The sequence below is a fragment of the Agelaius tricolor genome, unplaced genomic scaffold (genome assembly GCF_023055355.1).
Source record: "Agelaius tricolor isolate 1412-34295 unplaced genomic scaffold, bAgeTri1.0.p SCAF_3, whole genome shotgun sequence".
Lineage (NCBI taxonomy): Eukaryota > Metazoa > Chordata > Aves > Passeriformes > Icteridae > Agelaius > Agelaius tricolor.
The window spans coordinates 52,300,921-53,454,353 of record NW_027269263.1 but is presented as its reverse complement, the minus strand read 5'-3'; the positions used below and the strand labels follow the sequence as shown (position 1 = coordinate 53,454,353).

General features: G+C 35.7%; 1 protein-coding gene and 3 long non-coding RNA genes across 19 annotated transcripts; 1 reads left to right on the top strand and 3 right to left on the bottom strand.

Moving 5' to 3' along the window:
- The first annotated feature begins 209,392 nt into the window (after positions 1-209,392).
- On the top strand, positions 209,393-712,070 carry TAFA5 (TAFA chemokine like family member 5). Of its 16 annotated transcripts, XR_011678681.1 has the most exons (8): positions 209,402-210,454; positions 311,944-312,030; positions 433,332-433,481; positions 532,457-532,584; positions 537,016-537,136; positions 604,357-604,454; positions 605,321-605,413; positions 606,724-609,166. XR_011678681.1 is itself a non-coding variant. In XM_071423843.1 (5 exons), the coding sequence occupies exons 1-5, from the start codon at positions 210,343-210,345 to the stop codon at positions 673,452-673,454; spliced, it is 633 nt and encodes a 210-aa protein (XP_071279944.1). In that variant the 5' UTR covers positions 209,393-210,342; the 3' UTR covers positions 673,455-675,137. The 16 variants fall into 16 exon arrangements, 9 of the variants coding, with proteins under 9 accessions (XP_071279944.1, XP_071279945.1, XP_071279950.1 ...); XR_011678682.1 differs by lacking the exon at positions 604,357-604,454; XR_011678684.1 differs by lacking the exon at positions 537,016-537,136 and having other exon boundaries at positions 209,403-210,454.
- A 23,901-nt stretch (positions 712,071-735,971) lies between these two features.
- On the bottom strand, positions 735,972-739,563 carry LOC139588454 (uncharacterized). Its single transcript, XR_011678678.1, has 2 exons — positions 739,360-739,563; positions 735,972-736,242 (listed from the first exon to the last, which is right to left on the bottom strand). It is a non-coding gene; the product is annotated as an uncharacterized lncRNA (long non-coding RNA).
- Positions 739,564-748,304: 8,741 nt separating this feature from the next.
- Positions 748,305-838,415, bottom strand: LOC139588453 (uncharacterized). The gene is made up of 6 exons (XR_011678677.1): positions 837,915-838,415; positions 782,435-782,539; positions 778,059-778,114; positions 777,405-777,482; positions 758,207-758,318; positions 748,305-752,673 (listed from the first exon to the last, which is right to left on the bottom strand). It is a non-coding gene; the product is annotated as an uncharacterized lncRNA (long non-coding RNA).
- Positions 838,416-1,094,607: 256,192 nt separating this feature from the next.
- LOC139588723 (uncharacterized) lies at positions 1,094,608-1,100,487 on the bottom strand. Its single transcript, XR_011678786.1, has 3 exons — positions 1,100,412-1,100,487; positions 1,096,471-1,096,521; positions 1,094,608-1,094,685 (listed from the first exon to the last, which is right to left on the bottom strand). It is a non-coding gene; the product is annotated as an uncharacterized lncRNA (long non-coding RNA).
- Positions 1,100,488-1,153,433: the final 52,946 nt, after the last annotated feature.

Here is a 1,153,433-nt window from a genome sequence, read left to right as displayed (position 1 = left end):
AGGTTTTGCAACCCAATTTCTCAGGTAGAAGTGCATTGATCCTAACTGTAGGTCATTGCTGTATTTATGGCACAGCAGAGCTTTTCCATTCTAGTGCTGGGGTGTAAATCTGCACTCTTAACATCCAAGACAGTAATTCAGACAGTAAGCTATATCCTACTCTTCTCAACAAGGTGTTCTTTTTGAAAAAAATCTTTTTAGATGAAATTTGCATGGGTACAGTTTTATCTTTATGGAACACTAGGGCGTTCACCAGCGTATTTTACAAAAATGTCATAAAGGTGAAAATGTTCCAACCACTTGCAGTGATGTGCTATATATTTCATTTTTTCTTAAAGTCTGCCATGCAGTCCTGTTAGGGCTGTCATCCATAATTAAAATGTGTGATGAGGTCTGAAAACGAAATTCCACCAAAGATGTTATAAAGGCCTGAACTCAAAAGGCCAAAGAGACTATTATGGACAAAGAGACAGTCAGTTCATAGGAAAACTCTTGCTGGAGCAAGCTGAATAATTTTTTAGAATAAAAGTCATGTAAAATTTAAGTCTTTAACAATCTTGAAGGAAACTGTTTATTTCTGATAGCAAATACCTGAGATGTTTTGAAGCCAGTTAAAAGAGTTATTATTTAACTTGTCTTGACAACGTTATTTTAAGCTGCCTTCTTATAAATCCTACAAAGCGATTTACCTTTTTAAAGTTATCTTGAAACCAGATGAGAAACTTTTTGACAAATTCTTAAATTCCAAATTATGTTTGGTAATCTCTCCACAAAGGTTTTAACACATCTTTGTTGAATCTAGCATGAATATCTCACCAGTCAAAATTTTTTAATGTAAGAAGGGCTAAGGAGAAATTTGGTTGAAACCTACCGTCAAAGGCATTAATCTGGACTTTCTACATCCAAGAAAGAACAGGAGGGAACAGTGAATTCATAACAGGCCTTAGCATATGCACTCCTCTAAAATAAAAACACCTAATTCTACACTACCAAAACAGAGATGACCTGAAACTTGAAATATGGTTTTGTTTTTAAACAAAAGATCACATTCTGAAGAGTGGAGCCAGTTCAAACTGAAAAATTCAAGCCTATCATCTAAAAATATGTACATTGCAAGATAATGGCTTTGTGGTGGCTGTATTGAGTTTTTTATTATGGCAACAAGAAAATTTTTATTAATCTTCATGCAGATTTTATCATATCCTCTAGAATTTAGGAAGCCAATAAAAATGTTAGAGTGGCCAGCCCAGGTGGCTGTAAAAACGAGTCTGGAGAACATAAAAAGGTGTATGTGTCAAATTTCAAGTTGGTGAAAAGTGAGGCTTTCATAACAGAATTGCAATATCACTTGAAAACATCAGGAAAGTAATATGAATGAGCTAAAAAAAAAATGCAGGTGGAACAAGAATGTTAGAGTGGAAGAAATAGAGTCAGTTCACAGCCTTTTGTCTTTGGCTCCCACTCAGAGCTCAGTCTGCATCTCAATCTGCTTTTTGCACTGCAGCTTGCAAATCATGCTACCTGCACCAGGTGTATTCCTCTCAATGCCAAATTTGGGGGTATTCACTGAATCTTGGTAGTCTATTGTCAGTTGACAAAAAAACCTTTTTTTTTTTTAAATGTAATAATGCATTTTGAAGTCAGGGTGAGGAGGCAGCACTCAGAATCTTGCATACTAATGCAAAAATACTGCAGTTCAAAGCAGATTGAGGTAAAAAATTATTAGCAATTTCATAGACTATGGCTGATAATTCTGATATCTCATTTGTGCTAGATAATATACTTTTTTACAGTATAAAAATCTCCAACCAGGTTAAAAGGTTTTTAAAGTACAGCCTATTCTTCTTAAAATATCCCTTCTTTTTAAAAACTTAGGTTAATTGTCATCAGACTTGACAGTAATTGTTATTCTTGCAGCATATTTTATTAAGAAGAAACATATTAATCTTTTAGAAGAATAACTATACGTCCCATTTTTTTTCCTTTTTTATACTTGCTCATATTCCTCCAGAGGAAATTTTGTGGAAACTTTGGGCAAGTCCCACCAATAAACTATGTCAATCCATACTAGGCAATTAAATGGTATATTTAATCTGTTTTACCTTTAGAGAAGGCCTGTGTTTCACACCCATTAGTTAATTACCTGGCCCATTAGTTGGACTGACACCAATTTAAGGGGTTGAAAAGACAGCTTTCTTTTCACTTGCAAGTACTTTTCAAAGTCAGATTATTGTGTACCTATGACTAAACAATAATTTTCACCATGGATCTTTGAGAACGAGCTTTACCTCTAAGGCAGAGCCTTTGATTTACTACGGTCAATGCATAAGTTGCTAATCGAACCCCTTAATTTTATTCTGTCTGAGAGGAAGACAGTGAAGGACATAAAGTAATGTACTTTTTAATGTTGAATGCCTAGAAGAGACTGCAGAGGATCAAGCTTCCACCCAACCTCCCTAGGACTTTATAAATAATTGTTCTACACTCTGAGCTTAAAATCTTCTTAACAAAGATTCTCTAGGACCTAATATTTGCAGGAATAAAATAGGAATGTCTTTTAATTAAGGTGTCAATACTTTTTGAATTTGTGCACAATTTAGTCCTTTTTGAAATGTGTTTGACAGTAATTTTATTTCACCTGCTATCTTTTACCTGAACCTATCCCTATAAACATTCTCTTTAACAGCACATATTTTGGTTAGCTACTTTCCCAGAACTCTGGTAAAAATTCTATTAGCCTTTGATAACATCTTTCAGGCTATACCAGATCAAGAATCACATTTCAGCCAATAAACCTGTAGTAGACTTTTGAGATTTTTACAATTCCCCTTTTTGTTAATGATGTCTATCAGGTCCTTTAGAACAAACTTGACAATCAGTTCAGAGTGTATTCCAAATGAAAGGGGAGGAATCATTATCCAGATAAATAAGGACAAGGATGAGTAGATAAATCTTGCCTGTAAAACAATTATGGGTTTTGCAGTCACTGTTAAAATTTCTGTTGATTAATTTCAGCAAAATGACTGTACAACATTGTGATCAGATCTCAGTCTTTCAACTTCTGAATCTTGTGGCATGAAAACCTATTTCAGGAAACAAAGCAGAAACTTGTTGCAGAAATTTTCTATTTCTTTTAGTTAATCAAACTCAATTCAAACCTTATAAATATAATTTGGCTTATAATTCAAAGTTTATAAATGTAATTGGTCACTGTAATTGGTTACTGTTATGGTATAGCCATGGTAGATATGTTTTGAAGTTACTGCTTTTCTAGTTTACACTATGGTACTGTGATAATGTTCTAGTCATAGTTTTAGTGCATTTTCTCTGATATAATTATATGTAAATATAATCTGTACACAGACATTTGTCTGTATACAGACATTTGGGAAATAATTTATGAACAAAAAGCTGATCAGTATTCAATATGGTCAGGATGACATCTAATTGCTCACATGGATTCTTTCTGTAGTATGTCAACAGAATACAATCCTTCAGACTGGATCTGGATTTAGGGAAGTTTATCAGAAAATTGTGGTCTACACTCAGAGATTATAGAAATATGTATAGCTCTGGCAAAAATTACATAGATTTAAGAATATTTCTGTGCCTCAATTGGGTAGCTAGCATATATGGCACAGAAATCTCTTAGTGAAATAACCCTCTCACCACACTTACCACCACACTTACCAGATCATATCTTTGTTTGTTTGTTCATTTGTTTAATTAATTTAACCATTCTGCAGGATCGAATAAACCCTACCATCCCAAAAATGGAGGCTATTACTTTGAGAGTAAATGGTATTGCCTCTAAATACTTCTGGGAATGTGAGCACTCTTGTGTGAAGCATAGAGCTTCATACTGATAAGACTTGAAGTATGACAAGAGATTGCAATTTCTGTCTAACACCACATTCTCAAAGATGGTGCAACACATTCGAGTGAGAAATAATTTGGTCTTTATGCTATTTCTATCCTGAAGCTCTCTTCAAAAGAGACAAATTGTGATAAATTATGTGTGGTAGAGCTCTCTTGTGACTGATGGCAAGAAAAAAAATCTAGCAATTTCGCTTAGGTGCTCACTGTGGAATAGAACTAAGCTTATCAGAAATAAGACAAACATTTTACAAGTAGTCATCGAGCCCTGCTGCTCAGTCTAGAAGCTCTGTTTTTAAGTTCCAGCCACCCCCACTACTCAATAGGTTCCACTTTTTCCTTTCAGGGGACTGGTAATTAGCACAAGTACAGTTATTGTACAGTAATTATATGTTCTAAAACTAATGTACTTATGTGAACCAGAGGGTAGCTTACCACGTGAACATTTGATAAGCAAACAGGTGCTTAAAAGATTTAATGGATTTGTAGCCATGTGTAGTGATTAATGATGTTTAAGAATCTCACTGCAACTCATAATATCATCATAAATGAACACTGGGGTTTTTCAGTTCAAAAAAAGAAGTGTAAATGATTCTTAGATTTTCCTGCTCAAATCCCTTTTGCTTAGTTACAATTTTGTATTCCAAAGGGCAATGAATAATTGAACTTTCCTGGAAGCGATAAAGAAAAACTCCTCACTCTAACTTCTCTCCGTGCCCACCTTTTACCACAAGGTAGAATGAAATATCTTTTTCCACATCCAGAACAGAAAGTTAGAGCAAATTTTCCTTCTTTACAAGCAATTTCTTGCCTCTCATTTCTCTTACTAATCAGAGGCCTAGACTGAGCCATTTCTGTTCCCTATACCCTGTGAAAATGTTGTTTCTTTTGATATCAGTAACCAAAGTCATGCTGTGGCCAGATACTTCTTGCCTGGAGATGGAGAGCCAAGTATGAATAAAAGAAACTGCCCCTGTCTATGACTGAGAAGTGGTTATGACTGAATAGTATTAAGCTATGTATTATACTATATAGACAAATTACCCTATATTTTCAAGGTCATGTCCTAAGATTTCATAGAATCAGTCTAACAGGGTATATATTTTTTTCCCATAAATTGGCATCCAACCAGCAATTTGGATGTATAATTTTAACCCATATTTTTCACACATGTTTGAACCACCTTTAACCAACCTAGTTTAAGTACTCTTGAAAATATGGCAGTACACTTCCAGATGTGCCACTCTGACACATCTTTATGAGGCCTAAAGCCAGTGACTCTGAAATGTCAGCTTCTGTATCAGCTAACTGATAGCCAGATAGCTATTGGTAGTCAAATAGTCCTGTAATACAGCAGAGACACTAAGAGTAACAGGCTGTAAGCTTTGTACACCCAAAAGACTGAGGCCTGGAAAGTTTGCTGTGCCTGAACCTTTCTTGACCTACTTGCACCACTTTGTTTCACTTTGGTTAGTTATGATGACAGCTTATCTTGTTGAACAGGTGGCAGTTGTACTTTTTGTTAGGTTATGTGATAAAACTCATCTGCACACCCACAAAAGACCAGAGGCACAATGGCAGGGGGGAGTCTATCCTGGCTGTTTCCAGTTTGCTCCCAGGTCCATCGCCAGGGACCCTTTAGCCCATCAAAATCTCATCTCTACAAACCCAGAGAAAAGAGCACAATGGCAGAGGGCCAAGGAGCCCAAATTAAGGACTCAGAGGAAGGGGCATCCTGTACGTGCCCCTCCTAGCAGAGCCTCAGCCCCACTGACCCAGAGTGAAACTCATCGTGAGGAGTCATTGGGATCTCCATCTCACCTTTTGAATTAAGAGAACTGCTGCCAAGGGGTGTGGGAAACCATATAGGAAGCAGAGAAAGAGGATGTTGGGATTGCTCAATATTTATGAAGGCGCATTTAGGAGAGGAACCAAAGGTGAGAAAATGGAGAGGTTTAGGTGATTTGGGGAGAAACAAGTATGGGAAATAGAGGAATGAGGGTTATTTGCATGTAAGAAAGGGCTGGTCAGTATAGTTTCTAACCCTATCCTGGGCTTAATCACCGCAGTCTGCCCTGTCTCCCTGTTAAATTCCTTCAATTATTTTCCAGTAAGTGGCTCTTTACTCCATGTGCAAGTGAGTGTATGGGTCTGTGGTGTCAAGTGGATGCAGGTGTGTGAGTAAGTGTGGGGTTACTAGTGAAGATGAAGCTGAGTGAGACAACAGGGAGTGGCTTGGGATTAAGAGCAGGGAGGGATGGGTGTCTGAGGGCCAGCTCTGTGTGTGAGAGCATCTGTGGCTCTCTAAGGGTGAGAGCACAGAGAGGTTGTCTATGGCACCATCAAATCCTTGACATTTCTATGCATGTGTGTGTGTGTGAGATGGTCTGCTCCAGGAACTGCAATAGGATTATGGTACTGTGACCTTTGGGGTTCATATGTCCAGGTGTTAGAACTTGGTAAGACTGGGATCTAGGGACGGCAGCTGGTCAGGCTGGGTGTTACAGGCCAGCTGCTTGAGGGACACACTGTACATATAAGGAGACATATGATATATACTCCTACTGTCGTATTTCCATCCTGCTCAGCCAGAAACAGAGAACAGGAAACCACTGCTGCTGTCCTTGTGTCAGTACTCCTAGTGTCTCTCTGTTATTTGTGTGGCCAGCTAAACACATTCATGGTGTCTACCTGTGCTCCATGTCCAAGTGCCTAGTGGGAATACATTTTCAGGCTCACTATTTTTTAGACCTGAGTGCATGGAGCTGCAGAAGCCTTTCCTCTCTCAGGTTGTTGGATCTAGTATGACATTTTCTTCTAACATTTTTGTTCATCCTTGTGTGGTTCAATCATAGTTTTTTATCAATATGAGTAATAAGCAATTATTTTGTGTAACATAGAAACCGTGCACAAGATCGGAAGTCTGAGAACTACAGATATATGATGTGGCATGAAGTAATGTGGGACTAGCGTGGTGAGAGATGGAGAATAGCCTTGGCACTGAGGACCCCACAGCTCTAAGCAACTGACCAACATTGAGTTATGGAGATGCAAACATGGAGCTGGACAAAGCTGGTTTTAGGGACAAGAAGGAGAACAAAGAAGTGGTATCAAACATACAGAAAAGGCAACATATGTAGTCAGTTTGGAGGTAATGTGGTATGAAAACCAATGACTAAAGAGAAAGACATAAAAACATTTAAGCAAACATACCAAATTGACTCATAGTGACCACTGAAGAAGGAAGAAGCCATTAACATTTCATTACTCCTGGCAAAGAAGTCCAGATGTTGCTGGCTTTCCATAGCAGCTCCAAACCCTCAACCCTAGTAGACTTAACCCATCAATATTAGGACTCAGAGAAGCAGAAGAAGGGTGAGCATAACACCAGGGACAGGAGTAAAAATTGTGTAAAGAAATTTTAACTTCATTTTTATTCTTTCTTCAACAATTAGATCTAGACTAATAATGGCAAAATTCTTAATAGCTCCATAATACAAACAATAAATTAATGGCTACATAAATATATATATGTATCTATAGGTATGTATATTTGCTTCCTCTGCACAATTTACAAGATTTTGAGCATAATGCTACATATGCTGAAAGGTAGCTGACCTTTAGAAATGGCTATCACTATAAATCTAGCAAAGAGTGTGGGCACACAAGAAGGATGTATTCTGGGACACTGTAAGAACTAGGTGTAGAGGAAGGCAAAGAAAAAGACAGAGTGATATTGCAGTGAAGTACTCATGGAGGAAAAGAGGAAGAAGAAAATGCTATGGATAGAGGGAAATGTTGCAGGAACAATATCTGAAAGAAACCATGGTACATTAGTTCAGGGACCTTTGTCCAAAAGTTTTAAACAAGAATTTATCAAAAAAGCATTGTATCATTCTATGAATGCTAGTTGACAGTATTCTGTTAAATACAGTCTCACTTCTGCCAAGCTATGAAAGCTGTTCTAAAATCAATTGGATCAATAATATAGTCTCTAAAAATAAAATCTCCTCCTGTTCCTCCCTTTTCAGCTGTGAATCGGAACACTGCTTTATATAGATGATACAATAATGCCACTTATGTGGGTTTAAATGGACAATGCCAAGCTCAGCACAGAAACTGTTCCTGCTCTATTTTGAATTTTGGAATTTGAAAACTTGCAATTCTAAAGCTTTAGACACAGAATACAAAATATTCTTTACTTTTTATAAGACTGCCTACCACCTTCAACTAGGCTCACAAGGAACTATTTAACTGAAAATAAATTAATTGAGGTCTAAACACCTGTCCAAATGTTGCTACTACTCTGACCAAGATAGCTACTCATTTGAGTGTGGTTTTTTTTAAAGGCCAAAGAAATGTGGCAGCACTTGTAACTGTTCCTAATTCATGGGCAGTGCTAATCAGCACGTTCTTAAATCTGCTACTATATACAGCTATGAGCCCCAAATTGGTTGGTACTCACAGCTACTGCCATGAGCACTCAAACAATATAAGCACAGGATCCTTTACCTTGGCCTAACTATTCTCACACCCAAAAGAGTTGATAACATCTATCCTAAGTAATATCAAACCTAATGTTTGCTCATTACCTCCTGATTCTTGAACACTACTGGTGGTAATCATGTTATCTGTCTGATCTCAGCTAACTTTTTGTAAAAAAGGGAGCTCCCCAGTCAACTTCACATCATCTCTTATTGACCATTCTAACTTGATACATATTGGAACAGCCTCTCTCCAGCTTCACTGTCACTTATAATTTAAATATAGAAATCTTTCTTCCTATAAACCTTTACACACTTCACTAGCTGTACTTTATTTGATGCTCTGCCCAGTTGCCACACTTCCTACCCTTTTATTTGTAGTCATTCATCATGTTTGATGAAAATCATATACTCTTTCTAAAAGGTACATGGGGGTGTATATATATACATATAAACTCACACGCACATTAGAATATGATCTGATTAACATGGGCCATGCCTAGATACACTGGTTTTGACTGGGAGAGTTAATATTCTCTATAGGAGCTCATACTGCTAGGCTATTTTTTGAATCTGTGACCAAGGCAGTGCTGATAACATGGGGTGTTTAAGCTGTGGCTGAACAGTGCTTGAACAGTCATAAAGCTTTTTCTCTTTCTCACACTACCCTGCCAGCATGTACACTGGGGATGCACAAGAAGCTGAGAAGGGACACAGAGAAAAACTTCAAAAAGAAGAAATCTAGAGAGGATTTGCATCTAGATTTGCATGTGGACTAAGTTAGCTTCTCTGAATTTCTCTCCTGGTATTGCCACAGGAAAAGCTATGAGATAAAAGAAGGTTTTTCTATCTAGTAAAACAAATTTTAAGAGAACCCAGTGCCTGGAAATTGAAGCGACAAAAAAATTTGCAGATTTTAAAGTTGAGATATTAATTATTGGAAAAGTTTGCAAAAGATCACTCAGCAGTATATTGCTCAAAATACGAACATCAAGACTAATTTTTCCCTTAGGAGATTTATTCTCACTTAAAATGAAATCATTAAATGACATAAGTTCCTTTCAGTCTGTTTAAGAGATGGCTCTCCCATATCCTGAGCTGTAAAGAATCTGGGATCTAGATGCTTACCACTTAAAAAAATTTTAGACTTAAACAACAACTAGTTAATTTTATGAATCTGAGAAAGGTAGACAAACAGTAGTCAGAAATAAGCCACTTTCCAAATGTTTCTGGGTCTAATAAGATATAATATAGAGCTATAATACTGGTATTTTAAAAAATAAATAAAAGAACCAAGAAATAAATGCATTTAAAGAATCAGCAGAAGAACATTTTCAGACAGTTTCGTAACTGCTGAATGATATTTAAATATAGAGAATGTTAGGCCCAGATGGGCATGCTGTGAGCTATCCATAATGTTAAATGCTAATATTCATAAAACAACAGATTTCACCCTTTATGGATTGAAGTACGTGAAACTGTTACTGTCCTATTATTGTTGCTTTCATCAGTGAACCTTAAATAGGTTTAGACTTTAGCAGTTAATTGTTTATCAGCTGAGAATTTTCTCCTCTTTTTCTTCATCATACAGTAAAATCATAAGTGCCAAGAATTAAGATTAGTGATCTGTGTGGGCTTGAGTTTCAAGATGTGAATATTGTGTCACTCCTCACCCATGGCAAAGGAATGGAACAACCTATTCCTGCATTTTCATGACACAGAGTGAACATAACCCACATGCAGGCCAAACCTCAGCATATTTGGTATGGTTGCTGCTGCTTCAAAAGACACAATTACCTCAAAATCTGTGTGAAATATTGCAAAGTATCTATTACTGCGCACAGTTGAGTAGAACGCCAAAAATAGCACAAGTCTTTGTCACATTTTTAAATGGTGAGTGAGCACTGTTAATGTACTCACACTATTTCTTTAAAAGGAAGCAAACCACAACAGTAAAAATGAATCAGAAAAAGCTAGAAAACAATTTTCTTGGAAAAAGAAGGTAGGGTGAACCAAAACTGTCTTTACCTGTATATTGCTCAAAACATAACTTTATTTATTATGTTAACTGCATATACAGCTCAGAGGTCACTAATCAAATTATTAAAGCAAATAAAAACAGAAATCACTTTGCAGGGGCAGGAGGTGAGGTTTGAGGGGCACTAATTTTCATTGCAGTGGATGGCCTAAATATATCTAGTCTTAGTTGAAAGAAACAAACTCTTTTCATTGTAATGATTCATGGGAGGCACGTCCGATTAGGTTTGCATCTCCATTTTCTCCTGTGGTCTCAGTTCCCAAACAAGCTGCCTGTTCAATGATTCACTGGCGTCACAGAACCATAGTTCATCATAAAAAATGCAATCTGGTCAGAAAGCTTAATCCAGTTGATTGTGAAGACAGACAAAGCCAAAATTAGACTACATTACACTACAATATTTCAACTGGAAGGGATCTACAGCCATCATTTTGTTCAACTGCCTTACTAGGTCAGGGCTGACCAAAAGTTAATGCATGGTGTTAAGGGCATTGTCCAAATGCCTCTTAAATGCTGGCAGGCTCAAGCTATAAATCACCTTTCTAGGTATCCTGTGTTTGACCACCCTCTCAGTAAAGTAGTGCTTCATATTGTTCAGTCCAAAACTCTGATGTAGTTTTGAACCATTCCTGTCACTAGATTTTAGTGATAAAAGCACAGCATCTTCCTCCCCACCTCCCCTCTTGAGGAGACTGTACAGAGCACGGAGATCACCCCTCAACATTCTTTTCTCCAAACTAGACAAACCCAGGGTGCTCAGATGCTCCTTATAGGATATTCCATCCAGCCCTTTCAGAATTCCATTTCCCTGATCCACCCACAAATTCAACTCATACCATCTTTTTATCTGTTCTTAAAGATATTAGCAACTGCTGCCACCTTCATAAGTAAATTTTGTATTTAGCACTACCTGCTGTATAATTAAGGTCTTTAAGGAGCCATTCATGAAGAAGACTTTGCAATATGCAAATGAAGTAAAACTTCTTACTTACATGGGGACTTGTATTTCTCCTCCTTTTAGGTAGAAACACATAGTTCATATTCTATAACTCTACATTAAGATTTTCCTAGTTCTTTTCTCTTTGCCTGTTTTAGATCATTTCCCCAGCATGCAGAAGCACAATGGAAAGCATGCTTATATGGAACAGTGTTCAATCAGGAAATGCTTAATCAGGTCATCCATTTTATCAGGTTATCTTTGCAGGTGTTGGTATCCATAATGATAATGTCAGTGCTTAAAAATAGAAGCTATAGCACTATGTTATATTTGGCCAGTGTAATATTTTAAAGTTTAAAATATTTTATGTATCTTTATGGACTTCATATTGCTAGCAGCATCAATTAAGATGGTAAGATAAAGTAGACCTCCTGCAAGAACTAAAGACACTAGGGATGGTAGCTAATCCCCACTGCTGAAACAATGTTTTCTTCTTGGGGTTTTTGTGCATCAGGCTTGATATGCCAGCAGGAAGAAAAATCAAAGTGGATAATTCTATATGAAAAGCTAGATGTGGAAGAGAAACACAGCCTAGTTTAACACAAAGGAAAAAAGGCCCTGAAAAAGGGTATGGGAAATTTAAATACACTAGGATATTCAAGGAGAGAAAGTGATTATGTAGGAAGCTCATGCAGACCTAGCCATAGAATCAGTTTTATGGAATCATAGAATATGACCTTGAGATATTTAAAGCAGAGGGTGTCTGTGGATATTCCTAATCCAACTTCCTGCTCAAAACAAGGTGACCTCTGCACTCAGACCAGGTTTCTCAGGAGTTTGTACCACTGGCTCTTGAAAACCTCTAGGAATGGACTGAGACTGCACAACTTCTCTACTTGCCACCAAGCTTTCACCCTTTGCTTCTGCAGAAAATATTTGTCTCAATATCAACCTTATTTTAACTTACACCCCTTGCCTCTTATCAACCTTCCATGCACCCCTGTGCAGACACTGGCTCTGTCTTCTCTATAACCTCCTCACAGGACCTGGGAGGGGCATCTGTTCAGTTTATCCACTTTTCTGTTTCTCTGGTTTAATCTGGAAAAGACCTTTCTTCTCCAGGCTAAACAGGACAGGTTCCCCAACTTCAACCTATCTTGGTGGCCCCTTGATGAACTTGCTACAGCTTGTAAATGTCTATATTTTATTGCAGGGCCCAAACTCGACACTGTTCCAGGTTCAGTGTAATAAATAGTGAGTGGAGGAGGACAACCTCTCCCTTTGAACTACTAGTTCTGTCCATGTTAATACAGCCCAGAAGGCTGCTGGATTTATTTTCTGCCAGGACATACTGCTGGATCATTTTCAACCAGCTGTCTGACAAGACTCCGAGGGGCCTTTATTCACAGAGCTTCTCACCAGCTAATTTGTCCCCAGCCTCTGCCACTGTAGGGTTTTTCCTGTTTCATGTGCAGGTCTGTACATTTGGCCCTGTTCAATTTCATAAAGTTCCCATCAACCCATTTGTACAGCTCTGCTGTTGAGCCCACAGACTAGTCTCCTCAATTTGATAGCATCTCCAAACTTGATGAGTGCACACTCCACTGCCTTTTCCAGACCATTATTAAAGATATTAAGCAGAACAGTTCCCAGGTTAGACCTCTCTGGGGCTCTATTTGTTATCAGTCTCCAATATTATTATTAACCTCTGTCTTTTGAGCCTGATTGCTCTACTAGTTTTTTACCCATTGGTTGTTCACTCACCAAGCCTTTAGTGTCCTATGCAAGAACATGGGAGAAGGCAGTGTTAAAAGTCTTGCTGAGGTTTATATAAATGACATCCCTCATTTTTCTTTCAGGAGTCAACCCAGTCATTTTATCTCAGAGGCAACCAGGTGGTAAGGCATAATTTACCCTTAACAACCCAGCCACCTTCTTCTCCTCCTTCATATGCCTAGAGGTGTGATAAATAAAGACTTTATGATTTTCCCAGAGACAAAATGAAATTCGATGGCCTGTAGTTCACCAGATTTTATCTTTTGATCCTTTTTGAAGATAAGTGCTTTTCTTCATTCACACCATTCAGAATCTCCCCACTCTGTCACTCTCTGGGAAGGCAATACAAAGCAGTTGTATTCAGTATTATTCAGTTTCGTTAGCATCCTGAGGCGCAGCCTGACTTAAGGTTGTCTATAGATGGAGGGTTTTGCAGATAACATCAGTTTTGGTTCTCATCTACTGCTAATTTTTCTTACTTCAAACTTCAGTCACAAGAATCTGAGAGACCCTGCTGATGGCTAGTGAGGCAAAAGTGTAAGAAACAAAAACAGTAACTCAGTCTAGTTTGTATCCCTTGCCTCTACATCACCTTCCCCCCTCCACATTTCTCTTTTCAATGTTTTGCTGCTGATGTAACCGCAGAATATTTTCTTGTTACTTTTTGTGTTTCTTGCTGGTATCACAACTCTGTGAATTTTAGCTTTCCTAACACTATTCCTAAACACCTAGGTAATGGTTATTTCTCTGTTGCCTGTACTACTTCCACTTTCCATTTCTTGCATTGAGACAGTGTCCTTTTACAGGATCCCACCAAATGTTTCCTGAACACAATTAAGGATACTTGCCTGAAGTCCAACATCAGTATTCTTGCTCTTCTCTTTTGTTACTCTCTTTAGTATTCTGAGCTCCACTGTTTCCAGGTCATTCCAGCCCAGTCTGCAGTTGATTACCATCTCCCCAGCCAGGTGTTCCTTGCTTGTGAATAGAGGAACCAGCTGTGTGTCACACAGGGCAGGTCCTGTCTGTTCTTCTTCAGAAACCTGCTTGAGTGCTTGCATCCCACAACATTGTCATTCCAGCAAGGAAAAGAGAGATCAAACATTCCATAAGAGCCTGTGATACAGAGACAGCCGGGAATTATTCCCCTTTTATGTCCTTTCTAAAATACTATTGATTTGAATAAATTGAATGGGAGAAGTCTGACCACAAAATAACCTTGTCATTGCTGCTGAGAGAGCAGATGCTGAACTTCAGTGATGCCCTGTGGTGAAAAAGGCAGATTCTCAATGTGGAGTCCAGGGACTGCAATCCTGACAAACGCAGGCTTGGACACTAAGTCTATCAGCCATTTCAGCATGTGAGGGGGACTAGCAGTGCAGACAGACAGCTCTAGCCTGCACTGGGAATGCAAGCAGTTCAGAGAATCAGAGAACAAGGTCAGAGTCCTGCCAGAGCTGGATCTGGTGGCTTGCATTCATGGAATCATAGAATACTTGGCTGGAAGGGCACCTCAAGCAGCATCTGGTCTAACACTTCTCAGCAAAATCACAGTCTAGAGAAGATGGCCCAGCACTCTGTTCAGCTAAATCTTTAGTGTTCAACACTAGGAAATCCACTACTTCCCTGGGGAGATTATTCCAATGTCTGTTTGTTTTCATTGAGAAAAAATTTCCTATTGTGTTTGACCAGAATTTTCCCAGGAGTAACCTGTACCCATTACCACTCATGTTTTCCATGTGATTCTTTGTACAAAGGGAGTTTCCACCTTTTTTAGCTGCTGTTTACATACAGGAACATGGTCATAAGTTCTTCCCTAATCGTTTTATTCTCAAGGCTGAATAAATCCAGATCTCTCAGCCTCTTTCCTCACATTAGCAGCCTTCAGAGTCCTTTGATAATCTTTGTGGTCATTTTCTGGATCCTCTAAAGCCTGTCCATGATCTTTTTCTTTTTTTTATCATGGGGACAAAAACTGAGGACAGTATGCCAGGTTTGGCCTGAAAAGCACTGAGTAGACTAGGATAATTACTTTTTTATAGATGGTGGTGATGGCCTTGTTAAAGCAACCCAATATCCTGTTGGTTGCTGCACTCCAATGGTCACTCATATGGAGTCTTTGGGGATTTCTGAAAGATTTATTTTCATTTTAAATTATTAAAAAAAACAAAACCACAAAAAAACCCCAAGTCAAACAAAAAAACCACACCAAAACAAACAAAAAAACCCAACCCTCCAAACCATCTATATTCTTGGAGTGTACCTATAGTTTCTATGATATGTTTCTGTTAAAATTGGATCAAAAATTTGTTTAAAATTGGATTGATCAATTTTTAAAAGAAGAATTTTGAAGACTCAGATCTGTTTCTGATTTAGTCACTCTTCTAGTACATTCTAAAAGGCAGCTAATGAGGGTAATTGTAGGATTTCAGTCCATTCTTCTGAAAGAGCCAGATACTTTTGGAGATGCTCTTTACATAATCCATTGAAGACCAGTTTGCCCTGTCGTATAATGTCAGCAACACCACATTTTATATGGGAGGAAGAACAGGCTTCAGGTAGATGCAGAATTCCAGATAAAACATAATTATTTCTCCTTTCTTAATCGTCCCAGTATTTCTGCAGAAAGAGGGGGAAAAGTAACAAAGAAAGTACCAAAATAGGGATGACTGAGAAATCAATAAACTTTGCTAAGATTTAAACTTCCCAATTAATAACCTACTCTACTTTATTTTTATGTGTCCAATTAACTAGTATTACTTTGGCATCCAAAATCTTTCAAATCTTACATTAGCTATTACCTTTTATGGTTAGCTTCCTAGAAATCCATCAGTTATTAATAAGTAAGAATACTTCACAAAAAGAGTACATTATCAACAAGACTGTTTTTTGTGGGTTTTTAAAGGGGTCTACAGAGTGAAAGGTATAGCACTGAGCCACATTATTTATTTTGTTTTGTGAAGAGAAGAACAAAGAAACATTATAGAGCTATAGCAAAAGCATAATAGCCTCTTAAATTGCTGTTAGTATATTCAGAATGAAGCTTAGAACTCATAGCTTTCAGAACTCCCTTTGTTTTCTTCCAGATGAAGAACAAAGTCAAGGAAATGGAATCATTTCAGCTAAACTCAAAGAACAGTTAGATTTTAAAAAATTTCTGACAGGCTTTCATTATCTGATCATATATTTATGGTTATTTTGTGTCTCAGATTAATTACTTTGTTTTCTCTCACCAAATAATAGAATGAGGCAAGTGTTTAGCATTTTTCAACCACACCAACTAATAATACCAGGGATATTTCTCCCAGCCTCCCTAAACTGAATATTTAGAATCTTTGAATACAAGCAAAAGCATATATTCGATTTTACTAATATTGCAGGAGGCCAGCAAAGGCAAAATAATATTATGGCTTTCATTCTTTTCAGCAGTCTGTTTATTTAAGAAGTCAAAATATTTTAAGGCCACTATTTTAGTATTGAAATAACCACTGCCTAGCTATTTCTGTTTAACAGTTGCAGAACTAAGACCCCATGAAATTTCGTGAGCTGCCTGAAGTCAAGCAATGAGTTAGAGAGGATTGATAATAAACTTAATGGTGTTTGTGGGAATTAAATTTCTAGAACTAAAAAATATACTATAATGGTTAAATGGAAGTCAGAAATTTAGTGTATAAATGGAGCTGGGGATGATTCAAGATTTGATTCTGTCATTTCAGAGACTAGGAAGGCTGCAGATGGGGCAGCTGCTCTCCAGCTGATTTGCAGCACATTCCCCTCTGTCAATGAACCCCAGACCTGGATACACACTCTCAGCTGCATCACTCAGCAGACTGGGAGACATGGAGGGGTTAGCATCTCACTTGGCTGTGTGGACATGCTTGGGAAGTTAACCAAAAACCGAGTGCTAAAGAAACCACAGAAAATATACTGCAGAATATCAAAAGGTAAGAGAAATGTAGAATACCCTTTGTGTGCTCTAATTTCTGATGATTAGGGTTTTATGCACAAATCAAAACTAGTTAAGAATCAAAAGAAATGAGAAAAAGCAGACAGCTAATTAAAATTTTCTCATTTTTGGCAGCTGAAAGTTTGGGGTTTTTTTTTAATTCAAGTGGCTTTCATTTCCAATTGCATTTTTTTTCTGAATTTTTTACTGACTAGCTTTTCCCTTATGATGCATCTATTATAGAATGCAGTCAATACTAAGCTGGAATTAATTTTGACTTAAAAAAAAAGAGAGGGAGAAAAAGAAAGAACAAAAGTATGAAAGAACTGTAATAAGAAACAAAGAAAGAAATAAAGAAATACACCTTCCCACAAAAATTTTCACAATTGTTTCCAAAGTTACTTCCAATTTTATAAATGCAAAATTCAATCTAATCCATGAGCTGACCACTTTCTTAAGACTACTGTGTATCAATTTGTCAACACATCCCTTTTTTGTGGCATTGTCTAGCAAGATGCACTTTTTTTTCCGTATCAGTTTCTTCCCCAGCAGTACCAGTTCACACAAGAATGACAGTAAGAACACAGCTGTCAGACTAATTTGTTTTGTCTGATTTTGACAGCGAGAAATCCAGAGTATTTGCTATTTCATGAACAGTACAAACATCCCAGCTATTTTTAACTCACGTCATCATGATAAAAATAAAACTTACATGAAGTACAGCATGAGCCAGGCTGCTTTGGATCCATTTCAAAAATTGCACCCCTTGAGGTCTCTGTTCACATCTCAGCCAACTGGGTTGAGCTTGAAGGCACAGGGACAGAAACAGCTGCCTACAAAATAACCGATCATATTCACCTCATATGCCCAAAGCTAGAATCCTCTAAAGGTCTTGTCTCCAGTAACCTATGGCTATCTGAGTTTTCTGTTTTCTGACAAGCTATTTTAAGCAATGAAGACAACTTAAGAGACTTAGTGCTGTGCTACATGAAAGCCCAGTAAAAACATCTTTGTGCCATTGGGTAGTCTAACAGCTTATTTTCAGTGTTGTCCTGTAGCATGATTCTATAATACACACCTAAAAAAAAATTTTCTTATTGCCTATTTTCTGTTTCCTAAAATAAATGCAACATCAGGGGAAAAATATTTAAAATTATCAATCTTTATAAAAAGTTCCAGAACACAAAATACAACATATATCAGTCAGGAAAAATAGACATAAATCTTTTTTTCCTAAAATACTTTCTGAAATAATCTATTGGTGATATATGTCTAGTATATAATAATGAGGCAGAAAACCCAGTCAGTTTTAAATTTAGGGATATGTGATCTCATTGCCTTTACATTCTCTGGTATTGGAAGTAAATTCAAAGTAGGACACAGCCTTTTTCAGACAGTGTAACATCATGGTTAGAGAGAGCACGATCTAGTTGAACAAGCATAAGACTTTCTTGTATAATCACTACATTTATTTTATTAGATAATTTAGATGCTTTCTTGCTTCATTAACATTTTTATGACCAATCTCATTTGTAAGCTACAGTTAGTTGTTTTATACACATACATATGGCCTTATTCACAATACCCTTGCCAATATCTCAAAATATAATGCTCTTCTTATGATATAGTGTTGTAACCACTTCTACAGGCACAATAACACTGCTGGAAACATTAATGGAGGAACCATGGAATATCTTCTGTCCCCTCAGGCTTGCACAGATATTGTAAGAAATATATCATGGTTGATTTATAGGAAAACTGCGTTCCTTCCAACATCCTATCAAATCTTCCCAGAATGTGTCAGAGAAGCAGCACTTTCAGAGGGTGATTTAGCAATACAGCAATTTTTCTAACAGAGAATGTATGTTTAATGATGTTTCACCATTTTTTGACAAGAACTTTTCATGTTCATTTATTTTAAATATGTAGTATATATGTTAAAAGATAATTCCCAAATCCAAAATAAGACATCTTTAAAATGAATTTGATTACACTAAAAGAACACAACACTAATAGTAAATGGTGTAAGTGGAATTTAAGGACAAGCTGAAGTGCTCTGAAGGCATTTTAATAGTGGAAGAGGAAAGCCTTTGTGACTCTTTTCTCTGTGAAATGCCTAGAGAGGGGGCCATAAGTAGACACATGGAGCCATTCTCAGTGTCCAAGGAATTGCTTCTTACTGTACTGCATCTCTCACTTCAGCCAATGACTAGTGAAAATTCAAGTTCATTGAAGTAATTGAGGGAATTCACCTCATGTTGTTTCACTGTATCTGATTTTACCACCTCTGAGCTCAGCTGTGAATCACGGCTGCAGTGTTAGAATAGGTCTGAGCTGTGGAGAAGTAGGAGCAGCTCTGTGTGGCTTTCAGCTTTTATTGAGCTGAGCAAAACTTCAGGGTATCCTTGCACTACTCTAAGCACTTGTGTATAAAGGACCTGGATAGGATCATGAGTGAAAACTGGGAATCCACACATTAGGTCCTCAGTAAAATCATTTTTATGATGGCTTAGAATGACTGTTTTGAAGAGACAGCTAAAAGTGAAACATGGAGAATGCATTAAAAAAAACATGAGGTTTTATGGTAGGTTGGTTGACATATGGTAAGTTGACATATTTACTGTAAATGAAATGAAAATTAAGGATATACTAGAAAAAATGTTATAAAGTCTTAAAAACAGATGCTCTTTATTCTGCACAGGTTGAAATGTTAACCAAAACAGAAGCAGAGAAACTACATAATGATATTGCTAGGATGATCTTTTCTGTGTTGAATAAAAACCATTTACTTGAAAGATTAACTTGGTGTTATAAATGCATTTTTTGATGTAGTAACATTGACTCTGTATTCTGTCTTTGAGAAAAATACAGTAATGTACTAAACTTAAAATAAATAGTGTGTGAAGTGGCTTTAATTTAGGGAATTAACTTAATTCTTTTCACTAAATTTGATTAAATCAAATACATGGATTCAATATGGGTTAGCCAATGAAGCTTAGATTCACATCTTTAACTAATTCAGGCTGCAATCCTTGAATGTAATATACACAAAAGTTGTAACTGATGATGACTGAGGCTAGAGAGGAATTAAAGAAAAGCACTAAGTGCCCTTGGTACCATGAATATCCTTTGCATCTGTTCCTTATCATCTTCCCGTAATTTTTTAAAACTAGAAGGTAACTGCTTCCTTTCCTATTAGACCTGGAGACTTTTTTTGGTTTTTTGGTATTTGAATGGGTCATAATAAAGATTGAAGGCTGTTCCAGGACTATTGCATAACCTCCCACTTAGGGCAAATTGTCAATTATTTTGCCTAAGGCTTTAAAACTATCCTGCTGTTAGTCTGGCTAAAAGAAAAAAAAACAGTGAGAAATGTTTTTACACATGCTATAGAACATACTAAATTCTTGATATTGCTTATACTCCCTTGGGAGTCTAATTATGACATTTACAGGGCTGTGCACTTTTGTGGAAACTAAGCCCAGATAATAACTATTCTCCCTTTCATTACTGTTTTTAAGGACTATTGTTACTATATGGATTTCTAAAATCTATGTGGAAATAAATTTTTTTTAATTTTTGGACAAGTATTACAGTCATGTTCTAAAATCAATGTTAAGCCATTCAGGAGGTAGTAAAAAAGAGTTACTTGAACTTATTTTCCTAAATATTTAAGTGATGGTAAAGAACAAGGAGTAAGCATTGTATCAATTACATTTGAAAAAAACTAAGAGTAGTTGCGAACATGGGTGAAGCTTAAAATTACTTAAAGAAATGCACTATGAATAATTTAATGAGTTGAAATCAGGAAACAATATTTAAACTGGAATTTTCAACTAATCCTTGGGTCTGAAATCTCTTCAAATTTCTCTGTTTTCAGTTTAACATGGCCCATGTTGTCATCTTATTGCAAAGGTCCCATACCCTCTTGGTGATTTCTCATGGGCATCTCCTTGCAGCACTAGCTCCTTCCTCCTCACAGCACAACCCACAAACTCCAACTCTCTCCTCACCCAGGTAACCAACTCTTCTATAGCACTCTTCTTCTTATTGGAGACAGCTGTGATTGGTGATTAGTACAGCTGCAACTCCTCAGGTGTGAGACTACCTTCCGCACTATTCTCTTACATTCTATCCCTCCACAGGCCAGGAAATAAGTCAATACTTCTTGGTTACTACTTCATTAATTAATTAAACTGGGCTGAGAGCAAACTTTTTTCATTACTGTTTATGTAACCTGGAAGAAATTTATAAGGGTTTAGAAACTGGAGAGAGATAGTGATTCAAATAATTTTTCTGTAAAAGTTTACAATAATGCCAGTGTACCTGCCCATTGTTTTTGGCTGCAGAAGCTAATACTGTCCTGGGTAGTATATATAAAAAAATTTTAAAAACCCAACAGTTGAAAATATTAGCCTAGGAACTAGGCTCTGTGTGTGAAGTTTCTGAGACACCACAAAACTATGCCAACTCTCCTCTCATAGCAGACCCTAAAAACTCCCCAAGACACCTTGATGTCCTGTTCTGCAGGAGTACACATGAACACTTGGACAGGTGCTGGAAGCACATAAAATGAATACTGAGTTTTTCTAAACCAGCAATATTGGCCAGGTGGCAGCTCAGAACACCAGTTATATAGTTTATTTACATCAGGTGGGAGCCCTCCTCAGATATGCCAGATCCTCTGAGCTCTAGAGGATGGTCTAGTTGCCATGAGGGTCACAACCTGTGGCACTCAGTCTACATGAAGTCACAGTGGAAATACAAGTAAATAGATCAGTCCCAATAAAGATCCCTGACACCCAGACCAACAGGTGCAGTCTCAGAACCATATGACTGAGAATTAGCTCAATCAAGAGCACAATACATGCCATAATGTGCAATTATCATCTCAATATGTTCTCTGTTCAAAATGCTGAAAAATAAATTTCCTGGAATGGTCTTCAAGATAATGTCCAGACTCTTTGTCATACAGAGAGCTATCTCAAGCTCTAGCAAAACCAAAACAAATCTGAAAAAAATCTAAACAGCAAAATAATTCTACAATGTGGACAAAAGGAGATCCAGTATGTCTAATTTTGCAACATATGGCAACACAGACATTTGATCTGTATTTGTAATTTGGCTCAATAAAGTGATCAAAGGACTCTGCTCTGAGCAGAACCTATATATATATAGATATAGATAGATAGATAGATAGATAGATAGATAGATAGATAGATATAGATACAGTTGGGAATACACATGAACAATGACATAGGAGCAATGGGAAATATTCTGTAGTCCAGGCTCTGATGCCCTGAGAAATGCATTCTAATCCATTTATAAATACACCTATATTTATCACAAAACTATGTATTGATGGGAAAGTAGTTCCTCTTCCAAAACTTACTGAAAATTATAATTTTGAAATTTCAAATTATTGTTTGGGTTTCTCTCTAAGCTTCAGGGAATGCATGTTCAGCTATTGTTTATTCTGCTTAAAAAACATCTTATAACCATGGTGATAAAATGTGTATGCCCAGTGGCACCTCAAATGATACTTAGCTTGTGAGAATTGGCACCAAGCTCTGCTGCAGAGGAAAGATGTATTTCCTGCCCACATACATATTTTGATCAGCACTTCTTGTTTTAGTGTGTATTAGTGCCAGACTTGATACAAGTACTGTGCTTTCTGTAAGAGGACCCAGGAAGGTTTTCCTACGGATTATAAAATTTTCATAGGGTTGGACCCCGTGTTCCCAAGGTAGTGTATACTAGTCACTCTAAAAACATCAGAGTACCACTGTAAGAAAAGAAAAATAAGAAATATAAGAAATTCCATTAAAAAAAATACCAAACCCTCTAGTGTTTTGCATAAACAGAATACATGTTTGAAAGAGAAAAATAGTATTTGCATCTTCTGTTTCTTGGAACTGTAGGATACAAAAATTAAGTAGACTACTTACCAGACAGGAAAATAGAAAGTTCATATGTAACTGTGACATTTTGAGAATGAAAAATCTTAGTATGCATAACAGCTCCACATCTATGTTGTGCATTCAGTGGCAAGAGGACATATGGAAAAAATAGAAATGTCATTGCATTAGTCATTGAATTAATGTTGTGTCTGCCTGTTAGTATCAAGGTTATGACTTATACAGGACAAACTCTTCAGTCTTTTTGTTTATCAGCACTAGTTATACTATTTACATGTCCTTATTTTAACTTTGATGACGGCAGAGATGTTTCCTCTAGACTTTTATATTTATCTGCCCTAGCAGAGTTGCAGAAGCCATCACTTCAAATAATAAACTGCAACAAACATTTCTATGTGCAATAAAAAGATTCAGTTCATGTTTGATCAAAAGCATAGGGAGATTTGGAGAATACACCCCTTACTATATAAGACACTGTATGGGTACTTTAGTAATGGCATCTGATAGACTAAGCAGTTTAAACTGCATTTCAAATTAAGGTGTTATATTGATAGCAGTATGTACAAGTTTGAGGAAACGTACCAAATTTCTTGAAGAATATTAATATATTTTATGACTTCTTCTCATGGTTTTCTGCCTTTTGTTCATGGAAAATATACTTCAAATCTTATCTTTTAGACATAGAAACTAAAACTTTCCAGGTCATCTGTTAGTCTTTTGAAATTCAGTACTATCACAGTTCTCTGAAGTAAGTGTTGTTCCACACACCAATGTATCTGTAAAACAGCAGATACAGTATTGATATTTTTATATTCATATTGACTGACAAGCCTAATTGCATTTCTGAAAATGTCTGGCAGAAAATTGATCATGTGCGGTATGGTTCTTATCTGAATCATCATGTATTTAAATTTACATAAGGCATATGTATAATTTTTTTAAACCAAAATCCTAGCACATTTTACTAATTCTACCTTGTAGCATTTATGTCACCAATTGGTTTAAGTGGACTTATGTACACAAGATACAGGATAAGAGAAAAATGCAACATCACTTATTACTGGACTTGCTTTGCTTCTAAAACCTTGTCAGGGTTGCAGAAAAAGCATGGCATTGTCTTAGATAAATACTAATCACAGACTTTTTTTATTTATTCCTTTTTATTAAATAAAACTTTACTTCCCTTTCAAAAATTTCCGAAATTAGTCTTCAAAATTTAAAAAAGTAGACCTCCAACTTTCACATGGTAACACTTACTAGCAATTTACAGATTAGTCCTGAAAACAGCATACAATCATAAAGCTATTACACCTTCTACATGACTAAAACACAAGTAAAGCTTTGTACTGAGCTGTGCAGAATCTAGGAGAACCATGAGCAGGCAGTACACTAACATGAAATAGGCTCAAAGCCTGGAGCTAATGATCCCAAGAATTAAGAACTTGAAAGACTCTGCATTTAGGCATCACTTAACATGGGACTGCAAAACACAGCTCCTGTGCAAGCATGGGCTGGTTTCTAAGCTTTAAAGCTCAGCAGCAATAAACAGTCACATGCCCATGGATGGATCTACCTGGATCCAATTATAGTGGGTGAAGCTCAATTCACTTGAGGCATCCAGGCTACACCTGGCAGAACCAATTGTCCCTGGAGAGGCTGATCCCTAGTAGAAGGACTGGTGAATCTCAGCCTGTGGAGCAACCCAAGAGTTTGAGCTCTTCTGGGATGCAGTTCAAGCCCTGTCAGTTTAAAATCCAGAACCCTCATTTCTTATAGGGCTTCGTTGTCTTCCCCTTCTGTTCCTTCTCTCTTTCTTTCTGTTCTTCTCTTAATTCCATTTCTATTGATTTTCAGCTAATCTCTTAAGTATGAGGGAGTCTTATAAAGTCAGTGGATAAGGACAAAAACTTTATTTAAACCTCATCAGACACCGCAGAGGCTGTGGATCTCTTTCTCTCCATTCCTAAGGAAGGTTTTCTGATTCATCCTGCCAAACAGACAGCAGCTCATTAAATACTACCAGTCCTTAACTATCCATAATAGAAAATGTGATTGTAAACAGAGAAACTAACAACAAGGTCCAATTTTACAGCAGAAATCTGGAACAGACAATAGAAACAAATTAAGACCAGCACCATTTAACTTGCCTTCTTTGGCTCATCAAAACAATTTTGCAGGATTTTCTTATCACAAAATGGCATGCATTTTCTGCCTGTAAGCTTTTCCACAAACTTTATTTTGTTTCTGCATATATATAGCTCTCTCTACTTTTTAATCTATGCTTATTGCTACCTCTAAAAAAGTGAGCAATTCACTGAAGAAATTAGGCTGTGGAAATGACTCTGAAAAATTAGCATGAATGTATTGCAACTCTATGTCTAACCAAAGCTTTGTGCAGTAATTGAAAGGAACAAAACAAATAGTGTGATTCAGTACAAGGAAAGTCAGTTTATATTGTTTGGATGTGATTGGTTTTTTCAAAACTAACAGCATGAGATATTTTATAATTACACTTTTGTCTTTCTGATATGTTTGTGTTTCAGCTATCTTGCACAACTGCTAAACAATTGTATTGTCTTCAGCAACATTTTGAAGGTGCTGGAGCTGCTTTGTATTGGGCTAAAAAGGGAATGTCTGGCTGCAGTACCATGGTAAGAATGCTATTGTATTGATGCACACAGCAGTGTCAGAAAATTCCAGGGTTTTAAGATAAAGGAATTCAAGCCTGTAAAATAGAAAGAGGTGTTCTAGCTCAGTGCCTGGTTATTTAGCAAGAAGATTGGCTGTGGCCAGATTTGGAAAGAGGCTGATCTGGAGCCAGCTCTGTTAAGGTAGTATGTGAAGCTACAGCATCTCTGTATCCTTGAAAATCCCTCAAAGGTGCTTAAGATGAAAAAAACATCAAATGTTTCTACAGATGAGGCAGGGAAGGTGGAGGGTTGAGTCCATGAAGAGGCAGAGCAGTCCTGTGCCTGGTCAGAGCACTCCACCAGGAAAGGCATGAGAGTCAGAGTCCTTCAGAGACAAATACCTGCAGTGGGGAGCAGGACATGATAGAAAAAAACGAAAGAGCTGGTGTGGAGGCTTTACCTATAATAATTTCTGTAATCTGCCAAACCAGCCCTCAACAAGGATCTCTCCTAAATTCTTAATCAAACAAGTCAGTGGTAATTAGAAATGCATGCTGGGGAATGAAATACTCAGCCTACCAATTGGAACACATTGGGGATAACAATAAAAACACACTGAAAAAACCCCACTGGTACTAAAATCACTGGGCTTCTGAATTATCCATGAAATGAAAAATGGCTCCCAGAGCTTTTCTTTCGAGGCAATTACCAATTACATTTCTCTATGGAATAGAAGAGTTAAAACCTTTGGGCAGTAAAAGTTTTAAATGCTAGAAGCTATAACAAATATTTCTGTATCAGGGATTGCATATAATTTTCTGTGCAACAAGAGCTGAATATAAACTGTTATATGATGCTTATGCACAGTTGTACATAAATAACACAAGGTTCATATTATGAAGTTTATGTACAAAATCTTTCCATCTCACTAACTTTTCATGCTTGCATTTGTAGCAAATTGAACCACCAAAACCAACCAAATTGAACCACCAAAACCAACCTGAAGACAATCAAAAAAGAAAAGCAAATGAAAAACCACAATACATGTCACATAATCCAATTCAGAAGAGTAAAATTTTGCAAAATTTCACATCACAAGGTATCTAGCTTTCATTAAAAGTCTTCTTTCTGCAGTTTCAATCACTTCGTAACGCATCCTAGTTATACAATCACTAAATGGAGACTTCCTTTCAGTGGTTTTCTAGGCAATCTCCAAAACCAATTCTTGACAATTCTTGCAGAGAAAGATGGGAGTTTACTTTTTCCACCATTGGAGCACCTCTTCCATTGTGAGACACTGGAAGAATTTCTGGCTCAAAGTATTTCATGTGTGTGGGGGAAGGTGCAGGTCAGGCCTTGCCCTGGCCAGGCAGTGCCCTGCCCCATACATGCCAGCCCCAGAGCCAGTATCCCAGGCTGTCGGGGCTGCCAATCCCTGGCATACCATGGGCAATGATCCACACCAGTCCCTGCAGCCTCTAACCCAGCTCCAGAGTGGCCAAATGACCTAAATCCCACCTGGGGGAAGGGCTCAGGAAGGCCAAGGGTACTTAAAGCCCAAAGCAGGGCCAGCACATGTCTTGATCCTACCTCTCCTTGGTCAGCTGAAGACCATTGGAAACAGGAATGGTAGCTATATTTTTTTCTTTCTCTCTTTCTTCTTTTACTGCCTTCTTTGAATTTTTAGGTAATTAACAATTCCATGGGCTTGTAGTTTGAGGGGTTGAATGGGTTAAGTTAATACTTTGTGGAATGTTTTATGTTGATTGAATGTAGTGGTAAACCTTTTTACAAAGTGATCTGATTTTCTGATGTTGCCAGTGAAGTTTTTTTTTTGGTTTTTTTTTTTGGGTTTTTTTTTTTTTGGTTTTTTTTTTTACCTCTTGAATATCTTGTCAGTATTTGTCCTATGCATTTAATTCAGAGTACATGAACAACTGTAAGCCCTTTTAGAAGTCTCATTGAATGCGTTTTGGAGCCTTACATCCATCATCCAAGTTAATACTCCAGATCCACACCTATATTTGATAAATGTATTTATAAACTAACAAATATGTGAAGTTCAACTATAATAACTCAGTTTTCCCTCTGACCTTTACTTTGTATAGATAATTATGTGTTCAATTTGCTGCATCTTTCATTTCCCTCTATATATATAAAGCATTATAGCTGTAAAAAAATTATTAATGGGGTATTGTGCTTTCCAACAGAGCAGTCTAACAGATTTTGGAAAAGAGGTCAACAGTGTTGATTCATCTTCCATTACTATCTCTGGGAGTCCCCTTTCAGTAAAGATAAACCATGGAGCTATTTATAACTTCAGAATATTTTAACACATTGTTTTACAAGTCCCAAAGGTTTCCTTTCACATTTCACATTTTCTGTTGTGATTTCTACAGATTTCAGTACTGTGCTACAGGTATTGTATTCCAGCCAGGACATTTTCATGGGTCTTATCTCCTGCAGTTAGTTTACTTTCAATTATCAAGTTCTTGAGGAATTTATAAATTGCTATATTGTGCGACATTTTACACACAAATGAACTCATCTGTTTCATAACTAAAATTAGGCAAGTGCATATTTCTGCTCTTTATGCCTTGGGACTTGTGTATTAAATTAGATTTCTGAGCTGTTTAACAGAAATACAAGAAGAATTGCAAGGATGTTAAATACTCACTTTTAACTCAAGGAATATCTAGTAATCCTAGATCTTAGTTTATAATACATTTCATTCTCCTCCAGGCTCAAAAGGGATTTCAGGCATTTTTTAATGTTAATTTAAGTATGGTGTTACTATTTTTAATACATAAATACATATTCTTCTTAACTAGAGACCAAGTCTTATGTTTGCTTGGAGAACCATTTTCTAACATCTCTCATTACTAATGCCCTGCATCGCAAGAGTGCTGTTATTATTTAGTAATTGCTATTTATCTTTTGAAAACTTTAAGTGTCATGAGTTCCCTAACTGAACTGTCATAAATGTGGTTACTTTTGAGCAATAATTCATATTTTTTCTGGGAAAGAAAACCCAAACAAGATTGAATTTTCAGGGATCATTTCCTGTTCTGCCCACCAAAAAAAAAAAGGGACATGCCAACATATCAAGAAGTAGAGCCTACTTTTGTGCCCCTATTTATGGTCATGTTTGTGCTGTCAGAGCAGATGTATCAAGGGTGCTCTTTTGGTTGGTTGGGGTTTGTTTGGTTGTTTGTTTTTTTTTTTTTTAATGGTCGCTGTACCAAACTCTTTGCAGCAATGTTCAACAATGAAATTGTTACAGTGATAACAATCTGCAGCTTGGAAAACTAAGATTGGGTATTGAGAGGGGGAAAGGTCACAAGGTAGGTAATACTTCACTGATATAAGTTGCACAGAGAGGCTGTGAGATCTCTCTCCTGGGCATCTTGAAGATTCTGCCAGACACAGATAGAGCTGTGAACTGCTGGCAATAGCCCAGGTTCAAGCAGGAGACTCCAACTGACACTCCTGTTATACTGTGAAATAATTTCAGTCCCTTACTACATCCCAGAAGTAATAATAGCCACTGTCTAGCACAGGAAATAACTCATTGTGCGCCTAAAGATTGCCTTACCTTTAAACACTAGTGTGTTAGGAATAATGCACAAAGGAAAAAAAACACTGATTCATTGGGTTTCGCTGATTGTATTTATACCCTTAATATTATTTTAACAATGCTATTTTGTGATTTAATAAATGCTATCTTGTGTTCATCAAAGTGGAAAAATAGGACCTGGTCTTTGAATGCGGTAAATGCTGTACAGTGTGTACTTTTGATCAGCAAGAAAAAGTAATGCATACCAGCAGCTTTTGAGAATTACAGATACCTTGTAAGAAAATAAAAGGCTATTGTGTAGACAATGGCAGAGAGGTTCAGCTCATTATTGATTTGACAAGAATGATCCTCATGGTTTGATTTTCCAGAAGAATTGAATGATTTGAACTCTTTCATACTCTCAATAATTACCTTTACTCAGACATAAAGTCAGGTTGGAATGGCAATCAAAAGTATAAAATCAGAAGATCTGTATTGAGGGGATCTTTGGTCATTCATGGTCTATGAAACTGATTACTTCATAAACCCTTATTGCTCTAATTTTTTTAAAGGTCTTCCTTTTTCAGGATCTGCTGACAAATGTAAACAAACTCATATTCCTACACAGACCACAGGAAATAGGTGGAAAACTGATGGAATTTGTACAGAAGCACATTGCCAGGAGATGGCTTATAATGAGGAGTGTTATTCCCTACTGTGGAGCAAGGGACAGTGAGTCAGAGCTGACCACGTCTCATTAGTCACAAATTCTGTCCCTGGTTTACTCAGTTGTTTCTGGTATTCCAGCAGATGTTCTGCAATAAGGCAAATAATCTATATAATAATACCTTTGAGCTTGTTTCTGTCAGCAGAGTAAATACAGAAACTATTAGGATTATTAAATGTTGTTAATTACTGTATCTGTAAAAATGCTGAAACGTTTTCTGATAAACATAAATCTCAGTTGCAAAGCAGCTTTAGTTCTATTGACCTTTTGCCCTCATTTATTCACTTCCCAGAAATAATTTAGAAAAGGAGTTCACTGGCATATGTATTCATAGAAACAACATATTTCCATAGGGTGTTTCAAATCTTTGGAAAAGAAAAATCAAATTGCAATTAATCTCAAATGGAACCTGTTCCAAATTATGCATTTGGCCAAAGAGGGAACAGGAATACAGAGCAACGAAGACCATTGAAACAATTTCCAGGATGTCAGTAGTAACTATGATTTTGTGTAAGACCATGTACTGTAGAAAAATTCACTATCCCATCCACAAAAAAAGATGAAAATTTCACAAAGTAAGTTTTAGGACTAATTTATCCATTTTCACAAGTGTCTTAAGCAATGAAGCAAAAAAAACATTGAATGAACAAAGCTCAAGCTTCTTTCTTAAGTGAGTATGTTTTAAAACTTTCTTAAGTTTTTAATCAATGAGTATGGAGCATTTAGAAACAATAAAGAATATTTTAGGCCACAGTGAGGAAAGGTACTTGTTTACTGCACAGAGATTTATATATGGAAATTTAGTCAGTTTGCCTTTTAAAAATTTACTACGGTTTGAGCTGATAAACTTTCTTGTAATCAATGGCTAAGAAAACTATATATTAAAATTATCTTGTTTAAATGGTAGACAAGCATTGGATGAATAATGAGTTCATAAATATTAATCAGATTTTGTATGTAGAATGTTTTTTCCAAGTAATGAAAATACTGATAATAAATTTTCTACACAGACTTTTCCACCCTAGTTTCCATCCTAGTTCTTTCTACTGATGGTTAACTATAAGGCTTTCTAGAAACAATGATTAGTCATTAACTGATCAGCATTTTAACTTTTTAGCATTTTAACCATTGGAATATGTGAAGTTTTCTGGAACCACCGTAGAAAAATAGATGAGCATGAATGTAGTGAATCACAAATAGAGATGGAGAAGTTTTTGTTAAAATTTTCAAATTGATATGAACAGCTGTTAATTAACTTTACAGCATTTTGCACCTTCTTAGATGTCCAGTTCCATTCACCACGGAAGATATTTCAGGTCTTGGGTTACTCTTGTGCATCTAGGCATAAGATAATTGGCAGAGAGCAGATGAGGGTCTGAACTGAGCAGAGAATGACCTAAGAATAGGGACTTTGGAGGAGGAGATGGTAGACTGTGGGTCTGCTGTCAGAATACAGACTGGCAAGGAAAAAAACCCTGTATTTTCACTATATAGGGAAAGGTGTTAATTCCTTTAAAATATATAATGTTCTTATTCTTAAAAGAGCTGTAGTTGTTCTGAGTCATTCTATGATTATTTTATATAGGGGAAAAAAATGAAGAGATTGGTTTAAATGACTGCTGATGTCTTTAAACCAACAGGATTATAAGTAGTGAAGGTTAAAAAGATGTTGCTTTTATACAACACAAGAAGATAATTAAGAAGTGAATGTGGCAACCTGGCAACGTGGTTATCATCAGGATAAAGATCCCTGTGTTCACCAAAGATATTGTTTGCAGCATTTATTAACATCACTGCATCTGCCTACTCGCTCATAGACATTTAGTGTAGCTTCAAGAAACTGTGGACACTGATTCTCATTGCTGCTTCTCTCCTCTTACCGGGTATGTAAAAGTTTTACTGCTTAACCACTTCCTTCTCCTCTTATCTGTAGAGATGGCAGCCTTCAAATATTGAATGGTGCCTTTTTGTCCTGGGATAAAAAAATGTTTCCCATATCAAGGGTACATTTAAACAGACTATGATCTTGGAGATCTTCAGCTGAGCATTTTTGGAACAAAAAAATTATAGCACTTGGTGTTGGGGGGGTGGGTGGAGGGGACGAAAGGAATAATTCAAAAAAAGAAGAAAAATGTGTCAGAACTGAACATATATGTGCCTTTGGATGTCAATTAAAAATAATCAGAAAAAAAAATCCTACTTCAGATCTGTGGCATTTTCTGTATCTGAAATGAACTTCATTTATAAAAGCTCTCACCCCTTCTGAGAGGCCTGCCTGAATTACCTGTGTTTCTATGCCTTTCCTGCTGAAGTGCTGATTGAATGATAGTAGATAGAAAAGCAGACCTTAGGAATGTGACAGACAGGTCACCCTCTAGCCTGTATTCTTGTTTCATACAGAATCACTTTGTTCAAACCAGTAAGATGTGTTCTGAAAGGTGCCTCCCTTCCACCAACAGCTGATGTGCACTTTACAGATGTAAATTTATTGGTTCAGTTCAAGCCCCAGTTCATGTTCACCAGGTATAACACTAATTGCAGGAGCAGTCAGGACACCTCTAATTAGGATAAAATCCATTGACTGCCTATAGCTTTTTTGTAAGTGTTGCTGAAGCAGGTTAATTGGGAATTCCCTGGTGACAAGGGACATGTCTCATGGTTGCATTGAAATGCTTCTTGGTGCAGTAAAGCAGCCTCTGGCAATCAAGAGGCATGATCAGTAGGGTTTAACACTTTGCAGTGAGATGAAAGTTTCAGAAGCAATTCTCTTCTGTGCCTACAACATTTGGGGGGAAATGGTGGCAAAAATGGCAATAGCTATCATACAGATCAGTGTAGCAGTCTATTTGCAACCCATCAGATGCAGAACTGTTTGTCACAGGGACTGATTGCTAAGGTAACATGTAGCAGCAACACCAGATAGTCTAGACTTCCATAAGCAGCTTCGCATGATTTCAGCAGTCCCTTCAGTTTACATTTAAATTCAATCAGGAAGAGCATGATGGCACAGCTGGAATAGCCAATAAGCCAATACTGAAATGTCCAGTCCACTTTCAGGAGAATTAACTTCATTACTAATTTGTTATGCTTGAGGTACTCATCATATAAAGCAGAATATGGAGACAAAATATAGAACCACTGCAGGCATGCTGTTTTTCACACAGTGAAGGCAGACCAGCTCCTTTTTTTCTGGGCAGAGATCTCAAGAGCACTGCTGGTACCATCTGGTGTGGGGCAGGGAAGGAGACTGATATAGGTCTTTAGTGAGGGATTAGATGATCTTGCCTTCATACATAGATTTGCCAATATAGCCATTTACTTCAGAACTGTGAGTCTCCCCTGGGGTTTATATTAGTGTGCCTGCTCTGTGCTGTTAACCCCATCTGAATCTGACCATTACTGGGAGATAACATAGTTGTTTTTTTTAAGCTCTCCAAAGATTTTGGTTAGAAAGAAGCCAATCTTAGACAAGCCTGCTGTGGAAAAGACGTTTTCCCTTCAGACTAGAACTTGTTTGATGGAAAGGTAGGCAGTTCCATATCACCTATGAGACACAAAGGACCAGGGGCACATTGCTGTCTGTAATGTGACTTTAGACCCAAGTGACACATAAACATGAGCACGATGACTTTGCTTATGCAAGCAGTGTCAATTTTGTCTCCATTTGGATAAATACATTTGAAATATTCAGACTCCTTGAGGATTCCCAGCTCCTTGGTGCATCATTAGAGCCATCTTTAGAGGAATGCCTAGAGGACATGTCAGAATGACAGTACTGGTAACACAAGGTATATCTCTGGTAGAGATAGGCCTTATGAAAGATACATTCTGGGCTATCTGACACAGAGTGGTTTTTTGTTTGTCTGTTTTTTGTTTGGTTTTATGTTGTTGTTGTTTTGTTGTTTGTTTGAGTAAGAGAATTTCCTTGCTGTAGGCATGAAGAGAAGAGAATTATCCTGTTAGGCATGCCTGACACTAGACCTTGGGAGGCCATGTGTTCTTACAGTGGGACCTTCAATTTTCTTTAGTGGATGCTTAAAGGATGGAAATAATACATGGAATAGCAAAAGGAAGCACTCTTTTTAACTGTGGCCAGAAACATGAGTATAAAGGTATTTTCTAGTCAATGTTTTTTCATCCCATCACAGAAGATGGGATGATGTTAGGTAAAGTGAAAGTGATCTGCAGTTAGAATGGCTTCATGGCAGCCTTGCACAACACCCTGCTGCAGGCTACAGTGTGACAGGATGATTCAAAGGGCATTTGGGATACTGTTGTTCAGGCTGTACCTGGCAATGCAGTATTTCATACCTAATTGAAAGCACACTTGATTGCCACATGACAGGAATTAAGCTTCAATTCCATTTTTCCTTAAAAAAAAAAAAGGTAAAAAAATCTCTTCCCTTCAAGCATTTGAAAATGCCGTTGAAAATAAGGCGTTAATTTTTGATTGAGCACCCTTAGTGGCCTGAATTTCTGGGTAGAGAACTGTGTGACTAATGGCAGCAAGGCATACAGATCATTACCTATGCAAAGGTAATTCATGTCCTGTCCACAGACAAAATTGCTCCACTGTCTGCAGTTTAAGCTTGGGAAGTTTTGTAAGATGTAGGCAGCATAGTTTTACACCTATGGGAGGTGGGCACTGTTATGATACAACAGCCATCACTAAGGAGGGTCTAGAGAGTCAGAGAGTCATTTCCCTGCTGACAGAGCTGCTGAGCAGTGTGTGGCCACCTGTTTGGGGAACCCTTCTGAAGAAAACACAGACCCCTATCTACTCTTGCACAGACAGCAACAGAGTGCTTCCCCCAAAGGAATTATTACTCTGGCATTGGCAGGGAGCCTCTGATTTCCCAAACTGGCTGGTCAGTTGCTGCTGGGACAGTCATGAGAGCCTCCATTGCAAGGGTTCTTGTGACAATATTCAGCTGGATTGATTGAGACTCGCCCAAACACTGTTCTACTCAATTTTTATAAACCAGCTGTTCTACTATGCAACTGCCCCAGCACGTGTGATCAGATGTTTTAACTGCAGAAAAAACATCTCTCAAACATCTTTGCAACTTAGAAATGACAATTTTTTCATCTTTGGGTATGGTTTCTATTTACAATTATCTACGTACAATCTGTGCAGCAGCAGCTACCTATGAATCTCTGAAGGCTCCTGTGCAGGGTGTTAATCAACACATAAATTAGATTAGTCATAGCAGGAGCTGTCTGGGGAAATCTTGAGAACTGTCCAAAAAACCCATGTCTAGAGTTCCTGTAACCATTATTCAAATACTTATTGTGAAGGTGGCTAGGAGCTGGTCAATCTCCAAGTCACGTTCATTTTCTCAAACCAGACATTTGCATTATATCTATGCCAATAACTTGTTGTCTAATTCTTGGACCAGTGACAGGGTTCACATTTTCAGAATGCTGGGTATGCATAAAGGCACAACCTTCATCATCACCTATACCAGAATTACAACTACTGAAAAAATTTACTTTCACACATGCAACTTGGAATTTTAGTTCCATATCTCTTGCCACACTATGACCATATAAAAAACTTTGGATCTAAAGTATTATAATATTCTGTTTACTAGTCAATAAAATATAAAAAAAAAAAAGTTTCATTTATTTATATTCTGTGTTAGAATCTCTTTGCTCTTGCTAAAATTAAGCAAACAAAAGTGAACCACTGGTGGAGGGGAGTTACACAGCCTTGCAAGCTCTAAAGCAGGTCCCCTGTTGAAGCTGATTTTTTGTGTGCATTTCTCTTAGCACCAGCTGAGGGCAACAGGCTACAATGATCCCTCAATGCTGGTTTTCTCAGCTAAGGGGGGACTGGCCGAGACAAAAGTGATAACCTGGGCCATCTCCTGAGAGGAACACAGAAGCAGGTTTGCTAGTAGGATAGTCTATATTTCCATCACTGTCAAGGTTATAATAAAAAACCTATTCTATTTATCTTCTATTTATTTCTTGTGATAGATAAAGATGAATGAATTCTGCTAACAGACGTAATTTTAAGTCCCTGGTGTAGCAATGGGCAGCATTGTTTTACAGGGATTTTAATAGAGAGATGATTTTTTTTGATAGACATATGTTGGATAGATCCTTGGGGGTGTGTGAAAGTATATTGGCCACACACATGGCCACTTGCACCAACATGTGAAAGGCATAATCTCATTATCATCACCCAGCAAGTTCATACCAAAATGCTGCATGGATATAGGTAGTGAGTACTACAGTCACAGTAGCATTTACACAAGCAGTAAATGCCCTTTGATCCATTAAAATAAACACGTACTCAGGCATTGCTATCAAAGCCACTATCAGTGTAAGGAGAGCTTCGTTGTCATCATCCCTTTAGAACCTACAACACAGAGAATAATCACTTTTCTCTTAATGTCAGATTAATTTGATCAGTAAGAGCCATAATCATGGATTCATGGTTCCAAAGCAATTTTGAGTGCAGGTCTACTGGGGAGGAATCAGGGATTTCAAGGTTGGCATAAATCTAATTTATCATAATTTATTACAGATATTGACTTGAGACTAGGAGACGACAGATGATTTTTGTCTCTTTTGTAACCATGTTTCCTTATTTTACTCATGAACAAATATTAAAATTACTCCATAATTTTTTTTGTTTCAGTCCAGGAGTCTTCACTGTTAATGAGTTACTCCATATTTACACAGGCACACTTGAAATCAGAAGGAGTTTCCTAGCAACCTCATCTTCATCAAAACTTGAAAGGAAAATAATTATATTTAATAGAATGAAACTTTACTAAATGAAAGGATATGACACTTCAGTTTAATTTTCCTAAAGAACATTCACAGTGCTTTCCTTATTCTCGTTTCCTAAATTTTCTGTCAGTTACATAACTCCTGTTTTTAGTTCATAGGCATCACCATCAACTATGTTAAAAGTGCTCTTTACTTCTGTTGAAATTCAAGGTCTATGTGCCATGATACATCTTCTGTACATTTTCTTGGGAGTTGTTCAAAAGACAGAATTAAGACAAACAGAACTCAAAATATTTTCAGTGGATTTGAGTTTAAAAGTTGATGCAACACATCATTACAAGAATTAGATATCTCTCTACTGTATTATTTAGATATCTTTCTACTGTATTATTTAGAATGCCTATCTTTATAATGCAGAAGCTCAACTGGTTTTTTATTATTATTTTAGTAAGGTTTGCTAGAAGAAATATTTTGGGTTTATGCTTAACCCTGATGTACAGGATGGCACCTTGATCAAGGAGCTCTAAAAGAAAAAAAAAATCTTTAATGTGTTCATCAGCAGCTTCTGTGAGTCTCCAGGCATGGAGGAGAGAGGAGACCATTCCAGATCTGGGAGTGGAGCTTGGCTCCCAGTTTGCTATGGTATATGTACCTGCATAAAATAAACCCAAATTTTAATGGGCATGGAAAAACAGAAATTGAGGCTAAGAAGAACTTTCTTAACCAAGAACCTGACATGGATGACTGAGTAAAACAAGCACAGTATTGAGTCAATTTATGGGACTGAAATAAAGTAAGATCAGTTAGTCAAGTCTTTTGACAGAGAGCAGCATAAAAATCTGAGAGTAAGCATAAATTGAAAGTCAGAAAATTAAACCAGAAGTGCAAAAGAACCTCATGAATAGGGAAGTGTTATTTCTTTTGGTAGGCTTCATTGCATATAAAAACCAAAATTAGTAGCTTTATTCTTTTGTTTCTCAAGTGGTTAAGTACAATTAATCAGAGTCATAGAATAGAATTATAGAATGGTTTGGATAGGGAAGCACCCTCCAAATCTTCTAGTTCTGATCCTCCTGCCATGGGCAGAGACATCTCTCACTAGAGGGGTTGTTCAAAGCCCCATCCTGCTTGGCCTTGAACACTTCCAGGGATGGAGCATCCACAACCTCTCTGGGCAACCTGTTTCAGTGTTTTTCACCCTCAGCATAACAAAATTCTACCCAATATATAAAATCTAAACCTACCCTCTTTCAGTTTATAACCATTACCCCCTATCTTATCACTCCCTACCCATGTCAAAAGTCCCTCTCCATCTTTCTTGTAGGCCCTCTTTAATTTTTTAGTCAACTCTGTACATCACTAAAATATCTTCTGTGATCATCCTTAGTAAACTGGCCATCTCAGTGAAAATATACTGAAATATGCACATCTTTTCAGTATAAAAATGTACATGCAAATGTCATAAATGAATTAGGAGATAGATAGATAGATATCTTTCAAAAATTTGTTAATCAAATTGAAAATGCTATTCCTAACTTGGGATAGATAGAAACTTGATCTAGATTTAATTAAATTTTTTTAAAAATCAGGTCTTTCCCCTCATGATTGGAAAATTGTATTCTAAAGGGCATACCTCTGGATATGTTGGACTATTGTGACAGTGAAATTAGTTAACTACAATGACTGTGGAAATAAAGTGTGAACAAACAATTCTGCTCACAGGAGCCTCATGTAAGAATGAAATGTGACTTTGTGAAGAACACTTCAGGGTTTTAATGTAATACTGGTTGCAAAATAGCAACATGAACATCATAGGCCATTATTTAAAGTAAAAATTGATGGCACTTACTTTAAGTAGTCAGGTTTTCAAGTTACTACTTAATGCATATAATTTGAAAGTATTCAAATAACTTTGGCTAGGACTCTGACCTCACAAAGAATCCCCTTAGGGCACTGAGGATCATGTATAAAAAGTTTATAGCTAGATCTGAATCTGAAGGATCTCCTTAACAAGCATTTGCTGAATGTCATTGAAGATATTCCTAGCAGTCTTTCTGAAAAATTCAGTCATTAAGAACTTAATCTGACACTAGCTGTATATATATTTGGAAATCAACCCCTCCTGAGAACATGAAAAGGTCTTTGTGAAACTTAAATTTCATTTAAGAGCTTGAGGCCTAATGGGATTTTAAACATTTTACTCACACAAAAAATTGCTTTAGCAGAGCTATTCCATGGGTGGGGGGCTTTTCTACTCACACTCGAGTTTTGGTTTTTTTTTATAATTCCAATTACATTTTGCTTCTACTACCGAGTAAAATAGAGATTCAAGGCAGATGAATTTTCATTATAATTTTATACTCAATCAGAAAAGTAGTGAATAAATGCTTTGAAAAATCAATACCATGTAAAAAGTTCTTTAAAAAAGTCATTGGTCTCTATTAATTAAAACACTCTAAACATAAGGTTGGGTTGCTAAAAAGCAGTAGACATATTAAAGGGGAGAGATGATTCCCTAGAAAATAATTCTATATTTGTTTTCCTATAGTATATATGTAGTTCTTCTCATAGTTTTGTAGAAAGGTGTGAAAAAAAACCAAAGGAAATAAAACCCATTTGTGATCCATGTTATTTTATAAACACTAATTTTAATATTTCAGTAATTTAGTATTTATTTGCAATATAAGCAAAAATAACTTATAATACTTTGTAAAACACTGATGCTGGAATGAGACATTTCAATGGTCCCTATTACCCCTCTTTTTGTATACCTATAAATATAGTGCTTCCTTTCTTTTTAGGTATTATTGTATTGGAAAATGTAATAAATGAAAGAAGAATGAATGATTGTTTAAGTGTCGCTGGCTAATCTTAAATGATTGGCTCATGAGTGTTTTAAAAACATTAAAAATTTAACATTAAATTGCATTTGCTATTTGATTTATAGCCGCATAAAGAGAAATTAGTTTTAATGTGGTCTATCCCAGCACTAGGTATTATGGAAATGATCTGTGAGAAGTTCTCTAAATCCCCAAAAGTTAATATTTTAACAAGACATAAGAGAATTAAAGAAATTAGTTTTATCTAGTTAAAATATTGAGGGACTAATCCTGGTGCTATTACCACTGAGAAGTAAAGTAAAAAAATACTCACTCTAAAATAAGGTGGAGGAGGGCCGCCTGCCACAGGTAATTTGGCAGTGGCTGTGACTTCAAGGGTTGTTTCAGTAATTGTTCATTTTTCTCGAGTGCAGCCTTTGTAGGCAGCTGGGTGTATTTGTCTTTGGAAATGTCCAAGACTGAACAAGTTTTGGCAGAGCTCCTGTTCTTGTCTCCTGTTCCTCTGTCTGGGCTCTCCGGGCATCACAGGTTACGCCCTCTGCGTGGGGAGAGGGCCCAGCCTGCGCCTTCTCGGGGCCATGATCTCCAGGAGTTCACAACAACTCAGGAAAATGCTCTTTCAAAACACATGGAGGAAGTGTCTGTATGTTAACAAAAAAAAATACCTGCTGTTTTTCTCCTTTGTTTCTGTTTTGTTGTAAATCTTGGAAAAAAAAAAAATTACAGATGTTCTCTTATTTATGCATGGCAAAGCATACTGGTGCTAGCATGACAGTCAAACACCTTCAAAATTAATGATAACTAATGATGGCCAAACCATGCTAATTCTATTGCATTTTCAGTGTACTATTTTCTTTTCAGTATACACTGTATCATTTACTTAAATTATGAACATATATTTCAGAATATAACTATCCTAGAAGTTAGAACTTTTTAAGGTTTTAAAAATGTGACTTTAGAATAATATCTTCTATTTTTCCTTCAAAGTACTAGTTTTGCCAGTTTTTACAGTGCATATTGAATGCATTTACATAAATCTTTACGCTTCAAAATAGAATGACTTCAGAATTCACCAGAATCATGATATAATCCAGCATTTTGGAAAACCTGTGAAAATATGTCTTGAAGGAGCCCATTAACACAAAAGCAAGATGTTTTGGTCTGTCTCTGTAGCCATCTTAATAAACCTGCACTCTGTAGAGGCTGACAGGTAGGGAACTGGTAGGAAAACATCACTGCAAGAGCAAAATAAAATTATGTATTTTGTTCAAATAGCCCTGAAAGAGGTATTCAGTAAAAATAATACAACCTGGGAAAGGACTTTTATTCTAATTGGATTTTGGTTTTGTTTTCTGTTCTATTTTGGAGTCTCAGTTTCTTTTGGAGAAGACTTTTGCTGTCAAATTATTTCAGCTCTATCAGGGTTTCCAGCTGTGTGCAGAAGGAAACTAGAATGGCCACTGCCCTTGTACTTAAATAGGCTGAAAGAAATCTGGAAAAATTAAAAAACTTCAAATGAAGTCAGGAACTCATCTTGGACTTGTGGGCCTAGACATTGTAAGTACATGTGGAAGTGACTATCTGCCCACAGAGAGCTCTTATGCATTCAAAATTACTAGCAAAAAGTTATTATTTAATTATAAAATGTGTAATAGGCAGACCAGTGTCTTCCTATCATACAAGCCAAGAAATGGGCAAAGATTATGTGACTTAACAAGTTGATCAAGGGAAAATAATCTTTTTAGAATTGTCTAGTGTCTTCCTTTTACTCTTCAGACATTTTCAAAGTGCTTACTCAAAATCAAAATATATTACAGAAGTTCATAAATATTTGAACACATTTATGTGGTAATATTATGTGGTGAATATGAGTGGTAGTAATGTTCCAATCTGCCTACTAAGATCTCCAGTAAGGAGGTTGTAAAGCTATTTTCTCTGCTAAATATTGCTCAGTAATAAGCATTCCCTTTGCCCTTCTTCCTCCCCCACCACATCCCCACCTCTCAAATGCCAAGGACATTTGAGATATGCAGCTTTTATAAACCCTTAGTAGTCATAAGTTTTAAGAAGTGTCACGATTTCTCATGTCTGATTCAGGACTCTTCATCATTTGGTTTTAACAAAACTGCAGATAGATTGATGCATTAAGCTGCAGAAACAGTGAATTCTCTCAGCCTTGTTTCAGTTTGTAGGAGATAGATATTTTCCATCTCCATACAGATAGATGTTCACACAGAATCTAAACTAAACATTATTTGTCAGGAAGAGATGTCCAGATTTCTATGTATCCAGACAATATCCTTTCATGGAAATGTAGCTTAAGACAGGGACATTTGTTCTCAGCACTTAAGGCTGAATAAAAACCCGACAGACCTATTTATAGTGAACCAAAATAGGAAATATTTTTCTATTAGTCTGGAAAAATAAATCTGCAACATAGTCAAGAATCTAAGAATTTTATTTAACTGAAGATTAAGGAAAACAGTAGACAATCATAAAGTCAGGCAAACCAGCCAGCAATTGCAAAAAGCATTAAAGGAAGGAGATTTGGAGATCAGGATTGAAGATCAAGAGCCTAGAACACATCTGTAAGTAAGAGGAATATCACACAGAAATCACTGTGGATTTTCTAAGTGGATGCATCCCACAGGGCAGCCCATCATTTTTTTGCAGATTAATTACAGCCAGATGTAGCTTGATTGCCCAGGTGGAACTGACTGAGACACACAGAGGCTGAACTTCCAATTTCTTTTTGGAACAGAGGTTTCACAGAATGTTTAACCTAATGTTTCTTTTTCTCTGAGGACTGGTTTTATTTCCCCTCAGACAATTCCAAAGAAAAAATCTGAGGTGGTTTGAAGGATAGTCCCTCTCTTTTTGTTGCCACTCAGAATCAGCAGATGGAAACAGCAGGCTACAGGAACTGAGCTCTCAGTTGGTGTCTGAGCAATTGTCTCATGCCAAGAGAATTGAGAAGACCACAGAGCAACCAGCTCCCAGCTAGCATTTGGACAAAAGCCATGCCAAGGTGGTTAAGCAGCCTGCAGGGAAATCTGGCTTCTGCTAGTATGTAGATGAAGTGCAAGGCACAGTGAAATGTGACTCCCAGCTGGCACAAAGGCAAAAATCCATGCCAAGATAGTTGATCCAGTCACAGAAAGATGGCCTTCATTGGTATCAGGCCAGAGACCAATAGCACTGAGTTGGGAACAGCTTTCAAACTCTGTTGTCTCTTGTTTCAAATATGAGTCCCTCAGAGCAAGCAGAAAGGGTTCATTACCATTTCCTGAATCTCGGGGCAAAGCAGAGTTCCACCATTGTTTTTACAGCAGCCAGAAGGAAGAAATTTTTATTCCCAGACAGAGCATACATGAGGCCAGTGATGACATGCATAGCAAGAGAGAAAGGTCCATCCTGTACACGCACACCCTTTGATTCCTTGAAACATTCTTAGCTCTTCCTGACACCAATGAGCCGTTTGCATCCAATGGCTATGATTCAATTGTCATTCTGTGAGGCTGTTTCTACTTCACAGCCACCTCAAGAAGAATGAGATGCTAGTTTGTGTTTCTTGTATTGGAGACAGATCTGCTTCCTTTTCTCCTCATCTCAGGGATTTATGGGATGGTTATAGTTCTCCCTAAAATACACTCACACATGTTCACAAACTGCTTGCAATTTCCCTGGTAAAAATATTCTTAATAAAGGTTGCCTTCCTTAAACTTTCAGAAGTTTTACAAGGTGACCAATAAATGTCTCTTTCCAAAGACAGCTTCTAAAGGGGGTTGCTTGCTTCTGGGATGCAAGCATCTCCAGAACCCTGTGAAGCCAAAAAATATACTTTTCAAGCTGGGAGATTACTGATGCTATCAAATGTGCAGCTAAGATTTTCATTCAAGAGAACAAATAGAATGTAATTTCATGTGTATTTTTAGAAAATAACTTTCCCATCTTCCAAACATAAATATATATTTTTCTTTGATTCTTACTACCCAAATTTATTTTATTTGTCAATAGAGCAAATTAATTTTAGCCAAGTCAAATGTCTGATGAGAACTGGTAAGTGATGTCCCTGTGTCAACCCATTAGCTTTGCCCATCTTATTTTCTATCCCATCCTATTTGAGAAGGTTAAGAGATTTTCTGGGTTTGGTCTGGCAGCTAGCCAAGACCAACCCATGAACATATACTTTGTTTTCTATCCTGATTTTCTAGAGGAAAGGAAATTGAGCCAGGGCATATCCAGGAACAAATCAAAAGACAATTTTTCTCTACTTTACTATTCCTATGTGTAGGAGCTTTTGTCAAGAAATCAGATTTTTTTTCCACTTTGTCATCAGTCGTAATTATCATTTATACTCTCAGGCAGACAAACATATCACTGATCTACCAACATGGAGTACTGTTTATGATGAACAAGTTTGGGTTTATGAATTGAGATGCTCAAATAATTGTTTTGTAGAATTTGTAGAATTACTACAATGAATCCTTTGTAAGCTCTTTAGTCAGAAAACCACTTCAAATTTTGTGATAATCAACACTTCAATATATTTTAGAGTGCCAAATAATAGTTTGACTGAAATAACTGGTTTTCAAACTAATTAATGTATGTTACAGATGATATTCTTACAGTAGGTTTCTAAAGACTGCTTTCTAAAATCCTTTTTCCCCCTCTATTAGTACTTTCCTAAAATTTTTGCCTTGGAGATTAAAATTTTTCAAACCTAGCCTAAACCAGCAGTTTGTTTATTTTTCTACAGTGTTTGGATTAACACCATTTAGTTCTCTGGAATATAAGTACACTGAAATTGACTTCTGTTATAAATTGCCTTATGACTACTTGCTGAAAAACTGTACTGATGAATCAGCTGAACCTAGAAAATTAGAAATTGGCAGATACTTATTCCTTATTCAGAGCAGTACACTTGAGTGTTCCAGGAAAAATTGGTTTTGATTTAGCTAAGCTGTGGAGGTTTGAAAATAATGCCTCTAAAATATGCCTTGTGCATGGAAACTGAGTTCTTTTAGCATGTCTCACTAGTGTTCTGAGTAAATCAGGTTGCACTGACAGCCAGCAGACAGCCCAGAGTGCAAGAAAAGCTCAGAGTGCTTCTGAAAGACAAGATGGTTCCAAAGATCCCTCCTTATTCAATCTGTATTGGCACACACACTGACAAGAACATGCAGTGTGTGCTCAAAGGCTTCCCAGACACTGACTGCATGCTGCTTTCTTTCATGGCTGCTAAGGAACAGAGGTGTGTCTTCCACAGTTTTGGTTTTGTGATAGTGCCAGCTGATTTGCTTTATTATGCATTTATAATTATGTTCATGTTACTTTAATAAAACAGCTAAAAAAGAGCTTACTGGGAGGAGAAAGGGAGACATTTCCTTCCCTGAGGGACATACTTCTCATACTCAGGGCACAGGATCTTGGAGACAGGAGAGTCAGTTGCAGTCACAAATAAGAGCTTGACATTCATGAAATGACATTTTACAGTGGAGAAAAAGTAGCAAAAATCTTCAGAGGGGTCTAGAAGAGTAGGGACTGGTGCTATGCAGATTGATTGGGGAAAAGGAAAATAGACAGGAAGTAGGAAAATGAAAATAGACAAAGGATATGAAGCAAATTTCCCTTTTTTGAATATTCTTTACTTAAATAATTAAATATTTGCTTTTTATTTAAAGAAAATTTGTTCTTTGAGGGTTCTAAAATATTTTGGTTTTACAGCAGACTCATTAGATGTGAACGACAGTGACATCCACCTTGAAACTTTGGTTTTGGTGACACCAAGATCACAGTTAAAACAGAACAAAAATTTCCGGCATTTTGCGGAAGCCAAAACATTTTAGGATAAATGCATAAAAAGGAATACAATGAATGGTGAAGCCAAAACTCTCTGTTTGAACAATGGTAATATTTATATTTATCAGTGTCTTAAGTGTAGGAAGAGTCAGCATTTCATTAAATAATGTTGGTTATAAAACAGCAGAAAAATATTCACAACATTCTTTCACTAATGCTACAGGATTACCATAAGGAAGAGCTCACCAAGTGTGACACAAGTTAGATTGTGGCTGGTTTCACTCTAGCCTACCTGACCTCAAGGTAATTTTTCACAGTAACACAAATTTCTGAAGGTTGTGCTGAAATTTTCAATCACTATTTTTTTAGATTGATGTTTTCCAAAAATAAGTTTAAAATCATTGAAGAGAATATTGATAAAGTGTAAGATGTCTTTTGGATCAAATGCAGAATGCGTCAAGAGTTTAGAAAATTACAGAATAGTTAAGGTTGGAAGGACCCTCTGGAGATCCAGGAACGTATCCAGGAGGGTTTTAAATGTGTCTGGAAAGGGAGGCCCCACAACCTCCCTGGGCAGCCTGTTCCAGGGCTCTGCCACACTCAATGGAAAGCTCTCCCTCATGTTGAGGTGAAGCTTCTTGTGTTTCAGTTTAATGCCATTACTCCTCTTCCTGTCACTGGCACCATGAAAAAAGAGTCTGGCACATCTTCTTGGCACCCACCTTTGAGATATTTGTATGTACTGATGAGCTCTCCTCTCCTCTCCTCTCCAGACTGAACAGGCCCCAATCTCCCCACAACAGAGATGCTCCAGGCCTTTCATTATCTTTGTGGCCTCTGCTGGATATTCTCTGGTAGCTCCTTGTTTTTTATTAAGGAAACCAGAACTAGAGAAATTTATGTGAAATATTAATATGTAGTAAAATAAAAAAAAATACTCATGCAAGTATTGGCAAGGTAAGGAAAAAATGTATTTTCTTGGTTTTTTCTTAGTTTCTGAGTTACAAGTAATTAGATATTTTTAGTTGATCATAAAGAGCTGAACAATGTTTATTATAGCAACTTCATTACAGCAGTTATGCAGAAAAGCCTACAAACAGACTTTCAGAGTTATAATTTTTCTGGACATAGAATTCATTTTCCAGCAGAAAGTCTTCTGCAAAGTCTAAGCTTGACTTCTATCCCACATAAACCTTATTAAAACATCTTTAAAGAAATGCAGTTTATTTATGGATTTGGAGAGAGTTCTTGAAATGAGGTTAACATTTGTGATCATACAAATACAATGCAGGTTAAATCTCCTGACAGATATATAGCTATTAAAAAAAAATATTTATTCCTCCTCAAAAAATCCAAGAAATAATAGAAGAGTAGTATTTACTGCAGAGAACAATTCAAGAAAACTGATCTGGTTTTGATTTTCTATCTGCCTCTCATTTAACTATATCATTCTGTTAGACTGGCATTCCTTAATCATGTGATCCATTGTCAGTGAAAGTGCCCAAATTCAGTGTATTAAGGGCTATAACAATTTTGCTGGGATGTGCACATTTTTTTTCAAGATCCATTTATTCTCTCTTGTGTTGACCTCACAAATAAGTCAATCTCCTAATTTTCCCAAATAACTTCTGACAGTATAAATACTAGATTTGTGTTGCACAAGTCTCCTGAAGGTATTAAGATTTCTGTCATTTTTAGCCATATTTATTCATTTTTGCCTAAAAAGATTTAGATTATCAGGTCATTAAATTCTCTTCCATTTCCTTTATCTGTAATAAATACACTTTGGAAATTGATATCTGTAAACTCTCCACTTTTACTGAGAATATGCTGGACATAAAGCATACTTTGATCATATTTCCTTTCTTCTGGTTTTTGATACACCACCTTTTTGGAAATGTCATCAAATCTTAATGAAACATGTGTGTATATATATCCTCTTCTGCTTGAAATTTCCTGTAGTGCTGGCTAGATAAATTCTCTGAATGGTTCTTCAGAGCAGGCACATCAGAAAAGTGGAGACTAATGCATGCTGACCTGCCATATGGGCAGGATTTCACTGAAACCCTTTTTTTCTTCTTATGAGACATGCATACAAATCCCAGAAGCTGTGTACACAGTTTTGTGTTTAATAACATAGTGCAGCATACTGTTCACAAAAGTACGTAGGCACAGATGAATCATGAACATAAACAAGGGGAGACAGATTGTATACATTGAGCCTCTGTGCCTAACTGTCACACGGAGCGCAGCGGATGCCAGTCCTTATGCCTGAGGCAGCAACTACCCACAGAACCTCTACCCTGGTCCTCAGAAGCATTTTATTAACCCCAGAAAAGCCACAGAGTCTGTATTAGCTGCTGTAAGTCTCTGCTCTGTAAACACCTGCAGTCGCCCTGTCTGCTGGGCCTTCAGCATGGAAATAATATTTGCAGCAACCTTGAGCATCTTTCCAGCTTCCCTTGAGTTACTGTCACAGGCTCTGCTCCTCACCTCATCACTCACAGCAGGATGGCAGTATCAAAGCTGGCAAATTTTGGTGTGGAATCAACTGCTGTGTTGCAGACAGGCCCAACAAATTCTCTGCTAAAGAATTTTGAACAGGGGACCAAAAACTACAGTTAGTAAAAGAAGACAGATTTTTAAAGATGGAGAGAGTGGATAGGAGATTACAGAGACAAAGGAGGAGCAATGTGCAGAAACATAATAGCCAGAAGACACCAGTGACAGAAGTAATCTTTAGACTGTAAAAGGATGCGACAAGAAAGCCTTGAGGGGGATATATATTTTTTAGAAAGAGCAAACAAACAAAAACCCAAAGAACTGGAGCACAGCCGTCCATCCTGTACATTGTTAAAAAAAACAGCACAACATTCCCTCTTTCTGCTAACATCTGGTCACAAAAGGAAGCCAAGAACCAGTCAAAGAAGAGCAGTTCACTGGCAAATACATGCCAACATTCTTGCTATCACTACCATACAGCTCTGGTCCATGTCTCAGGCACAAAGATTTAATGACTATGTGACTTCAAGAAAATAAATGTACATGAAAGTACTTATTTTTCCCTGAAAATTATGGGGCTTAAGGTGAAACAAAGAATTTCAACTGAGAAAGAAGACAAATAGACAATACTGTGTAGTCAAATTCAAAATGTTTCTCAGCATGGAGCCTTTGGGTGAAAACTTCAAGAAGAGCTGGAGATCCCAAGATGCTGTGCTGGAATTGCCTCCTCTCAGCACACATGACATGTCTAAACATCCATCCAACCACAAGATGTCAGCACACTCAACGGGAATTCCTACAAAAACCAAAATCTGTACAAATGGGGTATTTCTGTGTCACACATCTCTCCTCCTCCTATTAATGGAAAGAAAAAGATGCTTCTGAGGAGTTACATGAAATCTCACATTCAGGCTGTGCCTTCAGAGAGGAAATACCTGCTCTGCCATGGTCTGACCATAGTGTCTTAATGAGAGTAAATTGCTGAAACAGAATGGAGAACATGGTTTTCTCTTCCCATTCTGAAACCAACGGATGTTAGACAAGAATCTAAAATAGCTCATAAGCACATGAATAATATTCAATAACAGAATTTAGGCTCTGGCCAGCTGCTTAGACATTTTAGACTGCACACTCAGCTTTGAAATTCTGCTTCAGTACCTCTCCAGGAATTTTTTCAACTTAGTAAAGTGTCAAGATACCTGTTTCACGGCCTTCATAATCACAGTAGCTATAAATCCTTAAATACAAATTGTACAGGTGGGTTCCGGCTGGTGTGCTAAGTACCATAAGTGTAGACCATATGGGATCTGGGCATAGCAAAAAATAAATTAATCATGTCCACTTTCTTTCAAAAATAGTTCAGACTCAAGATGTCATGATATCAGAAGCCTTTTGCAATTTGCATACTGACCAAAACACTCAGCGAGTTGTTACTATTACTGCATTCCTATCTACAAATATTCAAATTTCACCTCGGGCTGGAAGATGCCCAGAATCTTCCTGTAAAATATAGTCAGAATTCCCTCTATGTTATTTGAATTCTTTCAGCACATCAACAGCAGATGGTATATGAGAGACTTTCTGGGGAGATGGGGGTAGCTAGATTCTCTGAGCCTGATTTCCATATTAGGTAAATTAGTAGTCAAAATGTACAACAAAATTACTGGGCATCTGGATAAATACAAGTTCCTTGGAAAGACCAGCATGCCTTCTGCAGAGGAGAGTTTTGTGATGTGGTTGTTTTTGTATTTTTTTGCGACGAAGTCATCAAACATGAAAATAAGAATGATTTAGTTGATACAGTCTATCTGTATTTTCAAAATATTTGACAATGCCATTTCTCAAGCCTGTTAAAGAAAATCATAGACTCTATGAATAATAGAATATGCTGAGTTGGAAGGAACCCATCAGGATCGTTGAGTCCTGACTCTGTGCAGAACACTCCAAGGATCACACCATGTCACTATGGACTTTTACAGGGAGCTGAGGTGAGACTTGTGCTTTACAATGACTCCATGCAAGTCCTTGAAAAGGCATTTTGTAGGGAGCTTGGAAAGTTTGCTGTTAATACTAAATTATTCAGAATAGGAAAAATGCAGACTGACTGTGATGAATTGCTGCAGAAACTTATGAGGCTGATTGGGCAATAAAATGGCAGATGAAATGCAGTGCAGAAAAATGTAAAGTGATGCACAAGACCAAAAAACCCCACAAATTTGCATATAAAATTATGAGCTCCAAGCTAAGTGCTACTTCTCAGAGGAAAAATCTTGAGATAATGAGAGTTAGTTCCACAAATATGTCAGTCCTATGCTGAATAACAGACAAAACCTCAAATCAAATGTTAGTAACTGTAAGGGAGAAAAAAAAAAAAAAAAAACCAAAAAGAAAACAAGATAATTCTCAGTTGAATAAATCATGAATCACCTTTAAAACACAGTTCTGACTTCTCTCACATTGACCTCCCATTTTCAGAAGGATATAGCAGAATTTGAAATTATTAGCAAAATTAGTTTAGTAAAAATAATTATTAAAGATGAGTATTTGTTTCCAAGAGGGACAAAACTGAGGCATTTAGAGTGAGCTAAGACTCTTCTATCTAGAGAAGAAACAAACTAGAAGAATGAGAAAACAGGTCCATAAGCTCAGGAAAAGACTGAGCAGAGAGATGACCCCCAGCTGAATGGCCCTTTCTGACTGACCCAGCAGAGCCATTCCGCTGTGCTGACCACGTTCTGGCCTACAGGTGGTATGAATTGATAAGAAGTACCTTGGCTATTAATTTAGCTGATGGCTAGTATCACTTCCAGAGCTTTTATTACTTGTGGTGCTGTTATTTGTCTTGAACATTTTGATTAGTAAATTCAGCTTTTGTGAAGAAAGTAAGTAGAAGGCATTTGAGGACAAAGTTTAGGAATAACATAATGATGATATTACTCTTATTAAAAATAGAATAGTAATATCTATAATCTGGTAATCTGCCCATCTTAATCATTACCTAGGTAAAAGTCTAATAGAAATTCATTAGCATTTTCTCAAAGGAATGGTTTCAGGATTCTCTTCTACATAGATTATTTATATCATGCTCATCACCATAGTTTCTGAATGTGTTCCAGTAGTACATTAAGCAATGTGACTAACATCTGTCACATGTTTTTTTTTCTTCAGTCTCTCTCCAGGGAGATAAATATATGCAGTTGAGTTTCTTGTATCCAATAGGAATTTTACCAAGTGAAGAGAGGAAGAAAAGTAAAAAAAAAAAAAAAAAAAAAAACAGCAGGGAAAATAGTTTGGTTTTTTTTCTATTAACGTACAATTTACTTTATTTTTGTACAACTGAAATAATTGGAAAAAAGTATGTACTGCATTTAAAGCTTGCTATTTCAATTTTTAGCTTCACTTTTGAGTATGACCTTGATGCTGAATTAAGCTTCAAGTAAAATAGTTATATCCATTAATTTGACTCATTTTCTTTTCTGAACTAACAGTGGTAATCAGAAGACAAAAGAAAACTATGAATCATTGTTAATTCAGAAGAAAAGACAAAATGTCACCAATCATGAAGTACTGACGAGTTTTCAAGGATGACAATTGAATGGTATCTAGCTACTAAGAAACTATGTTAACATTTTAAAATATTTAATTACTTTAAATTGCAACTGGTTTTTAAAATATTTCATATACATGGATTAATTAACGAAAATTTGCAGCGAAGTTTAGCAAAACAGTACCATTCAGTGTTTGACTTGGAATATATCTGCATAATTTTTGAACAATACAAATTCCTATCCCAGATTGATATATAATTTTCTTTGCAAAGCACTTCAAGATAGTTTTTTCAAGGAGTAATTACTATGACCAAATCTGCATTTTACAGATGTAGTTAGTGAAAGAGGCAATGACTCATATAGTGAAAAATTGAACTAATACCACATTCTTGCTTACATGTGGACCATACTGCTTACCCAAACAAAAGAGCAAAACTAAAATAATTAATAATAGACCATCAGGGTTTGAAAGCCCCCCATTATCATTTTTTCAGAGTTTGCTATAAAAATGGCTTCTCCTTCTTTATTTGGAGAAGAACAAGGATTGTGATCTTACCAGCAGATTAGAAGTGGAGTAGTGTGCAAATAACCATCCCATCTTGGATGTGACCTTGGTTGCCCCCTTCCAGTTAAGATAGTCAAAACCAGAGGATTTCCAGAAGGTGTATAGGGCCTACCCACTGGTAGTATTCTTCAGCCCATAAAGTGATGAACATTAGGTGTATTATTGTGCTGAAGAGTTCAGGGAAATATCTCAAGATTGTATCCCAGTAGCACACAGAGAAAAGCAGTGCTACAGTAGTTTGTCAGGCTTTTGTTACAGACCTTGATGAAATATTGAGTTGCTTAGTTCCATAATATTAAAGGAAGCTTGGCCCTGCTGATATTAAATAGGTCTTCCTTTTCTCAGTGACAGACTTCCCATTCTAGCTAATGACAGCAAACACATCTGAATATTTATTATGTGTTGAAAGCACAAATGTTGGATAGAGACAGAATATAATAATGCCTTTTATTTTTCTTGAGGCGATCAGTCTTGGCATTCTAAGTGCCACAGATAAAAGCAGCAATAAAAAAAAAAAAAAGAAAGAAATTAATATCTCAAAATAACAAAGCATTACTGAATAAAGGCTAAAATCATCTTAATGCATCAGGCTGAAAGCCATCCAAAAATGACCTATGAGAGCATCCTGTAAAATTACAAACCTGTGCTTTTGCCAGAAGAGTGCCTTCCTAAAGCCTTAGGCTGCAAAGGTGAATTTTCTCAGAGCTTAGCTCTTGAAATAGTTCATATCTCCTAAGAGGGTTAAAAGGCATAGAGAGTGCCAGAATTTCTGCAAGACGTGGAAGTTGCATAATAAAACCACTGACTATGGATCTGAGACTATACCTCATTTTCTCTATGTCATTTGGTATGGCTATGTGCTAAACAAGATCAGAATTATTCATGCTGATGAATACCTAGGAATTTCCCTATGGCAGATCTGCATATTGTATGTGCCACATACACAAGTCTTAGAGATGCAGTTTAACTGGCTCTAGTGACCTTTAAAATCATGCCTGTTTTTCAATCATGAATCATCGTTTTGTTTAGCAAGTAGTTAATGTTCATTCACATTTCTGGCCTTTGCTGACCTCCTTCCAGCCTGTGTCCCTTATTGCAGCAGGCAAATGTTTTGAGGTAAGCATAAGCCAGGACACAAAGCAGCAAGTTACAGCTATTCAGTGACTATTTTATTTAAATATTCACAGTGAGCTTAAACTCCACACACACACTCAAATTGTAATCACAGACCTACCTGGAGGAGGAACAGGGAGAATTTTTTCCTGCAAACTTTGATAGTGTCTCCAAAATGTAATTGATTCATTTTAGATAAAAATGGACTGTGAAAGACCAAATGTCTACCTAGTCCGTTTCCCTGGTGAAGAAAGTGCTCTGGTCAAAATCTAATTGCCATGATTTGATATTTCTTCCAAAGGACAATTCTTGCTAGACAAATTGTCTGATGATTTTGGCCTTCTGGCATCACTTTTTTTCTAAACCAGACAAAGATTATTTTGAGCAAAAAGAAGCACCAAGTGCAAATATCTTTGCTATTTCTTTGCTTATTTCCGCTTCAGCTTTCAGTCTTTCACTCCTTTCCCATTCTGTATGCCCAAATCATGTCTTCCCACTCTCTTTTCCTCTTTTGTGCTGTTGTAATTTTTTCACTTTGCTTGTGCAAACAGCATTTATTTTTGTTTTTGCACTTGTGTTCACTGCATTCCTTTGACAGAAGGCATCCTGCTCTCTGTCTTGCTTCCCATTGACCTCTCTCCCTCTTTTTAAGTTCCTCATCCCTTTACTTTCAATGTGACTCTTTGTATACTCCCCAGTACATCCTCTCAGTGTATGTATGCATATAGAACAGACAACCTCATCTTTTATCACACCTTTTAAGCTGCACAGAGCTTCCAGCCCTTGATCTCCTTATCTCACACATTCTGTGCCATGTTTTAATGCTGCAATTAACAAAAAGTCTGTGTTGGAAGCTTTTAGTTATATAATAGCAAATAAACCTACACTTTGGTTTGTTGGGATTTGCTGATGGACTATCTAAAAAGTTAACAATCAACCTCCATACAGCTTCTGTTCAAAAACTGACTGAAACCTTACACTTTCTGAATGTATCTTGGCCCTTTGAGTGGCATCCATCCTTGTGTGAACTTCTTGCCTAACACATGTTCTTTTTGAATTGGAGTCCCTTCCTTTCCACCTTCCTCCAGGGACATACTCTTGGTATGAGTGATCCAGTGTGATGAGGCTGAAGTCAGTCAGGGAGCTGAGCTGAGCTGAGCTGCCAGATCACTGTGCATGGTGGATGGTACAGCCCCACAGCAATCACCTTTGGGCAGTAATACACAGTGGGCAGGGAGTTATAACACCTGTACTGGCATTAGGCCAAAACACAGCATGTTTATGGCAGTATTCCAGTCAGGGTCTTCCCCAAAATACCTAGATCTGGGGAAGGTGGTAAAGTATTACACTTCCCAGTGACTTTCATCTCTAGTGTCTGTTTACTGCCTTAGCAACAGGGCATCAGAATTTATTTTTGAAAGCTGAGGTAAACACTGACAATAATAAGACTGAAGTTTTTAGAGCTTTCTCAAACAAAATCCATCATATCTGTCTTTGCTTAGAAGCCAGTTAGACCTTTGTATGTATACTTATTGATGACCTGTATGGAATAATAGCATTAAGATGAAGAACATAATTCTCTGTGCTCAACTAGTAAAAAAAGCAAAATGCTTTTATCCAAACGTCAAATACATAATTTGGATAAATCCACAAGGGTAATGTTCACTCTCTGCAATAGACCATCTGGCACAGAAGACACTGTGCCAATTAATATAGATGGAATGACTGTTAGCACTACAGATAGTAAATATTTCAGACTAATCTTTTTTGTCATTTATCAGCTACAGTCATCCTTCAAAATTTGCAGTCAGAGTCTCCAGCATGTTGAAGCAGATTGGTCACGTTCAGACTTTAACTATCCTGAAAAACCTTTGCCTTCTCTAAAATTCTTTTATAATTCTGCTTTTTACTATTTGTGTGAGGGTGAAAGATTATTGTAAAGCAACAGCACAGTTAGAAGCATTATTTAGCTGATTTATCTGCCTATCTCATTAATGTATATGTATTGCTTTGCTAATGTTATGTTTAATCCAAAGATTTAATCCAAAGACATTTTTTCTCTAAGAAAGAGATAAGTACAGTTTGAGTAATACAACCCAAATGGCTATTTCAGAAGAGAGAATAATGCTATGTTTTCAATATTAACTTACAAGTTGATCCTGAGGAGGCTTGGTCAACTTTTCACCTCAACAAAAATCATTTACTTATATTCCAATTATATTTCTAAGAGACCCAGGAAATTCTTTTATAATACCCAGGAACTATTATTTTAATGTTATTCAAAGAAATTTTTTGAATGTAGTTTGTTTTCCAGAGCCATTTGACAAAGCTCTAAACAAAGCTGTATAGGAGCTGAGCATTCTCCATTGTTCAAAGTGCTTCAGAAACACCACAGTTTTGAATCTTATACTTTAATGTTGGAAACTTAGTAATGAAGCATTTAAAACCTTTCTCATTATAATACAGTACCAGCAGTAAAATAAATTGTGTGATGGTGGAAGTGGTAGATCAGGATTTTTTTATTTTTCAGGCCATCACCTCATGGTCTAAAGGAAAAAAACTGAACAAAGAAGAAAATGATCAAAAACCAGTTAGCTTTGTCTTTCTATTTTTAGTTGCTTTTAAAGGTGTAGAGACAGGCAGAAACTTTGCATATTACTCATATGGAAACTTGGGTTATGCATACAGAGCATGCAGATTGAGCCTCTGCGATGTGATCAGAAAAGGGTTTTTTGAAGATGGCTTCAGCACTTCTCACCATATTTGACCATATTCTGCATTGCATCACAGGAAGCATTTAAGGCATTATGAAAAAAATTTAAGTATCAGGGTTGAAACATACCTTCATGAATGTGAATAGTACAGGATCATAGAATCAGAATCATAGAATAGTTTGAGTCAAAGATGAACTAGTTCCAAGCCCCTACTGTGGGCAGGAGTACCTGCCTCTAGACCAGGTTGCTCAAAGCCCCATCCAATTATGCCTTAAACACTCCCATGGACGGGGTGTCTGCAACCTTTCTGGGCAACCTATGCCAGTGCTTCATCACTCTCACACTAAAGAATTGCTTCCTGGTGTCTAATCTAAACCCACCCTCATTCAATTTAAAGCCATTACGCCTCGTCAAATTAACAAAAATATTACAAAATGTCCAATCTGAAAGTTTTCTGTAAGTTTTGTTATAACTGAAATCACATACTGACTTCACCAGTCTGACTCCCACTGTTATCTGAGGCCAACAGCTTCAGTAATGCAACAGGAGTTCTCAGTAAATGAACAGATAAGTGTGTTTGGCTATTTCTGGAATCTGTAATGCAGACATTCATGCTAAGCAAATTGGTTTTATTCTGCAACAAGTGCACCACAATGCTCTGTGAGGATTCAAAAATTTCTTGGGATTTGAGACATACACACACACAAAGAGGCTTTATGAAACACTAACTTGTGCCAGTTTTGTTTATATTGCCCTTGATAAGCTGCTAACTTCCCAGAAATGAACCCACTCTATCATTTCTAGGGCAGTTATTCCTCCATGCATTTGGTGGAATCGAAAGAAAATTAAATATAAGAACAAGTGGGAATTTAGACAAAAATATCCCACTTTTTTTTTATCTGTCTCAAATATGTGGCATTGTTTTCTTACAGAGAGAAAGGGCGGATGCAAAATTATAGATATTTTAGAAGGTGACAAATCAGATTTTTACATCCACATTATAGCACACACACAGGCCTGTAGAGTTTGCAACTCCTGTTACCATAAGTAAATTTGTGTTCAAGCACCTAAAAACATAACTCAGGGAGTGATGAAATTGTAATGAATAAATGTACATTCCTAGAACATAGTAACCTATGCAGATTTTGTAATTCAGCCATGTCCTTATTTGTCCTGGATGACCTGCAGGCCAGCTAAGTTTTTAATTATGTATTTATAAATACTCATACTGGAGACATATTCCCTCACTATTTTCCTTCATGAAACTTTGCTTTCTAATATCTTCATCTTTCTTTTTCATGTCAGGGTTGTTTGTTTTTACTTTCAGCATATTCATTGTATGTTTGCAAGTTCCTGGTTTTGAGCTATGGGAGAAAAAACAGGAATTCAAATCTCTAGGACTAACTTATTTTACTTATTTTCATATTTCTTATTTTCTTATTTAGTAATATTTTGTGATTGTTTTTTTTTTGAGTACAAGTATACAAAGGCTATATTCCAGAGCTTTTAGCTTTTGAAGAGTAGCTAAAAAAGGCCAGGAAATCTTAGTTACAGGGTTCACTATCAAGATTAAGATATTCTTTGAAATATATAATTACTGTGAGTAGTATATCTTACTAGCTTTAACCCCTCTGTTGTAGTGAATAGCAGTTTTTTAAGCTGAGAACTATGAACTGCTGGTCATAAATGAATAAAAAATGAGGGTACAATTTTTATTATCTGATCAAAGGATAAAGAAATTCTCCTATGCTGATAGGAATAAAATTACTGAAAATGTTTATAAGCACTGCCTTTTGACAGCCACCCATTACATTTGTCTGAATAATATAATTGTTTCCAATTTCTGCTGTTCTTTACCATATACTAGCATTTGGTGTTGAGAGCATATATTTTTTTATAGTGCAAAGGAACAGTGTTCTTTCAAGTGACCTTGTAGGCACTATTACATTTTAAAGAACAAATAGCAGATGTGAAACATCAAATATGAATTTATGAATTCCAATTTACTTGGTAAAAAACATTTTCATTTCAACCTTCACTTTCATTTTAAGCTCCATTGTGATTAAGACGTTTAGGGCCATGAATCCACAAAAATTTTTCTCAGTGATAGAATGGCTCATATAGTTCTGACCATCTCCTTCTCTTCCACTGCTCACTCCTATCCTTTCTCTCCCTTTCAATTGTACTATAATCTTTACAGAAGGGGACAGGCTAGCCTGAAGTTACTGCTGGTTGAGAGTTACCCCAACCAAGCCTCACAGGAGCATTTCACAGAGGTGTAAAAGGAGACTTTTTCCAGCCAGAAGTGATTTATGAATAATCAGATCAGGCAGAAAAGAAGAGATGCTATGAGACATTACACAACTTGTAAATGAGAATCATATGCAAGAGTGGCAGGATACAGGCAGAAATTTATTCAGAGATGGATTTTTTTTTTTCACAGTCTACACAGGCTTAAAAAACATAAGTATTTCTCATTCTCTCACCATGTACCCATATTTACCTCTAACTGGGAAAGCAGAGCTCCCACAGACCAGTGGTCTCCATGCAGAGCATATGTTAACACAAAATCCTTGGAAGAACTGTGACAGCTGTCCTGAAATTATATTCCTGAAATTCGCAGTGTTTTGAACAGCAACCATCTCTACTCTTAACTTGAGAGCTCAGGAGGGGAAGGAACTGAGGGATTGGATCCATGCACAGCAAACTGTGACCCAGAGTGGACATGTGCATGGGCAAAACATTTCTGCACTACTGCTCTTAAAGGCTTACCTGTTCATTTTTCAGCATCTTGGGATTCATAATAGTGCAGTTTTTTCATAAAATCATGAATACAAAACGAGAGCACAAAATCAGAGTAAGGAGCAATGAACTAGGCACAAATGAAAAATATTAATATTTCTGTCCCAGGGCATGTTTTCCCAATCATTTTAATCTGCTTAGAGAATTACCCCTTTGCTGCAGGAATAGATAAAAATAAGAAACAGAGCTATTTTTAAAACAAAAATTGAAATAGAAGTTATCTCTCAGTGTACATTATCACTGTATCCTGACTTTTCTGAAAATTTAGCCCAGGGTTGTTAGACTGAAGAAGGAAAGAGAAGATGGATTCTTGCACATGGGCTAGAAGGAGTTCTAATAACGTGGGGTTGACTGGGGGGAGAAAATGTAGTCAAGAGCAGAAAGGAAAACCACTAGGAGCAGTAAAGGAAAAAAGGCAAGTGAAGAGCATGAGGGGGTGTACAATTATTTTAGCAGTATGATGAAATGTAAGGAGGGATGGAGCCGTGCTGATAATTGAAATTAAATTAGAACACTTATGGAAGATTTAACATGCTCTTTTCTTACCAGCAGCAGATTAACATGAGAATATTGAAAAAAAACAAAACAAAAAACCACAAAAAACCCAACCAACCAACCAAACAAAAGCCAGCCAAAAAACAGACAATAACAACAATTATACAACCTTTTGGTACAATTAAAATTTCTCTAGATATTTCTTAGTAGAACAACATCTTGCAGAAACAGTGCTTCTTCCAAGTGAAAGGGAAGAGAAACCTTGGGTGAACTTGCTTCCTTCTTCCTGCTCTCAGGAGTACAAGCCTCAGAGTGGGATGGTCCTTGCTACCTGCCAGCTCTAATGTGAGAAATTTCTTTCTGCAATTCAGTAACTCCATGATAGAAGGAGGCTTTTATGAGGAGAGGTGCCAGATATTCTATAGTTCAACCAGGTACCAAGATCTTTGTTTAGAGCTAGCAAACCCCAGCTGTTTTTACTGCTCTGAGAATCCAGCTAGAAAAACCTTTGTCGACAAGAAGAACACAACAAAGTCCAGCAGGTTCCTTGAAGTGTGGGTTTAAGCAACTGAAAAAAAGAGAGGGAAGAATTCCTGGAACTTCTCCAAGGACTGAGGCAGAATGTGCCTTTCCTCTGACTCTCTGATTCTGGTTTTCAAAGACCACTGTCACAGCAGTCCTTCTAAGAAGAGAGATCATTCAGTCTACTTCCTCTGCCTTAGAGGATTCTCTGATCATCCATTAATTCTTCTCCCCTGGTGCATAACTGCATGCCACAGGCAGTAGATAATGTTTGGGATATTTGGTTTTTTCTGCGTTTCATCTGTTTTTAAACATGTGGGCCTAATATTCTGGTAATAAGCACACTGACATAAATAGAGTTTTGTACATGCACAAAGAAGTTCAAATTGTTCTTTGTTTGGAGGAAGTCCTTTTCAAGGACAGATGCAACATATGGGAAGTGGGGAGGTGGGACTAGACTGCTAAGTAGCTGTCACAGACTTGTTTAGGATCTGTGTAGAGCCATGGTACCCCAGGGAAATCATGATTGAACTCTGTTTGTGTAGGTATTACTTTTATGGCACAGGGAAGACAGCGTTCTGGCCTCTCAATTTCCACCTGACATGTTCACCATTTATCCAATATTACAGCCTTCTTCTGTGGGTTTAAGAAAAGGACTCACTATTTTTAGTGGCCTCCAAGAATCTGAAAAAGGTAAGAGTGTGTCCTGATGAAGCAGAGTAGATCCCATCAGTTGATGCTGCGCCTGGTGTCTGACTGTACTGGTGAAATGGGAATGGAAGCTGTTAAGTGTCTGTCATGAGAAGGTCAGGACAATCCAGGATTCAAGTTACAACAGCTGACAAGTGTAGAGAGTATGGCAATGGGGTGACTGTGCTGTATGTTCTTGCTAAGGCAGAAAGCTAAAGAAAGCAGTTTGATGCATTTTTAAAAACAGTTTCTGCCAGCTGAATTAATAAAAAAGATTAAATTAAGAATTAATTTATTTTCAAAAGCTATTTTTCTTTGAAATTTATGTAAGTTAATTTAAAAACAAAGCTATATTCCTCAATATCCAAAGCCCATGTATTTTCCCAAGTGTAAGTATCAGAGTCACAAAACTTTGATATGGGAAGAGATTCTGAGAGCCTGAGAAAGGGAACAGACTCAGAAGGACAGAAGATAATTCTGAGAAGAAAAATAATAGACAGAATTAATCACTAAAATGACTCATTCAAATATTATGACAAGACAAAAAAGTGCACTCTAGGGCAGACCAGAGTTTATTAGAAGAGAAGTAAAAGCAAACTATTCAAACGACTGTGGAGTTACGAGCTTAATGCCCTTCATCCCTCATGTCATTTTATTCAAGCAGACTCAGACTATGAAATATTTAGATATAAACTCACCTCTTTTTTTCTAGATTACTGTGGGGTAAGTGAGAAGAGATGGGGTTCTCCTCAAAGACAGTCCAGAACAGAAGCATTGTACAGGCTTATACAGGTTTGTACTCCTGCCCTGCAGAACTCCTTGCTTTGTTCCTCGTCTGGCTGTGATTGTCTTTACTGCAGATGGTTTGACTAACACCTGTGGATCCCATCTGAAGTGAATTACCTTCTGAGAGCAGCCCTGGAGCAATGGGCAGGAGAATCTCCTTGTCTTGTGCAGCTCCATCACCTGCACAGATGGCCAGGGACAACCCTTGGCACAATATCAGTGTGAGCGGAGCCTTCAGTTCTTTCCCCTCATCTTTCATTGATAGATGGAAAGCTAAGTTGAATGATGTGAAGATTTATAACAAGATCTTGAAAAAACATTGATGACAATTTTTTAAATGGTTTAGAAGAGTTTTATAGAACTGATCTTTGTTTTCCTCTTAGTGAAGATAAATAATTGATATCTGGCTGTAGGTACAGGCTGAATATTCCAATTTTTTGTTTTCAGATGACTACAATCATATTACTTTGTTTTGTAAGCCAGTGACAAAGAAAAACAGAGAAAGATAGAAAGCGAAACCATAGGCATCTGTGCAAAACTCAGATTCTTCAGGATTAGCAATCAAAGAAAATATTGTAAAGGCAAAATACCAAAAGTGATTGAACTGAAAAGGCTGAAATCTTCCAGATATGATGTTCAAATAAAATAAGATTTGATGTCTTCTAGCTATCCTATTTGACACTGTAATTGGATTTAATGAAACTGTGTCAGATTACACTTCATTTACATTTCTGAGAGTTGTCATGTAAACAAAATACAGAGATATCACTCATTAAAAATTAAATATGATCTTTTGGAAACCAATTCTTAGGCGAGGAATCCATTTTGAAATGAATTCTACAATTACAGAATCACACAAATCACCTTATTGAAATTGTTGCTCATGTAATATGCTCATGCCCTATTCATTGGTAACTCCTTATAAATATGAGGACAACTATACAACATTTCTGAAATTTATACAATTTCACTTCAATCAATATCATTTACTATGGTGTTTGTTCTGAATCATATTATGGTGTCATGTGAAAACTCTGTTTCTGCATATTTAATCCCTCCATCCAAGCATTCAGTCATGGATGCGCATCACTCTTACTATTTGCAGTTTATTTTCCTCTTTTCTTAAGGCTAAAGGGAGTTTACACTTTTTGGAAGTAACCACTAATGGACATTAGAGCTCAGAAGGCTGACTCTTATCACAAACCACAACAACCAAACTGTCAATCCTGAACACAAGGAACAAAGCAGAAAATGGATAGATAGGCGCGTCTAAGGAATGTTGTTGACACCACCTTTTTCTTATGTCAATAGGTGGAGGCAGAGTCTATATGCACTAAGAACTTAAACTAAAAATAAAATTTAACTTGATTTATTGCTTCTGAATATTCAATATTTTGAAGGAATATTACCACACATCTGATATATAATACCAACTTTTTCACCAAGCAAATACATGCAACAAAAAGAAAATATTTGATCCTTCCTTCCTTCCTTCCTTCCTTCCTTCCTTCCTTCCTTCCTTCCTTCCTTCCTTCCTTCCTTCCTTCCTTCCTTCCTTCCTTCCTTCCTTAATACATCAGCATTTATGTCTTCTGCAAAATATTTTCTTGTTCTGAAGAACACTTTTGTAAATCTGCTTGCTAAACCCATGTCGTTCTCTGAGATGAATAATTTAAACCATACATATGTTAGTAACTTGACCCAAGGAGTGTATGAAATCTAACAAAAATTCTCATATCATGAGCATAGCATGAAAGAAACTATGGACTAAACAATCTATTGTTCTCTTACAGGTAAAAAGATTATCTTATCATCATGGATGACTTGCTATTACATAGTGTTTCTCAGGAAAGACCTTCTTTGCTAAGATGTTTTTGAAGTAGAAAAATTTACCTTTTCTCCTTTTACGACTGAATACTATAATTTCCTAGAAAAGATTTCCATGATAAAGAAGATGTAAAAAACTGGAATAAAATAATTTGAAAGGATACTAACACAAAAGACAGAAAAAATGTTGAGATTTGAAAGTATTTTTAACTTGTAATGTCATCTTGGGGGTCACATCTGGCACAGTAGGACAGCTGATGCCAGTAATTAGAATTACTCTAATCAATGGAACTTATTTTCATCCTTTTAGTCTGTGAATCACCCACAAACAGATGTAATTGTTGAGGCATTGAGGTCATCAGTGACCTCTGGACTAGGCCAGCACCCCTACTTAGAGAAGGATTAGCTCGAGTGGGTTGCTACAGATGGTGTCCAGTCAAGGGCAACATTTACAAGATTTTGACCATTTTCACCAAAAAACCCTGAAGTTTTGGTCACATGTTTAGGTGGAATTAAAGCTGTACCCACTGCCTCTTATCCTTGGATCATTGGATACCATGAAGGAGAGACTGGTTCCACCTTATTTAATGTCCTCAAAGATATTTTTAAACACACAAGGTCCATGAGGCTTCTCCAGGCTGAAGAGCCCCAGCTCTCCCAACCTCTCACGACAGATGCTTTAGATTTTTAATCATCTTTGTGGTCCTTGGCTGGAATCAATCCAGTATTCAATTCATCCTTTCTTCTGCTGTAAGCTCAGGATTCCAGATGTGCCTCACCAGTGCTGAGTAGAGGAGGACTGCCCACTTCACCCTGCTGGCAGTGCTTTGCCTACTGCTCCTCAGGAAGCTGTTGGCCTGCTTTGTTGGGAGGGTGCACCCCTGTCTCATGTTCAGCTTGTTGCCCCTCAAGGAAATAAACATAACAAAGGTATTTTTATGTTTTTTTTATCAAGTCAAAATGAATGTGCAGCCATCATGAATTGCAGGACTTCAGAGGAGTTTAAAGGCAGTGTAAGTACAAAGGTCTTCCTATTAGCAGTTTAAGCTCAGGCTCTTTTAACTATATGATCAGCTTTTTGAACTTGGCTTTAGCTGGGGGAGAACTCAACCATTTCACAAAGATGAGTTTTCAATCAAACCATTCTTATTTCAAAACTCAGCTCCAATCTGGAGAAAAAGAATAACGTTTAATTACATACTTCAGTGCACTTCAGAATAGAAATGAGCTTTTGTTAATCACTACTGCAAGCTCTCAAACAACACTGAGACTCATGATCATCATTTTAAGATGAACTAAATCCATGATAACAGGGAAATGTCTAAATAGAGAAAGCAGAATCCTAAATTCTCTTTTGGATATAATGTTGGTGTTAAAAAAGCAAAATACCAAGCATAAAATATTTGGGAGCTTCATTCATTGTTTGCAGAATATTTTAGTACTCATGCTGTGAACTATAAACAATTGTGTTTGCTTTCCTTTTCAGAAGAAATGCCTAGTTCAAAATAATATCTCTTTAAATGAATTCTTAAGATATTAAGAATTAAATCTTTATTTCTTAAAAATCATGGTAATGGTTTTTGGATTTATTTGTACAGAGTTAAAAAAAATCTCAGAGTACATTTTGAATATATTTTTTAAAAAGAAATTGGCAAGCAGTGAGCTTTTTGGAGCATCATGCTAGTTTGTTATAATGTACAGGAACATCCTTGGAAATGAACAGAGTCTGGGCTCAAAATTTCTAAACAAAATTGAGTTGTCTGACATCTGAGATCCCAACAATGACTAGCTGTGAGAAGGAGTTTGAAGTATAGTTTACACATATCAGCAAAAGAGTCAACTAAAACAGAGGAGATGTGCAAGTAGGAGAAGCAAGTAAGGTTAGCAGCTTTTAAATGTCTGTTAATAGTTTGTCAGAATCATTGTGTACATTATCCCGTGTGAGTAAAAAATAAGCAACATAAGAAGACTGTTGAATACTGAATGAGACTTCAAAGTCTCGTCTATGCAGAGCAGGAGAGAGTCCAAAATCTGACAGAGAGGACTGGCAGGTATAAGAAAATCTTTGATATATACATTAGAAGGGAAATAATCTCCAGGAACCAGTAGCATTTGCTGTTGTTTCTGAAGTGAAAAATAACATTTACATTGCCTTACTAAGTAATAAGCATCTCTTACTTTCATAGTTCAGTGTACTGAAAAATTTTACAACTTAAAAAAAAAAGCGAAAACCAGACATGGGTTTACTACAAATTACTGAAATTTTTCTTGGGGAAAAAGAAAAGCCACGCACAAACCTTCAGGTGACAAGCTGTTCCAGGCAAGGCTTACTTTCCAAGCATTCAGCTGAGACTGGGACTCCTTTTTTTTGCTGGCTCTGAGTTGCCCCTTGCTCAGGACATTGTAACACTGGAGTAGGTTTGTAAGCTCCAAGGAGTCAAGGGACAGAAATAGTTTGCTAACCAAAGTAGGTACTCATAGACCCTGAGAGGGGTTTTACTTCTCTCCACTGTCTACTTCCTGAGTCTAGACTGCTGATTTAGGTGGTTTGCATTATCCTGCTGAGGCCCACTAACGACACTTTAAGTGTTGCTTTGGTGAAATGAAGTTCCTAACATAGTCTGAATAATGCAGGCAGACACAGCTCACAAACTTTTCTGGATCTGCACCCAAATGCCTCATCAAAAACTGTGGAAGAACCTTAGTATTGATAGTAACCTGAATGAAAGAGTCCCTTACACCTAGCTGAAATTGCTGCCTTCATGTATCTGTCAGCAGAAGTCTGAAGTAAAACTGGGGTCTCTGATTGTTGTATCCACATATAAATAAATCAGCATACATCTGTAGAATTAAGCTGTGATTTATTTAGTTCAGTTTCCTATTCATGTTTATTATTTTGATGATAAATCTTTCAGATGACAAAGAAAATTACCCATAAATTCCTCTAGGGAGGATGGTCTATTAACATTGCTTGCAGGACCTCCCACTAGAGAGACAAACCAAATGAAGCCACAAAGAATATGCAATCAAGCAAACATTGTGTGGGAACTGTGAGGCAGCAGGGAAATTTAAATATATATTCCTAAGGAAGAAAGAACAACAATAATCAGCACATGCACACACACATGAAGAAAAAAAGCATCAGCAGAACTGGCTTTAAAACTACTAGAAAAATTTTGGAGCTATTCTGGCAGAGCTAAAGATACACAAAATTATAATGACAGTTCTAATGTGAATGTAGTGAGATTAGAGTGGAATCTTCAATTTATGCATTGTCTTATAAAGTGGTCTAGAAAAAGCCCAATCTATATCCATGTCTAACTTCACATTCCAAAATTTAGAGAAATTACTCTCATCTTGGAGGGTCACAGACCTGAAAATCTGCAAAATTTAAAATAGTTTGTTTACTTTGTATGCTTACAAACCAGTGACCTGATGAGGTCGTTTCTGGGATCTTTAAAAAGTGCAATGGAAGAGGAGAAAGAGAAACGTGGGGTAGGATTCAACTCCAATTCAAGCATCTACTTCTAGGCAGTCATGATGGAAAGGTTCTGCAAGTGAATCAGAGGTCTAAGCTCCAGTACAGGCAGAGACAAGGCAGTCAGCACAGCCAAGGAATCATGGAGAATAATTCAACTCATCCTATGGAAAGCAGATAGCCATGGTCAGCTCTAGGCTACACAGACTGTTAAGAATACTGGTGAGGAAAATAGGAGATTAAACTTTTAAACTGTAGACATGTGGAGTCTTCCATTAATATATCACTACCTGTGAGCTGATTCCCTGTCAAAGCATCTCAAAATCAAATACTTACATTGCAGATTCTGTTAATCCTAAAAGGAATTGAACCAATATTTACTATATCCAAAACCACAGGCAGGAAAAACAAGCAGGGTCTGCAACAGAATCGTGGGATGAATCAGTCTCATTTTACACTTCAGCAGCCCCCAATTGCTTTGTCAGAGTGATAACCTCATAGAGTAAAGAACTAAGAAAATTAGCCTCGAGGGACTTTGCAATCAGTTCCCGCCTAAATGCGATGTGCTTATCGAGTAGGTTCGTGTCCGTGGATACCATCGGCCCCTCAGCCTGCGGAAGGAACGGGAGCGCCGCGCTGGCATCTGTGCCTGCAGGCACCCGAGGCACGGTTGCTATGCAAAGCCTCAGCCAAATTGTTCCATCAACAATTTGAGCAAGGTGCGGGGGGAAGTGAGATGAGAAGGAGGAAAACTAAGCTTCTTTATTTTAAGACTGTTTGGGGATAACTGAGAAGTAGAACAGGACAAATATTTTCAGCTAAAATATACACCGGGCTGAAAACGAGACCTGAGCAAAGCGGAACATTTTCTGAAATTGATTGAGGTCAGTTTTGACATAAGGAGTCAAAAGTAAAATTTTTCTTTAGAAAATAAAAAAAAAAATTTGAATTTTCTTGATGGAAGTCCCTTCAACTTTACATACAGAAAATTATTATTTTTCCTAAAATGAATTTTTGTGGAAATTATAGTCCATTGAAAACTGTGTAAAAATTCTTTAATCTACTGAATGCTTTTTTTTTTTTAGGACTGGTAGAAAAAGTAAAAAAATATTTCTATGTCTGCAGAAGAAGAGTTAGATTAACACAGCAAAACTTTAATTGATGTAAACAAGTTTCACTGATTGATTGGAAAAATTAACAAACTAAAAAAAATGTTCTTTTTGACACTATAATCATATTAAATTACTTAAAAATTTATCAAAATTTAAATATAAAATCAGAAGAAAAAAATCTTGAGAAAACAAGATATCCTGTATCAGAATTCAGCCTATTTCAACAAAAATTTTACTCCAAAATGAGAGGAACTAAATCACTCCTAGATAAATTCACTGTATGAAGGTTGTTATAAATAAATAAACCAACATTTCCTTCTTAGTTTTAGGTTTGCAATGCACACATACTTCAGTAAGAAAGAGATATTCCATTTGAACTTTGTATTTAATTTTGTTTAGATAGTAGAACTTGATATTTGGTGTTATATGGATTATATCACATGGTAATGCAAAGACATAAAAATTAAGTGTAGTAATGTCCAAGTGCCTATTTTTTTCAAATTTCTCAATATTAAGAAATATCTACACTTTCATTTTTCAATCCAAATAACAATTAAAAAAATTACATTAAAATATCAGAATTTCCTGTAGGATGGAATTAAGTTTTTGAACCAATTATACTAATAAGAATGTAAGGACATTTTATCCACTCTCCATGTTCCCACAGGTATAAAAATATACCTGTTTATTTGAAACTGCTGAATGCTTCATTAGAATTAGACTAATAAAACATCTATAGCTGAGATATCTTTTTAAATCTTTTAACATTGAACAAATTAAGGAACCAAGAACAGTTATATATCCAATGACGTTGCCTTCTTTGGATGGAAGATAGATTTCCTAACAGTTATTGAGTTCTTTAAAAACCTATAGAAATTTTGTCCTTTCCATTGGAAAATGTCACTTTAAGTGCTCTTATTGACAGCAGCTGTTGGGAACCAAAAGTGATATAGTATAGACTATCTTGATTTAGCTGCTTCAGAGTACAGGACAATGGTTTTTCTTGACTCCCTTCTAAGTATACACTGTTTATTTTAATTAGACTATATTCCAGATAGGAAATCTTGTAATTTTACTTCACAACCATCTAGTGAGAGGAAAGATTTATTCAAATTTGGTGTACTGATGTTTCTGAGAAAATATATTTGCATGCTACATCTATGACGGTTTAGAAGGTTAGTAATACCAGAACTCTGGCTTTTTCATATAATTGGTGCATTTTTATATGATATAAAGACTCATTTCTTGTGTTGGAATAAAGTTGCAAGAGTATGTGCTCTGAATTACACTGACCAACTATATCATTCAGTTATATTGGGAAGGGAAAAGAAAAACAAAAGGAAAAAAAAACAAACAAAGAAAACCAACAAACAAAAGAAAAGTTGGGATTTGAGATCAAGAACCTGTAGCCACCACCAGAAAACAAAGCAATAAATTCTATATTGCATACTTTTCTATTGAATTAAGACAGTCACTATAATTCTCTTACATCTCAAAGGGTATAGAAAATGAGATACAGGAACTAAAACTTTCATAAAACACATATTCTTTCCAGAATATGGAGCCAGATTGAAGAGATTCAGGTTTTGTGATAAAACATTTTGGTCTTAATCATGGGCATGAATTACTAAAAAAAAAAGGTCCGAACTGCTGACTGCGATACAGAATTTCGCATGGAGAATAAATCCAGCCTATCCAATTATCTGAAAGAGAGAAAGATATTCTTAGTGTGGGTGGAAAGAATTCTGCTAATAACACTAAATATGTATGAATATTTCTGAACTAAAAAACACAGTGAATTGAAAAGAGTTCTGTGACAGACTTGCAGTTTTCAAAGATAGAAAGATATCTATTTAATTTAAAAGTCAAATATAATAAAATCTGAAACACACTTTAAGTAAAATATGCAGAAAAGTGCAAGAATAACACCTCACATTAAAACCACAATTTTTTATCATCTGACTTCATTTGCTCAAGAAAGGCTATTTTTCTTGATCATTTTAATACAGTAATTTTGATAGATTAAAATTGTGAAGCTGTTGGATCCCTCTCATATATTTGATCAGTGTAATTATATAATTTCTTCTAAAATTTGTTATTTGTCTGTAACAAGATTAAAGCACCTGCTGTTACAAGCTTTTCATTCCAATTACACTGATGGCAAATTCACATTCTTCAGTTACTCAACACAAATCTGTTTAAAAGAGAAGAAACAAAATACCTTACTGATGTCTGGGAATGTCAAAATGTTCTCATTAATAAATTAATTGTGTTGTGATGTTTTTACAGATATATAACAAAAATCTTCAAAAGAGGCATTACCACACACACAAATAGAGCAGAAATCTATAGTAGCAAAAAATTTGGGGAATCATCTTGGCAGTTCTAGCATTGATGAAGCTTTAGATAAAAGCACTCAGACATATCTATATAAAACCACACTACCAATTTCTGAATGCTTGATTTCAAAGTACTTTAGGTGAAAAAAATTAAAATTATATCATTATCTGTTCACATTCAAAAACTAGGTTGGGTTGGGGTTTGGGTTCTTTTTTTTTGTTTTGGGGATGTTTTTCTGAACATTCAATTGATTTAACTGGTTATAATGGTTAAGGAGGGTGCTGATGTCAAAAGGGGTCCAAAAAATGGCTTCTGCATTGGACCTTTGAGATCTGAACAACAATACTTGGTTTTGGAGCAAGTAGATACACTTTTAATTTGGAATTGGTAAAAAATTCCAGTGGTGTTCTATCCATTCTCCATATATACTCTAAGTGTTGTCACAGATCTCAATTAAGAACAAAAAAAACATGTCTGTGAAAATAAGTTTTGGTATTTTTGGTGTGATACAGCCTCTAGGCATTGTCATACTCAAAATCAATCACATTAAAAAAATACATTTTCAAACTCATGTGACAATCACATATTCAGAGACACATATAAATAGCAAATTGTTAACTAAAGAACTCTCTGATGTGTTTATATCCTGGAAATACATAGTGGAAATTTTGCTGAACTTTTACCATAGAAATTACTTGCTAGTAATCAGTATTAAAAAAATTCCTACGGCCATCTCAACCCAAAATCTCTCTGTTGGTAGTTATGTCTGCATGCAACAGAGTTCTCAAACCTTAGGATTTTACATATGAACAAAACCCTCCTCCCACGTGCAAATGAGCAAGACTTAAGTCCAATAATTCTTAATAAAAGTAGCAAAAAATACTATACAGAAATCAAAGATGATTTTTATTCAATATTCACAAATGCATACTTTTGTCTCAGACACTTGTGTCTGCCTTCTCTGACTCAAAAGGCAGCTACTGAAGAAAATTCTCAGTAAAGACAGCATGCTCTGTATCTCTTGTATTCAAGAGTCAGAATTCTAGAGGACAGAAAAGGAGAAAAGAGTATCCTAATGCCTCAGTGAGCTTGAGGGAAGGGCAGGGAACTGAACCTTCAACAAGTGTATGAAACATGCGACAGGTCTGCAGAAATGATGTATTGGGTAGGGTGTGTCACCTCAGTATTCCAGGATAAATTATTACCTCGATGATTAGGCATTAGTGGCAAAAAGAACTTATGATCTGTAACATTGCTACAGCTGAAAACATAAGGAGTGAGAATAAATATGGATGTTAATTTATTATAATTTCAAAGCCATACATAGATTTTCCCTTTTAAAGTAAAAAATTGGAATACAGCAGTGCTGTATTAAATATGAAAAAAATGTTTATTGTAACAGAAATAAAGAAAAAAAATCTTTCAATATTTTAACATAAAGAATTCTGCAGCCACATCTTAATATCCATTACAGTTTTCAGCTAAACATTGTAATATGGATTTCCATCAAAGGTACTCAGCAGAAACATTACTGTACTGTTGAATAAACTGTTTCTTGTGATCTTTTCCTGACTTTCATCTACTAATTGTGGACTCATTCCTCAAAATAATAATAATAATAGTCTTGTCAAATAATTGTTCCAAAGCAATCGAACATAAAGATACATGCAATTATTCTTTGCCTTCCCAACTATTTCAGCTCTGCAGGGAAGGACACAATGTCGTTGTCAGCAGGTGAAATTATTACACATTCTGCTTCCCAAGCTATACAATGGCCACCTGTGATAAGCTAAACTTAAAAACGTATCAGCAACCAAAAGAGGTAACTTGTAATGTACATCTTGTGTGCTCCAAAAATCAAAATAGAAATATCAAGGGCATTTTGAACCAGTTTAAGAAGATGAGACAATTTTTTCCATCAATACTCTTTTGTTGACATTCAGTAATAGAGATGCTTGCTTCTCCTCTACTCTCCTGAATGAGATTTCTTGAAAACTCTTACATTGACAAACGAATATTAGTCTACACTGTCCTCTGACATCTGAAATGGTGGCTTCTCTCAATAAATACTGACCATATGTTCCCATATAAAAGCTAATGGTTGGGTTGGAATTATGGAGATGAAAGTAAATAGGATTTTTTTTTCAACTTCCTTTCCCCCTTCTTAGTTTTATCTTCAGTTACAACTACATATAGCTTGGGATATGGGGTATGATAAATATGGTTGCCTCACCTGACAGTCAGATGTGGTTTCAGAGCACCTTTTTCCTTTTAAGTACATTTCAGTTTTTTAACACAAATTTGGGAATGGTTGGGAAATAGAATACAGCAGTAATGATATCCGTGATAATCCATTATAACATAGTGTATGTCCTAATTTCTTCTGGAGTCAGAGGAGGAGCAAGCACCAAGTAAGTGCCATAGTCACTGAAATCTACTGAGTCAGTTAGGCGTTCTACTCAAGAGCTGAAAACTTTTAGTGTTCAGGTGAGGACTTTGAAATATTTTCAAGCTCTCATCTCATTTGGAGAGAGATTTGAGAGCTAACTTATGTTGTTTAAACTAAAAATCTAGGCTCCCTCAACTGTGTACCTGAAGAAATTGTGCATTGCTGGTGGATGGCTTACCCCACCTGAAAGCATCTGAGAGATGGGATGAGGAAAACTGTGCCCCTTTTTCTTCCTGTTACTGTTTTGCACAAGAAGATTAGGCAGTTAGCTTAGACAAGTTGCCCTAGATTTGGATGACTGAAATTATGTAAAATGAATCCCATTCCTGATCATCTTCCATCAAAATGATTGCTCTCAAACCTGGGGATGTCCAGGAAGGAACATGAAAAACCAAAAGTTTCTTTCTGTGGCAAAGGTACAAGAGCAAACATTTTCAACAGAAACACTTCTGAGAAGTTTTTTATAAAGTTGTTTCTCTAACACATGGGAGAGGGAAGAGGAAGCAATTCTTTTGATATTAAGACCAAAGATAATTTGTATCTATATGATTTCCATATATATATATTGCCATGTTCCTAAAATGACTATTTCACATAAGCCTGTCTTTCCTATAACTTGTAACTGGCAGAGAAACTTTCTTGGGCTCAGCAGAAAAAGCCCCACAGCATTTAAATAGTTGTATACTGTGAGTTACCCACTCCTGAGTAAAGGCTCTTGTCCAGGCCTATTGGATCCCTGTTTGACTGTGATAGTACAAACAGTACACTCACTAGAAATCCTAATAGCTGTGTGATGTGTTGGACCACCAAAACTGGTCTGTCACTTCCTTCCTCAACTGGACAGGGATAGAAAATATAGATAAAGGCCCATGAGTTGAGATAAGTATAGAGAGAGGTCAAGAACCAGTCACCATCACAGTCAAAATCAGATTCAACCTGTGGAAAATTATTTTAATTTATTGCCATGTAAATCAATATAGGGGAGTCAGAAATAAAAACTAAACCTTAAAACACTTTCCCTCATCCCTCCTTTCTTCCTGGGCTCATATTTGTTCCCTGTTTCTCTAACTCTTCCCCCCACAGCAGCACAGGAGGACAGGGAATGGTGGTTGTGATTGGTTCATCACACTTTGCCTCTGATGGACCTTCCTCCACACACCCTTCCACTGCTCCACCGTGGAATAATTCCCACAAGAGACAGTCTTTCATCAACTTCTCCAACATGTGTACTCCCCATGAGCTGCAGTTCTTCATTGACTGCTCCAGCCTGAGTCCCTTCCATGGGGTGCAGTCCTCCGGGAACATATTGTTCCAGCATGGGAGTCCCCTAGAGGGTCACAAGTCCTGCCAGCAAACCTAACCCAGTGTGGGCTCCTCCTATATGGATACACAGGTCCTGTAAAGAGCCCACTCCAGCAGGGGTTCCCACAGGGTCACAGCCTCTTTTGGATATCCAGCTGCTCCAGTGTGGGCTCCTCCACAGGCTACAAGTGGATCTCCATTGCACCATGTACCATGGGCTGCACAGGCACAGCCTGTCTTACCATGTTCTTCACCACAGGCTGCAGAGGTGTTTCAGCATCTAGAGCACTTCTCCCCCTCTTTCTTCACCGACTTGTATGTTTGTCAGACTGTTTCTCTGACATATCCTCACACCTCTCTTCCAGCTGCTGTTGCACAGAAGTTTTTTTCCCCCTTTTAAATACATTATCCCAGAAGTGCTAACACTGTCAACGATTGTCACAGCCTTGGCTCAGACATAAGGGAAGCATCTAGCAGCTTCTCAGAGAAGTCACCCCTGTAGCTCCCTTGCTTTTCCACATAAAGCTAATACTCTTGGAAAAATACTGGCGTATTCAGCATGTATTGCTGTTTATTCTCTGCATTTGCTCTATATAATATATAATATGCTAATAGCATTGATATTTTGCCAGATAGGAAGACATTATGCTAAAGCCCTTATGGTACAGGAGTGACATTCTGTAAGGCTTTGACAGAGCTGAAGAATCTGAGATTTGAGGTATCATTATATCTTAAATACTGAACAACTTTGGTGCTGAAAGGAGGTCTTGGTATAAATCATTGTCTTCTAGTGATCTTCACAGGCCATGATAATGTTGTTGGACTGTTTGATGCATTTTTGGCTTCCATAAAATTCTTTAAGCTATACCATTGGCCCATACCAAGGAACATTTTTGTCTGGCCCCAGGCAGCTGTACCTTGCATAAGGTACCCCTTACATTGGCATTTGAACTGAAGTTATCTTCCACAGTTCTGGTACCCTGGGATGGGTCTCCAAATGTTCCCAGTAAAATGAAGGTGGATGCAGTGACCTCAGTCAGGCCACAGAGAAGGATTACAGATTTTATCCATCCATCCATCCATCCATCCATCCATCCATCCATCCATCCATCCAGAATAGTTTCAGGTGGAAGGGACCTAGTCCATCTAGTCCAACCTTCACTGCAATAAGAAGGAACATGTTCAACTAGATCATCTATCTATCTATCTATCTATCTATCTATCTATCTATCTATCTATCTACCTATCTATCTATCTATCCTTTTACATACTAATTTAAGACTAGTATTTAAGGCTAAATCAATCTAAATCTTTCAGCAGTAAAATAATAACATATTTGGAATATGTTCCAGATGCTCATTCCTTATGTACCTTGTACAGGTATTTTAATTAGGACAAAAATCATCTGAATTGCAATTTCAGACAAATTCCAGATGCTTCTCTTATTTAAATGACAAAATATTGCTTTAAGAACTAATAAACTCTCTCTCTGCTGGAAAACAATGATTCCTTTAGCAGACTGGCGAATAATGCAATACTGTTCTGAACTTGATAAGCTTTGTAGCAGATGGTAGAATGAGGAAGTTTTTTTATGTGTTAGGAATGCTGAGCATTATGTCATGACACAGGCAGGATTAGTTCCCAATGTGCTAATCAGAAATGTGTCAAGCCTAATCTTTTTCTATTTTAAAAGAAGTCCAAGATTGTACTTTCTTTCCTGTGGTTTCAGAAAATTACTGCTCAAAATGCTGCCTTAGTTTTAAAAATATATTTGCAGTTATACCTAACATGCCTCCCCAAAGTGTTGCTTGTTTTTTTCATGCTCAGCCACCCTCTTGTGGAAGACTCTGACCCTAACTTTCAAAATTGCATTTATGCTACACTTTTCAATCTGCATGTTATCGAGAGATGCTTGTATCTAATCTATGTGCTGTTGGGTAGAGGATTGATATTGTGATTATTTTCTGTGTTCCAGGCAGTTACCACTTGGGAGTTCTTGTAAATGAGAGGCTTATTCTCTTGATATTTTTTCACATAAATAGCTGAGATGTATCAATCTTCTCTAAAACAATTTAAGTGGTCAATAAGCAGGTTTTTCTGTTCAATTTGCAAGTACTGCAGGCAATTTGCTGCTCATCATCTGTCCTGATGGAAGAAATCAGAATTTAATCACATTTAGTGGTAACAGCCTTTAAAAGGCTCTCTTTTGTTGAGAATTTTCTTTTATGTAACTTCACACAATGCCATCTCATTTAGTACACTTTAATTATTATAATGGAGGGTAAAAGAGGGATATATGAAGTTTTAATAATTAATACATCTCAGATTTTAAAAATGGGTCCAATTTCTATGTTCCAACTTGTGAGTAGGCTGAGAATTTTCTTAAAACTAATCCTAACATTTATTCAGGTCTCTTCATTTTACTCAGAGTCTGCCAAAATATTCAATTTGGAATCTTACATTCTATTTAGAGTAGTGAATAATGTCTGATATACTCTGGGATTTTAAGACCTAAGGAACAGTAATTCCAGTGTCTCTAAATAACTGTCTGGATTTATTTTTGCTGCCCTAAGATTGTGTGTTTGGCTTCCAACTGCTTCTCCATTACAAATCCTTAGTTTTGCAAACCAGGCGGATTCCTTGAGAACTCCTTCTTCTTGATTGCATTTGTGCAGTTTGGCTGTCTTCAATCAGATTCTCCTCACAGCATATCTGTGCTCTTTTTCTGTTTTTCATATTTCGTGTTGCTCAGGATTTTATTCTTTTTGCATTTTACAGTCCAGGTTCCATCACTCTACACCACCAAGCGAAGTCATGGGAGTGGTCAGTGTCTAGAGGAACAATTACCGAATGCATCTCACTCGAAACATTGGAAGGAATTTTTTGGTGGAAGAAAACTGCTCTGTTCTATCAAGATTACATTGCTTGTGTCTGTGGGAGCATTTTCTTCACCTCCCCACAGAATCAGCTGATTCTCCTCCTCAAGGGTCCTCATTACACATATGCCAACCAATTCCATGATTCCTTCCAACTCCAAAAAAACCAATATTCTTTATGAGTTTTGTAACTATTGAAAGTAAAACTTGAGTTAATTCCTTCAAGCATGTTTTTCTTGGCATCTTGTCAAGGTCTTTCATTGACCTTGATGGGTGCTGAATAGTCATACCTGGGTCACTGTCAAGGGAATTCAGTAAAGGTTTATAATCCTTCATGTAATTTAAAGGATTACTTCTTTTACCTGGGAGAAGATGTTTTACAATTCTCAGGTATTTTCTTTATTCCTGTTCTCTGAAAAGCTGTGGATTTTTTTATTTCTTCCTTTTATTAGATTTGAGCACCAGTGCTCTAAAGTTAAAACTGACAAAAGGAAGATGCTCAGAAGGTAATTGAAATAGTTTTCTATCCAACGTACCCTTGCACATATTCTCAATTTTTTCTAACTCCCCTGTTCTTTTTCAATTTATAAAACAGAAAGAGATAACAAGGAAACCTTTTAAAATTTCATTTAGTTCATTACAGTATATATGTTTATGGTTAGCACTTCTGCATTTTTCCATCTTCTGTATATTAAATGTTTAATATTTTGTTTAGTTATGTACTTTAATTTTGAATTTTTTTTCCTACATATCATGTAGATCTGTCTATAAACCACAATTGGCAAAGATCAAGATAGGTTCCTCTTGAAAGGCTCTTTCTAAAGGTTTATCTTACTTCATGCAATGAAAAATTTTTGAACATATTTGCACTAAACAGTTCTTCATTTAGCACTAAAGAACTTGTTTAATGAATGAGGTTATAGAAATATGAACCTGCAGGCCTTAGGATGCCTTTTACTTACAGACATTAGAACCTATAAAAAAAACGAAAGTTTTTTTCCTTAAGGTAAACCCTCAACTTCATTAGTCTAAGCTTTCTTTAGCTTTGTAATTCATCTATGAACATTTTTCAAGACTTACCGTGATTATGTATCAGTCACAAGCATTCAAATTTCATTTATAGCTTTCTAAATATTCATTAAGGTATTTATATCCAACTCAATAATGTTGCAATCGAAGTTGAGTTCATTTTATTTCTTCCTGTGAAAAACCACTCTTTAGAACTATAAGATACAATTGAGGTCACAGAGTTCCTTCTGTTGCTCTGTCATTACTGCTAAGCATGGGGTTGCATTAATTGAAACAAATTACAAGTTCTGTGAATTGTACAGCCTGTCTCATGTATCAAGCAGACAATTCAAAATCTTTGATGAAAACAGCTTTAGGTAAATACAAGCAAATTTGTTTTCCACATAGTATATTTCTATAAATCAGTTGTATTCACAGGCCTGCTGTGCTATATGGGAGAAGAAACATACACTCCCTCCTTCAGGGAGTCTTTGTTGATTTATTTCTTGTTTTCTTGTTTCTCTAACCCTGCAATAAAAGTCATACAGAATGCCAGTGTTGTCTACAGTTGCCCTTCAGGTGGGGAGACACATGACAGCGCTGGTTACAGATACAGGATTGTGAACAAAAGCAAGGGATTCAAAGAGAGATTTCTATGAAAGACAGTTCTAAGAAATCACTGAGTTTCCACAGCACTGGGTTGAAAAATATAAGAGTTAAAACTATTTTCTATACTAACTAAATAAAGTAGATTACAAGGCTTGAAGAGAGTTTTGTACCACACCCAATCTTTCTGTCTTTCCTGGATCTGTTCTTTCAGAGACCCAAATCAAATGGCTACATAGGAAGTGAGGCTGCTATAAAACATGCTCACCTTCTTCAATAATTTTACAGTGGAAGGACAGAAAGCCCAGCACACTTCCACAGCCCAACTGTGTCTCAGCATGCAGGATGAAGTTAGAGCTGCTTTCAGTCTGTCTGAAGTACACCAATGCTGACCTGGTACCCAGACAGGACACTGACCTCTGTCGAGCACACGCTGGGAAGACAGAAGTATTTGGTTCTAATTCTATGACTTTTCAGCAGTACATTAAAGGGTTTTTTTGTTGGTTTTTTTTTTTTTTTTTTTTTACTTCTTTCAGCTTAAAGAGATTTGACATAGGGCCTTCGTACAAGTGAAAGTCTTTTTGCATATTTAACTTTATTTTTCACATGCTACACAAAACAGCAAAACATATAGCCTCTGATTACTTACTAGATATGTTGAGATTCCTACCAACAAACAGGACTGTCTCATTCCCCTTTTTTATTTTCTTTTTCTTCTCTGACATTAAGATTTTATATTTATTCTCTTCAGGGAGAAAATTAATAAGTAAGATCTAACCTTATTTTTTTTCCTCATGGCATTCCAGAATAAGATAATAGATTAAAGAGAAAATAAATCCTGAAATACTGTGGAAATAAACTTTGGTTTAGTTTAAATGCTGACTTCAGATAGTATTTTAAACACCATTCATATAAAAAAGAATTATTTTGGAAGGCATGCCATCAGTCAACAGCTGTGTCTTAAGAGTACACAGAGCTCTTTAATCCATTAGAAAAATTTGTCATGCTTGGAGTGAACAAGAAAATTTACTGACACTACTGATGTGATTCCCCAGATTGGTGAAGATGTTAAAATATGCAGGAGATACAACTGCAAGGATTCTGTCTGGAAATGAATCCTTATCTGTTATGAGAACCTCAATTTATGGTCATGAGTAGTAACATTTATGAAAACTCACCCGTCCCAAACTAAAGCAGAATAATAACTCTAAGAACTTCTCATGTTCTGCCCTGTGGACTCTCAGAGTTATTTACCTACAGAGAATATCCATCACTCGTTAAAATCTCCTATAATTCCTGGCTCTCTCCATTATTCTGATGTTTTTCTAGCCGCACAGTGTGAGAAGAGAGAGCATGGGGGAATTTTGGGAAGATGGGTGAGACTGACAGGTTGGGATTCAACAATTAAATTCTTAAGATTAGAAGTAAAGAACAGAATCACCTATTTTCTCCTTTGTTATTTCTTATTTTACTGCTATATTTGAATAGCTAGGCTTTTTTTTTTCCTCATGCACGTTATTTCTGTATTTATGATTTATTGATTTGATTGAAATAAGACTTAGATTCAGATGTTTTCTTGCTTGGATTGTAAACAACGATGTATAAATACAAACATTCAGCAGATTATGCAAATGAAGGTATGCCAAGGGTTAAAGAGTGGAATTTTGTTACTTGGCTGGGGGTTTTGTGAAAAGGAACCTAACAGAGAAACACAAAAGGAGTCTCCAGCCACAAGCACAGAGAGGCCTGAATCTGTTCTGTTCATGCTCTGAGCAAGCAGACAACCTCATCCTGGCCAGAAGCCGCAGATGTCCATAGTGTTGTGTTTGGCTCCTGAGAGGTCAGGTTTATTAGTCCAGGCTCAGTGATGCTCCATCACAGCCACATGGTTTTTGGATGGGAGCTGGAGTAAGGCCAGGCAGCTTGCAGGGTGGGCAGAATGCATTTGGGCTGGCTGCATCTGTCTGTATAGATGTGCCAGATGCTTTGAAAAGGGTGGGTTTTGCATGCTGGAACAGGAACCACATGTGGAAAGCATGGGTTGTTCATTTTTGGTTTGGATTTCATTTTGCTGTTCTTTTTTTGTTTTCTTTTCCCCAAATCTATTTTCTTAGTTGAGGCACAACACAGGGTTAAAACGGATACCTCCCTTAAAAACAAAAGACCCATAAAACATGTGACTGTAAGCCCTCTCCTCTTCTTAATTCAATGTCTAATAGTTGAGGTATTTTTCAAAATTATTCCAATAACAGAAAATTGGCTTTTTTTAAAATGTCACAGATTTTGAATGATGCTGAATACATTTAGCAAGAGCAGCAAAATACTCTTCGAGAAAGAAAGAAGAAATAGAACAGCCCTGGTGCAGGGAATAGCTCTGATAGACCTGATAGCACAGGAGATGCTGAGGAAATCTCCCTGTCTGATCATCCAGGAACAACTCTGGCAGTCACACCCCCACCCCTTGAGCTGGGACTGCAGCCCCTTTGCAGCTCACCCCCCACACTCACACAGGCTCTCCGGGTCTTCCTGACCACCTCAAACTCAGGTTTGCCATAGCAGAGTCTCAGTTGTCTCAAATCTCAATTTAATCCTGGTGCAATAACAAAATAGCAGCTCCTTCTGGTGCCCTGAGGAAGCACCTCGAACAAAGGAACCCTACAGATTTCATACCCTCACAGTCTAAGGGTGAAAGTCCTGCTCCTCCTGACTGCCCATTCATCTGTCTGGGCCACAAGTCCCCAAGCAAAATGCTGGCAGTTCACTACCTCTTGTCTGGGGCTCCTGACACCCAGAGTTCCCTCTGCAGCTCTCACTGCAGCCCACAGGCTGAGCTACCTGCACAAAATGTAATCCTCAACAGACAAGGCGTGGCAAGATGTCAAACACCATAAGCAGGAGAGCAGATGTTGTTCCTTTGTATCCAAAGTTATTGTCTCCTGTAGGAGAGTTAGTTGGTTAGGTAGCACAGGTGACTGATGGATTGCCCACTTACCTTGGGGGGGTCCACCCAGATGTGATGAAAAGCAAGGAGCTGCAGGTTCTCTTCTGCTGGATAACACAGTAGGTTAGCTGGCTGTGGCCCAGAACACCACCTCTGCCTTTGCCTCCTCTCTCACACTCAGCAATGTGCACCTGGAAACAGAGCTTCCTCATCGCACACCCAGGGATGCACCACTAATTGGGATCTCATTTCACACACGAGGATGGGAAAGAAAACTCATCTTTTGCTTCTAGAGATCAATCATGGCAAACAGCAAGAGGCAATCTGATCTGCTTTTTGAGTAGTGCCATTCCATTTACATCTGTTAGAAGAAAAATTAGTATAATCACAGATAACCCATACTGCTTCCAGAGGCTGGCATATCCCTATTAATAGTGGCAAGGAGAGGACACATACTTTGATAATAACTGCATAACTCCATGTCACAATGTACATAAAAACCCAGTGTGGTATCATGATTGCCTTCAACAGCAATGCCTGAAAAAAACATTGCTCAGATTTTCTTTTCTAGGAGACCACTCCTTTATTGCCAAAGTGGGAAGAAAAAATAGATAAGGAAAATAAGAGTGCTGAAATGTATTCTTTTTATATTGTGAACAACTGAGAGATTTGGGTTTTTTTCTTAATTCATGTCATGAATAAAGTCATTAATAATGAATGACTATTTATGAGATGGTACATGGAAAATAACACACAAAAGAAGTGCTTAAAGTTTGCATTTGAATTTCATGAGTTTCATTAAAATGCTGTTAAATTAAAAAGCTGGCCAAACTGAAATCAGAATAGAAAAAAGGAAAGGTAGTCTTGATTCTTGGCAATAGTTATAAGGCCTCAACACAGGTTAAATGTTCATTTTTAAAAGGGGAGAAGGTTAAGGTACAATCAGCAAAGAATTTTAGCTAAGCCAAAGTCAATGTTATGATACCTTATTTCAGTGACACCCTGTGCTGAATTGGAAAGCCTAAATAAGACAACTGCTGTAAATATGATGCAAACAACACATATAATTTTCTGCCTTAACTGGTCTTTGGGCAGAAAATTGTTCTTTGACAAGCTCATAAAAACACCATGTTGATAGAGTGCAGTTGATAGAGATGCAGAAAAATAGATAAGAATTTAGATTCCACCCCTATAACATTTTTCTGGAGAGAGCTTTCTCTCATGAACTGAGAAAGCTTTTCTACCATTTAATAACATAAAAGTAGCACACTCAGCTCAGCCTGAATGGAGCTGAATTCTCAAGGATGTTCAGATCCCATCACTGTACATTAATCTTGAGAAGGGAAATTTCTGTCAAAGCTGTGCTCCTCAGCCAATAGAAGTCAAGATTCCTAGCTTTATACTAATGGCTAAGGGCTAGGGCTGATAACCTGGGATGAGTGTGTTTCTACCACCATTTTCCCTTTTTCTGCAAGCCTGGTAAATGCCATGTCAGTAACAGAGAATAAAAAGGGTGCTTAATTTTCACACTCTTCCACACTGAGAGTCACAAAGCCTTTTACACCTGGTCTCTACACTTGGTATAACATCACTTTTAAAAATGTTACCTTAAAATGCTTTTTCTTAGTACAGTGAGATATTTCTTATTTGAGTACTCACAGCCCAACTTATTATCCTATTAAAGGTCCTAAATATCTAATACTAATATTTCAATGCAATTACCAGATATTTTAATTTGTTTTAGTTTCATATTGTATTAACTTATTATACATACACACACACACACACATATATATACATATTATTTATATACATCTATATGTATGTGTATACATAAATATGTATATGTATATACATATATATATTTATACATATATATTAAACATGATGGATGTAATGTCAAACCTTTAAACCCACAAAATAATAAAAAAACATAAACCACTATAATTTTTCACATCTCAAAAGGCCTACATGGCTTCATGTTTTAGCTTTGAAAAATTTGGAGAATTTTTTTCCAAGTTTTTTTCCAGTTGCAGTCAAAATGTAATGTGAACAATAAGTGGTAGTGAAATACTCCATTTCAGCCAATTTTCTTTTACATATAGGGCATAGATTTGCCTTAAATCAATTTGTGCAAACTGGTGGAATTGCAATAGATCAAACACTTCTAAAATTAAATTACTGCAATACATACAAACAAAAAAAAAACAAAAAAAAACCAAGAGTGAAAGTAGTAAATTAAAATGTCCTTAATACTTTTTACTCTTTGTCAGTGACAGCAGCACTTTCCATTATGAAGTTTTCTAGTTTGAAGCACCTAAGGATTGAAATTTCCTGGAAAACAAAGTAATTTTAGGAATGTTTAACTGGAACCCAAAACCTTCACACCTTTTTTTTTTTTTTTTTTTTTTTTTTTGTACAGTTCAGTTCATCCATTTATCTGTGAATAGCCAGGTGGGACAGATATGTCAGTCTCAGGCCATTTCTAATAGAAAATGGTTGAATATTCACTTGGTTAGATGATGTAGGTATATTATTTTGATAGAAGAGCAGTTATTTAATGTCATGGGTGATGGATGGCACAAGAAGAGTTAGAAGGGAAATAATGGTGATAATTTGTCAAAGACGCAAAGAGATAGAGTGGTAGGGCAGGTGCAGTAGAATGATACACTATGTAGTTAGAATAATATGATATAGTGCTGGAGGGTTGGAGAATAACTTAGTAGGAATGGAAAAAAAATGAAAGAAGAAATGGGCCAACACTGCTTTTTACTAAAGGACTGAGAAATATTTAGGAAAATATGATTTTTTGTATTCTTCTCATACAGCACAAATAAAGACTAAGAATAAATACAATCTGAATTATCCAAATAAACAGGGAAAATAAGAAACGCCAATTAGAAAGATACTTTTGAGAAAAGCAGAAAAAGGGATACTCCTGATGTCAAGGGAGGGGGGAAATGCAATACAAAATCATTTTATGTCTCATTCTTCCAGATTAAATCTTTCTGAGATACTCAATTTACATGTCTCACTACAGTAGGAGGGTAGACAAAGTAAAGATAGATAAGAACAGAAGAGCATGTTTCTGGAAGGTTTCAAGCTATTTGTGCTTATTTCTAGCTTTTAAAAACCTCTTTAAAGATATTTATGACTAATCAGGGCATCAGAGGTTTTTAAAATAGAAGTGGTATTTGGAAAATAGATTATTGTATTAGAAAAACAAGAGTAAATACACCTGAAAATTCAAGTCTCGTGAGTTTTTCAATACAAGCTGCAGAAATTGAAAATAATGAAATGCAGGGGGATGAGTCACACATAAAACAGTAGTTATATGGCAACAAGATAGGAAAAGACAAGTAGGAATTTGAGCAGATGGTAAAGTTGCTAAAAGTCTAATTGTTGTTATAGGAAACATTCCTGTGAATTTAAAATATACAAGATATAAAAGGAATGATGAAGACTTTCTGTTTTGTTTTTTTTTAATTTTCATCAAAGAAAATAATTTCATGAGTAATTTGAACCCAGAACGTCTCAGTTTCCCCAAGGCAGTGCAGTCTTCTTCCCTAGACCAGCTATGTGGACTGTAATAGGAAGAAAGAAGAGTAAAGTCACTTCAGACTCAGAATTTTCTCATCCTTTTAGGTGATTGTGTCTTTTATTGCTAAGGAAACTCCACACTTTCTCAGATGTATGGACTGCTCACAGAGTTCTGAAACACAATACCCAGGCTGGCTTTTCTCTGTCCTCATAGTTCATGCACTGGGATAAAGCAAGGATTATTCCATTGCTATAAATACAGTTTCACCACCACAAAGTCAGTAAGACAGAAAAGTCAGGTTTCTCTTTCATTACCTCGACAACCATTGTCCACTTTCTTTTTTGACTGAGTTCATGCTGATAACTAGAATTCTTTCTTTTTGGAGTGAGGGGCAGGGGAATCATGAATTGAAGGTGTTAATGATGATGACATAAATTATGACACTATTCTTCTCCTCAGTCTTGAGTGATAAACCTGGAGGTGTATGCGCAATACAGATTCCTAAATCCATTCCTGCATACCAATCTTTCCTGCATGTACTATTTAAGGATTCTTCCTAAGATACAGAAGTGTCAACAGGTGTAATCAAGTGTAGGGAGTCATGTTGAGAGGGAGCCTTGCTGTGTCAGAGCAGAGGCTTCCTACTGAAGAACCAGCACATGCAAAGCTTTGCAAACAGCAGAATTTACTTGGCACCTATGCCCTACCAAAGCTGACATACCACCTTGTGTATGGGCACAATGCCATCCTGACAGATGGGGACGAGTGCAAGCAGCCAAGAGACCATGTCTGAGCATGAAATATGTTTGTGGAGGGCAGGATTCCCAGCTAGAAATGTCAAAACAGCTGTTTGTCCTGAGTTTTGTGTGCCTACAGGTTAGATGGTCTACAGCTTTGCTAATTCATCACTGAGCTTGATTAATTTTGTAAGAGTTTCTGCTATAGCCGCCAGTGGTCATGATTTCAAGGTATTGTGTGCAAAGAAGAAAAATTTGTCCCTTCTTTTAGACTGCTCATGACAAGACTGAAAATAGTGTCACAAAAGGATGGAAGAGTTTTCCTAAGAAAGAAACTCATCTGTGCCTTCTGCAGTCTCCTATATCATTTTACTAAATACAGTCTTATAACATTTGGTATTCATTCATCTCAAATCCAGCACCTCTAGTCTTCCATACTCAAACCCATTAAGAGGTGGAAGAGTTATTTAAAACAGTTTGTTTACAAGATAACATGTCAAAGAGTAATCAGGGCAGAAAAATGTGGAAAATGGTAGATCTCTAAAATTATACTGTCTCAACTTTTCTCTAAATGTAACAATATCTACAATTTTCATTTTCATAAGAAGAAAATATATTCTTTCCCACAAGGTAGTAGAGCTTCAATAAATTATTGCTTTTTAAGTAAATCTACTTTTATTGCGTCTTAATCATCATTTTCAGAACTGATTTCAGACATGAATCTACTATGACTACTACTAACAGAATTTCTATAATTTGTTTTTGAAACACCTCAGTCTCTATGACTACAGTGAATAGCTTCATAATGACAGTGAAGTGATTCCTTTTTGTTTAAGGTGGAGAAGATTGCCTTTCCATAGGCATTATTGTAATTCCTACTTTCTGTGATTTTTAGAGCTTCAAATGCAATGCATGCTAATATTTTTCAAGAATTTAAAAATATCTACTATTTCTACTTCCCCAAAATCTGCAGTCCCTACTATTTACCAATATCAGGCTAACCAACTAATGCCATTATTATTTAAATTAAAAAAAAGAAAAAAAAGAAGCTGTGCTTCAAAGACTTGTTTCGCTATAAAACCTTGTAGAAATATTGACCTCAGACAAAAAGGTGCAATTTTTGAACACAGAGGACATTCTGCATTGTAATTTATGGAACAAGGTTAAGACTTTCCTACCCAAGCTTCTAAAAATGTGTAGCAAATGACCTGCCTTCATATTCCCTGTCATGTGACATTTGTTCCCTTTGTAAAATCTTTCATAAGGAGTATGCTGACCTTGAGCAGCAATAGAGAACTGTATTTCTTAATGGAGATGTAAACCGTGCTGACAGCTCAGTCTACTGCCTGCACCAGTGCTACCAAGGGGACAATGTTTAGGCCAGGGAATGAATGCATGGGGATCATAACAGTTTCTGAATGAAGAATGTAAGAGATGACAAACAGTAAAAGATCATGAAATTCAGATCTGTGTGGCTTAATCCGCTGCAAGTACCCCTCTGTGGCAAGGCGCCACAGGAGACCCAGGCACCAGACTGTTTGAAACGAAGGCTGAGTAAGCAACCTCACATTCTTATTCAGAAAATAAAAAGCTTTGTGGAGGGGAAAAAATCAAGTTCATTCAAATCATAAAAGCTGTATGGGGATTACAAATCACTTTGTTTTCTCTATCTCCTCACTTGAATGGAAAGCTTTGATTTCTGTCAGTGCACTCTGCCAAGAATGTTCACAGCCACTGACACATACACTGAATATGGGGTTGATTTCTTAGTTTGATAATTGTGGCACAGCTTTTAACTGGCATTTTAGTAACTGTTTTTTATTGTAAAAGGATATCCTGCTTTCACCTTCTTCCCATAGCTTCTTCCCATACCCTGCTTGTCATTTTCCACTCCCCCTCCTGACAGCAGGACTTTAGTCTGCTATACACTGCAGAGCTCTGCAGTGCATTATTGCAAGTATAGATGTGCAGTAAACAGAGTTATACCAGTATAAATCCTTTGAGACTAAAGAACTGGGTCTGTCTTTCACTCCCAGGAGTAACTCTGGAGTTCAACCTATAGTTAGCATTTTACCAACTTCCAGACAGACACAGGACTTCAGGGAAAAGGATATTGCTCATATTGGAATTAAATACACAAGCCAAAGGAGGGTGGACAAAAGTAATTGTGCATTATTTGGGACTAAACATCCATAGATACAGTTATACCAGTAAGGCTAGGTAAACTGAGTTTCGTTTGCTTGTTTTAACCAGAATGTAATAAATGGCTAAAGCAAAAAAAAAACATCAGTGACCAAAAAGAAAAAAAGGGCCTGTCATTCAAGTTTATTACATAAAGAAATGTTTATACGTAGGAATTTTTCTAATAAATGCAATAAAATATAACTTACAGTCTTCTTTTGAGACCAAAAAGTCAGGGTACTACTAAAAAACCAAAATCTGTCAAATCAGGAGCTCAGCCAAGTACAAAGGAAGGCAAAATACATTGGCAAAAATAATTTGGCAGAAGCCACGAAAAAGCCAGAGTGGGCTATTTCACCTTGCAAGGTTTTTTCAGAATTGGTAGAGATCACTGCAGAGGCAAAAGTCTACAAGCACTGTAAGAGCAATTCTTCACAGCATCAGGGCAGAGAGCTGCAATAGAACTGAATGAAATATGAACATAAATATATTTAGGACACAAACTGATTTGAACAAGAATCCAGACAGAACTTATTAAAACATTTCTGTTAGCATTCAGGGAGTTACCGACAAAACAGCATAAATAGGCAAAGCTAATAGCTCACTCCAGTAATGTTTTCTCCTTTGCAGGAAATTGATATGTAGACTAACAAGATGTATTGAATTGAAAATTGAATAAAATATTTCCTTATCCTATTACACACAACATTATCCAGTTTTGTCAAGCCCTTGATCACTTCAAGAGAATGAAGACATGTTACATCAGAAAAGAACGCATCAGAGAGGAAATAATCTAAAAATAGATCCTGGGGTTGGAGCTCTTTGTTGCTGCATAAATAAGGCTTTTTTCATTCCAAGCAAAGTGATCCAGGGTCTGCACTGGCCTGGACTTCCCTTGCCCAGAGTTGGGCTGGTCTGGTTTCAGCTCCTGCCTTGGGGTCATGTACCTGTTGCCTGCCCTGCCTGAGCCAGATCTGTGCCAGTGTCTGTGAGAAGGATCTGACAAACCCAGGGAGTGTCTGCCTGGCAAACAAGAGCCTGTGGCAGCTGAGCCTGAGCAGGCTGCAGGGCCATACTCACACTCACCTGGGAACAGCCAGAAGGCAGCAGCCTGGGGCAAGGAAACATATGACAACACACACAAGCAGGTCCTGGGATTAAAGAGGAGGATACCTCCACCATTAATGTCACACTTCTCCTAGCAAAGACCTCCAGACATTGAGAGCTCATTAAAAATACACCACTACCTGCAATTTTTCTTGAGAAAACTGGAAGTCTTTGCCTTAAGACCTAAAAGAACACTGAAGGGACAAGTACAGGATCAAGGGAAAAGGTAAATACTACGAAGTTTTGGGGTGTTCAAGTGGAGGGTTTTTGTTATAACAATTTACACTGTAAGACTTCTCTGTGTTAGAGAATTTTGACTTTTAGTCTGTTAAAACATTAATTGGATTAGCAATAAATCCTTAGCTCCATAGATCCAGTGAATTCTTCCTTGCCCAGTACTTGGAGTGTAATAAGTGCACAGGGTGGAGATGAAAGAGACCAACGGCCTTAATGTTGATATCCATTAATAAGTTCTTCTCACTTTAAGATGAAAGAGAAACAGGATAAGCTTGTTGTTCATAGGAAACTATAGAATGACTAAAATAAATATGTGTAACCTTGTTGATAACTGTAATGAAAAAACATAGATACCTTTGCTTATTACTTGACTCACCAAAAAATATATATACTTGTCTCTACAAATAAATAGTTTTCCACTGCTAGAGTGGGAGAAATTCTTGGAATGACAGTCAATACCAAATATTTTTGTGTGGTGCATAGACAACATTTTTTATAGCAGATAATACAGCATATTTTTTATAGCAGATAATACAGCATAATACAGATAATACTCAGGAAAATTGCAAGTGCAATAACAGCATGCTGTTCAAAACTCACAAAGAGTAATTTATGTATAATAGGTACTAACAAGTTATAAGTACTAGCTTATTACTAAATACATCAAACAGAGAACAAAGTTCTAGCCTTAGGTTGTTGAATTTTTATTTTTTAATATGTATATAAATACACAAATTATCAGAAAAATGGCCATACAGTAGCTACTGCCACTGCCAGAAAATAATGCCTACTCTTGGCAAACATATGGCTGGAATATTAAATAAAACATGAGATATTGTGGTTATGGTGCACCATATCATGGCATACACACATAGCACAACTGTAGTAGGACAAAAATTCAGAGATGAGAGTCTGTAGGTATCATGAAAATGACAGAATTATGAGCCAGACCAGGAGATTTATGAGTTCAGATCGAGTGCACATTGGTTTATTATTTTGTTTATATGATAGACAAACATAAATAATTTCTCTTCTTGACTTAATGCCATTTTTTGATTGTTAGTCTCTCTGCTTTGGGTAGGGAAAATAGATATGGGAAATTTGTCTTTGAAAAATCTCTACATAGAGCTTCCTGGATTGCTCTTTCCAGATCGATGCCATATGAGAAGTCACTAGCAGTCAGAAAGCACAGCTGTGACTGGATCCTGATTCTTTTAGATTTAACTTGGTGCACTGGATCACTCAATTAAGCCTCCTATTAAGAGTCAAGTTAATTTTTGTAATAGTTCATAGAGTAGCAATCTCAGGAAGCTACAGAGGACTCAATTCCTTTTTTGCCATTCCCTATCTCTCACCTCTTGGGGCGATGTCCATTGAAGAAGAAAAGATTTTCTGCCAGGTACAACTCCCAGCCCAACATTTAGAAACCAAAACAGTAAAGAAAGAAAGTCTATGAGAATGATGTGATGATTAATTAAAAGAAACTCACTAGCAAAGAGGAAAACAAAGGAGAAGAAAGAAGGTTTGCTCCCCAGTTTTCCTGCAATTTATACCCAGTTTAGAGTTTATGAACATGCACCTTCATTGTCTCTTTGGTTTGTTTACACTTTATACAGGTCAGGGGAAAATGAATATTGACTCAGACTCTGTAGTCAGCTTCTCAGATGAGTTAAGTGGAAAAATATCTCATTCCAGACCAGAAAAGCTTAAGAATCTCACTTATGAGCTAAATACTAAACTGAATATCTTTGTTAAGCTACAGAATATCCTAAACATGTATGAAAGACATTTGTCAGCACATCTTACAAAATTAAGAATTAATTTCAAATTACTAACATATATATTTCATATATCTAGCCTGAATCTGCCCTTTTTTAGTTTAAAACCATCACTTCTTGTTCTATTGCTACAGGCCCTACTAAAAAGTCTGTCCCCATCTTTCTTGTAAGCCATTTTTAAGTACTGAAAGGCTGCAATCAGGTTTTCCTGGAGTCTTTTCCGTGTTGAACAACCCTGACTGTCCCAGTCAGTTCTCATAGGAAAAGTGCTCCAGCCCTCTGACCATCTCCTGGGCCCTCTTCCAGTCCTGCTCCCTCAGGTCTGTCCTGCCTGTCTTTCTTGCGTTGAGAGCTCCAGAGCTGAACAGAGTCCTTCAGGTGGGCTTTCACCAGGGTGGAGTAGATGTGTTAAAATAATACTGGCACAGGACATGCTGCACAGCTAAGTAGGTTCAAGGAATGTATTATAACATTTAGGTTTTTTACTTAGAAAACATGGATTTGATTTAATGGAGCCTCCCTGACTTTTTCATAAATATTGGGACTATGTAGGTTATTCCATCAAACTGATGGACAAAAATTTTGTAAGGAAAGTGTGTTTACTTAAATAAAAATTCTCATTAAAATAAATACATTTTTTGCTTACCATAGAAATCCTTATATTTGTTGACCAAAGTTTTTATTTTTCATTAATTTATTCAATGATTTTAATTAGAATGGTCCAAAAAGGAAATATAGAGTACTTCTCATTTAGGATCCAAAAGACAATATTTTTGCCAGTACCAAATTATCTCTTTTTCTTTCTATGAAAGTGAGGCAAAACTAAACAGATTCCATGAAAGAGCAAAAGAAAATTTTCTAATTAGACAGACTCATATATATATATATATCTACACTTCTACCGCTGAGAAATACCAAAACATTTGGAATTCTTTTTTTAGAGTAGGCTTTTCAATACAGTTCATATTTTTCTTATATAAAGATGAGAAGGGAAACAACAAACAGCATTTAAAACACAAAGCACAGGCTGTCATTGATGAAGAGTGCTGCAAGACTGAGAGAGAAGCTCCAATCTACTGCAGAGACAAGGAGAGGGAAAAAATCCACCCTTTAAAAGGGTAACCAAATCCATTTCCCCCACTTTCTGATGTTTTTCCCATTTTCTGAGACAGATGGATAGTCCTGCTAGTAACAAGATGTGGCTCAGAAAGCTGAGATTCAGTCATCACCCTTGACAGGGCCCCTGCACCCTCATTGAAAAAGCAACAATTACTCAGTGGACTCCTTTCCCAGTGTATTAATTAAGGATCACAACACTTGCTTTCTTCCTCCCTCACCTATACAGGGATGTGGAACAGCTGACTCGGATCAGGCAAAATTGACACTAGGCTGTGAGAGCTTCTGCCTCTCTCAGGAGACACAGAATATCTCTCCAGATCTTCTTATCACATGTCCCAGGATCTCATTTGAGGAACTCCAGTCTCAGATAGGACATGAATTTGCTATGAAAATATAAAGATTGGATGCTCTATTTGCTGCTTCAGATGCTCTATTTGCTGCTTCAGTAGTTTATGACTTTCACACACAGCAAACAAAATATGCTAAGCAATAGAAGTTACTCAAAAAGTTTAGAAAAATGACCAAGGACACATTTTTTTTAACACACAAATTAATAACATTTCTGTTTCATTATATCCTGATATTTTATCAACAATTTAAAGATAACTTTTGGCCAACACCTCCTAGCTACATCAGCTGACCAATAGAAGTCACTAACACATCCTCAGACTGTGCCAAAAATTCTCACTCTTTCACTGTGAATCCATCTTACTCACAGTGACAGGACTGTGTCTGAGGGGTATCAGAAACAGCTAGGCTTATCTCCTTTGCTTGGGATGTTTTCATTTGTGATGAATAAAAACACATCATCACCTAGAGAAGGCAGGAAATTTAAAAACTGTTGTAGGTGCTTTGAGAGGAAAAATCTTTTTTCATAGGTCTTCTATGTTTTATAGACAGTGATTTGCTTAGAAATATTTCCTGCAGTGAACTTTTACGGCCACAGCTTAGGCAGTGCTTCTGTTGATAAATGGTTAAGAGCTATTTTTCCATAAATTACTGAGAGAAAACCCATAAAATTTGTCATCAGGCTTCAAAAGTGTGCTATTTTCAAACAGTACAAATTGTGACTGGCTCAGCACCATATGGTATTTAATTTTCTGTGATGTATGCATGTGCACAAATTGCATTTAGGTAACTGGGATGCTGTCGGTCTGAAGATAATTCTGCATATACTCAAACAGGTAGAAAGCAAAGGCCTCTGACAATATCTGAATAATTTCAAAAGATAGACTCTTTACTCTTGCACCATTCAAGTAAACATGAAGAAATGAGAAATGTTAGGAGCTGGGTTCTTGGCGAGATCTGAGATTTTATTTCCAAACTATGGCTCAATGCATAAAAGAAATGCTCAAAATAAATATTTGTGGTTTCCAAAACCATTTTTCTGGATTTTTGTTATATACAACCTTCATGGAAACCTGATGAGTTGCTTCCAGTAAGAACAATATCTATATTGTACTTTAACATAGTAACATGGCACAACGTAAACTAATTTAGAAAAAATCTATGAGATATTTTATGGCTTTAGGTATGATTATTCAGAAAATATTTGTGCTGTGTTTCCTTCGTTTTGCTCTTTGAAAGTTTTGTAAAGTAAAACACTGTAGCCAGAGCTCAAGCTGGTATATGTAGGAATCCCTGCCTTTTTTACAATTACACCCTTGTGTACCACCTGAGGGTCAACTTGACAACATTTAAGTGTGGATATAGGAACAGACTTCATGATTTCTATTTACTTTAAAACTCCCTTTTTGTTTACTTTATTCCTTAACAATGATTTGAGACTAACCAGTTGAAAGTGTTCTCTGAATCATGTTTTAGAACTAACATTTTTATTTCAGATAATTCATATTGGCCTCAGTATCCAGAAGACATTAGTGCGAGGAAATTACTTTGCTTACTTGAGAGGAGAATCATGAATGACATGGAGCAATGTCAGCTGACTTGTGATTGCCTCTGTCACCAACTTAACCCTCAATCCTTCAATCACAAAATAAATGCCAGGAAAAGAATCAGAATTTGGTCAGGAAAAAAAAAATAGACATGAATATTTGATGTGTAGCATAATGATATAATGGAGAGGACACAAGTGCAGGGGTGTTGCATACAGGTAGGAATCTTAAAAAAGAAAAGCTTTATAGAACCAGGGCTTAGGCCTGTTACTTTTCTAAGTACAGCTAAGCAGCTAGAGAAGTTCACATGTGAAAGAATCTTGAAAATGAAAGTCAGTTGACACACGTTAGTCTTGTGAGGAAAATAAGTTTGCACCTGTCAAAACAAAAGATCTGTCCCATGAGAATCTACAAAGAAAATATGTAAACACCTGTGAATAGAAATAGTCCTAACAGGTACACAGAAACCATCTTCTAACCAATGAATTGAGTGGCAAGAACTGAGTAGCCAACTGGAGCTGAACACGAGGTCTGTAAAAACTGTATAAAAATGATTTGTGTGAATAAAGAATTGGCTTTTCCTTTATGAAGAAAATGAGTCCTGTCTGCTTATTACTGCAACACAGGGGAAAAAAAATCTTACCAGAGGACTGATAAAGAGATGCTCTGCTTTGTACTTGAGACAGCTAGGAAGGAGGGGAACTTTGAAGTGTAGTAATAGCACTTGTATTATAAGCTGCGAGCCAGACACACAAAAAAAAAAAGTTCAGAAGTCATCTAACAAAACAAATCAAACTCCTTTCATAACATTCTTGCAGAGGGTGAAATAAGGATTCTATTATGATGTATTCAGTACATGGAGATATAAAGGAGCACTCAGAGAAAAAAATATTTTTCAAAAGTTGAACATATTATTTTAACTTATATTCATCATTTTATGGTGAAGGTTTTTATCTGGAATCCCTTGGCACATTTGGGGATTGAGGGATTTATGGAGTGGCTATAATTGAAGTTGAACTAACATGGTTATACACAGAGACAGAACAAATGTCAGCCACTCACCAGAACAAGGTGGTATTCCCCTAAGAGTTCAAATGAATTCAGTGATGAAATGTATAAACTACTAAATCTAGAAGGTAGCCTCTCACTTGAAGCTCAATACATGAATTCTGGCTGATAGCATTTTTATTAAATAATCTTAAACTTTAAAAAGTAATTTAAAAATCCTTTCATATGAAGCAAATCAGTAATGAGAATTGGAAAGGATAAATTTACTGAATCTCTTTGCTAATACTTGGGTTAAAATGAGATCCAGAGACTTCTGTGAAGAGAATTTCTGCCCCCAAAGTCAATAATCACAGAGACAGAAATGGTTAAGTAAATATGGTCCATCTGGATTTCCAAAAGTCTTCACAATGATCTTTATTGCAAAATCTTAAGGAAAACGGTGAGTGATTGCATCAGTGCAGTGGGATTCTTTCATGGATGAAGGTAATGAATTAAAGTTTGAGAGAACAGAAATGGAACCAGGAGTAAAACGTTAATTCCTGTGGTATGGGGAAATCAGTAGTGGAGTTCTGTGCCGTTCAACATCTTCATAAATAACCCAGTAATGATGCTGAAGAAGTACCTGTGCTTCTGATGATGCAGCATAATTGAAGATACTAATGATGATGGCAGATTGTGAAAGGTAACTGGATATTCTACTAGTAGATAAAATACAGTGCAGGTGGGTGAAAATTGATACACACAGGGAAAAGCAATATCAGATTAATGTACAAAATGAGAGGCTCTCAGCTGACCAATGTCACTCAGAAGCAATTTTGGGATATTGTAAGCCATCCCGTAAAAGCTATCAAGCTGGATAACATTACATACATAAATAAATAGGTAAATAAATTATATATGCAATGTTCTTGTTATCCCAAATATTCTGTTAGGAAAGGGGGTAGTTCCTAATCCAGCAGGTAAAACTGTAGTCCTCCTGGCAAAGGATTCTGTGAATGTGAATAAGTTTTCTGAGTTAAAAGGTTGACCATAGAGTTTCTTGCAAGTGACATACATAGGAGGTCACCAAGAGAAACTGCAAGAGTCCCAGGAGTCCTCCACAGCTGAGTGAAAGTGTACTAGGCACCATTACTGTATATCTTTGTTTTCCTCTTACTCTTCCTCAGTGTCCTCTTCCTGGACACTTCTTTATCTCCCTAGATGTTTAGTGTGACTCAGAATGCAATACTTATATGTTACTTTGTTTTTTAACCCATTCGGAAAAAAATAGAATAGCAACACTGTAAAACAAAATCAAGTGGCACTCAATATAACACATTTAGGAAAAAAATCCCATAGATTTTCCCTACTAGTGACTGCCTATACTTTGAAGACCTGCTTCTGTTTTAGGTGTGTCATGAAAAATAAATAATTTTGGAGGTCTCTGACACATTAACTTTTGTTAAGAAGATACACAACAGCAGATCTGAGAACTTAAGGGATAGATGGGATTTTTTAAAGAGGTTCAAGTGATAGATGATAATATTTCTTCTCTTAAAAACACAGCTAACAGAAAATTCAAATGAGAAATAAAACATGTTCAGCAGAGACTGCAACAGGCTAAAAAAGTCTTGAGTAAATGATCCTTTATTTGTTTTAGATGAAGTCTTGTGTTAAATTATCATGGATCATCTTTAAAGAAAGTGTGTCTTAAAGAAATCCCCTGACAAAACAGCCCTTCTACCAGAAATTTCATTGCATCAAGAACAACATTGATTTATAGGAACTAAACAGTAAGATTCTCTGAGGTCACTGTGCAGAAGACTAAGTAAAGCCTAATGTAGTTCATACTTTTTCCTGATGTTTATTGCAAAACATATAGTCAGCATTTTATTCTCTAAAATATATTGGGGACCAAAGGCTAATGTCAGAAAGAAATATCAGATTATATAGATCAATATCAAGGCAACAATAGAGGCAATGCTTTTTAAAAGTTCTTTTCTCTTGACATCTCTCTTTTTTTTAAGACTGGTGCAAGAGAGAAAAAGAAATGGACTATAGTATCTCTTAAATACCATCCTTAAAAGCAGATTCACAGGCTGTTTCATTTTCCATATTTCAGAGATGGTGCCCTGGCTTTCATTTGCCTCTTGGTTTTCCTTTTAGATTATTTTTAGCCTACATAAATATGAGCAAAAATAACTAAACCTACCTAGTATGTTTATAGATGTTTTTTAAAATAACTTCCCATTGACAAAATTGACAATGTTCTTTAACAACATGCTGTATTTATCAAAGTCACAAAGCCTCACATACTCTAGAGTTTGTCACTAAAGACATGCACAGGGATATTTAAAATATTATCCTGGTAGTGAACAAGATTATATTCCAAAGGAAAAAAAATCCCAAACTTCAAATTCACTAAAGGCAATTTTAGACATAGGCCTCCTAGGTTTGAATTTAAGGGGCAGCTCAGAATTACAAAAGTCACACTTCTTCCAATTCTGTTTAATTATATCTAATTACTGAAGGGATCTTGGACTAAGCATGTCTGGTGAAGCTATTGTGCTCTGAGTTTATTAGAGTGAGCTCTACTTTAAATGTTAAATCTTTGGTCACAATCTGGCTTCCTGATATATAAAGAGGACAGCACAACATGTTGTCAAAAGCAACCATAGCCCACACAAAGCAAAGATTTGTTGTTTTATTTGAAAACCTGTCAGTGTGTGAAAGTCAAGAGATAAATGAAGAGTACCTAGAAAATATTCTTATCTTTATCTCAGAGAAATTCTGAAGATTGGAAATAAAAGAAAAAATATTTCCAAATCCATTTGAATGCTGTGGTGAAATATAATGTGAAGAGGACCTACAAGTATCTCTCTTATCACACACAGTGGGCAAGAAAGTCCTGAAAGTATTAATTCATTTTATTAGAATCCAATTGAAAATATTCCACTTGTAATGAAATCCTAATACTTAGGAACTGCTGTAGTCCAAGAAAAGTATTGGGTTCGATCAAAATCAAATTATTTCCTTATCTACACCTAGGGAAAGAGCAGATAAGACATGTAAAAAAGCTGAAGGGGGGAAATAAGTACCAGCTTCAGAAATACCAAGAATAGAGTGTTCATGTTTAGAGCTCCTGCTGAGAACAGCCTAACTAGAAAATAGTGAAGGAATTTCAATTAGAATTCAACAACAACAACAAAAAAAAAGTGTCATAAAAACATCACTAAGTCAAACATATGGGTTAACAGTTTCATCAAAATTAGGAAGAGAAAATGGCAGAATAGAAAATCTGTATTAACAAGCATTCACAAGAGAATATCAGGTTTATCTTGAGATAGCATCATCCTATCTGCACAATAGCTGATATGCAGCACCGAGAAGTTGATAAAAACATTTTCATTGACAACAAGAACAGGTCCTGGCAAGCCAGGTTACAGAATCAATCAGCTGAATTGAGCAATTTCAAACCCTATACGGTAGCTGCAAGATTATACATTTATCTCTTGCAATAAACTGAAATAGGGGATATTTTAATAAAAGAGCAAAGAAACACTTGCAGATAGTTTGGACAACAACATGATGAGGTGATGATGGCTGTACTAGTCCCAGATGAACAGAGACTCTGAGGAAAATGATGAGGAGGATACAATGATGATATACCAATTCATCCTGAAAAAATGCCACCCATGACAAAAGCATTCAAACACATAGGACACTTATATTAATCAAGTCACTTAATGAACATATTGAAGCTGTAGCTGACAGGAAAGCCCACACAGAAGTATGTACATCCTTAAGAATTTGTTGTACAGTACTGTGCAAGAAAAACAGATTTAAATGCTCATCTAAAACAATTGGTTTGTGATACTACAGCTTTGCAACAGTCATGAAAGAAACAAAGCTTTCAGAAAATAAAGACAATACTGCCATGTCCCTGTTAAAGTCTGATCATTTGTTCCTAATAATAAATACTTTTCATGGAAATGACCAGAAAAACAAATCTTGAGATAAGTAGATTTGCTGATCTAGTGTGACTCACATAAAGAACAATTTCTGCATAAAATCTTCATGGGTTCTTTTGTTCAATTGCACAAAATAGTTGAAGGTTTCTTCTTTTTTTCTGTCCAATTGGTTACTGTGTGTTTGGATTTGCTTTTGGTTTTGTTTTGACATATAATACCCCTTTAAGGATTTTTTTTCCACTTTCCAGAATTTTAGTCTCCTCCTGACACATCAGTCCATTCTGCCACTGCTAAACAGAGTGTTCTGTCTTCAGCACATGGCATCCCAAAATAGGTATTGAGTGATCTCCTTGTGCGAGCAGAGAAATGCTTGGCTTATTATTTTAGAACAAGAACATCCAGACTAATGAAATGACTGAAAGAATGTTCAGATGGAACAATCTATGATTTGCTATATAGCTGCATCAGAGAGTAGAAATATTCTGACTCATTTAAACCTGAGAAATTAGAAAAGATGAGTAGGAAATACTGTCCTGCATGGTCACTAGGTGATGGAAGATGACTTTTGTCATTCCTGTGACCCACTGACCCCAAAGAGCTTATGGTGGATTAATGCACTTATAATAAAGACAGAAATGATAATATGGCCAGACAGCACAGCAAGGGTCACTTTCATCCTGAAGATTAAATGCATGTGGAAACCATATACACAGTTGAAGGTTACAGCTGGACTGTGAAAGGTACACATCTACAAACTGGTAGCTGAGACTGGGACACATTAGAAGAGTAGGAAGTACACCAGAAGTTCTTGTGTCTGAGAAATGAGATGATTAGGTAAGACTTGCAAAGGAATATTAGGAGCATCTGAGGAAAATCAAGAGTTAGATGTGCTTGCCAGCCTAGTGTGGAGAGTTGCTGGACATCTGGAGCTGTTTGGCTGTGTTATCTACTTTTCACTGACACAAAGAGCCATTGATCATAATGCTGCCTCAGTTAATATGATATGCCACCCATGTCTCAGGCTAGATAGCGAAGACACTAGTAAGCTGCTTAACAGAAGGTTTTCTAGGAACACAGAAAAGAAATCCAGTACATTGTCCTGTATTTTCTTTAGAAATAGCTATGAGAAATCACCAGAATACTACTGGGAGCAAAAAAGTCCTACATGGTTTAGGTACTGAGTCTTCTACACTGTGGTACTCTTAAAAGTTATACCCTCTACCATATAATAAGGATCTGTGGTCCAAAATTAAATAGCCTCAATGACACCATGAGTTCTTCACACAGTGAAGGTATGACATTTGAAAGCAGACAGTTTCTCTTCCTTTTTTCTTTGTAACTGGCAAGTCTGTGGCCATAGAGAGATGCCCCAAGGTGCAGATATCATAATTTTAAAAAGCCTGAACAACCAACCACAGCTTCATCCTTCTTGAAGGACTTTATTAGTTTATTTAATAACAATAGCACAATCTAACCAACAGAATACAGAACTGTGGTTCCAGACACATGCTCTGTGCCCCTTTCATTTGTGCTAAGGGAATGGGTTTCCATCAGTGGCCACAAGCCAGTACTTTCAAAAATGTCTCCTGCCTTTTTCTCTAAGGCATAATTTGGGATATTTTATGGCCTCTAATTAGTGCAAAAAATTCTATATTTTCAAATACTTTGTAAGGACAGTAATACTTCCAAATACTTTGAAAAGACAAACTTTCTACAGCCAAACAAAAATAGTGTGTATGTCTCTAGATGCATACAGGGAGGTGGAATAAAAGAGGATAGTAGGTAAGAAAAAATAGATACCGTCTGGGATGGGGGAGAGGAGAGGATGGAGGGCAGGAATGGGACGGTGTTCCAGGGTCTGCTGCAAACAGTAAAGAAAAATATTTAGAGGTGTCAGAGAAGTAGAGGTGTCAGAGAATTACAGGTGTCTCCAATAACATAATCATTTGAATTTTACATAGAGTATCTGTAGGCAGTTAGGTAAGGAGATGTCAAGGAAGGGAGTGTGAAAGAGTTAAGGATAAAAAGAATTGCTCAGGATGGATCTATCTGTGAATTTCACAAACACAGGTTTGCTGCCATTTTAAGCACCAAGTGCTCCACTCAGCTATACTTTGAGATCAAGTACCTGTAAAAGCAGGTGTTTAAGCCTGTAAAAGGACATTATTTCACACAGGAAGAATTCAAGCTATTCCTGCAAAGACAAGATGCTCAATATTTGAGACATAGAGTGGTTCTGCAAGAAGATCTGTTTTCTTAGACTGATGGACTTGAAATGCAAATATGAGTACGATGTTTCTTGTAACACCTATTTCTGGAAGTTTACAGTAACCCTGAGGTGATGGCCCTTCTTCAAAATTCATGAGTGATGTTAATGAAGAACTAGTGCATGGACCGGTGAAGCTGCTAACCCATATTTTCATAGGAGACAGAGCTGTGTGAAATCATCTTAGATGAGTGTTTCATAGGACTTCCCATGTCTGTTTGTGTTGGGAAGGCAGATTGCCCAAGTGAGCTGAGCATTGAGTCACAAAAGTCACACAGCAAAAGAGAGTGGAACAAACTATTTCAGTTGGAAGAGTCCTACAACAGTCATAGAATCCCAGAATTATAGAATGGTTTGAGTTGGAAGGGACTTTAAAGATCATCTAGTTCCAATCACCCTGCCAATGGGCAGGGACAGCTTCCACTAGACCAGGTTGCTCAAAGCCTTGTCCAGCCTGGTCTTGAACAGTACCAGGCATGGAGCATCCACAACTTCTCTGGGCAATCTGTTTCAGTGCCTCACCAGCCTCACACTGCAGAATTTCTTCTAACATTTCATCAAAACATACTCTCTTTTGGTTTAAAGCCATTTCCCCTATCACTACATGTCCTTTTAAAAAGTCTCTCTAGCTTTCTTGCAGCCCACTTTTAAATACTGGAAGGTGCTGTAAGGTTTCCCCAGATCCTTCTCTTCTCTTGAACGACCCAACCTCTCTCAGCCTGTCATCACAGGAGTGGTATTCCAGCCCCCTGTTCATATCCATGGCCTCCAGCAGTCCCATGTCCTCAACTAGTTCAACTGTTTGAATCAATTCAGGGCTGACCAAAATGTAAACAATGTTATTAAGTTCTTTGTCCAAGTACTTCTCAAACACTGACAGGCTTGGGACCATCAATCACCTCCTTAGGAAGCCTGTTCCAGTGTTTGACCACTCTCTCTCAGAAAAAATATGCTTCCTAAACCTCATCTGGTTCAGTTTTTAACCATTCCTATGTGTCCTATCACTGGATACCAGGGAAAAGAGATCATCACTTTGGTACTGACTTTACTTCCTCAGGTGTCTGTGGAGAGCCAAGAGTTTGCTGCTCAGCCTCATTTCCTCTAGCTGCCAGCACTGCCAGGTTATTACCCCTTTTGACCAATTAATTATGCTGTGTTTCATGTGCCCCAGCATGGGGCTTGCTGGGGACACACTGCTGACCCTATTGACCCTGCTGTCAGCCAACACCCCCAGATCCCTTCCTGCAGGGCTGCTCTGCCAGCACTTCTGTCCAAACCCATACTTGTGTTCAGCTTTACTCAGTCCAACTCCATCCTAGAAAATATTCCTGGCAGCAGTGAGATTCAAACCCATGTACCTTAGACTACTCTGCCACACTACCCTGCTGGCAATTCCATCTCAATCTCCAGAGACAATAGTCCCCAACCAAAATGTTTTTAAATTAATTTTCTATTACTTAAATATAGTACAAAAAAGGACCAATAAAGGTGCTTTCTACATGTACAGGTATATGTACACTCATTGCTCTACACCAGATATTTCTGGTTTGATCATTAGATGTCAGGAAAATCAGCTGGAAAGTATAAATATCTCCTTTCTCGTGAAACACTGATCCTTTCCCAAGAAAAGAAAAGATGATGGTATACTTTTTGTGAGGAATCACTTTGTCTTGACTTTTTGTTCAACTTTATATTTTTGGAGTGTAATGAGACTGGAGCATGAAACATCTGTCCCTTTATGAAAAGACATGAGGTTACATATGTGCCTTGACCTAGCAGAAAGTCAACTGCTACAGCTACAAGATGCTGTCCCCTGGAGCTGAATATTGTCTACAGAAAAGCAAGTGATCAGGTTAACTTTTCTTTTTCTTAATTTTTTTTTTTCTTTTTAGTGTTAACCTTTACAATTCTGCATAACCAGCAGACTCTACTGATTATGTCCTCACATGCTTCTGCTAAATTTATTTGGCCTATCTCAGCTTTTATCCATGTATCTATCTACTTATGCAAATTAGAGGATACATATAAAAATATTTCACAGCTTTGTTTGTGCATTTATCACTGTCAATACATTGCTTTTTATTGAAGAAGTATTTCCAAAAAGTTAATGAAAACTGTCAGCATTATACAAGGCAAGGTAGAAATGTAAATTAGAGGGGAAAGTTGGTTTTAAGACCACAGGTGATTAGGGTCAGTCATGAAGGTTAATTTTGACATCAAGGCCACAACTTTGACCCAATGCCTGGGATTTTCCACAGAAGCATTCAGTCTGGCTTTGATGACATTGAAATATGAGGCATCTACTCTTTTCTTCATGTTTTGCTTTACTGGATACTCACTCCATAAAAAAAAAAAAAAGTTTTATAAGTATTTTCTGCCTGAATTCTTACATCTTTTGGTACCCATAGCATTGTTTGCTGCTAGATTAAACACTTCTTTAATATCCTGTACTTTTACCTTGTGAAGGCAGCTAAAAATTATGATCAAATAACCCCTCAATCCTCTTTTTGAGGAGATAAGTACATTGATCTCCGAAAGATCTATTTAAAGAATAAAACTTGAGAGGGAGAGGGCAATGATCATTTTACTTGCATGCTCCTGTAATTACTGATGCCATGGGAAAGATATTTATTACAACAATATGTCTGGAACTGTACAAAATATAGAAAAGTGTGTGCTCCCAAAATTTACTTTGATCATCTCAAGGTTTTTCTAAGACTACATTTATCTTGCATTGCCTTGACTGTCAATACATCATTGCTTTTACATTCTTAGAGAAGCAGGAATGAAGACGCTCTGAAATGGCATTAGAATTCCAACTGGGATTTCTTCCAATGCTTTTCAGCATAAGTAATTGAAACAGAATATTGTATTTTTATATACTCTGTAGCATTTCTTCCAAGAGGCAACTTTCTATTCACTTATTATTATGTAGGTTATAAATGGTATTCTGCATTTCTTCTATCAAAATACTAAGCTAGTGATATTTAACTGTAAAGAAATATATCCTTGGGCCATGAATACAGTCAGAAATTACTAGGTGAATTTAACCAAGAAAAGAATGATCCCATATTGATGTAATGCATAAATTTTTGAGTGTGGGACAATGGCCCCCATATATTAACATTTTATATCCATATTGAAATGCCTGACCTTGCTTCAGCAGTTTTATGACTAGCAAGATCTCTGGAAGTTCAATTTTTCCCTCTAGAAAAAGAAAGCAGCTATGTCAATAGGAATAAATACAACTCAGATGTAATTTTTTTCTCTTTTTCTTCAGATGTAGCAAAAATTTTAATACTTCTATAGCATAACAATGCTGATAATAAAAAGACCAACGGCTGCAAAAGCGAGGAGAGGAAATACTTTGAAATAGATTCCCTATTATACACCAGTGAGGCACTGAAAGTAATTTTGTAGTTATGTGAAGTATAGGTAAAGATTCATGTTTCAGATGAATATCAGAACAGCTGGCCAGGCATGCAGAAAAACCTTTGGACAACTAGTAGAGTGCAAATGAATCTCAGAGTTTGTTTCCTAATCCTAGATAGGTTTAGGAAACAAACTCTAGGAAAGAAAAACAATTCAAGAAAATGAGGATGACATCCTTAAGATCCTGAAATGTTTAATATTTGAGGCAGTTATTTGTCAATATCAACTCTCATGACCTTTCATCAATTTTAAACTGGATTTAAAGAGCAAGTAACTGTGAGAGCAAGAGTAAGAATTGCCAGAAACCTATTCCAAGGGAGGTGCTGGGTAGGTCAGGGCTGGAAGTGAGGCCAGGCCTGTGCTGGGCAGGACCTTGGTCCTAGAGCAAGGCAACCTCTGTTCTAGGGGGACATCTAAGCACTGCTGGAAGAGACTCTCAGCTGCTCCTTACCAACTCACACAATCTGCATGTCAGAGCTTTCCTGTCCTGCATATGATGTATCTAGAGCACTGATGCCTAGTTTAGCATGCTAGGAATTGCTCTCCCAGAAGTGGGTGCCTGATTTATGAAGTATTATAATTCCCACAGGTTTTGAAAGCCACAGAAGCACCTTGAAAATGGTAAAGCAACCTGAATAAATCTAAACTAAACAAGCTAACAATGTAAAAAGCAAAACAAAACAAAAAAACAACAGTCCCAACATTACACAGTAAGGAAAATAAATTTGATATTTTATCTGAAAATCCAGAAGAACTCTTATTCACCACTGAAAAAGAGCTGTACTTTTACATAGAAAGTTAATTTAGTATCACCACCTGACAGATGGACTCCCCAGCAGGTACTTAGCCTTCTTTTTTCCCTCCTGTTTCACAGACCCACACAGTTTTAAAAGAAGTCTGAGACAGTGAGAGGTGAGTCTTCTTTCAGGATGAAGCAGAGAGCCAGTTTCCAGACAATCAAGTACAGAGGCAACTTTGTAAGTCAAGCCATGACAGAATAATCAATGGGATTTTTTTTAAGTGATCTGCGCTACAAAATAGAGCAAGAGACTGTTTTTTGTTCTGCACATTGAAAATATGTCTGAAAGGATTAAGAATTGTGTACTCCAAGTATCATCACATTGCTCCTTTTGACTTGTTCCTTCCAATGACTGCTTTCTTTAAATAGAAACAGAGGTTGAAACTGTTTAAGGATCCTTAAAACAGCTGTTTGATACACAAATCTAAGACATTTATCAGTTCTGAGACTGCCAGTGGGAGTCATAATTTGTTGACTGTAGACAGCCAGAAAGAAAAATCCGTCTACGTGGTTATCAAAGCTGAGAATTCAAGGGTGTGCATACAGGGCAGAAGCAGTAGTCCAGGACAAGTACAAAAAAATGTCATTGTATAGGGAGAGGGAAGAAAAGACATGATTCACAAGAAGGACTGGAACTGCCTGAAAATGTCTGTTCCAGAAGCTACCATATGGGAATTAGCATTTCACTGATCTGGTATGAATAATTCCAGACATAGCCTTCACTGAAGGAAAAGCTAGATAAACTGGGATAAAGCTAGATAAACTCATTAGCACGAAAAACAGGTGTGATAGAAGTCTACACAATCATGAGTAGCAGCACTCAATAGGTGAACAGAGTACAAAATTCCTATTTGATAAAACAAACAAATTAAACTAAGTGGTAGTTTCAAAATAAGCAAGAGGAGTCCCTTCTTCACATTATGATGATGATTAAGTAATGGAATCCTTTTCCATATAATGCTTTATTATCAAAAGATCACTTGGCTTCAGAAACATCTTTACATACATTTTTAGAAGAATGATAATTCAAGATTATTAAACCCAAAGATGTTATCTTCAATATGCGTAACTTTGAATCACAAAAATTGATGCTTAAGAAAACATCCGTAAATATTTATATTCCTATATTCATAGAATGATAAAATGTTTTGGGTTGGAAGGGACCTTTAATTATCATCTAGTCCAACCACCCTGCAATAAACAGCCATTTTCAATTTTTCATTCATTCTCAGGACCCTGTCCACCTTGGCCTTCGATGTTTCCAGGGGTGGTGTGCTTACCTCCTTCTGGGCTGCCTGTTCCAGTGTATTAACACCCTCATTATAAAAAAAGATCCATGTCTTTCCAGACATTAATTCTGACTGCTGTCCATGAGAGCAGAAATATTTATTTACTGGAAGTCTAAATTACTCTGTCTTGGTTTGCTGTATGTACCATAGAGGATGTGAAATGTTAGCAGGGATGGAAGATCCATACTAGGTTTTAAGAGATTCATAGAGCACAGAAAGCATCTAACCTGAATTATTGCCAAACACACATAGTGCTTATCCCACAATTTAATTAAAATGGAGCATCTAAAAACATCCAATACAGACAAAAGGTTTCAAGAGCTGGATGCTTCTTGGAAAAATGACAAGCCAATTCAGCAGACCAGACCTTCTACATGGAATTCAGCTCTCACTTGGTGGCTTATTCTCTGAGGACATAGCTAAACATTACAAAGTTAGTCTTGAAACACTGCCATGAGAGCAAGGTTTAAATAGGGCTAACTATGCTTTCGCTCACAAAATTATCCCTATCATGCAGATGCCATCTGCAGAGATACTAACATGGACAGAGTGCTTATTTTGATGCCAATGTTCTTCTGAAGTTGACCCATTGAATTGCATTGGCAAAAGGCCTGGGCAATGTAAGAGTTTATCCTGTGAGCAAAAGCATATTGAGAATATTAATGACATTATTTTGAAAGGAAATGGGAATATGGTAGAATTAAACTGTGATATAAGTTGTACTCTTGATCAGAAATAAGATAAACTGCAGTAGCTTTTGTGTTTCAAATACAGTATGAGTAAAAATTACTAGAAACTCAAGAAAGAGAAGTTACACTGAAGAATAATAATATTGTAAATAAATCCAACCACTTGAAAGTTTATCTGGCTGAACATCCTTTCTCTGGACACCATTCTATAATGGAAATTTCAAAGATATTTTAAACAATGGCAAAAAGAAGCTTGTATAGACAGAGGAATGCTCTCTAAACCATAACAATATTACCATTACTATACTCTTTTAGTCCAAAGATCAGCCTGGGCCAGTAGTATCCATCTTTTAACCATGAGTAAGTAGCAGGAGATCCTTGGGAGAAGGGAACAGAGCAGGTGTATGTGAAAATTACATTCATTCTCAGTTGTTATTCTGGTCTTCAATCCTTTGCTGCTCTTGAGCCAGAACTTTTATCCCACAGAATTAATAACCTCCGTTTACTGTTCCTATTTGAATCTGTTTAATCCTTTAGCATACTTAAGAGTTTCTGATAAAAGAGCTAGAATGAAGTATATAGTAGAATATTTTAATAATTTGTCTCCTATCCAATTTTTATATATCAGTTCATCTTAGTTTGAGGGGGAAACTATGACAAAATGTTTACAGAATGAAGATTCAAATACACAAATATAAAATAAAGCTTACATGAATAATAATTTGTGTGATCTTCACATTTGTTTGCCATTAAGTTTTTCTCCACTGCCATCCAATAAGTCATTATTGGTAAACTAATACAGAAAGCAGATATTCATGGACATTGAGCTCTTTCATGGGTGAGTATATAATTTCACTGGCTGGAATTTAACATGGTCTTTCCATGAGAGAAATTTGCAATCTAGCTTTCAATAAAACACGATTCATAGAATAAATGCTGCCCTTACTATGCTTAACACTTTAATAATTAGCAGATTGGAAAGGTGGGGGATCAATTAAATTAAATTATACTTAGAATAACATCAACTACTTAATCTCGTAAACATTTTGAAAAGACTTGAAAAGCATTTTGATAAACTGATTTAGGTTAAAAATGGCAATGGGCTGTGTTAGGATTGCAGGCAAATGATTATGGCACATTCTTGTCCCTGGCTGGAAGCCAAACTAACTGGCTTGGGCTGGGAAAACTACTGGATATGAAACTATTGGCCATAAAAAATAACCCAGGGATGTGCTGACATGAGATATGAGTTATTACTACATGAGTTATTACTACAAGGGTTGGCTGGATTTCATAGGTCAAAGGGAGATACAGGCATACAACACAGGTACTTGAACAGAAGAATTGTGGACCTGTTGGGGAGGAAGTGTTGCAAGACCAACTGGCCAAGGAAGTGTGCCAACTAGGCCATATAAGAGAGGGATTACCTAGGTAATGTTGTCAGAAATAACAAATTTAGGCACTGTTGCAGCACAGCTGGGAAAATAACAAAAAAGTAAGCATGGCTAGATTTTAACTGGGAGGACACAAAGGCATAGAAAGAGAGTTAAAGCTACAGTGAAAATCAGGTCAAGAGATGTGAGAAAGGAACAACAAAGTATGTAGCCACACGACTGGTTCTGTCTGAGAGTACCTGTGGAGCAGCTGTGTGCAGGAGACTGTAGGAATGGTTCACTGGCTCAGAACAACCACATAGGAAGTGGTAGGGGAACAGGGTGAGCTCTGCACAGGTGGGACGGTGCTGGGCCTCCTCCCTTCCCCTTGAGCCCTCTCACATGGTGCTATGTGGCGCTTGTGCATTTGAGAAGTCAGACACTGGTCTGCACTGTAACTGGGGATAGACCTCATGGACCTGCCAGGAACATTCTGGCTCTGTGCAAAATTCAAACACAAGTTAGGCTTTGCCAAGTGCATTATCCTATCAGAACGTTCTAAATTTTGCAAATAAAGTTGTTATTGAACCCCCTGAGACTTCTGTTGCTTTTCCTGCAGTAATCCAAAGTAAATCCAACTAGGTTCCCCTAAACACACCAAGCTGAGCAAGGCATTACACCTCGAGCTTGATAACCACACTTGGAGCAATAAAAGAAACCAAACCTGTTGTTCTGTACACATAACACAAGTGAAAAATTTTCCTGCTGTCCAGAGGATGGGATTGGGAGTAGTGTGAAGGGTTTACCTGACCACAGAAAAAACATTGTGAGAGACAGTGGAACATCCAGCTACCGCTGTGCTGATTGCCATTCCATGGCATTGTCTCATGGTATCAGTGATTACTTCTTGCTTAGACTATTACCTTGTTTGTATTGCAAAGAAAAAATTAATTGGGAAAACAGTCACCTGCCCAGGTATCCATTTAGCACAGTCTCCTATCTGACTGTGATCACTGACACCAAATAGAGAAAAATTTTAAGAACAGGTCAGGAAGAAGTGCTATTTCCTCCAGTAAGCCTACTTCTCCATTTACACCTTACTTGAAAATAATATCTGCATTTCAGCTGTGAATAACCTCATTTGTGTATTAGCTGTCATCATATTGCGTGACCAAGAATCTGGAAGCTTAGCTGTGCATTGCACAAAAACCATCTTGACTTGCACAACTTGATTATCTTGATTATCGCTTCTTTAATAAATTAGAAGGGAAAATTTTTTTTAAATTTTGGGGATCACTTTATACTGACATCTTTACTCCTATTCACATTTTGATTGTATTTGAAAGATTTGTATAAGACACAAGAAAGATGTGATATGGGTTAGTTCAGATGTATCCTGCATGGAGCAATGCACTGAAGTCCACATTTGACTCCTAAAAAACTAGCCCAATTATTACCCACCAAAATCTGTAAAGAATAAGGAAACTGCTCTTTTAAAAATCAGTAAAATATCATTTAAAACTGTTTAATATGTTAAAAGAGAAAATAAATATATCTAGTTTTACATAAAGAATGAGGATCAATTACTATTTTAGGCCTAAATTAAAGCCAAGAAGACTAATTTGAAAAAAATTAATTTCTAAGACTAGAACAAAAATATTATGCATCAGACTCTTTTTTTTTAAACGTAAATGGGACTGAAAGTAAAATACATTGTATTAGTCAATGAACAGATTTCTCATACATGTTCAGTTTCTGGAATAATGGGAGAAAAAAAGTGTATAAATGGTGCAAGAATGCCATTGTGTCTGCCTGTACCCAAAGCCTCAAAAGGATCAAATCTTTTTGTTGCAATATTACAGAAGGTTAAATGAGAAAAGAGGAATTGTAGTTATAACATAACATTCCACAGACTTCAAGCAACTGGTTCACCAGTTTATATGAGGATCAGTGTTACAAAAAATATCAGAATATATTATATGCAATTGTTATTACTGTCTGGTAATCTTATACTAAAAGAATAGAAGTAAATCTAAATAATTGGTGGTCAGTATTTAAAAAATAATCCCAATCCCAACAAAACACAAAAGATGCTATATGCAAAGGTTTTTTAAAAAAATAAAAACCAGAGGAGTAAATATCAAAGAATTTTAATTTTGCCTTCCTGACATAAAACATTGAAGTTAAACAAGAATTACTTGAAGTCCATCCATACACAGAAGGAGTCTAGCTTACAAGTTAAATAGGAATATATTTTAAAATATAATTTAGAATATTTCTCTGAGTTGAAAAGGACTGACAATGGTCTTCCCATGGCAGAAGGGCCAGTGACAAAATAGAAATGTTGCTCATGAAGTAGCGAACAGAGTTTTGACGTCATTAAAAAAATTAGACCTATGGTAAAATGGTAAAATATTTCAAGGAAATGTTCTTATAAATATGAACATTATTAAAATTTAGGAGTTGTACACTAAATAAAGAGATAAGGAGAGAGACTGAGTCCTTCCATTAAATCCTAACTCATATTCTTAAAGACAAAGAGACAGAGAGTCGACTTGTATCACTGAGAAAGAAGGGTGTGAAAAGGAGCACTGCACCAAAATAACAAAGCTTACTATGAAATAAACTGAATTTGGGTTATTAAGTGAATATTATTAACTAGCATGCACACAAGTCAGCTTCCATATACAGCAAGGAAACAGGTAAATAAGATTGAAGTGCAGAGATGTGAATCAAAACACCCAGAGCATGAAGTCAGCACTTACATTTGAAACACGCAAGACTGAAAGTAACTCAAGCTGCACAATCTTATCTATGGCATGTGTCAAGCTCTGTGACCTGCTGCACAGTTTTCAGGCTATTACCATATTTGCTCCTAGGAGGATGAGCTCTGAGAAAAGATGGGCTGGATCTTGGAAAATCACTGTAGTTTAGACTGAATAAAGTGCTGGCATGAGGACAGAATAGAAACTACCACACACAATTGCCACCTCTTCTCAATGTTATATCTAATTCTGTATAAGTAATGAAAAAAAGGTAAATGAAGTACTTAGAAAATAATTTCTTTTATGTGTATTTGTAAGGGGAAGAGGCATGTATTACAGCTTCAGAGGAAGCCACAGATATTTGGAAATTCTGAAAAATTATTCTCTCCATATTTATACTTACATCTAAAAAATAATCACAAAATAACTAATACTAGGCAAAATTAAATCAGTTAAAGACATCCTGCAATTTTTGATCTGCAGAAGAAATTGTTTCATTTAATTCATTTCAGCTAAAATGCTAATTCCCCACCTTATGCCAAACTTATTCTAATAGCCTCTTTCAGTCCATTTCTGATCCAATCCCAAACTAATTTTCTGTCTTTCATTATTCAGAATAACATAGAAAATTCAGCTATTGCCCTTAAAATAAGCTCACCTGTATCATTATCAGGCTCATAGAAGTCCTCCAAATCAAGTCCCCCTACCATTTCTTCACTGGGTTTTATAAATCTTTTTAATTTACCAGTTTCAACATCCTTAGTGCTTTGAGTTTTGAATGGTCTGTAATTCTCCCCAAGTCCTCTTAGATTCTGGGATCTAGCTCCTTTTAGATTTCTGGCAACCCTTTCTTTGCAAGCAGGAGTCTTTATTCCTGAGGTTTTGATTTTCTATTGACCTACGGATAAAAATAAATGGGAAGATACCTGTATTTCTTTCAGTTTGCTCCTAGATGAATACATGGTGGGGGAGGGAGGGTGGGATGGGGATTTGTGGTTGGTTTTTTGTTTTTTGTTTTGGTTTTTTTTTTTTTAATTGTTTTGGTTTTTTTTTTAGTTTGGGTTATTTTATTTTTAGACTCTTAATCACTTTCCTTAATCATTTGTTTCCTTATTCTGTAGGGTGATTGATTCTCAGAGCTCACATGTAAAAAGTGTCATTGGTCTGAATGACCTGGGACACAGAGAAAACTCAAATTTCACCAAATAGGTACATGTCTGCAAAAACCTTACAAATGGAACCACTTCAGAATATTATTTAGTATTTGATCCTAACTATCATTCATTGTTTGAAGTCTGAAACACATTTTCTTTCCCAAAAAAGCAAAATAGTTAGAGAAAAAACTGCAATAGATGTCCCTTGCTTCCTGGTTACTTTGTACTGTTTAATGCCTTTCTGCAAATTTATAAGAAATCCATTAAAATATAATTAAATCCCTCAATTCCAAAATTTAGTTCACATCCCCAGATTTCTTTGGCATATCAATACCATAGATTTTGTCTTGTGTTCCACATGTGAAAGGTTAATAATTCTTTTAGATGTTTTATAATAAACTGGGTTTTTTTCCCTTTCCTTCTGGAAAACACATAATAAATTCTTCCAGAGGTTAAAAAGCCCTTGAAACTGAAGCACAAGGAGAACACAGAACACTGAGGCAGTGAAGATCTCAATGGGATATAGAACACCACAGTATGCAAATCCATATGCCTTGATTTAAATAAGATATTAGCATACTAGTTTGACATCAGTATATAAATCAAAGAAAACTGACCCTTAACTTTATCTATTATCCTTGAATACTACAGAAACAAAACAGATGCCCTTGCAACTCCCTTTCCCAATTCCCACACACACTTTACAAAAAGATAGAATTTTGTAAAGCAGTTAAATTTAAGACCATTCAGAGCTCAGCTACCTGGGGCTAAGCTCTGTCAGATTTCAGAATTAAGCTCATTAAGTTGCTTGTAAAAGCCCTTTTCTCCTCTAGTAGGATGGTGGTGATAAATGCTTGTGTCTGAGGAACTGCAAGTGCCTTTGATAGACAGCCTGCTTCAAATGAGTTGAAGTTCTCTCTTTCTTTCCTTACCCTCCTGCCTGCTAGGGAGAACAGTGTTACAAAGTGCACTCTCCTACTATTTTTTCCCCTTGAAAAAACTCCTAGAAAGTGGCCTTTTTTATTTTTTACATTTCATTTTTATGTAGGATCAGATTAAAATTAAGAATCCGCATCCTCAGACTGAGAATGATATATATGAAAACATAGAAAATATTATGTCAAAAAAAACAAGTTTCATATTGTTTATTTGAGCAAGAAATTTTACTTTAAGCACAAGTAAGAAAAATTCATATTCTCCATTCTGGACCCATGAAGTTAAATACTTTTTGGTAATTTTCACAGCATCTCCAAATGAATGTGTATATATATACCCTTTGTCCTTGAATGCTATTTGTCTGTCAAGGTACTGACTGTGTTTGTACAATATATTTATTTGGACAAAAAAAATCTGCTTTACTTTCAAAGTCATACTATAGCTTGACTGAGGAGAAATTTCAAATGGGTTTTCTGAAATAAAAATGCTTTATAGAGAAGAAGTTTTGTTTTATGAAATTTTATAAGACAAAAATGTACAAAACCAAAATTACCCTTTTTTCCAGTACTGAAAATTCACAATATGAAGGGCTGTTGGTGATGTATTACAGCCAAACGTGAAATAGATTTACACAACATGATTCTAATAATGTGTTTGTGAAAAAAACAAAAAAAAAGTAATAAAAGCTTATTTTTTTGATTCCAATTTAAATTTATAACAATGGATGAAGGCAGAGGGGACAGTGAAATATTTGAAGATTCCAACTACCATCTGTCCATAATTTATTATCCATCTGATTGTAGGTTATTATTGTTTTCCTGCCATCATTAAACACTTGTTATTTATCTTGTTACACCACTTCTGCATTTAACATTGAGACCTTCACAGATTTGAGTGCTGTTATCTCCAGTGACCTATAATTTATAGTAAGTCCTTTTGGTGTCCTTACTTCTATTCACTAGGCATCTAAAAGCGAATATTGCTCCCAACTTAGATTGCTGATTAACTAATTTCTACCTTCTATATCCCTGCATTGCAGCCTTGGGTTATGAGTTTAAAATAATAATTCACCATTGCATGTATTTTGTGAAGTTAAATTCTGCAAACTTCTGAGAGAGTCCAATTTCCACGCTACATTTAATAGCCGGTCCCTTAGAAATTAATCCCTTTCTATTTGTGATTTATTTTTCTTCTGCTTAGTGACAAAAATGGATTTCCCCCCCAATCTGCTGTGACCTGGCTGCCTTTCCTGCAGTGTTCAGTGTAAATGACATGACTCCATCTGCTATTTTTAATTCCCTTGTGGAGTTTTAGCTCTGGAGATTACGATGCAAGTTGGAATGTCATAGCTATGGGTGGCAAAACTACATTAGCTCTAAATAGAGACTGGTAGTAGTGGTAAAGTTTCAGTACAAACCTAAACACTCCTCATACTTACGCAGATATGAAATTCCTCTTCCAGTCCCTAGACACAGTGTGTCCACATATCACCCAAAAGTCAGCTTTATTACTATTTTCAGTAGCTCAGTAAACTTTGATTTCATGCTACTGAACCTTTGCAACTGATTAGGAATTCAAAATAACCCGCTACTTTCCCCTATAATAAGGGTAACCAGTAACATGTCCAGTAAAGGTGAGCCATAAGTCCTCTAGAAATTATTCTCATTTTCTTATAATCAACCTTCCTAACTTTTCCATATCTATAATAAGGGCCATAACTAAAGAACTGGATTTAAAGTACTTCTACTACCTGGAGGTATTTTACTTTTCAAATTCAGCATCATCCTTATTTGAGGTAAATACTAAAGCTACTGACTGCTCTAAGAGAATGGTGTACTCAGGAAAATTAATAAACTTTGGAATATTTTGTTTGTATTTTTTGAATGAACTCAAAATACCACTACAAGCTGGACATCCACCCAGGTTTCCAGAGTCAAAAATTTATCTCATAGATTGATTAATCTCATTTCCCATGGTTCACTACAATTATTTCAATAAGGATAATACCACAATGGAGGAGACTTTGTAACCTTCAAGCCTTATTTTCTTACTTTCAAGTCTAACAATTTTCTTGTTCCATTTTATAAACTACCACTTCTGTCTGTCAGCACAGACCCTTTCCCTCAGGCTTTCCATTCTTTCCCTCTAGTTCTCATTTCCATACCACATTGCCACTCCTGATCTTCCTGTCCTCCTCTCCAAAAATGAAACCTGTCCCATTCTGCACCAACTTAAAACAACTAAACAAGAAAAATTTCTGACCTCAATGTGCAGCACATCAGTATGCTAACATTTTTGAAACACTAAATAGAAATAGAATATAGTTGTATTTGTAGACTATTGATCTTCAGATTTGATTTCTTGTCTACATTTTGCTAGAGTGAATTCTTTCCCCCAGAATTTTCTTTCTTAATTTAATGGAAAAAATTTATCTCTAGTCAGGACCTAAACATCAAACCACAAAATATAAAGAAAACTTCAAAAGATGTTTATTCATTAACTATCAAAGTACTGACTTCAGCAGTCAGTGGCTAGTATCCCAAGCTTCATTTATTATTGTAAGGTAGGAAACTGGTTCTAAACAATTTATAACCTATTGGAGCCAATAGATATAATGAGAGCTCCCAAGCCACCACAGAGATTAATTCTTTAGCTAAAAATGTAGTTCTTGTTTGTTGGTAAAGTTAGGACATTTGGCAGCCAGGACTTCAAAAGACACAGAGACAGGAAAAGGCAAGAAAAGTAACAGTGATCAAAATGTTACAGCCTTTGGTTGTGGATCTCCGTGCTTCTCAATCATTGTTCCAAGATTAGCATAATTTTAACCCAATATAAATTATGTTTATACACATAGGAACAACTTCTAACTACATAAACCGAAACAGCTTTTGAAAATTTGATCCTTTTATGTCTTGGTTTGGAATAGAATACAATTTTCTTGACAAATTATATTCTACTTTTATACAACATATTACTTATATATAAAAAGCATTTCTATCCCCTTGCAGTCTGCAGAAAGCACACTAAGATCAAGTGATGTCAATGCAATAATGTATTGCAATGATAATATGATGTCAGCTGTAGTGAGCATTTATGGAATACTGAGCTAAAGACTGAAGTACCCCGAAAATTTGCCACTATTTATCACAGAATCATGGAATCATAGAAATGGTTTGGGTTGGAAGGGACCTTAAAGATCATATAGTTACTCCTGCCATGGGCAGGGACATTTCCACCAGAGCAGGTTGTTCAATGCTCCATCCATCCTGGCCTTGAACAGTTCCAGGCTAGGGCAGCAACACCTTCTCTGGGCAACCTGTTGCAGTGAGTCCTGGTTTCAGCTAGGGTAGAGTTACTTTCTTCTCAGTAGTTGTTACTGTGCTGTGGTTTGGATTCAGAATGAGAATGGTGTTGATAACACACTGATGTTTTTGTCTTTTGCTAAATCACGTTTCTCCTAAGTCAAAGACTTTTTTTGCTTATCTCATGGTCTGCCAGTGAGGAGGTGTACAAAAGAAACTGGGTGGGAGCGCAGCTGGGACAGGTGACCTAAAGTGATCAAAGGGATATTCCACACCTTAGAATGTCGTGCCCAGTATATAAACTGGGGGCAGTCACCCAGAAGAGGGGACTGACCTTAGCTCAAGAAGGGGAGTCTGGCATCAGTGAGCAATTGCATTGTGCATCTTTTTTTTTCCCATATAGAGGACCAACTGCACCACCCAGCTTGGTGTCATACGCAAACTTACTAAGGATGAATTCAATCCCACTCACTCCCTCATGTGGAACTCTTTTATTCAATCTCCTTTTTTCCCAATATTTTCATTTCTGTTTCCTCAGTCTAACTTCTCTGGTATAGTTTGTATTTCTTTTAAAATGTTGAGGTTGTTTTAGGATATCGATCCTTGGGAATGTTCAAGAATGTCTACTGCTGGAGGTTTTCAAGGATCAAATATAGCATTCACCATACTAAATCCAGATGATTTTCAAGACTATAAATAAATTGTTCTATTTTAGGAAGTAGGTAACTGCAGGAATCCAAATACTTTTTTTTTATTATACAAATTAAAATTGTGTCATTTTAGCCAAGCATTATAGAATTATCTTATTCAACTCTTTTTCTGTCATGCAATTTTTGAGCTACATTGTACAACCTTCATTCAGGTTGATTCAAGACTAATTCAGCAGCATAGGCCCATTTTACTCATCCATGAAGCTTCCTTGGTTTGAAAAGACCTACTCAACTAATACAGAATATGACAGTAAAAGGGTTACACTATCCAGTCCTTTGTCAAAGCTGTTTCAGTTTAGATTTTTCTCTAATGAAAAAATAAATTCTTTTTGTTTCGCTTTAACCGATGGTATTTATTAGTGGGCTTCTACTTCATGCTACTCTGTGCAGTTGGGGAATACTTTATATTAATAACAATTATAATAATACAGAATGGTGTAGTGTGCTTGGGTATCCATATTATGTATTCTCTTGGAAACAAATTGCAGACAGAATGGAGTCTCTCCTTAGAAAGCACTTCAGCAAATGGTGAAAAATGCTGCATTCTGGAAATAAATACAAAGCAGGTGGATGGGGCAGCAGGAAGCCATATTGAGGAGAAATGGGCAGCTTCAGTCTCTCATTGCATATTCATCAACTCCACCTGTTTATGCAAATGACAGGCAGACATTGATACATGAATGGAAAGACTGACTTCCCATTAAAACAAAGATGCTGTTTTGAAGTTGTATATGAAATTTCCAACTCTAACTGGTAAAGATCTCTTATTTACCTACAAAACATTTATTTTGAAGAAGAAGAAGCATGACTGCATTGTCAAGGTAAACACTAAGCTATGGAAATAGTACTCTGCTGAAGCCTAGCTAAAGATCCTGTTGCTTTTTACTCTTGGCCACATTTCTCCCTTCCTTTTGCCAGGGGCAATCTGTGCTGAAATTTAGTAGGGGTGATGATATTTAACTTGTTACCACCAGTGATCTGATTGCCTTTCAAGCCTTTCCTAATCTGCATATTCACTGCATGAGTGGTATTCTTCCTGGCACAAACTTTTAGAGCAGCTGAAGCACTGGCTTCCTGAGTGCTGGTATTTCAGATTAGATTTAACTGAGCTCTGTTTACATTTAGAGTTATGCTTTATCATTAGTCAATTAAACCAGCAGACATGGATTAGAACTCTGTATATATGTCAATTTATCCACACAGTACAGTCATTTTGTTTGTCTGCTGGTAGATGGTTTATTCCATTACTCACCTGAGACACCTGCTTTGCTAGTTATTAGACAGTTATTTTATATTAGTTTTTAAGCCACAGACAGTACTTTCAACTTTAGTTAATCCAAGTTGTTTGCTTCAAATTTTTTCTAGTAAGAGATCCTAGAGTTTTCTTGGAGATTTATCCCATGTCTAATTAAGAAGTTTTATGATTCATTTTTCAAGGCTGAAACACAAACAGCTCTACATCAAGGATAACTTCTGGGGGAAAGTGAGGCCAAATTCCACTTACTCAGTTAAAAGAATGACTTACTAGTAACTTGGTCTGGCAGAGAAATAAAATAGGCTTAATTCTCTCAGAGCCTGGAATCAAATGTTTCTGTTGTCTAGAGGCATGTTATTAATTACCCTAAATCAGTAATATTAAAAAAAAAAAGTCTATAAGTCATCTTAAAAACCCTCAAATGAAACCAAGTATAAAAGGACAACAACAAATTTTCCTTTCCTTTTGTCTTCTAGCCAAGACTTAGAGACTTCAGTGTGTAGTAAGGCATTAAAGCACAATCCTGAAGTCAGTTCTAATCCCATTCCTGTGACAGCCTTACCTGAACCATCTCAAATAAATTGTACCACCCAGCCTCTTGCCTCATAAATGAATTGCACGAGTGAGGAAGTAAGATCAGTCTACACAATGGACAATTTCTTAGGTATTTGAGAAGGAATTCAAAAATGCACCATCAGAAGAAGAAAGAGTTTATACCAGAAGAAAGAAAACCCCTTTATTTGCCCACAGGCACATGCACTCTGTGGAGAGATAGAATGTAAGTGAATAGTGCAGAAGGTAATCTCACCCCTGAGGAGTTGCAGCTGTACTAATCACTAAAGATTAGGAACAGGCCTGCCCTTAATAGGCCACAGCTGTGTCCAATAAGAAGATGAGTGCTACAAAAGAGTGGGTTAGCTGGGTGAGGAGAGAGATGGTCTTTGTTGGCTGTGCTGTGAGGGGGTACCCCTGAGAAATCACTGAGAAGGTATGGAACTTTTGCAATGAGATGACAAACCTCAAGGACAGGTGAAGTTCTTGTAGAAATTTGTTATTCTCTAAAAGAGAAAAGCATTATTTTTTTCTTAAATGCTACTAAAGTTCTAGGTGAGTCCTTGGATTAAGCATATATTTTATCATTTACAGAAACTCTATCAATTATCCAGATAAAAATAGTTAATGAGTGCTGAGGGTGGGATTCCTTTTGATAACAATTTCTCCAATAACTGCTTTCTTGTTAGGGCTAATGCTATGAGACTTTCACAGAATCTATATGTAAAATCAGTAGGAATCTTGTCTGAACTTCATGACTAAGATCAAACCTTAAATATCTCCTTCTCTTGAACAGTATCTAAAACTACTCATTGATTTGTTTTTACCAGTCAGGAAATTAGTTATTGTATCATGATGTGCTGCCATCAATCACTATTTAAATGAAGCTGGGTCTCTTTTATTTTTCCCTGAAATCTATTTCTATTGCTTAGAACAATATTATATATCACATTAACGCAGCACCTTTTCTCAGTGAGAATGTCAAAGTCATGTGCATACTTTGCATATGGAATATTTAATCAGATGAAGATACCCACCTTTTGCAAGTAAGGAAAGGTTTAGGAGGCATACCACATTCTTAATAACATTTGACATGTGAAGCTAAGAAGCTACCCTGTCAAATGGCGAGTATGAGAAAATTTACAGCATTCTATTGGGTTGCAAGTTAGTAGAATTCTTGGGTTTATGAAAACTCATGAGATTTCCTATCAAGGCAATTGATAGATCTCTTTCAACTTGCTGTCAAAAGTTGAAAGAGACTTATTATTATTATTATTATTGAAAAGATTGTCCCAGGTACTGTTTTGGTCTTCTAATACGAGAAGAAATAGTGGCAGATCTGATAAATTATGAGGTAACTCTCTATTTAAATTTCTGCTTGATGGTCTTGAGCCTAAAACAGAAGAAATGTCACAGTTACTACCTGGACATGCAAGTCTAAGCATGTTTGCCTCAATGTTTCTGAAAGGCTTTCACAAAACTTCATTTTCTCGCAAGTACAGAAATAGAAAAGTTACCCACAGGTGGGGTCAGTTTGGAAGGGATAGCAGTGGTCATCTGGTCTAACCTCCCTGCTCAAGCAGGGTCATCCTAGAGCACATTGCACAAGATTGCATCCAGACATTTTTTGAATAATTCCTGTAAGGGAGACTTCACACCCTCTCTGGGCAACCTGTCCCAGTACTCAGTCACCCACACAGTAAAGAAATTCTTCCTCATAGCCAGTTTCTGTCCATTGTCTCTTGTCTTATTCCTTGAAACTACCAAGAAGATCTTGGCTCCATTCTCTTGGCAGAGAGAGAGAGTATCTTCCCATTAGATACTTACAGACATTGATGGGTTCATCATGTCTTGAGACTGAACTGATCCAACTCTCTCAGCCTTTCCTCACAGGGGATATTCTCCAGTCTCTGAATCATCTTTGTTGTCCTCAACTGGCCTTGCTCCAGGAGCTCCATATCTCTCATTTTGAGGAGCCCAGAATTAGATACAGCACTCCAGATGTGACCTCACTAGGGCTGAGTAGAGGGGGAGGATCACCTCCTGCATTCATTGGCATCAAGATTGTATTCTCCCTGCGCAAAGCAATTCTTTGCCAGTATTGATGACCTGAGAAGTTTAACCCTTTTCAGCTCACATGAGTGGCAGGCAGCTGTAAGAATATTTTTGTCAGCCATGCAAACCAGACACATCTGCAGACCATGCACGTGCATGTAATTTTGCTTATGGTAAGAAAAGAAATTCTAGACATTGACAGTTTTGATCACTTAAAGATCATCTTTTTAAAAACAGTCTGATACATTGTCAGACCAACTACCTTCTGTAATTTGCAGTGCATTTATATTACTTGTCAGAAGTCAGTTGTTCATATGGAAATATTTATATTCTCTTGAGACTAATCCAGTACTTGCTTCTTTGTTTAAAGGATGGTACATTCCTTTTTCAAGGGGTTTATCTCAGGCTGTATTGTGTCACATCTCCTTGTTAGATGGCACTGAAACATTTCAGTTTTACAAAATTTGATTTCCTTAAAGCTCCAAAGGTGACTGAAGAGGGGTTTTTTTTGTTTGTTTTTTTGATTGATTTTGGGTTTTGCTTGATATTACTCAGGAAACATATTTTCAGTTGACCCTTTATTTAAAATCATCCCCCCACCCCAATTTATAAGTTTCTGGGGGATTTTCCTCTGGTTGTGGCTGATTTTTTTAGTAGATCATCTCGAAAACATTCACCCAATTAGATTTGTACTTTCCAGTCTCACTTTAAACAGAAATACGTAAAGCATTTTGCCTTTGAATTTTTTCCATATCTATAAAATCTTTATTGTGTATTGTCATTGATGTAATTTAAGTTCTGAGTCAGCTTTAAATTAAAATATTTAAAACTTGGAAGGAGATGTAAAAGGAAAAAATATCACCCTTTCCTACTTAATTTAATTTTTTAGCATATGTAGCAAACACTACGTAGAATCCAAGTCCAATGTTTCAGCAAGCACCATAATGAGACTTTCTGTCCAAATGGAGTCATAATATTTTCTTCTTTTCATTTCTGGCTCAGTAAACCTGAAAATAAATAACTAGTTTTGAAAAGCAGAAAATAGTTTTTGGATTGAATGAGCTTTTTAAAGTCTTTTTTTCTATCATGACTAACTATACTTTTCTAGCATCGCTCTTTTCCTAATGTAACTTGTGAAAAAATATTTTATGTGTTTTATTATTAAAAAGGAAATATTCATATTGGTTTCAAAGAAAGTAGAGAGAAAAGCTTTATGATTTAAAAATCCTCATTTTTTAAAGCTTGAACTTGTATATGTAAGTGATTGTGCCAAAAACTATTCTTTAATATTTTCCCTGGCCATAAATCTCAGCAACTTTTGATGTAGGCTAATGGAATAATGAGATAAAGATTTTATAAAAATCACTAATACTATCTGTACAAAAATTACAGACTTTCATTTTTTTTCTCTTTGAACACATAAAAAAGGAAGAGTTTACCATTATCATTCTTTTTTTACACTGAGCAATCTAAAGCAAATGGAAATTGATAAAAATGTCCCCTCCATTGATCTATTGAAGGATCTAGACAGGGGAGAGCAGGTGGTTTAGCTTGGCTTGGTTGTCTTTGGGGTTCTTCTAGAGCCCAGGCTGTCAACATCTGCCCAGTATGTGACACCCACATTCAGATCTCCCAGAGTCAATTCAGCCTTCATCTGAGTCTGCTTGTACTTCCCATCTGATCTTGCAGCAGGCTACATCCAAGCCTCTGCAGGAAAGTCATCACAGCATCTCCAAGAGGGAATCAGAAGTTGCTTATTGCACCCACAAAGCAGACTGATGACTCAAGTTCAATAAAGACTTCATGGATACAGGAGCTGTGTTAGCAGTCAATACTAGCCATGAATACATTCCTGTGGAAAGGTGATATGCAAATTTCACTAACCTGCCCTGGAGCACTTCCTTTGAGCTGTGTGCATAGCATGACAAGCAGGGAATGGCTGATAAAAGCGATCTTATAGAAATTTATAATAGGTCATCTGTCTTCATTCGGCTCAGGATTAGGTAGAAAAACACAATTTCACATGAATGTCAAAAAAAACCTGAAATAATTCATAAACTGAATGTTTCTACAGATGGTCAGAACACCCATAATTATAGAGAAAACAGGAAGAATAAGAAAGAATTACAAGCAAAACTTCCATACTTACAGATTCAATATTGCCACAACCCAAATATTTGGCAACCTCTCCCCATTCCCCTCTCATCCCTAGTAGGAAGTTCATTTGCCATCTCTCCTCTAATGTCTTTCACTGAGGCAACTGATGCACATCACAAAAGATGAAATGATGCCAGGCTGCATGGCTCATACATCTGAGCATCAAACAATCAGTACTGTACAACCATAATCATAGATGCCTCTGGAATGGACTCTAAAAGTTATATAACACATCAGACTGGAAAAAGAACCTACTCCTCCCACCAGAAGCAAAACTGAATAAAAAATAGGAACGGTGACTGTTCTAATGGATAATTAAACTTTTTCAGAAAAAAGCATAAACACTTCCTCAAGCTTTCAGTTTTCTACAAAACACTTATTTTCAGGGCCTTGAAAATATCTTTCATTACATCTAGAATTTATATCTGCTGATATTTATTTAAGATCAAGTGGGAGAAAAAGTGGACATTATGCCATGAGTAACAGATTGCATGAGTTTTTTCCAACTCTTGTCTACCACTGACAATGTGTTGGTGGTTTTTGATTGTCATATCAGTAACCGTGATCTTAACAGAAGAACAGGTACTACTCATTTTAATTGATCTCCTCTTGATCTTTTGCTTTTCTATTTTTCTGCTGAACCCATTGCTTGGTCCTAAGGTGCCTGCTTACAGCATGTGATCAATAGAACATACTTCTGTTTTGGGAAGAGGCAGATAAAGCCATTTTATTACCCCACCTATGTTTATTTTTCTGGAATCATCTGAGCTATTACATACAAACCTGGCAACCGGTGGCAATCTACTCAGAAGGTAAGAGTTCCCCTGGATATTGAATCAAGTTGAGAAAGAAAATGAGTGAAAAAATGGAATTTTAAGGCTGCAGAGAGATCTTACAACACTATAATATATTTAAATTAAATATACAGTACCTGTTTGCAGTATCTCTGGTGGTTTGCCACCAGCTGGGATTTAAACTCCAAATAAGCCACTCTCCTTCCCACCACCCAACTCTGCTGAGAGAGTGCTAAGGCAGAGACTATGGGTTGAGACAACCATTTTCTGAAAGCCAACAGCAATGGAATAAGAAACTCACAGCAACAGCAAAAATATTAACGATGAAAGAACAAAAAAGAGAAGGTGCTTTTCACATAAGAGGTGTTCACCACTTTGACTTCTGCATGACTGCTGAGACAAACACAAGATGCAGGTGCTCTTGTGGGTACCATTTCCCATCACCAAGCTCCAGACAATGACAAACAATGATGGATGAAGCCCAGAGAGCTGGATCATCCATGATACATGGCACTGCTACTTTGGAGTGCTCTGCTTGGGTGGGCCCAGGCTCACCTAAGGCTTGGCTCTTCTCACCTTGGTTTGCTGCTGTGTTTTCTCTGGAGCTGCATCTTGGATAGATTTTTTTAAATCTCAGAGCCACATCTTAAAGGAATTGGGAGGGCAGGGTGGCAGCAATGGAGGGACAGAGTCTGCAGTGCTGGTCCTGAGAGTCCACAGTGCCACCACACTTACCTCTCCTGATCAAGGGGGTGAATAAAATGCCACACTTCTGGGGATGGGTTGCTTTGTTCTTCCCTCCAAAATCATAGCCCCTAGCTATGAGCTAAGTGGTACAGGACAGCAATCTGGCCCTGCCCACATGGCTTTAGACTCTGCCCCCAATAAGCAAACGTTGGACAGCATCTGAATGTGGTTTACTGAATATGTAAGGTTTGTTCTTGTCCTGGTATTAGCAATCTCATACCAAAAAGTCTGCAAAACCAAATAGTCTTATGAAATATTCTACTACTGGGCCTCTCATACAGTACAGTTTCCACACACAGCCCTTGACATTAGAGATAAGCAGTAAGGCTCAGATAGAATAGGATGTGGCTAATCCAAAGTCATTAAATAATTTCAACACTGCAACTCCCCAGAGTATGACTAACACAAAAATAATTTAAATTTCTCCTGGTTAAGTATACAGGCCTTGCAAATATTAGGAAAGAATGACCTGAAACTACTGCATTTAGCCTTTCTCTCTCTGACCTGTTATCAGTGTTAAAATGAGGCAATAAAAAGTCAAGAGTGGAGTTCATTTGTGCTCAGCCATTGGGCAGAGTAACAGAGTATATCAACTGCTTTTCTGCAGTGAACTGCCTGGTTGGAAGTAGAAGCTAAGGCAAGATTGCCAATTTATTTTTCTTTTTTTTTTTTTTGAGTAGAAATATGGAACAGAGTATTAACTGAATTTCTTTCAATTTCTTTCAAATATCTCCTGACTGTTTTAAATATACTCACTGTATTCACCCTGGATCTCCACTTTCATTCCCTCCTTTCTCTTAAAGTACAAAACTGATCATTTCAAAACAAGGATTTAGATTCAAAACATTAATTAATTACTGTATTACAGAAACCTCAGCTTTGCCTAAGCCTTTTTTCCAGCAGTTATTAACTTCACTCAAGTTTAAAAACATTCTTGGTTTGCATTTTCTTTGGTCACTTAGCACTTTTTGGTAAAGTAGGTTCCTACCAAGAAAAACTGCTTTGCATTGCCCAGTCAAATGCCTAATCCTTGCTCAGGAACATTACATGAGGCTCAAAGTGAGACAGCAGAAAGAGATCAAGTCAGAGAAAAGACTTGCATCTTATAATTACAAGGGGATGGTAAATAAAATTTCCTTCTAAGCAGCTGGGACATTATTATAGATTGCTTTGTTAAAGAGACATAAGTGTAAACATTTTAAGGGGAGCTGGAGCATTCAGAAGTCAAAAGGTATTTGGGAAATCATATCGGTGAATCTGAGGCCTGGCTCTTTTCACCCTTTGATACTGCGTTTAGTTAGCTTGCTCTCTTTGTTCTGTTATTAAATTATCTAAGAGGTGAAAATGTACTTTTCACAATTTGTGTTCTTTCTATCTCCTCATGCATTCCATGCAGGGTTAGATTTTATTTAGGAGTAATGGGCTTAGCCCCCACCAGAAATGTATATCCTTTGCCTCTGAGTTTTAATTCACTCTTGCAGAAGCATTAGAGCTGCTGCTGCCTGCAGGCATGTTTAACTTCATTTTCACCAGCATACTAACTCTTGAATCCCTGTAGTCCTTCTTCCCCTCATTACTCTGTCTTTCTCTTCTACAGCTGGTTTCAAAACTGCTGGGTTATGCATAATGATATGAGGCCCTTCCTCCTGGAAAACTAGGTCACTGGGATGTAAAACGAGTCTCTTCTACTCTTATGAGAACTCCATATGTTGAAAAATACAGCAGAGTTACTTTAAAACATTTGTTTATGGTAAACAGGATGGAAGCCTGCATTTTTATTAGTTCTGCTCTTGTCCTGTATCCCAGTCACACTTCCTTCTCCCTAGCTCTTATTTGTATGGAGCAGAATCTGCACAACTCTAAAGCAGTATTTTTGTAGCAACTGCAACATTTCTTTAGTTGTAATTTTAGGTTAATGGGAAATGTAGCAGCTAAGGAAATTATAGTCAGCCCAATTACTATTGAGGTGAGACTTCAAGAAAAAAGGGTTCTCTGCAGGCCTTATCTGGCTACATATAAACAAATATATATATGTATGTTTGTGTATGTGAGTGTGTGTATATATACCTATATATATATATATATTCACACACACACATACATATGCTGAGAACTTCCTGGAGTTGAGAATTTGTCACTTATTTCAGACTGTCACCATGATAGCAAAGGGCCCTAAGACTAAAGAAAAATCTTATTCAAAGTAAATATGTTTTTTCCTTTTGTGTCTATTTCCTTATAATTCACACTGTAAAATCATCCCATGCTGAGTCCATCCAATGCTCCAGGGCAGCAGTCAGCTTGTATTCTACTTAAGAGTTTCTGAGGTAGTTAGAAACACTGGCACTGCAGATTTCAGTCTAGCTCAGCACTGCAACACCTTTAAGCACAAATAGTCTTGGAAACATTATTTTCTTGCATTTAAAGATATTTTTAGTTTTTAAATCATGTGTTAAGTCTGATAGAATCCTGTGAACAATGAAGAAAGAATGCCTGGAAAGCTAATAAACAACACACCTAGAAAACCTACCACTCTTGAAACACAATTCACACTGATGTTTATTTACTATGGTTTTACCTCTTTCTTGCACTTTTTAGAATAGATGATCTTTTAATCAATAGCAAGACTATCCAATGACAGAATTATCTCTGCTCCAAATTCCCATCTGATTATTGCATGGGTCAGAACTTCTTAACTTACCAACATAAATACTAGCACATAACTCTCTCTGTGCATATTAAGGGGGCTTTTCCTGTAAAGCTTATTAAATCATGTAACTTGAGAAGCAAAATAACTGCTTTAACAGCACTGCTCTCTAATAGGAGACAGCAAATCCTACCCTTCTTTCCCATTCTTCATCTTCCAAGAAAAACCTATTAATAGTCAAAAATACAGTAATTTTTATAAGATATATAGTTGTATGGTCAGTTGTTGTGTCAGTGGCTGTTTTACAGTAGGAGAAATTCCAAGGAACTTCATAATACTCAGTTCTGAAGTAATCTAACAAAAAGAAATTTTCCTGCTAACTTCATAAATCTGTGATTTATTTGTGGCTTATAGAAGAAAAGACAAATTATTCAGGAATTTTAAAAGAATTAGTGTCAATAGTATATTCGCCATAAAATCTTGTACTTTCTTTTAATTTGCAAAGCTTTTAGAAGCTACTATTGATAGATCTTGCTCCAGAATTTGCTTCTACTATTATCATAATCAAAGCTTTTCTCTCTGCTGTGGTTGAATGTTGAAAAGTTTTATCTTTCCTTCTGCTCCAGCTAGGAGCAGAAGCTTATCTATATTTGACTAATATAAAAGAAGCTGTCTCTTAAAGAAAGGTTTTATGAAAGTGTGTATTGTTGCTCCATAACCTCTAAGCCTTAGCTACTGTACATTTAATAAAAGAAAATGTGGAAAAATTACTGATAAAAGTAAATTTAAGCTATGTTTACAGCTCAGCATGTAGTCATTTTCATTCACAATGCTTTTGACTTATTACTTGAACTTTACCAGAAATTATCTGTAATATTTCTTAGAGAATTGTGGAGTTGATTTGTCGTCATCTCAAATTTCCACTGCAAGTTGGATGAACAGGAATGGTGCTCTAATTGATGCCTGCTACTCTGAAGAAATGGTATACATACCGAGATTCATCAACTGAAGGGCCATGCTGTTATTCTTCCTAAAATAGTTGAACAGAAAAAACAAAAAGAATTTAAATTATTTATAGTTTTAGTGAAATCACAAGGGTTTGAGCTAATTTTTCAGTGACTAGTGAGACTTTCTCCTTCCCTCTGAAATAATAGTATGAGATAACTGATAGACACTTCTGGTTAAGATGTCATCTAAATGTACAGTGGCATCAGTATCTAAGGCATCTAGTTTCGGTGATTTCTCACTTGCTGGAAATTCTGACTTTGCTGAAAGAATAAAAAATTCTTAAGCGCTCTGCAACTTCATGGGAAGGGTTGTATGTGTAACATGGAAGATTTTGACTTACATTACCACTCTTGTCAGCATAAATTGATATGTGGAATATTGCATCTGTCATTTCTCTGAATCCTGTGCTCTAGGCATAAGAGTGTATATGAGCCGTTTGGTTTTTTTCTTTTTTTACTGAGTAGAATATCTCATGGGAAAATCTATGCACTGAGTTTTAGTTTTCCCTTAAATGTTTTTTTAAATCTTGCTTTTATTCCAGTCTGTAATTTAAAAAATGTCAAAGTCTTGAATGTTACTACAAGACAGAACTGGCAAGTTCTGCCAAGCTCTAATCTGGCATATTCTGTTTAAATTATGTGCAGAGGCTGGATAGTTTGGCAATAATAATCACAAAATTTTTATGGAACCAATATCTTCATCTGCAGATATTTCCCAATGATAAGCCACATTTAGACCCTTAACTGTATACCAGTCTTCTGAGAAGTGAAAGTCCAGGATTTATAAAACATTCATAATACAAAATTATGCATATTCTTATTATAGAGAATGTGATTTAATCAGAAAAATAAATGTTATCTTTTCCAACTAAGCATATTGATAAAAGTATAAACATAGTTTAGCTTTGTATTTGGCAAAATCCTTTATTAATCTGTTGACTGATAGGTACAGTGACATATTGGAACTTGCTACAGTTTCTCATTGCATTCAACTGGATGTGAGGAGGCTTAGCCAGGTTGAAAAAGTATTGTAGTTATAATCCATTCAAATGTAGCATTTAATTGCTTGGGTTTAATGTCCCAATTGAATCTTATTTATCAGGTAAACAGGATAAAATAAACAGGAAAAACATGTATTTCATATACAGAAAAATGGGATAAATATTAAATAAACAAATGAGATAAATAGTATTAGTGGTCAGGATAAATGCATCCTATATATATTCTTGGTAACCAGACCTCTCTAAAGAGGGCACACCATCTGAGAAAGTAGGAGAAGAAGCTCCTGGGATGGAGTTGAGTCCTGAAAGGAGTAAGGGTTCAGATTTCCAAAGTGTTGCACAGGAGCACCCTTCTGGAAGTCCTAGAGGAAACAGGGGAGCTGTTCATCATCTGAGGGCTACACTAGAGAAAGTTGTTCTGAAAGGATATGTGAGAGATAGAGTTGTGGTTATTTATAAATGTTCTATATCTATTTGCTCTCCTTGAATTTCCTGTTATTTTACAATGTTAAACATTTTAGTTTATGTTCTGATGAAATCTAATCTAATTTAAGGACTCTGCCTGAAGAGTCTATTCCTTCATAAGTATTTCTGTCTTTTGCTTGCATGCTGGAGCCCAGATTCACATTCCCATTTTGTGGATGAGACTGTCCTTTATTGTGGATTAATACCAGTGTATCTAAGAAAGAGGAAGGAAGGAATCATCATTCTCCTTCTTTGTAATCCCTTATTATGTTCACAACTTGGGCAGTTACTAAAATCATTATATAACGAGTGTCATAATTTACACCACCTCTATATTTCTGAAGTAGTTAGTGAATGTTCTCTTAAATTGTTTTAACTGTTCTTAGGTGACTAACTTGAGCTACCTACAAAAGAGTATTCTGGAAGCAGTCATTCATGGCTGCTTGTTTAAAAATCCTACTGAAACCCAATCATTAGATATCACTGTGAATTTTTAGGTTTAGCCTTCTTTTTTTCCTTTTTCTTTTTTTTAGATGCAGAAATTTTTCTGCTAAAAATTTGCCATTGCTTTTAAATTCTTTAATTATGACAGTGGAGTAGAACAGAGCAAGAAACAGAAGTGATACTACACAAAAATCAAAAATAATACCACAAAAATTCTGTAAAGGGAGTCGCATAACAGCATGCTCAATATTTACCTACAGATACAAATGAATTAGAAGGATTTGAGTGAGTGCAGTTTGAAAGTTCAGTAGCTAAAGAATTAATATCAATTATCCATTTTCAGTTATCCACATTTCAGGTTTGATACCGGAGTATTATAACTCACACTAAATTATAATGCAATGGACTCAGTTATTTATCTCTAGAGAGACAGCTTCACAGTCAGAGAAAAGCTGATACTATTTTGACAGACAATGGAAAAGTCCAGCATACTTACTCTTAATGGGCTCAATTTTTCATTCTTATTCTATATTATGGATATATATCATTTAATGGATAGATTTCATATACATAGAATCCTACTCCTGCAAGGTTGTTTTCTTTTTCCCCCAAAATCTTAGTTTTAAACAACTGGTAAAAAAACCCAAAAAATTATTTTCTATCCTAAGTATGCAGGAAAAAGGTATCTTTCTGTTCTGTGAGACATCTCATTTTCGTTGGTTAATATCAACTGGAATCCACTGTACCTTGACATTTTTCAATGGATTTTGACAAAAGATAGTGGCAATAAATTACAAGCTTCCAGAACTAGGACCTTATGCAGTAGCAATATTGTGTTTTGTATTAAACTTCAAAAGACCAAAACTCCACTTGGTATTAGTGAGGAATTCTGCAATCTCACTAATGTATGTTAGAACAATTCACCAATTCATACACACCTACTGAACTTTTTCCATGAAAATTATCTGTACATGTGGACACAGTGGTCACTGAGGAAAGTGGATGAATTTGACATTGTCTTGTGCAGATTTAAGTTCTCTTGCCTAAATGTTCCTCAGAAAGTTGTACTCCTGCAAATTCATGCTTTTTTTTTCTCTTAAAGAGATTCCTTTTATTAAACTGAAACTTTTAAACAAATGCTTATTTCAGACCCATCTCTTCAATTAATTTCCCCCTCCCAGCTCAATTTCTCAACCCAAACAACATTTTAAATGGCTTTAAAATTCATTTGGTTTCCATGGTGTTTAAAAGCAAAAGTAATGGAATACACACAAATTTTTGGTATCTAATGTGAAACCTTTGTAACTTTTTTCTAATTATTGCTTATTAGTTCCCTCTGGATTCCTACTGCTTGTTGCTGTGAAGTTAAAAAGCTCAGCTTTCCAGCAGGACCTAAGTTGTTGTGGTGCGTTTTTGTATTTTGTGGTACTTTGAGGTGGTTTTGTTTTGTATTCCCATATTTTTCCCAAATGTGGGAATGCGGAGCAGAACTGCTTCAAAGTATTGCAGAGTGTGGAGACGCACTACAACATCTCCCTCTCCCGGGATGAGATCATCCCCAAACCCCCACCCTGGCTCTCTGTCAATCACTCAGCATCCCACCCCCTCCATCCAGAAGTTTCGGTCCAAGTGGTCGAGTGATGAGCCAGAGGCCAGGGGTCAGCCCCCCAAGCCTTGCCCCATAAGCTGTCCTAAATGTCTATCCCCCAGTACCCATCCCTTAGGGTCACTTATTGGTTGGTAAAATGTTATCTACTTTGGGTTTCCACCTTCCTTTAAATGTAACCTTGGCACATCTCCTGGGGCTCTCGGCAGGAGGCCCCCTGAGGTGCAGGAGCTCCTTTGGGACTCCTAATAAAACCTTGGATTGACCCCTGCTAAGACTCGGCCCATTATCTTCTACCAATGTCTCTGGTGTCTCTTGTGCTGCACAGGCGCCCAGCCCAGGTGCCCTCAGCACCCTCGGGGCACACACAGACAGTGTCTCCCTGCTGCCAGCCCAGGTGCCCTCAGCACCCTCGGGGCACACACAGACAGTGTCTCCCTGCCAGCCCAGGTGCCCTCAGTACCCTCGGGGCACACACAGACAGTGTCTCCCCCCAGCCCAGGTGCCCTCAGCACCCTCGGGGCACACACAGACAGTGTCTCCCTGCCAGCCCAGGTGCCCTCAGCACCCTCGGGGCACACACAGACAGTGTCTCCCTGCTGCCAGCCCAGGTGCCCTCAGCACCCTCGGGGCACACACAGACAGTGTCTCCCTGCCAGCCCAGGTGCCCTCAGCACCCTCGGGGCACACACAGACAGTGTCTCCCCCCAGCCCAGGTGCCCTCAGTACCCTCGGGGCACACACAGAGAGTGTCTCCCTGCCAGCCCAGGTGCCCTCAGTACCCTCGGGGCACACACAGACAGTGTCTCCCCGCTGTCGCCCGTGTCGGGGCTGCCCCCCGGTGTCTGCCCACTCGGAACTGGCCCAGGGTTCCTGAGAGGCTCCCAGAGGGACAGAGACATTTTGGCGCCCAGCGTCGGGCTCTGTGACCATCCCCGGACCTCACGGACGGGGCTCGGACATTCTTTCAGACTGTTCGCAAAGCCTTTGGCCGGCAAGCTACCTCAGAAGAACACACTCTGTTTAAACGAGTTGCTCTTCTGTGCATGAAACAAATTAACTTTTGAAGTGCCCTCAAGAGTCAGTTTCAGGTAGAAGTCACCATCCCAGGACCTCCCGTTTCCCTGTCCCACAGCTGGATTGGTAAGTTTACCTTTTTCCCGTTTCTCCCCTCTTCGGGAGGGGGGGTGTTTCCCTGCCTTTGTTTTCAGGCTCGCTGCGGAGAGCCAAAGTTTTTTTTTCTCTATTTTTGGCAGGCTGCCAGCTGTAGGCCTTTTTTTTCTCCCCTCCCCCCCCCCCCCCCGACCTGGGTTGGTGAAATTTGAGATACAAAATTTAAAATCACAGCTACAATGGGTGCTAGGCTTTCTGTATCTCACAAAGGTGTCTATTACCATTTTTTGAACTTTCTTAAGAGTGAAGAAATCTGATTTTCAAAAACAGATGTTAAACAATTTGTTAGATGGCTGTTCCTTCATTTCCCCGATGTATCAACTGAAAACATTCATGATTTGGCTTTCTGGGACAAAATTGGCAATGAGTTATTGAGAGCAGGGAAGTCAGGTGACAAATCTTTGTCAAAGTTTGCTTTTCTAGCTATGCAGATAAGAAATGGTGTAAAACCCAAATTAGAATTCACCTCTTTCAAAGACAGTATGAACTGAGCACACAGCTGAATTCATGTAAGGAGGCAACAAACTTTTGCATTAGCAATCAACCATTACTTCTTGTTATACTTCACTTATCATTTCAGCATTTCTATTCACTCTAGCTTTAGCTAGTACTAAAGTTCACATTTGTATTCTATCAAACTTTGTCATGTATGCAGTTCAAATGCCTAATGCACAGGGTTTACTGTGATGGTGTTAGGTTACCAGACAGTCAGTTTTGTAGCAGGTAAAAATGTTTGCAGATGTATGAGAATTTTGATGAAAATTTTATGCTGCAATTAAAATATTTTTGAATCTCTTTCAATGGCTTCCTTTAGGTATAATAAAAAAATTAAAAAAAAAAGAAAAAAAAGAGGCATTTTCATTCCAAGAGCAAAAACATTGCAGTAAAAGTTCCCAGTCACTGGTCAGCAAAAGGCTGAAGCAGAGTTACTGTCCCTCGACAATTGCCCACCATGAGTTGTGCACCCTTAAACTATGGTGAAAGCAAATCTCTTTACTCCTAGTCTTAGCCAGCATTGGTAGCACCCTCATCAGTGTTGCTTACATGCATCACTGGAAGAAGATGTAGGATCATATGTTTCTTCTAAACATGTTAATAATTTTCTTCTCAACTGCTTATGTAAACCTTGGGGCTTGTCAGAACTAAAGATGAAGAAGTTGCTATAGGCCTAAATCTGCCTGGTAAAAACTTCTCTGGTCACTGACAAGGTCATTCATCCAGAAAAAAGAACAAGTGCTAGCAATGTACTTAATGGAGACAGATTGAAGTAGCTGAGGTGAGAAAAGTTGATGTTGTTTTTTGATGCAGGCACAGTTAAATCAACTCCTGTTTCAGCTGATTCAGAGCAGACATTTGTATCCACTCACCAACAACTTGGATGAATACCCTTATTGCTAAGCTGCCGAATAGAAATTTTTGGATCTGTCCTGTCTCCCTTTGTTTTTATCTCATATGCCTGAAAAATAGTAAAAAAAGGCACCTTTCTAATGGAGCTTATTTAGTTTGGCAGTCAAACTGAACCAGTGCCATTTGCAGCACACATGCTGCTGATCCCCGTTAGAAGAGTTCAGATTTTTTGACCCTTCCAAGAGAGGCAATGTGAGCACATTAAGACAAGACTCTTGCTGAAGGAATGAAGCTGTTCCACTCACAGTAAAATAATGGGTCCAGCTGTTTGTTTATTGCAGCCCCATGTCAGAGCAATGAGATTGACAAGAAATGGAAACAGCAGGCAGAGATAAGAATTGTATTTTTAAAAGACAGTGGTGGTAGTTGAGTTGGAAGAGAGAAGAAATTAGTCATTAGTTTTCCCACCTGTTCCTGTGCTAAATATTGGCATTAATTTCCTAGTTCCAAAATGCCAAGCAGCTGAGCACAGGAGGTTCAGTCTAAGTGGTTTAAAGTGCTACCTGGAGTTTTATAATGTTTTTCCTTCAGTAAGACAGGAAGCTTTAATAGGAACACTCTAAAACACACTTAGTGTTAGGTGTCTCAGTCCATATCTTCACTAAGAGGGGATTTTCCTGCTCCATGCTTTTCCACCGACTTGGCTGTCAGATTCATGATCTCTGAAAACTGTGATTTTTTTTTTAACTTTCAATTTGGCTTACTATAAAAGTTTTGTTGTGGTTTGTTTGGTTTTTTTTCCTCTGTAATTAGCTTTAAACTTTTTTTTTCCCCTACCAATAATCATAAGCTGAATATCTCAAATAAGAACTTTCTCTGATCTAACTCTTATTCGTTTACAGCAGAACTCCCTCTGGCTGTTAGTCTTTCAGTATTGCATTTCTTTTCAGCAATGTTTGAAACTGAGCAACAGTTCAGAACAATAAGGATTTTCTATTCCTGACCTGAATTAAATCAATTTTGAAGTGATTGAAATGTCATTGTGACAACACAGATGGAAATCCACAACCCAAACTATTTGAATGAAATGCAAACAAAAAATCCTAATTGTCTAGCTTTTTCTTTATATTAAACAGAATTCAAATCTGCAGGTTTTATTTCCAGTGATGTAAACTGGCATAGTTTGCATCAGCTATGAATGAGCTCATAATGTTGTACAGGTGGACAGACCCCCAGCATTAGCAACTTCAGAGACCAATAGACTCTACTGCCATATTTAAGCTGTGCAAAGCACTTGTTTGATTGAATTGTACATCTAGTACAATTAGTGCTGCTTTCAGGAGAACCACGGGGGAGTTGATTTGTTTTGCCACCCCTCTGTTGTTGTCATCTTTGAGTTTGCTGCTAACAAGTCTCTCAGACTGAGGCACAAGTACAAAGAAATTATATATTAGTGAACAAGAAGAGGAAATAAGGAGCAACCAACCATGAATCAAAGTACTTTCTTTCCATTGTACCATAAGTGGCAGACTTGGACTCTTTGGACATCACCTGTCTAGAGAGGAAAACATTTGCTTCTACCCCCTTTGATTTTCCTTGAGGAGTTGCCATACTGCCCTACAAATACAGTGGTTAGATCTGACCTCTGGGCATCAGGTAATTGTTATTTGAGAAAGAACCAGAGGTTTATCATTTTCTAAAAAAATATCCTGCCCCCACTAGTTTAATTTCTCCTGACAGTGATACAAGGAAATAAGCCATTGAAGTAGTCAGGATTCATGCTGATGCTTTCAATTTTTTGTTAGGCTTTTTCCCCCCAGAAAACCATATAGCCTGCCTAACAATTATTTTATATTTTCTGCAGTGTGAGGCATGTTCATCAATGTTTGAATTAGAAGTGCAAACCTATAATTACTGCTTTCACAGACAGAAAAAAGTGAAGTTTCATTTGTGATGATGAATATGCAGCTCTTTTAAAATGTTCCTCAGTTTATTATTAGAAAATGAAGGAAAGAAAGAAACAGAGGGCCATTTGTCTGACATTTATACTAGGGAAATAGCAGTTATATTGAGACATTTTTGTCTCTTTTAGCAGCAAAACATCAAAGACTTTATATCTTTTCTTCAATGTATAGGGCATGAGAAAGGAGAGTATATATAATCTACCTATGATAACTTCATTATAAAGAATCTACCATCTATGTGGAATAAAAGAATATTAATAGCATTGAGATGTGCATTTATGTTTTTGTACAGAAATTAGAGCGTGCTTCTGTGTCAGAGTATGTTCTATCCATTGGCTAGGACTAAGAAGTTTTTAGGCATCAAGTATGTCCAGCTTTGGGGTTTTGCCTTAGAGTTTTAAAGTTCTGAAGAGAGTGGTCTAAAGGAAGAACTATACTTCAGAGAGCTCCAGTTTCATGCTCCCATTTTCAGCTCAGAGCCTCCCTCAAGGAGGTTGCACCAGGTCTACCCCTCACTATTGCATCCTTGATTTCAGCCAGCCAGAAGCCTTTGCAAAGCTTTGTGCTTCTCTGCCTGATCTGACAGCATTGAAGTTGTTCCTGCTGTACCACAGCATAAGAGATACTTTTAGACCTCAGCCACTGGGCAGTGTTCTTGATCTGATCTGGAAATGAAAGTACTTAGACCACAGGTTGTCTCCATCACTCTCAGGCCCAAGCCCTGCAAAGAATTAGAATCCTCTTGGCCTGCCTTCCTTTTCTAAATCTATGTATAACTCCAGTGACTACTCTTTTCTGGTATCTTTGCATTATCAATTTCAGAAATTCTGTATGAATTGTTTCCAGTATGGTGTAGTCTATTTTGTACATTTTGTACATTTCTATTTATATTTTATGTACATAAGACAGGACAAGAGGAAATGGCCCCAAGTTTTTTCAGGGGAGATTTAGATTAGATTGAAACATATTGCCCAGGGAAGTGGTAGAATCCCAGTCCCCAGAAGTGTTTAAAAATATCTGCATTAACACTTGAGGAGATAATTTAGTGGTGAACATGGTAGTATTAGTTCAAAGTTGGACTCTTTAATTAAAAGTTAAACTCTTCCAAAAGTAATGATTCTATGATTCTACTTAAATTTTATTCTGCAAATCAAAACTAAGCTGTGACCAAGCACATCCAAGATGTCACCAAAATGAGATAGTGGAGAAAGGCTGCAGCAGAACAGGTGTGTGTAGAAAATAATGTTGATTCTACAGAGAATTTCACAGTTCACAACAGCCAGGTATGTGTGACTCCCATGCTATTTTCTAGTTGGCTTCTGTTAAATATGATCTGTAAGTTTCTGTTGGTTGTGATATAATGGGTAGTATGTGGTATTGAGAGGTTAATAAACAAGATGCAGTGGAAAATTAAGGTTACTGAGTAAAAAGAGTCATTGTCAATTAGGTTTATAACAGAAAAGTTACTGTTGATAAATAAGTGGCAGGTCTACATCTCAGTAGGTGGAAAAGACTTTTGAAAGGGTGGACCTCGATTCTTATTCATAAATTCAGAGTTGTTGAAAGTCAGGCAGAAATAAACATTGCAAAGGCAATTATAACAAGTGAGAAAGGTTTTCTAGTAAATAGGGAGAAAAGTGGAATAGCAATGTGTTAAAAGTAGGTATTGTCCTAAAGATAATATGGATCTGACTCAAAAATTGCATGTTTCATCTCAGTTTTTAATAAAGAGGACTCTATAATGCAGTGGCAAAGGCAGAATGGCTAATGAGAATAACTATATAGAAATGTAAATTACAATAGCTGAGGTGAAATAAAACTCAAATGACTAGTGGTGTCAGGAAGATTGAGTAACCTTTATCAGAAATACTGAATAATTGACAAATGAAACGGAGATCAGTAGCATGGATTCCTATTAAACCTATCAACAGGTTTTGTACCTAATGATTGAAGAAAAGCAAAATTAGTATTTGCAATTCCTCTTTTGCAATTTGCAATTGGAGAGGAATAAAATGTAGGAAAGGAACTATAGGAGAGGAACTATAAACAATTTAGGTTTGATAAAATGTGAAAAGAAGAGTATGTTCAGGAAATAATCTATTTGGCTGTAGCTATTAAAATAAATCCTGATTTACCAAAAGTGGATTTTATCCAACCAGTCTGGCATTTTCCTTTGAGTTTAAATATTTGTCTTAATAAGGTTCTCAATATTAGAGCTGAACATAAAAATAGAAAAAATATTTTCATGAATAATCAGCTAATTTTAATAGATTTTCCCTAGTCATGGCCAACATTAATAATCACCCTTATTTTATTGGCATTAACATATCACACTGTTCAACTGTACTTTTCAGCAGGCATTTTCCTCTTTGTAAACACTACCACCTTTACCCCTTTAACATTAATAGATTGTAAACTCACAGCAAAATTATAAGCACAGGAGGGAGACACCTCCTTAATTTTGGAGACAACAGGTGGATTATCACAGGTTATATAGGGAGACAAAATAATAAGCCCAAGAGAATGGGCAAGGAAATTTCCTATGAGGCAGGATTTGAAAGAAAGATTCACTCTACTCAGTTTCTTCTCTTCTAAATCCTGCCTTCTTGCAATTGTCATATAGAAGAAAGAAAACATTCTCTCCCAGTACCTTTTCTATTTCCAAACTTATGACTTCAAAATAGCTGTATTTTTTTTCACTTGGGTTTGGGTATAGCAGCACTACAGTCCTCTTCTGCCAGAAGTACATGTGGATATGTACTCAGCTTCAAACTCATTCTAATACCAATCACAGAGCAGCTGGGGAAACAGCACTGATTCAAACATCCCCTGAGAAGCTGGATTTATACTGATATACTAAAACTTCAGTGATTTCGAAAGTATCATTGTAAAGGAAAATTGAGATCACCTAAAATGAAGTTTCCACACATAGGCTAAAATTGGGTCACTATCCTAAATGTAGATGTTCTGGAGTATCTCACTTGGTTTCCAGTTGTCAGTCCAGAAGGAAATTGACATCTAATATGTTTCATGCAAGAAATACTATTTTTTTTTTTAATTTTCAATTTAAAATTAAATTTTTCCTTATTTATAAAATACACAATTTGTTTCATCAGACTTGGTTATCAAATTCACTAACACTCTCCAATTGAGAACATGAGCATACTAGACATTTCTTCTATAGAAGACCAATAGGAGAAAAGCAAGTACAGACTTCTGAGAATAAATTTAGTTAAAAAATCTTCTTAAAATTTTGTAAATGGCAATTAAATTCCTCAGAATTTTTTTTTCCTCAGAATTCTGAACATTCAGGGAAAATTCTAGATCCTAAATGTTGACATTTTCTATGTTGCAAGTAGAATACTACTTAGACTTGCAGTTCTGCCCAGTTTGTTTTGATATTTTGAGTGTTCATTCTGAGTGTACGAGTATTCATTTTGAAACCTGAGTACTGGAGAGTAGTAGTTAGCAACTTGAAAACATGAAAACTGCTTACTTAAAAGTGCTGCTTTGAAAAGTCCTGTTATTCCTCTAACACTCCTTTTTACCCTTTTCCTGGATGAGGGTCTCTGGTGTGTGTCTGTGTGTGTGTGTAGGGGGATGTGACTGCAGCCAGATCACAGGTTGGAGGGCCTGTGTGTCTGTGGTGGCAGCAAATGCCAAGAGCCCAGTGGGTGGGGGGCAGTGCCAGAACCTGGAGTGGGACAGATGTCCATGGTGCCAGCCACTGGAGCAAGTGTGTAAATTGAGTGTGTGAGGGCCAGCAAAAATCAAACCAGGCAAGCCACCACATGAGTGTTGTGATCTGGGAGCCTGGGGGTGAGTGGTTCTCTAGGAGTGAGACCACAGGGATGTGGGGCAGTTGTTGGGAGCCAGGAGAGCCCAAGTTCACTCCATGTGTGAAAGCATTTGCACCAGCAGTTAGAGCTTGGCATTGCACGTCCAGGTGCCAGCAGCTGGGCAGACTGGGAGTCAAAGCCCAGCCGTGGGCTTAGACTGAACTCACTCTGAACACATGCAAATTTACATACTCCCAGTAGCAGATGTCTCAGCAGAGAAGGGAGCAGGATGAGGCCATTCACATCATCTTGCTCAAGTGACTTCTCTGTCAGTTTGTTGTGTTGGTATGTGTGGCCAGACCTCTAGACCTCTGCTTTATATTTGTGCTCCACAAACCTGCACACGTGTATTCTGGAAATGAGCTCAGTCTTGCTACCTTTTGAACCTGACAACAGGGAGCTGAAGAAGCCTTGTCTCCCTCAGGCTTGCAGATCTAGTCTAATTTTCCCCAACCAAACAAAACCCCACCAAATCCTACTTTTTGAACAAATGGAAGTTTTCTTTGGCATAAAGACCGAGGCTTTTCTTTTCCACAGATGAATTTGTTGTACCAGAAGTCAATACGTGTATTGCAGTTGTTATTAAATAACTTTTATTTTCAATGTTAAGCCTTTCCCTTTCTTTGGTGGCTTTTTGGCATTACCAACTGATGGAAGTGATCTTTAATTGGGCCTCTCTCTGTCTGCACCAGCACTAAAACCACAGACTAACATTAAAACACACTAATCATATGCCAAGTGCACTTTATTTCAGTCATGTCTGGTCTCAGTCAATTTTGTGCAACTAAAAGGTTGAGATTGCTGATCCGCAACCCCTTCCTTGTAAATGTACTGCAACTTCTATTCTTCTTCCTAATTGCATTCTAAAAGTGCAACTCTAAGCTTTTGCAAGAACTTACAAACAAATGAGGAGGTCTGAAATCAAAAGACCATCAGCTGATGACAGAGCAGGCAAGTTGTTCTGCCAGAACCCTTCCAGAAGAGTGTAGCAGTTGGTGGGGGGGAAAGGTTAGCATTAGCCAACTGCTTTTACATCTTCCTCCTTTGACATGTCAAACAGATACCACATTTACTGCCAACACATGGTGCTGGTGTTAATGGCGAAAGACTAAAGACCTAAAAGGACATCTTAGGCTTCACTGACTGGAATGGAAATATGGAATATTTTTACAGAGTCCACTGGTATTCCAAATGGATTCAAAATATAAATAGTGTTTCTGCCACACTAGTGTCTGATTATTAAAGTAAATTTTATCTTATCTTTGCTTTTCAGAACCTGGAATTTACAATTTGCCTTGGCTTGTTGGCATATGCCACACCACGTTTAGAATGGGTTGCAATTTTATCTTTAGAGAATTTTTTAACTGGAAAAGGGACATTTGGTATATATGGTTCAGTGGTGTCATTTTGAAACTGCAATGTCCTTTTGAGTCTGAAATGGTTTTATATGAAAGGATTTTCAAATGGGCTCATTTATACCTTACATGCCCAATATTCTGGATTTATGCTAAGAGAGAGCCAAGGTTTCTGACTTTATAAATCTCTGTCGTGGCCTTAAAATGCCAAATAGAATTCACCAGTCAAAACCTTGATTCTTCAAGATCCAGAGAATGTTTGCCATTGAGTTTAATCAGCCCCAAACTTAATCCTCTATAATATCAGCTTTCTGTTTTATGACTACATATCAAAGGTTAACAACACATTCATGCAGCAATGTTGTGTTCCATGAATATTGTTCTGAGCTATAAATTTTTCAGTTTTAAAATGATTTCCCTGCTATGTGACAGAGTAGAAAGTAAGTAGAGAAAGGAGAGAGGGAGAGAGTGCCATTTCATCAAGGGAAGATGTGTTCTCAGAAATTTCAGACTATCTCCTCTTCTGCCATAATTAGATTTACGGGACTAACAGGTACCTGTACAGCACATATTTATCAAATTCTCAAAGTCAATTTTCATAGTTCTTTCACTCACTCAGACTCTAAAGTTCACATTTAACTTTTAATTAAATCTAGAGAATATAATATTGAATAAAAGTTACATTTATCAGTTTAATTTTGAAATGCTTACTGAATATACATTAGTGCTCTGTGTTTCAATTGAATTTCATTTAAGGACCCTTTATTCCTGCTGTAACTACTTAGACTCCCATGGCTTCATGATTTCTTCAAAAAAAAGGAGGTTGATTATGTAAGCAGTAAGTGGTCTTCATTCAGGCTGTAAAATATATGCTAAGATTTCTTTGACAGACTATCCACTTTTTGTTCTATATCTGTTCACCTGTAGACCTCTGTTGGTAATAAGCTGGTCCCACTGCAATGAGAAACGCGTTTCAAATAATTGCCACATTAACCAATAACAGACCCCCATTTTTTTGTAACATGTACTGCTGGAATCAGTAAATTAGTTATTACTGATCAGAGTTTGTAGAGAATTAGGCATGGAAATGGCAACATATAGATAAATGGTTTGCATATTTAATATTTATATTTTGTTATTTTGTATTGAGTGCAGGAATGCATGGCAGCTTGCATGTGTGCTATCTAGATGAATGAAGAATGAAAGGCTGATGTTGTGCAATGGAGTATCTCTGCTGAGCAAAGAGGTACCTGAGCTGCTCTAGGATGTTGTTTTCTCTGGGCTCCCAGACCTACACTGCATGTCTCTTCTGCGACCAATGCTGTCTTTATCTTTGCAATTTCCTTTAATAGTAGATGTACCTAAGATAAAGAGAAAGATAATAGTAACCAACAATAAATATATTTAATTTGGTCTTCTGTGGAAACAAATAGGATTGTTCAAAATTACCCATATTTTGACATCACTTTCATCTTTTTTGAAGTTCTGAAATTCAGTCTGAAGGTCTCTGTTGCAGAGACTCACAATACAGAATCTGCCCTATGCTTCTGGACAAAAGCTTAGGGGAAAGAAAATAAAATTATCTTTACCTCTATGTAGACTAATTTTTTTTTCAACAGGCTTTTTGATTTTTACCTTCATTCCTTTTTCAAGGGCATTAAGTTCTCTCAGCACCCTTTGAATCAGAATGCCAGGTTTCATGGAAACAAATGGGATGACTTCACTCAAGTAATATCAGACTCAACCCTCTAGTCATGGTCTCTTGATTAACACCCTTCTACCTGCAGTCTCAGTGTTGCTATGAACTTGTGTCTATCAGATGTTGAACTGTGTTTATGGTTATTCCTGGTCTTTACACATCCCTAACCAAAAGAGGGGAAAAAAAAAAAAGCAAAGGGAAACATCCCCAAAAAAGGCCAATGAAACAAAAAGACTACAAAAAACATGAAAGTTGCTTTTAGATATATTTCAATTAGCTGGCAATTGTCTTTTCTAAGTCACTTTTTTCAACAAAACAACAATTTAGTATCATATCCTGTATTCAAAACAGAGAATGAATGAGTCAGTGTAACTCAACTGCAACAGCAGAAAGATCTGCTTCATTGAAGACTATGAAAATAGTTGACGTAAAGAAAACAAAAGACCATCCATCCAGAAACACATTTTCAAGGAAATAGAAAATAAACAAAGTAGAAGATTGTGTTCTCTGGCTGAATCTCCTCCAGATTTTAGGAACATCTTCAGATGTGTTTTATAGATAAGAACTTTCATAATGCTTTTCAATTTTTTTTTTTTATTTTATCTCATCTTGTTCTGTAAAAAACTATGGAAATGAGTTTTGCAATAAGAAAACTGCCCACAGCAAACAAATACTCTGGAGACTGTAGATAGGAGGTTTTTTTTCCTTTTGGTGGGAAACTAATTTTTGTTATCCTCTGTAAATACTGAAATTGAGATCTTCATAACCTACATGTCCAAGCTTCCTAAAAATTGTTTGGGGTCATGATAGATGTTCAATACTAAGAAAGAACACCATAGTCAAACCATAATAACAAATCTAAATTGGTATAATTTCCACAACAAGATGTGAAGTAATATAATTGTTTGATCAGGTCAACAGTCTTTGCTTTCACAATAAACACACAAAAGATAGAAATAACAAAGACTCAGTTTTTGTTGTCCCTCACTTCTGTTTCTCCACAATTTTTTCAGTTAGTCAGGACTGGCACCAGCACATTCATGATACTTAATTTTCTGTTGCTCTGCAATATTTGGATTAGAGGAGTCATTTGTCAGCTAACAATTGTGAAGTCATATCTACTCTCTGCCTTGTGTTTTTGTGCTTTTAGAAATTTTAATTATTAACAAAACAAACTGTGACAGTGTTCACAGGGGTCCGAGGATGAGGGAAGAGACAAGGATCTGACTCCATGTTTCAGAAGGCTTGATTTATTATTTTATGATATATTATATTAAAACTATACTAAAAGAATAGAAGAAAGGATTTCATCAGAAGGCTAGCTTAGAAAAAGAAAGAATGAATAACAAAAGCTTGTGTCTCAGACAGAGTCCAAGCCAGCTGACTGTGATTGGCCATTAATTAGAAACAACTCTGTGAGACCAATCACAGATCCACCTGTTGCATTCCACTGCAGCAGATAACCATTGTTTACATTTTGTTCCTGAGGCCTCTCAGCTTCTCAGGAGAAAAAATCCTAAGGAAAGGATTTTTCATAAAACATGCCCATAACAAAAAAACAAACCAATAAAAGCCCCATCAACAAAAAACCCCAAACAACTTTCCACCACACTTTTGAAATCTTTGGCTTTGTTAATCTGTGTAATAGAAAACCTTCAGATTTTGCAAAGTGACAAAGGATAGGAAAATATTTTTTCCTATACTGCATGTGGCTGAATTTGTGGGTAATTTAACGTGTAATTAGCAGTCAAAATATATCAAAAAATGGGCCATTAATTACTTGACTATCCACTGAAATCAGTCAGTACATGCAAATATTCTGTCCTACCCTACTTGAATTTTACCAGTTCCAATAGACACCCAGAGGACCTCCCTCTTTTTTTTTTTTTTTTTTGCACTTCAGTAACACTTGGACTTCTCATCACAATAATAAAATCTATGAATTTGAAATATATGATTTTTTAACACACATCTTCCTTTGAAGTATAAAGTGATGGTTTTGAAAGTAACGGATAACAGCAGAAAGATGGCCAAACTATTTAGAAGTTTTGTATAATGCAGTTTTTTTGTTTCTGCTTGATAAAATATTACACACTTCTATACTATCATCTGTCAATCATCTACTCATTAATTGAGGGGGATTTAAATTATGCCCTTTGGAAGGTCAAAAAATGTTTGAATGAGTAAAAAATACATGCTCTTAGTAGTTACAGCCTAGCATATCCCTCATTACTTCACCATTATTTCCTAAAAAAAGTAGTTTGATTAATTAGCCTTTTTTTTTGTTTCTTTTTTACTTATTTTTATTCTATTTGCTGATTGGATTTTTGAGGGAGTTATTGTCTTAAATGATAAATGAAATTTTACTATTTATAATCAATTCACTCACTAGTTTTCCCTAAGATTCCAGATAAGACTAAAATGACCAAGTTTTCCTTCTTATTTGCATCCAGACATGTTTCTAGCTAGACTTATTTGTGAATTACTTACTCTTTTTTAAAAAATATATATTTACAGGGATGTAAAAGAGATTGTAGGCAAGATCAATTAAATCACACAACAGAAACAGACTGGCTGGAGGAATATGATAAGGGTAAAGGCAGCTCTTGAGCAGCTTGACGGGTCATCATTTACCCATTTGCACACTCTTCAGGCTTCGTAACAGCTTTGCATGTTAACTCTTACTGAAATGCATAACTCATTAAATCACTTTTATCCAGCAGGAAGAGTTTTCCATATTAGCTGTAAGCATTGAAATCACTGACACAGTAAGTTAAGATCAGTAAAAACATCAAGGCCTTTTTGTTTGGTTCGTAGTTTGGATTTTTTATTTTAATAGATTCTACATTAAATAATAATAAATAAATAATAAGTAATAAACAATGAATTATTAATTAATAATAATAAATAATTTCGACTTTAAATAATTGTAAAATTTTTTTAACTTCCCAATATATGTTTTTTTTCACCATGGAAGAAAGGAGAAAAAAAGAAGAGAAATGAGAATGAATGAACTAGCCACCAACAAGTTTTGTTTTACTTCTTTCCTAGTCAAGATAACCAAGTACACTGATAATCAGCTATAGGGAAAGCAGAAACAAACACTTTTACCAGGTACCTGGAAAAAAATCCTTGGGAAGGCTATGATACATGCCTCAACAATTGTATCCAAAAGGCAAAGTGGGGATGATAATTCCAAGGCACTTGTCATTTTTCCCACTGTAGGTACTTCCCATGAGGAGGATGAGGAGAAGAGAAAGATAAGATATAAGCAAGCACATGTTTTATTATTGTGACCTGAAATATATTAGTGATAGTTGCAAGGTTTTTTTTCAGTTATTCAGGCCAGTTGACTTATGGTGCACTAGATAGTTTCAGTTAGCTCTATTCAGACCTAAACAAGTTTGGAGCCTTTGATTTCTTCTATAAAACAAAGCAGGAAAGAAAAGTGAATCATTTAAGTATCAACATAAATATGGAAAGTACGATCTTGATCCAAAATGTAAAAACAGTGTAGCCATCCCTCATGTGGGTCATTTAGAACACAATTTTTGCATTTGACTAGTTGTGGTCTTTCATATATTCTTCATACAGTTATTTCTATTCTGAAAAAAAGGATCTGGAGTCATATTTTTCCCAGTCCTGTTTTTCTGTGAATTGCTCCATTCACTGTTCCTCATCTAAAATAAGAATTTAAGTAAATTATTCCTTTTGTTCTTGTAAACTTTTAAAATAATTGCCTAATAAAATTAGCAATTATGTTTGCTTTTAACAAGTTCCTATCCTCCATGGTTAGGCCTCCTTGTAGTTTCACTGCTGCCAACACTTAATCTATTAAAAAGTTATTTTCTAAAATGTCCCCATGTACAAATTCCAAATATTCACGTGATTGGTTTCAAGTTGCAGTAGCATTTTTTTGTGATTTGACAATCTAATTATTAAAGTGTTTTGAGAAGGAAAAGGAACAAAAAACAAACTACGAAAATTTGTAGCTAATAATGGCTTGACCAACATGAGCAATAAAAATAAAATTTACTTACAGAAGCATAGTTAAAGAAAAGATACCATAATTTGTATTTAGGAGCTAGATGGAAGGTAGGTCATAGCTTTGAAGCAGAATTTAAAGTGAGCATAATCAAAAAAATAGTCCACTTCCCATCTCTAAAGCTGCAGCATAAATACCCTAATGCAAAGGAAACCTGGCTCTTCACAAAGGACCTCCTGACCCCAGGGGATTTGGCTTCCACCTCAGCTTTGCTCTGGTCCCCTGTGTGATGCCTTCCCATTGAACTCTCCAAGCACATTTGTGCCAGAAAAATGGAACACCAATGGCTTAAATCTCCTAAAATGATTCTCATACCATGAGAATGTGATATTGGGTTCTTTCGAACAGTTACTCTGGAAAAGATTATAACAAATGAGAAGTTTGTAATGCATGTAAAATCTAGAATTTGTTTTTATTGGGGGTTTTCTTTGACTAACTTTAAAAATCCTTCCCGCTAAAGAAGAGATTTTATGTATTATCTGGACATCTCTTAATGGCACATGACACATAAAAGGCACAAAGGAAATATATGCACTTACAACTTAACCTTTTTTTGACTATTAAAGCACATTTTTTCTGAAGCACTGTTGTGGGAAATCTGAATTAGATCAATTGGAGCACAATCATTATCATTATTCCATTGAAAATTTTCTTATGTTATTTGAATGATGTAATTGGAGTTACAAATTCAGGTGTTTTTAAAAAAATTCAAAGTTTATAGATGTTAATTGTCTTATAGAATGACCAAAATAATCAGGTATAAAACATCTGAAGTGATAAAATCCGAGGGAATAGATTATAATAGCAATTTGACAGGGATACATAGTTTTCAAACATCAAATGCAGTAGTTTTCAAACATCTGCTGAAAGAACAAAACCAAACCTCCACACTTGGCACACTATAAATTCATTAATTGAGATATGAGATATTAAGAGAATTAAAAATTACTGCTCAATGTGACTCACTGCTTATACTATTTTTATAAAATTTGACACTTTAAAAGCACATGCCTTTGTGATTATTTATTAGTACTCCATGAAAACTACTGTACTTTAAAAGATAGTTTTGCAACTAGTCTTAACTTTACAGTAAACCAAGATATCTGGTAAAATTAAATTTTTCCTTTCAAAAAATAACTAAAAATTAAATACTTCAAGTGTTCAACCGAAAACAATACAACCTATAATCTACAACATTGCAAAAAGGAGGGAAAAAAATATGCATTATTGTTAATGGAGAAAATTTTATCTTGTACTGAGTGTATTTCTGATGAAATGATAAAAGGAGGTGATAGTACTTGTGCAAGACTTCACACAGACAAAGGAAACTAAACGTAGAGTGCATTCAAGCCTTCTTCAAACTATCATCAATTTTGAATAATTTTGTGAAACCCTGCTATGAACAAAGCCACACAAAGAATGTTTGATTACATGACAGAAGAGAAGGGAGTGAGAGGAAAGCATGGAATACTTACTTTGTTCAGAGAGAGTTAAAGGCTATTTGTGAACAAAGGAACAAAAGTGAAAAAGGCCCAAAAGAAAAGATAACAAAAAGACTCACATACAAAATTGAACATAGTACCAAGACATACTTAAAGCAGCAAATTCTTTTCCTATCATCCAGTCAATAAAGAAGGGGAAGCTGCATGAAAACCAAAAATATGCATCAGCAGGACATTTTACAGTCAGCTTCTGGAGCTTTATTTATACCAGTTTCCCAGGCCAGGCTTCAATGCATGTATTAAATTTGCCCTCATCCTTCTCCCTCTCTCACCCTTTCCCAACAGAACACATATTGAAGGGAATTCTTAGTACTTTTTTGTCCACCCTCACAAGTGATTTTAGTTGAGGGTCTTCTGACACTAGCGAAGAGACACTACAAGCAGGATCTAAATAACTCAAGTGAACATAGTAGGTATTTTTGGTAAACACAGTAGCTTGCTGAGACTTCAGCATGTCAGTAAGGAAGACATTAATAATCTCCACTTACCCAGTGAGACAGGTGATGAGGCTGGGTAGGGTTGTCAGCTGTCATTCAGGATAGAGAAAGTTGATTTTCCTTGTACTGGACTGATCTTTCATGTTGATGTAATGCTCTTTTTTGATTCACTCTTTTTCTTCTTTGGGGTTTGCTTCTTCTTATGCCAGTATTTACCTTGTGAATCCATCTGCTAACAATTCCCAACATAGCAATTACACTTCTGTGGTTTTACTTTTCTTATACTGTGTGGTATAGTTTAGGTACACTTAAAATTTTTTTCCCCAATAAACAATTTTCACAATAAAACTGAGCCATGGACATATAACCATGCTTTAACAAAAAGGGGTTAGGAACACAGACAGCTGAACTCCTGAGATGAAGGATACATGAAGAAGCCTTGCTCTGTTCCCACATCTGTCTCCATGTTGCTGTGTAACCACTGGGGCTCAATTGCAGAAAGCTTCTTCAGTATTGAAGCTCAGACTTTGATTAACTTCTTAACTAGATCGACGCTTTAAAAAAAAAAACCCACATTTTACAATAGCTTCATTCCTTTGGTTGTCCCATAGATTCAAAAACCTTTGGGTTCTTCATTTTTCCTACATTTTATGGAAGCTACTCTGAAGGACTGAGATATAAAGACATACATATTGGGTTTCACAGCCAGCTTATCATGTGATTGACAGAAAACAATTCATTCATCATTCATTTCAGAGAGCTCTTCTGACTTGCAAATGTGATAGTGCATTGGAACTGAATGCCTAGCAGATACCTAGGCTGATTTTCTAGCACTGGGGAAAGATTTATGGTTTCTAATGGAAACCAAATAGAAATCAGTGAACTTCACTCCCTGTCCTGCCATAACAGCATCTACAAAATTACACTTGAATAAATATATTACTATTACTAAATATTATTATATAATACTTGAATAAATTCAAGACATCAGGGTGGAGAATCCACCTCTATGGGTTCCACTATAGTTTTCTTTGATTATCTTCTAAACACAAAGTGAAATATGAGGAAAGACCTACAAATGGAGTCCATGCAGGTCAGAGTAATAAAAGTCACAAGAAGCACCAGTGAATGTAAATTAGCAGGTTCGACATGTCTGTCATCTTGAGCTGAAAATACTTTTTTCTCCTGAATTAAATAATATAATAGCCTCTTTTTTATTAAAAAAAAAGGAGGCAGAAAAATCTATGCATACCAAAGAAATGTAAGTAGTGTAGCTATCTATTCATATCACCTCTAAGCTTTCTCAGACTTCAGCTATAAGTTTTATATTAACAGTCACGTATTTAATTTTCACTTAATATAGCTTTAAGGAGAGTTTTAGTCCCACCTTTCAATACAGGAGTAAGAGAGATTAAGAAGCAGTTATAAATTAGAGTTCAGTACTATAAAGTACACAGTCTGCTCACAAAATAATAAAAACCAATCACTTCCATTTTCAGATGCAACCACTCAGTTGAAGTCTACACTTTGTTTTAGTTGGATAATATAGGCGGAAGATGCAGCGTAGTTATTAAACATTTCCAGATTTAACACACACACACATTTTCTGAAATATTAACAGTAGTTTATACTTTGTTGTATAATCCTTTCTAGAAATAGAGCTTGTGATCTTGAGAGTTATCATCATCATTAGATTTCTTTTTTCATCTCAGTTATATTACAAGAGTGTTTCCTTAGAGGTTTCTTTTAAGGAATTGAATGGCTACATAATTAATTTAGCATTATAAAATACGGTAGTTTATCTGACTGGAATAACAGTGTGAAAAAATTGTCTAAGACACTTTAGAAACATACTCTTCATCACAGAAAACTTTGAGTTCATTCCTTAATAGTTGTCATCAGTGCATATATTTTCCTCTATGGAACAACTTAGAATAGGTCTACCCTTAAGTAGCAGGTTTAATTTCATGTTCTAAAGAACTAGGTACTTTCAGTTTCCAAAAAGAATTGTGTAGTATAACATTTCTATTCAGTGGTCTATAAGCTGTTATAATTAAAAAACTATATATTGAAAAAAACACATGAGATGTGGGTTTTTAGAGAAAAGAAGAAAAAGACTCATATCCTTGGAAATTCTAATATTTTCATATTCCAACATGTCCTAGAAAAAAGAATATATGTGATGTTTATGCACAAAGAACTCCTGCAATATTTAATTTCATCAAGTAATAATTTAGTCTTTGCTGTTGATGCCAGAATGGCATTTTGAGAGGTAAAATATAGAGTGTTATCTGTATCATCACGTTCTCACAGGGTGTAAGATATTGCTGAAACAATCCTAAGTTATCCCAATGACCCATGTGGCTCTTTCTTGTCTCTTTCTTCCTTCAGAAATCTCATCAGTCTAACACAAAAGGAATTGCTGCTCCAGCCAGCTGGTAATTTTTCTTCTTTCTGTTACTGAATCTCTTTTTGACAGGCATCTCAGGAATCTGTGAATTCTTTTTTTAATTTTAACATATGCAGCATACCTCTGAAACTAGGATCAAAATGTTTAAAATGCAGAGCACATCAATGTTGCAGCAAAGTTGATATTATTGTATGAAATAAATAAGCTTTCTTATGTATATCTGAAGTCTAAGCTTATGACTTTGCATTTTTTTATACAGACTTAAGAACTTTTCTTATAACCCTGCCAATTATGAAATGATATTCAAAGCATAAAGGCTAACAAAGAAAAGTATTGCATGAATTTTAAAAAATATACCTATCATCATTGAAACAGAAAACTAAAGGAAGTAAAGGGTACACATGCCTAGTAATTTTGTAATTAATTTAAACTTAAGATATTAATTCTGGATGTTCTACATCCTCTTTAGGAGCTTCTGACATTAGTCCTGTGCCAAAGCCAAACCACTGGATTGTTCTTATCAGATGAGCAAGTTCCTAAGCCTGATCAAAGCTGGTTGTCTCCGTTTTGTTCAGTACAAATACATTTAGACAAAAGTGTTCTTCACTCAGCTTCCTTAACGAACAGAGTTATCCTGACATACATGTTTAAGGCAAACCCAGGAGAAGCTCTTACCCTGGGAAGAATGTATGCACACTCCACCTGAACCTTATAAATCACATTAAAATCTTTGTCCTGTTTTTATGGTGACATGAAGGGGGCATAAAATGCGGTGGATGTTTAAGCAAAAAATATTATACAAAATAAGAACGTGAATTATTCATTGTTGATATAACACTAACAGCAGAAGACTATGTACTTGCTGCTTACTGGGAAACAACAAAATGGCCAATACCTGGTCAAGGACTTCATAATTTTTCTGGCCTATATTTCCCTCTTTCTGTGGCCCTTGGAATAGCAATTTTTTCCTGGAGGGTAATGCAAAAGATAAGAACTGTTTTAATTTCCTGTTCTGTAGCATTTGTTCCCTAAAATTATTTTGGCAGTATGTAAACAAACAGACATAATTAACTTATTCAAAAAAATGTTATCCTCTAAAGAAGGCAGTGTTTGGGTATGAGAAGATAAAATTTTACAAGCAGGAAAATGATTAGGTATTCTAAATGGAGTCATTCTCTGTTATTCAGGTTTCTTTGGTCAACTCTATTGCCCCAAGTGGTAATGTCCTAAAATTGAAGAACATAATTGTATTAGAGAAATTGAATGCAAAGAAAGCCCATAAAATGTCTATGGAACTATTATATTTCATTGGCTCACTATTAGCAATAATGCTCATTACTCCTAACCTGTTCTCACCACCTCTATTTACTGGTAACACATTCTGGGTGAAGAGTGACTGACAGGAGAGCTAATACTGTGCTGAGAATGTAACATGAGATTTACCGAAGACTTTAAAATTCAAGCCTCTAGCTCCCTCAAAGCAATCACAGAAGGGTAGGAAACAATTACACTGCAATATAAACTGGATTTTTTCTCTGTGTGTTGCCTTCAATTCTCCTCCAGAAGATTTGGGTCACTTTATTTCCATGTGAGACTTAAAAGCATAGAAAACAAAACAAAACTAATTTTCTGACATACAGGCTATGAGTGACTTAAAAAAACCCCAAAAACTACATGTTTGCTTTCAGGGTATGTCTTTAAAGCTTTCCTTTCCAGCCAGAAAATAAGATATGAGAATGTTATTTTGAAAGAAATGCATATATGTGCTGGAAAAATCACCTGAAATAAAAGAAAGATATGCAAAGAAAAGAGCTTTTCTGAAACTCACAAGCCTTATGCAGAACTGTGAGAACTGCCATCTAACACAGTAAACTCTGCATTGCAAAATGATTAGTTAGGATACTTCCAGTTAAAAATAAGAAAGAGGGAATTGGCAATAAATTCTTGGAAAGCAAACAAATGAAGAAAAAACACCCCACCCAAAACAAGATCTGTTCAAAAGGTGAGGTTTTTTAATACTTCAGCTATTTGGTACATAGATGTGAACTCTAACTACATAGAAACATAAGGAACATTCATCACACTGGAATTTCAATCTGTCCTACTTCAGCAGCGCAAATTCAGGATTTGCACAATGTCTTTACCCCCCTCCCTCCCTTATGTGGCTACTACTATGATATTACATGACTCACTGTGCTCAGAAAAGTCTTACAGTAAATGAAAATGCAATAATGGCAGTAAAGGTCAGAGACATCATGGTGATACATGTTATGGAAAGAGCTCCAAAGAAAGACAATCAAAGAGACAGAAAGGAAAGAAAAGGGAAAAATGGGACAACAGGTACCACAAGTAATACATTTCTGCATAGAAGACATTGAGACTCAAGAGGCACAGTATCAGCACTCAAGAGACAATAATCCCTAATTGCAGTGCTGCCAGTCATCCTGAAATGACTGACCATTGTTAGAACAGTCTTTAAAAAACAAATACTCAGCCAAGGAAACACATATCAGTGCCTCACCAGGTATTTAAAAAAAACAATTGTATCTGGGAAGCTCACAGCAATTGTAGATAATTACATACTCAAGTCATATGCAATTCTGCATTCAAAACTTGTGTCACAAAACATGTTTTTTTCACAGTCAAGGATTTTGATAAACAAACAGACAAATAAATAAGGGAGCAATAGGTATTGTGGTTAAAATACACGGTAATAAATAATACTAAAAGATCCCATGGTGGTACATCCCCCCCTCCCCGCCACGCTTTCCAGGCCACATTGCATCTGAGAAATGATCCTTAGGCCCACACCTTGACAAACAGCACCTGGACTCAGATCTTCCAGAGCTTATCAGAAACATTGCCCACTCCCAGAAACTGCTGTCCCTGGAACTCCTGCTCTCCTTATGAACAGCCTTGGAAAACGTTTACCTTGCCTAAACAGCACAACATTCCTGTCCTCACTCTTTCAAAGAAAGTGCCAACCCAAACTGTGGCCAGGATGAAACAATGTTGTAATTAAAGCCTCTCTTGTGACCCTATAAACAGTGGTCCAAAACAGGCCTGCAACCAGCAACCTCCCTCTGAGGGGGACACCTCTCAGAGCCAGCAAACTCCCACATTTGCCACACTTGGAGGATCACCAAACAATGACAAGTCCTGGGCTGATACCCTCACATCACAGCATACATCACAGTTGAGATGGCCATGATACACAGAGTATCATCACACAATTTTAGAAACTTCAACCCATACAGAGTAACACCATACTGCATCAGACATCAGGTGTCTACCCATGCAGAACAACATTGTGTCACTTCAGAAGGCTGCATGTGTCTGCCCTTGCTCTTTAGCCCTACCTTTTATCCCCCTCATGTTCATGCACTGCCCCTGTGTGCCCTCTGTTCCCTTTGGTGTTGGTCAGTGCCCCTGGGCACTCCCTGGCTCATTGCTGTCAGTGCTGCTCACCTGCTGCTCACAGCTGTGCCCACTGAGGATGAGGCTGGGCCACAATCACCACAAATTGTGCACCAACACCCTCATGCCCCCAGGCCCAACACTTCTATTGGGAGATGCAAAGGCATCCAAAGTGAGTATTTCACTGACCTTCAGGGGAATTTTTCACAGGTTCCTTTCTTGCACTGATTCTTTATGTCTCTGTGTATGCACATGTGCACATGCTACAACAAATCTGGGAGAAAGGCTGCTCTCTTAGATATTAAGTACCTTAGATGTCTAGATTTGGCCTCTAAATAAGCTTGTGACTTAATCTTATTTAAATGCTGCTAAGTGTTGTTTTTTCACTAAGCAGCTAAGTATAAAGTTATTAAGTTCAGTTAAATGCTATTAAGTATTAGTTGTATGTTAAATTGTAACAGTTAAGTTATAAATTAGGGTAGAAATTAAGTAAGTTGTAAGTAAGTTAGGTGTTGTTCCTTTGTTAAATTATTAGGTTTAAGGTGTAAGTTAAGTTAAAATACTGTTAGGTTTGAGACTTATTAACTTTAAGGCCGTATTCCTTTTTGTCCTTGCCCTCACGGTCTTTTTGTCTCATGACACACCTGAATATGCAGAGACACACACACACACACATACACCCTCTAAATAGCTCTCAGTTCTGTTTTGATTGTCTGGATTTTGTTTGGTGTTGTTGCTGCTTGTTTTTCCTTGGTAAGCTTTGACTGTCTTTTAAGCAGAAGAGCAAATCTTGCCAACAAACTCTGTCTCGCTGTCACTTAATATTAAATCTGTTTTTCAGCTCATACCCTTGATTTTTTTAAGCAATCTTGGACACTCATTGGGAACAGACCCATTAGGGCAAAACACAACAGTTACCTGACTTTTGGTTATAAATAAACTAATCTTTGAAATTTTTAGAAACAGAGAATTTAATATTTCTAGTATTCATCAGTAACCAACAAATAGTGATCCTTCTGCTTGCAGATCTTTGGGGTTTTTAGAAGGCAACATTTTGTGAAAGTTCTGTCTTGGTGATTTTTTTCAGAAAAATAGACTAGTTCTTTTTACTTTGTGACCAGGCAATTACTATAGGGAAACCACATTATTTTGGCCTCAATTTCAGTTTATTGTTCCATAATTTATTATGATTACAGCTGACCACTCAGAGGTTTTCAATTATTTCATTTCTACTACCAGAGTGAAGCAAAATCCTCTGTAATATTCTATGAGCCCTGCAAACTGTGGAAATTATTTAATTTCTACATTTTATCTTGATTGTATACATATCAAATATGCATACAGGCATATCCAGCTGATCAAGACAGAATATATACTAAGAGGGGTTATATGAATATCATAGTGATGCTAATACTACTGGCGGCATATTGGAGTAATAAACAATGGTGAAGAACTGTTAATAGCACACTATAATTTCTCTGACCTCTTCTTAAAATTATATAGTAGTGAGACCAGAAACATTTTGGACATCCATCCAACTTTTGCAGCCATCTCAAACTACCATTTTCATTGTAGGTAGCTGCCGAGGAAACCATAACTTAATTCCTCAATATAATTTCAAACTAGATATTTACCTTAAAGCAAGCTATTTGTGAAGAAGTGTAGGGGAGTAAGTTAGGCACTTAATTCTTCCTAAATTTTAGTCCTTTTTAACCGTTTTTTAAAGTCTCATAGAGAAATTCCATTCTGTTCTATGTATACAGCACCATAGTTTTCAGAGTCAGAATGCATTGAGTACTTTTTATTCACATAGAATACTTTCAGTTCTGCAGTGGAGGAAATGGTAAACAAAAATGTTCATTTTCAGCTGTTTCTTTCTTTGCTTTCACTGCAGCTTGTCATTCTTACTTATGGCCAAAATGCCCATGAAAAATTTACATGACTAATGCACAGCTTATTCAAGCAGCCATATAATATGCAAATTGTGCCTGGTGACTGATGGACTGACTAGGCCAGGATGTAAAATTAAAAATCCTTCTGCAGGTTTCAATTTTATTTATTTAAAATCAAGATCAAGAATAAACTGTTAGAATACACATACTGAACCCTTTGTAAAGAATATGCATTTATTTACTCTACACTTCAATTTCTACTCCATGCTTTGGAGCCTGGTAGATAATTGCATGAGTAGTCCTCAATCATACAAGCCATGTAATTGAGATTTATAAGGAGTGTTTTCCTGATTAAAATGTATTCACAGTCATTAGAGGTACATCATATTGAAAAGTCCTCTTGAAGAAAAATGCTTCCTGAAGTTAGCTGATGATTTTACTTTTTTGAACTTCCACACTAATTGTTTGGTTGTCTAAATAAACTGAAGATTTGACCTGTCATATATATAATAAACCATGTGATTCAGAGGGAGATAGAACCTATCTTTTGTGCAATGATTCCCAAGCTGTCCAACTCTTGGCTTTTAACATTCCAAAGCTTTAGATTACTCTCTATCTGGGAATCCTTGAGTGATGGCAAAAGCTGTGAGATTTTGATTAGCTTCCTCACCCAGCAAAATAAGAAAGCAAGATAACAGTTTTATAAGTAATGAATGCATTTTAAACTGAGGTGGTGGCTCCCTCCTCCCTGTGATAGTCATGACTGTGGATGACTATGTGCAAAACTCTTCAGGTTTAAAGGTTTAACTCTTTTTTTTTTCAGAAAATACAAATCACACCAAAATAACTTTCTTTCTAGCCTCTTTAGTCTTGTGCAAGTATCTAGAGAAAACTGAAAACAAAGACTATATTCCATATCTAATTTATGCTAGCGTGATAGATCATTCCCGTTTCAATCAATTTAGCTATATTGCTATAACAGGTCTTATGGGCTAAATAATACTCTAACTATCCCAAGATAAATATGGTGTAAAGAATGAAGCTAATGAGATAATGATTTTATATCACTTTATCAGACAGAAAAAGTTCCCCCATGGGTTATATTTTATCATTAATTTATTTCATTTGCTTTTCCTTTGAGTCAACTTATTTCTCTCCCTGAAAGAGGGAAAAAAAATCCCCATTGAATGTGAAGAGGCAAGTACAACATTATTTGAGACCCTTTAAAGACACAATATGATTTTATTCAGTGAATTTCATTTGTTATGATTCTGCATTTCTTTATAGTTACAAACAATAATAATAAATAACTTTTCTCTTTTTTCTTCTCATCTTCATCCCTGTATTGCTCCACACAAAAGTCCAGTATGAGCAGTAATTGATTTGTAAATATTGAGCAAAATCACTATTAGGCTTGGGAAAGGAAATGCAAAAGATAATGAATGTTGAGGACTTAAGAAGTTTCTTTAGTGAACGAAAACGTTATTGGGGGTAATATGTGAAGATTTTTTCAGCTAGAAGTAAAATGTCCCCATTACATTTACATTTGTCTGTATGAGATTGTTCCAACACTTACTGTAATTAATATGCATTCATGATGAAGTAAAACTCAAAATCTAATTTTAAATTAAGAGATCAAAAGATATACAACACAGTATATTCTGACAGTATGCATTTAATCACTCCTTAGATAAATGCTTGGAGGTGTCCTATGTACATATATTTTCATACTCCAGATTCATTCAAACTGTTAATTTCTTATATTCCTGTGAAGTTTTTGCACTGTGAGTTTTATATTACTCACCTATAGTATGAATTTTCAGCTTTCCATAATGTTTAAAAATGGAGATGAGTTGCCCTAAGTGATTCATACACGGGAAAAAAAAATCACCAATATAGATGGAGCAATAGTATCTAACATTAACAAATTTCTGCCTACTAGTTTGAAAAATTAATTAGTATAAGATTTAGAGCAAAATTATTTACTTTCTTCTGTGTTTGTTTTTCAGTGCATTGTAAATAAATTACTTCATATCACTGATTTTTATTCATTAAAATTTCATTAATTTGTGGCAAGCATCCATTCTATTAACCTACTGTCTCCATTGCAAAACAATCTAGTTGGGAAAGAAGATTTACATTTTTAAGACTTTATGTTTGTATATGCAAACTTTAAGTATGATGAATCCAGATTTTAATATTATACAGGCACAAAGATCAAATAATAAATGCAAATCTGCACTGTTTGGTAGAGCTGGAATAGCTGAATCCAGAAAAGCAATTTCACTGAATGCAGTTCTCAGAGACTTTGGTGTAACATGTCACTTCCATCTGCTTTCATGAAGTGTCCTCTTTTAATTTAGGGGAACTATAAAGCATTTTTAAGAAAAGAACAAATCCTACTTTAAAAGGAGTATTTTACTTGTCCAGATCCAAAATCAATACTTACCAGTGCCATTCCAAGGACCTAACATAGAAATGCTTTTTCCTCAATATAGGCAGGTGATTTTGTAATCATAGCAGCTGCAGATTAGGTCTAAGTCCTGCAGTATATGTTTTCTTCCTTATGGATTTGCCTCACCCTAAGACTGCTTTACCTATAGTGGCTAGCACCTTATCCCTTGAGCAACTCCACTACTTCTATTTACCCTGTGAATCTGTTCAGCAATGGCACATTTCAAAGCATCATTATGTGAAAAAAATAGCACTCAGATATTGTTTTATTTAGGAACCATTGATTTTTCATTTTTCTCATAAGATTGCTAAGAAAGCAAACAAAACAAAAGGAGGAACAAAGTATATGAGACACCATACATCCATTACCTTTATATATATAAATATATGTATATATCACGTATAAGCTTTATATATGTATCAGATATATCTATTCTTTTTCTAAAAATAAAAACCACAAAACAATGAAACAGCATTTAGATACAGGTTAACTTCAAGCTTTTCAAAGGATGAATAAATGAAGTTACATTTAAATTCTTTGGACACTTGAAGAATAAATTGAAAGTTTCTTAAATAAATAGCATTCTCAAAATTTAACTGCAAAAGAGGCTTGAAATATTATATTTTTTTAAAAATCAGGACTTCTCTGCCATCATTATAGGAAAAAAAACCCAAAACCTCACCGTCTTTTAAGTGTGAAGAAGTATTTGGTATTACAGCAAATGTGTAGATTTTTCTTTGTTCTTTCTTAGCATTGCTGTCTACTATTTGTGTATAATGGCAACATTAACAGCAAACAAGTAATTTTTTATTCCAAGTAATGCAATATTTGGCAGTACTCCCAAAAAATTCCTTTTTCTTTTAATTCTTCCACTATCCCCACCATACTGGTGATGGGCTGATTATTTGTTTACACAAGATGAAAGAGTCAATAAGTGAGTTTTCAAATCTGCAAGCAGAGACATTTGTCATTTAAATAGGAAGTTCTGTGCCTGCAGCAGAATTCAGTTTGATCTGCTAAGGAAAAAAACTCTATTTGGTTAAATATGCTGCTGAGGATGCACATTGCCTCAGCAGAGGGAATAGATTAAGAACAGATATACACTTCAGCTCATCTGAAAATATCAGAAAACATTATGACATATATTCTAGCAAAATACAGTCTATACGATATTTCAAGTGAAAACATTACAGAGCTCAACATTAACATGCATCAAACACATCCTTTAAAATGGAAACAGAATGAACAGAATGGTTTTTTGGTTTGATTTTTTTCCTGATGAACATACTGTCTTGAGCACTATATTTAAATTTAAGGAGATTCAGTGCTGTTCATAAAGGAGCCAGTACTGAATCTCCATTTAAGAAAACCAGCTGCAGATTTGATTAGAACAATAAATATTGTAGTGAAGCATTGTAAATAAAGTAATGTGTTGCCTTAAACAGCTTAAATGATACAACAGAAATCAAGAAGAGAAAATAATGGCACTCAAACCTAACTCTTGTGGAACAATATCATTCTATTTTCATTTGAATTTTCTTCAAACTGAAGTCTCCTATTTCAACTTAGCATATATTTAGACTTTTTACAATCTGAGAGATTTTCAAAATACATTCAATAGCACTGCTGGCTTCCCAGATTTAATAGAAGATATAAGGAATGTAACACCTTTTTCAAGGAGATCCAAACCCCTTATTTTATCTCTTAGATTCCCTGTTGTTTTCATGAAAATTAAATTAGAATGATATTACATTAGGATTTGTGGTGTACTGTACCATCCCATGTACAAAGCTACACAGGTGGTGTAGGTGTTTGCACAGTATTCTGTTTGTAACAAGTCTTTTGGGACTGAGGAAGACTTTAGTTGGTTTTTTTTGGCCATGAACTGAGGGTAGGACTCCTCAGAAAATTCTAGTAGATGTGAAATAGATGTGGTTTTATATGCTTACAGAAATATACTAAAAATGATCAATGACTACAAAATTTTAGTCTCATCCAGACTTAGAACCTTGAAAGCAGTTTTCAGTATGCAGTTTAAAATAAGCTGCCCGAGCTCATTTACAGGTTGGATTTAAGATTTTTATCTTTTGATATCAAAGTTAACAAAGGAGCTTTACCTACAAAGAGATCTTGAGCAGAAATTTCAGTTTTCTAACTTGTGAGGAGGTATGGGAGTTGAACTCAGGGGTGTTGGGAGGGAGCAGGGAACACAAAGAAAAAGTGAGAAAACCCCACAGAGCTACAAACCTGAATTTCTGCTTTTCTCAGTTTTGAGATATTAGAAATAAATGCAGGAGGAAGTGAGTAGTGATCTCTTCCTTTTAAATAGAAAAATGTCACTGAAGCATCATAATTTTGAAAGCTGTTTCTCACTCAGAAAAGTCTGTAAAGATTTGTCTTGTCAGATTCACTGTCATGATCCCACAGATTAGTATGAGGGGCCATGCAGCTTCCTGGATGTAGTCCTATAGAACTCAATTGATCCAAAGGTGAAAAGTGATGTCTTGAGAAAAATGTACCCTAGATTTCAGTAATAACCAGGGTGATTACATCGATTCACTTCCAACCTATACATGTAAACAATAAAGCTGATGATAGTTAGAGACTAAGTAATGAATATCACTGTGATTGCTTCTGTAAAATGTAAGTGATCCCCGAACAGATAATAAAGGTCTCCACTTTGCTGGCAACTCTGCTCTCAACTGCTCTAAATTGAAGTTTTGATCAATGGAGCAGAGGATAAATGCATCTTACATTTCTGTTTTTTAAAATCTGAGGCTGACCATGGAACCCCAATGGTCTTCTTATTTTGTGTTAAACAAGCTACATCCCATCTTTAACTCTTTGTAATGCCATAAAGGAACATGGGACAGTTCAGTAAGAACTTCTCTACACATGTCATCAAAACAAATTTAAATTAACTAATTTAATTAATTAATTGAAATGAACTAATTTCAATTGAAATTAAATAATGAGTTAATTGAAATTAACTAATGAGTTTTTCTCTTAGCTTTGAAGCACTGTGTCCTGAAATCTTCTCTCCCTGAAAATTCTGATAGGGAACATCTATCAGTGAATAGAATAAGACAGAAACTTTGGTAAATAACCCATATTTTATTTTAAGAGAGTAGCATTGAAATTTGAATAAGCTTTATTGAAGTGAAAAGGGGAAAACCACCAAGATGACCACCCAGTTGACTGAGTCAACATGGAATAAACTAAACATAAAAGAAAAAAAAAAATAATTTAGTTCTGAATAAAAATGTCAAGAAGAATTCTACTATGTCACTATTACATATTAAAATAATATGATATTTCATGTCCTAAATATCACTGTTTAGAGACTGGCTTCTAAACAGTGAGAATTTTAGCTCATAAATTGCTCATTTATGAGCATAAATTCAGTTGTGTTGATATAACTGAAAAGTAGTAAATAGAATCATTTGTTTAGAATACCAAAATCACAAACTAGAAATCATTTAGGAAAGCTTAAAGCAACAAAATGAGAAACAAAACAAATGTTGGGTCTTAACTTATCAGCAGTTGAACTTGAGAGTCTTAGATGTCTTCACTAATCTTAATGATTCTAGTCTGGTGTAGGCTAGTCTGGTGTAGAATATCATTACCTCAACCAAAACTCAGTTCCAAATACTCTTGGATACTCACAGATTGCTACTCTAGTGGATAAAACTGAAGCTGTACTAAAGAAGGTGTGTGCCAAAGACCCATTAGATCCCATTAGGAAAGAGATGAGCTCATTAAATACTCTTGATGAAGTAGAGTAAAAAAGCCATGAGGAACTTTAGTCTGTCGTAAAAGCCTGGGGTTACTGGTCCAAAGCTGTTTTTTGCAATTTGTAAATGCTTACATCAAATAATTGCTACATCTAAGGAGAATCAAGGATCTGCATACTCTGTGACTTCAATTTTACCTCAAACTTCATTCCATGAAAGATAGAGAAGCAGATCACAGAACTATAAGTTAGTTTTTGATTAGTTCCAAGGGGCTGTAACTTGTCTACATTTGCAAAGAGCCTGAAGTGCTTGTTTTATACTCTGGGGAAAATGTGCCAGTTTGTTTGCTTTAAACTCTAGGATGCTGTGACAGTTTCCAAGTGGAAAGCATAAAATTATAAGCCAGTCACACTGAGAAAGAAGATAAAACCCACCAATATAATTAATATTTGGGAGCTACTTAAAAGATTTTATTAGATTCCCCAAAACCTTCATTTTTTCTGGTATAAATCAGCTTTTACTAAAAGACAAAGAGGAAAAAATCCAATAAACTTCAATAAAGAGAAAACTGGAAAGACTTAGATAAAAATTTCAGAAGGCTCATAAGGAGAAAATATAGACAACTGTACAGCCAGCAGAGTGAGAGGATGGTGAGACTTTTAAATAAACCATTACCAATGGCTAATTACCAGATAGAAATAGGCAATTGAATTGAAAAATATCATTCAATAAATGGGGTTTTTCTTCTGCAGCTGAAGAAAAGCCTGATTATACATATATATGTGTGTTGTATTATATATATATATATATATATATAATATATATATATATATATATTATACATATATATGTGTATATGTTATAAGGACTTTGGATTAGATTTCAATGTACCAGTAATTAAGAGTATATTGAACAACAACTATTGAAGCTGGACATCTCTTGATCAACAGAATTGAATAAGTTTGATGTAAGAGGTTTAAAACAATTGGCTTATGTCTGGAAAATTAACACTGAATTTTCAAACAAATGTCTTCAGATAATGGTGTATAGGTTTCATTTATAAGTGAAAGAATCTCTGACCATTTCTGACCATTAAAAACCTATTTTTTTCTCCATTTTATAAAGTGAAAATTTGTATATTTCAAAAATATAAATAATTAAAATTACCTCCAGTAATGTCCATAGGTTTTGCTTAAATCCTTTAGTTTGCTCTTTAGTACACCTGAAATCAGTCATTAGCTAGGTTGTGATTGCTGCACTGGGGACAGTGGCTTAAATAAAAGGTAGAGCACTTAGATTTTTGCAAACAAAAATTTCCACCAAAATCATTGTTTGGTGAATGATAGAGAATGTAGATAATCTTTTACATCTTTAAAAGATACTATTCAAAACATTTTTTAAAGAATGCATAAATAGCTTTTGGAATATTTCCATTCAAAATTAAAGTTAATTCTGGGCAATCAGTAACTTCAGATCATAAATATGTATGCTGGTGTTAATAAAATATAAACAGCTATGTTCTCTTTTTCAATTTAATTCTGAGGTGGGGAAGTTTTTCTTGGCAGCTTGGCTCTTTCTGGAGCTACCTACATTTTTCTGGTGAGTTTACACTGAGAGTAGCTTGCAGTTTCCATCTGAGAGCATAGACTGAAATTAATTATAATTTTAGAAGATGCAGGTTTTGCATTGTGCAACATCTGACCTTTTCAGATTTCGATATATTGCCTGCCATGTTTAGAACTCTTCTACATTTCATTAACAAAAATAGATGTTCAACTTTTACATTTGAGCTGCCCTGCTTCTAATTTGTAGTCTCATTTCAGATGGCCACAGTCTTACTGGCAGAAGCAATAAAAACTCAAAGTTATTTTGTGTATTCATTGCATCTAAGATGCTTTCAACATGGGAATTAGCATATCACTGCAATTAATTATTACAATAACAGAAATCTTTCACAGAATGAATTTTTATGTCATAAGATTCCAGACTGTAATGTGCAGCTGTGCCAATGTAGTGATACCCCAAATAAGCACCAGTAGCTGCTTTAGCATGCTGAAAGTACATCTAGCTAGATATTACTCTATCAACTTCAGCTTTCTGCTTTTTTAAATCTTGGCTTTCTTTTGTTTCTACAGTTTTCCTGAGCAGATTATAAATTTTTTCCAACAGAATATTTAATATATCAGCTGCTAAATTCCTAGAAGCTTCCCCAGAACTAGTGGCCCTTTTATATTACATATTTCACAGGCTGTGGAACTTGGTAATAGCTATTGTTCTTGAGTGAGATGAGTGCATCACAGATGGCTTATGCACCTGCAGCAAACATTTATCTCAGGCTGCTCACAGTTAGACTGTTTTGTACTGAAAAAAGAATTGTGTAATGGAGGAAAGCATGCCTGACAATACTAAAGTACCACTTAATAGATTCTTTCATCTTGGAGTTTGATGCATTCTTCTGAAAAGAGACTTTATGGGATGAGTGGTATTTTTACCCTACAAAAGTCTCTTGCAGAATGTAACTGAAGTTTACAGTAATTTTCTTACAAGGTTTTCCACAATTATGTATTAGAAATAACCTCTTAGTTAATTGTAAGGGATAGTATAATATGGAGAAATGAGGGAGGATTCATAAGTGCTGGCAGATTTTTAATTTCTGCAGAATTTTACATTTCAACCTATGAGTAGATTTACATAGTTTAAATTATGAGTATTTGCTTGCCAAAACATGACGATGTGGTTTCTACAGATATGGATTTTGACACTGATGGTGAAGTGTTATGCAGTGTCAATTAAAGATGAGAAGCTATAAACCAAAAGAAGTTCTCTGAACATTTATCCCACGGCACAATTGATGGCCTGACCTTCTGGACTGACAGATGACTTACATGTTATTGTATATTAATGAGCTAAGAAAAACACAAACAAACACCACAACAAAACAAAACAAACAACTACAAAACCAAAACCACAAAAGATAAACAAAAAACAGGAAAAAATACCCTGAAAACAACACAAAACAAACCCCAATGAAAAGCTCCCAAACCAAAAAATTTTGCTTACATGTTTCTGACAATTGATAAGCTTAAATGATCCTTAGCAAAAACCTTATTTAAGTGTATCAGAGGTTTGCCTAAGTAGAAACAGTATAAAGCAGAAAACAGTTAAATTACTTCCTTAAAAGTAGGTAATAAAATGAAAAGTGAAGCTCAGTTGTATTGAGTGTTGGATTGTATTCATATTTAGGAGTAACGTATATTGTTCTACAGTATTAATAATTTAAAATTTTATGTAAGAAATTATATAACTATTCCATTAAAAAATGGAATTTTGAAAATCAGTTGTTTATCTCAAAATGCACACAATAGATCATTTAAAGAACCTTAAAATTATCATTATTGAACACTTACCAAATCAAATTATGTTTATTTCTAGTGGGAGAACTACATAAAGGCTCACCAGACCAGCCTATGTATTCAATGATTTTTTTAAATCACAATTTAAAACAAATCACGTCCCTTATCTGTTTCCTTGGTATGCATCTGTGAAACAATGTTTCCTCTGGAGAATAGTGACTTACCCTGTGTAGGCTTAAACTAATTTACACTGCTACTCAGAACTACTAAAATTACACATCTGTATTTATTGATGACTGAGTTACAAATTTTAATTTCTTTCACTATGGCAGATAATTTCCCAGAAACACAAAGAATTTCAGCTTTCACACAGTTATTGAAAAGCAAAACCAGACTGATGCAAGTTTTTTGGGTTTTTTTTTTCACGTAATACTCATTAGTCTAGTGGACTTCAAAACTTCTAGAGGCATAAACACATGGAAGTCTTCAACTAGGAAAACCAAGAGCTCCACCACTGGAAATTTTGCTAACTTTTTGTTATGCCTGAAGTTTTAATAGTTCCTCTGTGTCCTGTTAAAGGTATGAATCTAATCTCAGAGATTAAGTGCTTTCAGAAGATTATTTCATACAGAGATGGAAATGAAATGCTTGGCTCCAATGTAGAAGAACAAAAGCTCTGCTGTAAAGACTTACAGAAAAAATATACTACATTAAGTTTAAAGAAATTTCTGTATAGGTCTGACATTCAGAGCTAAATAAAATTTATCTCTAATATTCACTTCATTAAAGTGCATCTATTCTGTGATTCGAGCATAATTTAGATTTAATCAGGTCCCCTCCCAGTCAATTAATTCTAATACATTGGAGCATAGAAACCAGGTCTGTCTTCTCAAAGTGACCAAGTGGCATTGCTGCTAACACAGGTTCAGTCTTGAACTTCCCCTCTAAAGCAGTATGTCTTGAACTCTTTTCTAACTGGGCAGGACATAGATAAGGGAAGTGCTAATGCAGGCATTGTTGAGGGTTGAGAAATAGATTTGCATTTACTTTTGCAGGGTAGAGCCTGCAGTGAAATGGCTTCTGTCTAAATGTGTGTAAAAAAAAAAAAAAATATATATATATATAAAATCTCCTCCTTTGACTTTATTTTATCAGAAAATATTAGATTCTTCTCTTCTTGAAAGGCTGCCTTGTATGCACATACCAAGTATATGGATATGTCCTGTAGCCTGAAGTAAATATCTAGAAATACATTAGAAATTGCTTTTAACCTCACTCTTGTGAAATGTGGTGTGCCAGTTTTTAGGTACTGACTCTTCTGAATTTCTGTATCTCAAATGAGACTTTGAAGTCCTTGTAACTTATGATGATGTTTTGATTCCAACCAGTGGTCATCATCTAAATCTTAGGATCATCTAATATAACTATTAAATATTTTATTGACCTTTATGAAATCATTACTTCCAGAAGAAGACACACACACATATATTAAATACGATATTTAAAGACCTTTTCATGGCTAACCTTCTGACTTGTTCATTTTCATAGAACAGCCATCTCAAAAAAAATTAATCATGGTCAGAAACTGACAATTTGCCTCATCATATTTAAGCAGTTGTAAAACTTAAAAAAGAAGAAAAACCCAGAAAATGTATTCAAATTAAGAAGGGTTTATTCAAGGCCTGACAGATCCACTGTTATCACACTGCATTACTGCATAGGATACAGCAAATATTTGGTTATTCCTGACTCCCATAAATCCTCCTGAAGTAGCTATTTTGAAAAATGATTAATAGGGTATGGGAAAGGAGCTTCTCCACAGTGCTTTGTTTGTACTAATAACACTGCAATTACACTAACAATTCAGTTTTTTAGCAATAGCACAAAATTTTAGCAAGTCCCTTAGCTACACCCAGTTGTGACACAGCATTTCAGTGCAGTAGAAGTTTTAATGTGCTCTAGCTAAAGTTCTCCATGAAGATATTAAATGAGAGGTTTCTCTCTACCAAATGCTTTCTGTCACCCTACTCATTTTGGCTGGGGCAAGAGTTAAATTTCCTCATAGTAGTTGGTATGGGGCTGTGGTTTTGATTTGTGCTGCCAAGTGTTGATAAAAGAGATGTTTTCTTTACTGCTGAGCAAGGCTAACACACAGTCAAGGCCTTTTCTGCTTCTTACCACACCTCACCAGTAAGGAGAGAGGGGATGCAGGAGTTGGGAAGGGACACAGCTGGGACAGCTGACTACAACTGACCCGAGGGATGTTCCAGAGCACATGGCATCACACTCAGCCTATACAGCTGGGGAAGAAGGAGGAAAGAGCCAATATTTGGAGTGGAGATGTTTGTCATCCGAAGTAACCGTGATGTATATATAATGGAGCCCTGCTCTCCTGAGGATGGCTGGACACTTGCCTGCCCATAGCAAATGATGAATTAATTCCAAGTTTTGCTTTGCTCATGCGCAAACTTTTTGCTTTCCCTATTAAACTGTTTTTATATCAACAGAAAACTTTTTTCGACTATTACCCTTCTAATTCATTTCCTCATTGCACTGAGGGGAGTGAGTGAGCAGCTATGGGGGGCTTGTTGGCATGACACACACCAATCTTTCTTTTGAATTTATCAGCCACCATAGGGAGACTTTAGTAGACAGCACTAGACTGAGGATTGGCACGTTTGGGTGCAGACTGCCAGTAGGCATTGACTGTTTTGCTTGCCATTGACCAGGAAATTGTAGATAACAACGAAGATGTGATCTTGACTATGCATGTGCGTGAATATAGCAATAAAGAAGGGTATTTAAAATGTTTTCTTAAAAATATAATCACAGGCTTATATTGTATGTTTCTATGACCTAATTTTAATAATTTATTCTATTACATTTGGAAGTCATAAAGGTAAATTTAAACTAACAGTAGATAATTATTCACCTTCCAGAGACATTATAAATGAAAGAAACAGTTTATTTTATTGAAACAACGAGATAGGACTACCTACCTCCTTTAAATCAGTACAATAGTTAATATTCAGTTATTTTGATTAGAATCATAGTCAGCACCATTCAGGAACTTCTTAACCTAATGGTGAAAATTTAAAGTTATTAAAAATAAAATAACTGTATGGATAAGCTGATTTTTGGGAATGATTTCTTCCTGTAATAAAGGAACACTAGTTTGCTTTGACTAACTTTTCTACCTGATTTGTAGATGAAAAAAGCTCTTCAAAATATTGCTTTCATGTCTTAATGACATATCATGTAGGACTGTTACATGTACCTGCATTACAAGTTGGAGTTCTTTTGTTTGTCGGGAATGTTGTTACCAGTATCAGTGGTAACAGAATGTCATAAGAATTAATACAATCTTGTGAACAATTTAAGGGAGTCATTAACTCTGTTTGTTAATCCAGTGGGAAATTTCCTGGTTCAAATAGTAGGAAAGGATAACATGGATTATAACATGGAAAATATTCTCTCTACTGTCTGATTGTTTGCTGTCACATTCAAATAATCATGAATACATCAATCTACTAATTGCTAATCAGCCCCCACGCTGTTTTAATAAATTCATCTACTAAGGTTGTTCTGTCAATATTTAATTAATGCAGTTTAATATAATGACTGTTCTTGTTAACATCTGTTCATAGCAAAAATGGGATTCAGACATTTAGCAACACAGCATTGCTTTTCTTCACAGGCAATTGCTGTTTAAACAGTGTTTTCCTTTACATAGCAAATATTATCTAAGACATCCAACAGTTTATGACACCATCCATTTTTAATGTAGCAGCAGCTTATATAGCAGCCTTGAAGCTGCACCATTTTGGGTACTATAAGCATACTTCTAAATCATTGATTTAGAAGTTAAGTTTATCACAAAACTTATGTTACAAGTTACATAACAAAATTATATAACAAAGAACAAGCTATTCCATGGCATAATGCAACTGCCTGAAAATGTGTGCCCATTTTTAAAAGTGCTTGTTATTTTGTCACGTGGTGAACCCCAGTTTAAATGTTCAAATAAAGCCAAATAAAAGCAAACCTTTTGTGATGTGGAATACACCAACTGACATTGGATTTACTAAAATTATTATTTTTTTTACTTCACTGCATGTCTCTTACAGTGTAATTATGCAATATCTCAGGCTATATGCATATTTGTATATTGACCACATTAATTCTCCACCATATGTAAGATCCTTGGGATTTTATTCATTATAATGTAAATTAGCTGGCAAACCATCAGTAAAAAGTATCAGATGAAGTTCATTTAAAGCATATAAATGCAATTAATAGCACTTTATTCACTCCAACGATAAGTGACCACAGGAAATCTTAAGGAATGATCATGATTTAGTTTCATTAAAAGTTTAACAATTGGAGAGCTCACAACATCTAGCACATTCAGCAGTTACTTTTGCTCTGCTAATAGAAACAGGAGTGTCTTTTGAAAAGTAAGTTTGTATTTTTTCAATTACTCATAATTATAGGTGCTGTTTTTATTTAAATACGTCACCAGATTTTAATGAAGTTGTAGACTATATTGTTGTTATACATATTCATTTTTATAAACTGTTGAGACTTCATCAACCCTACGTACATGGGACCTCACCCCTCTATTTCCACATCCAGTTTCTATAAACTTTATCTTATTTTTTTTTCTCAGTTTAAAAATAATTTGTATTCAATATACTTTATATTGATAATGGGTATTTATTTTGTTTTTACTACAGAGTTGTTTGTTTTTTAGAACCAAGTCATAGTGCACAAATCACAGAGAAATTCCAACTTGTTTGATTTGGCAACAGGGTAGGAAAAATTCATAGAAAAACTTCTTTAAATTGTTGTTCAGACAGATGTCTGTGGAAAATTTAAAAGGCAGAAAAATAACTTTGTTACAGTTTGATAGAAGGCAGGGTTGTTTGTGTTTTGCTCTGTTTTGGTTTTTTACCCTAAAGCAAGCACAATATAAAAAGTAATGAACTGACTAGGGTGTTAGTGAATGAAAGCGTAAATGAGAATATGGTTCTGCTGCCAAAAGTGTCAAGTCACCCAAATGACTGTTACCCTTATCATGTGTATGGAAAATAAATACTTTCTCTGTTATATTATGTATAAAATGCTGTGTCACTCTTGAAAAGGTGAATCGCAAGCCCTGTTAAACTCTGAAGAATCTACTAAACCAAACACATAAATAAAAGGGTCAGAAAAGCCTTCTGGGAGACAAAATGCCCTTTCTTCAACACTTAACTGAATTAATTGAGTTAAAAATAAAAACAGGTAAGTTAGAGATGCTATGAAATTCTCTGAAACACAGAAGGAGGGATGATTTCTCCTTGGAAATTCAGGCCCCTGGGTCTCAAGTAGCAGTTCCCCTCAAAGCTAGTTAAGTCACTGGACCAAGTAAAGAAGCACTGCAGGTCTTTACTATTTTGCTTGTGGTAAGTCATTCTAATTTTGTAATAAAAAGTAAATTAAATACTGGAATAGACTTCTTCCATAAATTTAGCTGGTGCTACTTGTGATAACAGAGGTTAATTTGGGAGAATAGTACACAGCATCTGTTCAAAACAAAGCATGAATTGAAATCAAATGTTGTTGCAAGTTATCCTGAGATGTTTGCAATTAATCCTTTATTTGGGTGTCTCAGGAAGCAGTATTTTGTTTCACATCATTTTGCAACTGAGGATAAAGCTATATCAACTATTAAGCTCTCCTAATAACCATTATTCACTGGGTCAGATTAAGGCAACTCAAGCAGGATACGAATGTTCAAAGAGAGAATGTATTTTTATATACATAGGTGTAGGAAGCTCAGCTAGAATAAATCCTACCCCTACTAACTACATGATGACATGCAGGCATTTCTTCAGCTTTTCAGTTCTGCAGTCTGAGAAGTACTCATTTTAAGGCAGCATAACTTAGAATACTAACTATAGTCTCTCACGTTAGTTTTTAATTTGTTAGGATTTAAGTGATTTAGATGCATTTTTGAAGTGAATTTCCCAATCAACCTCTCTAACCAGATTCACAGCAAGAAACAACTTCAAAGGTATAAGTAGGATTTCTTTCAGAGTAAACAGAGCCAGAACATGAGCTACTGGAGTACAACCAGTGCATGCTAGCTCCTATGGGCTGGCATATCAGGTTGGCATGAAGAGCTTGACTTCTAGGCTATGTTCTGACGTTTAGGATTGAAGTATGCCAGGTGTGAATCAACAGGATGTGCAAGAGCCAGAAACCCACAGGGGTTTGACTCCTAATGTATGGAAATGTTATTTTCTAATCACATGCCTGTGACCAGACACTGTCCAGTCAGAGTATTTAGTTCTATGGTGTCACAAGAGTCGGGAAGTTTGAAGCAATTCTAAAAACCTTTTCTCCTGTTATACTCCCATCACTTTTCTCTCTTCTTTCATCTACCATTCGTAGATATGAGAAAACATGTGAATCATATTCTTTTAAGAGAGACAAAAGAGAGAGGATTTTTTCATTAACAAAGAAGAGGCTACTGTACATGGCCACCAGAGATGGCACAAACATTAGAACAGTCACTTCTGCCAATATGGATGACAGTTTGTTACTCATTCAAACAGAAATCTAGCAGTCCAAACTTTTTACCTTCATCCTTAAAATGAGTCTGCTTGTTCTGTTTGCTTCTCTACCACAACCATTTTCATCTTGACATCCTTTATTCTTTCAGAGTAGTCAACACTAATGTGGGAAAATAGAAAGGTTTTATTCTATGATTTTTCTATAGTTTCTTCCTTGAGCCACCACTGAAGCAAGAAAACCAGTAATTTCTCAAAATACTTTCATTTCACCTTTCTGATAGAGTTTTGAAGTTCTTTCTTGTTTGGTTTTGTTTATTTCTTAAATCAGAAAAGCTCTAGAAGAAAGTGATAATAAAGTCTAGGACTTTTCCTCTTGATGGAGCCTATCACAAGCAAAATCTTGTAACTACAATAGTAGCCATTGGCAAGCTCTAAAGTCACTTTCATTATTAATCCTCAAGGACTGTATATAGATGAAAAGGACAAAGGACAACTTTTACCTGTCCGCTCTTCCTGAGATCCAGTAAAATGACATCTGGCTGTGTGAAACCAGTACATAACCTCAATACTCAGCTCATTTATATACTACTATTAGGAAAAAAGCTCTTGGTCATTTTGAAGTGAATCTTCTGAGATAGTGGCAGTCGATAATGCAAATTGAGGTTTCCATATGCTTTTCTTCTGTGACCTGTTAATCTTTTTTTATCAGCTGGAGTTATCAAGGCTGATTTTTCAAAATGTGTTTTCCTATGGTTTTTGACAATAATGAAAGCCCATAAATTAAAAGACAGAGGTTAAAAATGCAAAGAGGGCATGATTCTTAAGCAACCTAGGATGTTAATGATCGATTTAAACAGTTTTTTTACCTGGAGATCTTTGAGTTGATATATGACCTTGCAAAAGAGCAATTCATTACAGTTTTTCCAATGGCAGCTTCAAAAAAGTCATCCAGAACTTCTTGGCAGTTAACACAAAACAGTTAGAAGAGACAGCAGATAGCATGGTCTTACAGTCAAGGAAACACTGGAAAACGTGAAAGTTTCTCTCAGGGATACATATTCAATTCTGAACCAATTATCTATTAAAAGATAATTGAATAAAATAATAAAGCTATTGTATTCATCTAGAAAATAAAACAGTTTCTTTGACATTATCTCTGTATTGCATCATCTGTATTGCATGTATGAAGGATGAAGTACTTCCATCTCAATTTAAATGTTCCAGTTCATTGGAGTACTTGCTTAATTAGGACATCTCCCAGAGAAAGTATTTGGCTGAAAGGTAGTGTTCTACTTAATTCTGATATGGCTGCAAACAAAAACATATTTTTCTCACTGAAGGAAAAATTCCAGTGATTTCACTTCTTGAAGAAATGTTTATAAAGTTGATGGGGAGTGAAATAATTATGAAGATTCTGTACCAAAAGAAAATGCAGGGTACTATTCAGTCAACAGACTCTTTTTTCCACTGTTGCTAGCTCACTAAATCTGATGGGTTTTTTTCCCCACTGAGTGAAATGATTTTGAAAAAAGAAGGAAGTGTGTATCTGTGTCTGTGTGAGGTTGTTTTAGTTCTGTCATTATTTCTCACCATCTTACATTATTTTTTTTTTCAACAAACTAGATTAATTTCCTCAAGTCAAGTACTTTTTTACCAGTGACTGTAACTGGTAAGCAATCTCCCTTATCTCAATCCATGATGCTGTTCATCTCATTTTCTCTCTCTGCCCTGTTGAGGAGGGGGAGTGAGACAGTGGGTGTCTGGTCATTAGCCAATGTCAATCCACCACAAGAACAACTAATCAAACAACTTAAAACCTGCAAGGTAAAATAGGAGGTGATGTGAATCACCTTTTCTCCAGACTCTACCATGTGGGCTCAGGATTGTGCCCGAGGTTGTCTGGAAGTGAACCAGGTCTTCCTATCAAGCAGTCTTTTACTCAGTGCCATTGCAGATTTCATATAGGAGCTACTCTTGATATCCGATCCACCATTTATATTGCATTCTGAAATGTGGGACAGTTATTCAAAAAGCTCTATGCAGTAAAGATAAATTAGCTTGCAGTCCAAAGATTAGCAGTTCTCAGGTAATATTTAATTCTCACAAAACTTATTTTTAAAATGTCTAAGCCCATATCGCTAGTCTTACACGTTACTCCTTTTCTCATTCATAGTATATCAGTGAATAACTACTACCCAGGTCCAGAGAGGACCTTGAATCAAATTTCCCAACCAAACTGCCCTTTCTAATAAACTTCAAGCATGTCTCCATCTTACCAAGCTGTTTGCCAATGTGTCAATTTTCCAGTTTGCCAATTGGTTTATTTGTCAGGCTTTGTTTCTCAATTTGTTCATTTGTCAATTCGTTAATTGCTTGCCACTTTCACAGTACTTACCCAGTTGAATTAATGTCTTCATTCTAGTGATTAAAGTGGAAAAAAAGCACAGATACTTGGTTCAGCCAAATACCTTAGAGTTCTGTTCAGAAGGGTATGATATTGGCATGTAGAATTTTAAAAACCTCATGTTGTAGGATTTGTAAGTATTTTAAACAATGTATTTTAGTTTTTACTTTATATGAAGTTACCCAAATACACCACACAAGCAATTATTAAATCTGTGGCTTCTATATATTTGCATTTTATAATTCTATATGCTTTGGCCAGTCCATCATATGCCTCCATAGAAATTGAACTGAATCAATGTTAAAAAAAGAAAAATATAGAAACAAAACAACATTCTTATGACTGTAGTCATAAGACAGAATACCAAGCTGCCAGGAAATTTTAGTTTTCAATGAAAGACCCCCTTTGATGTCTAGGAGCAGTAACAACAGTATAAATATTCTAAAGTGCACAAGAAAGCATAGGGGAGAAGCAGAATCATTTCCTGAACATACTTGTCCAGTACTGTAGATTCCAAAGTACTATTTTCTTTTTTTAAGGATCAACATTCACATCTCCTAACTCTTAAAAGTGTGCTCTTGAGTTGCTCTGTTATTGTGGCATTATCAAGTTAGTCTGCTGAAGGCAGTTTCTTTGCAGAAAACAATTTAGGATTTATTGGACTTGAAAAAGTGAGTTTTACTCTATAGTGCACTAGTTATAGCCCTTGCTGTGAAAAAAAGAGATCATGGGCTGAGATCTGTGCTCCCAGTCCTTGTTGTTCTGAAAAAAAAAGTAAAATCCAATAATGTTTAAGTACTGTTGTGACATGTGCTTTTAGTTTTTTCTTGTTATTACTCTTTCCTTCATGTAGTGTCAATTTTTCTGAACACAGCTGTTACTCAAACTGTCTTGGCAGAAAACCTGTTTTTCATCTCATCTCAACATGACGGTCAATTTGATGACTTAAGACATTGAAACTGAGAAGCAAGATGGTTAACTTTATTGTCCTTTAATTGGTGCCTTCTGATGTCATGGCATATAACATAGACATGACTGGGACTGTTAGTCTTTGATGAAACAGACAATCACAGCTTGAAATTCCCTCAGATGCCTGTCTATAAGATCAAAACTCACAATAAAAAGAAGGAATTAGGTAACTGTATGAGGGAGAGCTTGATATAATTTACTAATTTTTAATGAATGTTTCAAGGTTTATTAGTTACATGAAGATTAATCATCATGTAAAAATTTCTGAAAAAATTAATTTTGTACACTGAAGGCAGAATGACTGTGAAAATCTTCAAATGCTCAGTCTGAAAGAAACTGCAGAACATGGCTAACCACCTTCTATTTTGTTCCTATGAATATATTATTTATAATTATATATACTATATTGTGTGGGAACAAGGAATTGATTCTTCATTGTGAATACACCAGGTTATGCCTTAATTTATTGGTTTTGTTTCCTGTCCAATAATACATATCCTTCTTGAATTTCTACAAAGGAGATTTTCTTAATTCTGGACCACTTTTTTCCCAGAAAAAAAATGGTCTAGTACCTTTCATAATTGTAGAAATTTGATACTGCATTATTTTTGTAGAAGATTGATTTTTCATTCCAGAATATATTTGACATATTTAGAGAAGTACAGTCATACATATTAAGCCATCAGATCCCTTTTATCATCTGTTTGTATTCAATTTATTGCCTCTGCTCCCTTCCCTAATGCCTATTGTATGTGCAATTTACTATTTCCTTTTTTAACCTTATATTTTCAAATTAATTTCCAATAATCATAAATGAGAAAAACACAGCAATATTAGGAAGAAGTGAAATGACACCTGTCAAAAGAGGCTATTTTTGCAGACAGGTAATTATCATATTTTATGAAGGTGTGGACAAACTGTCCAATCTGTCAGTTGGCAGTCAAATAGAAATAATCCAGTTCGTCAGAAAAGACATCATGAAGCGGGCCAGTGAGGTGAGAAAAAAGATTCTCATAATGTCCTTTAGTTTTAAGTTCCCTAGGTGTACTGTTCAAAAAGTAACACGTTTATATGGGTGCCTTTCCTGTGGTCATATCTCTCAGGTCTTGGTGGTGGTTGCTGATGGGTAACCTGTGTGGAATGAACCAGGAACTTCTCTGAAATGGACCTAAATAACCCATCATCTGCCAAATGATGCCAGCCCAAGGAGAATCTCGTGTTGCTACTCAGACATATTCAAGAGTGCCACACATTGCCTCTCCAAAGGAGCAGTGTAGGATTGAGTGTAATCTGTTGCAAAAAACAAAGGAAGCTGAGTTTAGGAAATCAGCTACTTCATGCTTTTTTTTGGCATTAGAGTAAAAAAAATAGTACCTGAATGAACATTAATATCAGTATGAATTTAAGAAAAAAGTAATAGAATATAGGTCATGAATAAACATTAATATCAGTACGAACTTAAGAAAAAAAAGTAATAGAATATAGGTTAACAGTTCGCTGATATAGTTTTTCTTATAGTATTTTACAAAGAAAATAATGATTTTAGCCAACTATCAGAAAGGAAAATTAAGGCTAAATGATAATCAGTGATTTATTAAACATCAGTTATCCAATACCTGGTAACAGAATGTAAATCCAATTTGTTGCCATTTATCGGCTCATCAATGTAACCATTAGTTTCAGGTATCTTTATATTAGTAAATATAATGAAAATCCATGTGCCCACAGTTCCCCGCATATCTGATATGATCATGGAAAATAGACTACATAGGAAGAAGAAGAACAAAGATTTTTTTTTTTAACTTAGAAATTGAAGCTAATACTGAAAAAGTTCAAATACAGTTGAAACTGGTCAGTGTTGTGTCAGAAAACAAGAGGCTTTACAAAGTAAAATCAAGAGGGGGTCTAAGTAAAATATTGGACTGATACCAAGTGGTATCAGTTTCTTCTGGTTGTAGCACCAAACTTGTGGCTTGATGATGATCTCCGTCATATGGTTTACATTTAGGCACTTCTGCAAGAAACAGGGAGTTGGGCTCAATGATCCTTGTGGGTCCATTCCAACTTGACATATTCTATGATTCTATGAGTCCAGGACAATGGAAACAGTGGCTTTCCATTTGTGGACACTAAAATTCTAAGGGAATAGTTAAATGTTCATAAGTCTATGTGGCTGGATGGTGATACATCCCAGAGCACTTGAAGCATTAGCAATGTTACAGCAGGAGCATTCTTTGTCTATCAAAAGTCTTGGCTGTCTGGGAAAGTCCCTGCTGACTGGAAGCTTGCCAACATTCTTCTAGTTTAAAAGAAGACATAAGAGAAGACCTCAGAAAATATAGACCTGTTTAACTTCAGTACCTAGAAAAATTATGGAGTAGATCATACCAGGTGCTATTGAGAGAAATTTAAAGGAGAATTCAATCATCAGGCATGGTCAATATTGGTTCACAAAAGGAAAATCCTGTTTAACTAATCTGATATCCTTCAATGTAAAGTCACCTCTCTAGTAATGAAGGGGGGAAAGCAGATGTAGCTTTACTAAAATTATTAATGTTTTTGATGCTGACCCTCATAGTGTCCTTCTGGACAAGCTGTCCACTTGTGAGATGAATGGGTACATGGTGCACTGGGTGAAGAACTGGCTGAACAGAAGGGCTGAAAGTGTTGTGCTGATTTGCACAAAGGAGGTGAATGCACCACTAGCAATTTTTTTGTCAATAATAAACTGGGAGGTGTTGTTGACTCTTATGAGGAGCAAGATGCCTTGCAGAGGGACTTATATATATTGGATTATCGAGCAATTGTCAATGTTCTGATATTTAACAGGAACAAATGCTAAGGGAGGGAGGATGATCAGCCAAAAATCTAGACTGAGGGAAAAGTGGCTGGAGAGCAGAAAGAGTTCTTGCGGTCCTGGTTAGAGCAGCTCAGTAGGAGCCAGCAGTGTGCTGTGGCAGCCAGGAGGGCAAATCCCATCCTGGGGTGCATCAAACACAGCATCACCAGCTGGTCAAAAGAATTGATTATCCCACTATTTATTATCCCACTGTGTTCAGTGTTGGTGCAGTATCACCTTGAGCACGATGTGCAGTTCTGGGCCTCACAATTTAAGAAGGATGTGAAGGCACTTGAATGTATCCAGAGGAAGGCAACGAAGCTGGCAACAGGGCTGGAGGGCATGTCCTGTGAGAAGCAGCTGAGGACTCTGGGTTAAACTAGTTTAGAGAAAAGGAGTCTCAAGGGCAACCTTGCTCACCACAGCTTCCTGAGAAGGCAAAGTGGAAAGAGAAGTACTGATTTCTTGTGTCTGGCAACCAGTAATAGGATGCTAGGGAAGAGTTCAAACCTGCACCAGGGGGATTTTAGGCTGGACATTAGAAAGTATTTCTTTACCAAGAGAGTGATCAAACAGCAAAACAGTCTTCCTACAGGATGGCAAATGCTCCATTCCTGTCAGCATTTAAAAGTCACTTGGACAATGCCCTTAATAATACACTTTAACTTTTGGTCAGGAGTTGGAATGGATGACTGCTGTAATCTCTTCTAACTAGAACTATTCTGTTCCATTCCATTCCATTCAATTCCACTGAATTAAATTCTTAATTGAAAAATCAAGCCATGGAAAAATTTTGACTAGATTAAAGATATTCACTGTAAAGGTAATATAGTGCTGTTGTAAATATGTCTTGTGATGAATTGTCTAATTACCTCTGTTCTCCTTAGGACTCCTGTCTCCACAATATCACAGTGTGTATCCCAGATCTGTTCAATAATTCACATTCTCCTCAATGTCCACTGCCTGGTCTCCTCCCACTGGCTCTCTTCCTTATTTTCTCCATAAAACTGAAATCCTGGTCTGGAGAAGGAATTATTAATTTTGCCAGAAGTGTTTCTACAACAGTATTAGAGAATGTGTTACTGTTTCATAAACATTAATAAATTAAATTTCACATATAGACATTGTCACCAATTTAGAGAGAGAGAACTGAAACACCAAATGACTAAGATTAAAAAATCTCTAGTTTGAATACCTACCATCTTATTTTTCATATTATTTGCATTAATGGATTTTCATATATTCACAGCATAGCAAATCAACTTTAATTACCTCCCTGAACAGTTGGTATTGTTGTTACTGAGGAACAATATGTTCTGACTATAATGAACATGCACCTTTAGAAAGTATTGTTGAAGTGATCTATCAAATACAATGAAAATCAGTAACAGAGGCATAGACAGAATCTAGTTTCCATACAAATATTCAGCTTCTGCAGATATAACATCAACCTTCATGTACTTGAGCTTTTGCAATAAACAAAGCATGGTGCTGTATAAGCAACAGTCTCCCCTGTCCTTTTGCCAATCTCTTCCTTGATTGTAAGACTCCTTACAGGTCTTGCCCTCCTTCACCCTTTGTCTCCACACTCATCCCTTCTCTGTGGACTATCTGCTATGAGATCTCAACCTCTAGAAAACTCTGCTTTTAACCATTGCTGCTTTCTCCTTCTCTGCTTCATGTCTTACCCACAACAATACTTCTAGGAATTTTTATTAGTATTCTAATTTACTGACCAATTCTCAGACCAAATTTACTGTAGCTTGAGCCAGTAAGATGTACAAAAATCAGGATTTAGATGGCATTTAAGTGCCTGATTCAAATTCTGAAAGCTTCAGTCTAAAACCTGGAGAAAGCTAAAATGCAAAGGTACACCTTTGCATTCCTATGCATTATTTTACTTTCCTGATTTTCTGGGACATATCTTGTGCTATAGGCGATCATAAAAGTGTTATATGGCAACAAGCAAGGAAGTTGCTGGGACTTTTCGTGTACTGAAGAGTACACGAAAAGTCACTAACACATTAGTGAAAACAAAATTTCAAAAGAATTATCTGTACTACATGAAAGCCATATGTACATACATATGTACACAAATGTGCACACAAAATTTCAGTTCAAAATATCCTTTCAAGTCAGGATATTACCAAACATTGCAGGTATTCCCATGACCAAATCCCAGCAAGACTACTGATTAAAGTATATATTAATGTCAGGCAAATTATGTAGTCAATTAGCAAATTGAGCAATGTGTAACAATGTAATTATGTAAGAAGGAAATTAGTCAAATTCAGATTTTGGAATCTGGACAGTTATTATGTCTCTTGGCTGAAGTTTGACTGCTAATATGACATTTTACTCCATTCTGCTAATTGCCATACTGTTTGAAGTCAGGAAAATCGAGCGACTATTCTTGCAAAATATCAGGTTGCAGCTGAAATGAAGGATTTATATTGATGGGAGGGGTAGACCTTGGTAGAAAAATTACCTAAAAACCATTCACTCTAAAATCAATAAAAATATAACTGCCAATGTCTTGACAGTATAGTAGAGCTTGAGCTTAGGACTAACTGGAAGCCAGAAGATAAACTGTCCTCTACCAGTATCCCCAAGGACTTCATGCAACATCAATTACCACAGTCTAGGCTCCAGCTCTCGAGATTCTGTGAGAATGGGCCTCAGGCTGTTTCACAGATCTGTTTCCATTACTGTCTTTCATCTATTAGGTTACATTTTCAGGATATTAAGTAAATTAAAACCAATGTACGGGCAATTCTATTACCTATATTCTTCATCAGTAATGAAAAAAATTTTTTCACCTCATTCTGGTTTATTCTTCCAAGATCAGTTAAGAAATTAAATGAAGAGGGTGTTTTAACCTCCTCTACTCTTGAATCTGTCTGACTCTCCCTCAAGGTTTTAAGTTCATGATTACTCAAAGATTAATGTTGAAATATCCTTTATGATCTGTGTGTTTATCATTTAGAAAATGTGTCTGGTTTCAAAGTGGTAATTGATGACATATGAAGCTGCCATTAGCATCTGTGACTTTTATACTTCTTAGTTAATACCTAAATAGCAAATGAGAAAAGGACTTCCGTGCTAATGGGCCCAGGTGCAATACTTGATTATTGGTCTTTCAGCTTTAAGTTTTTATTGAAGAAGGTAGCACACATTTCTTGTTCATTTTGTTCCTCTTTCGATTTCAAGATTTTTTTAGGCCTCCATAAAATTATGAGTCAGAAATTGTTTGTCAGACAGCATTTTATAAGAATAACCATTTTCAGTAATAAAAAGTAAATAATACATTTTTTTAAAAATCTAAAAGAGAAAAAAAATATAATTAATTCAGCAAAGATTTTGGGGTGGACTTGGTCTGATGTTTCACACAAGATCACAGCGGAATTTATGGTAAGAAATTAGCACTGGACAAATCATTGTAGGAGAAGAGTGGATTAATTTTAAATTCTCAGGAGAGAATTGTAATGGTTTAACCCCAGGCAGCAAGTTAGTACTATGCAGCTGCACATCACTCACTCCTCCAACCCACTCCATGTGTGTGAGAATGAGAAAGAAAGATAAACCTCATGGGTTGAGATAAGAAAAAATTAATAATCTAAATAAAATATGATCATAATAATAAAAATAGAAATAATGATAATAATATTCTTATGACTAATATTAATATTAATTATAAGGAGAGCGAGGTAATAACAGAATCCAAAAGAAGCAAGTGATGGACAATAAAATTGCTCACCCCCTCCTGACTGAGAACCAGCCTATCCTCAAATACCACTGGTCCCTTCTGCTCAGCTCCCCAGTTTATATACTAGCCATGAAATTCTATGATGTGGAGTATCCCTATTTCAGTTTGGGGCAGCTCTCCCGCCCACACTCCCTCACAGTGCTTTGTGCACCTGCTCACTGATAGCATGAAACACTGAATAAGTCCTTCACTTAAGACCAGCACTACTTAGCAAACACCAAAACATTTGTGCATTATCAACATTATTCTCATGCTAAATCCAAACTGCAACACTATACCAGATATTAAGAAAATGAACTCTGTCCCAATTCAACCAAGACAAGTATGATAGTACTCACTGAGATGGAAAAAACCCTGCATCTCATCCTTCTTTTTGTGCCAGGTTTCATGGAATGTTTTCCTTGAAATATAGTTAACAATGCAGTCAAGATCAGTTAAACCTATAACAAAAAATGTAGATCTACAAATTGCAGGACATCCATGTTGATAATGCTGTGCGTATGCTCATTTTTCCAAGCAGTGTCAAATGTTCAGCTGAAATTTGGCCCATAACAAGCATTTAAAAGAAAAGTGATAGGGAAGAAAAATCCCAGCCCTGAAATACTATGGTTATTTTCTATTTAGAAATCACAGTGCTATAGGGAAAGTAAAGTAAAAAAGCAAGCTTATCTTTATTAGAAATAAAATGGATAGGGTCATGTAATGAAAGCTAAGACTTCTTTTATTTTGGCTAGTGCCTGTTGGTTAAATGCAGGGTGTCTTTTTAATAGGTTACACACTGCCTTTAGCTAATATGAATTATGTTGAGGCAATCAGGTCTTTACTGGGACATATAAGCAATAAAGTTAACAAGAGTTCCACAGTGGCAGCTATTTCCACTGACTTGAGAAGCTTGCTTTAGAAATATGCAGCACTTTGAAAGCTTTGGATTTTTCTTGCATCCACAGCCTGGCTTCTATAAAAAATACTGTTTTTCTCATATACTACATCTGAAATATAGTTTATATCAACTGCAAATTTACATATTAAAATGAATGTTGTCACTGTAAATTTTAGCAATGTGTACAGTCTTTTGCACAATTTTTAAAAAATTTCCTTTCACATAAAATATTTGTTCTATGGAAGCTGTATTTTATGAAGTATCTCTCAGTGCTCTTGATTAAACAGGAGCCTGGCTTTACCTTTTCCCCCCCAAAAAAAGCAGTTAATCAACAGCTTACTGCACTGCTTCAGTGATGAGTTAAAGCCAGAAGTGGCATTCCCCTCTCCACCCTGTGCTCATGAAACCACATCTGCATTCACCTGCTGCATCCAGGTCTGGGGTCCTTAGCACAAGAAAGGCATGGACCTGTGGGATTGAGTCCAGAGGAGGCCACAGAGATGATTGAGAGGATTGTCTCCTGTGGAAACAAACTTGATTGAGTTATAGCTGTCCAGCTTGAAGAAGAGAAGGCTTTGGGGAGGTCTCATTGTGGCCTTCCAGCACTTAAAGATGGCTTATAAAAAGGAGGGATAGTGAATTTTTGCCCAGATAGACAGGATAGGGATAGGATAAACAGGAATAGATTTAAACTAAAGAAGGAGAGATTTAGATTAGATTTTAGGAAAAAATTCTTTACTGTGAGTGTGGTAAGGCACTGGAACAGGTTGCTCAGAGGAGTTGTGGGTGCCCCATCCCTAGAAGTGTTCAAGGTCAGGTTTGGTGGGGCCCTGAGCAGCATGGTTTAGTGGAAGAAGTTTCTGCTCATGGCAACAGGATTAGAAGTACCTGATCTTAAAGATCCCTTCCAACCCCAAGCTTTCTATGATTCTGTGACCCATACTGCACAGTACTGCACAGGATTTCATGGAAAGTATTATTTAATCACAGTAAAGTCATATTTAATCCTGTTTTGCTTGCACATTCTGACAAAAAAAAAAAAAAAGAAACAACAAAAAAACCCCAAAAAAACCCAACCCACATGTGAGACAAAAGATGCTATGAAAAAGAGGTTTTCATTTTAACATAAGCAATCTCTAAACAGCATGTACTGTATTTTAGACTGTCATGGCTTTCAGAAAAATAATAATCAGCATTTAGAGGCTGTTTAGAGGCATTTAGAGGCTCTTAAAACAGATGTTTCTCCATCTTTATAATGTGATAGCTGATTTTTCTTGACTTGCTTTAGTCACTGAAACCTTTGTGAATACTGCTTGGTAGTTCAGAAGATAATTTTGAAAACAGCTGTAATGGCAACAAAATTTGGTTACTTAAGGTCTTTTCAGCACCATTGAATTACATCTATAATCCGAAATAAATACAGATTCTATTTTGAATTAGAAAGCAGAGGAGTTCATTTTAATTCTTTTAAGAATGTAGTCAGAAGCTAAATGAAAACAATGGAACAAAAGAAGTGATCCATAGCAGTAGTAAAAAAAAAAGAAAAAAAAAAAGAAAGTTTGTTTAGTTATGCATGAAGAATGGAGATGGATTTTGAGCAAAGACACTGCTTCAGTGGACTTGAAAGGAAGAAGACAAGAAGTTGAAAAATGGTAATGGAAATAGGTAAATGTCATTAACAGTACAGTAGTTTGAAATCCATAGATATCAAAGCAGGTATAAACACAAATGGTTATTTATTTAATGAAGACTCCTGTGAAATGCAAAATTACTTACGTTGCAAATAAAATAAAACTTAAAGTAATTTACACCTGTAAGCAAAAAATCAAACACTGAAACCTTTATTGCACCTCAGGGGATTAGAGCAGCTCTTTCAACCCCACCAGTTATTGCTGTGTTACTTCCATAAGAAAGAAAAGCAGGTTTTCATGAGCAGTGTGATGTTTTGAGTGTCCCAAATCTTTTTGAGAAAGGCAACTAAAATAATAAACTTCATTCAGAAATTATGAATCCACTTCTCATTGCATTAAAAATATAGCAGTTCTAATATCCTCAAAAGGGTCACATTATGGCACATGTACTTAGCACATTACAGTGCTCTGAAAACATGCATTTCTATAGTTTCTCTACATGACACTGCAGCACACTATGTGCACATGTGCATTTACCTCAGAAATTCAAAGTATCACTCAAAATCATAGTATCATGGGATAATTAAGGCCAGAAGGGACTTAGGAGGTCTTTAGTTCAATGTTCTGCTCAAAGCAGAGTCAGCTGTAAGATCAGACCAGGCTGCTCAGGGCTTTATCCAGTCAGGTCCTGAAAGCCTCCAGCCGTGGAGACTGACAGCACCATCTCTCTGGGCAACCTGCTCTACTGCTTGGGGTTATGGAAGCACAGCAGATGTGAAAGCCAGCCCACAGGCTGACCTCTCATATCAGTTATAATGAACCACTCTAAGTACACAACTCTGAAAATCTGTTTGGTATATTATTGACCTACTTCTCAGTGTATTTCCATAAAAGAAAAGGAAAAAGGAGGAGCTGAGTGAAGAAAAAAAAAACGCTGAGGGTATTCTGTGTAACACAGATCTTATTTTACAGAGCAGAAAAGCATAATTCATCAAAATTCTACTCCATGTTTTGTGTTTGGATTTTTCTAGTGAGTTTGACTAGGTGCAAGGCAGGGAAAAGAATGGTAATTGGACAGCTTGAATTCAGAGGACATTTTGCATCAATTATATCACATGAAAAACAAAAGAAACATATTGAAAATTTGCTATGTAAGTGGAATGTTCTTCTTTCAGGGTATTTTTAAACAACTTTGTTTTAATTCATATTTCTTTGCTTCACTGTTTATAAGCTTATAAATTATAGTTTACACAATAAAAATGGCCAAGCTGGGGATTCAATTTCTGAATTTCACTTTGACCCTCAAAACCTAAGCAATATTAAAATAATGATAATCTTATGGTTTGTATTTCATATATTATAATCTCAGAATAATGTAACTTATATTGGTCATACCATATCAAATGATTTAGAGTGAAAGACTCAGTTTTGAATATATTGAATGAGAGAAGCTATATAACTTCTCATAAAAGGACTGTGAAAAAGGAGAACATATTTTTACTATATTGCTTTTCTGTCTAGAGGGAGTTCTATATGTGCAATATATATTTTTGGAAACTCTGCTTTTTACTAAATTTATGAGCAACAGAGAGCAGTACTAACTGTATATCCAAATTTATTGCCCTCAGAGCTTACACCACCCTGAACAAGGAAAATAGATGGTTTCTATGCATTAGCAATGCAAGGTATGTATTAAAAATATTTCAGGATAAATTAGTAAATGAAGTTTGCTGACTTATAAACAATATGCTGTTGAACTTTCTTTATTTTTTTTTTCCTTTCAAGACACTGTGATTAATGCTCTCTTCATATCAGTTAAGGGTCACCTATCATGCACTAGCCTTAGTTGCGATTGTCAATTGTATAAGGTTATGGCATTCTGTTGTCCTTTTTTTGCCTTCAAAATAATACAAGTAAAATGAATGTGTAAGGCCAATTAAGAGGTAGTATTATATATACTTACCGAAATACACAGGAATGCAAACAAAAAAAATCTTGTTCCAACATCATCTAAACATGAAACACTGCTAGCTCATCCGTTTTGAGGGGGTCAGGAATACCTTGTTTTGCACAGTTGATCTGTGACCATGCAGGTTATGACTCTGATGTCCTCAGTAGTAGTGTCTAAGTCCTGTCTAGACTTTGAAGTCTGAGTGAACAAATTGGCTGATTCCTCTCAAGCTTTGGGGCTACTCTGATGAACACCAGTTGCATGTAGATTGTGCATGTTATAGAGGAATCCCATTTATATCCCCACATTATAGATTAGTTTCAAAAGCATTAAACTCAAATTTCATTCTGCACCAAGTGGTACTATAAAATTTCTATCTGAACCCTTACATGGCTGGATTCTAGAGGAAATGCTTATGATATACAAATAAGTATTGATTTTTATATAATTATTGGTCTATTAGCTGGATCTTTGAGCTGTGTTCTCTGTGTTAGGCTTACACTGTTCTTTAAGCCAATATCATCTTCAGATCTAAGCATCCTCTAAGATTGTTTTTGGCTTTTCAAATTCAAGGATTAGTTGTTCTTTATTTTTCTTACCAAAAAGGAAATATATTTTACATGGTGATTGATGACAGATACAGTTCATTAGTGGAGATTAGGTAGTAAACAAGAAGAATGTGTTTTCCTAAAATGCACTTGCATGTTAAAAGGTGTATGCATTATTTTCAACAAGAGTGTGAAACATCTGTTCCCAAGTAATGAGAATTTGAAAGATGATTCCGTTTTTAATTTCTATTTAAGTGATTCACATTCAGAAGAGCTCAGAATAAGCACCAGCTCTCAGACAAACTAATTTATTAACGAAGTGGGCTGAAAAACTAGCACTATTGTTCTCTTGTAGATTACACCAAATTATATTAATTTAATTAAAACAGAAAATCATATTTATTAATTTATTTTGTTGTCAGTCAGAAAGATTGAGTAGCTTCTTTAGTTCACAGGCTGAAAGCAATGTGAGATTATGTGCTGAATTAAGAGAGTAGACAAGGTAAATTGCTAATACACTGCTTATGCCTGTTTCTTGGTATAGCTAATGTCAAGTATATGCCAGATTCTGCACTCTCCCTAGAGGTTTCATTAGAAAAGCAGATAAATAAAGACAGAAAATACATTTCTTCATATTTATCACAATTACTGTTATTCTTCAAGTTATCCACATGAGTTGCAGAACTTTATTCCTTCTCAAAAACCTTTGATGTGATTTCTACCTCATCATATATTCAAGTAGATTTTGAATATATATTTGCATTAATAAATGTAAGAGAAATCCTTAAAGTCATCAAAAGTCATTAATGGTCAAAAATTGACATAAAGTGCACACAAAGCAAATAGAAATGTACATTTCCTTAGACATTGTAATAATAACAATTACAAAATAAAAATAAATAAATAAATAAATATGGAAAGGCCAGGATACTGGGATTTGCAAGAAAAGTAGAAGACAATGAACTCTGATTATATCAAACACAGAAAACTGAAATATAATTTGTGATGATTTATTGATCAGGGTATTTTAACCACTCTTATTAGGGCCTTTTTATATTGTATTTTAACACTTACTAAAGAAACAGACCTGAAGTAAAACAGTCTGTGTCTAATGAAACGTTCTCCATTAGTGGGGTTAGTGGACTGAGCATGTCACTTCCACTTCGCCTATATGTGTCCTCAGGTGGCCTATTTTATCAACCAGAGTTTATGGTGCAACATTTGAAAATCATTTTTCCTGATTCAAATAAACATTATGAAGATTTTTGAGAACGCAAACAACGATCAAAGGCAAAACGTCCAGAAAAAAAGCTGAAAATGAAGATTATGGACCTACTTCCTCTTAGATTCTGACATAAGGGAAGTAACAACAATCCTTTCTTTCTTTCTTTCAATGTCTTCTCCCTAAGTAAAAGGGCTACAGCTTTTCTATATCAAGGTATAAGGGCACAAACTAAAGTGACTCCCAAGGTCACACTACCAGTGCATTAAAAGATTACCTCACAATCACCAATTCAGTGTTTATCCCCACCATATGGTCAAATGGCCTTCCTGCCTATGAGTACTGGTATGAGATATCTGACTGAGAAGGTAATATGTACTGTGGCCACAGCTCTCTTCACAGAGAGCAGCAGGCATAACTCTCTCCCAGGATTTTTCCTGGGAAAGGCATTGAGAAGCTCAGAAGAGAAAACACTTATCTCTAGTCGCTGCTCCTGTTGTTTGGTACATGTGGAATGTGTTATGGAGATTATTTACCTGAAGTGATTTATTAATTGGACACCTGTGAGGGTTATTTGGATTGATTGGCCAATTGGGTCAAAGCTGTGTCCAGACTGTCTGCAGACAGTCACAGGTTTTTCTTTAGTATCGTATTCGTTAGTGCAATATTCTCTAGTATAGTATCTCTTTAGTATGTAATTTAGTATAGTATTAGTGTAATATAGTATAGCTTAATAAAGGAATTGTTCAGCCTTCTGAATCATGGAGTCAGAGCACATTATTCCCTACATTGGGGTCACCCTGTATTGATAATGTATGTACTAGAAAAATTTATCACATTCCCAGAAAAGAGTGAGAGATGCCAATGCACAAATTATTTCTGATTCATAGTTCTGAAAATGGTATTAGACCCTATGATTTTACATGGCTAAAAAAAAACCTGTAAATTTTTTTGTATTTTATCATCGTAATGCAACATTTTAAAAAGCACAGAATAGGACAGAATGTTCTCTCAGTACAGTTTGGTTTTCCACTTTTTTGCCCACTTTTGCCTCATTTTCTTGACCTTGTCAGTCTAAGAATAATGACACTACGTTAACTCAATTGAAATTGTTTGAAGTGAAAAACTGCTCTTCATTAATCTTATAGTGACAGTCCTTATTGTAATTAAACTGCAAAGATATGTAATTCCTTGTTAAGAAAGATTTTTTTACTGCTCAGCTCACAATTCAAATTCATCTATTTTCATACACTTTGCCATTTCATGGTAGTAAGTTGTCCCTTATTTTACCTGAGTGCTTTAAATGTGTTGATTTTTGATGTCATTTATGCAGCTGTGAAATTAAATCAGAAACAAAAAACCCTTGTAGGTCAGTAAATGAAAAATAGTGATTTATTGTATTTGTGAACAACTAACGCCATGAATAAGCAATAAGGTTTTCCTTACCAAGATTTTAAAGACATGCTCTTATAGCAGTCATGCCATACATATATAGGTCACTTTTGACATTTTGATATTCTATTGCTAAAAAATAAAAGGTGCTTTTTAATAGAAGAGAACTTCTGAAAGAAAAGGTAAGAAAGAGATAATGATGGTTCATTTCTTTAAGCCATCTGCAAGGTAATCCATAAAAAACAGATCTCTGTGTTAAATAAATCAAGGGGTTATTGGATTCCTGAACACTAAGAGAAAAATAAGAAGTGCAATATTTTGACTTTTAAATTTACTACAATCCATAGTGTTTAATTTAAAATTAGCTTGTTTATTTAAAAAAAATTATAAGTGTATTGTCATCCTTTTTTTTCCCCCTAGTGTAGGTAGGAAATGTCAAAAAATGGCTCTTCACATTAATGTTTCTTTATTTTTCCTTGCCAGATTCTTTTATCTTTGTGGAAACAATGTGAACAGAAAGGTCATCAGCCCAGAAGATCAAGATGCATGTAACCATTCTTTCTGACAAAGACAAACTGACCTTTTATGTTCCACATACAGGTCATTAAATGTCAGGGCACTGAGGGGAGTAATGGCCCTCAACAGCCCTGTCCAGGCTCCCTGGGGCTCCCACATCCTGTTCCATGGCCCAGGGCTCTGTTTCAGCCCAGCGCTGTCCATGGTGCTGCAGGGGTCTGGCTCTGCAGCCACACCCCAGCAGAGCCAGCCCACAGCCTGTCATCCCCATTCCCACAGAGACACCTGGGGATGCCCCAGCTGCCCTCCTGGCCTGCCCTGCTCCCTCTCCAAATGCCCTGGAATGTGGCCTGGCTGGTGAGGCTCAGAGGGATCCCTCATGTCTCCTGGTACCTGGCTGCCGGCAGCTGCCAGTGCTCGTACCAGTGCATGTGTGTCATCACTAACCTTGGCAGGGTTTGTGTTCCTCTCTTCTCCACAGGGGGAAAGTTCTCAAAGCAGATATCTCAAACAACTCAGCTACAACAGTGTGCTTAGCCCCAGTTATTTTCCTTTCATGGAACTGGGTGTAGTGTTTTGTCACCTCAAAACAGACTTCAATAAAGCAATGCTGTGGTCAAATCTTCAGGAAATCTGAGTACCACACAAGAGCTAAAATCACTTACACTTCAAGGTGTTTTGCAAGACAGGTCAGATACAACATCCCATTTTTTACACATGTGAAAAAATATATTACTGAGGAGTTACTGTGTTACTCCACTGCACTTATCTCAAACCTTGTGTCCTGTTGGCCTGTATGTTACAGCCACTCAGATTCTTGTACATATCAGTATGGTGAGTTTTTTAAAGGGTAAACCTTCTTAAGTGGCACTTCAATCAACATTGACTGGAGGAAAACAGGATAACAGCCCTGCAAAACTCACACTAGGACAGGGAAATGCCTGTAGTGACTTGATTCGATCTCCAGCAAGTCATAGATTCCTTTTCTAGATCTATTTTAGTTCGTATGTGCCTTTCTAAATTAGGTAATTTCTCTTTTATTTCAAACTAGTGTTCCTCAGTTATGACTTCACTTCCACCATTTTTACTTCCTGCTTATAACTAAGTTCAGGGTTTTAAGTACACTACAGAAAACAGTGGCTTTTCATTGGTCAATGATTCATTGCCCTATCATTTTGCTCTGAACCTACCACAGCCTATAAAGAGATCAGCATTAATGGAAGTAAAAACTTTTAAAATACTTCACAGCATTTTCATCTCAATGAGTGAAAAGTCCTAGCTGGAGAGAGTCAAAATGGCATTATATATAAACATGGCTCATTTAAGGCTGAGATGAGATAATTCTATCCTTTGTAAATATGAAGTGGAGGTAAACAATGAAGAAAACCAATCTCTTTGAAACTGATTAGGTATAAACAGATTAACATGTGTATATATACATATATATGTTGTTATTATTATTTCTCTAGAGTCCATAATGATAGTCTCAGACTTCTAAAGCCCATACCTCTTCAGTGTATTCCCATGGCTGCAGCTCTTCACTGGCTCCTTCTTCTGCATGCAGGTCTCTCTCAGATCAGGGCTCCTCCAAGGCTCTCCCTGACTGGCTAACCCACCCCCTTTTATCCCGGTCATCTTCATTGGTCACAGCTGCAGCCCAATTAAGGACATCGCAGCTGAAGCCCATTGAGGGCAACCGGGACCTCTGGGGCAAAGCCTCTATACACATATTCTAATACAATTCCTCTACTATATATATATATATACATGCACACCTAAATATACCTATATATATATATATAGGCTGTTAATATATGGAGATTGCAAATTTAATTCAGAATTTAAATTAATGTTAAATTCAGAAAATTAACAGTTTTCCAGGGGAAAAAATGTGGTAAACATGTTAGTGGAACTTTTTTTAAAATAAACTCAAGAAACCAGTCTAACATGGCAGAACCTTGTTCACTTTCTTTCCATTGTTCGTAATTCCAAATGGGTCTAATGTTGGTACTTCACTAGGAACTTCATAGGTTTTGGATGATCCACAGAAGAGACAAAAAAGGAACAAATTTTTCAAGGACAATAATTTCTGATAGATTCTGCTGATACATGAAAAATATCTCTATTTTACTTCCAATAAATTTAAATTAATTAAAATGCTTGAATAAAAAATCCAAGTGATTGTTTAACTGCTGGTATGCACCAAGACTGAATTTTTCAAACTGCATCAGAAAAATAGTAAGTCCCTGAGAATTTAGAGAAGAGACACACTGAAATTCTCAAACAGATCTGCAGAACATGATTATTGTGTCCTCACAAATACCACTTCCCCAGTGCAATTATTATTTTGGCCCCTCTTCGATCTGGATTTCCTAACTCTCACTGTGCTTATGTGCTAAATGATGACCAGAATGGATGTGTATTGTGGGACCAGATAGCAATCGAAGCCTTTGCAAAGGAGAAATTAAACTCCTCAGAGGGGAATAGCTGCAGACAGATCAAAGATGTCACCTATTCTGATCCATGTAGTCTGGCCTGGGTATTTTTATGTGGGATCCCCAGCTGCAAAGTCCAGTACTAATTGTCTGAGGTGAGGAAAGAGATAAGCTTAGAAGTCCACCTCATCTCAATTTAAATGTCTGTAATGTCTGATCTAGTCACAGGTTGGCTAGCTTTGCAATCAAGAGAAAGAATATTTAGTTCCCAGCTGAACTCACCATTGCTATAATCATGATAAAACCTTTGTGCTAATCTCCATTGATTATAGTGACTAGTTGAATACCAATTTAATTAATTTTAAGCATTCTGAACTGGCCCCAAGCAGTGTATAGTGCTCTCTGTTGACTTCATAGCAAACTTCTGCTCCTAATGTAGCTGCTCTGATTTCTGCCAAAGTAGCTGAAGTAGCCACACAGTGACCAGAAAATGGTAGCATGTAAAAAAGTAAGTAAATTACAATTTCTTGAGCATGACTCTCAATGGAATAACAGTCTGTGAAGTGCCAAGAAAGGAAATTTCTTTCTGTTAGAGAGACTCCTACAAAACTAACTAACTTTGCTGTAACTTTGCTGTAAATTTCATTTGCTGGTCTTTAGAATCATATTCTTCTGAAGAACATTTGAGAGAAGGATGCAAATGAACATGCTCTCAGTCATTTCTCTTGATTGTTTAGTTTCATTCTCAGGAAGTTATTTGTACTTAGGTCTGAGAATATAAATGAATATTAAGTAAATAAAATCAAAGAAATATACTGCCTTCCACTGAATTGTTCAGTCTACATGCTCTGAGAATATATATGCATCCCTTTTGATTTTCTTTGCTATGGATATAGAACTACTCAACTATTGTAAGTGATTATATATATATATATTCATTTTATTCATTCTTCTTTCCTCCTTTTTCTCCTTCCTTCCCATGCAGTCATGAATGAAGTGAATAGACTGAGAGTTAGTGTCTAGTCCACTGTCATGGTTTAAGTCCACTTAACAACCAAACCCCACATAGCCACTTATTCACCTCCCTGAAATGGGATAGAGGAGAATTGGAAGAGTGGAGTGAGAAAACTCATGGGTTGAGACAGAGACAGTTTAATAATATTAAGGGGGGGAAAGGTAAGGGAAAAAAACCACACAACAAAGAGGGAACAAAATAAAAATTAAGAAAAACAAGTGATGCAAAAGAAAACAATTATTCCCCACCAACTGATCGATGCTCAGTCAATCTCAGAAAAAACAGCAGCTCTGGCCCACTTCCAGCCATTCCAGTTTTATTGCTGAAGAGAATGTGGTATGGAATTTTCCTTGGGCCACTTGGGTCAGCCATCCTTGCCATGTCCCCTACAAACCTTTTGTGCCCCCAGCCTCCTTGCTGGTGGGATCAAGTGAGAAACAGAATATTCCCTGACACTGTGTGAGGACTGCTCAGCAAAATGAAAACAGGAGTGGGTTATCAACATTACCACTGAATTTTCAACACAAATCCAAAACATAGCCCCACACAAGTTAGTACAAAAAAATTTAACTATCCCAGCCAAAACCAGTATCTAGAAAGAATCAAGCAGTGTATCACCTTTTGTCTGTCTATTGGAGAAAAGTGAAAGAATTAATCTTTTATATGTAAATATGGTCAACACTTACAAAATATTATCATAATCAATTAATTTTAGAAAGAAATGCCATCAAGTATTATTATAGTGGACACTTTTGATGTATGCATTTTTAAATTATCACTTTCCTCAACAGTATCAAGATGTTTGGATAGGAGTGTAATTATTTTAGTTATTTTATAATTGAGAAATTAAAAGATGGAACCATTAAATGAATAAGGGAAGGAGTACTTACATCTTGGGCTGTATACAAATGGAAGGCAGGAAGGAAGGAAGGGAGGAAGGGAGGGAGGGAGGGCCCATATGGTCACAAAGAGAGTTATTCTCCTCTTCAAAATGTTTTCTATGCAGTAAAACTTGCTCATTTTCTATGGAAACAAGAAAGGTGAATTTGAAGATCTGAAGCTGCTCTTCTGGAGAAAGGATTAAAATACAAGTTATTTCAGATTTCTTGAGGGAATGGTCATAATTCTTTGTTTAATATTCAAAGGTGAGAGCTAACAGCTTACCCTCTGTATCTTGATAATAGGTTTTAGAAAGAATGCAGACATGATTTCGCTTTATCATAGCTCTTTTGATAGTGTGCATTTGATATGCTGTGAGAGTACTTAGCAGATATGAACCCTGCCATGGCTGTGTCACAGATTCAGCAGGTCACAGGCAGAAGATAGGTACTTGACCAAAGTAAGGCAATTCAGGTTACGTGCAGGTGGAGAATTCTAAAGCCTCAGTAAAAACTGGGGTAAGCTAAACAAGACTTTGCCAGCTGTCATTAACTGATCCTGGGATGGATGGCAGCTAAGTAGTAATTAACAAAGTTGCAGTTTTACAGTAAATCAACTTTTTCCTTATTTCAGTAACACACACTTCAGAATTCAGAGATCTCAATTACTGCTAGACAATTCCCATTCAGTCAAAATGCATTAAAATGATGATGGTTAAGAAGCTCTACATGAAAAATAGCATTTTGCTCATGGTCTAGAAAACTTCTAGTCCAGTTTAAAAGGCAATTTGTAAAAAGCTTTTACTTTTTAAAATCTTATAAATAAATACTCCCTCTATTTAAATATACCAGTGTAAGACTGTCCAGTATCACTAATTTTATTATCATATAGCAGCTTATCTTTATTGTAAAACTATAAATAATTTGGTTTTCACACAGTTCTTTTGCTTCTAAACAGATAAAATTTTGTCATTCATTCCCAATAGCCAAGGTGTTTCACAAATCTTATGTTGAATTCAAAAAAGTATCTTCTGATATTTTTATATGTACATTTGCCCACTTGACAGTTCTAGTCATCTACCACAACTTTGAGTGACTCAGATTAAAACAGAAGATATTATAGCATGTGTCTTGTGTTCTTTGTCTGACTGTTCTAATAGTGGCTATCAGCAATGTTAACACTTCTAATTATTTAGAACCTACATCCTCAGCTATTTGGTTAATTCCTTGACTGATCTAATTTTTTTATATTATTGTGAAATGGAATGTTAGAATCTATGCCATAAAAGACTAGCATGGTATTTTAAGCAGAGAATTTTATTGGTATATAAAATGTGCATAAAACTGTTTACTCCAATGATAAATTCAAATCTTTTTTCATAATAAAATTGCAGAGTTTTTCTTTGCCAAAGTTTATAAACAGAAATACTCAAGCAGTCTACATGCACCTATAGAGATAATTTCACTTAAATCAAAGAGAATTATGTGTTATGAATCAACACAGACCTGTGACCTGAAATTCTAACTGGAATTTAAAATATGCCATATGAGCCTTCCTAACTAAACACATCCACACAGCATTTTTGTTTGCACTCTGAAAAATAGCTGGACCTGAGACCAAAAGAATTTTATTTTAGTCATCATAGTTGACATTTTCCCTTCTGTTTTACCTCCATGTAGGGGGGAAACTATGATATATAAAAAAGCTCTGAAGATAGTTCTGAGATTGATTTACCTCAAAAAACAGCATTCAAGCACTGAGCACATCACTTTTGGAGTGCTAGGCCCAGGCTCATTTACATTCTGGAGCTCAAAGTAAACAGTTTAAATCCAGACCACCTAATTTGCCCTGATCACAGAGTGCATCTCAATTTGTCAAAGTCGGTTAGAAATGCTATCCTGGACATAAAAAAAAATCTTTTTTATGAAACTTTTATTAAAAAGATATAGATTTCTGTGAAAAGCTTTGATTTCATCATGACAATATTTTCTTATGAAAAATTTTTTGTCAAAATTACTTTCACCAGATCTTCCTTAAAGAGGCAAGATGACAATTTTCTGACATTATTTAAAAGATATCTACTATCTTGCTTCTCATTTGGAATCAGAATAACTTTGAAAAAATGCGCATGATTCTTCAGCATTTGCAAAGTATCACAGTTTCTGAGAATGACATCTTAGTTTATGGGAAATCTCATAGAGAATGTCATCTAAGTTTAAAAGTAGACCAGAAAGAAGCTAAGGTAGATGGAGTACAATTAAACTGTAAGAATAGGTGCATTGACAGACTTTGCTCTTGCCATATTTTGCCTGTAATTTGGCTTTGCATTTAGGTGAAAAATCTAGTGATTCAAAAGCTATCTCTTAAAATGATATTGGAACTAAAAGTGGCAATACAAAAAGAAAAGAATACTGAATAGAAAAGCTTCATCCAGCACCACCATTAATCATAAGGAAGGAGAAATAACCTCTGAGGGCATAATCGAAATACCCTGGGCAAAAAAATTCCTTTATCTTCAATTTTTATCATTTCTGAATTTTGAAAAATGTGCACATCAGTCAAAATCTGCAGTTTTTAATCCTCAGAATTTCTCAATTTAGTATTTTAAAATATATAAGGATTTTACTCAATTTTTTCTTGAAGCCAATTCTTCTTATGACTTAAGTGCTTAAAATATGATCCAGATCTGACATAAAGCACAGAGAACTTTGTAAGAGGGGATATCTTGATTATAGTAGGTGATTTTGGGGGTGGACAGAGGAGCAGTACAGTGCACCTTTAAATCACACAGATGACTGAAAGTTTCTGTCATACCAGGTATCAACACTTAGCATGTGTGAAAGAGAGCCTATGGACATAGAGACATTTACCTCTGACTTGAAGTGTCATGTTAGTTTCATGTGAGGGCCAGATAATAAACAAAGACATTGTTAAAGTCCTTCCTGCCTGACAAAGATGGTTCACACAGCTGATGAGGTTTAAAAATTCATTGTGGAATGAGCATCACAGAGAAGTCCCTAATGATGAAGGATGGCAGCTTGTCAAGAAATTTTTCTAATTGCCTTAATTCATGATGACACAAAAATGTGTTCGGGTTCCATTTTTATTGTCCTGCTACCCTCAGAGTAAGAATAGAAGTGAATTAAAATATCCATTAGTGGTCTTGTAAGTATGTTGTTTCCTAATTTTAAGCTAAATTATTTTTAAAAATTTGTATACCCTTTTTTCAGTCCAGTACCTAAAAGTGTATTAACAGATTCTGTGGCTCATGCTGCTCCAAACACAAAACAGTTCCATTCAACTGGAGATAATATTGCAGGATATTGTCATGATGGAGGAAATGAAGCTCCATAGGGGAGCAGCAAAGCAATGTCTCAAAGAGACACACAAAATCAATATTCTCAGGCATTCATTAGCGTGCCCAACAGGAGAAAGAACCAAGATGCCTTCCTAGGGTGCCAATGAACCAGTCCTAATAAGCTGAACATGTGGTAAATAACCACTTATCAGTCTTGTGAATCAAATGGGCACAGCATCCACCTCTGGGGTCTTCAGCACAGGAAAGATGTGAACTAAATTGAGCGGGTCGAGTAGAGGGCCACAGAAATGACCAAAGGGCTGGAGCATCTCTCCCATGAGGAATGTCTGAGGGATTTGGAGCTGTTCAGCCTGGAGAAGAGAAGGCTCTGGGAGAACTTAATTTGACCTTTCAATACTTGAAGAGGGTTCATAAAAAATATAGGGTCTAATAATTTAGGAGAACCTGTTGTAATAGGACAAGAGCTAAAGGTTTTAAATTTAAGGAGGGTAGATTTAGACTAGATTTAAGTAAGAAATTTTTTTTACAGTGAGGGTGTTGAAATGCTGGAACAGATTTCCCAGAGTGGCAGAGGACCCAGTCTTGAAAGCATTCAAGGTGAGGCAGGACGGGGCTTTGAGCAACCTGATCAGTTGAAGGTGTCCCTGATTATTGTGGGAGGGTTGGACTAGATGACTTGTAAATGTCCCTTGCAGACCAAATTATTGCATGATTCTATGAAATGTGTTTATGCCAAGTTACTATGCACAGCTGAGCCATTCTTTCTTCCTACTTATAATGCTGGTATTCCACAGGTCTGAATATTATATACTTTTCTATAATGAAAAGAGATGATAGTGTTATCTTGCCCTCTGGGCAGGTTTCACAAAGGGTTGTCTTCCCCAGCTTTCTGCATCTATCCAGCCAGCTGCAATCAAAATTTGCACAGATCTGCAGGCAGTTGATGCTGACACTCCTTCTTGCTGCTATGCCAGGCGTCCACCCCTCAGCTGCACTAAATTTGGCTCTGAAAACCCAGAACCTCACAGAGGTGAGGCAGAGATGGTGGTGTCCCTATCAGAGCTGGCAGCAGTGGTGCAGTGCCACAGGTGTGGCAGAAGAAAGCCTGTCTGTATTCCTGCTCACCACAGTGGCTCCAGCATTAGGTATGGGTTCTGTGCAAACAGCAATATATGCAGAAATTAAATGCAGAAGTATATAGTGCTAGTTAAATTGGATTGCAATAGTCCCAAACACAGTGAAGAAGCACCTGACTTCTCATATTCCAACCTGCAGACTTTAAAGGGTAAACAATGAAGCTGTGGAGGAGAAGGCAAACAAGTTTTGGACAACTTGATTTTTTTCTTTTTTTTTTGGAAAGTATTATTTCCAGTAACCTAATGAAGTATTTGCATTAATAAAAGAGGCAAAAAAATAGTCTGGGTAGGATAAAAAAGAATGTGAACCTAAGGAAGAAAATGTTCAGTGGAGTGAATAACAGTGTGTTAATTATAATATTTGTTTGATCTTTTCAGAGAACACTGTTATGAATACTAATGTAAAAATTTCATTTTTTTGCTTGTTTAATGAAACCTGTCCTAGATGTGACTATTCAGAAATTTGCCACGAAGGCTACATACTTACACTAGGTATTACTCAATTTTCAAAGCATGGAAGCTAAATCCTAGTAAATTAAGTTTTCAGATATCAGTTGTTTTCAATGGCCTGTCTTTTTTGTAATTGAGCACATTATGCAGTCATAGGTAAAATTATACTAACTGTCCTGGGATCTGGCAAGAAAAGATTGGTCTCCTCTCAAGGTGAGTACCCACATAAACAGCTACAGAATCAGTTTCACTTTTATACTTTCTCCTTCTGCCCTGTAAATCTTGATTTCTTATATGTGCAGTGACATTGTTTCAACAAGGGGATTGTAAGGGCCCCATTATAGAACCATTGATTGATGCAGATTTGCCCCTGGCAGAGAGGAGAACTGAACTGAGCTCCCATACATCCTGAATAAATGTTGTAATGACTAGGAGGCCTTGAGGATGTGGTGTGACACCTGTCCTACTGCCACTACTTCATTCTCCTCTAAACACAATACTTGGTTAGAAGGAAGGATTATAGGTAACAGCCTTCAGGTTATCCAGGTGGATAAAAAAGCACTTAGAGTCCTAATAAGAGGACAGGAGTTACCCTTGTCCTAAGCTATTTAAAGTGGATATCTCCATATTATTTCTTAAGCTGCACCATTTGCTGACTTCATGGCCAGATCCTGTGCTGAGGTACCATCATGCTGTCTCTGAAAGCACAAATGTTACTTGGTGTCTTAGATAACGGTCAAATACCTTGAAAAGAGGCAAGGATAAAGAACGATAATTTTAAAATATATATTTATGTATATATTTAGCATCATTCAATAACTTTTTAAAGAGCAGTTGAAGGTGGTAAAGACCTATGAAATTTATCTAGTCTTACCTCCTTGCTCAAAGCAGGCTCAGTTACACAAGACTGTTCAGGACTTTATCCAAAGAGATTTTGTAAATTCCCTAGGATGGAGACTGCACAATGTCATTGCACAATCTGTTCCAGTGCATGATCACTGTCAAAGTGAAATATCTTTTCTTATAATTAAGTGGAATTTCCTGAGTTTCAATTTGTACCTATTGTCTCTTTTCCTTTCATTGAATTGGAAGAGTCTGTCCTGCCCCACCAGGACCCATTAGTAAGATATGCACATACATGCACACACAAAAACCCTCATACTCCCACACCCTTCTCTTTTTGATGATAAACAATCTCAGCTCTCTTTACCTGCCCTTGTAAAACAGATACTTTGATTCCTTAACCACTCTCAGCTCGTTGCTGTGCTAGAGAGAGAGCTGGACATACCTTTGCTGTGCTCTCCCGTACTACCTCTTGTGACAGCTCAGCACAGGAAAAAGCACTCCAGATGTGTCTCACCAGTGCTAACTAAAGGAGAAGGATCGCCTTCCTTGACCTGCTGGCAACACTCTGCCTATTGAAGCCCAGGGGGTTGCTGGCTTTCTTTGCTGCAGGAGCACATTGCTGATTTCTGGTCACCTTGAAGTCCACCAGGACTCTCAGGTCCTTTTCTGCACAGGTGTTTTCCATGTCATGAGCCCCAGTCCATAGTGGTGGACTCTGCAGATGCAGGACTTCACATTTCCCAATTTTGAACTTTAGGAGTTTAGTGTTCTTTGAAAGCCAAACATTTTATTCAAAGTAATTGCCAAAATTCAGCATTGCCAAAATTTTGCAGGATGTACATTGAAGTGACAGTTTTAGAATAAAATATGTCTACTGCCTTATGAACAAATACCCTTCTCTAATCCAGCATTTACTGCCATCTCGCCACCTCTTGTTCTCACTTCCTCTGTCCCCCATAAAAATCTCACCCAAAGTAAAAAATTCCAAACTAAAACTTACATTACCAGCAAGATCTCCAGTAAATTGCTCCTATTTGTAATTTACTGTTGTCTACTTCACCTTCCAGTAGCCTTTTTTTTTCCTACCCTACATCTAAAATCCTATTTTATGTGATAGAAACAGATAGTGTTTGATGATGAACTGAGCACTTCAGCTCACCAGAAAAAACACCGGCAATTTCAACTCTTGTCTGCTCCTCAGCAATATCGTTCAAGAGACAGCTTGTCTGCTTCTCAAAATCAGTCCATCAGGCTCACAAGTTGCAGCTTGTACGCTACAGTTTAGAGTAAACCAATAGTTTCTAATTTCCACTCAGGAAGGCAACGATTTTTTTGAGGGCTTTCTTGTTTGCAAAAAGTTAGTTGATGTCTGAAAGACAGGATACTGATACCAGAAACATTTCTTCCTGCTCCAAAGAACACATAGTTGAACTGGCAAATGAGAGAATGCAAAGGAACTTCACTCTCTGTTAGTCTAAGCAACTCTAGAGGAAAATGTCAGCTTTTAAATCTGGAGCTATGCATGGTTTGTCACAATTTATTTTCCTAAGAAGATTTCCTACTATTCACTGATCAAACATATTGCTGCATGGTGAATTTAAGAATTCAAGTATCAGCTTACACTCAGCACATCTGAACTTACTGCATCATAGAGATGAGTTCTTAAAAATACATTTTTTAAATGTTTGTCGGTTACCTCACCTTCAAACAGAACACTTAAAATATTTTATCAAAATTATCTAGATTTTTACAGAAAAAACCAAACCAAACCAAAACAAAAAACATTAACAATTTATGATTCCAGCAGCAACTAAGGCAACAAGAGACATTTAAACCATTTTCAATGAGCCACTCAGAAAATTTATTGGCTTCATTATCAAAAGAATTCAGCTCTCAAACATAACCCTGTACTCCACCTCCAGACAATACCACCTGCTTCTTCTCCTATAGCAAGATTTGTTAAGAAGGGGCAAGATTTCCAGAAAAAGGCAAGAAGACATAGCCCCATATGCCTTTATGTATCTTATGTGTGTGTTAAAATGTCCAAGGAAATAAGGACTTAGCAAATCCACAGATGGCTTCAGAGAACAATCCCTGACAAACAGGATCATGCAGTTGCCAGATCTGCAGTGATGCTTTTTTCTCTTGAATGGGCACTTGCTGATTGTCTATACAGACAAGTATAGGATACTTTGATTTCTCTCTCCTACAGAACACTGTGCAGGGAAGCTAACAGACACAGGACAGGAAAAAATAGAGGACTGACCAAAAAAAATAGATATTTGTGTACACTTCTTAATGCATGTAAGTGTCAAGTGTGTAAGTTATCAAATTGTGGTTTGTCACTGAAGGAAAAAAAAATAAAGGGAAATTAGAGGAAAAAAAAGACAAAATGGAATGCATTCCCAAGCAAGTAATGTACTCTTTTCTCATTTTAAATATATTGTAAAAGAATTGCATGTGTTATTTGTCATGTAATCAAAAGCATATTTTTCTGGACACTGGAACAGGCACTGAATTCAGCATCCCTTTTATTTGATTGCACAAAATTAAACTAGACTCACAACAGATCTGATCTGATTAATAATTTATGTAGTTTCCAAGACAAAAATTTGCTCATTGTCATGATTTCATATCCCTCTCATTTTCTATCTATTTGCTGTAATGAAAGCAATTTACCGTATTTGGATTTATTTCAGGTTTGTTTGCTGTTTCATGTTCTGATTTCTTTCCTAATTTTTTTAATAACTCACCTCCTAAATTATCCATGTATGCAAGTTAGTTATTTTTGTTCTTGCTGTCAAATCCAGTGTATTATATCACTGTAGCTCAGGTAATGACTCACTTCTGAATGATTTGGTAATTTGCTAAATTCCAGAAACTTTTATAACAGCATTTAAGATACCCCCCGAAATTTTTTTTTCTGAACTAGTAAAGGTTGCTAAGTGACAGGAATGTACTTATTTGCCACATCATTGTAGGCATTTCAATGCAAAGAAACAATTTTACACACCTACACCATAAAAAATAAACATTTTATTATTACATGCTATGAAAAGACGCAGTTCATTTTAACCCAACTTTAGATGTGATATTTGCACTTGCATGACAACAGTAAAGTGTTTTTTCCAATCTCTATATTTTTAGGACCTAACTGAGAATGCAGTATTTTTACAAAAAGTTCGTTTGATCTCTTTGTCATCTACAGCTAATATTTCTTTTAAAAAATGGCAGACACATTTTGAAAAGATATAATATTGGTTTCATTTTTTAATAAAAACTGCAGACTTGTCTTTGACACAAAGTGGAATAAAAATGCACTTTTAAATATTTCTCTTCATCGCTTTTAGGCATTTTAGTGTAAAGTCTACAAATAAAATTCAGTCAGGATGATAATGTGGATGTTGTGACTCCCCATCAGCTATATAGACAGGTATAAAAATGTTTTGTATTGGCAACATATTCCCACTCACACTTCCTTGCTTTTTTAAATCATTTGGCTTTACACATAATTGGACAGGTTAATATAGCTGTCAGTGAACAACTTCATAGATTTTATTTTACAGGGTGAGGATTTCCCATAACTTATGAAAGCTTTCATGTTAAATCAAAACCACATACAGCTTTTCAAATTGTATCTATATTACACAATATCTATAATATCTTTGGGAGGTAATTAAAATTAGGGAAAAACTCTAAACCCGGCTAAATTAATAATAGCCAGAAAAAAAAAAGTACCTTGTTAAAGAAAGAAGATCAGTGAAAAGGCACAATCTACAAGTAACAAAGCTGTAGTTTTACATTTGTAAAAATCAACAAAAGCATTCCTTAGTGAGAATACCTGCCATGCAGACAGTACAATGCAATAAAACAACGTGACTTGGATTTGGTCAATGGCTTCCCTCAAAATATATTCTGACTATGAATTAACAGAATTTTTATTAAGAACCTTACTGTTACTGATGATAATAAAGGCTCTTTCATGTACATGCATCAAAATATCTCTGTACAAATTTGAAAGTACTCTGAAAATGAAGACTTTTACTGAAATAGTGGATGAGAACTAAGTTTCTTATCCCACAGTCTCAGATGTATGCAGTTTGCTGCCATTTAGACTAAAATACGATTTCTGTTATTGAAGAACTGAACTCTCTAAATTATAATTTCATAATGAATTAAGCATTCAAAAACACACTGTCTCTCTTTCTTCCTTACTCTTTCTTTGTTCACAAATACAATAATTTTCTGCTTCTTGTAAATCAATAGCAAAAACTTTCTTACTAAATAGATGGTCAATTTTCTGGGCACTTAACAGGTATTAAAAAAATAATGGAGGCATGTGTCTAGATAAAATATTTTTTTATAAAGATGGCCTAAGATCAGTAAATAAAAAGAGAACAAATCTTCTCATAAAATCTTCAACCATGAATTCATATCCCCTGACTGGTCTCCATCTCAAGGAAGATGAAGAAAATTGCAGGTCTCTTGCATTCTTTCTTATATTTGCTAGGTCCTAAAAGACTTGTTATGGATTTTTATAAAGAGACATATAGAGTTCTTTAACTTATTTATTGAAAACATAAATGGTTAAATAAAGTTGAGGAGCTTGCTTTCTTAGTATTATGCTCTACTGCACTTCTTTTAAAAATTCTTTTGAGATATAACAACAAGCTTATATTACATAGCTCTTATATCTAATTCATGTTTTAATATTGTAAAAAAAGTTTTAAATACTGCTATTCTCTTACATCTTTTTTTGCTTATATTTATTTCATAATTAACAAATCTAATCAGAAATGTCCATTCAGATAGTCTGTTGTTTCCTTGAAATCAACATTTAGAATCAACTGACTATTTTTATTTTATCCCAAGCAAAAACTCATTTGTTGGCTTGAATATTATTGATTGTTAATTCTCTCTGAAGTATTCTGAGTCAGTGCAATGCCATGTAACTTATTCACAATTTATTTAAACCTTCTATTTTCAGAGGAGACAAGCAAATTCAAAAAGAACAGAAGGTCTTGTTGTAAAGACCTGAAGAAAATTATCTACCTTCTACCATGTACATACTTGATGCTAAATGAATGTTAAGATTTATCCTCTGGAGGTTATCCTCTCACCTGTCATAGAGATCAACATCACTACACAGACCTCACAGGTCTGACATCCTAGCAGAGAGCAGAGATACATACACACATCATGGACAAACTCTGACGTAGATACAGCTTACAACAGCCTTCAAACTATGCCTTTTCTAGTCAATAGATATATTTTGCTTATAATTTCAGTGTGGCTAATGGCACAGCCTATCTTAGAAAAGAGCTTAAATATTATTTTAATTTCCTTGCAAATATTAACTATTCCAACAGTAATGGCAGAATAGGAGATCTGTGTCTTTGACTATATGGGAACAAATCTGATTTCTTAAAAGGGTATTTCACTTTGGTATACAGCCTTTAACTTGGGTGTCTATTTTCTATTCAGCTTTCAGACATCTGTTCCATGACTTTAATGATTGTTTCTTACATTTCCGTGCACACAGGTCTGAATACTGGGAATTTTTTGGGAGATTAGGGAGGTAATAAAGACAGACCTCACATATTTTCCTTGAAAATCAGTGTGGTGAGCATATCAAGAAAGGGGTAAGCAAATTAATTTGAGATCAAACCCCACCATTTCTTCCTAAAGTAGGACTTTACATTGTGAATACTGTGAAATTACATTGTGAATAGGATTAAATACTTTTCAATACAAGACCCTGCAGAACAACCAAGCCATTACTGGAGATCAACATGCACCTACAAATCAAATCAGCAGCGATATAAAATTGCATTTTAAGAGTGGTTTTAAGTCTTGTCTTTGAAAATCAAATCAGAATGTAATATTTGAAAATCTTTATTAATTTAAAATTTCTTTGTAAAATTATTACAGGTAGATGTATAGAAACACAACGGCCCCAGCTCGGTGGTTCCATATTCAGTAAATGGTGCCTTACTTTCTGAGTAACTGAGTAGTTCTCCAGTGTGGGAATTAACCTGGTCTCAAGTGAAGCATGTCTGTTTTCAGAATTATCAAAGCAAGACTTAAGCTTCTGCATGAACCTTCGAGCTCTATTTAGGTGAGCAGTCATCAGGATCCCCACTCCTCAGACTGAAAGCTGGATGCATTTCCAAGGGAAATCCTCTTGTCTAACCACAAGGTAAACTCTAAGTTTTACTATATAAAATTCTGTGGACTCTGCTGAAAGGTATAGTTGCCTGTATACATCTACAGCTGTCCCTTATGGCTTTAGAGTCTCTTGATCTTTACATCATACTACATATCTCATTTCGAGATCCTTTTGCTTTTGCATTATAGTAATTTTTAAAATATGCTGTTTAAGTAGGCATTCATTACTTACAGCTATAATGGAAATAAAATGTTTTCATAAATACAGAAAAATGCTTCATTTACATGTTAGTCCTGGAAATGCAACAAACAGCAGCACAACATGCAGAGGCATTTTTGTTGCTTATCATTTATTTACATTTAGTCTGAGAAGAGGAATTTTGAAAGTTCTAGTTTTTAAAAAAACTCATGAAGCTGTACAACTTTACAACATCAAATTGAAGTAATACTTCAGGATTCCAAGAGGGATGATGAATTAAAGTTGACTTAGAAGGAAAATATGGTGCCTAAGTTCGGGATGGAAGGTGATACAAAGATTTTGACTCTATGTATAAATGCTCTTTCAAATGATACGGGGGAAGGAGAATATAGCTTAGCATATTGTCTTAATGTTTGCGTTGTGCTCTAATCTAGTTTTCAAATATACTAGAAAAGAAATTCCCATGAAAATACAGGAAAAGAAAGTCACATCTTGGAAGGAAATGCTCTGGTACCCAAATGTAGTTGTACCCAAACAATAGTTAAAATTTAATCTCTAAAGCATGCTTGAACACATTAATCTATTGTCCTACCAGTTCAGGATGAAACTATTCTGGCAGAAAAATCTTCTCTAAAATCAAAGCAATAACATTGGCAATGTCCTCATGGTGCAAAACTGAACTTAGTTACTAGTATCTAATCAAGTGCAGCTGTACTAAAAAAGGTCCTTTCAGTCCTGTCTTGTGAATATTGATTGCATCATTCATATGCAATTTTAAGTTCATATGTTTAAATGGCAAACAATCAGACAAACCTGGGGCTTGTGAAGGAATAGGAATCAGCTTTTTCATGGCATTTCTATTATGCAAGTAAAACACAGGAGGAGATAATGGGACATTTTGTGACTAAGCTCCTCTTCTAGTCTGACAATCCTGCCTGTACTTGGAACGCGACTACCTTCTGCAGAACTTAAAATATTAATTTGAAGACATTGCTATGGAGACTCTGAACAGAAAAGCTGAACTACCTGGTCCCTCTTTAAATATTTAAGCTTTTAATCATAAGGGATACTGGCACACATGCGAACCCAAGCCCTCTAAAGTGGGTTTCATACCGATGCGTCGCTGCCATTTCAGCGACAGAAACCGAGTGCCAACAGCAGTGTCCATAAGGACCGCAGATGGATATACAATGAGGAATTGTTTCCTTTAGCATCTGTGGTCGTGTCGAGGCGCAATACATCGTGGAGATTTCGAGCCGCACCGTGCAGGTGAGGGGACTGGGAGAGACAATTCCCTGGGCCACTTCTTCTGTCGAGACCCGGTGTCAGCCGAGAGCAAAGATCCCCAGAGGAGGCTCGGGGCGGGCACCGCCTCCGCTCCCTTCCCCTCTGCTCCGCTCCCGGCCCGGTGGCTCCTCCGCGCCGCCTCCCCCGCCGTGGGCAGACGCTGGGGGCCGGAGCCGGCTCTACTCCACCGAGGCACAGGGCTCGCCCCTCGGCCCCTGCCCACCGCACAGCCCGCTCCAACCGCCGGCCCCGCAGGGCTGGCAGCAGCCTCCGCGGGGAGAGGGACAGGGACAGGGACTGTCGCCCCGCGGCTCCTCCCTCCTAAACCCGGCGGGCACCGCCCCGGGAACGGGAGCGGGGAGCGGCGCGGGGCCGGGGGGCGATGCGAGCCCTGGGGCGGGCGCGCACCTCCGGCGGGGAGGCGAGCGGAGCGGATATGGGAAGGACCGCTCTGCTCGGAGCGCTGAGCACCTGTGGGCGTGACCGCCAGCCCCCTCCTCCTCCTCCCGCTTCCCTTTACTTGAAGGGCCAGCGCTGCTGTAGCGGCAGAGCTTGAGAGCGGAGCGGGCGGCGCTCGGAGAGGAGGAGACCCGCCGCCGACCCTCCGCCTCAAGTGTCCCGGCCCAACCCGCACCTCCGCCCCGTCGAGCCGCAGGACCGGTCGGGAGGGCAGCTCAGGCTGGACAGGCCGTGGGGGGACGGGGCTGTCCTCGCCCTGCGGGCGCTGGGCCGGGGTGCGGATCGCCCTCTCTGCGCGGAGCTGCCCGCGGAGCCCTGCCCGGCGGGCGGCGGTGGCGCTGGGCTGCCCTCGCCCCTCGGTGGCCCCCGCGGCCATGCTGGCCTGGGCTGAGGGGCGGCCGCGCCCTGAGCGGGGGTCGCCGTAGAGCCGCGGGCGGGCGGGGGAGGCGCCGCGTTAGCACCGCCGGGGCCCGCGCTCCGCCTGCGGGGGCTGCCCCCGGGGACGGGGAGGCAGGGGGAAGGACAGCAAGCGGAACAACTTCTGCAAATTAAAAACAGAAAAGAAAAAAATAAAAAAAAGAGAGGCTTGTTCGTGGGAAATCTTCGAAGCTCAGTACCACGCGAGGCATCCCAGCCGCAGTGAAACCCTCCATGCTAGTGCATCCCGCCACAGTGACAGGAGGGAAGCTGGCTGTGGCCGCTGTTCCCAAGCCCCGCTTGCGTTAGAGTCGCCTTGGCTTTCTGGCTGGAAGATGATTCCTGCGACAGGACCATGTTGCTGATGATGAACAGCAGAGTCGTTGGAAAATGCCTTCCTTGAGGATTACACGTGGAACAAGGCCATCAGTCGAGGGGAGAGCTGGCTGGTGAAACTGTCTGACTTTCCCCCGCTGGGGAAGTGGCTTCAATGGCTCCATCTCCCAGGAGAAGCAGCAGGAAAGATGCCAGCGCCTTGCCAAGCATGTCCTCAACTTTCTGGGCTATCATGATCCTGGCTAGTCTCCTAATCGCTTACTGCAGTAAGTACATATTTGTCCTGGTGCTTTTGCTGGGCATAAATCTACACCCTTCCCACGTGAGGTAACACTTCAGGCGAGGGCCAAGCTCTGAAGCTGGCAGGCACAGGTACTGTGCCTTAGACTTGCCCCTCAGCACATCTCCCCCCGCTCCCCTGTGGCAAAGCAGGCAGACCCAGACCGGCACTTTAATACTGCTGCTTCTCAGGAGAGTGAGATGTCCTTAGGTTGTAAATGTGGCATTTCCAGTCCAAATAGCATCATCTCTTGGATTTTAGAAACAAACTTTCTAGCGGTAGTAGCCCTGATCCACTGTTCACTGTTTATTGTCAGATGTTACCAGATTCCTCTGAGGTTGCTCCCTCCACATACACACTCTCCTGACTCTGTCCACCTTCCATGAAGGGGAGCTAGTTTGCTTATGTTCATTTTTTAGGAAGCACATACTTCATCAAGTGGCAGATGTCTTAACATCCTGGGATCATATGTGATGCTCTGAAATTCCATAGGAGCAAGTGTTGGCACTTTCTTAGCATATCCTCAGCAGTTTAGTAAGTCCATGTTGCCAGTTTTAGAGCTGCATTTCAGGTTATCAGTAAAGTTTTTTATATTCTTTTTTCAGGCTTGATAGATTTTCCATTAATTACAGTGTTGCAGATAAGGTATCTGTAAGAATCCAGTACTTGGACTATAAATACTTTAAAAGTTCTTTATTTTTTCCTGCTTTTTTGTTTGTTTTTGGTAATTTTTGTTTGTTTTCCTTTCAGCAAGAATAATTTTCAAGCAGTTATATAATGTCAATGGAGTTAATGCCCACACTTCAAGTTAGGGAATGCAAGTTAGTCCATAGCACCAGAGTAGGAAACTTGCAAAGAGACTAGAAAAAGCAATTTTTACTCAATAATTAAAAAAAAAAACCACACAATTTATCAGGAAGGACCCACACAGCTTTGCCAAAATGAATCTACGCTGTATTTTCCCACCCTGACCTGAATGGGGTCTGTAATTTACCCATAGTGCATATTGCTTTCATTAGCTGTAGCATAAAAGATTTTGCACTAGGCTTGTCTGGTTGGGCTGTAATAGGTGTAGGCTCTGATGAATAGGAAATAGATGCTGGTTTGCAGGAGCATACCTGCTGCATTTCTTAACCCTGTATTCCATTTCCTCCAGCTGTATTACACTGACCATTTTGCCATGTATGTGTTCTGGGGTTTTTTCAAAACAACATTGTAATTGGTTAGGAGAACCTTTAATTCACTTCTGTTTTGTGTATTCCAGGGCTTCTTTATACTGATGACACTGAAAGTTAATTATGCCAAAAGGAATAACATATATTGTAATAGTTTGGGGTTTTTTTTTGTTATTTAGCACATTTTGCATTACACTTCTCATTAATAAAATTATATTAAACAGGCCACACTTTTAATAATATAATTTTGTACATAATACTGTATTCAATGTGATAATGTAGAGGATATACTAAACAACATAGTGAGTTTTAAAATAATTTTTATTGTATCATGGGAGTGCATATTACAGAATGAATAGTTCAATGGCAAAGGGAATTCAGTTTGGTATTAGTGATAGGAAATATTTTGTTAAGTTTGTGTTAGAAGTGTCCAAAGCATCACAGGCTTCTTATGAGAAGATATGAGATCTTCTGTGCATACATTTTCAATCAGCATGGCCTCAAAAAGAGTTAACAATGAACTTTGACACTTCAGAAATTATTTATTTTCAGCAATGAGAAGCTGGATGTTTTATCCTAAGGAATGTAGTCATCCATTTGAATTGTTACATATTGTTCATTGTTTACTGATGAAAAATGCAAATGTTGGTCAATAATCTCAAGGCATTTTCTAGTGTGCTTAAAGATCAGTTTCTAATTATTTCTTTCAGACAGTGTAGATGGTGTTCCTCAAATATGTAGTACACTCTTCATTTCATATAGCACTGAAAAGCACCATGCTGCTTAAAATATGCAGTGTCGAAACACTCCACCATTTATGTAATGCTTCACTGATTTGACAATTGCAATTCCAAATGTTAATGAAGCATCATGAACATTTTCTCTAGTGGTAGTATTTGAGACATTGAAAAAAATTGGTTTTTGCTCTGTGAAAAATCAAGATTAAAAAAAGTGAAGCTATTTCTAGGTAAAGCAGCACTTCAGATTTTATGAATTCTCTTAAAAATCAGCTAGTGTTTAATCAGTCTTTTTACATCTGATGCTTGTTTTTGAAGAAAAGCAAATTTGGGTTTTGGGGAGTACGTGATGACTTTTAAAAATGTTTTAAAAATAACAGGATTGCCATATTTCTTAGGAAGTAAAAGAAAAGAAATTTGACTATGTAAGGTGGTCTCTATTTTCCCCCACACCTTATTGTCAGGAGTGCAGAAGTATAACAATAAAGGTGAACATATTATCAAACTAATTACAGGAACTTAATATTTTGTTATATCATTGTATCATTCTACTGAAAACAAACCCTGCAGCTTCTAAAACAAAATCTGGAAAATAACTTTTCCATTTTTCCTTTCTTAATAGCACTGTAAATACAATTTTGATGGATCTTGCCTATTTTTATTTTTAATGTTTAATGTAATTATTTCTGAATCAGTTATTTGAACATTCCTTCTCCTAGTTACTTTGTGAATCTTTGTTTCTGGAAGTGTATTTGTTGTACAATAGTCATTCCTATTACTGGGAGCAACCAGTAAACACCATACTGTAAGTTCTACTTGACAGATAAGCTTATTTATAAAGAATGTTCTGGATGTACATGTACAACCCATTAGACTTTCATTTATGCTTTAGTTTCTGAAGCCCAGTTATATTCCTATTGATGTGGTAAAATGATAAACTGATAATTTTTTCTTTCTTAAATGTTTAGATTATACTTAGGGATAATGGCTCCATCCTATGGTGGAAGAGAAACCTGCATCAAATCAATTAGGTTAGTTGCTATAGTGATAAATATAATGTAATATTCTCCATCTGGAGGAAAATGGTCTGATTTGATAGGCTCTCAACAGGGGAAGGCAAAAACAAAGTAGTAGAAATAGACTGTGTGTGGTCCTTGGTGTGACCAACAAGGAGTTGTTTTGCTAAGCAGAAGCATCATTAAATGCAAAGACGGCCTCAGAAGGCTCTCCTGGTAGAGGGTGGCCACCTTCATGGCAATTCAGAATTAAGAGTTGTGACATTTTATGATTCCGTACGTGTATCTTGCATACTTGCTTAATAAGCAATAGTAAACCAGAGAGAAATACCTACAGTGAATACCTCACATTGTGTTTTTTGCTGTTGAAAAGGTAAAATGAATAGATTTGTTGGGCTTTTTAGTTTGTTTGGTTTTTTTTCTTCTTTATAACTGGAGTATTTTACCATGCTTGAAAGTTTTGTCAAATTAAGGAAATTCTATGTGGTATCACAGCTGCCTGCTACATCAGGAATCTAAATAACATAGTTTTGATCCAGAACTGCTTTTAGTGCATTTATTCAGTTGACTTTGCTATAAATACTGAAAGGCTTTTAATATGTAAATGGTAACTTTTAAAAGCAATATAGGAATTAGCTTTTAGCAAATTTGTGGCAGTTACAAGCTTTTACTTTTCCTTTTTATATTGTTTTCTAAGCCTAAGGAGTTGAACTTTAGAGCCCTGTGCTGATCTGTTAAGTTAATACTTCTGAGGGTAAGTAAATGGGTTTTTTTAAAAGGAGTTACCAAAACTGAATGGTACTTGGAAAATTGACCTCCTTGCTTTGAGTACAGTGTATGGAAGAGAGCAGTATGAAACCCAGAATTTATGCTTATTAAATAATTATAGTACTAGGAAGAAGGAATCTAAATGTCCAAAATGCAAAATAATTCCCATAACACAGAGATGTTTTTGCTATTGCTGAGCAGGGCTTACACAGAACCAAGGCCTTTTCTGCTTTCCTTATTCCACGCTGGTGAGGAAACTGCAAGTACATTGCAGGTTAGGAGGAGGCACAGTCAGAGCAGGTGACTCCTACTGACCAAAGGGATATTCCAGACCATGTGACATCATGCTCAGTGTGTGAAATGGGGGGAAGAAGAAGGGGAAGTTTGCAGTGATGGTGTTTGTCTTCCATTGTTGTACGTGATGGAGACGGTGGAACACCTGCCTGCCCAGGGGAAGGGGTGAAGTAATTTCTTGTTTTGCTTTGCTTGTGTGCATGACTTTTGCTCTCCCTATTAAACTATCTTTCTCTCAACCCAGGAGTTTTCTGGCTTTTACCTTTCTGATTCGTTCCTCAGTCTTGCTCATGGGGAGAGAGTGAGCAGCTGCCTGGGGTTTGGTTCCTGGATGGGGCTAAACCACAAAAAAATACTATGTTAACCTTACCTTAAATTGAGATCTTGCTACATATTGGGTAGACATGGCTCATTTGAGAAATGCCTTTTCATTGTCCTGTTCTGGAGTTGCCTGCTGTCTAAAAGGCATGGGCTACTATGGTCTCTAGGTCTTATTGTTTCCTTATTTGAGACTGCCAGCAGGAATGGCAATTAACTGTGACTGTCATCTGGCCACTTCTACACCAGGGGCTACCATATCATCATGCATAAGCTACTGAACATCTGTTAGATGGTAAATGGTGACTGCCCATTTATGTTGGATGCAAACAAGTCAGCTCTGAATGAAAGCCTACAGCTCCTGTTATTGATCTGTTATCATTCAGGTCCCTTCTGTTTTCAAAACTGAAAACCACAGATTTTTAAAAAATCTGTTTACCTGATCTGTAATGTTATTATATTTTCTGCGAGAATTACTGTGTACGTATTTTTCCCAAACTGTGTATGCAGAATGTGACATAGAGAACAACTGTTGTAAGTCGAACTTTTTTCAGTCTAATTTGTATATAGAAAGAAAGAATAATGCTTTTATGAAATTAAATAGGATAAGTAAAACATTAAAATTCTATTTCTTTATGTACTGTCCCAGTTGCTCCTTTTGAAGCAGGCTCAATTTTTGTGATAAAACCAGAATTGGTTGCTTTATTGCTTAGAACTTGATGGCCTCTACAACATACTACCTGCCAATGTGGGTACCAAGTTGACACCCAGATTGTCTCAGCAGTTGTGTTGTAGTCTGTCCAGATGATGTATTACATAGAAGTCCTTGGCATCAATGTAAGAAATGTCTTCTTACTGCTTTGAATATTGAATTTGAACCTTTAAGACTAGGTAAGCACTGTTACAATTTCTCAAATGTGTTTGAATTCTGGCCATTCATACTTCCATTGCAAGTATAACCACTGATGTGGATGGATAATGGGAAGTAGATAGGGAGGGGAAACGAGAAGAAAATGATATTTTCAATTAAATACATAGTAGAGAAGTATTCCATGTCTTTCAGCTGGATTGACAGGACAGAGATTGGGACCTCTTTGACAGTTTTTTTTGTGCTGTTTATGTAATGTACTATTTTTTTCTTCCATATACTGTGAAGATGGTACTGGGGTCATGGAGTAGAGCTCTGCTGCTCCAGCTAAGGGTGTAAACATGAGCTGGATTAGATTTTCTTTTACTGGAGTCCCATTAATCTTTTGGTCTTCTTTACTGATGCCACTGAAGAAGCAGTAGAAAGTCCTTCACTGAGCCTAGCCTTTATGAGTGTGTATTTTCCTACTCATTCTTCTCTGCTAGAAGGAGATGGTATGAAATGTCTCAGTTTTTAAGATGTAATTTAGTACTTTCTTAGAGAGTGCTCTAACCATAAGGCTATTACATGGGAAAATAAACATTGACATCTAGTCCAGCATCTGGCATGTCAAATATTCTTTATTAGAGGTGTGTGTTGAATGTTGTCAATAACTCAAAAATGCACTTGGATACTGAGCTTCACATAGAAGTGTTAGATACATAGGCAAATCCAGGCGGTTTGATTAGCCACAATCTTCCTGGTCTGCATATTCTTTGTTGCTAAATTCAAACTAGAATGTTTCCATGCTTGATCTCATGTTTGATTGGGCATGTTGTTCCACTGCTGGGCTGGGAATCTATTTTTTAATTTTTTTTCTGTGTTTAAATCTAAGTTAGATTGCTTTTTGGACAGATGGTTGGCAAATATGCGTATTGTCTATGTTTTGAAAGTCATCTCTTCATGCTTTTGTGCTAGCCCTACAAATAGGAAAATATTATGTGGTGACTATTTGAAAATATATGACACGTATTTAGACCATGTTTTCCAATATTTTTGGTATAGAGGTTTATTTCAAAGAGTTTGTGCATGTTTTTCAAAAAAGGACTGGTCATGAATAACAAGTAAAATGGTAGAGGGTTTTGCATCTATGTGATCGTTTGATCTCTTCCAAACCATGTGGCCTGGGTATTATTTTGATCCTGAATGGAATGCTTCTTCAAATGCTTGATTGCTTTCAGATAAGAGTGAGGAGTATGACTATTTTTTAAAAGGGTCTCTGAGCAACAACCCCTTTGGTTTTCTCCTGAGTAGCATCCACTTACTGAATATCATCTCTGCTTTTGAAGTGTTAGGAGAAGTCCTAAGACTTCTCTTCATTGCCTGTGGAGCATTACAGCAATAAGGAAGTTGCTTCTCTAGAAGAAATTGTTATTTATTTTGCCAAATTATATCTTGTTGGACAAAACATAAACTGTATATAGAGAGACCTCTAGCTTAAATTTTTCTTTTTACAGTGCCCTTCAAGACTGTTGGTTGGTGTGACTTATTTATAGTTCTGATGGTTTTTTAGTTTGTTTATATATGTTTATTTATTTTGTATATTTCTGCCTCTGCCCTTGTGATGGAAGGGACCTTTAATGGTCAGCTAGTCCCAAATCCCCTGCCATGGTCAGTGCCACCTTCCTCTTGACCAGGTTGCTCAGACCCCCATTCAGCCTGACCTTGAGCAATTTCAGGGGTGAGAACTTTTCTGAGCAACCTGTTCCAGTTCCTCAACACCCTCACATTAAAAAGGTTCATCCTAATATCTAATCTAAACCTACCCTCTTTCAATTTGAAGCTACTAATGCTTTGAAACATTTCCCCTTATCCTATCACTAAATGGCCAAATAAAAGGTCCCATTCCCAGGCTTCCTCATTCTCTTGCAGTCCAAGTTAACCCATGCCCTTATCTGACCCTTGGCTTCAAGAATCCTCCTCCACTGTCATGTCCTGCTCTTCCAAGAGGAGAGTGTTTTAACAGGGCAGGATCTTATGATGTTTTTAGGATCACATACCTTACATAATAAAGAATCCTTCTGCCTTTGCTTGCAACTGACAGGAGTAATTTATGCTATGACCCCATTGTTCATTCTAGTGTTTGGAAGGTCTGGTAGTGGGACTGTCTCTGTTTTTGTTTTGTGTGGAGGTTAATTCCAGAACATAGTTAACAGATGTATTCTGTTTGTATTTTCTGTACCAGAAACAGCCCAGAGTAAAAGCCAAGAACAGAATGCCTATGAGATCAGAAATATTTTAGATTGCAAGTTATATTTGTTGGGTTAATTCCTGTTTTTTCATCCATTGTAGGGGAGAATTTTACTGACCAACTTTATTTAAGCATAGCTTTAGAACCTGATGACTCTGTCATCTGAGAGAAGGGTCCTTAATTCTTACAGAAATGAGAAATCACTACATATGGAAAAGAAAAAAATCGCTACATATGAAAACAAGTCTAACTAAAGTAGATGGAAATTCTTTCTGAGTTCTTGCCAATCCTAGTATAATTTATGGTGGCTTTGACCTTTGCTCTTGGAACTTTTTTTTTCGGATCATCCTCTAATGCTGATCATGACAAATGTGTTCTAAGAGATGATAAACTGACTAATAGAGACACCTTTAACCCTGAATACCTCTATCACTCTTCATACTTTCAGCTGTCAATATTCCTTTCAGGGGATATTTAATTTTTTCATTGAACTAGACCCGTGGAAAGTTCAGCAGAGCATCTTAGCCAGGTGACAGAAGTGAGTTTAAGTTAAGCTGTTGCAGTGTTCATTAAATGGCTCAGTTGAACGTTGAAATGCTGTGAGAACAGTGGCTTCTGGCACTTCTTCTGGCAGACCCAGAGGAAGCCCACAGAAGTGATCAGGGGGCTGAAGCCTATGAAGACCACTAGAGAGAGTTGGAGTTATTCAGCCTGGGGAAGAGAAGGCTTATACCTTGCAGTATATTAAGTGGGCTTGTGAGAAAGATGGAGAAAGATGTTTTACCAGAGCCTGTAGTGACAGGACAAAGAGCAATAGTTTAAACTGAAAGAGAGTAGATTCATATGGGATGTAAGAAGTCCTTTACTGTGAGGGTGGTGAGACACTGGCACAGGTTGCCCAGAGAAGCTGTGGATGCCCAGTCCCTGGAAGTGTTCAAGATCAGGCTGATCGGGGCTTTGAGCAGCCTGGTCTAGTGGAAGGTGCCCCTGCCCATGGTAGTGGGGGTTGGAACTAGATAATCTTAAAGGGTCCCTTCCATCTCAAACCAGTCTATGACTTTCATTCTCTTGCTTTAAATAAAACAAATACAAGTGTAACAGATATTGAGAGTTTGCCTGTTACTGATACCATTCTCTTGCGTTACTGAAAGGGTTCACTAGGTTCTCGTATTTTGAGCCAAAATGAACCTTCTATTTAATTAGGCCTTGGGTAGACACTTTCCTTGTGTGCAACCTAAAAGAAATGTGGCTGTTTCTATTATTTATTTTGTATACTGAACAAATTCCAATGTAGTTCTGCATATCAGCTTGAATCAAAAAATAGAAAATTCTTTCCTGAATTGAACTAATATAGTAACCTGAGTTATTATTGAAAATAATTTCATTTAAAAATATCAGAAAGGTTTTACAGAGCTTTCTAAGTATCTACTGTCAGTAATGCTCTATTGAACATTCATTCTAAGGTGAGAGTATATATGGTTTTGTGTATATATGTGCTCAGTAAAAGCCATATCAATATTTAAAATAAAAATAAGAGGCTTTGAAATTTGATATCACCAAATGTAACTGAAAGGTAATAATTTTGATGAAATTACCTGCTCTAAAGCATTTGACATAACGCGTGCTTGTAGAGCATAATATCTGGAATTATGATTCTTTTAAGGTATCATTTTAAAGAACTTTCAGATATTTTCATTTTAAGTTACCAGCTCCAGCCAGGGAAACAAACAAACAAACAAAACCACCAAACCCAAATATAAATGTTCTGAAAGTCAGATCCTTATAGATTAAAAGAAACAGCTGACAAAGGATTTCAGTTTCATCTGAACAGGATAGGTTTTTCCTTACTTTAGATTTCTGCAGTGTAGTCATCTATATTTACCATATAAAAGTCAGTGAAAGCATAAACATTTTCACAGTGCAGTTCATGTGGCCTTATTAAGATACATGATAGAGATTAGAGTTTGATGTAAATTGTGCTGCAGAAGTGCTTGTCTTTGTTGGCAGATAGACAACTTGCTAAGATTTTAACATGTATGTTATCACATTAATCCAGTCCATCATTGCAACATCTTTAGGATGTTGCTCTTCCTATTTTCAAGGCCCACATTTAATATTAAAATGTTTAATGCCAAGTAACTGGTTCAGTATTTCTATAGGGAAGAAAAACACAGAAAAATGGGCTTGTGATACAGATTGATTGAGACTGTAGGTCAAGGTACTGAATTAATGCAGCAAAGGATTTGTACAATTTGAGGGATGTATTTGGCATAAATTACTGAGATTTTCTGAAGACATCTTTGCAAACAGTTTTAATCTCAAATATTTTTTGCAATGTTTTGTCTTACTGTAAATTCTCCAGTTTCTTTGACAGTATTGTCACACTCTGGACACTAAAAATTCTGTCTTCCCCCAGAAGTTGGAACCTGTGTGAATTTCAGCGTGTGCTAAAGGTTATCAGCCAAAGGTTATCAGCTTTACCATTCCCTTTTTTCTGTTTTTTAAGCCTCTTCTATATGAAACAATATTGAACACATTTTCACCATGCAGACTTTTATAGTGTGGTTAAAACATTTGAAACACCTTCATCTACTACTGACTTAGGTAAGAAAAAGTTTAAAGGTGAATAATGTGTACATGTTTATAAGAACACAGGGACAAAGAAGACCTGAAATGCTTACCTTGAATATCAAAGGAGATATGAAGAAAAGAGGAGCTTAGTATGAAAAATGTTATGTGGTTATTTTTGGGAGGATACTGGGCTTTATGACCCGAGATGTTCCTTCAGTTCTCCATTCTTCAGTCTAAGTGCTATTTCTACAGTCCTTTTCATCTGGAGTGATTTGTTGCTTCTATAGTTCATTGTTTTATAAATATGTTATTGTTCAAGGAATATATTGCTTTTCACCTTTTTTCACAGTAAATATATCTTCATGGATTCTTTGTCTTAAAGCTGTTCTGTTCTGGTTGTGCTGCCTGTGTAACTAGAGACCTCTACCTTAATCCTGTCTACAGATGTAGAATGCTTTGCTCATCATGGTTTAGAAATGGTATTCTCCAATTTAGTACTCTCACTAAAAAGACCCCAAACACTGTTCCCCCCTCCACCCCACCTCCTCTTGGAGGCACAAAACATTATGGGTTGAGAGAAGAACAATGTACTGGAAACAGAAATGAGATTAGAAGTGAACAGTAACAGCAACAATGGTAATAGAAGTGTGCAAAAGAGAGTGATTCCTATGCAAAAATGGTCACTGTGGACTCTATGAGAATAAACAAGACCTGACAGTTCCCCTGCCATGTTTTCCTGACCAGAAGGGAACCCCTTCTCCCCAGAAGTGAGAGTGCCCTTCCCCTTCACCTGGCAATGACCTCAGGTCTTATGGAATAATCTCTCTGTCCTAGGCATGCCCCCTCCCAGCTACTGCTAAAAATCAGCCCTGACATTTGATGGCAATGTAGGTGTTCATTGGCATATTGTAGGTATACATTGGAATATTCTTTGGCATAAATAGTACACTGGCTTCATAGGATTGACGTTGTACTGACAATAGGTAGTACTAAGAATCATTCTCTGTTGTTTTCTCCAATAATTAATCTTTTTATAGAGGAAAAGGATGTCCTTTAGAATCCTCAACTTCACAGAGTGAAACTAATCTTTTCCTGTAGTATTTTAATTTAAGCATAGACACAAATATCAAATGATGCACCTGTCTCATTTTCTTAGTAAATTTCCTGGAAATTATAGTTTTGGTGGTTTTTTGTTTTTTTTTTTTTTTTGTCTCCATCTAAGACCAAATATGTAGAAAAAAAGAAAACATCTCCTACATTATCTAATTAGAGCACATTCCCAATTTATTTCACTACCTTTCCTTTCACAGTTTAAAATAAATAACCATTTCCTTCCTGAGGGCTTCTTTTTGAATTTAGTGTTCAGTGTTGGCATTGAGTTCCAATATTAGTTTTCTAGCTTTCGTATTTTTCAGTTTTGCTTCCTTATTTTTCTTATCTAAGGTCAGGTGAATTGCCCCTACTGTATGTCTTGCCACTTTTTGAAGTGCTTTTTTGTTAGTTGGCATGACAGGTACTGCTATGTGAATCACAGTTTGTCAGTGACTTCTCAGACAAATTAACTTGATATATGTGTAGAGAATTTTTCTCCCGACTGCTAGATCTGCAGAGATTTGAGAATTGAGCTTTTTTATCTTGGTTTTTTTTTCTTCCTACATCAGGTTCTCTGAGCCCAATTATAAAGTCTGTGATACAGCATACTGTAGTCTTGAGTCTAATACCTTCTTAGAATTTAGTTTAAAATTTCTTCTGCTGTTTTCAATTATTTTGGAAGTATATTAAGCGACAGATATGATTATGCATAGAAGGTTAGTAGTACTGAAGTGCTGAGGAAAAAATATTCTTTCAGTTTCAGTGCATGTAATTTGAACAAGCCTTTTAGGTTGCCAGAATGCTGGAGAGCCCTGGTAGATGTGATGGTTATGTACCAATTGTCATGACAAGAGCCCCTAAGTTTCAGATGGCTGTCAGTATTGCTGAGGTCCTCCTATATGTTTCATGTGACAAAGGACACTGTGGTTTGGCTGAATAGTATCCATTTTTGCAGGAACAGAAACAACTGTTGTAAAAGTGGGTGTCCGGAAGCTAGAACTTAAATCATAGCTAGTTGGTTTTGGTCTTTGTTTGAAGGTGATGGTGACATGAAGCATATGGAATGAGAATTACAGAGCTCTTCTGTAAAGTCAAATAGCAACATTTCTGAAGTATGCTTTTGACCAATTTTGTGTTCTTACTTTGCTTCTGATTTACTTTTCTCAGTCTATATTTCTATAAATTCACATTTTTAATGTAACAGTGTAACACTGTAGCTGAATTTTAGTGATCAAAATGTAGCATTTTTCCTTACACTCTAAATCTGCACCTTTTTTTCTTTCACAGAAGATCAGAGATAGTGCCCTACGTTGGGCATTGTTGCTTCTGTTTCAATTTTTAATTTAAGTTTATTTAGAAGGGAAAAATATGCATTTCACGAAATAATGGAGGATTAAAATTTTGAGTTAAATCAGGTACATGTGATGGAGAACTTTCAGAAAAAATTCTGTCATTAAATAATGAAAGTTTCTGAATCCACACTGAAGCTTATCTGTGTATGGGTTGCTTTTCCTCTTACCTACATCTCCCTTATGTTATAGATATCTCTTTTTTTCTCCATCCTGTCTTGGTCTCCTATTCAGTTCAACATAGTTTTTCTGACAGAGTTTCACAGTTCAGATAAAAACAAAATAAACAGAGGGATACACATATGAGAAGACCATTTGATACTCTGGATCACCCACTTCAGTTTTGCTTCATTGGGAACAAATGTGTCTCTCTGGGTGTTTCCCACAGGCACCTGAGTCTGAAACATTGCTGCTAGTCAGGAAGCTGTACCTGCTGAGAGCATACACTTGTGCCTCCTTGCTCAATGCAAGAACTGTTGTAGTGCAGGAATTAAAGTGGTTACAATCTGTCAAAATGTTCGTTCCTACCTTTTGTAGTATTTTAGCTGAGAGACAGGAAAATCAAGATCTTACAGAACTTGTATTGGCAAATTCATTTACTTGCTGTGTACACTTAACAGGAATCTTGGCCACAAAGTTCATGAAATGTTGCAGTGCTTGCATCTATAAAACACAATAGTGATAACCATAGAAGTGTATTTTCTCCTGCACTGAAAGTAGTTCTTGCTGGGACTGTTCTCAGACAGAGTGCATGTTTTTTGATACATTTAACACCTACATATATTAACAGTTTATATTATTCTAGGAAAAATACTACAATGTTGATTTCCTAAAAACAAGGAACTTAAGCAAGTTTAAGTACAAAAGCTGAGGAATGATTCATTTTATGTAAACAGTTGAAAAGCTTCTCTTTAAATTAAGTGCAGATGATGAAAAAGTATTAATGGTGAAAAGAGAAGACTGCTGTTTTCTTTACTTGGATTTAAGATGACTAATATTGAAACAACACATTGGAAATTTGCAGTGGTGTCAGAGCCGCTGGAACTAACAAAGGAAGAAGAGCTTCCACATATGAAATGCATACAGATAATATCAAGATATTATCTTGATACTGACAGTAGCAAACTCTCAATATTTCTAACTCTGTTGAAATTAGATATACAGCTTTTTTTTGAAAGAAGCTAGATTTCTAAAGGTAACTTTGAGCTATTACTTTAAATGTGCTTTAGTTCTTTGTTCATTTTCATTTCTATACCTTATTTGAAGACTTTTTCCTCTAAATGTGAAACTTTTATGAATACCAGAAATTAGTAACTTTTGTTTCTACAGCCTATTTTGGAGAGTGACTCTATCTGTACCAAGTATAGTCCATGTACACACAGCATAAGCCTCATTTTATAGTAGAATTTCTTCTCCATTGACTTACTAGATTCTATACAGATAAAAAACCAAATCTATGTAAGATCACACAGAATTACAGAATTAATAAGGTTGGAAATGACTTTTGAGATCATCCAGTCCAACTTATGACCTTACACCCCCTTGCCAACTAGACCTTGTCAGTAAATGCCAGATCCAGTGTTTTATTGAACATCTCCAGGGATGGTGACTCCACCAGCTCTCCAGGCAGCCTGTTCCAATGCCCAGACACTCCTTCTGTGAAGAACAGATGAGTCTCAATTCATTCAAGAAGATGAATCTCAATTTTCCATGAAGAATATTGATTGTACATTAACAAGATGTTTCTAAACTTAATTTTCTTCATACGTTTTCAGTAACATTGAAGAAGAGTGGTTGCTGTGTGTGTTTTTGCAGGAAAGGCATAATGCAACTGCTATTTTTGCCTTTTATAAAAGATGTACTACCTCAATGAACTTAAATGTTATTTTTTAAAGAGAAGGGAGTAAAAATCTATGACATAAATTCTTGTGAGCAGCAAATTTGGCTGGTACATGATCAGGCAAAAGAAACTAGTCTTTTTTTACACTTCAAGTATGAGGTACAGACTAATTATGTGAAGCTCAAAAACATGTGTCAAGGAGTTTTATGGGCCCCATTACCTTTCAGGTTCATAAAACACTGCCAACAAGCATGTCCCTCTCTCTCCTTTGGAGAATAAATAGCTCAATTAATTTATAGGAGTCTTTCCATTTTGTGTGTAAAAGAAGAAAATGAAGGTAAATTAATCTGAATAAATTGGATTTGTATTCTATTAATCTTGTGGGAATTAGTATCACTATGATGCTAATACCATCATAAAATTTTTGTTGCTTACACTTCTTTGTGAGGAATGACAAACATAATTGTTTTCTTGGAATGGTAATGAATACAGAAGTTACAGTCGTGGACCAGTGTAGGTCTTTGAAAGTTTGAACTAATCTTTGTAGACATTTTTATTTCTTAGTTGGTTCTTTTGAATTTTGTCTCTTTTGAAGCTTCATTTCCACATAAAATCACAGTTCCCTCCTCCTTTCATACATGTAGTACAGATCTGGAGAAATGCCTGACCAGTTCACCAGGACCAACCCATACTTGGTAAGTTCCAGTAAATCTCAGATGAAATCCAGGGAAACGTTTTTTGATTCCATGGTATCTGGGCCAAAGATGAGGAAGAAAATATATCTTTGAAGCAGTGGCCTATTTTAATGCCACAAATGTATTTCTAAATGAAAATTATTCCAGAGAAAGGTTTTTTTTTGAGCACTTCTGTCATGCTTCAAGCATTGTTTTGGCCTTCCTGGATTCAGTTCTCACCACCTTTTCTCTAAACAGGAGCTTTTCACAAAATTTTTTATGTTCCTACTTGGTGCAGGGTAGAGTTGAATGCTGTGTGTGGATTCTGCTTCTTGCACTTAGCAGATCTAGATCCTGATGAAAAGTAAATAGGAGGAGTGCAACAACAGTGAGAGTCTGAAGATGGTAGAGAAAATGAATGCCTGTACTTTCCCATGTTTATGGTTTGAGAAAAATGGCCCAAGTAATTTCAGACTGTTAGTGTTTGCTGTCTGCAACTGTCTTTGGGATGAAAGTAGGAGTATTTGGAGATCAGCTGTATCAAAGGTGCCAAGTCTATTAGAATTTATATGACTGTCTTTCTTTTCCCTACAATGCAGAGGTCACCCAGCAGAGCCACAGGTGCTGTCTCAGGCTAGTGGCCTGGTCTGAAGCCCAGGTGACAGGTGGTGTTAGACAGAAGGGTTTTTTACTACTTTACTGAATATTTTGCTAAGAAAAAGGTGATCAGATTTTGGCCAGCAGCTGAGAACATGTCCAGCACTGAGACGTCAAAGTGTTGTATGGTTTAGTACTTTTAATGCCTGGCCAGCAGTCAGAATCGAATGGCCAGCCTTTTTGAGTTACATAAATATACGATTCTGCACATGCACATTAAAACTTGACATCAATGTCTTGTAACTGTGTTTACAGAAAAATAGGCACTTCACTAATTAGAAAATATTGTGTCAGATTCTCTACAGGAAAATAATTGGTTTGAACTCATTTTTAAAGAATAGTACACTTATTGAAATAGAAAAAAAGCTATTGATATTTTCTTTTACTGGATTGACATGGGAACAAAAAGAATGGAACAAAAGAGAGGGTAAGGCTTAATCTTCACTGAATCCCACTGCTTCTTTTGTTCCTCAACTATGTAATTCTTAGAAAACTGATGGTAAAAAACCCATAATAATTTTGGGTATCTTGTTTCATTGATCAAGTTATTAGAACTTGCAATGAAAAAGAAATAATAACACAAGGGGATAAAGTGGTAACTTCCTGTTTATACTTCGAGGCTCTCTTTTGCAAGAGTTTCCTGATACATTTAGGTAGCTTCTAGTCACAGCTACCGGTGATTGACTGAAGAATTTATTTTAAGCTGCAGCTGTGTATTCTTGACCACTAATATGTGTGAACAGACCAACAGTTAATAATTATAATTAATTTTCACATTGAAAATTACTTAAAAGTCTACTGAATTTTAATGCACTTTGTTTCAATGCTTTGCTGGTAATTTTCAAACAATGTACTGGCAACATCAATTATTCCCCAAGTTGAAGCCATTTTTCACTACAAATGTTGCAATTTTTTAACAGCTGTTTCCCCTCCTGTTCTCCACATAGTAAAGTTAAGAGTACAGCTGCTTCCTACTAAATGCAAAGTATTAAGAATTTTCTATTACATATAAAATCAGATAGCTGTTGTAATAATCTCTGTATATAGAATTTGTTGTTTGACTGGTTTCCTTAGTTTAGAACAAATTATTTGATCATGGCATTTGCTACAGTATGAGCCTGGGATGTTTTGTATTGAAGTATAGGGTCTAAGCAATATCGAAGAAGGGATTGTATCTAATGCTTGAAGAAGCAAATGCATTTAGGGTGAAAATACCTCCTTTAGCTTGCATATTAAAATTGTACTGATGTGTTATCTGTAAGAAAAAGTGTAACACCAAGGCCATGATTAGTAAAGACTGAGAATAGAATGAGATCAACTACAGTTAGATGAAGTACAGCATCATGAGGTTCATTGAGAATATGATGGGAGGTGATGGTGCTTCTCCACTTGGCCCGGGTGAAGGAGAGGTTCTGGCAGAGGCCACAAGAATGATTATGGGTTTGGAGCATCTCTGTTACGAGGAAAGACTGTGGTAGCTGGGCCTGTTTAGTCTGAAAAAGGGCAGACTGAGAGAGGATCTCATCAAATATCTCAAAGGCCCGTGCCAAGAGGATGTGCCAGACTCTCTTTCATGGCGCCCTAGGGCAGGATGAGAAGCAATGACAATAAACTGAAAAACAGGAAGTTCCACTTCAACATGAGGGAGAACTTCACATCAATGGTGGCAGAGCTCTGGAACAGGCTGCCCAGGGAAGTTGCAGTCTCCCACTCTGGAGACATTCCAAACCCACCTGGACACATTCCTATGTAACCTGTTCTAGGTGACTATGCTTTGGGAGGGGATTGCAACAGAAATTCACCCAAGGACTCTTCCAACCCTAACTATTCTGTGATTCTGTTTCTTAATTATCAGCATGAATTTCTGCAGTAAAACGAAAGTTCATCTATCATTTTTCAGCAACAGGGATCCTTGGCATGGTGGTTAGTTGCAGGAGAGCTGTGAATCGTTACTGGAATTGTGAAAAAGATGTGTGACCCCCAAGGTGAATTAGAAAATAGAGAAGCATTAATGTCACTATAGACAGCATTGTTTAGCCTTGATTAGCAAAACCATGAATAATCTCTGTTATTCAGAAACTCATACTGAACTAGGGAGAAAAACAACTGGATATTTGGAAAAATGGAATCTCCCTTCTAGAAATAAAGTTGAAAATCGCTAGACTTGTTTAGTCAACAAACAACTGAGAGATATAAAGAACATCAGAAGAATAAAGAAGAAAAAAGATTAAAAAAAAGACTGTTAGTTCAGGATTAAGTGGAAGTGAAATTTAATTGATTTAGAAATAGGATTTTATTACATAAAGGACTGTAGTACCAAGGCACCTGATTTGATTACTTGAAGAGATCTCACATAGACTTCTGTTTGTCTGCTGACTCTTTTAGTCAAATTGGCTTCAGACAGATAGCTTTGAGTGCTGTGGCTGGATAAGAATGTGTAGAATCATGTAGCTGAGATTACTTCTTCCAATAAATCTTCATTTAATCATGGAATTACCTATGGATTACTGTCTTCATCTCCTGATATCTCTGACAAGCTGATTAGCTCCTTTGGACTGTTTGATAAGGCTTTTTAAATGCAAGCTTTATATTACAGATGGAATGACTTCTGTTCATCAATATGGTATGTTCTTATCTGTAGGACTTCCCCAAATGGGTCCTAGGAGAGATCCATGTCTTCTGTCTAACATTTCTTCTGTTGAGAACATTTAGGTATCCAGAGATGTCTTGATGTAATTTATTTATCATTTTATGGTTACAGGGTTACAGTTCTATTTAGTTCAGTTCTTTATTTATGCTGAAACACAGGAACAAATTTACTTGGTTGCGTCAACCATTTCTTCAGCCCAATACTCAGAGAGGTAGCTGCAAATGCGTACTTAGGGAAATCTAAGGACAGAACAGGGCTATGGGACACTTGTCTCTAAAGTTCTCCATTCCCAAGCTGTTTTGTGCTCAGGAAGTCTGCGATTGAATGAAATTTAGGGGCATTTAGTAAATGAAAATTTAATTCCATTAACTCCATTTAGCATGGCTGGTGGGAAATTAAGTTATTTTTTTGCCTCTTGTATTTCCTGGGGTCACTGGACTCCACTGTGACTTGTGTGATTTAGAATGGCCGTGCTACACCATAAATTGTGTACTGTGACAATGGACAACAAAGTATAGGAATTGGGAAAACAGTGATTAACTGTGGCATTAAAGTGATTTAATGTGTTCTTTTTTTCAGTATGACTGATATCTGATTTTTAATGCATGATCACCATGTAGCCTTTTTTATCACGCACATAGCTAAAGTCTGGAATAGGAAATGAGAACATATAATACTACATTTTTAAACGGAAATATATGTTGCAATGATAATATCAAGCACTCGTACTGTATTCTAGATCTTCTCCCTTTCTTTTGATAAATTGAGAATAGCATACTGTATGTTTGATAAAGTAATTCTTATAAACCTGTTGAGATGAAATTCTGTTCTATAGCACCTTATAATTTTCTGGTCAGTTCAGAAACAGGTTTTTTGGGGACCATAAAGAAGCATTCAGTTTTGTGAGAATTTATTACAGCATTCTTTTTCTTTTTTAATAATACTTCTGAAGATAAACAACATGAAGTAATTTCTGGCTAAAATTTTAAACAATAATTAAGTCTGTTGAAAGTCAGCATGAGTAGAATGGTGAACTTCACTAGAACTCCTTAAAACTGGGATTATGCAAAACTGATTGAAGTCACTTTTCAACTCAAAGATGTTGAAGTGAATCCCTAAATCTCTACTGTCCCTCTGGTATTACAATGAGTAATGAACACTCCATATTTCACTTGCTTAGTTGATCAAAGAAGTGGATTTCAGAAGGCTCACTGGGCTTCTGAAGGCTTCATCTTTCTTTGCTGAAATGGGGACTGAGATTAGCTTTTGAATTCTGTCTCTTTAATCAACGTGACTTTTATAAACTCCAGTTTATTTCCTTTTAGTAGACAATCCCATAGGATTTTGTGGTTTTAATGTTATAGCTTCTCAACAATTTTTAAATGAAAATTTGCCCAAAATTCTAGATTAAAGGAGCACTTTAGATTATGATTAAATTCTTTCACTTAGTAAGCAGATTTGAGTCAATTGAGAGGTGATTATTTGCAACTAACATCTGTCAAGCACTGGCAGTAACATAATCCTTATGCAAAAGCTTATTACATTGACCTTATAGTCAATGGGTTTAAGAGAAACATCCTTGGTGAAAAATCACATCAGAAATGTTCTTTTTGATTGGCTTAACTATACTGTTACTATTAACTTTATGGTGTGCTACCTAAGGAATAATTAAACCAGATGGTGTGTTAAACCCAACCGAAAGAATAAAGATATTTTTACTTTTAAGTTGATCAAAATTAGGTAAAACAACATATGTTCATATGCATTACGATTCCTTTAACTACATATTAACTGCTTTCCTTAATATTCTTCCTGGTGATTTGAGAGCTCTGCCTCTTGAAAAAAAACCAACAAAAACAAACCCAACAAAAATCCTGTTTGAATTCTTTTTTTTCAGACTCTCTGGTCACTCATACCTCTGTGTTACTTTGTATTTTATGTAATTTAAATAAACAATTTGCACACTGCAGAATCCTCAAATTATGTGAAACCGAAATGCAAGCTATTTTGGGCCACATTCAAATTGTGAAAATTAGGGCAGGTACATCCAAAAAAAGGATTTGGAGATTGCCTCTAAAGAAGCACAGCTTGTACAAATGAGCAAATTACATTTTATGCAACAGATGTTGAGGAGGGAATTACAAATACTCCAGTTCCTGTTATATTAGTCCAGACTTGCCACCATTTCTCTTTAGCAGTGCCATGCAGGGCTAATAATACAGAATAACACACCACACCACATACATTATGACAAAAGTCTCTCTGCTGCCCATAAGTGGAGCTGTTATTTTTATTCCTCAAATAATTACTATATTATTTTTATTCCCCATTATTCCCCAAAGCATAACACTCTATTATACCTACTTTTTTCATACCAGTAACTCTTTTCATATACTGATTGTATTTCCCTCCTAAAGATTGTCTGATGAATGGAATGCATCTCATGGAAATATGCAGTCCCATTGCCTGAACTGATATAAAATTAAATGAGAGTGGAAACACACAAATGAGATTTATGATCATAAAACATTATGGAATAATGTTTTATCTTCACAGCTGCTCCTTATCCAGGTGCTGTTAAAAGCCCTGAAAATATTCATAAAATTAACTTAACTGTATTTTGATTTTGTGAAGGATTCTGAATAATGGGCTTTCATTAGCTTGATGATTTTATATGCTTCTGTCTTCCTAGTGTAAATTACTTCTTAGTCAAAACTGCCTGTTCAAACAACTCGTAGAACAACATTAACAGTGAGCATCTCTTCTCCTGAATGGATGAGCCATACTTTTTTCTGGGAGAGCTTCAGTTGGTTGAAGTGGGAGAGAAAAATTATCTCAATATATTATCTATAATTGCCTATTATATTCTTCAGCTCTAAATTTCTTCTAGTTATAAGGAAGTCCATAGCACCAGTATGAGTTTTCAACCCATCTGACAATGTTACTGTTATAAAGTACAAAGATTAATTTAAACAAAAAGACTCTTGACCTTTTGTTTGTCTCTAAGTGGAGAAGCAATGTGATAAAAGATGAATCAATATACTTTACAGGTATAGTGATTTCCTATGAAAAACAAAACACTGATTTCCTGCCAAAGAGCACATTCATGTGAGTGTTTATATGAAGGCATTTGTATTAGCAGTGTTTGCATACAGATAGTGTAATACCAAACAAATAAGTGTTGCTATTGGTATGTGGAAAATAACTTTATTTTACTGGATTTAATATTCATTTAAATGGAGGATTAATAGAGTCAGCCAAAGCTAAGCCTGATGCAATTAACATTTCAATTTGATGTAGGATGTTGCTGCCTTTTTTTAATCATGCTTTGAACATGTTTATTGAATTCTGTATCTTTACGGGGCTTCAGTCACAAGTCTGCATTACAGAATCATGGAATTTCAGAACAGTTGATGTTGGAAGGGACCACTGTGTTCATCTGGTCCAACAGCTCTATTTGAGGAGGTCCATCCAAGGCTGATTGCATAGGATTATATCCAGATTTTTTTTTTAGTATTTCTAAAGTTGAAGACTCCACCTGTGCCAGTACCCAGTAACCCTTACAGTAAAAAAATTGTTTCTTGATGTTCAGAGAAAACCTCCAGCATTTGTGCCCCATTGCCTCTGGTCCTGTCACTGGACACAACTGAAAGGACCTTGACTCCGTCTTTAAACACTCCCTTGATCAAATTGTATTTGTTATTGAGGTATTGATCAAGTTCCCCTGAGACTTCTCTTCCCTAACCTGAACAGGCCAATCTCTCACAGAATTTCCTTACAGGAGAGAAGCTTCAGTCCCTTTACCATTTTCATGCTTTCACTGACCTGTCTACAGTATGTCCATGCCTTGTACTGAGGAGCCCAGAACTGGACACAACACTCTAGCTGTGTCCTCAGCAGGGCTGAGTAGAGGGGAAGGATCCCCTGCATTAACCTGCTGTCCACAGTCATCTGCTTTGGCCCAGGATACTGTTAGCCTTTTCTGCTGCAAGGGTGCATTGTTGGCTTATAGTCATGTTGGTGCCTACTTTTCTGCCAAGCTGTTTTCCAAATGATTGGTGTACAATATATACTGGTGCACTTCTTGACCTTTGTGAGGTTCCTGTCAGGCCATTTGTTCGGGCTGTTGAGGTCTGTCTGGAGGGCAGCATGACCCTTTGGCATATCAGCTACTTCTCCCAGTTTTGTGTCGCCTGCAAATTTGCAGAAGAAACACTCTGCTCTGTCATTCCAATTTTTAATGAAGATCTTATAAGGGTTCCATCTAGGATTTGAGGCATTGATCACGACCCTCTGGGCATGGACATTTGTTGTCATCTTATTGCAAAACACCCATACCTTCTTGGTGATTTCTCATATGCAGCTCCTCACAGCACAGCCAACAAACTCCAGCTCTTCTTAACTAGCTAACCCACTCTTTTGTAGCATTCTTCTTATTGGACACAGCTGTGGCCTATTAAGGGCAGGCCTGTTCCTAATCTTTGGTGATTGGTACAGCTGCAACTCCTCAGGTGTGAGACTACCTTCTGCACTATCTTTATTTTTTTACATTTTATCCCTCCGCAGACATTCAGCTTTTGTTCAGTTCAGCTTACTATCTGCTCATCCAGCCCATTCTTCAACAGCTTCTCTGCTTGAGGGAGAAGCTGTTAAAATATTCACTGAAGTTAAAGTAGACAATATCCATTGCTCTCCTATTGTTTACCAAGTCAGTATGTTATTTTTGGTTAGAAAAGAGACCTGCTCTTTTCATTGAGCATGGATTATTGTGGCTTAAAACAGTTGAGTAAGACTTAAAGGTGAAACTTTGCTAGAGGAGGATGCAGAATAAGCTATAAAAAGAAAGAAGACAATGCCAAATTTTTCCTGCCTAGAAATCCCTAAAAATAAGAAAATAAGTTCTGCACAAGAAGAAATGTTCTTTTAATGTAATTTGAAGAAATTTATAGGTTTACCCTACACAGAGATTCATAGAACCAGTAAAGGACTATATGGAAAATCTTTGCCCAAGTCCTTGTTAAATTTGGCAATGATAAATGCTTTGAAAATGCTGGAAATAACATGTGTTGTGAAAATCTCTGAAATGAAGCAATTCCCAGGGAGTCTCCTACTCACATGCTTTCTTTTGCAGCTGATGTCCTGAGGCACAAGTCTTGTCTTTTCTACTTAGAGATATCTCCGGCACATCACAGGATCATTTACCACTAGTGCATCTTCAAGCCAGTGGGTAAAGAAATGAAAAAGTTGTAAAAGAGCTACAAAGAGTAACAATTCCCCAAAAAATCCCACAAAAAACAAAAAAAAAACAAAGAACAAAACAAAACAACAACAAAAAAAGCCAAAAACCCCACCCCCCCCCAAAAAAACCCCAGAACTACAATGAAGAAAAACAAACAAAAACCCCAAAGCAAAACAAAGAAAACAAACAAACATTACACCAAGTACAAAGTGTGCAAATTTCTACTATGTGCTTGAAATCAATCACCACATTTTGTCGAGGTTCCATAGAAAGTTTAATAGAGACAGAACTAACTAAAGCCTTCAGAAATTATTTTTAAAAAGTCTTGAAATTATTTCATAATTCCATGCAAACCTCCTAGAATTCTTCAATATAAATTTATGGTAAGTTCAGGAAGACCTTTTCAGAAAAGTTTGACCTTGTGGTATTCTTAAATGAGAAATCTTGCCCCATGTTATCTTTAGTTATTAGCAAAACCCAGTGCTTCTTATTGTTGCCATAATCAAGGAAAGCATTCAGCATCTGAAAGGAACAGGGTATATTCCAAAATTGTTCCACACTTGCACACTGAAATAGCTTCTTTCAAGCTAGTTTTTCTCCTTTGCCTTAATTTCCCAGTTTCTTTTATCAGTTCTGTTCACTCACTTAGGTTAGTCTTATGTTAGCTTTCTCTGTAAAGGATTTGACATAAAATACTCACATGAAAGATACAACATGTATTCTATAGCATTAAGTGCTGCATAATTCTGCCCTTTATGGTGTCTCAAGGTAGTTGAAATGTAAACCAATAAAGCCAATGCAAGCTTGTTCTCTACAAATGAGTAACACTGACTTCAAGTAGATCCCTCCTGATTTACAAAACCAAGGTTGTTTTTAAAATATGACACGTGTAAGCAAGAGGAAAAAGTAGGGCACAGTAGCAGAGTGAGTCTCAAGAATTTTCTCTTAAACTCCATTTTTGAAAACGGAGCTAGTGAGGGGATAATTCTTGCAGTCAGTTTCCCAGCAACTAGTACTGTCAACAGTATACAGAAGTTTTCCACATCACAGAACAATGAGATAAAGAGAGGAATAAATGTAGTGAAACCATAAGGCTAGCATGAGAAGATGAAGAAGAATTAGTATAACTTACTATAGAGATGTTTGAATCTTTCATTCCAGATATTCAGTCTTAAGTATAAGATAAGGTAGGGGTGGAAAATTGAATGATATATGTTTGTTGATGCTCTGGATTATAAGGGTTGGAGGCAGCAAATCTTGAATAACAGGCATGCTCCCTGACTTACTGATACAGAAATAGTTCTGTGAAAGTTCCACATAGAAGTCTTCCAGAAAAGAACTCATTAATTTTTTTTCTGTTTTTTTTTTTTTTTAATGAAAGATCAGAAAAATCCTACTAATCTCTGAATTTCCCAGGTTGGTCTCAAATGTCTGAAACATCATCAATCAATTCTTTCTAATCTTTTGAAGGTGTTGGAAATAATTCAGTGGAATGGAATCCTATAGAGTAGTCAAACCTAGAAGATAATGTTCTCATTTGAAGATAATACTTCAAAATTGAGCTCAGGGGTAACAGTATAAGATATTCCCCTGAGAGAGACCAAATAGTCTAGTATTTTGTCTCTCACAGTGGCTGGACAACATTCAAGCCTGACCATATACTGCAGTCTGGAGTCTGTTGGTGTGATTCATTTACCTTGAGCATCTGTGTCCACAGATAGCAGGGAAGTCTGAGACTCCAAATACATATGAAAAGTTACTGCCTTTAGAGCTGACTTCTGTGCTATCTAAACAGCACACTGTGATATTCCCCCATTTATGTGACAACACAGACTAAATATTACAAATAGGTTGTTTTGAGTTAAAACATGATTTGAACAAATATTTCCAAATATTTGCATAATAGTGTAACTAGGAGAAAATTATCTGTACTTGTTTCCCATGAATATTCACCAGTTTGTTTTGTTGAGTTTCTTAAGGCCTGATACTTCTACCACTGAGACAAAGTTCTTTCTTTAGTTCTTTCTTGGCTAGAGATGGAGGTACAGGTATTCTTGAGACATATAGCTGCCAGTAAGTTGTACTCTTTTGAAACAGCTTAAACAGGATGCCTGAGCTTCTTGTCCTTATCAGGTTATCTTGTAACCTGAATATTTTATGGTTTCTCAGCATTTAAGTTGATTTTTAATATTGGTGAAGTTTAGAAAGTTATAGAAACTTAGGTCAATGATGTTTAGGTGTAAAAAAAAATACTGGTTTGTGGTTATTTTTGGCACAATTTTCTGAAGTGAATTCGGGCAGCTATAAAGTCCCTTTGATTGGAAGAGGCTATAAACAGTTAGATTTTATAAGTTTTTGAAAGCAATCCACATTCCCACATTCAACCTTGCTTCTGCCGGTTCTGGTAGTATTTGCAAAATCTTTTCTTATAAAACCTGAAACACTTCATGTTCTTAGTCTTCAGGCTTTGTACTTCAGTATGACAATACCAATACACACAGATAGAAACACAGCTATAGTCACCTTTATATTATAGTAAAGAAAACTTCTCAGAAAGGATCACTGATGTTTTTTGAATCTTGATGTAATATTTCCCTTTATAATAACAATTGATGAAATTGGTCTCAAAAGAGATGGAATTGATTCAAATGATAAAAATTATGTAAGACAGTTCTGTGTCAAGGTTCAGCATAGGATCTAAACTTTTATTAGTTAAACTCTGATTAAGAGGGGTAGTGGAAGAACCTTTTCTCTGTGAATTTTACCTTTGCTCGTGAAAGAGAATGTTACATATAGTCCATTTGCATTATTTTCAATGAGCCAATTCTCCCATAAGCTATTGAGAACAATTGAAAAAAAAAATAAAAATGAAATGCATTAGATTTCCAGGAACAAGTTGCAATCTTAAAAGTTCCTGTGTCTTCTGAAATGAACAATACTTTAACAATGTGCCCTAAATACATGACTACAGATTACTTTAAATTGAAAATCCACACTGTTTCAAAAGAGATGGCAATTTCATTCAACTTGAAATGTTATTTACTTTTTGAACTAGTACCTGAATTACGGATGTATGATGCCAAAAGGTAAATTATTTTGAGCTAGATTTAATTTGAGTTTCCTTGCCTTTTAATTTCCTCGCATTTTTTATTTGACAGAAAACTTCACATTCATTTTGTTTCTTCATTTTGAGGATCTTACTCTTTTAATAATAGTGTTGCCTAATGCCCTAATCTGTTTATTACATTATAACTTAGCTTGAACAATACTGCTTATGTTCAAAATAAACAGATTTGGTATGTCTGTGAAATAGACTTATGTGTAGTAGGATGCTTTACCATCTAGAAAAGCTCGGAGGTTTCTAAATGCTTAAGAAATTATAATGCCAGTAGATTTAGCATTTGTATATCTGCAGGCTCATGCTTATTCAGTTGTATCAAGGCAGCTTAAGCTAATATCTAATCTTCTTATGGAATAGTTCTTCCTGTAACAACAACAGGATTGTGCATAACAAGCTTGAACACCCATGTGGCTCTACCGTTGTGTGAAAGTCAGGGAAGGAGGAGTTGCATAACCTTTTTTTCTTTACGAAATGTTTGATTATCCTTGCATAGGACAGCCCAAGAGTCTTGCTGTGGTGACATGCATTCAACTCGTACAAACCAAGAAGTCATGAAGGAATCATTGCCCACCTTGATGCTCTCCTTCAGGCCACTTATCCATCAAAGTGAGAAATAGACAAAAGGTGCTGAAAAATTATTTTGGTACTCTATTTAGCTTAGGTATATATGACAATGGAAGAAAAAATGGATTGCATTTAGTTTTCCATGTATTAGAAAAGAAAATGAGTTAAAAAAATTTAGCAATGTTTTCCTGAAAAAATGACACTAATTACATACTGATAGTCTGTTTCTGACAAAAAAAAACCCTACTTAGGAAGCATGAAATAGAAATCTAAATGGCCTTATATTATTTCAAATTCATACTTTGTAGAAAAAAATCAGGCAGCTTGGTTTTATGCAGAGATTCAGCTCACTGCTCATTTTGCTCAGCATTTTTAGTTGTACTATATTGGTAAAATTCCCTTAGGCCTCAAGGAAAAGTGTAGATCCTCTATAGTGGAAATGATAAACCAAAGGACTTAATCACTAAAGGAGCCACAAGCATTATGAAAATCTAGAAAGTATTTCAAGGGATGGTGTAGGGAGAAAACAGTGTGGGGAATTGGGTAACTTTTGCTTTTTTGGAATGCAAAAGACTTAATGAATTTCTCTCTGGTGCATTTCATTGATCTAATTGATGAGCTGAAATAACATCACAGCAAAGAATAATCTACCTTCTGATCTACATCTAGATGCTTTCTTCTCTTTAACAAGTAGTGGAGCTAAAAGTGTCCAAGGAGAAAACCAGTAACGTTCCTGTGCAGCTCCTGATCAGATTCATTATGATCTTTCAATATAAAATTACTTAATCTGGTCCTCCTTGTTGCTTCATATACAAACCCTGTGGTTTTTTACCTTCCTCTGTTTTTTAAACCCATACCCATTTTTGACTGTGCTGAAACCATACTAAGTAATTTTACTGTAGGATGTTAAGTTATAAAATTCTTAAATATCGTACTTAAATTGAGAAACAAAGACAGCATAGTATGAATTTTCATGGAGTTTTTTTTTGTAAGCTGTACTACTTTGATGGGAATCATAGGTTTGTGATAAAACCAATTATTTCTTTTATTAATGAGAAATGTGTAACACAAGATATATGGTGTGTTTTCTAGTGTTATATAAGAAAAGGAAATATCATGCTACCTATGAAGTAACTTAAATGCTTTTTCCTTATTCAAAAATGTGAAAAATAAAATCAAAGATTTTGTTTATCTATTTATGGTAGAGTTACAATTTTTCATACAAATCCAAACTGAATTTTTCAGTTTTTTAGGAAAAAGCAAAACATTTTCATATAATGCCTTGAAATGTTCAATGTAGAAATGTCTCAGTGTAGGATAACTTCCAACAAAAATACCAACGCTACAAATAGGGGGTTTTTAAATGCTTATTTTGCATATGCATCCTTATGTTGTTAATAATTTTTCCTCGAATTCAGAATTTTTCCTCTACCCAATGCATAATTAATATAGCAAAAAAAAATCCACCAAAACAAAATACAGACAAGAAGCTTCTTGAAAGCAGATATTTAACATAAATTTTTCTCTTCTTACTGGGCACTAATCAGACATCCTTTTGCATGTAGGTTTGCCTTAATTTAAATAAAATACAGTCACAGTATGCAAAAAATGAACCTTGCCTTCACAATTATTGCTTCATACAGCCAGCTAACTCTCAGTAAAATATGACTTGGTTTTCTCTTAAAAATGAATTTACCAGGTTCACCTAGGTTGTTTCATTTTGTTCATAACTCAATTGGTCATGTAACCCAGTTTAGAAGGCTGCAAAAAGCTTATGAATAAGCTTTGGAATCATAGAATGACTATGTTTGGAGTGCCTACAGAAAAGTTATTTGCAGCTTGCCTGACTTCTCATTCATGTAGTATTGCTGTATCTATCTCTTTTTCTCCCATGTTGTCAGCTTTTGTTCTTTTATTTCAAACACACTTAATTATATTTTATTCTTATCACCCCATTGAAGGGAAAGGATAATAACAGATCCATTAGACTTCATTAAACTAATGATAAAAGACTGAAATTCTAAAGGAATATTTACAAGATGAATAAGTTTTATTTAAAAGTATGGCTGCTTGGATCTTGTCATTTCCTAATACATCTTTAGAGCTGTAACTAAAAACAACAAATGGTCCTAATCTATTAAACATGAAAGTAAAAGTATGACAGAGGGATTAAAATTATAGTCAAACTCCTTCTATTTGTTATTTAAAAAATCATTAATTGCTCTAGGCTGTTCATTGTTGATAATAGTTGAAATATTTTTACTTCTTTGGTTTTACAGTTTGTAACTCAGATATCTGTCTCAAATTACTTTCAGTGGGATGAATTACAAATATAACTAATTATTATTTTTCTTTAACTTCTAAAATTCAAAGAATGAAATCTTTGAACGTTTTGGTTCCTATTTTATATTAAATAAATGAGAATTTAGCATCCAAATAGAACAATAGTTGCATGCATACTTTTGCAGATCTGGGCTTGTCATTATTACAGAGAAAAGAGGGGTAGTATGTTGAGCAAAGGTGGACCAGCTATGAGTGTTTAGATGCTGGAGAGCACAGTGCTAGTATAAAGATAAGAACTTTTTTTTTAATAGAGGATCTATTATAGCTTCCTCTTTCCATGCTAATGATTAAAGAATGAACAAATTTTTAACAACAATTTAAAAACCCATCAAAATTGATAAAATTATCCTCTTTTTAGATAGCACATGATGAACCATTCAACTTAGTTCAAGAAGGAATCAAGGATATGGAAAAGTGGATTAAATTGAAACGAAGTTTGTTCTTTGGAAAATGTGAATATTATTAATTCTAATAAAAACAAAATTAGTCTTCTAAATCCTCACAATTTACAAGGTAAGTCATACTAGCTAGGTCTAATAGCTATGGAGGAGCCTTCACACAGACAGTTTATTGTGTATCTGTTAGGAGCAGAATTTCCTCTTACAGAAGGTGAACCTGGCCATTGTCAGCAGCATGGTGCTACACTAGATGAATCACGAGTCTAGTAACTTTCTTCTTATGTTGCAAATAAGAGAGATGCTTTACAGGATTATTGGGAGATAATAGGATGATATAGTGAGAAATCTTTTGAGGTGATAGAGGTCAGTTGGCTTAAATTTTCTCTCACTCTTGGTGTTAACTGAATATATGGGATGCCCATCTGAAAGTGTAACAGTGTCAGAAGAAAGAGCAGATGTCAGATTATTTTTGAATTTCTGTAGAAGTTTTATAAAGTTCTTGAAACCTTTTGAAGTTTTTCAGGGTTTGATTCAAATTACTGCAGTTGCAAATTCTATCACTTTTATGTTGCTCTCTGTTATTTTGCCTTTTATATGTGGGTTTTGTTGTTTTTTTTTTTTTCCATATAATGCATGAGTCCAAAGATCATTTCAGGGATGATATATATATTTTAGTTTTGTAGACCTCCACATTTCCTAGCTTTTCTTTCCTCACAAGTTCTATCATGCTGACCTATTGTTCCTATTCACTTTAACTATATGTATGCTGTGCTTCTTAGCAGTGCACCAAAGATATAATAGTTTTTTTTTTCCTCATCTTTGCAAGGCTCAGCTGAAAAATTGGACCCAACAGTATCCTGTCTCAAAAGCTTGTATAATCTCACCTCATTGTTAGTGTAATATAAAGAGTTTTCTAGTATAATTTTGCATTTCAGTGGGGTTAATTCTAGTCTTTCATTAAACTGCCATTGTAATCTAAGTTTCTAATGGAAATTTAGAAATGTTTCACCACCTGCATATTTTCAGAACCATAGCTATTAGATCAGAAGTGATAGTTTCTTGCAGAGGCATGAAGAATTCTTTCAAAATTTATGCTAATTGAAATGATTTTTTTTAATTTTCAAATTTGAACTATATAATGTTTGCACTTTATGTTTAGAAATGAGATATCCCCCTAATCTTTTTCTGTCTAGAAAAGGACACAAGGTCCTTAAAGAAAGTTTTTTAACATGAAAGTTAACCTGACTAGTCCTAATGATACCAAGAGTTAGGAAATACCATAAGGACCTCCACATGGGGAAGGAACAAAAGGTTTGGAGGTGTTTAGAAAAGCAAAGAAAAGTCATGAGAGGATATAGAATTTGTGACTAGAACAGAGAAGTGAGTGAGATGTGAGTCCAGTATGTGAAAGAGCATCACTGGTTTCTTTCATTGAAGAGGCATCATAACACAGATGTGGGACAAGTGCCCAAAGGAGGATGAAAAGCTGTGCTGTTTTTCTGCAGCACTTTTATGAGGCTTAGCTTTTTAATTTTTCTTTGCTCCTTCTTGGGCAGCTAGACCATGCTGGCCCCATTTTGCATCAGATTCTCTTGGGAGAGGAGGAAGGAAAATGGAAGATGTGGCTCCATGGAGTGTGAAGTTGCAGATTTGGGCAGGCAGGAAGATAAGATTAGGAGAGCAATGCACATTCCCTAAGGCACTCATTGTGTATGCTGCTGGTAGTAATATAAGCAGATGCTGCTACTCATTCATGTCTCAGGTTCTGGGTTCTGCATTGTGAAACCTCTGTAACAGATGCTCAGCAAATAAATATTCCTCAAGAGGAAGGGCTGTGACAAACCTAAGCACTGGTCTGTTAATGCTGCTGTCCAAAGTGGCTCTAGCCTCATAGTCTTACTAAAAATGATGTTTTGTTTTTTTTTTTTAACAGACATGTCAGGAACTGTACTTTCTATAGAATTGTGCAATAAAAATTTACATAAAATGGATGCAGAAAGTAGAAAAAAAAAGCCAAGAATTTGGGCAAAGATGGATGTTATTCTTGTCAAATTGCATCAAATTCACACTTGAGCTTAATTGTACTTAATTGTACTTAATGGCTCAGAAGGAGGCTCTAGTCTTAGTGACTGACAGAAACCCAGTGACTGTAACTATTAAAACCTAATTTTTAGGTTGAGTCCAATTTGAATTAGAAAAAGCAATCTCTTATTTTCTGATAAAGTGATGAGGGTTTTAATGAGCTCAGACATGAAGATTGAGTTAGTGAACATTTCTTTAGAATAGAGTCCAACAGTTATGATAAAAATATTTTGTTGCTCAACACATTCAGTTTAAATATGAGTCTAATAAATGGTTTCTGCTTCTTGCATGGTGAATGGAGAGATTACAGGTAATTTCAAGGATGTTTAACTTCCTCTAGACACTATAGTAAGTTTCCAAGGGTATTTTGTCTTAAAACATACAAAATTAACAGTAGTTTAATAATTCTAGAAGCCCTTAAATATTAGAATTTCTTTCCAAATTATGGAGAATCTTTGTTTAGAAATGGTGGACCAAGTAACAAGTTCCCATTCCTGTTACTAGACTGCTCTCATCAGAAATTGCTCAATTTTCTAATTTTTGGAAAGACTCACAGATCTGCACCCCTTGGAGCCTTGAAGTATCTGGCTGTGTTCTGTCAATCACTGCATCTCATTGATGTAGTAGGAGATTAAATCACATTTTTTGGTGCTTTCTTCTAGCATTAGCTTTAGCTTTGTAAATACAGTGTGAATCTAATACTTGTACAATTTGGGTAAGGTTTTGCTGCATGACGCTGCTCAAACAGCAAAATAGTACATTAAAAGTCATCATACATTATGTTCTCAAGCTAATCTGTTCATAGGATTTCAGTAGAGGATCGCTTAGCTTCTCAGTCAGGCTTTAATTACTTCAGAGGCTTACAAGGAATCTATGAATCTAATAATTCAGGGTGCCTGAAACTGGATTATTCAAGGATTATTGGTTGTCTGCTGTTACTTGTAATTAGCCCCTGATTTTGGCTTTTTCTGTCTGTAGGGGAGAGAACGTAGCTGTCTTAATATTGCACAGGACTGAGACTCGAGTCCTGCTAGCTTAGCTCTCTGAGCTGTGTGTAGAGCATGCTTTAAAAGGCAATTGATTTATCTGTGTGTCAGTTTCTCTGTTGGTAGCAGTGGAGATCACAATGCTAAACCTTTGTAAAACATTTTGTGAGTGTCGAGGAAAGCTCTGCATAGGACCAAGGACTTTTTTATCACATCCAATTAGCAGAAACAGATCAACTAGGACAAACATTAAAACAGAGAAAATAAATACCACAATAAACTTGATCCATATAAACTATTCTTGATAAGAACTTAATATCAATGTTAAGGAGGCCAATCTCAATTAAGGGTACAGTTAGCGTCAAAAATAATTTTAGCTGTTATTCTGAGCTTATTTATGCATCCATCACTATATGAGAACCACAAATATTGTGCATTCAACCAATATTAGGCATAAGTGTTATAAGAACCCAGCATGTCCATATATGCCAGCACTGATGCTCTTGCATGGCATATATTTATAACTTCACCCAACAGTCACTGCTGTAATGTGTGCACTTCATGCAAGCTATATGGTTTAGTGATTCTTTCTAACCTTTTAGGTAGAAGTACCTCAGCACATGGGAGACAGTAATGAAGCAAGGAGAAGGGGTATCTGATCCCAGCTGAACTGATTGATGAATTGAATGGCAGAACTTTCCTTAACTATGAGGCTGTATATTCACTAATGGAAAATACCTATTATTTGCTGCACAGCTGTCTTACCAAGCACATTGCCATTTTTTGTCTGCATAAGATGTAAAAACACATAAAACTACCTGATATCTTCCGAGGAATAGATAAGCTTGGCTGTCTGCTAGAAACTATTTAATTGTGTGTTTAGAATTTTTGAAATGACAAAGGACAGAGGATAGTCAATTAAACAGATGTAGCACTCGAAGCCAAGAAGGCAATTACTTATTTTTCAGTGATTCAAGCTACCAGCTTGCCAAACTATAGAGTAATATCATCTTCTGAAACAAAATATTTTTTCTCTGAGCATTTTTAAATTAATCCTTCTTGTTCTTTTTTATGGTGTTAATCCTCTTTGGCTAGTTTAGTCTCTTCTTTCTCAGTGTCTAAGCAGAATTTAATAAAACCAATAGATTACACAAAGATAATATACATCTTGTTATTTATGATGTTTTCTGTATGGTTTTTAAGCATGTACTACATGTATTTATGCTCCAATAGCTCTTCTAGTTTAATAGCATAATTCATTATAGATACTGGCTTTTCATCTTCTGGAGAAAAATCATGAAGCCGTATAAAGGCAAAAAAAAATCTGCCAAAATGGAATCACAGAATCATAGCATCATAGGGTGTATCAAGTTGGCAGGGACCTATACGGATCACTGAGTCCAACACTCTGATCCTTGCAGATCTACCTAAAATTAAATCATATGGCCATGAGTATTTTGCAGACACTTCTTGAACTCTGACAGGCTTGGTGCCACAACCACTCCCCCAGGGAGACTCTTCCAGTGATTGGCCACTTCCTCAGTGGAGAACCTTTTCCTAGTGTCCAACCTGAATTTCCTCAGATGAAGCTTTATTCAATTTGCTCCTGTCCTATCACTGGTCAACAGAGAGCAGTGGTCAGCACCTGCCCCTCCACTTACCCTTCTGGGGAAGTTGTAGTAACTGTAGTGAGGTCTTCCCTCATTCTCCTCTTCTCCAGGCTCAACAAACCAGGTGACCTCAGCCAGTCCTCATATGGCTTCCCCTCCAGACCCTTCAGCATCTTCTAGACCTCCTTTGGGTGCTCTGTAAGAACTTTATATCTTTTGAGGCATCTAAAACTGCCCCCAAGCACTCGAGGTGTGGCAACTCCAGTGCAGAGCAGAGTAGGACAGTCCCCTTACTTGCCCAGCTGGCAATGCTGTGCCTGATGCCCCTCAGGCTCCAGGGCACTGCTGACTCATATTCAGTTTGCTGTTGACCAGGACTTCCAGGTCATTTTCTGTGAGGCTGCTCTCTGGCTTCTCATTCCCCAGTTTCAATGTATGACCAGGAACTTCCAATCCCAGGTGGAGAATCCAGCACTTACTCTTGTTAAATTTTATGCATTCATGTAAAATTGTTGAAGGCTCAAGAAGATTAAACTTCCAAAGTTCAAACTGTGAATTACTATTGCCTAGGACTAGATTTCTCTCTGGATAGTCTGTGGATATTTTGCATGGGATGCGATAACTGACTCTTGTATCCCTAATGAATACTACATGAAAGAAACATTTTCTGTCCTAAATACTAGAAATGTCTGTTGCCTTTGTGTTGTGTCACCACATAAACCTAAACTTTAGTTCTCTTTATAAAGAAACAGAAAATTGTTCATCTATTTTGCATGCTTTAAGTGACAACTATGTCACTTAATGTAAAGATTTAAAAGTCTGCCTTGTGCAAATATGTTGTGGGCTTGAAACAGTCATAGGAAGTTCATTTCGTTTTAGGTACCAAACAAGTGGCAAATACAGATACTTCCTTTCAGAAAATTTACAATTCAGCTGTAAGACGACAGATAAGAAAATAAATTCTGAGAGGACCAGAGGGAAATGAGGTTAGTATGAAGAATGGCAGTCACAGCATGCCATGCATATGCTAAAGTGGAGTATTTTCTTAATACAGACTTGTAATGTAAGAAAGGGGAATGACAGTGTAGGGGCTTTTCCTGTTTATGTCAGGGTATAATATAAGAGTTGATACTGATTTATGAGTCTTACAGAGCTTGAAACTTGACTTTCCAGAACTTGCTCCTCTGAGGCAATGCAGTTAGCAGCTTTCTAAATGGAACTAGTAGCTTTGTGTATTTCAGGGAGGGATGATAAAGACTAAAGATCCCGAATGCAAGATTAGCATCCATTTCTCTGGTGCAGTCAGATAGATCCTCTGGGCTTCAAAGGTTTGGATGCAAAATGCAATCTTCTTTTTTAGGAGTTTTATTTGCATGGGGAGAGTTTAATTACAGGGATCTTGGTGGGTGAATTATATCAGTAGTTTTGATGTATATTCATTTTTCATCTTAAAATTAGGCTACAAAATCTGTAACTTTATTTTTTTTGAACAAATGATTTTTTTTTTTTTAAATCATATTCAAAATGAAAAGGAGGTGCATTCTAGATTCTCTTATATGATGAGATAGAATAAACTTCCACCAGGATGTGGAAGATACGTATAAGTGAATAATCATCCTGCATACCAATCCTGCTCAGTGCCTTCACCTTATAATGAGTGATATAGAAGATGATGAGACTCAGCATCAGTCTGGATAATCCTGTAAGTGCTTTTTATTTCCATTATCTCTCTATTAATTAATTTTGTTTACAACTTTGAGATAGTCCCTTTTAGGAAACTCATCCATAGAGGATAGTGAAGACAAGTTCTGTGCTGCTTATTGTTACATCTTTCCTGGTCTTTACAAGATTGGACAATGTCTGGTGAATTCATTGAAATGTTGATTACACTGTCATTATGTGTCCTCTGGAGGTTTTTTTGCAGGAGAAGAATGAGATGATCAATGTGGAGTACTGTGAATAGACTTAACTAGATTGCAACATGGCACTTTTATTGGAAGAGGAGATTCCATTTAAAAATATACTATCAAATGTGTTCTTCTTAAATGCTGAACTGATGATTCTTTTTATTTGGCTTTTGTTTCTTGAATGTGTCATTTAGGAAATTAACAGAGATCTGTTCGCTGGAACTGTGGTTTGTCTGACAGTGAGCATTCAAGGCGTTTTAGTATTTTTAATATTCTGCAAGGTTTTCTTCCTTCATTGGTTGATACTTCTGTATTTTGACTGTCCATCTTTTACAAAACATCTTTTTTATGAAAAGAAACTAGGAATTCAGAATCGCTGCCCGTAAAAGCAATTTGAACTGGATGGAAAAGTTTTCATGAAAAAAATTTGCATTAACTTTCCAGTCCAGCACTCCAGTCTCTTGCAGTTGTTCCCTGGTTGCCTTGTAGCCCTGTTCTTGTATGCTGTCTAAAAGCACCTTGAGTACTGCTTAATTACCATGCAGATGAGGAGAGAGACTTTTCATAGCCAGTATGCTTCCCTCAAGACAGGAGCATATATCTTCAAGCATCTAAGATAAAGAAAAATAATTACTAGCTATACCTATTTATACAGCAAGTAAAAATAAAAAGATTTAAAACAATCAGTGGTAGTGTCAGCTTTGGGAACAAGAAAGTACCCAAGACTTCTCACAACACCTAAGTAATTGCATATTTTAGAGGAGATAGAAGTTGCTGGAATTATTATGAGAGTTTTATGTCTTAGTGCCTGATCTTTGTTTACTCGACATCTGGAGTATTTCCCTGTAGTCTGTGGCTTTGTCAAAATTTATAGAGATGTAAGAACTAAATTTGACTTTAGAACTTTTACCTTCCTAATTCTCTTACAATGTTGCTCCTCCTAAATATGCAAGTCTTTTCAGCTGCCAGGATTTGTGAACTTCAGAAAAGGCACTTAGTGTGTGAGAATGATGTATATATTTTATTATCTAATTGAATAGCTATGTTTGGAATTACTTAAGAGAGAGTAGATGGCACTGAGATCTCTTCAGCCTGATCTGGACATCTCTTCAAATGAACTTCCATAACAAACTTGTAGTGACTTGGATGAGAGTCAGTCATTCTTGTAGGTAGATGCTTCTGTTAAATGTAGGTAAAAAGGAGGTGAAGGTTACAGTTTATGGTCATGTGAGTAAGAAATGGTGACATTATTAAAGATTTTAATATACTTTTAAAAGCTGGGCAGCTAGTTCACTCTTAAGCAGTTTTTTTTTCAGCATCATGAATGTGAGAATTATGGACAGCACCTGAAGCTTAGTCAAAAAATTCCAATTCCACCCTTCATTTTAAGACATATATTAAATGTATTTCAAAAAAATTGGTAGGTTAACAATGCTGTGGTCTGGATAAAGTATTATTAACAGCAGAAATATTAGTAGAAATATTTTTATTTCTAAAGACTGTCATTTCAACTGGAGCATCAGGTATCTTGGTTAGTGTGTTGCAGCTGCAAGTGCTGGTTCATTACCATCATAATAAGGAGGGCACTCACACTGTAGAACATCACTTAAAAATGCCATTTCTTGGAGCTGAGACTATAAAGGAGAAGGTCTTTTGAGATTTTACAGGATTTTCTTAAAAGAAAACTATCTAATCATAAATTACACTGTCAAAAAAAAAAAAAAAGTGATGCTCACATGAGAACTTCTTCCTGCCTTTTTTGCCTAAATACAATCCCCATAGTGAGTAGCTGCCCACAGGTCCTGTGTTACTGTGGGTAGGCTATGGTTCTCCTGTAGCCAGGAGATACACACAGCACAGCACAGCACAGGTGTGATGGCACAGTGACATATGTGTAGCATAAGAGCAACACAGGCATCACCTGCTCAGGTTAACTGTTGTGTGGATCACCAACTCCTCAATTTACAGTGGTCTTCTAGTTAAAATCACTACAGGTACAGTTCTTTAGAGAATTTTAGAGAACTCTCTTGGTGTGGTTGTAACATAAAGAAATATCATGTTATGTTGTAGAAGTGGTTAATACTATTTTTTTATGCTGAGTTTGAGATTCAGTTTTAATCTTTCTGATAAGGCCTGGACTGTGATAATACCTTAGTCCTGTTCTGTCTGAAGGTGACTTTTTCATTTGCTCATTCAAATATCATCAAATATCAACAAATATCAACAAATATCATGTAACAATATGTGGTAGCCTTCCTTCAGTTTCTTTAATTTGTTGGGTTTTAACTGTTTTTTGGTGATTTCAGGACACAGATCTTCACCTTCAAATTTATCTGATGGTTTGAAAGGATCAGGGTCCACACTTTCTGTATGGTAACTTCTAATTTGGGAGCAGTGGGCTTGCATATCTCAAACTAAGTGTAAGTGAAATACATGGAATGTACTTGCACTTTTTTCTCTTTTTAAAAGGTAACAGTTACTTATGCTAGTGAGCCACAGAATTACGCAGCACCTAAAATTACAGGCTGTTGGGAGAAAGCTGTAGTGGTGTCCCACCTCTTAAGGGTTCTTGGAGACACAAACATTCAGTTCCTTCCTATGCCTTGAAACAGGAACTAGCCTTGAAGTTCCTCCCTTTTAAGTGCCTTACCTGGTTGTTTATGCAGTCATTCCCCTCTCAGACTTTCTGTTGGTGTACAGTGTTCATAGTTGCTGTTAGCATCCAGTGTTCATACTGTTAGTCTGTAGTGTTTATCTGTATGGCTCAGGTGGCTTTCCTTTATTTGCTCTTTTGGTTTCTGTTCTGGAAGGCCTCACAGTTTCCTATTCTGAAAATAACAAAAGTACAAAACTATACCTACTTTGGATCTGGACAATTTGTATACATCAAAACATTTAACTGTCTAATTTAAGCCATTTCCCTAGACTTTCTCCAGTCAATCAAAAAGAAGAGGCAGAACCAGCTCTGATACATCCTGTTATTTTGTGCATATATCTTATGACAGAATTAATAGTTTTTGGTGATGGCGGCCCCCAATTGAACCAAGATGACTAATGTCAGATAAATGTATTACTGAAGATTACTCAGCTAAATGTTTTACTGAAGAAAATTAAAAAACCTGTGGTGAAGAAAGTGTTGACAGTCTGCATTCTTAGCGGTTTTACTGCTAGCTTGAAAAACATTTTTTTAATCATGTGTCTACCCAACCATCCTACCTACTCCTTTTCAGATAGTTGAATTTTGGTATATGACACAGAATATTTCATCTGTCTTGTTCATTTCACATTCTGTTAGTTTCTTTTATATAATGAGAACTCCTTGGCCATGACCTTTCATCAGAAGAAGACTAATCACTTGAAAAATATTCTTTGAATGCCTGAAAAAAAACCTACCATGAATGTGCATGACAATAATGAAATACGTTTTGCAAAAGGAGGCAGAGAGCAGGGCATATGCAAGGAATTTGTGACTAATTGTACAGTTTATTCTGTAAACGTATAGAAAATAAAACGTTTGTACTGTACTGAAGTACTCAAGCACTAGAATATTAATCTGATGAATAGATCTTTCAGGGAGACAGCAAAAACACCTTTGTGTCTAAACAAAATGCATGAATCATTCTTTAAAATGTGAGGGAAAAAAAATAGCATTAGTATTGTCCCACTTTTCTTTGCAGAGGATTCACTTTAGTGCTTCAAGTTGGTAAATCCTCTGATGATCCCCAGAAGGTACAGTTTAATATGCATATAATTGTTTTGTAGACTGATTTTTTTTTCAGTTAAACCTATTATTCTTTTACTCTGCACTGTGCAGTTTCTACAGGTCTTTCCATGGATGCCCTGTTTCCAAAGTCTGGAAGTGAAAACATTCATACTAAAAATAAGCCAAAAAACGTAAGTTAACATTGAGGCAAAGAAATTTTAGTTTGTGTAACTACTCTTCTCAATGTATATAATTTTTGACATTAGGAAGAAGTTCTTCACAGAATGGGCTCCCAGGGAGGTGACAGAGTCATTCTCCCTGGAGGTGTTTAAGAAAGGACTGGATGTGGCACTTAGTGCCACGGTCTAGTTGACAAGCTGGTATCAGATCATAGGTTGGACTTGATAATCTCAAAGCTCTTTTCCAACCTAGCTGATTCTTGGAGAATGGCAGTAATAATACAAGACTATTCCAATTTCAAGTAGTTTTTCAGAATGCATCTCATTTCATTGACATATGGGTATGGTCTGTTTAACATACAACTAGATCTTTGAATATATTTTGTTATTGGATACCTCCTAATAACTAAAATGTTCTCCAAGAGAAAATATCAAGCTCTCCATTAAATTTTATTCAATATTCTGAAGATCTAAAAGGTCAAGGTTCATGCAGTAGACTCCTAAATCAGCTGTGTGGGTAAAAAATGCAATTATGCCGTAGATTTTTGGAATCTTAACTTTTCCATCTCACACAAGATTATCTGTCATTAAACAGCTACATATTCCTCCCACTGTATCCATATTTATCTGTTGATCAGAACATGTTGGCTAGTTTGAGCCATTAAGTTATCTGCAGTAGGTCTCAGTAGTCTCTATTTTCAGCAGTAATTAAAGCTTCATGACAGCAGAGGCTCTTTCAGACCTGCTGTGTACACCACTAGTGTCTTACAAGAGGAGTGTGTTACTATATCATGATATATTTGGAGCAGCAAGTAAATCTGAGACTAGGGGTCTGGCTTAATCATTTCAGACTGCAGCTACAGAAGAAGTAGCTTGAGTGGAAGAGGAAAGGTTGACCCAAACGTATTCTGTAGAGAACATTTATAAAGTGTGGTATTCTGTATTTCTTCTCTTTATTCCTTTAGAAAACACTCTCCTTATGCATATTTGGAGATGAGAAGGGATTATTACAGGATCTTCTCATGTTAAATACGCCATAGAATGTCACCCAATTGCCTCTGTACTGAACATCATGTGTTTGCTGGCTTTTTCAGATTTTGCTGAAATCTGATATGAGTAATCTGTCTAGCACATCTCTAAGTGAGAAATTTTATTAACCTTGATGACTGACTTATTTCCTTGTTCAAAGAAATAGAATAAACAGGTACAACAACAGATGCTTTTAAAAACAAATAATCTTAGTTTCAATCAGTTCCTCTGTGATTATACAAATACTTTAAAATTTGAAGATGCATGTCTTCAGATCAAAAATTTTGGAAAGTATTCCTGATTTGGTTTAAAAGAGAAATGACTTTAAATATTATGATAAGATATATTACTCTAAATATGTATTTTAAATATACAAATTTTTAAACTCCCTCATACAAATTTTTGTTTGAACATAATTTTAAGTTTTAAAAGATATCCTCTTCCCTTCAGCAGAAATAAAAACACTTTACATATCAAAATAATCTTGAAATAAGCTTCTTGAATTCTCATCATAATATTGAGTATTTATGATGATAAAGAAAGAACTTTTGATGATTAAAAATAAAACCCAAACCAACCAATAAAACCTGGACCAAAGGATTAGTGAGGACAGTAAAGAAAGCAGAAAATAAGTTCTTTACAAATTACCATTGAACATGGCAATAACAATGAATGTTATGAAATTACAATTTAATCAATCAGATTAATATAATTTCTCAAAATGTTTCAGGGGATGAAATCAGTCTTTTGATGAAATTGGAGTTTTGCTAATAATGCCTTTTTGACACAGGCAATACTAGTGTAGACCAACAGTAGGCAAAGATGCTGAGGTATTGTAAATCTGCTAAGTGCATATTGAGATAGAAAAGCTAAAGAAAAGTACTGTTCCACTTAAAATGATTGGGGGAACAGTGTGGACAAGGGAATGGAGACATTTAAAAACTACCTATCATCTGCCTCAGACTATCCCAGAGCCTATTTCTCCTAATTTGTGACCTTGTGCATTGCAGATACCTCAGCAGCTGGGAAGAGCAAAGAAGAACATGGAATCAACCTTTCTCAACAGTATTTCAAGGTGTTATTGGTGTAGTATGAAATACATAGATGAAGAAAAGCAACCAAACTTAAAAGCTTTTTAATGTAAAAATATTTTGAATACCCACAGTTGAATGTATCATTTATGGCATGAAGAGTGGCGATTAAGAAAACCTCGATTCAATTTTGCAGGCATTTTGCAACAATCTTGCACAAGCAGAAATGAGGCTGAAAGCAGACAGCAATCAGACAAAAGTGCTCCACTTATGTTTTAACATTTTATTAAAGCCCAGTAGAGTTGTTTTTATCAGCTGTTCAAAGGGGAAATGTTGGTTTGGTATACAGAAGAACTAGTGCTCCTCTAGGTACAATTGGAAGGCACCACTAAACAAGGCATAGATAGATCTACAAAGACAAAACATTTCAGACATTTGTCAAAAATTATTTTTTTTGTGTTTTATTTAATTTTTTTTATTTTCCATTCTGGTTGTCATCTAATGTGCTGCTATCCAGTATTGAATGGCTCCAGGGTCCTACCAGAAACCTGTTGTCCTGTGTTTTGATGCAGCCGACACTTTTCTGTACATCCAAAATGTGGGTTTCCAATTGCAATTGGCTGCTTACAGAATTGCATCACCAAAAAGGTCTTCTGTTCCTCCCACACCTCTGTAACTCTGTATCTCTTCAAGAGCCATCTAACCACACCATGAAAGAATTAAATGGCTGAGGGTTAATTTTATGGGACAGAACAGTCCACGTGTAATATATGCAATAAATCAATAATATTGAAGCATCAGACTAATAGTTATAAAATAGGATATTTTTATGTAGGTGAAAAAGATTAATTTAAATTCTGGTTTTTGAGGAGATGTTTTGCTAATTGAAAGAAAAAGGTGGACACATTATTCAAGAAGTTTTTTCAAATCAAATTTGACAAACTTTGCATAGAATGCAAGTGTATAAGAAACTTGACAAACACGGAGTCTTTAGATTGAGAAAATACATTTTTTATGGAAAAAACTCCCAAACAAGCTAAATTAAGCATAGATAAATATTTCCAATATGTAATAACAATAAACTTCTTAAGAGAGCCCTGATCTTAAGGATCTTTCCTAATAAATTGGAAAAATTTAACATATTTAGAGCAGCATGATCCCAACATTTTCTTTTTATTGTATTCACATGTATACAGGTATATATAAATTTTTTTTCTCCCCCACAGCTATTATTTCAAGTATCAGGATAATGTTTAGACAGTCCAGAATATTTCTTATAATTGTATTTCTCATCATATATGTCAACTTCTAAACCATAGGCAAGCAGCACCTACCTGGCTACATCTTGAGCTGTTAAGAGGATCTTCCATGATAAATGTTTCGTGCAAAATGTGTATGAACCATATGGAAAGTTGCTTTGGCATGTCACATAAATTTTCCAGTCTGAGTGGCCATCTCATTATATTATGACCATTGTCTATCATCCATATTATATATACTGGTCAGATGCTGAAGAAAATTTTTAAAACTGTCATTTGTTTAAGGTAGGCCTAAATTAATTACTACACATCTCTAATAGGGCTTTCTTGAACTGCAGTTTGTTAAGTGCTACTTCCATGAAAACTAGAACCAAGAGTTTCTTTGTATCTTGTCGTAACTTTCTAAGGGTTTCCTCAAAAATAATTGACTTTCTTCCCCCCTCTAGTGTGAGTAATTTTTGAAAAGGCTTGAGAAAGAAGAAATCCTGAAACCAGCATTACAACTATGAAAATAAAAAGATATAGAAGATGTAAATAGTGTAGATAAAAGGAGTTTATTTACATTAATGTAGGTCAGGAGGTTTACAATCCTTACATTGCAGGATGGTCTTGAAGCTTGTAAATCATACTCCTTTCAAAAGGAGTTCAAAAGATGTGCGGCCAGGGTTGATCTGATCAGGAATAGACATTTTTCAGGGAGATTTAATATGTACCAGATATTTTTTACCATCTGTTCTGCAATACAGGTCTTCTTTCCTGTCCTGGTTGCTTCTGTGGATCACTCTCTAATCCTCTTTGACATTGCACTGACTGTTCATTTCTCTGTAACTCCTCCACTGGTGACACAGCTCCTCAAGAGCAGCACACCTGCTGAGGAGAGGGGACCACCTCTCCAGCCCCAGGGAGAGGCCCCAAGGATTCCCTGGAGCCTGGGACTCACAGGGCTGCACCCATTGCCTGAAGCTCTGTTGGGGTTGAAGCCTCTGCCCTGGTAGAGGCAGCTGCTCCACCACCTGAGTGAACCTGTGCTGTGGCACATGCCTGTACCTGAAAGCATGTAGGTGGTCTGAACTGAGATGGGACCCCCCTCTTTGTGCTCCTGCACCCATTAGCTACACTCTGCTTCAGCCCTGGCCCCTCCCAACCACACTTTAAGGGTCTTTGACACTCCCTAGTTGGGGGCATCTGTACCAAAGGCACTGGGTATGCTTGGGTCACAGACAGCTGGTTCAGCTTGTTAGAAGCTGCTAGAGCTTTCTCATGCTTACACACACGGCCTCACCCTCTCCTTATCTGGCAGCAGATTCTCAAAGAGTTCCCAAGGGTCCTCTGAGGATCCTGGATCCAGAAGCTCTTAAAGCAGAATTCAGCTAGGAATTTCAAAATTCTCTGCCGAACAGTGTTTTTTTGACAATGATGAATCTTGATTGATACAGTCATTTTCATAGAGCAGTTAGAAGAGGAGAATAAGAATGCAGGTTTTTATATAAAGTAATCCACTGTGGTGTTTTTGAAATATTGTACTCTAAAAAATAACCAGACAGGTGAGCACTAAATACAGAAGTGCTTCTAAGCCAGCACTTAATTTGGGAACATGAAACATGAATGCCATCATAAAACCACCTCGCTGAAAGAGTGCAGCAACAATTTTTACTTGTTTTGTATTTATTTTTGGATATTAAGTTTTAGAGGTGAAAAACCAACATAATGGCATTTAAATTATGACATGGATACCACCTGTATCTAGTTTAGCATCAAGTTCAGCATTTTGACTTGATGGAGTCAGCATTTTTATCCATTAGCAAGTTTTTCATAGTAGATTTTTGAACCAAAATTATTCAATAACTCATTTTCTTTGTGATACCTCAGTTTCTACTGCTATCTGTGTAACTTTAGCAACCCTCTTTTCTCATGCATTAGACATTAGACATCGTTCCCATTAGACATTTTCCTTGCCTTTCAAAGATACGTGATTTTCTCTGACATCTGACTGATCCTTGAGGGGAGAAAGGAGATGAAGAAGCAGGAAAGGGCAATAGTATTGTTTTATTCAATTGCCAGTGTGTAGCAAAATGCAGAACATATTAGGAATTCTTTGTGGCTTTTCCAAAATGAGGTAGTGGAAATAACACTTCCACTTCTCTGAAGTATCTTATAATAACGTAAAAAACATTGCCCCTATTATTCAAAGGTGAAAACTGAAGTTGTAAGGAATTAAGTGATGTTTTCTGAAATCAAACATTATTCAATATAACATAAAATTAGTTCATCTTGTTCTGATTCTAGTGCATAGTTCAACATAACCCAGTAATAACCCAGCCTCAATAAGACTTGGGGGGAAAATAGGTTCAGTAATTCAGGATTTTTCTAGTTTTTCTTCTATTTTGAGATACTTAGTTTACACAGGTTTCTTATGCGTTTTGTTATACCTTCTAAGCTGTTCTGTGCAACCCTGGCAATTTGCATGTCTTTCATCTTTGGTAGCAAATAAATTAAAGTTGAAAATAAAAAAATCTTAAGGAAAGATTAAAAATAGCAACTAAAATCTCAAGAGATGAGAACTTCCTTAAAGTTTTTAGTTTTTGTTGTTTTTTTTTTTTTTTTTTTTCTTCCTAAGGAGAATAGATGGAGAAGGCAAATAGATGATGTGTTTGTCAGGAAGATTATGTGTTTAGTACTAAAGGGTTTTATGTGGAGAATTTCTTAAATGTTGTCCCAGAAGTGATTACTTACTGGTAAAAGCTTTATATGAGATCCCATGAAAATAGAACTTTAATCTTTCAAGCTAATCTAAATAATTTAGACAGGTTTATTTACAGAAGGATTTTCACAGAACACAATAAAGTTTCTGGAAACAGATTGCTCATGGTCTCTTTTGGATTGGGCTAGATTTTTAGATGTCATTTAGGATGTATGTCCTTTTTTGTTTTGTTTTAGTGGAATAACTTCCCCTAATCCCTTGATCATTTTTTTCCCTGAAAAAATGGGTTGTTTCCTTTCAGGCATCTCATAATATTTTTTTGCTTTTCTGAAACTCCATTCTGAAGAAAAAAGAGAATGAAATAGTTTGGTGAAAATGAAGTGAAAGAAATGTGATAGATATCCTGCTGGCAGACAAGAGAATTAAATGGCAGAGTTGTGTGAGCTTGTCTGCTTTCTCTTGGGGGAAACCATCTTGCAGTTCATTGATGTGGCATATCCTTTTTCTAAACATTCCCAGAGCACATATGTTCAGACCTTTGTACCTTGCTTTTCTAAATTTGGGCCCTGGAGCTTGTTTTGCAAATATATGAGAAGCAGAAGCTTTCGCTCATATGTCCCACTTTCAGAGTCACATGCAATCCAATTTCTAAGCTGTTATCATTGCTGCTGTATTAGTCTGGTAAAGTACAATTTAAACAGGCAGTAAATTTTGTTTATCATCATTGCCAGAAGAAAGTACAACAATAGTAAAGTTTCCAGTAAAGATGAGTAAGAATGGCATTTTTTCAAAAGGCCTTGTAACAGAGGATACTGTTGTTACAACCTGCTGCTGAAGGGGGAGTAACTGAGGTTCTCATTGATAATAGATCCCTTGGGGAGGATTCGAGTGAAATGACACTAAATCATGGTGTTTATAAATATGCACATGGTAGGTTTATTTCAGAACAATTTGGTTGCAATGGAAAGTAGGTATGTTGCCATTTTGGTTATTATCTGTAGAAATATAGGAATATAAAAGCATAAAAATAACACTTTGAACATGAATTGGGACTCCTGATACTTTCTTTTCCCAAAACATTTTTATTAGTTTTCATATTGATACCTGATGACTGAATTAACTGGGTGAGCCAAATTTATTACTACTTCAGAAAGATGGATGCAATGCCAGATGCTGCTTTAAAGTTCTGAATTATTTTGCCAATAGTAAGCCTGGACCACTCTCTGGTTAGTTTATTTATATTTAAGCTTTGACAAGAAAGAACATTTTGGTGACTTGTTTGCTGTTATGTACCAAGACAGTCTTTTTTTGGCATCAAAATTCTTAAATTCTTAAAGGATAGAATAATACTTGGTTTGTCTTAAAATTTAACTTTTCATTTATTTTTCCAAGGCCTGCACATGCTTACTGCACTGATCATAATGCTTTAGCCATTTGTCCCCAGAAAACTGCCAAGTGTTCCCTAGTGCAAATATTAGCTTAACGTCCTTTATGTCAGTGTAAGTTTTACTCATGAAGCAGGATTAGGTAACATCCATCTTCTTTTTAGTGCTCCTAAATTATATTGCAAGTCAAAACTTCTGCTGATAGCTTACCCAGCTAAGCATCTAATCAAATTAACTTTCTTCTGCAAGAAAGAAAAATGCTTCAACCTGTCAGTCTTTCTAAACATGGATGATAAATCCCAACATCATTAATTCCTATTCAGTCTCTAAAGAGTTAATCTAGAAGGCTATGTAAAATAATCAAGGTTTTTGGTTTTGTTTTTTTTAAGATACTTTGAAAGTAATTTTAACCTCATGTTGTTTAGTGCATTTTTTATGTTGCTCTACTGGTATTTTATTTCTTCATAAAGACAAGGTACATTCAGGAACTCTACATTTAAATGTTAAGCAGCCAAGCTAGCAAAAATGATCCTTCCTTCCCAGAGTAAAAGCTCTGCCAAAACTATTGCAGAGTCTACTTTCTCTTAATAAAATTATGTACATATTACTTCAGTTGATTGAGTTGCATGTGCATTTCAAGAAAAAGAAAAATTCTAAGGAAGCCTAGTGATATTTTTTTCTGATATAGTTTTATCTGGTAACATATCTGGATGAGAATTACTAAGCAGCTTGTTCATAGATTTCTATTATCATCACTTGTAAGTGTGACAATACATGGACCTTGGATTGGAAAGAGAAGTATTGTTCTAGTGTCATTCACACTTAACTGCAGCAGTTGTTTTCTGTATTTTCCAAAGACAATGATTGGTTGCAGATGCTCTCTTAGGCATTTGGATAGTACCATTTCTTTTTCTAATTGTTAGATTACAGTATCGTCGTGCTGTTCATGCCAAAAGCCTTAGGCAAAGAAAATGATGAGAAATATTGCTTTCTACACTTAGGAGCTTTGCACGGAGATCTGCAAATGAAAAGTTTCAGAGTATTCTTGAAATCTGTTTCCCAAATTTTAAATACAGCTGGTACTAGACACAATCTTTTCTTCATATGTTGTAAAATAAAATACTCCTGTGTGGCATAGATTTTGGCAAAAAAGAAAAAAAAAAAAAAGACAACCATGATGTCCTTATCTCTGAAGGCAGAAGGCATTTTAAGAAACAATATTCAACAATAGATTGAAGGGGATTTAGTATGTCTGTACTTCAGTAGACTGTTTTCCTTGTGAATTATCATAAAATGTTGATGTCCTGGAGATATTTCTGCCTCTGGAAACCCAGTGGTACTGAAGCAGAAATTACTTACTAGTGCAATTTTGATTCCTTCTTCCCACCTCTAAAGATCATGTATAATTCCTTCCTAGTTCTGCCAAATCTGTAGTGGTAGAACTCTCTCTTCTCCATCTAGACCATTGCCACTTTCTTGTAAGTGGAAGAGGAGACAATTAAATGTTTATCTCCTATTTTAAAGTTAACTGATTTCCAGTTCAAGTTGTTTCACCATACAGAATGATTCTGAAGATAATTAGACTTCACCGAGCCTGTATGTTATATCTCTGTCCCTTACCAGAGCTTGAATACCTTGTCTGGTATTCACTATTTTGCTACATAAGAGATTTGATGGAAAATCTGCAGGCGTGCTTCTCTGGCTGATTTCATAGAGGAATTGCCATTCATTTGAGCCAACTTTAGAGAGCACTGAGAGCAGATGAAACAGCTGAGCTAAGCAAAAGTCAATTAGTAACAGTGCTATTTCTTTTTCTTGATAAATAAGTATCTACTGGCATATCAACATGCACAGGTGGTTTTTTGGTTTTTTTTTTTTGTTGTTGTTGTTTTTGGTTTTGTTTTGTTTTTGTTTTTTTGGGGAAATTAGTCAGAGCAAGAATTTGTATAACTACCTTTTAGGGAAAAGTGTGACTAGCAGAAATTTACACTGCTGGGTACATTAAAGTGAAAACTATTATAAACAGTTGTGGCTCTGTATGCAAACAAGGAGCTGAATTTAACTTCTGTTTGAGCACAGTGAAGCTAGATGAGCATCTGTAAAACCCAAGTGATACTTCTGACAAAAATAACTGGATGTCTAAAACTGGAGTTTTACATGAAAATGTTGATGTTTTTCCTGCACTGTGCTGTCCAAGGAATTTGAGGAACTTCTGCTTTGTACTACAGTGCAGTGTAGACATATGGCTTTGCTCAACCACTGAAGATGATGTGTTGTCAAAGACTCATACCAGCACTTGTTTCATCAAATAGTTTGCTATGAGGAGCAGGGAATTCAATCTGATTATCAGATTTTGATGTTTTAAAAGAGCATGAGAAATTTTTAACTGTTATGTTTCCATGACAACAGTTTTTCTTTTTTTCCAGTTGTCTTTATGATTTATCTTTGTCATTTGCTACATGAAAGGAAAGATTTTGTCAAACCTTTTGTGTTTGATTAGTCTGTCAGTGCCCCATGAAAGGCACCCCTACGGGGTAGAATACAGGTTCTCATCGACTGATCCCAGCAGTTATGGAGCCTTCCCTAACTACTCCCCATTTTTACTTACTTTTATACTAGGTTTGCATTTAGGTGGAGCTTGTGTGACTCTGGTCATACATGATGTTCAGTGGTGAAAGCCTGGAGGTGGATAATGTCAGTATTACATCTGAGGTAGCCTTTAGGATAGAGATGTACATCTGTGATCTTGCCCATGTGCTGATTCAACAGCAAGAAATCTCCTTTCTTCCCTTGTTTGACAGCTGCCATGTGGCTTATCACTTGCAAGATACCACCAAGTTCTCCCTCTTGCAAGGATTTTAGCAGAGTCCTGCTGTGGTGTTCCACCCTGCTGTGGTGTTCCACCCACTCTGTTCCACCCTCCCTTTAGTCCTCCTTTGCATGGATTGTGTGTGGGAAGTTGGCGTGGCTTCATTCCATCCAGGGAGTAGCAACTGTATTTCAGCCTGTAATTTCTGTACTGTTATAACTTGTTAAAATGTGAATCTTCCCAGTTTTCTCTATTTCTTTGCCCTCAGGCATTTTGCCACACCCTTCATGAAATTACAAAGTACACTGCTTTATATTTAATCATCACGAGACTTTCTTGCCTCATCTTCACGGCAGAATATGCACACAACTGCAATTACTGCCCGGTGCTAATAGTATAGAAAATAAACCATCTATCTGCTGAGGCCAGAATATTTTTTATGTAATCAACATGATTAAATGATAATCAGGCTTCAATGGTACTTTATGTCATCAATTAGATAAGTAAAGTTTTAAAATAGGTGATATAAGAACAACATTAAGAGCACAGAGGTAAATTTTCTGTTCTTCACTGTGAATATATGAGTAATTGTAAACCAAAGTATGGGGTTGTTTTGAGTTTCTCTGATTTTGGATGATTAGTTTCAGGTACTGAATAATTTTTTCATAGAGCTAAGGAACTTCAGGTCTCATTTAAAAGACTTTGAAAGTACAAACATACACTATCTGTCTGTCTAATAAATAAAATAACTTCTTAATACTATTCTAACCAGAGAAAATCACAGTGAAGTAACCAATCTTCTTCTAATTCACAAAGAAAACCCCGAAAAACAAACAAAAAAACCCACATCCATGAAAATGGGGAGAAAGTGTCATTTGTTCTCCTTCTGTAGTCACCATTGTTTCCCTGCACCAAGCTTGCTAAACTATCCCCTCTGCAAGACAAAAGAAGAAATCAGATGTGTCTGTAGAGCTGAATACATTGCCACCTGAAGGTGCCTTGAGCAGGTGATGCAGGCACAAGTGCTGGCAACTCCTGTTGTCCCTGAGTGAAGACAAAGCTCCATTTCCCATGTAGTCAGAACCTACTTTGTGTTAGAATGAGAAATACTTTTCCTCTCTGGATTATGTGCCCTTTGCATGTACATATAAAAGATCGAAAATACGTGTTTACTCTTTCACCAGTGCTTTAGGATTAGATTTCTGTGGTGACAGTTAATAAAAGTATGTGGAAAACAGTTTGTTCCCTGAGAAGTGGGACAAACAACAACTGAGTTTGTTAGGGATTTGTATTCTACATCCCTAATCTTTTCTTCCTTCTGCTGCAGTAAGTATCGCTTTCTCCTATGGGAATACCTCTAGGCAAGAGACAGCACTGTGGTTCATTTAGACCTGTTCATATATTGATCATCTGGCCAATACACATATCTGATGGCCAGCTGTTTGCTGTCAGTCTGTTATGGGCTCTGCTCTCCCTGCATCACATTTTTAGTAAGACTCTCTACCTAACAACCCACTTTTAGGAAACTTCTAGATAAGCAATGGACTATGTCTGATAGATAGACAGAAATTATCCAAATGTTTAAAAAAGGTCTGCCAAATGGAAAATCAAATATTCAAAGCAATTATTTATAGCATTCACAGGCAACCCCCAACTTGGGGAAGAGAGAAGATGCATCTGACTCCAGAAGGCTATATCAGAAGGCTAATATCATATCAGAAGGCTAATTAATTACTTTATTATACTATATTATATTACATCTAAACTGAATCTGCCAAGCACACAACTCTGCACACACCCTGCTCTGAATCTCATGACTGTCAGCTGACAGTCCTGACATACACACACACACATACTTGGCCCTGATAGGCCAAGGAAACAAAACACATCACTCTGGGTAAACAATCTCCATGTTGCATTCTACTTTTGCACAAACACAGGCACAGCAGATGATAAGAATTGAGTTTTCTTTCTCTGATGTTCAGAGAATGTGAAACCCAGAAATATTCCTGGGAAGTATTGTGCCTTGCTTTTCTCTGTGAAGAGAAATGTGGAGCTACAATTATTTATGTCTTGTTCCTCTAAGAAATGAGCTAAAAATATACTTCATCAATATTATTCATGTCTCAATTTCAAGTACTCCAATATTAAAAGATATAACAATTAAGACGGTCTTTGTGGAGTGATTTTAACAACTTGGTGAATATGCTTTCTTTTTTAAAGATTCTCATTTTCCATCTTTACCTGGATTTTAGGTAATTATGAGGATTACAGCTTGTTGAAATATGCTATAGATATTTCTCTGAGATTTACATACAAACTTCAAAGTCCTAGATTCAGATCCTAGCAGTTGCTTGTGAACACAAGCACACACACACACACACACACACACTTGCACAAACAAAATCTTGTCAGTGTTTTTTTTAAAGTACCAGTACTTCTTGCAGAGATGTTTAAGATTAGTAGCTATTGATTGGGCTTGTTTCTGCTCTCATTTAATTGACAGAAACAGGGGTTAGACTAACTTAAATCAATAGGGAGCACTGACCTATATTAGGTTTTTTTACATAGAGTTTAAACACTGAATGCTGATTATTTTCATAATTTTCATGTGAATGGCAATATGTTTTACAGTGATAAGTAGATATAGGTCTTTGGAATATAGGTTGCAAATCCTAAGATTAATTCTAACGTTGTAAGGTCATTGTGTGACAATAATGGTAAAAGTGGTAGCTGTCTTTGTAAGTAGGACACTTTTACATCGCACTTCAGGTATCCTTCTAAGAAAAAAAATCCTCTTGGGGATAAAATCTATCTTTTGCTATTCTTCACTTTTAAGTAAGTAACTATTAAATATAAGTATTTAAGATCTATCTATATTAAATGGAGTTTTCAAGTAAAGATTTTCAAGGACAGGTATTAGACTGTTTAAATCAACTGCAGCATTTTGAATTTGATCCAATTGTCCCCTGATGTGTAAGCCATTGCTTCTAATTTAGCTGATCTAAGAGGGAAATACACTTCTTACATGCCTCACCTTCTGAGCTCTCCATCATGTAATCTGGTAGATTTTGGCACCTGATAGGTGTAATGTCAGGTATTTCAGTGAGGTCTTCAAGATGGCTGCAGGCAATGACTGACAGTCTGTGTCCTACTAGTGTATGTAAAAACAAATATTGTTCCTTGAAGCAAATATGATTTCCTCCCATAAAAAGCATGTATCTTTCTGAAATGACATTCATCCATTCCTTGTTCTATTTTTTCTTAAAATAGATACAAGAGAAATGATCAGGTTTATATTCCAAATTGACATTGAAAAATGTAGTGATTGAACATTCTGTGCAGAGACGATTTCATATTTAGGAAAAAAATGAAGGTGGAAAGGCATAAAGCCATGTCCTGTTCTTAGATACAGAGATGTTTAGAAAATTTCTCTAATGGATGATAATAGTTTGATGAACGGGATCTCTACATCTAGAGACAACAAATATTAGTAACTGTAGACTCCACTGTAGGTTTAACATATGAAAGTGATGAGAACAAAATGAGCTTGAGTCTCATCTTTCACTTGGGGAAAATTGAGAGTAGTTGTCCTGAAATCAGTAGAATTACATTAAAAGAAAGATTTCATCTGTAGAAGAGAAATAGACCAGAAGTTATTCTGCTGTAATTATTTTCAAATAATTCCCACGTGGACCTTCTGTTCATGGAAAAAATGTTATTGTATTAAGAATAATTCTAGTAATTTTCTCAGGTAAGCCAGGCATAATGCCCTAATATTAGATTTTTTTTAATCTGAGGAGATCAAGTGGTTTAAACATTAGCACTATGATAGAGGTTTGGATATTGAGTTACTGATTTAATTCTAAAATATATTCTCTTAGTCAGAAGTTTTTTGCTGACTCAGCTGGTAGGCTCAATCTATTACAGTATACTTCCTCTAAACCACTTAATATTTAGTATCCTACTTGATGGAATAAATTAATAAAAGATTTGTTCTTCATCACTGAAAAAGATATATATTCTGGAATGTAAGTGTTCACAGACATTATCTACCTGTAAAATTTTGATAGATGGAAAGTCATATCTTTTATTTTTCACTATTTTAGAATCATGGTTAAACACATTAAAACTTTGTTTTATAGAGACATATCTATAAGAGAAAAAAATTAATACCTAGAGAGAAAAAAAAAGCTGTAAGGAGGCTATTTTCATCCCTTCCCTCTTATGACCTTTTAAAACTTTGGGATGTCAGTATTGGTTGTCAGGTTATGGTATCTCCTCACACTTCTTCAGGGACTGACTGATTTTAAGAATATGACACTGTCTGTATGCCAAGCTTTATCTTACTCTTTAGTAGGAATTATTAAAACTGTCTTTTATAGTACCTGCACTGGCAAAACAGTCCTCATTGTGGCAGTGAGACTCTGGGCTCTTTAGACAATTTTAGACACATGATCTACACTGGTTCAACAGAAGAGTGTAGGGGCGGATGAGCTTCATCTCATCTAACATAGCAATCATATGTACATTTTTACATCTGAGCTAGTTGTCTACATTTCCTCTTTAACTGATGAAAGGAAAGGCCCTTCTGAGGGCAATTCACATAACCTTTCCCAGACACACCTTGTAAGAAGTGGAAAGTGGCATTTCCAAAAAAAATCCATTTCTCTCCATTGGCTATCAATTGAACCTTGGCAGGTAAGATATTTAAATATCTATACTGTGGAAGTTTCAATTTACATGAGAAAACTTAATTTGAGTGTCACAATTTCACCTTTAAGATCCTCTCTTGCTTTGTGAGGTGATGACTTAGGAGACAGCCAGAGCAAAGGTACAAGCCAGAAGAGGCAGATGTGTCAGATGTGCATGGTGTGCTTCGAGCCACTGTGAGAACTGTTCATGCAGAGCAGCACTGGCAAGGCCAGCAGGTCAGGTACAGGCAGGGGGGATGCCTCTGTCCTGTCAGGTACTGTCCCTGTGCCTTGAGTACCAAATTCTGCTGCTGTGCTGATCTTTTCCAGTGGTTAGCATACTTGTGGATAGGTATCTGTTTATTTACTAACTCTAATCAGGGAGAAAGGAGTCTTCTATAGTTGTAACATGTGTTTTGCATAGATCTGGCTGCAAAGAATTCAATTGTCCTGTGTTGTTCTGACTAACTGCCAAAATTTGTCTTCTGCCTCCCTTTGTCTATGTAGTTGAAGACCTGGACCTATCAGATTTTCCAACTGATCAGTTTGCTCCTGACTCAGTATCATCAAAGTAAAATATAAACTTGTAAAATTAGCCCTACAACCTTCATATAAGTGTATTTCAGTATTGAGCCATGTTATCTAATGCATTTTAGATTATTAGACTGTAGTACCCTGATCTTAAAATGTGTTTTGCAATTCATAGAAAAAGGATCAATCTGAGTGGAGTTGAAACACTACCTTTCATGAAAAAAAATCAAACCACTTTTCTGAGGGGTCATAATACTGAACAGACCAATGAGATGACACACAGACAATAAAAAAGCAGTACTGTAGTTATTGAGAAATCATTTGTTTGATGAGTTTAAAGATTTCTTTGGACATTAGCAAATTAACTTGAAATAGAGTGAAAGATCTATAAGAAATTAGTCAATCTAAAGCTGCAAAAGGAGGAAGTTTAAACATTAGACAGTCATTTGCTAGGGTGCTCAGATTTGTTAGTTCACCCATGGAAATGAACATAACTTGCTAAGGATGTTTTATATGACTTGTAAAAGATGGCTTTAAATTGAATCGCAAGACTATTTCTCAGTTTGTAAAGTGGAAGTATACATCACTTTAAAACCTTTGCTCCAAAATATACATAATAAAAGATGTCATATGAAAACCTGGTGGAATTAGGCCAATGGGTAATGAACTCATTTACAGCTTGACTATACTGAGGTTTAGGAAATGTCTTTTAATAGTTACATGCCAACTAAACCTAGCATGGAAGAAAAATAAATACATAAATAACTATAGATTAGGTACTAAAGATGACCAAATTACATTTCAGTTGCTTTTTTTTTCAGTATATTCAACTTTTTAATTGCAAAAATTTCATACCTATTCATAATTAGAAAATTATGGTAGCAGAATGCAATCAAAACGTTATTTAATTATCTATGTAGACTCAATGCAAGTCTGCGTTAATTTGAGCCATACTTCCTTGGATATTAATGAATTCTGTAGAAAAGGGATCTTAGAATGAAACAGTTGAAGATTAGAGCATTAATTACATATTTTAAAAAATTTTATACATGTAGAAATTAATTTATAAAATTCAGAAATTCCTTTACCACATAATTAGCAAGTGATTCTCACCAAGAGGGTGGAATCAGTGCTCGCTTGTCAAGCTCTGTTCTCCACTGATGTCTGCCCTGACAACACATGTTCATCTTGGCAAGGCTTTGGAATCAGTGTGATAGTGATGCTTTCTGTTCCAGAGTTGCAAATGGTGCTGCAATTGATGCATTGTTAACTGTGATGGCAGTCCTGGACTACTACCATGGCTTTATTCTTCTGGCTGCATTTTCCAGGATGAAGGAGCTGGATGTTGTGCACATCTATATCTGCGTCTCTGTGTGTACACTCCTTAGCTGTTGGCACACAATTGTGTTTGAAGCACGCAGATGGGCAGCTCAGTTCCATTTACCTCTGGTGTGCATTCTGTCATTGGCAGCTGATACGAGGAAGCCACAGGGACACATCTCCATACAAATGTGATTTTAAAAAGGCAATTTTCCTTTTTTATGGTGGCTTTACAGAGTTTTCACAAAATTTAATGTGCAGATGACTTGCTGCAGCATATTGAAAGTCAAAAGGCCTCATTCAACTTTTGTGTTTAACAGATTACATGATGTCTCAAAATTAAAATAGCTGCAATTATAAGATATTATTTGTAGTAAGAGACAGTGGACTTCTTTGCAGAGTTTGTATTTAATCATGCAAGATGCTCAGCTGCTCTGAAGAAAATAAATTAGGCAGATATTAAAAACAATCAGTATAATTACTATTTAAATGCAGGTTTAAGATTTTAATGCCTTTGAATTATAGTTCATTATCCTTACAGTGAGAGCAGCCTGTATATTGCAAGAAAGATTGTGAATCTTTGTTACTGTATTTATTGCTATGCTTTAGTACTGTTGCTCTCTCTGCTGAGCAGTGCTTGAGCACAATGTTCATGTAACACCATCTCTGGAGAGGGGACACTCCATGGGCCAAGGCAGTGCTGCTTCCCCTCTGCCTCCCCTGTGCTGGGCTGTGCACAAGCTGAGAGAGTCTTCCTGGCTTTAATGCAGTCAGTGTCAGGAGAAGCAAAACTGCTTCCAGCAGTAATGGGGCTCTGGGCCAGGGGAAAGCACATTCTATGCTTAGTTGTGTCCACTTCTGCAATACCCATTCCACAAATCTTGCAGGATAGCAGGTGAAAGAGAAGCATGTATTGGCCCATAGATGATCATGTTCACTGTACTGTTTTATCATTACTAAAACTGCCTGAAAAGAAATTGAAAAAAAGAGACATGAAAATTTCCATAAGTATTCAAATATTTATAAATTCATTTTAAGCCCTTCAATTAGCTAAGGTCTATGTAGCTGCAAAGTCTCAGTAGTCTGTGAATTTATACAGTTAGCTGATATAAGAAATAATATATTTACTCCTTGAAACTTTCAGGTGCTTTTTAAATTTCACTCTTCTTAATCCTGCACCATATCCAAAATGATAAATCCTTGTCACTCCTCATACTAGAGAATTCTTACTTTTCCAAACGCTTTCCACTTGACCTAGTGTTTGATGGTTATTTTATTGATTTGAATCATAGTTCTAATAGAAGAAACAATAAAATTACTCAAGATGTTTATGGAATTATTCTTTAAATGAAAAATATTAAGAAAATTGAATACATGGAATTGCAAACAATAATTGAAATAATATGATCAAATAGTTCTCAGTTCTTCTCAGCATGATGGAAAGCATCTGCCTTTGACATTTTTGAATGATGAGTAAGTTTTATTAAGTTGAATAAAGTGAATAGTTTTTCAATGAAAATGGCTTGTAGTAGAACCCTAAGTATGCTATTCCTAAATTTTACAATTCACATTAGTTATTTTAAAGTACCAAATTGCCTTAATTTTTATATTGAACAATTTATGGGATCCATTATAAACATTTTTTATTAACTTTTCATTTTCTATTTTTCTTTCTAAATAGTTAAATGGCTACAGACCTTTGCTAGGGATTTGTTTTTGCTGACGTCAACATAGCTGTTCACCATTCCCATCATTCCAATCAAGTTTTGAAGATTCCAGAGATTTAAATGATTTTGATGTACTGGTAGTTATAGCTGCAATAATTATGTGTGGTACTTCTGTATATAGACAATTTAATAAAAAGAAAACTTCTTATAAATGATAGTCACCTGTATAATAGCATCTAATTAAATGGGAAGGCATCAAGGACAGTTTTTTATAAATTAATTTTTTGAGATAAAATGTATTACAAAATCATCCCCAAGAGACATACAATTGTCTTTTACTTGCATATGTTTATGTCTTGCATTCATTGTGCTTGATATGAGCTTCTTTTCCACATGTGTTTAAAAGAGCATCTTACTACATGGGATATTGGACTCATTTGCCTTCTTTTGAAAACCTTGCTACCCCCCACTAATTGTTTCCTCTTCCCATTTTAAATATTTTTAATTCTGTCACTTGTTCATGTAAATATTGGCTCTGGACAAATTTAGATCTTATTTAGATGATTCAGCTTTAGAGAAAATTATTCAATAAATAGATACCACTTGGAACTGGAAATCTTAAAGATTTTTCACTTTTTTTTTGCCTTGGTTTGGCAAATCAGTGATTTAGGAAAGAAGTAAAAATAAATCAGTGTAAATAATCCCTTTATAATGACATTTCAAATTTTACCAGAAAAGGGTGTCACTGAGCAATTTCCCATGAGTTGGGAAATTCTAGTCCCAGCTCTGCTGGCCACTTGCTGTATGATAGCCAAGTCACTTCTCTTCCTCAAGTTTTCTGTCTGAAAATGGAGGTACTGATACTGCCTTCCACATAAGAGGGTGAGATCTAGAGATATGCAGTCACAGAGTCATAGAACATCCCAGGCTGGAAGCAATCTCAAAAGATCCTCTGACCCATCATTTCATGGAAAAGGGACTGCTCAAGGTTTTATTGGACTGAGCGCTACCTAAAATCAGACACAACATTGTGTAGCGCTCAGTCCAATAAAACCTTGAGCAGTCCCTTGAAACCCAGTCCCTTGAAAACCTTGAGCAATTGGGATTCTATCATATCCATGGGGAAGTTGCTGCAGTGAATAATTGTTTTCACTGTGAAAAAATATATTCCTCATGTTGAGTTGAAACATCTCCTGGTGCAACTTTTACCTGCCACCCCTTGTCCTCTCCATATGGCTCCTTGTGAAGTGAGAGCCTCTGTCTTCTTTGCAGCTGCTGTCACTGTCATTGTTAATAATCAACCACTTTTGCAAATTCTCTGTATTGTGGATTATCTCATGTAGGGAAATCTTTCTGCAAGATTTACAGAACATAGATCAAATGGAAATGTGAATAATCTTTCAAATTCCAGAAAAGTAAAATTCCATCTTGAAGTGACTGAAGTACTTGCTATGAAGATACACCAGAAGAAATGAAGGACTATTGAATAATATTTGAGTCAGGCTTCTTACATTTTACACTTCAGTACCAGTGGATCAGAACTGTGGAGAGAGAATTTAGTTGTGATATGCATAACAAATAAATTTAACATTAGTTTACGCAGACTCCTTGGGTTATTGTTTTAATAATATCTACCCATATTATAATTACAAAATGTAGCCTAATTTCTCAATATTGGTAAAAATTATTGGAAAAAACTGAGTCTATCTTATCACAACTCCTTTTCTCTTTAATTTTTTTTTTCATTTTGGGAATTCTGCGACAGTTTCAGTTTCGGTTATTCAAATTCTTATTGTAATCTGAAGTTCACATTTTTAAAATCCCAAATATCCAGAGCCACCCTAGGATCATGTTGTCTCACCGGCTTATAAATCATATGGTCTTTGAAACACCATCTAACATTATCATGAAACAGCATTTTAAAAGGATATAATTAAAATAATAAAGTCATGTCATGGTCCATGCCTTATTCATTTTAGTCAATGATTTTTAATTGTTCCAGGAAAATAATTCAGAATAATTCAGTTTCTTGGCATGGATTTCCTTTTCACATTCTGTTTTTTTTTAATCTATTATTAAATTGCTATATTTTTAGTTTTATTCCTGATCAATAATAGCTATGCAGTTTGTTCCAAATGGCCAACATTAAAGATTCTTTCTCAGTCTCTTTGTAAAGCTTCTGTAGGTTTGACAGTTTATCTTCCAAATCTTCAGTGCATAGGTTCATTTGGATCTATTTCAGTACAAACTAAGGTTGAGCTAAGGGATTATTATTCTTTTGAAACAAGAATGAAATGAAACATTAGATTTACTGTAATAATGTAGATTGGTTTGTTGTAAAAATACAGAAATTAAAGGAAAAGAAGGAAGCCTGTAACTAGAGCCATTAATGCCATAAAAAATTATCCAGACAAGTCAATGAAACCATGTGCCAAATTTAGAACAATTTCCCAACATATTGTAATAAACTTTAGACCTGGAAAATGATGAAGTATCACAATAAAAATGTGCTATAAGAATAAAGGAGGAAGAAATTTAGTACTTCAAATGCTGTCAAAAAGTACTGTTTTATGTAAAACATTTTTGTTAGATGAGCTACCCAACCGAAATTCAAAGTGGACTGTGTCCTGGACAACAGAAGAGCCAATTTTCTGCCCACCTGACAAAAGAAAAACCTTTCCCTGATTGAGAGTCCTATGTCTGATTAAGCCCTGAACATGTAAGACAAAGTACTTCAGAGGATATCTGCCAAAGTACCAGCATAATCTGCTTTACCTTCTCTTTCATGGTAATCACTGCCCACTGGTTCAAGGGAATGCAGTATCTAGGAACCACATAGTGTACCAAGAAAAAAATAATAATTTTTAACCCTTGCAAGTAGCAAAAATATTGAAATGTTCATTAAATATAAACATATAAAAATATAAACAAGCACAAGGAAATATCAAGCAGTATTGCTTATTTCTTATGCCTGGTTTGTTTTTTGTGCTGTAAAATCCAACATGAGATGAGTTTTTACTGTGGTGTCCCGAGATTTTAAGAGGTAAGGGAGGTCTCAAAAGGGGGAAGGATGGTGAGGTATCTAGGAGCAGAAAATGTTGTACCAAGCTATGCTACACTCATGTAACCTGTTATGAAATGATACAAATTCCAAAGAAGCAAGGACCAGAGATGAAATTGTGGTTTCAAAAGCACCTATGGTTTTGTCCCAGTAAATATTAATGCTAGCAAAATTAGACCTATATAACGTGCTGTGGAGAGTACTGTACCATGTGTGCTCTATAACTGGTGTTACTTCTTTGTGGGCTACACCACTCTGAACTGATGAATCGAAGTAAGCCCATATTTTTGTTAATTTACTTACAAGCAGGGTATATACTAAGTGCCCTATTTCTATTGTTTAAAATTGCTTTTTAACATGGACCTGGTGTGCAGGTATGCTTTAACATGCACTGCTATGCATCTTTAGAACCTTTCAGTTCTTCATGTCTTTGAAGTGTACTTCTCTGAGTATAAATGTTTTGTTGCTTACAAAGCGAAGTTATTTAAACCTGAACTCATGTTTGCATGCGAGGTAAAGAGATGGAGTTACTTTCCTTTAAGGTTAAGTTACACTTACTTACACTGAGTACAGAAGAAGCAAATGTTAACATTTTCATGAGCAGCAAGAGGGGTCAGGTTGTGTTCTCTTCACTGCCTAAATAACCCAGCCCTCTTTTTACATACCAGCATCCATCAGTACTCTGAAGTGTCTATCTACCTATCATAATGAATTTATTTTTTGGAAGTGATCCTCTCTTGATTTTTACTTAAATCAGTATTTCTTATGTACTAGGCAAATGAAAAGCTGTTACTAATTGTCATGTCTGGAACAGTACCATTTTTAAGGGGTTAAACATTATGAAGTGATACAAAATAGGCTTAATGATGTTGGTTGTTTGGTACCTGACTTCAGACACTATGGTCATGTACTTCATTTTACTCGTGTTCCTGCATGAGAAAAGCAGAGAAGCAGCAGCTGAATCACTGTTGGTTCAGCATCAAACATTTTGTTCACACTTCTGCAAAGAAAACAATCTCTGAGGTTGTTCCAGACAACATTATCCCATTCCACCCACCCTCACATCCAGTTCCTGAAAGGGAAAAGTGTCAGCTGTGAACATGATGAAACCTATCCCATCATTTTTCCTTGGTCATTCTATAAACACTAGCCAGAAATTTCCAACTGTTCTAGCACCTATCTCCAGTAACCCTCAACATTTTAGGAGTTGAGTTTCAGGAGTCAAGCAACTGTCTTGAGTTCCTTAAGGAAGTATGTGAAGAACACGTCTCAAACATATATTTAATATGTGAACTGTAGACAATCTTCATATCTATCAGCATCATTCCACAGAGAACTGAGAAAATCTCAGTCATGATGGCTTTTGCACCATTGCAACTGAAAGTGGAATCTTATTCTCCAGTCAGTGTGCAATGAAAACCTTTCAGCAACCAAAAATCAGTTGTGTATACTTCAGACAGGCAACACATAAGCTTGAAAGAGGTCAGTTTTCTGTCAAAGATCACTTAATAAGCAGAAAAGTTCTTATTAGGATGTGAAAATCATTATCATGACTTAATTCAGGCTACCAAATCTTCCCCCCACCCCATAACTTTTCTAACACAGAAAACTAGAAAACTGAAAAACTGCTAATTGTTTATTCTTAAAATGTTTGGAGTTAGAATTTTTTCACTAATAGGTTCTGCAGATTTGCCCTCAACTTTACATTAATTTTTTAGCAAAGTGCTGTGGTACTGGAATAAATTAAATTAAATATGATTTTTTTTAAAGCAAGAATGGGAGAAAATTCCTTGTTGTTTTACCATGCTGAAACATTCTCTATGTTCACAATATGTTGAAATTTCAACATCATAGACCATTAAGTATGGTCTATAAGACTGAGAGTAAAATAGTATATAGTTAAGAGAATATTCATGCTATTTTTCCTATGAAATTGATATAATGGTTATTAATGGTGTTATGACACAATTTAGAAGAACTTTTTGCCATTTTTGAACATTTATCATAAAGACTGGAATTAGTATTGATCTTTTATAAATTTTTAGGATTATGTATTTAAGCGTAAAGAGGTGTTCTTTTAATATAGTTCATATGAGGGTTTTTTAAATAACTCCAAATAATTTTGCTTACTTATTTAAAATGGAACTGTTTTTAAGACTGCCATTTCATTTTAATGTATCAATGACATCAGTGCTTCAGGTTGTGCTTTTAAAGTGGCAAGTTTCAATAATGTACTTTCATCATCAAACAAATGGTCTGTAATAGTGTTGAAAATTATGATCTTTTTCATTCCTCTTAGTGATTTATTTTATTTAACTGTTTTATTGGCCAGCACTAAGTACTGCAAATGAGATAAATCTGTTTCTGAAGAGGCAAGGAAGGCTCCTTTTCTTCTTCTTGGGTGGCTGTAGTCATGAAGTGGCATTTGCAAAACTGCTGAAATTTTCAGTGCCCCTTTTGGAGATTAATTTCTTTTTAGATTCTTCTGTGTATTCAATGGCGCATTCAGCCTAATTTTCTCCACTTTTGATTTTGTTGGTAACAATGAACAGGATTACAGGGAGAAAGTCTGCCAAATGCCATCTCCAACTACCTTGCAGGGCCAGTGGTGTGACAAAATATCTAATTAACATCTGCATTAGTTTACTTACTAGCTGTGCTGCTAAGCAAATGGAATTCTGAATTCAATAGATAAGTCAACTATGCCACTTCCTTTTCTGTTAATTTTACCTTCTCTTGTTGAGTGTACATATTTTTTAATCACTCCCTGTCTTGGTCAGTATTTTTCACACAATCTCATGTATTATGCCTGCTAGTTTTAGCAGGATATTACAGCTGTGGTTGCAGGTCATAATAGAAACCTTCTTTGGTGTTCAGACCAATAAATAAATTAGGAGAAAGGCTTTAAGCTCTGTATGATAAAATGAACTGAAAGTAGGGCAGAGAAAGAACAACCTTTGTAAGGAGCCTAGCCTGGGGCTAAAAGTTCATTGTGTATTTCAGAACGTGGTGCAACAACCGCATGAAGAGTTAGTGACTGAGGATTTTCACTGCCTCAGGATACTGGTGATTCAGCTGCATATAATGATAGGGAATGCTAAGAATGCTCTAAATAAATCCCGTGTCCATAACTTGTAATTTCTTCCTGGAGCTGTGGGCAGGATGAAAGGCCTGCCAAGGGTTCATAGCCAGCAGGATGCAGTATAGATCTTGTTGCTATACTTGTTCACCGGGGAACGCAGAGTGTATTTTATTAGTGTGATTTTATAAAAAGATGAAAAAGACCCACAAGAGAAATAAGGCATGAATTGATGACATATAAAATATTTACTGGTAGAATAAGAAAAGCCTGAAATTTGCAAATAGTAGCACTCTATTCTCCTGAAAATCAGAGGTCTTTAAACCACCTTCCATTTGAGAACCCTCATACTTCAGCATTCTGCTTGTTTCTGAAGTACATTTCAAGATGTCCTATCTGACCCTTCTTTCTGCTCTATGTTTTACTTGTCAAACCATGGCAAACAACATTTATGTGTCTACATAAAACAATTTGAAAAACTATTAAATGGTTCATTTTTACTTATATGCTTGCAATTTTCAGCAAAATTAATATGCTTGTAATTCTTTATTAGGACTACATTTCCAATCTGAACTATTGGATTAGGATTTTGCTAGGGTGTGATGTTTCACCCTTTTCTGTTTCTGTTTTTTTTTAAATTTCTCTGGTGTTGGTTTTCTACTTGTTTCTTGAACCTCTCCAGCTATTAAATATTGTATTGAACATGTTGTTACTAGGTTAAAATACAGGAATACTTAACATGTAAATACTGCTTTGAACAATTGATATATGAACTGCAGTATTTTGAATTATAGGTGCTTGGCATTTCCTCTTTCACTAATGTAATCTCTGTGGAAAAATAACAGTTACTTGGACACTGAGGAGTTCCATGTATATAATTCACAGTAGTCACAATGTTAATGCTGTTCATGGTGATTTCTGCTTAGAGGTTGAGTGAAATAGCCTGCAAGAGTGTATGGTTATAATTTAGTTACGCATCTGAAAAACATAAACCACTCTCCCTGCCCAATGCCCTAGTAGAAAAATTTTCCCCTGATTAAGATGTTCATTGAAAATGAAAATAATCCTTCTGGTTCCCTTATTATAAATAATTGATTAATTTAAATTGAGATGCTGTTTATTCCTCTCCCTATTTCAGTATTTCTCATCTCAGCTTCCTTAACATGAAATCCATAGCACCATCTCACCTAGAAATGTAAAATTCCATCATGTGAAGTGCCCTTTCTAACCTGCTGCTACACTTTAGCACAAATGTCAGTCAACTTTTCAAAATATTCCTTGGGGCAGTTGGCATTAGGCAGGCAGCCTACTTAGATTTGCCAGGTAAATTGAAGAATTTCTCTGACATGAAGCAAAGCCATTAATCTGTGAGAAAGTCTTTGTTAGATCTTTAAACTTCAAAATGTAGTGGCCCCTGATAAGAAATGCTATACTTTGAATGTCAGTTAACTCCATAAGGAGGTGGAGGAAAGGTTCTTGCATTTTATGGTATAACTATGCTCACACAGGTCCTGGTGTCAGGAGTACAAATGCTCGTGGTCAGTGGGTGAGAATCAGGCTTTTAACAGCCAGCAGGCTGTGCATGGAGATGAAAGATGCTGGGACACAGGTGAGCCTTGCACAGCAGTGTCACTCTGCACTCTAAACCTGCCCTAAACCTTCACCCCAGCCTGCAGCCTCTCTGTTCAGCTATGTTGGTCCCACAGTTGCATCCTTTGAAATGTAAATTTGGCAATTTATATCTGAATTTATGTACTTGTATGGCTGTCTTTGATCAAAATAATTCATGTTTTATTTCTTAATAATTTGTGTGAAATGTGTGCTCTCCAATTGCATTTATTCTCTTCTTCTGGTTTGAAGAGAGCTTTTAAGCCCACCTAAAACTGCTCCAAACAGTGGCCCTGTAAAGTGGGCTTCATGGAAGAGAAGAGGGATGAAAATGTCCCTGTGCAAAACAGGGTTACAGAGGCTTTGCTTTGGGCAGAGAAGAAGCAGGTGACATACAGGTTTTGTCCTTGCTCCAAGTAGTGTCTGTCCAGGGCCTATGACATGTAGAATGTGTAATCATATCCCTGAATATCCTTACGAGGGAGATCATGCATATTTTCTTAGGGTGACATCTAGGTACTAACTAACTCTAACCTGTCTAAGAGAAGGGCTTTTACTGGGTTTCCTATAGTTGAATGTGGCCTGGAGCCACATACAGAGTCTGAAAAGCTGGGCAAATACTTATCTGCTATGTAGTTTATGCTGAGGTCTGGCTTCTGAGACTGTGTTAATTATACCATGTTTGAAGTCATTTAGGTTATGGCCTTGTGAGCTGTTCAGTAATTAAAATGCAGGAAGTACCCTAGATCAATTCTGAAAACAAGATATATCCTCTGTCACTTTGGTACTTCCAGAAAGAGTTTCTCTCAAGTTCTTAATTAAAAATCTTCTTATTTTCAGTTAATATAATACTCAACTTTTCTTCTTTAGCTTTAGACTGATCTTGAGTTAAAGCACATTTAGTTTTGAGTTAAATTAACCATATTCGTATTGTATCTTGGATAGTAATTTGTAAATAGCTGGACATTTCCTAAATAGCTGGACATTTTATTATAGTGCTGCTTTATCTATCAGATAAAAACTTCATCAATAGAAATTATGCTTACAAATGCTAATTTCCTTTATTAATGTCCATAAAGAGTAAAAATATAAATCACAGAAAGGAAAATGCAAAAAGCAAATTTGGACAACATTATAATAATGTGTTGAATTGAGAAGCCCCTTATAGATGTTTCTAAAATAATGATAAAAAGACAAAAAACTGGGAGGGGAAATATTTCCATTATGATCAAAAGGAGACAAGTATTTGTGTGTTTACATTTACAAGATACAGTATTTATTATATACTGAGTTTAATCCTAAACAGTTTGCCAACCTTCTTCGTTATCCTAATTTCTCAGCAAGATATTAATGTTTTGATTCATGTTTGTGGTTTTTAGAACTGTGAGTCAACACAGCAGGGAGCACTTTAAGAGGAAATGGTTGCCTCCTCCTAAACTGCTTTGTTAAGAAGAAAGGTATTGGTTGCCTTTCTGCACATATTACTTCCAGTAACTATCCTTCCCCAAGTTTGGAAATGGTGAGTTTGCTCTTTGGACCAACAGTCAAAGGGGGTCCATTTCCTAAGGCAGGATGGGGAAAAGCCATTGCTGCCAGGAATTTGGCCTTTTCCAGTGGGCTAATTTTTTAGCAGATTTGTGACATTTCTGTGCTAAGAACAGAAAGTCACTGTAGTTGTTTTGTGCCTCATTTACCTCCAATATCTCCTAATTGTTGCTGTAGGGTTCTAAAATAGATAAATGGCAATAAAGGAATGCACATAACTTTTTTTTTTTCTTTTGTTTCTAATAGGGTAATAATAATATATTTAGTATTTATTGCATTAATGGCTGGTAAAGGATAACTCAATTATTTCAGACTCCATTTATTAGGACATCATTCAAATGGGTAACTCAAACAGCTCATAACTTAAAAGATTCAAAGATGACAACAGATAAAACTAAAAGAAGGAGAGTGGATAACAAAGATAATTGGAGGGTTTAGCAAAAAAAGTGTAGTGAAATACTTGGTTATTAAGCTTTTTATTACTCAATTTCTGCCACTGTGTATGCCAGCAGGAGAAACTCAAGAGTGAAGGAGATGCTGGTATCAGAGACTCTGACTGGAAATTCTTTGCATGTAGAACAATTTGATTTTTTTACTCACTGTGACTGGCAGCCAAAACATAGGGACTAGCCTTGAAGGAAGGGAAATATGATAGGGAAAGTACAATTAATTTTGTGAGAGCTTTCCAATTTAGGAAAAGAAGTACTGGGTTCAAAAGGTAGAAGTGAGATCAAGTGAAGGTAAAGAAAGTTAAAAAAATTAAGTATTAGGGGGTGCTAATATAGAAAATTATTTTACTTAACAGAATTAAAAAAATATTAAAATAGAAGTAATCTGAGAGTATGTTAAGCACTTGAGACATCGAGGTCAGTAAGAAATTGATGACTAACTATTAGATGATAATTCTTCCTAAATTAAATTAAAAAAAAAAAAAAAAAACAGGGAGAAGTTACAAGATTTGAAAAGTTAGGGTTCTTTCCCACAGAAAGCAATGGTTTCCTCCATTGCTTTCTCTGGGAAAGAATCCTTGCTTTTTACTCTACAAAATGCTCTGTAGTATTTTACTCCATAGGTAATTAATAGCCTACATGAAATTGTTTTAGTTAATTATCTACTTATTAATATTCCTCAAAGGAGGATGTTTGGTTTCAGTACACAAACTCCTGCAAAGAAAGATTCCAGTTTGATTACTGTGAACACTAAAGCAAAAATGAAAAATAATTGTTAATTATATTTAAGACCACAGTAATTTCTTCCTATCTTTCTGCAAAGAGACATGTCATGAAATATGTAGGGTTTATTGTCATGAGTTGCAACAATATTGTTTTTATGCTGTTACAGGCAGTTTTCCTTTCTGCTCTTGGATCAAACTTCTCAAACTGGTATTTTAAGTATTTTGTAGGGTTCTCTTCCTTTAAAGAAAGTCTAAGTATTTGTATATTAGCATTTGTATTTGTATCTTATTAAGAAATAAAAAACATAATCACAATGCCACTAACTAAAATAAAATTTTCATTTAAAATAAAAAGGCAAAATGGGCTTTAATAATATTTTGTCCATTTAAGTCTTACTTAAAAATTAGATTGGGATATTCACTTTAGGATTAGATAAGAGATCAATGCTGAACCATGTACAAAATTTGTGTTCAGACTAGTTACTACTGGAGTCTTCTGGATTGTTCTTAAAAGAATTCTATCAACTTGGCTTGAAAATAAGCATGCACAGAATCAAAACTGAAGGGATGAATTGGACTGAGAATTATCCTGTTCTTAATTATTTCTACCTTCCCCTATTTGATTTAAGATTCCAATGACTATCTTATATTGTAAGGTTTGTATATCATGTACAAGCATTATTTTAATGCCTATTCAATTATGTGTCTTGCCTCTTGGTTGGAGGAAATTAAATCAACAAGAAGGGCATATTCCAAATGATAAACTACTACATTCATGCCTAGGGTACATGAAATTTAGTGATAAATCAGAACTTTTATCTTTCAACTGTGTTTCCTGGGATTCATTTTTTAAGTTGCTATAATATATGAAGTCTGCACAAATATTCTATATACTGTGAGGAAAAGAAGCCTGTAGGATTTTGTATCTTTCCTTAGTAAACTGTCTTCTAAACCATTAAAAACTTGGCACTAATGTAAAAATACATAAAATCAAGAAAATATTTTTGAGTATTTTGGGTAATCATTAAATACAGTTGAATGAATCTATTTACTGGCAATACAGATGTAGTCTGTAAAAATAGTCCTTTATAAGGTTTTAGGGTTTTTTTTTCATGACATCAGGGCTAATTTATTCATATAGTCATCACTTTTTATTATTGAGAGGGATTTATGACTCTATTTATTACTGAGAGATTATTATTAATCTTCTCCCTAGTAATCTTTGCCTCCAAAAAATGCTGACATGAGATCAGTTTGGCCAATTTTGTCAGTGCAGTGCAGTGCAGTGCAGTTAAGTCCTACTATTGTTGGCTTTGGCTTAAGTAAAATTCAGTTCAAAAGAGAGGCAATTAGACCCAAGCTTAAAATCTTGTTGTGTCTAAGTCATTGATCTGACAAGACCAGATCCCTCAGAATGCAGACTACACTGAGCTGACCTAAAGAAGAATTCAGTTCTTCTCAGTGTTATATCTGTGTAAGTACACACAGCTAGGCCCTTCTTCCCACCTTCACCTCCGAGGGTGAGGGGTTGGGAGTCTTGTTCAACCTTTATGAAAACTACTATGCTCTAAACAACTGCTACTTAGGAGACACTTCTTATTTCTTCTTTTTAATTACAGAAGGTGTTTTTACCTTCTTGAAAAAAATCCCTGTATCCAGATGACTACAAAGAAGCTAAACATCCTTTTTTTTAAAGGAATTGTTGTCCATGCAATTTACCAGTGGTTCAGTGTACTTTGTGGCTCATACAAGCCTTTGACTTTTTTTTTTCCCTTAGGAAATATTGATATGGTAGCAAAAATAATATGTAAGTTTATCAGAACTGAGAAACAGATACATGGATATTTTTTCCTCTTCTCTCTCTTCTCTTCTCCTATGTTCTGCTCAGAAATCACTCTCATGTGGTAGGAGACTGGATTGTATCCCGGAAGTGCCAAAACACTTCAGGAAATTGTGTTTTTTATTTGTTAGACTTCTTTTAGATGAAAAAAAGTGAAATTAGAAAGTTACTTTTTTTTGAAAGCTTATGTGATCCAATGTAAATGAAATTTCTATGAATACTTGGTACAGTGCTTGTGGAAGAGATTATCCTGTAATAATTGATGTTTTATTAGACAAGGCATTAGTATCCCATTGTGGAGAAGGTGACCAAACATTGGCTAGATTTGTAGGAAAGTTAATGAAACAAACCAAACTTCCTTACTGGTCATAATTGCTGTGTATTAATACTTACAGGAAGAAGAGTTTACTAGAGTATTGGATGAAGAACTAATTAGAGAAGGCAGTTTCTGAGTGCTTTCTAAGATTAGTTTATTCTCTCTTTTTTTTTAATATTGATCAAAATGAGAGATTGTTGTCATATCACCTCAAATATAAACATACAGCAGCAAAATAATTGCTCAATTAGATGTTGTACAAGTTACTCAAGTATTCCAAAAATCCCCTGAATAGGTTTGGAGTGAATCCTGTAAATATTGAAGTAATACTTTGCATCCCCTATTCTTGGTATCTTCTTAAGATCATGGTTAATTCCTTAGTTACCATAATTTTATTTATAAAAGATAAGCTGTTTAAAGCACTGATTCACTGAACTAAGAAGTGATGTTTCCATCCTTTGTCATCTGGTGGTATTTAGGAATGCTGAGAATTCTTACTAACATGTTATCAATTTGCCTGAGTTAGAGGAAGTGCAATGTGATAAAAACCATCTGGTGATACTGCAGGTATAAAAATATTTGCCATATATATGTTTTTTTCTCAATAAAATCTAACATGTTAGAATTTTTTTTAAGAAATAATATTGATTTAATTATTTGAATAAAGAAGAAATAAAAGACATCCAAGAGGTGACCATTTCTCAGTGCTAAACAGTGGACCACTTCAGGAAAAAATTATGTTTAAGTCTTGGCAAGAAATTTTAATGTTATTTTTAATTTTTTTTTTAAAGGATTTTCAAAATAGGACATTCTCAACTTGACGTATCTGCTAGAGTCTGTTAACAAAGGCAGGAAAATTCAACCTCTGTTCAAAGCAAGGGAAGAAATTCAAGAGGATGAAAGAATAGAATGAAATTTTATTCTTGAAATGTCTGGAACAGGAAATATATAAATGCACTCTCTGTTTACTGTGCAATCTTATTCTTTAGTGCCTTCTGTGAAAAAGCTGGATATCATGAAAATTTTTAAAATATCTCCCAATGATGTTAACCACAGCACATGTCTTCTTTCTACTGCCCAGAATGAAGAGGAAAATGTGAAAGGGAAGATTCTGGGATGGCTCTGGTTACAGGGCTAAGATCTAATCCCTAGAGAGAGATGCCTGTACCTGAATTAAGATGCAAAGAAGACCCTATGCTGAAGCCAGTAGAATGGATTTTATTTAACCATTAATATGATTACCAAGAGAGACAGAGAGAAATAGAAAAAAGAGTATGAGAGAGACAGAATAAGTAGAACAGCAGTCACCACCACTGTGGATCCAACAGTTGGTCCTCTTGGTTGTGGGGGTACCACAAAACATAGTGTTCAGTGGGTGAGTATATTTCAGGTATAGAAGGGAGTGCCCAGACAGCTCCCCTGTGGGGAGGGATGCTTTGCACCATCTTTTGTTACACTGGGTCTTCACTACATTTGTGGCTCATGTGCAGTCCTCTGGTGGAAGGTCTCAGAAATGAGTCTGGGGGTGCTTCAGGGTTTGGTGGTTTATGGCACCTTCCACCACCACTATGGCTCTGCCTGAGAGGTCAGGTCAGCATAGCTGAGTCAGTTTTGCCCCATCAGCAGGGATGAACACCTTCATGACTGTCTGTGAATGTCCTGTGTGAATTTGACATTCATTAATTCTTCTGGAAGTCTGTATGTCTTACAAGGTGAAGTCATGATATCCAGTCATTTGGGCTTTTGGGTAAGTTTGTGGGGGCTGGAAAACAGCACTTTTTAGTGCTGTTTAGTGTTGCAGTTTAGGCATCACTGGTATACACATTTCTGTTGCCTTACTGCCTTAGTCATTTACCCTTTACTTTCTTCTCTGCTCAGTCATGCATATTGAATTAGTTAAAATTTGTTGAGTACATTTAGCATGGGCTTAATTAGGTCAATCATTTCAGATACTCTATCAGCATTTTTGCCAAGCACATGATGCCTAAAATAGTTTCAGGATGTTCTAATATCTATTAATGAACCTATTTGGGTGTTGTGCTGTTTTGGTGTTTTTTAATTAAGATGTTTGTCAAGTTTGAATTTTGTTACAGGAATTGATATAAAAGAAAGAAACTTTAAAAAATTTCAGTCACTTGCCTATTTTTATAATTTTTAAAAAGCAAATAATTTTTTTAATGAAGTGTTTATATTTGGCTTGTCTAGATCCTTCAAACTATGAGATGCACTAGAAATGGCTTCTATCTTCTTAAAAAATATAATTTTAAAGATGAATGTCAAAGTAGACATGATAAAAAGCTACTGCATTTGTCTTTCTTTAATTCTGATTGTCTTTTTAAGTTGAATACTCTGCAAATTTTCTGTTTATAAAAGTAATGTGAACTCAAAATCAGGAATACTGTCATTCTTTACAGCACCAGAAGCTGTCTGAATAGATTTTTTTCACATAGTTCATTTATCAGCATGCAAATAGAAATAAGATTTCATTTGGTTTGTTATATGAAAAGGCTGTGATTCTGAAGAAAAAAATATCTGTTCTTTTTTTGAAAGTTCTTTTTTCTTAAGAAAAATTTAACACACTACAGGTATAGGGAGACATAATACTAGATTCTGATGTGATTCAGATAGATGTGATGTCACGTCCTTTTTGATGAATTCCTACTTGCTGATATCAAAGACCTTTTAAAATAATTCTATTAATCTTTGCATGAAAACACACAATATTTGCACTAGCTGTTGAATCTTACTGAACCACAGAAAACTGTTGTGTCTGGGGCTTTATCTTTAAAACTGTGTCTTCTTTGACCTGTGTTTCAGAGGAGATCTATTCCTTTATGAAGTAAGGCTCATAAAGGAATAGATCTCCTCTGAAACACAGGTCAAAGTGTGATCAAGTAAATTAGTTTTGGCAAATTGCTTAGCTTACCTTGCCATGAAAAAGCTATATCAAATACTTAAACAAACATAGTTAAATGCACATATAAAATAGGAATACAGAATTTACCAAAATTCAGAATACCAAAGTAGTTTACATTATCCATAATAATAACTGCCTTGGCCACTTTTAATACTATTCCAGTATTTTTCTCCTAATTTACCTTGAATTAGAAAAAAAAAAAGAATTAATCCATAATCTTCAGTTTAAAGAAGGGTAATTTTATATATCATAAACTATTGTTTGTATCCATTTAAATATTTTATATATATAAGGATAAATATAAGTATAGATAATTGTATACCTGCTTATATATTTATTAATTATATGTTTACTTATATTTCTATATAAAACTATATATGCTTATAAATTACAGGTTAAACATTGGTTTTAGACCAGATAATTGTTCTTGAGGAAGACTTTAGAAAGACTTGAGTAGAATTATATTACAAATATGAAAAGATGAGACTGAAACCCAGCTTTAATGAGAATGCAAATGAGAATTACTAAGGTTCAGTGAAGGTCATAGCAGCTTAATCATCAATTTATGTCAGCAACTTCTCACAAGCAACAAATGAGTTTTAATAAAAACTGTTGTCTTAATGGATTAAATGACAAAATCATGATTGCTTTAGAGTTTGACCAGCACACATGCAGTTTTATGTGTTTGACTCTTATCTACAAATTCAAGAATAATCTATTTAGTGATTGTTTGTATTTTTAAAATGAACATTTTAATGACTTTGTGTGGCCTTCTAAAAGGAGTTCTAAAAGCATGTTCTGGTTGTGCCTAAAGTATAATTTTTTCCTGAAAAGAAAATTTAACATTCTCAGATGCAACTGTAAATTATTTGTTTCAATTAAAAATAGGGAGGTTACATGGATATGCTTCTTTTATGTTGAATAAAAAAATCCTGAATTTCCTAGGGCAAAATCACCTCACTGAAATTTAATCTGGATCTCTTTCTACCTTGTAAATACACACCTAAAACTATATCATTTACAAGAACAGAAAGTTATCCGGAGAAGGAAAATAGAAAACAATCTTCTTATCCCAAAATATCCCAAACATTTGTGAAACCCCAGCAGAAGAACTCAAAAAAGCAAACAGTCCTTAAGCTCTTTTATTTTGCTGAAGTGTCTATTTTGCCAGTTTGAATATATTTATTATTCACCTATTAAACATATGTATTGGATTTGCATGGCAAGGTTTTGGTAGAGGGGGTTGCTGCTAGGGTGGCTTTTGTGAGAAGCTGCTGGAAGTTTCCCCTGTGTCCAACAGAGCCAGGGCCAGCTGGCTCCAAGGTGCACCTGCTGCTTGACTGATGGCCAAGCCCATCAGGGACAGTGGTGGCACCTCTGGGGTGACATAGTTAAAAAGGGGAAAACATTCCTGCACAAGAGGGAATTGCAGCTGGAGAGAGGAGTGAGAATACGGGAGAGGAACGGCCCTGCAGACGCCCAGGTCACTGATGCCCGAGGGGAAGGAGGTGCAGAGATTCCCCTGCAGTTCGTGCTGCATGGTGAGGCAGCCCATGGAAGTGTGCCCCTGCAGCCCAGGGAAGACCACCTTGGAACAGGGGAAGAGTGTGAGGGATCCTCCCTCTGTGGAGGAAAGAGTGGCAGAGACTTGGACTGACTGCAGCCACCATCCTCCACCCTCCGCTGCGGGCAGGAGGAGGAAGAGAAATCTTAAGCAAAGTTAAGCCTAGGAAGAAGGGAGGCTGGGGGGGGAATATGTGTTCAAAGATTTAGTTTTTATTTTTCATTACTTTACTCTGATCTGATTGGCATTAAGTTAAGCTAATTTTCCTGAGCGGTGTCTGTTTTGCCTGTGATGGTAATCAGTGTGTGATCTTTCCCTGCCCTTAGCTTGACACATGAGCCTTTCATTCTATTTTCTCTCCCCTGTCTAGGTGATGAGGAGAATGATAGAGAGGCTTTGATGGACACCTGATGTCCAGTCACACTGCCACAATGTGTAAATATTCAGTCATTAGGAATGTGGCCAGTTAAAGCTTCCTGATCTTAAAATAAGTCAATTATGTAATGGTTCCCATAATTTACACTCTTTTGGGTATCTAGAGAACAAGGTAAGAGGAAAGAGTCATTAGCACAGCATAGTTCTCAGCATATGTGCTTGTGGGGTGGGCTGTACTTATGAGATACTTTCTACACCAAACTGTTTAGACAAGCCCAAAAATAGTGAGCAAAGAACCAAATTAAGAAAACAATTCTTGAGAAATTTTCTAGTCTCAGATAGTCGTACTTAAGTACCACTTGCTATATTAGAAATTGAGAAAAAGTGAAATCTAGTAATACTGGTGTCTGTACAAGGCAAAGACCCCAAAGACCTTTTCATTGTAGTATCAAGATCTGGAATCTAAATCTAGAATCTTAACTTCATAATGCATGAAACTGCCCTATGGGTAGTGTTAAATAATAATAAAAATTTTATGTGAAGGAAAACTTCAAACTATGAAATGGATGAAAAATCTAGGAAGCATAGAACACATTACTGCTGGGCATTTACAAACAAGTTTAAATTAAGAATTTAAACAATGCTATCGATATTACTGATTTTAGTTCAGGGTTAAGTAAGAAAAAAGTAGGGCAAATCTTTATCAAGTGAAAAAATGCACATCTCAAAAGCAGGGAAAAATCCTATTATATTAGAGAACAGGTAGCAACACCTAATTTGTCAAATGAGTTACATAGTATGGCAGTCGTTTTATGTGTGTGCATGCACAGTGGTGTAAGTCAGAAAGAAGATCTGATATCAGTGTCCTGTGGTCCAAACTGTACATCAATTGCTCATGACTGAGCAAAGCTTGCTTCAGTATTTGGTACACGTTGGATTGGTTGGTTGGTAGGTGAGGATATTACAATCTTCTCTCCACCTCATTACTATCACACAGATCTTTATTTCTTATAATGGGTTATGGAATTTATTGCTGTGAAGTCTTTTCTTATTGTCCAAGTACTGCAGTCAGTGCTTCTTTAATCTTCATTTCTGTGTACCTTAAACAGCAGCAGGATGTTGTTGTTGTTGCTGCTTTTTCAGCTGAATATATATTATACAATATATTTTTCATATATTGTATAATATATGTCAGTAACTATAGAAGTTTGTCTTCCTTTGCAAGAATGTGCAGTGGTGCTTTGAAGTTCCATACCACTGTACTCACTCAGAGTGACTCACCTCATCTTTCTCTGGTTCCAGCAGGGATCTTGCTTGAGCTGAAGAATGTATGAAGGCAGACATGATAACACCAACCAAATGCAGCACTAACTTTGCAATACTTACATTCTAGACCAATGAATTAGAATACTCTAAATACATATTTCAACTCCCAGTCTTTGCTTCATCCATGTCTTTAGAGTACTGTAGGTACAGGAGCACAGCTAAACATCTGGGCTTCGCTTAAACTTTGAGGAGACACGTGGTTGTCTTCACATAGGAGTCAAACACAGAGTGAAACCACTTATGGTGCCACCTACCTCTAAGGTTTAGATGAGGGAGACTAGGCATTTATGCTTTACAAAGCTCAAAAGTTTGGTGAGATCAATCTTGTTTGTACCAGTTTACTTTTATCAGAGTTGAATTGTAAAAAACTTTAGGCTTTTCATTATATATCTTTTGTACTTTAGCTCTCCTGAAATTTATGGAGTTTGCTTATAGAAATGATCTGACTGTAAAATTGAATTTTTAAGACAGGGTCTCTAATTGAATCTATCTCTCTATTTACATTTTTTTTTCACTTTATCTCTTTCTAATTTCATACTTTACATCATATGTGATTAAATTATGATTTACTTGCATCATTTGATTCTCTCTTACTAACTTCACATTAGATCAGTAATGGTTGAAACACCCTAAATTGCTTCTAGAACCATCATACTGTGTGTATAAAGTTAGTTCCTTCAATCTGTCATTTTAACAGTGTTTAGCCAGGGTTGTGTTTGTCAACTATGCATAAACTCATGGTGGAGTGCCTAGATAACTATGAGCTAATCTTAAAATTTGTGCTTACATTTAAAATAATAGAAATATTTCACATTTAAAGCAACACTGATAGGACTTGTGAGATGTACACCTTATATAATAATAATGTTTTTAATTATATTAGCCTACCTGTCTTAGGAGTTTACATTTTAATTTTTTCTTTAAAAGAACTTTTGTATTGAATTGCATTATAGGATACTATCTGTGCTTTACTTCCAGTGAATTTTTATTTGGTGTATTTAAATGCAGCTACTGGAATGGCAGTTGGTCTATTTTAGCTGAGTAGAAATATACCTCTGGTGCCATTAGTAATTGAATTAATACTGTTTTTATCAAGGTACATTTCCCATTGAAAGTGCTCAATTGAGTGTAATACTCTATATTAAAAAAAAATCTTGAATACTAGAATTTCACATCTGATTTCAGTATTATTTCTGAAATATCTCTCCACTGTATCATTAATTTTATTCTAATTTAACTTATTTAATTATTATTTTAGTTATTAGCCCATTCCTTATTTCTAATAACCCTATGGCAGTACTTTGAAAGCAAATGACCTTGCTGGTTTTTGTGGTATCTTCTAATATGCAGGAAAAGAAAATGATTGAAGATGATTCCCTGATTTAATTTTAACCCCCCTCCATTATTTGGGACATCAGAGAGCAGCAAGAATGGGCTGCTCCATGAGGAGAAGCAAGCTGGGTGTTGAGTGTGAAGCAAGGTGCCAGCTGTGCCCTCACCAGCAAGGGCCTGATCCTACAATACCCAAACCTGATGAGCAAAGCAGGTTTGGTTGCATTAGTGAGTCTGAGGAGAGTCTAAAGCACCAGGCAAAACTGAAGTGATGAAGGGTGTCCCAGGTCAAGCTGAGAAGTCAAGTCAGCAAGTGTGGATCAGGTCCACTGACACAACCAAGCTCAGTCCCACTGCAGGGATCCCAGGCAGGTCTGGGGTGAGAAGGCAGCTCAAGGTTTTGAAATGCAAGCCAGGAAGTCAAGTTTCCAGGTCAGGATCTGGATCAGCAGGATACATCTCCAGGCACAGACATGTTAATACTGAAGCTCAGTCAGCAGCCAAGGACAAGAGCCTGACCTCAAGCTTCTCAGCAAAGGAGGGGGGAGGCAACTGCTTCTCACAGCAGTCTGAGCTGAGGTTATGCAGCTGTGCCATATCAGCACTCCAGCACAGGTGATCGAATTCAAGGAGGAAAACGTGTACCTAGGACCTGAGGAAATGAAATGTAATTACAAGTACATTTGTTGTATTTTGCTGTTTTATCTCTGAGCTGGTGGTATGGAAAATAGATATTGATTTTATTTAATGGATAGCTGGGAGAAGTAATTAATTTTGACATCTTAATTTCTTTCTTGTGTTGTTTTTGACTTGTTAAGTGCTTGAAACTTAGCACTTAGAAAGACAACCTATTATCCTCTCATAACATAAGTGTTTTTACAATTCATGCTTTGTAGCCTATATATAAAATCAGCTATGGTTTATTCCTTCATTTTTTTGTCTTTCATGTTTTCCTTCTTTAAGTAAATGAGGTTCAACTTAAACCCCTAACCTGCTTTCTATATTCATATCTACATTTCTACTTACTGAACAATCTGAATCCACTGCAATCAATAATTCTAGATGTCAAGATATAAAACTTAATTATACTTTCAAGATTTGTGGACAGTTTGCATTTTTCTGAGTTAGAGAACTCCCTTTTGACTGTGTATCCAGAAGGAAATTAAGTTCATTTTTATAGAATCATAGAATCTTTCGGGTTGGAAAAAACCTCTACGATCATCAAGTCAAACTATTAACCCAGCACTGCCAAGTCCACCACTAAAATATATTCCTAAGTGCCACATCTACAGGTGCTCCCTTCCAGGGGTGGTGATTTAACCACCTGCCTGGACAGTCTGTTCTGATGCTTGATAGCCTTTTCTCCTCAAGAATTTTTTTTCAAAATCCAATCTAAATGTCCCTTGGTGCTCCCTGAAGACAGTTCCTCTTGTCCTGCCACTTGCTTTCTGGGAGAAAATGCCAAAAACCACCTGGCTACAACCTCCTTTCAGGTAGTAGTACAGCACAAGGTCTCCCCTGAGCCTCCGTTTCTCCAGTCTAAACACTCCCAGTTCCCTCATCCCCTTCTCACCAGACTTGTGCTCCAGACACTTCCCCAGCTCCACTGCCCTTCTCTGGACACGCTCCAGCACACCAATGTCTTTCTTGAGGTGAGAGGCCCAAAACTGAGCACTGGATTTGAGGTGTGGCCTCACCAGTGCAGGGTGACAATCACTGCCCAGGTCCTCCTGGTCACAATTTTTCTGATCCAAGCCAGGATGCCCTTGGCCTTCTTGGCCACTTGGGCACACACAGGCTCATGTTCAGCTGCTGTTGACCTGCACCCCAGCAGTTTTCCCGTCAGGTAGCTTTCTAGCCATGCTTCCCCAAACTTTTTCTTCCAGTCCATAGGAAATTATCAAAAATAACTTCTCATACAGTGAAGATTCTATCTACTGACTTTTTGTGGGGGAGTGATTGTGCTTACAATACTCCTCTTTTGCTTAAAAGCTAATGATTAAAATAGTCTGTTAGGTGAAAGGACATTAAGTTTAATATTTCGAATTTCTGGCAAGTGTAATAACTAGGCCACAGGGCCAGAGATAAAGATACTGACTATTCTAGAAGTTGAATCTGTATGCCAACAAAGGATGCAATGGTCAGAACAGAAGATAGTAAATATTTTAGTCTAATGGAATGAGCAATGAATTTGCAGGAGCTATAGGTTTGGTTCCAAATGCAGTTCCTTGAATACGAATCCATTTTACCTTAGTAATTAAACAAATAAACGCATTTCTGCTTTTAGTCACTGCTAGTTTAGAATAAATGTTGCTTGCTCTCCTGATTTCTCAGTAGCCTAGTTTCAAATAATCACACATGGTGATTGCTATGGATATCTTGTGAGATAGGGATTCAGTATTTCTGAGTTATGGATATCTTGTGAGATAGGGATTCAGTATTTCTGAGTTAAGTGGAGATGGAAACCCACCTCACAATTCCAGTATGAACAATGTGAACACAAAGATGGTTTATACAACAACAAATACATACTTGCTGCTAAGTCTGATATTTTATTCTTCAGAGAGACACAGACAGTGTGGACCTAGGCCAAGAATGGATGTAAGGGAATGGATGGTCAATGGATGTAAAGGAATCTATTGCACTAGAAGTTATGGACATGGGCAAACATCCTAATGAGGTTAAATTACAGTATACCTACTAAAATAATTTAATGAAATTTTAGAAGTTGAAATCCTGATAGAGGAAGACTTCTTCTGAATTATTCTGAGTCACTCTGTGTAAATGAATCAAGTACAACCATAAAAACCTAAGCATTTCAAATGATTTATTGCTTATGTATTATGAGCCATAGAGGAAGGATATATATGATCTGTTTTAAAAATAAAATTATTTGAATAGGTACCATTTGAGACATGGTACTCCCAAATGAACTTGTTGTAAAGAGCTTACTCATAATAAAATTCCCCTCTATTGTACTATGAAAGTCTAATGTTTCTCGTTTAATTAATTTTGCCAAAGAAGAAGGATTCCCAAATGTCTTCAACAAACTTTATATCATAGCAATTTTTAAAGCACTTAACATTTATGATTAGCTTTGTTAGTCATATCTAACAATGCATGTTCAGTTTCCTACCTTTCTGCTCTGTCTGGGGGTTGTGTCTCTGGGGAAAATGCAAAGTCTGGGTCAGTTTATTGATTTAAATTTATTTATAATCTTGTTAACTCTTAGAAAACAACTTTTTTAACTTAGTCTATCCAAAGTATAGAATCCATGCATAGAAATATTCCAAGTACCAGATGAATTTTTAATAACAAATCCTGAGGTCTTATGAACAAAAATTCTTTATTAATTTATTTTTTGATGTGTATTTACTTAAGTGTATGACATAAAACATAATGTTGTTCTGATTTTCTGTTTACATTATTTTTACAGCATTTTTGAAGCATTTACATCTGTTTGAAAGTAAAGTTATATTATAACATATTAAATGCTGTAAGTATAACACACTTTTGTTAAAATCAGAAATGTATTCTCTCTTTTAAGAACAATCTACAAGTATGGATAATGTTTTGAAAATGAAATATGAATTTCACAAATCCTCTTTGAAGTACTGTAAACAATTCAGTTATGGGAATGTTCTGTTGAATTGGAGGACACAGGAGTGAACTGAAGCTGCTTAATATCCTTTGAGTAATCATAAACCCAATATAATGTATTTCTCAAGATTACTAAAATCAAATTTTTGGAATCTAAGATATAAATGTAATAGTAAAAAAAAATAAAAGTTGTATCATACATAGCAGTGAAGAAATAAATATCTGTTTTAGTGTCACAACCTCAATAACTAAAAATTTGTAAAATAGATAATCTGACAGTCTAAATGAAAAAAATAGCATATTTTAAAAGCCCTTGCACAGAAGGCAGTTCTACATACAAACCAAAACCAACAAAAAGTCAAATGTGAGACTAGATACCAGCAATGTTATTTATTTCCAATAATACAAAATTGAATACCTAAAATTTCATAAAATTATTTATCTGTGCCCTGGAAAACTGATTTACCCCCTTTTTGCACCACCCTGGAACTTTCCTTGCATTCAGAATAAGAAGAGTCAGCTGAACACAATTTATTATGTATACCATAAGCCAAGATCTCATCTTGGACTACAACTACTCTAAGATCTCTACTTTTTTTAATTTATCAAAGATGAGTGAAAGTGGCAGCAAAAAAATTGGCTTAGATCTTAAATGTAAGTAATTATTTTTAGTGTGGTGCTTACTGCAAAAGGCTGCAGAAAGTGTAGTATTCTAGTATGAAATCACAATTGGCTTCCATGCTGCTGCATCATTATGACAATCAGGCTTTCCCTATAGGGACATCAGAGACCTATCACAAATATATTGTGAGAAGAAAAGTATGGCAGTATGTAAGTGACCTGCAACATGGATCATTAATACACCGATTATATTTCCAATAAAAGTGAAAATGCATTTTCTATGAATGGCCATCCTAATCATATACTAACAAGCAGGAGTACTTAAAATGTAGTCTCCTGAATAGACTAAAAAAGGCTACATTCTTTGGTATGTAAAGGTGCTCTTCACATTAAAAGGATATTATGCAAACTATGCTGATTTTGGCAGGGGTAGAGTTAATTTTCTTCATTGTAGCTAGTATGGAGCTATGATTTGGATTTGTGCTGAAAATAATGTTAATAATATAAAGATGTTTTCAATATTGCTGAGCAGTGCTTACACAGAGCCAAGTCTTTTTCTGCTTTTCATATCATATCACCAAGGAGGAGGCTGGGAGTGCACAAGTATTTGGGAGGGGACACAGCTGTGACCCCAGCTGACCCAAGGGATATTCTATACTGTATGTCATCATAAAAGCTGGGGGAAACTGGGTGAAGAAGAAGAAAGCAAAGGACTCTTGGAGTGATGGTGTTTGTCTTCCCCAGTAGCCATTATGTGTAATAGAGTCCTGATTTCTGGGGATGGCTGAACACCTGCCCACTCATGGGAATGGTGAATGATTTCCCTGTTTGGCTTGGCCTGTGGGCAGTTTTTGCTTTACCTATTTAAGTATCTTTATCTCACCCCATGAATTTTTTCACTTTTACCTTTCCAATTCCCTCCCCCATCCCTCTGGTGGGGGAGTAAGCAAGTGGCTGTGTGGGGCTTGATTGCCAGATGGTCATAAACCACAACGTAAGTGTAAAATGTTTAGGAAAATGTGGGTGTTTATTTCATTTGCTTATTTATGGCAAAGAAACTGGGATATTTCAAGACTGCAAGAACGTAGGAATGACCACATGAGTTCAGCTCAATGGTCCATCTCCTCCCATCTCAACATTCATTTGTTGGTATTCAAGGGGACTGAAAACAGGACAAGCATACATGGTACGTCAGAACAACTATTCCAGTTTTTCCCATATTAGGTGTTTTTCTGACTGTAATGTGATTTCTTACATTACTGTCAGCTGAAATTTCTTCTCCATACTTGTCCTGTCTTCTCTTGAACCCACAACATCACAAGGTGTTTGTTTTGAGAATCATGTACTTTTGTTACCCTAGAGCATGACTGCTGCTAGCTTTATTTGAAACTACCAAGTTCTTGTAGCTTCATTTGATACTCCCTAAATAACTTTTCAGGATATTTTCTTTTATTTTTTCTTTCTTTCCAGGTTATAAATTGATGGGATACTAGAATTGATGGTATAATCAGAGGCTGCTTTTAAAAAGTGCTGATATTTGCCTAGCTGCTATTTACATGATAAATGTTCCTGCATATATTGTTGCTATGGACTTACTGACTAAGCCTTACAATAATACCAGCTACCAGTGTTTGAGCATTTAGGCTAATAGCAAGAAATATGCATCAGAAAACTTTCAATTAGCACTATTTGTAGTGTTGTAACCTATGCTAGAGATATTCTGGTACTGACCTAGGAGTTGGGAACACTCCCCATATCACCCTATTTGTATGACTTTCCTTGGAACACCTTATATACTGGGCTCTACCATTCAGGGCTCAGTAAGATTTCTTTCTTTAGCACTGTTAGAGTGAACCTGCCACTTCCCATTTTAAGATGTGAAAACATCAAGTGTCTTCCTGTAATTCAGCCAGATGGTTGAGGGCTGTATATTGGGAGAAATTTGAGTTTCCTGTGATTTCTTACCTGAAAACGTGAATTAGGATTGTCCTCCTATAGTTTAGTTTGTTTTTGTTTGTTTGGTTGGTTTCTTTCCATTTGTAAAATAGTCTTCTAAGTCACATGAATATGTAAAGGGCACGTAAAGGCATGGAAGTTACGTTCCATTATTGCTCATGTAGTCATATACTGTTAGTTCACTGGTGTACAAAACTCTACACCTTAATGATGTGCTTTTGTAGCAGAGATTTTACATAGTTTCTGTTGGACACCAACACAGCAACACTGCTCTTAAAGCAGTGTGGAAGACTTTGAGTTTTTAAAAATGATTGAAATGTGAACAAAGCATTATTTATTAACTTTTTATAAGCCCATATGCATGTGCACGTGCATTTTCTGAGCAAATACTGTTTTCTATTAGAGTGATGTCCTTTGGATTTTCTATTTCCAAAGATAATTGTAACATTTTCTTGTGCAGAATTCTGCTTTGGCACACTGCTAACAGCAGTAGGTGTTTGCTAGTATCTCTTACCCTTCCCTTGCCAACAACCACAAATGGAATGTTTGTATCTGCTTTGAGCCATGCACCAAATTGGAAACAGTTGTCATGCTTATATTGTACCTTCACAATTGACTGGTGACAACTACCCTGCACAGTATTGGGGGGGGAGGGGGGTTATGTCTAATTATTTTTACTGCAGCACTGGGAACTTAAAAAAAATGCAGTGAACAAATATTGGACATCTTGAAGTCAGGAATAATTGAGTAGTGATAAGAATTGAAAAAAATGGCAAAAATTTGTTTAGTGTCTGAAAACAACTTTTCAGAAGTACATTCACTTTTTCACCTGGAATATTATAAATGTTTGAGAAGGACTCAATGCTGATTTTTATTTTTATTTTCATTTCCTTAGTAATTACTATAAATGCAGCAGTTGGTACTACACTTTCCCATGACATTTTCAAATGACCTTTTCTGGTACCTCCTCCTCCTTTCCTGGAAATAAAAAGGTTTGTTATGCATTATATTTGGCTTCTTGGTGCTATGCCTAGGAATTTTCTACCAAAAAGAAAGCATAACCTTTAGAATTGACACTTTTTTTTCACATAAATTCTATTAGTTTAATCAAATCTTTAAGAAGAAGAGCAAATATTTTTTTTACATATTTACTTTTCTTTAAAAATATACTACAGTTCATCTATCTATAACATATCAGAAAGCATAGATAGTAAGATTAAACCAGATGTTGTATCAAAGATTTTAATTGTAAACTGTGCTATTTGCAATCAAACTATGATATTTAAAACAAAATATTGTTTTCTCTTTTCAACATTAAACTACTAAATTAGCAAGTACTATTATTGCAAGTATTAGCAGCATACTTGTATTCAGTTGGTACTTAATTTGCCTTGGTTTTAAAGAAACTTGAAATTTTTGTAAAAAAACATTCTCCTTATATATTCCTATATAACATAAATATATATAAAATTCAGAAATACTTTTAAAAATGTAGCCATAATTAACCTGTGTGTTGGTTTCTGTGGTTGCACTTTTAAATCTAAATAAAGCCATTCTACAGTATAAGTAATTTTAAAGTTGTCCTCCATAAGCAGGCATACTTACTGCTTCTTGAAAATGAGATCATACCCAAGTGAGAAGTTGATTTGATGAGATAACATATTTTAAAGGGAAAAGTATCTGAGTTTGAATGAAGCTGCTTTAAGAATAGTACTCTAATATATTACTGTGCTTTATTGCCTGTATTTTTTCACAGAAGGGAAAGGTACCTGTGGCTGTAGCCATCTATATCAGAAATATTTAATAAATTGGAAAAAAAATTGGTCTCTGGAAAATGAAAGTCATATATGCAGTGCCACAAGTATTTTGCATGAATATCCTTACAAATATTAAATTGCAAAAGTTAGACCTAAATTCTTATCACTGTGAAGAGTTCTCCTGACTACATGAGAATGTTATTAATATATACAAATGGTCAATGTGTTAACATAGTTAATTGTTCTAAGTTGTGAGCTGGCTTTGCTGTTGGTAGTTCACAACAGAATATACAGATTTTGACACAGATACTAAAGAACTTTCATAGGAAACTCAAATTAAGATTATTGACAAAGTCATACAGTTTTGTTTTTTTTAAATGTAGTAGGAAAAGTAGTGTGCATTTCATCAGAAACACTGTGTGGGATTTATTACACGTCTAATTAAGATTCTTTCTTTATACATCCACTTTTTAGAATTTCTTAATTTCTTTAGTTCAAAAAACAAAAGTTCTGCCTACAGAACTTTATTTTGTTTAGTTTTATATGAGTTTGATCTCATTTTGCAATGGAATTTCTTCTGTAAAGTATATTTCCTTAGACTACTTTTGTATTTTTTCCTAACGTGAGGGATTGCCAACAACACTGACTAATGGTGCTAAGTAAGGCACAAATGGTGGCTTCACAAAGAAGAGAGGTATCAAAGGCAGAATCCTGTAATCAGCAAGTGGCAGTCCCAGAACAGGGCAATACTTGGGGGAATCAGTGCAGGAGAAGGTACCAAGACACTGCTCAGCTGAGCTCCTTGGCAGATGAGTGGAATCCCTGAGGAGCTGAAAAAAACCCAAAACTTATGGAAATTGTTGTAGAAAATCTGCTCGTACCAAATTAACACCAATGAAAACAAGTACTTTACATGGACTCTGATAATTGTATCATGTAGGAATTTGGCTGTGAGAAAGGCATATAGGCTGAGATTCTTCCAGAAAACAATTTCTCACTTAGAAATTGACCTTAAGTTATTGCCAATAGCTTCCCTCTCTAAAACTCATTGTATCATAAAAATTGTAATAAAACATTAAGTGCTGTCACAGACAGAGTGCATACATAAACCATCCTTAAAAGTGGGCATTCGAAATACCGTAACAAAAATAATACATTTACAAGCTATGGGAAGCCATCAGACCCAAGAAGATAATAACCAAGTATAGGGCTTTACTTGCTATTCTCTACTCCCAGAGAGAATTAGCATAAAAAGTAGAAAAGTTGCATGGGTATCTGGTAAATTTTGAACTTGGAAATTCTGAAAATAAGAGAGAGAAATTCCAAATGAAACACCTGCCTATTTTTCTAACGTGAGGAGAGCTCTGTGGGCAGGTTGGGAGTAGGAACCTGAGGAAAAAGATGAGACTGAAAAGAGAGGAGCTCTAGGAAACCCCTTATTTCCCTGGTGACTGAGGTACATAAATCCACAAATTTAGATGCTTCGGTTTTGGAGAAGTCTTGGTATGATGTGCTTTTTTGCTTGTCTGTTCTGGCTAATATCTATTATGCTTCAATAATTCATACAATGAGCTCAATTTTAATTCAGGTGCCTCAAGGTAGAGTGTTGTCATCTTATTGCAAAAGTTCCATACCTTCTCGGTGGTTCCTCATGGGCAGATCCTTACAACACTGACTTCTCCTTCTTCTTCACAGCACAGCCAATAAACTCTAAATCTCTCCTCACCCAGCTAACCCACTCTTTTATAGCACTTGTCTCCTTATTTGACACAGCTGTGGCCTATTAAGGGCAGGGCTGTCCCTAATTTTTGGTGATTAGTACAGCTGCAGCTCCTCAGGGGTGAGACTACCTTGTGCACTATCTTTTTCTTACATTCTATCTCTCTACAGTAGGGTGCATTGATCAGTATAGGAACCAAAGAAAGATAAGTATTTCATTTCTTCTACTAAAACCTTTATTTCCTTACAGAGTTTTGCTGCAATTGCACACATTAGTTTGGTAGGCCTTCATTCTGATTTCTTTGTGCAGCATGGAATAATGGTAGCAACAGTTCATTAAGAGTCTACCATGCTAAAAATTAATGAATTCTTAGTATTTTTATAGCAGCATTGTAGATTTTATTCTCTTCTGGCGGGTAAAACTTTTATACTATCATGGTCTAAATGTTTATAGATTTCTGCAATCCCTGAATATAAGCTATTTATTGCTTTTGCTACTAGTTTCATGTCAGGATAGAAATGTACCAGTGTGTGGGTCTTGTGTATTAGGATAATGCAGATTTGTTTATAGTTATGGAATAATTTTAAGGAGCCTGGTGGTGGTCCATGAGGGTATACTCCAGAGACAGGTATGAACTCATTTATTTGTTGAAAAGGCTTGGTCCTTGTTTTTTAAGCTTTACACAACAGTTTTCTGAAATACTAGCAAGTCAGGAATGCACAGTACTTGTGTGCAGACATGTTTTTAGCTTGAGCTGTTGTGGCACAATGTTCTTGGGTGTACAATAAACACAGAAGTATTTTTTCTAAGACTATTTGTAATGTCTTATCTAAGAAGATTAGCATAGAATCATAGAATATAATCATAGAATATACTGAGTTGGAAGGAACCATGAGTCCAAGTGCTGGCCCTGTGTAGAGGGTTCCCATGTGCCTGGGAGAGTTGGCAAAACGTGTCTTGAACTCTGTCAGAGTATCTTTACTTTGCTACCAGCACCCTCCTTCTGCAGGAGACTCTTGATGGCATAGAAGGGCTTAGACAAAAATACAAAGGAATAGTTGATGACGTCTTCTTCTTCTTCTGTTTGTATGTGATGATATGTAGAGATATTCATATCTCTTGCAACAAATTGATACTTCCAGTAATTAAGGAATATCTGACCAGATATGAGGGTTTTCTACTTACACTGAACAGCTGTGGATTGCTGGCAGTTAACACTCTGGGTTTTTTACCTTATGCATTTCTGTGACTGAAGATGTACAGGAATTGGCCTCTTCGCCGGGAAAAGACTTTCTGTGGCATGGTAATGATTTTTCCAAGTAAGATAATTAGTTAAACAGTGTAAACAAACAAAGACACCAAACAAGTGTTTTTTTCTATAAATTAGTAGCATTTTTGGGTTTTTTTAGTAACTTAGATAATTCACTCTATGCTTTCTGCAAAGATACAACAGCAGTAGATATATGATTATCAGTTACAAGTCAGCAGTATAATGGAAGGAAACAGGGATCCTCAAAATGCATTGTGCTCTCTCCAGAAATAAACAGATAAATCAGAGCATCAGTGGAATTCTAGGAATTTGGAATAGTAACTTGCTTGGCCAACTTGTTGCCCTTAAACCTCTTTTTCTGTAGGATAATGAAAAATGAAACCACAACACTATAATTAAAATGGTAGAGCTTGGAACTTTTTGTTAATATAAGCATATGAATGTTTCAGCTTCTGTACATCAGACTGATGCTATGACCAATTTGTTTTAAGTTGGGGAAAAATTCCAAATGATCATATACGTAGATATTGTTTTAGAAATTAAAAGCATGGATCTTTTTCTAGTAGATTATTTGCTTTTCACATAGAAACATAGAGTGATGGAATTTATGTTGTTGATTATCAGGTATTTATTGCAGTCTGTGGTGGGAGATGGTCAGTCTGGATTTCCTTAAACAGTTCAAGTCCAGCAGAATGCTTGGCATTTGTTGCTAGAAGAAAGCTAAAGGAACCCACAGAATGCTCTCTGTAAGCATAGATATGTGCTAAAATTCAGGCATTGTCTTGACAGAAGGAGTAGAGCAGTGATGAAAGCCTATCTCCACAGTGATTACACATTTTGGTGTTCTGTAATTTTTTTTTTCCCAAATAAAGACATCCTTATACAGTTTTTCTTTGCCCCACAGTTTAAGTGAATTTGAAAGGTTCTTCAACTAAACCTCAACAGAATTTATTCACTGTAGCTCAAACCTGAATTTCTCCTGCTTTTTTGGTTGCATCTCAGTGTTCCTTTTCATCTCCCCGGTTTTCAATTTATAGTTAAAATTACCACCACAAGGTGGAGTTCTGAACTTTCCAGCACGAACAATCTCCTCATTACATCAAAAAGGAGCAAATGCAATTTCTTCTTAACTATTGCACTGCAGCCACAGTGTCTGTCATAGTGGTTGGAATAGCTGCAGGGCCTGTTGTTGTCTCATTGTCAGATTTAGAGACCTTCTTTCTCTCCTGCAGGCACTGAGCAGGGTTGACTGTGGCTCAATAAACCTGGGCCAGGCCCCAACACATGGCAGTGATTTGGATTCTCTTTGGAGTGCCAGGTGCCAGAACACTTAAAAAAAAATTTTACTCGTTTTTCTGGCTTCTGGACTTATTCAGAGGTCAGGTGCAAACATGTTGGATGTACCAACTGCCCTGGGTACTTCTCCATACAATCCCACACACACCACAACTCTGGAATATCCAGCTTTTCAGCAGACCTCTGGAAAATAATCTTAATTCTTTTTCTGACCTTAAAGAAGAACTGAACCATACAGAACAACATGCTTCTAACAAAAAACCAAAACAAAGCAATTCAGTTTCAAGGGTAGTCAAAGGATATCCAAAATCTTGAAAATTCTGAACTATTGTAGTCAGGCTGCAGGACAAGAGAGGAAAAAAAGAGGGGAGAAAAAAATTAGGAGGGTGTCTTCCCTATAGATTGTTCCTCTGTGGAGAAAACAACCAAGATGTGACTATTAATCATTCTCAGGAGATGGCTCCCAAAGCACAGAGTGCCTGCAGTACCGAATGCAGACACCAGACTGGTGTCCCAACCAGCAACACTGTCACATCATTAGCCCATCCTGTGAACTGCATCACTGAGAACATGCACTGCAAGGAACGTATTACTGGTATAATACAGACAAAAACCCACAAATATGAGAGCAAATAAGTCTACATTGTAACTAGCAACTGTTAAACCAATGCAATGAATGCTTCTATTCATTTTCTTTTAACACCCCCTGGTCAGATCTGTCCTTATCTCAACTCTTTGAGCCCCACAGTGGGTGCCAAAAAGGACTGTTGTTTTAAGCCCAGCTGGAGATAAAACACCATGCAGCCACACTCTCAAACCCCCTCCCTGAATGGGGAGGAGAATTGAAGTAAAACTTGTATGTTGAGGTAAGAACAGTTTAATAATTGAGAATACAGTAAAAAAAAAAAAAGGTACATAATGAGAAGAATTACAATAAAAAGAATAAAAGAAACACAACCAACCAACCAACCAAGTGATGCACAATGCAATTGCTCACCCCCTGCTGACAGATTCTAGATCTTCCCTCCTGAACCCAGGTTGGACTCCCCTTCTGAGTAACTCTCCCAGTTTATATAATGGGCATGATGTTCTGTGGTATGGAATAACCCTTTGGTCTCCTTGGGTCACCTGTCCCAGCTGTGCTCCCAGCCAGTTTCTTCTGTGCTCACTGCCTAAGCATGAGAAAAGGAAAAACAAAAGGGGTCTTTGACTAAGGATAAACACAACTTCTCAGAAAAACAGGTGTTTTGATCACCATTCTCATTCTGAATCTGAAATGCAGCACTGAAACAGGTACTGAGAAGAAATGAACTCCACCCTAGCTGAACCAGGACATTCAGTTACATCTGAAATTTGCTAGAATATTTATAGGTATAAACATACAGTGGAAGACAATAACTTTGTGGCTATTTAAGTAGTCTCTCTAGACTTTAAAGCATTTAGTGCTGGTTTTAAACCTGGACTTTTAATGTCATATTGTAATGTATATGCTTAGGTGACAGTCTCAGATTTTTTTTTCTTTTTCATTTTTTCTGTTGACTAAGAAACACAGTTTTGCAGTGCATCAAATACATTGTTTCATATGATCTTTTTAGTGCTTACAGAGAAGGAATTTTGTATCATATAGACACTCAAATGTTTTGGAAAGAAAATATACACTTATTACCCATATAAAAAATGAAGTTTTATAAAGTGGGATTTAGTAAAATTAGTTAGCTGCTTAAAGGAATTCTATTATGTATTCTAAGTTGTTGAGAAGAAATTATTTCTTCCTTTGAAATTCTGACAGGATTTTCAAACACATATAGATTTATCAAATATATAGTTTTGAAGGAATTTCTTTGTCTTTTCTACAAGTACTGGTTTATAAAATTACCAGTGTTTATAGTTTCTTCTAAATGACTACTTTTACATATGCATAATTCAGAACTCAATTTGAATAGTTTGATTTATGTCTCTTAAACATACATCCCTAGAGTCTGAATAGGATGGCAGCAGTCTTCTTTCATGAGACAATTAACTGATGGAGTTGATTGAAGGGCTTTAAGTCGTTGAGCAGCTGCTGTGGTGGTTGTGGTGCTGAAGGGACAGCTCATGGCAGGGCGAGGCAGCAGCACTGCAGGAGGAGGATAGGGCAGGGGGCATAGAAGGCATTGGGATATAATAATTATATTGAAATGATCAGAGAAGAGTTTTTTAAAGTTCTTTTTAATAAATATCATTGATTATAAACAATTCTTTGTAGTATTTTTCTTTATGGAACACGCTACATTCTAGGATCGTGGAAACATTTAGGAGGGTTGTGATAAAGTCCTTGCTCAAAATGAATCTGCTTTATTGCTTAGGAGAAAGCAAACCAGGATATTGGGTATTGGGCATTTTTATTTATGTCTCTTGTTTTTCCCTTTATTTTGTTAAAATAAAAACATGATGTGATATGTCTCTCAGCTTCCCTGCAAATACCTTTTTTTTGGTAATGTCTGGAAAGTGATTTTACTCTGTTATGTTACTCATTACTGAGGAAGAGTTCAAACTATTAATCTTTAATTAAACAAAATAAAATCAGCAGAATTTTAAAGATGCAATTAACACTTTGCTCTTATTTTTCTTAACCTCTTTACTCAGTCATTAAGAATTTAATCTCTGATAATTTGAGCGAAGTTTGAAAATCATATTGATATTTTCATTTTTATATGCTATATGCATGTTCTACATGAATTTTAAAATGTTCCTTTAAACTTTGTTTTAGCAATAAATATTGTAAGCTGCCTTAGCTCTAACTTCTGTTAGTACTTTGCAAATTTCTTTTTCTTATAAATAGACCACCAAGTAGGTGTCATTTTTTGTCCTTATCGAATAACATAAATTCTAGATAAAGTTTTGGAGCAAGAAAACATTATCCATGTATCTTATTGCCAGGACTCATGTGGAGTTGACTGCAGTAAAATTTCTGTGGATGTGGAAGCTCATGGAAGACCTCTTTGCCATGGTGGCCTGTAGACCCATGTGGTAGTTAGTATTGCATGCTACTGCTCAGCTGAACAGCAACAGCTTCTGTCACCCCCTTTTCTCAGAAACAGTCTCCTTTGATTGCTTCCACTTTGGTTGAGTTTTGACTAAATTATTATGATGAGTCAAGATAAAATGGGCACAAATTGAAATGCAATTTAAAATTTTTATTATTATTATTTGTAAGGGTGTTTGGACACTAGAAGAGGATGTTCACCAGGGTTTGGTGATCTGCATCCTCACAGAAAATTCTGAGTTACCTGTATCCCCAGCTTACCCTGCTATGAGCAGGGAGATTAGACTAAATGCTCTCCAGAAGTTTCTTCTAACTTCAACTACTCTGTGACTCAAAGACTGTAAAATGAGAGGAAATTATCTGTTACCATGTGATATGAAGCTACATGAAGCAGACTCATGTTTTCATTTGAGATTCTAGGTGATAGCTAGCAGTGATTCCTCAAACCTTTCTCACTCATTGGGCCCTTGTTTTTTGTGTGAAAGTCAGAAAGGCCCTGTGTTTTCCAGCAGTCAAGCACTGACACAAAATAAACCAAGCAAAATCAAAAGTAACAGAACATTACTCCGCAACTAAATTTCTGACTGTATTTTAGTATTGTCATATTATATCAGAGATTATTAACACAAAGAAGAAAAGTATCACCTTTCACAAGAGTGAATGTGCTTCACATGCCATTCTCTAAGATCTTCCCCCCTCTATGCTGTTGACAGTCTGTTAGTTCCTGATAAAATTAGCACAATGCTGATCATGACCAAATGCCAAGAGACATTTTATGGGTTTGGTTTTTTTTCACTGAGTCATCATGACTCCCTTCACTGATTTTGTTGATGGTGGTTGTCCATTTTAAGTGAAGCCATCCATTTTAACTGATTCAATTCTGAGACTCTTCTCATTGAGATGATCATCCTGTGAGGAATGACGAGTGCTACTGTCTAAACCATCACCACTATCTGGGGCTCCTACAGCTCGCCTAGCTCCATATGTTCATATTTAACTGCTTAACTTTCAGTTTCCAGTATGGGATTCCTGTGGCTTTCTTCATTAGTGTTTGGCCAGGCACTCCACACACTTCACAGCAGAGGGCCCTTGCTAACATCTTGTAAGTGGGCTCTCTGGTACCCGCTGTAACTTCTGTAGTCTTTCTTTCCAGATTGTCTGAAAAGCGTCCTGCAGGCTCCTGCACATTCTAGGCAAAGGCTGATTTTCTCATCAAATAAGGATTTTTCTTCATGTGTGCACTTCTTGACTTGCCAGACATGTGAGCTTTATACTGTCCCTTCTAAACTGCACATAAATATAGCTATTCTAATAACCTCTGTGCCAGTGAATATGGATTTTTTGTATAGGGGACTGTACTCCTTCTTAGTGGGAGATATGCAGACTGCTATTTCAAAAAGTTAAAATACATTTATTGATATTGTTATAGCTTTTGTATAATTTCAGATAACAGAATAGTTTTTCCCAGTCAGCTTTATGTATGTGGGAACAAAGTAGGGCAAAGAACCTGTTCTAACCAGGTAACATGGCCTGATTTCAGTATTAGGAAATAGTCCCAGGGGGGATTATATCTCCAAGAGGGTGCTCTAAGTGTAAAGTCTTCCTTTAGCCCTTTGTTAGAAACAGTTCCTACACTCCTGTTTGACTGCATTTCACCTGGAACTAGGAACTATTAAATCCTATTATCCTTTCATTTGAGTGCACTTCCATTTATCTCTACCCAATCCCTGTGTCAACAGTGTCAAAAGAAATAAAAGGAGACAAATTTATGGTACAGGACAGTTTTTGTCTTTCACATTGGTTTTTTCTTTGACATTGGGTTTTATGAAACAGAACGATCCACAGGTTAAATCAGAGGAAGTTTTGTGCATGTGCAAACATGAACAGGTAGCTATGATGGTAGTGAACAGGCAAAAAAATCTGACCCTGTGCTTGGGAGAACCAGAGAAAATGAGAAACTATTCCTGCAGCTGAACTGAGCACCTAAGCTCTTCATTATCAAGAGTCTCTTTTTCTCTAACCTGATAATTTTGCTAATGTACAGTCTATCTTCCTATTACTTTGGTAATAAAAATTATAATAAAAATTACCCAGAAGTACCGACTCATTGCAGTTTTCTGGTCCTGTAGTGAGAGTATGAGCAGCTTAAAGAATATTTTATCTAAATTTAGACCTTGATGTAGTCTGTAGGGAACACATATCTGATCTCTAAGAATAGGATGTTCCTTAACATGCTAAGGTTGCTAAAGGCAGACATCTCAGGAATTTCCAGTCCAAATAAGGATGTGTGACTTTAAGTGCACACAGAAAGGACAGAGGGAGGACTGGAAGACAGACAATTGATGGGGGAAAGAGGAAGAAAGAAAAGAAAAGAAAGTAATAGAGATGGGGAGAGAGGTGATAGGAGATTCTGCAATACGAGTTTTTGAATAATAAGTGATCTGAATAATTGTTTGAACAGTGATCAAATGTGTTAGGCTCAAATGGATCTGAGGACACTGTCTAGTCTATCCTCTTATGAGAATTAGGATCACCCCAATGGGATTAACTTATTCTTAAACATGTGTTGAAATCTGGATTCACTATCAGTAATAAACAGCTCCATTATTTATTTAATTGTCCTGACAGATGAGCTGTTTTCAGTTAGCATCTAATGTAACCCCCTTTCCTATCTTGTAGGTCTAATTAAAACCAGGCCTAATTTATCTGCATCTTTCTTAAAAGATGAAGCCATGAACTGAGGAAAGTGCTGTTGTTGGAAATTCAGGAGACACTACCTTGTCTTCTGTTTCTGCCGATAAATTCCGATACTATACTTCCCTTTGTTACAATAATACTGTATTTTTTGGATCACTATTCACTTTGTAATCCACCACACCATCATACCATTTTCCATTATTTATGCAGTGTCCACTATTTTCTCTTTTTTAATTGTTTGGCACTTGAGAAAAAATGTAATGCCTGTGCTTCCCCTTTGCCAAAATAAAAGATAAGTTGCTGTGTTCCTGATTTAGAATAATCCTGTTATCATTTGTTCAGATCTATGAATTCATTAAATGACTGCAAAACTATAAGTATCATCTATCTATCTATCTATCTATCTATCTATCATCTATCACGTCTCAGTATCATATATTTACATGATAATAATATCAAATATATGCCATATTCTCTTCTCTGATATTCAGGAATAAGTACATTACTGCAGTTGTCCCTCCAGATCTGACCTCATTACATCTAGAAATACAGTGGTGTGTCCTTTTATTGCAGAAATAGTTTACCCACAAGGGACTATTTGGGGAATACAGCTAGCCTTTCTTTTTCTTCTTTTTTTTTCTTCCCTTTATTCTCAAAACAAGATTTCTCTGTGTAATGTACATTATCTGAAGGAAAATATTTAGGTATCAAAGTCATGTTCTGGATATGATGCCTTCTGTTCTGAATGTGATGATCAGGGAATTCTCTTTCATTGCTCTCATATATTAGTACCAGTTATGGTCCATATAACTGTCATTGTTTGAGTAACCTGCAAATCTGTTGCTGTAATGAAGCTTCCAGATAAACAAAGTTATTTTTCTTTATTACGTCAGTGATTGGATCTACAGCTGAACAGAAAGGCTTATTGTGTAAAGATCTGAGGTTATATGTAACAAATTTTGAAATGCTGTATATGGATAGGAGAATATAGTCATGGTTACAGCAGTGGGCAGGAAATCACAGTTTTGAGTCTTGGCTGTGCCACAGACTTTCTGTGTGACTTTGGACAAGCTACTCTTTGTGCATTAGCTAATAATACTATCTCTATCTCCCAGGGGTGTTGTGAGAATACATTCATTAATGTTTGTAAGGCACTTGGATGCTATAGCAATGGGGCCATATAAGCACTTAGAGAAACAATCCATTTTTGCAACAATGTGCATCTCCCTGACTAAGGACTTTTTTGTTGGAAGTTTTTCATAGATGCTTGTTATGAATAAATGCACTTTATAATGATACAGTGAGGTTAAACTGCCTTTTGGAGTGCAGTTTCACTTTAGTATTCAGAACAGGTGTAAACAGTCATAAGTTAGAGAGCTGTTCCCAAAGAAAGAGAATACCATTTTTAGTCAGACATTTGAATAGAAAAGATACCTCTCCTGATTCATCTAGCTCAAAACATGGAGGATTATTTACATCTGTATCTGTCTTGCAAACAGTTTATTCTATTTTAAGCACTTCTCATTACATTGTCTAAACTACCTCCTCAGGCAAGTAATTTCATTGCCTAATTGCCTTTAAAGTTAAACAGTTTGCTCAAAAGTCTACTCTACTTTTTCCTTGTGGATATAGGCTGTTCTTTCAGTCTGTCTTTTCTTTCTGAAATAACCTTCACTCACATGTGTGAATTCAGACACATCACACAATTACACCAGGTTAACAAGGTGCTCATGGGAGGTAAATTGGTAAGCCACTATAACTTCATTTTAATTTTCCTGGCTGAGTGCTGGTCAGTGTTAAAATCTGAATGTGGGGCTCAGGACATTAGCACCAAGGAGCAAAAAAAGAGTATTCAATATTCCCAAGGCTTTTGGAAAGGACTTAGTGAGAGATTTCCAAACTAGGGCTTGTTTTGTTTTTATTTGTAGACAGTAGTAGCAGCAGACACATTGTAGAAGTAAAAGATTTGGAAGAATGTGAGCTGTCAGTAATAATAATTGTCAGTAAGGACAATGAAGAGGGCTCTGCAACTTTTGATGCTCAGAAAAACAAATATCTGTTGTGCTTCCATGTAAACCTTTCTAATTTAGTGGTTGAGTGCAACAAAAATGTTTATGAAATCACCATTAGATGACAGAGACTCTATAAATGTCCAAATGGTGGGCACAGACTATGTCCTTTCCTACTGCATTAAATGTAGAGAATTGACATGGTCTTAAAAAGTATTGAACTGTAGGAATTCAGTTAATTGCAGTTAAATAGAAGATGTAAACATACAAAAGAACAGGCCTCATTCATGCTGGGGTTCATGAGGTTGCTTGCATGCCATGAAGTCCATCTCTCCTCTATTGTTGTTTGAATATGTAGTGAATAGAATTGCTTTTAATAACATTCCCATATGAGTGACAGTGTAAATGCTTCTCAAGATGAGTATTATATTCTGCTATGGTTGAGACTTTCCTCACAATGCAAGAGAAAAGAGCTTTGTAATTTTTTTTTTTTCCTTTTCTCTCTGAGTATTGGGGATTGAATAGGGTTAATATCCTCTATTATACATACATAACATATACTATTCTGGACAGAAGAAGTATAAAATGAAAGAAGTATACTACTGCAGTGTTGTAAAAGCTTACCACAAAAGGAGCCACAAGCATCAACTCCCAATCTTCACTTGAATTCACAACCATCAGGCTGCTCCCAGTGTCATGGGTTCTTATTTTCTGGATTTAGCAAAAGACTCAGTACCATCTTGGTTTTCAGTTTTTTTGTAAATGCAGGACCTGATTCTTTATCAGAATTCAAGATTCTGTAATTCAAGTTGATGTATGATTGAAGAAAAAATTATCAATGAAGTCAAGAGAGGAAGCTTCATTTCACAATTGTTAGTGAGCCAATATTTTGTCTCAGCTGTTGTACACTCTAACACCTTTTCAATTTTTGGTTTATTCATGTCTCTGGTTATTGAACATTATTTTAGTAAAATCCATTGTTACCAGAAATTTCCTGTAAAAATACTTTGTCATAGTGCAGCAACACTAAGATATCTACCAAATATTCAGGAAAACTGTGACTCAAAAGACTATTTTTATCTTCTCAAAAAATAGGAAATATTTTATATTTTGTGTCAAATTAATCCTCTTTAAGACATGGTATGAATCACACAAAAATAATTGGGATGCTAAAGATTACTATAGTGTGGAAAAAAAATTAAAAGGAAAGGATACTCGTTTTCAAAACTCAGGTCTGACAGTCAACCAATTAAAAAGTATCGCCACTAACATTGGAAAATTCAAATTTCTGTTAAAGAATTTTTGTTCTATGTTGTGTCTGTCAGAAAGAAGATGACACATATTTTGTAGTATACCTGGAAAAATAAAATAAAAAAAAAAACAGTGAAAAGCAATGAAACTGTTACTATATTCCTCTTTTTTTTTAAGGTCTGCCTTCTTGAGAATGCTTTTCTGTATGAGAAGCAGCAGGGTACATAATCTGGAAAGACTAAGGCCTTTCTCTTATGGCATAGTAAATTGCAGCTATTTCTCACAATAGGAGGTCATTGGTCGTATAGGAATTCTATACATTTTGATAGGACATTATTGATAAAGATCTTCATACCTTTGGAATGTCTTTAGGATTGATGCCAGTTGCACATGTTTACTTCAACCAAATAACTTCTGATTACTTGCAGATCGCCTTGCTGATCCCTCGGGCGATACTTAATATACAATTAGATGTTATCTTGCTCATACTATTTGATATTTCAGTTTACTACATAAAGTACACACCTGCTTCTTATATCCCCCTTTTATTGCTCTGAAGTGATTTTGAAAACAAAGTATTTTAAAACCTTATAGTTCCTAATGGAAGAAAATAAAGATTTGTTATGTTTAGGCAAAGAGAAAACAATTTAAAAAGAAGTTGTCATTCAAAATAAATCCAAGATATCCTTTTTAACCATAACAATTATTCTACTAAGTATACAGCTTTTTACTAGCCCCTCAATTCTAAAAGTAATTGTCATGTGTTTTGGGAATTCCATCTGGTCGGAATGTATAGAATTCAATTAGTTTTCTGTTGGAAAAACAAAAAAATTCCGATCAAATTTCTTCATAAAATTTAAAAAAAATCACAAAGCTGCACTTAGATCCAGTATTTAGCCTGTATGTTTTTATTTAAAACAGTTTTCCTATGAAGGCTATGACTAGGTAGGTGCTATGTACTATACTATAACTGCTTCATAGGAGAGATATGAACACTTAAAGTCTTTCAAAGAGAAAAGAAGAAAGTGTGGGGAGAGAGCCTCTACCAAGCTTCAGTTGTGTCAGAGGTGACTGGATGTTTTTGTTTACATCTGAAATGATGCAAAATAACTCTTCTAAACAATGGTAAAGGTCAATTTTTTAAGTACTATTCTCAGCATCTTGAAGTAACTTTCTCATAGAGTAGGATGACTGCAAGGGAAACACCAAAGTCTTCAATTCTAGACCTTCAGGTGTGTACACTGTTAGACCCACTAATGTTATAGCTTGTTCTGTGTTCGTTTCCTTTTGCATTTTCAGGCATGATTTCAATTGAATCATTTATGGTTCTTCCATTCAGATTATAACAGCTATTTTGGAGCGGATAACCCTCAATGGCTGTATATGAGACATTGCCCGGGGTGCCTCCAAGATGCTTTTGAGCTGGGTAAGGAAATCACTGAGTGTTGACACATTCTCAAAGCACTATGGCATGGATTGAGAGCATAGTTTATAAACTGTGTTACTGACCTATTATTCTGTTGTTTACTGACAGAATAGACTTCAGTTCCCTCTGAAATGTTAAACAAAACAAAATAAATATTTTTCTTAAAAAAAAAGTAACAAGTATTAAAAAAAAATACAGTATATAATCTGTATGTGGTAATTCATGCATGAAAACTTCAATTCATCATTGCCCACTTCTGATAGGTCTACTTTAAATATAGTAGCCATTCAATGTATAATATTATGATAATCTAGTGCCTATTACACCTATATATTAGTACACTGGTGTGGTAAATAAGACAGATTTTTATGGTGACTTTAAGGTCAAAGCTGTTTCTGCAGGCATGTCTTAACCAATCTGCTAGTTTAAGATTTATACTCATCCAAGCTGTAATGCCTGTATCATCCTTACTATCTATATATTACCTTGCACACCCTTATTCAGTCAGGAACAATTAGTTATCATGGCTCATCTCCCCTTTCATTTATGTACAGACAACTGAAAACTTAAGGGCTTGTGAACTTTCACCTGTGGAGTACATAGGCTGTTGATGTGGGACTTTCACTGACTGTACTCTAAGAAAGCTTTTTATCTCTTGTTTAAAAGCCTGAAAATGAGTATGATGATGATTGAGACATTCCAGGACAGGTGTGATGCTAAAACCTCCGAGGACTTGGCACTCTATTCCTTCCCTATTTAAGGTTAAGCAGTGTCCAAGGAGAGAGTATATTCTGCTGTAGAGAACGATGTTTTATTTCTTACAATGTTTGTATAATGCTCTTTGTAATGCCTTGGCTGAAATGCAGCTGAATCAGCTACAATATCTCCATGATTTTTACAGAAATTAGTTCAGTCTCTGCACTGTCACTGCCCCATGACCCAGGGGTCATATTTTAGTACTGTTTTTTTGTTAAATGCCAAAAATCTAAGATGCTCCATTTCATGATGTAATTAAAGCTTTCTATTTCAAAATAATGTAACCATGCAGAAAAATGGTTCCTATTAGGACAGCGTAATTTAAAATAAAACCAAAGAGGTTGTTTGGCACTTAAAATATGTTTTTCACAAAAGGTTTTGTGAAAAAGGTTCTATGCAGTGGCTACTTCCTTAAATACAGTAAGTTAAGGACTCCTGATAGAAGAAGTAAACTTCCTACAAAAACAAACAGACAAGCAAATAATGAATAGGTTGTGCATGCAAGAGAAAGTTCTATTAATCTGCCTTTCCTGCCATTATCCTACCCAAGTGTAAACAGAGAGGCCTCCAGTGTGTTAATTCCACGGAGTCCAGTAATAAACCTGAGATTAGCTTTCAATAATACAATTTCTTCCAACTGAAAAAAAAAAGGAAGTCTTATACCATTTAGTATTAACTGGCCACATTTAATAATAGCTAGACATTCACTAATACTTTTTCTTTACTATCAAGTGGACTATATTATACATGAATGGCTTGTAAAATTATTGTTTTATATTTCAGAATGACAAACAAGTTTCTATACTCAGATTAAAGATTTATCCATTTAACCTTTACTTATTCCTGAATACAGACCCAGAAGAAACTTTTATAAAATTCTCTGTCTCTTTTAATGTCATAGTCTGATAATCTCTTGAAAACATGAGAATTATTAGGTTAAAGAGTGCCATAGTGGTAAACCCATTTTAATTTATACGTAAAATGTAATAATTGTTAATTCTGTGCATGTAACAATTTTAACTGTTTATTTAAGGTTTTGAATAATTTTAAATCATCTGCACTTAACATTTGTCTGAAAAAATATTTGTTTCCCCTTCACCAGCTTAATAGCAACCAAAGATTACTTCTCTCAGTAGTATCACCAACATGCTCAAAATTTAGAGGCAGTTGTTGTCTCTTCCCTATATGTTCAGAACCCATTCTACCTTACTGTGGACGTGCCTGGTGGCGTTCTGGATATGCACCACTTTTGCTGCAGCTCCCTTTTATAAATACTACAATAAGAATTGCTAATGGAAAGAATTCAAGTGGCCTAACTTCAGCTCCTGATCAATTTTTGTAACATTCAGATTTTGAAAAATGTGGAAAGTCAAAATCTAAAGTAATGTGAAGAAGGTTCTCTGGTTAAAGTTAAAACTACAGGTCAAAGAGATCACTGCTAAAGTTGCCAGTGAGTATGAGTTTGTAGAGCAGAATTCATTTCTGTAGAATTGTTTTTTTCTTTTTTTTTTTTTTCCATTTTCCCCCTCCACTAAAATGGAGGAAAACAACAGACATCACAAATCCATTAGCTTATTCACTTTTCCATGCAACACTGGTATTGGCCATTCTATAAAGGCTTGCTGTGACATGGCTCATAGAGTTTGTGCGTATTCAGTGTGGCTTTCTCTGTGGGTCTCATTCTCAATTAAGAACTTTCTCCCAGAATGTTGCAGCATTTTAGTTGTGTGTTTTTAAGCTAGACCCTCAAGAATTGATGCTGAAAACATGGATCATAACTACATTCCCTTAATTTCATGTGGTTAATCATCATGGTTAAAATACAAATCCCTTTTCTGAAAGAAAGAAAGAGTGAAAAATTGTAATTCAAGAAGTGTCTAAAAGTCCAGATGATCTTAAAATACATAAAAAGTAAAAATATGAAGATGAGCCCTCTGAGTTTAATTGTGATTTTTGTGAATAGCCCTACAGTCATTGGAATGTTTGAGCCTATACCTCGCACAGTCTTAACTGTGAGTTCCAAGAGTTTGATGCTCTCTCTGAATTATCATACACTCACAGAATGGTTTGGGTTGGGAGAGACTTCCAAAGATCATTTAGTCCAAGCTCTCTGCCACGGTTAGGGACATCATGTTGTTCAAAGCCCCATCCAACCTCATCTTGAACACTTCCGTCTCATTTCAAGACAATAATCTTACAACTGAAGGCAGATTGAAAGGCCCTTATGACCTTGTCCAGTCTCTCTTTGAGATTAGTAGTTCTCTTTGTTGCTGTAGTCTGCTAACTATTTAGGGTGAATAAAAGCATAGTTTGAAGACAGGAATGGATGAACACCATAAATAAACCAGAAAAAAACAGGGAGTAGAAAAATTAGGGGCAGACGGACGCTGCAGTAATACAAGTTCTCCATTAAGACACAGGGGGTTCTTTCCATTAAATTCCAAGTTTCTTCTTCTGCTCAAATATAAAACTAGCCACAGGCAGCCATAGCACATGTAATAATGTATAATAGAAATTAAATCACATCATTTAAATGTCTTTTTCTTCAGACATCAGAATATTTCTTTCTGAACAGGTTGTATGACAACTTGGTACATCTTGAATTAAAAAATAAAATGATCTATACTTTGGAAGGCAAGAATGAGTTTCAGCACTGCAGATTCTTTTCAGAGGATATGCTGCCTGTCTCCCTCCTCATTGGCAGTTCATTCATTGCAGCTCATGTATTTTCTCATATGCATACTGGCATTAGAGTTCCTTAGGATCTGTGATGGTGGGAAATACCATCAGTGTAGGAGCTGAATTTTAAGGCTCTAAATTTTTCAATTCCAGATGCAAAGAGGTTTTTTATGTTGAAAATTCCCCAGGTCATAATGCTGTCGTTGTTCTCAGTAGGAAACCTTAATTGCAGAGCTAGTTGGATGAGAGTTGGATTAGCTGGCAGAGTGTTGTCTGGAAAATCTTTCAGCTGTGCAATGTTATCACTTCCCCTACGTCCCTCCGCCCCCACCCCTGAGGATTCCTAGCCTACTGCATTTGGTGAGATACATATGTTTTCCCCAGCTACAGGAGCTGTGAAGGGTTCCTCTGGGATATCTAAGTATAAATACCCAAGTGTGTCTTCAGTTGCTAGGTTATTTTTAGTCAATGGGTGGTTACCAAGTCATCTATAATTGTGCTGTTAAATGTGTCAGAGCAGCTACTGCAAATTGAGGTGCTCCCTGTAACAGGTGGAGTATATAAAGCAAAATGAGAGAGGTCAAAAGCAACATTTTAGAACTGAACTGCTTAAAGATTTGATTTATATAAGGGGAGATTTCTTGGTAGGCAGATGTGAGGATGATGATTTAGGAGTACAACATGGATGAAGGAATATGGTAGCAGTATTTGACTGCATGTGGCAGCTTAACACCTGCTGGTAATTAAACCTCTAATAAGTCACTCCCCTTTCTCCAGCCCCCATCTGGTGAGAGAGGGAGAAAAGCAGAGACTGGGTTGAGACAACAATTTACTGAAAGCAAACAGCAGTGGAATAAGAAATGCACAGTAGCAGCAGCAATATTAGTAACAAAAGTATATGGAAGAGAGGGTTCTTTACACACAAAGGGTGTTCACTAACACCTCAGTTCAGTTCCATGTGGCTGCTGAGACAAAGACAAGATGGGGGACATTCCTGCAGCTTGGCAGCAGCTCACAATTATTCTTGAGACAAGGTGGCAGACACTCCACAGCCAGCATTCCCCATCCCTGAGCCTGAGACAATGTAAAACAACGATGGACAAACCCCCAAAATCCTCTCTGTGGTGCTGCCTGCTTTCTGCACTGCTGGGGTTGACTGTGGCCAGCAATGCTTGGCTCAGCTCCCGTCTGCCCAGCCTGGGCTTGGCTGGGCTTGGGCTCAGCTCAGGCTCTGTTGCTCCATTCCCCCGGTTGCTTCTTGCACCAGTGCTGTGGCGCAGACTTGGTGGGGCTCTGGAAGAAACAGAACAGAAACAGTTCCTTCCCCTGGAACCAACCCCCCTGGCATGATGTGAGCACTATAGAATAGCAATGTGGCCAGGCCCCAGGGCTCCCCCTCCATGAGCAAACCTAGGACACTACACTTAGGCATAGTGCCTGTGCTGGAGCATAGTGTGATTTGTGTTTTGGGAGAATTTGCCAGTGGTTCAAGGGATCAGAGTGGTGTCACAGGACCTCTAACTTAGCTCCTTTTTTGGTAGTGGCCAAAAGCTGTTACCAAATGGTGACTGCTGTGTGGGAGAATGTTCAGTGAGTTCCCAGTGGAAAACTGTCTACATGGCATCAACTACTGGCACGAATCTTTATAAATAGAAAAGAGGAAGAAAATCATATCTGAATAGAAAGCCAGTAAGATGGTAGGAAGAAGACATGAACAGCAAAGTAATGCAACTGAGAAGCAAAATTAAACATAATTATTTAAAAAAACCCCTAAACTGTCAAAAATTCTTAAGTAAACACGCACTGTTAGCAAGGAGATTACACAGTGGTAATTCTAAATTAACTAGGCTCTGCTATCCCTTTTATGAATCTGCCACTAGGAGACAGGACAGGAAGCAGCATATAATCTGTCAAAAATATTAAAGATATATTAAGTATCACCTACTTTGGTAAGTCAAGGGAAAAAAATGAAAATTTTAGGTGTTCATGGAAAGATATAATCAAATGTACTTGTGATTCCTATGGTAGCCGCATCATGTCACAAATCAGAGATCAATAGCATCTCTTTAGATGTTAATTTCTACTTCAGTGGCAGTTACCCAGCATCAGCTGAAGACCAGGAATAAAATTTTGAGGACTGCTGTAGTTGTGCCTAGCTCAAAAGTAAAGAAATGCCAGCCAGCCATTGGTATGCAGAGAAAAGAAGAGGGAAAAAATGCTTAAATGATGCTAAAACTAATTGGTGGAAATATAATTGTCTGTACTCATTCCTATATATTCAATATATCTTATATTTTGGTTAGATTCAAAATGGAAAAGGATTTATTATGCTACTTCAGGCTTATGTGAAAGATGAACTGGGTGAATTTCAACAAAATAAAATGTTAAACTTAGCATCAAAAGAAACATTCCAGCTGAGAGAACCACTGGGCTGGAATAATCACCTCAAGTGGCTGGTGACAGACTATTGCCTGAGTAACTCAAAAGTAACAAAAATGAAATCCAGTGGGCATTGGCAAAAGTTTGGTCTAGATAACCTAATAATAGCTATTGTCTTCTTTATTTTTTTTTCCAAAGCCAGAAGTAGTTTCCAAATTCATTACTTAAAATAGGCTAACGTCACATCTTGTGCTCCTGCATTTAGATCTGCATTGGCCATGCATAATTTGGGGGTTTATTGCATGAACAGGAATAAAATGGTTATGCAAAAGGCATTTGACACAGCTGGAAATAGTAGGACTTTATTTCTAGGTATGTGGAATACAATCTGATCATGATTGTTTTCCAGGAATTTTAGCACATCTTTATTTATAAAATATCTCAGTAGTGAAGAATAAATCTTACAGAGTCTGGTAGAATCTTTTCACAAAATTAAATGCAGAGTATGGATAATTTTTTCAAGTCTCTATACTTGAGCAAAGGCTGCTGTTTTTGCTACTGAGTTCCAGTTTTAGTAATTCTGTAGAACTCAACTGAATTTTTTGTAAAAAGAAAAAATGAGCTCTATTTCCAAAAGAGAACACACATTTGAAAATTATGCACTTATTTTTCTGCTGCTTTCTTGTAAGATCTCAGAAGATCTTCTATGTCTTACACATTTGTTCTTGTTCCCTGATCACCAGGAAAATGTATTCCTTACTTCTCTTCCCAGCTGCAAAAGCCTTCTATATCAGAAATGTCTGTCAATGCCACACCATCCTTTACCAGCTTTCAGGTGCTGAGCATTGCTCCTTCAGCTTGAAAACACAATGGGGAAAACCCCTGTGGAGTGGTTCCCTAGAAGGAGCTACTGCTAGGATCACAGCTTTTTGCCTCTGTATTGCTGGAGATGAATGGGGTCAGGACAAAACCTGGAAATGCAGAGATAGATCTGCAAATCTGTTATGGCCTAAGCAGCTTAGAAGTAGTTTGACAGGTGTTATTTCATTAGTTGGGGATGCAAAGCTTAATTGGCTGAAAGATAAGGGGGAATTTTTATCAGTGGAATTTATTCAGAAAAGTCTTCCTGAAAAGTCTACATGGGTAACTTGAGTTATCTTTAATATTTTATAAATCTTTATGCAGGTAACAAGTAAAGAAATTGAAGTTGGATATTTTTGATTAGGACTCACCCTGTTTGAGAAGTCCAAAGCTATTTAGAAAACACAAAACTGAGAGTGAACCATATGTAGTACAGCAAGTGGCATTGCCAGGTACCACTGTCCTCTCAAATGGGAAGTCTTCTGGAGTTCTTTGTTGCTATGAGACTAAATATGTCCGTACAGTGTGAGTGCTGAACCAGAATTTGCTCCCACTTCCACTAGTATGCAAGTAGAGTGACTCTGCTGTGGCCAGGGAACAACACAAAGCCATGATCTGATGTTTTGTTTATGAAGGGTCTGACCTAAAGGCCACAGAAACCCAGGCGTATTTGTCTAATTCAGAAGCTCAGAGAAGTAAGACTAGTTTAAAATGAGAGAAAGCACCATCTTGCACCTCAAAAAGAGCAAGGAACATGCTGTTGAGGGTTCTGACCCATTGACAGTGGATCTTCATATGCTTTTAGTTATAAAAAGAAAGCAATGAGTAAAATTTTTCAGAGGATTTTTCTCTAAGTGTTTTCAGACTACAAGATACTTATTGTGGACCGTGTAAACTCTGAAGTTTGATACTTTTAAAATCCTGTGGATTTTAAAGTTACCTGTGGATTTTAAAGCTGGTATGTCAGTGGGGGGCGGGGGGGGGGGGGGGAGATTTGTTTGCTTAAGTACAAAATGTGTGAATTTTCTTTAGCTACTTGACACTTTTTTCTTTCACCCAGAAGACAAATAAACAAACAAAACACAACTTGAACTGTGCCCAAGCATGGCAAATTTCTCACCAAAGTGTACATTTCAGAATGAAAGATTTACAGTGGAGTTCCTCTAGTGTAGCTATGACATTGCTTTAACATTGCATTGCTGTAATCTTTAAATATAGTAAATGCAATACATGGGTTTATAGGGATTTGTGTGGAGTTTAAAATTCAAAAGATGGTTGTTTTTAATGTTTCTCTGAGCTATCTGTGAAAAACGAAAAGGCATAGGGATGAGTTTAAGACACATCATCAACAGCATGGGGGATGTTTGCCCAATAAAAATACTGATCTTTTATTAATCTGTCCTTTCAGGCGTCTGGAAACCCTTTCCTGGTTTCTTAAAATTAAAAAAAAAAAAAAATTAAATATGAAATATTACCAAAAAAACCCCAACCCAAACAAAAAACCAAAAAAACAAAACCGCAATCCACATCATAAATGCAGATGTAACCAAGGTGCTATGAAAACAAAGCTCTCAGCGTGCAAGTATTCCCTTACTTGGTTTAAACCTCCAAACCTATGGATGTCTCTCCCGGAGAAACCGGGGTAGCTCACTGGCTGTCGGTGCGTTACCGTGGTTGTCACTGTTGTGCAGTGAGCCTCCAGCCAGCCCGAGCAGCCCCGCAACTTGCAGCGCGTGGCGGAGCCCACGGCGGGCGGCCCCTCCGCTGTGCCGCCCGTGGCGCCGTCCGTCCGGCCCGCCGAGGCCGCCAGCCCTGTGCCCGCAGCCTCCGCGGGGCAGCGAACCGCACCTGCCCTGCTCCGCCTCCGCTGCCGAGCCCGAGCCCCGCGTTACGCGGCCGCCGCTCGCTCCGTGCTCAGCCCGCGGGGCAGCGCCGGCCGCGCTGCGGGACACGCACGCACCGCGGAGGTTGCGCGGTGTTTGAACACGAGAGGCGCGGAGCCTGCGCGGGCAGAGGGCACCGGGAGGGAGCCCGGCTCGGGCAGCCCCCCTGTGCGGCCGGCAGCACTTCGGCGTGCGGCTGTTAACCCTGCCCTGCCCCGCACCGCCGAGCCGCCGCCTGTGCGCACCGAGCTCGGTGCCCGGACCGGGCAGCCCCGGCCGTCGGGGCGGCCCCGGGGTGCGGAGCGCCGCGCCACATCTGCCCCTGGCCGCGGCTACACCGCGTCCCACCACGGCGGGGCCGAGCGCGCAGTCCCCGCGGAGCGGCCCCGTATCGCAGCACCGCCCCGGCCTTCCCGCCCCCCCGCCCGGCTGCTCTACGGCAGCCGTGGCCGCGGCAGGCTCCTTCCCCTGGAGTGGGAGGGCGGCAGCAAAATCACAGCCTTGATGTTCCGGGTTTTGGGGTTTTTTTATTGTAGGCTGTGTTTTTTCTTTTTTTTTTTTTTTCCTTTTTTTCTCACGCTGATTTATTAGATTCTTTCATTTGCGCTCCTGTTTTCCTGAGGATTGCTGCAGCAGAGGCATCAACCTGTAGACTGAGAGAGCCCGCCGTAGCCCGGCGCGGCTGCTCGGAGGGCGCGTTGCGGTGCCACCGCCGGGGCGCGGCCCCGGGACGGGGTCGACCTCGCGGGCGGACGGCGGGCGAGGGAGCGGGGCCGGCCACGGGGAGACGAGGAGCCCCAGCGGCGAAGGTGCGAGCCCAAAGGCAGACCAGGGATCTGTGCGAGAGCCCCCGAGCGGCCCCGCGTTTGCCAGGGACGGCGGGCTGAACTGACTTCCCTCCCGCCCGTCGCACCCGCACTGGAGAGCACCTCCGAGCCGGGGGAGGAGGAAGGGGGTGCAACAAATTGCCGCCAGCCGGGAGAAGTTGCAGTAAAGAGAGATCCCTCCCTCCCGCTCCCTCCCCTCCCCGCTCGCTCTCTCCTCCCCGAGCCGTGGCAGCGAGCAGCGGAGCAGCGGCCCGACGAGCGAGCGGCACCCGCAGCCCGGCGATGCTGCAGCGGCTCCCGCGGAGCCTCGGCGGGGAGGGCCCGGCCCCTGCGCGCCCCGCACCGGCCGGCGGCGGCGCGCCCTGAGCGGCGGCGGCGGCGGCCCCGCGCCCCCGCGGCGCAGCGGGCGCTGTTGCGCAACCCTGCCCGGCACTGCCGGCTCCCTGCCCCCGCCGCCGGCTCGCCGCGGCTCCCGCGGAGACGGAGCGCTGATTCATGGGGCCCCGCGCCGGCCGCCTCGGCGAGGAGAGCGCGGCGCTGCCGCTGCCCCCGCGCGGGGTGTGAAGCCCCGGCCCCTCCTCCGCAGCCCCGGGCTCGCCCGCCCTGCTCGGGAGTGTGGTCCCTGCCGGGAGCCGCCGCGCCTGGCGCACAGAGGGAAGCGTTGATGCATCGCTGTGGAAATTCATTGTGTGACTTTCTGGGTATTTACTGAGTTTCAGACCGAGATGCAGCTCTTGAAAGCTTTATGGGCACTAGCAGGAGCAGCGATCTGCTGTTTTCTTATATTTGTCATCCACTCACAGTTTCTTAAAGAAGGTAATTGTATGTGCATGTCTACATATCCTGTTCTTTAATACTAAGATCTTTACGAGGTGCCTTAATTATTTTTACTGTTTCCAGTATGTTCTATTTACAGCAGTGCTTCCACGCTATTTTTCCTTTCCGTTAAAGCCTTCTCAGTTTTGTTGCTTTAGGTAATAGGTAGGCTTAGACTTACATCTTTGCTAAATGTACATATATTATATGTATATATAAATATATATATATATATATATATGAAATCTGTATGATGTTTATATTCGATGTTTTAGCTGATGTCTCATTTCTTTATGGGGCACGTATAGTGTATAGAAAATATTTGTTGCTATCAGATGACCACAAAGCAGTAGTCATCTTGGGAATATTAATAAACCAAAAAACCCCTTAACAAGTAAACGTCTTATTTTTATACCAAATCAATAGGCATCCTTTGCCTCTTCCTTATTCAGTACATTTTCAATAGATGGCACTAAAGTTCTATGGAAAGGGCAGGGCAGAGCAAATCCTGGGCATTCAGCGTCTTCCTTCTCTTCACTGCCCCGAAACGGGAAAAGGCCTTTGCGTGGCTTCAAGGCTCCTGTTTTTACCACCTTCTGGTCAGAAAACCGTGATTACAATTTTTAGGAGAAAATAATTTGAATTGTCGGTCAGGCTTTCCTCCTTTTTTTCATCTTCTTTTTTTTTTTCCCGTACTTGAATTGGGTGAAAAAAAAATGTTTGATTGAGTAGAGGGATTTTTCCTGGGGAGTAACCCTTGTATTGGTCCTTTTTTGTTTTGTTTTCTTTCCTCAGGAAATTAGTATTCTCTTTTTTTCCTCTACTGCTAAAATAATTAGTCCATTTGTTAGTTGTATAGCTAACTCTAGTCTGAGATTCAAGTGTGAATCCAGAAAAACGTATGCATACTCTGTGGTGTATGGGAAAGTCCAGTCCTGTTTTTTAAGCAGTATTAACAAAAATAACACAACAATATGGGGGTTTTGGTGAATCAATTTTTTCTTTTTTTTTACCATTGTAGTTGAGAGTACAGCTGGAGAAAAAAGGAGCTAAGCTTAGCTTGGAGTGCTAGCTGTGTAAAGCAGGGAAAAAACTTTTTTGTGACTGGGACGAAGTTTCACTCAAGGCTGGGCAAAGTGACTACCTTGCAACCTCTGAAGTGTCAGTACTGCTTTAAATTTAGTGTCAGTCTAAGCAAAACATGATATTCTATGTTTTCGCAGATTTTTTTTTTCTGAAATTAATAAACTCTGTTTAGTTAATTTAGGAATTTTTATCATTCAGATATCTCCAGTACTAAAGATTTCTCCTTTAAGAAACCTACCCGTGCTGTAATTGCATTGTGTGCAATGCCTCCCACATAGTAACTTATTTGACATTCTTTTAAAATGCTCAGACAACTGTATTTTTATGTGTCTGTCTAATGACATGGCCTGTTTTGAGGAGATTTTGCAGACTTTCAGGCTGTTTTTTTACTCTATTTGCCATTATACTGCTTTTTTTCTTCTTCGGTCTTTTAGGGCTTGAGGTCTGTGTTACTGTAAAAAATCCTCAAAAGAAGCAGCATTTTGTTTCCCTTAAAATATTTCATCCTGCCTTGTAGGAATAGAAAGCTAGCAAATGAAAACAGAACCCATGGCAGTACATGAAGGACTTTTAACACATTTTACATTTTTCTAGCAATTATAACCATTTTTAACATGGACTGCAGACAGCAAACTAAAGCTCTTTAGCTTGTTGGATAACTTAATTAGATCAATTTGTTTATATTTGTTCCTGAACCATTTCTGCTTTCTTTAGCAATGAAAACTATATACTGACTGTAAATTGCATATATTGGGACAGCTGTCAGACTCTTCTTGACAGGTGCTAATCTCCACGATAGCATTTTGGCCCTTTCCATGCAATTACTTCAGCAGTGGATGTATTCCTTCCTCCCTGTGGTTTCAATAAAGACAGGGAATATTTTGATGGAGTTGAATGAAAGTCTGCATGGTATGACTGAGCTTTTTTTTATGAAGAACTTTTAAAATATCCAATAAAAGTGAATGGTTTAAGCATAAGATATCTAAATGAAGGAATAGAAAAGAATGAGAAATAGATAACACTGGATTTAAACTATGTATTGTAAGCAGTTTGCAAAATAAGATTTACTTTTACTTTTTTCCATTTTTGAACCTGGTAGTTTATGTTATTTCAATAAGAAAACAAAGTGTGAGGAAAGAACTAGCAAATAATTTAACCATATGCCAACCACATTAATTTATTAAGTAAATATGTATAAAGAAGAATACATATAAAGAAGATTACCTCACTACCTTTATAAGATTTGGAATAGTTTTCTGATGTCAGAGTTATCCCTTTACATTATAATTTTATAAAAATCAGGAATGCCATGTCTCATTGCACATGATGTTAGACTGTTGATTTCCTGGCCAAAGGATTAATTTCCCATTGGAGCCTAATGAGCTACACAGGCTTGCTGTTTGTAACTCAGCTGTGTGGTCAAATTCCTAAGTTAAATGCTTGGACATTTTAATTTGATTATTGCTTGTGCAGATGGATAATTTTCTGTTGTCCCAAAGAACATTCAAATAAGCCACCAGTTTGAGTAGCTTGATCAGATTAGCTGATAACACCTATCTCCTGAGACAAGTTAATGGCACAAGTCTATACACCAAGCATCTCTGTTGTATGCAAGACAATTGATTTCAGAAGAATGGCATGTAAAGTTAATTAAAGTTCAAACCTGATTTATTAATGCAAATTCTTTCAATTTTTGCATCTTTCAAAATATTTACTGCTTATTATTTTTCCACAGCTAGATTTTAACAGAAAACTGATATAATCTTCACTTCATACAAAATTATATAATTACTACATATATTTTTCTGTGTTTATTTTCCTTTTACTTACTTGGAATTACTCATGCTATGTAGTAGGTTGTGGTCTTGTGGCCTATTAACACATGGTATTTTTTATAATTTCAGTTGTACTGCATGGCTACAGTGTGTAGAACTTCCATTACATCCAGCTGAAACTTATTACCAGAACCAAACCCTCCTGTAGTTCCATTCATAAATATGAGATTGTATGTTGCAATAGCCAACTGAGATTTTTTTTTTCATAATTAATGTTAATTTTGTGTTGATTTCATTTCAGTTTCTGTGCTGAAGTGGGCCTGTCCTAATTTTTAAATATTTTTATATACATTTGTGGATTGAGGCAGTTTGGTAGTAGCATTACATTGCTACCATATAAATGGTGTTAAGAAACAATGAACGCTTGTTCTGAGATGAGTGGGAAAGAGCTGTTTAAATGTCTATTTTCATGAATATGTTTTTTTCAGGAAGTGAAGAATGGGTAACACAGGGTGCCATTTTTCCACACTTAGGCTTTTGTGTGGAAATACAGGTCGTCCTGTGGCTAATCCGTTCCCCTATGTCCAATCTGTCCTTCAGTGTTTCTAAAAGATGAATAGAGCTGTGAACCCAGAAAAGGGTATTGTGATATATAATTGCAGTCCCATGCCTGTCTGATCTTCAAGCAAAGCACTTTAACATACTCTAGTGAGCTGCAGTCAGTATGAAAGAGTGTTTAAAATTTCAGTATCTAAAACTTTTTTGCATAGACTATTGAAAATTAAAAGTAACCAAGTATATTCACTACCCACAACTGATTTTAGGTGATTCATTATCTAATATTGTTGAACACATTTATTCAAAGAGAAATTAAAAACATTTGAGTTGATGTTACACCCCATCAATGGTGGGAACTCCTTTGCCCCTGACAAGGACCTCTTTCATGTAGTAGAAGGTTTTAACCATTCACTCACTGCAGTGATGGGGAAAGGTAAAGGATACAGTTTCCAAGTGTGTCTTTGAGTCTCATGGAAAGTAGGGCAGTTATGGAGTAACTTGAAAAGGGTGTGTGTACATGGCAGCCAAGGTGTGTTACAGCCCTGGATATACTCTAAAGCTTTGTTTATGTGCTGATAGCTCATTGAGGGGATAGAAATGTCTAATTTATCAAAAGGTGTGTTGGTGTTTTGAATGGTTTAGGAGATTTGGCTGATGTTAGCTTTGTTTGGAGAGGGACTGAACAGGAGCAGATTAAATCTCAAGAATCTTAAAGTATAGAGGATTGGAATATTCAGATCTCAAAACTAGATTCCGAATCTGTTGGGTACATGTTCAATAAGCTCTGTAAAATAAGGTGATTTTATGTTGATACACTGCAGTAGTTGAGACAAGAGAATTCCAGTGGTTCTTTGATAACCAGATGATAATGGCTATAAACCAAAATTTAGTGTAATTTGTGCAGCTTTATTGTATACTTATATATATGAATAAGGTATCTGTTTGGCAAATTTTTCATAGTTATCTTCTCTTTTCTCCTCAGGCAAAAATTAGCAATTATTGGTTACACTTGTAGGCAATTCTGTGTCAATTCTACTTATAAAAATTAGTGTCACAATAGTGAAAAATACTATAGCACTTTTTTAAAAAAGGGTGCAGTATTACACATAATAACCTGGCTGAGTTTTATACTTAATATCTTTTTTTCTGTCACTTTTTATACAGATTTAAATACTTTATCCTGCTCTAAAACTACAGAAAAAGCTTTTTGTATATTTTTGTTTTTAGCATGTACGTTTTGACACTGGCAATAATAGGGCACATATTCTATTTACCTGTGTAACCCCAAAGAACTCTGCTGCTTCTTCTGCTAATGTTTGAAAATGCTTACTGACAGTTTACCCAAGATGATTTTTAAAGAGCTTTCTGCTCATATAACCTCATGGCTTGAGGAAGCTGGTATTGCTAATGTTTACTTCTGTGTAAAACCTTTTGAGGAAAGGAGCTGTTATCTTCTAAAATGTTTTGAGCCTTTGGCCCTCAAAATTTTCCTAGAAAGAACTTGAATGTGACTTAGTATGACAGATAATAAATATTGCTATCTTTTTGTTTTTCTTCTATCTTTAAAACATTAAAAAATACTTGAATTAGTTAAATGCAGAAGGATAATTCCTTTTAAGAATGTGGGAGGAAAAAGAAGTTTTGTTTTGTTTTATTTTTTCAGTTTTCCCTTTTATGCTTTACCTGTGTCTCAAAACAGTAAGATACCTTGCATACCAGATGTGCTATGGATGTTACCTATATATAGTAAAACTGAGTTGAGGACAGCATGTCCCAGCTGCAAATTTGCTGAAGGGTTTGTTACATTTAATGCACTGTAGTATAATTTTTTTCTACTGTCTCTCTTCCATACACTTTTTGGAGGGATGTTGTGGAGAGGCAGATATGAATGGTATTTTCAGTGCAGGACATCAGGGTAGAGAGAAGCACAGAATGCAGAAGTGGAAAATTTAATCTTCCCATCCAGGAAACAGAATTGGTGGTTGAAAAGCCCTAAGCTTGAATAAGGGCTACATAGGAAAGAAAATGTGAAAGGTATCCAATCTCTCTTTGCATTTTTGATGTAGTTTTTTGGCAACTAAATAGAATTAAGACTCAGTTCAGTGGTTGTGTGATGGTGTGTGGCTCATTGGAGCTGCAGAAAAATTAGAGGAGGTCCTGCTTTGAGATAAAATATCTTTGTATTTGAAATTTTTTGATGTTTCCAGTCTGTTGTTTTTTGTTTGCTTGTTTTTTTCAATAGGATTAGAGAGGTGTAGCAGAGAAAGGAAGCAATGCAGACAAAATTCTCAATCATTTTCTTTTCAGGGAGACAGGAAAGATGTTCTCTGTGTGGCATCTGCTGTGCTGGGATGTACCAAGAGGGGGAGTCTGACAGGTTTTCTGCCCATGGGAGGAAGCTTTGAAATAGTCTTTCACTTTGGGTGTTTAATATGAACGACTTGTCTGTCTTCACAGGGAACTGCACCATCGATGGTATAAATCTCCCAGTTTTCCCCACTGAGCAACTTAAAAAAAGCCATTAGCAAGAGATTTTTCAGTTGCCTTTTTAGGATTGCCTGTTTTCATAGCCCAGGAGCACAAGTGATGAATTATTGACCTTTCTCAGCATTTATCAGCACTACCTGTTCCTAAAGGCAGACTGGAGTGACTCACATCATACAAAAGTGCATGCTTTTTAGATCTGTTGGTTAATATTTATTTTTCTCGTTTCTTAGCAGGCATACACTGTATCAAATATTAAACTGCCCAAACAAGACACACACAACTGAGACTTTTTGAAACTGAACTAAGAATGCCAAATTAAACAAAAAAAGGCATGTATTTACAAGTTGAGTTCAATATAATATTGCTGAGAGAAGCCATATTTTTGTTTAAAATTCACTAGTCAAAATATAGATAAAATTATTCTATTCATGTATATATTTTAAAAAAGTTCTATATAATCACATGAAGAAAAGACACAACACAATTGTACTAACTAAAATAACAGTATTTGTTTTTTGGTAGTATTTAGATATCCCAGTTGAAATTGATCATTCAGCCAAATATGACTGGCCAACTGGGGTATCTGTTCCACCCAATATTGCATTTTAGCTAAGATTTATTTTTCTTGGAAATTACATCCATGTGCTACTTATAACCCATAGTGATATAGCTTCTGTTTAAAAAAAAACTCTTTTATCTGCCTAAATGTGCTTTCTCTGCTTGTTCTAGAAATCCAACAGAATATAGTGAATCTGCCTATTCGTTATATTTTACCTTTGGCACCACATCAGTTCACAAGTAAATCTTACTCAGAGCAATAGATCTTCCTATTAATTGTTGTTAGTCTTGTGAGAAGCAATGAGTGGAATGTTTGGAATATGTCCAAACAGGAAATTAATATAGAAATAAACAGTACTAATATTTTCTTAAGGCAGACTGCGTACTAATGTGTGTTTTCACATGAGTGATGTATTATTTTTGACCATATAAAGGAAAGGAGATAGTATTAATTTATCAGGTAAAAAAAACATTTGTAATGGGCAAGTATTTTCTGAAACTCAGCTTTTTTCTAATGTTCAACAAGGCTGTGTGGTGTTTGAAAGTCTGCATGTTTAATTGTAGTCACACATGAGAAAAGATTAAGTGGATCCACGGGAGAACAAAGGGAATAGCTAAATCTTTAGGAGATATGACCTAGAAAAAAGAACTAAAGACACTAGTATTACCAAGTTTAGAGAAGAGATTACTAGCATGATAAAAGATTTCAGTGGGTAAAATTCATCCTTGAGAATAACAAACCATCCTTTCTGTGAAGTGGGGAGATCATTAGAAGCAATGAGTGCAAGCTGGTTTGAAGAAAATTTAAGCTAGATATTGGGAAGGGTTGCAGCAGGACAGATTTGTGCTGGTGCTGTAGGGAGAACTTGCTATTGGCAAGAACAGTTAAGCATTGAGATAGATTTTCTTGAGAAGTGATGGAATAGGAGAGTTTTATTTTCAGATCACAATCTTGTCTGTTGGGAGCAGTATTCTTAAATTGAACCAGACAGGTGGACTAGGTGATTTCTTGAAGTCTGATTCTCTGAAATGTGCATTTACCTAAAACTTACGAAGGTGAAAGATATTTAAACATCTAACTTCAGGGCAATTTTCTGTTCGCTGCTGAAGTCAATAGGCTCATGAGAAATTATCCTAGGGTCTGAAACTATCAGAGAACAAAAAAAATCCAAGAAAGTGGATCAGCTAGTGTTTTAAGTATTTTATTAGCTGAATCATACCTTTTTTTTTTAGTTGAAGATGTAATTTAAAAACAAACAATAAAAAAAGTAACAGAAAATATCATGTTTCATGAAGATTACTTTTTAAGTAGTGTTTGTCTTGCAAGCTATTTAGGATTCAAAGGTGTCCTGAATCAGGACTGTGCTCTGTTTCCACTTCTTCATATGAAAGGAGCAGTGAAATGTAGATATTAGTCTAATTCACATTCTGGTATTCCTTATAAGATGTGGATTTGTGTTAAAGACTGTTTGTTTCTGCCAGTCTGCTCTTGTTACCCCAGCATGTGAAGGGTTTATCTCCAGGTTATCCAATGGCTACTCTGACATCTGATATTGGAAACACAGAACCTGCCCCACAACAGGGTCAGCTGCAAATGACTTTGTAAAGTTCTCTGCTAATATGTGCCTGTTTGGTTCATTGCAGTCTGCAATGATGTTTATCTTGATGCAGTTCTGTCCAATTTTTAGATGTCTATGTAGTTCCAAATCTGTTAGCAAAAGAAGAATTAGCAAGTTGTGCTGACAGAAATGCTTCTGGGTTGATATAAGGACAGGGAGAGATCACTCACTAATTACCTTGACAGACAAATTCTTCTTAATAAAGAAATAATTCAGGGAAGAATTAATTTAATTTATTGCCAATGAAAATCAGAGTAGAGTCACAAGAAACAAAACTAACTCTTAAAAGACTTTCACCCCCTGATTCTCTTCTTCCTGAGCTTCACTTTACTCCCAATTTTTCTGCCTTCTCCCCTGAGTGGTGCAGGGGGATGGGTTGTGGTCAGTTCATCAAACATTGTCTCTGTTGCTCCTTCCTCTTCATACTCTTCCTTGTCTCTAGCATGGGGTCCCTCCTATGGAGAACACTCCTCCACAAAGTTCTCCAGCATGGGTCCTTCCATGGGGTTAGTCAATCAGGGGCAGACTGCTGCATTTGGGCTCCTTTCTTCCTGGATCCACAGGTCTTGCCAGGAGCCTGCTCCATTGTAGGCTTCCTGTAAGGCCACAGTATGCCTTGGGCATCCATCTGTCCTTCTGTTCTAGCATGGAGGAGTCCTTCAGAGGCTGCAGGGGGATCTCTGCTCTACTGTGGATGTCCATGGACTGCTGGGGGGCAGCTGCCTCAGCAAGGTCTTCACAGGAATCTCTGCTCTGACACCTGGAGCACCTTCTCCCCTTCTTCACTGGCCTTGCTGTCAATGTCAGCAGGGCTATCTGTTTCTCTCCCATATTCTCATTCCTCTTTTTTGAATGCTGCTGGTGTTGCACAGATTCCCCCCTCCTCTTAAATATGTACTCACAGAGGTGCTGCCACCATCACTGATGGACTCAGTTCTGGCCACGATGTGTCCATCTTGGAACTGCTCGGCATTGGCTTCCTTGGACACAGAGGGAACTTCCAGCAGCTTCTCACAGAAGACATCCCTAAAACCCCCCCACTTCTCCCCAGACATTGTTGTGCAAACCAAATATATTCATAGTCCACAGCTTGTGCTTGGAGCAAGCTTTGTGTGGAATTATTTTGTGTCTGTGGAACAGTTATGCACTACCGAGTTTTTCTGCTTAGAGATGTAGAGACCTGGGTACTAGTTCTTGCTTTCTTGAGCAGTACTAATGTTTCTTAAAAGACACGAAATAAAAGTTTTTGAAGTTACTATATGACAAGTTAAAATTTCTTTGTCCCTCTACACCAGCTTTTGAAAAAGCACTTGCATTTTATGTGGTTTTGTGTTGACTGCTAATTAATCCTGACAAAGACATTTTATGATATCTTTTGAAATTTGCTACTTTCTTTATTGTATTAAATTACTATTTTTTCTGCATTATTCTTTTAATACAAGTTTATGTCTTTAAGGAAGAATAAAAAACAAACCTCTGCTCCATTACTCAGACTTGCTCGTTTTGGAGATGTGCATTGTGAATCTGGGAATAGATTTAGCCTCAAGGGAATCAAACAGTTGTTTGAAATGGTCAATGCTTGAGTATCACCGTGCTTATGGCTATGAACTAATTGAGATTAAACTAAAATGGTTGTGAAGATGCTTTTTCTTCCTGTGTATCAGCAGGTCCTGTTATCTGTTAATCCTTTAAAAGTATTATTTAGTCATTAAGAGAAATGAATGTTCTTTTTTATTCCTCTTTTGTTCTAGCTTTTGCCTTTGTTTTTATAATGCATGCTGGTAGAGGAAGTAAAGAGGCTTCAGCTTCATTTATTGTGAAAAGATCTTGTAACTGTTTTAAGCATTTTTGTGTACTTGGCTATAAAACTATATAGATTGTACCAGATGCTGCCTTATCTTATTTTATAGAATTATAATGGATGCTGACGAGTTTTAGATGCAAGCCTTTAAAGATAAAAATCACTTTGCTGTGTGTTATTTTCTTTGGTAGAATATAGTAACAGCCCCATTTTGTTGACTCTTTTCGACTTTCCATTATTTTGATTAATATTTTAGTAAAACTTCTTGTATTTTATTATACTAAGAAGTTTTGTTTCTTTCCTAAAGACTGTTAAAACATTAAATGTGTGTTTTACCTGTTATTTAGCAAATAGTGACATGATTTTCAGGTGGGCTGAAGACCCAAGAACTCCCATTACCTGCAGTTAGAGACTGTATAATAAAACATGGATTGACCATTTTTGTGGCCATGTCCACCTACTAATTTAATGTCAAGGCCCAACAGATTTATTATAACTACTGGTTAATTCATAAATAGACAAATATCCATTTTGTTTTGATATATAGGCATCCCTTGTACTGTTACGTATTTTTAAAAAAAGGTGTTATGCTTAATTACCGGCAGTTTCTCCTTTTTGTTGCACTTTTCTGATCCCAAAAGCATTTTGCAAACCACACGTGACTTTTCACTTAACCAAACTTAAACTTTGATAACAGCCTTAAGAAAGTAGATCTGTAAGATATGAAAGTTGAAAGGAACAATATTATTGTTTGATGTTAGGAATGAAATCTTGTCTCCATTGAAATTGATGTTGAACTTCTTGCTGTTTTAATTTATGCTCCTGTACAGCACTAAGATTTTACTTTGGTATATTTTTGCCTTGGTTTATTGACTTGGGATAGTGTCCTTTCCAACTGTAAGGTGTGTGAGGTAAATATCTTTGGGAGATCATCTATGCTGAAACTCTTTCAAAACAGCTGATTGAAGCATGTATTTAACTGGGAAGGTTCTGCTCCATGCCACAATTCCTTGTCCCATACTTGGGCACTGCAGCTCCTGATGACACTGTTTTCTGATGGTAAAGTGAGGCTATTTTTCTTATTCCACAGACCCTAAAAATTATGGCTGTTGTGCAACTTCATACTCCAATGCAGTGAATTATTAGTGTTAGTAGTATGTGCTTCTACTTAATTATGCACTTAGGCCTTATCTGGAGCCAGAACCATATCCTTGCAGTCACTTAACAAGTCTAGAGACGCTCGCTGTTTGCAGAAGTGCAAGAAAAAGATTCTTAAATTATACATGAGCAAGTAGTTAAAATAACAGAAGTTATGAAATATCATTTCTCCTCAGTGTCTCTTCACAGGCATTTTCCTCATCTAGATGCTGAATTTCTTTAATAGTTCTTGTCTACTTTTAGTTTCTCTCTTGCATGCTCTCCGAAGAGAATGCAGCTTCCTCCAGCATGCGCCCATGGGAACATGGGCAAAAAAGGAGGTGGTCAAGGGATCTCATGATTCTGAATACTGTGGGGTTTTTTTCCCTTAGTTTCTAGGTTCTCTTAGAAATAAATTCCATGTTCCCTCTGCCTGTATGCTTATATAACTACAAGTATAGCCTTGACTGTCCCTTCACCCATTATAAAATTGTTACAGTCTGATTTTTAGCTTAGAATAGGGCTGGCTGCATAATCTAGTTCACTGGGCATTGGGTTTTTTGTACTAGCTAATGAATTACCAGTATCCTGATTTAATTTTGTTGGAAAATAGTCTGTTTCTTTTTTTTTTTTTTTTCTAATGTGACAGAGAACTAGGATGAAGATGGGCTTTGTGCCCTTTTTATATGTCATTTGTCTTTGCTAGATGGTTATTTTTCACTAGATTACTTGGTTGCAAACTTCTGGGCAACTGTTCCCTGAGGAAGACAGCACAGATCACAGAATCATAAAGTGCTTTGGGTTGGAAGGGATGATGTACTTCAATAAATAGATGTAGATATATCTATAAATAGATCTATCTATATATTCCAAATAGATATAAAGATCTATTTCAATCCCCTTCTATGGGCAGGGACACCTTTTACTAGACCAGGTTGCTTAGATACCCATGGTGGGGAGACCAAGCTTTATATGTTGTTAGACTCCTACGTTTTCATGTGTATTTTATTGTATTGTCATGTTTTAAAGTTTTCTTCCTCACTTTTCTGAGCTCCATTATGATAAAAACTAAATGCATTAGATTTACAAGAATTTTTAATATTAAGCTCAGTTAATAGAAATTATATGTGTTTAGTAATGGTGTAAAAGGAATTGAAAGTCTCTATTTATTGCAGGTATTTTAATGAGTAGATTGAAAATTCTTGTCAGTTGACCAGTTGAGATTTGCTATTCTCTTTTTTTCAGCAGACAAGAAATGGGAGTCAAATTAAAAGGAGTAGCTTTTCTTTCGGATTTATTCTGATGCTATGGCTCTCTGACATGGTGATGAAGTTGTCAGATCTATCTCTGGGTTTACATAATTCCTGTAATGCTCACTGTAACAGGAACTGCAGACACCTGTGCATTTTAAGGCAGGCAGGTTCTTGAATTCAATAAGCCTGTCCAGAACCAGAGAGGCATATCAAAACACAATTTTCTTCATTAAAAAACAGAGCAGTCATACTTTCTTTTCCAGATGTTTTAAATTTTTGTTACAAAAAAGTGAATAAAAACCCAGTAAAATGGGTTTTCAATGGAATTAGCAGTAAAAAGAGCAAGAAAAGGACTGAAATTTGCAGCATATTTTCATTTTCTAGATGTTTGTAATTGTAAAAGTCAAAGAGAGAAACCTTTGCCATAAAATTCATTTGTTTGATTGCTTTCTCCTGCACTTATTTATTGTTATGTTTTAAAAGTCAAGGTTAAGCAGAGATGTGCTTACAAACTGATTTAATCCCAATTTGTACTCACTGTAACTTCATTTTTTAATAAAAAAATGTAGCCATTTAAAGTAAAAAGCTATTGTGATTCCATATAGGAGAAGAAATTATGTACAAACACAAAGGAAATAAAGAGTTTGTAATGAAGCCTCAAAGTTAATTTACATTTTGAGGAAACAAAAAAGTTGCCATGGTAACACGTAGGTTGCAAAAATTTTCTGAATCTGATGCCTTAGACTGAGGAAACTCTTAACTTGCATGACATGTTTCTCTAGTTTTGTGAATAAGAGCATAATTCTGTGTATTTGGCCACAAATTTGTGCAAAACATAAAAAAATACACAGACATTAGTAAGTTATGCAAACGGAGTCTTTTCCAATCAGCTTTCTAATTATGTTGTTCCAAAGATAATTGTTGTTTTGAATCTTTTTCTCTAAAAAAAGATGTGGAATATATAGGTGCTTTTCAGTATAAGATTTTGTTGCATCTCTGTTGCTCAGTAACTGTGCAGCTAATATTGATGATTTTTAAACATGCTGAGCACTATATTCTGTCCCCATAAATTCTTTTTAATTCTGTGGAGGGATAGAATGTAAGAGAATAGTGCAGAAGGTAATCTCACACCTGAGAAGTTGCAGCTGTACTAATCACCAAAGATTAGGGACAGCTCTGCCCTTAATAGGCCACAGTTGTGTCCAATAAGGAGATGAGTGCTACAAAAGAGTGGGGTAGCTGGGTGAGGAGAGGGTTGGAGTTTGTTGGTTGTGCTGAGAAGAAGAAGGCGGCAGTGCTGCAAGGAGCTGCCTGTGAGAAATCACTGAGAAGGTATGGGACTTTTGGAATAAGTTGACAACAGAATTCTATTAAAATGGTTAACTTTTTTCTCTAGAACAAGCTTACCAAGAATATTTTTATATTCAACAGGGCTTTGCTGAACAGATGAAGAGATAGAGTTTAATAATGGGATTCATTTTTGCTATTTTAAAAGGCCAGTTTTAATACTATGCACTGCAGGTATTGTAAACTGTAGTTCCGAGTGCCATGGGCTGTTCTGTTGCCTTGCTAACTCCGTGTGCAGCCAAACTGAGCAAATAACTTTTATGGAGCTATATGTAGTGTCAATCTTTTTTACTTATTAATTTACTGCATAACTCAGCTCTCAGCAAACAGCCAGTTTTTATTTTCAGTGCTACTTATATATTTAAAACTGATTAGGAATTATGTATGAAATAATGTTTTTACCCAACCATTGTCTAATACCTTTATTGCTGTGTTGGGCCCATCCCTACTGATGATTGCCAATGACCTTTTGACTTGTGGGAGGTCTGAGCTATGTAACTTTTTAAGGTGAAGTTTTTGCCGATGTCTGATACAGTTTAATTTTATAGCTTGGGTAATTCTTCCAATAGTGTGTTAGATTTAAAAATAGATCTCATTTTTACATATGTTAAATGTAATAACAGGAAGAACTTATGACTAGATAGCACTAATGTATACCACCATTACCATTTTTCAGCTGCAGTTCTATTGCAAAGTCTTCTTTCCCATTATAAATTTTTAGTATATATTTTTTTAAATTAGCATTTATTCTTTCCTACTGAATCATAAAAAGTAAGTCAAAAAGCACACAGCAGATCTGAGTACACCTGGGCCATTATTTTGCTTTCAGACCTCTCATGGTGGAGATTCTACAGCTTTCCCAGATTTTCATGCTGCACTCATCTGTTATGTCTGCATTTACTCTTGAGTGGTTGCTGTGGTATCAATCATTTTATCATGTGGGAAGGCTGGAGCAGAAAGCACACACACATAAAGAGCTCTTTGAAATCCTAACATACTTAACCCAATTAAATTGTAAAGATAGTACTTTATGTATGATTGCTGGGTTGAAGTTGCAGAATGTAGCGAATAGCAAATCATAAAGCAGTGTTCAGTCACTGCTGGGGAGGAGGAAGACTTGCTGAGACCCCAGTGGCGAGGGGTGGCATCCCTAGCTGAGAAGAACTTGGACAATCCCATCATTCCTTGGACTCTGCCCCTGAAGAAGCAGCAGCCATTTTTCTTTGGCTATTTTTTAAAATTTTTTGCACCTCCATCAAGGGTGGAGGTGCAAAAAACTTAAAAGAATAGCATGCATCTCACACATCTTACATGTGTGAGATGCATGCTCCCTGTTTTTCCTTGTTATGCTGTTTCTACTGAACTTGCAGAGCTAACATTCCTTCAGTAACCAGTAACTGGCCATGATTGGTGTTTCTGCTCCCATCCTCAAAATTTTACATCCTGGGAGGCCCCTGATTCTCATCACTGCAGCATCAAAATGGCTTCTTGTATTGCCCTGGGTACTCATCCTCTGCTTTCCTCAAACATCCCAGGTCAGCAGACCACTAGTGGTTTTAGAGGTTGCCAATTTAATTTGCTATTTAAAAGATATTTTGGAGCTTTTACACATGAGTCTGTGCATTTACTGTTTAGGAGTGGCATCCATGAAGCTGTGACCACCCCTGTGGTTGTCCAGGACTTGCAACATTTCTTGTAAGTGCAGTTCATAACAATTCATTTGATATTATGACTAATGTTTTTCTGCTGATGTTTTGCTTCCCATGGAAAGGTAAATGTATAAGGGGGAATTTTACTGACTTTTTTCCATGTTTTAAAAATACATGAGTTCCTCTTCATTTGAGGTATTGAAGGTATTCAAAGCAGCAAATCTTGCTCTCCTCAAAGTTTTGAAGGAGGTCCCTAGGAAATCTTTGTCCAATGGGATATAAAAAGTCATGTTTGAAATCCATTTTTATGGAAACATTTGGTACTTAGGAGTATTTAGGACACGCAGTTGCTACTGTTGACAATCTTGAATATTTTTGAAAATCATCCATCTCTAATTGCTGCTCTGTGCAGCCTCACTTTGTGTTTCTGTTTTCTAAAGTCTTGGCAAATATCTAGCTTGTTTCTTTATGATAGAGATGGTAACTAAATTTCACTTTAGGGGGCAAAGTCTATGAGGAAATATTCCTTGCGTATACTTAGGTGCATGTGTATACTGCTAAGGTCCATATTCTTCAGTTTTGTATCAGGGTGCTGCTAGGCTGGCAGCTCTCTGGGAATGGAGTGCAGGGGGTGTTGGGGCCCCCTGGGAGACCTGGCAGCCAGGACCCTTCCCAATACAGCCCAGAGGCACAGGGACAGCCCTGGTCCTGGGTACCCATCCCCTCCTTGGGAACAGGGAGAGGCCAGGCTGGCCCATGGCTGGGCAGTGAAGGGCTGGAGGGGGCTGGAGATCAGTCCTGCTGTGGCATTGCTGTGGTGGCCCTGTGGGCTGGAATGAGGTTCTAGGATGTGGACACGGTGCGCCAAGCAGGAACTTTGGAACCTTCAGGGCCCTGAAGTTGGATCTGCTTTTGTGGCTGATCCACTAAGAAAGTCCCTTCTGTGTGCTATAAATGCATCAGGAGCCTACCAGCATTCATTGACACGCTGCCTTTTGCATATTATGTGGCAGATATATACTTGTCTTTTGAAGGCCATGCACATTACTCTGTGGGTGGGGTAATGGGCCCTGAACGAGCTCAGTGTGGACTGGCACTTGGAGATAAATTGAGCCCTGTGCTTGGGGTGATTGATACATTGCTGCACTGTGTCAGTTCTTCGGGGAAGTAGGATCTGTGCTTCTGAAAATGTCACTTCTTCAGAAGAATAGAAAAGGAATGCAAGAATGGAGGGTTAATACTGATTTGAACTGTATTGGGCTTCCTTTAATGTTATCTAACTGATGTTATCAGTTAGGTCCTCCTTCTCTAAACTGTGTTAAAATGAAAGGTTTGCTATGTTTTAATAGTACCTGAAAGTTGTAGGAAGGTATGAAGTTGTCTGCTGTGGATGTGACTTTGTGAAGCATTTTGGGGTGCAGGATCCACTGCAGGATACTTTTAAACTAGTACTTTTATCTCCTTTCCATTTTCCTTTATTCCACCTGATGCTTCAGAAAATGAATAACATTGAATATGGGACAGCATAGTTACATCTACAATGAATGGACTGTGTTGCCATGACACAGAATTTAGGAATCATTTTAGTATCACATAGAAGGACACATTTAAAAGTAGCGCAAATATGTAGTTTTACATGGCAATCTTAAATTGTAGAAATTATGCATGGTTGAATTGTATTTTCCTCTCTATATTGCTTATTGTGATGTTACAACAATAGGACTTGCATCCCCTCAAGTAAAGTGATACTTGACTGTACTTGTGATAGAGTAGCTTATATTTCAGATATTGTATGCTTAAGTCATATATAAACATATTGATTCATTAAAACTGCAGTAATACTAAGTGTCCTTTGTATTACTGTATGCAAAAGACAGGCTGCAATGTCAATGAGACCACATTGTCCTTCTGGGACACAATTTACATAGTCTGCAATTATGATTTCTCAAAGGACATTTGATAGCTCTGTGCTATGCTGCAGGTAAATGAATAACCAGAACTCTTAGAAATTAATTCAGCTTGAACAGTGTGTACTCTTCTTAAATTCTGCAAGTATCTCCGCTCATATCTGTGTGCAGTGAATGTCCAATATACAGTGAAGCTTTGCTGGTCATCCCTCTCTGCCAAGGCTTTACTTTGTATTTTGGTTATATCACAGTCCAGCTGTCCTGCAAATTTGTGTACAGTTTTGAGGCTTGACAGGCTTAAATGCACGTTTGTGGATGGTAGTTTGACCAAATTTCAGTTTAGCTGCAAGTGACTGCTAGCAGCAGAGTGGATGTGCTTTACTTCTAAGATATCTTCCTTGCATGTTCTTTGCATCTCAGAATATGAAATGTGCTTTTGGTTTTCAGTTGTATATAATAACTAAAATTTGGCTTTTGGATGAAAATACGTGTGTGAAAATGAAAATGCATGTGATCTTGTGATCACATACAAGGTATTGAGTTTTTAGTGAAAGAATAAAGAAAGTGATGAAAGGTTCATTTATAGTTGGGATGCACGCTTTCCATTTTACACAGGCAAAAACATTCTTATTTATATATCTTTACTTTTCTGTGATGAAACCTGAGTTAACGTGTTTGAAGTATATCTTTATGTTCTGAGGTATTAGGTGTATGTATACTGGGAACATGAAACTTAAAAATATGTCATAAATACTGTATGGAAGGGACTTGAATGTTATTACTAGATACTTATATGTCATTAGTTTTAATGAGCTTAGTTTTACAAAGGTTTGTAGCAAGGGGTGGAAGATGGAGACTAATTCTAGACTTGCTGGCTGGTCAAAGACAATTGCTGCCTATAGTCAGTGAACTCTGAACTTGCACACTAAAGCATTTGTTGGCAAAAAGCTTCATCAGCCCTAACTATAACTATAGTGTTTCCTTACAAATGTAAAGTTAATAGTCTTAAACACTGTAGGTCCCATCTCTCTTTTGATCAGCTCTACAACTGTTCTGTTGCTCAAGCCCTTTTGCTCTCTCTTTTGCCCTTTCCCTACATTTGTTCATCTAATTAAATTTTTCAAGTTTAGCACCAGAACTTTGTAGGCCATAAGAGTCAACTATGTTATATTCTGTCTATAAACTGAGTTTGTTGAAGATTTTTTCACCTCTTAGTCCCATCATAGGCTGTTTCAGATTTTCATTGCTGTTTTTACTGGAAATTTGAGGGTTTTTTCCGCCTTAATTTGTAAGTGGTATATGTCCATTTGTTATTTTGTACTTTCCCTCCTTCCAGTATGTGTACCCACTTAAATTATTATTAGTGGGTTTATTAATTAGTTTAATTTAATTAATAATTAAAATAATTAATTCAATTATTAATTAATAATATTTTTCCTTCTTAGCCTTTATTTTGTCCTGCTGAAGAAAAATAGATATATTTCCAGCTTTACTTGAGAATGTGCACATGTAGTACCCTTGTCATACTTTTTTCCCCACAAACAGTGGCTTGAAAAAGTATGATCTTACCTTTAGCTGTCTTGCAGTGGTGTGAACACTAATACTAAGACTTACCTCCCTTTTTTTAGCATTGGCTCTCCCATTCCCAATTGTCAGGGCAGCAGCTGTCCTTTCACAGCCGCATAAGGGTGATGGTGTACTATGAATCTGTCATCAGTTCGTTTTTTTCTCCTGTCATTTTCAACCAGTAAATTCCCAAATTTTTCATATGAATTATTTTTAGCTCCTACCTACTTGGCTTTCCATTTCATTGTTCTCATCCCACTTCTGTTAAACCCGTCATCAGAAAGGCATTCAGTTCTTCCTATGTTATATTTTAAGCTTTTATTGTATTAACAATGCATCCAGAATTTGTGTTTCAGAATTTTTTTGAGCTTCTAATTCAGAGGTACAATAAAAAGAATTCAGTAACCAAATTTGCAGTAATGTTTTTTTTTTTTTCAGATAAAAAAGAACAGGGGGAAAAAAAAGTGAAATTTAAGATATGATGTGGGTTTAAACTGGCATTTGGGGTTTAGATTTCCAAACTAAAATTGTTGTCTACATGTCTGAAGACTTGATCAAGAGTAGTATATGATGGTATTATTAGATCACCTTTTTAGGACTTCCATCTTATAATATTCCAGGCTTTCATAAGTAAATTAGAAAACCATCTTCTTTTTTTTTTTTTTCTCAGAACTGAACTCAGTGGTTGGTTTAGTTATGTCAATTAATATTTAATTAATCAACTCTCATTTTATGCTCTGCATTTTGTCTTCCTATATGTACTTATAAGACCACTCAAAATGTGCAATGGTTTTCACTTAGTGGGTTTAGGAAAAGGTATGAACAGAAGAATTAGTGGGGTTGTTTGTTCTCTGGCAGTTGCACAACAATATTTTCCTTTCTTCTTTGATACCTGCTGTTTGAGAAATGTAGTTTGGAATTGCTACGGCTTTTATGTCTACAAAGAAAAGCGTAGTGTCTTGTGAGTTAGACTGCATATTTTCCAGTGTATTAGGGACATAGGCTTTTCAAGTTGTTCTTTTATTTTTCAGTATTTTTACTGCAAATAGATGATCAGGGTGTAGGAGAGAAGGGAGAGGAATAATTTCAGAGTTCTGCTATTTTTTTTAATTAAGAACTCCTGTAAATTGCCTAGGCTTGAAAGGACCCTACCAAATAAAGTGGAAACAGTTAAAGATGAATTGTGGCAGAAAAACTTTGGGGTTTGGTAACAAAACATCTGTCTTGATTTAAAAAAAACCCAAAACATAAACAAATCCCCCAAAATCCCCCTCTCACCATTTTTAGCAATTGAGTGGGTGAAATTAGATTACCAAATATGTATTTTTTTCCTAAGGATGACTGTTTCACATTGTTTGCCCCTTTCAATTGAGAAGGAACATCTCAACTTTTTTTTCAGACAGTTGGAGTGACTACAAATACTGACTTTTTACTGGATTTGAAGTGGAAGGTTAGAGCAGTTGTATGGTGTGAAACTAGTTTCCATTTTTTTATAGGAAGCACTTAACTGACTTAATTTCAGAGAAAGGTTAACAGAAGTTCATGATTCTTTAGGTGAACCATGACTCAGCCTTGAACCAAACCGTATATCAAGGAGATGTTTCTGATTTTATTCAATACCAGTAAAAATTGGATCATCTGAGATCTTGAGATGTCTGACCCTGAAATTAACTGCAGAATTTAGGGTATGAACTCACATGACCTGCAGTGAGGGGAAAAAAAAACCCCTAACAAGTGTTTTCCTGTAAGCTGTTTTTCTTGTCTAATTTTCTCATGCAGAATGTCCTTTATCCTATGGACTGACCTCAAAATTCTGTCCTGATCCCTTGTGTCAGAGAGAGTGATGAAAGTGTTATCTCCTGCTGGCCCTTCTATCCTGTCATTTCCCCTCAGGAGGTTTTTGAAGGCATGTGCTTTACAAATGGCTTCTTCTCTCTTTTGAAAATTGTTAATACACTTTTAAAAGGAACAGACTTAATGCATTTACAGCACCATGTGAACTATAAACTTGATTTATATGAAAGTACATATTTTACTGGAGAAGGAAGTGTACCCCAGCTGCCTATAAGCTGGCTGTAAATATACAGGATTTTTTTAAATATTACAAACTCAACTGGAATTGTGAGTTTCAGAAAATGAAATATTTTGGCTGAGTTGTATGACCCTCTTTCATCTGTAAATATATCAGGATTTACATTGCTCCACAGTAATTGCTGACTAAGGGTTTCTATTTTAGGCTGGGATTTTTTACTGTAATGTATGTTTTTCAAATACTGCAGCAAAATGCCTTTCAAATCTTGGGTTTTGTTTGGTTTTTTGGGTTTTTTTTCTGTTGAAACTTTAGAAAGAAAAAAGTAAAACTATGATAGAATTTAGAACCTGCAAGGGTGATTTGTATACGCTATGGCTTTTTCGTTATTTACTAACTTGAGATGCTATAAATCTTATCCTCCAAATCAAAATATTCTCAGTGGCTGCAGCAGCAGCAGTGCTTAGACAGCAAGTAGCGAGTTCAGCTGACAAGATTCTGGCGTGTGTTTCTCTAACACAAACATGGCTCATAGAAAATGGATACACAGACTAATTCTGGCAGTAGCAAGAGCTCTCACAGGAAGAAATTCTGTGCAGGTTGGAGAGCTGTGCAACTGATCTAAACACTGCTCATCTGAGCCACCAAACAGGCTGGGTTAAAACTCCTCAAATGTAAATAAGATTTATCAGTGTCAGCAAGCAAACCTGCAGAATTTGATAAATGTCTACAAAAGACATTTAAAAAGATAGCTAGAAAGCTTTCTTGGCCTGAAATTCAACCAGCTTTGAATGTATCAATATACTGTTTAATTAATGTCTTTGTGGAGCAACATTAAAATAATACTGTGCTCTAATCCTCTAAGAAGTAAGGCTGCCTCAGAACTGCAGCTGAACTACATGCTGCATAAATTAAAATTTGCAGTGCACAGTATCTTTTTGCAGCTTTATTAAGTGGTGTGATTATGCAAAAATTGGGAGTATGAAAATGGACACTTCCAAATACTCATTAAAGTTCTGTTATCTTCCTTTTTTTTAACATTTAAGTTCCTTTCCACTTAGAATTAGCATACTTTTTTTCAATTATTTAATGTATTACTGTTAAGAAGACTATGCTCCACCGTTTGTGTCATACATCCGTATTTTTTTTTTCCTAAATTCAATGTGCTTAATAGAGGAGAAAGCAGTCATTTTTTTCAACATGTCATTAATTTTCTCAATTTACTCTGCTTCTTGGTCAATAGAATAGGCTTTTCAATGTAGTGTAAACTAATTCCAGTCAGAACAAAGTGATATTAACACAAATGGCATGTTTTTAAATAAGAAATATTACCAAATACTCAGTGTATTTAGTCTGCACAGGACTGGGCTTTGAATAATTTTGGAATATAGCTGGCATATTAACACTGCTTGTCAAGCAGAAAGAGGGAAAGGCTGCCCTTTGGAGATGGGAGTTAATTTAATCTAAACTGCCTGATGGTCTTCAGTTTGGCAGCTCCATTTTGCCTGATGCAAGAGCAGAGGTGAGCCATCAGCCTGTCCCTGTTTCAGCAGGGATGGCTTTGGAGGAGGCTGGATCACACTGCTCCCAGGGAATGAGGCAGTCTGGGCAAAGGGCTGCTGAGGTCCTGACAGCACCTGTGCTGCTGTGCCAACAATCTGCAGCAAAACAGCAGCCCGTGGAAAAAAAACCTCATAAATTAGCCCCATTGCTATGAAATCAATAGGGATGGAGATTCACCTCCCTGGAGGGTTTCTTTTGTTTGATGGAGAGCAGTACAAACTGAATTTAGCTTATTAAAACTGAGATTATCCCCCTTCTTCATTTAACTCTTGTAGAAAAGCTGAGTCCAGCCCCAGTGCAAACATGTATCCAAGATCTTCTACTTGTGGACAAGGATTTTGATTACTCCTCTACATCACAGACATCAACTTCATGGCCTTTATGTTCCTCTTGCCAGGGATGGAGGCTGGCAGGGCAGCTGCTAAAATGTAATCAAAGATACCATCAATTGTCTGGAAAACCTGAAAGAATTGCTGACAGGCCCGGGTTCTTCTGTACTCCATGGAAAGAATGATGCATGTGGATAAGGATCTTTCTATATATAGATCTAATACTAAATAATCTGAGAATGGTACCAATTTACTCTCTCTGTTAAAAAATTACATTCACAGGGGGCAGTATCAAGCAAAGAAAGACACTTTAATGTTAGTTTTGCTGTTTTGGTTGTTTGTTTTGAAAATATAAACCAGTAGATATGGTTCTGTGTGAAGACATGAGTCTTTTGCATGAGTCTGTTTAAGAGTCCAGCTGTGCATGCACCGACACTGTGATTCATATGCTGACCTTAATTCATATTACAATGCCCCTTGACAGTGTGCCAGCTGTGAACATGCACATGAAGTATAACAGGATTTGTCCGTGTGTTCTCTCATGAAAATATGAAGCTTGTCAGCCATCTTTTAGTTAGCTTTGCCTTGTTAGATGCTCTACACAAGGGTATGCAATGTCATGGAGTATGTGGAAGATACTGATACTACCTGTCAGGAAGATCTCATTGGTTAATATTGGATGGGAATAGTAATTGCATGTAATGCAACCAATTGGAGAGAGCAAGGCAGAGTTTGTAGCCATCTTTTTAAAGTAGACCTGATAGATGATTTCATTGTACACAAAAGAAATCGTAGCTATCTTTTCATTAGCTAGAAATAAACCTACAAGAGGTTGGAATGGAACATTATTGTAAGAGTTTTCACCTTCTTATTTTACTGTTGGTATTCAATCTAAGAACTGAGGGAGCCCTGCTATTAAATTGTTTAAAAAAACCCACTCAATTTCCAGTAAAAAACAGTCCAGATGAAGATGCTTGCTAACCAAATTAAACCAGCAGATAACTTGTTTTACAACTCTCTGATTTTAATGGAAGGTAGGTTTTTAGGCAAATGGCTGATTTAGAGAATAGGATTTTGTGATTTGGAACAGAATATTTTCTGGACTTGAAACAAAAAGGGTTGAGTATTATCACAAATGACTGTAATGTTGTCATTACTAAGGAGCAGAAACTTTTGTCCAAAACTTGATGATTGCTCATCCTTTCTTTGTCTTAGATATTCATTGTGGGAAATGTTCTCTGGTGGATTTATGAGGACAACAGCCCCCTTTCTGCCCTGGTTTGGTGTAGGCACAAGTGTCTTGTTCAGCTTCCATCTGAGAATAGCTGGTATAATGCAGCAAAATGGGCAGTTTATAATTTGTCATGGTTACATGTCTGTATAGGGAATCTTCTTGTTTGGGGTTCATATGCTGTCCTGCAGCATTCCTTTAACTTTACCTCATGGGTAGCTCTGCTTTGAGAGAGTATTTTCAGGATTGCATGCCATCCCACCCTGAAGCCACAGCATGCAATTCAGTAAAAATACTGCTTTCAGTTCCATTGAGAGAATGGGTGCAGTTTGTGTTCCTCAGAGAAGGGATTTGTGTCTGACAAGGCTGCACAGTGGCATCCAGAATGCTGGTATTTTTGTTTCATGAAGTGCCATTTTCATGTGTGGACACAGGCTTTGGGGGGTAAGAAGAGGCCCTCTGCTTCTCAGAGCTTTTAGCAATGGCCCTGTTGAATTCTCGCTGTTATGTCATCTCATGCAATAAGGACTTCAAAACTCTGCCTGCAAGGACGTGTATTAATCCTTCAGCTCCTGCTTTTGTGCTTGGTTGAACTGTATCTGGTATCTAGAAACTCTGCTTGTGTTTAAATTTTGTGTTGCTTTGACACTGACAATACACCTAGAAAATTGGTAATGTATTTTCCTTTCTTTTTTCCCTAGTAAATACTGCATTCCGAGCTTGTCATAGCTATCCTTCCCAGACATTATTTCACATGATTGTTGTTTTATATTAGTTATGCTCTGCAGATTGATAGAAACATTATTTCTGTCACCAAAGGCTCTGCCCCAAAAATATCTGTACATATCATGCTAAAAGAAAGACAAAGACAAGGCAGGGGCAGGTCAATTAAACTGTTATTGACTTCAATATCTGAATAAAGAGGGCAGAAAGAGCAGAGAAAAGGGTCTGTTTTCAAAGAGACAGGTACGAGCAGCCCATGTATTCTATGTTTAAAAAGCAAAACAAGGAATATTTTCATTATATATCTATATATATTTAATTTTTCAATATTCAAAAGAAGTTATTTCATCACTCATTCCTACTCCTAGTTGACATATTAGCTGCAGTTTGGCACTAAAGTAATTTGTGGGATCGGTCCCTTGCTGTTCAAAAGAGGGAAGAGACTGAAGTGTCCAAATGTTGCAAAACCAAACCAAACGTGAACCAAAAGTAGATGAGATCTGTTACATTCTTTAGTGAAGATGCATGTTGACTGGCTTAGTAAATAGCACCTTTTTTTCTTGATATAACTACACTGTAGATAGAAAATCACTATTTTTCAATCAACTAAACCTCTCCATCTCTCTGGTTTTTTTTTCCCCCAAAACTAGAATGAAAGAGTTGAGACTTTAAGCATTGTTGTAGTCACCTGATAACTGTTTGTGTTATATATGCTTACAGATTTTTTTTCAGCAGCTTAATGAAACACAGTGATTGCACCAGTGCTTACTTTGTAGTTTCAGTGAAGCATGTACAAGAATCAGACAGATTGGTACAGTCTTGCTATTAGCAAGAAATACTTTGATCTGTTAGATAGGTTTGTAATACTGTGTTGTTTGGGTTTTTTTTTTTAATCTGTGATCCTTTACTACAAATGTTTCAAGAAACAGTATTGGGTTCAAGGGAATGAGCATTGAATATATTAACATTGCTTGTTTTACAAGTTGAAGCCTTATTGCTTGTGCACACAGTATAGAGCATTCCGACCCACTGCTGAGAGGATTATAAATGTTTCACGTATGGCACCATGAGACCTTGTCTATGAGTTCAGATAATTCAGAGATTGCTCCATTTCTCACAGCCTTCTTGGAAGAATGTATTAGGTCAGTGAGTATCAACATTACATACTGTGCTTTGTCCTTCCTTTCTTCTGACTCATCTAGTGTTAAAGGAGAACTTAGATTGGACTGGGTCTAGGGTTTCCCTTGTGTAAGCAGGGAGAATAATTAAGAAGTCCCAGTTAATTAGTATTTGTGAGTTGTTCAGACTTTACAGTGATAAGGTCCATAAAAATGCCAAGATCAAAAATAAAAATTATTTACTTGAAGGTCATAATCCTATCTGCACATTGTCAATATTTGTCCTGTAAGATTGTTATAGTTTCATGGCAGTACAATATTTTTCTGCAGCATTCCTCTTTTGAAAAATTCATAATACTTTATAATGAATGAACTAATTATTGCAATACCCTTTGAAGTGGTGTATTTTTTTTTATTATAATGCTTTGAGAGTTTAAATTACAATATATGCAGGTTAGTTGTCCATGGGAGGCCTATGTGGAGCTAAAAGTAGAACACAAGTCAGTTGAAATGGTTGGGCTCTGATTTTGCTCTTTTGCTATGATTTATGATGAGAGAAATTAGTGCTATCAGAGCTGTCTCTAAAGACAATCTAAGGAGCACTGGAGCATAAAGAATGCATATGCAGTTAGAGGCTGTAGGTTTAGGGATTCACCTAGAATTTGTGGCTCTACTTGTTTTGGTTATTTAAAAGTATAACCTAGAAGTTTATGATGCTAATGGTAGTGTCTCATCCTGAAGTTCTTGTTCATCATTCAGGTACATTGGCTTTGTAGAATGGTTCAGGTGTCTTTACTGGAAGTCCAGCTGATGCTTTCAGGGATGGCACCATTCCAACAAGATTTACTATAAGGCTTTCTTAGGTGTGCTGGTCTTGACCTACTCCATACAACCCCTGAGTCATGGAGTTCTCAGGAGATGTGATAACTGCTGCAGCTTGGCATAATTTTTGTTACAATCATAGTGTAAGCCAATCAGGTGTTAACAGTGGAAGAAAAGGGCTAGAAGTGGAGCAGGAATTGGGTCACCAGCTGTCTGTCTGTGCTTATCTCATGGGTAGTTGCACTGGGTTTGCATGGCAAGGTTTTGGTAGTGGGGGTAGCTGCTAGGGTGGCTTTTGTGAGGAGCTGCAGGAAGTTTCCCCTGTGTCCAATGGAGCCAAGGCCAGCTGGCTCCAAGGTGCACCTGCTGCTGGTCAGGACTGAGCCCATCAGTGATGGAGGTAGCGCTTCTGGGAGTTGTTAAGGAGAGAAAAAGTTACTGCACGGAGGTAAATTGCAGCTGGAGAAGAGAGGAGTGGGAATATGTGAGAGAAACAGTCCTGCAGACACCCAGGTCAGTGAAGAAGGAGGGGAGAAGGTGCTACAGGCAGTGGAGCAGACGTTCCCCTGCAGCCATAGGAGATGGCTGCCCAAAGGAAGCTGTGACCCTGTAGGAAACCTGTGCTAGAGTAGGCTCCTGGCAGGACCTGTGAATGCATGGAGATAGGATCCCAGACTGGAGCAGGTTTTCTGGCAGGACTTGTGACCTCACAAGGGACTATTCTGAAGGACTGTGCCCCATGGAAGAGACTCATTCTTGAGCAGTTTGTGCAGAACTGCAGCCTGTGTAGAGGATACACATTGGAGAAGTTTGTGGAGATCTATTTTCCATGGGAAGCATCCCACACTCGAGCAGGGGAAGAGTGTGAGGAGTCCTCTCCCTGAGGACAAAGGTCCAGCAGAGAAAATTTGAGATGAACTGACAGAAGCTCCAATTTTCCATCCCCCAGCACAGCTGAGGGGGAGAAAGCAGAGAAAATGGGGAGCAAAATTAAGCAAGAGGGGTGGGGTGAGGAGAAGATATTTTAAAGATTTGGTTTTATTTTTCAAAATCCTCCTCTAATTTGACAGTAAATGAAATTCATTTTCCCTGAGATGAGTCTGTTTTGCATGTGATGGTGACTGCTTAGTGATCTCTCCTTATCCTTATCTCAACCCGTGAGCCATTTTCTATTTTCTCTTCTCTGTCTCGTTGAGAAAGGGAGTGACAGAGTGGCTTTGGTAGGCACCTGGCATCCAGGCAAGGTCAACCCACCACAGCCATATTGATCTCTAAAGAGTCTTGCACAGCACTGTAAAACTTTGTGACTCTGTTACAGGCTGTCCATATTTCTGGCAAACCCTTTGGGATCAGACATGAAATAACCGCCCACTGACTGATAATTTTTAAACGTGCAAGATAACCTTGGTGGCTCTTTGTGATTAATTGACTTTGACATGAAGGAAGGTTGCACATTTGTTTCTAGTTCTGAATCAGAGCCCAGAAATAGAAAGGAATTGTGCTCTGGAAACTCGCCATAACCAGGCTTGTGCCAGTCTGTAGCACAGCAGTTCTGCAGTGAGTCTGCATGGGTATCGTTGTCATTACAGCTCATCCTCTACATAGTACTATTTACCCTGGTGGCTGTCTCAGGAATCATTACAGTCTTGCTGCCTGCCTATCAGAAACATCCTTGACCCAACCCAATGTTCACTTCATGACCTTGTTGATCACTGGCAATATCTTCTACATGTCTGAGTTTTGCCTGGTGTTTTAGGTGTTTTTTGTTTTTCTTTTTTATAATTTTTAAAATTTGTTTATTTGGTTTGGTTTTTTGTTTTTGTTTTCCCCCTAGGGATATATATGAACTGAACATGTATCTTGTGATGATACTTACCTGCTTTGCTGGTTTTGCTTACCCAACCAAATTCTCATGAATTGTAGTGTCTAAAAGGTCTTGAGCCACATCCTTGAGCCACTTGTTGTCCAGAGACTGGGCCTTTGACAGCTGAAGATTTGCCTTTAATGAAAGTGTTCAGCCCATCCTGTCTTGAGAAGATATCTACCCTTTAATTACAGTTAATACAACTGACATTTTCCAGGTACCTTCCAAGCAAATGCTTCCACACTTTTCCCACTGCTGCTGTTTTGACTGTTTTAGTTACTGACAATCTAAGGAGCTTCTTTGATTACTGGTTTGTGCTTTCCCTCTCCTGTAGACCCTGGACAGGGACAGCTTGTGAAGGTGTACTGTTAGCAGTGAGGAGAAATAAATATCACCGTGGCCCAGGCAGAGTGTGGGTGTGGAGACAGGGAAGCTCCCTTAAGTGCTTGGCTGCCTATGTTGGTTCACTGCAAGTGCTAGAGTATTCCCAGATACTCCTTGGATAGTCACTGATATTCCTCTAATTGTGATGTGCCTCAGTATTCTTTCATAGCAATGTTTTCTGTGGCCTAGTGGAAATACTCCTGGTTGTCTTTGTATGAGTCAGGTTCTGCATGCTCTGGTGAGTGGTTTTCCAGTGTAGAGAGAGCAAGGGCAGTGTGGTCTGAGCTAATCTTGGTTCTCCATCTGAAAAAAATTGCCTGTAGGAAACCTGGGCAGGACTGGCTTTTCTGGCTTTGTTTGCTCATGTGCTTTTGCTTTGATTGTCTGGGGAGTTCTGCCATGCTTCCATTCATATTTTTTCTGGATCAATGCAGCTTGTCTGTACAGAACAAAAACTATTAGTTGCACGTGCTGTGGTGGAGACCATAATATGTGGTGTTCTCTCCAGGGCTTTAGGGGTGTGTTAATTGGAAACAAGGATGAACCTTGGAGGTGGGCAGTCTCCTGAAGGTGCACTGCAGGTATGCAGCATGAACAGTGGGACTGGCTCTGGTTGCCTCTGAAGGTGCTCCCAGAGAGCAGTGTATATGCTGGTTATAGAGCTGAGTATGTATTTAGCGGAGGGCTGAACAAAGTGAAGTGGATGTTAATGCATAAGAATGGAGTTGAAGAAGAACAGGAGGAAGATTATGCCATTCTTCGAGATTGATTTAGCTGAGCTTTTTATATTAGACTTTTATTTCTGCGGCCCTCAAGAATTAAAGGATACCATAATTCACGTTCAATGCAGTCTGCTTTACAGCTAATACTTAATATTTTTATGAGGCAGTTATATTTTCAAAGTATGCTACATTTCCAAGGAGTTACAATGGACTGTACATGAATCATTAAAAAATTCTTAATTAAGCAAGTAGGTGTGTATCGGGGTGAATGCATTGCCAACATCTGCAGCTATTCACAATTTTGAACCTGTTCTAGAGTAATAATGTAAAATTAGTTTGTGTACTCTATATCTACCAAGAAGTTGCATCCATGCCAGATATTGTTGTGTTTTCGTGTGGTTTAGAGATGCATCTACTCTCTACTGCAAGGAGAGTCCATACTTAAAAGGTATAAAAGTTTCCATGGCTTGAAACGATGTACTGTGCTTGGGAGCTTTGTTTTCAGAAGCAAATCAGAGAAATAGTTTCTTTACACTGAATTTAGGATTAGACTGTAGTCCCGGTGAATGAAGCCTTTATTCCTTCTTGGACTAGTTTTTCTATGTAAATGTCTTCTCATGGTTTATTACCATTTATTTTGGGCTGTCATGGTATCACTGGGTTAATTTGAATCATAAACATAGGAGCAGAGCTCTGTTAGATGGCACGTACTTGGTATGTTTGCACTTGGTAAAGTTTCCAAGAATGCTCCCTTTTTTTCTTAAAGGGCATTTTACTAGCTCCCATTTGCCTCTCAGACAAGGAGTTATTTTTAAAACTAAAATGAGAATATGTGGAGAAGCAAAGTGCAGTTCTTTCCATTTAATTGGAGAATTTAGTTTTGAACATAATTAATATATTGCCAATTTTTTTTGTTTTGTTTTCATTAATCTATAAAGAGTTTTTGATATATCTGGATGTGGTTTTCTAAATAGAACCTTGGCAGGCTTCCACTGCAAGCTCGTTTTAGTGCTATTTCATTAGCTGACTTATCAAAATACTGTAATCAATGCCTGTCATAACATAAGTACATGACCCTTTTGAATAGCCCAAGTGGCTGTATTTGCTTCTTCTGAAAGGAGTACTAATTCCAAAGGGAAACAGAAGGTCAAATCAACATTGGCAAATTTACCTTCTATCAGTTTGTCTATATGGTTTAGAAATATTGATTTTTTTTTTTCTAAGAGGCTCATTTTTCATAAATTTCCTTGTAAGTTACCTGGGGACATACTGCTTTTTTTTTTTTTTTAATCTTCTGATAATGCATTACTGAAAATTATTGGATTCTGATGAGACAAGAATACAGCATAGTATATGAAGGCACGGGAATCAGTGGATGGTTCTGAGTTGTTTGACTTCTGTTGTAAAAATTCGCAATAATCTTGGTAACTATCATGTGTCTGGACAAATTGAATGAAGTTGCAGTTCAACAAAGACTCCTCTAACATTTAGACAATGAACAGCACACTGAGTTATTAAAAAGATCCTTTAACAGATAATTGATAAATTGTTTTGATTTGTGTTGTAGGATGACAGGGAAGTGAACTGGATTTTTCATAAAGTTTTTGTAGCTGTTATTTCTGTAGTCTATTTTAGGTTTGACAAGGTTGTTTGTGCTTACCTTTGAATTTTTGGGGATAATCTGTGTGCAATAGAAAGGAAGTTTTTGTTTTGCTTGGTTTGGTCTTTTAAACTTCTCAGTGAAACTTCACTTTTACAAATTTATTTATGTAATGTATTATACATGAAATACAAAGTCACGAAGTTAATATTATTTTGCTAGTTTCAGTGTATGTGTGGGTAGATGGAAATAAATTGACTTTTGTAAGGGTACGTATTTTTAATACAAATTTTCTGACATTAACTCTGAGGTAATTAATAGAATAGCATCATTAATATTAGCTTAGCTAATTTTAATTAAGGTATTTGAAATTTGCTTTTGGTTATATGTATCATATGATTTTACACATCTGTTTCTTTCTCTGTGGAAAAAAGTAACTCTTCAGCTATAAAGCTCTTTATGGGAGCTACTTTCTATAAGTGTCTGGGGGACTCTCAGAGACATTTTAGAGTGTGAGGTACCAATATATCTTTAGAAGGTTTCGGTGGTGAACACTATTAAACTGTTTTAAAAAAACCACCAGACTCTTGCTAATCACTTTTTGCTAGTTGAGTATTAAGGTGCTTTATGGAAAGAGAGTTGCTCTCTGACATTTCTTGTTTGTAGACTGGTTCATTAATAATGCTAGACCACAACTGTAGGAATCAAATAAGGTAGTTTTATCAGTAGTATCTATATAAGGAAAAATGTCAGCATTTTATTGATCTTGGATTGTCTTGGTTTGCCTTTTTTTTGTTTTGTTTGTTTTGGTGTTTTTGTTTGGTTTTTTGTTGTTGTTTTTGTGGGTTTGTTTTGTTTTATCTGCTGAAAAACACAATCAAAAAACATTATCCTGTATTTTTTGCAAATCTTTGAAAGATTTGTAAACATGTAGTCAAAAGAGATGAAAATTACATCTTATTTGTTTTAGTGCATATCTTAAGCAAATAAAAAGAAAAATTAGTTATATTTTTAAAAAAACAATAGCAGAAACTACAAAAGATGGAAAACAGATATAGGTTGCACCATTGGATTATTCTTATGTCAGCATGGAACATGTCCTCAGAATCACATCTCAGGAGTTCAAAGTGAAGAAATTTCTAGATACTATAATTTAAATGTAGCGTTTATTCTTGACTTTTTTCTTTATGGAACTATGTATTTTTTCAACTAATGCAAAACATGCTGTCTTGTTTAATTCTTTCTTTGTTTTGCTCTCATTGGCATAAGCAGAGCAAAATGAATTTTTTTTAAATAGCCTGACAATTCTGAATCTTACTGCCTCTTGCTCATCCTATCATCTCTATAATGGGACAAGGCGGTTGACTTTAACAAATTCTTATTTTGTTACTTCTCTTATATCTTTTGTTGTTGTTATCCACAGTGGCATAAAAAAGCTGATCAAATGGTGTTGAATAACATCACAAAATTGAAAGTTAGTGGCTTTCACAGTGTGAAACCAATAAAGAGCTGCAATATTGCAATATCACGACTGCACTACTACTGAGTTTTTGGGAACCTTCTTATACCTCTATTAGTGTGCTCCATTTGGAATAGAAACTTGTTATTGGGTTGTGTGATATCTACAATTAAAGTTTCAGTGTGATCTGTTCTAAGCACATGATTATCTCATTTATCTTAATTGCATAGGCATTACATTGCCAAAATCAAACATGCATTTATAAAGTCAGAATACGTTCCTGAGGGCTTGTCAGAATTTTCGGTAACTTATTATTATGTTTTTCTAACATAAAATATATAACAAGCACATAGAATGATTATTTTTTTAAATATTCCTGGTGGAGAGCAGCTCATACTATACAAGGAAATCATAAGTAATCATGGAAAAGAGAGACAATACTGAAAGTTTTAGGAAGAGGTTTTAAGAAGTTTTAGGAAGTTGTAGAATTGTCTGCTAGAATTTCAGGGTTCCCTCTCTGATTATCCCTCCAAGGATATGATTTGATCAGTAAAAATTATAAATCTTGTTATGCAGAACACCTATTTCAGAAGAAGCTGATATAGCTATAAGATTCTGTCACCATTTTGAGAATGGGAAGTTTGTTATGTCTTGAAATTTTTTGAAAGATATGGAATCTAGTAAAGCAAACAAGACTGGCTGTAACAATGCTGTGAAAAATAGAAAACTCTTTACAATAATTTCTTTCATTGGCTCATACTAAACAGAGAAATTTAGTGGACCATCAGGGTAAATTGTCTCTCTGAGTTAAATTTTTCTTTTAGAACACTTTGCATAAAAATAAAAAGAGAAATTGCATATCTTGGGTTTTAGATAAAAAATAAATATTTGCATTTCCCACTTGGCTCAGCAAAAAGACAAGTAACAATACATGTGGCAGTGGGAGGTGATAATCAGATACCACTGACACTTCCTGACTGCAAACTTTGTCTGGTGCTTTTGCCAAAGATCTAAAAAAGTCTAGAAGGATGTCTCAAGGATGTATTTCTGCTGCTTTGCCTTCTTTGCATTTCACAAAAGACACAAGAGGCAGCAGATTTTTTTTTTTTTTTTTTTAGAAATTGGAAACGTTTTTACTTTGGATAAAAACATCTGGAAAATACTTCATTTAAGATTGGTATTACTTTTTTTTTAACTGAGAATTGCCATTTCTAGGGACTTGAACATTTAGGTTTAATAATAAATATTCTTGAGATTCTGTTGCAGTTAAAGATAGGAAATCTATATGAACATTTACCAGTGTGTTTTATCAAGCTTGAAGATAGGCAGTAATTTCATTCCTGTGCATGTGGGTAAAGACAGGAAGTGTACCACTAGCACAGGATCTGCATTTGTTTAATTTTTGTTTTTTGCAATCTCTCTCCAAAACTGAAAACCTGCAAGTTTCCCACATGCTACTGGCATTTCTGTGTAGTAATGGAGCAAGAAGATCCAAGAGGGAAAAAGAAATGGTAAAAACTATGTTGAAAATGAAGTATTTGGTGACCTTCTCTTCTGGTGATGTTTAATGTCTGTAGAAGAAGTGAAATATTCCCTAGCTCATGTGGAAATGAAAACCTTTAGGTGAGATATGCAGAGTTAGGGGCATGTAAGGGAGATCTGAAGAACAACATCTTAGCTGAACTCCCTGTACCTCTCCTCTCATTCATAGCTCAAAAGAAAATAGAGACTTCAGGCATAATGCTTGGGGTTCTCGTTTATGGAAACCTTTCTCTTAGCTTTACTCTTTGTTCTCTGGCAGGGGTTGCCATTCTGCCTGCTGATGTGTGCCTGTCTGCATGTCTGTGGAACTGCTTTAAAATACAAACCTGGATTTGGCCATCCTAATCTATAAATTTAATCCTACCCTGAATATCTGATAATGTTTTCAGTGCTGGAAAATTGAATAAGGTTTGGGAACAACAAGAGGATGAGTCAGAAAAAGAAAGAACAAGACTCTCTTTAGGCTTTAGCACCTATAGAGAAGATGTCAGCTAATTTATGCAGGTAGATTTACTAGGACTTCTGTATGCTTGCTGATAAAAATGACTAAATGCATTTGTAAATTGATCAAGCCTCAGCAGAGATGACCAAAAGAGAATGCCTAGGCTGTATGTCAGGGACCTCTCTTGTTTTTTGAGTGTGTCTGCTGGACTACTTCTCTGAGCAGACCTTGGAGTAGCCCCTGAAGGAAGGGTTTGTGTCTCTCTACGTACAAGATTAGACCAGTTGCCTAATCACACCCCTCAGTCTATGAAGTAGAGACTAAATTCCTAAAGACACCCCTTGTGCCTGTTGAAACTGAACCCCAGTGAAACCAGGGATTGAGGGGTTTTTGAAACAAAAAAACTGCATAAGGGTCACAAGATCTCAGACTAGTGATTCGAGCAGTCTTTTGAAGAGACTGAAGTCAGCTTTGGTGCCTGATCCTTCAGTGTTCCCATGCAATGTATCATTGCACAAACACAGAGATTGCCCAGGGATTACTTCTGGTAAGGTTTGGAGAATTCATATCTGTGGATAAGTGGGACACATACAGTGTTTGCATCATTATGTATTTTCCTATTGATTAGTCATTTCAGTTAATAGAAATCTTAATATTTACATTCCAGAGTTTACAAATATTGAATAGTAATATTGTTCTGTTTAAACAAACACAATACATATTTTCCTCAGCTTGAAAAGAAACTTACTGTGATAAAAACTTCCATAACTACTTAAATGAGAGATAAGTAGTTAATTAGCTACTCCAGAGGGTCAATATTTAAAGTTATAAAAAAGCAGCCCAGAGGAGAATTAGTATACTCCACTAAATTACCAAAAACAACTTTTGGCTAAACTAAGTGCAGCCCATTGGAATTAAAAACTCATTTGCTTTCCTGTTACTGTCATACTGCTCCTGTGCAAACATGCAATTTCCTTCTGTCATCCATAGTATTCCTTTAATTTTTAATATGCTTCAAGAAACAGGTGTCCAACAGCAAGGCTAGGTTTTAATTATTTATGTGTACTCATATCTTTAGCATATACAGGCTAAACATTCACAGGTTTTTCTGTCACTTTTCATTTATGCATTCTAAATTAGAATTAGTTACACGTGGTAGTTCTGTACAGATGTGGTCAATGTGTCACAGTAGATTCTGCATGCTAGATCCTGGTGTTTAGGGACAGGACTATATCTAGTACTTTTTTATGGATGTAAGGGCTGTGTAGTTTCACCAGAAATATGAGAATTCATGGCCATTCCTTCCCTCTCACTGTCAAATACAGAACATTACTCCATGAAGACTAAATGAAAAGTCTTTTTGTGTTCACTGTAAGTTAATGCTTTGCTGAGAGCATGGGAGCACGGCTCATTAAAAGCTTTCCCAAACCCATTTTGTTACACTTTGTACTGCTTATGTGTGGTCTTGTAGAAGTTTGTTACTGCTGCTGATGTCATTCTAACTTAGGGTTTCCTTTTTATTTCTATGGGTACTGTTCTTTAATGTTTTTTGTTGCACCAGCATCTGGTTTTGCCCAGTTTCCAGGTCTCCATTCCTTTAACCAACTTTTTTTTTTTTTTTTTTTTTTTTTACAGTTCTGGGGGTCCTAAAGGACCCACTTTTTTATTGTCTCATGTTTTCACCTCACTACATTCTATGCCCTCACTATTGAGATCTCTGTTACCATATCCTGCCTCTGTTCCTCTCTGTTACACCATTACACTGGCCTAATATTTCTGTCTTCAGAAAATGACTCATTACTCCTGACTGTAAAACTTATGAATATTCCACAAAATTATTCAAACACAAATCAGGCTGTAGCCACCTGACCTTAGAAAATTTGTTTTCCCAGCAAGGAAAGTTAAAGCAAAGCTCCAGGCAGACCAAGACAAGCCCAGTCAGAGCAAGTCTGACAGGTGTCAGTCCCAAGGCCGTGCAAAGGTGGTTTCAAAGGCAGGGTGGCTTGTTCCTAGCAGGAACAATATGGTGTTTTCTGGGCTGCAGAGGTTCACAGGGATAAGGAATAAGTAAAGGATGACAAAGAGAAGTGACATTTGACAACCTGCTGTTTCCATTGCAGAAATAAGCCCTTATTTGACTGCTCACATCCAGACTTTCACAATTTCAGAGTGTTTCTTGTTTGGCACAAAAACTTTGTTGCTTAAAAGGTGGCAATAAAGTATTTTCACTGAAACCAGTGCAGTCACTGCTGACCCTGCATTGAACTCGGCTCAGTGATCGTTCTGGCTGCAGTTATACATGCTTTCTGACAGACAGCAGGGCAATTTACTGCAAAATGTTCTCAATAATTTTGACAGAAAGATGTTCTCCAAATTTATCATGCAAAACATGAGCTAGAAATTTTATAGTGGATTGGATTTCTGTAAATTTTTAAAGTACAAAATAATCTATTTACAGTAGTCTTTTCTGTGGGTGTTCTGCATAAATTCCTGCATACAAGAAACAGTAAAGAAAAGTAAATAGGAGCTTTGGTCAATTAACTTGTTCAGTTCTGGAGTATGAACTCTTCCAATATATTACAATGGGAATTTGTGGTTTTAGTGTATCTTTTCTGTTCTTTAACAGAATGTAATGAAACCCATTGAGGTAGATCTGAGCTAAAAGCATAAGAGAAAGTTTTTGCACTGAAAAGCTTCAAGTATGACTAGGCAAAAGATGTAAAAAAATTCAGAATAGCAATGCTAATAAACTCATTTTACAGCTGAGGCGGGGACTGTGTTATAACTGGATGCAGGAAAATTGTCAAGCTTAAGTTCATTGTTCTTGGAATAACATCATGGCTTTTCCATACTGAGAGATTTTCTCTGAGATATTTCTCTGAAGTGTGTTTTTCGTCATATATTATGGGTCTGGGACACTTGCCTGTGATTATATGATTGCTCATGAATGCTCTGCTAATGGTATTTTTCCTGAAGAAAAATATTGACTCATTTGTTTTGAACTCCTACTCCACCCACATGTGGTAGTGTAGAATTATGTAAATTTAGTAAATGAGAAAAGTAAAATTTTACCAAGTGTAATAGCATTTATTCAAATGGGGGTATCTCTTATTTTAGTGTGTTTTCAGAGTGAGTGTTATGTTGTAACACATGAACATCTAGGCTCTAATATTTGGTGTTAAAAGTATTGTCTTATAAGAAATCATAAAATAACCGAAAATTGACTTTAGATCTTTTAGCTGTAATTAAGCAAACTAAGCCTTACTTCTATGTATCCAATTTAGATTTACTGTCTTTATTAAAAGTTACAGGTTTTCATTTTAGGTTTTCATTGCTATGGTTTTATAGAAAATATCTAGCCTTAAAAAAACAAAAATTCTCAAATTGAGACTGGCAAATGTAAAAAGGAATTTCTGTTAATTTTGGCCTATTCCAGCATACTTTGTGCTGGTGAAGTTTCTATTCTTTTCCTTGGTATGAATAGCAATTCAATCTAGGTGAACTAAACCAGTCCCATCTGTTTTAAGCCATCCCTTCATTAGTTTCAGACTCTTTATGGATAGGAAGGACTGCATATTATAATTTATTTAAAGTAAAAAAAATATATATAAGAATTGGAAATGCTATATTGCACAACCCATCCCCCCCACAAACAACCCTGGGAATAACATTGTAAGGATTTCAGCAAAATAATGTGGTGTTGTCCACTTTTAGGATATCCTGTATTTTTATTTTAAAATCTATATTGATTATACTGTATTTTTGTTGTTGCTGATTTGTTTTTCTTCATAGTACTTATGCTTGTGAAAAACTGGGAACTTAACTGCAAAGGATTAAGTACAGCACATTCTATTCCAGGAGTACAGTGGTATCCATGCAAAGCTTAAATGAATATGCATTAAACTACTGCAGGTCGAAGTCTTATCATAGCAATATTTGAAAAAACCCTATATTCCCCTGAACAGGACTTTGTGAGTGTGGTAATTTTGAAGAGTTAATAAACAGAGTGAATTAATAGCAAAAAAAAAAAAAATTGTTCTGAAATTCGTTTTGTTTTTCCATTGCTAATTTTTTCCTTTGTTTAAATTTTATGAGTAAAAATTGGTGTTCTTGGGTTTTGGTGTTAGTGTTCTTGATAGTCGTGATTTTTGCCATTCTTGACCTTTCATTTTCAATGAAGAACTAGCAAATCAATGAAAAACAATTGAAAACATATTGGGTTAGAAGTCAAAAGTCTTTTGAAGTTGAATTGCAAACTTTTTTAGAGCACTGACTTTCTGTAGAGTGCAGGATTTGTGATGCTTTGTTTAAAAATTTTAAGGATAAAATTTTGGTATATAAGGCTCCTTGATTTAATTCTTAAATACTTAAAAAGTTTACTTTTATCCTAGGAAATGTCTTTCTGATGTATGGCTTTAGTGCCTAAGGGAATCAGCAGGTATGAATCACACCAGGTGATAGAGGTATGACGGAGAAGATTGAAACAGTGATTAGGATTCTTAATTAGCAAGTATCTACAGGCTATAAATTAGTGCCAGCAGAAGTAATTAAACTACTTTATTTGAATAAAGTGAAAACCATGCTTAGTTTTAGGAGACAAACTTAATGTGAAGATTAAAAGAAAAAAAAAAGGTATTTGTATGTGAGGTGCAATACACATATTTCAAACACATTTGAAGCAAACAAGACCAACTCATTTGTTTTCTGCTTTTTTTTAATGAGAAGCATCTATTTGTTATTCATGAGATTTTTTTTCTTTTTCTGTTTCTTTTTCAATATGTGTACAGTATTTGCTTTTATTTTTTTTTCCTTCTTGCTGTTTTTCTATTTTTATAAGGGCAGCTGTAAAGGATTTGGAATCAGACATGTAGGGAATAATGCTTGTTCCTGGTGTAGCTGCTTTTGCAGCCACTTTATGGGCAAACATCTCCTGGGTTCAGAGAGGCAAATTATTCTTTCAAGGTGTCCCTGGTCAGAGAGCCCCATGGGTTTTCACAGTTCTTTTGTGTGTCTGTGTCTGTTACACCAGTTCACTCTGAGTCAATATGAAGCTTCTGGGCATCACACGGTTTGCAAATAGGCTGTGCCCCTGATCTTGAGCAAATGTTTGGTCATTAGGGATCTCTAGGACCTTCAAAGTTTTTTTGTTTTTTTTTTTAATTAATTAAATGGGATCATTATCCTGATTCTCTGTATAGCACTATTACAGGAAAGAGTCCTTTTGGGGTGTGATATGCCAACAGGCATTAAAATTTACTTGGACTTTTTTTTTTTTGATTGATATTTTATCTCATTCTAAGTAGTTCGTGAGCAGGGGAGTGTGGAGGGATAAAATGTAAGAAAATAAAGACAGTGCAGAAGGTAATCTCACCCCTGAGGAGTTGCAGCTGTACTGATCACCAAAGATTAGGAACAGGCCTGCTCTTAATAGGCCACAGCTGTGTCCAATAAGATGATGAGTGCTAGGATTTGGGGGTTTTTGCCTGTTTTTCGGTTTGTGGTGTTTGGTTTTTTTGGGATTTCTTTGGGTTTTTTTTTGGACTAGTAAACTTTATACATTACAGCCATAACTTCTTTCCCTCCTGCCTTTAGGAAGGTAAATAATAATTTTTAATAGGTTCCTTTTTTTGCCTTTCTTGTCTTGAAAATGTACTGTAATCCTACCATCTGATCTGACTATAGGAGATAGAAAGCTGTATTACCTGTAGTATCTCTAAATGACCTCCCTTAATGCTTACATCCAGCCTACTTCTGATTCCTTGTATATCATCCATGTAGCATAATCTATTGTTCATATCTCTTTGATTAGAGTCTTCTTGATGGATAATGTATCTAGAGTTTGTTGAATCTGACTCTGAAGATGAGTCAGTTTTACTCCTCCTCCCTCTCCTACTCCTCCTGACATTTCTGCATCAGAAGGAGTAATATTCTGAGCTTTTTTTTTTTTCAGAGATCAAAGGGAATTCAATTGGAGGAAACCATATCCACACGCATCAAACAGAAAACTTTCAGAGTATTAGTGCAACCTATTGAACATTTTTGTGACCCCTTACTTTCTGGCTTCTGACAGCTTCCTTGGAAGTTTCTTCCCCTCCTTATCTTTTTGGTTCATGAATCAGTAGATCTGAAAAGCAGAGTGCTAAGGAGACTGTTCCTTTTGATTAATAAGTGAATAGATTTGCCGTAGAGCCAAGAATGGAACATCTTGTAACTGTTGGCAACATTACTAAAAGAATAAGTATCCTCATGGATACTTATTCCAATGTTGCTCATGGAAGGGGCAGAGCATAAAAAGAGTTTTGATCAAGAGAAGAGTCTTAGGCTTTCAAAAGTTTTTGCATTAATGTAAACAGTTATTTTATTCTGGATGTTGTCCAGTGACCAGAGGAACCAAAAAAGTCATTTTCAGGGTCATATGATTTTGAAACAGGACAGGTTTTTGGCTATTTGACTTCCTTTCCTCCTTTCTGGCAGAGCCAGCCTGGCTTTGTATGTCTGATGCCAGAGAGTGGCATTTGTATTTTCTAGCTCGGGAGGTTGCCACTGCAAACCTACATGAGATGACTCTTTTCTGTTTTCCACTCAGAAGTGCTCATATCTGTACTGCTAAAGAACACTGGAGTGTATCATGCAAGACATTTAGGGAAGCTGTTTCAGTCGGTTCATCCCAGGATTAGCAGTTCACCACTGGAACATCTCCCATTCAGAGAAGATGAGCCATGCAGGGTGGCTCCCTATTTTAATTTCTCTAATGGCAGTAGAGTTGGTCAGTGCTAGTCATCATTCTCTACTCCTGTGAAGGAGATGCCAGGGAAGTAGCTGGAGCACAGCATACTCTGGCTGTCTCCCTAGTTGTGTTATGACTGCATGTTGTTCCTGATTGTGACAAGTAAAAGCATTTCCTTGTTTAGGCCTTGTATTCTTTAAGCCTGGGACAGAAAATACTTCCTGGCTGTATCCCATCATAGATCTGCTGCATCCAACAGACTTTTGGTGCTGTAGAAAATCTGTCAGTCTGTGTAGATTCACAATCTGCTCCTAAAAGCCAAAGATTACCATGCATGAAAGAAGCTTTACTATCGAGGAAATAATTTCTCCAGGGTCTACTTACATCAACAGTTTCAGCCATTTTATTCCCCTGCCCAAGACAAGAGAAGCAAATAAACATACAAGGACACAATTACTTTGGTCAAAATCAACCTTGAATTTTGTGGATTGTTGAGGTTCTGACTGCAATGTTTGTCCCTTGGACACAGTGGTTCCTCCTGAGTCACAGACATCAGTGCAGTGTTTATAAAGCACAGTCATGGTACTCAAATGCAGTGGTAGAAAACATTTGTTGGACCAAGGTCCCCCTGATCAGATGGATTCTAGAGCTTGTATGCAAATTTCAGTGAACACGAAGGAATTTCATTAATTTCTGCTTCTCTGATTGACTTGAAAAACAGTGAGTATAATCTAAAGCCAAGTTCTCTGTAGTACTGATAGATGTCCTAACTGATTCTGTATGTTAGAAGGGAGTGCACATAGTAGAGTCTGTGGGAATAAATGTGTATATGTGCATCTATATGTGTGTCTTTCAGGACCTGGACAAAACTAATTTGGCATGCATCCTGTTATTCTAATAACTGGATATTGTGGTAAGGTTCCTTTCTAGATTGGAGGATGTAATTACCAAAGGACTGATGTTAGGTCTGGCACTAGGTGATTCAAAGGGAGGTTTGGCACAATAATTCTTGTCAAGATTTCTTCCTGTCTAATCAACATAATATTTGGGAAGAGTTATTCAATAACTCTTAAAAAAAGTAAAATATCCGTGTAATTCAAACTTTTAAAAAGATGTCAGAATTTCAGGAAGGGGATACTTTTCTTTTTTTTTTGGAACAGATACACAGTCATTGAAAATCATATATATATATATAACCCCAAAAATTTTAATTATGATAAACTATATAATCATCAATCAATCATATAATTATAAGCTATAGAGTTATTAAATATATATACGTACAGTAATTTATAAAATATTATATCTGTATACCTAAATTTTTATACCTATGTAAAAATAAGACATATTTCTGAGTTTTTCTTTAGTCATCTTCTTACTGAAAAGTTTTTGCATTTTGTTTTCTAAGCCTTATTCATTTTGAAAACCCTTCAATGTAAGGATACATCTTAAATATCAATTTTTCCTGCTGTGTGATGATCTATAGCAAAAGAGAAGATTACTTGATTTTTCTATTATTATGTGACTAATTGGAGGCAGAGCACATGGAGAACCATTAGTATATAACATGAGCTACATTATTGGTCTCATAACCTGAGTCGGAAGACAAGTGACATTTCCCAGATCAGGACTTTAAGCATGTGCCAACTTTATTAAAATTGTGAGACTGTCATGAATTTTGCCCCATGAACACTAACATTTCACTGACAAGGAATTGCCTGATCTGATTACTCCAAGCACGCCTGGAGGCTGTTTCCGCTGGGCCGCGAGGGCTCTGGCTCCGACTCCCTCTCTTCAGCTGCTGCAGACCTGTCCCTTCCAGGCTGGAAGCTGCTCTGCTCAGCTGCTGGGCTGGGGCTGGAACTGGGCCCTTCAGAGGCAGCCAGGGCTGCGGTGATGCTGCCAGAGCTGCGCGCTGTCCTCTTGCTGCTGGGAAGGGCATAGATCCTCGGAGGACATGGCTTCTGCTTGCTCACAAGGAACAAAGATCCAGTTTCTGCACTGACAGGAACACAGTGTCTTGAATTTGGGGAGGGTGTTTTCTTTCCTACTTGGTGCAGAGTTTGTGTCCTTTAGTAGATAGCAAAGACAAGGGATCTGCTCCCTGAAGTGGTGGAAAATCACGTGTCTTCTGGATGATAGTCCAAGACTTGATTTTACTGGCTTTGAGGAAGGGAGAAAGGAAGAAGGAAAGCTTCTAGTTTTTGAGTTCTGAAATACTTAATTTGTAGGTAGACAGGTTCCTGATGTGTATTAAATAATAGCCAAACCCTGATAAAACACATTATTAATTTCAGTTGAAAATGCCTTAGCATCACCAAAAGACTGAAAGGAAAATTAAAAGCTGACTAATACGCTTTCTGCAAACATTCTCATTTTGTTCATCATCTTCTGTAAACAGATCTTTTGATCTAATTTTATCATCAAATTTTATAATAAATTTTATTAATCTTACAGTTTTCCTTTCATATGTCTAGCTCTTCATAGGGTGTCTAAATGTTGCTGTGTAACAAAATTAAAAATTTTTGAAAAGCATCTACTAGCTATAACAAGAATAATAATAATAAATCCCTCATATCTGCCGAAGGATTTGACTATGCTTGTGAAAATTTAGACTTGTCTTTATAGCAAATGATGGCTGTGAATTGCTTTGACATATTATCTTCTGTGGACTTACAATGTCATTAGTTTAATATTTATTATGCTTCATTAACCATATACAAGTTGCTAAATGATTTCGTTTCCATAAATTTAAGCTATCTTTGCATAATTCTAATAATTAGAATATTTTACTTAGAACTTTGCTTTATCTCAGAGAGAAAAAATTGCCTGTAAATGAGAAAACCTGCTACTATTAGAGATATATTTCATATAGTTTAGTATTTTTCTTGGAGCCCAAGCAGATGTTGAAGGAAGTGAAAATAATAAGATTTTATTTTTGTAAATACTAATGCTCTCATTTTGGGTAAACTAAGCAAATTCTTACATTGCAAACCTATTTTGTCAGCAGTCTTGTTCCCTTGAGTTAGGAGTTGCAGTTTTCTGATAACAGTTCAAGTTGAAAACATGCCTGTTACAATAAACAGAACACAAGCTCAGAAGTTTAAAATAGACTGTTACAGGCATGCTTTGCTTTTAAATGGGTTATATGGGTACCTGTCGTATGTAACGTGAAATACTGAGATTTCTCTACGTGGAAGAAGTCATATTTGAATAAAATTATCTCAGGGTGAAGTACCAGCATCTTTAATCATGACTGAAAACAGGGCTATTCTTGGCTCTCTTACACATAGTTTCTGTTAACTAAATTTCACCAGTCAACACATGATGAGCAGCTTGACATGTCTTGTTAATAAGCACAGCGAATAGCTGTGAGAGTACAGAAACTTTAAGTCTGCAGTCACACCTACATCTGTTTGCTTGGAGAGCAGATCAAGAGCTGTTTGGAATCATCACAGTGGCTACTGAAGTGTGAAGGGACACCCATCAACCCAAGTTAGGTGTCAGTAAGGAGTTTCTGTGTATCAAAGGATTAGTCAGTATCAGTTATAACTGAATGTATTGTAGTTTATTTAAAATTTCACCTTTTAAAAAGGGCTAATGTATGATAAAAACCAACATAAAATAAAAATAAAATGGCTAAACAAGCCTTAGTATTTGAGCTGAATACATAATGCAAAAAATATAGAAATCAATTATATGACAAAATGAGTTTTATTGTGGTTTCAGTAATTCAGAAGAATAATGACATATGGAGAAACCCTTTAAAAATGAGGGATTTTTGATTTACTATTGCTCTACAAAGCATAGTTTATTTCTGCTAGCCTCCAGCTGAGTTATAGACCAAGGAGGATAAGCACCAAGGACTACAATTGTATAAAATGTCCTTGCTGAGATACTGTTTCATCTCTTTTAGATCAGGCTGTACAATGCTTAGGCTCAAATAAACTTTAAAATGCTTCTACTCTGACATCAACAATGGTAAAGTCAGTGCTTTCTCATGTTTTGTTATATGTCATTTTCTCCTCATTATTGAAGTAGACTGAGATATGTTTTAAATGTCCAAGTACTCTTCCCATCTAATTCATATATGCTCCTCTCCCTTTCCCAACCCCATGCCCCCACCCCCCATTTTAACTTTAGAACAAACAATGTGATTTGGCAAAGGCTGAACATTTTGCTTGCCCACTGTTTTGTACTGTGGTCTTGTCATCGATAACTCATTTTCTGGACGTAACGGAATAATCAAAACCTTTACGTTGGTAATTGGAGGTATCTAAGACTTCTGGGAAGAGGACCAGAACAGATGTTCAGATGTGAAAGAGTGATGCTTGCAGAGCTTTTTGAAGGATAGACCTTTAATGGGATCTTGAAAGTCATGGTGTTGCTTATATTTAAATATAAGTCTGTGCAGAAATTTGTAAACTTAGTTACTTGGTTTAATAGTCATGCTGGCTTGCTATTTCAGTAACTATGCTGTAAAAAATAACTGCCCTTAAAAGACATTCTTTAGGAGTAAAATGTTTCATTAGCTCCCTTTATGTGATTTAAAATAGAAATTATTTTAAGCAAAGTAAACCAAAAAATGAGTTAATGGAAAAATGAATCTGTCATGAGAACATCATGGCCCTCATACCTTCTAAGATATCAAGCCCACTTTGAAAGAGAAAAAGCCCTGAGGGCCAGCCTCTTGATTTTAGTCTTATCTTTCCCATAAGAGTATTTATTATATGAAACTGAATTTTTTTTCTTTCTTTCTTTTTTTTTTTTTTTTTAACATGAATTATTTGATGTGGTTTTCCTAGAGGGACCTCTTGAAGTTTGTGGTAAGCTACTGGTTTCTTTGAATTTACTCCTTTTAATACCCTGTTAGAATTTTAGCTGACCTTATTACATCTTCCATTAGATAGTATTAATCTGTTTTCATTTGTCTAGTCAATCATAAGTGTGGAAGCAAAATTTTTTTTCTCTTTCCATTATGTTGAACTCACTGATGGCTCTTGCTTTCTTCCTTTCCTATGCTATGAGCTCCTTGAACCAAGTTCATTTTATGAGAGCCTCCAATTCCTTACTTATTTACTTTCTGGTAAAAAGCCAATTTAGGACAGCTGGTCCAATAAGTTACTTGGATGTTGCACATTTTCCTTTATGCATTCCGTACCTTTATGTAGTTTTTCGGTTATCTAGTGTATTTTTCCTAAAAGTTTTGAAGTCACAACCAACAGAATGTTTTTTTAAAGAAAAAAATATAAACCTTTTTCTTTAATTAGAACCTGAATGCTAAAATCCAAGTTCCAGCCTCAGATTTTTCCCTTGCTCCAGCATGGATCCTCCACACAGCTTACAGTCTTTCAGGATAAACCTGTTCCAACATGGGTTCTCTGTGGGCCACATTCCTTAAGGGATATCCACCTGCCCTGGCATGGGGCTCCTCCATGGGCTGAAGTGTGGATATCGATTCCACTGTCGTCTTTTCCCTGGGCTGTTGAGTGTTGATCTTGCTTTGCTGGATCCCTTTCCAGGTGCTGCATGGGAATCCCTGCTCTGGTGCCTGAAGCACCTCTTCCCTCTCCTTCTTCACTGACCCTGATGTCTGCAGGGCTGTTTCTCATACTGTTTTCCTTGTCCTACTTCGCTTGCGGTGGTTTTGCTCTTAAATACAAGTTCCCAGAGGTGCTGCCTTTGTGGGCAAGGGGCTCAGTCATGCCCTGTTGTGGGTGGTATGGACTCATCCGGAACTGACCATGTCCAGCCCAGGGCAATCCCAGCCTCCCATCACAGACCCCCAAGGCCTGGGCACTGACTGTTCAGTGAACCGGGACTGGTTTGTCCAATAGCAGTGGTAAGTGATTTGTCATCTTTCCTTCTCTCTGTCCTTGGTTCCTGATGCAGGTTCTAGGCAGTTGTCCCATTGAGAGTGGGACAGTGCATTCCATACCATGAGCATCAGTTCCTGTGCCACTGGAGGTGAGAGTGGCCCTTGGTTAAGCCACCACAGTGACGGGAGCCTTGTGCTGTATATGAACCTCTCAGAGTATAGCGAAATCTTGATTTCATTCTACTTTTTCCCAGCTGATAGTGCTGAAGGAAACCATCCTGAAAGGCCGTGGAGATACATCCCTCTAAAGAGTAGTGCTGCCTTGGAAACTGCTGAGCTCTTGCCTCTCACAGTCATGTAACGGTTGGTTGGTCACTAGGCATCCTGATTCATAAACAGTTTTCAGCCCTGACATCACTGAAAAGAAGTAATGATTTTATGGGTTTTGGTTGGGTTTTTTTTTTTTTTTTGTTTGTGTTGTTTTGTTTTGTTCTTGGTTTTTTTTTTTGGGGGGGAGGTTTGTTTTGGTTTTTTTTTTTTTTTTGGTTGGTTTAGTTCTGAGGTTTTTTTGTTGGGTTTTTTTGTTTTGTGTTGGTTTGGGTTTTTTTGTTTTGGTTTTGTTTTGAAATGCAGACAAGACATGGACAGAAGTGGGGAAAAAAGCCAAACCTAATCCAACCAACCAAGAAAACCTTCTTGGTCCTTGAAAGATCAATTTACTTGTGATCTAGTAAGATACTTCTGCTTTCTCTTAGAATTGATTTTTGTTTACATGGAAGGACATAAGCTTGACCCTTGGGTCAAAAGTCAGTTTGATAAAATTCTAACATGTTTCATTCAGTGGGATTTTGAGCCTGTATGAGAACATTACATTTTTATGCAAATGTATTAAAAAAAGTTTTGGGGGCTAGAATAAGAGTAAGTACTGAAAATTGAACCTGGTGATAAGGAGGTGATGAAAGTATACTACAATTGAATTAGCAGACTGAACCTTTATTTATCAGGTTATTTAGGATGCTTGGGACTGAGATTTTATGTACATTCTTGGTAATCTTTTTTTCAGAATTAAGTATCTAAGTCCCATATAGCTGAAGAGATAAAAGGTCTGATTTTTTATTTAAACAGAGTAATATGTAGTGTTATTTTGTAGCAGAGGGTGGAATTAACAGCATTTCTAGTAGGTTTTGTGTGTGTGTATGTGTGTGTCTGTTTCAGTTTTCTATGGTAATCTCTTTTTTCACATCTCTCCAGACCCTGAACTTCAGGGCAGGTACTGGGGGGATGAAGTCCCCCCCATTGTAGAGGAAGATCACATTTGAATCCACCTTGAATGTGTGTAAGTCCGTGGGACCCAGTGAGATGCATCCCAGGGTCCTGAGGGAACTGGCTGCTGTAGTTGTTAAACCACTCATTTCAAAAATTATGGCAGTCACTGAAGTTGTAAATAAGCCTGTCTCTTTAAAGGGAAAGTGTAGATGGCTTACACTGAACCATTTAAAAGGCATTTTCTAGTGCCTTCAAAAAATGGGTAAATAAATGCATTGATATAGGTGATACCTTTGGGGTAAACAAAAAAATTAAAAGGAGAATGCACTTACCCCATGTCTTTTATCTACTTAAAGCAATGATTCTGAACCCCCTCTGTCTTTCTTTATCCCTATTACCCTTCAAAATGGAAGGAATTTTTAAATGACATACTTTGAAAATGGTGGCTCAGAAAAAGAGGATTCTCTCTGTGTGTCTGTATCATGACAACCCAGATTTGCAGCCAGATTTCTGTGTACATGCTACAACACACTGATTTCAGCTAAGAACTTGAATAAAGAGTTGTTTTTGTGATCTATTTAGGAAAAGCATTAATACAATAACTTGTCTCTAACAACAACTTTCAATCAAGAGTAGTTGCTTGGACTATTTTCTGTAACCTACAAAGCCACACTTTTATTGAACATTAACCACTTTTCCCTCCCTTTTCTTTCCCTTTTGAATGTCAGTGCTAGAAACCAACAAAAACATCTTTAATAAATATACACATCATTAAATAGAAATTGAGAAGTTTATTCTTTAAACTTGGAATTAGAGCTCAAAATCAATTTTAATTACAATATTTCTGTACATTCTTTTCCATTTGTTTGCTTTGTTTAGATGTGTGCCTAATGCAGTCTTTAAATAATAATTTAAAAAAAGAAGAAATTACTTTGTACATCTTCGAAATCTAGCCTGGTTGATCTTTTCATAAAATGTATTGATAAAGGAATATTATCATTATTCATGTTCTGGTAAGACTCAGTGATTTTTAAAATTGAGTAACCATGGAAACACAACTGGGTAACATAAGGAAGAAAGTGTAGGGGTAAATTTACAGTTAGTCTTTTAAGAAAAAAGTTATTTCTGTTTTTACAGTATAATGTAGCTCAGTTTTTTATCTAATCTCTTACCCATTCGTGTGTGCAGGTATATTATGTATATGCATACACATATTGAACATATTGAATGAAAGAAAATAAAGATTTACTTTTTTACATTATTTCTAGTGTTTTGGATTTTTTTTTTTTGTTTGGGTGTTTTTTTGTTTTATTGGGTTTTTGTTTTGTTTTGGCTTTTTTGTTTGTTTGGGTTTTGTTTTTTCATTTTTATTTTTTAATTCAGAAAATTATAGCCAGAAAACTCACTAGCTTCTCCCCCTTTATTTTTGTTTCATGTATTTTTTTTTTCCTAAATGAGAGTTTGAGTAATCTTCCTAAGTTATAAGTTAGTTTTAAGAGGCAAATTTCTAAAGCATTGTGGTAGAATACTCTAGCAGTCAAGGCATTAGAAGGATCACAGATGGATTATTGGACCAAAGTGTAATAAAAATGTTACAAACGTAAGGTAAAGTCAGTTACTTGTTACTGTGGAAAGCATATGTTGTTTTTAATGTGATAAATCACAGAACTCGTAGGGGTTTGCGTAGTATTTGGCACACATTCTGGTGTCTGTCTTTTGTATTGCTTGTGAACGTGGACTAAAATATGTATTTTCTTTATTAGAAAATATTCCCCAGGTATTTCTGGACTATGCTTTCATATAACAACCTGCTGGGTGATGCTTTCTATCCTGTATATCCCTGTGAACCTCAGCCTGCTATTTTTCCTTAGGATTTCTAATCCACATGAGGATACGCATCTTTGTATGATGGAAGATGTGTTGAGTTCTGGGGTGTTAATAGCAGATTTTTAAAATATGCTTGCTTTCTCTCAATATCTAAAAGCCTTCATATATTTTAAGCAAAAAGGTCAAGAAGATTTTGAGCTTTCTTACTTTAAACTTTTGAAAGTTGTAGTTTGTGACTTTCTTTGGGATAAGAGTACTTATCTTCCTGACTAAATCAGCATTTCTTGTGAAAGAGGTACCTCTTTTCCTGAGTCTATTTTTTTGCCCATATTTCCTGCGCTCATCTTCTACAATCTCGTAGAGGAAGTTGAATGGGAAGCTAAGTCCCAAAATGTATTCTCTTTGTTCTGATGCAACCTCTAAAATGCATCAGATGTCAAGCTATGCCCACTGTGAGCAATTCATGAAGAAATTGCCTCAACATTTTGATCACAGTCAGGCTTTTATTATGAAAGTAACTAGCATAGAAAGACACCTTTAGAAGTGTGAAAACAAGCAACACAATGAACTAAAAAATGATGAAATTGAGCACAGCACTGGCACAGTACAGCTGCTGTCCCTGGCAGTGATTGTGGTCTTTGACAATAGTCTGTGACTGCCAGGAAAGCCCCACTCACTACAGGGAAGTAATTTCTGTTGGTTAATGTTCATTTTAATATCAATGTAGAGTTCAAGCCAGATCCCATCTGTGAAAAACTCTGAACTTTGGTAGATTTTTTGTGTTCATGAAATGGTCATATCAAGCTGCTTTATTTTTAAGATTTGTGTAAAGGTATACTGTACCTTGTCTGGCTTCATAAGTGATTTTCTATATATATGTTCTGAATCAATGTTGGAGACAGAGCTTTGCAATCAAAAGTCTATATTCAGCACTTCAAGGAAGACAAAAAAATAATAGTGTTAAATGAACATGGAAATCATTTGCACTGTAGAATATAAAATTGCTTTTTCCTTCCCTGGAGTTTATATGGTAAAGGAGACTCCTCATCTTCAGTGGAATTTTCAGTGTGCAGTATGGTAATACAAGATCACAAGTACTGTCTTTATTTCCCATCATTTTCCTAGTAGAGTTTATACACTAAAACTTACTTCCACCTGCATCTTGCTGAAGGATGAATCAAGTCCATCAGATGTTGCATGTCCTTACAGTATTCTGAAGTTCTGCAACCCAGAGTCACCAGACTCAGTAGCATTATCCTGTCACTTGCAAACTGGCTCATGTGCTTTATATTATACAGGGGAGACATTTTTGGATAAAGTCTAGATTCAGCCTGATGGCTTGAAACACATAAATGTCCTCATTTGGACTTGGTAGTTACCATAGACCCAATTATCTGTTGCCTACCAGCTCTCATGGTCATTCATAGCTATGTGAGAAGGTGTGGAATGCTACATTATTTAAAGTCCTTTCCTCCCTGACATGCTTATATAACTAAACTATGAATCTATGGAGTATCAAGCAAGTGATATTTGTGATATCAGCCTCTCAGTGTTGCAGGAATTCCTAAGTTAAATTTGATGAGTGTCAAGCCCTTGAAGGTGCTAGAACCTTTCTTGTTTTATTTTAATCTTGTAATGACCTTGAAGAGGTGAGGAACAAAAACATGCTCATTAACAGCAGCCTTAAAGTCCTTATAAAGATGGTTCTTGAAAAAAAGCCACCCTAGTGTCTTTTCTCTAGTCCTGTGCTCACCCTTCAAGGCTCCTTTTGGGTTTCCAGGTGATGGTTTATGGCTTCTCCTAGCCCACAGTCAGTACAGCTGTACAATCACTGTCATGAGGTTTTTGCTGAGCAAACTGTGATGTTCATGATGAGAATCCCCACCTCTTCACTTTTGGGGCCTTTTTAGGTTTATTTTCATGTGTTTCCTTGCCCAGGCTGCTACCTTCTGGCAGCTTTCAGCTCAGGGCACAGTTTGTGGGCCTTTACTAGGACTGACAGAAGTAGTTACTGGGCTACTCTTTATTTTAAAAGTGGTTTTGTATAGTGTCAGCCACATCGATTTCAGTGAGGATGAATCTATATCTTCAAGCAAAACATCTATCCCAATGCTTCAGATAGTCAGGTTTAAATCTCCAAGACATTTTGGATTATTTGTTCCAGGTGTCATGGTCTGTCTTACCATTCCCTCCAAATATGAGATCTTTACACTAGAAATAGCTGAGTAGTTTTAATTTATGGCAGCAGCCTATTTTCCTGCTGAACCTATGAGTTGCCTGTAAGCACTCTTTGCAGCCTAAGAAACATGAAATAGAAGATGGGAACTGCAAGGAATACTGAAATCCTTATGAAAGGTTCATGGCAAGTGGGAGCAGCAATGCGTGGGTTGCTGACAGGACATGGATTTAGGTATGAGCAAGGGAGGCACTGAGGGCAGTGATACAGGTACAGGATGAAAGAGGGTGGATAGCAATTCAGTGCTGCTGAAGCAATGAAGGCAATGAGTTCTTGGGGATGGCTGAGGTGCAGGCTGTTGTTACTGAATGAGGATTTGATGCATGTGTGTGCGTGGAGGGAATTTGCAATAGCACTGACAAGCAGAAGTTCTCATGCTGTTTTGAGATGTGTGGAACTGGAAAGAGCTCTAAATAAAAGCAGTAGCTTCAGATGCAGCAGGGCACAGCCTGCCTGTCTCCTCGTGCTACGTGAGCTTCCATCTTTGTGTGAGATCCACAGGTTTTTCTTTATTGCTTAATCATATGAAAGTCACTGGCATAGAATCATATGGTATCTCTAATTAATAGCCCTAATACAGGATGGCAAAGAGGTCAGCAATGGGAGATGAGTGGCATTTCTCAGAACTTAATGGTGAACAGTGGAGTCTCTTGTGGAGAAGCCACATATGTGCATGTTAGAGTGCATTAAAATTTGATTTTTCAACCTGAAGCTATTGTATATACATAGTGATAGACAAGATGAGCAGAGATAAAAAAAGTTGTGAGATAGATTAACCCTTCTCTTAGAATAATTTTGTCTTCTGTAAAGAAAAAATGTCATGAGTTTGGGTCAGTCTTTCAGGGAGTAAGAGTCAATGTATGACTTTTTGTGGAGTTCTGGAAATACTATTTATATTTTCCTTAAGTATAGTATGCTAGAATAGTTGTCCTGGATCAAAAAGAATTATTCTCATTAACCCTTAAGACTCTTGGTGTGACTTGCACTTTTGAATCTCTAGAGACAAGTAGAACAAGATATGCTGTCCTAAAATATATAATGGATTGTAGCCTTCTGCCAAGAAGAAACTGGTATGTAAAAGCTTTGTTCATTATATACTAGCTGATGACTTAAAGTTGAGTTTTCAAGCCAGAGTGCTTATCTTCTTTGAACCATTTCTTTCCCCAATTTTCCAATGCTTATGTAGCTCCTGCAATTTGCTTGTAAAGTGGAAGCCTTGTTTGAAGTTTTGTTTCAAAATGGGAATAATACTGAGAAAAATCTGAATCTTAGAGATTCTTTAAATTGGGAATCACTTGTTAGTTAGCTTTAGTTCTACACTGAGCAACAGCAGTGCTTTCCTCAGTCTCAGTTTTGAAGGGTAAATTAATATGAAGAAACATTCTTCTGAAAGTAGTCTGTTATTCTCTCAGCAGACAGAGAGAAATGATATTTTGCCTCTGAAAATCTGCACACATTTTTTTCATTATTATTTATGTATTTTTCCATTCAAGAGAGGTAGGTAGGAAAATTGATCAGAATCCCAGAGTGGGTTTGAGGGAGCCGTAGCATATCTCTCTCCATCCTTGCCCTCAGAAGTAACAGCTTCAAAACACAACAGTGGCAGCTTTCAGTTGCTGCACTGCACTGCAGTATCAGCTCCTTTCCAAGCAACAGCTGATCACTGCACCCTGCTCAGTGCGTGGTGGAAAAATCCATGTGCCTGTGTAGGTGGAAACATGTGTCAGCCTATTGTGCCACTATCCAATTCTAATAGTAATAGATGAGGCTTTGCTGTTCATTTATTCGTAAGTGCTGAATTATGGAGAAATATTAAGAATCAATGATCCATCAAATGCAAGACCTGAGTTTCCTAGAAAACTGCCTGCTAATTTGCTTACTGCTTATTCATACTGAGGTTTTTCCTGTATTCATATATTTCTATGTATTAACTGGTCTTTGGCTCCCCATGTTGGAACAAATTTTTTTACTTAACTTGTGAAATGCTTGAATTGTCAATTCCAGAACTGTTTCACTCAGTGATTACAGAATGCATCATTTATAGTAATTTTGAAATGTTTAATGTCAAAAACTTTGAATCCTCCTCTTCGATTTGGAAAGTAAACAGGTTTGCTATGAGAGGAAGGGTTTGAAGATGGCTGCCAAAGATCACTGTCTATGAACTGTTCTAAGCAATTATTTCTACTGTTGATTGAGTTGACTTATGTTTTGCCATGAATATGAGCTGGGGTGTTGGGTTTCCATTTGGCTTATGCATAGCAGAACTGGCAGAATGTATTTGCATCTATTTTCGATACTGCCAAGCTTCAGTTGCCCACCTATAAAAGCATTTTTTCAGTAAGTCTTTTATTCCAAAAGAAGTGGATTGTATGACTCTGTTGATATACCTAGTGGTACAGCTGAGGGCACATCATGAAAAGAGAATATTCTGCTGTAGGTCTTGATGATAGTGCCAGTCTTCAGAAAATATTTGGAAAAGTGTAGAGGAAGGATGATATTATAGATGATGAAGAGATTTGGGATTTTAAATAGTCCAGTCGTGTGAGACTGGACAAGGCACACTGTCTGTCAATCCATTTATAAAGTGGTACAAACTATAGTTACCTTGTAGAGATTTAGTAAAAATAAATTAATCATATTTGAATGGAGTTTTGGGAGATTTGGACAAAAAACACTATCATTTACTGTAAGTGTTGCATAAGATTTAGGGTGTAGGAATGTTTATTGCAGTATACTGCACTCACTGGCAAGACAGCATTTTGGGTTATTTATATGCATTCTTTTTTTATTTGTTCTACTTATATGTTCTTCATTCTTACTTTTTTTTTTGTGCAGTTCAAAAATCTTTTACCATACCCTTTTATTCAGTTAAATTTCTTTCTCCAGTTGTTACACCTCACTTTTTCCTGCTGACCTTCCTGGACCAACATTCCCTTTCTTGGAGGCTATGTGGCTGACAGCTGTGAATGAATTTCATGAATTATCTCCTCCTGTCCCTAGCTCCTCTTCTATCCCTCCTCTGCCTGAATCTGTACCATTATGAAAGAAACTCAAGACTGTGAAAAATCATCATTTACACTTTTTTCTCTTTAAAATGTGTTTTTCCTTAATGTGAAAAGCCTTATCTAGCTCAATAGATATTTTTCCCAGAAATTATGTGCTGAATTTGTGTCTCTGTATTTTTAAGTAATTATTTTAAAATCTGAAGGTAGTACAAAGTTTTCCCAGAATCTACTTTGGAGAACTCTTGATCTCTAGTTGTGGATTTCGTGAAAGATTTGTAGAATTTCCTGTATACAGCTGCTCTTTGTTTCCTCTAGGTATTTTTTTCTATGGATTTTTGTCTTTATCAGGGATTTTTTGTCCGTTTTTGTTTAGCAGTGTGTTTTCATGTAGGAAGTCATAGCAGTTTCTTTTCTTTGTCATAACCTGTAATTTCTGAGAGTTTTTTATTTCTTCTTCTTTATAATTTTTTGTTTCTTTTCAAGTTCAATTATCTTTGGTTTTAAAGTTTTTAATATCATTCCTCTTTTCAGTACTGTATGAGCATTTTTGGTTAGAGATTGAATATATGCACCTTATATAGAAACAGTATGTTCCATGAACTAAACAGTGATCATAAAGTTTATTAAACCTAGAGAACTGTATATTCCATTTGATCCACGAGTATAATAAGATACAACTAGAGAATGGTAGAGGTCCTTTGTTTGCAACAGAAAGCAATTCTATTGTTTTGATAGCAATTCTATTGTTTTGATAGGAGTGTACTAAGCACTTAGTCTTAGATCAAAATGAGTGGAGGAATGTTTTTCAGTCAGTAAGATGAAGACCAGTGAAGATAAATGCAAACTACTAAATTTAGAAATGAGGAATCAAATGTTTGTGTTAAAAATAGGAAATCAATGTGTAGACATCAGTAGTGTATAAATGTATCTGGGTGTTAGAATAACCACCAGTTGAAATTAATTAATGATGTGATTCTTCTGCATAAAAAAAGAGTAAATTGCCCTGGGACATGCAGACAGGAATGTCATTTGTAACACATGGGAGTTGCTACTAAGCTTATTTTTCCTTTTTTTCATTGAGTGGGATGTCACAGAAGCAATTTGCATGGTCTTGGGCATTAGGCTGAAAGAATGAAACAGATGAATTGGATGGCCTCCAGAGGAGACAAACAATAATCAGCAGCAGATATTAGAAGGACAAAAGAACGTTTCTTAGTACTCAGTAGAAAGGTTGACAGGTATATATGTCAATATCATTGCAAAAAAAGTTTATCTTCTAATGTAGGAAAGATTAGCATGAGCAATTGATGGTTCTGTTTCCCAAATGATAACAAATTGAACAAAAATAATCAGCATGCTCCATAACACTGGGAATCTGGGACAAGAAAACTCTTTATGTGACAGCTAAATACTTGGAAAAACTCTAGGGTGTCTCTGTCTCTGGATGCTTAAAATAGGTAAGGCAAATCTGTATTAAGAATATTCCAAGGGTGTGGTGCCCTCCCCCAGAGTAAGGGGGATGCATAAGTGATGCCTCAGGGTTTAGCTTTTACGTTTTTCAGATTTTGTACTGCTGTACTGCTTCTCATAGAAGCCACTGCTGTAGTCCCCCTACTACCAAAACCTGGCCACACAAGCCCAATAAAATGAGATTTTAATGAGGTTTTAATTTTTAGTGATTTTTATCTTTTCTTGTCTATTTAAGCCAGTATGTGTTTCTGAGATGTGATAATGTAAGCTTTGAAAATATTTTAATGATTTTATAAGACAAGGTTTTTAGGAAGATGTAGTAAGACATTTTACACATATATATATATTAAAATACATAAATATGCACATACATACATACATTACAATGTGTAAATATATATTAATAAGTCTTCATTATATATGTTTAGATAGATGTGTGTGTGTGTGGGGGCATTTGAGCTTTATAAGCAAGAGATGTTGGAAAAATAAGCCAGTTCCTGGATACAAAACCATGTATTCAAAACTGAAAAAAAGACACTACATGTTGGAAATAGTTGCTCAGTTTAATTTATTTATGTTAATTTAATATACAGTTTGAGAAACAATGGAAAGGGTTTTTTTTTTCCTGTGGGACAGTAGAAGCTGCTAGCAAGGCTGAAGGTATTCAAGTTGTTAACTGTGGGATGAAAAGAGACAGATAATTATTACCTGTGGAACATGGAGAAGTTATCTAGGGAGAAGATGTGAGTGTGATAATAATGTGTAATTGTTATATCTGTGATTTTTAGTATATGGAAAAGCTATAAGTTTTAGTCCCAAAGCTGATCTTTTAAAATTATTTTGTATGTCTCTGTTTTGAAAGAGGTTGAATGATCAACCTGAAATGTAAGAAGTGTTTTGTGAAAACTGTTCTTCCATTAAGTGGATGTCTTGTCTTTTACTCTTTCATATGTGAGTTCTGCTGCTACAGGAAGGTCTCTTCACTTAGCCCTACATAATTTTATACCAGTGTTGGTGCCTCCCATGTGTGTGTGCACAGGATCCATGCATTGATGGCTCTGTTATGCGAGGTGTTTATGCCAGTTGTGAAAGGGTACATTTTCTATTTTTCATTCTGGTGAAGATGTATTTACTGCAGCATATGTTGATGGCAATTTTGATGATAAGTATGCTAGGGTGGAGAGTTGTTTTAAAATTAGGCAGATGAGAGGAGGTTTGGGTTCCCAGCTTGTTCTTCAGTTACACTGAACCTTTTGCACTGAGGAAATTCTTTCAGTTTTTGAAAATTAGACCACAGATTCTTAGGTACACAATCTTTAAATCAAGTTTAGTTGTTATTGAAAGTACTAATGCATTGTGACTATTCCAGCAGTTTAGTAACAGAAGTGGTTTAAGCCTTCTCATCTTCTGAAAGAATGTTTTTTACAATAGTAAATATCAGCTTTTGCATGTATTTTAACACAGCAAAAATAAAACCAATCCTAGCCTAAAGATATATAAAATATAAAGTAAATTTCTAAGTATTGATTTCAAAATGTAGCTATAATCTGTTGCAGAAGGTATTTCATGCATAGATTAGGAACCTTTGATCTGAGGATCGCAGAAGTTTTGATTATTTGCTCTTCCAGTCATAATAAATGCAAAAGACATCCTCGCTAAATGGCAGAAGGATATTGCTTTCAAAATAGTATAAGTCACTATAATGTTAATAGGGGAAAGACACTATACAAATATGATGGGTCCTGTAATAGCTTTCTGTATGAACATTGGAAAATGATTGTCTGAGTAGGTGCGTAGCTGTGCTGCCAGCAGCGTGCCTGGAGATGAAGGATGGAGTGAGAGAGAGAAAAGGTAGCTCTGTATGCTCCACTGCAAGGACAAGAGCTACCACTGTCAGCCATAAATGCTACAGCAGCTCTGCTTCAGCCAAAGGGGCCTGTTGGACTTGCTAATGGAATATACCACTTGACAAAAGAAGGACTTAGTGTTCTAACCCAGTGTTAGCAGCCTTCACTGCATATAAAAAGCAGTCTCTGCTTTATCTGGACAGGATTGGCCTTTTTGAAAACCTTGAAGTGAGCAAACACTTCCTGTGATATTTTCTAGAGAAATTAGAACTGTCATTTATATTGCCATAACTCAAAGGAAAGCTTATATAACACAGGCTGGATTTAAGTACAAGATTAGGAAGCTTAGGTAAGCATGTCGGCTTTTTTGTTATTTTAAAATAATTTGCTATAATGTTTTGTCTGATTTGGCAAAAAAAGCTTCTAGATTCACTTGCTGACTGGTTTAAAAAAGGCTACTTGTGTATGCCATGACCACCTGAAGGAGAGAAGGGTTTTAAGCCTTCGTGGTAATACGTGCTTTGATAGCCAAGTTCAAGTAAATGTGTCTGCACCCTCGTAAAATGTTATAGCTCTCAGGTATTAAAAGGCTTCTTTTGGAAGTTACTGCTCATTGCATCAAAATTGGTGGTGCAGAACACAGACCAATCACACCAGTCCTGTATTTCAGCTATGCCACCAACCTCCTTGGCATTTGAGGAATCAAACCTCAAACAGAGGCAGGCTTGCATTAAGGTATGTTGTGGTCTGGAAGGGTGGGCACAGACATTCTGGGTTTGCTGTGGCCAGTGTACCTGCTGGCAGAGCAGGCTGGGTACAATCCTGTACTGCCCCGGAAACATTTCTGAGTGTTTTAATGTGAAAACTGTTAAAACTGGTTTAAGGGCAATTGAGGCAGTTACTTGTTTGCACAGCCACATTCAATTAAAGTGTGATGCTATGCACACTTTAAAGACAAGCTTAAGTATGACATCCATACTACTTCTGCACTCATGTAGGCTGTTGAATTTTGGGTATTGTTACCACTAGTTCATACTCCAAATAATCCTGTTGGAATTAGACAGACATTCAGAGTATGGCCAGGGAATTCAGGGAAAAATGTTCTACTAACATGTTAATTAACCATTTGAGGAGGTCTTCCTATGCCATAGAATGGTCTGCTGAGAATAGGTATTTTATCATCTTTGTCCCAGGTACTGTTGGGTGAGTACAAACAACACTGGCCATGTGGCTTAGCAGCACCAGATGTACTTCTGCAATGAAAAGAAACCCTAAGAATTACAGATTTGAAAAACACAAATGGAGAGAGAAGAGCAGAGCCCTGAAATGCCAACACAGAGAGTGAAAATAGGGCTGCATTGCTTACCAATTAACAGTTTTGGTGGAAGCTTATTCTGCAGTTATGTGATTGACTCTTTCATGAGTTTCCATTTCTGAGAACTGATTTAAGGCATTGTGTTTATTTATAGTATTATGCATAAACATTGCAATTTTTTTCAGATTTTATGCCTAGTGCTGGTGAATTTGTGGTTTTGCCCATCATAGGTATACATGAGACAAATCTGTGTGTAAATCACATGCTGTGCATATGACAGCTACATTCCTGATTGTGAAATTTATGAAGTGCAGGAAGAATGGCTGACTTAGCCTGTGTTGTGCCATGACTCACAGGAGTCTTCCCATTTGCCTTATGAATGTCTGTAGGGAGAGGATGCTGGCTGCATCTTCTGAATTATGGAGCCAAGTATTGGAAGAGAGGATCTTTTCTAGAGCTGCTCATGCCTGTGAGTCTTTAGAGACAGCTGTTTAAAAAGCAAAACAAAACAAAAAATACTGGCAGCATTAAATGTAAGGACTCAGAAAGGAAATTGCCTAGTATTCAGTTTGATAATAAGTGCCATCAATTTTGGATGTTCACAGGCTTATGTTCTGTGTCTCTACAATTAAAAAGAAAATAAGAAAAAGCATCAGAGAACATTAGCATAATTGTCATAGTGCAAAGGCTTTGCATGAAGTCTATTAGTATTTTCCTATCTGTTAATTAGTAAAGGAACAATTTCTACAAGATTTCTTAGATAAGCGCTGCACTTCAAAACCTGTATTTGCAGAAATAAGACCAGAGGCTCTCCAGCTTATGAAAGGAAACAAACTCCTGGAATTTTCCGTAAAATAAGTACATGAGTGGAAGAAGTTATTACTGAAAGATAAATTGATTTAAGAGATACTGAAAGAGACAACTGGAAAGGTGGTCATCTTAGAATCATAAAATTGTTTAATTTGGATATAAACTGTAAGATCATCGAGTTTTACCACGAACCCACCACTGCCAAGTCCACCACCAAACCATGTCCTTAAGCCCCACATCAGCATGTCTGTTAAATACCCTCAGGAATGCTGACTCAACCACTTTCCTATGCAGCTTGTTCCAGTGCTTGACAACTCTTTCAGTGAAGAAATTTTTACTAATATCCAATCTTCACACACTCATTCCCAGCAAACTTGAGGCTATTTCCTCTTGTCCTATTTCTTCTGACTTGGGAAAAGATACCAGCCCTGGGCTACAACCTCTTTTCTGGTAGCTGTAGGGTGATAAGGTCTCCCCTGAGCCTCATTTTGTCCAGGCTGAACACCCCCAACTCCCTCAGCTGCTCCTTATGAGATTTGTGCTCCAGACCCTTCACCAGCTCTGTTGCTTTCTATGGACACGGTCCAGCACCTCAGTGTCTCATTCTAAGGGGCCCAGAACTGAACCCAGCACTTGAGGTGTGCCTTCACCATGTCAGGAAAAGGGGGGCAATCACTGCCCTGCTCCTGCTGCTTACACTGGTTCTGATACAGGCCAGGATGCTATTGGCCCATTTGGCCACCTAGGCACGCGCTGGCTCGTGTCCAGCTGGTGTCAGCCAGCACCCCCAGATCCTTTTCTGCCAGGCAGCTTTCCAGCCATGCTGCTCCCAGCCTGCAGCATTCCATGGGGTTGTCATGACCCAAGTGCAGGATCTGGCACTTGGCCTTGTTGAACCTCATCCAGTTGTTCTTGGCATTGATCCAGTCTGTCCAGGTCCCTCTGCAGAGCCTTCCTACCCCACAGAAGGTCAGTGTTCCTGCTCATCTTGGTGTCATCTGTAAAATGATTGATTTGATCCCCTTGTCCAGATCATGATACACACTGGATACAAAGGCCTCTCAAATCTTATGCTTAAACTAATTTTGAATACTCATACAGCTGGTATGAGTACTGATCAAAGTATAACCACAGCAGCAGGCAGCATGGCTTCCACCAGGCACAAAAATATTTATCTGAACCTGAAAGCTTTTAAGCCTGAACTGGACTTCCCATTAATCTGTCACACTATATTTTTGAGTTTGGTAGTATCAACACTGCCTGATTCTGTCTACAGGAACTGTAATGTCTCAGGGACTGTTATAACTGGATGCTGGAGTGTCCAAAATAAGTGAAGACACAGACGGTACTAATCTGAAAATAAGCTCCCCAATGGGTCATTTTCTAATCTGCAAACTGGGGCAGTGTTTAAGGCCTTTCCAAAAGATATCTATATTGGTACTATAACATTGTCACATGTTATGCATCTTTGGCTACACTCCCTCTGTTTACACAAATGAAGATCAGTATATGTGGGTATTTTGATAGGTGTTTTTTTGCTGTCGTTTTGTTGATGTCTGAAATATTTTTATTTACGTTACAAAACCAAACATTATGATCCATTTGGTAGAGAGAGATAGTAAATATAGAGAGATGTCAGCATGCATTGTTGGCTTGGACACCCCAGCACAGTGTCATTAAATCTCATTCTGGTTGGGGATGATTCCCATTCAGCTGTTGTGCAGTGCAGTCAGAATGAGTTCAGTGTCCGTCCACATCTGTGCAGATATTCAAATTGCCAAAAAGAGTGAAAGAAAAGGAAGGAGGAGGAGGGAAATATGCCTAAGGTTACAGACTGAATTACCGGTGAAGCTACTGTGTTAGTTTAGTCCTTTTTCAGGGATGCCACATTGCCTTCTACTGCCTTTTAACTCTCCTGACCTTTACACAAAATTCAGTCATGGGATACCCTTAGGAGTGGTTAGCTCTTAGATTGCTGTATTCTGTTATACAACTGTTTTGCACTCACTGTTTTCTCGTACCTCTAGGTTTTGTATTGTAGTATTACATTTATTTTGTAAGACAAAAACACTTGTAAATCAGCCTTACAGCTGTATTCAATTTTATTTTTCTAGTTTTAATATTCTTATGTTGCCCAGGTTTGTTTACTTCTTAATAAAATTTTCTTGAATAATTTTGACAGTATCATCCAAAATTGTCATAATTTTGGGGGTTTTTTTGTGGTTTTTTGTTTGTGTTTGTTTGTTTTGGTTTTTGGTTTGTGGTTTTTTTTACTTGCTCAGATAGTATATTTTTCCTGGAGAAAGTTCTTAAAATGTCATACTAAAAGAAAAGTGGTTACTCTTTTCAAGTCTGCAAAGTATAGACCGTGTTGCTATGTGCATGTTTATTACATAGATAATACAATGTTGATCTAGTAAATCCTAGTAAGTCTATTCAAATAAATGTAATAATTTACTGTATGCTTTCTTCTGAACAGAAAAATTCTTGAAGTCATGGTAGAAAATATATGCGTATTAATGCATATACATTTCTCTAAAATCATACTTCAGCTCAAACTCAGACATTAAATTTTATTCCTGAATAATAGGATTTATTCTGTAATGCTATATTGCTAGTGCTCAGTCTTGGACTCAAATCTTTTTCTGCTGTGCTAAAGCAGGACAAAAAGAAACTCCTGCCCCAAAGATCTGACAGTCTCAGGTCTGAGCAGAGAGATAAGAGTTGAAGGAGGCAGGATGGTGTTACAGCACATTCTCATCTTACCCTCTCTTGTTGGGTACTTTGCTGAAAGAAGGAAAGGTGTCTCTTACTAGAGTAACTGATAGACTTGGAAAAATCCTCCAGAATTTCACACATGTGGCAGGTCTGAAACAGATTCTAAATACATCCTGAAAGAATTTGCTCTTGACTAATTCATCAGCTGATTTGAGAAGCAGCAGTAGGTATTTCTGTTGAGCATTGTTTTACATTACCAAAAGAAAGAGAGGGCATTCTAGCAAGACAGTTTTAAGCCTATGTTTCAAGGAGCATAATAAAGTTTTGGAATGAAAACACCTGACAGCTGTTATGAGAGTCAGCAAGGTGTGTGTTTGAATCTTTGAGCTTGTTGAAGGCATGTAAAACAGCAAGAGTTGCTACTCCAATTTGAAAACATGGTCTTACCTTTACATTGATGTGCCTGATATTTGCAAACTAGCATTGGAAAAGTTACAGTAGGTGCTCTGGAATGTTTAGAAGGGCTTTAATGGGATGGGAGATACTTTGTTGTGAGACAGACAGCATGTGGCCTTCTCTCTGCTTTCTGAAGCCAGGAGAATTCTTTCTGCCTGAATAAGGCAGATTGGGGTTGGATTACCTTGAGGAAACAAGGTCCACAAAAATTTATACAGTTTGATTATGATATATATTTTTCTCTCTCTTCATTTCTAGTTTCTAGAATTTATTTTATCTGTGGATTTTTGGGTTTTGCTTGTATGGGTTTTTCCTGATTGTTGTTTGGTTGTTGTGTTTTGTTTTGTTGTTTTTATGTTTGGCTGTTCTGGATTTTTTTTATTATTGTGGGGTCTTTTTGTCATTTATTTTACTAAATTATTTTATTGAGTGTTGCTAGAATATTGGATATAGTTTAATGTCCATGTTAACCCTTTACCTTCATTTTTTTTACCACCTCAAATTATCATAGAAACAGAAAAATCAGATCTTTATGCCAGCCTGAATGGCTGCCAGAGCTGCTTCCCAGGTGCTCTAGGGGTCTTGGTGCCTGGAAAAAGTAGTGTAAGTGTCCGTGTTGTTGGCCAGGGGCTGGTTGGCTATAAGAGCTGCCCAGATATGCAGGTAGGTGATTCAGGAACAGAATCAGCTGTGTCTTAGTTCAACATGTATTTGCTGAGGAGGCAAACAGTCTTCTTGGAGGTCTGGCTGCCCTTCGTCCTTACTGAGCCAGAAACCTCAGGAGCTCTGCTCCATATCAATGCTTTTGGCAGCCTTGTGCAGAGAGAGGAAACACAGGACAGACAGACCAGCTGCCAGAGCTACCGGTGGAAATAATCCTGATACTGGCTTTGGACTTTAAAATATAAATAGATTTCTTTTGAAAGTTTTGCTTATATTGGCCCAACATTCTTTGCTGGGAAAAGGCCTACCCAAAAGATTAACGGACATTTCCAGTTAGAATAAGGCACCACAGAAAGTAATTACTATCTTTCTTTAGAATATGGAGAACTTCCCATGGTGCAGTGCTACACTGGGAGAGGAAATAAATGAAGATTTGATATTAATGTTTTCTTCTTTGTGCAACCATTTAACCATTTCTCTTTATTTCACGATCACTCTAAATTCTTCTATTTCTCTTGTGCTTCTGCTTCTATGTCCAGTGGAGATACAATTTCAGGCCAAGAATAAAGGAATGGATCTTTATCTTATTTTCATTTTAGCAGTCAGTAGAGCACCTCTGTGAGGTACATATACACTAAGATAGACTAAAAATTCCATGTTGTCTTTTTCCTTTCTCTTTTGTGTTTTGTTGTTTTTGTTTTTTTTGGTTTTTTTTTTGGGGGGGGGGTGGGTTATTTGGCTTTGGGGTTCTTTGGGGTTTTTTTGGTTTTTTGTTTTTGTTTTTTTTTTTACAGATGCAGATTTCATGGAAATCACTAATTACAGCACAAAGGGATTGAATGTGTTTTCAGTTTCCTAAAGTCCCATTCTTGCCTTGAGTATCGGAAAATGCCCGATTTATTAAATTGAGAATTCCAAATGTAAGTATAGGTAGGAAAGCAGGCTTTATATCTTACACTACTCTAGGATCTGTGTGGATTCCCTTTTTTGGTAGAAATTTCAGAACTGTTTGAATGTTGAAGTATTATGATTTTTTAAATAACTTCAGAAAGGTTTCAGGGTTTTATACTGGTCTTTTGAAAGTCAAAAAAAACCTCAGCATTAAATATTTTCTGAAGAGCAACTCTTATCTCATGTGATGAGTCAAGCCATCAAGACTTTATGTAAGTAGAACTACTTTTTTCTGATATCTTCCTATAGTATCTATATATAGAGAATAGAAAAAAGGTAGGACATCCTACAGTATTGAAGATGTAATGAATAATCAGTAATCATAGAATTGTTAAGGTTGGAAAAGACCTTTAGGATCATCAAGTCTAGCCATCAGCTCAGCACCACCACAGTGCTCACCATGTCCTCAAGTTCCAGTTAATAACTCGGAAAAATTGGATCTAATTATTTTACATTTGGCATTGAAATTTATTGAATTTCCAATGGAGTGAGTTAAACAGGTTTTGACATGAGTAGAAAGATATACTAAGCCAGTAAGACTCAAATATTTCTTCTCATCAACTAATTAAATGACATTTTATTAAACTAATTATGCTGTCCTTAGATAACAGAAAAAATAGTTTCTTAGGAGTGTTCCACATGTCTCAATGAATCCATTGATATGTTTTAAATCTGGCTATGAGTGTTCACATACTACAAGTCACTGCATAGTTCTATGTGTTCCATAAATAGAATGGATATTTTTAAATGGTACATGTGTGGATTTGGAAGAAAAACTGAGCTGTCACTAACAGAAAATTTATGCTGGCAACTGTGATAAAGTATCACATTTAAAAGGATTTGTGGGGAGGTTGTTTTGTTATTTTGACTTAGAGATTGTGTGACGATGAGAACCATTGAAGCATATTGCACTGATTAAATGTAGTATTTGTCTCAAATGTCACAAAACATATGGAATACCAGGAACATTCATCACTGTTTGAAGGGACCATCTAAAGCCTTGATAGCCTGGTACAACAATAGTGCCAGTAAAATAGTGAATGTAAAGTTTTGGTAACATAAAAACAAGTGAAATAATGTTAGAAACAAGAGAGTTAGACTGCTGCAAAATTACAGCTCCTTCTTCCTCCTGCATATCCTCCTCCTCTTCAGAAGGAAGAACTAAGACTGTGTTTAGGAAAAGCCATACCAGTGCTATTAGCTTTACCCTACCAATAAACAGACATTGAATCTGCATATCTATTTAGGATTAAAAAAAAAATCCAAACTCTGTATGCAAGAGGGGATGGACACAAAATGTATTTCACCTGAACATGTGAATTTTGCTAAATCAGATGTGGTTTTTTCCTCAGTAAATGATAACAGTGATCAGTCTAATTTTAGTGGAGCAGGGAAACACTGTTATGACAACTTGATTTTTAAAATACCTGTAAGATAGTGTTAAGGGAGAGGAGAAGGTACGTTCCTGGAATCAATCCACTAATCTAAATAGGTTGGTTGCTCACTTGCAAGGCCATATTTTAAATGCATTTTAGATGGAATGGAAATTGAGAATTGTCAAATGTTTGAAGTCCTTAAAAGAGTCAGTTTCTTTAAAGTGTCCTTATTCCTCTTCCTTTTAATATCCCACATTGAAGCTTCATGCGATGTAAAGGCAAACCTAATTTACCATTCTGAGAGACAGACCTAGAGCTACTGTTTAATGTAAAAAAATAGCTTTTATCAAAAAGAGAAAAAAATATGAGAAAATCTCACCATTACAAGACATTATATGAAGAATTTTAAAAATAATGTAACTAGCAAATTTCAACGCTTAATCACATTGTATTTCTCAGAGTTTTTTGACAAAGAGGCAGGGCTCTATCAGACATTAGGTGTTACTCCAGAGTGCCAAACGTCCTCCCCTTCCTCCTTCTTCCCCCAGCTTTTATTGCTGAACACAAATGCCATATGGTCTGGAGCATCCCTTTGGCCAGTTGGGGCTGGCTGTCCTGGCTGTGTCCCCTCCCAGTTTCCTGTGCAGCCCCAGCCTCCTTGCTGGCAGGGCAGCCTGAAAAGCAGAAAAGGCCCTGATGCTGCCTATGCCCTGCTCAGCAGTTACTAAATCACCCCTGTGTTATCAGCACTGTTCATCACAAATCTAAAACACATCCCTCTACCAACCACTATGATGAAATTTCAAGTGACCAAGCCAAAGTCAGTTTTTACTTAATCTTTAAGATTTAGAAATCAAAACTTCCGTGCAGGAGAACTTCAACAGAAATATGTCTCTTTAATAATTCCCCTAGTGCTATTTTTTTTTTTTTTGTGATATTCAGTTGTAATTGATTTTTTTAATTCCACGAGACAATGCTACCTTTTCTTTTCTTGGTGAGGTTTTTATGGAAAAAAAACTCTTCAGACTAAGTAGCCTGAGCTTTAGTATACACAAAGAAGCAAAAATGCATTTTGATTACTGAAACTTCAGGGATAAGAGGAAACATACTTATCGCATGTCAGTTGCATAACAAACATAAATAAGTAGTAAAAATACCTGTAGCTTTCAGATATGTAATTCAGGTGGAAACCAAGCACTTTTATAGGTTAAAATTATGTTTTGATCAAGAATAAGACATAACTGCCTATTTTGGTTTCCCTGTATTATGTAGGTGTAGCACAAAACTTTTTATATTCACTTATTATGTGTTCTGAATTTAAATTAGAGTTCAAAGATGCTACATAAAAGGAGAAAAGCGCACTTTAAATTAAAATAATTTCTAAATCCACTGTATTTATTGACTTCATTTTAACATGCAATTTAACAAAAAAATGTTATGCATAGGTAATTGTTGCCTTTTTAATTTTCCCAGAAAGAAACCAATTTTCTCCCTTCTTTTCCCAGAAATGTATCTCTAAATTTTTCTGTATTTAGAACTAGCTAATGTTTTTTTGGGTTATGGGGGGTAGAAGTCATAAAATTGTATTTTACATAATTTTATACAATTTAGGAAAAAAATGCCAATTACATATCTTTGTTAGATATGTATGACATTAATTGAAGATCCAAACATAGTTCTTGAATATTTGCAGATTCAAAATATTGTTCTGATTTATGTAGCATGAATTATTGTCATCTACATGTTGAATAAATCAAAGCACCAAGTGATATAATGATTATTTTGAGCCTTATTGTTAAGTTTTGTCTATACACTGAACCTGTTGCAATATAGACTGGCATGTGAATTTAAAAGTGGTGAGTATTCCATGCTGTCTTCAGTTAAACTAAAGTGAACAAAATTACCTGAACACAGAAAATTTTGGACTAATGGAATAAGAGTGTCTGTAGGAGAAGCTATTATAGGTTGTTTTCCCTGGGTAGATAAGCTCAGAGCCAGTGGAGGAGCTGGGTTGAATCTGGGTCATCTGACTCCTGCTTGTATAGCCAGTTCTCCCTACTAAAAGCCTCATCGTGTGGAATTATGTGGTGTTTTCTACATTTGTACTGTGTTGTTAAAGATTATTATGGGATATCTGTTGTTATGATTTTATAGTGTCCTACTGTGACATCTACTCAGTGAATAAGTTGCAGTTTCTAAAAAACAAATTAATGTCCCCCTGTTGTTTTGTGCTTTTGGAATACATGTTCTATATTTTCATTGGTTGACATAGGCAAAGAACTTTTTTTTTTTTTCCTAGCATCTTTATTATCTTTTGGAGCAAAAGTCTTGCATGTTTCCTTTTTGAAAGCTGGGTAACAATCCTATTTTGTGGCAGTTCAGGACTGAACAGATGATGTAGACTTCAGGAGACAAAATACACTTGTGAAATCTGTAGCTAGGTCATGTAGATCTTGTTACAGATTTTAGACATGACAGTTGCCAGGTAAATTTAAAAAAATAAAAATGTAAAATTCACAGTTGACTATTAGTGGAAACCAGTTTCAAGGTAGAGGACAAGATTCTAGTAGCTAAATAAGAAATCTATATTACAATTCCTAGACTTTCTGTATGTTTTGGGAGAAAAATAGGTGCCTTGGATGAGGTCTAAAGGAAACTGATGACAACCTGCCTAGCCAGCCTGGTACTGTCTGCAAGAAGCCTGTAGGAAATGATAAACACAGCTGGTTTGTCTGAAACTCCTATTCTCCCTGGAGATCAAGCTCCTTTTCCATACTATCACAGTATGGCCAGGATGGCACCTTCCTCCATTTGCCATCTGCAACTCGATAGGTACAACAGAACTTCTGCAACCCTGATCAATTCTTATTGCCCTTAACTGGAAGGAGATACGGATGTATGTTAGTGTGAGATGGTGAGTGGCACCTACGTTTTCTGTCTTTGTGGAGATGATGGCTTTTCCATAGGAGCTCCTTTCTCACCTTGAGGGGGTTCAGTTGCAGCTCTGGGGATGGAGGCTGGCACCTGGGTGCCGTGTGCGCTGTGGTGGGCAGTCCCAGCACCTCTGCACAGGCACTTGTTCCTCTGCACAGCCAGGAACTGCCAAGTTGAGGAGCAAGGAGGGGTGAGCAGCATCATGAGTCAGTGTCTGCTGATTAGGGTTTTCACCCGGGCTGTGGGAGGTCTGGCTTCAATTCCTGTTCTAGCAGCCACAGCTTAGGTGTAGTCTCTGGAGGAATTAATTTAAGGATAGAAACATTCTGACTGAAGCAGTGGTAGAAAAAAAGGGAGAAACTATAGGTGTCCATAGGTTATGGGATAATGATAGAGTAAAAATCCTGCAGGCCAAGAGAGCGCTACACTGAAAAAGAAGATGCTGTGCCATATAGTTAGAGCCTTTTGACATGTGCATTTATTTGGGCACCAAATTCCTGACCTACGACATAGTTTAAATGCATCCTTGTATCAAACTTTTTTTTTCATTGTATAAATATATATTAAAACTTTCCTTAATGACTAGTTAGTTCTGCCAAAATAATCTAAACCACTTCCTTGGTCACTCAGGATTATTGAATTTAGACAGACTTTTAGAAATTCTGGACTTTTTTTACTAATTCTTGTTTTTCTTCCAAATTTTTTCAGAAGGACCGGGTATTGCAGATAAAGGGAAAAAAAATGCTGATTGTTCCTTAAGCTCTCTTCTGAATCACTGTAAGCTTTTTGTGGCAAAGTTTTCACTTCTCCTATATGATATATACAAGACAAAAGCTTTGTTCTTTTGAGCTTACTGCAACCAACTGTTAAACTACACAGATACGCACATTAATTCAGGTAAAAAGAATATTTTTAAAACATAGCAGCAAGAGAGAGAAAAAAAAGGTAAGGAAGAGTGTATATAGTTGCATAACTCTGCTATGAAACAGCAATTGTATCTGGGAGTCCATAAGATGGTTTTGACATCTACAAATATAACATTTATTTGGACACTAGGCAATTTTCTTTCAGTATATGCCTTGCAAATTTATTACATATTGCCATATATATTTATTTGTAATTGTTTTTTGAGATTATAAACACTTATATTTTGGATAACTTCCTATAATGCTGAATTTATGCATTAAAATAATCTATTCTGGCTTAATATTAAGATACAATTAAACAATTCCATTACTGTGTCCTGAGAGATACTTAGGGTTTTTAAAGCATTGTGTCTTTTTTTGGACTGATCTTACCATCTGGCATAGGATTTATTAAGAAAAACTGTATAAAAGTTTTTGTTTAGCTAATATACTGAAAATAAACTTGACTACTGAGAGGCAATATTGAGAACTATAAGACCAAAAATGGTTTTAGACTCACTGAATTGTGTAGGCTGAAAGGAAACTCCATATGCCATCTTTTCCAGCTACTTGTACAAAGCCAATGTAGTTAGATCAAATACTTCAGGGCCATGCCTAGGATCTGAATATCTCCCACCATGGAGATCCTGCATGGAGATCTCTGGGTCATGTTCCACCATTTGAGCTTTTGCAGGATAGCTTTTTTCCTCCTTGTATCTAATTGGAGCTTCCCAAATCCATTGCCTCTTGCTCTGTACACTTTTTTCTGTGCCCTCCAACTCAGTAGGTGCAGACTCCCAAGCCTTCTCTTGGCCAGGCTGAACAGATGCAGCTGCCAGCCTCTCCCATGTGCCCTGTGTTCCATCTCCATGACCAGCTCGGTGACTCCCAGCAGATTCATTTCAGTACATCTATTTCTTTCTTGTACCAGGGAGGTCAAAACTGAGCTCAGCACACCAGATAGAGTCTCACAAATGGTAAATAGGCTGGAAGGATAATTTCCTTATCTCTGATACTCATACTAATATAGCCCAGGAGGCTGCTGGCCTTCTTTGCTCCAGGGGTACACTGCTGACTCATGTCCATTTTTTTGTCCAGCAGGACCCCACATCTTTGTGTACAAAGTTGCTTTCTAGGCAATCAGCCCTTCATCTGTAATACTGTATGGAATTATTTCTGCCTAGATAAAAGATATTTGCCTAGGATTTGTCTATATCTTTCAATGAATGGCAGAATTGTTTGGGTTGGAAGACACCTTTACAGGCATTCTAATCCAGTCCCTGTGCAATGAGCAGGGACATTGTCAACTACATCAGCTTTTCAGAGCCCCATTCAAACAGACTATAAATGTTTCCAGGGATGGGGCATGTACCACCTCTTTGGGCAACCTGTGTGAGTCTTTCACTATCCTCACCATAAAAAATTTCTTCCTAATATCTGGACTGAATCTACCACTCTTTAGTATGAGGCCATTAACCCTTGTCCTGTTGACAACAGACCCTACAAAGGTATGTGCCCATCTTTCTTATAAGCCTCCTTTAAGTGTTGAAAAGCCACAGTAAGATCTCCCCAGAGCCTTCTCTTCTAAAGGCTGAACAACCCCAATTCTCTCAGCTTGTCTTCATAGGAGAGATGTTGCAGCCCTCCTATCATTTTTGTGACCCTCCTGTGGACTCCAGCAAGTCCATGCTTTTCTGGTTCTGAGCATTCCAGCAATGGATGCAGCACTCCAGGTAAGCTGTTGTGAGAGCAGAGTAGAGGAGCAGAATCCCCTCCCTCGACCTGCTGGCCACATTTCTTTGATGCAGTCCGGGGTAAGATTGGCTCTCTGCTGCAAGTGTGCATTGCCGGGTCATGTTCAGCTTTTCATCCACCACCACTACCAAGTCCTTCTCAGCAGGGCTGCTCTCAATTCCTCCTTCCTCCAGCCTGTATTGATACCAGAGGCTGCCCTGAGCCAGGAGCAGTACCTTGTTTTTGGCCTTGTTGAACTTCAGGAGATTCGCATGGGCCCTCTTCTCCAGTTTGTAGAGCAGCATGTGATATTTCAAAGTAATGCTGCTGACAGATAAACCTGTTTGTATCTTAAAAACTCACCAGCACTAGCTTGTTTTTATATAGGAAATGATAGCACAAAGAGTATTCTCTGGACATTGTTTGCAAAGAAAATGAGGTCAATTGTCTGTGCTTATATGTTTATTGCACTCGTTAAAGCTACAAGATTCAATAGTTAGCAAATTAGTAATGCCCTATCAGAATCTTATTTTGAGGATAGGTTGATAGGTTCACAGTGACGGTTTTCTCGTCCCAGTGCCAGTATTTTTCCAGAAAAAGCCCATGTTTTTGGGCTCAGAAAACGACTTGGAATTAAAATCACTTGAAAACTTTACAAGCATTTGGTTGACAGAATTAGGGTAGTCTTCAAATACCTGTGTTCCCTAACTGCTTGTTTTGTTTGAAAAGAAAAGGAAATAAAAAGACATTTTATTATCTTAGACTTACAAAGAAAATAGACATTTTTGATGACAGGCTTTCTGAAGGAATGCTGTTTAGATCAAGTGTGATCAAAAATAATTTTTATAAAGAATTTTGGTTCTTTATTGACTTAGATGACAGAGGTTTGTTTTTGTCTCTTGCTTAGTAAACTAAAGCAGCTGAAAACCACATTGCATTTGATTTTGAATAAGCTCATTGCTAAGTAACCTGAGAAGCTTAGAATTACTTTCTTCGTGACAGGTTTTACATATGGTGTTCTGGGTGCCCATTTCTAGTAATACAACTGGTTACCATATAGCAACTCAGAAGATGACTGACATATTTTTGTAATATGCACATTAAATAGTAAAAAAAATACAGTTTTTTACTGCTCAAATCCCTGTTCAAATCAGGATATAAATTCTAAAATAATGGAATTACTAAGGTAAGAATTAAGGTATATTTCAATGCGGGCTGATAAAGTGATGCTATGGAGTTGCACTGCACATTAAAGTCTTCTTTAAGAGGTAATCTAGAAATACAACTAAGAAGGAAAGTTTCTACATGAGACCTTTTTATATTATTCTAGTTTCAGTTTTAAAACATGCCAGTCAAATGTTTGTAAAGTTTACACTTTCTTTGCTACTATGAAGTAAATTTTCATAGCCCAATTGGCTTACACTATTTGTCTGCTGATAAATCTTTCACTATGGGAAAGACTAGGGTCACTCACTGAATTTTACATAGGTCAACCCCTGTACAATAGTGATACAATTCTAAATGTATTTGGCCAGCAAAGCTGGGAATAAGGAGGTAATTGTTCACTGCCTGGTACTATGGGGAAGACCAGGAGAATACTGAGAAAGGTTGGCTCTCCTCAGGTCTTTTGTGTGCATTGCGTGGTAGGAAGACAAATTATTTCTCTTCATGGGTGTGGATTCTCATCAATTTTGCTGTTTATTGACGTGTTTTTCATGGGTTTTCGTGTTTTTCATAATTGTGGACCAAAAAAATGCTACATCACTGTTCACTGCAGGATGAACAACTCGTGTAATCATAGCTTTTATTATTCAGTAGAATCATTGAATGACTTCCTAGCCCTGCTGAGCCTTGTTCTGCAGAATGTTCTTTAGGTCAGTTCTGCTGCAAGCTTCAAGCACACAGACTGTATATGCAGCACATGAAGGCAAATACAGGGGCAAATATTTTAAGTCACTGTGTGATTTTTTTTATCTCATTGTTTTATGTAGTACCTCATACAGAAGGTGCCCTTACTGTTTTCACAGGCTTTTAACCTTTTAAAATGTTTCGGTTTATTATTGAAAAGATTAGTTGATCTTTCTTCCTAAGGTTTTCAGGGTTAACCTATAGTTAATTCTTGAATTATTTAAAAATATTTTTTTTATTTTCTTTCCCAATGAAAGAAAGTGTGTGCTTGTGTCTGCATGTGTGTGTGCCTGCAGGTTTGTGTGCTAAAAAGAGGAGCAAAATGTCTGGTGTCTATTACAAACTGATGTGGGATATGGCTTTTCTGGATTTAAAAAAAAAATTGTTTCAAGCAGTTAATAGTCACTCCTGAGGATTCTTGGCAAATACTTAGAATACTTTAGGCTGTAGCTTCCCACGAAAATCAGTGTTTCCTTCATGAATTTCCTGTCTCAATTTGAAAATGATGTAGTTGAGCAGAGCAGGCATAATTGTTTCTCTCCTCTTAACTGAGGTTGGCACAACTACTCGTACACTTCACAGCTTTCACATTTTCTGTGCTGATCCCTAGGAGAATTTTACATTGTGATGTTTCACTGTTTTGCAGTGAAGGGCCTTTGTTTTGCAGACAGGGCCTAACCACTACCAGTATTTTTTTTCTCAGTAATCTTGTTATGCCAGGGAAAGTTTTTGTGAAATTTTAGTTTCTGAATGACAGGACTAGCACAACTTTACTAATCCTTCTTGCAGAACAATAGAAGAATGATGTTTACAAAATGCTGAATCCTTTAAATCTTTGCATGTGTTTTGAGACTTGTTTCATTCTACAGCACTGATTACTTTCTGAACTTGTGAGAAAACAAAAATAACTACTCCCCATGATTGGTGAAGTGGCATCTGCTTGCCCAAGTAGGCCAGATTTGGGAAACATAGTATAAATCAAAGTATCAGTAGAAGGGAGAAATCTCCTTTCTTCAGTTTCGTTTCCCTTGACAAGACTTGGCATTGGAAGATGAATCAAACATGTTTTAATGTTTCTCTCATAAAGGGAATTTATCCATTTCTTCTTATAGAAGGTAGAGGAGAAAATTAACATAGAGGTAAAACAAAGGTTAAAGAAAAAATCAATTTCATGTTGATTTAAGACCTTTGCAGCACTTAGAGGCATTCAAGAGATAGGTCTAAAGGAAGAATGATATTTTTTGGATACACATGTAAACTAACCTTTCTTTTCAATAAATACCACAACAAATGCAATCAGAAAATGCTAGTAGAGCTCACGTTTGCAATCTTTTGTGTAGATTTAAAATAAAATAATTCTTCCTGTTGAGGCATTCTATGGATTTCAAATTATTAAACTTTAACTCTTTCACAACCTGAGTCACACTCAAATGGAGAATGGGTTTTCAAGTCTGTGATAACATTATGCTTCACTTTTTTTCTTCAAAGAAAGAAGGGTGCTAAATATGCAAGACCCAGCTTTTCTGAATTTTCCAACTGCCTGAATTTTTCAGCATTTTTGTGTTTTGCCTTTTGTGTTTAGTCAGTCTTTACTGATTGGAAGTCTACAGTGGTAATACAAATGTCATGAAAATATCCAGGCTGCAAAGAGTCTAAGCAATATCACTTAGGGTCAGGTGAGGATAAGGTGGGAAAAATTGAATTGTTGTTTTAGTTAGCAGTTCAAGAGAATTAATAATTTCTTAATTTCCTTCCTCCCCCCACGGACATTAAACAGTTAAAATTAGATGGGTTATCTTTTAATTCCATCATTTTCATAATGTCTTCTTATGAATATTGGAACTGTTATCTTGAAGTATTATTCTTTGCACTTCTGTAAAAATTACAGTCTACTGCATTAGAACATACTTATGAGGAAACTAGGAAAGATTTAACACAAGAGGTCTATGGTAATAGATAAAATTAGAGAACTGCATAATGAATGTGATAAATAGCAATTTTCTGCTGTAAAAATACTCATGTAAAATTCACATATTCTTCTCAGACCAACGATATTCTTATTCCTAGTGCAGTAACTAGACATATCTTCCACTGAGATGATATTTTGAAATATGATTTCCTTATACCACAGTAATTTCCTGATTACAGGCTGGGATTCTTTTCTCCTCTCAGTAACATTGTGAAGAAGCAATCTGCTGAAGTCTCAGTTGTACCTTTATAAAACAGTAAAGCTGAGAACCAGCCTCTCATCCCATTTCTGTCCTCAAAACTTACCTGTTATTCCTAATGCCTTGAAAAATACATTCTTTATTTTCTGCCAGTGTGAGTTAATGGAATGACCTTCATATAAAAAGGGGCAAATAAAGGTAATTTCATGGTGCATAAACTGTATTCAAGCTGATGTAGTCAACAGTGCTGCCAGAGAAGTGTTCCCCCTCCTGTGGCCTGGGACAGCATCCCCTTCCTCTCTGGTGAAAGATATCAGAGTCTGTTTATATTAGTTAATACTCTGCTCACAACCTGCAACTCACATGTTGTAATGATATCACCAGTGGTAACTTAGAGAATATATTCAGACTGAAAATCTTCATTTGAAACAATACAGCATGTTTTCTACACGTCTTATTTTCTGTCATTGAACAGTATTCTCATTTCCTGAATCATCTTCATAGGTCTAGAATTCTATGATTATCTGTTTTTTATCATAGATAATTCTATCTATCTAAAAGATAGATAATTTTATCTTTTTATATCATAGATAATTCTATGATTATCTGTTTTTCAGGCATAGCAACCTCCATGGTTGCATCACAGGGAAATCTGCTGCAGAAGTACCTTTGTGTTTTGGGGGCATTCTTTTCTTCATATATGTCCTGTCCCAAAAAACAACATTGATCTATTGTGTTGATTTACTATGGGGAATATTTGCATAATAACTTTAATAACCAAATGAAAGTGATCCTCAGTACTGAACAGGTATAATATTAATAGTTTTAGTCTGTGCATTTTTCACGTTTTTATTACTTCTTGAATCTTCATCTCTAGAATAGGATTATGTCTTTACTAAAATAAATAGTTGCATCTTGCAAGTTGCTTTTATTGAACTCTGTTTTAATTTTAATGAACTGAAACGTTATTAGAAGTGTTGGTTAATTATGCCAACAAAGTACCAATCATGAACTGAAGACCTGAAGACTGACATTGGAGTGGACAGTTTGTGATTATAACTCTATGTCGAGATCTTCATTAATATGCACATTAACTAAACATAATTGATTGTGAGGCAGCTGGACAGTGGTAAAATATTTAGTAATGAACCTCTTCACTGCAGTATTTTCTGCCTCAAGGAGAACAATAAAAGTGTCCATATTTTCTTTTAATACCCTTTAGTAAATGCTGCCATATTAGCAAGCAAAATTATATGATCACATGAGGGCTTCATTTTTTCGGCTTCTCCAGTCTTCTAGGGCTATTAATTCCAATACTGAAAATTTATGAAGGAAATAGAGCAAAGAATTCACTGTAGAAGAGGTTACTTGTGCCTGTTTCACTTATAATCAGAATTTCAAAGCAAACAAAAATAATTGCTGATTTTATTCTATTAAAAGTTGGACTCAAATAGGAATTTTCAATTTTTTACAAGGAGCATTGCATCTTTTCAGGAAATATGCTGCTGCTATCCATCTTAACAAAAGCTTCATTTGGTCAGCATTTTTAAATGAAAATATGAAATGAGGGAAAATATCTCATACTTTTTTTTTCATTATTTTTATAAGTATTCCAAAGGTAAGTGATCTCACCCTGATGTTTCTGAGATTTCTGATGGTTTCTAGCCACCAAACTGGTTTCATTTTTTCTTACCAAGTGTATGAATTTACCTTTTAGGGATGAGGTACTTAAAAATATACAAAACATTCTATATTTATGATGTGTAATCTTGTAGCTGTTTTAGATGTATCTTCAAAGTAATGTATTTTTGAAATCTGAATTTGTATGAACTTTTCATCACATCATATCTGTAGAATATAATGGACTAGAAGCCACAGATATATGATTATTGCCTTTTTAGATTATGTAAGATTTGAACCTCTCAACAGCAAAGGAATGAAGATCTCAATTTTCTTTAGGAATCATAATTACATAATTGCACATAAAAAGTCTGTCGCAACAAATGAGGAACAATGTAATAGTGTTGTTTTTATTATCACCAATTTGTACCATAATCTCCCTTATGCACTTTCATTATAAAGTGTTAACAGCTTAGTATACTAGAGAATAGGAATGGCTGTAGTCACATAAAGTACTTGGTGTTATTGCCCCTCCAGTTCTTTTTACATAGATCTGTTGAGGCCTTTGCTTCACACAGGCTTAAAATATTCCAGTGTTAAGTACAGAAAAAGCAAATTTTACTTGATAAAGTGATTTCAAGATACATAAGTCAATTTGGTACTGTGATATTTTAATGGCTTTTTTTGGACTTTAAAACTTGATATATTTTAAAATTTGATGGCCAGCATTTATTCCTTTAGAGGCAGACAGCCGTTATCACTAATTTATTTATTTATTTATTATTATGTGAGTTGTTTTCTATGGCTTCAAAAAAGAAAAACATATTACTTCAGTTAATTTAGATTTTTGAGAACATATATAGCTCCTGAAAAAGATTTTTCTTGGTATTTCATGTGTCTTGATGTAAGTAGTTCTATTTAGTACAGATATTATGAAAAAACCCAAAAGGTGTTGATTTTCTTCCTGCTTTATTATTCCTTGAGTTCAGAAGCTCAGCTCAGATGTACCATCTGCTGGGTATTTTCCACCTTTTTTTTTAGTTAAATTTTTCCCCTAACCTACAATGTTTTCTGATTTAGTTGTTTTGTTTTTTTACAGTAAAAAATCCAGATACATTATCTCCAGTTCATGAGTTAGCAGCAAAAGATCACAAAATAGTCTTACTTTTTTGTTTGTTTGTTTGGGTTCTATTTTCACTTATGCCTTCTGTTGGCAGTCCATACAGTCTTTCTGAAGTATGCAACAACATATTTTGAGAACCTTCACATTCAGCTATCCTCTCTTTCAGCACATTATTACTGTCATTGTGTCACTAACATAAATAGTCAGGTCTGGAAGAATTCAGAGTAGCTTTCTTAACCTGTAGAAACAATGATTTTATATATATATATATATATATGTGTGTGTGTATATATATGTATATATATGATTCTGTATTGTCATATATAATGTCTTTTTTAGATTATATATTGTGACATTTAGGTATTGAGTTCCTAGAAATGTTTTTCTTGTAACAAATTTCTATTTTTTTTTTTAAATAGTAGCTTTTTTATCTCTGGCTGATATTAGACAACCTGAGTCAGCAGTTACTTGAGTCAACTTTATAGGAATGGAAAAGGTTTTATTTCTTGGCATTTTTTCTGATAAATGTCCTCACTGCTTGTGTGGAAGTTAGAGGAGATGACTTCTCCTCTCCCCAAGGAAGCTTATGAAGGATTACATAAAGTTCTTCTGTTTCTATCAATTCTTTCTTGTGAAAGCCTAATATGATACATTTCCCATCACTCCTTCAGCACATGGACTCTCCACTGGAGGCACAGACAGCCCCAAATTCTGTGATAGGACAATTCAATCTGTGTTGCACCCATGCAAACCAGCAGCAAAAGCGGAGTCCTGTGAATCAAATGAAGTAGTAGCATTTGAAAAAGGAAGAATATAATAATAGTTACACTGTAACTTCAATTTTCATAGCTCCCAGATAAACAGTTCCTTAAAATACAATGTTTGCTTGTGCTCTTGTTAGAGTGGTACCCTTCAAAACACTGTATGACCTTGTCTTGAAGGGACAACCAAAATATGAGAGTTTGTATCAAAGGAGCAACCTGATTCCTGCTCATGTTTGAATAACTAAATGAAGGTTTAAAAACCCCACTTATCTGTGCCATGGAGAAAAAAGTGGACTTTTCATCTTCTATCTCCTACTAATCGGCTGTCCAGATTCCGTCCTTGAAAGGCTGGCCTTTTCTTCCGGTAGACATGAATGAATTAAAGAGCCCCAGAACATAAACAAATTACCCATTGCAGAAAGCAACAGGAATGTCCAGAAATAGCTTAATCATGACATTAATGCTATTGCACTCTTGAGTCTATTAATTGTCCAGTGTTTATATGGTTTGTTCATTATTATTCCTTTTTTTTCTGATAACATTTTTACTGTATTTAAACAGTTGATTCTCAATGACCTAATTTTTAAACTGCTGAGCATTCATTGGTCATACTGAAGAAAATCTGGTTAAGAAAATGTCTGTTTTGCAACTCAGTGGAGTATGTTTATGGTTTTTCATGTATATCTGATTGTCCCTTGTAAATGCTCCCTTGTACGTTGTTACTGAGATTGGATTCATAATGTCATCTTTTCTTCTTTTCTTGTAAGAAGCAAGGTAGTCATGCTTCTGTTCTGAAAAGTATAACATCATTTTGGGAAGAAAAAATAGCAACTTTTCCAATTGTTGATTGATAATTTAGTTACTGCTGACCTAGTAGACCTGCTCCCACTGCTGTGCCCGCTGCTGCTGGCCCAGTGCTGCCCTAAGAGCGGGGCACACCCTGCAGCCTGGCACTGGCACCTGCCTGGCAGCACCTGCAGAGTCATCTTGGGGCAGAGCTTGGAGAGACCATGGCTTTCTGCTGGGTGGACACCATTGCTCCCTGGTTGAGCTGCCAGTGATTCATTTTCTTTCTTTAATTATTCTTTTCTTGTAATTATTTATTACAGTGAAGAATTGAAATAGATACGACTGAAATGCTGCCTTATTTTGTTATTATATAATTTGTGGAACACATTTTTAAAAATATGCGAAAGGCATCTATCAGTAGTTTTGTATTTGCATTATATTTGCATATTTTAATAATGTGTTCCATATGAACACATATTTGCAGTTTTATGTTAGTACAGTGAAGTGGACTTTAGACAGCAAAACCTGTTCTGTTAGTAGGGGTTTTAAGATGACATTCTTATATCTTTTTGGAATGCAGTGTGGGAGGTAATACTTAGTGCTATTAAATTTATCTGGCAGTGTAGATAATGCTTGTATTCAAAGAAACTTTTTTGTAAAGCTCTAGGGCAGTAGATCTTGGGAGAAAAACACAGTATTTTTTTTTTGTTAATTGTGGCACAATTTATTGAGAAAGTCTTGCTCTTTTCTGTCAAGTTGGTTCATAGACTATGAATCTTTCTTATGAGAACTATATCTTTTTCCAAAATAACCAATACAGTCAGTAAACACTGGGTAATGTTAGACATTATATAGAGAATTCTCTTTTAAACCTGTGTTTCTAGGTACAATTTAAGTACTTAAATCATTACTACAACTACTTTTGCATGGTTCCATGAACAGCACTGAATATATCTAATGGTTGTTTAATAAAAATATAAAACTTCTAGCGTGGGCACATTTTTCATTACCTTCCCATGCTTAATAACCAACTACTAAATCATTTATAAATCATTTAAAGCAACAAACCAGAATCAATAACATAGAATTATTAGTAGCCTGCTCTTTTGGAGAAATTGTTGGTCAAGGAAACAAAACTACTTTTTTCCTTCCATGGAAAATTAATTTCACCTCTGCCTGATTTTAATTTTTTTTTTTTTTTTTTAGTTCTAGCAAAGCTATATTTGTAAGAGGAAACTATTTTTTTGCTTTTCATAGGGAAAATCTTTGAATGAGAGGAGTGAAAAATCAACAATGATTGCCAGACCCAGATATCATATTGTATGATTTCTCTTCCATCAGTTTCCATATGAAGGTGACCACAGCTTTAGTGTATACAATATAACAAATCTTGGTCAAGCAACCAGATTAATGATGGCTGGCATGTAATTATGAACATTACAGAAACATTTTATTTTCTTTCTTTACATGTTTTCTATACATAATATTACATAATTTATAGGAAGGTATTGTTAGTTTATTATTTAAATTTGCATCCAGGAAGCACTGTAATCATAAAGGACTTCTGTGATAGCATGAAAAAAATTGCCATGTAGTCTGAATAATACTTCTTCAGATCATGAAGAGAAATATTCATTTAGTTAATGATTGTCTGAACCATTCTTCCTTCATCTCAGTTTAAAAGAGATTAAGTTTATCTTTCACTGGAGATGCCTTTAGAAGTATTTAAAGTAAAAAAATTATAAACAAAACTAATCACATATGTAGGGTTCTTTACACATTAAACACAGTTGCGTTATATTAAACAGTATACTGTATTTAACAGAAATACTTGCCATGTCTATGTTACTAACTTCTTGTCTTGAGGATGATGTATCTGAGCAATGCCTTAAAATTTATGGGTAGTTATCAGCCATGACTAATTATTTGGGTAAGGGAATCTCCAACCTCATGACTTTCTTGTTTGATAGAGTCCACAGCACCAGAAGACAGAAGGATTCAACATTTCTGAATATTTCAAGTGAGAGGTAGTTTCTTGATTGATTCATTTGGTATCAGTTGTGGGCAAAATAACAGTCTGTGTAATAAGAGACTGAAATAAATAGAGACTTAAGGGGAAATGATGTAGTTTAGAAAGAGTAGCAGATTTTTCTAGGCAGTTAACATTTCACCTATTAATTTTTTTTTCTTGAAATAACAAGATTGGTCGATGTATGGCAATGCAAATGTAGCATAATGAACTTTGTAAAGTTTGTAAAATGTTTAATGTCATGCCAGCCCAAAACAATTCCTGATCACATGCAGACTTTTTAAATGCAAAATCCATTGCTCAATGAGGTAGTAAACATTTTGGGGAGGGAGATTTGAAATAAAGGGAAGATATCAGTGGTAAGTCTTTAAATTAGGCTACTTCTTTGTAATTTCAAATTAGTTCAGAATGAACATCAACAGTGACAACAGAGTAATTGAGCTATCTGAGTAAGTAGAGCAAAATAATAAATAAATATTGTGGAGTTATTTTACCTCAGTGGCAGAACTAATACTCAGTTGCAGTTGTTCTTTTTCATACTGAAAATAAAGAGTGAAGAAAAGAGCCCTAAAGCTGAGCTCTTGGTAGGAGAAAATGATATACAGTTTCAGATGCATCTGAATACGTTTAGCTTATCATAGATATGATTGAGAGGTGGTTTGCTAACTGTGTCTAAAACACTTAGTAATAAAAGGCTTTTTAATTTAGCAAAGCAAGTTAGTAGAAGCTGAAGCCAAAATTCAAATTAAATATGTGGCAAACACTTTCAGTAGGGAGGTGATTAACTGCTGGGACAAATTGCCAAGAGAAACAAGTGATTTTTCCATCACATGAGGTTGTCAAATTAGAACTAAATAACTCTCAGGAAATTATTTGACTCTTGCCAAGAACAAATTATTGGTCTCAGTTCATTGTTAACCAGATCAAATTTTAAAGCAGGTGGTTGAGATAGTGGAGCAAATATTTCCTTAGTTTTGTAATGTAAAATCATAAGGAATACTTTACTTGACTTGCATTTGTTGAATTATTATCAACATCAGGAACTTCATTGTAATACGGTACAATTTCAAGTTGATAGTGTGTTGTTATTTCATGGCATATTCCCATTCATGCTATAACATTCAGGAGATGTTCATTTGTTATCTACTTCTTCACATCTGGTTTCAATGATGAACTCTTATTTGTTGTTCATTATTTAGAAGCAAATGTTTGAAAAGAGTCAATAGCTCTGTCGGTTAAACTAAAGTCAGTAAATTTATGCTATAGCAAAATATTAAATTCCGTCTTAGTGGACCAGAATCACTGAGTATCACCAAAATTTGTTTAGTGGGTCAAATGGGAGGTACATGCCTTTGAACTTAGGGAATTGTCTTGGTTACTATATGTGGCACACACACATCTTACTGCAATATGCAAGCACATGATGCAGAAATAACTGAGAGAATTAGTGCAGAAATCCTGCAGTCCCTTTTCAACTCTCCTTTTGTGGTTAGATGTATAGTTCAGTTGGCTATCATTGGGCTTTCTTCAGTACTTCCACCTAAATGCTGCAATGTAAGTTAAGGATATTTAACTGCCTGAAAGATTATTTGAAGGAGTCTCTATTAAGTGCATGAGAATATTTAGAAGGCAGGTGATGGTACTGTATTGGCAATCACTTGGGAAATTCCAGACTGAGCTGGTATATAGGGAAGTGTGTGTGATTTAGTAGATGCCTCATGTCTGCAGTTTGTGAACATGCGGTGGGAGTGACATCAGCAGGACACTGTGTAGGTTGATCTTAATGATGCTTCAGCAGGCATTGTAAGACAATTTTGAGTCTCAGTTTCACTGTAAGGGTTTAATTTACAGGGCTTAATTTCTCCACCATTTAAGTTCAGAGCATAATTTCAAATATAGCTTTATGTTTCAGAGATGCAACAATATTGTAGCATGTTGAAGGGAAAGTGATGCAAAGTGAATTGGATTGATCTGCCAGCCTTAGCACACATGCCTATGCTTTCCAAGCTGTTAGAAAAATTAATAAACTCACTCCTTGAATTAATGGATGGGCTTGCAGGACACCATCAGACATAAATTTTGAAGCTGAATTATATTTACATTGCTATTTGTACTGTAAAATTAGTAAAGGTTATTAATTCTATCTGGTCTTGATATCATCAGTTTTATACCATAATTACATGCACAGACACACACAACCTCTTGAGAGGAGTGCTGAAACGCAGATACTTAAAAGTACATGAAGGGCTGAAGCAAACGTTCACAAGTTACCCTATCTGTCCATTTTATATTTTTTTGTCTTTACCTGGGTGTCCTACTGCTCATCTTGATTCCAGGATGTGATCACTACATTTTCTGTGATTATGTAGTATCCCTCAGAGTGTAAGGAGTTTCTGTCCCAGCATTTTAAAGACAGAACCCAACAGTGACAAAATCAGACCCACTGTTGTGCCTTTGGATCTCTGCTGCAGAGATTTTCAGGCTGCCCAAGGTTCTTTAATACCACATTTTCTTAGCATGTAAAAAGATGGGAGTGATGGTGCAGTTCTTGTCTCACCAGTGATGACATCATGCTGGACAAGATATGAAATGTTGTGAACAGTGCCATCATGTGCACATCTGATAGATATTACTGTGGGTGAAGAGGTGTGTATGGAAACGGTGAAATGGAACATCAGCTGTAGGACATACATATTCTGAATGTGTTTTCACAATCAATTTGGTTTTTTTCCTTGGGTTTTTTTGGGGGGAGGGGGATTTGGTGTTTGGTTTTGTTTCATAGATTTTTTTTAGAATCTAGTGGAGATTATTTTCCTCAGCTGTGAAACGCAGATTCCTCCAAACCTCTGTCTGTATGTTCCTTTACTTCTTGGCTTTTCTGTTGGCTTAGAAGAGGATGCCCGCCTCCTATTAACTGCCAAAATATTTTTTAGTTACTATTTATTTTTAATAACCCATTTCATGGGTTTCAAAATCACTTTTAGAGAATGATGCTCCTCAGATTGAAGAAAATTCAGGAAAATTAAGTTTGAATGTAACTTTCTATCATTTTGTTCGTATTTTAGAAATCTATTCTTGTTTGAATCATAGTCCTTTATATTGCTTCACTTACAGTGTAGTAAGTATATTTAGTGGTCCTTAAGGGTCTGCTTTCTGCAGAGTGGCTAGCGGGACAAACAGTGTCCCAAATTAGGAATATCCAGTCTTTTATCACTTGACGTGTCCTTATTATAAGAGGTGTACTGAAGAACTGAGGAAAGATCTGAATTTGCAATTCTGGTTTCTTTTTTTGGCATTTACACCAGGGTAACTGAAAGTAGATCATACCCTGCAGAAATTAAAGATGAAAGTTACTAGATTTTTCAGTTCACTTCCCACCACATATTTTCTCCTTTTAAATCTCCCCAGGGAAGATGCCTCCACTGCCTGTATCATGAAATTATAGCATAAATTTTATTAGTGATCTTAAACAATGAATCTTTTTAGCATTATACTATTTTTGTAGCATTATACTGTATTTAAAGCATTGTATTATTGTTATTTTTTCTGTGTTACTTTAGATGTTCATACTTTCAACCTATGGCATAGTTGCCAAATTGTATCCAATTCTGTACTTGACATAAGACAAAGGAGCACAGATATAACAAACACATGTTATTTTTCAAATCTTGTTTTAAGATAAGATGGGAATTTTTTTATAGATAGTATTTTCATTGGTTTTTATCCCATGGGAAATAGCAGTACAGCTCAAAGTCTATGCAGCTACCATCAGTCTACAGAGTTTGCCAGTCTTTAATGTGACTAATTCCTAGCCAGAAAATGTCCTGCATTTTCAGTGAATCATAACTGAAAAATTATTATGGTGACAGGAAATTTAAACAAAAATGTCATTTTATATAGCTGTAGAAAAGCCAGTTTCAGTGACATTTTTAGAATTATCAGTAAGACATCAATCTGTGGTGACAAGAATTGAACAGAAGTGTAATCATGAAAGTGTTTTGGGTTATTTGCTTAACAGCAGGGGTTGTTAGGATGATCTATAGATGTAAAATGTTGAAAAAATATATTTATTAGTAATAAATAGTTGCTTGATGACAATGAGACTTGTTGATATAGCAGTATCCAGTGGAAACATTGTGGAAAACGCAGCTTAAAAGGTTTTTTCTTGGTGAGCATAGAAGACTTTCTTTTCCCTCTGAAATATCCAGAGAACCTACATTTGAAGTCCTATAAAGTAGTGTTTTTTAGCCATTAGTGGAAATGAAAGTGCATACCACATCCTCAGTTCTTTTCAACTACCTCATTAAGATTGTGCAGATTGTAAAGTACTAGTAATACAGACTTAATCTACCATTTCTTCCACTGTTCCTCAAACTGTACTCACAGTAATTGCTTATTCTGCCTTAGAGACTGGTGTGATTCAATCAAATCCCACCATTTAGGTTGGATTTAAATTTTGGACAGTACAGATTCCGAGAATATCTACTGAGAAAACATGCAAACAACTGTGATGAAATTTAGTAATTAGTTAAGTTCTGCTTCAGTTCCTAGATCTTACAAGAAGCCTTTGGGTAAGTAGTGTCTCCAAGAACACGCTAATAGGGGAAAATGCTCCCCAAATCACTGTTCAAATGGGTGGGCATCCTGCTCCCTCCTGGTCGCCAGTACAGATGGGGTAGTGAAGAACTCTGCAAGATTTCCCTATGGGTGGCACATAGTGGCATCAGTTCCACTTACTTTTTTTAAAGTTAGTAGTGATTAATTCTGCCTTCCTTGGATGGGTATTTCACTTCAGTGATCTCAGAGATTGGAGGCTGCAGTTGACCTTGAAGTTCAGTATATACGTCACTGTCTTGAAGCTCACGCTAATGAGATGTGTCAGGCTTTCTGTCCCTGTGTAGAAAGGAGTTCAGCTACAAATAATGTAGACAAAATGCATATTTTGCTGCCTGCCCTACAGAGAGAAAAATAACATGAACTTCTTTTTGGTGGTGTGACTCAGTACAAACTGCAGCCAGATTTCAGTCACCATACAACTAAATCAGGAGTTTGTAAACACAATTAAGTAACTGTAAACTCTGTGAGCTCCTACAAACAGGAACATAAAGGACAGGTGAAGAAGGAGGAGGCACATCTTGAAGTCCCTGCTTTTGACTGGAGTACCAAAAGGAAATTAAAAGATCCAGACCAGCTTCAGGCATCCTCCAAAACATTATTGTGAATCTGCAATTGGAGAAACTAGTATTTGTTCCTCCAGTATACACAGTCAGTACCTTAACTAATTGTTAGATTTGAGATGGGTCAGTGCTTTGAGCCTTCAAAAACTTTAGCCTCTGTCATCTTTCCTTAAGGATATTCCTTTCAACCAAAAGAGGGGGGAAAATTCTGGATTTCTGCAGTTGAGTCTTTATAATTCAATATGGTGTATATACACATTTACAGCCTCCTCCTCTTCATTTTTCTGTGATATGTTATTCTCAGAAAACACCCTTTATTTTTTAAGACACTGGATTTTATTTAAGCCAAGGCTTCCTATCTTTGCCCCAGTGTATATACTAGTTCTTCTTACACTTTTCCAGGCAAGCTGTCTCTTTTTATATTGCCAGGATGAGGCCTTTCAGGAAGAATCCGTGTTTGTCCATATGACAACAAAGTGAGCTAGAAATCAGCTGTTTTAACAGATTGTCTTACTGGATAGCTAAGCATGTGGGAAGCAGTTTGTCTGCTGAACTGGAGCCACCTTAGATTAACATAGCTGTCTTATTTTCTTCAGATGCCTCCATCCCTAGCATATGGAGTCTGCACATCTAGTTGCCACCTAGAGCTTAGTTCTGAAATCCACTAAGCTTGCAACAAATGCACCTACCTGGTGTGGGGCTGCTTTTGTAGGAGACCTTTTTCAGTCCTTATTCAACTTTGAATCCTAAGATTTTTTCAAATGTATGGTGTTTTGTGGGGACTACTACACTGAGTAGGAGCAGCATGGGAGGAAGAAGGATCACATCACTGTAGCAGTCTCCTTCCTCAGGAATTTATCTGACTGCAAATTCATAATTTTTCCTCTTTTTGCTTGGATGTTTCAAACCTAAGACCAGGATAGAGTTCTGATTCATAACCAGTACTGTGGAGAGGTGGAGATGTGTGACTTCTGAAGCCACATGAACTCTACACAAAAAATATTAAAAAATTTTTTGAAGCAGGAATTACAGAGTGACTTACTTTTATTTTGCTTTGTTGCAGGATTATGATGAGAAATCAACTGAATATATATATATATATATGTTCCTTCCAAGTTAGAAAAGGCCCTCTGGGCTGCTTTATTTTGTCTCATCTCGTGTGTACTAGCAGAATGGAATGATGTTAACTGAAAGAGGTCAGCATATGCTCCATCTAATCATGGGTGTCAGTAGAGCTCTTGTAATGCTGTTATAAAGTACTTTGATATCTCAAAGATGTGCTCTCTCTGTTTCTCTGTAGGCCATGTAAGCTGAATCAGTGCAGAATATGTGTTTAAACAATTCTTATTCCTTCCTACATCTAAGCAGAGTCAGGATACAGATTAATTATGCTTTGGTTCACAATTTAACATTGTGTCTTAAGTAATTTATTTCTTTCAAAATAGATTATTTAAAAGCAAGTGACAAGGGCAAGATTGTTCTCTTCCACATAAATCCCTTTAATTGCTCCCATAACATATAAAGCATGTATTGAATTTTGTGTATTAAAGAGCAAACAGAATACTTCTGAATCTTTAAGTAACTTACAATATCAGGGGTATACATATAGCATTCATATTTACAAATATTATTTGTTTATTTTGTGAACCACTATGTGTAGATACAGTACTTTATTCTGACAAAGAAAAGTTTGTATTTCACCATAGTGATTTCTCTCATACAATTAACAATAAAGCCCCAGAATTATGTAAAATATAGTGTAGACTGGCTCTTAGTTGAATTATGAAACTGTAGTATCTTTTTACAAGCTGATGCAGCTGGGGGAGGAGTCTGAAATTCTTTACATTTTTGAACTGAAGACAACTTTTCTTGCCTTGTTGTTGGGTTGATGTTTTTTCCCCTTTGTTTTCAGCTTAAGATGGACAGATTGAAATGGCAGTCCTCAGAACACTTACTAGCCCAAAGGCATGTTTCCCACTGAAATAAACTCATGTTCAGCAATAACCTTAAATTTCAAAATTCTTAAACAAAGCTGTTAAAATACAGGGCATTTCTGTATGAATCAATGTCTCTATTTATTTTTTATTCACAACCCCTTTTCCTGAGCATTGCCTCAGTTACTTGCTGTACAAACCTATATAGGTAACTGTATAGAAATGCAGATTCTCTTACTTCTCAAACCAGTGTTTAATTAATGTATATTTGTGGTCAAAATGTTTCATTTCACTGTTTTGTTTGCCTAGGCTATGCATTATAACAGTTAAACCCCAAAGTAATCTTTAGAATGTAATTAAATGATACATGTTTACGAAAATACGATTCCATTATTTGAAAATGTTCAAGATAAATTACTTGCATATACAAAAACGCTAAAAATTGAATCTGAACATAATTGTCCTAGGAAATGGATTTATGTGATAGAAAAGTAAGAAAAGGAAATTTGCTCAAGACAAATTAGGGAGTAGGAGCTCAAAATAAATGCACTAGAGGCCTTCAGAACCCATACACTAAATTTACCAGAGAAAAGTAATAACAAGTCGGAAAAAAAATTGCCAAAAGTGATAGCTGCATTCTATCCAAAGACTGTAATCGTGCATTTTTGAATCAGAGTTATAAACCAAAATGACTATTCAATGCTGCTGGAAAGATTTATTTTCAGTTCAGTAGAATTTTTAAAGTACTGTTTTTGTTAGTCAAAATTGACTGACGTATAAATGCAACAAGTATTAAAGAAGATCAAGAAAACATAAACCATATCTTTACAAAGATAGGATTAATACTGAAGCACACGCATATTTTCAGATGAATTAAACCTTTCCCTCAAAGGATAGGATTTTTAGTTTTGTATTTTTTTTTTTAGTGAAGTGACACTAACACCAGACAGAATTGGTCAAAATTTCCTCAAAATTGGTTGGAAATCTTTAAGTAACATGAAGAAAGATAAAGTTTTCAATATATTCTTGTCTAGTGTATTGCCCAGAAAACAAGACTAGGGTAATCAGTTACCTGCTGCTAAATGATCTTATTGTTGAGAATCTTTTTTTTAAGATAATAGTAACTGAATTTGTCATAACATAATAAATAGAAGATCAAGATTTCTTCTGAGTTCTTGATTTAAAGCTTCATTCTATAAAACCCTTTGAAGGATAGTAGTGGTGGGATTAGCCCCATTTAGGATAGATTTGAAATATATTTTTTATGTAAGAATGGCTAATATATATATATTATTAAATTGCTGTTGGGGAAAAAAAATAAAAAAACACACAAAAAAGGTGACTGATGTGAAATTTTATATGCCTTATGTCTCATAAAACAGTAAAATATTTGTAAGATTTGTACTCTATGTGACTTTTGAATAAATTTGGAGAGCAGTACTCAGTGAGATGCATACTAGCATATGGTTTTATGGCAAGCAAGTAGCTGGATTTGCAGCTGCAATGCCTTTCAGGCATTTTGCTAAATTTTATTTCATTTTAGTGCTTCTTGTTTCTGAAAAGTATTTGGGATAGTTTTTGTTGATGGAAGAACTGTTCATTGATGATATTGGCAGTTTTAAAGGCTGTCATTCCATAGCACAATTTTTTTTTTAATAGTATTTTTGTTTGCTAGGATGAAGTGATCCTGGACAGCATTTAGGAAGTGCAAAACTCATATGGGCTATCTCACTCTGATGAGAAATTTGTTGTATAAGGCATCATACTATGTATTTTGCATATTTTTTCCTACATGGGGTGGGTGTAAATGTTGCCACATCATCAGTCCTTTGCCTAAGGAATTTCCTCATCATCAGCTAATTTCTGAAACTGAGCACCAGATTTAATAACTCAGCAATAAAATGTTCTGTATTATTATTTCATGGCAAGGGGATTGCCTGATTTTATATCAAAATCTTCAAAACCTGACCCATATTCTGAATGAACTTTTTGTGGTAGGCCTACACTTTATGTGTACTGGGTTTTTGCAGAGAATTTTGTAGAGTACAGTGAGAAATTAGTCCGAACAGTCTGGAAATTTCTGGTTTAAGTTCTTCAGTAGAGCTGTTTCAGTGTCACAGATGAAAGGTAAATACATTTCTTACTTTGCATTTCACAATCAGTGGAACACACAATTTGAGGAGTCAGTTTTCGTACTTCTTTGTCTGCACTTGTAGAGCATTGTGAATAAGTAGGGTAACGGTATGTGGTTTGAACTATCATGCCAAACTGTCATGTATCTTGTTTCATTGTTACCTGGGGACAGCAAAGTTTTCTGAAAAGCAGAGTATCAGTGGTGTGTGCTGATGTTAGGAAGGACAACTGATATTTCTTAATTAAATTAGTGTAACAAAATCACATTAGGGGCTGCTTATATTTCCATGTAATATAATCATTGCCTTATGTGTACCTGATTTCTCCAAGGAGTGTCGCAAATGCACTTACTGTTCCTTAATGTTATATTTTACATTTGGATCTGTGATTTAGATGACAAATGTGAAAAAGCACATGTTGCCAGAGAACTTTCAAGAGACAAGCTGTGAAGTCTAAAGAACACAGGTTATTCCAGCTAAGGTTGGCAGCAGCTTCCGCTTAAAAGTTTTTCTCCTAGCATGTGGTCTTCAAACTTATACCTGCAGAATATAGGTTAGCATTTGACTGATACAGATTTTTATTTTCTGGCTTATTACACAGAGGTGGAAGTTTTATTTTTTCTCTTCTGGTCAGGCACTGGAGCAGTAGAGAGTAGTCCAAACAGTTGCAGAACAAGATCACATTCAAATTCCACCATTTTGGTGATCTTTTCAAACTCTGTTTATGGGGACATGTAAATTAGTACCATAGAAGGATCTGTTAAAATTAAACTAAACCATTTGTGTTGGAGGTGTGAATCTCTCAACACTGAATTTGGACTAGTTTACATGAGCAGACAGTAGTATCATACTGGGTTTTACAATTCTTTCTGAAGTCAGTGGAAAGACCCTGCTGTGTTCCCAAGCAATACTGTGGAACATTCTGGTCTCTGAGTTCTTATTCACCAAAGCTCATTATAAGACATCTGATTTGATTGTTCTCTGATAAGCATGTGTCTTTGTGCTGTATCTTACACAAATTAGTTCCTTAGCTTTGTACAGCTAATTAAGAGTCAGCAACACAAGTTTATTGCAAACATCTCTTGCATCACTGATATTGATGTGTCTGTGCAATACTAGTTGAAATTCAGACTGATGTCATTTATGGCTCTTGACATCCAAAAAGAGAACATGACAAATAAGATCACTTGCCTGAAGTGTATTAAAATGGGGGGAAATGTTTTTGTTGATGAGTTAGTTTATTTTAAAGGCAGAATAGGTGTCTAAATTTCAGTGGAGCAGTGATGTGTGTTTTAGAAAAACACACCATCTTCCTAAAACATTAAAAAAAACCCTTAACAGAAGAGCAGTAAAAAACCACAAAAACTTCTCAGCTAAAATCAAAAGAAACATTTCAGTTACCAACAATCATCAGCTAACTCTAAAGTCTGATAAGTTTACCCACAGTGATACTAACTTACTGTTCTCTTAATACATAATTTCTGAAGTCAGCATAAAAAATAGAACTAAGTACTGCAGATGAAAGGAATGATGCCTCATTGAGCCAATTTCTATTAGCTTTGTTTAAGCAGCTTCAGTGGGATTGAGAGTAGCAAGTGCAAAACACTGAATAAAATTTGTTTCTTGCTTCCTCAGTAAGGTACAAGGCAAAATGTAGACATTATTACATTTTCATTCAAGCTACACCTCCAAGGACATTTCTTCAAATCCTCATTAAACTCATTCAGAGTGATTTCCTTTTTAACCAAGGTCAGGATGGTTGTCTTGCAAATCTTTGGACACTGTGAATGGGAATTCATAAATCCTGACATTGGGAAGCAAGGTTGCTCTTGCCCTACATTTAATGAGGAAAAGAAGTAAGATGAAAAAAAAAGAAAGAGCAGGCTTTTTTGCCTGATGGTGCTAAAAGTAAGATCTACACTGTAATTGAAAGCATAGGATTTTATTTTTAATTTTTTTTTTAAGCAGGTCACAATGCACTGATGATATCTCCTATGATATCCATAATTTATAATTCCAGTAAGGTACTATGTTGCCTGCAATCACTTGTCAGCTTTCCTTTTCTATGGTCTGTTTAGTCTGTTAGCCCACCAGTTAAAATATATCCTGAATAACTTCTACGTTAAAAATAAGAACAATTGATAGAATGGTTTCTTTAGGAGACATAGGTCTCATGAGAAAAGAATGTTTGGTTTTGTTTTTTTTTTTCATAGTTGTCATAAATCAGATTGTGCACCCTATTAACAATTTTGGTTTATTTTTTCTGCTTTTGTTTGCTTTTTATTTGTTTGGTTTTGTTTCCTTTTGGTAGTACATTAAACTTCTTGTCAGGAAACCTGTTGTTTTTAATTAAGAAGAAATTGTTTGAATTAAGCAGCCAGTATGAACATTTTGAAGAGGACTCTGGAACTTGTGGTGGTTTTGTACCAATGATATTCTGTTTTTAAATAAATAATAAAAAATCATAATGTGAGCTGGTATAGTCAAATAATTAAATATTGCTAACCAACTGCTGCTAGTGAACGGTTGTTTTCAGGAAAGATAGAACAGTCACAGCAAGAAATATACTGGTATCAGTCTTTGGCTGACATCTCAATGTATTTGCACTGCAGTGTAGATGTAGTCATCCTTTTCCATAAACATAGAGGCAGTGAGATTAGTCTGCCTCACTGTGTGTTGTGTTCCTTTGTTGTTGCTGCTTAGAAGATTTTCATGTCTCAAGTGATGGGCCATTTTTTTTCCTTCATATTCAAGGGTTTGTGTTTTTTCCTGATTGAAGTGAATAGTTAATGAAACCTGATCCTTAAAAGTATGGTAAAAATGCTTAGGAGGAAGGTGCTGGATTGTTTCCTGCTACTGAAGACCAGCACAGAATTTGCCTTGTCTTATGGAGACTGATTTTAGGTCCTGTGTCTTTAGATGGCATTGTAGTTGATGAAAAAAATATTTTCCTTAAAGTATTTATTTTAGCTATTCTAAGGATATTTCTGCATCTCTCTGGGAACCTGCAAAGTTCATCTATCTCCTTCTCTCATTGCTCTGGTTGCTGTCCCCAGATTTCAATGCAGTGTATCAATTGCTCTTTTTACTTAGTTGAGTGAGATGGTGTTGCATATTGCCTGAAAAGGGTGTAGGTGATTTTTTTCTCTTCATTTTCATTATGTTGACTACTCAGTAAGAGAAAAGGCATCTTCATATCAATAACAGGCACTGTATTGCCAGTCTTCTGCAGAGCTCTATCCCACTTACCTCTGGACATTAAGGAATGGCCACATGCCTTCAGTCAGCAAAACTGCAAATACTTTCCCATATCAGAGTGGAGAGTATTAAATAGGTTCTTTATAGTGTTTTGTTTGTCATAAGATTATCTTTTTTATTTAATTAGAGCTATTGTAGTGATCATACAGCATCAATGTCAGTACAAAATAAGTGAAAAACAGGTAGTTTCATGTAGCAGATTTGTGGATTCAAGGAGTCTGGCATACTGAGCAGAAGTCAGCCCAACTTCTATTAGTAGACTAGGCAGATTTTCCCAAAACTCTTAGGTACTTTAATATGAGGAAGGAGTAATATAAAATAGAGGTTGTTTTTTGACACCAGTGTTACTCCACTCTAATAGTTGCTACCCAGTTGCTTGTGCTTACTGGGTTTATGTATAACTCATTATTTTACTGTAGGTTGTTTATGGTACCAATTAGGCCTTAAGGTGTTCATGGCCCTTTGAACCCAGTGGCTGCAAAGCTGAGGCAGATTTAAGGAACTGGAGATATGGAACTGCATATGTGCTCTTCTTGTCAAGATAAGTGATGTACAGCAAAAAATTTAAAAAAACCAAACAAGCAGAAAAGAAACCAAACAAAAGCCCCATTATGGAGTAACAAACTGTATTGTCTTTAACATCAGAATTTTTTAGCATCAGTAATGTTAGAGTTCTATATAATGCCATTATAAGCCAGTTATACCTTTCCCATACCCAGGCATTTGTTGGCTTTTTTTTTTTTTTGGGGGGGGGGGGGGGTGTGAGGGGAGGGTGGGGAAGAAGGGGGTGGAACCAAAACCACAAAGAAAGAAAAAACAACAAACCTGGTGATCTTAAATACATAACAAACATACACACAGCAATCATGGGATTCCAAGGGAGGGTGGGCAAGGAAGAAATGTCAGAATGTTTATCATACAGCTGTGCCAAAAGTAAAGGCTGAATGAATGAGATGGAGATTAAAGCCAGTAGTTCTGAGCCTGTATTCAATCACTGCAGTCACTCTGTTTGCCTCCTGCATGCTGATGAAGTGTCATGAATGGTCCCATGTACTTTCATTCCAATATATTTCAGGCAGTAGTGATTATTGCTTGTACTCAGCTAAAGCTTGAAATAACTGGCAAACTCTTGCTTAGCAACAGAAGGGCTCATCTTCTCTCCCTTGGGACTGCTAACTCAAAAATGTGCTACTTCTTTTAAAAGTTAAGGTTAGAAGGGGTAAATGCTTTATCCTATGATAATTTAAAAGGGAAACCCCAAACTAAAGCCAGCAAATTACTTTGTTCCATAAATAATTATTCACTAGTTTATGAGGTCCGCATCCAATTTTCTGTATAACACAGTAAACTGTCCTGTAGTTGGACAATTTTTATACAGGTATAGCTTTTATATGTGCTAAGAAAATAGAATCACTTTATTTGCTTTAGACAAAAGATCTCATAGTGTATTTTGGAAAGTTCTTTGGAAGTCATTCATGCAGCATTGAATCATTTAATGTTTGTGCTTATTTTTAATGTTTAGACAAGAGTTTTTATTTTCCAGTGATCTCAATCTTAAAAGGAAAATGACTGCACATTTGTTAAATAAATGACAAAATGCAGAACATGGTTTGAGTTGTAGATTTCCAGCAAGTGCACTGAAGAATTCATTAAAAAATACAGCAGCATTATTCTAGTGTGAATTATATGCTGCTCTGTTGGTTTCTATTTTTGGTTACCACAAGATGGCAAAGCAATGAGCACACAAATGCAAGGACGAGTGAGTTTCATAATAATGTGTTCTGCATTCACACTTTATGCACATCAAGAGAGAATTCAAGCACAGCAGAGGTGACAATCACTACAACAGTCTTTTGAAATCAAAGTACTTCCTCAAGAATGTCTTTCCAGTGCTAATTACACTCTTCTATTGTGGTTCTTGTATTTTGCAAACTAAAATGTTTGCACTGTCACTGGATACAGCCCCATCACTGGAAAAATAGAAGGTAAAATTGATCAGATTATTAAATATATTTGTTTTCTTTTATGTGTTGCTGATTCTATTTTGTGTTAAGGGATTAAATATCAAAATCCGTTTCCTTTGTCACCAAGGGGCTTTGGCAAAGATTCTAATTTTTCACCAACTCCAGGAAAGTCTCTTTACTTGAAAGTTGTCGCAATGTGGAAAGGATTGGTTGCCTAGACAGCTTGAGGGTTTTCTCTTTTTTACTGTTTCTTTTTTTTTTTTTTTCAGTTGCATACTGATCATGCAGTAACTATTATCAGTGGATTTTCTAATATGAGGGAGGCAAAAGAACTTGAGACATGGCTTATCCCACGACAGGATAGGGTGGGATATGCACCTGTTTTTGTGTGTATAGCCATGAATTTTATGTGTGTAAGAATGTATAAAATCTCAGCAAGCATTATGAGACTCTCTCTGTGTAGGAGAGGATACGAGATATCAGTTATGTAATGTTTAAAAGAGAGGAGAAATGGTGCCTAGGTTTTATAACATTTGCCTGACAGTGCATAAGTTTATGTGAAGGGTTAAGCAACAAATCCAGTCTTGACTTTTATTTTTGTCTTTACTGCTAGGCTTGGTGAAAAAGCTAATTAGCGGGAAGCGGAAAAGGGAACCATTAAGTGCCATTTTCCATGGCATTCTGGAAAAGCTGGTGGCCCACAGGTACCCCCTTTACCACAGGTACCCCTAACTGTCTGGATGGCTGGTCCCAGAAAGTGGTGGTGAATGGCGTTGCATCCCATTGGCATCTTATCACTAGTGATGTCTCCCAGGGATCAGTGTTGGGCCTAGCACTGTTCAGTACCTTTACTGATCATCTGGATGATGGGATCAAGTGTAAATTCACAGATGACACCAAGCTGAGTGGAAGTATCTGTTTCCTGGGGGGGTAGGAAGGTTCTACAGAGGCATCTGGACAGACTAAATCTGCATCTGTACATCTCTAAATTTTTTGAGTATGGAAAAAACTGCTACAATTTCTAGGTATCCACAATTTATATTCTGCATTATACGTACAGATACTACATATATACAATATTTAGATCATTGATACATGTAGTTCTGTATTCTCTTTAAGGATTTTACATTTTCAGAAAAAACTTTACCCTTATTAAGTCTTTGGATCTATTACTGTGTTTGCTTCTCCAACACTGACCAGCTTCATTTGATTGAAGATACCAGAAAGCAGGTATTAAATGTAATAACTTTGGAATACGCTTATCTCATATCAACAGGGAAGTTGTGTTACAGAAAATTGATACGAATATCTGAAATTGGGAAGCAGTAGCAAATAGAAACTGTCTACTTGAAATTGCTAGAATAGATATGGTGTATCTAAGGTGTTTTCAAGACTAAAATGTCAACAGCTATGCATACAGGAGTGTAGATACTGTGTGTACTCGTTTATACCCGCAGTGTATGCTAGAGTATTCTGGGATATTGTTATAATCATTTAATCATAGAATGTCTTAGTTTGGAACGGGTGCCTGGAAGGTATCTAGTACAAAGAGGAGAAAAAAATAGACTCTAAAAAAATTGGAGTTGTCATACAGTGCACAGCCAAGTGCAACACTGAACGAGTGTGCCTCTGGTTTTACATGTACCACTGCCTCCCGATCTCAGGGCACCTTCTAACCTGCTGCCATGAGTTGTGGTACATACAAAGTCATACAAAGTGAATAGTTCTTACAATAGAGCTTTCAGTTGGCTTAAGAATTCATTTGACATATGTCCTTGGTTAGAATGACAGTTATTTAAGATGTAACACCAATTTGCTAAAGGACTGGTGCTGGGAGTGTGGAGACTTTTATGCTGCCAGTTCTTTTTTTGTCCATGTAGTTAGTGGTAAAACTTCCATTGATTTTATTGGGAATGGGATTAGTCATTGTGAAAAGATTCATGTTGTACAGAAAATGCACTACTGTTTTCACTTAAGACTAGGGAAGGATTGTTCTTTAATTCATTAGGGTTTAGCAGATTAGAAAACCTGAATTTTGATTAATACCACATCTTTATGGCTTCAACTCTGGGCTACTGTGAGTTTGATGGTGGTGTAGTTTCACTGCAAACAGTGCTCTATAATCCTGTTAACCAGAGCAAAATGGTTAGCTAGTACAGAAGATATATGACAACCTCAGAAACTGAATCCTAATCTTTTGATTACCATACCTGTTTAGAACCAAGACTATGTAATCATTGTCTAATACATTCCTTAAGTTCAATGATAAAAACCACAGTCACTGCTTTCTGTATATAAATAGGCTCATGTTTCTCTTGCAATGGGGTTGTGATGTTCTCCTTATTACAAAATTACTGTGTCCCTCTGCTGTTGTCCACCTCATATCAGACCAAAATATCCATGTTTATGCATCAACATACACACAAATAATGTGATGCATAGTTACAGCTGTGATTAATCATTCAGTTCACTACACTTACTTGCCCCTTAGGTAATACATACTTGTGTTGGCCTATTTTCTGTCGAGATAGTCTGCCCAATCTTTGATCTGAATGATTGGATTTGTCTTAGTGTCATAATCACTCTCTCTTTAGCTGTTGCTGTATAAATTCTGATTACCTATACCTAATCAAAATAACTTTATTTTGTTTGAACCTAATACATTTTGGATTTGAGGCATTTAGACAAAAGGTTATATGGCCTTTCAGAAACCCTTTTTTAATGAAATATTATTGCTAGCTTTTCTGTTCTTGTTCCTATCAGCTTATCCTCAGTTTTCATTCAGGTTTCTATATTGCCATTGGGAAAATTAAAATAAGAAGGGCAGGCCATAAGTGATCAACCTGACTATGTATATCTCATATATGTACATTAGTTGCTTGATATCATTCAAGTTTTATTACATCTGGTGAGTGCAAACATTCATTCAATAAATCTTGCTTTACTGCTGTGTTACTCATCCCTGTGGGATCATTCTCCTCTCTATGAGTTTTATACTTTCTCCTGCTTATGTACCATTACCACAGGAGCACAATATCAGTACCACTGATCTAAACTGAAATATATTCACCAATAGGAAGGCAAAAAATGCTAATGCTTCTCCATTATGTTAGCAGTTTTCCTTCAGCTTTTCCTCTGTTTGAGGAGCATCATTTAGTTACACTCAGTGCTCTTTACCTTGAGAGTCTTCTTTTTGTCCTCTGCTCCAGAAAATTCTGGTCAGTGCTACTTACTTCAGTGTGACCCACGGAGTTGATCCAATCTCACATCTTAGCTTTTCTTTTTAAAGTCTTAGCTGATGAAAGATAGAATATAGTTTATAATGGTTTCTGATGCACCTCATCTCAAATTTAAGAGGAAAATTTAGTGTCATCTACCAGGCACACTCAGAACACTGAAACATGGTTTACAGTCAGCACTGTGGTGTTAAAGTTCTAGCAGGTAGATGGGAACAAACAATGCAAAGTATAGCCAACACCAGACGCAGACCTGGCTTTTTTTTTATTTTTGCATTCCCTTTGAAATAAGTGGGAAGTCTTACACAGGTAGTTTCTGCTATGAATTTTTTTCTCTGGGTTGGACTTAGAGTTGTATATTTTAAAGTAAAGATATTGCACCATTGATTATGGTACAATAAAGAGCAGGCTTAATGATCCACTCTGTGTTCTTAGTATAACAGTATTGTGTGAGGAATCATGGAAAATAGCTTACATCTTATGGTCAATATCAGAAGCAATGCCTTCAATGCATGATCTTCAACACGCCCTTCTGTGAAGAATATCTGTATGTGTATATGTGTGTAAATTTATGCAAGTTTGCTTGTGTTTAGAAAACTTAACTACAGTCTATTCTACATCTTAGAAAACATATTTCATGATGATACACCATGAGTAATAGCAAATTTAGTTCATCAAAATGCTGAGCAAAATGGTGTCAGGCCTCATTTTTATTCCTTTTTATTAAGGACCTTGAACTAAGGAAGTATTATTTATTAGGCATTCATTGGGAAATTGATGGCATAATTTAACTTTTTACTAGCTAGTAAAACTGATAAGCAGTACATAAAAAGATGAACCTTGCTTTAGAGGGAATAATAATAATAATAAATGTTCATTTAAAGTTTTTAAAAGGTCATCAGTGTATAAAATCTTTGTGACATTGCTTTCTATAATATGAGCATATATCATGCCATATAATTTTTGCTTCTGTTGATAGATTTGTTTGTGTTTATTTTGCAGGCACTAAGTCCAGAAGAAAATGAATTTGTACAGTTAAGATATTTTCGGGTTTTCAGTAATTTGAGATTAATTCTACAACTAGTGTGAACACACGTTACGTACTTTCTTTAGCAGAAGCCCCTCCATATGTTGTAGAGTTGAAATAATGGAGTTGTGAGTGTGCAACGGTTGAACACTTAGGTGTGTAAATGGAAGGTATTGTTCCTGGTTAGTGGGACACAGGAGGAGATATTGTGTATGTCTCTAATCTTGAGCTCTTTACTGATTGGTAAAGGTGGGTGGGATGACAGTCGTCCTCGTTAACTGTTCTCTCTTTGGGTAGCCTTGGATACATGAGCAACTTAAAAACTCTTTTTCTGACACCCTCCTCTGAGTTGTGCAGAAGAGAATCTTATCCCATAAATGGTTATATTCTTGGAGGACTAGAAATAAGGATATAAAAATCATGGATTTTATCCATGAAAACTTTTCATTTCAGCATGCACCTGTTTCATAAGTCATTTTGAGCAAAACAGATAAAAATGGAAAATGCAGCAGTGAAGCTGGCCCAGATAGAAAATCACTCCTCCAAGTCTGCAGAACATCTGAGAATAATAGCCAGCATACTCATGCTTCTCTGTCACACTTGTGTAAAACCCTGCTCCCAAACTTTTAAAATGAAAGCCATCACTCAAATTAATCAGTTAAGAAGCCTGGTCTAAAGTTCACTCCTTCTGGTTGGAGCTGAAGTTTTGTATTAGCTTAACAGAAAGGACATAATTCTTTTGCATACTATATCTGTCTTTCTAACTCTTACCTTGGTGCTGAACCTGCAGTAGTGGGGCTTGTGTGCTGAATGTAGCCATGGGCTCAGCAGAGCCCCGGAATGAGGGCCTCCCTTGTGCCCTGCTGTACACGTGGAGGAACTGCTCTGCTGGGAGCAGTGACAACAGGGAGGGCAAAGCAAGAAGAAACATCAGACACAGCAGGGACTAGCTGTACTGCTCTGGTCCTGATGATGTGCTTGAACTGAGCACTCATGCTTGCATCCAGATTAGTTGAACACATGCACCATAAACTTCCTTTATGATCACTGCAGACACACTACAAGAGATGCAAATTCTGCCTGTTGAGCTTTGGGCTTGAGAATCCTTTGTCTTCTCAAGATTCCCAGCATGAGACTGATTTGGATTCATCCATAATACTTCTAATTAATGTCATATATTTTCAGTGGGACTACTTCTTCTCAGGTATAGTAAGACATTAAAAATTGTTGAGATTTGTTTCCTTCTAGGACAGCTTCCTTTTTTTTTCTTTTTGTTTTTTTCCAGTGTATACTTTTGCTGTGTTCCTAAGATAAGTTTATATTTCCCTGTGGTTATGTGTGAGCTGTTGTACTTATATGTTCACAGCAAGTGCAGTATAACCATGTCTTGAGAGACTTTATTTTAAATGGAGAATGTTTATGGACCTTTTCCATGAACAAAAAAGATGGCAAAATAATTGCCTTAGCTACTAGAACATTTTGTCTGCTATGTAGCGACTTCAGGGTAAGCCTGCCATCTAGATTACCAAAAAAACAACTGCATTTCAGTGCCATTACTAGAAAGAAAATGTTTTAGGGTTTTTTTGTCGTTGTCTTTTGCGAAAAGGGAAGAGTAATGTTACAGGCAGTAGTGAAAATAAACAGCCTTATTTTAAAGAAATCATTTAGACCTACTTAACAGGAGAGTAGGTTATGTACTGTGATAATAGTTGTCCTGCAAAAATGACAGAAAATTTTCATAATCTGAGTTTTTTATTCATACATAGGTATGAGTTAGCATATGGCATGTTAACAAGGCTGGATAGTGTTAGGTAGTTGTTGTCTTCAGCTGCTTGCTTTGGCCTTCAGGTTTTGAAACCTGCTACAGGCACGGAATAATGACACAGTTCTTTTTGCTTAGGATATAACTTAGTTCCTGGTGGATGTTAATTAGACTTTGGGGTTATTGTTTTTGCAGTTTAAGGACTGAGACATATCAACAGGATTCAAGAAAACAAAATTTCAGTATGTTAGTTCTTTCCTGCATGGCCCTTACTGGACCAAATTTTACCCAAAACCTGCTCACCTTCTGAACTCAGAATATTGCAGTGCATACCTTGATACAAGCAGGATGGCTACTTGTATGATGAGTTTTTAAAGGCTGTTCATTTGTAAGTAGTTTCAAATCCTTCTAGACTAGCAATCAGGTAATCTTAGGATAACGGTTTGATAGTGCAAAGGAAAGCCTGAGAAGTTAAAAACACTGTTTACCTGAGCAGCTACATTATATCTACTTCTGATATATGACTTTATCTGCATGTTCTTTCAAGCTGATTTCATGCTCCCTGCAGTGACATATTTTGCTAACACAACAGACTTGTTCCTTCCTGACATACAGCTTCTGGCTCCAACAAATGTCAGTAGCTTTTTAGACAAACCTGTGCTTTTTATCCCTGTCTTTCTCAAGAGAAATATCAGCATCCCTCCAATAACATTTTTTCCCCTATGGCTATTATGTTGGTTTTATAAACAGACTAGGTTTATTTTACATGTAGAGGCTGGTAAAGACATAGAAGGATTTTTTCTTTTTTACTATTTCTTTTTTTTTTTGTTTTAATTTTCTTTTTCATTTTAATTTTCTTTTGCCTTTTTTTTCCCCTCTCCTTTTCTTCCATCTTTTTTTAAACATCTTTTAATATTTTTAGGAAATTAATAGAATAACAGCCACTTCCTGGCTTATGCAAATAAGCAAAGCTTTGTTCAGTCCTGGATTCCTGCAGTTATTTCCTTTCTGTAACCAATTGGGGCCTCCAGAAGCAATTAACTAACCTCTTTGAGCTGCAGGTCCTCCTTGGAGCAGCTCTGTGGAGCTGAGATTTGCAGTTCACACTGACTTACACAGAGGCAGAAATTAGCTAAAGAAAAAGGACTCAAACACCTTGTCATTTCTACATATGAAGTATGAAATATGTTTTAAAGTAATAAAGGAGGAAAAATTGGTTAGAACTAGGTTCCTATGTAAAAATGACTTGTTTCTATATTTATTCATACATCCTTGACTTTTTGATCTTTTCCTGGTCTGGAATTCCCCTTTGTGTACCAATTCTGATTGAGAATCCCATTTGGAATCTGAAATATTGCAGTTTGTTTTTACTGCAGTTGGGTTTTACATTTATTTTTCTTTCTCTTGTGTTTTTAATAGTCAGATAGAGGGGAAATTATTCTTAATTATACAACAAAACATTTAGCAATTACATGAAATAGCAGTATCAGGTGCAATAAGTTAGGGCATTACTCTTATCTGGAAAAAAATGAAATCTCAAAATGGGCCCTGAATGTATCTTGAATCTCCACAGACTTGACTTTCTTTCCTGTGCAACTACTTAGAAGACTAGGATCTATCTTAATTAAAATTTACTGCTTATTTCAGAATGGAGGAGCTGAAAACTGTTTTCCTAATGTCTGTGCTGTTTATGTGCTTGAGATGGCTAAGTGGTAGTCTGAAAATTGCAGTAAGATTAGTAATTACTAGGGGGACATAATATACTGTTTCATTGCAGTGGAACTCTGAAAAATATTTAAACTAAGTATTTAAAGGAGAAGGCATTAATCATATTTTTCTCATTATTCATAAATTTTACCAATTAAGTTCTACAGTGATTTTTTTTCTTCATAAAATGGGCACTCAAGCCACACTTTTTAAGACACATCTTCTTCTTTAATACCACTAAAATTCAAAATCACTTCTTTTAAGATTCGAGGCTACAAAGATCACATTGTAATGTTGACTCTCATCAAGTAAAGCTCTGAACCTGTAATGAAGCAAATGTAAGGAATCTTCTGGAAAGACTGTACTGCTTTTTTACTCTACTGGGCACCTGTGGGTTACACCAATAGATAAGGATTATCTAAATTAATTAGTTTTTTGTTTCATCAGTCTTGTCTTCCACTGACAATATAATCATACCCTCAAGAAAAGCTGGTAAAGACTGTTTTAAACAGGTTGTCTAATTCTACTCGCACGAAGAATTGTTTTGTGTCGCCTTGTTACTTAAACAGACAAAAAATTTGTTTCAATGAAATGAATATAAGATCCAAAATGGTATATGAAACATCTTGGTAAGAAATGCTTTTAATGTCACTGACTTTGAAAAGACGAAAGGGAAAAAGCTTATTTCCTAAACATAATCTATTAAAAAATTAAAATGCCTTTGTATCACGTAAGTTAACAATGGAAACAATATTCTTATTTGATAGTTATTCTTGAATGGTGCTGATTAATTTGAAAAAATAAAACTTTTCCCCATACTGACTAAGACAATTCTGCTCTTATTTACTTTATTACTTTATTTTAAATACTTTTTTTTCCCCCAGAAGCATCGTAGAACCTGCCTTATTTAATGCTAGTTGGATTTTCATAGATTCTACTATTGCAGCTTAAACATGAGTTTGGTTCTTTGAGGAAAACCAATTCCTTGCCATAATCTCCCTCATTATGGACGACAGTTTAAAAAGAAAAAGTAATTGGACTGTGTGGAATTGGATCATGTTCAGTGTAAGAGATCTTCTTTCAGGATATTTTCTTTGAGGAAGAATATATGACAAAAATTGAGTTCCACTTAAACATATGCTTTTTATATTTTAAATTGAATTATATTTAAATATTTTTTACTCAGGTTAATGTCAAACTGCAGATAATGAGTGACACTAAGTACTTCAGTTCCCCCTTATTTTAGTAGGAATTGTTGATCCTCAGCTCTGCTCAGGGTTTGGCATGGCTCTGTTGTCAGAAAGACTTCAATACTGTAATAGAAAATTACTGAATGTATTCCTATGATCTGATTTTGAAACAACTCCTGCATTGTGTTCACTGACAAAAGCATATCTGAATCCAGCCAAGAATTTTAATACCATCTAACTTAATGCATTTTGAACTAAAAGAGCTTGTGTTGCTAGGCATCAAATTGGTGATGCATGGAAAAATTGTTCACTGAAACTATAATATAAGCCTGCATGTACAAATCACAAGTAGGTTTTCTGGATGAGCATGAAATCTAAACTCCTGGAAAAATCTGTATATATAGATCAAGACTTACTTTCACTGTACCTACAGATCCATTAATTCATAATTTGATTTTGTTTCTTTAAATGAATTAAAGGTAAAGCCTTCAGCTTTACAATAAGCATAAATTAAAAAAAAAATCTGTAACTTAATTTCTGTAGTTAATGTTGATAATTAGTTAAAGAAATAATTTTTAGCCACAGAAAATTAAAATATTATCCAAGTACCCTCCATGTAATGCAAATATATCTACTATTTAAGGCTTTTAACTATTGCAGAAAATACAGATCTTTCAAAATCTTTGTTCTTTCAACAATGACATTTAGTTTACAGAAGAGTCTTAGTGGTAAACATGAAAAATGCCCTCTGTTCTTAAGCTTTTCAATAACAAATTATTTTATTTCAAGAATGCAAATCCTATAAAAAGAGCAAAATATGCTCTTTTTACCTTGAGATATTTCCTGCACATTTGCTAAATACATATGGCTATACTCATGATTCCCACACTTCCATGAAAATCTCACAAAGAATAGTCTGAGGACTGATCACAAATGGATTTCATTTAGAAAAAAAAACTAAAAAAAGTGATGTATACAGCAGTTACTGTAAACAATTTCAAGATACAAGCCAAGAGCTCAGTCCTTTTTACTTAGAATTTTAGCAAGTTGTGAATTTTTTTAAATTTTTGTTTACTTTGACTGGCATTTTTAATTCAGAATCCTGTGTTTTTCCCTTTTTCTGAAATAATTCCGTATAGAAGCATTTGTGTTTGTGGTGGGACAGAGTGGGGAGAGACCTACTGGCATTTTAAGAATGCAGTGCTACACTATAAAGCAGCATTAAAGAACTGAAACTTTATTTAGTAATCAGATGGTGACAACACAAAATCAAATAAATTGCCAGTGAGGTCTTAATTCTTGGATTAAAATTATAAAAGATATATTTAACATATTTACATATGTATATTTAATAACAGTAGCAGTAACAAAGAAATATCTACTAATTAACTTGGAAAGCTCAAGTTTTATGGTACTTCTGAAATAATCTTCATATTTGGTTCATAAAACAGTAAACCCAAAATTTTCTTGGAAGAAAACTTTTGGACAAAGCTAGTATGACTCTATTCTTTAATGATGCTTGTATTTTTTTTCCACCGAGATTATTTTGTTTAGGTTGGAGGGCGGTGAGTTGCTTTGTGTGTTGCAAATACATAAAGAAAATATAATGGAAGTGTGGAGCCTTTATGACTGTTCATGGACTGTGGCTCTTAATCTCTCAACTGGAAAAGCTCCAGTGAAACTCCAGCCATTGCTGCCTTGAGATTTCTTCTCTGGCTTTAGGAGTGAAGTGGAGCATGTTCAGAGGCTCACCGATGAAGGGCCTTTTTTCATTAACATCTCTGAAAGAGGTCACTGTGTTAACTTCCCTGAAAATGAAAGGCATCCTAATTTTTGCAATTCAGTACTTGCAAGAAGCATATTCATTTAGTTCCATTACTTTGTACCTTATATTTCTAGATTAAATTGCTAAAAAGCCAATGTAGCACACATCATCTAAGTGTACTCCCGTAGACTTACCATTCTACCTAATGAAAGACAGAGAGGGCATGTTTTACACCAGGATGACTCTCTCTCTCTGGAGATGGCCTTCCATAACCTTAACTAATACATTTCATGCTTTACAGCCATCTAAAGCCAAGTGACACTGGATGTACTCTCTGCTGCAGTGCTTAATATGCTTGCAATCTTTGCAGCCTGTGACACAATCGGGAGGAAATATTTATGTCATGTATGTAAGAGCTCCTGTACCTCTACAACAGCTTACAATTTTCTTCTGCTCTAGAAAAAAGAAAAGCAACAGACAAAATTGTATAGCAATTACTCTTGTGTAGGTATCCTAGTTTTCAAAATTCATAAAGAAAATTAGGTTACTATGTCTGGAAGAAATTATCATTTCTGAAAACCAAAGCAAAACTAAAATTCTACAGGTCCAAAAGCAGAAAATGCCATTAGCTGTTCTTATTGATACTCATAGCTTGCAGTCCCTGGAAAACTCATTGCCTTCACAAATTATCTTGACATAGAGCTTCATTGTTTTTATTCTCTGATTATAGTTGTTATTTGCCTTCACTGTGCTGTAAGTCTGGTTCCTTTCCTCTGAAATGAGATTTTATACAATTATTCATCTAGGTTGTATGATTTATCATAGCTTTTAATGAAAGAAATAGACTCATGGATAGTTGAGAATATGGAAAGCTGTACACTTACATGTCTTACTTATGCTTCCACTTTTTTGTGGCCTAAGGCATCAGGATCTAAATACAATTCTGATTATCTTTTTTTTTCACATGATCTACCAAGACAGCTATATTCCTTAGGAGCAATACATCTCCTACAACCCAGAATGAAATATGTTAGCACCAAGGCAAATGATTTGTTGGGTTTTTTTTTTTTCCTTTTTTTCAGTTCAACATGTTTGAGTGTAGCAGGATCTCCCTTGTCTTTTACTAGAAAATTTTGTGCCACTATCTTTCTTGCTAAACCTTTGCATCTAATCCAATATTTTTGAATGAATAAAGAAAAAAGCAGCATATAACAGAGTGAAGTCCTCTAATTAATATGTTTCTCGTAAGATGTTTTTATTAACAGACTGAGTGGAAAAGGGTAGAAACACAGGACTGACCATAGCTCATGAGTCTAGTTGCCAGCAGCCCTTAAACACTGGGGTGATAATGTTCACTATTGTGAATATAATATACGTGTTTATAAATGCCTAATGTATATTACTTACATAAGTCATATATTTGCAAGAATTTGTAGTACCTTGTTTCATACCCATCTTTGAGATCTTATGTTTTGTCATTTTGTAATTCACTGCACTGTAAGAGTCACAGAAACATAAAATTTAGGTGCCTTAGCAGTGAATGAGACACAATGCTGGTGACAGTCTGCGATATTTTGCTGTTCCACACAACAAGCATTTTAACTGCTTCTGAGAAGAATAGACTGGATAAACTTGTATTCTGAATGAAAAAAAAAAAAGGAGTATAGAAAAATATCATTGCACCTTTTGACTTAAAGGCCATTCATATATATTTCAGGTTGATTTGGTTTTATTCTTTTAGTTTTGATGTTATTATAGAATTTTTGGTTTTTTCTCTTTTTATTTCTACAGCACAAAATGATTTACTGTGACTATTATTTAAACTGCATTTTTTTCTAAAAACAATATGAAATTTTTCTTTTTTTTAATAAAAACTAAAACATGGAAAGCTCGTGATTTGCAGATGGTGTTGCACATGTTTACTACTGCACTATAAAGCCCAGAAGTTGTATGTAATGCAAAGTAGTAGTCGGGAATTTTTTTTTTTTTTGGTCTTTCTACACATTGACATTCAAGAATGTATCTTTCCTGCCTGTAAAAGGTAATATTTTGGTATTCTACTAGCCTAATATTGGTTGTAACAGAGGAAGTGCATTGCTTTAAAAGTATAACATTAACTTCAAACTAATGTTATTCATAAAATAATTCTTTGGAATTTTTTTTTGTTTCTCATAGAATAGTCCACCTATTCAGAATTAGGTGGTGTGAATTTCTGTAGTACTTAGGAAAAGCTACCTATATTGGTCAAGTCAATTAAAAGGACAAATTTGGACAAGTCAATTAAAAGGAAGTAATTACTGAGCTAAGGGTGTGGTGTCATTTAAGACTTTTGACAGTTACATAGTAAATTTAGTAAAAGAAAAAAAAGAAAATAACAGCTACATCAAATATGAGTAAATAAGAGAATTAATTACCTTTCAGTTCTGATGAAGCAAGAGCCAGAGGACTGACAGTTTGTCAAATGTGGGCATGCTTTGAAAGGCTTTTTCCTTCTAAAAGCAAAACACAAAGCAGTTAGGACTTGATTGTATTCATGGAAATTTGGGGAAGTTTTTTTTTTCCTATATGCTTTATAATTTCTTTTCTGAAAGTATGGAAAGAGCATACCATTTAAATTCCTTTGCCGTGAAAGTTTCTTCCTTTACTTAGCCAACATAAGTAAAAGTAACCTGTGTAACCTCAACTCTCTGGCTTTTGTGGAACAATAATTATTTTCTGACAGAACCAGTGTGCAGAGTTTTCATATGTCCACCACAAAGAAAAATTGTATGTCATCTCAGTTTTATTATATCCATTGGCTGGCTGCCCATTTGTTGTGGAGTGTCTGCTGTGACTTAGGGCCGTGGCTCTATTTGGCTGTAATAATTTCCTGTAGTGCATTCAGTGACTCTGGTACCTGTTGCTGGTTTTTTTTCCAGGTCAACTGGCTGCAGGTACATGTGAGATTGTTACTTTGGACAGAGACAGCAGTCAGCCCCGAAGGACTATAGCCCGACAAACAGCTCGCTGTGCATGTAAAAAAGGACAGATTGCCGGTACAACAAGAGCAAGGCCAGCATGTGTTGATGGTAAGAAGTAAAAATCTATTCAATCAGTGTCTGCCAATATAAGAATTGTGTCTCACAAAAAAACCCCAAGAAACCATAAAAACTCTATAGAGAAAATTTTCATGTTGTCCCAACTAACAATGGCAATAGCATTGAAATTCAGCCAAAGGAAAATACCTGACTACTAGTAGAGATATTACAATTTCATTTTTTTCATTGGAAATTTCACTTTTTCTTTTAACTTGATAGTCAGTTGAATGTTAAGGGCATGGTGCTGTTATATTCTGCATGTGATTACAGAATCAGCAGTGAAATGGCATTCTTTTTTCCTCTACTTTTTTTCTTTAAGACATTAAAAAAATGCAGCAAGCAAGCCTCAAAGGTCTTATGCCACTGGGAGGCTAATGTGACTGCTCCTGTGTGATATTTAATGCTGTTGAAGAAAGCACTGATGCTATAATTGGAATACAGTATCTGAATGTACATCACATGTCCAGTATTTCTTCTCTCTTTAAAATGATATTCTGTATGATTCACTGCAGATGCACTGATAGCATGTAGCTGGAAAACTGCTCACATACAGGGAGGTATGAAAATGTTTCACTTTGAAATAATATTTTGAGACAAATGCAATTCTCTGGTATGTTAACAGTGGGAGAGTCAAGAGAGGTCTGCCTTGCAGGGCTTTTAGCAAGCATTAATATTAAAAATGAAATTGGAGACATGTTGAAAATAATGATGTAGAATTATATGTTTTGATCTACTCTCCATTAAAAGAAGTAAAAAAAAAGTATGCTTATGTATAGAACTATAATAAATATGGATTAGCTTTGAATACTGGCTGGTTTAAGTCCTCAGATAAAAATATTATGGAGAACACCCTACTGTTGCCTCAGAATTTGGTCTTACCAGTGATTATCAAAGACAGCTCAAAAGGAGATTTCAGAGGCAACCCACAAAGCTAAATATAGAACATCATGCACATTCTATTTTTGCATTTTTCTTTCACTGTTTTTCTTATTCTGTAAGATAGTTTCTTAGCTGTCTCTTTCATAATATAATACTATATCCAGTAGTTCTCCTTTCATGTTTTGTTGTTAGATCATAAGATATAATTGCTTAAGAAAGGAATGATTTTATTATGTCATTTATAGTTGCAACTTTAGGAAAAATGCTTACTAACTAGCAATTAAAATATTCAACACATGTTTCCTATTTTAAAACAGCAAAGTTCTAAGCAAGAAAAAAAAAGAATTCTGCACCAGCTGGGAACAAAATATAATTTTTCATCAGGCAGTTTTGGCCTATGGTTAGATTGATTTGCTGTAACTTGGGTATCCAAAGGTAGCTGCTAGCAACTCCAGTTTTTCTTTATGCCCAATAAAGAGCAAAATGGACGTTCTCAGAGTAATTTATCTCATCTTAACTCCCTAGGATAAGTTAGATGCATCACTCTCTTTTACACACTGTTTTTCTGCCTTGCCTTGATACACCTGTGAGTGTCTTAAGATGAAACTTAGCTGGAATGTAAATGTCACTAAGACATGACTGCACTTCATCCTTTGATTATTACATTAGATTGTTTTCAAAATATGGAAGCTTTGAGTTAATTTGATATTTGAAAATATTTTTTCTTTCTTTACTTAGTTTTTGGGGGAAACTCATGAAGAAAGTCTCTTTCAAATTCTGATTGTGCTTTCAATGTGCTTGATCATCATTTTATGAAAACAGAGAACTGAATGACAGGATCCATGGCTTGAGATCATGTAGTCAGAGAAGGTTCTTAATGTAATACTTCACATTTGAAAAATAGGTGGGAAATTCATCAGTTGAAAAATAAAGCTTCCCTCGAACATTTGTGTCTAAATACCATAATTATTTTTTTTTAAAGCTGGCAAGGAGTCACATGGAAAACATGAGGGATAATGGGTACAAATTTCTTCTGTGGGTATCCAATTAGACAGAAAATGGTAATTTTTCAAAATGAGAAAAAACATCATTTGAAACACCTCAGGAAACTGGTGGATTCCCCAGTATTGTACACTTAAGATTCAGTTGGACAGGGTGCTGGGCCATTTTGTCTAGACTGGCATTTTTGCCTAAAAAGGTTGGACCAGATGATCCTTGAGGTTCCCTTCCTACCTGGTATTCTTTGATTCTGTGACATAATAAGATATAATAACATGGTTTTTTCATTATTTTCTGAAATGTTTATAATTAGGATGTTGAGCCCTTTGCTAAGAATAACTACAAGATATGTAGGGCATGCTACTTTATTTTCCTCAGCACTGTTGGGGATGTTTTGTAATCAGAGCTCAAAAAGGTCAGTAGTACCTAGAACTGTATATCAAGTTTCCAGACTAAAATGAAGGCAAAAATCAAACCTTTGATCAGTAGGTTTTTGTCATGAATGGAGTTAAAAAATTAGTTTTACATAACTTCAACACAATTACATAGGAAAGAATAAACAAGCATTTTATCTTGTCTCTAACCTTCTTGCAAGTAAAGCTGGCAGATAAATTGGCCACTGACTGACAAGTATCCATCTGTGAATTTACCAGGTTCATAGTTTAAAGAATTAACACTGAATTCTTCCATATTTTTATACACATTTCTGGAGTAAATTTTTTCAAAGCTTTATTCTGAACATGACATGAATGCTACATAAAATTATGTAGCAGAAAGCTGGTTTTCTCTCCAATATTAAGTCAAACACTTGTAGTTTAGGAATGTAACAACCAAACATAATTGCTGGGTTGTTTTTTTGTTTTTGTTTTTTTTTTTTACGGTAAAGAATCCCATTTTTTGAAACAAATAAATCCTTCCCTGAGCTTTCTTAAATAGGATGAAGAATGTACTTTTGCAAATTTGTCATCGTCTATATTATGGTTGATGTTAAGTACATAATTGCTATTTGACATTTCATTTTTGCTGTCAAAAAACCCTCAAAAATTTGGTCCATTTCATTCTTTACATAGTCTTGATTTTGAAGAAATTATTTCTAAAGTGAAGGTGGACCTTAGACCTTTAATGCAAAGTTATATGTGAAGGAAGCAGGCGTAGTAAGTGTGACCTGCTAACCCAATACTGAGAAAATATTAGCTAACAATTTCGTTGCATCTTCTAACAAGAGAGTGGTTTAAGAATTCAGCGTCAAAGCTAGTAATTTTTACAACCTTAAAATGGATTGTGTTGTACCTTGCTACCATTTTTACAATGTTCAGTGGAGAGAAGCACCTTAGAATATATTCAGTTGTGTAGTATATTTCCTGGAGCTTTGAAATGCAAGTGTCAATTCTTGCAGCAAAAGGAGTAGGTAATTTAAGGGCTCTTAAACTTTACAAACATTGGGTGAGATTGCACTTGTCAACATCACTCTTAGAGTAAGTCCTGAGTTGATTATCCAAATCCACTCTGCTTTCAACTGAAGGTTTTTCCTAAGAAAGGAAACACAGTGAATGTCAGATAGATAAAAATGAAATTCTTAGAAATGGAAATAGTGTTTAGAACTTGGTCTGAGCAGTACACGAAGAACAGAGATTTTCTTATATTTCCATATGATGGAGAAGGTTGATTTGATTTGTATTTTTTTTCTAGCAGTCTTTAACTATGGCAGATTGCTAATGTATTCTGAAAAAAGGGCATCGATATTCACCCTGATTTAAAGCTTGATTTAGTGTTGATTGTTTCATTTCTACACCCACAGAGTCATAATGTATATTTGGCATGTTTTGTTATGATGTAATTTTTATTCATGAATGTAGGATTTGTGATATTATGACAGTGGTTTGCCTGCATTTTTCATTATATTATTTTATTTGCAACTGGTGTTCCCTAGTCCCATTTTTGAGATCAAATTCCATAGCAATGACCTCAGTTGCATTAGTTTGATAAGATATTTTATTTCAACATAACATGTGGTTTATGACCAGTGTAATTTCCCTGTGTGTCAGTTAAGCTTCATCAGTTTTTTAAGCTTGAACCAGTGAGAGATTGGAAGATAGCAATTATTCTTTAGTTTTGTTCAGTACCTTTGCTAATTTAAATTTGTTTTAAAGCAAGTGATGAAAAGTCTTTGATAAAAATTTGTGGACAGATGCACTCATGATTTGGGTCTTTCGCAAGAGTTGTATAAATATGAAAAGATTTGTTATGCCAAAGCATTTCTTTGAATACAAGGATAGTATCCTGAGAAGTGTGTAAAGAGCTTTTAAATGTTTAATAATTCCAGTACTTATGTAGAATATATAGTTATTGGTAAATGAAATAAATTGTAATTTTGTTCAGAAAATAGAAATCATTGATGAGAAGAAAAATGGTATTTGTTTATTTACCTGAGAAAATAAGGATGGCAATTATTAATTTGCTTAGCTGAATTCTGTGATTAGAAGACTCTTATGCTCTGAATTTGGGTACCAGTAACTTTTTTGTCCACTAAGTGCTATGAAAAATTCCGGGAGATCAATCCCAATATCCAAAAAATCTTAAATTTGGACAGTTGTAGGTCAGGTAAGTGAATTCAGAGTGTTCAGACACCTTTTGTTACAAATCAAAGTACAATTTGATTGTTTTTTTGTGTGTTTGTTTTTTACTTTTTAGAGTTTTAGTAATATTTAATTGCTTTTGCAAGCATTGTAGCAATATTGTTTTTTATAGGATGTTAGCATATATAAGTTGTTCATACATTATGATTAACATGCTTTTCGGTTGGCATTGATTGATTTTGTTTAACACAGACACTCAGGATCTACAAGGAAGCCACATTAGTTTCAATCAATAATTCCCTGTTCTTCTTATTATCTCTGGGACTCTATAGGGAGGCGTAGGGGTCAGAACTGATCATTAATAGAATCCTAGGTCATGCACTTCAAACAAAACTGCTTAATAACTGGAAAGCTTCATCATTCTAAAGAATCTTAGACATGTTGCAGGGAGCAAAGAGAAAAAAAGGAAACAGAACTATAATTCCTAAAAGAAATGATAATTTTTGCTTTCACATTTAGAGTATTTAATATGCTTGTTATTGCAATATTTGTTATGTTATACTTATTTTATTGTAGATTCATATTTCAAATCTTCCTTCACTGTAGTTATACTTAATTGTATTTAAGAAATGTCTCTTTAAAACAAATAAAAACCAAAAGGAAAACTAGTATGCATATCAAACATATTTTTCAACATGGCTTGAAGAAATAATTTTTTTTTTTTCCTTTCCTCATCACAACTCCCACAAATGCAATCACAAATGCATCTGTATGTATAGATGCACCAGAGCATGTACAAGGCTTTATTTTCTTTCAACTACCTCTAGAAAATTCCATCAGAACTACAGATTTTCCTAGTTACTTATATGGAAGTAAAATTTTTTCTATTACTCATCAGCTTCTCTTTCCTATGCATGCAGTCTGACAATTTCCACCTTGCAGGTCACATTTCATTTGGAAACACACAGGAAGTTTCATTTCAGTTACTTTGCTTTCAGCTCCAAACTGAGGACAATATGTGACATTCCAAAAGAAGTTGAGTGAAATTTCTTGTCTCAATAATATCACAAACTTAGTAAAATCATGTAAGCATGTTCACATTGAATACCTTTGTTCTCTGATAATGAATGTCAAGTGTCAGTTAGCGACTGAAGTGTTCCTGGGGAAGAAATGCCGCTGTTCAACCTTAAGACAGAAATTGAGTAGTGTTAAATGGAACATATCAATAGCTGCACCATCAATGGCAACAAAGATGTGTCTATAAGAAATACAGGGAAGAAAGTTAGCTTTCCTCTCTTGACTGAGAATGCATAAAAGGAGTAATCAAACACATGACATAAAAAGCAAGCAACCAATGAAAAATAAACCCAAAGCCCTGCCAAGGAAGGTGGCACACAGATTGATAACTACCCTAAAGGAATGCTTTAACGAAGAAGGGTAGGTAAGGGTTTCATTATGTTCTGAAATATTTGGTACCTAAACTCAAACAGCAGAGGACCCATCTTGAATACTGTGGCAGTTTTGGGTGCCTCAATATGAGATGGACATCAGGCTGTTGCAGTGAGTCTTGGAACCAAAATATTGGGGTTAAGATCCCAATATTACCGGGTGGAACATGCCCGGGCTCGTTGGCCTTGCTGCTGGACCAAAGGCGGCAGCTGTGGTGGTCTCACCTCAGAAACACCTTTGGCTGGCTGGGTATTGCAGCTGGCACTTGGGACAAGTCCAGGCAAGCAGGAACTCAGGTTTACCTCTGGTGGAAAGGCTTTAGGCGATGGTGAAGGAAAAAGGAGATGGGTCCTGCTGGAGGGTTTGATCCAGAGCTTTATTCCTGGCACACAGACCTCTGAATGCTGCAACAGCTCCAACAGAACCAAGAACCGCGTGGTCCCCGTGTCTTTTAATCCCGGGGAGAGGGGGAGGGAAGGGGTGGGAGGGGGGAAGTCTCAGGGGACAAGTGCCACCTGGATGGCCCAATGTTGCCAGGGCTGAGAGGCATCTTTTGGACTTCGCCAATCACACGACGCCCTTGCTGGAATGTTAAGATTGACGGACAGCACTTAGCAAGGGGGCAAGGGGGAGGGGAAGGGGGAGGTTGTTGGCACACCTGAGGGAGGAACTGGGATAGCTGAAACAGGCTATTACATCACACTGCAACAGGAGAGTGACCAAGATAATGAAATGTCTTGAGGGCAAGACTTAACGAGAGGCAACTGAGGTCACTTGGTTTGTTCAGCTTGGAGAAGTCTAAGGGGTGACCTCATCTTAGTCTACAGCTTCATCAAGATGGGCAGCAGAGGGTAAGATCCCTTCTCTTTGGTGACTAGTGTTAGGACCCAAGGAAACTGAGTGAAACAGCATCAAAGGAAAGTCAGATTGGACATTTGGAAAAGGTTCTTCACTGAGAGCAAGGTCAGGCAATGAAACAGGTTTCTTTGGGAAATGGTCTCAGCACCAAACTGGTGCCTCACCAGTGAGCCAGGACTGTTGGTAAATAATAGGGAGTGTCTTCACAAGCTCATCTGCCAACTCCCTCATCACCGTGGGATGGATCCCATCTGGTCCCATAGATTTATGAACATCCAAGTGGCTCAGCAGTTCTTTGCATGCCTGCTCTTGGATAGCAGGGGGACCATTCTGCTGCCTGACACCATCTACCAACCCAGGAGCACAGCTGACCTGAGGACAAGCCATCTTCCCGCTAAAGACTGAGGCAAAGAAGGTATTAAGCACTTCCACCTTCTTCACATCTGCAGTTACCAAGTCCCCTTCCACATCCAGGAGAGAAAAAAGGTTGGTCTTACCCTTCCTTTTGCCATTTAATTTATTTGTAAAAACGTTTTTTATTATCCTATAGAAAAGTTGACAAATTAACTTTGCGCTGAGCTTTGGCCTCTCTAATTTTTTTTTCCTACATGCCCTAGCAACCTTCTTCCTGAGACCTGACCCTCCTTCCAAAGATGATACATCCTATTTTTATTCCTAAGTTCCTCTGAAACCTCATTGCCCATCCAGGCTGGGGTTTGCCTCATCAACTTATATTTTGGCACACAGGGACAGTCTGTTCCTGTGCCCTCAAAGTCTCTGTTTTGAAGCACACCTACCTTTCCTGGACTCCTTTGTTTCTAAGGCCTGCTTCCCAAGGAACTCACCGAATAAGTCTCCTAAACAGGCCAAAGTCTGCCCTCCAGAAGTCCAATGTAAAAGTCTTGTTGATGTCCCCCCTGATTTCACCAAATATCAAGAACTCTATACTTTCATGATCACTCTGCCCCTAGTGGCACCCCACCACCACATCTCCCACAAGCCCATCTCTATTTGCAAACAACAGATCTAACATAGCCCCTCCTCTAGTGGACTCACTCACCAGCTGCAACAAAAAGCTGTCCTCCACACACTCTAAGAACTTCTTGGACTGCCTCTTTTCTGCTGTATTAAGTTCCCTGAAGATGTTCTTGTAGGTTAAAGTCACCTACAAGAACAAGGGCTGGTGATCCTGAAACATTCTCCAGCTGCTTATGGAATAAGTTGTTCATCTCTTCTTCCTGACTGGGTGGACAATAACAGACTCCCAGTTGGATGTCAGCTTTATTGGCCTTCCCCTTAATTCTTACCTACAGACATTCAACTTCATCGTCATTAGTTTTAATACCCATGGCATCAAAAGCATCCGTATTATAAAGGGCCATGACTTCACCTCTTTCACCTTTCCTGTCTCTTCTGAAAAACTTGTAGCCATCCAGTGCAGTGCTCCAGCCATGTGAGTCATCCCACCATGTTTCCATGATGGCATTTACATCATAGCTCTGCTGTTGCTCCATTGCCTCCAGCTCTTGTTTGTCACCCATGCTGTGCACATTAGTGTGCATGCACTTCAGCTGGGCTACTGATTTCACCCCTAACTCAGGCTCACCACCCTTAGGCCTGCTTCCAGACAGCCCAGCTGCATCCCCTTCCCCCTTCAAACCTAGTTTAAAGCCTTCTCAATGAGTTCTGCTAGTTCATGAACTAACTTTAGTTCATGAACTGGACTAAAATCCTTATGCCTTTAACAGAGAAATGGAGCCCATCCTGTTCCAGCAGGCCAGGTGCTGTAAAAGTTGCCCCATGATCAAAGAACCCAAAATTCTGCTGATGAGACCAACCCTTGAGGCACTCATTGATCATGTGGGCTCTCCTATTCCTTTCATAATTTTCCTCTGCCACCAAAGGGACTGAGCAAAACACTACCTGTGCTCCTGCCCTATCAACCACTTGACCCAGTGCCCTAAAGTCCCTTTCAATTGCCCTGATGCTCCTCTTTTCAATCTCATCACTGCCAGCCTGGAGTATCAGCAGTGGGTCAGGTCAACCCTTCAATGAGAGGCTTGAATGAGCCCAGGAGCCTCTCAGTAACATCCTGTACTCGGGGCCCAGGGAGGCAGCAGACATCCCTGTGGGTTGGGTCCGGTCGACATATGGGGCCCTCTGTTCTCTTCAGAAGGGAATCACCTGCCACAATTACCATTCTTTCCTTTTTGTTGTTAGAGGTGGTGATCTGTCTGACAGATGAAGCAAAGTTTATCATCTGGTTTAGTCTAGCTCTGAGAGGAGCAGGGATTGGACTTGATGATCCTTACAGGTCCCTTCCAGCTTGAGATATTCAATCGTTCTGTGATTCAGTGACTGGACCTGGCATAAAGCTGCAGACCAACATTTTGCATAATGTTAGTCTTTTCCACAGAACAGTTCATTCATAGCAGTCAAGTAGCAGGGAGTGAGTACTGATCACAGCTTACAAGTTGGGCACAGTATAGATTTATGGTAAGGGAAATAATGCCAGGATAAGAGTGGATAAAATGTCGTTGAAAATAAAATACTTTTTGTACTTATAACAAAGACCTGGAAACACTTTTCACTTATAAGCATCCTACTTTGAGGCTAAACCTGGCATCAATATACTATTTCAAGTGAAGAGATGGCTGCCTTTTTAAATTATAGGGCAGGGAAATATTTAGGAAAGCAGAATTATTTATGTGATTTGGAAGGTGGCCAGGAACCAGGGGTTAGCACTGATACTGTGCAAAGAGTGCTGAGAGAACTTTAATTGCCTCTAATGCTTAGTGCCTTGCTTTCACATTTCATCTGAAAGACAACACCTTCAGCCTCCTGGTGTTTGATTGGATGCATTAGTTCATCAATGCTAACAGCTTTGTTTCCTTTGCTTCCTTGACATTCCTATGCAGCCACCCATGTAGTCTAATCCTCTCTCATCTATGTGCTCTGATGGCAGTTCCAGCACAGAAAAATGGTTAGAGGTTATGTGACATTAGATTGTGAAACCATTTCCTGAGGAAGTGACTAGAAGCCTAATTACTACAGACATTTTAAATTGAAGTGGACAAAATAACTAGAGAACATATTATGCATTAGCATAAGCATGCACTGAATCACTGGGTAGAGTTTTCTGTGCTTGATATCTTGCGGCAGGGCGCTATCAACAACCACAGCAGTCTGATTGCAGTCTGATTCATTACCCAACTTCAGGCAGTAGGTCAACATGACATTCCTAAATTCAGGAGTTTGGTCACTGTAAGCTCCCTCTGCACCTCCCTCTGCAGACAGGGGGCTGTGATGGGCATTTCAGAGATCACACAGTGTGAATATTAGAATCACTTCTGAAAACTTGTCTCTTTTTCTTTTATGGCAGTAAAGAGAACATGGGATGACTAGCAGATAGGTTTTCTGCTTGAATGTAATGTGTGTAAATATTTGAGGCCATCAACTGCTCAGATTGCCTTCTGGAAAAGCCACTGTCTTCACTGATTAGAGACAGTTTATAAAAAAATGTAACATGTTTATATTACCCCCTCTGGTTGTTAGCCTACCTTCCAGTTATCCCCAGAAGAGTGGGAAAAGAGAAACTTCCAAAATTATTCATGTGTGAAGGTGGGCTTCTGCCAGGGCAACATGTTAGTCTCCAGTGAGGGTAAGAGAATATAGAGAGATGAACCTTTGTAAATACCCCTGCCATTCATGGGTGAGGTATAACTATAGCTAAATGACATTTCAGACACTATGTGAAAGTAGCATGGTCAAGGAATATTCCCCCCCTGCCAGTACTCCCATTAAGCACAAAGAACTATAAACAACAACATCAACAAAAAGTTTAATAAAAGTGAGGCTCAGGAAAGGCTATAACATGGTTAGAAATGGCATTTTAAAACTATGTACCACTTTTTTTTTAACTTACTTTTAAAACTTAGGTTTAATATCTGTGGTGATAGATGATGTGTCAGAAGAGTCCTAGAAAATGTTAATATTGATTTCTAAATTAATGACAGCATTAATAGCACTACTATGCCCAACATATGAGACAGTGTAGTTAATGCTACATTTTTGTATATCTCTTTCAAAATAGTCTGCACAGTGCTGATTCAGGGAAAATATTTTTTCTGAAGACAGAGCCTTAGAAAGCCACATATTTATGGTGATATGAGGGAGTTGTGCTTCCCCTGCAGGATGAGGTCATATTGGAGGAAAAAAATATATTTGTATCATAAAAACTGGCACTTTCATATGAGAAATAAACTTTATTATGTCTTTATTTTTTATTTCTCTAACTTGTTTTGCTTATGTTTTGCTGCTGTGTTATTTTACATTATCACAGACTTGTACTTCATAAGCCAGTCCCACACAGTCCTAGACTAAAAGCTCTTGCAGTCTAAGGATAGACCTCATTGGTGATACAAGGCAATAAGGATGTGTAGCTGCTTCTTCTCGTTAATTAGGGAGCAGGATAAGGAGGAAAGCCCTCACAGCTTCTTTGTACTCTCAGATGAGGTGTAAGTGGAAAAGTAGAATTTCCATCCACTTGTTTTAGAGTATGTCTTTTGAGAGTTTCAGGAGTTCATCTAGCATCCTTCTGATAAGGGCATACACAGAGAAGTTCCACCTGTGCTTATCCCTTTTGAGAGTGCAAGGTTCAGCCCTAATTGAATATGAAGGAAGATTTATCAGTCTAGACTGTGCATCAAAAGGAGAAATAAATTCTTATTTGGGATAGGAAAAAAAAAGTTTTTCAGATAAAAAATAGAACTGATTTGGAGTTTGATTTTTTAAGGAAGGAAAGGCCTATGAATTGGGGTTTTTTTCAGTTGTTGTTGGATAATTTTGGTGCACTAAATAGTAGTGGCATTACAATAACAATAACCAATGGAAATAATCACCTGTTTTCTCTCCAATTATATCATGTAACAGTCTACAAAATTGAAAGACTCAGTCTTCCTGACCTTGAGAATATATTTTATTTTATTTTTTATTGTATTTTAAGTCTTACTGTCCAGGGTACATGTAATACAGATTAAAATAATTCAAGAAAAGGCTTTCTTTGGTAGGATAGACATCTTCTGCACAAAGCAGCAAGCATATTTTAAATTTCAGGCTCCAGCTTTGAGTGCCTTACTGAATTTTTAATTTTGTTAAGCATAAAAAATTGAGGGCTTGCTAAGAATATTGACGAGTTCTAAGCAGCTTTTCAAAAGTAAGTAGTTACCCTAGACACAGTATTGACACTCTTGCTTTAACAGCCTTAAGTCAGAATTTTGATGTAAGTTTTTGAAGTCAAATCATTATATATAAGTATAAAGCCAAGGGAAACGCCAGCCTTGAAAAAGAAGGCTGCAGCTCTGAGTGTAGGTCCCAGCACAGCCCTGCCCAAAAGATAAATGACCCAGATTCAGTGTCACCTGGTCATGTACACTGACACATCCACTGCTGCCTTACTGTGTGTTTATGTGGGACACTACCTGATGGCATCCCTCTAGAACCTGTTGCCTGTCTCAAGAGCATCAGCAACTTGTTCCCAGCTGAAGTTTAATCTTCCTTCAGAAGACAAATCATGCTACCCACAAAGTGCCTGGAACCCAATTTTATGGTGATCTGACTTTGTGAAACTGGATCAGGAACGTATCATGTTTTAGCTAATAATATTAAGGTTTTCTCTGTGCATTTAATGTCAGAGAAGTTCAGGAACTCCCACAGGTGTCTGTCTCTTTGAATCAGTATTTTTGTATAGATTCTATCTGAATTTTTATTTTCAACTGCAGGCAGCCTGCCTAGTAACTTCAATGTGAATGTTAGAAGCTCCTTGTTGAAGTGGTGGGCTGCAGGCAGATAAACTGCCTCACACTCTTGGGGTAGGAGGACATTTGGGTTTGAAAAAAGCTCGGTAGGTCTTCACTGTTAGAAAATACTGCTGGGTTTTTAGTACCAGATTTCCTGAAGAGATGTTATGCTAACGAACTGGGTTTTGCAATTTTGCGTTTGTCACATGTGAGAAGTGGAAGTCTTGGTCTGTATGAATATTTTAAATACCTGACCTCTGTTCATTTGAATTCACATCACACTTTAATTTTTGTGGTTTCACCATCCTACACTAAAATGTGCTGACTTAGTGTTGTCTTCCTATACCAGTGATATGAATGGCATTATCTGCACTGGTTGGTGTTAAGCCCCAGACTTGTTTGATGAGTTTCTTAAAGGGGCTTAGGTTTTTATATCCTGAGGCAGGGGCACAGGAGAACATGACATTCTCAGGAGGTTTGCACAACAAACTTTTACTGTCAAACTTTAGAAAATAAGGTTACTTGGCAAATTTTAAAGCAAATATTCAATCCAAATTAAGCATTTTGCATGGCATTGACTTAGAAACCTCTAAGCCATCCAACTTTAAGCTACCCAGATTTTGAGAGGAGGAAATTAGGAGAACAGAGAGCAGAGTGGGAGTGACAGAGAAAGGTTAATAATCACCGCTTGAATTCCAGTGCAATTGCAGCTACTGTGAAATCCAAATGCCAGGCCTTGCCCACGTGTGCCTTTGTGCAACTGCTCTCATCTGCTTTGGTCTCCTGGGGCACTCCCCTCCAGGTGGGGCCTCTGGTGTGCCAATGGCTGACAGTCACTCTGGGCTGGACAAGAGGCTCCAGGGGATGCCATGTGGAACAGTACATGCCTCACTTTTCAGAGAATTTGCCCTGCCTCTTGTTCTTTAAGGTAACCCGAAGGCAACTAATTTTGAACCTCTTTGCACAGTTTAAAACCCTCTGGTTAATGGGGAAACAAAATATATATGCTGAGTATCGTGTTGACTTCAGTTCTGTAGGTACTGTCCATAGCATAAGATTCTATTTTCTGGTAATCAGATGGTGTTTTTCATATTTTTCTCTATCTTATAGTTGTATACACACACACACACACACATATATATATACACACCTTGTTTATGTATAAATATATAGAAAATAGAAAATTCCTTTATATTTATATTATTATGTGGCATTGGAGTGAATAAATTAGAAGCTGAAAGGCCAAAACATAAAATTCTTCCCCAACATTTAGTGCTTCTGCTCCAATATTGCATTCCTGGTCAAGGATGACTTTGCAAGTAAAAAAGCCTCACAGTTGTACAAAGTTACCTAGCAATTGTAATTGTCCTAAGCTAGTAATTACACCCATGAGAGTAGTTTCCAGGACAAGCCAGAGGACTCAAGTCAGGTTTAAGCCAGTGTAAGAGCCCATCCATCTATTACAATGTCTAAACTAATTTATTATGAATTAAGTGGTGCCAGTTCTTTGTGTAGGAAATTCTACAATGACATTGTGCTCAGCATGCAAATCAAGATTATGGAAAGGTTTCTGTACTTGAAGTAGTTTTTGCTTCTCTTTCAGATGTTGATGACTATATCTGGAACATGAGTCTAGATCCTATTATAGAATTAATAAAATAGCCTACCCAGACAGAGAGACATGATTCCTATCTTGATATTCTTATAATTTAAGGTTCACATACTTTAACCTCTTAGTCAAATTAAGAATGCTATTGACGCTAATGAACCTGTTTCCTTGAATTTGGATTTACCGGATCAGTACTCTTCTGGATAGCGAGATATAATAAAAAAGAAAAATAACAGGATCAGTGCAGTGACAAGCTTCCCGTAAGAAAGAAATTTGAAGAAGATGTTCAGATTCATGTAAGAGTAATTTCAAATTCTTTGTATAAGTGGTTTCTCCTTTTTTCTAAGTTTTTATATAACAATTGCTTTAAATAGTGTACTTTTCACTGTATCTAGTAATAATCACCTGCAGGCTTTTATTTGGAGTAGAAAATTTTCTATGAGAAAGACTAACTGCTTCTCAGTTTGCATTTGATTTTTTCATTTTTTCTGTACTCTGAATTTGTTTTTTTTTTTTTAATTATATTGTGGCCTGTTAGCATAAAGAGTTGCTTCTATTGATTTTTTAAAATTTATTTTGCATTGAGTTTGCCTATTAAAATAATGAAAAATAGTGTTCCTTTGATCTTCGAATTCATATCATAATACGATGAGATTTAGAGGTGTGACATCCTGTTAGAGTGCCCCTGCTAGCTTCAATATTAGACCTAACTGCAGGGTATTCTTCAAAGTTATGGTACTTCACTTATATGTTAATTTGCACAATATTCAATATTCAAATTTTTACTTCCTCAGAATACTGTGGCTACATATAATATTTTCTGTGTATAACATGTTGGTTTTTATTTTTATTTTCCCATAACATAAAATATTGAGATTTTCTGCACTGAAAAACAGTGGAATAACATATTTGAACATAAATGAAAAAATACAGAAAAGTTGTGTATGATAATACAATGCTCACAGGCTATCAATTATGAAAATTCATCAGAATATGTATATGCACATGATAAGCATAAAGTAAAAAAAGGAGGTAAAGATTGAAATTAAAGCAGTATATATTTCTTGTGATGTCTGTGAAAGTGAGGTTCAAGAAAATTATGACAATATTAGTAAGTATGCTCAAATATATTAAAAAATTGGATTATCAACAGATTTTTTTTTTCAATTTGAATTTAGACTTTTTTTTTCCTTTCCTAGATTTTACCTTAATGATGTAAAGCTGAATTCACTTGAATGGTTTTCAAAAGATTTTGGCGATTGAAAAAAAAGTTATTCAAGAGAACGGAAATGGGGTAGACACTCTTTTCCCTCTCCTTACCCTCTCCTCCTCTTTTCATTATCCTTTGCATGCCCTGATTTGAACAGAAGAGGCTTCCACCAAACACTAGATTATGCTTTCTTCAAAGTTATTTGTGTCCCAGATTTGTTGACTCTAAATACTGTATGATATCAGCTAGAAAATCAGCTACAGTCTTGGTGTTCAGCAATCTGCAGCCTTGATAGCCATCTGTGTCCATAATACTTTCATTAATAGGATGTGCTATCATCACCCCAGAATTTCATTATGCTGCAGAGGCGCAGCAGCTGAGTAAGGAGAGATAACCAGTAGCTTACAAGAGTTGCATTAAGAACAGTCATAGACATTTTGAGAAAAATAAGGCATAACAACTTCTGAAGGCCTTTCCTGTTTTCTGTAAGATTACCAGTAGCTACTGAAACCAAATTTTTGTGGATTTTTTAATACATTTTATAAGGATTCATTATCTACCAAAGTATTTAATCATTGATCTCAGTAGAGCAGTGCTGATATCTGTTTCAGGTACAGATTGCATAGCTACCAATTTCTGGTAGACATTCAGTAACAGAGTTGCAGATGTAATCAGAATAAAGATCTTTTCTGAAAATTGGTTGCTGCTGCTGGATTAACGAACATAAAAAGAAAATAACACTTTCCATACCCTTACTGGAAAAAAAAAAAAGGTCTCTAAGATTGTTCAGTAGTCTATTTACATTGTTTTTTATAAAGGCATTTTAGGAAAAAATATAATGTGTTCATAGTTTACCATTGTTATATTCTTTCATCACCAAAAATATATCACATCCTCAATAGAAAAATGAGACTGGGCACATGTCAAAGACTTTGACTTCTTAGGTCAGTCAAAATTAGTATGATTAGAAAAAAATTTGATACGTGTATAAAAGATTCTTGTTATTGTTTCTCATGGCTGTCATGGTAGTGTGCAAGGACAATCATAGTAGTTTATTATGCTGCATGCTGTAGAAGCTCAAAATAAAAGTTAATCCCATTCCTGAAAATTAAATAGAAATAAGAGGGGGAAAGGGCGAAAACTTACTAGAGAAAATATGAGACCAAATAATCTTGGTCCATGCTTGTTTGATTTTGTTAATTTCTGTAGGGTGTAGCAGAATTAAGTTGTGCTGAGAGCTGATAGAGCCAGATGAAAACAATTTATGATGGGAAGAGATTCTGAAAGGAAAAGGTGTGAAGGGGATACAGCCATAGAAAGGACCCTGAGAAGTTTGGGTATGCAGAGAAGCATGTGTAAGACAACAAAGAGTGAAGGGCCAGAGCAAGTCAACACAGAGTAGAGGAAATCCTATCAGCATTTTAACATTTTTGAGCTTCCAAAGATATTTTCTTTTGGTGATTAAATATGTACCTATGCTATTTCTACTATATTATCCTAGACTGTGTTTTTTTGTGAAATTTACTTTTTGGGTTTTGCTTTGTATTCTTTTGGCTTTTGATTGGTTGGTTCATTGGTGGTTTTTTCTGTTTTTTTTTTTTTTTTTTTTGTTATTTTAATAGTGTTGTTGCATGCTGGACTACTGGATCTATAAAAAGTAGCAGGAGTGTAGAAGAAAGCAAGAAGACATAGAGGGACATAAAGGATGAGGAGAGGGTGGAGTCAAGGACAAGAAGCTAAACACTGTGGCCTGGTTAAGTAAAATTAGAGGTTGGCTAATGAGGTGAATCAAAAGGCAATACAGAGGAACTGAATAATTGCAGTGGTAATAGCATGCCTTTCCAAGTGAGTAAAAGCTGTAATTAGCTCTGAATTTAGTAGGAATAAAAAGAACAGGTACAGATTCACCTGAAGATAGAAACAGAAACCCATTTTGTTCTCATATTTGTGAGGGATGGTAGAACCTGAACCAGGAAGGTGAAACAGAAGTTAATATTGCTATATACCTCTGAATATATACTTACTTTTGCTTTCTCCTGAACTGCTTTTTAATTTTTTAGTATAAGAGAAACAGTATTTGGTTTTACCAATAATGTAGTCTTTAATCAAATAGATTAATTAAACTCCTAAAGGAAGACATTAGTGAACAAGTGGAGTTAGTCATGTTGCTCACTTCCTCAACCTTTAGCACTTTTCTCCCAAATCCATTAACAGATATTCATTGGTTATTCATCCTCTTACAAAAAGAATGTGGAAATACCAGCCATCACCTAAAACACAAGATAAATATGCCTGCCATCCAGAGTTACTTGACATCCAAATTGGTGTAGGACTTTTAATTGCATTTCTTCTCTTCTCATGTTCAATGATAAAGTATCTTCGACATTTTGATGAGGAAACCTTTTCTCCTGCAAGTAACTGCTGTGCAGAGGTTTCTTCAGCTACTTTTCTCTCCCATTTATCTTGGGTAGACTGTTCAGACCAGGGTGTCCTTATTTTTGTTGTAAAGTAGTTAATCATATTTCTAAATATAATGTGAATTAAAATATGAATAAATCTGTTCCTCATTGCTTGTGTAGTAGGACAAGGACAGTATAGATAATGTTTTCATAGACATTCATCTTCTTGACCCGTTTTTATCCTCAATGTATGCTTTATACATATGTGTATAAATTTGTGGTTTAAAAATATGGATAGCTCCTGAGCTTCATGAGACAAGGTGAGTGGTAGAGTGTTTAGAGTGGAGAAGACTGAAGTATGCTCAATGTCAGGATGGGTAAAATAGAAGATGTGATACTAAATATCTCATATGGAGAGATAGGTAATTAAATAGAAAACTATTTGCAGTTTTGCAAATGAGAGAGGAGTGACATGTCATATCTGCTTCAGAGTAAATGTTTGCTTGCTGATAACTCCAGAATAGTTAATCAAATGCTAAAATCCATTATTCTTCATCCTTCTGCCCTGTCATAATACTGACTAATCATCTTTTCAGGAGTTTACAATAAAGTTCACAGAAGTCTTATTGGTGAGGATTGAAAGGCTTCCAGTACTGGTCATATTACATTAGCTTAGAAGGCAAAGTTAGAAGGTGGCAGCTCTCTGTAGTCCTTTTTTCTGTTATGCTGGAGAGAATGAAGCTAATGAGGGCAGCAAGAATTTAGCAGTATTCCTTTAACACTAGCACTTTCAATCAACTTACTGGTAAAGACATTGCTTCCTCTGCTAGGCCTTCAGCCACTTGGTTGTCTCTTCAAAGTCTTCAAAGTTTGTTGTGTCAGTAAATTTTGCAATAAGTCCTTTGTTCTTTTGTTGTGTCTTGTTGTAAGCAATGGCTCACTTTTCCTGTGGTGCTCATAATTGTGTATGTGTATATGTATACATGTCCTCATGAGGTTTTCCAGTAATAAGACCTTATTTATTCCTTTCTGTGAACACTTTTCTTTCAACTGCATCTTTTCAGTTTTAAAACTGCCAAGGTGGATATGGGGCTTATGTAGCTTTGCAATGGTGTGCTTTTATTTTTCCTGTTTTGTTCTCTATTCTTTTTTTAGTAACTTGTATCATTTTGCTTCCAAATCTGACAGTTACATAGCCCTTGCTTGATATTTACTTTGAAACATTTCTGGTTTGATTTCCAAATCTCTCTCTGAGATGATAATAGCTAAATTAGAGCACATTCCTGTGTATCTGTAGCTAGAGCTGGGTTTTTTTTCCATGTGCATTACTTTGTTTTTATTGACATTGGATTTCAGCTGCCAGTTTATCATCTGATTTCACAGCAGTATAAGATCTCTTTGCAGCTTTCACAATTTTCTTTCTACCACTCAGAATAATGGATTGACATCAGCATATATACCTTGCAGTTCCAGCTCAGTAAAAGCTCCAGCATCACAGTTTCCAGGCTTTGGACATTCTGATTCCTTTTTAACTGTATTTTGTGTTGTTTATTAACCCTAAACAAGTTTCACAGTTTTGCAGTTTTCTCTGAGTAAAACTATTAAAATTCAGGTTGTCCTTGGATTTCTTAAATTTACTCTTTCTGATCTCCATGCCCCTTTGTAGGAATGCAAAAAGCAAAGAGAACATGCCTATGATAAGTTAATTCATGTAACATAAAGTAATAATATCACTCACTGCTGTTTGGAAAAGAACATTTCTGTTGGGTTGGGAATTGTTATCAGTATATTGGGTCTTTTTACTAGCCTGATGCCAGTAGTCAATTACTTTTGGAAAGTTTATTTTTATTGTAGAATAATCAGTTGACTTGGCTGACCAGCACTTAACCTGACTGCTTTCCACATTTTGATTATTTTTAAAATTTTCCTTGTCTTTTTTTTTTTTTTTTGTAATATAAGCTTTAATTTATTGCAAGCTGAAAACTTGTTATGATAATCAAGTGGTTGGAAATGTAATTGAGGCTGCCTTTTACATCTGGTGTTAGTTCATGCAAATTCATACAAAAAATGTGTACTGCCTGTTTACAAGAATCCTTCACCCTTAATAAAATACTATTCCTGGCAATTTGTTAAAACATGAGTCAGTTCAAACTCTTAGGAGTCAAGATGGTTTCTTTTCTCTCAAGTCAATACACACTAAAACAGTAGGATATTTTACCATCAGCAAAGTTATAAATAATCTCACAATCTCTTAAATGCCTTTGTAAAATAATTGACTGTAAATCTGAGCTTCTAGCCAAAATTACTTATGACCTCATATCTCTGAGATGGCATGTTGTCATGTTTGATGCAAGCTGAAGAAAATAGTTATTTTGACAGCTTATTTACTTTGGGTTTTGTGTGTGACATGTTAAAACAACTCTCTGATGATCATCTGAACCGAAAATAAATAAAGTTTTTGGATTAGTCAAACATTCAAGTAAATTTTAGGATAAGAGACAGAAAAAAAGTTCAGTTTGGAAATTCATATTCTTAAATAATTATCTTTCCTTGGCATTGTAAAGCTTTTTTTTGGTTTAGTGTTTATTATATTTTGTATTTTTTTATCTAGAGTATACATTTTTGGCATCTGTAGAAAAATTTTAATTCTACTAGAGTAAAATGCCAGCTTTTTTGATATATAGGTGTTTAATTCTTCATTCTTATTGGATATTTGTACTCCTTTTACAGATATTTAGGTGCTAAGTGCTTTAATGTTCATTACTGAATTAGTGCTAGAACAAGTTGGTTTAGTTTTGTTTGAAGCTTTTTAAGAGAATATAAAACCTATTATCTTTGAGGTATCTTCATTCACTGCTGTTGATTAGCAAAGATTAATAGCATTTTAAATTGTAATTTAATTAGATCTATCAAATAAGTCAAACAGGAAATTACTTCATTTATATGCAGTTAATGGAACTGAATGTCAAGCTCATTATATGGTATTAAAATTTTGCCACATTTAGGGTAGCTTTAAGAAGAAATACTTGAAATAGTTGGGATTCTCAGTACATATAGTGTCTCTGCCTTTAGGCATAGCCTAAGGCTCTGAACATTTTTAGCAAGTGGAACTCTATTAGAATCCATTTTCATAAATAAAAACATAATTTAAGTTATTCTTCCCAGGGATTAGCTATCTGGGACTATTCAGGAATGTATTTATATTAGTGTTAATTTCCTTAGCATGCTAATTTGATTTTATTTCACATTTGTATGCTCAAGTACAAACTCCTCCAGGACTATCCCTATGTCAATCAGCACACACAAATACTTCCTTTTGGTTCCATTTAAGCTGTGCTTGAAAGAAATTCACAGAAGTAGATCTATGAAGTATTTCCAAGGGATTTCACTTCCCAACAGTTAGCTTTACATTTGCTATCCATATTAACAAAGTAGCATAATCACATATCCCTATAAGCTTATCTTAATTTTACATATGAAGTAAAAAACATGAGTCTCTTAAGGCATTATTAAAATAGCTTACATTTCATAGCAGATAGGAAATATTAGTCCTATGAATTCTCTTCCAACTATTGTATCCTGGTAGAGATCCCTTCATAATCCCATTTTTCCAGCAATGAGGATGATTTGTACAAGATACAGTTAAGTTTCTGGATTTCAAGGAATTTTTTCTTTGGTGGATATATTTCTTTTGTCTTTTTTTTTTTTTTTTAATGATTAGTGGTATTTCTTGGTCTTCTTTAGAGGAGTATGTTTGTTGAGGAAGGTACAAGAAAACCAGTGAAGGTGGAGAAAGTAACTTTTACAAAGAGTAATAGTTAAAAGATGCTGTTCAAAAGCATATATTATGTCACATAAATGCACCAGGCTTGTTCTTTTTAGCTGAAATACTGTCTTGGAAATGTTAGTGTGTTTCTATAAGATAGTACATGCAGCAAAGTCCCCTTGTACAAGATGCTGCTGCCCCTCCTGGCATTGTCCAGACTAGCACACAGTTCAGCTCTTACCCTGCTTACACACAGCAGAGTGCTACCCTGCTGCTTCTTCTGCTACAGATCATAACACCAAAAAAGGCAGCAAGGCAGTTGAAGCCATTCAATCAAACACATCTCATCTAACCTTTGCCAGAGGTGCCCATAAACAGAATAGAATTGGGAAGAATTAGAAAAATTACAAAATCCTATTTAAACAATTTATTTCTGAAGTCTACAGCAATGTTATTATCTTTACACACCACTGATGGCATTAGCTATAAGGGATGAATGTAAAAGTTGCTGTGCTTCTAAATGAGAGTAGGATTACTATAGATTGCATGAGAAAACAGCAATTTCATTGGACTTGTACAGTGCTATCTTTACTCATTTTAATATTGATTCTACTCAGTATGATGCTTATGCCTAACATCTGCATTTTGTGATTGAAAACTAAAATATCTGAACAATTTTCTAACATATCTTACTGATAATATAATTGCTATTCAGAAGCATCATCAGATACAAAACTCGGTTAAAGTAGGAATTCCTGTTATAAGAATAAAAAAATATTTCCTTCCATGTCCACTATGCTGTAAGATAATTTTCATTCATTCTGCTTATGAGAAAACAAATAAGCTTTTTTTTATATATGTCAAGCTACAAGGAAATATTTATTATTCATGGGTTTTTTTCACATATTGTCCAGTGAAGCAACTACATATACCATAACACCACTGGTTTCTTAACCAGATTGTTACAGGCAAGTTGCAGAGAGACAGGTTTTATTACTTCAATTTGTTGTTAATTTCATATTCCAAAAATGAATGAAATCGTCCCTTTGCATAATTGTATTACTATGTTCTCCATGGAATTGCATTCCATGATGCAAACAGAAATTCAGCATTGGGTTAAATGATTATAATATCCTCATAGCTTGGTGGTAAACTCAGTCTGAGGTGAAAGTATGCATTTAAGTATTGTTAGCTTCAGCAAATCAGGCTGAACCAGGCTAAACCTTAATCAGCTTTTTGTTTTATGACTTTCTGTATGTGGAAATGGTATTTCCTGAACAGCCTAGTAATTTATGATTGGCTTAAGGCATTTCAAAGAAGCTAGGAAAAAAATGGATATGACGAGGCAAAAAATCACATAGTAATTCCCCTTGTTAATGAAAGTTTCAGAAATCACTTCCTATTAAAAGCTTTTCTGATGTATCTCCAATGTGAAAATAGCTTGTATGGAAACTTTCTACATTTGATTGTCTGAATTTGTCTGCCAGGGAAGGGCTGTAGAGCACCGAGAATCACTACAGAGTTCTAGGATGGAAGGACCTGGGGCCCCAGATGTTCTCTCTTTAGTCCTTCTGGTATAAAAGAAAAGCTTAGGTGGGAGTAGAAAAGTAGGAAGCTTGCTGGATAACACCTCGTTCAACAGCTTGTGCCAGCAATAGGGATTTGGCTTTTATGGCCATGAGATTCACTCTGAGCGCTGAGGACTCCAGAGTAGAGAGACAGGATCCACCTGAAAGTGGGGCAAGAACATCCTTGTCAACAGTAAATATCCTTGTCAACATCCTTGTCAACAGTCTGGCCAACATGGTAACAAGATTCTTCTAAACCAGGAATTTGGGGGACAAGTGAGGAAGTAACGATCAAGAAAGCAAATGCTTCTGAGTTATGTGAAGAAGAGGGACCTCAGAAATGGCAAAAAATAGCAAATGGTTATCTGCCTCAAGTGCAAGTACAGAACGACATGGAATCTGGTAAATAGGCAGGAGGAACCAGAGCACCATTTGTGGTCATGAAATGCAGATATCTGTGGGCAGTCTTGTTAACACCTTTATTAATTATCTGGAGGAGCCAATGGTCAAGTCTGCAGATACAATTGGATTGAGAGGATCACTGGTAGAATCATAGAATCATTTGAGGTTGGAGAAGGTGTCTAAGATCATTGTGTCCAACCATTAACTTAACACTGCCAAATTCACCACTAAACCACTTCCTTAACTGCCACATCTACGTGTCTTTTAAATACGTTCAGGGATGGTGACTCCACCACTTCCTTGGGTAGCCTCTTTTAATTCTTAGTAACCCTTTTGCCTTTGGGTGAAGAAAGAAATATTAAATAATCTCCAATGTAAACATGCTCTGGTACAACTTGAGGACATTTCTTTTTATCCTGTTGCTTTTTACCTGAATGAAAAGACTCATCAACACCAGTTTGAACACTGAAAACTAAAGTTGCATTAAAATTTTTAAGTGACATTCTGAAGAATTTCTCTGTCCTATGTCATTTTATGAGGAATGGGAAAGTGAAAGTCTGGAATAATCTATTTAGAGCATGTTAATATAGTTTCTTTTTCTGTTAAAGCACATTAATTTTTTTGTAATACAGAAGTATGAAAGCAGATTTTAAAACTGATTATTACATTGCTAAGTGACAAATCTTTTGATTTTAAATCTCAGCCCTGGAGTTTGGAAAATGAAAGGAATAATATTAATATTTTTATTTTGAAAGTATATAGTCAACATATTTTTCAGGTTTTGTGATTATTATATTTTCTTTCCCCATTAAATAGCCTATAGATCAGAGGAAAATATCCTATATGCATGTATAAATAAGGCATTAAAGTTCACAGACATTGCATCACATAAGAATATATCTTATGTAGTAGTAAGTTATTTGAAAGTTATTAAGAAAAAAAGTAACAAGTATGATAAATAGGATATTTAGAAATAGAAATGTTACTTCTCATCTTGCTTTGCATATACATGTAATTCCATATTTGAATTTTCAGTGGTTTAACTCAGTGAAATTCACCACAAATTCAGTGGATTAGAGCTATAGACATTTTTGAAATTATTTGTTAGAAATAAGATTATACCAGTCTCCCCATAGCTCTGATGGGAACACTTTGGAGATAAAAACATTGGTGTTGCTGACATTATACTAACATTTTCTTCTGCAGAAAATGCCATACTGAATATAGTCATGTGTAAAAGGTTAGAGAGGCCTGACACAAAAAAAAAGTGCCATTTGTTAAAGCAAATTGCCATAGAACTTTAAGAAATAATTACTGAGAATCAGGTTGTTACCCAAGAAACCTCCTTGTTATATCCTGCAGAAAGGTTTTAGGAACACAACTAATGCTTAACACAAAACCATTATAACCATTCCATTATAGGAATTATCAGTAAAACAGATCCAAAAACAGTGGGTTAAAAAGTTGGTCTGGTTTCTGTCACTTTTTTTTTTGTAACAGTTTACCTCCTGAGTTTTAGCAAAACATTCCTCAGAAAACTCTCATTCTTTCAAGTTCTTCAACATCTTCATCAGAGCATTTATACCATAGGACATGACTGGTCACAAGTAGCTGTATAATGCATTTCTCACAAGGTGAGAAGCTTATTTAAATGCAAGAGTAAAACCATATTTTCCTCTCTTCTTAACCTCCCATTTTGAGTCCAATTTCAGGACATAAGAAAAACGAGTCTGTTTGTCTCTTCTGTGGACAGTACTCCACATCATAAAACATCATGAATTATTCAGTTAAACTGGCAGGCTTTTGGCAAGACAGTCTAAATTCCAGCCAGCAGACAAGCTGATTTACTTCATGGTGCATTCTGGACACCTGTAGAATTATGATATTTAGTGTACTGCTGAAAAAGCTTACCCTTTCTTATCAGCTGAGTAGAATATGGATAAATAAAATATTCTGTGTTCAATATTCATAGCTTTTTAAAATCTTCATTGAAAAGAAATTCATAAGTTCCTGGCTGATTTCTCCCTACTTAATATTTAAGATCATAAAGCAACAAAGTTTATTTGAAACTGTGCGAGATTTCTTGTTTTAGTTGTTGTCTGCAATGAAGTAATTCTACAGATTATCAACTAAAAGAACATAAAAATCTTAAGCGTACCTCAGAAGAGAGGGTTTTCTTAGTAAAGCAGTTAAATGTCTTGTTTGTTTCCCATCTTCAATTTGTCTTCCCACTTTCTTGCTAAAAGACACTGCCTTCATCTGTCTTTATAAGATCTCTAGCTGTAAGAGGTGCTGATCAAATCAGCACTCAACATGCTGCAGTTAAGAAGGGATGAAAGAAAACACTGAAGTCCATAAAAGCATTAGAACAATCATTTGGACGCAAGAACATGATTCTGTGTAAATCCCAAACAGCTTTTCTCTTTTAAGATGTCATATTTAAATCTTAGAATAGAATGTGTAATTGATGAAATATTTATAATATTTCTATTTCTGTGGTCTATTCCAAAGCACAGAGGTAAGATAGAATAAAGATATTAAATCAAAGCAAAGTCAGACTGGTGAGGCAGGTTTTACACGAGACAGAGCTATCCTTATAAAGTAGAATTGTCAGAGAAGGTGTACACAGAACAATCTAGAGTTCTATGGATGACAGTTTTAAGTGTCCAAAAGCATTTCTATCACTATTATTGTTAAGTACTACATTTATTAATATGCTACTTTTTTACCTGACTTGCAGAAAACTTGCTGCCAGATGATGAGAGACATAAATGTAACTTATGATTTTTTTTTGCCTTTGTTTTCCCTGTCAGATGTTGATCATAATTGGAAAACTGCTAAATACTTATGGAATTCAAATTTATTATATCTCTTTAGAGAACTTCCAGGTTACATGGGTTTAACTGAACAAACAGAATGCAATTAACAAGGTGTCTTATAATTAAAATAAACCATGCAATACTATGCAGGGAGTATAAAAAAGTAGAGGGGTTGGTGTGATATTTGTTCACTAGATGACAAGCCACTGCTGCCACCATTCTCCATAGAGCTGGCCTTAAAAGACTGGGGAGATCAGAGAGTCCAGAAAACAGATGGCTGGCTGTTGCATACACAGGCTCGAGAGAGATGAGTATGATACGGGTTACCTGCAACATCTGTCTGCCAGCTTTAGACCAATTGGATAGATATGACATACTGTATGCCAGAAATAGGATATTTTATGAAGTGCAGTTAGTAATAGCATCTCAAAGAGTAGATATATATATATATGTTGTATAAATTCAGATATTATATTATCCCAAAGTAACATATATGGTAGATAGACTCTGTCCAATCCAGTGCAGAGCTGTGGGAGAAGACTTTAATGTCTCTCCCAATTATATTTCTTCATAAGGTCTGCATTGGGTTTAATTTTGCCATTTTTGGTACACCCATGAAAACAAGGAGTCACTGTATAATTTACCAAAATTATCAACATCAGGATCTTTGTTCTTAGGGTTTCCTGTAAATACCCTGCAGAGCTGGGATGGAATGTCACATCCCACAGCATGACCTTTGAAATTCTCCTAGTTTAATAACGGCTTGTGATTTCATATGTCCGGTCTGAGGAACACTGAAGGAAGCTTAGCTTCCAAAATGTCTTGAATAGTAGCTGTCTGAAGTTTATCACCAGTGCCAGTAGTTAAGGATCTGACAGCTGACCAGAGCAAGGTTCACATTCTGAAATTGTCATTTTATTTCTACATCTACATCCTGGTAACACTGATATTTCAGGCGCTGCGAAATACACAGGAGTTGGAAGTCTAAATCTTAGAAAAGTCATTAGCTCAAAGGCCCATGAGTTCTAAGCCAAGAATTTATTTAATTTTAATCTTTCTCCCCTCCACATAGTAAGGAATACACCTGTCTGAGGTCCTGAGATGAGTTGCAGAGTATACATCTTTTTGTTAAAGTGCACCAATGCTCATCTATGCTGTTTAACCTGGAATTAGTATGAAGTAAAAATGTTCTTTATGGAATCTAAGACTTCACTTTAAAAGCATTTTAGTTTTGAAGTTGTTATAGTCTCTTTTTATATTTTTAAGGAAATACCAGATTAGGAGTTGACTATTTGTATATCACATAGGGGACACAAGTTCCATGGTAGGTAATAACTAATGGCACGTTTTCATTTAATCAGATCCTGATACTTTGATGTGTCCTTCCTACTAAGATAGCTCATCTGTGCAAATTTTTTGGATTTCTTTTATTTTTCTTTTGGACCAAAAGGGCTTTGAAACAGATGAGTACTGCATACAACATGGATGTGACCCCCTAAGCAAATTTTTGATCATCCATGCATAATATTTTCAAGATTTATGTTGGATCTGTCTCACACATGGGACTGTCTTGCCCTTGACAGATCTTGTGCACACCTCAGATTTCATTTGCTTCATTGTCGTTTTTGGTCTTCATTAACCAGGAGGATCAGAAACAACACTGTTTCTTAATGCTCAGGTTATTTACCAAGGTAGATCTTAGTCTGCTCTCAGAAGTGAAACATTTTCACATCATCACAGAATCATTTTCCTAGTTCTGCTAACAGGACACATTTTTTTGTTTTCTGTTTTTTATAATTTCTTTTCTAATTTTAAAATCTTAAAAAAAAAAAAAGTTAAACTTCTCATGTTAACAGAATTGGGTCCTGAAGTGTGAAGAGCATAAAAAAAGATAATCCAAAAATGCCAGCATGGGGAAGAGTTGACAATTATTATCATATAATTCTAACAATCTGATGTAATCACTGAATAACTGTGTAAAATTGGCTGATGATAAGCATATGTGTTGGTAAATGTTGGCATGCAAATCTGTACAACTGATAAAAATGTTTTAACAGGAAATGTTTGTAAAATGGCTTGAGAGTCTAGGGCAAAAATGGAATATTTACTAACAAAACATGATTATTGTTAATGTCTTTCCCAGCTAGTTTTCCTGTTCAAATATTTTTTCTCCCAATCTTTGCAACAAATAATCTTTCAAAGCAAAGAGGAATAAACTTCAGTGTGAGAGTTGTTTAAAGAATGTTAAGTCGAAAGAAGCTTGATCTGTTTTACTTAGTTCTCTGTATTTTGACTGCATTTTTATATCAAAAGTCTTTCATAGAGAAAGAAAAGTTTTAAAGTTTTTTATATTTTATGAGGGATTTGGTAAGAAATAGTCTCAGAGCTTTTGGGGGGTTTTATTTAGATTTGGGTTTATCACATGTATAGAAAATATATTCAAAATAATGCAAAGTATTCTTCTGTTTTAGAATTTATCTTTTCAAACTAATAAGTCCTTCATCCCCTGAATTTATAAAGTTGTGTGAAAGATGAAGCTGGTTTACATACAGAGAAGTCAGATCTGAGTTCACAAATACTGTTTCATATCCGACCATTTCTGCCACATGAACAGATGCATCTGGAGGTTTTCAGTCAGTCAGCATATAAAGCACTGGCTTTTATAAATTACCTTAAGGCTATGACAGGAAAAAATAGCACAGATTCTTTGAAATGCTCTTTAGCTACATTTGGATGTTGTATGACTGAAAATCCCCTGTCCTGCAACAGACCTAACAAAATATTTTCCAATTTTGTTCTCTTTCAATAAAACAGTTTCTCTCAACATTTATTTCTGTTCTTATAATAGCTTGTTTCTCCACATTAAAAAAAACAAAAAAACAAAAAAGAATGAAGACATGAACTAATTTATCTTGTTTGAAATCGCAAATACATTTCTGAGATTCTCCTGGAGCCCCATTCACTATTTTTCAGGTTTCTTATTTGAACTTTTTAGTGCTTGCCTTGAGCATATTTTAAATAGATTATAGCAATAATTAAGAAACAGCAATAATCAATGTGATAATAAGGAAAAATAAAGCAAAATTCCCAGCAGTTTACTGTGTGAAATGGAACTTGCTAGTTTTTGTCTTCATACTCACAATGATGTAATCAACAACCTCTGAAAAAATTGTAGATTAGGACAAGGCATTATAGGAATATATTTAAAACAGTGAATTTTCTAAACATTAATTAACATTCAAATATTTTGAATGGTAATCAGTCATTAATTAATAGCAGCTCCACTTATAACAATTATATGTACAATACTCAACTGAAGCAAAGTACAAATGAAAAACAATCTTTTTCTCAAATGCTTCTCCTTTATGGAAGGGACTTTTTACCCCTGACTTTTTTCTTCTCCTTTAGTCTTTCCTGTCTGTTACTGATTTGTGTGTAGTTATAAGAAATCCTCTTATAAATGTATAGTTTTTATTCACAATAATTAATGAATGTTTGTAGTGTATGTTTGCTTTTTTCTCATGCATTCCATACAGCGGTGAATGGGGTCGTTACAACCTCTCATAACACATGACATCACTTTATTTTCAAACTTAGGTTACAGAGAACATATTTGGTTTATATTTTGAAAGTTTTTTTATTCATTATATTATTGTATATTATATAGTATTTAAAGGAGAATGCTTGTGTTTTAGTTTTAAAATTTATTATTAAAGATTATTTTAAAATTTGTTCTGGTACTGAGAAGTACAAGAATACAACTGAGATATGGTAGTAGTATTTACAAAAGCCTCTACTTATCCTTTAAATTCTTGATGCACTTTCATATCCTTCCACAATTGCAGTAGGTAATATTTTGAGTTAAAGAATTTGGAATTGTCCAACTGTTACCATTCATGCACTGTTAAAGAATTTATCTAATATTAGAGAGTTTATTGAATATTACAAATAGCCCATTTAGCCACCTTTCAACAATTTCTTTGTGTAATCTGGTTTATGAGGTAGTCTTGGCAGATCATAGAAATACAGATTGCCTAGGAGAAAAGTAAAATGGTGCATGTAGACAATTTCCATCCTATGTCTCATTAGCATGCTCTGAAAAGTAAGAGATACTTTTCTCAATATATATCACAGTTAAAATACTGTTTTCACAATGTAATTATAACCACTGTCTCATAACATCCAATGAAAGCACATTGTAAACCTCCTCATTTCTGTTGCCTGTATGTACTCACTAAGGCAGCAGCAAAGTTCCTTTGATAGGAATAGGATAGGATAGGAATCTTAGATATCCAAAACACCGTTCACACTAGCTCACACAAATTTGTCACGTTTGTCACATGGAGGTCTTTAGCTCTCAGATACTCCATTAACTTGATAGCTTTATATATGAAATATTTAATTCTGAAACCTTTAGGCTTTAGAAGTTTTTTTTTCATTTACAGGAACTAGACTGTTTATTGTATAGAATCAGGCTACTGCTTACTGCTTTAGTTTTTACCTTAAGTACTGACACAAAACTCTTAATTTAAAAGATTAAAACAAAAGGTTTGTGCAGTATAACTTATGTCATTGTCTTGTGCAAATCAATGATGGCTATAAATTTCTTACTTTTGTAATAATAATTTTGCATTCTTTAATATGAGCTTAAACTGTTGTCTTACATTGCATAGTTATAAAACTTTTCCAGTCCTTTTAAAGGTCTTTGTTTTCCAGATCTTTGTTTTGCTGCCATATGAGACTGGACTTAGCCTGACCATTATTTTAGGAACAGTTGTCTCACACTTGGAAAAATTATAGTTCTCCTTTCTACAGTTTGTATAAGTGTGTCAAAAAGGAAAGAAACACTGTGGTTTGCTTCTGCTGAGGTGTTTTTCTTTTCTCCTTTTTTTAAAGTAAGTTATTTCAATTTTTATGTCAAAGCTGCCACATCTCTCCTATTTAGTGGCACATCCAACAACATGCTGAAGAGGAAATGAGGTTATTTATTTTCCAGTGTCCAAAGGTCCCCTGGCTTGAGAAGAATTACAGGGCAGGGTTCAGAGTATTAGGTGACCTGTGAGGCAGGAAATGTATGGGATTTTGATTTTGATTAGGTCATCTCATTCTATTTCTTTTTTCTTTTTACTTTTTTTCTTTTTTGCCAAGTGTTCAAAATATGCCCAGCATTGGTGTGTTTGCAACTGTTTTTTTAAGATAATTTTAGTCTCAAAAATATAAATCTTTCCAATGAGGCTACACTGCCAAATAGATGTCAGGCATGGTTGGATTTTGAGTTTGTTTCTTTATTTTGAGTATGCAAAAGTCTATGTGTATTATGAACACATCTTTTAGTTGTCTACCACAAAAATGGATATTTGGTTTTGATTGTTTCTAACTTTATTAAACTTTCTAGTTTTGGACTGATTTTTTTTTTATTACAGCTGCTTGCTTGAGGCTAAATATGGTTCATCTGTTTCCAAGAAAGAAACTGGGGAAATAATGCATTCTTCTCTGTTAAGCATGGGCCCAGGAATGGATAGGAAAGGGAAGACACTGGTAGAAGCCAATTGAGAGAAGATGGGAACTAAGCAGAAAGGGGCTACAGTGAAGAGCTAGAAATTAATAAAACAGTTTGAAATGACATTGCTGGAAGACAGACATCAATGGATGGATTCAATGATTCTTGTGATTCCCTTCCAACTCAGCATATTCTGTGGTTCTGTGATTCTCTGGTATGGACTTAATTTGGAGAAAACAGGTAGAGGGATGATCCCATACAAATATGATTTACAAACTTTACTGTTCTTTCTTTGTTAGTAAAAGTCAGTGAAACCCTTTGGACAATTTCTTGTCCACATCCAACTCTTCTGTCTCTCTCCCATCTCTATGTCCTTGTGGCTCTGTAGCAGGGATATTTATAATAAGTAAAACAGGGTGAGAGCACCAGCTTGGGCCCTGACCTGCACTCATCCAGCCCTCTTATCAGTGCCATGGTCCCTGGCACATCTGTGATCTGGGCCAGTCTGTGCTCCTTCAGACATTGCCTGAGAGAGGAAATGCCAGATATGATTCCTGAAGAAGCACTGTGAACAAGATAAAATAAAGTTTGGATCCCTCCACAGTTTTCCATAACTATCTCAACATGTTTTCACCAACAAATACTCCCATGTGTTGCCGTGTCTTATCCCAGAGTATGTCACAGAAGTGGTTGCATACTATAAAAAATACCACCATTAGCTGCAGTCAACTCTTCTATTATTTCAGACACTTCAAACCAGAAAACAAAACCAACAAACAAAATTTCCCTGTGTCTGGAATGTGAATTTTCTGAACCAGTGGAAAAGGTGGTGAACTCCAAAATAAGCATTACAAAATGGTAAATACCATCAATCTGCACTTAGAAGTTATTACAGGTTTCTGAGAGTTCTTCCCTCCTGCTGATTTCTGTTTAGAGGAAGGCTTTTCTTAACAATTTGTCTTTTCTCTTTACCAGTCTTTATAGTGCATCTCCTAATTGTTTATTATAGCTGTGACTCAGGTGCTCATCAGAGTGTGCCTCTTTCCGCTGAAATACCTCGGAAACCTCTGTACTTCTCTACTCTAAAACTCTAAAATGCTGTAAATAAAGTGCCTTAGAGGCCAGCCTCTGTTCAGATGACTTAAAAACCCATCCTATTTTAGTAAGACAAATGAGAATTTCCGTAGTTTTTCTTTTCTTTTTTTTCTCTATTTTTTTCCCTTTTTTTTCCTAGTTTTCCCCTCTTTTTTTTTTTTTTTTTTTTTTTTTTTTTTTCTGTTAAGGAAGAAGAGTGGCTCTGAAAATTTCTAAATTTGAGGATGATATCTTAGTCCAACTGAAATGACTTAACATTTTGGATTTTTTTTAATTACTAGAATTTAACACTTCAGATTTTTGTGACATGTGATGGTTTTTAGTTTTTCATCCATTTAAATTTCTCAAAATAGTGGAATTAATGTTTTCACCTGATGCATATTACTGGAGTAGCAGTCCACTGTTTTTATGTGCATATGATGAGTGTTCTATGATTAATAGAAAAACAAAGCAACGTTAAGAATAGTGGGTATATTTATAATTAAAACTTCTGAAATTCCTTTGAGCATGGTATGTTATTCACCTGCTTCAGCTTTGAGTAAGGAATAAAGTTTTCTAAAACAAATGCTGAATTAGAATGTGAAAGATATTTCCTGTATTCTGTTATGTTCTAATTGCAACTTGTTAGCAAGTTAAATGTGTTTATATATGCTTATATATGTTTATATATGCTTTATTCAAAACACTGATTTCACCTCTAGGGAATACCTAAAGAAATAGAAATTCCACATAAGGCAATATCCACCTGAGTGCATTATTAGTTTAATAGATGGACAGCATCTTCCTTAAACCTAAATAGCTCATTAGAAAAATGTATTTTTAGTGAGGATTTTTTTACAGAGTATTTGCTGGAGACATAAAATGTATTTTGAAGTGTCCTAGATTTTAAAACTCTACTGGATGCAGAAAGTGGTCCTTCTGGACTTCTTTGATATTTGGAGTTAATTTTTTGCAAGAGACTCCTGTGCTATAAGCTGATTATTTTAATTATCGTCATATTTTATCATTGCTTTATCAGTAATTTTTTCATACGTTTAATAACTGCTACTATTGTGCAGTTTTGGAAACATTTTAGTTGACCATGTTCAGAAGCAGCAAAATAGGTTTCTTATGTGTGAGGGAAAAAATGAAAACTGGGGTAGTCCTGTAACTGCACTCTTTACTTTGATGTGTTTGTTCTGTATTAGTGTCTTCACCACTGATACGACTCTCAATTTACTTACTCTAGGTCACTGACCTATATTTATATTACAAACATTACTTGACTAGAAATGTTCTTCACTGCTTGTACATTGAACCGAAGTAATTTAGTTGTATTCTTTTATATTTTTGTATAGCTGACAACCTAATTCCTACTAACCTAATTCTTGCAGTCAGTAGTGCAAAGTTTAAATTGGAAACTCGGATCCTTGTATCTTAAAAATAATTCCCTAATATATTTCTGATAACCTGATCTACTATTCAGGTTATCAGAAGGGGCATATTAAGGACTGTGATGTGGCATCGTTCTGTTTCCATTATTAACTTGCCTTACCAGATTTTCAAGGAGATTCTGCTGCAGACGAGGTCTAAAGCATTAACTTTAATGAATTAATCAAGATGAGAGAGAGTGATGTGTCCAAATGTGCATTGATTTGTCTCAAAAACTGTTAAAAATGAGAATGCTACCAAAAGCCCAGCAGTTGTAGATTTATCAGTATATAAAACCTGAGAGACCCAATTCATTCAAAATTGTCAGATTAGCGGATCAGATGCCATTTTCAAACCCCATTAGATGTGTTCCTCAAACAAGGAGAAAGTCATTTCTCTAAGGGCAGATTTTATCAATTGCTTCTCAATAGTTTCTGGATTAATGCTAAGTAATAAGTAGATTTATCACATTATTAACTTACTAATACCATATCAAACAAGCATCGCTCTCCTTTGCCCAACTGTAATAGCTACATTTCTGATGTCACGCTTATTTTTGTTTAAAATTTTAATTAAAATTCCAGACATAAAGAGGACTAAGTGCTTTGGGCTTCTTAGGTTGTGTTTTTATTTTAGTTTTAACACCAATTTTCTTGTAATATATATGTGTGTGTGTGTGTGTGTATATATATAGATATATGTATATATATATATATATATAAAATTTTTTATTATTATTTTTTTCTCTAATGAGGAGCAGCTAAGGTAACTGGGATTGTTTAGACTGGAGAAAAGGAGTCTCAAATGAGATTTTATTATTCTCTCCAACCACCTAAAAGAAGATTGTAATCCAGTGGGGATCAGTCTCTTCTCCCAAGTAACAAGTGCTAGGATAGGAGAAATGGTCCTCAGCTTGCACCAGGGAGGTTTGGATTAGATATGAGGAAACATTTCTTTCCCACAGAAAGGGTTGTCAAGCACTGGAACGGAGAAGTGGTGTAGTAAGCATTCCTGGAGGTGTTCTAAACACATGTAGTTGTGACTACATTTAGGGACATGGCTTAGTGGTGGACTTGGTTAATGTTGGACTCAGTGATCTTAAAGGTCTTTTCCAATCTAAAAGCTTCATTGATTCTACATATCTATGATCCTCTCTGTGCTTGAACTTTTGAATGTCTGTTTTCGTTTTTCTGCAGGCAGGTGGCTACCTTTCATTGCCTGTCAGATCCTCCCTTGAAACACAAGCTCAGAGTTAGCCAGTACTCGGAAGATACACATTTTTGGTGTAAAATCTTGCATGGTTTTCTAAGGAATAGGATGGATAGAAAGACCATTTCTTTCACAGTATTCATATGAGGCAGAGTACTACATTTGCACTGCCTAGTCTTTGATTACAATGTGGTTTTGGTGTCTAAAAAGAGATGCTTCTGGGAATCAGGAGCTCTAGTGTTATTCCAGTGTTGATGCTGTTATTCCATGACTTCATAAGGCTGCACAACTTGGGTATAAGCCTCTCCTTACAATATCACTTGTTTGGATCTATCCCAGTGAGGTTTTAGGTTACTCTTAAGGCACTTTGTCTCAGTCTCTTTTTTTTTTTTTTTCTGGAGTGTAAACTTTCCTCTGAGACTTTCAGTTGTAAAGATTATACATCATTATCCTCATTAAGAAACCAACAGGGAACCTGCTCAAAAACAAGCTCAAATGAATGAATTATCATAATTATTAATTTATTTTATGCTTGAAGAGTGTATTACCCCCCTGTCTTTTTAGAGAACAGCAGTTGCCTTCTATTTGCTTTGTCTGTTTATTTTTCTTAAGGAGCTGTACAGAATTGTAAGCCATTTTGTTTTCTGTAGAGCAACACTGTAAATCTCTATGTGTTTATACTTAAGCTTGAGTCTCGTTTCTTTGCATGAGTCTTATTTTTAATGTACAACATCTTAATGCCTGGTGCTGGAAATGCCTGATTTATTTGTGATAGTTTGCTGCAGTGTAGGATTTTATTAGCTATACTAATAGAAGTTAGTCACCTTTACCTTTGCTGTGGGAGGTGAAAGAGCTTAATTCCCTCTGACTCAAACAGTACTAATCTGCAAACACAACTGAGCCAGGAGATGTCGCTTGTCATTTCTCTGTATAAACTCAGACTGAAAAAAGATATATATATAAAATATTTTGGTATAAAAATGTTTAACAAGGAGATTATATATCTTCTCTTCCTTTTCTCTCATACTTTTAGATCTGAGGGATCTAAAAGTATGTTCCATTATACAGCATTTATGGTTTTGCTTTTTTATGGATTACCTTGACATTAAGTGTAATAATAACCTAAAGGTCAATAACTAAAAATCTTTTACATATTCCTAATTAGACAATGACAATTCTGTCCTCTCAAAGGCTTTTCCAGTATGGTGAGAGTGGAAATGTTAATTTTTATACAGTTTGGTTATTTGTTTGGTTTTTTTTAACTTATCCATAGTCAGTTTTATTCCATAAAACTGACTATGGACAAGTTACAAATAGAACCATATATGCTTATAAGTGTAATTAATTTTCAAAGGGAAAGCAGAATAGGATGTAGAAAATGAAAGAGTGGAAGGGAACCAAACGTACACTGTATAAAAACCATATTAGTTTTGGACACATAATGTCTCACCAGGTATACAGTCGAGATTTCTTTTACGTCTCCTTAAAGTCTAATTTTCCTGTTGACCATAAATGTGACAGATTCTTTGCTGACTCTATGGTATCTTGTGATGGGCTGCTGGCTCACTTATGAGCTGCCTTACTTCACTTGATTCATCCTGCAGAGCTCCTGTTCACCTTTGCTTTCATAGAATGTTATCCCAGAGAATTGATTTGAGTAAACAGAAGAGACTGCCTTCAGAGAACTGGAGGGAAAAAAGCATTTCTCACAGTATATTAGAATAGTGAGAAATTGTCAAAAGGAGTTGGCCATAAATGCACAGTTCAGATAACCTCAGTTACTCGTGTGAATGACAATTGAGTAGCAGTATTGAATCGGCTTCTTGTGGAAGTTACACTCCTACCTTATTACTAGAGTGCTATGTTTATTTTATCGACATATACATTTTGCAAGTCTGCATTTATTTGTGCATTGATATTTTGACTAATCCATATTAATGAAATTATATACAGAAAACTGTAACTTAATTACATTGTAAGCAGGAGTGACGCATTGCAAAGTCAACTTAATGTACTTGCACTTCCCTGGAGACTGTTGGCAGCATCTGTTAAGCTACTCACCATTGTATTAGAAGTGATTAGCAAAACCAGCAAAAAGCCAAGACCTCCCTCCTATCAGTCACACAAGTGTAAGAATGTATTGCATTTTACTTTACATTGGGAAGAAGTTTGAACTAGAAGTCTATGATGCATAAGTAATGGAAGAATAAAACCCTTATTGTGTGTGTTTGAAAACATCCTATAACCATCCTATATTTTTATATTGCCTTTGAAATTTTCATTGTTTGGTAGTCAGAAATTATGAATAAAGCTAGTTAGAACTACTGAACACATCCTTCAGTCCTCCAAAACAGAACTTCAAAGAATGGCAGAGGTAGCAAACTGCTTGTTCTTCCTTTAGTACTGAACAAAACCTGGTTCAAATCACAGCTGTCGTCAAGAAATTAAAATTATTCTATTACTTCTCTTGAACATATACATCATTATATGAAGATAAGAATACTTTTGGTGTCTATTGTATTTGCATTTGAGCATGTGTTTCATCACAATACAGACTTTGCAGTTTGATGCTACATTCCCAATCTGATCATTGCATTGCAAAGTCATACATGAAAAAAAAACGTAGGGTGTGTACAAAGACATAGAAAAATGTGTGCTTTTCAGCATATGCTGTATTTCTAGAAGTAACTTCAATTGCAATTGAAACTGATAAACACAGGGAAATTTAATATTCTCCTACTTGAATTACAGGTATTGGATAATGTTTATTCTCTCTCTCTCTTCTCTTGCTTTTTCTTTTTTTTGGTGGGGGGAAGGGTGGGGCAGAGATTAGGCTTGGGAATTGTAACCTAAAACAACAGTGAAAGAAATCCTGTTTGCAAAAAGGAAATTATAGCCTGTGATTTATGAACCTTATTGATTAACAATCATCCTGTAATACTAAAATGTACACTTGAGAACAGTTTTAGTATTTTGGAGGGTTAGAGTTTTGGGGAGAGCTTGATTGGTGATGGGAGTGTATTTTTTTGTCAAAAGAACAAGGGAAAAAAAGTCTCAAATTATAGGCCATCTAGCAAATTATAGTCCATCCATCACATAATGTGGCATGCTTGTTGCTTCTAGAAGAAAAGTATTTTAAAAAAAATCCTTGCAGTACTATCTTCTGTTTATACATTTATTCCTTGATCAGGCCCCTTCTATGCTTTTAATCCCTTCTAATCACTTCTGTATATTACAGTATTCAAAGTGATTCTGAGGGTAAATCAAGGTAAGTGAAATGCAGAGGATGCTTATGATGGCATTCAGCTTCTATAGAAGTGAATGTGCATATGAGTCTAAATTAAATACTCGTTATACAAGCAGAACACGCTGTTTTGAGTTGCTAGAAATAATCGTGAGGACTGGGAATATTATTCATTCCAGAACAGTTACAGTGTTTTAGTGTACAGAAATACTGCATATTTTTTTCTCTTTTTGAGGAAATTGGAGATTTTCTGAGACTGAATACACCTACAGCTTTTAGTTCTATTACCTATTGTGGGCAGGCATTCTTGTGATAAGTATAGTTTAGAGAAGACACATATTTAATTGGTTCAAAAATCTATTCTCAGCTTCTAGTACAGGTGGGCTTCCTGAGAAATAAGGAAGATGGTAGGTGCAACCTCTTTATGCTACTTCTTTATAAACTAAATTGTTCCCATGTAAGATTTTTGAAAAGCTTTCATCCTTTTTATCCCTGTTAAATGGCACAGTTGTAGCCTTCTGGTCTTTCTGGTTACTTTTAACATAGAAACTCTTTGAGAAGTGTCAGGAGGAAAAGCAAGGGCGTATCTTTGCTTCACCATTATGTACCATGTTCTAGTAAGAGAAAGAGTTGGTTATGCAATGGCCATCAAGAAATTCTGGAGAACCTGATGCCAGAACAACTACAAGGGCTCTAGCAGTGTAACTCCATATCAGTCAGCCCCTATTAGGACTGTCATAACATATTGTTAAAGAAAAAACACTGCTTGAAAAACTAAAAGATTGACACAAGGCATTTGATATTTGTATGGTTCTGGCCAGTTTATGCCTTATGCAAGTCAAGACTGGATTTGTCACAATTATCCTTGCTCAGCTTTTGCTTCTCATTTGCAAAATGTAGCATTGTTAACTGTAAAATGTGAACCCCTGCAATAACAGCTGCACAGAAAGGATCTGTGCAGGAAAGAGATGCTTAGAATTTGTTTATGTTTGCAAGTAAAATGCAGCCCTTTGTCTTCTTTAGGAAACACAGGTAGAAGAATATGAGAGCCATCCAGAAGATGAAACAAAGCAAACAATACACTGTTCAAAAATACATATAAATAATTTCTAACCTTAAGAGTGGATGTGACCAATACAGAAGTTTTCATTTTCAGTCAATTACTCTGTTATAGTGTTCTGTAAGGCTAAGAAAGTAGGTAATAAAAGAAAACAAACAGCAACAACAACAAAAATCAAACAAAAAACCCCCCACAAAAACAATGCAAAAAAGCAACTTTTTTTTTTTAAACAATTAATTTTTATGTTGTTATTATAAGGGCCTAGTAAGAACTGGAACTTAAAGTGTTCCTGTGTTGCCATTAGGACAACCTTATGCTAATAGGAGTCGCATTTTCACCTGAGAAGGACAGTACCTATTATAAATAATAGTTTGAGAGCTGGAGATCAAAGTGGATAAATACTTTGTTCAGTTCTAGCCTTATCTTTATTTCATCTGTTGTTTGGTGCTTTCAAATGTGCTGTTCAACTCATTTTCAAAGGTCGGGATCATGGAATGTACCAAGAGCAAAAAATACAAGTTAACCTATTATCAGGTTTTGATATGGATCCACTAATGCACTTTTTTGCATAAAGTACCATTGTCTGAGTCAAGAGGAAGCATTGTTCATTGTTATAGAGACATTCTTTGTTATTAGGCAAGCCAACCATCAATGGCTCAATTAACAATATTTAGATCCCTTCTTTTTGTACAACTCTAAGTAAGTACTAATAAGTATTCACATATTCATCATTCGACTCTCCATTTTGATTATGTTAAAAGTAATAAGTGGTCCTAGATGCAGAGACATCTCAAATCTGTGTATATAATTTTAAAAACCTGCAAACTTATTTTTTAACTGCACTTCCTTCTTAAGGAGCTGATTATTTAAAAAAAATTGAATTAATAATATAAACCATAACTGTGGGATCTAAAGTTTTCAAGGGTATTACAATATTTTATATCAAATGGGACACTGAAGACATTCATAAACAAAATATTTTCTTTCAGTTCATAAGAACATAATACAACATTAACCATTCTTCATTAGGCTGACAAATCTATTTCATCACTTTATTTCTCAGATATTCCAGAATAAAAAATGTAAACCTGAGATGTGAGTTGAAATGTCTTTTCAGGCTACTTTGATGACCTTGGACAGGTGGACTTGGATTCATCTTCCTCAATTCAGATGACTGCATCTCAGCTAACCATCCTAAACTCCCCTACTCATTGGAGACAAATAGGCACTACTGGACTTGGTTCATCAGAATTGCTTTAGACAGCCAATTTTAGATGAGAAAAATATCTGAAGTTGCTCAAGATATATTCCATTCCCTTTGTTACATTGCCCTTCTGGGAAATGAAGGAGATGGTGCTGTTCTGTAGCTGCCATACTGACATAAAAGGAAGGATAAATAATAGCAAAAGGTGATGAAACTGGATAGTCCATCAACCCCAAAGATTCTGATTTATCTGCCCCCATAAATGTGCAGCAATGTGGACAATGAGTCAAACAAGAAGGAATATACAGAAATGGGATGAGTAATACATGCCTGTAGACTCTGAGATTGATCTGAAGTGTTGATGTGCTCCATGAAGCATAGGAGGATGGGAAAGCTGAAAACTAACACAAGGCAGAATCATCTCAGTAAATGAGGATTATTTTGAATTAAAGAGATTTTTTTCATATGCATATACACCATGCAATATGTATAATCTTATTGCTTTTATTAACATGTGCTTAAACAAACCAGGTCACAAAGCTTTTGCTATATTAAAACTGTAGGCTGGCCAAACTTTTTGTCACTCAGATAAGGCCTCACAAAGTGAGAGGAATGGAAAGAATAAGAAAAGATGATTTTTTTTCCTTCTTTCTTTTTTCTCTACAATTGAAAAATAAACTGAGTGCTTAATTAAGGTTGCTAAAACTGCCTTCTTGACATTGATTGACTGACTCCATTGTAGCTGGTTGGTTATATTTCAAGACTTAAACTGAAGCTTCTCTGGAGAGTATGTGAATTAGGTCTGTATAGGTAGTGAGCCAAGAATTAAAATTTAATAGATATTATATTCTTTCCAGATGCACTTGAAGATATATGAATAGTCTTTTTTATTGTTGTTAGGAAATTCAGAAAGTAGTTTATTGGATATTTTCTTCACTAAGAGTATGAGCAGGACAAAATTCAGTAACATGCAATCAAAGTGTCAGATTAGCAGAAACAGAAATTGGACTAATTATGGTAGGAAAAAAAAATAGCCTAAAGCTTAAAATCAAATAGTTTCTTAGCTTCTGCCAATACAAACTTTCTCACTGAATCATATGAAACCAAGCTTTTCTATGTTGTTTTCTCAGAGAATAAGCAAAGTCAGTTTATTTCATTTGTTGTCATAGTCTAACAGAATTTGTTTTGAACTATAGGTATCATTTGAACTAATGCTGGTTTTTTTTTCCCCATCCAACAACATTGTAATAATTGCTGTATTTGAGTCTTTTAAGGTCTATGTTGATTACATTGGTCATACTACATGAATTTAAATAATCAGGTTTTGTGTTATTATTAGAGTTAAAATATTTAAATTTTTTTTCCACATTATAAAATTCTTAGCAGAATTTAGGAAAGAGTATACCCATTAAATTCTTTACTGCTATCCCACATGAAGATGTGATTACTTTATTCCATCAAAATGCTATTTTTACTCCAAAAGGATATACAATACAGTTTTCTGATGGTATTTCCCTTTAGCATTATATCTAGCAGCCTTTTTGCATAATTTCATAAGTTATACAGTTCCTGCAGTAAGTGTGATTATTCACTCATCATACTGTTCACTGTTCACTTAAGCAAATAGCCTCTAGTCATCATTTTGAAAGTAGATGTGAAGAAGATTGCATTTCCATAATTAAAAATAAAAATCAAATCCCTCTTCTGTCTTCGTTTTTAAATTGCTGCTGTCAAACTGTACAAATTTACCAGAGAAAAATGATTGAAATACCTAAAAAAAATCATTCATAATACTTAGTCTTGGATGAATAATAAAAAAGGTAGAACATTACAAATTGTTATTTCCTCATTCTAATTAGATTATACAAATCCTCGATGCTTTACATGAGTATATGAGGGTATGGCAATCATAAATCCCTTGCGTTTTACCCTACTAAGCATATGGGATTGTTAATAGGTAGTGCAACAATCAATTTAATCATGCAATTTAATCTTTAAAATTAATATATATTCAGGGTAACAACTTTAAAAAATAATAATCATCAGGATAATGCTCATTTAAATTCAACTAGCTTCCAGTATTTGTCTTGTCTTCTGTTAAGATGGAGCCTGACTGTTTGGTAATGCTTTTCTTTCTTGGATCTACTTGTTACTGAGTTACAGATTGAAAATGCTTTTTCTTTGCATATTTTATTTTACTCATGATATTTTCTTTGACTTCCAATTAACATTTATTCAACATTTCAGAGCTCACTGATATGTCCTTTTAAAACAATTGCAAGTTTAATAGGGCACAGAGCTGACATTTGTCTACAGATCAAACCAATTTCACAGGCAGAATTTTTATTTGAATTTATATCATCTGAATGCAATCATCTTGTCTATTTCTACACTTAAGCTTTAAGAATTCCATACCAGAGACAGGAAAGTTCTGATGCATGGCTGTGTGTGTTTTTTATAGTTGATGCAGCTTTAGGAACTGCATATATGCTTGATCATGTTTTCTTGAATAGAAAGACATCATGAATGATATCTCTAAAGCAATGGGTAATACATGTTACTATAGCTATGCTAAGGTTAGTAAAGATGTAGCCATTTAAGCCAGCTGCAATTCTGGCCAATAAGGATAACGAGAATCTTTTCTTTCATGCTTTATTGCTTAGTGCACAGGGAAGCATCCAGCACTAGGATATAATGTTGACCATGGCAGCAGTGGCCTCATGACTGACAGATATGGTCAGTCACAACGGTCCCTCACCCACAAATGCTGTTTCATGCATAGACTTTTGTCTGTTGGCATCTTCAAAATTGAAAACCTAGGTTTTAATTATATAAATTTAATATTAGAGTCCACAACCTCTATTCCATCATAATTATCATATAGAAACTTTAGGTTTTTAATGTAAAGTGGAATATTTATAAAAATATTTTTTGCTATTTTAAATAAGAAAGACGTCTGAAATTAATACTATAAAAATGAAAAAAAAAAAACCCTACATGAAGATTCCTGCAACATATCAACAAACGTGCCATATAATTTTCTTATCTCCTTCAACTGTTGGTATGGTGTAATATAAATTTCCATGAAATGGTTGTAATATATAGATAATGACGTGCTCAAAGTACAAATCTCACGAGCATTTGAAGCAGAGATAACAATGAGTTTTAGGAGTCCAGCCTCAGAGATCTCCCAACTGGGAACCCAACTGCAACAGCTTTGCCCACTGAGTAGGCACTGGGATAATTAATGCTCCATAGAAAGTTGTTTCAGTGTGTTGAATCCTGTGATTTCTTTCATGGTAGGCAGGGTAACATTCAGGGTGGCTGTCTATGAGCATTTACTTACTCAAGTCTCATATAAAGCTACATTCTATGAATACAAAAATGGATCTTAACTGAATGGTGTTATTGGACATTCCGGTACTATTTCCATCTAATCACCTAGGCAAATCCAGAAATAAGAGGGCAGATGCATGAAGTAAGTAATAATGGTCTAATTATTTTATTATGTTGATATCAGTAAATTTTCCTGGATATTCTCATGACAAGGTTGTACTATTGATAAACCACTCAAGAGGAAAACTTGGGTTCATCTCAAAGCATTTGGATTCATTAGTAATATATGATCACCATTAAATTACTCATGTTTTGAGTGACATTTTTGAAAACAGTGTCAAAATCTAGGAAGAGGGAAGGCTGTATATCTATTCAAATTTTTCATGCACTTTCTGTCTAAATTACTAAGCAATTATTAGAAAATAAAAACCAACATAAAAAAAACCCAAAGAAACAACTTCTCTCAAAAAAACCCCAAACAAACAAACAACAAAAAACCCCACTAGTAAGTAAAATCTCAGAGAAATGCAAATTAATCTTTTCTATGACTGACAAAAAGAAGCTTTATGTGTAAATACAGTACAGTTGGTAACACCTGTAGTATGAAGCTTTTGCCCCTTCTGACAAAAGTATATCCAGCTCCTCTGTAGAGTTCAAGCTGAACAAAAAGTGTATCAAAAGATATGTATTGCTTCTTTTGCATCTATCTGCCTTTATTTTGATTTATCTACCTATTTATGCACGCATGCATGAACACAAATAACCATCGGGCAGGAGAAAGAGATAAATAAAGAATTTTTTTTCTTAGCCAGACAGAGCACATATATTCCACTACTGCAACTCCTTTAAACTTCCAGTTTGATTTTCAGTTTATTATATCAACACAAGTTCTCCATCTCAAGCTGTAAGCCCCCTGTTATGGAGTGGGAGCAGAGGACTTCGAAAGATAAGCTCCTCTATGGCAACTCTAATCCAGTGGGCTTTCCAGCTCAGGTGATTTCTCCTGTGAATCTGTCTGCTGCCATTCCCATTTGCAGGTCCAGCTTGTGGCAGGGCCAGCATACATTACAGCGGTGTTTGTGCAGGTACAGAGTTGAACCTGTGCACATCCCCACACTCAATGTAAGGCACACCCAGGCACATGGAAAAGAAACCAAACCATGCCCTTGTGAACACCCACAGTGATCTCTCGTTCAGCTGATGAGTAAAAGAGCTTGTTGGTGTTCTTGTCCTGCATCCATACCCAAACTTAGTACTTCTAAACCCATTACCTAAGTAATCTTGATCTGTTATGGCATTCCTTGATATTGCTTTGTGGGGCTCTTCTCTCTGCAAAAGGTCTCCAGTTCTGCCCTTCAAGTACACATGCAGTTTGGTTGTTCTCATGGGACTCCTCTCATCACCACTGCTCTGTCCTTTTTGTCACCTTCTCCTGCTGTTCTTTACCAGCTCCAACAATTCCTTGCACTGTGTTCAGTAATTTCTTGTGGCTGACTGAGTCAGCTGCATTTCAGGCTAGGACGCCTGTCTGTGTGCCATAACACCCTGACTCTGCGTGGTTGTGTATAGATCATGTATGTGGTCTGTATGATATTTGATTTACTTGGATGCTGCCTTGGGGACTTGCCCCTTTTCTTCTACGCTGAGGCATTGCAGAGTGGTGTATTATAGACTATTCCACTGTTATTTCCATCATCAGTATTAGGATCCTGCTTTTTACTGATTCATTTCATGTTTGATACCAGAGCACTCCTTTCTTTTCCTTTTCCCTTTTTAAGCAGTTTCTCTGCTTTGCTTACTCTTGACTCCAATCCTCTTGTAGCTTGGTCCCAGCCAACTGACAACTGTCAGCAATTATGAAATCAGTGAGGATATGCTTGCCAAAGCTGAAATTTCTTGAGGACGCTCTGCACTCTTCCTGCAATATATGCTAACCTACCACTATCCCAAATTCCTCCTACACAGAAAATATTCAAAGGATTAGGACCACTTCTACAATTTTGACATGATTGCTTTCCTGTTCTCTGATAAAGGGGCATAGTTAGGAAAAAGGAGCCATTGCTCGTGGTGGTTTTAGTCAGTCTGACACTTTGGCAAGGAGACATAAATTTTAACACCTTGAGTCCTTTCTAACCTATTTTGAAGTCCAACTCAGCAAACAAGTACTCTTAGAAAGGAGATGGAAATACAAAATTACTTAAATTCACCTTTCTGTGAACATACAGATTTCAACTTCTGGGCCCAATGCATTAATTCCAGGCAGGTTTAGCTAAATCATGTCTCTTTGTGTTGATGAAAAGTTTTATAAATTAAGCATACATTTTAGCACTTTCAGGTACACTGAGATAGTGCCACTTGAATTTGGAACTAGAGGATATTCCAGGCAAACCCTGTGCTTTGGTTCTTCTGTCATTAAAAATACTTTGTGAAACTTCTTGCTTCTCTTTACTTTCCCAGGACTGAAATAAGGTTGGTTTAAGCAACTATTATGGTTTTTTTAATAACTATAAAGTTATTTGCATTGGTTAAGAACAGTATTTCAGCTGTATACACAATTCAAAATAAATATTTTTTACACTAGCATCTACACAAAGACACTGTGGTACTTAGAGTCAGAAGAGCTTTTTTTCTTTCAAAGCTCACTTTGTAAGGTATGGCCTTAGGGAGAACTGTAATGCCATGAACAAATTCTATGCAATCAAATATATATGCATTTCTGATCTCATTTTGCATGTTTTCAATTAATCCAAACCAAAGTTAAAATTGTTTTAAATAATTTCTTACAGACAGTAAGTCCAATATGAGATTTCAGGGATTTAGAGAAAAGTTTAGAATTCTTTTTGATCTTTTGAGGCATTGCATGAAGAGGAGACAGGGCATGCAGTATCACAAAAATGCTTTTATGGAAAATGAGGAACTCAGGGATAACCTGACACTGTCAAAACATGTTGCATTAATTTATGTATCCAATGGCTTTGAAAAGTTAAAATATTGCCTAAGATGGAGTTTGCCTGAAGATATTACTTCTAAGACCTATCATGTTAACCCTAGCCCTATGTCATACCTTTTGTAAATCTTACTGCGAAGAAACAAATAACCATCCACCCTGAGGATGTTGAAAGTCAGCAAGAGGAAGTTTGTATTTACCTCCAGAGTTACCTCCAAGTTTCCTGGATGGAAAAGTAAAACATCATAATAATTTCTGCCATCCATTAGTTTAGATAATTTCAAAATTTTGACAAGATTAAAATAGCTGCTTAATGCTACATAAACATCCAGCTTGCTATGGAAACTTGGCAAGGTAAAATAGAAAGGCTGAAATAAAAATGGTTTGTTTGGGTTTTTTTAATAAATATTCATATGCTCTCATAGTGGCCTTACTGATTCAGAATGGGTCATGGGAGATAGTCACAGTCTGAGATCCCACAAGTGGGGTCATACATAGTTTATGTGTGTGCCTATGTATGGTAAATGTCTAGAAAAGTAGATGGCAAGTGGGAAGGCAAGAGTCCAATGGAAATTATTTTAATCAGTTTTCTTTTCTGCCTATTCACATTTATTTTTTCAAGACACTATTGCATTCATAGTCAGATCTCCATCTTTATTATACCTTCATTAACCTTTTAAATCTCCTGTCTGTGTACAGGAGCCTTTCTTCCGTTTAATTATCTATTTAAAATTCACAAATGGTAGCTGCTGCCATTTTGACTTTTTGACATTTTTCACCTTCAGACTGTAAGAAACAGATTTAAGAGTCTGGTTCTGCTGGTTTATGTTGCATCCTGATTTTAGCTGAAATACTGGAGCTGGAATTCAGTCATTCATTGTCATTCAGGAGCTGTTTGAGTTGGGCTTTTGTGCTTTGCGGGGTCAGCAGACCTCAGCTGAGTTACAGTCTTGAATTTTGTTTTCCACCATGTATTATTTTCCTTGTCCTGTTCCTGTTTCTTCCTTTTCAGTACAACCATAAAATATCCCAGTTTGGACATTTTATGCAGGGATTCCATTTCTTTTGCTTGTAGATAGGATCACTTGGTTTGCAAGTGAGTCAGTTCTCTTATCATCAGTTGATTTATACTTTTTAAAGCATACTTGTCACTCTGCTTTCTAGCACACTGCTACCTTCCAGCAAATATGAGATAGAAGTATTTATTTATACCAAGTGTTTATTGCACTATCTGATGTACTTCATTCCTTTTTTCTTTGTAGTCATCAATGGGGTTTTCAGTTGTATTTCCTAGAACATCAGGTATAAAGATATGCATGGTAAAAATAAAATGTTTCTCTTACTTTTTAGTCGTTCAAACAGTTCTTTCTTTCTTCCTAATCATATTATTAACACTTAATAGCAGTTGCTATGGGAGCTGCAGAACCAGAGTCTGAGGCTCTGTGGCATTACATCTGTGTTAAACGTAACATCTGGTCCTTACCCCCTTGAAGGCAACAGAAGTGGTGAAAGGAATTTCAAATACTCATTCTTGCGCTAGCGTGAACCTCAGTACACAGTATGATTCACTGCTAGGGGAGAAGTGATGTTACCAAGCTTCTGCTATCACATGTAAGGATTAGAAAGATAGGAGGCAGGCTGAGTTTCTGTCATGGCTCCTGCCTAAAGTAAGATGATAAAAAGAACACATGGTGCCTTTCCTGCCTGTCTGGTTTATTCATTAATGTTACCACTCTTTGGCTCATAATCTGCCTTCTTCAAACACACTTTCTGTTATAAGAAACTCAGCCTGTCTGAAAAAGTCAGTGTCAAAATCTGCCCTTCATCATCTTTGTCAACTTTCTGCGTATTCCCAGCATGCTGCCTTCCTCATAGTCAGTCCTTATTATAACACATAGGCACACTGCTTGCCAGAATTCCCATGAGATAAAACCTTAGCCTTCTTTTACAAGTATCAAATATCTCTTCACTATTCTTCTTTAATTCTGATAGTTCATCTCTCTGGGTGCAGTTCCTTGAAACTCATGCTTTAATAGTTTTGAATGTCTGCTAAAGAACTCCAAAGTTTGACTCCTCTAATATCCATCAAAAACTCTAGCAGAGGAGCAGTATCTTTTTAACTGTCAGGCTGGCAGAGATTTCTCAGAGGTGCATTTGTTTCTTTGTCGCTTGTACTTTCTTTTTTTTTGTGTGTGTAATAATAATACTGGAATACGTAAAAATGTGAACTAGGCTAGCTAAAATAATTCTTTGTTGTCATGCTATGGTCTTTGAATCACAATTTCTGGAGGATGTGGTGTCAGTTGACAACCTCATCATTATAAGGAAGCTTTTATGTTATACTTAAAAGCTTTCAGTCTTGTTGTCATACCAATTATTTTTTACTTAGACAAAAGTGTCTCATTTTATAGGAAAATATCTGACAGATTAATAATATTTCACATGTCTACAGTCCCTTCTAAGAATTGCTTGGTACTTTACACACATTAATGAATTAAACTTTCCCGTAACCTTATGAGGAACTGTTAATATTATAGAGACATGGAAACAGTGGCACAGAGAAAATAAAAATAAGTTCAGACAGCTTATTTAGAGAAAGAAAGAGAACAAATTCCACAGTCTTAGTCTTCCATTCTTACCACTAGGTCATAACTTTTGTTCAAAGAGAGGAAGTTTAACCCTTTTCTTTGTCATCTTGGCTTAAGTAAACAATGTTTTCTCATATTCTTCTCATCTCATTGTTAAGGGAAGGCTAATCTTTCTCTGGTAATCTAGATTCCTGTCCTTGCTCAAATGGCTAAGGAAGAAGTCAACGGAAAAGGAAGAGTGTGACAGGAAGACTTCAAGTCTTGTAGATAGATGCATGTCTGTCTGTGTTGCTCCGTTCCTTTCTCTTTCTCTTTCTTCCCTCCTTCTTCAGTCTTCTAAATCCTGCTTAAATTTATTGGTTGAACAGGCAGCCTTTCAGAATTTGAAGACTTAATGTACTTGTAGTACAAACTCTTTCAGATTGTTTGGACAACCTTGTATGAAGTTTCATGAGATGACCATTTGTGTCATTGCCTCATGCAGCCCCTTATATATGCCAGCAGTGCTTGGGGCCAAGGTTGATCTCACCTGTCTTCTGAAGTTTTTCAAAGTCCCCAGTGTCAAGATCTAAGTCCCTTTAAACACCCTTCATCATCAGTGGAGAGACAAAAGAATTTCCAAAGAGAAGTTCTCAGTTATGCTCAGTTTCTTTCTAAGGAGAAAAAGGTCTCCCTCCACACATGACAAAGGAAATTTGGTTGACCATGCTCCTCGTTTAGTGTAATTAGTGAAATATGTAAATCAGAGAGGCTGCAGGAAGGATTTAGTGTCAAAAGCCGAATGTGTATGTGTATGTGTAGGAATGTGTACTTTATAGTACATGCAATGAAGGCTAAGTCTGAGCTGATCTTTGACAATGGAAACAGATGTGCCAGTATGTCAGTACAGGTATGTAGCACCTTCCTGCTCTGAACTGTTGATTTTTTTCACTACATTTGCAGGTTAACTTTGTGGGGGAAACAAAAAGCTGAATTACATAAGGCACTTAAGTTTTCTTTTTTAACTCTGAGGCATAGGATGATGCAAAACCAGCATTGTGGATGAGCGGGAAGATGTGGTGAAATCAAAAGATGAGAAAATCACAAAGCGTGAAAAATCATAGGGTATCACTCCTTCTGTAAAACTGCTAAGACACTGTAAATTAGATTTCTAGGTTACATTAGTGACTCAAAGAAAGTGCTGAAACACTGTTGTTTACCTGTGTTCTGAGAATTAACGCTGCAATCTCACAGTAGTATTTTTAGACTACTTTGAAGATATTTCCTGTGTAATATTTTACTCTAAACCTAAACAATCCTTCAAAGGCAGTGTAATCAGAAGTACCCTTAGAACCATTTTTTCTTAGCTATCTTCCCTTGAAATTTACTATCGAATCTCAGGAGATGAATTCTGTATTTTCTACCTTATTTTAAAAAAATTAAGAAAAGTTTAAAAATACAGAACATACCTCCCTTTGTTCCTGTACTCAGGCTTTTATATTCATAACTTTTTGCTCTTCCTGCTGCCTGCAGTGGATATGCATGTATGTCATTGATTGGATTACCACAGGTATGTCAGAACAGGACAAGTTGCAATGGAATGTTCTTGTTCATTTAGTCAAAACTATTTGGTTTACTCTACCACAAGCAGCTGTCCACTGATGAAACTCAGCTTAGTCAGAAGAAGAAATGAAAGACTAAACAGACATGGGGCAGGAAATCTGTACTAATTTTATTACTTTAAAACAGACAAAGCAGGATTTCTTAGAGGTCCTGGTTTGAGGCAATTAGAAATTATTTTAAATGGAAGTTTCACTTTTTGAATTCTATCAATTTTCAGTGATAAGAAATTTAATTTTTTTACTTGTGTTGAAACAGTTGCTTAGTGCATGTCATAATTGCAGTTCTTACTCTCGTCAAATTTATTCTCTAACATAATATCAGTATTTGCACTTGAGCTGATTTTTAATTATGTGATTTGTGATTCTGAGAGTCAAGTGAAATTTGATGAATATTTGAAACATTCTGGTACTTTATATAAAAAAATTGTTCTTCTGAAATTTACCATTAATGTAAATTACATTATATACCATCATCAAGGTCAGAAATCACTAATATATTGGCAATGTTATTGAAAACTGTCCAAGAATATATTTTAAAAAAGAACTACATTTCATGCAAATCAAGAAAAATTTTCTTGACTAAAATCCAAGTAAATCTTGATGATCAAGATTTACTTGATGATCAAGATCAATACATACATAACTTTATGTATGTATTTACCCCAAAAATTTAGGCAGTGTGTAGCAAAACATGATATTGATTTGCATGTGTCCTAACAAGAATTTCAGATAATTAGGTCATTATGTTTGACATAGAGAAGAAACTGCAGAAACAGGATAAGAATATAAGCTGTTATTTTCAGGAGCCTGAATGAATTCTGTACTGTAGTTTCAGTAAATGAGCACACAAAGTTTAAAAAAGTTTTCAGAATTGTTTTTCTCTTCCTTTTTTTTTCCTTCTTTTGACATTTTGAGGTTTTGTAAGCCCTCCTATAATACAGTTTAGCATTTATTTTTTATTTTTATGAAACAGTAATTTACACAAACTGTGTCTGTATTGAGAAGACAAATCAGGCTCTTTCTGTTAAATGTATAGGTTCTTTTAGTCTTACAGAAAAGGAGGAGTATTTATTTACTCCTTGGTTGTAACAGAATACAGCAAGAGTTGGGCTTTTTTCATTTATGGAAAAGAAAAATTAGATTAACAATTGATTCATGTAATCAATTAAAAGGAATTCAAACTGTGTGCTTAGTACTCGTACAGGTTTCTGTGTATAAGATATACTTACAGGAGAGGAATAGTCTCAGTCCCTTTTCCTGATGTCCAGTAAGTTGCAGGAATGGTGCAGAGACCATACCTATGCATCCTTCTATTTTAGTTTCTGCCTAGTTTCAGTCTTTTAGCTGATCTTATTATTATTTTTTTCCAATAAAGTTAAATTGAAGTAGGCAACGTGAATAAGCCTTGTCTTCCATATCAGTCATAAATTTGCTAATACTTCACTATACAGAAGAACCAGTAATGAACATGTAGTATGCTTATTCTCTCATGACAAGAGTTCCATGTTTGTGGAAATTTACCTAAGACATGTTGATAGATAGTTACAATTCTATAATGAAAACATCTGGTTAATTTAACTTTCAGTTTTACTCCTTTGAAAGGGGCTTTTGCTCCATTCTAGACTCTACTTACCGTGACATGTTTCAGACTGGGCTCAGAGCCTTTTCATGATCACTTCTTTGTTTTTGTTATGCAGCCACTGATTTCATCACCAGTCTCAGACAGTGTGGGCTAGAGCCTTGGACAGTCAAAGATGACAGAAACTTATTTATACTTATAGCCAAAAGGTTGGAGCAGCAGTTTCTGAAACTTTTCCTGTTGTCACACCACTTCAGGCTGATAATTTACCATGATTGTAAAAACTAAATAGCATATGACATTACCTAGGTTTGCAACTCTTTTGTACCTTTACAAAATCACACCAGGTCTGAACAGAGGGAATTATCTGAAAGACCAGGTAGGAAGGCAATGAAAAGGAAATAGCCACATGTGATGAATAGGTAGCACATAGGAGAGTCTTGAAGAGACTGTGTCTTGATTAAGGGTTGTCAGAAGATGAAGTCCAAGGAGCAGTATAAGGTGTTGAAAGTAATAGGAAAGAGATCTTCAACAGAGATTTTGAGGTTAATGAGGAAAGGAGAGGGGATAAGGACAAAAAAGAAAAAAATAAAGATAAATGGCCTCAATTAGCTCTTTTAAAAATTCTCTGAGATACTTGACAGAGATGGAAAGAAAAGCTAAAAGTGCAGAACAGCTCTTACAGGTCTGTGTCTCTGAGAGAAAAGCTTTAATAGCTGTAAGTAACATTTATTATCTCAATTTTAGTGGTGTGCTTGACGTACAAGCAGTGAAACCACAGTTATATCAGGTTGGCCTAACAGTCAATAGTGTACATGAAAGGTGAGTGCTCATTACTTTGCTTTTTAAAAAATCTTTCCAAGTGAGCTGCTTTTGATCAAAGACACATAATTAAAGAATTAAACAAGTTTACATCTAACAGACTGCCTGCAGTTCTCCATTACATATTTACCAAGTGATAGTCTACTTTACATGATTGTCTATTATACTCATTAGGAAACTAAGCAAGCTGATTGTGTTTCTCTGAGAGGAAAGTAAATGTAAGCTACAAAAGGTGTGTGATGCTTTAATGAGATGAGTATGGTGCATACTCACAGCCAGCTTTTCTTCATTTAGCACATGCCTCAATCTCTAAATTACCTTCAGCTTTCACACAGCATAATGTCTGCTTGCCATTTTGATTGTGCTGCACTCAGTGTTGGCCAGTCATGGAGGTGGCTGGTGTTCTGGAAGAGGCTTCTTTCTCCCTGACAACAAAAGTAACAGTGATTAGTTCAGCTTCTTATTTGGGGCTCTGTGCTATAACCCAGCTTTACATCATAAAGGCAACATTTTTTTACGGTTTTTTATTTTCCTTCTTCTTCATTCTCTCTCCCTTCTGTCTCTTCTGGAATGCTTTCTGAGCAAATTCTTTGCTTGAGGAGGAATGTGACATTCTCTTGCGCTGGTTGATAAATATTTATGCCTGAGAACAGCATAAAGCTCTCTTTTGGATGCTTTCCCATTTTACACTGTGCTGGCTTTTGGCCTGATCTCTGTATTTAGAAAACACTGTGTATTACCTGCATGCTTTCTTGACTCGATTTCCTATTTCTAAAGGGTCTGCAGCCAGTACTGCATGAGAACTGTATTGCAATATTTTCAATGAATTGTCAGGATACTTGAATAAAGCCAAATGAAAAAAAGCCAAAAGAAGGTGGCTTCTTTTCTAGGTGTATAAGCACATTTTAAGGAGAACTTTATAGATATGCCTGGAAAGGATGTAGTACACAAAGCATGAAAAACATTTTTAAGCACTTTAATACTCTGGTAGAACTGAACAACTATGAATGGAATTAGAAATGGCAAAACATTAGCACTCCTGTGGCAGTATAAATACAATCCCATTTCACAATTGTGGGGGGTTTTCCCACCCATTTACTACAATGTATTTTTTTGTTGGTAAACAAGCTCTGTGTACATGCAGTGAAAAATATTTTAATTATTAAAGAAATTGTTCTGCCAATTTGCAGATTATTTGCAGAGTATTTGTAGATCTCCAGAGCTCAGACCATCGCTGTGGGTCAGCATGTATTGACAGAGCTGATGAGGGATCTTCTCCCCTAGCTTCAGACCAATGTTTGATGTCAACCAGCTTGGCTGCAGGGTAGATTAGGCTGGCTAGCCTTTGTGGCTGCATGAGCCACGTTTCCAACATCTCCATGTGGGCAAGATTCAGAGTGCTGTTCACTTAGTGGGGCTTCTTTGAAGGCTTACTCTGAAAGCAGCCCTCAAATGGACTATTAAAATACTCCTTATTTGTGCTGTGCTGTGGCACAGGACTGGGTTAAGTGTCCAGCTCAGTACTGGAGTGGACTGCAGTGTTGTTCCCACAACCTGGCTGCTTCACTTGCTCTAACAGAGAATTTGGATCATTCCAGAATCTTCATGTCAACAGACTGGCCTCACACTACAGTCCCAGCATGGGAACCAGATGTGAATTGCTCATTAACTGTATGTGCCTACCAGTTTGTCATCTTGCACTAGTGCTGATCACTGACAGTGCTGTGAAAACTTTGTGATTATGAACATAGTGGACAGTGTGATCTGTGTGCACATACACACAAACATATGCATATACTCCTAAAAATAGCTTACAGGGTTCAGACTTTATTTAAAGACCAAAAACTTTCACTTTAATATTGGGTGTACAGTGTGACTGCAGGGGCAGGAATCTTCATGTCAGCATTTAGATTTAAAGAAAATGTTAGCTGAACATTTATTTTAATATAATTGTTTTTATATTTTTATTTTCTTTGTGTTTTTTCCCAGATATGAGAGAACAGAAATGGTTTTGCTTATACAATTTAATCATCACAGAATCACAAAATGACAGATTGGTTGGGGTTAGAAGGGATTCCTGGAGATCATCTAGTCCAATCTCCCTGGTAAAGCAGGTTTCCCTAGAGCTGGTAACGCAGGATTTTGTCCAGGCAGGTTGTGAGTATCTCCAGAGAAAGACACTCGGAAACCTCTCTAGGCAGCCTGTTCCAGTGCTCTGTTCCCCCTAAAGAAAAGCAGTTTTTCCTCATATTCAGATGGAACTTCATGTTTTTCAGTTTGTGCCTTTTTCCATTTGTCCTTTCACTGGGCACCAATGAAAAGAGCTTGGCTTTATTCTCTTGACACCTGCACTTACATGTTTGTGTGCATTGGTAGGATTTCCTCTGTCATCTCTTCCCCAGGATAAACAAGCCCAACTGTCTCAGCCTTTTCTCAAAAGAGAGGTACTCCAGCTCCTTAATCATTTTTGTTGCCCTCCAGTGGACTGTTTCCAATTGTTTCTTGTCCTTCTCAAAATGAGAAACCCCGAACTGCACACAGTGCTCCAGGCGCAGTCACACCAGGGCTGAGTAGAGGGGCAGGATCACCTCCCATGACCCTCTGAGAATGCTCTTCCTAAAGCACCCTGGGGTACCACTGGCCTTGCTTTGTGGACAACTTGTTGCTCACCAGGACTCCCAGGTCTTTCTCCACAGAACTGCCTTCCAGCAGGTCAACACTGTTCTGGCACATGGGGTTGTTCTTCCCTGCATTCAGGATCGTACACTTGCCTTTGTTGAGCTTCCATAGATTCCTCTCCACCCAGATTTCCATCCTGTCCAGGTCTCATGTCAGAGGTAACCATCCTTAATTGGGGATGAAATTATCATTTTGCTGTGACAGCTGGAGTGAAATTTCAAATTTTTACTAATGCTGTTCTTTTACTGGTCAACTTGATCACTAAGTTTATTTCCCTTTGGAAGAATCATTGAATAAGCTGAGTTGGAAGGGACCTGTTAGGATCACCATCATCACCTCATGGCCCTGTGGAGAACCTCCCAAGAATCACACCGTATGCCTCAGATCATTGTCCAAATGCTTCTTGAATTCTGTCAGGCTGGTGCTGTGACTACTGCCTGGGGAACCTGTTCTACCGGTCTGGAACTACCAGACAAGATGAAAAACTTTCTCCTGTTATCTAACCTAAACCACACCCAAGGTTTAGTTTCATGCCGTTTCTTTGGGTCCTTTCACTGGTCACAAGAGTGAAAGCATTGCTACTTGCCCTTCCACTTCCCTTCATGAGGATGTTGAAGACTGCAATGAGGTCTACTTCAGAGCAGGTTAATAGGGCAAGATGCATATCTACATATGCTGTAGTGAAAATATTATTCCAGATAGAAAAAAAAAAGAGATTAATTGAGAAATAGAAAGAGAATAAGTATGTAAAACAACAAAGCATGGAAATACTTTAACATTACTAGATCAATCATTATTATTTTCTGAGTTGCATTTTTCCCGTATCTGATGTAAAAGAAGTGTTGGTCTATTTCGTTTTTGGAGATCATGACTCTGTGTTTCAGTGACTCAATTAAAATTTGCCTCATGCAAATTGTTTCAGGAGCAGATGTGCCTGCCAAACTGGGCAGACAAAATGTTCAGTGAGGTCACAAAGAAGATGGTTCTTCATTATGCTCTGCCAAAATCTTAGCAGATCATCACAGAGCATGTCCAGATGTGAAATTTCAATCACTCTCTGTTTTATTTCTTTCATTGAATTTTTTTATTTCCTGCATTCTAGTCTCTACTGATGGATGAAATAAGTTCTTCCCCTGTCAGCCGAGCAGAGTATCAAGTGGATGACTCTTGCTTATAACAAGTTGAGGTTTTTTTGGTTATTTTGGGGTTTTTTTTTGTTTTTCTTGGTGGTTTTTTTTTTTGTTTGTTTTGTTGGGTTTTTTGTTGTTGTTTTTTTGTTTTGTTTTGTTTTGTTTTTTCTGGAAAGAAAATAGAGTAGACACACTGTATATACATTTTAAAATCAGGATAGAGTCTCCTATTAGCCAGTCTGATACTGAGGGCTTGAGGGAGATGCTGTATAGTATAGACCTATTCGCACATAATGTGATGTGGTTTATTCATTATAAAGCTCTGCTAATTATGTGTTTTCACCCCTCCCAATCACTGTCTCTTGTCATGTCAAATTAGTTAGGAAGACATTTCTGGGTATATTTGAATTACTTTTGGGCTGAGAATGAGCTCTGACAGTTTAAACTGAAGATGAATTTTTAAAAAACATTAAAATCTGGAAACAAGGGGAAACCTTTTAGCAATTTTAAATGGTCAGAAATAGCTTAAAAAAATCACTTCTGCCTGAAAAATAAGTACCTAAAGATCAACTATGATATTAGCAAAGATCTGAGGGAAAAAAAGCCCTTCTCAGTTTCTTGTCTTTCAGCAACCTCATGGTATATCATATATAAGGTTTTCCCTGCTTTCTTAAGGGTACAATCTTTAGGAAAGCAAACAAAAAAAAGCCAACCAACCAACCAAAACCAAATCAACCAAAAACACCTAAAAAATTCCAGACATCATGTGCTGGCAGACTTGTTAGAAGCAGTGAATATCTACTCTTTTTTTTAGCCATTGTTTAGTTGTCACTTGCAGTAAGAATTCTTGTAGGTAAATAATTGCAAAACAGAGATTTTATTATTACTTCATGACTTTAAATCTTAATTGTAGAAAGACTTGGTTTTAGTACACATAGCCTTTCAGGCAGCCCTCAGACTTTTTATATGCTGTAACATATCTGAGAGAAAAATAAATGGTATCTGAGACATTGAAAACCAGGCCTGCTTGTATTAGGAAATACATTTTTCATCTTCAAATTTTATGCACATATGAGTTAATTAAGAGTGTAATATGGAATAAATTCATGGCAGTGCAGATGTTTTAGTTGCAAGAGGAATAACTTGTGGTTTCTTGGAGGTTTTTAGAAGAATAAATTTTAATCTCAGCCACTAGTCATGAACTCATTTATACTGGAAAATATATCACCAGAGGAAAAACATGCAAACAAGCAGAGAAACAAGCCTATATACTTCCTGGCTTTTTTTCTATTGTTTGCTCTGCTTTTTTCAGATCACTTAAGATTGATAAATAATTTTTGTTCCCTTCTCATCTGAGATGCATTTTATATTGATTGAATTACTGTCCATTGAATAAAAGAAATATTGTTTGAAGAGTTTCTAGCTAGATATCTTGCTGTTGATTAGAAGACAGTCTGATTGTATCTGTCAGATTAAGAAATAGACTTTGTGTTTCCAATGTAGCTTCATCCTGGACTATTATTTCTTCATTAACTTGTTAAAAGAGAAAAAGCATCTATGAATTGGGATTTTTTCACCTCAGGCATCCATGCACAAAATGAGTATGGACCAAAAGGAAAAAAAGGGAGAGTGAAGGGAAGAAAAAGAACTAGTTAACAGGGAAATGAGTAAGTTATAGACAAAGTATATCAGTATTTTTTACATTTTGTCCATGATTTCAAAAATCAGAAATGACCTTCTGAAAGCTGAAATGAGTAGGCATCTTCAACAAGGTTCATTTGAGGAAAAAATGGGCAGTTAACCAAACAGGGTTGCAGTGACTATGCAATAGCTCCTCAGGGACTTCTGATGAAGTCATGCAAGATAATTTTATATTATATAAAGAATATTAGATCAAATCTTTTGGGTCAAATATCTTACGACTCTTATTAAGTGTTTTTTCCCCTGTATGAGTGTGGAATGCGTGACTGATCACCTTTCTTGTAGCAGACTAGAACTCAGATGGTTTTTAGAAAGGCCCTTAGGGCTATGAAGCTGTTTCTGTTTGACAGTCATGGGCTGGATTCCCTCATTTATATTTAACTGTAATCATCAGCTTTGAGAAGAGTTTCTAATTTTAAACACATGGTAGTCTCTCCACCCCCTCCTTTTGTCCTCAGGAAAGCTGTAATTTGCTTTGGTGCATCTCTATTTTAACTGCAAATATATTTGAGCCCCTGAGTGGCCTTCACACATGAAAACTGTGCTCAGAAACTGCTACTTTCTTGTCTTTTTGTTTGTTTATGATTGCTCATTTTTTTCTTTTTCATTTTAAAAATTACTTCCTCCTGGATCCTGAGTATCATCCAAGCCAATTTGTACTCTTGACCTCAATTGCCTTGATAAAATATCATCACTTTAGTATGAGTATTATGATACCTACTGTCTTTCTTACAAAAATTATCTCAAAGTTGAACTAATAATTGCTTGAACAACACATTAGAAATGCAATGAATTGCCATCTCTTGAACTGATATAGATTTAGTGGGATGTCTCTTCTTGAACTATATTTGAAATAGAGGGATTAAAACAAAAAACCACAACCAAAACTAATCAACCAAAAAACTACATCCACATCAAAATCCATATTTGTGCTAGCAATGTTTTATCCAAACTTAGGTCAGATACCCACTGCTTTATTCATTGACTATAAATCAATAAAAGATTTTGTATAAATAAAACTTTACTGCAAAATTATAGCATTTACTTAGGCATCTATGTATTTAAACAGCAAAAGGCTTTGTAAACTGTCTGCCTTTACTCTTGGTACAATGCTAATCCCAGAGGGAGGGAAGAATGAAGGGCAACAGGGTTTGTTTGTGTTTGTACAGAATGTTATCCTTTTAACAAAGACCAACACAAAACATACAAATCCATATGTTTGGATTTGTTGCTGCCACATTAATTATTCATGTGTTCACAGTGTGACACTGTGGGAAATAATCTAAAATGATATAAAAAAGAATTTCAGGACTGGCATCTCTTTCTTTGGTTAGAAATCCTAAATTCTAAGCTGACTTGAGAGCATCTTTTCCTTAACTGTTTGTGAGAAAGACCATTCAGGAAACCCTTCCCTACTATTACTTTCACTAATGCCTCTAAAATTTTATGTCAACCACAGAATTGCAAACCAGAAGTGAGGGTTTCCAGCTTTGTGAAACAATTTCATTTATTTGATTTTTTTTTTTGGCAAGCATTTTGTGGTGAGGCAGATAAATCTGCTTCAGAACCTAGACTGGCATCTTAATGCCTATTCTGTAGTCAAGACAATCTAGAGAGCCATTCCACATAAAATAAATGCCTTTATTTGGTCAGGTGAATAACTCCCTAAGCTCTTTGTATTGCATGAACAAAAGGTTCTACTCAGTTATCTCCCAATAGCCACCTAACACACCTGAGCTGCTCTGTAATGTCAAAAGCATCAACCTGAGGCCTGAAGTTTTGACAGAAAACTTGCCTTTTTGAATCCCCAGCTGAAGGTTAGGGCACCTCATGGCACTTCAGAAAGCACTATATACCTGTGAGTGACCTACTGAGCAGGAGTATGAACTCAGATGTCAAAATTTAGTCCGGAGATTAAGGTCAAATCTAACTCTGCCTAAACACAGGTTGTTGTGAGGTGTTTAGTTCTGTTCCTACTTGTTGGGATCATTGATGTCTGTTGTTTTTTAAGACCACCCAGTCATTAGCCCTGATAACTTGAATATAAGCAACCATTCCCTCACCTGCATAATATATTGAAGCCCTGTGGTTGCTTTGGCATCTCACTGATGGCTGAACACATGTTTTGTAATACTGTTCTGCCAGAGGTGAAGCAGCATTTCAAACCTGAAAATCTGAGGCTCAGTTTTCTCACTTTTCAGAAAGCATTTGTTTTGGTGAAAGGCTGACCCAGTCCTTTCTGCTGCAGATATTCCACTTGGTGATAGGTTTTTTAATAGTAATTTGAATAAAGAAAACTACAGAGATGATGCATGTCTTACAGCTTCAATGCTAAGGCATTCACAGTCTAGATTCAGGCTCTGCTTCATGATAGCATATGAACCTGAAAACAGGCATCCTACTTCTTTTTTTGACTCTTCCTCTTGTGGAGTCATTGGCTGTTGTGTATGTGCTAACAAACAAGTTCACAGGTAGTCTGCTCCTGCTGCCAAAACTATTCCAGCATCTATTTTTACATATACTTCCTCGAGTGTGATAACTTCTGAGATGCAAAAGAAATGAACTGGCTGATCTCCTGGCATCTGAGCACCAGACATTTTTGGCATATCAAGAATTTGTTGCATGCTTGTTATTCAGCGAAAATGTGACTTCTCTGTGGCTTCAGATCATTAAGGGATTAGGCAATAATATAACAGGACTTCTGAGCATCCCATTGGCATCTTCTTGTTATGGATTTAGATTTGCAAAAGTAAGTGTGCACACAAATGATACCTTCTATTTCTGTTCAGCTTCTAAATCCCACTATACTTAAGGAAATGCATAAGAGATACATATTTGACTGTCTTTGCAGACCTGGTCTTTGAAGACCCTGAGAAATTGCACTCATATACATATAAGACTTGTGAAAAATAATCAATTACCTTGAGAAGCGTGGGTTCTCAAAGAATTGGGGCACCTAAAATAAGTATAATGCCTAATTATGCAATTAAGGGATTACTTTTAGTTTGTTCCACTTGCAAAACATTATCCTGAAAGATTTCTTTCTTTATTTCCCCATTGGTAATAATAACATGCTGTTTTGATGACCTTTATAAATATTTAACTTATTTTACAGAGACATGTAATAGTATGACTGAGTACAGTAACAAAATGCCTTTCTACAGAGATGTACAGGAAACTTTAAATGATTGTACCTAATGTCCTTGAGGTCTTTCTGCTGATCAAAGTGCTACTTGTATTTGTTAGTGGAGAGAATTCACAACATACATCATTAAACCTCATCATCTGTCTAACCAAAGAAATCATTTAAGCAGACAGAAAGTGTTCAGCTTTTTCATTGTTACTAGGGGCAATTTTTATTGGAACCATCATAGGGTATCCACAGGCCTGAGAAATTCATTTTTCTGTCAAACAGCATGTGTGAGTGAAGTAGAATTTTCTTGTAAAGATTACTGCAAATTGATATAAATTAAGGTCTGCCTTCTGAGAAGAACAAAGTTAATCGAAGTGGGATTAAAGCTATAGGTCCCTTTCATTTAGTAGAGGTGCTTCACTGATTTGTTAAGTAATGGGTTATTTGATGTACTGTATAGAGAGTGATGTAGGTCACTTTCAGCGTGCAGTGCTGAAGATTTAAAGGAAAAAAAAAAAAGAGAAAATACCAGCGCTCTCTACTTTTCAAATATCATGTAGAAATACTTGTAATGAATACATCCCTTCTACCCCTCACTCTCCAACTTTATTGCATTATTTCAAGGTATGAGTTTCTTTTTATACTTTCCTTATGCCACAGGCCTAGCATTCAGTTAGAAAAACCTCTCAGGAGGACACCTTTCATTTTGTTTCTTATCAGAAATTATGTTATCACCATCCCATTTCACCAGGAAATTTGGTTTTGGTAAGTATGAACCTGGATTTTATTACATATGACAGTGAAGTGTATTTCTGTTGATGGGTTCAGAATATTTGAAGTGATATTGTCCTTCCATGTGTTTTGTCTGTCTGGTTTTGGTTTGTGTTTTATGCTTGCTGTTTCCATGCATTTCTATATAATTTGATTACTCTTGAAAAAAGATCCTTCAACGGTTTTAAAAAGCAACATAGTGCCTAAAGTTTCTGACTTTAAAAGATTGTTACCACTCCTGGAGCTTTTTGTAAGTTATCAGCTTCTGTTCAAATCCAATTTATCATGTGTAAATCTCAAAATGTGCCCACATGATATGAAAGAATGAAAGGTCAGTTCAATGGCTAGAGAAAACAAGAGTAGGTCCCAGCTCTCACTTGAAAAATATCTGTACTAAAGTATTTAAATACAAGTATCTGCATGTCAGCAGGTGTCTAACTTCCAGTTATTATTGATGGAGATCTAGCATTTGACTTAGTTATCCAGTCATGGGCATTTCTTGCCATGATACTCAAACGTTCAAATATTCCTGTGGCTGATATGAGATAAAATGTGCAAGATTTTGCCCTTTGAGAGGGTCAGAGGGAGGGTAGGCAGAATTCCCTGTTCTATTTCAGAATTTGCAGGATGTTTTTGTGTGAAAAGTGAAGCAAGCCCTACTTTAGTGAATGGAGTACAAGGATAAACTTTCACCCAGTGTTAACTGTCTACTTTGGGGTGAGCTGAACTGCCTTGAACTATCTGGCTGTATTTATTACATTTCCACTGATTATACTGGGGACACTGGATCTTACACTAGAACACACTGTAAGACACCATTTCTGATAATGCAAATTTGAACTTTTGGCTGTTTCAGCAGAGAGGCAAAGGCTGGCTATGCAGTTTTAACACAGAGGGATGCAAGGGATTTTTAGCAAGGGATTAAGCTGATAACAAAATTACCCTCTTGCATCCAGATAAATGTTCAAATGCATTAGTAAATGTTATATAGCAGTTTGTCAGTAGCCACATCTCTTTTGTTGGGTAAAGAATCTAATTCACACAGGAGTAGTTTATGGAATCAGAATCATAGGTTCAAGTTTGTTGGAAGAGACCTTTAAGATCATCAAGTCCAACCATTAACTAAGCACTTCCAAGTCCACCACTAGACCATGCCCCTAAGTGCCATTCCTATTTATCTTTCAAATACCTCAGCCAGCAACAATATGTGCTTCCTTTTGTTCAGGAGCACTCTTTGGCTCAGTATTTGACTCAGTTTTAAGATGTGTAATATAAAAACTTTGTATGTTTACTGAATTGATTTTCCTGACTTAGCAATATATTTGTCATGAGAAAGCAAGAATTTTCTTGTGCAATCAACCAGTACATGTTCGAAAGGAGTCACTTGTATATGGAATTCTTATTGTAAAGGTTACCAATGGAAATATCCTCCAAGATTTTTTCCCCTAGAATGTTTTATAAAGTAACAATAAAAAATGAAAATAATCAATATTTGTATATACGTGATTTAAAAAGAAATAAAAAGCAACCAGTTTGGTATAAGCAAAAAATTGAATTTTACATGGCTGTTTAAATGAGCTCTTTAAATTAATTAGAGACTGATTTATTTTAAAATATTTCTAATCTGGACTTGTATTCTGTCAAGGTTTCTTTCATACCAGGGTAAAGAGAACCTGATAGACCCTAGCTTGAAAATATATATTTTTTAATAATATGAAACATTAATGAACTTTGCTACACATAAAATAGTACCAAAAAACTATTGCCAGAGAAACTGTTCTACCTTAAGTATGTATTCATGCAAACTCATATCAGATGGCACACTAATTACAGAGCATTCTTATCTCTCATGGGGAGATTGTAGAGATTAATGTCTTATACTGACAATTTATATCAGAGTATATAAAATAATCCAATTTGCCTTAAAAAAAAAGTTTATAAGTGGGCTATATCTAGAGCTGTATACGGTGCATTTCCTTTCTTTAATGTTTAAAAACACTCTTGCTTGGTCACACATAATTATTTCAGTTTTGAATGCATCCTGACTAGCACATGGTATTTTATGGCAAAAGACTCAAAATAGGCCTATCTAAATTAGTCTACTTTTACCTTAAATTGTTTCTGGAAACGTGGCCTAATTAATACATGACCTTTCTAGGTGTTTTCAGGCAAACTGATACTGACAGTAAATGACCATTTTAATCTAGGAATTGGAAAAACTAACATGGTTTGAAAACAAAATTAACATCATCAGTTAAGAAGTCATTTGCAAAACGGCATGGAGAAATTTATCATCAGAAAAAACAAAAAATCTTTGTGGCAGTGTTGCTCAGTGGGAGCTGAACGGTTGCCCCAAGCCTGGTGAAAGGATGGGCATTTCTCATGTCCCTGCTGGAGTGAATTGTATCTTCTTCACTGATGAGAATTATCATCAGTGGATGATAACTAAGGACTACTGTTACTAATGGCAATTGCTGTCTGGTGTTGGTCAAGGTCTGAGGTGATAACAATGAGATTGTGTTCATTATGAAACAAAGTGCAAGTTGGCAAAAGACTCCATACTCACCTCAGTGTAGGGATAGTCTTGCCTTCTTTATTCACAGCAGCCAAGTCTTACTGGGCTGTTTCATTGCCACATTGTGTCACTGTTAGGATTCACAGTAAATGCTCTGGTTTTCTATGCCGCTGAAACTGTATACCAATAGTCATGGTTCACAACAGCTACATCATCTAATTTCATCCATTGAAAAGTCTCATGTCCCTGAGAGGATGGACAAAATCTTCCAATTCAGATAAATATAAGGAAGAATAATTCACCTGATTGGAGTGTACAAAAACTTCAGCATATCTTTTGGTTAGTTGCAATGATTATGGATCAAATTTCATACGTATTAAAATTCAGAATCTAGGGCAGAGTTAGTATCCCTCCATGTTTACATGTAAATATAAAAGTACTCTGTCTTACTGAATGTGAATGGATATGAGCTTTGATTTACAGTGTGCAAAATCCACCATGTTTAATGGGTTTATTTGTATATTCATAATCTAGTCAAAGACTGAGTTGTAAATTTACCCAATAACCAGTAGTTTTGAAAGCAAACCACTTCTTTTTCTGCAAAGAATTTTGAAGGGTTATAAAAGATAGTTTTCCTCTTACTGAAATTATTTACTTAAGATAAATCTTTCACTTGCTCTTTACTTTTGTATGCAAAATAAGCAGTTTAGTTTTACTACAACTCCCATAGGACAGGTCTAGAGCAATTTAAATAGAGTAGACCTTTACTGCTTCTTTGATTGCTCCCAGAGTACACCCCCATCTGTAATGGTAAGGTGCTATATGTTACAAAGAGAGTACACGGTGCCCTCTGTTCCCTTCCCTGTATTCTCTTATCATGAGCCTCTGATGTAGAGAGAAGAGTTGTTCTCCCTCCCTTGAATAACCCTTACATGAATTTGAATGATGTCCACTTGGTCAGTCCCCAGCCACAGCTCTTATTCCTCTCTTATTTCCTTGGCACTTCTTGCTTCTCTTCCCCTTCTTCTCTGATGACTCTCCCCAAGTCCTCTGCACCTGACCCGAAGCTTGCCCCTATTTTTAATTTTTCACTTCTCTTATTTTTGAACGGCATGGTGAGAAAAAATGCCTGTCCCATCAAATTTGCACTTATTTTGTAATGATCTAAGGCTGTGATTATTTTCCTTGATGTCCTACTCATTTTTGTCTGTTATAACCACTGATTTCCTGGCTTCGACTGCCCATGGCCACTTGGCCATCAGCTGTGGAGGAAGCCTTTCTGGGGTGTGTACCAGCAGGTGAGCTGCTGCCTTGTTGTGGCTGATAATTCATTGTGAAGGGATGTTCATATTACGGGCATGATGTTGATGTGTCTTCCCAAGGTATTAGGGATGTCCTGCCTGAGTCCACTGGCATGCATACTCACTCAGGCAGATCTTTCCATCACTTCTAAGCATCATTGTCCACAACTGATGTTTTGCTGATGTGAAAAGCATGTCTTATTTTGAGATGAATTAATGTATTTTTTAACTAGACCAAAATCAGGTTATAGTTTATACTTCGAGTGAAAGCCACAGGTAGATCAGTTTAATTAAGATGAAAGTCACATTTACGATTACTTGCAAAAGCTGGAGAAAAACAATAGGTGATTATTTCTAGTTATTAACACGTGTAATAACAAATTTTAAAAATCAGTATTTTTAGTAGTTAGTAGTATGCTTACTTGATTAATATTCTTTCAAAGACCAAAAGCAAAGCTTTAAAATAATTTTCATAACTGTTATGCTTTGACACTAACTAAAGGAGTTTGTGGAGTTCCCAAACCCATCGTGCATTTCAGAAGTCATCTGAGACCCTTCTGTTTTGAATGAAAGTAAGCTACTAAAAATGCCCAGATCTTGTTTTCATTAATGATTTTCAGAAATCCTAAAGCAATATGAAATGCCAGGGTTATTAATCAAATATTCTAATGTCAAGAAAGGTAATGAGCACATCCTTTAAGTGATGATGGCTGCCACTACACATTACCTTTCCCACAAACCTCTTCCCTGCTCTCTATAAGGAATGGTCTATAAAAAGAATGTGGTCTTCACATGAGTTAAAAATTATGGAAGAGTCCATGGGGTCTATGCCACACTTTTCCTGTATTAAAGATTTGATGAAAAGCAAGGGATTTCAGGTGGGTTGGGTTGAAGAAGAGTACCCTCAAGGCAAAGGCAGTAAAAATGGGTACTGGATCATTTTCCTGCTAGTGCTACAAGTTTCCTAGATATTGCAAAGTAATCTTTGATACAAAGTGACTGGTGACAATCTTAGATTATTTGTATCAGCCCCTAGAAATACATGACACATTTTTCTGTTGTTTCAGCTCATCTGCCAGCAGAAGGGTTCTTGAGTTTAATAAGGCAATATCCTGCTTTGGTTTCATGTCCACCTGGTCTCTCTTGCCCATCTCGGTCCTTCCTGTGCTGACTGATTCCACTGCCTTGTGCCAGTTTTCTCTCTTTTAGATTTCAATAATAACAGCAAACTATGAGGAAAATTCTCCTTTGTAATGAAGGTGTTATCCTGTGTCATAAAAGAGCTCTACTCAGAGATCATTAATAGGGAGGGAGATCATGAAGGAAAGGAAGCATGTTCAGTAACTTTACAGAATTTAGCTGCCAAACCCTTAAATTTGCTAAATATTTTTTGTAGATTATTTTTTGTTTCTTTGTTTCCTTATTTGTTTTTTTCCCCCCTGTAGAACATCTCAGAGAGTTATAAAATCTGAACCCACTATCAGCTGCCAGTTGAGGAGCACAGAACTATTATAAATTGCCCAGAAAAAAATCAAGGACACCTTTCTTAATACAGATAAAGCTGGTTTGAATTGGTTTGGTTTGGTTTCATTTTCCTAATTTCACTCTTAGATATATTTGAAATAATCTTTTAAAACTTTCCTGACTGCATCAGCCCTAGGCACTTAAGCAATAATACTGAATATTTTATAGTAAAATATTTGTTATAATAAAATATTTTATCAACATTATAAAATATGGAATACTTCATAAAGATCCAGAGCTCTTACATTTGGTCATTGTGATTTGAGATGTTGAAATTTGCTTTGAATTGCAGGGTATTTTTTTCTGGACCAATTCCACTGTCCATTTATTAGTACCACCAGAACAATAGAAGTAAGTCTTTTTTGAAGGAAGAGGAAATTAGTCATTCAGACATAATTATTTCTCATTCTCAGATAGCTCAGTTATTCAGAGATAACATCTCAGACAGAATTCCACATTGAGGGAGGAAAACTTGTGAAGGAGGTTAGAACAGACTGAGATTTGTTTACCTTTTAAAAGTCATGATACAGAGTAAAATTTGAAATATGTCCTATGAATATATGTCTGTTTAGAGCTGGTTGGAATTACTTAAACAGGAATTTTACTTTGCTGTTTGAAGAACTCATTTTTTTCTTATCTTTCTGAATTCCATAATCAGATAAATATCTTACACTGTGAAGCTGGAAAGTCTAGATTATCACTGAAACTAAGGCTGCCTCTACTACAGACACCTCCTGCTGCTAGCTCTTTACCTTCTCAGTTGTCTGTTTTTGAACTATTAGCAGTTTCTTCAGTGTTATAGTTAGTGACATGCCAGAATTATTCAGCTGATTCTCTATTTTTCAATTTGCATTCAAAAATATTTTGTTTTCTCTCTTTCTCTTTGGTTTTGTTTTTGTTTTTTTTTTCCCTCCTCTGGGGGTATATATTGTCATTTGTAAATATTCGTGTAATGTTAAACAATTAGAAATAAGTCCAAATGTACTAGTGATTTTCCAGCATAATTGAGTTAGTTAGGGATATGCTTTCTATTTTTCAGCTTACACTGCAGACAAGGTTGTAGGTACATGTCTGGTTTTCACTGATAGAATTTATGCCAGTCAGAGCAGCCTCTTGCTTTTACTGGGTGCTAGATTGGTAAAAGCATGCTGTAACAGGAACACTGATTAAAATTTTGATTGTTTTCAATATTCAAGTGTATTTATAAGCAAAATTGTCTTCTGGTGTAGACAAGGTTCCAGTCTCTAGTTTTGAAAGCGTTTGTGATCACGTTGGCATCAGTGAAACTACCAGGATGGACAAATACAAGTTTTGCAGGATGGAAGCTCAAGTTAAAGCATTTGTTACTTGTGCAAAAATACAGTTTAAAATCTCCTTGTTACTGCTGTCTGTCTGATATTAGAGATATTAGTTTTTTTACTTCTTTGCCTTCCTTTTCATGTTTCAATAGAAGTCATGAAACACAAAGTATTGGGCTGAATTCATTTTTGTAGAAAGCTGCCCTAAAGTGGGATTTCCAGGGAATGTGGCCCATTAAGTTTTCACATTATTGCTGTCTTTGAACTTATTTCCTTTAGTGTTTGTAGTTTCAGAAGATGAATTACTTTTTGTCTTTATTTTTAAGCATACATTGTCCAAATGGTGTTACAGGCAATAGCTTGAAACAGGAGTTTGTTGTATCAAATAACAATACTTTCATACTGAAGACTGGGATGAGACAGCAGTTAATCTCATTTTAGGTGTGAAATTTTAAGATACTATGGATTTGTTTGTTATTTACTTTCTGGGTAAAATCCTTTATTCACTTAAGTAATAAGACATATTTATGTTGTCTTAAAAGGGATTAGGCTCTTTATCAAAAACAGATAAAATAAGGAGGAATACTTTTGCTTGCTGCTTTGGAAAATGTTCATAAATTCCAGGAAAAAGGAATTCAAATATGTTTGTGATAGATACTTATTGCATTAATGGTAAGCTTGTCATCTCATTATGCTTTTACTATTATTTAATTAAAAATTTGGTAATCGTGAACTTTTATTGTTAATAGCTATTAAAAAAGACTAAAGGTGATTAGTAAATGTCATTGTAGATTTGTCTATTATCCACAGTAGAATATCTTCATTTTCTGATGATGGTGTGCCTAGTTTTCACAAAAGATCAAAAATTATCCAACAACCTGAGCTGCGTGAAGAAGCATTCTTCCAACTTTCAAATACATTACCTTTGAAAACTATTGAGGCTGTATCATCTATTTACTGTTGATATGATCTAATCTTAGTTATTCTTTAAGCTATTGCAAATACAATTAAAATGCAAACAAACACATTTAGAAATTGCAAAGAAGCAATTTTTGGTAAGAACATTCTACATAGTGTAATCAAGCATAATCTATTTCTAATCAAATAACTGCAGTCCACACAATAGCCAGCATATACATAAACTCATTTCCAATAGGAAAGCATCATCTCCTTCACCATGACCTTCCTGTCGTATAAATTTGTACTGGAAATTTCTCAATGTTTTAATTGAACTCTAATGATGACATAAACATTGAAAAGTTGTGACTTTGGTGAATGAAAATGGTTCAGAATATTTTGTTTTCAAAAAAATGTCTACTGTCTATTTTATTTCAGTGTTGATAGAAAAACAAATGCATGTGTTTGGGAGATTTCTTAGAACTACTGTGGAACATCACTAAATGTCACTTCTTTAGAGTGGTCCTGTCTATTCTGTCTTTATTTCAAAAGAAAAGAGCATGATAGGTTTGTTTTTAGTTTTTTTATTAAGTTCTTGCATAGATTAGAAGGCTTATAAGACAAATGGAGAGTATTCTAGTTTTTGTTAAACAAGAACTTACTAAACAAGTAAGGAGTAAGTTGGTATTTAGTCTAGTGCCACATAGGATTCTGTCACATAATGAATAAAGATTAAAGGAACAAAATCTTTAGTTGGTCTAATGAAAGAAAAAACAAACCAAGCAACTCACTAACTTGTAGTCTGTTAAATCACCACTTTGATTAGAATGATTTGTCTCTTTAGGTAGAGCAAACTACAATTGATTTATTTTTGGCCATTTGCTAAGACAAGCTGATGTAGCACTCAATTGGAGGTGTGAAAACCTTTCCTCTTTCCCTCACAGTTAGTGGTGAAACTGTACCAGCAAATTAAAAACCATTTAAAGGGACTTTTAGTGGGAAAAGATATGGCTGCAACTAATGAACCAAGAGTGGAAAAGAAATTAATAATGATCTGTTATTTAGAGCTATAACATTTCCTAGCTACACAATAATCTCATCTCAATACTGAATGGGCCCAAAATATCAGGACTACAAAATAAAGCTGTGGCAGTCCTCACCCACCATTCACCTAACAGCAATTGCATCACTGATCCAAGTAACACAGATTCAGTGTCTTCTTCACAGAGCCTGTGAAGTTTTGAATTGATTTCAAAAGAGAAAGCACTATTCCCTAGTTTTTAGGACATTATGATATAATAAAAACTTCTACTGATTGTACTCTATGAGACTTAGCTGCCTTGCTGTCAAAAATGACAGAGATTGATAATGCTGCTAAGAATGCTCCAAATTGAATTATAATTTAATAAAATAAATTATGAACACTGCTATCTGGACTTGGTTAGTGGTAGATTTTAATCCAGAGAAACCATATCTGAAATTTACTGATAGCTAGTATGTGATAAGAGACATAAACTAACTGCAATTGTAGTATCTTGGTTTTCTTGAGTCAAGAAAGCCATATCAGCAGTGCACCAGTAAAATTATGAGCCCACATCATGAGGTCTGCCTTCTATTCATTAAAATAAAAAGCATTTCCAAGGGGTCAAACAAAACCACTTGCAATCTTTTAAAAATATTAATTTGAAAGATTAGAGTCTAACTTTGAAGTGTCATATATATTGATGGATTACAGGGGATAAAAAAGTTAGTGAAATGGCATCTAAATGCAGGTTTGAAGCACTGTTCTGTAGCAAGCTGCATGTAAACCAAGGTGTTTTTTCCCTTTATTCCTTATGTTTTTACTTAAATTGATGCTACCTGATAAAAATCATGGGCTGCCCCACATTATATCTACTCCTCACTGGAGGAAATGTCTGTTATTTCTGAGCCATAAGTGTGTTGTATTTGTTATGCAGCTCTTTTGTATCACTGTGAAATATATTTTCACATAATTCTTTAAAGCTTTATGGTGTGTTACTCTATATAACCTATAAAAGCAAATAAAAAGTGTGGATATCTGAAGGCCTTAGAATTCACTTTACAGTGCTGCTTTGCTTTCAAGTTCTTGATTTTACAGCTGTTCTTGATTTTACATGAAGTCTTGATTTAAAAGTGATCCTAGCAGTTGTTAGAAAAAGAAAACACTGAATTTTATTTGCACTGCAGCTCTTTTGCAGTTGCCACAGTATGAAGCAATGCAAGTCTGCATGAACTGCATTCCAAGGCTGCTGCCTCTTTGCAGAATGGAACAGTGAAGTTCTACTGTAAATCCAAGTTGAATTCAAATGAGTATTTTTTTTTGTGGCCCTGTATTGTTCCAAAGAAAAGGTTTCAAGTCTGCTAGCTTTTCTAGATGAGTTCAAACAACAGGGCTAATAGAATATATTGCTTCTCACTACCAAGCTTGCTTTGTTTAAATGCTATATGGCATTCCAGGCAGCCTGCTTTGTCCTTAAGCAGTGAAGTGGTTCCTGAGTGATGGAAGCATAGTTCAGAGAAACTGAAGAGCTCACAAATGCAGAGAAAAGTTAGAAAGAAAAGAAAAATCTCTGTATTTCATTGGAATATAGTGAATATTTAAACAGGAATACTTCATAGAAATTGTCCAATTTGGACAAAATATCTCTAATAAATTATACTGGTAAATTGTCAGTATGGAAATCTGTGCTTTGTGAGAGAGATTACAGCATTTCAGGAGCTGGCCTTTTAACCTAGAACTTCTATGCAAACTGCTCCAGGGCTTTCACATCCAATAAATGCATCCCTGTTAAATGAGCATTTCAGTATTTGAATTTTCTTGTTCTTAATCAGATTGAAATTAGATTTTAGACTATTAGATTCCCCCATGAAATGGACTGACCTTCTGCATAGATAAAATAGGGAATAATATTGTAATACAGGAGAACACTGTAATTTTCTGCAGCTGTTAAACTTTTCAAAGGTGTCTCCTTTCATTGTTGTCTTATACAGGGTCTGATGGGGCTCCCCATCAAACATGCACTGTTAACTAGTTAGGCTGCTGACAGCCAAGTACCTATTTCAGTGTGGTGTGTAAGCATCCTAATCATGACTTTCAGATTGCTTTATCAATCTTTTCTTAGGTGACTGTATTTTCCACAATGCTGAAAGTATCTTCAATTAAACGTGCTAAAATTCAAGTCAGCTTTTATTCTTCTGCAGCTTGGTGAAGGTAGGAATAGTGGCAGAGGCACTGGAGCTGGCTCCTGTGAGCATTACAGAGTCACAGCAATATCCCTTTATTGCATCCCTCTCTGTGCACATTTGTGTGGCTGGTGCTACAAAAGAGGCCCAGAATGGTTGCTTCTTTTTCAATTGAAAGGGAGATCCTTCAGAATTTGCACTTCACTAAGAAAGAGGCTGCACCAAAGATGCATGCAGGTGAGTGAATAATTCACACCAAGTCTTGATGTAATTTTTTGTAGTTGTTTTATTTACATGTTCAACTACATCACCATAGTGCAAACAGTGTGAATAGTAAGAATGTCAGCAGTTTTCCAGACTTACAAGTGTGTGTGAATATAAGCATGTGTGATACATCTGCTAGTGAACCAAAAAGGGAAGAAGATGCAGGAGAAACTATTAGTAATCTATTAATTACCTCTGATTATAACTGTAAATCTTTAAAAAACAGTGAGAAAGCTTAGCAAATGTCTTTTTATACCCAAATCTAGACTCTGTTGAAGCTGTTATCTTTTCTTGTGCTGCCTCAGTTTTCTCTCTTCAGTGTCAGAGAGAACTTGGGGCTGATACTGTGCATTTGTGCACTACCCACGTATTGGAAAATGGCAAGTGAGCTTTCAGTATTGCCTTCCTAACCTTTTCTAAGGAAAAGAGAAAAAAAAAAGCAAGGTGACTTTATAGGCTCTGCTTTTTGGCAATGTTAGAAGAAATATTTGTAGTTTTGAACTTCTAACAATGTGTGTGAATTTTCCATACCTTTAAGAAAAATAATGGCAGTTTTTCTATTTATGGCATATATGAATTAAGCAGTGTGCACTGGTACATGCAGGACTTCAGTGCAGTCTCACAGGTCTTTTTCTAGGTGATTCATTTTTTTCCAGCAGTTGGTTGAAATAAGCAGATTCATGTGTTAACAGAAACCAAGAAACAGCGAACTCCAAGGGGACAGGTTCAATTTGCATAGCATGATGAAATATAGTGTTGCTTTGAAAACCATTCATTTTCCAGTCCAGAAGTATTTATGCCTTTACTATATTTCCAACATATTTATTTAATGCACTTTTACTGAATTGCATTCTGGTAATTTTAAAGAACAGAGAATGGCAAGCTCTTCTGTAAACAGAGAGCTGAGGAGAAACCCAGTTGCAGGCTTGGCCTGTGGTGTGGGAATGCATACCATCACAGACAGTAAAACTGCCTGGGTGGGGAAATTTAAACCTTAGAATTCCTGCTCTCTTTGACATTCCTGTGTCCAAGGAATGTATCTGTGAGAACCATATTTTGTCACATGTTCAAAACATCTATGTTACTTTATAGACTCGTACCAATTCAACTTTCTGTTAATGTGATGTACTTCATATTGCCAATAACTCGGTGGCAGGGATTGATACAAGTATGGGATAATGTGGTATTATAAGGGAAAAGCTTCCATTATAGTAGAAAATTGTTCTGGGACAGAAAGATGAACCAGTGACAGGAAAGGATAAGCAAATAGTCTAATGAAGAAGAGCAGAAGATTAGTCAGTGATTATACAAGTGATACAGCAGCCTGAATATCTCCTTCAGTTGTTCTGGGTTTTTTTCCCATAAATTACAACAAATGGGCAGACAAAGAACACATGATCATAAACTACATGATCTTGGTTCTCACCCACACTCATATACTTGCATATTTTGCTCCTGAATACAATGGAAACATCCCCATTGTCTGGGAAAATGGGATCAGGAAGGATATTCTGTTGCCATTATCTGTATTCAGCTAAGCAATTTGGATTAGTTCAAGGTTGGTTTTGATATACTTTATACAATGCAAAACATGAGATTTAAGGTAGGACTCTTAAGCAACTTTTTTATTTCAGTAAAGCTTTCCTTGCTGTCCGTCTGTCACGGGGTCCTTCTGAACAAAATGTCCAGGACACAACAGCTGGATAAACACATCATGGGATGGGTGAGCAACTGGTTCATGGGTTGGACATAAAGGGTTATAGGGAATGTGATGACATCAGACTGGTGAGCTGTCACCAGTGGGGTTCTGTAGGAATCCATCCTCATTCCTGTGCCCTTCAAAATCTTCATAAACAACTTGGGCAGAGAAATTGAGGGTATATCAATGAGTTTGCAGATGACAGTAAATTGAGAGGAACTGTTGACTCCCTCAAAGGCAGAGAGGCCCTGCAGAGAGACCTCAACAAATTAGAGGGCTGTGCAATCCCCAGCCAGATGATCAAAAGCAAATGCTGGGTTCTGTGACTGGAAGAGGGCAAGCCTGAATTCCATACAGACTGGGAAATGAGATGCTGGGGATAGGCACCACAGAAAGAGACCTGGGGAGTTTTGATAGGAAGAAAAATCTCTTTTAAAAGCCTGGATGCTGCTGTACTTGAATTCCTGATAAATAATCCGTCCAAGCTAATCTAAAATCTAATCATTCCCCTTAGATATTTGGGATTTTCCCCCTTGTGAGAAATTAAAACTCTGGCAAAATATATAATTTAGAAGATTTTCTTACCCCTCCCAATCAGACTGTTTGCTGACTGAAAATATGCTGAAACAATAGGAGAATCTAGAGACTAATGAGCCATTCTGAAAAAAAAAAAAAAAAAAAAAGAGAAGCTTTAAATCTACCTCAGATATATACCAGACTAAATTCTGGACATCTAATTTTTCAGTATTCTGGGCTTAATTAACATTTTTGCTTCAATTTCCCCATTAAAAAATGAGAAGCAATAAAATGCTTACCTTTATAGTCATAGGAATGCTCTGTTGGTAATTAGATGCTGTCAGACAGAATTACTGTAAATTACAGTAATTACTGTTCATTAATTAATTCTGTCAGTTTTATGTTTTATTGTAATGCACTGTCAAAGTGCTATAGTGTTTAAATTGGATGCATTTAAAATGAACATCCACATTAAAAAGGAGTGAAAGAGAACCTTTTATTGAAATTAAAAAAAGTTCCAAAGAAATATTTTATTATGATCTAATTTTGGCTGTGGAATTCTGAAGCTGAAAAGTACTGCATAATAGTAATTGCATGTAGTATTATAATTAAAAATGATGCAAAAAATATGAAGAGACATTAGATATTTAAATCGAGCTGCTTATTTTAGAGCAGAATTCAGTATTTAATTGTAACATTCTCTGTTGAACCAGGTGTATTTCCAGTGAATGTTTCGTGCCAAAGAGAATTAAAGCAGGAAAGTTGACATTTCCCTTGGGAGAAAAAGACTAAATATTAAATCTGCATCTCCCTCCCACTGCCGGAAGCAAGGCTTCCTTTGGCTTGTACTGCACTGAAATATTGTAAATATTGGTTTATTGTACTAGTGTAATTTGCACTATTGCAATGAAATTATGATAATTGTGCCAGTTCTATATCCTCTGAAATTCTGTAATGATTTTATCTGTGTTACTGACAAGTAAATATAGAGAGAAAAGGATCTGCTGTTTCCACTCCCAGGTTAAGGCATGGTTGGCAGAATATATGCTCCTCCTAAGGTGGCCCAGGATACCACTAACCCTCTTGGCTACAAGGACACATTGCTGGCTCATGATCAGATTGTTCTCTACCAACACCTTCAGATTCTGTTCTTCCAAGCTGTTCTCCATCTGGATATCCTCCAACATTTACTGGGTTTTTTCCCCAGGTATAGAGCTTTCCACTTCCCTTTTGTTAAGCTTCATGAGGCCCCTGTTAGCCCATCTCTCCAGCCTGTCAAGGTAAAAACTCACTAGAGTTATTACACTGAAAAGGAGAGCTAGAAGAAAGGTCACTTTAGTCTAAGAGCAGTGAACAGGGATAGATTTATTTACAAGCATCTCAAGTTTCACCCAGCCATTCAGACTTCTGTGTTTTAAGAGATTTTTGTTTGGTTTTTTTGGGGGTTTGTTTAGTTTTGTTTTCCCAGTATTTTATTATTCTACTAAAACACACCTGTAGGGAATAAAAGTAAAGTGTCATTTGATGGATTCACTTCAAGAAGGCAAGGAGGCAAAGGTAATTCTGCTTCAAGGGTCTGCTTGGTTTGGGTCCCATAGAGCAGAAAGTTCCCATTAAAAGCAGTGTATTGACACTCAGTTTTCTTTAAAGTGGGAGGAACTTAGGTTAAGCTTCTCTGTTGATACCAGCTGTGGTATGCTTCAAGTAGATTGAACAGAGCACATCTGGAGCTTTTTTGTATCAAAGCTCCCTTCAAGTTAAAACCAAAGTGGAAGCTGTGCAGGTCATGAAATCCCGGAGTCACACTGTGACTGTACAACCCTATTACCCAAGTCAAATGGCACTATTTTGCTCTGATTTACTTTCTAAATTGATCAAAAGTCAAAGCATTGATTTGAGTGTAGGTGGCTGAGGCTATATGGATATGAAGTCCTAGTACAGTAAAGACAAATACTGAAGTGCATTCTGGAATATTACTTAACTGTTCAATCCTCTTAAAGGAGTTGTGATTGAAGTAAAGCTGCTGGAATGCCAGTATAATTCGTAACTGGTAAATAGTCTTAGGCAGTCAGTGGGAATAAGATCTTGAGAGCTGCCTCAAATATAAAAGCACATTATTTTTTATCTAAATCAGCATCAATATTTCATCAATACCTCAGGCCCATGCAGTAGGTGAATGGTTTTAATTTTTAACCTATTCCAAATTATTAGAACAATTTTACACTTTTCATTCAATTTTTATCCAAATAAATAAAAAAAAATACTTAATCTAAAGCATATTTTTCTACACAGGAACCTGAGTTTTGGCTTTTTTCATTTGTTTTCTTATTACTGTTTTGTTTTCCAAACTGGTACAAGCCTGCTATGCTAAAGATTATGTATCTTTTCTTAAAAGCTTCCCCAAAGCTTTGTTTTGATGTCAGGTGATGAAATAAATTACTACTTCACTAGTTTTAAAGAGGACCGTGTTGCCTAATTTGAAAGTAAAATTATATTGAATAATAATAAAAGCAAATTCTTTTGGTAATCTGAGATTTTCTCAAAGGTACCTTTTCAGAGATGCTTGAGAAACTTGCAGAAACCGGCCTGTTTGAGCCTATGCACGACAAAGTTTTTTGTGGTTTATAGAATCTGCTATTTAAGGCACCTGCTAAGTGAAATGGAAGGCATTTTTATGTTTGTGTTTGTTGCTTTGAATTACCTTGCTTGCATGTATCAAGCAATGAATGGCAGATAAAATAGTTTCCTTTGTGGGTATGTAAACAATGGTATTTGGCAACTTAATCTGATCAAACAATATTTATTTTGGATTTTGTTTTTTTTCCTTAACAAATTATGCTTTCACCATAAATGCTGTCTCAGCTACTGAATAATCTCAATGTCTCTCTCAGTGTACCTGTTATAATTATAGCAGTCCTTTATATTGAAAAACTTCTTTTTTATGTCTAGAATTATGTAAAAAGAAAACATCATATTAGATGAAGATGAAAACAATGAAATACTTCATTACAGCAGCAATGGAGCTGCTTAATTTGGAAAAAAGTAGTAGTAAATACCTTCTTTCTTAGACTAAAGAATACCCAGGTAAAGACTCTTCTTTGAATATCAGTATGGAGCATAGGAAGTCAAGGAAATATGGAAAATGACCAGGGACAGCTCGAAAGAATTCATGGGCATTTTTGCTTGATAATCTAGTGGCAGCTTGGGACAAACACTGTCACAACTGGAATGTCTAGTACAAACATGGATACTTCATTCCAATAGGTGAAAAGGTAATCCCAGCTGAAAAAAATTCCTGTATCTCTAACAAGTCAAACGACTATTTGTGTCTGTGATTATTCTATGGGCCTCTTATACAGTGTTTCTGAAATTCTTTAGTCTTAAACATGAAAATTATTCTGTAAAGATGGAGGCATATTTACTTCAATCTGCATTCAAAAATAAGATAATGAGGTGAGTTAAATTTGCAGATCTTTTGGGCTAGTTTAAATTGCATATTTTCAGCTAGTAGACTAGTTTTTTTTTTCCAAAGCAATTGCATTTTTATGTAATAATGGTACTAGTGTTAATATAACGTGCTTCCTCAATGGACATAAAAATTGGAAGCAAGGAAGAACAATGTACAATTAAAAATAACCATGCCTCATAATATGTGAAAAGAGTCATTAATTAGCAGATCAGTAAGTAAATGTAAATAGAGTGTCATATCAAACAGCTGTATTTTTTAGTGGATCTTTTAATCTGTCGTGCCTAATCTTTGTTCTTAACTTGGGAGAAAATGTAAGGTCACTTTTGGTGTTTGTGAATGATTCACAAACTAAAAGGAGGTAAAAAAAGCATCAATGGCTACAGTAGTTCTAATGGCTTTACCCATCCTGCTGTGTTAGATAACTTTATGTAACCCCTGTGGTGGCACTTCGTGCTAAAGTAGCTATTTACATTCCTACTGCAAGCCCTTAAGGTGACCCCAGTCACTGCATTCTGCAAAGGAAAGCTTTTAAGAGTGACAGATGTCCCAAATGCCATTGCTGCCAGTTCAACACAGTCTTTCCAGAACTTTCCCCTCCCCTGGATCCCCTGAATACATCAAGCTCTCCCTGACATGCCTCTGTGGATATCTGATTTGTGCTTAGTTTACCTTGTCTGCTGGCAGACCCAGACAAGCGCCAGGACCAGGCAGCACCAGGCACTGGGTCCATAGGCATCTAATGTATGGACCAAATAGGGACCTTTTCTGTTCACTTTTCTCTGCTGGGTGTTGTATCAGCATTGGACAGTGCTTCTGGCTGTCAAAAGTCAGATTGCAGGTCCAGCTGGCTTCTGGTTGCTGGCACCAGGAGCCAAGGTTGAGCAGGCACCGTGTGCATCTGTCTTCTGTAGCTGCCAAGGAACAAGATGATGCCATGGGAAATAGCAAACACACTGCCATGACCTTGTAATGAGTGCTTACATGGGTGGTTGCTAGACAGATTTGAGTTGCCTGGGAAACCCCCATTTCAGTTCTCAACCTACAATGTCAGGGCAAGAGCCCAAGACTAGCATTTATAGAAGCTAAGCGAAGCATTTGTAGAACCTAAGTGCTGGAAGGTGTGAGGTTGCTCTATTCTTAGTGATCATCATGGGCACTTCTTATAGCTTGTGGCTCTAATTGTGGCTGCACATGGAGTGTTTTTCCTGTGCAGTATCGTGCTGTGTTGGGTTCTTACAAGTAAGGTTTTTACTACATTTTGCCCCCGAAAAGATAAACCATATGTGAAGTCATAATGAGATGGAAGAATGATATGGAAAGAAAGTTGTGTGGGATCTGCTGCATTTCACTGGAGGATTATGCCTTCACGACCTCAAGCAGCTCTAAGTCACTTCTGACCATAAACTGCTCTAGAAAGTAGACAGCATAAATTACTGTAAAGACTACACAAGATCATTTTTTTTTCCGAATGTTCCAAAGGCCAAGACTGGGAATTATCCACTAAAGCTTCAGGGTCATTGTCCAGTGGTATAAAATGTGTAACCATGTGAACTGTATCTTTTACTAGGCTGTATTGGGTTAATAGAAATAATAAGTAAATGTAAATAGAGTGTCACATCAAACAGCTGTATTTTTTAGTGGATCTTTTAATCTGTAGTGCCTAATCTTTGTTCTTAACTTGGGAGAAAATGTAAGGTCACTTACATTTATGTAACTTAAGCACCCACCTATCTGCTTGCTTACTGACCCCCCACTCCCAGTCCCTGCAACAGAATAAGGGAGAGAAGAGCAAAAGTAAAAAAAAGAAAAAAGAAAAAAAAGAAAATACTGAGAGTCAATATTAAGACTGTTAAAGTGATAGCAAGAGGGTGAGGCAGTTGCACAGTTGCATACTGCCTCCCCCAAACAAACCAATGCCAAGCCAGCGTGTCTACCTTGGAAAAACTACTCCATGTTTTTTATTGACAGGAGTGACATTGCATGACATGCAATATCCATTTGGTCAGTTTGGATTAGCTGTTAGAATCACAGAATCATAGAATATGCTGTGCTAGAAGGGTGTCCCCTCACAGCTCTTGTCCATCCCCAGCCTGCTTTCTTTGGGGAGGGCAGAATGAAAAGCAGAGGAAGCCTTGGGGCTTTGCAGCACTGCTCAGGAATAACTAAACCATCAGTGTGTTACCAAGACATTTGTCATAACAAGTCTAAAGTACCATGCCAGCTGCTATGAAGAAAACTACCTCCAGCCCAGCCAGATCCAGTATATATGCTGCAATAAAAGATTTGGAAGAAGAAAAATGCTCATAAAGGTGAATATCTTAGAGACAAAAGTCTGGAAAAGCTCAGGTGAATATAGGAAAATCCATTGTTGAACTTTCAAGACATTGGGCAGATTTCAATATATTAGTATGCTCAGTTCTTATATGTGCACAACTCAATAAAGGTATTGAAAAATTTAAAAGAGTTCAGAGAGCAGTCTTGGTGATAGTGAAAATAACATGCTTTACTGTATGAAGTTTGTGCTAATCAAGACAATGGTTAAAAGTTAGGAGAATTAGAAATCTCTGGAGGCCTCTTCCATCCCTAACTCTGGAGTACAGACTTTAAGGCACCAATGTTGTAACTTTGACTTTAAAAAATGCAGAACAAGCACAATATTTTTTTCTATTCACAGTTGCCATTGTACTTTGGGACATGTCACTGAAGTTGCAGTTTGAAAATTTTAAACTCAGGATTTTCTGTTTTCCAAAACAGTTCTCTAGTTCTATGAGAGCTACTGCTAGCTCTGGTGAATAGAGTGATGAATGCAGAGAATTCCTTTGGGTAACATTGTACAGGAGGTCAGAATATAGAATTGCAATGATTCTTGCTCGTCTTACAATCTGCCATCCTTAAAATAAATTAACAACACTTGTGTCTTCCAGTTTTAGATTTTTTTTCTCAAATTGTATTGCTTTTATATTTCCAAATATGTACATATATATATATATATATATATGTGTGTGTGTGTGTATGTATTTGGAAATATAAATTTATTCATTCTTAGCCTAGTTAGGTTCACACATTAAAATGATTGAGATAATTTACAGTTTTGCATGAAGCTGATTCTTGCTTTTATTTGCTGTATTAGGAACAACTGTTGCAGCTAAGATGTGAAGTACAGGCTTTAATTTTCTCTCAAGTAACGTAGATTTTGAATTTTCTTGTTTCCAACAGCAACTACAATTTTGTCAGTTGTAAGATATGCTCACATGCATTTATAAACATAAAATCTCAATAAAAAATCTCAACACTTAATAAACAGAAGCAGTTCTACATTTAGTATTAATGTAAATTGATTTATTTTGTTTGGTGGTATTATTTTGGTTTAGACCACTTAAAAAAAAGACACAAATTCTCTTTATATTGGTAATAATAGCTATCTAATTTACATCATGCTCTAGTAACTTGCTAAAAGAAATAAAAAGGGATATAAAAGCAGAGATCTTAAAAACTCTTGTTGGAAACTTTGGAATTAAACTTCAGTGATTCTTACTGTGAGATAGTAATTGAGAATTGTATTTCTGGCAAGCCTTTGATTTAAATCAGAGTTGGTAAAAATATGCATTTTTCCTAACCAGGGTTTATTTTTATCCATTCCTATATCGAGACATTTCTCTTTACATTATTTTAACAATATTTCAAAATTCTTTTCCAAGGTTACTCCTGGCCCATTGTTTTAATGAGTCAGTTTTATAATGACAGGTTACTTATGTTGTTGACTGTATGAGTTAAGGCCAAGCTAGTTTAACCATTTTTGACTGAAGCATAATCCTGAAGCCTTTGAAAAAAATCTTCCAATGAAATGTGTTTTTGGCAACATACATCCCTGAAAGACAAACCAGCTGATTTGTTTGCTAGTGCCTGCATCACCAGAAGATGTTAAATCTTATTTATATTTTACGCGATAACTTGAATGGAACTGAGTGAAGTAGCCAGTATAGTCAGAGTACCTAGAGGAGGTTCTCAGTTCGACTCCAGCTTCACAAAAAGCTGTACAAGCAGGAGCTCTTCATGTTCACAAAAGGTGAAGGAAGGAGTACAGGCTTGTGAGGTGTTCTAAACTGCTTATAATTAATTTAATGTGTATTGTCCCTATCAAGCTTGTTGGGATAAGGTAGAGGCTACACATTTCTTAGGATAAATATACTGCTAATTTACTGACTGGCATGTGTGAATATTTGTCATGATCTATGTATGAACTGCAAAAAAATTATATGAAACTATAGCAGTAAGACTGAAAGAGTGTACTAAAGGGTATGAGTGTGATTACCAGAGATTCTGCTAAGCAGAAACAATTCCTCATTTTTAAAGATTTTAATCTTTAGAATCAGAAAAAAATTAACAGAGAGACTTCCTTAACTCCAGTAAGTTCCTCTCTGTTAAATAATAAGGTAGACCACTAGCACCCCAAGTGGGTAAGATACTGGAGTAGCATCGACTGTGAAGCTGGATATTAGAATTCAGAATTCTCTTAATATTCACTTTTCATATTCCAAATATAACACTTTGCTTTATAATAAATGTATGTTTGTGTTTAAAATTGTCCAGTATTAAGGGTAGGTGCCAGAGAGCCTGATGAAAGCAGTTGTCATCTTTCTCCTGAAGCAATGAATTTAAATAGAATAGTCTTTCAGATATCTGAAACATGGGTTATATTTAGGAACTTCAGGAAATGAATGTGATTTCTTAAATTTAGAATTATTTTGAGAGCTGCTATGGAAGAGAGGATAAATGTTTAAAGTGTCTTGAAGTTAATATAATTAAACATGTATTTATTGACAAGAGAGGGCAGGAATGAGAGTGAATTCAGCAGCATCCTTTGACATGTGGCTGTACTAAGGAAAGCAGTCTATGGCCTAACTTCAACTGAAATAAAGTTTTCAAAGAGCTAAGGATAAGATTCAGCACTTTCCACTCTACATCCAGGATTTGTTTTATTGACTTGTTTTCCCTAACTTAAATATATATATATATATATATATATATATATATATATATATATATTCACATTAAGAAAAAGAGAAGCAACAAAATGTTGGACAAAACATTTACCTCATATACTTGTCCTCAGAGTGAGAGTGCACATGATAAATATGAGGCTCTTGGGTCCAGCACAGCTGATTGCTGTGTAAAAAGCTGAATGGAACAGAACAGTGTATTAGAAAGTCAAGCTTATTTAGGAAAGATTTTGTATGGGGGTTGAGGTGAAATAATGTGCTGTAGGTATTACAGTGAATGGAATACCTTGCAGATTCCATTGTGAAGGGAATTTTTATATTTTAAGCCAGGAAATGTATGCAGTATGGATGATTTTCATCTAATGTGTAGGGGAAGATGAAGCGGAAAAAATTAGACAGTTTTCTTTTTTAACAGCTTCATGATGAAGCTATATGTTCACACATTTTTGTGAAGTGTTAATGGCAAATACAGCAGTTAATGAGGTATAGAGGCCTGATGCTGTATTTTATATCCCAGGCAAAAGGATGTGTGATTTATCATATTTGTTTTTCTCTGTCCTTAATTTATCTGTGATTAATGTGTGGTGCATATGCAGTGCTTTCTGTATTTTAATGGAAAAAAATTATAGTGCTTTTTTTTCCTCAAACTGGCAATGAAAAATCCTTAAAAAAATAAGAAACAAAAAACAAGAGGCACTTTCAAACACAACTGTATGAACATTTTTAATGCTATCCATTTAGATATATTATGGTAAATTCTCCTTGGATTAATTTATGGCATTATGGTTTACCGTACACCTCAGGGAATCAAGTACAAAGTTAATTGTTCCTCTGAGATGTACAATTTCCACCCTTTGTCCCTCAATCAACAGCTTGCAAAGCAGTAATTGAGAAACAAATCTGGGTGTATTAAGTTATTTCTTAGAACAGTTCTTGCTAGAACATACAGAAATAGGGGCAGCTGGCTGGTGCTGGGTTCTTACACATTGCTCTGGCTACTTGCAGAGGCAGGATGTTAGACTAGACTGATTCAGGTCTGATCCAGTATAGTAATTTCTGTGTTGCTTACCCTTAGCCTTTGTTATTCTGGGTCAGTTGATCAACACATTAGGAGCTGTAACCAAGAGTCTATCCATGTTTTGACCAACTGGTAAGGAAAAGCTTAGCAGCAGGCTCTACTGTGCCTGCTTATTCAGTGTGAAATAAAGGCACACAAGAGCCTTTGAGGGGTCGTTTCTTTTTTGTTTCTTGTTTTATGAGTGTGTGTTGTGCTAGTGGGAACTCAGGGTAACACATTCTGGACAATGTTACAGCTGTTCCTGAATGATTGAGTTTATTAACATGTCACAGGGTTGTGTAGTTCAGGTATGGGAAATATTGTGACTGATATTGAAGATGTTTTGGGGCAGTTAGAAGTTAGATTCTCATATCTATCTTTACATTACTGTAAAATACTTTTATATTGCCTATATGCCATTATTGCAAATGTGTTTGTCATCTCTGTTTTTCTGGCCAACCCTGTGCTACTCACTCTTTTGTCTTGTGAAATTGCCTATAAATTATTTTTAGGAGGAATTATAAAACATTTCCACTTTCTCTTGTTCTTCTCTAATTAATATAATCATTGCATCTACAGCATTCCATAAAGAAACAGTCTTACTTCATGGGAAACCTCAGTGTTTGTCTTAGTGCCAGTGTGGCAACTTGATATAGTATTGGCAATAAACCCCACCTATTCCTAACGTGATATAACTGCAGATTCTTCCTGCTTCCCATTTACTGCTCAGTGTTAGCAATATTTTGGGAATGACTGCTGTGAATGGCTCAAGGCTAATTACTGTCCTTTCTAGTTCTTGTTGATCATACTTATGACAAACCTAAAAGTGCTTTTCCTATCCTTTACAGCAGATAAAAATTAAGAAAAAACAACCTGTGGAAGCACTGTGCCATTTCCACACAAAATCTGTATCTATTTGTTAATATGCAATTCCCAATACCATGAACTTTCATAGAGGTTAGAAATGAGAAAGATCTTTTAGGTCACCTTGTCTTCCCCTCAGTTGTACGTAAATTCACATAAGGCACAGCCATGTCCCCTCTGCACTGAAAGGGAGCATTCTTTTCACATGGCATGAGTGCTTCACTGACACTGGAAAGAGGAGAAAAGACCTTTTTCCTGTAAAGGGTGTGTGAGATGAAGTTGTAGCACGTTGGCATAAAAGGCTCTTTGTTAATTGCTATTGTGCTAATGGTGCTTTGAATATGAATGTTTTGTAAGCAAGAAACAGGCAATGACTCAGATGAGCACTGCCTCAAAGAAAACTTGAGCAGGGCTGGAAGTGAATGAAAGTCTTTGGCATTTTGCAGTCTGTTTTTGAATGGATTGCACAGATTCAAGTAGTCAAGACCATACATGTAATAAACAGGGCATTGAAGCTGTATCATCCACTACAATTTTGTTTAAAAAAAACTCAAAAAACAACAAAACCCACAAAAACCCCCATCATTCATATTACAGCAAAGCTGCTGAACAATTTGCTAACAAATTTAAATCTGTGTGTGTTATACATACCTCTGTCACATGTGCTCTGAGGCTGATTTTCAGAAAACTGAGGTGCCTGCTTGTGCACATGGTAGAAATTGCAAGTCTCCATACTATCAGACTATGTATCTGTTTTCATGAAATTATTCTCCCAGATTTTGTATATCTGGTGAATATTTCTAAGTTGATAAGCTGAGAAATCTTTGTAACAGGCAGCTAAAAATATCTGCCTTCTCACTAGCCAATATTTAGGAATTGGAAGATTACTTTAGAATACACAAAATGCTGATAATGGCATAAGATAGCTGAATAATTTTATGTTTACTAATATTATAAGGAAGAAAACTATCATATTCTAATATATACATACTTCCATTCTTGAACATAAAGGAATTTTTAACAAGTGTAAATCGGCTCTACACTTATGGAATTATGAAAGTTTTTTTTTCAGTTCCACAGGAGAAAGTGTGAACATTATTCTACACTTTAATACAAAGTATTCTATTATTCCAATCTAACTAAAGTGGTTGAACAGGGTATCCTGCTGACCAGAGTAAAACACTGCAGTGATGTAGTAACAGCAGCTCTTATTCTTGATATTGTAGATGCATAAATACATGCATACATGCTTAATATCATAATTAGGCATACTGGGATAATTTAAAGGGCCATTTTGCTGTGTGAAAATATATTTAAAAAAAAAAAAAAGTTGAGCTTCCCTGGGGGGATTTCTTGAAGATATTTTTTTTGTATGTTTAATGTTGAGTCTAAATGAACACTTAAATAGTTCAGTATTGTACTTAAGAGAAGCATAGAGAACTAGCAGTTGTTATTTCTTAATCTGCAAGGGGCTATTTCCAAGCTGCAGACTCAGTCAAGCAGTGCTTTATTCAGAAGAACTCTCAAGAAAGCCATTGTAGGTTTTGCCTGAGTCAGGACTGTGAACTTGTACTGTTTGCAGTGTTACAATTTGTAGATATTTCTAATGAGGTTTCCCCATTGCTCTTACAAAGTAAGAGTCACTTGAGAAAGCTCTTTTTCAGACAGTTACTGTTAAAAGAAAACAATTACATTCCTGCAGATGGAGTATTCTAACTTGCTTCTATTCCAGTTAATTTTGTGGGTTATTATCTCCTGTTTGTGGCTGTTTGTCCAGTGTTGATGCTTAATTTGTTTTATTTTCCTTAAGATACTTTTGAATGTTTAAAAAAAAAAAAAGCAAAAGCAGGAGATTTAAAATTTGCATTATTGACGTTCAGAAACACAGAGTGTTTTGTTAGAGATGTGACTTTACTATAGCTGACAGAAGACTACTCAATCATTTGGAGTTTGGTAAAGGAAGACGAGTATAACCCTATGAGAGTTAAATGAGTCCTATAGGAATAATACTGAAATTTATAGAACTGAGAAGTTTTGCCTTTGCCATTGAATTGTATAAGCTGCCTTAAGAGTTTTTAGAAATGTGAGCATTCTCTGAAAGTTAGCACTGGATGTCTTTCTAAAAGTTATGTTTTATGTCAACAAGAAATTGTTGAAATTTTTATAGAACTTGCTGGATTAAATTTTATGGCCTTCAAAAAACTTGTTGTTTCTGTCCCTAAAATATATGACTCTATCATATTTCCTTGTAAAGAAGTACAATGCAGAAAAGTAGTTTTAACTCTCAATGTCCTGACCTGATCAACTGCTTTGTGCCTGGTGGTCTGATTTTTAACAATTGGTGTGGTTGCTGCAGAACCACAAATACTTACAGGCCCTAATTTTAAGAATTCATGGTTAGGTAAGTAAGTCAGAGTAGATTTTCTGTGCTATTACTGTGTCCTTTGGCCCAACCAGCCTCCACCGTTCAGCTTTTGACAGGGACGGGCCTCCTGCTTGCAAAGAGTGGCTGTAGCATGGGAGCAGATGCATTGCCTGCCCTAGGAGAGAGGCAGCATTTTCCCTTTTCACCTTGTGGCCAGTCCTTCTAATCTGATTTAACAGAAATAATTTTGAAAATTTAAAGTTAGGTTTTCTGATGGTGAAAAAGATAGCAATATCAAGAAACATGTGGCTGTTCATAGATTTGCCAGATGTGTTCCGATACATCAAATATTGCCTCTTAAGTCAAGGAAGACTATTCCTTCTAATCAGTGACTATTTCTGTTATATAACTCCTTATGAACTGTAGTGTTAATAATTTTCATGTAGTAGAATCAAGAGGATCTTTGAAAATCCATTTTTTGTTCCATTAATTACACGAAGTCAAAATGTCCATGCATTTGCTGAGTTTTAGAGATGCATTGTCTTTTTAAGGTACCTGTCTCCCAATTTTATGTGCATTGTAAATTAAAATAGGAACCTAATGAGAAGGTATTCATTTTTATTTTATTTTTTATTCTTACAAAATACTGAGAGAAGCTTTACAGAGAAATCTTGACTAAATAATGAGACAGTTGCCAAATAAAGTACAAAATTAGGAAAATTGTATAAGAGCATAAAATTTTGGGGTAAGGAACAGTAATATTTTTGTACAGATGAAAAGCCACCTTAAAAAAATTCACATGACCTAACCTGTCGGTGAAAAATCATTCTTCACAGCCATAATATCAAACTGTTGTCTGATAAGATGTGTGATTGACTGTGCAGCTGAGATATAGCAGATCCGTGTGTAACAGGGTTTCACCATGGACAGTATCAATACAATGCATGTTATATAAACTAGCATTGCTGTATTTTAACACTCTTTTCCCTCTCTTGGTCAAACACTGGCTGGTGAAAGCAGAAGTCATAAGGAAAGGCCAGTTTCCCAGCTATCTAATGCTCAACATCACAGTTCCCTATGGCAAGTTTCCTGGCTCACTGACACAAGTGTCAAAAGAATCACAAGTGCTTATATTAATTGTATTCTCATTATGAAAAGTGATACCATAAATATAGTTCCCATTTTCTTTGTTTTCACCTGTTTCACTAGTTTTATTGAGATTTTTTTCTTAATCTTCATTCTTGAAGCATCGATTTGTGTCAAAATCCCCAGTACAATTGTAGCTTATTTTTAATATTTCATGAAAGCAAACAGTCACCGGCTTACCCCAAAAAGCATATAGTTTACTCTAACAGAGCATCTGGTCATGTGGAATAGGGGGAAAGCACTTTGGGTAGGAGATAAGTTCAGCTTCATTGCTGAGTTCCATTTTCTTGTACTTTTAATTGTTCTCAACTTCTTAGTCTGTTTCTGTGCTAGTCTTTGAGCTCATTTCAACTCAATTTGCTTCCATGTTCTGTTCATACATACGTGACAAAAGGAGGGCAGAGTTTCCCACTGCTCTGGTTGTTGACAAAGGAAGCCCATTGTACTTGAGAACAGCTGAATTATTATCTCTTTCAGTGTACAATAAAATGTCACCACCATGTCACAGCAGCAGTACACATGCTGACACCAGACTTGGAAAGTACTAAAAGCAGTGAGGGCCACAGCAGAACCACTCAACTAAATGCCTGTCCTTTGAATTCACATGAAGAACATTAACTAAAATTCCCAGAAACAGCTGTCAAAAGATTAAAGACTGACAAATTTCTGTCCTCAGGCACATGAAATCTCACATTCTGATTCTCATTGTTTTGCCCAAGCAAAAGCAATTGTCAAATATAGAGCGCTTCTTGTTTTCTTTTTTCCTTTTTTTCTTTCTCTTTATTTTTATATTTTCCTTACTAAGCATGTAGAGAGTTCATTAATGGTACCCAGTAAGGCTGCATACATGAATGTTTACAGCTGGAGTCCCAAGAAGGACCTTGATTCTTGGCTATAATTTTAGTGTGTGTTTAGTGTTTTGTGAGAACTCTGACCATGTAACCCAGAGAAAGTTTAATTATTATTGTGTTGGCCTCCTTAAAATTCTTGCTTCACTGTGTATTCAGTGGTTACTTTTGTATGTCCACATGTTTCAGAGCTAGAAGAGTTCTGAGGGTCCTTATTCCTCTTCCACAGCTGCCCAGCCTTCTCTGCATAATGTAGGGATGGCAGTGAGGATTGGGTCAGTTCTCATTTGACTTTTAACCATAGTGAATCTGGTCTTCCACTGCAGTCCCCTGCTCATGTCATCAGGACTGAAACTGGTGTACTTAAGAGAAGAAAACCCAATATGTTCTGGTCTTTTGCCTTTACTTACCTACATTGTCATACTGACTCCACTGAACAACTTCCTCAAGTTTTTCACCTTGCCCATTAGCTTCAGTAGCTACTACATATAGCTGGAGTTTGTCCTCTTTCATCTAATTTTTTTTCCTAATATCTGTTTTCCCACTACTTCCTATTTTAGCCCTTGTCTATTCTTTGTTGCAAGCTTCATATTCTCTTCTTTGGTTCTGAAATTGCTGTCCCTCTCCAGTGAAATTTGCTGTTCTCAATGTGCTGGCAGCAAAGTGAAATGTGATGAAAACCTGATCTCTGAAGGATTCTTTGCTGGCATATCACTGATCAGATTTTTAGTAATTTTTACTTTGCTTACAGCGCACTAATTGAATACAGCAGAGCAGAACAGCAGGGGACAGAAACAGAAAACACTGAGTCCTGACAAAGGCTTTCTCTAGGGTAGGTGTTCTATTAGCATCTCTTATGAGATAGCAAATGCTAAATACCCACAGACAACAAAGCAGTATGATCATTCACAGATTGAAAACCATTGAATATGCACATCTATGGATATTCAGACAAATGCTGAAATCCTAGGCAAAGTTGTAGGCCAGGTTGCCTATTCAAAAGACTCACATTTTAATGTTTAGTTAGAAAATGCTAGTTTTCAAGAGACTAGAAGCACATGTATTGTCCCTAAATTGAATTCAATATGTAAATTTTATCAGTATTCATCATTTATTATAACTGTCGGGATGCTTGTTGTGACCCTGTAAAATTTATTAAACGACAATAATTTTTTTTTCTGTTTCTGTTTGACTGCTTTGTAGGCAGTTGGAAAATACATGTTATATTTGCTGCATTACTTTTCCAAGTAAGCAATTTTGCCAGTGAGAGTACTATTTGCCAGTGAGAGGCTGAGGAGTTGAGAACAAATGCAGAGATGTATTACAATCTCAAATGAGAGCAATTAGAAGAATACTGGCCCTTGAAAACTAAAATGGAAACAGACATGAGGTGACAGTGAAGCTGATTTGTAGGACACTTTCAGTGTTAGGATAATGCTTCTGTCATACAAATATTTGAACACCTGGATGTAGACTAATGTAAGGAACCTATCACTATATCAGTGAGTCACATAGTATTAAAGTTTTCCAATAACTGAAAAGACAGAGGCCAGAAAAATACATTCTACTTTCTACACTACAAACAGGTATCATGTTCTTTTGCATTTAGTCTCATAGGCTTTTCACTGTTTATTTATTTATTGTTTGGGGTATCATAATGAGGAAATTCTTCTATTTGAAGGAAAAAAAGATAAGAGCTATTGAATTTCATGAGAGTGCTCCTAGAATCTGGATTATACTTCAGGTTTTTTTGTATAATTATTTTTAAGCTGTCACTATATATTTATTTCAGAGTCTTATGAAGATACGGAAAAACATTAAGTAAGTCATAAAATTGAACAAACACATTAATGCCTTTCTAAATGGAGTAGTTTAAGTTTGGTCTTACTTTTTCAAAAGTGTTTTCAAGTAGTTTTTGCATCAGTGGTTTACTAAGCTTCCTGCTTTCACTCAGTTTAACCCAACAACTTCTTATACCAGGTAAATCAGCTAAATTCCTAGGGACCACTCGTAACTGGCAGTGATGTCTCTTCAGGAGTCTTTGTTTGGGATAATATGGATGGCTATATAATTTAGAGATTGTCTCCTAGGTATTATCCTGCTCCTCCTAAATACACGTTGTACAAGGTGCAATCTGCATAATTCCTGATAAAGCCAGATTGTCATTCTTTTTTGGGGTACAGGTGAACAGTGATGGTATTTTCACAACCCAGGGGTTGCAAGAAGATTTATCCCTCAGTGGAACTATGATTGGATGAGCTGTAGGAGAAGCCTCTGCCCTGTCATTCAATCTTTTACTCATGATCTAGTTACCAGGTCTCAATTTGCCTGGTCTCTGTAGCCCACAGGAGATCATTGTTTCCCATATATTTCTCAACCTCAGCTAAAGCATCCCTCCCAGTCTTGACAGCAAGAGCTAAATGATAAAATAGGTGTCTAGACATTGCTATATTGCTGTTCTTAGAACTAAATAGTCTTTGGTCTAGATGCCCTATAAATAATTGAGTCAATCTAACTCTTTGTGAATTAGCAGTGCTTCAATTCTTTTTAAGGAAGCAGAATGACTGCTGTAAAAGGTATCTGAGCTTTGTGATGTTTCCTTGTTGTAAAATAGATTGACATTTGGGGCTTTTACACTATTACAGTCAAATTGCTGCTCTAAAGACAGTTCATGATTGCAGTATCTTAGAGTAGTGTGATTCAGTTTGTCTTTCAGATGGCCTTTATCCTGCTGCTGCAATTTAACTGATATATGTTTTTGAAAGCATATTGCTTTGCATATTTTTATTGTTGTTAAATTTCTTTATGTATACGTATTAAAGTACACTGTCTCTCTGAAGGAGGAAGGGACACAGAAAGGTCTCCAGTCTAGTGATCACCAAGAATTCAGAGGTTTTGTTTCCAGCTGTGCAACAAATTCTTGTGTGACCTTGGTCAAGATGATTAGCCTCTGTGCACAATGGGGGCAAGGAACAGCATTTACCAGTCATAGATAAAACTAGCTAAACATAGGAAGTTCTGCAAGATGTTTGGGGATCTTGGATAGGTAGATAGTGTATGTGTACTGAATCAGGCAGAGGAGGGAAATGGTCAGAGAAAAAGGCTAGGGTTGAAAAAAATAGAAAAAGGAAAAATATCAGATAAAATTTAAAAAAGGCTAGGAGATGAGTGGGATTATGAAACCAGCTGGGATAATTTGAAGGTGAATAATTATAAAAGATATGGTCCTATGCAGTGTTACTAGGACTAGCAAAATACACCAAGTATTTGTCTATGTACTTCAAAAGGGATGAAGCCAAAGGCCTTTCTGAACCTTGGGAATTTACTATGCTGATCAGCTTTCTTCAAAGTTCAAGGAAAACCACTGTGAAATAATATATGAAAGTCAAAGAGGAAATATTTTCTCCAATGTATATGTTACAAGTTGCATTAAATGCTAAAAATTACCATTGAATAAAAAATAATGTGAAGAAGAACATCATTCAGGAAAAAGTATAGTTGAGCTAAGTTCTCATTTAAGAAGTATGTTTCAAAATGTGTTTTTCTTGGGAAAAATTCTCCCTAGTCCCTACTTCAATGTATTTCCTCTGCTACTTTTTTAAAAATTATTTAGGCTCATGCATCATGGTTTTGATTATACTTAATAAATACACGAAAAAATTACAAATATTCACTTTGTACACCACCTTTTATGCATAGAAGCATAATGTATTCTGAAATCATAACTGTCAGTGTCCAAATGCTGTCTCAATCAATATTCCTATTCAGTTAAAATAAAGTACATTTTAACTTTAATTTCCCTAATTCATTCCCCAATATTAAAAAAAAGAGATAACAAACTGCAACAATCTGAGTGTTTTAAATTACTGTATTTTAGATGGCTGTAAGTTTTTGTATTTACTGCTTCTGAACAAGACTTATCTTAGTTTTTGCTGTCACAAACAGTTGATGATTTTCAGTTAAAGGATTGACTAGAGATGCAGAGATTGATAATTCCCTGAGTGTGGGTTGAATCTGAGAAAAGAATATCTAGAAAATAAACCTGATTTTCTATGGTAAATATATATAATATTAATAGATATGTATTAATTATATTATATTTCAATAGGGAATATATTATATTAATATTATGATATTAATATATTTTTAAACCAGGTGAGAGGCCTATTGACAAAGCTTATCTAGTTGCAGTATTTAGCAGAAAACAATCTGTGGTGTTCTGAAACTACTCAGTTGAGCAGTATTATATTAGACTGTACTGATCATGAATGGTGACTTTTTCTACAAATAACTGGATTACAAGTTTCTCTGTCTGACAAAACAGTTAAGATCACATTGGTGGGTAGTTTGTCATGGTGTTGATACAACATCTGCTTGCATCCAATGCCTCAAAACTGTTTTCATGAAAGCCCCTTGGATAGAGTCCATTTGTTCTCCAGTTCAAATAGCACTACCCAGGAAAGCAATTCTACCATGTGCTGAGCAATGTCAGTGCCTATTAACTCCAGTTTGAGTGAAGAGGCACAGCCCTTCTTAGGACATGCAAGGTTGTGTCAGCACAGATTCTAAAGCTGAAATTCAGTTCTTTGCAGAAGCTCTGCAAAAAAGCCTGTGCATCATTTAATTCTTCAAAATGGAGCTCAGAGTGGATTTGAAGAAGCTGATAGGCTTTTTGCTCTCTTGTCTGCAGAGGGCTGAATTACACCCCTGGTGAATATACACAGTAAAAAGGCAACTATACTGCCTCAGGAAATACACTATATTCCTTTGCTTTGACTAGTATAACTCAGTTTCAATTACTGATGAAAATTCTTTGATATTATGCTGATAAAAATTGTTGTACATTTTGCTTCCTTCCTATATTACACATTGAGCCTCACTCTTGTACTGTGATACAATGTGCAAACTGAAAAGTGAAAATGCAAAAATAGATGTAGTCCTGCAGAACAGGCCTCCCTCGTGACACTGTGAGTGAGGGCCTGTGTGCTGGTGAGGCTCCTGAAGCAAAGCAATGGGTGGGTGGAAAAGCAGAATTAAAGGGACATAAAACCAGTAATGGGGAGGAGATCTCAGCAGGAAGCAGGATTGGAAGAGGACGTGGAGGCTGAGGAGGCACAGTTTTGATAGTGATTAGCTTTAAATCAGGTGAGCTAGCTAGCTTTTCCCTACAAAAGAAGTTTTGATTCTCAAGCCTAAATGCGTGAGCTGGTCTATACACAGCACAGAAATGTTTTAGAATTTATATTTTGTGAAATGCCCTAGGTGTGTTTCAAATTTTATGTATATAGCCAATATATCAGAGCAAGGACCCCATGGATTTGTGATAATATCAATAGCAACCAAGAAAACACAAAGAATAATTCAGAGATACTTTTTAAAAATAAAATTACTTCAAGTCATATTTCCAGGAAAACCTCCTAGCTGAGATAGTAAAGGCAATCTAGTGGATATTTCTGAATTTAGCTTACTATTCAGTCTTTCAGTGATTTCTCATATTGTTGAAACATTTATAGAAATAGCCATTTTGATATGTGAATTAAGAAAGATATGCATGCAAGTAGGTCAGATTTGGTGTTAGCATTTTAGTCAGCTTTTTCTATTAAACCTGTAACTGGACGCAGGCCTTCACTGAAAGGATGAGGCTTTTATCTGTTACAAAGGAGGGGTTAGTCTCAAAAACTGATATGATCCAGTTATCAGTAGAGCAGTACCTCTGGTGCCCAAGTAGAATCCACATTTCTGTGTATTATGTGCTAAACATAATACACAGCAGCGTTGTTTCAAAAACAACTCAGCCTAGCAGAGTTGTTTCAAAAAAAAATGTAGTTATGAATCATTTCACCATTGATTTATATATTGCCTAATGAACAGTGCAAATTCCTATGTAGACATTTAGGTACTAAAGAGGTTTTATAATTAAAATATTAATATGAATTTCAGATTGTGCTTCCACTGAAGGAAATCAGGTTTTATTATATTATTAGAGCTTACCAACAATTATACCAGAACTGAGGACACAAGTTGTTTTGTGTAAAAATATCAGGAAGGGTTTTATTAAAAACTTTAAATTGCACTTCTCTTTGTTGCCATGATCCAGTGGCATTGAGAATTGTATTCTTAAGTAGCTCCAGAGAGAAGAAGTCAGGCTGAATCACACGTTCAGGTGAGCATAAAGCTGCAGCTGCCACTGGGATAAATGCCTAATTTTAGTCTCCTTGGACCCCAAATTAATTTGGTACAGCATAAGCTTCTTGTACTCTTATTTCATTAAGTACTTCTCCTGTAGTTCTCTTTTTGTTGGGCTTATGATTACTGAAGGTGTGTTAGGTGTATTGGTGTCACACATCAACATGGAGGAAGGCATGATCTGTGTCCCTCTATGCGGGACAAGTTCTGGCCTTGCATGCTAGGACACTTATGTATAAATTGAAGTGCTGAAGCTTTCCTATAGTGCAACCAAGAACTGGTGAGATGATCTGTGGAGGAACAGGACCATTTTCTGCAGATTGAAAGCCTTACAGTTTGAGCAAAAGTTAGTTTGGGAGACCTTACCTTGTTTAGCATGAGTGTATGGCACCGTGTGAGTGTCTCTATATGCATTTTGTTAAAAGTATGCTAAACATTCCACTGTACAATATTGTCTTCAGTGAAGAGAGAAAGAATAACAGAATACTAGATATTAGTAATATTGTTTGCTATTCTATGAGAAGGAACCCAGATACTACAAAGGTGAACTCAAAAGAAGCAGTATTATAGTCCAGAAAGAGGTCTACGGGTATTAAAGCCCCTTCTCTTCTTACCTTGAGGAAAAAACTCTCCTCACAACTCCTTTGCTTTTACTTTATTGCAGTCAGGTCTCTGTTGTTCCAAGACTACATGCTGTGTATGACCTTGTGGAAATTTTGCAGAACTGGCTTGCCAGAGACACAAGCATTGAGAGTAGACACAAAACATGTATCACAACTTCCTAACTAGGCTTCTTTTCCCTTGTAGTAATAGGCTCTTTGGTCCTGCCTTTTCCCTCAGTTTATTTTCTCCCTCCCCATGGTTTCTCAACCTTGGCTTTATTCAATACCTGTCCTTCTTATGTTCCTAGTTTCTGCCCTTGACTACACCCCACCATTGCAAGTATCACAGAATTTCTCAATAGCTGTCATTAAACCGACCCTTCTGTTTATTATAGCTTTTCTCTTTCCCCTGATGCTTCATGTCTATTTTCAGTGTAAGCACTTCAGGATAAGGACTATCTGCTCAGTTTGTAGAGAGTCTAACACAATGGATCACGGTTGTGGGGCACCAAAATGATTAGTTAGGATAGTAGGTCTCCAATTATTAATCCTCCCCAACAATGTTTCCTTCATTGGAAGGAACATGACATTAGAAAAAGAGCTATTTTCTATTTTCTTTTGATTTATAATAAAGCTGTCTTTTGGGTTTTTGTTGGTTTTTAAGTTTGAAATTAAATTTGTTGGCACAGCAGGTGTTGTAAATAATTTTGTAAACTGCCTAGGGCTGTCTACATCATAAACCATTGCTGAATTATCCGATAATGCAAATAGACAACTCAAATGAGAAAGTGTTTAGAGATAAGTAAAATGTGAATTCTCCTGCCAATTGTTTTTAGTTTTGTTTTTTCTTCTTCCTTTTCTGTTTCATAGCACGAATTATCAAAACAAAACAGTGGTGTGAAATGCTTCCATGTTTAGAAGGAGAAGGCTGTGATTTGCTAATCAATAAATCAGGCTGGACCTGTACACAACCAGGAGGACGGATAAAGACAACCACGGTAGGTGACTTCTCTGTTCTATATTTCTTCAATTTCTTGTTCACTTCGGTTTGTTGAAAAACAAGAGAAATTTTTAATTGTTTTTCAGCACTTTTATGTAAAGTTTATTGCCTCATAATTAATCTGTGTGCCCAAGTGTGTATGCTGAAATACACAGCAATATTATCACAAAGTAGAACACTGGAAAAGATAACAAAGGAGAATGTATGATTCCCATGGTTTCTAAGAGTAAGAACCATTGTTACCAAGAGTAGATATTATATCAAGGTTTTCTAAGTCACCAGTTGCTTAAGTAACATTTGTATCCAGCCTGAAGACAGTATCTTATTGTTTCAACATACACAAACTTATGCTGTGTTCGTGTAGGGGGTAAAACTCAATGTGTGGTCTAACAGGGTGAAAAGAAAGCTTTCTCTGGAAGTTCCAAAGAAAATATTTTTGCAATTCCAACTCTACTAGAAAAACAAATTGCTCAGATAGATCTTTGGTTTTCAGTGAGATCTACAAAAAATACAGCAAAAGATCCCTTTTCCCAGCTTGCTTTGGCCCTGGTTTGTATTAGTTCTCAATTCTCTGATTAGGTATCTTGGGGCATATGCTTGTGGTGAAGCTGACAGTATACATGACTGTAATAGTTTCTAGGGCCTATAATGTATCAAACAGATTTCTAGAAAATGTTCTCAAATTCCAGTAATTCTTTGACTTAATAAATGGAAAAATCTGAAGAGATATAATAGAGCAATTTTCTGCTAACTTGCTAGGCTTCTTGAAATTATTTCCCCTCCTTATAATCTTTTTTTAGATTTACAGGGAGCTTGAGTATAATTTAAATAAGTGCAATTTCAAGAATATTTAGTCTTAAAAGTACTTATCAGTGAGGACTAAATTAATGCCCATCATCCCCTGCACAATTTCTCTGTCTGAGCAGGAGACAGACAGCAGTATAAAAACTTTTATTGTTTTAGAATGCCTGTATTTGGAAAATTATTGTTATTTCACTTATTTTTTTTAAAGGAGATTTGATAATGCTTTATAAGATACCTAGAAAACAAATTTTATGTCTTGTGATCACAGTTTTTATGCTTCTGTATTTACCATATGATATTCCTTATGGACAGGGCTATAAAACTTAACTCCTCTCTCAGGTCTTACTTAAATATAGTTTGCCTTTAGATCTTTTGCATTCAAGCTATGTAAATCTTTTGCATTCATATTATGTAAGAGTGGCATTAAAAAAAACAAACAAAAAACAAGGGAAGGAAAAAGTTTTTAAACATTATTGCCAACATTCAAGGGCAAAGAGATCTAATACCATAAGTTTGTCATACTTGGAATGTAGTCTTAAATCTTGTTAATTCAGGGGTATTTTCTGTATCTGAGGTAAACGGAAAACCCTTGTACTGTGACACATTGCCAGCTGTCGTTTTAGCTCTTTATTTGATGTTTAATGCTAATGGCATGACTGAGTAATGCAAAGTAAGCAGAGGATCTATCCTTCAGTTTCTGTCTTTAATGAAGTGATTCAGATATGCTTTTAGATTAAACACCAGAAGCCTGATTCTGAACTCTTACTTGTCTCTATAGCTCTTTAATGCTATTGACATGAATGGAATGACTCATGAATTTGATTAATGTAAAGGAAATCATAATCATGCCCCATCAGTAAAATTAAGACCACGGCAAGTGTAATATTGTAAAACAGACTCTCCCCACACAGATACATCATTGTCATTGGTAAGGAAAGATTTTGCCAGAGAGACGACTGTAGAACAGCTCTGAGCATAAACCCTCATCTAACATCAAGCAGTCTTCAACAGTTGGTATCACACATGCAGACACACAACAAACACACAGTACTTTCCAGTCAAGCCAGACTAGCAACTCAGAATGCTTACAGAAGCTCTGAATGCAGAAGGGGGAGAGGGGAAAAAAGGAGAAGAAGAAATACAAATGCAAAACCCTGCAATAAATTCTAGCCTATAATACATTATTAGTAAAATATTAAGAATTAAAAAAAAATGTTCTTTAACTACTTGGTTGAAGAGTAAGCTTTGGACCATGGTAGTAGATTTGGAAACTGTGTCATAAGATGACTCCATGAAATTCATGACTGTGATTAAAAGAAAGAAAAAAATTCCCACAGAAACACTAAGAGGCATTATTTACTGTTAGCAATATTCTCAGATCAACAGCTGCTAATGCAGTAACTGCTGTTTCTCCTCCTAATCAACACACGAGTTGCCATGCACTATCGTGGCATCATGGTATTTAAGTGTACTAAGAAGAAAGTCTGGCTGGGAAGGGCCAGAAAAATGACCACAAGATGATATGGGGAAAAAATGTCCAGACATACAGAATTAGTTACTGTATCCTGTTCTGAAGTAGAAATAATATTTGACCACATCTCCAGCAACAGCTAGATTAGGTCCTTCATTTTTTTAACTGTCAATTTTTTTAAAACACATTCATAAATCTAATATCAGCAGCCCTTTCCTGCTGATATAGCTTGCATCTTAAAGAATTTTTTGGTAGTAGGTCTTGAGTTATCATACTGATAGTAGGTTGTATAGCAGAGATATCACTGATCAATGCTGACAATAATTTGTCACCCATACTAAAGTCAGAACAGTGTTGAACTCTGATGGACTGAGACCAGCTGTTGTGATAATACCAGCTTTTCACATTGATTCCAGGAGGTTTTGTAGAAATGAAACCTTTTAAGTAGTGGGTTTAGAAGCAGCATGTGGGAAGATAGGACTTGTAGAGATCTTATAGATGTCATCTTATAGATGGCATGAGCTCCCTTTTAATTGAGAATATACTTTAGGGCTCATAGTTAAATATGGTTCTTAAAAGCAAGGAAAGATAGGATTTGTTTTCTGTAGATGAGTTAGGCATTTAGTATTCTTTGTATGAGAATTCCAAGCAAATAGCAAGTGAACATATCCAGTGCTGCAAAACAAAAGTGCAATTTATGTAAAATATTTGGAAAGGGCTGCTGCTTTTTACTTTATATTTTGTGTCAAAATTGTTTACACTTTCTATACAGAGCCAGATTTTTCAACTGGCTGGCACTTTTTGTGATCACCTCTGGAAATAATGCAACCAAATCAGAATTCTCTCCTCACATGAGTAGCAGTGTTTTATATCCATTTTGTGCTCACTTTGCAAAGCTATAAATGACTACACAAGGTGCAAGGCGAAGGAAAATCAGACTCAAAGTATACTCTAAATGGATCTGGATGTCACTTCTGCCCTGTTGTTCTTTCTACAAGGTGTGAATGAACCAAAGATTTTTCATCTGCTAAGAGGCTTTTAGAATTGAGGACCAACTGGGCTAACTGCCAATCTGTGTATTAAGAGGCTGACTGTCAATACAAGGAAACAATATGGCAACTTGCAAAAGAAGATGGCAAGAGAATACTACACAATTGTTAGCAATTTTAACATACTAAGTGCTTTCATATAACTAGTGTCCTTACAGTCACTTAAAAATCTCCTGCCTTTAAAAATTTCTTCCCCCTTTGCTATCCTCATTACTTTTTCAATTAATTATTGAAAAGTAAGCTACATGATTTTAAAAAATATTTTATAGTTTCAATAGTGCCAGAAGATATGCCTTTTTTTTTTAAATAGGTTTCTGAAGGGCCTTTCCATTTTATATTTCAAGTGTAAAACTTGCTTGTGTATAGATGAGAAGATGCAGAATGTATTGTTTTTACAGGGGAAATTAATTTTTAGCACCCAAGTGTAGATATGTTGCCAATGATCCATCACTACCTAATTGTTACTTAATTAATTCCTTCTTCTACATAATGCGATTTCAATGCACGGAGCTTAACAGAACATTCATGCGCCAGTTCCTCGGTAGCTAACCTTTTAAACCTTTGTGATTTTACTGCTAAATTAGCTGAAGTGGGAAATTAAGGAATATGGAGAAGCTAAGAGAGAGCTCACAGTGGATAAAAGGTGCAATTACTCTGACATGGAGCTCAGTGCTTAGCTAGTAAAATTTACTAAGGATCTAGCTCCACCAAGGGACCTGACTTTCTTAATAGAGTTTACTTACACACAGAGCAACTTATCATTAATACAAATGCCTCACCATTAATATAAATGACATGCTGGCTGGGTTGGAAAGGCAATTTGTTCCTTACCCTGAAAAATACAATACGTATTTGTATTGGCTGTAATTTAAATCATAATTTTTTTCAGCAGAGCTTTATCATACATATATGTATGATTAAGGTAACTCAGATAAAATATATTGGTATGATTTTCAGCACTGACTTATGAGCAATGTGTTTTCACTCATATCATTACATTCAGGTAAAAAGAAATATATATATATATATGTATACACATATAAATATACATATATATATATATGTTACATATTTGTAACATACTTGAGAATTTACTTTTTTTTAGACTGAAGATCAGCTGGATATATCCTGAGGCCATGATCTAGTGGTCTGAGCTTGGGAACTGGGAGCCAGAAACTCCTGAGCTCTAATCCTGGCTCTGACAGTGACTACCTCTGTGGCCTTGGGTAAGTCACTGAACCTCTCTGCCTCAGTTTCCCCAGAAGAAGAAGAAGTAAGATTAACAATTCTTAGCTCCATAGGTCAGTGAATTTGGGAGTCCTAACTTTACATTTTAAGAGGCTTATCAGTTCAGATTAACTTAGAAATAAAAATATTGTTATGTATAAATGTCCTTATTGGTAATATTCCTGCTGTTGTTAGGTATTCACATAACACTGGTGTTCCTGTATTTAGCCTCACCTACATTCCAGCTCTGAGTCTTTCTAAATGTGCATTTCACATGTCCACAGCTCAGCTGATTTCATTTGGTTAAGCTGGTTTTGGAAGTATTTTGATATCCTAGCATTTCTAGTTCTGTGTCATTCCAGGATACAATAGCTACCAAAACAAGCTTTCAGGCAGCACCAGATTAAAGCAATGAAATGTTGCATGCATGCCATGCCAAATTAATTTTCACCCTTTCTTTTTGTCAGAAGTGGTCAACTTATGAAACAGATACAATAACCAATTCTTTACACATCATAGCCGTGTGCTTCAGTGTCCACTCTATAGATCTGTCAGCAATTCATCTGCTAAGCTCCTTCACTCTCCAAATTGTAACAGGAATACTACATATGGACCAAGATTACAGAAGACACTTTTCCACAGCCTGGTTTATCCCCTCACTCCAATCCAAGTATTAGCTTTTAGAAACAAGACAGAAATTAGGATCCTGAATTTTTCACTGTTTATAGTCAACTGTTGGAGGATTGGGATCTTTGTCTGTATTTAACCTATGGGACTATCTTTGCTTCAAAGCCCATGAGCTTACACAATTTGAGTCCCTATGTCTTCTCTGTCTTTTATTTTTCTGTGTGTCCCTCTTCATGATGGCACACCTGCCACTGTCTTGTGAGAGATCTTAACAGCAGCTGAAAGGGCTCTCACAAATACACTTTTGTGGTGAAATAGATCATTAACTCTTTTGGAGCATGCTCAGATATACTCACTCTTAATTTCTAGTTCATTGTCTAGAAATCTGGTTTATGAAAACCTCTATTTTTATTTCCACAAAGAATCATTTGCATTCTTAAGTCCCTGTGACAGCCAGTTTTCTGAGCTCTGAGTCCATTGCTTCACCAAGCATTATGCATTACAAGGTCCTTTAAAACTAACTCACATCTCAGTAGTGTGCTTCTGAAATTGATATTTGATTAAGATTTTCTGAGATCACACCACATAACTGGAAGTTAGCCTGAAATAACTTTCATATGTTAAAACATTGATGTGTTCTACTTTTCATATATACACACCAAACTGAGAAAGGGTAGAACATGAACACTTTCTGCAGAATAACTTTAGCAGTTCTTGTTGAGATCAAAAAAGTTATGATATCTGTATCTGTTGCTGTACATATGAACTGGCAGAACTAGGTTACTTTTAATTAGCATCTTGTTCTAACGTAACAGCATATCTATAGAATCAGTCCTAGTCATTGTGCAGTGCTTTAACTGAGCCTTTTAATAGTTTTGTATTAATTTGATGTTCTTAGTAGTACTAACATAAATGATGAGAGAAAAATACCAGTTTTACATGTTATAACCACATGTTTCAATGGCCACTCTATAGATGTGTGCTACAAGGCCTACATTCAACCTATTTATTTCCATGGCTTATAAGATATTTTAATGCTTTGAGGAGTTTACATTATTCTCATTGTTTAAAAAAGGTATCCTAATCTGCAAATGTGTAATCCTAATCGACAGTGTTGGAAATAGATTCTTTTCTGTTAATTTCCAAGAAAGGTAGTTTGGGAATTGGATGTCGTAATTCTCAGAAAAGTTAAATATCATGTTTCTAATTCTTGTGTTAGAGAAGAACAGTCCCTTTAGACAATTTACAAGCAGAGTGGTAGGATGCCTTTGTGGCCCCATGTCTTAAGGACTACATGCCCAGAGAAATCTAAATAGAAATAAAATCCTCATGAAGCTGAAGCATTTCATGAAGGGGCTGTACTACTCCTTCAAAATACACAGGTTTTCTTGCATGTTAGTAATGCTTCAGCTAGTACAGTCTTTTCAAAGCTTTGTGCACTTCTTTGTCATACCAATGTGTTGAAACCTCCACATTCTATTTTCTGTTATCCTTATCAAAATATACTTCTTCATGTCAAATAAGTAATCTTCAAGTCCTAAGCCAAAATGTTAGCAAAGATTTTGTGATTTTTGTAGACTTTAGGTTGAAAGGAGCTGTCAGATACTTAAAGAACTACCTTAAAGAGATTAACCGCCTTCCTCTGTCATGAATGCTGAATACTGGTTCTATTGATATTCACTGATCCATACTGCTTGAAAAGAGACAAAAACTGGCACCAAAAATGACTTGTAGTAAAATGGCATGCAAAGTGAAATTATAATTTGTTAACATATCAAATAAATAATTGGAAGAAATTAGGTAAACTCAGGTTTTGTTCTTCCCTTTTAGAATATGTATTTTGAGATTGTAAAGAAATATAGTATACTAATTTCTTTTGTCTTTTTAAAGTTACAGAAAATATGAACGTTCACTTCTGCATGGGCTATTTCAAAGATATTGCAATTACTGTGCAAATAGATAAACAATTTTTAGAGAAATAAGAATTTTAGACATATATTTTCTTTCATGTTTCCTATTACTTAACTCATATTCATATTGGGTTTTCTAGCATTCAGTCCAATTTTACTATGCTAACTTAGAGACAGGCCAGCTTTAGATTCAGTGAGGTAAATCTAGTTTCTGATTAATGCTTACAAACTTTGTCTTTTCTTTGATATATAGATTAATCTATATTTGAAAGCAGTTACTGCACTGTAAAATGAGCTACATTTTGATCCATTTGAGGTCTGAACTATCAGTTTCAGCAAGTAAACAAAAGCTCTTTCTACCCAAGGCAATAATAATAATTTTCAATAATCTATTTCATGGGTTTAAGCAAACACCAAGCAAAACCTTTGGGTTTTTTTTTCCTATACTTTGAAATCAGAAGTCTGAAATGTAAATAAAACCACATCTGTAACTTGGCAAGTTCATTGACTACTATATGATAGTATGAATGCACACAATAAATTGTGAATGTCTAAGAATATTCGGGCGTTCAAAGGCTTTAAAACCTGCATTTTAAGGAATGTCTAAATTGTTAAATTGGTCCCAATAAACAGAAAATACTTTCATTTTAAATTCTTTTTAAATTGGATCATTTTCCAAGACACCAGTAAGAATTATGTTTTTATGTGGGGCTAGGATTCTCTTTCACCTTCCCAAAACCAAATATAAATTAGCCTAAATTTAAAAATGCAATGCTCAGGGCATAAAAATTTCACACCTATATTGGATGGTTCAGGCATCTACCTGGAAAATTTGCAGGCCCATCAAAGAGTGTATGTAAAGATCCTGATACTATTTTTTTTTTTTTGTTATTGTTTAACACCCTGGTCACCATTTGCATCTAAATAAACCTTTCCAAATACTGAAATAGATGGTAACTGGTCTAAGAAATAAGCATGTTAAGAATTAGTACTGAGATGGACTAAAAGCATCAGACAGACCAAATCATTATCAGTAATGGTAATATTGGGGCTTTTTGTGTTTTGACAATTCTAAGCAAAACAGACATTCTAATTGTGATTCAGTTTTTCTCAACTTATCATTTAAGTACATTCAGGTACTTAAGTGTATTGATGGCATCTTGCACAGAGTGAGCATCTGTAAGATAGATCCTATAGACCACTGCCCCTGTGGGGTGTCAGCTGGAAGTCAGGCAGAAGGTGCTGGTTCCCTTATGGTCTGTGTTAAGCAACTAAATCTCATTCCTCATCTGCTAGATCAGATAATTTGAGACAGTGCTGTCTGCTCTTACCATGTATGCTTCATGATAGATTGATATTGTCTGAAGCTACTGATTTCTTGCATGAATATGGAAAAAATCAATTTTCATTTAATAAGCAACTGCAAAGAGAGACTATCTGAGGAAACAAACCTGGAGATTACTTGTGCAATTTCTTGCACTAAGTAGCACAATGCACTGTAAGAAGGGATTCAATAGATGCTGAGTGCCATATATTTGAGCTAAAGGGGACTACAGGATACATAGTACATGTGGAAGAAAAATATATTTGATAATGCAAACAGGGAAGAAAGCTGGAAAGACTAAAGCAGAACTTGGCATGTAATGTCAATTTATGAAGGCTGGAAACTGGAATGTGATATCAACACCAAGAACTTAAAATGCTAAAATTCTTACACGCCCTTTTTGAACAATTGCTGATGGATACCTTTTTAAACAATGAAAATGTTCATGACACAAGTGTTAGAAGCTGAAGTTGTTGCACACGTATATCCATTTTGGAACATTTCCATTTTTAAGAATAGCCACAAAGATTTCTGTTAAATCATGCAAAGCAAGCTAGAATTCTTGGACTGAAAAAAACAAGCAGTGAATAAAGAAAATGAAAAGGGTATTTTAGCTCAGGGATTTTTATAATAACATTTGACACATTATTTCTTAAAACCATACTTGAAAATTAATTCAGAAAGGCCTGTCATATTGAAAACTGTCATTTCAACAAGATACTGATGAAGGACCTGTGAACAGTGCATAATAACACTTAACAGGAGTGTATTGATCTAGGTCGAGGTGGCCCAGGAAGTGACAGACTTGTGAAAAGTCTAACAGTATTTTATTAAGAATGGTTTCAAAAGCATAAAAGGTATTAAGCTGTTAAGTGTTATTGAAAATCTGTGAAAGGTAGACACATACCAGACATTTCTGGTTTTAGTATTCCCTTGCTATATTTTCATTAACCATTTGGAATAGAAATACTCAGTAATGTTATGTCTGCACATAAATTTCTTTACCTTGGGGGCAGACCTTAAGGACAAAGTTGCCAGTTTTTTGTTCTAGTTAGCTCCTGCCTATGAGGTTTTGTTTTCAGCTACTCCTCCTGGCCACTTGCATATGAGCATGCAGGGGTATGCAGAATGACAATTCAGTTTACATTGTCATAGGAAAGCGATAGCCCAAAGCTCGGGCTATTCCTGTTCTTCATTAGATCTTAGCAATCTCATTACATGGATGAAACAAGAGGTTGGAAAGGAATAAAACTGGCTGACACTTGATCTGAATAAAGCCAGACAAGGGTGGGACAGTAAAATCAATCAGCACATACACCATAAGACCTTTTCTTTTGACTGACAGTGCAGCTTTATGGTACTCTAAACCAATCTAAAGCCAGACTGACCCATTCCTATTCTCCCACCTCACTCTGCTCTGTCTGTATATGTCTGACCTCTGCTTTGGTCAGGCACTGAGTGCTTGTAGAAGTGTCTGGGATGCCAAAATGGACATCGCTTTTTGCCAGGTTAGTTTTCAGCCACATCAGTTTCTGATTGCAATACTGCAGATTAAATTATTCTAGGCCAAAATCTATGGAGTATGTCTGTCTTTATTAAATAGTTCCAATGCCTTTGGGCCATCAACAATTGCTGATGGATACCTTGTTAGTTTTTTTCAGCCAACACTGCTATTCTTCCCCATTTGCACTTACCAAAGAGTTCCAAAGTTGCCTCTGAAGTAAAGACAAAGTGCATTAAATTCATTGCTCGTGTGAAATACACCAGTGTACCATGTCCTAAAGTCCATATCCTAATCTGTGGAGGATGTTGTACTTTTCTGAACTAGGGCTTTTAAAGGTAGCATCTCTGTTTTCTAATGCATTTACTTTTTTGTTTTGTTTTGTTTTACTTTCTTTCCTCTTTTATTCTTTTCTTTTTTGTTCCTACCACTTTTCCTTTTTCTCCATGAAGTCCTGAGAATTTTTCCTTACAGAACAATTCTTAGAATTGTTCTAGCCACAAAAGAAAGAGACATTTTGTGGTGTGGCAATATCAAATATGTAAACAGAAAAAGAAAGTTGTCAGGGCTATGGGAAGACCGATACTTAGTTCTTATAATAGTAGAGGTAGCATGTGAAAGATCAGGTACAAGCCAATTACTGCATTTTTCACAAGGACATGAGCAAATGTGGCCAACTTTACTATCCAGTCAGAACAGTGGGTATCTATCCAGACATCCACCAGGACACAGAAATTTCTGTCCCCAGTGGCTTTGCAGTCAGATTAGGGATCTCCAGAAGAAAATTAAATCTCTTCAAACTGTTTTTTATCCCATGTCAATGTAAAAATGTATCTATATTTCATGGAGAGAGGTCTGTATCTTCTGTTCTTTCCCCTGATGAATGTCAACTATTGAGTTTGAACAATATCTCCTCAGATCTCCAGGTGACTTCAGATTTGCTGCACAGTGCTTTAGTTTTTGAAAAGGGACTGATAAAATGTTCTGATTTGAGATATTTGCCTGGTGATCATGGCATTTTCCTGGAATGCAGGAATAGGAGATTCAATCACCCTTGTCATAAATAGGTCTAGATGCAGCCCAGATGATTGGCCTACCTACTAGACTGATATGCAAATGATGGATTGTCCTATTGTCATTGTCCTTGCTTGAGGTACTGCCAGGTCCTCCCTGATTGGTCCTGGTGGTTTACCCAGACTTCATATTCTTGTCTGCCTAAATCTGGAAAATAGTAGAGGGGCCTCAGTTTAGAATGTGAATGAACATTTTGTATTTAATACCAGCTTCAGAGAGATCTAATAAATGTAAATTCTAAAAGACATGCAAATTAAAAGATTGAATTTGGAAGGTTTAGATGCTTATCATGTAACCTTTTAGGTGCCTTAACTTTTCCTTTCCTGTTACTTGCTAAGTGATCATGGTGATCATTGCAGAATTTTCTACTGACTTCTGAAATTTTTTTCATAATAAGTTGCTATTTGGAGAAAAATAAGAACTTGGAGCCGTTAAGGAGTCTGAACAGAGGCTGTGGATATCTTGGCTATTGCAGGCAATCCAGAGGATCAGATTTACCCATATAGTGCTGCAGGAAACATGTTCAGTGGAGGCTGGGGGAGCGATGCAAAATGCATTGAGGGAGGAAGCTTCCAAAGATTTAGGTTTGATGCCTAGCTTTATTTTTATAGTCACATTTTATGTCTTTATATTTAAATCAAATGATCCCATTACTCTCATTCCAGAAGACAATTTGACACTGAGAGCAGCACTGTTTTCGCCTTCATTTCATTAAGTGCATACTTGCACTTAATCATCTGATTTTCAGTAGGCTTTGTTATGTTAAATATCTTACCTTTCATCTTTGTTTTTCCTTTGTGAACTGCTGTTTTCTCTTTCGTCTTATTCTTGATGTAACTAACTCTGCTGAAATCAGTTGTATGACTTGAAGAATAAATGTGTGTTTATATAATAATGTTAGATAGAAGGTCCTCTAATTACAGTGTGAATGCTTTCTCAAATGTCTGTTTCATCAGAAATCTCTTAGTCCTTCTTATAATAAATGATAAAAAATATAAGACCACTGGCAGATGTTTAAAATCAAATAAAGAATTCTTTGCTAGCATACTCTGCAGCTGTTCTGCTCAAGGAAGTGTGAAAATGTCTCCACCTGAATTGCTGAAATAGTCACAGTGTTCTCATTGTGTTGTCATCAGGCTCTTATGAGAGCAATGTATATACTTAGTAATGTAGGAATCCACTCCCATTCTATCCCCTAGAAGTAATATTTTATTTTTCACTTAGGAACATCAAAATTGAACTGGGTCAAAACATCCTCTTACAGTGTTATGTGCCAAGCTTTTATTTATTTTTTATTCTAACACTAACAAAAGAATAGTTGTCTTTTTAATGGTGAACTGTTGTATTGCACTAAATGTGAACTTGAAGGAAAAAAAGGGTACTGAAAAAATCACATTCTCTGCAATATAAACATTTTAATGAAAGCCAGAAATGCCTGATTTTATAATACATTTTTATTTTAAATGCTTCAAATTAATGAATCTTAAAATGAAACAAATTTTGAAGCATCTCCTAAAGTGTTGCAGATGTTGTTGACAAAGCAGTCTGTATTTGAGTACTATTCCTGTTGAAAGATACAGTACTGAGCATATTTGTCAGCTCTTCACCAAATTATTGAAGTACAGGGAATTTGCATAGACATAACAATTTTTTAAAGGAAAACAAAAAATATCATGCACAAAACATCTGCCATATAAATGTCTGTATACATGCAGACTTGTGCCATGAAACTGAACATTGCATAAAAATTTGGCACCATAGCTTAGAAGAGTATTGTAGCTAGGTTGTAAAGAGTGAAATATCTGCACAGCAGGGTTTATATGGCTTTTCAAGGAAATCTTCATTACAGTATTATTCATCTTAACCAAAATCTGAAGAAAACAGCCAAAAAGTTCTAAACAAAAAATAAGAAAAACAAACAAACAAACCCAAAAAACAAACAGAAACCAACCAACCAAAATACCCCAAAAAATGAACCAACCAAAAAATATCAAACAAAAAAAAAAAAACAACCCAAACCAAAACAAAACCAAAAACAACAGAGCCACACTTATTTGCATGCCAGGGAATTTAAGGATAACAGAGGGGCCTCTATAGATATGTTGCAAGCAAGAGAAAGACTAGGGATAAATGTGGGCCCTCTCCAGAAGGAAAAGAGAGACCTTACTACCCTGGAAAAAGAGAGTACTGTGTTTCTCAATGACTTCTATGTCTCAGTCGTGCCACCCAACTTGAAAAAGGCAAATGCAGGGACTGGGAGAATGAAGGCCCTCTGTAGGAGAGGGTCGGGTTCAATAACATCTAAGGAACCTGAATGTGCACAAGTCCATGGAACCTGATGAGATTTGTCTGTGTGTCCTGAGGGAGCTGGCAGACAATTCTGTTAAGCCACTATCCATCATCAGTGAAAAAATTGTGGCAGTCAGGTGAAGTCCATGATGACAAAAAAAGGGAAGTATAAGCCCCGTTTTTAAAATGGGAAAAGCAGAAGACCTGGGGAACTACAGAGCAGTTGTCTCACCTCTGTGCCAGGCAAGATCATGGAGCAGATTCTCCTGGAAACTGCTGAGGGCTGAGGCTCATGAAGGCAAAGAGATGACTGGTAAGAGCCAACATGGCTTTACAAAGGGGAAATCATGCCTGCCAAACCTAGTGACCTTCTATGACAGGACTACTGCACTGGGGGATAGGGGCAGAACAACTGACATCATCTACCTGGACTTATGCAAAGGCTTTGACACTGTGCCACGTGACATCCTTGTCTCCAAACTGGACAGCCGTGGATTTGATGGATGGACCATGCAGTGGATAAAGAACTGGCTGGAGGGCTGCACGCAGAGTGTTGTGGCCAGGGGCTCATTTTCCACGGGTTGAGTTGTGCCCCTCAGGTGTCACAACTGCAGCCAGTGCTGTTCAACACCTTTGTTTTGGTTGTGGATGGTGGGATCAAGTGCACCCTCAGCAAATTTGCTGCTGACACCAAGCTCTGTGGGGCAGTCAACACTGGAGGAAGGGAATAATGCCATCCAGAGGGACCTGGACAGGCTTGAGAAGTGGGCCTGTGTAAACATCATGAAGGTCAACAAACCCAAGTGCAAGGTCCTACACCTGAGTTGAGGCAATCCTAGGCACAAACACAATCTGGGTGAAGGAGTGGTTGAAAGCAGGCCTGCAGAGAAGGAATTGGGGTGTTGGTTGATGGGAAACTCAACATGAGCCAGCAATGTGCACTCACAGCGCAGAAAGCCAGTCTGCATCAAAAGGAGCGTGGCCAGCAGGTTAAAGGAGGTGATTGCCCCCTGTGCTCTACTCTTGTGAGACCTGAATTGCTGCATGCAGCTCTAGTGTCCCCAACATAAGAACTGTTGTAGCAAGTCCAGAAGAGAGGCACAAAACTGATAAGAGGATTGGAGCACCTCTCCTACAAAGGCTGAGAAAGCTGAAACTTCTCAGGCTGGAGAAGGTTGTGTGGACACCTCATAGGATCCGTCCAGTATTAGAAAGAGGCCTGCCAGGAAACTGGAAAGGAACTGTACATCAGGAACTGTAGTGACAGGACAGAGAGTAAGTGGGTAAAAGTTGAAAGAGGGGAGTTTTAGGTTAGATACTAGGAAGAAATTCTTTACTGTGAAGGTTGTTAGTCACTGGAACAGATTGCCCAGGAGTTTGTGGATGCCCCAGCCCTGGCAGTGTTCAAGGCCAGAATGATAAGGCCTTGATCAGCATGCTCGAGTGGGAGGGGTCTACATGGCAGGGGCAGTTGGGATTAGATGATCCTTAAGGTCCATTTCAACCCTTTAGCAGTCTAATTCTATTGCCCACAGACTGAAAGCTGATAGTTTGAGAAGAGACTAGTAAACCTCATGATCAAAAACCAAGTTAGGAGTAATAAGTAATAAAGTTAGTGCCTTATTCGTGATGTTTTCAGACAGATTTTTATTGATTGATTTTGTACATATCACATGTTTCTAAAGTCTGAGGTTGTTACAGCTTTGCTGGCAAAATGATACATTGGAAAGATATGACAGAGCTCACAAGTGTTCTATAAATAATTCAGCAATTCCTTCTATTTTTGGGGTTTCTTTTAACTTTTTTTTTTAACTTATTTTGTTCTGTTTTTAATGAGGCCTTGATTCAGGCAAAGCTCTACTCACAAATCATGTACATGTTGTGAAAATTTTGCTAGTATCAACAAGACTGAAGACATACTGTATTATATTGACTATAACATCAAGTATGACTTCTTGGTACATGTTTTAAATTGTCTGCATGCTGTATTAAAAAAATTGCATTGAATTCTCTGTCCATTAGTTCAAGAATAGACCATTAATTCATATTCAGAGAGAAGAATGTTCCCTAATAAACTTTCTCCCTTCCTTTTCAGTGACAGTTTTGTTCCTACTTACAAATGCAGGGGTTGACAATTGTTATGACAGGAATGATAAAATCATAGAATCGTAGACACGTTTTCACTGGAACAGACCTTTGAGATCATTGAGTCCATTATCATAGCACTTCCAAGTTCACCACTAAATCATGTCTCTAAGTGCCACATTTACACGTATTTTTAATGTCTCTGGGGCTGGTGACTCCACTCTTCCCTGGGTAGTCTCTTCCAATGCTTGACAACACTTTTGGTGAAGATGTTTTACCTAACATTCAATCTAACACACACACACATTCCCCTACCATCTTGCCCATTCAGTGGAATATGAGGCCATTTTCTCTTATTCTATGACTTGTCAAAAGAGACCAACCACCACCTGGATACAATCTCCTTTCAGACAGTTGCAGGGAGTGATAAGGTCTTTCCTCAGCCCCCTTTTCTCCAGGCTAGTATAGACCTTTGTCTCTAACCATATACTTCTGTGCATGAGGGCACCTTCAAGGCTCAGGATTAGCCAGCTTCCACTTCTCACAGCTGCCTCTGGTCTACAGTGTGATCCAGCCCTAGAAGACTTGACCCTCATGCATGGCCTGTGCTTTCAGGGAAGGCAGCAATTGAAGCAGAAGTGATTTGTATGACCTTTCCTCAGCAGGGTGAAATCTTCCTATTTTTTTTTTCTTTTTCCGTGATAGTAGGACTGAAACCCCAATCATTTATCTTATTTGCTGATGGTGGTGGGGTTTTTTCCTGAGTCTTGCTAAACCTAGAAAATCAGAACTTATTGAGCTGGATTCAGTAATATTCTGTTGACCAGCACGACATGTGTGTATTTAATCATATTTCTCCTTATAATTATAATATTATAATTATAATTATAAGGAGCAGTATGATGAAATATAGAATTATAATATTATAATTTATTGTATAATGTAAGAAAAATCTGGGGTTTTCACTGCTAGTATATAATGGCAGAAGCAATTAAATTGCTGGTGGTATGGCAGAAGTTTTTTGTTCATAGAATATGTGTAAAGTTCTGTTGGTGTGAATAAAGAAACACTTTAAAAGATCTTTAACCTTTTCAGTAAATGAACAACGTCCATAAAAATAAAACTGAGTTCTGTAAAAGCCCATAAGATAGAGATACTATTTCTCACAAGTTATTTCCAAGTGAGTTATTCTTAAGGGGCCTAATATAAGTGCAGAAAGAGACTAATAGGTTGTATTTCTTAAATCTCTGATACTATCTGGAACAATATCCTTTAAAAATGGTATTCCATTACGAGACAATAAAAAGATGAAAGAATAAGATAACTGCACTAAAGATTATTAACCCCATAAAATAGGATGCATTTCTGGTTTTGTAGTGTTGATAGTACATGCTCCAGTAGAATATTTTGGTCCAGCTGTGCCTCTTAAAACCAGAAATCTTCCCATATCTCTTACAAATGCTACCATAAAGTTATGTACTTTCCTGCACTAGGCCTCTAGAGGGGACTCCATAGTGTAGATGACAAGAGTCAGAAGTGAACTGAGGGTTTGGAAAGGGGCAAAAAGTATTAATGCATTAATACAAGAGTTATTACTACAACTACACATGCCAATGCCCTCTTAAAACTTCTGGGAAAATCTCTGTGAAAGTTTCCTGCAAAATCTTAGATTTCCTTGTTTCTACTGTTATTCCTGCAGTGTCATCTGTGAACTCAGTCAGGTTTCAGGTGAGATGGTTATTGTCCCAGACAGACAGTGGTGCTTCAGTTAAGGTCGTGCTGTAGATCCCCATTGCTGCTTAATGATGAACTGCATCTTAAATATCAGAAATTGTATGAACAGCTCTGGGTCGTCTGAAGATAACAGACCTGATAAGGGTTAATCAGAGAGTTTGCATCTACAGTGAGTGGCTAGTCACTTGGGTCATTTGAATTAGGTCTTCATACAGAGAGGACAGTGACCCAATGACCCAGTGATCTAAGGGGCTGCTGCTCTTTGAGTCCTCTGCCTCCCATAGAGCCAGAGCAAGCTGAATTACTTGACTTGATCACAGGAGCAATTTGATCTTTCTAGGAGGAATGCTTTGTCTTTTATAATCTTATGGAACCATTTCCTCTAAAACTTAGGGTGAACATGAAAAATGCAGAAAGCACAAGAAATATGTAACCGATGTGAGACATCCAGCCACTATAGTTCCTTTTATTTAAAAAAAAGTTAATTTTGCTATTTTATTTGCTCTATTGAAGCTACCTATCTCTTGCCTGGTGGTGCAGAGTGATCTGTTGTTAGTGATGGAGATTTGACTGTTGATAATGTTTTCTGAAGTAGAAATTCCAAAATAATTTGTTATAAGGGGCCCATCGTTAATTATAATTATTTTAGCAAAAGTGCTTGTTAAAATAGTAGACAGGGATGTATCTTATATGTCATTGGTAATGCATGGTAAAAAAGGCAAATAAGGAAGAATTTTATGAGCCAAGGACTAAGTCTTCCATTAATTTATGTGAGGAATGACACGTACACATGAAAATTATTTTTTGTGTACATTTCATTTTTTGTCCTTGGAAAAGTATGTGATGTATCTGAAAGATAATTTTAAAAAAGAAAAAGCCCTGAGTTACAAAGGATAAGTAGTTGAAAAATCTGTAACAGTAATAAATTGTTTTTCAGACTGATCTTATGATTAGATATTAGCTTTGTTATCTTAATGTTATCTTGTTATCTTAAATTAGCTAGGTTATCTTAATTATGGTAATAGTTTTTCACCTGGGAAGTGTGTGGGAGAAGGTGTGGGATTCCACACCTGATAGGGTGTGGAATAGACACATGGAGATGGCTTGGAAGAGACCATTCTGAGATGGTTTCACTTGAATGGAAGGGAAACATGGGCAAAGAGCACAACAAGTAGAAAAATCAGTATCTGATCAACAACCTGCTCAATACCCAGTCCACTAGCTGCCCCTGCAATGCTGACAGCTGCAGTGGCCCATGGAAAAGTGGTTTTGTACAAGGTGTCTCTGGCCTTTTTTTGTTTCAGAACTAGTTTAAGGTTAAGAGCTTAAAGTCTCAGTGATTTGGTTTCAGTCTCCTGAATCTAAGTGCTCACTTTTGGCACAGTGGGCTTGTTGGATGAGGAAGCTTGCAAATGCATAACATTTTGCATTCAGGTTTTCTGAAATACAAGCAGTTCATTTTTGTGCAGCAGAAGAATGCCTAGGGTAAAGGATGTGGACAATGGAAAAGAGCAAAGAAACGAAAAACCTTGTGGATGATAGATTGCTGCCACATGGCTCTGTGGGAATAAAAAACTGCAAATTAAGAGGCTGTCAATAGTTATTAGTCTGTAGGACTTTGCAGAGGATGGTTGTTTCTAAGGAGTAATATTTTGTTGAATGAACATTTGCAGATCTGAAATGGATCTGAACTGTGTGTTTTAAAAATGTTCAGATGGACAGACTATAGTATCAGATCACAGATCTGTTACTATTAGGTAAGTTGTACACTCCACTCTCATTAGGGGAAGATTATAGTTGTTTTTTAAAGCTGAATAAAGACTAGTATTTAATTTATTAATACAAATGGATATTGAGTAAAACAGTTCAACTGATGCACAAATCTAGCAGCTGAATATTAAGCTGAGCTTTCTTTTGTAAGGTCTGAATAGATGATGCTCATTGTATCTTTGTGCAAGCACGCTATGGATATAATTGTAATATAATTTCATTTTACATTAAGAATTGGCACCCTTAAGAATATATTTTCATTTTTTGGCAGATTTTATTTTCCTGGTAAGAGTCAAGAAAACATTTTCCCAGTTAAAAGTTAGCCAAACAACGACGTCCATCTAAATAAACAAGTTCTTAATATTTGTCACAAATAGTCAACAACAATAGTTTCAGAACCTTCTGCATGTTAGTGTACACACAGGTAGGTCTTTCATCAGTTTTGATAGACTGTTCCTTGTTTAAAATTCCACTGTTCATACATTGGCAATTCCACTGTTTGTCCCTTGGCATTTTTCACCTTTCTTCATTTTGTTCATCCATACTGGACGAACAAAATGAAGAAAGGTGAAAAATGCCAAGGGAGGTGATGCTGTAGTCTAGGTTATTCATCTTGGAGCCTTCCAGAACAATGAATGACTGTCTGATGGAAGTAATCTCTTGTTTTAGGTCCTGGGCTAACAGATTACTTGAATGGCTCAGCATCATATTTCCGTCTTCTCCTTTTTCATGTTCTATGCTGATATGCTGTAATAACACTCATTGGCTTCTCATTAAATGCAAAATAAATGAAATACACTGTTTTATTTATTGTACCAAATGAAGCAAAAAAAATTTAAAAAGGCTGTTTTATTCTTCATGATGTGAAAGATGTTGAGGGGTTCTAAATCACTGCAGATGTTAGCATATTTGTGCCATGTAAATTGAGTATGTTAATGATGTTACAAAATGTTCTAATCAGTGTTTATTCTGTCATATTTTATTTATATTTGTTTTTCAAAATATATGTGCATATGGTACAGGAACCTTGAAAAATCATAAGGCATCAGATTGAAATACAGGCTTTAAGTTAAATACAGAGATATGTGTTTTAATTAATGTGGTTTATAAATATATATTATGGATACTTTGAGAAATCCTTCTAATTTTTTTTTACACAGTGGTACTTTAAAATACTCAGAATGATAACAGAAGTCTCTTTCAGCATAAACTGGCCAGTGTGCTTGCTAATGATCCAGGAAAAATACACTGACATTCTTTAAAAATACCTAAGAGATAATATTTACAATTTTTTATTCAAACTTCTAAGCAGAGCTCTTGGAAACTTTTCAATATGGTTCAGGCTGTGAATATAAACTTTTATAGCTTAGATTGCAAGGAATATGGATGATACCCATTATGTTGCTTCCTAGGAGTTAAACACTGTGTTTTCCCTTGCTTTTTAGATTGAGACTGACTATAGAAGTGTTTGCAGTTTTCTGGGGAGTTAAGTGGAATAAGTTTAAGCACAGTAGATCATAGAGAAGCTTAGGCAGGAGAAAGACAGGGTTGTCCCTAGAGCACATTCTTCCCAGTGAATCAGTGTCAATGTACACACACTGATATTTAATATAAAAACACAAGGAAAGTTGAGATCAAATTGAGAACTGGGCAGAGAGTGAAATGCTTTCAGGACCAGGTAAAGCCGGATATTAAGATATATGCAGTGTAAGATATCTGAATATCATTTTAGGCATTATTTAGTTTAGTCTATTATTCCTAGAAAGAGCAGGAATTTTTTATTCTGAGTATTATTGCACAGCTATAGGTTTGAATCTCTTCCACAGGCATTGCATCACAGTAAGCCTAAGTGATACACAATGCATACACAGAACTTGCTAGTAAGTTATGTCATCCTAGAAGTGTTTTTTGAAAAAGAAGTAACCAGTAAAGACTTCAGCATTGTTCAACATTTTTCGTACTCAGCTCTAACACAGAAGTACAGAATATATATTTGTGGCCAAAAGTAAAAATATATTTCTTCTCCTTTAATGGGCAAATATGCTACACATTGCAGTTTGAAATCTATTCTGTTTTGTGTGAAAGGAATTATTTACTGTTTACCTCCTCATATACAGTTCTGTTGGAGGATAGATAGGAAGAGGTTTTTTGTTGGCTTTGGGCTTTGTTTTTTTATTTTCTATCTTTGTAGTCTTTATCAAGAGCTTGTTTTAAGTGTTTTCTTAAAGATTATCTACATAACTGTCATTGATTACGGTTTTTGGGGTTTTTTAACTGTAGAAGTTAAGTTATTGAGAGTTAATGTATGGAACTTGGTCAGGGCATATGATAACAGGATTTATGGCACAAACCCTAGAGATGTGTTTACTTGTAGAGTCTGTGAATTAAACCAAGATACCACAGAAATCAGAGGAAGTCTACCTGTTCATTAAAATCAGAACTTTACCTCAGACTGAAGAGCAGTACAGTCCACCCAGTGTCATTTGTCTTTGTGAGACAATGGAAGGTGTGGTATTAAAATTAAATATGTCAATAATGGTGTTTAAGGAGAAAAACTTATGGGGAGATGGATTTGCTGAAACCTAATTGCAGTCACAGAGACTGGACTGAAGCAGGAACTGGCAGAACTGAACTAGCTGTTTAAAAGCCTGTCCATGAGAAGGTCATGTTTTTTCTTCTGCAAGTTTGATATAACAGTTATAGCCATCTTTGGATCATCTCTCCTGGGCTAACACTACATTCACTTGTTCAGCAGATAACCTCTGCAGACCAGGACTTTAACAGCATTTTAAAGGTAATATTTATATAAGGATGAGCAGTTCTGCAACAGTTTCTCCAGTGAATAAGAAGCACACTGTTTTCTCAGACCGTTTGCTTTGTTTGCTTTCAAACAGAAGTATCTTTCTAATCAACTAATGAAAAATAATACACTATTTTGAATTTTTTGGCTGTCTTCTTTATTTTTCATTTTTGCTAGTTTGCACTTTTGTTACATTGAAAGACATCTTTGGATGTTTCTAATTGAGGGGTTTTAGTATAACCGTCATTGCTCTTAACATAGTGAAGGGAAAATGCAAATAAATACCTCTAATAAGCCTCTTTGGTTTTTTCTGTATACCAAACAGATTCTCATCCTGTATTATTTACTACTGTACTACTGCTCCACAGCTGTCTTCTGTATAACAGGAGATGAAAAATCACACATCATATTGTGGGAGAGTGGCTTTAAGAATACTTGAGAGAGAACATGAAAATATTAAAAAATCCAGGCTAATCACATAAGAAGTACATGACCTAAGTGCTTCCCCTAAAATTCCAGATAATTTTGTTTGCTCATGTCAGCTGTTAAGATGAGTTTGAGTACTTAATTTCCTAGGAAAGAATAGTACTCTCTAGAGATTTCATTCATGGTTTCTCATCTTTGCAAATAGAGGTTGGCTTTCCTTACCTTAACTTGTAAATGTATGGTGCCCTGACACCAACCCAAACTGGTAATATTCTGAGATTTTGGTAGGACTTAGAATTATCTGCAAGATGCTGTTGGTTTTTTTTGCCTCTTCTTTTGTTTGTTAATAAGTGAACTTATAGAGATATTGGTACAACACTTTCAAGCAAATAGACAAATACCAGGTTCCAATCTCTTGTTTTAATTTCCAGTTGTCACTATTGTGTTTTTGATACGTATTTAGGACATTTTAGTATTCCATTGGCCAACTCAGTCCTCCATGACAACTAGAAATGAAATAAGCAATGAACTGAAGTCTGGAAAATTTGAAATGCAGTCTTGTACATGAGGAAACACCTTGGTTGTTTGTTCTCCACAATTGTCAGTTTGAAAACCTTAAAACTTTTTTCTCATAATGCGAAGAATTTGCACATTAACAATAGAGAGAATTCATTTTCTAATACATTTTGGATATCTTTTTTTCTGTATATCATCATGGGGTTTCACTGCAAATTTTGATCTTGACCACGATATCACAATTGCAAAGAGAGTGTAAGTGTTTAGTGAACAGTATTTTATTACTGCAGAGCACACAGTTTGGGGAATTGATCATTTTTCTTCTCTCCCCCTGTGGTTCAGCTTTTGGCAGGTCGTCTTGCTGCACACAGAGACTGATTGATCTCTCACCATGAGAAAATGGCAGGTGCTTGTTAGGCCCTCAGTGGGACTTACTTCAGTCTGCAGTGATTCCTTTCTTCATACAGTATTGTTAATAGATGCCATCTTTTGGTCTCTTAATCTTTAACCAGAAAACAGAATTGAACCTGTTAAATATATCCAGCATTCCATGTTTTAAATATGGTGCTTTAGTGCATGATTGCAGTGAGTGCACTGGAGTTTTAAAGCAAACTAGTATTTCCCAAGAAACAGGAGATTTTGCTGTTCAAATTATCTGTAGTCCACATCCTACAGAAAAAAAAAGCCTGAATAGACAAGATTTTAACTCAGCATATTACCTTCCCAAATGACAAAATTAGAATGGATGCTATGTTTTTAAAGAGCTGTGGACTCATGAATAAAGAAACGCACTTCTTGACCCAAGAGAAATGAATTTTTGTTTAGGAGTTTTTGCAAAAATATGTTTAAATCATACATCTGTTCATGAAATATGGGTTTATGATGCTCATTTTTTCATTTAGATTGTTGGTGAATTAGCCTTGTATTTTCTCTGAATCATTCACTGAATTAATTTACCCTCTAATATTAGAAGCACTAATTATCAGTTAAGTTGTTCTGTAGGTTATTAGTTTGGAAAAGACCATCATGTTATTAAACAATGCTCTAAAAAGCATTATTTTAAATCATCAGGTGAGGGGACTCAAAAGTAATAATATATAAATGATTCTAAAAGACATTACTTAGAAAATTTAATTACACTCTTGAGGTAAACTTGTCTATCATCAATGCCATCACTGCCAGTCATGGGATCTTATTATACTTTTTCTGGATAGGAAAATGCAAGATAAAAACCTGTAGATCTTTACAGGCTGTGACTAAGTCCCTTCTTCCCCATTATTCTTTTCCTTTGATCAGGCAAGTTGGACTCTGAATTGCACAGAAGGCCTATTTTCATTCCTTTAATTATTTTCTCTAATATTTTCTGAAGCCTCTCAATTTGATTGGTGCTATTCCAGTTTTAGCAGAACTGAACAGGCTTTTTGAAAGTTGACTGTGTCTTGGACTGCAGTGCTCTATTGACTTAATACTGAAGATCCTCCCTTTATACTCATTTGAGATAAGTCTCTTACAGGAAAGTGATATTCAGCCCAGTCCCAGTCTCACAGCTTTGCTGAGTTTTTGTACCCCAGAATCTAGTTTAACATCCTACATCAATGCCATTTATTCTTTCTTCATACAGATATAATCTTATTTTGGCCATACTAATTTTCCTTTTTTTTTGGTTTAACTTGAAATTTTTCCTGTTGACAGTTTATCAACCAGTTTATCAACCCTGCTACAATTGCTCTGTAGCAGGGATCAGACCTGCTCATTTACCTGGCTGTACTCTTTGTGTTACCATATATCTTACTACAGGTGATGTTAGATGTGCTTGTGTTGCAAGTTTCTTACATTTATGGTTAAAAATCACATGGCCAAGAAGTAACCTATTTGCAAGAGAAAAAGGTTAAAATGTTTCTAGAAGCAGTCAATGAGACTCCTCTGTTTATATTTGTAATTCTTTTAGGTAGCCAGCTAGCTAGTTTAAATAAGTTTCTTTTTTGTTGTTGTTTTTTTAACCTTTATTACTTTCTAAAATTTAGATATCCTTCAAATAAACCCAATCTCCAAACTGAATATTATCAGTATTTTGATTGGATTGGGGATTCCTTTGCATGCATGGAAGAAATGTAAATGCTATGAAACAAAAGTTCATGTACAGTGTATATTTCTTTATGGTCTGATTTAAGAGCCAGCTGGGTAGGAACACAGTTACATTTAAAAATATCATGTCTTCTACTTTTTAGAAGCTGGTAGAAGAAACTTCTTCCTTTGTAAAATTAAAAAAACATACTATGACTTTTAGTAATTAAGAATGTGAGAGAACAGTTATGATTGGTTGCAGGCTGTTAAAATTTTCTCCATGAGGTTTTTAGGTATAATTGATATGTATAAAAGCTTCATATAATGACTAAGAGGAATCTAGTTCTACAAGTGGTACTCCTTTCTAAGATTCTAAGTTTAGATTTTCCTATTTTTAATATAAAGAACAGATTTTTAGACCTCTACATTAATATTGATAAAGTGGTTAAGCTTTTAGTTTTGCAGTTGAAGTACCTCATGACTTCAGCATAATTTTACAATTTATCACACACTGGGTTTTTTTGATGGCAAGTAATAGAAAAAATCAGAGCATTAGTCCGTGATAGATATTTTATACATTCTTAGTGTTGCAGTAGCAGTAGAGAAAAACCTGTGCAAAATTCTTGAAGACTACTTGAGGAATCTTGGCATTCTTATGCCTGGAAAATCTGTATCTTTAGATGGCTACCCATGACTGTGAGAAAGTCAATCAAAGATATAAGTTAATCTACCAGATCAAAAGTAAGACAATGTGAAACTTCACAAATTCAACTTGCAGTTAAAATATAAAGAATTGAAAGACCTCCTCAATGGGGCTCATCCTTTCATGAGGATTAGTCTCACTTTTTTGAAGAGGAATAACAGGAGGAAATATTTCCTTACTTTGCAAAAGGCATTTGCTCAAATTATGACATTTGAAATGTCTGCCTGCAGACTTTCAGATTAACACCACTGAAGGTCAGAGTCACTACCATTGTTACTGTTATTCTTATCTACTTATGTGCATAGAACTCCTCTATGGAATTTCTGCACAAGGTCAGTCATGAAACTGAAATTCATCATTCTCTTTCATGACCCAAAATATCCAAAATAACAACCACTTCTGCTGTCAATTAAGTCCAAAGTACACTTGCAGAGTGAATAACATTTTGAATATTACTACAGATTTGTAAACATTTGGTACTGAAGAGAAACACAGACATGGAAAAGCATGTAGAAAGATTGATTTTCTTCAATGAAACAGAAAAGCCAAACCTTGGCACACATAATTACAAATCCTACTAAGCCAAATTTTTAGATCTTGTCTTGATTTAATTCATGCTAGTGCTCATGAGAACTGGCCTGAATGAGGGCAACTTATAGTTGGAGTTTTCTCTTTGAAATCTGTTCCCTTTTTGTCTACTAAACCAAATGAATGAATCTGGATTTTCTTTCTTATGATTTGTGTCATTTTTCAGGTACCTGAGCTCCAGTGTTGTGCTGCTAGTGGGATTTCTGCGTGCCAGTTTTTTTGACTCCACAGTATCTTTAAACTCTTAGAACAGAAATTAGATTTAAAATGGATAATGAGGACATGCCTTGATCTTAGGGCTGAAATCCTCTTGTAAGTTATGGAGAAAAAACTGGGATAGAATGAGCTCTGTTCAGGCTAATGTGAAGACACTTTTCCTGAATTCTTGAAAATTTCCTGGTTTAACTGAAGTATTTCTCTGTAGCTGCATTTCAAATACAAACCTTCTATTGACAAAGTAAAAGAAATGCCATTATTTTGATTTAATAACACATCATTTGAGTAGTAGATTAGTGTTTTAATACCAGAGAGGCTGCTGTAGCAATAAAATAAAATATATGTTTTAAAACCCTTAAAACCCTTAAAACTCATATGAAGATGTCCATCTCCAGTGACCACACAGTTACAGTATCAAGTAAGTTTTCTCATTTTTAGCAAACAAAATAAAGTCAGTATTTTTACCTTTCATTTGCAATTGCTGTGGCTTTTAAAGAATATTTTGTTTTCCTGGGATTAACAAAGATTTTATGATTTTATGAATTACATTCTTTATTTAGATAAAAATACAAGTTTTGAGTATTTTGAGTATTAAGAAAAACCCAGAGATTTTTACTTTTAGGGTGAAAATCTCACCTGAATGTGATTGATCAAGCTGACATCCATCCATGCTCCAATTTGGGACAACACAGGAGTTGAGAACTTTGTCAATACATTCCCAAAGGCTATATATGGTAATTGACAACATTAGTATCAATTCTTCACAAAAGTGTGTTTCTTACAACCATTTTAAATGCATAAATGGTAAATAATTAGAATATATTACAGCATACATAACTCTTCATTCATCAGCAGCCTTTTTCAATACAAGCTCTTTTATTTCATGCTAGACAAGGCAATGCCTCTAAAGTGCTTAGCTCAGTAAATAAAGAGGGATGATCTTCTACAGGAAAGTAAATCTTGCTTTAAGGTATAATCAGTACTGTATTGTTAGTGCAAATCCAGCTTATGTGCTACAATACTGGAATCTAGTCAGCTCACTGGTCCCTTCAAATATAAGACCTTTTTTGGCTACAAAAGGAACAACTCCTAATCATTTTATCCTCCTAATCTTTTGAGTCTGCCTCAAAAACGCCAGGTACATTTCTATTTTAACAAATGCACAAGATGGGCAGTAAATGTGCTCAACATGCTGCACTCTGCAGTGCCATTAGGACACATCTGTATGGGAGAACACACATATTCTTTGCAGTACTGGAAATTTATTTTGATTTCACCTGAGGCAGCAGGATTGTATTCTGGAAAAAATTAGAATGTTAAGTCTTTTGGTTTTCATCCCCTTTGAGCACTGTATAGTCAGGAATTGTTAGTGGTGGTTAGTGGTGTTCATTTTAAAGCTGAACAGTGGGATTAAGTACTTCATGTCAAACACTGGGATTGCTTTCACGAAACAGAAACAAAAAGATGTGATTCCAAACTAATTTCTGAAATCAGGAGAACCAACAAAATTTTTTAGAAAGTGAAAGTACCTTTGAAATGTAATGAATTTTTTTTGTTTGAAGCTTAAATCCTGATAATTTTTTTCATTCTATTTTACCTACTTGCACTGCTTCTGTGCTTATTATGAACAGAAGTCACCCTTAAGAGATCAAGACTTGCCAATACTTCTAAATACAGCAGCATATCATAATTGCTTTTCTATTCTAGGTGTAGAATTGGGCTTTGACTGCTGGCAAATTCAGATTTTTAATGGGTCCTCCTCTAAGTAGCAGCCTTTCAATTTTATGCACTAGGAAAAAGCTGCTGATATCCTGTTCTAGAAACCTAGGTATAAAAGAGCATTTTGAAGTGCCACATGAAATAAGATAGTAGTGAATAATAAGCTAGAAAATATGCTTAAGGAATCACTTTACTATCGTTGCCATGTACAAATTATACAGGAAGAGCTGAGGGCTGGCATCTGTTTTTCAGCTTACTTCTGTGCACTGCAAGCTTAGTTTGTTGTTTGCCTACAGCTATTTTTTGCACTTATTAAGAATCAGTCAATCATACAGCTCCTAAACAAAAGAAAACCATTTGGTGACTGAATTTACTGAGATGACTCTCCAAAAGTTCAAATTATAGTTTTCATAACCAAGGTGAAAAAAAAAATGAACTTCCTACATTTCTTCTAACATGTAATAATTTTTTAAATCTCACAATATGCCACTAATAATGCTTTGTAACTTAACAGATTGACTCATGAGAAGGAGGTTTGATGTTAGATAATCAACTACATATCTTGTTTGAAATTGCCTTGAATTATATCTAGGTTTGCTTTATCAGTATTTACCCAGGAATATAATCTAGGAGATACAGACTGATGTAAATTACATCCAAGAGATCTATCCTGGCTTCAATAAATTTTTGCTTTTTCATTGTTTCTTCCTGAATAGAGCAGACTTGAGAGGTTGGAAGGTGCCATACATTTTCAGTACTTTAAATTTTGAAAATATCTTTGAGAACATTATTGCTTGGTGTTCAGTCATAAAATTTCAGGCTTTTTCTGGTGAGATGGGTGAGCCATGTGGTTATCCACATGAAATGCAAGGTTATAACCACCTCTGATCTTTCAATTCCGTAAATTGCAAACTGAACAAACCTCATATGCAAGATGTATATACTAAAATTATACTGCCTTACTAATAAACTCTTAAAAATATCTCTTTACATTGAACCTAAGCTAAGCCCAAAGACCTTTATGTGGGAAAGGCAACAGAAGTAGATTCTAGTTAAAATTCTCAGTACTGTTGGCTTGCAGTATAATTCAAATTCCCCACTTTCCTGACCTCAATATCACAATTTATCTGCTAAGTCCCTGTCTTCCTAGAGTGATGGAGAAATCTCCTCAAGAGCTGATGTATCAGGAAAAAGTGATACTATGATTTGGAGAGCTCCTTCAGCTGCCGTTCAATGTGACAGTTTCTTTCTAAGCAGTCTGGGTTTTGTTTTCAAATGTGAATCAGAGAGAACTGCAATCCTGAAATCAGCATGGTTAAATTGCCTAATTAAATATGATATGCGGGTTTAGTTTTCAGTTGTTGACTAGACTCCTGTGGAGTGATAGAGACATGGTTTAATTGCACATTAGGCAAGTTGTGGATGAAAAAGACAGACAAGGAATTGGACTCACTGAAGTGTAGATATCAAGAATTACACTTAAATTCTATGGAGCAAAACCAACCTTAACAGTGAGTGATTTCTCTCATCCTTAAAGTACCTAGTGTATGTGGGTAAATTAATAGTTTCCTGTTAGTTTTTGGCTGCAGAGGGAGCCTGAGTGTGACTATCTGAGAATAGAAATACAGTATAGATAATGTGAAGTATAACTCTAGGCAAAATATAATGAAATACATCATGTAGAGGACACCCATAGTCCTTCTAAAATATCTTAGATGGAAAAAGGTGCAGCTCGGGTATATTAACCTACAAATCAGATTTGCATAGGCAAAACAATGCAAGAGCTCAATCCGATATCCCTGATGACATGTCCACAGAAGAGACAGACTAGACTTAATAGAGAATAGCATGACTGCTGTGCAGACCCTGCACTTTTATTTCTTATTAAGAAATATAATAAAAATAAACCTGGGAAGATTTTTTTTTTAATTAGATCAATATCCCGGTCTTGGAAAGTTTAACTGCTTTTCACTGTCTTTAATGATTCTAATGCTGATGAGCACAAGGATGAAATAACTGGTGCTACTTTGGGAAGAATCAGAGATAAAATGTCAATACCTTTAATGAAAAACAAAGCATCCTGCAATTTCTCACTTATGACATGTTTTCAAATAAATGGAAACATTTTTCTTGACATCATGATTAAAAAAGGACATGATTCTTTGGCCCTCACTAATGATTAACTGTTCTGCTGGTAAAGCAGATTTTCTGCTTTTCTACTAGAGTAAAAACACAGGAATTTGGTTTAAGCTTAACAGTAATAGTGTCAAGAAAGAAAAAAATATTTAACGTAGACTTTGCTATGAATTATTATATTGTCATTTCTTACAGACTTAACCAAATTATGCTTTTATTTAAACTAAAAGCAGCAAGGGAACAGAATGATGATGCAAAAGTAGGTTGTTCTGTGCAGAAAATAAAGACTGAAGATCCAGAACAATTTTTTTTCTCCTCTCTGAGATTATAACTTCAAATATTCTTTTCAAGAATAATAGATAAAAACAGTTCATACAAAAGCATGGATTTTACATTAGAGTGATGCCTTTAAATGGCGACTTTTAAAGAGGAAATCTGATGGAAACATACATTATAATCATGTTATAACATTAAAATCTATACATGATCATGGCAGTCAGAAATTACAAGGTTAGAAATGAAATTAGTCAAATCTTCCTGCTCATGTTCTTAACACTTTTGCATTTTGCAGTGACAGCTTTGGTTTAGAGAAGGAAAACACACAGCAGACAAACCATTCAGAGGTAGAGTGCTGAAGAAAAGCTGCATTAATCAGGGGAAAAGACAGCCTTTATAGAAAGCTGTAGGTTTCAATACAATTCAAAGGTGTTTTGCTATTGATGCTGCAATCTCTAGTTCAAAAGAAAAGGGGTGTCAAGAAAAGAATTGTTATTTCAAAGTAACAGAATCAGCCACTGCCCACGGCACTGGGGCCTGCTGTGCGTGTGGCTGCAAGGAGAGCTGCAGCCTCAGGATGCAGCCATGCAGCTGCTCATCATGCCACAGAACACCTGTGATCAGCAGGAAAAGTGCAATCCCTTATCTGACTCCAGGTTGGTCCGAAAAAGCCATTTTGGTCCAAGGAAAATTACGTGCTGTCCTCTACTCTCTCAACAAAGGAGCATAGCAATAGTAGAAATCATCAGCCTTTCTCTGTGGCATCAACTTCTATTCCTATGACATAAAAAAATAAAAAAATAAAAAGCTAACAAAATGTACTAATCAGTCCTGCTCAGGTGGAAGCAATGACAGGCAAGTGTTTCCATGGATTGCTTGATGACAGACCTGGAAGGAAAACAGTATAGAGTTCACACCAATGAAGAAAGCAAGAACAAAGGGAAATTAATTTAGTGAAAATGTTATTGGTGGTTTTAAAAAAAAAAACTTGCAGTGTCTTGAAATCAAGGAAGAATTTGAGGAGGTATTGGAAACACCTGTATATTCCAGGATACCAGATCCTATTGGTCTAAGCTTTTTAACTTACAATATTTTTGGAAGCAGTTTGTGTTTGCTTTTGTTTTGGGCATTGGTTTGGTTTTTTTTAGTTTTGAGGTGAGTTCTTTTTGGGTAGTTTTTTTTTTGGGGGGGAGTTTGTTTTGTTGTTTTTGGTTTTTTTCATATATGAATGCAGAATATGCTTTAGCAGGAATAAAGTTGAAGACACAGTAAGATCCTCAAACACTGTCCTGTTCCTCTAGTTATGTTTGGTGAGTTTATCTTTTTCTTAGAGATTTACATTTTTAAGTGTAAAGTTCTTTTTCAAGTTGCTTCAAAAAATATATATATGGCCTCATAGAAATTCTGTAATATGTTGTGACATTTATTACATCATCTGCTTTGTCCTTCAGTAATATTCTACCAAGGACAGTAAAAATACAAAAAGAAATGCACAGCCCTTCTGCATCACTGCAATAATTAAGCCCAGCAAAGTGGCTGCTAAGATTGCCTTACTTATGCCAGGGGCCAGTTTGGTTCCCAGCAGCCTTAAAAAATTAAGAAGAGAAGGTGACAAAAAGGTGGAGAAAAGCATGCATGACTTCAAATGATAGGCCTATCTCAGCAGTCTGCTTCTGGCATTCCATGGTCTATATTGCACAAGCTGACCTCTCTTCAAAAGGAGTCACAGCTCTGTAGAGGGCATGCCAGAGGGGGAGCTCTGTCATTTTTTTGAAAGGGTTATTGAAGGCCACTTCAGTAGATGGAAAAATGAATGAGAATTTCAGAACCTGGCTTAATGGGGTGATTTGCGTGACAATTACTCTTAAGAAAATATTTTTGAGAAAAAAAAAATCCAGAAGGAGTCTAGTATGATATAATTCCATCATAAAACTGTACTTTGGATCAGAACTTCTTTCCACAAGTAACAGCATTTAGAATTTTAGCCGTAAGTGTTTACAAAACTCATGGGGTGCAAGAATAGTTATTTCTTATTTTTTCCTTTACATATAAATTTCCAGTTGGCCGTGTTGTTCCTTTAACTTGCATACCTATATCTTTATAATTCAATTCTTTTTTCAAAACCCCCAGACAGTCTTGTAAAATAATCTATACTTTAATTACAAGTGAGTTTCATGCTATGATTTTAATGTATGAGCTATCACTGGACCTTAAACTGCCAATGGCAATACAAACATTTTTCAATGACTAGTGCAAATTATCAAAACAGCCACTTTTCTACATTTGCTTTAGAAAAAATAATCTAAATTCACCAGCTTCAGTTCTTTTCTCTCTTTGCTGAAAGCTACCACGACATGAACTCTTAAAAGTAATTAAAGTATCATAGAAAAAGTAGTTCATATTAAGGAAGCTTTAAAATCAGGCCTAATATATGTGGTGTGTGTGAAAAAAAATCAAGATATATTAAAGGTACTGAATTTGACTGGATGTAGGAATAGTGAATATTTATCACATGAGATTTATAAAATATTACAGAAATAGCTTAAAATTATTGCAACTAAAAATAAAACTTTTTGACGCAGTGGGTGAGGGAACTAAAAACTAAAATGAGACAGCAAATAAAAGACATGCTTTAAACTGGGGGAAGGCTGCTATTGGAGGAGCATTTGTATTTTGAATACCAGGGATCAAAGAAGAGCTGAGCACCATCTCAACCGTATTTAGTACAAATTTAGTATTCATATTTTCTTGAAATGAGAATGCATAAGGCATTAAGAGTGCATTTTTGTGAAGCAAGCAAACATATTCAGCATACGGAAAACATCAAATACTCTTCAGTCTGTGATTGGCCATAGATGTGGAGAGAGATGTGACCCTTTCTCCCAGGCATGACTTGGTGCAATAGATGGATGAATTGCTCTTTGAAGCAATTTGCCATTCAATTAATTGGGATGACTTAAGAAAATTGGATTAATTGGCTTCTTGATGGCTATAATGAAAGGAAGTATTAATCTTGTGAAGTTTAAGAAAGGAAAATACTGAGTTTTGCAGTGAAAGAAACATGGCATCATGCGTCTGTACAGGCTGGGGACTGACTGGCTGGAAAACTGCTTTGCAGAATTGAGGAAGTCTTGATGGGCAGCAAATTGTGCCTGAGCCAGCTGAGCTCTCTTGCAGTGAAGACCAAGAGCCTTCTGGACTGCATTAGACTGGGCATTGCCAGCAGGTCAGAAGGAGTTGCCTTCATCTCTGGTGAGCACTGGAAAGACAAATCAGGAGTGCTATGTCCGGTACTGGTTTTCCCATTAAGAGGGAAACATAGACTTACTCGGGCAAGTCCAGCAAAGGACCACAAAGATTTTAAGGGCTTGCAGCATCTGCCCTATTTAGCCTGGAGATAAGAAAGCTCATATTCTTATCCATTTCTAGAGGTACTTGATGGGAGGGTTCTAAAGAAGAGAGAGCCTGATTCGCCTCAGTGGTGCCCAGTGAAAGGGCAAGAGACAATAGACGGAAATTTAATTACTGGAAATTTCACTTATGCAGAAGAATTTTTTTTTCTTTGAGAGTCGTCAAACACAGTGGGATTGTGTGAGATATTCACGACCTACCTGGACACAGCTCTGGGCAATCTGCTTTAGCTCTTCTGAGTGTAGGTTTTAAAGGATTTCCAGACATCCGCACCAAGCTCAACCACTGAGATTTTGTGATTCCTTGATGAAGTCTAGGGAAAAAGAGAAGAGGACAAGCAGAGAGGTACATTTTTTAACTTGCATTGGTCACTTGGGTTTGTGCTGATTTCTCTGACAACAGTCATCAAAAATGTAGATATACAAGCTTCAGATATCTATCCTAGCTCCTACCTGTAAATTACACAGAGAAATGAGCACTTACCAATGTGCTGACCTATCTCAGATGCTTATTGGAAAATAATATCGATTGCTCTCTGGATGAGAGCTTTTTTCCCCCTTCAGTGACTGCAATGTAAGCTTAGTGTCCAGTTTGTTCTGAGGTATTTAAAGTCAGATATCAGGAAAACTATTCAGTCAAAAAAAAAGTTCAACTATTACATTTAACATCTACTGTAATACTTTTTTCATACTAAAAGATATCTAAGACATGACCTATTCCAGGATGTAGAGTACTAAAAAAGAATAAAAATAAAATATTGGAACAACTGAAATACATTGATATTTATTGGTTAAAATTCACAGGCTGTTGATCTGAGAATTGTTCCATGAAGTTTATATAAAGTCACAATGCACATCTTCCTAATTTAATCAGACATTAAATGCTGGAGTTATTCTGAGCATACCCTAAAAACTGGAGGTGTATTCATTATGCAGATGCAAACATCTGTATTTGTGTGTAAATCCAGGGTCTGAATATTTGAACGTGACAACTGCATGCACTGTGTTACGCTAGAGGGAACAAGAGACAAAGAGGAGCCCTGCAACAGTGGAATTCCCTCAAGGAATACTCTCTGATTCATCTGTCACATACTGAAGCCTTTTCAGAGGGTGCCAGACCTCTGGAGAGGGGATGCTGGAGGAGGAGTTCAGCCACGGTTTGAAATGATTCAGAGCTTGTTTTTCACTGCTCAGCTCAATTCTGCTAACCTCGACTGCCCTCCCCAGTATTCCTGTGGCTCTCACCTGCAAGAGTAAATTTTTCTGTCATCTGGCCACTAACATGTCAGGGACAGCCAGGAGAGTATTTAATATTTTCTTTATGCTGAACATGCCTGATTAAATGCATCATCAGTATAATATCACTGAATTCAATACCATTTGTGTTTAGCCTATTCTGCCTTGTAGTCATCAATGTAGAATCTAAAAACACGTAAACAAGAGCCACAGGAGGATTTTTGAATGATGCCGATTTCATCCCTGTTTTTTGCTCTCTAGAGCAATTAGTCCTCTAAAGAGAATTAATTTTAAAAACCACATCCAGCAACACTGTTGTTCTGACAATCAAGGTTGATCTGTAAGCAGAGTAAATAGGAAAGTGGTGATAATGTTGAACATCATTAGAAATGAATGCCTAGAGAAAAAAACCTCAAATCATAATGTGTTTTCCAAATGGAAAATAACATGTATTTGAAATGATACAACTGCTGATTTTAAGCAAAAGAAAAAGAAGCCCTTTGAAAATGTAACTGAGACAATCAACAGTTGTGTTTCGTTCTACCAAGATAAACTCAAATAACTTAAAGAGATGCAAACATTACATAACTTTTATTGAAGTTTGTTCCTGCTTTCAACTACAATTAAGTCAGTGCCCTTATTTTAGTATAACTGGTCTCAGTCAGCAAGCTCAAGCCAACAGAAGGGGATCTGTTTCTCAGCTATTATTTTTAGTTGCACTTTAGTTTTTCGTAAAACAGTTTTTTCAAATAATTACTGCCATTATTACTAGAACTTCAGTTTAGCTACAAGGGTTAATACAAGTCTATGCTTATACATACACCTATAGGTTGGTGTGTGTATAAAGCGTATATATTTGTAATATGTATCATGCAACTGTTTGGTGGCTTTTTTTTTTGTTTATGTGTACTAGGAGCAGATATAAGTGGGGAAAAAAGAAGGAGGGATATGGGATGGTGGAAGGCATTTTCTTCAAAACTTCACACATTATTAGTTAATTTAATTTACATGAACTGGCTAGAAAAAAATCTAACTTACATATATATATATGATTGCAAAAGTAAAGGAATAAAAGAAACAGTGTCATTTTATTACAAATTTTTGTAGTAGCCTCTCAGCTAAAATCCTGAACTTCATTTAAGAAAGCCAGTAAAAGGTGGGTTAATAAAAATTTCATTCCATTTACAAAAATTGCATTATAAGCAATAGCAGGAAATATTGCCATTCCCCTCCCCCTGCCCCTCTGTCTTGGGTAAGACCTATTTTTGAGCTGTTCTCATTCAGAGAACGAGTTGCTCCTTTTGGCTTTGTTCCCAGAGTACTGCATACTTGGTGGTGTGTGAGGCATTGCCTCCTGGGGAAAAGGGAGGAGGGGGACTGAATCACAGCACTTAATTCTTAATGATTGTTCTGTGTGGTCAAGAGGACACAGAGCAGGCAATGCTCTTTATTCTTTACTTACTGTTATGGCTATTGGCAGCCAGCCGTTTTAATTTAGTTATCAATACTCAATGCCCTTAATCTTTTACTCTAAAGGTAGTCCAAAATAAGTACTAGCCAAGGAGCATCTGCTAAACAGAAATATTGGTGGATAGATATGATTTAAGGCAGCATGCTGAGGGCTTACCAATTGAATTCTGAGTAAGGGTTATTTGGTATTCTCTTGACAAATCTTGTTTCTTTTTCAGGATAGTTGCTTTCCTGACAAAATATCTGACAACTAATAGTGTGTGGAAAAAATCATAGGTGTTCCTAATAGATGAGCTTCTCAGATTATCCTGTCTGTCTCCCTGTTGATATAGGACACTCTCCAAAAGCACGTTTTCTGTTACGAAATTGAGTTTGGTTTTTAGTATCCTGTGAAGCAGGATTTCTGTATTTCAGAGGTTACTGAATAGCTAAAAAAGTATCACTGACTGAAAAGTTTCTCTTTATATTTCTTGTCTTTGTTTTCTAAATACACCCCTATGTACTGCATACTATAATCCCCTTCTTTCCTAAGGAGTTGTACTATATCAAGCTGATACTACTCTTCCTTTCCATCACTTGTTTGAGCACTGAGTTGTTGGAGCACTGAGTTCTTTGGAATATTTAAGTGATTTAATAAGTAAAAATTGAGGTATTTATTCCTAATTCTTTTGTTCTCTGAAGCACTCCTTCCCACTTGCCAATCTGTTTCTAAGAATGTAGTTCCTTCATTTGAATGAAGTATTCCAAATAAAGTGGCTTCATATGACAAGACAATAATCCTCTTTCTTTCCAGTGATTTACCTGCTAGATTGTAAAAGTTAGTGCTGTGGGAGTTCACTTGGTTAATAATGAATCCAAGGCTTGGCTCATTTGTAGAACATGTGCACTGCAGAATAATGTTTAACCAACCACTTAATATGTATGCATAAGAGAAAGTAGATGCACATTACTTAATTCATAGTTCTAATTTTATCCTGGCCCTCCGCAGGGGCATGTAGGGATCAGCTCATTCCATCTGCTGAAGATGTCCATTTTGGAGGGGCTTAAATAGCCCTTTGAATCCATTGATCAAATGGCTTTGCTCCAGTTGTCCATGCACAGAGGTTGAATTTATGGGCAATACCTCAGGTATCCTTGCCTACTCTCCAGCCTCTTCTTCAGAAGAGTGTCCTTGAAGTCCTGTGTGATGTCTACCAGTCCCATGGGTTTTCTCTGATACTCTAAAAAGGCATTTTAAATTGGAAGACATTTTAAATGGGAAGGCAATACTGTGTTTAGACAGCTGACTGAAACTACAGTTTTTTACTGACTGGACTGAGGTCTTGGATATGTAAGTTGCATATAGATACATAAATTTGGTGTCTCAAACATCTGAGGTAAATCTCATTGTCTTCAATGTCTATATCTGAATGAGAAGAATCTCATGTCCAGAGGAGGTGATCTTTTGCTTTCTGACCTCAAATATCCTGTGGATATTAAGTAGAACAAGGAATGTTTAGAAGAGAAGGGTTTATTATCTCACTTTTTTTTTGTTGCCTTGTTTTCCATGATCAAAATTTGCAATTAAATAGTATTTTTGTACATTTGTGTTATTATTATAGGTACTATGTTTTGTTCTCTTGTTTGCTTATTTTGTGAAAAACTACTCTGTAGGCGAGGTCAAACATGACTACTGTGCAGTTTAATAGTATAATCTGTCATAAACTGGGATGTAATCACACTCCCATTGTTCTTGTCAAAATCATGTCTTCACATTGAATGGGTTTCTCTAGTACATTAAAGCTATGCTTTTTACAGCAATTCCAATAGCTGTATTGCAAATTATTTTTCTCTGACTTCTACCAGTATATTAGTATATTTATTTATTTGTCCATTTCTTTTCTGACAACCAATTTCTTTTTCTCTCAGTGAGTTCGGTACTGTCAGTTTGGAGCCATAAAGGACTTAATAGCAGCTTCACTCAACATTTACCATAAGCAGAAAAGCAGTATTCACCACACCAAAGGGAAATTTCAGGATTCCCATTAAAAGACTTGTTTTTCTTTAAAAGCTCTATAATATCTTCACATTCCTGATGGACTGCAAACTGAAGAAGAAAACACCAGTTTGCTGTTAGATCACCTGTGAAAAGTTATCTCCAAACCACAAAGATTACGAAAAAATTCAGTGAATGCGTGGTGCTACAGAACCTGATTGTTCTCTCATGAGAACATTTTCTAATTTCCATGGTTCATTTGAATTTTCAAGGTATCTTGTCTGGATTTTTTGACTTTGAATCCAGGCCATTAACAGTGACTCTGGCATCTTTGGGAGTACTTTAGCCATGAATTGAATCTTATGCCCTGTTTCATATACTTCTGCACTCCACAGTGTAGCTAGTCTGTCCCAGCTGATTAACTGATGATGGAGGATGGAGTTCAAGGAAACACGTATTTACAATCTTGTGTAAAATCTCATTTAAACACATTTCCCGTTGTATTCTTCAATTCACTTAAAATAGGTCTTTATGTTTAGCATATTTAAACAGCATAAGGATGTATCAGCCCACTAGCTGCATCATAATATAAATAAAATACTGGTGTTTGTAGATAGATGTAAAGATTAACAACTCAATTGTGCTTCAGTTTGTGTTCACTGATTCTTTTCCCAGCATTAACACCTTTTTTTTCTACGTTTCTGTTTTAAATGTCACAAGTATCAAATATGACCTCCAGCAGAACTTCTTTGGCAGAATGTCATTAGCTGTTGGTCCCTCTTCAGAGAGGGACAGCTAACTAGGCCTGTGAGTGTCACCAGACAATTCTTTTTAAAGAAAGATTCTTTGTATGATGTTTGTTCAAGTTTATTTTTTTCTATTAAATATTTATCTAAGTTAGAATAATCATGGATCGCTTCTGTAAATACCAGACAGGCAAAATCAGTTTTAAACTGCATGTCTGCACTGATTTTTCTCTTTAAAGAATTCTTAAAATTTTACCCACTACCCTTTTTAGAGAACAAAAATGTACAGTTGGTCTAAAACTTTCTCATACACACAGCTCTTTTTGTCCTTCCTGCTTATATACCTCTGTGCATCTTCTGCAGCAGAAAGTAGAAGAAATAATGATAGCAGACCCAAGAGAAGCTGAGAGAAGCTATTTTTTTATAGATACACAAACATTTTCTCAGGAAAATGTTTCTTAAAATGTTTTAAATTTTTTAAAAGTATCCATTAATGAAAAAGAATGTCAGTCACCATAAAGTGTAATGGGGTTGTGACCTGTCAGCTTCAGTCTCTGTTTCCTTGGTTGCTCTGATAGAAAGAACTTATGCATAATGCTGCAGCCAACCATGCTTTGGGAATCTCAGGGTTACCACAGACAGGGCTTGTAAATAACTGCTTCAGAGGCTGACATTTATCGCAGCAGAAGCCAGTGGGCATGCTGCAGCTGGCTCTGCAGCTCCGTGTGGCTTGACCGCCCTCTAGTTAGGAGTTGACTTCTTCCTCTTTATGGAAAAGGGGATCTATTGACCCACAGTCCCATTGTAGTGTATGGTAGAGATAATTCATGCTATAGATGTATAAAATATTGTAGAATCTAAAGTATGTCTTTGACCACCCTGGCTGGGAGCAGAGTCTTATGTTTATTCAAGTAGTTCCCAGACAACGTTAAGATAATATCAAGTCTGTTAACGTATGAATGAAACCTTCCCGGGCCATGAGTGCTGACTTCCTTGGAATGTCTAAGCCGCTCACGAGGACCTGCACCTAGGAAGATTGCATCTACCATACTCAAGCATGGGCACCACTCTGCTATGGGTGGGCAAATACAGACTCTTTCGAAGTGCTCAGACATCTGGACTTACCTTTGTCTATTTCTGCACATGTATGGCCCCAGTTCTACATGTGAAGGGACACAAAGGAACATTTGGTCATCCCTGCCTCAGGCAGAATAAGCTGTATATAAGCTAGCAGTGTGAAGCAGTCGGGGTGAACCACTGGGGAGACGCTGCCACTTTGTCGGTCTGAGCCAGGTTCACCCAGCGCCTGCACCCGGGGTTGATGCGGCCTTGGCTGTGGTGGTTTTTCGAAATTCTATTTTTGTTAACGATCTAATAAATCATTATTAAATTTTCTTATAAATTTGGGTGCCTATTTGATCATTTATAACACCAGGAATTCTGGCAAATATGTCATGATAAAGCCATCAAAAATTCTCCTTCACAAATGACTACTTTCCCACCTGTGACAGACTTCCTCATCACAGTGTCCAGTTCAAAACATTCAGCTCTAAACAGCTGACAATAAACAGCTTCTTCTTTAATGCAGTTCAAATAATAGTGCTTGTAAAGGTAAGTGCTTCTAAGAGAAGTATTCATTGAAGTCTGAGAGATATTTTAAATTAGATAACCCTTTCTTTAGCAGCAGCAAAAATCAGTATGGTTTGAAGCAGTTAGTATTTAATATGCTTGTTCATTGTGTTAATTTTCCCCAAGTCAATTTTTAAAGCTAAAATAATCTCCCTTTGGCTTTGTATAGCCAGCATTATAACCACAGTAATTTTTAAATTAAGCTCCCTTATTGTCTATGTGTATATGAAGTAGGTTATATTACACAAAAAGCATGGGCTACATTAGCTTGATACAAATGCATATTTAAGAGCTTAACAAGCCTGCAAGAAAAATAATGGTCTCGATAAACATTAGTATGGCTCACTTGTAAGCCTTTTTGTTTAGTTTCATTTTCCTACTTGCACATTCAAAGAAGTGATGAAATGCACTGAGTAAATAAGTAATGTCCCAATAGTAGGGAGAAGTTGATTTTAGTTACACTAACAAGTGTAAAAACTCTTGAATTATTAGATTTGCTGTGAATTAAAACACACAATGACTATTTAAAAAAAAAAGAGAGATTCTGTTAAGCAAGTTGAGATCTGGTATGCTACATATATGCATCTATACTTATATAAGAAGCATTTCTCTAACTATCCTAACTATATTGCTGATTGTGAAATGTAGAATCCTACTGTGTATGTGTAATTTTGTCTGGACTTGTGTTATAGTCGGTAATTGAATAGCACAGTGATGGGTTTATTGCAAGTGTGAGAAAGTGCTAAGCAAAACAGAAATTATAATGAAATTTGAGATGTCAGTGACAATTAGCTGTGTTATGAATATTCATTTCATATTCATTCTGGATAGTGCCATTTTTCACTATCTTTAATAACTGAATAGTGTTTCAAGAAATAGAGATATAAATAATAGTCATGTGATAATTAACATGGTTTTTTCTGAGTGTTATAGCACTTGTCAAGTGCCACGTGGGCTGGAGCAATGACTACAAAGTTAATTTTCAAGCATGGCCAGTTTTGTGTGTTTAGCAGAACCATTTGACTTTCTTGCAGAATTGTTAATTTACAGGAAGATAAAAATCTGCTTGTGCATGATTTTACTTGGGCTGAAATCTCATTAGAAAGACTGAGTGCTACACTAGAATTACAGAAATATAAATCAGGACCCCATATGAGAAGTGAAAAGAAATGGAGTTACAGTGAAGCAATGCCCCCACATAACAGTCACCACTAACTAATGCTGGGAAATGTGATTCACTGTCCTGCTTTCAGACTGGTACATGCACATTGACAGAAAACGGAGTATGTGCTTCAATGCTCTTTTTTTCAGTCAGTATGAAGGGATCCATGAAAATGAAAGGGGGAGTATTCACTGTGCAAAAAGTAGGATTTACTATCCTACTTTGGATACTAGGTTTTAATCCATTTTGAATACTTCTTAACATTGCTAGTGTCCCCTACAAAGGTATGACCTCCCAGTGTTGTCCTAAAAAGCACTCGTTCTCTCATACTGATGAAATGCGGGGAGTCTTTCATTCAGTACCAATATATGAATCCACACAGTCCATGGAACAATAATGGGATCTTCCCCGACTCTGACTGAATTTTTTGAAAGAATGTCATGGTTTCCAAAGAAAAATTATTTAGCTGAAACCACAAAGACCCTCAGAGAAAGAGCAGAAAGAGCATAATAGAAATTTTCCTTTTAGATTACAAAGCAATGCAAAAGAGCAGAACATTTGTTAAATTAGTTCTAGAGGACCTCCTTTGTGTAAGCCTAGTATGAAAATAAGTAAGACAAATGTATTACTGCCACTCCTTCTGCATCTCACAGGCACCCAGTGCCTTTTTATTTAATACCCAGTTTCATCTCACATGTGAGGGAATTTGAAACAGCTTTGAAATTACTTTGTTACAGAATGGCTAGTAAAAATCTGATAATTCATATGTGTTAGTTGATTATTTCCATAGGCTTTATTAATTAAAACTCAGAGTTATATTTTATAGTTTATTCAAACATATCAGTATTCATTGTTTGAAAAAGAAAAATGGAAAAATGAAAGAAAAATATAGCAAGGGGGAGAACATACCTGCTTTATCGGCATGTTCTTGATTTGCAGTGTGAAAAAAAATAAAGAAGCAAAATGTAATAGAAGTGAAACTGTGCCTGGTTGTGAAAGAACAATGTAAGTAGAGCCCCTTCAATATTGCTCTGAGCATCCCAGGTTGTTCCACTGCCTTGGAGTATTCCAGAACTTTGTCTGTGAGGCAGATGCCTCAAAGGATGTTCCTGTCCTGAAAGAGTTTCATGTCACCACACTCTTGAGAGTAAATATGCAAAATCTTGTCAAGTGTGTACCTTTGGAAAATCAGGTACAGCAGATTTTGTTTTCCTGGCTAGAGCTACTGACCACAAGCTACTCATAAAGCATGTGCTCCCTTAGAATACAGAATTTTGTTGCTTCCACTAACAAAACAGCAAAGCTTATTTGCCTATAAAATTGGATTTTTAAGTAATGTCAGTTGTAGAAAATAGACTTGAATTGCATGGTCATAAGGCAGTTGACAATCATTTAAGTAAAAGAGTAAATAGAGGCATGTAGTAAAGGATATCAGTTTTGAAGAGGAAAACTAAGATAAACAAAATTTATTAGTTACTCATACATTAACTCAGATTAATATTTGACTTGGATGTGAAAGAGGCCTGGAAGTCCTTTGTCTTGAATGTCCAGAAATGTTCTTGAACACGTATCCCAAGCAGAGAGGTCGAAGACATTGCAGAAAAGCTCAAAAATGGATAAATAACCAATACAAATGAAACATTAAGATTAAACAGGAATGAAACATTAAGATTAAACAGGAAAACTGCAAAACATGCAGTACCTTACTTCTTTTAGAATAAAATCAAGATTTCCAGAGAGCAAACTGAAATGAAACTTTTATGGGGTATTAAGTTTGACAATGTGCTTATTGACCATGCAATTACAAAATTAAATAAGGAAAAGTGAAAAAACACCACCCATTTATAGGGACATTCAAACTACTACAACTATTGCCCTCAAAATAAATTACTTTGGCCTTGATTTCAGCACAAGTAATGCTGAAGAGGAATGGTAATATGTCTCAAAGTTTCAGTGTCCAGACAGAAAGCTTTGTGTGCTCAAATTGTTCTGTTTGAGAAATGAAGTTAAACTCTAGTGAGCACTATATTCTTATTAGAATCACTGGTGGCTAATCAATCCACAAGCATATTGGAGGACACCAAGGAAAGAACTTACAACTGTCTAACTCCTGCTTTCAATTATATCCTCATAAACACAATGCAGAAATGTTTCCATCCTTGATTATTTGGTTTAAACTGCTTAGTTAATCTTCTTTATATTTATCCATTTCTAACTGTAATAACTCTTATTTCCCAGTTTGCTAGTTGTCTTTTCCCAAGGCTAAAACAAATATTATTTTAATCTAGATTATCTGACCCAAAGCCTTACCAACAGCATTTATCTTTTATTTGTTTTTTTGGTTTTTTTTTCTTTTAACCAAAGTTAATAGTCTTATTATAATAGTTTCCTGTAACTCCTCAGGAGTACACTCAGTTCTTAAGCTTTTCTTTTGTTATTAACTCTATCACTTCTGCATTGGGCCTGCCAACAAATGTGAGTTGTGATAAGTTAAATGTTACCAGCCCTTAGAAGCACCAGAAGAACCACATCCTGGAGTAATAATGTATTGTATAAGACACGAATGAAACTTCATCTAGAATCCTAAGTTTAGTTTTACTCACCATTCAAGGTTATTTCAAAGTTGAGCATGTAAAGAAGAGGGCTACTGTAATAATCAGATTAAAGCACTTTTGTAAAATAAACTGGTTTTTTTTTCCTTTTAGAAAAAGAAAAAAAACAAACCAAAAAACCAAACCCCAAAACAAAAACAAACAACCGCCCCCGCCCCCCCAAGAAAAAAAAACCAAAACCAAAAACAAAAACAAAAAACCCAAAAAAAAACCAAACCAAAAAACAAGAGACTTTGTGCTTTTTGGCCCTGTCTAGAGAACAAGCCTGTGAAGGTAGATGATTGCAAGATAGGCATAGGCTAGAAAGTAAACACCAAAGGGAAAGAATTGTTTACACTGGTACAAGATCAACTGGATAATAGTAGTAGCCATGGACAATTGAGATCTTAAAATTAAAATGTTTTGATTAATAATGGAAGCAGGCTTTGGATTAGCCTGTTAATAAGAAAATGAAGCTAAGATGATGTAATGAATTTTAATATATATTGTGATTGGTGCTACTGGTGTATGATAGGGATGAAATTTATATAATCAGGGGTGTGGTGGACCTTTACTGTGCTGTATTGCTTTGCTCTTTTTAAAGGGTACAATTTGTTTTCCTTAAACATTGGCCTTTCTCATTGCCTGTACTGCATAAAAAAGTTGTGTGGGTTTGGGGTTTTGTTTTTTGTTTTGTTTTGTTTTTTAATTTTCTAGTCAAATTGAAAAAAATCAAGACACAGAGACAACTGAAATTGAATAATTATTTTTTTGCCATTGTATTATTCTTATTTGAGGGAGAAGGAAAATGTTTTACTTGGTGTTTTTGTTTTGAAGTGTGGAGTAAATGTAGTCAAGAAATCCAAATTACCTATCCTAGTATTTTTGCTCTCTTCTGGATTGTATTTCTGAGTGAAATTAATAAAAAAAGTCACTTAACTCCACTGCTGACCATGGCCTTAGATTCTTTTTTGGCACTCAGTGTTTCTATAAATATTAAATACAAAAGTTGTGCACATTCAGAGCTCTACTAAATCAGGGATGAAATTGTGTCTTGTGTCTGCCCCTTGACTGAATGCTCAAGAAAGCAGGAGGAGATCCTTGTATCCTTTTGTCTGATTCACTGCAAGCCCATGCAAAGCCAGATGCAATCTAGCCCAGATTTATCATCTGCCCTTCATGTACCAGGGGGCAATACTAGGAAAGAATAACAGATGTAGCCTTGTGGATAGTATCAAGTGGGAAATAACTCTGAGAAATGTTTTGCATTTAACCAAAACGTTAAAAGAATCAGTTGAATGACTGTCACACAGAAGGTCATTCAATCCTTGGAGCAACAAGGGAAAATGTCCTATGCTGTGTCTGGAGATAGCTGAGGTACAGATGGTACTTAAAGTGAGCTCTCTGACATAGAGCACAAAGTCTAGATTGAACCTGACTCCCAGACCTAAATATTTTCCTTTCAGTCTAATAGGGCTTGCAGGATGGTATGTATGTATCCAGGAGAGCCCTATATGAGACATTGCCACAGACAGTGCATGCCAAATATCTTTCTCCCTATGCATATCTAATAAATCCAGTTGTCTAAAAGTTGAAAATTATTCTTACATGCCAGAATGTATTTTATATTATCTGGATACATGTGGAAAATGGAAAGCTTACAGATTTTTTCAAGCCTGTGGGGACATTTTAAGGACAGAGCAAAATTACTGTTGTGCATTAAGAGAAATATAAAGCTTTTCTCCAATTTCATCTGATATTCTATGAATTGGGAATAAGGTCTGGTAGTGGTTCAGCTGACAGTGACTGGTATCCCTAGCACCCTACTATGTCAGAAGGGCATAATGAGGAGCAATTGGTACAACAGCAAGGGAGAGCGGGGGATGAGGGAGCAGCTAAATAGTGCTTATTTTCCAGCTGGGCTCAATGGCAGGCTGGCAGGCTGATAGAGGGAAGCAGCACCATGAAAACTCTGCCCGTGGAGGAAGCTCAGGTGTACTGTCTGCAGGAGCAGTGAATCAGGTGCCATAGCAGAAATGTCAGCCTGAAATGTTACAGTACAAAATGCAGCAGAGCCAAAGCTCAGGAGGTTGCCATTGAGCAGCGTAAGAACAGCAACAACAAAGCTGTGTGGTCAAAATCTCGGTGATGTATACAGGGACCTGTACACTTAACAGCTGACACTGTCTGGCTGGCAGGGCAGAAATCATAAATGGTCATTGCAGTAATCAAATTTCCACATGACTAGGCACAACCACAGTATTCTATACCAATATTCCTAGAAAAGTCATGACTTGAGCTTCCAAAAAAACCCCAAAAACTATGTTCTTTTCTTACTACTCTGTTCCCATCATCTCTTTATTTTTCTGTGTTTACAATATTAGTGCTCTTTTTATCTTTGCTCACTCTGTGAATAGCACCTCACAGTTTGTATTACAGAAAGCTGGTGCTATTAAAATCTCTGCTATTTTGCATATTCATCTCTAGTTTATTTCTTCCATAATTTTGTTTTCATATTGTGTTTCTACACTTTCTGTGTGCAACTGTGAAGATTTTGCTGTTTTTTAATTTAAGTGTATATGACCTTTCCAGAGAAATTATAGTCCAACCAAAATGCTTAATGTTCTCTTAAGAGATATTCCATTGTGCAAAATTCTAAAACATCACAGACTGATCAAAAGAAAATTCACCAGAAAACCTTTTATATATAGACATTTACTATAGACTATTTTTTTCCATATTGACAATTTGCCAAGACTTTTTTGCAAATGTGGACTAAAACTAGTAATTAATGGAGTATGCACTAGGCAGCTTGCATTTTTCCAGTTAGAAAAATAATATGACCAAGTCTGAAAGAGCAATGCAGAATGAAGGGAGTATGCAAGCCAACAAAACTGTTAGAAGGTACAGGCTCATTATGAAGAATAAAGATTGTTAAGATACTTTTATTGCTAATTATGATGCTTTGATAGAAACTGTGTTGCACAAAGATTTTTCTCTTACTTTAGGTCATGATATCAAGAAAAGAAAAGAAGGTCCCATGGAAAAAATATTTAATTATTAAAAGAAATTATAAATTTAATACTGAATAATATAAAAGTAATAATGTGTGGAGATAAATTTGCTATGTAAATATAATACTGTTTAAAATTTAGTTTTGAATAGAGCATCTCACATTCAAAGGAACGAAGAAACTGTCCATAAAATTGTGTGTGCTTATGCAACAGACATTTTGATGACTCTTCCTTTCTGCTTACCTTATGTGCACTGAAATAGTGATGAGAGATAATAAAATTTCAAAAATTAAGACTGCAGTAAAAAAGTAAGAAGGAGCTCTCTGGCCAGCAATCTGCACAGCTGGAGGAAATCTATCAAAAGGCTCCATGGCAGTTGTCTTTTCTCGTTATAGCATCCACTCAAACCACCAGTGAAATGGCATGCAGCCATTTTCTAACCCAGGACCTGGAGCATGGAAATTAAAGTTCTTTTCTTCTCCTTTGTATCCATGATCTGGTATGGAGAGAAGGAGACATGGAAATGTTGATCTGTCTTTCCACCTCCTCCAATGAGAGCTATAAGAACAATACAGGTGCTTACATTTTTAGCTTGATTAGTGACAAATCTTAAGGTTGAGGGACCACAGCTCCCCTTTCTTACCATGGCTATACAACATGATGTGGTCTTTGCAGAAGCCTTTTGGTCCAATTACAGATGTTACAGACCCAAATATAATCAACCACACCTGTGCATACAATGCATTACCCACGGGATTGGATACAAAAGCACTAAAGCTCATTTCCATCCTCAGATACAATGTGGCATCAATGGAAGAGCCATTATTTCAGCAGTCCCTGTGAGATATCTCCCTTCCTGCTTTGAGGTTGGTTGATGCTGTGCCATCACAATGCCAAGCCAGAAGCATGTTGTTTGCCATGACCTGGTGTATTTTGGCCATGGGCTCATCCTCTGCCACAGCTGAAGTGAAGCAGAGAAAAAGACAACAAGGTCTGTGTATGAGATGTGCATTCAAATCTGTGTCGCTTTTCCATGACAAAGCACCTGCCATGAAATTCTCTTCCCTAGATGACAAAGGGAAAGGAAAGGAAAAAAAAGAGGGCCAGGACACAAAGCAGAGAGAGATGCACTTCACCCCTCAATACTCTTCCAGGCTGGGGGGCTGGTCATCACCATTTTCTGTCCTTCTGCTCCCTCTCACAGCTGTGCTGTCAGTTCTCAAAGTTAGATTTGATTAGCAGGAGCTCATTATCTCAGGCATAATTCGTCTCAGTGAGATGAGTTACCCAGAGAAGCAGGTACAGGTTAAAGCATCTGGTCCTACACTAAAAGAATGAGTATGGGATAAAAGCTACAGTGAATACCCATTTTTGAAAAGCTAGTTGTGCATCAGGCATCCATAAATGTCAAGCCTTCTTTTAGGTGAGTGCCATTATTTCAGCTACAAACAGGCAATCCCACTCCTGAACTATTTTTAGAGCATGCTAAATCCTGAAAACCACTGCACCTGGGCTAGAAGGTGCTGCCAACTTGTGATGTCATCAGTCTCCTTGGAGTCTATGTGCAATTCAAGGTTGCCCAGTTACACCAGATACTCCACCCTCTCTTGGTCAAAGCAGCATTTCTTCTGATCAGCACAGCCAGTGCTGCTGCAAGTCACTGAAAATGCTGTTAATAAACCTCTTTAGAGGTGCAGAACACCAGGAAGTCATACACGCATACCATAGCATAACTATGAAGAATGCCCTTGGGAACAGCATTTACAGAATACTGGAATTTTGAAGAAGCTGAAAGGCATCAGAGGATGCTCATAGTGGCCCTTTATAAATCCACCATAGAGGGCAGCGGAGCCCACTGCAGATGGTCAGAGCACTTCAGAGTAAGAGGCAAGGAGTGCTGGTTCTTCCCTCTGATGTCCTTCTGCTTCCTGTAATCCGTGCAGAGGCAGAGACTCCCCTGCGTCTTTGTGAAAAAATGCCATATGGAAGCCCCCAACAGGGGAGTCAGAGGAGAAGTGGAACCAGTACACCCGACTGTTCTTGAGGTACTCCTCAAGAGCTTCTGACCCAGATTCTGACTAAGCAGAGGGGATGCCAGAGAGCACCTTCTGAGTGGGGGGAGTCACAGGTGACAGTCTTATACCACTGGAATGGTGAAAGGTGTTTTTCTATTAGACATGGGAAATGTGGAAAGCAGCACTTCTGTAATTCCTAACAGGGTTATAGCACACAGTCTGCGTGCATGTATCTAACCAAGATATCTCCCTCAAACTAGAAAGATACTGGGGTGATGAAAATGTTTGTTACCTGGGTAAATCCACTACTATGAGCACATTAAAAATGCTAAATCTAGATATGCACATTAAATCCTCTAAAAAACCTTCTAAAATATCCCTAAAGAAGCCTGAGTGGCTTTGTTGGGATGCTGGCATAGAATACATGGTAGAGATATGTAACCTATAGAAATGAGTATGTCACCTCAGCTATTAGTGCAATCTGAATGAAATGCAGGAAAAAAAAGTAGTGAAATGATACAGAAATGAATGGTAACAGAGGCTTGCTAAAATAACAATATTGTATATAAATATATATATATATATATATATATATATCTCCCAGAAAATCCTTATTTATGATGTACAACATAGACTGGAAGTAACCATGTGTAAAAACATCATCTTGAAAAGTACCATTGAAGTGGATCAGCAAATGCACCCATTGTAGAGTCTAATACCCACAGCACTCATTACAACCTATCATGACCATGTTGTATGTGCCTTTCAGTCTTCCTGGCAGCTTGTTCTGTTTGAGGGGTGATTTGGAAAGGGAGCATTTTCTGAAAAAGACAAAGACAAATTGTTCCAATGATAGGCCAGGAGGAAAAAAAATGGAAATGCAGGAATATGATGACAAATATGATGTTTGGCTTTGCTTCAGTCACTTCAATATGACAGTATGTAGAATGTTCAGACCTGCCAGCTTCTGAAAGAATGGAGATTTCAGCATTATCACTGTATTTAAAAACAAGACATCTGACAGAAAACAAAACAAAAATATCCTCAATATTTTTCATTTTTGGTGGAACAACAAGATTTAATTATTTAAACTGGCACTGGCAACACAAATGTGCTTCAGGTATTTTCTTTGGTGTGTCTATGTATGGCATTCATGTAAGGCATGTGCCATTCCAGTCCATCCTGTCTCACACTGTAGAATGGTTTCTAAATTTTTACAGCCTGAAGCAGCTGCTGAATTAAGAACAATGTAGTTTTTAAAGAACAATATTTTGTGGCATAGAAGGAAAATATAGTTGATCTCGTATGCATGGAAGCTAGTTTCATAGTAGTGAAACTACTCAGTGAGTAAACTCAGTGAATAAACTTAGAGCCGAAGTTCTCATTTAAAGTTTCTTTTAAAAGCAGTTTCCTTTTTTTGGAAGAAAGTACGAGTGAAATGTTTCAACTAACAGGCAAAAAATTATTTTCTTTATGTGATATGACAGTAAATTCTTCTGTACATGTATACTAGTACCCAAATAGTAGCATGTATGAGTAGTAACCTGATTACATGTATTAAAAAGCATCTCTTCCAGAGGTAATACCAAGTTTTTGTGCTAAGTAAATCCAAAGAAGACTTGAAATGGTCATTCATATTCCTATTTCACAGTATTAATTCCTTGTAGTAAGACAAGTAATGAACTTCGCTAAAGGTTATGTGATGTATTCTTAACTGTATTTATTGTTTTGTCATGACAAGAGTCCTTTCCAATAGAAATGCCTCTTTTGAATGTAAAGATAACACAAAGACTTTTAAGGGAAGAAATGTTCATTTTCATGCTTGATCAGCCATGTTCCCTTTCTTTTGGCTGCTTTATTCATCTGGTGTGTTTACCCAGATATCTTGGTTGTGTTGATTGAACAAATACTCTGAAGTGGGGTGTGCTGTACAGCAAAACTGTAGTAGCCATCAAACTACTTGGAAATTAGTTTTCTTTAGAGCAAAGAAACTATGGGCTTCTCTTAGCTCAACCTATAGTGAGGGAACTGAAGAGCCATCAGGAAATTAGAATGAACTCATTGATCATAATCTGAGGGAACTTCAGAGGCAACTGTCAGAGTGTTTTAACTCTTGATCTCCATAGTGGAAAGAGGTTATTCACTAATCCTTTCTTTCCAGGTGCTGTGGAAACTGCAGTACAGGTTGAGCCATTGCAAAAATAGCTGACAAGCTTGACCTCTGATAAGAAAATAGATTAAAAATTCTTTAGCCAGGAGCTGGATATGCTTAGTCTGTCTCTGAAGAAAGATTTTCCAGCTTAAACTGTAAATATTTTATCCAGTTTTATCTACTTTAAATCAAAATGTTCTCAGAGCTGGCCAGCAAATTGAAGCATTGTTAGCTCATTAAATAAAAAGGGATGAAGGCCAACACCTATATTTATCATTAAATTTTATTTGGAACATGTTGCATAGATGGTAGACAACTTGTGAATCCTTTTTAAAATTACAAATTACCTTCTTGAACCTTGGTATCAGCTGTTGCTTTTCCTATTAATACAAACAAAATCAGCACAGATTTATATAGAAATAATCTAAAATGATCTTCAACTGTTATTTCAGCTCTTGTACACATATGACATGAGATATTATTTGTCTTCAAAACTTTCAGTTTCAAATCTGTGGGAAGCAATCTGCCAGATAAAGAAAAAAAAGGAGATAAGTGAAGCTAAGAAGACCACTTACCTTTGTAGAGTTGAGTTAATATTAGTTAAGTAATGATTATACTATGAAACATAGTAACAGGCTGATCCCTGGGAAGATGAGAACCACAGCTGTCATGGAAAAGGCATTGTTTGAAATAATATGATAAATACTTCAAATATAGTAAAACCTTCTGCTTAAAGTTATGGTTCTTAGCCCAACTCAAATATGGCAGACCTACAGACCTGATTAAATTTTCTACTTTGAGTCCTGTGTATTCAAAGTCTCTATAGAAGCAATCATTGTATTTTGCGTATGTCAAAGCATCAAGACAACTTCTAATCACTAAGTGTTCCTATCATATCACATCTAGTCATTAGCCTTATTTTTATCTTTCTCAGGACTTACTGTGAGATTGTACCTGATTCAGTACAGCTATACATTGCCCCTGAAAAGTAGGCTCCTCTAGGCCTGGCTGGAAATTCATGTCCATTTCTTACAACTAGCAATTGTGTGCATAAATCAGTTGAGCTCACTGCTCTGACAGAAAGTCTTTTTTCCCCTTTTTTTAATGAGTTAATTTTCTATCAGATCATTGAACTGTTCCACTTCCTTCTTTGATTGTACCATAATTAGATTTGAAACAAGTGGATAAGCAACTGTGTATGGTGCAAGAAAGCTGGCGAAGAATTGAATAGACTAAGAGTGAACTATGGCATAGAGTATAATGAAACCACACCTTTATTTCTGTATCTGGGAAGCTTACTAATCAAAGTGAAAGAGTTAGCAGATTAACAATGGCTTTACTATAGCAATCGATTGCCCTGTTTCATCCTTTTGTTTTATTTTACATGTGCCCTCTTTTGTCTGAAGATGGTGAGGGATCACTCACTTCAAGTTATGGTAACAAGACAAAATACTGCAACAAACATTTACCATACCCTTAACCTGTTTGGATTTCCTTTCAATAACACTGAAAACAAAAACACATTATGGAAGCATAAAGATAATGGTTTTGTTACAGGATCCTGTAGAAATCCTACTGGCAACAACAACCCTGTGCAGCAAAGTTCAGTGTTATTTTCCATGGTGTTACTAGTTTGTCTCAAAAATGTTTTAGATTTCACCCTACCCATATCTCTGATCACAAGTAGCCCTTAGTTTGTACTCTGAAATCAGATACAAAGTTTGCTGGCCTTGTTCCATGACAAAAATCATGCATGATTTCCATTCACATAAATCACTTCCTGGTGAATCAGCCTTAAGATGACTTTGGCTGTGTGACAATATTGTGTTTCAACCCAAATTTACCAGCTAGCTAACCTTTCCTTTCTAACATTTGTTAAAAAGGAAAATATTGTTATTATTAATATTATTAATATTATTATTAACAATTACAATAACAATAACAACATCAACCGTTATCACCAGACTTCCTTTTTATGGCTGATGGTTAAGAGCCAAGGAGATGTGCCCATTCTTACTGTAGATCTATTAGACTTTGAGCAAACTAAAACCATATTTGGACTATCAAAGGAATTAATGTTACTTTGTCTATCACTGTATTTCCATAATAAACTAGGCAGATTTAATAATTTGTTTAACACTGGGGATAGGGAAACTGCTTTAATTTCCAGTACTAGTTTAACCCAGTTCCCTCCTTTTGTTGATGTCAATTTGCATTGTGAGGACAAGTATAAAAGTGTTCATGCTTTGTTTCAGTGTTCTCTTTTAGAACAAAATTATTATGATTTGCACAAATCAGTAGACATTGGAAGGTTTTAGTACAGGCTCTCAAGAGCAAGCAGAGACTGCACTTTCACAGTTCAGGTCCCTGAAAAAGGAAGACATGGCAATGAAGATGATCATGTACTGAAAACATTCACACAGTAGCTATTTGTGAGCTAGTAGCAGTCCTGTTTTAAATTATATTCTTGCACATAAAATCATTAATCCGTACTTTCCAAATGGGAATTAAAACTATATTTTCTAGTGTTATAAATCAAGCAGATTTGAAATTAACTTTTATTAATTAAAAAGAAAATTTTAATTATTTAAAATGTGATATTATGGACAGTATCAATTAATGCAAAGGATGAATTGACTAGTTCAATTTTCTTTAATTTCTTTAAAACTCATCTAGGCTAGTATTACATGCTACATATAGTGTGGCTTTTCATTTTTATGGATCCTCTTGCAGTGTCATCTATTTTGGTCTAAACAAAGGCTAGGAATACATAATTGCTGCTGAAGATATATACATACCTTCATTTTAAATTTCCCTGTTATTTTGTTGCATATTTTTATAACTAATAAAGAGATTTTTCTGACTTGTTTTTCAACACACAAGACTAGGGAAAAATAATGGTTTAATCATCTTAGAAAAAAACAAGAGTAGAAACAATATTTATAAATATATTAAAGGAGGAAAATGTTTGGAAAATATCTATTAAAATATATTTCCCTTGGGAAATACAATTTCAACGTGCATGATTAATTTACAGTGTCTCAAGGATTCACTGAAACCCATCTTAAACTTCCTTATGTGATCAATTCTGTTTTACTGCTGTGAGATTTATGCAATAAAACAAATAAACAGTTGATTTATCTCACTGTTCCACTTGTGTGACAAAGCATGAGAGAAGCAATGAAGAGAGATGAAATCAACTGATGTACAGAAAAGAATTTATTGTATGCTAATGTTGTTTAGATTTGTGAAGATATTTTTGGGGTTTTTTTTAGTGTTTTCTTAACATATTAGGAACACCAAAAAAGTTATTACAAAATTATCTTTGTATTCAAATTTGAATATGATGTATGTATATAGTTCCAATGCTTTAAGAAGTTCAAAAATTTTGCCTTTTGAATGGAAACTGAAGTTTTCTGTTTAGGCCATGAATACACAGTGGAATGGAAATACATTATAATCTTCATGAGTGCTGTTCAAAGTGCCTGAAAATGTTGTTGTGGTGATACCATCACTAAGAATGACAGAGTTATCTACTTTCTCCAGAAATATAACTTTTTTAATTCTGACAGAAAAAATACCCAAGAATGAGTGGGGATTATTCTTGTCTAAGATGGAAACCAAAATTAAATCCAGACAACATGAAAGTCTGAGAAAGAGACTGTATAAGAAGAATATTTGGAGGGTTTACTTTATAGAATGAATGCATTTTCTCTATGAAATTGATTTTAAAAAGGAATATTTGTAATATCTTCCTGAATTTTTAATCAACACTAATGGTAATAGGCACTGTAGTCGCTGTTTGTGGATACCAAAAAAACCTTCTTAAAAGTGACATATCCTTAGGTCAGTGTCATGAATTTTACTGATGTCAATATTGTACATATTCCTCTGCCAATAGAAGGTTTTGTAGATCTTGATCCTTCAGTGTATAGCACATGACAACATGTTTGTACAGAACCTTTTCCCATTTACAGTCAAAGTCAGAATCAACAAAACTTCGGATATGACTAGAAAGCTCAACATGCAGCTCCTCACTGGTACAAGAATCAATGGACAACCAGTGGGTGCCATCTTGGCATCTCTTTTATTTTCACCTACAACTGAAGGTCGGCTGATTTTTTATTAGGAGTAAGGAAGTTTGGCCCAAGTTATTCTGATGGTCATCAGGGATCATAGAAACATACATAGAATCATGTAAATTGAAAAAGTTCTTTGAGTCCAACCATAAGCCAGAGCAGCCAAGTCCACCACTTTGTCTTAAAACCATGTCTTTAAGTACTGTATCTACACATTGTTTAAATGCCTCCAGGACTGGTGACTCAACTTTTTCCCTGGGCAGCCTCCTCCAATGCCTGAAACCCATCTGGTGAAGAAATTTTCCCCAACATCTTATATAAACCTCCCCAGATGCAACTTAAAGCCATTTCCTCTCATGCTGTCAGTTGTTATTTGGGAGAAGAGACTGATCCCCCACCACATCCAAAACCACTGAGAAACTTTTGGTACATCTGCTGCCCTTGATAGCTACTCACCCACAAAAAATGCCTTAAATTTCACCTTTCTTCTTTCCAAGAGGAAAAGAAATGGATTAGTGTGCCTCTGAAACTAAGATAATAGATTTTTAAAGCATAGGAGAAGGCTTTAAATTTGGGATTTTTTCCTTTTTAAGATTTTTTAAGCTTGTCTTTGTGGTCAGTCAGTCATGCACCTTTTATGACTTTAATTTTTCATAAGGAGTTATATGACTTCCATTTGCTTCCCCATAACCAACCATGGGCTGATGCAGTGGCTGGAGTGAAGGTGTTTTTCAGGGCCATAGGTTTTTTTTTCGGTCATCCCCATCTGTCCTGTTGAGTGGGGATATTTGATACACTTCATGGGCATTAAACTGATGGGCAGTACTGGGCCCAAATTAGCTTTAGAAATAAATTGGGAATTGACGGTGTTGTAATATGAAACAGGCCTCAGTGAGAGGGAAAGTTGTACAAAGCTGGAAGGTGCTATAAGAAGAGCTGTGCCACAAACACATGAACTCCTTGTGACCCTGGGGTGGACCACAGACAGGCAGTACTTCGGGCAGCTGTATGAGACAGAACAATACTCACCTCCTTTTGTGAAGTTTCACCCATTGCTAGTTGATGTTGCAATGCAAAATAAGATCTTAGATGCTACATACAGTCCAGTGGAAAGAAGTAGAGGTTAGGGAATTTTAAAATATATTTGTTTGAAAAGACAGAACAAGAAATTGCCAGCACTTCTTTTTATTGTCCCTTTCCTTTGTATTGTCAAGTATTCATTTTTCATGAATACAGGTAATACACAAAAAGTACTAAAAATATATGGGATTTTTTGGATCTAAAAAAATCAGGATCATACTAGCAGTATTACAGAGTATGCATTAGTGCAGTCCTCTGACAGTTTGATACATTTATGAAAGTTTCTATCATTTTTGTTGTCACATTTCAGTGTTTCCAGAACATCTTATAGAGTTTGTTGAGAGCATCTGGCTGAGCTCTAAGGGAAGGTCTGACCTTAGGCGTTCCAGTTAGTCCAGCATGACCACAGTGCAACCTTGTTACAAAAGACTTCTGCAGAGTGGCATTACTGATTTCTGCTCTGCATCCTACAGCAATTCCAAAACAACTTAACTCTGTTAAGAAAAGGAAACTAGGTCTGCTTCAGAATTAATTCTTTGTGAGAAACATCATTGGTGGAGACATCCTTCAAAGACAACATGGAGAGTGAGACTGGTGAATAGTGAGGATGAAGAGATGTGCAGTAGGATGTCTGCTCCCTCGTGTGAAAAGCCTGTCAGCATTCCTTGTCCCTAGCGTAGACATTCATTCGAGTCTTGTGATGCTGTATTTATCATATTTCCACTGAAAGGCACCTGACTGATATTTACTGAATAGAAGTTCTACTATGCCAAAGCATTCAAAATGTCCAGGATCATTTTCATAAGCAATTTAAAGTCCATGGGGACTAGAACCCACTCAGCTTTGTCTACTCTGACTTCTTTTTGATAATTCCTGAGGAATATTGCCCATGGTTGATACTGAGGTGAGAGTTTTCTAACAGGGAGTTCAAAAGGTGAGCTCAAAAATGGTTGCCAATACATTTGGTGTGCTGATTAAGGTACAACTGTAAATGGAAACAGATTATCAGAGACAAAATACAGGGAAATAGGCTTTCTTGAATGGAACCATGTTCTACTTGAATACTCTAGTGCAATATATTTGTGTTCATGCTGTTCCTGTTTTATTGATGAGTCTTAAATCCAGGATGGTGTTCGATACATGGTGTGCCTAGTAGCTTTGTCGTTGTAATTTTATAAACAACATATTCTTTCCCAGTAACGTTACACAGAGGCATATAATTTCACTTCTGCATGCACCCCAAGGTCTGACTACTGTGGCAAAATGGAGAAATTTAGTGCTGCCTTGAGTTTAAGCATGTTTGATATCCTCTAAGTGCGAGTTCCCTTGCTTAATTCTGAAGTGATCCTGTGCATATTGGTACTCTGGGCTTCTGCACAAAGCACTGGATCCAAAAGCTGTTTTCTCAAAAACTAGAACAGGAGAAAAATGCACCAGCTGTGTTTTTGTAACAATATCACGGAGGACTCAAAGTGAAAACCAGGACCCAATCTGTCAGAGGTTTCATGGAGTTTGAGCATTGTTTTGCAAGTTACCTGCCTGGGGACTAATAGTTCTAGGAACCTCTGAGGTTTGGTGCTGTCCAAACTTCTACTGAGTCAATTTATCAGAAGTCAGGTATTCTGCTCTACTTCTCCCTGTGCAGACTTTTTGTCACACCTGTAAGGCAGAAGATTGTACAAAATTGAATTTTTTCAAGGAAGTGGCTCATCTGCTGTAATTTATTCCTATGGGAGGTAGTTCCCACAGCTGCCTACCTGTCTTTCTACTAGCAGATACAGTATTTGGTGAAGAAATATAGGCAGGTATCCATGAAATATAGGTATCCACGGTCACTGGAGCCTGACCAGGTCCATCAGCACTCAATACACTGAGGCATCTAAACATGGCATGTTGGGGTTAATGAACTGAACCCACAGAATTAGTGGTTAGACCAAATAGAAAATAATTACCGTTGAGAAAAGAAACTCATGTTCTGCTCTCTTTTCAGTGTAGGAATTGAAATCTACTTGGTCTCTAGTCTAGAGATAAGGAGAAAAGGGAGAAAATGAATGCTGAATCTTTCTTGTGTAGATGTACCACAGTGCAGCCAGGAACACTGGAAGGAGTGGGGGAGAATTTGGAACTGCAATCTAGCAAAGAAGACAGTCCTTTGAATGGCTCCTTAGGAAGAAAAAAATGTAGAAAGAAAAAACCAAAAATCTATTTGAGTAGTTCTTTACTCATCATCTGATTAAAAATAGACCTGAATCTGTGAACAGGTTCCCATTGTGCTTTGAGACAGTAACCAGAACCTGCAGATTCATACAATTCAGCTAAGTGCTTCTCTGATGTTATAAAATTTAATAACTCTGCTGTGCTAACGGCCATACTGCTTTCAGATACTGATATACTAATTATATCCTTAGTCCCCTTATCTCTTTCTGTGACTGAAAGTGTTACAGATATGTATACCTTATCCTGTCTTCAGAATCTCAGTGAATAACATTCTTCTCACTTTCTGGGTGGTAGTTGTGAGCTATGTTTAAGGTAAAGTGTGGCAGTTACCCAGTGCTTTAGATATTACATCCGACTCTGTGCCTTATTGCAGTAGGAACCAAACTGTGAGAACTACAGTTATTGTTTGTACAGTTGACTGGTCATAAATTATATTATAGATAATAAAAAGCAGGGATTTAATTGACAATAAATCATTATATTTATTTGGCAAAAGGACCAAGGAGCTTTTTTTACTTGTCTTTTTTTAAGCTTTAAGGACATAGCCAAGAGTTCAGTTTACCTTTCAAATCTTGAGACTGGAAGAGCTCTTTCCCTTAACTCACAAACTTGACAGACAGAAGCGTTCTACCACACTTTTCACTTAGGATACTATATGTTATATTTTCTATGAGCCAAATACCCTTTACAGATATGTCTGGGAAATAAGCCAGTTATAATGGTCTCAGGAGAATCAGCAGGATTTCTGTAAAACAAAAAAATGTATATTTAAGTGCATGAATGTCTCGAATTAGCCCAGCAAATGGCAATTGACAGCTTTTGATGAATCTTGGCACTATTTTCTGATCAAACCGTGTATGAGGCTTTAAATGAAAATGTATTTCTTTCTTCATTGACATTATAAAGGTCTAAATCTGTAGTTTCTGAATTATGTCTACTTATAATTATTGTCAATTTTGTCCACACAGAGTTTGTGTCATTTTGGCCTATCAGGGTACTGTATATCTAAAAAGTGATCAAAGCAGTGTCATTGATAGGAGTGACAGCATTATTTTCAAGTTGCTCTGTTAATTTTGATGGCAAGGTGTTCAATTTCAGTTTATATGGTTTTGGCCAAGGTTAGTTGGTCCATCTTTGAGAAAGATGCCCTCTGACAAATATTGATTTATTTTTTTTCCATTTGGAGGTAGCCCAAAGTGCTCCAGATGTCAGAGCTCTGACTTACAATCATGCCAGATTTTGAACGAAAATTCCCAGGAGCAGAGCTCGTTGGGGGAATATGCAGATACTCTGCTATTTATAGAAGAACACTAGTGTAATCAAATATCAATGTAAGTGCACCTTTAAATAGAAAATTATGGTGAAAATGTCTTCTATTACACATTGATATAGCTGTTCTGCATTTTGTAAGTCTGTATGAAGAATAAGTACCACTGGTTAATTAAGCACACTTTATTGGAATAAATTTAAAGACTTGATAGTGCATATATTGTAAAAAAGTAAACCCTCCTGACCCCTACCTTTTAGTCAGATGGTGTGTTGGTATGGAGTTTTTAACAGGAAAGGGAGGAGATTCGGGAATAATTTCAAATTTTTCTGCCCAAATGTTAAATCAACAAACAGTCAGATGAACAACTAACCATATTTGTTGCAACTTAGAATTTTCTCTTCTTTTTTGATATTTAAGTATATTTACTTTTTTTTAATATATTTTTACTTTCAGAACCCAAAACAAACTTCAGTTCTATCACAATGTTTCTCATTAGCATTACAGTTCAGGCATTGTTATATGGCCTATCCATAGCACTTATAATGTTCTCAATTCCTGCTGATGTGTTATAAGGGAATGTCTTGATCCGATCAATTTTTAAGTGTTCATAAAAATTATATATATATATATATATATATATATATATATGTATGTATATGCATTTATTTGTGTATACATATATATGTTCATATAAATATATATATAATTTTTAAATTATTGGGGCCTGATGCTACTTAAAGCTGATTAAAACATTTAGATCAAAGTGTTCCCTGTCTGTGCTGTAATGAAAAGAAGCTAAGCATCAAATGTACTAATTAGAAAGGCAGCTGTTTTCTTGTTAATATCTTAGCTTGAAATAATTTTTTGCTGGGAAGATGAAAATGTCATCTTATCTTTAGAAGTTGCATAGCATGCAGTTGGGGGTTTTTGTGTATTTTTTGCTGTGGTTTCTTTATTTTTTCAAAAACCAACAAAAACAAAATAAAACCAAGTAACATGATTTTTAAAATATCAAAGAAACAATCTGTGACATCCAGATTCATTTTTCCTTATAAGGCATTCAACACCTACATGACTTCAGAAAAGATTTGCTGTAGTCAATGAGACCAACAAAATTGTAAGTTGGGCTTTTAAATGCCCAGAGGTGAATAGGATAATATTTGCAGACCAGGTTTTTATTTTTCTATTGGAAGTTTTGTCTACTTTTCAAATCAACTCATATCTTATTGCATATTCCTACTTCTGGAATGCAAAATTAAAAATTAATTATGTAACTTTTAAAATGGAAGTTTAATTTTTTGGAATATTTTTTTTCTTAAACAAAATTATTCAAAATAGTTTTTAACTGTTCCTGTACCTATTGTGTCTAGGAGTGATAAATATTTTGTGATCAGTTACTAATTGCATATAGAAAAGAATTGCAGCTAAGCTTTCCAAAGGGATGTGACTGCTGGGACAAACATACTTTTACCTTGCAAAGTTGTCTTTCAGTAGTACTTTCCTGTCTATGTTGTCATTCCCAGAGTGGTCCCTGTGAATCTTGCAGAATCTGTAGAGCACACCCACATTGTCTCCTACACAGACCAGATTTCTGCTGCCACTTGGGAAAAAAAAAACAAGGTGCCTTTTTTTTTCATTTCTGATTAATTATTGAAAAATGGCCAGTGTTAGAGAAACACAAACTATTCCTTCCTAATTAACCCTGATTCAACTGATATCCAAGAAACTCTTAGCCCAAGCCAAGACCTAGTATGAGGACAATATACCAGTATCCTTCTACAGCAGAAACTCAAAACATGCAATGTCAGTTGTGCACCAGTCCTGTTCTACATGGCATGTTATTCCTGACCTCAAGGGAAAGATTGATCATGACTTCCATCTGATATTTATGAAATGTTGCCTAGCATGTCTGGCAGAGTCAGTAATACATTTTCCTCTTTTCCTGTTTTGTCTCTTGTTTCTATAGCATCTGAGTTTTGTGTGATTTCTCATTAAACATTCTCAAGTTTCACCCACACAGGCCATCTGGACTATAGTTAATATTTTAGGACCTATCCCCTTAACTTTGATGTACTTTCTTGTAACTGCTAAAACATGGTGATATCTCTTCCTTCTGTCTTAAGAACCTCCTCCTCACATACCCAGACATACCAGAGGAACCAAGGGCTTGATACTGCCAGCAGCTGAACTCTTTCAGATCACTTCTATATTTTTTCAAATCTGGGAAAATCTATGATGAGAAAAAGAAATCTGTGAATTCTCAGCAGCAAAAATCTTACCATAATGAAAGGCCTAAAGTCCTAAAGCATAAAATATTTTATTAAAAATAAGTTTCATGCCAGTGGTTCCTGAAGCTGATTTGTTGCATTAGATTATGAACACCAAAATGGTACTCTGATGACCAGCACAGGAACAGTGTGACCCACCAAAATGGATTCACTGATGACACTGTCAACACTATATCTTGATCCCTGTCTTCACCTGAAGCTTATTTCCTTCTCAGGTTCATTGCATTTCATCTGAGTAACTGTTTTATGAACCAACAACTTCTGTTCCACACCTATGACTGGAACAAGCATTTTACTGTGATTTAACCCAGAAGTATCTCTCAAATAGCTCAGTCACTTTTGAAATAGTCTTAGGTTCTGATGTTACTAGTTGTCATTCTTATAAATGTGAAAACAAGCTTGGAAGATAACAAAGGTCAGATAAATGCTTTTAAAAAAGAAACTGACAGCTCTTATAATACTTGTGCTTAGTGTAATAAGACACTTATCTGTGATCTCATCTTCCTGATCCTGTGGGATTGCTCTAATGACATTTCTTTCTTAAGGACGGACCCACAGAAATGTTTCATGGTCTGTCTCATAATGTTGACTAACTGAACCACAATCACTTGCTTCTTCAACACAGTGACTGATCATGATTGGTATCTTCTTCTTCCCTGTCATGCATCATTCAACCCAGACAAAATGCTCAGTCACAAGGACATGGTTTGGGCATTGATGCATGTGCAGTGGGTCACTCATGACTAAAGGAGGCTCACTGAGCCACAAGCAGGAGCTGCTTGGAATTTTTGGCTTGTGAAAAGACAGTAAAGGCAGAATTCTGTTCCCCTTATTCATATGTCCAGGGCAGCCTATATGTTCCAGAAGTCTAAGATATATTCAGGAGTGCAACAAGGGGTTTTAAGTAGCATCTGTAGAAAAAGAGACATACCCAAACATGCCCAATAGACACAGAGCACCTATGCTTACGTAGAATTGAGCTCTAGATTTTGTTGATCCTGACTGAGATCACAATCATCACATACAATACCTACATTCAGGTGTCATAACCTCTGAATTTGACCCAAGGATCCTTAATAATGGGGAGTTCAAGGGCTGTCATGGAAGAGACACTGCATTAGGCATATCTAAAATCTAGTTGAGAAAGGTTTTACAAGGTAGGGGATTCATCCCACTTCTAGGAGAAGCACATGAGACTGATATATTTGAGAGAAGATAAAGACTTGAGAGAAGATAAGATTTACTTCCTCTTCTGCTCCCCAAAAGTTTTATTGAGGCTACTTTTATGTAGTTCTGTGTTTTGTCTGAAATTTATTGCAAATTACAGAAAATTCCGTGAAATTTGCTACAGTTTATTTTTCCTCTTTTGTTGTTTGTTTTCAGGGCACTGCAGAAATCTGATCACCAGAACCGCTTGCCAAAATAGCACAGAAACAGGGTAGAGAGAGTAATGGTGATCTTGCCAAAGAATTTTGATCCAATATGCTGCACAGTGCACAGAGTTCTCTGCATCAGTAGTCATTGAAACACTGGTTTTTTCTGAGACACTGCATCCATAACCTGTGTTAAGCTTAAATATATTTGCACTGTCAATCAGAATGCTCCACAGTATAATGCATTTAGGTGTCTGCTATGCCTAAGTGTGTCACTCTAGGGGAATCAAATAGCCTTAACTGGCTAGTTTGGGATAATGATCCTTAAATTCCCTGTCTCATCCTTCTTCCCACTTCTTTGCCATTGTCATCCACAACTTAAAACTGGAGGATGAGCATAGGTGTGCAAAAGGACATTTTACTGGGGATTATAAGAATATATCACAAAACAAACATAAACTTTTCCTGGAGTGAAGAAAACTAGGACTTAAAAGTATGGATACATTGTCATTAAACAGAAGATCAGCATTTATTGCTGTATGCACCATCCCCTACATCTGTCAATTTTCCCCTTACCCTGTCAAGAAATATTCTCTCCCTCCTCAAACTGTAAAAAAAACATTGTAACTACATTTTCCACTGTCCTTTCAGAATGTCCATGGTTGAATGATGGATTGAAGAAAGAAAACCTTGGCTTTAATCTGATACAAAATGTTAGTCGGCTTTTTGAAGAATATCCATTTCACTTTCCTGAAGAACCTCACTGTTTCTGTGGAGAGGTGTTTTAGGGAAAGATTTTTTCTTATTTTGAAAATCATCTTTAGGGTCAGGAACTAAACCTCATAAACCTGATAACAAGGATGTAACAATCTGTTAATCCCAGACCTTTTCATTTTTCACTGAAAGTGAATAGGATCAAGGTTTAAAAAATTGAACTATTTTATGCTATTATATGCTTATTTTGTTTTCCATGTACATATTTGAGGACTATAATAATTCAGTTTTAGAAAATTTTACCTTCAGAGGACTTTCCCTTTGCAGAGAATGTAAGGACTAAGAGCAGTAATAGACTTTCTTCTGTTTACTTGTCTACCTACATGTGAGCTGTGTTGAAGACCATACTTGCTGTTCTGTTTTCAGTGAATGTCTGTGTGCTATTTCTACAGAAAAATGTTGTGTATGTTCCTGCTTTTGTTTTCAAACATGTCTCTGAGACAATAAAAACCCTCCTTCATTCTTCTTATATCACATATATATTCCTCCTCTACTCTGATCTCCCATAATTGTCCACTAATGACTTTATGCTCAAGTTCTAGAGAAAGGCTAAGCAGAGTAATTCCAAAAATTTATTTCCGATACACAAAATATTTATAAGGATTCCTTGTTGGAAGTAATTTACAGTGCTGCATTGCTTTCTGGAATGGTGTGAAACATGACTGCTTTCTTAAACAATCATTTGTCAAATGGAGTACATAAAGCAGACAAAGTATCTCACTAGTGAACATTGACTATGCAGTTCCTTCACTACCTGTTGAACTTCCAGTTTAAAGCCCATGCTTTTAAAGTCAGAATGAGCTCTTTTAATGGGTGAAATATTCTAAATATTTCCTTTAAAAGCATGTTGGACTTTTGATGTATTATTCAACTTTTTTCACAATCAGTCTTAGTAAAACATTGTTCCAGTTTTTACTGCGTATGAGACTAACCTTGCTTCAGCCCAACCACCTGTTGGCTGAACCAAGACTATCAATCAGATAGTACTCCCACATGTCCTTGACCAATCTTCTGCTTTTAATTAGAAAAGAAAAATTAAATTTTTAATTGTGTGTGGACTTCAGTGCTGGCTGATGCTCTTCTTCATATTTTTTTCCTTTTTTTTCCCATGATGTAGACTAGTAAATTTAACTATAGAGAAGAATATTTTTTAAACTTTATAATGAAAATCACATCACCCTCTTAAAAAAATACTTTTCTATTGTTTCAATAAAAGCATTATTTTATGGAATATAATTGTATTGCATAGATTTATTAGCACACAGAAATATTTAAATCACTTTTTTCACAAGAAGATTTAATTTAATTAAGCTTAAAACTTTAAGATTTGTTAGTCTATAAAGAGTATGCTTTGAATATAGAAATATATGTATGAACATTCAGAATTCAGTAAAAATTAAGTTATTGCATTTAAAAATTTATTTAAAATTAATTTAAAAAAATTCTTAGATACATTGGTAATTTTATCTGGCTCCTACCTCAGAGAAAAGTGTCAGAAATATACATATAAATTTAAATAAATATATAAATATAAAACAATTCCAGTTATTTTTTTCAGTATCCTGAGGAAAGCCCATGGCTATTCTTAGACATTTTTAATCATGCTAATATTGCTGTTGTTTTTTATTTAAAGAGTAAAAGGGTGACAGAGAAGTAGTAATTTTTCAAGTTTACAATTCCATACCAGTTACAAATCTCCCTTAGTTTTATCTGCTGTTAACCTTCATATATGTGCACAGCTCTAACCAACTTAAAAGAGGAGAAAGAAATCATATAAAATTGAGTTACTTGCTCAAATCCTTTATCTGGAGTTATTTTAAGGATATTTAACATTTTAGCCATTTTAGCTTTTAGTGAGAGATGAAAACACACTGTTTGCATTATTGTGCCTTATAAGATGTGTGGTCCTCTTCATCCTTCCCTCTTTCCACCTATGTTGCTTGAAGGAGCTGATTTTAGACTTTCACAGCGGGCAAAATGAGGCCTGCCTTGCTCTTTTGTTATCCACAACAGTTTTAAATGCTACTGTGAGCAAAAATCTCCCATGATCACCTTTGTATCCAAGGGTCTTAAATCTTCTGAGGAGAGATATTCTTGCTGCTGTCTTTCTCTTCAGGACCAATGTTGACCTTGGATGCAAGTCCACAGCTGGCTGAACATGAGTCAGCAGTGAGCTCAGGTGGCCAAGAAGGCCAGTGTCACCCTGGCCAATAATAGTGTGGCCAGCAGGATCTGGGCAGTGTTTGTCCTCCTGTACTCAGCACTGATGAGCCATACCTTCAATCTTGTGTTCAGTTCTGGGCCACTCACAGCAAGAAAGATACTGAGGTCCTGGAGCATGTCCAGAGAAAGGCATGGAGCAGGTAAAGGAGCTGGAGCACAAGGAGCTCCTTGTAAGGAGCAGCTGAGGGAGCTGGGGGTGTTTAGCCTGGAGAAAGGGAGGCTTAGGCTTGACCTTATTGCTCTCTACAAATACCTGAAAGGAGGCTGTAGAAAGGTAGGGATCACCCTCTCAAGCAACTAGTGATAGGAGAGGACATAGCTTCAAGCTGCACCTGGTGATGCTCAGGTTTGCTGTCAGGAGGAATTTGTTCACATAAGGGTTGTCAAGCACTGGAACAGGTTGTGCAGGGAGGTGGTGGAGTCACCATGTCTGGAGGTGTTTGAGAAAAAACTTCATGTGGTACTTACTGCCATAGTCTAGCTGACAAGGTGATGATGAAAGATTGGAGCTGATGACCTTTAGAGGCCTTTTCCAACCTAAATGAGTCTGTGATTCTGCCCCCTCTATTGCTTTTCCTTAGAATGTGTTCAGATGCCACAAACCAAACTTTCGTAATTATACATGCTTAAGGCTGAGCTCCTAAACAAGGGCTACCTGCATGACCCAGGTTCAAATGTATTTCAGCTGGTTTACAACATGAGGTTCTAACATTTTCAGTCATTGTAAGGATTATCTAATTATAACAGCAATCCCACTTCCTTCACTGCTATTGCTTATGAAGTAATAGGCAATTCAGAAGGAGTGTACGATATGACCCAGTGTATTCCAAGATCTTGTAAGTTAAAAAAAGGTAATATGAGACAAAAAGGGTTCTAACAGAAAAGGAAATTAATGATCATGATGATAGTCCTGACAGATGGTCAGGGGAAGTTGAGAAGATAGGAGTAGAAGTGTTATTTCAGGGGAAATAACTTTTTGGGGTTTTTTTGAGACAGACTGGTATTAAAATAGTTATTGGGGAAAAAACATGCAAAGAGTCTCAGATTGGGAATAAACACTTCTTTCTGTGTCAGGCTGAATAGTGGAAGTGGAAAGAAACATACAATGTGTGTTAAAAGGCATCTTCTTTTTGAAGGGCACTGATAATGGGATTCTGCTATCTGTAACTCAGGAATGCTACTTTGTTGGAGTGAGCACAGGAAAATATACCTGCATATAAACTACCTGATACATTAGACTTCTTTTTATAAATATTCATCCAGAAGCACAGACACTAAATTTGTTCAATCTTATAACTCCTAATTCTGTAGGTGCTGTGGTTTGAACTCTGAAATGTCTCTTCCTGTGGCTAGCTCAGTGAGACAGAATACAGCATTAAGTAGGATAGCTTTCATGTTTCTTTTTCTTATTCCTAATAGCTTCAGATACTTTAGAGTTAGATTAACTTGTCTTTTTTTTCTGAAGACTAAGCAATTCAGTTTGCATATATGAACAGCGTGGAGAAAAGGAGAGGAAGGGAGGGAAACAAAATAAATTTTCAGAAGGGACTATGGGAGTTCTCATGAATGAAACAGATCATTGCTGCTCCTTGGATCATCACCAGAAATTTACATTTTTATTCCCATAAAGCCGGAGGTATCTTGCAAGGCAATGTAAGGTTTTCCTAGGGCATTTTAATGCTTTTACATCTTTCTTTCTGCATCATATATGCTTAGTTGTTTAGGGACCTAGAACTGAGAGCCACAGAAGCAGAGGGGAAAGACATGCTGTTTATCTGACTTGCAGTCAGTTGGTAAAAGGTTTGGAACTGTTTCTATTATGAGTAGATTTGTGAGTCAGAGGCTGGTTCAACCAGCATTCATCTCTGTGAATTTTCTTAGGTAAAAAGAACCCAAACAAAAAAAAGCTGTTTGCACTCATGCTGCACAGAATCCTAAGACTCACAGAGGGAGAAGACTGTAGTTGAAAGTGCAAAACACACAATTTAGACAAGTATTTCAGCTCTTAAGCAACACTGACCAATTACTTCCACCAATTACTTTGTAGGTATCCAGATCATTTCCAAAAATCAGTTCTGGAAACATGATAGAATTGTCATCAAAGAGTGCCAATGTGACTGCGATAGGTAGTCATGTAAGAGCACTTGGCTACTGTAGCAAAAACCAGAACTTGGGTGAACTCTTTATTCTAAAAACAGAGCGAAAAACAGGTGAAACTGCTAAAGTTTTATCAGGCTTGACATGGAATTGTTGGTATTTATGTGGATTCCATATAAAGTGAAAGGTCAAGACATACTTGAAAATCAATCCTAACTGAAAATATTTGCCACTTGCAGTAAGCCTGGCTCAACTTTCTGCTTGTGATGAGAAATTCGAACATTTTTGTCACTCAGTTAAATCCTATATACTACACTAAAAGAGAGGTTTTTATAGGGATTTCTTTTGATAGAAAGCCTGTGTAAGTCAGCAAAGTGTCATATATTCTTATCTTCTCAAGGTGACTTGCATAACTTTTTTTCCTCTGTTTTGACCATAAAAATGAAGAAATGAAATATTTTGTGTGCCATTAGGGCACAACTGGGGCTAGACTGACCTTTATTCTACTTCCTCCAGAGTAAGACAATTAAGTGGAATGTGTTATAATTGCTCTAATAAGCCAAACACTCTTGGGACATATTCAAGCCACCCAAGAACAACAGTAAGATACATATGGTCATGTGAACTGTATTGCTTCTTATGTTTTGGATTATTAGCAGGAAAATTTGTTTTCCTCTTGAGAACTCAGGGAATTTGTTTTTCTCTTGGAGCACACAGGGGCTTGGACTTCCCCCATGTAAGCAGTCAGAAAACATGCAGTAGTATTTTAATCTCTGGTACTAGATGCACACTCAGTACCTCAAATTTGAAGAAACTCAAACTAACAGCCCAAATATTTGGCTCCTTCCAAAGGAAGCAGAACCTGCTGTCTGAAGAGCTGGGAAGAAATTCTGACTTCACTGAAGTCAGTGACAAACAGACCTGTGCTTTGGTACCTAGAAATGACATGAGTTCTGTGTATGAACAGAAGAAATGTTGTTCTATGTGATAGTTATGTAGCCTTTCTTTAATTTGATGCTGCTACAAATTTCCTAAGTGAAGAGAAAAAATAACCAAATCAATGTAAAAACCAATTTCCCAGGCTTTGAAGCAGTTTTATGTAAGTAGTTATTTAATTTACAGTTATTATTGCAAGCTGATCAGCTAATTAATATTCTAAAAATTAATGCCAAACAGCCATCAAGAGCACCATTTTACTTTAAACTTGCCTGTTAGGGAAGTGGTACTTTCATGTGTTTCAATTCACGTTTTCAATTCTTAGAGAAGTAAAGAGGGAGGTCAGCAGAACTGCCACCTTGGGCTTCCATGGGGTAGGTTATAGGCCTTTCAGCCTGACTTTGGTGCCAGGGAAGGTCGTGGAGCAGATCATCTTGAGTGTCATCCTCTGGTACATGCTCAGGGGATCAGGCCCAGCCAGCATGGCTTTATGAAAGGCATTCACCTGCTGGACCAAACTCATCTAATGCCAAGGCTACCTACTCAGTGAATGAGGGAAAGGCTGAAGATGCTGTCTATCTGAACTTTAGTAAAGCCTTTAACACTGTTTTTCACAGAATTCTCTTGGCAAAATTGGCTGCTTTGATAGGTGCACTCTTCACTGGATTAAAAAAAAAAATACTGGGTGGCTGAGCCCAGAGAGTTGTGGTGAATAGAATTGAATCTGGCTAACAGACAGTCACTAGTGGTGTTCCCCAGGGCTCAGTATTGGAGCCAGTTCTGGTTAATATCTTAATCAATGATCTGGACAAGTTAACAAATGACACCAAGTTGGATGGAAGTGTTTATCTGCTGGAGGGTAGAAGGACTCTGCAGAGGGCTCTGGACAGGCTGGATTGGTGGGTTGAGGACAAGTATAGGAGGTTCTACAAGGTGAAATGGTGAGTCCTGCACTTGGGTCACAACAACCCCATACAGTGCTAGAGGGCGGGGGAAGAGTGGATGTAAAGCACCCCAGCAGAAAAGGACTGGAGAATGCTGATCAACAGTAGCTGAATGTAAGCCAGCTATGCCCAGGCAGCCAGAAAAGCCAATGGAATCCTTGGTTGCACCCACAATAGTCAGCAGGACTGGGTAGTGATTTTCCCCCTGTGCTTTGCACTGGTGAGGCCACATCTCAAATCCTGGGTTCAGTTTTGGGCCTCTCACTTAAATGAAAGACATTGAAGTGCTGGAGCATATCCAAAGAAGGGCAACAAAGCTGGGAAAAGGTCTGGAGCAGAAGATTTTTGAGGAGTGGCTGAGGGAGCTGAGGTTGTTTAGCCTGGAGGAAAGGAGGACCAGAGACACCTTATTGCTCTGAAAGGAGGTTGTAGCCAGAAGGGGGTCAGTCTGTTTTCACAAGTAACAAGTGACAGAATGAGTGATATTACCCTCCAGTTGCACTGGTGAGGCTTATATTGGATATTAGTCAAAATTTCTTCACTAAAAGGGTTGTCAAGCTTTGGAAAAGGCTACACAGGGAAGTGATTGAATCACCATCCCTGAAGTATTTAAAATATTTGTGGTGGTCCTTATGGGCATGGTTTAGTGGTGGACTTGGCAGTGCTGGGGTGGACTTGATGGTCTTAAAAGTATTTTTCAACCTAACTGATTCTATGATTCTATTCTATGGATTGAACTATTACTATAAATAGTAAAATAGTCCTTTTTATTTTTTTTAGGAGTCCCTCTTTTCTCTTATTTGATCTGTCTGTTTTTCTGGGGAGTGATTAATTTACCTGTAATGAGGAACGAAAGGGAAAAAACAGGAGGTGGGAGGGTAGGTGTGCATTCTCTTCCTCTTCTCTGGACTCATCATGCTCTCTCCTATCTTCTCTCTCCTTTTTATCTGTTAATCTTATTACTTATCTTACTTCTTTTTCATGCCTTCATTAATAAGTGGTGTTTATACTTCCCTCGCTAACATATGCGTTTCCCCCCTTTCATTTCATTTTTTCCTGTCATTGTCCAAAGTTGTAAATTCACTTCCTGTTCTCTAATCTGTTCCTCTTCCTGTCATCACTTTATTTCAAGCCTGCTCTATGCCCTTCCTCAGCATTTTTAAAGTGCATAATTTTCTCCCCTCTTCTCGTCTTCTTTTAAAGTGTTAATACCATATTCATGCAGCAGGGGTGTTCAAGGTGGAGACAGGGATAGAAGGAAGGAAAGAAGGAGGCCTTTATCCCCATAGAGTGACAAAGCAGAAGGTTATCTCTGAATGTATGTTGTTGTACCTGAACTCTCTCTTCTTCCTGGGACCAGTATGGTAGAGAAGCACACTGTGAAAACACTGAACATACAGTCCATCAGCAGTTTACGCTGTTGCTTTTAGCTGTGGGCCATTCTGGCATTATAAAGGAAAGATGGAGCTATGTCAAGCTAATTCTTAACACATAGTAGTTTACTTTCAGACCTAATAAATCATGAATTGTTTGCTTTGTGTCTTGCAACCTAAAAAGTATTACTACCTTAAAATTTGTGTTCTTTTCTAATGGGAAGGAAAATAGGGGGCATAGCAGGAAGGTCAAGAAAGAGTTTAAAGAGGAAAGAGGGCAATTAATAGAAGCAAAACATTATTTCTCTTGCTGAAAGTATATTTAAGAAGGGGAATATATCACAATAATCAACCAGGTTTTTTGCCTTCAGCCTGTCTGAGGCCATGTGGTTTGGAGATCTGATCACTAGTCCGAAAAGGAAAGGCTGTTTGCAAGATTTCCGGGGTGTTTTTTCCTGGAAAAGGTGAGAGGACAAAAGCAGAAATCTATGACGTACACTTTATGCCTTGTAAGGAAATTATTCATCTGTCTATCTGCCTCTCTTTCTCTCTCTTTCTTTCTTTCTACATGCATATATATAGAGATCCATATGTTTCAAGCTGTCACAAAATTGATTTGGAGGCAGATTTTTCTTTCATGTACTGCTCTGAAGATTAGGTTAAAAATTCAATGTATGGCTTAAACCAATTGAATTGTGTTTTCTTATTTGTTTGCTCTTTTACATTCACTGTTCAGTATTTTATGGAGTTTTGCATGGTATTTCCATCAGTAATAACAGTTCTGACTACTTGGAGACAGAACAATGCCGAAGCAGAAGATAGTGTTTGAAAATGCAAACAGCATTTTGTAACAATCATGCTTGCTTAATACACCCCACAACATTTTGGTGTGTACAGAATCTGTGGAATTTTTGAACCATTTCTAAACTCATATTTTGGGTGAGCATGAGTAGCTAGCTCTTTGTTGTATAAATAACTCATTATTTTCTCATTTGTGTTTGTGCTGTCTTCCAGTACTCTTGTTTTCTTTAATAGTGTGAACTTTGGTTCTGCTTCTCTTTAGAAATGCTGCTTCCATTCAATTTTCTTTGCAACAGGTTCATTGGGCAGTACTCTTCCCATTTTTATTATATTCTGTGGGGTTTTGTGAGTTTTTTTTCTTTTTTTTTTTTTCTGGTGCGTAACTAAAACAATTTTCCGATTAAATTGACTATTAATGGCCATTATTTACATTAATTTGCACTTGTAATAGCCTCGCTAGAGGGCAGTATTGATTAAATTAGGCACACTCTAGTGCTCTTTGGAAACTTAACTGCAGAAAAGCCTCCAGTACAAACATCTTTGCATTTTTAATACGCAGTCATGGCTTTCAAGTCCATTTTTCATTACATCCTGAACATAAAAAATAAAAGTAATCTTAATCACCATGTATATTTGGCATTGTTATTTGTAACTTTAATGTGTGTAAAAGAACATTCTGTGATTTTTATGAGAAAGAATATGCATGAAACTTAGTAGAAATTAGATGACATTGAAGTTATTGTAAGCTATATATTATTAGAAATAATTATTAAAGCATAAAGTTTTTATAATAAAATATATGCTTTTTAATATGTTTTTTCTCAGGGAAAATGCTGTGCAAAATAAATATCTTCTAATTCATTAACTGTCTCCTTGAAAAACCTCAGTACAGTATATTTTATGATAATGGACAGCAAAGACAAGCAGAATTGTAAATTAAAACACTGACTCATTTGTTCTTATTGATTTACAGGTCTCCTGACAAATGCAGCAACACAGAATCCTCGTAGGAGTGGTTTAGGCTCTCTGTGAGCTACTTAACTTAGTCAAGTTTCACTGCTGTTGATCATCATCTGTTATATGTCATCAACTCAACTGTCTGTTTCTCTGTATCTCATGAATGACAGCATAATTCCTCTGCATTATGAGCTAAAGTTTGTTCTACCATTCTAAGGATCACTGGACTAAGGAATATAGAAAAAGAGATATGCTTGGGCATTAGCAATACAAAAAAGTTCATGGTTAACGTTTCATCTGCGTTATACACCACTACTGGACTTGCTGTTACCTACATGTTTCAATCTGAAGAGTCTGCTACAATGAAGAGTATCATCCCAATCAGCCTTAGAGAAGACTGTTTTGCCTATGGGAGGACACTGAGGTGCAAAAGAGAAACTCTTCTTGTGCCCTAAACTGTCTGAATTGCTTTTATTTTCTTATACTTTCAGTATTTACAATAGACCAAAGAGCAAAATCTATTTTAAAGTGGACACAATCTTACTCTTAAGAGAGTTATGTCATTAAAAGGAAGGTCTCCACAAAGACATGATTCCAGCTTTCACAAAGCTGAAATGTTGTCCAGCAGAAGTCTTTATGGAAAGCTGAAGTAAAAACTAACTCAGAGACCTGCTCTTGAAATGCCATGTTCAAGAGAACATAACGGAGCACTGAGAGAAAATGACCTATGTTTGAAAAACTTGGACAAAAAGAACACAAACTGTCTACACAGCACCTTTATTCCTCTGTACTTAGATTGACTTTCTCGTACTAAAATCATTTTCCGTTTTAACCAGTTAAACATGCCTCTTCTACAGTTCCATTTTTGATAGTTAAAGTTGGATAATACAGTATTTGCAAAGAGCATGTTTGGTCATCTGTGGCCTATGTCTCATCTGATACACCATTTAGCACCAGAAAGCAAATTAAAGAGAAAACAAAAGTAACACTTGTTTGAAAGAGATCATTAAATGTATTTTGAAAAGCCTAAAGTTATATATTTAACAGTTTTTATATGTTGTATATTTGTAGAAAATCCTATTTAACAATTAACGTGATAACTCTGACAGTCATGAAAAGTGGTTCAGAGTTAAGTTGTGTTTTATTACTTCAGTTGTCTCTGAAGTGACCGGTGTCGTTTGCTTTCTTCCATTGGGACATTCTGGATGTAAAGCATGACCAGAGAGGACTGTGTAGAAAAAGCAAAGAATAATGTTGTTTATATTACATAAATGCATTCAACCATTGCACTGTTGGAAGGCATTTTTTATTTTAATTTTATTTTTTTTTGTCTTTATGTACTGATAAAAATAGAGTGTAAAATATTTTACTCATTGCTCTTCATAGCAAGGTTTTCCTTCCTTCCTTCCTTCCTTCCTTCCTTCCTTCCTTCCTTCCTTCCTTCCTTCCTTCCTTCCTTCCTTCCTTCCTTCCTTCCTTCCTTCCTTCCTTCCTTCCTCCCTCCCTCCCTCCCTCCCTCCCTCTGTCCCTCCCTTCCCCCCATCCCCCCATCCCCCCTACCTCCCTTCCTCCTCTTCATCCTCTTCCTCCTCTTCCTTCTCTTCTTCTCTTCCCTACTTTTATGTAAGGGACAATTTAAAGCCTGTTCCTTGATCCCGTTTTCAGTGTTTTACCTCATTGTTAGAAAGCCCTCTTTTTCAGCATTATTGGTTAGTGAAAATTTAGCAAAGACAGCATAGACAAGGGAGAAATTATGATAAAACAAAAACAAAACCTTGTTCTTTTTACTGTACCTTTTGGCATATAAGTTTAGTACATACTGGTATGATACAATCAACAAGGGAGCTTAATTTCTTCCTGGCAAATGTATTACGGTTCCAAGTATACTACCTAATATTCCAATTAACTTTTAGTGTTATGCTAGTTCTATTCTACTAAAGAAAAAGAAATAGAGATTATTCAAGTGACCATAGATGAAAGATACAAAAACAAAAAGTTGATTAAAGAATTTTTTTAAAGCCTACTCAAACACTGAGGCTTATATAATGCAGAGGTTGCAGGAAAATATGAACTATGGATCATTTTGTCTTCAAGCAAAATAAATATATACAAAATTCTTATTTAATCATAGGATTTTGACCAGTATCAAAGTAGCAATTAAAGCCCAGCCACTTGTAAAGTGTTATGGACTGACTGCACTATAAATGACCAATGTCAGGTTTAAAATGTCATGCAATAAATGATGGTAAATAGATTTACTGTACATGTAGACCTCAAGAGCCAGATCCCTCACTCTACCAACTCTCTGTTTTGATTTATTTTAAAGGGAGCTTCGTAGCCTTATCTAGTAAACACAGAAAAAATGAAAGATGTTGCATCATTTTTGTTGCTTTACAGTATTCAGTTTTGTGTTGGTTCAGCTAAATTATGAAAAATAAAGAAAATCCTTTTATAAGTGAGACTTGTTCCCTGAGCATGACATCACCAAAGGAATTTCACCAGACGATAAGAAATGTGGGAACACAGAGAGGAAGATGGAATTGGAAATTGAGGACATGAACTGTGTTTTGAAGTTTTACCCTTCCATTTTCATGTCTTGGGTACCTTCATTTTGGTGTGTTCAGTTATAGATCATATTACGGTCATTTGTTTTCAGGAAAACGGATGCTCTAAGAACAAGAGGATCTAAGAATGGACATCTGAAATATTTACATCTAGAATCATACAGTCCAATCAGTTCTGAATATGCAACCTTATGTCTTTGTTTTCTAATTACGTTATATACTCAAAAAAGGGTAGATGTACATGGTTATAAGGTCTACTCTGGATGAGAACTATCAAAGAAAAAAGATTCTGATTACTCTTCGGAGATGCGTTCCAGTCTCTGAGTCTCTTGTGTACAACAGACACTTCAAGGCACTTAAAATGTGTTCTGTGCATTTCCGTCCTCCCCCAGAATGTATAGTTTTAAACAAACAAAATATACTGGCTGCCTTTGTCACTGTGAATTACTACTCTAAGAGCAGTGGTGAAATGTTTCTCTCTCAGGAACAATATGTTTTCAGAATATTGTGAACTTTAATTTTACAAGACTAAGTTACATAAAAAAATTGTTTGTTTCTGAAAGTATTTTATGTGCCTCTTCCAAAGCAGAATTTGAAACACAGAGGGTAATGTCTTATTTGAATGCTATTAAATATCCGTCATTTCTCAGCTTGCACACAAGTAACTTTTTCAAAACCTGCTTGAAAAGGAATAGAATAATACATAAAAATACATAATAGACTAATAAAAACAACCTCCAGAAATGCAGTAAACCCTCAAAAATTTTTTGAAAAAAGCTTCTCTGTAGCTTTCTGTTAGCCTGGGCAAGGACACATTTAAGTACTGCTTTTAATATCTGGGATATCAAATGGAGCAAACATTAGCACACTATAGCAATCAATGTGACACATCATTCACCAATTTCATAATTATGCTTTTAGCCTTTTTTTTTTCTTTTGCCAATTCATTTTTCTTAGCTGCAGCTCAGGTTTTATGTGGTATTCTCTATCATTCACTTGTTTACTGAAATTGTACCCATGTGTTGTTGCATAAATCTTTAAGCCAGGCAGTTACTATCTCATATAGCCTACTCATCACAATCCTGATTACTAATTAGAGTTTCGAGAAGAAAATAAAGAATTCAACACTGTGTCTCAAAAGCCTCTATAGCTGTGAGGAACAGCTGAACTAGAAGGTGGTAAATGATTGGATGACAGAAAAATCATAGCACTGAATGCCTGGGGAACTGAACTAGTGGAAAGAAAAAATGAACAAGCCAGCAGTGGATGTAGCACAAGAAGCCCAGAAAAAAACCCCAAAAAGCAAAAAACCAAAACAAACAGCAAACAAACAAACAAAAAACTAACCAACCAACCAAGAACAACAACAAAAAACCAAATCAAACCAAAACAAAAAAAAACCACAAAAAAACCCCAAACCAAAATTGAAATATTTATTATATTTAATCAGAGGAGAAAAACCCCACCCAGAACCAGCTCTTTCATCACATAAACCTAGATATATGCAATATCTTTTCCAATTAAAAAATACATAAGAATGCATTTCCCTTTAAACAACTTTGTATGATGTATACCAAGAATCACATATACATAAGTAACAGACAAAGACAGGAATGGCTTGACTATTTTTTTTTCTGACATCACAGAATTGATCCTACATTGAAGTAATGAATCTCTCACACTGGGCGTAAGCAAATAAAGATGGACAGAAATCACAGTATTCTACTTCTTTCAGACTGGGGCTTGAGCAGAGAAAGGAGGTCAAGAAAGAAACTGAAGAAAAAAAACAACCAAGACCAGAGAAAAATAAAATTTTTCATTTCAGATTATGTAGTGTTTAATAAGTGCTTTTTAGTATTCAATACATGGTAGGGGAGTCAAAAGGAGTATTATTTGAAACAGGGAAATAAGAAAAGAAACATTATTTTAACTGCAGAGATGAGAATTTTACTGATAATGTTGTTGTCTTCTTTTGAGATATAAATCCCATTAAACTTAGAGACCCATGGGTAATATATAAAAGGTAATTCTGTCACTGATTAAAAATAAATGAAAAACTGGGAAGTAAACTAAAAAGTGGAAATGACAATAAGCCAGAATAGATAGTGACTAATAGTGAGCCATTCTGTGGGAGGATCGACACAAGTTCCTGTACTGCTTCTGACTGTGAATGAAATATAAGTACTGAGATTGCACAGTTTGTTAGTATCAGTAAATTACACAGATTAGTGATGATATGGGAGGCATATGAAGACATGCAGAGACAAAATGGATCACCAAATATTAGCAGAAAATGGGAAAAATGAAAATCGGGAGTGTCAATTTATCATTTCTTACACCATCAAAGTAATTATAGTCTCAACTATGTCAGATTTTGGAAATATGTGAAAAAGGACTTCTGCTCTTGAAATAGATACTGATGTTGGTTTCAAGCTACTCAGTCAAGGTCAAGTCACTGGTTTCATATGGTAATCCTATGTTATTTATGCCTTTTCAGAGCTCCAGCAAGCCTTTGGAGTACCCTTACAATATGCATCTGTAATCACAAAGCACAATGTGCTCGTGGCACTGATGTCCTCCACATCTGGCTTGCACAGACCATGCCCACAATTTTCTAAGTTTGATGTTGCTAATATCAGGCTAGTGAAAGTGACATTAAAACACTATATTGTGCTGCAGTGATACAAAAACACCAGTAGCATGCAAAGAACAGCTTCAGTAAAATCCCAAACACACCTAAGGACTGTTAATGTAAAAAAGAAAACAAACAAACAAACAAAACCCACACCAAAATCTAGAATGAAAAAGGAATATTTCTGCAAAGATCTTTGTTTAGGAGTAAAAATTCCAAAGGTATTTATATTAGTGTAGAGTCTGACATATCAGAAGGAACATTGTTAGCATATACAGAGAGCAGTTTACATTATCTAAGGAGCTTGAGCACTACCTCAAAACCATTGTATAAAGCACTGTGAGCTGTGTCTGTCCCCCTTTACTGCACTGGAAGAAGCTGATGTATGCATTTCTATGTTCCCAAGAAGAGAGGCAGATGCTTTAGTATGGGTTCTCACACAGGTATAACAATACACCTTGTGAAGGTGCTAACAAAAAGTGGGTAGTAGAAGCCTGATGTGTTTGTTAATGTGTTTGTACATTAACAGCCTGGCTGTGTTAATGTACAAACACATTGCACAAAACAGCTGACAGACTCCCAGTGGCAGTAAAGAGGGCCTTCCCAGCACAAAGACTAAAGGAGGTGCAAGTGCAAGGGTCATATATTTCTTCCTGTATATGCAGACAATCTCCACCTGGATAGATGAAAATTAATGTGGCTCCTTCTGTCTACACTTTCTACAAAGATGTATTTAAGCAGACTCCAAAGCAGAAATTCTACATGGATGGCAACTTTAAAACATATATGCCTAAATGACATGCTATTAGCAAACAAAAATGTTCATTGGTGCTTGAAGATAATTATATTTAATTTGACGCAACTTAAAATTTCTGCCTCAATGAAGCCATGAAACACTTGGTTTTCTCCACAGACAGATTTATTTCTTCTCAGAATATTGAACAGCACAACATGAGAGTGATAATGTAAATTTCAGCTCATGCAAGACAAATCAAAGCTCTGGAGGTGAGCTCTAGACTGACTAAAATTCTAGCTAAGTAAATAACAATGACCACATTGTGCACAGGAAACTCACACCCCTGAAAATGACACGGAGAGTTCTTGAGAAGAGCAAATGGCCACATCTTTTTCTTGAGATGAAGACTTTTCTGGGAACCTACATGTGTTGCTGTAGAGTTTCTTCCAAACTAGGAACACATGAAAACTGTCTAAACCCAAAGACAAATAAAGCAAGTTAGAGGGAACAGTTATTGTGAAATCTTTGTGTTTAATTGTACACAACAGGTTAATGTTCCCTGTACTTTATTACTTGTTCTTCATGGATTAACAAAATATCACTGGAAGAAATCTTTGTCACTGACTCCATGGCAAGGCCATTTTGTATTATTTAGATGGTGACTGTAGTCAGTCACCTTAGGCATTTTGACAAACTCAGCAAGCTTCCTCTCCTCTCCTTTTTCTCCCATTGGTTGCACCCTGTAGTGCTATGTAGACATACCCACTGCAATGGTAACCAGCATTCCTAAAGGAATTATTTTAAGGTTGGTCATCCAGATTTGGCTACCGGTGTGGGTTTGGCAGTGTTTGATGCAGTACCAACTGAGAGCCCAGTTTTTAGTTGCTTCTAGCTGAGCACTTGGATGCCAGGTGGCCACTGGCCCTCAGGTTTGTTACTCTTGAGGGGATTTTGTATAGGCTGCATAATATGAAACCACTGCAATTTGAATAGCTTTCTGAAATGAACAGGAATGAAAGATTTCTTCAGGATCTCTCTCCAGTTAAAAATGTTTGCTTTTTCAGAAGTCTTTTATCATTCTTTTACTGTCTTGTGAAGAATTATAAGTACAAGAATCATAAGTACAAAGTCCAGACAGATGCACAGTAAAGCTTGTTCACTTTCTACTTGTAAAGATGTCTTGGTCTAGAAACAAGGCAATCAGCTTGTAAAACAGCTATTTACATCCAACAATACTTTTCTGTGCTCCAAAACCAATTCTTCCTGAAGAAAAAACTTGAACCAGAAGTAAAAATATTGCTATTCATTCTAGTTTTTAAGATAATGCCTTAGCTTATATTCATAATTGAGAAACTTCCCAAGTTTAAACATTTGGTTACTCAGTGAAATATTTCAGAGGTCTGTGTCTCATGATGCCATCTCGTAACACCTGTCATAATGATAGCTAACCTTGTCTGTTATTTTTCCAAACAAATAAAAAAGCTATAAAGTGGCTTCATCAGATAATCAATGCTTAAAAGAAATATTGACATATATAAGGAGGAATATCTTGCTGAGCCTTCTAATGTTATTAATGAGGGAGGTATGTGTATGAGGACAGTCCTGCTTTCACTGTACCTTAAAAAACGTCCTTACAACAAGGCACACCTCTTATAGGAGTATGAAGAATGTATTAATTTCTTAGACAGTGAATTGGCTGCAGGAATATTGCTGCACAGTGATCTATTGCTCAGCTATAGCAAGGCTCCAAGGCAATACTCTATTGCTATTTTCATTTTACTGAAGGTTTCCCCTACTAGAGTGCATTGACCAATATTTCAGTCCTACTATGAGCTAAACCAGCATTACTGCTGTACTGAAGTAATTAATTCAAAATAAAAAAAAAAAAATAAAATAAGCATACATTTATTTATTAAGAAGTCCAGTAGAGAACTCTTACAGTGACAGATGACATTAGCCTATAAGCCTTTATAACTTACACGGTAATAAAATGGGGTTACGTTTTTGAATTAAATTGATAACATGACCAAATCGATTTCATTAGTGTATCTGTCATATTTGCTGTTAATGATGGCTAACAGTGGAATAGAAACTGACAACAATCCCTGAAAAACTGTGCAGATCAAAATTATATTATACTGGCATTCATGAATTTTAATAACCTTTTTTATCATTAATTTTGAACTCCCTTTTTAAATTTGAAGCTCACAAGAGAGAAGAGAATTAAACTTTCTACACCTGTCTCAGCTCCTATTATTTCTATTGTTACAAGTTAATAGGCTCAAGAATAGAAGACATTTCCACTAACTAAAACAAAAAAAAAAAAGGTCTTGCTTGAGAGTCTCTTGTGAGTGGTTATAGAGGAATGGATGTTTCTTTGCTGCTAAAGTGTTGACATAAGAGTAATTTCTCCTGAATGACTAGAGAGCTTTAGGACACTCAAATTGCTGTTTAAAAGACTGTTTGTGGAAGATGCTATTTGTATTAATAGACATTGGTACTCTAGTGTGTAACTCCCTTTAATGATAATGGAAGTTCTGCAAAAATCTACAGGACAATATACCTACTGCCAGGAAACATCATAACTCTCTAATTCCATTAGCAGGGCTTAAATAAGTGTGAGTTAAAAGTGGACAAGTATTGAAATGCTACACCTTGCAGGACCATTTTAGAATATCAAAATGCTCTTAATGTAATGAGACACCTTGATCCCTCTGCTACCTGAAAATGTGGCAAGATATTAAACATGTGTCAAATTAACTGAAAGACCAAATACTCTTTCCTATTTCAAGGCCCTCAATACAAGATCTTTCTTGGATTAAAATCATATGAAAATAGGTAATTAAGAGGAAAAAAAAACCCTGTGGGATAATCTTGGCACAGGTAAATGAAAAAAATTAATAATAAAATGATAAAGACAAAGTTATCTTAAATATATTAGATAAATGTATGTTTCTATATATAGTGAAGTACACTGTTTCTGGTTTGAGCTTATTGTCTTTCTTGCTCTCATAGATAACTCAGGAGTTATGACAGCAACATTGGTAAAAAAAAATTAAAGATTTAGTCTGTAGAGCTTATGTGATAGAGGGAGAAATATTTAGTCTTCCATATGTGAGGGTTCTTCTGGCCTTTTGAAGATGCTGATCTTTACAACAGAAACTTTGTCTTCACATCTTCTATGGGACTGTTAACAAAAGTTGGGTACTTTTAGTGAGATTCTTCCTGTACTGCACATTCTATGCATATATATATATTCATAGGCTACAAATTCTTCACAGAATCTATCTACATGTTGACAATGAATTTAAAAATATTGCTGCTCCTGATATTCAAGGTAACTTTCTTTGGATTTTATACCAAGGTGGATTAACCTTGGCCTGCAGCCAGATACCTACACAGCCTTGCTTTCACTCCTGCTCCTCAACAGGACAGTGGAAGAAAATGAGACAGGCACAGGGAGATAACCTATGAATTAATCTTAAAAGAAAAACAGACTGAACTTGGGAGAATTTGTCCAAGGTATTGACAAAAAATTGGTGTTGATAGTAAGAAAAAAGACAATATTTAAAGATCACCTATTCTCCCCTCTTTTTCCCAAAGTTCAACTTCACTACTTCATTCCAAATTCCTCCTCCTCCTGTCTTCAGGAGGCACAGGAGGGATGTGGAGTGGGAGAATAGTGATGAGTCCATAAAAGCCTCTTTGCTGCTCTTGCCTCCTGAGACTTTTCTTTGCTTCTGCACAGTTACTTCCAAGGGGCTGCAGTCCTCAAGGGAAAACTATTCTGTGTGGGTCTGCCACATGCCACAGTTCCTTCAGACCATATCCACTGTGGTGGTTTACGAATGGTACTCCCTAATTAATTTCTCCCACTAAAAAGCAAACCACAAGCTTCTCATCTTCTCCCATTCCCTCTGGTGAGAGAGACAAAAGAGAGATCCTGAGTTGTGATAAGAATCATTTACAAGAAAACAAATGGAAGCAGAATCAATATTATTAACAAAAGTATACAAAATGAGGGTGGTTTACACGCAAAAGATGCTCACTGACCAATCCAGCACCTAATGACCCCTGAGACAATGAATGAAATGGCAGCAGACCCTCCACAGGCCATCTTTTTCTTCACAAGTACCAGTCACATTCCCATCCTCAGAAGTGAGAATCCCTTCCTTTCTCTCCCTGGCAGTGAAGCGAGTGGTGTAGAATAACAACCTCCACACATCCACATGCGTTCAGCCTCCACCCCCTCACAGCTTCTGTGGAAAAATTCACCATCCTGCCCAAAACCAGGATATCCACCTCCACCATCCCATGTGTCATCTCCCACTGGCTACAGTGTGGATATCTGCTCCAGCAGTATGTCTCCAAGGGCTGCAAGGAAACACCTGCTCCACCATGGTCTCCTCCACAGGTTGCAGGTGAATCTTATCTCTAGCACCTCCTCTCCTTCTTTATTGAGCTGGGTGTCTGCAGGACTATTTCTCCCAGTGTTTTACCTCACTTTTCACTGCTGTGCAGTGTTTTGACCTTTGTTAAATCTGTTTTTCCATTGATGTTTTCAACTTGGCCAAGCTGGGTGGAGCTGGCCTAGGGCAGCCCTGATCCTCCTCAATGAGGTCCCTGGCAGATGCTTTTCTTTTTAACTTGTAATTGTTTGGGGGTTTTACACTAGCATGTTTCTTTATTAATTGCAAGGGATTTAGTCTCTAATCCAGCACATTTTATTAGCAGCTGTCTTTAAAAACAAAACAACCTAAACCATACAAACAAACCCCCCCAAACAACCCAAAAAACCCAAGCCAAAATTCCACTGATCCTCAAAGCCACTTAACTATCTTTTAAAAAATTAATTTTCAAACTACAGACATAAGTTTAAAAAAAGTAGAGTACTGTTTCTTGACAAAGGTGATGAGGCCCAAAGGAAATCAGGAAATAAGTAAATTAGTAAAGCCAACAGAGCCTGACAAGACACCCTTCTTGACAATCTCCTGTTGGACCGAGAAAAATTCCCTTTTCCCAAGTCTCTTTCATCTCCTGTCTCTGGGGATAATTGTATTTTCAGTGGATTAAAGAAGGAAAAGCAAATGCCTTTGACATTGTATTTATGGCTGTCTCCTGTTTGCAACTAGCTCCAGATATCTGAGGCTTTGGAATTACTTTGACAGAACATTGCAGGCCATGGAGAACTGTAGTGCACTTACTGATACCCAAATGCAATCCATGACTTCCCAGTGGCTTATGTTTACTGAAGAGGAGCCACCACATTAAGACTATTCCATTCAAACCATCTCACTGAGTTTATTTTAAGATTCAGCACTTCTGCCCATTGCTGTATCCATATGCTGAGAAGTCACTAGCATCAGGTAGTCCATAAGAGAAACAGCTGGATGAACCTCTTTTGATCTTCTTCTCCGCGTCCTCCCCTCCTCCAAAATCCTTCCTATAACTTAGGTTTGGTGGTGCTTTGGGAGGAAGGAACAGAAAAGTAGATTGCATGGCATGTGGAATGGAGTGCAATGAATAGTATTTTAAATGAAAGAAACAAAAAGGGATTCCCTAAATCTCAAGAAACTGTTTTGTTTTTTTTTTTTTTAATTTGTTTTTTTTTTTAACTAGATGGAGTTGAATGGGAAGTTTTGTAACATGTGTGGCATGCTGAATTTTTTGATCTGTCCTATCATGGGGGATTGTAACCCACTTTTAAAAAAAATAAATATTGATTGAGTTTTTATCCCCTAGGAGAAAATACTTGAAAGGTCTTTCATCAGCATATTCATGCAACATCTCTTCAAAGAGTGTATATATATATAAAATTATATCTTAAAAAAGCAGCTGACTTATTCACTAAAATATATCTTTTGGCAGAATAGTTGAACTTGGCAGGGATTGGTGGAGATTGTCAACTAAAGCAGGTTTCTCAGGACCTTGATCAATCAGGTTTGAGTGCTTTAAACAATGCAACCTCTCTCAGCAATTTATTCCACAGTTTGATGATCTGACCACTAAAAAGTACTAGTAAAAGAGAAATTGTTGTTTTCATATGGAATTTTATGTTCTTCAATTTGCCTCTTGTCCTGTTTGCCACCACTGAGAAGAGTGTACTTCATTGCTACTCTGCACCACTATCTAACAGAATGGGAAATCCAAATTGGTAACTTTAATTACATGCTCTATATTTCATTTCAGGTGTATACTTTCATGTATTTGTTTTTAATATCATTGAAGTGATGATGTTTTGAGATTAACAGAGCATAACAATGTGAAGTGAACCAATACAGAATTGTCCCTGTGTGAAATTCTTGTCTCTCTGCACCAAACTCTTGAATTTAGCTTGTCTTAACAGATATCTGGGGTGGCCTCTGTGCCAGGAACTAGCATAGCACCCTGTGACGTGTAATTGCAGTTTTATAACACAGATCTCTTGCTAATAAGCCTGTCCAGAATTCAAAGCATGCAGGAGAATTATCCAGACTGCTCAGCTGCTCAGGTGTGCTGCTGTTCTGGCAAATCATAGGAGCCTGTGATCAGGCTGTTGATGTGGTCTGCTGTAGGAGAGAGCTTGTTTTACAGTCAGAGAGCAGTCCCCATGTGACAACAGATCTAAGCTGAAAAACTCTGCTGGACTCCCATCAGCTTTGTGAAGGATAATTTGGTGAGTGAGGTACCACTGTGTGTGTAAAATGGAGGGGCATGTTTGCATGTTTGCATGGTATTGGCTTGACAGATGCTGATGCATTGACAGCCATGGCATATACAAAAGGACACAAATCCTGATGACATTGGTGTCCTGGTTAGCTTTCATTGTCCATTTCCTGATTATGCATTCAAAAGTGCATTCTATTTTTTTTTAATGTTAATTTTTAAGAAAATTTGCAATGTCACGAAAAACATGTTTCTAGTGCATAAAATTCCCAATTACGCAGTTTGACTCATATCTCAAAATATACATAGATACAGTTCAGGCCATCATTTCATGTATATTGTCACAAGATACAATAGCATTATTTACAATCTAAATCTAATTAAAGGGTATGCAGGAATGAGAAAGGGATCAATATCTAATATTTTTTTTCCATCTGCTTTCCTCATCACTGCTAACATGTCAGAGAAAGAGCCAATAATTTGATCTCATGCATGTGTTCTGTTGCTTTTCCACTGAGATACCCAAGGTCAGTTGAGATATGGGATGCTCTAAATTCTCCATTTAGTTCCTTAATTAGTTGGGCATGTGACAGCATGTTCAAAAATATGACAGAAAATATAAATATAAATGTAAATATAAATATAAATGTATTTTTAGTACTAACTGTGGAATATCATTAAATAAAAATACATCTTTGATTTCAAGCACAGAAACACCACCTGAATATCTGGGAAAATGTTGGACAATTCAGACATTAAATACTTGTTGGATGTGTTTGCATTAAAGACATCTAAATACCATCATTTTTATAATAAATTTATATAATGTAGTTTCACAATAAATCTAGACAAATTCCAGTGGAAATCTTCCTGTAGTACAGCAGGGAGTTTATTGAGAAGACAGGAACATAATCTTTATTGTTCAAAAAACTTGCAGTTGACAGTCTTGAGAGTGGTAATTAAACTTTCCTTCATGCTAATGTACATTTTAGTTAGACTGAGCTCTTATCCCAATTGGGCAGAGGTTTTTATGATTGTTTCATGATAAAATGCTTTTGAGGATGACTTGTGGTCATACAGAAACAAGAAATATTACCTGCTGTAAAGTTATTTACTCCACTTGTGTTTCCTCCTGCTCCTTCAGTTTGAATGGCATCCTACTTCTAGACTGTCAATGTTTCCATTTGTTCTGCGTTAAACACTTCACTATTTTCAACACAACAGAGCAAATATTTTTTGTATGAGATGCAATGTTTACTGAGAATTAAAATGTCCCTGGAGGGCAGGAGGAATGCAAAGGAATGAAAAAAAATTATGGAAACCAACCAAATATTGTAGAAGCTGGCTGACTGTGTCTAAAATGTCTAAGGCTTCAGATGAATTATTCTGAAAAGGGCCAGGATTTCATTCTTCAGTTTAGACTTCCCTTGAATTATTACAACCAGAATGAAATGCTTGTCATGGTGAAGTTCTACACTGAACATGGGAGTAGCACTAAAAATGGTCTGCCAAACTTTCTGTGGTAAACAATCCATGAAAGGCAAAAGAACACAAATAAGGTGAAGATCAATATAAAAATATAGGAGTATATGGAAAATTAATCAATCTGTTTTCACAGTAACCTCATCTACCCATGAGGCTGTAATGGGTATGAAATAATAAAATGCACCATTTGACTTTATTTTCTCATAACCCTGGCCTTCAACAAAAACCTTATAACAACTTATTTGCAAACCTATTTTATCCTCCATGGACTGTTTTTACAATAATTTCAGGTGACTGCATGCTTTATTTTTAATATTTTCTACTCTTATACTGAAGTCAAATGTATAGTCTTAGAAAAGGCAAGTGCATACCCACCTTATGATTTTTTCCCCAAGTATCTATAGAACATACTGACTAAATGAATACTTTACACTTGGTGGAATTTTTATTTAAAAAAATAGTAGATATTGACATTTTCTAAAGTTTTGTTCCTGTTATACCTCAATTTCTGAAAATAAGTAAAAATCACTCAAATAATACTACTCTGAAATAAATTGTGTTTAATTAAACCTTTTATGGATGTAGCCTTAAGTATTGTAACTGAATTAAGCTTTAAAATTTAAACACATGGAAAGAAGATTAAACATTCACACTGTTAATATAATGTGAGTGTTGATGTATCAGTGATATAGAACTGTAAGAAATAAGTAAAAATAGGAATCACGTTATATGACAGTCATATAAAAAATTACAAGATAATGGGGAGAGAAGTTTGTCTTACCTAAATTTGTATGCCTAAAAGTTAAGTCTTGAATAGAATTTTTTGCCTTGGCCTTAACTGCCTCAAGCACAGGCAACTTTTCTCAGACCTTCCATATAGTTTGTGGAGAAGTTGTAAGTACTGTTAATAGTGTTCTGAGAGCAATTTACCTTGTCCTAAGGGAGGCACAAGCATTTGGCCCTCTGAACACTTATAAATCATGAACTTAATTTCTGTTGACTTATGAGAGCTTAAAAACCTACATATGTAGCTGCTTGCATTCTATATTACTAAAATGAGGTCACAATTTTCCCATGCTATAAGCTGTTTATAACCCTTTTACAGCCAATATATCAACTCCAGAAGATAAGTTATGTATTCTAGTGTAGAATATGTGCCAATGGTCAGAGAACTGAATCGCTTTGTAAAGACTATACAGGAAGCATAAGTGTGTTACTGAAATCAGATATCTTGCTTGCATTATTTGTACTTCCGCCTTTCAAGATTGGTAGGTGAAATAAAACAGGACAATTCTCTTCTGCATTAGAGTGTATCAATTTCCACAAGTATTCACTTTGATTTATAAGGTAAAACCTTATGATTCTGTGTTTGACTTTCCCAACTAGTCACCTTTAAATTGTTAAATGGGTGATATAAAGTATAGAAAGTAATCCATGACTGTTAATTCCTACAGTGTTTAGGTTTTTTAAAGCAGTGTAAGATGAAGTGTACTTTTGTACCCATTAAATTCATGAGGCACTGGAGAAGATACATTATATACAATACTAATTTTATCCATCAAGCAGTTCAATTAGAGGAGAAAAAAGGGTAGTATTCTATATAGAGATTCTGTAACTCCTTCCATTGATCTCAGAGGGGCTGTGGGTGACTGATTTGTTTAGCTTTAGGCCCACAAACCTGGGCTTTAGGATTTTTCTTTCCTTTTTTTAGTTTAAATGTTCTAGTATAAGTTTTTTCCGTAGAATTCAGAAGGTGAAGGATGGATTTCTGAGCAGCATGCACAAGTCCATGCACACACACATGCAAGCCCCAAGCCCAGCCTTGTGAAAATCTCTTGTTTTGTTCTTGCAAATTACTTGCAAGAATCATGGTAGGATAATAGCTTAGATTGTGAGGATACCACAGAACCACTGCACCCAGAAGCATGAAGTGTGTTTTTTTGCCTTCAAAATGTTACTTCTCCAGTGATATAATAGTAGCAGAACATACCTAGGGGCCCAGATCCTGAAAATTTTTACATGTGTTATTTAACTTTAGAAGCAATGCTGACTTCAACAGAAATGTTTTCAAAATTGAGCAATTGCTAAGACTTAACCTGGATAAGAATTCAACAGCTGATCATGAAAAAAACAAGCATCTAGTCTGACAAAAGTTACCTCTTCCCACTCTCTATTTCCAGCCAGCTGTTGAGCCATAATGTATCTAGCCAAAAGAAATGACTTTTTTTTTCTGAGTTGAATGAGGTAAACTTGACATATGTTGGACACATCACTGGACTTCATCATAAGAGTCTTCCATAAGTTACTTCTAAAGGCAGAGGAAAAGATCCCACAGACAACTAAAGATGTTAGCCTTTCACTTTCATGGTCAGTGGTTTACATGGGAATTCTTTGTGCAAATGTGTTGTAATAATCAAATGTATAATCTAAGATTCAAACAGAAAAATATAAAACAAGTATATAAAACAATATAAAACAACTTTCCATAAGTATTAAATAGAAATGTAAACCAGAGACTTCTGAATCAAATAACTTCTGTGCTTTTATCTTTGGAAACTGAAATAAATGAGCATGAGGTCAAAAGCTTCACTAATGTGAAGCTAAGGTGGTGATTTGAGAATAATTTATTGTGTAAAAGAGTAAATAGTCAAACAATTTTAATTATAACACTGTTAAAAGCTGAAATGCCTAAATTTAAATAATTTAGAAGTTATGTGATAGATATTAAACACCTGTGAAAAGGAAAAATGCTTTAAGCAAGAGTTCCTAATAAGTCTAGTTTAGTTAATTATTGCCTGAAGCATTTCTGAACTAATTATTTACCTCCAAAGTGGGTTCCATGTTTTCAGCATTGAAGTGCCAGATATTGATTTTCTTTAATTGTCAGGGTACAGTACTAGACAGACCACACAAAGCTGAAGGTTAAGCCATTTATAGAAAGCGATAGCCACGTCCTCCAGTGTCACACACTGCATCAGTGTGAAAGGGAGACCAGGGCCCTGAAACTTGGCACTTTCAGGGAAAAGGGTTGTTTGTCTCTGTCATCTGCCCTTTATGGTTCATTTAACATCTTATATAGCCTGTGTAAATTAAATGGGTTTAGTAGCTGCCCAACTTCCAAGTCAAAGAGAGTGTTCTGCTCAATGGGGGAAGTAGAGTATTTTATCCTTCTAGTTAACAAGATGTACATGGCTCAACAAATAATGGACATTGAATTATTTGTAAACCTGTGTTAGCATAGATGGCTTAAAAATTAGTTCAAGATGCTTTTTCATTTTATGAACACTTTTCTAACCACCCCTTTCTTAGTGAGTGAATATAAATATTTCACAAAGGTTATTCATTTGAATTTCTCAGTAGGGTCTGGGTGCTTAGAGAATTTTTGCCTATCTGGATGGATGTAGTTTTCTTTGGCTGTAATTTGAGATGTTTGAAATATTACAAGTCCCAGCATACTTGAAATCATCATCACCTTTATAGCTCATCAAACCACACGTGTGGACAAACATTTGCCAATTGGCTAGAGAAATTCCAGCCTACTGCAACATAAAAATAATATAAAACATAATAAATGCAACACAGCCTCTTAATTCACAACCAGCAGTGTTATCTCTGCTCATTTGAATTTATAAATAGAAAGAAAAGCTTTTTCTTGTTTTGAATTCTGTGTAATTTGTTGCATTTTTCTTTGGTTCTTCAGTTTTCTCTTTGCAATTTTTCTCTTCCCTGGTGATTAGCTTGTGCTTAATCTTTTCTTGTTCATACTCTTAATTTTTTTTCTGATTAGACATCTATTAATTTCTATGTCTTACTATTTTTGTCACTTTGTCGTCTCTTTCTTAAGCTCAAGGACACCTACAGGAATAAAGTGGCATACCTCGTCTGGGAACAAGGGTTGTCCCTGTAGTGAACAGTGTGAGACAAACCACCAGAAGATGATTTGGTTCTTAGGTGGGACAAATTGCCTTCTGAAGGTTCCTATCTCTAATTTGTTTTTCTGTGCAGGGAGCCTAGAGTGACTGATAGTCCTAACTTAGCAGGCTATCTCAAGTTAAGTGGAATGAATCCAGACCTCGTTCATCTCACTTTTTTTTTCCTTGTTGTAGACCATTTTTTCATTTTTTCCCTTTTATTTTTTTTTCCCTTCTTCTGTGTTTCTTCTTATGAGCTCAGACTGCAGAAACTCACATGCCCTAACAGGGCACCATCATCACTGAACTGAATTTTCTTCAGTTCCAATGGAGAAAGACTCAGAAAACAATTCAAATCACAGATTATAATGACTGCATCTATTTGCTGGTCTCATAAATAAATACTAAAGTGTTTGTGATTATGGTTTAAGCAGACTATTTTGATGTGATTAATTCCCACCCAATTGTAATGACACGTATTCTCCTCAGCTCTATTTTCATTAAAATGGAAAATTTGTTGAAGAAAATATATTTAATTTCTATCATTTAAGTTTTAACCAGTTTCACTCTTAAAGGGAAAAAAATCCATATATTAAATATAGAGATACTGTATTTCCAAATAATACAATAGTTTCTACAAATAAATCTAAAAAAATACCCTAAGATGCATTTCATTACTAAGGACATGGCATTTGAAATAAAATATGAACATGGCAAGTTTTGTATAATATTTTGCTTAAATAATGACTAATCTACTACTACTATTATTATTATTATATTATTATTTTATTTCTGCCTCATAAACTCATTTAATTACTGGTTTTATTTCCCCATCATCTCAGAGTAAATCCTGTTGAAGGAGATTCCTATTAAAGAACATTAGCTTTGCTAACCCTATATATAGATATATCCCACCCCTCAGATTTACTTTTCTTTTTAGTGCTGATAATAATTGAACTACTTTTTTCTTTTGATCAGTTCAGGACTTTTTTAATGAAGAATATACTAAGTAAATAGAAAAACACTGCAAAAAAGCAGTCATTCATTCTTTCCCATTCCTTTAAATTGGGAAGTACAGCTACATTTTATGGTCACAGCAATATAAAAAAATTGGTTTTGTTACAGTTGTCAGTTATCTGTTTTTTAGAATAGAAAATGATGATGAGTATATATTTGTCTGTTCTTTTTGGGATATAAAATATGTTTATGTGAACAAATGTGCTATGTATAAAGCAGGCGAAACTTCAACCAAAACCCTGAGGCCTGTTTTGAAAAACTTTGGATTTAGTTCTAATTTTACATTTGCATCTGGGGTCCATCTTGACTTTATAGTGCAGGCGTTTGTGTAAATGCAAATCTAAATGCTACTATATGCTGAAATTACAGCATCTTAGAAAATGTTGAATCTCTTTCATGGCAAACAGTAGTGTCTTTGACATTTCTTCCACAACTTCTAGAAGTTTAAATTAAAAACAATAAAATGGGTTTTAAGCATCATGTTTATTGGCTTATGAAGAATATTCACTGTTCTTAGGTAGCCATTACCATCATGAAAAAGCAGATTGCAGAGGCTCTGATTTGTCCTACAAAATGTATGAATTTCTTTTCAAACTGTTAAATTCAATGTAAGTTCAGCTACTTTTTTTTTTTTTAATGTATTCTAGCTTGTGGATTTTCATTCTCATTCACTGAGGTACCCACTATATTCACTTACAATACTAGGATTAAGAATTCAACACCCTTTATTACAAAGTGATGATAAAATTGCAGAGATTGTTCTCATAAAAAGGGTTGTTTATATACTACTGAAAAAAGGTGGTTTTGGATTGAAATGTTAAATAACCTTAGGAGCTTCAGTAAAAAATTGGCTTATACAGGTCTCATGAAAATTGACTTTTCCTCTAAATGCTTCTAAAGACTACTCATTGTTCTATTTCCTCATACACCAGCTAAAAAAGGCATTAAGAAATGTCTTACATTGTCAGTATATGTAAACTACAGTAGATATGGCATGGTGATTATCAAATCTGCTAGGTGCACATTGTTGAGGGAATAGACTTATTTTTTTTCATCTGGTATAAAATAATATATAAAATCCTCTTTCTTGAGCTCTGAGCAATCATTTTTAGGAAATGATAGTAAGAAAAGTGAAGAGTAGACACATGTACTTTCTTAGAGAAAGATTTTGTCCTAGTGGTGAATTAAAGTGTACAAAAAGATTTCAGATTTCAGCACAAGTATTCACATGAATATAAAAATGAACTACTATAAACCGAATAATAAAATGAATTATATATTCACATGAATATATAAAATACCCCAAACCGACCAAGTAAACTTCACTGCTTTCTTGGATATTTCATTTTCTGTTACTGAGTACTGCACAGTGTGCAAAGTGTTTGGGTTTGGCTCTCTGCTTTCGTGATGATTTGTTGCGTGGGTAGTGAAGGCAGGTTTTAATTTAGAATCAAGAGTAACAAAGTGAATATGAACAACCAAGAGATCAACCAATAGCAGCAGTCATTCAGCAAAAAATAAACTGAAGTGAAACAATCATGAGTTGCTCACCAACAGTTTGGGACCAGGAAAAGAAGCAACATCCAAATGAGTTATAAGTCACAAATATTCAAAACATGAGTGTCTGAAGGCAAAATACCTCCTTCCACCCCCAAATATTCTGTTGCCTTTCTCTCATGTTTTATGAAGCATGTCCATAAATGAGTTCAAAATTCTTGCTTTTTATATCTCTGTATTGATTATTCTTCTCAGAAACTTCCTGAGTTTCATGGATATAATTATTTTTCCAGCACTCACTTCCTTTAACTATGTAATAGTTCGGCACTTTATTTCTGTTTTTGGGTTTTTTTGTTTTTGTTTTGTTTCTTTTTTCAAATTTAAAATAATATAGCTAATTTTTGAAGAATATATGTCTGAGATTCAAGACACAGTTTCAAAATTGTCTCCACTAATATCCATTAATTCTTAAGAGCTACAATTGTTCAAAAGACAGAAAGAATTTTATATAATGTGGGCTAACACTGACGATTTTTTTTTTTAATTCTTAGTTAATACATTCAATATTAAATGTTAGATCAACACTACCTGAAATAGATATTCAAATTAAAAATTAAAATCTGAATGTTAAACTTCCTTCCCCCACTTTTTCTTGTCTACTCTTCTATTTGTTATCTAATTTAATTTCCATTTAATAGCACAGCAGCAGTAAGCAGATGTTAAAATTTTACTTTAAAAATAAAATACAATTCGACCTTCTTTGTAAACCTTCCTCTTGTCTCACTCTCCAGTGCCCATCTTATTTTGGAGTGGAACTAGGGAGTAGCGATTTCTTCTTCTTACACTGGGTGGCGTCCGATTAACTGCTGAAATCTGCTGCCAGGCGTCTCAAACATTCCGGGGTCTTCGAGGTGTTTATCCACAGACAAAATAACCAGAGCAGGACTAAGAGAAGAAACAGATTTTTTTTTTCATTCCTTTAATTATAAGTATACACAATGTAAAGGCAAAGAGGTAAAATCTTTCTAACCTTCATGCATATTTAGGAGATCTCTATGGAAATAAATTGGGAAGAGGTGAATGCCATTATTCTAGTGATGAAGCTTTCTCTTTAAAATATTTTATTGAAAATGTGTATGTAGTGTTATGCCTTTCAAGTGTGTCTAATTTTACTATGATAAGGCTCCAAAATATTAACTTTGTAAATACATTGAATTACTAAGTGCAATCAGGGAAATATAATAACATATTATAAATTTGTTTATTAAGAATTTGAAATATTTAAAGCTGCTGACCTGAAAGATCCAAAGAATTCTGAGGGCTCCTGTTCACTAATGTGATTCTTAGCATGCAAATAATTTGCCTAATTATTTTAGAACTTATTTTGGTTCTCCTTAGATATATGTTTATCCCTGGAAATTACATAAAAAATTCTTTGGGAAATTGGGAATGATATTCTTGTGTTTGTGATTGCTCTTGATTGTTCTTCTGTTACTGACTGTGGTGAATTGACCTTGGCCAACTGCCAGATGCCCTGGCTGTTGTCTTACTCCCCCTCCTCAACAGGACAGGACACAAGATAAAAAAAACCTTCTAGGTCAAGGGAAAGACATGTGGACCACTTACCAATTTCTGTTATGTACAAAACAGACTTGACTTGGGAAAACAAATTTAATTTCTTGCCTATTAAAATAGACTTGGATGGTGAGAAACAAGGACAAAATTAAAGAAACACTTTCATCTTTCCCAGATTCACCTTCACTCGTTCCTTTCTATCTCTATCTCCTCTGCTGTCCCCTCAAGCAGCACAACACTGGGGGGAGGAGAATGATCAGCTCCTCTCTGCTGCTCACAGTGTACACCTCACATTGAGGTCTATCTTAGACCAACAGTCTGACTGTGAGTGAAGTCAAGATCTGGTCAATAGAGGAACTTACACATTCTTGTGCTTATTTAGGGAGTCAAAACCACTGGCCAGGTTAGAGCATGGTACTTCAATTAGGTGTATCTGTTCTGCTCTGCTCTCTGCAGTTAAGTAATTCAGTATCACAATGTAATGCAATAGAGATTTAATGTATACATGACATTTATTTTACAATTATCTTCTTAAGGTATTTATATGATATATGTTTCCTTTTGTAGACTAGAGTTGTTCCTATGAATTTCATTCCACACTTTAAGAGAAGCCAAAATAAAAAGAAGGCCATATCAATAGAGTGCTCTATTTAGGCCTTTTAGATTCAGCTCTAAGCTATCTCCTGGGTTAGCACAGCTCCATGACAAGATGTCTGCTCTGGTCTTGAAAGCTATATATCCACATTAAGCTGCTATTGAGGATTATTAAAGATTGAATGTATCCTCAGCTATTCACACAGCTATGGTGCTATGAGAAGAAGGACTTGCTGTAACAAAAGGTGTGATCATACATTCTTCAAAGTACTATTTGACAGGCGGAAAATATAGAAACCACAAATGTTAATCTCTAGAAATGAAGTTAAATTGCTGCAGAAAATAATTTTGTGAATAAAAATGTTTCACTGCTTGTTTTAAAACAGATATTCACAAAATAACAAAAGGAAAAACAGATCTGTGTTTTTGTAATTATGTGCCATCTCATCCGTGGCACAGAACATTTGTTAACAAAACAGTCCCTTGCACTGTGTGCTCAATAGCAGAGTCTTTATATGTGTAATCAGCTGTAGAAAGCAATGAGAAGTGAATTCCTAAACACTGAACTACCAAGATATTTCTGGAACATGACATGAAACTACATAATGGGGTGTGCAAACATGCCTTCTTGCACACACTCGGCTCGTTTCACACGGGTAAGGGAGGGAGTTGACAACATAGCTGGCCTTATTAGCATGTATTCAGAGAGCTGATGGGTCAAGCCTATACTGGACATAAGCTGGATGAGCTTCAGAGGTATTCTAAATTGTGAATACTCTTTCAAGTATACTACCTTCAAGTAGGTGATCTTAAAGCCAAAATTCTTGAAGCAAATAATGAAATGTGCTTTTCCAAGTTCCTTAAAAACCTGTGTCAGACTAGTTATAGGGAGACACTACCTCGAAGAAATGCCAAAGATGCATGAAATATTATAAATATTACTTAAAGACAATGCAACAATTCTCCAAATCCATTAGAATTATCTGTCTTTTCAGTTATCTGAGAAAAAATCTTAGTGCACTTTAAAAGCAACATTTCATTTACAGCTATGCAATCATTGTGTTCTATATGTGTCACAGGATCCAAAAGATATAAAGAGTATTGAAAATGCTTTGTACTATATGCATAGCTAGAAAGCTTATGCCAAAACTACAGCTTTTATCTGTTAAAAATTATATATATGTGAAAACTAAATGTATATATACATACTCTCCCCATGCTTTCTTCACTAGAAGTACGTAAAGAGATGTGAGAGACTGTAGTCTTGCTACATGTTACAAAATGTGCTCTTCATAATGATTTGTTTAATTTTTTGTTTGAATCCTTGTGGATATAAATAAAATGAAGATTTAGGAACAAATGTTGCATGAAAATAATCTACAATAGCTATCACAACTGGCTTAGATCTGTTTGAAATTAATAAGAATAACATAAGGTCATAAAGGGAACAGTATTTCCTAACAACTATATATATTTCTTTATTTCAAATCGTTCTGCTATGAAGTGAAGGATAGTAGTGTATTATATAGTCTTTGTACTGTAACCCCTCACTGCAATGGAGTTCTCATGTTTCACCAATTTTGTTCTATGGAGCTTTGTATCATTCCCTTTTCTCTTTGCATTAAGTCTTGTTCTTTCACAGCTTTAAGACTTTAAGTGAATTCAATGTCTCACACCTTCATGCCATCATTCTTAGTAGAAACCACGGGTCTTTTATTCCTGACACTTTGTCCTGCTTTGTCCTTGGTACAACCTCCCTTGTTTGATCTTTTTAACCAAAGTTGACAGAGCTGCTGTAAGTTACTAGAAACAATATATTCCACCAGTCCATAAGTTATTTTAGACATGTGGAAAAAAAAAAAAGACATTAAATTGGCTATCAGTTCAAACTGGTTAGTGACTGTTGATGAAATTGTTGCAAATGTTCTTGCATACTCTGCATGCACAGCCCAGTAGGTAAGTGTGGCTACCCCAGACCCAACAGAAGGGGCATCTGCATTCAAGCTCTTAATTCTTTCTGATTATGCTATTACCACCCTAGTGGGAATCCTGTAGTGGCTTTTCTTCACTCTTTCATACAAGTCCTGTTTATGTAAAAAGTTGATCATAGCCAAGTCACCGGACTATCTGCTTAGTTGTTCAGTCTTTTCAGTCTGATAATTATGTACTTCAAAAAAGTAGCATATGTTCACAAAGATAGGATTTTTGAAGGGGTTTACCTCATAACCTGATGTTTGTAGAACTCATTTGTGATGATGATGTATGTTTCTGCTTGTAGGTAATCCACATCTCCTCTATCATCTGATGAGCATCCTTATAATTGGACTATCTTTGTTATCTAGATTGTTATTTATAGATTTTTTAAAGAAAAATTATTTGTCTAAGTAGATGATCTAATGCTCATTTGTGTCCATCTTGTTGGCTAGGTTAATGAAAGCAAGTAAGGGGCAAGAAATAATTTTGGCCTTAGGCTTATAAGAAGCTGTGTTTGGCATAATTAAAAATCTAGCAGACTAAGTAATTATTAAAAAAAATTAAAACTGTATATGCATATCTTGCTGTCTGTCTTTTTCTAGAAGAAATTTTACCTATAGTTAGCTGATGCCAAACAATTTTTTATTAGCTTTGAATAGAAATCACTTGACTGAAATTGCTGAACAGCAGGGAACAACATAGCAATGTGGGTTACAAAACTGAATTTGACATTGAAGAGTAATAACACTAAGGACTCATAAGGAAACTTATAAAAGAATGTATTTGTGAGTTTAGCCAAATGCAATGAAACTAAATCCAAGAAGCCTGAAGTGGAGAAGATAACTGAAATTAAGTAGAGAAATTACGATGTTATTTAGAAGAGATTGAAAGATAAGGGAAGAAATATTCTGTTCTTTTTAGAATAACAAGGGAGTCCATCTCTTTGTGCAAGCCTTGTGCCCAACTACGTCAGCAACATTAGTGAATATGCAAGTAAATTTGAAGTGTATAAAATCTGCCCATGTGATGCTTTATTCTTTGCTGGGGTATTTATCTGAGATCCTGTTCTACTAAACTGAAGACATTTGCAAGGGTTACAGTAGTTATTTTTCATTTAGTTATCGTACACCCCTCTCTACTAATTCAAAGTTCAGCAATTTTTGTGGCTAATCAAGAAGGGAGATGAGCTATCAATAATCTTAATATATATTGATAATAGACTATAAATCACTGACTGAGCAACAAGTGCATTAGGATGCTCCTTCTACCTTCAGAGAACATCAGATTGAGAGAAATAACTTTCTAAGGTGCATTTGCTCTTCCATAGGTGCACAGATGTGGATTCCATCCAGAGTCAATGTCAGTGGAAAAGTGTTAGAAAATATTTCATTCTGTCTTAAAATAATGAAGATACAAAATTAACAGTGAATGAGGGGATGTCAAACTCTCACTTCTCTGTGGCTGGAACTGTGGAGATTAGTTTCAATTACATGACTGGTTTGGAGGTGGTTAAAATTAGGCTAAAATTATCAACAAAGTTTAAATGGCTTCAGAGACTTTTACCTTAAGCTGTTTCTCATTTCCCACTTTCATCTTCATGTACTGTTATATCTCCATTTTGTGCCATGTTTAAGCTCAAAATATTAATATTATTAATTAATAGGGCCTTGTGCCTATTTATTAATTAAATAGGGCCTTGTGCCTATTTATTAGGAAGTATGCTGCAATAAACCAAAAAAAAACCCCTGAAAGACACAAACCAGAACCCTCCAACCCTCCCAAAACCCACCCCAAAAAAAGTCACCAAAACCTAAACTCCCAAGTTTTAAAAATTCAGTGAAAGGAAACTTCATGGGAGTTGGCTATAGTATTAATATTCAAGCTTTTTGAGCCCCTAATTTGGCAAGCAAATCAGTAGGACAAAAGCTTCCTTCTCTGCCCTTTGGTGCACACTGTGGAGTGCCTTATCTTTTCTGTGTGCTGATCAGGAACCAGCTCAAACCTGCTCCCCTTCCTACTGTTCTGTGTTTCCAGATTTATTTCCCAGGGAAATGAAGGTCTTGGATGGGAAATGTGATAGGAAGACTTAAATCTCGGCTTTATATGGGGTAGGGATACAATTAAAACAGTGACCAAACTCCAAGACTCTTTCAAGCTTTTTATGTAATGGTTTTGCACTGCCATTGCTTTAGACTATCATTTACATTGGAAAAGAAAGATGAGCAAGATCCAACCATCAGCCTAATTAAAAATATACAATTTCCTGAGCAAACTTCCCTATCTTGTCAAAATCACGCAGATTGTTTGATTAAAATTTATTTATTCAAAGTCTACTAAATGCAGCTATTTGTGAGAGAATTCTTTATCTTTTAGTACTTGCTCTTGTGTGTCACAGAATAAATATGGTTCTTTTTTTACTTTAAAGTGTATTGTTTTCAACAAAAAATAGGCATAAAATATAACAAATGCATGTGTAAAATTTGATCTGTTCCTGTGCCGATTCTAGTCAACCCTTAGGTGAAACATATTGTAATATATGTTCTATATGTTAGCATAATTTAAATTATATTTATTTTTTGTGAGGTACCATGATGAATACTGCAAAGGAACAAAACATATTATGTGCCTCAAAATGGCTGGAACTGTTGCCAAGAAAACAGCAGATGTTCATTCAATCGACAGCAAGAAAACTGATATTCAACATGTAGAGAACTTATTTCAGAGAATTTATGATTTTTTACTGGGGATTTTGCAGACAATGTGAACTGAAAGACAAGAGACATTCTATTTTTGTTTTTGTTGTGACTTGCTGTGTGGTCTCTGAGCAGCTACTTCACCTTTCTCTGTCTCCAATTTTTGTTTCCCTCTTTGTCTCTTCTCTTTAGAATTTAGGGTTTTCAAAAGAGTGTATTACACATTTGTAGCATGCACAATGAAACTACTGCAATATAAATAATAATTATAATAAGGCCAATTTTAACTCTGTCTTCAGCACACAAATGACAGAAAATTCCTCATTTTCTGTAATTTCAGAAAAAATACTTGTTATTAATGTTCTTGTGAACACAACAGGAGGAACTGGAGATCGATCAGGCTCATGTCTTCATTCTATAAACTTTTTGGATGGTTTTAGTGAAATCAACTCACAGCCAAGCTGGAGTCCAACCAACCGACAGAAAAGACAGGCTTTTAATCAGGCTTCTCTACAATGGAGCACATCCATTTGAAAAATGAACTAATTAAGCAAATGAATAAGTATAACCTACCACTGTGAATGACACTATGAAAAACCTTCATATCCATATTAATAGTTCTAGAAAACCAGAAAAAAAGGATGGGAAAAATACAAGTTCAATTCACGAAGCACATTTATGTAAATGAAATTTTACCACGGGCAGTGGTCCGGTATAATGCATGCTCTGTGTGTATGAAGATGACAAGGGGTAAAGAAGTCTGAAATAAGGTTATTTCACTTCTGAGGTTTTCTTAATATCAGCCATTTCACAGGCAGAAGAATGTAGCAATGACTTATGCTCTTTCTGAATGTCCCTTTTTAAAAGTAATTGGAATGCCATAATACCTGTATCCTGTTTTTTCCTTTACTGTCCAAAATCTATGCATAACCTCCCTAGAAAAAAACCCAAAACCTCTCATCATTAAAAAAAAAAAAAGAACAAGAAAAAAGCAACTCAGACTCATTTAATAAAATCTCAGGTGCATTTTTCCAGCTTTGTCTGATTAAAGGTCTCTAGGATTGATTTGTCCGCTTTGGAAACAACATAAGTCATCTCCTTGGTTTTAGGGAAATAGCAGTGATCCCTGAGACTGCAGGAATTTTTTTAATGTCCTGTTTCTCCCATACATACCCTTGACACTCTGGCTTTCTCTAAAGAATATTATATGTAAATAAGACAAAAAGAATGACCACTCAGATAGCCAAAATCATGTGAAAAGGTAAAAGTTAGTTATTAGAAATGAAAATTTGAATTTGTATTCCTATGATACAAATGTTGTATGCTGCTCATCTTCAGCTGTCTAATCTTCAGCTGATTGTCCAATTCAAGGTGCTTTTTATTTCAGCATTATTTAATGAGTTGCTTTTTCTCCTACAATAATTATTACCTTTTAGAGAATTGTCATGAGATAATTTTTTTTCTATAACACACAGTACACATATTAATAATTTGTGTGACAATATCTATTCCCAGGACCTGGTTTTTTTTCATTATGAGATTAAGAATCATTGACTTATCTACAAGGAACAGAAATCCAGTTAGTGAGAGCCTCTGAACTGAACCTGTTGAAAAATTGCCATTTCTAGCTAGTTATGAGATCTTTTGCAAAGAAGAGTTTTGTTCATTTTATACCTACTAAAAGAATTAAAGCAAGCAGTAAAACAATAAAAAAGAAGGGCATTCATCAGGAAAGACACTGTGGTAGCACAGATAATACTTTGTTAAGATTCATTCCTATGATATGTCAAATCCTTTACCATTGTGTTTATTGTAATATAGAATCACAGAATCAAACAATGGTTTGGGTTAGAAGGGACTTTAGCGATCATCAAGTTCTGAGCCCACTGTCATGGGCAGGGACACCACCACTGGACCAGGTTACTCAAAGCCTCACCCACCCCAGTTTTCCATGCTTTCAGGGATAGGGCATCCACAACTTCCCTGGGCAACCTGTGCCAGTGCCTTGCTACTCTCCCAGTAAAGAATTTCTACCTAACATATAATCTAAATTTCTCTCTTATTGAAGATATTCCCCCTTGTCCTGTCACTACATACCCTTCTACAGAGTTCCTCTTCAGATTTTCTCCAGGCCCTTTGTGGGTCCCAGAAGGTGGTTTATATGTATTAGTATAGTGGTAACCTGTTGAAACAACTGCAGTAAGTGGGAGTGTGTTGTACAGTTGATAAATAAAATTTAAAGCAGGTTAAATTGACTGTAAAGGTGCTTTATGGGTTATTAGCTATACAAAATGTGTGAATATGAGAAATGAAAAAGAGTCCGGTAAAGTCACTTGATATGTATGGAATAATAATGACTTTCTGTAGTTATCCTGCAGAACCTCCCATAAAGAACTACAAATTCATAAAGTACAGTTGTGTAATAAATAATTCTTACATATGTTAGTTTGGAAAAATGACAAGTATCTCTGAGAGAGTTACAGATTTTTCATACCAACTGTAGGCTACTGCAATTATCTCTCTTGTAGTATTTTTCAGACTTGTCTTTTTAAGCCTGTGATGTGAATCTGCACATAGTACATGGCTTACTGACCATGCATTCTGTGATGTACAATCAGAGAATGCCTTGGGTTGGAAGGAACCTTTAAGACCATCTAATTCCAAGTCCGTTACGATGTCAGGGACACCGTCTACTAGACCTGGTACCTCAGAGCTCCATCCAAGCTGAACTTGAACACTTCAAGGGACAGAGCATCTACAACTTCTCTGGATAACCTGTTCTAGTGCCTTACCACCCTTATTGTGAAGAATTTTTATTTGGTATTTAATCTGTACTTACTCACAGTTGGAAGTCACTACCCCTTTTCTTATCACTACATCTCCTTGTACAAATCCCTCTCAAGCTTCCCTGTAGATCTCCTTCAGGTAATAAAAGCTGCTGTAAGATCTTCCTGGAGCCTTCTCCAGAATGCAACAGCACTGTCTCTCAGCCTGTCTTCATATGAAAGGTGAGATCCAGTCCTCTGATGACCTTTATGACACTCCTCTGGACTCTCTCCAAAATGTTCACGTGCTTCTTATGTTGGTGGCCCCAGAGCTGGATGCATTACTCCAAATGTGGCCTTTCTTGAGTGGAGTACAGGGGGATAATCAACTCCCTCAACCTGCTGGCCCTATGCTTCTTTTTATTCAGTCCATGATACACTTGGCTTTCTGGGCTGTGGTTGCACATTTCTGGGTGATGTCAAGCTTCTCATCAATCAAAACCCCCAAGTCCTTCTCCTCAGGGCTCAATCCATTTTCTGCCCAGCCTGTGCGTGTGCTTTAGATTGACCTAAGCCACTTGCAGGACTTGGCACTTGGCCTTGTTGATGTTCATGAGGCTTGCAGGAGCCCACCTCTCAAGCCTGTGTATGCGCACGAGAATTAGAAATAGTTGAAATTTTACTTTTCATTTCTTATAAGTACTTTTATAGAAAGTGCCTGTTGAGTTTTAATTAGTAAATACAAATTACTGTTGTATCTATGATTATTCCTTGTATTTTAATTCATTTTAATTTTATATTTGCAAGAAATCCTTTTACTTCATTGCCCTTAGAAATGAAAAGGGAACATCAAGCTATTTTAACTCCACGTCTCCTGTATTGAAGAAGTTATTTTCATTTTCTGGGACATCCTGATTTCTAAAAAGAATGTAATGATCTGACCTTGAAAAACAGGTTCTCTTTTTTAGAGATAGTTGTTCCTTTTCTGTTGTACTGCATCTCTGGTGTATCAGGTTATGCTAATCTCTGTTGTGATATATTTATCTTTCTGCAAACTGCCCCATGCCATTGGACTGAGGGATAAGAAACCAACATTGTACTTTCTGCTCAGTGCTTCTATGGTCCTTTAACACAGGTGTCACAGGGTTCCTGGTGTAAAATTGCATCAAGTTAAAATGGGTAATAGTGTAGAAATCCGAGTTGGAAACAATCAAAATGTTGTCTTGCAAGCTGAGAGCAATGCTCTTTTGGGAGAAAGAAAAGGAATGTAAAATACTAGGCAAAGTCGCTTAGAAATTTCAAGACCGCTGTGATGCATTCAATAATATCACAGGGGAAAGGAATTTTCTTTACAAGAAACAGGCTGCCAGTTGAGACTATTAGCCATTCTGTTACCCCTACATAATAAAGCTAAATCGTATAAGCTGTGCAGATAACAGATGGACCAACAGAGACAAATTATTTGTGATGTAACTGATAACTAGGTCGAAGCTGAATTATTGTGTACTTTAAGAGAGCACTGAATAGTTTGCAAGATTAGGGAAAACTTGACTTCCCAAATGAAAACAGTGAGAGAAATGAAATACATCTTGTTATGAGCATAAAGACAAAATGCAGGGGTAAATGGATGACAGAGAACAGATTTCTTGGTAATAAATGGGAAGGCAATCACAGCAAAACACCGTTGTCCAGTGTCAAGGACAAACAGTCATGGTAACAATTACATCCATCTCTTGTAGACATATATAATTTTCTGGAAAAATTAAAATGTACAAAAGTAATTATATTTTATTTCTTGCTTTGTATACATACAGTTTTATGACTAATTTTTGAATACATTAGTGGTCATCATAGATCTTGAAACAGATAAACAGACACACCTGACTGCTTGATTTAGAACGACTGATAGAAAACAAATATTGGAGATGACCAAAACATGACTTCAGGGAAGAAATGGAAAAGACAACATTCATCTGATAATAATATTGAAAACTTTCTCACTTTGCAGAGAAGAATCAATTTGTAATTCTATTTTTTTTTTCAGTATATTCTACTTCTTTGTCATTTAAATCTCATTATTACTTGTAATTTTTTTTGGGTAAACACAACAGTGATTGCTAAATACTTTTTGTCATTGGACAGAATATTTTAATAATTTCTAACTTGTTTTATGCTATAAATAAAGTGTAATTATTTCTAGCTTTCCTAGTTATCACATTTTTTTACTTTGCTGATCTGTATAGGATGAAATTTTCCCAGACTCCAAAGATGGACAAAAGTTTTCTTCAGGGTAAGAACTGACTATTCTGAAGCCTGCCAGTTTTATTCAAATCCTTTTTTTTTTTATTTTTTTTTATTGAGCCAACTCTGCGTTGTAGTGATTTTTACTCAGAATATCCCAAAACCCTCACTCAAACCAATAATCATGTGTTGATAGGTGAAATTAGTTTCAGAATTCTAATGAAGCTCAGCAGCTGGGAGACAGACAGCTCATCTGAAGATTAAATGAGAAAAATTGCCACTTTTGCTGGTTCCTTTAGGAACTCATTTACATTCTGTCAGCTCCCATTAGGGATGGGAACTGCGAATATTGAGGGAAATATGCATGAATTCAGTGCTGAAATGGCCAATCGTGATCAGTTTCTTTCTGCTTACAAAGCTGCCAGAAGATTTTATGTAGGTATTCCTTCTGGAAACGGGGTGATAATCTGCTTGCTTTCAACTGTCTCTTAAAATTTTGAATTTAACATAACTAAAGAAAACAATCTCCATCATAACAAGGAGAACACATGATAAAAATGTAATCCTAAATCTTAGGATTAATACTCCTGCAGTCTTTTATACAGTATTCTGTTCCTTTTGTTTTTCTTGCCTTTTCTTTCAACCATGGGTCTGGAAAGCTTCAGTATTTCTTTTTATGTGACAGTACCAACAGCAAGGACAAGAAAGCTACCACAAAATTCATCTTTCCCTTGTTACAACCCTGAATTTCTATGTACTTGGATCCTCATCATATTGACAAGTCTTCATGAGGTCTGCTGACAGAGCCAACAGTAGACAAGGAATCTTGAGCATATAGGTGTTATCACTTTTCCACTGGCTTCGGCTATATTTGTATATATCACAAGTAGAGGTGACTGTGCCAATGAAAGAAATGCTTTTAAGTATTCAACCAGGAATGCAAAAGACAATGCATAAGTGAGTACAGGAAGAGAATACTACTTTAAACATGGGAAATGTGATGCTGTTGTGTTGCAGATTCTTGTTTTCAATTTTCTTTAAATAAGGGTTGCAGAAGATTAATAAGGGCATGGGAAGGTGCATAAGATGCTCAATAAATGCTTTCTACTGCACCTGCAGGAGAGTTTGAGACATATTCATAGTTTCAATGAAAAAGACATATTTTCTGTTTCAGAAATATTTAGGCAAATTCTAAATGAAAAACTATTTTTTGTTAGATCTACAGGTTTGAATAACTTATTCCTAACAATTCTAAGAGAAAATAAGATCCCTAATGCTTTTGATTTTTAAAAAAGCTGAGTAGATTACTATGAATAGTCTTGCAGTCTGAAGAACTCACTAGAAATAGTTGAAATGGAGCAAGTCAGTTCTACAGGACAAGCTAAATGGCTTGAATCACACAGGTATCATTTGCTTTACACTTACAAGGAGAGGATTACAAAAAGCAAATTATTTTGCAAAAGCAGAAATAATAAACAGCTTCATTTATCATGCATTTTGAAAGTGATGCTGCACAACTCTATGGTGATACTAAGTGTGAGTACAGAGATTGCAAAGACTGAGAATAATTACAGATGTTCAAGAATACTTCATACATCTGCAGATACAGATTTTCACCTGGTGCAAGGTTTTCAATGTATCACCTGATAATTCTTGCTTCCTTGCTCCTGACTTACACTCCTCTAAAGTATATAGAAAAATATTTCAGGATTTGAAAAGAGCTATAAGAGTGAGACAAGTTTTGGAAACCCTATTTCAAAGCTTTAGAATAAAGGGCTTAACTAACTGGCTTTATAATATAGTTCAAAGAATTTCATTATAACCTATTTACAACTACTTAAAACACTAGAGAAACCCTGAAAATAAAAATCTCATTAAACACTCTACAGATGTCCTACAGAATCAGATATTATTTCAAATGCATGAAACTAACACAAATTAAAAGCAGAAAACAGATTAATTTAGTGCCAAGAAACAGCACAGTATCAATCACCTAAATAGCCAGTACATGCTAGAGGACTCTTCTGAAATCTAAAGTATGCTTGTAAATAAAGTATACAGTACTTTCCACAACACCTATGTCAAAAAGTATTAAATAAAATACTAGTAGCATTTATGTATATGCTTAGAATTTCAAAAATTTGTAATTCATATGTCCATTGAATTCATATGTCCAAAATTTGTTATCTATATAAAAAATAAGTTCATGGGAGTTACTGTCTGAACAGCTTTGTTTTTATCTCCAGTAATATCACGGAAAAGATTCTTGTGGCATCTATGTCCAGGCATGTGAATGCCAGAGAGGTGATTAGAAACACCAAGAATGTTTTCATAAAGGGAAAATTGTGCCTGAGTAATCTGGTGTAATCAGTCCGTCGTAGATTGGACCACATTGGTGGATCAGGGAAGAGCTGTGGATGTCATGTACTTTGACTTCTGTAAGGCCTTTGAAGTGTTCCCACACAACATTCTTGTCTCTAAATGGGAGAGATATGGGTTTGATGGATGGAATAAAATATAAAATTGATAAGGAATTGAACAGATAGCAGCTTCTAAAGACTTACAGTCAACAGCACTTTGCCCATTAGGAGATGAGTAACAAGTGGTATCAGACGTCTGTACTGGAACCAGTATCAACCAATATATTTATTAACAGACACTGAGATGGAGTGGACCTTCAGCAGGTTTGCAGATGATACCAAGCTGAGCCATGCAGTTGATTCATGTGAAGGAAGGATCCAGAGGGGCCTTTTCAGCCTGGAGGAGTAAGCCTATATGAACTTTATGAAGTTCAATAAGTCCAAGGTCCTGCACCTGTCTTAGTATTAAGACATAATTAGGATGACCTCAGAACCAAGATCTGATACTGATTTTAATTATACTTGAATCCATGTGCAAGGGTTGTTTTAGAAGCTTCATGACTGGTAGATCCTAATTTTCAAATATTACCCTAAATAATAATGAATAATACTTGAAGATCATTTTCTTGTTTCCCCATTTTGGTTAATGATTTCCAGAGTGATTGCTGGAAAAAGGAAAAAAGAGTCTAATTTATTGATTTTTTTCTGGGATTTCATGTATATAGAAGAGATTTACATAGATAAATGTTATGTATTTGCATTGCTGTCATGTCTCATTTTTTTCACTGGCAGTCTTGAGTTAAGAAGCTTTCTTCATTAATTTCCTTACAGGTCAATGACCTGTATAAGAGCTCTGTAGTGTAAGCACTCTTATACTCTATAAATTGCCTTACATATTAAAAATATCATCTCCACAAAGCAAACTATCTGTTAATGAATAGCTGAATGACTAAAATGCATATTGAGAAATGGATAAAGATTTTGTAAGGCAATTAAGCTTAGCATTATGCTTACATTACTCTGGTATTTGCATTACAAAAGAGTATTGTACAGTAGAAAAGTGATATGAAGACAGATATGTTATTATTGTGAAACTCAACAGCCTTCATAACTAACTCCCCTGTTCTGTTTATACCATGCTGAAAAATAATTTGTTTCAAAGCTATAACATTCAGTATGTCAAAACTAAACATTTATAAATGTACTACTGATTTACAAGGGAGGATAATATGAATGTGAAAACATATTGACCATTTGAACCAGATAACTATTTTACAAGACAGAAAAAATGAACCTGCCATACAACAAGAAAATATATAATCTTTTTTTCCAGTAAGAACTCAAGTTTCTTCTGACATAATTGTATTTTGCATGAAATCTTTGTTACTGCTATTCAACATACATATCAAAGTATTGCCTGAACAAGAACTCAATGCAATATAGGGTGTATAAAATAGAATTCCACCGTCTATGATATAGTATTTATTTGAAAAGAAAAATGATAGAGGAGCAAGGAGATGGAAGTCCAATGAGGGCTTTGAGGTATAGAAGCAGGTTGAACCAAAGCATCAGGTACATACTAATTTGGTGTCATATTATCCCAAGCACAGTATTTTTATTTTTTGAATTTTAGGAATTCTATTAGAAAATAATCTGATGTAAACCTTGTAAGTCTTGTAAATCAGCCCTAAATATATGGCATGCTAAGGCTCCTGGCAATTTAGGTGCACAATCCATCAGCAGTTTTGGCTTCCTAGGAGTGCAGTTCTGTAAGAGTGGCTCTGCATGGTGCCCAGAGCCATGCTCTTGTGCTGAACAAGCAAGACCTCAAAATGAATTCAATATAACTTTGAATATATTGCTTTGGGATTTGTGCTAATGTATCTGCATGGTCTTCCAGTGTGCACTGGTGACATTTCAGAGATAGATTTGCTGAGGCAGATAGATAACTTGGCTGATGCAGGTGCCAGACACTTTGATTGCCACAGGGCTGAGGATCCCATAGGATCCCACCTTAGTATTGTAACACCAAGCAATTTTTCCATATTTTCTAGTCTTGAACCATGTGGGTTGAACCCAGAAACATGGATTCTGGGACTTCTAGGATCCAAACTTTTTAGACAACCCACATCTTCCACTCTTTTAACAGGGCTCTGTTTTTTTTCCCCCAAAAGAAATGGTTATTTGGTTGTGTTTTTTTGTTCCATAACATAATTTCACAATATACATTCTTTGATAAAACGCAATTGTCCATCTCTGCACAGTTCTAATTAGGTCTGAAGAATAGAAAGAAAGATGAAGTGATGAGAAGGTTTATGATGAATTCTTGCTACCTCAGAGCCTCTAGCAGTTACCTTCTTTCAAGCTCTGAGGTAGAAGATGAGAATTTTGGCAATGAAAAAAAGAGACCATAACAAAAAACTGTTATTAGTTCCCCTAAAGCAACATTTTTCAGCCTTTCTAAGTACATGTCTGATTATTCAAAATTAAATTTTCATTACCATCTCCCTTACAGTTGCTGTAAAACATGTTCAAATATGTATCAGTGAGAAGTCAATAGTCAATTTACTTGTGCAATTCTGGAAAGGTTGTCAGACAATACTTTCTCCTGAGATTACAGTGTTAAGGAGCAGGCAAGTGAGATCATCTTAATTTCAGATGGTAATTATACCACTTCAGAAGCACCCAGTTGCCTCTTCTGACACCATAACCCAGGGAAGATAAAATGAAGTACTTTTCCTGCACGTTTATCTATTAGATTGTATACTGTAATCCCCACGTGTTTGGCAATATGCCGAACCTATAAAACATTATTACTCTGGTCAGTTAAGAAGTAAAAATCTTTTTTTCCACTGTCATTTAAAACTTCTAGGAGGTTTGAAAGGTTTGCCCTCACAGAAGCCATACCCTATTGGGCTATAATTGCATGAATGCTGTCTTTAATTAAATTTGAAACCAGTTTCCTTGGAGCAAATATGAGACCTACTGGTCTGTAATGCCAAGGGTCATAGATGGCTTTTTTATTTTATTTTTAACCTAAGATAACAACTTCCCAATCTTTGGGAACAGTGTGTGGTTTATTAAGGATCTATTGCATATCTTCATTGCTACCTCAGCTATTTCACACTTCAGTTCCTACAGAATTCTTTCATCAGCACCATCTGGTCCCAGTGATTTACTGCCCTGGATTTTTTTTTGAGTTGCTCAATAACATCTTTCTTAGAGGCATCAACCTTTGTTAAGTCCACTCATTAACTCCTTATAAAAATTATCTTTGACTCAAGAAATTTCCTCTTTGCCCTTCACAGCAAATATGAGTGTAGAAAGCTACTTTTCATTTTGCCTTGCTTTGATTCCTTTGTTCATTAGTTGATAATTCAAAGGACTAGTAGTTATGATGGGGTTTTTTGCTGGTTTCCGAAAAAGCTTTAGGTTTCTTCCTGCCTCTTGAAGATGTTTTGATGATCTTAGTCAAACTTCTTCCTCCCTTATTTTCTTCCCTAATTATCGTATTATTTTTCCTTTTGTGCACATTTCTTCTGAGCTTAATGGTAGGACTATGTTTGTGTTGATGTGTAGTTATATTATGTTAATAAGCTCTCAAGAAAATGAAGATTGGGTACATTTGAAGCTGTATAGTATGAAGAATTAGCATATTATTACGAATTTCCTGTGCAGAATGAATAATTCTGTGGTAAGTGGGGTGTGATTTTGCACCTACATTTTTTACCAAGTTCCTGGGTAAATGAACATAAAAATGTCCACCTTCAATAAGTTGGTGCATAAATGCTTATAAGCAACTTGGTGCAGGGAGGGGAGTCTAAGGCAAGACCTCTGGATGGGCAATGCTTGATCCCTAAATATCCTTGGTCTTTTTCTTTGTCTCTGATCTCTGCAATTCATAAGGAGTGCAAGGGGAGTTTAAGAAATGTATCTGGCATAGCCAATAAGGTTTGTCAGTCCTGCTGAGAAATCACACACTCCTGAGCTGCAAGTGCTGGCCTCAGAGCTGGGCTCACCTCAGCAGGAGCTGGGCTGGGCTGGTTTCAGCTCCGGCCTTGGAGCCACGTGCCTGAGCCTGAGCTCTGCTGGTGCCTCCACAGGAAGGGTCTGCCAGAGCCAGGGGGTCATTACCCAAATAAGAAGAGCCCCTGTGGCTGAGCCTGGGAAGGCTGCAGAGCCACACTCACACTCAGCTGGGAGCAGCCAAAAGGCAGGAGCCCAGGGTAAGGAAGAACATAAAAACTGCCTGAGCAGGACCCCCCAAGGCTCAGTGGAGGGGCCTCTCATCGTGAGCACCATATTCTTCCCTGTGAAATTCTTAGATTTTAATGACATAGCATGCATCATCTGCTTACAGGCACCCAGTGCTTTTTCAGAAAGATAGAAAATTTCAAACTCAAGATCTAGAGGAAAGGTCAATATAAACCAGGAACAGTAGTGGGTTGTTAACATACAATTTTAGTTGAATTATTAATATAATTTTTCTGTTACAATATGATAATTTACTCTCTTGGACCATTAAAACACTAACAGACAATAAATTCCTTGCTCCATGTATCTGGTTTTCTTTTACCATGACAAAATTTTGGACGTAATATTTTCATGCCTGAAGGCTTAGCCCAAAAATTTCCAGCTGTGTCTGCTTTGCAATGAAGTTTACATAATCCCTAGTCAACCCCTGACTGCTGAGCCTAGTCCATGGTTCATTTTAGCAAACTCCACCTTTCTCTGTGTGCTTCAGGTTCTACCCTTATTGTCATTCCATCTCCTTGTCCTACCCTTTCATTTTCCAAATGTGAACAGCTCCTCTCTCACCTCCACCTTCTGGAGGATTTGGGTGACTCAGACTGCTACAGCTGAAGCACACAAAATGTGTGACTTTCTCCAGATGACCTAGCTGCAGCCTGCTAGAGAAACAAAGCCCACTGGAATGAGTCACCATAACAAGCAGCAATAGCAAAATGATAAGGTCCCAGAATCCTTTTGTAGTTCATTTCATATTCAGACTCACATTGTTCCCTAAGAAAGCTTTTTCTCTTAACCAATAATTTCTAACTGTAGGGTGGAAATTTTCATAATATCTGAGAAATGTACTGACTATCCTGATTCAGATAGACATGCTATAAGGATGCAAATTGCTTTCCTTTGATTGTATCATTTTATGAAAAGATACTGTCAAGAGAAACATTGATGTCCCTACTGTGGCTTTTTTTTTTTTTACTAAGAAAACGTGAGATTGCTAAAAGCTAATTAAATATGGTGTTTTGTATATAAAACATACATAACTATAGCCCAAGTTCAATCCAGGAATATAGGAAACAATGGAAAGTGCTAGCATACACTGTGACAGATGACCTTTTTTTTCATATGAACACAAGTTATTTGGCCCATTAGCATGCTTATTTATTTAATATGATGCATAAAACACATTGCAATTCAAATGGGTAATTATTATGGCCTATTTGGAATTGATGTCTGTTTGTTGTTCACATTCTATGTAATATCAGCACAGAAGCCTGCTACTATTTCTTCTCTATTAAAATAGTTTCTTTATTCTATACAGTGTTGGCAGTTAATTTAAAAATAAATATCACCTTTGAATTCACTTATTAAATTTGAAAAGAAATGACAGTATGATAGTTTGATCCATTATTATAAGCCTAATGTCCAAAATTAGGCTTTACTGAGTAGCTTTTAGGGACTAAAATGTTAAAAATATTATTGTAATTCTAAGCAGCTATAAAATAGACTCACCTGGTTGTATTTTGTACAAAGATATTAATAAATACATACATGCAATTTGTTGGTGCTGACACAGCTATTTGCAGACATAACCAACTATATGTATCTTGTTGCTTGCATGTTTTTGTATAATCATATACTGACAGCATTAAAAATTGAAGTATTATAAAGAACAGTATATGTAAATATATATATATATATATATATACACACTTCAGATAAATATAAGTCTTTGTATTTTTCATGCTTAGGTGTATCTTGATGGGACAGAAAAAAGTCCAATGACACTTTTCAAACATACTGAAAACAGTACTCAAGCAGGAGGTTAGATTCAAAATGTAAACCAGGTAAATTCTGGAAAGACATATAAAAATATGTAGACATGCACATACATACATACAGATATAAATATTGCTGTGGCCTCAGATGAAGTTCAGTACTTTCTTGTACTATACAATGGAGCATTAGAAGGAAGAATTCTAACATCTAGCTCTGAATTTTAAACTGAATTCATGTTCAAAAATTTGTGAAAATTTGTGAAAACCTGTCTTTTGCCTCCAATCTTGATGTAGCAAAAAATATATGCCTATGTACAGAGCATACATATAGTCATTGGTTAGTTCACAGAACAGTCTGTTCACTAGTGTAATACACTCCATTATATTCAAATTTAAAAAAATAATACTCTTTGGGCTCATGCAATTCATAGCATTATCTGTAAGTAAAAAGAATAATAGAAAAGTCACAAGTAGCTAGTCCCATCTATTTTGCACCCAGTCAAAGCTTTATTTTTCTCTATAACTTTGATCTATGCATTTTAATTTTAAATGATAAGGTGTTAGCATTTCACCCTGTCTGGTGGGAGATCACTTCAAACACTGCACAGCCTAGGCATTAGGGAATCATCTTCCTATTTATCCTCACCTTTATATGATTTTAGGGGTTTTTCCAGATATGCACAAAGAATTTTATCTTTTCCATATAGCTGTGGTATCTTTGCTTGAGTATTTAGCAAAGTTAAATATATTTAGCTATAAAATCTATTTCAAATTGATTTTCTGCTTTAATACTGAAATTTGTAGAACTACCCATAATGTGCAGCACCATCACATATTTGTTTTGTTGTGAAGATTAATTGTTCCTATATGGTAAAATAGGGAATCTAAAACAAAGAGTAGAGTTATTTAGGTAAGAAGAAAATTGCAGGCACAAATGGGCATTGCTGAAAAAGATTTGAATGACCTAACTTTTCTTTTATCATAGAAAACAAAAATGCTTCACATTCCTAGAAGAATTAGCATTTTCTTAAAACCATATGCTCTTGACTCATCCCAACATTAACTACTACAACACATTTACAGCTCTACCAAACCCTGATACAAAAAGGTGATCTGAATCTGAATCACATCCAAGTTTTCTACCCAAATATTGCAAATCCACCAGAATCAGCATCACTAATTCTTTAATAGAATAGATATTTTATGAAACCTGACAACATTAGTAGAGATTTTTTAAAATTGCAGATTAAGCCTTTTACGGAGAATCACAAATGACATTCAGGTTCAATAGAACAAAGATTTCATCTTATATTAGTTTCTGGCAAGTCAATTTGCAAGATTATTTTTGCAGATTAAATTAGCTATATTAGGAGGTCACCCTCTTTCTTCTAAATCAAGAAAGAGAGACAGTTGCATAATAGCATAATGCTGTAGATATATTACTAACCAATCTTTCACAATAAGGAAATTAGCTATTCACCAAGAAGGAGTGAATAAAATAAAAAGATGTTTTATAACACAATGAATATCTCCTGGAATAAGCTGGGGAAAGGCCAGCTGAATATCACTAAGAGTGCCACCTCTCTGTATTTTAGATTTCAATCTCTGGAAAATGTAAGAATTTAGCTTAGAGTCAGAGAAGGAAAATGCCACCATTTATGATCTATCTCTTCTGGGCTGCATGATGCATTTGTATTCTTGAAAATGTGATTTCTGGCTTTGGAGTACTTAAATAATCAGAAGATATCAGTCTATCAGTAGTTGGTGACTTATAACATCCAGAGAAAGCAATTAATTTGGATTTGAAAATTGCCACTAAGTTTGAGTCCTAATGTTTTATGTATATTTATATATGCAAGCAGTGTGTTAGTCAAAGTAAATATAATAACTGACATGTTTTTCCTCACAAAATCAATTGATGTTTCATCTGAAAGTGCAAATGAATAAAAATAGGGAAAGGTTTCCTGTTTTATAACAATGTTAAGACAGTGACATTATTTCTCCTCCTACTTTCCTGCCTCTCTGTACAGATAATTTTTAGACTCCTTTCCTACATCATGGATGCCCCATCCCTGGCGTTGTTCAGGACCTGGTTGGATGGGGCTTCGAGCAGCTTGGTGTAGTGGAAGCTGTCCCTGCCCTTGGATGGGGGATTGGAACTTGATCTCCCCTTCCAATCCAAACTGTTATAGGATCTTTAACTCATTTATTCAGAAGACTTTCTCTGATGGATAGAAACCTCTCCAACAGTGTGTTTTCTTCTCTAATGCCTTGTGACTGCAGTTCCTGATTAGCAGGTGGTGAGTGATGGATTGTTTTATTTTTAAAGTAAATGTGCATAATCGCCATGTTCTTGTTTCTGATGGCAAAATCTGTAGGGAACTGAGGGCCAGTATAGTAGCAAATGCAGTATCTATAAATTTTATTAGCTGGAAGCAGTAACAAATAGAAATACAAAGCTCAACTAGCTTTTGAAATGAACCATAAGTGGTCCTATTAAAACAATCTTAGGGGTGGACTGCTGACCACTGCAAAAGAAAATTAAGCACCAGATTTTTGAAAGAATCAGAAAAATGAGGAGATGGGAAAGAGGAACAGTAATGAACACATGGAAGATTTTTTAAGCAAGATTTAGTCAATTATATACTTCATCCTTCTAATTTTGTTGCACTTTTCAGATTTCTCTTTAAAAGACAATTTTCCCTTAACTGCTTCAAGCTAATTTTTGTGTTGTACCTTCTATTGGTTATGTGCCTCATATACTTCAGTTCTCATTTCTTTCATTATCTTCTTGTTCATTGATCTATTCTTCTTATTAATTTAATTATCTGCTTTTGCTTTCCTTTCATTCAGATTTATCTTCACTTGTCTTTATAGTCTTTTGCCATGTCAGTTCCCTTCTGTTTAATTCTTACTCCTTTCCAGCACAGGTGAAGGAAGTGATTGCCTTGAATTCAGTGAGATTTGGAAGGACCTTTAGCTATCATTAAGGTCCTTAATGATACTGGACCTGCTACTGAGCAGGTCCTTGAAGGACAGAGTCCCAGACAGTGATCTTTCATACTTGTCCAAATTCCCTTTAAAGTTTTAGCACATTTTGGTGATTTTGGAGAAGCAGCAGAGCAACCTAATAATAGTAAAACTGGAATTAGGATCCAGGTCTTTGGAGTTTCATTCCTATTGCTATGTACCTTGAAGAAAATAGAGAAATTAAGTCTCAAGTACACTAAATTGCAATTTCTTTGTTTGATCTATCTGAAAAGAACAACCTAAGACACTGGCTGGGTAATTTTCTGTCAAAGCAATAAATGATGACTACACATATGTGCACACACAAATATATGCCTAGATATTGAACAGTTTGACTGATCTCAAAATGTATGGCTCAGAAGGAGCTCCTAACATTATAACTGGTTTGTCTTCAATATCTGGATTTTTAGTGGAACTAAGTAAGAGGCAGAGTGCCATCAAAAAGTACTAACAACAAAAATATATCCACCAGTAAACAGGCTGGATGCTAATTAAATCTTTTCTCCCCTACCCTAGTCATGGATCTTATTCTTGGATTAATATCAAAGTTAATCATCATTTTACTACTTCAACATTATCTTCAAAGCAGTACCAAAAGTAGACAAAGGAGGAATAGAATTTACATTTTGATTTAGTAATAAGGTATGCAAATTCACAGAGACCTTTTCCCCGGCATAAAAAATATGATAAATTACTATTTTATTTCAGATTTAGTGTATTCTTTACTTATTCGGCCCTATTGCTGAAAATGCTTCTATATACTCCTGAATGTAAAACATGTCTGCCATCCTACTAATCCATATACTTTTGGTTAAAGATAGTGTTTGCATAAGGGCTAGAAGTCTGACTTTGTATGAAGTTGTCACTTGGACTTGTAGGCCATACGAGTAGATTACTCATTTGACAGTAGTGAGTTACAGAATTTATCTAAGTTCCTTTGAGCTTTGTTTTCGTAATTTGTTTCATAGAACAAAAGAAATAAATTCCTGAATAGAAAATATTTTTCTTTTTTTTCCCCCCGAACTCAAGTCAACCTCCTGAATTATGAAATTTTATCCCCGGATTTTCAGTCAAATATCTGGAATGAGTGAATAATCTTTTTTACTGTTACCTTTCTCCTGATTTCCTTCACTGCTAAACTCTCCCCAGAAAACTACAGAAACTTGCGCTATGAAGTGCAGCTGGGAACAGGGCAGCCTAAGTAAGATGGTCACTTTATTTTCCTCCTGATAATACAGCAGGGAAGGAAAGTGAATTGAAGTTAATAATGTGCCTTGTGTGAGTACTTGTTCCACCCTTACTGCTGTGGTACCCTTTACCTTACGTGCTTTTAATGCTGATACAGCTTATTTATGAGTTAAAATCATATCCAGAACAGTCATATCTGTGTCCAGTAGTAAAAGATTCAAAATGTCAAATTTCTTCTAAGTCAGAATTATATTTGCAGATACATAAGAACCTAAAACTGAGATGGGACACTAAGTTGCAGAGATTAACTTCACCAGTTTATACATGCAATGTGCAGGATTTTAAGAGAAATAACTGGAGACCAAGGTCTAGAAAATCTGATGTTACCCCATAGAATATCAATAGATGCACTTCTTTCAATAATAGATTTATTTCATGTTCCAATCACACCATTGATATTGTCCTCCTTAGGGCATTTTAGAGTTTCATCCAATAATGAGGGTCTGACTTATTGCCCCAACCCCACTCCCATATCCCCCTTTTTTCCCTGTCACTCTCCTCATAGCACCAGCATCATTAAGTTTTTGTGACAAAACCTGGCAGAAATAGTAGTCTGAACACCTAAAAATTCAATTATTCACTGAAACAGCCTACAGAGAAGTGTTTCTATCACAGCTTTGCAAAAAGAGAAATTGATGAAGAAACATGAAGTGTCTTCTTCAGTACCATGGAGATGCCAAAGTTAGTGCCAAGGTTGGATTCACTCATACTTCATATCCCTGTCCTCAAAACACAAGATATCACTTAAGGTCCATGAAATCTCCTAACTGGAAAAAAAAAAAAAAGGAAACCAGCATGTTTCTGCAAAGTCACATAATATTCTAAAACTTTGGGGTGCAGAGAAACACAGGTGAGCATGGACCATAATGTAGGTATGAAAGCCATGGTTAAGTCATAAAAAGGAACAGCTGCTTGGGTCAAAATCTTGCATGGAAAATGAAGGAGCACAAGGCAGAAGCATATGAGGCTCCACAGGAAACTGCAAGGTAAAAAAAAAAATCAATGCAAAGGATAAAGAAATCCAAGAAAATTCTCATAAAAGAATTTGGCATTTATATTTGGAAGCTGGCATGGGTTTAAAGTAGAATTTATCCTGTACTTCAACAAGGACATAGCATGTGATCTAATACTGTGTCTTCCTTGAAATTTACCAGTCATAATTCAGCTGATTATTTCTATTTCTCACTTCCACCTAAATAAGTTTTTTGGTTAATTCTACTTCAAGTCCTCTCTTTCAGTCTTCTCTTTAAGTCATATAGATTTTTCAGATGCATCTAGCTGCTTCACATTTTAAATCTCTTCAAGTTTTAGGTCTCTTCAAGTTTAATTAACTCATTATTTCCATTGTTTACTTAGAGCATCAGTTTTTTGAATTTCTTAATTTTTACCATCTGCTTCAATTTCTGGACTTATATCAGTTTTTTATCAAATTTTCAATCACTCTTATCTCAGACATCTATTTTTACTTCTTGCTTTAAATCACATCAGCTTTCATACTGATGTGAATTATATCTTCTAATACTTGCTCTTGGCATATTTGCTTATAAAGGATTTCCAATTTGTATAAATCTCTGTATGTTTGTTATGTTTGTAGTACCTTTATGTGTCATGCTGACTTAAAAATTAAATTGAAAATTATTTTCCATATGAAAATATTGTAACTGGTAACATAGAATTCTTAAAATAGAATGTTTTTCCTTAACAAAGACCTAAAACAAATCTGAAATTCATGGGAGTCTTTCCAAGTAGCATTTAGGAAAAATGCAAAGATAGCATTTTAAAAGAAATATACTCCCACATTTTTAAACTCAGATCTATTTTCACAGGAAAGATCAAATATGAGATAAATTTAGGATAGAAGATAAATTTTAAAATAGACAGAAATGATAAACTGATGCTATTTTAGTAACACCTTTTTCTAAATGACAAGATAAGTAATGTAAGCAAATATAGCTTACCAAGCTGATGCAAAAGAAGGAAGACAAGACCACTTTTGGCTTTGACTTAATCAGAAAGGCAGAAAAGAGTTGAATAACTCTACTACAGCTACTTCTGCAGAAAAGAAATGTATCTGCCTTTTTTTCTGACCCTAAAGACAATGAATATAGGGTCAATGTTCTACCAATCTTAATTGGTCTGGATTATCAGCCATTTACTTACTACCTGCTGTATAGTTGCATTTTTCAAGTTAAACATGGAGATGTTAGAATCTTATTACTCAGCTACACAGAAAAATAGATTGACACGCAGGCAACACTATTTCAGTTTGGGGGACTTTCTGCAGTTATGCTGTATTAGGCATCAAGTTGGGTGTCTTGCTAATGCAGGTGCCTCAGCTAGTTACCTTCAGAGGCAATGGAAAGAAAATGGCATGGCATGTTATGCCTCATCTCATCAGCTGAATGACACCCTAAAAACATCTATTCTTTGTTCACAAAAGGTAACGACTAACCAAATCCTAAGGCAATTAGCTGAGGCATAGAATTCTGCACTGTAGCTATCTTCAGGAAAGCAAGATGCAACCCAGCCATTGTGCATAGAACATGCTGCAAACAGTTCCTCCCACAGGATGAGTATTTCCATTGTGGTCTGGTGTAGAATGACGTGGCAATGTGACTGATGGCTTGTGCTCATCACAGATATTAAGTGACATCAATTTGATCCATTAATATGTGAGAATGATCAACATCACACACAAAAAGATTCAGATAAATCCTAATCTGTATTAAATGGCTAAATACCAAAATCAAATAAATAAATAAACAAAAGCAATGGTTTTCAAATTCATCTGTTGATCATAAGTGAGAATAGTCCAGACTTCCAAGAATGAGATTATTCAAAATTTGCATAGTAATTATATGACAGTGTATAACAGTATATAGGTACTTTATAGTACTGTGATGACATAGCCAAATAAAATGTATAGATGTTTTGCACAAATACATATGCAACGTGTCAACATAGAGAGAAAAATGAATATTTGTGTACTTGGTCCCCGGAAGTATCCAATCAGGGTTCTTTCAAGTTAGAGAACAATGAAGAAGGTAAGCACAAAAGACTGTGAATAAGCAGCTCTTATTACTAAGTCTGTGAAGATGACTGGGAAAAGAAAAACAATCAAACAGCAGCATCAGGAGCAAATAAAAGCTCCTCTTGGAGTGGAGGATTGAGTAGTATAAGTGCATCTGGAATAAGTGAGGAAGATGGAGAAAGATCACAGTTCCACTTAATTGTCTGACTTTTTATGTCAAAGACCTGTTAAGCCTGCTCACCTTGGTTACAGGAACTTAGCATCACCAAGGGCCATAGCTATTGTTGCTAACAATGCAGAAAAAACTCCACAGACCTGTTATTTTTTTGGTCTTAGCATCACTCCCAATACAATTTCTAATTCCTGAACTGATACAAATCTTAACCTATAGACAAATATATTCAGTTGCAATACTTATAAATTTAGCATATAAATTATTATTACTTTTAAATAGATATGTCCAGGGACTAATTCAAAATAAAAAAAAAACCCTAAAGCTAAAATATGTGAATTACAACTGCTGCTGTTTTCTGTGTCAGAAATTTCTTAATGTCTTGAAAGGAAACATGGTATATTTTAAAATTATCTGGTTAAAATTGGAGGCTTAAAATAATTATAATAATAATTATAACTAAATGAAAAATTTTTGTTGCTTACTGCATAAATACAAATGTACAAGAAATCTACTTATGATATAATATATTTCTAACCATGACAATGTTTCCAATCAACAGTATAAAAATTGTAATAATAACATTTTTTCAGGGACTATTAGGAATTTTTCAGTAACCTAGGAAATTTGTCTAATCAGTGAGTTTTCTGGAGGAGAAAAAGACTTTTTAACAGACCTATCTTCTTGTGGTATAAACAATGAAGTTTTTGTTGCCTAAAGTAAATGGGAAAGAAGATACAGAAATAACAAGATTTTTAGGACAGATTCTTTGTCCTTTTAGTACAAAGATATTTCCTCCTTCTCTTTTTTCTTTCCGCATCCTTGAGCTCTTCCCTAGGAAAAGGAAAAGGTGATCAAAAGGCTTTGAAACTTCTTACTTTTCCTTCCGTCTTGGATCAGAGTCCAAGTAAGTCCTGCTGTAAGCAATTCCTTCTGCCCCTGACTCTGGGAGACAGAATGGAAAATTTGGTGGGGAAGAGAAGTGAATCCACCACTAACCAGCTGATGAAAAAGTGATTGATGTAGGACTTACATATAAAAATGGAATCTTTGAAGTAGGTAGAATAGCTGAGAAACTGCGAGAACTGGACAGCTTAATTGATGAAATGAAAAGGAATAATGGTCTGAAGGACAGAATCATTTTGAGGAACAGGTCTAATTCCAGAGGATCAGCATGAACAAATCCTTCAAGGTTGTCAGGGTAAGCCAGGACCAAAGTCATCTTTCTGACACATGCAAGGCAAATTTTATTGTTACATAAATCACTTCAGGAATAACCAGGAATTCCAGAAGCAGAAGACAAAAAAAGAGAAATCCCCACAAAACTCCTCAGCTGTATGTTCATCTCCTTTTGGCAACCTAATATTAATAACAGAGTAAATGGCAACATCTCTTAGAGCTGATTATGACCTTGGTGTGGCATTGACCATACTCTCACAAACAGGTTCTGGACAAATAAGCATTGAGTTCTATAGCTTCTTGCCAATTGGGGAATTACTGTGTTTTTATTACCTGTTTCATTAGACTACAGATTTTCACAAAAGTTGTAGGAACTTTAGAAGAGATTCAGTTGCCTCAGCTTAAACCTGTAGCTCCATTTTAGACACTCCATCTGCAGACATGACAGAAGTAGTAAATCAGTCTGTACCCTTCTGCAGAGGCTGCTGGAGACTTGGTGATGTGATACTTGTATTTAAGGATCTTGAAAAACCAGGCACAGGACAATATGGAGGCTCCAAACCATAAACCACCTATCAGTGATCAACCACCTCTTATCATTGGAGTAGTGTGGTAACACAACAAAGAACATGTATCCAACATAAGAGAAACACATCATACACAACAAATTCACATCTATGTAGACTTGCAGACCACTGAAGTATGAGTAAGGTGTCAAAATATAAAATATAAAAATGTTCTTAAGGAACTCCCAGAGGTAAAAAGGAAATCACCAAGACTACAATCATAGTGTCAAAAAACCTGAGGATTCATAATTAATATAATATAATATAATATAATATAATATAATATAATATAATAATATTTTAATTCTCTTTCTGCCTTGTGCAGTGAAATTGAAGGATACAGATGGGCATAGAGTAGATGAGCAATACACCGAGTACAGTTAGTATTTATCCTTTTAAAGTCACATATTTTTAATTATAATTGTTATATAATTGTTAGCATTATTATACCTGGAGCAGAAATAATTCTTTGGTTAGTTTGTTAGATCTAACACTACAGATATGTTGTTGATTTTGAGTTTAAAGTGAGTTCAATTTATTCCTAAGATACTTTTCAATAGGAAAGGCTTGTAGGGATTGGATAAAGAAAAGCTATTCCACTCTACAAGTGACAAAGAAAAAAAAGAAAAGAAAGACCCGCTTTGGTTGAATGAGGAATGTTTGGAAAGACATCTTAATCTTAACCAATCAAATTATTTTGGATGTAGAGTTGGGATAGAACAATATTTTGTGAGTTGGTGAGTCAGGACCTTTTTACCCACGAAAAGCAAGAACTCTTCATGTCTAATCCTGGGTGCAAGACCTGCTGAAGAGGTTTAAATTTTTTATGTGCAAAGACAGGAAACAGAGAACTTGGATTAAAATACAACCAGGTTTTGTTTTATATTTACCGTAAGATTCCTGATTTTTTAACACCTGACAGCTATTTTGTCTGGAATAGGAAACTTTATTATAAATTTGAATGTACCATGTTCTTCTACCACACTTACTCTAAAGATGTGTGGCAGAATTTTCAGCATATATACAATTGCTCAGATGGATTTGGGTTTTTGTGCACAATATATTTAAAATTTTTAACTATAAAGATTTTTTTACACTGAATTAATTCCTAATTCCACAAATGCTTCCATAAATTTCCCGACTTTACATTATTTTAATTCCATAACCTGTCTAAAAGTAGCTTTGCTAATTAGACCGAGGTAGCTATAGAAGAAGAAACTTTTTATTGTTGTGATTATACACTCTTTAGGAATGAAAAAATCATCAAATCATTGAAGTTGGAAGAGACCTTCAAGATCATCTAGCCAATGATCAACTCAGCACCACCACAATCACCACTAAACCATGTACCCAAGGGCCATGCCCAGACCTCTCTTGAACACTCTACCAACTCCCTGGGCAAATTATTCTAATGTCTAACCACACTTTTAGTGGACAAAAAAAATAAATCTAATATCTAATATTAACCTCTCCTGGCACAAGTTAAGGCCATTTCCTTTTGTGTTTTTACTTGAGACTAGGCAGAAGTTTTTCAGATAGTTGAGAAAGATCAATGAGGTACCCCATGAGCCTCTTTTTCTCCAGACTAAACAATGATCTTTCTGCAGACTTTAAGGAATGAAAATCTTTAAGAGCCCAGAGGAGCACAGACATTTGATATCAGCACCTTATATACAGCAAGGGCATTTTCAAAACACCTGAATTCTGACAGCAAAAAAAAAGATGACAAAATTTAATGTAAAGTTTTACTGCTTGTTAAGAACATGGCTCAAATGGCCTATAGATGGATTCTGGTTTTAACTTTTGTGAATAACTTAGAAATTGTTCAGTCATCAGTTATAATGTTGAGGAATGATAAATTTGTACACTTCCCTTTACAATTTAGAGAGAGGCTTTAGCTCATTATTTTTAATCACACCTCTACTTTGGTTACAGTTTAAAATCTGTCATCCAGAAATCCCTGAAGCTTACAGTGTTTCTTAGTTTGCTGAAAATACTTTTGCCTTTGGCTGCCCTTAGGGTTGAGGCTAGAAGAGCACAGGGAAGTATGCCAAGACGGATGCACAAAGAACTCTGCTGGGTCTGTAGTACTTTAAAACATTTTCCTTGAAGGAGGGCAAATAATATCAGAGCGTTTGAATACTGGGAAAAAAGCCCCCATCAAATTCAGTGAGAAAAAATAATAAAATTGAAAGTACTTGTATTGCTTTAAAGCACTTGTATTCTACATCTGGGCAAAAATGCTCAACTCTTTTTTATTAAAAACATAACACCTCTGACAATATAATCTATGAATGAACTGTTAATAATTACTTTGTTCAAAAGAAAAGAAATCCTCCTCCTGGTTTTACTAGCTTCTAGGTATTATAGTAAATTTGTTTTCATTAGAATCATCAATAACTTTTACACTTCCTTATGGAGCAATTTTGCTACTTTATTTTCCTCTCCTCATCTTTAATCTTGGTTGCAACTAAAAAGGGCAGAATCCAAAAGGTAAGTGAAACATCACTATTTTCCTTAGCTCTACAGCATGCAATTTGATCTATGTAAAGTTGTGCACTGTCATTGTTAGTGAACATTACTGTATATATTCAGCAATCTGAAGGGTGTTAGAGCAGTAGCTGAGACTGTGCTCTTCGTGTGATACCTACAGTTCTGTTTTCTGTCTGACACAGCTCAGATGAGGATGTGCAACTCTAATAAGGGATAAAAAAATCAAGACCAGGATCAAAAGGCTGGTACTAAAATTGTAGCTAGCTACAAAGATAAAAACCAAACCCAAGGTCAAATTATATTAAAGCACTTTTTGAAGCATTGATTTTCAAAAAAATACCTACTGAAGTAAACATTTTTATGGAAATAAATATCGGGGATATTTTTATTAGGGAATAATATTTTATTATTTTAAAGGAAGCCTTAGAGTGCTGAACATAAAAAAAAATAAACATATGCAGCTTGGCTCTACTAAAGGGAGCCTGGTTTTCCAGGTAGTTTGACCTTCCTTAGGGCACTGTATCAGTCTGCAGTTTTAGAACTAAATTAAGCTTTGATGTTCAGAGTTACTGAGGCTCCTTGCATCTCCTTGAGTGAATCTGGTCATTGTTCTTTAAATAAATTAATTAAAAAAAATATTAATTACATCATTAAACTTGAATGTTTACTGCAACTCTACAGAAGACCAAGTGTTCTGATTCCTTGAGATGTTGGATTTTACTGAAATCATCACAGTCACTGTAAAGGTGATGGTCTCCACATGAACAGGAAAAAAATAGGCTTGGCACAAGCACCAGTAAACAAAATATAGCAGCAGGCCAGAGTAGGAGAAGAACCAGAATAGACAAAGCAAGCTGAGAACATAAACATGACCTAGCATGTCATTCTAAAAATGACACACTCAGGACTGTTAACTATTTACCAGTCCTGCAATTTGATAAATTTGATGACTTTGAAAAGGAACAGTACAAAGCTCAGGGATCTAGAGCAATGTGAGCAGTGTAGAGGTGCTATGCCACTACTCTGCAGAGAAATTATTTTTTTCAATTCAAGAAAAAAAAAAAAAAGGATGTGATGAGCTTGTCAAACTAACTGGGAATTTCTCCCTTATATTTGCTTCAGAATAAACAGTCATGGATAGTTGAGCTTCTGGATATGTATGTTATACAAGATCTGAAGTTTTTTGTGTTTTTGTTATGCCTCAGCTGGGTTTGTGGACAAGTAAAAGCGAACACCATAGGGATGCACATTGAAATACACTGCTGGAACATATAGGCAGTAAAATGAATTAGGGTGTATTCTGATACTGCATAGGAAACTTACATTGGAAAGTTCAAGAATGAACAGAAAACATTCCTCATAGGAAATGAGATTTTAGAAAAAAAATCTACACTTTGTGTTTATCATATAATGGCAATGATTATTTTAATGTAGGTAGAGTGTGATGCATATATATTTGAATCTCATGGTTTGTCGAGCCCCATGTAATAAACTCAGTGAATCACTGTATTAGCAGCCTTGAGAAGAATTAATTATAATCCCATATCCACAACAAGCTTTAAACACTTTAATTTGCATAGAAAATGCAAAAGCATTTTCCAGATCACGACTGTCTCTGAAATATAAATAATTGAATTTTCAGTGGGAAGAAGTTGGTATATTGCTTATCTATCATATGGTAGGGTAGTGACTTCCTCCATCTCTGCTGATCATACAAGTGAACGTTATGATCTTTTTTCTTCAGTCTTTCTTCTCAGTCTGTCCTCTTAAGGTAACAGAGATACCACCCTTATTAGTTACTTGGTAACTTAAAATATTGTAGATATACTGTTTAGAGTCACATGAATCAGCTGTGATAAGATAAAAAATGCCAGCAACTTCCATATCCTGTGCCTGTGTTTTATAGTGTATTTTCTAGATGAAAACATCTAGAAATATCTGCATAAACCAAAATACCCATAAATTAGTGATATACCAATTCTTTTTTCTTTTAACAGTTTAGCAACAAAATTATTTAAATGGATGTGTGTTTAAAATTTTTCTGCATACAAGTAGGTTATAGTTACTTCCTGTTTCTCTTGATCAAATTCAGATAAATAATCAGGTCTCAATCTTTTTCTTTGTGTTGTTTTCAGCACATGATACTATTGAAGAAATTTTCAGCCAAGAGGAACACAAAAATAAGGATGCAAAAGTGTAGAAAAACAGTCATGATTATATCATACCAGAAAGAGTTAGCTATTTTAGGATATCATAGATGTTCTTCAATTTAAAAATGCATTACTGTGTTGCCACATCTCTTCATATAATGGTTCATATAATTTTCTCTAATTGTAAATGCACCATGAAAAAAGATTCCTGATTGGATTTTTCATATATTTCTATGGAGCTCGGCAATAATGATAGCTCTATGATGAACAGAAATTTGCAACTACATTTTTTTCTTTATTTACTCTTCTGATTGTTATCTATATACAAATATAGAAGAACACTGAGTCAGCAGTAGTTAAATTTTCTTCAGTACATAGGAGAGTTAAGCATATTATGCAGTTGGACTAGAAATGCTGGTAATTAGAGTTATTGAATATGGCTGGAAACAATTGCATTAATTTTCGTTGATTTTATCACAGTGCTCAAAAACTATATCAAACATAAAGATAAATGTATGAAATCCCACTAATATAAGGTTTTATTAAGGCCATAAAACAAAGCTAGTCAACGAATGAGAGAATGTAAAATACCTTATCTTTTTAATGGTGTCTCTTTGTTTTTCTCTAAGCTCATGATGAGAGGATGTAGGCCTGGATTCAACCTTGGTGTAACTCCACTGAAGTTAGCTGAGATACACCAAACGTGGTTTTGCCCCAGAGGATTTTAGATTCATTTATTTTAAATGAAGTCAATACATATTTTAAAATGAGCATTGCCCTTCAGAATGCCAAAGTAGCGAGTGTAAAAAGAAAGACATCCTGAAAGATAAAATAAAATGTGTGTGATATGAAATATTTTAGGACAGAAAGTCAAACAATTTAACCACATTTCCAGCCTCATTCATCCAACGTATTTTTCTTATGCCATACCTGTGAATTAAACTCTGGTAAAGGCAGGAGAGGGCAAATCATATGCCCCTTGTGCTTCTGATTGACTTGGAACCTTCCTAAAAGGGAGCACATCATTCATTTGTTGGGCATGCTGTCATCCTCAGAAAAATAGAAAGAAAGAGATGTTGTCTTTAGATGTGGAATGCGATCCCCCAAGAAAGAAGAGTAAAACCTTTAGTTCACTTATTTTTTTTTAATACATTTACAGGCATACAACTGCTGTCTGAAGAGAGTTATAGGCTGCATAGAGATGTGCATGTTCAATCCTTACGCCAAATCTTCCTTCCCAGTGTGTAGAAAGGTGGAAGAAAATGCAGCAGTTTTGGAATGCTATGTTACTCTGCTGTCGGAGATGGAAGTTAATTTTTAAAGGGATGTAGGATCAGTTTCTGTGTTCATATTGCACATGAATTGCAGATCTAGAAATGAACTTCAAAGTGTTCAGAATCCCCTCTTCCTTCTACTCTGTTTTTTAGCCAGGTGTATGCCCCAGCCTCCCTCTCTTGGCTTCCAGCTGCTGCTTCAAAAGATTGCTGGTCTCCTGAAACTCCTGGATTGTGTCTGAAAGCTTCATATTAACATATGAGTCATCATAGGACAAAAAAATGGCTGTAGCTGGCTGTGTATGAGCTACTGTACCTCCTTCTATAAAACACAAGGACAATATCACTGCCATTTACTAAAGTCTGAGTGGAATGGAGAGGAAAGCATAAAATGTTTCCTTTCTACTATGAGTTGAAAGGACTAAATCTACTTGCATGTGAGGCTACAGTAGAAACCATATCTCCATATCAACCATAGTTACAGGCCTCTTTCCCTGAGGCAAACAGCGAATATGAATTCTTGCTACTTGTGAGAGGTTAATAAGGGAATAGAATTCCTCTGAAAAGTAAGGAGCTTTTTTTTGGTTTTGTTTGTGTGTTTTTGTGCTTATGCAAGCCTATTCTCTTGTGGCATGTTCAGCAGGATTAAGCTTTCCTTAAGTAAAGGCAGTGTTTTAGGAATCATGGTAGGCAGATTTACAAATATGTACATTATATCTAAACAGGGAAGAAGAAGATGTCTGTTGGGCTGTAGCCAGCCTCCCTCACCCGTGAGCACATATACTACTCTCAGCATGCAATTGCAGCCAGCTAGGATGTGTGAACATGCTGCTTCTGTTTTACACAAGAAACTCTGTGATGTTCTTCAATATGCTCTGCCTGGAAGAATCACTATGAAGGAGGCAAATCACTTACCTACACTAATGACATGAATTTAGTTGTATATTTGAATACCTATAGTTTACAAATGCTACATATTTTGTTGGCTATGTTTTTACTTGCATTAATCAATTCATTATAAATAGTTACAGCAATTACAAGGAACCTACAAGTCAGTACTGAAACATCAGGCCCTAGATATACAAATGTTAGAAATTCACTGTTAATTCACTAGGGACTAATTTTTCATGTTACCTCTGCTACCGGCTGAAAAGTGGGCACCAAAAGAGCTAATGTCCAAAAGGAGAGGAATTTGAGATTCTGACAGTAGAACACAATAAAAAGAAAGAAGGCTATTGTCGCAGACATCTTTTCATTAAAAATCCTTTCTTTAGGATTTTTCCTTCTGAGAAGCTAAGAGACCTCAGAGACAGAATGTAAACAATGGTTATCTGCTGCTGTGGAATGCAACAGGTCCACCTGTGATTGGCCCATCTTGGATGTGTATAATTAATGGCCAATCAAGGACTGAGCTATCTCGGACAGAGTGTGAGAGAGCTGCCTTTGTTATCATTCTTCTTATTATACTCTTAGCTTAGCTAGTTTCTGAGAAAACCCTGTCCTTCTTTTTCTTTTTAGTATAGTCATAATATATATATATATATCATAAAATAATAAATCAAGCCTTCTAAACATAGAGTCAACATTCTCGTCTCTTCCTTCACCTGAAAACCCCTGTGGCCACGGTCACAGGTTATAGTTAACATATGTGCCATAAATATGGCTCTTTCCTTTACATAGGTACTAAGCTGATATGTTGGATTAGACTCAGGTAAGATTTGGTTTCAGACCAGAAAAACTCTCACACAGGTATTTCATTTAGTCTGTTGCAACGGTTCAACTACGTCTCTCCCGTAGAACAGGCTGGATTTTGATCCATAGATATTATACAGAATGAAAGATGTAATTTTTTTTCCTTAGGTCCCTATCAGTTTCTTCTGACTTCTATAATTAGTTTAGAAAAAGAACACAGTAACACAGGGATCGTTACACAGTTATTTTGGGATGAGACTTTGCAGACAATGTTTATGCTGGCATGCTTCTAGAGCAGCAGGTATAGACACGAATGACTGGGAGACTACCAGCTATGCTGAATGCAGGCAGAATAAGACCTCTTCCTTCTCATATTCTCAATTTTCTATTTGGAAGATTGATACTGGCTTCTTATGTTAAGAATTACAGATACATTAAGAGCCAGAAACTCTTAGTGAATGACTTCCTTTCAACACAAAGAGGTGTGTAAACTAATTTCATCTGACCTGCAGCCAGAGAATGCTTATATTATCAGTCTCTCACAACACCTTTTCTCTTTAACTGCAGTTTTTATTTTGTTCCAATAGTGGTAAAGACAGAGTAATCTTTAAACTGTTACATAAATCTAAACTGTATTATTCTTAGATTGAGGAACACTATACTGTTTATCATTTATTAAAAATAACAGTGCTATTACAGAACTAAAGCAGATGTTAACACCAATCTAACATAGTTAATTGGCTCATCTATTTTAATATTTAGAGTTAAACCTCAACAGAAATAATAATTTGGAGATGAAGACCTAAGATCTGAACACATATTTAGATAGATGATCAGATATCAGCTCTTGCTGGGAGTTAGAATTTTATTGGGGGAGGAGATTCCTTTGATTTTGTTTGTTTGTTTTTGTTAAGTAGCTCTGTAAATTGCTAATTTTATTTTCTAAGGAAAAAAGGAAAAAGAGGTTGTACTTTAGATTTTCTTAAATTAAAAATGCCTACATTCAGTTCTCTCAATCTTTCACTGAGGGCAGCCTGTAGGTGTTCACAGCCCTGTAGGTGTTCTTTATAAGCAGCACACAATTACTGCTGCGTGCTGTATTCTGACCTTTTTATTGGTGCCCTGTATGTCCTTTGCACTACATCTGGGATATGCTAATCAGACTCCTGACACGGACTGAGATTTATTGATTGCATTATCCCTGAAATGTTTTTTGGGGTTGTTTATTTTGCACTGGCTCAGCTCCCTCTTCCTTATGCTGATTAAAAAATGTGATTCCACACCAAACAGTGCATGTCTTTAGTTGGCATTAGCTTATGAATCCATGCCCTGAGTCAAACGGTTGTTGGAAAAAGTCCTGCTTCTCTGCTGTGACTCCCTTTGTGCAACATACACTATTTATGCTTTGTTGAAGTCTCTGAAGATCATGAAAGTTTCAGAACACCCACCTTCTGTTTTGATGAGTGGGAGGAGCTGAAAAATGCTGGAAGGATTAAGAAATTTGTTTTCTGATAGTCTAGATCCACCTAGTGAGCATCATTTACTCTGATTTATAACTAACTTCTAATATTTATATATATACTTTTTTTCCTTAATGGAGGAATCGCTAAAAAGAAAAAAGGAATTATACTGCTCTGCCAAACAAAATTATTCTGGGCAACTTTTATGAATGACAAGATGAGGGATTCAGAAAGGTGAAATGTGACTTAGAAACATCTTAACTCCTTTTTCCACTCCTGAGGTCTTTCAGCAGGTGACAGACATTCTGGTCCTAATGCAAGAGAATGTTCTATTGGCTTGCTGATAGGCATTTGCATTATATCCTTACATTTGCAGGTTCCTTGAGATGCTCTTTGTATGGTCTACATGAGACACCAAACCATGCACATTTTTTATAGTTAATGCAATTTTGGAAATAAGTTTTTTCCTAGATTGCACCTAAGAGAAAAGTATCAGCTTTCTAACTAAATACTCCCTTATTTCATAAAATGAACATTTAGTTTCTACACAAATCTGAGCCATTCAAAAACAATACACAGGTGGTCTTTGCTCTAAGGTTAAAGTTACACAAAAATTATTTATCCAGTGGATTTCCACAATTTCAAAAGGAAATTTGACAGATACTTAATTAAGTATAAGAAGAAAGACACAATCTTGTCACTGAAAATAGAATCATGAACCTATTTTTGTACTGAATCCATTTAAATATCTAGAAATATTTTTGCCTTTATATTATGTTCCTTTCATTTTCATATTGTGAAAATCAAATTTGAAAAGAAAATGAACAGTTTGATTTGGAATCAAATCAGAGTCTGGACATGTGTTTGGCTCCTTGGTTCAAAAGCCTTACAATAACAGGCTCATTGACTTATATGTCACTACAGACTGAATATCAAGACTGGTGCTGTTTAACAATCTTTTATCCACAAAGGGTCTATCATTTTATATTTTCATAGCAAAATAGAGATTAAAAAAAATAGTTCGACATATGCAAACAATTTATCATACTGTGTTCTTTTAATCTTTATTTGAGAGACAAAAGAGAAGGCTAAAATTACATTATTAGCTTCAGGTACAATGTTAAGACTCTTTTATATCTTAATAGGAGCCTATTAATAAAAACTTACTGGTAAGTATTGCAGCATCACTTACAAATACATGTTAACAACATACAGGTCTTTCAACTAAAAACTGCACTGATTTAAAGGGTGTAGTATTTCCTTCAGTAAGTTTAATAAAGAAATTCTGCTGAACCGCATACATGCCATGTTAAGAGATGTGAAAAGTATGGCCCTGCACATTGCCTCACCAGCTGCCATAGTCCCACTGACCTCCTCCCATGTAGCAAAAACCAGTGTTCTGATTTGCCTGCAGATTCCTGAGAGCACATCATTTGTGTTAATGACCAGGTGTGTTTCCTGTTCTCTTTGTAAACATTAACTGCTCAGGTTTTATGTCTGTGTGTTGTCTTCCTCTCCTTCCTTATCCTTCCAACTGAATAGAGGAACATTCTCACCATCCATATGCCCTTAGTGATTTGGGTGATTAACCACAATTGTTTGTATCACAACCCCTGCTGTCTCTGTGGTCAGGTTTGTCTCTGTGTGCTCTTGTTTATGGCTCCTTTGACCAGATAACCTTAATGGCACAGACAAGCCCCTTACACTTACCCTCATATATTATTTTCAACCACACTAAAGCTGCTTCAGAGGAGAAAACACATGTAAATCACATAATACAAAAAAAAAGGACAAACAAAAAAACCCAGAAGAAACACAAGGAGGGAATGTGATTGAAGATGTCTTTTTATGAAAACAGTTTGAATTAATATTATCTTATATAAAGCAGAATCATCCTAGAGTTAATGATGCATAAGGAGGAATACCATAAACAGAGGAGGAAGAGGTTCTAGAAAGGTTTTCAAATAACTCCTTTGTTAAATCTCTCAAATGAACTCATTCTTTCTCATATGTGCAAACTCCTGAAGAGCACTAGAAGGGCTGCACTTACAGATTAAAATCACAGCTGTACATTAATACACATATACAGTTGGTTAAACCCAGAGTTTGTATTTATATTTAAACATACAATTTTAAATATAAATGCTTAGCCAATATTTATTTTTCAATAGTCTTTTATGACTAAGTAATTATGTCAGAAAGAGATTGTGCTATTTCCTATAGGAATTTTTCTTTGAAACTCAAACCTAGGAGAAAAAAACACTTTTATGAAGTAACCCTGTGAGCTCCTGCTCATGCAAGGATCTACTCTAAATATTCTCATTTAGGGAATAAAAATGTGTTTATGCTTTAAGTGTTGATAAAGCAGAGTAACAGTAACTTTCTTTTGTTTTCTGATCTCTGATATAGTCTTTCATTTGTTCCTTAAAGAATACCTTTAATGAGTCTCTTTACCTCATTTCATTCTCCTTTCTTCCCTTACTCTTGGATTTCACTGTTATATAGATTGTTATTTTCTTTTCCACAGCTATAACTTCAGAAGCAGAATCTTCTGCTGTGCTCCCAAGGGTCTAGTTATGCCCCTTATAGTGATGTCCCTGGTGACTATTTCGTTTAAACTTGGAGCATATCTGTTTTGCTTTTGTATTTTATCAGTGAAAAAATAGTATCAGTCATAGCAACAATAGCAATATTGAAAACTTGTAGGGAAAAAGGATGAAATCCACCACAGACAGGTCAATGAGAAAAATCCAGGATGACATTTTAGCCCCAAATATTGAATATTAAAGTATCCAGATGCAAATTTGTAGCTTGAAAGAAATTAAGATGAAGCAACCTCTTATTACTTTGCACTGTGATCCTGCAATGAGGTTAGAAATGGAAATTTTCCCACACTTATTCTTGAGCTGACACTTTTTTAGGAACTGTAAATTAGAACCTCCTTTTTATTTGAGTAGAAGTCAAATATGTGAGTGGGAAAGCCTGTGCATTGCATAGAGAAATTAGATATTTCAAAATACTCATGTGTTGATTAGGGATTTAGGAAATATGGAGGAACAGAGAGTTAGTACCTGAAATCCTATTGCTTTTCAGTCTCAGGACTCTGCCATATCTGCAGGTAGATATGCTCATCAAATTAAAAAGAAATGACTGTAGACTATCTAAGTATCTATAATAAATTACTGCCCACGGGCCACTATTTCCTGCCAACTTTATATAGAGAGTTTTATGAATCATGCAAGAAATTGGTGATAAAGATAAAATATCCATTTCAGTCCAGCAGTTTCAGATCCATATCTCACCATGACCACTTGTTATAGGCTAATTATATAACAAAGCTGCATCACTGTGCAAATCAAAGTGTATGATTCATGAGATCAGGGCAAAAATGAACAAAGTGGCAGCGTAGCTGAAGTGCAATTGTTACAAATGATAACTTAGGAAGAAGGCTGATCAGCTTCTGATTGTACTGGTTTCCAAGCCAGCTTTTTGCTGGACACAGACAGCAGTTATTGCACCATTTCATTCCCTGCTGTATCAAAGCTGTGAAAAGCTGGGCTCCCTTTGCTGCCAGCTCCAAGAGGAGAAGATGTGACAACAGCTTCTGCAGAGGGAGAAGATTCTCCCTTCTGAAGCTGTCAGTTCTCTTCTTTCTTCATCCTTCTCCCCCTGGCTGTGCTGTGGAAACCACGAGATTTGTACATCCACTATGTCATTTCTGTGACACAACTGGCCCAGCCCTTGGTCTTCTTTCTTGCAGTAGAAAAATAACTCTTCACTCAAAAACTCATGAGACAGCTTAAGAAGTCATCCAGTATTTCAGTCCCTGCTCAGTGGGATGTTAATGCCTTTTATACTGGTAACAGTTTAAAATTTCTGAGCTCTTGCAACCTGCTACTCTCAAAAAATTCATTTGAAATCATTCAGAAAGTTTTTCAAACTGAAGTGTAAAGGCAGCTATCAAAATTTTAATAGTTCCAAAAAAAGAAAGCTTTCTGGGGTTATAATTTTCATTCTTATTGAGAGCACAGGAGACACCATATCAGCTTGCTGTTGGCTATTTATGTACAAGTATCTGTTTTTGTCAGTTAAAGAAGGATTTTTTTTTAAAGACTGCAATCAGAAAAATATTTTCATTTGTATATTACTTAGAACACTTATTCACTTTTTGTAGCTCTTGGTTATTTAAAAAATATCCAATAGGTACTAGTAAGTATAGTCTCTGTTACTAAGAAAAAGATATTTTTATTGTTTTAAATAAATAAAGGTGTACAAACCAAAGCAGAGATACCCTTTATTATTGATTCCTGGTGTATAAGTTTCTTTAAGCCCTGTAAGGTTGCATTAGTCTCGGTAACAGCATATCAAATCTGAAATACTAAGGAAAGAAAGTAGAAAACTCACCAGCATGTGTAATGAATAGAACCAATTTATCTACTTATTTTATAATTCTTTAAAGGAGCAATCTATTTAAACGACGTATTGGGAATGTTTTAAATAATTTTTAAGGGATCTGCACAACAGTTTCCTCTATTGTACAGCAAGCTGCTACTACTCAGAAGTTTTGGGGCCAATTCCTGGTTCACATGATAGAAGTGTTACCAGTATCATAAAATAGATGCAAACATATGTTATGAAGTTAATGCTGAGATAGAAACAGATTGGGCTGACAACATCCTGGAGACTGCATTAATGAATCATTTGCATAAAGTCACTTCAGTGGAAAACTTTATATTCAGTTTACTAATTTTCTCAGCCTGAAGAGAGGTAATTTAAAATAGTAGTGAAAAGAAAATATCCCAAGAACTGGTGGTTAAAGACATGTACTATAAGCATTTCCTCTACAATGATTCAGTATATCCTCTACTATGACTATGACTATGACTTCCCTGTATCTTCTCTGTACTCTCTTCCATTACCTTTCTAAGGTCTAATTTCCTTTTTTTTTTTTTTTGTTTCAATACAGGGAGCGAGATTCTGCCCTTTCAAAAGATATTCTTGTATCTCAGTTTTCCTCCCAGTTTAAAGGACCTTCTAACTGATAGAGTTTTTGCAATGAACTGTGTGTGTACAGTTTCTACCAGAAATTCCAGACTTCACAATTTTGAACCCAAATAGACAAAATTATAATTTTTATAATGGTTATTTCTTTGTTGTTTGTCTTTCCTATTACCTAAATGCTTGCATATTTATAGACAAAGACAATAAAAAATATTTTGTAACGTATGTACCACTTTAAACATGTGCTTTTCTGATACCAATTTTATTATTTTTGGGGGGAAAAATGTTACTCTTACAAAACATTCTGCAGTTTGTTTGCAGATAGCTGGCCATCTACTTAGGAAATTTTTTTCAAAACAATAAGCATATAAAATTGGAATGGTCTGGAATTTCCTTATTTCAAAATTTTTCATGAAGATATGTAGTTTGTTGTATTATACAGAGTTATGATAATGCATAAGCTTGTTACTAACAAATTGTTTTTGCTGACTAAAGCCACCTGGAAAGTGTGGAAGTAAATAACTAATAATAATTATCTGCTGATTTTACACTGCTGTCTATTGCCTGCTAATTATGTCTCTGGCCTCTCTCTTTTTTTTAAAGAAAATTCTAAATCATTGTCAACAAGTCTTTGGCTTATTCAAGCAAAATTCCTTCCATAATATTTTCAAAATTTAGGGTGTGTCTCTATTTAAAAGGCTGTACACAGGGATATTACCAAAGAAAAGTATCTCCAGTAAAATACCTTCGGGAAGATAAATATTCTCTTACTGAGAATTTAAATTGAGTGACAAAAAGAAAATTTCTCTTCAGATATCTGAAGCAAAATACACTAAATATCAATACTTGAAAAAACATGGGAGAGTTTTCCAGGAAGATGTGGCTTGACATGAAAAGGTATTGCAAAATATGCACAACACAGAATAAAAATATAACAGTGTTATTCATGATAGAGGACCCAGAAAAGAATGAGGCTCCTAAGCCAAAGAAATATGATTTCCACAAAATTAGAGATGAAATTAAAAATTAATTCATCATGTATTTAATGCAGGAAATTCCAAGGAAGAAAAACATTTTCTGTACAGTTTCACTTTGAAGAATTATTAGATTGAATTTTGATTTAATTAACATGCATTTAAATCTCTGTGATGAAACAGTTCCCATGTGTTTACTGAAGTACCTTTCTTCGGGCCAGATTAAAAAAAAAAAAAAGAAAATTGGAACACTGTTATGAGAAAAGGACACCAACTTTTTTTGAAGAAAAACCTTGGAGCAGCTTGTAGCTGTTCATAGCTTTCAGCTTTGAAATGGAATATTCACTTCAGGCTGCCATGCCATGGTCACCTCAGCTGGCTGCCAGGGGAACTCTGTTACTGGACAGGATGCAGAATAATTCAAATTTCCAAAGTGGAATGAGAAAACTAGCAAGCACTCCCCTTAGGTATTACTTATAGTCCTAAAGTGACTTAGTTAAACAAGGCTACTCACTCTCTTTATAAGTAAATTTTGTATTTATCCAATGTCTTCTCCTTTCTGTATGTTTACATCTTGTGAAATATTATTTGCTTTCTGAGACACTATTCAAGTTGAAACTTTTGGTCCTGCTATAAGTATAAATTCAAAATAAACAACAGTTAAAAATAAACAGAGTTTAATGTAAACTATGGACAATTTAAGACCTTTTTTCCCCTGAAAAACAGTCATTATCTGAATTCCTACAAATAACAATAATTGTAAATGGAAGAGACAGGAAATCATAATGGTAATAGTTTATATATCTATTAATACAGGATTTATTGAATAGCAAAGCTACATATTTTTTTAGCAAGTATATATTATCTTCAGGATCTTGACCTCTTACAGTTAAATTATAAGGTGAATAGTAAACACTGCAAGAGCACGCTATGAGTGATACTGATGCGATTAACCCTGTTAATTATAATAGGAAGTACACCTAATACAGACATTGAAGAGGCATATATTGGTTAGATGTCATGTGTTTGACCACAGCTTCAGCAGTAAATGCTGGACTGACATGAAATATGTACACCATGTGCTGGAGACCCACAGGAACACTTTGATGGGGAAGAGTCATCTCAAGTAATGAAGATTTCATGAACTTTTGTAACTGTTGCAGTTTCATTAAGATAAATTGTGTATTGCAATGGTGTTTTTAACATACTAATGTTTGCAAGACTATTCTATCACTCTGTCTTTAGGTGACAAAAAAAAAAATCACCTTTTAAAAGTTATATTCCCTCCACCCCTTGTCATCCTGTCTTCATTAAGAACAACTAAGAACATGTAGTTTCAGAGATGAGACCAGAGGCCCATCTAATATTTAGTTTAAAAACACTAAACCCTAAGATTTCTCGTTTACTTTTTTTTTTTATGACTATGAAATTAAAGTCGAAACCTTTGTCACCACTGCTGAAACCAAACTGACTTAATTTCACTGGTGAACTGCTTATGAAGAATTGTTAAAATATAAAAGGTGCTGCATAACTTCCATTATGAATTTTACATTATTTTTCTTCTTTTAGATTCCATTGAATCTTACATTATTTTTCTTCTTTTCACTAGGAGCGACTTGATATTAATCTGGAATATGCAGCTTCAGGAGCTGCTCTTCCATCTTCATTTCCTTCTTTCAAGAGCCACAGAACTACAAGATTCCTCTATTTGTGTTCATATTTGAGAAACAAGTATTTGTTACATATTCCTAACAGTTTAAAGTAGGAAGAATTTGTATTTATTGATGTTTTTTCTCCCACACTGGTCTTGCTCATACTTTTTTTTTTTGCCCCCAAAGGAAAGATTCAGTGTATATATAGATGATAAGAAGCTCAATACATTTAAACTGGAAATGTACCTTGTTCAGATCCCAAATGAATTTTTTTGGTTTCATTATGTAGAATACTGTTTTTCCTCCGTCTTTCCGGTTTTAAAATCCTGATTGGGTAATGGTTGGAGTTGCTGGCTGGAGTTACTTTTACTCTTGTAACTCTCTCCCAGTGGAGAAATGCACCAGAGGGAAATGAGCAGGTGGCTGATTAGGGTTGAACCAAGACATTCCTTACAGAAGATACAGAAGTTGCTGTATTCTTTAGATCATCAAAACGTTTCCTGGATAGTTGAAAACGTTTCCTGGATATCCTGAAATCATCATCAAATGAGGGTGTGCAAGCATACTGTAACTCATGGAGATAAGTGTGTGCAGCAAAAATTTCAATTGTGACCATAAGAGGCATTTCCTCTGGAAAGTATTTTTATCTGCGACTGCCAAAACAAAAGTTGATTTTTTGTTTCTCTACTGTAATGGGTGAAGTTAAAGGTAATGTCTTTTCATACAGGATGGTCAAAATATTTAGAGTAGAAAATTGAGACACTGATCATAAAAAGAAAGAAATTCCCTACATAATCTCTCTTTACAAATCTGTTTTAGTGGTTTTTTAATTTTTATTTTCCTTTATTACCAGAATTATCCTGCTTGCAATATGCATTGTCTCAGAGTCATTCCTCACCGTGTGGACTCCCTGTCCTTTCATGTCTACATCCAAATGGTGCAGCACTGCATCTGCAAACGGTGTGTCAGAATAACCTTGCAGAACCATAAATGACACTGAACTTGAATGTTAAGCTTTTACTACTGTTTCTTTCATCCTGAAGTTAAGAGACCAGCTTTCATTGATAACTACCTCAATCCTGCATGTAAGCTGTCCTTGACTTGTGTAAACAAATTCCCTATGCTGTGTAAGGCTTCTCTTTTTGTGTGTTGATCAAAATCTTGACCATAGCCATGAATATTATCAAACATCTTACCAAGGCTTCCCTCATTCCAAACACCTTATTATAGGAACATATCCTAAATTCTGAACCTTTGGGCCTGGTATAACTTTTTATGTTCTTGAGTTTAACAATATGTTTTTTACAGAACAACTGACTGGATAAAAAACAGCACATAAGCGGATTTTACATACTTCTGATTTTTCTCAATCACATACAATAGAGCTTATATATTTAAAATAGTCTTTAATAACTATTTGTATTCAACAAAATATATAAGTTTTTCATACTTTATAAAGTGAGAGAATGTCTAGCATAGTTAGGCATTGCAGTGGGAGACCTAGTTTTAAATACCATTGAAAGTATTAGACTATGCACCAGATTCTATAATTTTCAAAATTCAAGTTATTTTTTCTCTTAGTTATCATATGGCACTGAAAGAGTTAAATAAAGCAAGGAATTGAAGAATATAAGCTCATTCTCTGAGAGAGTGACTGTCAAGAGAAAGAGTTGGATGAATCTATTTATTTTAAGTGCTTGACAAGAGCTCTGTTTAAAAAATAATGAGCCACACGTGCCACTATGTTGAAAGAAAAACTGGAATCCCTTGGAACAATGGGAACAGACTGTCTACATTTGACCCTATGAAATCTGTGCATTATTTCAGGCTTGCTGTGCTCATATTTGAATGATTGTGTGTTACAGGTTCATGACTCTGTGTTCTTTCTATATTTTTCTGGCAATAAAACTTTCTTGGTAATTGTATATGATATGGCACTGTATGTTTACTTGATTAAAATCTCATATGTGAGAATTGAAATTTGATTTCTGATTTCTTTTTTTTGAAATCATATAATATTTGAATTGTATCTATTTTTACCTCTTAAATCAATACCAATCAAATGATACAGAGTAATAAAATACATTTCTATTCAGCGATATTATTTTATTAAAATTAAATTGATTTAATCTCTTTTTTAAAAGTGGAATATAATACAAATAAACCAAGTATCCTCTCCCTCAGAGGAGAGGCAGTGGGAAAATCATGATGGCACATGCAATCTCATTAGCAGGCTATCAAGCAAAAAAGCCTATTATTAGTCTCATCTGTCTTAACTGTATGAGTGTGTGGCCAGGGCCTATAATTAAATTTCAGTTTCTAGAATGCAGGAACTCTAGAAATCAAGAAGCAGAATTCAAAGTTTAACCTTCTGATGTGATTAAGCCTATTATGACCACAGCTTGTTAAAGAGATTGTATTCTGCTTTTATTTTCACTCTGGTCAACACTGGTTTATATGGATTAGATCTTGAAATGAATACTATCCAAATTTACATCCAGTTTTATCTAAATCACTAAAATTTGAGAACATTGGAGAAAGAACAGCTTGGAATTTGTGATGAAATAAATTTTGTCAAAACACATCTATTAATTCAGACTGAAAAAGTTAGTGGGAGCATATAAAACTCAAGAGTTTTTTTTTCTTTTTAAGAAAGCATTTTCTAGCCACAATAAATGAGAATTATAGATAGAGCCTAAACCCTCAAGCATCCAATAGCTTCAATTAGAGCATCTAGAGTACAAGTTTGACCATGTGTTTTATTTATATATATATATATATATATCTTCACATGCATTTCTTTATCTAAAAATTGAAATATCTCAATTTTGTACAGTTACTGAGTAAATTGCAAACTTCAGTAATTTTTCCATAGCAGATTTTCATTTTCTGATCAGCCCTAATAAATTTGAAGTCTTTATTTTTGATCTACTTCCATTTCAGAGGGTTCTGGAATGTTGCAAAACACAATAGAATTTGCTTGGGTATTTCTGGCACAGATGGACAGCTAATGTGTCCATATTGACAAAGAGATTACTTTTCAAAGAGAAATAATAAATCCATAGACCATTTGACCAAAATACTGTTTTATCTGAAACATGGTTTAAAAAGAAGCAGGTATGTCTTTGCTTCATGTTGCAACAAATTGACATAAAGGGAGAACATTTTTTCTGAGAGACACCTATAGATATATAGATATAGATTACATATATAGATATAGATTACAGATATAGATAGATATAGATACAGATATAGATAGCTACAGATGTGCCATTACATATTTTCGCTTTTCTGAAAGGAACAGAAGTAGCAGATTATCATGCAGTAGCATTTTCAGCTAAAACATGTGAATCCTTCAGATTAATTTCCAGCTTTTATGGAAAAGCCCTGACACTGGAAGCCTTTGTCAGGGCACAGGACTTGCACTCTACCTCAAGTGTGAGTGGAAGATACACCTGAGCTCAGAGTAAAGCACCTTTATCCTTTGAGATCAGTATGAAGAATTCTGAGGGTGCTTTCTTTTGGAAACTACCTTTATTCCATTATTCTGACAATACAAATGCACCCTGATGCTGGGGGAAAGGAAAAATAAAACTGTCCCTTCACCTTGCTGATCAGGCACCTCAACACACTTTTTCTGACACTAGTGAGCAGTTGTGATGGCTTCTCAGCAGCCTCCAGCATGTAATAGTAGATTTGTCTGCCCCACACTTCATCTTCTAATTATACATCTGTGCTTCATTGATTACACTTTTGTGCCCCACTGAGTTAGGAAGGATCAGGTTAACAAATAATGAAGTGTGTCAGCACTTCCACAAGAAAAAAAATATTTATTCTTTACTTAGGGCAGGGCAGCCTGATTTTTAACACTATTTATTTGTCTTGTTTTGTTTTGTTTTGCTACCTAAAGAGAGAGTATTTGAGACTTTAATTAGCTTGGTTGGTTCTAGAATTTTTTTTTAAATATTCTATTTGAAGTTTAGACTTTCTAATGCCGAAGAGACCAATACTGCAATGAAACATGTAGCTTTATGAAAACTTAAATAAATTAGAGAAAAAGATCCAGGAAGAAAAGTTCAGGGTGCCTTTAGCAGAAAAATGACCACCCACCTCCCCACACCCCCATCCACACAGATGTGTAGCTAACAGATTTATTTAGAAAAATGTTCAAACTGGAATTCTCAATAGCATCAGTCCTTGCCACTGACATTATTTGAGATGTAATTCTCTGATCAGCTTTACAGATTTTCAGTACAATTTGTTGGAGATATAAAAGTGTTACCCTGCCCATCCTTTGCAGCTGCTCTAAGACACAGGTGCTTCTATACTCACCTCTACTGCTTGTCACATAAACCTACAGGAAGAGTTGATTCTGCATGTCCAGTCAATGAGATGTCCATTTGAAGCAGGTGCACACACTTAGAGAATGCAGTACCTGTCAGTATAGTATTGGCTTACATTAATATTAAGATTTAAGAATTACTTCAATTCAGACATTAACAAATGACAACAGCATGACATGAAAAGCCTCTCCTACAAATAATGCATTTCTTACCAGTTTGGTACTTGTGTTTTTTCTTAAAATGCATATAATGATACATCCTCTGAATTTAACTTTCTTTCCATGTTGACATTTCAAAAGAGTGAATAAAGAAGGAAATTGCTGAGAAGAACTTGATGGCTTTTCTCAGTACTGGGAAGTGCTAAGTACTTAGTACTTCACTAGCATTCTGGGAAGAGAAAATCATGTCTGCTACGTTTCTGAGTAAAATACATCAATGGTGTATTAAGGCTAATAGTCAGTTCACAAAAGAGAGGTTGTGTGCCACCTGAAAACAGTAGCTTGATGGTTATGCTTTGGAATTTAATGGAAGAACTCACATTTCCCTGTATTTGATTTGGATCAGGCAACAGAAGGTTGATTCCTCAAGACATTTGAAATACAAAAATATTAAAAAGTCCCATTATATAATTTTTTTAGTTATTTAGATCATTGATTTGTTTAGATTATTGATGTTTAGATAATAGATCGCCCCATGTGTCCTAAATTAAGGGAAGGAGTATCTCAGAGACAGAGTACTTAAAATGGCACTCACTTCTATGGACTTGCAATTTCTGGCTCTCATTTCTGACTTAAAACATTGACAAAGGAGTCCTTCTCCCCTTACAGAAGCTCTAAACTCAAATGAAAAAGACAGGTACTTCCCAAAGAAAAGTCTTCTCACCCAAAGCCAGATATCTGAGACAGAAGAAAAGAACGACATTCAAACTTGCTTTGTTAGTTTTGGAGATCTTATCCAACTGAAGAAAGAAAGCAATTCAACACTAATTATGTGACATTGTGAGTTTGCCTGCAATGAAATTTTTTCTATCAATATAAATTCATTTATGAATTTAAAAAAGCTTGAGTGGAAAAAATTAATCTCCCCACCTCAGAAAATTCCATAATAAAAATCTGCAGTATAAAAAAATCTAAAATGCTTTTGAAATAGGCACTTAAAACATTACATTATCAGTACTATTGTTAAATTATTAAAGTGAATACATTTTCAGAACATTTTTATGAGAAAAATTATCATAGAAGCACAGAATAAGCTGAATCGGAAAGGACCCAAAAGGACCATTGGGTCCAACTCCCTGTCCTGCACAGCACCATTCCCAAGAATCTCACCCTGTGCCTGAGAGCATTGTCCAAATGCTTCTTGAGAGCTTCTTGACCTCTGCCAGGCTGGTGCTGTGACTCCTTCCCTGGGGAAGCTGTTCCAGGGCCCAACTACCCACTGTTTCTCAATATCCAACCTAAACCTCCCCTGACACACCTTCAGGCCTCTGTCTCAGGTCCTGTCACTGGTCACCACAGAGCAGAGATCAGGGTCTGTCCCTCCTCTTCCCCTCATGAGGAAGTTGTGAGGAACTGCAGTGGGGTCTCCCCTCAGTCTCCTCCAGGCTGGATAGACCAAATGACCTCAGCCACTCCTCACAGGGCTTCTCCTCAAGGCCCTTCACCATCTTTCTCACACTCCTTTGGACACTCTCTAATAGTTCAATGTCTTTCTTGCACTGTGGCACTGCAAACTGCCCTGGTGACTTGGGGCAAGGCTGCCCCACTGCAGAGCAGAGCAGAGCAGGACAATCCCCTCCCTGGCCCAGCTGGTGATGATTTGCATGATGCAACCCAGGTCACGCTTGGCCCTCCTGGCTGCCAGGGCACTGCTGACTCATAAAACTTTCCACCATTGCCATATGGGAATAAAACATTTTCTGGATTGATGAATAGTAGTAAAGGGCATGTCTGAAGCAGCATTTTTAAGATTCCAGAAAAAAAATCTGTAATATGACAATAATATATTTGATTTTAATCATTTGGTAAATAACTGGAACATTTGTGTGAAATTTATAGTGTCAGTTGAGCATCACTTTTTCAAAACTAGAATACATTAGACATCCAGCTGGGATAATTTAGTGTAGAAATGGTCTTTTCGCACTGTTGCTTAAATAAAATAAAAACATTGTTTTAGAAGCAATATTTTTTAAACATTATTTCTGTACTTAAAGATGTCACTTACTGATATTTTGGGTTTTTTTTCTGGTCATAGCCTCAGATGGAATGTTATTCTGGTACAAATTGCAATAAGTAATTAAGGAGAGCTGTTATGAATTTTGGGAGGGTGTTGGGCAGAGGTAGACTGTCTGCTGAGCACCAAATAGTGTTTTGTCCACATCTTCCTATCAAACCTATTCTGTTGCTTTCTGGTGGGTTTTTGTTCAGCTCCAAACTGTTTCTAAGGATGTAGCTACACACATTTGCCTACATCCCTGACTTTCCTTTAAGCTAGAATTTACAGCCACAGAGAATGTGATATTCTTGGTAGTAGCAAGAATAAACAAAACAATCTATAAGCTGAAGGACTCCCCAAAGTGGTAACGTCCTTGGGGTTTGACTATGAGTTACCAGGAAAATACAAGGCCAAGACTGAGACCATCTGGATGGTAAGAAAACCAGTCAGGTCAGATGATCACAGGAGAAGGAAATTTTTGGTGTGAAAGGAGATGCTGATTTATTCCTTCCCTTCAACATCTTCCTAAGAGAGACTGTACAGACAAATCTGTGAATACTAAATCGTTAGAAAGCTTCAACAACTCAAAGCAGGTTTTGGGATGTTGTGGTCAGAGAGTGTTAAACAGCATTATCTTTGCTCTGAAAGTGGAAAATGGAGACACAGGTCTGCTCAGTATTATAAAATGAATCTCTTACTGAATCAGGAAATGAATACTGGTCTCCTGAGGGCAAGACCAGTATCTGACCTACAAAGCTTTTTTTTTTTCAGTGAACATTTTCTTTTCTTTTATGTTGTTTAAAGTCCTGTTACAAATTATTGCATCTTCTGTGTCAGGTCGATGAGGAAATCTGGGTATCTGAATGTCATATTTGCAGATGTATTCTGGATTTTTGCACATGTGTTCTTGTGGATTTTTGCACACATATTCTTGTAAAAGCAACTGTAAGAAAGTAAGGATTTCCAAAATATGATACAATTTGCCTTAAAGCCTGAGTCTTTAACTGGATGACAAGGACCTTCAGTTCCATCAGCTGGAACTCTTGGAGTTATTGGAGCTCATGGTCAGCTTAGAATGAAACAATATATTACCTTCATATTAAAGCCACAGAATTGGACAGTTGTTGGAATGAGACCTTTACAGATCCAACCCACTTTTATTATTAAAATTTTGAGGAAAGATGAAAGCTACAGGAATACCTGAGCCATCTCAGGAATACGAGCTCCCTCGTATGTTTTTTAAAAATTTTCTTACTCTGTAGACTCATGATTCTTAGGTTCAATAAGGAAGGACCATGTTTAGTTTCATTTTCAAATACAGAAAAAAATAAACCAGCATGGGTTTTCATGTATTCATGTTTAGTATTGAAAGAGTTTTCCAGCTAATCATGCAAATTGTCCTGGTGGTTATATTGCCATTGGAGGAAGATAGGTTCCAAATAAAAGTTTCAGATTATATTAAAATAAATTTACTTCAGGCTACTTGTCAGTGTTTCTAGATTCATAATTCAGTAGGTAATATGTTCAAAAAGGAAATTAAGAATTATTGCTTGAGGACATAAATACAAAGGAGTAGAAATTTAAGGATGCCTAGGACAACCACCTCTGCATATTTGTGATTGTGTTTGCCTGAAAAACAAGATATTTTCTGGCCCATATTCAAATAAATGTTTTTTATTTGAATTCAAATTAATAAAGGCTTTCTTCCTTTCAAACATTAGTGCTTGAGAAACTCTATGCAAATTGGCTTTAGTGACAGAATAAGAGGTTATGTCAATTCAGTCACTGTATAATAACTTTAAATACTGTGATTGTGCATTTTCATAGTTTATAGATTTCAAGAGAATGGGATTCTTTTAAAGCTCAGACTTTGTCTACTGGAGCTCTAGGAATGCTTGATGGTATGTTCAACTGCTCAAGGAACTGTCAGTTCACACTGAATACATACTTGAGCTATACTGGAGTTTGTAACAAAGGTCAAAACTCCTTTGCAAAATTCAAGATACATCTTCATACATATGCTGTTTCTTTTTAATCTAGGTCTCAATTCAGAGAAACATAGGATATGCTGAGTTGGAAGGGATCCATCAGGATCACTGACTTCAGCTTCTGCCCCCCTGCAGAACACCCCAAGAGTCATACCATGTACCTGAGAGTATTGTCAGTATAGGTTTTCTTGCTGTGCTTTTACTGACAGGGTGGAGAGCCTACATCTTCCAGAATGATCCCCTTGAAAAAGAGAAAGAAACTTAACTCCTTCCTGAATACAACTGGTTTTGGTTTATTGCTGATCAACAGTGACATTTCCATGTATTGAATTATGTGCACAATCTGTTTTCATTCACGAGTAGGGCACCCCAAGTATCCAAATAGACACTTTGTGACCAGTATCTAGCCTTAGCCAGATGTTTTTTCTCATTTCATACACTTCACTGCATTATTTTAGACCATGCATAATTTTGACCCACCTTATAATTTTGCAGTCGGTGTACCATATAATAGTAGCTTTTGGCCTGTCACATACATGAGCAAAATATTGCAGGTGGATTAAATTACTTTTGTAGTTCCCCTCAAACTGAACTATTCTAGTCTATCCTATTCTTTAAATATATTTCATAGCTTAGTGTTCTGCGTACCACACTGAAATTTCTTTAGCCATAAGAACACCACACAGAACTGAGATAAGGTTATCCCTCTCACCAGAAAATAAATTGTTTCTACACTACTGCATGGCTGCATTGGCTACATCCGTACAGATGCTGGGGGGATCAAGATAAAGACCTTGAACATTAAAACTGTCACCCTTATCACCTGATGAAAATGTGCAATTGTTCTAGTGTGAACTTCAAGTAATCATTACTAGAATCATCTCTTAGATATAATCATATTCACAATGCCTGTATATTACATAAGTACTTCACTAATTTCACACTCCAGTACCTTGGCAGTGTGCATCTGTGAAACACTTAGGAACCACATAATTTGTTATATTCATAGTCATTATGCTGGTTTTTGCCAATCAATTAATTGCAGGATAAAGTATTTTTTGCTTGTTATAAAATAATTCTCCAGTGAAAATTTAACTCTGGTATTGCATCTTTGGAAAATTATATTTTTATGTATGTTTCTGCTCCTTAACTGCTCTATCACATTTTGACATTATTTTATATTTTTTAAACAGTATTTCATAAATAAGAGTTTTATTAATTACTCTTTTTAAGAATAGCTCTCCTTGCATGGAGAACCAATACATTTTTTCATGAACTTCACTTGTCATACTGGTACTGGTGCAATATGGTAGCATTGGAGCTGCAAAGCAAGCTCAGTTTTATGCTAAGCTTGATTTTCAAAATATTCTTATTTTTGAAGATTTCTTTAGTTTGGATTTTAGATTCCTATTGTTTTCAAAATGAAAGGACAGCAGTGGAACAATCAGCACTGAAAGAAGCAGCTATTTCTTCAAGTATTTTTTTGTTTTCTATACAGAAAAGTCCTGAATTTGTTGGCATTATGGAATCACGTTTCTCCTTGACATTCCTGACTGAGAGCTTTAGTTAATATCATGTTGAATTCAATGGAAACTGATATGGTCAGCACCCATTAAAGTAAAATTTCATGGTTATAATATGTAAATTTTTATTCACAGGAATTCTCAGAAAGGGCTGGGAATGTTCTCAAACAACTGCTGCATTTTACTGTAGGCTAGAGGATCTTAAGTCTTAGAGAATGAGTTCCAAATAGGTTATTGCATAGACAGCCAGGTGAAACTGAATAATTTCATAACATTATATTTTATTATAATAAAGAGGAACACCTATTATTTGTTTTGTAAAATACAGAAACACATAATGTTCTCTAGAATTCAAAACAAGCATTTAGAATATAATATTTCTTGTGTTTCATTCCAAAGGAAGGGAAATATGTTACAAGCTGAATGAAAAAAAGCTGAACTGAGCAGCAAGTTCTGACTTTACATGTCACACTCTTAATACCTGTTTCTCAAGAAGCAATCTGTGTTACTTCTTTTACTACTGCCCAGGATTATTCTGTAGATTTTTTGTGGGGTTTTGTTTAGCTGTTGTTTTCATTTTTGGTGGGGTTTTTTTGTTTTTTTTTTTTTTGGTTTTTTTTTTTAGTATTTTTTCCTCCTTTTTCTCTTTTCTATTTTTGATGAGTAAGAAGATATAAAGGGCAGGGAAATAATTCATTCAAATTTGGGTATTTAAATTTGGGTTTATACAGTGGATTGTCATCAACCATAAATCTCATAAATGTTATTGAATTAAATATGAGTCAGGACAGCACCTAGCAAAAGCAAAATCTGTGGGAATGATTCAGTGCTGACTTCTGGAAGTCAAATTATCGCAGTCAAACAAGCCCACAATTAATGACATAACAACACTTTGTTAGAATTAGTGTATGATTTTAGAGGAAAAAGAAAGAGAAGCTTTACTGTCTAGTAAATGGATTCTGGTTATCACATTTTCCACAATCATATTTCTGTTCTGAATGTAAGTACAGACAGTTTATGGTCAAATGAATCCTTTACCTTCTTTTGTAATTCTTAAGCAGATTGAATTTCTTGGGAATAGTCATGAAAGCTGACTTACTGGAATTGTTGCTATGCTCTCTATGCTAAAAGAGGCAAAGGAACTGCTGTACCAGAAAATTTTTAAAACAGTTCCTTTAGGTTAGGTGTAACATTTATTTCCTGATGCTTAGATACATTTGCAATGTTTCTCGGTACTTGTTTTTCAATATATGAGTGCTATGCTTTAATTGAGGAATACAGAAGTAGCCTTCATATTCCAAGAAAGAGAGACTGAATCCTGCACAGGCCAGGACTGTATTAAGCTCTTCCAGGCACAGTAGGTTGCTGTTTGTCATCCCCAAGGTTTTAGAGTTTTAATTCTTAGGATAGAGGTCCCATTTTACAAGTGTTCTTTACAGTGTTGTCCCAAGATACATAATTTGCATTGTCTATAATAAATAATTGTTTATATCTGATATCTGGTGGATTCCAACTGCTTGTCAGCAATCTTTCCTTTTGCTCGTTTATCCCTCCTCCAGTTGCAGTGTTATGCATTATTTTTTCCCCAGCAATAATGCTGTTATACTGAGGCTGCAAATAAGGCAAAAAATAAGCCCTCTGGCATTTTTTTAGAACACATACCCATTGATAAATCTTTAAATACAGTATATTAAAACCTACATGCTAGAACATTTTATTCAGTTTAGTATGTATAATGTTGGTGTTTGCAATTTTTTCTTCGTTAATCAGCATGTTCGGTATGAAAGGAAATGACCTATAGAAGTAAAACAAGATTATCAGCATCATTCTTATACAAGTTCATTGATAACTTTTCCTGATCAGCGTACAAGCAAGTTCAAAAGAATGTCTTTCCTGTAAGCCCATGCTGATTGCCATTAATTATATTATCCTCTTTTAATTGGTTATTCATCAAATCCCATATCTCTTGTTCCATAATTTGTCTGGGATCAATGTCAGAATGACAGGCCTATAATTAGATGTCCCATTTATACTTTTAAGATATTGGCATAATATTAGCTTCATTCCAACCCTTTGGAAATGCTCCAGTGCTCCAAGACTTATTGAAAATCATCACTGATGATCAAGAGATCTGCTCAGCTGACTCTTTACAGCACTTGCAGGCAAAGTTATCTGGACCTGCTGATTTAACATCTATCATATGGTTATTTAGCAGCCTTGTTATTTCCCATTAAAATGGAAAGCCTTTTACAATTTAAATTTCATCCAACTACAATGTTGAACTTTTTCACAAAACCATAAAGTTATTCCCTCATTCCTAATGCTGTAATTCAAATTACTTCTCTGGTGTTTAGGGTTTTCCCCCCTATCATTTTTCTTCTATTAATCTTTTTTTTTTCTTCCTTGAGATATATATATATTGGATATAGTCTTCTAAGCTTTTGGAAATTTATCTAAAGTTATGAAAATAATTCTGTGACTCTGCTAGGTAAACTGCGATTACATGCCTAATTTGCTGTGTCTTTGAAAAGGCAGATTAACTCTGTGCAAAGAATACACAGGATTCCTGAAATTTAGTTGTGTTTAATACCTCAAAGCTGGTAAGTAAAATTGATCAGATTGTGCTTTCTGCAAGGTCTAATCTGATATATTTATTAACAAAGTTAAATACAAAAGTAAAAAAAAAAAAACAAACAACAACAACAAAAAAAACTTGTTTTGAAACATTATGGATGAGTTGCTTGGCCATTTTAAGAAATATTGTCAATGGTACTGTCAAAAGCAGGGTTTACTACGAATTTGTGAAAATACAGTTTTACACAGTTAAATGGCAAGGTTCACTCTATTGCTTACTACAAAGACTAATACAAGGGAAAATCAAATTAGAAGTAATTTTGAAGTATTTACATGGAAGCCAGGAATGCAAAAGTAGGTAAGAGCAAAAAGGATTTGGATGGAAAGATAAGGGTACAAAAGTGTGTAGTAGCTCTTAACCATTATGTACTTTAACATTTATGGAGTGATTTGGTAGATTTCATTACAGTTACAACAATGACTTAACTATGGGTTTGAAATAGTAACATTCTGTCTTGTTTTAACCTCTGCTGTCAACCCAGCCCCAGGTGGCTGTTTGCTTACTCCCCTACAAGTGAAACTGGGGAGAGAATCAAAAGGGTAAAAGAAAACTCCTAGATTGAGATAAAGACAGTTCAGTATGGAAATCAAAAGCCATGCATACAAACAAGGCAAAACAAGGACTTAATTCCCTGTTTCCAATGGGCAGGCCATCCCCAGGACACGAGGGTGCCATCACACATAATGGTGACTTGAGGAAACATATGTCATCACTCAACACATCCCTCTTTTCTTCATTTTTCCTCTCCCTTTATATATTGGGCATGATGTCATAGGATCTGGAATACTCCTTTGATCAGTTTGAGTTCCCTATCCTGCCTGTGTCTCCTCCCAGTCTCTCACGCAGCCCCAACTTCCTCACCAGTGTGGCCGTATGAGAGGCAGAAAAGGCCTTGGCTCTGTGTAAGCACTGCTTAGCAATAACAAAAATATCTCTGTACTGTCAACCCTGTCTACAGCATAAATCCAAACCACAGACCCATATCAGACAATGGGAAGAATGTTAACGCTGACCCAGACAAAACCAGCACACGTTCACACAATAATCAATTCATACACATAGAGGTAAAATGATCCATACAGTTATTTCTATGTGTGGAAATGTACCTACCAAAAATTCTTCTCAGGTTTAGAGAAACACTCACCTCACTCAAATCTGTTTGTGTTTCCTCACAGACAAGAGGGGGACACCAAGGAGTGTGGAGATGAGGGCATGAACCATCAGCCCAGGCCTCCAAGTACAACTGACTTTGAGAGCTCTGAGAGGTGTCACACTCAGAGGGAGGTGGTGGCACAGCCTCCTGTGGTCCCATGGTGACTAACAACTTCCATCAGCAGTAAGTTTCAATCCTGGCTATAATGCAAATTGGCTGTTATTGGGCTTTTTTCCCCCCGAAGCACAGTAACAATGATACTGTTCCTCTGGGGTTACAATTCACAAGGGTACCATACCACTCAGGCTACAATTCAGATAAATTTCCCAAGGTAACTAAGGATAATTGCTAATCCTTTGTTTTCCACCTTGATTGGGCAGCTGATGTTTCTGGCTGTTTCCACCCTTAGCATGTAAGAGCTTCTGGTCAATCAGGGAGTGACTCATGGCCCAGCTGATCCAATCAAGGGATGCTTCACTGTTCAGTCAACTTGGTCAAGGTTTATCAGAAGCTTCTGAGATCACAGGACAGGCCCAGGTTGTCCCCCCCAGACACATTATCTCCATTTGAACACAGAGACTCTGACACCAAAATGACTGTATAATTACAGCTTCCTGTACATGGTCTTTTTGATTTTACTGTTTCCACAGTAACCCCATTTCTTGTATTTCTGACAGTGGGAGTTCTACTAAAGAAAGCTGTAGGCTGTTCTATAAGAATACATGTTAGAGGATGGGGTTTTTCCCTATATTGACCAATAAACCAAAATAAAAACCCAAAACCCAACAACAAACCAAACCAAAACAAACAGCAAAACAAAGAAGAAAAAAAGAGGCCATTTTACACAATTTCAGAAACTTCTGAGACAATATTCAAGTAGCTAGAAGGTCTCTAGAGGAAAATGCAAAGTCATTACTAGTGAACTCAATGGGTAACAAAAATATTGGCTCTTAAACAGACAACACTGTGCTATTCATCAAACAAATTCACTTGTCCTTTAAGACAGTTAAATGTAAAACAAGCTAACTAACCAACAAAATGTGGGAAAACTCAAATATCTTTGAAATGTGAGTAATCAGAAAGCACTTTGAACATACCTATGGCAGACAATATCTGCAGACTATTGAGTCTCAAAAAGCAAAAGACTGTTGAGTAGAAAGAGGGAAATTGTATTGCCACATTAGTGAGGTCATTGCCTGAATACTGACTATGTAAAGCTCTTTAGAGCAAAAATGGCAGATTGAAACAGCTTCATAAAACACAGATAAAGGTATTCATGGTTTGACAGTGACCTAAACAGACACATGCTTTTCAGCTTATTCAAGAGAAGCTTCAGAGGTGACTTCATCATAAATGAAACATACTGAAAATTGAAGTATAACTCGTTTGTGATTTAATGAGCCATTGCAATAACTTATGAAAGACCAGGATACATTCTGTTTTATATGATGTCATTCATTCAAGAGAACTGACTTTTGGAAAGAGATAGTATGGCTGAAAGTAACAAAAGCATTAAAAAAATGAAGCAAAATTATATGCTTTATGCTATGCAACATACTAGATTAGCTGATCTTGTTGATTTCTTCATGATTTAAAATCCGTCAGTCTAGTGAAGAATTAATACTTGAATTATACTGCTAGAGGGGAGTATTCAGCCCTTAACAGAGCAATAGCAATAAAAATTTTACTTTGCTGAAGATGAGCTTGATACTGGACTATTGCTGCCAATGAGAGGATTATTGCTGAGTTCAGTGAAGCAGCCGTCTATGAAGGCACTCATTTGGGAAAAAAAGAAAGATTACAAAAGCAGAAGCTAAAATAATGATGAAAGGAGGAATGCAGGATGGAACAAAACATAAAGTCAAAGGTAAAATTAGGGAATATTGTCAGCTGGATTGTTTTCAGTTTATTAAAACTAGGTGCTACACTTAGCCTGTGATCTGACACTGCACATTTGTTTAAGTTTATGCTGTCCATAGTCTATACAACTTAATGAGAAATATTGCCTGCGTTGGATATTGGATGTTCGTACTGACAAGAAAATGTCACAATCAATACCAAGGAGCTAAGCTTGAAGGGTTCACCTCCAAAGAGAATGTTGGCTTCTGGAGGTTTGCCACATATAGAGTGAGCCAAGGTTTTGCATTTTCACAGTGAGAGATTTAACTCTACAAACATTCTGGCTGTTTTTCATAAAAAAGAGTGGATTTTATATATATATATATTTTCCACTCACTTCTGATATTAAAAAATAGCTGCTAGTCATGTTCATGTATGCAGAAGCCAGACACAGTTGTCAGGTAGTGGCAGCTTTAATATTTTAATAAAAATTAGCAATTTTCAGGGTGAAAAATTAATTTAAATCCATGCTGCTCATAATACAAGAGGTAAATGAACCTAGCATGCTGATTCAGTATAAGTCCAAGCAGTACCTTCTGTTTTCCAAAAAATAATCACAGTCATATCAAAAGAGAGATGATGAACCCAACTCAGTGTAGGAAGAATGAGAGAGTAATAATTTATCCTAAGATTTTGGGAGAAGAGGTGTGAATTTAGTCTGGTTGAGATTAAGATTTTCAATGTAACAGCCCAGATGGTGGTGTTCTTTGTATTAGTAGCTGGACAGGTGTTGATAACACACCAGCATTTTGGCTGCTGCTGAACAGTGCTGGCACAGCATCAGCACTGTCTCACCAGCATTGCCCCCTTTCACCATCAGGCTGGGGTTGGAGAAGTTGGTAGGTGAGACAGTCAGGACAGCTGTCTCTAACTCACCAAAAGTGATATTCCATACAATATGCCATTTCTCTGTAGCAGAGGACATGGTTCACTTGTTGGGGTTATTTTGCATTAATTAATTTTACCACTATAGCAGAGACTTGGCAATATGCTTGAGCTTTTTCTGTGGGCTAAACTATGTGTATATTTTGTGTCTTGCTCTTCTGCTATGGTGGTTCTTTTTTTTATGGAGTGGGGATGTTGTGCCTCTTAATGAATGTGTGAATGCATGAAACATTTCAATTAAAATGAAATTAAAATGGAAATTTTAAATTGTTAAAGAAACAGCCCAGTGTGACCATTCTCGAGCCTCTCTGGCAGTCTCACTCCCAAGGCCAGAGACTTTCACTGCTGGGACTGGAGCCCCTTGGCAGCAGCAGCTCCAGGGCCCGAGGGGAGCCCCCTTGGCTCCCTGCACTCCCCACTCCCAGCCAGGCAGACCAGGCTCCCTCACCCCTTTGACCCCCGAGTTCCCATTGCAGAGTCTCAGATGTCTCATTCTGTAAAGCCATTTATTCACAGGGCAGTGACACAGAAACAGCTCCAGCTGCTGCTGCTGAGGAGGGACCCCCAACAAAGGAACCCCACGGCTTTTACACCCTCGCAGTCTGTCTGCAAGTCTTGCTCTTCCTCCTGGGGCCCTGCTCCTGCCTTTCTCCATGTCCAACCAGCTCACTGGCTGCTCATTCCCTTTTATCTCTTCAGCAACTCCAAGCTCCAGCTGTGTGTCCCAGTGTCCATTCACCTGGTTGATGTCATCAGATTTCATGACCTTTGTTATCTCAAAGTTTGACAGTTCACAACCTCTTATCAGACTCCCACCCAAGCCCAATCTGCATCTCCATCTGCAGCTTTCAAGCCCAGCTACGTGGACCAGATATATTCCTCAACATAATGTGCATGAGATTTCTTGCAGTTGAAAAAAATTAGACTCTCTGCTAAAAGTTATTTTCTACAGCAATTCCTGGAAAGCATCATAAGCACAGCAGAAGTGTGGCTGTCACTTGCTTGGAATCACTTAACTGTTTGAGAAACAAAATTTGCAAGTAACATAGTTTTTGTCATAGTAATATTTTTATATTGTTTTAACTTACATGACACATCCAAATGAAAAGAAACACATGCTGTTCTTTTTCCAGGTAAAAAACATAGAAGAGGTAGTTCAGAGAAAAGCTCTTGGTTCCTCTGAGAAATATTGTTTGATGACTCTGTAATGAAGCAGAAACACTTTGTTAGACATATAGACTGTTATTGGTTAGAACTACCAGGAATACCTAGAAGCTCAGTGACAGTTAGGATTGCTATGTAACAGAAGTAACATGGAAGGATGGCCAGAGAGACACTACTTTATTTAAAAGACATTTTTTGGTTTTTCAGACTTTGCCTTCAATAGTAGAACCAATTATATTTTAATTAATTTGCACAGATTGTCATGACTCGTGTGACAAAGCTAGGAAAAGAAGGCAGATCTTACAATTTGTTTTACTTCAGCTAGCAGATTTTACATTAGCTAATATATATATTTCCTTCTTTCCCTCTTGGATTTCTTAACTGCATGTCTTCCATGTATGCTATTATTGGAACTTCACTGAAAGCCATTCATAGAAATGTGCAGAGAATATCTTCCAGCCTGGTACACACTTGTTTTATGTAAACCAATCTCTGCTGAATTTTGAAGTATTGCCCTAGGGAGCTTAGCTGTAGTTCTTGACATCTTGGGGGAGGCAAGAGGAGAATTATTTCCTTTCTCATATTTAAAAATTAGATTCTTAATATTTTTCTCTAACAGTTCTTGTGATGTCTAATTTTGATGTTCTTGATATTTTTTTCTCATGGCTTAATTGTACTACTAATTATCTAGTTGATTTATTCACCATATGAATCAATAAATAATGTAATTTCTCATTCAGTAGCAGAAACTTGGAAGTAGGAAATATTTTCACCTACTATCATAAACTACACAGCTAAGAAATTTTAAAGTTTGTTTACATATAAAAATGCTTTTAGTTTATTTACATATAAAAGGATAATTGGTAAGATGGGGCCTAATGTTTCTTTTCTTTCAAGATTTTTCATTAATTTATTTTTTGATTTATTTTAAATATTCTTCCTACAGAAGGAGTGAAAAGAACAGTGTTCCAGAGTCTCTGGAACTGCATTTTTTACAGAGGACTCTCATTATTTCAGTATCAAAAATTTCTTTAGGAAGTTTGTATTGCAGCTTGCTAACAAGTGTTGAAGGTAAAATATGTAAGATAAATGAAGGTAGAATATATAAGACAAATGAAGCAATACTTTTTAATGGTATCAGTGAAAAAGGAAGAAATATGTTCACCTGTGCTCCATATCAAGGCAATAAATCACTTAGCTTTCATAGCAGAATCTTTCACCATTTTAAATGGTAACACATAAGAAATATATCTTGCACAGATTGGAAGGACAGAATTCTTTGAGTTGCTTGCTTTCATACTGCTGAACTCCCTGAAATGAAGATCCTATCATTGAAACAGATTCTGCTGTTAAAGAGAATGGTTGAATAAATACCACAATTCTTTAAAATAATGTCTGCTTTAGAAACAATGTTTGGCCTTGTTATGTATCACGTGACATTTTCTGAGATGTTATTGGCCAAGGGAGCGTATTACCTGTGTAGCTTGATGACTAAGGCATCACATTTAAATTCATATTAAACACATCTCTCAGATGTGTTTCATATATCAGAAAAAACAGCATTAAAAGGTCTGTTCATTCATTGGTAATTGAACATCAATGAAAATGTTTTCAGGAAGGATTTTTTTCCTCTATTTTCTCCTTTATCTGTGTAGGATCAAATAATTTTTTTGGCTCAGGGACCGGGGCCCCACCCTCAAGTTATCCCCATTGGTGTTCTCCCTAAGTCAATCTTTTGTCTCCCACTCTCCTCTGAAACCCTATTCGTCCAAGGACTGACTCCTCCCTTGTGTCCCTCCGTCCTTATAAGTTGTTGCAACTTCCCCCTCTGTCTCTTTGGCTGTTGGTTCCCCTGGGGCCCAATAAACTTGGGTTCACCACAGCTGGAGAGCGCTCTGTCTCTTATTTCTGCTGACTGTAGCCACAAGCCAAGCCACGTCCTACCACAAGGTCACACTGCTGTCATAGCACAGAGCGTTTGCCTCAGGTGCTGTCCCGAACCACGGAGATGGGGACAGTGCCCCCGTACTGCTAGCGGTGCTGGATAGCCAGCTGGGACATCCAAGAAGGACAATCTTTCTCCAGCTGGACAGCTTCACTTTGAGTATGATTTTCTACTTTCATGGGAAGAGCATCATTGGAGGCTGAACATGAAATTGTCTCCTACCATCTGTTGGAGGCAAACACTGTAATAGGGAGATCTGAACAGGTAGAATCCAGGAAGGTTTCACTAGGTTTATACAAGTAGCCTCCCAGAAAAGTATTCATAGATACTGTCCAATATTACCCAAACATTAGTTTAACAACCCTTTTAGATGCTTTATCCGGAACTTTGATTTTTTTAAAAAAGAGATGGCAGACTTCTATGACTGGTATACTCTTTAGAGGGAAAATTCCAGAGTATTTGCAAAAATTCATAAATTACTGTTCTTGATACAACTAAAACTGGTGTATGGAAATTGGCCTTTATTCACACTGACTCAAAAACAAACACAGATTTTGATGCTTCAGTAAGTAGCAGCCTGTTTGCTTTCAAAGCACCTAAAACTGGTAGTTCCAAAGTAGATACCTGTATCTGATGGAAGGTTTGTGTTCTTCTCTTTTTTCTAAATCCAAAATAAAGGACTCTTAATGTTTTTTTTAGAGTCCTGTTGCTGCTCTGGGTCACTCTAAAACTGGACAATAACATCCTTGCTGTAAATTCAATAAAATATTCTTCATATAGAAGTTGTTTTAAAAGAACGTGATCCAACACCTCTGAATATTTTTTTATAGTAAGGAATGGTGCACTCACATCCATATAGATAGCACAGAAATGATCTCTAAAAAGTTATTCTTTGCTAGAAACAAAAACAGGAGTATGACTTACTGAAGGAAAGCAGAAATATAAGTGACAGATTGGAGCATTTCTTTAGAATTCAGATAAATATTGGCTATGTATCTGTGCTTCTGTGAAATCTGACAGAATATCCTTTTTTTTACAACCTTTTATCTTTAAACAACTAGTCCAAAGATGCTGAACATTCTAATATTAAAAGAGCATTTATATTAGATGGATGATTCTCTTATATCTATTGTGATATGTAAGAAAGAGTTTCATTCTTTATTTGTCACTTATATATTTTTTATTACATTTTTGGTTTGGGCTTTTTTTGGCATTGAGATTTCCATATTTTTATATTGCCACAAGAGAAGTAAAAGATGCGATGCATGCTCATTCCAGAAAAAAAAAATTACCAATTTACCTAATTTTTTTTTGTGTTTTTCTGTCTTTCTAAAAAAGAATAAATTAAAGAAATACTTTTGTAATAATAATTTTGATACTACTAATAGCAATTTGGACAATCTTTTACACAGAAAATTTGGCTACTGCTGTTGCCACTGCCAGTTCTGCTGATGCTTTACTCTCAACTCTAAAAGTGCAGAATGAAAAAGTCTGTAGAGTGTCACACTGGATTTAGCGAAATGCCTTGTGTTTTCTTGTCTTGTTAAACTCATTGTATTGGGATGACGTGGCAAGGGAAGCCACTGAAGGAATGGCTTCTGTGAGAGGAAGCCTGGGGCTACCTCATGTTAAACACAGCTGGTTCCAGCCAGCTCTGAAAGACCCCAAAACTGAACCAAACTGAGCCCATGATCCAAGCTGATGCCCATCTGTGATAACATAATTAAGAAAGGGTGAAAAAATGTTGGGTAGCAGTTGTGTGAGAGAGGAAAAATAAGTGAACAGCTCTACAGACAGCAGGGTTAATGAAGAAGGAGGGAGAGGAGGTGCTTCAAGTACCAGAGCAGAGATTCTCCTGCTTCAAGTACCAGAGCAGAGATGCTACCAGTGGAGAAGACCAGGCCCATGGAGGAACAGAGCAGCAGGTCTCCTGTCAGGAGCTGTAGTCTTGTAGGGAACCTACACCATTCCTGAAGAACAGTGCATCATGGAAAAGACCTTTCTGGAGAAGTTAATGAAGCTGATGGGAAGGATCCACACTGAAGAAGTTAATGAAGGGCTCTATCCCATTGTTGAGGAACCCACATTGGATTAGAAGAGTGTTATGAGGAAAGAGAAACAGAGTCAAAAGGTTATGAATTGACTAGAACCCCCATTACCTGCCTGCCTGTGCCCCTTAGGGGGAGACTTAGAAGAGTTAGGAATGCAGTTGAGTCTGAGCAGAAAAGCAGGCTGAAATCAGGTGGTTTTAATTTTGTTTTAGTTTCTTATCATTCTACTCTATTTTTAATTTATGATGAATTAAATACATTTCCCCAAGTCTGTTTTGCCTGAGTCGGTAGTTTGTGAGTGATCTCCCTGTCCTTAACTCAACCCGTGACCCTTTTCACATTTTTTTCCCCTCCTGTCCTGCTGATAAAGGGGAGAGAGAGAATGGATGGTTTGGCAACTGGCAGTCACCAAGGTTAACCCACCACACTGATTCATATTCCTTCTTTAGTTACGGAAGGCTGATTTTGATTAAACCAATTTTTTATGATTTTTGAGTAAGGCTGAAATAGTGTCTGTTTATGATCTATTTTGCTGTAATAAAGAGAGGCTCATAGGGAAAGGTCATGAATGTTAAAGACAGGTATGTGAAAATTGTTTCTGTATAAGTATATCTTACCCTATACTGCTTACATTTGGCAGGATTTTATTTTCTTTTGAAAATATTGGCTGATGAAAATTCTATTCAATTAATATACTAAAGCTTACATTAAACAGATTTAACATTTGCATTTTTTTATGTGTTATTAAATACTTAATTTATGATAGCATCTGAAAACACTGATATTTGCAAAAAAATCTGTTTCAACAGTAAATAGCTTGGGAGACACTGAATGCAATTATGCAATTTCTTCTACTACCACACAAATTAACTGCCAAAACAAAAGAATTCTCTACTCATATGAATTACCAAAGATCTGTTGCTGGTGACAAGGTTCCAAGGGTTTACAGTTTGATTTAGTTCTTGATTTTCCACGTTTTTGCACATGCACAGATTATTTCTCCAAAATTTTAGGCCAGATTTTCCAGTCACACTTGAGCAGCACTGGAGAACTGACAGCATGATGAGGCAAAGTGAGTACCAATCACACATACACATTCATGGATCAGGAACCATTGCCAACCTCTGCAGGGCTGGGCCATCTTGCACAAGGTTAAATTTGTATCATAGTCTTCCATCCTAGCATTCAGTATAAAACATGCCAGGCTTAAATGTAAAATATAAAAATAATGAAGTGAGTCAGAGATGCCTGAGATTTGACAAGCATGACCAAATCATCTTAACAAATCTTTTTAAGACTCCCCATTCTCTATCACTACCATCAATGTCATACTGCATCCTCAAGGATATACCTTCAGTTAAGGTCAAAAATGGGAATATAATACTGAATTCTGTTTGACTGTGACATTTGGGAGCAGGTCATGTGCTCTGGGTTTCTCCATAATGCACATATCTGTCATTGGTAGATGGGAACATTTCTCATACAGGAAAGGAGAAAAATTGTCTGTTCCTTCCTCTCTCTCTCTCTCTCTCTCTCTCTCTCTTTCTCTCTCTTTCTTCACAGTAAGGCATTCAAGGTTTTTTAGGTTTTCTAATTCTTGAGAAACAGCTCTGAAATCCAGCTTGAGTATTTACAGTTTGAAACAGCACTTTGCTACATATATTGAAAAAGCAGCATGTATTTTCAACTTCCCTCAGGTGTTCTTGGCATTATATTTTTATTAAAAACTATATAATATACATGATTGATTCATAATATGAATACTGGCATAATCAAATGTAAAATAAAATGCATGATCACCATAATTTTGTTTGTTTCTAATGAGTCTTCCAAAAGATGGTCTATGGACAGTCTGTAGCACAGCTGTATTTGATTGAATTAGGTTGGTTTGAATTCTAACACTGTTTTCAGCTTAGTGGGTTTATGGTATTCAGGGCTGTGTGCTGCCTCCTGTGGATTACCATCACTAGGGCCTATCCTGTCATGGGTAACATCAATGCATATGTCAATAGTCTTGTAGCCTGCTTCAAATTATTTGACTGCTCTTCCCCTTTGGATACACAAAAAAGCAGAGCTAATCACAGGGCATCGAGCACTGGAACATTTAAGACTGAATGAATGAACTTGTTAAAGTGAATTGCAGTGGCTGAAAGGATTCCCAAAATTAAACTTATGGGAGTGCAATTACTATCACACCAATCCCAAAGGAAGCATCACATTATTTTTGCCTTGTGTTTTCATCTGCTATGCAAAAATAGCTTAGTTTACTGTTTCTTTGTTATCACAATCTTTCAAATAAATATCATCATAAAATTAAGATAACTATTACCCAAGATTTAAAGATTCAAAATAGATTCACTAATAATATGGTGCAGAAAATATAAACAAGCTTTCAAATATGCATGAAACTTAGACAAATTACATTAGATAACTATCAAAACTGTCAAACCTGAATACTGACCCATCATGCTATTTCATCACATGTTGGTGGTGACAGTACTTTGTGCAGATTGCTGGTAGTTTCAGGACATTTTATTCTTAATCTTTGAAGAGAATACTTGGACATTATATCATGAAGAACAAGTCAGTTTTATATTTGCAAAAACTCAGATAATTGTTGAAGCCTGAGAGTAGAAAGAAAATCATTGACATTGACTTGGATTTTCCTCTCAGATCCAGTGGTTCCAATTGCATAAGACTTTGTTAAGTGATGTAAATGAGTGATATCAGGGTTTATGTCATAAAATATTATTTAATTTTCAGAAGCATTTTCCTTTAAAGGAGAATTTAATTTGAAGTGTAAGTAGATGAAATGGAGAAAAAAAAATCTTAGCAGACATGTCAAGAAAATAAAATGCTTTGAAAAACAAAAATTGCTAAAAACCCAACAACACCTTATGGCCTTACTGAAACTTATCACAGCTGAAACTCTAAACCAGCTTTCAGTTCCTAGGATGGGTATTCTTATATCCTGTAATGTCAAAGAAAATATTCAAGGCAATGACTTCTCTTGTTCTTGAACTAAACAAAGTTAAGCCACTGGTTATTGCAGCAGCTTGTGTCAGAGACAGATTTCAGGACTAGATGCATCTTTTTGAGGACTTTACTCTCATAGTTTCACCCCTTGTCAGTCACTGTGGTTCCAGGTTAAATGCCTCAGCTGAAGCAGTGGCACACAGGTAGTTGCCATTCCCTGCATTTGTAGTTAAACTAAGGTATATTTGAAAAACTCGCTCCCCTTTGGAACATTTTTTATGGAGCACAACGGAGGAGTAAGAGCAGATGACCTAAGAACACAGGACTGATATATGCCTTCTGAAATACTCCCTTAGTAACATGCAGTCTCATCCTGCCAGACCGCCTCGGTAAGCACAACTGTATTTCATGAAGTTGTGGAATGCTTTGTAGCATTCCTGCTGTGTGGCTTTGTTTTGTGTTCTATTTACTAACCATCTCTCCAGGTCTTACCCTGTGTCTGGAAAAAAAGTATTGCAAGTGCCAATACAGTGTGTGTTTCAATGCAAGTGACCCAGGTCCCTGATCCCTGATCCGGACAGGAAACGAATGCATCTCACAAAAGGATGGAGCTCTGTCAGCTCTACACACTACAAACCACTTTAAAAATAGTGATCCGGAGCTGCTGACAGGTTTTTGTCATCTAGAAGCAGGGAAGGCTTAATTATCATCCAGCTAATCCCATATGGAGACATAGTTTAATAGACTGTAATTTGTGCACTTCACAGTAGCTGCCCAGCTTGCCTTAGTTGCTCACTAGCTCTACAAAGTAGCCTGCACAAAGCTATCCCCTTACAATAAAACCCGATGCCAGCAGAAAGAGAATGAAGAATGGGTTCAGGTGGAAAGGTCTAATCAGAAATGTACTGTCAAGTCCTTTCCGTTTCATTCCTCCAAAGGAATTTAGGCGTTTCAAGTTGACTCTCTCTCCAGTATTCGTTGCCTTTTTCTGAGCATCTGGAGAAGAGAATTGGCAGTTATGTCATGCCACATACTGTGTATTTGGAGGACAATTTGCAGATGGAGCTATAAACTGCAAAGGAAGGAGCATTATGGGGACAGAATGTATATACATACACAACACATGTGGTTCAACAAATGCTCATTTGTGTTTTTACAGTTATGTGCCTGGGTATATATGAGTTGTTTGTTATCTTTGCTACTAATCAATATAGGGGAGGAAATAAGATTTGGTAAATATAAACAAATACTTATTTTGCTTGATAAAATGTGTATATTTGAGGATTAATTTTGTTTCATAAAAACATTAAAATATTAATTATTTCCAAACTTCAGTGATTTATCTCTGTGGTTTTGGTTTGTGCCTCTCAGGGGAAATGATATCACTGTTAAGGTATATTAAACTACTGAAAGTGAGATGACCATAATATTCAGCTAAGTCAAGTATTTAGTGTCAAGATCCAGACAAAAATGAAAGTAGATGCATCTGAATAACTTAAAACTATTTGAATTAGTATGTCTTTTCCCAGTTATTCCCATGTTCTGCTCCTTTGTTTGCCCTTGTTTCACTGCCTGCTGCTTGCCCTCTCAGTAAATTTGAGTCCTGGCCTAAGAAGACATTGGAGCTGATTATGAAAGATGAAGAAAAGGGAATTTAAGTTTAAAAGCAATAAAATGGTATGAGAAAAAAGAAATTGAAATTAAAAAAAAGATGTTTTGCAGTGCAGTGCTACTCGGGGAACAATTCTAACAGAATTAAACAGCCACAGTACAACAGGGGCTTGGTTTATTGAAGGCTTTAAAAGATCCTTTAGGGTCTTGAGTGTGCAGTAAATGGGCCCCATCTCTCTCTCAGGAAAATCAACAGGAGTTTTGATGTTGATATTAGTGCAAGTAGGACTGATCCAAAGAGCACATGAAGGGGAAATCTGTGCTATCCCTTTTAGCACTGGTTTTGAGTTAATAATTCTAAGTCACTATTCAGAAATTAGAGCATGCATGTAAATCATGGGCTTGTTGCATTCTACCTGAAATATGGCAGCTATGGAGAGCAAATGAAGTTTTCTTATTGATCATATCCAAATGAAAGCTAATATCAGAAAACTTTACGTTACTTTACTGAGGCCTATCAGACAAAACAAGCAATTTCTTGGTGGCAAAATGTCTGTAACTCACATATATGGATTGATGTACCAAAGAGATCCGTTCTTCCCAGGTTTTGGAACTTTATTAAAGCAACAAATCAGCAAAAATGAAGACTCATTCTAAAAATGTGTTGGATAATGGTCGTACAATAAAAAATGTGAGCAGGTCTCAAATTCCTGCTGTTTGGAAACTTTTATTATGAGATATTTTTGTGCACACACCAAGCTTGAGCTTGTGACACTAGTGTTGTGATAAGGCTTTTAAGGGCAGTGTCACAGATGCTTTTTTCCCTAATCTGAATGAGAAGGCTTCTTGCAACACTTTTGCCCTTAATGTTGTTTGTAATAGGAGTTATATAAATAACATATGATATAAATTCATTAAAACATGTATACTAATAAATTTGTTGTTATGTTTTAGCAAAAAAAAATTTGAAAAAATCTATTTCATTTTGTAGGCGCTGAGATAACCTCTTCAGATGAGCAGTTGTATCTTATTTTTTTTTTTATCCGAGGGTCATTTTTTTGAATGAGAAACATCCCTGTCTCAACTACATAGATTAAAGGGGTTATGTCTTTCTTTCCACAAGAGACCTGCAAAACTTTGAACTGCACAGTGACAGAAATTGAGATGATCTATAGAGTTCAATTCTAAAGCTATATATCATGGTGGCAGAGGCTTCTGGTCAATAAGATCATGTCAACTTGTTTCCATTTCTAACCTGCATGTACTTACATCATGTGTTCCACACAAGTTCTTTGTCCTGCTTTAGGGACTTCCAACATTAACTTACAGACAAGATTAAAAAATAAAAGCTCACATGCTGTGGAATTTTCACCACAGATGCTGGGAAATATTCCCAATCAAATAGAAACATGGATCATTTCTCATGGTTACAAGGAATGGGTAAGATTAATGAGAAATGTGACATAGGGCTGCAGACCATAGACCTATGGTATAATATACTTGTTGCAATTTCTGTAAAGAGTTTTGAAATTTTGTAGACCCAAAATAAATCCCAATTTAAGGAAGTCACATATAAAAATCTTGACTCGAGCCGATTAATTTCAGAGTAATAATGCAATTAACATCCACAAGTCTAATGACTGAGATCAATGATACAGATCACAGAAAATATTTACAAAAAATCCCCACACCCAATAACTTGATGCTGTTGCTTAAACAAGCTTCTTTTTTCTTTTTCTACATAATATTGAAGATAATGGTTCTGCTCTGGAAAGGGAAGTATTCCAGTAGTTGATTTTGAAATCAAGTGCCAAAGGTGACATTTTATGAACTGAACAGGTTTAAAGACGCTGCTTTATTTGGATTAAGATTATATTTTCTGAAATACATGAATGCTCAGTGATTCCTGATTCCTTCCTTCTCTAGATGATGTTTTTGAAATAACCACTACTATATCAAATTTGTGTCTAAATTATTATATTCAGAGACTTACAGAAACATATAAGTTATAAAATTTCTCAGTCTTCATTTTTTTTTAATCTTTCTTGACATGAAAGTCAGAAAGTAAAATCCATTCTGCTCTTTCACCACCTTTGCAAGCCTTTACAAGCCTAGAATATTGTGGTTGATGAGTATTTTTTCCTCAGATAGGAATGCAGGTAGTAACACTGGCTCATGAATGAACAGGTCGCTCTATAAATATGTATCTTCTCTCTCCGTGATCTCAGACAGTGGGCACAACAGGGATTCTTGTTGGAAAACAGCAAGGACCATGGTGTCATAAATGCTCTCATCCAATTCTACCTCTTTCAGCCACTTAGTTATGTATTGTTAGTGATCAGACTCAGCAGTTCAGCATCCAGCAGCCCCCAGGGAAAAGTTCTTATAAAATTACCAGTGGCTGATGGGTAAATTATATGAAATCACCAGGGTCCTATTAATCTAAAGTGGCTTCAAAAGAAGAATGATGGAGTTGTAGACCTGGATTTCCATTTTTACCCAATGAAGAGAGCCATCTAATAAAAGTAAATGATTCCTATGAAGTGCTAAAATAAAAGTAGTGGTGAAATAACCTTATAACATGTTGTTTATAAAACTGATTACAGATTTTGGTCATCATTCTGTTGTAAGATGTCCTGCTGTAGCAATTATCATTTAAAATATCTGAGGCACTGCCTGTTGGTCTCCTCATGCCAGAGGTATTTTTCATTTCTCAAGGACATACTGAGAGCTCAATTCCCAACATGTGAAAAAAGGTCATTTATAGAGAATTGTTGCTGCTACTAAATAGCAGGCCCATTAATACCTCCTGCTGTTTGTCAGATCGGACATTTTTTGCCCCATGATTTATATCAAAGTATCATTAAACTGAAGTTATCAACATAAAAAAGAAAGATGAAGTAAGAAATGTAGAAAACCTTTTACACTATTTCCTCTTAATCTGAGCACTGTTTATTACTTAGCTCACTAATGAGAAATTGTTTTTCCTGGTGGAAAAAGTAATCTCAGAAAGAGTAGATAAAAAGGGTCTAGTTTCATTAAGTTATTTTGTATGAGCCTGAAATAATTAATTCTGAAATAATCTGTTGGCAATGCCTCTTGAATTGTGGAAAGGATGAGAAGTGCCACTTTATAATTTATTTTCTATTCAACCATACGTATCTATAATATTTAAGCAATAATTCAATGAGAAACTACCTCTAAAATCTGAGTATAATTCTGCCCTTTGGATTATTATAAACAACTTTATAAAATGAAAACTACTTGGAATCTGGCCCTAAGATCTTACGAAATCTTTTTCTCTTTTAGTATGCTTTCTATGGCAGTATTGAAAATGTTACAGGTAAAGTCAATTAAAGCAGTAGCTCATGATACATTGGTCTCAAATTTATACACACAAAGCTTTTTTTTTTTTTCCTTTTTTCTTTTATTTTCTTATTTTTAAGTTATTTTCACAATACTACTATTTATTACATAACATGCAGAATATTGATTTCTGACTGGATATTTCATACAAGTTTTGCACTTAGGAGTTTCAGACCATTGTGCAATGAAGGTCTTATGCAGACTTGTATACCCCATTGAAAATGATTTCTAAATTGAATGAACCCAAATTTTTGAAACTGATGAAATGTCTTCAAAAAGCCCATGACTGGGGTTATAGATCACTAGGCATTATTCACATTGAAATCAGCAGAGCAGAAAATTGCTGATTTCAGTTTTAGACTAGATAATGACAAAGAGTTAAAACAGGAAACCAAAGAGGAGTGTTACACTCTAAAGGTTCTTGTAGGGCATGAATTAGGTGCCTCATATTGGGTCTAACTCTCATCCTCTGTCCTGGGGTCACCCTCCTGATGCATGGTTGTAGTAAATTGTGTAAGAGGTGAGCACACAGAGCCCTCTGCTAAGGGCAGAAGCCAATGTCTGTTCTAGCAGGAGGAGTTACAGATCTGCCTCTGACATGCAGCCAAAGGAGACATATTTCCCTTAACCCAGTGGTTATTAAATTAATATAGTAAATTTTTTGTAATAGTTAGTAAATTCACATCTAATCTACATATCTCATGTTCTGTGGAAATTTCCTATTTATCAGAAGTAAGCTGGTGCTTTCAGCTCCTCTGAACATCCTTTGGCACAGGACTTTACAAGCCTGGAAAATGATAGAAGAATAAATATAGTCTTCTGACTTGTTAGCATGCATTTAGAGGCTGAGAAATAATCAAGGTTCTAGGCTTTACTCTTAATTTTCTTTAAAATCCAATTCTTTAAAATCCAGTTAATGTTTACTGTAAAAAACAAATAGAATTAGAACTGAGATTTCATTCATCTCCCTGTTGAATCAAGTATCAGGTTTACGCCTGCATGATTTCTTTTGATTTTTTGACTGCTCTGAAACTGTTCAACTCCTTGAATTTCTCATGCTTAGTTCATTAATTTTTGGGTATGTATTCTTATCTGTGCAACCTCTCAGGCTTCAAACATGATACTATTGTTTGTATTTCCACAGAATTTGTGATTTGCATTGAGAATGAGGACCTGTTATGCAAGGCTCAATACAGCCACATGCTACAGTGTGTTATCCACAGAAATTACAAAATTAATTAATATCTTATTTCTATTTGCTACTTCACAGCATATGCAACTATGATCAAGCTATTTGAAATATGTTGTGTTGGTGTAGACTGAATACCTTACTAGAAAGTAAGCACTTGCACTGGCAAAAAGCCAGATAAGAGACTGATAGCAGGGTTTGGCATACAGTACAGAGTAACAATAATTTGCTTGTTAGTAATTGGAAATATATTCTCATGCATGACATTTACCTTACCTGATATGTCATTGATGAATATGTAAACCTTAACATCCATATGTACCCATTCTATATCTGTAAAATTGAAATAACTCACATTCTTCTCATAAGACAGCAATGAAATAAAGTCACTTATAACCAGAGAAAATTTATCTTTATATGGGGCAAAAGAATGTCCATGATATATTAAGAATTGTCTCTTCAAACCTAGTTTTGAATATAAATATCCAAATCTCATTGAGAGAGTGAGAGGCCGTGAACACAAATAGATAGCAACTGCATACCTACTATTTAATGGACATTGTCCATTACACACACTGACAGCAGCAGCAAATGTAATCATTAAGTTACAGGTTGGATCATAATTCACGATTGGGAAAATTTTATCTTTCTGATTTATTTTTCTTTTAAAGAATTTTTCTGTTAAAATTCTGTCTTTAAATAATCAAACTCATGAAAGGAAGGAAGCAAAACAACAGGACAGATAGATATTTTTCCAAAACCTGTGAAATTTTAGCTATAATTCTTTTTCATTCTGTCAAAGCCTATCTTCTATCTGACTTTCACTTTAAAAAACTGACTTGAATGTCCAACTGTTTTTCCATAAAGTCTCATTATAATGACAAGTATTTAATGATAACAGAGCTTAACTTTATGACATTAATAAACAGTTAAATAGTAGTGGAATTATTCCAGTCTAGTTAAAGCATATACAGTTGTTTCAGTCTGTAGGTTTTTTTTCACTCATAAGATTCCACTGGGAATAGTTTGTAAAGAGGGGCTTTTGAGAGGGTATACCTATTCACAAAAAATAAGAGGATAAGAGGTGAATTTTTGCATGCAGTGGGAGACAAAAATAGGTAAGATAAGTATGTCTATTAATATCTTGCATTCACCCATTCCATTTAAAACAAATGCAATAAAACCACCATCCCTCACAAAACACAACTTCCCATGCTTTTTATTGGAATTAGAGCACTCTAGGTGAAAACTATTACAGTAGTATTTAAGACTAGAATAAAAACTGTGGGCTTGATTCATGCTGAAGTGGATTTATGCAGGTCCCTTGTGACATATAAAGTTCATAGTTGTTAAATTCCACTACTGAATATCCTGCAGTACATATGACTAATCTTGTGTAGGTATGTCAGAGAAGTGCTTTTAAACCTTCTTGTTACCATCACTACAGAATATTCACCAAGACACCTCTGGCTTAGGAAGACTATTAATGGGGTGAGGTTGCTCATAACAATGTTACAGTGAATCATCACATGCTGCACAAAACTCCCATCTTTCCATCCTCCCTTCTTTCCTTTCTCCTCTTTTGTAAAATTCCCTTCTTTCCTTCCAGTGAAAGTAATGATGGACAGATTCCTCTACCCTGTATTAAGGGACAAGCAGATATTCAAGTTCATTCACAGGTACACATTTGCTCCTGTGATGCCATATGCATGTTCTATCGACCTAGATATCTTATCTATTTGCCTTCCTAACTTTGTATTTGAGTGATCAGTGTGTGTTGGGAAGACAGCCCTTCTTGACAAAAATAATTTAAAAATTTTGCTAAATATTCTGGTACAGGCAGTGCATGAGAACAAAGCTAAAGAAAACAGCTGCACTATTACCTAACTATGACTTTAATTATTTTTTATGTTCCAAGATTTTAATTTTTCATGTGATGGTTGCAGATTATTTTAGTCAAAGTGTGAAAACAGTAAAAAAACTCCAGCTTTGTTCTCAAGCAGTTTATCTATTACATTCAAAATCTTTTAAAAACAAAAATGAACATAATATACATTTATGTATGATCCTATTGCTAATCCAGTTAACTATTTAACAATCAAAAAGTCCAAAATAGCAGTAATACTTTTAAGGCCTTGTATGTGAACAGGCTAGGGTCTACCCCTTTTACCTGGCCTTACTCTCATCCTTTCAGTATGTCTTTGGGATCTGTGGACTTCATTATGCCTCATGAGCTGCAGGATGGAAAGGTTTTAATGGATTTGGAACATCAAAAGTCTCTTCAGGAGGAATAGGTCATTTATGAAGTGCATGTGAGATTTGTGTGCCAAGGTGGGGTGCATCTTTCCTCTCCAGTTTGATATGCTAGTATTTATTTTTAAATGCTTCCTTACCTCTGGCTGATGCTTCCTGGCTGATCCTAGATGAGGGATGAGCATAACCTTCACCATTCCCCCATGCTCAGATATGGGAACACTCTGGGTTTGCCAGACCCTTCCCATGGAGGCACTGGCACGGTCCAGGCTCAGGCAGGGGAGGAAACAGGCACTTGGACCTGAAATAGGAGCTGTAACCTGCCCAGCCCAGCTCTGGCCAAGGTGAGCCCAAGCCAGCCCTGAGATTGGTGCTGTGAGCTCAGGGAACAGCCTAAAGCCTTTTACTAGAAATGGCCAAAAAAAAAATAGAATTTATTGTGTTACAATTTTTGCCACAGAAAAAATGTTATTTGGTTTTGGGTTCTGGAGGTTTTTGTTTTGTTTTTTTTGCTCATCTGTTTTTATATCAAATATTTGCAAAGTCACATCTTACACTCTTGTAAAAAGTCCTATTAGAAAAAACATTCATCAACATGATAGTTTGTATTTAAATATATTTTAATGATGAGTTTCCTGGAATAGATGAACACATACTACTAAGCTGTTTTTCACATGGACCTAATTCAGTAAATTAACTGGTGGTCTGTTAGCCACACTCCACATTAGTGAAAGAACAACATTCCTTGAATTTAATTGCATCCCACTTTGCTAAAGCATTAGCATCTCTTTTTCTTAAAAGTTCTAAGTGCATTGTGTACTCATACATATATATATGGTAAAAGCTTTTTTCTTACCATTTTTTTGCATGCTGTTGAATATCACGAATCTAAAAGTGTGATTTACTGTGTAGAGAGATCTCTGCTTTTATGTCAATGCATAATATTTATTTTTAATGCTAATGCATCCTCTCTGAAAACATTACCAGTCCGTAATGACATCTTTCTTTTGGTTTAAAGCTGGGCATGCTTGCATGAGCTTAGAGGAAAAAGCTTTAGTATTCTTTTTTTCATTATTGTTGTTTTGTATTAAAAGGATAGAATATGAAATGCACAAAATGCTTTATAAAACTTTTAGGTAGTGCATTCATAAATTAAGCTGTAAAAGGTGTGACTTTTCTCATTGTGACCAAAATTATTACAGGAATTTGAGATCCAACTGAATGAACTCGCATAGAATGAAAAAGAAAAGCTGTATGTTTTTTCTATATGCTTCTGACTGATCATTGGATGTTTGGGTTTTGTTTTTAAACACCAAGCAGTGCTAAACTGAAATTTCAAAAATGTGCTAAATAATTCCTTATAGTCAGATGTGAAGGATATGCAAGTAATAATGGACTTCAAATTCTTTCTTTCTTTCTTTCTCTTTCTTTCTTTCTTTCTTTCTTTCTTTCTTTCTTTCTTTCTTTCTCTCTTTCTCTCTTTCTCTCTTTCTCTCTTTCTTTCTTCCTTTCTCTTTCTTTCTCTGCTGTGATTTGAAGCTCATGGCAGTTTATATTCATTTGGAAGAGGAATTCCATTGAATTGTGACAAACTGTGATACTTCTGTAGACCATACAAAGACTATGATGAGTTTAACAGACATTAGTTAATTTCTGTAATGTACCATATTAAGATAACAGAACTTAGACTGGATAGTTGACACATTTGAAAATGGATTAGAGTTGACATTTCATGGGGGCAGGCATCGTGCAAATGACAGAAAATTGAATGAGTTGGTCACTTAGCTTAAATATCTTTCTCCGCTTGCAAACTTTGTGTAGGTGTGTTTATTGTTTGTGTAAGTGTTTATGGTTGGCCAAGATTCCTATCATTGTAATCAACAAGAAAGGATAGGGGGTAGAAGTAAGAAAAGTAGACAGTGCTTTTCAGATCTTTCCTTTGGCTTAAGATCTAGCTCAGAATAATTAGCTTTCCTGGGTATTCCAAGATACATATCTGATCATTGGACTGTATGAGGAAATTCATTCTATTGTGGGTTAGATGTACAAAATGGATAAAGCATTAAAATTATGTGGGATGAGACTTACTGTCAGGGAACCTCTTTCTTCAAAGTCACCTGATCTAAAAAATTTAATCTGGTGCTCTGTTATTCCAGTGTGTACTGGAATAACAAGGATGTTTCAACATCTCTACCCTAGAAAGAAATTGTTTTTACCCTGGATATAAACAGTTCTTTCTTCAAAATTCACATTTAAAGACTGAGAATTTGTGCTTAGAATTTGTAGAATTATATATATATATATATAAATACTAGTTAGCTGTGAAAATTACTTGCCTGTTGTTTGTTACCTGAATTTTGTTAGTATTTTTCTGAAAACTAATTGAGTAAGGAAGTTCAAGAAAGAGGTAAGAGTAGCTAAAGAAAAGTTTGGCTTTTTTTTCAATAGGTTTATGCTAATAAACATCTAGATGCAGCATTAATAAAATTGTGAGACGTATGATTTAGAAACCAAAGCATAAGCAAATGTGCAATGAGAAACATCATTATGTTATCCCTGGTTCCACTGTTAAAAGTCACAATTTAGGGTGTTGTATTTTTATTAGTTACTAGTGTATATCCTTTACAAATATATTCAGCATGAAAATCTTGTCTATACATAATGGGAGTAGTCTTTTTCTTTCATGTCTTTCATACTGAAGAGGAAAATTGTATACATTATGAATATTCCTGATTCCTGGAAAACACAATGTTAGAAATCTACAGCACTTTTTACTCCTGTTGTTCTACAGGAATACATAAAAAATAATTTTGTGACTTGCTGTACATATCAGCCCAAACCAGCATAATGCAGTGACTCTCCACAATGCACTTCTTGCTTTACAAACTGTGTGAAGTCATGAGTAAATTTTCATATGATGAGTAATGATGCTGAGGAAATTCTAAAGAAAGATAATTGAAATTGTCAAGAGAGTTACCACACGGAAAAAAACAACCAACCAACCAACCCACCAAGAAACCCTGACAACAACAAAACAAAATCACTTTGAAATCGTATGCTGTTGATTTTCTTTGTATCAAACTATCAGGGTAAATAGAACTATATATATATATATATATATATATATATATATATACATACAAGAAAGATCATAGGTATGACATGTAGAAGGTACTTTGTCTTTTCTCTTCTAGAAATAAGAACTGTAAGTTTGTTTCTGCTCCCTTTTCATCAGAGTATTTAAGACTTTCATTTTAGAATTCTGTGGGGTGACTTCAAAGAAATGGATTTATAAGTTTCTAGCTAAGCATGTGCTTGTATCTTTGGTTTGATTACAGACAAAATTTCCAGCAATTTACCAGATTAAGATTTTGAAAAAGAAGATATTATATATAATCTTTATGAGAAAAGTAAATGAAAGCAAGAAATATCGTAATAATTGTGTTTGTGTGTGTGTGTGTGCTTTCTTTGCCAAACAATCTTTCTGTCTGTTCTGTATTAAATGCTTCTTAGGTGTCAGAAAATATTGTGGTCTGACTAAAATCTTCTGAAGATGAGGAATTGAGGTATTCTATATGAAATGAGGTATTCTATATGAATAAAGTAATTTTCTTTTTACCTTAAAGTACTTTTTTCTCAGCTTTAGTAACAATAATGATTCTCTTCACTGTGTGAATGAACACAGAACTTTTACAAGGACAGTCACATGGTTTTGTGAAGATGTCCTGCTGCTTCACTGCTCCACTATTGAACTCTGGGGACCTTTTTTAAGATACAACTGAGGAGATGTAAAGGATAACCTTAAGGATGTGTGCTCAACTATAGAAAATAAGTCCTTATGTCATTTACATAGTTTTGTGAATTTAAAATAAAATAAAAAGTACAAAAAATTATTTAAAAATATTTATTGAATTTTTGACATTTTCCTCTCTGCTTTTTGGTGAATAGAGTATGTTATTCATATTTTTATTCTGGAAGTGTTTGCTTTTAAATCAGTTACAAAAAAGAGAGTTTCAGGAGACTGCAGCTATGTCAGAATAAGTAGATGATGTAAAAGAGCTAGCATTTGGTTTTGCAACAGTTGTGGATCATGAAGGATGCTGCACTGTTCTCATAAATTTGTCTTTCCTTACTGTCAGGAGGACTGGCTATATGAACTTGCTGTTCAAAATTGGAATTATAAAATAAATTTGTTTCAAAAGTCTATATAGGTAGTAAAATGGTGTCTTCTTAACCAGGTAGATGTGAACATTTCATATCCTGAGGAAAAAAACCCAAACAACCAATCATGAGAGCTGTAGAGCTTTAGTCCCATCCACAAGACCTTTCATACTCCCTGTAAGGCATGCAAATAACACAGCAACCTTTTTTCTTTTTATCTCCCCTCTTAGGTTCTGTACCTGGTTATATTGCTTGGGTGCTACACACTGTGCTAACAGCTGAACAGTTCACATGGCTTCCAGCTAATCCTCGAGATCTTAGTGTTCACAAGCCCAAGTGAAAGTGAATGAAGATCTCCAAATTTGACTGGTGATTAAGTGCTAAGTATTTAATTATCAAGGGAATTATTATTTTTATGCTCCAAACTATCTAGTCTAATTTTGGAATGCTTCTCTGGCTGAATACATGCAAGTGACGTGGCACAAAATCTCTTCCCCTTCTAATATTATACCCAGGTAACAGCTCTTTCAAGTGCCGTGTTCAGAATGACAGGAAAAATATTTTCTCTCCAAAGTTTTCACTTAATTATTATGTTAATCTCTACAAAAAATTTCATAAAATAGACAACCATACAAAGATACCCATAAAAATTCAATATCAAGCTAGGACTACACTAGGGAAAACCTTTTAAGATGGACCTTTTAACAGGGATTTCTTATAGGAGTGTGTCTTGTGATTTCATTCCCAGCCTTTCATTATGCTGACATTAATGAATTTGCAGTACTGTAAATTTTGATAGAACAACAGCTTCCCTAGAATAAAAGTAATAAAGCACATCCCTGGCTTCCATTCCAGGTACTTTTTCATTATTAGGTAGCAGAGTGGAAGCACAGAATCCTCAGAATCACAGGAGATGCTCAGTTCTATCAAAAGTCAAAACTGGAGAGCCTCAGAAAATGCTAATGCATTTCAGAGATTATTGTTTCTTGGCTATGCTTCCTGAACATGGTGACAGCTATAGTGCTGATGCTTCCCATTCTCAAAAGTCTGTCAAACCCAATTAAAAACTGAATTCTGGTAATCCTTGTCCTTTTCAGTGGCAGCTTGCTGAGGAGATATTTATCTTACTTTCTACTTGCTCCAAATAATCCTTCTGTGTTTACATTCTGTTCCTCTTCCCATATGTAGACATGGATGTACATGAACACATTTCCTAGAACAAAGAAGACTACCTGCTTGCACTGCCATATGTGCCAATATTTCACTATGCTTACTTTTTAATGTAAAGTTAAAAAAATAAAACTTGTGATCATTTATTTTCCCTTGCTGTCCTCCTTCTAAAGATTACTTGTTTTTAAAATGTTTTCTGGCAATGCATTCATCTGTATGAGGATTTTTAAAATAAGATTTACGAGTCTATGTTATGATGTTATTTTCCAACTGTTATGATGTTCTTTTCTGAGTTTTCCAATTTCAGAAATTGGCTCCTCTACGGGGTAATTTGGAACACCACAGATAAACTCCTTCTCTGTATTGCCTTCTGGAGGAGACTGCAGAAGGAGAGTAGGAATCTTGGTCAATCATACTGAGCCTCAGATTAGTTACCTTTTTCAAAGGGATCATTGTCTTAATTTTGCTGGAATCAGTAGAATTTGGTAGTTTCATACTACATGGAAGAATTAAAACCTCATTAAGGAAATCTGTTGAGTTCCTTATACTTCAGTGGAATGTAAATTCCTAGGTGAAAACCATAATTTTATGTTTATTTTAACAAGATCTGAAAAACATAAGATCTTGAGAAAAGATTGTTACAGCATTCTTTGCTGTGACCATTAAGAATGCTTCTGAGTTCTTTGGCTTCTAGTACAAATCTAATGCATAGAATTACTTTTAAAATTACTAAATATTGCTTATATAGATTCACCAAAGGGAAAAATACCCAATACCTCCAATTTGGCTTTTTTTTTTTTTAATTATTGCTTTTGAGGAAGTTCTTGGAAAGAAAATACCTTGAGAGATAGAAAATACAAAGAAATTACTTTTAGCTCAAGAGGTTACTCTACCTTGAATAATTTGAAGCTGTGAAGGTGGTGGAAATAAAATGTATGCATATACACAAGAATTTCAAGTCTTTACTTGCAAAATGAGCTGCAACATGGAAGCTGAAGGAATATTTGAATGAGTAATGGCAGTTAGAAGTGTCTGAATTTTGTTATAAATTTAACACTAATGTTTATGGTGTGAAATGTTTCTACAGAGACATTTAATAGATCTAGTCCTTTGCCTGGAAATTCAGCACTTCAGTAGAAAACTCTTAATATACCAGAGTTAAGGTATTGCATAATTTGAGATAATATAACCAAGTTCAGTTTCAGGAAAAATGAGTATTCAGAGTGGAAACAGTAAGAATGTGGGACTAGATTCTCTCTGTTAATGTGGCTTGCCTACAATTCTGTGTTTTGTGGATAACGCAGAGAATGTTAACCGTGGTAACTCATGAGTATATGCATATTCCACACTTAGCTTATGCTTGTTATCAGCCTACATTTTAAGCACCCCACAAGAATTTTTCTTGAAATGTTAGAAAATGCAATTGAAATAGCTAATAGCAGAGCTAGAATGTAGATTTGTTTAAAACTGTTTATCACTTAGTAGCTTGTGAAGATGCTTTTTTATTAGTCTGTTATAAAAACTTAAGAAGATAGCCAAGATCTTATCAGGAAGGGAAAAAATGAGTTGCAATTCATCCAGTACAGTTCTTCTTTCTATACCAATTTTACTTACACATATAAAGTTGGCAGGTAAAATCTGGAGTTTTATTCCAAACAAACTTTGGGATACCATAATTTACTTGCTAATGATTGCAGCTAAGTTGGGAAAGAAATTATCTGGAAAATAGAAAAAGTCACTGGCAAACAATTTGTAAAATGGTATGGTGTTCTTGGTGAATGTTATGCCCCAGTCTTCTTGCTAGTTTTAGGGGAAGGTTGGTTGATTTATTCTGGGCTGTGCACAGAAGAAACAACAAAATTCTCAAGAGGTTCAAAAACACACTTCTTTAGAACATCATGCTAGCTTAGGCACTTGGCAAGTTTTAAAACAACACCCAGACAAAATAAGGCATTTCACAAAATTTAAGTTACCAAATTTATACTTTGCCAAGTTTAACTTATCCAAAGACCAATGCACTTACTAAGACATTGTAACTTTTTAGCCTTGCTTACAATATGTTTTGAGATGAAGATAAGAGAAGAAAGAGAGAGGAAAAGGATACATAAATGTAGTCACCAACCATGATCTAGCAATGAGATTTAACAGTTGCACTTTTAATGCCTGTTTGTCAAAGTGATTGTTGCAATCTTGATCCATCAGGGGTGGGAAAAGCCCATGAAACATAGAGTTCAATAGCTAGAGATCTAGATCTGGTTCCCAGAGAGAATATTTAAATTACATCTGAGAAATGCTCCCTTAAGAAGCCTTTTGATGTCCACTGTTAAGCAGATATAAAAGTCTAAGGTGAATGAGAGGAATTCCATTTATCACTAATGCCAAAAGTCTATCACGGTGCAGCCTATTTCATATATGTATGATTTGATTTGATTGCATGCCAAGATGTGCGAAAGAATTACTTTCTATGGGCAAAGGTAGGAATTACTTTTAAATTTAAGTTGAAAAATAGTTCAAATCTTTAAGGATTTTTTTTCTATGTTGTCAAGAAGTTTATGTTATTTTAAATTATGGCCAGAGAAACTTGGTCATTGAAAATTGGCACCACTAACCATTCCCATGGCTATGGAATTTTCTGTATTGTTTCCTGTGCACAGATTGGGTATTGGCAGAAATAGTAAGAAAAAAATCATGTTTAAATGTCTAATTTGTAGGCAATACCTATTGCACTATCACAGCTTAACGTTGGTATGTGACAAAATATGAGGTTAATTTAAACTTTTTTTTACAAGGGCAAGCTCAAACAATGAGGGTCTATCTGGTCTGGTTGAGCTGGAGGTCATTTTCCCCCTGCAGCCCTCACAGCACTGTGCTTTGCCCTGGTAGCTGGAAAGGAGCTGATAACCCTCCAGTGTTTTGGCTGCTGCTGGGCAGGGCTGGCACAGCACCATCTCCCCTTCCTCTCCTTTCCCATCAGGGGGCTGGCAGAGGGCAATAACCTGAGACACAAGCAGGCCAGCTGACCCAAATTAACCTAAGGGCTATTCCATGTCAGCTCAGGTAGGAAAGGTAAGGGAGGGAGGGGATAATTGTTATTTTATGTTTGCCTCTTGGAGTAACTGTGCCATGTGCTGAAGACCTGCTTCTCAGGAAGTGGATAAACTTCTCTCACTGATGGGAAGTAGAGGTTCAACTTTTTTTCTGTTTGTTTATGCATGTGCAAGCTTTTGTGCGTTTTTGCTTCTTATACATTTTCTGGATTTTTTTGCATATCTCAACCTACAAGTTGTTTTCCATCTTATTTTTTCCCCCCTGTCCTGCTGGGAAGGAGGAGTAATAGAGTGTCTTGGTGGGTACCTCCATCCAGCCAGGGTCAACCCACTAGAGAGAGCAAATATAAAACCTTGAAAAAACTTCACTCTAATCAAGGTTTAGCAGAAACTGTAAGTGAGAAGATTAAATAAGCAGATGAACCACTTTTGCAACATTTTCTTTTCCTTTGTAAGGGATATTACAGTAAGGAGTGAATTTAGGTTAAGCAGTAAATGGCAATCTGAACACAGGAGGAAAGGAGAAAATGTGAGGGCATAATCCTTTGCTTATTCTCAGCAACAAAGGTCAATATAACTAATTGTCTTTTCACAATTAGAAAGATATCTTCAGTTTACATTGATAAGTTTTAAAAGTATGAGTGTGAATTCATTAGCTCTTTTAAGACACCTAACTTTCTCATTCACAAGTCCTGAAAAAAGACTGACTATAAAGATGGATATTGATATAAAGTGAGAAAATACCATGATAAACATGGGAGAAAACAGCTGCAGATTCTCTGTCATGTAACTAGACCTGACTCTCAGGTTAAATTAAGTATTATCAAATATTCTGTTGTGGATTAGTCTCTAGACCTCAGGAAAACACTTGCCAAATGTCCTTGAGACAATCTTTGTTCAATTAGACCAACTGATTGGCTTTTCAAAAAGATCAGCATTGAAAGTGGGTCTCAGGAAGTCCTCTAGCTCTTCTACTGTGTTATTTCTCACATGATTTTTATGACAGCGCTTACAGCAAATACGTCACATGAGAAACCTTTATGAAAGGTTCTGGCACAGAGTACATTTGGAGACAAGAGTGTTTAGGGCCTCTGAGAAAAATATTAGTGCTTGGAAATAAACCCTTTAGCACAAGAATAGAGCTCTTGCCTAGGCTAACAACACTCTGGGGGGTCTCTTCTACTCCTTTACGTTCTATACTTAAAATCTCCCTGGAGAAATTACACAAATTAAATTCTGTGGAGCAATACTTTTAATTTTTCAAAAAATAGCAGTAAAAACCTCTCTGGACCTTCTGACTTGAGGGCTAAAAATCTGAAGTAAGCTTTGTTACCAAGTAAACTGCATTAAGACTAAATATTGATACTTCTACTTACAGGTCAGCATAAAGTTCATGCTGATGTTTGCACGGCAGCATAGAGTGCCTTGCTACCACATTACATTTTGAATTTGTAGTTATTTGTATTTGTCATTACATTTAATGACAAAAGAGAATTCATAAGTTTGGAAATAAATAAAGCAAGACATGATACTAAAACTACTGGTTTAGGAATGTAGATCACTTAGTTTTATTTCTTTTATTGTTCTGGAAAGCAGCTCTGAAGAGAAAAACCTGGGGTTCCTGGTGTATGACAAGCTGCTCACGAGCCAGCATTGTGTCCTGGTGTCCAGGAATGCCATTGGGATGCATTAGGAAGAGCACTCCCAGCAGCTCAAGGGATGAGATCCTGCCTTTCTACTCAGCATTAGTAAAGCTGCACCTGGAGTGCTGTGTCCAGTTCTGGGCTCCTCAGGACAAGAGAGACATGGAGATCCAGGAGAAGGTGCAAGGGAAGACAACAAAGACTAGGGGAATGGAGCATCTCTCTTATGAGGAAAGGCTGAGAGAGTAGGGCCTGCTGAGCCCTGAGAAGAGATGACTGAGAGGGGAATTCACCAATGTCTGTATTTGAAGGGAGGGTGTCGAGGGCATGGAGCCAGGCTCCACTTATTTGTGCCAAGGACAGGAGACCACAGGGAGAAATGGAAATACAGGAAGTTCCAACTGAACATGAGGAAGAACTTTACTATGTGCTTGACTGAGCACTAGAACAGATTGCCCAGAGAGGTTGTGGGGTCCTCCTCACTAGAGATGTTCAAAAGCTGCCTGGACACAAACCTGAGTAACAAGCTCGAGGACAACCCTGCTTAAGCAGGGAGGTTGGACTGTATGACCCTCAGTGGTCTCTTCCAACCTCACCAGTTCTGTGATTCTGTGATTTTCATGTTCTCAAAAATGATGCATAGATAACTCATGAAGAATCATAGAATTAAAAAAGTCACTTATTTTGTCAGTTCCCTTGCTTTTAACCAAATTGGTAATAGTTTCTCATAGCTCTGTGATTTTTATGAAGTGTTTTTGAGATAGAAAACTTGAAGGCATATTTGAAATTACTTTTCTCTAAAAAATATCACAATTTGTTGAAAACTGCAGATATTTCCAGAAAAATTATTTGGGTTGTTTTGGACAAGCAGTGGGTCACAGGTAGAATTCTGAGCTGCAGCTTTTCACAAAAGTAAAAGAAATATCTGAAAGACAAGACCACTAATTTCTGTATTCTTACTGGTTTTTTTCTTACTGCATATTAAAGAGCCTTTAGGGCTTTGAATGTTTGAAGGATTCTTGAGTCTGGAACTTCATGCACTTTCATTTATTTTTTTCTTAATAATCTACCATTTTGGAAATATTTTGCAATAAAGTTGAAGAAGTAAATGTGTTCGTATCTAAATGATACAATAATATAATTTGCAATAATAATGTAATTATTATTGACAATAATATAATTTTCAATAAACAGTTATAGAAACAAGCAAATGCTTTAGCAATGGAGAAAGAAATAATGTGATTATTTTTAAAAAAGAGTAATTTGGGTTTTCTGCTTTTGAATCTTCTTTGGTCTGGTTGTTTGGGAGGATTTGGGTGATTTTGTTGTTTTATTCACTCACTTTTTTTCTTCATTTGTTTCTTTTGTTTAATTGTTTGATTTCCACCATGTTTGCAGGTAATTGAGAAAAATCCTAATTCTGTACTGATTTTTTTTTTCTGTCTTCTTCATTCCCTACACAATCTGTAAACAAGAGAGAAAATAGAATTGAGGAAAAGCACAGTCACTGCTGATGCATGGTCTTGTCTCCCATGTCTTTCCTGTTTTACTACTGCCTTCAATGAAAGGTGGGAACACACACTAAGTCCAAAGAGAGTTTCAATAGGAAAGCAATTATCCATCTATTTTAAAAAATGAACCAAGTCCAGCTATCCTACTGGCTTCATAATATTGTACTATGTTTTATGAGGCAGAAAGTGGTGCTTCTATTGGCAAGTTTTGCCTAAAGCTGAATTATTAGAAAAAACAGAGAAATAATATTTTTCTTCTAATATAATTGGCTAAAAAAGAGAAAGATGATTTAATTTTTAGGCTCAATTTAGTGCAGGATTTTGTATATCATTTTACTTTATTTAGTTCTTCTTTTACAGTATGTGAAATGTAAATGTGAATTCAATATAATCTAAATCTAAAACTGTCTCTGAATATGAAAGTTCCAGTGGATTCTGTGAAAAAGTTATGCAAGCAAAGATTTTTATATTGATTGAATATGTCTAATTCTGAAAATTATGCATCCTTTTCTCTTTAACAACCCAGTATTAAGTTCTTTGTAACATGTGATAGAGTTTTCTCCTTACTAATGAATGGGTCTTTTTTATTTTCAGTTAACTTGACCTAATGTCTGTTCTGAAAGCTTTATCTTTTCATCCTTTTATCCTGATGCTGTAGCTTATTCCTCATTAAAAGTTAATAATGTTTTACAGCCTCTTTGCTCCCCTCTGTTTTGTCAAGGAAACCCCTTCTATTTTGGAACTGCTGAGGTTTATATCACATATTATCATCTCTATTGATATTAATAAACCCAGCCTCCTGACAGCAGGGGTTAAATGACTCTGCTGATAACTGTGTTGAATACATAGTGAAGCTGAGAATTGGCATCAGAAAGTTGTTCTGAAATAACGCCAGTGTATTCTCTGTTCAAATATTTTAATAGAAGAAATGAAAGAGTTTCATAAGGAAACCAGCAATACTGTATGTATATGAGATAAGCCCCATCTTATCTCATTCCAGGTGGTTGGCTTTTCAAACATGAAAGAATAAAGAGTGTTTTTTGTTGTCTGTAGTTTTACATTGAACTTTACTAATATGACATGGAGAAAGTGAGTAGGAAAACAGTGTGCATTTTCATTTAAGAGCAGTGGTGTCCAAACATCTTTAAGGGTGTTCATACATGCAGTATTATTATAAACTACAGCATTGCTTCACTTTGCACGAGTCAATTACTCAGTCTAAATAAAATCTGCTTAGCATTCATGTTGTACATGTTTTATTTTACATTCATAAGACAAATATGAATGAATCATAAAAATTAATTAAATTCATATCTAATCCATTCTTTAGATATGTTATGTGTTGTCTAATTTCATTTTTTATTACCCTGTATTTTAATTTGATCTATTTAAGCATTTTAAGGTATCTATTTTAATAATCATTTTAAAAAACACATTTCAGCTCCATTTTATCATATTCTACTTTCTGCTTTGAGTTAATTTGTTTAACATTGATGACAGATTTTTTTCTCATGTATTATGTTTCCCCTGTGTATCATCTTGGGATTATTTTGCCTCCAGCTTACTGAAAACACTGTTAGGAAATTTCTATGTGGTTTCATATAAATGACATATATAAAGTTTGCAGAAATGATGTCAGCTAAATATCTTTATTTAGGCTGAGGAAATAAGTAGTTGCATACAGGGAAAACATTTCAGTTTGTCCATACCACATTCCATTTTAATTCAGAGTCAACATCTGAGGCAGTTATATTTGTTCAAAATTCACAATTGCACATAGCAAAAAACCAAAGAAAATCTTGCCTGCAAAAACAGAGGATAGTAGGAAATTTTTGATATTTTATAAGTATGTTCACATTTTATTATTTACTGATTTTTAAATTGTTTAGGCTGTGAGTTTTCTAAATTATTTTTATATGAATATAGATGCAACTGAATTTAAGTGTCAGTTGAACTGGGATTACATGGTGTCATAATTTAAATTACTGCAGGTACACATCATTCAAATTTTCCATGAGAAAGTATTTCAGATGATAAAAATTAAAATTAATTAAAGACTACATTGTGTTAAAAAGGTAAAAAATATTACCCTGAGTAAAAAAATGAATTTTTAAAAAACTTTTTTGAAATATTTAATCTGTCACATATGCTACAGGAATATATGTCTAATAGTCTGTCTAATAAAGAATATGCTTTTTAAAAAAGTACTGCTAAACTAATCACATTTTAGAAAATATTTCTGTTACTGCTGTATTTTAGAAGATACCAAAAAAAAATTCTTTTCCTCTAATATCCTTGTTGACCAATGCTATAAATTAGTTATAATCACCAAATATATAGATATTATCTAGTAGTTCATCTGAGGGACACTGTAGTGCTGCCTGAAGTGTATTGGATTTTGTGTCAAATACATGCTCCACTAAACTGGGGTGGTTTTGTGAATAAAGAAATACTGTTCAAAAAAAGTTCTGATTTTTTAGAGCATTTTCTGCCTTTATCTTTTCTGAAATACTTTAGGCTTCTTCCTGTGCATCCCTGGATATGTTCTGCATGCCCTTTTAGTAGGCTGTGGTCCTTCATGGAAAGTCCTGCCCCAATCAGGCATAGTGTGGGTGGATGAAGGGAGGGATTCCAGGAACTTTCTTGCCTCACACCTCTCCTACTCAGATACCTGGCCTCAAAGTACAGCCATGCACACTGTAAATACACCGATTTCCTCCCAAATTTACCCTGTGGTTGCATTGAATTCCTGCCTATCTGTGGCCCTAGATGCTCCTCTTCTGACAAGGCATCCTTCACCTTTTTCTGTCTTTGTGAAACTCATTGGCAGGGCTGTATCAGGGATGAGAGAACACAGATGGAAACATCCTGTGGCTGGATTATACATGGGCTTTAAAGGAGCACATTCAAGACATTAGGATTTGAAGGCATCTGTGCCATATCTGGAAGGAGGAACGGTGAGCCCTCGTTATGAAGGCCAGTGCTGGATGTACAACGCACACATCATATGGGTATTTTGATCCTACCCATAATTGCCATTGTAATTTACAAATTACAATTTGTAAATTGTATTTACAAATATACAGATATAATTGCATTATATACAAATTTAATGTTCTTTCTTTACTGTTGTCTACTTTGGTTCACTCTGCTTTTTGCTTGGCAATCCCTGTAGCACATTCTGCTTTCAGTCTTACTTGTACTACTTTTCATTTCTGAGCACACTTTATCCTCCTTCAATCCTTTCTTCTTTAGACTCCACGCCTTAAACCGTCCTTCCTGCTTGCAGATTTAAGGCCTGCATCAGTTTTCACTTGAATTGTGATGCGGATATTTGTCTCCTCTTACATTACAAGTGAATTTTGTTGTAGAGTTGCTGAGTTAATATATGTAAAGCACTTTTTGTGCTCTGTTCAATTTGCTTGAATCCTAAATGGGTACAGCATGCTGGTTTCAAAGATAGTGTGCATAGGAAACCTGATATTAACCTCCAGCCATCTTGCATTCTACAACTTAAAAGACACAGGCACTAAGGCACTATGCATAACGAATGTGAAGGAGTGATCTACATGGCTGATAGCTTTAAAGGTGTTATACCTGAAACATGTGTGATGAAGTATATTATCAAAATTCTCCCAAATCACCCTTTAAAAGAAACAGACTAGTTTCCTATTTAGTGATTCATTTTTTGTACTTCTCTCAATATTTTCTTTAAAATACTTGTGTCTGTTCATTCTCTCAATGATTTTGTGTTATGTAAAGAAGAAGTACACACATAGCTTACGCTGCACCGAAACTGGTTTGGGATTTGAAGTGAGTGGTGAGATATGCATAAACCTTCTGGTGCAGTGCAATACTTAAGGCATGGGTAATATTTATGTAAAATTTGAGTGAGGTTCTTCACCTCCTAGCTGAACCTTCAGGATAAAATTAAGTATTTAAGCTTACTGTATTGTTTATGAGGAGAAGCACTTCAGAATGGGAACAGGTTTTCCTGTTGCTATTTTTTTTAAAGCACTCAGGGGAAAAAGTTAGGTTTAGATGAATTTTAGGCACAAATCTATAAAGGGTCTATTCAGCTCATTATACATATTCAATGAAAATCTATAATACACTTCATACTCCAGTGGTCTGGCTAAGTACTAGTAAGAAAGGGTCTTTATGTATTTTATAAGCAGAACTGTTTTGCAAGAAGAATTAAGGAAGTCTCACATCAAAATACCTAATAATCCAGTGTTAGAACACTTAAGGCTGTCAGGCACTCAACTCATGTCTCTGCATCATTCTCATCACTTTCTTTCTTCTTCATGACATACTTCCTCTCACATAACAGGTGGAATTGAGGGCACCCTCAGCAAGTTTGCTGACAACATCAGGCTGTGTGGAACATCTAATGGGCTAGGGGGAAGGGATTGTATCCAGAGGGACTGTGATTGGTTTGGAATTTGTGCCTGTGCAAACCTCATGAAGTTCAACAAGGCCAAGTGGTGCAAGGTCCTGCATGTAGGCCAGAGCAGTCCCAAGTCCCAAGACTGGGCAGAGAATCCATCAAGGGCTGCCCTGAGGAAAAGGATTTGGGGGTGTTGATTGACAAACAGCTTAACATAACCCAGAAATGTGCAATTGCAGCCCAGAAAGCCAAATGTATTCTGGGCTGCACCAAAAAAGTGTGGCCACCAGGTCAAGCAAGGTGATTCTTCCCCTCTACTCCACCCATGTAAGATTCTGCCTGGAGTACTGCATCCAGATCTGGGGCTCCTGATGCAAGAAGGACATGGACCTGTTGGAGTGAGCCCAAAGGAAGGCCAGAAAGATGGTCAGAGGGATGGAGTACCACTCCCATGAGGAGAGGCTGACAAAATTGGGTTGTTCAGCCTGAAAAAGGGAAGGCTCTAGAGGGAGAGCTTCCAGGGAGACTACAAGAAAACTGAAGAGGGATTGTTCACAAGGGTATTTAGTCTCAGGATAAGGGAAATTGCTTGAAACTGAAAGAGAGTAGGTTTAGATAAGATATTAAGATGAAACTCTTTACTGTAAGAGTGGTGAGATACTGGAACAAGTTTCTCAGAGAAAAACAGAACTGTTATTGATGAAAGGCCCTTTTAGAAATCATCTAGTCCAACTTCCCTGCCAAGGAAGTGGACAGATGGGTTTTGATCAGTTGACACGGGAATGTCAACTGATCATTGAATTTTAAAAGTCTCCAGAGAGGGAGACAACATCACCTCCATGGGCAGCCTTTTCCAGTTGGCAGCTCTGCCAACTCTGAGGTTGGCAGCTCTGCCAACCTCAATGTAAATAAGTTCTTCCTTGTGTTGAGGTGGAAATTTCTGTATCTTAGTTTCTGCTCATTACTCCTTGTCCTGTCACTGGGCACCCCTGAAAGAGTCTGGCACCATTTTCTTGACACTCAATTTTGAAATATTTGAAATATGAACACCCCTCCCAGGAAGTGTCCAAAGCCAGGTTTATTGGGGCTTTGAGCCACCTCTTCTAGTGAAAGATGTCCCTTGCTATATCAGGGGGTTTGTAACTAAGTGGTCTTTAACCTCCCTTCCTACCCAAACCATTCAGTGTTTCTGGTTCTCTTCTGCTCCACAGCTATACATCTATGCATCCCCTTTAACAATTTAACAGTACAGTTCTCTGGTAACAACTGCTCTTCCAGTTCTTTGGGTCACTGGAGGCTGTTTTCAGAGCTGTTAAGATTTCTTAAATTTCAAGTTCACTGCTAGGTAGTTTTGCTCTTAAAAAAGAATCTCACTGGCTTAGTAAAGGCACAGAATTAAGCAACAAGTATTTGGATGAAAAGGCAATAATCAGACTAATAATCATATGTGTGTAATGATCATTAGCTAAAAATGTGGGATTCCTTTTAAAAATATTTGTAAGGATCCATCACTTCCCAGACAGGAGAAGAGAAGAAAAGAGAAGCATATTATGTGTTTTCTTATGCATATTACTATTTCTTGACCTTGCTGATGCTAATGGAAAGGGGCAAGATGGTTACAAAATTTATTATTTCCTTCATCTTTGGTCCTCAGAGAATTATTTTCAGTAAAGGAATAGCCTTTTTTATTTGTAGTTTTTGGCATTTCTGTCATTCCTATTTGCAATATGTTAAAACTTAGCCACATATACATTTTGCACTAGTGCAAATTGTAACATTTTTTTGAAGGAAAAGTGTGCTTCATTATTAAATCCTTGAGGGCTGTCCTGTTTGTGTTCTCAGAATAAGATTTAGCTCTTCTTCAAAAAATGCCAAGGAAATTAGGCAATTTGAACAAATACATTTTAATTTGCATAGTTTCTGATTTCCCAGCAGTAGCTTCCCTCTGGAATGTTCATAGTTTTCATTTAATATTTGTGTCTGAATAGTAACAAAATAATTTCCCTTCCTTTTCCCTTTCCTTGTCTTGTCTCCTGCCGTTTCTTCTCTCTTTGAACCTAATGAAACATAATTTTCTGGTTTAAATGGGATCAGAACTTTTTTCCTACATTTGAATAGAATATGGAATGAAATACACAAAATAATGAAATGCACAAAGCATTTAGAATGCTGAAAGAAAATTTACTTAGTGCTCCATATATACCCATATTTCTGTGAATGGTTGCACTATCCATTTCAGAAATAATAATTCATTTTAGTCCTGAGAGGACAGACAGAAAGTCAGAGATAACAGACCAGAAAAGATGTCATGGAGGTCATCTTTGTCTCATCTTTGGTGGCAGGAAAAAGTTTGTAAGCAAACTATGTTACAGCATCCTTAATCCCAATGTTCAGAAAAAAAAACCTGCTTCCTAAGCAGAAGTGTGGAAACCTCCGTCATCTATTTGTCAGTGGGTTGGAGAGCATTCCATTTTTTTTCCAAAGGAAAACCATAAACATTATAAATATATAATAAATATATATTTATGAGACTCAATTTATACAAATGTATGATTTTTTTTTTTTATTTTTTATTATTTTTACTATTGTCTTGCTCTTTCTTCTATGCCAGCTGCCATCTTTCCACTTAGGCATGTATTTTAAGATAAGGAACGATTTTTCCATGAATGACATATCTTTGGAATAAGTTAAACTAACAGGTAGAATTTCAGGAATGCTGTTAAATGTAAAAGATGTATCAAGCCTGCAAGTTTCTTCCCTGGAATAAGATAAAAATTGTCAGCATTCATGTAATTCTGGAGAATCACTGGCAGAATATCACCCCAGCCCAAGGATGTTGCATAACCCTCTTCCGAATAAACTTTTTTTTCCCAAAACTTTTTGCCTGACTTGCGATGATTTCACAATATTCTAAATATATGCAAATCTTTTACATAGTCATGAAACAGAGGGAGGATCCTTCCATCCATTAGATTTCAGACTGCAGTTGATGTCTGCTTCAGCTCCATCTTTATGCAAAGAAAGTTTTCTCCTCTTGTTGATCCATGAAGCAAATTTTACGTTTCAGAAAGGGAACAGCACAAAGACTCCCCACAAGAAAGAGGCCTGTTAAGTGCAGAAGTCAGGGATTTTCTTTTTCTTGTCAAAGAGCTTTAAATCTGGTTGACTTTTTTAAAGTAAATGTGTACAGACTAGTGCAGTGAAAACCAGATAACTTCTAATACTGGAAGAAAAGAATGAGGGAAAACATTACCAGTCAAAGAGCTTTTCGCATGCTGAGGAATTAAAAGCACATTTTGTATCTTTAAAAATGAGTCAAGCTATTCTGTCAAGTTGCAAAAAAGAATAAGATGACTCAGATAAAAATGAATTTTAAAGCAAGCCAGATGCCATAATGTAGATGATTCAGAATATAGTACTTCCTCAATGTGTCTTCCAGTTATTAAATATTTTAATACATGTGGCTAAGTTTATTGAGTGTCTTTGAGTCCCTGTCAAACATGTTTTAGAAAAGAAATATAAAGTCTATCAAAGTACTCTCACATGCTCATAACAATAGACATTCTAAACATAAATATTAATACAAGATTATGAAACTGGATTTAATTTTAAAGTTAAAAAATGACCTTTCAATCAAATCTATAAATCAGGAAGTTTTCAGAAAACAAAAGCTATTGGCATTAATGAAACAGAAATATTACTCTTCAGTTAAATATTTCCCTAATGAATTATGTCTTGTATACATTCCTGTTGTTCACACTCAAAAACACATTTAAAATACTTAATAAAGAAAATGAATATATTTTACAAAGTATGCTATGATTCTATCCTTAAGGTACAGATACTTTATCAGCATTGTTTTTACACATTTCCTTGGCTACATGGTCATTATTTCTGCTGCCTAGTGATACCTACAGCTTTAAATAACTAAAAGGCTCATGTTGTGTGGATTGTAAAAGCATCACAAGCATTTTGGATTAGATTATTGAAAGATAAGACATTCTTTCTTCATGACAATATGAACGTCTGTAAGGATTAACAAAAACTCGGCCATTTGCATTATATTTCAAATATTCAAGGTTTCTTCTTCTCTTAGAGGTCTTTGAAAAGATAAATTAGAAAACTAAATGTTACTTTCTTTTACTTGTCTGTCAAGCAGAACACAAGTGCTCCACTGTAAAAATTTGAACTCAAATTGTCTTATCTATTTTTCAATTGACAGCCCTATGCATTTTCTAAATGTTATATTAAATAAGTAATAATACCATATGTATTTAATTGTTTCATGTCATTTCTTAGGTAAAAACTTGCCATGCAAAGAAAAGCATGTATGATTTTCTGGTCCCTGTTCTAATAAAAAAATCTCTTTTTGAGCAGAATCTACGAAGAGACCTTATTTTTTACACTCCATTATGCAACAGCCTCAGTTTCAAGGGAACACTCTGCTCTTGTGATAATGATTTCTTAAACAACTCAACATGTTTACATGCTTAAAGGGAAATTACTTAAATATGCTATCTTTAGAAACACTGCATTTTGTTACTGGAAGATTGAAAAAAAATAATTCTGAATCAATAAAATGAAAAATGATAGATGTAAGTAATATCACTTACTTCAAATTTTAATATGACAAATATCGGGACAGCAATTTTGATGATCATACTTATTCCGAGAATGGAAATCTACTGCATATGGCCTCATTTTTCCAGAAAACTTAGTCATGTATTTATCTGTATGTTACCATTCTGGGTTTATCAAATCCCATCTGTATACACAGCAAACATTTATCTTATTGAAAGGCAGGGTCATGCTTTTATGCTGTTTGTTTTTGAGGCATCAGGGCTTGCAAAGAGCAAAACATAACTGGGATGACTGTTTCCACACTGAAGTTCTTCTGCATGGCCTCTGCTTCTCAAATTCTCAGAATTTATTTCAATTCATGTGTTCGTTGCATTCCTAAAGAAATATTTTCCTACAGAAATATTTATATTTTGGAAGTTTGACTACATGATGACAAGTGGAACAGCACCAGCAGAGGAGATCTGAGCTATGTATACATCAGCAAATGATGTGGTTGAGTTGGAATGGATTTATGCAGTGGAATGCTTGGTGCTGAGAATCTCATGTGCATGTAATTTCTGAGAGTGTACTCCAGGCTGACTTCAGTACAGACTCATGAGCTGACTGATTCATAATCCTGGATTTATTGCATTTTCCAATTCAATTTCATTTGCAAGAAATTCAGCTGATGTAGTCTAAGAATGGTCCACAATGTGAACTGAACAGTATATAAGCATATTTAACTTCAAGATTCACTTTTGGAGAACACTTTTGATTTGAACCAGGAAGAATTAGTAACGCAGGTGCAGAGTCCTGAATTCTGAACATGATGACATTCCTAAATCATAGGCCATCAGCTGAAAATCACTGTCCTGAATCACAGAATAAAGAGTATTTAAAGTCTTGTTACAACATTTAGGTGAGCTATTGCTCATTCTGAGATAGGGCTGTGTGGGACATAGCTTGTCAATAAGATAAATAACAAAACAGATATACTGGAAATAGAAATTTTATCATGCTTGTTTATGACTTGCATGGGGAAAGTTATGAATGCCTAGGAACATGTTCCTTGAAAGCTCATGTCCTTGTGATGATTTAGTTTGTTATATGGGTTTTCTTGTGCTTTTGGGGTTTTTGTTGTTTGTTTTGCTTGGTTTTTGTTTGGTTGGTTTGGTTTTGCTTTTGAATGTATTAAAAGAAATTTCCAAATTCTACTTGACACACAACTTTCAATTCTTAAATCTGAGACCAAATAAAGGCGGAAAACCACCAGCATTATTAGAATTCTCTTTTGGGCATCACCACGTTCTGTTCATCAATCTGCTGTACCCATTTTCTTAGCCCTCACTGGGAAATTAAATAATCCTGACTGACAACTGACACATTAATTGCCTTTGAGGGAGCACACCTTTAAAAAGCAGTAATTTAAAGTCTTCTGCTTTGGTGGAAGAACCAATTTGCAGCATCATCAGTCAGGGTTTTGACATGTAACTTTGCACTTGCCATTTTGTTAATAAAGAATCACACTTGAATCCTGAGAGAGTGTTTCCCTAAAGAGAAACTTAGATGTCTTTGTGAAATTAAGATGACTTTGATAGGGACATGTAATGAATGTTTAAATGAGTTATTAACCTTTCATGACTTCGGTGAGTGTTACTGCAAGACAATTCATCATTATATTGTCATAAACTGCAAAAAGGTGAATATCACAGTAAGATCAATTTCTTTAAAAGTTTATTTCTACCTAGTTTCATGAATAACAAAACCATGTTCTTGTGTTTTTAATGTTTAGCAAACTGCATGAAAGAAAGAAAATCTTTAAAAAAACATTTACGATATATAAGTAAATAAACAGGAATTTTTGAAAAAATCATCCAGCAATTAATATTTTCAAATATTCAATTAATATCAAATTTTTCTATGCATATTTCTTGTCAAGAATAGTTATATCATATTACTTTCTATCAAAGATAATCTCTGCATGTAAATCCATTTATTAAAAAAACCCTTCTTTTATTTTTTTATCCTATGCAAAATATCAATGAAATGGAAAATTTTCAATGTTGTAAGGTCTTTTTTTTTTCTTAGGTGAGTTGGGTGCATTCCAAATTCACTTTTGAGTAATGAACTAACTTGTTTGATCATTTTTGTCTTGTTTTCATAAGCCTCAGCACAAGGCAGTTTTGATAAATTTTCTTTTAAAACTATTTAAAAATGGTTTGATTACCTTATGACTTTGAAAATGGAAAAAAAATCATGTAAATTCTTTTCAGGAATTCTTTTACAGTCTTTCATGAAGAAAAAAATCTACCCTTACCAATAAACTTGTGCAGCTTTTAAGTGTATTTAGAATAAGATTTAATAGCAGGCAAACAATTGCTCTTAGTAGTTCATAAAGTATGTCATGTCTTTAGATCCTCTGTTGATGTATCTGCAGTTCTATGAAATCAGACATGTTCTTTGTGAAGGCAAAGTTGTATCTCACAACAGTAAGATTGCCTGTTTCTGGGGCAAGCTACACACATTCTTTTATCGTCATTATATCGGTGGAAAAGTCTCTTAAGTCAATAGTTTCTTTTACTGAATAAAACGAATTAATACTAAGACATCCTTAAATTATCATTAATAAAAAGATATTATAGAATTGTTTATTCCTTCATTTTCAAAATAATATTTAAAAAGAAGTTGAGAAATTGCTAATACTTTGAGGGTATAAAATGCTGTTTTATTTAGAAATAGATTGTAAGTATAAAGAGAAAAAATTATTGCAAAAAGCAATTGATATGCAAAACACAATATTGAGAATGAAAACTTTAAGCAATAACATGAAGAAGCTTTTAAGACTGGATATGCACTGCTTTGTGTAGATGACACTTGCTCCCCAAGAGCTGTAAATTATTATACACAGTATGAAAATGGAATCAAACAAAGATACAAGATTATTTTCCACAACAGGAACTATGTGTCCTTTTGACACAATTCTGCGACAATTACAAATAAAAATGTGCCCTTTCCTGTAATGTGTTTGCTCTCATTATTTGTCTTTTTTGTCGTCATGTCAGCAATTTCAAATTTGAAAGTTAAATCATGGCAAATTGTCACAGTGGTAGTTCATGCAGTGTTAGAAGTACATTTATGTGATTGTTTTAGTAAATGGCTCATTGAAAAAATATTTTCTGCTCAGTTGAGAGTTTTGCTGTAGGGATTAAAGCATATGAATCTGAGATACAAATTCAAGTTATTCATGTGTAAAAATTGACCTTTCCTTGATATAGTCTCAATAAAAATATTCACTAAGTTGATTATGAACTGGAATTTTGTGTTGATTTCATTTTACCTTTGGCAATAAAATGAATGCAAATTTATGACATTTAAATATTTAAAATTAAGCTTAACCAGGAAATTTATGTATGTAAAAAACTAACTACTTATATGTTATAGAAATTATTTTCTCTAAAAATATAAATTTCTTTAAAAATATACATTTCCATATACATTTCTTATGGACAGTGTTCTTAGAAATGTTATGTTCTTTTTATTCTAAATCAAAACATAAAAATAAGAAAAAAAAGCAATATTTCTGTCTGAATTTTAATAGGATTAATTTTTTTTACAAAGTAGCTGTGACTGTATAAGTAGCTATCCTAGAAATTTTGAAGATACTTTAGTTCAGAATTTCAAATGTCTGGGATCATCATCAGAGATATGAAAACTCCAGGGAATTGTTTTATCCCTACTGTTTGCACCTGTAACAACAAGAAAATAAATAGTTTTGTTATAGATATGCACATTTGCATATTCAAGATAGTTTTGACATTACTATCATCTAGCTGCACCCAGGACTCAAAGGCTATTGCAAATCATCATATGCAAAAAGCCTGTCACAGCATTGTCACAAGTAATCTAATTTTCTTCTCTTTTTTCCTATCTTTTCCAAACTGTAATTAACTTTCATATGAAATGGAGATGCAGTCCTTTAAGATTTCTTCATAGTTGATAATGTGCAAAAAGGTTAAGCCACTGCATTAGTACAGAAAAAATAATGGATTACAAAATATAGTGAACTCTGAACCATTAGGCTCATTTTGGCAATGGACACAGAATTATCTCCTACCCACGGCTGTGATTAAAAAAAAGGGCAAAAATCCTTTGTTTGGGGTTTTTTGTAAAGCCAGTATCTAGTTACCTCAACATGCTATCTGAAACTGGGTGGGATCTAGCATCTCTAACGTAGAGATGCTTCAGAGTGAGGCTCCTAAAAAACACAATTATTTGTGATTTTTGCTTTGATAATTGGCAAATACACTAGTAAACCACTGCGTTCTTACCCAGTGTACAAAGAGTTGTCAGAGTTAGGACACACTGTCTACTGCCTCACCCTGAGTGTTGGGGTTTGTATGTGAGAGCTGCTGCACCCCAGAAGCCTGGGAAAGGAGGGAGCAGTGTGCTTGTGTGTTTAGTTATGCGCAGGAGTTGCAGTTTCAGAGCCATCACTTTCTCTCAAGTGATTGTTGATTACATGGGAGGATACTGCTTCCCTAAAGGGGTTCTTTTACTCACATTGTAGGAGAAATGTGCTAGAAGCTTGAATTTAGTTTCTACAGGGAAAAGGAATCTTCTGGTTCTTAGCACTTCAACACTTGCTTTTGCAGCTTCAATAACGTATTTACAATATAGTTTTTTTTGGATATACGTTCATATAGGTAAGTCACAACAGTTTTAGGATCTCAACTCAAGTCACTGGGTTGAAAAAAAATATCTACATATTTGTTTTTGGTGGGGGGAATAGACAAATAGCATAGCTTGACTTCTTTGGTTCCTTGGAGGTGTGGTTCACTAGACAGATGAGAAGAAATTCTCATTTATAGTGTACTGCCAGTTGTCTTCCTGCTGGAGGATGGAGGACTGTTCTTACTGCAAATGAAAGCACATGCTATTGTATGGATGCATCAAACTCAAAATTTTTGTTTGTAGAGATGCTGTGAATTTTTATTCTGTTGCTTATAGGGCTCAGACAAATGAAAGGTAGCGACTCTTTCTAAAGTATTAAAGCCGGAGTAGCCAACAGGGGTAGCTTAATGACATCATGGTGTCGTCATGGTAATTCACCAGTTAAATTATTTTCTCACAATAATTTACTGCACAAAACAGTCATTAGGACATCCTATCCCTAGGACATCTCTAGGATATCTCTGTAGAGAATGAGCTCTGTTCTCATCTGCTGAAGTAGATAGAAAGACAACAGTAGCATAAATAATCTCAGCGGATTTTGAGTTGGGAAGAAAGCTACACTAATTCTTTGCTGTTCTATGAGAATCATTTTCATATGCTTTATTTCTCTCATGCTCTTCATTTTCCTGTAGTTAGTATTTTCATTAGAAATCAAACACAGAGACAGAATATTACTTCATTGGTGTTGGTGCATCTTCAGCAAAATTGTACAAGAAAATCTTGGTCCAATAACTCCGGAAAACTTTCATTAAATGGGAGTTTACCCTGTAGCAGATTTGCAAGCTGTTCAAATTTCTGCTAAGTCAATCAATCACCATAACAAGAAGATAGTTTTATGAAATGCCTGAGGCCCTCTGATTCCCTGTTGGTTTCTACAAGGCAAAAAATCTCAGGTTTGGTCAATTTGTTCAGAGGAAATATCTTGTGTGCTATGAATGCTCCACAACAATATAATCAGAATTCCTGACATCTCTGTCTGTGCTCAGAAAAAAAAAAAAAAAAAAAAGACCACTTCCTGTTACTTGAAGTAATATTTTTTTCTTAATCCTTTCTCTTTCATACCACAGTCTGTTTCCAAGGCATCCCAAGTAATTTCAGCAATGCTCCCTCTTCACCTAGAAATTTGTGACTGCCTCATTTTGATGAATATTTCAAAGCAGATTTCGATAAAAATTATTCTGAATTTATGTGGAATACAGAAACACATACAAGCTTTCTGCACAATAGAAAATATGGAGACCACAAAAATACAGAATTAAAAACAGAATGGGAGAGAGGATTTCTGATTTGTTTTCTAGATTTAAGTAAAATGTATTTGCCACATGTATTTGGTCTTTGTCATTCTGCTTTGTGAGACTGAAGGCAAAAGGAGAAAAGAAAGCCTAAAAATACTGAAGTATTTTTAGGATTTTTAAGATTTTGCATTCTTGGTGTACTCAAGGTACCCAATCTGAGAAATTCTAGCCATATTGCTGTGACAAAATGGATATAATGTTTTATTAGTAATTCAGCAGCTTGAAACAAGGAAACTTGTGCTAATACTTGTCTTTCCAAGCTGAACTACACTGTAGGTTGACCTTGCCTGGATGCAAAGTGCCTACCAACTGGACGGAGTGGAGAAAATAAAGTGGAAAACAACTTGTAGGTTAAGATAAGGTAGTTCACAAAAGCAAAAAAGCAAAAGTTTGCACTGGGATAAACAAAGAGAAAAAAGCTTATTCTCTACTTCCCATCAGTGAGTGGTGTCCATCCACTTCCCCAGCAGCAGGATTTCAGCACATGGAGCACTCACTCCAGAAGGCCAACACTGCCGATAACAAACACCCCTCCATTCCTGCTCCTCTCTCAGCTGTTACAGCTGAGCTGTCACAGGTGTGGAATGGCCCTTTGGTTGGTCTGGGCCAGCTGGCCTGGCTGTGCCCCCTCCCAGGACCTTTCCCACCGCAGCCCCCGATGGTGCCGGGATGTTGGGAGCCAGCGCTGGAGCTGTGCCAGCCCTGCCCAGCAGCAGCCAAAGCCCTGCAGGGTTATCAGAGGGTTATCAGCTCCTCTGCAGCTACCAGGGAAAGCACAGCACTGTGAGGGCTGCTGGGGAAAATGAGCTCCAGCTCAGCCAATACAAAAAAAGCCTAAATGGAAGAAAAAGTGTATTGATACAAAATAGCATCTCTATTTGATATATTATGGGAGTTTAATATTAGAACTGAAATAATTCTAACAGCAAACATTAACCCTTGATTTTTCCAGTCATTGATGAGCATATGTCATGTTTGAAGAAGAAGGATGTATCATTAAGATGGTTTTGTACTGAGAACAAGATGAACACTGATATCCTGATTCTTTTCTTTTCTCAAGTCCCTTCCACTTCTATTAATTCAGAAATCACTGTGTTTTCAATTTTTTTTGTTATCTTTTTTGGTTTTCTTTCCCCTTCTCTTCTTCCCTCTTCCTTTTTTTTCCCTCTCCCTCTCTTTCTCCCTCTCCTTCTTCCTCTCCCTCCAGTGCTCTGTTAAACATACCCAAAAGCCTTCTATCTGGTGACTTCATTATTGATAGATACATAAGTTTTCTTTCCCATTTCTCTTTCCATATCCAAAAGAAAAGTTTAGTCTCGTTATTTGTCTTCAAAGAACAAAGACAAGACAGTAGGGTGTTGGATTTTTAATATTTTTTTTATTATGCTCCCTTTCCCTTTCCACTATGTCTCTAAACAGTTTTAAGACATTTTCAGATGCCTACAAGGTCTATAGTAAGAAGTCAAAGTCATACATTCTTTTTTAATCTTTATGATTTAATTATTTTTCACCTCTATATTAAAGCAATTTTTAGGGGAACAGAACTGTTAACTACAGGTTCTTACAGGAAAATATAAAGAAATTAGTATCTGCCTAAAAAGTGGATGATTTTTACTCAGCTAAGAGTTCTCAAAAACCCCCAGTTGACCAAGTGGATAACCCAGATTCAATTTCATTCTTGGTAGAGTCTGCATGTTCTATGCTTCTGTAGTTAGGATTTGTTTGTTTGTTTGGGTTTTTGTTTTTGTTTGGGTTTTTTTTGTTTGGTTTTTTTTTTTTTTTAAGTTAATACTGGAGTTTTGACAATCCAAAGAGCAAAAAAAGGCTTCTCTATTTTTCAGATCATTGAAGTGACATATTTGGGGAACACAAAGTATAGATAAGGGTACATGAATTTCTCTTCTAGAAATTTTGTAGCTTGAAATTTTTCATTTTCTATGATAGCAAACCCTTATGTTATTTTACAGGGATGATGTTTCTGTTGGTTGTTTCTTGACTATGTATATTTAGCATGCATTTTATTCTTCAGTGTAATTATTTTGGGGGGTACTTTGTCTCTGAGTTTAAGATGTCTTTAAGTTCAAATCCTACCAAAATGGGGAAAATTAATTTAGATTTCCTAAATTAATTAATTAGATTTCCTTTTTTAACCAATTAGATTTCCTATTTTAGCCAATAAGGAAAAATGAACTAGCAGTAAGTTTTCTTTTGTCTACTGTGAAAGTAATATGGATGAAGAATGCCTTACTTGTGAACCTGGTGGAATGTTGCTGAGAACCACAGAGCCACTCATTCCACAGTTTCAATAGGCAGATGTTTCAGCATGTCTATGAACACAAAAAAGACATAAGCCCTTATTGAAATATCAGATGGATGCTTAGGTGTTTTAGGGGGAGAGAAAGCTGAAAAATGTCTTTTAGGGGATCTCAATTTTGGTTGAGGTCCCTGCAGTGGCAAGTTTTATGATAAAAGATTCTGATCTACATGCACAGAGGCATACAGAGGCACAAAGACAGGTGGGGGTAACTCGACAAACCAGTCAGAGAAAATTTCCATTTCTGGGAATGGAAATGCGCCTTTCTGGGAATGCACATTTCCAAGTGCATCTCAGGAGAGTTTCCTTCCCATGGACCAGGTTACACTCACCACCGTAAGACAGTGGGAGCTTCTCTTCACCTTTCACACTGACCATGGTGACAGCCTAGGTATATGGAACACAGTATGGAATCCAGAGGAAGAATATTTTGGGAATGTACAAATATTTTTACAGCATGCTTTGGGGGAGCATGGTGGATTGACTCTGACTGGATGCCAGGTGCCTGACAAAGCTTCTCTATCACTCCCCTCCTCAACCAGAAACAGACTCACAGGTCAAGATAAGCACAGGGATAGATCACTCGGTGATAACTGTCATGAGCAAAACAGACTTGGGGAATTTAATGCAATTTGTTACCAATCAAATCAGAATAGAATAATGACAAGTAAAAAATAAATCTTAAAAACACCTTCCCTCATCCCTCCCTTTTTCTTGTGCTCAACTTCACTCACAGTTTTCTTTACCTGCACTGCCTTCCCAGCATCACAAGAAGATGAGGAATGGGTTCTGCAATCAGTCCATAATACATTATCTCTGTCACTCCTTTTTCTTCATGGGGAAGACTTCTCACACTCTTCCCTTGCTCCAGCATGGGGTTCATCCTGTAGGAGACCATCAGAAACTTCTACAACACAAGTCCTTTCCACAGACCCTGCTCTTCATTAACTGCTCCAGCTCGGGTCCCTTCCACAGGGTGTGACCTTCAGGAGCAAACCTGCTCCAGCATGGGCCCTCCAGTCCAGGAGGCCACAGGTCCTGCCAGATGCATTCTGCAGTGCAGGCTTACACACGTGTGTGTATCTGTGTGCCTTGGGGCTTTGAGAGCCTGGGGGCCAGCAGCTGGGAGAGTGAGGACATGAGGGCTCTAATTAGCACATAGACTGTAAGGCCAGCTCCTGGGGAGATGTGCATCACAGATACAGACACAATATCCACACAGATGTACATAGACATGTTCCTCACTAATGCATCTTCAGCCTGCTCAGCCTGTGAGGGAAATAGGATAAGGCTACTGATGCTGTTTCTACTTGCATGTGTGATGTGTTTTCTGCCTGTGCTGATCTGTGTGGCTTGCCAGGGGGATGCATAAAATGTGTGTATAAAATACAGGCAATTGTCTGTGTGCATACTGAGAAAATGTGCCCAGTCTTGCTGCTGGAGCTGAATCAGCCTTGGTTTTCTTGGTCTACTCAGTTCAACAACCCTAGCAACCATATGACTCTAGCCAGAGGGTGTCAGAACTATAAATGTTTCCAGAGTGTGACCCTTCCCTTCACTAAAACTGTAGATCAAGAACACCTATAGGATTCTTCTTGACTCCCTTCAGGTATGGGCTTCTTACTGTGTAACACACTTTGCAGGGCTCTTTTGTAGGCTCTTTCTCCTTTGATACCCACACCTTTAAAACTGAAAGTACAAAGCAAAAAGGAGTATTTTTTGAACAATGTTTTGAATGCACTTTCAGCTGGATGGCTGTGTTTAAAATCAGAAATTGACAGTTTATGTTGGCTAAAAGCATTTCCAGTGGAGAATATAAAGTCTTCAAAGGCAGGAGAATGTTACAGACTTTCTCTTATGATTCATTCTCAGCTGTCTGTGAGAACTTCCTTTAACTATCAGGAATTTCACAACACAGTTACTAAATGTAGATGCAGCCAGGCTTTTTTATAAATGATGCACTTATTCCTAAAATGAATGGGTTTATATCCATTTCTCAACACAAAATATACAGAGATATGAGACGAGGGGTGAAATGTTAGGTGCAGTCTCATCCTACTCTGATATGTCTTACAGAATCTTGCAATCTCAAAAGTGTAGCTTTTAAAATAATTTTAAGTTAGTGGTATTAAGTACTTTCCCTTCTCTCGGTTGTGGTTGGATTCTCCATGGCAACTAAGCACCATGCAGCTGCATGATCACTCCTGACTGGTAGAGAGAGGGAAAGAATGCAAAGAGCAAAAGTGAGGAAACTCAAGGTGGAGATGAAGACCGTTTAACAGGTAAAACAAAAGCTAGGTGTGGAAGCCAATCAAAACAAGAAATTAATTCACCAGTTCCCATGGGTAGACAGGTGTTCAGCCCTGCCCAGGAAACCAGGACTCCTTCACACCTGATGCTCACTGGGGAAGAATTTCTTCCTCTTTCTTCTTCTTGCCCCAGATTTATATGGCGAGCATGATGCCACATGCTCTGGAATATCCCCTGAGTCAGTTGGGGTCAGCTGTCCTGGCTGTGTCCCCTCCCAACTCCTTGTGCAACCCTGGTTGCTGTACTGGCAGGGTGGGGTGAGGAGTGGAAACGGCCTTGACTCTGTGCAAGCACTCCACAGCAATAAGAGAAGCATCCCTGTGTTACTAACATAATTTCCAGCACAAATCCAACACACAGAGCCATACTAGCTACTGTAAAAAGATTAGCCCTATTTCAGACAAAGCCAACACTCACTGGCAAGTAAGGGTGAAGGCAGGGAACTTTAAAATGTTAAAAGGGTTCATGCAAACCACAGACCTTTTGAATATTTTGCACAAGGGGAACTAGAACATACTTATGACCATGAACTAGAGAAAAGATGAAATCATGATTCTTTTATAAACTTAATTGGAAGAGCATCATGGAAAACTTTATACAATTCATTACTTATTAACTTAAATTAGAAATAAGGACAAGCCACAGAATTGAAGCATAAAAAGTTCCGTGACTACTAAGTCCACTCTAGACAATCACTCAATTTCTTTTTTTTGATCAAATCACAGTGTCTGAACATGTATGTTTATACATCTTTCTAATTTTCAATTTTATCATTAATCTAGCTTTCATATTCTCCTAAAGAGAACTTTGGAATATAAAATGGATGCTCTAAACACTACAATAGAAGAATTAAAACTGTCATTTATTTGTGGATATAGGATATAGGATATTTGTGGATATAGGATAACATTTGATGAGGAGAGGCTGAGAGACTTCTTGGCTGAGAAAAGATGCTGCTTTAAGGGAGCTGAATATTAGGGAGAAAGTCACCAAGTAAACAGAGCCAGGCTCATCACAGCAGTTGAAGGCAGGAGAGGAAGAGACAATGGATATTAATTTAAATAAGAGTTGTCATAAACAAGAGTGTCTAATCAGATACAAGAATAAATGCTTTCACATTTATAATAATAAATAATAAATTTGGATAATAAAGCCTTGAAGGAGGTTGTCCAAAGAAAGATTTTTTTTTACCAAGTTTCCAACTTTAGGTGTTTGCCCAACTATATAAATCTCTGAGCAATCTGATTTGATCTCACAACTCTTCCCTGATTTGAGGAGTTTTGACTCAAGTCCTTTCCAATCTGAGTTATCCTATCATTCTGTGATTTACACTGAATGTCTTCCCTGAATATGTGAAAAACATTTTTCTCTGTACAGAAGATTGGGTGAGGGTGTTTTGAGCTTTCATTAGAGATGTGTGGAAAATCCTAGAGTTTAGGTTTCATTGTTTGGTTTGAGTTTTGGTGTGTGTTCGTTGGGGTTTTCTTAATTTTCTGGTTTTGGTTTTTTGTTTTTTGGCTTTTTTAAAAAAAATTTTCTATTTACATTGGGAATGCTGTGATTTGTGAGGTTATCATGCTGGTGAATTTATGTGATACATTGGATCAGTCAGTTACCCTTCATTCATGTACAAGCCTCAGAGCTGCGATTGCAAAAAAAGGCACAACTATCAGCAGGCAAAGACATCTTACATTATTTTGGAAATCCTAGCTTCCTGTTGGACAGCAGTTTATGCAAGAACTTTCATGGTCATGGACAAAAATCTCCTACTGCTGGAGTTCAGAGCACAATCTAAACCAAGGCTTTCAGAGCCTACAGGACAATGGAAGGACCAGCAGGGATGGACCTGTAGAAAGAGAGAACAAGAAAGTCGATGTGTTTCTGCTCTCAGCAGTACTAGCAGCAGAAACTGTTGGACTGAGTTCTAGGTAGAACAGCTGATCACTGTCCCTCTCATACTGGTTTGCCACCTTTACAATTTGCTGCTTGAATTGCTGCCAGAGGGAATCTTTCAACTGGAAGAGAATGGAAGAAGCATTTGAGATGCTAATCCCTGACAGATTAATATATTTTATATTAAATATTGAAAAGCAGAAGCAGTCATGGAAACAAAGACCACATCACCAGGCCACTGTTCAATAAGAAGTTTATCTTGTATGTTGTATTCTCACAGAAGAATAATCTTGTTTATTTATACCATTTATTTCTTGATTCACAAGTCCTGTTCAGATGATGATGATGTAGGATTTAGATGATAATTAGGATTTTAGCACAGAATTGCTCAGTACAGTGTCCCCATAACAGGACACTGACAGACTGGTTGGGCACAAGTCACATCTTTCCTGGGGCACTGACAGACAAATCCAACTCTAAAGGTTGAGGAAATCTCCCCACACTAAGGGTCAAAGAAATCTCCCCATTTCACATGACAAACAAGTAAAAATGTTCTGGTGAGAGGTCTTTAACAACATGAAAAATACTTGGAATTTTATATTTGTGTATATAAAAACTGGGATAGAATGTAGCAGAAGCTTTCTGATCTTTGTCAAACATGAGAAAAGGATTTTCTTGCTTACATACTGTGCAGGTTTCATCCTTGAATAACTCTATAACATTTCATTTTGTGATTTTGTTTATACACAGCTAAAAATGCATAATCTATAGAGCTGCCAAATATTTGTCAGTGCATTTTGGTAGGATTAACCTCCCAGACATACTAAAATCTCTGAACACTGATTGAAGTTTCACTTGAACCACACACTACAAGAAAGTCATAAGGAAACAAATAAAAACCAAGAGAAAATTCTGCCCTCCCAAACTTAGCAAGGTGAATATATTTTTATCTTAACCTTTCAACATGTGAGGTATCAAGTAATATTTGAGTTTCTATATATATCTTTCATAACTTCTGTGTCAACTTGAGCCATTAAAGCAACAGGTCATTTTAAAAGTACTGAATAAAGTTTTTTGTGTAATAGTATCTGATTTTTCAGTCTGTTAGGGTAAATATATTTGGAGCTGTAGGATTGTTGACATTAAGTAGAAAGTAACCTTTATTTTTTAAAATCAATATTTATAACACAAATGTGCAATTTATATTTGATTTCAGATATTTTCTTTATCCCATTTTTTTTTGTCTTCCTAAATCTAGAGTTGATTTCCTGTAGGAATTAATGAATTGTGAGTTTTCCCCCCGTTTTTAATCTCAGGACCAAAATTAAATTGTGTGATTAGAATTGGCTTCCCATTGAGTTTTATTAGAATGAGTTCTGATTTCTGTGTGAAACCCTGATGTTCTCCCACATTCAATCGACAGGATGTATATTTTGGTGGCATTTTGTTATCACACAGACTTGTGTTAAACTAATTATAAAGACATATAAGTTTAGATTTATTTTAAGCAAAATCTCAGAATTACATCAAGTGCTCTCTGAAAGTGCACTGAAATTGCTGCATGTTGGCAGGGGTTGACTGAGGGTATCAGATCTTCTCTGTGGTCCTTGCTCCAGGCTGTAGTTTTTTTCCATGCCTACTGAGCATGGATAGTGAAGTAGTGGATGAACACTCTTGGATTTGATGGATCAAAGCATCTACCAGTAGGTGATAAACTGCCTTCCCAGAGTGCTACTGGTTGCCCCTAGGTTGTCCCAGTGCCTTGCCAAACTCTTCTCCAGTACAAAGTGTAGGTTGAAATATTCTTGAGACTTGATACACAATAGTTCAGAAAATACTATATATAAATCACACTTTAGCTGTGCATTTCCTGTCTGCTGATTCACGGTCAAAAAATCATGCTGCTCTTTAGTGAGAGAGAACTTTTCTTCCCTTCCTTTTCTTTCCCTCTCTGCTTTTTCTCTCTGTTTAACTCTTTTCTCATTTAAATCAGCAACAGCAAGGATCATTCAATACATGATTATGCCCATTTATTTTCTTTTGCTGTTACTATTTAAAAAAAATAGACTAAGGCCACGTTATTCTGGAGAACTGCACAATTAGCACTTGAGAAGGTACAGTACTTAAACATATTTAAAATAAGGACATCACCAAGGTAAAGCAGAAGAAAACAAGAGAGACAGTAGTTTAATCCTATTTCTGGGGGACAAATACCTCAGCTTTACAATATTTGTTAAATTGTTTGCAACCCTAAAGGACCACAGATAATTCCCTCAACAGAGCATGAAAAACAAGAGCTGCCATTGTACATGGCTGTTGAAAACTCTTCTTTTAATATGAAAGATTGTTTGAACATAAGTCTCCAGAGTGCCTTTCTCAGAAAGACGTAATGAGGTCACAAAAGAAAGAATTTCAGAAGGAATTATCAGACTTAGAGGAACTTGAAAAGGAGGTGCTTTCAGGAAGTAAATAATGCAATCAAAGAGTGACTAATTGCGGCACATGGGAATCCTCTCAGGGGTAGGTGTAAGGATTATGTTTTAGATCTCAAACTGCAGATGTTGTTCCTTCCAGATGTGCTTTGCAGCAGTCCTTAAGAAGTGAAGATGACCCAAACAGCTCCAAAACTAAGAGTTATCCAAGTGATACTTGCTCTTTCTGCATAAAAACACCCTGAAACATATAGCCTGAAATTTTATCTATTGAGACATCATATTTCAAACACACTTTCCAGACATTGAAAATATTTTGGAGATATTGCAATGTCATAGGCACTCACCAGCAAAAGTAAATCCCTAACTTTCAGTTTCAGCCATTTGTGTACTTCAATACCTAAACTCATAGCCACATAGCATATATCAAGCAGTGAAATAGGATAATTACAGAGTTTAAAGTCTATTATATCTTTGCTGTTCTCAGTAAGTTCTTTAAATATTAATCAAGGCTCTAGGAGATTACCAAAGGGATAATTCATAAAACATAGTTCTTCTAAGGAGCTATCAAATGCAATATGAAATTATCAATTCAGCAGAAAAACACAAAAAATTTATAGCTGTAAAATAACAAAACAGTATGGAGAAGAAATAATGTAAAGAAAAAATAATTAAATGCAGGGAGAAGCAAATATTCTAATCTCATCCAAATTACAATGTCTTTACATGAAATTAAAAGACATTATTTTTCTACAAAGTGTAATATAGAATTTAGACTGGAGCATAGATATAAGTATTTGTGTCAGTAATAAGGCCATCTGTATAAAAATAGAATAAGATGCATAATTTACTAAGTTCCAATCAATTAAAAATATTTTAAAATATATTAAGTCCATGTAAGCTTCAAACCTTATCGTTTGAATGCTACTTACATTAAATAACATTAAATTCTGTGCTACTGACTGAGGTGCTAACTAGATTCATCTCTTTTATCTAAGTGCATTTTCTGTATCTGTGCACTGACTGCACAAGGCAGAATTGTATTAATTTTGCAAAGAAATCATACAGAGATAAATAAGAAACAGATTTATGAACCTCATCTGGTTTTTAAGCAACTTTTTCCTGTTCTTGAAGCAAATACACATTTTTCTTGACTATGGCAGAACATTTTTAAATTGTTTCCTTTGGATATACTTTATGTGCTCCATGTCCATAAATAAAATTAGGTTGGAAATTAGAATAAAGTCTCTCACAAAAGTGTTTATGAAATTCTAGACTAGTAATCCAGTAGGGGGATGCATGGATCATAATCCAGCTACTTTTAAGATGCTTCCATGCTAATCAGTATGCTGAGTTTATATGACATTGTTTTAGTAGTGAGAGGCATCAAGAGATTGTTTCTGTAAATCAGTGCCAGAAGTTGTCCCCATGCCTAGTGCCAAACTATTTTTTAGGGATGTTGAAATTAGGTCTTACACTACTTAATGCTCTTTGGCCAGCCTCTGCATTTCTTCTTTCTCTCCTGTTGAGTTTTGATTTGTTACTGCAAAAGAGTATCTGCATCTGCAATGATAGTAAACCCAAAACTGATAGAGTCATTAGGCTTTTTGTCTTAGGAGAATTTCCTGATGGAATCAAGGCCAATCACATTCAAATTTTAGAACAGCTCCTCATATCCTTGATTCTTGTAAAATATCTTCTCTATTTTTTCTATTAAATAGCAAAGACCTTTTGAACTTGAGGAACCATTTTCTCAGAATTTATGTTATGAAAAGGGTAGATGTTCAAGATCTATTATTTGACAATTTCAAAACATGCTATATTCCTATTTCACACCTTTCTTTGTTGGAACAGTTAGATTCTTTTTTTTTTTTTTTTTGCTTTGGTTTATTTGTAGTTTGGGGCATTCTTTGGTTTGTTTTTTATTATATTTGGGTCTGCATTGGGCTTTTTTCCTAGTAGTGTTATTTCTGTCTTCCCAAGGCTTATTTCAGAGTTTATATAAATTATGCTGTCACCAAGAAAAGATTGTAACTTTCTGCTACCCATTGAATCTGCACAACAAAGGATTTAATCTTGATTTAGTTTTTGTGCAATGAAATTTCTGTTTGATTAGGAGAAAAGTCTCTCCTGGCACATCTCTCAGGGTCATTGAGACAGGCTTCCAACTATGATCTCTTTGTCTTGAAAGGATTCTAGTCATTCAAATCTGCAGATGTATTCACTGGCTCAGGATCTCCCAGACAGGGGAATTCTTAATTGGAAGCTGGATTTTTTTTTTGAAGCAGTTTCTTTTTCTTCTCATTGTTTTATCAAAAATTGCATCCTAAGCAACTACTATAGAGATATATATTTCCAGTTTCCAACTACTGATTATGAAGAAGCACAGAATCAGCTGTACCTCTTAGTGATGTAGGAGGACTTAGTGTGAGCCAAAAAAATTCAAACATTTTATAAGATTAGCTGTTTATGTTGTTTTTCTATGACACACAAAGAACTTCAAATATTACAGAAATTAAAAAAAAAAAAAAAAAAGAATTTTCTTTAGGAAAGTTAAATAGACTGATAAAGAGAGAAAAAATGCCTTAACGTCCCCATGATTTTGCTCCTAAAAGGAAAGCTGGAAAAATTTGTGAAAGCTGAAACTACCCTCCAGAGCCTCAGTTTTACATCAAGAAATAGCATTTTTTTACTATGCACTTAACATATTTTTAAATCTACTCCCAGTTTACAACTAAAGTTCCTTGGTGAATGAAAATATTTTAGTGTCTTTATGACCTATGATACATTATTTATTGAATTCTGTGGGGTTTTTTTTCTACCTAAAAGGGAAAACTTTCACAGAATCACAAACTAGGTCAGTTTGGAAGGGACCACAGTGCGTCATATTGTGTGACTCCCCACTCAATCAGGGCCATCCTAAAGCACAGGACACAGGATTGTGTCCAGATGGCTCTTGAATGTCTGCAGTGAGGAACACCCTACAACCTCTCTGGACAACCTGTTCTAGTGCTCAGTCATTCAAACCACAAAAAAAAATTTCCTCGTGTTCAGGTAGAACTTACTGTGTATCATTTTATGCCCGTTGCCTCTTGTCCTATGGTTTGGCACAATCAAGAAGAGCCTGGCTCCGTTCTCTTGATAGTCATCCTTTAGACATTTATACACATTAATGATGTCCCCTCTCAGTCACCTGTTCTTGAGACTGAACAGGCTTAGCTCCCTCAGCCTTTCCTTGTAAGAGAGATTCTCCAGACCCTTGAATATCTTAGCATCGCTGCACTGGACCTGCTGCAGAAGCTCCATCTCTCTTCTGCTGAGGAGCCCAGAATTGGGGCAGTTCTTCAAATGTGGCCTCTCCAGGGCTGAGTAGAGGGGCAGGATCAGCTCTCTTGACCTGCTGGCAATGCTCTTCCTAATGCATCTCAGGATTCCCTTGACCTCCCTAGCTACAAGGAGACACTGCTGGCTCACAGAGAGCTTGTGCTCCACCAGGATCTCCAAGTCCTTCTCTACAGAGCTGTTTTCCCTATTGGTTATGCTGTATTTTGTTCACTCCCATTCATATCCCATTTCCTCAGCAGCATTTTCTCCCCCTCCCCCCATTTATTACCAATAGTGAATCAGAGACCAAGATCCCATATCTTTATATTTTTAAACTGATCTTATGAATATAAAAAAAAAAAACTCCTCTCCTCTTATAAATTGAATCACAGTGTAATAAAGTACCTCATCTTGTTGTTACTTACAGTTTTGTCTTTCAGTAGGAGTAAGACAGAAATGGCTCTCACAATTTTTCATTGTGAATCTCAGAGGATTAAAACCTGTAAAATAAACCAGTGCATCAAAATGTACTACAATATCTCTGTTGCCTAATTTCTAAATAGGTACCCTGTGAATGATTAAATAGGAAAAATATCTCATGTGAAACAAGAAAATGATGGTCAGGGGATTAAAATCATAGAATTATTTAGTTTGGAAAAGACCTTTGAGATCACTGACTCTAACCATTAAACCAGCACTGCCAAATTCAGCACTAAACCATTTCCTTAAGTCCTCATCTACACATCTTTTAAATACCTCCAGAATGGTGACTCAATAATTTCTCTGATTAGTCTGTTCTAACTCTTGACAACACTTTCACTGAAGAATTTTTTTCCTAATATCGAATTTAAATTTCACCTTGTTCAACTTGAGGATGTTTTCTCTTTTCCTGTTACTTGTTATTTGGGTGAAGACACCAACCCCCACTTGGCTAAAACCTCCTTTCAGCTAGTTTTAGAGAGGGATAAAATCATCCTCCAGTCTCCTTTTCTCTTGTTGGAATGTATAGTTGGTCAGATGACAAAAGCTGAGCCATCCCTCACATTATAAACAGAGAGTGAGGTAGCAATTACCAGAGCAACAGACTGAAGCTCATGAGAAGTTCTTCCATACCTCAGTCCTGATCTGGAGGCATTGCAGTGCCTCTATCTGGTATCTTTGGACAGCATTTTCATTTGTACCTCTCTTCCACTAAGGGTACAAAATGAAACTGCTAAACATAACTCAGCAAGAGGCCTGGTTATCTTACAGATAAGAGTAGGAAAGCAGGAGTACACAGTTGTGTTATGGTTGCATGATAGAAAATACTGTTTTGTACACCATGCTTTTAAAGCAGCTTAGAAAGCTATAAGGTATTCTTTATTAGACTGTACATGATAATCTAAGGAGATGGAAGGAATGAATGTCAAATAACGTACATGTTCCTCTGGGGAAGATTTTAAAATGACAAACTGCAGTGCATTCCTGTAACGGTCAGCTCTCTTCGCTTTTAATCATTTAATAACATCTACTCTTAAGTAATGGAACTATGGATGTGGAAAACAGATTTGAAGAATGATCTAGGAGAGAAATATAAATGTCTACATATCACGTTTGTGAAAATATATTCTGGCTCTCTCGTGATATTTGGATGGGATTTCAGTTTCAGTGTAGAGTTTTTTCTAGTCATTAGATGGATAAGAACAGAGTTGATGGTCTTCCATGTTGTCTCAGAGTATAAGGAAAAACCTCAGTGGCAAAAATGGTGCCAAACTGAGCACTGTCATCCCCAAAAAATATTATTGGAAAACAACTACATAAAGATGTATTTTTAATTTCAAACTCTCAATCTGTCATATTTAGCTTTTGAATGTATCAAACTTAAATCAAGCACAGGACTGCAAAATGTAAAACCCAATTTAGCATGATACTCATTCTGATCATGAGCATCAATAAGATTCTGGGCAGAAGTGTAACAAAATGAAAAGTGGTCATCCAGTTGCAATTTAAGTTGTATTTCCATTTAAGCTGAAAGTAACCCCAGGTAACAGCCAAAGTACGAAACCACACTTAGTTCCTCAGATAATTAATTCATTACAGGCATCTGAGTCTAGTCATTATAGGAATCTGATCTAGTGCTCAAGAAATGCTGCAAAAGCTTTCTTCACTTACAGGTGTTTTTTCATGAGGTCTAACATAACCAATATCTGTACCCACTATCATGTAAATGTAATGTGGATCAGTACCCACACCCTCCCGCTTGTGATTAGCAGGAAGAATATAGGAATTAATATTCTCTGATCTTGCTCAAAAACAATGCTATTTCTGATATGGGTGACTCCATCCAGCCAAAAGGCTATACACAACATTTCTATACAGAAATTTCTACTCATTTATCCCAAGACAAAGATCTTTTAACTCTAGTTATGCTTCTAATGCTAATTATGTGTCAATAACTTGCAAAGGGCTTGTGCACTCATTTTGAGACAACTTAACTGTAGAATCATGTGATAATTGAAGTTATACTGATTTTTAAATAGATCTCTGGACACCATTTGGTACCAGCATTCTTCCTTCTGCCTTACCCTCTAAAACAAAGGCCAACACCAATGCATTTAGATAATTCACCAGGAGTCATGCTGCTCACTTCATAGATAGTTGGCCTCTTAAAGAACTCATTATTGCATTCCTTCTCATCTGGAGACCTGTGAAATCAGATCTTCCTCAAGGATATAGAATGTCAAGATTATTGTAATATCTTCCCTATCTTAAGTTTTCTGAAGCTGAGCAACAATACAATCAAGTTTAGAAGATTCTCAAATTTAGTGAAAGAGAAAACAAAAACTCATGTGACCAAATCCAATGGAGTAAGATCTTCTAGTTTCACTTCTCAAACTCTTTATTCTAGAAAGTGAAGATTACACCTTTTCCTCTAAAAGCCATATCAACTTACTTTTTTTATTTCTGCCATATACTGAATGGATGTCTTCAGTGAAATGGTTTGAAATTTCTCCTTAGTAATTTGCTTCATTTATTTATTTATAAAATATAATATGATGATGAGCCATGGTGATACATTCCGCTTCCTAAAGACACTAGTTACAAAAGCAAGAGTCAGGCAAAAATAAAAAAGGAAAACAATGTTGGCTACTTCAAAATATTCCATGGTGGACCTTATTTAGGAAAACTCTGTATGACTCCCGGGCTTCCAATGCTAGTAACACGAGTGCCTTTCTGAGGTAACTGACACAACAACAAGCTATGTGAATGCTTCAAAAAGTCAGGATGGATTGTTATTGATCATACCCAAATGCTGTCAAACACATAAAAAAATAATCTTCTACAGCATAATCCAAGTATCATGGATTGGAATAAAGTTTTATTCATATTTTACATTCAGTGACCTTTAATTAGAACTATTTCTGCATTAATGATGCATAGTAGTAAAACAAACAAGTGTGTATACTTCTATGATAATTGTGCATTACTCAAAAACTAAAGATAAAAACAAGTAATATCAAACCCAAAAACAGAATAAAACTATCCCAAAACCCAAAAGTCATTGTAGCAACACGAGAAACGCTTTAATATTCTACAGTGTAATTAGAACAAATAGATATAATTTGTCACTATGTAGAAAATAAAACCATTTGATTTGGTATTAAATAATTCTTCCTAGTTGCATTCTGTAAGAAAATTCTGTTCTAGTGAAGCACATAGGAGAATGGAAATACTTTGAGGAAACAGAAAAAAAAAAGAGAAAGAAGCAAAAAACACAACAGGCATCAGAACTCTATCTTGAGCCAAATTTCACAAATGTATTCATACATCATTTTGCCCTCTGTGAGATTTGTTTGGGGTGTGTTGGTCTGTTCTCCTGTGACAACTCATGCATTCTCATGTGGAACATTAAAAGGAATTTTATAAGACTGACATCTAATACAGAAAGCTAAATTATACACTAGCCTTGCATTACAGTGTCATATGCTGATAATGTGAATTGGTATGGAATGTTATTTATTCCAGTACTGCCCTTTCCAAAAAATATTTTGCACATGGTACCTTTTTCATATCAAATTTTCTTTTTTTGGCAGGGCAGGTTGTGAATAGCAAATTGCCTTGCAAACAATCCTTCTTGTCAGTGTTGATTCAGTGGAGTCTTGCACACTTCTGCATTTCAGGCCTGATTCTGTTCAGAGAGTTTTCATAACAGTAAAAGTCTTTGGGCTTTAAAAAAATTCCTTCTCAGCCCACACTTTCTCATAGAAGGAAGAATGAAACTCTTCTAATGGTTTCCTGTACACCATCTGCTCAATAAGATGTATGGCCTTTGATACATATTCTAGATGAAGACTAAGGGGCTGTTGATCTAAAATCTTTAATGCAGAATTGTTGAGTGGGAGTGAATTCTGTAAAATTTCTGCTGACTGATTAGAGGATGGAAATTTTTAATTCACATCAATGCTTTTAAAATTTATTGTTATAGCAGTAAATGAAAATATATTTATAGTTTTAACTAACAAAATCAAAATAAGTACCTTAATTATTGTTGATATACACAGCATGGACAATACAAAAATAAAAGGAAAAAACCTGCAAACAGTCCCAAAACAAACAGCAAGAACACACCTGAAAACTTTATTTCAAGGTATTTTGGCTTTGACTGACTTCGGCTCTTTTTTCAAAGAAAAGGAAAGGAGAAGAAAAAAAAAAGAAAAAGAGAAAGATCCTGCCTCAATTTGTTATTTAATATCCTTGGAAAGAAATTCCAATTTTCTGAGATTGCATTTCTGACCTGTGAAGAGCATAAAAATACCAAGTACTTCACACTGTGAGTTAGTGATAAAGCCAACAGTTAGAGCTGGGAATGTGATGGACTTTGTAGAGTTGACCTAACACAGACACCCTGGTCTTGCTTTCAAAACAGTCCTGCATGCCCCAGTTCTGTCACTGATCAGACAACTTTCTGTCATGTCTGAATCTGCTGTTAATGACCACATCTTTGGGACCTTCTTTATGTTTCTTTCACTATGGTACCTATGGTTCTTTCAGGTTGTCCATGTCATGCCAAAATCTACATTTGACTTATATGTGTCTTCAGGTGTCTCAGATACCTGTAGAGCAATCACGCCTGTCATGCTGTCTGCCAGAAAGATGGTGCCTACCCTGTCATTATTTCAGCTTTTAGAGCAGGGTTCTTTCTAGCTGTACCTTATATTAGCTCTATCCTTCATTGCCTACCTTAACAATTATTTTGTATGACTTTTGAAACTAGGTCCTGCTTTGTATTACTTACATAGTACCTACTAGACTTAAAGATTTAGTGAAATAATCAATTTTCTCTTTCTCAATGAAAACAGTTTCTGCTAAACTGAAGTTCCAGGGGCTTGTACATCCTATTTAAAAAAATCTTAGTAATATTAAAAAGGAAGAGATTTAACATCCATTGTCTGCAGAAAATAAATTTATGACCTAATAGAATAATCTGCAGCAAGTGGAAATTCTCTTTGAAAATTTCTGAGGCTAAATCAAGATGGAAATAGACATTGAGTAAAACGAGACCAGTGAGACAATGCAGACACTTCTTCCCACCTCTGTTAAAGACCAGCTGTTGAGTTGTGGGGCTACATTTTGAACACAATTTTTTTCCCTTTGTAAAATGTTTTATTAATCTTGAGAATGAGTATCAGGAAATAATTCAGTTTGATTTGAAATGCAGGGCTAGGTGGATTCTGAAGCACAGTAGTTGATAAATAAATCAATATATTATCCACAAACTAAGCTAAGCAAATTTGCTCTGGGATCAGTGAGATGCAATAAACACAAAACCCCACAGAACCATTTCATAGTCACTTCATTGTAAAACTACATTTTAATTTCTCATTCTGTCTGCTATTGCACCCTTATAAAGTGCTTTGAGATGCATTTTGCATGAACAGTATTAAAGAAAATTTAACTCTGTTTAACTCAGCTGTAGGAGCTGCAGATATTTATCCACAAAAGAATGGAGGCATTTTGGAAATAGTTTCCTAATGGATCCCATGCAACAAAGGGATAATCTGAAAATATTTCATTATAGATATGTTTGGTATGCTCCGTACAATTTTTCCATGTCGTCAATCGTCCACATTTTTTTGATTTATCATCATTCCTTATCTAACATTGGATGTAAGCCTAAATATTATATACTCAGTTGTCCTGAAGTTGCTTAAAATTAAAAGGTGGCGAAAGCCGGATTAGAAAAATCAAAATAATAAATTTTTGCTGTAGCTATAGATCTATGTAAAATAGGGCTACAGTGTACCTGTGTGTATATATACATTTTAACAAGTGAAATTAACTTTGAGAAAAAAATGGCATTTCTAGTATTCAGAGAATAAACTGATCAGAATTCCAGACTGAGGGGTATTTTTCTCTTTCCTCCATGAGGACAGAAAAATATTATTTAGAACTTTTGACAGATACATATGGAGTCAGTAATAAATTCTCCTTTCATATTACTGAGGTTGCAGGCCTTGTCTGGACATGAAAATATGTTGATGATTACAAGATGGAATATTGCAAATGTGCTATAACCTGTGTGCTTTAATTTTTGTATGTGCTTACTAGTGAACTTCGTAGTTTGAGCTATTTTAGTAGCTTGCATGTGGCTTCAATAGCAGGACGAAGACACTCTCTGTGATAGCTACCAAGTCCCTACCCTGGAACACAGCCTGCAGTTGTCAGAGTGATTTGCTGGAAGTTAATGAGTGTTGAATCCTAAAGCAAATCCTCTCCCCTCTTAGTCATAGTCTCTGATTCATAATATCACCTGTATGAACAGATTACATATACATATACATATACATATACATATACATATACATATACATAATTAAATGTATTAATTAATGTAATGTCTTCATCTGCCTGCTGAATTGTTTGGTAAAGCAGAGCTATTTGTTTGCAGTTGTATAAAAGATGGTTTGCTGGGAGGAATTTCTTGACCCTGAGGAGTTCAAAACCAGAACACATGGAAGAGCAGGGACTTGACTGCACTTTTGACTACACAATGCCATTATTCTGACAATTACAGACTAAAATTCTCTTTAAAATAATAAAAAAAAAAGTTGGTGGATTGTGTACAGTCTTGCACAGTTTTCTAGAAGGGACTGGTATCATGGCAGTAATTTCCCTATCTTCTCCAACTGTGTACTAGGTTTTTTCATTACAGGGCATTAGGTTTTCCATCGTCTGCAGCATCCAAGTGAAGACTCTTCACATTCTTTGTGAATTCTTTAGTTGGGCTTGAGTCTAAATATAAAATGAGTGTGCTATTTGAAAATCATGCAAAACCACAGTGTTGCAGAAGATTGATGTTTGAAGTTTCATCAGCACCTGAGAAATATCAAGGTTTAATTAACAAGCCATGCAATGGTGTATAGAGTCTTTGAATATTTATGGTGTCATTATAATTTTTGCAAGAAACCAAGACAAGCATGAAGTGAAACTAGGGAATATTTCAAAATGTTTTAAACAAAAACGTTTGTTAGCAGATTCAAAACAAAAGAAATTGAGGCATTGATTTAAAAATTAAAAAAAATAGAATGGCTGATGAACTTTAAAGTGATTGAAGTTTGTTTTCCTCATGAATGTTTTTGGGATTTATCTATTTTTTGTTATCAGACATATAGTGCATGGAAACCAACATTCCTAGGATTTGATTTGTCCAATTAAGCATGCAAAATGAGAATATATACTCAGTAAAACTGTAAACATATCCCTAATCCACCTCCAAGTGCATATTATTGAAGAGTAGGTAGTCCCTGTAGCTTGTGGCAATCTGTGTGTGCCTAGTAAAATGAAATGAAAACTCTCACTGCCAAGTCTTTTTTATTCCATAGAAAAATTTCAGCTTTATCCAACAACAACTCATACTTCTCCACATGAATTGTAGCTTGCTTGCTGGTTTAAAAATTCTTCTTCTATCCTGTGTAGAGCTGATTGTCTGACATACCTTGATCCTTTGATTTTAAAATTGTAATTCTATTTTACATGAGAAGAAGGAACTAGGGCATGAGGGGGAGAACAGATTGAACAGGAAGGAAAAAAATGAATTTCCTAGATTACTTAATTTTTCAGCCAAATCTTAATCTTGGGGGGTTTTTGACTTCTCACAAGTAAATTAGACTCAGAAATGGACTTAGTAAATCTTTGAAATAGATTTTGCCTTAAAATATTTTTGAGTCAGAGCACATGTAAATTCATCTTTTGAAAGGCAGAAATGTATTTTTTAGGTAGTCTATTTATTTTGAAATTTTATTCAATCTGAAATAGTGTTTAAAGATTTCTGAACAGATATTTATGTTCATAACATTAAGAAAACCTGTGCTATGCTACCCCAATGGTCCAGATGGTTTATTCTGCCTCTAACAGATATAATTAACAGATGATGCTGTATAAGACATATTTTACTTGAAATTACCTGAGAGAAGATTTTATTCAGAGAAGAAATTTCTGTAATTTGATTGAAAGAGTTAGAGATTGGTTAAAAAAAGAAGGAAAGGGGTTGGAGATGGTAATTAAAACAAATAGAAAAAGGAAAAGAAAAAATTCCTACTCATAATCGTAACAATAATTTTTTTTCTACTTTTCCTCTTCAGATCAAGACATCCCTAGGTATCCTTCATTGTATCAAATGTCATTATTAACAAAAGAAAAATTTAGCTATTGTGAAGACACAGAATTGAGAAAAAAACCTGCTTACAGCATTATAAAATTAATTATGTATCTAATGTAAACATTAGATACATAAGTAGAAAACATCCTGTTTTCTCTTTCACTTTAACATGCTAACTATGCTCAAAGAAAAAAACAAAGTATTCTGAAGCCTGATGCTACTTTCCCCAACAGAAAACATACATGTGAAATTAAAAGATGTAAGAAAAGATAAAGCAGATAATTTTGTTCTTGAATTCTACTCTCCCACACATCCTTGCTGTGGAAAAAGACTGACATATCATCTTATCTGTTGCTCAAATAATTGAACTTTATGTCATGGAATTTTGAAACCTTTGATTTTATATTGCCTTCCTAGCTGTAGGTTCGGCATACTGTTACAGAAGATGAATCATTTTACTTGACAAAGTTAGATGTTTTATAGAGAAAAAAGTAAAAAAAAGGTGGCAAACAATAGAATTAGTAAAAATATTTGTAGAGGAAAGAAAATGTCTTAAGGAAAGACAAACGACATGAAGCGTGTCTATAGCCAAAGTGTTACTCAGTGGTCATTTAATTGAAAAGCATATAGTGATGTAATTCTATCTCCTGTCAGACTGCTACTGTATGTTTGAACTTTTTTTCCCTTTTTTTTCCCTTAACAATTCTATATTGCAAGGTTAATTGCTCCTTTGCTTTTCTCATTCACTTTGGAAAACTTAGGATTCAGGACAACCTTGATAAAATTCCACAATTCCCACATTAATCATGGTAAGCTGACAGTACTGTGCAATGTTCAAATCCCTGAAAGGATTGAAACCATTATTTCCAATATAAATTAAATAATATGATGAACTTTTGGAAGATACTGAGTGGCTTGAAAAATGGTCTTTGAGTGAATTTTAGTAATGATCGCCTACATACTCTGGTATGCAAGCGAGTAATTTAATTTATATATATTTAATTTGAATAATAAATATTAAAATATTTAGATAATCCTTCTTAATGTTCGGAATTGTAAGAAATATAACTATATTGCAGCACCGATAGTCAGTGAATAAGAGACTGTACCAGAGACTTCAGATAGAGAAAAAAAAATTTACTTTACTCATGTGACCTTGAAGAGATGTAAGCCAGCAGGATATCACTGGCCATGAGAGCTTAAATTTCCAACTTTATTATTACTTCAATGAACCCCCACTCTCCACAGATCTTCCATATTTTCTTGGTGCTGCAGGTATTCTTGCTGGATTTTTTAACGGACCAGTTCAAATGAGATACTGTTGTTACCTGTAACAAGGCAGGGTATCTTAGCAGATGGAAATGCTGTCCCTGCTAAGGATTGCAGCAGGCTACTGAAAATGTTAAGGGATGTTGCAGGTGGCAGACAACCCTTTACAGGATTCTCAGGTGACATGGAATGCTGAATATTTATCATCAGACTTTATCATATTTTACGGATCTTTCTGAATGATATAGGCCATAGCTCTCTGTAATTCAGGTTTTGTAAGGCCATATATATGCAGATTGATTTTTATTTTTGTATTCTGTAAGATAGTGTTAATTTCCCTTAATTTAATACAAGCTCTTTCTCGTCTTTATATCAAGTAGAGAGTTAATGATTCATTTTCTTTTTTTTTTTTTTTTTTAATGTGAATTTTTGGTGATTCTTTTGGTCTCCATGTAGATTTGCTTCCAAAATTTAGTAGCTGAATATTTGACTGCCTTAGAGAGGTGACAGACAGAACACATTTTCTGGTCTGCCAACACAAGAACTCAGAGACAGTGGAATTCTTTCACTTTATTTCACCTGATAGTTTATTTTGATGACGTTACTATGAACAAAATAATCCAATATTTAATATTACGTGCTATCAGGTAAATTGCTTTCATTGGAGTTGGTGTACTTGTACTTCATGTACTCTAGGAAGTGAACACTCAATAAAATATTTATCAAATGTCTAACAAGGTATTTTTATCCAGGAAGAAGTTACCAAAAAAAACCTCCTTCAGATAAAACAGTTATCTTTTCTCCTGTAGTGTCTGAAATCATTGTCCTGGTTCCAGAGTTTAGTCATGTTTTATAGAATAATTTTTAAGAGATAGTTGCTCCTTGCACTTATACTTAAAAATGTGGTGTAGACTCATAAAAGCCAATTCTCACAACTGTGATGTGTCTAATTTAATGAGAAATTTATCAGTTGAGGGGCGTCAAGCAGCAGTATCAAGTGACTTCCCTCAGGAATGAAATTTGGCACATAAAGTTTTAAGTTACAGATCATTTGTAGCACAAGGACCTTGTTACATTTCTAAATAGAAACCCAGCTTATTCACAAATAGTTCACAATAATTCTTTTCACAAAAGAAAAGATGTAAACAGTGCTGATATAGAGAATCTGCAAAAATAAAATGTGAGAAAACAGGGACAGAGGCTGCAAAAGAGCTGCGTGCTGCACCTGGACTGGGCTTAAGAGATTTTCTTTCCAAATATTGCTGCAACAGAACAATTAGTAAGGTCTGATGGCAGCTAATCAGAAGCTATGGGGTGGCAAAATGGATGAAGAAATAAGGTAAAGAATTCCTTCAGCTCAAATCTGTCACTTAGAATGAAATTATTTCCTTCCTTCCTTCTCTCCTTTATTTAGCTATCAGATCTCCCTGTGTGTTAGATGTGCCCAATCTCACGTTTTGTATCACAAAACACTAAATGTTGTTGTTTTTCTTGTTTAATATAGTTTCTCATGCTTTGTAAAATTTGTTATGGCCTTCATTTAAAATATAAAAATAGTGGCTACGTGTCATTGAAATTTTGCATGGAAATAATACAAATAATATGGACTACTCCAAGATATTTGCCACCATAGTATCTTAAGCAGGAGGACAGTTTGAGAAAACAGATTGGTTTAAATTGCTATAAGTTTTCATATAAAACATAAGAAATAAATAGATTGGCTTTGTTAGGAATATAAAAATCAATGAAGAATATAAGTAGGTTATATGAGTGGACCGGAATTTATTGAAAAGCTCATGAGGTAGTTTTAATTTTGAAAGATAAGAAAGTTTTAATATAAGATTTATAAGATTTATATGCTTTCATTTGGAGGATTTTGGTAGCATTTTGAGGAGGTTATTATAATTCCAAATTTTTTAACAAATTTTTAAATTGTGTCCCCTTTATAAAATTACAGATATAAAGGATACAACTACAGATTAAAGTACATTCATGAAACATGCCAAGGGTTTTATGAAATATGTAAGTATACTAGAAAAATGAAGAAGAAAAAAATCAAATTAAGAAAAGAAAACCTAGGATAAATATTCTGTCTCTGCATGTCAACATAACATGCTCCTTTTTCATAAGGAGCTCTAGAACAGTTCAGTGTTAATATCCAATATTTTCCTCTAATACTGCGGGGAAAATTACACAATCCCAATTCCCATTTCCTATATAGCATTTGATAGTATCTTTCTCAAGAAGTAGTAAGCTTTTAGTAGCCTGCTTTTATACTCTCCATGAAGAATTAGCAGGACTCACAAAACTCCTATTAAACCCTCTGGAGTTGAAAGAGCAGTATAAAGGTTTGTTGTGAGGCAGATCAGATTTCCTCTAAAAACCATTCAACTAAATACATCTTTCTCTCATTATCAGGATGGTCTACAACAATTTGTACCTCAGGTACTCAGGTTGTGATGCTGTCAATCACATCTTGTGTGGAGATTCTTACAATGCTAACCCCCTCCATTTCATCCTTATCCATGTCAAAGTTACTTTTCACAGCAACACATTTTTTCAGATTATGACAGATAACTGATTGCCTCATAATGTGCTGAAATTTTAATAAGCCATTTTGATCAAGGGATTTTTGAATACGTTCAAAAGATATTTGAGTAAATTACCATAAAGTCCATGATGCAATGCAGCAGCAAAATTTCTTTATCTTTTGTATGAAATTTGGATTGCAAGTCTATTATTGCAGCCAGAATTTACTGACCATTATACCTCTATGAAAATTTAATGTATGTGTTATATATTTTTCCTAGGCATAGTGGTCAGCATACATGAAATTATAACTTTCAGGTTACTGTTAATTTGCACAACAGCACATCTACATAAAGGGATTCACACAAGAGCTGTGTGAAACACCTTGAAGTATGCTCTTTACAACCTTAGACACACATACACTTAATAAACCATACTGGAAAAAGAACTTACCTTGACAGAAAATTTTCCAAAGTCATGCTTCCAACAGATCCTTCTTCATTTCCACACCAGAGAAAAATGCCTGAAATGAAACAGGCTGTCCAACATACCAGATGTCCTCCAGCTACATTTGGAAGTGAAATGAAATAAATACTATTCATGAAACAGTGACCACCTCTTCCTGATGTTTGTTTGAAACAAATGACCAAGTGTAACTAGAAAGCACACCTTCATTGATCCTTTTGAATTAATTTCTTGACTGGAACAGTAGAACATGTATATAAGAATCCCATGCCCTTAACATAGTCTTTGTGTCTATTTATTTATCGTGTTTATACACAATGTATTTGTTTATACAGTTGCATAATTAGATTTACATCAGAATGGTTATTTGAATCGCTTCATATTTAAGATGCTCACACACTACATTTGGTATGTAAGTGTGCTGACACCAATTTATGGGAACTAGGGTTTCAGAATATTTGAAAATCAGTCTTAATAGGTTTTCTACCTGTTCTGGTTTTAGATTTTACAACAGTCAGGGGTTTTGTGCAATACACTGTAAATTTTGCTATGTCTTTCTCCTTATGACAAAAGTAAATTGTCTGATGGAATTACCCAAAGAAAGACCTAATACATAGTTGTTTGATTGTTTTGTATGCAAACACACCACCCTTGATTGTACACTAATAATTTCTTCTTGATGTACAATTTTTGCCTATAAAATTTAAAGTGACATCTTCCTACAAAATGAATTTGGAAATTTACAGAACAAAATGAAACAGTCATCCTTATCTCCTTGAGGTACAAAAAACAATGTAGTATACAGAAATATGCCTTATGATCCAAAGATTTGTATTGTGCTTTCCAAATTATCATTCAATGAAATTGAATTTGTTCTTTATCAAGTATTCAGCAGATGCTTCTAATACCCTTCTAATTCACTATGTTCAGACTCATATTATTTTAATATAAAAACTTATAAAATATTTATAAGGAGATGGTGCAAGACTACTTTTTAATTATGTTTATGTCTTTCTGCTCCATTTAAAATATTTATTGCACCATGAGAAGATATTTAAATTTTGAGAGAGTGAGCAAGAAATATAGAGACTTTTTAAAGCTTATATAGATTATGCCAACATCAATATCTTACATTATTTTATCTAATTAAAGCATATTGTGAAGAGTTAATAAGAAAAATCCTTGTGGGTTTGTTTGGTTTTATTTGGTTTTTTATTGGTTTTTTTATGAGCAGTAAACCCTTTACAATTTCCAGCAAAAAAATAGGGCGTTGGCATTATTAGAGGAAAAATCAATTTTTTTGTTGCTGTTATCCTCTTGAAATGTTTGTGTTCTGTAAGCTTTTAACAGAGTGTTTCATCAATGATTTTTCCCGTTTGTTTCAAAAGTGTAAAGAAAATTGAGGATAAACTGAACTCCTATATATAGAACTCCCTTCAAATGATCTCAAAATTCCTGCAGAAGCTTGGATTCCATGGCTTCCATATATCTTTTATCAATAGAAGACAGCCAGAAGTAAGGCAGATCCCAACACATCCAAGATGCCAAATTGCTTATAGGTTTACATTTGGAACTAGAGCTCTTCTTTACAAATAAAATACCATATCTATGTCCTGCAAATGGGTCATTTACTGGGTCATTTAAATACTCAAAGAATAGAAAGTTCACCTTAAAAAAAAAAAAAAAAAAGAGCTGGTCTTTTTTGTTTTTGTCTGGTCCCCTGTTCTACCAACACAAGAGGGAGATCAGACACATCTGAGGTGCTCCACCCAACGGAGTTTTGAGTAGCATGTGTCACAGTCATGAGCAGGGTTACAGGATCTTGGAGTCACACTCAGAAGAAGGCTCAGCTGAGAAACCCAGTGTCAGTGCAGGACACACTGAAGTTGGGAAGCTGAAGTCAGGGTGAGACATTCCAAAGAACCAGGATAAGAGATAATTGAAGTCAGTACTGAGCAGCAGGAAGTGGAAATCCAAACAAGAAAAAGGGCAAGAATAAGGACTCCAACTCTGACATTAAATTCTAAGCATACTTCCTTTTCCCCCCAGACACTCATATGGTATCAGTCTAACGACCAGAAGATTTTACTTGGTGTTACACCATTTTCAAGTCAAAAGTTGCATGGTTGTTTCTCTCTCTCCATGACTTCTGGAGAATTTTTATCATCTACGAGGGCACTGTACTCTGGTAATGCACAAAAATTCATATTCCACTGTAATTTTTTTTTCCAGTGTGGAAAAGAGATGGTGTGAGAACTTTGATACCCATATATCTTTCTATTACAGTTTAGATGGGAAGATATAAATTAAGGTATTTAAAAAATCAATTCCATTTTGCATTCAATAACTTGGTGTAAGCTTTTCCTACTTGATATGATTGCATTTGATTAATTTAAACATTTAACTAAAACACTGAAGCTTTTTCTTTTGAAACCTGTTTGGTTTTGAGATCCGCTGTCAAAATAGGAAATATATGCCAGTTGTTTAAATTGGGTTATTTTTTGAGACTGAACAGGCTTTCAGGTAGGATTAATTGGAAATAGGATCATGCCTTCAAGAAAGTGATCCAGAAAGTCCTCTTCCAGAATTCTTGGAATGAAGAAGCACTTTAAAGCAAATAGATACTCCTAAAAAATAATATTCTGAGTTATAGACATTGGAAGTTTAATGGATGTTGATCAAAAAATATAGCTATATTTTCAAGACAGAAAATAAAGGAAAAATGAACTGGTCTTTAAAAGCTGATTCTACAGTAAGTCATAAAGGCTTGAGACTAGACAATAATAAGGTAAGAACAGGTTATCTCAAGAAAGATCATTTATGTGAGGTATTAGGAAAGTTAAGGTGCTAAATTCATTCTCATCTAATTTGTGTATTACTGGCATTTTTACTGTAAAAAGTACAATAAATCTATATGGACCAGACTGACTGGAAACTGACATTTTGTTTCACTGAATTGAATAAGGTGATTCATCCAAATGCATCAGCAGTAAATGTGCCTCTGCAATTCCTCAAGTTTCCAAAGCTTGATGCTGCCTTTATGCTACATAGCAATCCATTCAGACTAAGTAGTAGTTATAGGACAGCCCCTCAAAGTTTATTGCCCTTCAGAGATGTTCCTCTAAATGAACTTGTTTGGAGAAAGAAATCACTGAGTAAAGGAAATCTTGAAGACCTCAGAATGTTTGAAGGAAAGATGAAAAGAAATCTGCTGTACCTCAGCACTGCTTGTTTTCACCTGCTTCCACAGCAGAACTCATTCTACTGGCATTGGCCCTCACAAAGATGTGAGTGATTATATTCTGCCACTGCCTTGGGAAACTGAGAGCTCTGAGGGCATAAAATACTAGGAAAAACTTTTTAAATTGGTAGAAAGTAGAGAGCCACCAGAGGCCACACAGCAATTTCCACTTTGCTGTTTCCTCTGCATTGATTCCTCTCCTTCCAGTCAGATGAGAGACTCTTCAGGATCTGGTATTTATATAGTAGTATATCCCACATTCATGTGCATCAGAGTTTCGTCCCCCTCTCAGAAATCAAAACTCTGAAATGTGCCTATTCTTTCAGCTCTGACAGTCAATGTCAAAAGCAAACAGATTTTTAAGGGAGGAGGTAAGGGAAAAAATCAGTGTTTAGCAAAAAGTTTAAATAAGTCAGTCATATGTTATTTTGTCAAGCACAATGATCCTGAGCCAATTTAATGAAGGTATGTTACAATTGACTTTGAAAGGATTAATTTATACTCTTGAGTCTTCTCAGATGTAGAGCTAATAGAAAACTGTCTGAGTACTTGAGTTTTCACACATCTTGCAGCTCAACTGGAGATTCAAAAGCTAAATCAAATACTCTGGGACACCTGGGAGGACTCAGACTGCATACAGCAGTGAGGTGATTGTTCTGATCAGGAGGGTTTTATTCCCATCTATAACAATATTGATAGAGATCCTCATGTACTCTCTATTAACATTATTCTTCTAACAATTAGCCAAACAATTCAGTACAAATTAATTATATTAGTTAAATGTTACCAATTTTACCCTTTCAGAATCCAGTAATTTCACAAGAAATTATTTACAGTAGGAGGATTATTTACAGTATTTATGGTGCCTTGTCACTGCAGTATCAGAGCTCCTGACAATTTTTGAGAATATTAATCCTCATATCAGGTCATTTGATGTAAAATGTAATGGGGGAGGAGGAAAGATTAAGTTTATCTGGTCTCTGCTCCAGGCTCCGCATGTATATTACATAGTAACAAATTCTCTGATAAAAAGCAATTCAGTAAAAGAAAAAAAATAGACCTCAGGATTTCCTGTGAAGTGCCTCAACTCTGGCTCAAGATGTTGCTCAGTTTTGTTCAGGCTGTCTCTGATCCTGTAAATTTACTTAAGCATGCCTTCAGACTGTCAGTTGGAGCCTGGACTGTGGTCCAATATACCTGTTCACCTGAGGAAAAAGTGACTGATTGCCACACCATGGAGTGGCAGCTGCTCCTTTAGAAGCAAAGCAGGGCAGTCCCATGCCTCCAGCCCTTGTGCTGAGTTTCCTGGGGGAGGTCAGGCAGCTGTACAAGACCTCAGCCAAAGTGGCAAACACAGAGCTGTAGGCTGTATCCATGCTCTTGTACCTTATCCGTGAGCTTGAATTTCAGACATGAGCCCTCTCACTATCCTAAGAGCATGTGAATTATTAGCACAATCATGAAGAAGCTGGAGATCACCAGCTCTTTGGAGAAAAAAGAGCGTGACCTCTTCATATAAGGTATCTGTTCTCTTCTGTGTGTTTCAACAACTGAATTTCAATGCTCAGAATTTTTATTGTCTGATCCCAGAAAAATGCCAATGTCCCATATTCCATTATGCATTCTCCATTACAAATTTAAATTTGTAGCATCGCTGTTTGTAATTTCCATTTGCTTTAGTCCTTCACTATCTCAGCCATTGGAAGTATTTTTCTGTCACCATTGATCAGGAACAGACAATAGATGACACAGACTCTAGGTCAGAAGGCTAAGAGGCTAGAAACCCTCAGTTTATTGGAACCCCTTCTTTTATACACTGTTCTGATACAGATGGACCTGATTGGTCATTTAATCAACACATTTCACATGATTGGCTAATTAAGAAGACACCCATTGGTAGACATAAGAAAAACAACTTATTACAAACACTACCTGCAGATAGTTTACCATTCGTTAACCTTTCTGCCTCCCTAAAACTTCCCAGACCTATTAATGGGAAAGTTTATCTGCCTTTCTCTTTCTCTGACCAAACTGTCATTTCCACCTTTTTCTTATTATTTTACTTTATAATGATAATGAATTTCTGTAAAGCAGATGAGCTACATCTATAGATGGTTGAATATAGTTGGTGAGGGATCTGAAATACGTATCTCAATCACACCCTAATGATTCAGTGATGAACTTTGCTGATAAATGGGAAACATAAGGTCAATGTTGATGTCAAGATTTGGTACCTAAATTGTTCTCTAAACACATAGATTCTGATAAGGTACTGTTTGCTGTTAGTTTCCATGGTTTGTTTTTTTCAAAGAATTTAATTTAGCTGGTTCATACAATCTGTACCTCAAATAAAACACTATGGGCTTTCTAATTATTCAATTAGAAGTGCAATATGATTTGCCTCGAATGTATAGGTAATTTTTTAAAGTATTATTAGTCCTAGCTTTTTAGAAACAGAAAATTTCTATAGCCTCACAGCCTTGGCAGAACTGCAGCTGAAGGCAAAGATTGCTCAAAGTTTCTTTTCTTGGCCCTGAGATTTCCAGCAGCAGCCAAACTGACCTTGAGGCTGAGCCCCTGTAAAGCTGCCCTAATCTGCAGGGTGTTTGGTCCTAAAGCAAGTATGCGCCTAGCAGGGGCTTAAAAACACATTTAAATTCTGGACTAAGTACACCTAAATTTGGGAAAACAACTAGACAAAGGGGTTTTTAAAATCAATCCCTTGTTGCCAAAAAGTGTCACTTTAAGACCAATTTATGTTTCTCTGACAGTGCAGTGTAGCTTTATTGGACCAGGAAGAATAAGACATCAAATGCAACTAAAAATTGTAGGACATAAATCCCTATAGCCAATGTGTGACTGAACTGTTTTTCTTACTTCTTCAAAAGGCTCAAGCCTGAAAATGTAGATAAAAACCACTTCTTGATACAAGTGAACTTTTCTGGAAGATGTTTAATGGTACACAAGTTACCAGATTGTAGACAGAAATATTGCGCTGAAACTTTATAATTTGGTTACAGATAGCTCCATAAATTATTGTTTATTAGCTCCTTTTGTCCCTCCAATATGCAGAAGAAGAGGGATTTCTGTCTCCTGGTGACCAGTTGAGGGGTATAAAAGCATTAATTTTACTTTTCTTCCTTTGAAGAGATTGATCTAAATGCAGGGTTGGAACAGTTTGCTATAGTGTTTCTGACATCCTTGTGCTTTCACACTCTTTTGCATAATGCTCTTTATGTCTTCATCACTTGAGTCAGCCATAACTATTATGCTTTCTGAAAATCAGCTTCCCTGGCTGAAATCACCGTAAAAAATACCTCTTGAATGCATAAGTACCAGTTGATGTTTCTAAGCCATGTTTGTACCTGAACCTGCTGCATACTCTTTGCATGAACATAAAGTGGAATTTATGACAGGGCAGAAGCAATGAAAGATGAGCTTTGTTAATGAGCGATGCCTCGCTGACTCTTCCTTGATTAATGTCAAAGACTGCTGATCAAAAAACTCTCATGTTCTCTCACTGACTGATTTCTAAGTATCAATTAAAAAAATCTCAGGAGAATGATATTAATAATGGTGTGAAATTCTACATGACAGAGAGGGCCAGTAACAGAGCCTCTGATTCATCTGAGTCTCAAAAATGGGTCTTGAGTGAAGATTAATTTGAAGCTATAACTCAGAGAGCCCTCTGATCTAAAATTTGCTGTATATATGTATTCTCTGTCATTTATTCATGATTTTCCTTCAGAATAAAACAGACAAGTCCTACAAAGATAGAACATTATTCCAAACTCATCAGAATTTATTCCAGGACTTTGGATTTTTCCCACAGCATCTTCTTTATTTTCTTTTCTTTTGTGAACCAGAAAAACATGTAATGGAAAGGTCTTTGTGAAGACCCAATTAAATGCTGATGATGCATCATAACAGAAACCTCTTATTTTTCTTCTCTGAATATATTGTGTGCTTCCAATCTTAATTTCATTTCAGGTTCTTTTCTCTTAATTTCATTTCAGGTTCTTTTCTTATCTCAAGAGGATACCTGATAAACCTTGAGAAGACTTATAAAAGTCCTGTTTCCAATGAATCACTCTATTGGTTTCAAAATGCAGGTGTTATAGCTAAGGAGCAAGGAAAAGAATTTATTTTCTCTGTCAGCACTAACTCTTCTGGTGAGAAGACAAACAGAAATGAATCTTCCTTAGCTCACTAATATATCTGTAAACAGCCATTCAAATATGCTCCCCTTTTGCTGTGTTTCGCTGATTGACATCTTATGGGCAGAACAATCAATTCACTTGAGCAACTGAGAAGGAGCAAGCAAAATATCACCAAGTGGGAGTCAGAGCACTGACTCCTGATGCCCTTCAGCTGTGCTGCTAAGTGAGGAAAAAAGATGCCCCTGTGGCCTGAGAAATTTGGAATAAATTAAAACCATCTCTCCTTCTTTGTGATTGCTGCCTTAATCCTGGAAAAAGAGGCCATAAAAAGCTAAGAAGATGCACAGTTTTTCTGTGGAGGACAAACAAGGAAGAAAATATCATGTAGAAAAATCAGATTATTGGAAAAAAATAGCTCAGAAGGCAGAAAGTGTGAGTCAAAGTAGGGAGTTAGGCAAGAAATGCCATGCATTGTGCACGTTTTTAAATGCAAGACACAGTAAAGACAGTTAAAAATGTTTTTAAAAAGAGAATATCAAAACTTTTCTATGGAGCTTTGTTAAATTACTCCACTTACTCTTATTGTTTTTTGTCTTGGACCTTTCTTTCTGTTTCTACTGTTTCTATTTCTGCTGCATTCCCATAAGATATTCTGGTCATTTATTCACTTTGGTTTTCTACTAGCTAGCCTTTGGACTACTGTTTGCAAACTCTGCCTTTACTGTATATCTAATGAAATTTTCTTGACCAGAAATAGACATTGTAGAGTGTTCTGGCAGAGTTGGTTGTTTCAAAGAAGACAGAAAATGTGTGAGAAGCAGTTGCAGGATAGATAAGTTCTATTTCAACCATTTCCATTTACCAGTGTGCAGCTTTCACAGCTGGAAATTTGTTCAGCTAACACGGAGTTGCTAAGAGCAAAAGCTTTTCTCACTGGTGTCTTCTGGGGCACTTCTTATTTCCTGTTTCCAAAACAACCAGATGCTTTTCATGCCCAGCTTTCCTAATAGAAGTTGCTAACTCATAGTTCAAAAACTCTGAGCCAAATGTATTTCCAGTGTGACTCCATAGCCTTATATCTGGCCCTCTGTTCTGAAAACAGCTTCATGACACATTCAGACTCCTCTTTGTTCTACATTAGCTGGCATTCTTCAGGAACTATTGCACACAGGGATATTTCCTGCTGGAAAGCTCATGCCAGCTTTCTGAAGTACTTGGCAGTAGCAGAGGATCATTTGTAAAATTGGTAGCCCACTTTTATCTGTTCACTTACAGCATTATTTGGTTAAGTGGCCCATTCTCTGAGAAATCGAGCAGAGTACAATTCTGGTCTTTGTTACAACAATTGAGCAGTGCCAAAGCTCTGCTATTGAGCATAAATGCAATGCTATGAAATATAAGTACGCTGCCATGGAAAATTTAAGACAATGTATTTTTTCTCCTCAGACATACTGTTCTTCTGTTTAATTTATCCATACAGCACAATGGTGACTGATTTCATCCTCCAGAGAAATCTGTCTAATTCCATTTGTCTTGGACCATGCAGGAGCGGAATTCAATCTTGCAGACTTTAGACATCTAACCTGCTTTCATTGTAGGAGTAATTGTGTACCTATTGAGTAAAATAAGAGAGAACAGATTTCCCTCTTTTTAACTATTGCTTTCAAAATAATTTCTATCCAGACACCCATTACCAAGTCTTAACAGAAAAATTTGAATTTCACTTAACATTTCAGCTCTATAATCATAATGAAAAAGGTTGTGCCTTTACAATTTTTACTTTATATGGTATTTGCACTAGAAGTATCATAAGTACCAGATTTAGCTTTATATTCTATTTGAACAGGATTGAAAATTCAGGTTCCATTTGCCTCCCTCAAGGTCTGCCTTATCTGAATAAACAATGTGTGCCAAAAAAAGCAGTGAAATATGTTAACATGACATTTAAATAAATACACACTGTTTTAATAAGGTTTGTTAGGATATTATGATCAAAAGTATCCTTGATAGTCCCAATAACATCACAGAGTTATTTGAATTATTCAAACATGGTAATCTTAATGCTTAACTGAGACTCTTAGACCACATTTTGTCTGAGAAGCGGGGAAATATGGCTAAGCTGGCGGCATCATGCCTGGTCCTGACATTTATGGGCAGAATGCACACAAAGTTGTTGGCAAGATCAAATGTAGCTACTATTTATAGTACAATCCCTTTGCAGCATTTGCCTTTCCCTGCAGCCTTGCTGCCCTGTGGGATGCACAAAGGGACAAAAAGGCAGTTGCAGGAATGTGGCTCTTACTACACTTCACTTCCAAAATCTCCTTGGCCTGCTGAGTGCTGGCAGCTCTATCCCCTGTATGTCCTCAGGAATTTTGATCATTTCCTCTTTCACATATAATTCAGCAGAATACAGCTTATGGATTTTCTTAGATTCTGTATTACTTTTGGAGAAAGCAAATGAAATATGGGAAAATTATCAAGTAGATTGCTAATACAGGAACATCAAAGAAATTTAGACTCTGACAGTCAGTCCAGGACAACTTTCTTAAGTACTTTCTCAGGACTCCAAGTTTATTTTCAAAATAGAAACAACAAAACTCATATAAATAGATGCTTCTAAATATCTGAAATTAAATGACAGAACATTGTCATTCCCATGCCTTTTTTGAATATATTAAAATATGTAAGTAATGAATGCAATATAAGAATCTGATGAAATCTAAGTGCTGCAAAGACCCATCATGTGCTTTCTACTATTTCAGTTCTTTTAGTAAAACACTGAGATTTCTGGTGTAATCCACCTAACCAAAGACAGTGGAAGCTGATTCATAGGAAGCTTCCATTTGGTAGCAACTTTTTGCACTGTGTGAGTGATATGGAAAGACAAAGAAAACTGTGATTCTGGAAAATTCTACATTCTTTAAGGATCCCATCCTACTATCCTAGTGCAGGAAAAATGCAATGGAATGTTCTATCATAAAAGTTGAACAGCTAGGTTTTGAGGTAACTTCCTCACATTGGAGAAATTCAGTGCAAGTCACATCAAATAACAGCACTGAAAGTCGTGCCAGGTGTTTTCTGCAAATGTTCCCAAATTACTCAAACAACTATAAGATGGTGTCTGCTTACACATATTTCCTACTGTGCAAATCTGTTCACTTCATGCTAATTTCCTTCTACTATGAATGAGCAAAGGCAACCATTAGCAGCAAGATGATGGGAAAAGGTTTTCATAAACAAGTAAGCTAGCTCCAGCAGGAGTGTCCTGGTTCAGTAAACCCACAAAAGAATTCCAAAACACCCCATAAGAGCTAGAATTGGTTTTTTTAAGAGCTATTCACAATTTTAGTAACTGTGAATGTAGATTGCCTATTGGCAAGAAGTTCAATTTCCCATTCCTCAGTAGAATGCAAGATCCAGCTACATGGAATTTTTTTCATTTTTATTAATACTCATTTTTTCATTAATGGACTCATGACTGCTCTATTAGTTTTTTGGGGTTTTTTTCACCCATGGAGAAACTAAAAAGTTCCCAAATCTAGCTGCATGCAAAAAAAAGAAGGAAGTTGTAAGTATTTAAGTATCTTCCATGTGACAAATTATATCATTAACAACAAAAAAAATCCTTTAAATCCACTTCAAGATGATGATTCTTGCTTTCTAGCTATTGGTTGTCTTGTAGTTTGTACAATGAATAACAGTTTTAGGCATTGTATGTACAATACTCGATTATTAATTATAAATATTAACTTAAAATAACATATTTTAAAGTACGTCCATAATAATTTTATTTATAAATACTTCTTTTTTCACTTTACAGCCATATGGTAACACAACAACTTCTTGCTTTCAGAACTAGGAAATCAGCTCTTTAGTTTGACTTTGGAACATTTGCATTTACTTATTTTATATTTCCTTCAGCCTCCACAGCATTTACAAAACCCTGATCTCCATCAGTAAAGTTTCAGAACAGTGAACCACAATTGCCATTAATAATTTGCTCTCTTGGAGTAGCTGCTTGGGACACAAACCCAATTAATTCTTACAATATTTCCCATGACAGATTTTACTTTTCAAACCAATCCCTTTCAGACCCTTTTCATCTATGTCTTTTATGATACTAAACTGTTCTGTGGATTCATTCTGCCTGACTCAATTAAAGGAATGTGGGTGTTTTTATTGTCTCTTACTTTCTACTATCTCTATCTCATTAGTGCTGTACATCACTAAGCAAGTCTAAATTCAGTCTTGGGTGTGGGTTAGCAATAAAAACTAAACTAAACTAAACTAAACTAAACTAATAATTCCCTATGGTTTTGTTCATTCTCTAAGTGACAAGTACTGATACATAACTGCCCAGAAACAATTCAAAAGTGGAGGAGGTCTGTCTGACTGAGCAAACTCAGGAAAGGCATTCTGCCTCAGGCCTGCAGCAGCTGAGAGATTGTGAGGAGTATATGAAAAATATGTCTGCTTATTTATATCAGTGGGACTTTGATAGGACATTGTTTCCCTTGGAAAAATTGATTTTTCACAGCAGTAGTGAATAGAATGTCATAATGCTAAGTTTCATAAAATTACTATAGCACTGACACCAGCCATTTCATGAAATGCCTGACACTTTTAGGCATTTCATCTAATGACTCCATGGAACAGTTAAATAGTGTAATAGAATGCCTATAATTCCAGGAATGACTTTCAGTCATATCATGAAATGAATGATTTCTCAAGATGACTGTAAGGTATTTATAAAATCTTCACTGTGAGCTATGAAACAGGTGCTGTAAGCTGGGAGTTTGCCAGTCAATGTTCCAGTCCAAAGACAGATTGTTTTTGTGAAGTGGTATCATAGATTTGACGAATGGTCTGAATTAAAATGTCCCTTTTGTCATTTAACCTGATGCATCTTTTGTAGAAGAACAAGCTTCAGATAATAGTAAGAGCAACAACATCAACAACAAAGTTTTTGCTCACAATACCTTTTTAGAGAAAATAAACATTCTTACTGTCCAGGAAGCTGGCTGAAATGTTTCTGGGAAAATGCATTTTTGCTGAAATATAATTTTTTAATGAATTTAAATCTTTCAGGAAGCTGTATTGCTTGCCAGAAGATTGCTGAGGTTCAAAGTTTCCAAGTCACCCTCTAAAGTGTCGTGTCTGTGTGTGCGTGTGCATGCATGTGATGGGAGCAAAGCATAAGAACTGCTGGCCTGACCTCTCTGGGCAGAAATGGATGGCATGTGATATACTCACTTTTAAAAAGAATATTTGGCAAGCCCTGTCTTCATTCTCACATGAAAATCAAGCATGTTTAACACCCTAGGGTTACCAGAGACCAGAATACATACCTTCCTGTCCATTTACACCACTTACTCAAAAAAGCTAAAATTTTATTTCAGATCCTAACAACTCCTGCATGTTGCTACAGTAGGATTGATACCAACACATCTGATTGAAATTGGTGTGGTTGGTCTGTTAGGAGGTGGTACAATTTTATGACACCATTTTTTTAGAGATGTGATTCAGAATGCTTTCAGCCACTTACTTTAAAATGTTCACACATGGTAGACACTGTTACTCTGCAAAGATCATAGCAGCAAATGTTTTAATCAGTTTCAACTGACATTCAAAAGTTTCTAATCTGCACGTGTCCAAATAGATGAAACACCAAGAACTTGGATATAAATAACTGCAACAGCACTATTCTCTTACTCTACAGTTATTGCATTGACTTCAGTGGAATTAGACCAGCATAAACCTGGAATAACAGATAGGAAAAATAGCCCCCTGTGTTTTATTATCATATAGAAAATCTGGTTTGGCTCTTCCTTTTAAATAAAAATTTCTATCACAACATAGAAAAGCAATGAAAGGAAGATCCATACTCTCAATAAGGAGTTTTTTTAATGAGCAGCAGGGGTAGAAATAAAGTAGTATGTTAAAAATATTGGTGGATTAAAATGTGGAAAGTATTTTTCCAGTTCCATGGAAACAAGTGAGAAGCAAATTCACCAGTCTTTCCATGAAAGAATTTAGCGTTAATAAGATTAAAAACTACTAAGGACTTGCAAGAATTGTAAGTGATATCTCTGATGGATAATGTTTTATTTCCTTCTGGGCAAATTTAAGACTATCATTTTACTTTTCTATTGCTTACAATAGAAAAGAAGATATTTCAGAACTTGACAGGTAATCTTGCTTAGGTAGATATACATAATATATCGGCTTTGTAACCATTTGGAAGTGCAAAAATATTTATTGAAAAGCTCTTATGACAGCATTTAATGGAACTGAAATGAAAAATGACAATGCAAAGAACATGATGGTATTGGATCACATCTAGGTTATAGAGGAAGCCTGACTTATTTAAAACATTGTCATAGCATAACATCAATGTAGTCTTATTACAAAATTTGATGATTTTTGTAGTTATTACTAAACAACGTTAATTTTGTAATATACTACTGTCTCAAATATAAAACTTTTTGAACAAAAAATTATTACTCCATACGTGAATGTTCTCAGTAACTTAATTTTACAGATTTGCTGATACTTCACTGACTTAGAGTTCTCAATTGAACTTTTTTGTTAGGGTGACTGTATCATGACTAATGTTTTTATTCTTGGTAAAGGAAAATCAATATGCACACAAATACAGCCTTATTTAGATTTAAAATCTCATGTCTTCTGTTCTGAATATTGCCAGATCTCTCCACATCTTGTTGTATTAAGACCCGCATTTGGTATAATCCTGCTCTATTTTTGTGAAAAAAAAAAGGGAAAGAATAATTAAACCAGAACAACTCAAATGTTAAAAATCAGTGAATTGCAAATTAAAATGAACACTTATGTATGTCTTTCCTTTATCTACAGGGAGCTTTTATCAAAAATGTCTTCACATCAGATTCTTTTGGGTATCAAAGATGATATCACCACTCTTCATGTGGGTAATTAGAGAATTTTCCCTTTGTATTACCTATTTCTTCTACCATAAACCGATAGAGCTTTAATTTAGAAGTTTAAACACTAAATTAGGGCAGAGGAATACCATCCTCAGATATATAAATTTCATCATATGGACCTAAATCTACTTCTGAATAAGACACTGTGCTTAACATCTCCTGCATAGTAAATTTCTCTCATGGATTGTTCGGTCTTTTCTTTCCTTGAAGCATGTAATCCAAACAACTCTTGTCATCAGACTTCTCTTTAATTTTCAGAATTCTGGTATGCTATATATTGCCTTCCACTTGTTTGACCTGATCATTGCTACTGCCTGAAAGACATTTTTCCTCTCAACAGCCTTTTGATAACAGCACTGAGATAGGTCTGGAATCTTTCACTGGAACATTATTACTCTTTGATAATCTGGAGAATGCACTTAGGACTATAAAGGCTTTGCTGTTACCCTGATCTAGAGATAAACAAAAATTTTAATAAGGTATCACTTGTCATTATAATGTCAACATAGTAAAATTTTTTTATACTAATCTAATTGGACTAGTTGTCTTTTCAAGTCTTCTAACTAAGCACTATGATGATTCTTCATCTATGGAAATGTTACATATTTTAAGGAAGTGTCATGTAGTGACATCATTATACTATATGCAAAGAAACAACTTTGTTTCTTTGACGTTTAAATAACTGTGGGATTGAGACTAGCCATAAAAGTTATTAACCACTTTGGGGTGTCAACAGCTTTAAATTTAAATTTTAGGAAACTAGATTTCCATGAACAGTGAATGTTCTAGGATCACAATTATTTCCCATCTTCACCTTGTTATGATCCATCACTAGGGGCCAAGATGTTCACTATGAATTCTCACCAGGCTAAACAGACACTGCACCATGTGTCAGGGCTCTCTTATGCTTTTTATGCCAAGGGAAAGCAAGTGAAGGAAACAGAGGATCACCAGTCCTTAGATTTCAGTTTGGTGCCGCATGGATGGTTCAGAGCTGGGGTTGCAAGACAGAGAAACAAAAGAGAAAGAGAGGAGAAAGCAAGAGAAAAAGAGACAGAGAGATAGAGGAAAGAGATGGAAAAGAGGGAGAAGGAGAGCCTAATAAAGAGAGAGAGAGAGAAAAGAGAGAGAGGTGGGCCAACCTACTCCCTTTTTGTTTACCTGGTGCACACCTCTGATGTAAATCAGACTTTTCAGATATTTGTTCACACAAGCACAGACAGCCCATCTTCAGGAAGTGAATGGGCAGGGAGCAGGGGACAACACTGAGCACAAGTCTCCAGGTAGAGCAGGATGTTGGCTCAGAGCACCTCTGCCCCACGTCTCAGAACCCTCTCCTCTGACCACTTTTCCTGCAGCAGTACTCAGAATGTTAGAGACAAAACATGCATAGGTCTGGTCCTCTACACAACTGTGCAACCTCAGTTTCTTTGTCACTTTTAATCCTACACATCTTTTACACCATTTTGCCTGGCTGCGTAGTAATGCCCACTTTTAACCTTTCTCCTGAGGATTCTGAAAAATCTCTCTGTAGAATCTGGCCCCATCTGCTACCACCTGGCTCCACTCTGCTTAATAATTTGGCTTCTAGATCTCTAAGTTAATCTAGGGCTCAGACTAAGATCAGTGCTTTTGCTGCTTGAAAGATCTCAATAGAGAGAATTCTGATAATTTTAGAAGCCAAATGATATGTATGTTACATTAGCTGCAATTTTTGAGACGTTCACAGAAGGGCTAATATTTTATCTGCCTGCTTATATTCTTGAAACCATGCAAAATTCTGAGCCTTAGTACAGAGCTTCTCTGTTTAAGCACATTATACCTGAGGTAGCATTTTTTATTCCTTGCTGGTTGGTAGATTATCATCCTTCACTGTCAGGCTAAAATAGTTGGAATAAAGAAATGGGATAGAGTTTTCAATCATAAACTGGGATATGGATATTAGGACCCAATTTGTTATATTTGAGAGCCCTAAGTGCACTGTACTATTTACTCAGCCTATAAATATGAAACTGCTGTCTTTCTTGACACAACACAATAGCTGTTTTAGTTAACTTACAGCCTCCAGAAGTAAAAGCAGTCTATATTTGGTTACATTACTTGACTTTCATTGAAAATTTTTCTTTACTGACTCTGACAACCACACAGCACCTACATCCAGTGGTATGAACTATGATGATTTAATAGACTAGAAAATTTTAACAGGCTATTGCTTTTCTTACTACTCTGGTTTAGGGGAAGACTCAGTCCAATTTTCACCCTATAGAAAAGTAAAACTTCAGAAAGAAAAATATTTAGGTAAGATAAATGGAGAAGAAACAAGCTACATGAAACAAATCAGTGTTCTGAAGTTATACTTTTCAATTAATTTAGAAGACCAGACTTTATTTATCTTCCATATTGATTAGGCACCATGACCTGAAATAACTTCTATCAGTAGATTTCAGTTTCTAACATGATACAAGAAAAATTCAGAATAATTTTCCATAATTTGCATCATCTTACAGAAGAACAGAATTTTTTCTTCCTCTTTAGCATGAAATTTTCTATTTCTAGAGGAATATTTTTCTTGCTTCTATTCCCAGAGGACTACACAAGTATGTGAAAAAAGTAAAATTTCCACTGTCTCTTTGCTGTCGCACCTTGGAAATATTTTTTAGAGAAGACTGTGGCTATGACTGGAGAAGAGTGATATTTCTTTCAAAATGTGGGCTTACTGCTGATGGAAAGATGAATTTTAATTTAGGAATGGGGTACTTAGTTGCTCTTTCACTCTATGTCATGACACACCTTTGACAGGTTTGTTGCAGATTTCCTTTTCTGAATAGGATGTGATAAGTAGGTGGTTCTCTTTTCTGGTCTAGACATAACTGCTGTAATTGAATCCCTCACAGACTAAGAATGATCTGTCACTGCTTTATACCTCTAACATCTTAGCAAACAAAATTAATATAAAGCACACCTAACAAACTACTTGCTCCAGGCTCTCTAAAGAATTTAGCAATAGTCTGTTTGCTATAGCTTGAAAAAAGCTCACAGCACCTAAGAATAATTACCTAAATTTCTACATTTAATTTATTCTGCAGGAAGCAGTCAGTCTAGTTCTGCAGAGCTTTTCCAAAATGCTGTTGTAGTGTTAGCCCTGTATTGCATAAAATTCTGGTGTTTCAGTAAGTATATACTGTAATGACACAAAAGTTACAACTCCACAGGTAGACAATAGTCAATCCATCCTCTCTGAAATATTCTGTCCAGCAAAAGTCTCTTGTTTGCCACATAATCTAAGTGTTAGGTACCTTATGGTGTTATCATTAACTGTAGAACTGTTTCTTTCTGTATTGATTTGGTTTAGGAGCCTCTGGCAATAATCTTGAGCAGGAGTTTGTGCTTATGAGACAGTCACCAGACGCAGTTTCACTCCTCCTCCTCTTCCCCTCCTGGATTCTCTGATGTCCAGAGAGAAAGTAATTTATGATGCAGTCTTAACAGCTAACAAGCAAAAAATTCATTTGATTCATTATTTTTTGTTCATAAAATGTCTTATTGTTCTTCTAGTTGTTTGTTTTTTGTTTTTCTTTTTTTTTAAAGGACTAATTTTTTGAGTCTGTGGGCTTTAAAATTGAAATTGGTACTAACATTTTAGCCCATGTTATTGTCATATTTATTCAGAAGCAGAAAAACATCTGCTGAAACATCTACTAACCCTTCATGGAACATGGAGTTATCTGATCAGTCCTGGAGTTACATGCTTGCTAATTAAAGGTTTTGATGAATGGAGGAAGTTTTCCCCAAAGTATTTTCTCTCACAATTAAACCAAGAACAAGTAGCTAACCTCCAGCTTAGACTCACCTGCCCCCAACCCAGACATGAACTCCAAGTTTGCTCAAGCAGCTAGATGAGTAGTGGTTGAGAGAGATATAAATTCTAATTTAATAACTTTTTTCATGTAGCATATGAATATGACAAGAAAATCTATATTTATTATGGAAGTTCAGAGGCTTGTGATTCAGAGGCTTATGATTCTCTTTTCTTGATTTTTAAGCATTCAGCTGTTTGGCCTCACATATAAGAGCCTACTAAACATTAATTAATCAAGACATCCAAGAGGGAAAGTTTATTCCTGTCCTAAGATTTATTCAGTTTTTTCTTCTTGCATTTCAGAGTATTACAAAATAAATACATGCTCTTCAAATACTGCAGCCAAGTAATTATTTTCTTTTAACAAGCTTATTAGTTTATTGACTAATGTTGAAGTGGGCTTCCCAGTTATTATATTTAATTTTGGGACCATTATTTTTGATGAGTGATATGATGATTAGTGTCATATTAGAGTTTTATAATTTTCAATGCTATAGACAAGAGTTTGCCAGCATTTACATTTCATATCCCTTTGGTTCAAGAATGGCTTCTTCCAACTTGCCTATTAAAAGAACTTTTCACTGCTGGCCCATGAGTCTGTCTTTCAACAAATTTGTATAAAATTACTTCTGTAGGTTTCATTAAGGATGAAAGAACTTGTATAGTTTTTGCAATTTTTTAATGAAACCAAATTTTAGAGTTTTGATTGAAGCCACACTTCAAACAGCATTTTAAAGGAATAAACAATATTTTGATAGCAAATATCTAATATGTATGATAGGTATTTGGATACTTATTTTAATAAGGGGCATAATTTGTATTTTCCTTTCTTTATATAATGGAAAACATGTAGCTTAAATAAATTAAAACTTGTCAACATCATTATGGCAAGGGCCAACATATAGTTAGTGAGAATTCAGAAAAGTTGAAAGCCTTCAAAACATACATAGGAGTAGCCTACCTCGTGTTTGGTAGTACATCTTGCCTAAAATGATGCAGTCTTGATTCTTGACTAACATGTTTATGTTTTCTTGACAATCTGCAGGCAAGAAAAAGAAAATTTTCTGTCCCCTATAGCTGACTCACATTCTCATCAAAAGCAAAGACACTGATTTTTCAATGCAGCTATTCAGCCACTTACATTCATACATTCATGCATACGTTCACTGGTATTACCATCAAAGGGATAAGTGCCCGCTCTCCTGGGTTGGCCTGCAATACTAAAGCAGTAGTTCCCACGCAGCTGAGCCAACTATGACATTCATCACAACTGAGCAACCATCTGCCTGCATATAAAACAGGTTTTTTACCATAGACTAAATGCTGTACAGGAAATTTGTCAGTTCTCAAAACACAGCCTGAATGTATTTAACTTAGCCATATTTAATGTTGTTCTGTGGAATGAGGAAGTGTAACTGTAGCCTACTACCCAGTTGGTTTGGGTTTTTTTCTGACAAGAATAAATGTTAGGAGGGGGATTCATCCAGAGATCTAAGAAATGTGCCTTATTTAAATGCACAGGCACTGGTAATATGGTATGGAGAATGGAGAGGCACAAACAGGGCCAGCAGGTTTGTTAACTGTTTTTCCAAAGACTGTTATTTATGTTTCTTACCTGTTACAAATCTTCTTGCCTCTTTGTGAACAGTTATGTTTTCATCATGTCATGCTCTTATAGATGAATCAAGGTCAATCAATGGTAGAGGACACAAAAAAGAGGTATTGACAAGGGTTAGCAGGAAAAAGTATTAAACAAGACAGAGAAATGATGAATAGAGAGAGACCAGCAAAAGCTAACAAAAGAGCATTGGAAACAAGGCCACTACTGTGCCCTTTGGACATTGAGTTAAGAGCACTGTAGTTTTGAGGACATCTCTACTCTCTGATTGTAAGCTTTACAAAGACATGGAGCAATTTTAGGCCCATTCCTGACTCTGAGACTAACTAATGATCTAAACAGAAGCCAAGGTGGTTTCTAAGCAAAAGTCAATTTCTTTTTTGTTTTTCTTTTCCAAGGTGGCATAAGTCTTTTACTTGTGTCCAAAGTACATTTAAAGTCTGAGTTACTTGTTTTTCTATTTTTTTTTTACTTTCAGCAGCTCAATAATTTAGTGAGTGCAATCAGCAGATTGGGAGATTAGTACCACAGAAGGTTTAATTGTGATTTAGAACACTATTTAATGAGATTGTAACTTAACAGGGAACTTACTACAGTCAGTGCCTGCTGATTTTAATGCTGAGTTACAAGAAAATATAGTATGGACAACCTTCCAGAGTGTTGATGTCCACAGTGAATTAATTCATCCAAGTCTCAGAGGTGACAAATAGCTTCTAGTCCAGGTTTTTCGCTGCAGCTGCAGTGAACTCACCACTTATTTTAGTAGTTTTATATAAGAGCCAATATCTTCAGTACATTCATAAATTAGTACTGTAAATAAATTCTAAAGACATTGTGAAATTTGATTCTAGGTAAGAGAAAAGTTGAGCAAATTTAAATTACACTGATTTTGTTTTTCCTATATTCTTGCTTGGTTTGAAGAGTTAGATGAATTTCCATATAATTTTGTGATACCATACTCTGTAATAATTAAAAATTGAAGCACATTTACATTTAATGACCCATTGAATGCTAATTTCTTAAGCTGAAGCTGTTAATTTCTTAAGCCACAGTACTTTCTAGAATAGGTGTGCACGAACTACTCTTTGCTTGCTTGTGAATCCAGTGATACAAAGCATAGCCAAAGGGTTCTGCCCCCACAAAATTGTGTAAATTGATCTATTCTTCAGATAAGGTCCAAATGACAATAAAGTTGGCATATCTCCATTACCTGCATCAGAAGCTGTTATGGCCTAAAGAGCTCGAGTTTGAAACCTGCTGGTCTTTGCCGTGGTTTTTATCATTCTTTCACAGGGCAGCATGATGAGGCAGTTGCAGCTCTGTCATAGATATATAGTTAAAAAACCAGCACCCTCAAACTGTTTCTGATGATAAAATCATTTTCTGTGACTAAGTAAAGCTATTAAGGTTTTGGAACCTTTTGGATTTTGTAATTTTTCCTTGCACATGGATATAGTGCCTTTTTATCATGTCTGAACTTCATTCCTCCTGCTCACTGATATATTTTCAAGGTGTAATTAATCTTAGAACCTTAAACTAGGCAGAAAAGAACTTCTCTACTACTTCAGAAGTATTTTCTTTTTTTACCTTGTCCACAAGCATATATTCAAGAGGAATATGCCCCTGGAATCTTAAAATTTTGGCATAATCTAGTTGCCTAGATTAGATTTGAATCCATTCTTCCAATTACTTTCTCTTCCTTTTTGCTTTCTCTAATGCTTGCCTCTACAGACAGGCTTAACTAGCTCAGAAATGTAACAGAAATACCCATGACTTTGATAAATGTATATAATACAATAACTCCCCCATTTTCCACAAATGCCATCAATATGTTTTTGGGTTTTTTTCTGGGAGACTGATATTTTCTATGTGTCCAGCTGATAATTAAATAAGCAAAAGATGTCCATTAAATATATATATATATAAACGTTGCAAAATATACATCTCTTTAAAATGTGTGTTTTGATTACTCAGTGTAATAAATGCCAAAATTTTGGTGAAAAAAATGCCTTTCAGTCTCTACTGAGGTAGCATTCAAATGTTATGCATGCCTGAAAAGCTTTTGCCAAACAGATCCTCTGAAGCTATTTACCAAAATTTTTCTCTTTGTCAGGATTGTATGTGCCAGTCAAACTCATTCAGTCACTAGCTGTAAAGATTAATTAATATTTGCAGTCTTGGTCATGATACACATATAAATCTAACATGCTTTCAGGGAGAGAAGAAGTATCTAACAGGTGCAGCTGTAGATATTGTGCTGGCAATAGATAATATGATTATTTGGAGAAGAAACATTCTTTAGAAATGGTTGAGATGAATATTCTATGGCACTAATTCAGTTTTTTAAGATCCTGTTTATCTGCTGTGCACTATGAATGAGAAGTAGTGCTTGAGAGTTGTAAAATGCTTCATATTTACATGCTGTTTGATTGTTTTGGCTTTGCATTTTAAGAAGATTAATCACCAAGAAATGCATCTTACCATCAATTTTTTCAGAATTGTCATAGTATACATGAAAACTAACTTTGAAATCTATTTATCAACAATCTTATTTTAAAAGGAAATAAATAACAATGAAAATTTGAACTGCTTATATCCCTGGGGACTCTGTACACTAAACAACAAGAGACTCATTTATCAACATAACACAGTCCTACAGAATTTTAATTCTTAAGTACCTTATTTTCCAGGTGGGGAATGGGAAGATTAAAAACAAAAAAAATTCTAATATGTAAGATAGTGATTTAGAATCAGGGAGATCAAAGTTCAAGTCTCAGTCCCACTGGCTACTTAGGCATTTAAATTAAATTGAAAGAATTCAACAGAAATGTTAGTTCTGGTAACAAATTTTTCCTGGGAGTTTTTATATGCAAGTCTGTACTTCAAAAAACTTCTCAAGCCTCTAGGGTTATTCCAGTGGCTGAGGGGCTCTCTTTGCTTTATATTGGTTCATGGAGAAGCTGGATGGGAAGCCTTTCAGATTTCTCAGAAAGTTTCACTTCATTAAAAGTGGTTTCTTTCAGAAATTTACATTGTAAATGCCCAATTAGCCAATTCTGGATTTGAGTTTTACATATCAATACTGTCTCGTCTTTCATGACAGAAAGGTCTACTCCAGGTGCTATGAAATCATAGTTTCTTTAAAGAAAAAAAGATATTTCTCTATTTTGGTTGAAGAAAGGAAGAGTGTGAAATGAGATATGCTAATTGTCATGAATACTTCCATAGATCATTACAGCTAGGATATTAAAGACTTTTACTTCAATCACTTAAACCAATTATGTAGATATAACATTTCAAAAGCCTTTAAAATTTCTTTTCCAACTTGCCATTGTTTTCTACTTAAACTTCCTTGATTCACATTTGATGAGAAATCTGTTCCATCCAACAAGAAATAATTATCTTTCCTCATAAGGAAGGCGCTGTTGCTTATAAACATGGATTTTTTTGGGAGTAGCAATAGGGATTATAAATTATCTGATATTCATGAAAGCAATGATCTCTCATAAATTGCCATCAAAACAGGGATTTGATTCCTGCTTTGTTGAAGCTGCTTAATGTCCATGTAAAACTAATGTAAGTATTAAATGCAAATTCTCTATATTTCAAGGAAACCAACAAAGCTGCATACTAAATTTGACTAATGGTCTATTCTATCAAGTTACTACTTTCTCTTTGATATTTAACTGGTCTTAGAAGCTGTAATTACATTATAATCTGATTATAAAACAGTTTTTCAACTCTGAATGCTCAACAATGGATTCTAAAGTTGAAAGATTTATATGTAAAATAATATATACTTCTAATTATATTATAGAAGTTTGTGTTTAGATTCAGTCAGTCCATTTTTTTAATCTTGTTAAACATTTAGCATTATAGCATTGGGTTCAACAGGTTATACTCAATGGAAAAAATAATACCCATATTTTAAATTATTCAACTTTCTGTTTTGTATAAAATCAGCTTCTTGTCATTGTAGGAGATGTGACAGATCTGACTGAGTTTTCTTTATGTTGAAATGATAAAATATATCTTTAAGATAAAAAGTAGAGAGCTATTTTTGCTAGTAAAGGTAAGGTACTCATGTATTAAAATGGAAAGCACTACAGATTGTACAGCTTGTTCATGGTGTCCGATTTATTAACTACAAAACATACAGTGTCGTATAAATACACTTATCTTCAGCAATGTCTAGAGATGCAAGGCAATGGAACCACTGTTCTTTTTACAGTAAAAAATTCCATAGAGCAGTAGAGATACAACATGGTTCTCTTGACATTTAAATCAAGCAAAATTATGCACTTTTCATTTTTTAATCATTGTGGTAGAAGCAGTGACATACTACAAAGGAGAACTTAGAAACATTACCATACCATGTACAGATGGTATTAGGAAAGACCAGGATCAGTGACAGATGAAGCTTGGAAGGTACATGAAGGGCCCTAAGGAGCTTCAACTGGTACATTAGTAGTGAAAATCTGTAAAAGAAAAATGTGGACACAGCTGAATGAAATAGGGGATTTATTGGTAGTGAACGCAGACAGGTTTGAAGAATTCAAAATGTTCTTTGCCTTGGCCTTTGCCAATAAGATCTCTGCCCTGGCCAAAGAAATGGTTCCAAGAGAAGAACAAGCATCAGTGAATGAGAGTCAAGTCCAGGATTGCTGGAGATGGCTTGACTCATACAGATCCACGGGACCTGACAGCCTGTAGGCAAAGGCATGTCCTCACAAAGCTGCTCTCCATCATATCTGAAAAGTCATGGAGGTTGGACTCCAGCAACTGGAGAAAGGGAAATGTTCAAAAATCCATCTTTAAAAAGGTCAGAAGCAAAACAGTCAAGGTGAGTCTAAAAACTTGCCTTGTTACCTAGGAAAATTCTAGAACAAATCCTCTTGGAGCACATTTCTAGGGAGATGGAGGAGAAAGCAGTGTTTGGGAGCAGTCAGCATAACTTACCAAAAGGTAAATCATGTCTAACCAGTGTCATTAAACCTGAGGGTCAGAAGACTGGATTTGTGCATGAGGAGAGAACCTTAGATATAGTGTATAGGACGAATTTTTTGACAAGTTCTGCCACAAAATAAAATCCAAACTGAGATATCACAGTCTGTATAGATAGGTAAATAGATGGGTAAAAAAATAGATGTAATGATGAAGCTCCATGGTTAATGGGGCTCACTCAACCTCAGGCTGATAAGTGGAATACCACACGGGTCTTATTTTGGGATATCACTTGGTTAACCTCTTTATTAATGACTTGGAAGAAGCAACTAGAATCTGTTGTACTCTCTCAGTCCAGTTTGCAGCTGACATCAGACTGAGATAATGTAATTTACTTGAGGCAGAGGGACCTAGACAAGTGGATGGATGAGGAACAGGAACCTTGTAAAATCAGTAGAGTCAAATGCAAATTCCTTCACCAAGGGAGGATGAACTTTTTTACAAAGATACAGGCTGGGTACAGAATGTGAGGAGAAGCTCTGCAAGAAAAGTTTTGGAGGCCTTGGCAAACAGAACTGAGGATGAACCAGAAGCACCCTGGTAGCAGAGAAAGACGACAGCAGCCTGGACTATATGAGCAGGAAATCAGAGTGTCAGAATCCCACAGGACCTGGATGCTTCTTCAGAGTCAGGGTTCCTGTAAAACCATATTGCATGCACAATAGATTCAAGTTTGTCACTCTCTTGTGATATACCATTTAAAATGCTGAATGATTTTAAGTTCTTCAGTAAGCAACAATGACAAAACCAGAGTCAGAAGCAAACAAAAAATATCTCAGAAACAATTTGAAGATTATTTCGTAGTGGATTTGCAAGTTCTATTTGCTCTGGATGTCAGATCCAGAGCTGATGTGACTTAATTTAAGGTCTTTCATACCTTGTTCATTATTTGTCTGCTAAAGATATTTTTTAACATCATCATGACAGCCATATAACTTCATGTTTTTGCCTTGCTCTTCTATTGTGAACTGTTAACTTCAAAGCTTTGGAGTCCTGCTGTGATTCTTTTCTCATATATTTTCCAGGCTGAAATACTTTATTACACAAGACCTATAACTTAATACTTTTTTTTTCCTTTAGGCATCCAAAACTGTTCATCGTCCATCAGATGTTCAAACTATTTATTTAGTTTGGTACAGATTCTAATTTTGTAATTTTTCTGTGAATTTCTTAAAGCACCAAAATCTCTGGTATATTAGTGTTAGAAGTCAAACTTCTATTATAAAGAACAAATTTTTATTTTACAATGTATATGCCTATACACCTTCATTATTTTGTGTGGAACATCAAGTGAATTTCTAGAGATTGCAGAGGGCAAAGTGGTATCTATAATTGGAGCATCTACATTGAGGCAGTACAGAATTTTCTCATTTTGGGGTGAGCAACGGGAATTCCTGCTCTTCTAGAGCTTTCTGAAAGGCAAAATAAATGCATCTACTGTGATGTTCCCCAAGGAAGAGGTGGGGTAGCTTTTTCGTGGGGTAGCTACAGGCAATGTGGGTTGGAGTTTGACATCCTGATTACATTCTTAAGAGTTTCTTATGTGGTCATTTGCAGGTAACACAGAAATAAACAACAGATTCTCATATGCAATATTAGGAATAAATGTGTGGTCTATATACAAATTTCAAATGTATTCATGATTAAATACTTAATGTTAGGACTTGAAGAAAATGGAAAAAAAAGTGATTAAGATACATAATGAATGTAGCAATTAAGCACATGAAGGTCAACTAATAAAAATATGGCAGGCACAGTTGTTAGACTTACATCTAGATTTCCATTCATACAGATATGCAAGCTGGATATTTTTATTTCTAATAAATATATTAGTTGATTATTAAGTGCACTTAAGAGCAATCATAGGAGGAACTTAATACTAATCAGAGGGCAAAATATTTTCATTCTCACTGTGTTACATCTTGTGTTGTTATGATCCACAATTTGTTGTTTATAGAAAAACAAAGTAGATTTCTAAGAATTGTCAGTTGAATTCTTATATTAGTGATCTAGTTTTTAGCAGACCATCTATAAAGAAAATAGTAAAAATACTACTGACTCCCAAATAATTTTAATTTTGGTGGTTTGATTTCAGAGATGTTCAGTTGCAAAAGACACATTTTTTAGAAAAGGTAGATTCTTTTCTTTTCCCTGAAGGTTAGCTTCAGTGTGGCTACACTGAATGTTCAAACCCACTAGCTGTTTTTAAAACTTCTGGTTTGAGACCTTTATATGGTAAAATTGTCTGCCCAGCTTCAGAGAAACTGTTAAAATTAGATCATGCATATTTATGCATCCATGCTAAGGCACTCTATCAGAATCAAGTATATATCAGATCTGAGGAATAGGGCTGTTTTCACTTCTAGCCAATACTACAAAACCAGTAAAAGGGCATTCAAATCTTAATAAAAGTTCTTATTAGAATGAGTACATGATAGTAAAATCAATGGGTGGAAAATACCCCTACATATATGTAGCTTTACTGTGGGAATCTTTCCCTACTACACTGGTTTTTGTTCCTACTGCTTTGAATGGCTTCCCAGATTGCAAGAACACTATTCTGTCTTCCAGCTGTTCATAAAAAATGGGCTCACTTTCTGTTAACTTTCAAATGTTGCTTTTTTCTTACTTCTACTGCTTTTTTCTTACTTCTAGTTAACACAGAAATCCTTCAACCAACATTTTTACCCACAGGCTATCTCCTTCCTGTGAATCTCAGACTGCTTTTTCTCAATATACTTAATCTAATTTAGCTATTAGTTCTCTCTAAGGAGAGCTCTTTTGCTTTTTTACTCTCTTCCTATTCTGATACACCATCTTCTTTTCCCCTTTGCATTGACTTCAGCGCTTGTCTGGCACTTGGTTGGGTTTAGTTGATGACTCCTGGAGCAGATGTAGCAGAGGTGGGAACATGCAGCTGGGCACAGAGTCTAATCTTTTCAGGAGCAACCTGAACTTGGATTTCAAAGTGAAATGTCTTCTTTATTATCCTTACATGGCACACCAGATTTTTTTTCTAGTGTGAATTTTTGATTGCTTTTAGGAAGGCAATCCCCACCTCTGTTCAAATCATTGCATCTGACTTGAGCACAACAGCCAGGATAGAAACAGCCCCACCTCTTCTCTTCACCTAGGTCCTTTTAACAAAATACTACCATCAAAAGATTTTTCATATTTTTCTTGATTTGGAGTAAGCAAATGATTGAAATAGATACCAGATTATTCCTTGAATTTGAAATATTGGGATGTGGGTATTTTTCTTTTTGATACACCTCGATAACAGGAAAAGAAACACTAATCACATCTATTCCAGGCTATGAATGGATTTTGTTAACATCTTGCATGTACCTCACCTTTGTAGCTGCAGGAAAGCTGTGCTATGGCTGAGAGTGGCTGTGGTGTCACATCCTTATATTTCTTATGTTGTGCAAAGGCAGGAATATCAGACAGCCACAAAACACCTCAGCAGCATTTATGTTCCCCCAATTAACTGGACTATTTTCTCTCCCCACTTGTGTTCTTCTTCCCCCACCCCAAGATCAAGTTTCATTCAAAAAATGGCAGGGCACACTCAGACTGAATGTTCCTTTTCTTTCTCATATGTAGGGCATCATTTCCCCTTTGTTTATTTTCTTTCTTTGGCTGTGGAGTCCTGACTCTTCTTTCCTTCCTTCTGAAAGAAAACAGTTTTTTAAACCTTAAAAACTTCAGCTTTCAGCAAGTTTAATCCTCAGGGGTGGAGGTGAGGGAAGCAGCAAGCAATTAATTTTACAAAAATATTTTCTAGAGCTAACACCGGAACTTGCTTTTCCATCATAAATCAATATTCTTGATATTTTTTACCTTTCATTTTGTTGTTGCTATCTTTCAGCTTAATATAGAACCAAGTCCAATAGGAAATGAAAGTAACATAGCGGAAGGATGTTCTTTCAAGATGAGGGAAACTTCTGAGAGGAAGAACAAGCACAAACACGTTTGAATTAAGTAGGAAAGTTGCAACAGGAACAAATAGGAATTTCAGATAGTCTGAGAACCAGCCTGTGTCAAAGAAGGATACTTGGTTTTCCAATTTTAAGAAAGAATGATAGCTGTTATATAGGATTTTTGAATTATTTTATGACAGCTCTATAGCAAGAACTTATTTTTCAATTTTATTCTGATATTCTCTGAAGGAAATAACCTGAACCATAAGACACAGTTGGTTGACTTCTTCACTCATCTGTCAGTCAGGAGAAACACCACAAACATTCTGTCTTCTCACAGCTGGAATAAAAATGACAGTGATATCCCCTTTCTTGATCCTCTGTCTGGGAAATGAAACATGGTGCTGCTGCTTGCCTGTAGCTAGTCAGATGAGAGAAACCAGTGATAAACAGCTGACATGACATGAAAATTTTTCACATATCTAGAGAAAAAGATGTTTTACATATATTATACAACTATGTGTTTAATATCCATGCTACTACATTCCTAAATTACAGTTTTGGAAGTGGTTGCTCTCTTAATAATGTGATTATTGAAACTTATGAGGTTTTTGATCTTTGTAAATTTAGGCTAATCAGCTTAGCTTCCATGGCACAAATCTTGGCAGTCCTATGTTTTCTTTTAGCTTCCTATTGATTTCTGCCAGGAAGCAATACTCTCCTTGCATGGCACTCAGTGCAGGGCAAAGCCTTAATATTAACTGTATTCCTATGTGAACACAGAGATGTAACACCTAATTGGTAATCACAATAGAATTGGGTTTTTAGGTGACTCTTACTCTATGTTCTTCATTAGCAACATCAGATGAACTTGACTTTGCTTGATTTGGACTCTTCTTAAAATCTTTAACCCAGCTGGAGAAGGAAAGATGCAAACATAGTTTAGTTTGCTTTGGAACATGTCTTTCTGGTGAAAACTTGGGAAGTTTGTGAAAACAGTCAGTGATAGTAACTACTGAGATTGTTAAAGCACCTACATTTTAAAGAATAGCTCTATTTCATAGAAAATTTGAAGTCCTTTCTGTCCTTCCTTCCCACAGATTTTTTAACAGCTATTTCAAGTGTTTGTAGTTAATCATCAGAAGAAGGATAATACCTACATTTATTAATAAATCTCTGGGGAAGAGGAAGATAATTTTTATCTTTCCCGTACTTATGAATTATTCTGTAAATCAAGTGTAATTAAATGAAACAATAAGTTTCATACACTTTATTATTCCAAAGATGGAATGAATCCTACTGTTTACAGGAATGCATCCTACTGTTTACAGCCAGTCAGGCATAAAAAACTCTGTGTACCTGTAAGGTGCAGGCTCTGAGGCAATTTTGGGGTGTATGTTTTTGCATTTTCTTAAATTGAACTTTTATGTTAGCTGATGATATTGTAACCTTTGTTTGTAGTCAGAAGAAGCCTTAACATCTGGAACTATATGCCAAAAATGCTCTGTTGGTCTGCTTGGAGCAAGTTCAGGATGCCAAGGGAGCACAGCTGAATTTCCACTGCTGAGATTATGACACGGGAGTGTTGCTAATAGCTATGCACATTTTCCAGCTTTTCCACAGATTTATTTTTGACTTGATGAAGAAGCTTAATAACTATAAATCATGAGAAACCAAGTTCATCCTCTGTCACTAACAATAGTAAAATCATCTCAATATCAACATCTGTGGGAAGTATTGCCATCTAGTTTACAGATTATGTGGACAGGAAGATCTCTTTTGAATTTGCAATCCATGAAGCTAAAGACAGTAGAAGTTTTATTATGTAGGAACTCGGGGACTTGTAAGCTTTGCTGAGGCCAATAAATCAGGTAACACAAAATCTTTCTGACAGAGTTCAGCAATACTCAAGGAAAGTTGATTTTTGATTGTGGGGGCAAAATGACAGACTGTCCAATACAGGCAAGAAGTTTTTCCTTTAATTTCTGAGTTGTTTTCAATTCCTCCTACTCTCTGTTGGTTTCCCTTGGTGTTGACAGGAAACAAGCAGGAACCAATTGATTTTATTATGCACAAGCTATTCCCCTGCCTGAAAGGCAGTTGCAGGGGTATAAATGCTACATTTGTTAAGCAGATGGATCTCTAAATTCATTTTAGGTATTAGCAGTTGCTAATTTAATGAAAGGAGGAGAAAAGAAGAAAAATACCATAGAAAAACATTACAGCATGTATTATTCTTTCCATGTTTTGTCTGAAAACAAAAAAGACACCCCCCCCATCCCCCCCAGAAGAGTGGGAGTGGTGTGGGTGGTGATCCATCCATGAATTGTAAATGGATGCTGCTTATGCACTCTCAGCTGGTCACGCTCCTTAGTGTTGACACTTTGAAAGATACCACAAGTTGTAGTTCCTAGGGACTTGGCATCCTAGAGATGATAGATAAAAAAAATGTACCAGATCCACAGATAGGTAGGGCTTTTGAACAGGGAGATGCACTGCAATTATATGGTTTTTTAATTATCTATCTCTGTGTATGTGAATAATCTAAATTAATCTAGCTGCTTCTTCTCTAGATTTGTCAAGATTTTAATTAAGGTGTCTTGAGTATATATTCTATCTTTGAGTGAGCACCTGCAACATGTTTTCACTCTCAAAGATTCAAAAGTTTTCTTATTCTGCCTAGATTTGTGCCCATAGAAAGAAAGGAAAGAATGAGCTTCCCACACCCAACAAAGAAACTCAATTTTTTTTCCATAATTCATTATTTCTCAGTTAGTTCAAATTCAAAGGTAGTAGGTGAGATATAGCAATACTTAATTTTCTGAGTTTGGTAAAAATATAATTAAAATATTATTGATGCTTTAAGCAGAAGTATATTTGTTCTCAAGCAAAGTTGCTGTATGAAGAAACCACCCCATTTTTAAAAATCTGGAATGTGACTTAATCATTGATGGTACATCCAGCTAAAAAACACAAAACCCAGCTACCTAGACTGCACTTATCCTGATTAAGGCAGTATTGTAATGCATAGCTTTATTTCTGAAAAACAAAACAAAACAAAACAAATAAAAAACACGAACAAAAACCAAACAAAAATCCAAAACAAACAAACAAACAAAAAAACAAACTGAAAAAGTATACACAGCAAAAATTAATCTTGACTTGACTTTTGATAACAATTGGAAATTTTAAGCTATAAGAGGAAGATAATTTTTTTTTATTTTATGGGATTACAGAGAGAGAGATAAAATAGATGCTTAAAGCTCCTGTCATTCACTGAGTCAAGAAATTCTAACATAAGTAAAAAACTGTAAAACATTTTTGTTTACTGGACTTTTTCTTGCTAATAATTTAATTTATACCTCAATGCCTACCTCAAATGAAAAAAACCCCACAATCTACAGATTTAAAAATCCAGATGACAACATGTCTCAATCCTCTCACTGGTAAGGGTTGCTTTTATCTTTCACTATTTCATAGAGTCATTGTGAGAAAAAGAAAATAATCTCTATCATTAGTAAATGGTCTGAGAATGATATCTGGTTACAAGAGTAGATTTCCTGTGTCCCACTCTCCTGAGGGTGATGCATTGGTGATAGCTAAGACCTTTCTGATTTCTGATTAAGTTTTTCCATTGACAATACTAATACTGTGCCTGGGGGAAGTAAATCTTGCTAGTTTCTTATGATTTTTACCCCAGCTGTGAATCTCCATAATTTTCACCCCAACACATCAACTGTGTATTTAATTGTGTATTTGAAGGCCTATAGAGTTGAATGTGATAGCAGGCAAAAATCTAAACATGGCCTGAGCTATAAGAAGAGTTGTGTTCCTTGTGTGTTAATATTCAACATAGTTCCAAACTTAAATTTAGGAAAAAAATAGATCTTGCCTTATCTCAGTCTTTGTTGCTCCTTTCTGCTTAATGTGTAATTTCATTACATTGCTATGTTGATTTGTTAAACTGGGTTATTGCAGTGTAACTATCATCATGCCCCTATTCCTAATTGTCAGAAGTGCTTATGGTATCTTCATTTAATGTGTTAATGCTGTATTATGTCAGGTATGTCAGGATTTGATTCATGAATTGAATTAGATTCATGCAGATAATTCACTGAGTCATAGGCTGCAGTTGTCTTTTTCCATGGGCACAGAAAATACTGGCTGTCACCCAACATAAAATGCTGGTAGGCTTCCACAGTTCTTACATCTTCTTGCTCTGTTTGCTGACACAAGTGTTGCCTTCTTTGTCCAGATGTTTCTGTCCAGAGTTTTGTTCAGTTACTGAGACAGAAACTTTAAGAAACTTTTAGGACTGAATAGCCTTTACTTTCCCTCTCCTCAACATAGCCTATTCATGCGGCTTTTTTCTCCTCTTTTATTCACTTCTAGTTCCTCACATACACATTTATTTTCATTAAAAACTAAACTTATTAAGGATAATAATGAAAAAATTCTCACCTTTATTTGTAATTTCTTCTCTTAATTATTCTTCCTCCTTTTGCCTCTGCATATTTATATATCTACTATACTTAATTACTATTTTCATCAAATTTGAAGGTGAAAAATATAGATCTTCATTATTCTTTTAGCTGTCATTAATCTCCACAATCTACAGTTTACAAATCGTGTGTAATTTTCTCAGTGTTGGAATTTGTTACCTTCAACTCACTTCTCCTGTCTGGAGTGTCAGGATAAATTACTGTCATAAGAAAAAGTTTTGACTGCTGGGACATGCCATTTGCCTTTCATAACCCTCTCACAAACCTCTTAAATTTTTCCCTACACTTCACATTTTGTTTTCATGCAAAGTATTTTCACACCTGTAATGCTTATCTCTCTGCTTTTGGGTTATGTTCTCTACTTTCCTCCCCCAGATTCTTTTTGCTGGAGGTACCTGTTTCTGAGTTCTTTCAACCTTGTTCTGCTTAAATTTAGTTTTGGAGTTTTGGTTCAACTTCAGCTGTCTATTTACACTTGAGCAGTTTATAGCTATTGTGTATTTCTGCTTTTAGAAACTACTTGCCTGAAATCTGAAACAATTCTCAGACACATCCCATCCTACAGCTGACCACCAAATTAAACAACAAATCATGACTGGGCGTGAAGTGAGCCAAGATATTGTCATGTCTGCAATTAGTGGTAGGAGAAGTGTGTAAGCTTAAATACCATTATTGCCACCTGAGAAGTGCTGGTGTTTCAAAATAAACACAATTTATTCTGTCTAGACACACCTTCAACAATAAACATAATATATTTCTGTTATCTCTCAGTGCCTTCTTCTCCGAACTATACAATTCTAAATTTCTTAGGCCATGTCAGTTTTTTTCCATTTATCATCCCACTCGACATATGCTGAATTTTCTCCATCCTCCCTAACTGACACTAGCTCTACAAAATGGATTTTTCTTATTTGCTACCAAAGCATTCCATACAAGCAAGGGAAATTTCTGCATCTATAGAGATCTGGAATAACACAGAATAAAATGGAATGGCTCCAAATTTGTACCATTATGTCCCACAGAGGATTTTGTGCCTCAGCAACTGTAGATGTTTCTTCACTTAAAGATAATCATATGAGCGCATATCTAGAGAAATTGTTTTTGTGTGCTGTAGCAAGCTTATTAGCTGCATTATAACTGCAAGCACAGAACATGTATGCTAAGCTGTCTTGCTTCATTTTAGTAGAGATGTACTTCCTATATTACCAGATTTATACGAAAAGATAGAAGGTGTTTGTGAACAACTAGTATTTCTAAATTATTTTCTTAGAATCAAATCTGATTTGTCCAAATTCAAAGGTTTTTCCTCAGGTTAAAGATCTAAATTTTTCTTACACTCTACCATTCAGTTGGATGTTACCACAGCTGAACATTTGTAAACATGGCTGAAAGATCTGTTTTATATTGACTTTTTGCAATTTACTGTCACTTTTGAATTTACTTTATTTAATGTCTTGCAAAAGAACAATTCCAAAGTGAGCTCAAATATCAAAACACATGCTTTTCAACCAAGACAATCAAATACCAAAGGATGTCAAAATAGGTTCAGAGAATGAATAATAGCAAAGCTGTGAACAACAGTACACTCCTGACAATATTCAATCTGTTCTTCACAAAAATAAAGTATCCTTAAACCAAAGAAAATGTTAGCTTCAAAAATAGTGCTTTCTTTTTTCCTTAGAAAAAAACATTGCTACACACCACATATAAGCAAAGATCAGAGCAACTTTGCAACATTAAAAAATGCATGTGGCACACAGAATTTTGGAAACAATGGTTTACAGTAGCTGTTATTTTTTTCTGTGCTCACCCAATATCATACGGTATTTACTTACTTTTCCATCTGTCACTGAATGGAATGACTGTGTTTGATGTGTGATATGACGCTGAACAAACCTGTCACCCAACACCTGATTCAATACCATAATGTCAGCTATTAGTAGTCCTGTCAAAAAATATCCTATATTTAAATTTCTTAAAGGGTCTGGAATGTTAAAGACCCCTGTTTGTCGTGAAGTAGAATTGATTCATCCTTTCTGTAAAGTGACCAGTTGAAAAGCAACAGAAACCAGTTTTTCTCAAAATGTAATATTAACCAAAAAAAATATTAAAAATTTAAAAAAAAATTAAAAATTAAAACTTAAAAGAAGTTCAAAATTATTGTATGAATGGTTACAATAGAAATTTTCTTTTGGCAAATCCCACTCCTTTGTGCTATGCCTTTTAAAAATAGGTCCCTTCTTTCTCTTGTGCTCTCAGTCAAGAATATTTGATGATATTTTGGGTTACAGCAAAACTTCCTTGCAACATAAAATCTTAATTCCATAATCCTAGGGTGCACTTCATTTTCCTCCTCTATTTCTACATTTTTCATGGTTTCTACATGTGCAGTACTTTTCCAAGGAACCATTTAATGGTTTTACTTTTATTAGGCACTGAAAACTACACTGTCAATGCTTTTAAAGATATTTCAGATGTTACATATTCATATTAAAACCAAGGAGCAAACACCAGAATGTCTTTGAAAGCAGGACCATTTAAATAATTTGTATGCAGATTATTGGGGTCAAAAATAAATCTGGAAAATGAAACATATATCACATGACATATCACATGAAATATCACATTACATGGTGTTTGTTGATGCTTCACAGAGCAATGCCTCAAGATCAGAGAGAGCAGTGCAAGCCAAAGTTAAATAGCAATGAATAAAATAAATTATGCACCTAAAGCAGAGTAATATAAGACTCATGCTTCAGATTTCCCTCAGACTTTACCTGATTTGAAAAACAGGGAGAGGTCATATAAATTGCTCAAAGTCAATCACGAAAATTTTCAGGATTGGAATACCTTATTCAGCAAGGATTTAGGAAATGATCTCTAAAACTACAGACTCGTAATTGTATTTTACTTGGAAAAAGGGAATAAAAACTGTCAGAAGGAAAAAGACAATAATGGAAAATTGAAAAAATAAAGTGAACTGAGAGAATTCAACATGGCAAAAGTAAAATTATAGCACTCATCCTTTTGTGGGCTTTGATATTGTTGAATTTGTAAGTGCTTTTGCAAGTACTTTTACTTTATAAAGTATTGAGACTGTCTCTCAGCAAAACAAAAATGTAATAGAGGACTATAAATTCAAAAATTGTAAAATGTGAAGACATAATGATAGCTTTCTATTTCTCACAGATTGAAAATGAGGGATTTTTACATTAAATTATCAGCTGGAATAAAACAATAAGAATACATAATTATTTATTTATTTATTTATTTACTTACTTACTTATTTGCTCATATATATCTTTTTCCTAGTAAACAGCTCAATTCTGGCACTCCTTGATTAGGTCACAGCTCATAAGAACTAAGCAATGGAAATAAGCATCAGTAACCCATGGACGTGGGCATCCCTAAAACTCATACATATGGCACTTGAGAGTATATATCACGGGAAATACCAGTAAAGAGTCCAGAATACCTCAATATTTCTTCCTCAGCAAAAATCTGTGGGTAATGTCAGAATATAAACCAAAACTGGATTTCTAGTTGAGCACTGTCTGCCTGATTTATGCTCTCATTTTACTATCTAAACCATTGAAAGACAGATATTTTTGAAATATTGTTATATATATTAAAGAGTAAATACTAACTTGCAAGTTAAATACTATAGAACATTTTTTGAGCTGTGTATAGGATAATCTATCTCTGCTGTTTTGTCTAATTTTTAAGAATGGTGTTGCTTAAACCAGGGGTTTATGAAATGCACATTGGCTTTTTGAAATCTGTTTCATTTAGATATGATCTGAAAACAAAACATCTAAATTCAAGATGTTTTAATCTAATGTGGAAACTGATCCTGTAGGATTAGTGTTTGATATCTTCTGCTGAGAGTCCAGAAATGATTTGATAGAATTTCATTGTTGCTTTTATCCATTTTCATCCTGGTTCTCTTTCCTGCTTTGCAGCAAATAAGATCTGTGTAAGAGAAATAGAACAAGGGTTTGCTTTACTTGTTGCCTGTGCCTGTGGATGTGAATAAATGGGTATATTTAGTCTCAGGAGAATTGGTAATACTTGCAGGAAACAATTTGATTACCTGTGGCTCAGTGGTGAAGGTTTTATTTTGATCCACTGAAGCTAGAAACTAATTCAAAGCCACTAAGTAGTCCAGTAGAATTTATCAGGAACATTTCAGACTACAGGATTCATTTTTACAAGAGTTACTTTTTCAGTGTTTTAGGTGCCTTGCTTGTCTACCTTCTCAACTTTCAATTTCACTTGTCTTTCTATTACTATTTCCTTTAGTCTCACCCAAAATTCTTTCTCATGCAAAATAAGAAATTCTTTGTAGAATTGTCTTGAAAAATATACCTTCTGAACCAAAACTATAGTTTCACCAGTAGATGTTGTCAGCCCCCAAGACTGCATACATCTGCTATAATGTATACTAATATTTTGATGTAGAAAGGAATAAATAAATGGTCATGATCCTGACGTTTTCCTTTGTGACATTTTTCAGAGAAAGGGCTGCATTATATGAAACAAAAAGTCCTATGGCAATTTCTGTGAGAATTTTTCCTTTTTAATTCATCTAACTCAAATTTCATGTTTTGACCTTCTGTCTCCTGTACGTTTGCATGAAACAAACATTTTTAAAAAATATATCAACCTATACTATCAGGAAAGAAAGTATTTAAGTACTGGAGCCCCCTTGATACATTAACATTTGTATACATTCTTCCTTTTATCACTATAAATAGTTACATTTTTAATGCATAAAGTACCATGTTAAATCAGAACATCAGCAATTATCAGAGCAAGTTTTAACATGTTCTTTGCCTGTTGTTTAATTTCTTGATTTTGTTTAATTTTTTTCACAAGATAATTATCCCACTAATCATGTAGCTACTGTCAAGGCATGCACTGTACAGATCTTCACCATTACGTAAACATTGTGTTAGTGAACACTGTAATATTTAAGATGTTTGCAATCTGACCCACTGAAAGAAAAACTTCCTTGATATTTGTAGTTTCCAGTAAAAATCTCTGCCTAATTTGTCTGGCTCCATAATATTTCTACAAAATTTTTGCTGGTGCATAGTTCTCAATTTTCTTCTAAAAAATTTTCTTCTAAGTTGAAACACAGAATTTTATGAACAGACTTTTTCAGCCCAAGATCTGGGAAGACTTTCAACACAATATTTTTGTATATTCAAATCAGTGTATTTCTCATCAAGTTTCTTAAGTTAGGATCAATATATGAGAAAATATCTTATAATTAAGTATATTAACTAGAATTCAAATTCTTTTTTTTTGGCTGAAAAGCTCATTTCTTTATACATTTAACAGAAGCAAGTAACTGGTACACTAATTTTTGTCTCAGTAATTCTTTATTACTGTTTGTCTTCTGAAATATTTCTGGTTTTCTTCTTTCAATAATTCTTATCCTAGAGGATTTATATGCAATTTTTTTTCTTCCTTTTATTTGCTTTTATATATTAGGGAAACACATTCTTGCAAATCATGGTAGATATAAACCACATTTAAGAATGGCTGAGACTATGCATTATACAGTAAATCCAACCAAACACAGTTTGTTAAGATTTCAAGATGGCTTTGACCCTTATTTTTGGGGAAAAACGAAGTAAAACAAAAAAAAAAACAAAACAAAACAAAACAAAAAAAACCCAGAAAACTAAACCCCAAACCAAAACCCATTAAAAAACCCCTAAATCTCAAATGAAAAAGTTCATTTCAATGCTCAGTTCACCCCAGGCCAAGCGGTGAATGCAAAAAGAATGCCTAGCCCTAAAGAGATGATATCAATTCTTGAATTCACTCGTGCTCTCTTGACAGATGAAAGGGGGAAATCAAAGGTCTCCCGGAGAGCTTCAACCATCCCTCCCCAGCTGAATCAGAAGGGGCAGGAAAAAATGTGTGTGTAAGAGAAAATGATTAATAGAAAGTCCTGAAAGTAAACAAATCCATACATCAAAATATATTATATAAAAAGATGCATTTATATAAAGTACTTGGGATACAGGGTATTTATAAACTTCCATACAATTTCTGCCTCCTCTTCTGTTACTTTTTAAAGTCAGAAAATTCACTTTACTGCTCAATAATGTTATATGTAAATTTGATTTATCATTTTATATTAATTGATTCATTATATAATTCTGAAAAGAAATATTGGAATTGTTGGAAAAAAATCTCTTACAATCTTTTACAAATGTAATTGTGCTTATTGTGCAGCACAGAAAAAAAATCACAGTATTGTAGTCAATCAGTTCTACATGTTTATTACTTCTTTCAGTTAGTAGCATGAGATTTTTCTCTATGATGAACCCTGTTACTATTACTAATGGAAAAAAAATCCACTTCAAAACTTCTGTACAAGGAAATGTTCAAAAAAAATTTTTAATAAAAATTATGAAGTATCATAAAGAATGTTATATTTTGCCCAGCATCAAAAGTCCAATAATCTCTGCAGAAAACTCAGTATAATTTTCTAACTGGACATCTTTGACATAATGTCAGCATCCAAAATGGGCATGCTATCATCTGCACAGTTCTAATTACCTTTTAGATGGCTTTGCCTGCTATTGATTGCTGTGCATATTTCTCAACAGATAATAGTGATTTAAAAGGATAATTCCTGATTAGGCCTGTGAAATATTTGTCTTCACACTTATTACCCTAGTTCTTATAATTAAATGACATGATGTTGAATTTGCATGCAAACTTACACCAATAGAAAGCATAAAATAGGTATTTACAAGAAATAGAAAGCAACTCTACATGTATGGCTGTATGAAGATAACAAATGACCCAGGATCCTGATGAATCCTCTGGTGCAGTCAGTGCAGATTTGGGGTCTGGGCAGGAAAGTTGTGCATCTTTGGGATTTTTTTAATGTTTATTTTAATTTCACGCTTATATTATGGAATGCCAAACGGAGGGAGCTTTTTTCCTATCTAGATTGATGAATTTTAAAGAGAGCACAATTAGAGGCTTAGTCTTACTGAAGGGCATAGGATAGCAGGATAGTTCAAGGGTCTCTGCTGTGCTTTTTCCAGATCCCACGTGTAAGATAGGTAGAGAAGATTTTTTATAGTGGCCAAGTAACTAATTCTAATCATGTCTAAACAGCATTTGCCAAGGAGTTAATAAAATTTTGAGCAGAACTACTCAGTTCTCTTACACTACTATTGTAGTCTAAACAATTTTGCCCTTTTGATCCTATCTGCCTATCTCAGGTTTAATAAGGATTTTTGTCATCATGGTATCATTATTCTTTTCCAAAAAATGTAACAAAAGTGTTTCTGAATTATCAAAAAGCAAGCAGCAAAACAAAAAGTATAAATGCTGGCATATAAAAGAAAAATCTAGCAGAAGAGACAGAGAGAACATATTTTTCGTCTCTGTGTTGTGATAATGTAATGTTTTTGTGCATTTATGATTTTTTTCCCAAACTAGTTAGATTGATCACAAATCATGCCATAATTGATGTTAATGTAAGCAAATTTTCAATTTTTTTATTTATCAGGTTGGCCTTGTAAGACCTTACTTTTTATGTTTTGACTTTGATAAAAATTTTGGTGAAATTAATAAACAAAATATTAAAAAGAGCAACCTGGCTTTGTGTTGTTTGCCACAAGAATTCAGGAATGCATCTTTTAAACACCTTGAATTGTTTACTCAATGAAGAATGAGACTCCATGTCATTTAAAGAGAAATCTAAGTGTCTTATTCATTTTCTGATTTACTCATACACAGGAATAGGGAGGCATTTCCAATTCTGACATAAGAGATGACAGCACAATTAAAAACCACTGTCCACCTTTTATTTTAACACCTAAATGAATTGTGGCCACCTGGTGCTTGTCAGACTCAGCAGCAGAGCAGGTTCTTCTAGAAAGCAATACTGAGAGACTTGTTGGGAGAGACAGTAGGACAGACTGGAATACCTTCCTTAGAATTTTTCTTGTCTGCTGAAATCACACATTTTTGTAATGAAAAGGAAGGGGGATTGAACTCATCCTGGTTTGAATGACTGCAGTAGTTTTTATGCTGTAGTACTACTAGGAAAAAAACCTTATTCCTTTATCCATAGCCAGTGGAGAAAAATACGTACGATTCACATCCTGCTGAAACTCTGGCTCTCTACCATAGATTTAACTCAGAACTGTATGTGTTCATTTAATGTGAAGACAGGGATTTCACAAAGAAGTCTGTGTGCACTCTATAGAGCAAATAAAGGGAATTCAGCAGGTTCTGAACGTATCACATTTGCTACATCTTCTTTGATCACCTGTACAATCCTGCATGAACTAAGCTCAGCATCCCTTCACAGACCACTGGTGTTTTGCAGCTCATCTGATGCATCCTAGGTATTTTAATCTCTTGCATAGTCATCACATTAATAGCGTAATTAGTACAAGAAATGTAAAAAAAACAATGAAATTCAAACTTCTTCCAGGTCCACCCAGTCAAGATTTCTTTGTGAAAGAAAAACATGTCAATGCTAGAATAGTGTAATCTTATCACTATTTTAGTTCTAATGTCAACAGCTACGCATGATCATGACAACACATCCTGGCTTGCCAAAGCTTCTTAGATAGTGCAAAATGTACATTGTCCTCATTTTTGGAATTAAAAATATGACTCATTAAGTGACTATGGATAAAGAAAAATTGAGGTGCTCCTTGATGTCTCTACATGCTTGTTTTCCAGTGTGTTCGTAAATTTAACCAAATGTGTAAATTCGGATCCATGACAAAATAATAATTTGATCATTGTGATGGTCTCTTTAGTGCAAAACCTTCTATATCTTTTGGAGGAATTGAAAAATAAAAAGCAAAATTTTTATTTCCCTTTCTAGTAACTCTTTCAACTCTGAAAGTTTCATATAAAAGGTTCTATTTTATTTCTGTATTTATTTCTGAATTTGGAGAAGGCACTTGTCATAGCCTTGGACATTGATCAGAAAGAGCTAAGAAAAGTTGACATCATGGTGAAATTCAATTCCTTGCCATTCTTGGCAGAAGGTGACATGCAAGCAAATACTTTTTTTCCAGTTTACCTTATGAAATTTGTCTGGACAATGTAAGGATCCAACTCACAAGGAAAGTCCAAATTCAAACTGCTTAAGTGAAAAGAAAAAGCTGAAGGTAAGTCATATGAGTTGTTGCAAGATGTTCTGTGTTGTCATTTAAGTATTTTCCATCAGCTGATTGTATTCAACTGGGATATTTTTGTGTTGAATCTTTTGTAGCAAAGAACAAAATGCATTCAGATGCTGAGGTTGTTGACGCTTGACACAATATTCAGGAGATATTATTACTTTTCATTACTTGTCTTGAACTCTAAAATTTAGAGATATTATGTCCTCCAACCCTAAACTGATCTATATGACTGAAAAAAAACCAAAAAAGGCTTACAATTACTCTATTTGGTTGTATAAATTAGATAGTCATATGACTATTTTCCTTGGAAAGTAGAGGAAAGAATTATATCCTTCTATAAGTAAGAACATAGGAGGCATATGTGTCAAGTTCTTTGTTATACCAGTGTCTATCATGACATTAAACTTCAGTCTGAAGGTATTATTTTTAAAGGGAATGTTAAAATTGGAAGGATAGTAAGAAGCAGAAGAAGCAGAAAGAACCAGAAAGCTATACCATGTCAAGTGAGCAACCAGTTTAATGAAGTAAAACGATCACTTAATTTTTTACATTGTAGGCTAGCAGCTTTTGCTCAGTTACATGCCTCAGCTGACTTAAATGTAAATTGTTATGCTTTAATAACTGGCTTACTGCCATCTATGTTAAGAGATATGTCACCATTATACTTAACATCCATTTCAGGGGAAGCACTTGTACTTACTAGATACTATCAGCCTTATCTCATTCTTAGTGAATCTGAATAGTAATTGCACTCTCTGAATACTTGATTGAAAACCAAGATGGTGTGATTGAGACTGGGCCAACCATCAGCAAATGTTATCAACATTCAGTATAGGGAAGACATAATTCAGTCTTTACTAAAGTGTGTATGTATCATGAGATTAAAAAAAATCTGATGCAAGAATAAAGTTCACAAATATTTGCTTGCTTCACTATTTACAGAAAACATCTACTAAAGGGACTTTTTTAAACTGATGTCTCAGAGAATGACGTTTTGCTTGATGAATTCTTCCCCTGGAGAATCAAGGTGTGACAGCATGCACAGTCTAAAGTCCAATTCACCTATGCACAATTCACCTTCACTCAAAGTGAATATGTAAGGGAATATGTAAGGTAGTATTTGTAGGTGTGTGACACTGAAAGAGCTGCTGGCTCAACACAATTCAGATGCCTGTGTGTGGGTTAAGGGGAAGGTGGGCCCTTGCCCTGGTGAAGAGATGCTCTGCCCTGTACACCCCACCCCTCACAGCATGGCAGTGGCTGCCAAACCGTGGTGCAGCAGAGCTGAGCTGAGCTGATGCCCCACACCTGCCTCTGGAGCCTCTAACCCAGCTCTTGTGTGGCCAAATAACCTGAAGTCCCACCTGGGGGAATGCCAAGGGGTATTTAAAGTGGAACATGCAACAACCACATGCAGCAACAAAGTCAATGTATTGACTCTATTCTCAATTGACTTGGAATTGACTTGGAATCTCTACCAGCTGAGAAGTGCTGGAACCAGGAGAAGTAGCAATGTTTGTTCTTTTCCATATATTTTCTCTCTTTGTCTTTCCACTACTCCTAACTCCCTATCCTTGGAATTTTTGAGTGACTTAAAATCAAACAGGCTTAGTTTCCTGAGTTGAATGGGTTAAGTAAGTGGTTTGAGAAATGTTATACAGTGACTGAAAGTTGTTCTAAACTTTGTTTACACAGTTCTCTGATTTTCCGAAGTTTCCAGTGAAGTTTTTTGTTATTTTGATCCCTTGAGAATATCTCGTTAATATTTCTTCCATGTGTCTAACTAGAGTACATGAACAATCATAAGTCCTATTAAGTGTCTCATCAAGTGCGTTTTGGGGCCTAACAGTAGGAAAGTTTTGGGGCCTAACAGTAGGAAAGAACCATGTTCATTTGCAGTTCATTCTTATCTGCAACCTGCAAGGAGACTTGCTGCACCAAATTAAATGGAAATCTTACTTAAACCATCTACTCCACAACCTCACTGTGCAACCTATGCCAGTCATTCTCAGAGTAAAAAAAAAATTATTTTCTGATGTTGAGACAGGAACTTCTGTGTTGTGTATTGGCTCCTGAGTCAGTATTGACCCATTAAATACACCACTAGTTACTGATTTTGCACTAGAAAAGATGCCAATGATAATCTGGGCACAAGCGTTCTGTCCCTTTTTAATCCACTTCACTACTCTCACCCACCCCATGGTTCAACAGCTTACCTGTGATAAATGTGTGGTATGTTCAGTTTGCTGAAGTGTTCTTCAATATTTGCCTTACCTGGGGTGAGTCTGCTGTGAAAACACATAGGCAAACATATAAGCAAGAAAGCGCTGTGGGAGGTTCATCTGGGGTCTCTGTCCCCTCACTCCGCTCAAGCTCAGGCCCTTGCTCTGTGTCCTTGTGTGCCCAGCACTGTACCCACTGTCCCTGAGGTGGTATCACTGACCTGGCCTCCTGGCCTCCTTGGGTCCTAGCATGGTCTCAGACTGGCATTCTCACCATGGATATGATAAATGTTGTCTGACTTACTGGTCCCTGACTCTTCTCTTCATAAACACTTCTCTTTAGCAGCCCCTTTCAAGATTTGTAAAGCTATTGTAAACAAAATCATAAAAAGAGAATTGATGATGCACTGGGACTGTGTTCTTTAATAAATTTTGGCTGGATGTTCAAGCATTCAAGTACTGCTTTTACAATTCTCTATGGAAAAATTGCAGCAGAGTGGCCATTCATGAAAATGGACAATATTTCCAAACATTCAGATGTCTCATTTAATTGGTCAGGTTTTTGAAAAGTGTAGGTGAAATTATATCAAGCACTGTCCCAGCATATAACCACACAGTTCTATGACATATGAAATTCAGATCTTGTATTAAGATGTCATTTAAAGTATAATGCCTGGTTTGCTTGAGTTAGCAGCAAATATTTTCTGCCTGGCACTAAAGTCATTTTGCCCTTCTCAATCGAAAGTTACCCAGCAACACTTCTTGATAAAAGAGAATCTACCTGGCATTTAATTACAAAGAAGAAGCAGCTGTTGTAAGAGTGAATATTCTACATAAAGTACTAGAAGGTCATTGTGATTTCCTCCATTTTATTAAGGGAAAACCTGAAGCAGAAAACGACAAATAGTTTGCTCAAGGTTATCTGGCAGTTGCAGATCTACAAATAAGCTTAAGCCTTCCTAATCTTAGAAAAGGTGAAGAAGACAAGATTGGTTTCCTCATGGAATGTCTTGTGCCTTCATTCAAACTATTTCAGAAATAAATGAGAAAAAAAGAGTATTTGTTAGAAATGATGCAGTAATTTTCCCCCTGCCCACTCAAATATTCTTTTATATTTATGAGTACTTAGTAATTAAATTTTTTCCTGGTATTCTCTCTCGGGCATTTTTTTTCTGAAAAAAAAAAACCAAACCATTTTATATTTAAAATATTTTTCCATTTGACATGCTATATTTAAGAGGAATAGGTTGCACTTGTGACTTTTTTATAAAAAGCTCTTCTTGTTTATATAGACATATACAGTGAAAGTGTCTAAAAGAGGCTTACTTTCTTACCACTTCTCTTGTATTTAGAAGCTCAGATTATAGTAAGTTATAATTTCACATATACTTCATTTTATTCTGATTTAAATCTGATTTTAATCAGGCCTTCATTGCTAGAAACATTTTCTTTATTCATGATAATCTAAAGAAGACTGCTTTGGAAACGGAAATAATTTTTACTGATGCCCTGTTATGCTTGAAAAAAGTAGCTGCTTTGGAACTGCCAAAGAAAATACTGAAATCCATAGTCTGAAAAGTGGTATTTTTGGGGCTTTATATAAACATTTGGACTTATTTTTTGATCTGAAGTAAAATTATTTCTTCCCCATCTGATTCTCTTTCTACCTCTCCCATATTAATCATCTGTTCTGGTTTCTTTCCCTCATCTTTTCTCACATACTTTATTTTTCTACCATAACATTAAGCTTTTCTGCGCAATAGTCAACTGAAAATGTGAATTTCTTTCAGCCATATATCAAGGACCACAAACTTTCCATTCTTCCAGGCTTCATATTTTCATGACATTCAAGTCCAGTACCATTAAAGAAGCTGTGAAGAGTGTAAGATTTGATCATCTGAAGGTGCTTGGAGGTATTGCTTTAAAATCATGCTCGAGATTCTTGCAGGAGAATGGCTTATGAACCTGAGGTAGTTTCAAGCAAAAGTTTGTGCATATGCACTACACCACACAGAAACAGAAAACTTGGTGTTGTTGGGAAGCATAAGATTGACATATGAGTTTGTTAAATATTCATAAAATGTCTTGCATGTGCAGATCTTCGATAAAGATGCCTGATTGTCTCTGTCTCTCTGCGAGCCTCTCAGGAACCCTGGGCCAGTCCCGAGTCGGCAGACACCGGGGGGCAGCCCCGGCATGGCCGACAGCGGGGAGACACTGTCTGTGCCCCGAGGGTACTGAGGGCACCTGGGCTGGCAGGGAGACACTGTCTGTGTGTGCCCCGAGGGTGCTGAGGGCACCTGGGCTGGCAGGGAGACACTGTCTGTGTGTGCCCCGAGGGTACTGAGGGCACCTGGGCTGACAGCAGGGAGACACTGTCTGTGTGTGCCCCGAGGGTACTGAGGGCACCTGGGCTGACAGCAGGGAGACACTGTGTGTGCCCCGAGGGTACTGAGGGCACCTGGGCTGGCAGGGAGACACTGTCTGTGTGTGCCCTGAGGGTGCTGAGGGCACCTGGGCTGGGGGGAGACACTCTGTGTGTGTGCCCCGAGGGTGCTGAGGGCACCTGGGCTGGCAGGGAGACACTGTCTGTCTGTGCCCCGAGGGTGCTGAGGGCACCTGGGCTGACAGGGAGACACTGTCTGTGTGTGCCCCGAGGGTGCTGAGGGCACCTGGGCTGGCAGGGAGACACTCTCTGTGCCCCGAGGGTACTGAGGGCACCTGGGCTGGTCGCCTGTGCAGCACAAGAGACACCAGAGACAGTCGTAGAAGAGAAAGGGCCGACTCTTAGCAGGGGTTAACCCAAGGGTTTATTAGGATCCCAAAGGAGCTCCTGCACCTCAGGGGGCCTCCTGCTGAGAGCCCCGGGAGATGTCCCAAGGTTACATTCAAAGGGAGGTGGAAACCCAAAGTAGGTAACATTTTACCAACCAATAAGTAACTCTAAGGGATGGGTACTGGGGGATAGACATTTAGGACAGCGTATGGGGCAAGGCTTGGGGGGCTGACCCCTGGCCTCTGGCTGATCACTCGACGACCTGGACCGAAACTTCTGGATGGAGGGATGGGATGCTGAGTGATTGACAGAGAGCCAGGGTGGGGGTTTGGGGATGATCTCATCCTGGGAGAGGGATAACACAGGTAAAGGGAGGGGGGTACAGTCTGGGATAAACCATTTGGGAAAAATATGGGAATACAAAACAAAACTACTTTAGAGTATTACGAAATATAAAAACGCACTACAACACCTGATTTACTGGGCATGCACTGAAGTGTTTCTTCCTGCATGGATAGTGTGTGTATTTGGGACTATTGCATGGAAATTCCAGTAGAAAAAAAAGGGAAGCTAAATACATTGATGACTTAAATTACTAACTGAAGAAATCTACTTGTAATCCTCAAAGCTTTGGATGGTAACTGCTTTTAACTGCCTTCTCAAGATGTGTGTCAAGTTCCTAATGAGATAGAACTTCCTAGGTTTGAATAAACTATATATTTGGATCAGCTCACACAACTTGCTTTATGTTTTGACTTTCTCTGACATTTTTATACTTTTTTTTCACATGTGCCTCTATAGTGTCTAAGCAAGAAATTTGCAAAGTCCTACTTGCTTCAACAGTGCTTTCTAGTAGGACACTCCTTAGATCACTGAGGTCTCCAGGCTTCTCTGATCCTGCAGTTTCTGAGATAAATACATGAACACTAGTCTTGCTGATCTGTTTTATCAGAGCTCCCAAACAAGAGTACTATTTTTTTTTCTCCAAAGTCCTTTGTGTGTCTGTGATTGTTTCTCCAAAACACTGAAAGCAGGATTATCAGTTAACAGGAAATTTGGTCAGAGGTAAAATGATGAAATAAGACACAGTAAAAATATTGGAGATAGATGATGATCTTACAGTAAGGACTAGTGAAGGATAAAAGATACACTTTGAGTACCAGCAGAGAATTAGGGGAAAATGCATTAGGTTGATAATGCATGAGATTGATAAAATTAGTCAATATTTCCCTGATACATCTCTATTACAAATTGAAATTTGCTATGCAAATGATTACAAAGCATATAAGAAAAGGATACCCAAACCAGGAAACTGTAAACAAGTAACTTTGTAAAATAAACTAATTAATATTCATTATTTTATTGTGATTTCAATGACAATGAAGTCCTTTTCTACCTTTCAAGCAACTAAACTTCAAGACCTTGGAGAATTGACTTTGGAAAGGTTCTAATGAGACCTATACTGTACATCACTGTTATGAGTTAATTGAGCAGTTACTGGGACATGTACATTAGTAGGCAAAAGTTTTGTTTCTGGATAAATGTGCAATGTGTGTACTGTTACTGACAGAAATATAGGCAATTTTTCATGGTGATTAGGCATTAAAACCATTTAACTAGTCATTGAAAAGTGAAACAGAAAGATCTATCCAGCCCTCAATTTTTTTTCTCAATAGGGAAAAATGAAATAAACAGATATTTTCCCTTCAATAGTGTGTATGGAATTGTTCACTCAATATAGATTTTCAAGGGCCCTGAGGAAATGAGATCACTTTTGATGATCTCTATTTTACATCAAGCCGGACCAAGTCCTAAATGATTCTTCCGTAAGACTTACAGATAAAATGTTGCTGATCTCTTTATTAATATAGTGCTTTCAAATGATAACATAGAAACTTCAACTGAAACTTCTCCACATCTGTCTGTGACCTATGATAGTGGGTTATTTTCATTCACTTCAATTTTCTGTTTTAACCAGAGTATACAAGGTATTATGAAAAACAAAAATGAAAAAGTAACAAAACAGCACTGTTCTACTTCTTGTTTGGCTTAAAGCTCTTGTTTACTTTTCATTAAGTCGAGAAGCTTAAGGAAAAGAGAGGAAAAAGACATAGCTCATGTTAAGGTTTTACAATTACTATCAATGATATTGGGGTTTTTTTTGCTTAGGATCAAATTAATGTGAAGGAACAGGTAAATTTCTGTTGAGGCTGAGAAACTGAGAGGAAATTCCCAGAGAATTCCTCTGAAATAAAACATAAATATTCATGGAGTGAGAAGTGTTACATTGCTGATACGGATCATGCCATGGTAAGCATTTATCAGAGCTCTATATTTCCAGATAGCTTTTAAAGATGTGAGATAAAGTATGATTTTGGCTTCTTGGCTTTTCATTTTTATTTTGTTTCCTTTTGAATGATTTATAGCTGTTGTACCAGTCTATCCACAAAACCAGCTTTACTGAATCATACACATAACTGTAAGTGTTCACAAAATCAGACTTACATTAGCAAAATGCTTTTATTTCCAATAGCTTGATGTGATGAAGTCATTTACTCAACCTATGTATAAGTGAGTTGACCAAATTCATCTCAAGTATAAGTGGGCATAAATCAATATAAGTTGTTGGAATTGCCCCAGCTTTCATCAGTGCTGAATTTCTCTCACTCTATCAAGGAAGGAGTGGTTAAAGTTGACTCAGATTAGGTACTTTTACAGCATTGATCCAGCTAAGATGAATAACACATCATTACATAGAAAACTAAGAATATGTCCTAGTTTCAGCTAGGGTAGAGTTCATTTCTTCTCAGTACTTGTTACAGTGTTGGATTTGGAATTAGAATGCTGTTGATAACACAGTGATGTTTTGGGGGTTTTTTTTGAGTTATTTTTTTCCTAAGAACCATTCTTTTCCTTGTCTCATGCTCTGCCAGTAAGGAGGTATGCAAAAGAAACTGGGTGGGAGCACAGCTGGGACAGGTGACTCAAACTGACCAAAGGCAGAACATAGAGACATAGAACATCATGCCCAGTATATAAATTGGGGGAGAGTTACCCAAAAGAAGGGGCCAATCTGGGTTCAGGAAGGAGAATTGGAATCTGTCAGTGCATAGTGGGCAGTTATATTGTGCATCAATATTTTTTCCCTATTATTATTACTATTTACTATTATTTTATTGTATTACTAGTATTTTATTGTATTTTCTATTATTAAACTGTTCCTATCTCAACATCCAAGTTTTACTTTGATTTTCCTCCCCATTCCACGAGGGCAGGAGGGAAGACAGGAAGGGTTCGTGAGAAGCTGTATGGTGTTTCATCTCCAGCTAGACTTAAAATCACAACAGAATACTTGCAAAATTATAGGTTAGTATCTGAAAATTTATAAGAAAACACATTTTTACCCATAACCATCTGTTTTACAGGCATTGTTCAATCTTAAGATCACCCCCTCACCAAAAAAAAAAAAAAAAATTCCTTTACACTATTTTTTCTATGCTGAAAGACTAGGATTTTCAAAAATAAGTACCCATCAATTATGTGGTTTTTTCCTAAGGGTGTTTAATTTTTCCACACTATATTCTCTCCTGTGATATACACTGAAAGTGTGTCTGTGCATGCATTATGCAGTATGGGAAAATTTGTCTCAGTATTTAGAGAATTGGGACCACAGTGATGGAATTTCTTTTAAAAATGTGTTTGGTTTAGAAGGGTATCTGGATGTAAAATTATACAAATAGGTTAATCAACTATTGGCCTTGAATATGGAATAGTGCTAGCTATAGGAAATCAAATCTGATTTAGTTGACAATAAAGTAAATTCATCATTATTACACATATTTTTCCCTAAGTTAGTGAAGAGCTACTAGTCAACTTTCCAAAAATAGAGATAATTTTTATCCCCATGTATTCAAATTTCAAACCAAGAGAGACTTCTTCTGTGCTTTATGATAGGAACAAGTAGTGCAACAGAAACAATACAAAGGTTCTATACTGGGAGAGAAATCATCTGTGCATGTTAATGTTAGAAGCATATATCAGTTCACTCTACAGTTTTTCCAGATGTATTAATTTCCCAGATGACATTGTTAGATGTTTTCTATTACTTGCTGAAGGAAGCCAGTAGCTGAAAAATTTATTTACAGAATTTGCATTGAAGAAATTTTCTTCCTAATATTGTAAAGTAATTACTTCTTTTTTAAGCACGTCTTGAGGCAGAAATCTCTAGATGTGATCCTATGTATAAAGATAACTATTGGTTAGCATGAAATATGCATTCATTCTATTAATGTAAAGTGGTAAGTAAAAGAGAAGTCTATCATAGTAGAGACAAGGGGAATATTACATAATGCACATGTCTACAGAGACAAAGTAATTGTATTGCATGCACTGAAAGCAAGCTTCCCTCCCAATTAGAGAGCTCTTCCATTCTAACATTCTGCTTACAAGACTAGAAAGACATAGATTTTATTAAGTATCTAGCAATAACATATACCTGAACTCCAAAAATATTGGACTGGCAAAAAGTTGTTGGCAGGGGATTATGTGCACAGTACTGATTATCAGGGGCATCCAGGAAGAGGTTGCCACCCCTGTTTTTAGCAATGTACCATATTTTTTCTGCAAGTTCAGTGACAGAGCAGAAGGGAAAAAGGAACATATATTTAATCAGCCAAAGACAGCTCCAAGACACATGGTGTGAATGAGCTTACAGTACAGACAGGGCAGTGAGGGTAATTTTTTCCCCAGTGGGAAAAGGAGGCCAATATGGTCACATGAGAGGTGCCACACACATCTGTGAGAGGCCAATGGGAAGTCTCACAATTTTTTCTGAAAAAAAAATTCTGGTCCATTGGAATAGATCTGGCCATACAGGCTTGTATTCACAGAGCTTTCTGTCTACAGTGTTTTCTCACCAGGAGTTTCAGGAGTAGAGATGTGAAGCTGAGAGGATGGGGTGAAGGAATGTGGCCGTGATATTTCAAAATCAAGTGACTGATGAAGTTGCCAACTACCTGCTTTTAATATATGTTCAAGAGACAGAGTGTCTTAGTGTTCTCTGAGTCCTCAATATAATAGAATACAATCATTTGTGTCACAGGAATATTTTGAGGCAATATCTTACAACTATCATGATAATCCTTGCGCTATAGACCTGCAACAGTCACTTACAACTCAGACATCTGGGGGGGCTGATTTCCATGATCTTTGTACAAATGTTGAAATAGGATAAGGAGTTACAAAGGTTGCTAATCCCCACAATATTAAAAATTGCAATTTCTTTTACTTTAATTCTCAGATCAATCCATTCCTGAGTTCCAAGGAACATGAACAAATAACATATATCAAAGAACAGTTGCAGGTGTTTATGTTGATCAGGTATTTATGTTACTTTTCAGGTAACTATGTTGTATTTATACTGAGAGAAATCCATTCTCTCTTTTTGTTTTTCCTAATCATCTATTTTATTTTAATCTATTAATGTGAACTTCCAACAACCATTAATAAGTCCATCTCCTCTACAAGCAATCATCACCACAATTCCTCATCTCAACTACACACTTGGCTTTTACCGATTGCCATGTATGAAATACAAACTTACTCTCCTGGGCTTTTAGTACTTCCTAGTGTTGTTTTTAGGATTTGGTGGCAAAATAACACAGTATTTTATAATCAAATCCTCCAAGAACAAGCTGGGAGACAGGGTAGTTAACATTTGTTGATATTTGGAAAGAACTGGAATGATTCAGTGCTGTAAACCTCCCTAACTGGGTAGAGTAGAAAAGTTTGCTATGGAGAAATAGGATTTAGACTGTAGACCTAGAGGCACTAAGAAAGCAATCTTAGAGACAAAGAAAAGTGAGAGGAAATTCGAGCAGAAATTTTTTGGGGTTTTGTGGATTTCTTTCCTAGTAATATCTGAGTACAAGAAGAAAATAAGAATAGATTTTGATTACCACAGGAGCTGTATTTTCAAAGTATGTTAGGAAAATTATCTTACATGACAGATATGCTATGGAAGTATTATATTTTCTTACATATTTGTTTAGCAGTGTGAAATAAAGATAGATTTGGGAGAGAGAAAAACAAGCAGAAGATTCCCTGCAATCTTCTTTTTAAGATCTTTTTTAAGATCTTCTTTTCTGTCCCATGAATCAACACCTGCAAGTCAAACAGATGCTATTCTATCCTGTAAAAGGCTGAAGTCTAAGTCTTCTATTCAAAAGATAGTAATGTAGTTCCACTGCAAAGTTGGTCCAGACTGAGTACTTTACTCCAGAGGGGTCTTGCTTGAGGTATGTTTATCACAGATGCACCTCCTGTGCTGTGGCTTCTATATGCTCATTTATATAATCCATTTTTTCACAGGACTGTTGACTCATCTTGTGATCCAGTAGAAGCCTGACTGTTTTCTGTAAAATTTCTTTGCAGACAACTCTTCCCATCATGACTGCAGTAGTCAATTACTGCTGCCCACTTTTTGCAGTTGTACATTTCACTGTTAAATATATTTTTCTTCTGCTCCAAAGAGAATATTTTAGTCTTAAACTCTAAGTTAGTTTCCTTTTTTTTTTTTGACTGTATGGACTAGATTAGCCCAGAAGCTTATGTAATTAATATAATATCTAGGTTATTCTTGTCATCATCCAGACCATTAGCAAAAATTCCAGATCACATCGGTTCTGGGTGAATCCTCATGGGACTAGGCAACAGATATATGTAAAGTTTTTGTTCAAAATTCCCCATCTTAAAGTCCTTCATTCTTTCCCCAAGATCAAAGTAATTGTTTTTGAGAATGTGGGTCACATTTAATATGCCCTTGGAACCCCACCAAATTATTACAGTGAAGTTAATATCTTGTTCTGATACTCTAAAAAAAGTTATTACAATCAGTTATTACATCACAAAAAATCCTTGTGATATCATTAACTCTTGTTCACTAATTTGGTAATTTAGACTCAGGTAGATAAAATTTGAGTTCAACTTGAAAATCACTCATAGATCTCTAAATATGATTCTTATCTCCTCTCAGTCTTCTGCTCAGATCACTGACCCTAAAAATAAACTGTTTATCACCACTTAAAAAGTTCTAGAAATAAATTTACTAAACCCTTGATTTATACTGGTAAATGCGAGAGTTAATTGGAATGTTACTGATTGCAGTATCTTGTCCTTAAGTGTCAAGTGGAACTTTCCTTGAAAATATTTTTTGAAAGTGGAAAAGTTGCTTGCATTAATCTAGTCAAATTCTGCTTTTTCTGACTCTTGATCAAAAAGAGAACCTCTTTTCACATTTATTTTATTCAGATTTCTGTAGGTAACAGAAAATAATTAAGCTCATTTTATCTCACTTTGAAATCTCTATGTTCTGCATATTTGGGTAGCTATTTAGTTACACAGTGGAAGTAAAATATTTACAATAGTGATTGTAGAAAAGTTATAGTACAAACATTTCAGTGTGTGATCATGATACTCCTTTATTAATTCTGAAAGGCCTAGTTAAAGACAAGAACAAAACTCCACCCACCCCAAAAGAAATATACAGAAATGAAAAATATGTTTATGACCAAGTTTTAAAATAAGTTCTCTCCATTGAAAATATTTTTTTATTGTGGTAACAAGATCTTGAATCAAAATAGTGTTTATTTCATTAGGTAAGAAATGTACTTTCTCTCTTCTCTAATGTGTAAATAAACACACATACATGTTGAAGTTATCAGTGCTTAATTTCTTTCCCAGTGTTGAGTGACAAGTTTCATTTTTATCATAGAATCAAGGGTGACTTATTTCTTTTTTCTTCTTGACAGGAAAATAATTGTTTGCACTATGAATATCAGTTGGGTGCTGACAAGTGAAAGAAATTGCCAGCTTTCAGTAACTCACTAAAACAAAACCAGAACTGTCCTTGAAAGATGAAGATACAAAAATAGAAACTTGAATATATCTTTTTAAAACTGCATTGTCTTTTTCATGATAGACACCTGTATGAAATCTGGCTAAATAAAGGCTGTAAAATTACTTAAGAGCATAGACATGTCTTAAAAAATATTTCTGTGTGACATGAATGCTGATCTAAACCCTTTTCCTTAGGAACTTAAAAATTATCTTTTAATTAGAATTGAAGTCATTCTGAGGTTGCTCAACCCTACAAAATAACTATGTTGACTCTCCCTCATTAAGTACAGTAGGTTATACAAGATTTTTTGATTATTTGTTGAGAAGAATCATGCCTTTGGATTCCTATTTGTTAGGAATCCTTAATGGAATTTGAGAGATAAAGGATTACAAATCCTGTACTGTCAAGAAATAGATGGAATATCAGTTATCAGATCACTTACGCAGTTCCATTCAAGCTGCAGAAATGATTCTGGTAAAAAGAAATTGATACATAAATACAGTCTTAAGAGCAGAGGATTTCTTTTTTTTTTTTCCTAGTTCCAGACCTACTAAAGATTATGGTCTTTTTCAGTTGCATGGTGTTTCACAGAGATGTAAGTGAAAGCACTGGTGTCACAGCTGTCAAATTTTTCAGTGGTTACCAGTAGGCCTAGAACTCTCCATTGTAGTCCATCTCATTAAAGATGAGATAAGATGTACCAAATAAGATGTTCCCAAAGTAAAATATGTACGTCACAGATGGATGATTAAACTGTCCTGACTACAACAATGAACAACTTACAGAAGATGACCCAATAGGTAAATAAAATACTAAGGCATGGACCATTTGCCACTATTTCTAAATGTTTCACTATGTACTGAAGGAGAAAACACAACATTTTGTGTACCTAGTTTCCAAGAAGATAACGAAGCTATAAATTACAGCTGTTGTCTGATTTTAATTTAGCATAATCATAAGTAGTCTTATGACCCTTAATGAATGGAGGTAATACAAATTGATATACAGTAAATAAATATCAATTAGGTTTCCTTTAAAAAAATATGGTGTTATTTGAGTATGTTCCATTCTTCTTTTCCACCATTAAAATACCATTTTTTATTAATTTAAGTATTATTATTGTCAGGTTTCTACTTGAGATATCTTTGGATGAATCTTGCATAAGTTTCTTTACTTCAGATATTGTGATTTGGTAATTTAGAAGAGATTTAGAGATAAATGGTATGCTTTGAAAAAACCCAAATGATTTCAGTGAACTCCAAGAAGCAGCTGTCCATTAAGACTGGCTTGATGTCTTTTGTCAAAGATCAAGGTTGCTGGAATATTGACAGCTTCCTGCCCTTTCCTCTTCCTTTCTGCATCTTTGTTTCCTACAACAGCTGTCTAGGCATGCTAGTTCCCAGAACCACTAACTCCTTTTCTCTCTGCCAAAGCTGTCTTGCCAAGGTAATGATGGATACAATGGTCTTCATCTTCATTAGATGTAATTTGTCCAAAGGAATTTTCAGGGCAGTCTGGATACTGAAAATGAGATTGATGTCTACAAAATAGGCCTTGATTCTTAGAGGGCTAAGACATGCTAATACTGTTTTATGGATGTAAAACCAGATTTATAAAACTGGATTTTATCCAGACAGTCAAAAGCATGAGGAGGGAGAGCCGGTTTGTCTGCAGGAATTTGTACAGACATGGTCACAGAATGCAGAAGTGAAAACACCACCATTATCATTGAGCCCTATGATAACTTTCTGTCATCATGGATAGACAAAATCCACCCAGACAAGGATAAAAAAGCCTCCTAAAATACATTTCTTATAAAGCCTCCAAGCTAATGGGAAAAAGAATTGGAAAAAATTTTACATCCCTTCTTTATTTTAAATGTTGAAGTAATGTTTTGCATTTGTGTAGGCAATAAACATATTTTTTACACTTACATGTGTTTCTGAATCTCTTGAGTTAATTTAAACTCAAGGTAAAATATTTTATCGAGTAATTTGGCAGACAAACAAGTTACCATTTTAGAATATTTGCTAAATTATCATTTTACAAGCAAAATTGAATTCTTACATTTTCTAGGCCATTCTATTTACTTGGAGATATGTGAAACTAACATTTAGTATATGGGAATATGCTGAAAGCACAGGAAGCCTTCTAAAGGGAGAAGAAGGAGCAAAGGGATACAAAACAGCAATTGACCCAGTTAGTGCACCAGATCAGGTCCAATGCTACTAACCACATCTCGTAAGAGTTTCATCTGTTCACTCTTTAATACTGCTGAGACAGAAATAAAGCAAGGGAAAGAAATTATTTTCTCCAGTATAATACTGATTTCATTGGATTTTGTGATAGGAATCAGTTCTTTAGGAAACAAAGAATCACCTCCAAATATATATGTATTTCACATCTCAGTAACAAAAAGATACACGTTATTTAAATCATGAGCCGCGAAGGAGCCAGTTGCCATATTTTGCCACATAATGCAAATTGTGTTCCCACAAAACTTGTAGTTACACTGAATTATTCTTCCTCTGCAAAACAGTTTTTATTTTACTTTTCTTCATGGCATTTCCATACTCTAGAAAGCATAGGACTGGATCCTAATTTTACAGAAATTGTGCCAGCAAACATCTATGTTACCTTGTGACACTGCTTACTAACGACCTAAACATATGGAACCATATGTTTGCTAACACCAAAGTGTCTCTCCTGATTGTCCTAGGGTGACTTTATGATGCTTGTATCCCAGCCATCTGTTCTGCTTATGCTAGATATTCAGTTTTGCACCTTTAAGAGTGGTTCTGAGAGCAAAGGTGGGGAGAAGAAGCGTGCAGTTTGTTTGCAGAAACTGCACTTGCTCCTCTGCATTCCTTCTCACAGACTGTGCTGTCTGCAGCATGGACAGCAGGACAGAGCTCTCCTGTGACTGTGGCTTTTCTTTTTCCTGGAACTGCTCAAACCTGCTCTGGACTGAAAACCCAGAAAAATAACAGGAGCTCACACCTGTGGCCCACCTGGGCCCGGGATGCACCGTTTTCCAATGCAGGAGGGACTGATAAGGGACCGGGTGAGACAAAAGAACATGATAATTTATTGAAATAAGATTCAAAAAAATATTTTATTCTGAAATATTATTTAAAACATGTTGATTTTATTTTGAATAATAATAATGATAGCAAAAGTGTAACATTTCTTTATTTATAGGGGAGATATAATTTTCCCTAAATCAGCACTACATGATAATCCTGAATTGCTCTTGCTGACAGTGAAATTATGGTGTTTCAGTGAGTTATAGAAACAGAAAGCTATTTTAACTGGGCTCTATCTTTTTGCAACAAAGATTATGAAAACACTATACTTACACTATGGGAATTTGCAACCACATCTGCACATAATGGCAAACACTTGAAGTGGTACATGAAAGAGAAACCAACCAAGAACTAATGCAAAACCACTGATCTCCAGTTCTCTGATATGTAAACATTAATGGCAAAGAATCAGCTTAGATTCTCTATAAAGCATTTTTTTATATATCTGGTCTCACATTTTTATTTTTATTAGTAATAATATTGACAAAACAAGACCTATTCTTGATTTCAAGCTCTTGTGAAAAATGATATTGCGACAATACCTCATTCTGGAAACCCCTAATTGTCAGAGGAAATTAATTTCTGAATTGTATTATTCTGAATTGTATTCTGCCAGAGTAGAATGAGAAAGTGCTGTGATTTAACCCCAGCTGGCAACCAGGCCCAATACAGCCACTCACTCGATCACTCACCCGCTGTGGGCTGGAAGAGGGAACACGAACAGTAAAAGTGAGAAAACTCATGGGTTGAGATATAGTTCAATAGGTTAAGCAAAAGCCATGAAAACAAGCAAAGCAAAATTAATTTCTACCACTTTCCCTGGGCAGACAGGTTTCAGCCATCCCCAGGAAAGGAGGGCTCCATCACATGACAGCTTGGGAAGACAAATGCCATAAGCCTGAACATGATAAGCATGATGCCATATGCTCTAGATTATCCCTAGAGTCAATTGGGGTCAGCTGCCCTGGTTGTGTCCCTTCCTAAATTCTTGTGCACCTTGAACCTACTTCTGGTTGCGTGGGGTGAGGAGCAGAAAAGGCTTCTACTCTGTGTAAGCACTGCTTACCAGTAACTAAACCATCTCTACATTATCTGCACTGCTGCCAGCTCTTAACTTACCTACATATGCAAGTAGAAAATTTTATGAACTTATCTCCATACTATGAAGAAAATTTTCCCCAAACAAATGTAACACAGGAAGCCACCTAGTAAATGAGGTGAAAATGGTTAGAGACACAAGAACTCCACAACTGGGAAAAAAAATCCAACCTAAATTCTTGTCTAATAATTACCTAGGGATCAAAACAAAACTGAGGGATTTTTCAGGGTTTTTCCTCTATTTTGTGTTTCTGCCTCTCATTAAACTGCAATTAGGTCACCTACTGCTCTCCTGAAATCTGGTTAAATATGAAGGAACTACAGTGATTTCCACTATATGATCAGTGATTAAAAGATCTGTTAATTAACTAATACAAATTAGTCCAGAAAGATATGCAGAAACACTGCATTGAAGTAAAAGACAGGGCAAAATTCATAGTTATTTTTAAAGTTATTAGAAATTTATAAATACATTTTGTCTCAATTTTTTATATTGTTTGGAGTCTTCAGAGCTCTAGCCATATTATAAATTAAGTGTTTGTAAACATATATAAATATAGATTGCAGATTTATTCTCAGACTGTATCTTAGTGTTAAACTACATGTGGATTACTTATATAAGCTGTCAGCTGTGGTGAAATATTATTCTTAAACCATTTGCTCAATGTAAATGTAACATACTAATATTTAAATTACGTAACATTTAATACATTGTAAGGTGAACAATTTAGCATCATGGAGACACAAAATTTAATGTAGTCAGTGATGGTCAAACTATGAGAACCCATCAAATTACTGAAAACTTCAGGCAGTACAATGAACTAATCAGTAGTTTTCTTTTTGGAAAGCATATTGTGTTGTCTTACATAATCAGGTGTAGAGGATATTGGCACATATGAATGTACAAGGCATCTCATTGAATTGAACTAAGGCTACTGTGATCATTTTAAATCACAAAGAAAAGAATCTTACACTATAAAAAATGCCTTCCTAGTTAGCTGCTTGTGAGGTAAAAATAAATTCTGTGTGACTTTTCCAAAATATTTGCTGAATATGTATGGGAATATTCAAAAGGGTAAAAGATAACATTTTCCTGTGTGTACACCACTTGAATGACCATAGACTCATTCTCTGCTCCAACAGTTGCATTGCAATTAATATTGAAGTTTGAAAAAGTATTTATTAAAGAATTTAATCAAGTATTTGATTAAAGTGATGCATATGTCATTGATTAACCAAAATCAGAATTAAGATAAAGTGCATGATTAATGGTGAAGCTGAGAGCTAGTTAATGAATTCTGTTCTCTAGATCATTTATATTCTTTCAAGTAGACTATTCTAAAAGATATGAAAAGTAGTAAATAGTATTCCATCACACTTGACCACTCTTAGAGTTGAAATAATAAATATGTATCTGAAATGTAGAAAAGTTATTAGTATTTTGGTTTTGCTCATTTTCTCCAGTTCCATATGTGCAGATGAAAACAAATGCTGCAAGAAGAAAAATTGAAAGGCTTCAATTTATTGTATCACAAAACTGAACAAGAGAAACTTATCCAACACCAATTTGATGGAAACAAGCAGACACCTCTTTACTGGGGGCACCAGGAAGATGGGGGATAGCTCCTCCAAGATATATCCCACTCAACAAATATAACCCATCCCTTTTGTATGCTTTTTTTTGCTAAATCATCATTACACAAGTTCTTTTACATACTATGCATACTATGCCCACTCTTAAATTTATTCTTTATATTGATTAATTCCAATAGTTAATAACTCTGTCAATATTCTTATCCTAAAACAATAATCTTTAATAAGATCTACTGATTGGAATCCTTGATGTTAAAATCAAGATGGGAAGGGTAGTGGGTTTCTAAGCAGCATAACTGTTGAGCATGATGGTATCCATATTTTCTTGAATGAAACACAAAGGTCCAGTAACTTCTTGGTGAGGTTTCTACAGCTACATATTCCAAACACAGCACTACTTATATTTCTATACCTTATATTTCACAATTTTATACTTATAATCATAGCTAACAATTTATATTTTTTTATTTAATCAAAATATTCATAACAATTGTACCAATGAAGATTTTATATATTTTCTTCTGTTAGTAAAAAAAAATATTATTATCTTTATAGTACAAAACACAAAGCAAAATGACAGACTAGACACACAATGCTTGAATTTGGAAGGCTTGGCATAAATGGTTGATCAATAAAGCTATATTTAAAAAAATGTGGGTTTTGAAATTGTTAAAGAGCTTTCATGTTGATTTCCTTATTTATAACTGATGCATCTTTGTTTCTCAACCTGAGTTGGGTTTGTAGCCCAATAACTCCACACAATGTACTACCTCTCCTGCCCTGAGTGACTGTCACAACAGATGGAGACCAAATTTTTTGAGTAAATGAAATCAACGGACATTTATATATATTTATATATATTTATATATATTTATATATATTTATATATATTTATATATATTTATATATATTTATATATAGACATTTTACAGACATTTCATGGGAGCATTTTGCAGACTAAGTGAATCATATCTGTGTACAATATCAAAGGATGAGAAAGAGGATGGTGGTTTAAGAGGATGTATTGGATAACGTGGAACCCAAGCATGATATAAATGGCATGAATTAAGGGGTGTGGAGTGTGCTGGTTTTGTCAGGGGTAATTAATTTTCTTTAAATCATAGTAGCTGTGGTTTAAGAATAGTATTCTCCAGTTCAGTGCTTCCACTGAGATTCTCCAAAACCAGACCCTGCTCAGTCCCTCCTCACCTTCTGCTCCCTTTCCTGCTCTGAGGAGTTGAGAACTTTGGGCACAAAAGGTGCAAATCGCTGGTGGAGATAAGAACAATTTACTGGAAACAGCTGAGAAAGAGAACAGTAAGAGCAACAATACTAATAAGACAAGCGTGCAAAGAGTGGGTAATTTACATGCAAAAGACCCAACTAGAATTGATACTCCACAACTGCAGCCAGTGGTGGCAGGTATCTCAAGTGCTCCATCCACCAGGGTTTTTCCACACCTTTCTTTTCCAAACCAAGAGAGAGGTCACCTTTCCCCACCCCAGCAATGACTTAAGATGGTATTGAATAACACAATGTCTTGGCCCTGCCCCCTCCTGCTGATCTGGGAGGAACCAGAACAAGAGTACAGAGCTACATTTTGGATTTGTGCTGATAGCACACAGAGAAGTTTTCTATAATGTTGAGCAGTGTTTGTACAGTCAAGCCCTTTGCTGCTACTTAAGATGCCCTGTCAATGAGTAAGCTGAGGGTGCACAAAAAAGTTGTGAGGATCCAGAGATGGGAAAACTGACCTCAATTGACCAAAGTGACATTCCATACCATAGAACATAGCCATGTAAGGCTCAGCACATAATCTAGGGGAAAAGTTGGTTGGAAGCTGGCTAGGCATTGATTGGAGGCTAACAACAGTTCCCCTCATGTGTTGTCATTTGTCTCTATTGGGTTTTAGTTCTCTCTCCTCTTTTTTTTCCTTTCTCCCTTTTCATTACAGTATTATTGTTGTTATGATTATTATTGTTACCTCAGTTATTAGACTCCTCTTATTGGAAGACATTTGTCTTCTCACTTTTACCCTTCCGTTTCAGGATGGAGTGAGTAAGTTTAGTACTTAGTTGTCAGATGGGGGTAAATCACAACAAAACATTATGTCACATTGCTAAATACAATTAAGCAGAGACCACTGCCTGAACCTGAGGCCAGCTGGTGCAGGCTCACTGAATTCACACGGTACGGTGTTTGGCCCAAGGCTTCTTCAGGGCCCATATGGCATCTCTACAGCCAAAAGAAGTAAATCTAATTCTAATTCTGTGCGTGTATATGTGTGTCTGTGTATGAAGGAGGAGGTTCATTTCAAAGTATGTCAAGAAACTGCCGAGATATGATGCAGTTCATTATGAGAATGTTTTCACAGTAACAAACAAAGCTTTTGTGGTGAGCCCTGGTGAGTGGGGTGGAATCATGTGATGGTTTGAAGATACAAAGCCGACTGGGCTAATGTTAGAGGACCTTGTAGGGCAGAGAAAGTGCATTATTATCCAAACCATCTATGGAAAATGATCCCTAGCATAAATTAACACCTAAACCATGTCCAGGCAATGTCTTGGAAAGCAAATGGGAGCATGCAAATGCTTAAGCAGTATGGATGATCAGCAGCCTAATGCTGACTTTGCCTCCTGCCACTGTCTTACTATACAGGACAGATGAAACTTATCTGTCTCCATTGGCAGTAGAGGAAAGTTTGGGTGAATAGGTAAGCTTTCCACAGAATGTCTTTATTTTTGATTACATAGTTCAGTCCCTAAAGAAATTGAAGATCCAGGAGTTGAGATATCAGGTAAAACAAGTCAGAAAAAATAAACTGGGTTTATTTATGGATTGATTTCCTTGGCACTCTTTGATCTTTTCTGGATTTTCTTTTTGTTCTTCTTGATATGTTGAGTCCTATATTGTTCATGTTATAGATGGCCTGGTGGCATGAATAGCAAAGGGAAAAGGAGGACTATTTTGATATTCAAAAAGACATTGGGGTATCCCAGAACTTTGGATTTCTAACTTTTTTTCCTGTTGTGCCTGCATGAGCTGTCTAGATCTCTTTATGATATCAGTATATATAACTTATTATTCAAAAGCCAGTTACAGACTTCAGTGGCCAGGGCTCAGGGCTCACCTTGGCCAGAGCTGGGCTGGGCTGGTTTCAGCTTTTATCTCAAGGCCAAGTGTGTGTTGCCTCCGCTGCCTGAGTCTGAACTGTGCCAGTGCCTCCATGGGATGAGTCTGACAAACCCAGGGAGTCCCTGTCCAACAAACAAGAGCCTCTGAGGTTGCTGAGCTTGGGGAGGCTCCAGGGCCATGCTCACACTCAGTGGAGCAGCCAGAAGGCATCAGTCCAGGTCAAGGAAACAAAAATTAAACCAAGATGGACATCATATTCCTCCTAGTCAGGGCCTTGGCATACTGGAGGCTTGCTGTGTTACCCCTTACAGAACAGTGACAATAGAGGGACACTGTGAGTGAGAATAGCATCAAAGGAAGCAGCAGATACTAGTAAGATTTCTATAGAAGTTACAGTATATCAGTGAATGTTCTCTATATTAATTTGTACTTAGATTCTTAGTGTTTCTTTAAGTGAAAAAATGGTGACTATTTGTTGTATTTTAGTTAGATTTTTTTGAGATGTTAATTGCACACACATACAGAAAAAAAATTGTTGAGTCCATACATGTGGTGTCTTTTCTTTTATCCATAGTGGAACATGGTTGGTTAGAAGTTAACTTACACTTAAATACAAAAGAGTATTACGGCCCCACTGGTGAGTGCTGCTCTGGGATCCCTGACACAAGACAGATATGGAACTGTTGGAGTGAGGCCAAAGTAGAGCCAGGAGGATGGTTGGAGGGATGGAGCACCTTTCCTATGAGGAAAGGGTAAGAGAGATGAGATTGTTCAGTCTGGAGAAGAGATGGTTTTGGCATCACACAATTGCAGCCTTTCAGTGGCTAAAGGCAGCCTACAATAAAGATGGAGAGAAACTTTTTATAAAAGGATGTAGTGATAAGACAAGAGGGAATGGTTCAAACTGAAAGAGAGTAGATTTAGATCAGGTATTAGGAAGCAGCTCTTTACTGTGAGGGTGGTGAGGCACTGGAACAGGTTTCCCAGAGAGGTTGTGGATGCCCCATCCCTGGAAGTGTTCAAGGCCATGGGCCTTTGAGCAAAATGCTGTTCCTGCCCATGACAGGGACATTGGAACTAGATAATCCTTAGGATCCCTTCCAACCCATACAATTCTATGAATCATTCTATAATAATCCATGGTTTTAAATAATCTAATATAATGATTTTTTAGAACACAGGGATGAATTTAATTAATTTTGGAAATCATATCTACTGAGTAATCACTCTAATAAGGTTTTTTGTTGTTTTTCAATACCTAAAAGATTTAGTTAAATGCATGTGTCTATAGGCAGGAACTACTGATGTTTTTTCTTTGTCCTCACTTAGACTTACTGTAGATAGGACAGAATTCACAAAATACTGATATATTTCCATTAAAATCAATTTATTCTGCCTTCCAAGAGGATTCAGCACAAAGCAGCACTTAATACTTGTTTTAAAAATGGGTTAATAAACCTAGCCTTACTTTTAAGTCAACAAAGCTATGTGGACTTGATGGTTTCAGAGTAGAGGTTAATAAACACATGATTAGTCTGTTCCTGAAATGTTTAATGCTTAACTTTGGAAAGGATGACATCTTGAGTCATTGAGTGTATTTGCTTCTAAAGCCTTTTGAAGGAACAATCAGAACCTCTTAGGATTTTAGACCATGACAAATTCCTTGATAACTATTTGCACAAAAAAAGGGTTAGGATTTGCAAGCACATAAAGTGCTCTTTGGGCTTGCTAACTCTAATCAAACAGGCTTCATTTCTAGAGGGTGCTTGATATAAAATTCTTTATAATTAAAATACATTTCATTCCAAGTGCAAACTCTGTTCTTGGCCTTCAGAAGCTAGAAGGCAGTAGGACAGTGTTAATGCAGCTAATTAACTAAAGCATTGGTTAAGATTTAAAAGGGTATTTTCATCTAGCAATATCTGGATATGCCATTTGATATTGCTTTTAGGTTTGTGATTTTGGGTTCTTTTAGCTTGCATATGGAGTATCCTTTTGCAAAATTTGCTGTCATCTTAGAAACAAAATATTTTTGATTAATAAACAGTGTTTTTTTCCTTTCTGCTTGAAAAGAGATTACATATAAAAAAGAAAAATGAGATTCTTTTTAAAACAATCTGCCAGTATTTACAACATTATTACAGATATCAGAATGATACTGTCATTTAATTAATTGACTCTATGACTCACTGGTTTTGGCTAAAATCAGTACTTAAACTATTGGAAAGAGAATCTCTTACTTAGAACCTTTTACTTTTCTCTAGTTTTAGTTTCCTGTAGATTAAGTCTTTTTGAGCTACATACCTTCTAGATGAAACAAGCTGTCACCAGCCTTGGACTCAGATGATTTAAATGGTCCAGGTTGTAATTATGGATCCTGGAATAGTTGTTGTTTTTGTTTTTTACCTCTGACTGCTTAATAAATTAAAATGCACAATGTGAACATAAATTAAGGGTTGCTTGCAAATAATAAAACCGGAAGCCATGCCTATAATAAATTTAAATATGGAAAAAGTATCAGTAATGTTATTTGTCTCTTATGTGATAACTTTTTGTAATTTGTCTCCTATGTGATAACACATTCATAACTGCAGAATCAAAAATAAACAGTATGTAAGAAGACCAGACAGTCTGATAATGCAGTCTCAGAGGAAGAAAAAATGTCAGTCTTTGCAGATGCTTACTTTTTATGTAGTCTTTGAGTGGAAAAAAATTATATGTTTACCCCCAGCTGAAACTATTCCTGATGTTCTTTACGTTTTCCATAGTTTCACTGTGTGCATTTGGAAAGTTGTCAAAAGACTAAAAGCTGCTATATAAAGGAGCTGTGTGTATTTAGCTGGTTCTTCATGGAGGTGAGCTTGATGTGCATGAACAGTGTCTGAACAGAAATTATCTAGACATACTAAGAATAGCACAAAAACTCAAAAATTATGTCTCTCAGCAGGCACTCCCAACAAATATTTCCTGGGAGGAAAAAGCCTTCACCCAAGACTCCACACCAACCATTCCCCAAAGAAACCACCTTAGAGATTCAAAATTTTACTTCTTCTGTGTTTCATAGCCATGTCTTGAGAACGAAGTGCAGAAAACCTCAGTGGCAAAGAAAGTGGTTGTTGATGGTTAATTATGGAAGTGGAGTTCAGACCCATGTTGTTAAGATACTTACTCTCCATACACATTTATGAAGACAGTTAATTGTCTTAAAGTTGGATAAAACCTGCCAAAGGAAGAGAATTTTCCCTTGAGTAGCCAAGATATGTTGACAATATAATTTGCCAGGTACTGTAGCTGCAGGGACAGATGGGTACTTCTATTCTCTGATGATCCCTTCCAGACCATTTTTATCCAGACATTCCTTTTAAATACTGAGAGGGCACTGTTTTTCCTCTTGTCCTGTCACATGTGACCTGGGAGAAGAGAGTTCCTCGCTGCCTGGCCACAAACTCTTTTCAGGGAGTTATAGAGAGCAAGAAAGTCTCCCCTGATCCTCCTTGTCTTGAGACTGAACAATCTGATGCTGGAGAGGGGAAAGAGGAGTCCAACTCATGAGGAAGAAGGAGTGTCAGAGACAATGTGGTGAAGCGACCCTAATCACACTTCCCTGCCCCCTGTATTGCTGAGGAGGAGGAGGTACAGATTCATGAGTAAGGTTAAGTCTGGGAAGAAGAGAGGGGTGGGGGAAGATGTTTTAAGGTTTGGTTTTTACATCACATTATCTCACCCTGATTTAACTGGTAACAAATTCAATTAATTTTCCCCCAAGCTGAATGTGTTTTTCCATGATGGTAATTGGTGAATATCTCACTCTTCTTATCTGACCAATGGTTTTCCATCTTATTTTCTCCCCTCCCCTGTAAAGCTAAAGAGCAGAAGTGATAAAGTAGCTTTGGTGGGTACCACAACCTGTAGATCCTTCAGCAGATGTAGGAATCTAGCTGTTGATCCTGCAAAGCTGCATGAATATTTTACACAAGTTTCATTAAGAATATGCATATCTATATAATTATCTATGTGTAAGTATTTGAAGAGATACAGGCCAGATACTAGTACTCAGGGGTACATGAGGGAGGACAACTAGAAACTCCACTAGTTAATAAATAGAGTTATGTTATGTTCATTTCTGTTCATTCAGAAATGAACATAACCACATAAAAATTCAGGGTCTGAATGGGCATAAGGACTTGGAGGAAGATTTTAGGTGAACATTGCCAGCTGTGATGTGAGAGGAGACTGATTTTAACTATGTAAATCCACAAAAAAAAAAGAAGTTCTCACAAAGAAATGAGAATTTCAAAAGTTATACTTTAGTTCATTGAGGAACTAAAGACAGAACTGTTATATGGACTGAATGATGGGGGAGGATTATATGAAATGTGTCATGGAAAGAAGAGATATAAATAATAAATGGAGGTGAGTTATGAATTGAATGCTATAAAATATAAAGGAGACTTATTTTTTCAGATAAGTCCTGATGCTTTATAGAGATAATACAGTTTTGGTTATAATTGATTTTAGGAGTAGAGACATATGTTGTAATAGAAATAATATATAATGATAATATGAAACATGTATATATTAAAATTGGGAGTTTTAAAAGGGAGAGGAGATGGTGAAGTAATGTGTCCTCAAGATCAGAAAAAATGACCAAAGTAGAAGTTTCCATTTTCATAGGCAATGCAGTATGTAAAACAAAAATAGTGCAACTGCTAAATTGGATTGTGGTTACTTCATTTGTGTTTTTCCAAATCTTTTTCAGTCAGGCATAAGTACCAGAATGAATGTTTAATTTCAAGCAGGCTTTATCTGAAGGGATTATTTACAATTAAATGTAATGATATTGAGGAAGGAATCAGTTAAGGGGAAATTTTTAGTGTTTTAAAAAGTTTACAGTGGATAGTTTTGTGTAATAAATATGTAATAAATTTTAATGCCATGTAAAATTCAAGTTAACTGAAACAAACACTCTAGGATTACTAGATAAATCTTTAAGAGTTATCAAATGACAAAAGAAATTTGTGAATTGCAGACCTTGAGAAGAATGCTAAAAAAGACAAAAAGGATATTAAAAATGCAGAAAAAGATTAAATAGAAATCTGAGAAGAATGATGAAAACAGATAAAGGGGATATTAGAAAGGAAAGAGATAATTGAAATAGATATGTGTATTAAGAGATGCTAACCACATTTCTAAAAAGATTTTGAACACTGCAAAATAAAAGATCAGTGAAGGATGAAGTTGAAAATTTCAAGATCAAATAAGAAACAGAGTAAAAGAGAATAGGAAAAGAGATAAACCATTAAATTGACTTTTCTTCCATGAACTGCACAGTATTTATGAGAGAATAAGAAATCATGTCATTTGTTATTAGCTGGGTGTCCAGGATCTTGAAGCCTTTCAAAAAGAATGAAGAAATACCATATTTGGGCAATTTTAAGAAATTTTGAGGGGCAAAATTAAACTTTTATCTGACATTTAAGAAAATCACACGAGACACACACACACACACACATATATATATATACACACACACACATACACACATACACATTGTAATGTTAGCTGTAAAGTAGAATTTTCAAGATGACACCTTACAATTAAATGATATATTTATAACTGCTCTTAAAATAAAAGTCTAAATAGTTATTTTTATCTTAATTTAAATAAAATAATTTAAAAAATAAGGATTAAGAATGTATTAATTATTATGGTCCAGATCCTGAAAAATATTTATTTTTATCCTAAGCTCCTCTAAAATGTCTTCTTGTTATTAGGCAATTTATAAAATGCTTTGGGAATTCATTCAAAGTTTCTATGTTATATCTTTCAAGGTCTGGACTATAAGTACCTATAAAAAAATAGAGAAGAGCTATGAACATCTCAATTGCAGGTCAGAATTCCTGTACAGTACGCAAAGAATGTAAAAAATTGCAGAATGTATTTTCCTGGCCTTGTATATTTAGTTAGGAGTCACCTAAACCTACATGAAACAAAAAGTACCTAAAGGGATAATGGACAAAGAAACAAAACAATAAATATCATTTATGACAGAGGTGGCTCGTAAATCCTGTTTCCTCATTTTAATCGTGATCCTCAGCCTGAAGTCTTATGATGTAAGTTACGTGTCCTTACATTTTCTTCACTCAAGAAAACTACATTAAATGCTTTCTTTCAGAAAATACCTCATAAAAATTATGCTTTCGCCCTCTTCATCTTTTATGCAGCTATTTAGTAGGTGATGTTAATTCACATTTCCTTTTTACCTTCCAATACAATGTCTTAAAATACAGAATTTCCTTTCTGAATTGGTTTATTTTTGTGCTTTTTTCTGAAGATGCCATGTTAGGGATAAAACTAAAAAAAAATTAACTCTTTATTTCATAATCCTGTGGTATCCATTTACCCATGAAGTAGTTAAATGCATGTTCTGATCCCACATCTTGGTGCTATTTATTATATTTTCAATAGTCACCTCAGCCCTGTCCAACACAAAACCCCTCATACCTACAGTCTTTAAAACAAGGACCAGAGATTTTTTTTTTTGATCATCCAGCACATATGCTCTAACCATAAAACTTAGAGATTCATCTAGGTTATTCTTTCTGACTCACAAATTTTAAGTTTCATCTAGTTTCAACACAATGTGTTTAATGTCCCAACTCCTTTGAGATTTTAATTCATAATAGGATACATTCTTTCTAGAGGGTTTGAAAGAGCATTTCCTCAGAGAAAGAATTGAACACCTTGAACATCTTGAATGCATTAGTTCAGCTCTCACTATGTACTTCTGAAGCTGAGAAAAGTAGTAGAATGTATTTTGCTTGGGGCATGATCTGTTAAGCTGAAACCAAACTTAACTGCTTATCTGTTTTAATAAATCCCTAATTAACAGAATCAGATACTGCCTAAGCACAAACAATTTACTTCCCCAAAAGTAGTATGAACAGAAAAAAAAGTTGTCATGTAACTGGAAAATTTTAATATGAAAAATTAAAGTAGATTATTCTGGTTTCATCTGGAATAAAGTTTTTGGGTTTTTTTCTTAGTGTCTGGTACAATGCTGTGTTTTGGATTTAGTAGGAGACTAACGTTGATAACTCACTGGTGTTTTGGCTATTGCTGAGTAGTGCTGACCCTAAATCAAAGGTTTTTCAGTGTCTCATGCTCTCATGCCAATGAGGAGCACAAGAAATTGGGAAGGAGCACAGCTGGGCCAGCTGATCCAAACTGGCCAAAGGGATATTGCATAACACAGAACACCATGCCCAGTGTATAAACTGGGGGAAGCCGGCTGTGAGGAATTGGTCATTACTGAGGGATGGGCCAGGCATCAGTCACTGTATTATTTGTTGCTTGTTTCTTTTGGGTTTTTTTCTGTCTCACTCTTTTTGTTGTCTCAGTAATAATAACAATACAATCCTTAAACTTTTCTCATCTCAATGAATGGGGTTTACCTATTTTGATTATCTTCCCCATCCCGCTCTGGTGGGGGAAAGAGTGAGCAAGCATCTGAGTGGTGTGCAGTTGTTGTCTGGGGTTAAAATGCAACAAAAACAAAACCTTAGACTTTCCACAGTGAGATGTCAAAAAAGAAAAGCCATCTGAGCATTAGCTGTAAAACCTAAACTTCAGCAAGTTCATTTTCTATGAACTCAGCTTTTAGCATAAAATCATATTTGGCAATGGCATGAATCACAAAAAAAAATGTAATAATTGCACTATTTCTCTCAGTTAGAATTTACCCTGTTTCTCCACATAGTTATGTAGCTCTCACTGGGCACACCTGAAAGCTTAAAAAGAAATTTTCTGCTGCTCTCCTGTCCATTTGTGCTCACATTATATTTTTTTGGTCTACATCAATTTCCAATGTCAATGTAAATTTTTTTCTGCAAACACATTAATTGTGTGAAGCAAAATGTGAAATGTTTCAGTGTTAAATGGAATCACATGGATAAAAAAAATCAGATTCAATAGCACAGCACTTACTGTAAAGTAAGATGAAAAATGTGAAGTAACATTATTTACTTAAATACCAGTCTTGAAATTCAATCAAATATATGCTTTAAGAATAAATTTCCACATGATTACCCCTAGACCAAAATTGCCCATAATATACTCCTCCAACTTAATTTATAATATTAATAACAAAAGCATGATAACTGACTTTGAAAATGTAGATGGTTTTGTACTTAAAATACTGCTTTGGGAAGGAAAAAGGAAGCAGGGGATAATAAATATTGTATGCTCAAAAAAATTATGTGAGGATTTGTAGCATTTTGGCACATCAGGCTTAGTATGATTTTTGGATAGAAGATATATTATTACTATAATTTTCTATGTGCTCACATTCCTGGAAAAGATTTTTGGTTTCGTGTATATCTGGTTTTTGATCCAATTTTGAAGTGAGATTGAGAACAGAGTTTGTCTTTCACTTCTTTTTGAACCATAGAGCATGCTGTTTGCAGAAAGCCCGAGATTTAAATTGTTTCATTGTTGGTTTGTTTTTTTTCTCTCATGAGTACAAGATTGCCTTAATGGCATTCCTTCTTTTCCATACCTTGATCAGTTGTAATAGCCAGGCTCTAGCAGACAGCCACCCCTCTGGAATTTGGTGTTGCCAGAAAAAATAAGACTATTCAGGATTTCTTCTCATCTCTTGCAGTAAGTATTTTTATGCACACGTAAAAGGCACACAAAAATTAGAAACATCTTCAGGTCTCTGTAAACACCTGCCTGCCTGTATCACTCTGACTTTGCTCAGACACTCTCAGCTCTATCAAAATCACCCTCCAAATGTGGGGAGTGGGAGAAGTGGTGCAGGGAGGGAGAGAGAGATGCATACACACAAATGAGCTAATTACAAATGCACACCAAAGATAAATTAAACATCAGTATGCTTGCTACTCTCTGTGAGATGCCTGAAGAGTCCTTGCTTTCAAAGACCTCCTTTGAATCATGTGGGTCCACTTACATCATCAGAAGCAAAATAAAATAAAATTCATCTTTTGAGGAAGCCAGTCCTGTGTTAGAACCTGATTTATGCCATAGATGTGTGTCGCTGTTTCCCAATTTTTTTTCAGCATATTCTTTTAAATAGATGCATTTTAAGAAAGATCTTGTTCAGTGAAAATCTTGGCAAAGTTCCCAAGGTTACTACTGAATGGCTTTCAAGTAGTAAAGTAAGGGAACCAGGGCAGAGAACAGGTTCAAGAGTCTCCTTGAACATATTTTATCATATTTTCCAAATGGAAATCCTGCATCTTGACAGAATGCATCCACCCATCTTGTAAATGCGATCCATTTTTCCCCCCAAAAAAAAAAATCTTTCTCTCTTTATGCCAGACTTACGCTACAATAGAATGTAGATCCCTAAATATTATAGAACCATTGCAAATAAAAGGCCTCTGATCTTGAATTGACTTTACTCTGCAAGTTCTGAGGGCTCATCTGAACTCATCTTGGCTAGAAGCATAAGCTCAATTTTTCCTTGTTAATGCCTAGCCTGTCTGAGCTAGACAATGTTGTTTACAGGAACAGTCTGACAAACTGAGGGGTCAAAACCCCCAGAATACAGCAGCTCCTTAACTTGATCTTGAGAAAGCTTGGTGAGCCATTTCCAGACTTTACCTGGGCTATAGTGAGGAGAAAGCAATGTCTGATAACAAAAATAAGCTACCCAGTATCGAGGAAGGATAAATCCCATCATGAGTAGCATTCTCTTTTTTAAAGAATTCAGGATGATAAATCTGATTCTTGAAAAAGATTTATCACTGACATTAGGACCCAAAGTCTGTGTTCAATCATTTTGTCTTGCTGTTGTATCATCTGTAAGATGTACATCTGTAAGATGTACATCTTACAGGTTATGTCTGTATTATTCAGGTAATCTGGACTGCTTAAATATTATCTTAGCTAACTCCTTTATTTGTAATTTGACTACTTTTTTTTTTTTTTTCCAAGATTTTGAAAGCACTGTGATCATTGCCATAATGTCACATTTTTCATATGTACCTAATGGAAAAGTCTGACTTACTTGCCTCATAGCAAAACCTTATTTTTGTTTAAAAAAGACCTGGTGCTCCAAAATAAATCCACTAATGTGTTAGCAAAAATATTAGAGTTGAGAAATAGTGTCAAATGTTAATAATTGTTTAGGATTGAAATAATACTTTCCCCAGCCCCCCTGTTGAGTGCTCTTGTAGCACACAAGAGATCAGCTTAAGCCTTGCCCATTAATGAGCTCTGCAGGTCAAATGTCAGACATTTAAGAATGTTTGCAAAACAATACATGTGTATTTTAACAGTCCAAGTTTGTGTACATACCAAATGTATTCAACTCAAATGTAGCACACAGAATTGTGTTTCTTTGGACATTTTTCAAAGGTTTACAATAGGGCTAGAATGATCTTACACTACACGTGAGAAGAACCTTGAATAGCATCATTTGTAGTGGAAGGGTACTGAAAAGTAAGGTATTCCAGTACCTAAAACACAACCTTTGGCCAAAAATTAATAATATTTGGGGCTGAAGTATAGGTATTTAGGAATAGTTAAAATACTTTGCTCTTCTGTGGTTACATTAAAGACTTGTCTCCTAAAAAAAATCATTATAATGGATTTCAGAGGGTTATAATTTTCTTTCAAATGTAACATAAATAACTGCAAATTTAATTTTCAAATTATAATTTCCAATTTGACAGAGCTTAATTATTTTATGTCAACCCACTTCTAAATTTAACACAATGCGTTTAAAAATTTTAATTTTAATAACAGTTTAAAAAGTTAAATATATTCCTGCTACAAGGCAGAAAAATAATCACACTAAATGATACAAAAAAATTCTTTTGGTGATTATTATGCCCATAATGCAGTTCTTTTGATGTTTTAAAGTTATTCTCTCTTTAATATGAAAAAACCCCCTACATTTATTCTATCAATGTCTCTTTAAAATCAAATAATTTGAACCATGATCATTCTCAATAATCAATAGCAAATAACGATTCTTACTAACAGAGATTGGCATTTATTAGAAAAAAATATAACCATACCAATTTAGAAATGGTGCAGAAACACCACAGCAATTGATGAGTTAAAAAAAAATACTGGATCTAAGAAGTAGTCTAACAACACTGGTGAGACTTACCATAACTAATACTTGAGGAAACCACTCTGCATGTAGAAGGTAGGAGATATTTGTAAGCTGACAGGATTTTTTTACTGAGCCATGAGAATGCTAAAAACAGTGTAACCACCTCACCTGACACCTGACTCCCTAGGTCCAGGCCTACATCTGCATGAACTACTTCTGGAGATTTTTTCTTTGTTATTAAAGCTTTGATAAGTGTTCCTATTTTAGAAGGATGAGAGAACGGTTTGCAGCCTGTGAAAATTAGCAGAAGCAATTGCAAACGATACACATATGTAGATCTGTTTATATGTCTTTCCTTCTCACCAATTTTAACTCATTTTCCTTTTTAAATAAAAGTAGTTATGACAGAAAATTGAATTTCTTTGTCCATAAGTGTTTCCTTCACTCAATATGGTCCTTATTTGATCCCTATCTTAGTCTGCCTTGACCATCCTTTGTTTCTCAGCTGTGGAGGTTAAGATCTGTTCATAGTCATACCACAAAGCAGAGTCAGCAAAGCTGAGTTTCAACAAATCACATCCTTTTAAATCTTAATATATAACTCTTTATTCGTATCAATCTATTGTTATGCACTCCCCTGGTATGTTTTATACCTCCTGCTTGCCTTGTCTGTTTTATTTAAGTCTGTAAGACAGCTTGTAGGAAAGAATCCTTGTCTGATGTAAATCCAGTTAGACTCCAAAGGAGCTACCTCAAATTACATCAACCTCCAGTGTAGCTCATTATATTCCTTTGATATCTACTTTGCCTTATTTATAGCAGGAAAATAAGCTATGATTTACATTGACTATTAAATTTTAGACTGAAACATCTAGCTTTATGTTTTCTATTTTAGCATTTGTCTTTAGCTCCATTCACAGCTGTCAAGGCTTTTATATGCCCTGGTAGCAATTCTTAGAGGAGTGTTCCAGGTAGAGAAAGAGGCAGCTGAAACTATCATACAAGAGATTTCTCACTTCCTCCAGGCATCTAACTTTCACAACACCAGCCTCTATTTTAGCAGACTCAATTATTCTCCATTACTATCTTATAATAGCTCTACTGTACACCTTGTGTTCCTATAGTATGACCTGGTAGGGGTCATGACAATACCTTTTTTCTTCCCTGTCATTTTCATAATCCAGAACATAGAACATATGCTTATGTGATTTATCAGATGCACATGTGGTATTAATGATGAAAGCGTGTTATTTTTTTCTGGTTTTAATCATGATATCTTGCTGCTGTGTAAACCTAATACTTTTACTAGAGGTTCATACTTATATTTCTTTCCTTGTGAGTAGCTCAAAGAACATTTTACTGCATGAAAAAGTGTAAGATAAGTATTTTAGGTGTATTTCAAGTGTTACAAGTTAATAAGGCCATCAATAAAATGTAAAGCATAGCAATTAATTTTACACTCTATACAGACTTTTGAGTGACCGCAGGAAATGGTCACAGTTTTGCCTCAATCAGTCAGAGCAGCAAAAAATCTTAATGTTAGAAATTAAATTCTGCAACAAAAAAGAAGTTGTTCTGCAAAAGTGGAAAGCATATTTGAAATGTTTCATTTTCCACCACCTAATTTTTCTGCCACTGTGTAGCTCATTGGAGATGTATTTATTATTGTTGTAAGTTAAATCAGTTTTTCTAATTTCATTGCTGCACTGCACCTTCATAGATTTTGGACAGTCATATTAAGAGTATAGAAGTAACACAACCTGATTTATGATAAACACCACACACGTACCTCTAGGGATTCATTATAACTTCTAAAAGCATTAAAAGATGTGCAGGGATGCTGTTTGTGGAACAAGACCAATATTCCCCTTCTTAGTCATTGGTAGCAGAATAAAGATCTTAAATCTTTTAAAAGGTGTTCTACTCCTGCCAGATGTGGATGACACACATTTTTTTATGCTCAAGCCTACCTCATCACCATACAGTCAGACTTGATGGTCTTAGAAGTCTTTTCCAACCTAAATGAATCTATGATTCTGTAATCATCACACACAGGGAAAAGACTAGTATGTCAAAATAGAAAAGCAGAAAATAACAACTCAAATAAAGATGGCTAGTGAAGTGTTCATCTGGATTTATTCCTTTGGTAAATCATAACCATAATCAGAATATTTTTAAAAGATATGTTAAATCATTACTAAAATATTGATTTTTTATTTGCTCTAACAAAAAATTAATAAATATGTAAATATTGTTAGTCACTTCTCTATGTTTAATTTCTTAACTCTGTTTTGAGCTTATAAAAAATGACCATTTTGTGTACCCGTTTCTTAGGAAATATTTTCATTTCAAAAAGGTACATAACTTTACTGGTATTTTGACCCTGACTGAAAACAAAGCTTCTTGTTCTATAAAAATATATATTTGGGCAGATTTTTACTTAAAAAGAAAACAAAAGGAAAAAATGGTATAATGCTCTGAGTGATATTGAATGGTGACTACTCAAATTGCTTATAGTTTTTCCAGTTACTCTCTTTTGTGAAAATGACCATACACTGAACTCTCTTTACCTTTGTGATTCAGAGGCAGAAACTTTCACACTCAAGCTACTTCTTCAGAAGTTTCAAGTACAGTGATTGTTTATGAAAAGTGTACTGTGAAAATCAATTTTCCCCTCCAAATATTTCAAAGGAAGCATCTGTCCTTTGTGAACATGTTTTTTGTAAGTCTGCATTGCAAACCAGATGAAGTTCAGTCATATCACAGTTGTCATCTGCAGATACAATTATACAGCTATATTTAATGCCTCAGTGGATAACCCCACATTACAGTTTAATTTTCCACAGAAATCTAAATTTGTTCTTGGACTGTGTATTTTCTATCACATTAGATAATCAGTCAGAGGAGAAATCCAATTTTAACTCAATCAACAATACTTTGAAGATGGTTGCATAAAATAACTTGCACAGGTTTTAGTATGCGATCCAGCATGTGACTACTCTGTTCATTTATTCATTGCTGGAAACATATTCTGGCATGACACTGAAACTCTATGAATGATCCCTGGAGTGGTTTTTTTACTGTTTTGGGACATATTATTCTCCTGGGAGTTTTTATTTGTTTGTTTTGTTGTTTTGTTTGTGTTTGTTTTGGTTATTTGGGTTTTTTTAGCAAACAATATGGCAGATCTTTCTACTGTTTAACCTGGAAATTTCCAGTTCTAACTGAGCCCCAAGACCAAAGTGGCATCCATATTACCATAAAATAGATATGACATTTATTTTGCTACATTGCAAGGAGAAAATAATATAAATGAGTTCAGAATTTTTTAATTGTCTATTTTCTTCTGATGATGAAGGATTGGTTTCTGTATCCCTTCATCCTTATTTTAGTTGCTTTTAAACTGATGGGAATCATTGCACTTCATGAGATTTTCACATACACAGTTTGATGTATGTAATTATACCAACCCCAGCCCATGGTATTCACCTTGCATTTTGTCTTAGTAGTTACTCCTTATTATTAACCCCAGAGACTATGAGTGCTAAATTAATTAAAATAATTAATTAAATTAATTAAAATAATATCTCTTTTTTCCTTGTTTCTGAAAAGTAAAAAATAGTCATAGTGCACTGACACAAAATACTCAAGCAGAGGTGTTTCAGTTAGTTTCATACATATTCTTTGATAATATTCAGTAGCAGAAACTTTAGAAGAAATTGCAATAGGGTGACTGTGTTGTAACATGAGGTAGAGTGATTAGGCTCAGGGAAACCATATGTATAAACCAGGCCAGTGTGGAAATTTAGATGTGAGTTGCTCTTAAGTTTTTTTTTCCCCTTAAGTTCCTGATCCAATAGTTTATATTATTATTTAATATAAATTAAATACTACCATGGATTCCAAAGGGTGTAAACTTACAGCAGTTTTATTTTCTATTGCCTGAAAAGCTGATTTAATAGCAGAGTTTCTAAAGTTCCTTCTTTTCTACCCCATGGCCTTTCTGTGAAAAGAAAACAAGATCTATAATTTCCAGAGCCAGCATCCTCAGCTAGACTTTTCCTCTAAAGCTAGTCATAACCTCTTCAAGGTTACCTGAGACACGTCTCCTACCTAAGTTTGAGTATAGAATTATTGTGGCTGCAGATTTCAGATTTTATTTCTTTATACTAGCCTTTCATGTGGTCAGCAATTTTTCTATACTTTCCAAGAGGAAAACCACAACTTGGTAGCAATAAAATATATATCTCTTGTCATAGAGCCTTTTCCTCCTTTTTACCCTTTAACAAGTCTTTCCTTTTATCATCCTCTCACAAGAAAGTGCAAGTTCGAGGTATTCTTACCCAATTCAAAAGAAGATGAGTGCAGGCTGTATCGTAAAGCAGAGAGACTTCATTATAGAAGAGGCTGATGAAAGCATCAATGGTGATTGTTATTCTCTTCAGCAGGAGTGTGGAGTGCTACTTCCTTTGCTTTCCTATAGATAACAGGTGTGATCCACGTGGTTCTCTCAACACATCATAGCTTAACCATAAAAACTGGAAGAAAGCTAAATACAGATTAATATAGTGCAAGGAAGACAGAAAAATGTTTCTAGGTATGCCTCTCTGGATATGTGAATGTGGAAATGTTGTGGCCCAACCTTGGCTAATGACTAAGCACCAACACATCTGGTGACTAATTCTTCTCCCTCCCACAGTGTGGTGGGCAGACAATAAAAGAGCAAAAGTGAGAAATCTTGTGCATTGAGATAAAGAAAATTTAACAAATGAAAAAAAAATCCTATGTGCAAGCAAAGCAAAATAAAAAAACTTACTGACTATTTCTCATCCACAGGTAGATGTTTAGCCACTTCCTCTAAAGCTGATCTTCATCACAAGCAGCAGTGGCTTGCAAAGACAAACAACATAAGCACCTGTGTTTCTCCCTTACAGCTCCTTTCCTTAAGTTTTTGGGTTTTTTTTCCTGAGACAATACCATATTACCTTGCTTTTATTCAGGTCAGCTGTCCCACTGTACTGCTTTCATTTTCTTGCTTACCCCAGAATCATTTTTAGGGGATGAGGGCAGGGCCAGAGTGAGAAAAAGAGAGGGCCTTAATACTGTGTAAACACTGATCAGCAAGGGGCAAAATGCAGGTGTGTCACCATCACTGTTAGCCACAAATGCAAGCAGAGCACCATCCAGGCTGCTGTGATGAGAGTTAACTGCATCCTGGCCAGACCCAGTAGAAGTAGAGACTCAAGTGTGTCCATTCTGGCAAAGCTGTCTCATGGAGTAAAGGTTAAGAAAATTCCTGTGTATATGCATTGGGCAATGCCTTTTCTGCTAAGGAAGAAGGGCTATTGGTACTCCATGTAAAGATTATTTTCCACTCATTGCCAGATGGTAAATAATGAGAGGGAGTCAACATTTTTTTATCTGAAAATATTTTTAGTTAGAGGTACAGAGAAGTGTGGCATGTGACAGACAATAAATAAAGCCAGCTTCTGCTGTTGTCATCACAGCAGAAGTGAAAGTCTGCCCTTCACAAAAAGGCTCGAGACAGCAAGGAAAACTGGACTAAATTATTTGAAGAAGGAAAAGGGAGAGGTAGATATTAAAAAGGAGTTGAATATCTCTGAATCAACAGAATGCTTCGTAAGCATTGCACTTCATGGAATTTTACTGCTATTAAGTCAAATTGTAGTTTATTTTGCTCAGACAGGAGATTAGGGCTGCATTGAAGGCTTTCTGACAAAAATGTTGGAAGGTCTTCCTGTATATTTTTGCTCAGGTTTCAGTATATGCATAGTGATTCAGATTATATTCTCAATTTGGCATCTACTTGATATCACAGGCATTTCTTTTAGAAAATGAAACATTTAATGGAATTTGTGAAGGTCATCGAGACAGAGCTTAGAGCAGTTGCTTTTCTACATTGATCACCAAGACAGAGCTATGTGAAAGATGACAGTGGAGACAATTGTCATTGCTGAGAATGCAGATTCATGCTTTCTGGACATAGAACTGATTTTGAGCTGAAATAAGATTTCCATTTGCATCAGGAAGAGTCAAATGTTCAGGCATGAAGAATACCACCAATGGTCTTAATTTTCTGAACTGATGGGTAAGGTTCTAGAATACCTTGCAATGCCAGAAACTACTGGTCTTAAGACAGGGGTATGCCTGTTGTTAATGATGTGCTAGGATCCACTGGGGTCTGACTGACTGGGGATATATCCATCACTGATGGTCACAGCAAGTTGGACATGCTGTTTTACCAGAATTCAATGGAAACAGGTATGCCACAGGTGGTAATTTTCGATAGGTAGACAAGGTGATGGTAAATACCAACTTGCAAGAAGACAACCTTGAGGGCAGATTGACCAGTAGCTGATGAACACAGGGAATGTTACAACAGGAAAAGAAGAAGCTTCTTGGGACCCAGAATGGTCAAAATAGGAACTCAGGAATAACATGCCCATAACTAATAACTTGCTCCTTGCAGAGGTCTATGAAAGCTATTCCATAGCCAGAAATGGGTGATCCATGCTAGCTGATGCTAGAGTGAGAGATGGTCCTCATAAAATTGTACACGCTTTATTATCCTGCCTAAGGCTGGTAGCTTCTCTTACTCAGATATGGTCTTGCTTGTGCAGTGCTGTGACCAGTGCAACCTAATGATGAATTATCAGGCACCTCACCTATGCTGGAGATACCTTTGCTACTGCTTCAGAGCTCTCAGGAGTCTGCAGTCTATGACAGCATATTAGAGAACACAGAAGGCAAGAAATCATTGCTGAGGAGCAAAGGAAGAAGTTTTTTCAGATACTGGTGAAAGCAGGTCAGAAATTCTTCACAGATTTATTGGGTTTTGATGCATTTATAGTTCCTTTGAGGTAGATGATGCCTAGGAAGGACTTGGAAACACAGTAAAAGTGTAAAGTCTTCAGGGGTAGATGTCATGGATTGTGTTGCACAGCTAAGAGAGAGGATCTTTGAAATACCTCAGAGGATGACAAGCGTTATGTTAAGGCTGCTAGGTATGAAATGTTTATATCATCTTTACACATCCTAATTCCTTTAATGTGACCATTAATTTTTGTATTTTAGACATATGTTGTATTTTTTGTGGGCTACCGCTAGAAAAAGGCAATGGCCTGTAAAGCAGAAGAATTACCTCAGTGTGTCTAATCACCTCTAGAGTGTCTAATGATGCAGGTCTCTGCAGGAAGTCTTTTGTCACCTTATTGCATGAAAACTGATGTCTAGTTTAGGAAGTATCCTAATCCTTTTGACTGTGGCTGTGTGTGTTCTGTGAATACTTTCCTCCAGCATACATTAGAGTAAAATGTTTTATGTGCTCTTGAGAGTTTTTTACTCTTATTTCTCTTGTTTTATTATTTCTCTATGTTTCAATGTTTCTATCTAGTAATATATTAAGGTGAAAATTGCTTCTGTTCCAAAATCATGAAAAAATAAGTTTAGTAAAAAAGACACAGAAGCAATAAGTGTGTTTTGACTGTAACTAAACTATTTTTCCCAATTCAAAATATTGTTATCCTTTCATTTAATACTTTACCTTGTTCTTTTGGGGGACGGAGGGAGAGCATGCAGACACTAAGTGATAATTCAAGCTATGATTTTCTTACTGGAAAATTTCTGCAAATAGTTACTTCAACCAAGATTAGAAAATCTAATTTTGTGACAAAGGGTTAGACTGAAAACAGCAGTTTAATGTGAAAACAGGAATTTGTTTTGGATTCTCTGTGTTGGGAGCTCTATAGTGACACAGCACCTACTGCATTTCTTGTAGTCATTGACTTCGTAATCTAATCTTGAAAGCATTCAGCTCTATTCTGTGTTCATGGAAAACTGGAGCATATGCCTACTACTTTGTAAATCTTTTGACAGAAACTTAATTTCAGAGATGTCACTCATAGGATTTAATGTACCACATTTCCTTCATTATCATTCCAAGAACATATTAGGATAAGTGCTTGAGCAATTAGTATCAATTGCTCTGTGTTTGTGCCTGTGAGTAATTTGCATATTTAAATTCATATGTTGAGTTAAAATACATTTATGCTGGCCACCACAGTAAAGTTTTAATAAATTTGATTTCTATAATACAATAATTTATTCTTTTATTCTCCTTTGAGAGAGGGATGTTATAAAGATTTTTCAAGAAAAAATCCACATCTCATATTTTTAATAACAAATAATCTTCTAGAGAATAATTGTAGTTACTGAATTATACCTAATAGTAGTCTAGTTATGTGAATTTTAAATTCATTAATTCTGGTTGATGATTTATGGAAAGAAAAATTTGAAATGGTTGTTATGAACTCCTTCTTTACCTCTTTATGACATGTATCTTGTTATTAATAGTCTTGTGCTAACCTAATACTCTGGAAATGTGCAAAGTTACCTGACATAATTTGAAGTGTCATACCATGCCATTAAAGTCTTACAGCCAGAGCCTTTTCGTTTCTAATGGAAAAATCTTTAGGAATCCTGGATCACTTTTTGAGACACTCAAAAAGAAGGTCTTGGTGGCACTAGTGTTTACTCTGCTTTTGCTGACTCTAAACCAAGAGGAGAAGGGCCATAAAGCCCTGGACGGATTCAGGAGGTGCAGGAAGCAGTAGCTCCTGTGTGTGAAAGAACTTAGCATCTCCTGAAATCCTAGTTCAAGGCAGTGGTGACTGGTACACAGGCTGTCCTTATCCATCCTCTCCAACGCTGAAGGAGACAGATGTCTCAGCACTTGCCAGTACAGCACTGACACCTTGGGTTAGTGATGAGCTATATCTCTTGATGCTCTTAGAGGAATAAAGGAGCTATGCCAGTAATTTTGAAAAGAATTTTCTGACATGAGGGAAGATGGAATGATGAAAAAGAAATGGAAAGAGCAAAGTAGAAAAAAATAGCTGCAGCTATATAATGAGTTCCCCACTTTTTGTAGGCAAAGCTCAGGAAACAAACTGGAGAATAAAGACCTGGCCAGATTCTCAAGCTAGTGTAAGAATGCTCTGCACCTCACAAATAAGAAGTATAGATGGACTCTGACCATTAAGTATTTAAGTATCATAATCCAACACTGTTTACAGTATGGACAGCATGGGGAAAAGAGTGGATTCTGTCTGCTTATTGACCAAGCATCTCACTAGACCCAATGTTTATGTGACAACATTTCCTTAGTGAAATATCCAGTCTTATATAATATAGTGAGCTATCAGCAAACCAACCAATGAATTCTACCTTTAATTATATACACATTTGGCTCATTAAGGGGCCTTCTTGGGGCACTATAGCAATTGGGCAATATATGAGTAAGCATGGATTTATATAAGTAAATGCTAGTGATGGATTGAAAACTTTAGGGAGACTACAACAAAACATTTGGCAGGGGAGAAATTTATGTGCCTTTATGAAGAAATGCAATGTAAATTGCCTAGGAGATTTACACATCTACTTTTGCATCACTATTAAATTGAAAGACATATTGACATGACAGGAAAGGTGAGGTGAGCTAAGAAACTAGATTTAATAACATAAATCACATCTGAATGTCTAAATACTAGAGATCAGTTCAGACTTTTGCCTTTTTTTAATAAAGGATTTAAATAAAAGAAAGTGTAAGTTTTCTTTCAAAAATTACATTTTAATGGCTAATAGATTTCTAGAACAAAGTAAAGACCTTTGGATGAAAAGTGTTATGAAGAACTAGTGTGACTGATATCATAACTATTTTCCTTAGACTTTTGCATACAAACTTTTGTTTGCCTACCTGCACAGCAGATGTAGAAGTTTTTTTTTTTTTTTTTTCCTGGGAACACATTTCCTGGGCAGATAAATGTAGAAGTCTGAGCTCAGTACACTTTTTCTGCTGTGTAAACATGCAAATCTGTGTGACCAGCTTGTGGTGGTTGTAAATTTTCATCAGACTCCCCACAGATAATTTTAAGTGCTTTCACTCTGGTTTTGGCAAGGGAGTTCTCTGTTCCTATAGCAGTTGCACAGCTGAAATAATATAACAGACCATTGCAAAAGCAAATGCTTACAATGGATTTCTCCTACGGTTTAGAAACAAAAGTGAAGGCCAGTGTGAGCAGTAGGAGGTCAACCTATCTTTACTTGATTTAATTCTGTCTGAGTTGTATCCTGTAAAATCTAATGGAAATTCAATATTATCAGCATGGTGTGGCAAACTATTCAACAACTTGAACTTAGAAAGTTCTCAATGATTAATTCTTTCTTCTACATGCTCTGCATAAAACTGCTGGGCAAATGTATTCAAATTCATCAGAAACCAAACAGGAAATATTCCCCCATGCAGATTCCTACACTTGTTTCCATATAACTTTTACTCTTAGAAAAGAGAAAAAGAAAGCAAATGAAATTGCAGACAGTATGAAGAATACATCTTGCAACAACTCTCAAAATTACAGCAAAGTGAGTTTATTCTTCTAATATTATTTTTAAAAGATGTCCTGTCTGTTTGTTTTGCCATTTAAAAGTTGTGGCTTGAACCACCTCTTCTGTCAAGGCATAGATTGGAACTCAGACTTCAAATCATACAAGGGATTTATGCTTTATCTCTTTGATAAGGTTTGTTTCACAGTTCATGAAATGTCATCACCTCTGGAGACTGCTTACTTAACCTAAACAAGGACAGCCACCTGCACTGAATTCCTGACTAATTGGCCATGTCCTTTCTTTATTCCTTCTTCAGCTGATAATTGCTTCTTCAGCACACACTAATTCATTGCATTAGTCAACATATTTGTTTGCTTGAATAAACTCAGAAAATATTATTTTTATAGTAAACAAAGAATATTATTTAAATTTTATTTAATAGCAGCAGGGTCCCATGTTTCACTTCAACCAGTAGCATGGAATTTACAATTATTTCTTACAATTTTTCTTAAATATAATTTTTTCACCTCCTGTTTTTCTACATACCCAATTGGTCTGCTGGGAAAAAAACCCCAAAAAATCACTTTCTGCAGCTATCAGAGGGAACTGCATCCTTTTTTTCCTCTCTTTTTAAAATGGTGCTGAGGTTATGTTCCATTTTTTCCCTTACTAAAACACACTAGAATAAAGCTAAAACCAGGATAGCTTGATCATTACAAAAAAAAAAAAAAAAGGTCAAACAAACTGACAATGAATCTTGTGAAGGAGAAAATCAATTGACATTGTTGCTGGAAGTACTTATGGCCATAGCAGATGGACAAAATAGTCTGTTAGCTTGCATATGTCTGTTTGACAGTAAATGGAACATGGCATATAATTAAATGATGATTTCAAATTTGATTCTGAAGTATCTTCTAGATTAGAAAACAGAACAAAATGGATCTTGACAAAGGTCATACTGTCTGATATTTTCTGCCAATATATGTCCACAGACCAGGTACCTGGTGGTAGGTAATACAGCCAAAACTCCGTTTCATAGTTACTTTTGTACCCTTGAGTGATCTTAGCCAGATTTTACAAAGTGGCTTTAAGAAAAAATTTTGTTTCCTATGGACACTGTTAGTTATACACTTTTTAAACGAGGCTGTCTGTCAATGACCTCAACCCTCTTTTGTCAACCAACAAATGCAGTGAGCAAACTCAATAGCTGGTGAAGGAGGTCACAAAGAGATCTTTTCATCCCCTGTCTTACCTGCTCTCTCAGGTATGGTTTTGACATGTCACAGAGCTCCTTTCCCCACAGCTGCTTGAGTCACAGCACCAGCCATGTCAGAGGCCTCCAGCCAGCCAGACCTTTCTTTTGGTAAATGTAGCTCACCAGGTCTCAGGTTAACAAGAAAGTCTGACGACTCTCTGTAAGGCTAGGACTTACAATCATGCCTTTAGCAAAAAGTCTGAAACTGTCAATGAGCTGTGTGAAGGAACAACAGGAGGAAGCGAACAGGCTGTGCAGTATTCAAGATAATGAGCAAGAAGTTGGTAGGTTATTCTCAGAGATGCTACAATCTCAAGAGCCTCAGACCTCCATGGTAGTGGAGATGCAGGTGAACTCAGAACCCTGTCAAGTAGTTAATCAAGGATCTCTTGAACATGAAGGATGGAAGATTGTCAGTGCCCATATCAGAAAGAGGGCTATTCCTTTCCTGAAAACTTGACAAGTAGGAATGGCATTTTTGCAACAGATATGAGGCTCTAAAACTAGGACAGTTTTGCCACACACAGTTTTACCTGAGTGGTGAACAAAGGTGCCTTGGAGATCGAGGGACCACATTGGGCAACATAGTCTAACCCCTACACTGTGACCTCTGTTAAGAGAAAAAGAAGGGTAGTTATCATAGGTGACTCCTTTCTCAAGGAAACAGAGCACCCAGTATTCAGACAGAAAGTTCTGCTGTCTATCAGGGGCTCAGGTGAAGGTCACTACTAGATAACTGCCCAGTCTGTTACAGCCCTCTGATTATTATCCACTATTGATGAGAAGACAAATAGAAATCTGATGGCAAAAGAGGTTTCAAGGCCTTGGGGTGATCGGTTGAAGAAGCAGGAGTATAGGTAATGACTCCCTTAGTCTTTCCAGTAGCAAGGAAGAATAATGAAAGGGACAGGCAGACTCCTCAAACCAACACAAGGCTCCAAATGGCATTGGAAAAATTGTGGGGTTTTTGGCCATGGGATGGTCTGTACTCCAGCAGGTCTACTGTTGCCTCATGGGATGCACCTTTCTCAGAGGAGGAAAAAGGGTTTTGGCATAGGGGCTAGCAGAACTCATTGTTAGGGCTTTAAACCAGCCTGGAAGAGGGAAAGGGATGAAAACAGACTTGACAGGGATAAGCAATGTGATGGAATGCAAAAACTTGAGGAACTGAGCACTACTGGGATCCCTCAATCTGCTACACAATGTGTCAGCTAAAACAAGCCACATTTAAAATGTTTCTAGACCAACACATGCAGCGTAAGGAACAAATAAGAGGAGCTTGAAGCTTTGTCCTAGTCCCAGAGATGTCAACATTGGCATAAGTAAAACCTGGTGGGCTGAGTCCTGTGACTGAAGTGCCATGTTGGATGGCAGGGTGGGAGAGGTAGGGGTGTGGTATTGGATGTAACAGAGTGGCTGTATGGAGCTTACAGTTGGAAAAGGCAAGGATGAGGGCCACTGAGTAAGGATTAAGGGGAAAATAAATAATGCTGGTTATCATGGGAGTCTACTATAGACCTTCCAGCCAGGACAATGAAACCAGTGAATTATTCTTCAAGGAATTAAAGGACACTTCCAAATCAAATGCTCTTAACCTTATAGGGAACATCAAGTTGCTGGATGTTAACACTGCACAGATAGCACGAAGAGGTCCAGAAGACAAGGACATAGGTAAGGCAGAGACGTTTAATTCTTTGTTTGCCTCTGTCTTGTATGCTTTATGGGTTAAGGGGGTTCCAGTGCCCAGTGCTTGAGTACTATGGCTTTGAGAACGATAAAGTCCCAGTTAACCCTGAAATTGTGCCAGATCAGATGCTCCAGCTGGATCCCTATAGGTCCATGGGGCCTTATGGGGTTAATCTGACAACACTCAAAGAGCTGGCTAATCACAGAATCACAGAATGGGTAAGGTTGGAAGAATCCACAGTGAAATCATCTGGTCCAACCTCCCTGCTCAAGACAGTTCATCCCAGTGCACATGGCACAGAAATATGTCCAGATGGTTCTTGAATATCTCCAGTGGGGGAGACTCCACAGTCTCTCTGAGCAATATATTTCAGTGCCTGGTCACCCACACAATAAAGAAATTTTACTTCATAATCAGATGAAACTTCTCGTACATCAATTTCTGGGTATTGCCTTTTGTCCTATTTCTTGGTGCCACTTAGAAGATTCTGACTCCATTCTCTTGACACTCTTCAGATACTTATAGACATTGATGAGTTTCCCTTTTAATCTTCCATTCTCAAGTCTGAAGTCTCTCTGAGGTCTCCCAGCCTATCCTTGTAAGCGGTGGTCCATTCCCTTAATCATCTTTGCTGCCCTCAGGCACATGGTGTGTCTTGGGACTGTCTTGTGCAAGGCCAGCAGCTGTTTGATGACCCTGGTGGGTCCCTTCCAGCTCAGGATATTCTATGATTATCACGTTATAGTCAGAACTATAACAAAAATTCCCTGCATGAAATTGCTGTTTGACTTGGGCTAAACTGTAGCTTTGCCCTGGACATGGGGCATCCAACTGCTGTGTACTGCAAGATGCAAATTGTTACCATTCATTCCTGTTTGTTTTTCACCCTGGGAAAAGCCAGCTAACTATAGCAGCCTTTGCAAGATTATGCTTCTACAACAGCCTGCACACACTGGCATGAACTCTTGCACAAAGAGCATAAGCAGTGCCCTGAGGCTTCTGTTATTCTTGTCTGGAGAATTGAAACATGACTAATGTGAAGGGCAATGCACATGCTCTTTACTTCCTTGTCTGGCTATTGAAAATATACAACAATTTTCCTCTTTCAGAGGCCTAAATTCAGAGAAGAAAGATAAGACCAGATCCACGCAAGCATGTAGGCAGGTTGATAACTGCCTTTCCTACTTTCTAGTAATTTCATAATATTTTCTCATGAGGAGAATTCATAAACCAAATTTGGCAATATGAAAGAGGAATTTATAACACATAGAATAGTCCACAGGACTGGATTAAGCTAATTTATAGCAGATTATGAAGAACTTGCTACAAGGAAGCATTTACTTCCCTATAAGATTCTCATTAGGAAATAATTTAATTTTTTTTTTTTTTGCAATTTTGTATCAAGAATTTAATGGCTTAAATAATAATATAATCAACAATAGCAGATAACTGTACCTTTAAAAGTAACATTAAAAACTAGCAATTCTCTTCTTAACTCAGGTGCTTTAGCAAATTCAGTAATTTGGCTGTGCAAGTCATCCAAACACAGGCTCAATTTTTTCTTCCAAAAAGTAGTTAGAGGAGTCTGGCAGGCACTCACCATTTATATTTAATTGATTCCGTTACTTAGTTGTTACAATGTTTGTCAAGGAGGTGAAAAACCTCTCCAAGAAGGGAGTTGACCCACATCTCTCTTGTCCCTCAGCAGAGTGGCTGGTTGCAAGCTATAAAAGAAAAGTTATCTTCTCTTCACCATATGTACTAGTATAGCAGAAAGCAAATTTCAAAGGGGAGAGATTGAGTGAATAAGAAAATGGGAGTATGACTCCATGGCCCAGAAATAAGGCCACTTCCTGGCAAGGGAAATTTTGGGTCTGATACATGGTCATAATATTATTTATTCATTTTATCTACTTCTTTCTTTAATGCAAAATGCAGAAACAGTCTCAGACTTCTATGCTGCGATGGCTACACCCTTGTCTGCACCAAAGCTACTCTAAAGTAACTTCCATCTGTTTACATAAGTTGTGCTCATACAAATGACTGCAACATTGATTTATCTTTAATCTGCCTGTCTCTCCTCAGGCATTGTCCAGAGAACCTGGATTTGTAACTCAAGGCTATGAGAGTCCCCTAAACAATAATGCTCAGGTACTACAGTGTTCAGTGATGAGATAGCCAAGTATTGCAGCTCCAGCTCTGTATGAATAACCATAACTGATATAAACAGATTGACAAAGTAGCTCTTAGCAAACCAGCATAGCATATCCAACCACTGCTTATCCACTGTTAACAGCAGGACAACAATCAGAGCCATATCTCTACAGAGAGCACTGGGTACCTCTCTAGAAAAAAAGTAAAATCTATGAACAAGTAACAAATCAGCTGTAGAAAGCTCCAAGGTATTTTAACTGGAGCTGGTGACATATTCAGCTCTTACACAACAGCATAAATTACTTCTCCCTTTTTGATTTTTTTTCCTCTGTAAGGCATAAAAGCTACTTCAGCATATTTTCTTATTCTTAGTTCTCAGTGTTTATTCTTTGTATCTCAGTGTTGTCACTTCTGATACCATACAACCAGCTGTATACACACTATTTGTTGCTGTAGGCACTGCAGACTCTTGGGAAAGAAGAGCTAGAATCAAGGGTTTCCTCTCCCTAGGAAGATAGTAATCTATTTTAATTAAGAAAAGATAAAATAACTGGTGCACGAGCTTGCTAAATCCTAGACATTTTTCTAATGAGACTGGATTCTGGAAGTTGTTTTACAAAAATCTAGTAAAGAATCAGACAGGAATCTTCCCTTACGCTGAACTTTCGCATATCCTGTGGATAATGTCTGCACAGAAGCAGAGACAGAAAACATGAATATCAGATATATGACCTGCATAAATTTTCACACAGAAGCTACTTGAAAAACATACTAATGTTTCAAAATCAAATCCTTAGAAACTAGAGGAAAAAAAAGTTCACCTGGGCAACTGTAAATTAATCCCATACATTTGTGCTTTATACGCTACTCAATATGCCTCAATTAGATGATCATACACTACTATTTTGAAAGAGTTCTTTCTTCACTCAATACTTGCATTTAATATCTCCAATATTCAGAAAAGTATCTGCTTCTCAAAGTATATTTTTATTTTACCTGTTGGTATGAAATATCCTTCCTCTATTTTTCCCTTTATATGAGGTGTTGAAATGTTTTAGTTCTAGAGGAGTACAGTGTACCTGGTTCAGGTGAAAGTGAATGCAGCTTAATTCACATTACCATGAAACCTCCTAAATTCACATGTACATGCTGATATTTTCAGAAAGTCTTATGATGTGGTCAAGATGAAGAAGATTCTCACTGTTATATTATATGCAAATAAACCAATGGATGATATTATAAACTTACTTCATGTTACATATCTTGGCTTACAACACTGCTCAAATTTAGAAATTGTAAATTAATATAAAACATTTTAAAAATTACATTGAGAACATTTTAAATAACAGCTGAAATACCAATTGCGAGATCCATAGCAGGTTTTACTATTCATAGCTTGGTTCACATTAAAAAATAACTTAAATGGAGGTACAGTAAGTTACGGTGTTGTAAGATGAATCTCAAAAAAACCCCTGCATATCTCTTCCTTAATATGATATCACAGTGCTATGAACTTTATATGACAAACTTAAGAGTTCAGTTTGCAAATTGAGCCATAGGCCTAAATTCTAAATTTTGTGTTGATGATGTAAGCACTTCTTAGGCTATGATAGTTTCTCATCAACTTGGTTTAAAAGTGACTTCCATGACTTCTCTTGGAAATCAGCTTTTTGCTGTGGACACAGGTGTCTTGTGTCTTGGTAACCCACTTGCATTCCTTTTGTGTTTCACAGCTTTTAATCCCAGGCTAGGATGCATCCTCACTATAGCAGATCATCTCTTTCTACAAGTTGCCCTTTTGCAGAACTAATGTGACAGCTAAAGGTATGTCTTGTGGCTATTTGTAACATTTCGTCATCTTGCCTATCATCCATACACCATATTTGAACTAGCCATAATAACATCTCTGGGCTATCTTTTATCAAAATATAGAGCAGATGCCCAGAGCTGTATTAGCTGGCCTACATTCTATTATACGGTGTAGAATAGTGCTTTAAGGTCTCAGGGTCTAGGACCTGACCCTGAAAATGTTTGCCCAGGAGTGCATGAAAGAAAATTCCCTTGGGATTAATTGAGATGCTTAACATAGCAACAAATAGTTTAGTTTTGTTTTGAGTTGGATCCTTGTTGGAGTGTTTTAGTCTTCTGAAAACCTTCCTTGTTGTGTACTCTGTGTGACTTTCTCATTCATCACAGAGTCTTGAGGCAGAAGGGGCCATAGTAGAAGAGATCTACAGAGATCAGTGTTTTATTGACAGTATTGATACTGGTCTTGACAAGTTTTCTTTCAGATCGTGGCCAGAACAGGACTGCTTAATGTTGATACTCAAACCAAAACTTATTTTTCTTTCTGTTGATAGTCAAACCAAGCTTCTTAGTAGTATAATGAAAATAATAATATTTTTTGTATTTTTAAATTTGTTTTAGCAATGAGTACATTGATTGTTGGAAAGTGGTTGCTGGAAACAGCAGACCACTTCTCATTTTGAGCATCATACATGACTTTTATTTGGTTAGGAGTAATGTCTCTGAAAATTGAGAGTTTTCTCATTTGACGGCTCCTGTCTTTAAGTGCAGAAAGCAGTGTTTTTCTCAGCATATGGCATTTGTAAACAAGTGCCAGTCAAGCATTTTTATTCACACCAAAATAAAGTGGTATCACTCTTCAAAATTCTAGTCCTCAGTAACTGTGAATTATCATTATTCCCCAATATGATTAATTTATTTCCTGAAACTGAGTTGTTGAAGAGAAACAGTGAATGACGTATTCAATACAGATAATACATGATCATACTGGTTATGGAAAAATATGAAAGGAATGTTAACACCTTAGCCTATTATTTCTTGGATTTTAAATCCAACTTGCATTCCAATATCTCATCTATGGAAAAAGCAATCCCAGATTTTTAATGCTCATCTTCTAACCTGCCTATTCAGTGGGAAATGCAGATTTTCTTTTCAGGTTAAATTTCGTAAGCTAAGTAGATTTCTCTGTGTAAACTTAAGTTGTTTTTGTAGTGATCAAGCTCGTAGTACATAAGTACCATGCACCTTTCAAATTTTGTGCCAGTATTACACAGTAGTTCCACATCCCAAAAGACAATTCAGTTCAATCTAGGGAAATCTGTATTACCATGTGTTCATGTAGGTGTCATGTTTCTAAACATCTAGTTAATACAGTGAGTGCAGCATATCAAATGACTGAGCTGCTGCCACAAAAGTTGACTTCCAGAAGAGCATTCAAAACAGTCACCTAATACAGTCCCAATATCAGAACATAAATTTCTTGGCTGCCCAGTGTCACTCAAGACATACTCAAGAGTGTCTCTCCCTACTGACCCATAGAATACCTGCCACATAGATATCTCGGGTGTTCTTGGGCCTTTCAAGTAGCACTAGTTGTAATCAACTAACAGATATTTTTAGACTTCTGTCATTAGCTTGAGTCTATTAATTATCTCTTGTACAGAAATCTACAAGTAGTCACTGAAGTTTAGATGTCTTAACCTCAAGTTGAATGCATCCTTGGAGTTCAACTTGAGACCAGAGGGAAGCTTGACCCGTTATGGAGTGCCAGCTGAGGACAGCATGGAAAACACACTGATATGCACCACCACCACCCTCCAAAACCCATCTCAAATTATCCTCAAATATTTAGACTTTCAAACACCTTTTCATTTCAAAAATCCTTTAATTTTCCAATATTAATTCTTTTGTTTCAAGAGTAGTTTCACAGCTGAGTGACAGTGGGAGAACACACAGATTTTCCTGGGCTCTCCATGTTCTCCTACTCAATGGCAGATGAAAGTTAGGTAATCTATAACTTATACTTTAGAATAGGCAAAGGAAAGGCAGAGAAAATGAAACTAAAATTAAAAGTGTGTCCCTGTATCTGTTCAAGGTAAACTGAGACCTGTGACCATATTTCACAGAATGCATAATTCAGATAATGATGACTGTGTAGGTATCTTTGCTGGTTTTAGGTGAAGGAAGTTGTACTCCAGCTGAAAGCACACTATGGATTCATTTTCCAGTGACAGTGTTAATAGGATACCACTCCCAGACACTTGCTGTAAAAAGGATAGGGACACAAAGAATGAATGCCCTTCGGATGGAGAGTGAAAAAACAATCTAATTATGCTGCTCAAGGTCTGCTGAGAAAATGGAATAGACACATCAGCATAATTTAAACTACCTTCTATTTATCAGCACTTCCAGCCTTCATTTTGCTGGCCTTGCCCTATTAATACAGATAACATTTTTATGTAGCTCAAAGTTCGTCTCTTGTTGACTCATGCTTTTCTTTTGAAGCAAAAATGAAATTAAGGGTTTATCAATATGGAATGTGACTCTATTTCTAGTACCTTGTGCTTTTTGAGAAATTTCAAGTTTTCTTCAGGGAAATCTGAGGAGGTAGACTGCTTAATATTCCCAGCTTTACTTTCAACTCTACCCCTAGTACTACAGTTTTAGTGCTATACTCCCATGTCAAAAATATTTTATGAGCTTTTGGGCTAATCAAAACACAATAGCTGCCTCCTCAGCAGGAAAGTAAATAAATCACCTCATTTCTTGTCTTGTTGTTGATCCTTAGAGGTCTCTCTCTTTGTTGTTTCACATACATTTTCCATACTTTTCCAGGTCTGCTTAAATTCAGGTCCAGATACATTCCTTAAATATCAGGAATGTATCTGGACCTGCAGTGCAGAGATGGGGGAATGAAGGGAAAATATTTAAAGATATATATTGACATTGCATGTTTGCAGACAAGCTAGGAAAAATCATCCATTGGGGACTGTAACCTAACTAATTTTTATAACAAAAAAAGATGATAGAAGGGAGACATGTAGCTTTCACCCTTTTGTAATACATAGCTGGCATAATTGAGTGTCAGAAATTTAGTGATCTACCTCCACTTAAGTATCTGCAATTTAGAGAGCCCAAGTTTCTGGTATCTAAATTTTTTTAAAGCTATTATCTCCTTTTAATGTCTATATTGAAGTCTTTTTTCTGCATTTTGCTTTTCTTTTCATATTCCTTGCATTATTCTGGAAAATTATAATTCAGCATCTGATAGGTTTTTTCCCAACCTAAATGAGTCTTTGCTGAGATGAATAATTTTATTATTAGTTTATTTCATTTTTTTTTGTTACTTTTTCCTGTGCATAATGTAGGGAGAGATTTGATGACCTTCAACGTCTCTTACTGAAATTTTGACTAGTCTCTAATTGGAATAATATGTGATTTGGTGAAAGCCATATGCATCCAGATTCTTAAAGAAACAACAACAATAACAAAAACAAACAAACAAACAAACCTAAAACAACAAACCCCACAAACAGTCAAAAAAAAAAAACAAAAACCCTTGCCCAAAAGCAACACAACTTTGAAATCACAAGCTTCCTTGATAAAAGGTCCTGCTTAGATGTGCATGCTCTGGGAATTACAAAATATCTGCTGACTTTTTCTGTGAACTGAAATATTTCAGTTAGTCTAATCTACTGACTTTAGTAAGGTAAGAACAGTATTATTGGATTGGTGCAGTCTTTCTGGGATAATCTTACCAGAAAGAGGAAAAGAAACCTTAAACACAAATGAGAAAGTATTCTTGCAGGAATTCTTCATATTCAATATGAATTTTCTGTTTCACTAAATTTTGCTTTATTCAGTGAAGAATCTTTTCTCCTGTCTTTTCATAATTCAGAGAGTTGTTAAAAAAAACTCCAAACAACACAAACCCCATCTCTCTGAAATGAACTCCTGAGAAGTCATTACAACACAGCTTCATATTTACTTCTTGTAGTTCAAATAACCCTCTCAGTTACAGAAGTAGTATTAGGTCTTCTGCTGTCATACATAAACTATTATAGATAGGCATCAAATTAGTCCTTCTTCCACTTTATGTTAGTGTCTTATTGCAATTCTTGGTTGATCCATTAAAGAGGTAAAGGGTAGCAAAAAGCCAGTGTGCACTACAGGACCAATGGCATCCAATCCATTGTCCTTTAACATATCAGTACACAAGGTATTACACACTACAGTCTTGAAGTACTGGCTGAGAATACAAAATCCTTATCAAAGAGAAGTAAATCTGTCTTGTATTTTGCTGAAGCAGCAGAATTAATCCATTCAATTTCTGATCCTCTGTTTCTGAGCTAGTCAACTTATTCTTCTTTGTAGTCAACAGAGAGAAATAAGCACTTCTTATGATGTATTTCAGCTGCCTACCTTATAGCTAAATATGCTATACTCTGCAATTGCCTATTACTTTCTGATGAACTAGAATGGTTTAGATTATAAAAAATGGATGCATACTTAAAATATATATTTTATGTATAAATATATATATAATATAGACATTCCTGGAAGCATTTTGGTTACATGATGTAGCCAAAAAGTGAGGCTGTTTGCTTTAGATGAAACAAGACTAGATGTACCAGGAAAAAAAAAACCCAAAACACTGAAAGCTGCAGGGAAAGGGAATTGCATTGTCTTTTAAAGTCTGACAGTACAAAACCCTGAGATATTTGGTGAAATTAAAAGCAATATATTTGGAAAGGTTCTTTCCTCAGGACACGCTGAGGAGTATTCACCATGGCCTCAGAGCAATATGTAAAGACTATCTGTTATATATTAAATATATGGAGGCTACAAAATGAAAGAAAACTATTAATAGATTGGATAATGAAGGCTATGGAAGAAGTATCCTCAAATGAGTGATGAAATAAGCAAGAAGTGATTTAAGCCAAAAGTGGTAGGAACATCTCTTTTGTGCAACAGATCTGCCATTGACTTTCTGCATCCAGACTGTTTTACCATATGGAAAATGAACATTAGGCTAGAATCATAGCAATATAGAACAACTCAGGTTGGTAAGGACCTCAGAAAATCATCTGGTGCAATCTTTTGTGAGAAAGGGAGCCTAGATGAGATAAACTAGCTTCCTGTCCAATCACATCTTACAAATGTGCAATGTGCAATGTACATGCTTGGCTCTCCCAGCTCCCAGGGCACTGCTGACCCATAACCAGCCTTCCACTGGCCAGCACCCACAGGTCCCTTTCCATGGTTCTGCTTTCCAGCATCTTATTGCCCAGTCTGCACATCCAGGGTTGACCCAGCCCAGGTGCAGAATCCATCCCTTTCCTTTGTTGAACTTTGGTTGGTTATTGTGCAGTCCCCTCATTTGTTGAGTCTTTCTGCAGGGCCTCCCCACTTTTGAAGAAGTCAATAGCTTCTCCCAATTTTGTATTTTCTGCAAACTTGCTTATTATTCCTTCCAGTCCTGGGTCCATTTATGTCAATAATGAAGATGTTAAAGAGCACAGGGGCAAGGATGGAGCCCTGCAGAACCCCACTAATGACAGGTCACTGTCAAATGTCACCCCATTCACTCTAATCCTTTATGCCCCACCCATGAGCCAGTTGCTCACCCATCCCATGATGTGTTTGTCCAGCTGTGGCTGGACATTTTGTCCAGAAGGATCCTATAAGAGACAGTATTGAAAGCCTTATTGAAATCCAAAAAGATTCCATCCACTGCCCCTCCCTTGATCAACTAGATGGTTACCTCATCATGTCAGGATTTTTAAGACTTCTGGCCTGGGTTGTACCAGCTGTGTGATGCTTCCAAGTTAATTTCTGGCAAATTGAAGTTTCTCATAAGGACAAGAGCAATTAACTTGGAAGCATCTCTTAGTTCCTCAAAGAATAATTTATCAGCATCATAGTCCTGGCTGGGAGGTCTATAGTAGACTCCAGTGATAACATCCACACTATTTGTTTGCCCCTTGATTCTTCTCCAGAGGATCTCAACTTTGCTGTTGCCAACTGTGAGCTCCACACATTCTAACCCTTCCATAACACACAGTGCCAATCCCTGCTTCTCCTGCCCTGCCTGTCCCTGCTGAAGAGCCTTGAATGTAACCATTCAACAGGGCACCCCAGTTACAGGACTCATCCCACCAATTTCATTTATGCCGGTGATGTCAGATCTCTGGAACTGGCCCAAAGCCTTGAGCTCTCTTGTTTGCTCCTCCCGCAGGGTGCATTAGTGTAGAAACATTTCAGGTGTGGTACATTGTAGCCAAAAAATCTTAAAACAGATTGAGGAATCCCATTAGTGCTCCTTTCCTCAAGCCTTGGGACGCCACCGTGTTGCTCATCACTGGTTAGTCTGGTTTTCCCCCTTTTTCCTCTCCCAAATTAGTTTAAAGCTCTGACAAGGAGCCCCACTAACTCCTGTGCTAGAACTCTTTTTCCCCTCTGAGAGAAGTGCCTCCCCATCAGGTGTCACTAGACTCATTAAGCAGTTGGTTGAATCTGTGTCAGGGTTCTGTGATGTGGGGTCCAAATGCAGCTGGCTAAAACCTGGTTGTTATATAACTGCACATTCTCAGGGAGGATCTGAGGTCTGGGTTTCACACATGACTTTAACATGGCAATAAAAAGAAAAGAAATTTAGACCGGTCACAAGATTTAAACCTGATATAATTGCTTTGTAGATTTTAAACTTTTTCTATATGATTTTTATACAAATCCCTTCTGTATGAGATTTTCACTGAGAGAAAAAGTTTCCAATTGCATCCACAGAAGAGACAACATCTTTAATTCTTTAATTCTCGATATTTATGGTCACATATAAAGTCTCTTGTGTGAAAGAGCTCCACAACAGATCAAATAGATTATAAATGAGAAGCTGGATTTTACTGTGATCATAATTTTTCAATAACAAAAGACAAAGCCACAAGGCAGTTGTTGGATTTAGCTTAATTTTATCCATATTTATGTACAAAAATGTTTGTTTCTTGGAAAGCTGTATGTCTTAGATCAACACTACTACTTTTCCTATTTTTAGATAACTGCTAAATTCCCATCTTCTAAAATGGAATGTTGTGGCTGTCGTTCAGTGCGCCAAGATTAGCAGAGATTCTCTGTCACATATTTTGTCTTTTGACAGCTCAGTGGTATAATTACTTAAAATGTCATTGCTGTTGCTGCAGCTGTAATCAGCTTCTACTTTCTTTTCTCTTATTCTGCCATCTTTCAATGCTATCAAGAACCATGCATCAGCCTTACTAACTTAGACCTCCTTAACAAAATAACTTTTCCTTGAAGATATTGGAGGCCCTGCAAAAACACTGTCTAAAGAAAAGACCTTCAAAAATTGTCATCCATGTCACCATGAACAGGACTAACACTGTCACAGTATAATGATAAGTGCTCCAATAAAATCCAATGACTTTTATCACACCATCCTTTTTTTTCCGTCTCTGGTGTCAATCAAAAACAGACTGCACCCAGAGAGAAACAATTGCTAAAAGAAAAGCATGCCTAAATGTTATTTTATCACTTCAGGAAAGCAAATATACAGCAATTGATTCATGTTTGATCTTCTTCAAAGGTTACCTTGGATTCCTAAATACTAACCTATATACAATTAAAACACATCTACATTTAGTTTTTCTTTTGGGGGCAAACTGAGCTTACAATGCAGGAAATATTTTGTATTTGACCTCTGAGGTGACTGAAGATGTAAATTATCTACATCTAGATGAGGGTAGAAAGTCATGTAAACAATCTGGAGAGGAAAAAGAAAATAAAATATCTAAAAATCTAAAAAAAAAAAGGACATTAAAAAAAGGACATAATTCCAAACTTTTACCTCTATACAGGAATGCTAGCTAGTTGTACTTGGGTAAGAAAATTACCTAGAAATAATTAATAGCTTGGTTTTTGTGGCTGATTCCTGTGACTCTTTATTAAAGGGAGGTCATTGCTCTTGTTAAAAGACAGTAGTGTTCATGATTCTGATTCTAAGAACAAAAAATTGCAAACTAGGCTGATCCATATACAGTGATCCTGATAAAAGCATTAAACATATAAATAAATATACTATTTAGAAAAAATATTTTTAAAAAAAGGTAAACAAAAACCTCTTGCTTTTTTTTTTTTTTTTTCAAAGAAAACTGTATGTCACCATTTTTGCACCTACATATGTTGAATTTGCACCAGCCAGTCAGATTTTTATCTGGTGATCATATTAGCTGTTGTCTAATCAAGACTGGAATCAAGGCAAGGTGGTAGAGATGCTCTTTGTGTAAGCAAGCAACTGGATTTCATCAAGATCTGGGTGTGAAAAACAAGTGGAGAGCTTACAGGTAAGAATCAAGGAGCAGGCTAACATGGGTGACACAGTTGTGTGTGGGTACTATGGGCCACCTGAGCAGAAAGAGGAAGGCAATGAGGCCTTCTGTAGATAGCTGAAAGAAGCCTCAGAATGAAAGGCCTGGTTCTCACGGGGAACTGATATCTGCTGGAAAGACAACCCAGCTAGACACACACAGTCCAGGAACTTCCTGAAGAGCACTGATGATAATGTTTTGATACAGATGATGAAGAAGCCAACAAAGAGGATTGTATTGCTGGACCTATATAAACAAAGGATTGGATGGGGACATCCTTGGCTTGAAGTGACCATGAGATTGTGGAGTTCAGGGTCTCATGAGGAGGAAGCATGACAAAAAGTATAGTTACGACCCTGGACTTCAGGACAGCTGACTCTGGGCTCTTCAAAGACCTCCTTGGAGGAATCCGATGGGTCAGAGATCTGAAAGTTAGGAGGGAGTCTAAAAGAGTTGGTTAATCACTTCTTCCAAGCTCAAGAGAGGTGCACCCCTCTAAGTAAGAAATCACACAGAGGGGGTAGGAGACCTGCACAGTGGGTGAAGAGCTTCTGGCAAAACTCAGATGGAAGAAGGTTTATGGAAAAAGAAACAAGACACACGTATAAGAACATTGTCACAGTATGCAGGGATGCAACAAGGAAGGCTAAGGTCCAATTAGAATTAAATCTGGCAAAGGATGTCAAGAATAACAATTTTTTTCAAGTACATCAGCATCAAAAATAGGTTAGGGAGAATGTGAATCTACAGCTGAATAAAGTGAATGCCCTGGTGACAGATGGCACAGAGAAAGAGGAGTTACTGAATGCCGTTTTTGCTTCAGTTTTTACTGTTAAAGTCAGTCCTCAGGAATACTGGAGCGTGGTAGCAACAGGTAAAGTCTGGAGAAAGGAAGAATTTCCCTTGTTGGAGGAGGATTGGGTTAAGGACCATTCAGACAAACACGACATGCACAAATCCATAATCTTTGAAAGTTCATGGAAAATAGGAGATGTGCCTTAGGACTGGAGGAAAGCCAATGTCACTCCTGTCTTCCTGGGGAATCCAGGAAGCTACAGGCTGTCATCTCTAATATGAAGAAATAACTTTCCTTGGAGGGTGACAGAATACAGGAACAGGTTTTCCAGAGGGGTTGTGGAATCTCCTCTGGAGCTCCACCTGGATGGAACCTTGCACAACCTGCTCCGGATGAACTTGCTTTAGCAGGGGGGTTGGCATAGGTTATCTCCAGTCCCTTCCAGCCTTTATCATCCTGTGATTCTGTGACCTTCCTTTTGACTGCTAAACATTTAAACACTTGAGAAACAATGAGATTTTAAGTACTTTAAGGGACTGTAACTGCCCTGATAACTTTTGTGAGTTAGTCACATTTCAATTTCTTCTTTGAATAAATAGTGTTTCTCTCTCTCCTCTGTTGTTAAAAGGAAGACCTGCATACATCAGAGAAAAAAAAAGTGATGAAACTAGAACTTGTGAGCTCCACACCTGGCATACTTGCCAAAATGTGGGTGGAAATGTGTTCTATTGTACAAAATATCAGGGCAGAACAAAAGCAGATTGCAAGGAAGTATGTTTTTCAATTTTATGAAACTAGATTAAGTACAATTTGTTAAGAAACCTGGAATACTGATGCTTATCTAAGTGACTTTTACTTAGCCTAAATATTTAAACTTGGCCTTTTCTTCCACCTTTTTTTTTTCTCTTTCAGACATTCCTTTTTTTTTTTTCTTCCCAGCCTGTTTCCACCCACATGTCCTATGTTCCTTTTCTTTGTATTTTTCAAATAGAACAAAAAAAAAAGTCAAAATTGAAAGAAAGAAAAGTACAATGCACAAGATTAACACTGGCAGAAGAATAGACATGCATGACTGGTTGTTGGCAGTGTCTCTAACATAAAGCCCACATTTCTTCAGTGTACTTATTTTAGTATGATAAATTGCATTCCCTTTTTCTTTATGATGCTTTTTTTTCTTTCAAATGTGCTAACATGTAAGTATTCCAAAAAAATTAATTATATTTTGGCAGCTCATGGAACATAAACACTACATTCTCGATGGGCTTTTGGACTTTGCCCGTATGAAAAGACTGCAGCCTAAAAAAGATTCTCAATCCCCTGATGTTTACAGGATTTAATAATTGTATTTTGGAAATCTATTTTTGCAGGTCATTCCCACAGCCTACAATAAAATATGAAGATATTTAGCTTGTCTCTTAGCATTTTTAAATCCAGACATATGACTGAGGATGTAACTTGAAGAAAAAATTCCCCAAAAACCTTCCAGATATTCTGCTAGTATATGTTTTTTATTAAAATTTTGGGGGTGGGAAGGTCTTACCAGTAAAATCTACAGTTTCTGCCTTATAGGAACATAGAATTTTATTTAGATTTTTCTACCACATCCTGAAAATTGAAGTGTCCTGAATGGGGAATTGTTTGGATTAATTTCTCCAAGGAATGACACCTGGCTTCAAATCTAAATTAAATTAAAGATCAAAATTGGTTCATATGAACTTTGGCCCCAAATGAGAAGAAACTTCTGAGTTCACCAACTGTATATCTAACTCAAAAAATTGATTCTGTAATTTTTCATCTACATATATCAGAATAATTTCAAAACTTTGGATTCAACTTCTCATTTGCAGCAGGTGGTGAACCAAGATCAAGTTTTACTTTAAGAAAAAGATTTTTTCCTATCAGTTTTTGAAAATCTATACATTGATGTTAGTTTCAGAAATACAAGAATAAAAGATTTATTCCAGTATGCATTAGTAACTATTTAATTGATCTACCAGAGGCAATTGTTCAATCATTATTGTTGTTTTAGAAATTGTGTGAAGATATAAGCCACAAAATAGATTAATTTGAGATATAGGCAGAGATGTAATCACTTAGAAGTTGTAGTTTCCCTTTTCTATTCCTAACTTTTTGCAGTTAAATATTCTTCCAGCATATATATCATAGCTCAGAGTGAATATGCTTACTTAATGCTGCTTCTGTCTAAAAATGCAATTTTAGATATCTAGAAGAAGTTTTAGTTGGAGAGCCAAAATTCCCCAATGTCGGTCTATAGTTCTCTGATTATTTTTTTTTTTTCTTGAATACACAGAATGAGTATCTTATCTCTAACTTGCTATTTCCTATAATTCTGTTAAAGGCAGAGCAAGAAATACTAATACCAGGAAAAAGGTCTGTCTCAAAACCTTGTGAGGGAGGTAAACTTTAATATGGCCTAGGAAACATAGTCAAGAAGTCTATTTATGAAAGCTCCTAAATAGTAGCCTGTAGGCAGAAGTGCTTTGAAATCAGGACAGCTAAATTAATCAGATGTATTAATGCACAGGCTGTTCTCAGGTACTGCATTAGGGGATGTACTGCTTGAAAATAAACTGAATGTGGGATTTTCTCTTCTAGGCCTCAATGCAATGTTAAAACAGCTGTAGCATCCTATCTCACAGGAGTGAGAGCCTCTCCAACCCACACCGGGCAGTGAGATTCCAGTCACTGTATTTGTCTGGGATTCCCTAAGACTAAAAAGCCTCAAAGTACTCAATGCCAATTACAGTGTTATTAACCAATGGTTGTCTTTCACAATAAATGTTTGAGCTAGCAGGAAAAACCTCAAATTAATATACACAAATAGATTTTCTTAAATATATATTTTACTGGATGATACTTTTAATAAAACTCTAAACACCAGTGCGAGATTTGGGAGGACATTTTTCATGCGCTTCGTGCAGTAGAGCTGACTGCTAAAGCTATAATTTTCTCTTGCTCTTAAGCCTGCTGTGACACTGACAAGTGAATGACTCAAGCAACAATACCAAGAAGTAAGAAAAACAACGTTCAAGACCCAAGGTTGACAAATGTCCCCACTTTTTCTCCCAAGAGCCTTTCACAACAGTGGAAAATGAACCTGAGTGCTTCTTGCCCACTGCAGATGAAAGTAAACAGGGATCAATTAACAAATGGTACTATTTTCCACAGCTGTGAGACTGTGATTACAAAAGGGATCGAAACATAGATCCACTTGGGAAACACCACCTTACTAGCTTGACAGGGTCACAAAACCACCAAGGAAGTAATTTATTATTGCTATTCATTAAAGAAAGGTTATGGTCATCTTTCTAATTACTTTTCTTACTTAAGACCGCTAACTTTTTCACAGATTGCTTGTCCCTTGTACTGACCTCTGCATAAAATCAATTCATATTTGCATTTTTTTGTGCTCATTATGATGAAATATATCACAGACTGAAAATAAAACATATCTTTCTCTGTAAGAGCAGGCAAGCACTGAAAACACTGATGACAAAGGTTAAGTTTTTCTCTTTTTTTTTTTCATTGATTCTTTTACATATTCTTTCAAAATTCATAGATTATGACTATGCTTACCATGAAGTTACTATAGGAAGCTTCAGAAAAAATGAAGCTAATATAATATGCAAATCATTCCAAGAACTAAGATGGTATGTGTATTGGGTTTTTTTCTCAAATTTTTTAATTACTAAGGATCACCAAAAACTTATTTAAAGGCAAATATTTTTATCTCTTTTTCTTGATGTTGAACTATCCAGTTATCCAAAGCTCTTTATCTAAACAAAAAAAAATGAACCAACACAATGAAATTTGGAGCTAAATCTGATCATATGTTTTGATGAAAGACTACTGTTTGCAGAATAATTTTTTCACAGAATTAAGATTAGAGTCCAGTTTCTTATTTGAATACTAACTTTTCTGCAAACCAGATCTCTCATAAGGCACAAAGTCATGCATTTAGCCCTGTTCCTATCTCTATTATCTTCAAATTCTCAAAGAGAGCTGTCAGCTTTATCAGGAGCTGAGACACTTAGGGATCGTATTCTAAAAAAATAGTACTGACTGTAGTACCTTTTAACAATAACAGAAACATTTAACATTTCTGGTAAAACATCATTCTGAATAGTTATCCATATACACCAAGGAGAAAAGCTGTTAAATTCTAAATTTTTCAAGGTTATTATTGTCTATGTTTTTCAAGGGATTATATTTAACCAATGATTTGAAAATACTGTTAGAGAAAATCTCCTCATCGCATCTTTGCTCTCTGTGTCTGTTTTAAATACATATTTATAGTGATCATTTGAAATAGGCAACTAAACAATTCACGTTTCTTAATTTCACAATGAAGAAAATGTAAAGGATGAAGAAATTCAGAGTAGTTTGAAGTGAGAATAAGCAGTATCTTTATTTTGAGACCAGGAATGAGAAATAAAACCAGACGTACTTCTACAGTGTGTTTCTGCATGACTGTAGGGATTTGAAAACAGTAACCACCGGACATGTATTTACATACATTTTAAAGAGGTTCTTGATTTACCAGTAAAGAAAATGAAATACATCCTGGGCTATATTATCAGAGGCACAGCTGGTAAACTGGTAAACCTAGTTATCTCCATTCATTCAGCATTTATTCGTTCTATACATGCAGAGTACTCTATCTAGTTTTGATCTTCCAGTACATGAAAGAAGTGACAATACTGGACCAAGTGCAATGTAGGCCCACTACACTGGGAGCTTGGTGTAGTTTCCCTATCAGAAGGTCACGAGAGAGCTGATCTTGATCATCCTGGAGCAAGGACAGCTTTAGGTACAGCAAACAGCAGCTCCCCTTCATGGGTAGGCAATGGAGAAGATGGAGCCAGGCCCTGCACAGTGGCACAAGATGAGACAACAGAGACAACGGAGATGAATTGAACCAAGGGGAGTTCTCACTGCCTGTAAGGATAAACTTTCTCCCCACAAGGACTCTCAGTCCATGACACAGGCTGCCTAGAGTTATTGTGCATTCTCTCTCCATGCTTGGGAGTAAATAAGTCCCCGACCAACCATGTCTGACCACATACTTTGCGGTGATCTTGCCTTCAGTAGGAGTTTGAACTGGGGATCTCTTAGGGTCCCTTCCAACCTAAATTGTTCTTTTAACCACTGAAATAACAACAGATACCTAAAGTGGTCCTAAGAATGCTGTTGTATTTTATCTGTTGTTTCATGTGCCATGTTCATGTGTCAAAGTTTATCATTTTGAAAAATCAGTGAAAGCTCTTAGCTATACTGGTGATGAATATGCAGCAACTTGGCGGAATGTAGCACTTGAGATACATTATTTGAGAGTCTGGAAGCTTAACAGACTTTAGGTAGTGGCCATCTGAGATAAGAGCAGACTGTAATCTTCAGACTGTAGCATTGACTATGACTGAAGGGACTCGTGCTATGTAAACAGAAACCCAGGAGAACTCTGTCTTTCCATTAATTGTAAATCATTATTAAAAGCTGATAAGTGTGTATCTTTCTCTTGGTACTTTTTTTTTTTTTTCCATGAGAGCAGCAAACACAGCTGATAAAATGGTTTTGGCAGTATGTTAAAATTGCCACAGCTCTAATGATTTGTATTCATAGTATAGTCTTAAACTACTAGTAGCTATAATTCATCATATTTCTAATTTTACAGAGGCACAGATGGCTGTCCACTCTAGTGGTCCCAACATTACTGAGTTAAACATGGAATAGCATGATTGATTAAAAGTTGTAATCAGACATTATTCCTTGTAATTGTGATTAATATGAGTTTACTATTTCTGACAATAATTACTTTTATTCTTTCTTTTAAACAGAGAGAATAGAAAGTAAGTAGATTACAGGCTTAAAAAAGCAAGACTTTAGGGCCAAATGAGCAATTAGTTTTAATTGCAAAAAGAGAAAACTGCAGTTCATACTTTACTTTGTGGATAGTTTAGGGATTCCTGTTATCCTTTTGATACCAGGTGGATGTTTTTTCAAGATGAGCCATTGTTCCCTATGGGGAAAGGACAGCTAATAATTTACTTGTATATTTTGCTCTATATAATTTTTAGAATTTTTTTTTGCATACTTACCCTTTTAGTGGTGCCTAGTAACATGATTTATTTTTTTTTAGGAATGTTGGGCAATTCTTTGAAAGTAAAAAAAAAAAACAAAACACAAAAAAAATTACCTGAGACAATGAAAAATTAATGGACTGATTTCTAGTAATGTATTTTGTATTCATCAGAAACACAGTTAATGGGTTAATTTGGGTTTGGGTCAGGCCATTGCTTCCTTCACACAGGATTCTCATAGTCAAATCAGGCCTGTATTGTGATAAAATACTCCACTTGCATATGGGTTTTTTTCCTTTGGAACTGCTTGTGAAATTTACACTCAACTTTATACTACAGCTCTATAACTTAATTTGCTTAAGGACTGGGTTTACACAACAAGGTTTTGATAGCAGGTGAGCTGCAGGAGTGGCTTCTGTAAGAAGACACCACAAGATGCCCCCATGTGAGACACAGACAACTTCATGTAGCTCCAAATCCAGCTAGACAATGCTCGCCCCACAGTGACAGTGGTGGTGCCTCTATGTAAACTTATTGAAGAAAAAGTAGGAGCACTGTAGAGCAGCTGTGAGTTAAAGGGGTGAAAAAATAAATGAGAAACAGCCCTGTAGACACACAGGCCAGTGAGGAGTGAAGAAGGAGGGAGAGGAGGTGCTTCAGGAACCAGAGCAGATTCCCCTGCAGCCCATTGTGTAGCAGAGGACCATGTGCAGCCTGTGAAGGATATCCCTAAAGCAAAAGGCTCTGCCCTGAGGGAAGCTGCAGATCACTGAAATCCCTTGCAAGAGCAGAGTCCTGGCAGGAACTGTAGCCCATGGAGAGCACATGAACAGGTTCTCTGGCAGGAACTGTGACCCTGTGAGGGGATGCGCTCTGGAGCAGTCTGTTGCCTGAAGGAATATATCCTCCAGAAAGAACTCATGCTGAAACTGTGGGAGGCACCCTATTCTGCAACAGGGGAAAAACCTGAGAAGGAATGGTATGGCAGAATACAATTTGTTAATTTTTATATCCTCAGTGAAATATCTTCATTCCCTATTTCTCCTTCTGAAACAAGATCAAGTCTTTCAACAAGCTGAGGGATGCAGGCAGTGAAAACAAAAGAAGGAAGATAAACATAACTTTTGGGCAAGGAGTTCAGTGAGAAGTGTTGCTGTGTCTCAGCATCTCATACTGCCTTTGGCAGACAGATCTTATTGTGAGGAATGAAATCCTGGAGATGAGAGCTCTTTTTCAGAGTAGTAATTGGTAGTTGATGTTAATGAAGTTGATAAGGTCTTAATTTGAAGTGTTGGTCTGTTGTTAAACATTGAATGTTAGAGTTCTAGGACTTGTCTTTAGTTGCCGTTGTTAAATGTTGCTATTTTACCCTGTATTTGTATCTCTCCTCATCGTACTCTGTGTTTGTACCCCGTGTTAGTCTGTTAAACATTGAATGGTAGAAATCTAAGACTTGCCTTTAGTTGCTGCTGTTAGATGTTACTATTTTACCTTGTATTTGTATCTCTCCCCGTCATACTCTGTATTTGTACCCCTTTCCCTCTCACCCCGGATTTGTATCCATTCCCGTGGGGAACCACTTCCCCTGCTCCCAGAAGGCCTTGCACCCGGACCAAATTCAAATGAGAAGCTGTGGGAAATATATGAACCCTCTCAAAACAATAAACCAGCACATAAACTTTGACTTTAACCCCCCAGAACCACACTAAGTCACCCACTCTTGACCAGAGTGGGTGACAGAGATTCTGTCCTGTCACCATAACTTTGATAGGATCCAGCTTGGAGGATACCCCTGGGCTACAAGCCTCTATTTCTTTCTTAAGGACTCTCATGAGGAGGGAAGCCCCAGCTCTGCCGAGAGACAAAGCTGCACTCCTCCTCCTCCTCCTCATTGGTGCTTGGCAGGAGCAGCAGCGGGGGTGTGTGTGACCCGTGGGGTTCCCCACCCAGAGCTGTCTTTAATAAAGGCCTTTTAAAGGAGCTGGTCTCCTGGCCCTATTTATTACATTATGAAGTCCAAGGCAGAACTTAGAGCTATTTTCCTCAAGAAGAATAATTACAGCAGGAGTCTTTGGTCCTGTTACTACTGCTTCTCCAAAGGTGAAGCAGGCAACTATGGTTCTTTCCTTGCCTGCTGGTTAAATTTTCTCTTATTTTACTCATCGTAATAAATTCTTCCTATTTTACTCTCCCCACGTGTCCCTCTTATTTCCATCTTCATGTCTCAAAGGTTTGGTTTTTTTTTTTTCTTTTTATATCCACTGTATTGCTGCCCATATGATGTTTTTGTTTTCTTGATGTGGATGCCTTTGACTAAGCAACCAATTTCATAACAAAACTAACAAATATTATACAAACAACAAAAATAACAAATATTTCTAAGGAAGAATTTGTAGAATTAATATTTATAGAATTTAGCAGAAATCTGCTTTCCAGTTTGTTAAAAAAATCCCAAACAATTTTCTTATTTTCTGTTTAACAAGATATACTGCATATTATCTTAAGTTCTAATTTCAAATGGATGGACCAATGATTCTAATAAATTCATTGCAGCAGAAAGATGGATGGTAAGATGTCACGTGTAGAGGAAGTTTGGGTGTTCAGACTTCAGGGGCTGTGTGCAACTTTTCCCAAAAGATGATCAGTTTGGTACAATGCAGCTGCTATGTGCTGTATCACATGGCGTTGAAACCTGCTATCATGAGAGATGGCTAATTGGCTATTTGATTAATAGCTCTCCACCTGACTCCATCTGTAGTGAGATTTAGCCTACTGTTCTCAAAGCTGGTTGAGGCATACTTCACCACAACCTAGCTGAACAGGTACATGGAGCAAAATCATCACACATTGAAAAAACAGTTATGATTGAGCAAAAGGTGTCAAGTATACGCAGCAGCTCTCAGAGGGTCATAGTTCTTTGCCACTGACTTCAAAGTCTTTTCACTATGGTGCAGTGACTAGTTTCTCCTTTAAAGAACGCATTTTCTTTTTCTTGCATTGTAAAGAGAAAATCAAGAAAATATCTATAACAAGCAAAATTCCTCTCCAAAACCACGGTACCAGAAAAGTTTATAATAGGAATGAGAATGTGCCTCTAGATTAGCCAAAATGAGTGTGAGAAGGGCAGTAATATGGAGCCAGCTGCAGCCCCAGAAGCAACGCAATAATAAAGTTGCCTGTGGCCCTAACCCCTTTTTTACATACCCAGAGACAAGTATAGTTGAGCAGAAAGTTGTCTATGCATTGCAGTATCCAGGTTTTGATAAATGTTTTAACAAGCTGGCAGAGGATGCTAGTTAAAACTAAACCCCAGACCTAACAATCTCTTATTACAGCAACTAAAAAAATGGGGGGGAATTCAGTGAGCTAAATCTACAAGTACTACATTCTACATATATGCCTTTTGTCGTAATGATTTTGTTTTTCTGTTTGCAATTCATATGTTAACTTGGGAAAAATGACATTGAAGCAACAAAAAATAGCCTATTAAACCCTTGTCAGAAAAGGCAGCTGCAAAGAATAAAGCACAGAGAAGCTATAAAGATTATGGATTATTTTAATTGTTTGTTTTTTTGGTGTTTTTTTTTTTTTTATGAGACCAGTGTCTAACAGGTTGGTGAATGGGAGTCAATATAAAAATGGTATTTGTATTAACTTTTTAGAAAGCAAAGAATTAAATCTTGTCAGTTGCTTCCCAAGGAAGCATAAGCAGTGCCCAGCAAAGTGCACCTAAAAAGCAAGCTTTCAATGATTGAATCCTAACTAACCTATATATTTACTGGCTATCCTTTTGAATCTATAGCTCTCTAACACTAACAACCACAAAATCCTAACTGGACTTCATACAGTTTCTTTGCAATTGATGAAATTGCTGAAAACTTTCAAAGAGACATGAATACTGAGAAAATATTTAGAGAGATAGTGCAGTGGTCTTACAGAACAAATCCTTCTGGATAGACAGTCTAGAGAGGGGCAGTAGGAAAGTTGATCCAGGTGTATTCAGCTTCAAAGTTCAGTCTTTAAGATCTACCCCATCCATTCAAGTCACAGCAATGCTGCTTTTTCTCACCTAAAAGAGAACAGCCCCTGCTGTACACTTTAAATAGACATTGGGAATATGTTCCTTCTTAAATATATAAACTGCTTTGCCAACAGACGCAAGTTCTAGCACCAGTAACACAGGAAAAAAAGCAGAACATCCAACTGGACTGGCAATAATTCTCCATTTGACACCAAATAACTCCATGAATCTGGCTGCAGATAAAATTTTGTACATTAAAAACCTTGAAGCATAATAAAGTGAAAGCTTTATTCTTCTGAAGAATCACATTCTTGTCTTTTACCTGCTTCTCCCAGTGGTTAGTGTATTTTGTGAGTATTTAACAAGGTTGTGGCAACTATAGAAAATAGCTCATCTCTAGTTTCTTAATCCCTATTTCCACTAGCAGAAATTTTAGTCTACTGGTTTAAATTTATAGTTTAACATAAACTGTAATTTCATCTTTTTTTTTTTTGAAGGTATTCTCTCTATATATGTACAGAGATATATACACGAACCTATATGCAACTTTACTAACCAAAGCAAACTAAGAGGAAGTATTCCATGTGTGCATGATTTACAGTACTTGTGATCTTTTATGTTAAAAACACTGCTGCATTGCCCCTTCTCCTATCAATAGTACAACCTAACACTATGTGCACAATTATTTTCAGCATCATTTTTCTGCTTATTGTATATGGACAATGGGAGGATATATACAGAAAAGGCGATACCACAGCTGTTTAATCTTTTTTCAGTTAAATACCCCAATGTTTCAGTATTTTTCATTCTGTTTTCTGTGAAAAGTTAGGTGCTTTTTCCATATATATGAAAGAACAGCTTGCAAAACTCAAAAATCTCAGTAAAAAGAAATAAAGGCCTTGTGTTCTTCATGCTTTTGAGGCTATATATTAAGTTGAAAGACTTATTGAAAGAACTCCCAGCAAACCAGACAGAATTATTTACTTCTAGAACGCATTTTGAGTTCAGTTAAAAATCTATGGTTTATTGCCTCATGTATTTTTATACGGAGAATGAAAGTAAATTATTTACCAGCAAATGAAGTTTCATTCTGTAGGCCTTTCTAATTTTCAAATAATTAGATTTATATTAGAAAAAGGAGGCATGGACTACCAAATTGTAGAAGAAATTAGTATTTTTTTTTGTATTTGTTAGGATGACACTGTCTTTAGAGAGATTTCTAAATATATACGTAGAAAATAACTTAATTTTCTGAAGTACATATAAGAACAGAAGATGTGACTTAGAGACATTGAAATGAAAACCAGGCCTAAGCAGGATTTACTATGCATATTCTTAATAGTCTAAATCAATATAATAACCATCAAAAGCATCAGAGATTTTACAATAATGCCTGTGCTAGCCAGTTGAATTTGCCAAGGACACTGAAAAGTATTTCAATATTAAGAGGACACATTTGATAAAGACCCTAATCTTCAGCCTAGAGCATTGAAATGTTGGAAAATATAAAGGAACACTGAAATACAAGAGAAAATAAGGGAGGAATTACAACATAAGTAATAACATAATAAGATACTCTGTCACTTTGGCTGAAAGGTGGGAACAGATTTGTGACTTTGTTATTATGATTAATTTCATATTGCCTTGTATCCACTGCAATCTTGTGTTTGCTAGAGTAGGGGGTGCACGGCAGTGCATAGAGTAGGGGCATGCAAATCACAAAAATGAATGTAAACCACTGGAAAATAACCACAATATTAAAGATTAAATGAAAGTGTGTCCTATAGGCCTTGCAGACTAGTGCCTCCAAAGAAATCAAATTTGTTAAGGGATTTCTCATACAGCTCCCTGATGGCAGCCATGCTGTTTATAATCTTTTTCCCCAAAAACCCTGCAGTATCATTCAGATTGGGTCAAATGACTAAGAATTTCTCAGTAACTAGGAGTACACAGATTATTATGTGCAGACTTTCTTGACTTATTTGTCAATGGCTTGGACAAAAGAGAAGATGCCTCTGCAGTACGTTTGCTGAGGATACAAACCTGCGAGGCATGGCTGAAACTCCAGAGTGCTGTCCATCCTTCAGAAGGGTCTTGGCAGTTTTGAAGGATGGACAGAGAAGAACTTTCTGAAATTCGAGAAAGGCAAATGCAGGCTCCTGCACCTGGGGAGGAACAACCCCACACCCCAGTACAGGCTGGGGTCTGGCCTGCTGGAAAGCAGCTCTGCAGAGAAGGACCTAGAGATCCTGGTGGACACCAAGCTGTTCAGGAGCCAGAAGGGTGTTCTTGTGGCCAAGAAGGCCAACAGTGTCCTGGGGTATATTAGGAAGAGCCAGTAAGTTGAGGGATTTCATCCTACTCCTCTACTCAGCCCTTATGAGGTTGCACCTGGAATGTCCTGTCCAGTTCTGGGCTTTCCAGTACAAGAGACACGTAGAGCTCTGGTGGAAGGCTACAAAGATGATTAGGGGAGGGGAGCATCTGTTGTTTGAGTGTAGGCTGAGGGAGCTGGGGCTGTTCAAATTTGAAAAGCTATGACTGAGATGGTATCTTATCAATGCTCACACATACCTGAAGGGAGCCTGCCAAGAGGATGGACCAGGCTCTTCTCAGTGATGCCAAGCAACAGGACAAGAGGCAACAGGCAGAAATTGATGCACGGGAAGTTCCACCTGAACATGAGGAAGAACTTCTTTATAGTGTAAGTGACTATGCATTGGAACAGGTTGCCCAGGGAGGTTGCGGAGCCTCCCTCACTGGAGATATTCAAGAACCATCTGGACACAACCCTGTGCAACGTGTTCTGGGATGACCGTGCTTGAGCAGAAAGGTTGGACCAGATGATCCACTGCAGTCTTTTCCAGTCTTACCCATGCCAACCTACCAAAATGCTCAAATCATAGTGATTTACAATTATTTTTAACTTTACTTACCATCTTCTTGCTTGATTTACCTTTGTCATTTTACATTTAAAACAAAGGAAAAATAGGAAAAAAATGGTGAAATGAGAATCAGTAAAAACAAAACACTTCAAGTAAAAGCCTGAAAAGCTGATGAACTATACAATGGTGATAAAAATGTCATCACTTTTCAATAAATTGGTCTGTACATTGGTAATGTTAACTGGCCTCAATTTCCTGGAGATCTTGAATAATGTGAGAAATATCCCCACACACAAAAAACTGTAGTCTTTAAAAAAAAAACATGTTTAACATTAATTCTGAGTGGTAGGCTTCACATAATGTAACCCTGAGACCAGAAAAGACCTAACCTTTAAGCTTGTGTTTTTTTGAAACAAAAGCCAGAGAGAAAACCAAAGAAATAAAACTTGCGGCTTAATGATTTCAACTGAGTTGAATTCAAATGTTTCATCTTACTAGTGTTTTGCAGATCAGAAAGTTAATATGAATTTAAAGCAGTGTGTTAAGAGTAATGATAATTTATGATTTGTGTGGCCTAATATTAGAGATTAGTCATTTGAATGAGAAATTGATGTGTGTTTATTTATCTATGGGCAAATTAAGTCACTTGGTGACCTTTTTCCACTTATAACTCAATATTCTCCCCTTATAACTCAATCTATATTTAAGCCACAATTATATACCATTTTATGTCTAATCATCTTACCTGATATCACTAAAGTTACCCAACAAGACCTAAGCTGAGCTCTGTTACATGATTTACATCAGTCATAATGATGACCATTATGATCACAATACACTCTCTAAAGTTTGTGTTGTCCTTCTGACAAGGCAGTTTTCTGTATGCATTGATTCTGATGAACAGCTATTTGATTAACCAGCTCTTGAAAGTATCTTAAAACTTCACCAATGATTTTCTATTTTAAAAAGAGAATTTTAAAATTATGTTTTGTTCTTTGAAAGGTGACACACTGATGCATTTTGTTGAAAAAACTGATGCTGAGAATTCGTAAAGGCTATGATAGTAAAAACATCTTTCAAGTGAGTCTATTTTCAGGTTTCTGACCCCTTCAAATAATTGGTTATTATAACATATAAAATATATTATATTTTATGTCAATTAGAGCATGAACTCCTTCTTGCATTTAACTCTTAGCAAACATTTTTCATCAGTTTCTCAAGGACAACTTGGCATTTAAGCATGAGATCCAAAATTTTTATTTCTTTTATTCGGACCTAGCTATCAGTTTCCTGACAGTAATTTCACTTACAGAAAAAAGGGTTGCAGAAAATACATATTTTTTTAGTGCTGAGAACTCTGCCAAGGTATTACAATTACATTGATTCTGCTACTACTTTGTTTTCATACACTCAAAACAACACTTCATGGGATTCATTTTTTTTCTTTCTGAATTCCTTCTTAACTCTTCTAAATTCAAAGTGACCTGTTTTTGAAAGACTGGGGACTATTTGTTTTATTATGTTACATTTTTCCTATATTCACTAAAAGATCCTCACAAAGTTTCTCTTTCCTGAGAAATCAGAAATAATGTAGAAATAAAAGCAGATGAAAATGAGTATACTCAAATATCTCTAGCAGAACTCTAGCACCATGTGAAAATGCAGTGTAACAAGAAATAAATATTTTTTTCCATCTTTTCCCCTGCTCAACTGCCAATCACAATTACAGCCCAGTTAAAGTGATTTCCACCATTACAAGTTGTACTGGGTCTGCGTGGAAAGCTTCTAGCTTTCTTCATAACAGCCCATCTGGTGCTGTATTTTGGATTTATAGCTAAACTAGTGTTGATAACATAACAGTGTTTCAGTTGTTACTGAATAGTGCTTGCACAGCATCAAGGTATTTTTTCCCTCACTGTGGTCTCCCAGAATTAGGCTGCAGGTGGGCCAGAAACTGAGCAGCACTGCCAAGACAGATGACTAAAATCAGCTAAAGGGATATTCAGATATTCCATATCATGTAACATGATCAGCATCAAAACCTTAGTTATAGGACGAAGTGGGGGATCTTTGTTTTCCAAAATGATTACTGCTCAGTCACCATCTCAGTTGGCAAAGGCTGTGATTGCCTTTGCATCCCTTGCATCCCAAATCTTTCACCTACTTCACTGTCTTTATCTCAGACTGCAAGGACTTGGGGGTATTAATTGATTATGGGCTGGCTGCCTTTTTTTTTTGGTTGTTTTTTGCTGATGAGGCTATTCCTGATTAAGATGAAAATATTCATTGGAATATCAAATTAACTTCACATATGTAATGTGATATCTTTTGGTCATAAAAAGAACTAGAACCACTGCTACCATTATTCCATGAAATTCAGATTCCAGGAATGTTAACAGAAACATGTTTCTGCTTCAAGCATAGCAAAACTGGACATAAGTGCTAACATTCCTGCAATGAAAATGTTACAAAGTGGCATTTCTAGGAATCAAATCATCATACTGCTGTCAACAGACATTTTTCAGGCTGCTATTTGCAACTGATATTTTGCCTCATACCTTACTTGTTAAATTAAACCCATATTTTTAGACTTCATTTTTCTGGTAGTAGAAGAGAAAATGTATTTCCAAGTTATGTTGTATTGGTTGGTACTTAAGATAAAAAAGAAAAAAACTCCTGAAGAGAGAAAAAAGGTTTCTATCTTAAGTAAAATGTTTATGAATTTCTGCAAAAGGACATTAAAATTAAACAGCAGTCTGATGTGTAGCAAAGATATTCTCCTTTTAGATGTTCTTAGTCACCCACTGAGCAGTCACTCACTGAAACCATTGAGATTTAAGTGTATATCTAAATGGATAACTGAAGTACTCATGATCTACATTCCTGATTTAATATTTCAAAAATTACATCACTATATATTACTGTATCTTGCAATAAAACAAGACATTGAAACAATAGTTATGATAGATATCCATTTATAGACAGAATATTATGTCAATTATAGACAATAATATGTTATTATACTCTAAATTAAAGGCCGTGTCTTACACAATCATAGAAATGCCTGTCAACACTACAGCTACAGATTTAATACTGGCTCATGGGGCAAGGAGAGTTGGAAACATGAAACGTTTAAGAAAAAATTCTTGATTTAATACATTTTTCTGGTCTCTACATTTGTTTATTCTTTCCTGGGACATAATAACGAGTTATTAGAAGAGATGTGGAGTATTAGAGGAGACAAAGTTCCCTTCATTCAAGGGTCTGGCAGTAACTACTGGAAATATGGCATCCCGGGCTTTCCAGGCTTGTAACAGAGCTTCAGAGATACATATTGTGTTAGAGCTTTAATGAGCTGTTTTCTGTAGGGATAAAAATGATATGCAGATGCCACCAGCACATGAAAAACACAATTAATGAAAATGTCAAAGCTGAGTCCAGGGCAGTAAACTCCACAAATCTTGTAGCATACTAATATCAGAGAAGGAGCTAAATTGGTTTACCTGCCTAAGATGTTCCATGTACAGCAGCTATCTACAGTCCAACTCAGTAACATCATGGGTGAACTGACTAATTAATAAACCAGACATAGCAAGAAGAGTAAACAGACTGCACCATTACCTGGTGATTTTTGCAGGTCAAAGACATGATTCACACTGCTTCCTGTAAAAGCTCCAAATTAAAGTGATTATTAAGATGTGCTATACAACTATTTCTGGTCAATAAATTAATTCATCTGACTTTGAAAGTCAGTAATCTAACATTTCATCGCCCTCAGAGAGGCCACTATTATTTTGGACAGTTCACTCTTCAGTAAGACATGGGAATTAAAACAGTAGTTTCCTTATTTCCAATTACACTGATTTAATGAAATATGGTTGTGCTTGCAAACCTTAAATTTAAGGAAACAATTGGTAGTCTTCACACAAGAAACTATTAATGGAATGACTAGCAAAATATCAAGAAGTCTCCTCTGACCCTGCTGCTTCTTTTACAACAAAGCTTAAAAAGCTAATATATGCAAATATGCATTAGTTTTTAAAAATAGATTTATATTATAGATATTTCAGAACTCTAAGTATAAATATTTAGGAAAACTATGATTAAACTTTTAGAGTTTATCTACAGTCTCCCCTTCCAACAGCAGTTTAATCTCTCCATCTACACATTGTAAAGTGGTAGAATCCTTTTATACAGCTGAGGAAAAACAATTTCTATATTTCCTATTGATTATTTTTAAAATTAAAACCCATATTTTTAAAGAACAGAACCCAAAGCACAAAAAGATTATGCATAGCAATTTTTTCAGCCCTTAGATTTCAGAAATCACAATCCAAGCCACTAGGGCAATGGGCTAGGTCTTGCCCAGGAAATCCTGGATGAAACAGAAAAACATGGAAAATATTTTCAGTTCTGGGGTTTTTTTTTCAGCTTTCATTAGAGTTCTTTAGCTTCTCAGTCACTGCAGAGCCCCAACCCCATATTTTTTTCCTTACTCTTCTCCTTGATTCAGACAGCCAGGAGGCAAAGGATCATATGTAAAACATGAAAAGATGTAACAAGAGAATAAGTTCCCAACTCTTTTACATCTTTTGGACTCTCCTAAGTTAGTTCTTAGGAAATGCTTATGAAAAGATAAATTCCTACACTCAGTAGAAGTTAGACACCAAGAAAGAGTGCATTTCACTCTAACTTCATAACCATCAGTAACAAAAGTGGGACAGCAAAGCTTTGCTGCCAAACTGAAACAGTATAATTATAATTTTCTGTTATAAAAATGGGCAAAGAACAAAGGTAAAAAGAAGCAAAAGGGATTTCTTCATGTTCATGTGTTAGAGAGCACACCTGACGATAACTGCAAAACTGAAATCCAGTTCTTGGAGGTACAGCAGACAGCTACCAGTGTGGGGTTCCTACTCCCTTCCATATCAAGTTGCATATGGGAACCCAGTGGCATCAGTAACCTATTCTACAGCATTATTCCTTTAAGATCTCAACCCCTCCCCCAGAATTCAAAAAACCAAAAAAAAAACCAAAAAAAAAACAAAACAAAAAAAAAAACAACAAAAAACAAAAATTCCCCCAAGTTCCCTTCCAAAAAAACCCCAAACAAACAAAAACCAAAGCAAAACCACCATAACAAAAAAAACCTAAGCTATTAAAACCCTTTAAACCCTCTGAGAATTACCAAGGTTTTCTTGTGCTATGATAAGACTCAAATCAGGAATTCAAGAGTCTTCTAGCTTTTCTAGTATGTACAGAAGTCATCTATGGAGCCTCCCCCAAGCAAATCGCTATTTTTCCTACTTCACAATACCTAGAGACATTTTCAGCACATTCCTTTCTCATCACTCATATGACTCATACAGATTTAGGCATTTTAGCTTCCATTTTACTTTCAAGAATGTCTGTTGACAAATAACTAAGAAGCAGTTCACTCTCTGCATGCTTTTTGCTTCATCATCTCAACTTGGCTGAAGTAAAGAGTACACATGAAATACTTATATTACATACCAGAAAGGCTTCCTGCAGGGAAACAGCAGAAGACTGGGCTCAGTCCTGGCATGGCTCTATAGCACTTTACAAACATAACTTTGACTCCTACTACTAAAGACCTAAATCTCAGGCACTCAGCCTTCCATTTTGCAAAACACACCTCTTATTTACTTAACTTACAGCAGTTAATTATGGTGTAAAAACAACAAAGTCACTATAAGAAAGAAAGCAAAACAAAGTCTGTGAGGGACCGTTTAGTATTTGGACATCCATCCTCTCAGGGAACAGCAAGGACCAGCTTCTCCCTAAAGCCTGGGAAGCCAAGGGGGATGTCAGGGCCAGGAGGGACAGAAGCCAGAGCCTCACCTCACAGTATCCAACCAGGACAGCACCTGAGATGGTGACTCAACCCAAATCCCAGATCATAGGACAGTGGCACAGAGATGGGACAAGACTGAGGTCAGTCACACCATAGATCACGATCTATGAGCACTAAATCACAATCATGAGCACTGGACCTACCAGGCAGAACCAAGGTCAAGCCAGCCACAGGTCAAACACCAGTCCCAAGGTTCCTGTAGCCAGGCACAGCTAAGCAAGACAGAGCACCACAGCTGAGAGAGACTGGAAGTGCCCAGGGCAGAGCTTAAATACAGCCCCTGGCCCATGGCTGTGGGTGGAGGCCTCAGGTGAAGCTGGTTGGGGTTATAAGGCTGACTAATGCAGTCACCACCCTGACAGATTGACTGTCTGTCCTACTAAAATATTTCCAACATGGACTCTTGTAGCATCTGACTACTTCAAAGGCACATTATTAAAGATTTTTGCCAAGATTTCAGACCCTTTTTTTTTTTCATGGAATAGAGTTTGCATTCTGGATTTTTTATACATTGTTAATTTCTGATTGGCCTACCCTAGTCCTGCTTTGGGTTTTGTTTTTTAATTTTGTTTTAGTTAAATTTTGAGTTTGTTTTGGTTGTTGTTTAGAATACATAGAATTCACTTGATAACCCTTTTTTTTTTCTACTTCTTTTCACAGTAAATTGAAAAACCCTGGTTCAGTCAAGCCTGATACACCAGGCTGGTTCTGTGATACTGCTAAAAGGCTTCAGGGATTAACATCAGTTTTGGAGACATACTTACAGGCTATGCTATTGCCACAACAGTCTGAGGAAAAAAGGTCCTTTCTGTGGATCTATGAATGTAGTAAAACTAAAGAACAGCTAAGCTAAAGGGAATATTATTTTCTGGAGCAGTCAAAACCCCACAGGATACACAGAATCAGAGAGAAAACTGACAGTAACTTTTAGATTTCTGGCAACTGCTGTGGGCCAAACAGCTGCTGCTGACAAACCAGGGAATGCAGTGTCTCCCTTCTGCCCTAGTATCCCATATCTCAGCTGTAAGGTACAGCTGCACAGTTACTTCCAGGTGGAAATGAGAGTGCTCTGGATGTATTCTAAGCCTGAAGGATGGGATAATTTCCAAACCAGAAGACATGTTGCCAACTTAGCATGATCTTGTGCTATTAAGCCTTGCTGATAAGCTGCACATAAAACACAAGTAATGCCCCAAGGGTAAGGTTTAAATTTTTTCTGCCTTCCTGCAGAGTATTGCACGGATTTATGTCTCATTCCCAGTTCTTCATATCTACCTTGCCTGCATCTGTGTGTTGATAGGACAGCTGTTTTCAGTGTTTTAAGGATGTTTAGGCATTCCTCAAGTGAATTAATGCCCAGTGTCACATACAGAGACTCTTGATTCACAATATATATCAAGAAGGTAAAATGTCTTAGTCCGTTGCTTGCTTCCAGATTGAATTTGTATATTCATCCTCAGAAAAGGATTAAACATTCCTACATGCATAGGTATTTTCTGTTCTTTCCTACCACTAAGCTGTTGAATACCAGAAGCTATTCAAGTTTTTATGAGGAAAGAGAAAAAAAATAAATGCTTAAAAGTAAATATTTAAAGCTAAACAAGCCCAAAATGAACTCTCAGATAATGGTAAAGAAATGTGACAGGTGTTCTAAAGGATAAAATTGCTGTGAAGCACTTGAATAAACAAAGTGAGTGTTTATAAAATGTTTAACTGCTTTTGTAATTTAAGGTACATTATTTACTTCTATAAAATGAACTCTATGAGCAGCAAATTCATTGTGCAAGAACAGTGTTGCCTATGTAGATAAATTTACTGTTATAATATTTGGTGGTTTTCCTGAAGCTGTGGATTTCAACATTATTACATTTCAAGAGACTCCCAGTTTTTAATTTCAAAATAAAAAAATATTTTTATTGCTCTTGAATTTTAGAGAAAATAATGTTTATATGTTACATATTCAAAACTCAGAAGATTATTACTAAATAGGTAATAAATTGAGCTTAAGAATTAATAAATTCACAGGTATTTTAATCCAGTCAACTCTTTTAAAAAAAATCTTGTTCCAATTCCTGAGCAGCTGAGATTATCACCTATACACAGTTTTATGACTTCTCGTTTTTGCCATAAGGTATTTGTAACACACAGAGCTGAAACAAAAGCTTCATGTAATAATGTCATCTTTGGGTTCATTTTTATGGTGTATCCTTAGAGGTTTTTCACTCATGTTTCAAAATATGTTTGCAAGAAAGCATCACTGCAGTCAGAACCATGTCAGAAGCTCAAACTTCAATAAGAAAACTTCTGAAAAAGTGTTTTTTTATCAGGAAAATCATGCCCCCTTGATTCAATTCAGCAAACCTCCAGGTCTACATCATATCTCATTTCTGTCTTCTAAATGAAAATGTCTTCTAAGTGGTAGTTTTTTCATTTTTGCAAACATAGAGAGAAAAAACAATGTCACAACATTTTTAAATGCTTTCCAAATGACCATAATGTTAAATACTTTAGCAGAGATTAAACAGTTAAAAGGAGCTGTAGACAAGAATAGGGCCAGAAGTCTGACACTGTGTAAGACTCCACTTCTTTCCGATATCATGAACATTTCAGAGACATCTAAAATTACACACAGTGAAAAAGAAAGGACACAAACCCTATAGGAGTATACTGGTTTTGATCTGTTTTTTAAATGTCATCTAAGCCCTGAGAGGAACCTTAGCTATACTTCTCTCATTGAACTCTCAGCAGGGACAGTGCTGTGTTAGGAAAGTGGAGATGTCCTCTCCTTCAGGCTTGGAAGGTTTGAGCTGATAGCTCTCTCCTCTTAGACCTGGCCTTGACTTTCATTCTCCCTTTGGAAGAAAGTATAATGAGTAATGCAGGCAACATAAAGGAGACATGACTTTAGTTCCCATTCCTAAAACTGTTCCCATTTTCAATCAAATGGCCACTGAATTACCCCATCTCCATGGCAGGTGCAGAAGGACAAGCCCTCATACTTGCTTCTCAGACTGTAAGATTTAGAAAGCCTGAGCGTTTTCAAATCCTAATGTTCCTGGTAGGTTTTAGGACAATTTATAATTTTGGACTGTGCAACAGTATAGGCTCTGAGATTCCTGTTCATGCTAAAAAGATCTACTTAGTACGTACTAGTTTCCTGAAAGCATATTTATTTAGGGAAATCTTTGAAACAGTTTTCTGAGATTCTAATTCATAAGCTTGAAAAGTCTGAAAATACTGAATGTCAGCTTCTGAAAGTCAATAATTTCTTTCAGGTTCCTAAGTCTAAGTCCTTTTCTTTTTCTTTCCCCAAAGGGAGACACTAAAACACCTTTGAGAACTTGGGACTGAATGATGGGAAGCAACAAGACTTAGTCACCCGATGTACGCTGGAGCCTCGAGGACACACATCTATATATTCCTGTGTCTGAAAAGTTTTAGAAAATATAGGATTTTGATTCATGTGTACAGAGGCAAACATTGGAGGTTGTTTTAGAGGAATTAACTCTGAACTGAGGCAGAAAACAGATCACTGTGGGGTGTTGCCCTCTTCAGATGCTGAAGAAATTTTGCCAGATTTCATCTACCAGCCTGGCAGCTCCTAAATCACAGAGATATTTTTGAAAATGTTACCTACACTCTGTTGTGACTAATGATAGCTGAGTCTCTGGAGAACAATTTGGAGGTCATTCTCTGCCTGCTGCCTCTATTTCATCTGTCCTCTCATGGGACACACTCCATGCTTTGGGAAATAGTTAGGAATTTGTTGTGTTTGTAGTGCTTTGAAGATGAAAACCACTGTAGATAAACAAGTTTTAGGTTTCAATTACTCTTATTATACTTCACAAAATGTTACTTATTTATTTCAGAAGTACCATAGATCTGGTTGATATTCTGATTTTGACCCAGCTGATAAAAAGGAAAGATAAACATTTCCAGTTCTTTTCCATTTAGTTATTACTCCTTTCCCTCCATCTATATGTGGGTTGTAAAAAAGAAAGGTAAGATGTGTTACTCTCTTTACTATAAAATTTGTCTTGAAAACCATCTAACTGAAACTGCCACAAACTTGTAATTTGTAAAATCTTGTATTAGAAAAATGAGTTGACTTGGCACAATTTGAAGCAATAAAGCATTTCAGCCTTTTTGCATTAAAAATCTTCTTAATCCTAAAGGCAAATATTCTTGCAGTCACATTTGCCCACTGTAAAATCTTAATAACCTATGATCCCACCCTGCACTACACCTCCAGATCATCTTCCAAATAAATTCCTTTTCAAATTCTGTTCTCTTCTCTCTTCTCTCTTTTAACAGTTTTGAATTCCAGATAGGAAAGTTCCTTTCCCTTCACCTGTGGCTAAGAAGAAGTGTAGGTTAATAACTACAGCAATTTGCTGCAATTAAACAAGGAGGCTGTCCTGTGATTTCCCCTTTAAGGACTGATCATAGTGCACAATGCATGGAAGGAGACAGCTAGAATGGCAGGAACAACTCCCTCTGCATCTCAGGCAGCAGAGCATGTTCAGTCTGTTTGGAACCTGAGTGGATTTTGGCTGCTAACACCCGCTGAAAGTGCACCATAGTGATTTTAGGCGGCAGCTGTCCAACAGGAACTCTGAACTAAGATGCATCTGTAGTCTGCTGCAGCCATGCTGAAAGGTTTCCAAGTACATAAGCTAAGAGCCATGTCTAGTTTTTCTGGTGCAGATGACTTTTCTATGTAAACATTGCATATCTAAATTGAAAACTCAAGTACATGTTATAATAACTCTATTACATCAGTATAGATGACTTTCAATTGCAAATCATGTGAAAACCGGTCACAAATAGTGATCCATATCCCATTTAAAGTCTTCTGCTTCAATTTTCAGCTAATAACAACTGACTGACATACTCTGCTCAGAAGTAATAATGCAACAACTCTGTATGTTTTTTGGACAAACCTACTGTACAGAAAATATAATTTATTTTATTCTAATACTCAGTAATTATACAGTTGGTAAACAGCTAGACAGCTAATAAGGCTGAGTAATGCAATAACCTGTGGTTTAGGATTAACATCAGGAATAACAACCAACCCTTTTTCAGGATATACATGCCTAATCCCCATGTTCTCTATCTAGGAGAATACTGATTAGAGTCAGGTTCCTGTCACACTCCATGCTCTGCACTGAACAGCAGAAAACAACCTACCAAAATACAGCTGGCGAGTAAAAGCATTGCACTGTCTCTGTAAAGTAAGAGATGAGAAATTTTACATACATATACAAGGTAGAACCTAGATAATACAGTCTTTTTATATTAGGTACACTGAAAGGCAGTACCTAGTCCTATCCTTCATAGAATCATCCTTTGACTGAACACCACCATGTCAGCTAAGCCAAGCACTAGGTGCCATGTCTGGTTGTTTATTGAATACTGACAGTCCTGGTGACTCTACCACCTCCCTAGGCAGTCCATATTGATGCTTGACAATTCTTCCAGAGAGGAAATTCTTCCTGAAGTCTAACCTGAACCTCCACTGGCATGCTGGAGGCCGTTTCCTCTTTTCCTGGCACTGGTTGCCTGGGAGAAGAAGCCAATCCCATCTGGCTACAGCCTCCTTTCAGGCAGTTGTTGAGAGCAACAAGATCTCCCCTAAGCCTCCTTTTCTCCAACCTAAACACCCTCAGCTCCCTCAGCTGCCCCTCACAGGACTTGCTCTTTCAACAATTCACCAGCCTCATTGTCCTTCTCTGGATATGGTCCAGCACATTGCTTTCTTGAACTGAGGGGCCCAGAACTGAACATAGGATTTGAGGTATGGCCTCAACAAGGCTGATTGCAGAGGTACAATCATTTCCCTAGGTGACTGAACAAAGATATTCACCTTTTTGTGATCTGCTCCAACTGAATTGTGGTTCCCACTACCTGCTGATCAAATGAGGCTACAGAGTACTTAGAGTGCTGGAAGCAGATAAAAAGATTCTTCCGATGGATTTCAAAAATAAACTTTTTTATTTCATGGTACAGTGTGAAGAGTATGGTCTGTAGAACAAGAGCTGTGACATGAATCAATTTGATAGAGAAAATCAAAAACATTTTTCAGGATCCGAACCAGGAGGAGGGAGAAAAATTTAGTGCTGTCCCATCCTTCTTTCCTATTGCTGAGGAATGAAACAAAGACCAATCAAAATACTGCAAAGAAATACCCTGTGAAACCTTATTTCTATAAGGGCTTTCATAGTTTCACAAATGTGTATTTTAAGGTATTTTATGCCAGTCTGTGTATATTTCAAATGTTTACTGTTTATTTTTGGCTTTTTTTTTTTAATGATTATGTTCTTTCACAATAAGACAATGGTAATCCATTAACATTTAACATTTTGCTTTGTATGCATTCTCCAGCCATGCAGAAAATCAGCTGGTGTTCTTTGAATTGCTGGAAGACATGTAACCTTGTAACTTTGTAGAAAGTCTGTAGGGAAGAATTTTCAAAATTTTCCTCCCAGGTTAGCAATCTTTTTCAAAGTTTTATTCAAGCATTCAACCTCTTTGTTTTCTTGAAGGCAGAAGGTTTTTCACTCCCTGTATATAAAACCTCTCCTTCTGAAAAGATTTTGACAATCCTCTGAAGAAAATGAGACCATCTATTGCATGTTGAAAATATTATCTTTTTAACAGTACATGTGACTCAAATTGAGTTTATAAATATCAGATAATCTACCAATGCAGTAGGATAACATATGCATCAGTTGTGACCTTAAGTTCCAACAAAAAAAAAAATCACGTCTACAATTGAGAAAGAGTTGGTAATTAAGTATATAACTTCATGCATTTTTTGTATGACTGGCTTCAAACTTAGACAACTTTAACTTAAACATATAATTTTGGCCACTAGCAGAGTTTTCATAGTTACAGTTTTGTCCCAATAGTTGTTGATGCTTTCCATGAAACTATTGTATCCATTGAAAAATAAACAGTGACCAAGCTTGTCACAAATATTTTGTAAGAAAAGTTCATTTTATAGAATAAAATAGAATAGAATATAAAATTAATATGTAAATTCTATTATAGAATGCTGTTGTAGAAATAAATGAAAATATTTGAGATTGTTGGGCCACTTTGTTATCAGGAAAACACATTCTTTCCAGCGTAATGAGATGTGTTAAATTGTAGTTCTAAACTGCTATCCTGCACTGTGCAAGGACTCTATATCATCATTTATCTGGACATCTGGTAGAGATAACGGCAGATGAGATAAGCAGCCAGCCATCACAATTTCAGTTTCTGTCCTATACTCTATCACACATTAATGTAGGTTTTCTTACTGATCATCAGGCAAGTTTCATTCCTGTTTATCTGAATCCTTTTATTGCTAAGTGTCATCAAGGAGAGTTGATCTGATTGTTCTGATAGTTAGAATCTATATACCCAAAGACAGTTTCTTTGGTTTCCCAAAGCCCTTAAGCAATGCATTGATTCTTTTTCACAAGTGGGATACAATTCGTTGTCTGCTTCTTTTTAAGTGTTCTTGACATAAATGTTCTTTTTGGTTTGTCTTCATGAGGTGAGTAGGTGTGAAACAAACTCTGCTTTCTTGTCAACCATTGTCATGATGGCAGGTAACATGGAATCAAACTGTAAGTGCTTGTCTGTTCACAGTGAAGTCTTTAATCAGGTTCAACCTTGTTTTTCTCTTATCTACCAAAAGGCACATTGGTGTTTTCCTGGAAAAATTATCTCAACAGCTTAACATGTTAAAACATAGGTAGGAAATAACTCCAGTAGAATCTAAAAGTGTAAGAGAATGTAATGTTTCTTATCTGTAGGAGGATGTGGCCCTGGTAATAATTTTTACTTCTGACAAGTAATGGTCCTAAGAAACTCAACTGCCTGCCTGAAACAACATTTGGCAAAGTTTGATTTCAGTCTTTCAACATCGTGACACTGCAGAATGAGCTAAGTATCAGGAATTTTTGAAGTGCAGTAAAATCCAGATGAAACTGAGCTTGACAGTGGCTATTGAGAATTATGGATGTCATTTGTCCAAAAAGGACTTGATGCTGAAATAACTTTATGTTGTACACACTTAAAATAGAAAAATCCATCATATGTAACAAATGCTAGGACATTTCTGCTACCTTATGCAGCCTAATTCATTGCCCAGTCTTGAAAAGTAAAGCTACTAAATGTCTTGACATTTATTGACTTCTACAACTTCTTCAGTGTATGAAGTTCAATCACCACTGCAGTTAATCTGGTTCAGATAAAATAATTGAAGTGTGTCAGATTTCAATGTGACTGACTCTTTTTCTTTCTTTCCTTCTTTCCTTCTCTTTCTTTCTTTCTTTCTTTCTTTCTTTCTTTCTTTCTTTCTTTCTTTCTTTCTTTCTTTCTTTCTTTCTTTCTTTCTTTTTCTTTCTCTCTTTCTTTCTCTTTCTTTCTTTCTTTCTTTCTTTCTTTCTTTCTTTCTTTCTTTCTTTCTTTCTTTCTTTCTTTCTTTCTTTCCTCTTTTTATTTTGTGCATGAAAACTGAAAAAATTTAATGTTGTAGGAACAGACTTAGTGATGTTTAATATAGTTCAAACAATCTATTTTGAATTTTTTTAAAAGGAAGAGATAAGCCAGTTAAAGTCAAAAATCCTGATCATATTCACCACATATAGAATGGGAAATATCTCATTGCACATTGATATATGAAACTGAATGCAAGCTCCACAATGGGAGATGGTGTTACTCTAAATAAAATGTGGATTTCACTTACTTTATTTTATTGTTTAAGTTATAGGCTAAATTGCCAATTTTTAAAATTATGCCTTCTGATGCTTAAAGTTTAGTATTAAAAGGAAAAAAAATTCACTTCTGCAACTCCTCTCCAACAAGCATACCTGAAGAAAGCTCCTAAACTGAAACTCTGCTAATAGCACATATTAGCTTATGTTTTCAGTAAAAGTGTAACAGTAATTATAAACTCATATGCAATTCTACCTGTAGATTATATATTTTTCTTTAAGCTGATAAATTTACACAAAACCATTAGTTTTATGTCAAATATCCAATACTGGGACCAAAATCTATAGAAGGAATTTAAAAGTGTTTCTGCAAATATTTTTTTTCTCCAACTCTCAATGTGTGCTTCAAATTCGCTGTCTATAAAATAATCTGTCTTTTCACAGCTAATAAACAATTACTGAGTCTAAAGATACTCTGGACTGTCTCACAGATGCAGGGTGGGTATTTTATTTTCTTAAATTTGAATAAATGTTGTTGTGTCAACAGAATTATTACCTCTGGATTAGTGTTTCTCCTATTTAAATGATTGAATTTTTACTGCAGGTCTGTACTATGTTACTGTTGTACAGTGAATTGATTTTTATAGAAGAGTTTAATTTACTTGAAAAATGTCTACTCTTTTAATGAAAGTGAATTACAGTACATTTAGATTCAATTTTAAAATAATCTGTTTTAACTGTGCAGCATTAATGTGTCACTACTCATTACAGAACATCTTAAGAAGCAGTTTTAATTATTTGGAAAAAAATTACATGCTAGTGAACATATCTTGAAATTAAGACTAATATCTATATTTAAAGAAAGTTTTTATTACATTTTTTATAATTCAATTTAACTAAAGTAAGATACATCTTTGGCCCTTGAAGTCCTTAAATAGTTTAAACCTTAAATCTAGTGTTGAAGGGTGTTGTTATTGCTCCACTAAATTTATTTTATGTATTTTTGTGATATAAATATTGCTTCCATGAAATTTTCAACCCTCTTTAATGTAACTTCCTATTTCCAATAATTAATGGATTTGCCCCTGTTAGAAGTGAGGTAGTGGGTTAGCATTGTGACCTATATATCAAAGGATATGAGGTCAAAATATGTGCCTGTTCTCTCTATCATTTCTAGTACAGCTTAATATTTTGCACACAATAATTACATGGAACTGTAATCAGGATATTTTTATCTAATTGTGGGGAGATTATTCTTTAGCTTACATCCAAAAATATGAAAACTGACTTTTCCCACTTTCTTGATTCTTAACCACACTTCTGCATCTGGAGCACACTGACAGCTACTGAGCAAGCTGTAGCAGAATCTGGCATTCCCTTTTGCAACAAAGGAAACGTGAAATAAAGTTCTGATCAGTTCTGATGAGTGAATGACTGGGAATAGGTAACTCCACCTCCATGGTTGTGGAAAAGAGTAGCATTTAAGCATTTTCTTCTACAAAGATGGGATTATCTTCTGTTATTCAATGTATAAGAAAGAGGCATAAGGATATTTGAATTCCATCAGTTTAGAGTCAGTTCTCTACTGAACTGAAAATGAGAAATTTTGTTCAATCAGATAAGCTCTGTGTAGTTTTACTAGTCAATTTTACTTCTGGGATATTAGTTTTATCATTTTATCTTCTTTGATGGAAAAAAGGCTTTCTGATTACATTTTGAAAGCTATAGCATAGACAAACAATAGACTTATCCATTAAATCTTTCATCAGATAACTATAAAACTATGTGGTATGGTGTGGAAAATTTTACAACTACAAGATAGATCCCAATACATGCATTGAAAGAAGTGCAGCACTCAAACAAGGTTTTACCCAGCCTTTGAGGTGCATTTTCATGCAATGTCTTTAGTAGTTCTTTGTGAATTGTCTTCTCAAATCTAACATATTTGATAAAGGTTTTGTCACCCCAGTGGAAATCTGGAATGGTCCTCAGACTTCCTTCTTCATTCACCAGGAACTTTATAAGTGTTCTGTAAATGTTATAACTGTCCTGGGGTTTTCTGACTTTTTTCTTTCTCTGCCATTTTAGGTTTCTTCTGTTTTTATTTAGTTTTGTTTTCTTCTTTCTCTTTCTTTTTTCTTTCTCTGTCATTTTAGGCTTCTTCTGGTTTTATTTAGTTTTGTTTTCTTCTTGACTTGACATGGTGAAGAAGTATGGAACTGTCTATAGCTAAACACACATAGAAAAAAGGATGTAATTAGATTTCATAAATAGGAAATGGTGTTTCCAATATCACATTTAAAGACTTGAAAGAACAAATATCCACTTACAATTGTGAAGTCTAGAGTAACCCTTCAGTGTAAAATCAGAGATAGGTTAAAACACATACAAATTTAAACATTCTGTTTGCAATGTGAGAAAAATACCTACACCGCAATGACATCAATAATAACTTTTGTTTTCCATTTTCCCAGAGAGCTTGAACTCTTTCTAGATTATTTCTATTTAGATCACATTGAACAAGAAGGGCCACTTCTAACAGAACAAGAACCTTTAACTTTTAACAGAACCTTTTAACTTTATCTTACAGTGGAATATTTTCCCACTATTATAATAACAATTTTATCTACAATGTATATCATAAAATATCTATATGAGAAGCATAATTGATATGACCACCTGAAAGATTAAAGAACACATTGGCTTCTTTTATCTGTTACTTAATTTCAAGTCCTATTCTACCTATTTCTCAGTGCTAGTTCATCAGCAACAGTATTAAGAAAGTATGATGTTCTTGTCACAAAATAAAGTATCAGAATCAGACAAATATGGTGCCCCATATTCAACAACCTTTAAAAATCAAGGGCATGGCTTCTATGAGTGCATGAAGTTTTGACACGAAGAAAGAAAATAAATGTTGTAAAAGCCTGTCCACTTTCAGTTACATTTAAAAAAAATATTCCACTGCTATTTAATATCCTGGCATGGCAGAAAATCCCCCTGGTAGCCTTAACTTTATTTATCTTTCATTAAGATTTTAATTAGGAAGTGTGAATAAGAATTTCTTATATTACCTGTGAAGGGCTTTTCTAGATTAATCAAATATCTTGCACTAATAGATTGTTAAACTGTATTTGGACTAAGAGCAAATCCTAATTTTCTTTATATGACGTCTTCCCTTTGCTCATAAAAATATTTTCTGTTAAACAATAGATAATTCTTATTTGTAAGACTTAATGATTACGAAAGAACTTGTAGTTTTCCCTAAGGGGTAGCAGGTAGTTTATTTATGTGTCCCTTACCTCTACAATATCAGCTCTTGTGAATAGTAATGCCTTCAGCATGGCATTTCATAATGTTGTGCATTATGGCTTACTGCTAAAGGTTCTGACAGGGAAGATGCAATGGTTTCAAGTGGAGTAGTCAAAGCCTTTTCTGCTGATTCCTCTACACTTACTCATTAAAACATAAGTGTTTCTTGCAAAGAAGTGGCAGCCAAGTGCTTGTGAAACTTTGGTGTCTTCCTTCAAAGTCTCTCCTTCTTGTATGTATGCACTGTCCCTTGGCTTATGTGGTGCCTGCTAATCTGCTAATCTCCCTCCCTGGTTACCTCACTGCCCTGCAAGTCTCATTTTGGCTATTGCTCCCTCCATGAGTTACCTACAGGAGCCACAACTTTTTTCCCGTTTATCCCTTGCCCCTGGACAGGGCAGTGGTTTGGTGCTGCTGGCCTCTGCTGGTGACAGATTGGTGTGGTCTGCACATTGTCTCCTCTCTTGGGCCCTGCTTGCAGTCCACATGTTCTAGGAAGCAGTTCTAAAAATATTGTCCTTGTGAGGATCTTGGATCTTTTGAGTAATAACACTAGAAGGAAATTTTCCCTCCACCCTGTGATTCAGAGCGCTGCATTCAGGGCACAGTTGAGTTAGGTCTGAGTTTATGATATCCAAACTTTCTGAGAGCACATCTGCAGCGATCAGAAGTACAAGCATTTCCTCCTTTGAAGGTAAGAAACTTACCCCTCAGGAAAGCTGTATTTGTGCACACATGAGAAATTAGCTGTACGGCTCATTGCCAGCTTTGCTTTGCATGATGTGCCTCACTAGGACAAGCAGTGCAGTACGACTGAACCCTCAGGCTGCACATGAGAGTGTATGTGAACTCCTGATATGCAGATCCGTTTCTTAAAGGAAATCAGTGGGTAAATCCTCTAAATCTTTGTGGATAAATAGCCCTGTTTTAATTTGGTGGTGACAATCTCACCTCAGCAGAAGCAATATGGCCACAGGATAACATACCCTAGACCATCTCTGGTTCTTGCATTTGCTACACTGTCTTGGTTTTGACACAAGTTTAGGAAGAAACGTCTTGTTTTGTTGTAGATGAAGTTTCATTCTTTGTTTAGAAAGGTCTTTGAATTAAGAATGAAGTAAAATGTCTTGTCTTTTTGCATTTTTTTAATATATGAATTGAGAAGATATTGCTATAATTATCATATTTCTCTGTGATTCATCCTAGTGCTGAACAAATAACCGAGTGCACAAGATGTTTATATGCATGTATGTCATGTAATGTTAAAGCTAATGAAAGCTAGTAAAAATAGCTTGGAGCATCTTCTTAATGAAGTTCATTGCAGTTTTATATGTGATTTTGTAACTAGTGGACTGAGGTAAATGTTATAATTTATAGTTTACAATTTACAAAGAGTTTAAATTCCCCGAAAAAGAACTTCATAGCTAAAATATGCTTGAACAGTTATTTCACTGAGTGTTTATGTTTAGATAAAAGGTGGCAGTTGTTTTTAAAGGAAAATAGGAGTTTATTAAACTAATTTTAGCACATTCCATAATAAATGTAATCATCTCATTCTTAAATAAAAATACAGATTTAGGTCTAGAACACAGAGGCAACAGAAATGTCAGTGCTAGCTTTTAAAAAAGCCATGAGATGTATGATTTTCAATTTAACAAATTTTGTCAGAAGAAGCATTAATTGGACATTAAGTATTTTTTTATCTTCCATCAGAGGTATGATGGAAATTATTTGATAAACCTGAACAACACAGTTAAATTTTTCTTAATTTGTGGATTTACTTTTAATGCTAAAACCAAGCAAACAAACAAACAAACAAAAAAAAAACCCCAAACCTCAAAGCACTGAACAATATTTTCATAGACTATATTTTCATAGACTTTCCAGAACACACATTTTCCTATGTTTAATTTCTTGTAATGAAAACACTGTCACTATTTTTAATATCTGATAATGGAAATTTTATATATGGGCTTAATTTCTAATCAGGTTTACTTGTAATGACAGAAAACTCCCCTGTTCCCTAAGAGTGTAATACCTTTGAAAGAGGTATTACACTCTTAGGGAAGAGTGCAATACCTCTTTCAAAAGTATTGAAAGAGGCCTGCCCTAAGATGCCTCCATTTATGTACTAAAACAAGAAATATAGTAAGGGTGGAAATTGTCTTGGCTGATGTTGGTGTCCACAATCTGGACATCTATACTGAGCTACACTCTTGTATGTTCCATTTTTAAGTGAATGGAGGTGTACTCATAGGATATGATTTCTCTGGCATTTCTTTCTGTCTACCCTAAGATGAACTGAATGATACCTGTGTATATCTGTTCATCTCCAATATAAAAAGGACTTCTGTCAAACTTCTGTTGAATTCCTGTCAAACTCCTGTGACATAACTGTTTACTCTCTGGATGTCCATAATCCCACAGAGGAAACCAAGGAATTATGTTAGCTATCCTTATAAAAATATACATTGTGGTTTGAACTGCCATGTGCTAGTACACTATTGCTACATTGGGAAAAATGCATAGCCACAGTATGGTACTTACATGGATTTTTCAAAGTCTAGTTATGGCCCCTGCTGAGAATATGGGAAAATACAAAATGTTTTGAAAGTATTTACAGCAGACAGTGAAATAGTAAAAAAGCTAGATAGCTCCTGCAAGCAAGCGACATTATTAGATGCTTCCCAAATATGATGACAATTTGGAATGGCTAAATATCATTCCTTGCATTACCTAATAATTAAACTCTGAAATGTAGGGCTTAATCAAAAGTAATTCAGGCCAAAGGAAGGGTCATTACTAAAAGATATGAAAAAATTTAATCTATGTGAGAATAATCTCTATGTGTACTGTCAATATTTTCTGCTTTGCACTGCTGCTTTTATCAGAATTGCTCCTTCTGGGCAGCTTAACCAGAAGGAAGGAACTCAAATATTCTTATTCTACTGGAGTGTATAAGAACAAGTGTAAGCGTGAATGGGGGATTGATCAAAGCAGAAAAAAAATCAAGCCAAAATAAAAACAAACAAAAGAAACCCCAGGACAAAAACAACAAAGAACACTGTTTTGAATACTTTCAAATCTATTAAAATTTTCTTCTTATTACCACCTGTTTGGAATGTTCTTTGTTAATTTCTTTCCAGTCTTAAATGTATTTCCTAGTCCTTTCTGGTTTTGCCATTGAAAAAATCTCCTTTTTGTATTAGAACTTTTGCAGCATTAAACTTCCATCTCAAAAATATTACCATGTTTTATCACTCAGACTGTTGAAAACTGGCTGAACTTCTAAACTTGTCATGTACAGTAAATAGTGCTTGCTAAAGAGCAAGTCTACAGCTAAATTTGTACAGCAGTCTTAGAAATTACTATAAAATGAAGTATACATTACTGGATGTGGTCAAAAGAGATATACCACCCTGTCTTGTGTTGAGCTTAGCAATTTTCCTCTCTTATGTGAAAATATAACATGCAGAGCCTCATGACATTTTGCCGCTTCACATCTAAAAATTGTGATTCTAAGTTATGGTTCCAAGGTGCAAAATTCTGAGAGTGGATAATGCAAAAATTGAATTGATACAATTCAGAGCAAATATAACCCCCCCATATAACCTCACCTTGTTTTAGCACTTTTGGCTTGAAGAGCTGAAAGCATACTGTGGCATATTAAGAATGGAAAATGTTAATCTCTGTAAAAATATAGGATTTAACTAAGCAGTAGAAGCATGTTCCTCTTCTTGGAGCTTCCTATTTTCTGAATCAGTAAATGCTTAAAACTGATGTATGTATGCAGGGGGATGATGGGTAGTAAATGGCTCCGTTTTATCAGAGCATTTTGTGATGTTATCTGGCTATTCTATTTGATGAATTATAAAATTTCTTGACAGTATCCGAAAAGACAGTTCTAATGAAACAAAGTTTAAAGGAAATGTTCTTGTTACATTAATTTATTCACTGTGGAGAGAGGAGAAAAAATAAACAGTTCTGAAATAGTCCCATTTAAGCATTTTTCAAAATGAAAAGGTCAATTTGCACACAAACAGGTTTTTTTTTAGAAATTTGAGCTGAAAATACATAATAAAGAAATCAAAACATCATAAGCAGCAGAAACTGGTATGTGAGGTACTGGGCATTTTTAATAGTCTGTTATTATCATCACACATTACTTTTAAAATTTTGACTTTTTGCCCAAACTTGGCACAAACTAAAAAAACCAAATAAATTGCAGTTTGACCTATTAATTTTTACTTATCATTAGAGTAATATGCTCCAGTTATTCCAGAAGATCTCTACTGTGTAACATAAATTTAACAGGTATTCAGCATGACCCACAGGATTCTTAAAGATCAAAGGCCTTGTGTTCCTCCTTATGATACAACTTCTCCATCTTATTTTAGTTTCTGGCACTTTACTCTTGAGACAATTGCTTTAGTTATTTTTTTTTTTTCAATTATTTCATCTAGTATATAATCTCTTGAAATTACAAATGTTTGGGAACAGTATTTCAGACACATTTGGCATTCATTCACAATAAGGGTGCTGAGGTTAAAACAACACGTTCTAGGTCAATGCATTTTACCTGTGTGACTGGAAAGTAGCAGCAGATGTGAATGATGATAAAACAAGATGGTCTGGCACTTCATGCGATCAATGATTATGCAGAATTAAAAGCTTGACATATTTGATCAAAGAGAAAACACAAATTTATCGGAACAGGAATGGCCAGTAATTGCTGCCACAGCCAGATTCAGCTTCGGAGGGCGAAGCTACAGCTGCTGGCAACAGAATTAACCTTCACTCTGGAGGCTCTCATGATGATTTAGATTCTGTAAGAATAGCATAAATAATTCTGTTTAAAATAAAGCCCATGGAAATCACACTGTGGCAATGCAGTTTTGCCAAGACTGAAGTCTACAATGATAGAGATACAATGGCTTTTCAGAGAGGGAACAGCAGGACAGCTCATATGTGAGTGGTTGCACTGAGGCTGCCAAAAGAGGTCTAATTCCATCTTTTTCCATCCAGCAAAATTATGTAGCACAAGAGGTTTTCTAAACTGCAGAAGCATTAATTCAGATAGCTTCCTACATACTGCAGGGGAGAATGAAACTGTGTACTGGGAAAGGCTAGAAAAAAATACAAATGTAAGCTAAACTCAATGATATGAACTTCAGCATAAAAGGGTTTTTTAGCACTTGATGTTTAACAGAAACCAGGATTTTTACATTGGAACACAAGTACATATTAAACTCCTTAGTGATTTCTCACTGCAGTTTCTTGCCACTGTCCATATTCCAAATCTCCACACTGGGCAAGACAACAGCCCACTCTTTATTAATGTGGAAAGTTTGGTCTATAGAAAAGCTTCTATCCATAATCAGTTTACAATTATAATTAAAATTAAAAGAAAGAAAAAAACTCACTGCTTCTTCCTGCTAGCATACTAATTAATAGACCATAATTTTAAGAGAAAATGGAAAATAAAAAAGGAGAAAAAATACAAGGTCATTTACACATTAAATATGTTCCTAAGAAAGTGCTGAAAAAATGAATCAGGATATGTTTGTCTAAAATTTCAAGGGGCAAAAAAGAAGGACTAAAAACCTGAAGGATCTTTTTATGCGTGATCATGAATACTGATTTTTTCTGACTCATCTGTATCCCTTGTTTTCTCCCTTCTTCTAGAGAGAGAAGAAATAAGCATGTTTTCTCTTGGGATCTTAGTTTAAGATGCATTCATGTGGGATGTAAGTCCCAACAGTGGACTGGAACATGAAAAACAAATAGCATTTTTCACATCAAGACAGAAATATTTCTGCATTTTTTTCTGATATTCTAATGTAACATAAAGGTCATTGGGTTTTGCATAGCAATGCAAATAACAAGAAAGCAAAGCAATTAAAGTCTGCACTGAACAAAAATATGCATTGACATCTATTTTTCATTTAGCAGAAAAAAATTATAGTGACATTTTTGATATTGTTAATAAAGACATAATTATTTGCAACATTTTCAAATACATTATAAAATATTTTTCTAGAGTTTAGGGGTTTTTTTACTATTATATTTGCTAAACAAATAGAAATTTTCCCCAGCTGATATTATCCATTTATATGGGTTGGCATTTTTAGTTTCTTAACCTATGACCATTTTGTTAAAAATTCGAACCCCACCATTACAAGTAACATGGAGGTGACATTGTGTGGCAATTTTTGTCTTCATAATATACCTTTAATAGTACCTCAAATAAAGACTTTGACTTCCTATTAGAGTTTTTCTCAAACTAGACTTAATGTCACAGATTCTTCCTTCAGATTTATTTCTTTGTGAAATATCTCTGGAGCCAGAGATTCAAAAATGTACATGATACAAATTAGCATGCAAGGACGGGCATGATCTCTACAGAAAGCAGAATACTTTTTTATAAATTATGTTTTAGCTAAAAAGTACACTGTAGGTACCAGGGCCCTTGGTACTGCAAAGTTCATAACTTCAAACTCTTAAAACTCTTGTTATCAAGGCATGTCCAGTTCTGAAATAGACAGCTTGCTCTGCGAACAGTGAGTGCAGATGCTTTAATTTCTCTCACAGAATCTCAAAAATCAACAGTATTCTGTAAACAGTTCACTTTTCCATATTGTAGCTACAAAATGTGAAAGGAAACTAGACTCGATCCTGGGTCCTAGAAGCTTTTCCCAAAAAATTGACATAATTTCCTGACTAATGAGAAATCCTGTATCTAAGACAAACTAGATTACGAGCCTTTCCCCCAGAGACTGTCATATCATTTGGCAAAAGAAATATATTTCTGTTTCATAAAATTAATGATTATTGTCCAAGTTTGTTTAATGCTAGAATTCATTTATTATTTTAATGGGCTGAATAGTCTTCTCTAAAGTCTAATTAAACTTTTAACAGCCAGTAATATAAGTGTATTGAAGAGTAATGAAGATTATTTTACTGCCAATGTATTGTGTCCTGGGAATTCCCTATTTCAGGAGCAGTCACAGTACAGGAGTATTGAAAAGAACAATTATAAAATTCTGCACGGCTCCTTTGCCCTGGTGCCCAGAGTGTAAAGGCTCCCACTGACTGCTGTTCTAGCAGTGTCCCTGAATGAAGAAGTGCACCTGTTCTAGCAGTGTACCTGAATCACTCTAGAGCCAGCTTACAGAATTTCTGGAGCCATGTTTTCCAAATTTAGGGCATATGTCTTAGCCATTTGCAATCAGTGAAATCTCCTCATATCCTTTAGCATGAGAACATGAAAATGGAATGTGAAAGGAAAAACTGTACCAAGACTGTAAAAGTATATTGAGAACCTCAATTCTAATTTTGTACAAAACCAAACCCAGGCTAGGGTGAGGAAACACACTAATGCAAAATGCAGACTTTGAACAATAGTTTCTGGGTCAGTGCCAACCAAACAGTAAAAACAGCTGTGAAAGCAAAACATAAGTAAACAAAGAATAAAAAAGAAAAAAACAAAATAAAATAAACAAAGCCAAAACAAAACCAAAACCAAAACAAAAACCGAAACCAAAACCAACCAAACAAAAAACCCAGAACAAAGCCACACCAAAGTAAATGAACTAAAGTCACAAACACCTAATCTGTCCTCTCATGTGCTGAGGTCTTTAGGATGGAAAACATATCCTATTTCTCTCTCTAGAGAGAAGGTCAGTTGACAGCCTAGTTATGATAAGCACCTTGTGTTTAACTGTGGTTATTTACAAATGGAAATTACCATACATTTTAGAGATGAAATATTGTTTGGTAGATGTTGTCATTGTCATTGCTGTATTTTTTCTGTTTTGTTTTGTTTTTTCTAGTGAAAATATTCACTTTGAGGTCCTTGCAAGAATTAAATGGACCAGAAAAAAATTCTTTGTTCAATTTATGATGATGGTTAAATTAGTTACCTATCATTTATGACTATTCTAAATTATATCTCTCATTTTAATAGATGCACAATATTCTTTGATTCCTGTGCATCCGGTGCAATTCATTAATCCCATTGGAAGGAGAGAAAAAAACCCATAAGAAAAGATGTAAAAAAAAGATGCTTTTTTTTCAAAAGCCTATTTTAATCTTAAGGGAAAACAAGCAAAGTAAATCCAATTTTAGGCATCCCTTCCAATTCTCCACTCCTGATGCTGAGTTTCTAATTGAAAAGATTTCCCCAAAGCACATGATATGAGAGCAATGATATGGGTTAATTGCAGAATTTATTGGGTGGTGATATGGAAAAATTAACATGCATCACTGTGTGATTCAAATAATTTTCTATGGCAATCCTATGAAATAACCTCAATTTTAATGTGGAATAATGTAAGCTTTTTTCAATATCAATTAGGAATGACATTTCATAAGCCCTGCTGGGAGTTGCATATCCTGATACCACTGAAAGTCAGTATGAGTTCGTGCCAGTCTTCCTACAACCCCAGAAAAACACTGAATTCAGTGTTTTGGAGTACAGTCTCAAAAAAAAGGACAAGAAAATAGGAACCTTCATTCAGTAAGCTGTTAAGTTCTAAAGTAGTCCCTGTCCTGGGTTTGAGATAAACAAGCACCATAGATGCAGTGGTTTGAAATACGGTTTAGCATTACCGTAATTCATCTCTTGGCTTTTCTTCAAGTTTAGACGATTTGGAAGACAGGGAGAGTGAGTGTCTTTTTACATAAATATCTGGGAAAACCCTGCAGTATGCCCAATTTTTACTTTTTTTAATGTTTTTAGTGGCACTGTTATAGGATGTAACAAATATGTTCCTTTCACCCTTTAGTCTTCTCAACTTGAATGTTAAGAGCTAAATAAAATGTTAATACTTAAACTTTCCTTTCCTTTCTTAAAAACTCTGAAGAGCATTTTGAAAAAAAAAAAAAGGCATAACTGAGGTATCTTGATTTTGTTTTCTTGTTAAACAAAAGAAGAAAATGAGAAACTGATATACATATTAGATAAATAAATGTTTGGTTCTATTCAGTAGCCCTTTCTCCTTTGAGAATGTTTTCCCTACACTCCCAGCTCCCTACCTTGGTTTTAAAACATCCTTTAATTTTAAGGTTATTGCTGCTTACACAGTACTAAATTTTGTGATCATGGGCCTCTGGCTGAAATTAGTTGCAGTAGTTCTTTTGGGAACGGGAATACTTTCTTTTGATTTTCAGTTGTTACCTTTAAAGATTTAATATTTCATAAAAGTCTTGATATAATCTAGGGATTAGTTATGTGCATAAATGACAACAGCTAGTATTAGAATCAAATGCAGTGATTCATTACAAATTTTGTAGCTGACACCAATTGATACTTTATCCACCACACTCTTGTCTCTGTCTTGTGACTCCCCTTTCTATCCAGGTCATTAAAATTATATAGTAAAAGAATACACACAGTTTGAAATTTGACTTTTTGGTCTGCTTGTTTTCTTTTTCATCAGAGAGTGCAAGAAACTTCGTCAGATGAAATTTACCCTCCGACTTTACCCTCATTCTCATGTCATATTTGGCATATGATAAAAAAGAAGTGGCAGATGTGAAAGCTGATTAAAAAAAAAGGTCTGAATTGGTGACAATTCCCACTCCTGGTAGTTAGACAGTACATTCCATGAGCAAGAAACACACTGATTTATGAGTTTGACTTGTTTGGTCAAGGTGAAAATATTTGCAAATGTTTTCCAGGAAGACCAGGAGGTACTGCTGTAAGTTTGCACCCAGGAGGGTTTGATTGCAATTGCTAGCGGCAATATCAGCAATCTATCTCAGAGCCCTTGCATTTATTTAGCATCAACAGTAGGAGAAAAAATGAGCTTGCAGATGACCTAGTACTGAGAAGAGCTGTTGCACTTGTGTATAGCAAGATGGGGCACTGGTTTTCCCTTGATGTTAAATGCTGTCATTCAGAAAAAAGAAAAACTGAAAGAAAAAGTAATAATACCAGGGTCAAACATATGTTCTTTCTAATGAAAGAACCTAGCCAACATGATACACCACAGAATTTGTTCCACTGTTTCCAGCATGAGGACAGTAAACCTAAAAATTGCCATTATTCCCTGTTAAATGTTTATTTTGAAGACCTATACAGAAGATGGTCATTTCAGCACAATGTGAGTGCTAGATCAATCATACTTCTCTATACAGCCTTTAGATATACTGTAGAGACTTGATTTAATTACGATAGATCAACTGAGAACAATTAAATGGGTAAATTCAGATGAAAAATTTGTTACAGCATACACAAATTTAACATGCATATGAAGGTGTAGTGGTTGTTTGATTGTACTTGTAGTAGCAAATTTCTTCTGGTATTTCCTTAAATCTGTATGTTGGGTAATTTATATTTATGTGTATAATATAAAGTAGAGAATCACAGAATCATGGAAGGGTTTGGTTTGGAAGGTTCCCCAAAACAGGTGCAGTACTTTGCACTTGTTTCAGTTGAAGCCTATGAGGTTCCCATGGGTCCATTTCTCAGTCTTGTCCAGATCCCTCTGGATGGCATCCCCTCCTTCAGATGTGTCATCTGCACAACTCATCTTGGTGTCATCTTCAAAGTTGCTGAGGGTGCACTCGGTTCTTTCATCTATGGCATTCATGACAGTATTAAAGAGTACTGGGCCCAATACAAAATATTCCTGTCATGAGGAACATCACTCATGACTGATCTCCATTTGGATATTGAGCCACTGATACCTACACTCTTGATGTGATCATTCAAGCAGTTCTTCATCCACTGAACAATCACCCATTGAATCCATTTCTCTCCAATTTAGAGAGAAGGATGCTGTGGGGGACCAGGTCAAAGGCCTCAGAATTCGAAACAAAATTCATCTGTAGCCATTCGCTTGCCTACTGATGCAGTCACTCCACCAGAGAAGGCCACTAAGCTGTTGACACAGAATTTGCCCTTGGTGAAGCCATTCTGGCTGTCCCAATTTACCTCCTTATTATCCATGTGCAAAGCTTCCAGTAGGATCTGTTTTGTGATTGTCCCAGGCAGAGTGGTGAGGCTGACAAGTTGATAATTCCCAGAATACTCCTTTCCATTTTTATTTTATAAAAATGGGATGCGATATTTCCATTTTGTCCAGTCCTCCGGGACTTGACCTGACTGCAATGACTTTCAAACATTAAGGAGATAAGGAGAGTGGCTTGACAACTACATCAGCCAATTGTCATGACTCTGAGAGAAGTAGTATATCAAATATACATATTTCTTTAGATTCTGTTCCTTAAGTTAAACCTAGAAGAGAATGTGGAAAAATTTTCCTACAAAAATAAATGGGAGAGATTAACAAAGTTAGTGGTGTCCTTGGGGTTGAAATCTTTAGAAATAATACTTTATTTTCCTTTTCATTGTAAATTTTGTAAATTTCATTTTAATTTTTCTTCATCCATCTTTATCTCCAGAGGACGGCAACAAAGTTGGTGAAGGGTCTGTAACACAAGTCTTCTAGAAGTGGCTGAGGGAGCTGGGGCTATTTAGCCTGGAGAAGAGGAAATTGAGGGTAGACCTTATCACTCTCTCTGGCTTCCAGAAAGGCAGTGATAGCAAGGTAGAGGTCAGTCAATTCTCCCAGAAAACCAGTGACAGACAAGAGGACACAGTCTTAAGCTGCCCCAGGGGACATTTAGGTTGGACATTAGGAAGAATTTCTTCACAGACAAGCTGACTGGGCATTGGAATGGGCTGCCCAGAGAGGCAGTGGAATCACTATCCCTGGAGGTGTTTAAGGAAGGACTGGATGTGTCACTGAGTGCCATGGCCTGGTTGACAAGGTGGTGTTCAGTTGTTGGTTGGACTTGGGGATCTCAGAGGTCATTTCCAACCTGATGGAATGATTGGGATTCTGTGATTTCTTCAATTTTTCCCCTTAATTCCTTGAACTTTCTGATCTTCTCTAGGTTGTTTCAACTTTCAATTCTTTGTATCTCCTGGGCCTGAGTTTATCTGTTGCTTGTCTGTCTATACATATTCATAATTATATCCTGAATATGCACATTCTAATTTTATTAATATACCAGAAGATAAGATCAGTATCTAGTCTATTCAGGCATTTGGACAGGAGAAAAAGCAATAAACAATTTTATTGCAGGTAGGAGTGTAACTTCTTTGCTATTAGGTACAAAAAAGAGATTTTTAGCTGGAGTCCAGTGGTAGGCAGTCCTTCAAAAATTCCTTTTGGAGCCTTGAAGAGGGTTGTAGAGATCAGTCCCTCCAGGAATACTATAACTTGCTGCCTATTTCATGGCTGGCTTGCCCTGACACTCAGTGCCAGGATAGAAAAAGGGATGCAGCAAGGTTGTCTTTGATCATTGTGTGTATGAAACAGTAAAGTTCTCTGTGCTGCAAAGTTCAGGAAACAGAAACCTGATTAATTTATAAAATATTTTCATCTTTTTTTGATCATTTTTTTCAGACTGACTGAAGGAATGAGGGAGGCTCCCTCTCTTACCTCTCTTTGCAGCTTCTAGATAGAATGCAGCAACCAGTTTGAGATGGTTATGGAAATACATTTGATGTTTTATTTCTCCATTTATAAGAAACTCCATACTGGGCCAAGACAAGATAGGGTACCTTAATTATGTTTTACAGGATGCTTGCAAAGAAGAATTTCTGAACAGACCAGAAATACCTTATAGAAAATGGGAAATAAATGTAAAAAGACCAGTCCAAACTGCTATTTTAGAGATACCATCAATCAGAGAATATCCAACTCTGGTAAGCTGTCTGGTTGCCTCAAAGAAAGTGCTTAAATAAACTAAACTCTCTCTTTCTCTTTCTCTTTCTCTTTCTCTTTCTCTTTCTCTTTCCTCCTTCCCCTTTCTCATTCCTTCTTCCTCTTTCTTTTTCTTTCTCTGCCTATTTTCCTCTTTTTCCTTTTACTCCCTTTGGGGTTTTTTTATTTTTTTTTTTTTTTTTATTCTAAGTTTTTTCTCCCAGAGATAGAACTGTTAGTGCACTGAACATTCACTGAGAAAGGTTTTTTGGAGCAGATCCTAAAACACTCAATATTTTATGCTCGTGTTATGTCAACAAAAATTCCTATGCAAAAAGTACAAATCCTTTTATTTCATAGTTATTTTCACAGTCAAATAGAATGCTGATCAACTATTTGCCTTATTTCTTTCTTCTCTTCCTTTATTTGAGAATTGCACCATAAGTTATAGATAATGTTCATAAGGATATGTAAAATGAAATTTTCTTTAATATAAAAATTAATCCCATAATAATATGTTAGAAAGGGATCAACTGTTAGATAAACAATGTAATCAATCAATATGTGAGGAAGTTCAAAGCATAACTCTTTCAATTCTGCTTTTCTTTTATTCTAGATTAATTATATAGGTCAGAACCAATGGACTATTCTAGGATGGCATAATCTGTGCATTACAGGAAAATGTTATCACTCTGCATTTATTAGTAGTCCATAGTATGGAAGCTACATCCAGCACAAATTGGAAATTGGAGTCTCTGCTCAGAGATGTTGAAGTGAAAAAGAGCCATAAAACAGACCAGGTTTGCCTTGGAATAATCTGAACCTCAAAGTTGTGATCATCTTCCCGCAGAACAGGAAATTGAATTTTGACACATAGATAGTGGTCACATAAATAAAAATCCAATTACAAAGTTGGCTATTTGAGATGGAAATATCTAACCTTCTTTATCAGAAATTCCATTTTAGAAATATTTTATTGAGAAGGCCAAATTATTCCTTCATTCTGTAACATAACCATATTTTAATTTTTTAAGGGCAAGACATGCTATTATGTTGAAACATTCTTGGTCCGTTTATTCTTATGTCCAGAAATGTAATAGTAGTTATGATGAGATTCTTTAATAGTAAAAATATTGTTTATCTCAGGTGTTTCAGTAATAAGACATGATTATTTTTGCTAAATATTACAAATTAGTAGTTATTAGTACAATATCTTGAGTTCTATTATTCAACTGCAATTCCATAGAAGAAGAAAACTTTTCTAGCTTAACGTATATGCTAGAAGCATATAGAAAAGCAATTTAATACAATTTTCATACAGAAGATAAATTGAATGTGTCTGATTTACACATACTTTTGCTCTTGTCCCATATCTCTACTACACCCACCAGTATGAGAGCCTTACTATTTAAGTCTTTGTTTGATCTACTCTAGATTTAGCTAGACATCAAAGGGGCTAAGAAATAACTGAAATAAATACAAGTAATCCCACAAGTAATTCAGGAGCATCTAGTTGAGCTGTTCTTTTAATGAGAAAGCAAAATAAATATATCATTTATATAAGCATGGGTTTTTAAATTAGAATTCTGAAATTTTATCAGATATTTTGACTACTTCACTAGAATTCAGGTCTGTAGGTAATATAGGTCTCCTCCATACATATTAAAAAGATATAAAATCCCAAGAGAGAGGGGGAACCCTAACCATTCTATAATCAGATATGCACTAATATTCATTTTGCTTACTGATGAAATGAGTTGGGGTTCATATGCAGGGAACATTTAAGTTAGCAAATATTGAAATACACTTTCTACTTTTTGCTGTTTAAAGAAGAGTTGAAATAGATTTGCTGCACTTAGGAATTTGTTCTGCTACACTACTAACGAGTGTAGTTCTTTCAGCAGAGAGGCTCAGAAATGCCCTCTTTAATCAAACCAACACAATTTAGAACATTCCTGATAGTTGCTACTGTATAACAAGGGGAAGATTTTTCATGAAGCCTGAGGAAAATGAATGCTGCTCTCTCTAAAAATCCTCTTGCTTTTTGAGAGCAAAATATGTGCAAATAATTTTTGACTGTTTCTTAAGCTGGATGTCTAATAAATATTTAAAATTATCAATTCATATATTCAAAATAAAATTATTTTTTTATGTTCTGACAAGGCTCATATTTCCTCATATTAGGTTATGACATATATGGGTCTGACTAGATCAATATTTTCAAGTTTTGAATTTGCTGCAATGACAATGAAAGGAAAACAGAAATCAACATTTCCACAGTAAGAAATCAAAGACTAAACCATCTAAAAAATGTGTCTCATACAAGCATGAGCAGGAAAAAGAAACAAAGGAAGAATTAGTCAGCAAGTTGGCTGTACTACAATAAATGATTACAATATAAGACCTCCAAATTTTTACCCCTTCGAGTAGTTTAAATATGTCTGCGAAAATTTCTGAGGCCAACTGGCACAGAGGGGCATGTGTCAATGTTAATAAACTCGCTCAATCTCCAGAGCAAGGACACTACATATAAAGTGCTTGTTAAGGACAGTTCCTGGGATGTACTGGACCCTAAATCCTGACCAGACATTATTTGAAAGAACACTAGTTGGAAGAAATAAGTAATATTTCATGTTGGTGACTGAGGTCTGATACCAGGGATCAGTCTCTGGCCTGGTCCATTTCCTAGCATTGCAACACTGGACTACTGTTAAGTATTGAAAGATAAGAATAAAAAACAAAGTGTCCTGTCAAGCTTAAAATTTCTAATCAAGGATCTTCAACTAGACAAGAAATTATTTTGGATCCATAAACTGAAGAGGTTTGAAAACTATGAGGATGGATCACGTTCTCCTTGAACACGCAGGGAGAGGGCAACATTGCAACTCAGGCAGTGGTGGAAGGAGCATGCTTTGGGAGACACACCTATGAGCTGTTCTCAGTTTGCTTATAACTTGCTCATAGGCTGAAAATGTTGGCTGTTTTGACAGAGGTGCATGTTCCACTAAGTGAGTCAAATTAAAAGTATTTAATTTGCAATTTGAGTTTAAATTGACTTAGTAGTTAAGTATTTTTATAACAATGACTGAAGCACAATTATTTCCAGAAATATGTGATTGCAGGGACTATCTATATAGTGTGGCATATTTTAAAATTCAAGAATAGTCAAAATTCTTAAGATACTCTGGGATCCAGGTTATTGTAGCTGTGCCTTTTTGATGACAGCCTGAGCTGCTGAAATAATCAATGTTTTTTGTTATGTCTGTGTGAAAGAGTGATTTATATTCCCTTTGAAATAAAAGCTGAGAACAGGACAAGAAAAGCTGTCACTTTGCACTCTTTATTGACCTGTTCGCCCTATCTCACAAATCAAAGAAGGTATTTCACCACAAGATCCTATGCTTGTCATAGGTGAAACTGGTAAGAAGTCATAAGGGCCATGTAAGGAAGCTAGAATTACTTTAATACCTACCGAGAGAAAAGAAGGTAGGAAAGTGAAAGAGAGAGACCAATGTGGGACTGCAGCACAGGCACACACTCACTATTAGATCTAATGGGAAGCAGATTGCTCCCACCAAAGAGCTCTGGGAACAACTTGAAAATTCTCTGGATATATTCCATTTTAGCAAAGGAGTATGGAATAGTAGAAGGCAGGTTTTAAAATGCACTTGCTAAGATTTTTTTAAGCAGAGAAGCAGATTTAATTGTATTTCCCCCTAGAGCTGATAGGAATGACACAGCAACGTCCTCAACTCTACTTCAAGATATCCCAGTACTCATTTACATCTCCTAATATTATATAAATATCAGTGTTGTCAACAATAGGCAAGTCAATAGTTAGAATGAAGGCCTTATATAATAGATTTCTTCCTTCATCTTTAAAAATAAAGAAAATGAATCAATGAATCAATATGTGAGCTGTGGATATTATTTGTGAGTGCCAACCACTGGCAAACAGAGATTGTCACAAGGGAAACCTTATTTAGGTTAGTTTCTAACAACTGGTATTCAAGTTCTCTCTTGCTGGATTTTAGAGTTCTCTAGCTTCATTAGAGTTTTGAGGTAAATCTTCTTTCATCTTCCCCTCACATTAAGCTTTTTAAGAATAGGAAGGGGGTTTTATTCTCTAAAGATGTATTTCATCATGATTAAAACAAAAAGAATAAAGATAACTCAGTTCTGCTGGGTAAAATGTAATGGCCTGGAAGTTTGAAAGCAAAATCCTGGCCCCTGTGTTACCATTAATTCCCACAGTTTTACACTCACAAAAGCAATTTTCAGTATTCTTCTGGGCTGCAGCAATCCAGACGTTTGTGTGCTTTAGTGTTTGACTGATGTTAAATGATTTCTGGGCTGTCTGCAAACTGCAGCTACTTGATTCCCAAGAAAGCAGCAGTGTTTAAAGAGTAGTTGTGGTGTGCAGTGAATGGGGCTGCAAAACACATGCCTCATGTTCCACACAGTCCCAAGTAGATCCCTAATAAAAGGTTTTGTTCTTGTTTTCCTTTTCTGTTTTGTTTTTTTGCTTTTTTCCTTTTACATTATATAGCAGACCTAACTGTCCATTTCCCATTCTCAGAAGACTCTTAAATACCTGTTTGAGTTACAGCCTTTCCTGCCCTTTGTGTCTGGCTCAATCTCCCTGTCCCAAACCATTCTCCAGAAGATTGTCTCCCTCCTTTATTTGCTCTTTTCCTGACTTTCTTAGTCATTTCCAATTGAAGAGCAACCTGCCTCTGCCTCCAGAGGCTCTCTGTCAGGACAAAGCAAGCAAGCAGCTGGTATTTTCCTGTGGTGCAGTTGCAGGTCTTTTAAAGTAACATTACATACAGTGCATGGTGGACAAACAAAACAGATACTCATCTTCAGGAAAATTCACCAAAAAGATTGGGTACTATCCTCAACTCAGCTCAGTTTGTGTTCTCTGTTGTGTTTCTATAGCTGCTTAATTACACAAGGATATTCATCAGTCCTGACATCAAGGACTTATTTAGTCAAACTTTGGAAAGTGCTTCTCAAGCTCCCTACTCACCATTAAAGTGAAGGACTTGTGGGAACATTCTGTGAAACTCAGAAAAGTAACTGAATAAGTTTTCCATTTTTTTCTTGTCAAGAATACCATAGAACCAGGTGCAAAAGGCAGTACCTTTCCATATAATAATGGAAAAATATGAGGAAATAGAACACATAAGTTCAATGTTAAACATTTTTTAAAATTTTCAGTGTCACCATCATTTTTAGTAATTTTACTAATTTGAATACTGAAGAAGATAATTCTTTTTAAACTTATTGAATATAAGTTTTAAAATGTATCAGTCAATATAATGTATTTCAGTTAAATGCAGTGAAAAAGCAGTACCTACACAAGATTAGTATACAGGAAAACATAGTGTGTAATAGACTCATTTTATTATGAGTTTAATTTACTTGTGGCATGGCACAGTCTCTGAATCTGCAGTCTATCTGCAGGTTATGAACAAAAGGAAATAAAAATCCAGAAACACAAAAATATAATCTTCATACTATTTTAATGTCACTGCCAATCTGTACAACACTTTCAGAAAATAAGGACTCTGTTATGTCAGGCAGGGCAAAATAACCAAACAAGAATATTGTCTCTTGGGCAAATAACTTACAATCCAGGCAAAAGGTGGATCAAGGAAAAGTATTCCTAAAGAATCTGTATATCCCTGAAGAAATTATGACATTACAATGATCAGCAGTGTATCCAAAAACAATGGCAAGAACAGACTGACAGACAACCTACTGTCAAATTTTCCTTGGGAATCATAGAAAATCACAAAGCTGAAAGTGAAGAAGATATAAATGAAGTATTTTTTGGAAAAAAAAAATCAAGCCTTAACACAAATAAGTATTTGCCATGTAGAATAGAAAAGAAAAAAATCCATTATAATTAGACCATTGCATGACACTTTGTAATTAAAAATGTGTTAAGGTCTATTAAGAATTTCTCAGAACAAAACATTTGCTTTAGAGTTTTTTTATTCTGACCTTAATTTTGAAATCTTCCAGCTTTCGAGGAAAGAATTCTATTTAATAAGTGATACTATTTCATTAATATCTTTCATATGTTTTCCTAAAAAAAACAAAAAGAAACCAAATAAAACCAAACAAAATAAAGTAAATACAATGAATAGGCTTTCTAATTGGAAAAAACTAAATTATAGAAAAGTTGATTTGGAATATTTTTAAAACCTCTACCACTTTATCTATCACTAATTCAGAAAGATATATTTTTAATGGACCGTGCTATAATTTCTGCACATTATGTAAAACAAATCCATTTACATAAGGTAATGACAGCATGATAGGATTCTCTGGTGCTGAAATAATGGAAGTCAATTGTTATGATATATATTTTAATTAAATTGAACTTAAAAGCTTAGGAAGTGCATTTGAGTAACTGACAATATTAGAGACTTAAGAGGCTGAAACAACCTTCTTACCTATAGTGAGAAATTTCCATTATCATTTAGTCTAACTAGAAAAGATCAAAGACCGCTCCTTCTTCTGTTTTCCCTGCTATGTATTTATCTAATTAAATGGAATTAGATTAATCAACAGCTTTTTTAGTTCTTGTGTTCAGCAAAAACCAAAAGAAGAGATAATGACACAGAAAAAAAACAAATTAGTATTTTCAAAGAGCAAAGTCAGTCACCTCTGGCTATAAAATAGGAGCAAATTTAACAATAATAAGCTATTCCCAGCACAATATCATGACTGAAGATAGCTCCTAGATTAAAAAGAAAAGAAAAGAAATCTAAAGAGTCCTAGAATTGCTCCTTTCTGCTCTTTTTTTTTTTTTTTTCAGAAGACTGCTGTCAATGGGAACCTCTGACAAGGCCAGTAGCCTGATCTATGGAGATGAAATTTTTCTTGCTCCAAATCTTCCATTACACCAAGGGAAGGCCATTTTGAGTTCTTTTGTGAAAAGTAATTTTCAGGAGAGAAAATTAAAAAATCAAATAATAATAAAAAGTAGTTTTCTGAACTGCATTTATATTTAAAACTAATTATCAGATTAAGCTAACTGCACTTCATGGCAAATATTACCTCGCCTTCAAATATAATTGACACATTCTCCTCATACAAGCAGGGAAAACAGTAGGGAAAACACCGTTCATTTATTCAGAAAAATAAGTCTCTATTAAAAGCTGTCCTATCTCACAAGAATGCTGACTCACATGCATTGTGGAGAATTTTTTACTTTCCTCTGAAAGAGCTTATCATAGTTGCTGGAAAGAGACATGCAGGAGAGTCGGGGGTAATGTGCCAAAATTTGAACGTCTGTTCTACTGCCACTGTACAGAGCAAGGCAATGTGCTGGTAATGCAATATTCAAGCACCTTCAAACCAGTTGTCTGGAACTGCAGTTCTCATTTAAAGTCATCTGTTTTGTCATTTTAAGAGGCACCTCTTTCTTCTGAGAGATTTATTTGAATGATATCTCCATGTGTGATTCTGATGAGATTTAGGATCCCATCCGGCTTTTCTCTAGAGTTTCCTGAAGTTAGATTTTCAGAGGAGAAACCATATGATACTCTGAACTCTACTCAGGGTAACTATCTTAAGTAGTCAGCCTGTTCTAGAAAAACAGAAAATCTGCTTAAGTCTCTTCCATTTTCACAAGAATTTGATATAGTGGAAGTGTAGTGTTCTTTGAAAATTCTATCTGTAGTACAACCTAATACATATAAAATTATCCTAGTGATTGTATCCTTAGGGGGTATTACATGTTTTTAAATTGTTAAATTCTTGTAATATTTCTTTTTTTGTTATTTAATATGACCCTTTATAAACAGAAGAAGCAAAAAAGTATTCAGCTTCTGTGAAATGCCACTTAATGTGAAACAATCTAGATAAAGCAAATGAAAATCCATTCTGTGGGGATGTTATGACAAGCTACAAATGTATTTCAAAGGGTCCTAGAGAATTAATGGCCTGCATGTAATCCAAACTGCAATTATAAACTCACTGAATTGGAACACCCTCATTCTTCAGAATCCACTCAGTCGGAAATGTTTCTAGATACTAAGAAAATTCTGAAGTTTTCCTCTGTTTTTGACTAAAATATATGTAAATTGCTTTTTCGTGATTGTGAATTTAACTGAATAAAATCTCCTTCATTCCTATCTTGTAGAAGTGATAGAGAAAATCAATATTTTATAATCTTATAAACTTTATAAGACTAAAAGCCAAAAGAATCACTTTCCCCCCTCTCCGTTTTTACTTATTTTGTTTCAGTAGATGCACAAACTAGAATGGTAAGAACATCCATAGACTGCAGTTTTATGCATATTATTCCTCATTCCTTCTACTTGTTAGTCACAATCTAGGCATTAATCAAAATGATAGAAAACAGTGCAAATGCCATGGCATAATAATACAGGCTCAAATTAACACATTCACTTTAATATTCAATCACACAGAAAACCTTTCCAACTGTCAGATGATCCATTAGGTTGTTTAATGAGTTAGAGGGTACCTCTAAGCTTATGCATATATTACTAGACTATAGTACCATAAGCATATTAACAGACAATGTACTTGCTGATTCAGATCACTACTTCCTTGGCCAAATACATGTAGCCAGCAGATCCCACATTTTCATTTGGGACCCTGGGTAACCCTCAGGTTAATTCTTACTGCCATGACATGGGCCTGGTAGGACAAGTCATGGATAGCTTTGGTGGCTTCCAAGGGGACAGTTAGCAGTTCCCTTGTGAGTAAAAAAAATATTCTCTTTACTTGCTTCACAGCAAAGCACTATTGATCATAGTGTATGCCCACAAAAGTGGAAAGTGTCCCTGTGAAAGACAAGGCAAGAATTCAAGGATCTAGAAAGCAAATGAAAAAGACAGAAATGCCAAGTTGGACTGGAGAGAGGAAAATCTTGGAGTGCACAATCAGTAAAGTCTGGCCAGCTCCCTTTCCAACAGGGTGACTCAGCCAGGAATCTCAGCTGTCTGGAGGAGATAGTATAGCTTCCAGGCTCTTGGGACTGTGATACTGATTCACAGGGTGAAGGATTAGGAATATTGGATTGCTTGAAAAGCCTAAATCAATACCCACAGATATTTTTTTACTCAAGGACTCAGGAACTATGACTTTTGATCCTCTATCCCCAAATTAGGGGAATTTGCATATTCTTACTGTAATTTTTCTTCTTAAAATATCTAGGAACCTATCTGAATTTTTTTAAGCATAAAATTTGAATAGGCTTCCTTTTGTATCAGGGATGGATGTTACTTTAGGCTATGATCCTTATACAAAAACCTGTTGGAAATTTGCTTGCTTTGAGGGGCAGAGATTGTGTTGTTTTAATTCTCTGATTTAAGTGCAAAATACACAGCCTTTGAAATAGGACACTTATAAAACCAGAAAGCAATGCAGGGAAGGGTAAAACATTCAAACACAAAAATTAAGAAGTACATATGCACAAACCAAAATGAGTTATAAAGCAAAGTTTATCTTGCACCAAGCAAGCACGAACCTATTTCCCAAGGCAATAGAAAACTGATTGATGATATCACGATGACAAATGAATTCTCATTTTGAATTCTGCCTGCTAAGTAATTAGTAATGTCATCAATATCATTACTAGCTCCTCATTCAACTTCATCAGCAAGCTGTTCCCATTGCTCATTTTTCAGCTTTTCCTTTCTGTGCTTCAGTCACAGGATGAATCTACATTGAAGACTGTTTCTAGCAACTCCCCAAGGGAGCAACAAAAAAATTAGTTGTCAGGCACAAGCAGTCTATTGAAACTCTGAACTACATTTTAATAGCAACTGCAGGACGTTATTTTGAAGTGGTCACTAACTTGAGAATTACTGTAAATAGTGTCAAGGACATCTTTCTTTTTTCCCTGAAATATATTTAGAAACTCACATAATATAAAATGAAAATACAATTAATGAAAATACTTAGTGATTATAACTGAGCAAGTGTCTCCAGGACAAAAGTTTATTAAAAATGTCTTCTCATCTCATTTTCTCATGCTACTGAGATGGAAAAAGCATTGCCAAGGAAATTGAACAAAATGCTGCCAATGCATATTTCCCCCAAGCTTCCAATGTTTTTTTTCATTTAAAAATCTACAGTCTCAAAAAAAAAAAAATCCTAATGAATGCTGAATGAAATATGTGAAACACCCACAACTGCACCTTTGAGGCCAAGCTATAATCTGAGCATAGGTATATTACATTAGAAAAGGCCATTGGATTGCCAGTATTTGTCTTTTCTCATTTTCTCTGCAACCAGGTTTGTATTTTAGCAGAGTATGACTAAGTTATAGACATTCTTTCTTTTTTTGTTCTATCTTTTTGGGAGGAGGGGGTTAAATAATTTATCCATTGCATATTTTCATGGCATTAGGACTTTTCAGAATTTATTTTAGACAAGTGGACTTCTCTACCTTTATATTAATTTTCTACCATATTTTTGGAGTTCCGAAACAAAACTTGCCAAACATGTTTAGTTTAGTTTTTAAAACATTTTAGTACATGTATCAGTTTTTGCTCAACTGGATTTAGGTATCTTTGTTTAAAGATACAGATTCTGCTATTCTGTAAGAATTGTATCAAATGACTAAACAAGGATAAGTAAGGAGGAAATATGTTTCCTCTTAATGTTGGTGTCCATTTTAACAAAACGTTAGATTACTTTAAGCAAATGTAATTTTATTACAAAACAGTCTAAATAGGTAATATGCTTCAGTCAGGGTAGTTTTCAACATTAGAATCTCTGGTGTTTTCTTTGTCCTTTGGCTTTTGATCCCATTTTGCATTGCTGAACAGAAAAGAGCTAAGAAGAGGTGTTTGATTTTGTCCAAGGATGGTCAATAACTAAGACCCTGTGTCCAAGTTACTTTGTTCTAGACTGTCTAGTTCACTTGAAATTTCAACAGAATAGAAAAAAAATATTACAGTTTTGATGATTTATCATTGATCTACTTGTGTCAAAAACAAGATTCCCTAAAATTGTCTTCTCAACAAATCTCAGAGTAAACCAATGAAAAAATGAAATTTGGGCACATGGCAGATGATCAGTAAGCCATAACTCCACCTGAAGTTCTATGGTAAAGCCTGTTACAGTAATTTTATCACCAGAGAGGAACAGGAATATGATAACATTGTCAGTTGTATAAACAGAAACTTCTGTGCCTCATCCCTGTCAGTCTGTCCTGGTCTCCAGCTGCCTCTGTGGAAGGACTGGAACCCCCCCACACAATTCTGTTTCCTACCTCTCAGCCCCCTGTGACTGACCCAAGAACTCTCAAGCACCAGATGCTGGTTTAGATGACTGAACTGAGCTCTCAAGGTTTATCTGCACCATCAACTGTTGAGATTAACAGGAGAAAAAAAGGGAAAAAAGAAAAATCATCTACTATGTCCATGGCAATGTGTTTATCTGCTCTAACTGGCTTAACTGCCCTTTTAATGCCCTTTTAGTCCATCAGCACCTTGAACTTTTTGTAGACTTGTAACATTTGATGTAATGAGACAAGGGAAAAAAGGAAGCTTATTTTTTTCTTTCTGTCTCCAGGGGTATATGAGATTACTGAAATGCACTGCATTTTATTTTAAAAGTTTAAGATTCTTTTTTTTTTTTTTTCTAAATGATCTTAATGTCTACCTCCAAGATCATCAGGTTTTTTTAGTTTTGAAAAACAATTTTGGGATTGAAATAATTTATTGAAATTTACTATGTGGTCTCACTGGTTTATTCCTTGCCTGTTGGTAAGAATACAGGATATTCTGATGGGTTGTTTTGGGTTTTTTTAATAGGAACAATTTTGCCTTTTTTTGACACCTTAATTTGATATGCAGTTGGAAAGACAGATGAAACAACAGTCTTAATATAAATTCCAGCTGGACAAAAGTGAAGTGAGCTTATGACAAAGCTCATATTTAATATATTGATTTTGTCTAATTATAATAAATAAAAAAATGGTTTATTGTCAGACAAATGGGATGATTTTGGTGGGTATGATGATATGATTTTGTGTTTGCTTTTTCATAAGGAATTTTTTCTATCAATTTACAAGTTCAGTAACCTGAGAAATGAGCTAAGTAGCAGTAAGTTTTAATGCAGTTATGGAAATATGCCACAAAATAGCATTTTTTAAAGTCTCATGTACCCTATAACTCACCAGCTTGTTAAAGAATTGGTATCTACACGAAATATTAATGAACCCTGAATTCAAATTAAATTTCAGTCTGTTTTACTGTAGTTCATGAATAATATGAGAAACTGACCTAAACTAACACTTCAGGACTCATTAAAAATAATTTTCAGTAGCAGCACTAGCCTTCACTGTTGCTTGTAAAGGATTTTATGTAGCACACTGAAACCTGGGAGTCATGGTACAATCTTCTTGCAAAACGACAGTGACTTCTATGGATTCGTTCAGATCATTGTATTCTTGTGATAATAGCTCTTCCTTGATATCAAGTTTATTTTTCTTGCTCTAATATTTTCTCCATTCAGTGATTCAGATTTAGAGCTCTGGGTTTTCCCTTGTTTTCGTTTTTTTTTTTAATAATCCTTTCAGTGGTCTTGAATTGTATAATTATCAAGGAGTAAACACACTTCCTAAGCCTTTTTGAATATTAGGAATGTACCTTACAAAGGGTGATTGACTCCAGCTTTTACTGACTGTCAGGTCTTCATTGATTTTTATTTCCTCAGGGAGCACTGTGCTCTGCTTCTTCAATCTATGCATATGTAGATTGGTAACAGAAGTTATTATCTTTTTGTGTTCTGATACAGAAAGTCTTCAGAAACCCACAACATTTTATCTTTGATTTTTTTCTGTTATTCAGTCCATTCTTCAAAGTGATATCGAGTTCTAGAAATGTGTAAGAGTATTGGGAAGAGATTTTGCAGATTTTTTTAAATATGAGTTTTTAGCCTATGAGTTCTGGTTGTAAGCTCATTTTCCACTGCACAAGTCCATACCTTATCAGATTTCTTGTATCAGTTGTTTTATGATAACTTTCCAGATCCAGGGGAATTGATATGACTAGACTGAAGAATAAAGAATAATACTATGTTCAACAGATCAGGGAAATTAGGAAAAAAAAAAAAAAACTTTTTATTTTCTTATACATAGAGCATGAAAGTATAACAAATATTTGAACATGATTTCTTCTTTTAGATTGTTTTCTTCACACACTGTATTTGTTTTTACATTTAAAATATTCTTTTATTCTTCTATTTATGTAGCTGATTTCATAATCACATGATTATGACATCAGCTATTATATCTTTGCAATACTACACATTATTGGCTATTTACAGTGGAATATAGAGATGAAACAAGATAGGAAGCCACCTGGTCCTGGCTTTTAATAGCATAGGATAGAAAACATGTAATTTTATAAAATTGCCTACTAAACAGATAAGATACTACATGGCACAGGAAGGAGAAAAGATGCAAAATTAGTGGTATTGGAGGAATTAAAGATCTGTGTCCTTTAGTGTATATAAACTGTGGCTGCCACCAGCAAGATAAAGCAATGGTACATATACAGCTCCCATTCTAAAAAAAGAAAGGTGTGTATCTGAAGATACACCTACATTGGCACAAATTTTTTTGATATTTCAGATAAAGAATCAAATATGTCATCTCTGTTACCAATGGTAAATCTCACCAGGAGGAAATGGCTTCTATATATGAGATCTAGAAAAATATACTCCAAACCATCTGTTTGTGATAAAATATAGCAGCTACTATTTTTAAACATGTTATAAATTGAAAAAAAAATTTGTACTAATTTTCAAACATAAATTCTTCCTTTCTAGAAAGTCATAACAATTTTAGACAAGCCATTAGCTGTTATGAAAGCAGCAGCTCCCTGGGGTGCTGCTGTGCAGATTTCCATATCAGGAGTTAACTGAGACTTTTTTTACTGGTAACTTCCAAAAGGCATAAGAAGATAGAAACAGTCATAGCAGAAAGAAAATTCTGCATGTGAGTGTGAAAGCTAATAGGTAAAAATAAGCCATGTTCAACAATTTTCAAACATTCTTTTTATACATTTAAGAGATTGACAGTAAAGGCCCAATGGCAGTTTCCAGTCCCACTGCAAGTAAGTAGCTGACAAACTCAGTGGCTCAGAACCTGGGAAATAGAGGCAGTCTGATAGAGACCCAGCTTGTGCACACAGCTTTGTTTAGATTGATTGACAAGCAACAAAGCAAATTTTATGGTAAATAAGCTCAAGTCAAATACAATCTCCTGTTTTTCAGAACAATCAGTATCCTCTAAATCCAGTCTTGCTTAAAGCATCTGCTTAAGCTGAAGTTAACTATTATTTTGAAGGTCAAAAGATGAAGCTTTATAGTGTTTCTTCTCTTGTCAGGATTACTAATTCTACCTTAATTTAAACCCACTGCCATAGTCCGAAAGGGATTAATTTTAAATATGTTTGAAGGGAAATAATATATTTTTGGAAATTTCCAGTCTCAAAATAGTCTCAAATAACTGAAATTTTCCCTATGGTTTTAAGTAACAAAGTGCTTATAAAGTATAAGGAGATTTACAGAAGGACAAGTTGCAAAAAAAAAATTTTTTAAAAATTCCTTGATTTTCAAAGTCTCCAATTTATAAGCAATATTTTAAAAAGAGCTACAAATCAATTAATCAATTATTTTTTTTAAGAACACTTGCTTTATTAAAACAATATCCTAGAATATTAAACAGGTAACATTTTTTAAACTGTAAACTTTCTCCTTGATTCAACTCACTTTGATTGTCTCATGTGACAATCTTAATATATAATAAGGTAAAGTAAATTTTTTTCTGCCTAAGAATCTTTCTCATTTTTCTGGAGTACAGTAAAAACCAGTCTTGGGGTTACTTAACTCAATATAATTATTTTTGAAACTAATCATAGTAAAACACCAGATATCTTTGGAGAGGAACTGTTAAGCAGTTTCTCAGTAAGCTGTCCATCATTTTGTCTGTATGAATGAAGTTTCTAAAGAATGCCTCAGGGAAGGAATCTATTCTCTAGCATTTAGAGATATATTTCCAACACAATTTCTATGATGCTGTGGTTCTTTCATTATACCTTGGACAACATAGGTAGTATCATCTTTGCAGGAGGGAGCAAATGAATGCAAAATAGTACTTTTATCCCCCTTGTCTAGGATGACTGACAGCAATAACCTGCCAACATACATGATTATACTATGTTTCTTGCCTGAATAGAACTTAGCCCATAGTAAAAACAAAAATGAGTAAGTAAAATCATGCAAAGAACTGGAGTCTGGGAACGTGAGGAGATAAAACTAAAGTGCTAAAGATGTTAGTCTGCAATGTGAGCAAGAGAAGCAGTAAAGCGTGGTGATGGTGTCAAAAAATGTTGAGGAAAAAAGTTGATGTGAGATGTGGGATGAGGGTGTTGCTCTGCAATTGTGAAGCTAAATAATGGCAGATATGAAATCAATTGGGAAAAGGAAGGTATGGAAAACTCAGGGAATAGTTAGGACTATATGTGACAAGTAAGAAAATACAGGCAAAGCTGAAATAAGATGTCAGATTTGAAAAGGAAAAAATATATTAAGAAAAATAGATCAGGCTATTGCATGTTTGTTCATGAAAGACATGATAGTTTCTTATGCATGGATTTAATACGTGGAATTGAATTTGAGGTGAGAATTGCATACATATTAAAGACTGAATGGTCTTACAGCTGGTAATAGTTCAAAGCAGATCAACAGCTAATTCCTTCAAATTCTCTGAAAATATTTATGCTTTAATTTTGAAAAAATTCAGTTATTGGCATGTGATATCAGTTATATAAATTTTAATGGTACAAGAATAAGTAGTGGAAATTAACTGGAAATTTTACATTTTTTTGTCTTCATTTTCTAGGCACCTCCATCTTATTGAAAGATGACATGATTTAGGTATTTCCTTCCCTGCTTTAGAAGGCTCCCTAAATTATTATATCAAGGTTTGGCTGTAGGTCTCTCAGATCATTGAAACTAATCTTAGGTCAGACATCAGTCCTTAAAAAAACCCAGCAACAACAATTTAGGAGTTAATTGGTTGTGCCTAGTCAAATTAATCATTTGATATCCTAAAATCAAAGGGCAAGTGAGGTTAGAAGAAACAAAGTAGTCACAACCTTAATTGTGACCTATCTCATATTTGTCTCCTAAATGGCTAATACATCACAAACTGAATGCATGCAGGTGTTTCAGTCTCAAATTTTGTTGATGCCACTGAAGGTATAATTACCTTTCATTGATGCAATAAGGATTTATTTATATTGTGTGTTTCTGTATCTGAAGGAGACAGAGACAGAGGAAAGGTCTTTGTGAAGGAGTCTGTCTCTTGAGATACCTGGATATTATATTGTAGTTAATATTTTTAAGAAAATTTCCCATGTCTTTACTTCACAGAACCACAGAGTGACTGAATATATTGAGTTGGAAGAGACTCACAAGAATTATGGTGTCCAGATCTGCACAGCACCATCCCTAGGAGTGACTGAGATTATGGTCCAAATGCTTCTTGAACTCTCTCAGGCTAGGTGCATGCTATCAGTTTTATTTCCTTTTGCAGGAAATAATAATTAATTGAATTGATATTAATATATTACACACATTATAGTAATAATAAAGGACTGTGCTGACAGGCACTGTACAAACACATAGTAAGTGATGATATAGAATTTATAAAGTAACCAGGTGCTTATTTACAGGATTATTGTGATGGCTACAGTTCAGAAAATATGAATACCTAAGGAAAAGGTCAATAATTACAAGCATGTAAGAAGAATTTTCAAAAGTGATACCAGCAGGAGTCAAAAGAGCACTGAAGATTTTTTTTATTTGTGCAGACAAGAAAATGACAGAAGTTGTATATCTTAGGCATTCTGGTGACTTTCAATTTTTAACTGTCCTTCATTCAGGACAGGATCATTCAGGATCAGTTATATTTGATAACAGTGGAGACACAGTGGATCTGTCTAGATCTGTAAAGCTCCTTTTGCCTTCCACTTCTCATTCTTTGAAATGTCTGTCTGTGTTCTAGACATTTACTTGGAAATATCAAAACATCTCTACATTATTTTGACTAAATTGTTTGGATTATTTGTAGTATCAATAGTAATTTTTCTTTTTAATCACCTAAGTTCTTCTGAAAAAAGCACTGAAGAGTTACCAAACTTAGCAGTTTAAATCCTCATACCAAAAGGGCTTTGAATCATTTAGAATTCACCCAACACTTTTGAATTATGAGGAACATGGAAATATTAATTCAGCAAAGAATCTGTGACTCACTATACTCTCCTATATTGAGGCAATATAGAAGAGTATAGTGACAAACTGGCAGCAGTTTGCCATTAATTGAGAAATGAGTTCCAGATGTCCTTTACAGATATGGACTTTTTAAAGGTGTGTCTGAATTGTCCTTTTTTGTTTGTTTCTTTTTTTGAGGTTTTTTGTTTGTTTGTTTGTGTGTTTGTTTGTTTTTGTTTCATTTTGGGGGTTTTTGGAGGATTATTTTTTGCTTTTCTTTTTAATTTTTATGCATACATGTGTATACTTTAAGGAACAAAAGAATAAAAGTGAATTAACTGATACTTTCATGTAATTACCAAGTAGGTTTAGAGTATTTCAGACCTTTCAAAGGAAGACTTTGGAGCCAAGGAAGTAACATTTATCATAAAGAAAAAAGTGTTATTGTGTATACAGTTGGAGGGAAAAGGTAAAGGTAGGACATGTTAATTGATGAAGAACAAAACTAGGAATATAATCAGAATCTCAGGATTATTATATTCCCTCTTTGTGTTGGCAGAAAGAAATTTCCTGTGTTTATCTGCTTCTCCGTGAATTCTGTCTGCCATGTTTAACAGAAATATTTGATTGCCATACTCCAGGGAGTGTGAACAATGGATGTGTAGCTACTCTAGAAAACATGTGTTAATCTGCAGAGCAAACTGTACTTTCAATATTCTGTGGAAAGCTAAATTCCTTGCTTGTATTTCAGCTTCTGCCAAAGGATCAATAGATGGAAGTTTTTGTGGTGTTTCAGCAATGAAAATTTGAAACTCTATTCAAAGCCCTGTAGTGCATCTGCACAAGCATTTTTCTTTTAAGGGTTTGCACAGAAATAAAATATGCTTCAGTGGCCACTGAAATTTTTCTTCAAGACATAATTCAAGTGGTGAAAGAGTGTAATAGCACTTGCTTGGAGATGGGTCATGTTACCCTGTGGTGGAGCTCCTTTGAAATGTTGCATTGACCTCTTTCCTTCCCTCTGGCTGAGTCACAGCAGCAAGGTATTCCTCCTTCTTCTGACCCCTATGTGACAGGCATAATGGTTTGACAGATCACAGCTGAGGCATGCAGTTGTGATTGTCATGTGGGATCACAAAGGATGACAAATGATCTGGTTTTGTGCTGTAAAAACATATGGTACAGAAGTGTTACTGTGAGAAGGTGCAAACCAAATGCCACTCGTCTGAGTCTCATGCTCATGTTGTGAGACGTGATGGCTCTGTTCATAACACACCAGAAGGTTTTCTAATATCCTGGGTTCTCTTCAGCAATACTGCAGTCAAATACAAGATTATTGGAAAAGAAAATGGAATTCAAATGGAATTCAAATATTGTCAAGCATCATATACTATGTACATACATGTACACATTTAATTCATTAACTGTGAGAACAACTTGACTGTAAAGCACAATAGGCACAGCCTAAAGCTAACATACAATAACAATAATACTAAATGATACTATAGTGATAGAAAAATAAATATAGTAGAGTTGCAAACATAAACCCCAAAACTTATCAAGAAAATGTGATTTTAAAGATGTGATATACCTCTTACAGATACTTTTAATGCTAACATTTATCTAAATTCTTGAAATTATTCCAGCTTGTAATGCCACCTTTCATTCAATCATATAATATTATCAAAATGCCACAAATTAACTATTAGCAATGTATATGAGATAAAATTATTTCTAGACTGAAATGTCATATTTCATATGCCAGGTTTTAGTCTTAGTTTTTAACATGGAATAAAACCTCTAAAAATAAGGAGATATATAATGAAAAATGCTGGCATTTTGATTTTTTCTCTGATATTTCACTTTTTACTTGATTTATGTTATTTGATTCCTTTCTTCTTAGTATATATATACTGTAAGTTGACTCCAACTGAGACACTTGTGCTTGTGTTAAAACTAATTTTAGAGGGAATGAAAAACAGTATAATTTGCAATGCTTTCTTTAAAAAACAAGGGTGGTGGGAAGGGTTATTCATAATGGCATGTGTTTTAGTCCAATGAGAATAGCAGAGAAAAGCATCAATAAATTAAATGTGCTGAAATCCCTTATGATCATCCAGGAAGAACTTTTAAATTATTTCCAAGATGACTAATGATGTATTGAAATAATTCCTTGGGTAGACAGAGGCAAGACTGTGACAAAAAAAGAAAAAAAAAAAAAGGACATTATGTCCTTTTTTATGTTCCTATGGAATCATGGTTATAGAAAGACAGACAAACAAATGAAAATAGTGATGCCATAATCACTGCTGTACTTAATTGGCCCAGTCTGATGGTAGATTAGAGCTTGAAGAAATTCTGATCATCAATTTTCAATTGTGCAAACTATCATTTACAATATGCTATTCTCATTTATCCTGAATTATTCACAGTATTTGTCAATGCAAGCATAATTTCCATAAGGAAAATTTTCTGTTAAATATGGATCAATAAAGCACCAAGGACTACAAAAAGTTAAAGTTTTCGTTTAAAATAAAGGACAGAGCAGAGTGACTACAGCTTTTTCAGCAATTAGTCTTTGCTGGGAGAAACCACATGAGTCACATTGATGGAACAAAGGACAGGGCATTGGATTAGGGGGTGAAATTGTTACTAAACACACTGTATTCCCCCCTGTTTTGAGAGTTCACTTGCACATACTGAGTCATGGCCAGTAATAAGAAGGGAGCTCCTGCTGAGAAAGTAGCTAAAGCAACCTCAAGCTAAGAAGAAATGCAGAACCTTCACCAACCCTGCACATTACAAATATGTTCCACAGTAATTCCCAGACGATGTGGTAAAACAAAACGTGTGATGGAGGCATACACTTACACTTGAGAGAGAGCAAAACATGTTTCTGTATGAGCTATCATCTAGCATTTGTCTTTGTCTCACATACAGATATGTAAGATAGGAATATATACAGAATGTCATGCCTAGATTTTTTTCCCTGGGGACTGAAATATTGTATAAGGGTCCTTGTAGCTTCATGTCATGTGTTCACCTAGGTCAGATGTCAGGCACCCACCAGTCACCCACTGACTCTGCTCTGCAGCCGGACAGAGGAGAGAAAATTCAATGAAGGGTTCATGGGTTGAGGACTGGGAGAATTTGCTGCTGATCAAATATCATCAAGAGCAAAACAGGCTCAATGTAGAGATTTGAAATGGATTTATTACTAACAAAATCAGAGCAGGGTAATAAGAAGTAACATAAACCCTTAACAATATCTTCTCCTCACCCCTCCCTCCTTCCCAGCTCTGCTGTCTACCCCTGCAGCACAAGGAGACAGGGAATAGGGATGATGGTTAGTGCACCATCCATGGCTTCTCCTGCTCAGGGAGGGAAGTTGATCCTCTGCTGCAGCATTGGGTCCCTCCCACAGGAGACAGTTCTCCACAAACTTCTCCAACATGAGAAAAACAGTTTCCTGTGAACTGCTTAAAAGTGAGCCCATCCTATGGGCAACAGTCTCCCAAAACTGCTGTGGTGTGGGTCACTCTTCCATGGGGTGCAGTCCTCCATGGACTGGCTACTCCAGAACTCTCACTGGACCATGGCCTTCTCCAGGCATCCAGGATGGGCACCTCCCCCATGGGCTGTGGGTGGATCTCTGCCTTCCCCATGGATCCCCATGGGCTGCAGGGGCACAGCTGCTTCACCATGGCCTTCAACAGGGCCTGCAGAGGAATCTCATGTCCAGTGCTTGGAGCGCCTCCTCCCCCTCCTTCTCTACTGACTGTGGTGTTGCCATGCTGTCCTGCTCATGTGCTTTCACCTCCTCCTCTTCTCTGGCTGGAATTAGAACTGCGCCACCACCTTTGTTTTGATTTCTTCTTAAATCTATTATCACAGAGGCGTTACCAACATCTAATTGGCCCAGTTTTGGCCAGCAGCATGTCCATCTTCAGAGCCAGCAGGGATTGGCTCTGCCAGACATGGTGGAATGTTCCAGCTGTTTCTCATAGAAGCCACCTCTGTTGACACCCTGCTAATTAAAAACAGGCCATACAAATCCAATACACTTCAGGACAAGAGTTTGTGCTTGTCCAGGCACAGTGTAGTCTAAAGAAATACCTCAATTTTTGGACTAAATATAATTTAAAAGTTGAAATGAATGGAACTTGAAAGACACCCTTAGGTGCCCAAAAATGGATTTCAAAACCTAGAGGTAGGCTTCTATTTTAGAAATGTTATAAATTATTTTGTTCAAAAAACAGACTGAAGCCAGATTTTGCTAGTTATTTGTAAGAAAAGCTGTTACAGTGGGCTATTCATTATTTAGGAACACCTACAGATAACAGCCTGCATTATCAGTATGCAATCTATATTACACGATCTGCAGGGGCAGTAGAGAAAAGCACACACCTGAAAATCATGAACAAAAGAGCTGCAGAAAACATTATCCTTTTTCAAGGCATGCCAGGATTATCTTTAATTGCTTTATACTGCTAAGGGCTAGTCTAAGATAGAGGGGGATTGCTAACACATCTATCTCAGCAAAAGCTCTAAAAGGAGATGCAGCTTTTAGTGATAAAATATGCTTCTTTGGATGTAGCAGATACCATGTTCCCACAGAAAATAAGCTATGTGAGAAAGAGAGATTTTGTTCAGAATTGCTGTGTCTACTTTAGGCCCTTGAGTGGTCTAAACAGTATCATAAAAAAAATTCCAAATGTCTGTAGCTGACAATCTTGTGCCAGGAAAAGTTTCTGGGATAGACCCAAGACATAGTTACCACAGGGACAAAGGAACTTGTAGTTTTTTGGTTATCATACACAGCTCAGCTCAGCCTCATGTTCAGTTTGAGTGCTCTACCACAGTTTAGAAACCTGAAGAAGGCAAAGGCATTTCCTGAGATGTCACTGAGCACAACAGCATTTTTGTCAGCTTTACAGAGTAAAAAAAGACTGCCATGTGAAAATAAATGTCTGGAGTGTCCTAAATATTTTGTTGTTCAAGAGGACCAGTGAAAAACAGCATGTTACCTCTAAGTTACACATATATATGTATAATTTTAATTCTTGAAGTGAAATCACTGTAAATACTTCATGTAAACCAATGGAAGGCATTCATGCAGATTTTTCTGTAAATAAATAAACACTATGATAATGTAGGCAAAACTTGATTGCCCTGTACAGTCCCATTGCTACAGCAGATAATTTTATTTATCAATAAAGATTGTATTTGTAATGAAAAATATTCAGAAGAATCAAATATATATGGGTTTAGAATTGTGGAAACTCTCCTAATTTCTCCTGATAAAGTCTCTTTCAGCTGTGACCAATCACAAATTCATAATATTGTCCTGTGATATATCCCAGATTCATAATATTTTCCTGATTAACTTCATCTAAAGAAGAAAAATATTTTTACCAGTGCCCCTGGACATGCACACACATTCCTCTGTGTTTGTATACATCTTTAAACTGCAAATACATTTTTCCAGTGTTTAGTAGTTTTCTATACAGCTGTAAAAAGTCATTATCCCACATTCTTTACTACCTTAGATGAAGGAAGAAAAACCCAAATCATGAATAGAGTTACCTAAAGAAAATACTTTATCATTTACTAAGTAAAAATGAAATTGTGTAAAAACTGAAGGAACTGACAAGACAGTACTGAAAAAATCTAATGTGTAATAACACAGATGGACATGTGTTTTAATAAATAAGAATATCACCATCTCAAAACACTGTCAGACTATTCTACATAATTTCATAAATGATAAAGCAGATAGCATTCAGATCAAGCAAAATAAAATGCTTGAGCAACCCAAACCAGACTGTATTAATAAATCATCATAAACTGTAACTATAGCTGTAACGTGATTGTGAAGTAGATTGCTATTTCTCAAAGGGCTTGTTTTCCACTAAATGGTGACATAATTCAGAAACACTGACCTGCTTTATGTTCTTCTCCAAAACTAACAAATCTTAAACACGTCAGTAAATCCAATCCCCATTTCAAATCAAGAATGCCTCTTTAGTAATATGGTAATCTATTCAATTTTTAAATACAATGGAGCCTTTTTACAATTTAACAGTGTTGAGAGTTTGAATAAAATAAAAATATGGTCTATATGGAAATAATTACATTTAGATAAGGTGATCTGTTATGACTGCAATGCAAACAGTTGAAAGATAGACCAGTGAAATCCAAACATGAAACAGATAACTTTGTAGGGCATAAGAATTTCATAGCTGCCCAAAAGCCCAGTATGTTTTCTTCCATGGGAAATACCTATGGAACCTTCTTGCTCACTCCATCAGAAAGCAATATTTTTCTTATATTCATGTAGAGAATGTACCTTCTCCTAGCTATAGTTGCAACATTTTAGAATCCTGTATCATATTACAGTAAGGGTTGAGGTATGAACACAAGGAAAATAAAGACTTCCTTGGTCTTCTTAACAGAAGGACACTAGAACTGCTGAGTAACAGATCAATAAATACAGTATAGATAAATATTGATTTTAAGATGCAAGGAAAATTTTTATATGTAATAACAGTTGAATTAGTGCATGTCCAATGTAGAAGCAAAGTATCTAAAGAATTACAAAAATATGCAGATCTAGAAGACATTTAAGAGAAAAATGCCATGAAAAGAAAGAAATATATAGTCTGCTAAATTCAGGAACATATAGTGGAACAAAGAAGTCAAATCTACTGAAAGCATTTAATATGCAACAGCTTGTGAATCAAATCTAACATCTTTGAAACTTAGGATCGTGAAATCAAGGAACCTCAGTGAATATTTAAAAACACATTTTAAAAACACTAGCCATTTAAATTCCAATTTACAATTTCTAAGAACTCAGCGTAATTAAATTCTCTTAATGAAATGTCTTACAGAATCTGCAATTTAAATTATAGTTCATAATTTTGAGGATTTTTTTTCCTAAAACTGAAAAAAGAGCATAACTGTTTATTTACTACCAGTATTTACCTTATACCTTTTAATTTTACTTGTCTAGTCTATACACTTGGCAGCAGCAGCAGCAGAATTAAAAAAAAAAAAAAAAGTTTCTGACATTGGTATGGGAAACTGTTTTCAAGGTCATGGAAGGTGTAAGTGCAACCCACTGTCCATGTAATTATGCCAGAAAGACAATATCCAGTTCTTCACAATGGTGATTGTGAGGCTTCTCAAGCATGAACTATCATATTATTATCAATTCAAGTCCATTTGATAAACATTCATTTTTCTAAAGTGAATAATACAGTAAGAGACTATTGACTTACTTCAGTGACTGTTTCCTAACTGTTGAAAAATATTGAAAAATAGCTAGAAATGGTCATAGGGCATTTACAAACCTATTAGCATTTTTCTCTTTATTGGTTTTTTATGCATGGTTTAAAACTGAATTACCACTGTTGAAATGCATTTTTGCCTTTCAGGAAATTTTTTACATAAAATTAAATTACATTTTGAAATGCATAGACAGTAGTACAAATGCTAAAAGAAAAGAAAACTTGATTTTGAGATCTGATTGTATGTGTGTGTGCTTTCCAACTATCCAGTTTTGCAATAGTAATTTTTATTAATGGACTAATAACTGTAACTACAATCATACTGTAGCTTTGTTTGTTTTTGTCCTTTGTTAAGATCTCAGGAGGATTTCTCAGCACCTGACATGGTTACATGGCAATTGTTAAGGTTAACATACAAAATGATTCAGGTAACAGAAATTTTATGGTAACTGGAATTCTTCTGAGAAAAGACCAGGTAGAAGCAGAATAGATCAATTTATTTATAACTTTCTTGGATTTGGTAAAAATTTTACCACAGAAATGAAGGACATTAATCTCAAAAAAAGTGCAACATTATTTTAACTCATCTATTGCCATGTATGCCATACATGCATTATGTATTGCCATTGGATGACACATACATAATTAATTTCATGGTTGTATGTTTGTGAACTCTCAGAATGTTGCAAAACACTCCATCTCTTATAAAGCAAAGTTCACACCTTGTTAGATATAACAAATTAACTTGTAATTTATTCCAGGCATAAAGATCATCTAGTTCCAACCCGCTGCCATGAGCAGGGACCCCTTTCACTGGACAGGTTGCTCAGGGCTCCATCCAACCCAGCCTTGAACTCATCCAGGAATGGGGCATCCACAACTTCTCTGGCCAGCCTGTTTGAGTGTCTCACCATCCTCACAGTAGAGAATTCCCTCCTATTATCTGCCCTCTTTCAGTTTAGAGCTGCTCCCTCTCGTCTACATACACTCATAAAAATCCTCCAGCTGTCTTGTAGTCCTATTTAGGTACTGGAAAGCCTCAATGAGGTCATCCCTTCTCTTATCCTGGCTGAATGGCCCCAACTCTCTCAGCCTGTATTCATAGGAGAGGTGTTCAGCCCTCAAATCATCTTCATAGCCTTCTCTGGACTCATTTCAGCAGGCTCATGTCTTTCTTATGTTGCAGGCACCAGAGCTAAGATATGGGACCCAAATAATGGCTACTGGTGGCACTTTTTCAGTGGACTGAACTTTGAAAATGTTCAGCAAATCAACAAAAGATTTTACTCTGAATTTTCAAATTGATTTCAAAAAATCAAAGCTGTTTTTATTTTTTTCTCTTAAATCACTGAAACTGTCTTTTGATGTTCTACCCCAAACCCACTTTTTCTTTTTAAGCTAATCAAATGTATCTTATACATTTTTGAAGAGAACACAGTTGTCTCACTTAAGGATGTTGTCGTTGGTGAATATTAGGATGTATTGTCTGACCTAAATTTCTTATTTTATGATGACAAAGAGGTTAAATTGAACTCCGTTTTCTCTTTCATTGCCTTTCACATCTCTGCTCTTCCATTTTTCTCAGACTATTTTATTTTTGATGCTTCATTCCTTGTAGAAAAACGTTCTAATAACAAATACCACCCTATTCACTGTCTGCAAGGCAATAAACAATTTGACCATGTCAACCCAAATTGGTTTAGTAATCTATGATCTAGGGACTATCAGACATCGAATTGAGAAGCTTATTCTTGTAACAGTGTTCAAGTACAATTCCTGTTAACCACATTTCCCATTCTTTCAAATAAAATGTTTTTGCATTAAATCCATAACTGCTAAATCCCTCAGTTCATGAACTACTTTTGACCTAGAAAAAATTTCCAGAAGAAGGAGAGATGAGACAGAATAAAGATCAAATTAAACATGTAACATATAATTAAAAATATTTTAGTATGTATAAATAGTTTATAAGGAAATTATTAACAGACAATGTTCACGGTTTTATTGGCTTCATAGCATTGATAATATTTTAATTTCCTCCTTTTCTTTATGTTGTGTCTAGGAAGAACTGCAGTGTGGATGCAATCTTGAAAAACAAGACACTATAATTTAAGCTACATGAAAATTTTAGATGCACCAGCCAGTAAAATACCCCATATCAAGCCTTCTGCAGCTTCTGCTGCCTTTGAGGAAGGGATAATATTTAAAACATACTCTGTCTTCCCACCCCCTCAATCCTCAACCTCCCAATTTAGTATCTTATGTTTATTCAAAGTATGACATTTTTGTTGAGTTGGAGGCGATTTGTGTACATATGAGTCCTGCAGTGCCCTGCAAAGAGTTATGACTCCAAGTTTGATAGTAAGTCTTTCTGTAGCATCATCTCATTCCAGATTGTACTCTCTTTGGGAACCAGACTAAGAATCCTTAATAAAAAAAAAAAAAAAAAACAGAAAAAAGAAAGAGGACTTTTTTAGACTGTTTTCCTCTAGATCTCATTGTCAAGATGATTTGATCCATAGTATATATTTGGACTTTCCAATTGTCCTTTGAATTATCTACGTGAGAAAGCATTTTAATAATTAAATTAAGGGTGAAAAAAAATGTCTACCACAGAGGACATATATTGGTGAAAAAGATGTTGTATGTTTATTTGTCATTATCCAGTGACAAACTCAATAACCCTTTAAATCTCTATTACTTTTACAATGAAGAGATATACTGAATTAAAGCCTTCCAAGTTTCTGGAAAAATTTTCCTCTCCCTGCTGTTTTTGCTGATATCTTGTTTGAGGAGCCCTCCACTGCCTGGTGCCATGTCTGTGATTTGTATGTGATGGTCTCACATCATTCCAGTAAATGGAATTATTTACTTCTGGAAAAGTTCTTCAAAAAAGAGACATCTCAATGTCCTCTAGGACACTGAAGATCAGCACTCTTATGGAAAGGGTATAAGTGACTGCCTGACATTAAGAGGGGCAGCCAAGTCCAGCCTCACATTATCTTGCATACAGGTAATTGAGAAATTGTGGTAACAGCTTCTGACACATTCAGCCATATCAGCAGAGATAACTGTCCTTTATTATTCAGGGCATCACTACCTGAATTATTTTTTGCAGCCTGCTTAGATTGTAATCTTCACAGGCTTTCACATTTATTTGAAAGAAGTCTAGGCGGTACCGATCATTTTGTATAAAATTGGTTTGACAATGTAAAATGTCTTCTCCTAGTAGATAATCCACAAGTTAAAAGGAAAGCAGAAAAATATCTGTAATGTTTTAGTATTGAAACATCACGTTTTGTCACTAGGAAAAAGATTTCATATTTTTTCCTTCTAAATCCTTCTAAATCACTCTGGAAAGGGAATTTCTATTTATATTTGACAAAATACTTTTAAAAGCTTCAATTTTTTTCATTTTATGACAACAAAACTACTTAAGTGAATTGTGTCTTACAATTTTTATTTTTCAGAGGAAATTTAAAAAAACCCAACATCGTGACAGAAAAAAATAATGTGATGAAACATAAGGAAAACTCAGATTATTGTGGCACTTGCATTCTTTAAACCTGAAAACTTTATTTCAGTGCTTAATGAATTGAAGAGTCAAAAAAGAAAATGCTGATACTAGCTGGCATTTATTTTGGTATAGTTATACAGCTGGGAGATGGGAACAAATTTCTACTTCATCTATTTAACTTTATTTATCTTCATCTATTTAACTTTCATTTCTACTTTATCTATTTAGTAGAAAGAAGTTACTCTGTTGGGTGATTCAAAGGCATTTTCAAGCCATCAACAGTACTATTCCTTTCATGGGATTTAATGTCAATAATAAAAATGTAGGAGATGTTTTGTGAGCATGACATTTATGAGGAAAAAAGGTAACATATATCAATTAAATTTGGCATATCTTCAATCTATAAAAAGAATAAAAAATAAGGTCTGACATTTAAATGATTTTCAAATGTCTGCTACAGGATTTTCAAAATTTTTCATTCTTTTATTTATTTTAAAAACTAGTTTAAAAGTCGGTAAGATGAGCACAACTTTTTTCAAGATTTCATGCTTTCAAAATATTCATGCTACCTATTTTCCTGACTGCAAACACTATTAATGTGCATAGGCTTTGTGAATGATATTCTGAAAACTAAATTGTCAGAAACTAAGAAAATTTGTAATGAGTTGGCTAGGGATTGGTGGCAGGCAAGATTTCCTCACTAAAGTAGGGTTAGAAGTTGGTACTTTTATTGAATGTCAATATCAATGTAAGAAGTGTAACTGAAATACCTTCAGAGACACAGCCTGTAATTGAACATGATGTGATAGATAATTTCAGAAACAATTCACTGAATTTCCCTTTCTCACATAGCAGCTGTAGTTTGGTTGTTTTTCAGTCAGAACCTGTCATTCTTCATGCACAGATGCAAACCCTTCCCTTACAAATAAGAGGATAATTGAAAGAAATGCGTCATTTATACAAGCCTTGGAAAGAGGCTAGTGTTCCATCATTATTGCTTATTGTTTTGGGGATTGTTTCTTTGTTCTGAAATTCATTGAGGGGATTTGTTTTACTCTGAGGTAGATATTATCTAGGGTGATAATGTCCACAAAGAATTTCTATGGTAACCTGGATGTGCTGAGAACAAGGAATATAAAAGCAGGAGTGGAGGGGCATGTGAAATGCTGTGGAACATACTGTGTGGCCTTCTCCTGCTGCTTCAGAGGGGTGGAGGCTTCCTGTCTGTTATCCATCTTACCTGCCAGACCCATGTGGATATCTGGGACACCCTCTGGAATATTGTGTGGTGTTATATACCTGCTTTTACAAACTCAGTCCTACCCTCAACAACTATTGACTGTAACAGGAGGATAAACATCTACCAAAGATGTTCTGATAGATACTTAAAACGAGAGTCTTTAATCAGTGAACTGAATCTCATTCTTATATTCATACCCTCTATTCTTAGCCACTTATGAGTCTTGTGGGAGTGTAATAACACAGTCTTTATAGGAAAAAGCTGTTAAGGAGATGTAAAGGAGGAAGTAATAGACTTCAAGAGCAGGACAAGGTTTCTGAAATAAAAAGATTTTAATAGTCAAAACCTGATGATATTAATTAATTTAATACAAGTACATACCCACTTGTATTCCATATTTGGTTAGACCACATATGTGATTTTTTAAATGTCATCCATGTCTGGACCAGTGGGCCATGGACACAAAAGTGAGATTAGGTTAGTATATTGGGGATTTCTGCATCCAATCTTGAATAGAAAAAAAAATAAAGAAGGAGATGCAGGAACCTGGTCATTAGAATGGGGTAGTTTGAAGAAAAGAAAATAGAATGAGTAGGGAGTGGGATGTAACAGAAGCTTCTTGAGACAGATAACACAGAAACAAACTATAATAATCAAGTAGCTAATTAAATTAAATCCTCCCCAGCAGTGATTCAAACTACAATGAATACTATGTCCATACAATATAGGCTTAGGTGGATCTCCATATATAACTCCTGCAGCACATTTGGATTGCTTACTCTGAACTTTCCTTTAATTTAAGGGAATGTGAACAGGAAGTCAGTTCATTCAAGTCATACCACGCAAGATTCAGCCTCTAAAATCTTTGGTTTTTCTATTGAAATGCTTGACAATGTTGCTAATCTACTTTGAGCAGTAACACACAAAACATTCTTGTCACTGATTAAGAGCCATTCAATATCTTCTAAAAATATATGAAAAATATTTTCTAGTACAGAATGAATTGGTTCTATTCAGAGATCAATAGTAAATATGATATCCATAACCTAACACATTATAGCAGACCTCTGCCTAGCTTTTTGAGAGGTTTATGATTTTAAAATGACTATGTTGCATTTACTGTGCATTCACAATAGATTAAATTAGGCCACAAGCCAGTAACATAAGAAATAGGCAAACAGTATGACTTATTCCCATCCTTTTAGCAATTATCTGGTGACAGATTGTTTTCTTCTGTTTAAAGTATCTCCTAGTAAAACATATCTGCTCATAAAAGAAAGATGATTAGTGTGATGACAATTTGCTTGTTCTTATAAGGATATGTGGAATATTTGTTACAATTAAATAAAATTGTTTTAAAGCTAAGGACAACAGTCTCATTAGGATGTATGTATTCAGTCTATTAAGTTTAAAAGGAAGCAAGACTAATATTTAAGTTTCAAACAGTGCCCACACTCCTTACAAAGACTTCAGCCTTTATTTCCCTATTTAGAATATGAAGTTGTTTACATAAAATGTACTGAGCAAGGTTAATTTTCAGAAGACTGAAATTCCATCCAAATCAACAGGGATATTGCGTGCCTCAGTAGCAGAAACCACTCAACTGGGGTGATGACATATCTCTGTAAGCATATAACTTTAAAGATATTGCTTTAGTTTCTTGGGCTGGTCTCTGTTTGATCTTTTAGTCTGGATTCCTATGGGGACAGGAGAATCAGGCTCTTGCCTAAAAGCTCTCTTATCTAGGAACAGATGATCAATAAAGTCCAGCAAAACCTTGGGATGCCTAAATGCAGTAAATGACCAATCTCAGTGCTTCAGAAGAGCCAAATTGAATGTAAGCTGTGCCACAAGACTTCAGAGTTTGGAGACAAAGCGAGGTTTTGCCATCACTTTCACTGTAGGAATGGTGAGACAGCTTTTCAGGCAGATCTGATAAACAAAATAAGTGGGTCTATACTGTTTATTAGCTTGATGCTCTTCAATTCCACATAGCATCCCACAGAAAAGGTTTCAAAAAAATTAGGCTATAGGTATGAACAGCCCATTCTCTCTCTTGATAGCAGAGAAATTACTAACAAGACCTTGATTTTTTTTATCTACACATTATGCTATTAGCTCTCAGAAAAGTTTGCTTTCCACAAAGAGCTGGGATTTTGCAAATAAAAGTAGTTTAACAAAAATTGATTATAAGACTTTACCAAAGTTTTACCTATTTGTTGAAAAGAATTTTTAAAAATAATAATTAAAAATGGTAACATTGACCATGAACTACATTTGCCTCAAAACACTTAATTAAAACTTATGAGCACATTATCATCAAATAATCCATTTGATATCTGTTCAACTATCTGGAATATATTCTTTGAAATGAAATACTATTCATCTAATTCTGCAGGAAGTTCTGCACAAGCAGACAAAGAATATATGCAGAATACTCCCTTCCCATTAACCACTAAAAAATTTTAATTTGTAAAATTAGCTGAAATAATTTGAATGGATTTAATTTGGATTTATGAGATGTTTTCTTATCAGGAACATTTAATTAAAGCAAAAAAAAGAAAAAAATCTAAAAAACCCTCATAGTTTCTTTGATTCCCTCTTTTCAAAGTTTTATTATGAGATTTTAAAAATATAATTAACATAAATATTTGCAATATATTATTTGTGCAATCTTTACTATATAAATATCTGATAGGATGGTGCAGAGGGTGCCTTCCCAGTGGTATCCAGTGAGAAGACAAAATGCAAGAAGCACAAATAGAAATGCAGCAAAATTAGTTTAATCATAAGCAAAGAACGTTTCTAATGTGAAGTTCATCACACATGGGAATGGGTTGCTGAGTGCTGGGCAGTCTCCATCTGCAGAGATATTCAAGACCCAGATGGACACAGCTCTGGACAACCTTCTCTGACTGAATTTGCTTTGAGCAGATAAGTTGGATTAGGCAATGCCCAGAAGTCCCTGTCAACCACACGTATCTTTTCATTCTATGATGCTTTAGGGATGAAAAAATGAATAGCTGAAAAATAAAATACAGATCTGAAAAAGTTCAAGGAGACATAATAAAATCTATGATGAAAATGACTAAAAATTGTGGAAAAAAATCAGGGTGGGGAAATAATATAACTCTTTTTACATAGGCTTGAAAAAATGCAATGCATGTACACATATACAGAAGCACATGATTATTTTAATTAGATAACACAAAATACTTGGTTTTTCATTTTTTTTGTTTGTGAGGCTTTCCAAGTAAGTCTGGAAGGATATTGTACATCATCTGATGCAAAACCCTGTGATTTGATAAGGTCCAATAAAGTGCCTCACTTATGTCATGAATTCACTGTGTCTGGAGATTATTTTTAACTCTCCAAACCCCTCCTGGATTGTGTCCAGTATTGTCCTTTTAGCAGATCTTGAGGTAGTTAAAGTCCCCTACAGTTGTGAGGTTTTTTTTTTTTTGTTGTCTGAAGAAGACTTTGGTACCCATGATTTCCCCTTTCTCATCACAGGCAGATATACACAAACACAGTCACACTCATGCAAAATTTCTAGGTATGTATCACTCCTCAGATTTATTTAAAAGAATGACCACACATAACTTTAGCTCTTTGTTATAAAGCCATTTATTTATTCATCTTAACCCAAAAATCTGTAACTTTTTGTTCTTTATGAAAATTACTCTTAAGATAAGGAATCATGAAACTTGGCATTTGCCTTGTTAAATTACATGAGACAAATTCTTGATGACTAAATCCTCCAAAACAATACAAAACTGAAGAAGAAAAAAAATCAAATGAAGTGATTATAAATTCTATATGATTTCCAGGTTGTTGGATTGTGGTGCCTGTCCTGTTGGTTGTTTTTACTTGACATAAATACAGGCTGTATATCTTTTTTTTAACAGGGCATTTTATGGGCAAGCACTCCATCTTCCTAATTAGGCATTTGTGGCCAAATTCACCCTCTGCAGGAAAACCACTCTTTTTAAAGCAATTACAGCAATGTGAATCCAAACAATTCAGAGCTAAGAAAAGACAAAAGGGGAGAAAAAAAGAAAACAATAAAAATCAAACCTACCTAACTCACACATTGGGCTGCAAAAGTGAGGCTAGATACAGAAGCCCTTAGCAACAAAGCTATTTTAGTATTTTGGATGTTGCAAAGGAATTTAATCATGTTTTCCCATCCTTTCCACTACTCCTGTACTAGCTGGAACAAAATCAGTAATATGAACTGAGTGCTTTTAAGAGGAAATCTTAACTGAGGGTTGGAGAACATGGATAAAGATAATTGTGGAGATGTTGTACAAAAAACCATGTAAGATATCTGGAATAGGAAACACTCAGCCTTTCCATGTGATGTAGAGTAAAAGTAATTAAAATTATTTCTGCCCTATAGTAAATCATTTATCACAGTTATAATAATTATCTCCAGAGATTATTCCATTACTTCATAAATCTGGTAACAGCAACAAAAAATCTGCCAATAATATTAACCAAAGACTATAATGAAATGAAAGGAATTACCTGCCCCTGTGAGGGACTGTACTTCACAGTATGCCCAACTTTAAATTATATCAAATCAGTATTATAACAGCTTCTCCTAATACAGTACATGGTTCAAAGGAAGAATCAGTGTCAGAGGATCAGAGGAAAGAAAGCTAATGCTGAGACACTGAAATAACATATTAAAATTAGGAAGGAATCAACTCTGCAAGTTTCTGAAGAAGTAGTGAATTGTGTTGAGTGTCAAAAAATATCCAAGAAGCTGCTGAGATTTTGTAGAAGCCTTTACATCTATGAGCATTTCAGAAATGTTCTTGCATGAGTGAATAAATACAGGACAATAACTACTCTGTTCTGAGAGAGTAATATACTCTGAGATAGGTAGATAGACAGATAGATAGATAGATAGATAGATAGATAAGCTTTGTTCTGTCTGTCTGTCTATCTATCTATCTGTCTGTCTGTCTCAAGAAAGGAGAGATCTGCGAAGTTCAAATGAAAGCTATTACAAAATAAGTACAAGCCTTTGGGCCTAACTTAGTTCAGGCTTCCAGAGACTGACTAAAAAAAACAAAAATAGGGAACACCAACATCTGGACATGTCTCATTTTGGTCAAACTCATTATTTCTTGAAGGATTGTGTACATCTTCTTATGGCATGCATACCGCTCAAATAGACAGCATGAGTTAGCACAGCAACAGCTACTGATTTATTACCACAGGTAGATGTGTCATCTACTGCAAACCTTTTTTGGAAAAAGAGCTATTCATGCAACAGATCTTTGTATTCCTTCTCAGACTTTAAGGTGGTATTTCTAAGAAAAGTTTTCTTTCTTCCTTTTTTTGTTTCTTTTCCCTATAACTGAATTCTTCTAATGACACCCACTTATAAACATTAGCAAAAACAGTTTAAATTGTTTTCTGTCTTATTACACATACTTTAAAACTATAATAAAAAGAAATATAAATGACATTTTCTTTAATTTTATGCTGCTGTAAATATTTACAATAATGTTATTTATAGTAATATATAATAGATATAATAGTATATTGGTACAGCAATTGGTGTGAATAGTATGTATATATCATGGACTCCTGAAGTAAATGTATTTCAAAATGGTTCTGGATAATATATCTCAGAATTATAAAGTAACTCTTCCAGTCTCTTCCAGGAATCCCAAAATGTCCAGTTAGCCATGTTTATGTAAGTGGCATTTTTCCCTTCATTGCTTCTGGTTATTTTTAAAACTTGTCAGGATCTTTCATTTTTGATTGCTGCATGTTAATTTTGAAACTAAAAGGTACTGCCAAAAACTCTTTCACTTTGCAACAGCTGCTTCTAACAGCTGTGTTTTTATCACCTGTTTGAAACACTGACCTCTTGGGCTTTCCTTATGCAGATGAAGTTCAGCTTTCTCCCAGAAAAGTGACCAGGGGCTTATACCTTTTCTTTAATTATTCTGTCCCTCTTGATGGGTAGTTTGGATTGTGATGATTAGCCAGAGGCATAAATTAGAGTATTGGTTTCTGGAACTAAATATAGGCTGTTTGATATAGGATTTGATATTACAGCTCATTTCCTCCCAATCCTCCTGCACTGCTCAGGGGAGAAGTAGAGAATTTAGGGATGAAGTTTAACTTGGTGAGGAAGAGAGGAGCTGGGAAAAGATGTTTCATAATTTTCCTTATTTCTTATTATCTTATTCTTTTTAATTGGAAATAAATTCTACCAATTTTGCCAATTTGATTCCTTTTTGCTCAAGATGGTAATAGCTGAGTGAAGTCTCTGCTATCTTGGCACATAAGTTTTTTGTCACATTTTCTCCCTGGTCCTGTTGGGAAGATGTAGTAATAGAGAGGCTGGGCATCTGGAGAGTAGACAAGGTCAATCAACCACAAAATTGTATATAGTTTAATTTTTCCACTTGCAGTTTATTTATTTATTTATTTATTTGTGAGGATTCTTGAATGCCAGAATACCAAGGTTTGAGAATCATTCCTTAGAGCAATAAGAAACAGATTTATGATTTATGAAGGGTTTTAAGAAAAGTCTCAAGATAAATCAGTCAGTCCATGAAAATCACTGTGATTTTGGAGGTTTCAGACTAGAGAAATACATGTGAAAACAGAGCTACTAAGTAGCACCACTACCATATACCACAGTCTGCACACAAAGTACAGTCACTAAGTACAGTTAAAGTTACAGATTGCCAGTACAATATTACTGTATTTGTTCCTGACTCCTGGCCAAAGTCTGGAGACAGCCCAAAAGCTTCAGGTGCCCCTTCAGCTGTATATTTGTCCAATTCTCTGAATAGCAGGGGAATAACAAAATGTGTTGAATATTTTAATGAGAGGAAAAGTGGAAAAGTCTTTTAATGATTATGCTACATTATTAAGGATAAGATGACTTAAACTTTGAACAATATAAATGCTTGAACAACATTAAAGCCAAATACTAAAACTTTTTTAGTGAAACAAGCACCAATTAACAAATAAGACTGGTTAATAAAAATATGAAGTTTAATTGTTAAATACAGGAGAAAATAAAACAATACAAAGCAAAGCAAAACAGAGGGCATTTATATATGATTTTGGCTAAAAATTAGGTCCTTATTACCAAGGGATGAGACATGATGTATAATAGAACACATAAAGCACACAAAAACAACATTTTTCTTATCTTTTAGTTCATGTAAAAATAATTTTGTAAGGACATGGAAAGCAGGATTTTGTAATGTAACATGTTATCATAACTGCTTGTTTCTGATTTTGGACAGTCAAAGCTATTATTTAGATGGATCTACACTTACCTGAGTGAAAGATGTTACTGAAATTTCCTGTTTGAACTCAAGCTCTCTTACTGGATTTTTTTTCCTATGGCTTGAATGGAACAAATTATATTCTCAGCTACTGATTTTAATTTTATGCATAATTTTCAGATGAGTAAGAGGGTAATGATAGAGTTCAAAAGGGTAATACTCATATCAAAGTTAAGCCAGGAAATTACAAACTGCTACTCTTTGGGTGTTAATTCTTTACTTATTAGAAAACACTCTGGATAAAAAAGGTCAGTAGTGGCAGCCCCTCATAAATAGACTCTGACATGTTCCTACCACCACATTGAAAATATTAAAAGGAAGAAACAACATGTTCTTCTGCTATCTGCTGGTCCCACAAAGAAGTGCTTGGCAGGAGTGTGAGAGGCATTTAACTAAAAGCAGCTTTAAACTGACATTCTGTCCTTTGGATTTTGTAACTACACTTAAGTTTATCAGGCATAAAGAAGTTCTAAGTAGCTTTTTAAAGAGGTCAATGCAACTGCTGAGAACTATCAGGGTGGTGAAATGGTTTTTGGTTTTCCTAATTACATGTATTGTCTGCATCAGAGGAGACTTAGTCCAAAGCTCTGAGATGGTGAAGAGAGCTCTTTTCTGAGAAAAATCCTTGAGAGGATGGAGAGGCTTTTAAGACACAGTTTGTGTCCCCAGAACATGCTCTGATCCATAGGGCTCAAGTGGGAGTGACCCTGAACAAATCAGAGTCATACTGACAGAAACAAAAATGTCTAAGATATACCAGTCAAGAGATGAGCCTTGTGGTTCAGTGGAGAAGTACTTCTATTAGCATTCTCTTTTGTGACCTGGCTTATGGAGACAGAATGGTGTGGAACTGTGTGATAAGTCAGTGCATAGATTCAGTTATATGGCTGACATTTAGCTGCTAGTCCTCATGCCATCAGATAAAAAACACCTAAGGAAAAGGAACATGTACAAGCCTGATGAATGTTTAAGTGCATTCACAGAAACAAAAAAAAAAAAAAAAAATCTGTTATTTCATTATAAAGACAAATTTTCTGCTTCTTCCATACCACTTTTCTGAAATTTTCTATTTGCTTTTTTTGCAGATTCAGTCTGATACTTTACTGTCCTATTACAACTGTTATTTAGCTCCAGGTGGACTGGCTGATATTGGTAACTCTATTCATTGTTCACTATGTCTAAAGGGCCAAATCAAAGCAAACAGGATGTGGCTTTTCACAGTAACTTGTCCTTCAGAACTTGACCTGTGACCTGTTAATATGTTGAGTCAGAAGAGAATGGACACCTCTTAGTAAGTAAATAGACACTTAACAAATGTGAGACTTGTAATCATACCTGATAGCTTGATCTTAAGCTGTCATTAAAACAAACTCAAGGTTCCCAAATGGATCTGTACTGAACAATTCAAGAAATGTGAATTTTATAAGTAGCCCATGACTTGCAAAATAATTTTAATTCTAAAATAAGTGACTTACTATTAGCCATCTCATCAGGAACAAGATGAAAAAAGGATAACTTGAGCCATCAGAAAATGACAGACTGGGAAATGGAAAGGAAAATAATTATTCAATTTTCTACCAGAATCTGATAATTTCAGGGTTAGGGGGATTTCTAATGCTGTTTCCAGTTCATAGTTTTTCATCAATGAAGAATGCTGATTAAAAAATGAAAGGAAATTTTAAACAATTATATTCATCATATGGAAAAATCACTTGCATATGTTCTTACATATATATACATCTTAGTGTGACTCCAAAAAGCCACTGGCTCTTTCAAAAGAGCATGAGCACACTTGACTTTTAGGCCATGGGTAAATATTTCTGAGTTGCACATTTAGAATCTTTAGATAATAACTGAGTAACAGAATTTGAATCAGGAAACTCATGAGATTAGTTTTGATTTTTCAAATGAGACAAAGTGAAAAAATAATGTGATTTTCTGAATTGTATACTTTGGGTACCATTTTCAAAAGCAAGTGACTTCAGGGACTGCTCTTACAGTGGTTTTTTCCCCCTTGGGCTTTCAGTGAAGCTGAGGGCAATGATCTTCTAAAGTTGCAGTACACAAAACAGAGCTTCAAGAAAGGAAATATACAGCTATGCTACTTGAAACAAATTTGAGACAATTTGTGTGTAATAATTCTGTGGGGCATTCTTGCAGATATTTTCCAATTGCTCAAACTAAAGGAACAGACAGAATTTTCTAGGGTACTTTCATAAGCCACTCTACTTCTTTTATGTATCATAACAAGGCCAGAGTAGCCTCTTTAACAGTCAAACTAGTCAGGGAATTTGGAAGATATTCTTTAATTTAAAGTTTGTTACAAAATTGATCTGATAGTAAACTAATAAATCAATCTTAACAATGCATGTACCTTCTTTAAAAGTTATCATATATAGTTCTGATATTACCAGTCATAACTGCTTCAGTATGCCGGAAAAAAAAGTAGAAAAAACACTCCCTCTGAATATAGAAAGAGGAAATGAAGTCTTAATTATTTTTCTTTTGTATATCTGGTTTTAGGTTATACCTTAAATCTCTCAATAGGAAGATAAGCGTAACATAAGTAGACTAAGTTTTTAAATGCACTAAAATCTAGGATGCTTTTAAAATATAATTACAAGACTGAATAATGATAGACAGTATAACAACCTCCATTTCCTAGGAAAAGGAGTATCAGGATTGATAGAGAACACTGGGGAAACATAACAGACAGTAGGAATATATTTTACTGCCTTTAGAATTGGATCAAAAGTCCTGGGAACAGAAGCTTAAGATCGAAAGAAAGATTAGGGCTCAGCCTCATGCCAATACATGGCCCACCTCTAATAACAGCTACTCTATTTGTGCTTCAGTTAAACCTCATGGTAATATGAGGTTATTCACTTTATAACCCTGCCTTCCTCTTGCCTCCAGAAAGAAATGAAATTCTAGAAAGTGTCTCAGGACATACCTCACTCTTGTTAAAATCAGAAAAGAGCCTGAAAATTGCTGATTAAAACTAAACCTGTGGCTTTCCATTTGAATATACTTTTTACTTTTCATATTATGGCAGAAATTAAATGAGTGGTAAATTATTTCTACATATAACAAAAAAAATCCCAAAACCTATGCACTGTCCTCTCTTTTCTCCTATCATAAGAGCTGTTTTTTGAATGAGGAAATTTGGAAGGTGAAGAAGGAGGCTAAGGGAGAGACTGTGGGACTGAGATATTCTGTGTCATTTGTCCCTAAGGGAGACAAGTAGAAAATGAAGGCAGGAATTAGGACTTGTGGGAGAAGTAATAGTGGAAAGGAGGCAGAGAGAAGCCAGTGTGCTTGCATGGAAAGCAAGGGGAAACTTTCAGGAAATTATTTGTGAGAAGACAGGAGGACAGCAGTGAAAGAAAGGAAGAGGAATTGTGATAGTCTGAAATTGATAGAAAGTGGACAGAAAATAGGAAAGAGACACAGAAAGACTATGGAGCACACCTGATCAGGGAACAGCAGAATCCAAATCCAAAATGCTGACACAGCCTCCCCATAAAGCCCTAACTTTTACAAGTAAGCAAGACAAAGATCAAGCACTGAGTCTCTCACACATCCTCCTGATCATTGCTTTGTCAGTGATTTTGGGAATAAATCTGATTCTTGCTCTCTGGGCTTGACATGACTTGAAGATGCTCACTCTGATTGTCCAGGTATCTTTCTTCACTCTCCCAGAGGGCTTTCCAAACCAAACCACATAGGCTCAGTGAGATAAAAGGCACTAATAAAGGCTTATACGGGAGTGAAAATTATCTTTAAAAGGATCATTCCAGTTATTTTTTAAAAAGTATTTTTTAAGAAGGTAAGCAATGTCCTAGAATGTAAATTTTGTAATCAGACAGTTGCATGCAGCCCTCTAGAACTTGTTTTTTATCTTTTTGTTATTGTTTGTTTTGTTATACTTTCCAATCCTTTCATCTACTTAGTTTCAGATATAGACCCTCATCACTTCAATCTTTTTTAATCTAGTGAGCAAGTGTTTTTCTCTTCTGCTCCATGTATTTTTTCCCCTTTTAACTTTAATTCCTTTACTTCTAATTACACTCTCTTGTATCAGGCTAAATTATTCCTCTCCTTCCTTTGTGTTTACTGCCTTCAGATGTTTGTAGTTTATTATGTCCTCCTTTCTTCCCTCGCCTAATTACTTCACTAAACTATTTGTATTTATGCTTTTAATCTTTCTAATAAGTAAGTCTATTCATCCCTTTAATCATTTCCACTACTTTTCTTTGAAAAGCTTTTCTTAGAGATTTTCATGACTTACAAAATGCTTTATTTATATTTCTTGTTAAACATTGATTTAAAATTTATATTTGACATCTTAACCATGTAAGTGATTATTCTTCTAAAATAATTTTTATTTATTCTAATAACACACTTTATCTCATAAAAATTTTCTCCTTATTTTCATGTCTCTTTTTATATTTCTATCTTTGTGGCTTAAGAATGGATACTTGTCTTTTCCTTCAATTTTATTTTACATTTTCTTACCATGTAGGCATTGGCAGAATATAGACAGCGAGACAGAAACCCAGACACCCAATCCAACTCAAAATCATTTAGGATTCAGTGACAGAAATAATTTCTAGCCTGTGCATGCTCTGTAGGCACCTATTTATTGTGAATTCTGTGCTCTCTCCCACTCACATCACCTGCTTTTGTCTAGTACTGGCTTCTGTACTGACAAGATTTGTGCAGTCCTGCTTTGAGCATATACATCCTTCATCTCCCATATGGCACAAAGAGTGCATTTCCTATTTTGCATTTCAACAGTGTTTCAACTGGTTTTACAGCATCTGCTGAATGATGATATTCCAGTGTGGAACAGTTTGGACAAAATTAAGGTTGAGTTACAGAGATATTTTTGCAAAAGTCTTACCACATTTTCTGAAATGTAAATTAACTTGCACTCTAATTTCACTGATTGACAAAGCTATAACTAGTTGGTAAGACAAGGTATTGTAAAATTTAAAAAAGCCTTTTGACAATTATAAAACTCTGACTGAATGCCATTGTCACTAAATAGCAATTAAAAATGCATCTGCCAGAGTGTCAAGAGAGATGAGCAGGAATTTAGGGAGCAGAATAGCTCAGCTAACTGTTGTTGCTAAACAGACTTCTATTTCTGCCTGCTTCTAAGTGAGTGCAGTTGAAAAAACCTGTCTGGAATAAAAGGACCTGACAACATTACATTATACAGAAATTAAGGCAGTGGGAGACATGGCTTTGAGCTCAGGAATACATGTCAGTGCAAAGAGGGAGCTTCTGTCTCCACCAAAATGGGAATCATGCTGTTTCCTTCAATCAGAAAAAAGCTCTTTCCTTTGAGGCTGCTTTGACATAGGTGCCTTCACCAAAAACTGCTAATTTTTGACTAACACCATTGTGTGTCACTCACCAGCAGTTTCTCTGCAGTTCTCTTTCCCTCCCTATTTCATGTATGCTTTTTAATGTAGGGACAAATTCACAAATTTACTGAAGATAATAGGTAAAAGTTGCTATATTATTGTCACAATACATATAGACTTGACTAAATCAAAACATTTAATAGACTAATTGTATATTGTGTATTTTATAATTACCAATTACCTATATATATATATATATATATATATATATATATATATAATGTTTTGAAGAGCTTAATATATGTTTTAAATTCATTGATCTGTTATTCAAATAGGAAAAAATTTCACTCCAAATTGCCTGTTGTCAACCAATAGAACTAACTAGTCATTTTAATCAATTCTGTTTTCTTCTTTTTTTATACATCAGACTTAAAAAACACATACCATAGAATATAGGTTTGGCCAAATATTCTTCATTTATTAATGATTTAATTTCTTGAAGAGTTCATGCTGTTTCTAATAATCTTCTCATGCAATCTATTACTTGTTTTTCTTACTAATAGTGAGTAAGAACACTATATATCCTTCCTTCCTTCCTTCCTTCCTTCCTTCCTTCCTTCCTTCCTTCCTTCCTTCCTTCCTTCCTTCCTTCCTTCCTTCCTCCCTTCCTCCCTCCCTCCCTCCTTCTCATTTTTTCTTCTTTCTCTTTACTCGAATTCCTCTTTTTTTTTGTATTTATGCCAACTTGGTTTACTGTTCTTATGGCATTTATGTATATTCAGGGAAAATGGCTCTTTCTACAGCTGGCAAATGTTCCCTCTATTGGAAGTGAAAACAGAAGTTCAATCTCTGCATTCCAAGATGAAATACTTAATGCAGTTAGAGATAGAACTGAAATGAAATCTTTCTCTATCAACATGCAGCATAACAAGGAGTCTTTATATATATATTCAGGCTCAGGAGGAAACACTGAGGTCTGGCCAAATATGTCTTCACACAACGAAGTCTAAGATCAAGCACTGTGTATTTTTAGTAAAACTGACATCTCGTAAAACTTCTAGCCAGCTGACAAGTGCCATTCTAGTGTTAACTTCCCTTTCCTATATCTACCTAATTGTCCTTAAGCTGCCTGAGCACAAATTTGTACAAATATGTTTCAAGTGTACTTAAAGCTAACAAAAGCTTAGAAAAGAAATTGAATGTGGGCTGGTTTTGAAGATAATAGATTCAATTTATGTACAATTTTTATAGCTGCAAGTATTTTTTTTCATTGCAGGTATGGGCCTTAGTATGAGGGAAGATTGGGAAGGGCAGCCTTTAGGGTATTTGAGCAACTGTCAAACAGTGTCTATTTTTCAGAATTACCTTTATGTAAATAAAACATAATTGGAAAAATATATTCTCAAGACTAACTATATTTTATTCTTGTGATATTAGATGTATTACAAGCATTCTGTTCAGAGCTGATAGAAATGCTAGATAAAAATTGAGTAATCTAGAAATCTCTGGAGAAGCAGAGAACAAATATTCTATAAAAACTATGCATTTTTAAAATGTAGCCATATAACACTTTTTGGAGTTCATGGTCACATCAATTTTGCAGGCACTGAATGGTTTCTCTTTGCTTTACTTTTGCTTTAGCCCATACAGAATCATATGCAAGTATTCACTTTAGCATTTATTGGTGCATTGACCAATGTTTATAAATGCTCACAGAATGTACAGAAATGCTTTTAGCATTGCTTCACTATACATGGCATGAACCACAAAAGAAATAGTCACTTAGAATGGTGCTGTGAATACTCTAGGCTTCTCTGACTTTAAGTTATATTTCACTATTCAAATTTTAGTTTTATTTAGGTGTAGTTGGGTTTTAGTCATGTATGTTTCTGCATATCTATTCTCTCAAACTGTTTCTTCAAAAGAATGAAAACATTCTGAAATATCAACTTTCAGAGTGAAAACTACACAAATCTGTTGCTTGAAAAAAAAAACTGATAAAAAGGAATCTGAAATACTAAAATAGGTTTTAAATGCACCACATGGTTGGTATTTCTAACACATGAAACTGGTATTTATGGCTGAGTAAAAAAAGATCTACTTGGTTCTCTGTTTCAAATGCTTGTAAAATCCATCAAGCATAAGTCTAGAAAAATCATTCAAAATTTTTCAGTTAAAAGGTAATGATATGCTGAATTTCTGTAGTCTCTTTACCAATTCATTCTACTTTTTGAACAGGCTATTTGAAAAAAAAATGTTAAATAAGGAAAACAGTTCTCATATGACAGTTGGAAATACCCCAAGAGCTACAAAGTTGTAAAGATTTCACATTCTAGCAGGATTGTGGTTTTAGCCATGGAAAGTTCTTCTGCCAGATAAACATGGTGTTGGAAGACACTATTTTTTATAGGCTACATTTAAATATAGCTATTATAGTAGCTATATTTATATGAATTATATATTAAGAAGATATATAGGAGAAGAGGAAAGCCATTACAAGCGCATGCCTGTAACTATCTTTTTGTGCTTCTCTAATGATAGAACACCAGCCTCTGCCTTATGTCCTGTGAGCATGCATGCTGTGTTTTCTCAAGGACACACCGGTACTGCACCCATTTTGTGCAGTATGAATTGCTGAGGGGAGCTTGTTTCTTCTTGATGAAGAAAGAATTGAGATCATGTCTTCTCCCTCTCTTACGCCATTCAATTGGTAGCAGCCAGAGAAAATCAGGCTGTCCCACATACACGTGATTGTCACATGGTCAGTTAGCATAATGAATTCCTCTCACTTGATGAACTTCAGCACAATGAATTCTGTTGCACAACCAAAAAGTGCAGTTTCTGTTTACAAGAATGGCAGTCATCTGCCGAAGTTTCAGAATAAACAGGTGATAATATTGAGCTTCATCCAATGCAGAAGGTAATGTGTGAAACCTTGTCACAGCTGCTGAACAAGAACAAAATTTTCACAAAAGCACAGCTGGATATGTATTGGGTTTATGTGGCAAGGTTTTGGTAGTGGGGGTGATACCTAGGAGGCTTCTGTTAGAAGCCACCAGGCTTCCCCCCCGTCAGACAGAGATAGGTCTGGCCAGCTCCAAAATGGACCCACCAGTACACAGCTGAGCCCACCAGTGATGCTGGTGGCATCTCTGTGATAAGATATTTAAGAAAGAGTGAAGAACACTGCAGTGGTGCTATGAAGGAGTGGAATGAAGAAAATCTGAAACAGTCCAGATGAATGAAAGAGTAGGAGGAGGTGCTCCAGGCATGAGAGCGGCCTATGGGAGGAGACTGTAGTGATACAACTGTCTCCCTGCATCCCATGGAGGTCCACCAACAGTGAAAGCAGAGGATTGACCAAGGGATAATCACTTTTCCGAGCACTACAGATACGTATAGGTTTTGCAGGACAACATGAAGGCAATTTACTTTCAGTTAAAACATAAGCAAGATCACTAGATATTCTTTGAACTTCTGGTACATCTGTGCCACAAAAATCAATGATAACTCCTCTCTGCTTCTTTTACAACACAGATCAATGGCAATAGACTTTCTGGCAGAAAGTGCATTTTGAAAATGTGATCAAGTGACTGACATCCAATTCTACTCATTTGCTATGACAAACAGACATTGTTGATTATTATTTGGGTTGCTCCACTCTATGGCATTGGAATAAATCTCTGCTAGACCTAACCAGATAGGAATGAAGAGCTTATCATTTATGATTCAAGAACTTTGACATCAACTGAATGAAGCTACACACAAGACAAGTGCTTGCTGCTGAAATTGTTAGTGATGTCAAGAGTTATAAAGTGGAGATTCACATGAATCACACGTGTATTCTAGAGAAAGAGGAGCAGCCATTGCCGACCACATCTTGATTACTGCAGAGATGATCCCTTGGCTTACACAGATGTTTGCAAGCCAGAAAAACTTGGCATGATGAGCTTTCTGCTGAGGTAAATGTTCAATTATTTGCACTTCCATCTGAAAAGCTGATAGTGAAATTCTTGCCTGACTGGTTTCTTCAGGTCAGAAATTATTGTCAGTAATCCAATAGAGGCACAGTTCAGGCTGAAGAGGTTGCCAAAAGACAAAATGTTAGCCAGACTAATTTCTTTTAATTCTTCAGCATGAGCAGACTGTGTCAAAAGAGTCTTCTTGTTAGGAAGTAATATTATTCTTCCTGCCTGAGCAGTCTAGAACCACTAGCAATCTTTTTGGAGCATATAAGAGTTTTGTTTCCATGAAAGCAGTTCCATTTGCAGTGCTGTAGTGCAGGGAATATGATTTTTTGCCATTCCTAGTAAAAGGCCACAGGTTCCACCCTGAGACTTCAGTCTCGGGGCTGGCCTGGTTTCACTTTTTGCTTTGGGGGCAAGTGTCTGTTGCCTCCCCTGCCTGAGCCTGAGCTGTGCCAATGCCTGCGTGGGAAGAGTCCAGCACAAACCCAGGAGTTCATTGTCCTGGGGGAAAATTTGAGGCTGGGGAGACTGTGAAATGGGCCATGAAGACAAAAGCCAGGATCTTAGAGCAAGAGAGATATATAAAAAAATTCAAACTTTCTGAGGAGAAAGGAACTCAGTCACTGTGTTTTACTCTACCCAACAAAGGCTTTGGGACTCTGGTGGCAACCATTTGTCACTGCTGGCTGAGGATGACTGGTAGAGTTGACCACAGATCCAACAGGGTATTAGAAGGGAGAGTACAATGTTACTAATACTGCTAGCAAAATTATTACAGAAGGAAAACAACTACTCGAAGACACAAATTAAGTAGAAAGAACTGTGCTGAATGTCAGTATGCCTGCTCAGTACAAGGACCAGGAACTTATTTCTGACTGAAAACCATAAGGCCTAAAACAGTCTTGCAAAAAATTCCAGATAAGAAAACAATCTTTGAGATCTTAAGATTACCCCAGTATCTATTCAAATTAAGGTATATTCTTTTTCTAAGGCTAAATAGCCTTAGATAAATAGCCCAAATAATCCTCACAGAATTTTTCAGGCTTTGATCCTTAAGATCCTTAAGATCCTTGATCTTTAGTAAAAACTGAAGAAAAATACTATGATTAAATAAAATAAATTTTCATTTAAGTCTTAAGTATCAGTTTACAGAATTTTCCTACCTCCTATTATGGCTTTCTGAGATTTTCATGTGATGCTAATAATTTATTGACTCCATGAAAGATTTAGAGATGTCACTGAGACACATGAAATGCAATTAAACTTTGACACTAATCGCTTTGATCAAGTAAGGTCAGAGATAATACTTGCACCTATTAATATTTTATGAAGTGAACTTTTTGCCTTGATTTCTGAATAAGAGGGAAAAACTCAAAGGATATGGTATGTCAAAAATGTCAGACAGAATTTTTTAAAGTAATACACAAGTGAATCACTTGATGACACAAGTCATGCAGAAGCCATTCAGGTTCAAGTTATTGTGACAACTGTGCTAGCAACAGTTTTTTTCTCTAGATACAGACAGTGTTTTATCTAAAATCTAATTTGAATTACACTTGTGTTTTTCAGTCTCTCTGCTTTACTCTTGCAACAATAAATACTTATATTAAGTATTAAAACAAATAATTATATTTAAGAAATTATATAGGATATAATTAATAACACAAACCCACATATAAATAATTATTTATAAATTAAATCACTTAAAGTAATATTCTAAAACATTCTATTGAAGGATTGAATAGATATAGAAGAATTCGTGTCCCTCTATTCATGGTGTAGGATTGTTCTGAAATAAACTTAAGAACTAAATAACAAGTGCTACACTGACAATCAGGAGGACCCCAAATATAGTAACCTAAAATCATAGAATTAATAGTGTATTTTTCTATTTTCTATACTTCCAACAGCCATTTTTCTTCAACTGAATCAAGAAATGCATTTAAAATATTGAAGTAACACATTGTTATCCAGTACCAGAGAATTCCTTCCCAAACTGCTGTCTCCATCATTTGATGCTTAGTAGAAAGTAGACTGGACATGGGTATCATGACTGTGTGGGTGCTCCTTTATTTTTTGTGTTGTTTTCTTGTCACAAAAGAAAACATTTTTGACAGTATTCCATACTGAATACCATTTAACCTCTGTGAGAATATAGCAACACTAGTGAGACTCCTTTCAGTGTACAGTAAATCACAATCCATCATAGTAATCTCAAGCCTCTACAGCAGAAAATCTCTTGAGGATATATCTTGTAAAGACAGAACTGTTTGGGTTATTAAAGCAAAACCAAAACATAGCCTGAGCAAAATGCTTGGTACAGCTTTTCCCAAATAAAGTGGAACATAACAAAGGCTTGCTTCCAATTATGATGAAATTCTCTGACACTTACTGAGAAAATTCTTTTTGATATGTTTTTCAGTATATATATTTTTCAGCTTTTCATAATCCCTTTGTATTTCCATCATACTCTCATGCAGCATAGTTTTTCATTATTTGTTTATTTATTTATTTTCTGGCAACAATCCTAAGCAATTCCCCCTCTCTCTTATATTGTCTCTCTGTTTTTAAGTATTGATATGCTTTGTTCTGGAGAGTTTTGAAAAGAAAAGCCAAGTGGGAATTCACTGGAATTCAAAACACTAATTTTATTCCTTCTAAGACAGCTGTTTTCTGCACAGCTAGCTGTTCACCAGCTTTTCAAATAGTAATGACATAACATTGTATTTAAAGTCATGTGGGCCACCCCTACAACTTTGTATGGAATAACAGTTTAGTGAATCATTAGTAAATACCTATGGAATCAGACAACACAGTAAGAGGCTATGGGAATAGATGCTGACATTTGGTAGTGCCAAGATAGAAATTTTTTGTGACACTTATTCTTCTGTGGTTACGCATATGAGGATGAGAGACATTAAAACAAACAAACAAACAAAACTGGTCAACCTGTGAATTCAACTATCCTGTTTGTGATAGATTGTCAAGGCAAATTTTGAGAGATATTTTTTGACTTAAAAATTCAAATTGGTTAATTATCTTATGGCGAACAAACAAACAAGTATACATTAAAAACCACAGATTAAATACCATACTCCACTATTACACCTGTCCAATCTTTAGTTATCTTTTACCATACTTGCCATAAAGAGGCATATGCAGAGCCAGAGGACACCAAGTCCAATAGCCTAAGCAGCAGTTTGCTTTCTTTCCTAACTGCAAAGTTATCCTTGTGTTGCAGTCTCTCAACACCCAGCACAAATCTCAGTGAGTGTGCATGAAACCCTCCAGTGTGTAAAGGAAGCTGTTCCTGCTCATTATAAGGCACAGTGCACATTTTCTACATGAGGAATTATGTGCAATCTCTTTCAAGGACATCAAAGGAGCTAAGTGAAGCATATTAGGGCTTGTTTTGTTTGGGTTTTTTTTATTTTTGTATAAGTAGTATGTATCAAAGCCTTGCTAGTGCCAATCACAGAAGTATTTCTGAGGATCACTTTCTTTGATACTGTTATCCAAGGAAGGATGCAATGTGTTGCTTTTCTTAGTAGAAGCAGCTTAAAGCATGAAGTTCAAATTTCTGGTCTGCTATAAAAAATGAACTTAATTCTGATCACAGGATGGTGAGCATACATGCATTTTAGAGTCCAGGTAGCACTACCAAATTAAGCATATTTTTGAGATAGTTTAAAACATAACATGCACTGAAAATCATTATTAACAAATGTCCCATCTTCTGCATAGCCTCATTATGGACATCCTTATCTCTTAACAGAATGTTGATAGGATATGGTTGACAGTTTTTGCAATCCCATTAAGTTGTTTTAAAGTGAATGGTTATAGAAGTGCAAAGAGCTAAACCCACAATGGGATTTCAGTGCTATGAAAGACACCATCTCTCCTAAGGAACAAAAGCATCCAGTAAATCAAGTGTTGATTATTGGTGCTACAAAACTGAAAACTTTATCAAAGAGCATTTGTTCTCACAGGTTATTCAAGATTGCCCATAAAGAAGGCCAAGTTTTTGACTCTATTACAAAAACAGCTGGATACCTATCTTTTCTCAAAAATCTTAGAGAACATTTTGTGAACATTTGTCCTGAACTTTCATGCTCAGGTCAGGCTCCTCTTTCTCATGATGAAGAAATGAGAGATTATTGTAGCCAGATGATGAAGAATATACTTGTTGAAGTCAAACAATGAACTAGGTGCTTTATCAGTGTAGACATTGTAAAAAGAAATGTTAAATTCACTGCTGACAATATCCCAGTATTAATGCATCTCCTTAGAAGGGAAGAAGATTCTTTCTTTGTCAAGACTTAGGAATTTTTATACAGCAGAAATTGTAGTGTGTTCAGACTAGGCAATTCCAAAAATGGTGCAAATTAAGGCCAGGAGAGAACACTCAGACCAGTTCTCTTTCTGCTTCCCTGTGTATTTTTTCCCAGGGTCGCTGCCTAAGTAGAAGGAAGAAATGAGCCTACTGTCAGTCTTGGAGGCAGTTGTGTATTGGAGAAAACTTAACTGTTGTCAGAATGTCCCCATTCACACTTTAACTGGGCTGGTTTTAAAGTTCTACTTAGGCTTGGATAAGAGTTGACCTACCTGCCAGTCCAGCTGTCAGATGAATAGGGAAACACTTTTTGGTGCCTATGAAACTTGTGAAATTACTGAAAGCTGAGTAGATATTCAGAGAGATAGCTCTAAATTCCAGATACATGTATAACAGGGATAAAGTAGATACATATGACATGACAAGGGTCTAAATCAGTCCTGTGGTTTATTCAGTCATTTGTAAAACACATGACAACATATTTTCAAAACTAAGCATTTCTAGATGACATATCTTCAAAGTTGTTTTCAGATTTTGAATCTGATGGTAGTCTTTATTTTATGGATTTTGATGATGCAACCATACAACAGATAATCATTACTATCTATTAGGTTCCTCCATTTTGAGGGAAGAATGAAGGATAACTACACAAAGATCTATAAAAAAGCTCACTGAAAGGAAAAACAGTTGGAGGTTTTCCACCCTCTTTTTTTCAAGTGAAAAGAGATCAGCATATCTGGAAATCAAATTCACCTGGCACATAGGAAGATGCCAAATTTTCTTGGAGACAGCAAAGATAGCAATGAACTAAGCAAAACTACATCAAACTTTTATGTTGAGGACCAAACTGAACTACAAGACTACTTGTATTTTATTGTGTTTTAATATAAGCAGGTGATGTTTTTCCTTCAAAGCATGCCAATGTTTACAGCAGAACTCCTCACTTTGAGATAGTCCAAATATCAGTCAGAAACATCTACAAATTTATGTAGATATTTACCTAATTATTCTCCATGACATTAAGAAAATATTTCTTAGTCTTAAGAAATGGCACCCTCATGCTTATTTTTGAAGGATACTGCTCTAATGTTCAAGAATCACAGTGGAAAATCTATTAAATACTTTTGGCAAATATATACCGAATATATACTCATATAACACTTTTTGCTTTCAGAAGGCAGGCAAATTTTAAACATATAAAATCAATAATATAGATATTTTAGGAGTACAATTTTTGAGAAGTAGGTTTGCATTTTAAAAAATGATTCAATTTTATTAACAATTAATTACTGATCGCTATAATAAAACAAATCCAAAGCCTTAAAACAGAATCATATTCTGAATGGAGATATTTTTCCCCGGTACTGTTAGTATGCCATATTTTACCTAACTCAAATCACCATTACATCAAAATACAAATTGTGATCTTAATTCCTCTCACTTCCCTGCTGTCATGGACTACACTCAGGTGCCCCTATACTCCAAATCACCATTTAAATACACACATAATTTTTAAGGCTGGTGTCTTCAGATCCAACACTTTGTAAGATAGTCAAGAGATGTGATTTTTTTGTACTAAAAAAAAAGCAACTTTATTTTTTTACGGCCTTTTCTTTGTATTTTTTGGTTCAAGGTTATTTAGGGTTTATTTTGACTTTTAATTTCAGCAAAATTTCAGGAATAATGAACTGAACAGATAAACCAAATGTACATTGCACAGAAAAGTAGGAGGAAAAAACCACTCAACCAAAAAACACTCAAAAAACAACCCAAAACCAAACCCTTTTGCAAACATTAGCAAATTTGGCTCAAATACTTTTGCTCCTCTGGGAGAGAAAAATAGACTTAATTCAGAACCCACTGCTATAAATATTCATTATGCTTCCTCTCCTATCTGGAAACGCATCAATTAATTAATTAACTATTCATAGAAGTGCTTCTTTTTCTCCTCACTTTCCACTCAAATTCCTTCTGTACTTGAATTCTTCCTCATGCTACATTTAATATGCTTTTTGCCTCTGCATTACATGGGAATATGCATCTACATGAATAAAGAAATTATTCGTAAACAAATATGATCATGGTTATGGCTGGTGTAAGAAGGAAAAGAAGGGGAGGAGAAAGAGAATTTTGGATTAAAATTATATTGCCATGACTAAAATATGGTTAACTGTCATACCTGAATGGTATGTGGGCTTACTAGAGTTATGTAAATACTTTGCCTTCTTGCACAATGTTCAATAGATGGTTAGGTAGATAGAGTTACTGCACTGAAGAAGAAAGACTATAATGTACTTATCAATAATATATTTCTGTGTATAGCTTAATCTAGAAGTGATCAATTAGAGGTGTTAAAATTTTGGGTCATTACAAGATTCACAGGTTTGCCTTCAGATTCTGTCAAAAAGACGAATTTCATGCAAGTTTTGTCCTGTGATTAAAACAAAAAATGAAGTTCTAGATATGAAAAGGCAAACAAGACATGTTTTTTGATGTTTTACACCTTATTTATCAGTGTAAAGGAAGCAGGTGGAAAAGATTCCAAAATCCTTAGGCTATTATTTCCTATATGCATAAGAGAGAATCAGTTTAAAATTATAGTGAGGGACTGGGCTTCCAAAGTGATCCAAGTGGAAGAATTTCCAGATGTGGAATTTGTAATTCTTGTTATATCTTCTAATCATAGGATTTTCTTAATAACTAAATCATAGTATGCCAACTCTGCCAATTCTCACAAAACAACAAAACCAACCAAACAAAAAGAACACATCTTTGGTTTTAGTTCCTGCAGATCAAAATATGCAATATGTGAAATACAAAATATTCACAACTGAGGATAGGAAGAACAATATGAGAGCTTTACTTTTAGAAAAAAATCATCTGAAAATTTTGCTGAAATGATTGCAATAGAAAAAATCAGAATTTATGTTGTTTGTATTTCACTAAGCTTGCTTTAAGGGATAAGGCTTGTCTTAGAGCATGGGAAAACATTTGGTGATAGTCTTTTTGCTCTGGCACTATTTGATATTTTAAGAGAATGAAGAAAAGGACAGGATTTGAGCACTATAATTTAGGGCCATATAAAGACCTATTAATCAGTCAAGACAATTGATTAAGAACTCTGGGGACAAAAGGTCACAAGGATTAATTTAGTTCAATTTTTTTTAAAATTTAAATGAAGTGTCAAACATTCATGTGGGACAGAAGGGAATTTCAGTATTATTTCATTGGTACGTATAGATAACCGATTTTCCATTCAATGAAAAAAGGTGGTTTCAGTTTTTTTGATGGAATTTTTTTCTTTTATTCAATTAAATCCATAACAACACATTGATCAGTATTTTCTATTAAGGTTTTCTATTTTCCTTTCATGCATATGAAGAAAGAATCCATGTTGGCCTAGGTGTTTAATGGAAGCAGATTAACTCAACAGAACTCTTAATTAGCATCTTTATCTTACCTAAAAGTTTGTGGTTTTAATTATATAGAGGTGAACTGGATATTCAGTATACATATTTTAATATTAAAAATATGAAACTAAAAATCTCTTAAGCTGATTTTATTAATTATCTCCCCTGCTTCTTAATACATAGATTAATGTTGGGGGGAGGGGAGCAGAGAAGAACAATTCAAAGTTATTCTGTCTTAGCATTCATGATAACTGTCACTGGAATGCACACATACTAACTTATGGAACTCGATGAACACTTGAAGAAGTAAGTCTTTTTACAAAGTGTAGCCTACAGCAAGGTTCATAAAATTTGCACAATCATTTGATTGAGTTCTACAATGCTGAAGGTTTGGGTTTTATATTAATCCATTGATTTAAAAACTGTTAGAGAATTAGCATTTGTCCTTGTCCTCTATTTTCCCTTTTAATTGTACCTTCCCATGGAAATCAATGATTCTATTTAATGAAATGAAGAACTCCTAGCTGGATATTTCCTGGACATTTGCAGATTACATGTTTCTCAGTGTATTTCAGTAGGAGATTTATGAGGCATAAAGTTTTCTCCATTTTTCCCCACGATTCCCCATCACATCTCAGTAGATAGCACTGTGTGCACAATAGGTGAAATGTTAAGCCTCAAATATGTGGTTTATTTCTAATTGGTGACAAAGTAAATTATATTTTTTTCTACAGTAATGTTTATTTACATTTGCCTTGGTTTTGTGGTCTGATTTTGGTTTTTGGTGGTTTTTTTTTTCCTTTTTCCTTTTGTCTCTTACTCCCTCACTGTTCAGTTTTTCCAACTGTTTTATGCACTTAGGGTTTTTCAATTACCTCCATATTACCTATGTGGGGAGCATTGTTTTAAATGTGTATTTTAACACCACAATTTGGTTTGACAGAATGATTTGTAGTGCTGCAGCAAGCCATTCACCAGAGATCTGAAATCTTGTGCACAAACTCCCTAATCTAGCAAGCTTTAATTCATAAGCTTACTGCTGTTCCTCCATTAAGGTAGTGATGAAATGCAAATCGGAAATTGTTCTGCAGAGCTTCTAAGCTGCTAAAAAATGCAGAACTGCTGAAATTCTACAGAACTGTGACATTTAAAACATCATTGTATCAGAGTAATTTGCTTTTAATTAGGAACAGGTAGAGGAGAGTAAGGGGAGTATTTACGTGCATGTTATGTTGATGGAAAAAGAATGAGGAAGTGTCCTCAGCATCCTCTGCTTGATTACTAAATCTTTTATTCATTCCCTGCTTTTACAGGTTTTGCATTTATTCCACAATGACACATTTGCAGTGAGAGGCAGTGATAAAAAGGTCACCCCATCCTCACTAAGGCTTTCTTGGTAAAAGCACACTACAAGAATTCAGTGTTCTGGGTTGGACATGTCGCTCTGGTTGCAAACATTCGCAATCCAGCTCATTCAGTGCCTTCATCCCCAAAGAATTGTCTCTAAGAGATTATGAACCTCTTCTGTTACTAGGCAGAGCTAAAAGTGTCACCTTTATTTCAGGGCAAGAATCAGGCTTAGGGCACTTTTTTACAAGGGAGGGTCCAAGTAACGGCAACAAAGTTAACATTTTTCATGTTGGTCATGACTAACAAACCACCAAATTTTGTGTTTCTCATTCTAAAATTAAATTGTCAGTACAAGGAGAAATAATGTTTTGTGCAGGCAAGCAAAAATAGTAAAAATATAGGTTCCTTTGGGACACATAAAGACTTATACTTCAGTCTGAGGTCAGAATTTTATCTGAGGTTCTGCAGATGCAGATCCTACTCTTGATATTTATTGTATATGGCAATGAATCCACTATATTACATTGTATTACTAATACAGAATTAACTAAATTACTATTGCCTATGTCAGTGAAAATTTTTCAATTAAAAGAATTACACTGCCTTTCCAAACTGAGCCTAATAGATGCTTAAAACTTATTCCATATGGCAGATTCATAATTCTCTGAGTGCAGAGGTGAGACAGAGGAGAACATAGCATGAGGTACAGTGGTGTTTGTCAGGTTTCCCCTTCTGCAGACATATTCACCCTCTTCTCTTTGGTCCCATTTTGCTCCTTGCAACAACTTTCCATGGCTCCAGTAAACCACAATTTTTTTTTTTTTCTTGATATCAGAAATATGTCATGGGCACATTCAGAGTATCTGTTTATTCTTCTCCTTTTTCATAAAAAATAATATTTTTATTGCCTAACAAAAAGAGTTTGTTTCTTTAAACTTTTGAGGAAGCCTAGCCTTTCACTGAGATGTAGCAAATGTAAATTCAGGCCTTTTTTTCCTAGTGGTAAAATGCTTAGTACACCAATATAATAGACTGCTTTGATAGTTTAATCAGTTTTAGGATACTAAACCACCAAACATTCATACTAATTAATTCAAATTAACAAATATTTTACTTAATTGATTTTGTAAATACTTAATATCTTCTTAATAAACAACATGATTAAAGAGAATTTCTAATACAATGGTAAGAAAAAGACAGTACCATTTGTGATATCTAAATTTAAATACTTCTGAACAATTTCATTTCCTCATTTTAACAGGATTTATTGAATTTATTTGAAATAGGTTTACAACTCTGATCAAGTACAAAAATGTAGCTCCAAATTTTTACTTTACTTGCATAAACGTCTTCTATTCTTTATAGAAATAAAGCAGAAGAAATGTAAACTTTACATTAATCAGGTTTTCTTCTTTTTGCATAGCCGTGCACAAATTCAGGTATGTAGAGGGAAAACACCATTTGCAGTTCTGTAAAATAAATGCATCTGCCAATAAATAAATCGATAAACACAGGACTTAAAAGATTATATTACTTAAAATAATTTTAAGAAGAAAATAATATTTTTAATGGCTAACTAGCAAGTCTAGAATGAGTAGACAATTCTTTTGATTAAAAATTTAAAACATTTCTCGATTAGCCTTGCTCAGAAGAGACAGTTAAATAAGGAACACATACATCTTGTAAATTTCTTTGCTAATTCTCTGGTAAGAAATTATAACTGCAGTGATTGGAATTGCTTGTTCACCAGTTTTAAAGATTCTGAATTCTATTTCACAAATCAAGCTTAATATAAAATAACTGCATCCCATGTCAAACCCGTAATTTGGTGATTACCTATTTTATTTGAAGATTTAGATGTTTGAAAATAACAATTTTATTGTCTCCATCTTTAGTGTGACTTCAATTAAAATTGTTCTGTCTATAATTAGTTTAATTAATTGCACTAATATGCTTGCTTAGGTGAATATTTACTTGGTTATCCACTTTAATCAAAGTAATAAAATACACAGAAATGTTTTATTCCTTCAAGTTGCAAGTTGGGTCGTGAAATCTGAAAGTTTAACTAACTACATTAAATAATTTTTTAAAGAATTTGAAATTTTTTCCAGAATAAAACCTTGGCACAGACTTAACCCTTTTACCCTTCCCCACTCTTCCTATGCATATAGATCCTGATAGCTAGATAGAATATAGTATTTTATGTCAAAATCTGTGATCTTGAAAACTCAAAGATCCATCTAAGGCTAGTAGTATCACATATTTTTACCTATTTTTATGTACTTTTTTACTTTAATTCTAAGCACTTAAGTACCTGAGAGTTTTTGTCCTGAGTATGGCCACAGGTCTCTCAAACTTGAGGTTGCGGAGGTCTGTGTCATCATAGGAGATGATGCAAGTCAGAAACCAGCACGATCATGTGCCAGTCCCTTCAGGGGCTTGACCTGATGGTCTTGTTCAGAGAGTCCCTAACACATAACAACGAGGCTGGGCACCTCACACAACGCTGTGGTAGCTGCTGCCTTCTTTTTGAATGCTGCTACTACCACCAGTTTATTTTCAAAATAGTGGTTAGTGCACTTTTCCAGGAAGTGGAAGACTTGATTTTATTCTCACTTTAGTCTGCCAGGATTTGGACCCATGCCTACTTGTGTGGAACACAGAGTGCTGTAACCATCAAGCTGAAGACAAGGATGGAGATGAGAAGAATAGGAAGGGATTAAAAAACTCCCTTTTTTAAAAGCTGTGCTGGGCTCCTGAAAACAAGCAAGTTCCTTGAACCAAGACACAGAAAAATTGTGCGAATCCAAATTTTTTTTATGTCTCCTAGGAAGTAAATTTTCACAGGAGGTAAGTTCCATGTAAGGTATAAGATTGAGAACTCAGTCCCTTATTTATATAGGTTGCCTCAGATAGATGTTGCTAAAAACCCAAAAGCAGCACTAAAGGAAGTGCCATACAGCATAATTTCAATTAGGCATTGCAGTTTTAATTTCTCTAAAGACCCCCATCAGTCTAGAAAAAAATATATTTCACTGTTTTTTCTGTACAGCGGACAACAAAATATAGTGTAATTGAGAAATCATTCCATTTTGCTTGTTTGTTTACATTAAAATTAAAAAAAATCACAAAATATTTTTCAAATTTTTGATAAATTGGATCATAGTTTCCTGTAGATATTTCAGAAATACCTCCAGACGATTAAGCAGTGCCATCCATATATTCAAACTAAAATATGAGGTTTACATTGCTGTCTCAACTAGACTGCTTTGTTGATTTAGAAGTTTGATATAATTGTTCCCCACATCTACACCCCAATTACACCGACAATCAAAAAATCTGACAAGGACTTTCCATACATTCTGCTGTTTTATAAATTGCCAGTAAGTGATTTGAAATGTCTCAGAAATATCCATTCCCAACTCAGAGTTCCCTAGTTAATCTCCTTTCTTTATTCCTTCCCAGTATTTTTTCCTTTATTAACAAATCAGAGTGAAACTTGAATCTTTATATAGTTTTTGGTTAATGTAAGTCATATAAACAATGTTAGCATTTTGTGTGTTTCAGAGCAAAATTCATAATTCAACACTATGTTGACGGCAGTGTTAGCTGGAGGCGTTTTCATGTTTTCACAGATGATATGGAGATAGGACTTTCAGGTGGTAGAATACAATGAAATAGATTATTATTAGATGGAACTGTGAAGCTGCTTGAAAAATATTGATTCTGTGTACTAAAATGCCTAGCAGTTCATGACATTTTATTTTTCCTGTGAAATGACTGAGCTATTTAAAAGGAAATAATATTTTTTTACTGTCACAGCACAAATCAGAAGTTTCAAAAATAAATACTTTCAGGAAAAACAAAGGAAAGCATGTCTTAAATGTTTTTTCATGCAATTTAATAGTTTGCATTTTTTGTTTGTTTGTTTTTTTTAATTCGGTCTCTGGCATAAGCCAAATAGAAATTTTTCTCTTAAGTTACTTCTCACACTGATATAATGAATCACAGAATGTTTTTGGCTGAAAAAATCTCTAAGGTCATGAAGTCAAATCATCAAGTCAGCACTGCCACCTCTACCACTAAACCATGTCATTAAGTGCCACATCTACATGTATTTAAAATCCCTTTGGAGACCGACTCAACCACTTCCCTGGTCAGACTGATTCAATACTTGAAAACCCTTTCAGTGAAGACTTTTTTTCCTAATATCCCATCTAAACCTCACCTGGTACAACTTAAGGCCATTCCCTCCTGTCCTGTCACTTGTTACTTGAGAGAGCTGACGAACCCCTTCCTGGCTGGGGTCTCCCTTCAGGTAGCTGTACAGAGTTACAAGGTCCCTGCCAAGCCTCCTTTTCTAGAGGCTGAACAATCCCAGCTTCCTCAGCCACTCCTTAACAGGACTGGTGTTCAGACACTCCCCCAGCTCCATTACCCTTCTCTGGATGTGCTCCAGCACCTCAATATCTTTCTTGTCATGAGGAGCCCAAAACTGGACACGGGATTTGGGATGCGGCCACACCCCTGCCAAGCACAGAGGGATGAGCACTGCCTTGCTTCTGCTGGCCACACTATTGCTGATCCAAGCCAGGGTGCCATTGACCTTCTTGGTCACCTGGGCACACTCTGGCTTATGTTCAACTGGCTGTCAAACATAACTCCCAGGTCCTTTATCCCCAGGCAGATTTCCAGCTAATTTACCCCAAGCCCCAATTTCATGGGGTTGTTGTGACCCAAGTGCAGCACCTGGCACCTGGCCTTTTTAAGCCTCACACAATTGTTGTTGGCTCATTGATCTGGCCTGTCCAGATCCCCCTGCAGAGCCTTCCTACCTTCCAGCAGATCAACACTCCTGCCAGGCTTGGTGTGGTGTGCATAATGACTGAGGCTAAGGAGGGGGAGCTCTTTCCTGCTGGATGAATATCAGTGGGGTCATTGCTAACTGGAAGTTGTTAAATGTGACATCATGTTTTAGGCAAAATAATATGCAACAGAAATTGAAAACATAGGCTCTGCCCTGTCTCTGGTATTTAAGATTAATTCAGTATATTACAGTATGTTGAAAAGACTTTGAAATAGATATTGCCTGAGTGGTAAGGTTGTAATTAATGCACTTGTTCCAGTTCTTCAAATAAGACAACAATATTGCAAAGTCATAATTGCAGAGCAGGAAACTGTTATGAATGCTTCTCAACAATTGTAAAATAAGCAGGTAAAAAAAATCCTAGCATTATTTCCAGATCATTTCTGTAAATATATAATAGCAGACAGATGAAAGTGTAAGTAGTGTTCTTAGCATTAATCCTGTGCTCCAAATCTTATATATGAAAGCATGTGAGGAACAAAGCAAAATAAATGAATCTTTATTGATTACCATAGGATAAATAATTTGCACACATTGTTATGCTGTTTTATGAACATATGGAATCCTTCAGAAATTAACCTTCCAGGATGCGTATACTTTTATAGGAAACTGTTACACAATAACTCCCCAGAAGACCAACCCTTAAGCCAGTTGCTGTTGGATATTTACATCTCTTTTTTATTTTTATTCCAAATATTATGTAAAATTATATGATTGTCTTACAATTTATTTTTTTTAATCTTCTCATTATGCACAGGAAAGGGTTAATCCAGGAGACCCAATATATATTTTGTAGCCGGCTGAATGAAGCCAATTGTATTGGAGGCCTCTATTGCTACTAACACTGATATGATGTTTCTGTATTCATATATCTGCATGGTGAACCAAAGGAGTAACAGAGTCCAATTATAATTTAAATAGAAAGTCTCAACAGACTATATTTCCAAATTCTGTTTTCCTGCTGGATTAAATATGTGATATATAAGTGCTTATGATAGCAAAAGGCAGGTTGAAGTACAGGCTATGACATTTTTTCAACAAAATGGTAAGAAATATGAGAAGGTAAGTTCTTCCATGGTAAGAAATGATATATGAGTACCAGGTAAGTCTATAGTACCATAACGTAATAGGATTATTCCAACAGCAAAACATCTTGTCTGATATCTGGTCATAACCATCACATAATATACAATTCCTGCCACATATTACACCATGTTAAAATTGTACTATCTATTACTAGAAATATCTACCTTGGTCTCTGTTTGGGACTTAAAATAATAAAAAAAATCAATACAAGAAAAAAATACTTTATATTTTTTCAACTTGAAAAAATACATAACAGGTAAAACATCACAACTTAAAGGCTGTCTTTAAATCAATGCATCGATCTCTTCAAAGAACCTTCTTTTGATATTTTGTACTATAAAGAAGAAGTCATGTTCTAAAGGTAGTATTATTTCAGCTGAACTTTAATTTGTGCATGGCTTTGATTGATATACTACACTGTTAAATCACATTGACTGCATGAATTCTTTTAAAATAAAGTCTTAATGCCATTACTGTCTGTCAATAAAGATCTTCTCTGCAAACAATGAATCTCTGCTAATGCTAACCATTGCAAGGTAATGAGCATTCTGAAGTACTCCCAGAGTCTCTGAGTAACATCACTATATAAATCAGACCTAAGATACTGGAGACCAGAAGTGGAACACCTAACTTGTCCAACTGTATTTGCCATGAAAGATGATGATGAACAATGAATATATGGTTTCACCTGAGAGACAGGTGTGTGAAAAATAACCTTATGAGATTTAATTACACTTTCATTTTTAATTCCTTTCTTCACTAAGAACTTCACTAAGGCCCACAGTGTTGGAGAAATGAAGGTGGGTCTTCTCCATGAGGAAGGAGAAACCAGAAGCTGACAGTCATCACAGCACAAGCAGGAATCTGGAAACTTCTTTCCCAGTGAAATCATTGAGGCCTACATGTCTAACTGTTTATAAGGAACTATTAGTTAGGAAGTTAAAATGGGACATATCAGGAAAATAAATATTTAAATCCCTCAAACTAACGCAGTTCAGTACCCAAGGTTAAAATCCTGAAATGCTGCTTACCTGCCTGTTCATCTCTAGTTGCCTCTTTGGACAATCAGAACATAAAACCTGTGTGTTCTGTGTTTTTATTCTGTTTTGTCTTGTTAATTTTTCTCCCCTTTATCATCATCAGAACCCCATAATGACAGTTACAATTTCTTTGTAGTGTTTTGTTTTTTTTTTTAATGTAAGTGTATTTCCTTTACATTCATGGTTTTCTGTCTGTCATAGGAATAACTTTTATGCTGGATGGAATCCACATTCTTTTTTTTCTTTTGTCAGTATCAGTGAGGATTGACCAGAACTTGCTGCTGCACTGGAAAAAAACTAGCAAATGTGTCTGGACTTCAGTCACTGTCTGTGTATTTTATATGAAAAAGAACTACATAGCCAGGCTTTGAACTGGGGATTGCCACCTACAAACTTCCATTTATTGAGTGCCCTACCATCTAGATGAGAGATTTATTTCATTTTCACTATGCAGTAGAAGAGTTTCAAATTGCGATATTTTCTTCTTTCTCCCTAGCTCCCTACACAAAAACTATTCAAATCTTTCTGCCTAAAGCATTTTCCCCATGATGTGGATCTTAATTCCTGCCAGGTGGAAGCTGAACACTCATCTCAGAAATTAGTGTTGGAACACTTAAAACACTCACTGTTCTCAATACACAGGGAAAACAGTCCCCTCCCTGTGTGTTCTTTTAGTTCGGTTTTTGGTTTTGGGCGAGCTTGGGTTGCTTGGTTTGTGGGTGTTTTTGCTTCTCCAAATAACAATTTCTAGTTATTTAAATAAATCTGAGTTGGGAAGGACTTGTAGTAAGACACAATGTGGACTGCAGGATTTTTCCTGCCACACTGATACACTCTCACAAGAGATAGAATTCTCACAAGAGACATTTTATAAAGAGCAGTGGAAAAACAAACAATTAAGCAGGTAAAATTATCTGCAGCATCTGTTGTTAGCCTTGTTCACACAAAAATAAAAAATCCTTCACAATTTTGCTATAATAATTATAATAATAATAAGTATCACTTTTATACCAAGTATAGATAAATTCAGTCCACACTACTGAAGCCTGGCAATATGATATACAATGAAAAATTATAGAGTTAAAGAAATACTGAATAGTCAATATCAGAACACCAGAAATCGTCTCTATAATACCACACACAAATTATTTTCATAAATATAATGATGTGTTATGCTAATAAATATTATAGTTACATAATATATATGTATAGTTAGAGCTGATAACCATTTCAGTAATGTCACAATAAACAGACAGAAATTCTCAGGACTTTCATTACCTCCTACAGTGAATTACTTTCTGTTCTCCTGAGTTCTCTCAGGAAGACCTATTCCCCAAGCTGCACAGCTAACACATGATTCTGAAATGTCTTTAAAGAGCCATAGTTTCAGTAATATATTTGCTAAATTTGTGCCATTAACATCAGGGCTTGAACTCTGCCCATGAGCATTCCTTCAAAGTTCATGTATCTGCAGACAGAATTTGACCTTTTAGTAAAGTTAAGACTCATGTTCTTTATTCACATTTTAAATTATTCTGTTTATTTAGAATTACTGCACTCATAATAAATTATAGGGATAATTTCTTTGAAAATTTTAGTTTTCTACTTCTCATAGATAATTCTTATACAAACATTACAATATCTGAGGAAAGAATTAATGTCTCAAATAGTTTCAGTTATTTTGGATACATTGGATATCTCTTTTACTAATACAAGTGTCTTTTTAACTCACATAGGATTTTGCAGCCTCATTTGTGTTTTTTAATCTCTGAAAATGTATCTGAAAGAATAATCTTTATAACTGGTATATTTTAGTACTTTTAGTATTTAAAGTACTCAAACCATTAATTTGGAGGTTAATTGTTTTGCTCACCCGTTAAGATGTCATAACTGCCCAGAGATACAGTGTTAGAGAAACTAAGATTTCTTTACCTCATTTGTTTAGCTTTGTAGCATTTGTCATGGAGGGTGGGGGTGAAGCTTTTGGAACGTGCATTGTACCACCATACCTTAGTGAGTTGCCCATCCTTAAAATCCAATCCTTGGCTTCTTTTTGTAGCAAAACCAATGTGTGGTCCCCTTACACAAAGATTGTTGCAAACCTGTAAATGAGTTCTGGGACAGAAATGTTTCAGGGAAGTTACATATCCTCATTTCTGGAGTATCCACTTAGTTTCTGTACCTGAGAGTGTAATTTTCGAAACACATAATCTTCATTAACTTTCAAAAACATTTGTTTGTGTAAAACCTGTTTCATCAGGAAACATGGAAAATCACTAGCCACCATAGAATGCTGGATAACAACAACAGTAGCATACTTTTGCAACATATATTGTTTTCATGCACTGCTTGACAAATCCTTTTCAGATCACTACTGGTCCTGATTCTTGGTATTGTTAGGAATTACACTCTCTGTATTTTAGACAGAACTTTCTCCTCTGTATACATAATCTTTTCAAGACCCTAAGGTTGGAATACAGCTGCACCATTGCTCTCAGGGGACGTTCCCAGCTTGTTTGATATTCAGCAACAATCTTAAAAGCCTGCATTCTTTACTTGAGCACAAAGAACAGGAAAACAAGAAAAAACCAAAACAAAACAAAAACCACTCCATAGTGCTTTCTGGAACAGAATCTAGAGTAAGGCATTTTGATAAAGCATATGCAAGGATATCACTAGCTGAAACCTCTGTAGTTTTGTCAATGTTTCAAGTACTACAAGGATCAGGGGGGAAAAAATCCTTCTGTTATGATTACATTGGATCAGTGATGTTTTTTTCAGAAGTAGGTAAGATATCATATATATATATACTAAAATCAGGGGTAAACATGTTACTGAGAATAATGGGAGATAATTAAATTGTGTAGCCATTAATTAATGTAAAGAATTTCTCTGTTCAGTTGAAAGCATAAAATCTAGCCTATAGGCATGAGTTACATTGGGTTTTTATTAAAATCTTATTGACCCTTTTCAGTCACCTGAAAACTATATGACTGTGAAGATTCGTCACTACTTTGTGTTTCTGACTTCTTCCCCAAAATCTCATGGCAGCCAGAAGTTTATTTCAGCCTTGAGATATTTTTGTTCTGCTGCTATTGACATCTATGCTTTTAGGCTTGCAAGTCTATACACAGTTTTCCAATTTACCCCTCTTTTGTGAAATTCTCCATTTATAGAACTCTGCAGTGCTTAAGAGCTGTATCCTGCCATGAAATGAACTTTAATGATGTGTCAGACTTTGGTTGGCCCTATGTGAAAGGAATTCCAGCATTCTTTATCTGCTTGTTTATTGTGCAAAGTTATTTGCTTTACTTTTTCACATTTAGTAGCACTCTGAGCTTCTTAATTTAAACACTACTAAAGATGACTGACTGTCAACACAATTGCCAATTAATTTTGCAACAGAAAAATTATTTTAAATAAGAAGTAGGAAAGAAGCAGACTGAAGATTTATCATTCAGCTCTGTGACATCTCATGGCCATCATCCTAATAAGTTATCAGAGTTGCTAAAATATCAATTTGGCACATGGTTTCACATGATTGCTTGCATTCCTACTTAGGGCCTATCACTTAATTCTTCTGTCATTAGGAAATTAAATCAATGATTCTGGCCAGAACTGGAGATAGCCTGATATTTATATTTAAATTGACTATTAATTGTGGCATCAGAGAGATAATTCGGATTGGATAATGAAAAATGTGATCATATTCATCATATTCATACAGACAAGTGGAAGGCAGGAGCAAAAAATAAAAATTTATCAGTGAGAAGCTTTTCATCATGCAACACTCTTGATTTTCCTAAGACGAAATGAAGAAAATAAAACAAACCAAACCAAAAACTTGTGAATAGTTAATTAATTGATTTTTTTCTTATTCCTATCTTTGTTGTCAAAATTTCAGCTTGGAAACAGTGTCTGATCTCTAAAGTGTTAAAGAGCTATTTAACAGTATTTCTCTCAGCAGGAGTACAATTAAGTATGAAAGTACATTTGTTTGGTCATGTAACTCCCTGCTCCAGATAGGTAATTAGCCAGAATATAAAAGAAAAAAAATATGCAAAGAAATGTGATCATATATCTACCAACACATAACTTTAAGGATAGAACAGATTTCAAAACAACTTAAAATAAAATAAACAAAGAAACTGTTAAAAAGTCATATCTGGTTATGCTCTGAGAAAAAAGGAGAAACTAGAAATCTATAAAATGCTCCAAGCTGGCAATCTTAAAGAATATGTAAATACTTTTTGGCTGTTTGAGAGAGTGAAGAATATAAAAATTTTGGGAAACATTTTCCCTCAATTGAATTCTCCTGAATTCTCTTACTACTGAGAATGGAGGAAGAGAACCCTTGTACAGAAAAACAGGCAAAAATGATTATATAAGTCATACAAAGAACCCTTTTAGTAGATCAAAGATGAAACTCATCTGTACAGAGCCACAGAATATTCTGAGTTGGGAGGGACCCACAAGGATTATCTAGTCCAGCTCTTAAATTATCAGCTCATACAGGGATCAAACCCACAACCTGGGTGCTATTAGCATCATTTTTTTAACCAACTGAGCTAATACCAGAGTTCTGCACCTTTATACTGTATGTTGGTCTATTCTGTCTTTTTTTCCACAAAGGAAATTATCTGCATCACTACAGAGCATGACAAGAACTCTGTTTGTTCTACTGTACTCAAACACACTAAATTTACAGCTTCTGCTTCAAAAGCATGAGATACATCATTCCTAATCATCACTCAGCACTCCTTGAACTGTGCAGATGTCCATTTGTGCAAGATTTCCAGATTTTTGTAGCCCAATCAGATCTAACAAAATCCCAGATGAAAGACAAGATTCCTATTGCTTCTAGAGATGTGTGGATCTGTGGGTGGGGAAGTCTTGTGAAAGAAAAGCTGGAGCAATGACAGCTTATTTTCATGACAGCTGTATGAAACTTCCCTTTAAGGATCTTTGTCTAAAGAGTTTCTGAGTATGTCTAGACCCCATGGCTAGATATTATTTGAAGAAAATAGTGGCAGCAAAAAACAGGGATCCTGTTTGCTAGTAAGATACTCTAATTAAAACCTTATTGATTTATCTGCAAAATGACCTCTTTAGAGGAAAAATAAAAAAGGATTATATTATTCTTCAGTCTGAAGGTAGGAGGTAGGGCACTTTCCTTAAATAGAGAACACATAGACTCTATATCAAACAATATGTCACATAAGAATTTAGAGGAGCATGAGTACCTCCAGTCTTCTGTGTATCCCCAGCTATTCACATAATATCAGTAACTAGGAAGTCAGGGCAAATTCATCAGGGATGTGGTCCATTAGCAACATGGATGTGAGTATGTTTGTGGGATAATTGGGGGTGAATTTCTGTTTTCCATGTCTTAATTCAAGGCCACATCTTTGTAGCTTTCTTACAAAGGAGACCTACTATAGTGAAAAGACTCTGTGGTTTCAAGCCAATCTCTGCCAGAAAAATTCTGGATTTATACCATTTCTCATTTTTTTCTGTGTTCTAAGTGTTCATGTTATTGATTTTTCAAGAATAACAGATATATCTGTTAGAAAGAAGATATAATTTGTATACTGAGTCATTAGTAAATGAAATGGAATTGTTTCATGTATAACATTGGCTGAATATTTTGCAGTGAAATCTTTGACCATATTCATACAGTTGTGTTTGTCTGTTTAAAAAAATACTGATGTATTAGGAAAATCATTGTATTAGTATTCAATGATTAGTACTCAACTAGATTTATCTTCTTTGGTGATAAAACACAGAGAAATCTCTTATTAATGAATAAGTATGGTCCTCAACAATGAGAGAAAAATTTCCTCAGAAACAAACTTACGGAATTGCTTCCACTGGTAAGGAGAAGAAGGTGACAGTCATTGTAAGATGTGAGGCAGTCATTCCAATGATTTTTATCTTGAATTTTTAAACCTTAGGTTTTCACTTAGTTTTATTTTTTTTTCAAATTGCACTGTGATTTTAAGATCCTGTTGATTATACCAATGGCAGTGAGTAGTTTTACAGTCAAATAAAAACCCACAGTGGGAAATTTTCCAGTGTCTGACATACTGTTGAAATGGGTAGAACTCAGATCTTGAACACAGGATTATTTCAATTTTTTTCCCCAAATAGCATTGAAGAATGTTTTTAAGCAATGGAAAATATTTGAGCATGGTCTCATCTGAACACTATTTTGGAACTAAGAGCACAATTTTGTGAATTACACTGAAAAGAACACCAAAAAATTCTGTCTGTTTTAATCAGAAGCTACTTGTGTGATTTCTACAGCAAGGCAAATTGGGAGACCAATAAATAGTGTTTACAAAAATTTACCAAGCCGTTTCTTCTGTGTTAGAATTTTGTCCTTAATTTTAAGCTAATGTCACTGCAAGAAGATGAAAAAGTCATCAAGTGTTACTTGTGATAAGCTTTCATTTCTGTTTTTGATTTAAATTTCTCTACTGTCATTGTTTATAAAATTTAATGAAGTAAATTACACTAGATAAAAGCGAAAGTCTTGGAGTACTGTATCCTGACTTTGTGCAATTGCCATGGTATTCATGGATTATTCATAATAGCATTAGGAATTTGATTCAAACCTTACATGCACAGATCTCATTAGTTATCATTTAAATTATTCCATCTTTCCACAGATCTTTCACTTCTGCCCAAACAACTTTCATTCCCCACCAGGCAAATGCATCAGCTTTTAGATATAATATTAGAGGTGTCACTCTACTCTAGTAATTCAAACATCATCTGTCTTATCACATTTTCAGTTTTACAGCTCCCAAAGACATCTGGCTATCTTGAAGTCAATGGGAGTTAGATACATAATCTGCATAGGTGCTTTTGAAAATCTCTTACATGCCTAATGACATATTTAGAGCTCTTCTGTAAAACAAACTCCTGATTATTCTGCATAATATTACACTGTCTCATACTGTAGCCCTCTGATGTGCAGACTTGCCTTGGTTAAATCATGTTAAGTACTGAGCACTAGGAGAAGACTGTTCTTTTCTGCACTATTGACTATCACTAGAAGAAAAAAAACACAGTGGGAGAAACAGAGGTTGAACAAGACACAGGACTACATGCTTGCAAAATCTTATGTATTTAAGGAACTTTTTTTTTAAAGCCTAATTAAAGCACCTTAAGCATATCATTGAGTAACAACAGTACTCAATCATATCACTGTACAAAAAATGAGAGTGGTGAGAGGTATCGCACGTACTTTTCTGGTATCAAACCATTAAAACTACCATGAAAAAAATTACTCATATGTCCTTATTAAATTAGAGGATCAAAATTTGATCTTCATCAAACTTCATTTAACTTCATCCCAGAGACAGCATTTAATTGAAGTGCTTTCAAATATTTGATAAGTAGTTCTGTGAAAACAACAAAAGAGTGCATCTCTTAATCCATAAATTTGTGGTAGTCCAATTGCAATGAATTTGATCACATTTGAGTGAGTCCTTGCTGAAATTTGAGGGGACAATTTTTAACATGCATGTTGAGGGAGTAGGGAAAGAACTGTAAATCTGTTTAAATCAAGAGGACTCCTTTTAATCTGAGGGGACTGTGGAGGTGCAAAGCCTGACTTCTTTATGATTTCAAGGTCGACCAATTTGACAATAGTTTTAAGTGCTTTGAAGAACCAAATACTGCTCTCAGTCAAGAGCAGAACAGGAAAGTGCCATTAAAGCTCTTCACAAACCATCACATTGACAAAGTAAGAAAGTGCTTAATTTTTTCCTGTTCTGGAGCATGAGAATTTACCAGAATGTTGATGTTCTGATTAATTCTACTACAGAGTGATACAAAAGAGATGAGTTATTTGATCTAAACCCCCTGCAAGGATGATAGTTAGTCATCACAATGAGTTGTGAAGGGTTTGAGTTACACCTGATCAACACATATTTCAAAGTCTGAAAGTTGTTAATGAATTACTCAATGTTCTTCTTCAATAAAAATGTGAATTAAAAATATTGATCTCAGCTTTAAAATTTGCTTCTGAATGACATTCCTGATTTTTGGACTTGATACTCCTAGGAAAGAAGACAGGCACACCTTTCACATAAAAAATCCTGTTGCACACTCTGTACAAGAGCTAAGAGTTTATTCTTGGGCTGATTAAAAGTTTATCAGTGAATCAAAATAAAACAACTACTGTCATTAGTCTAATTTACAGCACCATTATTACTGACTCCAAAATCCTTTCTCTCTTAAGAGAATGAAAATTGCATATACTTTCATTCTATAACTCAAGAAGGAATTGTTGTTTAAATGTAACAAAATATCAAATGTGATAAGATTGGATCAACATATTTTACTGATTCAAGTCATATGGCGAAATATTTTTCTGTTTGATGACAAACCCATCAACTAGAAAGATACTGGGGCTTATTGCATAATTATTTAAAAGATAAGAATATTGAATGAAAAAAAGAAAATTTAGTCTGGTTTTCTGGGCATAATGAATTTTTGATGTAGGTATTTGTCTAAGAATGAAGACTTAGAGAAAATCTGGGAGAATTTAAATAATATATTAACCTTCAAGATCAAAAAAAACCCAAAAGGACCAGAGGTATCCACTGATTTTATTACACAGTCCCTGTCAATAATAGTTATAAAAAAAATCACACTGTACAGTAATCACAAGTAACTTTATGCCATCATTGGAATAAATTACCCCAGGACATCCTCCACTCAATATTCAATCGCACCAAAACCTTAATATTCTCTACATTTTTTATTATGAGAAAAAAGGAAACCAAGAAAAATATGTTCAAAGAACCTTTGTTCACTGGGAAATAAAGCTTGTCTCCAGATTTAAAATTATGACTGTACATATCCAACCATACACATACATTTACATAAATATGCACACATACATTGATGTATTTTGAGTTTCTCAGACAATAGTCAGAAGAACTATACTACATACATATATATTCAAAAAAGTGATAGAAAAGCAGTTCTTTTTCAATCAAATATTACTACATAATTTTTTTGGTTCTGAAGACTATCAGTCAGTTTCTCAGATACCATATTGTCCATTTTACAATTCAGAGATCTTATTTGCATGCTTTCAACTCTTCAACATTTGAAAAAAAAATATGACACCCTGTCTGATGCATGCTCCTGGCATGAAATAGTGAAATAGTGCCCCTTCCCCCCCCAAAAAAAAAAACAAACAGAAAAGAAATAGAGGCAGGAGTTTGATTCTAATATGATTGCTTACATGAATTTAAGGAAGTAAGAATTTTGTCAACAATTATGTGATTCATATATCGGTACAAGATTCACATTGATGTTCATCACTTCTTGTCATAATATATCAATACATTTTAATTATTCTATTAGGTGCTTTACTTTACCACTTTTTGTCTCAGTGAAAAAGAAAAATACAACAATACTTATGTTTCTACCAGGGGACTCACACAAAACTAAATCTATGGAAGACAGTTTTTCATCATCTGACTCACTGTAACATCTAACATTTTTGTTGTTCAGTCTAAATCAAAATCTCAAAAAGAAGCTTGCTATTCTTTGAAAGTGATTTTTCCTCTGAAACCTTCGACAAAAATGCCAAGTAGGACAGTGTCCTTGATGTTTGCTTTCTCATCAGATGGAAAACAGATCACCTGTTATAAAATAGCTCTGACAAGTCTATTGCAATGTCAGCTTTTCTTTCTGCAGCTTTATTGTGAGAAAGATAGTTTCCCCTGTAGCTTTAGAGGCTCTAATTTCAAGTATGTTAAGAAGCTCTTCACCAGAGCTGTAGGCTCTGAAAATTTTGGAGGAGCATTTGCATATACTAGTTTATGGGCATGAATTACAACTTGCTTGTTCCTGCTTCTGCAAGACATCTTTGAACTTTTGCTTTAAAAAAAGGAAATTGAATTTGAAGGTTTAAGTAGAAAATATAAGAACTACCATATGTAATGTTTACTTCAGAATTTTCTGATGCTTATCAGAAAACTGAATTATAAGTATTTTTTCCATCAATTGTAACAGTAATGTGTAACATAATACAAGTTACATGGTGCATATGATGTATTTTCATATCTACTTACATCATATTTAAAGTGAAAAATGAAGTCTAATGACAAAAAAATCATTTCCTGGAATTCATTGAAAATATGTTTTAATGATCACCAATAAAATAGCAATAGTAAAATCTGTACATATACAAAGCCATTAAAGGGGAGAATTTAGCTTAAAGTCATATTCACAAAAATGTTACTAAACTTGCTAGACACATTTTATGAAATCAATTTTTATGTATTTCAGAAAGCAAATAAAATTATTATGGTTTTTAACCAATGATATATATATACCTTTAGTGATACATTTATGACATATCAAATTATTTTAGCACATTTCAAAAAATCTGCAAATAATTTAACTGTGGCCCTCAAAATAATGCTAAATTGTACACAGAACATTAACACAAAACTTTTTATACTGTATTTGTATGATTCAAGTCTTGGTGGAGGACAGAACTGTGTGTATGGTAGTGTTATCACAATGATTTTCATAATTTATTATTAAAATATATTTTATAAAGAAATCTTCAGAAAGACATATTATAGAATAACATTGAATGAGCAGTGTGACAACTAAAAGATTAGTCCAGTTTTAAAAATGCATTATAAGGCATTCCTACTCTGTCCAAGTACTAAGTAGAACAGATGTGGTAGAAGAAGAAGTTAGACAGTTTGACACATTTCTGTCCCCTTCTCATGTATTTCCCAAAATGAAGCTGTAATTATTATGCATGTTGTAGGTTATGCTGATGAGCTGATAGAAGAGGTTGTCAAGTTATGCAGCACACAATCACTCAATGACACAGCAGAAAAAAGAGTGGAGCGGGGTTTGCAAATCTGTCTACAACACATAAGTTTCCAGGCAAAATGAGCATTCTGGAAAGCCATATGTCACACTTAGGTAAATGAGACATGCATATGTTGTGGACATGAAAACACCCATTAAAAATAAGGAGGTGAATTGTTTGTAAGTTATTGGATGGGATTCAGATCAATCACTATGTACAAATGAGAGGAAGCTTGGAGACACATTCCTGCTTCCAAATGGACACCACCAATTCAACTCAAGAGGCTACAAAATCATACTCTCTTCTTGGTGAAAAGAGAAAGCTATACAATATGAAAAGACTGTAATTAAATCCAAAGCAGATAGCACCTTAATAAAAAACACTAGCTGACAAAGTGAAGAATAAATATGAAAGTGGATTTTAATAATTAAAAAAATATTTATTTCAAAAGAGTCACAAACCCGCTTCATAGTTAAAAGTAAAGCTCACAAAATCTTCCATTAAATACTGATGCTGGCTGATCAGTCATGTTAACAACCAAGAAATAACTAAATTTTTATTTCACTTTGAGACTTATTTTAGTATATTACAAAAGCAACGTATTAAACAGAGCCTTTGGGTGGCAGTATAGTCAACCATTTTTCAGTGATCCTTACACATGTTCTGCTTGCTTTAGAATGTTTTCAAACTTTGAAATTTTTTACTTTATAGTGAGCAGTAGTAAAACTCATAAATCTTCTCCATTACCTTTTTTCCCTCCCTATAACTACTTGTTATTATTTGATAGCTCAGAAGATATATCTGCATGTGGCCAGGGTGCTCATCTTGATGGGGAAAGGGAACGGAAAGTAAGAGGAGAATTAATTCCCTAATTAATGGTCATAATCATCAACGTATGTTTTTCTTCTTGTTTTTACTTTCTCTCAGAGTAATTTTAATTTGATTTAGTAAACATTTGAGAGATGTCATCAACAACAGATGATAGAATTTGTCCCACTGTCTCTAATTGTTACCTAGCAGAACATGTAAGTAGAGGGCACAAAAATATAAAACTTCAAATTTAGCCAATATATTAGGGTACTGTTTTTGCTCCAAAGACCTGCTGATCTTTGCCCAATCATGTCTTGGTTTTCTGTTGACTTTGACAGGCTCTGAAATTCTTGCCTTCCAGTACTGAAACTTTCATTAGAGATGGTTCAGAGTAAATACACAACCTCTAAGACCAGCAGTACTTGGATTTTCAGCTCTAGTACTGGTTATGTTTAGCTTACATAAGGAGTTGATGTGAATCATTAAATAATACAAGAAAGCAGGTTACAAATGGCTTTGTATCCCCATCTTAATACATACACCTTATGAGTACTAAGATATGATGTCATAGAAATATGTTATTAATAACAATTCCTAGAAGATGAAGTCTAAACCAAATATCAGACAGAAAATGCAGATAGTACCAGAGTTAACTGAAAAGCTGTAGCATTGTCATTGACAATAGAGTATCACATCCTATTACAAAAATGTTGTACTTCTCTACTCTGAAGATTAAAAAATTTTAGCTGTAATTCAGGTCTTGCTTGACACGATATTTTGTAAGGAAAAGCTCAGTAACTTTTGTATTTAGCAGTAATAGGATAACATGCTACAGTAGTTGCAGTAATTGTCCAACACCCCTATTGCTTAGCTGCTTTTTCTTTCTTTTTTTTTCCCCATTTTATCCTCTATTCCCTCCCTTCATTTCCCACAAGGGGAAAACATTCCCACGTTTGGAAAACATCATATATTTCAGGAAAAATAAAACAAAACACATAAACATAATAAAAGATGAGAGAAACCCCAGTCTTCTCAAACATCTTTGTGAGGGATAGACATCACAGTGATTTGTATGAGTCTACACATTTCTTTGAATACAACAAAAACCTATCTATTATTGAATCAAAGAGGCAGTGAAAACATTATGTCTTGAACGACTTAAAAATTTTACATATGGTAAAGTTATCTGTAATTTTCATACGTATGGTCATGGCCATTCTCAAAATAACTAGTTCTGCACATGCATTGAAACCTTTAAAAACCTATATAAATTATCTTCCCCTCTCCTAATTTTCCTGCTGTCATTTTATTGGACCAAGTTTTTGATGTATTACTAGTTTTTTCTTTAGGCTGACAAGGAATGCTAAAGGAAGCTCAGATAAGGATTTTGAATAAATCACTAACTGGAGTTCTACATTTAATTTTGCTAAAGCAAACTAAGGGACATTGTCCAGTCTGAACCATACAAAGTGTGAATAGATTCTTAGTCTAAGAGATATTTGGCAAACAGAGCAAAAAAAGAAATGCTACCCAAGGCAGAAAGACACCCTGATTTTGATGCAGGAGTTAATGAAATAAAATAAACATGGGTATATATAAAAAAATCTCAGTAAATATTATGCTCCATGTTTAGGAGGAAAAAAAAAAGAAAGAAGGAAGAAAAAAGAAAGGAAAAAAACCAGCTTTCTGGTGAACTCAAGAACATCAAGAGAGCTTGAACTGCTCAGAGGTCGAGGATGACAGTAATGCCACAGTAATGCCACAGGTTAAGTGGAATTTCTCATAAAAATAGTGTGTGAAATGTGATAGAAGATGAGTAAACTAGCCACATGGAAAAAAAGGAGCATCTTAATTGGACACTTGTTTGCAGATCTGACTTGAGCAACTCAAGAAACAGTAGCACAGCAGCTTTGAAATTTTAAGAGTGACAACTAATAGCCACCATATAATGGCCTGGGCTGGAAGGGACCTTAATGATCTAGTTCCAACAGCCCTGCAGTGGACAGGGACACCTTTCACTAGACCAAGTTGCTCAGAGCACCCTCCAACCTGGCTTTAAACACTTCCAGGGATAGGGCACGAACATCAATATGCCATCAAGTTACAGCTTTGCAAACATCTGCCAACAATCATGATCATAACAACTGAGGAAAGAGTTGGAAAATGTGATGCCATTGCTCTCAAAACAAAAAATTGTATCTGTCAATATAATCTTATCTTACAGCAGTTATTTTCATAGTCATCAGTCACCTTGTCCTTCTTCCTTACTTTCTCTTTTTCAGGTAGTATAACAAAATCCACATAGACTGTTCAGTTCAATTAAAATCTTCAATTTAATATTTTTATCTTGCAAATAATCATTCATCTGTGAATAGTTGCATCTTCAATTTACTGTGCATGCAAATAATATAAAAAGGTAAAAAGCCTGACGTTGGTCATTTTGTAGGGGGCTTTCTTTCCAAATTTCAGAATTGCTTAGGCTGAGTGATATGATTTTCAGACATAATAAGATTTTTAGACACATTCATTACAAAGAGCAAAGATGTGTTTACAAAACCAAAGGCCACTTGTCAATTCAGACAAAAACCTGTCTCTATTTCCTTTTGTGTCAGGAATCCAATACAGTTATTTATTGCATTCTGCCTGATTTACTTTATGTATCTCTGTAAAAAAATGGTGAGTTGATGTCCTTTTAATGCATGAGTTTCTAGAGTAATTTAAGCTATTCCTGCTATTTGAGTAAACCCTTTAACTATTTCTATTGAAGAGAGGCATAGGCATTTCCTTTAATCACATCGAATAAGCTAACTTTAATGATATTTATATTCTCATTTAGGGCTTTGATTGTTTCTATTTCCTCTTTGTAGAAGAAAACCATCTGACTCTTCCACCTTACCTCTAACCTGACCCTTGGCAGCAGCTATGAGGGGTACCTCCAGAGCAAATGGCATGACCCAGGGCTGCTTTCTCCTCCAAACATCAGGATTTAGTGAACTTGCATCTGAGCTGCTGCCTGTACTGCTGATGTTTCTGGCATTAATAAAGCTGTTGTTCCAATGAAGGCTTTCTGAAATTCATCTCCCACTGTTTCATGTTTCAGCTCAGCACAGGTCTTGCTAAAATTTAAGTGTTAGTATTGCTGTTTTAGGGAAATTGCAAAACACTGACACATTCACACTTTTCTGTCTCTTTTGTACACTTTTGATAACAGGGTGTAAGCCTGATCTCAAACTTTTAATTATTTTATTCTCTTTTTCTTTTTTGTGTGTGAATTCAGATCTGAACAAGAAAGGAGAAATAATTACGTGAATTGATCAACAGCCTTCCAGTAGGTGTATGTGATATATTTTCTTGCAAAGGTTTAAAGCTTATTTAGTCTGGGCTCATACTGAAGTCTTTGGACGAACCTCTGGGTTTGCAGTCCTTATTAAGACTGCAAATAGTCAGGCTGAAATTGAGCTTTAATAAAACTATTGTTGTGGCTGCTCTACTAGAAAGGATCAATGATTTTTGCAGTGATAAGACTAATAGTCACAAAGAGAGTTGACATACTTATACCTGCTACAAGCCAAAACTCTAGAGATCTACAGGAGTTAAAAAACTAAACCATCATTTGGTGCATAATTAGTCAAGGATGTATTGCATTTTAATCTTAAAAAAAAAAAACTTATTATCACAATAATCATTATCTAGAAAGAGGAAAAGAGAGAGAGCAAAACTCACGGGAAAAATATTACTAATGATACTTTATGCACCACTGAAAGCTACTCATTATTACAGTTATGAAGGTGATATAAAAATAGAAATAGAATGGAATAGATTTTATCTCTGCTGATGGATATATCACTAAATTAATAATAGTGCTAAAACTAGAAATAAAGTTTTTTGAAAAAATTGGCTATATAGCTAAGCATGTGTGTAAAATCAGTAACAATTTCATTAATAGTTATTTAATCCAAATACTTTGATATTATGATTACTTCATCAACAAATGCTTCATAAGTACAGTAAACAATCAGTTTTTCTACATGCCTGAGTAAGTACAAACCACATTGATCTAGCAGTAAAATGAGTTTACTGCCTAAATGCTTTTCTACATTTTTAGATGTGAGATGTGTTTGTTAAATCTCTTGCTTGATTCTAACAAATCACTTTTAATATGGCTTTAGAAAGAGAAATATTTTAGCTATTAATTAGTGAAACTGCAGTATTTTCCATTAAGAATTTTGAACTCTCTTACTAAATTTATAGATGAGGTTAATAAAACCTACTGAAATCATGCCATTTCTACCTCATTTGAAAAAGCAAAATTAGAGAATAAAACCGCTTAAAGGCTAATCTCAATATTTTCTCAGCACTTCTGTATTTCATTTTGAACTATTGCTTAATTTAAAAATTTTGTCGGAATTATAAACAAGAAAGGAAAACATTACCAAAAAAAATTGTTCTGAGACAAAAAGTTTTAATTATTTATAAACCAAAATATTTTCAGATTTTACTTCATTTGGAAAATGAAAACATTTTTCACTTTTGCCTGAAAATGTTTGAACTTCAAGACCTTCAATAAATCAGATGGAAATAAATTAAGCTATACCTCCACTGATATGCTACTTTTTTTTTACTTAGCTTTCTTTTAAGGTAAAATGTCGAATCCTGATTTTAGCTGAGATTCCTTTCATCATAAAATTCTGTGTACCAAAGTTATTCAACTGTCCCTCTCCAGCCACATAAGTTAGTAGAAGGAGAAGAGGATTGAAAGAGGAAATTTAGGAGAGGAGGACTCGCAAAAAGTTTATTTTCCTTGGTCATGGTGTGAAGTTCTTCTGGTAGTTTCTCTTCTGAAACTTTAGAAAATTAGAAATTTCTCATCCTATGTATCTTCAAGATGAACAGCAAGGATAAATCAAACCACAGTTCATATGTATTTTTGTAACTCACCTACATTTAAAAGACAGAAAACTTTATTGCTTTTTTGCATGGGTTGGATAGTTTTAGAAAGGAGCCAGAAGATTATTACTAACTATATTTTCAAGTTGCATAACATAATACAAATTATCTTTACACTTATATTGATTAACGACTGTACTTCCATCACTTTATTCTTTTCAAGTACATTGTTAAACCTCTGTAAAAAGTTTGGAATTCCTATTTATATTCAAATCTATGAAATCTACCTAACATTTATTTTTCAGCTATTATAAAATGAAATATATTATGTTTTCTGATGTAGCCCACTGGAGCTTGGACTAGCTCTGAATACTACAGTGACACGCCAAGAGTGGGGATCAGCTGGGGACTGGGGTTTGCCCACAGCTGAACCTAAAGAGCTGCTAGCTCCATGGTGCACAATACCACATCTATGACAGGGAGCAAGAGGAGGAGGAGGCTCCTTGTCCTGAGATTCCACATGGGAGATTTACTCCAGGTGAAAAGGCTAAGAGGCAAAGGCCCGGAGCACCTCTGTGCGCGCAGTTTTATACACTAACAATTCAAGGGGCGGATACAAGCAAACAATAAGGGAGCACCAGGGGTGGAGTGAGGGGATTTCATCAATAAGAGGGGATCAGTCAGGGTAGGGGGAGGAGAAGGAAAGGGTCACATGGGCCAATGGGATGTCATAGATTAGGGGATTTCCAAATGGGTGTTGTAATCAGGGATTGGTTCAGGGAATGAGTGGCAAGGACCATTCAGGAAAAAGGGGCAGGGTTGCCTTGACAGACAGGGAAGGAGGGCAGGGTTTCCTTGATAGGCAGGGAAAGGGCTAGAACAAAGGGAGAGGAATAGCTTGAGGGACAGCTTTAAAGGGAGGGTACAACTCAGGGGTAAACCAATTTATGGGGAACCTTGTGGGGGGAACAATGGAACAAACCATTTTACTGTAACTTAACAAAATTAACATGAATCGCAACAGCCTTATACTTGACTTACTCATTTGAGCTTTAATATGATAATAACATTTTGAAAAATACAATATTTACATTTCTTTTTCCAAAATGGTTTTGCCTAATGAAGACATCAACATATTTTTATTTATTTTTATGATGGCAGAAACCATTGATGGGATATCCATAAGGCGTATGGTACAAATATTTAAAAATTCAATTGAATTGCATTTTGTTCATCCACAGGGGAAAACAAAAAACAACAAAACAAAACAAAATACAAGAAAGTGGATGAAAACAGGTTCTGTTCACATTCCACTGGTAAAGGAGAGTGTTTTAACATTGAAAAGTCTACTCCTTAAATTAATGATGTCTAGGATTTGAAGAAACGATTGTCATTTCAATGCCTATGAAATATCAGAGTCAAACTAAGGAGAAAGTCATATCTCAAGAGCACAGCTCAAAGAATGTGTAGGAAGGACTATTCCAGCCCTTGCTCTTGATGTGGGACATGCTGACAGGTAGATTCTTCAACAAGTGTGTTGATCTGCCTATTGTTTTATGACAGCAGAGAAACACAAAGCATTTTTCTCACCCTTTTTTACCCCCGAGGACAGTTTGTTACATCCAGGTGTCTTATGTAGATCTTATCTTTTCTTGTTAAACAATTTACTATGATACTGTAACAGTGAGACTATTTGCCTGAGGATCTTCTACAGCTCCAAAGATTTAAAAGTAATTTTTCCAGAATTATTAGCATCATCTTCTCTTCAAAGTCCTAGGTTTTTATAAAGAAAATAGTTATCGTCCCAGGGTACAAGCACTGGAATGATATAAGGAACTATATTATAAAATCGTAAACTACAAAACATTGCTTCATACACTGTGAATATTCCATCTGACTCAGGCATCTAGATGAAAATCTTCAGGTGAATTAACTTCATCTTAGAATCTAAAATACTCAATGGTGCCAATAGCAAATTCATTCACAAATACCTTTTAACCATTGTTTTTCTCTCTACTTTTTACACTTTAATAATAACAGCAGTAATCATACACATGCTAAGGTATCAAATGATTATTATTTCAGAAAAAAATTATGCAAGAGCTTGAATATCAATCTGTCCCTTTTAGGAGAAAAAGCAAAAACAATAACAGTATCTGGAAGCTGATAATTCAAATTTACTTTGGGCTTGGGGGATAGAGCAATCTGTCTTTTTCAACCATACTGTTCATTATACTCAGAGGAAGATATAGGTATCTGGGATTTTTTTACCTCCCTTTAATTAGAATTTGCTGCACAACCACACATAATTTCTTCAAAAATCCTGAATTTTTGCAGTCTTGCAGTAGGGGAATGCTTATACAAGTAATTGAATACTCTGAGCTAAATTCTCAGTCACTACCTAGGTGGTCAAAGTTTCCTTTGCAAGGGTTCTTACAGTGGTGCGTTCAGCTGGATTGGCTGAGATTCCCCACCCTGCTGTTCTGCCCAGTTCTCAAGTTCTCATAACCAGCTGGTTTGTGCTCCTATACGAGCACTCCAGCTCAGACACAATCTGTCCCACTGCTCTTGACTTAAACCACACACAAACAAGCTAACTGTGGTAATTGTATGCAAAATCTTGTCTTACTCAACCATTTTCTATTCCATAAAGGACTTATCTATGTAGGATTTGGTCAGTAATAACCCACAGCAATAATCTTTCAAGAAGTCCTAAGAAAGTCCAGTTTTTTCCACAGAATTTAAATCAACACACTGAAATACATAATTCAGTGTAGGCAATGCAAGTCCTGCCTGAGGAAATCTTCAAGTCTGTCCAGAATTCCTACCTGGAGAGCTCTTGTGCCAGCTAATCCAATGCTTTGTTGCAAGGCAGCCAGCATTTCAGCGTCCTCATGGGGCAGTCCATCACTCATCATTCCTATCTTGTCTGTGCAGATGAGTAACTAATGAATTTGTGGACCACCTGGGGAATGAATGGCCTGAGTGCAGCAGATGTGTGCACATAGCCCCAGCCCTGATAATCAGCCACGCCACTTTAACAACAAGACCAGCTGAAATTTAACTTCCACATCTCCCAAACTCCATGATTCTTGGCAGAAATGCTATTAGAATTTCAAGTTACACGGGTAAAATAGAAAATTTTACTTTTTTTTCCTTAGAATAATGAAACCAATGATCTTAAACATCTTTTAAAATTTCAAAGAGGATCTCCAAAATAAACTGCTTAAATATTACATTAGTATTCCCAAATTCATTCACTGTTTAGGAAAATTCTAAGTTATTTCTAGTTCATGAGTCTCTAAGTGCATTTAATGCCCACAGTATTAGGGTTTCAACCCATTAACCATTTTTAATTTCAAAACCACCTTGGTTGATTACTTTTCTCCTTCCGGCTAACTCAGATATCTTGTTCAGTTTCAGCCTTTTCTGGTTGCATCACTGTAGATATCTAGAATATAGGCACCTCAAAGCACATTTCTTTTAACTTTTTTCCTGAGCAGTGCTAATCTACACGCTCTAGTGCATGGTCCTCCACTTACCTCATGGGTCACACATCCCCATTATCTCAATCTTTTCTCCATTTTTAACATTGTCATTTGCATGTATTCCTTTGCAAACCCTTCCCATGTGCAGTTTACCTTCATTGACAATAGTCTAAGCCGCCTTTCTCTCTCTAGTTCTGTGAATCTTTCACTGTCTATTCTATTCTATTCTATTCTATTCTATTCTATTCTATTCTAACCTCTATACTGTAAAATGTATTATTCCGTTTTTTTTTGCCAATATAGCACTTTTTTATGTAAAAGACTACTTTGGCTCAGGTTCAACCTGATGTTTCTTTCCCACTCCCAGATCACTAAAGTGTTTCTTTAATCCATAGATTACTTATTAAAGATTTTTACTGAAGTGCTTATTTATACTAACTTGTGTTAAATTATGCTGTACATTAACTTCATGTTTTGAATGGCTGAAAGATCATTCAGATCACAAGTTGATTGTCTTTGGGGACTAGCTGGCACTTGTTTGGGGAAGGGAAGGGAAGGGAAGGGAAGGGAAGGGAAGGGAAGGGAAGGGAAGGGAAGGGAACATTTATCTTTTTTTAGATCCCTGACACTGATGCTGTTCTAATCTTGGGGGTAGATGTAGCATAGAGAAATGTAATGTTATTTTTACATAGAGGTTGATTTAATTTATCACTATCATGGAAATATTCTGCAACAGTCTATACTGTAAGCTGTACAGAAAATTAATTAAGATCCCTAGTGGCTGTGATGTCATTTGAACTAATACAATACTGAATAAATATGTTTAACTTGACATTAAATTAAATTCTGTGTAACACCTTGCATCACATTTTATTTTTTGGCATTTTTGTTAATCCCAACGGGCTTCTTAACAGATTGAAACTTTTCATTACACAGAAATCCATTAAACTAGTATTACACAATTTTGACAATTATAGCTATTTTCTCCATGACATGTACCCTTCACTCCTATTAATAGGTGCTTAAGCAAGTACCAAGCTGATATTATACTGTTGAATGAAGTATACAGACACAATAATTTCCTCTTGTGAATGTTGTCTTTGGAGGATGCTGTCTTATTTTCTCTTTTAAATTTCATTTAAAATATAAGTGGTTTTATGGTCTGTTCTCATACTGTGTAAAGCAAGATACAGCCTTCCAAAGAGCTCATTTTCAATTTTTGGGGATTTGCATCAGTCTTCTGAAAAATCATATCAAAATACTGAACATTATTCAATCAAAATTCCCCTTAAAATGGTCATTGATGTCGATTAGTTTCAGTTTTGCCTTGAGTACTCATTCATGCTTTAAGGGATTTTTTTTCTGAAGATTTGGTAAAAGGTGGAACATTATCCTTGATCATATTTTTCCCTGATTTCATAATACAGAGGATTTAGGTCTTCTAGTTTGATGTTCTATTTTCCCTCACCGTATTACAAAGACATATAATCTTTGATGGTGGTGTATGGTAGGAAGGACATCAGAAATTCTGATTGAAAAGAAGCAAATGTACCCCTCTTTCAAAAAAAAAAAAAAAAAAGTGCTATCTGGTTTGTCTGTGTTAGTTTGTTGGAACTTTTTAAAATTTGTTGTAGAAAAAATTTGCTGCTGTTTCCATGTTTAACCTAAGTATGTCTGGTTTGCTTAGGACATGTTGTTCCTAGAAAGAATTGTATTTTATTGCCTCCAGTACTGCTCAGTGTCTAATATAATGAATGCATCTTTCACTTCACCCGGGTTTGCCCTTTGCTGCAACAGCAAACCTCTTACTCTGTGAATCCCACTGAAGTGACACAGGTTTGTTTCAGGTCATGGATCTTCAACCACGCTTTTAAAGGCTGGGTAAAAGCAAGCTGCATTGTGATGATAAACTACACCTGAGAGGAGTGCTTCATAAGATTCTGCCTTAAACCTCCCCTTTCCTTTGCCTGGAGATATCCTGCTCACAAATTTTTTCTCTCACAACAACATAGAATATAAATGGTGCTGAATGTAGTGAGGAAAAGCAGAGCAAGTTTTGTGCCTGTATTTGCTGTGCTGTGACATCCTGGGCTTTCTGCTCCAGAGGAGGGGTATGCTGTGCTGCCTCTGGACCATGTGCAGGTTTAGGATCACCCATGCCTCTAGCATATGACTGCCATGACCCTCCCAACACATCTGAGAGCAGCATGAACAGAAACCAAAAAGGTCCCTTCTTCCTGATTTTTTAATTAAGTACCAGAATTAAGACATGCTGATAATAAATGATACTACCTACTTGAATATTGATGGGAAAATGTCACCAGTCTGATAATTGTACGCAGTGCCTTTGTGATGAGCTTTGTGATACAGAAAATTAAGAATGCAAGAGTAGAGGATTCTTGTAGATAGGAGAAAAAAAATGAAGGTGGAGGACTCTATCATGAATAGCATTTGTGGTTCTTAGAAAGGCAAAGAAAGCTGATAATGGCAAGAATAGAATAACAACTATTTTATTATTACTATTCCAGATAAGAGACTAAATGTAGTTATTTTATAAGTGCAACACATAGATAATATAATAGTATTTCAGTAAATTTTACTATTATCTTGTGAGAGTTCAGACAATTTGTGAATCACTTGGCTCAAGAGTCTTAACTTTCTGCAAGTAGTTTAATTTTCTAAATTGACATTATAATAAGTGATGAATGATGGATACCTTTGTCGAGAAACTTGACAGAAGCTTATCTAATATTCTGCTTACTCTTTTCAGTCAAGATGCTTTGAGTTTTCCACTGAGGCCAAGGAGGAAGATGCTCTTCCTGATAAGTGTTTATATAACATATATTTATCTTTTTTTAAACATCATGTTAAAAAGCTGCATATTTTCCCACCAACTGTGGCATGAAAGGAGTGTACCAGAGCTGATTCCTAGCTGTTTCAGTCAATTTTTTGTTTCAGGCACTGTGTGACCTGTTCCTTGCCTCACATTATGCATTTCATAACAAATAAGACATTTTTATACAAATTTTTATTTTCTGATGGTGTTTTTAGCCAACCAGATTTTTAGATTCAAGTCATATATATTTCCGTGTTCACCCTTAGTACAGTATCATATCTTCATGAAAAAGTTAAGATGTTTGGTTATAAATAATTAAGTAATGAGGTTCCACAAATTTATCTATTTTTTTTATGTTCATAAGTAATACTTAGTTTTTAGAAAAGATACTTAGCTTATTTGAGTTTTAACTGATTTCTCTTTGCTGTTTTTGGAGAATCAAGCACCTTCTTCACAAAAGTGAAGTAAACTGGCTGAGGTGAGGTGGGAATTGGAACTCCATCTTTAATTCCAAAATTGGTTGAATGTGCAGATAAGAGTGCCAGACTTGCCAAATGCAAGTGTCAGCCTCGTACTCTTTAACATGGAAAAAGAGTGATATAGGAAGAAGGGAGGATTTGTTTCCAGCTCTTCTCTATGCATGTTAGTCCTAAATGGTTTCATGTAAGATGAATAAACCATTTTTAGAGTCTGACTAGAATGAGTAACATATCCAAAAGGTACATTAAGTGTCCTTGATTCATGTAAGCTTGATGAAAATAATTTAGTACTGAAGTGCTCAGTTGTAAAATCTCTAATAGCAAGCAAATGATTAAAGTAAAAAACTTAGCATCTAAAGCATTTACTATGTACAAATTATATATATAACAGTATTGCAAATGCTGCAGAGAAACCTTTATTATTAATTCAAGACATTATGGGTCTTATTTTTTTGTACTCATTGAATCATTGTAAAAAATACCTCTGTCCTTAAAAAATGCATTATTATTTATGGGATTGTCTTACACAGTTATCTTATAATTTCTCCCTTGACACTCTTCTCCCCTTTTTCTAACAAATATGCCAGCTTTTCTGCTTATATTTTATTTAATCTTCTTTTTTTTTATTTGTATAATATTTTCATTGCTACTGGTGCTGTTCTTTTACTACAGTCTTTTTGTTATTGAAGCACTAGAGAAGACAGGAATTATGCCTAAGAGCGGTTTCAATTTTTACTTGCCTATTCAGATAAGGATTCCCTCCTTTCACTGAAGTGAGTTTGCATGTAGATACAGTATCCCCACCACATTGTTGACTCTAGTATGAGACGGGATTGAAAGAGAAATCCTGTGAAATGAATAAGGTCCATTAAAACAGCCTATCATTCCCAGTACTCCTGAGAATGCCACTTCAAAGCTACACTGCATCAGTACAGCTGCTCTTCCATCAGTGAGTGCATGGACTTCTACACATCCAAATCTGCTCCTGATTAAGAGAGAAAAAAAATGTTTATCACACACCCTTTGAGTTTTATAGCAAAAACATCCGCTTAGTGTCATGAGTAGGAAATTACTGACGGTGTCAGTAAATGATCAAATCTACTCTGAATTATTTTTTTATCTCTACTGTCAGAGAGAATCACTTGCCACAGTAATTTTCAGAGAAAATCACTTACTACAGTAATTTTCAATGGACAAAAGGATAAGTTGGCTGTTGTGTTTGTAACTAAATAAGTCCATCATTGCAAACACTGTAAGCTACTTTAATAAGCAAAACTCTGACTGGTATTGTTAGAATATCTAGAAAATGAGTACAACTCATTTCAGGAATGAGAATGTTCACACTAAAAAAGCTTTCTTGAAAAAGTTCATTCTATAAATGAGATAAACTTTGGGAGATATCTAAATAATATACTATATTTAGGTTAAATTCATAAGACAATATTTTATACATCCATTGTATTTTAAAATTTTAAATTTTAAAATTTAAAAATGCATTTTAAAATTTAAAAATTTAAAATTTATAAATGTATTTTAAAATTTTAAAATGTGCATTTTTATTAAAAATAAAAAAATTCACAAGAATTTATTTTGATGGATGCCATTTTCACTCTCACAAGTTAGCAACAAAAGAAAAGCTTTGGGTTTTTTGAAGTGACTTTTTAACCAGTGGCTTGTTCCCTGGAAAACCTCAGGCATGTCTGATTTGAGAAGAACAGTTTGCTTTAATCTGATGAGTAGCACTAGCTGTGCTCCATGGAAAAGTCCCTACACGTGTGTTTAACTTCAAGTTTCAGAAATACTTTACACAGTCTGAAAGCACAAAGCTTACAGCATTGTGACTTCAGAAAAAGTTATAACATAATAGAATAATATATAGTATTCATTATCTATTACATAAAATAATGTATAATATATTATATCAATAATTAAGTAATTATTATTGATCATAGTGTCATAGAATGATCTGGGTTGAAAGGAAGCTTAAAATTATCTAGATCCAAAGCCCATGCCATGGGGGGAATTCTGGTAATGTACTGATATATTAAATATATTTTAATACATGTTGTTAATTAAGGATTTTACTGGTTTATATTTCTTCTATGTTAATATAAAAGATATAAATTTATAAAATAATTTTATATATAAAAATATATATATTAGTTTCTTAATAAAACATATTATTCATTTTTACGTACAATAGTATATATATATTTTATATATTATATATTATACCAGATTCTTCTATATGAAATATTATTAATTAATGCACAGGAGGAACTAGAAGCTTTGATCCACTCTCAGAGCTATGACACCGCTGACATAAGCAAAAGCAGATGGGATGAGTTCTGCAGCTGGGGTGCTGTGATGGACAGTCACAGGCTCCTCAGGAGGGACAAGGCAGGCAGACAAACCAAGGAGGTGGTGCAGAATTCAAGGGAGGGATTTGATTGTGTGGGGCTTGCAACTGGTGATGACAGCTGAGAGACTTTGTTTAAGACAATAAAGTCTACCTGGTTCTTACCCTTATGTGTGACTTTTATATCCCAGATGTCAACTGGGAATATCATTCATTCATTACAAGCAGAAATTCCTGAAATATGTTGAAAATAACTTTTTAGTACAGTTACGAAGAGAGCCAGCTGGAAAGGATTTGTCCTAGATTTATTGTTTGCAAACAGAGAGGGACTTGTTGGTTAAGATGGGTGGACACCTTGGTCACAACGATCATGGAGTAGTTGAGTTTGAAATCATGGGTGAGAGGAGAAAATTCTTGGCAAAACTTTTGCTCTAAGTATGGGCAGAGAAGACTGCCCATACTTAGAGCAAGAGGGCTGCTAAAGGAACTAGTTAGTAAGGTCCCTGGTAATCTACCTTGAAGTTATTGATGTCTATAAATGCTGGTTACTTTTTAAGAGACATCTGTTAGGAGTGTGGGAGAAGACAATCCCAAAGTGTCAGAGGTCAATGAAAAGGGGCAGAAGCCCAGCTTGGCTGAACAAGGATCTTCTTCTTGGACTTAGGTGGAAAAGGAAACTGTAAGGACATTGGAAGCAGGGACAGGCAGGGCAGAAGGACTACACACTGTTCACCACTATAGGGAGATAATGTGTATGGCTCCTGCTTGGTTAGAATTCTGTTGTCCTGTGAAGGGCAGAAAGGGTTGTCAAAAATATGTTAACAGCAAAAGCTACAAAGTAAATTCTATATAAAGAAAAACTAACAAAACAAATAAAGATTTTAGGATAACCTGATTAAACCTGTCCCACTTCCTCTAACAGTTATTTGCTTAATTTTTCTACTGTGTGGCCTGATATACAAATGGTCCCAGTAGAAAACATGTTGGACAGCAGCTGCATCTCTCAGTCATTTACAGGGGGAGATGAGTGGACTGTGTCCAAAACACTATTATGCAGCTGCAGCAAAGTGGGGTTGGCTATTTAGTAGCATGACATGTGAGTGCTCATTTTCATATTTTCCTTGTGGTATGTTACTCTTCCCATGAGATAACTGACTTGACTCTCCAACAATTCCCAATGCTCAAGTAACTCTATACCATTTCACTATTTGCTGTAATGACAACAGATAGAATCCTAATCAGTGAAAATGAAAATTTTGAGATAAATACACAGTATTGAAATATTTATCATGTAACTTTTATTTAAAATAAGATTTTTTATAGGAGACAATATCTTATTTCAAATTTTATTTTCTAAAATTTTGATCTGATTGTTTTATTCATTTCAGGTTATGATTTTATTATTAAACATTCTTCCTGCGTTAATCAGCGTTGTGGTCACTTAAACATTATAGAAATAATAATGTGCTAGTAGGTAAAGTTCAGCTTTTTATTACTTTTCTGTTATGATAGGCACTTTCCACTGAAAACCACAGGGAATTATATGTTATAGAGTATTTTATTCTTAAAGTGCAATTTTCTCAGCTTCTGTGTTGTAAATTAGATTAAAATAAAATGTTCTCTCTATTTATGTACAATATTTATGTAGTGAAAACACCTCAACTGTCAGTATCTCAGATGTTATTTTGTGTTTACAGCTGTATCAACAGGTAGAATTACTTTTTACTTAATCCTTAATGTCACATACCATAATTATCTAACATAAATCTCAATACTGTGTCACTTTACTATTTTGTGTCACCTCAAAATCTGAGTATGTGATACATGAATATATGTGGGTTTGATCCATATCTTAATTTCTCAGCTTGCCAACTTTTAACTTTGTGTTGTAACTCACCCAAGAAACTCAGACCTTCATCAGATATCCATTATCAGCAATGATACAGTCTTACTTTCTTGCTTTCTAGACCTTCTTTATCTTCTTTTTTATTTCTATATCTCCAAAATAGACAGAATCAATTATGTAACCTGTTTCATTTCAGAATTCCTTAAGGAAATTCAGAATACTGTAAATAACATCTATATTATTAGTAGTAATGTCAATATTATTAATTATATTAATGCTAATAATAATCCCTGCACTCATGAACTGGCATAATATTAGAAGCTGTGAAGTATAGAACATTTGGAAAGGATGATTTTATGTAAATGTTTATATTGTCAATAGCCCACTCATTACAATGTTGTTGAGGGTTTTAATATGATTCTTCCAAGCCGGCTATTAAATTACTTGATTACTTTTTCTAAATCATCAAAAACTTGTTTAGTGACTGTATCAAGACAAGAGATATTAATAATCTGAGAGATGATACATACCTGGAATCCATGAGATTAATATTGAATACTGTATAATCAGGTAAAGCTGAATTACAAGTGGATCATCCATGCCCCAGGTGAGAGCCCTGGATGCAGAACAATTCTGGGCTTCATTAGATAATAATGGAAAAGGTAAATAGCACCTTGAAAATCCGGTTCACACAGAACACACTTTAGAGAAAACTCTGGAGGATTAAGAACATAAAATGGAAAAAAAAATAAAATAGGGAAGATTTAAGAGCTCTTCTAACCAACTCAGAAATTAAATTACCTTGTACTAAAATATTCAGAAATTTAAACACACTTATAAGGAGGCTTAAGAAGCAAAGATCTGACAAAGCCAAAATAAAGTAAAAGAAGGAATGAGTAACCTAAAGATAAATTAGGAATCAAACCTCAAAAAATTTAAAATGGGAGGAGTACACTTTCATATTAAACATGTAAGTTAGAGAATCACAGAAAAGGTCAAGTAAAAATATTAAAAGAAAATCAACAGAAGTGTGTTCTTTGAGTAGCTTAGTTTTCCTCTTATAAGTCAGTGCATTTCTACAGTGAACTTGCTTGTGAAAAGCAGTAAATTGCATTCCAAATGAGTATATTAAAATGCAGTTTATTAACTCTTGACTGGGCTCTGCTGGCTTCAAATCCACTGTTTTCCATTCCTCAGAACAAAATGAAAAAGTCTTTCCAAATTAACAGATACAGATTGCAGAAGACAGTGAAATGTACAATTACACTTCTGAATTTGTGTAATGGTTTAACCCCAGACAAAACTAAATACCATGCAGATGCTTGCTCACTGGCCCCCTGGTGGGATGGGTCGAGGCATGAAGAATTTAATAATTGAAATAAAGATGATAATAAATATAATAATAAAAATATTATTATTATTTGTGGTGGAAATATTAGTGGTAATAGTATTAAAACAAAGAGCAGAGAAGAGGAATAAAACAACAAGGAAAAACAAATTATGTATAATATATTTACTGCCCATCTGCTGAAACCAATCCCCAACCTGTCCCCAAGCAATGATTTGCCCTTTCTAACCAACTTCCCCCCAGTTTATATAGTGGGCATTCATGTCACAGAATGTCCATTTGGCCAGTTCAGGTAATGTCCTGATAATGCTCTCTCACAACTTCTTGTGTACCTGCTCACCAGCAGAGCATGGAAAACTGAAAAGCCCTTGACTTAAGCCCTTGAGCACTGCTCAGGAGCAACAGACATATCAGTGTTTTATTCTCATACTAAATCCAAAACACAGCACTGTAGCAGCTACTAAGTAGAAATTAACTCTATCCGAGCTGAAACTCTCCAAGGAGAGTTGCTAAATCTTTAATTATTTAGATTGTTGGAGAGATAAAGCCTAAAGCTACAGCTGTGGTTAATTGAAACTCTATATTCCATACAAAAAATAAAATTATGTGAGTGGAAAAAAAACTGAGCTGAGAAAAGCGGAATTCATTTCTCACATCTGAACCTGGAAATCTAAGCAGTTATTGAGGATTTATTATAAATCAGCACTGTCTTCTTACCAAACTCACTAGTGAACCTCAAGTGCTTTTGTGATCAGTAGGGAATCTTCAGACTAGCAAATTCTTAAAACTCAATGATTTACTGCTACTTACAGTGGAGCATTCTGTCCTGAAGTAATGTAACTTTGAGAACAGTGAAGTAGGGGTTGATTTGCATTGCTGTGTCAAAGGCCAAAGAGATTTTCTGAATAACCATTATAAAACCATCAGTGATAATGAGAATCAATAATTGTATTGATATGTCTAACACTATAGTATGGTGCATGGTTCATCAAGGTTAAAACACACATAAGTTCATCAAATCTTTCAGAACTCTCTTTGAACCAACTCTAAGGATGGAACATGGCAAAGTTGAGCAGCCAATACTTGCTCATGTAATTATTATAGGTACCTCTATTTAAAAAAAAAAGAGGCAATAGATAATAGAATAAAAATTACCCTCCAAATCTCATAATAAGTTAACACATATTAATGAAGGTGTTCTGAATAGTTGTGCTAGTATGAAGGGAAAATGCTAATATATACACTTGTCAATATCTCATGCTAATATATTGCTCTAAGTATTATCAAAGTTGCCAATGTATTTAAAATACAATGCACATATGACAGTACAAACTGCTTTTTCTCAGAATATGTCCCAGTTGTAATGTCTAAATAGAAAAAAAAGAACATAATCTAATGAATATTGATCTAAACATGAAATGAGACTTCTCAGAAACAAGCTATTTTCTGTTTTAGGAGGATTCTGTAATACTGCATGTGATGATCGAAAGTAGCTGCTAAAATAAAAAAAGCATCTTGAAATATTTTACTGATAAGAACAATTCCTGTCATTAAAGACAGGCTATGAAATTACTTTAGAGTTAGGGTTCAAATAATTCAATAGATATTGCTTTTTCAAACTGTATTTGCAATTGCAAAATAATTGCATCCTATTGTAGGCAATGAGGTGAAAATTAACATTAATATGCATTGGAACATGTCAGATTCTGAACTCATGGCATTTATCAGGATAGAGAGAAGACTAATTGTGTTAAGTATAAATGAAGCAAAATTTTCTATTACAACTTAGGTGGACATGAAACAAGCCCTATAACAGTCTAAATAAGTGAAATTTAAAATGAATGGAAGTCTTTTGTTTATTTGTTTTCCTTTTTTTTTGTATTGACAGCAATTGTTATGAATTAATGAGTACATGTGGAAAGTCAACATCCAAAGGATCAAATAAGATGTATTTCCCTACAGAATGCATCCTTCAAAAGATAACGTAGCCCTCCCCCTCTTAATCATCTTTCCTGGGCACCTTCACTTCATACAGAGATTCCACAAAGTTTCTTTAAACACAAGTTGGAAGTATAAGGTAGAGATCAAAGAGTAACACACATGATGGATACTTAGGTCAAAGGAGTTACTCAGCTAACCAAAAATGTGTTCACCATCTCCAAGAAAGTAGCTGGAGGGTCTTTGCAGACTTCTCAGCTGTCAGGGAGGTCAGGCAGGTCGGCCTCCATTGCACCTTTGAATGGACTGATGTGCATTGCTGCTGAGCTGCTGTCTTCTGACTCACTGCTTGGGGGTTTCTTCCTTAGGATTTCATATATTTTCCTATCAGTGTTTTTCCTCTCCTACCCTTGAACTATCCCTGTATCAGCAATCTTATCTCTCTCATCTTACATAGCTCTGTGCTATGTACTTTTTCACAGTCCTTTTCCACAACTTGGCAATTTTCATGTGTGAGTCAAGGTCATGGACTTGGACCATATCAAAATTATATCAAATACCAAATAGCCTCAACTCACATACAACTCGATCCCTAGGTCCTCTAAGTTCCCATATGTTTGGTAAGTATTTTTGACCTTGCCATCTAATAATGTATTCAATTTCTCTTTGAATTTATTTTTTTTCAGACATCTAAGGCATCCTATGGTAAGGAGTTTTGCAGTTTGACTGTATTTTAAGTAAATGAAAGTAATTCCATTAAGTTTTGTCACCTTTTCTCTTAATCTTTTTGACTACAATATAATTTTTGAGGTGAAGCAATTTGAATGATATTTTGTTTCTGAAATGATGATACTCTGTCTTGTGTAAGAGATGATGATACAACAGATTTACTCATGGAAGAGTAGGTAAATGCTGCCACCTGAGAGGCCTTTTCATGACTTTGACTCTTGGCCTGGAAGGGAACATTGAAATCAATAACAGCTAGGCCTATGTAGAAAAGAACAATGATAATGAAACCCACCAGATAATCATGACTGACCTTTATCATCCAGAACTAATTCACAATGGCTTAAGGTAATCCTTACCTACATTTTATCTTGAACCCACAGAAAAGTGCTGATCTCTGTTATCCAGTACAAGGCATGCTCTGTCTCAGACAAGAAAGATATTCCTTGACAGCTGCTCTATTTGCATCATTAATACCATCCTTAATCATAAGACAGAACCCAAATCTTGCTCAGCTCAAACTGCAGATCAAATTATAATCTTCCTTTAGAAGTTTAAGTCAGAATTTAAAGGGCTCTCTTTCAAAATAATAGGACTATGTCTTGTATAATACTAGCAAAGTTTGCCTAGACATCTCTTTTGTTATTCTAATGTCTGCCTTACTGTTTTCATGCTCCCAGGCTCCTGGATTATAACCAATTAGAAATATGAGAAAAATAATTTAAACTTAAAAATTAATTTAGTCACATCCCAGTAAGAAGAAGGTAGATGTTAATAAAAGAAATTTTAATGAAAGCAAATCCTCTACAGGAATTGAACCCACACCCTTTCATTACTCTGTTAGTTACCCTATTCACAAGGCAATAGTAAGTGAGAAGCACAACAGAATCAGGTGTTGTATTAGCCAACAGAGGATGCTCTTTGATCCTTATGAAAGTAATAAAAATATATTAAGAGGAGCAAAGTAATTAAAATTTTCCATGACTATAGAATGTAGATGAAGTGTATTCCCTTGGTCATTCCAAAGACTATGTGTGTGTAATTTAATGACATGCAGAGGGAATACAGCATATATCTGCTCCTTGGTGGCAAAAAACACCTGAAAAGAAGGAAAACTTCTTTTTTCCAGTTTCAGTTCTATAAATTCTGTCTAGGATAATGATAGTATATGATTAGCAGAGATGATCTTCCCAAAATATTAAAAATATTCAAATATTTGGATTATTCATTGCTGCAATGTCTGCATGAGATTTTACAATTGCACACAGTTCAAACCACTGGGAACGATGTTTAACTGAGAAAAGTGTATCTAAATGATTTAACAAGTGTCTTCCATTACTAATGCCTTTTTTTTCCCCCCATATCTTACAGGGTTCATTCTCAAAGTCAGAGGTCTTTTTACATTGTCAAAAAATTTCCTCATAGCTTAACACATATTATTTGGAGTGAATGGCTTTTATAGCAAATAGCCTTTATTTCAGAGTTTCAACTATCATGTTAATACATATAGAAAACAAAGTGACAGGTTCAGAGATAAGTACCTGTACTTATAAACATCCAGTAAACATCCAGGTGGAAGACTGAGTGACAGCATCAAAGGATTCCCACAGCCAATAATTTTTCTTATCTGAAAAAAAATGTATCATTTAAATGTAAGCATCTAAGGTTATGACACTTTATGACACTTTTCAATTTGGACTTTCTGAATTACCTTTGAAGAAAAACAGATGCTTCCTAAGTCTGGTGCATGGCTTACACTACTCTTAACACTTTACAGAGAATCTGTAAAATGGTTAGCCTTATGTCCAAAGTTAATTGAGATTAATTACTTTGTCCACACCCACTCCATTTTTGAGTTTGTAAATAAACTTTTTAGAATACATTTTTGTAGTTTGTAATGAGATCTAACTTATTTATCCATAAATCCAGAGTAAATCAATACATGACAAGAGTCATCAAAGTCAAATATTTACTCCAGTCAAACACTTAGCTGTTAAAATGAGGCTAAATATTCTTCAGCTTTGACTAAGAAACCACCCACTGAATGAAGAATTTAATATACAAAATTAGAAAACTAAGGCTTGAGTTTTGGTTATCAAAATTACATTTGTGTTGAGACTTTTACTTAGAAACTCCTATAAATGAAAAACTTTGTTAGTGCATCACCCATATACCAGAATTAAAATAAAAGCCTCCTCATGCTTCACTTTTTCTGTTAAAAAAAGCCCAGAAAACATGCAATATTATGGGTATATGTAGTTTTTGTTGTATATATTGATTTGCTAATCTTTGAAAATAGCATTTTTCAGGGGTCATCAATTAACAGTTTTGTGGGATTATTTGCTCCTTTTTCATCAGTTTGACAAAAGAGGTCATCTCCTTGCAAAACATCTTGGACACATAATGCCTTTTACTAGAAAATGCTCATAATTTTTTTTTCTGTTGCTTTCTTCTGGTCTTTTGGCTAGTTTGATAATTATTGTTCACTACAGTAATTTGAAAACAAATTCCTGCCCTTGGGTCAGAGCTTTAAAAGGCATCCATATAGCTGTTCAGAATCACAGGTAACTAAGTTTACATATCTCAAGCATATCAGTCACAAAGTCTGTAAAGGCAGGTAAGGAGATCACTCCCTACATCCTCATGATGAAAAATATAAATGTACATTTGATTAACATTTCTTCTCCAGCCAGATTATAAATTATTGTTGAAGTGAAACCAACAAGAGTGGGGAGAGAATGAGTAGATAATTTCTGTTTTGAATATCATTGAAAGTTTTTTTCAAAAATATAACATTTGTATTCTCTCTTTTTACTTGGAATAAGTAATGATCTTTTGTATTCTACAGGAATGTATTGTTTTAATTGCATTTCTGAGTTGATATCAGTGTGACTGATTACTAGGGTGTTGACTGTAGAGAAAGAAAAAAGCTTTTTATCAGTAGGGCTTTCTTCTCTCTGGGTGATAGTCTTTTTCCAAGGACAGCAGCAGACAATGCTAGCAGACAATGATGCCATTCTTATCTTTTCTTGTCCTAAAACCCGCTTTGTAGCAGCAGTCCAGAAGCCCAGTTTTCTGTGAATAATGTAGAAAAAAAGGAGTTTAAAGGCCATGCTTTTCTGTGTGACATGAACAATAAAATCATATCTGAACATGCAGTGTCCAACACAGGTCAGTGACTCAGAAACACTATCATGAGTAAGAATTTACACTATTCAAAACACTTCAAATCTCCATGTTAAGGCTGATTTTGCTTTTCCTAAGAAGTATTCATAAACAGTTTGGGTTTGGCCTTTTTATTTCTTTCACAAAGTGCAACATAATCTTGGGGCAATCAGCTGAAGGACTAGAAAGTGTTAGCACTCAGAAAAGCATGATGTTGTAGGTAGAACAGCGTGCAGGTAGCACGCGGACTCAGGGCCTAGGCAACAGGAGGAAAAGCAAACTCTTGAGACACATAACCCCTCAAATCCTGGAATCTAGAATAAAGACAAAGACAACTAGGAGACTTCTGATATATTATAACATTATTTCTTAAAAATTTTTTCATCAATTTAAAGTGATAAAGAAAGCCTACCCCCTAAACATTATGAAATAAAGTGAGTCTTGCTGGTGTTTTTCAAATGATTCAATATCTCTTTGGGGGAGTGTGTATGTAATTTATTCCAAGGCACACCTGCAGTTAGGCTTGCTTCATTGTGCTTGCATTATCAATATTTAGGAGATGATAAACATGAAAAGCAACAACTTATTAATGGGAATACGCTTCTGTCACAGCACAGATGCATATATTGATAAGAGGCACTTTATCCTGCCAGCAGCTTACACAATACCTACACTGCACTGACACATAGGTATTTGTGACCACAGCTCTACAGCTTACCTCAGACCTGACAGAAAGCAGACCTTGAATATTAGCATATTAACAATTGTATTCCTTCCTTGGACTGAAGACTACTGAAGGTTCATTTTACTCCTGCTGCACTGTCTCCAGGCCGTGCCCTGTGTATCCACAGCCCCTACAGCAGCAATAGGGCCATAGTACCATGGTGACTGCATCTCATCCCATCTACAGCTGCTGCTGTATTTACTGAAATATGTCACTGAATAAATTGCAGCAAACAGAACACTTGATGCAAGATGAAGATTAATTTTTGTCTGTATATCACCACCGATCAAGCAAGAAAAGCTGCTCTGGAATTATTTTTTCTAGCATGGTTATATTCTGCCAGCAGTATGCTTTTATGGAAAGTATTTTCTAAGGATACTGAAACTAATATGCAGACTGTGGGCAACTGGTTCTCTATTCAAAATTGTTAACGTGTCGATTGCTGAGCTAATATCTTTCTTATTTATTTATTGTTTGGGGTTTTTTGTGGGTTTTTTTGTTTGGTTTTGGAGTTTATTTTAATTAAAAAAACAACCAAACACAAAAACCTCAAAAAAACAAACAAAAAAACCCCAAACAAACACCCCTCCAAAAAAACCAAACCAGATCTGCTTTACCTGAAAAATGAAATTTTTTTAATCATATCATGAAATGAGGATTCACTGATGCTATTTTTTCTATTTTTAGACAGAGGTACTTATACCAGGTTGTGGAAAGAGGGCATGGAGGCATAGGACACAAGGCAATATATTTATTTTTCCAATTTGATAGTTGTTTATCATGTTGCAGATGTGTGGAGTTCTTACATATTTGAATTCATAAATATTTACCTATTTTGATACATTGTTTGTCTTGAAGAATATTTTTGGAACAAGGCCAAGTTTTGAACTTCCAATAGTAAAATATTTTTTCCTCCTCAGCATATATATTTTTTTTTCCTTTTAGTATGAACCAAGAGAAATAAATTCACATAAATATCTTTATTTCTCTATGGTTAGATGATATCTTTTAGATAAATAAGGAAGATGAAATAAACAGAGTAAATGTAAAAAGTATTAAGGATAAAAATTACATTTCTCTGACAATACCTATTGTTATACCTTTAATTTTCAGTCTGGAAAGTGTTGCACTGATGTATTTACATTTTGTTTGTGATATAATTGTGTTCACCAATGACTTAACAGAGTTTTTATATATTTTAAAACATCAGTGATTTAACTCAACAAATGGCAAAAAGTTTAGCACTAGACAATGAAAGAACGACTTAGAGTGTTTTACAAGTCACGTATTACTCTGGGCTGTGAGATCTCATGTCTGCCATATGAGAACAAAGCACACATTCCCTGCTTCTCTTCTAGCTCATTTCCCACTGCTTCTGTTTAGGTTTCCTACTTTTGGAGAATCAAATGTCCAATTGCTTGTTAATATTCCACAGCATCATGATTGCTGTCCCACGTAAACCTAACAGCTCAGACATCAGGGGATTCATCTTTCTGCGCAGTGTGTAGGGATATTATCCCTCATTGACACAGCATGGGCTTCTTGCACACCATAGCTACCATAGAAATGTAAAATGTACACCTTAGATCTTGTTATATTTTGTGGGTCTGATTTATAGGAAAACGAAATGGCTGCAACGATAAATCTATCTAATGCAAAAAAACATGTTTGAAACCACAGTATGTGGTTTGTAATAGAATAAACTTCACAAAAAAAGATCTTTCTAAATGTCAGCATTTGTTGAAATACAGTGAAAAAACCATTGGGAACCACAAATTGTGCTGTATTTTTCAAAAAACAGGCATGAATTTGCTTATAAATACTTTTTAAATTATGATGATTGTCAAACTGAAAGAATGCTTGCAGCTGCCTTGAAAATTGTGTTTTGGGCAGTTGATGCTCTGTAACTATCAGAGATTTAGTTGAAACTTCTCTCTGTATGGAAAATTCATTGTTATTTTCAGGTTTTGTTTTGCTTGATTGTTTGGTTTTTTGGTGATAGTGGGGTTTTTTTTAGTTTAAAGAACATTTTAAAGATCTATGTTTTTTAAAGATTTAGATAAATGATTGATTCAGATAAAACTCACTAATCATTTTTCACAGAGAGATTTTAGTCTGCTGTTATTAGGGTTTCATTAGAGACTGTCTGCTTTTCATCCTGCACCATCAGAAGGGATCACAGAATCCTCCAAGAGAGCCTCTTGCCCTTGTCAGGTTCAGAGGGTGCATTGAAGCACAGTGATCTCACAATGCCTGCAGCACACAGCCCCTAGACACACACCAGCACTCACTTCTGCATCTGTTTGTGACCCTGGGAATTTTCAGCTTAGGGAATTCCTCCTTTCAACATCTCAGAAGCTGGGCTGATATAATGTGCATATGATTGCCCTCTTTTCAGCTGGCATAGAGTTAATTTTCTTCTTAGTAGCTGATATAGTGCTGCGTTTTGGATGTGACATGAGAATAATGATGATAACACACTGGAGTTTTGCTTATTGCTGAGTAGTGCTTACCCTAAATCAAGTATTTTTCAGTATCACATGATCTGTCAGTGAGCAAGTGCAAAATAAGCCAAGAAGTTATTATTATTATTATTATTATTATTATTATTATTATTATTAGTTTCCATTATTAAACTGTTCTTATCTCAAACCAAAAGGTTGGGTTTTTTTCTGATTCCCTTCCATACTGGTCAGGCTTTAAGTGAGCAGCTGTGCAGTATTTAGCTGCTTTCTGGGGTAGAAACACAGCAATGATGTACACAAAGAAACTAAATGCAAGGTTAAGTAGACCTTCTGTAATGTCAACCCACCTGGTCTAAAGGATTGTTGTTGGGAGCAATTTATCAAGAAACTGATTTCAGTAAGGAACATGATCCAGCAGGAATCATTTGGAATAGCTCATTAGCCTTGTAACATGGGAGTGCCCAATATTTTTGACTTTGTTTAATTACTTTGTGTTTATGTATAAGCTTTAATTATTTTTCTCATTAACTTTAACTTCAGAATGTGTTGTACATGCACCTTTATTAATCCATATAATTACCTTTTGTATCTATATATAAATATATACAAATGCAAATGTATATATAAGCATATCTAAAGTTTATCTAATGTAAGTATTGAATTTTACAAATATTTGTGAACTTACTTGCATATATGTGTGTATGGAAAATTCCTTATATTTTCAGACATGAGCACTTCCTGATCTGAAGGCAAAAATGTGAATCATCAGAGGCTGCTCAGGGAGCAAGTGGACATGACAGTTTCAACAAATGGAAACTTGCCAACTAAAAATGCATATGAAAATGCATGGAGTATGATACTGACAAAAGTAGCAGCTGCTGTTTATGCATTCCTTTTCTGTCATTCTTGATAAAGTGGAAATTGTGGCTGGTCACAGTCACACTGTGCAAGCAAAGGGTTGTATGAACAGTTTTGGGGTTGTGACTTTGTCAAAAATCATAGCTCCCTGTCAAATGCTAAGCAGAATTGAAAAAAAACCAAAGCTGGACAGGCATAATCTGTGGGACCCAATGTGATGCAACCATGCCTGCTGAGGGACCTGGCACTGCAAAGCCACTCTCAGTGTTTAAAGGTCATGGCAAGTGGAGGAGGCTCTTGAGGCTTGGAGGAAAGTAATGATCATTGTAAGAAGGGTATGAAGGAGGATCTGGGGATCCTCTACTGAACTAAAGAGTCTCACCTCCTTCCCCAGGATGGTGGTGAAGCAAATAATCCTGGAAACCTTTACTAAAATATGAATGAGACAGTGGCCTTGGGTGTTGTCAGGATGGATTTATAAAGGGGAAAGCATGTCTAATCAACCTGATAATCACCTTCTATAATGAAATGGCTGGCAAGGTGGATGAGGGCAGAGTGGTAGATGCTGTATAACCTGACTATAGCAAGGTTTTCCACAATGTCATAATATTTCATTGACAAACTGTTGAATTCCACACTCACTGAAGGGACTGAAATTATTTGTAAGCTGCCTGAACTGCCCAGATTAAAAGTGGATCCACTAGTGGAGCAAAGTTCAGCTGGAGGGCAGTCACCAATGTTGTGCCCTAGGGGTCAAGGTTGGACCAATACTTTTTTACTTAATTAATGATGTGAATAATGGGATATCCTGCATGCAAAATGAGTTTCCAAAAGATCCAAAAGTGGGAATTTTGATTAAATCAGATAATTGTGCTGCCATTGAAAGGGGTCTCAACAGGCAGAGAGGAATCTCACAAACTTCAACAAAAGGAAATGGCAAATATATCTCAAGGTGGCAGTATCTGGTGAGGGCTTTGCAGAAAAAGACCAAGTGATCCTGGTGGGCACCAAGCTGAATGTCTGACTATTTGGTCAACAGCCTCCCAGGCTGCATAAAAGAAAGTGTTTCTTACAGGTTGAGGAAGGTCACCCTTCCCTCTGTTCAGGACTTGTGAAAAACTTTTGGAGTACAGCTCTCAGTCCTTGTTTTGCCAGTTCAAGCCATGGACCAGAGGCAGTCCAATGAAGGACCACAAGGATAATAATCTTTACTGATCACATCAGAGACTGGTTCACCTGTAGTATGAGGATAGGCTGAAACTGGATCTGTTTAGCCTGGAGACAAAAGGGCTCAAGAGGTATCTTACTCTTGTATAAATACCTCCTGGGGGAATTGACAGCTTTGATTTGTGAGGAAAATCATCACATGGCTGTGAATACAGAGACAAAAATAACAACAAAAAAAAAGGAAATGTAAATTAATGTAAAATTACCTTGGGGTTGGGAGGTATCTGTTACAAGGAAGAGAACAGCACTCTCAGGTATGCTAACTTCTATCAGTATGAAGAGATTCAGAAAAACAGGCAGGGCAAGTCAATGTGATTTCTTCTTATTACTCTTTTGCTTTCTCTGCTTTGTTTCTTCAAGCTACCTCTCCCAACACAATGGAAGGTCTCCTGCTCTGGAGGTGGGATCAACTTTGTGTGTTATGCATCTCTCTTTACCAATGGCTGCAACTGGTTTTCTTGCAAAACTTAAAACACACATTTTATTTCACATCCTTCCCTCCACTGTCTCTACTTGGAAACATACTCTTTTTTCCTCCTCACATTCATAGCTTTTCCTCTGTTCCACTGCTCTTATTTTTTAAAATTGTATTATTCCTCCATGAAAAAAAAAATCTATCTAAATAGAAAGCTATCCAAAGCACCATTAAAACTGAGGATTTCATAACTGATGTCCTTCCTTCTCTTCCCTTATCCCCTCCTAATTCTTTCTTTTGTTTTACCTTCTCTCATATGATTGTATTTATGTGTAATGAAACTCTTCAGGGGCAAGGATTATAGCTAATTTATCTGCTTGTATAATATCCCAGGGTACTGACAGATTAAACAACAGTACCTTAGGGTAGACAAGGCAGTTTAAGATAGGAAAAGAAATTTCTCAAAAATATTGCTTTTATAGAGTGTTTGGTCAGAAAGAGAGCTGCTGTTTGGTCACTGCAGTGTAATGACAGATCTCCTACTATGTTTAGTATTTGAAGGTCACAGAGTATAATTTATTTTAAAGTTCTTAAGATATGTTCTCCCTAACCCTTCCTATAAATATCCACTTTCCCATATTGAAGACCTGCAATAGATTTTAATTTTAACCATGATAGAAGTATATTTTTGTAGAGACTTCAAAGAAAGGACACTTTTTAAAGCCTTGATATAATAAGGCTGAACTTCACTGTGACCTAAGCTTTGTTCTTCATGTGTTAAAAAATACCAGGTAAAATATTACTTGTTTATAATATCCCATTAAATGATAGTTTATGTCTTCCAGTAATTGTTATGAACTCAGACAAAAAAAAAAAGATGGGAAGGATAATTTTCTTACCTTCCAAAAATCAAAGTGACTCCAATGACATCAATAGTATTATGAAAAATTTTGATATTTTAGAATGCTTAAAGTAAACTGCGGCTCAGATGGAATAAATCCATACTAAACTCACAAATCCATCCTGAAGATAAATTTGTTTTTAAGAGTATTTAAGTCAAAAGGCAAACTTTTCAAGAATATGTGTTACTTACACAGAAAATAATGATATACACTTATATTTCCTCATCATCACAAATTAGGAATCAGAATTTATCAATAAAACCATATGGAATGTCACTGAAAGCATATGGAAATTCAATTTATTTCTATTTAGGTCACAAAAACCACAGAAGGATATCTTTGCTTAAGATGGAAGATATTGTGTTTTCTACCACCCTCATAAACACCATATTCATCAACCATACTCAATCTAACAATTACATTAAGCATTAAAAAACAGATACATCTGAAAACCTGTACTTCATTGATCATCTAGGGAATGTTCTTTGTTTGCAATTGCAGTGGTTAGAAGTGAGGATTCTTAGTGAGTCTTTAAAGTAAGAGATTAAAATAACCCACAGTATTCCACAGAAACAAAAGCAGAAAAAATAGACTGTGGGTCAAGATGAGAAACTGTGATCCTAGAATATGTTTAAATGGCAAGATGCATCAGTGAGGACTTTGCTTTAAGTATCTTTGATGAAAGGAAAAAAGAAGAGCAAAAACACAAATGGGAAGTTTCATCAAAAAATGACAATACAGAAGCTATTATTGTTTTGTATGTAAACAAAGTAAACCAAGTCAGATTGCATAGCACTACTTCAGAACTGGCTTCGTTTTAGGCAGGATTTCTTATGAACTATAAAAAAAAAGGTAATACAAAAGGAGTTCTTTAAACATTTCTGATGTGCAGAAGTGCTTTTCAACCATTACATTGATAACTAGCACTCATTTGATTGTTTGCAGTGCTGCCAGCCTTGGAATGTGTATTCATATACTCATGTAACTGGTATTGCTCACAAGCATATTTTCAGAATCAAGTTCTTTTTTTTTCTTTTTCTTTAATTTATTTGAGATTGCATAACAATGGGAAGCTTTGCCGTCAAATGAAATGCTATCATTTCAACCACATTCTTACCTGTCACTCTATTTAATCTACAGTAATATTTTCTGATTTAAGCCCACATCATCTTAATTTCCTCCCCATATTCCTGTACCCTTACTGGTGCCTCCTCATTGCCTGCTTTGGCAGCAGTAGGCATCACCAATTGCCCTATTAAAAACTCATATTCAAATAATAATTCTCAAGCTGTGCTAATCCTTATTCACCAGGGCTGCCCTCTTTGTCACATGCCTCCTGCCATGCTTGAGCAGCTCACTGCTGGCACACACTGCTGGAAGCCTGGAACACAGGTCTAGAAATGTGTCCACTTCTAGTTCCAGGAGCACGGGAGCTTGCTTTGCCCTCTTTGAGCTCCTCTGACACAAATCAGCTCTCACCTGAGATTTGTACCTACTTCCTGCAGGTCTTTTAACTTTGCCACTTTGACTCAAGGTGGCACTTAGCACTCAAGGCTGGGTTTTAACTGACTGGTTCATGGTTAGGGCAGATGGGATTTCTCCATGCACTTACCTCTTCTAGGCAGTATCCATATTAAAGTTTATAACTGAGCCATTTACAACATCCTTAAATGACCAGTGCTAATTATTTTTACGTACATTAGATGAGTGCCTGGAAGACTTTTACTTTAACCTCACAATCACATGTAGAAGATGTGCACAGATGTATGACTCCTTTTTGGTTTTTTCCTCTTTATTATAAAATGCCCAAAGTATCCTATCCTTTTTTTTCTTTATTTAGTTATAGAAAATTTTAATTAAATATAAAAATAAATCAGAGTAGAATAAATCATACAGCTTCTTAGGGAAAGTGGAACTGTGTTCCATAAAAGGAATAGTTAGGTACATGCACATGCTCATAGATTCACAGACAGAGATACATAAATGTATAAATCTATATAAACATGGAGCATACTCACTGAGTTTTCCCTAAGATGATTTATCCACTCCAAAAATCCACACACAGAATAAATGCAGGGAAGACTATTTTTAAAACAAACAAACAAACAAACAAACTGATATATAAAACACTTTTAACTTTGTTTCTCATTTTTTCTTTCTTTTCTCCTCTCTATTTCTATTTTTCAGTTTCTACCAAACATTTTATTTTTTATTGGTTTTGAGTCTATCTTCCACTTTTTTTTTATCCCATGTCATTTTCCTTCTTGTCACTGATTCTTAACTTCTACTATTCCACATCCCCATGAAACTGACTGTCCTCTGCCAGAATTTCCTCTGCTGATCAAGGGCTCGAGACAGCCATACTGCATCAGTTCCAAGAAACATATCAAGAGTTTTCTGTTTTAGAATGCTAGAAGACGCTGTCAAAAAGTACCATGATACTGTGCTAGCCAGAATTTACAATTATTTCAAGGTTCACAGTGCAGTCTTCATTTAAAGTAAACTGGAAAAAACAAGTTGGCTCAGTTAACTGCAGTCTTTCATAACGCCTGGACTTGTAATGTACACATCTTTGAAATAGGTAGGCTTTTGTTATTCTTGTCTTCAAGCATAAAGCAAGCCTTAGGAATGTATTTGAGTGATGTATGATGGATATTCAGAATTTTAAGAATATTATAATGTAAAGACATCAGAAAATAATATGCAATGTCTAAGAGGCTGGAGAGTAATGGGAAAGATTATTTCATTTTATCACAAAAAAATCCCCTTACTATGTCTCTGCTCTAAGATAACTGTAATTACGTAGCTGTACAACATTTTTGGAATGTACTTACAAAAGTCACAGATTCATATAAGAGACTTAAATCAATGTCTTGCTGTCACAATTTATGTAATACTTCAAATGATATTTAAAAAAGCAAAAGCAAAATTTCAAATGCTATAAAAATGACTACTGCCTGGTAATCTAGCTACAATAGAAAATTTACAATACTATCACCATCTTTTCCTTGCATGTTTCATTATAAATTTCTGATAATTCCTTGTCTTTTGAAATAATCTCCAGAAACTGAATTAATTTTACTTACAGTCTGATTTTTATTCATGTCTTCCTCATATATCCTCCTGATACTGGTATGTTTTTACAATATTTTCTTTTCTGGTGCTATTTCATTTTGTTTACCTACATTTTAGAGGCCACTTCTTATTTTGTACTAGAGCATCTACCATTGTTTGAATACTATTATTGTCACTTGAACAATGCTTCTTCAAGGAATTAGATGAAGCAAGTATGTTCTTAATACTCATGTTGGTCTGATGATATCCTCTGAAAGTGAATGGTGAAGTGCCATTGGTTCCAGTGACAGTAAAATTCGAATATTGGCTTTCAGAAATAACTGAAACTGCTCATGGTAAGCTAATTCTATTATAACAAAGATAAGCATACTTGATCTTTCACCTGTGAAATATTGTAATGTTAGAGGCAAGTCCCTTATCAGTCGGTGTCAAATTAAAAACTCATACTCAAAATGAGTAAGATGTTGAAACAATTACCTGTTATTCAACAAATAAATTCTGTTCTATGTATCATTAAATTTTTCAATTGTTCTATCATGCCCTGTAAGTTCTTTTTTATTTCCTCATACAATCTTCAATTTTGTGTAATCCTTACTAAAACCACTGTAATTGTGCTCCAAGCATTTTAATAAAACATGCTTCAAATGTTTCCTAAAGATCCTATGTTTTAATTTGAATTAACAGCTTTTTTCAGCTATGAATTTTCACAATTATTCCAGGATTTGGTTTGCCTGAATTTGATCAAACAGTGGCATCCAGTGGGAAAAGTAGATGTACATTCCCAAGGCATGTAGCTATTGATATATGTATCAGCTACGTTTATTTTTAAAGGGGAAGAATACTAATAACCTATGAGAAATCGAAAATATTGTTTTAATTTATAAGTAGGAGTACTGAAGGCTTATAAAGCAGATTCAATCTTTGCTGGAGTAAGAACATGACTTTAGTTGCTCTTTCATTCCCCTAGTTTTTGCTGCACTCTTTTCATTTTATGAAAGCACAATTTGCATCATTATCAGTTTCTGACAGTTTCTTCTGCTCCTGCTATCTTCCCTGAACAAAAGGTACAGTATTGAGTACAACCTACTAATGTCTTGATGAGAAATATGGATACCTAATGTCCTTGAAATCTATTTTTTTCTGGCTTTAATGTACATGAATACATTGCCTCATTCAATCTCTATTCATCTCTAGAAATTAGCTCTCTAGAAATTATTGAGTTAACACTTCAATCTAAAATAAAAATAAAATCTTCAGAAGTCCTGTGTGAGAAGCAGGATAATGAAAGCATGGAATGCCTGGGAAACATTAATATCTCCAAGTTCAGGTCCTTCAAACTCACTTTATAGATGTTGACTTCCCTCACACTGAGCTTCACCTTCATCCCATGTTTCTACTTGTTTTAAGCTCTCTGCTGGTAAAAATTGATCTAATCAGCCTAGGGCACGTTACATATATTAGGTAAGAAAAAAGATATACTTAAAAGAAATTATGCAAATTATTTTTATCATTAGATACACAGAGTTTTTCCAGCTTCCATGTGAAATCTGGTCAGTACCAGAGTCCTGCACAAATTTCATATGGTGCAATAGTGATTCCATTTACATAAACTAAGTTTATTAGCTTTGGACTAAATTGTAAATAGCCAATGTGTGCTTGAAGTTAAGTTGGCAAATGCTTGTTCATATAGTACCCTGTTATTTCATTTGCCTAGATGAAGGCTTGGTGACAGTAAAATAAGAAAAAGCATTGCCACCATAGTTAGGTTGGTGACAGGATTTTTTACCAGAGCCCCCAATTTACTGCCAAGAGGAGACAGTAATAACAGATTTGGACAGGAAGGCATATATTTGTGCATGATTGCAGTCTTTATCAATTGGTGTAGATGTCAGTGGTACCTAATTCTTATTACCCAGGAGAGTTCCACTTGGAAAACAGGAACTAGAAAAAGTAAAAGATTCTATCACAGAGCTCACACAGGCACTCACAGACACACAGAAGTTACTGACAGGAAAATAATATGAGGATTTGGTTTTAAATGGAGAATTTTAACAATCTGATTTCTAGATCATATTTGTGGTTAGTAAGGGAGGATAGTTTAGTATGTCTGGTAAGTAATTTTAAAACTACAGGCAAGAAATGCAGACAATTGTAAAAGGAAGAGACCTGCCCAGGGTTAGAAATTAAAATATGAGAAACAAATGAGGAACAAAGCTGACATGTCCTACCCTTATGTAATCTTTTAATCATTATTTGCTTAAAAAGTCAAAGATCATACAGAGATTATTTACTCTTTCAGATGTAAAGATTTAGGTAGGTTTTTTGTTTTCTTTTTTTCTAATGATTGCAAGGGCCTTCAATTACAGGAAATAAAAAAATTAAAAAGCCAAGCTCCCGAAACAAAAATACCCAAACCCAAACCACAGAAATTGAACAAACCTGAAAGCATCTCACAGTCACCCAGTCTTGCCACTGACAGTAAAATTCCTAAAGTTTTGCAACAATTTTGCAAACCACAGTACAGCAGTTTGTCAGACTTCTTTTGTCTAGATCAGTTTTGAATGGGCTTGGGTTTGAACCTATTTTTTAAAATTCATTTATTTGTAGCTTCAATGTTTTCTAAAGACAAGGATTCTGCATCTACTTTGTTTTGCATATGTTTGTCTTTGTATGATACAATAATAGATTTTTTTTCTCTGATAGCAGGAGTTTATTAGTGTTTTTAAGTGTTAGGTGGATAATAGATAAAATAAATTAAAAAATAAAAAAAACCAAGCAAAATAAAGTCCTCAGCTAAATACATTTTAATATGCCTAATATCAGATAAAATTATTCTTTTTAATAGGAAATATTAAGAACCCAAGGTTTTTTAGAGAACTCATAAGTTACTAAAATGCTCTCTGAGCAATCAAAGCCAAACATAAAGTAAACATAATGTAATCTGAAAATGACTGATAAAATACTCCTTCCAAATGAGAAATTTCTTTAGCATTCTTTACTAACAAGCCATCACACTTTAGGTATGCTGATATAACCCATACAAGTTTTTGAAGTTAAAATTAAAAGCACTATGCCCTAATCTTAAGAAGGAATGGGACATTTGAAATTTAACGTCCCTGCTGTAACATTTCTTTCTTGACAGTCAGAGAGATGGTTCCGCTATATTTTATGATACTCCTAATATTTTATGATCCAGTAAATTTTATTTCTCTGAATGAAATGAAATTAAGAAGGAAGTGGGTTTGCACAGTAGAAAATGATCAGTCGTTGACACCAGCTTTGGCCCATTTTGATTCTAATACGGAAAATACAAAACTGCAGACAGTTTCATTTTCACTTAACCATCTTCATTGTGCTTAGGAGGATGACAAATAGAAGTCATGGTCCTGTTTAGTCATTGAAAAAATAAAATAAAAAAAACCAACAAGAAAAATCAGTTTGTCTGTAGATCTTACCAGCGTAATCCACTTCAACTATTCAAGCTATTTCTGGAAGAAAGAGACAGATTTCAGAGAGAAATAGAAAGATCTCTCTAGTGCTTTAGGGGAATGCTGAAATTCTCATGTCCTACTTATAATACTTTTTCAAAAGCCACAACAGAAACATTCTGCACTCCTAGGTACTACCTTGTAATACCCTTGGCCCTTTGGGCCAGTACAGACTTCCCATCACATTTTCACTATTCTGTTTCTCTTTGCCTTCCCAGTTGCAGAGGCCTTGATATTCCTAAACTCCTGTTCCTATGTAAGTACTTCTCTCCACTTCTGTTCTGAGTGGTCATGACAGCTATTCTGTAACAAAATTCAAATTAAGATGGGGATGCGGGGAGGGTAAGAGAGAGAGAGGATGGGGCAGACAGGAAGAAAAGGTGGATGAAAGAAATTATGAGTTGCCACTAGATATTTGTGCTTTTTTTGTTCTGTCTCTTAATTTTAATTTTGCAGTGAAAACAGTGCAATCTGGATTTCGTCTTTGAAAGTTTACAGCAATTCTGTACTTTGGGCGAGTTTCTTCTAATTAATTGTCTACAGTTTCTGCATGATTTATTTCTCTTATTCATCATAACCTAATTGCTTTCCACCAAGAGCTGGTTGACAGAACTGTCAATTTCTTTATGTCCTTCTGTTAGCTTGACTCACTGATTCATCATCTGCCTTCTTCAGATCCACTCAGCACCATTTTTGATGGGCTGGCAAGCAGGAAGATCTGTCACATTGCCAGCATATTTTTCATTCTTCAGATCTACCCTTTCCAGCTCTGTGACTGAAGAGGGTTTATAGATGTTTAGCTGACTGTCCATGATCAGCAAAAACAGCTGATAGAGATAAGACATGAATTTAAAATATGTTCTGCCTCAGCATACTCAGCATTTTCTATTTGAAACATCAGCCAGTGGTAAACTGGCAGTGTTATACAGCAATTACACTCCCAAGGCTTGTCGAGACAACTACTATGTCTTCCTGTAAGGCAACCTGTTCCTCTGACTTCTTTTAGAAAGGAATTTCAAAAAGCTTCATGAACAGGGAATAGTTCTCATACACTGAATGGAAAAAAAAAAATTCAGTTGTAACCTGCTTCCCATAATACAAAGATATAAAAAGAAGGATCCTTGGGATCACAAAATTTTAGGTCTAATCGTAAATTTTTTAAGTCCCTTCCCTTCCCTTCCCTTCCCTTCCCTTCCCTTCCCTTCCCTTCCCTTCCCTTCCCTTCCCTTCCCTCATTAGTTGACATTCAAGTACAGTCAGTTTTACACAGTGTATGAGAAGCAGTAGACTTGGAGCTGGGTTTAGAGAATATGTTTAAGCAACATTCTAAATGACCACACCATGTAAGTTTTTCCAGAGGTCTCACAAATGCAAAACAGCAAGCTTCCAAACCCTGAGCACATTTGTGAACTGCACCAGCAAACAAGTTTTGAAACAATGCAATTATACATGCCTGATGGAGAAGAGTAACACACATAGATTTATTCTGTGCTTCCTCACAAACACGTTTGATTAATTTCTCTTTACTTCTATTCCCCTTAGTTGTGTGTTCCCATAAAGTCGAGTTCTCGATCATTTTTACATCTTGTGCTTGTACTCCTGCTTGCATTGTAAGGCAGTCTTGTGTTATTTATTATTCAGATGTAACAGAGATCAGACTCTAGTCATTTTTACGTACTATGCAATATATCTCCTTAGACTTGAGAGCAATAATATAAAATATGCAAATAGAAGAAAGTTAAAATCAAAAATATGTGAATGTTGTTTATTTCTTTCGTGAAGCAGATCTAGGGAGAAATAAAGAAAAAAAATGACAGTGCTGTTACTAAAATTTACTACAAAAAATATTTAGCAGATACTATCTAATGAGCTTTTTTTATTTTCCTGTCATTATTTGGAAATCTAAGTACACTTATCTTACCTAACTGCCTTGTAGATACTGCAGCAAAGCATCCTGTAGGCATTCAGCCACTCAAAGCTCCAGAGGAGCAATTCCCACAAGTCACTTATGCTAAACAGGCCAATGAGTAGCACCCAGGAAAGAGAGCTTTTTCTCAAATTGTCTCCTGTATCTAAGTACTAAATTCGGAACTCCAACTAGGTACTTTGGAGAACTTAGTGTCTAAAAACTCCTCTGGGAGCTATGCAGTTACATCTTAAAATAAAAGATTATTTTTATGCATGCACTTGTCAGATATTTCTTCTCTAAAAACCCTTGTGTTTGGCCTTTTTCATCTAGTAACATGGTAAGTGAAAAGGGTTTTTCAGATAGCTTATATATTCTTACAGTTAATATAGCTTAGGAGTTCAAAACAGGCTTTTGGTATTTTCATAAATATAATTGGGTAAGAAAAATGTCCCTTCAAATTTTAAATTGAAAGTTCAGATACGCAGCAGATGTTACTGACATTTCTTTAGAGGCAATGAGCTTCGTTCATGAAACATCATAGTTTATTTGATAGATGTCCCTTAATACAATTGTGCTCAAAATTTTCATATGAGTCTCTTTTTTTCCTTAGTGAGAAAGACGTTTGAGTAAAAAAGAAATACAAATAGAAGCATTGGTAAGAATGCGATTATTCACCAATTGGCTGATCAATTTTACAGATTTCAGGAATGCATATTTGAAGGATTTTCCAAATTTTTCAGATTTCAGATTTCCCTTCTAAGCATATATAGCAGATCTCAGTTTATATTTGGAATTAGGTCCCATTTCTTTTATTATTTCAAGGCAAAAAAATCAAAAGGAAAGGGAAATCAATCATGTTTCTACCACTGTATGTGGACAGGTCAAGAATCAACATTATATTTAAAACATGAAAAATGACAGAGATAAGATTGAAACATGGAGTCGTTCTGGAAAGTAGGCTCCAGTTAGCCATTGTTCATTTAGAGATATATGCAGCTACCTAGCATATGAAAATATTAGTAAGTTATTGAGACTGAAATTGTGGAAACAACATGAGTCACAATAAAAATGTTAAAGAAATTACCCTCCCCTTACTTCAAAGTTGTTCATGTTTATTATTATATATGGTTTTTGTTGTGAGTTATTTCTGATCATATGTTTGTAAATGAAATTAAATTATATCTAGCAGACCCTAGATACCTAAATGTGTATTTGCAATCATCTTTTTTTCTTTATTAATTAATAATATTTATATTATTATAATATTATTTATATTATTAATAATATTTAATATTATTAATAATAATTAATTTCTTTTTAAATTATGGTCATATACTATACAATAAAGAAAAATGCAAAATCTAAATAGCATAATATGCCTTTCTTAGTTAGCTTCACTACCTGGTTTTCATTTATGCAAATAATAATGAGCTTTTACAGTTTTTATAATGTTTTGTTATTTCCAATAAAACCAGAAACAAAAACCTGTGGTTAATTGTAAGTTTTGTGCAAATAAAAAAAAAAATTCTTCCACTTTATACACACCAAATTTAAAAAATAACATAATAACATTATTTATTTTATTTTATGATGGTAGAAATATGTGTGTCTTTCTAAGCATGTATGACATAGCAATAAATCTCTCTGTAAATATTGACAGAACCTGTCAGTTGTAGACCACAACTTAAGCTGAAGGTTTTCAAGTAAGATCCAATTACTCTTTCTTCCATCTCTGTTGCTTTGACAGTCTTGCTTGATTAGCAAAAAGTGTGTGCCCCATTGTAAAAATCTCCATACTAATATGCATTTTACTAGTCCTGAATAACTGGGGAATAGGACAATTAGATGGTATGTTGTTGGCAACAGTAATATGCATATCTCTTGAGTATTGCTTTAAATTGGTTTATTTTTAGTATACAGGGCCCTTGTTCTGAAAAGATATATTTTTTCATCTGTTTATCTGTAACTCTTATGATGGAAATTCTCTGGGTATAATATGACTGGTGAGTTCTACTGATTCTAGTGGAAACTAGGAAAAATCATGTCTAAGCATTTTGAGCATTTTATATTACTTTTCTTCGTTCTGACTACTTTATTAATTTCTTCTTAGATTATGGTCATATACTATATAATAAAGCAAAATGCATAATCTAAATAGCATAATATGACTTTCTTATTTTCCTTCACTACCTGGTTTTCATTTATGCAAATAATAATGAGCTTTTACAGAATGGCTTAAATGCAATTCTCTTCAAGGGAATTAGCTATGTTTAGATAAGATCAAAAACCAAGATCTGAGTTAAGTTCCAGAGTAACAACAGTAAGTGCTCAGATGTACCGGGTTTGTGTGGCCAGGTTCTGGCAGCTGGAGCATTATGGGGATAGCTTCCCTGACAAGCTGCAGGAGTTTTTATCCATGTTCTGCAGAGCCAGTGCCACCTCTGGCCAGGGCCATGGCAATCAGGAATCATAGTAATGGCTCTGGGATGGACTCACATGTGAGATATTTGTGAGAACTGTCTCCTGTGGGAGGCACCCTGTGCCACCCTATGGGATAAAATTACCATAATCACCCAGGTCCCCATTCCCTGTCTCCCTGCACTGTTGGAGAGGAGGAGGTAGAGCCTGAGAAAGAAGGAGGAGTAGGGAAAAGGTGTTTTTTTAAAGATGTTTTATATTTCTCATTATTCTGCTCTTTGTTAACAGCAAGTTCATTACTATCCCAGGTTCAGTCTGTTTTGTCTGTGATGATATTTGATGAATGATCTCTCTCTGTCTTTATCTCAACTCACAAACCTTTCACTATATTTTCCCTGCGCAGTGCACTTGCAGAGGAAACTGAGCAGCTCTTGTGGGTATCTGGTTTCCAGCCAGGGTCAACGCACCCTTGTAACTCTCTATGCACTCTTGTAACCTTCAAACACCCCTGACTACATCAAGTTTTGGCATTCATTGGTTAATAGGGGGAAAACTCAACAACATTTTTTTTCCAATTTTATTCTCATGGTAGGAGCTACCTAAGCAGCATGCAAAAGGTTTTAATAGCTTGATTTTCTTTTGGATTCAATTAGCAAAAAATATACTACAATGTTTTCAATGCACTGTAATTTTTTTTCACTACTCTTGTTGCTTTTCACTGCACTTAGGATTCATAAAATCCTAAGATTTCTAAATCTTCTGTGAACCCCCATCACAGATTTTTTTTTTTTTCTGTACCTGACAAATGAACTCTCTGGAGATCCAAATCCCTTAAGAGAAAAAAAAATAAAGGAAAATGCTAAGGCACAGTTAAACAACTGAAACATTTCTAATTATCCCTAACTATTGTACAATCCTGCCTCAGCTGCAGCAAACATATGAGGTGGCACACACAGAAGGATTGTTTTTCTGCTAATAATCCTTGTTTGAGCATCAATGCTACCTGACATTAATGGGCCTGGGTGTCAGATTTCCTCCAATTCATGTGTAGTAGGCCTGCATTCAGGCATCTGTGTATGTGCATAAGATGCCTGAGCACAAGGTGTCTTCATTCATGGAATGGAGATGTTCAAAAAGGGCATCACTGCAGTCAGTGAATCTCAGAGAAAGAACCATTGGATCACCTTAGATAGCAATCTAGAGTTTTATTTGCCTAAGCACAGGGGTAGTGCCATTTTACATATCGTTTTTGCCCAGAAAAGCAGAAGTAAATCTCTTTTTGCTGCAAATTCATAATTGCCAGTTCCCTATCAATTCTTACTGGGTTTTTGACTGATACTAAATGCCTCTGTATGAGTAGCCACATAAGATTTTGGCATTATTTTAGGCACCTCCTTCTAGGTTGAATTGCATTGCTTCTTTCAGAACTGCATCATCATTTGAAAAAAGATATGTCCTCAATAGGTAATAGCTAAAGAAAGGTTCAGCTGTGAGATATATTATATGCAATATGAAGTCAACAGCAGCCTTCCAGTAGATCTGCATTATTCCCCCTAGTCCCAGCATATATGCATTTATCTGTGCCTTAAGTGTTTAAATATAGCTGCATTATGTTGGCAAAAGAGAGAAGGAGTGGCTTAGGTTATGAATTATAACCTGGGCATTTTTCTACTCATACTTAAGTATAGCTAAGAAATATTTTGTGGTGATGTGAAAATATCCTAAAAATTCTTTACTCAGAAGATTCTCTAGTATTTCACTAAAATGAGGCAAGAACTTAAGTCTAGATACGTTAATAAACAATTTTTGATGCCCTTGGGCATTGTATAGAAATAGACATGATTTATTTCACTCTCTTATTTAACCACTTGGTATTTTGAACTACAGAGCAAACAGCATTTTGTCATGATTTTTTCTCCAGTAAATTTTTCTGGAGCAAGTGTGACTACTTACTCAGATCACACATAATAAAACAGATGACCCAATAAAATAAAAAAGATACATGAGATCTGGAGACAAATCCAAATATCTGACCTTTACAATAATTCCATAAATTAAAATATCTTTATATCAGTGTAGAAAGGCAATAAGAAAAATATGTCATCATATTTGTAGTTTCTCTTTGTTTATTATGTTAGGTCATATGTCACTGAACCTTCAATGACAAAGCACTGAATACGGAAATTTAAAGTAGTAAATATCTATAAAAAACACTCATTATGTATTTATTTGCAACTAGAAGGAAAACAATCAATTCAAAAAATGTTATTCACAGCTGAAATTAAATGGTGAACTGGCAAGGTGTTATTGGGTAAGTGTCACAGTTATTCATGATCTTGCAATTGGGTGAGAGCGTGTCTGCATTTTAATTAGAAGACACTGCTATATTCTAACTTAAAAAATATAGAGCATTTCTGCCCATATGTCATTGTGCTTTTATAAATATAACAAGTGGGCATTCTTATTTCTCAATTTTTAATAGACATGGAGTATTTATTTTCCTTCCAGACACAAGTTTTCAATTACAGTATTGCTGGGGATCACTTTCAGTATCACACTCAATGGGTGGATCTTACTGAGTTCAAATTTTGCAGTTTTGAATAAAATTGCCAATATAACTAAAATATTTACCAAACAGTTGTTAAGGAAACTTCCCTGTCAGACCATTCAGGAGTCTCTCTGGCAGTCAGAAAGAGGTGAACACTTGGCCCAGTATGTTATGAACACGCAGAAGAGGTTTGAAGGGTGGAGAAAGTATGTACAACAGTACCCGCCAAGCTTGCCTGAAATACAAGTATATGACTCACAACCTGGTGTGAAGCAGTAGTCAAAAGATGCAGTTGGAGAAGCAGATTGAGATGCAGATTGAGCTCATTTTAACCAGTCATGTTACATTTATTAAACACTAAAAAAAAAAAAAATAGAATCATAACTTTCCCATTAGTAATTCTTGTGATATCATAGCTGACAATAATTTTTTATTTTATTTTTAAGCTGTTTTTTAATTCTGATGGTTTAGTTTTTTATTTTTGTAAGTTCCTTAAATAAGATATGTTTCTTTAAATACTTCCTGAAATTCTATTTTTAAAAATTTTATTTCTTTTCATTTTAGAGATTCAGGATGGTTCATAGTGTAAAATTTTTCATATATGCCAAATTACAGTCATCGTTATTAATAGTTGGTCATTGCTTTTGTATGAGTGGATCCTTTTGAGTGTGCACGGGTCTTTCATTGTGCATAAGGGGACTCCAAAAAATATACCTCTTTTTCTAGTTTTCTTATTATGTTAAGATGAAATTAAGATAGGTTTCATTTGATTTAGTTTGTCTCATGTCTGGAAAGTTTTTATAATCTATGAAGAAAATCTAAGGCAATGGTGTTTGTTTAGCATGAAGAAGAGAAGGCTCAGGGAAGACCATATTCTAGCATAAGTGTTAAGGGCTTGTAAGAAAAGTAGAGAAAGATGTTTTACTTGGGATGATAGTGACAGGACAAAGGACAACAGTTTTAAAGTGAAAAAATTAGGTTTAGATTTCCTTTAGATAAGGAAGAAATTCTTGACTAAGAGGGCGATGAGGCACTGGAACAGGTTGCCCTGGGAGGTTGTAGATGCACCATCATCAGAAGTGTTCAAGGTCAGGCAGAGTGGGGCTTTGAGCAAACAGATTTAGCAAAAGAAGTCCATGGCTGGGTTGATCTATTTCAGCCTTTGGGGACGTTGAAGAAGGGTGTGGTGGTGGTGGTGTGGGTGTGGGTGTGGTAAGTGGGTGAATGTGATGATCTTTAAAGATAGCTTCCAACCCAAAACCTTCCACGATCCTGTGGTTTTGTCTGATAAGAATTCTGGCTGATTCTGAACCTGTTTGATAAGACAGTTCATACAGGGCAATTTCTGAATAATTTGTTTTTTCTGCAGGAAATATAATGGGATTTAAAGGTGAGTACCATAGATTTACATTATAAGATTTGTCTCAGAAAGAAAAGATTCTTGCAAAGTTGCACTCTGTGTCTACTGTCTGGCTCACAATTAAGTTATAACCTAAACTATACATTAGACTAGTCTAAGTTTGAGAGGTTTTAATATGAGTCATGTTGTTTGTTAGTAAATCTACTTGTTGGGGATTCTGACAGTACTTTTAAAAATCTAAAATCTAAATAAACTGAAACTGTATTGAAGCATTTTACTAACTCTTTTTTTTACAATTTTGACCCATATTAGAAAAATTGATCAATACTTTTATTGGGCAATTTAACCTCATCAAAATGTACTTTAATGTTTTCATGATGCGAAACCTACTCCATAGTCTAGATGCAAATATGATGAAAGGAGATTTCTCTTTCCCAAACTGACCTAATATTACAGCATGTTTCATCACAGTGTTGCCTAAACGAGTTTAAATATGTGTTCATCTGGTATTGGGAATGCATCATATGATAGCATTATTTGTCTATACAGGTTAAAATAATTCTTCTTCTAGATAATTTATTTATTTCTAGTTGGAAGTAATTTCACCAAAATAATGTTAAATAAAAGGTAAAAAAACTGGTTTAGAGCTGGTGTGTTTAATTTTCCTTTTTTAATGAGAAAGTGACCCCGTGCACTCTCCTTCACTGTGGGATAATTATTATCTGCTGTTACTAACACTTCCAGAAATAAATGATCTAGTCAGGATTAGAATTAACAAGCATGGCTGATCAAGCCACTATGAACATCCCTTCCTTAGAGTCAGTTTCAGCTGATGTTGTTCTCAGTCTCAATTAGGCACTACCTTAAAGCATTTACATGAATATTTACTTGCTGATCAGCAATTGCCAGAGCAGTTTGATGGGCTGTAGAAAAAACTCTCAACTAGAATAGGGAAATGTACCTGTCACATTCGGTAGAGACCCTGGTGATACATACAATGGTAACTTAATAAATTGATGACACTGTACTGAACTGGAATAATGCAATTTAACAATTTTTTCAAAGGAAAAGTAACATGACTTGTTACCATCATATTTTGATTTTAAAATGTAACAAATTGAAAATTAGGGCAAATCATTGTTTCTATTGCATTCAGTGACATATACTGTAACTACAAGCTAGCAGCTTAATATCTCAATTTCATAAGTTCCTTTTAAAAATTCTTTTTTCATATGATACATTAGTTTCAGATTGATCAAGTAATGAATATTTACTCTTTTGATGAGAGTAACATCATTATACATTATTAAAAACATGTTTGGGAAAAAAAGAAGAAATGTTTGTTTATGACTTCAAATTTTGTATCTTTATACCATGATTTTAATTAATTCATCATAGTTCTGAAAAACAAGCAGTGCATGAGGGTTAAGGATCAGAGCAACAGAATCACAGAATCATGCCAGAATTGGCTGACAAAGCTGCCTTGGTGGTTTTGAAATCACACTGCACTATTTACATATAATCTGGTGATGAAAGTAGTGTGTTACAACTTTAAAGAGTACATGTGAAAGTAGGCCTGAAATAGAAACTGTCTGTTTTTCCAAACACATTGCTTTTTGGGCAGATGTTATGATTTCATGAGGCTTAAAATACTATTAGTAGTTGCTATTATATTAGAAGTCAATCTATTTCTTTCAGTGACTCAGAGACAATTTTTCTAACAAGGAATAGGGCTAGAAAACTTCAGATCATTCAGATAGAATTAAGTTTATCAAATGTTATGTATTTTTATCAAAATAAAACAGTATAATACCAGTCTCAAAAAGAAATAAGAAAAAATATGAGAACATATGTGGTATAAAAATCTCAGAGTTCCCAGAAAGATATTAAAAAGAAGGAAAAATAAACTGTTTAGTGTTATAAGTAGGTTTCAAATTCTTCAGTCTGAAAAACAGAAGAAATATCTAGAAGGCATGACAGATGGCTTTTATGATATATCTAGAGATAGTAAATATGGACCACTTTCTTCCTGCTTCAGCCAATGGAAGAACTATGGGAAGGGCTATCAGAGGAAACTAATAGGTAACACAAAAGGAGACCATATCTTGAACTCATCCCTGCCCTGAACAGGTGGTTGAACTAAACTTTCAATGTTTCTAGGATTCAATGAGATATGCAAAAATCTAAGCCATGGAAGAACTTGTCTCAGAATGCTGAGAAAATTGAAAGCATATTTGGTTTAAGAGAAGGTGAGACAAGTCTAGTAAATAAAGCTGGTGAAGTTTCCTAAATTGTTGGGAAACACTGAATTACGAAGTTGCAAATTACTGTACAGTACTCAGAAAAAAAAAAAAAAAAGTGCTGTTTTGGATGCTGTTTTCTAGCCTGGGCATTGCTTATGCATACTGTTGGGAAAATAAATGTTCAGGTCATACCAACCTTTCATTGTAACCACCAATATAGCTAGAGTGTGTTTGTTCATGTGTTATTGCATGTTACCTTTGTTAGGACTACTATTAGAAGTATTACTTCTGTTAAATGTCCTAAATTTGAAGGAATGTCGACATGGTAACTATTAAAAAGTGTAATTTCTCAAAACTTTTTCATCTTTTACTTTTCCTTCTTATTTCTTCTTTTTTTTTTTTTTTTTTTTTTTTAATGTCAGGAGGTATTATTGTGAGGAATCACAGAAAGCTCTGTACACTTTTTTCTTCTCTTTTCTCTTTAGCATGAAGTACATTTCTTCAGCATTTATTAAGATTCCTTTCACTGAAGTTGCCTAAAATGTAAGGCATCCTATCTAAATTAGTTCCATAGCTTTTCTCCACAGACAATAGAGAGAGACAGATAGCTTCTCTGTATCAGGTGAAGGAAATTTTTTTTTCTTTTCTGTGCAAAGCTTTCTGGTAATTTCTTTCTGTCGACTGTTTGGTTATCCTGGGAAAAAAAATGCAGATTTCCTCCTCAGTTTCTATTATTACAATGCTTTTATCAAGATGGCAGCTAACTTTGCATTGATGATTAAACATGTTTCTTCCTTGAATCTCGTTACTACCTCCAGTTGCCTGCCATGTAAGGTCTAACAATCCATTTTCCAGAGGGACTGCATATTTCAGAGCACTCCCTGAAAATTAGACTATGAATAGAGATGTTGTGCTGCCGTGGCTGCTGCTTTTTACCCAGTGGGAGACTTTCCACTCACTGTGGTTGTTGCACGTGAGCCGTGTGCTTCTGGTTGCCACCTGTGCTGCTTGTGCTGCTGGGTGGTGGTGGTGGTCTCTTCTGCAGGGGAAATTTCCCTCTTGCACTGCAGCAGCTGAGGAAACAGCTGAGAAAGTTGTCACAAATGTGGGACTTAGTAAAGCTCTGAAGAGGCTGGAGGTCATAGCTCGCCATGTACTAGAACCTTAGTTAAAGACTTAGCCTGCACTCAAGTAGCCCCTGAAATCATCAGGCCAGTGCATTAAAAACCATTTGAAAGTTAACAAGTCCTTAGGTATGCATAAGGCTTTGCATTTATTATGGGAAAGAACTCTGATAATGAGACAGAAAATTATTTGAAACTGACACGTAATGAAGTGGATTGAATACATTTTTATCAGTATATCTTATGGCAAATTAATTAAGTAATAATATAGCAATAGGGAACTGTCTGTTACATATTAAAAGTTGGCTTTAAATAATTAGCACATTATAGAAACTACTTATATTCCCACTAATGATTATGACAAAACTGCCATTAACTTACCAAGAACAAAAATTGTCCAAGAGCAGTAAAAGTAGGAGCAGAACAATATTTTTAAAGTTAAAATGAAATAACTTAGAAATTAATATGCATGTAAGGAAAAACAACAGAACTAGTAAACTCCTGCATAGTTATGAATGTTCCATTTCAAGCTAAATTGAAGGCTAAGGTGATGATAATAAATCTTTCACATCTGCTTCACTAATTGGAACATGACAAGCAGCCAGACTCCACACTAGGTTACAGAACAGTCACGTCGGCTTCAAGAGGGAATTGAAAGGCAACTAAATCTCAACTTTGCCATGGTTTTAGAATCATCCATCGCCAGCCTGAGAAAGGAAGAAAAATAAATAGGACAAATGTGACCAAGTGGCACTGACATAGCATATTTTTCAGACAATCATCCTTACTGAAGTGCCATCTTTTGGCAGATTAGCCAGATGGAACAATGATATTCCGCTTGAGTGTCTTGAAAGGGGAAGATGACTGCCCCTAAAGTATATAATTTTGAATGCTGACGTTTCCACCTTGCAGTGTATTTCTGGGTAGCAGTTGTCAAGATATGTCAAATTAATTTTTGTTTCTTTAGCAGCTTCTGTTTGGTTTTTTTTAATTGCTGTTTGTATCCTATGTAACTGTTTGTATCCCATGTAACTATGCAAACCGGGTGCTAGTTGCAGACATAATCAAATACAAATAGGACCAGTTTGAAAATAAATTTTCTTTTGCTTTTATTTAACAGTACTTCTCTACATGTTAAAATTATGCTGGTTTAAAAGAATTCTTATTTGTGTAATTTGTGGAATTGTTCCCTCACAGTTTACTGTGCCTCTCACTATGCTCTGTAAAGAGAATGCTCTGGACCAGGGTAGTGATCCATTGGGAGAGAGGTTGTGTGCAGTGGGTGTAGTTTTATGGAATGGGGTTGGTATGAGGGGACTCACTAGCGTCAGAACGTTTGCAGCAGGGTCTAAGACTGCAAGGCTTTCAAAAACAACAGGTTTGCTTGCTGAAGAGCCAAAATGTAACCTTTGAACCAATGAATAAGAATATTTTATCTTAGGTCTTGTGACCTAAGAACCAATTTAAGTTGCCAGATTGGAAGGGAACACTGGAGGAAAAGGTAAAGTAGGCAAAGGGAAAAGTAATTTCCAAGCCTTTCTAATGAATGAATTTCACTCCATAACTCTTAGTGAAAATAATATTGAATTTCATGAAGCAGAACGTGACTTCAATTCTGATGTAGATGAAGGTTTAGCGATCAAGATGTTATATCCTCTGATATTGTATAAAAATAGTGTTTTTATGTTTTTATGTTTGAGATGCCACTTCATAAATATGTAGGCCTGTTTAAAATATAGCCCATTTTTTACCCTTTTTCTACAGAAGAACCTAAAATACTTCCAATGTTTTAGCCTAAAACTAGTACCTAAGGTCTCAAGTTTTATTTCCTCATAATTTCATGGTGTGTAAGACAACATGAAAATTACTCATTTTACTTACTTGACCCATAATACCACTATATATTTTAAGTAAGGAACACCTTATAAGAGCAATTTAAAAAGCCTTTGTACTCTTACAGATATATGTAATTTTTTTCAATTCATTTTGTCCTAGGAGAGTGCAGCCTTAAATGATTTTTTAAATTATGTATTTAGAAACCAGAAAGTGACCATTATGCAAGTAATGAAATATTTAGACTATTTTTATAGATTTGGTTTTGTTTGTTTTTTCCTAGAGATGTGAGGAAGCTTAATTTTAATAAAATATTATGATTTTGTAATGAAAGCAAAGACATTCAATATTATATGCACATTACATGTTCATTAGTGAAATGTGCATTGATGGAGAATATGAGTTTAAGTAGAGTGTAACAAACAAGTTAAAGTTTCTGGTTTTCAGGCAATAGGAATACATTAAACAATTTTGTACTTCATAATTCATAATGTCACTTAAATTCAAGTATAATTTCTATCAAGTATTATTTCAACTTAGTAACAAGCTTTGACTTAAATGAATAGCAAATTCTAGAGAAAATGTAATGTATGTGATTTATTAAAATCCAGAAGATCTAATAGTAGGCATTGAAACTGACTGTGCCTATAGTATGCAATATAAGTAAAATTATTATCAGATTTAAAATGCAGGTGTTTTCTTTTTAGTTTCTGTTTCTCCCTTTGTTTATTTTTCTACCAGTGACATGTTTAAAATCTGATGTAGACATTCAGAAGATATTTTTAACTGAATGTTTAAACACTGCATTTGTTCCAATGAATGTAATTAGAAACAAAAAACAAATATGATCATTATTTCCTTTAACTTTTCATATTGATATAAGAAAACTTGAGTGATTGTACAAATATTACAGAAGAGTTCATTTTTTCCTTTTCGTCAATCTCAGTTAAAAATTCTAAAAATTTCTTGTGTACATTTATTTTTATGTCTATATTATAATTTTTATTACCCTGAAGGTTACCTCAATATATTAACAAAATATTTTAGATTAAAATTATCCTGCGTGTATTAACAGACAAAAATCAACCTTACAACAATGTATGCCTGCGCACTTTTATATTGATTAAAGTCTATATACTTTACCTCAATAATAAGGGTGCCATGTCTCTGCTATGACAGAAAGAGTTAGCAACAGAATTATTATGGCTTAAAAATCTACAATAGACATCTTGTAATGCAAAAAGAAAGATTAATTCCTAACAGTGAAAAAATACAGGAAGTACTCCAGAGAATAGGAAGATAGAAATATGAACATTATCTTGATTGTTACACTAAATCAGAATTATTGACTTTCACGTAAATACTTTTTTTATCAGTTTTACCAGGCACTGCATATATAAATCTAATTATTTCTTGTATTGAACTATAATGCAATAGCACATACAAAAATTAACATCACAAGGGTGCTAAGAACTTTGCTGAAATTATTGAAGAGAGAAAATTTAATGCTATGGCTGAAACCTTTATTATATTTTCAGCAGGAGAAGTTCAGGTTGGACATTAGGAGTAATTTGTTCTTAAAAGATCATTAAATATGGACTGACCAGGGGGGCTGAGGAGTCACCATTCCTGGAAGTGTTTAAGCAAAAACAGGACATGGCACTCAGTGCCATGGTCTAGTTGACAAGGTGGTGTTCAGTCATAGGCTGGACTTGATAATCTCAGATCTCTTTTCTAGCCTACTTGATTGTATGGTCCTGTGATTCTATCCTTCCCTCATCCTATTATGATAACTTTTTGATTAGCCAAATCTGCTTATTGGTTTGAGACATTAACCTTTGCTCTAGCCAGGATTATTAAAACAATGTGTGCTGCATAGAACAAGGATGGCTTCGGCATTAACAGAGATTTGAAGTATCATCAGTGACCCAGGTTGCCCTTAAAGTAAATAGGGACACCAAGAAGGTAATCTCTTATGTAAATTTTATTAAATTAAATAGATGCTAGTAGTCAGTCTGAAATATCTATTATTCTATGTAACTTCAAGGCCTCCTTTTCTAATGTTTAAATACTCTCTGCATCTCAATGCCTCAAAAGTGTTTATGAGAGACACAATGCATAAGGATAGTAACAGATGAATTTTTATGGTCTGATAGATCTGCAGCTGAGACCAAAAATGTAAAAAAATTCCCTTATGCATGTATTAGATAGTATTCTATGTTTAAGCACTAGTCTTTCACTGTGAATGCTACTTAAAATATCTAACGTTGAATGGCTTAATTCTTTTTCAGAAAGGATATAGTGGGTTGAACAAAATGAATATAACTACCCAGTCCTTGTTATCTCACAGCAAAAAGAGAACAAGTCCTTCTTTAAATATTAGAGAACTTCCTATTGCTCTTTTAGTATAGTATCTTATCAGTGTAGCCATGGTGCTACAAACTTCTAACATATTTAAGGAAGCTCTTAACTGTTGAATGAACTTTGCAGAGTCGTGGAAGAGTAAAGAGTTGTTTTGTGACTGTGGTCACAGGGGTTCTTGGGTGAGGGGAGAGACAAGAATGTTGACTCCATGTTCAGAAGGCTTGATTTGTTATTTTATGATTTATATATTACATTATACCTATACTAAAAAGACATAGAAGGAAAGGTTTCCTCTCAGAAGGCTAGCTAAGAATAGAAAGGAATGAATAACAAAGATCTGTGGCTCAGACAGAGCGAGAGCCAGCTCTGCTGTGACTGGTCACTAAATCCAAACATCCACACCAGACCAATCACAGACCCACCTGTTGCATTCCACAGCAGCAGATAACCATTGCTTACATTTTGTTGCTGTAGCTTCTCAGCTTCTCAGCAGGAAAAATCCTAATGAAAGGATTTTACTGAAAAGATGTCTGTGACAATGTGTTGTGCTTTTAAAAGAATGGAGCCTTTATTTAGGAATATGTAGAATGCAATGTATGAATATTACTATGCAGTGAAATCATGGGAAAATTTACACATGGATTGCTAAAACAAATCACTGTACTAAAATAAAACACCTGTCTTCTCCTCACTCCCCCTCTCCCTCTGTGCCTACTTCCCCAAGACAGAATATTGAATTTTTATTGTTGCAGGATTCTACTTGTTTTTAAAATTGCTCATATATTTTCTGGATTGTTAGTCTCTTCATTTACATTATGCTTATATCCAGCAGAATATAAACATATGTTTAGGTGCAAATAGCCTTCTGTTTAAAACTTATTATTTCATTTATATAATTTAAAGTCCTAGCCAGGCTTGAACCTCTCTACTGTCGCTGTTTCTTTAACTACTGATTAAAACCTATTACCATAAGCTGCGTGTTTGATGACTGCTACAAAATAACCTTACAGGACACAAAATGTCAACTGCATTTGGCTTTAGTTAGTGCTCTTATTGAAGGTCTCTGCAAGAAAGTAATGAGCAGAATGTATGTAAGGATTGAGCCATGTGCCATTGCATTAAGCTTTTCACTTTGAGGACCTAAGTTTGGTATCACACAGTGAAAAAGTCTTCAGTTTTATGAAACATCCTATGACACACACCAGTAATTTTATCTTCCAGTAATGGTCATTCTTCACCAGATATTCATTTATTCTATGTATTTTAAAATCCTGAAAGACTCTTTGATCCCAACTCCCTGTTTGAGGCATAATCAAAGAATAGCTGATGATTTAATGTGTAGTTTTCTAACAACACTGGGAACATAAATTTTGAATCTGCAGTAAATGTAGGTATGCTTTTAAGGAGTCAGCCACAAATTTGTATCTAAATTGGGTGTCACAATGGGAGAATTATAACTGCATATTGTATTATTAACATAATGGAAATAGTGGAAATATCTAGAATTGTATGGTAGGAGGAGGTCAAATTAGATGAGGCTGAAGTTAATAGTACAATAATGATTAAGCTCTTTAGATGCTCAAAGAAACAGAGAAATCACTCTTTTACTCTGCCTATGTAAACTATGGAAATAACTGAAATGTAAATATTCATGATAATGTTTATGTAGAGTTATTCATTAAGATGGCTAAAGAAGCTGGTTTATTTTTTATTTATTTGTAAGGTTATGTATTATTGCAGGGAAAAATATTAGGGCATCTTAGGAGGTTGAACATGTTATGTTTGTTCATATCTTGGACAATAATTTTTCCTGTCAAAGCAAAGGAAGAGTTTGTGTCTCTGGGAGACTGAAAATATTATCACCTGAGCTTTAGTTTAGACTAATAAGCTGGAATGATGATATGTTTTTGTGAAAGCTTATTTTGACCTCCTTCAGAGGTATTGCCCATTGATCTCTCCTAGTAACAAGTGTTCATTTATTTACCAGGTATACTTATAATTAATTCTGCACCTTCCATCTCATTGTGAGAGGAAATGTGATATTCTGCTCTGAATTTTGTAGGACAAATTTTGTTTCTTCATGAACATGTGGGCAACATCTGTCTCACATCTGAGTAGATTATGTTTGATTCCATTAGTAGAGCAACACTGAAGTTTATACAGCTCTATTTATTTATCCCCTTTGAAGGACTGATCTCATATTTCCAACCAAGCGCTATCTAAAAGAAACATATTTCAATGTGTTGAAGCATAAATTTCTTCAATAATAAAAAGTTCCTAAAGTATTCTTTCATGAGTAACTTCTTCCACTTATTGTTTCAATTTTGAAAATGTAAGTGATAAAGCTATCAGGAACTCTGGGCAAAACTGACTGTCTCACTGGCTTAGTTTGCATTCAGTGGTTCTGGAGAAATTAAATTAAATTTACAAAAGCAGCAGCCGTTCTGGATTTCATTGGGTCATCCTTTATTTATTAGCATTGTGAATATGGCAAGAAGCATGCATTGCTGAACAAAGATAACTGCAGACAGTTTACCTAACTGCACTCAATTATGTGTGTCTCAGCAAAGCTGCAGTGTAACAGAAATCCGTGACGTGCCTCAAACTGAGCTGTGCATGCACATTGCAGATCGCTGGGACAATCCCTGCTGATGCGCTGTGTTCCATCATGTTGCAGCAAATTATTGTCTCTCTGCTGCATCACAGAAGGCAATAAATTGCTGCAGGACTTAGATACATGCCTGCATGAAAAAATGCTGGGCTACAAGCTGAGAGCCTTCTCAGAAATGTTACAGTACAAAACAGGAGAAACACGTTGTCATATCAGTGAAAGGGAGTGTTCCTTTGTGAGATTTTGGGTTTTCCTTCACTCAATCACTGTGGATTTGATTTTTATGAGAAAAAAACATGTAGTTGAGAAAAGTGGAACAGTATTAGTAGCTATATGAATGTCACAAAGTTCATGACAAAAAGCTCCATATCTACCAGATAACTAATCACTTATAAAAAGATGACCATAATAACTTTCAAGCAATTAATTATTTTACTATTATAATGGAGGAAAAAGTGTTTTGAATTCACTTTCTGTTTGATATGTTGAGAGAAACATTTTATTTGTATCTTTGGATTACAGATCTTTCTTATAAGATGCAATGTAATGAAAATATCACAGTCTAACAATAACATGTATAAGAAAGTATTTTATTTGCAGTTTACATAGTCATTCACCCAGATACATTCTTTGTTCATTTGAATGATAATAGTGATTTAAAAGAATAAAAATACCTGTGATTCAACAGATTTAATATTCTCTGGTCAGAATTTTATTTTATTAGTTATTTTACTTAAATAAATAAAAATATTTGCACATAATGTTTAGTTTAAAAGAGCACAGATGAATAGAGGATTTGATTTTTGGATAAATTTCTAGAATTTTTTTCCTCAAAACATAATCTCCATGTTTAAAAATGTTATCCTGATGTAGTTAATTAAACCTATATTAAATTTCATTCTGTATGCTGTTTCTATACATGCAAGCACCTTTTGCAATATTCATAGAGTTAAAACATTGGCATTCCTATGAATGCCATAGCACATTATTTCAGAGATGCTCTTGTCGGCATCGTTATATTAAATTGCATACATTGATGGTATAGAGAGGAAAAAGGTCGGAAGAATTGTTTCCAATCAAGCAACTGGGAACTGTATGCAATACCTATCAGCCATGAATAGTTTAAGGAAACAAATACTTCTTCCATAAATAATCAGAATGAGAAAAGTAATGTAAGTATGTGAAGGAACTGCTCTCTGAACCATGTTCAGATATTTCGAGCCTCTCATTAAAATTATTCCCTACAAAAAATGTTCCTCAAATCCTTAACAAATTCAGAAGTCTACACTTTCAAAGTACTAATTATTTTAAGGACTTGTGATGAGTTTTCTATTTCTACAGGTAAGAACTGATATTGTAACACATTGATGTACAAAGCCCCACAGATTATCTATGATAGCCCCACAGACTGACTATGGTATTGTTAATCCAAATTTGTATCTGATAGACTAGAAATTTCCTTAAGAGTTTGACTGCATTGCACGACATATCTGAAAGCATACAGAGTGCATCATCTCAGTGCTCATCATCCAGATAAAGAATAAAAGGATACTGAAAACACATGCATGTAAAATAGTAGAAAAGCACTATGGCTACATGCAAGGCTGAGGTTTTGGAAGCACATACAGAATATGGACTTGAAAGCATGCATTTGAATCTGAAGATTCACCAAATGCATTTTTTTTCTTTTAATTACTATGAATTTAGTAGAGAGGGTGAATCAGACCAAAAGATATACTTTAAAAAATATTATTTTTTGGCCTCTGTATAGAGTTCAGGGTGAAGCTTTTCTTTTTGTTTAAGTGCCAGCAGGAGCAAGCATTGTGTAAAAGTGTAAAAAGTTCAAAAGTGAAGAAAACTACCAGCTTCAGATTCATATTGTCTTTTAGCCTTAAGCCATAGGATGTTTCTATGAGGTGCAAATTCATATTTTATACTTTTGTGGATTTGTTAGGTTTGAGAGTCCAAGAAATTAGGAATTTATCAGGTGCATGCAGCTGTATAGGGAAGAGTTCTCTCAGACATGACTGAATCTGAATACATCAATGAAACTGTGAAATCTTCTTTAGTTACAGTAAATGCTCATTTAGTCACAGTGGTAAATCTTGGAGTCAATATGGTAAACACTGTAAAAGTAATATGGTAAATCAAAGCATAATAAATACAGTGATAAACTACTTACATTAAAAAAGATGCCAGAGTTGTTTTGTCTGTAAAACTATTGTCCATTTGAAGTTAGCAAATACCTTAGCCAATGCTAGAACAAATTTGTATTTAGCCCAGGCAAAATGCAGTTAAAGTATAAAAGGCTTATTAAGGAAATGTGATGCTTGCACTGAAAAAAAAGAAAAAAAATCCTCATATCAGAGAAAGCTCCTCATTGGGATATCAATAGCATATTTCCCTGTATTCCTGAAAGATGTGACATGTCCCTAAACACTCATCTTAAGTATGAGGGAAAAAAAATTCTGACAGGAACTGCTGTTTTCTTCAATATAGTCTTTTCCTTAGCTGTTCACAGAGAAAAAAAGGATAAGAGCTCTTCAGAAGCACAGTAAAAATTTAATCTCAAGAGCTGAAAAAACAACTGGACAGGGAAAAACAGCTTCAACACTGGTTATAGTAAGAAGGACGTTGAAAGAGACATTAATTTGGGCTGGCACAATGAAAATATGTCAATAATAAAGGTTATGTTGTCTGTAATTTCTTAAGTTACTTATTCCTTCTTATCTTAAGTCAATCCTTGAAGTCTATGACATGTTTTACTATGCTAGCACTTTGGAGTCCTTTATCAAATACTGACATCTATCAAACACACTGAAACAAGTGAAACTCACATTCCCTATTTCTTTCTCTAAGTGAGAGAAAGAAATATTTTTATGGACAAAAAATTTATAATTTGTTTTTGAGGGCTGGCCCAAGTAACAGGAGTTTGAGTCAGAGGTGAAACTGGTGCCAAACAGTCAGACCTATGCATTTTGGAAAGTGCTAATTTCCACAACTCTTTGAGTGAAAGAAAGAAGGTAAAGCTTCCTGAGGAGCTCACAATAGCCTTAGGAGTAAAGACAGCTGGTTTGGGAACAGGCTATGCCTTGTAATGTTTATTTTATTGGCCTGCAGTGAACTGGTTTTAGGAGAAAACCAGTAGACAAAAATTAAACTTGTGCATAGAATTAGATTTTCTGAGTTCCAGGAACTATTTTCTAAATGACAGGCCTTTGCCACAGATCAAGATGCCTTGGAAGTGGAACAAAGAGAGGAATAAAGTGGAATAAAGAGAGGAAAGTGAAATGACTGACTGGGGAGCAGATATGCAAAAAAGAACCTGGGGATCCTGATAGACAGAAAATTGAGTGTAAGTCTGTAGAAAGCCCTTGCAGTGATGAAAGCTGCCTGAATAAAAACAACAGTGGGTTCAGAGAAGTTATTACTCCCCTCAACCACCCCTTTACAATGTTGTCCTGTTTAAGCTCTCCCAGCAGAAGAGAGAGATTGAGAACTGGGCAGAAACCAGTGAAGAACCAGCAAGATGGTTAGGGAGATGGAGCACATCACATTAAAGATGAAAGGAAGAGTACTGGGTATGTTTACACTGGAAAGTCAATAAACTTCTGCTGTCTAAAAGGGAATTAAGGTGAAGGTTGAGCCAGCCCTCGCCAGATGTTCCCAAAAAAATATCAAGATTGTGCTACAGCAAAGAAAACTGCAACTATGTGTTAAGGAAGGATGATTCACTAGAGGATATGTTAAGTAAGCATCACAGGAGATTGCCTAGAGAATGGAGAATCACTGTCTGCAGGGGTTTTCAGAGCTTTTCTGGGGAAGGCCTTCAGAAGCTTAGTCTAGTCTTGAAAATATCCCAGGTTTCTGAGCAGGAGCTGGGACAAAGGTCCAATTCTAACATAGGTCTTTCTATGACTCTGTGATCACACTTGGTGCCCACTGATTTTAAAAATAAGGCAATGCAAATGAATGAAAGATACAGAAAACACACCTAGACAAAAAATGTAGTTCAGAGTGCTTTGAAAAATGGCCTGTCTCTCCTCAAGTTGCTTTCTCTTTGATTTGTGCTTTGTTCAGAGTAGCAGGACTTAGTACATAACTTTTTAATAAATATGATTACAATAGAGAAGAGAAGAGAAGAGAAGAGAAGAGAAGAGAAGAGAAGAGAAGAGAAGAGAAGAGAAGAGAAGAGAAGAGAAGAGAAGAGAAGAGAAGAGAGAAGAGAGAAGCAGTGGGCTGAGCACCATTTTCTCCTATAACTGAGCACCATTTTCTGGCTGAGCACCATTTTCTCACGTAATTTATACAGCTTGACTTTTAACCAGCTTCTTGTTACCAAAATAAATAACAATAAATAACAATACTAAATAACAATACAAAATAAATAACAATACTTGTTACCAAAATAAATAACAATATTTTGGTAACAATATTTGTTACCAAAATAAATAACAATCTGTCACGTTGGAAAACATGAAGTAGTAACAAAGCCATAATGGTAATAAACTGAGCATGTAGTGCTATGATGATGGAACACTAAAAATGTATAAATACATTGTGTTTGCTTGAGATTCTCAAGTCATGAAATTGAATCTTGAGGATAAATCTGTTGCCAGAAGCAAGAAGTGACCAGGTTCTTAAACATAATGAAAATGTCTGAAAGATCATGTGGTCATCAGATGGAAATATTCACCTGAGGATCAGAACTGAAGCAGTGCTAATCACCTGTAAAAAAAAGCAAACCTCTCATGTATTCTGTGGACATACAGAATAGTCTGCTTAGCTACATGGTGGTCCAGATACAACTGTAATTCTTTGAAAGTGTTCTGGAGTTAGTGTGTATGAACATCTGAGGCAGAATTATTGCGAGTTCTGAAAATATCTGCTCATTCAAAAAAGGATATATGACTAATTCATGTCAAAGAGTGTAATGAGAAAAGAAAATAGTATAAAATTAATTCATCTTGTGACAAAGATTATAATGGAAGTGGAGATTAGCTCTGTGGAATAAAATAGTCTGGTATTTAATTCTGTACTTACATGTCTTAAAATAGACATGTACAATCCAGAACTTCAGTTTTAATGTTTGTATTTCTACTTCCTTGAATTTTTATGGGATTTTGCCTTCAGGAAAAATGTGAAGTCAAGCAAATGAATACTGTGAAAACTGTTCTTCAAGCTATATAATTTCATAAATATTGTTAATCAAATTTTCTTAAAAATATGTTTAAACTATTATTATTTTTTCATGCTATGGCCATTTTTAATTTGCTGGTGCAATTTCAAAGCAAGAACAAGCATCAAACCTACATTTGCACCAAAAAGAAAATAAAAGAGGTCCTTGTGGTTTTCTTAATTGATCTACTAAAATCTCCCTATTTTATATTATTTAGAAATACTGATCATAAAGCTAAAGTGATTGAAGCAAGACTTATGTATTAATTAAATATTCTTTCAATCATACAACTATATAATTTTGTACATTAAAAGGCTTTTCTACATTTTAATGTTGTAAATTACTGTTAGACATTTTTCAAGACTTAGCTGAAATACAAATTAAAGGCTTTTTAAAATATTTTAAATATATTTCTGTAGGGTCCAGAAAAATTTGAAATGGTGAAACCTAAAGTTCACAGACAGGGAAAAAGAAACTAAACTGATAGAACTCACTAAGAGATATAGAACCCACATTCTATCTTCACAGAAGACATCTCAAAATATATGCTTACAGACAACAAAAGTAAACAATAAAATAGAGAAAAAATTAATCATAGCCTTTGTCTTTAATTATACAATTTTGGTCCCAAATGTCTGCTTCATATTGCTTGCAAGACTCCAGTAGCTGTGACCCTTGGGGTTTAATGGACTGGGTCTAGTCAGCTCTGTGTATATTTTATTTTGTGACATGCTTCCTTTTCATACAAACATCCTGCAAGTTGTGCCAATTACTGTCCAACAACTGCTGTCGTAGCAATCTCGTAAATCACCGAAAGAAGCATCTGTCTCCAGAGAATGTCTTCCAGCTGTTCACGTAAAATATTTTTGGGTTTAGAATTGACAGAAAATCTGAGCTTGAGGGAACACTGTGGATCTGTCAAAAATGCTAATGGTGTAAATACAGCACTGAGTTTATAATGATTAGATATTGCAGCTCTTAAAGAAATGTTTCTGCTATCACAGGAAAAAAAATTAAAAGAAAAATATCTCAGTCCTTAAAGCAAAATCATGATCAGATAGCTCAGTATTAGTAATTGTTAAAAATTGTTTTTTCCTAATCTTTGAAAGATCAATCTTTATGGATGTGGTTTCCATGTGTGTATTACTTCTTATGATGCAGATGTTCCAAACCACATGGAGGTATGGGAAAGGTTAAGACAAGAAAAATAGTAAGTCTGACCTTGTCCTTTGGTCCAAAGAAGTTTTGTAAATTGGACTAAATGAAAAAGTCAAAAAAGTATGATGCTTGCCCTGTACTAAATATGCCTGATACACACGTAAGAAAGAAAATTTATTAATGTGCAATATAATGAAGCTATAGAACAGATGAACCTTTTTGAGGCCATTGGGTCTACTTTTCAACTTAAGAAATCACCTTTAATCATAAAGATTCAGGTTTTAATGAAACCAGTCACATATGTGTAATTCCATGTTGTGACTGTACTAACTACAAGTTACTGCTGTTAACTGCTGTATTAAGTACAAGTTTCTGGAAGCCAGGTTCTTCCTTTACATAGGGTTGACTCCTGCAGTTGCCAGCTTATTTCTTAGTATTTTGTATATTGAAAAATTGTATCAGGATTTTAAAGAAGTTCTTCCTGAAACGAACAAAAGAAGATGGAGGAAGGAAGGCAAATGCAACACATCTTTGATAGCAACATTGTTTTATTTATATTTCCTGAAAAATATGTATGCCACCAATATATTTATTTGCTGCAATTATAGGGACTGCCTGATTATTTCTGATTCCCCTGTATCATGCCAGTGACTTAATGATTTTGTATTTGTATTCTGCTCTAGAAAAGTGAAAAAGTTTCAAGACAAGCATTGAAAGCCTGTTGACTCAGTGTACTGTAGTTGGATAGGACACAGATCTCAGGGAGTTACAAAGAAAGTCAGACTACAAAGCAACAGCTGCTAGGGTAAGCAGCAAAAGGAGATCATCCATCTCTTAAGACATCTCATTTCCACTGCCTCATTTTAAGAAAAGTTATCAGGAAGGGACTGACTGTAGCAACCATATGAAAAGCAATAGACTTCACTTTCCTAAGCCACACTTAACAGCAAAAATAATATTTCAAATATCCATTTTGCAGATCTGACTGGGTGGGAGTTTGTAAAAGCCAGAAAATAAGATGGTAACTGAAATTTAATCCACAGAAAAAATATACTTTCATTTTAAAAGCTGACCCCTTTGTTTATGTGTTTTGTGTTTGTTTTAAGAGCAACTACAAGTAAGATTTTAGCACATCCCATCTATCTGAGCTAGTCATAATTTGTCCATCAAAACTGAGGAATAAACTAATTTTTGCTGAGGAATGCAGACAATACTGATAACTTCAGGGAATACACTTCCTACTAAATGTATACACATGTATAAATCCTTCTCCTATGCTTAACAACTAGAGTGTCTTTTGTTTGTTTTCTAATGTGTAAAATGCCAAGCAAGCACCTTGCTTTACCTTGGAAAGCATATGTACTTCCAGGAGCACACTTTACAGTCCTGCCAAATGGTGCATGCAGTAATGTACTTGAGTATGATTTTATTCAGACAGACATTTTTGAGAAACTCAAGGGTTTGCTCAGCTAAAGGAAACAGAGAGAACTTTAGACAGCTCTTTGTGTCTTGTACTCTCCGTGAAGAAATCCTTTTCTGCTTAGCATAGCACCCTTTTTTTCTTGAAGGGATGCTGTACTGGGAACAAGGATGCAAAGAAGGTGCTACAAGCATATTAGAGAAGCATCAAAAGGTGTATTCAGAACAAAAAAAATGTATAAGAAAAAAAATCATAAATGGAATATCCTGCACTTCAGAAAATTCATGTAAAAATACTTTAAAATAATACCAAACTCAGTAGCAGTAAGAAGGAAATACAAAAGCTGCCAGCTAAAGTCTATAAAGTTGAAAGCAGAAATGCTGCTGTAAAGCAAAAAGAGCAGAGCCTCAGGCACTTTGCTCACTCTGTGGAGATAACACCCCCAGGCTCAAGAAGGCAAGTTTGGTGTATACCAGATACCTCGAGAGGCTGAGGATAGTTCTTCCAGCACCTAGAGATCATTTTTATCAGGTAGAAGAAGGGAAGCTAGATATAAACACAAAGTCAGTGCTTAACCATTTTAAGAGCAGAAAAAGTCACTGGAGAGAAGTCAGGAAGCCTTGTATTGCTCTGACAAGCAGGGCAGGAGTGAAGAAGACCATGTGGATCTAATGCCCCCTTCTCTGTAGCAGAGGCTTCCTGAAAGCCTTGTGCTCAAGGTTTTACCTTGAAAAAAGTCTAAACCATCAAGCATACAAAATAATGACTGCAAAGGAGGGCAAAATAAGGAGCTTTCTTTATTTGCTGTACTCTTTTCATCATAAAGTGTAAATATCTTCTATTTCTATGAATTTGCTCATTAAAAACCTCCCTGACACAGATCTGAAATTTCATCTTACCTTTTTGTAAGTGTTGGATCCCTTGGAGGTGGCTGCTCTTTTTTTGGAAGAAAGTAAGTCAGGTGGAACATTCTAGGCAGAAATTTTTCTTTGAGAGTGAGAGAGTTGCTTTAAGGACAAGACAGTTTCTTTATTCTAATATATTCCTTTTTCTGGTGCCAGTGACTCTTTTGATTCTTTATCAAAGTCAGACACAGAACATCCTTATAACTGACTGTTATTTAATCCCCTAAAGGAGACGTCTTTAATATTTAAATCATATTAATGTACCACATTATATTTTTCACCATCTATATTAGCCAATAGTTATTCTCAATTAAAACTGGAGATTATGCTGGGTTGTTTTTATTATAAGGGTACCCTAATTTAATATTCTATTTTTAACTACTCAGAAGAAAAACCCTTCATACTGAAGCAATGTCTATTCAGAAGTAGCTCTATGAATCTAAACACAGATCTTCCAATGGTGTTCCTTTTTCAGTGTGTTTTGCTCCATTTAACATTCCATTATATATATTTAAAATATATGTATAATGGAAGGCATATGTCACGAGCTGAGTGTCATTGCCAAACATCTACTGGGCAATTGTTAAAGACAGCTTGTCTGGTTATCTGAAAAGGTTTTTGGGGCTTATAATGCTATTTGATACTGAATGTGTATTTGTAACACATTTGGTAACATATGGTGTGCTAGAAAAACCATTTGGGAATCCCTGGATACAGCAAGAAATGCATATTTTTACTAAGAAATTCTGGGATATGGATATTGAGGTTGTCAGTTTTCTGTATGTCGTTATTTCAAATGGGAAGGCCAAAATGCAGCTGGGAGAGTTATTGCCATTTTCTTATATGCCTGTCTTTGTGTTCACATGACCCAAATACAACTCCTTTTCCACTGTAAAGCTCTTCATAGTTATTTCCTATAAGTTTTTTCCTAAGTTACTGTTATGTCCAAAAAAAATCATAAAAATATTTTGATTTTTAACTTTCTTTGTGGAGGAAAAAGGTCTTATAAATTCCTGAATTGTGTACTGGAATAAAAGCCCCTTACATTGTGGGCTGTAGCTGCATGTGATTACAATTATAATGATCAGACAGATAACCCAAGATAACTGGAGCCTCTTTAGCACTGTCCCTTGGGAAAATGATATGTAATGTGGTTTTCTGATTACCCAGAAGGACTCTATGCATGCCCTGCTATAAATTGTTCTTTGACCAATCAAATTACTTTCATTGGCTGTAACTTTATCTGTTGTGTTAGAACTGTCTCTATTTTCTGCAATACGAGTGTGAATTCTGCATTTGCCTCCTTCTTAAAGTCTCTCCTTCTGGTTTTAGTTTCACCTGTCGCTGTATATTAGGTGTTTTCTCTTCAGCCATTAAGTTCCTAAATCTTTATTTTTTGAGTTCTCTGTCCTAAGAATCATCTCTATCAGAATTCTTGTCCTCTAAACTAACCTCCAATTTACATTTCCCACCCATGTTCTTCAATACAGTTTTCTCCTTGATTGTACTTGGACGTTATTGACTTGTATCTCTATTGACCAGACCCTTTCTTAGGGTTCAAATTCTTCTTATTTCTTCTATCTTTCTTAGATTGAAACTGACCACCAACAGCTTCCTCTGCTATTCCCTGATCTGTACTTTGCTCCTTAATAAGCACTTAGTAATGAACTATTTGAGTATTTTTTTCTCAGTGTCAGCTCTGAATCCATCTGTAAGTCCAGTGACACTTCCTTGTCAGCAATATCAATTACAGAAGCATCTTTAATTTGTTCTTCTTTATCTGTCCCAAAGTTGCAAGACTCAGCCAATTCTGACAAGGGCTTAACAAATGTTTGGTATCATAAATTGAAGTGAATAAAAACACTAACTGCATCTAAAGATTCCCTGGCAGAGAATCTTCCAGCAACAGCTCTCAAATAGGAAATGTTCTAAAGAACTCCTTCACTGAGATGATTTAGATGATTATTTTTATTTGGAGAATAGTGCATTAATTTGACAAAGAAAGTCAGAATGGTACGCATATGCACAAAATTTCCATCTTGCAATGCAAGCAGAGTATTAGTTAATCTGTTTCTTTATGCTCTGGTTAAGATGTTTCTGCCTCAGAGCTGACTAATAGGAATCACAGCAATCCACAAAACCTTTATTCTCAGAGTGGAAACTAATTCAAGGAGGACTTGAAATAACAAGATTTTTAAAATGTTCAGTTATATTATTATCTCATTGTTATCTTAGTTTTAATGTATGTATATATTATAATCTGTTTGTACTAATTTTTTCATTATCTTGTATAGCATTGATGGTATTAACACCTAGGCAGGAAGTAATCTTCCTTGCTTCTTTTATGTTGTCAATGATTACTGAATATGATTACTGAATATGATTATATCCCTTGATTTGCAATAATTTAAGCTTAATTATAAGTTTCTGAATAATTTACTTGCTACATAAGCCAGATAGCATGCAATGTGGGAATACATGGGAGGCAATATCTACATTATTGTTCCATGCCAGTCTCTACAATGAGGCATTATTACATAAAAACTATTAATAAAAGTATTATGTAACTAATTTATTTATTAATAAATTCTTCATAAGTCAGGAAAATCCATTAAAAAAAGAGGGATACATTATTATTATTATTGTTGCTATTTGAAAACACCTTTTAAAATTTTAAAAGCCTTTAAGTTTTGAATGTGTTTCCTCTCTTCTATATACTTTTATATTGCAGAATAGAATTACAGACTAGTTATATTCCTTGTTTAAGTATGGGCACAACAGAAATTATAATTTAATATTTATAGCAAAAAAAAAAAAAGAAGAGAAGGAACAGTCAAAAGTATTCCAAACCCAAAAGCCCCAACTTCAATGTCAATATAAGACATAAATAAGCAATTTCACTATTAAATGACAGATTATACATCAATTGCAATATTTTTCCCTCTTATATTGGAAAGAACTCAGAATTGACAGCAAATAAAATGATTTTTCTGTAGTGTGGGCATTGATAATAGTTTTAAAAGAATCACAGGACAAGGAAAAAAATGACTGTTCTTCAGCTCTCTGTCATATGGATTTAAAAACCTGCATTTTTTTCTATGGCTAGTTTTTTTTCTTCTCAAAAAATATTTCTCCTAAAATAATTTTAAATGTTGGGATGAATCAATATTTTTTAAAAAATAGCATATGATCTAATAATTGGACATTAATTTCAATGAGTGAAAAAGGAATTGGGTCTCTTGCTTTATTAGTGTCACATATCAGGGTCAGTGGACAATGATGACCCTCTCAGCTATAGGTAAGATTGTCAGAAAGGCAGTAGATGGGGAAGAAAGTAGCCAGGGTAAGTATCTATCTACTATCTATCTATCTATCTATCTATCTATCTATCTATCTATCTATCTATCTATCTATCTATTTATCTATCTATCTATCTATCTATATCTCACATAAACACACGTGTAAGTAATTATACAACAATATGCAATAGAATATGACTGAAAAATGTGTAAGTAGATGCAATAGTGCAGTGTTAATTTAGGTTCTGCAAACCAGTGTCATATTTTCTTAACAATTACACTGACATAGCTGTAGTACATCAGTTCTGGATACAGTTCAGCAGCAAACTTCTCTGTGATTCTGTAAAGATCCATCCATGTATTCAAGTTAAAAGCATCAGAAAAATGTACTTCCAAAGCAAGAGTCAAATTCTGTAGTGAGTACCTGGATCTCAGATGCTGTCAGCTGTTCTTGGCTCTGACAAGTATTTCTGTGTCTTTGACTGGAGAATATGTCAGGTGAAACTGATGGACTTATTCTTAGAAATATTGACATATGAAGATCAGAATTTTCTTATTTTCTTTCTCCTTTTTTCTTTTTCTTTTTTTTTTTTTTGGTCACAAATTGTAGAAGTACTTCTGTCAAAAGTCTTGGGTTTTTTGGGGTCTGAATATTTCAATGTCCACATATCTCCCTCTGTTTACCTCCAGTGAAGACAAACAGCTGTACCAGAAAAGTAGCAAAAGGTTATCAGACTCTCCATCATTAAATCAGCTCCACGGAGAAGAGAGTTTGCAATAATTTTATGGCTGATAGTTCATATCACACATGAGGTGAATGAATAATATGGATATGAAGAAAAACAATTTATTAATGTTAATAACTCTTCCAATAAAATTTCCAGGAGGACCTATAGTGATAAATTGAATAATTATGAGTATAATTATGACTAACTAGAACCATAATTTCATGCTAATGCAATAATAATGACACAAAAGTGTAGGTCATGAATTTTAACTGCTCAGTTATTCCAAATTTCCACAAAGAGAGAAAAAAAAAACCAAAAAAACCTTCTCAGCCTTACAATCTGATCAAGTTATGCTTTGCTGCTATTGTTTAAATAGGTATCACTTTGATTATTTTTAGTGGACTGCAGGAAAAAGTCATCTCCTTTAATTAGAAATATGGTAGTATCTTGAAAGCGAGAAATGGACAGTCTGTGTAGCACACTATGAATCACCTAATAATCCTCTGGTGGTCTCTGAGGAGAAAAAAAAAACAGACAGAGAAGAATTATGGTTAAACTTCATTACTAACATAGAATTGTCATACTAGCATTCATAACTGGGGGAGGGTATATGGAGGATAATCACCCCAGAAAGAGGTGTAAAAGTGTTCAGTAATCATATTAAGTATAAGCTGTACCTCGCAAGGTGAAGTTGAGATTAATTTTTTGCCAAATCCTCTTGGGATGGAGGATAGTGAAATAAGCAGGAAAAAGTGGAGTTGGTGAAAGGTTTCTCTAAAACCAACTAGTTTCATTTCTTATAATTTATTACAAAATCTCTCTGGCTTGGGGATGATTCAGAACAATGTAATGCAGAGTCCAAGACAATTGCTGTAGTTTTGCTTTAATGTGTCCCATTGATGGTGTAAACTGTTGTTTGTTCATGAAAACTTCTAGGAATCAAAAATAGTGAAACAAAACTAATATGTGTCTATAGCTCTCTATTCCATTTGATACAAGAAAATAAATTTTTATGCTTTTTCTTTACAATATGGAGAAAAACCTTGAATCAAACATGGTATGAAAATACATATTTGCATATTGCAGGCCATGACTGCAGTGACTTGTTTTCTCTATCTAGGCACTCCACCATGTGAGGACACGATTACAAGGAAAGTAAAGCTATGGTTCAGTTGTATTTCTCTGATGACTAGCTGATTAAGGCAAAGGGTCTGAAGGAAAAACTCTTGTCTTTTCTTCTAACCACTAATCCTTGAGAACTACTTGAAAAAGCAGAAGTTAGTGAGCACCAAATTTAAGCCAGGGAACATGCTGACACACTTCAAGGATTTTCCTTAACACTGTTTGAGCCCATCTCCTGGTCCTGCTTGGTTAGAATAGACATATCTGCCTCCTCTCCTCTCCTCTCCTCTCCTCTCCTCTCCTCTCCTCTCCTCTCCTCTCCTCTCCTCTCCTCTCCTCTCCTCTCCTCTCCTCTCCTCTCCTCTCCTCTCCTCTCCTCTCCTCTCCTCTCCTCTCCTCTCCTCTCCTCTCCTCTCCTCTCCTCTCCTCTCCTCTCTCTCCTCTCCTCTCCCTTGCCCCTTTGCAGCGAAGGCCATATCAAGACAGGATTGTGGTTGATTTGTTTTCAGATAACTCAGGTCAAACCATCCTCCTTGTAGATTTTATTCCCACCATGACACAAATCTGTCAGGTTTTGAAGACAAATTTCAAGGAGTACTTAAAGTGCATTTGTGTTTGGAAAGAAACAGAATTGGAAGGGAAAGGAAGAGAATATTTTTTTTACTGGAAGATAGGTAAAAAAGTACAGTAATAAACTGATTATGTCAATAATATTATCAAGGAATTCTGAATATATAATTTTAATCCTGTGGGGAGATAGAGCAGTAAGTTGGGTTATTTTGTGCATTTTTGTCTTTCCTCCATACAGACATTTTTGGGCTATCTTTGGTGCTTCAACAGGGATGTGGTAGCAGCAGGATTTTTTGAAGAATCACAGGGGGAATGTTTATAAAATATAAAGAGAAATGGGAATAGATAGTTATATAAAAGTAATGAATTGCACAGTGCTTCAAGAAAGAGTTTCTAAATAACAGTGTAGGAAGTATCAAAGAAATAAAGTGGCATAGAAAGCAAGCCACAGTAGGATAAATGAAGAGGATGGAAACCAGCCTGAGGCATGAACAAGAGGTTGCTCCAAATTCTGGCAGGGATTTAACTCTCATGTGAAAGGCCTAATGTAATCTCAAAGTTAGAAGAGGGTATAGCTGCATTCAGTTTCCTGGTTCCCTTGAAATTAGGAACACTTTAAAGCATTGATCCCTCACTTTCCTCATCAGTTTTCAGCAGCCAACAATATTAAGCTTTAATTTGTAACACACAATGTCAGTATGGTTTCAGCTACAGTGGAACCTGATAACATTTCCTCTTACACAGACAGATAAAATATAAAAAAATGAACCTGACCAAAGGTTAATAATTAATATAATTCCCAAGAATACTTTTTTAAATTGAGAACAGACTACTTAAATAAAAATAATAAATTTCTATTTCAATGGCTTTTGTGCTAAGATTAATAACTCTAGTGGATTGAAATGGAAACAAAGTAGATAGCATATGCCTTCTGCAATTTTTTTTTTCTTTCTTGCTTTTTAACCTTGCTTTTGGGAGTGAGAGAAGAGAATGAAATCTTTACAATAAAATCATTGAAATTTGGCATAACTTGATTTTATCTTCAGAAGGGAGAAAAGCTATAAAAATCATCTCATGGGACACTTGATGCATTAGTATGGAGGTTTTTTATGTTTCATGCACTCATATGTTTTAACTAAAAATTTTAATATTATTGTCACTATTCCACATTTTATAGTTTCAAACATATTTTGATTTTTTTCAAGTCCATATTTCTCAGTTAAATCTCTGAAGCTGTCTCTCCACTTGAAAACAGCATCTTTATTCTTGCTTTGAGAGTTTCCTAACTTTCTTCAAGTTTGAATATTACTTATATTCTTAATGAATATATGAAGATGGAAATTAATTTACTTTCACCGAGCATTTTTACTTTGCTCTTAAATAGTTATGAGCAGTACTGAACATATCCAAATTTTTACACTCATATTTAGAAGCCCATTTACAGTTTTGAGTAATCCACCTGAGTGCATGACCACAGCAACTCCTGCATCAGGAAGTGTAAAAACAAGAAAACTTCTGGGATGAGATAGTTTAAAGAGAGAGAAGCCAACTAACTGAAACCTCCACAGAAGCAGATGCAGAGGCAGTCATTCACTGCCTCCCACAAGTAGATAAATGCCCAGAGAGTTTCTGAGCAGTGAATACCTGTCCAAGCCCCACCTGTTCTTCCTTCTCACCCCCGAGCTTGATGACGCATACCATGACATATCTCTTTGGTAGCTTGGGGTAAACTTTCATGGCTGTCCCTCCTCCCAACTTTTGGTGCATTCCCAGCCTACTTACCAATGGAGGTAGAGTAAGAAACAGGGAAACAAGGGCTGATCCACCAATAGCTAAAGCACTGGTGTGCTATCAACACTGCTTTGGTCACAAATCTAAATGAAAACATAGCATCATATGGCTTGCTATCAAAAAATTGGCTCCATTCCACTCAGATTCAGTACACCCCCTTATAACATCAGAAAAATAAATCAGTGTTTACAAAAACACCCCAAACAAAAAACAAACCCCTCCCCCCAAAAATTCCAAACCAAACAAAACCAAAAAAAACCCCCAAACCCCATCAAAAGCACCAAACAAAACAATATCCACATTTAAATATATTTATAATAACTTTTATGTTTCCATTATCAAACCTGCTCTGTTTAATACTGTTATTCTAAATTCTTTTTAAATGAAAATTTTAAATAAATGAATATACTGTAAGAAACCAGAAATAAAAATTAGTATAACATTGTTATTTTGTGACTAATTTCTTTCTGATTGTTAATCAGATAATCTAATAATTTAAGCTCTGATTTCAAAAAAGTATTGCTTAAGAATAATACATATTTATTAAAAATTAAATCTGTCTTCTAAAAATATTGTAAGGTATTAAGAATCCATTGCGAGTGAAGAGTATTTAATTCTATGTAGGTCTAGTACTGTTCTCAAAAGATATATACACAAGGGCATGAGTAAAACAGAGACAATCAATCAAAGTTTAAAAGTAATATACAAGGGGTTTAACATGCTGTTTATAGTAATATATCCAATTACTGTTGGTGTGTGTGTATTAGCAGATTTAGTGCCTTAGAGCAGGACTTGAATCTTTTTTTTTAAGAAACTGTGCAAATAAAATGGCCATACCTTAATTGCTGTTGTCAAGTACTGATATCAGATTTATCGTTTGTGTGTTTTGAGGTACAAATGGAAATGGAAAATTGACAAATGGAAAAATGCTCTGGCAATCCAGCTTTAACAAGAAAGGAGTATAGCAAATGCTTTCATAAGCATGCTTCTTAGCCTTCGCTTACATCTCTGGAATAAAGAAGGAACTGACCTACTTAAAAGTGCTAAACACTTGGAAAGCTGGATAGGTAACAAAATTAATTGTTAAATACCTTGAATTTTACAGATTGTTTTGCAACTCTAATGCTAAACATAAGCACATGAATTTCTCTTCTTTTCTAACACAATTTAAATACACTCCCTTAACTTTGCCTAGAAGTTGACTAAACATATCATAATATCAGTTACTGCAGGATGTTTTTGAAGAGCTTTTACACTAGCAATTTCAGTTTTTCAATTTTTAGTCATTATTAAATTTATAGTTTCTATACTTTGGTAACATTCTGTCCTCCTTTTTGAGAGATGCCTTTAAAAAATTTAACATTTTGGCATAAAGTCTTGAGAAGATTTTAACATATGTTTTTACTTTTATAAACATTTAGAAATATTGTATGGTGTTGAAGCTGAATGCTTAATATATAAATGGGTCTAAACAAATTTTGTTAAAGTTAATAGGGAAAAGCTGAAATTTAATTTTATTTTAATACTACACTTGGTGGAATATCAACAACTATTTTGTAATACCATTTCCATAAAAATGCTTTGTGTTCAAGAGCAATAAAAATGCTTGCTTTGTGTTCAAGAGCAATAGGTCTATACAATGAGAAAATTAGAAATTGACCTCTTATCTTAGTAACCATTTGACTCTAAAAAATGCAATTTTTAAGTAGGAAAGAAATAAATGTGAACAATGAAGCACAAGTATTATTATATGGTAATGTAAAAATGTTAAGAATGTGTATATATAATTAAAGCTGCTTACCTAATGTTAATCAGAAATGGTCCTGCTCTGATATAAACAGGGGCTGAACTTGAAAGCTCTGTCAAGTCCCAGCCCTGCTGAGGATGTTCCTTCAGACACACTAGTACTTCCCCAAACTGCATCATGTACAAATTTCCCTTCTGCTGTTATCTTAGATGTGTTTGAAGAGAAAAACTACTACAGACAACCACACTTCCTTGCATGTGAAGGGACCCACAATAATCAGCTAGTCCAATTTCCTGGGCAATTCAGGGCTGTCAAAAAGTTGAAACCTGTTACTAAGGGCATTGTCTTTCAGTTTGTAGCAGTTACCCCTCGTCCTATCACTACATGCCCTTGTTAAATGTCCCTCTCCATTTTTCTTGTAGGTTCCCTTCAGCTACTGGAAGGTGCTCTCCAAATGCTCCTCAGAGCCTTCTCTTCTCCAGGCACAACAATGCCAACCCTAACCTGTCCTCACAGGAGAGGTGCTCCAGCCCTCTGATCATCTTTGTGACCCTCCTCTCGACTCACCCCAATGATATTGTGTCTAATGTTGCCTAATTTGGGCCCCCAGTGGGGCTATTAGGCATAATGTTGCCATGAGACAACATATATAATAGGCTGAGTTGCAAAGTAAGGTATTTCATAAATTCAGGGCACTTCTTTGGAGAACAGAGTGAAAAAAAAATATATACTTTTACACTATCAACAAAAAGTGAATCAGCCCTTTTCTGTTGTGATACATTACAATGATTGATATTTCTCCAACACAATCAGTGACAAGCATAATAGAAATTAATTGTATATGGCATTAATCAAATATCATTTAATCAATTGTCATATAGTTAGAAAACTTAAAAATAATATTTTCACTCTGTTGAAAAAAGTAAGACAACAAAAAGTTTACCATAATGAAAAGCACAGAATTTAAATAAGAAAGGAATATTACTGAATTCTCTGTTCTGTTCATCATTTAACTATGCATGTTCAAAATAAATCTGTGAAATGCTCCATGAGAAACTGAACCCAGTGCCTATTAAAACCAGGAATAAATTTTTCCATGGTTCACTGAATTGCTCTGAGCATGCATCTTCCTGAATTGATTCTAACAGCTGCTATTGAAACAAAAGGTAGTCAGCATTTTGCATATTTAGCTGGGAACTAAAATGCAGACTTTGAAAGCTTTAGGGTTTCACTATTTTAAAAATGGCTGGTAGGGTTCTTTTTCTCAGTTATGTATGGTCACAAGTGAATTCATTTGTAAAGTGAATTCAAGAGTTAGAGCCAAAGAGTAGTTCTTCTAATGTATGCAAAAGGTAGAATTGAGATTCAGACCTCTGAATCTTGGCAAACTGTTATAATTTAAATCCCTCTTTCAAGATACGATTATAACTTCATTTTTATGAAAGAAAACAATATAAAATCTTCACTTCCAGAAAACAGAAATTATTCATGTCCTCTGTACTCTTAAAAGAAATTGCTTACAGCAAATTTAAGTATAAATGACCATCAAACTGTGATCAAGGAGCTAGAAATTGATTTTCATTTTAATTTATTCTCTTCCTTTCTCAAATTGTCAAACAAGTAAAGGCCATTTGCACAATGGGATAATTTACATAATTGCAATGGACCTGTTTTCTTCAGATTTTTGCAGTATCTGTTAGGTTATTCCACTGATAACATTATGCAAATAAAATTAATACATTAGATTGCTTCATTGTTTTTGAACAATTTTTATTAAGTTACGATACAGTGCCATTCACCTCATTGAAGCAGCCAGGTAAAAGCAAAATCATCTCAATTAATCAGTTGTCCAAATACTAGTGTTATATTATTCAAGGGAGAGTCACTTTATTTAATGAATTGCTTTAACCCTGATTGAGAATTAATTTCATATTTTTTTGAGTACCATTTAAGAGAATTAATTGTAATATTTGGGAATGATGAGTAGAGACAAACAGACCTTGTTACTATGTGAATTGTTTAACAAAACAAATACTTGTATGGTTTGATTTTTCACTGAAACGATATGCATCATTATATGAATTTTGCAGTCATAGCTGCTTATTTCTTAGGGGAAAAAAAGTCTACATTATCTTTCAAGACCTGATAGAAATATGAAGGAATAAGTTAAATTCTAGTGAGGCTTGTACTTCATCATCAGAACCACTAAATAATTTTTAATTTCAATGACAAATTGTGACCTCATTCTTCACTTTAACATTAGACATAAACAGATATAAATTAACTCTTGAATTCCAGGATTATTTTGCAAGGCTGGAAGAATTTTCTTTCAACTGAAGCTGAGCAAATGTTGCCTTACTAGTACCAAGGATAATATAAACAAGGTAACAACATAATATAATTTTCAGAGAAACATATTTTAAAATGGAAATATATCATAAGCATTGTAGCAACTTGTATTTTATCTGCAGCAAATCTTTGAGATTAGCAAGACACACAGAAGATATAAAATAAAGACCCTTTCCTGAGGCACAAACATGGTGTTCATGGTGGGGATCACCTACTCCTCATTACTGGGATCTGTTTGGTTTAATTTGTCTGTGTTACCTCCCCATGGGCTGGTGACTTCTGACTGCTCCAAGCTGAGTGTGAGTGTGGCCCTGCAGCCTCCCCAGTTTCAGCCCAAGGGGTTTTATTTTGCTGGGCAGTGATTCCCTCTGTCTGCCACAACCTTCCCACAGCTTTTTACTGGGAATGGCAAAAATGACACTTTCTGGACTATGAATTTTATTCTTATTTGCATGTAAATGTATAACCACCAAAGCCATGAGTTTTTATAAATTCAATATATTAAAAAGCTTTTTCTTTTTCTTCTTTTTGTTTCCTGTATAATGCATAATAAAATATTTTTGGGAAAAAAATCACATTCATGGTTGCTAAGAAATTTTTTTAGAGGAAATAATCAATAATCAGAAAAAAATCTAGGACACTTATAAACTTTCATTTTTTAATGAAAAGTCAATTAATCATAAAAGTTTTCTTCTGACACCAAACACTTTTTAAAATTCTGTTAATATTTTTATAGTACCAACAAAAATTGACATATTTTTTGGCTTTTTATCAATCACTTTGGCACAATTTTAAAGTTCAATATAAGAATAAGTTATTACATACTTATTTTAAGTTTACATCCCATGGCAGAAAAAGAAAGCTTGATCATAGAGGTCCGTTAAATTCCATTTAAAATGAACAGTTGCAGAACTTTGTAGTGATTAATTTTTAATTCCCCAGTCATGGTGGCTTAACACACAATTGTTGACGTAAAAACATTTTTTGATAAAAAAAGTGGAATGATAAGGAGAAGACAGTAAATTTTCTGTGACTAGGGTTTTTTTTTTAATTTATATTACAGCAATCTGTGTGACTGGTAAAACTGGGCTATCAAGGCATGTAAACACAAAACTAAGAAGGAATAAAATGTTTCAGTGATTATAACTGTAATCCTGTTGTGAGTAAAAGTCTGTAAAATATAGGGAAAAAGAACCAATTTTAAAATGCATCATAGGTGCTGTATTACCTTCTGAAAATCTTTATATAACTAGCTGTCATAGAGCTCACTTCTTAACTTTCTTTAGCCATATTAAAACAAATAGTAATGGGCTGAAGTAAAGGAAGTTATTTTTATTTTTATTGTCATACATATTATCATTATCCAAATGGATTTGAAGAAGAGATGATTAAGAAGAATCCTTTTGCCACAAACCATAAATAGCTGAGCTGTCTTTTGTGACTCACAATAGTTCACTTACAATGGCTGTTAAAAAGCAGCTTTTCTACTGATCTCTGCAGGTGACAAAAAAATCTACAGGATGATATAGACAAAAAAAAATCCCTTACATGGGAAATATCATATGAACAAAACCTTATTTTTGTACCATGTGTTCTTGTGACAATGGGTATGAGTCAAACAGCAAAATAGAAGTAGGAAGAGGTGTGTGAGAACAGCAAAAAGATTCCTCCCTGCCAACTGATGGTTTATGGTATACACCTGCTAGTGTATCCTGCCTACCCATGTCTGTAAAGAAAGCCACACTCCCCTCATAGTTATTAAATGGGAAAAAACTTGGTCTGAAAAGTAGCTAAGGCAATTTTAAAAACTGTGAAAAATAAACTCCTTTTATCATCTATAGTGGCCATTTCTTCTCAGGTTATATGTCTTCTGCAGATTGCAGTGTAGTTTACGAATGCTGAACAAGATTTTTATGTTTTAATTTGAGTACTAGAGGCATGTTAACCATTGCAGCACTGACTGGTTGGCTGGGTAAACTAAGCCACACAGAACACTTTGTCTACGTGGTTAGACTGACTAGAATGTTTTCTGTACACCAACTTGCCTCAGATGTTTGGGCAACATACTGATATCTGCAGCATAGACACTCTCCTTAGTGCAACCTTTCCTTAATCAAAACCATACTGCAATGTGGGCAGATGTTTAGTTAATTTTAACTCCTATAATTAGCATAATGACATCTAAGTTTTGTTTTTCATTTATAAAAATTAAAAAGAGTTATATAAGCTTAAAAATATTTCCTGCTTTATTATAAAAATAGAATTATTTTGAAACATCAACCAGATATGTGTTCAGCACTACTATTTTCTGGAGTCATCATCAATCCTCATAAAATTCCTTTAAACTGTGTGGAGAGTCTCCCTAATTTGCAAAGTTATACCCCTGAAAGTTAAGTGGGCATTTTTGAGTTGGACATAATATTGTCATTGTGAGAAGAACTTGGAAGGGGAGTTTTTATGCCAAAAATGGGGTTTTTCTGCATATTATCCAACTCAACAGATGGCCTCTTTGGGTGTCATGCATTTACTCTTGGTAGTAATAATGAGCACTGTTCCACAGAGTTTTCCAAAGACAAGAAAGCGTATGTTATACACCAAAGTCCCTAGGTTATCTAAACTATTAGTATATATCTTTCTGTTTACATTTATGGGCATCACAACTTCTTCAGATTCATTTTCTTACAGTGTCTTTCAGAGTCATTGTTACTGCATTATGATGGAGTAATATGAAGTAATATGAGCTACTTCTTACCCCGAGTGCTGCTCAAGACACTATGAATATTTAGGGCACCTTCTGTGGTTGCTCTCTTAATGCACAGCATGGTGGGAGCTGCCTGCTGTTGTCAGGACACTTTTATGACTGCAGAGTGAAAGAACTGCAGGGGCTATGCTTGGAAGTCAGTTCCTCACACCACCATTAGCTGAAAACCATCTGGAGCATCTACAGATGCTTGGATCTGACTTTTCCTGTTGTTGCCAAAGTGTTGTAACCCTATCTAAAGGGATGTCAAAAGGTGGTGACTTCCTATCAGAAAGATTTATTATCAAGACGTCTACTGATATGCTACCTCAGTTCTGAAAATAAATAAATTTTAAAAAGAAACAAACCACTTCGGTTTTCAGTCATATCAACAGAAATATGTGCTACTGTTATGTATTCAATATGTATTATATTGTCCGTTCTAGACCTCGGTGTTGTCTAATTTTTTATAGCCTATTAAGGTTCTTCTGTTTCTACTTTACTGTTCTTGACAGATATTCTGCTGTCAAATTCAAACACTGCTAAACTTGTCTATGATTTTCTGAGAATTTTTAAACTAATTTTGCTTTAGAGATTTTTTGAATTCCAAAACAAATTCTAGTAAATGTATGACTATAAAGGAAAGCCTAATGCTAAAGTGTTAAGGAGAATGTCTATTCCTTGCCATTAGTTTGCTTTGCTTTAGACTAGGAAGATTTTGAAGATTAACAAGCCTGAAGTCTATTTTTGTTCCAATGTAGATGGCCCTTTCTGTCTAGCAAAGCTATTAATTCATATTAGATAAATCATTATGTGATTTTAATGTTTTCATTCTTTTTAGCTCTTCAGAGACCTTCCAAAATAAATTACATGAGGTTCCATTTTCAATGAATGAAGAATGGAGAATATCAAAGTAGCAACCTGTCCAGGCAGTCAAGGGTTCAGTCCAGCTGGTTTTGAGTACTTATGGACCATGTCTGTGAGGTCATTTTTGCATGTCCCAGGGACTGAGCTCAGTTTTCTCTATGACAGATGGGGGCTGATTTACAGATTTTGCACATTGGCATATCTAACTTGTAGTACACATCAACACATACTTAAATAAAAAATGAGTTTTAAATCCTTTTGCATTTAGCCTCTCTAGCTTACACCATGCTTGTGTCTTGTACAACTTCATGACAAAACAGGCAAATTCCACATAGGAAATTCCTCCTATATTTTTTAGTTGGTAGTCACTGTTTAGCACCTATTATTGCAGAGGTGCTGAACTTGGAGGCCATCCGAATGAACCATCACTCTCTGGTGAGTCATTCTTGAGCCCTACAACAAAGAGATGACTCATATGGGGCTATCTATACTTTAGGATGGTACTGGAACCACAAGCGACTTTGGAACTTTTAGCAATTAAGAAAAAGCAATGGAACAGATTGTCTTAGAAAATATTCACAACTAACTTAAAATCAGATTCAAATATGTGTAGGAAGAAGTACTCCACTATGAACATAGAAATCTTCCTAGAGGAAGAAGTAAGGATGATTTTTCATAACTCACTCACACTCCTTGTGAAGTCTTTTTGAGGAAGACCAGCTAGCACCATTAAACTTAAGACTAAAGGAACATTGTGAGAGTGAGAACAATATGCATGAAACAGTAGCAAAGATCTAAATATTATTGGAAAAGAACAATTTTTAATACATTATCATGGATAATTCTCTGTACTTGTTACATAATTTTGACTATCAGTGTTAAAATTAATTTAACTGGACTAACAAGAACTGCCTGCTGTATTTTATTTACACGGTAAAACATTAAGTGCATGAACAATAAAGACTTGGCTCTGCACACAGTCTGTGTTCCCCTGTGCTTATAACAAGAATTTGAGAGTGACGGTTACCATCTGCAAAGCGTTGACCATATGGCAGATATGGCAGGTGACCTCCTTGTAATACTGTTGGGAATCCTCCTGACAGCGAGATTTTGAAACAACACAAGGTCCCTACAGGTACTTGAACCCTACCAGCTTTTGTGCGCTGATACCTGGGACAAAAAAATGACTAATGAGAAAGTTTCTGCAACTCTCCAGATTGTTTTCTTACCCTGTGCTGAAACTCTGACAGGTACATTGTCAAAAGTAGCATGAAAGTATGCAGTGTGCTGTTGTGAAGGATGGCCTGAGTGGAGAAAAGTAGCTTTGTGTTGGAAGATGCTTTAAAGCTGGAGAAACAAAATTACCTACATTGTCTGTTGGGTAGATATGGGAATACGCATCCCTGCAGGTATGATAAGGAGACGAGCACTGGAATAAAGCAGTGAAATAACTTCATAATACAGATTCAGTATGTGATTCATAAAATGCTGACAGTCAAACACAAGTTAATACTATACCAAAATTTTCTGAAATTCTAAATTACTAATTTTCTCAATCAAAATGAATTATTCTCAAAAAAGTCACTATGACAAATTTTTGAGTAGGATGGAATATCTATTAGATTAAAAAATAATAAACAAACCAAAACAGCCAAACAACACTTTTTCTGATCAACTAAGCTCCATGCTTCCTTTGCTATTAATGAATAAGAGGTCTTGAAACACTGAAATGTGACTTTGCTATCCTGCTAGGAAAATGTCAGGAAAATTATCACTGGATTTCACTTAGCTCTTCTTCTGCCCTCTGTAGATTCATTTAAGAAACACCTATATTTCACCTCTCAATAGCACATCGTCTGCAGGGCCTGACAACTAATAACTTGCAGGATGCTTCAACATCTGTGGGTCCTTGCCTCACAGATGTTCTTTAAGCTACATGAAAGAAATCCCTTGTCACCTCTCTCCATGCAATTCCAATTCTCAACTAATTATGAGTTTGTGTATAGTGATGATCACTCCCATGTGTCACTGAAGGAATTATGAATAAAAATTTTATGCAAATGAAGCTCTGCTTGTGTCTCTCCACCAGGAGATGGAAGCAGAGAGTGTTTCTTTCCATTTGGATGCATTTACTTTATGGGTTCTCAATGAACCTTTTCTGCAGAACTATGCACATATGACTGTTCTTTGTGTTCATCTAAGATTTGCAATAAAGACCTCCTTAATCTAGAATGCTAACCTTAAAAATAACTATTTTTTTTCAACCAATTCAGTATTGTAGCAGCAGAAGGGAATCATTCCTCTGAGTTTAAACATCCTGACAAGAGGTTACCTTTTTTTCTTAGCTTTTTTCTCATATTCCTAGGGGTATATAGTCTTAACATTCAAGACTACCTTTATTTTTATTTTCTTGAAACAACAGATATTGGACTCATACTTTTATTGCCGGAAGAATTTCTGAGTTGCAAAAAGAGAAGACTCCTTTTCCCCATGCCTACTTCTCTGTGAGTTTTTGAGACCCTTATTAAATACTTAACTGAGAATATTTCAATTAATTAATTAATTTTAACATGAGAAAATAGTGAGAGAAAATTCACACAGAAAGATTAATCAAATAATAAGGGGGAAATTTAGGAATTTTATTTGCTTCATCACCCCCTCCTGAAAACACACAATATCACTGTAACATATTTTAATAAAAATATATGATTCATTAATTCATGAAACTCCTGTCTCCATTTCTTAAGGTGTGAATTTTTCCACTTGGGAATCTAGCGCCACATCCTCTAGAGACCTTCACAGAAAAAATACAGAGCCAGGAAAAAAAACAAAAATCTCATGCTCAAATACAGTGTATAATTGCCAGTAATGACAACTTGGATATTCAATCAGAAAGATCATAGAGAAACACAAACCTGACTAGACAATATTAAACATTGCTAGAAACACGAGCTGGTAAGAGTAAATGGAATACAGAAATGTTTATTTCCATAATATTATCTGATTAAGGACATTTTCAAATGGAATATTGAGGCAAAGAAGGAAGCCATAGATAAATATATAGAGCTAAAAACTAACAGCCAATATGGAGGCAAAGAAACTGACCTGGTCAGTAGTAGCATTAATGAATGGGCCATCACCAAGGAGCGGGCAAAGGAGGAATTTGCAAGCCTGAGGGTCTGAGGGTATCAGTGGGACTGTGTGATGAAAGAAGCAAGTCAGGGAGCTAAGGGGGAAACACATGGAAAAGACTACAAGAGTCATGTTGTGTGTAAAATGGAATTGGTCAGTACAGTTGTCTGACTGAGTCCTGTGTCTGATCACCACAGTCTATCCTACCTTCTTGTAGCTTCTTCTTAAACCTCTGCATAGCATCATTCTCTATCCTGTGTGTGTGTGTGTGCTGCAAGGACAAAGTGCCAGCTCCTTGTGAGGACTCTGAGTGAGAAAAAGCTGGTGCCAGTGTCTGGAGTCTGATGGAAAGTCTGGGTGCCTCTGGCCCGTGGTCAGCTATGAGAGAGAGTGAAGTCTTGAAGCCAGCCACTGGAGGAGTGAAGGTTGTCAACCTCCAACAATGGGGTACAAATGGTACGTATTCAAAAACAGATAATGGGGTCACTGGTGTGGTGGAGGATCTCAGTGCTGGCAGCAGGTCCACAGGACACAGCCCATGTGCTGGGTATTGGCTGCTGGAGCTCCAAGCGTCTTTATCTTACCTGGAGTGCTTGAACTGTCTGTAGGCATTTGCTAGAAAACCTCAAGCTGACCCAGCAAGCAAGCAGGAGAGCCTCAGGCTGGGCCACAGGTACCAGCTGGGGAGAGGATTCAATCCATGGTTGTGGGGTGCCTGTGGGACAAGTACACAAGTGCTGTGTGTGCAGCCAGCAGCAAGGTGGATCAGTACTTGAGTAGAACCATAAGTAAGGGGGGTGGCATGAAGGCAGGGGTGCCAGACAGAGGGGCTGTTTAAGTACTCAGGAGAGCCACAAATATGCCTAGGCATCCAGAGATGTGTATGCCTGTATCAGTAAAATCTCAGCCCAAGAGCAGGGGGTTTTGGGTGTCTGTACTTTTATTTTTGCGAGTCCTGTCTGCAGGTACTGTTGAAAGCAGTGCCCTGTCTGTGCCAGCCTAAGTGGCTGGCTGTGCCATTGTCCTGCACGTGTGTGTCTGTGTGTGTCTCTGGGATATGTACTGAAATTCACTTCAAGTTCTGCCTGGAAACAGGAAAGTGGCAACTGTGTCCTTCATCCTGGGCAAACCCTGGGTCCTTGAGGAAATGGGCTCCAGTGGGTGTCAGAAGAGAGTCCTGAAATGGTTCTGTTGGAGCCAGCCTTGTGCCTAACATCCTTTAACAAAAAGTATTAGAGCAACTATAGATTGATGTTATAATATTCTTCTCTGTTTATATGGACACATTTATCTGAATGAGAAAAAACTGAGATGTGTTAGCAAAGTCTTCCATCTCATCTCTTGTTGTTTCTAGAGGAATTTAAGTCACCATAATGCTTTGATACTCTTTATGAGACCTGAATATATCATTAACTTCACCAATTTATTTGCATGGATTTTTCAATGACCATAAACTTCAAAAGACATTTAGGAAAAGATAAAATGGTCTCAGTTCTACTAGCCATTCATAAAGTGGCACCATGAATCAAGATTAGCTGGAGGACTGTTCTCAGTAATGCTCTCATGTATACAGAATTTCTTCAGGAGATAAGGGTAAATTATTTTAGATATAATCATTTAATAAATATGTATCTTTGTAACTTTATATAAGAAAAAAATGTGACACAGATAACCACTCTAACGACTCTATGAAAACAAATTTTGAATTATATCTGTTAATTTGTGACTTCTTTATTTATCGTTTACTGCTGCTGCTGTCCAAATCATTACTGAAATCATCTAGTATGAGTTTAATTTTCCTAAAATCTGCAAGTTATCTGTTCATAAGGTGTTCACAAATACTTTGTTGTATCACCATATTGGGCAAAATAAAAAAAATTACTTGTGAGAAACTAAATAATCACCTTTTTCAAGTCATACATGAAAATAACTCCACTGTAAAATTGCTTTCAAATACTTGCACTGATACTCAATAAAGTTAATTTTCCAGAATCTTTCCTACAAATTACAACCAGAGCATGGAAATATTTTACAATAAAGAAACTAGAAGCATTATGAATCCTTACAATACAAAGTGATCTGCTTCCTGCCATTTCCTAGAAAAGCAGGCAGAATTTTTACTGTGACATCTTCCCAATGAGTCATACAGCATTGGGTAGCTGACACAGTCACATAAATTTAACTCATTTATTTAAAAACTGTTTGTTATATTGAGCAGAGAAAAGCTGGTTTCATATGGACTTGTCTTGCATAATGATTTTAAGATTTACTGTCACATTTTTCACCCATGCTTTGTTACATTATCATCACAATGGATAACCACAGATACAGGGTTTTTTTTTTAGAAAGAAGTTTATAGCAGCTGTTATTTGAATACAAAAATTGAAATTAATACAGACCACACATGGGCGATTATTTATACGTTTTTAAAAGGCACATTTCATTCATTTCTGAAGTTTTGCCAATTCTTAGAGGACTGAATATTGCTCTTCCTATTTGTCAGATAGAGAAATACACAATTCCTCAATACTGTCATTCATAGGTTTTGCTAGCATTCCACTGTGAGAGCAAAATGCAGGATGGTCCCTACAATATTGATTTTCCAGTGGAAGATCAGTACCATACAACAAAGGATGAAATGGAGCAGTGCTGATGGCCACAAAAATGTCCCATTAAATTGTGCGGAGAGTGAAGGTAAAACTGCCTCTAACAACCTTTCTAAAACAGCAAACCTAATCCTAGGTGGTAGTTGGATCAAAGTGACTTTTGCACTCTGTCCTCTGATTCTGCCTTGAAAACACCATTTCCTGATGGTATGGAAGTGAAGCTATAACAAAGAACAGGAGCGAGGAGGCTTAAGAAAAATCTTTGGCAATAGGAACCTGTAGATATGTAATCTCCTTGATATTTAAGAGGGTCTTCACTCAATAACTGTGAGCAAGAATACGAAAAGGCTTTAATTTATAACTCAACAAAGTCAGTGATGTCAATATTGCTTTTAGTCAATACCATATCCTGTCAAATCATATCATGGTACTAAGCCCTTCCTCTATGATCATAGATAAACTGGATGCTGTTGCAGAGTTTTAATTAGTGTTTTTTTTCTTAGTAGGTACTCAGTTCAAAACTTGATAAATACAAAAAAAGAGGATTATTATTATGCTAGTACATGGCTTAGTATTGGAACTTTTTCTTCCCAATCATAAAATAAGTAAACTTCTATTTTCTGACCATGCAATCAGTGTTTATATGTCATATACAAATTGAAAGCTATTTTTCTGACTATGTATCTCTCTACTTCTGATGATTTTTTTTTATCCTATCTGTTTTCCTGGATTATTTCTTTGACTGAGTTAGGAATTGCTCAAATCACATCTACAACATTTCCTAGATGTTTTCAAATTTAGTTGATTTTTTTTTTTTAATGTGAAGTCAATGTAAAAAAATAAAATTTTTTACATTAGTCAAATTTAATATAATTTGCATCTAATATTCTCTAATTTGTTGTGATCCATTGAATCTGAAAGAAGACAGTATTCTACTCCCAGAAACATCACTTTTTGTCATTTTTCTAGCACTGTAGAATTTATATCTGATAGACCATTGCATCTTTTCCTCTATGTTCTAAAGTAAACAATCAACAAAAAGATTGGTACAGAAGAGAAACTGTATCTCTAGGACTTACAGTACCGGAGATCCATTTTACTCCAAATTTGGTGGCTTTTTGAACAGTGCTGGTAAAGCAGGAGTATTTGGAAATGGACCCTTGAAGGAAAGGGCAAAAACCCTGTGTTCTGATGATTGTACATATTCTGCCTAGTGAGCAAGGTATTGCCCTTCCACTGTACCTCTTCATGAGCTGAGGAGTGATGTAGCACTACCTTTCTGTGAAAGGGATAATAATTTCACCTCTTAGAGCAGATCTATTCTGTGCTTTTGCAATTTAAAATGCTGTTAGTACTTTGACGGATTTTTAAAATGAAGCAAGTCAATTTTTTTCTGTTTTGGTGAATTTTCCCTATAGGAATTATGCATAGATTGATTCTAGTACTCATAGTTAACGAGTTCTTTACTGTTGGTGATGAATTTAATAAAAAAAAAATTAAATATAAATATTAACATTATGTATTTGTATTCTGAAAAGATATTTTTTGCCAGTGAGTATGAACCTGGGGTTAGACTGATATTTTAGAAGTATTTCATCTTATATGAAAACCAAGTCCACCTCATTTTGACTATGTTTTCTTCATCCCAGCTCTAAAAACCATTTTACCATATTTTTTTCTTTATTGTCCTCATAGCATAAGATTAATCATAAAGTGAGAATTTTCATTTATTTTGAAAATAGCTGCAATTTTACTTTACTGATTTGACAGGTGTAGGAAACATAATGTCTATATTTTCTGATAAAACCTTTGCATATTTTGGATTTCCTTGTAGGTCCGGTGTTTCCGCTGCTTTTGTAGATAATGCTTGCAAGGGCTGGAAGATCAAAAGTGTGTTCTTCATTTGTAAATACAGTTATGAATTTTAATGAGCTGTTAGCCTAACTACGTAAAGTAATGCATGAGAGACAGTGTTGATACTTGTTCTGTGTAAATCCCAGACGCAATATATTCATTCATTAGTGCATGAGTTTATGCCAAAAAATTATGAACATTTTGATTATCTCATACTTGTTTGCTCAGCTGTAAGCCTTTTTAAGGTTTTACTTCAGGAAGGACTTCTTCCCTCAAATATAGAATTTTTAATAGTTCTAACTCAAATTGTTCTTGCAACTGTAGCAGTAGCAATAATGGGAACTAATAAAAGTCCAAATCAAAATTTCCCTACAAATCACAGCCTACACTGATCATTTTTGGAAGATAGAATTTCATACTAGATCTGACTGGGATAGGGTCAAATTACTTCATAGCAGCCCATAGTGTTGTGTGCTATGAATTCTTGTATAAAATACTGTGGGTAACACACCAGTGATTTTTGACTATTACTGAACAGTACCTGCACAGTGTAAAGTTTTTCTCTCTCTCCTTTCCTTCATCTTCATTTCCTCTGCCCAGTGCCCCAGTGAGTGGGCTGAGGATAGGCAGGAGGCTGGGAGCATCAAAGCCAGGGCAGGGGTTCCAAATTGACCGATGGGATATTCCATACCATATGATGCTGTGCCTAGGAATAAATGCTTAGGAAACGAGACAGGAAAGGGACATGTTAATGATTACAGCATTTGTTTTCCCATGCAGCTGTAATATGTGGCCCTGCTTTCCAGGGTGCAGATGGACATCTGCCTACCGATGGGATGTAGTGAATGAATTCCTTTTTTGAAGTAATTTCATTTTTTTCCCTTGAGTTTTCACACACAGCCTTTGTTTTTTCTATTAAAGTGTCATTAGTCTTGTCATCTTTCTATTTTCTCTCTGTTCTGTGGAGAAGAGAATGAAAAAAAGGCTGGATGGGTGTTGCCTGAGGTCATCACACTACAAATTTGTAAAACAGTATTTTCTACTCTACGGCTTTTTAAGAAGTTTTTATTCTCTCTGTCACATTGCAGTGTATGCTAATAAAGTTATTGCATTTTATCTGTGAACTGAGAGATTTCCATATAGACAACTTAATCTTACCTTTGCTTCCCATCAAATTTAAAGTGCATGCCACTTGATCCAGGACTGAGGAAAAATGTGAACAGTTGTGAACTAGTGTGTTTGAAAATTGACTCTGTGTTTTGCAATGCAATTTATAGAATGTATTGATAGTGTTCCTCTAAATAAAAAAATTAATTATAAAACAAACAAACAAACAAAACCACCAACAAAACTCAAACCATACAAAAAGGGCTTTTTCCCTTTTTTTTTTTTTTCCTTTGTATCTTTAATCACAGGTGTTCTCTAGCCAAGATAGAGTTTTAGATAAATTATACAAGAAAAAGCTGTGCTTCTAGAGAGACTTTAACTGCATCAGGAAAGTCTGTTCATCTATTGCAGCATCAGCCTAATGTGTGTGAAGTATTTCTGGAATGATTGACTTCTGTAATGGGATTTTTCTAAAAACTTTATAAGCTGAATTCTTCATTCACAGTACACAACCTAGATTCTGACATCACGGCATCATAATAAAACTAATGATATATCACAGGTTTTTTCGGAACTCTAGTTGGTTACAAAGGCTCAGGCTCTTCCAGATTTAGCTAAAGCAGATTTCCTATTTCTTACCAACCATTCCAGGTTGGTAAGAAATAGGAAAAACACCACTTTTTGGTGTGCAACCCCAAATATCACTGGTGTGGTAAGAAAGAAAATCCATGTGCTGTAAGTATTCTAGGATCATGGTATATGTAATCTAATCCAGAAGGACTGCAGAATAAAGTTGAAGTGCAGATCTGAATAAATAGCTAAAAGAATGTCTTGTGACTTTTGTTTATGCATTGACTGTTAAGCATGACTGCCATAAGACTGAACGGATGATTTTCTTTAAATAGCACGTTGTTCCAATGTCTATATCTGGAACATAGCTTCTGCCTACTGAATATTTGTGAGAAAGTTATACTGTTCAAGAAGATCAATCTAACGGTCATAAAAAGTTTATTGGGAATTGTTGCAGGCATCTTTTATGAAAAATCCTTTCCTTTGGATTTTTTCTCCTGAGAAGCTGAGAGGCCTCAGGAACAAAATGTAAACATTGATTATCTGCTGCTGTGGAATGAAACAGGTGGATTTTTGATTGGCCCATGTTGGATGTTTGTATTTAATGGCCAATCACAGCCCAGCTGGCTCAGACAGAGAGCCGAGCCACAAACCTTTGTTATCATTCTTTGCTGTTCTATTCTTAGCTAGCCTTCTGATGAGAACTTTTTCTTCTATTCTTTTAGTATAGTTTTAATGTAATATGCATCATAAAATAATAAATCAAGCCTTCTGAAACATGTAGTCATATCTTTGTCTCTTCCCTCATCCAAGAGCCCCTGTGAACACCGTCACAGGGAACAGAGGACTATGTTCAGAATATTAAAGAATAAATATTCAGCTCCTTAATATTTCCTAATCACTGAAATAAGATTCTTTTGGAGTATGAGTTTTTGTCTACTGCAACTGTGGCAAAAGATATTAAAAAAAGAAATAGATACATGCATTAGATGAAAATTTGTGAAAGCTTTCAATAATGAATCAGAAAGAACAGTTATGAAGATGCATTACTTTTGCCAACAAAATACATGCTGCCAATAGATTAGAACTTCCTCCTTCTACTGTCCCTGCAGCTGCTAGGTTCTTGCCTGCAGCTACAGCTTATTAAATTTTTAGGGTCCCTAGACTACTGAGTGTTGTAACTTGTTTATATTTAATGCTTTCAGTATGTCATAACTGCACAACGCGATATACCCATTGCAACATTTTTCTGTCTTTTAACAACTTAAAAATTTCACCAAATCAATGTTAATTTTAGAGAATAATGAAAAATAAGCAGTTTTATGAACTGGTTAATTGAAACATGTTTTGGAGCTATCAGGACTCATGAATTACAGTCAATGGTGATAAAATAAATACTGTCCCATATGTAAATTCTCCCTGTTATCCATGCTGACTTTAGTGGCCAAGAAAGTATTTTAACTCTGGTAGTGGTATATAAAGATTATATTATGCTGATATAAAAGTTCAGAACTTTATGTTTTTGTGGTTATCAAAACTACTCTGCCTATCTAGCCTTCAGTTATCTCTAACATGATGATAAAAAAAAGTTTTAGCAGTAACGCAGTATTAAATTCTAAATTCCATAATTCAGAAGTGAATTACATAATGTGGAAGGAAATTCTGAATTTTATATTCTGTAACCACTTTTCTGTTTTGAACAAGCGCATATGCTGCTTTGACATTTCATATTTTATAGACATTGAACTATTCAAACATATTCATGGGCAGAACAGTAATTGATGAACATAGGTTCCAAAGGGCTGTAAGGTTTATATATTTTTTTTTTCTCCTTGAAATTGTGGCCCAACAAGGTTTAGTCTACCTAATTATCAGGTCTTTTTACCTAACACAGATAAATGCTGAAAAATATCAGTTGCTTTGCTAATTTCCTTCTTGTAATATATTGTTTAAACCATATGCTTTATCCTTTCTAGCTTTTCCCCTAATTACACCAAATTTTTTAGTTTATTTTTCTCTGCTTCAAATACAGGACATCATGAAAATATTACCCTAAAGGATTTAAATATATGCAGGTGGAATGCTACTAAAGTGACCAGATCAAATAAAACTGATTTCCTTGTTCTTTCTTTACCTAATTCATTACTAGATTTTATTTCTTAGAGCAATGAAAATTGTATAAAATTGCTATTATCTGTCTGCAGGAGCTACTGTTAGTCAAAAGGCCTAAAACATCATTACTCCAGTGAAGTATGATTGTTAAGGAAGATTTAACCAGTTTCCCGTGTTTTGCCTTTGGCAATAAATACAGCATTGTATTTTACAGATCTGTGACTTCTCCTCAGCTTTCTACCCAAAAGGTTTGAAGCTATTTTTATACATCCAGGAGAAATACAACTTCAATGATGTTAGTTTTCCTGTGTGGAAAAAGATTCATTATACTTACATCAGAAGAAAAAATAAAAGACTTGTTAATTTCTTTAAAACCTGCTTTGCAAGGGAAAATGAAATTGTTAAATGCGTTTAACTGGGACAAAGTGATTTACCCAAACATTATTTATTTTAATTTGTCCTTCAATCTCATTTAGTACATGTACTGCCTATGGCTGCAATCAGAGCTGCTTAGCATCCCTCGAACCAGATTAAAGATCAAAATCCTTCTTAGTGCCAGCTTATTGCGTAGCAAATACAAACTCAATGCAATCAGCAAGCTTAAAACAAGACTCAGATGTTAGCAAAGCCAGTGGAGATCAAGAAAGAAGTGTACAAAACAAGGTGACCCAGAACAGAATATCAAAGACTCTTTTTTTTTTTCAGTTCTGGCTAAAATCATGAAGTCATTCTTGTGAACATAGAATATCCCAAAAAGATAGTTGCTGGGAAATTTAAACCTACTTCTAGTATACAATTTCAACCACTGAATCTTGTTCTACCACTGTTTATACATTATTTCTTCTCTGTGCTTTGCATACATATATCAAAGCATCCTCTATCTAACTTATCACAAGAAGAAATTGTTCATTTTGTAATGAATAGAGGTTAAAAACAAACAGGAATGGCTCAGAGTTATGGAAGGTTTTGGAGTCTGTAATGAACAGAAAGTTTCCTATTCAGCATTGTGCTACTACTGATAATGTCATATTATTTTGTTAGGCCTTTATAAGATTAGTTCAAAAATTTTCTTTTTAGATGACTTTGGGGTTTCCTTGCACAGCTTGTATTGCAGTGTGTTACTTACTTACTTGTTTATTATTTATGAAAAAAAAATCCCAACCTAAACACCACAATCTCCAAAAATTATCACAAATTAAGTCTTATTCTACCATCTATGAAATTAATAGCAAAGAGAATTCAGCTTTTCCCCTCCATCAATTCACAAATTCTCAATCTCATTTTTCTGCAAAACTGCTAATAACCCTGTCTAGAACTTATTCTTTATTACATTCTTAGGAAAGAGACCACATAGTTTTTGGAGAAAAAAAGTTACGGAACATTACACTTAACTTGTTAGCACCTGCTGAGGAAGGGGTTTCTATCATGCAGTTGGTACACACTTAATATAACAAGAGCTTATCTATTGGATGATGTGAATTGAGACAATTTGTGTCATCCATCAGGCAAAGGGATGTGTGCCTATCAAATGGAAAGGAATCTGTTTGACCAGGTGATTAATGCACATCCAGTTATGCAGGTGTGCAAACAGCTTTGGTAGCATGACTTACATACCTGAAGAGTGCCAACACCTGATGAGAGACAGTGTATTTTTGAAAGGCTCATAGAACCTCTGAAAACAAAAGGGATTATTTGACTTGTCTAAAAAAACCAAAATAAATATATGCATGTATCCTTGTTCATTTGGGTTTTTTAAATGAAATGGAAAAAAAAACCAATATAAATAAGCCAGTTCAACAAAGTTCAAAATTATCTTTTGCAAATTAACTCCTTCCCAGGAATTATATGCATAAATGATTGGGTAGCATAGAGTTAGGGTATTTGAAGCCGAAAGGACATTAATATTCAGTAATCACTGAAAAAACAGTGGTAACTTGGCCTTTTGTGAACTTCAGCCTAATGATGTTATTACTTTGTGTGGATCCAGGTACTGATGTTCACATGTTCAGACATAAAAAAAAAATTTGTTAGTGACAGCATAGCAACAAATGAAATCTCTGTAATATATCTTGATTTCTAAAGTAATGTCTTTTAATAGTCTTGTAGATCGTTTATCTTAGATTGCAGATACTTTATTTGATTTGTGCCTCATTAAATAAAAACAAAATTTTAATTTTTTCCATGTTCACTTTACTGACTTCTTCCTCAAAATCTTTAGGAAGTGCACTTCAATATTTTATTAATATTCCACTGTATTTTAGTGCCTCTTTAACAACAGAATAATGTGAATTAAAAGAGGCATAAGCTTCAGGCTATATAGAATGAAAACTCAGAGCATAAAGACAATATACTCTGGATTTTTTAATAAATCATTTTTAAAAATTTGAGATGATATATAAGGCTGCAAAAAAAGTACAATATATATACATATACATATATATTTACAATAAACAAGAACAAAACCAAAACCAAACCCAACATCAATCTTTGAAAAAAACAAACGACCCAAATACCTGAAGTTCACCAATAAAGAGGTTTCACAGTATTTATATTTTGGGAGCTAACTCTTCTCTCCTATCAATATCTCTATTGGGAACATTGATGAAATCTCCTCACATGATCAAGACCTAACTCTACATGGAACTCAAACAGCAAAATATTGTGCTGCCAAAAGTCTTGGCTTAGGAAGAAGGATTCCCAGTCCTGGTGAGTAAGTTGCAGTGAAGAGTGAGATCTAGTTTCTAACAATGATGTTCACAGCAGTTGACATCCAAAATGTTTGTAACGGGTTGTGCCCTAAAATGAATTTTGACACCAACACAAGAATGAAGCAAAATGTCTCTGGGAAATAAGATCCAAAGGCTGTCCAATTTTCTTCATGTAGGGACTTGAGTCACAGATTTGGATCCATCTCGTTAGTTCCCAGGTTTCCTTCTTTTGCAGCCACACAAAGAGGACATGATAGGGTCAAAGCTTTTCATTAGAGACTAAAAACTGGCACAAGTTATATGAGTGCTTTTTCCAGCTTGGTCTACTTGATCTGAATCCATATCTTCCTGAAGAAGACTCCTTGCTGGCTTTAGACTTTTCCATTTTCTCTGCAGTATTGAAGAGATTGCTGCTTATACAGAGTCCAGAAAATACCCTATAATAAAAATATTAAAATACATGTTTTCTAAAATAATACCAACACTGTTATAAGCACAAATTTGAAAAAAAACCACAGGGATGAAATCTTTGCCACTTAAATACCATCAGAGTGAGTGTCTGGTACTTAAGTCTGAGACAGAAATCCTCTTTGAGTGCTTATAGGTTTTCTGGACTGTTGGATGAGATGGTTAAATCTAAAAAATTCATGGATGACTGATTTCATGCTCATTCAGGATTGTCTTCCCTGAGTAGATATCTGCCTCTGAGAGCTGTATTCTTAACCCTGTTTAGATAGCCAGCCCATCTTCTTTCCTCAAATATTTTAAGAGTTAATGGGAGCAACACGAGGGATAAATGATTCTAAAAGTAATGCTATCATGATCATAAAAGTTTGGCATCTGGGAAAAGAGGGGCCTTCATATAGCAATTTTAGTCTTTCACTACTGTCAGTCAAACAATCTGAAATATTAAAAAATATATTTTTACTCAGTGGTAATCCTGAAAAAGTTGGTTCTGGGGTATTTGCCAGGGATGTGTTCAACCACCACAGCAAATCAGGGCCCCATCTTGCTTAATGGTAACTTGGAAAGACAAACACCAACACTACAAATGTCCCCCCCTTTTTTCTTCTTCACCCAACTTAATACTGAGCATGATGTTACATGGTATGGAATATCCCTTGGGTCACCTGTCCTGGCTGCTTCTTCTCCCAGCCTCCACACTGCCCCAGCATCCTGCTCAGCAGGGCAGTGCAAAAGGCACTTAATGGCTTGGTGCTGTGCAAGCCCTGCTCTGCAATAATAAAAATGTCTCTATATTATCAACCCTGTGTTCAGCACTAATCCAAAACACAGCCCCATACCAGCCACTGTGAGGAAAATTACCTCAGTCAAGACCAGCACACTAATGAAAATGGGACTTTTAGTTTATGTCCCTTAAGTAGTAATGATAGTACTGTGAATGCTTTTTATAAAATACTTTGTTTCCATAGACTGTTTGAACTAATCCTGTGACTAGGTAACAACAATGCAGATAAATTGCTGGAACAGTCCAGGCAAAGTAGGAAATAAGTCCCTAATTCATTAAAAGTTCAAGATAAATCACAGATGCATTCTTTTTATAGTTCATTAAGAGTTTTTGGAGATACATGCTCAGTTATTGCTGTGTAAAATATTGTTTCTCTAGTGAGCTTTAGCTTTGTCAAAGGAAGCTTGACAGCTACAGAACTGAATTTATAAACTGTTAAGCTATGCATTTTTTATATACTTTAATCTGTAAGATGAATTTTTTCTTTCATGAAGATATCATTTTAGGCTACTGAGCTTCCTTTCACCTTTCCTCTGCTGCTTAGCATCTTACAGAAGATTTATAACAACTTACAGAAGCAAGTATTGCACTAGGAAAGGGAATACAATGTCTTTAAATTTGGAGAAGACAAAAGGTTTTCAACCCAAAAGAGAAATTAAAGGAATGAGACTGTTTCATTATTCTACTAGGATTCATTTATGCAGTGTTTGTAGGAAGTGATTTTTTTAGTTAAGAAATTTTTAGTTTAGAAATGTTCTGCATTCCTATAATTAGATGATTCACTGTGTAAAATTTAAAGAACATACATATTATAATAAATGGAGGGTTTTTTCTTTCTACAGGAACACAGAGCATTTTTAAACTGCTTTTTAATCTTTTGCATGCTCTAGAAGTTATATTCACAGTGCTTCTCCATATTTTATCAAATATTGTCCTTCAATATGAAATCATCAACATTTCTAAAAGGGTCAAGGTGACAAGATTTATCCTTGTCTAGAGCATAGCAAAAAAACAGATGGTAAGAAAAGCAGAAGAGACAAGTGGACAGTGCATTTTAGTGTTTTAGAGAGGATCGTGGACTCAGAAGCACACACAAATTACTTCAGCAAGACTCAGATATCTGAACAGTGTCAGTGCAGTTGCTTGCTTAGAAAGGCTGTCTGTTTAACTTTTACATCAAATGCAAATTGCACATCACTTTATTCTTTCAAAATGTGATGACTTTACCATTATAATTTCTTCAAGCTAGCAGATTTTGCAATCAGTGCGAAGGTCTTTACCTAAGAATCTATAAGTGGCTTATTGAGTAAAAGCTAATTTAAAGACTTTGTAAGTGTCAAATGAATACAAAGTTTCAAAGCAAAAGACAACGTTAGTTGGATAAAAACCGTGGGATTTTTGCATCCCACTGACCTATTTTTGCTGTGAAGTCATTTAAATAAGTTCATAAATCTAGTCCTATTTTTTTTGCCACCATTGTGAAAGAATTTTGATTAAAGAGCTTTACTAAGAATGGTTTTGGATTAAAGTATGATTGCAGTTATTAAGATTCTTTTTAATACTTGATTTTCACAAGTGATGTGGAGAAAATTTTAATTTTAATGCCATTACTGAGAAAGGATTTTCAGAAAGGAGAAATAAGTTATTATAACAGAAACTTACCAGCCCCACAGGGTACTGTAAAAATGTAGAGTTGGGACCTTATTGGAGCAAGTCATTAATTACTAGGGAAGGATATTAAAACCTGACTTGAGAACATGAGACCTGTTGTGATCACAAGGTAAAAAGGAGATGATAGACTAGCCTGTGGCATAAGGTCATTTGTTCTTACATTTAAACTCTTATAAAACATAACCCAGTACTTCAATAAATTGAACAAATCTTGTCAGAGGATCTGAGCTGTCTTTAGAAATACCTTCCCTGAGCTGGGCTTCCCTGTAAACACTACTGTCATCTACTGCTTATCAGAGTTAAGGTGGCAGTGGTTGTGTATGCAGCTGAGGTTCAGTTTAAGTTAAATAGAACTACTGACTTCAAGTTCTATTGAAGAGAGATGGGTGCGGTTTTAAAAGAAATGTCATGAAGCCGTTTTGGGGTTCTAAATTTCTTAATTCAAAACCAGTGAATTGAACCATGATTGAAAAGGTGTCCTTCAAACTCTGACCAAAATTTATATTGACCTCAAGATTTTGGTTTACACTTTCACAATGTATCTGGAAAGAGGTAGATAGTGGAATCTCTTGAACTACAGATATAACTTTTTTAATGCTGATTTTGCTGCTACTTCACCTGTTACCTTGTAGCCATCACAAAGATTTTAAGGTTAAAAGTCCTGAGATGTAGACACATAGAAATAAGAAAATTCTGCATTTAAATTAAAATTGATGTTCTCAACAAGTGTTCAGTCTTTATAAGATGTCAAAGAGTAAAGAATCCTCAACTTCCTTGTGTATATTATTCAAATGGTTAATCACCTTCACAGCAAGAAAGGACCATATCTAAAATCCTGTCCCTAGATTTGGGTCCCACACTTTAAGAAAGACACTGAGTGCTGGAGTGCATCCAGAGAAGGGCAACAGAGCTGATGAAGGGTCTGAAGCACAGGTTTGATGAGGAGCAGCTGGGGGTGTTTAGCCTGGAGAAAAGGAGGCACAGGGGGGACCCTATTGGTTTCTGCAACTGCCTGAAAGGAGGCTGCAGCAAGGTGGGGGTCAGTCTCTTCTATCGGGTGACAAGGAACAGGACAAGAGGAAATGGTGTCAAGATGTGCTATGGGAGGTTCAGGTTGGATACCAAGAGTGTACTGGATAACAGGGTGTTCAGGGAGGTGGGAGAAGTCTTTTGCAACCTTAACACTTCTATGATTCTACTCTGTTATTTATAGACAACATATTTTCACTACTTTGAGTTTTACGGTCTTTAAAACATTTTAAAACATAAATAATGTATTATATAGATATGAAAAACCTCCAGCAACAGAAAATGCAATAATCAAGAAAACAGATTAAGAAGATTATCATTGTCCTGTTTCTTATTTGAATACATAGATATTTTGAAGTCCTTACCCAAGCAAAAATTCCACTGCACATTTTATCTGATAAAAACTCAAGTAGAGTAAGAAGCATTAGTATTGTGGAAACAAGCATGCCAATGGAAAATCTCAAAAAAATTCAATATATACGAGCTTTCTCCTGGATAACAGGAGAAAGCTCATTACAGAGTAGACTTTTTTATGATGATAAGAAAGAAAAATGCTTACTTAGCAGACGCATCAAAAAGAAAAGGCTGTTAAACTCTATACTGCAGAAACAGTGAAAGATGGCTTTGCAGTCTTTCTCACTCTATAGTTTACTATAAGCTATGCTGAGGAAAGAAAAACAGGATTTTTTTTAGTGTTATGTGCTACAACTGACATTTAGAAATTATCAGTTGAATGGATACTTAAGCATTTCAATATCCAGGCCTCAAAATGGTAAGAAAATTTGCCACTCAGCCAGTACATTATAATTTCAGAATAATTTCCTTATATTAAAATAAATAATCAAGGGTGGAATAAAGACATTCAGTATTATTAATTTTAAAGTAATTATCTTCTCCTAGTACTATAGGAAAAGTAGAATTCTCTCAAATATTCCTCAATACAAAAAAATATCATCAAGTTTAGGTGTAAGAAAACGATGACGTATTTTTCTAGAAGACGTTTTTCCTAGAATGCAATTGTCTAGAACCATTTCTACAAACTTTTTTTCTTATGTGATTACACTTGAAATCTCATAATTAAAGTAAGTTCATTTCAATTCCTCCAACATTTTTTTAATCACCAAGTTTTAAAATAAAAATGCATTTAGACACTTAAATTTAAATGTAACATTTTCAATCTAAGCAAAAGTTAACACCTTACATAGTTATTATTCCCCTGTATTAGAAAATTCCTAAACATTACCTGAAAATGGCTTCAAAACTGAAGTGCTAAAACTGTGCAACACCAAGAGGATAAACAGTTTTGTTGTCCACTTAATAATTCCTTTTTGAGTTATGAAGAAGGTCTCAAAACTATGCTCGGTCAATTTTGTGAAAAGCTTAATTTCATAACTCCATAGAGAAAGGTGCTTAGCTTCCTTGCAAAATTAAGAGATTTTAAAATACATTAATGTGTTATATGTACATGTATTTTATGCAAGGCTATATACACGTGTATGTTGGCATAGGCACAAGTGCATATACCTGCACACAGAATGACTTCCTAACCTACTGAAGATTTGTAGTTCTCAGTTTTGAAAAAAAATTGAAACTAGAAGAGCAGGCTACTACTCTCTTCCTTTTCCTTTAAAGGTGACCTTGTAACCTTTTTTCCCATTGAACAGAGCTTCCTTGATCTCTGCATTGGCTGTTGCATTATCACCTGTGATTGGCACAGGGGCAAGGTATTTTTGCTGCAGGGTCTTCAACTCCATGTTGTGTTATTTACTGTGGCAGTAAGGGATGATTTTGTTACCTTGAATGAGAAACCAGAATTGATCTTTGCAGTTTTCCTATGATACAAGTCACGGCTGGACTAGTGAGGAAAAGAAAATTTATGAAAATTAAAAATACAAACTCTATCACTAGTTGTAATTTTGGTAATACCGGTCTTTCATTACTTAAAAAGAAAGGTGTTGAAAGAATTCAGAACTATAAATACAAAGATGCCAATTGATTCATTATGCCTTACATGCTTGTTAAATTTGTCATAAGATAAAGAAGAATATTTAGCAAAGTTTTGTTTGAATCCCTAGTTCTCATTACTTAAACTAGCATCTAGAATGAAAAAAAGCCAAATCTTAATGATCCAACAGTGCTCTCTGGTGGTGTGAAAAAAAAGGCAATGTAGCCTCTAAAAAAATTACATAAGTCCAGTACATGAGTCCTTCAAGACAGAGAAGTGACAGGAAGTCTCAACTTGTTCCCCTGTGATAAGAAAAATAGAGCAATAAACAACTTTAAAACCACCAAGGCATGAAATGTGAAACCTGGCTTAGTGAAATAATGTAAATAAAATATTTTATATGATATTTTTTTTTGTCCAGAAGATGTTTTAGACTCTTAATGTTCACAAGGAACATATTCCTTCAGCATGCAATGCTAATCCAAAAAGTGAGAGAAATATTCTGCATAGTAGTATATTTTATCAGGAAATAATTTTGAATATTAAGAAACACTTCTTGGTTTCAATTTTATTCTCTTTATTTGGGGAAGGGAAAAAAAAGAGAAAGAAAAAAAAAGAAGAAAAAAACCCCACTTAGCTAAAGGAAATAGAATGAATAGAGTGGAGAGGTGAAAGAGCAGTTATAAACCAGAGTCATTAAGCTGCCAAGTTCAAAACAATTTCCTATTCCGTTTTCACACAAAGTTTCTCTCTTGGATATTCATTACATTTTTACAATCATAGGTAGATTTTATTCATACCAACTAAAAATTGTTAGGTCATCTTCTGTTCCACTCCTTCAGTTTTCCCTTGTTGATTTTTTTGGGAGGTGTTTTTTGTCAGAATTTTTTTCTTTTTTTTTAACCTTTGAAGACTAAGAGACTTAACATATTATGTAGCAGTATGGTAAGAAGTAAAGGAAAAAATGGAAAAGGCAGTTCTATGGAATGTAGCCAAAACCCCTGATCACAAAGACATTTAAAATATAGAAAAATATCTGATGAGTAGTTTTGCTGAGGTTGAATAAAAAAAAAATTCTTCCACTGCTTTCTGAGATCAGTCATTCTGAAATTATTCAATATGGCTTGAAACAAATATGCTGAGCCCTATACTGATACTCTAGAAACATTAATATTGAAACCATTGAAATGTTAAAAGATATGGAGAAATGGTTGGCTACATAAAGAGGAAACACCTAAGAATGTTAGTTGGAGCATTCCAGATAATGAGAACAAAATTGATTATGCTGTATGAAGAATAATGCCTTCTACATACATCAAGATAGAACCTGAAAGTCTAAAGCTACAGGAGAAAGAGGTGCAGGCAGAGAACTTTCACTGCAAGGAACAAAGAATGAGTCCATATTGGACTAAGTGTGTCAAGTAAAACACCAGTATAGATATAGGGAAAAAATAAACACTTAATGTGATTCTGATTTTGAAATACAGGAAAAAAGTGTACTTCTAAGAGCAAGCATAAATTGAACATTTTTCCTAGAGTATTTGCTATCTCAAAAGAATTGAAGGCACACTTTTTTTTCAGTGAACCAATGGCTGCTATAGAACCCAAAAAAATATAACCTTTTGAAAAATTCTGGAAAATGGATAAGAATTATACAAATTAACTTTTCTTGAAATATGTATTTGCACTGTTCAGTCATATTCTAGTAACATCTCTTCATACCAAAGTTTTTCATTTATTTCAGTCTATTAACTTTTGGGGTAGGTGGGAAGTAGATGAATAAAATCCTGGAAAAGAGTAAGATTACACTGTTATATGGTCTTTCTTGAGCCGGCCTTACAAAAAAAAAAAAAAAAAAGAAAAATCTTTTAACTGTTTTAAATTTTTAATTTTACTCAGACTTGAAAATTATTCTGACTGCATGCATAGTTGGTTTTTTCTGTGAAAATATTAGATTTCCATAAAAGGCATAGGATCAATTCTACATTTATCATTCTATTTCAATGAGTGGTGACAAGGTGAAGACTGACTTGACTAAACAGTTTTCTGCTGCCATATGGGCTTGTCCAAAGAGAGCCTATCTGTTTTGTACTTTCCTGCAATCCAGAAAAGTGCAAACCCCATTTTTGTCAGTGCTGACCAGATGCTTTTGGGTATCCTGGGGCACATCAGTTTCTCTACTGCTTGTGTTTGGCAAACTGACTCAAATCTTACTATTATACGGAGAGTTACTTGAAGAAGTTACTGTAGGATGTAGGAAAAAAACCAAAAAAAACTAGCAGAGTTTTGGATTTTTTGAAAGTTTTCTTCATCTTATTTTTTGTGGCTCAATATAATGTACTGCTTCCCTGACAAGATACAGGGAGGAAGACTTTTCCAAAATGTTTCCAAAATGTTGTGAGGACGATGAAATAGTATTGTTGTGTTTACTTAATTGCAATATTATACAATTGGATTAAAGTAAAACTGAATGACTAAATTAGGTAAGGTGTTTCCAGTAAAAAAACTGTGATAGTCACAGTCAGGGGCTACAGGCTGTGAAAAGCAAAGGATTTATTGAAAGAAACTTTGAATAGTCAGGATTTATTGATAACAAGGATTGTCTTACTCATGTTTGCCTCTGTTAATTAGAGTTGTGTTTTCAGTGCTCTAAGATAACGTCTTTCCTAAAGCTCAGTTTCATCAGTGAGGAAATACTTTGAGGGGGGGAATTCTGCTTCATAAAAATTTCAGGGAATATTTAATTTTGATGAACTTTTTTGTTTGTTTGATTGTGATGATATTTATTTTTGGAGTGAGGTGGTGGTAAAACTTGTGATATGCAGAAAAATAACCAAAAAAGGAGTAGAAACGAGAGTGACAGCTTAGGAAAAAATGTTCTGAAACTGGTATTTTTCCGAACTAGCATGTTAATAATAGAGAGGATAAAATGCCACTGGAAAAATGAAGGTGCTGTGGAGACTCTGAATTGCACAAGATTTATAGGAAGGAAATACTTGTGATACACATTTTATTAAGTATTGTACGAGTCTTGAAAATAGTGTATCATTCCTCCCTCATCCCCAGATGAAATAGAATTCTTAATTTACAATGAATCAGCCTAAGGCCAAGTAGTGAATGTTTCATTTACATTAAAAAGGTTTAAGAAAAAGATCAACACAAGAGATAAAGAAAACACAGGAGAGGGGAGGTGAAAACAACAAAGTGAATCATTATTTGTGATAAGATATGTATGTCATTGAAACTCAGTTCCTGCAGAGAAAAAACTCGGAAACAAGAATATAAGTAAATAAAAACAAGAGCGTGTAAATGTTGAAAAAAGAGTGAGAGTTGAAAAGCTTTGTTTCAAGATAATTTCCCAAAAGTAGGGAAATTACTAGATAAGATGTCAATATCATGGGGTTTTTTTTATCATTTTACACTTTTCTCAGTTTGTTTTCTGTTTTATAATCAATAACTCAATTTCTGATAAGAAAAAAAATTATTTTCAGCTGGAGAGCACACTAAAATTTAAAACAAGTTAAACTGACAGTTTTTGGGCCATCATGTTTTCCTCAAGTGTTAGATAAACTAGTTCAGCATGTTACTTTTTCAGGTTATCTGTCTTATGACAAATTTATGTGACTCAGTTTCTTATTTGTGAGCTGATATAACAATGTGGATCCCTAGATGGAGTTTTATCATCTGTGAGACAATGGCATAACAGAAAATGCAGGTGTTAATACTTTCCAATTTAGCAGCAGGTTGCAAAATATTTGATTTATTTATGAAGGCTATTGATAAATTGAACTTTTTCCCCTCTTGAAAACCAACGGTCATTGTCATCAAAACCAAGGTTTCCTAATGTACAATTGAATAGCATGATAGGAAATAAAATAACAACACAGCCTACAAATTACTATCCAGGTACTGTTAATTTGCCAGTGCTAATGACCAAAAGAATTTGTGCAACTTCTAGATTAGTGTGGCCATATGGATCAGAGAAATAATAATCATATTACCTCATTATATAGGTATAGGTATTTATTGTTTTGGGTGCATTTTAATCTAAGATTAAAATGTCTCTTTAACGTGTCTATAAACATTCTCCAACAGATTTGACAAAGTAGCTATGCTTGTGTTAAGAGGGGAATAAAATGAATAAGTACGAGCAACACCTGAAAACAGATGTTTGTGGATGTAATTCATTGTAGACTTCCAGAACCATAAAATTATCTAGTCTGCAATAGACTTCCAGGGCCCATTTGGTCCAGAATTCTGTTGAAAGCAGGGCCTTAAGTTAGTATTTCCAGGGCTCTGTTTCAACATCTTCTCAAGCTGAATCTTGAGCACTTCTGGGAAAATAGGTTCCATCATTTCTCCAAGCAACATATGACAGTCATTATTGGTTGTCACAGTGAAGTATTTATTATCTTCACACAGAATTTCCCTTAATGCAGCTTGTGCCTATGGATTTTCGTCCTGTCACTGCAAATCCTAGTGAAGATATTCATCCATCTTCTCTGTAATTACCTATAATTTATTGAGTGTGATTGGAATATGGTTCCCCTCCATCTACACTAGACCAGACTTCTGTTCTCAAGGCAGAAAAGACCCAGTTCTTTCAACTTCTTCTTCATATCTTCCCAAGATATCTCATCATCTTGGCAGTCATGTATGGATATATCAACATCTCTATTAAACTTAAACTCCATGTGTGGCATACCACATGTTGAGTAGTGTGGAATAATCACATCCCATAGTCTGCTGGTACATATTTAAGATTGACACCTGGAAGCTATTGCCCTTCCTAGCTGCCAAAACACACTTCTGAATCATATTGTGCCCCGGGAATCCCAGGACCTTTTAATCAGATTTGCTCCTCAACTATCAAACCCTAGCCTTTAGATTGAGAGATTATAAGTATTCTGTCCCAAGGGCAGGATTTCACATTTATTTTTTGTTAATTTTTATGGAGTTCTTGCTGGTCTGTTTTCCAGCCTGCAGAGATCACACTGAGTGTGACTCATCTGTCCAGACTCATGTACTTCTCTTCCCAACTTGATGCCATCCACAAAGTTGGTGTGTATTCAATTTCCATCAATGTTGCTATTCCTCTGTCCAGTCCATAGCTTAGCAGCTCATTAGCAAAGAAACTGTGTGAGAGAAACTGTGAGAGAAACTGTGTGATCAGAACAAATGCCTCACTGAAATCAAGTCAGATCATATCCCCAGTTCTCCCCTCATCCACACAACTTCTTGTTTTACTATAGAAGGCAATTATGTAGAGATCAAAAAATATTTATTTTAATCAGGTATTATTACCATGAATTTTAATCATTCAATGATGATCTGAATTATCAGACTTAATTACCTGATTATGCTATGTTTAAGTACTTCTATGACCTTTTCCTATCCAATTTTCATATCTAAAATTAATTAAATATGTCTATCATGAGGTAACCTTTTACAATGTGAGATCACTCCCTTAATACAATTTGTCTAGTTAATTTAAAAATGAGGTTTTAAATTTAGTTCACAGAATACTTGTCAATAGAGCTGTTGTTTTTGGGTTTTTTTTTTACTTAACATGTCCTAAATGTTGAATATGAAGTTAAGATCTATTATTTGTTGAAAATCATAAAACTTTTTATGACAGATAAACTTGTTCTGGTGTTTCTATGTTCTTAAAGGCTTAAATATGTACTTAAGATATTCTGTCTAAATGATACATTTTTCAAAATTTGCATATATGTGCACTTCCTCTGAGCAAGATTTGCACATTTAGTTTTATAAATTGACTTTAATTTGTAGCTACCTATAATTTTCACTCCAATATTTTCCTTTTGATTCTATTGAATATTGTCTCAGGAAAGATCTTGTTCTGGTTATAGTGAAAATAGTGAAATAACTTGTAGTGAAAATAAAGCTTAAACTAAAATGATAATGAAAATGATAGAGTTAGGAATGTCATCAATTAAGTAGCATCACCAAAATTCTTCAAGGTTCCTCTTTTAGTCCTTAAGCTAACATGCTACTTAAGCATGTGTTTAACTTCTATTCAATGCTTAAGTAAAAATACACAAGGATCTCTTTTGCTTTCAAAATCCTGTTCTGAATTTGTAGTAATTTTGTTATGATTGGTAAAAGTGTATGTTTGTCAGAGGCATGTATTCACTTTTCCAGTTGAGCAGGGTTAAGGAACTCGGCACAAAATTTTTTCTCACTAATCATCTCTTCAGAAAGGTGTGTTAAGAGGTATGTTAAGTACATCACAATGCTTTGCACTGCTTGATCTCAACTGAATATGATCTAGAAAATTTTAAGGACATGTTTATCTATTTCTACAGGAATTAAACATTAAATTGCAATTTAAAAATACTTACTACAGCATAATTTGCCTAAGACTTCTCTAGAGTCTGAATCCAATAGGGTTAGGTCTTTTAGGTCTATGCAGTGAACACAACTGGAAAATAACAGTTTCTTCTATGTTGAATTCTGAAAGCAAATTTATTATCTTGATTAATATTATGAAGCTGGGATGTTTTAAGCTGAATGTTTAAAGAATCCTTTATCAAATTGTTTTGTAATATGAAGACTAAGAAAAGGGGAATGTGATATTTCATTTATTGTGCCATATTGTTTCTGATAATCCCCTAACAGTTCAATAAAGGCTGGAAAACTGACCTAATAATTTTGTCATTTTTGTCTCTTGTGACAACAAACACAGACCTATGGAGTACTGTGTTCAGTGTACAGAAACCTCAGAAAGTAAAGAGCTCAAGAACATGATCTTATATTGTTGCTTATAGATACAAAATGTCTGTTTTATGTGAACTATTGTATTTTTTATGTATCATCCCTATTTCCTCTTTCTTCCATGAAGAAATTCTTATTCCTTCCTTTTAAACCTGTTATTTATGTATTTGAAGACAATTGTATCAGTCATCCCTTAAGTCAACAAATCCAGATGTTCCAGTGACTCCTGATCAGTATTTTCTAGACTCACCCTTAGTCATTTGCATGGCTTGTCTCTTCATATTCTCCAGCAAAATTCTTTCCCAAAGTGCTACACTCAAAGCGGGAAAAGTGTTTCAGGTGAGGGAGCATTGTTACCAGTAGATTAATAACTACTCCTTGTCTTGCTTTACACGTCTCTATCTTTTTCATTTGCAAAGAAAATCTGCTTTAAGCATGGGAAATTCCTCTTTAAATTGTTATGCACCATAATCTGAATTTTGCAAAGCTTCTATTTATCCAGTCATTCCTATCTCATATTTCTTCAAGGAATTCTGCTTAAGTGTGTGAGAGACCTCATCCCTATAGAATAGCTTCATTTCTTTAGAACACTTTTAAAATATTAAATTTAATTTGAAATGCTAAATTTGTGTTATGATGTGCTTTTAGTCCTACTCTGCTTAAGATAAGCTTGAAATTTGAAGTCAAAATGTATGTCATTAATTGGAAAGTAAACTAGTAGTGATTTTAAATCAGCCTTCTATTGAATTGAAATGATAATATGGGATCTAAAGAAAAGATCTAACATATTATCTCTTATCTGTCAGTGGACAGCACGAATCATCAATACATAAAAAGGGAGGAAAGTATATCATGATTTTCTTCCCAAATTCTTCTAACAGTCATTCAGCTGTGGTTTAGAGATTTCCTGTTATTTTCTTCTGGTCTAACATGTCTAATGAAAATAAAAGATTCTTATACATTACATTGTAAATATTGGACGAATTCTTTCATTTTTTCTTTTGAGATCCACAAATATAAAAAAAAAATGCAGTGTTTCTGAACCACTCCACGAATTTCTGAAGGCTGCTTGCCAACATTTATTCTTAGAAATAGTTTGAATGGATTCCAGATTTCTCATTTTCTTAAAGAATATTACAGACTCTGTGTGAACATCAAAGACATCTGTGAAAAGCTGATAATAAATATCCATCTTTTATGTAGTAAAATTACTGAAAAGCATTATATTATATTTTCAGGCTGTCTCCTGATGACAGTCATATATTTTTGCTTTTCTCTTTTAAGACTTGAATTGATAAAAACACCCTGTAAATAATTTAAATAAATCACTATTTTAAGATGGCTTAAATTCTATCACTAGCTTATACATATTGATCATAGTTAATATTGGACTGATTTTGAGGACATTTGCCATTTCTTTATGATGCCTTTCAGAGCAATGTAAGGCAGCATTTAGCATCAGGTAATTATTCAAACTTGGAACTTCAACTGATTGCTAGTGGGAAGACTCTGCTGGCCATTTTGGAAAAATTCTTGTCAGGGCTGAAATATTACCAGAAATGAAAAACACTCTCTGAACACCTGGGAGAAGGACATGTCATACCATAATGACAAGGGAAGAATGAAGCTTGTATTATTACCACTTTCTTTCATGTGTAACAGAAAAATGTAAGAACAAAAGTCTTTGAATTAAGTTCTTAATTCAGTACAAGAAAGGGTGCATAAATCATTGAATTCTTCTTTTTTCTGTCTTTCTTTTTTATCTTTATTTTATTTTATTTTATTTTATTTTATTTTATTTTATTTTATTTTATTTTATTTTATTTTATTTTATTTTATTTTATTTTATTTTATTTTATTTTGATGTGAGGAGCCATAAAGAAGTTATGGTTCTGGTTATAAGGGAAAAATACTGAAATAAATACATTTGCTGAAATACTGACAGTCAAAATGCCTGCCAGACTGGAATTGTTAGACTGGGAACTAGGCCTAGGAACCAGAAACATCCTTTATGAGCACAGCTGGTACTACCTTTCAAGTACAGTCGGGTACCTAGAAATATTCTAGATACATCCTGAGATACCAGCGAAAAGCCAAACCCCAGAGAATTGTAACAGTGACTTATAGCCTGAAAAGGTGAAAAATAGTTAGGGAAAAGGGGAAAACATCATGAGAAAGTAAGAACCAGAAACTGCAACTAGCTGTTCTAACAGCAAGAACAGGAAAACAATCTGGAAAAATAAAAATTTTATCCCACAGAACAGAGAATGCCATCATCTATTAGGTTGCAATTGAAAAAAATATAAATTGCCATCATCAATTTGCTGCTTGAAGTGGTGCTATCCTATGACCTCTTATGCCTCTACAAAAAAAAATATGATTTATTTTTCATCAAAAGTGGATCTTCTCTTTCTGAGAACTCCCTGAGCTGCATATACATCTCGCTTTCTTCAAAAGTCTGTGAACATTTTATGAGATCTTGAGCCCTCACTGGGGACACCCAGCTGGCTCCAAACTCAAGTGGATTGCTTCCCTTATGGGACTTCCCCTGGGCTTGGTTCAGTTAGTTCTCCCACTTCTGGGACAGCTGAGTGACAGCTTATTTCCCCTTTTGAAATCTGTTTAGTCCACTTTGCTATTGTATACATTCATATAATTAAACTATCGTATTTGCTCTTACATTATTGATAAGTCACTTTACTGCTGATAAGTTTGTAGTAACCTGTAATTTTCTAAAATTGTTGTTGTTGCAGTTATCTGTTCCTGCTATTATTGCTGCAATACTGTTGATTGTTGCTATTATTGATTACTGCCACACTATTTATTTGCGATCATAAAATAGCTGAATATATGTATATATCTATATTTGCTTTATTAATAATGTATATATATTTGCCAGTGGTGATTTTTTTTTTTATACTTCTGATAATGTCTAATCAGGTAGGGAAATTCATACAATAAAATGTCTGTGTGCTTGTGTTTCCTAGATTCCCATGAACCCACAGCTGTGATCTTATCAGCAGCAGGCTGGGTAACCATTTATGTTGTGAGACCTATAAACAAACTTTATTTCAGAATCTAGAATAATAGAAGAACAAGAAAAAAAGATTATTACTGGTTTTTGCCAGGCTGCAACTCTTTCAAGAACAAGAAATAAAACTTTAAATACATAAGTGGATTCTCATGGACAGGTTTTTGAGTAGATTTAATTTTCTCCTATGATTCGTTTGCACCTTGTGCTGGGTTTGTTTGAGATAGAGTTAATTTTCTTAACAGTGGCTGATATGGGGCTGTGTTTTGGTTTTGTGCTGAACACAGAGTTGTTAATATAGCGATGTTTTTCTTATTGTTAAGCAAGGCTTATACAGAGTGAAGACCTTCTCTGTTTCTCACACCGCCACACCCAGGTAATGGAGTGGAATGATGGATTTTGTCTTCCCAATCATCCCTACCATGATGGGGCCCTGCTCTCCTGGAGATGGCTGAACAGCTGCCTTCCAGTGGGAAAGAGTGAACTAATTCTTTGGTTTTGCTTTGCTGGTGTGCATGACTTTTGCTTTCCCTATTAAACTATCTTAATATAGATCCATGAATTTTCCATATTTTATCTTTCTGTTTCTCTCTCTGATGCCACTGGTGGGAGTGTGAGTGAGTGGCTGTGTGGGGCTTGGTTGCTGGCTGTGGTTAAATCGTGGCAGTCCTTTCTAGCACCCAATTTGTGGCTCAAAGTGCTTGAGACAAAGAATAGATCTGACTGGGTTGCACCTGATTGAATTTGGATGTACTAGATTTGAATATCTGTTAGTGCTGCTTAGCTAGTAATCAGCAGGCTTCTTTGCTTGCCATGGGGCTCACTTTCCTGGGTCTGTATTAGAGTCACTTGTTAGTGGCTTCTTTTTTGGTTTTGCTGCTTGCTGTAGTTCTGTACTGTCCATCGCCTTACTGATTTGTGCCTGAGAAGGTTTTGTTAACAGCCACTGGCGATGTGCCTGGGCTGGCAGGGGGCCAGGGTACTGCTGTTGTTTCTGGGCCACTGTACTGGACAAGCTGGAACTTCGGAACAGGGGCTGAAGACACTGTCCAGTATGGAAGAATCCCACACCAGAGCAGGTGGGTGCCTGAAGGAGGATGTGACCCTGTGAGATTCCTGTGACAGAACAGGCTTGCTGGCAGGACTAGTCACCTCACAGAGGACCCACTCTGGAGAGGCTTGTGAAGAGCTGCAGCCCATGAGAAGGACCCATGCTGGACAGGTTCAAGGAGGACTATCTCAGGGGTGAGACCCCATGCCAGAGCAGGAGAAGCAAAGATTCCCTTGTAGCACCATGTTGGTGCAGCTGGGCCCCTGCAGCCCATGGAGGACTGTGATGTGGACTATACTAATGGTGGACTATTCTATAACAGGAACCCCTTGTTGCAGCCAGGCTGGGGACAAGGAGAGGAGATCATTGCAATGTTAAACCCTAAAACCAGGGCCAAAAGGACCGTTGGTGGAGATTGTGATGGATTTTTCTTTAATTTTTTGTAAGCCATGATTTGAGTTGACTATTACAGAAATTACTAGAAGAGGAACCACCCAAAGCAACACAGGAGAAGCCTTACAAGAAGCAGTTTCAGTGCAGCAGATCTGACCTGGGCTGGCTTTGGTGTACAGTAGCTCCACATCACACACCACCTCTCTTGTCCCAGGCGAATACCATAAGAGATGAAGCCCAAAGTCATGGACTAATTAATTAATTAATTAATTCAATAGGAGAATGATATCTGAGTATTACATTAAAGAAGAGGAAGAGAGGTGGTGGGTAGTGATGTACTGAATGCTGTAGGACTTGAGCATGATGTAAGTGGTATGGAATAAGGGGTGGAATATTGCCATTTTTGGCTGGAGTAGACTTAATTTTCTTCTTAATTTTTTCTGATTTGTATGAAGATGTGGTTTGGATTCATGCTGAACACAGAGTTGATAACATAGAGATGTTTTTGCTATTGCTGAGCAGGGCTTACACAGAGCCAGAGCCTTTTCTGCTTGTTGTACAGCCACACTGGCAAGGGAGTTGGGGTGCATGGGAGGCTGGGAGTAGACACAACCAGGACAGGTGACCCAAATGACCTGAGGGATATTCCAGACCATGTGAAATCATATTCAGTCTATAAAGTGGAAGAGCCCCACAAAAAAAAAAGTATAATTTTGCATGGCATTGAAAACAACATGAGAGCAGTACAGGTGTCTTAATGAATTTATCTAGCAATACAAAATAATCCTAACATAAGCTAAATGTTAGTAGAAATTACTACTGGCAAGCAATCACTAAACTAAACTAAACTAAACTAAAAAGAACCAAAAACTAAACTAAAAAGAGCCAAAAATTATTTATTAGGCGTAGAACATAGCAGTGAACTGAATTAATATATAAAGCTGAAGCAAGCAAGAGGTGTACTATTTACACCTGAAGATGTTTGACAGAGAAGACTGGGAATGATCCTAGTGCAAAACTTGTGGTTATGGCAGAAAAACTGCTCAATAAAATCAGGAACCAAATAAGATTCCTGTTCCCATATTGCCACATTCTTTAGAGGTCGTGTGCATGAATTGTATCAAGAAGAGCACAGAAGCTCTGGGAACACATTTGTGCTGAGATGGATGCTGTCAGTCAAGTGTATGCCACTGATAATGAAAAAGAGAAATTACTGTTTGGGAATGATTTGTTATTGAAGTTCTGTCCACTTCTCAGCTTAATCCATAAAACCATTTGACTCTAGTGAAGGAACAATATCCCATGTAGTAGGGTGATAAGAGAGAAAGTAGAAAATACTGTTTGCTGTCATGGGAAGACCAGCAGCCCCTGCTCTCTCTTTTTGGCACTGTAACTGCTAAGAGTAGCTCTATCTCTGCCTATCATGCCTGTCTTTTACCATGGCACTATCATTTCCCAATTCACCACTTATATCCTGTATCCCTACTTATGAGCTCAGTTCTCTGGAGCAAAGAAATTCAGAACAATGTGTTTTGGGTTTGTGTGGCAAGGTTTTTGTACTGAGGTGTGTGTGTGTGTGTGAAGGGGGAATGTGCAGAAGTGGTTACTATAAGAAAACACCAGAAACTGCTCCCATGTGAGACACAGCCGGTTCCAGCCAGCCCCAAGATGGACCTGCCTCTTGCAAAAGCTGAGCCCATTAGTGATGCTGATAGTGCCTCTGTGATAATTTATTTAAGAAAAGGAAAAAAAAAAACCACTGGAGAATTGCAGTTGTGAGAATAGACTGGTAATGTGAGAGAAACAGCCTTGCAGACACCAAGGTCAGTGGAGCAGGAGGGAAAGGAAGTGATCCAGTTGTCAGAGCAGAAATTCCCTGGAGTCCATAGCGTTGTTGACACAGGTTGACCCCTGCAGACCATGGAAGACCTCACTGGAGCAGATATTCACCCCCTCACACTGACAGTTCAGGAGAAATTATGTTCTTATAAAAAAATATGTTTATCTACAGCAATTAAATAAACAACAGGACCAAAAAGTTCTCAAGAATATACTGTTGATTGCAACACATTATAGACACTACCAGTACTTGTAACAGGTTGAACAGTTACTTTTCTTTTGCGGCAGATCTTGGAAATTTTGGGATGAGTAGCCACTGTGCATGCTCTAAATAAATAACTGTACATATATATGCATATATATGCTAATCTCACTACATCTGAGTGGTGTAAAGGCACTATAGATATTTCAGGAGTATAGGATACACTCCATTTAGATAGAGGCATTTGATTCCATAGAGGCACTAGACCCAGACTATAATTATTTTCCTTTTAAATACCATTTCTGCCTGTGCAGTAGGTCTGCAGCTGTTGGTACCAACAGCTCCACCAGCCTTTTTGTATTACAAAACAAATTAGTTCAATATAAAACATATGGAAGATAAGCACACAAATCCTCCTGATGATGTCTAACAGGATTTGTATTATTTCCTCCTATCACCAACCTTAAAATATTACTCCTACGATCCTTTCTTCCTATCTGTGGTTACAGTGATTGACATTAATACCTAAAGTGTCCTTAAATATTATTTTTATGCAGACAACATACAGATTTAATGCTACTTTAAGCTGATAATTCCTTGACAATCTTGTTTCTGCACTTTGAGAGTGTTTGATGGTGATTCAGCAGTGGATATATTCCAGCAAACTGTCTCTTTACATCCCGTAGACTAAGTTATTAAAATTTCCATCTGCTTCTAAAAACTGTATGGTGACTTCTGTCTTTGCCTAAAATTTAAATAATTACTGTACAACATCAATTCTTGAAAGAATTATGGTTCTTGAAAGAATTATGGTTCAAAGCATCAGCTACCTAGAACTACTGTGCCAAGAAGTTTCTAAGAAAAGGTCACAAGCTTCAGAACTAAGGTGTTAACAAAACCAGTGTTATTAATACATTTTGTCTCTTTTGCAAAGAGTCTATATAGTGAATACGAGTAGCAAAGACAACCTTTCTATTCTTAGAGATCATCTGTTTCAAAATGGTTAATGCTCTTATTCCGTGGGATTAAATATAGCCTTGTATCTGTATTTCATCTTCTCTATTCTTTCCCTCAAATATTTTGCTCTTACTATGCTCTTACTTCACCTAATGACAATTGATAATTTTTCCTTAATATTTTTACGACAAACTAAATAGAATAAGAAATAGACATTGAATCGTTGAAGATAAACATACAAAATTTTTAAAGTAGCAATTTGTTATTATAAGTAACTCTTGTTTTATGAGAGTAATTTAAATGACATTTTAAGGAAATTCACAAACTGATTTTGAATACTATAATAGAAAATTCTACCCTAACCAAGGGTATAGTAGGTAGTAGAGAAAGATTTATCTTTCAATTTGAGAGAGAAGCTTCCTGCATTTTTTAAAGTGGTCAGTTTCCAGAAATATTTTCAGACATGATGATTCAGTGAGATACAGAACTTTAGTAAATACCTGGACATGGTTTAGGAACTGTTTTGAGTTAATTCAAATATGACATTGCTTAGGTGAGATTAGAAGAGATCTGACCAGAATGCAGTGGAAAATTTAAAAGAATATTAAACACGATGAAGATTCCGTATCATCAAGGTGGGATTGTAATGCTTTGATGTGATCTAAACAAAAGTTTGTAGTAGAAGCAAAGGCCATGTTGTCTTTGCCATTTAATCAAGATATATTAAAACAGAGGAAGTGGCAAAGCATATTTTAAAGGGAATAACAAAAAATCCCAAAAAACAACAGAGTGGAGAGGAGACATCAAGCCCAGGTTCTGATGAATTCCTTGCAGGGAGAAGAAGTCAGTGGTTCTTAGCAGCTGATAAACTGGGTAGCACCTGTCAGCCAGGGGAGAGAGGAGAAGATGTCCTGCTGCCAAGCCAACAACTGTGGTGAAATTGCTCTCCTTGGATGAATTGATCATCATTATCTAATTGTACTATTAACACACACCTTCATTCCTAATTTACCTACCTTCAAGGTACAGCTATACTTCACTAAGTGTGCAATGGTTTTTTAGGGTGATTTTTCTCTTTCTCAGGTAATTATGGCTGTCTTGAAACTAGTCATGTATTTTTAAACTTGTATTATTAGGTTTACAGAGTTCCTGCATCTTAGATAATAATGAAATATGAAATGAAATCTGCACCATAAATTTTATTGATAATGTGGATTGTAAGACTTAAAAATGTCACAGAAAATCTACTAGCATTGAGGCATAGCCTCCAGTGTGCTAAGACTGAGACAGATGTACTGTCTGAAGAATAACACAGTTATTAACGATCTTAGAAACACACAGCTTTACAAATATATATATTTCAAAATATTATTTGATTTATGATTAAAATTTTCTGGTTTTACCTGAAAATACTCTGAGTCTTTAAAATTACCATGTTTATTTTTCCTCAAGCTAGTATTTATCAGAAGTTTTCTAGTGAATTCTGCACAACTGCTTCAAAATAAGCTTAATTATGATTAGGTGTTGATCAGCACGGCTAATGCTTACCCAAAAGAAATAGGGCACAAAAACCTGAAATTGTAGGTATTTAGGTTCTGAAGGGCACAGAAAACCATCAGAAAATCACAGTGAAATCATCAGAAAAAAATCACCACAAAGCAGTTTAAAGGAGGGAACACTATAGATTCAAGTTTTTACACATTGATACAGCACTGTCTTCTATTTGCTGGTTTTTGTTGTTTTTTTTTTTTTACAAAGCCATGTCATCAGCTTTCTTAATTTTTCTTCTTTTTTTTTAACATTAATACAATAAAACATATTTCAAACTTCTATAGGCCCTTGTATATACATGTATAGCTTTTTACTTTGAATAAATATATTTTAGGAGCCAGAAAGAACATTTATTGCTGAAAAAAAGAGGCATTCCCAAGACTGTATTTAATAACTTTGCAAATCTTCCTGTCAACCATTCTGCATGTCTAAAATACTCTATGCAAATGATACTTTAAACCCTCATATGTCTAACTCTGATGACATCTGTTTTGAGCACTGTCTAAAGGAGCAGCAAAAATCATTGCTTACTGTAACACCAGAATCGATGTCAGAAATGGAACTACAAACAGCTTGAGGACAATTGAGTCCCTTTAAGTATAGCACCTTTGACACTGGTTGGTCTGTCAAGCCTCAGTTATACTGGAAGAGATATTTTTCACTGATGTCTTTTCATACATATGACTCAAATTTGCATTGAAATCTCTAAAACCTATGCCATTGAAGCCTATGCCCTATGCCAAGATAGTCAATCAGCATCCATTTATGCATTGTGTTTCTTAAAAGATCAGCATTTATAAAATTCAAGTGCTTAAAAATATATATATTAGTGTATTCTATACCCAGGTCAATGAAGTTCCTTCTCACGATTCTTAAAATCTTTGTAAAATAACCAACTTTTTGGAGATAACTCTATTGACCCTTAACATTAATGCTTCAAAGCTGTTGTTATTTCAGATCTTTGCATTTGTACTGCTTTCTCAGGATTTTCAGTTGCTGAACTATAAAGCTTTATATGATACCAAACACTAGACCTGGGAAGAAAACATCCAGTAGAAACTGCTTTTCATTTCTGAAAGATATTAAATTTTAATACAGTCTCAGTATGAAGTTTGCTAATCAAACGTCAGGAACATCTTAAATCTGTCAATAAAGGCCTTAATTCAACCAGGGGGTAAAATCAACAGGGAAGGTGAAAATTCCAAACAAGGAAAGACCCTTTAAGAATTGTGTTTGTAGTGCCATCTGCTTTGGGTTAATTGTTCTCAACAGGCTACTCAGCTCCCATTTAGTTTCTGTATTACTTATTAAAGAAGCCACGGATGCTTAGAAATATGTCATTAGCATTAGCAAAGTCCTGATGCAGCGATAACACGGCCTGATGGATAGACCTACTTGATTCTAACTTTCTATTCTTCTTTATGGGTGAAATAGCAATAACAGGTACTAATTAGCAAGCCTGATGTTTGTGCAATCTTGATAGGCAGACTTATATAAAAAAAAAATTGCAACACCTTTGGTGACTCACAGTGATGTGAGTTGGTCTTTAAAACAGCTTCTCTCCAGAGATCAAAGCACTGCTTAAAATTTCCTATGACATAGAACTCTACACTATAGGAAAGAGACACTTAAAATATTGGGAAATAACAGTTTGCACTTGTATCTAACAGTTTGATCTGCAGTGAAATGAATGGAATGGGAGTGCTACCATTCGTATCAGCAGGATATTGCAAACTGTCTGTCCTCAGAACTGCAGTTTGAGGGCAGCAATCACTGTAATGGAGATAATGGAGGGCAGTGGAGGGAGGGATCAGAGAAAGGTAAACTGAAAAGAAGGGAGTTTTGGACCTTTCACCTGTATCTGTTTATAGGTGTTTTTCCTTTAGAAAGACTTAATTGGTGTGATCTTAAGAAACAAAGAATACATGGAAATATTTCTATTTAATAATAAGTTTTTTAAAAATTAATATAAAAATAATTAACCCTCCCAACCAAGCAACCAAAATTCACTGAAAACCCTCATTGGGCTGTGAATTGCAAAAATCACAATCTGATAATAGACCCATTTTTTGCATTAATTCTTTTATCTTGAAAAGGTCTCCGAACATAGCCTTGCTTAATAAAGTTCTGAGCTCTGATCTTTATACAGTGTTGCATCTATTTGTACAACACTCCTTGTTTGTTTCCATTCAATGTAACAGTCAGTAATAAGTTTTTAAACCTTCAGCCAAATCAGATTTTTAGGGAGGAAAAAACTCTGGTGTTTTCAGCAATGAAGGTAAACTTAAACTTCCAGCATATTTAGCCAAGCTTAAATAAAAAGCAAAGAGTAAATACAGTAAGAAAAGAATTTCTACCAAAAGGGTAACAAAAATGAGATTATTAATAACTCATTTGATGCCTACATTATGAGAAAATGCACATGGAACCTCAGACAGAACATTGATTCCATTGTTTTCAGTGGGATTATTAATCCTTTTAAAGTTAGCCAGATTTTAGTTTTTAATTTCATCAAGTGTATGCAATAAATACCCAATAAGAACACTACAGATAGTCTCTCTGGAGAGTTTGCATTCATCTCTCCATCCATCCACCTACCTTAAGACGTACTATAGCTTCCACTGAAACTGTCTATATGCGTTTTTCCTAAAGTATTGTGATATGAACAGATCATAATTATCTATTTCCACCACTGTGCTACCTCTCACCATCTATTTGTGGGGTTTTTTCATTTTTTAAAAACACCTTCATTCTGAAAGAAGGCTTCCATGAATTGTAGTTGAAGCACATGCTTCAGAAGAGCAGTGGAAGACACTGAGGAGGAAAGTAAATCTGACCAAGGTGTAACAGCAACTTTTAAGTTTGCAGCATTTTTTAATTTTCTGATTTTTCTTTGTATGTAGATTTGACACCCTACCTTTTTCTGGAGGACTACTGTAAAACACTTAAGTCTTCTGAACACTGACTCCATAATCTTATTTTCAATTGTTTAGCCTAGAAGAAAAGTATATGAAAGATCAAGATCTGTTCTAACACCATTTATCACATTTCTGTCAAACTCAAATATGAAATTGCTTAGCTGCTTACTGTGAAGAAGGGCTATATCTTTAAAAAGGCTAGGTGTCAGAGAAATTAACTGTTTGATATGCAATGTGAGCTTTTAAAAAGGTGACAGCTCTGATCTCTGTGCTTGCCACCTTCAAAATCTTGTCATAAGCAAAAGGAGAAACACTGCATATATGAATCTAGGAACCCACTGGCAGCACTGTTAATGTTTTAACGCTACAGTTCTACAAACTATTCAATTAATGCAGATAAAAGGCTTATTAATGACAGATTTAAAGCTGCTGTGCAATCCTTTGGCCCTTCCTGGCATCTAGCTCTTTTCAAAGGGACTGTGCGCATTTCTTGAATATCCCAGGACATCCTTAAATTAACAGGCCCCGCTCCTGAAAGGTTGAAAAGAGAAGTATATAAGACATGACACCACCATTCTGAGGAATTTGGAAGGGTGAGTATGAAATTGGGTGAGCTGGGGAGAAGACTGTCTCTCCTGTCCTGAGCTTGTTTGGATTTATTTTATGCATTTTTTTTACCCCAGGCAGCCGCTGTCTGGATGTTCCCAGCTAAGAGTGAACAGTTCCCACAGCCTCCTCAGGGGCTCTGTTAGCTGGGCAGTGGCACCTTTCCTATGGAGACACTGACACAGCTCAGGCTCAGGCAGGGGAGGCAGCAGGCACTTGACCCAGAGGCAGGAGAGCTGCAACCAGCCCAGCCCAGCCCTGACACATTGTTTGACCTACGCTCCCTACCTGGGACCCTTTATGAGTAAAGGAGAAAATCATAATTAATGGGCTGCCTTCTAAGCAACTGGCAGAAGCAATAGTACCCAAGGCAGACATGGATAAGTGCTTTACACAGGGGTAGAGACAACATGGCATTTTGGAGAGACAGCATACCTCATAAATTTTTCAGAATTCTTTGAAAGAGATTTACATAGATAGAATGCATTTGGATTTAGAAAAAATTTGTAGAAGTCTTGTCATGGGGAACTAATCTGTAAGTGGATATGAAAAAATAATTTCTTGGATTACCAATTGGTTTAAGATAGCAAAGAAGAAATGACAAAAAAATGGTCAACTTTCAGACTAAATCTAGGCTATTGGTAAGAGTCCCAATATACACAAGTACAGTATAGTTATAAATGTCTAGAAATAGATTTAAATAGTGAGTCAACTATCCTTTCTGAAAATACAAAAGTATTCAAAATATAATAAACAAAGACTGGCTTTGGGAGTCTTTAAGTCACTGGTAGCTTAAAACCAGTGGCCATTTATGAAGTCAGCTCCCTTCAGAGATGTCCATTTTATTTTAATCTAAGCATACACTGCTGATAGAAAGATCTATGAAACCACATCAGTCTCTTGATTTAATCTGACTTTTAGATAGATACAAAATCTTATGATTTTTAAAGATTTTTTAGTGCATTCAAAATGAAAACTAGGATTTGAACAAAATTAATGTATTTTAATTATATTTATACAACTGACACAATGGAATGTAATTCATAATGGAATATAATGCTGGACCCACAATATAATCTATTTCTATTTTTCTCTTTGTCCTGGATGCTTTTTATCCACAAAGGTCTATAATTCAGAATGCCACCAATGTCTCTGTAAGTAATTCTTTGTCAGTGTGATCTGCAATTTTCATACAGTGCATTTTGAATGAAAATATGGAGGGTTCACAGAAAGAAAACATTTATAGGAAACTTACCATTCTAACTCAGAAACTTTAATATGTTCCCAAGTCAAAAGAAGAACTGTCCTGTAAGAGAATATCCAACTATGTTTTCTCTAGTAACTTTTTATTCTGAGGGGAAGCAAACTACTTTAAGTAACATAAAGGATGTTCTGATCAGTATTATAATGAAATTTAATATTTGATGTTAGATTATTAACTTATAATGAATTTTTCCTTTTATTATTGATGCATGATCAGTATTTTAATTGGGTTCATCAATGATATCATATCTAGAATTCAGCACAGCAGGAAAATTAACTGATGGATTGATAATAAACATGCCTTATTATAATTTCCATTTCATATGCTCTTCAGTAAGTGATTTCAAAGGTGAGCCATTTTGTAACTAGAGCAAGCACTTAATGTCTTGCTTATTTAAATGAATACATATTAGTGCATAATTTTATATAAAGCAAAAGGATATATAGAACCAATTTTTAAAAGCAAAAATAGACTTTTTCTGAGAATTTAAAAATATGATTCATAACACTGAATACCATGAGTTTTATGATTACCTCTTTCACCAGAACTTAAATTGCTCTTCACTGGTCTATAGTTTAGTGAGAGGAATAAGAAATTGTGGGGGGGGGAAAACAATTAAATATAGGAATTCTGCATGTTGCCTAGGAATAACAGGCAATATTCAGATTATGAGGATTATTTTGAAATAAAAAATCACAAGCTTATTTCCAACTTTCTTTCTGTTTGCTAGGATATGCCATAGACAACAATGAGATAAACAGTGGTGTATTCAGATATACTTTGACGAAGGTCAGCAGTAGCTCAGATGTAGAAATTGAAATACTCTTTAAGAACTGAGAGATAAAGGTACCTACTTTGAGTGTGTTATAAGCTTCATACCTAATTTTTAAAAATTAAACACTTATAAACTAGCTATAAATTCTTATTAATCTCAATTCATCTGAGAAGTTAAATCTTTACCAAGCATACTACGAGTATTTCCTGTTATCAGTACTTGGATACCTTTACCAGGGACATTGGTACAAATTAATAGTCTGATTATTATAAGCTTCATACCTAATTTTTAAAAATTAAACACTTATAAACTAGCTATAAATTCTTATTAATCTCAATTCATCTGAGAAGTTAAATCTTTACCAAGCATACTATGTATATTTCCTGTTATCAGTATTTGGATATCTTTACCAGGGACATTGATACAAATTAATAGTCTGATTCCAAGGCAGACTATAAATAATCAGTCCTTAGGCATCCGGGAATTTTCTCTCTTCTAAATTAGTTCCTTCTCATATTCTCTTGAGATAAAAGTGAGAGAATGTGACTTACATTTTTCATCAAAAGCAGCTCTTTACCAGAAGAAATATAGTAATTCTCAGATTTTTTTTTCTGTTTTGCTCTCTAGTTGACTATTTGCATGATTTATGAACTTCATCATATTGCTAACAATCTGGACATAGCTTTCAAGATTCACTCTCTCTGTTTTTTAGTTTACACAACCCTTGTTGAGTCATCATTAGATACAATAATCACCTCACACTGGATTAAAATTACCAGCTGCATCTTTTCTATTTTGCTTTCATTTACAAGTTGCACTTTAAATGTGGGGTAGGTCTTATTCTGGTACTAATAAGCACTTATATCTCAGAGTATTCCCCTATTTTTTCTCTGAACTAAGAGAGATTTGATTATTAAAAAACAAATTTGGGAGACTAGTATGCAGAAAATGAGATTTCTTTCTTAAAATCTAAATCAAATGGACTGTTTTTAAAAGTAAACATAAGAATCCATTGTTTGCCTCTCTTAAAGGGCAACCCTCGAGCCAATTTTCCAATAATTTTCCAGATTTGTCTACAAATTACTTTGAAGGAATATCTACACATTCCTCCCCCCACCCCCCATTTTTTTTGCTTTTACTTATTTCACTACTTTCATGAAAGAAAGCAACTTCTCCTTTGTGAGGAAGGTACCTTCTCCTTAGTGAAACCATACTCCCATATTTTATCTGGTTAAAAACTCAAAACTGGAATTTTCTCTTTTTCATTGACTGCAAATTTCCTGTGGGAAAAAATATCCTTCTGTGTTTTTTTTTTCCAAGTTCCCAAAACTATTTATAATGTATGACAATTATTATCCTTTCAAGAAAAGGTTTTAATCCAGTCAATTCTTTCATACCATATGTTGTCTGACAGGAAACAAAAGTGTGAATATTTAAAATTTCCTCAAAGTGATAATTTTAATAAAGACACATTCAGAAGAGTTGCTAACAGTTTAGGAAAAAAAGTAAGAAGAATACAGTGTGAATGTGTGTGTAAGTGTGAAAGATGTACACAGTCACTCAAGGAATAACTGAACCATAACTATGGTCCCTATGCTTTCTATTTATTTATGCACACAGAGTCTTATGCTTATACATGAGTTTCAGTACAAACCTGCTTGAAGACAGAAAACTAGTCTCTTTTTATTCTTTGCAGGAATCAAACTAATCAGTTTTAATCGTAGTTGCCAACTTGTAGTTTGTCCTTCACACTTCACTGGTCAGCTAACCATAATCAGCACACATTACTTGCATACGGCTCAATCCTAATTACTCTTCTCAGCCTACAACGCAAACAATCAGAGATGCATGGTCTGAATGCTGACTCACGTTTTAAGCTTTAGAAGTTTTCTCAGCTGCTCTACAGACTGATCTCCAAATATATTAAATCAACCAGAATGCATACACCAGACTGACTATAATACAAATATATGGGGATCCAGGGCCTTTATTTTGATTACAGAACATACTCGTTCCAAAATTATATACTAATCTTAAATTTAAATATGCCATCCATTTCCTTGCTTGGATCTAGAAGGACTTAACTTTGAATTAGAAGTTGTCAACGTTATTGCATTATCTTTGAAAATATGAAAAGTGTTTGTGCACTTCATCCAGAATCCAGTTGTAAGAGACTAGAACAAGAACTCTGTTAAAGGAATATTTTTTCGTGTTTTTCTACAATTGACTTGTCATATCTCCCTCTCATGCTGGCCACTGGAATATATTCTGTGGGTTTCACAATTTCAGTTCTGGATGAAAATTCATCAAAGTGCTATTTTTTTCACTGTGTGTTAATTGAATTGATAATTTCATAAACCTTGATAATATTGGGACACTTGTAATATACCTATAGAGAGACACAGAAGAATGGCTGCAATGCTTGATTATCTGAGACAGAAAAAATTTCCTCTTGGATATTCTGAGCTGATGACACACTATATAACTGAGAAAGAGCATCAATCCTCGCTCCGACCAATATTTAACAGGAAGAAATCTAAGGTGATGCAAAAATAAGCATTTCGCAGTTTATGGATAAGAATATTTGGACTGAAGAAGGTATGAGTCTCCAGGAAATAAAAAGCAAAGGATATAGGGAGGGAATTAACTGATAATTTGTTTTATATGAATTGGAATGAATTGATAATTTGATAATTTGTTCTTTGTAGAAAATGAGAAAACAATGTATAGCATGATATGGCTCTTTGAGTTGAGATGCTATTAGAATGGTACTTGAGTTCTGTGTCTTTCATTGAAGACAAAATAAATGCTGACATAAAACTGAAGTATTCAGCAGCAATGGTCTAATCTTAAAAGGAAACAAGAGAAATTTCTACAGAAGTTGGAGTTTACAGAGTAACACAGTTAAGCATTTCTGAAGAAAGAATTTGCCTATTTTTTTAATGCTACATTCAAAAGAAAAATGCCTGCATTTTAATTTTTTTTAATAAAGAAGATTAAAGAGAACACATTACACTTATAATAAATAATTTCTCCTCTCCACAGAATTAGCTTTAGAAACCAAAACAGTAACAGAGCCTTACTGACCTCAATAGGTTTTCTGGGAACTTTTCAATATATATGGAAACAAAAATAATGAAAATAGGATGCTATTTACTTGAGCATCTCGCAAAAATCTTTTCCTTGAATTTTCCTCTTAGCTTGTCAGAGAACTTGATTCTGCCTCACAGGTGTGACATGTGAAAGGAAGATAAGTTTTTCAATGCTCTCCCTGTGTTAGTGTAAATATAGAACTACAGGCTCTTAAATGACTCATAGAACATACCGTTCTTCTTGAAAGAAATATCTCAAATTAAGTTTGGCAGAGAAGTTAAGAACACTTCAGGACAAAGCTGCAAAGACATTGTCTTCTAGAGAGAAAATATTACTTTATAGTTCAGAAATGAAAGCAAAGGCTTGAAGAGATCTTCCAGTAAATATGTGAAAGTAGTGTATCGGAACTCAGGACATCCCTCTGGGTGCCCTGGATGGCTTGAGCCCCTGACCAGGGGCTCAGAGACCTTGGCATGAAGCCAAAGACACCTGTGGCTTTGATTTTAATCCATGGAAAAAATTACCAACCTTATATGAGAATTCACAAGCCACAAGAGTTTAAGTAGAATGATAGTTTGTTACAAGATAGAAAAGTAGAATTTTGGTTTTTTATAATGAGGGTTCAGAAGCCAAGATGGAGGGATTTGGCCGTGCCTTGTCCTTCTTTTTTCTTCTTCTTAGCTTCCATCTTCTGGATGATGGTGGCACTTCTGGATTGGTTTAGAGTAGAAACACACTGTCTAACACAGGTGATAGGTATTAGAAAATTATTGTAAATAATGTACACATAGTTTTTAGTCTAAAAAGATAGCACCATCTCTGAGACGGTCAGTGTGCCTCGACCCGACCTGCTAGACAGACCTCAGCAGGTCAGAAAAAGAATGTTTTAGATAACAAAGAATAAACAACCTTGAAAACCACAGCCGAAGAATCCTGACTCCTTCAGTCTCGGGGCTGGGAAAAAGAGACTTGCTAACACCTCGCAGTCATCTCAACCCCAGAAACCACAAGAGTAGTGATCATTCAAAATTTAATAAATACATTCAGATTCTTTAATCATGTAAGTTGACAAAACCCATAATCATTTTTATTCCATAAGAGAAATTGTTTTCTAGGAAAAAAAACCTGAAAAAATACTTTTTTTTGTTTGTTTTCATTATGATTTTAAAATAACATTTACAAACTGAGGTTTTGGGAACCTGGAAAATAAAGAAAGAAAACTTGTTCCTTGTAAATAGTAGCTTGCAAAGTACTAAAAAAGTAATTGCAAAAATTAGTCCGGTTTTCTCAATGTATGATTATTTTTTGTTTGTTTATAGGACTAGAATGATGGAGGACCAGAAGGTCCTGAATTCTGAAACTCTGAAGATCTTCTATGCCTCAGTCTTTATTAGCACGATTAATTTTCAAGAATCCCAGGTCCCAGAGATCAGAAAAAAAAGATGGAGCAAGGGAGATGTACCCTTGACATAAAATCAGGTCAGGGAACATTTCAGAAAATTTGACATACATAAACCCATGAGACCTGATGGAATTCATCCACAAGTGTTGAAGAAGCTTGTAGATGTCATTCTAAGGCCACTTTCAGTAATCCTTGGTAAATCATGGTGGCTGAGAGAAGTATCTTAAGACTGGAAAAAAACAAATGCCATTCACATTTTAAGAGACAGAAAGAAGACATAGGGAACTATGGTGTCAACCAGCCTCACCTTATTTACTGGGAAAGTCGTATTGAAGCTACTTCTGGAATATTTTTCCAAGTGTTAAGGAAACTTTACTGGGTTGCTGCATCCTCATCTGCTGCTGTGTCTTTGAGTGCCCAGCCACTTGTCTGGTGCCCCAGGTCCCTGTGCTCTTTGTTGCACAAAGTGTGGGCACCAGTTCACTCTTGCCTCTGACTTCCAGCATTTCCTGCCATGCAGAGCTCAGCCTGCAGCTCACACAGCAGCTTGCACACCAAGCTACCTGTACGAAATATATCCCTCAACAAAGGCACATGAAAAACAAGAAAATCATCAGGACCAGTCAGCACGAGTTCCCAAAGGAGGAACTCATGCTTGACCAATATGATAATTTTTTTCACTAACTGACTGGCTTGGTAGACAAAGGGAAATTACAAATATTGGCTACCTGAACGTTTATAAGGTTTTAGCACTGACATCTATGAGATCCTCACAAAGAAGCTGTTGATGTTTGGGCTGGATGAACAAAATGTTGGTGGATTGAAAACTGGCTGCCTGATCAGCCCCAGAGGGTGCTGATCAGGGCCACAAAGTCTAGTTGGAGCCAGTGTCTAGCAGTATACATCAAAAATGAGTCTAGTCCTGGTTAACATGTTCATAAATGATCTGGATCACAGGACAGAACGTAGCTTAAGCAAGTTTGCTGATGACACAAAACTGGGAGAAGTAGTTGATATGCCAGAAAGTCATGCTGCCACCCAAAGGGACCTCAAAAGACTTGAAAAAGGGTGTGAAAGGAACCCCATGAAGTTCAACAAAGAGAAGTCCTGAACCTGGAGAGAAAAAACACAATGTACATGCTGGGGGCAACCCAGATGGAAAGCAGCTGGGCAGAGAAGAGCCTGCGGATCCTGGTTTTCCCCAAGTTAAACATAACCTGGTGAAATACCTTGTGAGAGAGGAAATCCTGGGCTGCATTAGGCAAATCCTGGGCTGCATCAGGCAAATCTCCAGCAGGCTGAGGGAGGTGAACCCTGCCAGCTACTCAGCTGTGGAGAGCCCATATCTGGAGTATTTTCCCAGTTCATGTTGTTCATGCCCCCTAGGGGTAAGAAAGACATGAACATACTGGGGGGAGTACACTGGAGAACCACAAAGGTGATGAAGGGACTGCAGCACCTCTCCTATAGGGAAAGACTGACAGAGGTGGAACAGTTTTACCAGAAAGCTTAGGAGGAATCTTATCAATGTATATAAATACTTGAAAGAAGATGAAACTTGACTCTTCTCCATGGTGCCCAGTGGCAGGACAAACATAACTTGCCAGATAATTTGAACCAGATAACTTCCAGAGGTCCCTTCCAACCTGAACCATTCTGTGGTTTTGTGATGACTGATGAATAAAATAAATGATGAATAGCAGGGCTGCATTTTTTTAAGAGATTCAGATTTTACTTTAAAACAGATGAGCTGTAAGGCCTCCTAAGAATCTTTAAATGGTATGGTAAGCTAGATAAATAATTGGATGATAAGACTTTTCTCCTATGAGAAGCCTCAATTGCAGTTTCACTGTTTATGTACCAGATTAATATTAAAGTCATCTCTGACAGTGGTACCAGCAATTCTCAAGTGTAAGCTTAGGGGACTAGCACAGAACTGTACATCTGTAAGATTTGCTTTAAACACATGATCATTTGAAAAAGTCATGACATGCATTTAATTGAACTGTGTCTTATTTTAGTTTCAAAAATTCATTTTCAAGGTTGTCTAAATGGCTTAGAAATATGATGTGAACATTTGCCCTGCTGATATCTAATCTTCTGAAAGAAATTCATGAATCTGGCTACTAATGATTTGAGGACAGCTCTCCTTTCTTATCTCCTTTCTTATCTTGTACTTGTCAACATGCTTGGGACAATTTCCATTTGTTTCTAAAACCTGTCAAATGTATAATTAGATTTGAATCCCATTGCTTTAGGTGATATTTTGGCAAGCTGTTTGAAGCTATTATGGATTGTCCTCCTTTTTTATCTTGAAAGAATGAGTACAATGTCCAAAAATTTTTATATGCTGCAGGTAATATATTTTGACTGTGATAACAGTATTGTAGAAAGTGGCTGAAGAAGATGCTTAAGTATAGCCTGAAGCAGCTTATATACCTAGAGATGCATCTGTCAGCTGTACTACTGAATAAATGCATAGATTACACAATTTTTCCTTCCAGTAATATAGGGTAGCAGTGGCTCAGTCTTTCAAAAATGCTCCCATTAGTACCTGACAGGGAAGCTGACAAACCTATACAGTATATGCAATTACACATGACCTTTCCAGTGGGTTTGGCATGATTTTGAAAAACTGACTTCTTCTAAATGGCAAATCTTTACTGCTACAGTGTATTAGAAATAAATTTCTGTGATCTGGGAATAAAGCCTGAACAGGTGTTGTATGATCACTCTAAAAACTGAGACCCCAGGATATACTCAAGATCAGCAATCCTATGAAAAAATTCATATCAAAAGCAGTGAAGATTCCACTTCTTTATATTTCTTTCTCCCTCCAGGATATATGGGCTGACTCAGCTGGGGACGAGATATGTGCAGAGCAATTTGATTGCTTTCTTACAGCTGTAAAAGACATGGAATATGGGACATAGCCCAATTTTTTTCTGTTTGTGGCTTCCATTCTCCATTACCGTTACGCTGGAGGAGGATCTAATTTAAGATATTTTGTTGCCCATCCCTTGCAAGATTTTATGACACCCTCAGGTGTGCTGATTCAGCTGTGTGGTCTTGCTCTAAACCAGACGAGTGTGACAAGCCATTTTAAGAGTAAAACACACTATATCTTTTTTATTTATTTCAGTGGATCATTTCAGGAAATGTAGGTTATAGTAAGGTGACACATAAAGGAATTGAAAAGGGATTGTAATCTTTCCTGGGGAGCAAGAAACTGTGGAAACCAAAAAGGCAATACCCTGGAAATTTGCAACTGCTGCTGATGTGTAACTAATATAAAATGATTGCTTAATCCAGAGGAGAGGCTTTTCATATAAAATTCATTCTTAACACTTGTTATGCTGTTTACACAACAGAATATAATTTTATACTGTTCTACAATAGGAGAGGTTAGGTTTTTTGTTTGTTGCAAAGAACTAAGAGGAGAAATAATATTGTTTCTTTTAAGCCTGAACATTCTTCTTGTCAGACAGGCAATAAGTAACAATCTGTCTCTTCCTCTAATTAAAAAGAAAACATATCACTCATATAGAAATTCTCTTTCTGGATAGCTTTCTCAGAATTAATAAATACTGACCTATCAAAATAATTGATACCATGTTAGCTCATATTAGCTGAAAATATGGTGCACTTTTGTAGTGAATTCTTTCCTTCTTATGCTACTCAGGTCTGTGTTTGCTGAGCTGTTTTCTCCCTTTCTGCTGCACAGTTTTGCTGAAGATACATTTACTCAGAAAAAATTCTACTGTTGAGAGTCTGTACTTGATTCTGAGTCTTTTAGAAATTCTTTCCTGTGACCCTTCTTTACATATTCTTATGATACAGAAGGATTTTCTTCTGACCCCATGCCCACCACTTCCCTTTAAGTAGTTGAAGACTGCAATGAAGTCTCCCAGAGCTTTCTTTTCTCCAGACTGAACAACCCCAGCTCTCTCAGCCTGTCTTCAGAAAAGAGCAGCTTTATTCCTCTGATCATCTTCGTGGTTTCCTCTGGACCCAATCCAATATGTCCATGTCTTTTTTGTGGTGAGGCCCTCACAGCCAAACAGGTGGGGTCTCATGAGAGTAGAGCAGAGGAACAGAATCATGTCATGATAAAAATTTGCCTTGTAAGCTATTGTTTGAAGAGTCTCTGAGCTCCCAGGAATGATCTTACTTAAACACAATGGAAAATTTTATGAGAACGTCATTAAGCAGTAACTGACAAAATTATGCTAGAAGATTAGACAAGAACATCTGTATTGCACAGGCCATAAAGCATTTCCTGGAGAAAACACACTACACACTTATCATTCATGTTTCATACTACTTGAGAGCTGCTGAATGATTAAGGAACGTGAATCTTGTCATAAAGGCAGAATAATATACATTACCATGAAAGTAATTCTGAATATTTATATGTAATGAATATAAATCCTTAGGTTTTATATTCATTGAGCCTAGGGAAGACCTAGGGAAGACATCTAAAGTAATTTTCTCTATGGCACCAGGTTTTGGGGTTTGCAGTGTATATTCTCATTTTAAAATGTGAATTTCAAAATGAGCTAAAAGATGACCATTCTGAAGCATGAACCTAGTGAAACCAAGCATTACAGAAAACCAGTATATTATAAAATAAATAGGCTAGGACAAAATCAATTCAAATTTATACCTCAGATTACTAAACCTTTTTTTGAAAAATACAGGATTTAAGACCTGTGATTAGACCTCATGTTAGTACCCTGTAGAATCCTCCTTCTTCAAGATGGATAAAAAACCTCAACAAGCTGCAGACAATACCTCAGTAGATGATCAAACATTCTGGTATCATGTCGGTGCAAATTCCATGACAGATCTCATGACATTTAAAACTATTTACTGATTCACAATGTACTTTGAAGAGTCTCGTTAATTACTTCTTCTTTATGCTTTAACATTCTGTAGAAAAAATTTGATTATATTTCCAGGTTTATTTAAGATCATTTGGTGTAAATAGCAATGCAAAGGATTAAAAAAAATATCATGTGGGACAGCAGAATGGACAATAAATTATGCAGTTTTATGGTAAAAGAGATATAGTTACTTTTTTTTCTAGGTTACCTGTGTGCTTTATTTCATTCAATAAGACTTCTAATTCAGAATAAATGCAAGGTATGATAGTGAAATGTTGATATTTTTAAAAGTGAGTTGCATCTTTCTGCCATGAGCCAGCATATATTGCAGTTCCTTATGCTATGAACTATCATTCAGGGGTTTTCAAACCTTTGAAAACAAGGCTGACTCTTTTGCTACAGAGAGTGAAAATAAGTGTTTATAAATAGGTACTGGAGGATCAATTAATATGTACTCAGGAAACAAGAAATAGAGGTTTATAACACAAGGTCAATGTCTCTTGTTCCCTATAGATTTTTCTTTCTATTGATTCATACCATTGATAATGCTTTCCTTGTAAACTGTTCTCAAGGTAGCCTACAGTGTCAAGATGAAAGTGCTTTTCTCTGTCCTTTTAAAAACACACTAGACACATGGTCACATCTTCACAAGAACTATGTCTCCACAGCAAGTTTGCACTATGTGTGATTGCTTTCAGGGGAATAAAGATTTTATAAAAAAACTGGTGATGATGAAAAGCATCATTAACATTGCTTTAACAATATTTCACATTTTGCAAAATATCGCAATGACCTTTCAATTTTTGAAGAATATCTTCCTCAACTTTCTCTTATCTCTGAATCTGCCTTTTTTGTGCATTTGAAAAAGATAATGGAGGTTTGATTTCAGTTGGCAAAAAAATGTGGAATTAACATTTTATGAGATTTTTCTATCTATTTTCAATTTTTTCAAAAAATTATCTGGATTGTAGAGCTGAGTAAAACTCAGTGCACAGAATAAGAGAATGGGCTGGGTTGAAGGGACCTGAATGACCATCTAATTCCTGCCATGAGCAGGGACAATTTCCATAAGAATAAGCTTCTCAAAGATCAAACCAGCCTGGCTTTGAACACTTCCAGGGATGGGGCAGGCACAACTTCTCTGGGCAACTTGTTCTAATGCCTCACCACCCTCACAGCACAGAATTTCTTCCTGGTATGTAAACCAAGTCTACTCTCTTTCAATTTGAATCCAATCCCCCCTGGTCCTGTCACTACCTGCTCTATGTGGAAGTGTTCAAGGCCTGTGACTGAAACATCTTGTTCTCTCATAATCTAGTGTAAATTTTAGGAAGTTCACATTAGACTAAAACATGAGCGTGTAAGAGCTGGGCAGTAAGTTTTACTGCCATAGGAAGTAACGTGTGCGCAGCATAAGGAGAAGCATGAGGTTTTTAAATACAACTAGAACTGCTCTGCCAAATCATAAGAAAGAAGAAAAAACAGGGATAAAGTACAGCCCAATGACCTTCATGTTTGGAAAACATAAACATTTCATATTGCAAAAATATAAAGCTCTGTGAGAGATTTCTGATGTCTGATTTATCATTTTGCCATGACACGCAAATATGACAGTTGTTGGAGGCAGGTAAACAACGCTAATCTTTTGAGGTGTCAGTAAAACTGACAGTATTTATAAGGAGTTGCATCCTTTTCTTGCACTCCAACTTTGATTAAAAATTCAAGGATATTTTCAAAGCTTTTAAACAAATCTCAGAGGAAAAAGTTTACAAAAGATCTCTAATTTTAAATTATTAATTTTTCATCACTTTCTGTTTTCAGTAAACCCACTAAGTCTGAAGTCATATGACATAATTTTAACTATTTAAAAGTTAGATTTCAAATTAAATATATTTTCCCTCACACTTGCCCTCACCAAGAGAAGGAATGCACCCCAACTAAAATAAGTATCTAAAATACACTTTAGATAATTATTCCACTTTCCATTTGTTATCTTACATGTCTATTTTACTTTTAATATTACTGAATTTAAGGTTGATTTATTCCCTGCATCTTCTGGAGAAGTTCCTGAAATATATGTTTTTAAACTAGTAGTATTCATGGTGTGTCAATCCATTTCCATCAAATCATCCTGAAAAACTTGCATAGCCTTCAAATTTTTGCTTTCTTTACTCTTGTTTTTGATACTTTTGTGATTTACAACATGACAGTTTAAATCATGAGTTAGGAGATTGAACTCTGACACCATGTGCTGTCATTGTGAAGCTGCCCTGGGGCACAGCAGATGCCTTCTGGCAGAGCAATACCAAAACTACACATAGACCTATCAGAGATGCTACAACCATCAGTGTCTGACATACACACACAGGCACACAAAGTTCTCACTTTAATGGGAAACTCCTACATAAAGAGTCATATATTTGAGCAAACTTAGTTAGTTATTACAGAAGTGCAAGGCTTTTTTTTGAAGAATAATTTAGGGCATTGATCATGACAAATAAACATGCCTTCTACACTGCTGTGAAGCGCTTGAAACAGCTCTTGTTCTGCACTGTTAGTAGGTTTAGAAGTTTTTCAGTTTGAAGGCCATGCTTACCTCTATCAAACTTGGAATTCATTCGTACTTGTTTTTAAAAAAAGTGGCTTTACAAGTTCTACACTGTTAGATGTTCATTTCTTTAATGTTATCAATGTCAGGTCCAAAAGTAATCATTGTTCCAAATAGGCAGAGTGTAAATGTTAAATGTTGCTTGCATCACTAGTTGCAAAACAATAAAATATTCTCCTTTCTGTTTATCCAACCCCTCATTCTTTGAAGAATTTTCATCTTGCTCTGGTTTGTATTTTCCAGTCGGATGAAGAGAACTGCAGGTAAGAGTCTTTCATTAGAGGCATGTCTGATTTAATTAATCTTTAATTATTGTGCAAAACAAATGGAAGGATAGCTTCGATCAGCAAATTCATTTGCCACATTTATCAACTAGCTGATCTTTATCACCCACCCAGATGACAGTAAATCAAATGCACACCCCTTTTCAATACATGAAGCAAATGATTAAAGTGCCTGTAAGAGTCCCTACCCTAACTAAATCTAATTGTGTGTGAATAATCAGTTAAGTTGTGTGATGAATGTGCCATCATAGAATCTAGTTCATAACCAAATCATATTTTAAATAATACTTGTTTTAAAAGGAATGCTCTTAAGTCACATCTTTGGGCCTTTCTTTTTCTTCCTCCTTTACTGATAAATAGTTGTCATATTGCTTACATAATTTTGCCTTGCTTTCTCCTTCTCCTTTTATGTCAGCTTTAGGGCCTACTTTCACTTGAGCTTTATAATTGAAACACATTCCAAGCACATATATATATATATAACTTATTAAAAATCATCTTAAGCACAAGAAGTATTACAAACCCTTTATTAGTCCAAGCAATTTAAATATTTTTTCCATTGCACATCTTTGACTCTTAAGATCAGTTTTACTTGACTAAATATCTCCTCAAGTCAAAATGAAGAAAATGAAATCATAACTGTATTTGTTTATTGCAGAATATAAATGGTACACGTTCTCCTTCAGAACACATTTCTTGTCATCTGCTATTCTTAAATATTTATGAACCCATTCTTTTTTCACCTGGACTTCTATGATACCCTATTTAAGGTTTCATGAGACTTTTGTTCATGGAAAAATTTCATTTATAGGACTTAAATAAAGATTTCAAACCTTTAAGGATTTTTTCATCACTATGTAATTAAATAATGAGAAACTAACATTTAACCTTATCTGATACCACAATGTATTCAACCTTTTATGAGTGTGCATATATGAGTTCTTCCCTACTTTTCATCTTAAAAATAGTTCAAGAGAGATTTATTTTGATCTAACACATTAAAGAGAGAACAAAAATTTTGTAATTAGTTACATTTAGTTGGTCATCTAAAACCAAAGAACTAACTTCGAGGGTCTTGAAATGATTAAAAAGTAAAAGGTTGAAGAGGAAAAAATATTTTCTATGCTGGTTCTTTCTATGTACAGAGGTGGAAGAGAGAAAATAAGATTCACATACATCCTTTAAAAATGTAAAATCCTAATGTACAAGAGAGTCCTTGATTTGTTTTTATTTGTATTGTTATTATTACTGTTATTATTTTTAATCATCATCATCCAATAGGATCATCTATTTGGAAGATGCCCTTGGTGACAATGCAGTTTTATTAACTGCCACTTTCAACCATGGTAATGATATGTTTGGGTGAAACATGCACTTATCTGAAACAGATTCAGTCGCCATCAATGAAAATGCACCCATTGGAATGCTAATCCTTCAGGACCTTCAAGAGCTGGTTTAAATCTTCTCCATATCTGGACTTCAGACATATTTCAGATGACTGGATGCCATCCACGGACACCTTGCTGGGTCACTGATGATAGGTCACGTACATATGCACAAAAGTAGACAAAGAAATAATGAAAATGTTTTACTGCATCCCTAGGGAAAATATACTAACAAATGACTATTTAAATATATATTCAACTGAATTTAAAAGATGCTTGATTAATTCAAATTAAGGAATTGTTTATTCCATGCAATCTGGAATCATTGTAATACAATTTGATTTGATTTGTGAGTGTGAATGTAAACACTTATTTCAAACTAAAGACTTTTAGATTTTCATTACTGAAGTATTTAATGGGACAGTTTGCCAGGCTTTTTTTTTAACAGCTATGAAGTGATCTCATTAAATTATTAAGCAAGTGGTTTAATTATGCCAACTTTCACATCCAACTGAAAAGCAGATGTTTTATTGGAAAACATATTTCTTCATGAGAGCAATATCCAGCCACATAGTCACAGATTGAGACCTAATGACAGTTTAAAGGCTAAAGACATTTGGATAGCAAAACACTTTAGTCACAGATTTATGCAGTTTTACAAATTATACGATTCCCTGCTTTGTGGGAGAGAAGTAGGAGGAGTGACTGTGTTGTATGTAGTCCTGGACAGGTCATGGGTTTTCCTGGTCTCTCTTCTGCTCCCTGGGTCCTCTAGAGGTAGCAGAGAAGATCTTGGCTCCCAGTTGCCTGCCTCCAAAGTCTGTCAGGTACTCTGAGTAGATAAGAAAAACCTTGTTAGTGAGTAGATCATTCAAATTATACTTTTTTTTTCTTACTTGCTGTTGCCATTTTTTGACACTCACAATCTGTTCCAAACACATCTGGTCACATTTGCGCTTGCTAATGATCAAAACATTGTTTGCATAATTTCATTATTTATTTTATTGAACACACCAAAACTATTCTTGTGCTTGAGGCATCTGGCTGATCATGTTTTATCTACTGCTATGAAAGCAAAGCTCTTACAGCATGTACAAGCAATGCCTGACTTGTTAATTGCTACAAGTATTGGTGTGCCTTCCTTATGCAGGAAAGTAGCAGATAAACAGGTAATATACTTCCAACTGTCAAGAACCTGTTCAAAATATACAAATGGATGAGTCACTTTTGTTCTCAAGCTTAACAAAACAGATATATATATATATGTCCTCAACAGAGGGTGAAAATGGAATTTATTTATTGGGTTCTCAAAAATAAAATGAGACATTCACAAAAAGATGGATGGATTTCATATGAACAAACAGGGAAAACCAAATAATTCCTATAAGGATCCCTTACAAGTATTTTGAGAGAAATATCTTTAAAATGGTACAAAAATTAACAACTGCTTTGTGATACTGTGAACACCATCTGCTTGTAGCAGAGATTCCTAGCAATCTGCAAAAGAACTCCCATATTTTAATCATCATCTTTCCCTTAAATCAGAGTATTTGGGGAGGGGATGTGTGTGGGGTATCAATTATTTTAAATATAATCTGGGTCACTGAGATCAAAGTCTTTCTTTCTCTGAAGAGGAAGATTGTATTTGTCTTCCCCACAACAGATAAATGTTCAAAATTTCCTAACAGAAAAAGTAGTTATTCAACAAGGAGTTGGGTGCTTGGGTAAGATGCAATAAGATTTATAGTGAGTCCCCTACAGAAAACCAGGAAGTGGATCTCCTCTATGGCCCCTTTCCTGAGTGTTGTGTTCAAGGAAAGGAGACCACTCACTTGCTCTTTAACCCTTGTCTAAATAAAAGGGAGGACCAGAGCTCAGCTGGACAGGTATCTCATTCAGATGCAGTCCTGACCTGTGCTGTTTCAATTAGAAAACTTAATGTAGGGCTCTGTTGAGCTGTAGCCCTTGTGGAAGTTCATTTCTCCTTTTTCTTGTTTTTTATTAGTCACAGGAAAAGGTAATTCACACCTTAAAGCATGTGTATGAGGACTGAATTCTAGAAATATGGGAGAAATTATGAATTCCATGCAAAAATAAAAATAAAAAAAAAAGTATGTTGCTGGAAGTAAAATTTTATCTGTGTTTCTTGGCATATAAAACAAATACAGTTACAAGCTTACAGTAGGCACTACTCAAAGGTTGTGATCTACTGTGGCATGTCCATACAGGCATTTTGTAAATGCTGACATTTCTGATTAGCAATCAGACATCAGTCTCTGCCAGAGGATCGTTGCCCGACTGGTTTGCTGTCATTTAATAACAGTGAGCTGAAACATCCACTGTGAGTCAAACTCAGGCAGCTATATCTGAGTTTTCACTCATCCTGTTGCATTGTTTGAGAGATGGATGGGAGTAGGAGGGTTGGATGAGTTAAATACCCCAATACAACAATTTAGGCTATCTTCCATTTTGGAGATGGCGCTTCTCTAACTCAGCTGGATCATGGGCAGAGAGTGGCCTCAAATCTACACCAGGAAGTGTAAGTCAATCTGTAATAGGTTATGTGAACATATTCAAATATCAAAGTGTTAAAAAAAAAATTGTTTTACACAAAAAAAAGTATTGTTGTTCATCTATTATTTCTAGAGTCCCATATTGTTATTAGAGTTCTAAAGTCCATACCACTTCATTGTAGTCTCATGGCTGCAGCTCTTCACTGACTCCTTCTGCTGCATGCTGTTCTCTCTCAGGTCAGGGCTCCTCCAAGGCTCTCCCTGACTGGCTAACCCACCCCCTTTTATCCCAGTCATCTTCATTGGTCACAGCTGCAGCCCAATTAAGGACATTGCAGCTGAAGCCCATCGAGGGCAACCGGGACCTCTGGGGCAAAGCCTCTATACACATATTCTAATACAATTCCTCTACTATAAAGTATTAGTTTCATATAATCATGCATATAACCTATATGACTGAAGAAAAAAAATATCAGAAGTGTAACCAGAGGAGTAAGTAATTTTGATTTTGTTTATTGGAGAAATATGGTCAAATACTATTAAAGAATATGTTTGATATCTTTGCACCCACATTTTCTGGACAAAAATATGTGGTTTTCATAGATAACTGTCCTTAAGTGCAAAGTAGGCATTCATGTTGATGAAAACCACTTAAAAATAAGTTTTTCAAAGCAATTGGTGAGCTATAGATATTGAAAATGATTGTGTGAAACTTTATATAGGGATATCTCTTTATTTTCAAATTACTGTGTTGGTATGATTAAAAAAATATATAAGCAGTAAATGACTGATGGTTCTATATCTTCCCTCTTCCTTAGTTTTGCACAAATGTTACAATAACACAAGGAGAGGCACAGAAAAATTATGCTTAGTATATGTAAAACTGCCAGAGACTGCATTATTTTCTTCAGAGAGATCCTTCAGACTGACATTCTTAGCATGGCTTCTACTTCACTTCCACAATCATCTTCATCAGGAATGGGGAAGAAAATAGCAAGAGCAAAAACAAGAGCACTCATGACGGAAGATAAGAAAGGTTCAATAAAAGAAGGACTGAGGGGAGAAAAAGCCAAACAAACATACAACAGCAATTACTTTGCCACCTCTGATGGCAGTTCAATGCCCAGCCAAACTGAGCAACTGTCCTGGAAGATGGTTATTGTGATTGTGCAGGACATCACACAGTATGGAACCTGCCTTTGGTCAGTTCAGGTTAGTTCCATAAACTCTTTCCCACACATAGCCTAATTGCTGAAGGAGTAGGTTGAGTAGAGTGAGAAAAAGACTTGTCATCATTCAGCCATAGCCAAAACATTGATGTGTTATCAACACTGGTTTACTCGCAAATCCAGTTACGAAGAAAGTTAACTACATTCCAGCCAGAACCACTACAGTCACAGTATGTTGAAATGCCTTTTGCAAAAAGCAGCTTTTGCATATTGCCATCAGCAATCAAACCAGTGAAAAGATGGAGGGTGTGAGGTTGGGGTTTTTTGTTTAGTTTTGGTCTATGAAAGACAAACAAGTGGTACATTCTACTAGGCAACATTAAGGATTATTCTATTCAAGTTGCCAGGATTGTTGATTCATCACAATAGTTCTGTCAGATTATATCAACCAAAATTGCTCTTGAAGACAGGTACAGTAACAAAGTGATGCTGATGAATAAATTATCTAATTATCTACTCTAGAAATAAATAATCAAATATGAAAAGCTTCTTGACATGCTCTTTGACAGTAAAGAAAATATTATGTGATGATTACACTCCTATTCAATAGAAGTAGAAAACTGATCTATAAAATATTTAACAAACCAATCTGAGTGAAACATGCCCAGTCTCAGAGGTCTATGTGAAAAACTGAATTACTGCCTCTTCAAATTAATCTGAAACACTTTGGTATGCTCTTTTAATCAGAAGGTCACTTTAAAGATGACAAGAGTTTTTTCTATTTGGGCAAATATTTGAACTTACTACCTTGTTGTGTTTATATAAAACTGTGTGCATTGTCCTTGTGTAAGTACTTTTCTCTGTGACCTTTTCAAGCATATAGCAAATAAATCTTTCCTTAGCTTTAAAGTGGCTGTCATAACAACACCACAGGGCTCTAGGCATGCTGACTAACAATTTCAAAACAGTCTAATCAATTTCAAAACATTTTTCTTTGAAATTAATAGGTATTGGTATGAAATGACTAATCAGCTTTAATAGTTACAGTTTGGGAGCTTTACTATCTTTCCCAGTTACATTTCCATATAGTTTTATAAAAAAGAAAGTTGTGTCAGTTTTTATTATGATGGGATTAAAGTGACCAGTCACATTTAGGGAAGGACTCATGCTGATATTGTAACATTTCTGCAAGATTTGTTTTGTTGCTTTGTTTTTTTCCTCTTAAACTGATTAGGAATTATCTCATTGCAGTAAATGAAATCAGACTTCCCATTAGAGGAGTGCCCAGGTAAGAATGCAATCTCATTTTGAAAGTCATTATCTCTTAAGGAAAGGTTCATATGATTTTTACTCCAGCCAGGATTTCTAACTCAACCCAGAATCTCAAACTCAGGCTGCATACTTTCTCTGCTCTGGCACCTAAATGAGGCTTATGCTCAGGTTCAGGGGTCCTGGTAATGTGTTGTCTAGAAATAGGAGAGAATCAGGTTTGAAGAACTTAGGCAAGAAGTGAGAGAGCAAATAGAGGGAAAAAATATATCATAATGGTAATTTCTCTAAGCAAATTTAAATCTGAAATATAAAATTGTTTTCTTCTGTTCTTTGTAGAGCATTCTCATCTGAGTAATGCTCCAGGATTGTTCTTTCAACATGTGATCATAAGAAATTTAAACCAAAAGGTGAGCCTTCCTCCTAACATAATTTTGATCAGAAAACTTCAGTGTAATAACTGATAAGAGGATACTATCTATACTGTGACATGGATGGTAGGATTATTTGATACTGTCTTCGTGTATATGTGTGTGGATGTGTGACTGAATCAGTAATCCTAAAGTATGTATTTAAACTTAATTACTTGTTCTGAAAAAAAGGAAGTCAAGAAAATCAGCTCTGCTGAATCCAATAATACTGGTTGTCAATAATCTGACTTATTTAGGGGTTGTTATTTGTAGCTCCAGGAGGTGGAGTTGATGATCCTTGTGGGTCCTATCCAAACCAGGATAGTCTATGATTATAATCCCCATCTAATTTAAGATGCAACGTGGCTAACCCATGAACAGCACCATGTGTCTAAGTGTTAAAATAAAATAGAACCAACCAACTCTTTTGATATTCCAACCAACTCCTTGATATTCTTTAGGTTCCTTGAGAGACCTGGTATGAGGAATTCTGCCTGCCACATATTAGGCACAAACCAGTCAAAAAAACCAGGAGATACTTGAAATCCAAACAGATTAGTTTAGCTTCATGTTGAAAGCAGTGCAAAAATGCTGTACATAAAAAAGGTATGCATTGCAAGAACTTACTTACACCACAACATAAACTCTATGTACTAATTACTGAATAGAATATGCATAAATAACTTAAATAGTAGTCCACTCTGGTCAGAACATTATTAGGTAAAAGCTATAGCTTGTTGTCATGTATTAGGGCACTGTGAGGGCTGACGTCCCTCATGAGCCAGGTACCTGTGGTGAAGGGACCTCCCCACAGGATGTCAGGACAGGGCTCCGTGGCCAATCCTACTGCCAAAAACAAAGCCAGTGGGATGGACCCTGGCTGGGAGTCCCTGCTCTGCCTGCTGCCAGCCAGGGCACAGAGCAGTCCAGGTGCCAGCTGGGAGAATTTGACATGGGGATGGAGATGGGCCAAGGATTGGTCCAAGATTGTCGTGTTAGGGCATCACTGGGACAGGGACTGAGAGCTCCAGAGGGGAAGAAAAGAGGTCCTGGGCCAGGGGCAGGAGACAATGCAGTAGGCTAACAGGTGTCGTTTTCTTTGGTGATGATGAAGACAAACCTCAGTCTTGATCCCACCCACATCATTAATCCCAAGCTTGCAAACATGATGAGTCTTTCACTGTAAAATAAGTAGATAGGTAAAAACTAGGGAAACTAGGAATAATGAATAGTTAGGATAATGAAATTTATCAGAGGCAGTTTTGCTGAAATTTAGACACCTGTGTTTTGTACTGGAAAAGGGGTCAAAGGAGCTCTGGAAAATATCTTGTATTCCCAGGAACTCAGAACACAAGAAACTCACAAATTTACTATAAGAAATTCTTACGTAGTCATTGAGTTTCTAGCTATATCACTCAACATAAAACTAAGCATAAGACTATTTTAAAATTCAAGAGAGTTACCCTAGATTGATTATATTAATGGCAGGATTTAACTTAGCAGGCAGACATTCAGCTGGAATAGCCAAATTACTATGACTACTTCTAATGATGTCCTAAATGGTCAGCAACCTGCCAAATAATGAAAATTAATTCTATACATAAAAGGTTTATCAAAAAATATGTGTTTTAGGTTGTTTTAAAGGGAGAAAAATGTCCCTAGCAGTTTGTAAACCAATTCTTTTTTCCTTGATGGAATTCTGTGATGTTGAGCATTAGCTGAAAATCCCTTCTGTGGACAATAGGGCTTATTCTGTAATACATTGTTCCTTCTGCAGCTAGCACATTTGCATTTAATTTGCAAAAGCAAAATGTTCCTAATCTTCTTTTAAAGATGTGATTACAGGAGTAGAGTATCAGAGATGTTTTTTTGGTCTTTTCTTCATGAATAGAACAGTATGATTCTGAATTTAGTCTCTGGAAATGTAATGTGGACCTCATTTTCTATCAAAACAGTTTTCATACCCCTGGAATGGAGCTAATACTGGGGAAAAAAAAAAAAAAAGTGGAACAAATGTAGCTCTCCAAACCACCTTAATTATATTTTGACCTATGTTTACTATACTGGGGTTTTCTAACATGGAGAAAAATGTGTTTCTTTTCATTATTTTGATTAGTGTTAATTCAAATATGCTGAGTTAAGTGGATTTATTCCTTATGATGTTAAGTATCACAAGTAAAAATGAGGCTGTTAGGAATAGATTTCCAGTAGGCTGGGTATTATTTAGCAATAAATGGTTCAAAGCTGGTAACTCATCTTTCTGTAATTTCTAGCACCTGGTACTGATCTGACTTTAGACTTCATCACATATTTTTTCCATATCATTAACCACAACCAGAAGTCACAGTTTCACAGCAATTGAACCAATGCTCAGAAACAGTGTGAGACATTAGATTTGAAAAATGTATTACTTTGAAGTACTTTGGCTATATTTAATGCCTTCTGTTTTTAAAAGAATTCAATAACCTTCTCTGCAGATTACTGTGGAGGGAAAGAAACACTAGAGTATCAATTTGTATCCAAATAGATCAAATCCATTTTGCAAATGAACTTTGCAATATGAAGATTTGAAATGCATGATGGTAGAGTTCAAACTCAATAACATTAGGATAGAAAGCTGTGTGGTATGATCCATATATTTCACAGTCCAAGTGACATAGAAGAATTCTGTACTGTGATAAGGAGGGAAAAAAAAACTTCATAGAGTCCAAATCACCCTAAGACAGAGAAAAAAACCCCTCTAAGACAAAAAGGAGTCTCACATCTTATGTTAGTCATACTCTACATGAACCAGAAGGTTTTTGAGGACATATTTCTCTATGTGGTGTAGAAATTTGTTGTCCACTTCTCAGCTCCCAATGCTTAGGAGTCATTCCTTCCTAAACTTCAGCTAAAGAAAGATCCTTAGTTAAAGTGGTAAAGGAATATGGAAATAATGAGATTTACTATACCACACTTTTACATCTTCCCACCTGTAACGTAAAATATTCTTCAATGTAAAAATTAAGTGAAGAATTTGCCTTATAATCACAATTTAGTAGAACAGTTAAACAAGAAGATATAATGAAATTTCATTGAAACATTTTGAATGCATTACAGTACTCTGCAAATCTTAGTGAGAAAGACAGAAGAATGCCGCCTTCTGGCTAAAATATGAAAAATCAGATAACTGGGACTCCTATATACCCTTCTATTTCTCAACTCTTCATATCTGCAATGGAAGTTAAAGTGGAATCCTTCAAAACTGTACAAAACCCCCACCTTTTATGACTTTTTTTAAATTTTGTGCATAAGGCTATTTTCTATTTTAATAATTTTTTGTACCCTCCCATCTCAGTACCTGCCAAAACCAGAAAAGGCTATACACTATTAACCTGGCCCAAATTCAGGAAAATCTTTAGGTAATATTCTGTGAAATGTTCTATTCTCTCCAGAGGCCAAGGATTTAAACTCTCACAGTGTTTAAACCAGTGTTCACTGGAAAAAAAAATGGCTGTTGCAGGTACCAGGATACTGAGGGAGCTAACAGGCTCTGCAGCCTCTTCCCCTAACTCCTAGGAGTTTTTCTGTGTTCAAAGTCAACTCTGATTTTGCTCACCGGTAAATCATGGGATCAAACTGCTGTGAGAATAATAGGCTATGAAAATTTGAAGACGGAGCCTTGCCTATCATCTCTTTCCTCTTTTCCTGAAAGCTCTGGTAAACTCAGGCCCTTGACCTATGCCCATGAGAGAGTTTTGTGGCAGCTCTGCCTATACCTGGAATTGCACCCCGATGTTGCAGTGTGATGTAACAGCCTGTTTCAGCTATCCCAGTTCCTTTCCCAGGTGTGCCAATATCCTCTCCCTTCCCCTCCCTTTGCCTCCTGCTGAGAGCTGTCCGTCAACCTCGCTATGCCAGCTAGGGCGTCATGCGATTGGCGAAGTTCAAAAGATGCCTCTCAGCCCTGGGGACATTGGGCCATACAGGTGTCATTTGTCCCCTGAGACTTCCCCCCTCCTGCCTGGTTGGTGGGGTACCTACCCCTTCCCTCCCCCTCTCCCCGGGCTTAAAAAGACACGGGACCCACGCGGTTCTTGGTTCTGTTGGAGCTGTTGCAACATTCAGAGGTCTGTGTGCCAGGAATAAAGCTCTGGATCAAACCCTCCATCAGGACCCATCTCCTTTTTCCTTCACCATCACCTAAAGCCTTTCCACCAGGGGTAAACCTGAGTTCCTGCTTGCCTGGACTTGTTCCAAGTGCCAGCTGCAGCATCCAGCCAGCCAGGGGTGTTTCTGAGGTGAGACCACCACAGCTGCCGCCTCTGGTCAAGCAGCAAGGGCCAGACAAGCCCAGGCACGTTCCACCCGGTAATATTGGGATCTTATTCCAATACCCCACTGTCCCTGACCTGGCCTCACTGACTTGGCTTCCTGTCCATGTGTCAGACCTGTTTTGTCTCTAAGGACATGGCTGGCAATCACAGGTGTGTTGGCTGACCCGGTCACTGCCACCAATCATCTCTTCCTGCATGTTTGCTCTGTAATGATGTGACCATGCTAGAGCTGCTGCCCTGCCTGCCTGCTGCAAATCCAAATCCTGGCTCCCTTCTCCATGCATATCAGTAGAGGCTTGCCAGTGAAAAGCTCATCTGACAGATTAATGGTTTTGTAGAACACTGAATTTATTTTAAAACTGGGTATGAAATTATATTTTCCTTTTCTTTTTGACCTTGAAACTGACACAAAAGGTGACCTTTACTGCATACTGAAAGTTCTTATATGTTAGAATAGCTGGCAAATTTTCCCAGATTCTACTACAATCCTGTGACTTCTTTGTTACACTATGTCTTAGTATATTCCTCCTTTTCATTTTGTTTATTTGGAAGTAAAATAAATAGTGCTTCATATATACATACCATGCTTGCCTAGCTTTTGGGAATACATATTTGATCTTGCTTGAGACACCAAATATAGGAAGAACTCAGGAGCCAGGGTTAGATTTAAATAAGTATTTTAATTCTCTAGCATGTGTTCATTCCTATTCCCATTTACAGGTCATCCAAAAATTGCTAAAACCCCATTTTTTCTCCATCAGAAAAAAAAAAAAATCCCTTAGTAAATCTCTTAGTACAGACTGGATTTTTTTTCAACAAATATATTATTTCAGACACAAAAAACTTCCAGTTAAAATTGAAGAGCATAAGAAAAGAACTACACAGGAGAGTCTTGGCTGCAAACCTATCTGATGACCCCAGGATGCCTCCCCCACAGGTTCCCTTTTATATTCCAGCTTTGTGCCTAAATCATCAGTAATATCTTTTTTCAGTATTTTGTCTTGCTGGCAATTTATGTGTATATAAAACTAGATATGTATTTGGCCACTATCAGACTGAATTCAGAATTAAATACATTTCCCTTATGTAGGGTATAAAAAACTTGGTTAATCCAGTTTGTATTTCTTTATTCACATAAAGAAGTACAGCTCTAAAGAAGAGACTAAGTGAGACTGTTATATTTGCCAGACTGTTATCTACCATATTGGGGAAGTGAAACTTTGTCTTTCTTCACATGAAATTACTCAAAATCCCATAGCCCATTCCCTATTTCTAATGGCTTTTTTTGCATTGTGGCTTGCCTTTTTTTAAGGTTTTAATTTTATTTGGGTGGTGGAGGGGGAAGTGAAGTTTTTGGTTTTGGTTTAGGGTTTTTTCAGGGAAGAATACGATGACTTGAAATGTGTCTGTCAAGTGTTTAGAACAAAACAACCAACACCATAATTTAGAGTAGCAAGCAAATTAGCTGAAATAATTAAGAGTTACATATAACTTTAGCATGGCATAGATTTTTGCTGACCAAAATACTCATCCAAAAGTTAAGTCATTAGTTAAACTTGGTTTTCTTTGACTTCTGAATTGTTACAGAAATGTAGGCTGAAAATGGAGCAAATTTAACATTTTGCAGAGATCAAGAAGATGAAGCAAATCAAACCTTTAGTGTTGAACCTAAAAAGCAGGAATATTCATCCAGACCTGCCTGATAGGAGTCCTCTTTTGTTGAACTTGATGTAGTTCTATGGAATTGTGGATCACACACAAACCTCCCAGTGTCTTGGCCTTTGGAGATATCACATTTCCACCAGTGTATTAAACCAGGCAGTAATATTTGCAGCTATGGTTTGTTTTCTTGGGGTTTTTTTGCTTCTTTCTTCTATACTTCCTCTGATTTCTGTGACTTTTGGGCTGTTATTTTCATTCTTTTGTGGTGTTATTTTGACAAAGTTTCCATACCCTGGGAATATATCCTGTGAACAGTTTTCATAATGTTATGCAAGAAATGGACAGAGTTTTTGTATCATTTGAATGGTAAATTTATTAAGATTAGAAATAAAATTGACCAAAATAAATGTGCAAGTTTTCGTATATACTGTATCTGATTCCTCTCGTAGTGAGACTGGAAGGTCTTTGTTTTATGAGAAAAAAGAATAACATTGTGTAAAGTACATGTTCATTTGTCTCTCCATTTGTTGCCAGTGCAAAAGCTTCTGACACCTCTTAATTAGAAGTGTATACTCCTGGATAGAGTTAATATTCATTTACCATCAAAATATGTAATCCAAATCTATGCATGCAACAGACCTCTTTCCCAAGTCAATAATAGTCTTTATAAGACTCTTTTCAAGCTGTGATCCATGTTCAGTCCTCTTATTAAGAAAGAATACTCATGTTTTTTTACCATACTGTATCTTTTAGCTCTTGAAGCTTATTATCTTTCCACAAAACTCGTCTACATGCTTCAAAATTCCTTTGAAGATGGAAACACAGAGCAAGTATCTAGAATTTTTAATTTCTTTGCAGCTTCAGAATGACCATATAAAGAGATTTTTAATGATATTAATTTGAAACCTCCTTCTTTCTACATAGGAAGCAATGAATGAACCTGTTATTCATCTCTTAGTTTGCTTTTAGATGTAATTTATTGATTTTTGAAAACACGTTCTGAGCAGAGCTTTAGTCTAGTTAAAATATTGATGAGGGATGGAGGCCAGATCATTGATCAGTTACATTTATAAAAATGTTTATAACAAGTAGTAAGCAATGATTAAAGAAAATCATATTCTCCATTATGTGTTTTAGGTTTGGATTTTTTTCCTTGCTCCTGTTTTACAGCATGCTATTAAAAAGTTTTAAAAATTCTAAATGCTGAAGGATATTAATGCCTTATTATTGTTCCCATAGTAATGTTTTTGCTCAGTTTGAGCTCTGTTCACTTGCAATGAGTTGTTTGATATTGTAAGATATGTATTGTAAGACTATTTTTTAAATAATGACATTTATATTGAATTTTTAAATAACATTTCACTGACTGTGATTGTTGTCAAAATGTGTATGACCATTCTTAGAAAAAAACCCAAACAACAGTTGCATTTTAGAGTTTATTGTGCTTTGGTTGTGATTTTTCCTTGTTTATGGTTTTTAATGAGATTTACATGGCCCTTGACAGATTATAGGTCAAGGATATCCTGTGCTAAAATAGTTAAATTTATGGTTAATAGGCAATCTATTTTAATTTTCATTATGCATAGAAAATAGTAATGAGGAATGAACTACAAATGATTCCATAGTTTTTTAGAAAAATAGTAAGATATTTTCTAAGCTCCAGTGCAGATATTGTCTATGCTCCTTATGGCATTCTTTAGGTGGGTGTGCTGTGCTTATTAAATTATTTTAAATATTTTTAATATTTTTAAATTATGACCTAGTGAATATTGTTGCTCCAAAATTGCAGGGAACCTGGCAATTTTGGATGATTTGAGTAATTTCAAGAAAAAAAAATTTTTCTTAAATTAATTTTCTCATTTACTTCTTCAGAAGAGCTAAATACACCAGACTAATACTTGGAGATTATTTAGGAAATGTCTGTTCCATATAAATAGTAGACAGTTTATTTAGCAAGCTCCACCAGAGTCATCCTTACCTGCTTACCTGTAAGGAGATAATTTATTAAAATATTATTGTTTTCTACTCAGTTTCTATTCTGTGTCCCAAACTTAACTTGTTGTAAGTTAGGGAGGTTTTTTTAGTTTTTAATCAATCAGCAATCATCTTGGCTGCTATGCTGGTACACAACTTGAGTTGTGTAACAATTTAGACATGAATGGAATATTAATAATTCAAAAAGTACATTAAAAAAAGAATGAATAATTAAATATTCCAAGCTTGACAACAGATAAAGACATATTCTACAATTCAAAGTTAAAACACCTTTATTGATTAAAATTTTAGATATTTTCATCAACACATTCATTTACTGAATGAAATATTTGATTAATAATGTTCTGAAATATAAATTTATAAATTTGTTATATTGTTGAATAACTTTATATTCCCTTTTTTCTCTTTCATTTCTCCTTGTACTAAATGCATGAATATGGGTTGACTGCAAATCAAATTATTTTACTAGGACAAGTTAACACATTCTTGTTAGGTAAAACAGAACATTCGATTTATTGCATCAGTAAATACAATAAGTAAAAGGCACTCTTGAAAATATTTAAAGAAAAATGCTTTCTTTCTCCTTCTTCTTTTATTTAAGTCATTATTATTTTTTATTTTTAATTTTAAGTATCTGATGTTTCCAAATTAATTTTTAAAGGAAAGTGAAGGCTGAAAAATAGGACCCATAACTCATTTTGTCAAGCTGATAAAAAATATACTTATAAATGAAAAGAAACAGCAATAAATTATTACTTTTTTGATTGATGGATTACATTATGTTGTTCAGATACAGTAGGGTATAAAATAAATCTTACTTTAATAACTGGTCTGCTGGTTATTAGTATAAATTTTCTAATTAGATATATATACATGTCTTTTACTACCAGAAGTGTGATTAACTCTTAGCATGCTGAGAAAATATGTTATCTACGTATACTTTGAGATCTCCTGAAATGAAAAACATGATTACCTGAACCTTTTGGCAAATAAAAATTCTTGTTTAGACTGTAATTTTTACAGCAATCAAGATGAAGTGTTAAGATGCAACCACCTGCTATTTTGCATATAGTTATTTTCAAAATGACAAGGTCAGAATCCAGTTAAAATCTTCATTGAAATGTTATTTTATATATTGCTCCTCACTGGCTCAGTAAGAGGTTGCATTCAATTTTTTTTAATAGTTCCTAAGTTTAAAATTCATCACTCAGAGAAACTTAAAAAAAATACTTGACTTCATCACCCTTATTTCATTTAACAAGGTCACAAAATTTATTGATGCTGCATAATTTTGGTGCAAAGATGAAGATCTTTTGAGTTTTACACCTGGACGTGACGTGATAGCTCTGATTGTGCACCATGAAGTCAGCTGGGAGTAGTCTTTTGCATGAAACCTAAGACAAGTGTAAGACTCTATCTCCAGCATTATTTGACATAGAACTAACATGGATAACTATGCACTTTAGTGTCACTACGAATTCAGATCACTCATTTCACATCAAGTTAGGATGAATTTGAAATCAGAACTGGGAACTTTTTTTTTTTTTCCATTTTAAGATATGTATTTTTTTTAAATACACTTATTAAAAGCATTGTCATAATAATGGTTAATAAAATTTCTCTAATAAATACAAATACCTTATTAAATTATTATTCTTTTAAAGCAAAGATAAGCAAAGAATTTCTATTATTAGAATTTTTTTTTTACTTGCTTACAAGACTAATTTGTCTATCTCTTTGTTACTGGTTTCTTACAGTATTGATTGTAAAAGTTTTGCAATTTTCCAAAAAAAAGAGTTTGTTTGAGTTTTGGTTCATAACATAAACATGTTATGATTTCTGTGCCTCAGAAAGATAACTGATCTGAGACATTTGGAAAAGAGACAGAACTAAAATATTTTAGAAAGCAGGAAAAAGAGTGGAATTTCTTGCAAACATAGCCCCAAAAAGAAATATTAAAAAGAATATTTTATACCTTTAATTTTTTTTTTTCCAGTGGTCTCTATGTTATTTTAGAAAATATTTGTTATCTTAAGATTCTGACTTGTGGCACAGTGGTAAAATAGAGTCGCCGCACTGTGCTATGTTTCCATACTTGTGCATGATCTCTAAAGTCAATACTGAGTTATCCATAGTTTTTGGAGTCTTATAGAGATATATCTGAGACTTAAGTTCCTTCTCTCCCGAAACATAAAAAACATACATTGTAATCCTGAAAAGCCTTTTGCTATATTTGAAAATTTTGGTATTTCTTTGCAATGGCCTTGACAGAACTTTACGAAATATGATGACACTAAAGTGATGAGATCTCAGATTAATGCCCTACCTCCCTACCAGAGACACCAGGGTTTTGGGTGAAACACAGGTTAGAGTGGTATGGCACTGGCCCTTTTCTGCATATATTTCTGATTGACAAGTGAAAAACAACCTGTACAACCCTGATATAAAGAGAAGTACATGGTTTGAAGGCAAAAGGTGTTATGACAATGATACTGCTGACAGTTTTTATAGTACTTTCTCTAATTCTTTAATACAGTTTATATAGTGACAAAGAGAGTTTATTAGCTCCCATAAAGAAGTTAAATATTGAAAGAGAAGACTGTAAAGCTACAATGAGATCAAGACAGGCAGCAGAAGTGACAGAGGAGAATGATGGGAAAGGGGAAGATTTGATAGAAGGTGTTGAGAAGGTGTTAAACAGGAAAAGGCTGCAAAGAGGTGTGCAGAAAAGGCAATAGAAAAAGAGAGTGTGCATGAAGGCGATGGATGAGAGACAAGAAATTTGAGTGAGAGACCTTGGTTAAAGACAAAATAAAAGACAATCTGCACTTCTGTCACAATTTCTGTCACTGCAGGCTGGAAAGCAGCCCAGCAGAAAAGTCCATGGAGGTGCTGGTCAACAGAGCAGAGCATGAGTCAGTCCGTGCCCAGGTGGCCAAGAAAGCCAATGCTGACCTGCACTGTATCAGCAATAGCGTGGCCAGCAGGACCAAGGAAGTCATTGTCCCCCTGTTCTCAGCATTGGTGAGACCACATCTCAAGTCCTGTTTCGGTTTTAGACTCCTCACTATAAAGAAGATATTGAGGTGCTGGAGCATGTCGAGAAGCTGGTGAAGGGTCTGGAACACAAGTCTGAGGAGGAGCAGCTGAGGGAACTGGAGGTGTTTGAGGAAAAGGAGGCTCAGGAGAGACCTTATCATCCTCTACAATTCCCTGAAAGGAGGTTGTAGCCAGGTGGGGGTTGGTCTCCTCTCCCAGGCAACTGTCGGCAGGACAAGAAGACGTAGCCTCAGACTGTGTCAGGTGAGGTTTATATTCGATATCAGGAAGAATTTTTTTCACTTCAAGTGTGGTTGAGCATTGGAACAGACTGCCCAAAGAGCTAGTGGCATCACCATCCCTTCAGGTGTTCAAGAAATGACTGGGCACAGCATTTAGTGCATGTTCAAGTTGACAAGGTGGTAGTCAGTCAAAGGTTGCACTTGATGATCTTGGAGGTCTTTTCCAACCTTAATGATTCTGGGACTCTGAGATTTTCTGATATTCTTTCTTTAGCCACGAATCTCTGGTCATTTCCTATGAAGCGTTCTGTTTCTCCTTCTAAAATTTGTCGCTTCATTAATACAGCAGGAAGCTAAGGAATGATTACAGAGCGTGTGTTAGTTCTTTTCGAATGCAACAAGAAAAAAATGTAATAGAATTGCTAACAGCACTTTTACAGCTTGCTTTCTCTCCTTCACTCCTCTACTCCACACTTTTTTTGGGGGTTTTTTTTTGCTCTCTTTTTTTTTTTTTTTGTTACAGTAATTGGCTGTCTGAGCCTCAAAGGCTAAAAATCGTTTTTCATCTCATGCATGAAGAATTTTAGTCTGATTGATGACAGCTATGGAACCTTTCCTTAGTCACTAAGCTGCACTAATTTGCAAGCTAAAACAATATTAGCAAATTGTTAATGATCCATGAAACTGCAGCAGCAGCCTTAAATGTTATGCTCAGAACTTTCTTACAACTAAAGCAGCTTACCTAAACTCCCACAATGGACACAAAATGAGATGACATTTACAAAACAACAACAGTAGCAACGGAAATAATAATTGTGAAAGTGACAGGCTTGGCTAATGTAGTACATTAGTGTGAATAATTTGTATTGAGGGCATGTGAACAATTAACATTAAAACCCAGACCTAGTTTGTAGCAGTTTGGATTTAATTTTCACATTGAGCTAAAGCTGGTGCACACATTTCCTGTCTGCACTAAATGGCTGCAATTTTCCTCTATTTCTATCACTGTGTTGCTGGCTTTTAAGATGAACTGGAAATCTTAGAAAAGAAAACAGAGTTAATTTTGAAAATAACCTGTGTGTATCACTTTGCATATTGAAAGAAGAGGATTTTTTTTTTCCGTAAATGGAGCCCAAAATGCTGTTGGATGATTTATTTTTGAAGTGCTTTGAGAAATTCTGTTGAACGAGCAATAATCAAGCTGTTTCATGTTATTAGTGCAAAAGGCTAGTTCCAAGTCAACATGTCAGTGTACAAGAAAACATACATTATTTTCAACTGTGTGTTTGCCATCAACAAAAGGAGACTAATAAAGTAATATGGCCTTGTTTAGCACCTTTTGTCCTGATGCACAACAGCTTGCAGGAAGCATTTAAACAAAAGCATTGCTCCTTCCCAAGTCACGTGAAGTTTGTGTGTGCATGTGCATGTGTGTAAAGTGATTTATAAAGCATATTATTAGTGTGTCTCATATGTAAAAATTTAAGCATTATATCAAAAAATCAATGTAGTGCAATGTCAAACCATTCTGAAATACAGGAAAATAAATTTATTTAATAAAAAAAAGAAAAGAAGCTATTGTAGAGAAAGAAAAACTTTAATGTCTAGATGTCTTCATAAAGCAAAACAAAATTGTAACAGTAGAATTATTCAAATATTGATGATATAACTGTGAGAACTTAAAAAAATCTCTAATTTTTCATTTTCTACTTTTTGCTTTAATTGAAAAGGAAGAAGAAAGAGCAAAAACTTAAAGTTTTAAATTAATGTTCTCTTTCCTAGATACTTTGAGAAAAGAAAAACATAATAAGCTGGTTTTACCTAAAGAATTATATGGATTTTTACTGTGACCTCTATATATCATTTACTCAGGCAATGCTTTCCATAAGTGAGCCAAAGATTTTATTCTCAAAGTTTACAACATACAAACATACATTAAAACCAGAAATGCAGTGCTGCTCATAAATGTCCTTCAGTAAGTTTAACAGTGCATTTGGCAGCAAATAACATTTGGAACCGAACCTCCAAGTCCTTTTTAAAGGCCAGTTTCATTATAACTGAATAAATGCTTCTCTCAGCATTTGTAGACAGTGTTAACAAAAGCCCCTCCAAAAGACAACATTCCCCTAAAAATCTTAAACTTGCTATTATATAAAGTAATGTCTTGATTCCTCTATTTTTCCACATGCATATTTTCTCTAAACAAAGTATGATAAAACCTGTATATGTATCTTTAAAACCTTACAGTAGCTGTAATATTTGATGGAGCCTGGTACCTTTTATGAAAATTTGAGAAAATATTCTTTTTATTTGCAAGGTCATGGTGTTTCTTTAAATGTCTTTCCTGATTCCTAGACTGGTTTTAACTTTTGAACAAAATCCAGGAAAACATTTATGGAGACTCATCCATCTATTTTTCAAAAACTTGAAATTTGAAAGAAACTAGGTGAAAAAAAAAACAAAGAAAAAAAAAGTTGGAGAAAGTTGGGGCTTTTTTTTATATCAGGTATGTATGAAAGTTTCTGCGCAGCTCCACCAGGGCTGTAATTCCCTGATTTAGCAATGTACTATTTGTGATAGTGATCTTTCATTGTGACTAATATGCTGCTTACCAAAGTGCTGCAATGCCATCAGTCACTTTGTAGTTTCCAAAGACGAAACAAATTAGAAAACTTTCTTTAAACCATAACTCTGTGGAAGTATGAAGTTGGTGAGTTTGCTTTATAAAGACTTCTGAAAGCATTTTTAATTGTTACTGCATACCACTGGGGATGAAAAGTCCTTGAGTTTTATTTTGTGTTGAATATTTAGGAAGAATAAGTAAGTCAAGTCAGAGTTAAGTGAAAAATTTGATTTTTTTGGAAGAGCATGAAAAAATTAGAATGAATTCCCTAATCAAGTTTAACCAAAACCCAATCACTTCAAGATTACTTTTGAGTGTGCTGTTCAGACTATCTGTGGAGCTATCAGTTTCATGAGGATCAAACACTCCTGAGATTCATTCAGAAACAATATGATATCATCTGATCCGCTGAGTTAAACTTCTCTGGCTAAATTATCCCTCTATGTTCTAATTGGCTCTGAGACAAATTTTGGAAATTTCACTGAGATTCATCCTGGAATGGTGTAAATCTCACTGTAGACACATCCAGGTGCATTTGATTTACTTGGCAAAGCATTGGTGACACAGATGTGTCAGAGGTGGCCTTTGTGATAAGAGATCGTGGCTGCCTTGTGCTGGACACAGATGGTTCCAGGCAGCCCAAAGGGACCCACTGCAGGGCACAGCTGAGCCCACTGGCTGGGCTGGTGCAGCCTCTGTGAAAACATATTTAAGGAAGAGTAAAAAATGCTATGCAGCATCTGTGATCAGTGAGGAAGGAAGGGAGGGAGGTGCTCCATGTGCTGGATTTGAGATTCATCTCCAGCCAATGAAGAGTGGTGAAGCATGTTGCCCCCTGCAGTTCATGGAAGAATACAGTAGAGATATCCATGCTGCTATCTCTCAAGGACCTTCTTGAAGGAAGCTGCAACCCATGGAGTGTCCATGCTGGAGCAGGTTCCTGGCAGAAATTGTGGCCTGTGAGGGAGCCATGCTGGACCAGTCCATTCTTGAAGGACTGTACCCCATGTAGGGGACACATTCTGGAGCAGTTCTTCAAGAACTGCAGCCCATGGGAAGGACTGATGTTGGAGATGTTTGTAGAGGGCTGTATCTCATGGGAGGAAACCTATGCCAGAGCATGTGAAAACCGTGATGAGGAATAAATGACAGAGGTGAAGTGTTATAAACTAACTGCAACCCTCATTCCTCATCCCCCTGGGCTACTTGGAGTGGGAAGAAGAAAAAAAGCCATGAAAGAAGTTAAACCTAGAAAGAAGTGGAAGGGGGAGGAGAGGTACTTTTAGGTTTTTTTTGTTTCTCATCATCTTATTCTACTTTTAATTGACAAAAAGTTAAATTACTCTTCCCAAATTGAGCTCATTTTGCCTCCTGTGGTAAGTGGTAAGCAATTACCCAGGTTTTAAGGCTTTAAGAGGCAATTCCACCCCTCTCTTCTGCTCTGGTGAGACTCCACCTTGAGTACTGCATTCAGTTTTTGGATCCCCAGCACAGGAAAAACATTGACTTTTTGGAGTGAGTCCAGAAGAGGGTCAGCAAGATGATTAAAAGGATGGAGAACCTCTGCTATTCAGAAAGGCTGTGACCTATTTGAGGCCTCTCAGTACCAGAAGGCAGCCTAAAAGAAAGAGGGACTTTCTTAAAGGGTATGTGGTGGTAGGACAAGGGGGAATAGTTTCAAACTGAAAGAGGGTAGGTTTAGATTAGATATTAGGAAAAAATTTTGTTACTATGGGCATGGTATGGCACTGAACCAGGCTGCCCAGTGTTCATCCCTGAAGGTGTTCAAGGCCATGTTGAACTGGGGCTCTGAGCATCCTGGTCACATGGAAAGCTTCCCTGCCCATGGCAAGGGAGTTGGCACTAAATGACCTTTCAGATCCCTTCCAACATAAACCATTCTATGATTCTGTGATTCTAGGAATGTTGAAATGCTACTGATGAGCCTGCAAACACTATCTTTTATTGTATTCCAGGAGAAAAAAACAAAGGATCTTAATCTTTGCCTGAAGTGTTTTCATAACTTGTTCTATTAAAAAAAATTATCATACCCACTTTTGGTAAATTTTTATAAATATAATGGAAAGAAATTTATTAGAAATTGATTAAAATTAATGAGAATTCAAAAAAACTAATAATTTTAAAAAATCATGAGCAAGTCGTTAAAAAAATCCTCACAAAAGCTAGCTGAAGGAAATCAGAACTTCTCCAGGAAGGGTTTATGTTAAGATCTGAACATTCAAAGTCAAAATCCATTTCCAGTTGGATTATAGCTCTATGCTACCTGCAAGAATTTTGTGTTAAAATATGGAGGAAGAACACTTTAAAAGTTACAGGGAAAGCAGCATACAGTATTTAGACTGACAATCTTAAAATGGGACAAAAAATCAAAGTAATTTCACCATCCAAATAGGAAAGTAATACCTAGGATTTAAAACTTATCTCAAACAGTGACTTATATTTTAAGGTGTTAACATGACACATTTTTCCATGTGCTATTATAGTTGATTCTCTTTCCTTTTTTAAAACTTGGAAAGAGATATTTTGAGAGAAAGTGTAACAGCAAAAAAATGTGATCTATTGAAAAAGTATAGCTTTTACCCTATATAAAGGGTAATGACTTCAATGCTGGCATATTATTCCATCACTCCTCTCTGAAAAGATAAATCCACTTGTGACCCTTTGATCCACTTATAGGTGAGAATAAATCTATCACTGCTGCAATCTCACTGATTTGATTTGAATAGCAAGATAATTGTTGGGAACTCTGCCTTGTAAATTCACCCTTGATAGCTGTCTCTTACAATATTTTGCAACTGTTAATGTCATATTCACAGTTACTATATTCCTGAAATCAGACTATTTTATATCAGTCATATTTGGCCATACAACGTATATTTGGCTTTCTTTAAAGTTTTAACAAACTTTATACAACTAACTACAGTTTAGGCCACTTTTTATGCAAAGCAAATCAATTATATTCCACGATCAAAATTAGATTAAAAATGCTAATAGTGGCAGCAGAAAAATCTTGCAAGAAATTCTGTCACTTTTTTGAGGATAGCATCTTTTAACAAACTGTATGAATATCCATGTAGAATAACATTGCTCAGACATGTCTGGTTTTTAATTGCTAAAAGAGACTAAAGAAAGCAAATCACTTCTAGATCTCACTGTTCTTCCTAAAACCTGAACTAAAACTGACACTATTCTTCCTCAATATATTAAATAAGATTTAAATCCTCACCCTGTGAGATTTAGAGGTATAAAGAATTAGGAAAATAGGAGATGTTTATTAACATCTCTTCAAGATGTTATATTTATGATTGAGAATATTTGTCTTCCTTATATGCGCCTCCACAATGAAAAAATAACATTTTCTTTAAAAAAATCATTAAAATATTTTAAAATTGTGTAAACTAAAAATTCACAAATTTTAAAAGCAACAACATTCTAATCACTTAGAAATTTTGCATACTATTAATTAACTATTTGATTAGAAGGTTCACTGACCTGTTTTTCTCTTTCTTTTTAACTTTAGTGATCCTCTTTTTTTCCATTTCTCCCTTCTCTATAGGAAATTAAGAATAGCTTGTTGGAAAAATACATGTAGCCTCACCCCAGTAAATGAAAAAGAAAATGACCCTACTAGAATTCCTATATTATTTTTAAATATGTACAATTACTGAGCACTTAATAATTTAGTGGCCTGGTTGTATACAAAAGTGTAAAAAATTGCAGAAACTTTATTTTGTTCAAACATCCTTTGAGTTTATCATGGATTTCTGTTTTGAGACAATAACGTTTTGCCTAAGTAAGGATCACATTAGGACAGTGTTCACTCTGCTCTGCAATATGGTGATCTTTTATGTCATATTCTCTCCCCTGAACTCTCCCCTTTGCTGGTGACAGAAGTGCAGAATTTTCCTTCCTTGCAAATAGTCTCTTTTTTTATGGTACTTCAGAAGCATATGGCACTGTAAATTCTGCAAACTGCAGAAAAGATATTTGACAAAGTCACTGTAAAATCACATCTTTCCCAGTGGCTTTACCAAGAGGCAAATCCAAATGGCATAACTGTTCCCTGATTGCCTTCCCACTGTTAAGTCAATCACCTTAACCTGCATAGACTTATCAGGAAAACAGTAAATAATTTTTACATGCAAGTCCTTTTTTACAGTGCCATGGTCAAGCAAGCTGACAATTTCATTTATAGAGTCTTCATTTCCCCCAGTTTTTGGGTCTCTTTCTATTAACAATGAGGGAGTAAACTTCTAATTTCATTTCTAATTTATTGAGAAATCTTGTAACAATTACAAATATCCTTTTATCACAGAAAATGTTCATGACGAGTATTTTCTTTTGGTGTGAGTTACCATTTATTGAACTTTGGTATTGGTTTTGATTTATATCTATGAGAGCATAACAAAGCATTTGAAGTGACAGAATTGTTGGGTTTTTCCCTCTACCTTTATTTCACCAAGATTACAATGGGTTACATGAGTTAAATAAGTACATAGACATATCATACAAAAGAAGCTCTGGTGTGCTGCATTCAGCTCTAGGAAGGACATCAACTTCTTGGACCAGGTTCACAGGAGGGTCAACAAGATGACTAGAGGGATGGAGGACATCTCCTCGGAGGAAGGCCTAAAAGAATTGATATTGCTCAGCCTGGAAAAAAGGCAGGTCCAGGGTCACCAAATTGTGACCTTCCAGTAACAGAAGGGGACCTACAAGAAAGATGGAGCAGAACTTTGTACAAGAACATGTAGTGATAGGACAAGGGGGAATGACTTCAAACAGAAAGAAGGCAGGTTTTGATTTACCAGGAAGAAATGCTTTAATGCGAGGAGATGAGGCATTGGAACAGGCTGTGCAGAGAAGCAGAGTGGATGCCCTGTCCCTGGAAGTGTTAAAGGCCAGGCTGGATGGAGCTCTGAGCAGCCTGGTGTAGTGGAAGATGCCCCTGCCCATAGTAAGGGAGTTGAAACTAGATGATATTTAAGATCCCTTTCAGCCCAGACCATTCTCTGGTTCTTTGATAAGAGATGCCAAAGATGATTAAATAATATTAAATATCTCATGCAAATGAACAAGAGTCATACAAAAATAAATAATTTGATTAATTAAATACATAATTTTTCAACTGTAAAACGTTAACTACATAAAGCAGCTGGTAAGCCAAACCAGCAGCAGTGAAGCTGATACACCCTCCAAACTGAGTGTAGATTAATTTGTCATTTTAATGGAGATACTGTTCAGACTGAATCAGATAGAAAGTAAAAAATATTTCTGTTCTGTGAGCAGACTTCCTGGTTTATACATTTGGATGACAGGAGACAACTTGTGAGGTGGATATAAGTAAATTGAGAAATTTATTTTTTTCTGACTTTAAATAACTGCTGGAGTCAGACTGGGAGACAATAAATGAAAAAACTAGGACAGCAAGGTACAGAGAGGCAAAGAGATCAAGCAGGAAACTGCATAAAGAAAAATTAAGATATTGTAATTACAAAAAGAAAACATGCAGTCAGTGTAAATAATTCTTTAAGCTGATATGATAAGGTATTTTATTCTTGCATCCTTCAATATCTAAAGCTTTCCATTATAAAGCCAATTTTGCAGTATTGTCCATTGCCATCAGCAAAGTCAGTCATAATTCTTCAGTAATCCAAGCCAGGGTACATATTTAGCAGCTCTCTTGCTTTCTAAATGTTATATCCTGATTAGTTCAACATGTAGGCTTACTCTGAAGCAATCCAAATTAGGAAACAAGAATAGATACCTCAAAAAGAAGAACTTACTCCATGAAAGCTGTCCAGAGGTAGTCTGATGAATCAAACACTGGAGATATTGCCTTTGTCGCACTGAGTTCTTAAAGGCTGGATTAATCTAGGCATCTCAATTTTAGGCAGTGAATATATATCAAACAGGAAAAGCCCTAAATGTCTGATTTACAGTATAGAATGCTTAAAACTTGCAGAATCAATTGAGTATTTTCATTTATTTCAATGAATTTATATTCATTCTCTGCACAAGGAAACTGATGTATTGCTATGCAGTGTGAATAAGATTCAATCATTATTCATGAATAAAAGATTAGGGATCATAGCATCCTAACACAGCCCAGGTAAGAAGGGAAATCAAAAGATCATCTGCTCCAACATTTCATAGTAGAGGAAACCCAGATGAGATTATCTGGCAACACATCCCATTGCCTTTTTAAAGCCTCCAGTGATGGGGACTCCACCACATCTCAAGGGAGGTTGTTCTAGTGAATGATTGATCTCACTGTGTAAAATTTCTTTCTTATAGCAAGACAAAACCTCTCCTGCTGGAACTTGTATGCATTGGTTGACCTTTCTCCATGTATCTCCTTGTGAAGAGAGAACTTCTCTTCTTAGGCACCCTTTAAGCATTTGAATACTTTGAGGAGGTCCACCAAGGTCGTCTCTTGGGGAGAAAAGAGCTAACTCATTTAGTTGTTCTTCATATGGCAGGGTATTCTGCCCTTTGATCAAAATTATGGCCCTACCCTGGACTTGCTCCAGCAAGTCTACATATTTTTTGGAATTGTGGGGACCAGAACTAGACAAAATATTTGGGGTTAGACCTGACAAGCACTGAAATGTGGGATGATCATGGTTCTATTTCTGTTAGTAATGCCCCTGAAGATGCGGCTGAGGATGTGACTTGCATTTATTACTGCAATGACATCCTACTGACTTTTGTTGTTGTTGTTGCCAGAAACCCCACATTCCTTGCAGCAAAGCTGTTTCCAGCCACAACTGATCCCAGCTTGTTCCGGATTCTCAGTGCAAGCTGTCAGCTAATTTCCCACCCACTTCACTGTCTACTTATCCAATATGTGTCTTGACTGCCTTAGGCCAAACTTAAGAAACACTGAATCACAGAATTTTTGAGGTTGGAAAGGATCCCATCCAACTCCCCAAGCAGAGACACCTAGAGCCACTTGCCCAGGACCATGTCCATATGATGTGTGAATAACTCCATGGATGGAGTCTCCTCAACCTTCCTAGGAAACCTGTTTCAGTGTTCACTCATGCTTACAGTGAAAAAAGGGTTCCTGGTGTTAAAGTGGACCATCCGGTGTTTTTGGGACTTATTGTCTCTGGACACCACTGGAAAGAGCCTGGTTCCATCTTCACAAGCATGCATCAAGAATATGTATATATACACACAACACAGTTATGTGTTTTAGAACATCCCAGAAGCTTTCTGCATTACTAATTTTCACATGTAAGCTAATAAACAATCTTCAGCTCCAATATTAAACAGTAACACTATTATTCTGAAAAACTACGAAACGCAGAGTAACTTCAGATTCTTTAGAAATACCAAAAAAACTACCACATAGAGATAAAATACATTCCTTAAAAATTCTTCCATTTTAAATAATTTTTAAAAACATCTTTTATTGAGCTTTTATTGAATATCTATTATATTGTTTATATCTGATTTTGTTTTAATTGAGTATTTCTCAGTAAATAAAACCCCCATGCTATTTTTTTCAATATTAAATTAAATTGGCAGTCATTAAGTGAGATAAAGTATACTCAGGGAATGTTTATTATTTTCTATCAACTACAGAGAGCTCCCTGATGATTCATATATGAGAAGAGGCAACATTTGTTAAAGTGGGTTATATGGATGCTTCAAAAACTTCAAAAGTACATTTGAAAACATGCTTGCTGATTTCTACTACCCACAGTCCTACTAGTTATTTAGCCAGTAGCATCACTGTGGTGGCTCATGGATCTCTCTGTCTAGAATAGAATAGAATAGAATAGAATAGAATAGAATAGGATAGAATAGAATAGAATGGAATGGAATAGAATAAAATAGAATAGTATAGTTCTTTTGGAAGGGACCCGCAATAATCATCTAGTCCTACTGCCAACCACTTCAGGACTGACCAAAAGATAAAATATGTCCTTAATAATTCTTAAATACTGACTGGCTTGGGGCATCAAACACCTCTCTAGGAAGCCTGTTCCAGTGTAAAGATACGGTCAGTCCCTCTCAGTAAAAAAAATGCTTCCTAATATCCAGCCTAAACCTTTCCTGAATAAGCTTTGAACATTCCCAGCTGTCCTGTCACTGGATTCCAAGAAAAGCTCAAAAGCTGCTTCTCCATTTCCCCTTCTCAGAAACATGCAGAGAGCAACAGGTTCACCCCTCATCCTCCTTCCTAAGTCTTTGGTGCTCCTTTTAGGAGACTAAGCTCTTTCCAGCCTTTTCACCAGCCTTTTTCACCAGCTTTGTTGCCCTTTTCTGGACTCATTAAAGCACCTTCAAACCCTTCCTAAGTTGTGGGGTTCAGAAACACATGCATGATTCAAGGTGAGCCCAAAGCAGTGCTAAATATAGCAGGATAAACATCTCTTTTTAGTGGCTGGTTATGACTCTTTGTGGTTATGAGTGGCAATGACCCAGAATGGGACTGCCAGGGCACACTGTTGACTTATACTGAGCTGCTGCCAGCCATCACTCCCAGATCCCTTTCTGCAAGGCTGCTCTCCATCCACTCCTCTCTCAGTTTATACTTATGTCCAGTATTACTCTGTTCCAGGTGAAGAATCCAGTATTTTGACTTGTTAAATTTTATCATAACTAATATTCCAGTCTAGCTAGAGCCCTCCTCAAGGCCTCCTGTCCTTTAAGACAATCAGCAGTACCTCCCATTTCAGTATCAACAGCAAAATTGATAATGATTAATTCAACTCTTGCATCCAATACATCAAAAAATACATTGAAAAAATCTGGCCCTAGAATTGAATCCTGAGGAGTATCTTTAGTGATCATTCATGAGCCAGATGTAGCCCCATTCACTACAACATTTTGATCCCTGCCTTTCAGCCAGTTCTCCACTCAGAACAACAGGAAGCCACTCATCCCACAGTTTCACTCTTCCAGAAGAATGCTGTGAGCTTCAGTATCAAAAGAATTATTAGAATCCAGGAAAAAACTACATCCACTGTCTTTCCTTCATTTACTATTTTAAAGTCAATTAATCCCATTTATAACAAACTAAAAATAGCTCTTTAAATCCCTAACTGCATCACTTTGCATGTTCACCTATTAAGTTTCATAGCTTTTCTATTAATTTTGTCCTATCATCCAGTTGTTCCTTTATGATGTTCAAACCTTTCTCTGTACAATGTTTTACATGTATGGTTATCTGAAAATATCACTGTATCTTTTCTATATTTTCTTTCATAACTGTTAATGAAAATATTAAATAAAATTGGTCCCAAGAACAAATATCAGAGAACGCCCTTAAGAAACAGTTGTTTTTTGTTTAGCTGTTTCTTTTCTTTAGCTGCTAGCCTTTTTATTAAACTCCATTGCAAATTGAATGAACTGTACTGGCCTCTTCACTGAATCCTTGATGAAGTGGATCTACTGCATTTCTTTTGTCTAGAAATTCAGTAATTTTAGCAGAGTAATATCATAACTTTCTTATTGATCTGGAGGAAAGAATAAACACTAAATTTATGAAAACAACAGTTAAAGTATAAAATTAATCATGTGAGTGGAATAAGATAAAACTATAAAGATCTGTAAATTTTATGTTTAGAAGATGAGGGAAACAAGGGAGGTATCAGTGCTAAGTCAAGCCTGAGATTGAGGTGATGGAAAATTAAAGACAATATTCCAATGGGGCTTGAAGGTGAGACATGACAATGTATTGTAATGAATAAGATGTTAACTCTGAATTTTCTGTAAACAGACAAACTTCTGGAAATATATCGACAGATTAAAGACAGGTTAAATAGGAGAATAAATAATATGAAGGGACCAGAAGAATGGTTTGAGAAATAAAAGAAATTAAGATAATTAAAATAAAATGTTAATAACTATAAGGTACTCACACCAAATCATCAGAAGAATTATGTATAAAAAGAGTAGTATGATGGAAGCAAGGCAAATATATATTTCTGATATCACAGAAAACTTTACATGAATAGTGTCTTTCTGACAGAAATTTTCTCACAGAGAAGTGAGAAAGTGACATATCTGACTTATAATATGAGATCCTAGCAGGCTGAAGAAAATATAATCAGTTGTTGATTAATGGTGAAAAAGAAAATCTGATATTGGAAATTAATTCTGACTCTTTTCCATTGTCTTGACATCTTATTAAGTAGGACACAAGTGTCATTTTTATGCACTTGTAGTGTGAGGAACCCCCTAAATTCGCTCCTCTATTTTTCAAGGAATTTGTGATTCTGTTTTTGGAATTCAGCAAAGAAATTTCCCTCTGCCTGAGGTTCCAAGTTCTTGTCATGTTCTGATCCAACCTGGTTTGCTTTAGACTGCAGAATATAAAGTCACCTTTTTTCCATATAATTGTGTGTCTGCTGCATACAATATTTCCTCAAGAGCCAGGAGCTTCAGTTTTTAATCATCTTCTACTTAAACATGTTTTGGAGTCAATACCTGTATGGTGCAAGGCTTCCCTGGAAACCTGATTTAGAATGATTTGGGAAAGACATCTGTCAAACAGATTTGCTAACCCAGATCCCAAACTGACTTGATCACAAACTGACTTATCTGGTGTTAGTTCAGATTAATTACCACACTCTACATAACTACACATATCTCCTTTTTATTGAGATTTCTGGGCTCATGCAAGAGGAAGAATTTAGGATAAATTCCTTTACAAGGATTTTATTTCCTGGCTCAAAAATCTAGTCAAATAATTGTTTACACTGATATGACTCTACCTATGCACTTACACTCCGTCAATGTGTGTAGAATTAATTGCTTCATTTTATTTTTTTAAACATTGCACTAATTGCACGCTAGTGTTTCTGGTAAATGTCTGTGCTCTTGACATTTATATATAATAGAAAATAATAGAAATATTATTTGAATATAATAGAAAATAATAATTTTTAAAAAGTGTCTATGTGATTCACATTTTTTCTGGTTGCCTATTTGGTTGGTTTTTTTTTCATTAAAGCATAAAGAGCGAGTGCAATGGGCTATCATTGAGTGGCTCCCAGAAAACAACCATGACACTCAACAGGAAAAGGGGAAAAAATAAGGTTAAAATGCTTTTCAATTAAGATAAAGACAAGGATGTTTTTTACCAATTGTGATCACAGCCAAAAGAGGCTGATTTGGGGAAATTAATTTAGTATATTTTCCACTAAAAATAGAGTATAATGGTGAAAAAACAAAGACAGAACTAAAAACACCTAGTCTCCAATCCTCCCTCATTACTTGGCCTGTAACCCTCTACAAGCTGCAGAGGGGATATCTTCTCCACCTTTATCCTCCATGGGTCAGGCTGGCAAGCTTCTCAGCAGTGTCTTCTCCATTGGCTGCAGGGAAATCTCTCCAGCACCTGGGCCACCTCCTGCCCTCCTTCACTGACCTTGTTGTCTGCAGGGCTGTTTATCTTACATTTTTCTCACACCTTTTTTTTCAGGGCTGTGTACAGATTGTGCTGTGGTTTTTACCCTTTCCTAAATAAGTTTTTATAGAGGCACACCCACTTAGCTGATGGGCTCAGGTTTGTGCAGCAGGAGATCCCTTTTGGAACTGTCATGGAGGCGGCCCATATCCTCTCTCACAGAGGTCTCTGCTGGAGCCCACCCCAAAAAACATTTTGACATGTAAACCCAATACAGCTTTACATAGCAACCAAATTATAAAAGTATCTGTAATTGTATTGCAGTAGCAACTTTTTTTTTTTTTCTGACCATGGTAATCTGATTTTTTTTTTAAATCTCATAAGTCAGTCATATTGAGAGATTTCACCTCAAGGCTAATTACTAAGTTCTTCTGCCAATGAGTGGTAATCAAAGCACAAGGGGTATTATGGCAAGGGTATTATATTTAAAGAGCATTGATGAATATTAAACTAATATGGCATTGAGCTTTCATATTAAATAAAAATATGGACATTTTTTTATCAAAGGTATTTTATGTATTTCAGTGTGGGGATGTGGCTGTAATTAAATATACATATTCAATGGACACATGGCAATTAAAAACTTTCATTGAGTAGACAAACTAAACTAAATACTATTATAACAAATTTTCAGAGCTTTGACATGTCTATGATAATATGTAAAGGATTTAAACATGATGATGTAAAAATGCTTTCTGTAGCTGTATTTTTGGGTACTCAGAGGAGTTTGTGAAACAAAATATTTTCTGGTCACAAGTTTTCAATTTTACTATTTATCTATTCATAGATAAATAATAATACTCAATTTGACTGTCAAATTTAAGATTATGCATGCAGAAAGATACAAAGAACAAATTTAATAAATAAACAAACCTACTTATTTTTCTAATTCATTAAAAAAACTTCATTCTTTGTGCAGTATATTAACAAGTTTGCAGAGTGCAATCTGCCATAGCCTCAATAACAAGGTTTTTTCGCTCTTTAACGCTCACTGAGCCACCTGCTGAGTGCACTTAACCCAGACTGAAGTTCTTAGGGAGCTTTAAGTACTTAACCCTTCACTAAGTACTTAATCAGTGCAGAACCACTGCAGCGCCAAGCTGTCACTGCTTTTTCCTTCATCTTCCTTCAAAATCAAATGCTAGTCTGTCAGCACTATCAGTGGACTTCTAATCTATATGCATTAATTATGTGTCTGCTCAGTCTTTCCAGCATTGTTCTTGAAGTCTTTTCTCTTTCCTCACGTGATATGGTATGATGGGACTTCAGTTTACCTAGGACCTTACCTCTTTGCCTGTATTTTAAAAAACAATAAATCAATATATCCAAAATGCTTTAGTCTCTTCACCTATGCAGCATTGTCCCTTCTTGCTGCTCCTCTTACTGGTTGCTTCTGAACTTTCCAGAGCTGACCACTCACATTCCTTTTCTGGGAAAGAAGTGACCTCCCCCTCACATCAGGGTGGAGCAGTTCCATAAAGCAAACTGTCTGCAAACAAATTAGAAAGTTCTACCATCTATAACAAATTCCTGACTCCTGGCTTTTATTCTTCTGTATCCTTGGTTCTTTGCCCCACTCTCTTACTTCAGAATTCACCCACATGCTAACCCTTTTGTCTCTACCCCTCAGAAATATATACCAGAATGTGCATGACCCACATAATTTCCTCCACTGAATTCCTGTCATTTTAACCTTAGCTTTTATTTCAATACTTTCTTTCCTTTAAGTCATCCTTGTTTCCCTCATCCAGTGTCCTTCCCTTGCTATGCAAGAACAAGCTAGTGTCCTCTGAGAAAAAAAAAAACAGAGTATTATTATGTGACCTCCCCTTTACTTTCCTCCTTCACTTGTCTTTTCACTTGCTTTCTTTTCCTGTCACTTAAGCAGTGTCTCTACTTTGCTTTCTCTCTGACACACACGAGGGTTCTACAGGGACTGTTTTCTGACATCAAGAAGTGAAATAAATTTGTTAGGCCACAGCACTTGAGGATTTTAAACCCATTATATATGTATGAATTCTTTCCACGGTTGATTTGACTTTGTGGTTAGTGTCTCAATAATCTTTGCTGAACACTGAATCATTTTTCATTTTTTAATGGTAAGTGGGAAAGCAGATTGTTTAAGATGCTTCAGGTTCTGCATCATAACAAGACCAAGAATGGAAAAAGTTACTCCACCTGTTTTTTTTTGGTGTTGTTTCATGTTATATTAGTGATTTCAGCGGTGCTCAACAAAATGATTGATTAGTAACAAAATACTCATGCTCTATAAACCATTAAAAACAACTTTAAAAAAAAAGTCTGATTTTTGCAATTGTTTTGTCCACTCAGGGATTTCTTAGACATAAAAATCAGACATAAAGGAGTTGACTTGTCTGTACATAAATGTGCCATTTCCAAATGGTCTAGGCTATCATGTGATGTCTGCTGGCAGATGCAAAACTGTCTTCATGGGAGACCTGTGCCATCTGAAGCTGCAGCTGCAGCACTGGCAAATTATTCAACAGAACCTAAAAGAGCACTAGATGTCTATGTTTAGACAGCTGAAAACTTCTTAGCCTTATTTCAAGTTATTTCTTCAGTTAAGGTCTTTGATGTATTACAGCAATATATGTATGCTAAGAATAGAAGAAGTCACACCAAAGTGGAGTTAACTACGAGAAATCTGTGCTTACACTGAAGATTTCTTCTCCAAGCCAGAAGAGGCTGAGTGAATTTCTTGAAGTTGCAGCACAGAAAGGAGAAAAAAATATGATCCTGATTAAATGTCAGTTCAAGGTGCTCTAAGTTCTTAATCAGCATTGCTCTTTATCTGACAGAATCACCCTTTGCCTCAATTTCTTTCCCAAAAGTGATTTACTTCTGGCTTGTTGGAATCCAATTCTCGTCTAGCCTGTGATTCATTTTGGGATTATATACTGGATATCTGCATCTGCCCACAAAACACATGCTGAAGTATTCTGCTACTGACATATATTTAACTGTGACTGCTCTAATTCTCTTTCCAGTTTTATGCTGCCAATTTTACTTTTTATGACATGTAGTTTGATCATAGATAATAATACTATTTTGCCACTTAATTGATGTTGAAATTGGCATTATCTTCCCATAATTTATTGCCTAGGGAAGTTTCCTGGCCAATCATGTTGAGAATTGTCACTGAGGATCTCAAAAATTTTGTTTAAATTATTATGGAATGAAATAATTTTCTCTCCTCGTCTCTTTCCCTTTTCCTATTCTATTGCTCTAATTTCCTATTATGAAGACCCGAGGACACTCTTCATACTCATTATATATCCAAACCATTCTGTGAATCCTGCTAAATTCTTGGTTACAGGAGCTACTTGGTTTTAATTAGCTTAATCATATTTTGAGTGAGAACTAATGTTTGTTGATACATACATTTTACTCTTTGAAGTACATCTATGATCCTCTGAATGCCAATGAAATGAAAAAATACTAAATGCAATGCTATTTACATAATGATTTTGAATTTGAAATAAAAATTCAGAAAACAATATTCACAACGTTTTACACAGCTCTTGCCTACTTCTCTTTGTGTGTCCACACTCTAGCAGTACATCCCCACATTACACATAATTTGTTTTTGCCTATTCATTTTTTTAATGCAATATAAAATCCCTTTGTCCATGACTTAAACACTTATATTTTTACGTGATTGAGTAAATTGGCTTATTTTTTCATGGGATCTGGATTTTTATGTTTCCCTTTTAGGTGAGTTGCAGTGTGCCTGCAGGCCAGTTAAGAGTCACTACTCAGTTTATTTCTTCCATCAAACAAGAATTCATCCAACTACCTTTATCACAAATTTAAAAAAAAACCCAAAACAAACCACTTAAATTTTTTATTCAGTTCTCCAAAATCCAAGACATTGTTCTCTCTATATATGTCAAAAATTTACCTTTCATTTCCTACTGCTTGTTTTCATTTATGAGGACTTATTCTGCACCATGAGGTCCTGGTTCATCATGATTCCTGTAAGAAAGGCACTTGTGTTCCATAAAGTATGGTTTATAATGCCATTTTTTAACTTTGTTAACACTATTATTAACAGTTATCATATATTATAGCCACAGTTATCAGCTATAGTTGAAGTTATAAAGAAAGAGAGGATGAGACAATATTATTCTCCTCAGATGCTGGAAAACCTTAGTTTGGAGTGTTAAATGGGCCTGTTGAGAACTGTGCAGATCTCACCTATGGAAAAGTTACCCCATCTTGTTCTTTTGAGCTCTTATAAGATTTTCTTTTAAAAAACCATAGTTTCTACTGTGAAGCTGCAAAGATGACTGTGTGAGAGTTTGTGGCAACACTTTTACATAAAGAGAAGATCATGTGGCTAGTGTAGTTGGGTGTGCTGAGTGGGAGCTGCCCACAGGCTCCAGCGTTACCCCAGGTGGGCTGAGGTTCTCCTGCAGCCAAGGGGATGCACACAGCACTGCTGAGGTTCTCCTGCAGCCAGGGCATGCACACAGCACTGCTGAGGTTCTCCTGCAGCCAAGGGAATACACACAGCACTGCTGAGGTTCTCCTGCAGCCAAGGGGATACACACAGCACTGCTGAGGTTCTCCTGCAGCCAAGGAGATACACACAGCACTGCTGAGGTTCTCCTGCAGCCAGGGCACGCACACAGCACTGCTGAGGTTCTCCTGCAGCCAAGGGGATGCACACAGCACTGCTGAGGTTCTCTGCAGCCAGGGGATACACACAGCACTGCTGAGGTTCTCTGCAGCCAGGGGATACACACAGCACTGCTGAGGTTCTCCTGCAGCCAAGGGGATGCACACAGCACTGCTGAGGTTCTCCTGCAGCCAAGGGGACACACACAGCACTGCTGAGGTTCTCCTGCAGCCAAGGGGACACACACAGCATTGCTGAGGTTCTCCTGCAGCCAGGGCATGCACACAGCACAGCACAGCACAGGAGTTATGGCGCAGTGACAGAAGTGAAGCATAATGCAACACAGGCAACACCTGCTCAGCTTAATGGTTCATTGGACCATGAACACCTCAGTGTGTGGTGATAAGTTTCATTAAAGGCATCATGCATGTATTTTAATCAGTTCTTTACTTCATTAATTTATTCACATACTCCAGTATCAGTCATTATCAGTACCATATATATCTTTTGATGCCATACTAATTCTTAATCTACACATTCCTATTTTACACTGATATAGGTGTGTCTTGAAGAACTGAGGCATCCTACATATTGCATTATTAGCAAAGTACTAATCACTTGCATTCCAAAGGACATCACTTCAGCTGTGTACATACAATAGCTGAGCTTCCTGCATTGTCAGTCTTAGCCTTATAATCATTTGCTTGAAAGATGTATAGGTGTAGGTGTGAATCACAAATCAGCAAAGCATGGCATCTGTACAGTGATGTTCATGTTACTCTAAAGTGTACATTCAGTAGTGCCAGGATTTTTTTTTTTTTAGGAAATAGATTGTTTGCTGTTTGCTAGTGTTCATGATGCAGTCACAGAATAGGTTTGTCTATAGGTGAATATTATTTACCCTTTTCACCTATTCTTGTAGTATTGAACACAGACTCGAAGGATCTGTCACAGGATCAGTTTCAGTACTTTATGCTAAATTTTTAGGGAGCAAGAGTGAAAGGTGGACATAAATATATGAAGCCTCTGATGGCCCCTGTTTATTGCAGTGAGCACCCATACACATGGCATGAAAGATTAGTATTGTGAAAGGTATTGCTAAAGAAAATTAAGGGCTGTCTTGCAAGAGTTTACTAGGTGATAAAGTATATGCAAAGTCAGATTTGGTTTCATGTTCCTCTTCATGCTGACTGAAGTTATTTCTTTGCTAAATTTGCGCATATTTGTACTGTGCTAGAAGGCCTGAGAAGGTACCGCTCACATTAGCAAAATATGTTTTAGAATAACTTACTAGTCCAGCAAAATGAAAAAAAATGTTTTAAACTGTTTTATTACTCATCCTCTTCCTCAAAGGAATCTTCAAAAATGCCATTATCATTATACTGAATTTCACTATGTACTCTACTGCAGCCATTGGCCATTCTATTTAGAAGTTTTTTCCCTGGATTTCAAACAGGATAGGCAGTAAACTTAGTTCCCTTCTTAGCTTTTAAAAAAGTGGAAAATTTGCCTTCCTTGAATAAATAATTTTAAAAAAGTATAACCCTGAATAATGTGGAATATATGAGAACTTCTTGTGTCATTTAATTTGGTCTATTACAGAGAGATAACAGCCTTTATAGACACAATTTTCTTTGAATCATTCTTTAATGCTTCATTCAGCTAGACATGATCACTGTCAGTTGAAGCTTTCTAATCAGTTTAAGTATTCTCTAATCCATAAAAGCTGTTCCAATATTAGGAACAAAACCAAGGTATAGCTGTTTGATTGTTATTAAATGGTAAATATTTTCCCTCATTTTTTCCCTGTTTTAGTTTTTAAGGACCAGCATTAAAGGTGACTTAAGACAAAAAAAGGGAAGGAAAAATAGAGAGAAAATAAATAATGCATTTCTTCTCTCAACTGAAAAATAAATTGCTGTGGCTGTTATTTGATATGACTAATTAGCTGAAAATTGGCCAAAAATTCAATAGATGTTTTCTGGTTCTGAAGTTTTCAGTCATTCTTGCAGAAATATCTCCTTAAAAGAAAATTAGTACAATTTGCTTATTTCTCACTGCTGTTGCTGTGCTATTCTGTAGTCCAGCATATTTCATTCATGCAGACACTCTAAGGAATTAATACTCTGTAACAAGGATTGCCAGTGACCCAGCAAACAATCCAAACAAACTGCTTATCATGAAGCCTATAACAGAAAAGTAGCTGATCTGCTAAAAGAAACTGGGGATTGACTGGAAAATAATTTCTCAGACGAGAAAATAACTGTGTGTCAGTTTGCGTTCTCTTACAAATAAATATTTTTTACCCTCATTTGGTCCTCATATATGGAAATTTACCAAAAGGCCTGCCCAAATCCCATTACTGTATCAGCATTTAACAGTATATTTTTGCCTGAAATGCCACTTACTGTAGTTTAAACTGGGTGATATTTCCAGCTAGATCGTTACCAGCATTTTGAAAAAAAATTGCAATGAAGTCTTTTCTAAAGATGTCTTGCTAGCTAGGTCTTAGTACATCTCACATATCTTCATTAAAATAGTGCCCCGTGTATCATGCTACAACTATGACAACAAGCTAGTGGCAGTTGGACAGGGTTCAGTGAGCTGCTGACTCCTTCTGAAGCCACATGTGCAGCCTTGCAGTACTGAAAACATACCCTGAAGGCTGCCTCAGGGCTGCCTTGAGAAAAATACTATAGGAATGTACACCAGAGTGTTTAAACAAAGGAAAGCTGAATTAATGTGCTTTGAGAGTCATTTGTCATCCTATAATCATTGATCAATACAGAACTTATGATGGCAAATAATAGTCTCTATGGTCCAAAACACAAAGGAGTTTGAAATCTGTACTTGAGAATTTTTTTTCTCTTCATCACATTATGATGTCTCCTTGGGAAACTGCACATTTTCCATAACTCCTGCTACAGCTGAAAAATGTGATAAACCCCTGAAGACTTTATAAATGAAAAGCAAAGAGATAAAATATGCATATACAAGAATTTAAAGCATTGAAAGCTCTTAAGAGAGAGAATTTTGTTCTTATAGTATCCAGAAAGAATAATTTAGGGATTAAACCCTATTCCTTCCTTTCTTCAGGTTAATCATTTAATTATATTCTTTTGCCCTGCTTTTGTTCTGAGAATTGAAATATTCCTCCTTAGACATCTTCCTTTGTTTTGATTCACTCTACAGGTTCCCTGAATCAATTTTGGTGACAGTTTCATGACAACAGTGTATGAAGTCTTACCATAAGTTTGTCTCTTTCTATAACAGAACTGGCAGGTCTTCCTATTAGTGGTCTTCACTAAACATTGATATGTCTCTGGGCTCCTTGATCCCCTGTCTATCCAGTATATGTCTAGTTTTAATTTTTTTTATTTAACACCAAAAAAAAAAAAAAAAAAAAAACAAAAACAAAACCAACCAACAAAACAAAACAAGCAAAAAAAAAAAAAAGCTGGCTTCTATCTGTTTTCTCTGGAGATTTTAGTCTAAGAGATGGCTCCAAGTTTCACTGCAAAGTGAAATTTGAATTATCATAGTAGATTGCACAAAAAAAATTATAGTAGATTGCACCAGAAGAAAAGTTGTTTTTCTCACCTGAGTCTAGAATATAACCTTTTGCTTGCTTATCCTCTGTCTCTGCTATGACAAAGCAAGTGTCAGTTCAAAGTCTAATTCCCAAAAAAAGCGACAAACTTTCTTAAATGAGTTCCATTGATGCAAGCTAACAACACTATGTCCTGTCAAAATTAGTTCTGTTTCAAAATCAATCTAAACCAGACACAATAGTACACTCAGGTTTTATTTCACAACCATTATCCTGACTGGTTTTGAGACAGATAATGAGATAACAGTTTGACTATCAGAGACCCACAGCCCACATGTGAATTACTGATTGAATATTAGTATATGACTTAGGAATCCTTCAAATAATGCCAAGAAATTCCAGACAGGTATACTATAAACAGTCCTTATGAACTTATTTGTATCTAGCAATGATGATACACAAAGTAATAATACACTTCCAAAAGGGTCTGAAAACAGGAGAAGAAATAACAGAAATACACTACACTACCTATTTTATCTAAAGCTATTCTTTCTTGAAGTAAAAGAAATTATGTGATTGTAAGAAAAAATAATTTTTTATTATTTGATGGTATTTCTTCTGATCAGATAATGAGTTCTGTATTTGGAGAAACAGAAAACAAAACCAAAAACCAGAAACCTTTTACCATTTACCTCACCCTTTTTACCAAAAGATAAGCAATCGGTAGCAGTCATGCATGCAGAAAATTCTAAAATTTCACTAGTCCTAACTGTTTTGAAAACAGTGAATTGGTGGACATTTGATAATTTAGCTCAGCAACAGAACTTTAAATGTCTTAGGCATGAAAGCTAAGACATGCCTAAGCATGAAAGCTGATTCTTATAAGTACTCTAGCAGTGTAATTTTTTTTTTTTCAGATATTTCTTCTGAAATATTATTTTAAATGACCTGGAGCTACTGCTCGACAGAAATAGCAATTCTGGTAAAGGAGCATTAATCACACACCTTCAGGAGTGATCTGACTATCCATACATTGTGCAGGTTATTGCACAATATGGAAGTCCTAATGCTTCTGAGAACAAGATTTTAAAAAATTATACAGGACAACTAACCACAGTTTTTCCTTCTGTTTTGAGATGGAGACAATGTCTTGCCACTGTGATGTTGGAGTGTTTTGGTATGATGTTTGAAGAAAGTGACCTTTGAAAAGGTATTAATACATTTTTATTACCCTAAATAAATTTTAAAAAGTAAAAAAGTTAAATTTATGCATTTGCATTTGGATGGGGGATACCAGAACTTGAAAAACATCACTGGACTCTCTCTTCAGAAAACACACACAGATACTATGGGAAACTAAACTGTATTTCTTAAGTACACTAGAAAGACTGATAGAAAAAATTGATGACTCAAAAAAGTAATAAAAATTTTCAAAGGACTAAAACCAATTCAATTTAATAAAAGAAATGGATTTTATCTAGGGTTTGCCAACACTGGAAAGAAATAGAAGTATGCATCACTGCCAATTTGCATTTCCCCATCAGTAACCTGGACAGTGATGAATTCAGAACCGTAATATCTGGGAGATTATACAGGTCTTGGTTATCAGGAAAAAAACCCAAACCAAACCAAACCAAAAACAAAAAGAAAACCCCACCACTAAAAACAAGCCAACGAGTAAAAGTAGAAAAGTGGATTCATGAACATACAAATGTGGGTTTCAGTGAGTGACTGGAGTAGCAAATCTTTTGTTGTTGCTCATATTATGGAAAATGCTACTAATCAGATTATACTTTGTATATATTAACAAATTACTGCTTGAGAAGTGCTTTAGGATAATCAAGTAAAGGGAATATTATAATTTCTTGTAAATGTAAAGTAATGTAAGTTGTACTGAAAAACTTTCTGTAGGATGACAGTGGTTTACAAGCCTGTTCGTGCTGCTAAACTGGGAATGCATTTTTTATCTTTGAAAAAGAACAACAAAACCACAGCCTTTGACTCCTCACAATCAATGAAAAGTAACTGATGCAAAAACAAACTTTTAAATTGAAAAAGAGACAAAAGAGACATCAACTACAACAAAAAAGAATGTATCTAAAAATGAAATGCACAGTTAAAGAGAAAAACAAATTGTTTAGCCCAAACATTGTGGACAAAATTATGATCAGCATACACAAGACAGAATGTATAATTTTCAGAATATAATCATTTATTCTTGGGCTTCTTTACATAACCGATGATAGGATGTACAAAGGCAAAAAACTATTTGTGCCTTTCTATGGTAATTTAAATTACATTATTTACATACACACTGAAAAAGTGTTTGGCAAAGCAGTGCCTCCCCGTTGTCAGGTGCCAATGAATGCCTTGAAACCCTGATTAGAAAAACAAAGGAGATTTAGAAGATCTGTCTGGAGATTAATATGGTAAGAGGTCTATTTTAGATCCTGACTTTATTCTTTAATGGGTGTGATGAGTTCCTTGGGAGGCTGAAACATTTTTTATATTTGTCTTATTGTACCTCAATAAGCAAATTCAATAACCACTTTTTCAAAATTCATAAGTCTGATTTCTAGTTTATAAATACAAATTCTAAGCTAGCAACGTTTTCAAGAATCTTCCAGAAATGTAATGTTTCTGTCTCAGGAGGGCTATGAGGTGACTATACAGAGAAAAACACTCTGTTATATGTGCATGATAATTACTGATTCTGGGGTAGTGAGTTCAGGGTGAAGCAACATCAATTTCTGATTTTCCCTAATCAAATAGCTAGGAAGTCTTAACAAATGTGGTTCTAATTAGCCAGAATTAAGGAGTGAGCAAAACAATACTGATGGAGGATGCATATTATAACCTCCAGAAGTTCCTTTAACTGCAGTTAAAATGCAGACTTGTTCAAATCTAAGTGGACACTGAAAATTAAGAAAATGTGCTCATTGAACATGAGCTCAAATGTCTTTTTACACTTGCAAAATGAGTTGATATAAAGTAAATTATGCTTCATGTAACAATAGAAGTAATAAATAGCTTCTGGGGGGATGAGAATGAATAACTGTATTTGAATATTTTTAAGAGTGATACTACTGATCAGAAAAAAGTAGCAGACTTTCTATTATTCTGAAAGGATATGAAAACTGATGGCAGGAAGTAAGTGAAAACATTCTAAATCTTTTACATAGTACAACACAGTTTCTGTTTCCAGAGAAAACACTTTTTTTATAACTACTCCCAACATCGCCACCATTAGGAAAACAGCTGTCAGACACATTGAATATCAAGGAAGGAATCAAGGGTGAGCTAGCAGAATAATACGAAAAGAATTAAGATCAAAAATGTACATTATATTTGAAATAATATATTGTACATATTTATGGAAAGAGGTCATGTTGGATAACTTTTGTCCTAGCTTTCATCTTCAGAAGATTGTATGCTGGCTATCTTTGAAGTATGACACACTGTGTACTGCTGGGGAAAAATAAATTATATAAATATTAAATTAAAAATGCCAGCTAAAGCACATATCAAAGACATCCTTAGGCTGTATAAAAACTGCACAAACAGTGAGATGAATTTAAGAATGGTTTTCTTTGGAGGCAATATCTCATGTCCCTTTTTTTTTCTTGGGATTGTTATTCTTCA

Bases quoted from the DNA above. Each gene is read 5' to 3' on its own strand.
- TAFA5 (XM_071423843.1), top strand. From the start codon at position 210,343: ATGGCTCCATCTCCCAGGAGAAGCAGCAGGAAAGATGCCAGCGCCTTG. The intron at 210,455-311,943 runs GTAAGTACATAT...TCTTCCATTCAG, and splicing joins TCTCCTAATCGCTTACTGCA to ATTATAACAGCTATTTTGGA. The intron at 532,585-673,298 runs GTAGGTGACTTC...TCTTTTCACTAG, and splicing joins GACGGATAAAGACAACCACG to GAGCGACTTGATATTAATCT.